This window comes from Megachile rotundata, chromosome 3 (genome assembly GCF_050947335.1).
Source record: "Megachile rotundata isolate GNS110a chromosome 3, iyMegRotu1, whole genome shotgun sequence".
NCBI classification, from domain to species: Eukaryota; Metazoa; Arthropoda; class Insecta; order Hymenoptera; family Megachilidae; genus Megachile; species Megachile rotundata.
In genome coordinates, this window is record NC_134985.1 from 17246003 (window position 1) to 18382401 (window position 1136399).

General features: G+C 36.4%; 106 protein-coding genes and 8 long non-coding RNA genes across 347 annotated transcripts; 55 read left to right on the forward strand and 59 right to left on the reverse strand.

The window, feature by feature from the left end:
- The first annotated feature begins 545 nt into the window (after positions 1-545).
- On the forward strand, positions 546-275897 carry LOC100882367 (discoidin domain-containing receptor 2). Of its 4 annotated transcripts, none has more exons than XM_076530135.1 (17): positions 546-826; positions 75622-75677; positions 125971-126152; positions 135478-135583; positions 161582-161813; positions 188909-189056; positions 191919-192226; positions 208950-209157; positions 228201-228540; positions 230609-230799; positions 231029-231213; positions 237894-238016; positions 241974-242083; positions 251575-251775; positions 252485-252577; positions 266385-266526; positions 266987-275897. In XM_076530135.1, exons 3-17 carry the CDS (start codon positions 126050-126052, stop codon positions 267332-267334), a joined length of 2838 nt encoding a protein of 945 aa, XP_076386250.1. In that variant the 5' UTR covers positions 546-826; positions 75622-75677; positions 125971-126049; the 3' UTR covers positions 267335-275897. The 4 variants fall into 4 exon arrangements, with proteins under 4 accessions (XP_076386250.1, XP_076386248.1, XP_076386251.1 ...); XM_076530133.1 differs by having other exon boundaries at positions 75635-75695; XM_076530136.1 differs by having other exon boundaries at positions 75635-75695; positions 231050-231213.
- A 9398-nt stretch (positions 275898-285295) lies between these two features.
- Positions 285296-288365, reverse strand: LOC100877618 (magnesium-dependent phosphatase 1). The gene is made up of 4 exons (XM_003703043.3): positions 288226-288365; positions 288071-288125; positions 287762-287980; positions 285296-287696 (listed from the first exon to the last, which is right to left on the reverse strand). The coding sequence occupies exons 1-4, from the start codon at positions 288260-288262 to the stop codon at positions 287540-287542; spliced, it is 468 nt and encodes a 155-aa protein (XP_003703091.1). The 5' UTR covers positions 288263-288365; the 3' UTR covers positions 285296-287539.
- LOC100876164 (DNA primase large subunit) lies at positions 285832-288410 on the forward strand. The gene is made up of 4 exons (XM_012284664.2): positions 285832-286010; positions 286082-286347; positions 286427-286998; positions 287078-288410. The coding sequence occupies exons 1-4, from the start codon at positions 285832-285834 to the stop codon at positions 287324-287326; spliced, it is 1266 nt and encodes a 421-aa protein (XP_012140054.1). The 3' UTR covers positions 287327-288410.
- Positions 288411-288773: 363 nt separating this feature from the next.
- On the forward strand, positions 288774-290848 carry Pabp2 (poly(A) binding protein nuclear 1). 5 transcript variants are annotated; one of them, XM_012284661.2, is made up of 7 exons: positions 288774-288904; positions 289676-289812; positions 289921-290035; positions 290114-290181; positions 290277-290518; positions 290603-290695; positions 290777-290848. In XM_012284661.2, exons 2-7 carry the CDS (start codon positions 289678-289680, stop codon positions 290808-290810), a joined length of 687 nt encoding a protein of 228 aa, XP_012140051.1. In that variant the 5' UTR covers positions 288774-288904; positions 289676-289677; the 3' UTR covers positions 290811-290848. The 5 variants fall into 5 exon arrangements, with proteins under 5 accessions (XP_012140051.1, XP_003703137.1, XP_076386111.1 ...); XM_003703089.3 differs by having other exon boundaries at positions 288775-288912; XM_076529996.1 differs by having other exon boundaries at positions 288778-288912; positions 289593-289812; positions 290753-290848.
- A 1973-nt stretch (positions 290849-292821) lies between these two features.
- On the reverse strand, positions 292822-298807 carry LOC100883550 (protein zyg-11 homolog B). Of its 5 annotated transcripts, none has more exons than XM_012284678.2 (10): positions 298669-298807; positions 297650-297900; positions 297247-297478; positions 296967-297161; positions 296486-296880; positions 296272-296417; positions 295783-296171; positions 295295-295664; positions 294847-295186; positions 292822-294757 (listed from the first exon to the last, which is right to left on the reverse strand). In XM_012284678.2, exons 2-10 carry the CDS (start codon positions 297780-297782, stop codon positions 294612-294614), a joined length of 2346 nt encoding a protein of 781 aa, XP_012140068.1. In that variant the 5' UTR covers positions 297783-297900; positions 298669-298807; the 3' UTR covers positions 292822-294611. The 5 variants fall into 5 exon arrangements, with proteins under 5 accessions (XP_012140068.1, XP_012140069.1, XP_012140067.1 ...); XM_012284679.2 differs by lacking the exon at positions 298669-298807 and adding an exon at positions 298458-298596; XM_012284677.2 differs by lacking the exon at positions 298669-298807 and adding an exon at positions 298403-298475.
- Positions 298380-301591, forward strand: LOC100883996 (PP2C-like domain-containing protein CG9801). Of its 3 annotated transcripts, XM_012284672.2 has the most exons (8): positions 298794-298932; positions 299009-299073; positions 299263-299571; positions 299649-299875; positions 299938-300138; positions 300208-300505; positions 300572-301061; positions 301191-301591. In XM_012284672.2, the coding sequence occupies exons 3-8, from the start codon at positions 299405-299407 to the stop codon at positions 301401-301403; spliced, it is 1596 nt and encodes a 531-aa protein (XP_012140062.1). In that variant the 5' UTR covers positions 298794-298932; positions 299009-299073; positions 299263-299404; the 3' UTR covers positions 301404-301591. The 3 variants fall into 3 exon arrangements, with proteins under 3 accessions (XP_012140063.1, XP_012140062.1, XP_003703149.1); XM_012284673.2 differs by lacking the exons at positions 298794-298932; positions 299009-299073 and adding an exon at positions 298380-298519; XM_003703101.3 differs by lacking the exon at positions 299009-299073 and having other exon boundaries at positions 298796-298932.
- A 452-nt stretch (positions 301592-302043) lies between these two features.
- On the forward strand, positions 302044-314390 carry LOC100876049 (BRD4 interacting chromatin remodeling complex associated protein). 4 transcript variants are annotated; one of them, XM_003703029.3, is made up of 16 exons: positions 302044-302293; positions 302882-303515; positions 303702-303882; positions 303964-304044; positions 304156-305721; positions 305795-306043; positions 306138-306239; positions 306450-306554; positions 306934-307078; positions 307168-309626; positions 309699-310109; positions 310193-310396; positions 310471-311003; positions 311130-311373; positions 311592-311694; positions 311775-314390. In XM_003703029.3, exons 3-16 carry the CDS (start codon positions 303778-303780, stop codon positions 312512-312514), a joined length of 7047 nt encoding a protein of 2348 aa, XP_003703077.1. In that variant the 5' UTR covers positions 302044-302293; positions 302882-303515; positions 303702-303777; the 3' UTR covers positions 312515-314390. The 4 variants fall into 4 exon arrangements, with proteins under 4 accessions (XP_003703077.1, XP_012140059.1, XP_012140061.1 ...); XM_012284669.2 differs by having other exon boundaries at positions 302882-303350; XM_012284670.2 differs by lacking the exon at positions 302044-302293 and adding an exon at positions 302528-302723.
- On the reverse strand, positions 313675-326544 carry LOC100877732 (uncharacterized). Its single transcript, XM_012284666.2, has 10 exons — positions 326328-326544; positions 325826-326165; positions 325174-325384; positions 324758-325087; positions 324583-324688; positions 324174-324489; positions 323976-324100; positions 323650-323897; positions 323536-323564; positions 313675-318712 (listed from the first exon to the last, which is right to left on the reverse strand). Exons 1-10 carry the CDS (start codon positions 326347-326349, stop codon positions 318688-318690), a joined length of 1752 nt encoding a protein of 583 aa, XP_012140056.2. The 5' UTR covers positions 326350-326544; the 3' UTR covers positions 313675-318687.
- LOC100876944 (uncharacterized) lies at positions 317396-321407 on the forward strand. Of its 2 annotated transcripts, none has more exons than XM_003703037.3 (5): positions 317396-317543; positions 317648-317886; positions 317965-318159; positions 318305-318580; positions 318652-321407. In XM_003703037.3, the coding sequence occupies exons 1-5, from the start codon at positions 317396-317398 to the stop codon at positions 319342-319344; spliced, it is 1551 nt and encodes a 516-aa protein (XP_003703085.1). In that variant the 3' UTR covers positions 319345-321407. The 2 variants fall into 2 exon arrangements, with proteins under 2 accessions (XP_003703085.1, XP_012140057.1); XM_012284667.2 differs by having other exon boundaries at positions 317651-317886.
- A 445-nt stretch (positions 326545-326989) lies between the features above and the next one.
- Positions 326990-329647, forward strand: LOC100877842 (uncharacterized). 2 transcript variants are annotated; one of them, XM_012284665.2, is made up of 4 exons: positions 326990-327149; positions 327263-329064; positions 329302-329367; positions 329420-329647. In XM_012284665.2, the coding sequence occupies exons 1-3, from the start codon at positions 327038-327040 to the stop codon at positions 329365-329367; spliced, it is 1980 nt and encodes a 659-aa protein (XP_012140055.1). In that variant the 5' UTR covers positions 326990-327037; the 3' UTR covers positions 329420-329647. The 2 variants fall into 2 exon arrangements, with proteins under 2 accessions (XP_012140055.1, XP_003703093.1); XM_003703045.3 differs by lacking the exon at positions 329302-329367.
- A 78-nt stretch (positions 329648-329725) lies between these two features.
- On the reverse strand, positions 329726-334026 carry PIG-O (phosphatidylinositol glycan anchor biosynthesis class O). The gene is made up of 4 exons (XM_003703058.3): positions 331139-334026; positions 330886-331056; positions 330599-330819; positions 329726-330462 (listed from the first exon to the last, which is right to left on the reverse strand). The coding sequence occupies exons 1-4, from the start codon at positions 333714-333716 to the stop codon at positions 330268-330270; spliced, it is 3165 nt and encodes a 1054-aa protein (XP_003703106.1). The 5' UTR covers positions 333717-334026; the 3' UTR covers positions 329726-330267.
- Positions 334027-342472: 8446 nt separating this feature from the next.
- LOC100881423 (ATP-binding cassette subfamily G member 4) lies at positions 342473-368080 on the forward strand. Of its 4 annotated transcripts, XM_012284682.2 has the most exons (10): positions 342473-342632; positions 351468-351883; positions 359576-359693; positions 362156-362351; positions 363157-363304; positions 365113-365352; positions 365421-365537; positions 365613-365873; positions 366688-366944; positions 367196-368080. In XM_012284682.2, exons 2-10 carry the CDS (start codon positions 351664-351666, stop codon positions 367532-367534), a joined length of 1896 nt encoding a protein of 631 aa, XP_012140072.1. In that variant the 5' UTR covers positions 342473-342632; positions 351468-351663; the 3' UTR covers positions 367535-368080. The 4 variants fall into 4 exon arrangements, with proteins under 4 accessions (XP_012140072.1, XP_012140077.1, XP_012140073.1 ...); XM_012284683.2 differs by lacking the exons at positions 342473-342632; positions 351468-351883 and adding an exon at positions 353451-353661; XM_012284686.2 differs by lacking the exons at positions 342473-342632; positions 351468-351883 and adding an exon at positions 355366-355507.
- LOC143264057 (uncharacterized) lies at positions 350988-357234 on the reverse strand. Of its 4 annotated transcripts, none has more exons than XR_013037481.1 (4): positions 356992-357234; positions 352729-355532; positions 352277-352485; positions 350988-352170 (listed from the first exon to the last, which is right to left on the reverse strand). It is a non-coding gene; the product is annotated as an uncharacterized LOC143264057 (long non-coding RNA). The 4 variants fall into 4 exon arrangements; XR_013037480.1 differs by lacking the exon at positions 356992-357234 and adding an exon at positions 355819-356391; XR_013037479.1 differs by lacking the exon at positions 356992-357234 and adding an exon at positions 355805-356391.
- Positions 363311-365106, forward strand: LOC143264055 (uncharacterized). Its single transcript, XR_013037462.1, has 2 exons — positions 363311-363421; positions 363555-365106. It is a non-coding gene; the product is annotated as an uncharacterized LOC143264055 (long non-coding RNA).
- An 896-nt stretch (positions 368081-368976) lies between the features above and the next one.
- Positions 368977-377769, reverse strand: LOC100877957 (lysine-specific demethylase 4C). 2 transcript variants are annotated; one of them, XM_003703046.3, is made up of 11 exons: positions 377631-377769; positions 376142-376938; positions 375855-376060; positions 375398-375753; positions 372837-375283; positions 372558-372740; positions 372188-372487; positions 371921-372112; positions 371728-371841; positions 371545-371637; positions 368977-371423 (listed from the first exon to the last, which is right to left on the reverse strand). In XM_003703046.3, exons 2-11 carry the CDS (start codon positions 376916-376918, stop codon positions 371325-371327), a joined length of 4767 nt encoding a protein of 1588 aa, XP_003703094.1. In that variant the 5' UTR covers positions 376919-376938; positions 377631-377769; the 3' UTR covers positions 368977-371324. The 2 variants fall into 2 exon arrangements, with proteins under 2 accessions (XP_003703094.1, XP_012140078.1); XM_012284688.2 differs by lacking the exon at positions 377631-377769 and adding an exon at positions 377009-377132.
- A 1548-nt stretch (positions 377770-379317) lies between these two features.
- On the forward strand, positions 379318-391007 carry LOC100881965 (ATP-binding cassette sub-family G member 4). 11 transcript variants are annotated; one of them, XM_012284689.2, is made up of 12 exons: positions 379318-379414; positions 379892-380034; positions 382267-382534; positions 385139-385256; positions 387762-387945; positions 388115-388260; positions 388326-388564; positions 388653-388942; positions 389369-389537; positions 389674-389930; positions 390055-390209; positions 390279-391007. In XM_012284689.2, exons 3-12 carry the CDS (start codon positions 382360-382362, stop codon positions 390466-390468), a joined length of 1923 nt encoding a protein of 640 aa, XP_012140079.1. In that variant the 5' UTR covers positions 379318-379414; positions 379892-380034; positions 382267-382359; the 3' UTR covers positions 390469-391007. The 11 variants fall into 11 exon arrangements, with proteins under 11 accessions (XP_012140079.1, XP_012140080.1, XP_076385526.1 ...); XM_012284690.2 differs by lacking the exons at positions 379318-379414; positions 379892-380034 and adding an exon at positions 380252-380401; XM_076529411.1 differs by lacking the exons at positions 379318-379414; positions 379892-380034 and adding an exon at positions 380283-380550 and having other exon boundaries at positions 390329-391007.
- LOC143264058 (uncharacterized) lies at positions 382212-383624 on the reverse strand. The gene is made up of 2 exons (XR_013037482.1): positions 383082-383624; positions 382212-382833 (listed from the first exon to the last, which is right to left on the reverse strand). It is a non-coding gene; the product is annotated as an uncharacterized LOC143264058 (long non-coding RNA).
- A 487-nt stretch (positions 391008-391494) lies between the features above and the next one.
- Positions 391495-397639, forward strand: LOC100878070 (ATP-binding cassette sub-family G member 4). Of its 3 annotated transcripts, XM_012284700.2 has the most exons (12): positions 391505-392073; positions 392450-392661; positions 393356-393666; positions 393757-393930; positions 394020-394230; positions 394290-394397; positions 394466-394584; positions 394669-394837; positions 394915-395015; positions 395097-395252; positions 395419-395537; positions 395648-397639. In XM_012284700.2, the coding sequence occupies exons 2-12, from the start codon at positions 392490-392492 to the stop codon at positions 395874-395876; spliced, it is 1869 nt and encodes a 622-aa protein (XP_012140090.1). In that variant the 5' UTR covers positions 391505-392073; positions 392450-392489; the 3' UTR covers positions 395877-397639. The 3 variants fall into 3 exon arrangements, with proteins under 3 accessions (XP_012140093.1, XP_012140091.1, XP_012140090.1); XM_012284703.2 differs by lacking the exon at positions 395648-397639 and having other exon boundaries at positions 391495-392073; positions 395097-395309; XM_012284701.2 differs by lacking the exons at positions 394669-394837; positions 394915-395015 and having other exon boundaries at positions 391502-392073.
- Positions 396064-403334, reverse strand: LOC100878184 (ATP-binding cassette sub-family G member 4). Its single transcript, XM_003703048.3, has 12 exons — positions 403127-403334; positions 402773-402956; positions 400751-400874; positions 400005-400150; positions 399722-399845; positions 399400-399514; positions 399207-399335; positions 398989-399110; positions 398750-398918; positions 398387-398643; positions 398188-398321; positions 396064-397999 (listed from the first exon to the last, which is right to left on the reverse strand). The coding sequence occupies exons 1-12, from the start codon at positions 403332-403334 to the stop codon at positions 397783-397785; spliced, it is 1929 nt and encodes a 642-aa protein (XP_003703096.1). The 3' UTR covers positions 396064-397782.
- A 102-nt stretch (positions 403335-403436) lies between these two features.
- On the forward strand, positions 403437-414749 carry LOC105662432 (uncharacterized). Of its 6 annotated transcripts, none has more exons than XR_013037465.1 (9): positions 403437-406615; positions 407272-407940; positions 408027-410476; positions 410553-410664; positions 412412-412581; positions 412797-412851; positions 413145-413342; positions 413426-413530; positions 414176-414749. It is a non-coding gene; the product is annotated as an uncharacterized LOC105662432 (long non-coding RNA). The 6 variants fall into 6 exon arrangements; XR_013037466.1 differs by having other exon boundaries at positions 408027-410177; XR_013037467.1 differs by having other exon boundaries at positions 408027-410177; positions 412473-412581.
- On the reverse strand, positions 414397-415986 carry RpL9 (ribosomal protein L9). 2 transcript variants are annotated; one of them, XM_003703083.3, is made up of 4 exons: positions 415834-415986; positions 415163-415301; positions 414645-414972; positions 414397-414523 (listed from the first exon to the last, which is right to left on the reverse strand). In XM_003703083.3, the coding sequence occupies exons 1-4, from the start codon at positions 415911-415913 to the stop codon at positions 414417-414419; spliced, it is 654 nt and encodes a 217-aa protein (XP_003703131.2). In that variant the 5' UTR covers positions 415914-415986; the 3' UTR covers positions 414397-414416. The 2 variants fall into 2 exon arrangements, with proteins under 2 accessions (XP_003703131.2, XP_076385549.1); XM_076529434.1 differs by lacking the exon at positions 415834-415986 and adding an exon at positions 415716-415820.
- A 2212-nt stretch (positions 415987-418198) lies between these two features.
- MAN1 (LEM domain-containing inner nuclear membrane protein MAN1) lies at positions 418199-423538 on the reverse strand. Of its 2 annotated transcripts, XM_012284705.2 has the most exons (12): positions 423026-423535; positions 422700-422946; positions 421732-422414; positions 421552-421654; positions 421272-421483; positions 420374-420588; positions 420176-420304; positions 419954-420083; positions 419343-419616; positions 419039-419260; positions 418779-418963; positions 418199-418695 (listed from the first exon to the last, which is right to left on the reverse strand). In XM_012284705.2, exons 2-12 carry the CDS (start codon positions 422864-422866, stop codon positions 418568-418570), a joined length of 2448 nt encoding a protein of 815 aa, XP_012140095.1. In that variant the 5' UTR covers positions 422867-422946; positions 423026-423535; the 3' UTR covers positions 418199-418567. The 2 variants fall into 2 exon arrangements, with proteins under 2 accessions (XP_012140095.1, XP_012140094.1); XM_012284704.2 differs by having other exon boundaries at positions 422700-423538.
- A 687-nt stretch (positions 423539-424225) lies between these two features.
- Positions 424226-426464, reverse strand: LOC100882179 (mitochondrial-processing peptidase subunit beta). Its single transcript, XM_003703084.3, has 9 exons — positions 426340-426464; positions 426022-426270; positions 425727-425898; positions 425491-425647; positions 425188-425396; positions 424966-425109; positions 424744-424889; positions 424482-424685; positions 424226-424416 (listed from the first exon to the last, which is right to left on the reverse strand). Exons 1-9 carry the CDS (start codon positions 426403-426405, stop codon positions 424276-424278), a joined length of 1488 nt encoding a protein of 495 aa, XP_003703132.3. The 5' UTR covers positions 426406-426464; the 3' UTR covers positions 424226-424275.
- Positions 426465-426618: 154 nt separating this feature from the next.
- LOC100878410 (uncharacterized) lies at positions 426619-430536 on the reverse strand. 4 transcript variants are annotated; one of them, XM_012284707.2, is made up of 10 exons: positions 430401-430536; positions 430232-430333; positions 429537-429735; positions 429123-429326; positions 428741-429002; positions 428545-428667; positions 428314-428475; positions 428050-428241; positions 427787-427980; positions 426619-427703 (listed from the first exon to the last, which is right to left on the reverse strand). In XM_012284707.2, exons 3-10 carry the CDS (start codon positions 429602-429604, stop codon positions 427538-427540), a joined length of 1371 nt encoding a protein of 456 aa, XP_012140097.1. In that variant the 5' UTR covers positions 429605-429735; positions 430232-430333; positions 430401-430536; the 3' UTR covers positions 426619-427537. The 4 variants fall into 4 exon arrangements, with proteins under 4 accessions (XP_012140097.1, XP_012140098.1, XP_076385536.1 ...); XM_012284708.2 differs by lacking the exon at positions 429537-429735; XM_076529421.1 differs by lacking the exons at positions 429537-429735; positions 430401-430536 and having other exon boundaries at positions 430232-430369.
- A 2511-nt stretch (positions 430537-433047) lies between these two features.
- Positions 433048-436020, reverse strand: LOC100882289 (uncharacterized). The gene is made up of 3 exons (XM_012284710.2): positions 435657-436020; positions 435096-435482; positions 433048-434981 (listed from the first exon to the last, which is right to left on the reverse strand). Exons 1-3 carry the CDS (start codon positions 435795-435797, stop codon positions 433296-433298), a joined length of 2214 nt encoding a protein of 737 aa, XP_012140100.1. The 5' UTR covers positions 435798-436020; the 3' UTR covers positions 433048-433295.
- A 530-nt stretch (positions 436021-436550) lies between these two features.
- LOC100882400 (uncharacterized) lies at positions 436551-441305 on the forward strand. 9 transcript variants are annotated; one of them, XR_001095945.2, is made up of 9 exons: positions 436557-436921; positions 437653-437933; positions 438048-438341; positions 438421-438766; positions 438849-439226; positions 439315-439571; positions 439644-440831; positions 440932-440980; positions 441112-441305. XR_001095945.2 is itself a non-coding variant. In XM_012284711.2 (7 exons), the coding sequence occupies exons 1-6, from the start codon at positions 436826-436828 to the stop codon at positions 439564-439566; spliced, it is 1647 nt and encodes a 548-aa protein (XP_012140101.1). In that variant the 5' UTR covers positions 436551-436825; the 3' UTR covers positions 439567-439571; positions 441112-441305. The 9 variants fall into 9 exon arrangements, 2 of the variants coding, with proteins under 2 accessions (XP_012140101.1, XP_003703134.1); XR_001095946.2 differs by having other exon boundaries at positions 439644-439859; XR_001095942.2 differs by having other exon boundaries at positions 439644-440980.
- Positions 441306-442630: 1325 nt separating this feature from the next.
- Positions 442631-443635, reverse strand: LOC100878520 (ninjurin-A). The gene is made up of 2 exons (XM_003703051.3): positions 443363-443635; positions 442631-443258 (listed from the first exon to the last, which is right to left on the reverse strand). The coding sequence occupies exons 1-2, from the start codon at positions 443633-443635 to the stop codon at positions 443055-443057; spliced, it is 477 nt and encodes a 158-aa protein (XP_003703099.1). The 3' UTR covers positions 442631-443054.
- Positions 443636-444729: 1094 nt separating this feature from the next.
- Positions 444730-450442, forward strand: LOC100882511 (lanC-like protein 2). Of its 4 annotated transcripts, XM_003703087.3 has the most exons (13): positions 444730-445042; positions 445234-445308; positions 445389-445805; positions 445905-447347; positions 448469-448558; positions 448623-448802; positions 448880-449031; positions 449102-449249; positions 449328-449468; positions 449531-449713; positions 449789-449935; positions 450014-450116; positions 450182-450442. In XM_003703087.3, the coding sequence occupies exons 4-13, from the start codon at positions 446685-446687 to the stop codon at positions 450256-450258; spliced, it is 1884 nt and encodes a 627-aa protein (XP_003703135.2). In that variant the 5' UTR covers positions 444730-445042; positions 445234-445308; positions 445389-445805; positions 445905-446684; the 3' UTR covers positions 450259-450442. The 4 variants fall into 4 exon arrangements, with proteins under 4 accessions (XP_003703135.2, XP_076385537.1, XP_012140106.1 ...); XM_076529422.1 differs by lacking the exons at positions 444730-445042; positions 445234-445308; positions 445389-445805; positions 445905-447347 and adding exons at positions 447628-447776; positions 448235-448291 and having other exon boundaries at positions 448382-448558; XM_012284716.2 differs by lacking the exons at positions 444730-445042; positions 445234-445308; positions 445389-445805; positions 445905-447347 and adding an exon at positions 448078-448291 and having other exon boundaries at positions 448382-448558.
- Positions 450443-450565: 123 nt separating this feature from the next.
- Positions 450566-453938, forward strand: LOC100878741 (allantoinase, mitochondrial). Of its 6 annotated transcripts, XM_003703053.3 has the most exons (11): positions 450566-450765; positions 450826-450995; positions 451073-451187; positions 451280-451426; positions 451509-451645; positions 451723-451909; positions 451981-452113; positions 452440-452612; positions 452667-452699; positions 452775-452877; positions 452957-453938. In XM_003703053.3, exons 1-11 carry the CDS (start codon positions 450619-450621, stop codon positions 452995-452997), a joined length of 1386 nt encoding a protein of 461 aa, XP_003703101.2. In that variant the 5' UTR covers positions 450566-450618; the 3' UTR covers positions 452998-453938. The 6 variants fall into 6 exon arrangements, 4 of the variants coding, with proteins under 4 accessions (XP_003703101.2, XP_076385534.1, XP_076385535.1 ...); XR_013037460.1 differs by lacking the exon at positions 452957-453938 and having other exon boundaries at positions 451981-452117; XM_076529419.1 differs by having other exon boundaries at positions 452775-453938.
- On the forward strand, positions 453797-455148 carry LOC100878854 (uncharacterized). The gene is made up of 2 exons (XM_003703054.3): positions 453797-453938; positions 454709-455148. Exon 2 carries the CDS (start codon positions 454709-454711, stop codon positions 455000-455002), a length of 294 nt encoding a protein of 97 aa, XP_003703102.1. The 5' UTR covers positions 453797-453938; the 3' UTR covers positions 455003-455148.
- Positions 453802-461829, reverse strand: dre4 (SPT16 homolog, facilitates chromatin remodeling subunit dre4). 8 transcript variants are annotated; one of them, XR_013037444.1, is made up of 19 exons: positions 461474-461829; positions 461283-461387; positions 460923-461087; positions 460689-460841; positions 459497-460616; positions 459217-459415; positions 458759-459140; positions 458494-458676; positions 458292-458423; positions 458053-458222; positions 457713-457975; positions 457458-457623; positions 457298-457390; positions 457006-457071; positions 456801-456944; positions 456593-456684; positions 454822-455055; positions 454040-454070; positions 453802-453979 (listed from the first exon to the last, which is right to left on the reverse strand). XR_013037444.1 is itself a non-coding variant. In XM_012284713.2 (16 exons), exons 1-16 carry the CDS (start codon positions 461540-461542, stop codon positions 456678-456680), a joined length of 3414 nt encoding a protein of 1137 aa, XP_012140103.1. In that variant the 5' UTR covers positions 461543-461829; the 3' UTR covers positions 455963-456677. The 8 variants fall into 8 exon arrangements, 3 of the variants coding, with proteins under 3 accessions (XP_012140103.1, XP_003703136.1, XP_076385502.1); XR_013037446.1 differs by lacking the exon at positions 454822-455055; XR_013037445.1 differs by lacking the exon at positions 454040-454070.
- Positions 461830-462253: 424 nt separating this feature from the next.
- On the forward strand, positions 462254-470061 carry Ptpmeg (protein tyrosine phosphatase Meg). 4 transcript variants are annotated; one of them, XM_012284721.2, is made up of 17 exons: positions 462254-462834; positions 463717-463928; positions 464005-464133; positions 464221-464269; positions 464351-464518; positions 464603-464723; positions 464793-464880; positions 464962-465114; positions 465200-465432; positions 465505-465675; positions 465745-465922; positions 466000-466167; positions 466237-466412; positions 466486-466685; positions 466756-467099; positions 467173-467457; positions 467521-470061. In XM_012284721.2, the coding sequence occupies exons 2-17, from the start codon at positions 463779-463781 to the stop codon at positions 467602-467604; spliced, it is 2697 nt and encodes an 898-aa protein (XP_012140111.1). In that variant the 5' UTR covers positions 462254-462834; positions 463717-463778; the 3' UTR covers positions 467605-470061. The 4 variants fall into 4 exon arrangements, with proteins under 4 accessions (XP_012140111.1, XP_076385516.1, XP_076385514.1 ...); XM_076529401.1 differs by lacking the exon at positions 462254-462834 and adding an exon at positions 463071-463087; XM_076529399.1 differs by lacking the exon at positions 462254-462834 and adding an exon at positions 463343-463388.
- LOC100878961 (calpain-7) lies at positions 469092-474066 on the reverse strand. The gene is made up of 13 exons (XM_012284719.2): positions 473899-474066; positions 473512-473817; positions 473281-473444; positions 472997-473207; positions 472604-472926; positions 472395-472527; positions 472129-472319; positions 471831-472058; positions 471517-471761; positions 471233-471441; positions 470954-471162; positions 470659-470891; positions 469092-470583 (listed from the first exon to the last, which is right to left on the reverse strand). The coding sequence occupies exons 2-13, from the start codon at positions 473693-473695 to the stop codon at positions 470439-470441; spliced, it is 2475 nt and encodes an 824-aa protein (XP_012140109.1). The 5' UTR covers positions 473696-473817; positions 473899-474066; the 3' UTR covers positions 469092-470438.
- Positions 474067-483960: 9894 nt separating this feature from the next.
- Positions 483961-508946, reverse strand: wwk (anoctamin 8 white walker). 11 transcript variants are annotated; one of them, XM_076529383.1, is made up of 20 exons: positions 507488-508946; positions 506507-506920; positions 505963-506311; positions 505387-505738; positions 497629-497714; positions 494910-495070; positions 494340-494616; positions 494049-494237; positions 493647-493832; positions 493410-493562; positions 491929-492064; positions 491393-491448; positions 490796-490870; positions 489492-489761; positions 488741-488755; positions 487936-488133; positions 487563-487854; positions 486937-487248; positions 486422-486689; positions 483961-486332 (listed from the first exon to the last, which is right to left on the reverse strand). In XM_076529383.1, the coding sequence occupies exons 4-20, from the start codon at positions 505577-505579 to the stop codon at positions 485849-485851; spliced, it is 3351 nt and encodes a 1116-aa protein (XP_076385498.1). In that variant the 5' UTR covers positions 505580-505738; positions 505963-506311; positions 506507-506920; positions 507488-508946; the 3' UTR covers positions 483961-485848. The 11 variants fall into 11 exon arrangements, with proteins under 11 accessions (XP_076385498.1, XP_012140121.1, XP_076385497.1 ...); XM_012284731.2 differs by having other exon boundaries at positions 486937-487224; positions 489447-489761; XM_076529382.1 differs by having other exon boundaries at positions 486937-487227; positions 489447-489761.
- Positions 508947-509081: 135 nt separating this feature from the next.
- LOC100879070 (uncharacterized) lies at positions 509082-544991 on the reverse strand. Of its 3 annotated transcripts, none has more exons than XM_076529377.1 (23): positions 544259-544991; positions 543579-543689; positions 543149-543448; positions 541704-542970; positions 540306-541460; positions 539146-539365; positions 536468-537060; positions 536226-536384; positions 535756-536045; positions 535455-535666; positions 535117-535346; positions 533361-533577; positions 533035-533222; positions 531791-532338; positions 518172-518510; positions 517445-517816; positions 515210-517272; positions 514885-515143; positions 514124-514816; positions 513535-513987; positions 512861-513373; positions 511814-512446; positions 509082-511374 (listed from the first exon to the last, which is right to left on the reverse strand). In XM_076529377.1, the coding sequence occupies exons 14-23, from the start codon at positions 531791-531793 to the stop codon at positions 510091-510093; spliced, it is 6612 nt and encodes a 2203-aa protein (XP_076385492.1). In that variant the 5' UTR covers positions 531794-532338; positions 533035-533222; positions 533361-533577; positions 535117-535346; positions 535455-535666; positions 535756-536045; positions 536226-536384; positions 536468-537060; positions 539146-539365; positions 540306-541460; positions 541704-542970; positions 543149-543448; positions 543579-543689; positions 544259-544991; the 3' UTR covers positions 509082-510090. The 3 variants fall into 3 exon arrangements, with proteins under 3 accessions (XP_076385492.1, XP_076385491.1, XP_076385493.1); XM_076529376.1 differs by having other exon boundaries at positions 534371-535346; XM_076529378.1 differs by lacking the exons at positions 535117-535346; positions 535455-535666; positions 535756-536045.
- A 3420-nt stretch (positions 544992-548411) lies between these two features.
- Positions 548412-582768, reverse strand: Mctp (multiple C2 domain and transmembrane region protein). 12 transcript variants are annotated; one of them, XM_076529390.1, is made up of 19 exons: positions 582576-582768; positions 582437-582492; positions 581422-581696; positions 581028-581155; positions 580370-580621; positions 575553-575882; positions 575449-575472; positions 571102-571497; positions 568022-568297; positions 567030-567172; positions 566622-566813; positions 558593-558741; positions 558011-558416; positions 557564-557706; positions 557140-557499; positions 556242-556371; positions 555510-555674; positions 554390-554715; positions 548412-554188 (listed from the first exon to the last, which is right to left on the reverse strand). In XM_076529390.1, the coding sequence occupies exons 6-19, from the start codon at positions 575608-575610 to the stop codon at positions 554077-554079; spliced, it is 2880 nt and encodes a 959-aa protein (XP_076385505.1). In that variant the 5' UTR covers positions 575611-575882; positions 580370-580621; positions 581028-581155; positions 581422-581696; positions 582437-582492; positions 582576-582768; the 3' UTR covers positions 548412-554076. The 12 variants fall into 12 exon arrangements, 9 of the variants coding, with proteins under 9 accessions (XP_076385505.1, XP_076385508.1, XP_076385507.1 ...); XM_076529393.1 differs by having other exon boundaries at positions 555510-555629; positions 582576-582767; XM_076529392.1 differs by lacking the exon at positions 575449-575472 and having other exon boundaries at positions 582576-582766.
- On the forward strand, positions 561334-568954 carry LOC143264056 (uncharacterized). 9 transcript variants are annotated; one of them, XR_013037476.1, is made up of 6 exons: positions 561334-561440; positions 561624-562203; positions 563191-563425; positions 563575-563644; positions 564168-564403; positions 567991-568954. It is a non-coding gene; the product is annotated as an uncharacterized LOC143264056 (long non-coding RNA). The 9 variants fall into 9 exon arrangements; XR_013037473.1 differs by lacking the exon at positions 567991-568954 and adding an exon at positions 564776-566500; XR_013037470.1 differs by lacking the exon at positions 564168-564403.
- Positions 580617-581196, forward strand: LOC143264059 (uncharacterized). The gene is made up of 2 exons (XR_013037483.1): positions 580617-580713; positions 580840-581196. It is a non-coding gene; the product is annotated as an uncharacterized LOC143264059 (long non-coding RNA).
- Positions 582769-582929: 161 nt separating the features above from the next.
- On the forward strand, positions 582930-586170 carry LOC105662434 (uncharacterized). Its single transcript, XR_001095950.2, has 4 exons — positions 582930-583520; positions 583768-583919; positions 584080-584159; positions 585473-586170. It is a non-coding gene; the product is annotated as an uncharacterized LOC105662434 (long non-coding RNA).
- A 4745-nt stretch (positions 586171-590915) lies between these two features.
- LOC100883214 (uncharacterized) lies at positions 590916-597579 on the reverse strand. 4 transcript variants are annotated; one of them, XM_012284778.2, is made up of 8 exons: positions 596873-597579; positions 595981-596573; positions 595580-595909; positions 595440-595508; positions 594810-595365; positions 594467-594737; positions 594204-594389; positions 590916-594091 (listed from the first exon to the last, which is right to left on the reverse strand). In XM_012284778.2, exons 1-8 carry the CDS (start codon positions 597027-597029, stop codon positions 592438-592440), a joined length of 3816 nt encoding a protein of 1271 aa, XP_012140168.1. In that variant the 5' UTR covers positions 597030-597579; the 3' UTR covers positions 590916-592437. The 4 variants fall into 4 exon arrangements, with proteins under 4 accessions (XP_012140168.1, XP_012140169.1, XP_012140167.1 ...); XM_012284779.2 differs by having other exon boundaries at positions 594467-594725; positions 594804-595365; XM_012284777.2 differs by having other exon boundaries at positions 594804-595365.
- A 257-nt stretch (positions 597580-597836) lies between these two features.
- Positions 597837-600891, forward strand: ScpX (Sterol carrier protein X-related thiolase). The gene is made up of 3 exons (XM_012284780.2): positions 597837-598525; positions 598599-598974; positions 599048-600891. Exons 1-3 carry the CDS (start codon positions 598090-598092, stop codon positions 599919-599921), a joined length of 1686 nt encoding a protein of 561 aa, XP_012140170.1. The 5' UTR covers positions 597837-598089; the 3' UTR covers positions 599922-600891.
- Positions 600725-615314, reverse strand: LOC100879521 (G patch domain-containing protein 1). 7 transcript variants are annotated; one of them, XR_013037455.1, is made up of 7 exons: positions 614948-615314; positions 614499-614877; positions 614206-614430; positions 611878-614130; positions 605707-606217; positions 603783-605621; positions 603551-603691 (listed from the first exon to the last, which is right to left on the reverse strand). XR_013037455.1 is itself a non-coding variant. In XM_076529398.1 (4 exons), exons 1-4 carry the CDS (start codon positions 615009-615011, stop codon positions 611934-611936), a joined length of 2865 nt encoding a protein of 954 aa, XP_076385513.1. In that variant the 5' UTR covers positions 615012-615314; the 3' UTR covers positions 611328-611933. The 7 variants fall into 7 exon arrangements, 1 of the variants encoding a protein (XP_076385513.1); XR_013037454.1 differs by lacking the exon at positions 605707-606217 and having other exon boundaries at positions 603783-603858; XR_013037453.1 differs by having other exon boundaries at positions 603783-606217.
- On the forward strand, positions 602722-611876 carry LOC100879410 (uncharacterized). The gene is given in 31 exon segments (XM_076529379.1): positions 602722-602843; positions 603363-603461; positions 603589-603678; positions 603740-603891; positions 603974-604062; positions 604413-604496; positions 605012-605177; positions 605259-605484; positions 606051-606123; positions 606125-606144; positions 606729-606882; positions 606953-607082; positions 607156-607380; positions 607448-607621; positions 607689-607849; positions 607926-608208; positions 608268-608397; positions 608468-608582; positions 608648-608770; positions 608841-609188; positions 609277-609447; positions 609528-609683; positions 609755-609862; positions 609938-610213; positions 610276-610330; positions 610392-610533; positions 610616-610727; positions 610802-610908; positions 610984-611128; positions 611204-611301; positions 611504-611876. Coding segments are annotated over 31 exon segments (4305 nt in total). The 5' UTR covers positions 602722-602823; the 3' UTR covers positions 611577-611876.
- Positions 615315-615443: 129 nt separating the features above from the next.
- On the reverse strand, positions 615444-621028 carry Nulp1 (Nuclear localized protein 1). The gene is made up of 8 exons (XM_003703061.3): positions 620722-621028; positions 620231-620607; positions 619915-620143; positions 619586-619839; positions 619206-619515; positions 618833-619126; positions 618562-618755; positions 615444-618493 (listed from the first exon to the last, which is right to left on the reverse strand). Exons 1-8 carry the CDS (start codon positions 620851-620853, stop codon positions 618475-618477), a joined length of 1809 nt encoding a protein of 602 aa, XP_003703109.1. The 5' UTR covers positions 620854-621028; the 3' UTR covers positions 615444-618474.
- Arp3 (Actin-related protein 3) lies at positions 615532-618009 on the forward strand. The gene is made up of 6 exons (XM_003703098.3): positions 615532-615669; positions 616003-616183; positions 616268-616582; positions 616672-616986; positions 617074-617292; positions 617387-618009. The coding sequence occupies exons 1-6, from the start codon at positions 615626-615628 to the stop codon at positions 617564-617566; spliced, it is 1254 nt and encodes a 417-aa protein (XP_003703146.1). The 5' UTR covers positions 615532-615625; the 3' UTR covers positions 617567-618009.
- A 107-nt stretch (positions 621029-621135) lies between the features above and the next one.
- LOC100879739 (leucine-rich repeat-containing protein 59) lies at positions 621136-622895 on the forward strand. Of its 2 annotated transcripts, none has more exons than XM_076529429.1 (7): positions 621136-621245; positions 621374-621557; positions 621646-621705; positions 621780-621902; positions 621978-622191; positions 622273-622461; positions 622535-622895. In XM_076529429.1, the coding sequence occupies exons 2-7, from the start codon at positions 621468-621470 to the stop codon at positions 622813-622815; spliced, it is 957 nt and encodes a 318-aa protein (XP_076385544.1). In that variant the 5' UTR covers positions 621136-621245; positions 621374-621467; the 3' UTR covers positions 622816-622895. The 2 variants fall into 2 exon arrangements, with proteins under 2 accessions (XP_076385544.1, XP_076385543.1); XM_076529428.1 differs by having other exon boundaries at positions 621183-621287.
- Positions 622896-623111: 216 nt separating this feature from the next.
- On the reverse strand, positions 623112-626918 carry LOC100879848 (blown fuse). The gene is made up of 6 exons (XM_012284798.2): positions 626046-626918; positions 625433-625906; positions 625203-625375; positions 624364-625131; positions 623846-624259; positions 623112-623788 (listed from the first exon to the last, which is right to left on the reverse strand). The coding sequence occupies exons 1-6, from the start codon at positions 626080-626082 to the stop codon at positions 623309-623311; spliced, it is 2346 nt and encodes a 781-aa protein (XP_012140188.1). The 5' UTR covers positions 626083-626918; the 3' UTR covers positions 623112-623308.
- Positions 626919-627073: 155 nt separating this feature from the next.
- On the reverse strand, positions 627074-630111 carry LOC100879961 (pyruvate dehydrogenase E1 component subunit alpha, mitochondrial). The gene is made up of 6 exons (XM_012284797.2): positions 629287-630111; positions 629022-629195; positions 628697-628915; positions 628385-628633; positions 627352-627597; positions 627074-627293 (listed from the first exon to the last, which is right to left on the reverse strand). Exons 1-6 carry the CDS (start codon positions 629374-629376, stop codon positions 627144-627146), a joined length of 1128 nt encoding a protein of 375 aa, XP_012140187.1. The 5' UTR covers positions 629377-630111; the 3' UTR covers positions 627074-627143.
- A 126-nt stretch (positions 630112-630237) lies between these two features.
- On the reverse strand, positions 630238-635682 carry LOC100880076 (uncharacterized). Its single transcript, XM_012284794.2, has 13 exons — positions 635269-635682; positions 634548-634906; positions 634317-634486; positions 633782-633884; positions 633412-633695; positions 633100-633347; positions 632340-632703; positions 632180-632263; positions 631823-632092; positions 631605-631730; positions 631002-631112; positions 630813-630940; positions 630238-630547 (listed from the first exon to the last, which is right to left on the reverse strand). Exons 1-13 carry the CDS (start codon positions 635541-635543, stop codon positions 630316-630318), a joined length of 2754 nt encoding a protein of 917 aa, XP_012140184.1. The 5' UTR covers positions 635544-635682; the 3' UTR covers positions 630238-630315.
- Positions 635683-635720: 38 nt separating this feature from the next.
- LOC105662439 (odorant receptor 82a) lies at positions 635721-637921 on the reverse strand. Its single transcript, XM_012284792.2, has 4 exons — positions 637227-637921; positions 636724-636834; positions 636487-636639; positions 635721-636433 (listed from the first exon to the last, which is right to left on the reverse strand). The coding sequence occupies exons 1-4, from the start codon at positions 637770-637772 to the stop codon at positions 636374-636376; spliced, it is 870 nt and encodes a 289-aa protein (XP_012140182.1). The 5' UTR covers positions 637773-637921; the 3' UTR covers positions 635721-636373.
- A 795-nt stretch (positions 637922-638716) lies between these two features.
- On the reverse strand, positions 638717-641055 carry parvin (beta-parvin). The gene is made up of 6 exons (XM_003703099.3): positions 640906-641055; positions 640459-640834; positions 639988-640251; positions 639517-639911; positions 639197-639440; positions 638717-639128 (listed from the first exon to the last, which is right to left on the reverse strand). The coding sequence occupies exons 2-6, from the start codon at positions 640577-640579 to the stop codon at positions 639052-639054; spliced, it is 1101 nt and encodes a 366-aa protein (XP_003703147.1). The 5' UTR covers positions 640580-640834; positions 640906-641055; the 3' UTR covers positions 638717-639051.
- A 300-nt stretch (positions 641056-641355) lies between these two features.
- mRpS35 (mitochondrial ribosomal protein S35) lies at positions 641356-642715 on the forward strand. Its single transcript, XM_003703100.3, has 3 exons — positions 641356-641609; positions 641726-642354; positions 642430-642715. Exons 1-3 carry the CDS (start codon positions 641507-641509, stop codon positions 642679-642681), a joined length of 984 nt encoding a protein of 327 aa, XP_003703148.1. The 5' UTR covers positions 641356-641506; the 3' UTR covers positions 642682-642715.
- A 93-nt stretch (positions 642716-642808) lies between these two features.
- LOC100880191 (kinesin-like protein KIF18A) lies at positions 642809-646605 on the reverse strand. The gene is made up of 2 exons (XM_003703066.3): positions 643840-646605; positions 642809-643780 (listed from the first exon to the last, which is right to left on the reverse strand). Exons 1-2 carry the CDS (start codon positions 646458-646460, stop codon positions 643738-643740), a joined length of 2664 nt encoding a protein of 887 aa, XP_003703114.1. The 5' UTR covers positions 646461-646605; the 3' UTR covers positions 642809-643737.
- Positions 646606-646921: 316 nt separating this feature from the next.
- Positions 646922-648918, forward strand: Pdp (pyruvate dehydrogenase [acetyl-transferring]-phosphatase 1-like protein, mitochondrial). Its single transcript, XM_003703102.3, has 4 exons — positions 646922-647272; positions 647336-647477; positions 647544-648020; positions 648095-648918. The coding sequence occupies exons 1-4, from the start codon at positions 647141-647143 to the stop codon at positions 648775-648777; spliced, it is 1434 nt and encodes a 477-aa protein (XP_003703150.1). The 5' UTR covers positions 646922-647140; the 3' UTR covers positions 648778-648918.
- Positions 648094-651427, reverse strand: Vps4 (vacuolar protein sorting 4). Its single transcript, XM_003703103.3, has 6 exons — positions 651287-651427; positions 651087-651198; positions 650628-651004; positions 650291-650558; positions 649773-650215; positions 648094-649682 (listed from the first exon to the last, which is right to left on the reverse strand). Exons 1-6 carry the CDS (start codon positions 651308-651310, stop codon positions 649581-649583), a joined length of 1326 nt encoding a protein of 441 aa, XP_003703151.1. The 5' UTR covers positions 651311-651427; the 3' UTR covers positions 648094-649580.
- LOC100874930 (dnaJ homolog subfamily B member 6) lies at positions 651328-658447 on the reverse strand. Of its 2 annotated transcripts, none has more exons than XM_076529435.1 (2): positions 658016-658447; positions 651328-651345 (listed from the first exon to the last, which is right to left on the reverse strand). In XM_076529435.1, exon 1 carries the CDS (start codon positions 658445-658447, stop codon positions 658031-658033), a length of 417 nt encoding a protein of 138 aa, XP_076385550.1. In that variant the 3' UTR covers positions 651328-651345; positions 658016-658030. The 2 variants fall into 2 exon arrangements, with proteins under 2 accessions (XP_076385550.1, XP_003703153.1); XM_003703105.3 differs by lacking the exon at positions 651328-651345 and adding an exon at positions 653089-657931.
- On the forward strand, positions 653119-657929 carry ago (F-box and WD-40 domain protein 7). Its single transcript, XM_003703104.3, has 7 exons — positions 653119-653325; positions 653403-653632; positions 653724-653826; positions 653914-654432; positions 654528-654935; positions 655278-655593; positions 655670-657929. Exons 1-7 carry the CDS (start codon positions 653119-653121, stop codon positions 655831-655833), a joined length of 1947 nt encoding a protein of 648 aa, XP_003703152.1. The 3' UTR covers positions 655834-657929.
- A 75-nt stretch (positions 658448-658522) lies between the features above and the next one.
- On the reverse strand, positions 658523-665283 carry LOC100875485 (ecto-NOX disulfide-thiol exchanger 2). Of its 2 annotated transcripts, XM_076529408.1 has the most exons (10): positions 665147-665283; positions 664734-664998; positions 664062-664651; positions 663753-663970; positions 663501-663695; positions 663247-663430; positions 661728-661834; positions 660739-660933; positions 660338-660647; positions 659842-660262 (listed from the first exon to the last, which is right to left on the reverse strand). In XM_076529408.1, exons 1-10 carry the CDS (start codon positions 665193-665195, stop codon positions 660045-660047), a joined length of 2331 nt encoding a protein of 776 aa, XP_076385523.1. In that variant the 5' UTR covers positions 665196-665283; the 3' UTR covers positions 659842-660044. The 2 variants fall into 2 exon arrangements, with proteins under 2 accessions (XP_076385521.1, XP_076385523.1); XM_076529406.1 differs by having other exon boundaries at positions 658523-660647.
- A 58-nt stretch (positions 665284-665341) lies between these two features.
- On the forward strand, positions 665342-670811 carry LOC100875599 (N-acetyltransferase 9-like protein). 6 transcript variants are annotated; one of them, XM_076529430.1, is made up of 7 exons: positions 665689-665754; positions 665813-665869; positions 667237-667437; positions 667644-667852; positions 669028-669140; positions 669218-669288; positions 669361-670811. In XM_076529430.1, the coding sequence occupies exons 3-7, from the start codon at positions 667303-667305 to the stop codon at positions 669529-669531; spliced, it is 699 nt and encodes a 232-aa protein (XP_076385545.1). In that variant the 5' UTR covers positions 665689-665754; positions 665813-665869; positions 667237-667302; the 3' UTR covers positions 669532-670811. The 6 variants fall into 6 exon arrangements, with proteins under 6 accessions (XP_076385546.1, XP_012140199.1, XP_012140195.1 ...); XM_076529431.1 differs by lacking the exons at positions 667644-667852; positions 669028-669140; positions 669218-669288; positions 669361-670811 and adding exons at positions 665342-665481; positions 665943-666083; positions 666166-666260 and having other exon boundaries at positions 665645-665754; positions 667237-667431; XM_012284809.2 differs by lacking the exons at positions 667237-667437; positions 667644-667852; positions 669028-669140; positions 669218-669288; positions 669361-670811 and adding exons at positions 665342-665481; positions 665943-666083; positions 666166-666260; positions 666339-666754 and having other exon boundaries at positions 665645-665754.
- On the reverse strand, positions 670712-673791 carry LOC143263927 (arf-GAP with dual PH domain-containing protein 1). 2 transcript variants are annotated; one of them, XM_076529425.1, is made up of 6 exons: positions 673606-673791; positions 672143-672368; positions 671860-672058; positions 671420-671779; positions 671110-671332; positions 670712-671033 (listed from the first exon to the last, which is right to left on the reverse strand). In XM_076529425.1, exons 1-6 carry the CDS (start codon positions 673616-673618, stop codon positions 670966-670968), a joined length of 1089 nt encoding a protein of 362 aa, XP_076385540.1. In that variant the 5' UTR covers positions 673619-673791; the 3' UTR covers positions 670712-670965. The 2 variants fall into 2 exon arrangements, with proteins under 2 accessions (XP_076385540.1, XP_076385538.1); XM_076529423.1 differs by lacking the exon at positions 673606-673791 and adding an exon at positions 673061-673144.
- On the forward strand, positions 673346-677395 carry hfw (leucine-rich repeat domain-containing protein hfw). Of its 3 annotated transcripts, XM_012284802.2 has the most exons (9): positions 673346-673494; positions 674588-674631; positions 675075-675351; positions 675434-675748; positions 675847-676016; positions 676114-676296; positions 676379-676537; positions 676609-676725; positions 676797-677395. In XM_012284802.2, the coding sequence occupies exons 2-9, from the start codon at positions 674626-674628 to the stop codon at positions 677067-677069; spliced, it is 1500 nt and encodes a 499-aa protein (XP_012140192.1). In that variant the 5' UTR covers positions 673346-673494; positions 674588-674625; the 3' UTR covers positions 677070-677395. The 3 variants fall into 3 exon arrangements, with proteins under 3 accessions (XP_012140192.1, XP_076385531.1, XP_003703075.1); XM_003703027.3 differs by lacking the exon at positions 673346-673494 and having other exon boundaries at positions 674490-674631; XM_076529416.1 differs by lacking the exons at positions 673346-673494; positions 675847-676016 and having other exon boundaries at positions 673972-674631; positions 675434-675588.
- On the reverse strand, positions 676113-680276 carry ais (DExD-box helicase 52). Of its 2 annotated transcripts, none has more exons than XM_003703067.3 (13): positions 680135-680276; positions 679783-680031; positions 679535-679720; positions 679203-679458; positions 679057-679129; positions 678766-678969; positions 678599-678689; positions 678405-678527; positions 678169-678319; positions 678024-678099; positions 677790-677957; positions 677449-677723; positions 676113-676535 (listed from the first exon to the last, which is right to left on the reverse strand). In XM_003703067.3, the coding sequence occupies exons 1-12, from the start codon at positions 680219-680221 to the stop codon at positions 677618-677620; spliced, it is 1770 nt and encodes a 589-aa protein (XP_003703115.1). In that variant the 5' UTR covers positions 680222-680276; the 3' UTR covers positions 676113-676535; positions 677449-677617. The 2 variants fall into 2 exon arrangements, with proteins under 2 accessions (XP_003703115.1, XP_076385530.1); XM_076529415.1 differs by having other exon boundaries at positions 680123-680255.
- A 54-nt stretch (positions 680277-680330) lies between these two features.
- Positions 680331-684590, forward strand: LOC100875937 (uncharacterized). 4 transcript variants are annotated; one of them, XM_076529404.1, is made up of 7 exons: positions 680331-680469; positions 680916-681196; positions 681268-683136; positions 683210-683395; positions 683688-683860; positions 684182-684291; positions 684419-684590. In XM_076529404.1, exons 2-7 carry the CDS (start codon positions 681134-681136, stop codon positions 684472-684474), a joined length of 2457 nt encoding a protein of 818 aa, XP_076385519.1. In that variant the 5' UTR covers positions 680331-680469; positions 680916-681133; the 3' UTR covers positions 684475-684590. The 4 variants fall into 4 exon arrangements, 3 of the variants coding, with proteins under 3 accessions (XP_076385519.1, XP_076385520.1, XP_003703076.1); XM_003703028.3 differs by lacking the exon at positions 680331-680469 and adding an exon at positions 680594-680757; XM_076529405.1 differs by lacking the exons at positions 680331-680469; positions 684419-684590 and adding an exon at positions 680589-680757 and having other exon boundaries at positions 683688-683886.
- A 501-nt stretch (positions 684591-685091) lies between these two features.
- Positions 685092-691386, forward strand: Ube4A (Ubiquitination factor E4A). 8 transcript variants are annotated; one of them, XR_013037449.1, is made up of 15 exons: positions 685092-685652; positions 685754-686146; positions 686210-686536; positions 686624-686817; positions 686902-687012; positions 687086-687286; positions 687349-687466; positions 687545-687721; positions 687795-687940; positions 688007-688156; positions 688244-688487; positions 688574-688736; positions 688825-689029; positions 689119-690065; positions 691177-691386. XR_013037449.1 is itself a non-coding variant. In XM_076529388.1 (15 exons), exons 1-14 carry the CDS (start codon positions 685092-685094, stop codon positions 689258-689260), a joined length of 3132 nt encoding a protein of 1043 aa, XP_076385503.1. In that variant the 3' UTR covers positions 689261-689293; positions 691203-691386. The 8 variants fall into 8 exon arrangements, 5 of the variants coding, with proteins under 5 accessions (XP_076385503.1, XP_076385504.1, XP_012140210.1 ...); XR_013037447.1 differs by having other exon boundaries at positions 691203-691386; XR_013037448.1 differs by having other exon boundaries at positions 691208-691386.
- aay (phosphoserine phosphatase) lies at positions 686050-691143 on the reverse strand. Of its 2 annotated transcripts, XM_076529432.1 has the most exons (6): positions 690761-691143; positions 690541-690675; positions 690309-690454; positions 690081-690242; positions 689903-690000; positions 686050-686096 (listed from the first exon to the last, which is right to left on the reverse strand). In XM_076529432.1, the coding sequence occupies exons 1-5, from the start codon at positions 690898-690900 to the stop codon at positions 689906-689908; spliced, it is 678 nt and encodes a 225-aa protein (XP_076385547.1). In that variant the 5' UTR covers positions 690901-691143; the 3' UTR covers positions 686050-686096; positions 689903-689905. The 2 variants fall into 2 exon arrangements, with proteins under 2 accessions (XP_076385547.1, XP_003703079.1); XM_003703031.3 differs by lacking the exon at positions 686050-686096 and having other exon boundaries at positions 689592-690000; positions 690761-691141.
- Positions 691387-691454: 68 nt separating the features above from the next.
- Positions 691455-704109, forward strand: LOC100880527 (putative G-protein coupled receptor Mth-like 3). Of its 2 annotated transcripts, none has more exons than XM_003703069.3 (5): positions 691455-693047; positions 695194-695272; positions 698338-698522; positions 698712-698877; positions 699498-704109. In XM_003703069.3, the coding sequence occupies exons 1-5, from the start codon at positions 692225-692227 to the stop codon at positions 699865-699867; spliced, it is 1623 nt and encodes a 540-aa protein (XP_003703117.2). In that variant the 5' UTR covers positions 691455-692224; the 3' UTR covers positions 699868-704109. The 2 variants fall into 2 exon arrangements, with proteins under 2 accessions (XP_003703117.2, XP_012140216.1); XM_012284826.2 differs by lacking the exon at positions 691455-693047 and adding an exon at positions 693768-695027.
- Positions 700362-710594, reverse strand: Prp8 (pre-mRNA processing factor 8). Of its 4 annotated transcripts, XM_076529374.1 has the most exons (26): positions 710534-710592; positions 710339-710419; positions 709750-709984; positions 709476-709644; positions 709244-709408; positions 708941-709156; positions 708341-708679; positions 708029-708134; positions 707425-707953; positions 707132-707358; positions 706735-707061; positions 706448-706654; positions 706071-706361; positions 704171-705999; positions 703961-704108; positions 703595-703884; positions 703329-703520; positions 703070-703264; positions 702801-702972; positions 702429-702716; positions 702168-702361; positions 701706-702087; positions 701430-701633; positions 701235-701359; positions 701003-701157; positions 700362-700931 (listed from the first exon to the last, which is right to left on the reverse strand). In XM_076529374.1, exons 3-26 carry the CDS (start codon positions 709967-709969, stop codon positions 700777-700779), a joined length of 7125 nt encoding a protein of 2374 aa, XP_076385489.1. In that variant the 5' UTR covers positions 709970-709984; positions 710339-710419; positions 710534-710592; the 3' UTR covers positions 700362-700776. The 4 variants fall into 4 exon arrangements, with proteins under 4 accessions (XP_076385489.1, XP_012140215.1, XP_076385490.1 ...); XM_012284825.2 differs by lacking the exon at positions 710339-710419 and having other exon boundaries at positions 710424-710594; XM_076529375.1 differs by lacking the exon at positions 710339-710419 and having other exon boundaries at positions 710420-710594.
- Positions 710595-710919: 325 nt separating this feature from the next.
- LOC100876507 (ribosomal protein S6 kinase beta-1) lies at positions 710920-715797 on the forward strand. 2 transcript variants are annotated; one of them, XM_012284827.2, is made up of 14 exons: positions 710920-711045; positions 711195-711457; positions 711550-711590; positions 711775-711949; positions 712010-712093; positions 712149-712282; positions 712413-712475; positions 712551-712679; positions 712758-712848; positions 712943-713059; positions 713142-713273; positions 713339-713446; positions 713517-713695; positions 713823-715797. In XM_012284827.2, the coding sequence occupies exons 2-14, from the start codon at positions 711371-711373 to the stop codon at positions 713893-713895; spliced, it is 1413 nt and encodes a 470-aa protein (XP_012140217.1). In that variant the 5' UTR covers positions 710920-711045; positions 711195-711370; the 3' UTR covers positions 713896-715797. The 2 variants fall into 2 exon arrangements, with proteins under 2 accessions (XP_012140217.1, XP_003703081.1); XM_003703033.3 differs by having other exon boundaries at positions 710979-711457.
- On the reverse strand, positions 715464-717608 carry LOC100880641 (corepressor interacting with RBPJ 1). The gene is made up of 6 exons (XM_003703070.3): positions 717469-717608; positions 717296-717390; positions 716970-717220; positions 716756-716882; positions 716556-716687; positions 715464-716484 (listed from the first exon to the last, which is right to left on the reverse strand). The coding sequence occupies exons 1-6, from the start codon at positions 717538-717540 to the stop codon at positions 715848-715850; spliced, it is 1314 nt and encodes a 437-aa protein (XP_003703118.1). The 5' UTR covers positions 717541-717608; the 3' UTR covers positions 715464-715847.
- A 431-nt stretch (positions 717609-718039) lies between these two features.
- On the forward strand, positions 718040-719277 carry LOC100876725 (Inositol phosphatase interacting protein). Its single transcript, XM_003703035.3, has 2 exons — positions 718040-718333; positions 718409-719277. The coding sequence occupies exons 1-2, from the start codon at positions 718040-718042 to the stop codon at positions 718763-718765; spliced, it is 651 nt and encodes a 216-aa protein (XP_003703083.1). The 3' UTR covers positions 718766-719277.
- Positions 719176-727031, reverse strand: hob (bridge-like lipid transfer protein family member hobbit). The gene is made up of 16 exons (XM_012284843.2): positions 726790-727031; positions 726586-726712; positions 726313-726504; positions 725985-726236; positions 725597-725758; positions 725325-725537; positions 724972-725239; positions 724683-724905; positions 724482-724603; positions 724093-724413; positions 723557-723999; positions 721396-723487; positions 721085-721329; positions 719920-720976; positions 719625-719842; positions 719176-719547 (listed from the first exon to the last, which is right to left on the reverse strand). Exons 1-16 carry the CDS (start codon positions 726846-726848, stop codon positions 719263-719265), a joined length of 6279 nt encoding a protein of 2092 aa, XP_012140233.2. The 5' UTR covers positions 726849-727031; the 3' UTR covers positions 719176-719262.
- Positions 727032-727501: 470 nt separating this feature from the next.
- On the forward strand, positions 727502-733905 carry Dus1 (Dihydrouridine synthase 1). 2 transcript variants are annotated; one of them, XM_003703036.3, is made up of 9 exons: positions 727502-727738; positions 731136-731402; positions 731480-731639; positions 732069-732264; positions 732361-732609; positions 732745-732890; positions 733080-733177; positions 733250-733411; positions 733495-733905. In XM_003703036.3, the coding sequence occupies exons 2-9, from the start codon at positions 731136-731138 to the stop codon at positions 733651-733653; spliced, it is 1437 nt and encodes a 478-aa protein (XP_003703084.1). In that variant the 5' UTR covers positions 727502-727738; the 3' UTR covers positions 733654-733905. The 2 variants fall into 2 exon arrangements, with proteins under 2 accessions (XP_003703084.1, XP_076385533.1); XM_076529418.1 differs by lacking the exon at positions 727502-727738 and adding an exon at positions 730958-731094.
- On the forward strand, positions 727784-731134 carry LOC105662445 (uncharacterized). The gene is made up of 2 exons (XM_076529409.1): positions 727784-728935; positions 729087-731134. Exons 1-2 carry the CDS (start codon positions 728842-728844, stop codon positions 730886-730888), a joined length of 1896 nt encoding a protein of 631 aa, XP_076385524.1. The 5' UTR covers positions 727784-728841; the 3' UTR covers positions 730889-731134.
- Positions 733906-733941: 36 nt separating the features above from the next.
- Cox10 (Cytochrome c oxidase assembly factor 10) lies at positions 733942-736007 on the reverse strand. Of its 3 annotated transcripts, none has more exons than XM_012284838.2 (7): positions 735821-736007; positions 735597-735737; positions 735258-735522; positions 735003-735198; positions 734750-734925; positions 734368-734685; positions 733942-734298 (listed from the first exon to the last, which is right to left on the reverse strand). In XM_012284838.2, the coding sequence occupies exons 2-7, from the start codon at positions 735669-735671 to the stop codon at positions 734084-734086; spliced, it is 1245 nt and encodes a 414-aa protein (XP_012140228.1). In that variant the 5' UTR covers positions 735672-735737; positions 735821-736007; the 3' UTR covers positions 733942-734083. The 3 variants fall into 3 exon arrangements, with proteins under 3 accessions (XP_012140228.1, XP_012140229.1, XP_012140227.1); XM_012284839.2 differs by having other exon boundaries at positions 735597-735715; positions 735811-736007; XM_012284837.2 differs by having other exon boundaries at positions 735597-735715; positions 735821-736005.
- A 1018-nt stretch (positions 736008-737025) lies between these two features.
- LOC100880977 (discoidin domain-containing receptor 2-like) lies at positions 737026-750924 on the reverse strand. Of its 4 annotated transcripts, XM_076529395.1 has the most exons (17): positions 749883-750291; positions 748434-748605; positions 746524-746629; positions 746185-746410; positions 744794-744941; positions 744429-744727; positions 744127-744346; positions 743353-743931; positions 743094-743251; positions 742862-743029; positions 742621-742733; positions 742374-742553; positions 742199-742291; positions 741996-742137; positions 738512-741932; positions 737975-738396; positions 737026-737901 (listed from the first exon to the last, which is right to left on the reverse strand). In XM_076529395.1, exons 2-15 carry the CDS (start codon positions 748522-748524, stop codon positions 741579-741581), a joined length of 2877 nt encoding a protein of 958 aa, XP_076385510.1. In that variant the 5' UTR covers positions 748525-748605; positions 749883-750291; the 3' UTR covers positions 737026-737901; positions 737975-738396; positions 738512-741578. The 4 variants fall into 4 exon arrangements, with proteins under 4 accessions (XP_076385510.1, XP_076385511.1, XP_012140223.1 ...); XM_076529396.1 differs by lacking the exon at positions 749883-750291 and adding an exon at positions 750786-750924 and having other exon boundaries at positions 737026-738396; XM_012284833.2 differs by having other exon boundaries at positions 737026-738396.
- On the forward strand, positions 737136-740183 carry LOC100880864 (ubiquinone biosynthesis protein COQ4 homolog, mitochondrial). The gene is made up of 4 exons (XM_003703072.3): positions 737136-737397; positions 738557-738903; positions 739468-739691; positions 739751-740183. Exons 1-4 carry the CDS (start codon positions 737136-737138, stop codon positions 739917-739919), a joined length of 1002 nt encoding a protein of 333 aa, XP_003703120.2. The 3' UTR covers positions 739920-740183.
- LOC105662441 (exopolyphosphatase prune) lies at positions 750428-755451 on the reverse strand. 3 transcript variants are annotated; one of them, XM_076529426.1, is made up of 7 exons: positions 754368-755451; positions 752763-752916; positions 752109-752350; positions 751724-751995; positions 751389-751630; positions 751085-751243; positions 750428-751025 (listed from the first exon to the last, which is right to left on the reverse strand). In XM_076529426.1, exons 2-7 carry the CDS (start codon positions 752796-752798, stop codon positions 750846-750848), a joined length of 1131 nt encoding a protein of 376 aa, XP_076385541.1. In that variant the 5' UTR covers positions 752799-752916; positions 754368-755451; the 3' UTR covers positions 750428-750845. The 3 variants fall into 3 exon arrangements, with proteins under 3 accessions (XP_076385541.1, XP_012140221.1, XP_076385542.1); XM_012284831.2 differs by having other exon boundaries at positions 752763-752919; XM_076529427.1 differs by lacking the exon at positions 752763-752916.
- On the forward strand, positions 753191-762321 carry LOC100877057 (inositol polyphosphate-4-phosphatase type I A). Of its 2 annotated transcripts, XM_003703038.3 has the most exons (18): positions 753191-753735; positions 753998-754182; positions 755459-755551; positions 756436-756591; positions 756652-756852; positions 756922-757076; positions 757516-757688; positions 757790-757931; positions 758006-758121; positions 758212-758298; positions 758392-758552; positions 758640-758823; positions 758892-760042; positions 760118-760386; positions 760447-760664; positions 760778-761100; positions 761208-761475; positions 761739-762321. In XM_003703038.3, the coding sequence occupies exons 2-18, from the start codon at positions 754065-754067 to the stop codon at positions 761869-761871; spliced, it is 3948 nt and encodes a 1315-aa protein (XP_003703086.1). In that variant the 5' UTR covers positions 753191-753735; positions 753998-754064; the 3' UTR covers positions 761872-762321. The 2 variants fall into 2 exon arrangements, with proteins under 2 accessions (XP_003703086.1, XP_012140220.1); XM_012284830.2 differs by lacking the exon at positions 755459-755551.
- A 149-nt stretch (positions 762322-762470) lies between these two features.
- Positions 762471-768272, forward strand: LOC100881089 (protein scabrous). Its single transcript, XM_003703074.3, has 3 exons — positions 762471-763037; positions 764083-764425; positions 765954-768272. Exons 1-3 carry the CDS (start codon positions 762799-762801, stop codon positions 767289-767291), a joined length of 1920 nt encoding a protein of 639 aa, XP_003703122.1. The 5' UTR covers positions 762471-762798; the 3' UTR covers positions 767292-768272.
- On the reverse strand, positions 767881-771607 carry LOC100881200 (uncharacterized). Its single transcript, XM_003703075.3, has 3 exons — positions 770680-771607; positions 769890-770060; positions 767881-769832 (listed from the first exon to the last, which is right to left on the reverse strand). The coding sequence occupies exons 1-3, from the start codon at positions 770791-770793 to the stop codon at positions 769041-769043; spliced, it is 1077 nt and encodes a 358-aa protein (XP_003703123.1). The 5' UTR covers positions 770794-771607; the 3' UTR covers positions 767881-769040.
- Positions 771608-771791: 184 nt separating this feature from the next.
- bma (SCY1-like protein bma) lies at positions 771792-785762 on the reverse strand. The gene is made up of 19 exons (XM_076529402.1): positions 785623-785762; positions 784161-784856; positions 783099-783345; positions 781459-781593; positions 781183-781404; positions 780981-781101; positions 780836-780919; positions 780621-780766; positions 780408-780538; positions 779985-780099; positions 779781-779926; positions 779145-779298; positions 778843-779083; positions 778571-778739; positions 778319-778500; positions 778190-778246; positions 777861-778090; positions 777103-777371; positions 771792-776650 (listed from the first exon to the last, which is right to left on the reverse strand). Exons 3-18 carry the CDS (start codon positions 783246-783248, stop codon positions 777117-777119), a joined length of 2538 nt encoding a protein of 845 aa, XP_076385517.1. The 5' UTR covers positions 783249-783345; positions 784161-784856; positions 785623-785762; the 3' UTR covers positions 771792-776650; positions 777103-777116.
- Positions 785763-786048: 286 nt separating this feature from the next.
- Positions 786049-789720, forward strand: LOC100881535 (DDB1- and CUL4-associated factor 11). Its single transcript, XM_012284846.2, has 10 exons — positions 786049-786191; positions 786644-786752; positions 786845-787091; positions 787153-787299; positions 787389-787570; positions 787629-787721; positions 787846-788092; positions 788162-788317; positions 788386-788492; positions 788727-789720. Exons 1-10 carry the CDS (start codon positions 786112-786114, stop codon positions 788880-788882), a joined length of 1524 nt encoding a protein of 507 aa, XP_012140236.2. The 5' UTR covers positions 786049-786111; the 3' UTR covers positions 788883-789720.
- A 4053-nt stretch (positions 789721-793773) lies between these two features.
- tan (C45 family peptidase tan) lies at positions 793774-797627 on the forward strand. Of its 3 annotated transcripts, none has more exons than XM_076529673.1 (8): positions 793774-793934; positions 794477-794640; positions 795928-796125; positions 796185-796295; positions 796406-796622; positions 796723-796963; positions 797019-797215; positions 797355-797627. In XM_076529673.1, exons 2-8 carry the CDS (start codon positions 794524-794526, stop codon positions 797471-797473), a joined length of 1200 nt encoding a protein of 399 aa, XP_076385788.1. In that variant the 5' UTR covers positions 793774-793934; positions 794477-794523; the 3' UTR covers positions 797474-797627. The 3 variants fall into 3 exon arrangements, with proteins under 3 accessions (XP_076385788.1, XP_076385789.1, XP_076385790.1); XM_076529675.1 differs by lacking the exon at positions 793774-793934 and adding an exon at positions 794095-794306; XM_076529674.1 differs by lacking the exon at positions 794477-794640 and having other exon boundaries at positions 793791-793934.
- Positions 797628-797692: 65 nt separating this feature from the next.
- Positions 797693-799880, reverse strand: LOC100877166 (putative E3 ubiquitin-protein ligase UBR7). Its single transcript, XM_003703039.3, has 7 exons — positions 799450-799880; positions 799174-799359; positions 798933-799082; positions 798766-798877; positions 798405-798583; positions 798150-798309; positions 797693-798077 (listed from the first exon to the last, which is right to left on the reverse strand). The coding sequence occupies exons 1-7, from the start codon at positions 799588-799590 to the stop codon at positions 797926-797928; spliced, it is 1080 nt and encodes a 359-aa protein (XP_003703087.1). The 5' UTR covers positions 799591-799880; the 3' UTR covers positions 797693-797925.
- A 179-nt stretch (positions 799881-800059) lies between these two features.
- Positions 800060-804529, forward strand: LOC100881748 (uncharacterized). 2 transcript variants are annotated; one of them, XM_003703080.3, is made up of 3 exons: positions 800060-800216; positions 800765-801170; positions 801388-804529. In XM_003703080.3, exons 2-3 carry the CDS (start codon positions 800871-800873, stop codon positions 803212-803214), a joined length of 2127 nt encoding a protein of 708 aa, XP_003703128.2. In that variant the 5' UTR covers positions 800060-800216; positions 800765-800870; the 3' UTR covers positions 803215-804529. The 2 variants fall into 2 exon arrangements, with proteins under 2 accessions (XP_003703128.2, XP_076385781.1); XM_076529666.1 differs by having other exon boundaries at positions 800062-800216; positions 800786-801170.
- On the reverse strand, positions 804077-831272 carry trio (trio Rho guanine nucleotide exchange factor). Of its 10 annotated transcripts, none has more exons than XM_076529658.1 (35): positions 831118-831270; positions 830048-830338; positions 829803-829916; positions 829396-829720; positions 828633-829291; positions 828178-828291; positions 827788-827883; positions 827153-827331; positions 826915-827062; positions 826662-826853; positions 826391-826594; positions 826035-826319; positions 825583-825909; positions 825106-825517; positions 824582-824820; positions 824200-824501; positions 823829-824075; positions 823569-823760; positions 823195-823458; positions 822760-823116; positions 815965-816457; positions 815135-815210; positions 814473-815058; positions 814297-814380; positions 813709-814172; positions 813475-813634; positions 813182-813409; positions 812871-813059; positions 812427-812659; positions 810205-810469; positions 808527-809067; positions 806877-807234; positions 805110-805448; positions 804839-805031; positions 804077-804225 (listed from the first exon to the last, which is right to left on the reverse strand). In XM_076529658.1, exons 1-35 carry the CDS (start codon positions 831136-831138, stop codon positions 804118-804120), a joined length of 9285 nt encoding a protein of 3094 aa, XP_076385773.1. In that variant the 5' UTR covers positions 831139-831270; the 3' UTR covers positions 804077-804117. The 10 variants fall into 10 exon arrangements, 8 of the variants coding, with proteins under 8 accessions (XP_076385773.1, XP_076385774.1, XP_076385775.1 ...); XM_076529659.1 differs by having other exon boundaries at positions 830956-831233; XM_076529660.1 differs by lacking the exon at positions 827788-827883.
- Positions 831273-832269: 997 nt separating this feature from the next.
- Positions 832270-876886, forward strand: tty (tweety). Of its 9 annotated transcripts, none has more exons than XM_076529667.1 (10): positions 832270-832426; positions 853129-853337; positions 865476-865748; positions 866967-867301; positions 867665-868096; positions 868169-868270; positions 868423-868725; positions 869839-870032; positions 870179-870489; positions 876581-876886. In XM_076529667.1, the coding sequence occupies exons 2-8, from the start codon at positions 853200-853202 to the stop codon at positions 870008-870010; spliced, it is 1755 nt and encodes a 584-aa protein (XP_076385782.1). In that variant the 5' UTR covers positions 832270-832426; positions 853129-853199; the 3' UTR covers positions 870011-870032; positions 870179-870489; positions 876581-876886. The 9 variants fall into 9 exon arrangements, with proteins under 9 accessions (XP_076385782.1, XP_076385784.1, XP_076385785.1 ...); XM_076529669.1 differs by having other exon boundaries at positions 868483-868725; XM_076529670.1 differs by having other exon boundaries at positions 868486-868725.
- Positions 870418-876886, forward strand: LOC143263945 (uncharacterized). Its single transcript, XM_076529676.1, has one exon. The coding sequence runs from the start codon at positions 870418-870420 to the stop codon at positions 870673-870675; it is 258 nt and encodes an 85-aa protein (XP_076385791.1). The 3' UTR covers positions 870676-876886.
- A 281-nt stretch (positions 876887-877167) lies between these two features.
- Positions 877168-882034, reverse strand: LOC100877509 (putative pyridoxal-dependent decarboxylase domain-containing protein 2). Of its 2 annotated transcripts, none has more exons than XM_012284860.2 (10): positions 881592-882034; positions 881286-881471; positions 880654-881067; positions 880299-880580; positions 880147-880209; positions 879727-879963; positions 879315-879659; positions 878947-879232; positions 878610-878867; positions 877168-878539 (listed from the first exon to the last, which is right to left on the reverse strand). In XM_012284860.2, the coding sequence occupies exons 1-10, from the start codon at positions 881655-881657 to the stop codon at positions 878289-878291; spliced, it is 2388 nt and encodes a 795-aa protein (XP_012140250.1). In that variant the 5' UTR covers positions 881658-882034; the 3' UTR covers positions 877168-878288. The 2 variants fall into 2 exon arrangements, with proteins under 2 accessions (XP_012140250.1, XP_003703090.1); XM_003703042.3 differs by having other exon boundaries at positions 880147-880218.
- Positions 882035-882163: 129 nt separating this feature from the next.
- Positions 882164-883281, reverse strand: mRpL12 (mitochondrial ribosomal protein L12). Its single transcript, XM_003703081.3, has 4 exons — positions 883110-883281; positions 882639-882879; positions 882441-882569; positions 882164-882361 (listed from the first exon to the last, which is right to left on the reverse strand). Exons 1-4 carry the CDS (start codon positions 883169-883171, stop codon positions 882245-882247), a joined length of 549 nt encoding a protein of 182 aa, XP_003703129.1. The 5' UTR covers positions 883172-883281; the 3' UTR covers positions 882164-882244.
- Positions 883282-904286: 21005 nt separating this feature from the next.
- step (cytohesin steppke) lies at positions 904287-965482 on the reverse strand. 6 transcript variants are annotated; one of them, XM_076529494.1, is made up of 8 exons: positions 965319-965367; positions 962518-962591; positions 959218-960114; positions 916431-917036; positions 911308-911419; positions 908632-908859; positions 907872-907941; positions 904287-907525 (listed from the first exon to the last, which is right to left on the reverse strand). In XM_076529494.1, the coding sequence occupies exons 3-8, from the start codon at positions 959278-959280 to the stop codon at positions 907438-907440; spliced, it is 1167 nt and encodes a 388-aa protein (XP_076385609.1). In that variant the 5' UTR covers positions 959281-960114; positions 962518-962591; positions 965319-965367; the 3' UTR covers positions 904287-907437. The 6 variants fall into 6 exon arrangements, with proteins under 6 accessions (XP_076385609.1, XP_076385608.1, XP_076385611.1 ...); XM_076529493.1 differs by lacking the exon at positions 959218-960114 and having other exon boundaries at positions 965319-965482; XM_076529496.1 differs by lacking the exons at positions 959218-960114; positions 965319-965367 and adding an exon at positions 964116-964262.
- A 408-nt stretch (positions 965483-965890) lies between these two features.
- Positions 965891-968510, forward strand: LOC100879307 (U3 small nucleolar RNA-associated protein 6 homolog). Its single transcript, XM_003705602.3, has 9 exons — positions 965891-966108; positions 966185-966311; positions 966397-966537; positions 966614-966804; positions 966884-967105; positions 967171-967513; positions 967584-967751; positions 967812-967986; positions 968048-968510. The coding sequence occupies exons 1-9, from the start codon at positions 966017-966019 to the stop codon at positions 968386-968388; spliced, it is 1800 nt and encodes a 599-aa protein (XP_003705650.2). The 5' UTR covers positions 965891-966016; the 3' UTR covers positions 968389-968510.
- LOC100880159 (tektin-2) lies at positions 968311-972411 on the reverse strand. 7 transcript variants are annotated; one of them, XM_076529486.1, is made up of 9 exons: positions 972284-972411; positions 970807-971327; positions 970425-970461; positions 969970-970132; positions 969629-969889; positions 969390-969560; positions 969100-969322; positions 968814-969037; positions 968311-968713 (listed from the first exon to the last, which is right to left on the reverse strand). In XM_076529486.1, exons 2-9 carry the CDS (start codon positions 970858-970860, stop codon positions 968512-968514), a joined length of 1335 nt encoding a protein of 444 aa, XP_076385601.1. In that variant the 5' UTR covers positions 970861-971327; positions 972284-972411; the 3' UTR covers positions 968311-968511. The 7 variants fall into 7 exon arrangements, with proteins under 7 accessions (XP_076385601.1, XP_076385600.1, XP_076385604.1 ...); XM_076529485.1 differs by lacking the exon at positions 972284-972411 and adding an exon at positions 971844-972151; XM_076529489.1 differs by lacking the exon at positions 972284-972411 and having other exon boundaries at positions 971191-972151.
- On the forward strand, positions 972309-975967 carry LOC100881061 (uncharacterized). The gene is made up of 5 exons (XM_003705617.3): positions 972309-972462; positions 972527-972890; positions 974109-974382; positions 974473-974803; positions 974878-975967. Exons 2-5 carry the CDS (start codon positions 972528-972530, stop codon positions 974903-974905), a joined length of 996 nt encoding a protein of 331 aa, XP_003705665.1. The 5' UTR covers positions 972309-972462; position 972527; the 3' UTR covers positions 974906-975967.
- A 146-nt stretch (positions 975968-976113) lies between these two features.
- Positions 976114-978243, forward strand: LOC105663219 (uncharacterized). 2 transcript variants are annotated; one of them, XM_076529491.1, is made up of 4 exons: positions 976114-976281; positions 976356-976585; positions 976826-977044; positions 977111-978243. In XM_076529491.1, exons 2-4 carry the CDS (start codon positions 976466-976468, stop codon positions 978101-978103), a joined length of 1332 nt encoding a protein of 443 aa, XP_076385606.1. In that variant the 5' UTR covers positions 976114-976281; positions 976356-976465; the 3' UTR covers positions 978104-978243. The 2 variants fall into 2 exon arrangements, with proteins under 2 accessions (XP_076385606.1, XP_076385607.1); XM_076529492.1 differs by lacking the exon at positions 976826-977044 and having other exon boundaries at positions 976114-976585.
- RpL38 (ribosomal protein L38) lies at positions 978228-978968 on the reverse strand. The gene is made up of 4 exons (XM_003705623.3): positions 978934-978968; positions 978606-978666; positions 978412-978534; positions 978228-978298 (listed from the first exon to the last, which is right to left on the reverse strand). The coding sequence occupies exons 1-4, from the start codon at positions 978934-978936 to the stop codon at positions 978258-978260; spliced, it is 228 nt and encodes a 75-aa protein (XP_003705671.1). The 5' UTR covers positions 978937-978968; the 3' UTR covers positions 978228-978257.
- On the reverse strand, positions 978602-993676 carry Rab23 (RAS oncogene family member Rab23). Of its 8 annotated transcripts, none has more exons than XR_013037521.1 (8): positions 993165-993627; positions 989991-990112; positions 986433-986595; positions 984536-984615; positions 984267-984460; positions 979139-982663; positions 978934-978968; positions 978602-978666 (listed from the first exon to the last, which is right to left on the reverse strand). XR_013037521.1 is itself a non-coding variant. In XM_076529504.1 (8 exons), exons 4-8 carry the CDS (start codon positions 990071-990073, stop codon positions 983855-983857), a joined length of 693 nt encoding a protein of 230 aa, XP_076385619.1. In that variant the 5' UTR covers positions 990074-990112; positions 991710-991890; positions 992026-992197; positions 992784-993081. The 8 variants fall into 8 exon arrangements, 6 of the variants coding, with proteins under 6 accessions (XP_076385619.1, XP_076385618.1, XP_076385615.1 ...); XR_013037520.1 differs by having other exon boundaries at positions 979043-982663; XM_076529504.1 differs by lacking the exons at positions 978602-978666; positions 978934-978968; positions 979139-982663; positions 993165-993627 and adding exons at positions 983855-984027; positions 991710-991890; positions 992026-992197; positions 992784-993081.
- LOC100876024 (BAG family molecular chaperone regulator 2) lies at positions 979606-984981 on the forward strand. 4 transcript variants are annotated; one of them, XM_076529506.1, is made up of 6 exons: positions 979606-979816; positions 980297-980409; positions 980498-983681; positions 983768-983929; positions 983990-984073; positions 984276-984981. In XM_076529506.1, the coding sequence occupies exons 1-3, from the start codon at positions 979606-979608 to the stop codon at positions 980729-980731; spliced, it is 558 nt and encodes a 185-aa protein (XP_076385621.1). In that variant the 3' UTR covers positions 980732-983681; positions 983768-983929; positions 983990-984073; positions 984276-984981. The 4 variants fall into 4 exon arrangements, with proteins under 4 accessions (XP_076385621.1, XP_076385622.1, XP_003705621.1 ...); XM_076529507.1 differs by having other exon boundaries at positions 980498-983235; XM_003705573.3 differs by lacking the exon at positions 983990-984073.
- Positions 993677-998126: 4450 nt separating the features above from the next.
- Positions 998127-1007772, reverse strand: Src42A (Tyrosine-protein kinase Src42A). 14 transcript variants are annotated; one of them, XM_076529472.1, is made up of 7 exons: positions 1007613-1007772; positions 1004632-1004973; positions 1003967-1004088; positions 1003672-1003835; positions 1000779-1001106; positions 1000267-1000602; positions 998127-1000197 (listed from the first exon to the last, which is right to left on the reverse strand). In XM_076529472.1, the coding sequence occupies exons 1-7, from the start codon at positions 1007663-1007665 to the stop codon at positions 999989-999991; spliced, it is 1554 nt and encodes a 517-aa protein (XP_076385587.1). In that variant the 5' UTR covers positions 1007666-1007772; the 3' UTR covers positions 998127-999988. The 14 variants fall into 14 exon arrangements, with proteins under 14 accessions (XP_076385587.1, XP_076385594.1, XP_076385591.1 ...); XM_076529479.1 differs by lacking the exon at positions 1007613-1007772 and adding an exon at positions 1006718-1007121 and having other exon boundaries at positions 1004632-1005103; XM_076529476.1 differs by lacking the exon at positions 1007613-1007772 and adding an exon at positions 1006718-1007121 and having other exon boundaries at positions 1004632-1005292.
- Positions 1007773-1008309: 537 nt separating this feature from the next.
- Usp14 (ubiquitin specific protease 14) lies at positions 1008310-1013699 on the reverse strand. Of its 3 annotated transcripts, none has more exons than XM_076529481.1 (6): positions 1013576-1013699; positions 1010361-1010539; positions 1009774-1010238; positions 1009347-1009616; positions 1008979-1009267; positions 1008310-1008894 (listed from the first exon to the last, which is right to left on the reverse strand). In XM_076529481.1, exons 1-6 carry the CDS (start codon positions 1013589-1013591, stop codon positions 1008623-1008625), a joined length of 1491 nt encoding a protein of 496 aa, XP_076385596.1. In that variant the 5' UTR covers positions 1013592-1013699; the 3' UTR covers positions 1008310-1008622. The 3 variants fall into 3 exon arrangements, with proteins under 3 accessions (XP_076385596.1, XP_003705623.1, XP_012146142.1); XM_003705575.3 differs by lacking the exon at positions 1013576-1013699 and adding an exon at positions 1010653-1011163; XM_012290752.2 differs by lacking the exon at positions 1013576-1013699 and adding an exon at positions 1010975-1011142.
- Positions 1011265-1014042, reverse strand: LOC100879014 (ubiquitin carboxyl-terminal hydrolase 14). Of its 2 annotated transcripts, none has more exons than XM_012290751.2 (6): positions 1013897-1014042; positions 1013284-1013462; positions 1012699-1013163; positions 1012272-1012541; positions 1011904-1012192; positions 1011265-1011819 (listed from the first exon to the last, which is right to left on the reverse strand). In XM_012290751.2, the coding sequence occupies exons 2-6, from the start codon at positions 1013398-1013400 to the stop codon at positions 1011545-1011547; spliced, it is 1416 nt and encodes a 471-aa protein (XP_012146141.2). In that variant the 5' UTR covers positions 1013401-1013462; positions 1013897-1014042; the 3' UTR covers positions 1011265-1011544. The 2 variants fall into 2 exon arrangements, with proteins under 2 accessions (XP_012146141.2, XP_003705647.2); XM_003705599.3 differs by lacking the exon at positions 1013897-1014042 and adding an exon at positions 1013576-1013716.
- Positions 1014043-1014437: 395 nt separating this feature from the next.
- On the reverse strand, positions 1014438-1016395 carry Gbeta5 (guanine nucleotide-binding protein subunit beta-5). 2 transcript variants are annotated; one of them, XM_012290750.2, is made up of 6 exons: positions 1016134-1016395; positions 1015866-1016065; positions 1015603-1015739; positions 1015418-1015536; positions 1014964-1015321; positions 1014438-1014867 (listed from the first exon to the last, which is right to left on the reverse strand). In XM_012290750.2, the coding sequence occupies exons 2-6, from the start codon at positions 1015972-1015974 to the stop codon at positions 1014538-1014540; spliced, it is 1053 nt and encodes a 350-aa protein (XP_012146140.1). In that variant the 5' UTR covers positions 1015975-1016065; positions 1016134-1016395; the 3' UTR covers positions 1014438-1014537. The 2 variants fall into 2 exon arrangements, with proteins under 2 accessions (XP_012146140.1, XP_003705651.2); XM_003705603.3 differs by having other exon boundaries at positions 1015866-1016395.
- A 542-nt stretch (positions 1016396-1016937) lies between these two features.
- On the forward strand, positions 1016938-1019860 carry blw (ATP synthase subunit alpha blw, mitochondrial). The gene is made up of 8 exons (XM_003705597.3): positions 1016938-1017121; positions 1017433-1017543; positions 1017662-1018011; positions 1018083-1018439; positions 1018552-1018933; positions 1019004-1019148; positions 1019234-1019351; positions 1019433-1019860. Exons 1-8 carry the CDS (start codon positions 1017056-1017058, stop codon positions 1019545-1019547), a joined length of 1644 nt encoding a protein of 547 aa, XP_003705645.1. The 5' UTR covers positions 1016938-1017055; the 3' UTR covers positions 1019548-1019860.
- LOC100876367 (mitochondrial translation elongation factor Tu 2) lies at positions 1019849-1026250 on the reverse strand. 4 transcript variants are annotated; one of them, XM_076529482.1, is made up of 5 exons: positions 1026138-1026250; positions 1021046-1021215; positions 1020572-1020943; positions 1020296-1020487; positions 1019849-1020221 (listed from the first exon to the last, which is right to left on the reverse strand). In XM_076529482.1, exons 1-5 carry the CDS (start codon positions 1026190-1026192, stop codon positions 1019946-1019948), a joined length of 1065 nt encoding a protein of 354 aa, XP_076385597.1. In that variant the 5' UTR covers positions 1026193-1026250; the 3' UTR covers positions 1019849-1019945. The 4 variants fall into 4 exon arrangements, with proteins under 4 accessions (XP_076385597.1, XP_012146143.1, XP_012146144.1 ...); XM_012290753.2 differs by lacking the exon at positions 1026138-1026250 and adding an exon at positions 1021813-1022101 and having other exon boundaries at positions 1021046-1021404; XM_012290754.2 differs by lacking the exon at positions 1026138-1026250 and adding an exon at positions 1021813-1022100.
- CDC50 (cell cycle control protein 50A) lies at positions 1022261-1026416 on the forward strand. Of its 4 annotated transcripts, none has more exons than XM_012290766.2 (5): positions 1022261-1022500; positions 1022595-1023416; positions 1023504-1023669; positions 1024228-1024284; positions 1025058-1025243. In XM_012290766.2, exons 1-4 carry the CDS (start codon positions 1022449-1022451, stop codon positions 1024238-1024240), a joined length of 1053 nt encoding a protein of 350 aa, XP_012146156.1. In that variant the 5' UTR covers positions 1022261-1022448; the 3' UTR covers positions 1024241-1024284; positions 1025058-1025243. The 4 variants fall into 4 exon arrangements, 2 of the variants coding, with proteins under 2 accessions (XP_012146156.1, XP_003705652.1); XR_001096672.2 differs by lacking the exon at positions 1024228-1024284 and adding an exon at positions 1026187-1026416 and having other exon boundaries at positions 1022263-1022500; positions 1025058-1025159; XR_013037518.1 differs by lacking the exon at positions 1024228-1024284 and adding an exon at positions 1025722-1025856 and having other exon boundaries at positions 1022263-1022500; positions 1025058-1025159.
- Positions 1026282-1028183, forward strand: Rad23 (UV excision repair protein Rad23). The gene is made up of 6 exons (XM_003705601.3): positions 1026282-1026414; positions 1026488-1026560; positions 1026789-1026948; positions 1027190-1027366; positions 1027444-1027775; positions 1027865-1028183. The coding sequence occupies exons 1-6, from the start codon at positions 1026349-1026351 to the stop codon at positions 1028152-1028154; spliced, it is 1098 nt and encodes a 365-aa protein (XP_003705649.1). The 5' UTR covers positions 1026282-1026348; the 3' UTR covers positions 1028155-1028183.
- Positions 1028184-1029794: 1611 nt separating this feature from the next.
- On the reverse strand, positions 1029795-1030714 carry Dpm3 (Dolichyl-phosphate mannosyltransferase subunit 3). The gene is made up of 3 exons (XM_003705605.3): positions 1030557-1030714; positions 1030104-1030331; positions 1029795-1030033 (listed from the first exon to the last, which is right to left on the reverse strand). Exons 2-3 carry the CDS (start codon positions 1030329-1030331, stop codon positions 1029974-1029976), a joined length of 288 nt encoding a protein of 95 aa, XP_003705653.1. The 5' UTR covers positions 1030557-1030714; the 3' UTR covers positions 1029795-1029973.
- Positions 1030715-1030746: 32 nt separating this feature from the next.
- Positions 1030747-1033259, forward strand: GatB (glutamyl-tRNA(Gln) amidotransferase subunit B, mitochondrial). 2 transcript variants are annotated; one of them, XM_003705577.3, is made up of 10 exons: positions 1030747-1030977; positions 1031065-1031212; positions 1031276-1031389; positions 1031500-1031672; positions 1031749-1031897; positions 1031972-1032207; positions 1032267-1032449; positions 1032513-1032649; positions 1032708-1032831; positions 1032912-1033259. In XM_003705577.3, the coding sequence occupies exons 1-10, from the start codon at positions 1030886-1030888 to the stop codon at positions 1033125-1033127; spliced, it is 1572 nt and encodes a 523-aa protein (XP_003705625.3). In that variant the 5' UTR covers positions 1030747-1030885; the 3' UTR covers positions 1033128-1033259. The 2 variants fall into 2 exon arrangements, with proteins under 2 accessions (XP_003705625.3, XP_076385586.1); XM_076529471.1 differs by lacking the exon at positions 1030747-1030977 and having other exon boundaries at positions 1031089-1031217.
- Positions 1033260-1034346: 1087 nt separating this feature from the next.
- On the reverse strand, positions 1034347-1048152 carry Mbs (Myosin binding subunit). Of its 12 annotated transcripts, none has more exons than XM_076529466.1 (22): positions 1047482-1048151; positions 1045163-1045293; positions 1044944-1045062; positions 1044700-1044859; positions 1044443-1044587; positions 1044241-1044374; positions 1044019-1044164; positions 1043414-1043590; positions 1043084-1043166; positions 1042866-1042992; positions 1042681-1042789; positions 1042267-1042401; positions 1041773-1041958; positions 1041409-1041522; positions 1040482-1040665; positions 1040117-1040266; positions 1039800-1039998; positions 1039600-1039709; positions 1039414-1039482; positions 1037159-1037482; positions 1036449-1036544; positions 1034347-1035075 (listed from the first exon to the last, which is right to left on the reverse strand). In XM_076529466.1, exons 1-21 carry the CDS (start codon positions 1047728-1047730, stop codon positions 1036449-1036451), a joined length of 3147 nt encoding a protein of 1048 aa, XP_076385581.1. In that variant the 5' UTR covers positions 1047731-1048151; the 3' UTR covers positions 1034347-1035075. The 12 variants fall into 12 exon arrangements, with proteins under 12 accessions (XP_076385581.1, XP_012146145.2, XP_012146148.2 ...); XM_012290755.2 differs by having other exon boundaries at positions 1041773-1041961; XM_012290758.2 differs by having other exon boundaries at positions 1041773-1041961; positions 1043414-1043554; positions 1047482-1048150.
- Positions 1048153-1048952: 800 nt separating this feature from the next.
- On the forward strand, positions 1048953-1052594 carry LOC100880047 (ubiquitin carboxyl-terminal hydrolase 35). The gene is made up of 3 exons (XM_076529470.1): positions 1048953-1050558; positions 1050688-1050887; positions 1050965-1052594. Exons 1-3 carry the CDS (start codon positions 1049087-1049089, stop codon positions 1051906-1051908), a joined length of 2616 nt encoding a protein of 871 aa, XP_076385585.1. The 5' UTR covers positions 1048953-1049086; the 3' UTR covers positions 1051909-1052594.
- A 156-nt stretch (positions 1052595-1052750) lies between these two features.
- LOC105663211 (facilitated trehalose transporter Tret1) lies at positions 1052751-1057755 on the forward strand. Of its 2 annotated transcripts, none has more exons than XM_076529484.1 (4): positions 1052751-1053088; positions 1053621-1053883; positions 1054400-1054824; positions 1055976-1057755. In XM_076529484.1, exons 2-4 carry the CDS (start codon positions 1053632-1053634, stop codon positions 1056601-1056603), a joined length of 1305 nt encoding a protein of 434 aa, XP_076385599.1. In that variant the 5' UTR covers positions 1052751-1053088; positions 1053621-1053631; the 3' UTR covers positions 1056604-1057755. The 2 variants fall into 2 exon arrangements, with proteins under 2 accessions (XP_076385599.1, XP_076385598.1); XM_076529483.1 differs by lacking the exon at positions 1052751-1053088 and adding an exon at positions 1053176-1053548.
- On the reverse strand, positions 1057747-1093134 carry LOC100876698 (uncharacterized). Of its 4 annotated transcripts, none has more exons than XM_076529498.1 (8): positions 1092877-1093134; positions 1079822-1079945; positions 1078366-1078451; positions 1071369-1071461; positions 1064301-1064363; positions 1063009-1063092; positions 1060953-1061184; positions 1057747-1060532 (listed from the first exon to the last, which is right to left on the reverse strand). In XM_076529498.1, exons 1-8 carry the CDS (start codon positions 1092949-1092951, stop codon positions 1060390-1060392), a joined length of 900 nt encoding a protein of 299 aa, XP_076385613.1. In that variant the 5' UTR covers positions 1092952-1093134; the 3' UTR covers positions 1057747-1060389. The 4 variants fall into 4 exon arrangements, with proteins under 4 accessions (XP_076385613.1, XP_012146160.1, XP_012146159.1 ...); XM_012290770.2 differs by having other exon boundaries at positions 1062955-1063092; XM_012290769.2 differs by having other exon boundaries at positions 1060953-1061196; positions 1062955-1063092.
- A 7721-nt stretch (positions 1093135-1100855) lies between these two features.
- On the reverse strand, positions 1100856-1111823 carry Galk (N-acetylgalactosamine kinase). 2 transcript variants are annotated; one of them, XM_012290771.2, is made up of 10 exons: positions 1111686-1111823; positions 1109811-1109973; positions 1108243-1108410; positions 1106592-1106796; positions 1104919-1105027; positions 1104486-1104643; positions 1103800-1103940; positions 1103355-1103466; positions 1102872-1103076; positions 1100856-1101158 (listed from the first exon to the last, which is right to left on the reverse strand). In XM_012290771.2, exons 2-10 carry the CDS (start codon positions 1109969-1109971, stop codon positions 1100993-1100995), a joined length of 1425 nt encoding a protein of 474 aa, XP_012146161.2. In that variant the 5' UTR covers positions 1109972-1109973; positions 1111686-1111823; the 3' UTR covers positions 1100856-1100992. The 2 variants fall into 2 exon arrangements, with proteins under 2 accessions (XP_012146161.2, XP_003705628.2); XM_003705580.3 differs by lacking the exon at positions 1111686-1111823 and adding an exon at positions 1110829-1111047.
- LOC143264051 (uncharacterized) lies at positions 1103025-1104864 on the forward strand. Its single transcript, XR_013037425.1, has 2 exons — positions 1103025-1103156; positions 1103218-1104864. It is a non-coding gene; the product is annotated as an uncharacterized LOC143264051 (long non-coding RNA).
- Positions 1111824-1136399: the final 24576 nt, after the last annotated feature.

Below are 1136399 nucleotides of genomic sequence, written 5' to 3' on the forward strand. Positions count from 1 at the left end.
TCCAATTTTGTTACATCAAGTACTATTTATGTTTAACTTTAATTAAAAAATATATATTCGCAAAATCCAGAAAGTTCCGCCATATTTATAAATCTTTCTTTTATTCCTTATTTGTATTCTTATAAAACCTCTGTTAAAATTCTATTCTTAAAATCTAAGTCAGATTTCTAATTTTGTTACGTCAATTCCAAGTGCTATTTATGGTTAGGTTAAATTAAAGAACATAAATTCGTAAAGTCGAGAAGGTTCCGCCATATTAATATTTAAAACAGTTACTTACGGAAGTATCCTGCGGATTGAATCTCCTCGTGCAAATATAAGTAAAGTCACTCCGGTAAATATCCTTGGCATCGAATTACTCGGTCAACGGTTTTACGATCAAGCGATACGCGTCAGCTGAATTGAAAACTCAAAAGACAAAGTTGACGAAAGTTGTCGGGATATGCAGTAGCGGTCGCGTGTGCGGGCACACGACAGGCGGTATATAGGAGTATGAGTTTAGTTTACGGTGCCACCACGGGTCACGGTGGCGCTGCGCCGTCAGTGTGATCCTCAGTTCGTCACGGGGTCGCGAGGGGTACGCATTGCCTTCGTCGATTGGCCGTACCCATGCTCGTTCGCCTTAACGCGCGAAAACCGTACAGGCTCGTTTAAACATTTCCATCGCGCGAAAGGCAAGTTTGATCGGTTTCCGTCGATCAGTGTTTCTGGTGCCGGTGTCATGACGCGAAGTTGCACGTTGCGCGCGTGATTCGAGAAGACAGTGTGTTCCGAAGGGGTAAACTGTAACTGCACTGTGTCCACGAGAATCTTGCTGTCATAAAACGTGAGTGACATTTTTTTTAACGTTAAAACGTAGTTCGCGTGGCAGTTCGACTTCGATTCGTGGCTAGGAATTCTTGACGGCAGACGTGCTTCCTTTGTCGCTTGCCAATATTCTTAGAATACAGTTGAACTTCCGTTTGAATAGAACGATGTTTCGTGTGTAACGAAATGTGTATTCGTATTCAGTGACAGGGGGGATATACGCAATACGGTGCGCAATTTTTTTGTTTGAGGATAACGGAGGATGTACTTTGTATTTGATGTTTTGTACGAAGTCCGTGCGGATTGGAGCTATGAGTGATGATTCGTGCGACCGTAGTAATACCGTTCGCAGTTAAGCCGACTTGTAATTTTATGAATTACGTTGTATGTTGAATTATGAATTATCGCTATTTGACTACGGTTGTTTTTATATGATATTTCTAGTTTTACGGTAATTTCTGTTATTCCAGTAATGTGAATTTTTACGTATAAAAATATTTTTTTAAAGCTTTTTAGGAGGTGAATTAATTTCAATTTTTGGAATAATTTTTGAAAAATTATTATTGGATATTTTATGAATTATGTAGGTTTATCTGTAGGTTATTATTTTTTGAGACTTTCTAACTTGATAGTCGAATCATTTTTAAGACTGGTTTGCATTAATCACACAGGTGTACAAGAAATCACATCTGTGCATCAGACTGGATAATTACCTGTTTCTACATAAGTGATTAAGTAGATGTTAAGTGTATTTCTGTACAGGAAAGTAATTATCGTACCTTTAATTAATATTAATAGTTCAAAGTATTTTCATGGAAACAAGAGTAAATTATACCTCGTAGAAAGCAGATCATGTGCCTTTCGAGATACGTTCTGAGATTTTAATTTATCCATGAGTTTGAGTGCTTGAATTGCATTATTTTGTTTATTAGCCAAATAACACATCAAATATATTACTTCGTCCCACTTGTTTTAAATCTTCATAATAATTTGAAAATTCAATTTGTACTAGTGACTTTGTAATATAATATTGATTGAACGCTCCGATTTTTAATAGAGGAATTATAACCACGACTAGGTTCATTATTTTAAATTTATGCCAAAAAAATTTCATAATTTATGACAAGATTTAATACGTTGGTTTATTCTCTCATTTTATCACTTTTCTTATGGAAATGGCAAGATTTATTAAAATAAATATTTGCAGTGGAATATTAATATCGGTGCAGCAAGTGATTGTTCTTTCAAAACTCACATATTAATTGAATCTGTTTCGTTCAATTTCATATTAATTTAAAATGAAATGTTGCAGGATATTCTTTCGATTATTACGAATATGACTGAAGTTACAATATTCAATCGAATAAAAATCTGAATTCTACTGGTAGATATTTGACTCACCCTTCAAGTATTAAAATATGATATCCCAAAAAACGAACGTATTCAACATAACAATCATCGTCAAAGACTCATTCGCAGATGTAAATTTTAATTATTCAAAACAAGATTTATCGAACATTTAAATCTCGAGAGATCGTTACATTTCATATCAGCATATTGAACAGACGGATCATTTAATTAACGCGGAAAAGTTATGTTTATCTTCTGCTGTTTTTAAGTCAACAGTACTCGCTGCGAAATGTATTTTTACTCGATACAATCAGCACCGTATTTGATCCAACTATTTGTACATAAAATATTAAATCGAATTTATCGTAAAATTCCGTATTTACGTGTAATAAAACAAGAATTGCTTCGTATCAATCAAAATGCAAAAGAACAACTAAAATCCATTTAGACTTATACGTATACAATCAAATGTATATGGAAATTCTCGTCTCATTATTTTACATTACACATCATTACATTTAAATGAATTTTCACTTCTATATTTTTTAGAAGGGTGTATCAAACTTTAGGAAACTTTGGGACACTTTAAGAATATTATATTTTAGTTTTTGCGAAGAGATCATATGGTTTTGTTTTCATTAATATTTGAGGGTGGGAATGGTTGATTATTAAGTTTACTTTTATTCTACTTAAAATTTGATTGTTATAGAATCATTATAGAATCATGGAATTACTATAGAGTCACTGTGGAGTCACCATAGAATGTTTATATAGTCAATTTAAAATTACTAGAGAATTACTGTGAAATCAATATAGGGTCACTATGGAGTTACTATAGAATCACTATGAAATTGCTATGGAGTCACTATGGAATCATTATGGAATCATTTTCAAGTTACTAAAGAATTACTGTGAAATCAATATAGGGTCACTTATAGAGTTACTATAGAATCACCATGGAATGTTATGAAGTCACTATAAAATTAGTATAGAATCACTATGACTACAGAATGACTGTAAAATCACTATAAAGTCCCTATGGAATTACTACAGAATCACAGTAAAATCACTATAAAATTATTACAGAATTACTATAGAATCTGTACTCTATAAGGTTACCATTGAGTCAACATGAAGTCATCATAGAATTTCCATACAGTAACCATAGACTTACTATACATGCATAAAGACTATAACGTGACTATAGCTTGACTATAAGGTAACTATAGAATTAATATACAATCACTATAAAGTCACCGTAGAATCACTAGAATTGCAACCACATCAGTTTCCATAAAAAACAAAATCACCACACAAATATAAAAGAAGCTCTCCCATCACCCTAATCAAGTCCATCAATAATTAACGATGTCTCCACAAAAAAAGAACATACTCTACCCGTGAACACGCACGGTCGAGGTATCCGTTAGCATTTCAACAATTCCATCCACTTATCTCACGACACGCAACGATTAAGAGACAAGGGAGTATCCGTACACGAATATCGTGCATATTACGAGGACGATCGTGTTCGCACGTACGCGTCTGACTGATATTAATCGTAGCGAGACGTAGCTGTCATAAGGCCACGTGGAAACTGCACCACTGGTTGCTTCCGCGCGATAAGCGATTCTCCTCGCGTAACACAGTGTGTACCGTACGCGTCATTCTACTTATAACTGCTTCATGTCAACGACTCCTTGGAAACCTCTTATGATCGCGATCCATTCACGTGTCTATTTGTAATCTCGACTGTATTCTTCACGCGGATACGCTCGCCGGCTTGACGGCCAATCTGTCGCGATAATGACGCGCTTTTCATGGAACGATCGTATACAATTAGAAACGGTAGAGGGACTCGTAAATAGATCGCTTGTGATCGTTATGGAAACTGTAATAATTCGGGGAAAATTCCTAGTGGTTGGGGGTTGTTTGTGGTGATCGATGCAGAGTTTTGGGGGTTGGTGCAAATATGTGGTTCTGGGGATTTTGGAGGGAAGTGATATTTGTACTGGGTTTGGGAGATTGGGAATTTGGGGATTTGTAAATTTGAGATTTTTGGAATTTTGAGGATTTTTGGGATTTATGGGATTTTGGAGATTTATGGGATTTATGGGATTTATGGGATTTTGGGAGTTTTGGGATTTTGGGGATTTATGGGATTTTGGGAGTCTTGGGACTTTGGAAATTTTGGGACCTTAAGAATTTGGGACTTTAGGAATTCTGGGATCTTGAGAATTTTGGGCCCTTGGGAATTTTGGGATCTTGGGAATTTTGGGACCTTGAGAATTTTGGGACCTTAAGAATTTTAGGACCTTGGGAATTTTGGGAACTTGAGAGTTTTGGGACTTTGGTAATTTTGGGATTCTGGGAATTTTGGGATCTTGAGAATTTTGGGCCCTTGAGAATTTTGGGACCTTAAGAATTTTAGGACCTTGGGAATTTTAGGAACTTGAGAGTTTTGGGACTTTGGCAATTTTGGGACTCCGAGAATTTTGGGACTTTGGAAATACTGGGTTCTTCAAAATTTGGGGTCCTTGGGAATTTGGGACCTTGAGAATTTTGGGACTCTGGGAATTTTGGGATCTTGAAAATTTTGGGACTTTGGAAATACTGGGTCCGTGGGAATTTGGGATCTTTGGGAATTTTGGGAACTTGAGAGTTTTGGGTCTTGGGAATTTTTATGCAAAACCTTGTATCTCTATATCCCTAGATCTCTATATTCGTCAAACCTTGCATCTCTAATCCCTAGAACTCTGTTTTAGTAAAACCTTGCATGTCTATATCCCTAGATGACTATGTTCAAAAAAGCTTCATCTCTATATTATATCATATACATTTCTGTATATCCCTACATCTCTATATTTCTACATATATCTCTATATCTGTATCTGTATGTATATGTATGTCTCTGTATGTATCTGTATGTCTCTGTTCCTACATCCACATATCCCTATATCCCTAATAAATTTCAAAGCAAGAATCTCCACCACATGTCTACCCATAGCAATCACTCCAACTTGAAACACAAATTTTTTCTCAATTTCTATCAACACTTTCAATCTCCTTTGTTTCATTCCACCAACAAAGACCGCCTGAAGATTATTATATTTCATGAATACGATCGGAACGCATCGCGTAGGAACATCAATCAACGACCATATGAGCCATTATATTACTTGGGACTGATAACAAATAGCGTCTGTTCCGCGATAATTTCTCTTCCTGTTCGTTCGCGGCTCTTCAGTTCATCTTTTTTCGGTCGTCTCTCATTTTCCTGGCCATTCAGTGTTCGTGTATACACGCACAACACCGAACAGGTGTCCATTTTCTTATTCTCCCTCCGTTACCTACTTAAGTGCCTACGAAAGCTTTATACAGACCTTTATTTGTCCCTCTTTTATCCGTTGTCATGCATCAACCGAATTTGTACCACGCACACGTACACGCAGCCTAGTTTAACACCGGTAAACTTGCTTGTTTATTGATTAACCATTAGCGAAATTAATGGTAGCTCCAGGCTCCGGCACAATGGCGCTATAAAGCTTATGAAGGTGAATTAGATACGGGACACTTGCGTGAATCGCACTTATTTATGCATCGCGTTTGAGTAATCGTTTTTGTCGCACGGTTGTTATCGAATTTTTGCGAAAATTTCGGAAATTGGTGCTTTTTTGGTAACATCTGTGACGCGGTCTAAACTTGATTTGCATCAGTGTTATTTGCATCAAGTGTTATTTTATATGACGTCAAGTCCGAGACACATAAATCAGTTCAACCATGAAGAGGTTAAGAGATTTTGTATTTAATTATTTATGGAAAAACAAATTTTTACTGGACAAAGTAGGAATGTTTGTCTTTAAAGGAATTTATTTAAACTACACTGGTTAGGTGATGTAACATCAAGTATGAGTCTAAACAATTTTTTTCTTGTATTAATCATATAGAGGTTAGGATGCCGTAACCTTTCGTTTGTGATATGTGCTTTTATGTAATATCTTTACTAAACAAAGTATTAATCTTTATATTTATTAAACAGATGTGTTTAAACTACACTGGTTAGGCAACGTAACATCAAGCATGGTCTTAGATAATTTTCTTCTTTTATTAATTATGTAGAGGTTAGGATGCTGTAATCTTTCGTTTCTGACATATGTTTTTAAGTAATATCTTTCCTAAACAAAGTATTAATTTTTATATTTATTAAACGAACGTTTGTGAATACGAATAATTATCAATATTTATGTTAAATTATGTAACAAAAATATTACCTGACCGCCATTTTTAAATGGTTGAATGGCGTTTATGAAAATGATTTAATATGAAAATGCTAAGTTATCTTCGAAAGTGTCCTACAAAGAGTGTGAATAAAATGAAATAAAATAGTATCGGTTCCAACGGTATTTTCAATCACGCCTGAATATTCATGAAATACAGCGTATTACGTGTCCGCGAACGTTTAACGCGGGAAAAGTTACGACGTTTTGAATCCAATAAGGAATCAGCGCGGGAAATTTATGCAGCAAGGTAATATAATGATACTTGTCGAGGCGTTATAAAATGATTAAACTTCCGGAATTTCATTTGTAAATGAAGGGAACTGCCGTGAATCCTGTCTTCGTCGTTCATTTTATAATGGCAAGAATGTTAAACAAGCAGAATGACAGTGCTCGGCCGAGAAGAAAGCTACACTTGACTATTTTATGTGCCGTACTACTCTTCGCTCGGGGCCACGGAACCCTCTTGCATGCGCTAGTTCAGTTTCAAACTTTAATTAAAAAGGTGGAGTCGCAATAAGCTTCCACCGCCTCCGAGTTCACCCTTTCGTCCCCTCTCTCTCCCCTGTTGTTCTTGTCTCCCTCTCTCGCTCCTCTTTTCGCTGTCGCCGAAACCCACTGCACCGAGAAGTCGAGCTATTTTAATTTCATTTACGAGAAATAAACAGAACAATCAAATTACGGTGGGCGAGCGAGTATGCACGTCCAGTGCCTTTGATGCGTACCCGAAGTGCGTATTTTTGGAACAACCGCTCTCTCCCTCTCTCTTTACTTTGTGTACCGTTGCAACTGTATTTTCATCGGGTTATATTGTAACGCGTGGAAGGATAAAACCGCAAGCAGGATGGGAATTTGCGAGCGACGATTCGGAATTCACTTTGTGCGTTTGTGAATTAATTAACAGAAACGAACAACGCTACTGTACAATTCGATCGGCGTAGGGGATTCAAATATTCGACTTTCAGCGTTGGAAACGCGAGCGGGATAACATTTACCCTAACGCGAATTCATAATCCCGTTCATGGAGAACAATTGAAATCGATGTTGAGGGTAGAACGATTTCATCGAGTGCCAAAAGGGGTGCACTGAGGGATGAGGGAAATTTAGGACCTTCAAAATAGGGCCATTTGGGAATCTCATATAGGAATTTTTAAATCTTACGTCTCATGTGATGTTCAACTTGAGATGTTAAAAATTTGTGTATCAAAAAATTATAAAATTATTGTTTAGGAATTTGAATATCTTACAGCTGAGAAATTTGAGAATTTAAAAATTGCAATGCTTGAGCACAGAAATTAGAAAGTCCCAGATATCTAATTCTTCAAAGAAGAGTGTCCACCATTTTGATATCAGTGCCCCTCGTGGGTATAAACCCATCACTAGATTGGAACAGCAAGACGTAGAATTTGTTGATTCGTCTTTCCTCTTATTTATCAAAGTGAGAAATTTGAGAATATAAAATATTGCAATGCTTGAGCACAGAAATTAGAAAGTCCCAGATGTCTAATTCTTCAAAGAAGAGTGTCCACCATTTTGACATCAGTGCCCCTCGTGGGTATAAACCCATCACTAGATTGGAACAGCGAGACGTAGAATTTGTTGATTCGTCTTTCCTCTTATTTATCAAAGTGAGAAATTTGAGGATATAAAAAATTGCAATGCTTGAGCACAGAAATTAGAAAGTCCCAGATGTCTAATTTTTCAAAGAAGAGTGTCCACCATTTTGACATCAGTGCCCCTCGTGGGTATAAACCCATCACTAGATTGGAACAGTGAGACGTAGAATTTGTTGATTCGACTTTCCTCTTATTTATCAAAGTGACTCACATGTTCGAAGAAGCGCGGCAAAATTTATGACCGCGATAATAGTTAATAAGCTTTCATTAAGGATTCGGGGAAAATTGCTCGCATATCTTGTGAAATATTCGCGAACGTTCAATTACGCGCGTTCGCGATAATAAATTCTCCAAAGCGTGGCTACCGGTGCGCAGCTTTTGAATAGAATCCGTTACAAGGCAGAAATTAAATGAAAATTAGCAGCGCGTTTTCAGCGTTACCTAATTAAAAGCGTAATTATTTAGGAATTGCCCGGCTCTGTTGGCGAGAACAGCAATAACAACAAACCCCCAGAGCTGGACCGAAATTTCTCCGTTTATTCCACGAAAATCTGCCTCTCGCTGGCCAACCTCGATGCAGCCGGCGTCGATCAAGCTCGACGAGCTTTCAACGCGATGAAACATTCTCTCTCTATCCGTGGAATATTTACGAAGACGTTTATTAGCGCCTTACCCATCAACAAAGGGGGGTGTCTTCGCGTCGAAGCAATTATAAGGTCGTCCGAGATAACGAGCGAAGACATCGGATCATTTTCGAGGAACGGTCTCGTACAATTTACAGTAGATCTCTCGATGTTTTTCTGCTAAGTTAATTCCGGGTGAACACGTTCTTATGACCGAGTTTTCATTTATTGGTAATTTGGAGAATGGTTACAAGAGTTAGAACTGGAGAGCTAAGAAGAAATAAATGTGTAGGACGATGTAAACGGTATGTGAGGTCATTAATTATTTGGGACGATTTAGGGAGAGACTGAGGAAAATCTACGAATTAGAGAGAATTTTGGGAGATTCTAGAGAGAAATTAAGCGCGGGAGTTAAGAAAAGTTTAAAGGTGTTGTGATAGGCTAAGTTTGCGAACAATTATATGCACGGAGGTTGAAATTAGGAACGTAGACTCGCGTTGTATCGTAGACTAATCCCATTTTCAAGTTCGGGAAGTTTGGGAAGTTGGAAATTTGAGGATCTGTAGATCTGGGAAGTTCGGGTGGAGATTTGAGTATTTGAGGAGTTTAGGAATTTTGGGATGTGATAAATTGGGAGTTGGAGATTTAGGGATTTGGGGACTTGGGATTTGGGGATTTGGGGATTTGGGGATTTTGGGATTTTGGGGATTTGGGGATTTGGGGATTTGAGGATTTGGGGATTTTGGAATTTGGGGATTTGGGGATTTGGGGATTTGGGGATTTGGGGATTTGGGGATTTGGGGATTTGGGGATTTGGGGATTTGGGGATTTGGCGATTTGGGGTTATTTGGGATTTGGAGATTGGGGGATTTGGGGATTTGGAGGTTTGGGAAATTGGGGTTATTTGGGATTTAGAGATTTGGAGATTTGGGGATTTGGAGGTTTGGAGAATTCGGGTTATTTGGGATTTGGAGATTTAAAGAATTGGGAGTATTTGGGACATGGAGATTTGGAGAGTTGGAGATTTGGGGATTTGGGGATTTGGGAACTTGGGGACTTGGAAATTTGGTAATTTCAGGATTCGATGATTTAAGGATTGGGGAACTTGAGGACTTGGAAACTTGGAGACTTGGGGATTTGGAAACTTGGAAACTTGGGGATTTGGAGATTTGGGAACTTGTGGAGTTTGGGAATTCTGGGAATTCTGGGACCTTGGAAATTTTGAGACTTTGGGAATTTTTACACTTTGGGAACTTAGGGACTTGAAGATTTGGAGACTTGGGGATTTATGGATTTGAGGATTTGAAAATTTTAAAATATAGGAATTTGGTAATGTGAAAAATTAAAACTTGAAGAATTCAGAATTTAAAAATTGGGGTTTAAGAATTTGAGTATCTAAAGATTTAGAAATTTAGAAGTTTGGGAATTGAGGGTTTGGGAAGCTAGAAATTTCAAAGTTGATTTGTGAACTTACAAGTTTGTGAACTTAAGGATATAAAAATTGATAAAATTGAAACTTTGGTAACGTAACAAATTTATAGATTTAAAAAATAGCAGATTTGCAAATATAAATATTCAAGCACCCAAATAATAGAAATATAAATATGCAAGAGTTCCAGACTTCAGTAACTCCAAGTTAAAATTATGGTCTCCATGAGTCCTACTCCAAAATTGATAACTTGGTTCAAAGACATAATCATAGACTCATTCAACCATGTAGAAATCTGAAAACTGTAGAACCATACTGAGATTATCTAGAATAGTCGAATGAATCATAATAAATATATCCCATAAACTATCAATGTCCAACCTCCTCGAACCTAATCCCAGACTTAACTCATAATTATCTTTCAGCACCTGAACCACATGCACACTCTAACTGTACAGCTGAAACTAAAAATCTCCATTTCCCTCGAACAAAGTATTTATCGAGTAGACCTAGCAGCCATAGAGTAATTGCGTGCACGACATCGTCACGTTGAAACGGCTCAGGGGGCATAATGAATAATCGGCCTGTTCACCGTGCGATCACGCGCGTGAGATTACAGTCGCATTTTGCGCGCGGTACTGTCAGCATCGCGTGCGATTAACACGTCGATTTCAGCCAGCCGGAGACTCGACTTTCTCGTAAACATTTTTATAAGGATTTCACGATAAACGACTGGCTATATCGCGCCGCCAGCATCTTTACCGTAATGTTATTACTGTCGGGTAATTCTCCTTTTAATCGTCGACGCTGTTAATATATCATAAGCTCTTTGTTTCGTTCGGGTACAATCTCGTACGAGCGACAGAGAGATCGTTATCCGCGGCTAGATTGCTGGAAATAATTAGATGCCTTGTGACTTGCCACGGATATTTTACGCGGAACGTTTCACGAGTAATGAGACCATATTTTACGAAACTTTTTCTCTACCTTGTTTTTAATAATCTAGATGATAGCGTTCAAACTAGTTCTTTAGCTGTACCTGCTCTTATTTCTCGGGCTGCTCTTTAGCGAATATCGATCTGCTAACTTTTGATATCTGGGGGTAAAAAATAGGTGCTGGTATTCAATTTTGTGTGGAGTTAAAGTTTGGACTTTGTTTCAATTTTTAATGTTCAGTATTAATATATCATTGGTCTATATTTTTCACTCCTACTTAGGTGACGTACTTGTTCAACCTAATATTCGTTCGATTAGTTTCAATTTTTATTAGTGATCAATGTTCAGTATTAATATATTGTTGGTCCATATGTTTCGCTTCTACTTATGTGATGTACTTGTTCAACCTGACATTCATTTAATTTATTATATAATAATTTCATGTCAATTAAGTCTCTTATATGATTGTAGGTATAGCTGAGTACTTTGATAAAATTCAAATAAAATTCATACAAAATATTTTCATAATTCAGTTAGGAGAACAAGGACAACTGTTTAGAAAGAATGAAATTTTGTATTTCTTCAAACGACAAAAAATAAATACTCATACACTCATGTACCACATTTTGCTAATCCTTCAATCAAAATGAACAACCACATCTTAAATAATAAACAGAAATCCCTAACTTTGACCACAACTAACTTTGATGACACGTTAATAATACTGTCAATGTATATTTACCAAAAACACACCTTCAAAAATGAACATACCCCAAATTTTCTCCGAATTTCTTAAAAATACATCATACAAATAACAGGTACAGTTGAGTTGATGTTCCGATAGCTGTCCTTCGTCAAACAGATAGTTAGGAGGGTGTTTAATTTGGGACCTGTCCCCTCAACACCTGTTCAACCACGAGAAGATCCTCTGTCGGTTGTAGATACGTTTAGGTAACAGTTGTTTAGGTCAGCCTTGTCTTGATCAGATAGTTTGTATCTCGGCGGCTTTCCAAATAATCTCGCGAGCATTTCCCCGCTACTCTGGGTCGCTGTCGATGCTATTTCGAGTTGTCGTTCAGCTCGCGAAAGCTCGTCAGGCTTCTCGTACAGTCAACAGCAAATCTCCTTTTCGCAAGAAAAATATGCCAAATAGTGGTGCTAGTTTTTACTACTTTAAGGACATTTTTTTTTATTTTAATTTACCGATGGTTTAAAAATTTGAGGAAGGGAATTTGGGGGTGTGGGAATTTGGAGAGTTAGACATTTTGTGGTATGGGGATATAGGAAGATTTGGACATTTGAAGGAATCTGAAGATTTAGACATTTGGAGAGATCCAAAGATTTAAACATTTGAGGAGATTCTGGATTTAGACATTTGAAGAGATCCAAAGATTTAAACATTTGAGGAGGTTCGAAGATTTAGACATTTGAAGAGATCCAAAGATTTAAACATTTGAGGAGGTTCGAAGATTTAGACATTTGAAGAGATCCAAAGATTTAAACATTTGAGGAGGTTCGAAGATTTAGACATTTGGAGAGATCCAAAGATTTATACATTTGAGGAGGTTCGAAGATTTAGACATTTGAAGAGATCCAAAGATTTAAACATTTGAGAAGGTTCGAAGATTTAGACATTTGAAATGATCTGAAGATTTAGACATTTGAAGAGATCCAAAGATTTAAACATTTGAGGAGGTTCGAAGATTTAGACATTTGAAATGATCTGAAGATTTAAACATTTGAAGAGATCCAAAGATTTAAACATTTGAGGAGGTTCGAAGATTTAGACATTTGAAAAGATCTGAAGATGTAGAGATTTGGTAGCATAGGAATATGGGGACATAGAATGCTAGGAACATGGCTGTTTGGGAATCTTGAAATTTGAAAGCCTAGAAATTGGGGTATATAGAAAATTGAGGACATAGATATTCGAGGAACTACAGATTTGGTAGTGTAGGAATATGAAAACGTAGAATATTAGGAACATAACTATTTGTGGATCTTGGGACTTGAGATCCTAGAAATATAGAAACACAATGTTAGCAAAATAGCTATTTGGAGATTTGAAAGTCCAGAAATTTGATGATAGGAAAATTTTAAAGAATTACAAACTGCTACACATACATAAAACTTGAGAGCAAAAATTCTAAAGTGAGTATGTGAGTGTACATACCAGAAGAAAGCGTATATTGCACGCGAGTGTACATTCGGACAGTAAAACTATCCGCCAATGGAATTCGCGGACTATCGCAATGGCGTCGGCGTTACATAAAACTGGCATCGACATTCTACTCCTTACGCTTTCAGACTCCGAATCGATCTTTTTAGCGTACGCAGGCATAGAGCAACGCGATGAAGCTCACGGGAGATGCCTTCCTGAATTTTCTTCGCCGTATCTTTCACGCTTGATATATTTTCCGAAAGGGCGATGCATCATTTGTCTTAGACGGGGGAAATATGGCGGACGACTCGCGGCTCGCAACGAAACGTTTCGTTTATCCGGAACAGCTAATACCGTTTCCGTGCCATAAACTATACACGCGGATAAACAACGTGTACACGCGACTGTTTTTTCCGTTAATCGTCAACCTGCGCGTTATCTCGCCCGTGTAAATGTGTACGCGTCAAAGCAGCCGGCCCCGTTTATCCAATGCGTGCACTCGTTACGTACCGCTTGTGCATTAACCCATTATGAAAACGTCCGTTTATCGTGCACCTGTATCGTCGTTGCGACCCGATTAAAAAGCTACTTTTTCAAAATATGCCGGACGTAAATTAGTTGGTCCGCTGGGACTCGATCAAGGATGCGCTTTTTTCTGGAACGCGATTTCACTCGGAAAATTTGCGATATTCTGGGAATATTACCTCTACAATTAATAGATAAACATTAACAATATAGGAACAAAAATTACGAATAATATAAATAAACCAACTTCAAAAGAAGTAAACTGTGCGACAGATAAACAGACCTACCCTTTCACATTCGATATGTGGCTACCAATATAGGACAATATAGGAACAAAAATTATGAATAATATAAATAAACCAACTTCAAAAGAAATAAACTGTGCGACAGATAAACAGACCTACCCTTTCACATTCGATATGTGGCTACCAATATAGGACAACATAGGAACAAGATTAAAAATAATATAAACAAACAAACTTCAACAGAAATAAACTGTGCGAGAGATAGTAAACAGACCACCTACCTCTTCACATTCGAATGTGGCTAACAATATGAGACAATATAGGAGCAAAAATTACAAATAACATAAATAAAGCAACTTCGAGAGAAATATACTGTGCGACATATCGTGAACCTACCCCTTCATATTTTAATGCGGCACTTAAAATCGCAGGCAAAAATGAAAATTCCCAAAGGTCATTTTCTCCAGTGACCCTAAAGCAAGTCCCTAAAATATCCAAATTTCAGAGGAAATAAGTCCTGTCTGTGATAAAACAGTCATCCAGCTAAATTGTTTGCTTATTGATCGTGACAAAACAAAAGATGATCGACGTTCTATAGAAATACGAGATCAGTGAAGGTAAAACGATCTCCACACAAAAGTTGATCCCCATCAACAGCTGGTTGCGTTAACGACGTTGACGAAACGTTACAGGAGCTGTTTCGGTGCGGTGGTTGCGACTAACCAGGAGCGCAAACACGGCAAGTTCGATCCGCTGAGACCGAGGCTACGTTGTTCGAGCGCGTATAACACATCCCCAGGAGATAATGCATTATGAGAGCGCATGTTGAGGCCGCGTCGTGGAAAGCCTTTCGAAAGACGGGACTGTAGGGAAGTTCCGAAAGGCGATAACTCGTGCTAACCCAAATAGCCGGTTACAGAGAGGATGGTCGATCGTGGTCCCGTTTGTCTACGTTTACTCGTTTGTCGCGCAACTTGGTATGCGTTGTACGTGTTTCCAGCAGCGGGCCGTACTTTCCAGCGCAAACAGGAAGCGACTCTTCTGCAGGGCCGGTTTGCACCACTATCTGTCCGCGGCAGTGCGGCGCAAACATTTGTTCAGGACAAGGGACGAAACCGGGACGAGACGCGAACAACGGCTGCGATGCGATATCAGTAATAAGATAACAACTGTCCGGTGAACTGGCTCTTGCCCTCTTCTTTATCTTTCTTCGCGTGTTACGCGGTACAGCCTCACTCTAGTTATGTGGGAACTTTTATGGAACGGTAGGTGCATACGTTTGTTTCCATTAGGACTTTATGACTTACCGTTGTTTTACTTCGTTCGGGATAAAAAGTGTTGGTGTTCATACTCTTGCTCCTAGGTATAGCTAAGTTTCTCTGCATATGTAGATCCATGTGTGTAGAATCACATATGGTGGTGTCTGTATGTCTCAACATACACATGCGGAGCCATCTACGTATTTTGATATTCACAAGTATGTATCCACATATTTTATCATCTACACAGGTCTATGTATATACCTAAACAACCACATATGCAAAATTACATATGTATAACTCGACATGTATAACATCTACATGTACCTTGATATTCATATGTTTCGACATGCATATATCTCAACGTCCAATCCGACATTCACGTATCTCATAAACTACATATTCCAATGTCCACATATACGTGATCCACATATTTCAACATTTACATGTCCCTAAATCCACGTGTCTAAGTCCACACATCCCCACATGTTCCCAAATCCACATATCCGTAGTTATTTTCTGCAGCTGGCAACGTGCCATTTTAAATTAAGAATATTATTGGTTCATGCAGCCTTCTTGAGCTTACATGTGTTCTATCGAAAATATTCTCTAAATTTGATCAATGACGAATTCACTCTTCCAACACCTTAATGAAATTAAATTTGGGAGCATCATTTTTGTCTCCATCTATTTCACTGGTCAATGTCCTACAGTGTAGACCCTACACGAAGGGTGTAACTATAATACATCCCCGTGCACGCTCGTTTGTTCAAACTTTATCAAGGCTCCTCAAGTACCGCTGACCTATCCACACAGCTGACTGTATCGGCCTTTTATCAAGAGGATTTTTGTCAAGCCAGCAGGACCGTACAAAATGCTTCTTCGTGCAGAAATCTCGCGATTCACAAGATGGTCGCGTAAAACTCGAAAGCTAAATTCCCGTCCACACAGAGAACTATCGCCGGGCAAATATTGATCAATCGTGATAGAAACTCGCCGCTTGATTGAATTAAAGTTGGTGTGTCCAACGCCTGCCGCGATTATTCCAGTCTCCTCTGATATTGAATATCTGATCCTTGACGATTACACTCTGTCTACCAGGAGATCCTCCCTGGAATTGAAATCTTTCAAATACCTCGGCTAGGTCTGAAGTTCTTACCGACACGTAATAGCATTCTCGTGTACATTATTTCCATATTTGTACACTTTCATCTTTTCAATTATAGTTACGTATTATATGTACATTTTTTATTATTTATACTAAATTTTCAGTAGTATACATTTTTTATTATTTATACTTAATTTTTAGTATTATATATTTTTTATTATTTATACTTAATTTTTAGTACTATACATTTTTTTTTATTTATACTCAATTTTTAGTACTACTCATTTTTTTATTATTTATACTCAATTTTTAAATGTTATAATTCTTGGGTTACGACAGCTTGGGTTTTAACAAATTTTTAATTGTTCAAATTTATAAATTTTAATTTCCAATTTTATTTATATACATCTCCAAATTTGGCAACTTTTTAATTTTCCACATTTCTACCTTCTAAGATCTTTAAATCCTTACTATCCTAAATTCCTATACCCCAAATCTATAAATTTACAAATTCTTAGGACCACAAATCCCTAGATTCTTATTTCAACACATTCCTAAATCTTAAAATCCCTAAATGTCTATACCCCAGAAACTCTCACATCTCCAAATTTTTAAATCCTCAAATATCCCTAAAAATCAACATCCACCCTTCCTTACCCTAAAGTTTAAAAATCCCCAAATTCATAGCACTCTAAATCCCTAGATTTCCCCATAAAAAAATCCCTAAATTTCTATATCCCAAAATTTTCACCTCAACTCCAAATTTTCAAATCCTCAAATTTCCCTAAAAATCAACACCCTACCTTCCTTACCCTAAAATCTAAAAATCCCCAAATTCTTAAATTTCTCCATCAAATCCCTAAATTTCTATATCCCAAAATTTTCACCCCAACTCCAAATTTTCAAATCCTCAAATTTCCCTAAAAATCAACACCCTACCTTCCTTACCCTAAAATCTAAAAATCCCTAAATTCTTAAGACCCCAAATCCTTAAATTTCTCCATCAAATCCCTAAACCTCAAAATCCCCTAAATTCCAAAATTCTTATCACGTCAACTTCTTAAATCCTCATATCCCTAAAAATGTATTATGTCCACGTTACATTTTCCCTAGAGAAAATTTCTTACGGACTGTACGAATGTCCTTTACACACATCTGAATACACAGGTATTTCCGATGTAGTCCGGTCGATTTCTTCGGGTTCAAACTCCCTCGACCATGGTGACGACGGACAAAAGAAGATTTGAAAAGAAATGCAAGCGTAGATACACTGCTATGGATACGTTTTTTAAAAGCCGATTCATACAGTATCGGGTTCGTATAATGTCCAATCCCCGTATTTTGTATTGTTAGTGATTTTTATTTTGTACGTTTATATTGAACGTCTTCGATGATAAATCCGATGGTAAGTAGATTTGATGTTGTACAGAATGAATTTCGATATGAAAGAGATAATAGTAGCATTGTTCCTTTCTTTATTTGGATTTGCTGAAATGAGTTGCAGTTTCCAATATTTCATATACTTTTATCATTTCACATCTCTATATTCTTTTTTATTATTTATATTCTCGATTTTTAATATTTACAAGTCCTTGTAGTTTCAAAGCTACTATTGCCATATTTTTACATATACGAGTCTGCATTTTGAATTTTTATTTTCCCCACACTTGTATTATTTTCTGATTTCTATGTTTTTAAATTTCTAATATCTTCAGAGCTTCAATTTCTGTGTTCTTAAATTTCTAATATCTTCAGAGCTTCAATTTCTGTCACTTCTATATTTCTAAACTTTTGTCTGCAGAAATTTCTGTATTCCCAAATTCGTGTCATGTACCGCTCTCCACAAAACTAGTAAAAATTGCATAAATTTTGTTTAAATTTCTGTGCGTTCAGTGTCAGCCATCACAGAACAAACGAACGGAACAAAAACCTCGAAGCGCATAATTTTTCCGCTATTCATAAACCGCCCGTACATTAGACAAGTTAGAACGAAATAATTCCAACCAACCAAATATTTCATACGGAGAACGCGCACGATAAAACGTGATTTTTCAAAAAGCACTTGATGTACTCTGTGGTCTACATATGCATTAGCATAACCATCATTCCCTCTGAAATAGGTCCTTGCGAAAATTCCAGCTTCGCCCGGGTACGACTGACACACCACTCAAACTATTAAAAATTCAAAATATCCCTGCACAGAAGATTACGTCTCCATTATCAAAAATCTGTCTCTAAGCAAAGTAATCGTCAACGGTATTAAGTCGTACCTTCGAAGCGGTAGAAGGCTCACCGTTAAAGGACCAGCATTAGATTCAACAACTTTGTTGTCGCGAAGCACGTCAAGGGTATCAGATTTATCCGCCAAACGATGGTGTACGATAGTGTCGTTGTCGATGGAACAAAGTGCATATATAATGAATGACGTTCGCGACGGCTCGAATTGTCGTCGATCGTCGAGCTGGCCACAACGATAATCGAGAGGTTAACGATCGACGTGGAAGGTATCGTAGAAAACAACGTGACGCGTCGCTATCGATTGTTGCGGCACCCGGTACACTCGGACGTGGCCTTCCTTTATTTCTACTTCAAATTATTCAATTCTCAAATTTTTAATTTTCACATCTTCAAACATTCAACTTCAAGCTACAATCATTTAGGTTACATAAATTTTATACTTCCACATCTTGGAAAATTTTGAATTTCGAGATTATTTTGCGAATATTCCAAATTTGCCAAATTCCCAAAATTTTCAAAAATCTTTAAACGAGGCTTCAGCCATATTCTACATAAATTTGCTGTGGACTGTACGCGTTCGCGGCAACAGCCGTGCACGAGAAGAAGATGGATATAATGCAGGAGAACGTATGCCGCAGGCTTCGACCCTCCACGTAACAAATTGTTTATTGCCACATGCTCGACTCTCACACCGTAGGAGAATGGGGTTGGGCCGCGACTGACCCGGGTTCTCGCAAACACCCGGACCGCCAATCTTCACCCGTTGCTGCGCTCTGCTCCGCGTCCTTCCTCCTCCATGGGGGTAGCCGCAGTATAAACGTAAAAGCGTGCACCAGTTTACCGAGAGGGATACAAAATACCGAAGGGGAGTTCGTTACAAAAAGTCGCAAACGGATCGCTGGGTTTTTTATCCATTGTGGGCTCTGAAGACCTGAAGGTCGAATTCGGACGTCCATAAAATATAATGTAGGTCCTAAGGTTAATTGACGATCGCACATTGTTGATCTACTGTTTGTTCTTCCTTGTTAGATGTGATGGAAAAAAATTATTAAAAAATGCAAGTCGGTGCGGTTTTAATTATTTTCAAAATTATACTCTTGTTCTTTCAACCCTCTTTACACATGTATAATACATTTATTTTTTTTTTAAATTTTACCTCAAAGTGGATGGTAATCCATCCAAAAATCAATATGCCATATTTAAAGCAACTATTACAATCACTACCCCAAAATTTACAATTCACATGTGCTTCATGAAACAATTGCAACAAAAATTCTGTCAATGACGTTCTAACTCTAAACACGATGTTAGAACCTGAAATCCGCATTAGCCCTCCGCATTCGTTTTCGAGCATGTTTGCCTTCAAAAATTTCTAAACCGCGTAAATTGCGAAAAAAAATTGCTGCTTCATCCTCGTCATTCCGCCGGTATCATTGCGTCGAATAAATATGGCAACCCTTTGCGTCAAATTAACGCACAAGCATCCGAGCTCGCGCGTCCAAGGGCGGAAGAATGCCGGCGAAAAATCCACTTGACTTTGGTTTACGCGAAGACGAGCAGGAAGCGTTGAAAAAGGGCCGGGGTTCCTTTTCTTTTTTCTTGCCTCGTTCTCATGGACGCCAGCCGGCGGCGTTATGCGAACGCAGACGATAACGGGGAGGCGCAAAATAAAATGAGATCGCATTATGTGCACTCGTGAAAAGGACCCGGAGGGGTTGAGGTCGCTCTCGCATGGATCATATAGCTGCCGATGCGCATCTCCATGAAAGTGTTTTGTATCGTGGCTACCTACACGTGCACGCGTACCAATTCACCTTTGCATTCGTGTCTTCTTTTCTTTTTTCTCAAAATGTATACAGTGCTGGTCGCGTGTACTTTCACGGTCGATGCACGTCATTGACGTAACTTTGTGTTAGGAAAGTTGAGTTCTCTTGTCTTATTGCGGTGGGACTGATGGAGTTTTGGAAGGTGGAAATTTTGGGTTGAGAATTTGGGGATTTAGGTAGAAGGGAATTATGGGATTGGGGAATTTAAGGAGGTGAATATTTGGGAGATGGGGATTTGGGGATTCGGAGATTTGGGGTATTAGGAATTTTGGGGTTTAGAGATTTGGGATCTTGGAAATTTAGGGATTTGGAGATTTAGGAAATTTAGGGTTTTGAGGATTTGGAGATTTGGGATCTAGGAAATTTAGGGATTTGGAGATTTGGGATCTAGGAAATTTAGGGATTTGGAGATTTGGGATTTGGGGAATTTAGGGTTTTGGGGATTTGGAGATTTGGGATCTAGGAAATTTAGGGATTTGGAAATTTGGGATTTGGGGAATTTAGGGTTTTGGGGATTTAGAGATTTGGGATCTAGAAAATTTAGGGATTTGGAGATTTGGGATTTAGGGAATTTAGGGTTTTGGGGATTTGGAGATTCGGGACTAGGAAATTTAGGGGTTTGGATATTTGGGATTTAGGAAATTTAGGGATTTGGAGATTTGGGATCTGGGGAATATAGGGTTTTGGGGATTTGGAGATTTGGGATCTAGGAAATTCAGGGATTTGGAAATTTGGGATTTGGGGAATTTAGGGTTTTGGGGATTTAAAGATTTGGAATCTAGAAAATTTAGGGATTTGGAGATTTGGGATTTAGGGAATTTAGGGTTTTGGGGATTTGGAGATTCGGGACTAGGAAATTTAGGGGTTTGGATATTTGGGATTTAGGAAATTTAGGGATTTGGAGATTTGGGATCCGGGGAATTTAGGGTTTTGGGAATTTGGAGATTTGGAATTTAGGGAATTTAGAGATTCCGAGATTTGGGATCTAGGGAATTTTGGGAGTTGGAAATCTTGGGGTTTGTACATTATGGGATTTGGGGATTTAGGTAGTTGGAAACTTTGAGATTTGAGAATTTAGGGATTTGGCAATTTTGGTAGTTGAAAAATTAGGAAGTTGAAAATTATGGGATTTCGTCATTTTAAGAATTTGTTAATTTTAGGGGTTGAAAATGATAGAATTTGGGTATTTAGGTAGTTGGAAACTTTGAACTTTAATAATTTAGGAATTTGATAATTTAGGTAGTTAGAAGTTTTGAAATTTGACTACATAGAAATATGGAAGTTTACTTACTGAAGAATTTAGAGTCTCGCTAGTTTATCAATTTTTAAATTTAAGAATTCCGAAATTCAAGATCATCAAAAATTGATAATCCTCAAATATAAAAATCTTTGAAAACGTACTGATTCAGTAAAACATCGCAAGTTCCTGAGTTGGCACGAAAACGTTTTCATTGTAGACGCACCTATTGACTCGACTCGTCGTTCCACTACGCACATCCCTTATTTTTTCCAGGGGTTTTGACGAAGTTACGAGTTCCATCGTATGGAAGTTTCCATGTTCACGATTTGTGCGAGCGATCGCACGATTCCACCCCTCATCTTTTCGTCCGTTAAACCTTTTACGTTTGCACGCGTTCGTATCGCGGTTCAGAAAACTTCTGAGTGACGTCGGGTGTCGGGAAAACGAGGCGCGATGAAAACCGTGCTCGGTAACCGAACTCCATTAATCACGTGGCTTTGGTCGCTTAATGAAAGGGCAAAATATCGCGAGTCGAAAACGCAGGATAGCTTGCGAGACCAACTATGACTCGGTGTAATTGAACAGGTTAGCGGTGTTAAGGGGATTAGATCACCTTTCAGGCCTAACTTTCACAGTTTCTCTTATCGAAGTCGTGTGATAAATGAGCAATTTTGAAATCTACATATGTCTTCACACGTGTGCATATACCATTAAGGAATGCTAATAAAATTCTCTTAGGCTCAAATTTTTATGTTCGTTGAATAAAATGGTTGCAGACATTAAGAAGTAATAAATAAATTTTATGAAATCTCTACAAGATATATTTTAAGTATATTTACATTATATTTAATCATACATACAGTCAGTGTAAAAAGTATTCGTACAGAAATTAATTTCAACAAAAATTTTGTGAAACGTCATTTATTAACAAAATTTGAACAAATAAAAAATACATACCCATTCTTACATAGAATACATAGACATCTAAGAATATGTATGTATTTTTTATTTGTTCAAATTTTGTTAATAAATGACATTTCACAACATTTTTGTTGAAATTAATTACTGTACGAATACTTTTTACACTGACTGTATATTAGTCTTCAAAGTCTAAAGAATCTAACTAAAACTGTTGCAACTCCACATCCAAAAAAATATGCAATTTCGACAATTAAAAAATACCCAAAAGTGCAATGTAGCTTATCCCCACAGCAAAGAAATGATCACACCGCGTACGCGTATGCATATACACATATGTAGACACACACACGCGGTACATTGCACCGTCGCAAAATTCACGGACAACAGCATCTCTCCTTATAACAGCCGGCACACCGCGGAAAGAAAGGAAAAAACTTTGTTGCCGGTTCTCGTAACGATAGACAGGAAGTCTGCATTGTGTGTACGGCATAGAGGAAGCTATTAAAAAACTTAGAGCAAACTATTTTAATAAAATGCAGCTTGCATGTTGAGCGGTACATGTTCGCGTGTACACACGCTCTTCTTTCGACGTGGCTATGCATTCAATCTAAGAGATTACAAGTTTGAAACGAACTTGTTACGAATAAAAAGGGAAGAGAAGAGAAGAGCGGGAGAGTGAAAAAAAAAGGAGGAGAGGAGAGAAATTGGATTACCTTCGGAGGCGACCTCCAACAGGAAGAAAGAGTATCCGTTATCGTGGATCTCGAGAAGGCGTTTGCAGCAGGTCCCTTAGCGCGATTCGACAAAGCGAGCATTGCGATAATGCCTTATTACATGGTACACCCGTCAAGAGAGTGCAATTCGTTCGCATTGCGAGTTCATTAATAACGTGCTACGATCGAAGATAACGTTAGAAAACGGACACTCGCCTCGTACCTGGATCGTAGTCACGCATGAACGATAAACGCTTGCCGCGTCGAATCAGTTAATTCCTTGGCGAAGCTGCTACAGTAGCTTTCCGTTATATCGCCGCGCTTGGATTTCAATTACTAGGCAACTTTTGGACATTTCTGAGATCTCAACAAAAAATTATTATTGACCGTACGCATTCACACTTACCATATTTAATAATTTCAGATCTGGGTAATATTGGGATCTAGGGATATTAGGATCTAGGAGTGTTGAAATCTAGGGATATTTGGATCTAGAGATATTGAGATCTATGGATATTGGGATCTAGGAGTATTGGGATCTAGGAGTGTTGGAATCTAGTGATATTGGAATCTAAGGATATTGGGATGTAGGGATACTGGGATCTAGGGGTATTGGGATCTAGGAGTGTTGGAATCTAGGGATATTTGGATTTAGGGATACTGGGATCTAGGGATGCTGGGATCTAGGGATATTTGGATTTAGGGATACTGGGATCTAGGGATGCTGGGATCTAGGGGTATTGAGATCTAGGAGTGTTGGAATCTAGTGATATTGGAATCTAAGGATATTGGGATCTAGGGATACTGGGATCTAGGGGTATTGGGATCTAGGGGTATTGGGATCTAGGAGTGTTGGAATTTAGTGATATTGGAATCTAAGGATATTGGGATCTATGGATATTGGGATCTAGGGATATTGGAATCTAGGAGTGTTGGAATCTAGGGATACTGGGATCTAGGGATGCTGAGATCTAGGGATGCTGGGATCTAGGGGTATTGGGATCTAGGAGTGTTGGAATCTAGGGATATTTGGATTTAGGGATACTGGGATCTAGGGATGCTGGGATCTAGGGATATTTGGATTTAGGGATACTGGGATCTAGGGATGCTGGGATCTAGGGGTATTGAGATCTAGGAGTGTTGGAATCTAGTGATATTGGAATCTAAGGATATTGGGATCTAGGGATACTGGGATCTAGGGGTATTGGGATCTAGGGGTATTGGGATCTAGGAGTGTTGGAATCTAGTGATATTGGAATCTAAGGGTATTGGGATCTAGGGATGTTGGGATTTAGGAATATAGGGAGGTGCAGAGGTAGGGACCTAGGGAGCTAGAAGTCTAGGAATTTAGAAATTTAGAAATCTAGAAATCTAGAAATCTAAAAATCTAAAATTCCAAAAATCTAAAAATCTAAAAATCTAAAAATCTAGAAATCTAAAAATCTAAGAATCCAGAAATCTAAAAATCTAGAAATCTGAAACAGTACAAACACATATATGTAAATGTCATAAATTGTGAAATTTGTATGCCTACGTCGCATGAATTCGGAAATTTGCATGGCTGACTGTACCTCCGCCGCGTCAGGAGAATCCCATATGTCCCAGCAGAGAGAAAACCGGAGACAACGCGATCTTTTATCGACATCCACTTTGCATTTCGTACTTAACGAGAGAAATTCGAATTCGATGTAGAATAAATTTTCCGGCAAAGGAACCTCGGGCGGACCAGAAAAAAGAACCATCCGACTCGTGGGCAAATAAACGCAAACAACGAACGGGAGAAACGTAATAAAAGTAAAGACAGTAGCGGTTCCCCTTTGTAGCATCCGAGAGAAGACACGACGGTGAAATCTCTTTTTAAGCGGATCGTCTTTTCCGCTTCCGTAATATTTCTTTCGTTTCCTGCCGAGCGGAAACAAACTATCGGGAACAGGGAAGTTGATCACTCCGCGCCGCGTGGTTCCCACCGGTGACGCTGAAAATCTCCGCTTAAATCGCTCAAGGGGTTAGACCAGTCTTCAGCTTAAAAAAATCTACGTTTACTTTCGTTTAAACACCACCTTGTACAGAAAATTAAAAGAAGTCGGTTGTTAAACCACAGATGAAGTGCACCGTACGATTTCTGGCGCATGCGCACTAGAAACATTTCGATCAACTTCATTTTTTACTTATTTACACTGTTAATACAAAGAGTAGGGATTCAACAAGGGGAAACAAGAGGACACTGAACAAGGAAACTACTTTTTACAGAAAAATAGAGAATTGCAACTAATTTATATGTCTCATTTAAATAAATTGTGTGTGGGACAATGTTGACGCTGAACCGCGCATGCGCAGAATGTACAAATATGGCGGCCGACAAAGAATGCTTTACACTTGCACATTCACCAGTAACTTTCAATAAATATTTTGGCATTCTCTATACGTTTATATGCATTTTCTTGTGGTATATAGTTTATCATTTCCTTATAAATTATTTGTAATAACCATTTCTAAGTTCCGAATTTCTAAAATTCCGAAATCTCAAAGTTTCTAAGTTCTTACATCTCCAAATTTCTAGAGCACCAAATTGTTAGATATCCAAGATTTGAGTTCCCAAAATTTGCAAATTCCCCAAATTCTAAAACCTCCACACCCTAAAATCCCTAAAATTTCTAAATGTCTAAATTTCCCAATTTGCAATTTGCAAAATCCCCAAATTCTAAAACCTCCACACCCTAAAATCCCTAAAATTTCTAAATGTCTAAATTTCCCAATTTGCAATTTTCAAAATCCCCAAATTCTAAAACCTCCACACCCTAAAATCCCTAAAATTTCTAAATGTCTAAATTTCCCAATTTGCAATTTTCAAAATGTCAAAATCCCAAAATTCCAAAATTCCAAAATTCCAAAATTCCAAAATTCCAAAATTCCAAAATTCCAAAATTCCAAAATTCCAAAATTCCAAAATTCCAAAATCCCAAAATCCCAAAATTCCAAAATCCCAAAATCCCAAAATACAAAAATTCCAAAATTCCAAAATTCCAAAATTCCAAAATTCCAAAATTCCAAAATTCCAAAATTCCAAAATCCCAAAATTCCAAAATTTGATATTTCTATACCCCAAACTTTCCAATCTTCCAAAACCCCATACCCGATTTCCCCGTCTGCAAATTTAAACTTTTAATACTCCAGTATTAAAAGAAATATATAAAAGACTGATTTACAGCCTGAGCCTTCAGACGCTGATTTATTTTTGAATTTTAGACGCTGATTTATTAGCCAGAATGCATCCACTGTTCATTTCTGACTTGTTCCCTTGCATTCGGTAATCAATATTGACATATCGTAAATTCACCACGTGAAATGCCCAGTCAATCATGTTCGAGTTTCAATTTACTCTTCATCGATTTTAACGAGTCTCCTCCTGTGTCGTACACTGTATAACTGTTCTTCATTCTATTATAATAATCGACTAAATAAACTTCGTAAATAAACCTGCTACTTTAATACATACATACATCAACTATTTATAGTACAACTCAATTTTACTTAAATTTTACTTAACTTAATTTAACTTAATCTATTTTTCACGAAATATTTTGGTGGGCGATATTTTTTAGCTTTATTAAGTATTTAACAAATGTAGAAAATTAACCTCTTCTTGCAGCAACTCATAGGTTGACATTGATATTTCCTATTCGAAAAGTTCAAAAATAAAAAATCAACACTAAAACTACCAACCAGTCAAAATGACTGGTTTCTCATTTTATATTACAAAATTTTATTGTCGTGATTTTATGAAAGTATCTGTCATATTTTGTTAAGATAAAAACTAGTTCTATATGTTACTTGATGCTTTAGTATTTATTTATTTCCCCTTTTCATTTTATTTTTCATTCTTCGATAAACAAGTATTTAATGTCGGTAGTCGCAGTGTTAATACATCATAATTATTTATCATTTATTGAATAATATCCTGTCCACATAATTTCAGAATTCAAAATTGTGTGAACAAAAATTACTCCCAAGCTACTAAAGATGCATATATGTGCATTATACACAGTACTTTAGCGCTTTGGTACTCATTTTTAAAATTACCCAAATAACTGCACGACGTCCAGCGATTATTTGATGCTAGCTTGAATATGCGCGTGTAATCCCTGAAGGGTTTATAGGCCAGCATCGTCACGTACATGTACCCGAAGTTACATACCTTCCGTAGTGATCAGCTCTATGTTAGGCCGAGGGGAATGCATTGAGGTTTCCACTAGCTCCCCGTGCATCTCTACCCGTTAATTAAAACTTGCCCTGCACGTGCGGATAAACATCACTGCATCGTGTCAAATTTCAGCCATTATTTTTGATACAGAAATTGGGAGACCTTCTTGGCTATTTTTAAATTTTAGATTTTCAATTTTGGAATTTGGGAATTTTGGAAATTTAGGGAAAGAAGGTGGTGGATGTTTAATAGTTTGGTGTTCTGAAAGATGGGAGATTTTGGAATTTGGGAATTTTGGGGAATTCAGGTGTTGGATATCTGAGAATTTGGTGCTTTGGAAGATTGGAGATTTTTGGGGATTTGGGAATTTGGAAGTTTTGGAATTTTCGAATTTAGGATTTGGAAAGTTGAGAATGGCAATGTTTCAAAATTCGAAGATACCTGTATTCCTAAATCCCCAAATTCTCAAGTTTTTAAATCCTCAAATCCCCACATTCTCAAATCCCCAAATTCTCAAATCCCCAAATTCTCAAATCCTCAAATTCTCAAATCCCCAAATTCTCAAATTCCCAAATTCTCAAAACCCCAAATTCTCAAGTTCTTAAATCGCCAAATTCCCAAATTCTCAAATCCCTTAAAGCTCAAATCCCCAAACTCTCAAGTCCTAAATTCTAAAATCCCCAAACCCTTCAAGTCCCCAAATTCTCAAATTCCCAAATTCTCAACTCCCCAAATTCTCAAATCCCTAAAGTGTCAAGTCCCCAAATTCTAAAATCCCCAAACCCTCCAAGTCCCCAAATTTTCAAATCCCCAAATTCTCAAATTCTCAAATCCCCAAATTCTCAAATTCTCAAATTCCCAAATTCTCAACTCCCCAAATTCTCAAATCCCCAAATTTTCAAATCCCTAAAGTGTCAAGTCCCCAAATTCTAAAATCCCCAAACCCCTCAAGTCCTCAAATTCTCCAATCCCCAAAATCCCAAATCCCCAAACTCTCAAATTCTCAAATTCCCAAATCTCCAAGTCCTCAAATCCCCAAATCCCCAAATCCCCAAATCCCCAAACACTCCACCTCCCTAAATCTCAAATCCCCAAATTCCCCAATTTCCCAAATCCCCACCCTCCCCAAATAAAAACTCCGTCCCTGTCGCCTCCACCAATTTCACTCTACAATATTAGCTCCCCCTACATAAAATTCTCCGTAGAATAATTCCCAGTATCTATAGAACGGTTCCTGAAAAGAATTCTGATGAAGTTCCGAGGAAGTAGCCTACATGCAGCGGTGCGTGTCGGTCGATGTTGAACGTCGAAAAGTGTTCGTCCACTCGATGGGGAAGGTGTTACAAGCATCCCAGGGGCAACGGTGCATGTCCAGCTAATTGATTCCCAACGACGACGCGCACGTGTCACGCGTCGTCAGCCGCAGCGTCCATATGTACACACGGCCGATGTGCTCGCTTTATGTATATCAAGCTTGATTTTACCAACACTATCCTTCCTGATATTCTAATGCCATTGTCGATGATTCTCTTTCGAAATTGCTAACTATTCACCATTCACCGACTATTCACGAAAAGCAATAGATATTCGAACTGGAAAGGATTTGAACGTTCGTATTTTTATCGATTTACTTGGACTGCCACATTGATGCTCTTGAAAATTTGATCACGTAGTGTTTTCATTGATTTAACACTTTGACTGTCATACTTAAGCAGTTAAAAATTTGGTCACGTAGCTTTTTTAGTGATTTAGCACTTTGACTGTCATATTGTAGCACGGGATACTTGATTACGTGGTGTTTTTACTGATTTCACTTTGCCATGAATGGTTGAAAATATGATTGGTGTTATATTTTTATTGATTCAACTCTTTGACTGCCAGGTTGAAACAGGTGGAAGCTAGACTATATAGTGTTTTTACTGATTTAATATTTTGGCTATCACACAGTGTGATTTTATGGACTAAGTGATAATACAGGGTGTCTCACAATTAGTGTATAAATTGAAGGATCTAAAAAATGTCTGAACTTGCGATCTGAACCTGCATAGTATAAGTAATAGATTAATATCTGCAAGATGTGTGTCTAAACACCCTTCCCCCGAGGGTGGGGTCCAGTGTCTTCCTCATTTAAGAATAATGTAAACATCACAAACTATCGGAGATCACAGGGAAATTGTAAGGTTAGATAAGGCAGGTCATTAACGCGTAAATGTCCGTTCAAAGGGAAACGTAACGTGATTAGCATACCGACACGATTTTTAGCCTATCGGCAGATTGCACTAGATTGCGGTTGGCCCGTTATCCGTTTATGCACCGCAATGAAGTGATATGTGGCGGTACTAGTTTAGGGTCAATATTATCCAGCAGCAAAATCGATCCATAATTATTAAGCAAACACAATGGAATGGTTTCCAAAGCATGCCTGGACAAATATGATTACATCGTTGATGCGAATATTGCGATCAATATAAACTGTTCGGTGGTATTCTCTATCCAATTACGTTCATGGCTTTCTGACTGTAGGTCCGTGGAAATCAATCCTCGCTGACCGTGCGTTGATGGTATCGCCTAATTAGTTTGATTATCCCACGACTTCCTGGACTCGTTCATCGGACAAAGAGACTCGTTGTGTTTTCGAAAACAACTCAGTTTAAATATGCTCGTTAGCATTCTATGCTGCACTTATTCGCGATAGCTATTTGGATTCTCTGATAATGTGGACTCTGGCAAGGAGCTTTCATTCAAATAATAGGTCTAGATATTAGTTTTAGTTAGGTTAGGTTTTAGCTAACCAGTTGGTGGTTGGTTGGTGTTCACGTTTGCAACTTTCAGATTTGGAAAATTAGAAATTTGGGTATGTAGGTATTTGGAGATGTGGGGATGGCAGGTTGAGGGTTTGGGGACTTGAGATTTTGGGTTTTTGAGGAGTTGGAGAAGTGGGAAGGTGGAGATGTGAGAATTGGAGATATGGGAATGTGGGGATGTGAGGATGTGGGGATGTGAGGATGTGGGGATGTGAGGATGTAGAGATGTGAGGATGTAGAGATGTGAGGATGTAGAGATGTGAGGATGTGGAGATGTGAGGATGTGGAGATGTGAGGATGTGGAGATGTGAGGATGTGGAGATGTGAGGATGTGGAGATGTGAGGATGTGGACATGTGAGTATGTGGAGATGTGAGAATTGGAGATATGGGAATGTGGGGATGTGAGGATTAGAGGATGTGAGGATGTGGAGATGTGAGGATGTGGAGATGTGAGGATGTGGAGATGTGAGGATGTGGAGATGTGAGGATGTGGAGATGTGAGAATTGGAGATATGGGAATGTGGGGATGTGAGGATTAGAGGATGTGAGGATGTGGAGATGTGAGGATGTGGAGATGTGAGGATGTGGAGATGTGAGGATGTGGACATGTGAGAATTTGGAGATGTGAGGATGTGGAGATGTGAGAATTGGAGATATGGGAATGTGGGGATGTGAGGATTAGAGGATGTGAGGATGTGGAGATGTGAAGATGTGAGAATTGTGGAATGTGAGAATACGAGGATGAGAATTGCGAACCTGAGAATTTAACGATTTGAGAACAAGGAGAATATCCAAATACTAGAATGTGGAGATTACACCCTCCTAATGCAAAAATTAGAAAATTTTCAAACTCACCTAATCCAAAATTGACCCTAAACAGTACAAGTCTCCAATCCCTATCCCAACTCTACATTCCAACCCACCCCAAAATCTCCAAATCCCCCTCTCAAAGAGCGCAAAAAAATACTGAAGTACCTCACGGTCCCCAAGGCGTCAAAAGAAACGACTTATCTCTAAAGAGATATTCTCACGATTAATTAAAGGCACGTGTCCAGGCAAGGAAACTTTCCAACAGACTTACTTCAAAGCCAATAATCAAAAGTGAAAACGAAAGGCGGGTCGACTCGGATGAAACGTTCGTTACTGTTCCGGATAGATGGATTTGCACGTCCGATTAAACAGTTTTCGCTCGAGGAGCAACGAGTTCGTCATCCGAAAATTCTTCAGCCTCGCCTTTAAGAGTCAGCGTCGCGTGTTTCGCCGGGCAAAATTCTCCAACAGGCCTCCCCGCGTTTTGCCCTAACTCTCCCCCGGTTCCTTCTGCTCCTTGCCTCTGTCGAGGAATATTAATTACGACCACTTCACAAAAGACACCGACCGGAAGTTTTTGCAGGCTATCAAATGCAGTACAGGTTAATTAAATTCTCGCCGCTCACGGCTCGCAAAGGAACCGCACGCAACGTGGCCCGCACAATACCTGACTCTGAACACCTCCGGGCTCTGTTAATTAGGCACACGACGAATGCCGTTACACTTCGCTAAAAATCGGGCAATTTGACTGGCTTCGATACTGTCGGATGTGCAATCGCGTTTGATGAAATTGATGTTATTGGTGTTTGGACTTTGGCAAAATTTTCAGGTGGGAAAATAGGGTTGTGAGGAGGGGTGTACTTGAGGGTGTTTTAAGGAGGAGAATTTTTAAGGTGAAGGATTTTTTAGTTGGTGTTTTTGATTTTTCGAGATTGTAAATTTGAAGGTTTATGCATTTTTTAATTTTAGTGGTAGATTTGGAAATTTAGGTATTGCCGAGTTGTCCAGTTTTCTAAGTTTCAAGAGAGGTGTAAAATTTGAAAAATTTGAAAGTTCAGGAATATACAATTTTACCAATCTTGAACTTTCATTTGATAGCATGAAAATTTAGACTTTCAAAACATGTTTTTACGTTTGTAAACATTCGAAATCGAAGAATGTCCAAGATAAAAAACACCAAAATACGAAAATGAAAAATATCAAGTTTTCCTCATAAATACAAGATCCCCATCCCTAAAGAGACCCCAAAAAGCCTGAAAACTTTCGACAGTCTATGGAAGTAGGAAAAGTTTTAGCATCGTTCATCGGTCCTTTAAGCTTTCCATACACAGGTCCCGAGTATTGGATCGATGTTCGTCGAACTTGGAACTCGCGTAGGAAAAGTAATCGCGCGTTCGTAGCCGTGAAATCCGAGGCCCGTCGAAAGTGAAATACACATTCGAGTTACAGGCAGACAGGCATTTCGGCGAATTCCATTCATGTTAGAGCACGATGGCAGTGTTGGTGACCGAAGTAAGAAAATGGAGAGGAAAAAGCTTCGGGACAAGGGGGAGATCGCGTATACGTTGGCGAAACACGGCAAAGCAATTTCTGTACAACCACGTTTTCTCGTTTCCGGAAAGGAATCTTCGCCCGGTGAATTTACATGTTTTCTAAAAAAAGAGAAGAATCAACGAATGCTCGGTTCACGGGTTCTGCCTTATTTGCCAATTATTCCGCGGCTATAGCTTATCGATACTCGAAACCTGACGAGTCTCGTGCAGAACGAGAGAGCCACCATATCGATTTCACTGTCGTTAACGATAATTAAGGCCTGGCACGATGAGATTTCGCTAATGGAAGATAATATACCGTCCGCGGTATCGTATTATTGCTCGATTTTCCCGGTAAAAGGCAACTCACGTTTAAGCGAACAATTTTCGCGCGATAATTGCTTTTCTTTACCTTTTTCACCTTCTGAGTGCACCGAATTTCGAGAGGTATCAGATTGATTCTAAACTGTTTTATTTGGGATTAGTTAATTATAAGATTACTTTGGAGACATTATTACTGTCGGCAAGTTTCCTTGTTTAATCTTTCAATTCAAAAATTTGACGATTTCTTTTAATTCCTTGTTCTAAAATATCACGACACACTCGTGACGCACGATATACGATCGACTAGTCCCGTATTTTCACTGTAATTGAATTTTAGGTCCAACTCTAATTATAATCTGCATAAGGATGCATAATTTACCTAACACAACTTTCTTCAGTTGTCTTCATACTAGGAATAATTAACTGTGACGTAACTGCTCAGAAAATTGTAGGTTAAGCGGTCATAATGGCGTAGAGTCGCTCTTGTTTGCGGCCATCTTGTTTACAGTAACATCTGCCTCACTTTCCAAACTTCGACTTCATTAAACATGAGGTATCATTGTTTAAAAATAACTGACTACTGTGGTGAAATTTACTGATGGTCATGTGGCCGATTTCACGAAATGTAAACAAGATGGCCGTACATAAGTTCGACGTCATTAAGGGTCGCTGAATAAAATATCGTTTTGGGATTTGAATTTTTTTTATCGGTTTTGACATTGTGGATAATAGTTTGATATATTTGACGCACATGTTGATATGTCTGACGCACATGACGCACGTATTCATACGTCTGACGCACGTGACGCACATGTTGATACGTCTGACGCATCTGACGCACATGTTGATATGTCTGACGCACTTGACGCACATGTTGATATGTCTGACGCACTTTATGTACACGTTGATACGTCTGACGCACCTGTTAATACTTCTGACGCACATGTTAATATGTCTGACGCACTTGACATACATGTTGATATGTCTGACGCACTTGACGCACATGTTGATATGTCTGACGCACTTTATGTACATGTTGATACGTCTGACGCACCTGACGCACTTTATGCACATGTTGATACGTCTGATGCACCTGACGCATTTGACGCACATGTTAATATGGCTGACACACTTGACATACACGTTGATACGTCTGACGCACTTGACGCACAAAACAGTCGTCTCTTCAGAAAGAGTCTGAAAGAGTCTTCACAAATATTGCTCATTTAAGAAATTTTTATCAATTTATATAATGACACGGTTTTCTTAGAATTGTATCTAAAAAATATATGAATATGCATTGAATACATTGGAACTCTCTTTGTTTAATCTCTGTATAAGCACATAAAATTATTGCAACAGGATTTACATAACAAACTACGTATTGTATTAAGCGTTTATTATATTAAACATGTCTTTCTGATCAGATTAAGAATATACAATTCAATCTTGACATACAATTTCATCTTAGAATTGGGAAATTCTAATTGGAATTCTAACCCGTCACCATAAATACTCGATTCGATGAAAAGACTGTCACTAAATTACACTAAATCAACGAACCATATCTTTTTGATTTTATAAACGAGAATGTCTTGGGACACCGTAAAAATAATGGACAAAAACCGACGCGATAAGACGAAAAAAAAAAAAAGAATCGTCGATATGGAAACGATAATAGTCGAGGCTTTATCGAACGGTTACGAGAGAAAATGTTCCGCGCACGGTTGCCAGTAACGAGGGAGTGATATTTGGAGAAAGAAGCAATAGCTTATTATCGTTTTCTCTGAAACGTCCTTCCTACATTTACCATTAATCATCGAACGATTGGCGCCAACCGACTTTCAACGGACGTTTATCGATTTTATTAATTGCCAGCTAATCAACGAGTACCGAACGATCGTAATGTAATCGCGTGTCGTCAGAGTAGAATCGTTGAAGTACGCGCATCTGCCCCTCGACCACTTAACAACGCTAGCCTTATCAATGCAACGGCATTAATGACGACCGATATGAATTAATACAACGAACGTTATGGTTGACCGAGTTTCACTTCCGTGTTTTGCTCGTTGATATTCTACGCGGTCACTTTTTACGACCTGTGATAAAATACTTACGGTTTTGCGACGGGATGCGATGTATTTTATGCGGGAGAATATTTTCGTTGCAGGAGTGCAATTTGGGGTGTTTTGTATATTAGGAGCTTTTAGATTTTCTTGTTTGCTCATTTTTAAATTTTCAGATCTCTCAGTTCTTAAATTTTCGTTTTCAAATTTTCAAGGTATGAAATTCTGAAATTTGGAAATTTTAGGTTCGTAATAAAGTTCTTTAATTCTTAAATTGTCAAGTTCTCAAATTCTCAAATTTTCAAGGTCTCAAGTCATCAAATCCCAAATCTTCAAATCCCACATTCTCAAATCCCACCACCTCATATCCCAAATCTTCAAATTCTCAAATCCTCAAATCCCAAATCTTCAAATCCCATATCTTCAAATCCCACATCCTCAAATCCCACATTCTCAAATCCCATCACCTCATATCCCAAATCGTCAACTTCTCAAATCCACTAATCCCAAATTTTCAAATCCCACATCCTTAAACCCCATCACCCCATATCCCAAATCTTCAAATTCTCAAATCCTCAAATCCCAAATCTTCAAATCCCACATCCTCAAATCCCACCACCTCAACATCTCAAATCCTCAAACCCAAAATCCCCAAATTCTCAATCTTCACATCCAACATCCTCACCTCCCAAATCCCCAAATTTCCACCTACTTCCTCTCTTAACCCCAAACACAAATCTACTTACACCCAATAACATCAAAGAGAAGCCCACGAAGAATTCAAGCAAACCCATACAAAATCCCAAAGAGAAAGTACAGCCAGTAAATGTGGAACCTATGCAGGCTCCATGATAGTCTAACAATAAGTAGAGCTTAACCCAACACTCCTACGCTTTCTCGTGACTGCGAACGACATTTGCACGATGAGCTAACCAAACAACTCGTACTATAACCTTTCTCATTCTTTACATACTATCAAACTCTACTATGACTCTCTTATCGTTGCAAATAAACCATGTCCAGAACATTGCTGTAATGATGTGGTTCAGGGAATGCAACAGCGAAACGATTTCGCGGTAGTGAGTATTAATTTGTAAACAATCGAACTGAGGTCGAGTCACGAGTTGTGGAGTAAGAGCTTGGAAAGTGGAAGAAGGTTTATATTACGGGGTGAAGAATTCTTATTGTTAGGTACATTTGGACAAGTAAGGAGGGTAATAATAACTGATGGGCGGGGGAGTTCGTTGTAGTAAAGTATGGAAGTATGTGTGAGTCTGGGTAGACATTGGGAGTGTAGCGATTTAAGGATGTAGAGATTTGGGGACGTGGAGGTTTGGGGACGTGGAGATTTGGGGACGTGGAGATTTGGGGACGTGGAGATTTGGGGACGTGGAGATTTGGGGACGTGGAGATTTGGGGACGTGGAGATTTGGGGACGTGGAGATTTAGGGACGTGGAGATTTGGGGACGTGGAGATTTGGGGACGTGGAGATTTGGGGACCTGGAAATTTGGGGACGTGGAGATTTGGGGACGTGGAGATTTGGGGACGTAGCGATTTAGGGACGTGGAGATTTGGGGACGTAGCGATTTAGGGACGTGGAGATTTGGGGACGTGGAGATTTGGGGACGTAGCGATTTAGGGACGTGGAGATTTTGGGACGTAGCGATTTAGGGACGTGGAGATTTGGGGACGTAGCGATTTAGGGACGTGGAGATTTGGGGACGTAGCGATTTAGGGACGTGGAGATTTGGGGACGTGGAGATTTGGGGACGTGGAGATTTGGGGACGTGGAGATTTGGGGACGTGGAGATTTGGGGACGTAGCGATTTAGGGACGTGGAGATTTGGGGACGTGGAGATTTGGGGACGTAGCGATTTAGGGACGTGGAGATTTTGGGACGTAGCGATTTAGGGACGTGGAGATTTGGGGACGTGGAAATTTGGAGACGTGGAGATTTGGGGACGTGGAGATTTGGGGACGTGGAGATTTGGGGACGTGGAGATTTGGGGACGTGGAGATTTGGGGACGTGGAGATTTGAGGACGTAGCGATTTAGGGACGTGGAGATTTGGGGACGTAGCGATTTAGGGACGTGGAGATTTGGGGACGTGGAGATTTGGGAACGTAGAGATTTGGGGACGTAGCGATTTGGAATCATAGCGATTTAGGGACATGGAGATTTGAAGTCATAGCGATTTGGGGACGTAGCAATTTAGGGACGTGGAGATTTGGTGATATAGCAATTTAGGAACGTAGACATTTGGAGACGTAGTGATTTGAGGATGCGATTTGGGAAAGTTGGAATTTGGAGACGCAGCAAAGTGGGGACATAGCTATTTGAAGACGTAGCGGTTTGGACTCACAGCTATTTGGAGACGTAGCCACTTGCAAATATAGGGATTCAAGAATACTCATATTTGCAAGTGTACGTATTGGAAAATGAAGGTGTTCTGAAAGGTATTAATTCAGGAATACAAAAACCTAGAAATAGTATAACAATTTCGCTACTCCTCTAACCACCTAGGTCACCTCCGCTACGTCCTCTACCACATCGTGTTTGGACATCGGTCTTCCTCTTGCGCTAGAAGTTTTCGCGGCAGGGTCAAAGACACCGTACATATTTATCTCCAGAATGGACCCGTCATTTAAACGGACAGAACGGTCAGAAGGTTGGGTCGGGTCGCAGGAAAAAGTATTTCACCGCCGTCGATGACCCGCGACACAATGGGCGAGGAATTTCTAAATAGAGAGGAGAAGAGGAATAACTCGGAGAACGAGTCTCCCTCGGCGAGCGAGTTCGTTTAGAGATACGGTGTTAAACGAGATTCAACGAGAGGAGGCCTTATCTCGACGGTTCTATTGCGAGATTGTTGATTGCTCCCTTCGTTCCTTTAATTTACGATGAATCGCGCGTTGCACTCGTAATAAGGCTGGATGCCCGGTGTCTCGTGCTGAATGCTCGTCAGCCTACTATATTCGTGTAACGAGCTGGTGTCATAATCTTGCTGCGTGTGCTACTGTCACGAGTTACGATGGAACAGCGACCCGGCCACGATTACTCGTGGCTTCTATAAATAAGAAACTACCATTGAGTTATTATCACTTCTTAATTAACTACGGAAGTTTCTATTAACTTCTTTTCGTTGCTGGACTGTTCCGTTTATTATCCGAGAACGGGGAAGCAACCAGTTCGGTTACCTGTTCTCGATAGAATCTTGTTGCGATATTTAGATTCTGGTTTTTCACGTATCAATTATCGGGGAGATAGGGACTGTGAGATATGGATACTTCACTGCTATGTGGAGTTTGTGAGGTAGTTTAGGAAGAGCACTTTCTCGGAGAGAACCTGATGTAGTCTAAGGAAAATTTAAAGTTATTTGAACATGTGAATTCGAAGAAATCTGTGGAGAACATGTCATTATCGAAGACAAGAAACATATGAGGAACCTTGAAGCCTTAGGAATCTTATGGAGAACCTGGATATAACATACGAGAAACGTAAGAAAAATGAGTCTATGTGGATCTTGTAAAAAACCAACTTGATCATAGGAAAATTTGTACCTAAAGCTAAGGAAAATCTAAGTGAAACCTTGGTTAATCGCAGACCTGAGACCTAAGTCTGGACCTAAGTACATGTATGGAGATCCTAATAAGAAACATCTAAAGTCTAAAGAATTTCTACGAAATATTTTCACAAGCTAACAAAATTATAATATTCTCAAAGTTTGTGACAAGCATATACCAACTAATATATACCTTTAAACTAGTATATTCTACCTAACATACACCTTCGAAGTAGCATATTCTACATTTTGGAAGTATACCTCTGAAAGTTTGCATGAAAAGCAAAATTTTTACCGAACATTATTTAACCCTTCCATAACCTCGTTTCATACAGAAAACATTTTTTACTCACGAGAAAGTACAGTTAAAAAGTTTCCGCCTGCAAAGGGTTAAAGTCTAGTTACGACCACAGGGTGCTACTTACGTCTGCTCCAGACAAGTTGGAGCTCCAACTCGAATTTATGAAATCCTAGTTTTGCCCTGCGGGGTCTAATATCCACACAGAATTTTCTGATCCCAGTTTCAAAGTGAAATCTAGCAATTATGTGCTAGGAAGACGTGGCTCAAAATTTAATAGAATTGTACGGGTCCAAATTAAACAATCTTTACAAAAGTCCATTATTATAATAGAATACATAATTGAATAATTTTTATTGATACAAATACACGAATTATTATATAATTTTTTTAAAACAAGTTTTTTAGAGTAACTTGCAATACCGCCTTAATTTATGACACTCAGTTGAAAAAATATGTGGTAGTTCTTATTGATGTGTTTAAATTACGTGACAAACCGGTCAAGTAACCGGTTCAACTTTCTTTCAGCAACAAAATTTGTCAAACTGAAAAGTTGAAATTCCGTTGATTCGAGATAAGTAATTAGTTAATCAATATTTCACCGCTTATTTATTTACCTTGCTAGTTTTAAATTAAGCGTGTAGATAAGTGTATTATGTCACTCCAGTAACTTTTAGTGTAATTTAATTTCAGTTTATGCGTTTAGTCTAACAAGCTATCGAAAGAGAGCAGCTTGAAAAGAATAAGGGGGTGGGTTTAAAAGGAAGTTAAAAAAAGATGATTCGACGTTTCTGCTTTTCGTCAGGGACTAAAATAGAGACGGGAAACAACGTAACATGACGAAGTCGTTTGACGTAGTGACACTGGGTGTCGTTGGGTGTCCATTTACATAACGAGATTATTTCATTTTCCCCCGCGAATGGAGCCGTAAGCCCGTATGTAAATCGGACGTAGACACGTGAAAGGCGTGCGATCGCTCTGTTTGAATACAACGATCTTTGATCGTGATTGTGCACGCCCTTTTGTACACGCTGATGGCGTGTATACAAAGCGCATCGTGATTGAAAAATTCAATGACCGGTATAATCTGTCATCTGTGCCGGTGGTTGGAAACGCGGAAAAGGTTAGTAACTCGAATAGACAATCGACTCGATAATCGACAAAGCCCGTTTCGATGTTTATCCCTTGGGAGGACACGCGTTTCGCTAATTGCGTTTCGCTACGAAATTGAACAGTAGTCATGTTACTTTCCTTCCGGTTCATGCGCCATTTTCTGCCGCATCAACCGTGCCGACATCAAAGACACGTGCTCATATTTTTTAACTTTCAATTACTGTTACTTATTGCTTCAGGGCAAATTCTTTATTTTGAAATTTAATCTTCAAAATTAAAACTATAGTTCATATATAGTGTATTCATTTCATTAATTTAGTTATATGTAGTTTAAAGTTGTAACAAAAATTTGTTTATTACTTCATTGTATTTTTTGAATTTCACAAAGGAGAATATTTTCAAACATTTAGTGAAAGCAAAGAAAAATTGTTTGCAATCAAACTAACAAAAATTTGTTCACTCCCTCATTGCATGATTTTTTCAATTTCACAAGGGAGTGTATTTTCAAACTTTTAGTGAAAGCAAAGAAAAATTATTTGCAATCAAACTAACAAAAATTTGTTCACTCCCTCATTGCATGATTTTTTCAATTTCACAAGGGAGTGTATTTTCAATCATTTAGTGAGAGCAAAGAAAAATTGTTTGCAACCAAACTAACAAAAATGTACTCACTCCTTCATTGCATGATTTTTTCAATTTCACAAGGGAGTATATTTTCAAACATTTAGTGAAAGTAAAGAAAAATTGTTTGCAATCAAACTAACAAAAATTTGTTCACTCCTTCATTGCATGATTTTTTCAATTTCACAAGGGAGTGTATTTTCAATCATTTAGTGAAAGCAGAGAAAAATTGTTTGCAATCAAACTAACATAAATTTGTTCACTCCTTCATTGCATGATTTTTTCAATTTCACAAGGGAGTATATTTTCAATCATTTAGTGAAAACAAAGAACAATTGTTTGCAACCAAGCTAAGGTTGAGAATCAGTGCAGTCTTTCATTTAAAGTACGTCTTAACTACAGGGTTCAAAGCGTAAAATGAAATGTAACTAGATTTAAAATACCACATTGTGCAACCAATTTGAAGGTAAGCTGCCTGATAAATGAGAGTAGATTTTCTTTTGAAGTGCACTAATCTAACCACAAAGCATTAAAATAGACCATAAATAGATTGTGTAATTGCAAAAGTTATTCGGAATCAAAGGGTAAGAATTGCAAATTTTCTTTTGCAAATCGAAACAGTGAAATGTAACTGAAATTAAAACATAACCTTGTGTAACCAATTGTGAATAGACATTCCAGAATAGAATTGCAGAAGATTTTAAAGGGTTGAGAGTACAAAGAATAAAATGAAAAGTAATTGGATTTAAAATACCAGTAGAAAGAAGTTCCGATAGTGATTAAATGATTAAATTCACGGGGACAATAGGTTATGTAACCGCATTATTTGGTCGAGAGCAATGTCAAAAGTTATTCGGAAGTAGGCTAACTGGCCCGAGGGTGGGTCAAGCCGAGGGTCTGTAATCGCGTGTAAGCTCCCGTTTTCATCCCCGTCCGTCCGGATTTTCTGCAAAGAGGGGCGGAGCTGAAAAGGATTTATATATATCGTGATACAAGGGTATATACAAGGGGCACGGCGAGTCGTGGATAACGGAAAGTAGGATATGGCGAATAGGGAGAGAGAGACACGGCGTAACATCAAATTCAAGTACCACCCTTTTGTTCAGCTCACTAAATTATTAATGGGTGCCAGGTTGTAAGAGCCACGCGAGCCTCGTCCTACGTTCGTGCAGCTTCTGCATATCCAGCGACGTGAAAGGAGTCGGACACCGGGCGTGACATAAATATGTAACGTAACGCGCCGCCATGAAAAATGTACTCGAGATTATAAGCGAACAGAGGCAGCTAGCGAATGGAGCTCCTGTTGCTCCGTGGGTAGCAGTTTTCAATGCGCATCTAGACGTTCCGCCCCGTCAATGTTTATTTTCTTCGTTATTCTGACGTTTCTCTTTCGTGAAAAATTCTCATTTTTATTGCATGCTTATGGATTTATTTAAGAAACGCCTCTCTCTCGTAATCACGTACGGTATACAATACAATGAGAGTGTATTATTACAAACGGAGAACATTCTTGGAATTGGCAATACAGGAAGAAGTCTTTTAGTAGCGGGACATGGAGGTACACTGTTTATGTCAGCATTCCAGTATATTATTTAACGCGGCGATATAATGTATTGCAATTCAGCGCGTGATGATTTAACTCGTTATGACGCGTGGTGATTCAACATATTATGATTCAGTACTTGGCAATTTAACGCGTGGCGATACTACGTGTAACGATGCAAGGCATAGTAATTTAGTGCGTAACGATATAATGCGTCGTGAATCGGCATGTGACTATAAAACATAGTAATTCTACGCGTGACTATACCACGCGTGGTAATGCAACGCATTGTATTCTAACGCGTAGTGATTCAATGCGTGGTGATTCAACGCGTGGTAATACAACGCGTGGTAGTTGAACGCGTGGTAATGCAACGCGTGGTGGTTGAACGCATGGTGATTCAGCGCGTAGTGGTTCAACGCGTGGTGATTCAGCGCGTGGTAATACAACGCGTGGTGGTTCATCGCGTGGAGATTCAGCGCGAGGTAATACAACGCGTGGTGATTCAGCGCGTGGTAATACAACGCGTGGAGGTTCAGCGCGTGGTAATACAATGCGTGGTGGTTCGACGCGTGGCAATGTAACGCGTGGTGGTTCAACGCGTGGTGATTCAGCGCGTGGTGGTGCAACGCGTGGGGATTCAGCGCGTGGTAATACAATGCGTGGTGGTTCGGCGCGTGGCAATGCAACGCGTGGTGGTTGAACGCGTGGTGATTCAACGCGTGGTGGTTCAACGCGTGGGGATTCAGTGCGTGGTAATACAACGCGTGGTGGTTCAACGCGTGGGGACTCAGCGCGTGGTAATGCAACGCGTGGTGATTCAACGCGTAGGGATTCAGCGCGTGGTAATACAACGCGTGGTAATTCAGCGCGTGGCAATACAATGCATGGTAGTTCGACGCGTGGCAATTTAAAGCGTGGTAATTCAGCACGTGGTGATTCAACGCATAGTAATACAACGCATGGTCATTCAGCCCATGGTAATACAACGCGTAGTGATTCAGCACGTGACAGTACGATGCGCAGTAATTCAGCGCATGTCCGCGACGCACTGCGATTCCCCACGACAATACACCGCATGACGATATAGCACATGACAATACGTAGCAACTAACTGCCTAACGTCCCAACACTCATAATACTTGCATAGTTACACAAACCACAATACAACACATTGTATAAACCCTATAAAGGTCACCCTACACGTCTCAAATCCATATTTAATTGTATCCGAACAAAACCTTGTATACCTATTAAAAGTTTGCGAGTTAAATCTTCCAGCTATAAAGGACGCACAAACGATTAAAAGCGGGATACACAAATTTTGAACCCGGTGATTTATGTCCCATCTTGAAAATAATCTTTCCAGCTGTAGCACACGCTATTTCTGAAAGTCGTGCAACTCTCGGTAACTAAATTTTACTTGGCCATTTGTGCCAAGCGTCGAACGTATCCCAGCGGTGTTTAAGCTTACTACGATCGGGGATAAATCAAACGTAGGTCCTCCCCTCACGAGATTCGCGGCATATTTCACGGTGTTTCAAGCATGGAGAGTGTATCCGATGCGGATACTCGATTCGGATGGTGGACGTCGGCGCACCTTTCCTTTTTTCCTCTTTTTTTTCAGCCTAACTTTCCCGCCAAAGGTGGGGGTAATCGCGTAACCCGATATATCGGCGATATTTTCGGTGGATCTAATATTAATTCCGTCATAAATCAGAGGCGGATGCCTCGCTGAAAGGGCTCGCTCGGATTTATTGGTTGGCAGGTATGACGATATGACGATATAACTCGATAAAGGTCTGGCACGAGACTGAAAGGGGAGGTCTTTTCGCATCTCTTTTTTTCGCCTCTGTCTCCTGGTTTCTCTTTCTACGTCACGTCTCCCGGTGGTTGCAGCGCGCAAAGGTCGGAGACGGGGATGAGCCCGGCGTGCAACACAATGCACCAACACGGCAGATGTGCTCTGCTCAATGGAATCATACGTAGCCCGGTTTCCCTCTCTTCGAGTAGTCTCGCTCTCCCTCGGTCCCTTTTTTTCACCCTTCGTCGTCGTCGCAGATTTTACCCACTCGTTTCCTTCAAGTCTCTGCGCTTTCTCGGTGGATGCACCGAGTCAGTCAGGTAGTGATCCTCACCAGTTACGTGTCCCTGCTTTTCAGGACTTGCTGTTTAATCACTTTCATACTTTATTAGTACTATTTAATACTCTTAAGTATCCTTTTAATATTCTTTATTGGTAAATCTGGTCTTAACCGGGAAGATATTGTGAAATTATCTGACAAAGACAAGAAATTATCTAAGAAAAGATACTCGTGTCTGTGGTGAAATTCTTATCTATTTGTTTGAAGATTAATAGTTAGACTGCGACTGCTTATGCATTTGCAATGATAATTTTCATTGTTAGACTATATATATTTATACATGATAATTTTCATTGTTAGACTGCAGATATTTATGCATTTCTAAAGAATAATTTTCACTGTGAATGTTTATGCATTTGCATAAATGACCATAGACCACAGATATTTATGCATTTGTACAAAGAGTAATTTTCATAGTTACGCGAATGTTTATGCAATTGTATAAATAATAATTTACATAGTGTTTATATATTCGTAATATATCAAAGTGAATGTAAATTGATTTTGTAGATCACATATTTAAATACGTGTAACAAAGAGATTTGAATTTTCCCGCCATACATTCGGTATACATCAAAATGGCGGAAGATACTATCACTCCCCGGAGGATAACACTCAGACAAGTTTAATGGACGCCAGACGGTAATTTCGAATATAACTGAAAATGAGAGGGTATCGTTTTTTGTCGATAATTGTGCCTCCAGTCGTAGACACAGGATCGAACGATACGCGGCTGATTAGCTTCGTTTAATTTGTTCGAACAGCGGAAAAACGAATCCGTTCGTGCAGTCACTTTCTATCCGTAGGGTATCGTGACTGGGTAATTTTCTTCTACTTCGAGCGTGATAATCAACCACTCTATTCGTAACTGGTTAATTGATGAAAGTTGCGAAGTCTCAGAATTTCAAGAATTTCTGAGTTTAAAATTCTAATAAAATTGAACATTTATTAAATTTACTGAAAATTGTTAGCTAAAATTTAATCACAAGTTTGTGACAATTTATTGAGTTACGAATTTGGATATTTAGACTCACAGGAAATTTTGAGGATTAGATTAAAAAATTTGAAGATGTTGGAATTTATGTATTAAGAAAGGGAACATAAAAATTTGTCAATTGTAAAATTTGCATATTTGCAAATTTAAGGATTGAAACCTGGAAAATTGAGAATTGCGAAACCTGGAAATTCTCGAATCTTTAAATTTAGAAATTCTGTCTCTGACCTGAAAATTGTACCAATTGGTACATAAAAAAAATTGGAGATTTAAAAATCTCATGGTATTTGATGATATAGCATACGATGATTTAGGACTTGGCAATTTAATGCGTGGCGATACAACGTGTGACGATGCAGCGCATAGCAATTTAGTTCGCGACGATACAACGCGTGGTGGTTCGGCACGTGACGATGTAACATATAGTAATTGTACGTGTGACTATACCATGCGTGGTAATTCAGCGCTTAGTAATGCAACGCGTGGTAATTCGACGCGTGGTAATACAACGCGTGGTAATTCGACGCGTGGTGGTTCAACGCGTGGTAATTCAGCGCGTGAGAATACAACGCGTGGTGGTTCCACGCGTGGTAATTCAGCGCGTAGTAATACAACGCGTGGTAATTCAGCGCGTGGTAATACAACGCGTGGTAATTCAGCGCGTGGTAATACAACGCGTGGTAATTCAACGCGTGGTGGTTCAACGCGTGGTGATTCAGCGCGTGAGAATACAACGCGTGGTCGTTCCACGCGTGGTAATTCAGCGCGTAGTAACACAACGCGTGGTAATTCAGCGCGTGGTAATACAACGCGTGGTAATTCAGCGCGTGGTAATACAACGCGTGGTAATTCAACGCGTGGTGATTCAGAGCGTGGTAATACAACGCGTGGTGATTCAGCGCGTGGCAATACAACGCGTGGTGGTTCAACGCGTGGTAATTCAGCGCATGGTAATACAACGCGTGGTAATTCAACGTGTGGTGATTCAGCGCGTGGCGATTCAGCGCGTGGTAATACAACGCGTGGTGGTTCAACGCGTGGTAATTCAGCGCGTGGTAATACAACGCGTGGTAATTCAACGCGTGGTGATTCAGCGCGTGGAAATACAACGCGTGGTAATTCAACGCGTGGTGATTCAGCGCGTGGTAATACAACGCATGGTGATTCAGCGCGTGGTAATTCAACGCGTGGTAATACAACGCGTGGTAATTCAACGCGTGGTGGTTCAACGCGTGGTGATTCAGCGCGTGGTAATTCAGCGCGTGGTAATTCAACGCGTGGTGATTCATCGCGTGGTAATACAACGCGTGGTAATACAACGCGTGGTGATTCAGCGCGTGGAAATACAACGCGTGGTAATTCAACGCGTGGTGATTCAGCGCGTGGTAATACAACGCGTGGTGGTTCAACGCGTGGTAATTCAGCGCGTGGTAATACAACGCGTGGTAATACAACGCGTAGTGGTTCAATGCATGGGGATTCAGCGCGTGGAATTACAACGCGTAGTAGTTTGGCCCGTAGTAATACAACGCGTGGTAAAACTTGCATATTTGCAAATTTAAGGAATGAAACCTGGAAAATTGAGAATTGCGAAACCCGAAAATTCGTCAATCTTTAAATTTAGAAATTTGGTCTCTTGAAAACTTGCAAATTGTACCAATTAGTACATAAAAAAATTGAAAATTAAAAAGTTTATAAATAGAGAACAACAAGAAAGTAGAAGTTAAATTTCTGTATCCATGTATCTGCAAATTGTGAACATTGCAAAATATTTGAAAAAGCATTTGCAGCTTTCATAACGTTGGCGCAACCGCAACGAATGGCATCCGAAAAAAGTCCCGAGAAATTGTCTCGTTTAAAAAACGGGAGACAAACGACAACGTCAGTATCGGCGATCAGCATCGCACTATTCAGCGGCAGCAGCGCAGAATCCCGTAAGAGTGATCTTTTGTTTAGAAACGAAAGGTGAAATAAATTGAAGGCAACCGAGGGACGGGGGTAGCAGTGAAACGCTCCACTCTCGATATCAAATACGGGATCGTTGCACGTGTTCCCACTTGTCGTTTGTTCTTCCTTCGGACCCCGACACTTTTTTCCCCCTTTAGAGACAGACGTACGAATTATTACCGGCAATACGAACGCGCCAGAGTGGTTCGAGTATAATGGACACGAGGATAGAGGATTCAAAGTGCACGAAGCACTCGTATTCTCGAGTGCTCGCCAACGTGCGGTGTATCGATGCCACGAACCACCCCTTGGTCGTTTGGTGTGTTCAATTGGAAATACCGTCTGTCGCATTCGGTGCCGCAAATTAAGACGGGAATGTAAATGCTCGTATGCTTTTTTTTATGCTCCTTATTTTTTTTAAATTCATCGCGCCGGCTTCGTTATATGCGTGCACTCTAGACATCATAATCATTAGTGTGCATCGTAGAGAAGCTTCGTAATCGAAATAATGAATTACTTGCCCTACATTTTCGATGCTTCAGCGTAATGGCGTTTCTAGATAGCGGAAATAGGATTTAGGTGTCAAATATCGTGCTTTGGTTTATGTTTGTATTGGGAGTTTATAAATTCTTTAACTTAAAATTGACAAATCTTCTAATCTCAAATCCTTAATTTCTCAAATCTCCAAATGTCAAATACCTAATTCCTCAAATCTCCAAATTTCGAACCGCAAAATCTTAAATCCCCAAATCTCATATCTTAAAATTATTAAATCCCCAAGTCTCAAATCCTTAATTTCTCAAGGCCCCAAATCTGATATCCTAAAATTTTCAAATCCCCAACTCTCAAATCCCTAATTTCACAAACCTTCAAATCTCATATCTTAAAATTTTCAAATGCCCAACTCTAAAATCCCTAATTTCACAAATCCCCAAATCTCATATCTTTAAATTCTCAAGTCCCCAACTCTCAAGTCTCCAATTTTTCAAACCCCCAATTCTCAAATCCCTAACTTCTCAAATTCCCAACTCTCAAATCCCTAATTTCTCAACTCCCCACATCTCATATCCCACAATTATCAAATCTCCAACTCTCAAATCCCTAATTTCTCAAACCCCCAAATTTCATATTCCTAAATTCTCAAATTCCCAACTCTCAAATCCCTAATTTCTCAACTCCCCAAACCTCACATCCCAAAATTATCAAATCTCCAACTCTCAAATCCCTAATTTCTCAAACCCTCAAACCTCACATCCCAAAATTATCAAATCTCCAACTCTCGAATCCCTAATTTCTCAAACCCCCAAATCTCATATCTCTAAATTTTCAACTCCCCAACTCTCAACTCCCTAATTTCTCAAACCCCCAAATCTTACATCCCAAAATTATTAAATCTCCAACTCTCAAATCCCTAATTTCTCAAACCCCCAAACCTCACATCTCAAAATTCTCAAATCCCCAAATCTCATATTTCAAAATTCTCAAACCCCCTACTTTCATGTCCCAAAAACGTCCCCCAGCTCCCAAATACGTCCCTTGTTGGGACCTTTGGGTTACTTGCAAGTGTGAGTATTTAATAAGATTAGTTCGAATTTTAATTGTCCACAGCTTCAATTTAATATCTCTGACTAATGAAAGCCATTTGATATGGCATGTTGAGGCACAGTGAAATTGTGCATGTAAGCTAACGATGCATCTAGGTTTCAAGTACCAGCTTACAGTTTATCATCCGATGTAAATAGAGTTCAGCTATTGAGTTAATGAAGCTATTATAAGTTAGCTAATGAAGCTTATACTGATTCAGCTATTATCATTTACTTCCTTCTTTCCCCCTAATTACTTGATTTTATATACTAAATTTACATCCATACATTTTTGCAATGATATAGCAGTTATGACAAATGCATTATAACAGTAATAATTACAGCAATATATTGTCCACGCACAACAATTAACATAAATGCTATTATACACCGTTCCACAAATTATTATAACACATATTATAACACTGTGCATAATAATAATATTTAATTATTCGTGATCGCAATGGCAATTATTCTCTTTTATACCGCTGCAATCGAATAAATTTGTTGTATGAGACATCAACGACCCTGCACGGAAATGACAACAAATGAATCGACTAATTAAACACAATTACTCCTACCAACAAATTGTAATTACAAACCCCGAAATTCGTCCTCTACCGAAACCCGTTTGATCAAAAAAGAAAAAACCGAAGAAATCGAATTACTTTGAGCGATTTAATTCCTGCACACGCACAATGCGCATAAAATGCGAACACGCGTATGTACTTAGTTTCGGTGCACGGTCGTTTCAGGGCTCGCCAAAGGCACCGAAGTAATTGCGAAAAAGAGTTATTCCGCTGTCCGGTTTGCCTTTCACCAAAAGCACGACTCGTTCCCTCGGGGTGGCCGCCATTGGCTCTTGTAAAGACATTAAAGCGCCAAACGTTGCTTTTCACCGAGGATGCAAATCTACGATCTTACAACGAAACCTCTTTCCAACCGTTGTAGGTGTACGAGCATGGCGGTGTCATAAAATTGCGACTCTGAGCTGTCTCCCATGGTGTGCCGATTATCGGCATTAACGAATAAGGAAGAACAACTTTCGGTAACGATCGTTGTGAGGACACTCGGTGAAATTTGCGAACGACGCCTTTTTTGGTGATTAAAGGTATTATAATTATGTTTTGTGAGGAGGGTGTTAAGGTGGACGAACGTATTAGACTTGACTCGAAAAAATTCTGAACAATTCTGGTGTCCTCTTTTGCAGTTTTTTCTGAGACAAATTTAAATAGAATTGGAGTTTCAGTGACAGCGTAAAATACTGGTAATTTGCTCCCGGAGTACAGTAGCGAAACAGTTAAATAATGCATGGTCTCAAAAATCGCAGCGTGACGGTGTCCCCGGAGACAGTCGTGTCATTTTCCCCCTATATGGCTGCGGGCGATATAAATATTCCACGTGTTTGTAAATTGAATCGTAGCCCAGGTAATGTCTTGGACTGCGCGATACAGCCTGTCTCGTCGCGATATTGTCTCGCGCTCGATGTCGCGTTACTGTCTCGCATCTGCGGCCTCCGACCGTCTGAACATCTGGGTCTTCTCGTCCGCCATACAGCTTCGTCGATTTGATTCCAGCTACTTTATTAGACCGCAGCTCTCGACGGTAAAGAGCCGATATTTCCGTGATTCCACGGAGTTCCGGCTCAAACCGCTGCCATCCATTCGAACGGTTCAATCTACGAAAATAGAGTTCCGTTATTTGCGGTTCAAATACACTTCTCCGGCCGTTATATGAGCGAAATTTGTTCAGGTCCGTTTATTCAGCGTATAAATTGACGCGATAATCGGCGTGGATCCCGTCCACCTCGCCCCGCTGCGGTATTAGTTTGCCGTTCGCGAATATTTCAGCGGGAAAATTGCGCTTAATTATCGCCAACTACCCCACGCACATATTTCTCTCACCCGTCACTGCTTCCTTTTTCGACTGCGATCCACGTTTCTTCGGAGAGCTGAATTCGAGAAGTTGAAAGCATGCAAACTTGGGGTTTGGAAATTGAGAAAATATCATGATTTGTTTTTGAATTAAGGAGTTAAGGAATTTGGGGAATTAGAGAATGAGGGATACCCTTTCGTTTTTGCCAAGAGTTGCACCACGCGTAGTCGAACCACAGGCATCACCGCAGGTTGTATAGGCAAATGTGGTATCGTTGACTGGTTTCGAATGAAGGTATAGCATGTCTCGTTTTCACGATAATAAGTAATCGCGTGGTTGGCGGTTAACGAGCGACTCGCAACATCGGAGACGCGTCCCGTGTCGAATTCACGGGGTCCGTTTTCCTCCTTCAACACGCTTACAAGCGGAATTGCTTAATGACGATACTCGTACTCCCGTTCACTTAGTTTAGTATGATGCCAATGGGGAAACCGCGACATAAGTGGATGGTGTCCTGTGTGCTTCCAAGCCCTTCTACGGTTAAGTGCAGCAAGGGATGCCGGAGGGTGCAGTCACACCAGCGACGAGTACTCGCTGCGAACTTGAGAGGGTAAGCGCGGCCAGAGCATGGTTTTGCCGTCGCTTTCTCTCGGATTTCATCCTACAAACGCTCTATGGAAAAAGAGCGACCATGTTCGTGCAAAATTTCACTTTTTGCCCGGCTAGTCCCTTCTTTCGTCATGATTACACGATTCTGTAACGTAGCAGCACCCTTTGACCATACACAAAACGACAGTTGCGCGCGAATAAACAGAGTTACTTTCGCATTATTTCGAAAAAAGAAGAGACGGAAAATCTGCTTTATTACACGTTTAATTTCTCAAAGCTCTTTTACCTGCCCGTAATTAACAACCGAGCTCGTTACCATCACGGACCCGCTATTTAACTCCCGCCCAAATTGAGCGAAAAAATTATATTAATCGCTCTCGGAGGCAACGCGAAATTCGTCCCAGAAGAATGGAAGGGCTATCAGCATTGAAAATTGACCCCATTTAGAACCGACGAAACAATTATTATTTATATCCGCGTAATCTGTGTATGCGTATCTTTTTTGCAAATTAAGTTGGTTCAATTTTTACGATGTAAATATACAGTCTTAAAACGTGTATACATGAAAATATTGTACAAAATAAAGTAATTAATACTTGATTTAACAAGGTGGATTGATTATTCGTCTGCAAAATATGAATTAATTCAATTTAAAATTAGAAAAGTTGGCACTGCTAAGATACGTATGCGCAGTCGCTGAGGTTGGATCTGCGCACATCGGTCTGCGCGTGCGCGAGTCATATCGTATCTGCGCATGCGCGCATCAGAATGAAACTAACAAAACACAATATACTTTTAATCCCATATTTCTCATATTAATATGAAGTTCGAAATTTTACAAAAGCTATATATTTATCAAGAATCTTAATACAAAGGATCTTAAGAGTTAAATTGAAATTATAAATATGCATTTGGACATAAATATCTAATTTTTTAAAGAGGAGCTTCTCAAGCGACACTCCTTGAACAGAGATGTATAAAGAAGCGTAAGAAGTCGATATAAGAGAAGGAGAACAGTTAGTATTTCACAGCAGCCGTTCTCTGTCTTCCCTTCCTCTTTCGCATGTTTTTTATCGGCCGCCCACGTGGGCGGAGATACGCGTGCTGTCAGATCAAAAGCACGAAAATGCGGGGAGCTGTGGCTGCGTCCGGCAGAAACAATGAAAGCAAATACGGGCAATGGAAAACTACCGGCACAAAAGGACGAAAAAGCGGTCATTGCGAGTTACAAAGGACCGCGAGCGCGGAAAAGTACCGTGGATATCCAATTCGAGCAAACACCAGGATGAATAAAAAAAAAAAACAGATATATACAGGTGCATTCGGCGATACATTCCGAAAGTACGAGCAGACGTGCACGGTGGCGATATTGCCCAAAAACCACCGACTGTGGGCCGATATATTGATGGTCACAGACCTAACCATCGTATGCTCTGTTTTACCGATGTTCAATGAGCTCGAAGTGAAAAATGGACTGGAAATCGATCGAAACTCAGGACGAAGCCAAGTGTGCAAATTATCAAATTTGCGATTTTCGATGGCTTCAATTGTCCACATTTTTGAGTTCTTGGGATCACAAGACTTTTATATTACAAAAATTCTAAATTTTCAAGTTTTCTAGTCCCTTAATTTCCTGATAATCTAATTTCTTAATTTTGAAATTAAAAATGTTCCAAATATCCAAATCCTCGAGTCTTCAAATCCCTTAGCCCCTTAATTCTGTAAATCCCTAATTTTCCAATCCCTAATGCCCCAATACCTAATTTCCCAAACCCTAAAATCATAGTACCTAATTTTCCTAATTTACATGTCCCAATACCTAATTTCCCAAACCCTAAAATAATAATACCTAATTTTCCAATCTCTAATGTCCCAATCCCTAATTTCCCAATCCCTAATGTCCTAATACCTAATTTCCCAATCCCTAATGCCCCAATACCTAATTTCCCAAACCCTAAAATCATAATACCTAATTTTCCAATCTCTAATGTCCCAATCCCTAATTTCCCAGTCCCTAATGTCCCAATACCTAATTCCCCAATCCCTAATGTCCCAATCCCTAATGCCCCAATACCTAATTTCCAAAACCCTAAAATCATAATACCTAATTTTCCAATCTCTATTGTCCCAATCCCTAATGTCCCAATCCCTAATGTCCCAATCCCTAACGTCCTAATACCTAATTTCCCAATCCCTAATGTCCCAATACCTAATTCCTCAATCCCTAATGTCCCAATACCTAATTTCCCAATCCCTAATGTCCCAGTACCTAATTTCCCCATACCTAATTCCCCAATTTCCTACTTCCCTAATTTAAAAATCCCTAAATTTCTAAATTCGTGAGTCAGCACAGTGAGGTAACGCAACGGTTAGCAACACACCGGATGACATAACGCGCTGATACAACGCATGGAAATGCAACGCAGTGAGATAGTCAAATGAGGGTACTTAAGTAAAACATTAAGAGGGAGTGGTCTCCATTTCTATCAGTACGGTACAATTTTAATTCTCGTGTTACGAATAAGCCGTGAGAAACTACTTTCGCGCAATCGTCGTTTCTTAAGAAATCAGACGCACACGCGTGGAAAGTGGTACGAGTATGGTCATTTATCATCCGGTTACCGAGAAAAGTACTACTTGACACAGGGACTAATTACATTTAATACCACAGAGTTCACCGCCGAACGAGTGTAGCCTTATTTCTATCAACGAACGGGGAAACTGAATGCGGTGTCATTCAGTTCTCTTGCTTCTATTAACTCGATGCGTATGAGATGTCAGATTTGCAAATTGCTGGCAATATATCAAACGTGTTCTATTAGCTGTTGAATAACGATACTTTTGACACTATCTTTATATCGTAGTCGCTGGTTTTTGCTTTATTTGTGCTAATAGGTGACTCGAGTCGTAAATAATCGAATTAAATGTGGTCGATACGTTATCGAACACTTGAAGAGTAACAACGAAATTATAATTTTAACGAGTGGAATGTTTTAATTTAGACAATTGTATTCAGAATATGTAGGTCTTGCCACATACTTCCGTTTCCACTGTGGTATTTGACCACGTGAACTGTGACACAATTGTAATTACTCGGAGTACAATCATTCATTTTCAAATTGTGCATTCCACTCGTTACCTACATCAACTTAAACTCTTTAATCCTCTTAATTATTAAATCTGAAATCGTGTTGCTGTTCGATACCAACAATTACGAACTGATCTATAAAATGTAGGAATATCTAAAACAGGTGAGGAAAAATTCAGTGCATACGAAATAATTTATTTTCGCAAAGGATGTATTAATTTAATGATCACGCCGTAGTATTTCGTGTGTACCAACCTAATAGAAATAAACGGTGGTTTCTCGTGAATTTACGAGAACTCGTTTCCATCGAACGAACGAGTCACCGTTCTTTTTGGTCCGTTTGGATACAGCGTTTGCGAAAGCACGAAATAATTTCAGTGCGTAATTATAGCTGTTCGGACGTGTCGGTCTTACGCGTTCCCGCTGTATGGCGCAACCTGATTTACGCAGCGTCGAAGCCGCACGGCAGAGGAAGGCTGGTTTTGCGCGATGCCATACGAAGAGATTAATTAAAGGGGCAAAGAGATTAAATTCGAGACTGTGGCAAAAATCAGCGTGCGCCACGGAAAGCTCCGTAGCCGCGCGTGGTTCTCACGCTTGTCAGTGTTTATGAGCGACCCTTCGGCTCCGGCGGCTCGCGCGAGCATTACATTTGAACAATGAGAACCATTCTATTGAAATGCAACAATGGCGCATTGTGAAACATCGTGCGGGATGAATATTCAAGAACCGGCCGACGCTCGAACTCGTATTAACGAACGCGTTTCCTTCAAAAGCCTCGACAATTTCGTTTGTAATATTCCCTTCCTGTTACGTGGCCTGCGATCGACGACGACGAATTATTAATTTTCCCGATCGTATGTTTTAATGATATCATGGGTGGTCATATAACGCGACCCAATAAAACGCGTGACAATACTGATGATATAACACGTGGCTATATAATAGATATTCATGTAACAATGGCAAATATAATAAGTGGCAATGTAACGCGTGGAAAATATCATAAATGGTAATATAACCTGTGGTATTAGTTAGCGGCTATATAACGCGAGGAAACATAATGTGCGGCAATATAACAAGTGGAAAACCACAGATGGCAATATAACGCAAGATAAATGTAATTGGTGGCAATATAACATGTGGCAGTACAGTAAATGGCTATATAAAACGTGGAAATTTATAATACGGCGATATAGCGCGTGGCGATGTAATGGATACTCACATAAACCGTAACAAATGTAATTGGTGGCAATATAACGTGTAACATTACAGTTGGTGGCTATATAGCACGTGGCAATATAATGGTGGCAATATAACAAGTGCAAAACCACAGACGACAATATAACGCAAGGTAAATGTAATTGGTGGTATTATAACACGTGGTAGTACTGTAAATGGTTATATAACGCGAGGAAATATAATATACGGCTATATTGCGCGTGGCGATATAATGGATGTCCACATAACGCATAGCAAATATAATAGGTGGTAATATAACGCGTAACATTGCAGTTGGTGGCTATATAACATGTGGCAATATAAGAGATGGCGATATAACAAGTAGAAAACAACGGATGGCAATATAACACAAGGTAACTGTAATTGGTGGCAATATAACACGTGGCAGTACACTAAGTGACTATATAACGCGTGGAAATATAATATACGGCGATATAGCGCGAGGTAATATAATGGATGTTCACATAATGCGTAACAAATATAATAGGTGGTAATATAACGCGTAACATTACAGTTGGTGGCTATATAACATATGGCAATATAATAGATGGCAATATAACAAGTGGAAAACAATAGATGGCAATATAACGCATGGTAAATATAATAGGTGGCAATATAATACGTGAAGGTATACTAAGTAGCACTAACGCGTGGAAATATATAAGATGGCGATATAATGCGTGGCGATATAATGGATGCCTTAGAAAATTTTCTAAACTTCTAAATTTCCCCATACTAATTATTAAAATAGATATACCGTTAAATATAATGATGTCCATATCAATAATCGATAAGCGGTTGCACCTGTACGATAGAAGAGCACCTAATCATTTCAAACAATTAATACATAATCGACGAATAACGATTACGAGAGTACGAGTGAAAATTAGTGCAAACGTGTTAATACAACGATAGTCCATACAGTCGAGAGCCATTCATCGTTGCACTAATTTTCCCAACGATCGATCGTATCATTGGAATCAGACTAGAATTTTCGTACAAGTCAGTTGCACGCCACGAAACGCCCCGTGGCATAACAGGAAGGGGTAAAGTGTTTCATACCACGAAATTAGTATAGCTCGTTCCGTTCTATATCCTGTTCGTTAAGCAATTTCTTGTATAACCGCGAGATACGAGGTTAGATGAGCGGCGGATGTTCAATATCGACTGGCATTTCCGCCAGAAACGGTGTACGCGTGTACGAATCCACCTATTTGTGCGTTCAGAATCAACAATCGAGTTCTACCAACACGTTCGAAACGACCGGAATTATGTACACATAAGAATGCCCCTTAAATATCCGGCCGTCGTCACCCGACTGATATTGAAATTTCATCGCGACGGGAATTATGAAATTTTTCGCGTTCCTACAGCCCTGCCTGGGTTGTTACGTGTTGTCAAACGACACAGCCGACCAATTATGAAAGAACGCTAAATGAAAATTCATTTTGATCCAGGCATTTTTTTCTGTTTGACTATTCTTTCAAGAGGAATTTCTGACGCCATTCGGCGCGACAAAACAATTTGTAAAATTTATAAATTTTTCAATACTTGTGAATTGACAGAAAGTTGTAGAATTTTTTAATCTAAAAATTGTCGTTTTGAATTCCCCAAATTTCGAAATTTTTTGAATCCTAAATGTGTCATTCTTTGAATGTCAAAAATCTCTAAATTTCTGAATATAAAAAATCGTAAATGCTCCAGTGTATGAACCCCTCAAATCTCAAACTTCCCAAAATCCTAAATTTTCAAATCTCTAAATCCTCAAGCCTACAAATCCCTTAATTCTTTAGATCCCCATAAATTAATTTCCCAATTCCTAAATTCCCAATACCTAATTTCCCAATTTCTTAATTCCCCAATCCCTAAATCCCCAATACCTAATTTTCCAATTCCTAAATTCCCCATTCCCTAAATTCCCCAATCCCTAAATTTCCCAATCCCTAAATCCCCAATTCCCTAATTCCCCAATACCTTAGTTCCCAATTCCTAAATTCCCCATTCCTTAAATTCCCCAATCCCTAAATTCCCCAATCCCTAAATTTCCCAATCCCTAAATCCCCAATTCCCTAATTCCCCAATACCTAAGTTCCCAATTCCTAAATTCCCCATTCCCTAAATTCCCCAATCCCTAAATTTCCCAATCCCTAAATCCCCAATACCTAATTTCCCAATTCCTTAATTTCCCAATCCCTAAATCCCCAATTCCTTAATTTCCCAATCCCTAATTCCCCAATACCTAATTTCCCAATTCCTTAATTTCCCAATCCCTAAATCCCCAATTCCCTAATTTCCCAATCCCTAATTCCCCAATATCTAATTTCCCAATTCCTAAATTTTCCAAAAATTCCAAAATTCTCCTACATCAACCACATAAAAATTCTCCCACTCAAAAATTGTTTGCGTACAAAGAAACGCGAACATGCGATACCGATAGCAGCAACGTGTGTTTTATACAGCGGAGCACGATTTTAATTACGCGTAATTAGTTGCGCTCCGATTCGAAATGTATGTCTGATGCCTCGGAACGGTAATTAATATTTGAAATTAATCGAAAGATTGGTAGCCGAGGGGCTGCGATAATTAAACATACAATAATATTTTGCCTGGACGTTTATTGTGCCCGCGTCGTCATGCACGATGATATTCAATTTGAAAAGTAGCAATTTTCTTTTTGTAATTAAATGTAAATGACAGAGAATTAAAAGCAGGCGTAACGAACAAATAACCGTGTACGATTTCACGGTGACGAGAGATTCGTTGCGTATGCATATGCTTTTGTTTGGAAACCGATTTTCCAGAATTCAACGGTTAACAGCGTTTACCGAAATAATCGCTCGATACGATCGACTGGGATCGAGGAGGTTAGCGTGTACGAGGGGGATGTTCGTTTGAATTATTGCCAATATTTCCTGGGACGTAATGTACGATAGAACCTACGGACAACGTTAATCCTGACTGACAATTTTCGTTCTCCCTCTGCGTGTTCTCTGCTCGCTAGCTGCACGTGTTTCTGTCTGATCTCCATATGAATATTGTTCCTTTAAATTTCGTTCCATTCCATCGTTCGACAACTTGAAATTCGACAACGTGAAATATTTCCAATTACGTCGCATAATAATTCTGCATAAATTGTCACTATTGTTTCCCTTATTTATGAACGTGTCGCATTTGTACAAGCCGGTTTAATTTGATCAAATAATTCTGGAGTTCGAAGAAAAATCGGTATTATTTTATTTGTTCGCTCCTACGAGAGTTGGCTTAACGAGATTTATTTCAAGTTGAAATGTAACGATGTACGCTCTTGATATATGACTCTTTTTCCATAACTTGTCATACGGCTGTTCTTGAAAATTTTTAGTGCACTATCGTTCATGGACTTTATGAATGATTACTACGCGTTGGATATCCACATGCTGGATTACTACGCGTTAGATTATCGCGCATTAGATTCCTACGCTTAGAATTACCACGCGATGCATTATTACGCATTGGGTTACCACGCGTAGAATATGCACGCGCTAAATTACTACGCGTTGGATATCCACACGCTGTATTAGTACGCGTAGGATTACCACGCGTTGCATTACCACACGTTGCATTACTACACGTTAGATTACCACGCATTAGATTCCTACGCTTAGAATTACCACGCGTTGTATTATTACGCGTTGGATTACTACGCGTAGAATATGCACGCGCTAGATTACTACGCGTTGGATATCCACACGCTGTATTAGTACGCGTTGGATTACTACGCATTGGATTACTACGCGTAGGATTACCACGCGTTGCATTACCACACGTTGCATTACTACGCGTTAGAATACCACGCATTAGATTCCTACTCTTAGAATTACCACGCGATGCATTATTACGCGTTGGATTACTACGCGTAGAATATGCACGCGCTAGATTACTACGCGTTGGATATCCACACGCTATATTAGTACGCGTTGGATTACTACGCATAGGATTACCACGCGTTGCATTACCACACGTTGCATTACTACACGTTAGATTACCACGCATTAGATTCCTACGCTTAGAATTACCACGCGTTGTATTATTACGCGTTGGATTACTACGCGTAGAATATGCACGCGCTAGATTACTACGCGTTGGATATCCACACGCTATATTAGTACGCGTTGGATTACTACGCATAGGATTACTACGCGTGGGATTACCACGCGTTGCATTACCACACGTTGCATTACTACGCGTTGGATAACTACGCGTTATCCGAAGCTGTCGCTCTCGCGTCTGCGCATGCGTAATCCTCGCGCTCTGATTGGTCCGTGTTTTTCCTTAACAATTCAAAAACGAGGCTTCAAACCCCATTTTTGCAAAGGGAAATCTTATTCAGAATCACGTCAGCTATATTTCAGGGACCTACACTAGTGAGACTATATCTTCCCTTACCCCCTTTCCCCGAATCGACCGCTAAAAAACCACCAGAACCCTACAAAGCCAACACGAAATTTCGAAACGACGTTTACGACACCGATTTCCGGCAGTACATGATTCATACACGATAAATCCGGTGTTACGATCCCGATTCCCGTCGCGTCTCGCGTTTCAGCTTAACGATGATTTTACGTTTAAAGAGTCTCCGGTATACATAATTCACTATTTAATTAGCCGGTGGAATATCGAGAAATATTTTCAACGACGAATGAAGATATTCAGCCGTGGCAGCGTTTCAATGAGCCGGTTGTGCATGCGACCAACGAATGCCTCGTAACTTGTTAGACATTCATCCGGCGTCGTGACAGCCGTACGTTTCGTTCGTCGACGAAGTAACAATCCGTTCGTTAAGCTTTTTCCCGGTATTACGGCAATCAAGTTGAGTCAGGACATTCGATACAGCCGGACGACGAGCAACTCTTCGTACCCTGGTGAATGCACAGATAAAGCTATGGAAGCGTCTTCGAGATTGCTTCGTGCTTCCAAGAAAGGCCAGCCGAGCGCCCCGTGTATGATAGTTCCTGTCCATTCAATGAGAATTCCTCTACGGAACCATAAAAGTCCACGCGTGCCGATACACCGTTCGTATTTATCGACGTTCTTCGAACTAATCGTGAAACGGACGCGAAATGTTTCGAGTTCCAGCAGGATTGTTGCAGACTACTCGGGCCAATTGTACGGGAAAATTGCTAACAACTTACGCGCCAACGGGAAAATATTTTCTGGACTATCGTGATTTCGTGCTGGGGTAGTATTACTGGTTTGATATTACGTTCTAGGATCAGGATTATATTAATGGATCGACAGTTTGGGAGTTTGCGATTTCTTGGGGGACTCTGTTCATTTTGGGACTCGGGAGTTTGGGAGTTTAGAGGTTTCACACTTAGAATTTTAGGATTTTAGGATTTTCAGGTTGAGAAGTTTGGACTCTTACAATTTTGGGACTTTGGGAGTTTGGGACCTTGGGAGTTTGGAAACTTGGAATTTTGGGATTTTAGGATTTTTCAAGTTGAGAAATTTGGACTCTTGCGATTTGGGAATTTTCAACCTTGGAGGTTTGGACTCTTACAATTTTCGAACTTTGTGACTTTTCATCTTTGGAAATTTGGACTCTAGTAATTTTAAGACGTTGGAAATCGGTACCTTTAGGATTTTGGGACATCTTAGGGTTTTGAGACTTGAGACGTTGGACCTTTCCGGCTGTAGACCATGGGACGTTGAACATTTAGACTCCTACGATTTTGAGACATTGGGGTTCTTAAGATTTTGGGACTCGAACCGTCGGACCTTTATGATTTTAGGATCACGGAACGTTGGAAATACTTGGACTCTTAGAATTTTTGAATGTTGGAAGTTGAGGCTCTTAGGATTTTAGAACCTTGGGACGTTGGACCTCTGTGATTTTGGGACTATGAGACTGGAAACATTGGACTTGATCATGTGTTTCAACATCGAATCACGGAAATTATCTGTTGAACGAGTAAACCATACTCAACAGGTTCGAACATCCCCTTGTCGCATCGATTTTCCCAAACAGCCGCTACATCCAAGGGTTTCGTGAAAGGGGAATAAGTGTCGTCGTGTAACACGTTTGGGATGTACAGTCTAGAATAAATGTAACTTCCCCAAGAAAAATGTATTATTCAAGGTAACTGTAAAATCCTGAAAATTAGGGAATTTAAAAATCGATCACATGAAAATTTGAAGATTTTAAAATTTAGGGACTTGGAAATTTAAAAACTCAAAGTCTTCGAAAATTGATGAGCTTGTGAATTATAAACAGGTAAGTTTGATAAGAGTCTATAATAGCTGTAACTATATATTTACAACTATATGTAAACATGAAAATTAAAAAATTTAAGATTACATAATTTGATGACCTACTTTAAGATTACATAATTTGATGACGAACTCGAAATCTGATTAATTTAAAAAAATAGAAAATTTGTAAATTTAAATCTAAAATACGTGAAAATTTAATAAATGGTTAAACAAAAAATTCTCATATACTAGTCATTATTCTGAGGATCTGTATTGCACCAGAGTGTACAATGTGTCATAATTGATAGGTTGACAGCTCGACCAGTGGCTGTGAAGCAGCGAAGTGTTTCCGCGGGGCCAGGGGGCCAATTTTAATAACGCCAAGCGTCTCGAGTGTCTCAACAAAAGGGCCCCTGCAAGTCTTCAACCACTTTGACACCGATGTGTACTCGCTCCGAGCTGTTCCTCCTCTTCGTTTCCTGTTCTTTCACGGCGCTCTCTCTCGATTCGCTACTGTCTTACTCTTTGATCCCAGTTTCTCTTCGACTACTTGTTTAAAAACGATTACGAAACATCGTTACTGCCCTCCGTGTTTACCATTCTTGTCGGTTAAGTGTTATCGAGAAACATCGTTTCTTCTTTTCAACCATTCACACGGCCCGAGACGCGCAACGTCTTTGTGTTACGAGTGTCATTAACGCGTCTAGACGTCGTATTGTTATTTAACGTAATTTCGTTATTCGTTACGTGCATTGTAATTAACGTACGACTTGAATTGGTGTAGAACTTGTTTTACAGACATTTTGTTTACGTTAGCATCTGTTTCGAACACCTTGTAAAATTTTATATTAAAATTAATTCGACTTTATGATAAAAATATCTGATTACTATGGTGATTACTGGTGAGTGCTGCACTTGTAAAAATTATATTTTTTAAATCATCGAGCCTCATGGTTGAATTTACGAAATGGATTTTATAAATAAGCATGGATAAACTTGTAGACAGCAGAGTGTCTCACAACTAATCTAAAAACTAAATTTCAAATCCTCAATTCCCAAATTCTGAAATAGTTTTCGCGCAACATCGATCACAATCTTAAGCGCAAATCCCTATTAACGCGACCACGTTCGATGTAAGCAAAGCCGCAAGTAACCAGAAGTAAACTATCCCGGATAATAACACAATTTCGTCCGGGAGAGTTGTTCTTTTTCGTGTCGCGAGTTCGCCGATTAGTTATCCGGTCGGCAAGTTTCGACGTTGACTCGAGCCAATTGTTTCCTTCCACAACTGTTCCTTCTAATTACTCGTCGACAAACGGAGTTCGGCTTCGACCGGGATAGAGACGTAGTCGGCGAAGAAGCAATCAAGGGAAGAACAAGAGGGGAAAAAGTGGAAACGTTCCGTCGAATCGAACGGCAAGATTCGTCCAACGAATGCGAAAATATTTCCGAAACGTCTTCGTATACTTGTAATGTAACGTACTTTTGTGGGATTTGTTAATACTCTTGTAAAAGGTGGTGAAACAACAAAATGCAAATAAGAATATATGAAAACGATCATTCAATTGAAATAGTGAGTGAGGTAGTAGAGTGAGGTATTGTGGTGCTATCTACGACGACATTAGAAAGCCACTATAGTGGACCGTCGTATAAAGAGATGGTTCGGTATACAGGGTGCCTCACAATTAGTGTAGGTCCCTGATATGGGGGGTAGCTGACGTGATTCTGAATAATATTTCCCTTTGCAGAAATGGGGTTTGAAGCTTCGTTTATGAATTATTAAGGAAAAACACGGACCAATCAGAGCGCGAGGATTACGCATGCGCAGACGCGAGAGCGACAGCTTCGGATAACGCGTAGTTATCCAACGCGTGGTAATCCAACGCTTAGTAATGCAACGCGTGGTAATGCAGCGCGTGGTAATCCTACGCGTAGTAATCCAATGCGTAGTAATCCAACGCGTACTAATACAGCGTGTGGATATCCAACGCGTAGTAATCTAGCGCGTGCATATTCTACGCGTGGTAATCCAACGCGTAGTAATGCAACGCGTGGTAATTCTAAGCGTAGGAATCTAATGCGTGGTAATCTAACGCATAGTAATGCAACGTGTGGTAATGCAACGCGTGGTAATCCTACGCGTAGTAATCCAATGCGTAGTAATCCAACGCGTACTAATACAGCGTGTGGATATCCAACGCGTAGTAATCTAGCGCGTGCATACTCTACGCGTGGTAATCCAACGCGTAGTAATGCAACGCGTGGTAATTCTAAGCGTAGGAATCTAATGCGTGGTAATCTAACGCATAGTAATGCAACGTGTGGTAATGCAACGCGTGGTAATCCTACGCGTAGTAATCCAATGCGTAGTAATCCAGCGCGTACTAATACAGCGTGTGGATATCCAACGCGTAGTAATCTAGCGCGTGCATATTCTACGCGTGGTAATCCAACGCGTAGTAATGCAACGCGTGGTAATTCTAAGCGTAGGAATCTAATGCGTGGTAATCTAACGCATAGTAATGCAACGTGTGGTAATGCAACGCGTGGTAATCCTACGCGTAGTAATCCAATGCGTAGTGATCCAACGCGTACTAATACAGCGTGTGGATATCCAACGCGTAGTAATCTAGCGCGTGCATATTCTATGCGTAGTAATACTCGTAGATTTTCAAAACTTTGAGATATGATAAATTTTAGAATTCAATTCAATAAATAAATAAAGAAACGAGTAGCGAATAAGATTGAAAGATGAAATCGTAGTTAAGTAATTGAAGATTAGTGTCCACAATCGACAAAACGATGTAGTTCGATACAGTCGTTACGTACATAGAGTTGTTTATGCACCTGTTTATCGATCGACCGCGTACCTGCCACGAAATATTAATTTAATTGAACGGCGTCGATGACACAATGCTATCGTGTTTGGTTTGCATCGACAAATATTAAAACACGAATGTGATTCTGGTTTCTGTTTATCGTACGCTGTTTATTTCGTGAAACGAGACGATAATTAAAATCGCCGGGCAGAGAGAGAGTCTCATGTCATATCCGACGTTATCCTTAAGACGTCGTTAAAGGGAATGTGTGCTGAATTAATTAAAGAAGTTGGTTTTGATATTTTCAAATCTTCAAATAGGGAAATTTCTAAGTTTGATATTTCAAGTTTAGTTAATATTTAGTGTAATATTTATGTATTTGTGATTTTATAAAATTTTCAATTTAGTAGTTTATCGATTTATTGATTTATCGATTTGTCGATTTGTCGATTTATCAATTTGTCAATTTATCAATTTATCTATTTGTCAATTTATCAATCTGTCAATTCATCAGTTTGTCTATTTGTCAATTCATCAATTCATCAATCTGTCAATCCATCAATTTATCAATTCCTCAATTTATCAATTTGTCTATCTATTAATTTGTCCATTTATCAATTCGTCAATTGATCGACTCATCAATTAATCAATACAATGTTCAAATTCAAAAATTTTCCAAATTGTCACATTTCAAAATCCTCATTTTCTTCAAATCAAACTTATGAATTTGTCAGCTCTAAGACCCTAACATCTCCAACCTTTTAAACTCCCAATTTCTGCACCGTCTTCACGAATTCAGAACGAAATTCACTGACATTTTCCCCTGTTTACATAAACAATATGCGTACGTCGTTACACCGAATATCAATAAGGTATCCATTATCGATAATCGATACTGGCACCCTTCTGTTGACCATGATTTTGGTATTTCTCTTTGTTGCCTTCCAGCCCTTCCACCGTTAACGAGGAGACTGACGCAGCAGGTAATTAGTGGGTGCACTTCTTGGAGGAAAACAGACGTGTAACACGAAACTCTGAAACAACAACACAAATTTATATGTTCGTGTAGAACGCTGAGTCGCTGAAACAACACGCGTACGTCTGGAGTAATCGAATAATCATTTAGCACACGCATCGTGTGTGCAGAGCGTGTAATTAATGTCGGGGTCACGCTAATTGGCGGTACAACGATGAATTCGTGCGTAAAGTACAAAGTAATGAAGAGCATAAAATAATGAACGAAGTAATCGTATCGCGGCCACCGTTGAAAAGAGGTCCCAACGTTTACGTTGTCAACGGGACGAGGCATCGTTATAATCTACGATTGAATAATAACGTTTATCGAGCGTAGCTGAAGTCCGCTATTCTTCCGCGAGTAAATTAGCCAGCAATATGCTCGTTGTCGCCAGTAAACCGCGACGCGAAATTAATCCCGCACCGTGCACACAACCAGCTTAATATTAAATACGAAATCACCAACCTCCATTCAATTGATAGCGTATGCCGCTGATATACATCACTGTCTCCTGAAATTTAGATTTGTCGTTCTTCTTGCGGGGGGCACTGAATAAACTCTTCAACATGGACTTTTAGAAGTAATTTTTGCGAACATGCAATCTTGTATGATTTTGTAATTGAAGAAATGTTAAGTTTCGATAATTCTGACAATTTTCCATTTAATATAAGGAATTGAGAAGTTAGAAAATTGAAGAAACATTAAATTTGGAGAATTGAAGAATGGAAGAAGTGGAGAATTGAAGAATTGAAGTATCGAGGAATTGGAGAGTTGGAGAATTGAAGAATGGAAGAAGTGAAGAATTGAAGAATTGAAGTATTGAGGAATTGGAGAATTGGAGAATTGAAGAAGTGAAGAATTGAAGAATTGAAGTATTGAGGAATTGGAGAATTGGAGAATTGAAGAATTGAAGAATTGAAGAATTGAAGAATTGAGGAATTGAAGTATTGAGGAATTGGAGAATTGGAGAGTTGGAGAGTTGGAGAGTTGGAGAATTGAAGAATTGGAGAACTGGAAAATTGGAAAATTGGAGAATTGAGGAATTGAAGAGTTGGAGAATTGAAGAATTGGAGAATTGGAGAATTGGAGAATTGGAGAATTGGAGAATTGGAGAATTGGAGAATTGTGGAATTGGAGAATTGTGGAATTGGAAAATTGTGGAATTGGAGAATTGTGGAATTGGGGCATTGTGGAATTGGAGAATTGTGGAATTGGAGAATTGTGGAATTGGAGAATTGTGGAATTGGAGAATTGTGGAATTGGAGAATTGTGGAATTGGAGAATTGTGGAATTGGAGAATTGTGGCATTGGGGCATTGTGGAATTGGAGAATTGTGGCATTGGGGCATTGTGGAATTGGAGAATTGTGGAATTTAAGAATTGTGGAATTGGAGAATTGTGGAATTGGAGAATTTTGGAATTGGGGCATTGTGGAATTGGAGAATTGTGGAATTGGAGAATTGTGGAATTGGGGCATTGTGGAATTGGGGCATTGTAGAATTGGGGCATTGTGGAATTGGAGAATTGTGGAATTGGAGAATTGTGGAATTGGAGAATTGTGGAATTGGGGCACTGTGGAATTGGAGAATTGTGGAATTGGAGAACTGGAGAATTGAAAAACCGAAAAATTGAAAAATTGAAAAATCAAAGAATTGCAAAATTGAAAACGTGAAAACTTGAAAACTCGAAAACTGGAAAAATCAAAGAATTGAAAAGTTGAAAAATTGAAAACGGGTAAAATCAGAAAAGTCTAAGTGTGTAACCGAAGAACGTGAAAACCTGTGATTATAAAAACAGAAAAATGCTCGTTAATCCCGTTCGTTATTCCTGGATTCGCACGCAGATCGTTTCCACATTTTTTATTCGGCGAAAAATGAATCTCGCCCGGTGACGCGAAACGTTATTCATTTTTCGTTTCTTTTATTCGCAGCCCGGCGTTCGTTGACGGCCATAGGCGAGCACAATAAACGATTCACGGATTTACATTGAAAGGACACGCGGCGCGATATCGATGACATTGATTCAACCTCTTGCACCGGCGAACAAGAAGAACCGGCTGAAATTGCATTTGCACATAATCGAGATGCACGAAATCTTTTTAAAACGGTCTCTTTTAATGACATATTATTAGCGGTCAGAGGTATCCTCTCGTTCATCTTGCGGTCGCAGCACGGTTTCTATGTGGCAGTCGGTTACGATGTTGGCGGGCGTACCCTTTGGCAAAGCCGACTTTACTGGCGCTTTTAATGCCACGGCCGTGGCACATTACTCACCGCAATGTAAAGTAGGCGAACATGTGTAGAAGTCGGCCTTACCTCGTGCCCTCTACCTGCTCGCGAGTACACAGGTAAGTACCTGTGGGCAGCATCGAGTGTATATCGCATATATCACGCGTTTAAGTACCGGGCACAAGCCCTTTCAACCTCGCAGCCTCACTCGTAAGCCCTTGAGCCGACCGAGTCTACCAAACGAAGACAAAGAACGCTCCCGAGGGAGACTCCTCGATCCGTGGAGACCGTGACCGATGAAATATGCAACGTTGCCTCGTGCATTTCTGTCAAAATGTTTCTCTAAATCTTCGTGAATACGTGATTCATGTTTCGACGCTGCTGTAGGTTCGGATGCCGTTCGAACCTTTGCACCCCTCTAGTTCTCACAGTACCTTTACATTCGTGGAACACGTAAATTAACCTTCTTATTGTTCTTAATATTAGCCTGTCAAATATTTATACTCTGGTAGATTCGAACGAGTTCAAATTGTAATGTTCTTCAATTGCACTTCAGGGTTCGTATCTTTTTTTGGGAATTTTATTTCTACTTGTAAAGAGTTATGGTATACATAATTTTAGCTCTATATTGTTCTTAATTGTAGACTACGTTAATTCTATGTATATTTAGAAGTTAGGAAGTAAGTTAGGATTTGAATATTCTCCAACTTCAAGGTCGTTCAACATCCCTTCCTTCTTGCAAATTTTATTCTCTTTCGTGAACAGTTATGATCTCTAAATATTTGTACTTCATCAGGTACGTGTTTATAATAAGTAAGGAATTGAATATTCTCCAACTTCAAGGTCGTTCAACATCCCTTCCTTCTTGCAAATTTTATTCTCTTTCGTGAACAGCTATGATCTCTAAATATTAGTACATCATCAGGTACATATTTATAATAAGTGAGGAATTGAATATTCTCCAACTTCAAGGTCGTTCAACATCCCTTCCTTGCAAATTTTATTCTTTTCGTAGGCGTTCACACAACAGATAATTTAAACTTCTTATTATTCTTTATGTCAAGATATATCGGATATTTATAAGACCAATCTTCAAATTTCTTCGAGATGAACATTTCTTTCATATTCAACGTGTTTTAAGTTACGATTCGATTGTTCCAACGCTTCAAGGTTATTCAGCATTCCTTTCTCGCTGCAAATTTTATTCTCTCACAATGGACTCATTTAATGTCGTATATTAAATATTTGTACGTTCAGAAATCTTTAGAATCACACTCGAGTAGATTGAAAAAGTAAAATAAAGAAAATATTTTTGTAGAAAAAAATAAATCATCGTTAAATAAATAAACCATAGTTACTTTTTCTAAAATTTTAATCTGCAGAACTTATCTCGCAAGATCTTCACAGCTACATCTTCTGCGCTACGCTAATATTATCCTTCCTTATGTTTTCACCCTATCCCGACGGTACTTGATCCAATTTACACCGGGACTACAAGGCTACAAAAAACTAACGCGTACCTTTTACGAGAACACAAAGCGACGTTTACAAGGAAGTATGCATCTAGAGAATTACAGAACAGCGTGTTACGGGATATGGAAGCGAGGAAACAACTAATTTTCAGTAACAGCCACGATTACACGCGTATGTACCTGTTGTCTATGAACCTTTATACGTGTACTTACGTGCCTGCCGACGAAACAGTCCTTTCAGACTTCGTTAAGACCTTTATACATACTTTCGTACTATCTTTCAAATATTCAAATTCTCAAATTAGATGTTTCAATTTTTCATGTTTCAGAAGCTTTGAGTTCTAAATTTTGTAATATTTAATCTTTAGTCTAAATACGCTTTGAATTGCAAAATCAATTCATGAGGGAAAATCGTAATCTTCATAAGGAAATTTTAAACTTCAGAAAGTTTCTAAACTTCAGAATACTGCTTACTAATTTCTGGACTAGCTAAGTTTACGAAGTTCCCAAATTCTCAGATCGCCACTCGGGTTTCCGAATTCTGAAACATTCAAGTTTCTAAGGTTTCACTTCATCTTCAAATGCCCAAATTTGCATATCTTCGAATATCCAAACTTCTGAGTATTTAAAGCCCTATTTCCAAATTTCTGGAACACCTATATTCCCAGACTCTCAGATCTCCAAATATTCAAGTTTCCAAATGTGAAAGCATTCAAATTTCTAAGGTTTCATAATCTCCAAGTGCCCAAATTTGCAAATCGTGTAATAACCAATCTTCCTAGTATCTAAACCTCCAACTTCCAAATTACTGGAACACCTAAATTCCCAAACTCTTATACCCTCTAATATTCAAGCTTCCAAAGTCGAAAGCATTGAAATTTCTAAGGCTCCACAATCTCCAAGTACCCAAATTTACAAATCTTCGAATATCCAAGCTTCCTAGGATTTAATCCCCCAACTTCCAAATTTCAGAATCCCTAAATTCCCAAACTCTCAGATCCCCAAATACTCAAGCTTCCAAAGTCGAAAGCATTCAAATTTCTAAGGCTCCACAATCTCCAAGTGCCCAAATTTGCAAATCTTCTAATAACTAATCTTCCTAGGATTTAAACCCCTAACTTCCAAATGTCTAGAACCCCTAAATTCCCAAACTCTCATACCCTCAAATACTCAAGCCTCCAAAGTCGAAAGCATTCAAATTTCTAAGGCTCCACAATCTCCAAGTGCCCAAATTTGCAAACCTCCGAATATCCAAACTTCCTAGGATTTAAACCCCCAACTTCCAAATTTCTAGAACCCCTAAGTTCCCAAACTCTCATACCCCCAAATACTCAAGCTTCCAAAGTCGAAAGCATTCAAATTTCTAAGGCTCCACAATCTCCAAGTGCCCAAATTTGCAAATCTTCGAATATCCAAGCTTCCTACTATTTAAACCCCCAACTTCCAAATGTTCAGAACCCCTAAATTCCCAAACTCTCATACCCCCAAATACTCAAGCTTCCAAAGTCGAAAGCATTCAAATTTCTAAGGCTCCACAATCTCCAAGTGCCCAAATTTGCAAACCTCCGAATATCCAAACATCCTAGTATTTAAACCCCCAACTTCCAAATTTCAGAATCCCTAAATTCTGAAACTTCCACATCTTCAAATACTGAACCATTCTAGTACCTAAACCCCCACTTCCAAATTTGCAAAACAACATTCCCCAATTTGCAGTGTCCTCTCACCCCCTCCAAATTTCTCAATTTCCCAATCCAACCCCCTCCAGATTCCCTAATTTCCCAAAGTACACCTCTACAAATCACCGAAGCATACTTTTACCTCGGTACTCCACGTATCATAACTTGCATCCGAATCGCGAGGCCAAATCTCCCGCGGTAATTTTCGTCCATGTTGACGATCGAGGACTCCGTAGATGGAAAATGGTGGCATTCGTTTCGTTTGTGATTTAGCACGATTGCCGTTGCACGATTTCCTCCGCTATGCGTTTACGGTGGCTGAAAGGGTGCAGGGATATAGCAACGTCACCGATAGACGCGTCCACCTACCGGTTTGTACTTCCTAGCGGATGACTCGACCGGTGTACTGGTGTTAGGGATCCATTAGCTAATGGCCGCGCCAGCCATCTGCTCGAAGCTAGCTTTTATTCGCCCGTTACTGCCCTCTCTTTCTCCCTCTTCTCGTCGCCCTCCCAACCCCTTTCCGTTCGTCTTTTTCTCACGTCCCTCTCGTTGCCTGTCCCGTGGCTTAACCGTACCCATACGGGGTCCACCCGATTCATTTATTCATATCTTTCTCTTTTTTCACCGTAAACGAACCCCTCACCCCCGCGGTTTCTTCGTGGTTTCCGTTCGATGTTGCGCGTTCGTTGCCATTACGACCATGTTTATCGGAAAAACCATACCCGAGCTGAACTAACGAGAGACTATTTGTTGACACGATCGTTAACGAGGATTAAGGGTTTTATTATTTGTTCGGGTGCGAGCGGGTATTTTAATTAACTTGGAATATTTTATATCGTGTTACTTGGTCGGATTTTTAGAGATGTATGAAATTAACCTTGTGATTAGTGTGTTTTACTGATTGTTAGTGGATTTCTACTTATTTGTTGAGACATACCGATGCAATCGAGTGGAGTATATTTTATTGTAATGTATTTGACATAATCTTGTGCTGATCTAGTAGTAACATACAGTGCTGTACATATGTATATTAGTAGGGTATAAGTATGTGTATGTATATGTAGACTATTATAGTATAAGTATACGTATATATTAATACAGTAGGTATACTGTATTATACTGGTAACATAAGTATAACAGTGAGTCACATAGTGAACACATCTAAGGAATCTAGGGGATTTTGAGATGTAAAGATTTGGCGTCTGGGGTATTTTGGAATTTGAAGATTTGGGATCTACGGAATTTTGGAATTTGAAGATTTGGGATCTAGGGAATTTTGGGATTAGGAGATTTGAGATATAGGGAATTATCGAATTTGAAGACCTGGGATTTAGGGAATTTTGGGATTTGGAAATTTGGGACGTGGGAAATTTTGGAATTTGGCGATTTGGGTACTAGGGAATTTTGGAATTTGAACACTTGGGATTTAGGGAATTTTGGGATTAGGAGATTTGAGATATAGGGAATTATCGAATTTGAAGATTTGGGATTTAGGGAATTTTGGGATTTGGAAATTTGGGACCTGGGAAATTTTGGAATTTGGAGATTTGGGTACTAGGGAATTTTGGAATTTGAAGATTTGGGATCTAGGGAATTTCGGGATTAGGAGATTTGAGATATAGGGAATTATCGAATTTGAAGACTTGGGATTTAGGGAATTTTGGGATTTGGAAATTCGGGACCTGGGAAATTTTGGAATTTGGAGATTTGGGTACTAGGGAATTTTAGAATTTGAAGATTTGGCATCTAGGAAATTTTGAAATTGGGAGATTTGGGAGCTTGGAAATTTTGGAATTTGGAGATTTGGGTACTAGGGAATTTTAGAATTTGAAGATTTGGCATCTAGGAAATTCTGGAATTGGGAGATGTGGGAGCATGGTAATTTTGGAATTTGGAGATTTGGGAGCTAGGGAATTTTGGAATTTGGAGATTTGGCATATAGGAAATTCTGGAATTGGGAGATATGGGAGCATGGAAATTTTGGAATTTGGAGATTTGGGAGCTAGTGAATTTTGGAATTTGGAGATTTGGGTACTAGGGAATTTTGGAATTTGAAGATTTGGGATCTAGAGAATTTCAGGGAATCTCAGAGATATGGTATCTAGTGACATAGTAATTCAGAACCATGGATACCTAGGACCAAACGAATCTAGGGACACGCAGAACTTTCCACTATGTGAAAATTCCTAATTCCAAATAAAATAGTATGAGTGAGATTTCAAAGTGTCTCTAATAAAAAATATAATAAAATTATTCGCTAACAAAAATTGCACACACAACCTTTAATTAAATCCCATTTTCAACGAAAAGAGAAAGATTTTTAATTAAAAAATACAAATTTCACCAGCCCTATTGAAAACAAAATAACGATCACAATCTTTCGCGTAATATTACAATTCCACACACGCACATCGCAAACAGGTACGGAATTTGACAATTTCGTTAATTACCATACGTTCAATTTATCCTGTATCAAGCAGCAAAAGCGTTTCCAGTGTCACTTAATGAAACATAGTATATTCATTCGGAACCGTTCTAAAGGTACGAACAATTTTCGTGGCTGGCGCGAGATTCTGGACAGCCGGCACAGGCGTCCGGAAATTAAATCCCATATGTATCTTCTTGAACTTTTTACGAGGAAATAATTTTAAACCGTGGCAAAAATGCGCTCGCATAAATAACGGACTGACATTAGGGGACGAAGAAAATACGTGGTAATAATCGTCATCTCGAATACGCGAGTTTCGTAGAAACAAAATTACACGTTCATACATCTCTGCATCAAGCAGGGGTAATTATACACGCCTCGCATCTCAATGACTTTGAATATATATTGTTAACGTTGTGAATAATTTTCTCCGCGTATATAATCTCTTTCAGATGTACTTAGTTGAGGTTATGTTTAGTATTATGGTTTAAGATACAGCTTATGGTTCTTTGTATGAATGTTTGTGGATTTCAATATTTCCACATATGCTTTAAACCTTCATTTCTAAATCCACATATGCCTCATTCTTACCTCTAGGTTCTACATGATTGATATTCTATGTATTCCTAGATCCACGTATCCTTGACATTTATATCCCTAGTTCTTCATATTTGAGAACCTTCTATATTCCTAGAATCCCTAGCTTTAAGAGTCAGCACGTCTGTAGAGGTCACATTCTCCAATTTGTCCACGTATCCATATCTTCACATCTCCAAATGCATATACTCTTTAAATTCTTCTTATTCCTAGCTCAATGTCTTGTTAGATCTTTATATCCATAGATTAACATCACATTAGCTACTCAAATCCTTAGATCAATATATAACTGCATCCCCATGTGCTTAAATCAACATCTTTTTACATCCACATATGTCCACATGTGAGGTCCTCATGTCTCCACATTCTCATCTCTTTAAATCCTCATTAAATTTTCTATAACCTTAGGTCTAAATCCCAAGATTCCTGTCTGTAAACGCACACGCGAATTCCCAGATATTATTGAAACAGAGTAGCGATTAAAAACGCGTTGGAACAGTTGGACGCTGCGAGAAGCACTTTTTGATCGTTTTACCCCGCACGGGTGCAGCCGGAGATTTGCGTTTATTCCTTTTACGGTACACAGCCGGCTATTAAATAATATTAATTACAACCGAAATCCAGGGAGATCTCGGAATTAATTTCCCGGTTGCAAGAAAGAGAACCGGGGGAAAAAAAGGAACCGCTTCGCACCGGGGAAATTATTAATTCAGCGAGAATTACGGGACCGAACGGGGCGAGAAAAAGAACGGGAACCGATACAAATTGTTCGTCGGACGTTTTAAAGTCTTTCTTCTGGTTCCTTGGTTAATTGTTCTTCCTTTTTTGACCGAGTAGAAAATTCGAGGTGCAGTTTCGGACGGTAAACGCTGGACGGAAAAGGGTGCGACCCATCCCCCCAATTACCTAAAATACAGCACCGCGACGGGAACGCATCCCCTGATATCTATAATTAACGCGGTGATCGCACGGTGCGCTCAGCGACGCGTGAATTCGGTATCACTTTCCAATTTACGCCTGTTACGCCGCCGAAGAACGAAGGCAGTCGTTACCAGCGATGATACGACCGTGTCATGGCTCGATGAACGCTCGCTAATTGAACATTTCGAATTAAAATCCGCGACAGTTGCCGATTCTCGTTATTATTAACCAAGGCTGACTGACTGCCGCCTGAATCGTCCCGCCATTTTACTCCTACCTCATTTTCATTAATAACTGATTAGCTGCCACGAGAAGCGCGTCATTGTTGCCAACGACGTACAAACTGAACTATTCAACTCCTAATTAATATTATTAGGAGGGATCATTTGGATGTACGTAACAAGTGGGGAAATGTACGGAGTTAGGGAATACGGAAATTGCGAAATGTAGGTTCACCCTACTTATCAAATAATCAACCATCAATTATAAACCTTGTTTATTATTAATTACGAATAAACATGCATTCATAACTGCAATTATAGAAGCAAAAAATAAAATGATAATTTTATGTTACTGTAATTTATTAACATATGCAGTTTTTTGTTTCAGCAATGAAGCGGTGCTAGGGTGCGAACAACCCCTTGGAATCGTTGTGAGTTTTCTTATTATCGTGAGTATTTACGAAACAAGACATACAAAAATTGGTTAAATGATTATATATTTGTTTTTATATAGGGTGTTCCTTTAAAATGTATATACCTTTCAAATAAAAATAAAAGTCATCATGTATTAATAGTCATTGATGCTGATGATCATTGATATGTTGGTATATTGAACATTTGTATCCTTAATATAATATAGTACTCTCTTTGTACTTAAATTATCAAATTATATTAAATTAAATTATGAACCTTCGTATATTAAATTAAATTGTGAACCTTCGTATATAAATTAAATTATGAACTTTTATATATAAATTAAATTATGTACATTTTATTGGAACACTGTATGAAAAAAGTTAACCACTCAATATAAAACATCAAGAAACATTTCTTTTGATAAATACTTCTATTTCCACTCGCAAAGACACGTTGATACAAACCAAAATCATAATTTAGCATGACAGAATAATGATAGCTACAGGCTACTTCTATATCTGACGTGAAATACATGGGGTTTGGTACCGTGAGCCACCAAAACTGGGCCAAACGGTCATTCCAGACCTATACAGTCAACATATGAGACACTTAAGCCAGAAATCGATGAGGAACCGCCAACATTTTGCAATAAAACGATACAAAATGATTTCGCTGAAAGTTAATATCAAGCCTTCGCGATTCGACAAATATTACCTCTGCAATAGTTTTCCTTTCAAACCGTTTCACAATACCGGACAGCTTCGATAAATCATTGCCTCATGAATTTCAGAAAACCAAAATACTCCATCGTTTCATTTATCTTATGAAATGGTGATGTTTAGTGCAAACTGACGTGCGATGAATACTTCAATTAAATGAAACTTAATTTAATTTAACTGAAAATGAAATTGAGAGGAGTAGTTAAATAGTATTTTATATGAAGATAATAATTAATTAAATTTCATATCTAACGAATATTGTACTGACGTATTGATGTAAATATTCTACTAATTAATACATTTATATTATAATAATACACATTAATGCTGGTGTGTGAGTACAGTATTAATATACAGGGTGTCTCACAACTAATAGATCTCTGAAATGGAGGGTAGCTGACGTGATTCTGAATAAGATTTCCCTTTGCAAAAATGGGGTTTGAAGCGTCATTTTTGAATTATTAAGGAAAAACGCGGACCAATCAGAGCGCGAGGATTATTACGCGTTGGACTACTACGCGTCGAATATCCACGCGTTGGATTACTACGCGTTGGATATCCACATGCTGGATTACTACGCGTTAGATTATCACGCATTAGATTCCTACGCTTAGAATTACCACGCGTTGCATTATTACGCGTTGAATTACTACGCGTAGAATATGCACGCGCTAGATTACTACGCGTTGGATATCCACACGCTGTATTAGTACGCGTTGGATTACTACGCATTGGATTACTACGCGTAGGATTACTACGCGTTGCATTACCACGCGTTTCATTACTACGCGTTAGATTACCACGCATTAGATTCCTACGCTTAGAATTACCACGCGTTGCATTATTACGCGTTGGATTACTACGCGTAGAATATGCACGCGCTAGATTACTACGCGTTGGATATCCACACGCTGTATTAGTACGCGTTGGATTACTACGCATTGGATTACTACGCGTAGGATTACCACGCGTTGCATTACCACACGTTTCATTACTACGCGTTAGATTACCACGCATTAGATTCCTACGCTTAGAATTACCACGCGTTGCATTATTACGCGTTGGATTACTACGCGTAGATTATGCACGCGCTAGATTACTACGTGTTGGATATCCACACGCTGTATTAGTACGCGTTGGATTACTACGCATTGGATTACTACGCGTAGGATTACCACGCGTTGCATTACCACACGTTGTATTACTACGCGTTAGATTACCACGCGTTATCCGAAGCTGTCGCTCTCGCGTCTGCGCATGCGTAATCCCCGCGCTCTGATTGGTCCATGTTTTCCCTTAATAATTCCAAAACGAAGCTTCAAACCCCATTTTTGCAATGGGAAATCTTATTCAGAATCACGTCAGCTACCATTTCAGTGTTATGAAACATTAATATCATAACTATGTATTATATTAACCTAAATTAATATCTTGAGTACCACATCAATACTAATACCACATCATATTAATATAAATTTATATCGTACCATATCATACACTAATACCATAAATATATTAACAAAAATTAATACCGTGATTATACATAAATATCACAAGTATCAAACTAACACATGTAACTCCAATAAATATGAATAAAGTACGTTGACGTAGAACCGATGGAAAGTTTCAGTACATGCATACAGGTCTGGTAATTATAGTTAAGCATGGCACGCTCGATTAGTCGTTCATCGAGTACTTGTTATCGTAGTTTAGTCACTCGTGTTAAATGGATCTGTTAAGTAATTACGCGAGCTTTCACGTTGTACCATTCGCAGTATCTACTTAGCGACAAAGTGGTACTTTATATGAGACGAAGTTTCCGGTCCGAAGTTTCTTTTTAAGAAAGTATTTGCAAGTATGTCTTTAGCGAGAAACTTTCCACTCGGTAGAATTGAATTTTCCTTCCGTGAACCCGAACCAACACGGGAAAAGGCAGTTTGGTTCCTTGACAGAGAATTAAAATTCACCGAGCTGCGTTTATTGGATAATTCTATTTACACTTTACAGTTTCCGACTTCCGATATTCATCTTTTAATCTCCACATTTCATATATTCGATAATATGCTGATATTATAAACACTTTTAAATTGCTTCATAACATTGTAATTATAATTAATCATTCTATATTTTAAAATTAACTTGTAATTTTATTGTAGGGATTAATACGATGATCAGTTAAATTAATGAAACGATTTGTTTATGATTATGTTCGTAATTACGGACGTGGGATTCAATTAGCAAAATTTCACGTGTAATAATTTCATGGTTTATTATATATCACTTTCAAAATGCTTTTCACAATTTAACACAGTTTTGAGGTAGTTTTACAAGGCAATACTTGTGTAGAGAATTGACTGTATAAATATAAGAATCAGTAAGAACTCATATATCCTTCATCATATGTCATATGTGTAACATATAACATGTGTGTCATATATGTCATATAAAATCAAATCTTGATTTTCTCATTCATAACTGACTCGTGTACATTGTACATCATATGTCATACGTGTAACATATGTATATGTCACATATAACATATGTGTCATGTATGCCACAAGAATCAGTAAGAAGCTACGATTAAAAATCAAACCTAAGTTTTCTCCTTCATAACTCGTCTCATACATCATATGTCATGCGTTATACATATGTCATATATGCCACATCATACATCATATAAAATGAAAAACCCTATTAAACACATGATAAACCTAATAAAATACATGATAGACCTAATAAAATGATAAATCTAATAACATGATAAACCCTATAAAATAAAAAATCCCAAAAAAAGAACCACAAAATGAAATGTTAATTTGACTCTGACAATAACGTCGAAAGAAACCGTAAATTGCAAAACGTTCAAGTCCTCCAAGGGTTACTCAACAACATTATTACCCGAGGATAACATCCCTCGCACACGTGCCCGCTCGAGCAAGTTTCTCAGACTTCTTGAACGTTTAGCGAAAATGCCTGCAGATTAACCTTCAGTTAGCGTTGTTCCGTTGTAAAAATGATGAGCTCGAGGCGGTAAACTCGCAGAGGGTCTCGCGGTGAAACGCAAGAAACCCTTCGCAGTTTTTGACATAGCGTAATCATGGCCTCCGTCGTTGGCAAGTTGTAAACAACGTCGACACGCTGAAACGACGAGTTTCTGTAGTCGGAAAGTTGAGACGGAAACACGGCCTGTTACGTCGCGTTACGAAAAGGGATGAAACGGTCGGATAAGGAGGTTGAAGGTAGAAAAGGGGTTAACGTTGCCGTATAGTTGCGCGTCTACGGGGCGTCTTAACGTTTTGAAGCACCACCGCTAAATATTCATCACGTCGAAACGTAAGCGCCGAATATCCAGGTTCCGCGGCAGTCAAGGCCCATCCTTGAGCCTCCCTAATCCTCGACGTTTCGTGAGTGGTGGAATTAAAATGGTACTGCGATTCTGCTTCGCGTGCCGTACGCTCCATGGTTTTCATCTCTACACCAGAGACCAAGTTTCCCTATCTATCTCTCTTCTGGGTCTTCACGGGGAAAAGAGATCCGTAAACTCGTTCAGAAGTTTGCTCTCCAGGTTTTTTTTTCAGAGAGAATTCTAGCTTGATCGTGTTTAATGCAAAATTTGGAATTTTAAATTTCAGTTTGTGGGAAACTTGATATGTTTAGGTAGTTAATGAGTTAGCAGATTAATTGGGTTATCAAGGGATCTTAACACTAGATTTACGGAACCCGTCAAAATGACAGATAATAGGTCTATTTTAGATGACAGAATTTGTTAAGAAATTTTTGTAAAAATGTCAACTTTCAGCAAAAGAATAAATGTTTTAGGCAGTTCACATATCATCTGCAATTTATTTATTTTTCTACTTTAGATAAATTTAAATAAAAGTGACCATCAAACATCCATAGATCTAGTGTTAAGTTGGTAGATTTAGAAATATCTGAAGCTTGTAAGTTTCAAAGTTCTTGGAGATACAAGTTTCCCAATTTCTTGGATCTCCAAATCCTAAATTCTCAAATACCCAGTTTCTAAGTCTGCAAACTGTTAAATTCCCAAGTTTCTAAATTCTGGTCCTCGAATTTCCAAATACACATATTTTCGAGTTTCCAAAGGACCAAGTCTTACATTGCCAACCCTTCAATTTCTCAAACTCTCAAATTAGCAAATTTCCACATGTCCAAATTTACCAGGATCAAATTTCCAAATCCTACACTTAAATTTCCATACATTCTTTTGTAAGCCTTGCAATCTCTAACCTTCCAAACTCCCTAAACCCAATTACTTCCAAACTTCTAACCTTCCAACCGTCCAAATCCCCAAATCCCCAAATTCCCACCCAGTACCAGAAAGCATAAATAACATAGGTAACCTCTCAAAGATCAAAGGCAAGAAAAAAAATATGGAACTAGCCGCACCGCAAGCAGCTTTAGAAATGCAGAATTCGGTCGGTTAATCGCTGCAGGCATTTGTCCCGTTGGCAGGGTTATAGGTGCTGGTTATCGAGTTAGATTAGCCAGGTACCTTGAGATCAGACTATGTTTGCGTAGAACCTTTGGTACAATAGTTCTCAAAGGGGCTGACAAGGAGTGTGCATACCTTGGCTGAATACAAACAATGGTGTGGAAACGGCCGATGGTGCACGGAATTGCGAGCTAACTTATTCAACGGTTACGTCAATGCGGTACGGCTGCTGGTACTTTGAAACTTTAAAAGCAAATCTCACCCTTTGTCCGATAAATTCCGATATCCTCCAGCTATTCGTGCTTCTATTAGCGGTAGCTAACGGTACGAGTCTAACGACCGTAGGAAAATCATAAATTCCTTCGGCAGCCTATATTTTTCTTGTTTGTTGGCTAGAAGTTTTAGAACGTCGGGTAATTTTATATCATTAACTGATCGCAGACGCGTGGATATATATATATATATACGAGTAACAGAGCCTAGACGAAATTCAATACCCTCTGAACTTGCAATTAGTTCCTGCCTCTTACGCGTCGTTAATTTAATTAATTAACTCGCAATCGTTAGCTTAAAGCTAATTCGGCTGACGAAGTGGGCGCTGGGGATTCAACGAGCTGCGTATACGTGACACCTTTTGAGGATATTCGTCTACGTTTATACAATTTATTTAGCGCAACGATAAATTCTAACACCGGTACTTATATTTAGGGAATTACTGCTTGGTGTGTTCGTTTCTAATTAACGAAGGAATATTTAGGTGATGTAGATCGGTGAGTGGATAGATATAGTGATTTCGAACCTTGGTGAGATCTCAATTTTTTTATTTGAAAACTGAAGTTTTGATATTTGATTTTGGGACTTGGAGATTTGGAATTTAGGGAATTTTAGGATTGGAGATTTGAGATCTAGGGAATTTTGGGATTTGGATATGAGGGATCTAGAGAATTTTGGTATTTGGAGATTTGAGATCTAGGGAATTTTGGATTTGGGAGATTTGGGGTTTAGGGAATTTTGGACTTGGGAGATTTGGGATTTAGGGAATTTTGGAATTAGGAGATTTGGGAATTAGGGAATTTTGGACTTGGGAGATTTGGGATTTAGGGAATTTTGGAATTGGGAGGTTTGGGATTTAGGGAATTCTAGACTTGGGAGATTTAGGATTTAGGGAATTTTGGACTTGGGAGATTTGGGATTTAAGGAATTTTGGAATTAGGAGATTTGGGATTTAAGGAATTTTGGAATTAGGAGATTTGGGATTTAGGGAATTTTGGATCTGGGAGATTTGGAATCGAGGGAATTTTGGAATTGGGAGATTTGGAATCTCGAGAATTTTGGAGTTGAGAGATTTGGGATTTAGGGAATTTTGGACTTGGGAGATTTGGGATTTAGGGAATTTTGGACTTGGGAGATTTGGGATTTAGGGAATTTTGCACTTGGGAGATCTAGGATTTAGGGAATTTGGTACTAGGAGATTTTGGATCTAGGGAATTTTGGAATTGGCAGATTTGGGATTTAGAGAATTTTGGGAATTTGGAGATTTGGGATCTAGAGAATTTTTTAATTTGGGATCTAGAGAATTCTGGGATTTGGGAACTAGAGAATTTTGGGATTTGGAGATTTGGGATATAGGGAATTCAGCAATTTGGAGATGTAGGGTCTAGGGAATTTAGGAATTCGGAGATTGCAGAATTTGGAAATTTGGGAATTTGTGGTCTAGAAATTTCAAAATTAGGGATTTCAAAATTAAGATTTCCAGAAATGAAAAGTTTATAAACATAAAAATTGAAAATTCAATAGTTTCAAAATGAAGTATTCGAAACTTGAATGTTCAATGAAGCCCTGCTTAAAGTCCGAACGGAATAAATCTGTCAAAAGTGTCGAAATATGTGTCAGATCCCAAACTCCATAATCTTCAAAGAGCAAGTCTAAGCTCCCGTTCTCCATTCATTATCGTGATTGTACCCCGAAGAAACATAATAATCACTCAGGATTGAAAAATTGAAGTAAGAGGGTGTAACGAGGGTAGGTGGCGCTAAACGTAGGGTTTTGTCCGTACGGATGAGCACGTGGGGTATCCAGCAGTACGCGTCGACGGGGGTTGGAGAAGAGGCTGAAGAGGGACGGTCGTGTCTGTCCCCGGGGGCTCAGCTGCGGCGGCACCACGGTGATCGATGTCTCTACTCTCCGCAATTTGAACAATGTCCCGCTGTCTTGGACAGTCTCTCTGCTTCTCTTTCCTCTCTCTGTTGTCCCTGCTCCCGCCATTTTCTACGCGTTCCTCTTCCATCTCCTCTTTTCCCGCCATTCCCGGCATTCCTCGTTAAAATGAACGTTATACCGAGCAACAAGGACGCACGACCATTCTTATTTACTATTCCGAACGTGGCTGAATGCGCGTAGGAAGAATACGCGGCGGGCCAAGGTCTTCAGCATGATTCTTGCCCCGTTGGAAGTGGAAGCAATCATGAGCTTCCTCGCGGAGGCTAAACAAACGGGACGAGGATGTCTGAAACTGGATGAACGGTTCGACCCTCGAATTGAAAGACTGCTTCTTTGCCGCGTACTGTTCCCCTTTTATTGGACAGAGTGTCTACAAACGGGAAGATAAACGACCGATGTGTTATCGTTTAGTAGATTTTTACTAGATCAATACTGGCTTGTGTTCTTTCACCTCTGTAATTTCTTTATTTTTGTGCTGTTTTATACAGGCACATTTATAGCTATTTATACTTGCATTTCACTTGACATTGTTCACTTATTTTATCATTAGCTGCCCTATTTTTTTTAATTATTATCACTGTTACATAGTATATGTACTGTTGTACTGCAGATGTATATGTATACATATGCATATGTGGATGTAGATGTGGATGTGGATGTAAATGTAGATGTAGATGTACATATGTACATATATGCATATGTAGATGTGGATGTGGATGTAGATGTAGATGTAGATGTACATATGTACATATATGCATATGTAGATGTGGATGTAAATGTAGATGTACATATGTACATATATGCATATGTATATTGACATGTACATGTATATGTATATGTATATGTATATGAATATGTACGTATATATGCATATGTATATTTACATGTACATGTATACATGTATGCACATGTGCCTGTACAACAAACGTACATGTATACCTCGCATGAAAAGTTACCTCAACAACGTTTATACAAATAAACATTACAAGTTTGTTCCCACATCATTCACAATATTCCCACGATGTTTAAACAATGTCTACCTGAATTTTATATTAGAGATACTTTCTCCAGACAAACCTCTTATAAACATGTTCTGCTAAAAACATGGATATATCTGAAAAGAGCTTGAACATCATCGAGTAAGACGTAGAGTGACACGAAAGGCTGTCTACTTAAACCCAGGATGACCCCCGTTAAATAAATGATCGAAGTCGGAGTTTGTAAGTTGTAGGAGCCGAGGATAGGGTCTCGCATGGTCAGGTTCGTTGCGGAAGTAGCGTCGAAGAAGAGTGAGTCCTGGGAAATAAGCCGCGTTTCCCGAAGTTCGAGCTGCCAGCACGACGTCGATACGTCCAGTGCACGTGAAAGTAAGTCGATACCTTCCCGGAAAGATCGAGTGGGAAATGGAACTCGAAGAAGATTTACGACGGAGCCGGGAATCGTCGATCGAGTGCTGGATGCGAACGGCCGGTCGTTAAACTTCCTTTCCCGATCGGTTCGCCTGACGCATAGCACCCGGACAGACTGAAATTATTTTCCGTCCTCCTACGGGATAATTATATTCTACTCGCGAGGTTTAGGTATCTTCTATCACTCTATTACTTGTTTTTATCAAGATAGGGACACGATTTTATGGTGAATTCTTTAGACACTTTGCTTTCGTTATTAATATTTTTTATTTGTTTGTGGTGTTGTGATTTGTATGGGGAGTCTTGTGGAAATTTGGGGGCGTAGCAATTGGGGGCGTAGCAGTTGGGGGACATAGGAATTTGGAGACGTAGAAATTTTGGAACGCAAGAATTTGGAGACGTAAGAATTTGGGGACGTAGGAATTTAGGGACGTCGCAAATTGGGAACGTAGCAAATTAGGGGCGTAACAAATTGGGGACGTAGCAAATTGGGGGACGTATCAAATTGGGGGCGTAACAAATAGGGGGACATAGGAATTTGGAGACGTAGAAATTTTGAAACGCAAGAATTTGGAGACGTAAGAATTTTGGGAACGTAAGAATTTGGGGACGTAAGAATTTGGGGACGTAGGAATTTGGGGACGTCGCAAATTGGAAACGTAGCAAATTGGTGGCGTAACAAATTGGAGGCGTGGTAAATTGGGGGCGTAGCAATTCGGGACGTAGTAATTTGGAGATATTGGAATTTGGAGACGTAAGAATTTGGGAACGTAGGAATTTGGGGACGTCGCAAATTGGAAACGTAGAAAATTGGTGACGTAACAAATTGGGGGCGTGTCAAATTGGGGGCGTATCAAATTGGGGGCGTGATAAATTGAGGGCGTAGCAAATTGGGGGCGTGGCAATTTGGATATATAGGAATTTAGAGACGTAAGAATTTTAGAAACGTAAGAATTTGGGGACGTAGGAATTTGGGGAGATCGCAAATTTGAAACGTAGCAAATTGGTGACGTAACAAATTGGGGGCGTGACAAATTGGGGACGTAGCAAATAGGGGGCGTGCCAATTTGGATATATAGGAATTTGAAGACATAGATATTTGGGTTCTTACAAATTTAGAAATTTGCAAATCTAGAAATTTGTGTCCTATGAAACCTATAAAATGACACCCATTAAATATACATCTCCACTACACATAATCCCCCGAAAATCCTTATTAAAATTTCTGCTTGATCTTTCCATTTTCCAGCCTTTAATACCTCCCCGGTCCATTCGTTATTTATGATTCTCTCGGACACACGTCCAGTTATATTACATTTCCACATATTTAATTAAATGAAGTGAAAATTAAGCTAGCGAAGAGCAAGGTAAATAAATGGAGACTGAGTATCGCGAAAGTGGGTTAAAAAAATATTTCTGCAATCGTAAATTGGGCCAAGTACCGATCAACGAGCTATTTTATTCCATTCGGGTCCATTAGATATTCAACAGCGCAAACAGGCTGTAGGTCAAATCCTGATCGCGTTAAAATTTTCACGCGCAGACATCGATGGATAAATTCCTGGATGCTCGCCAATGCTCTCCGGTTGTAGCCGTTCCATATTCTCCGATCTATTCCAAATTCACTTTATTATTTACTCGTACGGGATCTAACGACGATTTACTGTCGGGCAGATTTCAAGTACGACCTAATATTGTGCATTCGGATCTTTCATCCCGAACGCGGGGTCTTATGGCTGTCCGATAGAAATGTATTTCCGGTGTGAATCGTTTAAGCTTGATTTATGACTCGTATTTCAATGCGATTTTACAGTTGCGTGCCAGGTTAATATTTCATATTTCAGTACTGGTTTCAACAAAAAGTCAGTGTTAATGTGATTTCGGAATTGATTTGACAGTTCGTTGATTTGAAAGTCAGGTTTGATGTAGTTTGATTTAGTGGTGTGATTTTTATAAACGTTTCTTTTGTACAGTTTTTAGGGAAAATTTTAGTGAGAATTGATTAACTGTATTAATTTAATGCAAGAAGTGATAGTGTATGTGGTGCGTGTATCATTAATAGAAGTCTAAATTTGCATACAAGTTAGAGAGATGAGAACTGCAGGAGTTTGTTACCTAGGAACTTTTGAGATTGCTAGGGTTATTAAAACCTGGAGACTCTGAGACTATGGAACCTTGATTTCCAAGGAGTTTCGGATGTTTTAAATCTTAAGAATCTTGAGATTTTAAAAGATTGAACATATGAGTCTTTAGTGGTTTGAAATCTTGACATCTAGGGACTTTGAGATCTTTCAATCTTGGCATCTAGGAACTTTGACGCATATGATCCTTGGAGTCTAGGGACTTTGAGATCTTTCAATCTTGGCATCTAGGGACTTTGACACCTATAATCCTTCGAGTCTAGGGACTTTGAGATCTTTCAATCTTGGCATCTAGGGACTTTGACACCTATGGTTCTGGGAATCTGGCAATTTTACATCTTTCAATCTTGACATCTAGGGATTTTACAATACCTATGATCCTTGGAATCTAGGGACTTTGAGGTCTTTCAATCTTGACATCTAGGGACTTCGAGATCTTTCAGTTTTGACATCTAGGAACTTTGGGACACCTATGATCCTTTGAATCTAGGGACTTTGAGATCTTTTAATATTAACATCTAAGGATTTTGCAATACCTATGATCCTTGGAATCTAGGGACTTTGAAATCTTTCAATCTTGACATCTAGGGACTTCGAGATCTTTCAGTTTTGACATCTAGGAACTTTGGGACACCTATGATCCTTTGAATCTAGGGACTTTGAGATCTTTTAATATTAACATCTAAGGATTTTGCAATACCTATGATCCTTGGAATCTAGGGACTTTGAAATCTTTCAATCTTGACATCTAGGGACTTCGAGATCTTTCAGTTTTGACATCTAGGAACTTTGGGACACCTATGATCCTTGGAATCTAGGGACTTTGTGATCTTTCAATCTTAAAGCCTTAGAATTTTAGAACTTGGGGAATTTGAAGTACTTGAGACTTAGGATATTAAAATATTGTTAATATCAAGCTTTGGAAATTTAGAACCTTGGAATCTAGGGACTTTGAGAGTTTTGAATCTTGAAGCTTTAAAATCTTAGAAGTTGAGGATTTTGAGACACTTAAACCTTGAAATCTTAAAATTTTGTAAATTTGAGACTTTGGGAATTTGGAACCCTAGAAGTTAGAGACATTGGGACAGTTAGTATCCTTGAAACCTAGGAACTTTAGGACCTGGTATCTTTTCAACTTGGTAATCTAGGAGCATAGGGACCCAGGAATCTAAGGACCTCAGAATCCTGGAACTTAACAAATTTAATATAATTGAATCCCGAAACCTTGAAATCTTGAAACTACTCGAAATTTTGGATCACAAGACTTTGAATCCTTACCACCTCCATACCCTGGGATCTAAGAACCTAAAACCCTCGAAAGCATCAAAGTTTGAGACCCCGTAAAACCTTCTAACCTCCAAATCTTGAAGTTTCGAAGTTTCAAAATCTTGAAACCTTGAAGTCCAAGAACGTAGCCTTAGAACCTTAGTCCAGTACCCAGATATTCCGGATGAAATGTCACTAAACACCGCCACGATCCAAAACGTCGACAACCCGGCAATTCTTCCGAACGACTAGTCGGACATGCAATAGCGGCGGTGTTCGAATTATGCTCTTGTCTACGGTATTAATGGACGCTGTTAGGCGGCGCAATTCAGCCCGGCTGGCACGTAGTAAAGCGCTTCTGTAAACTATAGCAGCATCTTCGCAAGTATTAGTTCTGAAACCGCGGAGAATACTTCAGCGACTAGAATTGGTTGTTTCAACACTGAGCCGTTCGACATTCGGCTCTCCTAGCTTTAGAGAGTACTTCAGCCGTTACTCCTGCGAGGTATACAAGCTACTCAACCCCGAGTGGTTCTTGTCAGTCTCACTTTCTCAGCCAGGAAGCATATTTGGTAAGACGATACTCCTCTCCGGCTCGATGTACAACAATGCCGTTCTCCTTGAATTCCCGTTGTTTAGCTTATCACCGATGTGGCCCTTCAGAAATCCACCGCGAAATTTCATCGTGCGTTGCACCCACATCGAAGCCGATTTTCATGCCTCTTAACCATTGTGCGTACAGATTCGATCGTTTCCGAGGAAAATTACTACCCCTCTTCGAGCGTGTGTCGCGAGCGGGTTATGCAAATCAGCCTCGTGTTTTCTCCTCAGCCGGAGATAAGAAGAGAAAGGAAAAACTTCGATCGTCGTTACGCGCGAATTTATTTTAACGCACCTCGTTACGCTGCTAATTAATGGCCAACTTTAAGTGAAATATTTCTAGCTACGATTAATTGGTCAACGCTGCAACGTTCAGCTCAACCGGTAAACTCGCTATCAATTATTTATGCTTTCATTTTATTCTCACAGTCTATTTGGAATATTTATTCGAATGCTATGGTAAATGTGGAACTATAGGTATGCTTGTTTATGTGGAATTCGATAATTTTATTTCGCTTCAAATATTTTGATCTTCGTTATGGAGATTGAGTCTGTAGCTTTATTTGCAGTAGCAGAATTATTTATTACTCTATTATACAATCTTAATTTTATAATATTGTGAAGTCAGCCATTCGAGGACTTGACTGTGGCACCTCGCTCTTACTATACTGTTAAATGAATGAAAAAAATAAATACACTTGTACACCCTTAATATACTTTATGAACAAAATAATAGAACTTTATTTAATTATAACTCAAGATTATTATTATAAACGCCGATAACGCGCACCGCAGCAAAACACCTCTTCATCGTGACCGTACGACACATTCGCAAATCGAAATTCATTTGTTCTTTCCAAACGCGTCCGATCTTGCATATACACACACATACATACTCACGCGTAGCACACAAAACTACATATATATCAACATATACAACCTAACCTAACAGTTACGCGAACAAGTTAAAAATATGAAACAAGGTGAACCAGCGCAATAAAAATGGCGGCATCAGAAGAGAGCCGAGGAATTAAAGTCAATGTCACGGTCTGTTACGGGCAAATGATCCGATATAAGTCGAGAGTCGAAGTTTCCAGCTGCTGGCGCCGATGTAAACGGTAGCCTTACCCCTTCTGTCGCCGCTGTTTCATTCTCCCCTTCGAAACTTTCGTCCCGGCATAATTCTGTCCCGAGGTTCGGTGTCCTCGCAAAAGTACCTACTACTAATTAATCCTTTTAACAGCGCTTAAATTTAATTAATCTGAAAGTTATGTGGTCGATCCTGAGTCTGCTCAGCACCCGCTGCCCTCCGTTTTTGTCCCCGTTGGTCGATTTCTGGGGGGTTTCAAATAGAGTGGGAAATTCGCTGTGCGGAAATCGTATACATTAAGCTGGCTTTGAAAATCCGATTTCACGTTCTTCCTTCAACGGCGAGCTCACCCTTCTTTTCCCTTATCCTTAGCTCCCTAGACGTTTCTCCTCGAGCCGATTCGATCTTCGGCCCTTTGACTTTGCGTTATCGCAGCCGGCAAGACTGTTCTTTAGCGGATTACTAATTCCTTGCTCGACGTTTGCAAAATTGTGCGGAATCGCCAGAAAAAGGAAAACCACTCCTGAAACAATTACGCGACCGCCATGCTTCAGACCTTGTTGCCTTGTATTTTCTTCCACAGGTCCACCCTTGCCGGAGTAATAAGGGAAAAGGTTTTTCACCGTTCCTCTTCGATACACTTTCTAGCCCGTGGAAAAGAAACGATTTCGGCTAATCTGATTACAACCTACGAATTAAAGGAGGATCAACGTCCCAGAATGTATTGGCAATTACGCTCGTTATCCGGGGATATTAATTTCACTACCTAGAATTATTGTCTGACTACATTAACTGTGCTGATGGTATGTACTAGATGTACTTTTACATGTTTAGAGACTTAGTGTTTCGACAATTTTAGAATATTATGAGATGGAAATGATTAACACTTTGCACTTGTATGTCACACTGGGTATGACAAGACACAGTAACTTTGAAAATTGGATTTTAGGATTTTAGAAGATTACAATTTGGGACGTAGGAATTTGGGGAGGTGAGAACTGGAGAATCTAGAAATTTGGGGACGTAAGAAATTGGGGATGTAAGGGTTTGAGAACATAGGAATTTGGGGATGTGAGGATTTGGAGATGTAGAAATTTGGGGGTGTGGGAATTTGGGGATGTGGGAATTTGAAGACATAGAAATTTGGAGGTGTGGGAATTTGGGGATGTGGGAATTTGAAGACGTAGAAATTTGGGAATATGAGAGTTTGGAGACGTAGAAATTTGGGGGTGTGGGAATTTGGGGATGTGAGAGTTTGGAGACGTAGAAATTTGGGGGTGTGGGAATTTGGGGATGTGGGAATTTGGGGATGTGGGAATTTGGGGATATGAGGATTTGGATACGTAGAAATTTGGGGGTGTGGGAATTTGGGGATGTGGGAATTTGGGGATGTGGGAATTTGGGGATATGAAAATTTGGATACGTAGAAATTTGGGGGTGTGGGAATTTGGGGGATGTGAGAATTTGGGGATATGAGGATTTGGAGATATAGAAATTTGAGGGCGTGGAAATTTGGGGATGTAAGGATTTGGATACGTAGAAATTTGGGGATGTGGGAATTTGGAGATGTGGAGTTTTGGGAACTTAAGAATTCGGGAACGGAAGTTCTAAAAGTGCAAAGGGTTAAACTATTAAAATGATGTCAGTATTTAATAATATTTTAAATTGCGAAATTATGATGAATGCCGTTATAACAAAATTTATATTTTTAAATACAATAAAACTTTCTGTTACCAACTCACTCGGTTGCTGAACCAACGCTCGCTTAAAATAAACGTACTTCTCTCTAATCAATATACGTCTACTCATGTTCATACAGTGTCCACAATAAAATGCTTGCAACATGAAAAATAAGAAACACATAAAATAATATGTCCCTCGAATAACAAAGGTCAACCTATATTTTTATTGAGCCTCACCAAATCTATCTAAAGCGTCCAGCTAAAGCGTCAAAACATCGAAAGCAATAAATCCCATCCACCTCCAAAGTATTCAAACCAAAAAGAGATCCAATCTGGAGTTTCGTGGTTTTCACGAAAGCAGCCACGCCTCGAATAATGAAAAAACAACATTTGCAGATCGCGGCCGATTAACTGCGATCTGGCAGCGAAAGCTTATCCGGTGCTCGCTTGGCCAGTGTATATCTTTGGCACGGACTATGATCTCACCGTAGCAAATTTATTATCCCCGCACTTTCTACCCTCTGAAACTGGGAACAAGCATCGCTGTCCTGGTGGTTCCCTGTACATTATCGACGCTGACCCGCTAAGTTTCACCGGGTAGGAAACGCTGCACGAGCCGATAGGGGATAATCAATCTCGAAACAGAACGTTCCCCTGGAGAGACTGGCAGAATGGAGAAGTAAGGGCGAGAGGAGGATAGAGTATTCTGTGTTTGCATTTGCGTGCTAATTTGCTCTAACCTTTTTTTTTTTTTTTTTTTTTTTTGTTTAAGGAAGACAGAAATCCAGTAACGGACACCTGGGAAGATAGCCCAGATAGTGTGAGACTCCCGCTTCCGGCGCCCCTAGAAGAGGGGCGGTTTCCACGGCCTACTCACTAAAACTGTCTCCCGCCCCCGCTATGCGGGGGTTGGCGGCAACCCGCCAGGCTTCCTTACCGGATGGGGCATAGTGTACCTGGTCTAGGCCATCGCTCGCAGTTGTGGAAGAAAGACTACCCCCCCCCCCCCTCCCCCCCCCTCGCGTGTGTGTTCCATGTGTGGAGACTGGATGCTCTCAACCAAAGGGTTTTGGCCCTAGGGGCTGCGTCAAGATCTAGGGGAGGCTCCCGGGCAAAATGCGCTGACCTCCAGCTGACCTTGTAACGCCCCCTCGGCACCGCCTCCCGGTGGGCTCGAACATACGGTAAAACCGCGACCTCCTCCACCATTTCCCACCTAAGTGCCGATCTGTAGTCTATTTTCTACTGCCTATCCCCTGCGTGTTGCCTGTCGCTCATATTTCGTTTCCGTATTTCCGCCCCCGCCCCCTCGGTCGTCGATTAATAGGTTGATATCTCCTAATTTGCTCTAACCTAATGAGAGAGACCGGCTTGTGCAAACTCTTCCTCTTCTCTATTTCGAGTCCCTGTGTAGCCGGACGAGCCAGACTGCAATTGCTCACCCCTAGTGTTGAAAAATTCGATGGCGGAACTACTGCTCGCTCGCCGCAAGATGAACTGGAAAAACGCAAATTAAAATAAATGGAAAAGTTTTGGAACTTTGGGCAACACGTTAATTGTTAACTTTAACAATCTTCTGCATACATGAATTTTCTAATTAGTGGACCAAAATGGTCTTTGAACAGTGATTCCATGCTTTCTATTTTATTTTAAATAACCTTCCAATGCGTAACGCAAAATAATGATGATATAACCACGCTGGATTTGAATATTAATCAAAAAATGACTATTCCAGATCTACTAAGTCTTCAACTACTCTTTGCATCGAAAAATTTGTGATGTTATTAAAGCGATATCGTGTTACACGCTGAAAGGGTTGTTTCGTCGAAAATTGTGTTTCAATATCGTCGCAGCGCAGATGAACGAGACGAAGCAAGGCAGACAAGTTGTGGTTTACTGGCTGATTTATTGACTGCTGGAGTACATATAGTCTATCCAAAATCAATTGGTCGCTCAAGGCCATTGTGGAGTGAACCATACCATTTAGTTGCTCTGTCATTCCACCTTTCGTCCACTCGGTTACTCGCAAGACCCTTGATGGTTTCTCTTAAAATCGTTTAATCGATGGGGATATTAAATATCTAAAGTGTTTATTTCGAAGAAGTGTTGGAAAGTTTCAGAGATTCGATCTACAGTAATCACAGGTTGAACTCTTTCTCTCGATACAATTTCTCTTCACTACAACGAACAAAGTATCTTCCTCGTCAACGGAGGAAATGAAATCAAGGTGCACCTTACCTTGGACGTAATTGTGTTCGCCCCGGCCTGGATCGATCCCTGCGGGGCAAATGTTAGCGCAACAATTAAACCGGCGGAAGAAGAAGGGACAAAAGATGGAGACGGTGGTGGATGGCGAGGCGAGCCATGGTGAATGCGACTGCGCTGCTCCCATAGACATGGCGCGTCATTATGCGGGAGGACGAATGAATCGCGACAAAAGGAGAAGGAGAACGGCAGGAGGAAACGGGCAAATGTTTTCGAGTAGTCCCACTTCCACGGATCCATTGTTATTTAACGCGGGCACATTGAGGATGAGCAGAAGACGCGGAGGGCAGGCGAGAAAGGGAAAAAGCATTGTTGAACTTCTGTTAAATACGATCCTCCTGCCTCTGCGACGTGTTGAGAGTTGATACTTGACGTATTTTATAACGCGGCGATTATCAATCAACCTCTTCGCTTGAATAAACCCCTTGTACCATTCAATACCGATTTCTTCTCGGATGAAAGTTGTTTGGATCAAGGAACGGGGGACGGTGATTAATTACGTAATTTGTTAGTATGCACTTAATTGATCGTTGGGAAGGTGAAATAAAAACTTTCTTCTTCGTACTAGAAATTCATAATTACTAGTCTCCTTGGAGAAGTTAAGTTTTTGGGTTACTTTGCTTGACGTTGAGAAATCGATTCAATTAGATACTAGTAATTTAAATATTATACTGCAAAATCATATGTAGATTCGTTCTAAATAAATTGTACCTTCACATATGTGCACTGAGTTCATATACGTATACGTTTGTTCCAGTTTATTTGTACTTACACGTATCTGAAGATGTACACTTACTTCATTACATGTAGTATACATATCTACATGCATGTATAATTCATCACATGTGATGCACATATTTGTACGTATGTGTACTTCATCACATGTGATGCACATATGTGTACGTATGTGTATTTCATATACATATGATACACATATCTGTACATATGTGTACTTCATACTCGTGTGATGCACATATGTATACGTATGTGTATTTCGTATACATATGGTACACATATCTGTACATATGTGTACTTCATACTCATGTGTTGCATATATCTGTACGTATGTGTACTTCATACTCATATGTTGCACACATCTGTACGTATGTGTGCTTCATACTCATGTGTTGCACATATCTGTACATATGTGTACTTCATACTCATGTGTTGCATATATCTGTACGTATGTGTACTTCATACTCATGTGTTGCACATATCTGTACATATGTGTACTTCATACTCATGTGTTGCATGTATCTGTACGTATGTGTACTTCATACTCATGTGTTGCATGTATCTGTACGTATGTGTACTTCATACTCATGTGTTACACATATCTGTACATATGTGTACTTCATACTCATGTGTTGCACATATCTGTACGTATGTGTACTTCATACTCATGTGTTGCATGTATCTGTACGTATGTGTACTTCATACACATGTGTTGCACATATCTGTACGTATGTGTAGTTCATATGAGAGACATAAATCAGGTTAGCATCCATTCCAAAATTTAGAAGAAATGTGCATTATTATAACATATTATATGTACTCATGTTTGAACTAATTAACAGCCAATTATTCCACATTAGTCATTATTGCTTTTCCGTTTATAGGACAGGTAACATTTAATAGGATTATATTATAATTAAAACAATTGAATTTCGCTAAAATTTGGGAATTCACTAATTTGTGCATATTAAAATTAATTAATAATCTCCCCCAAAATACCTAAAATTTCTAACTCCTGTCCAATATTCTTGACAAGCAAAGGTTAAAAAAGGGGAGGTTAAAAACATACGAAAAGCATCGACCGTACAAAGGTATTATAGTTTCGGCCAAAAAGCGTTTCGAAGCCATTGATTTTTTCCGAAGCTGCAACAAACCTTGCCATTGCGTTTTCGGCGAAAAAAAAAAAGCGAAAGAAAGGTGATATAAATTTTTCGTTGAAAAACTGTTGCGAACCGAGTCGATACAGTGTAACACGTAACGGACGTAATGTTTCATCGGTCGGCTTAGCGTAGGATTACCATTATGTTTCCCGGATTACATGTAGCATCGAAAATACCGTGACCAACGGAATACATTTTTTATTGGAGGGAAAAAAAAAGCGTCGAACCGATTTTTGTTTTTAATACGCCCGCAGGGCGACGCCCCGGGGGCGGGGGCGGTGGGTATGGTTTTTATTTAAATTTACAGAGGGGTTCTGTAATGCGTCGTCGAATTGGAAACTTGATGCACGTCGGCTAAATGAAAATTTGTCGATACACGTACCGCCGACAATAAACTCCTGTTTCACTGTAAAGCGTCGATCGAGCACGTTCGAAATGGAAATTTCAGGCGTCATCCTCATCATCATCGTCGTCGTTGTCCTTTCTATTCGTATCATACTTTCATTTCGATATCGGCCACGGGTTTAATAGTTGATCACTCTCCTCTTTTTTATTGAAATATCTCGTTTGCAATTTATTTGCATTTCACTCGATATACGAATTATTCTTGTGTTATTTTATTCCGCTTTCTTTTCGAGAAGTTCAAATGTACATTCATTATTTTTCCTATTCTTATTTATTTAAATATAATTTAAATATAGTTTCGCTGGGTCTTAAATAAAATAAGTGTAACGACACTATCTTTTCTCACCTTTTAATTTCTTCAGTTGCGAGGCGGAGGACCTCGCGTGAAGACAAAATGGCCGCCGTGGCCACCGCTGTAGTTGCAAATAGAATTACTGTTCTTAGATTTATATTTCTATGATACAATGACTTCGTGTATACAATTTTTAAATAAACTAAGAAGCTACTAAATACAGTTATAGTGGAAGATTAACATATTGATTCTTACCTTTAATAATTATAATTCCGCAACGTAAAGTAGCTGTGTAATCAAACGGAAAGAAGATGTAAAAGAGAAAACTAAAGAATAGGATGATTAGCCGCATATTTCAGTAGATCGATTTAAACGGGAATGAGAAACGCTTCTCGTATCGTTCGCTTACCGTTTACTGCCTATAAACTTTGAAAAATGGCATTCTTGAGACCCGGCCACGGTATGGTAATAAAAAAAGAGTCTATGCGCCGCTTAAGCTTTGATACGCCCCTTTTATGGACGGTATAAAAATATTATTAAAAATTATGAAAAACAGCTTTACGTGGGACGGAGGCTACGCGAGCGGAAAGTACGAGCGAAGAAAATCAATTAGGCGTGTACTGTCGTGTAAAAGCATTGTTGATAAAGAATAAATGATTCCGTGAAAGGAAATTCTCTGTGAATACTGCGCGTGTGTTTTCCTCGATAACTTTTTATAGAAAAATATTTTAATACTCCAACTCCATCACTGATGCAAATATTTTTATATTATGTTGATCAAAACGGACGTAGATGTACTATAACTGTAAATTTTACATGTGTTACTTTTAATTCTGTTTTATTCTTTATTTTAGGAAATGTTTCAATTTTGTAATGGTGTACATTGATTTCTCGTAAGGTAGAATGCTGAGGGTGGTTAAAATTCTGCTAAATAAATTTGCATAATACATTGGTAAAGTTATTCAATATTCTGTGACGATATTTAATAATTGCTTTAGCTAAATATTACAGAGATTTTAATGAAATTTTGTACAGTAAATAAAAGTTTGTACTTTAAATAAAAGTTTACATTCAGAAATTTCTGATGCTTTAAGAAGTTGGATAACTTGAAAGCAAGATACAATAACAACGAAGGTGACATGAATGGTATTAATTACAATAATAATAGCAGCAATAGCAATAATAATAGCAATGGCAGTAGCAAAAGTAGTAGCAGTAGTAATTTTGATATGGCACCCAGACAGTAACAATGACAACAGCAACGAGAACAACAATAACAGCAATAATAATAATCAGAATAACAGTAATAATTATTATGAATTACAGAGATAATTAGTATATAACAACGTACAGAAAAAATGAGGAGTATCCAATATATTTACAAAGCTTAGATGCCATAAAGCAAAGTTCGTATAAAATTTAGTTAAGGTAAGAAAAAATTGCAGCATGTACGCAAGTCCGATAGCCAGTGTCGGGTTACCTCAAGAATGTTGGTGGCTATAGAAGCACGGCCGAGGAATTACTCGACTAAGTATTTTCAACGATCTAGCCCCGGTGTTCCAGACCGTTCGCAGAGTAGCTCGTAGCTAGATCTACGTGCCGTTGAATATCTCGTGGTCATTAGCAGACGGTCCTTTTTACATAGAGTGCCCAGTATGTAACACCCTGACGAAATACCTGAGACCCCCTTTCAACCCCTCGACCCTCTTTCGCCCGAGCGTCGCTCGGCAACGATAATGAGTACTATTTCGGTAATGAGGTCGCACGCCATTGAAAATCGCGGAGAAGCACGCGATCTACGCTCGCAGAAACACAGCGCAGCTAGTGCTCGGGAGACCGTAAAACTTAATGAACGGAGAAATAACCGTTTCGAAAGAATCCCTGGATCTATTTCCTCTCGTACCCTTCGGGCTTCCTCCATCCTTTCTGCTTTTCTACCCTTCGGGAGAATGCCCATCTAAACGACCGGTCGACTTTTCACTCGCAGAGATTCTATCTATCCAACCACCCCCGACACCGCCTCTGCCGAATGCTATCAACGCTCCAGAATTCTTTGGCTCAAAAACGCGCACGATCGTGTAAATTGACTTTCATGCCCCGTACGTGCACCCTTTCGCTTTCTTCTTCCCTCGTTTCACCCTCTTCCGTTCGCTTCTTCTTACCTCTTCGAAGCTTTGATACTTGTGGAATAATTAACGGGGTGCCGTAAACTATTTTTGTTTAATTCGTACAATGAGACTGTATTAATAATGTGTATTAACTCTAAACATGTTAGCTCCTTAAACCCACTATTTTCTAAGCAGTTGCACAAATCACTGCTGTAATGTGGATACATTATATACAGTTAGAAACATTTTAGCAATACTTGATTGTGAAGATAAGTAAAATTGAACCCAAAATTCAACTGTGATGAAGACATAAGATGTAGCCAAACTATAGGTCCATATGTGTATCATAGGTTCATATGTGAACTGTAGTGTGTATCACATGTAGTCACCTCCTTGACAACAGGTTAAGGTACATACAAGAGTAAAGTGATTGCCATAGTCATTCAACCCCTTCAATACCTCCCTCACACCGACTATCACAACTCCTACAACTTTCAAGTTGTTCAGTATTTTAAAATACGTAAAAAAATAGCTCTCTATCAGAAATTAATGAACTATCTACTGTAAATTTAGTTTGATTGTAAAGATAAGTAAAATTGAACCTAAAATTCAACTGTGATGAAGACATAAGATGTAGTCAAACTATAGGTCCATATATGTATCATATAGGTTCATATGTGAATTGTACTGTGCATCACATGTATGCCTCCATAATCATCCTTGACAAGAGGTTAAGGTACATACAAGAGTAAAGTGATTGTCATAGTCATTCAACCCCTTCAATACCTCCCTCACACCAACTATCACAACTCCTACAACTTTGAAGTTGTTCAGTATTTTAAAATACGTAAAAAAATAGCTCTCTACCAGAAATTGAACCTTTCGAAGTACATTTCAAGCGAAACGTTTGAGTGTATGAATAATGTATCGTAACAAAACTAATATTGATAGAGGAGAAATTCTAGCAACTCGATCTTTCTTCTTTGATTTTCGGTGTCGAGAAACTATCTGTTCGCTTTCTCGGTCAACTTTTCACCGAAACAGATACGATCTATCCGAGCGGAACGTTATCACCGGCCCGGAAATTTCCAGGGCCGAGTCGTCGCTGTACGAAGCTGATTTTCGATTTCGCGTTGTCCCACTTCTCCCTTCCATTTCTTTTGCCGGTTTTCTTGCGTCGAACATGTTGCAAACCTTTGAACGGAAATAATCAGAACGCGATATTCCTTCTATTCGCGCCGTCCATTTCCGCTCGAATGAGCTCCAAATGTGTTCATAACGCGTTTGGTCTGTCAAGCTGGGGTATTTAGAGAATATTAGACACCGTTGCTAAGTTATCAAAATTTATGGGTATAAGTTTGGTATAAAACTTAATTATTAAGAGACTGTTGGTGAAGGCATAAAGGGGTTAAACTTCTGAATCATCGTACTATTAAATATTTAGTTACTTAGAGGTATTATATGTATGTCAGTTAAACGCAGCATATGTAGGTACACATTGAAGTAACATATGCACACATAAATATTAATATCGTTCATGAAGATTGAACGACTTCAATGGTCATTTTGAGAATATTTATTTTATAATAAAATATCGTATATGTAGACCGAATAATATCTTGTTCAATGGGTAACAGTATACTGAATTGTGTATCGAATGACGATAATAAAGAGCGAGTATAAGTTAACGAGTCTGTACATTAACAAGAACATCGAAATTGTGAGAGGTTAAGGTACGGTAACATTTTATAGCATGAAGATATTAGGATAGTGGAATGTTAAGCTGATAATGAGCGACAAACTTAGGGTACTTGCCAGATCCACTCGGATCTCACGAACGTTCGTGAAAATCTCTGGAATACTTGCGCGAAACTCCCGACAATCCATTTATCCCACGCGTTTGAACTCGTCCTTACGTGAGCGTTTAGTTTCTCTCTGCTTGCTGTTGCAAGAACAAGTCTGATTTGTACGAAACACGACGTGCTCCAGTTTCAAAATGCCAGTACAAATTTAGTTACTACTTCAAAATGTACGTGTATATGTTCGTTAACCCTTTCGGTACGACCTGCATATATGTACGCTACCAAAAATTTAGTCTTCTGGAGATCAAATTACGGCGGAGTCTCGCTATATGGCGTTTCAAGGATGTACTTCGAACGAATTTCATTAGGAGCGTTTTATTATTATTACCGCTTACGAACATTTAGTCTTTTTCAAGTTTATAAATTTTGGGTTTAAGAATTTAGAAATTTCAGATTTACAAATTTTTTGTATTTCAAATTTTTAACTTTAGATAGCAATTTTCAAGTTTTTTGAAATTTTGAATGTTCAAAGTTTCAAACTGTAAATTTTCCAAATTCTCATATTTATAAGTTAACGATGAATTTCTAGGTTAACAGAATATAAAAATTCCTACATTTACAAATCTCAAAATAGTCGTCTCGTGTTGTATTGCCATAACAGATAATCTTACATTATATCGCAGTGAATTATCTAACCTTATGCTACAACACCGTCCAATGCATAATAGCAGATCATATAGTAATTACAGTATAATCTCGCGTTATATCGCCGAGGATTATCTGAACTCGCGTTGTATTGCCACGCGATGCATAATATTATATTATATCGACAAAACAGCATAGTCTCTCGTTATATCGCTGAACATTATCAAACCTCGCGATATATAGCCGCGCGATGCATGACATCGCGTTATATCGCCTCCACAATATAGTCTTGTTATATCTCCAAGCTCTGTCTAACCTCGCGTTATATTGCCATCTGATGCATATTTTCATCGCACATTGAATAATCTCGCGTTATATCGCCATGCACTATCTAACCTCGCGTTATATCACCAACCAATATATAATATCACGTTACATTGTCATAACAGCATAATCTCTCGTTGTATCGCTGAACATTATCTAACCTCGCGTTATATTGCCGTACGTTCCATGACATCGCGTTATATCGCCTCCACAATATAATCTTGTTATATCTCCAAGCTCTGTCTAATCTCACATTATATTGCCATCTGATATTTCCATCGCACATTGAATAATCTCGCGTTATATCGCCGTGCACTATCTAACCTCGCGTCATATTATCATGCAATATATAATATCACGTTACATTGTCATAACAGCATAATCTCTCGTTGTATCGCTGAACATTATCTAACCTCGCGTTATATTGCCATGCGTTCCATGACATCGCGTTATATCGCCTCCACAATATAATCTTGTTATATCTCAAAACTCTGTTTAATCTCGCGTCATATTGCCACCCGATGAATATTTGCTCCTTGAATAATCTCGCGTTATATCGCCACGTCGTTATCGCAACCGCAACGAGTAATCAATTTCCGAGCGAATCAAACTCCATTCCAAAAGAAGCTGTAGTCGGAACTCGGAACGCTCCGATCCAGTGTCCCGGTTCATTGTAAATTAGTCGAGCTCTCCGCAACAAGGATTCCCGGTATCCCGGACAGCCGGCTCGCTTGTAATCTGTGGCGACTGATTGGACCGGAAAGTCGGGTATGCGAGACACGGCGCACCGGATACGTCGAAACACCAGAAACCCCGTTCATTGTGTCGACGCTGAACTCCGAACGCGTTCTGTGCGCGGCGACCGAGTAAAAATAAAGAAGGGACCGCGCGAACAGAAGCGGCAAAGAACCAGAGACACTGTGTGAAGCGGTGTCAAATAAAAGAGGGAAAAAAGAAAAGAGAAGGGAGATGGGTGTGGTAGAGTGGAGAGGCAGATGTGATAAATGGTAATTGCGCAAAAGTACCGCGGAGGACACGAGTAACACCCGTTCCTCATTAGAGGCTTGTTAGGGCGCACAGCCACAGAGTGACGGAATGCGGAGGAGAAAAGCAGAGGGCAACATATCGTCTTTCCTTTCTTTCGCGTCTTTTGTCCTCTTTCTTTGCTCCGTGTCGGCTCTTCTTTCGGCTCGGATGGACCCTACGCATACTTTCCGTCTTAATAACCGATCGCTTTGATCATGCACTTAGTCCGCTTTATACTTACAACTTCTTTCTTTAATTTAGGAACATTTTTTTCGAATTCTTCTCTAAATTCTCAAAATCCCAATCTTTCAAATTCAGTAGTCTTTTCGTACACTTTCAAGGCTCACCCTAATATATAGACACCTATGCAAATTATTATTTTACTCGTTTATTTAAATTTGCGTAATAGTAAATTTATTTAACCGAACCAGTCCATTACCAGTCAATCAATTATATTTTATAACTCAATAGACTATGAAATAAATATAAAATAATACATGTATCTAAAATACTAATATGATCCACATGTAAGTGTGTACCATATTCACGTTTTAATATTCGGCGAGGAATTCATGCAGCAAAACTATTTTCCAGCAACGAATTAACTCGTTCAACGCGATTAATAGTTTAACCCGCGTATTTACGAGAGCGGAATTTCAGTCGGTACTTTTTATCCGCGCGGTTTTCTTCATTCTTTGTGGAACAGCTGCCGCTTGGAAATCACGTTTAATCGCGTTCTTTTCATGGGTGGCTTCTCATAGCGAAACTTCGCTCTGGTATTTGATTTAATAGGACGATATAAAAGGGGTGCGTTTTCTCCGTCTCTCTGTATCCTTGTCTTTATGGACGGCGGGGAGAGATGTTATTTTGAAAATGTGGAAGATTCCTTGGGCACAAACATGTCACGGCGGGACGGGCACACGAAAGGCGTAATTTAAGAACCGCCGAGTCGCTTTCTGAATGGAAACTTAAATCACTTCGTTCCTCCGCGAATGCGTTTTCATCGGGCTTTCTGACGTGCTTTCGTTACGCGCTTCCGTAATTTGTCGCTTTTGCCCCGCGTTGGATCATTCAGACAGACATTCGATTTAGCTCTGCGGTTGAATTCGTCTACGTCTTTTTCTTTCATTATAATTCCACTTTTATGGCAATTTGCGATCGTTCGCGTTCGTAGCTATAGATTGTTATTTATATTGATCATGGAATGTACTGATGCTAACCTACGAGTAGGTTCAAAGTAAAAACTACATGTCCCAACGTATGTAACTTCCAGGGTTACATATTGCAAACCTCTCAATGCTGTCACTCATAACTGTATCATACTGTATGATACTGTAACTCATAACTGTATCATACTGTACGATACTGGGACTCATAACTGTATCATACTGTATCATACTGTATCATATTGTGACTCATAACTGTATCATACTGTTACTCATAACAGTATCATATTGCAACATACTGTGACTCATAACGGTATCATACTAGCAACATACTGTGACTTATAACTGTATCATACTGTATCATACTGTATCATACTGTGACTCATAACGGTATCATAGTGCAACATACTGTGACTCATAACTGTATCATACTGTGACTCATGACTGTATCATACTGTATCATACTGTATTATATTGTGACTCATAACTGTATTATACTGTATCATACTGTGACTCATAACGATATCATACTGCAACATACTGTGACTCATAACTGTATCATACTGTGACTCATGACTATATCATAATGTATCATACTGTATCATATTGTGATTCATAACTGTATCATACTGTATCATACTGTGACTCATAACGATATCATACTGCAACATACTGTAACTCATAATGGTATCATACTAGCAACATACTGTGACTCATAACTGTATCATACTGTATCATACTGTGACTCATAACGGTATCATATTGCAACATACTGTGACTCATAACTGTATCATACTGTGACTCATGACTATATCATAATGTATCATACTGTATCATATTGTGATTCATAACTGTATCATACTGTATCATACTGTGACTCATAACGATATCATACTGCAACATACTGTAACTCATAATGGTATCATACTAGCAACATACTGTGACTCATAACTGTATCATACTGTATCATACTGTGACTCATAACGGTATCATATTGCAACATACTGTGACTCATAACGGTATCATACTAGCAACATACTGTGACTCATAACTGTATCATACTGCAACATAGTGTAACTCATAACAGTACCATACTGCAACATACTGTGACTCATAATGGTATCATACTAGCAACATACTGTGACTCATAACTGTATCATACTGTATCATACTGTGACTCATAACTGTATCATACTGAATCATACTGAATCATACTGTCACTCATAACTGTATCATACATTACTCAACCTTATCCTCTACATCATAAACTCCGTCCTTTCAACTCCCTCCACCACAAAACCCTTCTAACTCTCCTAATCACCTGAGTCGTCCTCTTCACGCGCTAACTCATGAGTTGCCATCAGTAGAAGATACACAGAACCATCTACGAAGACTAATGTGTAGAGTGCAAGCTTTTAAATTCATATATTTTCGTATTTTCAATAGGAAGTATAACTCGCTGTTCCATTAGTAACCATTATCCATCAATCAACAAGGTGCCCTTCAAAAATAGTCACCTTATTCCCCGTAATAGCTGAAACATAAAAGGAAACCTTCGATCCTACTCTCTACTTACATCTGCCATGATTAATGATTCCATCGGTTCTCGTTAAGCTTCCTTCTCATTATACGATTACCTTCCCGCTCCACCGATGCTCTATACGCTGGCTGAATAGTTCTCGTTGCATATTGCACGCTGTGCGTTGCCAGAATAGATTTACGCTCAGATTAATTCACGTCTTTTGTCGGGAAATAGTATCTTAAATTCTTTGAATTTTTTATGTTTCTGGGTTCTTGAGTTCTGAATATTTTTTGCACTTTTAGATTCTTAAATTTTTTGTACTTTCTTATTCTTCAATTTTCTGAACTCTCAGATTCTCAAATTTTCTGTACTTTCAAATTCTTCAATTTTCTGAACTTTCAGATTCTTCAATTTTCTGAACTTTCAGTAATTTCAAATTTTTTAATTCTCTAAATTTTCTACATTTCCAAATCCTTAAATACCCCAAATTTTCTACATTTCCAAGTCCTTAAATAACCCAAATTTTCTACATTGCTGAACTTCTAAATTCCCCAAATTTTCCATATTTTCCATATTTCCAGATTCCTAAATCCTCAAATTCTTAAGTTTCTAAAATTTCTCAAATTCCTCTAATTTCATAATTTTTTTAAATGTTTTAAATTTCTTTAATTTTCCAAATTCCCCAAATTCTTCCAATTTCCTAAATTTCTTAAATTTCTCAAATTCTCCAAATTCTTCCAATTTCTTAAATTCCTCAAATTTTCCAAATTCTTCCAATTTCTTAAATTTCTCAAATTCCCCAAATTCTTCCAATTTCTCAAATTCCTCAAATTCCCCAAATTCTTCCAATTTCTCAAATTCCTCAAACTCCCCAAATTCTTCCAATTAAAAATTCCCAAGTCTCCAAATTCCAGTCGAGCCACAATTACAAAAGTAAACCAAATTACGTTGGCTCCGATAAACGCCAGGGGTCGACGACGTTCGAAAGAGCGCGAGGCGTCGGTAGTCAAGATAAAAAGAGTCCGAGGTAGGAGGCAGTTTATGCATGTAAATCGTCGGACCTGACTCGCTGTTTGTTGTTCTTTGCTTCGGCAGAGCGCGTCGGCGTTTTACGTGCGCCGCTGTATTTTATTGCGAAAGGTAACTATATATGTAGATGGCGACATACACGCTCGAAACGCTAGGTATATACACGCCCGTTGTATATATACGCGCTGCACCATCCATATACATGCGTCCTGGAGGGGGGTATCGCTTTTCCATCCGCTTTTGTACCCCCTGAATTCCCTTCGGCGGATCGACTCACGGTGCATGCACTTTTCGCGGATACCCTCTCGATCCCCCGTTTATGTGTGCACATACTTCCAATAAATAATGGATCTGATATGCGATGACCGATATCTTTTCCGTTTCGACACCCCTCAACGTCGCTGCTAAAATTCTACGCTCGCATTTCAATCTTTGTCAGACGACACGGTGATTTATAGGAATCGTTCGTACGAAGATGCGAAAACGTGTATGATTGATTAGGGATATCGATATTTTAATATATCTGTTATCTAACTTTACGTAAGTTTTTCGGTAGCTCTAGGTTATCTTTGGATATACAATTTTTCTAAATGCAAGTTCTCTTGTACTTAAATTTTGTCTTACATTTTAATTTTGCTTGGATGTAAATTTTGTACAGGTTCTTCCAAAAGTGGGTACACTACTCTTGGCTTTCAGAACAAGTCTAGTGCAAATTTTCTTTTTGCAATAGCCACATTGTTCAAATACATAATTTTATCTTGAGTATACAATTTTTATAAATGCAATTTCTCTTGTACTGAAATTTTAATTTTGCCTGGGTCTAAATTTTGTACAGGTTCTTCCAAAAGTGGGTGCACTACTCTTGGCTTTCAGAACAACTCTAGTGCAAATTTTCTTCTTGTAATAGCCACATTATTCAAATACATAATTTTATCTTGAGTATACAATTTTTCTAAATGCAAGCTCTCTTGTACTTAAATTTTCTTTTAAATTAAAATTTTGCCTGGGTGTGAATTTTGTATAGGTTCTTCCAAAAGTGCGTGCACTACTCTTGGCTTTCAGAACAAGTCTAGTGCAAATTTTTTTCTTGTAATAGCCACGTCTTGATACTTTTCTAATGCTGTTACTGAAATGTTCATGTATTTATAATACTGGTATCAGAGTCTAAATATAAAACAAATAATGTCATATAGGATCCATACTCTCATATATGTATGTGTAGGATATATGCATAGCTATATCTATATCTAATATGTATATCGATATCTACATTTATGTTTACATATATCTATGTATATTTTATGTATACATACACAGTAAATATTTTATGTATACACCCATACTATATAATATCATCCACAATATATAGAACCCATGCTCTATAGATCACAAGATTTATTTCTTCGTTACATTCTCCCATTACCACCACGAACATAAATATTCTTAAGCCATAATGCGGCAATTAGCGTGATTAGAAATTTAATGGGATCGCAGATAAATAATTATATCCGTATAGAACAACTTTATCTAATTTTTATCGATCGAACGAAGTAGCAGGATGAGCAACCTTGTCAATGCCATTGACTGACCCAAAAAACGATACTAGTTTCCCCAGAGGCGGGGAGTCGTTCTTTCGACGTCCCGTGCCGATCATTATCGTACGCGCTCATCTCGCGATGATAAATCACGCAAACGACCAATAAATGCCAGCCAACCGTGTAGGTCAGAGAAACAAATCGAGCACAGCCCGCGAGGTTCCCATGCTAGTGGAATAAATCCATCGAGCAATCGGTTAATTAACGCACACGTCTTACGCAGTTGCGCCGAGCGAAAATTACGTGTAGTTATGGTACTTTAAAATGAGGATTTTAATCAAGTTTGAAATTTTGATGGTTTTATGGGAGGGAGAAGGGATTTTAGATTGATTTTGGGGAGTTTGGATTTTTTAGATTGAGGTGGTGGGAAATTTAGAGGAAGGGTTGGGGAATTTTTAAGAGGAAGGGTTGGGGAATTTAGAAATTTTCAAATTGAGAAGTTGGAAAATTAAAAAATTCCAAAATTGAGAAATTGGGAAATTTAGACATTTCAAAATGTGGAATTGGGAAATTTAGAAATTCCAAAATTGAGAAATTGAGAGATTTAGAAATTCCAAAATGTGGAATTGGGAAATGTAGAAATTCCAAAATTGAGAAATTGGGAAATTTAGAAATTTCAAAATGTGGAATTGGGAAATGTAGAAATTCCAAAATGTGGAATTGGGAAATGTAGAAATTCTAAAATTGAGAAATTGGGAAATTTAGAAATTCCAAAATTGAGAAATCGGAAAATTTAGAAATTTCAAAATTGAGAAATTGGAAAATTTAGAAATTCCAAAATTGGGAAATTGGAAAATTTAGAAATTCCAAAATGTGGAATTGGGAAATGTAGAAATTCCAAAATTGAGAAATTGGAAAATTTAGAAATTCCAAAATTGAGAAATTGGAAAATTTAGAAATTCCAAAATTGAGAAATTGAGAAATTTAGAAATTGCAAAATGTGGAATTGGGAAATGTAGAAATTCCAAAATTGAGAAATTGGGAAATTTAGAAATTCCAAAATTGAAAAATTGGAAAATTTAGAAATTCCAAAATTGAAAAATTGAAAAATTTAGAAATCCAAAAATTGAGAAACTGCAAAATATAGAAAATGGCTAATATAGAAATTTGGACCTCAAGATATTTTTACATTAGAAAATTGAAAAATTTAGAAACCCTCAAGTTGCAAAATTGCTTCATCCTCTTTATTCATAAACCCAAAAATTCTCGATACAACAATATTTAAAAAGTCGCCCATAATTGCTAAAAACCGACAAACAAAATCTGACACGCTTATAGACACCATTCCATGAAAGACATCTAAACATGATAAATGACCAGGAATTTGATTTATGCGGAATGCACGAACGTGCGTTTAACGCTGGAAATAGGGAGCAGCAAATGGCGGGAAATAGCAAATTAATGGTACAAATCACGTTCCGTGATTTCGGAAGTGACGAAAATCACGTTTAGAAATGGTTCAACTTCAATTGCTTCTCGCTCGGTTCTCTTTTTCATCGCATCAGCCGAGTGACTCAGCGTTGCTTGTCGCCTTTCTCGGACGACTCAGGACTCTGAAGAAGACTAACGACTCGCTTAGGAGAGAGATTAGGGTACAGATGAACAAATGCCGATGTCACCGAGCCACGCAGCTAAGTCGAATAGTTATGCAAATATCCTCGTGTGCGTCGATCGAACAATTCCAAACATTCTGCTCCTTTATTTGGACGTAAAGTACACAACCACCTTGTACATTAATATTACTCACATTTGGATGCTGCAGTACTTCTGTATATGTTATTGTGTGCAGGGGATTATGTATCACATATCTTATTTTATAGAAATATTAATCATTTATTGTGTATGTAGATAATTTCTTTTTAAATGTAACATTTCGATGAATAGTACGTTTTAAACAAGACTACCTTCTCGGCATGTTAATATGGGGACATGTGTCACATATGGTGCGTCTGAACATTCACATGTGAATATGGGTTACATATGGTACATATGTTTATTTTATATGTTGTATATATAAAATATGTAGGGAAAGGTACAATTATAATGTTTCCTTGCAAGTCCTTTTGGTTTAACAACCTCGTGTAAGCTTTTGAGCATACATGTACTTATAACATATGCCCATGTATGCCTATGTATGCCTATGTATAACATATGCCTATTAATGTATATTAATATATGTATTAATATGTGTCTATTAACCTATAAATATATGTATTAATATATGCTTATTATACTTATAACATATGTTGATGTATACCTACGTATGACATATGCCTATTAACCTATTAATATATGTATTAATATATGTCGATCATACCTATAACATATGTCTATGTATACCTATGTATGACATATGGCTATTAACCTATTAATATATGTATTAATATATGCTTATTATACTTATAACATATGCCTATGTTTGCCTATGTATGACATAAGCCTATTAACCTATTAATATATGTATTAATATATGTCTATCATACCTATAACATATGTCTATGTATGTCTATGTATGACACAAGCCTATTAACCTATTAATAAATGTATTAATATATGTCTATCATACCTATAACATATGCCTATGTATGCCTATGTATGACATAAGCCTATTAACCTATTAATACATGTATTAATATATGTCTATTATACCTATAACATATGCCTATATATGTCTGTGTATAACACATGCCAATTAACCTATTAATCTATCACATATGCTCATACCAACTTAGGCATCAAATTACCATAACACATAACTCTGACATTTCTAACTATACCTGTAGCTACAAATCTTGCAGAAATAAAAACTTGTCAAACTATAGAAACTTGCACATATGTGTTCATAAAAGTGTCCCACCCAATAAACCAATAATTAATACAAAAACCTAAGAACTAATATAATCATACACCTGCAAAATGAACTTTTCCCAGTGACAGTATCCTCTGTCTCATCAAAAGAAGTCTCCACAATAACATGGGCATTCAGTTGGTTTTTCAAGACGAAAATCCGTTCTTCCCCTAGGAATAATGGACATTAATGGCAGCCACCGAGGCAGCTAAACAGTTCTCTCTCGAGTGTTTGCTCGCGCCTTTTCTCTTCTGCCCGGTAATCCGTGAGTCAAATAAAATCATTTACGAGCACAATACAGCACGTACTTTCGGCCACTTGGTCCCGTCAGAAAAGTACTCGGCTTAAGTGTTGATTATAATCCCCTTCGAGACGATGAAGATCATCCAGCTCCATTGTTCTGTTCACCTGCGACCTAATACACCGTACGGTGTCTTAAAACGCCAGGTTGATACGTTCTAGCGCTAGTAGAAGAGTTCTAGCCTTTGTTTAGAAGAAAATGGGTGAAGGAGAATGGGGACCAGTTAGGTTAGGTTAGGTTAATTGACTTTTCTTTGAATTTGTCCTTCTGTTGTAATCATTAGCTTGAAATATTTGCCGGGATATTAAATTATTAATCATCGGACGTGCCGGCTGTGTATTATCTTAGCTCGGGTAGTTGAAACATTTGTTCGCGGATGGGGCGGGTGGATACAAAGTTAGGATTATTTACGGGGAAAATATGGGGAGAGTATTCTGTGGGATTTTGGAATTTTGGAATTTTGGAATTTGGGAACCTTGGAATTTGGGAACCTTGGAATATTGGAATTTTGGAATTTGGGAACCTTGGAATTTGGAAATCTTGGAATTTGGGGACTTGGAATTTGGGAAATTTGGAATTTGGAACTCTTGGACTTTGGGAAATTTGGAATTTGGGGACTTGGAATTTGGGGACTTGGAATTTGGGGAATTTCGAATTTGGGGAATTTGGAATTTGGGGATTTGGAATTTGGGAAATTTGGAATTTGAGGAATTTGGAATTTGGGAAATTTGGAATTTGGGAAATTTGGAATTTGGGAAATTTGGAATTTGGGGAATTTGGAATTTGGGAAATTTGGAATTTGAGGAATTTGGAATTTGGGAAATTTGGAATTTGGGAAATTTGGAATTTGGGAAATTTGGAATTTGGGAAATTTGGAATTTGGGAAATTTGGAATTTGGGGAATTTGGAATTTGGGGAATTTGGAATTTGGGGACTTGGAATTTGGGGAATTTGGAATTTGGAAATCTTGAAATTCTGGAACCTTGGAATTTTGAAATTTTGGAATCTTGGAATTTTAGAATCTTGGAATTTTATAGTCTAGAATACTAAAAATTAATTACCAAAAGCTTCCCAAAACCCTATCAAAATCCCAACCACCCCTAAAACCACCTTAATCTAAACACTTTCCACCCTAAAGAAAGTCAACATCCAATCGTACTCATTCCTGTTTTTCCAACACAGTTCCCTAGGGATTTCTTCAGGCAACATCTCAGCCAACAGAAAACAGTAGAATGAAAAGCACTCCGTCGATGTGTTAATTGTAATTCAATTTGTAGTCGATGGAGTTGCAGTGTACAGAACGACACGTTGAAATTGGTGAGGAAACGTGTGTATACCAGGGATGTTGGCGAGGTTAGTCGGTGGAAACCGTGAAAGGGTCCTCTTCTTCAAGACGAACGTCGTCTAGCTCTTTTCTAGGAGCACTCGAGAACGTCGAGTGGTCCCGCGTTAGAACAACGACTTTATACAAGTCAAAGTCGTGAGTGTGTACTCCAACGTATGGTGAACAGCCGGCTGCACTTGTGGCCCGGTTTGCTGCTCACGAAAAACCGACCTTTTCACGATCACGGTTATGCTACTTGTTACGAAACTGTAGGCGTCTATTTTTGGATTTTGTGAACATTTTTCAGAAATTTTGTTTCAACTGGGAATTTCAGAATTTTTGTGTTTAGGTTGGATTCAAGTATTTGGGGTCAGATGTTGGATACTTGATGTGGAGATTTCAGAACTGGATTTGGGAAATTTGAAAAATTTCGGAAATTGATACTTTGCACTCTTCTGGGGCAAGATATCAATCTTAAAACTCTTCAATTAAAAAATTTGTTGAATTCTTTTAAGCTTGCAGTATTTTGACTTGTGACGCACTTGTGACGCACTCTTCAGATGTGATCAATTTTACTCGAATTTTTAATACACTTCAATTTGGAGTTCAAGTTCAATTTACATAGTCAGATTGCATAATACCAAATGGACATAATGTTTCAACTTTTTAAATCAATTTTAATATAGCAGCTATAGTTTGTTCTGTCTGACACACCTCAGCTGTAAACAATTTTATTCCAATGTTTAGTACACTTCAATTTGGAGTTCGAGTTCAATTTACATAGTCAGATTGCATAATACCAAATGAACATAATATTTCAATTTTTTAAATCAATTTTAATATAGCAGCTATAGTTCGTTCTGTCTGACGCATCTCAGCTATAAGCAATTTTATTCAAATGTTTAGTACACTTCAATTTGGAGTTCAAGTTCAATTTACATAGTCAGATTGCATAATACCAAATGGACATAATAATTCAATTTTTTAAATCAATTTTAATATAGCAGCTACAGTTCGTTTTGTCTGACGCATCTCAGCTATAAGCAATTTTATTCAAATGTTTAGTACACTTCAATTTGGAGTTCAAGTTCAATTTACATAGTCAGATTGCATAATAACAAATGGACAAATATTTCAATTTTTTAAATCAATTTTAATATAACAGCTATAGTTCGTTCTGTCTGACGCACCTCAGCTATGATCAATTTTATTCAAATATTTAGTACACTTCAATTTGGAGTTCGAGTTCAATTTACATAGTCAGATTGCATAATACCAAATGAACATAATATTTCAATTTTTTAAATCAATTTTAATATAGCAGCTATAGTTCGTTTTGTCTGACGCACCTCAGCTGTGATCAATTTTATTCGAATGTTTAAGACACTTCAATTTGGAGTTCAAGTTCAATTTACATAGTCAGATTGCATAATACCAAATGGACATAATATTTCAATTTTTTAAATCAATTTTAATGTAGCAGCTACAATTCGTTTTGTCTGACGCACCTCAGCTGTGATCAATTTTATTCCAATGTTTAAGACATTTCAATTTGGAGTTCGAGTTCAATTTACATAGTCAGATTGCATAATACCAAATTGCCATAATACTTCATCTTTTTAAATCAATTTTAATATTGCAGCTATAGTTCTAACTAACTTGAATCAAGGTAACATGTGAAAATTTTCAAAACCCCATGAAAATAGTGATTTTGAGAACTAGCATAATACAGCAAAAGCGAAACTGTCAGAAGAAAATGTGTCCTCGCTGAGACAAGAGCGACAGCAATTAGGCAATTAGGAGCGAACAGAGTTAGAACTGAATTGAGGTGGTTATAGTAATCAAGCACCCATATAGTTCATCTCTGTTTGTCCTCGTGCTCACTTTGTATTACTGAAACAGTGGGTACCGTAGTGTTTGCGTCTTGACTAAACGTTCTAATTGTAAGCAACGTTGTTTGCAACGTCCGCTCACCCCTCTTTTCCGGTACCGTGAAATTACACGTGATTGCGACTTCTGATTCGTGAATAAAGCACGCTGTTCCTGAAATGTTATTCCAGTCTGGCTGTTCCGCTATATCGAATTGAATTTTCGATCAAAAGTACATTAATCTGTTCTTTTGTAAGTATCGAAGTTTGGCCGCAATTAAACGCGGCTCACGTTGCGGATACTTTATTGCGAGGGGTGCTAAAACGTAATCGACGTTGCGATACTGGATCGATTCCGCGACAAAAAGGATGCCAAAAAAGGGGCTCGTTAGCGACGAACCGTTGACCTTAATTACGAGAATGGATCATAAAATAGATAGCAATACGATGGTGCCATCTAAGAACCGTGGACGAGATACAATACGTAGATAGTTCGAATAATTTATTTGGTGAGAGGAATATTAACTTGAAACTGGGTGTGGTGGAGTCAGGAACAAATGTGGTTCAATATGGGAAATGGAGGGAAAGAGTCAAGATTTGGCTTGGAATTTGGGGACATTGGTGTGTGGAGATTTTAGGAGTTTGGAAGATTATAGTTTGGGACGTGGGAATTTAGGGATGTGGGAATTTGGGGATGTGGGAATTTGGGAATGTGGGAATTTGGGGATGTGGGAATTCGGGGATGTGGGAATTTGGGGATGTGAGGAATTGGAGACGTAGAAATTTGGGGGTGTGGGAATTTGGGGATGTGGGAATTTGGGGATGTGGGAATTTGGGGATGTGGGAATTCGGGGATGTGGGAATTTGGGGATGTGAGGAATTGGAGACGTAGAAATTTGGGGGTGTGGGAATTTGGGGATGTGGGAATTTGGGGGTGTGGGAATTTGGGAATGTGGGAATTTGGGGATGTGGGAATTTGGGGATGTGAGAATTTGGGGGTGTGGGAATTTGGGGATGTGGGAGTTCGGGGATGTGGGAATTTGGGGATGTGAGGAATTGGAGACGTAGAAATTTGGGGGTGTGGGAATTTGGGGATGTGGGAATTTGGGGGTGTGGGAATTTGGGGATGTGGGAATTTGGGGATGTGGGAATTTGGGGATGTGAGGAATTGGAGACGTAGAAATTTGGGGATGTGAGAATTTGGGGGTGTGGGAATTTGGGGGTGTGGGAATTTGGGAATGTGGGAATTTGGGGATGTGAGGATTTGGAAACGTAGAAATTTGGGGTTGTGGGAATTTGGGAATGTGGAAATTTGGGAATATGGGAATTTGGAAATATAGAAATTTGGGGATACGAAAATTTGGGGATGTGAATAATTGTTAAAATCGAATAATTTCAGAATTTCGAAAAAATGCTTCACCAACAAGTGTCAAATTCCCACTCCACCAAAACCTTCCACCCAATACATCTACCTTCCCAAATAACAATCCCCAAGTTTCCGCATTCAAAAATTCCAAAGTGCAAAACTTGTGAAATTGTCCCTCGTCACCCAGCGGAAGTGTAACCAACGCAAACAGGAGCCGGCAGAGTGGAGAGCATTAAAAAACAAACGAGTATAGTGCGAACTATTTATACGTGAATATTCATAGATAGATTCTAGTGGATTAAAGCGGAGAAATGTAAGCTTTCAGGCATCGGCGGAAAAGCGATGCTTACCCGTCTCGAAAATATGCGTGAGCATTGAAAAGGGAGAAACACGAGCAGCGTGGTATGTCCAGACGGAACGTTAATGTCAGTTAATTATCTGTAAAACGCCCGAGGCGGTAGATTCGTTTCCAAACTGGTGTGCTTGTAACGCGTGGGCGAAGCCAGCGTGTTTTCTCGAATCACGACGTCCAACAGAAATTTCTCGACTCGATTTTGGTTGTTAAAAAAACGGGGCATGTTTATGTATCTCCAACTTTATCCTACTCGTTTCCGTGTTCCAAAACTGATCAGCTTTCTAAATACCTTTTCATTCATTAAACTAATTCTTCGTTTATAAATTTAACATTCAAATAATTTGCTGGAGTTATTATTGACTTTAATAATGAATGATAATGTTTAATATAATCAGTTTGTAAACGACGCACGTTGTAATTGACGCGCGTTAAAATTGACGTGCGTCATATTCACCGTACGTTGAAACCCCTGCGCGTTGGTATTACTGCACGTTAGAGTACTGCACGCGATTACTGCCGTTACAATCACTTTATCTTAGAATAAACCTTGCTGCATATTAGAATCACTTTATGTAAGAATAATCTTACGCTGTGCTGAGCGTTAGAATTACTGCGCGGTTTAATTGTCGAACGGTGAAATTACTGCACGTTAACAGCATCATTGTACTCATCAACAATGCAATTGTTAAGTGTTAAAATTAAGGTAGATTGCAATTGTCACGCATTAGAATTACGGTACGTTGTGATTACAGTACGTTAGAACTACCGCACGTTGCAGTTGCGGTGCGTTTATGTTGCTGCACGCTGCAATCACTGCGTATTGCGGTCGTCTCGTGTTGTATACGCCACGTGTTGCAACTGCTGCATATTATAATTGCTATATGTTAAAATCTTGCATTAGAAGCACTACCCTTTACAGTTGTCACGCGTTGGTCGTGCGTCAGATTCAACGCGTTGTAACTGCAACTATAATTGCTGCGCGTTGTAATAATTGTAGCTTCAATCGCTACACGTTGTAAATGTCTCTAATTGCAATATCCGTTGTAACCGAGCGTTACAGTTGCGATACGTCGACGCACGTTACAATCAACGCGCATTACAACTAACGTGCGTTAGAATAAACGCACGTTACAATCAACGTGCGTTAATTTTTTGCATAACTAAACATTTTATTACGTATTATAAGAAAAACTTGAAAACGTGCTGCTAGTACCCGTAATTACAATATCGGCTCGATAGATCTCACAGTAGACCTCGTTCCCCAATATATTAACTACCATTTTTTAAAAATTGCATTGTCAATCTCCAGGACCCGACTAAACTACCAGCCACACATTCTCGATTCGTCTCCTTCTATTTTTCAATCAACAACGGCCATGCACACTTTGTCTTTTTTTCCCATTTCAACGATAGTAGGTATTTGATCACAACGATACGACAAGCGAATATCTGAAATAAAAACGGCAAGTTTGCGGTTTGATCCCCAACCTGATCCCCGTGTCCTGTTTGACGGCACGCTTCGACGAGTCCGATCCATTTCGCGTGTCCAAAAAGAAGCCGGTCTTCGTGTCTGCGACGGACTTTAGTAGTATTTTCAGCGTACGTACAGCCGCGCACGATGTGTGCACATGTACACACGCTCGTCGTTTCTTCAAATATTTACGCGTCAGACACTCTGTCAGCGGCAGGCGACGAAACCGGCAACGACACGACGATCATAAACGTGACTGGATAAAGGAGAAACGTTTCCCGGACAGACGTTGTCCAAGTGGATCTCTTCGTTTTAGACGGATTTTCAGGGATGCAGTCGTTCGGCAACGCTCGCATCGACAGACATCGCGGATAAGATACCTCGGAATTATGGAGGGCTTTATTCGAGAACCGTGTATCGTGACGTACAGATTTATGGCGTCGCGGGGGTGGGGGGCTGGGGCGGTCGACTTTCCATTTATCAGAATGGTACCTGTAGCATTCGGTTCAGAATGGCTGCGAAACATCCGCAAACTTCGATCCGACCGAACAAATGGATGAAGTTTCGCAAAAGAAAAACGCGGACCGGGAGAATCACAATGGGAGGCGGCCTCGGATGCCTCGACGTTCCTCTTCCTATTGTGCGTCGACTCGTGAAAAATGCACACTGATTTTCCGTAACAATGCTGACGAAAGGAGAATTTTACTGATCGCCGGGCTAAAGAGATGTACCGTGAAATATTTCTGCCATCTTTGGATCCCTGTTCCATCGCCCGGGTAACACACTGTCCTTGCACACGATAAAGAAATCGCCGGTCATTTCTCACTGACGTTCAATTATCCCCCATTATACTACCTACTCTTCGGCAGCAATTTTTTTCCAATACCGCGGGAATATCGCAGATGTATATCTGATTTCTGCTCGATCAATTTTCTTTCCATCCGCATACTATATTTTCTATATTCACGTATGAATTTATACTACTGGCTTTTTCATGTGGTCACATTTTTAAATTGCATCGATAGGGGCCCTCCGTTATTCAGTTTAACACAATTTATAATAAATGTTGTTTAACTAAATCTGTAATACATATGCAACTTGCACTAAGATTTGTTTGTGAGATGCATCAGAACCACAGCTACAATATTAAAACAGACAAAGAAGGTTTAACACTAGATTTACGGAACCCGTCAAAATGACGGATAAGTCTATTTTAGATGACAAAATTTGTTAAGAAATTTTTGTAATTTCATCAACTTTCAGCAAAAGAATCAATGTTTTAGGCAGTTCGCATATCATCTGCAATTTATTTATTTTTCTACTTTAGGTAAATTTAAATAAAAGTGACCATCAAACGTCCGTAAGTCTAGTATTAAATGTTACGTCATTTTGGTATTATGCAATCGTTTGTTTAAAAAATAAATAAACAAAAGATAAATTAGTACCACGTTTCTTTTTCTGACCAATGTAGATTTCAAAAAAAATATTTTAACAAAGTATGTAACATAATAAGAAACTTATGTAAGAAACTTATTATGACCGGTTTGGTAGTTTTAGTTAAATAATATCAAACAATATATTTTTCCAAATTACCAAATTCTCGAATTAGCATATTTCGTTGTTTGATTACACGCACGGCTTGTACGCGTTTCGGGAACATATGCGAAGCAAGGGTGAAAGAGAGGGATGACTATCGCACCCCCGTACACGCTGAAGAACGTAAGAGCCGTTGTGTTAAGCCACGCTGTAAGCCGCGAAGGCTCCCCGTGATATCCTAGTTCGACGTCGAATCTCTTCGTTTGCATAGCAATGAGTTTATGCAGATTAATACACGCGAAACGTCTACGCGTACAACGTCTCGTGAGATGTAAAGCACCGGTACGTACACTCCGTTGCAATATAGACGTCTTTTGTATAATCAGACTTATTATACACTTTGTGTTTTTGCAATTCACTAATTTAGACATTTTTTTAATTTTAGAACTTTCAAGGTTGAACGTTGAATTTTAGAACTTTTAAGGTCGCAAGTTTTTTATTTGCTGATTTCAAAATTTTGTAATTTTTAGGTTTTTAAATGTGCTGTTTACAATTTTTGCAGACATTTCCAAATTTCCACATCCCCAAATTCCCACATCCCCAAATTTCTACGTCTCCAAATCCTCACATCCCCAAATTGCCACATCCCCGAATTCCCACACCCCCCAATTTCTACGTCTCCAATTCCTCTCATCCCCAAATTCCCACATTCCCAAATTCCCACATCCCCAAATTCCCACATCCCCAAATCCTCACATCCCCAAATTCCCACACCTCCAAATTCCCACATCCTCAAATTCCCACACCCCCAAATTCCCACACCCCCAAATTCCCACACCCCCAAATTCTCATATCCCCAAATTCCCACATTCCCAAATTTCTACGTCTCCAAATCCTCACATCCCCAAATTCCCACATCCCCAAATTCCCACATCCCCAAATTCCCACATCCCCAAATTCCCACACCCCCAAATTTCTGCGTCTCCAATTCCTCTCATCCCCAAATTCCCACATCCCCAAATTCTTACGTCCCCAAATTCCTATTTCTCCAAATTCCTACGTCTCCAACTCCTCACACCGCCAATTTCCTATATCCCCAAACTCCTATGTCCCTAAATACCTATCTCCCCCAAATTCCCTACGTCCCCAAATTCTCACACCCCCAAATCCCTACATCTCCCAATTACTATATCTTAAAATTTCAATTTCCCCAAATTCCTACGTCTCCAAATGTACCACTCCCTCTCCCAAAATCCCTACATATATCATCCTAAATATAACCCTAAAATACTCAAATCCCTTGAACACTAAATAACCCTAAATTTGCAAATCCCTAAAATCCCAATCCCAAAATCCTCTCCTCCCCTCCCAAAATTCCGAAAGATTCTCAATGACTATTAAAATGACTAGTGTGACAACTAGTGCACATTTATTAAATCTCACAATTAAAAAAAAAAAGAAGAAAACAATAAAAACGGAGATAGATATTTACTCATACTCTTGATTGCGATATTCCTGACAGAGCAAACCAGATTTGTTGTTGACTGTACACGGATTCGCGAACGTGCATGCATATTTTATTGGCCGCGCTTAAGGATTCCCGATCGCATAAACCCAGGGCACACGCGTCGCGACACCCTTCTCTCCGCTTCGCGATTTGTCTACCTCTCGTTCTCCTCCCATTAGTTATAATCCACGGATCCGAGACTTTATCAAACAATGGACGACCGACCTGCTTGCTTCTGCGATCCGATATAAGCCCGACAGACTACAAGCTGCTTAGTAAATGATAGAAGCGAGATAAATGCGGGCGTGTTTCGAACGTGTCTTTTTGTTTCACGATTGAACGATTTTACTGATCTGGAATACGAACTTCAGAGTTTTATGGTGGAATTAAAATTTGAGTGTAAGGAGAATTATTAAGAGCATGAATTAAAAATATATAGATATTATTGATGTGTAGAATATATACATTATATATATTTACATTGTGAATTAAAAGAGAACTGAAAGAGTTTCTAGGTTTGGTTTCATAGGATATTTGATGTCATTTGGGAAGTTAGCAAATTTTGAATTCGTTGATTTAGAGGTTTTTTGTAGTTGCAAAGTTTGAGGCCTGAAATCAAGTTTTTGACGTCCACGTTATTAAATTGATAAATTGCAAGATTTTTATATTCGTAAGGCCCTAAATCCCAAAGTTCTCAAATTCCAATGTCTCCAATTCTCAAAATCCTCAAATCCCAAGATCCACAAATCCTATCGTCCCCATATCCCAAGGTCCCCAAATCCCAAAATTCCCAAATCCCAAGGTCCCTAAATCCCAAAGTCCCCAAATTCCAAGCTTTCCAAATCCCAAGCTTCCCAAATCCCAAGCTTCCCAAATCCCAAGCTTCCCAAATCCCAAGCTTCCCAAATCCCAAGCTTCCCAAATCCCAAGGTCCCTAATTTCCAAGGTCTCCAAATCCCAAGCTTCCCAAATCCCATGTTTCCCACATCCCAAGTTTCCCAAATCCCAAGCTTCCCAAATCCCAAGCTTCCCAAATCCCAAAACCCCCAAATCCCAAGCTCCACAAATCCCAAGCTCCCTAAATCCCAAGCTCCCCAAATCCCAAGCTTCCCAAATCCCAAGCTTCCCATATCCCAAGCTTCCCGAATCCCAAGCTTCCCAAATCCCAAGCTTCCCAAATCCCAAGCTTTCCAAATCCCAAGCTCCCCAAATCCCAAGCTCCCCAAATTCCAAGCTCTCCAAATCCCAAGCTCCCCAAATCCCAAGCTCCCCAAATCCCAACCTCCCCAAATCCCAAGCTCCCCAAATCCTAAGCTCCCCAAGTTCCAACACCCCAAAATTTGCACCCCTCCAAAATTTCAAATCTCCCAAATCCCAAAGCCCCCAAACTCTCACACCCCCAAATCTCAACATCCTCAAATTTCTCTCCCTCCAAATCCCCAGAACCCCACATCCATACCCCCAAAACCACAAACTGCCCAGATTCCCACATTCCTTGTAGCCCACCCTACAACCCCACCCTCACATCCCAAAAATCCCAAAAAGTCCAAAAAACCTCATTTCCTCCATTGCTACATTTCCCCTACTCGAGTCGGAACTCGCTCTCGACAGCGCTATATAAATGTCCGCTTAAAAAACGACGTATCGTAGGCCTGGTTCGAAAATTCTTTCAGCACGATTGCCACTCGTTACGGGACGCTGGAAGTACGGCAGTCTCGATTGCTGATCAAACAAAGTATCCCAACCGCTTACTACCACGTCTGTAACAGGCTGGATACGAAGTTTCTACGAGCAGTGAGGACTTTCGCGAACGGAAACGATGAAATTCGTTCCGAGCTAGCGTGTTATCAAAGGAAGAGACGACGCTTGACCGCGCGGTGGATTCTTTTTTCAAGAGAATTCGACGCTATGCAAATTTCTTTCGCTCATCGTTCACGCTCGAGAAAGAGAGATCCTCTTATCGCGGCGCCAGACGTACCGAACGTTTTCCAATCAATTTCCCGTCACTTCGATCCAATAACCAAATTATTCGCCGATTGTTTTCTTTTCATCTACACGACACAAGATAATCGATGCAGCTAGATTTATGGAGCGGGGATTGGATTGCGTTTAGGACAACAAGGGATGTTGCAGTCGGAGTTTGGTGGAGATGTTTCAATTTGGGGATTTAAATTTTGAGGTTGTTTTTCTGATTTGAAGGATCGTGATAGGTTTTGCAAGGTGGTACTGTTGTTCATTATATGCAATCGCTATATTTATGGACATTAGACTACTTGTCTTTGAGGTGAAACTAAAGCAAAGAAATAGGCGAAGATGACATATAAATTAGTCTGTATCACCACATAGTTGATGATGATGATAAACTAGTCTGTGCGACCACATAGTGGATGATAATGATAAACTAGTCTGTGCGACCACATAGTGGATGATAATGATAAACTAGTCTGTGCGACCACATGGTTTATGATAAACTAATCTGTATGACCACATAGTTTGTGATAAACTAGTCTGTATGACCACATAGTTGATGATGATGATAAACTAGCCTAAGTATGACCACCTAGCTGTTGATGATGATGAACTAGTCCATATACTTTGACAAAAGCTTCTTAACAATTAGTTATTTATTAAAATGACTAGTTTGAAATGACATGTGTAAGACTCGCCATTTCAATGCATTCCATACATGTGATATCAAGGATAGGTAGACAAGTGTAACTAAGTTTGGGACTCATTAATATCTGTGGTAAATGATGAAAGTTAAATTAGACTCATGTGTCATATATCTAATAAACATTCAACTGGGTTATGTCAAAGTTATATCGGTACATTTAACTTTGAAGTACATCACATATGAATACAGTATACTCTATGAATACCTGTTAAGGTACTGCCTACGTAACTACTCTAAGTGACTGGGTTACTAAATTACTGTTAAGCTAATAAGTTGCCAAGCTAAGCTACTTAGCTACTTAGCTACTAAGATACTAAGCTAGTATGTTAAGCTACTTAGCCATTTAGCTATTAAGCTACTTAGCCATTTAGCTATTAAGCTACTTAGCTACTTAGCTACTAAGTTACTTAGCTACTAAGCTACTATATTAAGCTACTTAACTACTTAGCTACTTAGCTATTAAGCTACTAAGCTACTATGTTAAGCTACTTAGCTACTTAGCTACTTCGCTATTAAGCTACTAAGCTACTATGTTAAGCTACTTAGCTACTTAGCTACTTAGCTACTTAACTATTAAACTACTAAGCTACTATGTTAAGCTACTTAGTCATTTAGCTATTAAGCTACGTAGCTACTAAGTTACTAAGCTATTAAGCTACTAAGCTAAGCTGCTTAGCTACATAGCTATTAAGCTATTAAGCTACTATGTTAAGCTACTTAGCTACTTAGCTACTTAGCTATTAAGCTACTAAGCTACTATGTTTAGCTACTTAGCTATTAAGCTACTAAGCTACTATGTTAAGCTACTTAGCTACTTAGCTATTAAGCTGCTAAGCTGCTATGTTAAGCTACTTAGCTACTAAGCTACTAAATGAAGCTCCTTAATTACTTAGCCACTAAGCTACTTAGCTAAGCTACTTAGCTACTTAGCTACTTAGCTATTAAACTACTAAGCTACTATGTTAAGCTACTTAGCTATTAGCTGTTAAGCTACTAAGCTGCTATATTAAGCTACTTAGCTACTAAGCTACTAAATGAAGCTGCTTAATAACTTAGCTACTAAGCTACCTAGCTAAGCTACTCAGCTCCTAAGTACCCTAACAACTGCCAATAACTACTGAAACCATAACACCCTAAAACTATTTGACAACTCCCCCAAAAATAAAAGTACCCAATAAAACATTGAAGTACTCCAGTACAGTAACTCCATAATAAACAACATATACAGGTACCAAAATATGGATCCTTCGTGTGGAGAGCACAAGTCGTCGCATGTATGTTTAATGCTAGCACGCGAGGCCTACGACCGAGCGACTTCTTACTACCGTTCGCCATTACTTATTCACTTCCGGCGCAATTACCGCCGCGTACTCCATCAAAGTCCAGACACGGGGATCGCGCCTTTCTTACGAGCAACGCGGTTGTCATCCCCTTAGGCGAACAGAGAGCGTTTGTCGTAGGCGGAGGGACACGCGTCTCGCGAAATGTCTGACGTGTTACGCGAGTCGTGGCAAACCATTGTGTATCGTCGCTACCGATAAATCTGCGTAGCTATAGCTATCTCTCGCACGGTTGCGAGCGATCGTGAATTAATTATTCCAACTTTCGCTTTCCCGTGCCACCTGTCGTGGTACAGTCAACAGCAAATACGGCTTCCTTGGGGAGAATGTAGCGAGGGAGGAGGAGTGGACTTGTAATTCAATTATATTTTAGGGATTTTTGGGAATATGAAAATTTGGGGATGGTGATTGTTAGTTCGTTGACTTTTTGGGGATTTTTGGAAATCTGAAGATTGGCGGATTGAAATTTGGGGATCTAGGAATTTGGGAGACTAGGGAGTTTGGGATCTAGGGATTGGAGGATCTAGGGATTCGGCGATCTAGGGATTCGGGGATCTAGGGATTCGGGAGACTAGGAATTCGGGAGACTAGGGATGTGAGGATCTAGAGATTCAGAGATTTAGTGATTCGGGGATCTAGGGATTCGGGAGACTAGGGAGTTTGGGATCTAGGGATTGGAGGATCTAGGGATTCGGGGATCTAGGGATTCGGGGGACTAGGAATTCGGGAGACTAGGGATGTGAGGATCTAGAGATTCAGAGATTTAGTGATTCGGGGATCTAGGGATTTCGAGATTGAGAGATTTGGGGATCTAGGGAATTTTGAGATCTATGGAGCCTTGGGATCTAAGGAATTTTAGGGTCTATGGAACTTTGGGATCTAGGAAATTTGAGGGTTTATGGAATTTTGGGATCTAGGGAATTGTGAGGTCTATGGAATTTTGGGATCTAGGGAATTTGGAATCTTGGGATTTTGGGACCTAGGGATTTTGGAACCTAGAGATTTTGAGAAATTTACAAAATTGAAAAGTTGAATAATTGAATAACTGAATAATGGAAAAATTGAAAAATTGAAAAATTGAAAAATTGAAAAATTGAAAAATTGAAAAATTGAAAAATTGAATAATTGAAAAATTGAAAAATTGAAAAACTGAGAAATTGAAAAATTAAAAAATTGAAAAATTGAAAAATTGAAAAATTGAAAAATTAAGAGATTTCAAAAATTGAATTCAGAAATAAAAAAAATGTTAAAATGAAGAAAACCTTGCATTTGAGTGTACACACTGTGTCGAGATGAGTGTCGCGTGATTGGTGAACGGTAAACGACGCGAGAAATCGTGGCCATACTGGTTTCTCTACTCCATTTTGGAGAAAGTTATTGCAAATGGTCGATCGGCATGCACACCCCCGTCTACAAGACCTGCGACATTTAGCGCTTTCCATATTACGTGTTAATTAATTTCGTCACAAATGTCACGTCTGTGTGAGTTTAGTTTCTATTAAATCGATGGCTGCAAGTATAGACATTGACATTTTCTATTATACGTTATTAAGGCTCTTGGAACTTTCTTTTCTGACATCCACTATCAGCATTACCTAAATCATACACACACAATTTCAGGAATTTTTCTGTTCCCTCAATGATTATTTTGAGTACTGTATTTATCTAACATACTAAAATAAAATTTGATCATTTTGCCAATATTCGATGTATCTCAATTACAAGTTCTCGTACAAACCTACAATCTGCACACCAACCACTTAAACCACGTACCACACTCCACAATACCTCCCCAAAAGATAAAAACCACAATATTGTTAAAGTACCGAATCTCAAAAATTGTAACTATCGAAAGTTAAAAAATCTCGGTGAAGAAGTAATCGATCGTCGAAGTACCGTAAACATTGTACCCTACAATAGCTTCCCCTTAAGTTTCGTCCTAACGAAGTCATCGAACCCACCTTACCGGCACAACTCTCTCGAAAAGCATCGTCATCGTTCAACTCCCAGGGCTATCGTTAACCACGTCATAACGGTCGCGTTTTGTTCATTTTTTGTTGCAGGTTGACGAGGCAGAAATGGCACGGGCAGAGTCACGGTGAGAAAAGGGCGAGGGTGAAGCCCTCGCGCGAGACGAGAGCCATGGTGAAAAGCTTCGGTTTCTTCGCCAGGCGGGCAATACCTGCCTACCACCATCTTGTGCTTTTTCTCGCACTGGGCGGCACGACGGGCGCCGTAGACCTCTGTGAGTACAGCCAGATCCAAATTTCACTTTCTCATAATATTGCAATCAAGGATAATTATTATCAGGGATATTATTAGGTGATATTTGTAGATTTTTTGAGATTTGATTATTGTGGAATGGGTTGAGAATTTGGGAATTGTAGGATTTGGGGATTTAGGGATGCGGAAGTTTGGGGATTTGAAGATGGAATTTGGGGACGTAGGAATTTGGAGGCGTGGTAAATTGGAGGCGTAACAAATTGGAGACGTAGCAATTTGGGGATGTAGGAATTTGGAGACGTAGAAATTTGGTGAACGTAGAAATTTTGGAGGCGTAGAAATTTGGGAGCGTGGCAAATTGGAGACGTGGTAAATTGGGGGCATGACAAATTGGAGGCGCGGTAAATTGGGGGCGTGGTAAATTGGGGGTGTGACAAATTGGGGGCGTGGCGAATTGGAGGCGTAACAAATTGGAGACGTAGAAATTTTGGAGGCGTAGAAATTTGGGAGCGTGGCAAATTGGAGACGTGGTAAATTGGGGGCATGACAAATTGGAGGCGTGGCAAATTGGAGGCGTGGTAAATTGGGGGTGTGACAAATTGGAGGCGTGGCAAATTGGAGGCGTGGTAAATTGGGGGTGTGACAAATTGGGGGCGTGGCGAATTGGAGGCGTAACAAATTGGAGACGTAGAAATTTTGGAGGTGTAGAAATTTGAGAGCATGGCAAATTGGAGACGTGGTAAATTGGGTGCGTGGCGAATTGGAAGACGTAACAAATTAGTGACGTAGTAATATGAGGAAGTAGGAATTTCGAAACGTAAAAACTTGGGGACGTAGGAATTTAGAGAATTCATTAATATGAAAATGTTAGTATCTCTATTACAACTAAAAAAATTTTACAAAGTAACTAAAAAAGTATGAAACCGTAAAAAAGTAGAAACCTAACAATTTGAAAATGTTCCCCCTGCAATTTATAAATCGCCGAGTTCACATATACGTGCGCATCTAAAGCCAAGTTAAGTTATAGCCGTACAAGCTGTAATCTGACGGTAGCTTTATAGTTTTTTTTCTCCCCCTGTTTTTTTATCGCGAATGTTCGTCTATAAGTTATTAACGAGCTTCGCTGCTCCGATGTGATACACGTGGCGAGTGCCGCTTGACCGCAGTCAACGAACTTTCGATCTGGAATCGACTTTGGCCGCGTGTATGGAAAAGTTGCCTTCGTACGATCGTGTATCAACCCCACCGTCCCTCTTCGAATCGCCAACTTTCTGCCAGAAGTTGTATTTAAACAGCACTCGCCACGAGGGAGAGTACTGAACGAACCTTTGTATGATTTTGTTTCATACAAATTGGTTAGGCGGAACTTTTGGGGAAATCGATGGAAAGTGTGGGGTTGAAGGTTCTGTAAATTTTATCGAATTATACTGACCTTTAAGATCAATTTTCTGTTGAAAAATTTTGACGTGATTCTGAATAATATTTCCCATTGCAAAAATGGGGTTTGAAGTTTCGTTTTTGAATTATTAAGGAAAAACACGGAACCAATCAGAGCGCAAGGATTATTACGGGTTGAACTACTACGCGTCGAATATCCACGCGTTGGATTACTGCGCGTTGGATATCCACATGCTGGATTACTACGCGTTAGATTACCACGCATTAGATTCCTAAGCTTAGAATTACCACGCGTTGCATTATTACGCGTTGGATTGCTACGCGTAGAATATGCACGCGCTAGATTACTACGCGTTGGATATCCACACGCTGGATTAGTACGCGTTGGATTACTACGCATGGGACTACTACGCGTAGGATTACCACGCGTTACATTACCACACGTTGCATTACTACGCGTTAGATTACCACGCATTAGATTCCTACTCTTAGAATTACCACACGTTGCATTATTACGCGTTGGATTACTACGCGTAGAATATGCACGCGCTAGATTACTACGCGTTGGATATCCACACGCTGTATTAGTACGCGTTGGATTATTACGCATTGAATTACTACGCGTAGGATTACCACGCGTTGCATTACCACACGTTGCATTACTACGCGTTAGATTACCACGCATTAGATTCCTACTCTTAGAATTACCGCGCGATGCATTATTACGCGTTGGATTACTACGCGTAGAATATGCACGCGCTAGATTACTACGCGTTGGATATCCACACGCTGTATTAGTACGCGTTGGATTACTACGCATTGAATTACTACGCGTAGGATTACCACGCGTTGCATCACCACACGTTGCATTACTACGCGTTGGATAATTACGCGTTATCTGAAGCTGTCGCTCTCGCGTCTGCGCATGCGTAATCCTCGCGCTCTGATTAGTTCGTGTTCTTCCTTAACTCTTTGACTATAGCAGACTTCGGCACACACTGGCCATACGGTACGGTACGAATTCACTCGCGACGTTCATTGGGTACGGCGAAATTTTTCGTTAGACATGCATTAGACGCCTATTGGCACCAACAGTACCGAGAAGCCAACATGTTTCGGACGCCAATAGGCGCCAACAGTAGTCAAAGGGTTAATAATTCAAAAACGAAGCTTCAATCCCCATTTTTGCAAAGGGAAATCTTATTCAATATCACGTCAGCTACCATTTCCTACTAATTGTGACCTGTAAACTTCATTAAACTATGAAAAAATATTAAATACTCCACTCACGCAATTTACAACATCAACATAAATTATACTGCAACCGAAATTCTCCATATTTTAATCACGGAAGAAGGCTGTTTAAAGTACATGGAAATTATTCAAAGTGCAGAAGAAGGCGTCCTTTATCGGATAAAGGCAGAAAATCGTCTTAGCTGTCGTCGATCGAGGACGCTGATATTTAATGGGTCAATAAATGTCCAAGTAAATTTTCTGCGGTCGACGTCTCGCAAGCTGCTCTCATCGATCTGGTCGATCATGTTACCGTACGAAAAACCGATGTGCATCGATTTGCATGTCGGAGTGGCTTAGTCAGCATCGCCAGTTAGTTTCGTCGAACGATTTGTCTGCGTCAGCCATACTTTTCGTTCTAACGAGTTCACTCGTACCAAGTATCGAAATTGTTTGGACACCTCTGTAAACGATCGACGTTTCAATCCCTAATAAACGATTCGTACGACGTCCATACGTTAACATAACTTGTTTGTCACTGTTGATACACAAATTAATACAATCAAAATCTTGTGATGAAAGCCTAAAATTAGTTACATTAATTAACGAAATTAATCTACAGTTCACGAGACTTGCAGAAATTTCTGTATTAAAAAATATCTTCAGTTTAAAAGTTGCTGTGTTCAAAAATATCTTCACTTTATTGCTTATCGCGTTTTCACGAGACACCAAATTTATGAACCTGTTGCTGGGTAAAACATCGCGAGATTTTGGGAAGCAACAGCGATTATTTCGTACGATGAAAGAAACGAATGTCGAGGAGATTTCAACCGGCCAATTAGAACTTGTTTCGTGTAATATACTGATGGCGGAGCTTTGGAAGCTTACCGATGGAACGATACTACTTCTGTACGCTGACTTCTGTAGCCGACATTATCTTTCATTAGACCTTTCCATCTTTTCAACGGAATTCAACGAGAATTTTATTCAGAGTGTGTGTCACTCTGCGCTGAATCCGACTAATGGGGAGTTAATCGAGTTCTAAGATCGTTTAGGGAGATACTTTTTCTTAATTAGCTTCTTACGGATTTCCATAAGTTCTTTCTTACCTTGCTCTAGGAATGCTCTTTACTCTCACCGAAGTTTAGTTTGTAATATGCACTTCAAGGTTCTGAAATTCAAATATTTCTAAACTTTGAAAGCCCCAAAATTCCAAAGACCCCAAATTCCAAATAACAATAAATTACAAAAATAATGAAGATATTTAATTTAACTTCTGTGAAGCTCAATTGTATCAACGTTCCACCGTTCGTAATCGAACGTAAACGTAGCGTTAAATTCAGATAATGTTTCCCATAACGGTGTTCATATTTTTCTTCCCTTAATGCCTTGATCAACCTGTCGAAAACAAACTTCGATCAAGCCGACCATAAATCATCCAAGTAAAACATGCCAGTAAGCATCAATAACAATCTATACGCAGGAGACAAAGGGTCTGGTGAATCAAGCACGCCGTGCTATTATTATTAATGAAGCCTCGATATATCGCGCGTACACCCTCGAAATTCTCTCAACCCTCCTGCACCAACTTCTCGACTCAACCCCCGACAGAACTTCGATCGTTCTTCGCTATAATCCGTTCCCTTTGTTGACGCGTTCTAACGAGACACCGCTCAGATATCGTGTACGAAAATCGATCACAAATAACGATTTCGAAACGGGGAAAGTTGCTAAGTTCGATCGCGACGTCCGGCGTAAAGACGCTCATCCTCGTCGTGTCAGCCCGGTTTTCAGCGTCTCTTTCAACGAGCCACCCCTTTCGGAGTCGAACTCCGTCTCGGGAAAACATCATTAATTACTTCTGCTCTATTGACGCCTGGATAAATGGTAGCGGGGAAAACTTCTTCTTTCCACCGTTTCCACCAGATTTACATCGCAATTAGAAGAAGCAAATATTTGAGACAACTCTTGCGATGCTGTTTCGATTCCTTTAATAACAAACCTTGGGGGCACCGTTAGGAGCGATACTTATTTACGTGGTGTTGGGCAAAGTTTTGGAGGCATTTTGGGAGTGGGGGATGAGGTTTTTGGGTTTTGGGGGTTGGGAGTTGGTAGGTTGCGATTTTGGAATTTGGGGATGTGAGGAATTGGAGACGTAGAAATTTGGGGGTGTGGGTATTTGGGGATGTGAGGATTTGGGGATGTGGGAATTTGGGGATATGGAAATTTGGGAATGTGGGAATTTGGGGATGAGAGGAATTGGAGACGTAGAAATTTGGGGGTGTGGGAATTTGGAGACGTAGAAATTTGGGGATGTGGGAATTTGGGGATGTGGGTATTTGGGAATGTGAGGATTAGGGGATGTGAGAATTTGGGAATATGGAAATTTGGGAATGTGGGAATTTGGGGATGAGAGGAATTGGAGACGTAGAAATTTGGGGGTGTGGGAATTTGGGGGTTTGGGAATTTGGAGACGTAGAAATTTGGGGATGTGGGAATTTGGTGATGTGGGAATTTGGGGATGTGGGAATTTGGGGATATGGAAATTTGGGAATGTGGGAATTTGGGGATGAGAGGAATTGGAGACGTAGAAATTTGGGGGTGTGGGAATTTGGGGGTGTGGGAATTTGGAGACGTAGAAATTTGGGGATGTGGGAATTTGGGGATGTGGGAATTTGGGGATATGGAAATTTGGGAATGTGGGAATTTGGGGATGAGAGGAATTGGAGACGTAGAAATTTGGGGGTGTGGGAATTTGGAGACGTAGAAATTTGGGGGTGTGGGAATTTGGAGACGTAGAAATTTGGGGGTGTGGGAATTTGGAGACGTAGAAATTTGGGGGTGTGGGAATTTGGAGACGTAGAAATTTGGGGGTGTGGGAATTTGGGGTTTGGAATTTTGGGGTTTTGGGTTTTGTAATTTGGGGGATTTGGGAACTTAGGGAATTTGGAATTTGGGGTTTGGAGTTTTGGGAATTTGGAGTTCTGGGGTTTTGCAGTTTTGGGGTTTTGGGTTTTGCGGTTTGGGAGATTTGGACATTTGGGATTTTGGGAATTTAGGGAATTTGGGATTTGGAGTTTGGGAATTTGGAAAGACATCTAAGATTTGAACTCGTTAAGTAAATCTGGTGTTAATTTAGAATCGAAAGACTTCAACCCTTCAGACAGCAGACGTTGAAGATCTCGATATTCCACCTTTAAATATTTAACGTGTGTATATACAGCATATGTATATGTATACGTATATGTACATGTATGTATAAGAACATCAAGTGACATAAAATGTTATAAGGTACTAGTAAATATCGTAATATCAAGAAACATTAAGTAGTCACAAAATAATTTGAACATCTCGCACTCCCTCTGGTTAAATAACAGCGGTTTCAAGATTTCTCCAGGCGACAATCAATTTCAGAGTTCAACATATGCGTGTTGAAATTATTACCTGTTTGACACCATCGGATTGCATCAAAAGAATTCTTTCGCGGCGATGTTTACAGGAATTTATAAATAGCGACCCTACGAGGAGCAAGCGAGGCGGATAATTCAAGACGATATTCCTGTAGCGTTATTTTTGCGTTCACGCGAGTGAATATGAAAGATTGAAGTAGGTTAAAGATTGTGCGAAAATAAACACAAAGATGCGAGGTAAAAGTTTCCGTGGCACAATAATTTGAAAACAACCGTTCTCTTGGAAATGCACCTTTCACTAAGAATCCTTTGAAAGCGCCAAACAAAAGCAAAACTCGAATACCTGTTTTTCTGAAAACGTGCAGCCATCCGCGTTTAATCGATAACCCAGTTTTCGAGAACAATTAATCAAATTACACGGGAATTCGCGGTGCGTTAACGGAGACAAAATTAGCAATTTATAGAAATTTCCTTGCCGGTGAAGGTGTTGGATCCAAGAAGTATACGTCCCCGAAGACGGTACAAACTTTTACCGATATTAATGACCCACCCATGTGGCCATTCTGTTTCACGTAGGATTCCTTCCGTTATAACCTCGAATTCTCCGCCATTAATTCTCGCGGAGTCTCTGGCCACTCGAGGCACAAAGCTGCAACCTCCCATCTTGTTGTTCCGGTGCACCTGCACTCGATATCCGGCATTAGGCATTATCGTTATTCGCCGTGTGCCAGCTACGCTCAGGCAAACGATGCACCGGCAAATTTTACCGATCCTCGTTTTACTTCGGTAATAGAACTTCGATACGCATAAATTGCAGTCGATGCTGCCTTCATGAGCCACCTAACCCTCCCCGGTGTGTCTCGTTTCATATTCCTCGATAATCGACAACGTTCTCTCGCGATGTTAAGAGAATTGAACGCGTTTTCGATATAGTAAATTCTTTTGTTTTCGATCAAGTGCTAATCTTTTACTGCGGTTGCTTTTTTACTTTAGTGCAAATTGGCGTTACAGGAACAATTACAGTACGTGGTTCAAAATTTTAGATTCTCTTTTATTTCGTGTTTATGGTCATGCTGTTATACTGTTATTAACAGAGTTAGTTTACTAGTTTACTGTTATTAACAGAGTTAGTTTGACAGTGTTTTTTTAGGTTATTCGTAGAATAGTAGAAATTTTAATACATTCACTTTATGGGGTGTAGAGATCAGCCATTTTGTATTTGGAACATTAAGGAAAGGTTTGGATAATTATTTTCATTAATATTTAACCTTCAAACTATTACGGAGTAAATAAGTAAAATATGTACATATGTTAGAAGTTGATTACTGTAACAGTCAGCCATTTTGTCTTAGCGGTACAAGATGGCTGACTCCTGTAACAATCCCCACCTCAGATATTCATATAGGAAATTATACGCAATTTGATGACATAGAAGTAAAACAAAATAACCCTTATTCTCTACTCATTTGAACATAGAATTTACATGAAAATAATAGTGGTACAAAATAAATAGGTAGGATATGTACATATGTTAGAAGTTGATTACTGTAACAGTCAGCCATTTTGTCTTAGCGGTACAAGATGGCTGACTCCTGTAGCAATCACCACCTCAGATATTCATATAGGAAATTATACGCAATTTGATGACGTAGAAGTAAAACAAAATGACCCTTATTCTCTACTCATCTGAAGATAGAATTTACATGAAAATAATGGTGGTACAAAATGGCTGACTCTTGCAATACAGATCAAACTAACCGTACTCTATCAGCATGCAATAATTGCTATATTATAATACCTATTCACATGAAACCTGCGTTCCAAAATTTGCTTAACAATAACCTACTATTAATCTAACAATAACGTAATGATCTAACAATAACGTAATGATCTAACAATAAAGGCCATCTAATTAATAACCGATAAATGTCCATCTAATTAACAATAGCTTACTAATAATTCTACGAACTTTCCATTAAAACCGAGCCAACGCCATGAAACCGGTCGTTATAAAATACTACTCAGTACTTACGTTCCGAAATGAAAAGATGATCGTAAATCGTAAGTAGCGCAGCTTTCATCGCCAGACACGAACATTCTCCCTATCGATAAAATCTGTGATAGCCGGTGATGTACAGAGAGCGAGTTCGATATACAGCTCGGCACCGTTCGAATCGTAATTCCAGCCGAGCCATCGATATATTAAAAAGCAGCATGGCGGCGGTGTCACCGTGAACGCGAATCTCGCGTTTCTCTAGCACGCTCGAGGCTTCGAGGACCGCGCAACGACGCGTGACGCGAACAAAACCGTAAATAACGCGGAGAGTTGTCGTCAGAGGACAATATTGTATCAAGATAGGCCATTCCTGGTAGCAGGATACACTGCGTCCCCGTAACGCTGCCGTGTTCCCCCATGAAACAATTTGATCGGTACCCGAGATACGAAAACATTGAGGTAGTCCTCGACGTCATCCTAACTCTTGCTACCCGACTCCGAGCCGGTCATATACAAGAACGTAAACCGGCTCTATCCGCTGCATCCATCTCTTAGCGGGTTATTTAGCCGTTTATGATCTGCTCGAAATGGTATCGATACCTTTCCTATTCTGATAAGACACGTTAGATATTGAACACGTTGGGTATTGGACACATTGGACTATACATTTTTTATTTACTCAGGAGTTTTTCGTACTGTAGCGTTATTTATATCATGCTTTTGGTTATTTCTTACGTATATACTTCTTTTAAAAAATACCTGAAAACCGAGATAGGTGAGGAAAGACATCAGGTCCGTCCAGAGGTAGCATATGACATCCATGGTGATCGGATCACATGTCGGATCACATATGATCGGATCAGTAAACTCATCTAAATTAATTATTTAAAAAAACAGTAGACCAAAGGAAGTTCTAATAAACGATGATATAAGTTAACACTAGATTGCCTAAGGCAGTCATTTTGACTGCTTTTCAATTTCAATTAGAAAAACAATTGTGTATAGAATGACACAGCTTCTTAGAATTTTGTGACTTTTTGTACAACATATAAATGCGTTTATTAATAATTGTAGTTACCTCCCCCCTCCTTCATTTCCGGTATATATATATGTGTTTTACCTATATTGCCCCAAAGCAGTCAAAATGAATCAAAGTTTCAGTCTTTCTAGTGTTAACTGATAAAAAAATGAAACCGAGAGAATATCCTCAAGTGTTGTGATCCTGTGATTCAGTGTTAGCTTATGCCTTTAGCCCAGACCTTTATGTAAATCTGTCTGTTTAACCTTTTGAGTTTTTTCGTTTGTTGCAGCCCAATGCATCGCGCCGCTCGGCATGGAATCCGGCGCGATCCCGGACGCGGATATCACGGCCAGTTCTACCTTCGACACAGGAAACGTCGGTCCACAGCTAGCACGGTAAGCGACGCTTTTTCATTTCGATAGTCTGCCCTCGATACCATTCGTCATTCGTATCTATCGGTTGCCTTCTGTTGCGCTGGCTATGCGCCATCGAATCGCAATCGAACGATATATCGAACCGCGGCACTCTGACCCACGCTAAACCACTCGGCCTCCGGGCTAACCCCCGGGACCTAGCATCGTGTGTGTCTTTACGACGACCTAACACGCCAGCCTCTGTGTACAGGGTGGCGAAACCTTACTCAGCTGATTCCGCGTCAAAAACTTAGGAAAAAATGTGGAATTAATTTTTTTCGTATCTTCATTCGTTTGGAGATAATTTGAAGGTTAGTGCGAGGGGTTGTTAAATGCAAGAGGGATGATTTCAAGTTGCTTTTTGATTTAATAGTGGAATGCAATTTTGGTATGTGAGTGTAATTTTAAATGTTACTATAGAACACTGTCAATAATATTTATTAAGCTTTATTTATGGTTTTTAAAAAAATATAGTATTATTCTTTAGAATAACTGTGAACTTACTTTACAACATATATGTACATACACACGAAACATCAAGAAATAATAATCTTCTTAGTATTAATAATTATATATGTTAATTCTTAGCAATTTATTGATTATTTGACAAGGAAACTATTAACATTGTCACCTTTCTTCCAGTAAGAAAATTCTTGTATAAATATGTTGATTCATCGAAGTCGATTTTCTGGAAAAGCAACCTTTGGAAAAATTTAGTTGTGTATTTTCTATTTATTTTTCGTGTTGACCACCCTGTATAGCCACGAATACGACGTGTTATAACGATGGATTTCGCGCAGAGAGGAGTTTCCGACGAGCTTTGCTAGCGTAATGGCGAGCGAACAGAGAGGGTTGATCGAGGGTTTTCGCCAAGGTTGTTGCGCTCCGGGCGCCATTTCGGTTGCTAGGGAGATCACGGTGATTTTCTGTTGCACAGAAGTTTGCCAGACGTGTTATTGTGTAATTAGGAGAAATCTTGTCCGGAAGAAAATGGGGAATACAAAATATAGGGAAGAGGTTTATTTGATAATGACATTCATTAAATTGTATTATAAATTTAATTCCATGTAATCACAGATTTGTATAATATTGTATCTACATAATTTAGAAGAGCAATTTTGTTCTTGAATATTGCATCTTCATTGCAATTTTGAATATTGCATCTTCATTTTATAATTTTATAATTTAACTATGAATTGTGAGATCTTGAAATTTAATTTTATGTGTTATTGTATCTTAATTTTTCAAATTTCAGATTTTTCCTTTAAATATAATCTTGTAATGTGTGTTTGAAGATACAAGTTTAATATAATGTATTATTTGCCAAGGATTACAGTTTCATTTTAAATATTAATTACTAACGTATGAAGCTCTTTCGTTGAAAAATTCATGTAGCCATACTCTAAATACTACTGTAAGTTCCATAAGTACTAGGTCACAATTAACCCAAGCTCTGCCGGCCAAGGGTTAATTATCACTGTGAAAACGACTGTCTGTGGTATAGTCCATTATAATTATAATTATTCAGAGCATCATTATTTCATACTTTAATTGGAACTCTCCGTTTGTTGCATTGCTTTTAAAACAGATGCAAAAAATGCTTTAAATAAACAGGCGGGTGTTCTCTTAATTCTCAAATTCTCTTATTCATCAATTTTTCTATTTTTCTATTTTTCTATTTTTCGATTTTTCAATTTTTCAATTTTTCAATTTTTCAATTTTTCAATTTTTCTATTTTACAATTTTCTCATTTTCAAAATTTCCAAATTCCCAAATTCCAAATTTTCCAACTTCTCAAATTTCCAAACTCTCAAATTCCCAAATTCTCAAATTTCCAATCTCTCAAATTTCCAAACTGTCAAATTTCCAAACTCTCAAATTTCCAACTTCTCAAATTTCCAAACTCTCAAATTCCCAAATTCTCAAATTTCCAATCTCTCAAATTTCCAAACTCTCAAATTCCCAAACTCTCAAATTTCCAACTTCTCAAATTTCCAAACTCTCAAATTGCCAAATTCTCAAATTTACAATCTCTCAAATTTCCAAACTCTCAAATTTCCAACTTCTCAAATTTCCAAACTCTCAAATTTCCAAACTCTCAAATTGCCAAATTCTCAAATTTCCAAACTCTTAAATTTCCAAACTCTCAAATTTCCAACTTCTCAAATTTCCAAATTCCAAATTTTCCAACTTCTCAAATTTCCAACTTCTCGAATTTCCAACTTCTCAAATTTCCAACTTCTCAAATTTCCAAACTCTCAAATTCTCAAATTCTCAAATTTCCAAACTCTTAAATTTTCAAACTCTCAAATTTCCAACTTCTCAAATTTCCAAATTCCAAATTTTCCAACTTCTCAAATTTCCAACTTCTCGAATTTCCAAACTCTCGAATTCCCAAATTCTCAAATTTCCAATCTCTCAAATTTCCAACTTCTCAAATTTCCAAATTCCAAATGTTCCAACTTCTCAAATTTCCAAATTCCAAATGTTCCAACTTCTCAAATTTCCAAATTCCAAATTTTCCAACTTCCCATCTCCATCCTTCAATTCCATCACCACCCCCAATTTCAAACCTCCCACAATCCCCCATCCCCCAAAATTCCTCAACTCTCTTCAACTCTCTCCCCAAATTTCAACATTTCCAAAAAATCCCTAAAAATCTCCCTGTCCCATTTTTCCTCGCTATATTACCTCATTATCTCAGCTTCTAAGTACATCGCACGTTTGGTCCAGTTAGCGAACGAGCGCATCAGCGATTCTAAGCACCTTCGTTCGCGTCGTATTAAATTAGACGGTGACGTGGACGAGCGACGGAGGAGGCCGTTGGATGCAATGCGGGGGCGACCCGGAGCTCATCAAGAGTCGGAGGCCTATTCAGCCGGTCATTGTCTGCGGTAATGGAATGTATTAATATCGGAGAGCCCGCGGGGCCGCCGACCGACGGCCCTGTGTTCCTCGTTCGCCAAGGCTTCAAGTTACAACCGCGGCCCACCGGATATGTCCCGTGGGATGGAATATTCGTATAAACCGCCGTTGCACTGCAACCGCTGCTCAACACCGGACCCTACGCATTAATATCTGAACGCCAGGGTGAAACTAAAGGGTGGCAGACGGAGACAGAATCGACACATCTCGTATTCATGCGTTGCAACGCGCACAACCCTTGCCCTACGTGTTACACTCTTTTTACATCATGACATCAAACAACTTTTGGTAATCGTGTTAGAGGTTGCCTTTTTCTTGATGGTTCTTTGCGATTTTAACCCTTCAGCTTTTCACTCTTGGGGACATTCTGTGAAACTTAAAATTATGGACTTCATTTCTTAGTTTATGGATAATCAAGGTGCTATTTACTTATTACTTATTTGTAATTATATTATTGATTTGTCAGGACTTCAAATGCGTATTAAAGGGCGTGTATTAATAATTCGAGTAAGGTTAATTCTAGTTGAAGTGCAGTTGTATGGTTTTGCAATTGTACGGCTGTAACTCTGCTGCTAGCTTTTGATACACTCTTGATGATTTTCAATGAAACATCAAATTACATATGGACAGTGGAACAACGATTTACTTAATACTCATTCATTTATAATTATATAGCTTATTGTTGATTTAATAGCTGAATCAGGTGCGTCAGAATGAACTAATCACAGCTGCAATAAATAACAACTACTAACAACTACATTATAACACACATGGTAGTATAAATTATCGAACTTAAACTTTAAAATTGAGGTGTATTAACCCTTTGCACTCGAAGATAATTTTACTGTTTCCAAACAGCAACTTTAAAATATTAATTAAAATGTTAAATGACTTCTTTTGAAGTTATTATTTCTCTACTAATAATTTCCACTATTGTCTATTTCACTATGTTTATACATCACATAAGCACTATTATAGAATTAATTAAATAATGCTTCTTTTAAATTATTGTATTAAATCGAATGGCGCCTAAGAGGCAATGGAGATTTGGGAATGTGGAGATTTGGGGATGTGGAGATTTGGGGATGTGGAGATTTGGGAATGTGGAGATTTGGGGATGTGGAGATTTGGGGATGTGGAGATTTGGGAATGTGGAGATTTGGGGATGTGGAGATTTGGGGATGTGGAGAATTGGGAATGTGGAGATTTGGAGATGTGGAGATTTGGGAATGTGGAGATTTGGGGATATGGAGATTTGGAAATGTGGAGAGTTGGGAATGTGGAGATTTGGGGATATGGAGATTTGGGGATGTGGAAATTTGGAGATGTGAAAAATTGGGAATGTGGAGATTTGGGGATATGGAGATTTGGAAATGTGGAGATTTGGGAATGTGGAGATTTGAGGATATGGAGATTTGGAAATGTGGAGAGTTGGGAATGTGGAAATTTGGGGATGTGGAGATTTGGGAATGTTGAGATTTGGAGATGTGGAGATTTGGGGATGTGGAGATTTGGGGATGTGGAGATTTGGGGATGTGGAGATTTGGGGATGTGGAAATTTGGAGATGTGAAGAATTGGGGATGTGGAGATTTGGAGATGTGGAGATTTGGGGATATGGAGATTTGGAAATGTGGAGAGTTGGGAATGTGGAAATTTGGGGATGTGGAGTCTTAAGGATGTGCAAACTCGGCGGATGTGGAGATTTGTGAATGTGGAAACTTGGGGTTGTGGACATTTGGGGATTTAAAAGCTTGGAGATTCAGAAACTTGAAAATCTGAAAGTTCATGAACATGAAACCAATAAAATTGGGAAATTCAAAAGTTTGAAACTCTCGAGCGCAAAGGGTTAAAAATTCGAGTAAGGTTATTTATAATCGAAGAGCAAGTATCACGTGTCAAACTTGTCAATATATGACAAAGGATTAATAATGTATCACACACGGAACAAAACATATTAAGGTCTTTCAATCACGGCGTCCTCATATACATATATGACATATATGTCCTCATAAACATATATAAATTCTTTATGTAATTTGATCAATTTTATTGCTCGTAAATCCACATATTGTGACAACCATAGAACAGATTACAACTGAAGAATTATAATTGAATTGAAAAAAACCATGCATGATACCAGTAATAAATTCGTGACCAAAAAGAGTTAAGCTCAGAATCCAGAAGGGTTAAAAAAATTTATTTTGCAACGACATTTCGAAGCAATTTTATCCACGAAATAAAAGTGAATTCCTTGGCGACGTCAGAAACGAGAATCCGCGATAATAAATCGTGATTCGAGGAAGATTGCTTTCCGACTGGCAAAGACATCGGTGGTTTGAAGGATGAATATGGAGCGTGCATTCGATCAGCGGAGAATTATCGAACGATCGGGGCGGAGAATTAATTGCACGGGGATCGGTCTGGATAAACACACCTCCTCCGAAGGAAGTGTTTCGTGTAAATATTAATTACAGCGGAGCTGAGTGTGTGCCACGTACGAAAAAGTAGCAGAACATGCGAGCCCGTTGATTTAATTGCACGTTGTTATCTGAAAATTTATTCTTCCTGGAATATGCATTAGCCGGCCGCGATTAGAATTCATCAGCTTTCTCGCGTGCCGCCGTAAATCGAACCGTCACTTTTCCCCGTTTTTCTCCCCGGGATTTTTTTTCCCTCCGGTTTCCGCGCGTTACGACGCGTCGCGACGACGAGAAATAGTTGTCGTGCGGTTTCGCATATAAATGGGGAAAAAGCCCGCCGCCGGTCAGATTAGAAATAATTACCCTGCCGAGCGGTCTGCTCTCTTTGTTTACGAGTGATAACGTCTTTCTACGTGCGCACGCAACACTCGATAAACCGGATTTTACGTATTAACGAGTCACAGCGACGGCCGCCGTTTTTAGTATTCATGCGACCGCGCCGCGCGGAAACCGTCGCGATTAATGAATCCTGAAGTATTAATTTTCATCCCCCGAGTTCCCACCGATTAAATTGCCTGCCGTCAAAGCGCTGATTTACCTTCTCGCTGTGCCTTGTCCTTGCGAATCATACGGGTATGCACCGATGGCTTTACCTATCCATCTATCGTCGCTCGCTGCGAATAATTCGATACATAAATCGATGCTTTGTGCTCTCACTCGTTTTTGTATCGACATTGAAACGGGATCGATCTTGCGACGAAGGTGGTAATTATCTAAGTGATTAAGTATATGACACGGGCAATTAAATTCGATCGGTTCATTTATACTCGATTGTCGATAAATATGAATTAGGAGAGCGGTAATTATGAGCGATTATTTTGTCGAGGTTGTTTATTTGGGAAGGAGTCTAGTGAAGAGAAAGTTATAGGGAAAATGGGGATTGGGAGGGGAATTTCAGAGGTGGAGGTTTTAGGAAGATGGCGATTGTGGAATTTGTGGGTTTCAATTTTGGAGGATTTGGGGAGGTGGAAGGTTGGTAAATTGGGAATTGGGGGATTGGGTGAGCTGGAGATTAGTAGATTTCGGTACTAGGGGATTTGGGGATTGGGAGTTGAGTAATTTGGAGATTTAGGGATTTTTAAATTTAGAAGTTGGGATTTTGGAGATTTAGGTATGTGGGGATTTGGGGATTCAGAAATCTGGGGATTTGGGAATTTGGGAATTTGGGAATTTGGGAATTTGGGAACTAGGCAATTTGGGAACTAGGGAATTTGGGAATTTGGGAATTTGGGAATTTGGGAATTTGGGAATTTGGGGAATTTGGAATTTGGGGATTTTGGAATTTGGGGAATTTGGAAATTGGGGAATTTGGAATTTGGGAAATTTGGAATTTGGGAAATTTGGGAAATTTGGGAATTTGGGAATTTGGGAATTTGGGAATTTGGGAATTTGGGAATTTGGGAATTTGGGAACTAGGTAATTTGGGAACTAGGGAATTTCGAAATTTGGGAATTTGGGAATTTGGGAATTTGGGAATTTGGGGATTTTGGAATTTGGGGAATTTGGAAATTGGGGAATTTGGAATTTGGGAAATTTGGAATTTGGGAAATTTGGGAATTTGGGAATTTGGGAATTTGGGAATTTGGGAACTATGGAATTTGGGAACTATGGAATTTGGGAACTAGGGAATTTGGGAACTAGGGAATTTGGGAACTAGGTAACTTGGGAACTAGGCAATTTGGGAACTAGGCAATTTGGAAACTAGGGAATTTGGGAATTTGGGAACTAGGGAATTTGGGAACGAGGCAATTTGGGAACTAGGCAATTTGGAAACTAGGGAATTTGGGAACTAGAGAATTTGGGAACTAGGGAACTTGGGAACTAGAAAATTTGGGAATTTAGGAACTCAGAGATTTGGTAATTGAAAATTTGATAATTTGGAAATTCAGAAACTGAAAATTTTAGAATTTGAAAATTTAGAAATTCAGAAAATTGGAAAATATGAATTTTGGAACTCGGAAACTCGAAAATTTGAAAATTTGGGAATTTGAATGGTTAGAGGACTTAAAATCTTGAAAACTGAGAACTTAAGTACTAAAGAAGTTAAGTACTGAAAAACTTGAATAATTGACAACTTAAATACTTGAAACCTTCCCTACCTGAAACCTTCCCTACCTGAAAACTTGCCTACTTGAACCCTTCCCTACTTGAAACCTTCCCTAATTGAAAACTTGCCTACCTGAAACCTTCCCTACCTGAAAACTTGCCTACTTAAAGCCTTCCCTACTTGAAGCCTTCCCTACTTAAAACCTTCCCTACTCGAAAAACTTGTCCAATTTAAAAACTTGCTACATCCACTAAACAACCCAACCATCCCTAAACGAAAGAATCAAGTGGCCCTATTTCCGTGCTAGAAAGAAAACCGCGAATTCGGTGTTCGATTGCTGCGAAATCGAATAGCTATGATTACAGCGTATTGGATTTAACACGAAGTCGCTCATTAATTATTGGCGTTTGCTCGATCCGATTCTGTTTCCGCTTTGGTCTCGGTTTCACAGCTAACGTTATTCTCCCGGAGTCTGGTGAAACTGGCTGATAATTTATCTTGCTTACAGTTTGATGGAAAGTGTTTAAACAAGAATAAGGATTTACGAATACACGAACGGGATAACAGAAGTATGCTCCTTCGAGATTGTTACGCTCTAACTTTAATCTTGCAAATATGGACAGTAATCCAGTTTGAATTATGCGACGCGTATTCAACCCGGGATAATTTCATTTGCGAAACGTTTACATTTAACGGAAGCTCTAATTTCCTTTGAAATAAATCAATCGCTTACCGTCATTTCAATTAGAGTTCATTTCAATTAACGTTTCGTTAAAACGAACAACAGGCTCGTTTATTAACGATCGAATGTCAGACTGTGTAATTTAGTCGGCTCTTACGATTTCATAAATGAATCATTAACAATTAATGGCTTATTAACATGAGCGCCACGGGGTCGTTCGTGACCGCATTCGGTTCGCCGCCGGCGTTATGGGGGTCGACGGTGCCAATATCAATCAAACCATTTGAATTATATAAATATATTACCATTACAATCGTAATTAACATTGCTATCTCAGTTACCATTAATTGTCCTTTTTTCAGTTATGCTAATGGTAGAAATTGCTCTTGCTAATTTTATGATAATTATGCGAATTCCAATGTTTGCTAATTATGTAAAATTACTAGTATGGGAATATTTTAACTTTCGATGCTGAATTATATAAATTAACATTGCTATTACAGTTAAGTCACGTCAAATCCATCGCTTTTGGATGTCGCTATTTTGCTCCAATCATCATATGTTATACTCCACGTGAAATTAGGGGGGGTTTAACTTATCATTTTCCCAATTTTTTATTTGTTAAAAAATAACAAGCTTTCAAAGTTTGCAATTTTTACCCATTTTTGCAAAAAAATTGTTTTAACTTACGAATTTTTTTCTCGAAAACTACTCAACCGATTTACCCAAATTCTGTTTTGTTTTATTCATAAAGTTCTGAGCTATTTTAAAATATTTTTTTAGTTCCCTCAATTTCGAATTTGTTAAAAAATAACAAGCTATCAAAGTTTGCAATTTTTGCACATTTTTGCAAAAAAATTGTTTTAACTTACGAATTTTTTTCTCGGAAACCACTCAACCGATTTACCCAAATCCTTTTTTGTTTTATTCATAAAGTTCTGAGCTATTTTAAAATATTTTTTTAATTCCCTCAATTTCGAATTTGTTAAAAAATAACAAGCTTTGGAAGTTCGCAATTTTTACCCATTTTTGCAAAAAAATTGTTTTAACTTACGAATTTTTTTCTCGGAAACCGCTCAACCGATTTACCCAAATCCTTTTTTGTTTTATTCATAAAGTTCTAAGCTATTTTAAAATATTTTTTTTAATTCCATCAATTTGTCATGAAATTTCAAAAAATTTAAACAAATTCTTCTCTTGCATTTTTTTCAATGAGGGGCGTAAAGGGTTCAAATTGAAATTTCCATAAAACAACCGATCATAATAGCTGTATATGCAAAATAACTAGTACTAAAGATATTTAGTTAAATATTCAAATTTAAATTGATACTAAATAACCATGAACAGTGCGATAATTTAATAAAATTGCACAATTAATTTAACAGATTGAATTTTATACCGTTTTAGAAACCTTCATCAAAATTTCCTTTCATTTAATTGATAATTAAATATCAATTGCTAATGAAACATTGATTGGTAATCAAATATTAATTGCTAATGAAACATTGATCAAATATTCACGATAAATCATCGAATCTTTAATTAAAGCTTAAATTGAAACTTTAATTCTGAATTGGACAATTCGATTATAATTAACAATTAAAGCACTTCAAATTCTATATCACTGAATTTACCAGCCACTATTAATTAAAAATTTCGCGACAGTTTCGTGTTACAAAAGTCACTTCATTATCGCAAGCAGGTTACACGAAATTGCCTTCCGATTTAACGCGTCGATTAATTATCAGCGAACCATTACCATCAAAAATCCATTCCGATCGATAACGCGCAAAGTGCCGTCCAATATTTTTAACAAACGCGCAAATAAAAATAGCAGGAAAAACCAGAACGGTACTTTAAACAATTAACCGAACTCTCTAATTGAGAACAAATTACGCAACACCCGTACAACAAACGGACGCTAAACACAACACCGTAGCCCAAAACACATCGAGCGACCAATATATCAGCGTTAGTCGGTTTTCGCTGACAGACAGGGGGGTTGAAAAAAAGTCCAGCGTTATTTCGTCGACAGGGTGAAAAGTTCGTCCGAATGTCAAACACGTTCGCCGTGTAATTTAATTAACTGGTATCCCAGCGTCATTTATTAAAGAGCGGCGTTGAAATGGTAACGTTGCCGCGATAATTTAATTTCGTAGCGGGGTCACGGTATGGTGGCGAGGGGTGATCGATGAACGTATCCCCGAAGACGCGGATAAAAAATCCCGAGGAAGGAGAAAAAAAAATTCGACGAAAAACTACTCGCTCGAGCGTGAAACGACTTTCCATATGGAATTACAATCGCATGAAAGCGGCACGTTTCTTTAAGAATCCATCTCTCATTGAACGCGGTCCAATAGACGCAATTAAGATACCCGTAAGAACGCGTCGAGTGGCCGAGTCTGTTCGAAGAAATTGCTGCGAATCGAGGAATCAAAAGGCGAGCTGTAACCGGCAAGTTTTCCTCCGCGATTCAGCGGTTATATTCCATTGAAATTATCCGGGGGTGAATGCACCCCGAGGAAACTGCGAATCTTCGCTCGCGACTAAAGCAACCTCGTTTTCTACGGTTCTCAAGTCCTAACGTTTCCCGCGTTCAACAAATATTTCTGGATTTTTTAAAAAGGCTATTCAGCCGAGTTTTTCACCGGTTGAATCAACATATTTTGAAAGGTAACTTTGGAGAGTTTGTTATGCTGAAAGGACTTTATTGTTGGTAAAATTAGTGGATACTGTTAATGAAAATATATGGCTGCTATGTATACAGTCTTTTTACCTATATACATTGCTTATATACATTATTAATATACATTATTTATATGCATTATTTATATACATTATTTATGAACATTATTTATGTACATTATTTATATGCATTATTTATATACATTATTTATATACATTATTTATATGAATTATTTATATAGATTATTTATATACATTATTTATAGACAATATTTATATGCATTATTAATATACATTATTTATATACATTACTTGTATACATTATTTGTATACATTATTTTTATACATTATTTATTTACATTATTTATATGCATTATTTATATGTATTATTAATATACATTATTTGTATACATTATTTATATACATTATTTATATGCATTATTTATATAGATTATTTATATACATTATTTATATGCATTATTTATATGCATTATTAATATACATTATTTGTATACATTATTTGTATACATTATTTATATACATTATTTATATGCATTATTTATATAGATTATTTATATACATTATTTATATACATTATTTATATACATTATTTATATACATTATTTATATACATTATTTATATGCATTATTTATATAGATTATTTATATACATTATTTATAGACAATATTTATATGCATTATTAATATACATTATTTTGATACATTATTTATATACATTATTTATGTACAATATTTATGTACAATATTTACTGCTCGAAACTGAAAGGCAGTACACGACGTATAAAACTGTTATATACGATTAATACCGCGAAGATACGAAGGAACGGTTAGTCGACAGAAATACGCTAACGTGTGGCGAAGCATGCGGTAAGTTTCAGCTTTCCGTGGACTTTTATACGCGAGTAATGGCTTTTAGAGTCATTACTTGATACACTGTAATTTAGGAGGTGCAGATAAGGCTACGCAGCTTTATACTCGATGGTGATTGCACGCTGGTACCGAGGTGAATTCTATTCGCCATCTTGGTTGTCGTGAGTTAAAGAGGGGTCGTTCAAACTGTTTCTTATATTAGATTGCAACCAATAAATCTCACGTGTTTTGATAACAGGTAAAAATAACCGAGTTAATGTTAAGTCTATACCGAAGTTTATGTTTGCTGAAAATTACTTTTCATTTATTTTTGTAAACTTGGTGTTAGGCTAACACGTGTACATTTTAAAGTCTGATAAAATGTTGTCGAAGCTTGTAATCTATAAAATAAAATTGTATAAATTATTAATGTATTTACTACAAAATTATTATTAGTTAGGAAATAGGTTATTTTGAAACATGCAAAGTCTGATGCAGTTTGATAAAATAAATGCAATGCAAAATTACAGTTGTTGTATTCGAAGCTTGTAATTTAAATAAAATAACTGCACAAATTATTTATCAATGTATTTATTACAAAATTATTATTAGTTACTGCAAAGAGGTGATTTTGAAACACGTAAAGTTTGATGCAGTTCGATAAAATAAATTCAATGCAAAATTACAGTTGTTGTATTCGAAGCTCGTAATTTAAATAAAATGACTACTCAAATTATTTATCAATGTATTTATTACAAAATTATTATTAGTTACTGCAAAGAGGTGATTTTGAAACATGCAAGTTTGATGCAGTTCGATAAAATAAATTCAATGCAAAATTACAGTTGTTGTATTCGAAGCTTGTAATTTAAATAAAATGACTGTACAAATTATTTATCAATGTACTTATTACAAAATTATTATTAGTTACTGCAAAGAGGTGATTTTGAAACACGTAAAGTTTGATGAAGTTCGATAAAATAAATGCAATACAAAATTACACATATTTGAATAAAATGACTGTACAAATTCTTTATTAATACATTTATTACAAAATTACTTAGAATTAGTTACTGCAAAGAGGTGCACATTTTAAAACACGTAAAGTTTGATGACGTTCGATAACGCAAACATAACCTAAATTTATAAAATACTTATTTGACTAAAATGACTGTACAAATTCTTTATTAATACATTTATTACAAAATTATTATTAGTTACAGCAAACAGGTGCATTTTGACTCATAAAGTCTGATACAGTTCGATAACGTGAACGTAATGCAAAGTTACAGCATTTGGAGGTTATAGCCTGAACAAAATGGCCGCACACTAAAATGCGTTCGAGGCGTGCAATATAATATTTTATTCATAAAATTGTATATTAACGTACACATTTTATTGGAATAATACAAAAAAATTATTAAGATTTCCAAGCTTCCATATAAGAACTCAGTTATCGCCAAGACAAGGAATTCTACACGGTCCGAATTTCCATATTCGATCTCCGAAATTACAATCAGCATAGTTCGTTCGAGGAGTAAAAATCAAGTAGGAGTCGCAAAAAACCGTGTCCTCACTGTTATCCATTGCTCACGTTCCGCTGATACCCGGTCGAAAACCGGAATTCAATTTGCACCGACGTATCAGATCGCCAGGGAACAAATTTCGACGAATTCAATAAGCGAGGTCCTGATATTCGTCGATGCGGTGTTCGAAGATAAGATCATCCGATAGATGAAACAGTAGTGAACGTTTAGTATCCATGAAATTCCGTTCCTCGAACGTTCCCTTGATTTTACACTTTTTTTTACGAAAAAGTGCGATGAACCCTCCGGGGCACTGAATCCCTCCGGGTCAAATCGCGATAAGGTTTATTGCCCGACAGAAAGGTGCGGCCACAATGTTCCTTCAATCCAGATATCCTTACCGGCGAACGACCACTTATTTTCACGATGGTCAACTCGAAATTCTATGCGTCTTCCGCTTGATCCTCGGTTACGTTCGGAGACCTGCGAAGTTTCACCTTGAGAGTAGTAATTTGCCGGGGAAAAAACGGACGAGGGATATATCTTTCATCTTATCGGGGCTCGTATCGCCGATCGTGACGTCGACTCATCGTCACCGTGCTCAATTCGAAATTATACATGGCGCGATCACGGGATATATGAACACGGTTATTGTTTCCGATAGGAGATACTGTTCGAATATTTTGTGTACATGAAATAGCGTATGTGAACGTACAGAAATACTTTGAGGGGTCAAAAATTGTATTTTAAGGGTGTTTTTGAATTAGAGGAGATGCAAGAATACGAAGATTTGGGGATTTTTGAATTGCTGAATGATTGAATTACTAACTTGGTATATTTTGAATTTTTTAACTCTTGTATTTTGTATCTTTATATTTTTGAATTTTTTAATTCTTGTATTTTGCATCTTTATATTTTTGAATTTTTTAATTCTTGTATTTTGTATCTTTATATTTTTGAATTTTTTAACTCTTGTATTTTGTATCTTTATATTTTTGAAGTTTTTAATTCTTGTATTTTGTATCTTTATAATTCTGAATTTTTTAATTCTTGAACTCCTAAATCATTGTATCTTTTAATTTTTGAATTATTAAATACTCAAACTACTAAATTTATTAATGTTTGAATTTTTAAATTTCTAAAACTTAATATTGGAAGATTGTGAAAAAAAAATTGGAACTTGGAGGATTGCGAAAATAGAATTTTGGGTAATTGAAATATGGAAAAATAGAATTTGGAGAATTGAAGAACTGAAGAATGGAGAGATTGAGAAATTGAGAAATTAAAGAAATGAAGAATTAAGGAAATAAAAAAAATTGAATAATTGAAGAATTGAAGAGTTGAAAAATTAAGGCATTGAGAAATTAAGGAATTGAGAAACTGTGGAATTTGGGAATTGAAGAATTGAGGAATAAAGGCATTGAGAAATTGAAAAATTGAGAAATTGAGAAATTGAGAAATTGAGGAATTGTGGAATTTGGGAATTAAGGAATTGAAGAATTAATGAATTGAAGAATTGAGGAATTGAGGCATTGAGAAATTGTGGAATTGAGGGATTGAGGAATTGAAGAACTGAAGAATTGTAGAACTAAAAAATTGAAAGATTGAAAAATTGTAAAATTGAAGAATCCAAAAATCGTACAATTATAAACCTAAGAAATTAGAAATCCTTAAATCCACAAATTGTGAAGTAAACATTCGTGAATTTGCATCTTAAAATCTCCAACCATACATAATATATCAAACAATAATTGAGTTCCCAAATATACACTTCATCAGTGCACATCAGTACACTCTCCTTCACATCTACTCGAAACGAGATAAGTCCACCCGCACGTCAATTCAATCGGTCTGCGGTTTGCATAATACAACACAGGCGATGAGATAGTGCGCAGACGATGGCGATGTCTCCGCTAATTTCGTCGGATTCAGAATGGTCCGCGAAGCGGTTAACACGATGGAAAATTTAAGTCCGGCGCTCGGTATCTCTCGGTTTCGCTCAATTTAATGCCGTCCGTCCGTCAGTCGGGGTTTTCGAATGCTCGAAACAAAGTCCCCCTCGCTCGGGACACCCTCGATTCTTGATCGTCCTTTTCTCGACAGCGTGGACCACACACATAGGTCCCTGTGATGCTTTTCTCGTGGCCGACTACAAAAAACTCGCTGTAAATGGCACGTGGTGTAGGCCGTGAGCGGAGACGTAACGCGGCTGAACGACGGATAAAAAGTCGGCCGATAAAAACGGACCCGGTGACGGGACGTTATCGCATGCTTGACGCTTGTAATAATTTCTGCGATAATGGCAGCTCGTGAAAGACGTGCTAAACTGGAATCATGGGAATCGATGTACGATTTGAGTTCTTCGAGTTATGTGAAGAACTATTGACGAAGATATTGTGAGGTTTTATCTTTGCAATTATGTTTATACTTGGGGACAATGTGGACTTCGAGTGGGGACACGTGTGCATTCCACAATTTTTATGTTCACGAATTTTCAAGATTTTTAAGATTAATAGTTGCAAGGTTTGTTAAATTTTGTGATTGTGACATTTTCAAATTTAATTTTGATTGTTTGCTAATGGTTAGAGATGTACTTTTCCACATTTCCAATCATCTGAGATAGTCAAGTTTCTAAATTATTAAGCTTTCATTATGTTCTTAGTTTTCAAATTTCTATATGTCCAATGTGTGAAAGTCTCAAATTCATATATTCTGGATGTCTATGTACCAAATCTTTATCTTACAAATGCCTACATCACATCTGTCTGTGTTCTAACACCCTATATATCAACACTCAGTGTCCGCACTCCCTATGTCCCAACTCCATATGTTCCAACTCTATATTTTTCAAATAGCTATATCCTATATCTCTATGACCCAACTCCTAATGTCCAACATGCCTATATCATAACTTCATACGTACTATATGTCTATATCCCAACTCCTTATGTCCCAAATCCTTGTGTCCCACATCCCCATATCCCAACTTCCATTGTCTCACATCTGTATATGCCAACTCCTTGTGTCGCAAGTCCTTATGTCCCAACTCCTTGTGCCCCAACTCCTTATGTCCCAAGTCCTTGTGACCCAACTCCTTATGTCCCAAGTCCTTAAGTCCCAACTCCTTATGTCCCAAGTCCTTGTGTCCCAACTCCTTGTGTCCCAACACCCTATGTCCCAACTTCCTATGTCCCACATCACTATGTCCCACATCACTATATCCCCCGTCCCTATATCTCCCATTCCTAGATCCCCCATCCCTAGATCCCCCATCCCTAGTTCCCCCATCCCTAGTTCCCCCATTCCTAGATCCCCCATCACTATATCCCCCATCCCTAGATCCCCCATTCCTAGATCCCCCATCCCTATATCCCCCATTCCTAGATCCCCCATCCCTATATCCCCCATTCCTAGATCCCCCATTCCTAGATCCCCCATTCCTAGATCCCCCATCCCTATATCCCCCATTCCTAGATCCCCCATTCCTAGATCCCCCATTCCTAGACCCCCATCCCTGTATCCCCCATTCCTAGATCCCCCATTCCTAGATCCCCCATTCCTAGATCCCCCATTCCTAGATCCCCCATCCCTATATCCCCCATTCCTAGATCCCCCATTCCTAGATCCCCCATTCCTAGATCCCTCATTCCTAGATCTCCCATCCTTAGATCCCCCATCCCTAGATCCCCCATCCCTAGATCCCCCCATCCCTAGATCCGCCATCCCTATATCCCCCATTCCTAGATCCCCCATCCCTATATCCCCCATTCCTAGATCCCACATTCCTAGATCCCCCATTCCTAGATCCCCCATCCCTATATCCCCCATTCCTAGATCCCCCATTCCTAGATCCCCCATTCCTAGACCCCCATCCCTGTATCCCCCATTCCTAGATCCCCCATTCCTACATCCCCCATCCCTAGATCCCCCATCCCTAGAACCCCCATCCCTATATCCCAACTCCTCATATCCCAAACCTTCAAACCCCCAAATTCCCAACTCCCCATTTCCCCAAATTCCACATCCCCAAATCCCCACCACCATCACTAAAAAAATCATCATACCAAAATCAATCTTGCCTTCCACATTTCCAATCAACAAACATTAAGTAACTTGAATCCAAACATCCATAATTTCTTGAATCTCCTCAAGAAGAACGAAATACCATCGAACAAGAACGGAATTCCCTCGCATTTGCATACACGTTTCTTCACAACATCACACAGTAAATTTATGTCAATTATTCGTTTCTTCTGCAGCATGAAGTACGGAACACTCGTAATCAGTTCAATATCAATTAGTCCTTAATATGAAGCAATATCAGTTAACATCAAACTTCCAGCGCACAGTCGACGTAAACTTTAAACGACATGACTCGAGCTCGCGTCAGAGACTCGCTAATATCCGAGCAACACCATAAACTCAACCTACGCGGCCATTTGTCTATTCCGTGTCGGAATTGTAGGGTGCTGTTCCTCTTGTGTATGTACACTTACAGTGTGCATATATAGGTACAGTGTACACTTCGGTGCAATGTGCATTTGTAGATTGCAGTTGAAGATGAAGAAACTGGGAGAATTTGAGAATGTATAGATCTAATGGATGTAGTGGATTTTTAGGTGGGTTGATATAGGAAGATTCTGGAGGAAATGTTTCTATGTTCTCGTATGTAGAAATTTGCAAATATTTATATGTCCACATGCCTGTATCTCCATGTGCTTATGTTTCTATATACTCACATCTCCACATCCCCAAATCTCCATATCCTTATATGTCCACATGTCCTGTATGTCCACATATCTATACCTTCACATGTCTAAATCTCCACATATCTATACCTCAACATGCCTATATGTCCACATGCCTATATCTCCACATGTCTAGGTCTTCACATGTTCATATCTCCACATACTTATGTGTCCACATGCTTATAGCTCCACGTGTCTAGATCTCCACATGCTCATATTTCCACATACCTATGTCTCCACATGTCTGTATCTCCACATACGTAAATCTCCACATGTCTAGGTCTCCACAAACCTATATCTCCACACGCCTATATCTCCACATGCCTGTATTTCCACATCCCTATATCTCCACATGCTTATATCTCCACATGCCTGTATCTCCACATGCCTGTATCTCCACATGCCTGTATCTCCACATATGTAGATCTCCACATGCCTGTATCTCCACGTATGTAGTTCTCCACATGCCTGTATTTCCATATCCCTATATCTCAACATGCTTATATCTCCACATGTCTGTATCTCCACATGCCTATATCTCCACATGTCTAGATCTCCACAAACCTATATCTCCACATGCCTAATATCTCCATATGTAGCCTAATATCTCCATATATCTCCACATATGTAGATCTCCACATGCCTGTATTTCCACATCCCTATATCTCCACATGCTTATATCTCCACATGCCTATATCTCCACATATCTATACCTCCACATGTCTATATCTCCACATATCTATACCTCCACGTGTCTATACCTCCACATATCTATACTTCCACATACCTATACCTCCACGTGCCTATATCTCCAAAATCTCTATACTCCTAAGTGCCTATACCCTCAAATTCCTATATTTCCACATCCACAAACCCTCTAAACACCTTTATCCCCAAATCTCCAAATCCTCAAACTCCAAAAACCTTATTTCCAAATCCTCATATCCCAAATCTCTAAATCCCCAAATTCCTCACCCAATCCCAAATAATCAACAACTATAAACCTTTCCCTTTCACCACACTATTTTCCCCTGTAGATTTGCCGCAGACTGTACCGTGTCATCGTTAGGTGGTATCGGTGCGCCTTCTTGTCCGTTGTTCCAACAACAGGAAACCAGTCCATCCGAGCTGGTTGTTAAGGATAAAGAGGCAGTTGCACCGTGCGAGCTGTAAATCTTGCGAAAGCAGCCTCGACTGTTATAACGAGCCAAAGAGAACGCTGCCGCGTTATCATTCCCTCTTTGATGGCCTGTAAGCACGATTATTAGCGCGCCACGTCGTTCGATCCGATTCGACGCTGGAAACGAATGGATGTATATAAAATAAATAAATAAAGGAACGATCGTACCGTGTGTGCATTAATTTGGCGTTTCGCTGCAAATTACCGGCGCACCGTCGTGTAAATACATACTATGTAGCCGGCCAACGAGCTGGATCGGTCAGGTGAAACGAGTTTAGATAAACAGAGCTTCTCGCACTTGAACAGATACCGAGCGTCCTTCGATACCGGTGTCATCGTTATATCTCTTAAGTAAATGGACCGTGCCTGCAATTGGTCGGGCTAATTGAGGCTCCACGGAGAAACGGGACGGTTATTTCGGTCGGTTTCTTCCGCGATATTATATTTCAACTCCTCATTTCGCTGAAATAAAGAGATACCTGCTTCGAGATTTCAATTTTATTAGGAGGACAAAAATTTGAGATAACACCTTCGTTGCTACCGATGCATATAAACGCGGCATTTGCATCTCGTATTCCGGAGGCTGACGCACCTGTTGCGTTCTTTGGTTCGATTTTTGAGTTTCGAGAATGTTGCGTTACGAGTTAATTAGGTGGTATTATTACTCAATTTTAGTAATTAAATTTGATGAAATATGGGAAGACTGTTTGAGCATTTTATCTTGAAAGCAGGAGAAATACTTAAGTTTTTCCTGGTGATGGTAAAAATAATTATAAATTAAAATTGCATGTTCAATAAAAGCAAAAACAGTATGAAATCAGTCTTTTTTAAATTGACGTAGTGAATCCTTATTACTTGATAATAAATTTCTTTACAATTCATATGATGGATAAAAAAGTTCAAGGTTAGGGTAGGTTAGGTTAAAGATAGTATGAAATCAGTCTTTTTTAAATTGACGTAGTGAAACCTTATTATTTGATAATAAATTTCATTACAATTCATATGATGGATAAAAAGGTTCAAGGTTAGGTTAGGTTAGATTAAAAATAGTATGAAATCAGTCTTTTTTAAATTGACGTAGTCAAACCTTTTTATTTGACAATAAATTTCTTTACAATTCATATGAATGATAAAAAAGTTCAAGGTTAGGTTAGGTTAGGTTAAAAATAGTATGAAATCAGTCTTTTTTAAATTGACGTAGTCAAACCTTATTATTTGATAATAAATTTCTTTACAATTCATATGATGGATAAAAAAGTTGAAGGTTAGGTTAGGTTAGGTTAAAAATAGTATAAAATCAGTCTTTTTTAAATTGACGTAGTGAATCATTATTTGATAATAAATTTCATAACAATTTACATGATGGATAAAGGAGTTCAAGGTTAGGGTAGGTTAGGTTCGGTTAGGTTACTCAGATCATATAAAATGTTTCTCTAAATAAACATATCCCATTTTCATAATAAATTTATATTACCATTCGCAATAGAAAAAATGTTTAATATCAGGTTATGTTAGGTTAGGTTTAGTCTGATTATATTTCAAACTATTTACTACACACATCACAGTTATTACAACTGAAATATTTTCAATTATTTCTTCAACCTATAAAAACATCATAAAATAACATACGAGATACAAAATTTATAGATCTTGCAGATAACCTAATAATTCATAAAATGGTTTAATGAAATTTTTACCTTATGATCAAAACGAACTTATCTATTTACGCTGGAGTATAAATTAACGATGAATGAATATTTATTGCTGTGGAAAACTGGTTCTGGAATGAATGAGAGTTGCTTTAATCTAACAACAAGGAAATATAACTTTATTACTAGATACCCTGTACAGAGATGTGTATTGGACAACATCCCGAGAGATTACTTTTATCCGTTTTCTTTTCTTCTTAAAAGCTTATTTTCTGCGCGATAAAGTACGGATAAATGTAACTACTGTAATTGCTAATGGACAAATTTGTAATATCCGTTTGTCAGGTTTATATATTACTATTCGAACTAGGTTATGTTATGATTATTAGCTTTTAGAAATTATTAGCTTCTCAATTGTCGAACTTTAAATGTCAGAAATTGTCAGATGTGCAGATTGTCAAATATCTAAAAATTTTTAATCACTAAATACTGAAATTTTAACATTCTTGGATTGTAAAATTTTTGAACCTCCCAATTCTCAAATCTGTAAATTCTCCTATTTCCAAATTTTCAAATGTCTAGTTCCAAAATGTGCAAATTCTCAAATTTCCCAAATTCTCAAATGTCCAAATTCCAAAATGTGCAAATTCTCAAATTTCCCAAATTCTCAAATGTCCAAATTCTCAAATTTCCCAAATTTTCAAACCCTAAATTTTCAAATCCCTAAACTCTCAAACCCCAAATTCTCAAATCTCCAAATTCTCAAATTCCCAAACTCTCAAACCCCAAATTCTTAAATCTCCAAATTCTCAAATCCCCAAACTCTCAAACTCCAAATTCTCAAATCCCCAAACTCTCAAACCCCAAATTCTCAAATCTCCAAATTCTCAAATCCCCAAACTCTCAAACCCCAAATTCTCAAATCTCCAAATTCTCAAACCAAAAATTCTCAAATCTCCAAACTCTCAAACTCCAAATTCTCAAATCCCCAAACTCTCAAATTCCCAAACTCTCAAACTCCAAATTCTCAAATCCCCAAACTCTCAAACCCCAAATTCTCAAAACCCAAATTTTCAAATCCCCAAATTCTCAAATCCTCAAATTCCCAAATCTCCAACTTCGCAAATCCCCACCTGAAATAAGATACCACTCACTTATTTCATCTCCAACCCCCCTCCACAACCACCAAAAATCCTCCTACTCACAACCCAACAACAAACCCTAAATATCCCCAAATCAGACCTCCATATAAAAAAATTAATTAACTGTCCCTTCTGCCCATAACCTCGTCAGTAAAAAAAAAACAGACTCAAACGAAGCGCAAAACACCGTGAAACACGCGTCTCAATAGAAGAATCTACCGACAACAGAAAAAAACTCGTCGCTAACGAAGTGTTGCCGGCGGTTCGGTTCGCAACGAGGGAAAAGCGAATTACCGATGGAAATCGGCGTAACTAAGCAGGGGAATCCGTCTACGGGGTCGTAATTTCATCTTGAAAATTGCAGGAAGATTGCGAATTTCGGTAGCACCGTGTCTCTCTCCCCTGGTTATGAGAGGAATCGAATTATCCGTATCGTAATCGAGAGAACGACGATTTCCCCGGCGACAATTAAGGATAACGCAAATATCCCCGGGTACACGTTGTTAAGGCACGCCTCCAAATATTCCGGTAATGAAGAATAATGCACGAGGCTAAAACAAACTCGAGTTCTCGAGAGCCGTTTAAACCTCCAAGACGTTCGCTGCCACCTCTCTTCGTCCTACGTTCCGTTTTTCCCACCCCCTGAACGCCGCCACCTTCCGAAGGATACACCGACACGTACACACATACCAGAAGGTGTAGCGTGCCGTTACGACCCGGCAGAAGCTTCTCTCTTAGCCAAGCATTTAAACGGTCCACGCAATTAGGGAAGGCGCTTCGCGCCTCATCTTTTATTCATGACGACTACGGACCGCGCCTTGCTTTCGACCCCCTCCAAAAATTAAAACCGAAGCACACCGATGCTGAGATACAAGTTGAACATATTAAATGCCCGGCTTTTGCACCTTTGATCGGGTATCCCCTCTTGGCGAGTTTTGTAACGTGACTCCACATGACAGCAACGATTTTTGCTAAGTTTACCCGATTGACTTATTGAGTTTTACTTAATTGTTTTTGTTATTCTGTATGATTATCTTACTGATTTGTTATTGACTGGTTTTTGTTATACTGAATGATTGTGTTACTCATTTTTAGTTGACTGCTTTTGTTATTTTGGATGATTACTTTTACTGTCTTGAATGAGATTTCTATAGGGTATCTCACAACTAGTGTAGGTCCCTGAAATGGGGAGTAGCTGACATGATTCTGAATAAGATTACCCTTTGCACAAATGCGGTGTGAAGCTTCGTTTTCGAATTATTAAGGAAAGACACGGACCAATCAGAGCGCGAGGATTACGCATGCGCAGACGCGACGTGTGGTAACGCAACGCGTGGTAATCCTACGCGTAGTAATCCAAAGCGTAGTAATACAGTGTGTGGATATCCAACGCGTAGTAATCTAGCGCATACATATTCTACGCGTAGTAATCCAGCGCGTAATAATGCAACGCGTGGTAATTCTAAGCGTAGGAATCTAATGCGTGGTAATCTAACGTGTAGTAATCCAGCATGTGGATATCCAACGCATTGATATTTGACGCGTTGTAATCCAACGCGTAATAATGCAACGCGTGGTAATTCTAAGCGTAGGAATCTAATGCGTGGTAATCCAACGCGTAGTAATGCAACGTGTGGTAATCCTACGCGTAGTAATCCAACGCGTACTAATACAGCGTGTTGATATCCAACGCGTAGTAATCCAACGCGTGGATATTCGACGCGTAGTAATCAAACGCGTAATAATGCAACGCGTGGTAATTCTAAGCGTAGGAATCTAATGCGTGGTAATCTAACGCGTAGTAATCCAGCGTGTGGATATCCAACGCGTAGTAATCCAACGCGTACTAATACAGCGTGTTGATATCCAACGCGTAGTAATCCAACGCGTGGATATTCGACGCGTAGTAATCAAACGCGTAATAATGCAACGCGTGGTAATTCTAAGCGTAGGAATCTAATGCGTGGTAATCTAACGCGTAGTAATCCAGCGTGTGGATATCCAACGCGTAGTAATCCAACGCGTAGATATTCGACGCGTAGTAGTTCAACGCGTAATAATCCTCGCGCTCTGATTGGTCCGCGTTTTTCCTTAATAATTCAAAAACGAAGCTTCAACACTGGGATCTACACTGGGATTAATCCATCCCTATATTTGCCTATACATCTACTTTCGTCGCCATTAAACGATACTTTCCGAACGATACTTCCAACAAATCTGTAAACTTCCATATTCCCCGACGTGCAGTGTCGTTTACCGTGCAATTTCCTGTGGTTATCATTTTCGTCACGTTTCGTTACGTCGACGAATTCCATGGTTTCTGTTTTGCCGATTGTTTGCAAGGGGAAGAAAAGAGGAGAATACGTAAAGCTTCACGAGCGTTGAAACTTTGGACAGCTGGTCCCCCGGGTGAGCAAGTTTCGAGGGTGCGAAGATTTTAAGGTGTTATGATTATTTTCCTCGTTTTTAATTTTAAATGAGCTCTCCCTCCGCTATTTGTTTTTTAATGACGATTGAAATTGCGTTCCGCGAAACGAGTTTGAAGAGTTTTCAAGTTTCACGAGGGAGAAACCGGCATTTATTAGTTCGTTTCGAAGAAGTATAAAATGTTTCGAGGCATCTTTATCGCCAGATCGAACGGCGTTAAGGGCTCACGTGACAAAGGCGGTTTCGAGAAGTTTCACGCATCGCTTATGTACTTATCGCCGGAGTTCGCTTGTTCTTCTTTTTTACGAACCCTTCGAGCTTCTATTTAACGTGCATCTTCGATCTGAGAACTTTCAGGAGGGTACTCGAATTTATGAACGGAAAAAATGAGCATATTAAAAGTTACCCGATGCTCGTTACGATATCGGAATCCTCTTCGACAATCTTGACAAACTGAACGATATTTTTGCTTTTAATTAGTTCGGTCAGAAATATATTAAATCGCTATCGATTCTCATATTTTTAATTAAATGATCGATAGTGAGTAATATTGTTTGAGGAACATTCAAGACTTTATATATATGTGCATAATTATTATGAAGTTATTAAAACATTTTTTATTATAAAATTATTCAGACATTTTTTATTATGAAGTTATTAAAACATTTTTTATTGTGAAATTATTCAGACATTTTTTATTATGAAGTTATTAAAACATTTTTTATTGTGAAATTATTCAGACATTTTTTATTATGAGATTATTAAGACATTTTTTATTATAAAATTATTCAGACAATTTTTATTATGAGGTTATTAAGACATTTTTTATTATAAAATTATTCAGACATTTTGTATTATGAAGTTATTCAGACATTTTTTATTATGAGGTTATTAAGACATTTTTTATTATAAAATTTTCAAGACATTATTCATTATCAAATTTTTAAGACATTATTTATTATCAAATTATTAAGACATTATTTATTATCAAATTATTATGACATTATATATTATCAAATTTTCAAGACATTATTTATTATGAAATTATTATGACATTGTATATTATCAAATTTTCAAGACATTATTTATTATAAGATATTATTTATAATGAAATTATTATGTCATTTACTATCAAATAATTGTGACATTATTTATAATGAAATTGTTCTGACAATTTTTATTATGAAATTATTGCTACATTATTTATTATGAAATTATTATGACATTATTAATTATGAAATTATTATAACATTACCCATTTGAGGTCACATTAAGTTTACCCACATATGTCTCTTAAAAAAAAAAATGTTCAGAAACTGGCAATAGACACACAATCAGACAAGTCTAATATTAATAAAATTATCATGACATGAATTATAAAATTGTTATAACATTACCGAACATGTGTCTCCCAGAAGATATATTAACAAAGACGTCCACAAGTAACCTCAACAATAACCTTCTATTATAAATTCCACAAAAGCCAAAAACACTCTGGTCCAAAAACCAGTAATAGTCCCCAAGATCATTTGCATCCAACAGGTTCAAAGTGTTAACCCTCCTCTCCAAGGTTGAGAGCCCAGCGTAACTAACCGTGAAATGTTACCATCTGTTTCAGATTAAAAGTAGAGAATCTCGGTGGCGCATGGTGTCCCAAGAATCAGATCACCCAAGAAGCCCGAGAATGGTTGGAAATCGACCTTCATACGGTTCACTTGATCACGGCTACGGCTACTCAAGGTCGTTTCGGGAATGGCCTGGGCGTTGAGTATGCAGAGGCGTATCTGCTCGAGTACTGGCGACCGCGTCTGGGCAAGTGGGTCCGATACAGAGATATCAAAGGGAAAGAGGTGAGTGCCTTATCCTACCAGAGATCCATTAACTAATTTGCTGGCGTTTAGTTCGATTCAAAGTACCGTTCCACCGATAGCAACTAAGACGTTGCCTCGATTGATTGATGCTGCGCTGCGAACCGAGTATCGGATCTCACGGAAAGTTTTGTCCTTGTCTGTGTTTGCGAGAGAAAATGTCGCTGTTTGATTGCATAGCGTTTACTTGGAATATTAAATTGAAATTTTGTTATTTGATATTAGGGAGTGCAGGGTGGGTTTGATAGATATTGATTTGATAGTTATTATTTTAGAATATTTTAGAATATTTAGAATATTAGTAGGAAGGGGATGATGGAGAAAAGGATTTTTGGACACTTGGAATTTGTGAGTATTACTAAAGCGAGGATGAGAGCTAAAGTACGAAGTGTGAGGTGAGAGGTAAAGTAGAAAATGTGAGATGAGAGCTAAAGTATAGTACAAAGCCCTATCTTGAGGTATTTTCTCAAATTTTGATGTATCTGAGTCATAAAGTGTCAGGATATCAAGGTTCTGGGGTTCTAGAGACTTAAAGTCATAGAATGTCGGAATTCTAGGTGCTAGGTACTCAAAGTACTAAATTCTAGGTCTAAAGTCCTCAAAGTTCCAAAATTCTTGGTCCAGAGCTCCCAAAGTCCCAAAATCCTCAGTTCCAAGGTCTCAAAGTCCCAAACTCTAGGTCCAGAAATCTCAAAGTCCCAAAATCTCGATCCAAAGCACTCAAAGTCCCAAAATCCCAGGTTCCATGATCTCGAAGATCCAAATTCTAGGTCCAGAGCTCTCAAAGTCCCAAACTCCTAGGTTCCATGATCCCAAAGTCCCAAATTCTGGGTCCAGAACTCTCAAAGTCCCAAAATCCTCAGTTCCAAGGTCTCAAAGTCCCAAACTCTAGGTCCAGAGCTCTCAAAGTCCCAAATTGTAGATCCAAAGCACTCAAGGTCTCAAAATCCTAGCTTCCATGATCTCAAAGACCCAAATTCTAGGTCAGAAGCTTTCAAAATCCCAAAATCCTTCATTCCAATCTCTCAAAGTCCCAAATTCTAGGTGCAGAGTTCTCAAAGTCCCAAAATCCATAGTTCCAAGGTCTCAAACTCCCAAACTCTAGGTCCAGAGCTCTCAAAGTCCCAAATTCTAGACCCAAAGCACTCAAAGTCCCAAAATCCCAGGTTCCAAGGTCTCAAAGACCCAAATTCTAGGTCTGAAGCTCTCAAAATCCCAAAATCCTTAGTTTCAATCTCTCAAAGTCCCAAATTCTAGGTCCCTAACCTATAATCCCAGGTCTACAGCCCATGGCTCCACATCTCAGCATCTACTAATCAAGAAACCTAAATACCAGAACTCCAAATGTCCACATCCCTGCTTCACCATCTCAAAGCAGTTAGACCCTAATCTCAAAAATCCTCCTATGAACATCACAAACACCCTAAACAATACTCCACATCTCCTTCCAATACTCTTCAAACTCCACAAACTCCGTCTCTACATCATCTCTCGACACAAGAACACATAATACCATTTACAGAACATATGTCAATCTTCCCTCCATAAATAACAATAACAATAAAAGCAATACCCATCCGACTCATCACGTCAAATCAACGCGATCAGTTCGTAGAACCCGAAAGATCAAAAGTGCACCCGCGTACGAAGGTTAATAAAAAGTGTTGAGGATATCATGATTTATGAATATCGCGAGCGATTCGCGCATCTGCCACTGGACGATGGGCGCAGCTGCGCCCAGAATAGTCGAAACTGGCTTGAAATTGGCCACGGCTGGTCATTGGCCTGAAATAATAATTCCGTGCCGATTAAAGCGGCGAGATTGTTATTCCTGGCGGTGTGGTGGTGCTCTTAAAGAGCCCAGCGCGAGCCGCAAGTTCAAAGAGGCTGACGATCAAGAATCGAAGACCGGCCTGGAGGATTATCCTAGCTCGAAACGTAAGCCGCTTATCGCGAATCCGTAAGCTAATTTCGTACCGACGATGCACCACTTTGTCGAGCCGAGACCGTGGTTAGGCTCTTTGCCGTTCGCGAAACTTGCCAACGGATTCTGCATTGTACTCTGTCGACGTCTGCTGCCGAATTTTTGGAACCAGAACGCTAATGGAAACCGTGCAGGGATTATCTTAACCCTTTATGACGCAGGGTTGCGGGACATCTTTGGTGAGGTAATTGACGGGATAATTTTGGTGGGGTTAGGTGGATTTGGAATTTGGAGATTTGGGGAGTTGGAGGTGGGGGATTTGGAATTTGGGGATTTGAGAAGTTGGGTGGTTTGAAATTTGGGGATTTGAGAAGTTGGGTGATTTGGAATTGGGTGATTTGGAATTGGGTGATTTGGAATTGGGGGATTTGGAATTTGGCGATTTGGGAAGTTGGGGATTTGGAATTGGGTGATTTGGAATTGGGTGATTTGGAATTGGGTGATTTGGAATTGGGGGATTTGGAATTTGAGACATTTGGAATTGGAGAATTTGGAATTTGGGGATTTGAGAAGTTGGATGATTTGGAATTGGGGGATTTGGAATTGGGTGATTTGGAATTGGGGGATTTGGAATTTGGCGATTTGGGAAGTTGGATGATTTGGAATTGGGGAATTTGGAATTGGGGGATTTGGAATTTGAGACATTTGGAATTGGAGAATTTGGAATTTGGGGATTTGAGAAGTTGGATGATTTGGAATTGGGTGATTTGGAATTGGGGGATTTGGAATTTGAGACATTTGGAATTGGAGAATTTGGAATTTGGGGATTTGAGAAGTTGGATGATTTGGAATTGGGGGATTTGGAATTCGGGAGATTTGGAATTGGGGGATTTGGAATTTGGGAGATTTGGAATTGGGGGATTTGGAATTCGGGAGATTTGGAATTGGGTGATTTGGAATTTGGGAGATTCGGAATTGGGGGATTTGGAATTTGGGGATATGAGAAGTTGGGTGATTTGAAATTTGGGAATTTGAGAAGTTGGGTGATTTGAAATTGGGGGATTTGGAATTTGGGAGATTTGGAATTTGGGTGATTTGAAATTGGGGGATTTATTAAACACCCACTTTCTGAAAATTATCTCACATCCATCTTAAACTTATCTCATATCCCAACCTCATTTCACCTCCTCCTAAACAAGTCTCACTTAAAACCTAAAAAAATCATCCAATGCTTTTATAATTCATGGTAAAAAATAGTTTATCACCCCATATTTACTCTGAAGCCACAAGTATACTTCCATAAGTATTAAATATTCCCCTCACGAAGGCAATCAACTCCACCCAAATGAATCCATCGATTCGTAAACTAATTTCGAAGTAACTTCAAGTGCAAAGAAGAAGGAAAGGTACTCGAATGAAGCAACTAAACTCTGAACGAGCATCGGATGGCGATAGAAGAAGATATAAAAGCTGGCACTAAGATACTAAGAGATTCGTAAGAAACTCGCTAAAGACTACACGACGTGTTTTTGCTGAACTTATCGTTTTTTAAGTCGTTCGGTGTTTATGGAGTTGGTGGAGAAGGTGCAGCTATTACGACACTCTATGTCTCGTTCCCTCGGGCACCATTCCAAACTGACACGATGGTCGTTAACGCTAAACCTACTGGTATATAATACATGCATTATTTTAAATTGAAAATAAAGGTGGAAAATAAAGCAGATGAGACATGAATTTATGTAGGTTCACCGTTTATTTATTTGGAGGTCAATGTGGATGATGACAGCAGATGATCATGATGACAATGAAGAGGTGTAGATGACATAGACAATGACATAGACATTGTGACATGGACAATGTGACATGGACAATGTGACATAGACATTGTGACATAGACAATGTGACATAGACAATGTGACATAGACAATGTAATATAGACATTGTGACATAGACAATGTGACATAGACAATGTAACATAGACAATATGACATAGACAATGTGACATAGACAATGTAATATAGACATTGTGACATAGACAATGTGACATAGACAATGTAATATAGACAATGTGACATAGACAATGAGACATAGACAATGTAATATAGACATTGTGACATAGACAATGTGACATAGACAATGTAACATAGACAATGTGACATAGACAATGTGACATAGACAATGTAATATAGACAATGTGACATAGACAATGTGACATAGACAATGTGACATAGACAATGTGACATAGACAATGTGACATAGACAATGTGACATAGACAATGTGACATAGACAATGTGACATAGACAATGTGACATAGACAATGTAATATAGACAATGTGACATAGACAATGTGACATAGACAATGTGACATAGACAATGTGACATAGACAATGTGACATAGACAATGTGACATAGACAATGTGACATAGACAATGTGACATAGACAATGTAATATAGACAATGTGACATAGACAATGTGTCATGGACAATGACATAGACAATAATATGGACAATGACATAGACAATGTCATACACAATGTCATACACAATGTCATAGACAATGTCATACAGAATGTCATATACAATGTCACAGACAATGTCATAGACAATGTCATACACAATGTCATACACAATGTCATACACAATGTCATACACAATGTCATACACAATATCATAGACAATGTCATACACAATGTCATACAGAATGTCATACACAATGTCATACACAATGTCCTAGACAATGTCATACACAATGTCATACACAATGTTCTAGACAATGTCATACACAATGTCATACACAATGTCCTAGACAGTGTCATACACAATGTCATACAGAATGTCATACACAATGTCATACACAATGTCCTAGACAATGTCATACACAATGTCCTAGACAATGTCATACACAATGTCATACACAATGTCCTAGACAATGTCATACACAATGTCATACACAATGTCCTAGACAATGTCATACACAATGTCCTAGACAATGTCATGCACAATGTCATACAGAATGTCATAAACAATGTCGTAGACAACGTCATAAACAACATCATACACAATGTCATACACAATGTCATAAACAACATCATAAACAATATCATAGACAAAGACAATATTTAGTCAACCAAAACAGCAACCCTAAAGCCATAACAAAAAAACCTTGCTAACTAGCAGACAAATTGTAGAATCGATCATGTACTCGCTGTTCCGGTTAGATCTTATTAATATTGATGGACCAAGTCCCAGGATCAACGTGCCAAGGGACTGCGGTCTCCTCTGCGAATCATGCTGGTTCCTGTCGCATGTTCCGCTTCGTGATTTCGTGTAAGGTCTAATTTCGACGCCGATACCATCGCCAGACACTCTCGAGTGCGCCTGAATCGTAATTGCTCCTTTGTACCAACCTGAGGAAGTTAATGCCTGCAATACGAGTGCGAATGGACTCGCTGATTTACGAGCTGCTACTTTTTAGTTGCCTAAACGACCTTGTTGCGAGACGCTATGGTGGGTGATGACAAGTTTAAAATATTGTGGGAAAAATTAGGGTGAAGAGAGAGTCAATAGAGTCAGATTTATAGTTTATTGTAGCTATAGTAATTTTTTTAATAATAATATTATTTTTTTTTGTCACTTAAGACAATGATATGAGCAATGAGATTGAGATGGGAAAATGGAGGGAGTGCAGAGTATGAAAAGGGGAAAATTATTTTTAATATTAATATTTGAGTGAATAGTTAAATTTAGTATTACTGTTTGAATTCTTTTTGAGTGTGTAATGTGATGTAAATAAATTTTCTGACTGATCGTATGAACAGTCTGAATGTTTTACCACATTTGGAATTTGGGGATTTGAGAAGTTGGGGATTTGGAATTTGGGGATTTGGAATTGGAGGATTAGGAATTGGGTGATTTGGAATTGGGGGATTTGAAATTTGGGAGATTTGGAATTGGGGAATATGGAATTTGGTATTTGAGAAGTTGGGTGATTTGGAATTGGGGGATTTGGAATTTGGGGATTTGGAATTTGGGGATTTGGAATTTGAGAATTTGGAATTGGGGAATTTGGAATTGGGTAATTTGGAATTGGGGAATTTGGAATTGGGGAATTTGGAATTGGGGAATTTGGAATTGGGGAATTTGGAATTGGGGAATTTGGAATTGGGGAATTTGGAATTGGGGAATTTGGAATTGGGGGATTTGGAATTTGGATATTTGAGAAGTTGGGTGATTTGGAATTGGGGGATTTGGAATTTGGGGATTTGAGGAGTTGGGTGATTTGGAATTGGGGGATTTGGAATTTGGGGATTTGGAATTTAAGAATTTGGAATTGGGGAATTTGGAATTGGGGAATTTGGAATTGGGGAATTTGGAATTGGGGGATTTGGAATTTGGATATTTGAGAAGTTGGGTGATTTGGAATTGGGGGATTTGGAATTTGGGGATTTGGAATTGGGGAATTTGAAATTTGAGGATTTGGAATTGGGGAATTTGGAATTTGGGGATTTGGGCTCTTTGAAATTTGGAAATTTGAGGGTTTACAGATTTGGAGATTTAGAGATGTGAAAATGTGGAGATGTGGAGATGAGATCATATTAATTTTAATATACTATGAATATTGACACCAAGTTAAAAAGTATTAAAAATGGTATACCGTATGCATTAAACCCCTAAAAATAGTGCATCAACGCGTGAAAAATAAAAAGCCGCAATTACACGGCAATTCATAAAAGTTATCAACAGCATCTCGAGAAGATGTTCGAATCCCGATATTAAATTACACATCTAGCTGATATCGTGATTAAATGCAAATCCCTGACAGTCTAGGCGCCACCGTATTAATCATCGTCATCGAACTTCCACGTTCCGGTAAAAAGAGAAGCCACGTCGAAGCTAATCCTAGCCGGCATGCAAAATAAAGCAAGTTAAGAGCGACGTCGCTGGTAGTCTCTTTTTAGCAAATCGGTTATCCGATCGGCCATCTTTATACATCCGCTGTCCAGTTACCGCCTTATTAATATTGATGGACCACTTGTGCCGGCGCTAATGCACCGACGCCAACTGTAAAACTTCGCTTCTCAAGACGTCACGTGTTCAACCTTATGATTTCATGCAAACCATCTTCTCCGTCTCATGATTATTCACCGATTCGCGGACAACCTGTACCGATTATCGGACTTCCACTTATCGGGTACTCGAGTCTCGGTAGCTTGTAAATTGAACAATTACAACCGGCCTGAAGGTAGCAAAAGCGACGAACATGAACACCTCGATAAGCTACGAAAGCTGTGATATTGTAACTGGTTTTTACTGTTTTATTGCTCAGTGATTTACTATTCTGCTATTCAATTTTTTTATGTCTATGTTGGTGCAACGCTCTCTTCTTATTTTAGTTGTATTTTTAGACTTACATCGATGAAACGTAAAGGCAGATACAATTATTTTATACTTTTTTTTGGAAATTCATATTTTTGACTTTTGTATAATTATTTCAATATTAAGAATTTTTAAGTAGTTGCAATTGTAATAAAATTATGTTTTGTACCACAAAAAATAGTTAATGTTTTTTAAGCTCATTTTTATGAATATAAAAGACTGTAATAAGGGTGTTGTTGATATGAGATATTGATAGGTGTTTTAGCTAATATAAATTCATTTAAAATATTAATACTGATGAATTACAAATTTGTGTCTATAATTTAAGATAAAATATAGAGATTCTTAATTTTTGTACAATTTTATTGTTCATTTATTTAAAGTGACAGAAGTTGAGACTGTAGTATGTATTTATAAAAGAAGATTCTTAATTTTTGTACAATTTTATTGTTCATTTATTTAAAGTAACAGAAAGTGAGACTATAATATGTATTCATAAAAGAAAATTCTTAATTTTTGTACAATTTTATTCTTCATTTATTTAAAGTGACAGAAAGTGAAACTATAGTATGTATTTATAAAAGAAGATTCTTAATTTTTGTACAATTTTATTGTTCATTTATTTCAAGTAACAGAAAATGAGACTGTAGTATGTATTTATAAAAGAAGGTTCTTAATTTTTGTACAATTTTATTGTTTATTTATTCAAAGTAACAGAAGGTGAGACTGTAGTATGTATTTATAAAACAATATTCTTAATTTTTGTACAATTTTATTGTTTATTTATTCAAAGTAACAGAAGGTGAGACTGTAGTATGTATTTATAAAAGAAGATTCTTAATTTTTGTACAATTTTATTGTTCATTAATTTAAAGTAACAGAAAGTGAGACTGTAGTATGTATTCATAAAAGAAGATTCTTAATTTTTGTACAATTTTATTGTTCATTTATTTAAAGTAACAGAAGGTGAGACTGTAGTATGTATTTATAAAAGAAGATCCTTAATTTTTGTACAATTTTATTGTTCATTTATATAAAGTGACAAGAAGTGAGACTACAATGTATATTCATAAAAGAAAATTCTTAATTTTTGTACAATTTTAATCTCCATTTATATAAATTGATAGAAAGTGAGACTATAATAAATGTTTATGAAAAAAGATGCTATTTTTTCACACAATTTTATATTTCATTTAAAAGCAACCAGCAGCAGTTTAATTAAATCTAAACAAAAGAAAATATTCCCTTTAGAAACATAAAAGAGATATCTATTCGAACGTCCTTTAATCCAACATTCCTCCATTTTGAAGCGGCATCTCCCATGAAAGCGGACGTAAAGATTCCTTAATTACTTTCAGGACCACGCGATCCTTGTCCTTTCTTCCTTTGCGAGATTTCACGTACGCCGTCCAGAATTTCTCAGATATTTTTGCGAAATTATCCAAAGAAGGGTAAAAAGAGCGGTCTCTCGAATACCGTGGCACCCCACGGCCGGAAGCTTGAAGTTTCCAGCGCACGCGAGTGCCATCCAACGTTCTGACGCGAACACCGAGTCCCGGTTGGAGGCAAGAATGTTCTCTGATGTGTGTTTGCGTGGATAGGTGTGCGCCAGTGCGCAAGTTGTACCGCATAATAATAATTGTCACGGGGCCAAAGACGGCAGCAGCTCGGCTTCAAAAGACCGCCAGAGGTAATTAAGGCTCCAGGCGCCAACAAGCTTCTCCTTTCTCTCGGTTCTGCAAATGCGCGTGCACGTTCTGGGCCAAGAAGGTGGCCCGTTTTTCTAACAGACTGAACCGAATCCTGCCCATGGGCTAAATCTTTCTATTTTCGAATTCTAACTCTCGTATAATCACCTTTCATGTACTTGTCTATGAACTTGTATGAATTAGACTGTCACATATGAACGTACCTGTATATGAACATGTGTGAATATGACTGTCACATATGAAACTATATGATTGAAATTCAGACATGAAACTACAATGGACTTCATAAAAGTGTACAAAATAAATGTGCATTTGTTTCCAACGAATTTTAACACTCTTATGATCAGTGAACCTTTTATGAACGTACCTGTATGAACATGTGTGAATATCACTGTCACACATGAAACTAGGAATGAAATTCAGACATGAAACTACAATGGACTTCATAAAAGTATACAAAATAAATGTGCATCTATTTGCAACAAATTTTAACACTGTTATGATTAGTGAACCTTTTATGAACGTACCTGTATGAACATGTGTGAATATGACTGTCACACATGAAACTAGGAATGAAATTCAGACATGAAACTACAGTGGACTTCATAAAAGTGTACAAAATAAATGTGCATTTGTTTCCAACGAATTTTAACACTCTTATGATCAGTGAACCTTTTATGAACGTACCTGTATGAACATGTGTGAATATGACTGTCACATATGAAACTATATGAATGAAATTCAGACACGAAACTACAGTGGACTTCATAAAAGTGTACAGAATGAACGTACATCTATTTGCAACGAATTCTAACACTGTTATGAGCAGTGGATCTTTTATGAACGTACCTGTATGAACATGTGTGAATATCACTGTCACACATGAAACTAGAAATGAAATTCAGACATGGAACTACAGTGGACTTCATAAAAATGTACAGAATGAACGTACATTTGCAACGAATTCTAACGCTCTTATCATCAGTAGACCTTTTATGAACGTACCTGTATGAACATGTGTGAATATGACTGTCACATATGAAACTATATGAATGAAATTCAGACACGAAACTACAGTGGACTTCATAAAAGTGTACAGAATGAACGTACATCTATTTGCAACGAATTCTAACGCTCTTATGATCAGTGGACCTTTTATGAACGTACCTGTATGAACATATGTGAATATGACTGTCACATATGAAACTATATGAATGAAATTCAGACACGAAACTACAGTGGACTTCATAAAAGTATACAAAATAAATGTGCATCTATTTGCAACAAATTTTAACACTGTTATGATTAGTGAACCTTTTATGAACGTACCTGTATGAACATGTGTGAATATGACTGTCACATATGAAACTATATGAATGAAATTCAGACACGAAACTACAGTGGACTTCATAAAAGTGTACAGAATGAACGTACATCTGTTTGCAACGAATTCTAACACTGTTATGATCAATACACCTTTTATGAACGTACCTGTATGAACATGTGTGAATAAAACACATATGGAACTATGATAGAGATGTGGTGAGTTTTTGAAGTTAGGAGTTTATTGTACGATACTTGAATGAAGCTGCTATTATCACACTTGGGATGAAGTTTGAACACCCTGTATGTCGGTGTTTTTCGCATGCCAGCAGTTGGCTGCCCCGGTTTTAATCGTATCGCACAATGACGGTCGTTCATAGGAAAAAAGAGAAACGAAGAAACGGCAAAAAGTCGAAAAATGTATGGAAAAGCAGGCGTGCCACCGATCCTCATACGCGAAGCCCCGGAATCGTTCCACTTTTTTACCTCTCCTCCTTCGCCGCGATAGTTTTTAATGAGTACTGACGTACTTCCCGTCCCACTTTCCTGCCTTCTTTTTCTACGTCCGCCTTCTGTCTCGTTATTTTATTTGCCGCAACGTAACCCGTTAAGGTAGAATCGCACGCCATTTAATAACGCCGAAAAAAAAAATCGGAGGAAAAATATGATATATCGTGTAGATATGCAACGAAACGTTCTATGTTCTTTTCCCTCGTGCTTTTTGCGTCTCCGTTGCGGGACGATAACGTTCGTGACGTTGCGCCGATAACGAATATCGCGACATTAATTACCCGCCCGCTTTAATGGAGTGAAAATAAAGAAAGAAGGGACCCGGGGACGGTTTTCGCGAAAGACTTCAATTAATCAGAGTGACCCGGTTTCTTTTTTAAAGAAGGTTAACGCGGATCATGTACTGGGCTAAAGTCGAATGTAAAACGACCTTTTATCGTTCGAATCTGTTTAAGAAAGGTTTGGAGTTTGAAGGGATATTAAACTTAACCTAACTTACTGGACTTTGGTTAAAATTATACAACCTAACCTAACCTTGTCTAAATATGAACAACGAACATAACCTTACATATTTGAATGATAAACATGAACTTACCTATATGAATGATAAACATGAACTTACGTATATGAATGATAAACATAACCTTACTTTAAACTGGTATACAAATTGAAATTAAAAAGACAATAAATATAATTGAAAAATGAAACATAACCTATAGGAATGTTACTTAGTAACCTTACTAACTGTAACATAATTTAATTTGATGTATTTAAATGATGAAACTGAACCTACACTGTCACACAATTTTTTTTATTAACATCTAATTATTCTTTTACTAAATTGAATTTGGAAGGAGAATAAATACAATTGAAAAATAAAATGTAACCTTGCATAACTTTACTTGGTAACATTACTAACTTCAACTTAACTTAATTGAATTTATTTGAATGATGAAACATAACCTAACTTGTTACACAATTTTAATAATTCACATGTAATTATTATTTTACTAAATTGAACTTGAGAGAGGCATTAATATAATTGAAAAATAAAATGTAACCTAACATAACCTTACTTGGTAACATTACTAACTTCAACTTAACTTAGTTGAATTTATTTGAACGATGAAACTTAACCTAACTTGTTACACAATTTTAATAATTCACATGTAATTATTCTTTTACTAAATTGAACTTGAGAGGAGCATTAATATAATTGAAAAATAAAATGTAACCTAACATAACCTTACTTGGTAACATTACTAACTTCAATTTAACTTAATTGAATTTATTTGAACGATGAAACTTAACCTAACTTGTTACACAATTTTAATAATTCACATGTAATTATTCTTTTACTAAATTGAAGTTGAAATAAGAACAAACAACGTTGAAAAATGAAACGTAACCCAACTTGTCCTTACCTGGTAACTTTACTAACTTTAACCTAACCTAGTCCACCATATTTGAATGAATAAGCCTAACCTAACTTACTACACAATATTAAAATTCACATTTAAGCACTGTGGTTTAAAATTGAATTAGTTTATATATAAAGTTTAAAAAATCAGTATATTAATTGTGTATATCTAAAAAGGTATTAATTGTAAGCTTGTCATAATGCATTACATAGAAAATTACTTAACTTCATAATAAAAAAGAAAATGGGAACCCTTCAAAAAGGGATTTGAACTCGGATCTAAAAAAAATGAATCCTATACCTTTCTGGCGCTAAACCAACTATAATCACTTCGTTAAAAATTTCTATTAAGTGGTATATATGAACTATAATAAAACTTTGTTATTAAATATCTGTTAAATTGACTGTTCACATTGCAGAAAATACAGAGAAAAGTTTATGAGAACACCCTGTAAAGTCTCATTAAAATATGAAAGCGATACTTCGAGTACTCTAAACAAATAAACACGAAAATGAAGCAACGATTTCGATGCTTCTGAAAGCTCAGTTTTCCCAGTGTTCGTTCATCCACGGTGTTTCGAGCGTTCCCCCATTTTTCCACACGAACGAGTAATACGAAAGCCTATCCGAATACACCGCACACAGCTCGTTCGCGGTCGAACTTTCGGGCACGGTTCGATACCCGTTCCGCGGTATCTCCGGCAACGAGCAGGATCTGGTTTCCGTTGAAGCGCGACTCGCTTCATCCGGCCCATTAGAAACAGTTATGGTAGCAGTTAGAATAACAATCGGTCGTGATAAAGCAGCGTCGGCCGCGTATTCCGTGACGGTGGCGAATTATCCGTCGGACAACATTTCGCTAATGTCTCCCGTTTCCTGTGCGTGCAACATTATAACCAACATTGCTCGCAACCGCTGTTCTTTATTTTCAACCCCATCGACGCGTGTGCGAGCGTTCGTGCGTGATTTACGCGGAATCAGCCGAGCTTCGAAGGTGCCTCGCGTGTCGACACGCACGCGTTTCGTCTCCTCACGCACCCTCTAGCCGTACATCCCCGTAATCCTTAGCCCCTTCCGTAATTATCGGATTTCCACACGGGAATTCCCGCGTCACGGGTCAAAGCCACCTGGAGAAACTGACAGCTCGCGTGACACGGTAATGACGATTTCTGTCGTCTGCGAAAAGGATGGAATTCTATTTTCTTACGGGTGCGTGTGGTAGTTGCACTTTTTTCTTTTTTACTTTGTGGTAGTTGTAATTTTTTGAAGAAGTTTCAAGAGTTTCATATCTTCTATATTTGTAAGGTTTCGTCTTTCATTTTTATTTATTTTTTTTTTTTAGGGAAAATTATATGAAAGTTTATTTAATTTTAAAGATATTTTATCAGATATATTTATATAACGTTATTATTATTTATTTAACAAGAGACATGTAAGGACAATTGTGATAACGCGAGTGTTTCATACGAAGCTTACTCGAGCGCTCAAGACAAAATGGCGTCGAGACTGGCGCTGAGCGTAGCGTACAAAATGGCGGTCAAAATAGCTTCCTATTATTGTACTCACTTTTATTACTACACTCGTTACATTCATTATTATGAATATTTACAGTGTTTCCTATTGACTCCCTCTTACATAAATTTATTTTAAACAAATAAATCACTTTCTACGCAACACCAAAGTATTTTCTATGGTCGAGATATTTCATATGTTTTCCACACACGAGTCATCGATTCGGCTTCGTGACGAGGCAACTCGGTTTTCCTCGATTCACGGCGGAAAAACCGGAAGGGTCTTTTGCGATGCCACTGTTAACGCCTTCGCCTTCTTTTCTTCTTTAACTTGGAGAAATTGAACATAGTCGAGCGCGACTTTCCGTATAAATTGTCGAGCGAAGATAGATGATCGCACACGCGATGCATAGACTTCCGTGACTAAGCGACGTTTTGAGATGCGAATTTGTCACGGTGAAATTGCTGGCTTTGGAAAAAAATATGAAAGTTGAATGGTCGATGTGCTCTGTATATCAAGGAGCTCGTGTGAGAGAAGTTCGTGTATAATCTTCTTTTCATCATTTTTAGTTGTTATTTATTATATGTTTATGGGAGTGTGTATCTATGCGTGTGTATGTAAGCATGTGTGTATGTATGTATGTATGTATGTATGTATGTAACATATGTATGAATGTATGAATGTATGTATGTATGTATGTATGTATGAATGAATGGATGTAACATATGTATGAATGTATGTATGTAACATATGTATGAATGTATGTATGTAACATATGTATGAATGTATGTATGTAACATATGTATGAATGTATGGATGTATGTATGTAACATATGTATGAATGTATGTATGTAACATATGTATGTAAGTATATATGTAACATATGTATATATCTATGTATGTATGTATGTATGTATGTAACATATGTATGAATGTATGTATGTAACATATGTATGTAAGTATATATGTAACATATGTATATATGTATGTATGTATGTAACATATGTATGTAAGCATGTATAATATGTATGTATACATGTACATTCAATGTTTCACGTAAAAGAATAAAATGTTTAATTATTTAAATATTTCAATAGTGAAATGTAAACATACAAGCTACTTTGAAAACTTGTTTTTTTATGACATACCTGCTTTATCATAAGCAAGATATCAATGTAGAAATTAAAATATAAAAAACGATAGTTATAGTTGAATTAATAAAAAACACACATATGTAACATACACATATGTGAATAACATACACACAAAATATATGAATGATGTGAAGCTTCAGTTACTTAATTATAAATAATGAAGAAAATTATTTATTCAACTATGAAATGAATTATGATAACTATTTTTATAAAATGTTTATATAAATACTTTGAAGGAATTATTATCGATATTCATTATACAAAATTGATTATTAATTATACATAGTTAATTACATGAAAGAATACATCGTCTTTAGAGCTTGATGGGATTTCAACGAATATAAAAAATTGTCAGTGAATCGAAGAAATGGATAAAAAAATCTGTTTTACATTTTTCTCTCTTTTATAATATAAAATTTCAGCTTTTATACTATCAGTTAGCCTGTATGGATATTCGATATTTCGAAAGACTGAAAAATGGTTGTAAAAACCCCACTCCATGTCATAAACGTAACTGTAACCGCGGATAAAGTGACCCTTCGGTTATGAAATTGTTAAAGAGTCGTATCTGAAAATTTAATTAAAATTAGATAGAATACAAGATATATTTTTATTACACGAAATATCCTTTGATGATTAATCTCGATTCGTAATGTAATTACATTTGTAAGGTTATTGAAATTCGTTGATGCAGAAATACGTAACAGAGATAAAAGGTGAATAAATTATAAAAATTACGTTTAAAGATATTTTGCTTTAAAACAACGCATCTACCGGAGAAATCGATACAAGCTGGTAGTTGAAACGTTTTATTTGATAATATACTTGTATAAACAAAGGGTCGTAGATTTCGATGTTTTATGTAGGAGCATTTTGAAACGGTCTCTACGAAGGTTCCACAAATAGGGAACGTTGATTTAATATTTCATTTTGTTTGATTTCCTGGGAAATACAGATTCTTTACAGAGACGGATATTATGAGTTTAAATGATGAAGCAGATTCGGGGAAAGGGCCGATTAAGCGGTTGAATTTCACGACCAAATTGGAAATGGGATTTTGTGGATCCGTGAACGTGAAATGAAATTTGCGTTCCATGCCACGAATATTGTGTTACTATCTCCGAATATTTTAAGATAACATGGATTTTCATTTCGGCCGAAATTCGTTTCAATTTATATCTACTTTTCTCTTAATTATTCGGCAAAATTTATAAATGTTATAAAGTTTCATTTCAAATAGAACTGTTTGAAATTTTATATAATTAGCGTACATGTTTCAGTAATTAGGTTATGAGATAATTCCTAAAATTAAATACTATTTCTTTACATTTAGTCTCTCCAGAAAATTAAATTTAAAAATTTGTTGAATTATTTGTCACAAAAATTTTATTCGAATATTTAACTGAAAGTTAATATTTATTTTGAAAAAAGTTGAAAGACACTTTCAAGTATTTTCGAGCATAACCTCAAAAATTGAACAGCGACATTTTATTCGTTAAAAGTTAATTTTGTTTAAATAACTTAACTGCAAGCTAATATTTATTTTGAGAAAAGTTCAAACACACTTTCAAGTATTTTCGAACATAACCTCAAAAATTGAACAGCGACATTTTATAAATTTTGTCTAAATAATTTACTATAATTTACCATCTGAAATAATTAACTACATAATTGAAACGTGAAGTACAAAAGTAATATGCAGTTAATTATTAAAGAAAAGGTATAGGAATTTCCGTGAAACATAATCAAGCGACGGTTCGACGAAATAAGTAAAATGGCGGGGTAAAAATATCGTTTTATCGGGAACCGACAATCCAATAACATCGTGATAGAACGGTTCACGAAAATGTTCGTCTATAGATCGACGAAGGCGACATGTAGGTTCGATGCGATAAATTTCCTTTATACGCTGCCTCGATAGGCAAAAACGGTCATGAGCATAAGTTATGGGTACTTGAAAACCGCGTATCTTAAGTGGAGGGTCCCGGGAACGCTTGGCTCACCGAATTTTTCGACGAGCATCCTCGAGGATAAGCGATCATCTTCCTGATTCCAAATAAAACTTGCTAACAATCGACCCATAAAAATCAGACTTCGTACGAATTTTTTACAATTATCCTCGACGTTAGTTCTTACAAAGTCACGTAATGTATCTTGGTAATATAAGAAAGTTGGTTAAGTACTTCATTTTTGTTTTTGTAATTTCGTTCATATAGATGTTTTAATTGTATGGACATATTTTAAGAATGGTTAGGATGAAGTAATAAGAATGATATAATAAAATAACATAGCAAAATAACATATTAAAATAATTATAATAACACAGCAATGTAACATAATGAAATAACAATAACAACATAGTAAAATGAAATAATAAAATAACATAGCAAAATAACATATTAAAATAATTATAATAACACAGCAATGTAATATAATGAAATAACAATAACAACATAGTAAAATAAAATAATAAAATAACATAACAAAATAACATATTAAAATAATTATAATAACACAGCAATGTAACATAATGAAATAACAATAACAACATAGTAAAATAAAATAATAAAATAACATAGCAAAATAACATATTAAAATAATTATAATAACACAGAAATGTAATATAATGAAATAACAATAACAACATAGTAAAATAAAATAATAAAATAACATAGCAAAGTAACATATTAAAATAATTATAATAACACAGCAATGTAACATAATGAAAAAACAATAACAACGTAGTAAAATAAAATAATAAAATAACATATTAAAATAATTATAATAACACAGCAATGTAATATAATGAAATAACAATAACAACATAGTAAAATAAAATAATAAAATAACAAATTAAAATAATTATAATAACACAGCAATGTAACATAATGAAATAACAATAACAACATAGTAAAATAAAATAATAAAATAACATAGCAAAATAACATATTAAAATAATTATAATAACACAGCAATGTAACATAATGAAATAACAATAACAACATAGTAAAATAATATATTAAAATAATTATAATAACATAGCAATGTAACATAATGAAATAACAATAACAACATAGCAAAATAAAATAATAAAATAACATAGTAAAATAACATATTAAAATAATTATAATAACACAGCAATGTAACATAATGAAGTAACAATAACAACATAGTAAAATAAAATAGTAAAATAACATATTAAAATAATTATAATAACACAGTAACGTAACATAACGAAATAACAATAACAACATAGTAAAATAATAAAATAAAATAATAAAATGACATAGTAAAATAAAGCAATAAAATAATATAATAAAATAACAGTAACAACGTAGTAAAACAACATAAAGTAACAATAATTAAAACATTTTAATAATATCAAAAAATGTAATTCAGTACATTTTAACGTGCTGCAAAATATTACTGCCTTCATCTAATATTTCATAAAATTTTATTAATTAAATGAAATTTAAAAGGCTTTAAAATTTTCATCCCTCGCGTCAGAATTACCATTCACATTTCCTATAATTGCGATAATTTTCGACTTTGATGATCATGCATATAATATAATATAATATCAAGTAACAATATTTATACTCTTCATCTGACTAATTTTGAAAATACCCCAAGTGCAATAAAAATAAAAAATATTATTTTGTAATATAATATCAAGTAACAATATTTATACCCTTCATCTGACTAATTTTGAAAATACCCCAAGTACGATAAAAATAAAAAATATTATTTTGTAATATAATATCAAGTAACAATATTTATACTCTTCATCTGACTAATTTTAAAAATACCCCAAGTACAATAAAAATAAAAAATATTATTTTGTAATATAATATCAAGTAACAATATTTATACTCTTCATCTGACTAATTTTGAAAATACCCCAAGTGCAATAAAAATAAAAAATATTATTCTGTAATATAATATCAAGTAACAATATTTATACCCTTCATCTGACTAATTTTGAAAATACCCCAAGTACGATAAAAATAAAAAATATTATTTTGTAATATAATAAGAAGTTTGCACTATGAAAGCCAGGAATAAATACCCAGACCTACTACAGCAAACACAAGAATTAATATTTCATTGTTCAACAAATATTCACATTTAATATCCCCGGTAAAAATGAAATTTCAATGATAATATTATGGCGGATGTAATGAAGTGCAGCATGGGGAAAGTACCTTGATTCCAGAATACAATAATAAAGCTTATTCGAGGTGAAACAATTGGTCTGAAGCTTTCCACGTCGTTTCTCTCGTTCAAAAATGGACCGCATCTTAGTCTGCAGTCGTGCCAGTAATATAATTTCACGGTATTTGAACGATGAATGGAGTACTCGCGATACTGATATTTGCCTTTGTGTTTGTCTCGAATCCTGCAATTATTAAAGATATTAGTTTGATAATACTTCTTCATGGTTGCGACCTTATGCATAAATCAGATACTTTCGCTAATGTTTGCTACTTTAAATCATTGTTATTTTAATTAATAGGTTTATGGTAGGTTCGAGAGTTAAGGTGGGTTATTAAGATGGTTTGGTAGGTTTTATTAAGATTTTATTAAGGCTTTATTAAGGTTTTATTTTGTAGTTTAATTGAGGTGTTTTTAAGGTGAAGAATTTGATGAGGGTGGAGTTTGTTGATTAGGGATTTGGTGAACTTTCAAATTTGGAGGTTGAGAGTTTGGATAGTTGTAAATTGTGGAATTTGGAAATTTAGAGATTTGGAAAATGTAGAATTTGGGAAGTGTGGAATTTGGGAACCGTGGAATTTGGAAATTTGGAGATTTGGAAAATGTAGAATTTGGCAATTGTGAAATTTGGAAATTATGGAATTTGGAAATTATGGAATTTGGAAATTGTGGAATTTGGAAATTGTGGAATTTGGAAATTTATGGAACTTGGAAATTATGGAACTTGGAAATTGTGGAATTTGGAAATTATGGAATTTGGAAATTATGGAACTTGGAAATTATGGAATTTGGAAATTATGGAATTTGGAAATTATGGAACTTGGAAATTATGGAATTTGGAAATTGTGGAATTTGGAAATTTATGGAACTTGGAAATTATGAAATTTGGAAAATGTAGAATTTGGCAATTGTGGAATTTGGAAATTATGGAATTTGGAAATTATGGAACTTGGAAATTGTGGAATTTGGAAATTATGGAATTTGGAAATTATGGAATTTGGAAATTATGGAACTTGGAAATTATGGAATTTGGAAATTATGGAATTTGGAAATTATGGAACTTGGAAATTGTGGAATTTGGAAATTGTGTAATTTGGAAATTGTGGAATTTGGAAATTATGGAATTTGGAAATTATGGAATTTAGGAATCGTGGAATTTGGAAATTTAGAGATTTGGAAATTGTGGAATTTGGAAATTTAGAGATTTGGAAATTGTAGAATTTGGAAAATACAGAATTTCGCAATTGTCGAATTTCAAAATTTACAGTTTCAGAAATTGTAGAATTTGCAAAATGTAGAATTTTGGAATTTATGAATTTTGACCGACAGTTAAATAATCGTATGCATCTAACTTTCACGAAATTCGAAGGAAAGCACGTCAGAATTACAGGTATCGGAACCCTCGAACAATAACACAGATCGATATTAGCTATAATTGCCGAGCGCTTAACACTTGACCCCCATGCGCATGCACTGAAGTGTTTACGGTTACACGCACGCATTGGCGGTTCGAAGGGGAAAGTAAAAGTAGCAGGAAATTGCATTAGAAGGGCACGAACCGTCTCCCTTTTCCTGTTTCTCATTCCCTCGTTCATTGTATACATTTTAACAGGTAGAGTTGCAAGGTCGTCTTACGTTTCGAAGGCCTCTGCCTGCTAGGCTAATGAAAAGTAATATCCACCCTTTTTAGTCATCACCCTAAACACCTGTACTGTGGGGAATGCCTTACATGTGTAAAAACAGTGGCGTGAAAACATGGACATTTACTAATTTCAACATTGGGGAGGTAGAAGTAAGGAAATTTAGAAATTAAAGAGATGCAAATTTGGAAATTTGGAAATTTAAAAATTGAGGAGGTGGACATATGGAAATCTGGAAATTTAGAAATTGAGGAGGTGGACATTTGAAAATTTTGGAATTGAGGGTGTAGAAATTTAGAAATTTATGATTTGGAGGAGCAAAAATTTGGAAATTTAGGAATTAAGTGCGTAGAAATTGGGGGAGATAGAAATTTGGAAATTTAGGAATTGGGGCAGTAGAAATTAGGGGAGATAGAAATTTGGAAACTTGGAAATTGGAGGCGTGAAAATTAGGGGAGATGGAACTTTGAAAATTTGGAAATTGGTGGCGTTGAAATTGGGGAGTTAGAAATTTGGAAATTTAGGAATTGGGGGAGTAGTAATTTGGAAATTTGGAAATTGGAGACATGGAAATTTGGGAATTTGGAAATTGGAGGCGTGGAAATTTGGGAACTTAGAAATTTGGAAATTTGGAAATTGGAGGCGTGGAAATTTGGGAATTTGAAAATTTGGAAATTTGGAAATTGGAGGCGTGGAAATTTGGGAATTTGGAAATTTGGAAATTTGGAAATTGGAGGCGTGGAAATTTGGGAACTTAGAAATTTGGAAATTTGGAAATTGGAGGCGTGGAAATTTGGGAATTTGGGAATTTGGAAGTTTGAAAATTTGGAAATTGGGGGCGTGAAAATTTGGGAATTTGGAAATTTGGAAATTTGGAAATTGGAGGCGTGGAAATTTGGGAATTTGGAAATTGGAGGCGTGGAAATTTGGGAATTTGGAAATTGGAGGCGTGGAAATTTGGGAATTTGGAAATTTGGAAATTTGGAAATTGGAGGCGTGGAAATTTGGGAACTTAGAAATTTGGAAATTTGGAAATTGGAGGCGTGGAAATTTGGGAATTTGGAAGTTTGAAAATTTGGAAATTGGGGGCGTGGAAATTTGGGAATTTGGAAATTTGGAAATTTGGAAATTGGAGGCGTGGAAATTTGGGAATTTGGAAATTTGGAAATTTGGAAATTGGAGGCGTGGAAATTAGGGGCGATGGAAATTTGAAAATTTGGAAATTGGGGGCGTTGAAATTGGGGAGATAGAAATTTGGGAATTTAGGAATTGGGGCAGTAGTAATTTGGAAATTTGGAAATTGGAGACATGGAAATTGGGGTGGTAGAAATCTTGAAATTTTGAAATTAGTTAAATAAAAATTTAAAAATGTACTAATTACGCATTCGAGAATTTGACACCCAAATAGTTCAAACAATTTCAACCCTCCCATCAATTTCCACTAAACTTCCCATAACACCAACACCAATAACATCTCCCTCGTAACTCATAAAATCCCATTCGAAAGAATTAAATTCTCTGACCGCAATCTCATTAAATTTCCGGGATAACAAACGCGTGTTTCTACGCCAGTGCAAAGTGTGGCAGCATTGATGGCGTAACGTGCTACCGGCACGGGTCCCTGGGTGCCCGAAATGAGAAAGAATCGACCCCAGACAGAGGAGTGGGTTTACCACCCTGGGTTCTGTAAGGTATACGCCGGCCAGAAGTAAGGGTTCACCCTGGGGAGTACTTTCCAAGTGGCAGTTTCTCGAAGGAAACGATGACCTGCGAGCCGCCAGGATCACTGACGTAGTGGGAGAAGTCTAAGGGTTGCTTTTCAAATATTGAAAACCGTAATTATATATTTATGGGAGGAACTCTGCCTGCGTCACGTATCTGGCGTTTGAAACTATAACGTCTGGCGTAAAAATGTTTTTCCTGTTAAAGATACTTATATTTAAGAGGCTGTACAAGGTTCTGCTATTAAATTAATTAGAAGTTGATTAATTTTTGACTCTATTGTGACTTTTGGTCAAATTCTAATTTTTGATGAAGCGAGATGAAGGTTTAATTTGATTTGATGATGTGAATATATTGTGAGGTGACAGTGGTAGCAAGTTTCAAATTTAATTATAAATTATAAAATTTAATAATAAATACTTTGTAAGTGCTTTTGATGTGAAATAGCTATAGCAAACAATTACTGATTTTATAAAGTCTCATAAAATTTCATCAGTTCAAAGTTTGGTGTTGAACAAAAATGGCTGCCATTCAAACTTCACTTGTGCTTCTAATATAAAATGGCTTATTGCCAGTAGCAGCCAATAGAAAGCATTAACTAATTTCACAACTTATGAAGTCTAATATGAATTCATAATACGAACGTTCACAAAATGGCGCCTTCAGCCATTTGAAGTTTAGAGTTAATCAAACATACAAGAATCTAGCATCTGGTATAAAATGTCAGGTCAGTTAACCCTTTGCACTCGAAGGTAATTTGACTGTTTACAAACAGCAACTTTAAAACTTAGTTAAAAAGTTAAATAAATTTTCTTGAGGTTATTATTTCTTTACTAATAATTTCCACTATTTGTTTCACTATGTTTATACATCACACGTGTCATGTTATAGAATCAGTTAAAAAATGCTTATTTAAAATTATTGTATTAAATATGTAGGAGTGAATTGTATTTTATGTTTGTTTAGTTGTTAAATGTTTGTATAGTTTGATAATCGTTGTGAAATTGTATGTATGACTGCTAGTGTGAATGACGATTTATGAAAGGAACAGTGTGAAATGTAAAGCGGAAGTATTTGCTAGCGTTTAGAAAAAAGTGTTGTGGAGTGAGTTTAGAAACGGAAACGGAACGGTCAAGACGTATCATAAACGCCGCGAATTACGAATTAGTTTTACGTTTAAAGTTCAATGCGATATTGTGTTCCATTGTGTTCTTGTGTTCTTGTTTATAATTGTTATTGTGTGCTCTTAAATAAATAAAAGGATAGTTCTACAAATACTATTCCTACAAATATAATGGTGACTGTGAGTCACCTCTCGCAAAGGGTTAATAAACACTGACAACATACGAAGTCTAACATGGTTGACTAAATGATTAGTCATCGATTAATATTGTAGTTATACGGACATTATATTAACTCTAGACTATAAAGACCATACAAGCAAGTAACAATCTATTCATTCTAAATCGAAGGTAAAGGAAACAGTCGCAAGGGTAGGCAAACAAATCGCGAACAGTTTCGAAACAGCAGCCGAAAGAAAGGCGTGGTAATAGTAGTCGAAGTCGATGCTTGATCGCACGAAAAAGAGATAGAGACCTCCGGCAGGAAACGTGCGCAGAATGTGTCGTGTCCGCCGCAAAATGCTCTGTCACGCAACTGTGTTGCATGCCCCACACAAGAAAACGGTTCGCACATCCAAGTGGATTTATCCGTGCATTCGTACACGTGTAGCAGTGAGCAGACATAAAGGGTGTACACGTGTGTGCGCATTGGCTATCTGCTCGCCATGGGTAACGCCACTTCGCGTGATCTCCAGGGACCATGCACCCCTTTTCCACCTTCGGTTTTCTGCACGCCGTCCACTGGCCTGTACCAACGTCAGATAAACCGCTTATTTTATTCATAAACCCACAACGTGAAATCAATATTGCATCAACCTGTACGAGAGGTCAGAAACGACGGAGAGAGGGACGCAATATGGTCGTCTCTCTGACGAGGATCAGAGAATGCGGCCGATGGACGGTTTAACTCAAACCAACCCCCTCACCGTTATTCCAGCTCTCTCTCCACCACTTCCGTCTGCGTCTCTGATCCTACGGCCCGTTCCTCTACCTCGTCATACCTAACGTGGTGGAATGTGGAATGAAATTAGTCCTTAGCCCCCGTCTGATGCCGTGGAACGCGATGTCCGTCCCTATGACGGGACGTTCGCAGCCAGACGATGGTATTTCAGTATGTGCCCGAGTGCTGGATACACGTCTTCGCCCATATAAATGTCGTCGGGTTCAGGATACTTTCGCCTGATACGATTCACGAGTTCCTCTGTTTTATACTTTTCGGATTTTTCTATTTTTTAATCGACTTCGTTTATTAGTTACGCTGCATGTCTGTTCTCAAGTTTTGTTAGAATTCTTGCTTCTATATTGCGACTTCTATGTTTATAAATTCGTAGATTTTCACAGTCTAAGTTTAAGAATTTTTATGTTTGTTGTTTGGGAATTCGTGAATTTTTATATTTGTAGTTTAGGAATTTGTGAAATTTTACATTGGTGGCTTGCGAATTCATATATTCTTACATTTATTGTTTTATGAATGTATGATTTTTTAAATATATTATTTGGGGACTTATGAAGTTTTAAATTTGTTGTCAATGAATTTATGAATTCTTACATTTGTTGTTTTATGAATGTATGATTTTTCAATTATATTGTTTAGGGACTTATGAAGTTTTACATTCGTTGTCAATGAATTTATGAATTCTTACATTTATTGTTTTATGAATGTATGATTTTTCAAAACTATTGTTTAGGGACTTATGAAGTTTTACATTCGTTGTCAATGAATTTATATATTCTTACATTTATTGTTTTATAAATATATGATTTTTCAAAAATACTGTTTATGAAATTATTAAGGTTTACGTTTGTTGTCAATGAATTTATATATTCTTACATTTGTTGTTTTATAAATATATGATTTTTCAAATATATTGTTTATGAACATTTGTTGTCAATGAATTTATATATTCTTACATTTATTCTTTTATGAAGATATGATTTTTCAAAAATATTGTTTATGAACTTATGAAGTTTTACATTTATGTTTAATGAATTTTTAAATTCTTACATTTATTGTTCCTAAATTTATGAATTCTTATATTTGTAGTTTACAATGTATTTTATAATATAATTTCTGTGAATCTTCATATCCTTTAATTTCCGAAGCCCCAAATCCCATCTCACAGCGATATAAATGTCCTCCAGAAGGATGATGCATTGACAGTGTATCCTGTACCGTGTTCAAGGGTCGACCTTGCCACAGACACGTTGACATGGAACGATTATACTATTTTTTTTTTTTTCGTCTTTCTCCATATGCGACCCGTCAAATAACGGTGAAACGTTGTCGAGCCAGGATCGATGCGAAAGAGTTCTGTCGTTTCTTTCGCGACTGGGAATATCACGAAAATCGTGCACTTTTGAACGGTTGGAAAATTGGAATCGTGCGGTATAAAATACAGTAGCTTTCGAATATTCCTCCGCAATACATCACACATAATAATGTACTATAAACAATATACAATTGTCAAACATAAATTAACAATATAATTCATATTTATTTAAATAGTTAGTGCAAATGTTAGTGCAAAGATTCGGTAGAAAATTATAATGATTGTGAGGTTATAAATGTATAGTTATAAATGTATAAATTAATTGAGACAGACATAAGACAATTGCTCATAAAGAGAATTTTAGTAATTGATAAGGTTATGTACACAGGACATTGAGTCAGAGTTAAATAAAATATAAAATATTTGTTCATAAAGAGTCACATAAAGTCTTACAAAGTACAGCGTTAAAAAATGCATTGTTTTTTATCTCATCGTGTCACAATAATAAACGCAGTTTCATTTGAAGAATCATTCAATAACCTAACCTACAATTTTCTACACACGTGCGCCATTTTGTGTACCTAATTATTTCTACAGCGTGAAGACAAATGAAGAAAGTTAAAATGTTAATAACAGTATGCATTCAAATCCTTAATAATACAAATTACGATAAATAATTATAACGCAAAAATGAATTTGCAGTGAAAATACGATAACCCAAATACGCGTCACAAGTACGATTGTAGGTTAAGTAAATCTCGAAAGACATAACCTCCAATATTCTTCCGCCATTCCCGCGCAAAATAAACGGAAATATTTCCTCGTTAAGTAAATATCCCCGTAAACGTGAGTTATTGAAACATTCTATTAAGTCTAGCGAAAGTTGAGCAAAAGTTCCCCGTAAACCTAATACGCGCATACATTCTCGCAGCAGTATATTACTAAAAGATGTCGGTGATCACGCGCGATTCGTCTAAATTATCGCCGATGAGAACTCTGGATAAGTTTGAGAATGTAGGAATGACAAATACGGGGCTAACGATCGAAGTTGAACGGGTATTTCGAAGTCTTAGTTGGCAAAGAAAATCGTACGGTAGGACGTGAAACGGGCCAGAACACGAATGTTAGATCGAAGAGCGAAATTTTGCTGGTCTTTAACCCGACGTTTCCACGGTTCCAGGTAATACAGGGTAACACGAACACGTATTTGGAGTCCAAGCACGAGCTGGAGCCACCTCTGTGGGCGAGCAAGATCCGTTTTCTGCCCTACAGCCATCACACGCGGACGGTTTGCATGCGGGTCGAGCTCTACGGATGTTACTGGAGCGGTAAGCTGTTTGCACTCTCCAATTTTCGTTGAACTTGCCGCCGCTTAGAATACTCACCGGACTGTCCATTAACCCTTATACCGTTGTCGTGTGCGCAAATTTGCTTTTCAGAATCTTGCTTGTACAATTATCTCTTTCATCCTTTGATGAATCAACATCGAATTAAACGTTTAACCACACGGAAATTACTCGACACACCAAAGCACCGGTTGTTGCGCGCCTCTGATAGCGCAATTAATTGCGATTATGGAATTATCAGATCTTATCTACAGCTCTACTTTACTGAACTCGAGTGAAATTATAGTGTCATTCTTTGAAATTCGCTCTTCACAAAATAGATCTTTACTGGATGTTCTTTGCTTAACCCCTTGCCGTGCCATTTATTTATGAGGTGCGTCAGTCAAAACTAACCATTCAGGACTATAACATTAAAACGAACAAAGAAAATTAAAATGTTCTAAGTATTTTATATTCAGGGATCCTTGACGACGCAAATTATAGTTGGATCTAAAATTCAAGTTGAAGAGTATTCAAAATTTCAGTAATATTAATCACATTTGAGTTGTGAGCGCGTCACGAGTGAGACTCGTCAAAGCACGGGAAGGGGTTAATTAATTCTTTGATATTAATAAAACTTTGCCATATTTTACTGGAGGGTGAGATTCAACTATTAAGAATGAGATATGTATCTTTGACAGTACTACGTTTTGTCACCACAAATTTTGCTATAACAATCAAAATTAATTACGATTATGCATTATTCAATCTTTCCTAAGAACTCTGCTATCCTAAACTCTGCTTCACTAAATAAAAAAAATCATAAAGACTGTAATCTATTTCTTCAAACAGCGTTCACAAAACGAATCCCAACAATATATATTAAATCCTAAAAATGAATCATAATTTCAGAGTCATGAAGCAACACTTCCACAAAAATTCGAAACACTTCAAAATTCATTTTTTCGTCATTTGATGTTTTTTTTCATTTCTTACTTTCTATAATTACATAAAGATAGGAAGTACATCAACTGGCTAAAGTTACGTAGTATTATCCATTCAAGTCCACTTTGGTAACTCGTAGAACAATAAATGGTATACCTGCATAGTTACCGCTGACTATGCAATATATTCTGAACTGCAAATTGTGCGAATTAGACTGTGCAAATTGCGCGAGCGCTCAAACTCGGGTTTACAATAATAATTATTCAGTTTACACAACGCTGAGCTGTTTTACGTCCGACAAACCACTCTTCGTTAGTCGATTAATTATGCAAACGCTGCCATCCATTCTCTTAACTTCAATTCTTCGCTGCAATGGTCCGAATCTTAGTTTCTCAAGTACCATTTAAAAATTTGGAAATTTAGAGATTTTAACGTGTGGATATTTGCAAGATTTTGGTATTGGATTATTTAGAAATTGGGACTGGGAATTTTTCTAATAGGGAATTTGGATGTTTGGAAGAGGAAATTTGAAAAATTTTAATTTGTATATTGGGGGTTGAGATTTAGGGATTTTGGGATCTAGGGAATTTGGGATTTAGAGATTTTGGGAGATTGGGAATTTGGGATTTAGGGAATTTGGGGTCTAGAGATTATGGAACCTAGGGAATTTGGGATCTAAAGAGTTTGGGGTATAGAGATTTGGAAATCTAGGGATTTGGAGATCTAGGGATTTGGGAATCTGGAAATTGGGAAATTGGGAAATTTGGAAACTGGGAAATTGGGAAATTTGGAAATTGGGAAATTGGGAAATTTGGAAATTTGGAAATTTGGAATTTGGGAAATTGGGAAATTGGGAAATTGGAAATTTGAAAATTTGGAATTTAGGAATTTGGGAAATTGGGAAATTGGGAAATTGGGAAATTGGGAAATTGGGAAATTGGGAAATTGGGAAATTGGGAAATTGGGAAATTTGGAATTTGGGAAATTGGGAAATTGGGAAATGGGGAAATTGGGAAATTGGAAATTTGGAAATTTGAAAATTTGGAAATTTGGAAATTTGGAATTTAGGAATTTGGGAAATTGGGAAATTGGGAAATTTGGGAATTTGGAATTTGTGAAATTGGGAAATTGGGAAATGGGGAAATTGGGAAATTGGAAATTTGAAAATTTGGAAATTTGGAAATTTGGAATTTAGGAATTTGGGAAATTGGGAAATTGGGAAATTGGGAAATTTGGGAATTTGGAATTTGTGAAATTGGGAAATTGGGAAATTTGGAAATGGGGAAATTGGGAAATTGGGAAGTTGGGAAATTGGGAAGTTGGGAAATTTGGAAATTTGGAATTTGGAATTTGTGAAATTGGGAAATTGGGAAATTTGGAAATGGGGAAATTGGGAAATTGGGAAGTTGGGAAATTGGGAAGTTGGGAAATTTGGAAATTTGGAATTTGGGAATTTGGGAAATTGGGAAATTGGGAAATTTGGAAATTGGGAAATTGGGAAATTTGAAAATTTGAAAATTTGAAAATTTGAAAATTTGAAAATTGGAAGTCTGGAAATTTGGAAATTTGTATCTTGAAAATTAAGAAAATGCAGAATTAATAACTTGAAAATTTGGTTATTTGAGAATTTGAAAATTTTGACATAGAAATCCGAGAATTTAGAAACTTGAAAATTACATAAAATTTGTAAAGACGATATTTCGAAATTACCATCAAAATTACCATAATGATCCATCTACCTATTAAATACTATTACGCCAACTATTACATGTGATTTCCCCATATCATAAGCGTGTAGTTCCCACGCAGTCATAACAGAGTCCACCGACCGTATCACAAGCATCCACTAAACTGTTCGTCGACTAGAAAGTATTTACAACAGATATCTAACAATGACTTTCCACTTTGACCTAACCACAGATGGCGTGGTATCCTACTCGATGCCCCAAGGTGATAAAAGGGGTAATGGATGGGAATTCTTCGATGCCACCTACGATGGACACTGGGACGGTGAGCTCCGCCGTGGTCTGGGTCAGCTGACAGACGGCAGAACTGGACCCGATAACTTTAAAATGGGATATTATGATAACGATCGGAACCAGGGCTGGGTTGGTTGGAGAAACGATACACGTGGACAGCCGGTCGAGATCAAGTTCGAATTCGACAAGGTTAGAGAGTTCTCGGCCATACACATCTACTGCAACAACCAGTTCACCAAAGATGTTCAGGTTAGTCATTTATTTGTTATTCAATATTTCATTGCTCTTCACTCTATGTTTTAGTCAGTTGTTATTCGCTTTGATTATACATTTTCATATTACTTTTTAATTTTACATATTACTCTTCATATTGCCCTTTTACACATGTGTGTCTAGCACATATGTTCTAGCACATGTTCTTATCTACTGAACATGTAACATTGCAACACAATTATCGCGAAAGTACAACTGGGTTTATAAAAGGTTTCATAAAAAATCATGAGTGAAATTAAATAATGTATAACATGACGATATCACGTATGTCACACATGTCACATATTTCACTCTTCTCTAATTGTCTAATATCAGAATTATACCTATGTCCATAATAGTTATTGTGTTTTGTAAAAACTTTATTTATAAAAGATCATGAATAAAGTCAAAAATGTACAACATGATATCACACATGTCACACATGTCACATATTTCACTCTTCTCTAAATGTTTAATATCATAATTATACCTATGTCCATAATACTTATTGATATGCTACAAACAAAATTTGAAAAGATTTTAAAAATGTCTTTCAAAAATGTCTTTTAAAAATGTCTTTCAAAAATGTCTTTCAAAAATGTCTTTTAAAAATGTCTTTCAAAAATGTCTTTTAAAAATGTCATTTAAAAATGTCTTTTAAAAATATATTTTAAAAGATAGAGAATGATGTTTCGATGCGTTTATAAACGCGTTAAAGTATCAAATTCGCAAGTCCATGTCAATAGCCCCGGAAATGAAGACAAAGATCGAATCAAGCAAGGGGGTAGGTTTCACATCTAATTACGTATCCACGCCTCTGCCAACGTAAATACAAGGGAAGCGACGAATCGTTTACCCTCGCTTTGGCGACGTTATTTCTCAGCCCCCGCAAGGAATGCACAAGCAGCGTCGATCAACAGGCTCACCATCCAACGGTTGTTCGAGATCCTTTTACCGTCACCTCCTTCTTGATCGTCTTCCCAGGGAGACGATTCTTCCCCCTTATACCCCACGGTTGATTGAATATTCCAGCCGATGCTTTATCAGCCAGACGCCGTCTGAATATAAATACAATCTGAAACGGTAATTCTTGCCGGCTCGATATCTTCCTGCGCGACTTATTGCCCAGATCGAGGAATATCACTTGGCTGCAGAATAATCACTGTTATTATGACCGGCTACTTTTAGACGCGAGCTGCTTTCGCCTGATGAAGCAATCTATTTTATAATGTACGTATAATTTGTGGGGTATTGTGTAAAGAGGAGGTTAGCATGAATATTGCGAAATATACTTTGGAATGTGTACGTTGTAACATACACATAGCATATGTAATATCATACATATGTTGTAACATACACAGAGCATATGTAATAACATATATGTGTTGTAACATACACATAGCATATGTAATAACATACATACGTTGTAACATACACACAGCATATGTAATAATATACATACGTTGTAACATACACACAGCATACGTAATAATATACATATGTTGTAACATACACATAGCATATGTAATAACATACATACGTTGTAACATACACATAGCATATGTAATAACATACATATGTTGTAACATACACATAGCATATGTAATAACATATATATGTGTTGTAACATACACATAGCATATGTAATAACATACATACGTTGTAATATACACATAGCATATGTAATAACATACATACGTTGTAACATACACATAGCATATGTAATAACATACATATACGTTAGAACATACATACGTTATAACATGCACATTACATACGTAATAACATACATAAACGTTTTAAATTCCATTAAAACCCCATTAATATATTAAAAGTCAATTAAAACCTCATCAATACACCAAAAGTCGATCAAGACCGAATTAACGTAACAAACGCCGATTGAACCCTTCATCTCCCAATCCGAATACCACGGATATTTTCCTCCGCCCCTAAAGAATCAGACGTCTGAATATACGTTAATACTACTAAAATAAAAAAAAAGAGACCATGAAAATTTGAAACACTCCATGAATGTTTTTAATATCGTCAGGGGCGTATTTAATGCCTCGCGTATTTTTCCAATTAACGGCTCGCGGACGAATTAAATAAAACTTTCCTGTCCCTTCTGGGCTCGTCGCGAATGCATGGCATTTCGAAGCGGGACTGAATTATTAACTGCCACGACGCGTTATACTGCCGAGGGAATTTATTTTAAATCGCGACGTTGTTAATTCATTCTGATATTTATTCAACTTCGTATACGTCGCGTAGAAAAATTCTATCGTCGGATATCGTTATCAGAAGAATTAAATGGAGAGAATACCACTTTTAGTGGTATTTTCGATGAGAATGAAACAGGTGATATGTGATATCAATGCCTAATATAAAACTGTATTTAGTGTGACACTGTATGAAGCTGTATGAAAGTGTATGACACTACATGAAGCTGCATGAAGCTGTATGAAAGTGTATGACACTATATGAAGCTGCAGGAAGCTGTATGAAAGTGTATGACACTATATGAAGCTGCAGAAAGCTGTATGAAAGTGTATGACACTATATGCAGCTGCATGAAGCTGTATGAAAGTGTATAACACTATATGAAGCTGCATGAAGCTGTATGAAAGTGTATAACACTATATGAAGCTGCAGGAAGCTGTATGAAAGTGTATGACACTATATGAAGCTGCATGAAGCTGTATGAAAGTGTATAACACTATATGAAGCTGCATGAAGCTGTATGAAAGTGTATAACACTATATGAAGCTGCAGGAAGCTGTATGAAAGTGTATGACACTATATGAAGCTGCATGAAGCTGTATGAAAGTGTATAACACTATATGAAGCTGCATGAAGCTGTATGAAAGTGTATGACGCTATATGCAGCTGTATGAAGCTGTATGAAAGTGTATAACGCTATATGAAGCTGCATGAAGCTGTATGAAAGTGTATAACACTATATGAAGCTGCATGAAGCTGTATGAAAGTGTATGACGCTATATGCAGCTGTATGAAGCTGTATGAAAGTGTATAACGCTATATGAAGCTGCATGAAGCTGTATGAAAGTGTATGACACTATATGAAGCTGCATGAAGCTGTATGAAAGTGTATGACGCTATATGTAGCTGTATGAAGCTATATGAAAGTTTACGACACTATATGAAGCTGCATGAAGCTGTATGAAAGTGTACGACACCATATGAAGCTGTATGAAAGTGTATGACACTATATGAAGCTGCAAGAAGCTGTATGAAAGTGTACGACACTATATGAAGCTGTATGACGCTGTGTGAAAGTGTATGACACCATATGAAGCTGTATGAAAGTGTATGATGCTATATGAAGCTGTATGACGCTGTGTGAAAGTGTATGACACTATATGAAGCTGTATGAAAGTGTATGACACTATATGAAGCTGTATGAAGCTGTCTGAAGTTATATGAAGCTGTATGAAGGTGTACAAAACAGTATAATACTCCATCGAACTGTATGAAGCTATATCAAACTGTATAGAGATGTATGAAGCAGTATGAAACTGTTTGAAACTATATAAAAGTGTATGAAGCTGCATGAAGCTGTATGAAGGTGTACAAAACAGTATGATACTCCATCAAACTGAAGCTCCTTAATATTACAATACTCTAGTACCTACTGTAAACCAGGAAGTTTAAAGATTAGAAAATTATATAATTTCAAAGTAAAGTTCTGAAATCCACAACACAACCCCCCTGACATCCCATTTCCGTCCAATAAGCAGTATAACACAAATTATTCACAGCTAACTTAATCGCAGAAGGGAAGATTCACACATCGTTCGTTACATTCCGACTATAATAGCAAGTATAGTGTCGAGCTTGCGGAAATGAGGTTGCGTTATTCGAGGCATTCTTCGTTCCAACGTCGGCCAATAATTCGATCCCCTTGTATAATTTCCGTTTCGCAGCGATTTCGCGACCCTTCCGCGTCGTTCGCGTTAACTTCGATAATGTAATGCAAATACATCCGCTCGCTTTCAAGCCCTCGTTTCGATACGAATACGATACAGAAGCGGACGATCGCGGCTGGCATGCGAAATCGTCCCGACGATGGAATTATTTCCGCCCGCGAAATAAAACTGCCGATTGCTGGATCCAGCGTCAGATTTATACGCGATTATCAGGTTTTGTTTTCGATTTAACGTTTTGCATGTGAAGGTATACGTGTTAGACCTCGTAAAGTGATTTGCTTGTAAAGAAAATGAGAATTGATGTTCATGTAACATCATGTGAGGTTAAAAGCATATGTACATATACATTATAACAGGCAAATGAACTTGATGTTTAATTTCATTTATTTAGTTGTATTTATTATATAGCGGACTCATCCCTTTTTGTACTGTGACATGTGTGATTTTGTGTCCACATATGATCCTCGTTAAAAAATGTTTTAATAGACATAGATATATAATACATTCATGTGCACATATGTACAAACATCAATAAATATATGTGCATACGTACATCTGGACATATTCATAGATACATATGATTTTACATACATGTGTAGAGTCATACGTGTATTCATATACATATACGTACATACATGAACACATACAGATACATATATGTATAGATACATGCATACATATATGTATGTATACATATATGAATATACATAGATACATTAATTGTATACATACATAGATATGTATATACATATATGTTCATATGTGGTATGTGTGATATATGTAGTACATGTAACATACAAGATAGTTGAAAGGTAAGTCGACCCTTATAAATTAAACTCGATATAAGGGTTGATCGATAATCGTCACTGACATTAATTATTCAACATACAGTTATAACTGGATGATCATCAAACTCTAAAATTATCACAATCATAGAAAATATTAATTTCAATTCAGTAAAATTTTAACACACCTGTCTGACACGGGGGATGACAATTTTAAATCCGTCCTCATCATTAATGCGCTTAGATGATAAAATCACGATCGCGTCTCCGTTAACGAACAACAAAAAGTTTCCGTAAATCACACCACAGGTAATTATAATTTAATGACAAGTTCGAAAAAAGAAGAGCGGAGAAGTTGCAGTAATCAGAGGCAAAAGCTGACCGAGTTTCCCAGTTAGTTGACCCGTCGGAAGTTAAACCTCAAGAAAAAAAAGGCGAAGCCCTTTAACACTTTCGCGGTGCTTCTCGCAGAGTGCGGACGTTGAATGCGGAGGCTTCGATATAAAGTCACGGAATCTCTAAGTAACAGGATCGCTTTGTAATTTCCTTGTGTACCCCCCATGGAATGTTTGACATCGTAATTTAATAAACGTAACGACCGAGACGTCGGGCGAGTCAATTTACTTAGCAGACTCTTCGCCGAAGAAAACGAGCAAACGTTTGATAAGATTTTCCGCCGCGTTTCTGACACCGTGTAAATACATACTTTTCCTTATCCGGATATCCGTCTCGCAGTTACAGCTCGTCAAAGTGCATAAATTTCCTTGATTGCATCTCGGCCCGATGCAGCGGACCCGGTTTCGTGTCAATTTTATTTACGAATGCTCTTTTCTACTCCATTTCAATTTCGCCGGTCGCGTTCCTTTGATGCCGGAAGTCTACCCCGCATTATGCAGCAGACTACCGCCTAATGGCCGAAATCTAATTCGCTGTTTCAAACTGCGAAGCTTGTTTTTTATGGCGAATTATACTAAGCGTTCGACTGGTTAAATTTTGAAATATTTATTTTAATATTAGGGGTACCGAAAAGTAATCAAAATTTCTTCGATGATTTCAAAGTTTTTCTATGAAAAATCGAAGGACTTTTTTTAAGAAGGGAACAATTGCCTTTACGCTGGCAAAAAGCGTTAGAAAGTGATGGAAATTATTTTGTTGATTTAAGATGACTTAAATAAATATTTTTCGCCAGCAAACAAAATTTTGATTACTTTTCGATACTCCTAATACTTTGACTTATAAGTTCGTCACTCGTGTTACACTTCAGATACAATAAATCAAAATTAGAGTCGAGAGTTTACTATCAATAATTTGTATAAACAGGGATAATAACATTGCAATTTTCAATCTACGTTTGTGCTAATAAAATAAACATTGATAAATTACCGTAAAAAAGAAAGAGAGCAATATCCGAATATTAATGTAGGAGAAAGAGCCGAAAGGAAGGACGATTATAAACGCGAGGACGTTGGTCTTTGACGTCCCTGTGAACCGCCATGCTGCCCTCTTCGTGGTCGCGTTTCGAAACAGAAGCACCGAAGCAACCGATCGTCCTCCGGATTCCCTTCCACGTCGCCAGGTTTTATACACAGAGTGACCCCGACGCTGGTTGAAGCTTTCGCAAGCTCATAAACCGGAACCCCGAAGCACAATGGCTCTGTCGGGGCTTTTGCCCGTGGCACATCTTTGATATCCAAATAACATTTTCCCCTTCGACGGAAGCAGCCAACGAAACACGCCGGCTACGGGCGATAATAGACTGCGATACGAAAATGCTCACCCCCGCCCTGGAAACAACCCGTCGAGTGTTTCGTTGCCAAAAGGGGCGGTTCTGAATCGGGGATAAAAAGGAAACGTCATCTTGAGACACGAAATTAGGATCGTGAAAGAATCCCTTTGCCTTTTAATTATTATTCGATGGGGTGGTTTTCTTTGGGACATCATTTGTTGAGGATTAGGGAAATTTTTAGATCACAAGATTCACTTTTGCACTCGAAGGTAATTTGACTGTTTGCAAACAGCAACTTCAAAACTTTGTTAAAAAGTTAAATGAATTATTTTGAGGTTATTATTTCTCTACTAACACTTTGCGCTCGAGGGGCGCCACTTAGGCACCATTCGATTTAATACAATAATTTAAAAGAAGCATTATTTAATTATTTCTGTAGTAGTGCTTATGCGATGTATGAACATAGTGAAATAGACAGTAGTGGAAATTATAAGTAAACAAATAATAACTTCAAAAGAAGTCATTTAACATTTTAATTAATATTCAAAGTTGCTGTTTGCAAACAGTAAAATTGTCTTCGAGTGCAAAGGGCTAATAACTTCCACTATTTTTTGTTTCATTATGTTTATACATCACACGTGTCATATTATAGAACCAGTTAAAAAATGCTTATTTCAAATTATTTTATTAAATAAAATGGTGGCAAGGGGTTAATATATTTAATATTTTATTAATTTATTATTTGTCAAATTCTCAAAATTCAATCGTGGTAAAAACAAATGTAAAATGAAACAAAGACGCACGCAAGAATTATATTCCATATAAACACGATATTATAAGACAACCTAACCTCTTAACCTATGATTTCTTTCGTCAGATAAAGCTAGCTATTACAATGCTAAGACAAATAAAAAATCTTCGAATGTAGATTGAAAATATGTGAACTTTTCGTGTATAATGTTTCGATATGCATTCTGAACAATAGTACTGTATTTATATTTGGACATTTTATGAAAAATAAAGAAAACGTTTATGTTAACTGTATGTGATACGTCTACTATAATAAATACATCTAGATAATATAAATTGTCTAATTGTTATATAAATTGTCTAATTCAATTGACAGTTAGTATTTGTGATGATATGGTATGCGATTTTATAGCCACGAAGCATTTTGTTCTAATAAATCGCAATATAATTGAAACGTTCGATCTGTCTGCATGTGGAACACGCGAACAGTCTATATTTTCGGTATCAGCGATTTCACGGTCGACTACGATCAAGCTGACGATATTTTATTCCCTTGCGAACATAGGATGGACGAAAAAAATCATCGGGACATTTCGACGTTTTTTTCGAGGCAATTAATGCCCGAAGATCGACAAACCGAGCGAGGGTAAAAAAAGCAAAAATTTCGCCTCGTCTAGGAAAAAAAGCCCGTTCACCACGAAACGCAAACAGCAGCCTCACCGTCGAAAAGCGCGATTTCGCTTCGTTTCAATGGTGGTCGCTGAGGTCTGCCTCTAAATGGCCGCAATGAGCGTTTTTTTCGCCGTTCAACCACGAAACGCGCGATTCGAAACGTATCAAGGGCCACGATACTCTTTTTCACTGCTACCTGGATGTATACTGTGGTATGTGGAATAAAAATATCGGAACTGTCTATGCGTAACGGTGTTCAAACAAATTAGAAATTGCGGCTTTTCTACGCAACGCCATTTTTCACAAAAATATGTACACTGAAATTTAACTCGTTTAGGGTAGATTCATTTTTCAAACAAACACGTGGAACGAAATTTAACTTGTTTAGAATGAGTAATAAATTTTTATTAACCCTTAAATGCATGATTTTCTAATTTTACCAAAAGTTATCAACTAACAAAATACCTTGAAAGCGGTTGATTCAAATTAAAACGAACAGATGACGCTATTGTGTATTTGATTGGTGTGTTGCAGATATGCAACACTACTCATTGCAGGTTTCCTACATTTTGTAAATAATTTATAAGATTAAAACTGGTATGTTGCATTTATACAACTATATGCGTTTAAGGGTAATTCTTTTTATGCGATCTACATTAATTGTGAGATAACCTGTATAATTCATGAATTTTTTTTAAGTGATCGTATGTTGAACCTCAATGTCCATAGGGGTGATAACAAAGATCTTCATGCAGAGTTAAAATAGAGGACAAAAAAATGATCAACAATTTTTATAGAAGGCTGAATTAAAAGAATAGAAACACAAGACATTTTTTATGAAAAAAAAAAAATAGGAAAAGTTGTGTCTTACAATTAATATCACAATTAATATTGAAAATAGTTGCATTCCTCCTTTGCTCATGAATTTTTTCTCATATATTAACAAATAATAAATAATTAATAAATACTAGAATATTGAGTTTGAAAACTACTAAAATATAATTAAAGCATTAAATCAATATTAGTCAAAATAATTAAACTTTTCAGTGTATAATTAATTTTGACAGTGACGTCAACATACATATTGAACGTCAAAAATTTAAAAAATTTATTGGTCGGATATTCGATACGCTATCTATAAATGTCGAGGATGATCGCCGTTGAAATATTCACAGGGTACAATTATCGAAATGATTTTTTGATGAACGAGAATACGCGAATCCCTGATTAACATTATACAGTTTCACCGTACGATTTAGCCTTATTGATTGAAAGCCGAACACGTGCCCCTCCTCGCGTTGCAAACCACCCCCGGTTCCCCAAATCCATCGTTGGAAACGCGCGAAACACTGGGAACGCTTTTATCCAAATCAAAATTCGGCCACTCCCCATTTATGGTACTGTTCAATAATCGCCCATGCATATTTCACAGCACGCACGGCCAAATCTTTAAATGCACTATAGCGCAGAGCGAAATACTCGCGCGAGCTTAAAGCGGATTTTGTGCCGCGGACATCAACCTCTAACGCGGGGGCTTCCGAGCTTTTACGAACGAACTATTTTTCGAAATCGGCAGTTTTCGTGTGTAAGTTGTTTGTAATGTGTTGGGGATCAGCGGGTTGAAATTGAAAGATTTTTAGAGGGGTACGCTATAATATTTTGGAATTTTTATGGTTACGGAATGTATGCATTTCTTAATTTTTTATATTTATATTTGGAGATTTCTGAAATCACATATTTTTTAATTATTGAGATTCTATGTTACTAAATTTTCAGATTTCCAAGTTTCCTTAATTGCTAAATTTTCAAATTCTAAAATATCCCATTCCAACCCTCCTATTTGCAAAACACCCAATTCCAAATTTCTCCAATTCCAAAATCCCCTAATTCCAAATTCACTAAATTCCAAAACTCCCCAATTCCAAGACCTTCTAATTCCAAAATCCCCAAATTCCAAAATTCCCCAATTCCAAGCCCCCCTAATTCCAAAATCCCCCAATTCCAAACCCTCCTAATTTCAAAATCCCCCAATTCCAAAACCCCCAAATTCCAAAATCCTCCAATTCCAAAATCCCCAAATTCCAAAATCCCCCAATTCCAAGCCCCTCTAATTCCAAAATTTCCCAATTCCAAAATCCCCAAATTCCAAGCCCCCCTAATTCCAAAATCCCCCAATTCCAAAACCCCCAAATTCCAAAATTCCCCAATTCCAAAATTCCCCAATTCCAAAATCCCCAAATTCCAAAATCCCCTAATTCCAAGCCCCCCTAATTCCAAAATCCCCCAATTCCAAAATCCCCAAATTCCAAAATCCCCAATTCCAAAATCCCCCAAGTCCAAAATTCCCCAATTCCAAAATCCCCCAATTCCAAAATTCCCCAATTCCAAAATCCCCCAATTCCAAGCCCCCCTAATTCCAAAATCCCCCAATTCCAAAATTCTCCAATTCCAAAATCCCCAAATTCCAAAATCCTCCAATTCCAAAATTCCCCAATTCCAAAATTCCCCAATTCCAAAATCCCCAAATTCCAAAATCCCCAAATTCCAAAATCCCCCAATTCCAAAATCCCCCAAATTCTCAAAACTCCCAATTCCAAAATCCCCCAAATTCTCAAAACTCCCAATTCCAAAATCTCCAAATTCCCAAAATTCCGAAATCATCAATCATTAGCCCATTAAAAATATATCCATATTTATGATATTACACCCCTTCGAAAATAAAGAAATTCAATTGTTTCGTGTGATGACATAAACTGAAACGCGAGAAAAGAACGAAGTGTACCTTTATAAAATGTGACACCGGTGTGCTTCAATTGCGTGCACTTTTATATCGATTTCTCGGTGCAATTCAAAACACAAAGCAACGACATAGACGCGTTCGTCCAACGAATATTGAAACAATATACTTTTCTGGGAAACAATATACTTTTTCAGCGTGAAAAATAACGATTGAACTCTGATACATTTTTCATCTCTCTTGCTCTGTTTTGTAATCATTCGATCTTTCAATTAACACTCTGTAGAAGTGGTTCTCAATCTTTTTTTGTGTACATCACATTTGTTACATGCGTCATATTACATATGGTACATATATGTATTACATACATGCGTTATGTACATACACTGCGCACATACATTCCATATATTACATACATTACTCTATTATAAAACACACCTTGTAAATTTTCTCATTCATATCAGTGAAGGGTTTAAACTGACTCTGTCACCATTCAACCACGTTTCAAACGAAACAAAATAATTATAAAACACTATAAATTTAATTTGCAATGGTACCTAATATCCAAAACATTCGAATGAAGATCCAGAAAAATTCTGGTATCATTCGAACAAGACAATCGATAAAAATTTCGCAGGGAGTCGTGAAAACAAACAGTCGCCAAGTTGTCCCAATTTCGTCTTTGGAATCGCGTCCAATTAAAAAGCAGCCGCAAACGATCGAGGAATCGTCGGAGGAACGGATAGAATGAAGGCACACGGAAAAAAAGCTGTAAACGAGCCGTAAAAACGCAGCCCGGTGGAATCGTTGCGGAACAACTTCAAAACGTTTACACACACGGTCGCGTTGTTATGCCACCGATGGGAACGAAATAATGTTGCTCTTTGAGCGTAAGTCCCTGTTTGCGCTAGGACTGTACAGATACGTTTCAACGAAACCATTTCCAGGGCTGGGGAAAAAAAAAGAATAAAAGCCTCGGCTTCGCCGAAAGCTCCATTTCTCTCCGTTGAACCGTACTGTAAAAAAGGGATTTACTTCCAGATCAGTTATTGCGCTTCATCCGGTATATTATATCGGATAAGCCGCGTGGCTTCCGTCTCTGCATCTGACTTCTGGCCCCCGTGTGTACATACGTGTACCGCGGTGTTCAACAACTTACTACGTTCAACATGGTAACGCTTTCTTTGAACGAGCACGTGTTTCACTATTTTTACTCTTTTTTATTTTCATGCTCGTGATTTTGATGTTTTCAAATTTTTTTCGGGTCATTTTCATCTTCAGAGTTATGATTCTGTAGAGACCTAGATTTTTAGGTTAGCTTCCACTTTTTTTAAATTTTTAGTTTTCAAATTTGTTAATCTGCAAGTTTGTAGATTTTTGTGTATTCTAATTCGAAATTTTTTTTGTCTATTTTCTACAACTCTATGTCTCTATGTCTCCTAGGTTTCACATTCTAAACGCAGCTTTTCAAATTCATCTGCAGCCCTTAAAAATTCAGTAAAACAAACATAAATATTAAAACAGCTACCAAGTATTCAAAAAATTGAAACGGAGAATTTGCTAATTGAAAAAGAACTCGGTGTACATTTCCGTGTACGTGTAATACCGATCTCACATATTTCATAATCCAGCCGATTCTTCTTTTATTTTTTGACTTGTATACAGATAGAAATATAGTCGTCGCATCGATGGAAGGATGAAAATTGAAGCGATCGAAAGAATAAAACCTGCGAACGACTGCGAGGCTCGCTTTGACAAAAATGTCGGTGCAAAAGTTAAAACGAGCGAACGAGAACCAATTGAGTTTCTAGCGAGATTGGTTGCCGAGAGATAAAATTCAGCGTGAATAATAATGCAGATTGTTTGACATCGCGGACGTTTAGAACGGCTAAATAAACCGTGGAATAATTTTCGCCTCGAATAACGCCGAACAATTTGCATGCTACACGAATGAATTGAGTTATACGATTTTCAATACTATTTTAATAAATTCAGTCCTCTTCTTTTTCTACTTTATAAATCCGTTTGGACATTTTCGATGTTCTATGAAATTTTTGCTTTTGGAATGTGCGGAGAAAGGACTATTTTATTTCGGAGAAATCGATGGATTTTTTTGTGAATTTTCGTGTTCTGAAATAATGAGAAATAATTTTTGGAAAAATTGGTCATGGGGAAATATTTTCAGGCATTCACTTTGATTTATTATACATTAAGTGAATAATTGGATTCTTTTTAAAGTTAAGACATTTGAAGAGGCTATGTAGCTTGAGATAGTAATTTTTACTGTATTAAACATTTTAAATAGAACAAACAGTTTAATTCTTTTTTAACCTAAAGAAGTTCCTGAAGAGGTTATGTTGTCCATGAAACAGTAATATTTACTGTATTAATTATTTTAAATAGAATAAACAAATTCTTTTTTAACCTAAAGAAGTTGAAGAGGTTATGTATCTTATGAGACAGTAATTTTTACTGTATTTTCATTTTAAATAGAACAAACAGTTTAATTCTTTTTTAACCTAAAGAAGTTCCTGAAGAGGTTATGTTGTCCATGAAACAGTTATATTTACTGTATTAATTATTTTAAATAGAATAAACAAATTCTTTTTTAACCTAAAGAAGTTGAAGAGGTTATGTAGCTTATGAGACAATAATTTTTACTGTATTAATCATTTTAAATAGAACAAACAATTTAATTCTTTTTTAACCTAAAGAAGTTCCTGAAGAGGTTATGTTGTCCATGAAACAGTAATATTTACTGTATTAATTATTTTAAATAGAATAAACAAATTCTTTTTTAACCTAAAGAAGTTGAAGAGGTTATGTAGCTTATGAGACAATAATTTTTACTGTATTAATCATTTTAAATAGAACAAACAATTTAATTCTTTTTTAATAAAGAGGGTCCTGAAGATATTATGTTGACCATGAAACAGTAATATTTACGGTATTAATTATTTTAAATAGAATAAACAAATTCTTTTTTAACCTAAAGAAGTTGAAGAGGTTATGTATCTTATGAGACAGTAATTTTTACTATATTAATCATTTTAAATAGAACAAACAATTTAATTCTTTTTTAACCTAAAGAAGTTCCTGAAGAGGTTATGTTGTCCATGAAACAGTAATATTTACTGTATTAATTATTTTAAATAGAATAAACAAATTCTTTTTTAACCTAAAGAAGTTGAAGAGGTTATGTAGCTTATGAGACAATAATTTTTACTGTATTTTCATTTTAAATAGAACAAACAATTTAATTCTTTTTTAACCTAAAGAAGTTCCTGAAGAGGTTATGTTGACCATGAAACAGTAATGTTTACTGTAATCATTATTTTAAATAGAATAAACAAATTCTTCTTTAACCTAAAAAAATTCCTGAAGAGGTTATGTTTTGTACAGTAATTTCAAGTCTAATAATCACTTAAAATAAACAGAAAGAAAAGTACTCTTCCTAACCTAAAAATCATTCCTGAATTAAAAATTTCTCACAAAGGAGTAATGTAAGAAACTTCCTATTTAAGAGTAGAAAGAAAAATTAAAAGGGTTGATAGAAGTTTTATGAGGATCGAAGCCATACGACACTTTGGCGGATACAGAAACGACGGGACATCGATAGCAGCGGATAAACGCCTCTCCCGTCACCGGGATATCGTTTCCGAGTCCCATCGGGCTTGAAACGAATCTTTCGTAATTGGATTTACATGACGCGAATTACGATAACGAAATCTTCGGGAGCCGATTCGACGGATCTGCTCCAGATGTTACCCCGCGGTTGTGACAATGACGTTATCGACTTTCGGCTTGTACGCCCGCCGCATCCGTTGAAAGGAAGTTTTCCTTCGACGGATAATTCGATAGCCGGCGAAATGTCGGATATTTGCTCTGTGATAACGGCGCACACACGTTTGCATAACGAAATGAACAAAAATCGATCTTACGTGTCTTACGGATTACGCGGTACTTTTTAGGTTAGAAAGTATATCTCAAGTTTTTAGGTTAGGAAATATTCAGTTTCTTAGGTTAGAAAGTATTCATTTTTTTAGGTTAGAAAGTATTCATTTTTTTAGGTTGGAAAGTGTACATTTTTAGTGTAGTTATATTTGTGGTTATTTAAAGATGAGTGTAGTTAAAATTAGTGACATGAGCAACTTGCATAAGTAATTAATATTGTTGGAATATTAATGCTCCCAAAATTCCCAACTCTTCAAATCCCAAAATTCCCAAGTCTTCAAATCCCAAAATTCCCAAGTCTTCAAATCCTAAAATTTCCAACTCTCCAAATCCCAAAACCCTCACAAGCTCAAACCCCAAAATTCCCAACTCTTCAAATCCCCAAATTCTCAACTTTCCAAATCCCAAAATCCCCATCTCTCCAAATCCCAAAACCCTCACAAGCTCAAACCCCAAAATTCCCAACTCTTCAAATCCCCAGATTCTCAACTTTCCAAATCCCAAAATCCCCATCTCTCCAAATCCCAGAATTCTCAAATTCTCAAACCCCAAAATCCCCATCTCTCCAAATCCCAAAATCCTCAAATTCTCAAACCCCAAAATCCCCATCTCTCCAAATTCTAAAATCCTCAAATTCTCAAATCCCAAAACCCTCAAAACCCCAAACCCCAAAATCTCCATCTCTCCAAATCCCAGAATCCTCAAATTCTCAAACCCCAAAATCCCCATCTCTCCAAATCCCAGAATCCTCAAATTCTCAAATCCTAAAATCCCCATTTCTCCAAATCCTAAAATCCTCAAATTCTCAAATCTCAAAACCCTCAAAACCCCAAACCCCAAAATCTCCATCTCTCCAAATCCCAGAATCCTCAAATTCTCAAACCCCAAAATCCCCATCTCTCCAATTCCCAGAATCCTCAAATTCTCAAATCCCAAAACCCTCAAAACCCCAAACCCCAAACCTAAATATCCCAATATTCCCCAAAAATCCCTAAATCATAAACTAAACCTCCGACCCAATATAAAATCAGATCTACCCTATCTTCCAGGTGTAAAACTTTTATAAGATTCTCAAAAATCATATATGACTTCCCTCGCTTCTTTTACATCCCATGCATCGTATTTTACTTTTTTCCTAAATCTTCTTCGGTTAGAGAAGGTTTTTGAGACGACTCTATCCATCAACGTCCTACTTCGTCTGTGTTTGTTTTATTTAATCTATACGCAGCCTTGTTTAGCTTTCCGCTGTGTTTTACCGCAACCACGATCAATCTCTTCGTGGTAGCCGCAAGACTGATGAAAATGGATCTTCCTTTCGCTCTGCTCTCGTTTAAGATTCTACATATTCTTTTTTTTATACGGAATGCATCAAACTCGATTTTTTTAGATTCTGATTTAATGTGTTGAGTTGTTGTATTTAAAAAAATGAATTGTTTATTTTTTGTTCTGTTGATTCTTCATGGTATTATTGTTGTGTTGATAGTATATTATATAGGATTAATTAAAATTAGTTAATTAAAGTTGATTATGTATTATGTTTATAATTTATACTATTAACATATTAATTAAAAATGTTGTACAAGTGTTTTTAATTTTTTAAATCCTTTATCTTATGCGACATCAATGAAAATCAACTAGTGAAACATTTAGTAACAAATAATTCATTTGTATTAATTATGTATGACATGTTAGTAGAAAATTAATATATTCTAACAATATTTTTAATCTTTTTGCTATTTAGCATATATAACAATACAAATTAATTAGTAAAAGTCTAGCAACAATTATAGAATGCCTTAATGTTTCATACATACATGGCACAACATATCAATGCTTCATATATGTATATTAGAAAATATTAATGTTTGACAACATATCAAAATACGAAATTTTTCCTCAAACTTCAAGTAACAAATTTACATCAATATAATATAACTCTAACTATTTTCTCTTCGCAATATCATATCAAACTACCAACGTCCAAATCATCGCTGTAATAGAGAAGCAACCATTTTGTGTTTCCTATAATGAAACCCAGTCACTGTTTGTACATTTCGAACAACGTTGTTCTAGCAATGTTACAGGATTACGAATCTCATGTTACGTAACATGTTGGCCCGCTAATATGGTGTTTAACTTTATGTTGCAGGTGTTCTCCCATGTAGATATACTGTTTAGTATAGGAGGTAAATACTACACGGGAGAACCTATCACGTATACCTACATGGAAGACAAAATTTTCGAGTCATCGCGGAATATCACTATCAAGCTCCATCATCGAGTTGGCAAGTACGTGAAATTGAGACTTCACTTCTCGGCCCGGTGGCTTATGATCAGCGAAGTGACTTTCGATTCTGGTGAGTGGACAAAACTTTCTTAAAAATTGTTTTATATGAAACCTCTTTTTGAAACTTCCTATACGTTTTTAGTTAAAACGGGTGTTCAGTGTGTATTCACTTAAATAATTATACAATATGTGTACACTTAAATGGACATACAATATGTACGTACTTAAACGAACATACAATACGTACGTACTTAAATGAACATACAATACGTATGCATTTAAAATAATTAATTTAACATTTACTTAAAATGAATATGCAACACGTAACAATTTAAACGAGTACACAAGACATATACAGTTAAAGCGAACATGCAACATGTATCCACTTAAATGAATATACAATACGTATTCATTCAAAATAAGTACGCAACATGTATCCACTTAAATAAATATACAATACATAGACAGTTAAAATAAATATGCAACACGTATCCACTTGAAGGAGAATACAAAACGCATTCATTTAAAATAAATATGCGAGTCGTATCTTCTTAATTAAATATCCAATACTTCGCTAAAATACAGAGTGTCTCACAACTAGTGGTCCCTGAAATGGGGGGTAGCTGACGCGATTCTGAATAAGATTTCCCTTCGCAGAAATGGGGTTTGAAGCTTCGTTTTTGAATTATTAAGAAAAAACACGGACCCATCACAGCGCGAGGATTATTACGCGTTGGACTACTACGCGTCGGATATCCACGCGTTGGATTACTACGCGTTGGATATCCACATGCTGGATTACTACGCATTAGATTACCACGCATTAGATTCCTACGCTTAGAATTACCACGCGTTGCATTATTACGCGTTGGATTACTACGCGTAGAATATGCACGCGCTAGATTACTACGCGTTGGATATCCACACGCTGTATTAGTACGCGTTGGATCACTACGCATTGGATTACTACGCGTAGGATTACCACGCGTTGCATTACCACACGTTGCATTACTACGCGTTAGATTACCACACATTAGATTCCTACGCTTAAAATTACCACGCGTTGCATTATTACGCGTTGGATTACTACGCGTAGAATAAGCACGCGCTAGATTACTACGCGTTGGATATCCACACGCTGTATTAGTACGCGTTGGATTACTACGCATTGGATTACTACGCGTAGGATTACCACGCGTTGCATTACCACACGTTGCATTACTACGCGTTAAATTACCACGTATTATATTCCTACGCTTAGAATTACCACGCGTTGCATTATTACGCGTTGGATTACTACGCGTAGAATATGCACGCGCTAGATTACTACGCGTTGGATATCCACACGCTGTATTAGTACGCGTTGGATCACTACGCATTGGATTACTACGCGTAGGATTACCACGCGTTGCATTACCACACGTTGCATTACTACGCGTTGGATTACCACGCATTAGATTCCTACGCTTAGAATTACCACGCGTTGCATTATTACGCGTTGGATTACTACGCGTAGAATATGCACGCGCTAGATTACTACGCGTTGGATATCCACACGCTGTATTAGTACGCGTTGGATCACTACGCATTGGATTACTACGCGTAGGATTACCACGCGTTGCATTACCACACGTTGCATTACTACACGTTGGATTACCACGCGTTGGATAACTACGCGAAGCTGCCGTTCTCGCGTCTGCGCACGTGTAATCCTCGCACTCTGATGGGTCCGTGTTTTTCCTTAATAATTCAAAAACGAAGCTTCAAATCCCATTTTTGCAAAGGGACATCTTATTCAGAATCGCGTTAGCTACCCTCCATTCCAGGGTCCTACACTAGCTGTGAGGCACACTGTTCATTTGTTTTAAATATGCAATATTCATCTAAATTACTTATACAAGCAGTTACTTCAGAACAAAATTATCATAGAATAAATAATAAATAACCTTTGGATGAGATCTTTGTTAGCAATAAACTAGAATAAATATTTAAAAGAAACAACCCTAAATAACTGTAAGCACATGTCTAATTGTAAACAATCTTCCCTATGACCATGTTACTCAACTATAATAAAAATATTTAATGTACGAAAATATTTAAAGATGGCCAATAAATATTTAAAGTAGTAGAAACAGTGAAATTGTACAAGTAGCTTTTAATTTAGCAATAATTTAGCAACGAGAAATATGTCCGAACGGTGCAGATGGGGTGAATGGCGAATCGAGGAGTCGTTTTATTTTAGCCGTAGCTCTCGCCATATTTTTCTTCCACGCGAACAGAACCGAACCGGCTCGATACGAATTACGAGCGTTTCGTTTCAATAGAAATCAACTTGTCCGTAGTCTGAACAGAGACACGAAGAATAACGACGTTAGACACGGGGAGAAAAATCGCTTTATCAAACGGGAAGATATAAAATCGTAGAGCACGTCGACGTTTCGCTGGGTGTCCTCGATCGGGCTGAATACAACTTCCGGTCCGATTTAACGCTGCATTCGATGAAAATCGTTTCCTCGGTAACTTGGCTTAACACGTTATTTACCGTCATTCTTTCGTTTTCTCGGATAAACTGAATTTACCGAGTCAATCATGATCTTCGTTGAGGCACGACTGTTATAAAATCCTGTTAAATTAATCTTGTTAAATAATACGGTACGAAGAATTTCTGGAAAATTTATCTCTGTGAATGTCGTACGATCTGGCAAATTTATCTTGATGAAAAATATTGTACAGAAAGAGGCAAATTAATCTCTTAAGTAATATTGTACTGAAATGTTCAGGTAAATTGATTTTGTTGAATAATATTTTTTTAAATCAGTTCAGTCAAATTGATTTCATTAAACTTCATACAAAAAGAGACCAATTAACCTCTTAAATAATGTTTTTCAAAAATGCTCAGTCTAATTGTTTTCATCAAACTTCATACAAAAAGAGACCAATTAATCTCTTAAATAATGTTTTTTAAAAATGCTCAGTCAAATTGTTTTCATCAAACTTCATACAAAAAGAGACCAATTAACCTCTTAAATAATGTTTTTTAAAAATGCTCAGTCTAATTGTTTTCATCAAACTTCATACAAAAAGAGACTAATTAACCTCTTAAATAATGTTTTTCAAAAATGCTCAGTCTAATTGTTTTCATCAAACTTCATACAAAAAGAGACTAATTAATCTCTTAAATAATGTTTTTTAAAAATGCTCAGTCAAATTGTTTTCATCAAACTTCATACAAAAAGAGACCAATTAACCTCTTAAATAATGTTTTTCAAAAATGCTCAGTCTAATTGTTTTCATCAAACTTCATACAAAAAGAGACCAATTAACCTCTTAAATAATGTTTTTTAAAAATGCTCAGTCAAATTGTTTTCATCAAACTTCGTACAAAAAGAGGCAAATTAAGATCTTAAATAATGTTTTTTAAAAATGCTCAGTCAAATTGTTTTCATCAAACTTCATACAAAAAGAGACCAATTAAGATCTTAAATTATATCGTATATAACATAACATAACCTTAAATGAAACTTTAATAAGTTTGAAGACACAACGATCAAGATTAACAGTCCCACAAAAAAATCCATGTGAAAAAACATGAGCAGCAGTAACATAACCTAACATAATTAACGCAACCTTAAACAAAACTTTACCAAGTTTGAAGACACCACAATGAAGATTAACAGTCCCACCAGAAAAGTCCGTGTCTAAAAACCAACATCAACATTTATTCAACATTACCGCTCGCGAGTGCAATTTCCCAGAATCTTTTAACAAAGAGTCCCAGTAACGAGGTAGGCGCAAATGGATAAAAAAAGAGAAGAGAATCCTCGGTGTCTTTGATTTTACAGTAGAATAGAGAGTCTCGAACAATCGTTGAAAGACGTTCTCGAGGAACGTCTGAGCGTTAACAACCAGAAGGTCTCTTTAAATAATAACAAGATATTCCTTGGAACGGTGATTCGCAGCTGATTCCATTGTTTGGAGTCGTTGAATCGGCTCCGCTCGTTTTTGTTTGTCGAAGCTCGAATTAGTTCATTTTGCCGAGCGATTAAATCGACGAGCGGGGTGTTCCGTTCGATACAGTTAAAAGGAAATCCAATTAATTCGAAGATGACGTAGAAACCCGGAGAGAGAAAAATAGACGGGAGACGGATTAAGCGAGCTTTGGCGTTCAACGAGAGAAAGGGAGAAAAAAAAAGAGGAAAAGCGGTCAACAACAAAAATGAAACTCTTCGTTTCCAGCGAGCGACCGCCAGGCTCTGTGATGAAAAATTCTTTGTTAAACGTAGCGAGGGATTAAACGCAACAGTGCTCGAGTCGCCGAACAATTGAACAAGAAGAGTCTGCGTACTCCTCCTCGTAAACCGTGTCACGAAACTCGGCTCGACTTCCAAGCTTTATCGTTTAACCCGAGGATGCTTTTAAATAGGCTTCAAAGACGTTGTTCGAGCGGAAGAATCGATGCATGAAAAGAGAATCAACAGCGATCTTGCCAACAGCCTTTTTAACGTCTGTAGAATTGTGCGTAGGATAAAGGGGTGCGTTTACTTGAATTGCTTTTTTCCCTTCTTTTTTTTTCTTTTTGTTATATTAGCTGGTATTTTGTAAGTGTGGAGTTAATTGGATGGTTTCTGTTGTAGAAGTGTATTATGGTTCAGAGCTGAAGTCAGGGTTGTTATTAGTTAGGTGGAAATTGAGGTGTGGGGGTTAATAATTAATTTAGTTTATTATGGAGTAGAGGACAGATTCTCAAATATAATGTATATCAGGGGTAGTTATACATAGTGGAATTCTTAAACCTCAAAAATTTCCAAGGTATCAAATTTTCAAAATCCATAACGTCCAAAATATCAGACTTTCCAACTACCTAATTTTTATACCTCCAAATTAGTAAATGACTGATTTTCTAAAATTCTAAATTACAAGTTGAGAAATTCTCAAACACTAAATTTCCTGAAATACCAAATTACGAAACCCTTAATTTCCAAAAGTCCCAAATTTCTAGAAACCCTAAATTTCCAAAAATTCCAAATTTCCAAAGACCTCAAATTTCCAAAAGTCCCAAATTTCCAAAAATCCCAAATTTTCCAATAACCCCCGATTCCCAAAAGTCCCAAATTTCCAGAAACCCCAAATTTCCAAAAACCCCGAATTTCTAGAAACCCTAAATTTCCAAAAATCCCAAATTTCCAAAGACCTCAAATTTCCAAAAGCTCCAAATTTCCAAAAATCCCAAATTCCCAATGTCCCAAATTTTCCAAAAACTCCCAATTTCCAAAAGTCCCCAAATTTCCAAAATTCCCAAATTTTCCCAAAACCCCCAATTTCCAAAAGTCCCCAATTTCCAGAAACCCCAAATTTCCAAAAGTCCCCAAATTTCCAGAAACCCCGAATTTTCCCGAATTTTCAGGAACCCCAAAAGTCCCAAATTTCCAGAAATCCCAAATTTCCAGAAACCCCAAATTTCCAAAAGTCCCAAATTTCCAAAAGTCCCCAAATTTCCAGAAACCCCAAATTTCCAAAAGTCCCAAATTTCTAGAAACCCCGAATTTCCAGGAACCCCAAAAGTCCCAAATTTCCAGAAATCCCAAATTTCCAGAAACCCCAAATTTCCAAAAGTCCCAAATTTCCAAAAGTCCCCAAATTTCCAGAAACCCCAAATTTCCAAAAGTCCCAAATTTCCAGAAACCCCGAATTTCCAGGAACCCCAAAAGTCCCAAATTTCCAGAAATCCCAAATTTCCAAAAGTCCCAAATTTCCAAAAGTCCCAAATTTGCAAAAAACTCCATTTCAAAAATCCCCAAATTCTCAAACCCCGAAATTTAAATCTTGAATTCAATTCACATTTCTAAAATTAATTTACAGAGAAACCTCAAAATTACCGACCGAAGCCCCCAAATTCTGCATTATTCGCAATTTACAATAACAATTTCTGAAACACGATACTCCACCTCGACCGTGATAACGATGTAACGTGTTCTCTTTGTTTTTCCCAGTTATTTTTATGAAAGAATCGAAAATTCAATTCGAAAATGATATACGATAAAACCGAAACGTCGAACGACCATAGAAAAAACAACTTAGTATTGTACAAGAGGTATTCGTGCACAAAGGACCCTTTGTCAACGAGATTTGCCCACCTAACAACAGGTTAATAAAATGGCCAGAGAACTCTTCCAGCCTGCGTTTCGCCATCCACTTGTTTTTCCATCTCAAAGGATGTACATGGAACTGTGCAACAGACAATTTTCCCGTCGAGTAAATAGCTGGTGGAAAAAGCGGAAACGGTGGCTGAAAACGGAATGCACGATATTTGAATCGATGCCTTGTATTTAGAACGCTCGAGCAATATCGGAAGGAACGAATGTATTGGAGGTTACGAAATTGCAGGGTTTCTTAGTTATCTAGTTCTCAGAGTTCTAAAAGTTGTAAGTTTTACTATTTTTATCCCCAAATTCTCGAGTCTCCAAATTCCTAAATCTCCACATTCCCAAATTGTCAAATGCTGAAATTCTAAATTTACAAAATTCTCAAAGTTTAGAAATCCTGAAGTTCTGCAATCCGTAAGTTTCAAAATTTCCAAATTCCCAAATTCTCAAGTCTCCAAATTCCTAAATTCCCAAATTTTCAAGTCTCCAAATCCCTAAATCCCCACACTCTCAAGTGTCCAAATTACTAAATTCCCAAATTTTCAAGTTCCCAAATCCTTAAATCCCCAAATTCTCAGGTCTCCGATTCCCTAGATCCCCAAACTCTCAAGTCTCCAAATTCCCAAATTCCCATATTCTCAACTCTCCAAATTTCTAAATTCCCAAATCCCCAAATTCCCAAAATTCTTTATTTCCCAAAATCCCCAAATTCCCAAACTCCCAAACTCCCAAATTCCAAAAATTCTTTATTTCCCAAAATTCCCAAACTCCCAAATTCCCAAAATTCTTTATTTCTCAAAATCCCCAAAATCCCCAAACCCCAAATTCCCAAACTCCCAAATTCCCAAAATTCTTTATTTCCCAAAATCCCCAAATTCCCAAATTCCCAAAATCCCCAAATCCCAAAATTCCCAAACTCCCAAATTCCCAAAATTCTTTATTTCCCAAAATTTCCAAAATCTCCAAATCCCAAAATTCCCAAATTCCCAAAATTCTTTATTTCCCAAAATCCCCAAATTCCCAAACTCCCAAACTCCCAAATTCCAAAAATTCTTTATTTCCCAAAATTCCCAAAATCCCCAAATCCCAAAATTCCCAAAATTCCCAAACTCCCAAATTCCCAAAATTCTTTATTTCCCAAAATTTCCAAAATCTCCAAATCCCAAAATTCCCAAACTCCCAAATTCCCAAAATTCTTTATTTCCCAAAATCCCCAAATTCCCAAACTCCCAAATTCCAAAAATTCTTTATTTCCCAAAATTCCCAAAATCCCCAAATCCCAAAATTCCCAAAATGCTTTATTTCCCAAAATTTCCAAAATCTCCAAATCCCAAAATTCCCAAACTCCCAAATTCCCAAAATTCTTTATTTCCCAAAATCCCCAAATTCCCAAACTCCCAAATTCCAAAAATTCTTTATTTCCCAAAATTCCCAAAATCCCCAAATCCCAAAATTCCCAAAATGCTTTATTTCCCAAAATCCCCAAATTCCCAAACTCCCAAACTCCCAAATTCCCAAAATTCTTTATTTCCCAAAATCCAAAAATCCCAAAACAAAAAAGTTCCCCAATCCCAAAATTCCCAAATCCCCCAAAATTCAAAATTTGAAGAATTCTAAAGAGTTCCAAAAGCCCCTAAGCTCCCTGTATCCACGTTTGAATATCCCCTGCATAATCAAAAGTTGAGGAATGTCTGTAATTGGTAGAACGAAGGAAACGCTGTAAAGCATGATCATCTGTCTTTTGTAGGAAGTAATGAAGGATTAGTCGTTATTAAGGTTTTCGGACAGAAATAAATGATACAGGAAAGGAACGCCATGGGGAGACCCTCCATAATCACGTTTCACCCTTTCGCGTACTCCTTCAAAGGGTGCCCATGGAAACTGCTTCAGCATTAATCTGATGCTTCACTTTCGTGTATACAATCACTACTACTATTTTCTTCTTTACTTAATGTTGTTGTTCCTGTGTTTTCATTGACATTTTCACTTTTATTGCATACACTTGAGGGAAATTATTTAGAATGTATTAAACTTCATTTTTTATAGTCGTTGTATTTCTTTTTAATGATTCGAGTTGTTTTATGGAATAGAATTTATTTATGAGAAAGACAAGTTACTAGAATTATAGAGAATACATTTAAAAATCATCCCTATAGGTGTCAATTAGACTGGAGGGTTGTAAATAAGAAAAAATAAATATATACTTAAAAATGCATCCAAAAAAAAATCACCCCTATGGGTTCCAAATAGACTCAAGGGTTGTAAATAAAAAAAGAGTAAAAATATATTTTAAAATGCATAAAAGGAAGAAAATCACCCCTATTTGTCCCAAATGGACTGAAAGGTCGTAAATAAAAATAAAAATATACATTAAAACATATAAAAGAAGAAAATAATGAAACTTCTTACAAAAATAATAAAATATGTTACCTATACTAAAACCTAACCTAACCTAAAAAACCTAAATTAACAAAAAATATAAAAATAAAATAAGCACGTAACCAATAAAAGTTACAACCACCTCAGCACTCCTAAACGTAGTTCGAAGTATAAATAAATAGAAAAGTGAAGGAGTTGAACAGAAGTGGCAACCTTTAAGAAACATGTCAATGGAGTGTTTGTAGCCTTTCGTGCACCCTTTTGTTACGTCACAAGGATGACAAAAAGGATTCGTTAAAAAGTTTATCGACAGCGTCTGCCCGTTTATTTCTTCGCAACTTCTTTGAAGACAATCGTTCCAAGAAGAAACAGTCGAAGTACTATAATGGATGCACTCGCTTCGATTCTCCCACCTTTCTTCCCTCTTTCGGCAATGTTGTACTGCGAGGATTCCGCTAGAGTGCTCTTTCGAAGATGTTATTAAACAAAGAAATGTGAAGTTCGGTGGCAGAGAGTTATTTTTCAAGGTCTCAAATTTGAAATTTTTTCAATTCTAAAGTTTCAAATTTTTCAAGTTTTCAAATTCTCGAATTTCTAAATTCTCAAGTTTTCAAATTCTCAAATTTTCGAATTTCCACATTTCCAAATTTCCAAATTCTCAAATTTCTATTGCATATCTTCAAATTTTATAATTTTTTAAATTTGTGAACTTTGAAATTTTATAAATTCCTATTCCACTGTTTCAGATTCCTCAATTTCTAGATCTCTAAATTTTCAAATTTCTACATCTTCGAATTCCCAAATATACAGTTGATAGTTTTTTAAATTATTAAATTCGCAATTTGTAATTTCCCCATTTCTAAATTCCTAATTTCTAATTTCCCACTCTCTAATTTCCCGAATTCCTAATTCCCCAATTTCTAATTTCCCATATTCCTAAATCCCCAATTTCTAATTTCCCATTCTCTAATTTCCCGAATTCCTAATTCCCCAATTTCTAATTTTCCATATTCCTAAATTCCCAATTTCCTAAATCCCCAATTTCTAAATTCCCAATTTCTAGTTTCCCACTCTCTAATTTCCTGAATTCCTAATTCCCCGATTTTCAATTTCCCATATTCCTGAATTCCCAATTTCTAAATTCCCAATTTCTAGTTTCCCACTCTCTAATTTCCCGAATTCCTAATTCCCCAATTCCTAATTTCCAGAATTCCTAAATCCCTTATTCCTAATTTCCCGAATTCCTAAATCCCCAACTTCTAATTTCCCAAAATCCTAAATTCCCAATTTTTAATTTCCCGAATTCCTAAATTCCCGACTCCTAATTTCCGGTATTCCTAAATCCCCGATACCTAATTTCCCGAATTCCTAAATCCCAAGTTTCTACATCCCAAAATTCCTAAATATCCAATTTCCAAATCCCCAAATCTCCAAATCCCTAAATCCCTAAGTTCCCAAACCCCTAAATCCCTAAATTCCAAAATTACCCAATTTCTAAAACCCCAAAACCCCAAATCCCTAAATCTCTAAATTGCTAAATTCCACTTTGAAATCCCTAAATTCCAAAACCCTAAATCCCCAAATTTCCAAATCGCCAAATTCCTATATTCCCAAATCCCCAAGTTCCCAAATTCCCAAATTCCCAAATTCCCAAATTCCCAAATTCCCAAACTCCCAAGTTCCCAAATTCCCAAATTCCCAAATCCCCAAATCCCTAAATCCCCAAATCCTCAAATCCCCAAATCCCCAAATGCCCAAATCCATAAATCCCCAAATCCTCAAATCGCCAAACCCCAAGTTCCTAAAACTCCAAATTCCAAAATTTCTCTCCTGAATATCTCCACCTCGAAGCAATCCTCCCTCTAAAATACCATCGCCCGAAGATTTCATCCTGGTAGTTCCAGTTCTCGAGTTCGAAAGGCGCAGGTAATTGGACAAGGAAATACGAGTAGCTGGGTCATGGATCGTCTTGCCAGGTGTATGGGGGCCCATACACTTTCTTCCCCGGCGTGGCTGTTGTAAAAATGATTCACCGTCGAGGATCGCTCACCCCATTCTGTTCTTTAAATATTCAAAATATCGTGTCCCGGCGTTGATATATCGCGAGCATTTACCTCGCGTCAGACAGCGCTGCAGCTCGCTGCTTCCGCGTTATCGGCCGCCGGAAACCGCCTCCGGCTTCTACCCTTAAGACTCCTCTTTCGCTCGCGGATGCTCGATTATTAATTGACAAAGAGGAACGAGGCGACTTGCGAAAAATTTTCCCTAAACTTATCTCGTTAATAATTCCATTACCGGCATACCTCTGGGACCCGCTTGCCGGGATTAACTCGCGTGGATCCAATGAAAAACCTTACAAACAGGGGACGATATTAATCGTCCAGTCAACCCGTTCGCCAAACCGAGAACTTCGTTACACGATTCACGTAAAATATGAACCGTATAGGATATTGCTCTTTTTACTTACTTCAAAATTTAATACTCCATTGTACCGACAAATTGATCGAGCAACAGTTTACACTCTCGGTGGGTCTTTTAAATTAAAATTTTACTTCATTTTTTAAATTGCAACATTTTTGGGGGCACCTTTTGATATCGCTGATTTTATCGCTTTTTTTAAGTTAAGTCAAGTTTTCGGTTATCTTATTGTAGAAGCTTTTTTACTAGTTCAAGTATTATTTTTTAAGTACATAGTATTTACAGAATATGTATGTGGAAGTTCACGTGACAGTCTCCAAGCGACACGCATTTTTATACTTCATGAAGCACTTTGATATGATACGAATGTATCTTACAGAAAAGAATTTCTGTGGACTTTCTGTGTGCGCAATGTTTGTAGCTCTGAATGAAATTTACAAGAAAATTCAATTTTCCAATTTCCCAATTTCCCAATTTTCCAATTTCCCAATTTCTCAAGTTACTAATTTACCAAGCACCCAGTTTTCCAATTTCCCAATTTCACAAGCAGCCACTTTTCAATTTTTCCAATTTCACAAGCACCCACTTTTCAATTTCCCTAATTTTCCAAGCCCCCAATTTTCAATTTTCCCAATTTACCAAGCATCCAATTTTCGATTTTCCTAATTTCCCAAGCACCCAATTTTCAATTTTCCCAATTTCACAAGCACCCACTTTTCAATTTTCCCAATTTCCCAAGCACCCAATTTTCAATTTTCCCAATTTACCATGCATCCAATTTTCGATTTTCCCAATTTCCCAAGCATACAATTTTCAATTTTCCCAATTTCACAAGCACCCACTTTTCAATTTTCCCAATTTCACAAGCACCCAATTTAGAATTTTCCCAATTTACCAAGCATCCAATTTTCGATTTTCCCAATTTCCCAAGCACCCAATTTTCAATTTTCCCAATTTCCCAAGCACCCAATTTACAATTTTCCCAATTTACCAAGCATCCAATTTTTGATTTTCCAAATTTCCCAAGCACCTAGTTTTGAATTTTCCCAATTTCTCAAGCACCAATTTTCAATTTTCTCATTTCCTACGTGTTAATTTCGTTTAACCCCAATTTCTCTATTTTCTAACTTCCTTAAAATTCCATATTTTCCAATTTCTCAATCTTCCAATTTTCCAAGCACCAATTTCATTGTTTCCACAACCAAATTTCCTTTAATCCCAATGTCCCAACTTCCCTGAAATTTCTACATATCTCAAATTTCCAACCTTGAAGTCTTAACATAGTCTCGTTATTGCAGTCGACAAAATATTTTCCTAACCAGCGATCCCGTTTAATTATAGCGCGATTATTTCGCCATCAAAACAATAACAGAGTCGGCCATAGTAGTCAGATTTACGATCGGATCAGGATGGCGCGCGATTGCGACAAGGGTGGGCCATAACTTACGTAGGTGGATCTTCCGCGTATAAATCATCGTGCAGCGAGAGATGCAACGGGAATGCCTTTCTTCGAGGGCAAGAATGAAAATAAAATCAATGAAAGCGCGAGCGGAAAAGGAGTTCGCCGAGGAGGCTCGTTTCTTTCGTGCCGCGGTTTCCTCGCTAGCTCTCTTGTATCCTTCTTTCTTCCCCCCTTTTTTTTCCTCCTCTTTCCCTGGCCTCTTGTTGCAGTCACCGACAAGGACAACGTGAATCGCAAAGATCGTTGCACGTGCGCTTGCTGCACATGCAGCTGACGCTCCACGTCAAATGCAACTAATGCGCTCCTTGATCTCGAGACGCTGGCGAGCGTCGTATACAGAAGAAGAAAAAGAGACAGGATAATTTTAAAAGCCCTTTGATTTACCGCTTGTAAAATGGAAATGGAGTCGCAACTTCCAGTTGCTCATAGTGTTCCACCTGCTTTTTGACTGGCCGGACAGCGTTGAGAATCGGATGATTTGGAGATCTCTTAATACTTTACTATGATTTTAATCATTTTTGTTATTATTTTATTTGGGAATTTCGATATCGTGTAACTTTGTAATTTATAAAATTATTGTAGTAGTTTAAAATGTTATTAGGTAGTTTAATATTAAAAGTTTAGTGCAATATGCAACCTCCGATTTTTTAAATTCTTTGATTCCCAATTTCTAATTTCCCGAATTCCTAATTTCCCATATTGTTAAATCCCCAATTTCTAATTTCCCGAATTTCTCAATTCCCAATTTCTAATTTTTGACTTTCTAATTTCCCGAATTCCTAATTCACCGATTTCTAATTTCCCGTATTCCTAAATCCCTGACTCCTAATTTCCGGTATTCCTAAATCCCTTATTTCTAATTTCCCGAATTACTAATTCCCCAATTTCTAATTTCCCATATTCCTAAATCCCCAATTTCTAAATTCCCAATTTCTAGTTTCCCACTCTCTAATTTCCCGAATTCCTAATTCCCCAATTTCTAATTTCCCATATTCCTAAATCCCCAATTTCTAGTTTCCCACTCTCTAATTTCCCGAATTCCTAATTCCCCAATTTCCAATTTCCCATATTCCTAAATCCCCAATTTCCTAAATCCCCAATTTCTAAATTCCCAATTTCTAGTTTCCCACTCTCTAATTTCCCGAATTCCTAATTCCCCAATTTCTAATTTCCCATATTCCTAAATCCCCAATTTCTAAATTCCCAATTTCTAGTTTCCCACTCTCTAATTTCCCGAATTCCTAATTCCCCAATTTCTAATTTCCCATATTCCTAAATCCCCAATTTCTAGTTTCCCACTCTCTAATTTCCCGAATTCCTAATTCCCCAATTTCCAATTTCCCATATTCCTAAATCCCCAATTTCCTAAATCCCCAATTTCTAAATTCCCAATTTCTAGTTTCCCACTCTCTAATTTCCCGAATTCCTAATTCCCCAATTTCTAATTTCCCATATTCCTAAATCCCCAATTTCTAAATTCCCAATTACTAATTTCCCGAATTCCTAATTCCCCTATTTCCAATTTCCCATATTCCTAAATCCCCAATTTCCTAAATCCCCAATTTCCTAAATTCCCAATTTCTAGTTTCCCACTCTCTAATTTCCCGAATTCCTAATTCCCCAATTTCCAATTTCCCATATTCCTAAATCCCCAATTTCTAAATTCCCAATTTCTCATTTCCCACTCTCTAATTTCCCTAATTACTAATTCCCCAATTTCTAATTTCCCATACTCCTAAATCCCCAATTTCTAATTTCCCACTCTCTAATTTCCTAAATTCCTAATTCCCCGATTTCCAATTTCCCATATTTCTAAATCCCCAATTTCCCAAATCCCCAATTTCTAATTTCCTACTCTCTAATTTCCCGAATTCCTAATTCCCCAATTTCTAATTTCCCAAACTCCTAAATCCCCAAATTCCTAAATCCCCAATTTCTAATTCACTAAAAAATGGGTTATCTAACCCATACTAAAACAACTATTATCAATTAATAATAATAAAAAAAAAGTTAGAAGACGATTCTCAATTTCCCATCGTGAATAAACGTTCCCCAACTACGAGCACGTCTCGTATCGTTTCGCATCGTAAGATGCCGTCCGATCAATCACAGAGCAAATCTGAAGCGATTTCGTGTAACGAGCGCTCGCGTATAAAGAATTTAATTGGAAACTCAATGTCGATTATGACACTCGAAGTCCTTTGCACGCGCGCGTTACCGTGACAAGAATTTAATTGTTGCCCAGAAACGGGAACAGCGTTTAAACACGTTGTTTCGCACGCTGTTGTTGTACGAGGCTTTTTAATTTATATCCACCCTCCACCACCCCCTTCTCCCGGCGCAAAGTATCAATCGACATAGAATCTACCATCGTGACAGAATCACATTTCCCATAAATTGCTTCTTCCGAAGTGGAGTGCCTGGAAATTCGTTTTTTAATCACCCTGTCATCGGCAAACGATAAATTGTCCTTGAGATCGTGAATAGAGTGATTCGAGTAGCAACCAATCATTGATCCACCGCGACACCTTGGCGAGACCTATAATTATTCTTCGATCGTGCTTCTTTTTGGCGGTTCGTGATTGTCTTCGAGGTTGGACTTATTGTACGGAATGAGGTTTCATCTTCTTGGGTTTTGTGATAAGGTTTTGAGGAAATGCTTTGGTTTTTGGTGAATTTGCAGTTTGGGGGTTGAAGAGAATAGGTTTATTCAATGTTCAATTTTCCCAGTTTTTCAATTTTCCAATTTGCCAAACACCAAATTACCCAAGCACCCTATTTTCCAAGCACCCAATTTCTCAAGCACCCAATTTCCCAAGCACTCAATTTTCCAAGCACCCAATTTCCCAATCTTCCAATTTCCCAAGCACCTAATTTTCCAAGCACCCAATTTCCCAAGCACCCAATTTCCCAAGCATCCAATTTCCCAATCTTCCAATTTCTCAAGCACCCAATTTCTCAAGCACTCAATTACCCAAGCACCCAATTTCCCAAGCACCCAATTTTCCAATCACCCAACTTCCCAAGCACCCAATTTCCCAAGCACCCAATTTTCCAAGAACCCAATTTCCCAGTCTTCCAATTTCCCTAGCACCCAATTTTCCAAGCACCCAATTTTCAATTTTCCCAAATTCCGAGGATCCCCATTTCCTAATTTCCCTAATTCCCTGGGTCCGAATTTCCAATCTCCCAATTTCCCAAATTACTAAGATCATAATTTTCAATTTCCCAATTCCCCGGTTAGAAACCAAGAAACCCTTCCCTGCATTCTTCCTCCAAAAAAGGCTACCATACTACCTAACTACCACACCACCCATCACAACCTTACCCATTCTTACCCTACCTCCCCTCCTCAAATTCATACCATCCACCTCCAAAAGCACCCAAACATCGTCAACGACTATTAAACACTACCCATACTGAAATATCGACGGTGTTCAAAGGAACGCACATCTATGCGCTTTCACCGCAGAATTACATTTACCGGTCCACGGAACTGCAAAGTGTCGAAGGGAGAACTCGTTCTTCGGACGGTTTCTCGTCAGCAACACCTGCAACCACCGTTGTTTGCATCGAAACTCATTTTCGTTAAATTGCCAGCAAGGTAGCCCTGGCCAGCGTTGCTCCGCGGAACGAGCTGCAATATACCACCTGACGCCATGGCCTTCGCGAAACAAAACCTCTTTTCACAGCTAACCCCCCGCCATGGGGTCGCGGCAAGAATGTTTAATATCGGATTTCATAGGGGATGCAACGGCAAACCGGTAGGCGGTTTGTCAGAAGCGACAGAAAAGAAGCACGACGTGCGCCATGCCATGTAAAAGCCGATATCAAACGGGACGACAGCTTTGTTTTCTACCAAATGATCCTGCGGGGAATGTATGGAATACGGATCCTACCCTTTTACAAGTGGATCTCTCCCTTTTTGTTACGTAGCGAAGGTTTTGGTAGTCTTTTAAATAGGATTTTAATTCATTTTTTTTTAGAATTTTAATTTACCAGTAATTTGATATAGATATAGTTGTGCATGTAGATATACAGGGTGTCTCACAATTTGTATAGATCAAATGGAGAGTAGCTGACGCGATTCTGAATAAGATGACCCTTTGCAAAAATGGGATTTGAAGCTTCGTTTCTGAATTATTAAGGAAAAACACGGATCAATCAGCGCGCGAGGATTACGCGTGCGCAGACGCGAGAACGGCAGCTTCGGATAACGCGTAGTTATCCAACGCGTGGTAATCCAACGCGTAGTAATGCAACGTGTGGTAATGCAACGCATGGTAATCCTACGCGTAGTAATCCAATGCGTAGTGATCCAACGCGTACTAATACAGCGTGTGGATATCCAACGCGTAGTAATCTAGCGCGTGCTTATTCTACGCGTAGTAATCCAACGCGTAATAATGCAGCGCGTGGTAATTCTAAGAGTAGGAATCTAATGCGTGGTAATCTAACGCGTAGTAATGCAACGTGTGGTAATGCAACGCGTGGTAATCCTACGCGTAGTAATCCAATGCGTAGTAATCCAACGCGTACTAATACAGCGTGTGGATATCCAACGCGTAGTAATCTAGCACATGCATATTCTACGCGTAGTAGTCCAACGCGTAATAATGCAGCGCGTGGTAATTCTAAGAGTAGGAATCTAATGCGTAGTAATCTAACGCGTAGTAATGCAACGTGTGGTAATGCAACGCGTGGTAATCCTACGCGTAGTAACCCAATGCGTAGTGATCCAACGCGTACTAATACAGCGTGTGGATATCCAACGCGTAGTAATCTAGCGCGTGCATATTCTACGCGTAGTAATCCAACGCGTAACAATGCAGCGCGTGGTAATTCTAAGCGTAGGAATCTAATGCGTGGTAATCTAACGCGTAGTTATCCAGCATGTGGATATCCAACGCGTAGTAATCCAACGCGTGGATATTCGACGCGTGGTAGTCCAACGCGTAATAATCCTCGCGCTCTAATTGGTTCGTGTTTTTCCTTAATAATAGCATTCTCTGCCTACATTTTAATTTCTTTAAAGTAAATTATATTCATACAAGGCTTCTGATTACTCCAAAATAATTGTGGTAAAAATTTAACTCATCAACTCGACCATATTTAGTACTTCCAGTTATTTAAAAAACTAGTTATGAATTTTAAAAAAGAGACAGTTCATATGCACGGTGTTAACTGGTAAAGAGAATCTTCTGGGATCGCACAAAGTTCTCGACCCCGATGAAATTTTAAGTTTATCAATTAAGCCGGGAAAACTAATTTCGTGCCACGCGAGTCTCTTTACACGGTGTGTGAATTATTTGAATAACGAACGAGATAAAAGGATACGAGAAACACGTGTGCCGTTTCTCGCGTCAAGAAAATTCGTTCGTGCCCCCGTGTGCTTCGTTTAATTGTTGTGACAGCACGGAACGCGAGTTCTGTCGCACCTTCGCGTCGCTGGAAAAAAGCGAGAAAGAGAAGTAGTCGGAATATTTTTCGTTCCACTGTTTCGCTCCTCAAAAGCGGAAGCTTCGCCGGTTCAGGAGTGTAACCGGAAATTACTAAAAAAAAAAAACACCCCGCGAGGGATTTCGAAGAACAGGACGGTAATTAGACAACTGGATCGTTCAGTGGCGTTTCAATCAAGCAAATGGAAAAATTCCCGCGGAAAGCTGTGCAATTTTTTCATCGGAACGCATATGGGTTAATTATGCGCTCTACATGCACTCGAGTGCCTTCTTTCCGTTTAATGATTCCGCGTTTACTCACTGGTTCGTGCGTTAATACTTTTCTGCCCCGAATGTTCACCGTCAACAAGAAACTTTAACCATCCTACTGTATGGATTTTTTTCCGAACCTCTATCAACGGATAATTATTTTCTGACTTTGTTCAGATTTTTAGGAGAGGTCAGTTACGATACATCAAGTGGCATGTTACTTTAAAAGTAACTAAATGAAAGTAATATAGAAATGTCTAATCTCATAGAACTAATACAAATCAGCATCCACGTGTCATATACGGCAGCTTCAATTTGTAGCTGTAGGATTAAAATAATGATTATATGAACATACATCAATAATTTGTATAAACTGATTGATAGTCAGTCTATAAATAATCAGTCAGTTGATGACTGATTTTATAACATACAAAGTCTAACACAACCTGATTAAACTTAATACAAAATAACACTTATATTATGTATACGAACATTTCATAAAAAATTTGTATAAAATGGCTGGTGGTCGGTCATCGCAAACAATGACTGATTTTATAACATACAAAGTCTAACACAACCTGATTAAACTTAATACAAAATAACACTTATATTATGTATACGAACATTTCATAAAAAATTTGTATAAAATGGCTGGTGGTCGGTCATCGCAAACAATGACTGATTTTATAACATACAAATTCTAACACAACCTGATTAAACTTAATACAAAATAACACTTATATTATGTATACGAACATTTCATAAAAAATTTGTATAAAATGGCTGGTGGTCAGTCATCGCAAACAATGACTGATTTTATAACATACAAAGTCTAACCTGATTAAAATTAATGCAAAATGACACTTGCATAGATATTGTACATCATTGTACTGTATAAATATTATACGTCATCAAACCCCGAAATAATGTGATAAGATTGATGGCTTAAAGCTTGATGGTTTAATAAACGTTTTATAAGTGTGATGATTTGATTCGAACGCAGATGTGGCTCACGGTAACTTCACGCCAGAGGAAGCACCGACAACTGAGTCACCTATTCAGAGCGACGTCTTCGTGGAGAAAAACGGTGCTGCAGAGGGTGAACTTCCGGTCTCGACAGCTAAGCACGACGACCCGACGTACATGGCGGTCGTGATCGGCGTGCTAACCGCCGTGATCCTTCTGCTCGCCGTGGCGATATTTCTGATTGTCTCGAGACACAGGCAACGCAAGTGTTTCGCAAGCCCCATGACCGGCAAGGCGCCATCGCATCTTGGATCTACCTGCGCCACCGTTGAAAAAGGAGCTGCACTGATGGCGTATACTCTTGAGGACGACGAAAGGTATATTTCCTTATTTTATGTTTATTTTATTGTTATTTTCCTATTTTATTCGAAGATGCATGAAATGTTTCGAGTACTTTGTTAACGAGGAAGTAGTATTATAAAATATTTGGTAGCCACAAGTTGAACCATGCAAAGTAATGTTGCGATTGATTTTAATTAAAAAACATGTTTCATACTTTTAACAGGAATTAGGCATTTAGTTGAAAATAGTTATTAAGAATCCTGTGGTCATATTGATAATTTGTTCTATTAATTTATGTATCATTAAATATCTGTAAAATTAAAAATCGAGGAGGTATTCGGTGTATTACTTACTGCGCATGCGCAGTAGATCCTTGTGTCAGCTTTCCAATATGGCGTCTCACAGAACAAATTATTGTAATAAAGAAATACCATATTATTCATGTTTTGAGAACAATTTATGGATACTAAAACTGCATTAATTAATTATAGAAATACATAAATACAGAACAGTAATAATGATGCTTTTCCATTAATTTTATTTGCTTCATGTTGAAGAGGTGGCATGCGCGCATCTGCGCGGGAGACCTCAGTGAATACCTCTTCGCGTTCCTACATTCCTATTACTAAGAGCAACCTCATAACACCATTCGCTAGTGTTGATCAAAACTCAATTTCTATTACGAAAGAAATTATAACAATTTTTCAATCGTCACAATTTATTAGTATTGCATTCTTATCTTGACTCAAACCAAAGTTCAATGTAAAGTGTTTAACCATTTGTAAGTTTAAGTTCGACAAAACTATTCTTGCAATAATCGTTGCAAAGGTTAATTCATATTTTAGCACATGCTACCTTATTCAGATACATTCTACCGTTGTTAGCCAACTAAACTCAGTGGACCACGGTATATTTACCGACGTATAAGAAAATAGTTATTCCGTATCAGACGAGCCGTAAAAGCGTTCAGCTCGGCTATGAAAATGTTCCAATAACCGGCGAGGCAACGTCTCTCTAACTTTTACAAGCATTCACGATACTCCATGACGACGGAAGCCACCTTCCAATAAACTTTCCATCCGTCGTGCTCGTTAGTGGATGTCCAATAACGTCCAATAACGGACATCCTCGGGCAATATATCGAGTTTGTATGGCACGAATGTCTCCAGACTGGATCCTCGAGCCATCGTAACTTGCCCGCGACCTGCACGTTTCAACAGTGATCTTCAACCTTGTTACCGCTTTGTGCAACCTGATATTGCCGTCCCGAAACAGGAACACGTTGCAGGCGTTTCGAGCACGCGTTTTCCCAACGTTTTACCCTTTGACGAATATCTGACGTACACTTGAAACTGCAGTTCGAGGAAAAAACGTTGCCACTCGAACGACGATACACCAGCTACAAAAGACGCTTTTAAAGACCTTTCTAGGTGTTCACGTTAACGGACCATCCACTTGGACGTATGGTCTTCGTACGCTATTACCCGTCGTTCTCTTTTTAACGGCTCGTAAATCGTCAGCGAGCTACAAGTATCAGTAAATTCCACGGTAATCCGCGTCTGATGTACCGTCGACTTTACTACTTGTTTTGTGGATTCCGAGCATTGGCAAGGACGAAACGGGAATTACTGTTAGCTTAACACTTTGATGGCGAATTTTATAGAAAAGTTTTATAACCGGGCTTTTATGTTCGGAGTCAAGTAGTATTGGAACTGTATTAAAAGGATTTTATTTAGAGTGGAAGACGTAGCATACCAATGGGGTTCAAAGACTAAGTTATACTCTTTGTTATTTATATTTTAAAAATTCATCAAAATTAAATCGAAACTTGATCATTGATTAGAGATCATATTTCACTTATGAATCGATGGTCAAATTTTTAAAGAAATCTGATTAGTTGAAAGATAAGTCCACTGAGTAATATTTCAAAGTTACGCCTAGACGAGCAAAGACTCTCAAGAATGAATAAAATTAGTACCTCCTGCATAACCATAGTCAGACAAAAGATAGCAGACGTCGGTTTCACATGGTCGACAATCCCATATGGCTCGGCAAAGCTGAATCCCATGGAGACGTAGGTTCAGTCCGATGTTCTGTTTCAAGATACGCCGGTGGTTCGCTGCCGACGTTGCCACGGGACCTGGGGAACCGTCTTTTGGACATCGTAAAGCTCGACGACTATCAAGAACCCTACCAGGCATTAAAGTACGCGCCGTACTACAGCTACAGCACCGTCGTTATGGAGATGAAAGACATGATGCTGAACAACAAGGGCAGCAACATCAATCACTCAGGTATGCCGTTCCCGAACACACGGTTGCGCGCGTTGTTTTGCGTGCACACGTGCGTGCACCGCGTATATTTATACCGGGACACATTAAACGCCCGGTACGAGCCTCTATCCGGTACACGTACGTATGTACCAAACAACAAAGCATTCGCCTGACCGCAATCAATACACCGTTCAACCACCCCCTCCTGTTCTGTTCTACGCCCGTTCCTCCTTTGCTATATCATCCACAGCGGTGTACGCGAACGGTGCAGTTGACACATTGTACGATTATGCGGTACCGGAACTCGGCACGGTGCCCCTGCTCAACCAGGACGCCACAGGACGAGGAGCTGCCACCGCCTCCGCGGGCAGCAACGACCAGGACAGCATCTTCTCTAAGACCTCCTCGAGAGGCAGCAAGACGGAGAATAAAAAGGTTCGTCTTTGATACCTATTTCATCTGGACACTCTGGTTATCTTATTGGAGTTACAAATTTTCATCTTTTTGATGTTTTGAAACTTCCTACATAGTTACCAAATTTCTGCGTCATTAAATCTGTGTATGATTATGTCGTGCACACTCGTGGAGCAACTGGTTGCTCTTTAGCTATTGTTGCTAGAGTCGTGTTTCGTATGTCATATGTTTAGCTATTGCTGCTAGAGTCATATGTTTGATATGTCATATGTTTAGCTATTGTTACTAGAGTCATATGTTTCTGATGTTTTGAAAGTACCAAATTTCTAAATATCAAAGTTTCGTTTCTACATTTAAATCTTTGTATCCTTATACCCTTATGTTCTAAATTTCGAAACTACCAGAGGAATGACCGTAAATGATCGTAACTGGCGAACAAAGGTAAACGAAGTCCGAAGCGTAGAAATTCGACCACGCTATCGCGAAGTGTATAAATAATGGCCACCCTTTGGTCAAAATGTACTTGTATTCCAGCAGTACCTAACCATTAAACGTGCACTCCATTCGTCGAGGGAAAGTTCGCAATTAATAATTTAAATCAATATGGCGGAACGAGTGCAGACCATTTGGGGTAGATATACCTCCCGTGGGTACAGTATAACGTAGCTCGTATCCGGAATACCAGAATGCGGTGCCAGGATCACGGGGTTGGTAGAAAAAGAGCGAGAGAGAAGAGCAAGAGAAAGAGAAAATGAAAGGGGAAAAAAGCGGAGGAGCCGCGCACCGACGTCAAACGCGCGAGACGTTCCCTAGGGTTCTCTTTTAGCATAAAAAATCACCGGATCGCGACTAAAGGTCAATATAAAAGCTTTGGATCGATAACGGAGGGCTTTTCCCGAATTGCCTAATAATCTGATGGCATTCAATCAGGAGTACAGTCTATGGAAATATTCTTTACCTTATGAGAATTTTGAATTTCCCGCCTGTTGGGACAAGTATATTTTCTATGATAAAAGTAAGAAATAATGAAACTATTATGATGGCAAGCTATGATGAAAATATACCTTATAAGAATTTTGAATTACGCGCCTTTTGAGACAAGTATATTTTCTATGATAAAAGTAAGAAATGATGAAACTATTATGATGGCAAGCTATGATGAAAATATACCTTATAAGAATTTTGAATTACGCGCCTTTTGAGATAAGTATATTTTCTATAATAAAAGTAAGAAATAATGAAACTATTATGATGGCAAGCTATGATGAAAATATACCTTATACAAATTTTGAATTTCGCGCCTTTTGAGACAAGTATATTTTCTATAATAAAAGTAAGAAATAATGAAACTATTATGATGGCAAGCTATGATGAAAATATACCGTATAAGAATTTTGAATTTCGCGCCTTTTGAGACAAGTATATTTTCTATAATAAAAGTAAGAAATAATGAAACTATTATGATGGCAAGCTATGATGAAAATATACCTTATACAAATTTTGAATTTCGCGCCTTTTGAGACAAGTATATTTTCTATGATAAAAGTAAAAAATGATGAAAGTATTATGATGGCAAGCTATGATGAAAATATACCGTATAAGAATTTTGAATTTCGCGCCTTTTGGGACAAGTACATTTTCTATGATAAAAGTAAGAAATGAAACTATTATGATGGCAAGCTATGATGAAAATATACCTTATAAGAATTTTGAATTTCGCGCCTTTTGAGGCAAGTATATCCTACGATAAAAATAAGAAATTTGAAACGTAGTAATCGAATAATAATTTTGAAACGTGCTAATTGAATATTCGCGAATGGTAAAGCAGAAAATTGATTGGTCCATTATTCGAACGAAAAGGCGGCCATTTTGTAACATGAATATTAATGAAACGTTTACATAGTCGTTTTCATTAAATTTTAAAGTTGAAATTGATGTATTACATCGTACTCTGACGTCACAAATTCGTACGAAGCTTTCTATATTTCGAAATCCATTATTTTGCAGTAATCTAATCTGTTTTTCCATTTCGTAGAAATCTTTTTAAAAGTTTACCCGGTGGACAGAAAACAAACGATTCGTTTCACGAATTTCTGGGAAATTCATAAAAAACGCTCGTTTTTTACATTTCGATTAATACGCGTGTTTGTTCAATATTGGATACGACATTGTTTTATTCACCGCTGTTTTAGCGGTTTTAAATGAATATGAATCGTGCATATTGTACGATATAATTTTCTGCAGCGCGACAATCAAACATTTTTGTTATTCATTCTTTCATAAAAAGTCATACGTGTTTTGTAGCAAACATGAAATCATGCATGTCAAATGTTGTTCTTTCGGACAACTTTTATTTTAATGAAATATAGACGCGGCAACGCAAGGAACAAGTTTACCTGGTCAATAGAATAAAGTTATTTATGTTTCTTCCTGTTTTCCAAACGCTGAATTCATCGATATTGCTTTCGTCAATCCACACGTCAAAATAACCAAAACATTCATTCGGATATGAATATTCATACAAGCATAAACGATACGTTCCTCCATGTGCCTACTACAAATAAACATGCGGAAAGAGGCAATACATATGGAACTTATCACATCATCACACTTCCACATTTTCCAATTTTCAAGTTTTATACACTTCAATTTTTTTATATTTTCGAATTCGCTAGGTTTTAATGCATGAATGGATAAAATGTTAACATAGTTGAAAACATACGTTATCCAGCAGATTATGATAATTATAAAAAAAATAATTTTATAAAAGATTAGATGTGAGAGTCGACTGGACTTCTTTTACAGAAGAGTTAGAGCCATTACATTATTTTTAAGGAGATGCAAAATTAGTAGTTTATTAACATGCTGTTCTATTAGCACATAGTTAGTCACATAAGAGGTGAAGAAAGTCAAAGTGACCAAAGATAAAAATTACCTAGCATAATTATATAAAAGATTACAGTGTGAGTCCATCGTACTTCTTTTTCGATAAGGGTTAACCTTAGCAACCACTAAATCATCCTCAAGGAAGAAATAGTAATTTATTAACAAGCTGTTCTATCAGCACATATTTACTCACATAAGAGGTGAAAAAAATCGAAGTGACCAAAGATAAAAATCACCTACGATAATTATATAAAAGATTACAGTGTGAGTCCATCGTACTTCTTTTTCGATAAGGATTATCCTTAGCAACCATTGAATTGTCCTCAAGGAAGAAATAGCAATTTATTAACAAGCTGTTCTATCAGCACATATTTACTCACATAAGAGGTGAAGAAAGTCGAAGTGATCAAAGATAAAAATTACCTACCATAATTATATAAAAGATTACAGTGTGAGTCCATCGTACTTCTCTTTCGATAAGGATTATCCTTAGCAACCACTAAATCATCCTCAAGGAAGAAATAGTAATTTATTAACAAGCTATTTTATCATTATAATCCCTTCCATAAAAGATGAATCTACTGAAAGTAACAAAAGAGCAAAAGTACCTAAAACGCAGTCGTATCAATACATAATTAATTGCCGCAGGGGTCAAGAAAGTGAAAATATCCGCAAGGTGTTTGTCCCGCAGGGGTAAGTATAACAGAGGGTTATTCGTTGTCAAACAGAATAAAGTGTCGCGTGTTGGACAGCGTTTCCGCCCAATCTGCAGAATCATTCGATTGATCGGTTCGTCGACGTATAAACGAAGTGCCGTCAACGGGGTGAACCCTTTCGCGACTACCCTCGGAACAACCCTCGTGGAATGTATCATCATTACGCGGTCCGGTGGCTTCCGGGCCAGTTCGCTCTGTTAATTGCGGAGAGAAAGCGCGTCGTGTAATCACGTTTGCAATCCTATCTCCCCCCGTTTTCGCACTCTGTCTCTGTCTTTCCGTCGCGTCCAACCCCCTCTGTCGACTAGCGCGTGCCGACATCGCAGAAATATTACACGGGACGAGAGGGTTGATTCGGCAACCTGCGCCTAAATCGCACCGCGGCGATCTACCGGAATAAAAATACGCCGCGCGAAATTTGTAGCCCGCCAGTGATTTATTTCTGTCAGGACGCGCCACCCCTCTGATATACGTGTTTGTATTTTTTCCCAGAAACTCGTTGCGCAAGAACACGTTTCGAATATTTGTTCTCTTATATCGATATCTTCGCCAGGGAGATTGAATGGATTTGGATCTGGGTTTGTGGGTCGAATTCTCTTCCCATTGATCTTCTGTTTAACCCTTGTAGAGCCGTGGTTTGTAGCCGGGGTATTCAGGGTAAACACGGTGTTACATTGCCTTTGCAGCTACTCTGACCAATGCTTCTCCAGTGTTAGGTGCATAGACTTCGTTAACTGGTAAATTAATTAAAATTATTTCTCAAATTCTTATATTTTGAAAATTCTCTCTTCTAAATTCTTTAAATTTCATTCTCACATCAATTTTAAGGGATCTGCAAGCTTCTATATTTCTATATCCTTCAAATCTCCACGTCCTCCACATTTTCCAGATCACACAAAGTCCACATACTCCAAATCCCACCTTCTCACATTTCAAAATTCCTACCTGCTCCACAACACATGTATATCTTCAAATATTCAAATTACCCCCTTAACCTACGATTTACATTCGAGAAGGTAATATGTCCCGATCACGGGCAAATTGGAGGAATTAGCTCTCAGACGCCCTCTTCCTATGAAGAGAATAAATAAAAGTAAAAGTAAAGTATGTCCCGACGATCGTACTATGGGATATGCCCGTAGTTGTAGGTAAAGGGGTTAACATATCATCGACTCCCAAAAATCATAAATTTGTAAATTTGAAAGTAAGTAAGTTCTCAATCAAACAACGTAATACGATGTTTCAACCCCGTGCGAAGATACGTTTCCTACGGGACAGAACGATTTCGTTGGGATCGGACGATTCGTGCAGGCAGATTGATTCGAGCACAATGCCGTGAAAGTGGTCGTCTACGTCGGGACGTCTGCGGGTGATTGACAGACGACAGGGCACCACTCGAAACAGTCAAAACATTTCGGGACGACGTGTCGAGTCTGGCCTTGACGCATCGTAGCGACGCCAATCATTGTCCCTGTGTGATCCGTCATTAGATCGGAACGAATGTCCTTCGAAAACACACGGTTAGGGTGGTTATCGATGGCTGGATGCAATTTTACAATGAACCCTTGTCGAAAGTCATACGGTCACGTGCAACCGGTCCTTTGCTCCTTTGAAACGGCATCTGCGTTTTGTTGTTTCGTTTTGGTCGAATTTGATGGGTAACAATGAACGTTCGAGTACGATCGAGAGGATTGTGTGCAATGGGGATGGATGAAATTAGGATTTTGAATGGGGGATTTTTTGGGAGTTTCAGGTGGGATTTTGGGGATTTGGAAAATTTGGAGGATTTGGGAAATTTAGAGGGTTTTGGATATTTGGGAGTTTGGGGATTTGAGAATTGGAGGATCGGGGGATTTTGAGGATTTGGGGGATTTCAAGGATTTGGAGGAGTTGGAGAGTTTGGGGAATTGGGGTAATTTGGAAGATTTGGAGATTTGGGAAATTTTGAGGATTCAGAGGATTTGTGGTATTTGGGGAGTTCGGAGGGTTTGGGATATTTGGGAGTTTGGGGGTTTGAGAATTTGGGAAATTTGGGAAAGGGAAATTTGGGAAATTTGGGAATTTGGGAAATTTGGGAAATTTGGGAAATTTGGGAAATTTGGGAAATTTGGAGGATTCAGAGGATTTGTGGTATTTGGGGAGTTTGGAGGGTTTGGGATATTTGGGAGTTTGGGGGTTTAAGAATTTGGGAAATTTGGGAAATTTGGAGGATTCAGAGGATTTGTGGTATTTGGGGAGTTTGGAGGGTTTGGGATATTTGGGAGTTTGGAGGTTTAAGAATTTGGGAAATTTGGGAAATTTGGAGGATTCAGAGGATTTGTAGTATTTGGGGAGTTTGGAGGGTTTGGGATATTTGGAAGTTTGGGGGTTTGAGAATTGGAAGATTTGGAGGATTTGGAGGATTTGGATAATTTGGGAAATTTGGAAAATTTGGGAAATTTGGGAAATTTGGAGGATTCAGAGGATTTGTAGTATTTGGGGTATTTGGGGAGTTTAGAGAATTTGGGGGATTTGGAAAATTGGTGGGATTTTTGGCTCTTAAGTATTTGGGTACTTGGTAATTTAAAGACTAGATGATTCATGATCTGAAAGCATGAAAACCCACGGATTCAGGTACTTGAGAACACAATTTGTAAGATTAAAATTTTCAAATTACCACATCTGCTATATGAAAGTATAGAATTCCAAACTACAAAGATTTACAAATTCACTTTAAAATTTAAAGTTTAAAAATACAAAAAACCTTGCTAAACGTGTGTATTTCAAAAAATTCGAAAAAGAGTATATTTGTCTAAAACCAAACGTAGCAACCAAACACGAAATTCGTAGGATGCGAGACGACAAAAGCATCGACAAACGTGAAATACGTTGTCGACGAGATAGATCGAATTTATACCAGTAATTTTGTCACTTAAATTATCGTAAGTCTATTGGGACGTTGCAATGTATCACGATGAATTTACGAGCTGTGGGATCATCGAATAATTCATCCATCGGCCGAGAGCTAGGTCTCTAATACCTGCGGCACTCGTAGGCCGCGGTTAGCGTGATCCTAGATCGTTAATTATCGTCTGACGCATTGTTCTTTCCTTGTTTCAGTCGCCGACTCAACAGGAGGTACTTTCGGCCCTGAAGAGACGTCTGGAGCAGACGAGCGTCCCGCTCTTCCCACGGCATCGCCTCCGCATGCTCTCGAAACTTGGCGAAGGGGCTTACGGAACGGTAACGACATTGTTATTACGTACCACGTGTCTATTTTAAATTTGACATGGTAAAATACCGTGTCCGATTCCTCTGTTCGATTCGATAACAAATTATTACACTTTATTGTTACAAATTATTACTTTTTTAATCGTAGCCTTAGGGTTATTGCTAAGTTGGAGTTACTGATAAATGTATAATGAATGGATGGTTTCTGAAGCTTTGTGGACTTGAGATGTCACTTGGCGATCTTTTGGTCATTTAGTTACATGAATTAGTTTTAGTTACATGAATTAGTTTGTTTAGCCATTTTGTTGGGAAAAGTTGCAGTTTCAAAATAGACATGTCTGTAAGCAGCTACATGTGGACCTGAAGCTATAACACATGTCCACATATGTTTATACTAGTTTAACATCATATGATCCCTATATTGAGCTAATTCCTAGACTATGATACTAGACAGGACTCCACTAATAGATCCTAAAATTGAGGGAATTCCTAAATCCTCAGATACTTAGCCTCTACGTCCACACATCGTCCCTGCATCATTAAATCATCAAATCTCTGAACATCCAAACCTAAATTCACAAATCCGAAATTTTGTAAATTCTGAGCTAGTTAAACCGATAAACCCTTAGATCATGTGATACCTAGATACCCAGATGCTAACCATAGATGTACATTCCTGCATCCACGTCTCCAGATCCACAGATACTCCTAGTTTCACATATTCTAAATTTCCATACTATTGATGTTCACATCTCTGGATATACCATTCGTGTCACTATGTCCCTATGTTTTTAACGTCTTCCCCAGATCCTTACGTCTCTGGAATTCTTCGTATCCCAAAATCTTCACAATTGCTACTTTGATCATAATCGAAATGCAGGAGTATGGAAGTCCTTGCAAATCTTGCTGTATTATTACACTATCTGAAGGTTTCCCATCCGAAGATATCCCATAACGTTATGATAATCCACTAGCAGCGAAAGTGTCGTTTTACCTGGCTAGTAGCCATGCTGTGTCGGAACAGCATCGAGAGTGTTAAATTACAAACAGCCGATATTGCGAACGAACTACGCGATGGTATCGCGAGCAGTCGAGCGACAAACGACAGAGAAATCGTAGCAGCATCGATTGCACATCGATTCGCGAACGGTACCACACTGCAGCTTTCCTTGCTCGGTGACCAACGGCTGGTACAGCAACAGAGAGAGATAGACAGAGAAAGAGAGAGAAATCAATCCGTTTGTTGGCCGTACGCGGGCAATTCGCCACCGGCTGCTCGCAACAATACGTCGATTAACGAAGTGTCCACCCTGTTATTCTTCCCGTCACAATAGCGCCTCGTCTGGCTCGTCGAGGATAATCAGTTTAGAATGCGTTAGAGCGGCTAATAATTCCCTTTTGTTTCCTGTTCGGGCGACGGCACGCCCGTTAATGACCGGTCCAAGAGACGCTGCCGCGTTTTGGCTGCATCAGCCTTGATGCTGCATCTGCGGATATCTGGTGCAGCTTTGACTGTTGGTATCGCGATCGATATTGGTAATATTGGAATCTTATTGATTTGGTTGATATATAGTACAAGCTTGAAAATTGTCAAATTTGCGAATCAGTAATTTAGTAAAGGTTCGAGTATTTCTGAATCTTTAAATTTTCGATTTGTATGTTTGGGAAGAATTGCTTCTGTGAGACTTACAATCAAAATTCTGCAAATTTTGAACCTTGCACATGTATAATCCTATAAATTCCACGTTACACAAATGTGGAATACAACAAGAGTCGAATCTCACGAATATCGACTTTAGAGTCTTAGGAATTTTAAATTTTATAAATTAGAAATTTCATAAGTCTCAAATGTCACATATCCCATATCCCATATGTGACAAATCCCACATATCCCAAATCCCACACATCCCAAATACCATATATACCAAATTCCACATATCCCAAATCCCACGTATCCCAAATCCCACATGTACCAAATCCCACACATCCTAAATCCCACACATGCCAAATCCCACATATCCCAAATCTCACATATCCCAAATCCCACATATCCCAAATCCCACATATCCCAAATCCCACATGTGCCAAATCCCACATATCCCAAATCCCACACGTCCCAATTCCCACATGTGCCAAATCCCACATATCCCAAATTCCACATATCCCAAATCTCACACGTCCCAAATCCCACATGTGCCAAATCCCACAAATCCCAAATCCCACACGTCCCAAATCCCACATGTGCCAAATCCCACATATCCCAAATCCCACATGTGCCAAATCCCACACGTCCCAATTCCCACATATGCCAAATCCCACATATCCCAAATCCCACATATCCCAAATCCCACATATCCCAAATCCCACATATCCCAAATCCCACATGTGCCAAATCCCACAAATCCCAAATCCCACATATCCCAAATCCCACACGTCCCAAATCCCACATATCCCAAATCCCTCATGTCCCAAATCACACATATCCCAAATCCCACATATCCCAAATCCCACATACCCAAAATCCCACATATCCCAAATCCCACATATCCCAAATCCCACATACCCCAAATCCCACATACCCCAAATCCCACATACCCCAAATCCCACATACCCCAAATCCCACATGTGCCAAATCCCACATGTGCCAAATCCCACATATCCCAAATCCCACATACCCCAAATCCCACATACCCCAAATCCCACATACGCCAAATCCCTTAATTCTCATCAACTCCTAATCCAACCAGTTTAAAATCTCATAAATCCCTGCATATCACCTACCCCTAATATCCAAAATTCCCATTTCCTAATCCTGAGAATCCATTTGTCAAAGCACTAGCAACGATCGATAGTCCCATCGACAGGTATCAATAATCAATAATCAATGGTCTACATCAAGTCCGATCGCCGTCAATCTCGACCACGAATCAAACGCGAAATTAATCGTTCCTCCGCAGTCTGATCGGTATCGCGATCGTACCACCGGCGGAAAATTGCAAAATTCCTAACCGAGGAATATGGAGGTTCACCGAGCATAGTCGTGTTCGCTAGTCGTTTATCTGACTTCCTGTCCGGCTTCCCGCAGCCAACGAGCACCTTCCACCGATGAATACACCTGTCCCGCGTGAAAGTTGCGCGATAAATTCGCCAGCGACGAATAATCAAATTCAGGGATCATCCATTCTCGTTAGATGAATTTATGGCTCTAACGAGCTGCGGCAGCCTGGTTCCTCGATTAACGCGCATACCGGTCGACCGCTATGATCCAAAGGGTTTTTGTTCGTACTGACTCTCGTTATATTGCGGATGATCTTATAAGATGCTTTTATCGTTGGCTGTAACTTCGCGATTGAAACGATTCGAACAGCATGGAAATATCAGAAGAAATTTCATTCTTAGGTGATGTAGTTTTGAAAGGCACAACCTTTGCATCACCGATCTGGTTCAAACTTTGTACAATTCTAAAGTACATTGAAGATAATAATACTACAAAGTTATAGCGTGTAATTTTGCAAAATAAGAACAAAATTGGTGTCCAAAGCAAAAATGAAAATGAAATTTGTATAATTTGCACGAGTTTTAAGCTTGTCTTTGGTTTATCACACTTGTTTCATTAGATTATGATACACTGTTCTGTTCATATCTTTCTCAAGCTACATTGTATAAGTCATAAGCGATTTTAGACACTCATTTTGTCCTTATTTTGCAAAGTTGCACGCTATAATTTTGTAGTATTATTATCTTTAGTATACTTTGTTATTGTGCAAAGTTTGAACGAACTCGCCAGGGTTGTGACTTTGTAATTACCTCCGCCATTTTCTAATGAAATTATGCAATTTCTAATTATGCAAATGTTATACGACATTATGATCACTCCACTGCATTTATGGCCGCAGTCATGTTAATATAAATTAAATATCACAGCAATATTAAAAGCGATTATCATGTGAACAAATTATGTCCATAAAGGTGTACGTGGCAGAAGCAGAAGGCATCCCAGAGTACGGAACGACGACCAGCGTCGGCAAGCGTCTCGTCGCCGTCAAATTTTTACTGTCTGAAGCCTGCGAGAAACAAAAGTGAGTACATATAGTGCATGTGCGTGTACACTATACACGCTTGCGCAATTTGCATTCTGTTTCGTCGTTACAACGCTCGATCGAGCCACCGCGGTCCTGGTCGCCTTGTTCCTCCGTTATATCGAGGCGATAACCATTCTGCAACGGTAAAGAACGTTCGGTTACCGGCACGTGATTTTACAGGAGACCTGGCAAAAATGGACCGAACCGATTGTTACGGGAGAACGATAGGGAATGATAACTGGACTCCATTTTGCTTCGTCCTTTTACGTATTTACGGTTCGGTTGAAACGTTTTACGTTCTTACTATTTTGGAGAGATTCATATATTGCACTATTATTAGGAAAGGTTTTATACAATTCATAAACACAATAAACTAAAATGTGTATTTATAAATAATTTTTAATTGTGATGAACTAAAGTAGATTTAAATTGGGTGCAATCATGGTGGACGAAAATGTACGTCTTCAAACAAATCATAAGTAACAGCAAGGATCGTCTAAACTGATTGATTGATTGATTTTATATGGGCCTCGACTGCTATGATCATTGGCCCTCGTCTAAACTGTATAAACAACTCATAATGTAATAACATAATAACATATTATAATAATACATAATAACATACTATAATAACACATAATAACATACTATAATAACACATAATAACATACTGTAATAACACATAACAACATAAATAGCATAACTCACAAACATAACCATCATCCCTTAAAATACAAATTCCTAACCTACAAGAATATCAATTGTCTAAAAACGTCAATAAATATGAATCTAAAAAAAAATCATAAATGACCCATTTTGCAGCAACCAGCCAGATAAAATGAAAAATAGGTAAATAAATTGCGAACACGATTGTAGAGACGCAGTAGGGTTAAAAGCGGTCAGCATTGCTCCCTAAGGAACCATTTTCCCGATATCGAGGCTAACAGCCGCATGCACAATAGGGCAGGAACATAATGCAACCGAATCGAATGTGTTTCACTAGGTCGTGATAGGGAGACATCCGAGCACACCAACATCCTCTCGGAACGTTTCTGACCCGTGCATAAAATTCATAGATCCTTGCCGAATGTGTGTCCTGGTTTCTTTTTCGCTAGCTGTACGTTTATACCGGAAAGCACGGAACGGTGAAACCATCTCGATATATAGCATCGAGGATCGTTCTCGCGGCTATCAAGCTAGACATCAGAAAAAGGCCAGTTCGATTCCACGAATGGAATAGATTTGCATACAATGACCGCAGAGATAGGGTATCGAGAGTTCGGCTGTTCGTGGCGAAAGAGGGTTTAAAGGGGGGTTCAGAATCCTTCGAACAAGATGACAAAGCTTCCTTCCGACGAGAATCGACGACCGTCCATCGGATATCGTAACCAGCGGCTTTTGTGAACAACCGAAACTCCTACGGCAACTGGAGATCCAAGTTCTGGTCACGGGAAGGGGAGAAAGGGGATTTAAAGAGGTTTTGGAACGTGAATCATTTCTTTATTAATCGGATTATTTAGGAGGAATTTAGGTATACTTGTATTTTTATATTACGGGACATTTTGGTTTTCGTGTTTGAAAAGTTGAGGTTAGAAAAATTTTAGAAGTTAAATGTAATGTTTAAATTTGGTATTGTTAGCAATTGTATAATATTTTTTATGTTTATTTGTTTAATATTCGAATTGATAAGTCGAATTGATACACTAGTTGTCGGAGTGTCTCACAACTAGTGTAGAAATGGGGGGTAGCTGACGCAATTCTGAATAAGATTTCCCTTTGCAAAAATGAGGTTTGAAGCTTCGTTTCTGAATTATTAAGGAAAAACGCGGACCAATCAGAGCGCGAGGATTATTACGCGTTGGACTACTACGCGTCGAATATCTACGCGTTGGATTACTACGCGTTGGATATCCATATGCTGGATTACTACGCGTTAGATTACCACGCATTAGATTCCTACGCTTAGAATTACCACGCGTTGCATTATTACGCGTTGGATTACTACGCGTAGAATATGCACGCGCTAGATTACTACGCGTTGGATATCCACACGCTGTATTAGTACGCGTTGGATTACTACGCATTGGATTACTACGCGTAGGATTACCACGCGTTGCATTACCACACGTTAGATTACCACGCATTAGATTCCTACGCTTAGAATTACCACACGTTGCATTATTACGCGTTGGATTACTACGCGTAGAATATGCACGCGCTAGATTACTACGCGTTGGATATCCACACGCTGTATTAGTACGCGTTGGATTACTACGCATTGGATTACTACGCGTAGGATTACCACGCGTTGCATTACCACACGTTGCATTACTACGCGTTAGATTACCACGCATTAGATTCCTACGCTTAGAATTGCCACGCGTTGCATTATTACGCGTTGGATTACTACGCGTAGAATATGCATGCGCTAGATTACTACGCGTTGGATATCCACACGCTGTATTAGTACGCGTTGGATTACTACGCATTGGATTACTACGCGTAGGATTACCACGCGTTGCATTACCACACGTTGCATTACTACGCGTTGAATTACCACGCATTAGATTCCTACGCTTAGAATTATCACACGTTGCATTATTACGCATTGGATTACTACGCGCAGAATATGCATGCGCTAGATTACTACGCGTTGGATATCCACACGCTGTATTAGTACGCGTTGGATTACTACGCATTGGATTACTACGCGTAGGATTACCACACGTTGCATTACTACGCGTTGGATTACCACGCGTTGGATAACTACGCGTTATCCAAAGCTGCCGTTCTCGCGTCTGCGCGTGCGTAACCCTCGCGCTCTGACTGGTCCGCATTTTTCCTTAATAATTCAAAAAATATGTTTCAAATCCCAATTTCGCAAAGGGAAATCTTATTCAGAATCGCGTCAGCTACCACTTCAGGGACGTACTAATTATGAAACACCTCATATTAAAATCATTCATTAGCTCATATTTAATTAAATATTAAATCTACAAATTATGAAGTTCATCAGAATTTAAACATTTCATTTAATTCATAAACTCTTGCATAAAAGCAAGTAGCCCAGTAAAAGAATCTTCATTAAGTTAATGAAATATTAAGACTCCGACCCGTCGAGATGGGACGCATAATTCTTTTCATAATATCCAAGGGACTTCTTAAGACGAACAAAGAGAAAAAAGGAATCATACAAATTCCTCGTCAAATAGTAAGGTTTCATTTTTAAAAGTAGCATATTGTAGTACAAAACGCTCGGGTGTACAATTTCAAAAGCTAATGGAAATACATATTTCAAACAGCGCAATCCATTTTTCTTTCGAGATAACGAAATCTATTCTCAGCGGTGTTGGAATATGCATATAAAATAGCCTCCGAAGGTGAACGCATTCAACGACGTTCGGGGCACGTGCTTTACGATGTTGAAATAACCTGCGAGCTAATCGTGCGCTTTTACCGTATTGCAAAGCTAAAACCAAGAGAATTTCACTTCGCTTATATTAAACTGTACGAACCAATCTTCTGTGGAACAAGCTTGCTGTCGCGTGGAATTACTTACTTGTTACTCAAATCGAAATAAAAGTGCGCTTTGGCCTTTTGTTGAAGGACAATTATGAAGGGGATGGGGATGCGTAAGGGATGGTACTGTTGCAATAATGTTTTTTAGATTTTTAGATTTCAAGATTTCGGGATTTCTGAACTGCTGTACTTCTGAGTTTCTAAATTTCTATTTTTCAAATTCCTAAACTCCCCAAATCCTAAATCTCAAAATAACAAAATTCCCTAGTCTCCGAATTCTCAATTTTTCCAAATTCCAAAATTCTCAAGTATCCAAATTCCTAAACCCCTATATCCCTGAATCTACAAATCCCCAAATCCCCAAATCCTAAATTTCAAAATAACAAAATTCCCTAGTCTCCAAAATCCCAAGTCTCCAAATTTTTAAATTTGTGAATCCTTAAATCCCTAAATCCCTAAATTCCTAAATCCTAAATCTCAAAATAACAAAATTCCCTACCTTCCAATTTCACCTAATTAACATAAAACTTGATCTAATTACTTAACCAATTAACTACAATGCACACCAAAAAATCTACAAAACATATTTCAACTCCTACGTATTCTCCGCAAAATTACCAAGCACGAGCCAATAAGCGCGGAAATTCATGCTGGTAACTTAATCAGATGTAACGCGTTCACGATTTATCGCGTGATACGATCGTTTCCGTTAGCATACCAGTACTGTTGCGTTCTCCGCCGTGATTTGTGTAAATATCAGTGTTTCGAGGGCCACGATTCACGTACTATCATAAATAAAAAGCTCCGATCTTGGTTTCCACGGTTCCACGGCGTCTGCTCACGCAACAAGTCTCCAGCCGTGAGGATGACTTATCGCGTCCCCTATCGTGATAGGAGCTTGCTCCATTTCCTTTTCCACCTTCGTAGATCCATTTCGTCTACACAATTTCTTGCTACAACAAAGGAAGACTTTTTTCCATTCTGCATTGTACACTCGCGTTTCTCTGTACGAACACGCGAAATTTTTATTCTTGACTTTTGATTATAGTAACTTAATCTGTAATATATGTATAGTGTTCTTGTAACCTAACTTTTTAGTCAGAGAATTATATTTTATTTCGATGTATGCACTTGTAACTACGATATTAATATTCAAATATAATAGGAAATTGATAGGTTGGTTGATATTTTGAGGTTAAGTTTTTGATGGTAGAGAGTACTCCATTTTGTTTTGATGCATTCTGTCCATTCACAACTATGATACTAATATTCAAATAAAATAAGAAATTGATATGTTGATTGACATGTTGAGGTTAAGTTTTTGATGGTAGAGAGTACGCCATGTTGTTTTGATGTGTTCTATGCATTCACAGCTATAATACTAACATGCAATTAAAATAAGAAATTGATATGTCACTTAACATATTGAGGTTAAGTTTCTGATATTAAAGAGTACTCCATTTTGTTTTGATGCATTCTATCCATTCACAACTATGATACTAATATTCAAATAAAATAAGAAATTGATATGTTGATTGAAAGATTGAGGTTAAACTTTCAATAGTAAAAAGCACTCCATTTTGTTTTGATGTATTTTAAACATTCGCAAGTATTATTTTGATATACAGTTAAAATGAGAAACTGATATGTCAATTGACAGATTGAGGTTAAGCCTTCGACGGTACAGAGTCCTCCATTTTGTATCGATTGGCATCCATCTTGTATTGTATATATTCACAATTGTGATGCTAATACACAATTAAATAATAAATACGTAAATTGGTAGCTGAGGTAAATTTTTCGAAAGTTATACTCTGAAAACTTGTACAGAAAACAAATATGGCGTCAGAAGTAGAAAAGTATAAAGTATAATTTTCTCATCAAAAGGAGTTAAATAAAACAAACTCCATTTACATTTCATAAGATTAATGAGAACGTTCTAATAATATTATAACACACATGATACGCTAAATATATGTAATAATATTTGAATTCTGAATTACGTTTAGTGGGTCAACCCTGTTGACTCATCCGTACGCAATTTGCATCGATAACATAGCTAATATTTGCAGAGATCTGTTTCTAATAATTACATTTATTAAAAATATTACCAATGAATTTCTGTGCACAAAAGACGGCAATCTTCCCCTATTTACCCTGAATATTAACGAACGAAATGGGCTGTGTGATCAATAAACGACTCGTATTCACCATAGAGCTCTGTTCAATATGAACAAAGAATATTTTACTCGTTATACCCGATATCCAGGAATATTGACTTCTGGCCGCACGTTTTGTTCGAAATAACGCTAAATAACGAACCGACTAACATTCGCTCGCTGAAAACCAGCCCGTACACTTCGTTCGGTATTGACTGCCGTTTTTACCGTTAACAATTACCGTTTTTATTTTCCACGGGTATATTTAATTCCAACCTCATGGCGCGGAACAATGCTTTCAATGTAGATTCGTGCTCCAGCCGAAACAAACAACAACGGGTTTCAGTTGTTTTGCTCGCCCAATGAAATCTCGTTTCTGGAAATGGAATTTTTTAGCTTAATTCGAGTTTTGCTTCGTGTAACATGAATTTACGGGGAGCACAGGGAGCACGCTGTTGTTACGTTCCCATTTTTTTTCAACCGATCGTATTGCGATCTTACCCGTGGCTATACGGTGCGTGGTATATCGACATCGATGCGTATGTAACTCGTATCGTACAATTTCTTGTTTTGATGGACTTTTGAATATGAAATTTTTAAATTTGCTAGCTTCGGATTTTCGATTCGTTGAAGGCTTGAGTTTTAAAATTTTTAATTGGGAGATTCTAAATTACTAAATTTATGGTTTCTAGTTTTTTAGATTATTAAATTTCTAATTTCTCAGTTTTTAATTTACTGTTTTCTAATTTCTCGAATTCCTAATTCCCCGATTTCTAATTTCCCAAATTCCTAATTCCTCGATTTCAAATTCCACGCTTTCTAATTTCCCGAATTCCTAATTCCCCGATTTCTAATTTCCCGAATTCCTAATTCTCCGATTTCTAATTTCCCGAATTCCTAATTCCCCGATTTCTAATTCCCCGAATTCCTAATTCCCCGATTTCTAATTCCCCGCTTTCTAATTTCCCGAATTCCTAATTCCCCGATTTCAAATTCCACGCTTTCTAATTTCCCGAATTCCTAATTCCCCGATTTCTAATTTCCCGAATTCCTAATTCCCCGATTTCAAATTCCACGCTTTCTAATTTCCCGAATTCCGAATTCCCCGATTTCTAATTTCCCGAATTCCTAATTCCCCGATTTCAAATTCCACGCTTTCTAATTTCCCGAATTCCGAATTCCCCGATTTCTAATTTCCCGAATTCCTAATTCCCTGATTTCTAATTCCCCGCTTTCTAATTTCCCGAATTCCTAATTCTCCGATTTCTAATTTCCCGAATTCCTAATTCCCCGATTTCTAATTTCCCGAATGCCTAAATCCCCGATTCCTAATTTCCCGAATTCCTAAATCATCGATTCCTAATTTCCCCAATTTCTTAATCCCCAATTTCTAGTTTCCCAAATTCTTAAATCCCCAAATTCCTAAACCCCCAATTTCTAATTTCCCACTCTCTAATTTCCCAAATTCCCAATTCCCCAATTTCCAATTACCCAAACCCACATCCACAACAAAATTACATTTGCACAATCTAAACTCTATCCCCCCAAAGAATCTCATACATATCCTTATGAACACTCTCTCAAGAAATTAATCGTGTCACAGAATTAATGAAACAGATAAAATGGCGGCCATCATTTGCCCATGTCCATTAGATAAGACAGCGAAGAAATTGCAATTAACTCGAATTGAAACGGCATTATCTCGCACGCGATTGAGCCTCGTAAAGGGTTTCGTCGCCCACGCGTCCACGAAGATGGCGCGTGACCATGGAACGCACCAGAATTCGCAGTTTATGGGGAATCGATACGAGCGTAGTTTTGTTAACGGCCGCATTAAGCTATCACGTGAGAGTGCCATTACCGTAGCGATCGTAAGTAACAACGAAGTAACGATGCTGCGACTTGTTAGCACGCGTGTACCATCCTCAAAAGCAAACTTTCCTTTTACACTAAATCGTACGGGAATGCAAACGAAGCGCCTAAACTTTGGTCGGAAATGTTCGATTATTTCATGGAATGAACGCTGTAGGAAACGTTTTGTTGGAACAGTTTAGTGGTTTTGGACGATGTATCGTTGGATGCTGGACACCGTTTTTTTTAGCTTATTTTATATGAGAGGAGGACTTGGTTAAGTTTATTGTATGGAGAGTTGGTTATGGGGAATTTAGTTTGCTTACTAGATGCATGGGAAATGGTCCATTTATGAATTTGACAATATAGAGGTAACAAAATGGTAGCTGTGGGGTGTTCATTTTTAGCTGGAAGCTCGGTAGAAGTAGTACTATTAATATTTTATCGATATGTGTACTACAAAATGGCGGACTACTTGTTCAAATAAATGATTAACTATTTTAAAAGATGTAGAGTCTAATATAGTTTCATGACATAAAAGTAGCACTTATGGTATATCAGTATTTAGCTAGAAGCTTTATAAAGGTAAACCTAATAACATATCATCGATATGTTTAATACAAAATGGCGGACTGCCTGTTCAAATAAAAAACCAACCATTTTGAAAGATGTAGAGTCTAATATAGTTTCATGACATAAAAGTAGCACTTATGGTATATCAATATTTAGCTAGAAGCTTTATAAAGGTAAACCTATTAGCATTTCATCGATATGTTTAATACAAAATGGCGGACTGCCTGTTCAAGTAAAAAACCAACCATTTTGAAAGATGTGGAGTCTAATATAGTTTCATGACATAAAAGTAGCACTTATGGTATATCAGTATTTAGCTAGAAGCTTTATAAAGGTAAACCTATTAACATTTTATCGATATGCGTGCTATAAAATGGCGGACTATTTATTCAAATAAAATAATCAACCATTTTGAAAGATTTAGAGTCCAACATAATTTCATGACATAAAATTAAAACAAACTAGCATGTGTGATACATCAATTTTAAGTTTGAAACTCAACAAACAAAATACTACTAAATTTTATTCCTATTCTTCAAACAAAATGGCTGCCAGTTACACCAAACAATATCTGTTTTCAAAAAATATAAAACCTGATACGATTTCATAATATCACATAGTGCGCATTAATTAAATGTATAAAATTTCACAAAAACAACTGCATAAACGTACCATCAATATTTACAACAGAAAATGGCTCATTTTTCGTTGGAACAAACACTGAACCGATTTATAGCTTATTTATATTTATGCACCCTTTTTCAAAGGGTACATAAAAGTGCAAATTGTTTATGAGATAGCAAATAAAAGGGTGCATTTTAGGGTATAAGAGATCGAAAATTGGATATTCGTTCACCGATAAATTCGTCGATTGTCCGTTTCAATGGAGAGCCGACCATTTTGAATGATGAATATTGATGAGGCGTTTATGTAGTCATTTTCATCAAATTTCGTGCTTCAAATTAATGTACTATAAGTAGTATTTTGCACAACTTTTATGTCATCGAATCCTTTCGAACTTTATCACATCTGATCTCGAAGTCACATCGAGTCGTGATCACTTCGAGATCAGTCATTGTTTATTATAACAGTTGGACATTTTTGACATACTCAATTAAATTCATGTAGACGTATAGACATTTTCTTAGTTTATAAACGTTGAACTTAAACTTCAAATTGACATATCACAAGTGCTATTATGTCATAAAATTCTATTAGAATATGTGAATATGTCTTTCCACATATGTTTCAACGTTGATATATAACATAACCTATATCTTTTCGAACATATGTAATACGAAGTGTTAATAAAATTGAAACTATGTTATTTTATAATCATTAAAATGTAGCTAAGGATAATTAGAAGTTCGTGAATTATTTGTTAAGGATGGATTTCCAACGAGACGTCAGACTCCTAGCAGCCCTGGAGGACCGCAATATAGCAAGAGTCCTTGGAGCCTGCTGTCGCGAGGAACCATACTGCATAGTAATGGAGTACCTAGAACACGGAGATCTTTGCCAATTTCTCAAAACTCATATCACTGCCGAAGATGCTCATTCCATGCCCATTGGCGTCAAAACACTCAGGTACCTACATAATTACTATTTTTTAAATTGCAAATTATCGTTCACCTTCTTTCTGAATTTTCAAACATAATTTTCTTCTTAAATTTTCAAACTTCATTTTCATATTTTAAAGGTAGCTAAATACTAGAATTTTCGAGGACCACCTCAGAAACTTTGTTATATTTAATAACATTGTAGTCTATTCGTTAAAAAACCACCCTTTGGCAAAACCACTCTCTGTCCTATAAAATCAAATTCTGAGTAATATTATATTAATAATATAATATTATAATGTATGACAATAGTATAATCCTTCCTTAATTATTCCTCAAAGTAATATATTTGAAGCTAGTATTTCCGTGCCACCCAGTATACAAGACGCCAAAGGTATCGATACGAAGCGAATCCGAAGGAAACGGCGCGTGAAAATTAATCAAACGCAAGAATTTCAATAATTCCTGCGAAACAACGGGCATGTTCATCACGGAGCCCCGAGATTTAGTTTCATCCGCTGTGGCAAGGTGTCGCGAAGTTAACACCCAATAAGTTTCTCTCTGTAACAAACTTTGAAGCGTTTATTAATCGTGAGCGACATAGTCTTCGTGCAACGAAGCAACCACCTTTTCGCGTTCCGTCGTTTCCACGACCCTCTCTTTGGCCAACACCCCCGTATTTTCCTCCAACCTTAACTTTGTCCTCTCTTGCAACTGAGGTCGTTTCCTCGTTTCAGTTTCAACTGTCTCATCTACATGGCCGCTCAGATCGCGTCGGGCATGCGGTACCTGGAGAATCTCAACTTTGTTCACCGGGATCTGGCTACTAGGTGAGTACTCGACTTCCACAGAACCTGTCCGCAGGATCTCTTTTTCCCACGAGGATAAACGTGTCTTAGCATCCGAACTGTCATCGTTACCTTACGGGATTGTCGCTGACACAATACAGGGAATTGGAACGGAGAAAATATTGTTTCGACTTCGGGACAAAGTTGCGAGGAAGTTACTTGTAAAATTTTGTGAATATAGAATGATGGTGTGTGAGCGTAAAAATGGTCAGTTCTACAATTCTGCATCTGTACTCTTCCCAATTTATAAATTGAATAAATGTATCAGTATGTGGTAAATAAGTATTGAAATCTGCATTTAAGAACTTTGATTATAACTGAAAGTGTGAATAGGTTTACATTGCGTCTACAGGGTGCCTCACAACTAGTGTACGCGCTCAGTCACTTGGCTCGAAGACGTCATTGTACAAGGTGTATCAAAATTAGTGTAGGTCCTTGAAATGGTAGCTGACGTGATTCTGAATAAGATTTCCCTTTGCAAAAATGGGGTTTGAAGCTTAGTTTCTGAATTATTAAGGAAAAACACGGACCAATCAGAGCGCGAGGATTATTACGCGTTAGACTATTACGCATCGAATATCCACGCGTTGGATTACTACGCGTTGGATATCCACATGCTGGATTACTATGCGTTAGATTACCATGCAGTAGATTCCTACGCTTAGAATTACCACGCGTTGCATTATTAGGCGTTGGATTACTACGCGTAGAGTATGCACGCGCTAGATTACTACGCATTGGATATCCAACGCTGTATTAGTACGCGTTGGATTACTACGCATTGGATTACTACGCGTAGGATTACCACACGTTGCATTACTATGCGTTAGATTACCACGCATTAGATTCCTACGCTTAGAATTACCACGCGTTGCATTATTACGCGTTGGATTACTACGCGTGGAATATTCACGCGCTAGATTACTACGCGTTGGATATCCACACGCTGTATTAGTACGCGTTGGATTACTACGCATTGGATTACTACGCGTAGGATTACCACGCGTTGCATTACCACACGTTGCATTACTATGCGTTAGATTACCACGCATTAGATTCCTACGCTTAGAATTACCACGCGTTGCATTATTACGCGTTGGATTACTACGCGTGGAATATTCACGCGCTAGATTACTACGCGTTGGATATCCACACGTTGTATTAGTACGCGTTGGATTTCTACGCATTGGATTACTACGCGTAGGATTACCACGCGTTGCATTGCCACATGTTGCATTACTTTGCGTTAGATTACCACGCATTAGATTCCTATGCTTAGAATTACCATGCGTTGCATTATTACGCGTTGGATTACTACGCGTGGAATATTCACGCGCTAGATTACTACGCGTTGGATATCCACACGCTGTATTAGTACGCGTTGGATTACTACGCATTGGATTACTACGCGTAGGATTACCACGCGTTGCATTACCACACGTTGCATTACTATGCGTTAGATTACCACGCATTAGATTCCTACGCTTAGAATTACCACGCGTTGCATTATTACGCGTTGGATTACTACGCGTGGAATATTCACGCGCTAGATTACTACGCGTTGGATATCCACACGTTGTATTAGTACGCGTTGGATTTCTACGCATTGGATTACTACGCGTAGGATTACCACGCGTTGCATTGCCACATGTTGCATTACTTTGCGTTAGATTACCACGCATTAGATTCCTATGCTTAGAATTACCATGCGTTGCATTATTACGCGTTGGATTACTACGCGTGGAATATTCACGCACTAGATTACTACGCGTTGGATATCCACACGCTATATTAGTACGCATTGGATTACTACGCGTAGGATTACCACACGTTGCATTACTACGCGTTGGATTACCACGCGTTGGGTAACTACGCGTTATCCGAAGCTGCCGTTCTCGCGTCTGCGCATGCGTAACCTTCGCGCTCTGAGTGGTCTGCGTTTCTCTTTAACACGTTGACTGCCGCGCGCATTTCACGTGGTTTGCCCATGGCGCCGCCATGAATTTTTTACTGTGCGGTGCATATTATGTTGAAACATTATTTACAGCAGATAATGTAAGTTGTATAATCATGTTTAATGCATTTTTTTGTGATGGGGATCTTCAAACCATTATAGTAACAATGGTATTATTTAAAATTTGATCAGTATCAAATTTACTCTATTTATGTATTTTAACTGTTGGTCGCGTCGCCGGTCATCGGTGGCCCCCACGGCACTGTAGCTAAGTCGAGTGTCGGTCACCGGTGACCCCACGGCAGCCAACGTGTTAATAATTCAAAAACGAAGCTTCAAACCCCAATTTCGCAAAGGGAAATCTTATTCAGTATCACGTCAGCTACCTCTCATTGAACCTACACTAATTATGACACCCCCTGTACATCTCAAAATATGTACATAAAATCCACTAAAATTAATTACTAAAAGAAAAGAATTAATTCATTCTATTACATGAGCAAACATCGAAAATTATACATCTAGGCCTGCAAGGCATACTATCTCCTTAATTTAAGATGGCCTCCTGGACGTAGTAGATCGAGATGCAATCGACGATTTAAATCGTCCTACAGGCATTCGGAGGCACGTGCAGTGCCGTAATAATACCACAGCGAGCACACAGGAAGCGTATTCTGGTATTCTATTAAGATTTACGAGCGGTCGTTTGAGAGACACTGGTCAACCGGAAACTAGGTTCCACGTGTTGTAAGAGCACCGCGGTTTGCGTGAATATGTATGTAAAATACATACGTGTACATATGTGCATCTATACTCCCCATCGATTCGACGGGGATGGCCATTGCATTTCAATAACAGGAACGTGGATGGGTTTCGTTGCATACACGCTTTTGTCTACGAATGTCAAGGGTTTTGATTCTGGACGCTTTGCACCACATATCAAAGATCACACGATTCTAACAAACACGCGTTTTAATGAACTTTATTAGACTTCTATTAAACGTACTATTTTTCGGGATTCTTGGAACGAATGTACTTTTGGTACTGCAAATGATACGTTTCTTTTGAGGTTAGACAAAGATTCTTGGTAATTCTACTCGTTTCGAATCTGTAATTGTTACATAAATGAATCCTGTAAGAATTTGTATGGAATGGTAATATTCGCATATGTATCCTTTAGTAAGCATGTGTGATGATCGAACACAGCGTCCATATGTGGTTATCCCTGAAGAGGTTACATTTCAGAAATCTTCTAAACGAATTCCCACGTTCGATATCTTACATGTAAGAAACGGAATTCCGTTACACAACAATAACAAGGAAATTGAACAGCAGGTTAAGCACAGAACGAAAATTGATCGTGGTGATAGCGTAGGGAATGATAGAATTGGAAATGTCCCGTATTACGCTAGGAAAATTCCGTTTCGAAACGGCACGATTGTACACTCCATAAAAGTTTATCGAGCCTTCCCATCGAATTGGATGTAATTCTGCTGGTAGCGTATCCAGAGAAGGATTCGACCTCTCAATCAGATAATTTCGCGCTGGTTGCACGATTTCAAACTTACACGAGCCGAACCGAACAACGAACTTCAGAATAATTCACGGATCGCAATAAACCCGAGCAAACATTTCTGATGTTAACGAACAGCTCGATAACGACTGCAACGTACACGTTTAATCGTTATTCTAGGCGAAAATAAGCTACCCCGTTCTTGCTGTTTTCCGCTCCAAGGATCACCAACGAATCGCTGATTTCCCGTGTGGTTTTGCGGCTCCGTTTGTTTTGGGGGTTTATGGAAATGTACCCGAGGAAGGCTATAATTTAATTTCAACTTAACCGTGGCAACCGAGAAACTCGATACCGAACTTTCCCTTTAATGGCTGTTTATGATGTTCCGAAGAACGATACCTTTCTTTCAAAGGATAACTCACGATCTCGCTACCGGCTACAAATTTCAACCGTAATTTGCATCTGCGAATAATGCACGGTTTATGTGGGCAAAGGAACATTATTTGGGCAAAGGCTGTACGTGCAGGTTCGAAGTTTCGCACTTTATGTATTAATAACCAGTTTTATGATTTTATGCGCATTTGGATATAGGCTGTCTCACAACTAGTAGTCCTTGAAATGGGGGGTAGTTGACGTGATTCTGAATAAGATTTCCCTTTGCAAAAATGGGATTTGAAGCTTCGTTTCTGAATTATTAAGGAAAAACACGGACCAATCAGAGCGCGAGGATTATTACGCGTTGGACTACTACGCGTCGAATATCCATGCGTTGGATTACTACGCGTTGGATATCCACATGCTGGATTACTACGCGTTAGATTACTATGCATTAGATTCCTACACTTAGAATTACCACGCGTTACATTATTACGCGTTGGATTACTACGCGTAGAATATGCACGCGCTAGATTACTACGCGTTGGATATCCACACGCTGTATTACTACGTGTTGTATTACTACGCGTTGGATTATTACGCGTTGCATTACCACGCGTTGGATTACCACGCGTTGCATTACTACGCGTTGGATTACCACGCGTTGGATTACTACGCGTAGAATATGCATGCGCTAGGTTACTACGCGTTGGATATCCACACGCTGTATTAGTACGCGTTGGATTACTACGCATTGAATTACTACGCGTAGGATTACCACGCGTTGCATTACCACACATTGCATTACAACGCGTTAGATTACCACGCATTAGATTCCTACTCTTAGAATTACCACGCGTTGCATTATTACGCGTTGGATTACTACGCGTAGAATATACACGCGCTAGATTACTACGCATTGGATATCCACACGCTGTATTAGTACGCGTTGGATTACTACGCATTGGATTACTACACGTAGGATTACCACACATTGCATTACCACACATTGCATTACAACGCGTTAGATTACCACGCATTAGATTCCTACTCTTAGAATTACCACGCGTTACATTATTACGCGTTGGATTACTACGCGTAGAATATGCACGCGCTAGATTACTACGCGTTAGATATCCACATGCTGTATTAGTACATGTTGGATTACTACGCATTGGATTACTACGCGTAGGATTACCACGCGTTGCATTACCACACGTTGTATTACTACGCGTTAGATTACCACGCATTAGATTCCTACTCTTAGAATTACCATGCGTTGCATTATTACGCGTTGGATTACTACGCGTAGAATATGCACGCGCTAGATTACTACGCGTTGGATATCCACACGTTGTATTAGTACGCGTTGCATTACTACGCGTTGGATTACCAGGCGTTGGATAGCTACGCGTTATCCGAAGCTGCCGCTCTCGCGTCAGCGCATGCGTAACCCTCGCGCTCTGATTGGTACACGTTTTTCCTCAATAGGTAATTCAAGAACGAAGCTTCTAATCCCATTTTTGCAAAGGGAAATCGTATTCAGAATCACGTCAGCTACTCCCCATTTGACCTACACTAGTTGTGAGACACCCTGTATAATATATCCTATAGAAGCACAGATGAACATACAAAAAATATTTAAATCATGTTTAATCAATCAATGTCTATAAAATTCACGAAACAAGTGATGAAGTCTGAATTAAATGCACCACAGTGCTGACGTTTACCAAATATCGTTTTTGTACGATATATTTCCCCAACAATCCCAAATCCCATGCGTATTCTGCAGCCTACGCGTGAAAAATGCTTGTTTGTTTAGTTTATCGTAATCAGAATGTAAAGCCGTGTTATGTTTACTGTTCAAAAATATTCGTGAAAATTAGAAGTTTATAACGGTTCACTTTGAAACCGTAGGAATTATTCGAAAAATATTACTGTAATTCCTGCAGCGGTCTGGGTAATCCTTTGTTAATTCAAAGCAGAAGTTTCCGCTGTAAAATAACAACAATCGAAATTGGTTTTCTCTCGGCTTTATTAAATTTCTCGGATATCGTGCCTTTATGCAATATCCGCGTTTATGAATAAATCATATGAAACATTACGTAGCAGCTTCAATATCCTTTATAATGAAATGAAAAATTTTAAATATGTCGTAAATTTATTGCTTTATGATATTAAGCGGAGGGAATTTATTGCTGAATATTTATGGAACAATCAAGCATTTTTATATTATTTAAAAATGCGGAGAACGTAATAGAGTCTCGATATATGACCCTTGACTATATCGGACTTTATACAAATGTGGAAGATCGGCAATATATGCTAAAGTCCTTGTACTACAGTCCTTGAATATCAAATATCTTATCCTTCGTTTCCAATCTTGTAATTATAAAAAACTTTCCCAAATTTCTAAAATTTCAGTGTACTATAGCAACTTTACAATTTGAAAATTTAAATGTTTCGAAAATTTTGAACAATCGTAAGTTACCATGTGGTTTCCATGAATATTTATGAACAGTACAACAAAATAAAAGTGTCACAACTATTTCCCCTTGTAAAAAAAGAGCAAACTGTGGTATTCAAAAGCTTTTAGCATTTGGTGAAAAAACCAGTTTTGGAAGTCTATGCAAACAGACTTTACCGCGTTGTTTGAAATGGTACGCCGCAATCGGGTCAAATTCGCGATGGACGAACAGATTCCGCGATCGAAGCCGCGTTCGATTTTAGGGAATTCGTAAAGAGTCGTTGGCACAAGCGTGGACAAAAATATTTAACCGGCTTTCATCGACCTCATCGAACTAACTGAACGACCTGTTGTCGCACGGATGTAACTGGAGTGCGTCCGCAAATCCATTTGCAAAGGAATCAGAATTTCATGATGGCGCGGAATTTAATCAAAATGTAATGTCACGAGTAAACGTTTGACCCGACGATACCAGTCAACGTGACCGACTAACGATTCCCAGCGAAACGTAATATGGCTGTGTAACAATTTCACCGCGACTCATCAATTCTTTCGTTCGCGTAGGCGTTGAAAATCGCCCTCGGTGTAACGCACGTACTCGACCCGTTTTGTCAACGCAATTTATCTGGCCGCATATGAGCGACAAGGAAAATTATACTCGCGTCATCGTTTACGTTTATTGAGGCTAACGCCGTGAGAAAGGAGTCTTTTGGACAATTACGGTGCATTAAGTGTACCAGTTCTTATTCAATTTATTTCCCAAAATTACTGTGAATCGACCAGTTGACAAGTGATCTTCATGGTCTGAGCAAGATCTAAATTTTTTAATTAAATACAGGGTCATTTGTCCAGATGTGGAGGTCCAAGGATCAGATAGGCTTTGCATCAGAGTTAGGTTAAGTTTAGGTCTGAATTAGATGTGTTTGTATTAGGTTTGAATGAAATTAACAGGAAGATACTTTTGGACCAGATGTGGAGGTCCAGGGATCAGATAGGTTTTGCATCAGAGTTAGGTTAAATTTAGGTTTGAATTAGATGTATTTGCATTAGGTTTGAATGAAATTAGGAGGAGGATACTTTTGAACCAGATGTGGAGGTCCAAGGATCAGATAGGCTTTGCACCAGAGTTAGGTTAAGTTTAGGTCTAAATTAGATGTATTTGCATTAGATTTGAATGAAATTAGGAGGAGGATACTTTTGAATCAGATGTGGAGGTCCAAGGATCAGATAGGCTTTGCACCAGAGTTAGGTTAAGTTTAGGTCTGAATTACATGTATTTGCATTAGGTTTGAATGAAATTAAGAGGAGGATACTTTTGGACCAGATGTGAAAGTCCAAGGATCAGATAGGCTTTGCATCAGAGTTAGGTTAAGTTTAGGTTTGAATTAGATGTATTTGCATTAGATTTGAATGAAATTAGGAGGAGGATACTTTCAGACCAGATGTGGAGGTCCAAGAATCAGATAGGCTTTGCATCAGAGTTAGGTTAAATTTAGGTTTGAATTACATATTAGGTTTGAATGAAATTAGATTCACATCAAATTTGCAGTCGAGACCCAAAAGAAGTTCAGAAACCTCTCAACTTTGAAATTGCTCTATCACCTAACTGATCCCCAATGCGACTATAAAGTTGCACAGACAGTCCGCATCATACAACGATCGCAATGCAGATACTTCTACCGGATTCAAATATACGAAGACCTCGCGAGCTGCACGAAACAATTCTTTCCCGATAGACGAGTAGACTTTATCCCAGCGACGAAGAGCATCCACTTTTCCCCGACAACCTCTGAAAGAGTCACTCGTACGGCCATTATCGATTGTCACCTGCGTTCGAGTGTCTCCGATGATACGTTCCCGTTGTTGGAACGAGAGTTTAGGTCGAGCAAGGGTTTTGCGATCGGCAGGACTTCGACCTCGAACGTTAGATCGAACGAGTAAGTAAGGAGGTGCGCTTGTCGCGAAGAATAGAGGGAGGGGGAGGTGAACGATCTAAAAAAAAAGGAAAGGGAAAAGAAGGAATAGAAGAAAAGGCAGCAAGTAGTGGAAGATAGAGAAAGCCATTCTCTACATTCGTAATCGAAGTCGGAACAAAGGCCTCGCTTAGTCGAGGGGTAGAGTACCTACATTGAGTCTTCGTCCTCCATGGTCCAAGTACGCGTTCTTGCGGTGTGTGCTACACCGATATCAACGTTTCTGCTAACACCACCACTTTCGTCGCTATCACTTCTATCACTCGACCGCACCGGCTATTCGTGTACACTACCTTCCATAAGTATCACCTTATTGGACAAGGTTTAAAAAGATCTTCTTCCTCGTACATTATAATTTACTGCAAGCAAAATTAATTTGGATTTTAACTGATTGAAATTAGTATTGAATTTACAGACAATTCAGGGATATTGCAATTTGGATAAAGTACCTGACAGCCACTTATAAAGTGGAGAGTTCTAGTGGAGATGGATAATAGACTTCGTTAAATAATTCTCATAGTAATTAGCAATCTGGTGTATGAAGATATACCTGTCTTCATATGTGAAGATAGTTGTCTGATGACTAGTCTCATGTAGATGTCTGGGTATCTAGAGGTCTGTGTACACACATATGTACATATGTGGAGTTATAAGTATATGCAACCTGGAGTTAGAAGTATATGCAAGTTACATTATGTTCAAATTTGAGTTTGTGAAAATCTGTACATGTGAAGTTTTGAATATGAGAATCTGTTATATAGAAACCTAGCTGTATATATACATATAGAAATTTACATATGGAAATCTCACATACCTGACTATATGTAAGTCTGAGTAAACATCTACATATGTGGAGTTACAGGTATATGCACATTGAAGTATATGGATCTGTTATATAAGAATCTAGCTGTACAACATATAGAAATTTACATATGGAAACCTCGCATACCTGGCTATATGTAGGTCTGAGTAGACCTCTACATATGTGGAGTTACAGGTATATGCACATTGATTATATTTATATTATAAATGTTTTTATATATCTCGTTACCAAAATACCTTCCCATATGAACAACTAATTTTACCAGTATCTAATATCAAAAAACTTATGTACAATAGTGTACACGGTACAAGTATGCACTATCCATTCTTTCCTTCTAACCTTAAGTGTTCGCGCACACATGACCAGACGCATGATCCTTTTCTTTTTCACAGCCATCACAAACCCGCGCATTTACACGTACACAAAGGTAGAACCCTTTCCGGTCGCTCTCGTTCTTTCGTCGCTCGAGCCAATTGAATTGCATTACCGTTTGATCAGCAATCGATTCTTTCCTCTTTTCCACTCGGTCCGGTTCTGAGAATGACTTTATACGCCGCTCACCCGCGAATAAAATAAGGTGCCAAGAGAAATTGGCTGGAGAACGTTAGGATAGAGGCCAGGGTTGCGGAAACTCTTCGACGTAGACGATATATAGACGCGTGTATGTTCCTTCAATCCTTCGAATTGATTCGTTTCCGTTTTGCGCTTTGTAGATCTCAATCTTCTAAATTGACGAGTTAGAGTGAGAGATGAGTAATGGAAGGAATGAGATTCTTTTGCTGGGGTTAGGTATACTTTCTGTGGAGTATAACAAAGTTGGAATTTGAACATTTTTGAGATTTTATATTATCATGTGGAATTTCAAATTTACTTTACAAATCTAAAAATTTCTAAATAGACAAATTTCTAACTTTCTCAAAGTACATCTACCTGCTATTAGGTGTCCACATAACAATTTTAGCTGTTTTAGCTAAACTTATATTATCAAATCTATCCTCTGTTAAAATCGACTACGTAATGAATAAAAATTTGATGTAAAAAGAGATGTATAAGGTATGTAAGATTGGATTAGAAGTATAATAGATAGGATTCAAATTAGAGCATTGATGAATCGAGGTTTGGCTCATTTAGCGTAACCTATCGCCGCCTCTGCCGAAATCCAATTACAAGCGAGTCAAACATACTGGTATCCACAGATAGACGCTTCCACTTAATATAATTCACACAGAAGCTCAATAGGACCTGTCGAGTGAACATTGCTTATTGCATTAACGTTCTGACCCGGGACTTCGGTGGATCGGGTCACTGTCGTACCCGGTGAACCTCGCCACTGTACTATAGCCAATAACAGTGATCGATAAAGCGCGGCTAATTACCTAGGTTCTACCTCAAAATTGAAGCTTTGTTCCAGCGTCGAAATTAATTGACTCCATTCACTCGATAACGCTTGATACTCGAATGCCGTTCAGTTGCTCGTTTGTCTCGGCGAGAATTATGGTTCGTCTTTGGGAGCAGAAAGCAGTCGCCACTTGAAATCGATAGTGGAATACTGCTAGACAGGTATCTCTTGTTCGAGTATCCACCATGAAGACACAAATTTACCCTGTTCACGCCATGGAGTAGTGGCGTCCGACCGTGAATAATTGCATGGTGGTACTGATTTGTCCCTATTAACGTCCTAACTTACCACTTTACGTGATAGCCTACTCTAATTTTATCACGTTCAAGTCAAGCATTAAACCACCTAAACACAGTGACCTAAAATATATGTGGACTCGCAGATGGTCAGGTTAGAGGTTTCAGCCTGATGTCTAATATGAAACTATGATTCGAGAAAATTTATGAAAAGCATCGATGTTGACGTTGTTGTCTTGAGATGTAGATGTGACTATAGATTATCTAACGTGACTCATCTAAAGTCACCTTTACATCTACCAATGAATGCACAACGTACTCTAATTCCAAATGTAAACCTTCATATGAAACAGTGAGAAAATGATGAAAAGTATTGATGTTCATTTTGCTGTCTAGATGTAGATGCAAATGTACCTATATGCTAGACATCCAACGTGTTTCATCTAAAGTCACCTTTACATCTGCCAATGAATCCACAACATTAATTTCGAATGTAAACCTCCATATGAAATAGTGACTTCGTATGAATAAGTATGGTTTAACTCCAGAGATGATTTTAAGAGGAACTTCTCGGTGTTCTACCTCTGCCCTAGTTACATAAATGAATCCTAAAAGAATTTATAATAGTAACATCACGTATGTACAAAGTAAACATAAATTATTCGATCCGTTATGGACCTTACGGATTACATAATTCTCATTCTAAATCTGCTCTGGTTACATAAGTAATTTCTGAAATAATTTATAATAGTGCCACATGGTTGGTGCAAATTTGATCAAAGTCTGCGAGGTAATAAATTTGAAAGATTACAAATAACAGTAAACATTAATGACTATATCCATAAAGAAGTGAATTATGCAGTAACTTTATATCGAAGGATGATTTCGGATCTTCGTCCCGTTTGATATGCAACAAGGCGATTGCAACGTCCATTTGGGTTAGCGTTCTCAAACGACCACAAACCTTATCCGGGGTCATAACGATTCACGATGATCACTCAGCGATCCGCCGGTTGCTGGTAAAGTTTGCCACACCGTACAGTATTGTAGAGTTGCGTGTGCTTGTACAGGAAACGTAGCTCATCCACACGTACGTACAAATGCAGCCCGCAGGCAGCCATTCCTGCTTCCGGTCGGCTGCCATGCACAGAATGCGTACGCGTATGCAGATTGGCGGCCGCGCTATGCACCCCACATACCGGCTAGAGATCGATTTGAACCGTGCCTTTTTCATTCGAAATGAATCGCCCGGAAAAGTATTCGAATTCCCCAACTGCCGAAGTCGAAACAGATTCACGTGTCTGCGGCCGGGCCTAGAATTATGTCAAAGTATTCCCGATACGAGTCACGGCTCCTTTCAATAGCGTGAAAGTACCAGGTCCTTTCTTCGGAAACAATTTGGTTTATGCCACTGTACTAACACCTGATGTTAATCAAGTTGTTGGTACGATAATGGGATAAAATATACTGAAGGAGTTTCGATTCAAGATTTATGGGAGATGTGAGTGTGTCAAGATTTGGGTATATGGAGCATGTGAGTGTGTCAAGATTTGGGTTTATGGAGCATGTGAGTGTGTCAAGATTTGGGTGTATGGGAGATGTGAGTGTGTCAAGATTTGGGTATATGGAGCATGTGAGTGTGTCAAGATTTGGGTTTATGGAGCATGTGAGTGTGTCAAGATTTGGGTATGTGGAGCATGTGAGTGTGTCAAGATTTGGGTATGTGGAGCATGTGAGTGTGTCAAGGTTTGGGTATATGGGAGATGTGAGTATGTCAAGATTAAGGTGTATGGGAGATGTGAGTATGTCAAGATTAAGGTATATGGGAGATGTGAGTATGTCAAGATTTGGGTATATGGGAGATGTGAGTATGTCAAGGTTTAGGTACATAGGAGATGTGAGTGTGTCAAGATTTAGGTATATGGAGCATGTGAGTATGTCAAGATTTGGGTATATGGGAAATGTGAGTATGTCAAGATTAAGGTGTATGGGAGATGTGAGTATGTCAAGATTTGGGTATATGGAGCATGTGAGTGTGTCAAGATTTGGGTATATGGGAAATGTGAGTATGTCAAGATTAAGGTGTATGGGAGATGTGAGTATGTCAAGATTTGGGTATATGGAGCATGTGAGTATGTCAAGATTTGGGTATATGAGAGATGTGAATATGTCAAGGTTTGGGTATATGGAGCATGTAAGTATGTCAAGATTTGGATATGTGGAGCATGTAAGTATGTCAAGATTCAAGTACATAGAAGATGTGAGTATGTCAAGGTTTGAGTATATGGGAGATGTGAGTATGTCAAGGTTTGAGTATATGGAGCATGTGAGTATGTCAAGATTCAAGTACATGGAAGATGTGAGTATGTCAAGTTCTGAGTATATCGAGGTTTAGGTATATGAAGAGTATACATGAAAACTTAAGTGTACAGTTATTTAGATGAATAGGAATATGTGTATATGTAGATCCACATATGTAGAAATCTAGGTACATGGAAATCTAGTAGTACAGTAGTCTGGATGACTATAGCAGTACCTAGATATGAATGAGTACTTATACATACCTGTATAGACCCTTGGTAGGTATCTGATGACCTATGTCATCAAGACACCTGTCTCGTAAAGATATCTGATTATGCTTTGTTCATATAGGTATCTAATTAACAATCTGCTTATATCAACATCTAGCTACATATCTAATTACATACATACCTATTACATACATACCTAATTACATACATTCCCCTATAATATCACTATATCCAATTTCAAAATGAAAAATTATTAGAACAGAAACCGCAATCGCAAAGATTGAGCTCGCTGGACCCGATCGAATCGGATTTGATGGATGAAATTTTATTCCCGTATAATGTAATTGGTTGCGATAAAACGAAACGTGTAATCTAGTAATAATAAAAGCCTCTCCTGGTCGCGGCGCGTGTATAGGTGTAATACGTTTGCAAGTTAATTAAATGGCGTGCATTGAGTGTTTGTGGAACGGAACAGGTCGATCCGTTGTATTCATCGATAACCATGATTTCGATTACAGGAATTGCTTGGTAGGCAAAGCTTATCACATTAAAATCTCGGATTTCTGTACGGGCAACGAATTGTACGCGTGCGATTATTACAAAGTCGATGGCACGGTGCCCCTGCCGATACGCTGGATGGCCTGGGAATCCATATTTTTGGTAAGCATTATTCCTATATTATACCGAATAAAATCACGTTTAAACTCGCTTCGATTGTGTTCAATGCACTTTCGATTGTGTTTATTGCACTGATTATTTGCTGATTGCTTTGTAACGAGATAGATTCTTTTCTTCGTGTTATTAATAACTTCAAAGATCTGCTTTTTATTGCATCACATACCTTTATCATTTAACTTACAATATTTTTTTTCATTTGTAGCATATTTTTTTTCATTCAATTGATGTTTTTGACAAAATGTGTAATTTCAATTTTCATTACTGATCTCCTAGTTGAGACAGGGGGTTGAAAGTCGGTTCAGATGTGTCTTTTGCATATACTATCGAATTGTTCTGTTTGACCATATACCCTTGACAAATTAGAATTTCCAGATGTGCACAATTTTCAGCCACCCTGTCCCCAAATTGCTAACGTAACACAATCGATAACGAATGTTCGCAGGGCAAGTACACGACGAAGACCGACGTATGGGCGTTCGCGGTGACCCTGTGGGAGATCTTGAACCTGGGCCGCCGCGTCCCGTACGAGCACTTGTCAGACGAGGAAGTGGTGCAGAGCCTCCGCCGATTGCATCGCGCGACGGAGTGCAGCGACAGCAACGGGGAGAACAATTGCAAGGAGGACACCGAAAACCTGTTCGACTATTTACCGCAACCGATCGCCTGCTCGAAGGATATTTACGACCTGATGCTGGACTGCTGGCGGCGCGAGGAGACTGAGAGGCCGACCTTCCGGGAGATCTCGATGTTCCTGCAGAGGAAGAACCTTGGTTACGCGCCCACGTCCTGATACTGAACGTCGAGGATAGTCGACGAGCACGATGCCCGTGGCGGGTGCCACGCGTGCCCGGCTAAGAACCGTTCGAACGTGGACCGAGGGCCGATCGACGACTCGTTTTATCCTCACTGGATAACCGTGCGAACGAGATTCTGAATTTGGACATCGAAGAATCGTTACAACGACGTCCCGGCTTTCTGAAATGGAGGATATTCAAGGGTAGAAAATACAATCGTGAAACTGTGAATTCGACAATCGAATGGAGACGGGCGATCCGAAGGTCGCATAGAGTCTCGAGGACCCCGTGGATTTTTGGTCCTCGAGAATTTAGGAGCAATATCGTGTAATCGTAATTCAGCTGTGAACATTCCTGCATGGATTATAAGAATGTATCTTCGAGGTAAATAGGGATACTTACTTAAGCAATTAGAATCTTCTTGGAAGCATAAATGAAGGAAATTCGAGAAAATGGGGATTCGTCGACACTCATGGCAATATACGGTTAACCTAATCAGACTACTCGGCGATATGACGGAGAAGAAAATGTAAGTGTAAAAAAAGAACGAGTATGAGTGAGTGTGAACGTGTAGGTGGTTACAATTCGTCGTGCGTAAATTAATCGTAATTATTAGGCGCTCATTAAGCTTTTTTGCTTCGAAGACTGTCGAATCTCGTGTACGTCACGATAGAACTCGAGTTAAGAGTCGTTAGAGCATGGAGGGGTTAGAGTACGGCGAAAGAAGTGATTTTGCGCGAGAGACTTCGACGATATCATATTAATTCTGGAGGGAACGGTATGGATCAGTGATGGGCAATTGTGCTCGAGGGGTGCACAATTCTACATTTTTACAAAATTCTTCAAATACTAAATCTTTAAAAAAGGCAACTAAATTCGGAAATTTTTAAATTCCCATTTTCCCAACCCTTAATCATTAAATCCCTAGATCCTCTAATGTTCGAGTCCCTAAATCTTCATATTTACATATTTATACATTTTTTTCTGCTTTAATCCTTAAATTCCTAAATCCCCAAATTTTTGAATATCAGAGTTCCAAAATTGCTGATCGCCTAAAACCGTAAATCTTCAAATCCTCAAACCTCAAAATCCTTGAATCACTAAATCTTTAAATTTTCAAACCCCAAAATTCCTAAATCACTAAATCCCTAAACCCCTGAATTTCTGATCCACTAATCCTCTGAATCACTAAATCTCCAAATCCTCAAACCCCAAAATCCTTAAACCACCAAATCTCTAATTTCCTAAATTCTGAACCCATTAATCCCCTAAAACCCCAAATCTCCAAATCCTCAAACCCCAAAATCCTTAAATTACCAAATCTCTAATTTCCTAAATTCTGAACCCACTAATCCCCTTAAACCCCAAATCTCCAAATCCTCAAACCCCAAAATCCCTAAATTACCAAATCTCTAATTTCCTAAATTCTCAATCCACTAATCCCCTAAAACCCCAAAATCCCTAATTTACCAAATCTCTAATTTCCTAAATTCTCGACCCACTAATCCCCTAAAACCCCTAAATCTTCAAATCACCAAAACCTTAAATTTCTAAATTTAAAAGTATGAGAATTTAAAAAATCGACTACCATTCTATATCGCACTGCCCACATGCCCACGGGCATTTGCCCATCACTGACGTAGATATTGTTTGTTGGAAGGAGTGGTGGCTCGCACCACGGACTATGACACATCATAATTGTAACTTTATATGATAGGCGGGATCAATACAAACACAAAGAAAAAAAAAAGAACTAGTATATTGTACATATAGGCGTACATCGAGAAATAAGAAAAGAATGAAAAAAGAAAACGTTTATGATTGCGTTGACGCGAAACGGGACGACGAGATTAGCAACGAGCAAGCAATTCGAGGTAATAGCGTTTGGAACCGTGTTCCTTTCTGTCTCGGGCACGATATTTCTTCTCGGGGAAACAGAGAAATCGATGAGAAACTCGAAAAGTTATCGACATATCGGAGGCTTCGTTTCGACGATGAAACGAACGAGGGTTTAGAGATACGAGAAACGACGAATTTGTAAGATTTCGAGGATAAAATTGTTCGTTTAGCGATGCTATTCTCACGACATTCAACTAATTAACCATTCGAATCGTTATGTTCCATGTATTTATACCGGATGAATACTATTATTAATAGCATTCGCAATATCTAGTAAGTAGGCGATGTTACCGTTACAACATTAAAAAAAATACTATTTATATATCTTAATGTAACGCCGCGTAAAGGAGTAGATAATACCAGAGACATAGCCATTCGTATATAAATCGCGTTGAATTTAAACGTAACAAAGATCGCTTCTCTCTGTGTTGTTGAACGAACGAATCACCGGTCAGGTGGGAATTATTGTAATTGAAAATTTGAACCAGTGTAGATTAGTCGTTGATTATGAAAAACGTTTTTGACGCGTCGAATGTCGCAGTCAAAGGTTGCTAGTGAAATTACGGTGGACTCTCGTTATATTGTCACGTGGGAAAGAATTCTTAGTGATATACAAGGTGTCGCGCAACTAGTGTAGGTCCCTGAAATGGGGGGATAGCTGACGCGATTCTGAACAAAATTTCCCTTTGCAAAAATGGGGTTCGAAGCTTCGTTTTTGAATTATTAAGGAAAAACGCGGACCAATCAGAGTGCGAGGATTGCGTATGCGCAGACGCGAGAACGGCAGCTTCGGATAACGCGTTGTTATCCAACGCGTAGTAATGTAACGTGTGGTAATGCAACGCGTGGTAATCAAATGTGTAGTAATCCAACGCGTAATAATACAACGTGTGGATATCCAACGCGTAGAAATCTAGCGTGTGCATATTCTACGTGTAGTAATTCAACGCGTAATAATGCAACGCGTGGTAATTCTAAGCGTAGGAGTCTAATGCGTGGTAATCTAACGCGTAGTAATGCAACGTGTGATAATGGAACGCGTGGTAATCCTACGCGTAGTAATCCAATGCGTAGTAATCCAACGCGTACTAATATAGCGTGTGGATATCCAACGCGGAGTAATCTAGCGCGTGCATGTTCTACGCGTAGTAATCCAACGCGTAATAATGCAACGCGTGGTAATTCTAAGAGTAGGAATCTAATGCGTGGTAATCTAACGCGTAGTAATGCAACGTGTGGTAATGCAACGCGTGGTAATCCTACGCGTAGTAATCCATTGCGTAGTAATCCATCGCGAACTAATACAGCGTGTGGATATTCAACGCGTAGTAATCTAGCGCGTGCATATTCTACGCGTAGTAATCCAACGCGTAATAATGCAACGCGTGGTAATTCTAAGCGTAGGAATCTAATGCGTGGTAATCTAACGCGTAGTAATCCAGCATGTGGATATCTAACGCGTAGTAATCCAACGCGTGGATATTGGACGCGTAGTAGTCTAACGCGTAATAATCCTCGCGCTCTGATTGGTCCGTGTTTTTCCTTAATAATTCAAAAACGAAGCTTCAAACCCCATTTTTGCAAAGGGAAATCTTATTCAGAATCGCGTCAGCTACCCCCCATTTCTACACTAGTTGCGAGACACCCTGTAGGTTTTCCTTCCAAAACTCCTTTCCAAGTACATAACCACCTTTGAAAATTTTCAAATTCCTAAATCCCTAAATTTGCAAACTCATTTTCAAATAATACTGTTTAATAAAAAACCGGATACATGAAAATGGCAATATAACGAGAGTCCTATCCTTTCCTCGTTTATCAATTCGAATATTAAACTCCAAATAAACATAAAAAATATTGTACAATTGTTAACATAACCAAATTTAATAAAAAATTTATGTTTTCCACCAATAACTGCGATATTCGAAACGTTAATATTGTTCCCGTATCGAAGATAAGGTAGAACGATTTCAATAAAGTAGAATTTTATACGAAGATCGGGCAATTTTATTCGCATAAGGATTAAAAAAAAAAATACGTAGTCATCACTCGATTAGCGTTAACGAGAAGAAAAAAGACAAGACGAAGAAGAAACTGCCGTCACTTGCGTGTGACCATTAAAAAAATAATAATTACGAATCATAGTTGCGTTTAGATTCATCGATGTAAGCATATTGCTGCCTTTGGCTGTATCGTTGCCCCCTACTGCTAACGAGTAACTCACTTGTCTACTCATGTGATAATTTAATATATCTCTGCGTATCTACCTGTACCTACACCGGTTCGAAGATCTTTGTAGCTGAAAGGATCATTTCTCTTGCGCTGCGTTCTGTCTGAATTCGCTGACCGACAGAATTATCTTGAAGATCGGTTATGAAAGATCAGAAAAATTTAACCGATTAACTGCGGAATTTCATTTAGAAAATCCTTTAGAGGATATGTAATTAAAATCAGACAATTTCGTTAATGGTACAGGAAATGAAGTTTGACATTGACGTATATATACGTCGAATACAGAGTACATGCCATTATTATGAATATGAAAACGTAAAGCAAAAAAAGGAATATTTTCAATCAATAAAAAATTAATTCGTTAACTAACTGCATCGAAATGAAGTTTGACATTGACGTATATATACGTCAGACACAGAGTAATTACCACCACCATAAATTTTACAAAAATTTAAAGCAAATCGTAAAACGGTTGCATTTTTATTCGATAAAAAATTAATCAATCACGCAGAAATGAAATTCTGCATCGACGTATATATACGTCAAGCGCAGTTAACAGGTTAAAGACACATCATAAATTTGATTTTGGATTTTTACATAGTCGCATTAAAAAGTAGATGCATTTTTCAAAATTATTGAAATTTTAAATTTGAATTATTTGTACATAAAATTTTGAACATTACAAATCTGTTGCAAATTGTCCCCGATATTTTTTGTCACAAAGTTGCACCAACTACGCCAACAGTTAGTCGACCAATCATCGAGCACTCAAGCTTGTTTGTTCACCGAAGGATAATCTGTCGGTAAATGCCCTTTGTCATTACTCATCGATCGCTTGAAAGAAATTCGTTTCAACGAACCTAATGTATCGTGAACGTCGCTTCGATTCGTGAGCTCTACGTTGATTTCAACGATCCCAATTAACGGGGTGAATTGGCAATCGGTGAAATTTCCCATGAAGCCAAACGCGTATCAATTTTGTTCGTCCTGATTAAAAGGAATAATTTCCCAACAAAGTGTACGATCGACAATCAAGCCTCGAGGCTTCCGGGATCGTTTAATCTTCCATGTTGATGCTATTTTAAATAACATCGACATCGAGAAGAGAATCGCAAAGAATGGAATTGCTGTTTCGTTCCGTCAGTCTACGTAGAATCGTTGTAATCGATAAGTTTTATATCGCTGATTATTCGTTTGCTGTTTATACTTCGTTTCACTCGGCACACGTTTTACATGATGGAACTCGATTAACTCTTGAAAATGTGAGGAATATTTATAGTATATAAATATAAGGAATATTTGTGAGGTACAATTTTGGGATTTTTAGTTGATTTTCGAATCGTGGACAAACGTCGATATCGAATTAGGTCGCAAACATATCCTGAACCTCTCAAGCCACGAATTTTGTTGTAAAGGTGTGATTGCTTGAAGGATTTGATTTAGAGATAAGGTGGAGGGGGACAAACTTGTCTACGACTCGAAAATAAAGGAGTTTAGTTGGAAAATTATTTTATAATATAATATAATTATTCTATGTAATGAAACAATATCAGCGTGGTAGATTGAGAGAAAATGGCGGTGTAAGAAAAGGGCGCACCACCTATTTTCAGTTTTACGATGTCAAATATGGCGACGTAAAGATTTTAAAATTTCTGTGCTTGAAAATCTATACTTTTCTAAATCTTAGAATATTCAAATTTTTTAATTTTTAAATTTGGAATTTTTTAAATTTGTAATTTGAAATTTTTTAAATTTGTAAATTTGAAAATTTATAAATTTTAGTATTTCCAAATGTTCACTTTCTACGTTTCTAAATTTCCAAGTTCCTAAATTTAATAATTTGAAAAATTCACAATTTCCAAACTTGCAAACTCCACTCCCTATATTGCCACTTTCTAAATTTTAGAATTTTTAAAATTAAAAAATTTATAAATATCGGTATTCCTAAATTTAACAGCCTGAAAAATTCGCAATTTCCAAACTTGCAAACTCCTCTCCCCATATTGCCATTTTCTAAATTTTAGAATTTTTAAAATTAAAAAATTTATAAATATCGGTATTCCTAAATTTAATAATTTGAAAAATTCACAATTTCCAAACTTGCAAACTCCTCTCCCTATATTGCCACTTTCTAAATTTTAGAATTTTCGAAATCAAAAATGTATAAATATCGGTATTCCTAAATTTAATAGCCTGAACAATTCACAATTTCCAAACTTGCAAACTCCTCTCCCTATATCGCCATTTTCTCTCAAAAACCCCAGCACGCTCATCAGTACATCACATCAAAACTACTCCATAATTTTGTTAATTTAAATAAAATCAAACCCGAGAAAAGTTCTATCACGTAAAACTAATATGGATTTGATTATGTTAAGCAAGTTTTCTTTCTGTGAAAAACAAACGGATTTATCGAATCTGATTTATAACACACCCGATTGTTAATCTGACGTGGAATTGAGAGAAATGTAGAGGTAATCGCGGAAGACTGTGGAGAGCTCACCTAGCTATATCTTCTATTCAGGCACGGGCAATCTCTGGCTTCTTCATCGCATACAATCGTGTTAATCAACTTTCAGTCACCGTCGAATTGTTCTTCTCTTCGTAAATCGATTATCCTCGCGACGAATTATATCGTCAGAACTTGTCGCGATGTAATATCAGTATTAATTTCCTACTGTTCTTCTTCGTTGTTTTATTGCTTTTGGATGGAAGGGTGTCTCGGTATTTAATTTTCATATTCGAGGAGTTAAATGGTTGTCAAACTTTCTAATTTCTAAATTGAAAAATTTGTAAATTTAACAACTTGGATCTTTGCGAATTTGAAACTTGGATCTTTTTGAAAAATTAAATACTTGGATCTTTTTGAAAATTTGAAAACTTGGATCTTTTTGAAAATTTGAAAACTTGGATCTTTTTGAAAAATTGAAAACTTGGATCTTTTTGAAAATTTGAAAACTTGGATCTTTTTGAAAAATTAAATACTTGAATCTTTTTGAAAATTTTCAAACTTGGATCTTTTTGAAAATTTGAAAACTTGGATCTTTTTGAAAAATTGAAAACTTGAATCTTTTTGAAAATTTTCAAACTTGGATCTTTTTGAAAATTTTCAAACTTGGATCCTTTTGAAAATTTTCAAACTTGGATCTTTTTGAAAATTTTCAAACTGTGAAGCACATAGATTAAAAAAATTTTAAACATCTACATTAATTTATAAATTTAATAACTTGAAAATATATAAATTTGTAACAATACCGAAACACCCTAATTTTATCGTCCACGCGTTTGAATAAAACTGACCGCAAAATCTGTAAATATTGCGAATTCGAAAGCCTGAAATTTCATTTGGCGAATTAATCGATTAATTATCGTTAAAGGGGGAGAGAAAAAGAGAGGGAGAGTAAGAACCTGCTATTAGGCCGTGAAAGGTTGCCTAGGCCTGCTCTACGCTATTGAACCTTAATCGTTATAGTCATAAAATTATTTTGTACTAAGAACTGTTTATAATTTTGTATCTAATCTCTGTAAATACCAAGCAGATTGTCTATGGCTAATAAAGCTTAAACAAAATCGATATAAGTAGACTATGTAAAGGAATTATTATATATAAATATTATTTTAATTAGCGGATAAGAAAGCGAGCGAGAAAAATGTAATTAAATTTCACATAAGGCGAGGACTGGTAATCCACCAATGTACAACGATCTAGGAATTATTTGTACTATACAAGTGACAATTTAAGGGACAAATCATAAAAGTATACATGTTACTTGATAGTCACATATATGTATAGGGTACTCCGTTAGATATTCGTTCTGAAATTCCGAATGAAATTTTCACTGTAAAAAAAATAATTATTTACATTAAAAACTGAACGTTTATGAAAATTATTTCCTTCTCTTGATTCGATTAATTTTAATTTAATGTAGAGGTTGTCGAGGAATTTTAGAAATGTTTGAACTCTTTGGAAAACCCTGTACAGTATTACAATGTAGAATCCAACTAGTCATTAACGACACTCTGTAACAACTAAATTAAATCTTTTACAAGAAACGTGACATACAAAGAAAAGACGTTGTTTTAATTTCGTGAAAAGATTAAAACGATTGCGCTCTAAACACTGATGCCTGAATATACGTGTTTGATATCATCTTTACTTTGTGTACTTTCTTTCGGTAATCGGTTCGTGAGTTGCCACCGAAACATAACTTTCAGCTACTGCAATAATTTTGTTTCACTCTATCTCTGAACTATCACTTAAATGTTACCGACGGTAATTTAAGTCTTGCGCAAGATAATTCTATTCATGTAACTTATATGTATGTCTCGATAAAGACAGAAGTAAACGTTGTAAGTTCAAGTACGCGGGAAGCATAATGATAAAACCTATTTGTATTGAACAGCGAAATTAAATGAAATTACAAATTTCAATGAGGATGCAGAATTTCTTCACCCTGTTACTTTCCCGTGTTTTAGAAAATCCAAAGTTGGCATAAAATTTACATTTTATACTTTATAGAAGAAGTAGAAGTACCTTGACGATTTAATACATAAAAAGAATATAAAAGACGATAATTTTGTGAAACAGAAAATTATAACTTTTCCAGGAAAGACTGGCCATCTAGTGGTGAAAGGCGGGAACTAATTTTGAAATATTATATCTTATGAAATATTGACATTCAAAATTTATTAGACAGTAAAATGCTTCAAATACCGATATTAAATTGTTTGAGAACATTTTATATGTGTTAATAATCTTGACACAGTAAATAAAGTACTAAATTATTTGCAGAATTATTATGTCACTCCCTATATCACCGACAAGACTGAGTACAATGCGAAAATTATTCTGTACACATAATTCACATCTTCGGACCTAAAGACTATATTACAAACAGCGTAAAGACAATATTGATAAATGTATTATGAATATATAGCGTATTAATCAATAAAATCGATAAAAATTGGATTTTTACGAAAATGAACTGGTGACGCCATCTCTCCGGTGAACGGGGTGAACTACACACTTTTGAAATAGGTAGTTTCGTTAGTTCCCAGAGGGCAGTGTTGGGCAGTTCTAGTGCATGCGCAGTAAGCTATCCGTAGAAGTCCTCAGTAGCGTATATATAATTCACGATATATACATATATGTATATTAATAAATAATCATTTTGCAACATTTCTGCAAGATTAAGTTAAAAAAAATTAATAAATTTAAATAATTCCAGCAATAAATTTGTTAATAAACTACCAAAAAATATAAAATTATAAAAAATATGATGTTAGAATAATTATACAGCAACGAATGAGAGTGGCTGCACGCTATTGGTGGATTACATGATGTCTGATTGGCTACTGTACACTAGCAATCACTCTTGCACTTCGATTTGATCTATTGGTCGATTACGTGATGTCTAATTGGCTACTGTAAACTACCAATCGCACTTACACTTGAAGAGGTCGCCGCTGCTCAGTTTTGTTTTGGAAGTCTCGGAGGTCGGATCGCACCTGTCAACACTTACCGGTACGAGTCAAGGGTTTACTTTACCGATATTGTGCTTGTTCCTGTATTACCTACTGTGCTTTAATAAGTGTTTAGCGTGTTTTAATAAATATTTTTTAATAAATATGCGGGTGTATTAATAAATTTTATGGTGTAATTCAACAAGTGTCAGTGACTTTACCGGTGTGTTTCCTGCATGCATATACGGATATATAAGTGTACCTAGTGTACTAATACAAGTGTTTAGTGTGCTTTAATAAATATTTTTTATTAATTATGGGGGTGTATTAACAAATTTTATGGTGTGATTTTATAACTGTCAGTGACTTTACCTATGTGTTTCCTTAAGTGATCATGCATGTGTATTCGGATATATTAATGTGTTTTATGGCGCGGTTATTTAAATATTTTATTAATTTTATATTATTTTATTATATTTTGTGGAGTGATTATTTAAGTGTTTTTACAAATTTTTAATGGGTATTAGTGCACTTTATGCAACTGTTATTTAAGTGTTTTGGCATAGTGTTACTGGTGCTTGAATTTATTTTATGGAACGGTTTTTTAAGTGTATTGGCATATTGTTACTAGTGCTTTAGTGTACTTTATGTAATATTTATTTAAATATTTTGACAAAGTGTTACTGGTGTTTTAGTGTAATTTATGCAATGATTATTTGAGTGTATTGGCATACTGTTACTAGTGCTTTAGTGTACTTTATGCAATGATTATTTAAACGTTTTGACAAATTGTTACTGGTGTTTTAGTGTACTTTATGTAATGATTATTTAATTGTATTGACAAACTGTTACTGGTGTTGTAGTATATTTAAAAGAGTGACTATTAAAATGTTTTTACAAATGGTTACTGGTGTCATAGTATACTTTACGTAGTGGTTATTTAAATATTTTGACAAACTATTACTACTGTTTAAAGTGTAGTTACTTGCATGTTCCGGCATATTTTTTCAAACGTTCTAACATGCTCTCTAAAGTAATTACCAAATGTTTTGACATACATTTTCAAATATTTTACAATATTTCACGATGTGACATGAACGTTTGCAAATTTATAACCGCTCCTGTAATGTACCTAGTTCTGCATGCCTATATGTTGTAGAAGTAAAAAACTTGTATGTTATCAAAATGCAAATCGATAAACACAGTTAATTAATCGTTGTGATTCTTTTATGATTACAGAAGGTCCATTGCCAAACCGCCACATCCAAATTTGATGAATGCAGCCAAGCAGCCAAGCAACCAAGCAGCCAATCAATCAATCAGCCAATCAATCAATCAGCCAACCAATCTCTAAGATGCAATGCCTCCCTCACGTGCAGTCTCAGATGCCACCGGTAAAACGATCGCAGAGGCGCAAGTCAGCGATCGGTGAGTCGCATGCTTTACGATTCCTCCGGTTCCCATCATGTCGTAGGACGAATGGTCCGAAGCGACACGGGAACTGGTTGTATTTTATATTTTTGAGCGAGCATAGTGACCACGACTGTACGATCGTGTAAAATTCGTACAAACTGTTTATTATATTTATTAGCTCAGGTCAGGGTTTTCTTGTACATCGCGTTTTAACTTCTTTACAATTTAAAATTAAAATTAGTACATAGAAGTCGGATGACCCTCCGATTTCGCAGTAGTTGTCGAGTCATTTTTATAAAGTTATAGAGTCACTTTCAATTTTTACGTACGCGTGAAAATTTTTTAAATACATATGTACAAGAAAGTATCGCGAGAAACAGATTTTGATATCAAAGTTATTTACGAATGTTTGAGTCATTTAGAAATTTACTTTGATATCATAAATCTGTTAAGAATGAAACTACCGATATACTTAGATTTTTGCAAAGTGATCTTCCATTTTCCATTTTGAAAATTTTTTAAAGTTAGAGTCAATTTTTGCTGGAAGACACTTTATTAGCATGTTTCTAATCATGTCTTTTAGCTCAGGATTTTCAGCACACATGAAGAAAACTGGTAGGTCAAAATACATGTGGCCGTGTTCATTTTTATGCTCTATACTCATGCGCGTGCTTAGATGCTACTCGCATGGGTTAGGGCAGGTGGACACGGTTTAGTTTTAAGATGTTTTGGCGATCGACAAATTGACAGTGAATTATCGACACAAGTTACACGTGTGTGTGTGGTTAGGTCGTGGACCTTGTGTCGATTTCAAACTATAGAGTCATTTTTTAAATTTTGCAAAATTCTATTTGAAAATGCATACAAAATGCAAGTCGAGTCATTTGAAAATGCATACAAAATGCAAGTAGAGTCATTTGAAAATTTTATAAAGTTATTAAGTTAGAAAATTGTATTAGTAGTTTAAATTATTACATGTGCATATTACATTGAATATTCGAAAGAGTACGAAAATGAAATATGTATGTTCACTGTCGATTGTCGATCGATTTCAGCAAAAAGGTATGAACTTAGAGTGTGAATGTTGTATTGAACTCGGGTGTCGGAGACGTCCCGGGACGTACTCCCTAGGATTAGGCTTATTTGCACCCGGGTGGTATGTGTGAGAACCGTGGAGTGTGTTTTTGTGTGAATGGACTTTGCAATTTTTTAAATATAGCGATAGGCAGGCAGGTAGCTTACTTCTGGTGTGAATGAGTTAGTTTTAAGTAGGTAGGGCCAGAGCAAGCTTTCACGTTTCTCTGTCCTCCTCTCTCACACGTGAGATGCTTGCATCTGGGGGGTTTACGAAAAATCGAGAAGAGAAAAATTAAATATGAATATATTTAATATCTCTTGAACTCGATTGTTCGTTCAGGCCAGGCCTTTTAGTTTGTAAGTCGCAGTCGGGTTCTAGATCCGACTGCAAAAATGAAGTATACAGTGAAGTGAAGTGAAGTGTAGTGAAATAAAATAATCTGCTCGGACATTCTTTTACGGACAGCGCATTCTAAGAATCGCTGGTCGTATATCTTTTTTCAGTACTTTTCTTGATTATCAAACTAACTTATTAGATATTACATAAAATTTCGATTTTGTTATCGATCGAAATAAATGGATAGTAATGCAATTTTATTTTTATAAAACTGTCTGCTATCTGTTTATGGAGATTGATAGGAAAATTGAGAATTTATGTAATTGAAAACTAAGAATGTCCGAGTTACCGTAAAATTTCGCGAGTGATTTTTGTGAGGCTTTGCCGAAGAGAGAAGAGGCTATATGCCGAAGAGCCCCGGCAAAATTTGCCAAAGAAGAGGGGAACTATCAATGGCTGTCCATCTTAGGATGGACAGTCATTTGTCACTATGCTCGCTATTATTTTCTTGTATTTTACATGTGCTTTTTAAACGATATGAAATGTATCGTCACGTTTTGCTCGAATTTTTACGAGCATAGCCACTCGCGATTTTATTTTTATCCCTTCGCGATTCGAGATTTTTATGCCCTCCCAATTAAATTTCAAGATTAGAGATTTTTATATCCCTTCGCGATTCGAGATTTTTATGCCCTCCCAATTAAATTTTGTGATTAGAGATTTTTATATCCCTTCGCGATTCGAGATTTGTATATCTTTGCGAGTAAATTTCGAGATTAGAGATTTTTGTATCCCTTCGCGATTATATTACGAAATTCGAGATATCCCTTTGTATATCCCTTCGCGATTTTATTACGAAATTCGAGATTTGTATATCCCTTCGCGATTTTAATTTCCCTTAATTTTATGTGTTAATTATTTTTCTCTGTTTCAGGAATTGATTTTGTATAAAATGTTTTATTGTTGATTGATCTTGAATTCGTCATTTTTATTGTGTTCTCTGTTTTTCGATATTGTCATTTCACTTTTTTTCCTACAATTGTATAGGTTAATAAACTTTTGTCTGTTTCAGAATTTAATTCTTGGTAAGTTCTCCGTTCTGAAAAAACCAAATTAATAAACTATTGTCTGTTTCAGAATTTAATTTTTGGTAAGTTCTTAAATTGATCGAAATTTTCTATGTTAATAAATTTTTGTGAGTTTCAGAATTTAATTCTTGGTAAGTTGTTCTCTCTTCTTAAATTTCTGTGCTAATAAATTTTTGTCTGTTTTAGTGTCTCTTCTTTCGTAAGTTATGTTGTCTCCTCAAATCCGCAATTTTCATTGCGTTTTGTATTTTTTGAAATTCTTGTACGAAATAAAGAAAAATTTTCCTCCTCCTCCCACAATTTTCTGTGTTAATAGAATTTTGTCTGTTTCAGATTTCTATTTTATGTAAGTAATTCAATATTTCATAATTGTCATAATTATTATTGTCTGTTTCAGATATTTATTTCAAGTAAGTAATGAAATCATTCATTTTTGTCTTAATAACTTTTATTTATTTCAGCATTTTATTTTTGGTAAGTTATGTACAGTTTTACATTAATTCCGAGCTTGTGGGAGGAAGGGTGGGCTCGGGCGCAGGTTTTTCGTCACGTCATGTGGCGAAAAGCTTGCGCACATTGTAAGTACCTCTTATTCTAAATTGCACTCATCTTTGTCACAATTTTTTAACTTACGTATTAGATTGTAGTAATAGTTTGTTATTTTTTCTACTTTTTTTTTGAATTTCTCCAAACTTAAAAGAAAGTTCTTCCAACTTTCTTTCTTATCTTCTTGCAATTTTTACAAAGTTTTATATGCGAGTGCAATTTTAGAATAAGAGGTACATGTAGGGCATTTAGAATGTATTATAGTATGCGTGAGTGTGTGAATGGTGTGTGTCCTGCATCCTGTACTCACTGATAGGGCCTCTAATACTCTATCTCATTTTATTTCTAGCTTCAAACTTTTCAAGACTTTATTTCTTCCTCTCTCTAACTTTATTTTTTGATTGGTTTTTAATTCTTGTACTTTGATTTCAGTTTCTCTTTCATTTCATGCGACAATATTACTTCGAGTGTCGAAGTCTTTGGACCACCTGGTGATTTCAATTCGGTCTTGAAATTTTTAATCTCTTTAGGTTTTTATTTCAAATTTGAGGTTTTCAAAGAGTACCGTGATTTTATTTCAAGTTTGCAGGTTTCTTAATCTCTACGTCTTTTTATTTCGGAGTTGAGGTTTTTGAATCTGTAATTTCATTTCGGATTTTAAGGTTTTCAAAGCCTATGATCTTGATTTTTCAAGAGTTTCGTTTCGAATAAAGGGAGATTTCATTTTTTGCTCCTTCCATTTTCTGTCATAATTACTTTTATCTGTTTCAGGTTTTATTTTATGTAAGTAATTTATTTTCTTTATTAATAAATATTTGTCTGTTTCAGGTATTTATTTTATGTAAGTAATTTATTTTCTATGTTAATATATTTCTCTGTTTCAGCAATTTATTGTAAGTAAGTAATTTATTTTCTTTATTAATAAATATTTGTCAGTTTCAGGAATTTATTGTAATTAAGTAATCTATTTTCTTTATTAATAAATATTTGTCTGTTTCAGGAATTTATTGAAAGTAAGTAATTTATTTTCTTTATTAATAAATATTTGTCTGTTTCAGGAATTTATTGTAAGTAAGTAATTTATTTTCTTTATTAATAAATATTTGTCAGTTTCAGGATTTTATTTTAAGTAAGTAATTTATTTTCTTTATTAATAAATATTTGTCAGTTTCAGGATTTTATTTTAAGTAAGTAATTTATTTTCTATGTTAATAATTATTTGTCTGTTTCAGGAATTTATTTTAAGTAAGTAATTTATTTTCTATGTTAATAATTAATAATTATTTCTCTGTTTCAGGAATTTATTTTAAGTAAGTAGTGTATTTTCTATGTTAATAATTATTTCTCTGTTTCAGGAATTTATTTTAAGTAAGTAATTTATTTTCCATGTTAATAAATATTTGTCAGTTTCAGATTTTTATTTTATGTAAGTAATTCAATTTTTCATATGTGTCTAATTACATTTTATCTGTTTCAGATTTTTTTTTATGTAAGTAATTCAACTTGTTATATCTGCCTAATTACATTTTGTCTGTTTCAGATTCTTATTTTATGAAAGTAGTTTTTATTGTTTCATAGTTATCGATCTTAACTACTTTTCTCTGTTTTAGGTTTTTATTTTATGTAAGTAATTCAACTTGTTATTTTGTCTAATTACATTTTGTCTGTTTCAGATTTTTATTTTATGAAAGTAATTTTTATTGTTTCATAGTTGTCTTAACTACTTTTGTCTGTTTCAGGTTTTTATGTTATGTAAGTAATTCAACTTGTTATTTTGTCTAATTACATTTTGTCTGTTTCAGATTTTTATTTTATGAAAGTAATTTTTATTGTTTCATAGTTGTCTTAACTACTTTTGTCTGTTTCAGGTTTTTATGTTATGTAAGTAATTCAACTTGTTATTTTGTTTAATTACATTTTGTTTGTTTCAGATTTTTATTTTATGTTAGTAATTCAATTTTTCATATGTGCCTACTTACATTTTGTCTGTTTCAGATTTTAATTTTATGTAAGTAATTTTTAATGATCCATACTTGTCTCAACTATATTTGTATGTTTCAGGTTTTTATTTTAATGATTCATGTTTCTCTTAATTTATATATTTCCCAAGTATATTGTATTTTATTTGCGTATTTTTATCGAGTCGACTCGAGTTTTATTTCATTTTTATTCCGAAAATGTTAATATAAATTTAGCATGTTAGCATGAATTCTGCATGCATTCTATAGGTAAGGAATAGATCATCATTGAAGACTTCCTTCGAGGGATATCGTCAACTAATGCATTAACTTTAAGTAATTTTAAGTTAGTTTTAAGTTGCGCCTATTGTAACATATTGTAGTATGCATGAGTGAATGTGTGAAATGCGTATACGCGAAGATTGAAGACATCGATCATCGAGGGATCATCGAGGGATGCGCGCGTTAGTTTTAAATTAATTTTAAGTGTGAGTTAGTTTTAAGTGTATGCTTGTGGGCAGGGCGGGTGGGTCCCTGTAAGTGCCTCTCATTCTAACTTGCACTCATCTTCTCAATTCTCAATCTTTGTACGCGTTAGCTTATAGTATACTCAGTTATTTTTTGTCAATCGTTCCGAACCCAAGTGGATCATTGGGGGTTCATAGCGCTGTGAACACGCGGCAGAGATGAGCTGCAAGTGCTGGTGTAGCACCAGGGACACATCTCTGCGGGGCCGATCGATTGATGAACCATCTCGATCTGCCGCCTCACGGCAGGGGTCTCCTCTCTGCGGTCAGACTTGCTTCAAACGCAAGCGGGGAGAAATGGGAGACCCTCCGCGGATGTGTCACTCGTTCTTGCCAGTATTTTCGGTTCATCTCTGTCTCGTGGTTCACGTAAGCCACTATGGACTACCCTTTGACCCATGGAAGGCGAGGTTCACTTGGCCAAAAATACTGATCTCCTTTTCTCGGAGAAAGTTCTTCTAACTTTCTTTTCATTTAGTAGAAAGTTCTTCTAACTTTCTTTTCTTTTAGTAGAAAGTTCTTCTAACTTTCTTTTCTTCCCCTTTGCTTTTTGACTTCGTCATAGATTATTTGAGTGCAATCTTAGAATGAGAGGTACCATGCGGCGTTTAGAATAAGTTAAGCGTGCGTGTATGGAATCCCATGCGATTAGTATTAAGTTAATGTATGTGTGTGTGTGTGTGTGATACAAGTTCTTTACTGGATTGTGGTAAAGAACTTGTATATGCGAGCCTATGAGCTAAGTAGAGTCAGAACTCATTTATCCTTCTGGTAAATGAGGTTGCATTTGGAGGGTGGATGGGATTTGGAGTTAGGGTGGGTCGCTATCGTAGCCACCTCCACGTGGTGTGACCTGGTAATTGGTATAGTTCTCTGAAGGTTTTCAAAAATCTTCAGAGAACTATACCGAGCTAAGAGCTACGATTAGAATTTAATTTAGAATTAGAATTTAGAATTTAAGAGCTACGATTGTAATTTTACTTATAATATAATATAGTTGAATAGTTTTATACAGTCATATATATAACTAACCTAACCCAGCCTAATGTAATCTAACCCAACCTATACATTCATAGTTTACAGTGGAATTATAAGAATTTTTGAAAAATTATGTAGGATCATTAAGGTGCCCTCATCAGTCACCACTGCGTGTACCGGCTAGGTACGGCATTGACAGCAAGCTGTGACGTCAGCTGACGCATGTGCATAAAGCTCTCGCGTGAGATAAAATCTCACGACTGCCCAGCACTACCGCTAGGCGGCGCCAAGTTTAACTTCCGTTTGAAAAGTGTGTAGTTCATCCTGTTCGCCCGAGAGATGGCGCCATTTGTTTTTTCTCATAAAAATTCAATTAACACTGATTTTATTCATTAATATGTTATATATTCATTAATATTGTTCATCAAATAATATACAAGTGTCAACAAAACATAAAAATATTTTATTTTAAAAAAGAAATACAATTTTTTGTCTTGATAGTTCCGCCTTTCACCGTGGCGCTAATGTTTTCAAACAACGGGCGCGAAAATCTAAATTTTTAAAATACTTGCAAGAACAGGACTTTCAGAATGCTTTCACCTTTTTTAAATTAATTACTTATAATTAATCATTATCTTTTTTATCTGTTCCTCATATTAAACTATCAAGGTACTTCCGTTATAAATGTAAACTTGAATGTAACATTTAATTATAAATAAATAACAAAAGCTTATGTTCTAATGTAATTCGCACAATCACCCTCCTGAAATCTAAAATTCGCAATAAAATAAAGTAAGCTTATACTTGCAAAACATTTATTTTTTCAATTTAAAAAGTATCTCGAATGAGCGGGACTGTTTCATCTTGACCACCATTTTTTTAAGGATGATAGATTTGCTGTTGAATATATAAGAAATTTTCAATATACATTTACTAATGTAAGAATGAAGAATTTTAAAACAATTATTTGTTTAAAAAATGTTTTACATTCGAGCTCCTTCAGGGAGAGTACCACTTCATGTATTAGAAAAATGTGTTATGGTGAGGTTAGAGTATTTACAATTATTACATGAGGGTAGGGCTCATGACTTCAAAGATAATTTTGAATATTTATTAGACAACTCAGTTTATGATAAGATTGGACATTTTACATTACGGTAAGTCATTATTTTACTAATATTAGTAATTATTGAATATTTTATCTTTTTAATTAATATGTTTGCTTTAGATTATTAGCATCAACATCTAAAGATCTGTGTGACTATTGGTTTACCAGAGAAAAATTGTTTTTTAGAACTAGATTAAATCATATTTTACCAAGGCAACTGTATAGATTATTTAGAAGCATATTACGTCAGTTACAACCATTTCCAGACAAGGAAACATTAATTAATAAGACATTAACTAATTTATGTAATTTTTTTTCAAAATCATCCGTTTTTAAACATCTTGTATCAACATGTAACAATGATTGTAAACTTTTTAAAACAACAGGTATGTATACATCTACTATATATAAAAAGAGATTACATTGTTATATTGCAAATTTAATGTATTTGAAAAATTTTTTAAGTGAGGTTCGAATTACTACCAGATTTAGTAAGAAAAAGAGAACTAGAATTAAATGCGGGATTTGCTATTGTACATTGCTCAAACTGGAAAGAAATAATTGCATCCTTATTTACCACTTACATAACTAAAGAACTAATATGTATGAAATCAAAAGGACAATATATTTTAAATCAAGATACCAGATTTCATTGTCTTTATCAGAAAGTTCGTTATAAAGTATTTAAAAATAGTAGCTTATTACATAATGGACGCATATCTAAGAGCAATATAGATATTGAAGCAAAATATTTTCCTCTTTGTATGCAACACTTGCATATGAAATTAAGGAATGTGCATAGACTGAGTCATTATGCTCGTTTCCATTATAGTCTTTTCTTAAAAGATGGAGGAATGCATATAGAAGAAGCTATAAATTATTGGAAAGAAGAGTATTCCAAACCTCATTCCTGCACTTCTGTTTGTGCACACGATTGGCAATCAAGCGAAAAGAAGTTCATATATAGCATTAGACACCTTTATGGTTTAGAAGGATCACGAAAAAATTACAACTCGCCTAGTTGTAAATTAATGTTTGTAAGTAATGGTCTTATATGCTATTCAATTATCATAATTTATTGAAATTAAAAGCAATTTTTTTCAAATATGTCACTAGGCAAATATTTCCAGTCCAATGTATGAAGGTGGATGTCCATTTAAACATTTTGATAGAAACACTTTACACAATCTATTAAGTTTATCATTACCAAATAATCAAGTAAATAAAATATTAGCTACCATATCTTCTCAAAACCCTCAGAATTCTTGTGCTGAAGTTTTTAAAATACTTTCTCAAACAAACAATAGTAATGTTACTATTACTAGTCCCTTACAATATTATTTGAAAATGATTAATGAAGTTTGAATAAATTTAAATATAATAAGCTTTGTTCATTCTAAATGACTGATTTATTTTTAAAATATATCCATTTTTAATAAATTAAATAAAAATATTTTGCTATTATTTTCAGTAATCCCCATTTACTATATATACTGTTGCAGTACCCATAAATAGTAAAAGTTAATGCTGAAAATCAAATTACATTTTCTAGATAAATTTTTCCTAAAAGCGTAAACATTAAAATTTTTTGAATGCATTTTCAATAACTGTATTGGTTACACCATTCTGTACCAATATACATGTAACACCAAGTTTACCCACATCAACAATATTCCTATGTTCATCATCAAAAAATATCATGTCTTTATAATCAATGCCTGATGCTTTTTGAATTCTGAAAAGAAACAAAATTTTGTCTAATTCTTTATTAAAAAGAAATATCATTTATACAGAACTTACTTAGAAAAATGGGATACTTTGCATCCTGGATAAATTTCTTTGTACTTAAAATACTTATCCCAATTAAACAACTTTAATAATTGGTTAGCACCTTGAATTTCAGATGTACGAGATGCAACCCCAAGTTCATATTCTTCTGACAATCGTTTTAAAATATCAGGTACTTCTTTATAATATCTTATAATTTGGCCATGAGCATCTACTACATCATTTCCCTTTCTGAAACAAATTGAACAAAATTTCTATTACAAATCCTATGTTAGATTGTTACAATATTTATTTTTATTCAATTTTAACTTGTCAATTTACTTTTTGAAAGGAGGAGTAACATGAGTATCAACCCAAAACGGCCACAAAGTATAATCTGAAACATTTCATAATTATTAATATATTTTAGTTATGCAATTAATAGAAAAAAATGATTATGATATAATACTTGTGTTTTTCTGATATAATTTTCTAACCTAAGTCAAAAACCAGTAGTTTAGGTTTTTTGTTCATTTTGCACACTTTTTACTTATTACTTTTTGATATTTGTTATATCACGTTTTATATTTTATAATATCATAAATGGGGTACATAATAAATCAAGAATAACCGGTAATTATTGTACAGTAATTAATCTAACAGGTTAAAGACACTGTGCAAATATTTTCATATTTTGCAACTTCAATATAATATGCATTTTCAAAACGATACTACTAGTACCATCTGGTAGTGAATGATGAAAATATTGCATAAAACTCATAATACGTATCCAACAGATATATTATAAATTATAAACAAATTCTGTTAATGATAGCTAAAATAATTAATTCTTTGTACAAGGAATTCAATAGAATTATTTTGACCGAAGAGAATACCATTATGTGTGATACTTTTTTTAAATAGATAAATTCATGAAAATATAAAATTTGGTAGGACCAATAACAATACGTTTCTACATTAAGTCGCAACCAATCATAACCTGAACATACGTTAAGGCGATTTTCTAATTTATGTAAACCTTGAATTTTGTTCATCTTGTTCAATGGTAGCGTCAATCTCATTTGGCGAGTTTGTAGAACATCGTTAATTGTTAATTGAAAATAGTTATTGAATTTGTCATAAAACTATTATTTTGAATATTTGAAACGTCTGAAGGTATACCCGTACGTTTTATTTTATTATGCAGTTAATAATCGCAAATAATCTTCTTATACTCCATAAGGAATGTAAACGTATAATTTTTCACATTGCACGTTATAAATGTTTTTTAGCACATTGTACAATCGCCTGAATCAGTTTAAATTCTCTTTATATACATCACTACTATAAAATAATTCTTTTGTGGTATAAGAATAGTAACAGTTTATTCTTCATTGTTCTCAGTTTTATTTTATTGCATTGTGCAAAATAATTGTATTATTCAGTATTTTTACTTCACCATAAGTTTTCCTTAATATTCTGTGAATAAGAAGCAGATATTATAAGTAGTTTTTATTATCATTAATTTTCATTTTGTTATCAGTATTGTAAACTTCATTAGATTATTTATCAACATTGCGTGCAAATTTGAAATATAAATGATTATTAGAATAATAAGAAAAAGCCTACAAGTTTCAATAATGCTTAAGTTTAGTATTTATTGCTTCACATGTATTTATACACAAGCTTGTTCTTAACTGATGATATAATTAAATATAAGACAATGCCATGAGAAAAAATAATTCAGTTCATGCCTGTATTTACAAACATTTGTAATGTCACAAAATGTGTTATAGAACTTTCATTTTTAAACTCTAGATAGTATTTTACTTTATTTCTTATTTTGGTCTTGTTTCCTTTGCAGAATCAGTCTATGTCCTATTGTGCCAGTGGATCAGCCTTTATATATAAGCATAACATTTGTTGTAATGAACGTATTTGTTACAGAAATGTCTGAATCAGATCTTTTAGCTAGTGATCATATTGATGGTCTAGATGGGCTAGAAAATGGTCAAGATGGAGATGCTATTATGCAGTGTGATGGCGTGAAACGTGAATTGAATGAAGCAAATATTGATGATCCGGTATTATATTTTTTATACCATAGAATCAAATATACATGATTTCAGATTTATTGTTACATATTTAGGTATTAGCTTTTTTATTACAGCACATTTATTTTTTAATTTCAGGAATTGGAGGCCATCAAAGCACGTGTCAGAGAAATGGAAGAGGAAGCAGAAAAATTAAAACAATTGCAATCCGAAGTGGACAAACAAATGAACATGGGTAGTCCACCTGGAATAAGTAAGTATTTTTAATTTAAAATTGATTTTGCTGTTTTTATAATGAAAATATACTATAGAGTATTTCTTTTATTTCTAGCAAGTCCATTAAATATGTCACTTGAAGATAAAAGAGAGGTTGATAATAGGTCTATTTATGTGGGTAATGTAAGTTGACATTTTAAAGAATCACTTATAATAAAGATGCATTATATTTTGTTTTACATGAAAAGTATTAATAAACTTATTATCTGAAAATGAAGGTCGATTATGGAGCTACAGCAGAAGAATTAGAACAACACTTTCATGGTTGCGGTAGTGTCAATAGAGTAACAATATTGTGCAATAAATTTGATGGGCATCCAAAAGGATTTGCTTATATAGAATTTGCAGAACGTGATTCTGTACAAACTGCTATGGCTATGGATGAATCTATGTTTAGAGGACGTCAGATTAAAGTAATGCCTAAAAGAACAAACAGACCAGGATTATCAGTAACAAATAGGTAATGGACATGTACCATACTTGGAGTTGATTTATGTATAATATTAATTGCAGAAATTAAGTAAAATATTTAAACATTTTCTAGAGGACCGCGTGGAACGCGAGGCTATCGAGGTGTAGCCAGGGGGATTATACGTGGTAGTGCATATTTTGGATATAGACCTACAAGGCGACCTAGGTACGCTACAACTTTTCTAGCACCAAATTTCAGTTCTTTTTAGTATCAATAATTTAGAAAATAAATTTTTGTTTGGTGCAGGAGTTATAAACGAGGCTACTACATGCCATATTGACCGTTTTAAATCATTTTACTGCAATTTTACAAATTAAGGTAAGTTTTTATATTATAATTTATATAACTATTCATGTTCTTTTCTGTGATTGTTCAAACGTAAAATGTCCGTCTAGAGAAATAATTTTTTAACAATCTCTTATGATGTATTTTATAGTATAGTGTTGTACTATAAAACAATTAGAAATTGGTAATTTAGAGATTTTTTTATTTGAACAATCAATCTGTGTGCTACAAAATGATACATTTATAGGAAGAGCTGGTGAAATATTAATTCTTTCAAATATTACAATCATTTTACTAAATATTAAAATAAATAAATCTATAATGTTCACTAGCAATTCCTACATGAATGTAAAATAACTATTTTTTCAGTGATAATTGATAGATGTTGTAGATTGTTATATCAGTATTCTGATGTATCTATATGATTTAATATAAAAAGTTATTGAATTTGTAATTGTCAGCAATTTAAAATTAAGAATATGAAGAAGTATCCACAAAATTTCTATGATGGATATTATAGAATTCATATCTAGATACATTAGCTTTATTAGGACTTCTGTGCTCTCAATTTTTTATTTATCCTTTACACTTGGCCATATTTTCGATAGTAGTTACAAAACGCTTATATTAAAATTGTATTTTTAATATAAACAAAATTTAGTATTTTAACTATATTTTTATTTGTGGAAAGATATAATTATATAGAATATAATTATTTATAAAATTATGAGAATATAGTATTTATTTCAATTTTGAATATAATGGGTATTTCAATTTGTAATACAGAATATGGCTACGTGCATTTTAATATTAGATACTGTAAGTTTTTGTGCATATCTTATTTATAGGTTACACAAAACTTACATATTTATATGAACATGCATTACATTATAATGCAGCTAAGGTGTTTAAGTAAATTCTTATGATATGTCCACAGAAAAAAAAACTGATACGATGGGGAAAAAAAGAGAAAGAAAAAACCTCATGTCAAAAGAAAAAAAAAAGATTGGACAATGATGGGCACAATTAATCATATTTGATTTAATAAATCTTCATATGAATATTAAAAATGTAGATCAGCGATAATTTGCTATTGCAGTTCAATTATGCTTTTTATCTCATTTATATTGCAATCTAAGGAATTCTATGGTATCAGCCTTTATTATTTTTCAGGAACTTATTATGAAAAATGCATTAAATGTCATTTCAGTCCCAAAAGAAATCTTTGTTACAATTATATCTATAATCATAAATGTGTTATGTATTCTGAAAAGCTGAGGTTTATTTCACTTCAAAATAAATAGTCACTTTTTTTATACTCTACATGTATAATTGTAAGATATTATTTTTATATCCTCCACAATATGATAACTTTCCTCTTTCTCATTGTTTCTCCAATTTGTAATACTTTAACACTACTAAATTGGTCAGAATAATAGTAAAGTTCTTTTTGAAATCAAATCACCTCTGTCTTAAAATTGACATTCATGTTTAAGAGTAATTTGTATATTCATGTACTTTATTAAAATTTGTAATTATTTTTTCTACTGTTAAAAAAAATAATAAAGATATAAAAATATTTTAAATTGCATAAAAATAATGATTGTTAATAATAATGATGATAGCATTAAAATATATTAGGCTAATATCGAATTGTATAAAGAAGAACTTTGTAGTATACTTGATGTCACAGAAATATATTAATAGTTTAGGAAATGATTTTAAGAAATTATAATATAGCAATAATAATTTTAGAAATATTTTTGGTATGGTATAAAGGCTGATACTGGTATGATAAAAAAAAAGTAAAAGTGATGAATTATGTAATTTAAATGGTACTATTAAAATGTACTATTAATACCTGTAATATATATTTCTAATACTTATTTAACAATAAAATTTCTTTTGTTATATAAACATAATTAAATATGCATCTGAAATATCGAAAGTAAAGGGAAGAGTTGAACTGCAATGTAAATATCTAGAGTAATATCATATTACTATAATTTAAATAGTAACTTTTGTATGCATAGTAAGTGAAAGTTGCTAAAACTGTAAGTTCTTATAATTCTGTTATAGAATATGACGTATATTGATACTAATGTAAGCAACTTTCATTTATTTATTACTAACTATACATCCTCAATTTTATCTCAAACACATTGCTACTAATTTGTAAGACGCGTGTAAAATGTTTTTAAACCATTAATCCACTACTATGATGTTAGGAGGAGAGCCAAGTTTTCACATATTAATCGAGCTACATTTCGTAACGTTACTTCCATGTCGCTAAGTATTTTGCAGGTGCAGCGCAGCATCAGCATCAATTGAGTGATAATCATACAAATTTCACGAACAATTTTTACGTTCCATTAAAAAGAAAAAAAAAGAGAAAAAATAATTAAGATATAAGTGTAACATAAATGTAATATGATTGGGTGATCAATAAAGATTTTCTTGGCTTAAATTTTGTACACTATTTTCAAGATTTATTTATATCTGTGTTAATATTATAAAAAGCATATAAAATTAAAGTCAAATTCAATAGATTAGTGATTTGCGTTTATTAACATCTAGCAGCGTTTAAATCGATACTTTATATATTTAAAATCAACAGTTAAGGTCATTGGAAAGATAAATTTTGTTTGTACAACTGGCAGTATTTTAATAATAGCTATAATCATATTTATTTATTAGAAATTTGTATCTTTTCATATGTCTAAGGGCATATAAATGCACAATTGATTTCTGAAGATGTTGCAATTAAATGGAAAGATGGTAAGTATTAACAAAAGAAATTGAAGACCTGAATTTAAAATGTTAAAAGTGTAATATAACAAAATATTTAGTAATACATTTTATAACGCTTATATATAATAATAAAAAAAGATATTTCTTAAGAATATTGTACTTATGAGATTCTATTCTAATTACTATTTGTTCACAATGTCAGCACCAATAACATTTAGTTATATGGATTTTGAATAGTTCGACTAACACTGTTAGTACTGTTTCACGATCACGAAAAAATACATTATATGCTTAATTCTGAGACAAATAAAAATTAATTCTTTTAAAATTTCGATTAATCATACAAATATCACAATAATATAATTATTCAGTTTATTAGACTGAAATCTTAAATATTAGTTACAGTTTTAACTTTATTATATTAATCGGCGTTGTGTACAACAAATAATTAAATTAATTCTTTATATATTAGCACTTATTTATTACATTTATCTTTTATATCGATTTATCCATTTTAAAGCATACTATTATTAGACATAATAATGTAATTAACAATTAAAAAACATAGTGACAATAAAACATTTAAAATTTTTCTTTTTCTAAGCTCAATGTATATTTTTAAATATTTAATTATACTTTTTTTTACAATAATCAGGTTTTAAATGTAACTTATGCTATGTATTCAACATATGTACTTTTTTAACCGACTTCGAAAAAGGAGGAGGTTACTCAATTCGATAAGTATATATTTTTTTTTTTTTAATATAAGGCGATGCTGTCCTATAAAGTCTATGCATAATATGTTTTATTAATATATAGAGCTATATTTCATAATTCAGGTCCTCAATTCAAGTCTACAGAGTTTAATATCAATATTATGGACTTGATGTTTCATGTTAGTCCTTTTTGATAATTATCCGTGTTCATATAATAATTTGAATTATTTGGTCTAAAGAACAGGACATAAGATTGCATTGAAATAAACATTGACTAGTATACCAACTTCATGGTACGCAAATTTTGTTTTGGAAGGCAATAGTGATCGTTAAGAATTTAATTCAAGTGTTTTAAGAATTGAGCGACACAAACTTTGTAAATGCGGTTTTGCTGTTTGCTCTGTATGTGTACTTTCGAGGTATTTCAGTATCTCTACTCCTCCTTCTCTAATTAACATACTGCAATAACGTTTCGCTACAAAAATATAATAATTAATATAATTAAACGTATATGTTAATTATTTGAAACTATATTATCTGCAAAACAATTATTTGTCTACTTACGATTTTTTGTGCATACATTATGTATTGCCCAAACTGCCCAAAGTTGCACAGGATATGCGTCGGAACAACGTAAAAGTGGAAAGAATGGATGGAAACTTCTGTATGCAACCATTTCTCCTTGAGGTGTTTGCCAATGAGTTACAGTATAACCTAATTGCTCTAATAATCCATTTCTAGTTGGAACTGTAAACATTGAGGTCCATGCACGTGGACCATCACTAAGCAAATGTGCAGCAATACCTGCCGCAAAATAGGATACATCAATGTGTGCTGATGTTAGCAGCACAGAAAGCATAGAGATGAATTTAGGTTGCATTAGCCTTGGTCTTAAATGAACAACCTGTAATGAGTAATAAAATATTATGTCAATAACAGTATTTATAATCATATTATCTTAACTGTTGGTTCTTTCAGCCATGTAATATACTACATGAATACATTAAATTACCTCTGCTATATTATTCAATAAACCAAGTACTTTAGTTTCAACACTAGACTCGTTTTGAAAATTTTCCAGCATTTTAAGACATAATTCCATTCCACCTTCATCTAGAAAAACTTCGCATGTTGTAACACTTTCATCAGTTAAATTCCACAATGCACTTAATGTAAATTTCATTGTTATGTCTACTGATTTAGTTTCCATTTTAGATTTAACCATTTTGAGTAATTTAGACATGTACATTGGTTCAGCACCAAGCAAAGAGGTTTCTACTGTTGATATTTTTGCTGCTAGTAATGAGCAAATAGCGACAGACATACGATTCATTGAGGGATCATCAAAAGTTAATAAGGAATTTAATACTAATTTTGCACATCTGTGAAAATAAAAGGTAATTAAGCTGAAGAGTATTTTATACATTTAAATTGTATCACAAGTAATTCACGTTTAAATTTTACTCTAAAATATTTACTGATATGAAAAGTTTTAATTACCTATATTTGTCAAAAGTAACCTCTTGCAGAATTCTGTCACTACATAATGTCAATAAAGTATTCATTTGAAGTCGATGGTTAGTTGGATAAGTTTCCATAGCTATCATTGTTAATTCAACAACTTGTTTAAGTATTGATGGATGAATCATAATAGCAAATTCACCTTTGGTGAGATTATAAAGGCATGCAGTACACGGCACCTGTACCCGAACTTCCTGTGGATATTCTCTCATTCCAGGTAATATTAATTTTATAACATCGACTCGTGATTCAAGGAAGTTGTGTGTTAAACGAAACAAATTAAATAAACATTTTTCAAGATAAAGTGGTCTGCATGTATACCTCCTAAGAGCTTCCAAAATTTGTGATTCTGTTGCTGTGCCACTGACCTAAGAAGAAAGATACTTGATATTCAAAACTATTTTTTTTATATAAATATTAATTTTATATTAACAATTTAAGATGATAGAGATTATGCTTAAAACTTACAACAAGTTCGGGTCTATAATCTTCGTTTGCTGGATTTATTAAGCTGTCATCATAACAAGCATCTGTACTTACAAGTCCCAAAAACCTTAAATGTGGATGTGCTTTAATAAATTCTTTTAAATCTTTTGGCTCTATATCAGCTTTACCTATAAAACATTAAAAATTATATTATTTATTACTTAAAAAAAAATTAATTAGATTATGAAATACTTACCAGATAAATCTAAGCTAATTAAATGTGGCATGCAATGTACAGCTTTTAAAAAGTCTGTTATTTTTGGTTTCGCAGGACCTAATACACAATTAAGAGCATGCATATCTTTTTCATCTGAAATGTCTAAATTTCTTAATTCATTTAACTCCAATAATACTGAAATTAAATTTGCACTGTCGTTTATCTTCAAATTGTACATATTGAGGGTCTTCAGACGGTTTTTACATTTTTTTAACGGTGTTATATCATCAACTTTTGTACATGAGATATTTAAACTTTCTAGAAGGGGAAGGTCCTCAACCACTATTTCCAAACCATGTTTATTAAACTCTGTTTCTGATACATTTAATATTTGTAGTGCTCTCAATTTGCTTAATGTTACTACCACACAATACCTGTTATGAAACATGAAAAATAAAAACTGTAACTGTGTAAACAAAACATTTATTTTCAATTTTAATTGTTTATAGTTAATAAATACCGTGAACAATCCATGAAACTTCCTTTTGCCACGCTTAATGATCTAAGATTTTGTATACTCCAGTCACCCAAACAATTTATCAAATCGTTAACAGTTATTTTTAATCCATTTACCACTAAATTTACTACTTTATGTTGCTTTAAAACTTTCAAGCCTTTTGCTGATAATGTAGATGCATCTTTTAACTGTACATGTCTAAAATATAAACCAAATATGCTTAATAATTTATACTCTTATTTTTTGATTAAATAGATAGAAACAATAAATAACTTGTAATTACCTTAATCTAGTGGACTTTGAATCAAAAAGTGTAATAGTTAAATCGGATAAAATTTGATTTTCACAAAGATTGGACAATAATTGTTCTGAAATTTCAGCCGGTAAAAAAACATCGGGATATTTAAAACTAAGCCTTCTAGCTGAGCTCGACGATCCATCATTAGACGCCCTAGCTATTGTTTCACCCAAAATATCTATATTATTACTGTTCATTGAAAAATTAACTTGCTGATCTAAAAGTTATATGCTTTATAATCACAAATTATTATGCTAAAACAATTTTCTATTACTATCACAGATTAGTTAAATAAATTTGAAAACAAGAAATAATATAATTTAAAATATATGATACTTAGATAAACATTTATTTTATTTTAATACTTACAACATACAAGGTTACTTACCACAAGTTGTTGGATTCAATGAACTTGGAGAATGTTCTCCTGCATCATCAACATGCACTTCGCACAAATCCAATACATTATTACAAATAAAATCTATGCAAATTTTGAGAAGGCTTTTCGGAGACTCGCACATTTTATATATTTATTTACATACAAATGTCCTTCCAGTATTTCCTTTATTGCTCTTCAATCATTTGATTATTTCATATGGTTTAACATTTTACTTCTTCACATTTATTTCAATGAATCTTCTGCAACATATGCACATCTATATTTTCAATATGTTATCTCCTTAACATTACACGTTTAACCCATAAAAATACGTCGCAAATTCGAGTGAATTAATTTACTTAAAAATAGTTGTCATTCGGAAAAGTGAAAACAAGTCACATGCAAGTCAAGTTTCTTATAACAACAAAGTATTAAAAATAAGTTACAGCTGTTTTGTTAAAAAAATGATTTATAATTATATGTGGAATGGTACCTAAGGGAAATGTCAAAAAAGAACTATACGCATAATTTTATTTGTAGCACGCAGATGACAGAATTTTAAATGACGATTACGTAATGACAAGTCCGTAGAATGAAATAAATATTTGTGTCACTATGCATCTAAGCACATTGCGTATAACACACATCAAAAGAAATTCGTGATATCATAATATTACTTGTTTGATATGACAAATTTTAGCACACGAATAACAATATTTAAAAAAGAAGAAGGTTCAAACTCTCGTATGGATTTTTTCGTACAAATACTGTTGAAACACAACTTCAGAAACAACCGCGGAAAATAGTAGTCTCTCACCTGTGGAGAGAACGCCATATTGACTTGTTAAATGTCAAAACAGATTAAAAAATCTAAATAAGGTATAGTTATACATTGTTGAATACGTGAATGTGATTATTAAACACAATGATACAACTAGAAATCAAAGATGTAAACCACAATCTATTTGTCGAAATTAATTTTAAAAATCATTTTATGTGATATACGGGATGGTTTTGATTGCACATACCTTGATATTATAGTAAAAATTAACATTTCTATTGTCCTTAACAAATAATTTATCAATTGAAGCGTGCATGAAACTTAAGACATACTTTAATAATTAAAAAAATATTTTATTCTGAGAAACATAGTGAAGTAAATGTAAATTCTGCTTTTATAAGAGAATTTATCGGTTATTGACACATTATCAATATGGCGGTAAAGTGGAAAACGATGTGCTTTTTCAGTCTGCACTATGAGTTCATTCCTGTACTGTAAGAATTTTTTTCAGGTAAAATTATAATATTTTTATAAATACTGTTTGAAAGTATTTTTTTTTTGAATTTAATTACTATTTTACATTACAGAATTATAATAATGTTCCATCCTAAAATTAAAGGATTAAAGGATATCACACAAATTGATTTAAAACGTAAACTTTCAATTTAAAAAGTTGAATTATTGTCATCTTGATTATTGACCACTTTTTTTACACATTTTTTTATATATGTACAAAAGTTATTAAAAATAGAAATTTTTTGTTAATTGTTTTTACAATAAAACTGTATAATTTATAATTGTTTATGTAAATATATTTCTAATTTTTTCTTTTCTTTTCAAGGTTTGAGTCAGAATTAAGTTCCTTGTTCTAAGATCATGGATTAAATTTATTGATAAACATTAAATACTTCGTAACATTATGTTATATGACATCTGACATTGATTATTCTTTTACTTGCACATAAATTTAATTTCATAAAAGAATGCCAAGTTTACGTAAAAAAGTTGCTGGTTTCATGCGACAACTGTCTATTAGTAACTTGGCTGGAGCTGTAGAAAATATAGGTCAAGGAGAGCAAACATTACGTAGTCCTCGATCAATGACACAAGATTTTGCAAGTGGTTGCTTTATTACACGATATCTCGATGGGTAACATTTTTTATAAATCAGTGCTTATTAAATAATATTGCGTGAAAAACATTGTTACATGTTTTTAATGACTTTAGTCTAGAAACAAAACAAGAAGGACCTGCAATTTTGCATGGTAGAAATCCAGAAGAACTGCCTATTAGACAACTAGGAAATTTCCAGGAAGATAGAGATATATTGGCTGCCCATACCGGTCCAGATAATGGACTTACAACAGTTAATTCGCAACAAAGGCATTTAAGTATTAATGACATTGATATAGATTATATTGATATGTTAGATCAAAATGAACAGTACAGAAATAGTAAGTATTTTGAATATAAATTATATTAAAAACAGAAAATACAATAAGAATTATTTGTTCAGCATCTACCATAACAACTCCTACAATTGCTGGTGTTGTTGATTGGTTTAATCCCCATGAAATGGCATATGGAATTGCTACTACATTATATGAGAAAAATCCTACAAATAACATAAACAATGGAGAACCGATTGCAGATTGTTTTGGAATTGTAGCAAGATCAAATTCAGCTATTTTAGCACTTGCTGATGGTGTTAATTGGGGTATGATTATTTTTTTCAGTAATATAAGCTTGAAATAAACGTGTATGTATAATAAAATATATTTACTAGGTACCAAAGCAAGTATTGCAGCTAGGTCTGCAGTACATGGAAGTATGGAGTATTTAAATAAAGCACTTTTTACTCCTTCCATTAACAATGAAATGACAACAACGAAAGATGTTTTTATATCATTACTTCGATCATTCCATGCTGCACATTCGTTAATTTTGCAAGAACAAGGAATGCTTACAACATTAACTGTTTGTGCAGTTCTTCCACTGCCAAACCCAAGTTCCAATACAGGACAACAAAAATATATGGCTTGTACTTGTAATGTTGGTGACAGTTTAGCTTATGTATATTCAAGGTAATATAGATAGGAACTTCAAAATTAGTATATTATTCAATATAAAAATAATATTTATGTCTACAGAAAAACAGGTGTCAGAGAAATAACAAGAGGATCCCATGACATTCATTGTATGCGTGATATGCGCGATGCTCTTGGAGCCTTAGGTCCAGTAGATGGTTCCAATCCCGAATTAAACAATTTAACGCTTGCAATGACAGAAGTTGAGAAAGGCGATATTGTATTTCTAACTAGTGATGGGATTTCGGATAATTTTGACCCTGTAGTTGGAAAATTTGCTATTTTACCATGTCACAATGCTGTACTTGATTCAAATGTAAAAGATCATACCGAGGGAAGATCAAAAACGCGTCGAAAATCTGCTGAAAATTTAAGACATACGGAATCTGGGAATAGTAATAAAAATAAGTCTAATTTGCCCGTAGTGGAAGCGTATCAAAGGCACGAGCTTACGCTTCTTAGAATGGAAGATTTGTTACGAAGAGGTGTATCTGGAGAAGGTCCACCCTGTAACAGTGCCAAACATCTATGCGAACTCCTCTTGGATTTTGCAGTAAGTTGAATATTATATAATGCTATTGCATGCTATTCAAATTTGCAGTAAATGAAATTAAAATTGATTAGATAAGGCAGAGTGCTAATTTTAAATACTAACAGAAGCTTAATTGTTACATGTAACAAGGTGCGTATAACTGCCGCCAAAAGACGAATTTTGGAAGATACAGATTTATACTATGCACAAAATAAAGACGGACAATTAATTCAACTTTCCAAACAAGAACAAAGAAGTCGACGAATAAAAACTTTGGACAAGGTTTCCATGATTCCTGGAAAATTAGATCATGCAACAGTTGTAGCATATGTAGTCGGATCTGTTGATTCGGATTATAATTAACTGTGGTAATAAAGTTTAGTTTTTATTTGTAACAAAAATAATAAATTAGGATGATTTTTTATGGTGAGAGATTTCTCAACAAATTAAGTTAAATTTGCAACATTAAGTTAAATTTATTACAAAATTATGTTGTTTATACTATTTTCTTTTTTTGTTATTTAAAATAAAAAATATTTCTGCTTTCTGTATATGTTAACATCTCTTTAATTATAAATCCAATTTATGAAATCGGTACATATAATGCGTATAGTTATTATATCTACATATATCGCATATATTATATAAATAATCCAAAAGTGCGTCAAATGCGTTAATGAAAAATTGCTTTTAAAAGTTTTAAAATGGATAACAATTTATAATTTAGGTGGCTATAAAATAAATTTTAAATTTGTTTGTAATTGAATTATATGAAATATTAATGTGTATTTAGATAACAAATATTTAACAAATATATTTTATTTAAAACCTTCCAAATTCTATGGTATTCAAAATCACCACTAGTTTCTATTCACCGATTGGTTATAAATAAAGCATTGACCAATCAAGATAAAGATTTCGCTAAATGATCGTTGTAAAAAGTTACAGTACCATAACCGAGGTGTCGCCAATGGTAAAAGCTTTGGGATTTTATAGACTTGTGCTAATGGCAGCCTTGACAAATACATAATGGCCGTTGCCACCGAACAGTGTAACGCGTACATGGAACTGTCGTGTGCCAGGGAAGTTTATTATTTTAAGTAGAATTTTTCCTCTCGCGTAGTTTACGCATGTCGTTTTCGTTCGCAGAGGGACATGACATTGTGTTCAGAACTGAAATCACGTTGAAAGAAGTGCGAAAAAACGAAAATTCGCGAGAAGAAAACACGGGTGGCAAAACCGCGTTCGCGGAGGTAATATTGACAATTTTTCATCGCGACGCTACTCGCATTTTTCCGCGTCAATATGAAATACACACATCCAGGATACCTCCTTTGAGTTTCTTGACTAGTCAAACGAAAAAATTTTTCACAGATGGTTGCTTTTTCTTTTGTTTACGCCTTGTCAGTTGGGCTTTTGTTGTGTGCATCCGCGCGCCGCTGGTACCCAATAAGTGAGAGTGAGATATACGCGATTCTTGTATGCGTGTAAGTGGCTTGTGTGGCACGTATGCTTGCACACAGGCGCGCAACTTATAACCTCAAAATATGCTTCCAGCTGTCGAATTTTTATACAAAACCCTTTTCCCGCTTTAGAATAGTTAATTACACTTATAAGTGTCATTGTACCATAAAAACATGACGATTGCTATCATACTACATACAACAAAACTTCATAGCAATAGTGTGTATATTATTTTGAGTGAAAGTTCTGATGAATTCAAACTTTACCAGTATAACACAAATTTAGAAGAAGCATAGTTGTATTGATGAAATTATCAAATGTATTAGTCTTTTTTGTAAGTTTATAATGTCTAATTGAATATTGTTTGTATGTTGCAGGATACAACTGAACTACAAGATATGTGAAACCATAAGTGTTGTGTATGTGACATCAAAGCAAATTGAAACTTAAAGCAGCTCTAAATCATGTATACAGTGCGAATGTAAAATGTCCTGATATTAGTGTTTTAAATAATTATAAATTTCAAATATGTACCAGTATTGCTTGGAATTGGGATAATACAATGTAACTTGATATTTATGGAGTGATATTTGGAAGTGTTTTATATGCATCGTTTTTAATGTAGTGTCATGGAAAAATGTAGTTCAATTGTGTTTATACATGGATGTAATCTTGTTACAAATGTTCTTAAAGGATAAGTCAAAATACTTTCAAAATGCTAGTGTGCAGTTATTCTTTAATGGATAATGTAGTTCATAAAAGAACTACCTACTGTGTACAAGAAATTAATATCCAAGCGTGGTTATCATTGAAGTATGATATTAACCAGAAACATCAACAAACTCTGTAAGCATACATATTTGGGGAAAATTGAAAAGTGTTACCTAAATAAAGGGTAAAATACGAAGTTACATGCATGACAGGAATAGGAGACGTAGGTCGCAGACGCGTTGAGTGGCGCCGTAGCGCAAATACAAACTTCTTCTGTCATTAAATAATAATTTATCAGTGGTAAATAATATTCTTTTTTGTATAACAATAACACTTACAAAATTATATTTTGAATAACATTGTTCTTACATGTATTCTTAGATTGAAGTTTTTTGGATTATCGTATAACTTTGAATTTATTTGAACTTATCCAGCTATTGATTTCACTTAAATTAATAATTTTCACTGTGTGTTGCAAATATATAGGAGTATATAAAAGCAAGCACAGATAAGCTGAAAAGGTGGCTAGACGCTGCCCAGAGTAAAGAGGGGCTGCGTGGGCATGCAGCAGCCTCAGTCACGCCCTCTTCTCGGGGACTCAGTATCCTCTACAACTTCCCCGACTGCTCGGCGTAGCAATCCTGTTGCTGTATTGACACATCAACAAGTATCATCTTTTTAGCAAACATTATATAAAAGAATCATTTTATACATAATATTATACTTAATGAATTATTTTGTTTTCTAGTTACAACAATTACAGCAACTACAGGCTCAAAATTCGAGTGGTCAATCGTTGACATTTGCTTTACAACAGGCATCAAATAATGTAAGTAATTTTAACAAAAATATTATTACTGACGTATAAATGATTTGTTTGAAATTACATTGAAGTGGAAAGAAAATTAGTAATGTTTGTTTTTGTTATAAAAATTTTCAGCCACAAGACCAAGGAAATGGGTCAACAACTGGAAATCACATAGTATATGTTAACCAGTTAAACCATTTAAATCAGGGTACCATAAATCCCTCGGGGACTGGTATGGGCCTACCCCCGGCCACCCCCACTTTTGGGGTGGGCCTTAATATGGGATTGCCACTATCACTTCTAAATACCAGCCTTACATCCCTCACATCTAATGTTATCACTACGTCAAATCCTTTGCTTAATTTGGGCCTGCCAAGTATAAATACAGGACTAACTCCGATAAATCCTAGCCTCAATCACTTGAATGCTATAAACTCTAATTTAACCTCGAATATTGGTTCAAACAGTATTAATAATGGTTTATCTGGTTTGGGACAGGATTTAAACAGTATAAATACTGGAATAAATAGACTCAATACATTAAATTCAACAAATATAAGTTCCGGATTGTCCAGTGTGAATACTGGAATTAGTAATGTAAATCCGAATTTGACAAGTTTGAATTCAAACATAAACCAGAATCTTACCAGTTTGAGCACAAACTTTACCTCTCCAAATTCTGGTGTATCTGGTTTAACTGCTATAAATCCAACTATAAACGCAAATTTAACTACTACCAGTATAAATTCTGGTATAAATCAAGGTCTCAATCGACCTGTTAATGCTTTAACGACTGGATTGACTCAAACTAGTCTTAATTCCAGCAGTACACAATTTCCATTCCAAGCTATACAAAGTATACAAAGCATTGCACCACATATTGTTGGGTCAAATATTGCACATGTACCAAGTTCTGCTATATCGCAGCACCCAAATTCAAACGTTTCTACTATTTCACAAATATCAAATACTGGTACTCTGACAAGTTCTAGTATATTCACGAGTACGGCAAGTGATTCAAACCATTCAACCACAGCAAATGTGAATCACGCTTCAAACGTGAATCTTACTACAAATATTTCACATCTTGGTACAATGCACTCTAATTTATCTAATGTGTCAACATCTAATGTGCAGCATATATCTGCATCAAACGAACCAAACATGCCACTGAATCATAGTTCTTCTTTAAGTTCCTCTCAGTCAACTGGATTTCAACCTCAGCGACAGTATTCGCAGGGAATTAACCCTGGTTTAAGTTCGTCTGTAACATTAACGGGTTCGTCTCAACCATCAAATGTGGTCAGTACAATAAATACTGTAAAGTCTATGCAAAATATTCAGAGTCAAAATATCAACTCTCCGAGCAGTCCATTTTCGATACCGCTAAAAAGTCCGGCATCTAATATTGCACCACCTACACCGAGCCCTAGTCCCAACAGACTGTTACTTAGAAGTCCAGCATCGAACTCAATACAGTCTAACAGAAACAGTCCAAGTCCAGTTGGGACGTCAACTTCGAATAATAATTTTAATATACAAATGCAAAGTCCAATGCAGAGTCCAATGAGTGTTAGTCAAATACAAAGTCCTGTACTTAGCCCATATCCTCCTGCAAAAAGTCCTCATCTATTAAGCGGAAATAACTCTCTGAACAACAGAAGTCCAGCACCTGGTGGTAGCCCTGGACCACCTGTGGTAAGAAGTAACTTACGGTTCATTTAATTTATAATATATAGAACTTCGATTTTTATATTTGTCTCATTTCCAGGTCAGACCTAATACACCAATACTTCAACAAGGTATGCAAGTATTGCAAATTATTCATGGTACACCACAAGGATATCAATCAACACCGACTCAGTTAGTAACTAGAACGCATTTAATTGGAAATCAACAAATTCAAATAGCAACTAAACCCGCAAAACAGCCACCACAAATTTTACCAAAACCTCCGAATCAACAAGCTACTGGATCACAACAAAAACAACAACGTGTTACCACCACGATTACAAATCAAGTAATGTATTCTATTTCGTCATAATCTTCACGAAATGTTTGGAAGTCTTTATTATTTATTATTATGTAAACATGAGTTATCGATTTGTTATAAGGTAACACAACAAACTCAACCGCAGTTAGTTCTTGCTGGCCCTCAGCCAAATCCTACAACAGCTACAATGATACCAACAGCACAAGGTCTACTGTTAAACCAGGTAGTAACATCTGTTTAAAGTATCTATCATTTGCATGTTTGTTCATTATGTGATCATTCAAAAATACACACATTGTGCCTGTTTTAGCAATTATCAATATTATACAAAATACTTTTAATATTGCTTAGTATCTATTATAACAGCTTACATGCGTTTAGTGTCACAAATATCTGCTTTGTGCTTCATGTGTTTATCACATTTCATACATAGGTTTTGCCGTCAACCGGACCTGTTATTGTACAGCAACAACCAGGTGGTGTTCAACTTATACTAAGAACGCCAGCGAGCGCCCAACAACAAACGCATACTGCACAGGTGATGGTTTCATCCATTCAATCATTCGACTTCATCATATTCACAGCCATTGCTTTCTTAATACTTATATACAGAATTCTTTTTATATATCATTTTAAGTGTTATTTACATTCATTGACATTTTTATATTCCTTATCATCAATTGAACATTATCGCATTTTTACGTCTTACATTCATGCATTCAATTTTCAGATAAATTATTTTGATATAATTTGTATCACATTAGTAAACGTTATATAAAAGTAATATGAAATAAAATCAACGAATTTTATTTTGTAGGAAAGAATTCGTGGTAGTTTTTCAAATAAAGTTTAACATAATAACAGAGTTTTAAATGGTAAAGATTTATATTTTAATTAAATAATTTCTTTTTTTGTAGCTAACACAACAGCAGTTAGTAAGGGTTGTTACAGCACAAGGTATGCAGTTACAAGGCATTACACCTACGTTTTTTGCTGTACCTAATGGTTTTCCTCCAGCTGCTTCTCCAGTAATTAGACATACCCCTTCTAGTCCTGCACCTTGTAAGTTTCGTACTTAATAGGCTATTTGTCATAAAAAATTTTTCTTAAAAAAATGTTAAAAATATTAAAATTCATTTTGTTTCACTCAGCTGCTAATTCAGGGACTGGCAATTCTATAGTGATTCAAAACGCAATGGTTCAGAGCCCTCAGCCACAAATTTCACAAGTAGGGTCGAGTGCTAATACTAGTAACACTCCATGCTCGCAAACTGTTGTTGAACAGACATTATTACCACCTCCTAAGAAGAAAGCGAAAAAGAAAAAGAAGACAAAACGAAAAGATGATGAACCGCCAAAATTAGATCTTGCTAGTATAATGAAAATATCTGGAATTGGAGATGATGACGATATTTTTGATACTGATCTTACAACTGAATCAGATGTGTCCTGTCAAGTTCAAGTCGAATCGAATACGGGGCAAAATCTGGGACAACTTTCATCCCAACTAACAATACCTAATAGTTCTGCTCAGAATCTGATACAAGTACCTGCACCAAATACAACGAATACGCAAACTTCTGTGTCTCAAACTTTGAATAGTCATCTCGTTGCCCAACTTCAGATGCCTGTGCAGAACCCAATACAAGGTCAGCTACGATTTGCTGTTGGAGAAGATGGAAGAGTTGTTCTACACCGAACTCCAGAATTAAATCAACCCGAAATGGATCAAGCAACTGCTCAAGCATTGATACGATCATTAACACAGGGTGGTGGACAAAATTCACCAATTATTTCTCATCTTCTTGGACAAACGCAAACGACGACACGGTCTTCACAAAGTACTGTTTTACAAAGGCAAAAATTCGTTAAATCGCCTCTATCATCCAGTGTTTCAACAGTTACTACTACCGTAACTCCTGCAGGTTCACAAAGTGTTACTTGTGCTACTAGTCCTCAACACGTGCAAATATGCTCAAAATCAAATAATCAGCAGAAAAGTGTGAATGTTCCTCAAGAATCCAATCCTGTGTTAAATGTTTGTGTCCAAAGCAACCTTGCGTCTTTACAAACACTGGACATGCAAGCATCAAAAAGTATTAATGTGCAAAATCTTACACCAATATCAAAAACTAATCAGTCGTCTAATTCTAGCCTTTCACAACCAAACAGTAATATTCTAACATCTGATGTTTTACCGACAAAACCTTCGCATACTACGTTCAGTGTACAGAACTCTCGATTGACTAATGCGAGCCAAGCAACTAGTAATCAACAAAATTCTAATGTTTCCACACAAAAATCTAGTCAAGTGCGACTTACAAATGCTTGTGTTACTACGAACGTGCGACAAAATTTAAATAAAATATCTCAAAGTGGTGTTCATGTTCCAAAATCTTTGCCAAATAGTTTAACTATACAAAGTGAACATAACATAACAAAAAGTAATCAAAATCCACAGGAGACCATAACGTTACAACAAGAAACGCCAATATATCAACATAATCCACAACAACAAGTAACAGCGCAGACTGTACAAATGCAAAATGTCCAACATGTTTTTGAACAAAACCTTCAAACATCTGGATCAAATGCTCAGCATAATTCCGTAAATATGTTACAACAGCAACAAAGTTCTTGCAATGCCATGCAACATGATACTATGAATGTTCTGCAACATTCTAGTATACAACAAAATACAATTAATGTTTTGCAACAAAATGCAGCTGGTAATGTACAAAATATGGAACAAAATTTACAATCTAGTATCAGTGATGTTGCTCATCCACAACAGAATGTTACTGCAAGTATGCAACAGCAAAATGCATCTGCCGTTTTGCATAATACAAGTGTACAACAAAATGTGAATGTACAACAACAGAAAGTTGTTGCTGCAAATGCATTTTCATCTGCGAATGCACACCAGTTTGAGTCCCAGAACACAGTTAATGCCATGCAACAAGGATTAAATCCACAACAAAACAGCCAGCACCAGAATATTGTTATTACGAATGCTCCTCCTTCTAATACTATGCAACAAAACGAATCTCAAAAGGTAGAGAACCAAAGTACAACGATGCTTAATTCAGCGGCAAATAACATATTGAATAATGCACCAAAAATTACGCCTGAAATTTTAAATGCATTAAGTAATTTAAATCCTAATGACCAATTGTTAATTGCGAACGCTAATGGGCAAATGCAAGTAATTAGTCAGCAGTTGTTACAACAGTTTTTGGCAGGTCAATTAAATGCAACTAATCAGGTACAAAATCAGAACCAAACACAAAAAATCGTGATTGGTGAGCCAGATGCAAATAATCAGAATTTACAAGGTGTACAAATTAACACACCAACGAGTCAAATAATTGTAAATAGCTCTGGAGGAGCTCCAACTATTCAAAACAACATACAAAATATTGTGGTACAAGCTGCACCGTCTCAAATGCCACAACACATACAGATTCAAAATTCTAGTTTCCCTAGTCAATTTATTGACAATCTAAATCAACAACAAATCAGAAATTTAGGTGCCAGTCAACCAAAGAAGACAAAAATTGTTAAAAAGACCAAAACTGTTGTTACTACTCAAAATGCAGGAAACACCCAGGTACGTGAATGAATTTTTATTATTATCTCCACTTTTTTTGTTCACTTTTCAATTCAAAAATTATGATAATAGGTAACGAAAACGATTACGGTAACTCGGCCAACGATGATATCAACAAATACCTCCAACTTCCAGAAAAATGATAATTCTAACAAAGCGAATACCGTGGCATCTCAAAGTACAAATCCAGTTAAGAGTGAATCTTCCCAAATTGTCACAAATGGTCCTGTACTTCCACCTTCTCCTGGAGCTCATTTGTCTATTCCTTCGAATGGCCAAATGGTCCAGAGAGTTCAGACTATTCAGCTTCCTGCTCAAAAGCAGCAATTGCTAAAGAATATACAATCTCAAATACAAGCTATATTAGCTCGTAAATCAGGTTCACAACCGGATCAAACGGTTTTGACAAAATTATATCAAGAACAAGCAAAAATTTTAGCAAGTGGAAAAGTTGTTAGCACCACAACACATTCCGTTAGTAGTGTAAGTTTCATTTCGTGTTATTTGTGAAACAAAAAGTTGAATTCATATAATTATACAATGCTATTTAATTTTCTTCCAAACAGGGTTCAGAAACAAGTTTCAACGTGAATGCAGTTTCAACAATAGCATCAAACTTAATGTCCCAAAATTCTTATAAGAATCAGACGTCTGCAGTACAAACTCAAACGCAAACATCTACGACTGTTCTAACTTCCCAAACTTTAAATTCAAATACACCAACGACTGTTCAAACTAATACGCCTAGCAGTTATATGAATAGCCTTACAGTAAGGAATAATTTATCACATTACAATTGTTATTTTGTTATATTTTTATTGATTGTTTACATTGTAATTTACAGATACCACAAAATGTGCAAGGACAACAATGTGTACAAAATAATCAAAATGTACACCAAACGCACACGAAACAGCACAAGATTTATCAGAATCATGGAAATCAGATATTAAGTCCGTCCTCTGCCAATATGCAAATATTCTCACCACCAATTACCTCTATAGCTACTGTGCAGAGTAACGCACAACAGTTAACCACAGTTCAAACACAACAAACAGGAATGCAACAATCAACGCAATGTCAGACAGATCCACTAGACATTAAACCAAATATACAGACACCAAGTCCTGTAAAACAAGAGCTTTCTTCACCTATTCAAGTACAAGTTCAAAGTGGGTCTCCTGCAGGACAGATAGCCTCACCTAGAATGATTGTCAAAGGACCACAAAGGATTCAAAGTCCTGTAAATACTAATAGTAATCTCAACAAACAGACTGTTAGTCCAGGCAGCAATTCAAGTCCTTTAGTAAGTCCGAGACAAGGTGTTAAAAGACCTGCATCTAGCCCAATTTGCAGACAAATTAATCGTAGTGATTTGTAAGTATAACTTCTTGTCAATGTCGTTTAAATAATTTTACAGTTAAACAAAAAAAATATGTTTAATTGGTTACTTGAATTTTCCGTGTCACACTTAAAAATAGATTTTTATTTTTACTTTTATAGATTGGAACAACAATTAAAAATTGATCAAAACGGTGCGATAAATCCGGATGTGAATACACCATTTTTGAGTAAACGCGATGCTTGTAAACGTCTTGTAAGGTATCATTGTTTAAATGAGCAAGTACTTAGTTCTAAGGATTTGGCAAAAGCTGACGAGATATTTGAAGAAACTGCAAAACATTTATTATCTAAATTTAACTCTATGATGAACAAATACACCTATCTTCTTCTGATGGAGAGTATGGTATGTTTAAAATATTTTTAATCTCGTTTATATGTTGTCATATAGCGTAAAAGAACGTGACTTTTAATTTAAAACACTTTAGATATCAACATATATGAATTTAGATTTTATACGCAATTTACTGAAAAATAAATGCAGATGCATAATTATTTACATATGTATTTATAAGGTATTTTTGTAGTATTTACAATAAATCATTAACTGAAATAAAATTGCAGCGAGAAGTTCGGACATCAGAATTGATGATGATTGACAGAACTTTTGTTGCTGAAGAACAGAGTATACTAAATAGGTTACGAGAACAAGAGGCTAAAGTTAATGGTACATTTATAGTTTCAACATATTAACAATTAATTCCGTCAAATATATTATAATAATTATTTCTGCATATTGTTTTATAGAAGAGTTCAAAAAGGAAGAGAAGCCATTGGTGCCAAAGGTTGAACCTGGTCTTGTAGAAGAGGATAAATTATCATCATCGTTGACTAATGTATCTGTGAAACGTGAATTAGAAGATGATTTCCCGAGTGACGAAATGGAATGTAAACCAGTGATAAAATCAGCAAGTTGTACTAGCGGTGATTATGATGAGTGGGTAGAAATACAGAAAGAACTAGGCGTATATCCATCTACCACAGACTCATTTAAATGTAAAAATAGTAATAATAGTGGTAACAATAGTGCGTCTGCTGTGACTGTTACGAGATCGTCCAAAACAGAAAGAACACGAGCGAATGGTGAATGCCGTACAAGTGTACCAAGTGCAAGTGTCTCTGGAGTTCAAAATACCGTTATAAAAGACAATTGCGAACAGGATAACGCTCCAGTTTTCGAAAGACGTTGGAGTTGTGCTACTGATCTCGAACGGGATTTACTAGAAGATGCTGACAGCCTAGATGGACTGGCCTTACATTCTCAAACACAATGTCCAGGCTCTCTTCATGTAACTACTGAAAGTGGAAATGGTAATGAACACGATGATATTACTGCACAGGTACAGTCTGCCATTGACAGCATTCTTAATCTTAAGAAACGTCCTACAAATACATTACCCGGCAGTAATGGTAATAGTGCATCGCAGTCCAGTGAATCTAAGGACACAGTGCTTGATCAAGCAGTCCGCAGCATTTTAGGCTCGTGACCCTCCTTTAATAAAGTATGTTAAAACAAGTGAAGTTAATGGTGAACATCGTACTAGTTGTTCATTTGGAAAATTTTAAAAAGAACTATGTATCTTTTTGGTGATTTTTTGTGGTTAATGTGAATAATATAAAAAAGAACTACGTTTGACATTAAGAACACAGCAATGTTATCTTTGGTAATGCATATCTGAAATCATGCAGATTGTTAAATTATTTGTACAAATCTTACAGCCTTTAATTTCATTTATACATAAATTAAAACAGACTAACTGGATTATGCGATTTCAATACTTCTTCGAAATTCGTAAAGAAAATTTCTTTTCTGCAATGGCAATAACTACTCGTAAAAAAACATGTATACTTTCCAGTAGTCTAGTTGTAATAAAGTCATCGCGTTTACCTAAATCTAGCAGTTGTACATGTGGATAGATAGACAAATAGATCGATAGATAGATAATTAAATAAATAGATAATTCGCTCAGATTTTTCAATCTGCCACTTTGTAATGTAATTTTGTAAAAAGTAATTATTTAAAACAACTTATTCCACTTTGTCTGTAGTACTTGTAGAGAAATCTTATGGATACTTAAAATTGGGTCGGTGAATTGTACATACATTTTTAACGTGTATTATTAATATTATTATTGCTATTATTTGTATTATTGTTATTGAGATTTATTCTCAGAATCATTATTGTATTATTATTATTATTATTATTATTATTATTATTATTATTATTATTATATTATAATTATAATTATTACTACTATTATTGTCAATGATACCAACATCTCAAATAATGAGAAATGTATGGTATAAAGAGAAAGTAGTGGTTTAAGAGACTGAAATGGAAGACAATGAAAACAGAAGGCAAATGATATATAAGGTGAAAAGGGAACACAAAAACTTCTATATTAATTTGAATTCGTTTCTATTTAATGTATATGCAGTCTTAAATGTTAAAGTGCAAAATCAAACAAACATTTTTTAAGTAGATATAGTATTTTACAACTCTTTTGTCATCACATAAAATCACAATAGATCTGAGTAAATGATAAATACATGTGTAGAGAGCAGATGTGTGGAAAAAGGGTAATCACACATTGGTGACATTTTAAATGAATAATAGATGACCGGTGATTAAGAACTAGAAAGCAGATCTTTCTATATGTGCCTTTTTATTTTTTACATAGTTAACAACTAATGTATCTTGTATGTATATTTGACTCGCAACTTTAATTCGATACTAACATATGGAATAATAAGTACAGATCTTTTTAATCGGTACATTAAAACCATAGGATTATGGTCAGAGTTAATCATTGTTTTTAAATATCATTGACTAGAAGAATAATTGATCATCGTCAACAGTGCTTTTGCAAAAAATTTCAGTTTACGGTTGTACTTTTGCATCCTTTTCCCACATAAATTTATGATAGCTCTCTATACACAGAAGCAATGAAATGTTTTTGGCAAAAGCAATCCAAGACTGACGTATATACAGAGAATCAAGCAAAACTATGTAATGTATTACAATAAGAAATAATCATTTGTACATAATATTCAATTACACTCTCGACGGCAATCGTGACTTAATAAATTCTTCAAAGATTTTAAAATTTAGATATACTAAAGATTCTTTTAATTCTAATAAATTGCCGATATTTCACGAGTATGTGTATGAAAATATTTTTATCCTTATCTATGTCTAAGATTTCAGTTTGCAGCATGAAATTTAATTTCCTGCACTGAAAAAGAATCAATGATTTCTGTGAAAATGATATCGTATAAAATGCCAGACGAGAGTGAAGTCAAATGGTTAATGCGATAAAATGTAATTATAATTACCAATTACATGATTTTAGATATCATGAACATCTTGTAATAACCAACTCCTTTCCTATCACAACATCACAGAATTATTGCTATTCCAATTTCAACAAGTTTAGGTGCCTTATAAGAGGATATTCAAGTACATATTATATACTATTTTAATAGAGGCACATGAAACTGTTGAGTGTTTCATAAAAAGTAAATAGTTTATTATATTGCTGATATAATGTGCATAAGTAATATATTATAACTAAATATTATTAGTTGAATTTTTTCTTTAAATTATATCGTTTTCATCAATGATTGTATAATTTAGTACCAGCACTTAAGGCATTTAAGAAATGCTTGAATATACTTTATAGTACTTTATATGGTGGTGTCTGCCTTAAATCGAATTGCATGATTTGTTCATGTGCCTACATTCGTAATTTAAATTAAATTATATACTGACAGTAATTACTGTAGTTCAAAATATTTTTTATTTGAAAGTGTACTTTTGTAAAATCTACTTTGAATTCTTTTAATGCTTGGAAAATTTCACAAATGAAAATGAATAATATGAAATAGATATATAAAAACGTTGTCGATCTTAATTAACGACTTTTATGCGATTTTTTGATTTGTAAAACTTGCAGAAATGAAGTATATTTAATAATCATTATAACAATTCAGTTTTTTCATTTTTAATACTTGTTGATATGATTTCTAAATAATGTTCAACAACAACATGTTAAAGGTAAGTTAAATTGTACAAAATATTTCAAATTCTTATAATGTCTAGAATGTGATTTAAGTTTTCAAATTTCGAAATTTTTAAGTTCCCAAAATCTTGAATTTTTAAATTTCGAAATTTGATAATGCCTGGTCAGTTCCTCTCCCCGCTATTCGAGCATTTTACCCATCACATGTGTGATCGGTGAAATAGAAAATGTAGATAATAGAGCAACATATACTAAGTTTTCACCGAGGGTTCAAATCGGGTTAAAGTCGGGTTAGAGTTCAGTTGCCTTGCCTGTTTCCATCAGATCAAAGTTACGTTGGAGTTGCGGCAGGGTTGAACATTACCAACTGCACAAAGTCAACTACCATATTCTAACATGTAAAGGTTATATTATTAAAATGGATCGGAGAGCAATATTAATTTTACAATATCAAAATAACATACAAAAATTATTTCTCATATTACAAGATCACCGACAAAAAGTAATAATAACCTTGTTTACACCAATTAATACAACACGTGATACACAATGCAATTTGGATTTGTTATGTTGGCAACATTAACTCGACTTTTGTCGTTTCCACTGAACCTCAATTGAACGATACCCTACAATTTTATAGGGTAGAGTTCAACTTCAAATTTGGTGTTTCCACCATAAGAGCGCTCACCTCAACCCGATTTGAACCCTCGGTGGAAACTTAGTCTATATTATTCTTAGTACATTTTTATACTCGAACCTTTGGCGCGAAGTACAAAAATCGCTTCATACACACTCTTTTTCATCTTCTTTCTCATTCATGCCAACTTTTATAATTCGTTTATAACACCCGTATACGGCATAATACATAAGGAATACAAATATATAAAAATATTGGAATATAAAAATGTGTACATGAAAATACAAAAGTACAAAGACTTAGATCTAAACTTATACTCAAATCAAGTATCAAACTCTACATGAACAACTGTTTTACATGTGCACTTTTTCTTATTGCACCATAACATTGTGTTGCACATTAGTTGCTTTGGTCCCTCTATCTCCACCTTTATTCCCTATTTCCTATGTTTCCACAGTTTCACACTTCTAGGCTGCATTTATTGAGAAATGCGCCTATTAGCCTCAGTATCTTAGGTTTGCTCATGTCCTTTAAAAAAAGATAAGTTGTTCCATCTGCTGTTTCTAGGTCGCTGTGACAAGCATAGATTATGAGCAAAAACAGCAAAAAGGCAATGGCGGCTATTCTTTAGACGACTACTGAATTTATTATGAAAAATTTCGGAAAAATGTGATCTACGTGTTGATTCAAGGAAAACTTATTCAAGGTATGTGCTGACCGGATTTTCCACAAATTTGCGAATCTGACAATCGTTGCACTTACTACATACCGATGGATGCCACATGCAACCACATGTGGATTTAAAATTAACAAATAATTCGTTATAAAAACATAACTAACCATGAAATACAGTTTTATTTATTTTCAACCGTATTCTAAGTATTTCGTATTAAATTTATCAAGTATAAGAGAAAGTTTGATACAAAATTGTATTTCATTCTTACTACATTTGTACCGAATCTTTTTCGTGATTAATCATATTTATCCTTAATTTACGCGATGATGGTACGCTAATATTGTTTTTTATTCAAATCTACATATTTTAAAATAATAGTGCAATTAATACTAAATAATTCTGAATTCACAGTATAATGTATATTGCAAAAAGATAGGAGGCTTGAACCAGTTATGAAACAGATTCGATTCTTAGAAATATGTGTTAAATCTTATATATCGTAAATATTATATATTTAGCATGTAAGAGTCCATTCTGTATTTTTCTATTTTATTTCAAATATTACTGTAACATTGTTGTGACTGTTAAATTAAGTATTTTGTTCTTTCATTTAATTACTTTTATGATTGTTACTTCATATAAATTTCTTTGTATCTGTTTTTGATTATTTTATTATTGTTATGTTATTTTGTTTGAATAAATTATTTTTATTTATAGTTGTGTTTATTTCTTTTGTTTCAATATTATTCCTAATCCTCATTGCTGCGCTACTGATCAGTGGGTATAGTGTAATTATTTTTTAACACATTGTTATCAAATAATACTAATTCGGTATCCATAGGTGTGGCCCAAAGGCGGAGGGATGATATTGCTCATAGGAATAGAGATGGCACACAGTATGTGCAAACAATGGCTGACAAACAAATAGAGCAGTCACCGTGTTCAATGAATAACGAATGGTTGTTGCTAGTAGATCAGATAGGGAAGATCGTCGGCAGGCAGGAAGGAGTAAACAATCGAGTGTGCCTAAGTAATGAGCGAGACTCGGCATCATCTTCACTCGGTTTCGGACTTGTATGCAGCCGACGAGATAGAAGTACTTTTATTGGAAGAAATTCGTGACCTGGAATTACCAGCTTCTGCATATTCTAGACCTGAAGATATTCAAGATTTTGACATCGGTATCAACTATTTATATTTTATATATTAGGAGTTCTATATATCTTAGACATTATAAAACATAAAACATTTGGAGGAAAGGTATAGACTGATATTGTATTAATAGCAGGTAGTAGAACAGGGGGGCAAATTAGCTCCCAACCTTTGGAGCTGGATTCACCAGGGGTCCATTCAACAGTCCATTCATGGGACTCGCATGCTAATTATCATGGTCATTATGGCTATGATCACCATGACACTTCCTCCAATGCTTTGGCTTGGCCAAGAGCAAGTCATTTGGTTCTTTACTGTGACATACAGGGGCATCTTAAAACAGCTATTGGCGTTGTTAGACTTTTACTGCTTGTGAGTAACATTTATTAGGACTTGTTATTTATCTGTCCCTTTTTGTCTGAATGATATTAAGTCTAATTATTTGCATAGATATCATCTGCAGCGTGTTTGGCAACATTGTGCAGCTCCGGCACTGCCAAGGTCAGCTTATTTATGTTGCCTTTAGTCGGGCGGCTGCGTTTCATGATCTTTGTAGCAGTTTTCTGTTTTTTGATCACTGCATTGCTCCTCTTCCTTGATATTTCGCATGTTATCTATGTTTTTCCTTTCAATTGGGCTAAGTTGGTAAGTAATCAACAATTCATTAATATTTTATTCTCTTTGTTGATATTAATATTACATTATTCAAAGTATAAAATCAGTTAATATGTAATTATTAATAATTTAATATTTTGACACTAATATATCTGATAGAATCCACCTCTTATAGAATGCTTGGGTATTCACTGGTATAGGCTTATCTTACGCCTTGAGTAGTGCATTATTAGCATGCTCTATATGGGAATATTACAGTGGTGGTTGGGTACCAAAACGGACTCGTTCTCAGTTATCTGCTGCGGCAGCACTTGGATTATCATGTGCTATTTTAGCATTTTTACTTTCATGGATACATGGCCGCAGTAGATCAAGTTGCAGGAGTTCAGATAGTCGTACTCATACACCAACACAACTTTATAAACCTGTTGATAATTCTTCTTCTTCTGGAGTAAGTATTTATGGTCCTTGTGTTACATCAAAAAGAAATTCAAGTTGTTAATATCAATTATAATTTTACAGGTTACTCTCAAAGAACGGAGCCCCAAGAGGCCAGATTCATGGGTTGTAAAAAATCAACAGTCTAAAAAACAAAATACAGATAGTGATACAAATACAAATAATGGCCATCACGGCAACGATACTCATTCAAAATATAAACAAACAGCTAACAGAAAGGATCATTGGGCTTCAGCGAGACAACATTTCTTACCATCACAAGAAAATAATGAAGATATTCAAAGAGAGGATGTTAATACCGAAAGGAGAAGAAGACGAAGAAGAAGAAATGGTGATAGTAGTTCCACGGGCGATGGAAATTTAATAAGTAATAAAACCGATAGTGATCATATTATTGAAGAAAACAAATCTAGACGAGTGCCGCGAAAACTACCTCTGCAGTCGGTAGAGCAATCTCGACCTTGGCCTGGGGCTGAACGCGGAAGCAGTAGTTCTATGCAAGTTAGAAACAAAACTTTACAAATGCCAGTGAACAATAACGCACAGGACTATTGTGGCATAGATGAATCTAGTACAATGCAAGTGACTCAAAATGGTTTTCATTGGGAGATGGAATGTACATCTAGTAACAGTATGGAAAAAACAACAGAAATAACTATGGATCGTACTGCCATGTGGTCTGGACAATGGCATCCACCACCTGATGACGTTCAACCATGTTCTAGCAAAACTATTGATCCTTACAGCTTTGCCTGATCAAATTTGGAAATGTATAAATATGTTCTAGAAAATATTGGACTCATTGCAGTGAATGACTTTTGGGAACATTTATATAGTACAGAAGTTTCCCTTGGAATGATAGTTCCATAATATCATATTTCATTTTCTTTTACTATGTTAAAACAATAAAAGCAATATTTTATTGTTTTACCAACAAGATAAGTTATTTCAATCATGAATTTACTGAATGAAATATGTTTCGAACTACATCTAGTCATATTAATTTCAAAGGTAGTGCACAGTGATCATGAAAAAAAACTATTTTACCATCTTCTATGTCTGTGTTCTTGTTCTCTGTGCATAAAAGAAAAATGTTATTTTTTAAATTAAGCTGCTGATCAGTTATTTAATATAAGTGTATAAAATTCTATTCCATATTTAACAAGGGAAAAGGGACAAAATTGTTGTATCTGAAGATTTGAGAATCCTGTATAAAGTTATCGTTGCCTTGTATATTATGCTGCCAAGAAGATAATTTATCCTTAGTTGTCGATTTTTGAAGTTTTGCATCATACAACCAGACTGCCCAACTTTGATATACAGACAATGTCGTCTCATTCCAATTATATACTAAATAATAAACCTAAGTATTAATGGAATTATTTGTAAGTATAGTTTTTACTAGTATTTGAACACTAAAATATTTGTTTATATATTATTTTTATTGTATTTTAATACCAACATACTTTAGTTTTATGTATACTTAATAATTCAATAGTGATGATAAAAAAAATAGCGAGTAAAATGTAATTAAATTTATCGACATATTATTTTTATTTATTAAATTTTGAAAATTAGTTTAAAAAATGTTTAAATTAGGTAAAATTATTTTCTTATCAGAATTAGTTTAATTGTAGTTATTATATGACAAATCAGTATGCACGGAACAAATGTTTAATCTGTGTTATTCCAACTTTTTAATATTAAGATACGCTCATTAAAATAATATTATTGCACAGAGATGGACATAGAAATGAGTTTCACGAGTATGATTAAAAAAAATTGTTTTTCATGATTGTAATATAGTGTAACACGATATTCGTTAATATTTTTTAGCGCTTTATGAATTATGATTGAGTTGTAAGTGCTTATCTAATTTAGCAGCTGAAGGTCAATCCATCTCTATTTTTGTAAAAGATATATGCACTATTTTCAATTCCTACATGTAATTTAAAAACAATTAGATGAGGAATACAATGAACAGCAGTGATATTGTGTTACTTCTTTAATGAAAATTTCAAGTCATTTCTAGTCCAGTACTCTTGTATAATCCTATCTCTTTACTGGTTCATCGAAGGGAAAAGTAATTTTTAGTACATACATATCGTATTAGAGGTACAATTTATCTTGAAAGTTATTAAAACACTGCATTCTCTGACCAACTGGTCCTTAAAATTCCTTTCATTGTATAAGAAGTGACATATAAAATGAATTACATTGGGACCTCTGTTTCTTTTTTAGTTTATTCAATCGTTATAATCACACATGTATAAAAAAGTAACTAATTTCAACTAGGTTCATAAGTGACAACTATTTTGTCTTTTGATACAATATTAAAGTATACACCCAAATCAGACACTTAATTACACGTGGGCGTGTTTAACGGTTGTTTAATCAATTATAAGATAAAAAGTGTGTGTTTATATAGAATCATACAAAAAAGAGAATAATATATATTATGGTAGCTTCGTTGTGGTAAATACAAATAATGTAATTTCGTTTTTTTTTAAACACAACGAAGGAATAAATGTAATTTTTCTTATACATAGTACATATTAATGTACTGATGAAGTGTTTGGAAATACAAATACATTTCATGACAAAAATGTTGGATGGAAATGTTACATAGTGCAAGATATTTAGCTTACGAGTTTAACTAAAATGATAAAAAAATATGTATGGACACTGCCAAAAAAATGTAATGCTCTTTGAGTGTCATGTATGTCAAACAACTTTGTTACTTTTTCAGTAACTTAGTATTTGAGGCTTTACCTCGCTACAATCTGCAATACCTCATAATAAATGAATTGTTAAACTTATATTTAGTATGTGAATCTACAACACTGTTTAATATATTTCTGTATAAACTTTAACCGAAAACGCTTCAAATTATAGCACAAATACTAATAAAAATCAAACTTAGGTTTGAACTTCAAAAATTTTAATACATTATAGAACTTATAAATTGTTTAAATATTACTGTTCAAACAGAATGTAAATTGATTTCACCTTTCTGCAAAAATTGTTGTTTCTTTTTTTAAATAAATTTACTTTCTCTTTACTACAAATTAATCATTGAAAAAATTGTTCAAATAAGTAGGAGTTATCTACAATATTTTTGTTCCTTATTTTTGCTCTCATTGATACTCACTCTAAATTTATATTCTTTTGATATCTTTTAATTCTAACAACAAAAGCAATGAAAACATAAAGAGGTATTTGCATTAAACCTAATGTAATAGTTATTTGATCAAATATTGACGTCTTAGACTATTATTCAAATTGATCTATAAACAACTATTCATGCTAATAAATAGCAACATCCATTCTACGCACAAACATCATTTCTTTTTTTATATAGCATCATAAAATAATTATTGTTACCATATGATTTAGCTTCTTTTATTATTTAAGTTAATCAAAATACCAATGTTGAACACAATAATTTATTTTTTAAAGATAAATAAATAAAGTTTGGAACAGTGCAATTTAATAATACAAAGAACATTTTCTAGTGCACATCTATTGTTTCTTAGTCACTGTAATACTAGATAATGACAATCCAAAAGAGACGAATGAACTACATGATGCAAGAGCCCTTTGGCCTAATTTTGTTCATTGAGTACTATCAGAAGAAACAAAAAATTCTTTGAGTACGTTTTCATTTTGGAATAGGTGCTGATAACTAAGTATTGAGAGCATTGTTAATACTTGAATTCATTATGATGCTGTCAGTACTAACAACATTAAATATCTGATATAATAATGTTTCTATTTGTAGACTTTGCAAAGGTAGGTGTGTTAAATGTTCTCTGAGACAAGAAAAGATTATTGTGAGTTGATAAATGTGGTTGAATAAATTACCAAGAGTTACATGATTTCAATTTCTAACTTGTTGGTAATTTCTTATACTACATAGCGATGGTCTGGACAATAACGATTAATGATCCATATATAACACTTAAGTTAGTATTGTCGTTTATTCTTTTAAAAGCCATTTTATACACTTAGAAATAATGAAATAAGCGACTGTTGTATAGTGCATAGTGCATATTACACAAAGTCGTGAATGCGTATATTATATGTTAATTATAAATAAACCACGAAATGTTAGTAATTAGAGATAACTTTGTTCTATGTTAATTAATGAGGAACACGTGTATATTTGTTAATATGTTGTAAGTATTAAGGTTCGATTGGCGTCAGTAAGGAACGATATCTTGCGTATATGCATTTAGAACAGAAATTGTCACGCAACCTTTCGAAATATAAAAAAATTATTAAAACTATTCGCGATTAATCTAGCACTCACAGTTATTATCTTTTACCAGTGCCAAAATATGGTAGAATATGTATATATATACATATTCTTTATTATATGTATGTATACCAATATAGATACATACATATAAAAATACACATACAGATAAAGTCATCAATGTTCTATTAATTATTGAAACTGGTGTAAGATAAATGAAAGGATGAGAAATTTTATTCAATCTGTACTTTCCTGACTTAATAGTATGAACTAATATTCGTGTATCTAATGAACACCCTTATTTCTTTGACACATGTAATTTTGTAAACTGTCTCTGCATTTTATATTATTCTGATTTGATTCCTTTTATATGACCATTCATGTAATCAAGTATGTATATTTGTAGATTAACATATTTTATATTCAAAAATTTGAAAACTTTATAGAAGTCAGTAACAATTCCTTAATCATTTATGTTACTGTTCCTATCTTTTTCAATTTTCTAACTACATCTCTTAATTGTACCCTTACTGTACCCTTTGCTTCATTTCCTTACTTTTACTTTGTACGGAACACTATTTTCACATAATGCAATACAGAATTCCTTCTGACATAAGAGTAAATGGAGTACACCAAAAAGAACACAGTAGGATATATATGGTACTAAAAGTAATGACTAGATAACTTACTCTTTGTTTCTTGAAAGTTGAAGTGGAAACTAAAACGAGAAAAAGTAACAGTTAAATAAATAATCAATAATATTTACATATCTGGGTAGTTTTTAACATTTATTTATGTCTTACCTCTTGTGAAAATCTTAATTGTTTTGTTCTTGGATGTTTCCAATCGTTGTATTGTACCCAAGTATATGGACTGTTATACATATTTGATAGTCCTGATCGTGCCACAGTATGCACTGAAAATTGTGGGTTTACTGTTAACTGCTCATGTTGTTGCAACAACTGTTGTTGATAGAAATGACTAGAATAACATGGATCATATTTGGTGGAAGTCCCCACGGATGATAATGCCATGGAATTTGCTACTGCCACTATAAAATAATATATATAAATATATATTATACGCGTTTATTCAAGTTATTTCAATTTTAATCATAATTGCAATAAACCTTTAGTTTTTTGAATATTGAGTAATGTATCATAGTATTGTTTTTTAAATGTAGCCAGCTTTGTAATGGATGTGGATTGTTGCAAAGTGTTAACATTATTTTGATTCGTTTGCTTCATTGTAAATCTGAATATAAACAATTTTATTAAGTAAATTACAGACCATGAAAAATATTAAATCTGTAAAATAATTTCAGTACTTGTATTGTAAATGTTCTGTATTATCTTGTTTTTTACATTCTCTTGCTGGTGTTTTATCAAGTGCAGTGTTTAAATTCCTATGAAACATATCTATTTGAGCTGATTTTGGATAAATATCCATTGATCTTAATGGTTTGTCTTCAACAAATTTGTTTGTATTCTCTGATATGTTTACACATTTTGAAATATTCTTAGTATTTAATAAAAAATCTAACTCATTCTTATTTTCCAGATTTTTCTCAGTTACAAAGTTCCAATATTTGGATGTCAGAGGGACTAAATTTAAAGATTTAATTTGAGGCAATATTGGAAGTTCTAAACACACAAAAGAAAAACACATTTGTTACATTTATATTTGTTAAATAAAAATATAGCAATCATTAATAAGTATAAAATTGATTTTAGTACCAATTAAAATTTCCTGCTCAGCACGTTTTAAAAAACTGCATAAACTTGTTCTGAGTTTTTTATGTACCACAAAGTTATTCATTATGAGATTATTTTCTTTTAGCATCTGAAATATTATTTACAAAAAATATAGAATACTGAAATAATTATTTTCATATATAAATGTAATTATCACCTTTGAATTTGTTACTGTATCTTTTTCTGTTTCATCATAGCATACAACATCCATTTTGTATATATCTTGCTGAATTTCTTGTTCATTTTTAAATTCTTGTGCTAAATGTTTATACATTTCCATATTGATAATTTTATTTTTGTGTATATTGTTGTCGTATTTTTTAAAATTTTGATTCATATCTTCACTATATAAAGTTTTACAATCCATCTCTGATTTTGGAAAATATTTGTTATCATGGGTTACTCCTAAGTTTAGAATTTTAGTTTTATCTTCTTTGTTTAAAATTGCTCCACTTTTATACAATTTTCTTTTAAAATATGTATTATCCTATAACATTAAATAAATTTTACTTAAAGGAATAACTAAATCAAAGCTACTATTATATTAACAACAAGTAAATCACTTTTACAAACCTCATAAAGTGCATGAGGTACATTAGCTTTATTGTAATGATTACAATTATTAAGTTTATCAATAGGTAATTGAAAAAGTTTATCATCTGCTGTCTTAGGAAAAACTTCACAACAGGATGTAGTACCTTGATAAGAATTAGTTTTATACAAAAGATGAGGAGTCTGAAACCATTCTAATTTTGACTGAAGCTTTAATGAGTCTTCTTCTTCACTAATATTTGATGAAAAATTTTGTTTAATATTAATACACGTTTCTATACATGGAATGTTATTATCTAATGTATTATACATGTAATTCACATTTTTTACATGGCTATGAACCATAGAGATTTCATTGGGAGGAAAACCTCGAAATACTTCAGATACCGAAGGTATAAACTGTATGAAGAAAAATAATTTATATATTAAAATCAAATTAAGAAGTTTATATAGATATTCAAATACTCATAAAATTAATTTTTACGTTATTATTTACTCCAAAATTTTGGGAAGCTGTATTAACCAAACTATTCTGATTCAAATGCATCTTTGATTTTCCATCCAAGATTTCAGTACTAGACTTACTTTCAGAAGCAAGGCTAATTAAAAAATAAAAAAGTATACTTATTGGACATATTATGAATATGTAAAAAATATTTTCCACAAACCGTACTTTTGGTATGTAGACATGTTATTAGCTGATTTAATTAGGTCAGTAGTTTTACATATTATGTCCTTTATTGCAATATCTGAAGCACCTTTTGGTAGTGGTATTATAGAAATGATACGTTGTTGCATATTACTATCAAAATTTTCAGATAAGACTAGTAATGTTTTCAGTATATGCTCATATGCACTTATTCCATCATCAGGATGGTACATATTTAGTAATTGATTCATTACATTAATAATATTTTTATACTTTGAATTCTGCTGTAAAGTAATCCATGAAAATGGATAATTTTCAAATGCGGGACTAACATTTACTGTAGTATTTCCATTTTCTTCAATTACTAAAATAAAAAGTTAATTTTGTTTATTCAGTTAACTTCAAAGTCTTAATACATGTAAAATTAATATAGTAATTTGATAAAACCGATAAGTTTAGTGAAACTGATATGAAATATTATTTGCTATAATTTGAATAATGTATTTTAAATAGCATTGCTACTTACTATCGGTAGAATTCATTTCCATTTCGATATAAACGTCTATTTATAAAATGACAGTTTCTCTAATAAGCTTGGACATATAGCGGAATTTGTAAATACAATTAATTGGTAATTATCAAATAATAAAAACAGCTGCTTCGGCATATTATTGTCGACAATTGAATAACGCATTTCTAGCAAGTTCGTTTGCAAGTCGATCGAAATCGGATTATAAACTGAACTGTAAAACATTTTGCTTTTATGTTTACTAAATGAGAGATAATATGATTTTCTTAATACATAATTCGTAATTCAATACAGAATTATTTTTTTATCGTTGATTTTATGACTATATAAAAGAAGAAAAATAATACATTAAATATGTTGTTCATAATAAAGTAAATAAATAAAGTAAAATTATAGTACAAATTATTATCATATTTTAAGTTATGAAGGTAAAAAAAATCTATTTGGAATAAAAAATATTATTTAAATAAAGTAATTACAGTACTTATTAAAGCAGTAATATGAATGAGAAGGAAATTGCTGTTTCAAATGATATAAAGGAATTATACTAGCTAATTATAAAACGCAAGTGTACTTTCTGTATACAATGGATTATTTTAACAAGAGTATTAGTCTTATATTAATAGTCTTACAAGCTTTGCATATATTACCATCTGACCACTGCTATAAAAGAGACTGCAAGACATAGTTCAACAACTCGATGCAAGATGTATCAACTAAAAGATCTATTACTTTTCTCTTATTTAATAGTTTTAATAACTGGTGCAGCTGTTAACATCCCTACTAAATCAGGATGGACAAGCAGTGCTTCAAAATCTGGTAATATAAAACATTTAATTTTCTCTAAATTTTAGACTTGAAATATTAGAAAAATACGTTACATAAGTATGTAATGTTCATGTTATATTTTTCTATATAATATATATTTTTAGTTTATTCAAGAGCTCTTGGACCACCAGTGGGAGTGGATACTATAACAGTGCCTTATGTGCCAAAGTCTCCACTTTTTCCAAAATTTGTTGATCCAAAAATGATGATTTCGAAAAAAACAGACTTGTTGAACAATTTGTTTAATGGTTTGGGACCAGTTTATCCTATGAATTTTAAACCATTTATACCATATTCTGCTACTAGACCATCTTTAGTTAGTACTCCCACTCAAATGCAACAACTACTAAATGCTTTAGGCCAAAATAGTGTAGATGAAGGCAATGGACCATATAAGCGTGGAGCTTTAGGACCTTTTGGTGGCAAACCTTTTGGTCCTATGGGTGCCAAACCTTTTGGTCCTATGGGTCCTAAACCTTTTGGGCCTATGTCTAAATTTGGATCTAAATTTGGGTCTACTTCTAAGTTTGGACCTATGTCTAAATTTTCAAGCTTTAATACTGAACCTGATTATGATATGTCAAGTGACTATTCCCGTAAAAGGAGAAGTACAGATGAATCTTCTGTGGCCAAACTACGATCCATTATGGATGATAGTAAACCAGAGACAAAGAGCTTGGGACCACCACCACCTTATCCTACTCTTGCTCCAATTTCTGAAGAATCAGAAGATGAAGTTAATGTGTTACTTAAGAAAATGGGAAGTGCAACAGCACCAAAGCAATATCTACCAGGATTCTTTGGACCTGTAGTTGATCCATCTATGTTCATAGCAAAGAAGTCTGCTTTTTTGGATACATTATTTAAAAATCTTGCTACTAGTACTACTCCATCACCACTACCAACAGAAGCAGAAACTTCAACAACAAAAAGTACCATTGTCCCACCAGATTTTTGGTTTCCAACATCAATAATACCTGGTCCAACTGAATATGATGACAAGGTACAAGAATTCTTGAATAAATTATTTGAAAGCTTGAAGCTTAACAAAACTGCCACAAGTGAGACTGAAGGAGCACTCAAAAATGACTTTGCAAGATCTTCTGAACTTGATGAGGATGCAGTGCAATCAAAAATTGCTAGATCTATCGAAGATGTATCATCAATCAATGCAGCTAAGGATGAAATTATTGACACTATACTAGCTGAATTGGGTGACTTGAAAACTAATATGGTATCTACGATGAACGATTTAATTACATATGAAAAATCCGTATCCACAATGTCAGCAAAGAAACCTTTCAAATCTTTTGGACCAGGTATGTGGCCAAAACCTACTCCAAGCGGAATGCTTCCATTTCAACAAAAAATGGCAGTCTTAAGTCGAGTATTTGACATGCTAACCGATTTGCAAAAGAATATTACTTTAGCAATTCAGAATGCAGTAAAAGCTAAAATGGGTTCTGCCAACGTTCCGGATGGAAGCGCTGGTATTAACTATCCATTCAATTTCAATGATGCTTATCCTTTTGCCAACAACATACCTATCAATATGAGCCTTTTGGACGCTATCAAACAGAGACTGGATTCACTTGAATATGGAATGCCTATTTCTTACAATCCAAGTTTCAATAAATATGAATCAAAGGTAGCTCGAACACTGTCAAAAACTCCAACATCATTTTGGGTGTCTTCTCCTGAAGATGCGGCGGGTATAAAACGGCAAGTTGATAGTGACACAGAATCTTTGATAAGTAAAGATAAGTCTGACCAAAAGCAACAGGCGCGTTCAGTTAAAATGCAAATGCATCAAGGATATCAGAGTTTGCCAGATGGTGCTATAGAGTCTGTGCAAGCAGGAGGCGGATCTGTACCTGGTCATCAGGGTGGAGGAATTAAGTTGCTTGTAAGTATCTGAACAAAATAAGAAAAATGATAAATTAAAGTATAAAATATCTTGGATTCATATATTAGTACTCATTATTGTTTGCAATTAAACGAGGTCGATAACTGTACCTACTTAACAGTAGCTAAATAATACTAATATGAAATTAGATTAAAAAGTTGGCAAATATGTATCATTATAAAACAAATGATGATGATAAGAGATGTTATGTAACATGAAAGCTTCATTTGTTTCCAGATACAAATGCCTGTATTGCCTAATATACAAGTGCCAGACTTACAAAATAATAATTACGAAAACTAGGTACGTGATATTTGTATACTGTGAATATTGTGCACATGTTCGTTTGTTACAGGATAGCAATAACGACGAGGACATGAACCAGTGGTTCAATTGGATGGAATATCTGAAAAATGATTATCATGGACACAGGCATCATAATCATCACTAGACCATCAATCCAGCAGGAATATTTGCTTCAATTGTAATTACAAATTTTTATCTTTAAATTGATTATTTTCACATAGTATATGTTATGTGTATGCTTGATAATGTTTTTCAATAAAGTGAGTTTTGCAATGTACATAGTACAAAATTGAGTATCACCAGAACGCAAAACTTTTCAAAATCTACTACTTAAAAATATAGAATAACAGATACCTAAAAGATACACGTCATTTTATTATGTTTTCTAATAGATTTATAATATACGTACAATTTCAAATATAGCAAATGAATATTCGTTCGATATAACAATATCAAATTTAAAACAATAAAATTAACATGTACATCAGTAAAAGTATCATCAGCGCACATGGACGCAATCCTGCATCAAGTGCGTTGCTTTGTTTCTCTAATCAGCAATGCATTGCACGCAGGGTAGCGTTAGTGTGTTAGGAAGCAACAAAATTAATAATTAATCCTTCAAAAATCAAAGGAAATATGTATTAAAACTTGTATTAAAAGTTCACTTCAATATTTACACTAAATATATTTAGCTGTCTGGTATATAAAGTCATATAAAATGCTGGAAACTGGCAGTATTGGTAAGTGTTGACATTAGCTGTCTACTTATTTTAATATAAATTTTCATTATTAATATTATAAATAACAAGTCATTGCACGCATTCTTAAAGTTATTTTTCAAAATTTTGATACTTTACTATATTGATTGTATCACACACCATAAAAAGTGGACTAGTATCATCTGCTTTTGGTCACTCTAGATATAAGATGTTCCATTTGCTGATCGATTCTGAACACCATATAAAAGGATGCCAGTACACTGCTTAACGTTACTAACAATCCCAAACCCTCGAATATTAATTTTGGCGCGAAGATTTTCCAAACCATTAAATGTCGACAGTGAATCGTTGCGGCAAGCATGCTGCCAAATGTCTATAATACATATGAAGTTATAAAAATATACTAATTAAATTTACATTTAAACCTGAAGTATTTTTTATAATTCAACTACTTTATGGTCTTTAAAATAGTAATAAATCTATGATATCAAAAGTAATAAATTACTTACTCTAATTCCATAAAGTAGTATGTATTTTCCTGCGACCGAAAAAATGGCAGTATGAAATACAGAATCTTGCTCGAATAGAAGCAACTCTCCTCTTTTCATGTCATCCTCAACAAATTTGACTTTGGCTAGTTTTGGAAATACAAGATAAAAAGTAAAAGGTACAATCACTAGCAATGGTAATGTTGCACCAAGTATAATATGTGATCCAAAAGTATTTATTCCTGTAAATAATTAATATTTATTAATAAAAATAATATTTTAAATTAATGAATATAATTTGTATATACCTATTAAGATTGCTGATAATAAATTTCCATAGAAATGTCCACCTGTCCCTACAAATGCAGCATCCCAATGAATAGTAGGAAAAGATGATTGATGCCCAGTTCCATAAAAGAAATATTCTGCTATTAGGAACCAGCACAGTAAAGTAGGAGTAGGTACTTCTACGAGTTCAGCTATTTTAAAAATAAATATGTTAGAAATATAAAACTTTGTTTACTTCATTCACAAATTATTTATATACATTAAAGTACTCACATATGTTATTAGCATTCTTGTATCTTTCTATGGCAGATAAGCCCAAAACAGAGGCACAAGATATAAACATTAAAAAAGTACTAGGTGATAGTATATCTCCTAATAGTAAAGAATATAACAGCATAAGGAATACGCTCAATGAGACAAATGTAGCACTGTAAGCAGTGCCTAAGCCATAAATGACTGGTGTTTCATCTACGTCTATGTTTTTGCGATAAATTGACTTCTTTATCTTTTCAAATAATCGAGGTACTATATTTTCATCCTGGTACAAGTTAATTGATTCTTTTCGTTTCGGTAAGAGAAATATACTGAGTGGACGATAGTACAGAATAAAGATTGCAAACAGACTCAGTGCATACACAATATTAGGCAATGTACTTACTTGCCAAGACAGTGCAAATTTTATTTTTATAAATTTAGGTAATCGTTGAAGAACCCAATAACAACCCATACAAACACCAATTACAACAGGACAATACTGTCCTACTAGAACACTGGGAGAAAAACCAGAAAGATTTCCACAATTTTGTAACCAGAGTCTTATTATTGTAATATATAATGCCAATATGATTAAGGCAACAGCAAGTAAAACACGTTCTAAATTATTTGATATTATAGAACCCATTTTGCCAGTTACAAATATGGAACATATACGTTTTTGCTGCTCTTCACGGCAACGCCAAAAATAGTAAGATAGCCGTATAGAAACACATGCTATTAAACCAATGGCTATTACAACTGTTTTCAAATTTGACTTAGTTTGTGATTTAAAAAATGGCTTTGTTTTCCTTTCTAAATTTTCATTAGTATTCTCTTTTTTTAAATTGAATACAAGAAGCCAAAAAAGAGTAACAAGTAAAAAAGATAGCACATTATCTTCCTCAACAATGTAACTGTTAGAAAACAGAAGGCATACTGTTAAAAGAAGTATTACTCTACTAATATAAATTAACTTTTTAATCTTTTTATAATCATACCAACTCATTGATATAACATCCCAATTTTTAGCAATTAATAATACTAGTAATACTACAGACACTGCACTAGTTGCAAATAATATTGTAGTTTTTAATTCCTCTAATATATTAAATAAAAATAGGAAGAAGATTACTAGTGCAGTAATTAAATTTATCAAAATAGAACATTGCAAAAATGATGATTCAAATATCTTAGACATACGATTTTCTGGAATGCCTGTAATAAACAAGTAAAAGAAAAACAAAGCACAAAACATTAAAAGTAAACCTTTTGACATTAAACTGGAATCAAACTGAATCCAAGCTTCTGAACATGTATTTTTGAGTAATTTGAAATAGTTTCTACTATTTGCAATAAAAGATTCAAATTCTTCAATGGTATTTACATGCTTTATCTGTTCATATAAATGATTATACATATTTTCTAAACTTTGAAGCTGGTCATTAGAAAATAGGTAACTATCCATAGAATAAACATCTATATATTTTTTTGTTTGTACAATATTTCTCCATGTTGAATGCAATGAATACCATAAATCATCTTCTGATCTTTCATTTCTTCTTGAACTTGGCAACGAATCAATTATAACAGATCCCAAATTAGAGAAAGGTATAGGTGTTCCAAGGATCGATGCCAATGTAGGAACAAGATCAATTTGACTAACGGTATTGTGCACTGTTTCATATTTTATGAGAGGAACCATAGAGTAAACAAACATAGCAGCTTCTATTTCACTAATACTATCACCACCATGATCTCCTGTCTCTGTCATTCCATGGTCACCAATGACAAAAAATATTGTGTCTTCTTCTAAAGATTCAATGATTTCTTTTATAAGATTATTTGTATCATTTAACTTTCTGGCCATCTCAGGATGATTAGCTCCATGTTTATGTCCACAATGATCAACACCCAGAACATGAGCAATAAGAAGGGACCAATCTTTCTTCTTCATTTCAAAGAATATACGATATCTAACATCTTTATCTACAGTGTCCAAATCCCAGACATTAAAGGAAGGTGATGGAAACTGACGTTTGAATTTACCAGGGAATAAATTAGTCCAAGTATCATCACCCATGAAGACAATACCCTTGTCAATATTCTGATCAACTATATTATCTTCATCAATCCTTTCAGAAGCAAAATTAGATCCAATATCAATAAAGGTAGGTAAAGATCCTGTTGTAAGACCCTTTAATCTTTGCATAGTTGTCGTTGGAGGATCTGCCATAAACTTGTATAAACGTGAATGCATAGGTTGATTTTGCAACAGTTCATGTATTACTGGCAATTTATTGCGATAGTATGAGGTAGTACTATTTTCATCATACCAATGTGCAAAATCATATTTTAAAGCATCAACAACTAGCAGAACAACACGTGTCTTTCTTTCGATACAAGTAGCTGCAGCAGCTTTAGGATCTTGGAGAAGTTGTTCGATATCGCAATCAGAATCTGTACAATATTTGCATTCGGCACGTTCTGGTCTGGAAACACGATTCAGTAGAAAACCACTCGTAAAAACTAACAAGCCAGCTGCCATTAAATATGATATCCATCCTTGAAATATTAGATAATTCCACAGCTTGCTCATTTTTCCTAATTATTTGTTATTTTTTCTTCTTATTTAGAGAAAACGCAACGTCGAAAGAATTCCAAAATAATCTAACCCTATTTCTTGACAGATATTTATTTTTTACCATTGTCACATAATTACATAAACAGTATGAATACTTGTATAAAAAATGCGTCACGAAAATGTCATTAAATCTATAAGACTTTCAGTCAATAACCCATATTTTTTAATTTTAAAGGAATACAATAATTAACCTTAAATTTACTGACTGAAGCGTTATAAATACATAAGTATAGTTTTAACTTTACATATTCGAATGGCGCTAAATTTTAAGCGTAAACAGTGTTGCCAAATGTGTTTAGTGCGCTTGCGCATTATCCACGATTACATCAGTGATGGGCAGTCTCAGCGCATGCGCACTAGGCTATCCGTAGAAGTCCTCAGTAGCGTATACACTTTGATGAAATATAAGGTATCATTAGGCCCTAGTGAGGAAAAAAATAAATCTGAAGAAAATTGCAGGAAAGAGAATGAAGGGGTTAAAAAAAACAACAGAACATATATAATAAAAGTAATATTAAATTTATTTATAATTATTATTATTTTTTACGTTTGCAGCCGATTTGTTATATGAATACCAAAATTTGTTGCAAGAGCAAAGGAAAATATACCGCTCGATTTTTATCAGATCTATGCATGTTAACAAAATAAAATCCTTGTATTTCTTTCTTATTGTTTCTCTGATGTTATAATTTTCACACGTATAAAATATAGTTATTCAAAGAGGTCCTTCCAAGTCGTTCTTCTTAAATAATAAATTCATTTAGTGTTTTTAAAGTTATTGTGCTTTTGTGTTATTTTAAATATAATAATCTCCCATATTCCATCATATTATTCTCATTATATTATATTATATAACTCACGATATATATATATATATATAGTTGTATAGTTTTATACAGTCATATATATAGTATATATATACACACACACACTATATATATACATATAATATAGTATAGTATATAGTATAGTATATAGAATATATATATATATATAGTATACCCTATATATATACTATATATACTATACTATATATATATATATATGGTATATATACTATACTATACTATACTATACTATACTATCGTATACTATATATATAGTATACTATAGTATACTATATTATACTATATATATATATATATATATATATATATATATATATATATATATATATATATATATATATATATATATATATATATATATATATATATATATATATATATATATATACTATATATATATAGTATATATACTATGGTATATATATTATATATACTATACTATACTATACTATAGTATACTATATATATAGTATACGATAGTATAGTATAGTATAGTATAGTATATATATATATATATATATATATATATGGTATATATATAGTATACGATAGTATAGTATAGTATGGTATACTATACTATCGTATACTATATATATAGTATACTATAGTATAGTATAGTATAGTATATATAATATATATACCATAGTATATATACTATATATATATATATACTATATACTATATAGTATAGTATATATAGTATAGTATAGTATATATATGGTATATATACTATACTATACTATACTATACTATACTATACTATAGTATAGTATACTATATATATACTATATACTATATATATATATATACTATATATATAGTATACTATAGTATAGTATAGTATATATAGTATATATACATATACTAACCTTACATATAGTTGTTATATATATATATATATTATATATATATATATATATATATATATATAGTTGTATAGTTTTATATAATCATATATATAACTACTTATATTACTACTTATATTACTACGCATATTACTACTTTTATCCCCATTATCCTTATCGTTATTGTTATTATCAATAGTATTACGCATATTACGACTACTATTGTCACTGGAACTGTAATTATCCTTACTACTCTTATTTTTATCGATATTATTACGCATATTACTACTTTTATTATCATTATCCCTATTATTCTTATTATTATCAATATTATAACGCATATTTCTACTTTTATCATCATTAGCCTTATTATTCTTATTATTATCAATATTATTACGCATATTACGACAACTATCATCGCTGGAACTGCAATTATACTTACTACTCCTATTATTATCAATATTATTACGCATATTACTACTTTTAATATCATTATCCTTATTATTCTTATTGTTATCAATATTATTACGCATATTACTACTTTTATCATCATTAACCTTATTATTTTTATTATTATCAATATTATTCCGCATATTACTACTTTTATTATCATTATCCTTACTACTCTTATTATTATCAATATTATTACGCATATTACTACTTTTATTATCATTAACCTTATTATTCTTATTATTATCAATATTATTACCCATATTACGACTATTATCATCGCTTCAACTGTAATTATCCTTACTACTCTCATTATTATGAATATTATTACACATATTAGGACTTTTATCATCATTATCCATATTATTCTTATTATTATCAATATTATTACGCATATTACTACTTTTATCATCATTAACCTTATTATTCTTATTATATTCAATATTATTACGCATATTACGACAACTATCATCGCTGGAACTGCAATTATACTTACTACTCCTATTATTATCAATATTATAACGCATATTACTACTTTTATTATCATTATCCTTATTATTCTTATTGTTATCAATATTATTACGCATATTACTACTTTTATCATCATTAACCTTATTATTTTTATTATTATCAATATTATTCCGCATATTACTACTTTTATTATCATTATCCTTACTACTCTTATTATTATCAATATTATTACGCATATCACTACTTTTATCATCATTAACCTTATTATTCTTATTATATTCAATATTATTACGCATATTACGACTACTATCATCGCTGGAACTGCAATTATCCTTACTACTTCTATTATTATCAATATTATTACGCATATTACTACTTTTATCATCATTAACCTTATTATTCTTATTATTATCAATATTATTACGCATATTACGACTACTATCGTCGCTGAAACTGTAATTATCCTTACTACTCTTATTTTTATCGATATTATTATGCATATTACTACTTTTATTATCATTATCCTTATTATTCTTATTATTATCAATACTATTACGCATATTGCGTCTACTATCGTCGCTGGAACTGTAATTATCCTTACTACTCTTATTTTTATCTATATTATTACGCATATTACTACTTTTATCATCATTATCCGTATTATTCTTATTATTATCAATATTATTACGCATATTACGACTACTATCGTCGCTGGAACTGTAATTATCCTTACTACTCTTATTATTATCAATATTCGGTTATATTAGGTTAGGCCAGGGCTTAAGGTTAGGTCATATTAGGTTAGGTCTGAGCCTAAGGTTAGGTCATATTAGGTTAGGTCAGGGCCCAAGGTTAGGTTAGATTAGGTTAGGTCAGGGCCCAAGGTTAGGTCAGATTAGGTTAGGTTAGGGCCCATGGTTAGGTCAGATTAGGTTAGGTCAGGGCCCAAGGTTAGGTCAGATTAGGTTAGGTTAGGGCCCATGGTTAGGTCAGATTAGGTTAGGTCAGGGCCCAAGGTTAGGTCAGATTAGGTTAGGTTAGGGCCCATGGTTAGGTCAGATTAGGTTAGGTCAGGGCCCAAGGTTAGGTCAGATTAGGTTAGGTCAGGGCCCAAGGTTAGGTCAGATTAGGTTAGGTCTGGGCCGAAGGTTAGGTCAGATCAGGTTAGGTCAGGGTGGGTTAGGTAGGTTAGGTACCCAGACCTAACCTAATGCAACCTAACCCCAGGGTCCGACCTAACCTTTTCCAACCTAACCGGTTAGGTTGGATTAGGTTAGGTCTGGGCCGAAGGTTAGGTCAGATCAGGTTAGGTCAGGGTGGGTTAGGTAGGTTAGGTACCCAGACCTAACCTAATGCAACCTAACCCTAGGGTCCGACCTAACCTTTTCCAACCTAACCGGTTAGGTTGGATTAGGTTAGGTCTGGGCCGAAGGTTAGGTCAGATCAGGTTAGGTCAGGGTGGGTTAGGTAGGTTAGGTACCCAGACCTAACCTAATGCAACCTAACCCTAGGGTCCGACCTAACCTTTTCCAACCTAACCGGTTAGGTTGGATTAGGTTAGGTCTGGGCCGAAGGTTAGGTCAGATCAGGTTAGGTCAGGGTGGGTTAGGTAGGTTAGGTACCCAGACCTAACCTAATGCAACCTAACCCTAGGGTCCGACCTAACCTTTTCCAACCTAACCGGTTAGGTTGGATTAGGTTAGGTCTGGGCCGAAGGTTAGGTCAGATCAGGTTAGGTCAGGGTGGGTTAGGTAGGTTAGGTACCCAGACCTAACCTAATGCAACCTAACCCTAGGGTCCGACCTAACCTTTTCCAACCTAACCGGTTAGGTTGGATTAGGTTAGGTCTGGGCCGAAGGTTAGGTCAGATCAGGTTAGGTCAGGGTGGGTTAGGTAGGTTAGTTACCCAGACCTAACCTAATGCAACCTAACCCTAGGGTCCGACCTAACCTTTTCCAACCTAACCGGTTAGGTTGGATTAGGTTAGGTCTGGGCCGAAGGTTAGGTCAGATCAGGTTAGGTCAGGGTGGGTTAGGTAGGTTAGGTACCCAGACCTAACCTAATGCAACCTAACCCTAGGGTCCGACCTAACCTTTTCCAACCTAACCGGTTAGGTTGGATTAGGTTAGGTCTGGACCGATGGTTAGGTCAGACGAGGTTAGGTCAGGGTAGGTTAGGTAGGTTAGGTACCCAGACCTAACCCGATATAACCTAACCCTAAGGTCCGACCTAACCTTTTCGAACCTAACCCTAGGGACCGACCTAACCTTTTCCAACCTAACCCTAGGGACCGACCTAACCTTTTACAACCTAACCGGTTAGGTCGGAATAGGGTAGGGGAGGGTAGGTTATATCGGAAAAGGTAATAATAATAATAATAATAGTTGCAACGATAATAAAAGTAGTAATATGGGTAGTAATATTGATAATAGTATGAATAATAAGGATAATAACAATAAACGTAGTAATATGCATAATAATATTGATAATAATAAAAATAATAAGGATAATGTTAATAAAAGTAGTAATATGTGTAATAATATTCATAATAATAAGAGTAGTAAGGATAATGACAGTTCCAGCGACGATAGTAGTCGTAATATGCGCAATAATATTGATAATAATAAGAATAATAAGGATAATGACATTAAAAGTAGTAATATGCGTAATAATATTGATAATAATAAGAATAATAAGGATAATGATAATAAAAGTAGTAATATGCGTAATAATGTCGATAAAAATAAGAGTAGCAAGGATAATTACAGTTCCAGCGACGATAGTAGTCGTAATATGCGTAATAGTATTGATAATAATAAGAATAATAAGGTTAATGATGATAAAAGTAGTAATATGCGTAATAATATTGATAATAATAGAAGTAGTAAGGATAATTGCAGTTCCAGCGATGATAGTAGTCGTAATATGCGTAATAATATTGAATATAATAAGAATAATAAGGTTAATGATGATAAAAGTAGTAATATGCGTAATAATATTGATAATAATAAGAATAATATGGATAATGATGATAAAAGTCCTAATATGTGTAATAACATTGATAATAATATAAATAATAAGGATAATGTTAATAAAAGTAGTAATATGTGTAATAATATTCATAATAATGAGAGTAGTAAGGATAATTACAGTTGAAGCGATGATAATAGTCGTAATATGGGTAGTAATATTGATAATAATAAGAATAATAAGGTTAATGATAATAAAAGTAGTAATATGCGTAATAATATAGATAAAAATAAGAGTAGTAAGGATAATGATAATAAAAGTAGTAATATGCGTAATAATATTGATAATAATAGAAGTAGTAAGTATAATTACAGTTCCAGCGATGATAGTAGTCGTAATATGCGTAATAATATTGATAATAATAAGAATAATAAGGATAATGATAATAAAAGTAGTAATATGCGTAATAATATAGCTAAAAATAAGAGTAGTAAGGATAATTACAGTTCCAGCGACGATAGTAGTCGCAATATGCGTAATAGTATTGATAATAATAAGAATAATAAGGTTAATGATGATAAAAGTAGTAATATGCGTAATAATATTGATAATAATAGAAGTAGTAAGGATAATTACAGTTGAAGCGATGATAATAGTCGTAATATGGGTAATAATATTGATAATAATAAGAATAATAAGGATAATGATAATAAAAGTAGTAATATGCGTAATAATATAGATAAAAATAAGAGTAGTAAGGATAATGATAATAAAAGTAGTAATATGCGGAATAATATCGATAAAAATAAGAGTAGTAAGGATAATTACAGGTCCAGCGACGATAGTAGTCGTAATATGCGTAATAATATTGATAATAATAAGAATAATAAGGATAATGATAATAAAAGTAGTAATATGCGTAATAATGTCGATAAAAATAAGAGTAGCAACGATAATTACAGTTCCAGCGACGATAGTAGTCGTAATATACGTAATAATATTGATAATAATAAGAATAATAAGGATAATGATAATAAAAGTAGTAATATGCATAATAATATCGATAAAAATAAGAGTAGTAAGGATAATTACAGTTTCAGCGACGATAGTAGTCGTAATATGCGTAATAATATTGATAATAATAAGAATAATAAGGTTAATGATGATAAAAGTAGTAATATGCGTAATAATATTGATAATAATAGAAGTAGTAAGGATAATTGCAGTTCCAGCGATGATAGTAGTCGTAATATGCGTAATAATATTGAATATAATAAGAATAATAAGGTTAATGATGATAAAAGTAGTGATATGCGTAATAATATTGATAATAATAAGAATAATATGGATAATGATGATAAAAGTCCTAATATGTGTAATAACATTGATAACAATATAAATAATAAGGATAATGTTAATGAAAGTAGTAATATGTGTAATAATATTCATAATAATGAGAGTAGTAAGGATAATTACAGTTGAAGCGATGATAATAGTCGTAATATGGGTAATAATATTGATAATAATAAGAATAATAAGGATAATGATAATAAAAGTAGTAATATGGGTAGTGATATCGGTTCAATTGATGATAATAAGAATAGTAAGGATAATAATTATTGTTCCACGATAATAGTAATAGTAACATGGGGAATGATATATGTTAGGTCTCCAGACCTAACCTTATACAACCTATACTTAGTCCCTGACCTAACATGGTCCGAACTAACCTTAGATCCTGACCTAACATAATATATCCTAACCGTAGGCCTGACCTAATATAATCCGACCTAACCTTTGGCCTTGACCTAACATAATATAACCTAACTGTAAGCCCGACCTTACCTATTCCGACCTAACCTTAGGCTCTGACCTAACATAAAATAACCTAACCGTATGCCTGACCTAACATAATCCGACATAACCTTGGACCCTGACCTAACCGAATGTAACCGAACTGTAAGCCTGACCTAACCTGTTGATTGTCTGTTATGTTTAAGAATGTAATGGAAATGATTGTAAATAAGTACATGATTTCTTTTGTTTATTTATTGTAACTTCATAAATACATACAATTTGCAAATATATTTTGTACAATTTTTAATTTATGTAACTCTTTATTGGCTTAATTCTTTGTCGAAGATCGAGGCAGATTGTGTGAATATTCAATTTTGGAACTGAAAAATAAAATTGTTGCACGATTTAATAATATTTTTACGTGAAAGTTAGAACATTAGTAAACAGAAAATGTTACTTATAAAAATAATAAATTGAATAGTATATATATATATATATATATATATATAGTTGTATAGTTTTATACAGTCATATATATAACTAATCTAACCCAACCTATACATTCATAGTTTACAGTGCAATTATAAGAATTTTTGAAAAATGATGTAGGATCATTAAGGTGCCCTCATCAGTCAGCACTGCATGTACCGACTAGGTACGGTATTGGCAGCAAGCTGTGACGTCGCTGACGCATGCGCATAAAGCTCTCGCGTGCGATAAAATCTCACGACTGCCCAACACTGGATTACATAACTAATTAGAGCTGTTATGTGTTCAGAAACTATCATAACAGTATTTATAATATAAATTGTTCTTTTGAAAATAAGAGATATTTGTGTTTTAATATGCTAATATTTGTGATTGTATCTTCACATAAAAAGCTCTTTATAAAAGTGAATAAAATTTATTTCCATTAATTTACCGTTAGATGGTTATACTGTAATGTATTAGTTCCTCTAGTCATCATTAGATGACACTGATAAGCCTGCATCGGTCGCGCGCATTAATATGAAATTAGAGAATGAAAATAGAAGTTACCCAATATGTATATATCGTTATTATATTTGTTTGTATATAATAATGTAATGTTCACTGATAGTACTATATAAATTAAATTGTTATAAACTCTGCGGAAAGATCATGAATTGCAAAGTATTTCATGTAAACAAATAATTGACAATTACACAAATTTATAACGGTTTTATATTCTAATAAATCATATTAAAAATATGATGCATTTAAAAGACATGCGCCAATCGATGATTTGTAAGCCGGTTGCATTGCGCGCATGCGCATATTCTAAGCAATGGGAGTGGGAGAGAGACAGAATTACGATACGTTGTAAAAAGACGATCAGTCTTCTGCGAACATTCGGGGTAGATGGTAGTATCACTGGAACGGTATCAAACATCACATCATCTAATTTGTTAGCTATTTTACTGATCTTAAGGGTTGCTCTACAAAATTTGGCGTATTAATCTAGTAACAAGGTAAGCAAGTTATTCATACTTATATAAATCAATTTGTACGTATACATTGTCGATAATTATAAACGATAGTTAATATTGTTTAATGACATTTTCTACACTAAGATCTAAAATTATCACAGTAAAATTACGCGTACGTGCATAAAATTATCTGTATCGATAATAGTGTTGTCTCGAAAAACTGTTTTCTAATTGTTTAGTAGTGACAAGTGTTTTTCTCCTTGACGTCTTTCCCTTGACTTCTTTTCCTCGTACATAAACCTTGAAGTGTTTTTGACAACATTTGTTAATACGTAATTAGAATTAATTTGGAAAACGTTAGATCATTTAGTTTTGTTAACGGGGGTGGTCAATTGAATAAGCTGTTAGTGGGTCAATATTTTAGTGAACGTTATACAAAAATGTATGTGTTATGAAAAAATCTTTGACGAATTTCGAGAGCGTGCATGTCGTTACATTTTAAAACCGCATGTTCCATTAACCTTTGCATGTTGAAAACAGAACAATTGTATGCGCGAGTACACGTGTTTCGTCTGACAGTTTATTTTATGAAAGATACATACTCGTTAAAATTTTACGAGTATTGACCACAGAAGTGGAATACAACAAAAAGTAAGTTACTGGTAACGATCTTGTTCCGTTAAATTTCTACGACCGAGTTCTGCCAATTATACAGTTAAATACGGTAGTCACACTTTGCAAGTTTACATAGTGAATTGGAAATAAAAATAATGACCTGTCTTGTATATGATACAGTACTGTAGTAGATCAGGTCGATTGGTATTGACGAGCTAACAAACATTTTACACTGATCGTGATCAACTAACATTGACTGTTACCATAAGCTGTCACAAGTATTTGTTTCTACTCAAGTTCGTTTCAAATTAGATTCAATATTGATCTTGACCGCACCTAGAGTTAGTCATCAGGATAGCTGCATGTATGTAAAGGTTTTTTCATATTAAGTGGAACAATTATTTCTGTAAAGTCATTATCTTGCGTGACTAATATTTAATTTTATAAATTTAATCATTGACGTAACCAGAATTTTTATCTACGGTGGTTCAATCTCATTGTTTTGGTAATAAAGTATCAATGGCTCATGGGAAATGGCGCGAAAAACATTAAATTAAGTAATGATTAAAATGAGCAGCGTGTTTTGTCGAATGTTTATAAATGGACGTACATGTTTCATATAATTTCTCGCCATGAAACGTTGACTAAATTTTGTATGCATAACGTAGTAAAGAACATATAAAAAGGTTGCAGAGAAATTGTGGAAATTTCCCTACGATGATCTGCGCGAAATGCGCATGCGCAATTCGTGTATACCGGAATTTCATGAATTTTAAACTTTTTTGGCATTCGTCAAATTTAAAACAGTAATTACCATGTATATGTTCTATATTACATATAACGCAGATGAAAAGCAATTATTAACAACTCGATATTATTTAAAATTATTTATTAGAACTTGGCGAAATCTTTAAAAGAAATATTAATGTTTAATCTAATCGTGTTAACGGTTAAGATAAGGACTGCGCTAATATCAAAACATATTTTTCAGAAAAATTATGTTCTGCTAAATGGCAGTCATAGAAAATTCGTTTCCGTTCTGGTCTATCAATCAACCGACACAGAGACGGGGAATTGTGCAAAGAGCGATTCAACAACCTTTGTTTCGTTCTACAGTGTGCACATAAAATGTTAAAACTTTAGCTTCTCTTATTTAATTGATATCTTATTTATTTATCGAACTAAAAAAAAAACAGGAATAGAGATATTGATAAATCGAATGCGATGTTAATTTAACATGCTTGTGAATTATCTAAATGTGATTCATCATAACAAGGCATTATTATGATTCATTTTAAACGTGAAATAATAAATAGTAAGCATATTGATACATTCATATGTTAGAAGCAACAAAGAAATAGGCGTCCTTCGATCTGTAATTACAATATAATTTATTGCAATTGCTTTTTTGTGCTTAAAGAAGAACAGTCATTTGTTACTTCACGTTGAATATGACAGCTAGATCGGTGGCACTGTCATGACAAAAAGTTGACATGTAAAATTAATGATGATTCATTTAATGCATTCAAACTTTGATTACCAGCAATGTTTAGCTTTTTGATCATGCATTTACAATACGCATACGATAAGTGCAAAGACTCAGTAGGATGAAACTAGGCATTTAAGATATCTCTATTACTGAACACGTGTAAAATTTTATGTTCTTGTTCAAATTTAACAAACAATTTCACGCGCTTCGTGTCTTTATACGTATAATAAATTGTCCTTAAATTGTGTGACCCACGCTTTGATGTTAAATCGCTTGCATGTGACCCACGTCTCAATAATAAATTCCACGAGTAGTCCACGTATCAATGCTGAAGCGAATGAGTGACCCATACTAGGTTAATCGTATGAATGACCCACGTTATAACTTGAAATCGTGTGAGTGACCCATGCTGCAATTTTACATCACACGTGTGACCCACTCCACATTTAGATATCGCGAGTGACCCACGCACCAACTCAAAATCAGACGAGTGATCCATGTTCTAACGTAAAGTTGTGCTGATGACCCACGCTTTAATTTGATATCACGTGAATGACCCATGTTACAAATTCAAATCACACGAGTGACCCACCCGCAAAACTTAGATATCGCAGGTGACCCACTCATCGGCGTAGAATCATATGGATGACCCACGCTCTAATGTGAAGTTATACTGATGACCCACGCTTTAATTTGATATCGCGTGAATGACCCATGTTACAAATTCAAATCACACGAGTGACCCACCCGCAAAACTTAAATATCACAGGTGACCCACTCATCGGCGTAGAATCATATGGATGACCCACGCTCTAACGTGAAGTTATACCGATGACCCACGCTTTAATTTGATATCGCGTGAACGACCCATGTTACAAATTCAAATCACACGAGTGACCCACCCGCAAAACTTAGATATCGCAGGTGACCCACTCATCGGCGTAGAATCATATGGATGACCCACGCTCTAACGTGAAGTTATATACGTGACCCACGCTCTAATTTGAAATTGTGTGAGTGACCCACACCCAAAAGTTAGATATAATGAGTGACCCACGCCCGAAACTAAATTGAGCGAGTGACCCACGGTCTAACGCGAAGTTGCAGGTCAATACATGTCCTAATTTGAAGTCACATGAGTGACCCACGCAGCACTCGTCTTAAATTGCACCAGTGACCCACGCCACAATGCCGAATCTTTCTAGTGACACTCTACTTCAATATCACACACATGACCCAAGCATAAATTTTAGATAACACAAGTGGCCTTCCTTTTACGTCGAGTGAGTGACCCACAGCTCGGCCCTGACTCGTGTGAATGACCCACATCTCAATCTCGAACAACGTGAATAATCTACGTTGAAATTCGAAATCGAGCAAATCGCCTACGCTTCGATTCTATATGACTCACGCCTAAATGCTTAACCAGTTGTGTGGCTCACGCTGGTTTTCGGAAATAGATCGAAAACGTCGGAAAATTTATTCGATCGATGATCGTGAAAGAGTCGTTTATTTATCTGTGTTCATCGATACATCACGAACGTCAAACCGATGCAATACGCGGAGGTCACGAGCACAAGCGCTCAAGACGTATGAATTATATTTTCGTACTTGCTCAACCTTGCGCGTCGACGCGGATAATTGCGTAAGCGTTTCGTTTATTAAATCAATACAAATACACACGAATTTTCTGTCGAATATATCGTTCTTGAATACTGTGCGCGTTGAGCTCGATAGATGCGTTGTTTGCAAATAAGAGATAGCAGAATAGTAATCTCGTGACTGCAGGCACGTGTATGCTTTTATTATCTGAATTATTGTCGAGCGTTCAGATATCTGAACACACGACTCGCGTTGACAAGTTTACCGGAAGGTTTTGCGTTTAAAAAACGAGTGCACAGTCTTCTAGTGTCACGAATTCTGTTTGTACGGCAACGAACTCTCCGTACAAATATTTTTTTCCTCAAACGTACTATCGTCGTGAGATTAGTTTTGTTCTTTCTTAATAAACGCTTAACCTTCTACTTTTCAAGTTCAATGTTAATCGGGAATACCACTCGGGTATTTTCCTCGTTAATCGACACGTCGCATTATTCATAGCCACGGTGTATATATTATTTAATTCCTCGTCATTAATGTCAATGCGGTTTCGTAGCGGGAGTCGAACTTCGGAGAGAAAACTTATGGTCTTTGAAGGTGCATCGACATTGAATCGCTCGTGATAGTTCTTGAACACGGCCAATGTTCGCTATAAAACTTTCTAAAAATTCGCGGAATGGGATTTGCTTTCTTCTCCGGAAACAGAGTGAAAGCGATTCTTTTTTCCTCCATTTTTTGTTCTCTTTTCTTACTTAATTAACAATTACGGAATACATTGTATTTCATCGGTGATAAATATCTAAGTTCCTGCACATTTGTATCTATAATTGATCGATTATCTAAGATATATCGGAGCTTATCTCATCGCGCTCGATTCCCCGGATATCACTGGATTTATCCGCTATTACGATCTAAGGACATATGATGTAACTACATTTACAGAATATTCTAAATCTACGTTGTGTTTAGGTATAAAGATTTAGAAATTTTAAGACAAGTATCTGCGTATGACGCACACGACGGTATAATTTCACAGTCATTACGTTATGTTTGTTTTAACGAAGCGAATCGACGTTCGTTTTTGGAAAGGTAAAATATTGTAGATGAAACACTTAGATGGTAATGTGGTTTTCGATACGGCCGAAAGAAGAAGATGGAAAGTATGTACCTGATCCGTGGAGTAATTCTTGCGCAAAGTAACATACTACCACGCTTTTGCAATCGCTTCGCAACTACAGTTGAGAAATCACGAAAAAGATATCTCGCGAATATAGTAATAAACGATGCGTTCGAAAATATTGCATCCATCGGTTATCGGTAATTAGTCTCCTCGACGAGGGGCATTTATCGTCCTTGTAAGAAGACGTTAACTGTTGACGAATGAGTCGATAAACAAGGGGAATCTTGGAAAATAATTTGTCTTGACGAAACGAGATAGGAGAAGAATACGAAGTTAGAGACAAACGAGCGACAGACGGGTCAGGGTAATCTGTCGAGTGAATCAGATCATTCGTGGTTCAAGATCATTGCGTTTCAATGATTGAAGTACTTGTAGTTATTTCTCAAGCTGTCAAGTGTTATTTACCATTTTTATCACCGATGTTATATTTCATATTCGATACTTGACGTGGCGCTTAACATCTTACATTGCCACTTTATACAATTAATACGACATTGATGTTAATAAAGTATATTACTATTTGATATTTGTTTTATTATGCATCGTGCGCGTGCACAATTATCTTTTAAATCCGTGTTTCATCCGATCGAGGTTCAAAGTTCTTAGACGACAAAAATCGAAGAGGAAAAATTGTATTATCATATATTGCGTCTTTCACTGTTACGTGACAATCGATGATTGTACCATTTTCCCTGTCAGCATACCGTTACAGCATGTAGACTCTGTTCGGTACAATATACTCTTTGTACGTAATTGTTTATTACTGTCGAACGGTGCAGTACTTTAACCTTGTAAAATCGACAAACACAACCTTGGAAACGTGTTGTTATAGTTATCGAAAGTAATCGGAGTGAGCTGTCGATTGGAGACCACGTGCGAACGATTCTTGTTTCGAATACTGTAACGAAGAAAAAAAGTCACCGGACCGTGGTAGAGTTTCATGAATAATTTCCATAGAGTTTCGTATTCTTGCTTAATCGACATCATGCGTCACGTCATATTGCCAAAACAACATTGGCGAAAGTTTACCAGTTAATCCTAGAACTCGTCTCTTACTTTCCAAACATTATTCCGATTGATTATCGTTCTATTCGACCGAGAAGAATTTTGATTATAAAATAAATATCCTGAAAGCGATTTTATATCTTATAGCAAATCACGCACAATCTTATCTTTGATCATCGCGCATTTAAATACCAGCACTTATTAATCAAATCGTTATTATAACTCCTAAAGAATGTGTGTACTATATCAATATGGATTATTCCTAGCTTTCTAGATCACTAGATTGCAGTATCTCTATACACGAATGTCTTCGAGATTTCACTATCTCTATCTGCGTAACTATAGATAACTAGTACTCATAAATCTAAATGTTCTTAGATCTCAAATGTTGCTGGATTCAAAACTTTCTAGATCGCAGATGACTCTAAACCCAAAATGCCCCTAGCACGAAAATATCACTGAATCCAAAAAGGTCTCTAAATATGAAATGTTACTAGATCGACAATTTCCATAGAACCAAAATTTCCCCAGATCGAAATTTTCCGAGTTCCGAATTCCCTTAGTTCTAAATTTTCCTAGTTCCAAATTCCCCTAGTTCCAAATTCCCCTGGTTCCAAATTCTCATAGTTCCAAATTTCCCTAGTTCCGAATTCCCCTAGTTCCCAATTTCCCTAGTTCCAAATTTCCCTGATTCCAAATTCCCGTGGTCCCAAATTCCCCATGTTCCAAATTCCCCTAGTTCCAAATTTCCCTAGTTCCAAATCTCCCTAGTTCCAAATCCCCCAAGTTCCAAATTCCTCTAGTTCCAAATTGCTCTAGTTCCAAATTCCCTTAGTTCCAAATTCCTCTAGTCCCAAATTCCCCTAGTTCCAAATTTTCCTAGTCCCAAATTTCCCTAGTTCCAAATTCCCCTAGTTCCAAATTCTCCTAGTTCCAAATTCCTCTAGTTTCAAATTCCCTTAGTTCCAAATTCCTCTAGTCCCAAATTCCCCAAGTTCCAAATTTTCCTAGTTCCAAATTTCCCTAGCCTCAAATTCCCCTAGTTCCAAAGTCCCCTAGTCCCAAATTCCCCTAGTTCTAAATTCCCCTAGTTCAAAATTCCGTTAGATCAAAATTTTCCTCGATCGAAATTCCCCTACTTCAAAATTCCCTTAGATCAAAATTTCCCTCGATCGAAATTTTTCTAAGCCGAAATTTCCCTAGATCCTAATTATCCTCAGATCCCTATATCCATATAGTCCTGTAGTCAAGTTAGTGATACAATAAAAAATTGAAATTTCGAATCGAACGATCAACCCGTAATGAAAAGTTTTAACAGTTTTTAAAGCATATGCTGATCGGTATGTTAATTTATCGTTGACAGTAATTACTCCATGACTGTGTGGTTAGTCTCATAGTGCAGACAAATTAGTGATTAAAATTATCTCCTCGCATCGTTTACCCGTGACAAGGAGCAATAGGTCAATTTAACATATCAAAGACTCTTGCACGTTTTTACTGTTCAATATAATTTTATGATTCGTCGTTCGATTAGAATTATTTTCTAGTACACCGATGACACTTTACCGATGACGCGATTGGTCTTTCCGCGAGAAGTTTACGCGGCACTTTAATCGTCGGTTCGATAAAGATGTCATCGGGCATTTGCATAGCCCGCAGATTTCATTTGAAACGCTTAGCATTACGTTCGCGCAAATTCAGTGGTTAAAAACTAATGCATCCGAGTGAATATTTATGAGGCGTTCTTATTAGATTGTTGCTAGTAGGTAATTTCGAAATGACCGGAATAATAATTTCTTGGCTAAAAATGAGAGAATAAAAATGACATATTCGACGCTTTGTTGATATTCTTCGTATAAAATGACTGGCACTTCGTTAGAATCGACTGTACGTGCTAATTTGTTCAATCATCGTATTCTATATTGAGATTAATTCATTACTCCTCGATAACGCTTCGGGACTAATAATATGATTTAATAATCTGCCGCATAAATTATAGTGCATTTTAATGACAACGCATTATTGACTGTGCACAAATTTAATTTACCGTCTTGTCACTTCGCATTATTCGCTCCGATATCGTACCTGATGAAAAGAACTGTTTCTTTCTCGATGATAAAATTAAATTCAGAACGTTAGACTGATGATCCTCCGCGTGTCATCGGATTGAATTTCGCACGATTAATCGGTGAGCAGCGAAGTGAAAAATCGAACGAGACGGGTTTATAACCTCTGAAAGTCGTTATTAAGATTTGTCTAATGAAAGAAACTAGTCGTGTCGTAATAGTTAGCAAAACCGGTCGAAACTTCTTGCCAAAGGTTGAAAAAGAGATATGCAAGGTGCATGGATTGTCCTTGAGTTTGGATTCTGGAATTTCACTCGTTAATTATATTGTTCGGAAACTAATCTTTCGCATAACTTATAAATAGTTACACGAATGGCTATTTTAAACTGGTTATAAGATGAGATCATGATAAAATGATCACGATTAAGATCGTAATTGGCAGATACATTTGTAAGACACATTTTATTAGATCTTAGAATATTATATAATTTATGTAGACATAATCATAGGACTTCAAATTTAATAAATAAGTACAATTAGTACAATTTTATCACACTTTTATGTCATCAATTTGTGTTAGAATTTCACGTCTTGGTCGCGACTTACAATTGACAACCGTGCGTAAATTGATATGCTACAAGTGCATTTCACGATTTATATCAATTTCTGTTAGACTATATATTTCGCAATCGGTCATTGTTCTCTCTAACTGGCACTCGTCCACTCAGCATTAAGGCTATCGATGAAAGCTATATGCGGTATCAACGAAATCTCAAGTCTCAAATCAATGTACCACGAGTGCTATTTTGCGATACCTATATGTCACGAAATCGTGTCAGACTTTCTACGTGTCGAAATCGGTAATTTTACAAGAACCCAGTATCTCCGCCAAGATATTCATCTCTTCGTTTTTTCCGTTTCAGAGGGGCGCAATTATGCGAGAACTATAAGCAGCTGGATATCGGTAATCGTGGTTCAATCAAGCGAAAAGAACGTGAAAGAATCCTAGTTGGTGCTAGACATGCTACTAAAGACGTAGCTCGCAGCGAAGCTAAAGAAACCGTTTCCACGCGAAGAAACAACCGAAAGTGATCTGAGTTGATATATACGGATCGAAAAATGACCACACCGCCGCACTGTTCACCGTCCAGATCGTCGCTCAGCTGTTGTCAAATCGATCACAGCAGCCACGACGATGTTCACGGAGTGACTATCGCCGCGAAGGAAGATTATTTCTTTCAAGAGAAGCATTCTTTTCCGAAGAGACCCGAGGTGGATCTTGCCTTCTTCGATGTGCGGTACGCGGTTAAGGAATGGAGCCTACGACACATCAGACCGAGTAAGTTCATTATTTACTAGAGATATGGAGAACCTCGAAGCCGTTAGAATTCGATACTGCTGGAATTCCATTTTTCCAATTCGGAATTCATGGAATTCCACTCGTTAGAGTTCAATACTCTTGGAATTCCATTTCAGGAACTCGGAATTCATGGAATTCCACCCGTTGGAATTCGATACTCTTGGAATTCCATTTTTCGAACTTGGAATTCATGGAATTCCACTCGTTAGAATTCGATACTGCTGGAATTCCATTTTTCGAATTCGGAATTCCTGGAATTGCACTACCTAGAATTCAATACTGTTAGAATTTTATTTTCGAATTCGGAATTCCATCCGTTAAAATTCGATACTCCTGGAATTCCATTCCACCAATACAATTAAATTTACTCACAGTTCCACCCGTCAGAATTCGATGTGGATGGAATTCCATTCTTCTGAAATTCGATGTCTCCGATACGCAGTGTAATAGAATTTGGATCAGAATTCCACATTTTGCGACTTCGACGTCTTTGTAATTCAATATTCCCATAATTCAACGTCTTGAAATTCGACACCACTTATTACAACGTCCTAATAACTCCGTATAAATATTAATCATTTCTACAATAATAATTGTATAATTATAATTTTCGCGCGTAACTGATGTTATGAATATTTGTACATGTCACGTAATTATGTTTATCAATTCAAATTAAACGCATGACAGTTCAATATAACGTCCTAATGCACATAATTAATTTATATGCAGACGATTATACGTGTATCAATTTTTTTCCTTGTACCTCGTTATTTTTTTCAAACGCGCAATTTGCATAGAAGAGTTTCATGAACGGTAGAACTAACCGTGCTTCTCCTTTCACGCGAAGTCGTATCCTTTCGAAGCGATTCCTCTCCGTCGAATTACGACTCTTTCTGCCAGCTTCTAATGGAAAGAGAGCTCTTTTCAAAATCATCGGCCACTTTCTCCGTTGAGAACTTTCTTCGCCACTTGCTGGACCACTTCCATCGCTTTCTCCCGGCTGACCTTAAATACGCCTGGTAAAAACTAGTGGAAACACGCGCGAGATCCGCACGCTCCTGACCCGTACAGTTTTATCGAACACTGACCTATGACTAAACGACCATAACCTTTGAGAAAATCACAAGCGAAACGCATACACAGGCGATGGGTATCTTGACTCGATTGCTTGCTCCATACTTTCGTGTACAATTACTTAAATAATAAGTACTAAAAGGTAATATAAAAGGGAATGGTTGACACTAAGAAAGAGTAGGAATACAAGAGGCAACACTTCGGGGAGTAGCTTTGACGTTAGGAAAATACTGTCCCTTACATTGCTTGTGCTAACCTGGCGGGCAATTTAAAATTAATTTCATGTCAGTCTCAAATTAGAACTCTATCGTGAATTTTCTTTATATTACTAATGTTAGCTTTTGAAGTATTTACAAAGAATAACTTATAAAGAGATGATCAACCATCGCAAGAACATACAGATGAATGTGCAACAGAGAAATGACAAACTATTTATTAGAAATAAATTATTATTGCCGCCAATAATAGACCGCCATACTTGCGCAGTATGCGCATGCGCATTTCGTATCGCGCTAAAATAGTACCTCCACCCTCTGTCTCTCTAAAAAGTAGTTTCCTTGTCAAGTGTCGCCTCTTGTTGTATCCCTACTCTTTGACGCTAATCTTCGGCACTTTGGAACCGCGTGTACAAGTTGTGGATGCTGATTCATTAAAGTCAAAGATTATTCGATGCAACAAAAATGGTGCGTGTTATTAAATACATTTCGTTTTAGTGTAAGAGTTCAAGGCAATTTGTGTATACGTGTCAGTACTTTACTCTTTTCGAACATTCGAGTTGTGGCTATCTCATGTTTCCCTCGATTGTGTAAACAAGTTCGATTATTAAATATTGTGTCGTGACCTTTCGGTAGCGTGTAAAATGTCAGATAAGCGAATCGAAGTTCGTTCGCGTTTGTTATTGCAGATTTCAAGGGAGATCGAAATTGACGATGTACTTGGATTTATGAAAGGGATCCACTCAACGTGCTCGATGAATCGTAAAATGTTATTGCACGCGTTGTCTCGCGTTATCGTGTTATTGTGCATTGTTCCTTTTCCTCTCGCTGGCGATTACAGAACAATTCTTTAATTAATTACAGATTCTGTTCGATTCGTTGCAGCTTGCAACGCGCGTAAACTTGTTCTTTCCAGAAAATTATAGTCTTGTCAGAAGAATCATTGAATCTTAATCGAGTTAAAGATGCGCGTTCACTAATTAATTTACATTAATTTGCATTAATAATTAAATAGGGGAAGATATTATTTAATTTTCGAATTTTTAATTATATTATACGTCATTACTGTTTTCTTATGAAAATTTTTGAGAATTGGAAATTATTTAAATTTTAGTAGAAATTTGCGATGTCTCAAAAACATTTTAGGTTAATTTTTAACATTTACCAAGAGTCTTACATATTCATAAATATTTTAGATTAAGTCTTAACATTTAGCAAGAATTCTACATATTTTGTTAAAAAATTTCGATCTGAATGTAAATTTTCGAAGTCTAAGCATGAGTTTCCAAAATCTCAGCAGAAATATACTCTGTCATTGCAAGCATCTCATACTTCGATCTTCGATTCCAAACAGCGATCATGTACAGAAACGATTAATCGCACAAAGCAGTCGATCGGTTGAAAAACTTTTTTCCTTATCAAGACTGTCGCGATTATCGTGTTTTCTTGCACGTACGCCGGTAAATCAGCAAACGTACGTGGAGTTCAGTTGGTCGCATCCGTTCTCGAGGAAATTCTTGTATTATTCATGGTTCGGCAAAGGAAGAGATACGTCATCGACGACGACGTTCAAATCACGATCGTTCAATGAATGATTGGTCCGATATCGGATTCGATAATCTCGAATATTTTCGATTATATCGCGGGTTCGATTGTCATCGATATTTGGGAGATATTAACTCTTTGCACTCGCAAGATGACTCACGCTCATCATTCATTTTGTCACAATAATTTGAAATTAATATTTTTTAATTGAAGTACACAATATTATATCAATTATTATATATTAATAATTACTTAATTTTTTAGTGTTATATGGTGTACAAATATAGTGAATAATGGCAATTAATAAAATGTTTTGTGATTTATAGGTTAGTGTCTGACAACAAGATAACTTTTAAGACTGCTTCTATGGCAGTCGATGTTAATGAACTTTCAGTTAATACGTTAAGATATTTGTTAGTATCGTTGAGACGTACGCGACCGCTGATCCCTGCAGAATTTTGATGGTGTTCTTTCTGGTTATCCAATGTGATCCGATTAGCGAACGTTGCAAGTACATATAAGTTTTCTGAATCCGGCCACCTTCCACGCACGCCCGCATTTGGAATAATATTATGCCGTTTCCGTTTGGAGGTCGATAAATACGTGACGACATGACGTTCGTGCGTGACAACAGCACACGCATATTTTATATGACGAATGGTTCACATACGTACGAGTACAACTCTATACACGTTGCATCGGATAGATCAGAGGGCGGCGTATTTCCACAGCTGATCGTTCACCCCTTGCGTCATAATTTATTTGCCAGGTGCGTCAGTCAGAATCAATCACAGCTATATTATTAAGACAAAGAAAGTTGAAATGTTATGATGCAATAGTTGATTATGCACATTATTGAACTTGAACTTCAAATTGAGGTGTATTTATTCGAGTATAATTGATCACGAAACATGTCAGACTCGTTAAAATAGTGCAAGGGGTTAATGTTACCGGTATTGAATAGATACTTGCTTTTAAATAAAGTAGAAAAATAAGCAAATAAGTATTGAAATAAAAAATATCGAAATAACTGACATTTCAAGCGTGGCAACATTTTGCAACGTACAGATGTCAACCTACGAGTTGGTGCGTGATCGTTACATTTTGGCAAATAAGAATAATGACAATAACAACTGTTGAATGCGATTCGCGATATCTCGCTCGCTCTCGAGACGTTTGTCGACTGTCACTGTTTTTAGTCTGATTGGTGTGCGACCGATCGAGCCAATAGTACTACCGCCGAAAATGCGCGGGAGTCCAGGCGTCCATTTTTCTATTCTGACCAATAGGAGTCGTGCATCTTCTAAGCACTTGAGTCAACCTCTTCGCGCCAACTCATGGGTTGACATCGGTACAACGTGAACCCTGAAATCAGTCGTCTCGACTGTTTAGTTTCTAGAGTCAAATATCGCGCCGTTCAGAGTCGAATTCGCGCTCAACGAAAACGTCGAATCGCCATAATAAAAATCACGTTACCGCTATCAAATTCCACCCCGTGTCAAATTAATATTTCGCAAAATATGTACAAGTTTCATTTACTAATTCAACGCGGGGAATCGATAACAGAACTAAGACACGTGTACTCGAGTCAGCGATAAGTCGCGCGATAGCGTACCAATGACGAACCGTTTCATCATTGAACTTTATACGTGTATGAAGTTCATTTTATTGATCCATGTGACACGATACGATGCAACCGGATGACCGTGTATCTACGTAAAAATGCTATTTGAGTTATTTGATGGCGTAGGTAGAAACATTTAATGCAGTCGTTGCAATTTACGGAAGTGAAAGGTCGCGATATGTGTGAAAGCGTGTTATCGTGGGTCGCTCTTGATGACATTTCTTCTGTGATAACAGTGTGGTTTTATCGTGGGACGATGGGTAGATCAAGTCGAATGATTTACTGACACTTGTATTTCTAGTTTTCCTTATTAAATTAGTGTTTAGAGGCAGAAGGAAATTAGGTAAGGATGAGTCAGGATTTAGGGAAGATGCTGTGTACGCCTCTGTCTCTGTCTGTCTCTGTGTCTCTATCTCTCTGTCTCTGTCTCTGTCTTTCTCTATGTCTATATCTATGTCTCTGAGTCTAAGTCCTCTGTTTCTAGGTCCTCAAAGAAAATATAGAAGTCTCAAGCGGAGGTTGACCGGTAGGAAGTGTCTTCCTAGAAAAGTACACCGGAACTGGGACGTTAACTTGATCGTTCTTGTGTAACGCGATGCAAGTATGCGTATCCATTACCGGAAACGTACCTTTCCCATGATGCTCCATTTGCTTTCCCACGATGCTGTCTATACCTGCGACCACGAACTTCATCTAACGCCATATTTACATCAGTAACCGTCGATAATAATTACGTTTATCAGGTTTCTTGAATACAATATGAATAATTCTGCAAGGCGTCAAGATCCGCAGTAGCACAAAAACTGGACGATTGTGGCATTTTTTCTTAGCTCTTTTTTGTAACAATTCATCGATAATGCGCGTCATTCTTGTCTAATGACTGGCATAATCGTGCAACTTGATTATCTGGTATGTTGAGTTTTTTTTGAGAATTAATCGCGCTTTACTAATATTGCCTTTCAAGGTACTTACATCAGTTTTGAACATTGAAAAATGAAAGAATATATTCTTTAAATAAAAAAATACATATTTTGCTAATATATTTTGAAAAGCAATCATTTTGGTATATTCCAAATTATTAGAGATTGACATGAAAGTATATTTGGTCGATTTAAATTTCCCGCTCATTTGCACAACCCTGTGCTGTGGACATAGAAGTTATAAATAGTCCTATTTCATATCACTATCGGTCCGTTTTCCTAATTTCTTACACTCGTTCAGATCTGATCAATGCTATTTTAGCGCCGGTATTTATCCTGCTCGACTGGTTCGATTATATTAAATTCATGTTAGTTGTCACCGATCGCGTCGTTCGTCTAAAATATAGCTCGCCAAAAAACCCTAGGAATTTTCATTATATTATATGACATATTTTTTTTATATATAATTATGTCTGATCAGACTGAATTTTACGTAATGAAACGAACATATTTAATCGCTCGAAGTTTAACCTCGAATCTCGAATGCGAATATGCAGTTGAATCGATATCGCTCCATCTTCTCTATGACGGCGTTGCATATTAAGTTCGGATAAAATTGTTAAAACCCGCTATTTTTATGGAATATAGTCAGCTCGCTTGAATAATCGTCGTAATTCCTATGCAAATTTACAGAAGACGGTATATTATTTTCGCACCAAGAATGTTTTACATCTGAATGACTGTTTAGATTTAATTTCATTTTAATTGATTCGATCAAGAATTGCATTATGACATTTCATTCTAAGAATTTCATTCTTAGAAATCTTCGAGAATTTCATTGTTAAAAACTGTGAAGAATTTTGTAGATAGATTAGTCATGAAGTTCTCAAGAATTAAACTCACTCAGTTAGTCACTCTGTGAATTTTCATTAATATTAAAAATCGAGTTTTTGCTTTCAGTAATTTTACAAAGCGAGTATCTGAGTAAATTTTAGTGTTTGAATAACAGCTACAAGATTTCTACGGTTTGTCCAAGTTCCAGTTAGCCGTTGAAGAGCCAAAGTGCATTGAAATCTCCAGTTTTAGTTCGTTAAGGTCGCTTCAGTTTCACTCGGTTGAAATCGTCCCACTTGTTCAATCTTGATACCGCATCATTGAAGTTAATTCCGTCTTGTTGTTCACCAGTATTTCTCTTCTAATTCGTTCCGAATTTATCCAGCTCCTTTCAGCGAATAATTTAAGGTTGGGTGAGTTGGATGATAATATGAAATTCCACTCATAATGCGACGCAAAAATTGAGGGAAAATTGGGGATGTGGGAGTTTGGGAAGCTGAGAATTTGGGGAGGTAGGGATTTGGGAAGCTGAGGATTTGGGGATTTAGGGATTCAGGGGTGTAGGGATTTGGGAAGCTGAGAATTTGGGGATTTAGGGATTTGGGAAGCTGTGGATTTGGGGATTTTGGGATTTGAGAAGCTGAGGATTTGGGGATTTAGGGATTTGGGAATGTAGAGATTTTGGGATGTAGGAATTTGGGGATTTAGGAATTTGGGAAGCTGAGGATTTGGGAATGTAGAGATTTGGGGATGTGAGAATTTGGGAATGTGAGAGTTTGGGGATGTAGAGATTTGGAGATGTTAGGATTTGGGGATGTGAGAATTTGGGAATGTAGGGATTTGGGGATGTGAGAATTGGGGATGTGAGAATTTGGAAACCTGAGGATTTAGTGATGTAGGAATTTGGAAATGTAAGAATTTGTGGATCAGCAGATTTAGGAATGTAGAGATATGAAATCCTAAGGATTAGGTATGTAGGAATTTTGGAACCTGAGGATCTGGGGATGTAAGGATATGGGGATACAATGATTTGGATATGTAGACACTAGTATATGTAAGAACTTGAGAACCTCAAGATTTGAGAATCTATAGATTTGTAAATTTAAGAACTTGAGGACCTAGATGTTTAAGTTTACTTATATTAAGATGTTTACTTATGTAAACATTTAACAACCTAAAGTAGAGATATAAAGATTTGTGGATTTATTTAACTTGTATAAATTTGAGAATTTAACTAACTTCATAAAGATAATTCCTTTCTTTCTTGCCTTTCTGTTACCCTCAAAATAATAAACATAAAAATTCGCCTACTAGCAACACCACTAACATCAAGAATTACAGTTATTATTACTGTCTTACAGTTATTACTACTAGTTTACAGTTATTGGCTCGCAAAAATAATTTCGGCCCACGAAAAGCGTGACACGTCTAATTAACCAATGTCCGTTTCTCGTTACAGAGCACAAAGAAATCCTACACGGTGTCAGCGGAGAGTTCAAAGCTGGCGAACTGGTCGCCATAATGGGCCCTTCCGGGGCCGGCAAGTCAACACTGTTGAATGTTTTGGCTGGCTACACGTGAGTATCCATCACACGAATACGCATAAACTGTTCACCGTTTTTTGACTTGATTGCTTTTTACTTCTACAGGTCCATTGCTACTTGTACTTGAAAGTAAATGACAAGCTGTCACTTGTAGGCATTTTTATCGTAATTATTTTGTATTACGTGACTGATTTAAAGAGGAAGTGTAATTACAGGTTGATGAATACTAAGTTGTTTTCGTGATTTTAAAAAGTATAATTTCATGATGTAAAAGTAAAAAAGTGCAAAAGATGTAAAAGTGCAAAATAGGGAGCTGGTGTAGCAACTTGAAGAGAGAAGTTTTGCGAAAATTACTGGATATGTATTTTGGCGGTACAGAAACAAAATGGCGGACTATGCAACAAAGACCCACTTCACGACTTTGATATAATTTCATGACATAAAAGTAGCACGAAGTAACGCTTATGATACATCAAATTAAAGCTTGAAGTTTAATAAAAATGACCATGTAAGCGCTTTTTGAATGTACTTGGTAAAAAGTATTCATTTTTCGCTGAAACGAGTTAGCTTATTGTTGGTGTTCATTACGGAATATTCAGTTACTAGTTCTTCTTATGTGAAAATGTTAAAGGAATTTTTACCTTGTTTTGTCATAATGAATCTACAGTTTTTTGAGTTACTTAAGTTCCTTTTAAAAAATGTTATATACAAAGAATATATATAAAGTATCATTATCTTGATATTGATATTGTTTCAGAGAGGAATCAGCCATTTTGTATTAAATATATTAATAAAACCCTTGTGTAGTCATTTTCCTGAGACTTTACGCTTTAATTTGATGTATCATAAGTACAGTTTTGCGATACTTTTATGTCATCAATTTGTCTGAGACTTTGTATGTTTGCAAATCAGTCATTGTTTGCTGTAACTGGTAATCAGCCATTTTGTGTGAAGAATATTAATGAAATATTTATGTAATAACTTTCAGCAAACTTTAAGCTTTAAATTGATGTAATATAACTTGTATTTTGTAATACTTTTCTGTCATGAATTCGTGTCAAAAGTTAAAAGTTTTATTCGTGTTAAAAGTTTGAAAATTTCTTATGAACATAAGATACTACTTTAAGTTTTCATTTTGAAACGATATCTCGGAAGCAAGATTACGTAATTCTAGGCTCAGCAGTTTTACTATATTCCACTCAGAAATTTCAATGAGAGTCACGTACAATTCTTCGTTACCGGTTTCCGCGTAAATCGAGCGAGCGAGCTTTTCACGCTTATTAAACATTTCTCGAAAAAACAATCGGTATTTACTCCGGGAAAGATTGACGAGAGATACGTATTTCCTATGACACATCAATTGCTTCGATCGAATATATTTGAATAATCGATACTTCTTGTTATAAAATTTTATTTCATCGAACATTATTCAACCGCTTGAACCATTTTCCTTATCTTTCCGATAAGCCGATTGTTTTTAAAACAGTTCGAAGGTGAATTTAAATCTTTTAGGGTTGATAATATGCCTTGTACCTTTCGTTATTTGTGTCACAAGCGAAGACTCACCATGTGTGTCATATATTCTTAACCCTATATATATATGTGACGCACCACATGCGTCTTATATTGTATCAATTATAAATAAAGACGCACCTTGTGCGTCCTATATTGTCTGTCCTATATAAATGAAAATGTGCGTAATTACATTGTATGTTGTTCACAAGTAATGACGCACCATGTGTGTCTTATATTGTTCTAAATAATTGATGACGCACCATATGCGTCTCATGCTGTGTATCATATAAACGAAGACGCACCAGATGCGTCTCATACTTAATGTCATGTAATCGAAGACGCACCATATATGTCTTACATTGTGTGCTACATAAGTAATGACGCACCATGTGCGTCTTGTAAACGAAGACGCACCGTATGCGTCTGACCTTATCTAACATAAGTGAATACGCACTTTGTGTCGTATATTGATTAGTGAATGAAAATGAAGAGTACTGACTACTCGAAAGTGACGCACCGTGTGTGTCCTATATTGACTGCTTGTTACGGATGAAGACGCACCTGGTACGTCCTGTACTACATTACCTAAAGAAACCAAAGACGCGTATGTCTTCTAAATATATGTTGAGTGTATTAAACTGAAATAACAGGAAGATGTACACAATCACAAAGATTGATAATGATTTACATCATTAAAGGAAGAAACACGTGTCACATATTATAATGTGTTATAATAAGAGCAGACAGTAATAAACGAAGACTGGTCCGGTGCTTACGCACCAGTTATGATCACGAACCATGGTTATGGTTCAATCAGATATTCAATGCTCTTTAAATAGGTTGTGTCTCAATTTATCTCAGTCACATAGGTTAACTCCGTCTCAAACATTGTACAATGAGTCTTGCTCAAAAATAGTTGGGAGCTTTGTACAGGCTGCTTGCGCAAGCTATTAATGTAAACGAAATGTATTATGTTACAGAGTGAGAGGTGTACAAGGGCAGATCCTGGTGAACGGAAAAGTTCGGGTGCCTTACAGCGAAAGGTGGAAAAGAACTTCGTGTTACATACAGCAAGATGCGTTAATGAGAACGAGGATTACCGTGGGAGAGGCCATGACATTAGCCGCGCATTTGAAACTCGGATACACGATCAGCTCGGCTTACAAGCATACGCAAGTTCGTAACATAACAATTGCTAGCTTTCTGCCATTCGTTGTTTCTGTTAGGTTCAATTTATTGATGAATTCAATTCTCTTCGATTAATAAGTTTTGTCTACTTATTCGCCAGAGGAAATAATGTGATTTTCTAGGTCTAGAAAATCCCTAGACTTCAAATATCTCTAGGTCCAGAATATCCCTAGATTTCAAGTGTCCCTAGATCCCAATCTCCCTAGACCCCATATACCTAGATCCCAATATCCCTAGATCCCAATCTCCCTAAATCCCAATCTTCCTAGATCCCAATCTCCCTAGACCCCATATACCTAGATCCCAATATCCCTAGATCCCAATCTCCCTAAATCCCAATCTCCCTAAATCCCAATCTCCCTAAATCCCAATCTCCCTAAATCCTAATCTTCCTAGATCCCAATCTCCCTAGACCCCATATACCTAGATCCCAATATCCCTAGATCCCAATCTCCCTAAATCCCAATCTCCCTGAATCCCAGTCTCCCTAAATCCCAATCTCTCTAAATCCCAATCTCCCTAAATCCCAATCTCCCTAAATCCCAATCTTCCTAGATCCCGATCTCCCTAAACCCCATACACCTAGATCCCAATCTCCCTAGACCCCATATACCTAGATCCCAAATACTCCTAAGTTTAGAATATCCCTAGATTCCAAATATCTCTAGGTCCAGAATATCTCTAGATTCCAAATAGCCCTTGATCCCAATATCCCTAGATTTCAAATATCCCTTGATCCCAATATCCCTAAACTTCAAATATCGTTTGAAATAATTTTGTTGTATGTTACTAGGTGCTGGAACTGCTAGAACTACTGGGTCTGAGCCACTGCTACGACACACTGTGCGGAAAGCTATCCGGTGGCCAGAAGAAGCGGCTAGACATTGCTTTGGAACTTTTAAGTAATCCGTCAGTATTATTCCTGGACGAGCCAACAACCGGTAATTACGAAATCCTTCGTGCCTAACTCGGCGTGCGCTTAAAATGCTTGATAAATTTAAAGAAATTTCGTGCGTTGCGTCAGTGTGTGCAGAACGAAAGGAGGACACCGTGATACAGTAAAACACCTTTCCAAATACTAGAAATTTTTTTGGGGCTAATAGAAACGTTCTTGCAACTTCAAATTGTTACATAATTTTTTTTAACATTATACATTATTTGCTGATGATTGTAAGATTATTTATTTTGTAGAGAATGTAAAGACGAAGGTCAAGAAAGAAGTGAATCTGAACGACACTTTCATAAATTAACCAGAAGGAGTCATCACTTAACATTGAATCACTCGTTACACTGCGACATATTCTTCCTAATATTCGATAAGGAATAGGAGTAAAAAACGTCGAAACTCGTCTCGTACGAAACGATGCGAGGCCTTCGAAGATGTTTCGTAACGTCTTGTCACGGTTCACGATGCACGGTCCCCACCATTCTATTCAAATTTCGTGCATAATTGCTCGCCGGCATCATGGTAGCCGCTTTACAATGAAGAATCGTTTATTTCATCTCTACGAGCTAGCATCCACGCTAAATCATTAAAAGCCGTCGTATAACTTCAATGTCGTTAAACGACACTATTAAATTCAGTTAGACATCAATATCGATTATATAAACATTTCTTTGCACCTTGTCATAATATTTTTTACCGCTTTTTTCATCGATCAAACAATGAAAAAACATACTAAGACATGTATAATAATGTGTTCATTTTTCTGGCAAAAAGATTCGCGTCGTACGAAGAACGCTTTATTTTTATCTAACAATGACTAACGGCTGTTTAGCTGCATCATCGTGCTGCATGTAATTACCATGATTTCTAGTGTATTGTTCTAGCATCTTCTACTGTGGAGAGTAATTCTAGGTACAAAGAAATGCTTTAGTGTTAGACACGTGTATAATTTAGCCAGGAAATGATTCGCAGAATTGCTCAACTACTTTTCTTCATTTTATTCTTACTACGCATATGGGAACCTTGACACGTAGGAAGTTCGGAGTGTACAAATAAAAAGATATAATGGTATAGGGATATAATAACAGGGAGATATAGGAATATTATGATGTAGATTTACTGACATCTCAAGGTATTTGGGATCTAGGGATATTTTGTAGCTAAGAGTAGTTGGAATCTAGGGATATTCTAGACCTAGAGGTATTTGGAACCAAGGAGTACTTGGGATCTAGGGATATTATGGACCTAGAGGCATTTGGAACCTAGGAGTATTTGGGATCTAGGGATATTCTAAACCTAGAGGTATTTGAAACCTAGGAGTATTTGGGATCTAGGGATATTTTATACCTAAGAGTATTTGGGATCTAGGGATCTTATAGACCTAGAGGTATTTGGAACCTAGAAGTATTCGGGATCTAGGGATATTTTATATCACTAGAAGTATCTAGAAATTAGGAATATTTGAATGTAGGGATATTCTAGAGCTAGAAGTACACGGAGCCCAAGAGTATCTTTGATCTAGGAACATTATAAGCCTAATAGTATTCAGGATCTAGTAGTATCTAGCATTCAATAATACTCAAAATATAAAGGTGTTCAGAGTTAAAAAATATGTAGGGTGTGAAAGTATCATGAATCACTTTGATGATCAGGATGTTTAGTCTTAAAGATATTTATAATCCGGAAATATTTAAATGCAGGAATTTGAAATCGTATATCTCGATCGAACGCACACACATTTCGTTTTCATCGATCAGATCTGACTCATGCCCAAAGATTTTGAAAAAAAAAATGTTTGTTTAGGTCTGGATTCGTCCTCGTGCAGCCAGTGCATCGCACTTTTGAAACGTCTTGCTAAAATAGAAAGGCGTACTGTCATCTGCACGATACATCAGCCAAGTGCGTTGCTCTTAGAGATGTTCGATGCCATTTACACGGTCGCTGCTGGATACTGCATATACAGAGGTCCAGTTAAGTCATTGTTGCCTCACATGTCCTCGGTCGGAGCTGATTGTCCGCCTTATCACAATCCCGCTGACTTTCGTACGTACACTTTTATAATATTTCCAGAATGAATTTTTAAGTGTTACTCATTTGTATTTGTGGTACAGTTTTAGAAGTGGCGATCGGCGATTATGGCATCAGCGTGGAGAAGTTAGCGGCAGCCGTGAATACCATAAGCATAGATGACAAGTCGATCACGTGCACGATGAAATCGCAACTCGATGGTAATTATTAATGTGTTCTTTTATTTGGAATTTCTGCTTTCCATGTTGTTAACGTTACTTTGTTGATGTATGCAGATAATACCAAGGAACCACCTCCACCTGCAGGATTCCTCGCGCAATGTTATCTGCTCTACAAGAGACAACTACTTTGCTTGAAAAGAGATTACTGGTTGCTGGTGGTACGTTTACTCTGTCACCTGCTGATCGGCGTGATATTCGGCTATCTCTACATGGGAAGCGGTTACAGAGCGAACGGTGTCCTCGCTAATTACGTCTATCTTTACGGGTCTCTGCTCTTGATCGTCTACACAGGCAAAATGGCTGTCACTCTTGCCTGTATGTATTGGCTTCTGTAAACTACATTTTTTGCAAGTGACATACTCGCTGATACCCTACATAACTTATCACAAGCGATAGGTTCAGATATCTAACGGGGAAATATACAGAAATATTCCATTTCGACGAGTTTCCTTGTACTGAAATTTATTGCGCTTCAAAGATCATACTGCTTTTTCTTCCTAATAAGGTCGCCATTCTACAATAAATGACCTATTATGTTAATTTAAAGCCTTTACATTCATAAGTCTTTGAATTCATCAAAGTCCCTCGATTCATAAATCACGGGTTGTTTTTCTTTATTGCGAGTTAAGAATCTTAAAAACCGGCTTTTAGAGTTGTTGATTTTTCCTTTGAAGGCGAAAGGATTTGCAACTGAGATAAGAGTGGAGGAGTTGAATGACAACGAGACGTAAAAGTCGAATTTTAATTGTCCGCATTTCTTTCGCCACGGTGTTACCATTTCACACCAGCATCTGTTTTAAATCGAGGTCAAGGAGACGCTTATATTTTACGCTGAATCGAAACACGCGAGAGAGTTAACTTAACAGTAATTTCTAGCGGGCATTCACTCCCGCAGGCTGTACACATCTTTCTTTTTCTTTTACTAAAACAGGAAACTGCAATTTGTTCGCTATTTCCAGTACTATAAATTTCATTATATATGATTGAACTTTTAAAATTTATGAAATTAGAAATTTATTTATTTAAATTTATTTAAATATTCCGATTATATAATTGTCATGACAAAACATAGGAAAATAAATCAAGAGATTAAATCTGATGGTTGACTAACTGTTTGCATTGCTTTCAGTTCCACAAGAGATGCGGATCCTCTCAAGGGAACACTTCAACCGATGGTACCGGTTAGCGCCATACTATTTTAGTATGCTACTTGTGGAAATACCATTCCAAGCTGCTTGCGCAGCAACCTATCTAGTTGTGAGCTACTGGTTAACAGGACAGCCGGTAGAAACCCGACGTATAATATCCTTCATGGTCGTCAGTATAGCTGCTAGCTTAACGGCACAAGCTTGGGGTTTCTTTATCGGTGCTACTACGCCAGTGAAGGTATACATCTTCCCAAATACCTCCCGTTATTCTAAAACTATCTTTCCAGAAAAATTAGATAAATATACAAGTCAATTTATAGAATAAATCCCAGCTTTATTTTTGCTACTCAAAAAAATGTCAAAGATAAAAAAAGAGCAGATAGAATGCGATAAATTATTCCACAGAAATACTCCAAATTTTTGGACTTTATCCAAAATCATAAACACCTTAAAACAAATATGTAACGCGTAATTTCTTTCTGTTTGCAGATCGCCGTATTCGCAGGACCTATAATCGCAGTACTGTTCTCTGTTTTCGGATTTTGTATTCGTTACATGGATACTCCACAAATGTTCCGATGGATGTTCCACATATCATATTTCCGGGCCAGTTTTCATAGTCTTCTGCACACCGTGTACGGTTTCGGCAGGTTGGATTTGAAATGCGACGACTTCTATTGTCACTACAAAAAACCTACACAGTTTCTGAAAGAAATGGACATTGCCGACACGAGTGTTGTAAACAATCTTATTCTCATCCTTGGTATCGGTGTATTGATGCATTTACTGACTGCCAGTGCTCTCTGGTGCAAGCTTAATAGACGATAAAAAATTATTTATTTTCGATCTCGATAATCCAGTATTGATGTTGGTCGTTCCATTGATTGATTTATTTATGGTGGAAATGGTGCTATAAGTGACGTAAAAAAAATTCCAAAGGAGCACTTCGTGTAGGGAACAAATCGGCGATACATCAAACACTAAATATCTGTTACAGACGAATTTGGTTTGCGCTGTACTTACGAATCGCGAAAAGAGAGCTGTTTAAAATAAAGAGAAATGGATATTAACTTTGTTTCATGAATTTTTATAGGAGTACACTAACTTAATTGCATTATACGCAAAAGCCATCAGCCAGTAGATTTATTGTTAAATATTCATGATATTTTGAGATTCGTATATTGTTATCACATGCACATAATTAACAAATAAGCATGGTGGATTTTTTATCAATTTGTATGTAATACAATGGTATCTTAGTTACCGTACATACAGGGCTAGACACAGGGGACTCATTTTCAGTGGGTGCAAAGCACCTGAGCCAAAGTGAGAATGGCAAAATTAGAACGAAATAAAATCATATATTTAAATATATTAATGTTTATATAATTGTTTATGTAACTGCTTGGGACACAAAAATGTTTCATGGGTCCCTTTACGTTAAACGCTGCCCTCTGTACATACATTGTAATTAAGCGTTACGCGCTATACTTACTGTACCATCACAACGAGGCCTAACTCTCAATTGACCTATTTATCCATACAAATGTAAACTACGAAGGTAACGATAGAAAACATTAGAAGGATTTGTTGTTCCTAAGTACTTGACACCATTGATAATCTTTTATGCATTATACAGAGCATTGTATAGATTACAATATCGACGTTGGGGCATTGTTTACTATTTTTCTTCATTCAAGTCTATTCACTCGTGAATTTTTGTCTTCAACATGTATACGTCGAACAGGCTCTTCGTTTGTAACAGACTGTACGAGGATTGTTGGATTAATTGTTTAAAAACAAATCTAATTATTTTCTGTGATATATACGTTAGGCATTTTCATGGCACTAAAAAGCAAAATAGCAATGTTTACATATAACTATATGTCAAAGAAAATAGAAGAATCAATAATCTAAAACATTGATTAAAAAGAATTTCTACTGTATGTATGAACATGACTTTTTACACCTATGAAATGTTATGTAGGTAAAGCTTTAAACAAATACAAAACACATTTTAAATTATCGACTAAGCAACAATGTACTATAAATTGTTGTGAAATCTTATTACACTGAATGATATTTTTTATATATAATCATGACATAAAATTAAGTATTATAAAACATGTAAAAGATTTTCATTTTAACTGAAAATCTGTTCAATAAATGTATACATTTTATAACTTTGTTATTTATGATTCAATGGAGAGTCATTCAATGGCGAAATCCCTTTACCGAAATCAGTTTTAGGAAATTGAAGAAAAATACTGTCACATTTTAATTTTGTTTTTATTGTACGCTGTATCCAATCTGTCTCTATACTCGGATACATCAACATATTTTTTTATCGTTTTTTTTTTATTATCATAGAACGCTAATACAATTTCCACGACCTGACTTAAACAGTATGTATTATTATAAAGTGGTCGAGGGAAATGATAATTTCATTTTTCATAAATTACATAAATTCAAGTTATGATTAAAGTGATCATTTTTCTCGAGGAGCGCGCGTATGCGTATCTGTTTATTAAATTAAATTAAAGGGAACAAATTTCAAGAGATCAATATGAACAATATTTTTGAGTGACAAATTTCATCTACAAATATACATACATATATGTTTATATCGATGGTGCTCTATCAAACGTTCATTGTGTGTGTCGCGCAGATTATATTCAATTACGAATATAGCAACCGAACAAGACGAATTGACAAAATACCATAACGTGTACACTGTACTATAAGAAACCGTGATACAGAATATCATGTGATAAACGAATGTAACGTTCCGCTTAGTCTTTTTTTCCGCTGGACACCGTATCCAATTTCATATCACAAATTTTCATTATACGATCAAATGAAGGACGCATGTACAATTAAATAATACAATTTTCGCTTACACGATTCAGAAAACACAATTTATGACACGCTGTGTTAGAAGGATCAATAGTTGTAAATTTTAAATTGCGATTTCGTTCAGACGTATGTTCAATTTATTAAGTACAGTCAACACAACTACGTACTTAATTTAAATAACAGATCGTAACAAATACAGGGCAATGGTGATCTATCTATTACATTGATTTACAAATAAATGTTACAGGAGACAATCGCATTTTTTTTGTATATACCTAATCATTTAGGTACAGCAGCGAGCACAATAGGCTGTCCCTATGGAAAATGGCGGTAATAGAGAAAGGAAACCCTCCACTCGTTGGTTTTTGATTCGGTAAATTCTCAAATTTAGAGACTAGAAATTTTAGAACTTGGAGATTTAAAGAACTTAAAAATTGAAAATGTGAAAAATTTTCAAGTTACACATTTAATTTTCCCAAAGTTAGGTTAGCAAGTAGTGGGGGTACTCCTTCCCCTACTCTTAACCTTATTCCAAGAAAGCCTACATTTCACTCGAGTATATAGTTCAATTTACTGTAAAAGACGTACACAGTGTAATTTTGTTCGTAAACAACTACTAAAGCCTCTCACAAGTGATTTATTATAACAAACAGATCTAAGTATGTGTCATTCTACTCGATGCTTTCAAGAGCACGTCGTATTTTAACGCAACTTTTCAGTCGAATTTACTCAACCAAAATTTCTTATGTTTTCAATGCTTGGTTACTTATTCATAGAACAAAGTAAAAAATGATTTTTTAATCTAGATCCATAGATTCGTCATTTAAAAACATATTTCACACATTATATCCGTAAATATATACAGACATATATATCTCATAAACTTTATGTATTAAATGTTTCTTCGATCCTTATCACTTGCTAAACGTTCTCATATTTAATAATCTGTCAAAGTTGGTGTAAATTGCGTGCTGATATAAGGAATAAAAAAACACCTTGCTCCGTTTCCATTACACGGGTGATCTCGATTGGTAATTATTTTCTAATTATGCGATAAAAGATTAAAAACTCGGAAATTGCCTATTTATAATTATGCGAGACATGGTTCTCGTCGAAATATTGCATAGTCGAAGATCTTGTTGATCGGTAAATATAAAGTGATTGGTTTATAAATTTAATTTACAAAAACGTTCCGAGTTTCAAAAACTTGAACTTCGGGACAAAACGACGAACTTCGGACATGTTCGGGCGGGATCGTAATATCCTGGTGTAACGCGGGAACTGACAAGTTTTTGAATTTGAAGACTTCCTCGACTATGTTTCATTTCGTCGAAAACCACACGCATTAGTATCATAAACGTGTCATTCGAAACGTCGCGGTTTCTTTAATACTCTTCGCCACGTCGTATAGTAACGTATCAAATTCTTAAACGAGGAAGATTTTTAATCGATACTCACTATAAACGAGTAGTAAGTAGTAAATCTTAAATAAATGTGTTTAAAAACGAAAATGTGATACCGATAACAATATCAGTGAAAATAAAACGTGAAGAAAATCAATTGAAAAGAAATAGAAGAAAAGGAGATAAACGAATATGATGAAAAAAGAAAATAAAATCTATTGATTTGGTCTATTCCAATCGCATACGCGTTCAGACGAGACCAAATTATTTAGGTACATTATTTGTGTATGTTATTTACAGCGACTGAATATTATTTGTTTCTATTAATTATTTACATCGAATTGCATATATGATTTTATTCAATCACAATATTTAGACTGTTTCACCTTTCTTTGCGCTTCTGATTCATCCTCTGCGCCGTACAGATGATATCGGTGCTTCATTTCGGTCGCAACAGACTTTAATAAAATTAATGAAAACAATCAAAAACCAACGTAAGATCGAAGTGTCAGTAAATGTTTATTTACTTAATAAATAAAGTATTCTCGCGAGATAAAATTAATTTAACACTAAACTCACCAGACGTGAACGCACTCTTTTTGGCATTTCTTCTTGCAAACTGTAAATCTCGTTTCGTTTTAACGCGAGTTGCGAACCATCTTCGAAAATGACCTAAAATATACAATGATTAAAACATTAAAAAATGTCATTAACGAGAGAATATAAAAAGTAAGAAAATAAGTATTATCATAAATAACTTACAGTATACATGATACGATGATTTGTACCTCCAAAGATACCATCGTATAAATTTCCATCGGTCCATTTCACAATGACAGCAGCTCCTTGTTGCGGTGGGTTTCCAGGGTCATAATTCTACGAAGAATAATAAGAACATTTATATCTGTTTGAAAAAATAAAAACGAGGCCAAGGAAATGAAGATCGTGTACACACCAATATATCTGATGGGTATAAATCTTCACTGAAGCTGTCGTCACTGAATGTAACCATATACAACAAAGTATCATGTATAGAATCTACTTTGGCTTTGTAATATCGAGTATTACGATGCTTTGCCCAAACAATTTCTCCCTGTCGAATCGTTGGTATTTTTTCCTTCCCATCGTCGTGTCCATCACACGTTACCTACATACAAATTTCATCATTAGATAAATTATTTCAAACACAAACTCAATATTCAATTTTATGTAAAACAAGTACCTGAAGTTCTGGTGAATTATAAACGGGCACCATAAAGGTTGCACCAGAAACTAGACCGCATGATGGGTGAAACAAATTACCACATTCGTTACAGCTCAAACATGCTCCATCTTTCTGTCCACAGTAACAACATTGTTGTTTAACAATGTTCGGTTTGATAGTTAATACATTTATAGGATCCTTATTTATAGCGTCTTTGAAAGTTACACCTGGCAACAGTAGGGCACACACTATGTGTGCCCAATTACTGTCGCTGGTACGTTTAAGAGCACCTCCTCGCATGGGACATAGGCAGCACATCTTAAGAACAAGAAAAATTAATTCAAAATTTGATCTCTAAAAATTGAAAGATAATTTTATGTACACGTACCACTTGTGTTTTACCAGCTTTGCACTTATCGCAAGCCCAGTTTCGTAGGTCCGTAGGCAACACGGTAATCCCGTAGCAGGAAGCATGGACCGTCACGTGACATTCTCTACAACGTAGAAGTTTATCATTTTCAGGTTCTACCATTTGTTCCTTTGAATTTGCAACAAATACGCTGGCGGATACCTAGGAAATATGAAAAAGAAACATTGAGTCTATGCTTCTATTACCAGATATTGAACCATTTGGTCTATAACCAAATGCCAAGTCCACAAAACTCACCCATATTGGTGAGCTTTCTGGTAAAACGGTGGGTTTACAATATTTCCAATCCGGGGGCATTAACCTCCCATGTCCATTGCAACTTGAGGTGAAGGGTGCGCAAATTGCGCAATGAGATATTTGAGCACTCCAATAATCATTGAACGCCTTCAGCAGATCATTATTTGGAACACTGGGATACAACATTTCGGATATGTGTCCTGGTACCATTGAGACACGATTAGATACAGAAGGTGATTGGTTCACGGAACATGTCGTGATGTTTGCCTCTTCTGGACTATTTGTAGTCATGATCTCTGTAACATCTTTTTTCCTGGTAGTCGCTTTCTTCAATTTCTCCTTCGACTTTCGCCTGGACATCAATTTGATAGGCTTCAACGATGGCATATTCGCGTATATATTTTCAGGATTATTTTGTAGACACTGCGTTTGCAATTTATCATCAGAGTCGATTACGCTCGGAAATTGCTCCTCTTGTATAGACGGAATAGTAATCGCTTTCTGTGAACCGTGTATATCTAGGGTGGAATGATTTGTGACATGTATACCAGTGTCCAAATTGACCATAGTTGTACCCATATCAAACTGATCGATCTCCAACGGGTGGTCCACCTGAGTGGATACGCTTTTCACGCTGCTAACAATTGTACTCGTCTTTTTGAACGGTTTTCTACTACACATTTCATCGTTTGGGTTCAATGCTCTCTTCATGAGCAGATGATCTTGTATTTTCGGTACGATTTTTACAATTGACGTAGAAGCGCGTGAACATTTTTTGTTAAAGTCTATCATCATCGATTGTTTCTCTGCGGTCGAATATTTTGGAGTAGACGTGTAAAAGAAAGCTTTGTTGCTATTGCTTGGCAAGTTTAACGACGAAGATGAGGCGAACATCTCGGATGTATCTAAGTTTGTGGGCGAAGAATGAATCTGTGTATCCTCTTTTGCATCCTTTGAGATGAACAAATTATTGTTACTGCTTGAAAGTTGCCAAAACTTTGTTGCCATCATTTTGGATGTGTCGGTTGTAGATCTTTTTCCTAGGATTTTAACATCCGTAGTGGTTCCACTTATATTTTGACACGTTATAGTTTGCGTGAGTGGTTGCGATAATACAGTACCCTTCGCAAAGAAACTGTCCATTTGTGGTATTTGAATGGTACAAGGAGTTACAGATTTTGAAAGTTCCAGAGCTTTGGTGTCGTTCCTGGGCTCCTTCACTGCAGTCTCTTTCTGTAAAGTCGGTGGTTTGGAGAAGCTCGTGTTCAAGAACATGATACCCGGAGTCGAAAGTTTAGGCTCACGCAGTTTGGCGATAGGCCAAGTCTTTGGTAAAACTACAATGTTATTCGATAACGTACGACTATCATTTTCCTCCGTGATTGACTTTTCAGAATCAAGTTTAGGTGAAACTTCAGTCGCAGACACGTTGTACGCTGACTTCAAAACGCTCAACCTAGGTGCCTTTATGATATCCTTCTTCGAATAATTAGGTATGGATCTTTCAGTTAACATTGTTCCTACGCTTTTGCAACTAATGTAGCTACCTGGTTTCGCATCTTGAATCGTAATTTTCGTATCGTCGCCAATATATTCAGACTCTACAGCTTTATCTATTTTAATGGGCTTTGCTTGATCCAAGGAGGCATTTTTTAATAAAAATTGTTGTTTAGGATATGCCGATTTTATTGTTACCGCATTAGTCTTTTTGGTAGTCTTTGCGTAAACGTTTACCCGTTCATCCGTACTGTTATCTGTTAACTTTTCTGTCCCCTTTGTATCGCTACTGGTACTATAAATAGAAGTTGTTACTTGACCACCACTTGTAACGTTTAAAACAGTTTTAACCTTCACAGGGTTCGTATTAGTTTCGTTATCAGTGAAAATTATATTCTCCGGCACATCGCTTATTCTCTCCTCGCTTTCATCCGTTATTGAAGATTTGTGTGAGTTAAGACTCGGCATAGCCATAAGTTTTCGTTGAACGTCAGCGTCAGATACGTCCAATGGTTCGTTGATATCAAAGATAGATATATTCAAATGTTTACGTTTAGTTTTGTTCATGTTCTTTGCTTTCGGTTTCTTCTGCTCCCCAGACTTTGAATGCTTTTTCTTCTTTTTAACCGGTTTATCAATAGCCTCTGAAAAATCAGATCCTTCTTCCATTTTGATACTTCCTGTGATGTTATCGCTTGACATCGAAGTACTTATGTCTTCTTGACCGTCATTCTCTAACTCAGTGCTTTGTTCTGGATACACAGAAGATACGAAATTAAGACTATCATCTGGTTCTTCTTTTATTTCAGTCTTTACCATTACGTTGTCAGTAATAGTTTTATTAGAATCCTTCTTCAACTTTGATTTATCTTTATCGGCATTCTTTTTCTTTCGTTTCCGACTCTTTTTGCGATTGTAACCATCGTCGTAAACAGTAGCCTCATTAACATCTGCAATCAATATAAGTTATTATTACTGAAATTTTTATTAAAATTTCTGTAAATGAGTACGGGTGAAATGAGATAAACTATGAGATAAATCTTTATCCATAATAAATATTTTACCCATTTCTCCAGCTTTGAGCCATATGTCTTCTAAAACCTCTAGTTGCTGTTCATCTGGTCCGTCATCTACTTCCTCTAATTCTAGATCTTGTAATACTTTCTTGACATCCGGTGGAATATCGGGACGATTAACCAACTCTTCCATATCAACATCCGGATTCGTAGCCATGATATTTTTCTTTTTATGTATTGTATGTCGTTTATTTTTTGGCGCTGCATTCAAATAACTCTGCGGTAATTGACCATTACTGCTATTGCTACATAAAAGATCCATCTGAGACGGCATAGGTGCAGCTGTTTGTCTAGGATCTTCAGGATGAGGACCAATATCTTCTCCGCGTAGCCATAATTCATACCTGCAATTCATTGTTTCTAATTAGTTTATTTTAGCATCTACAACAACAGAATGAAATGCTTTTGATCAGTATACAACTTTATAACAAATTTTTCTCATTACCTTTCTGGTTGAAAACGCTTTACAAACGTGTCCATAGAAATTTTAACCATATCTTTACTACAGGTACATTGTGTAGCCCTTTTACCATACTCTACCCATCGTGGTGCAGCAAAATTAGTGGATTCAGCACAATTGAACCCATGATTAAAGCCAGCATGATAACCATAAGGAAAGGTAATCATTATTTCTCCAGCTTCTTGAGTTATCTAGAAAAAGAATGACTGGCTATAGTTACTATATCTATGCATTTTATTATGTCCAAGTTTAAACAAACAATTGAAACTTACTTTATTGCATGGAATTGAATATTGCCGTAATATTTGCGGAGAAATGAGAGACATTTTATGACGTAAAAACGCTTGACAACTTTGATAACTTGATGGGAAAAATCCGCTAGCAAGTCTTTCTAATCTTCGTCCATGTTCTGGTGGTATAGCATACCATGTCTTTGGAGCTCCAAAATGTAAATAATTTATTGAATATAAATCCATGTCTTCTGTGTGCCATGCAAATGTAGTTTTCCACATTCCAAAGTACAAATATGCTGTATTAACACCGTCAATAGATATACCATAGTCTTTGTTTACATAATCAAGTATTGTTCCCAAATGGTTGATATTCCATTCCTTTACATCTGGATCAGTTAATGAACCAGACACATCTGCACCATATATGGGTGCTACATATGTTATATTTTTCCAGTACTTCCTTTCTAAGTCTTCATAATCAAAATGACGTGGAGTATTGTACCGTTCAGAATTAGCTAATTTACTATATTCTTTCACAGTCATAGATTTTTTCTGTATATTAATTTGCTGATAAAGACCTTGCTTCCCAGTTACCACTTGACAAATCGGAGCAGGAATAACAAGATTTAAATCATCTAAATCATAGCCACCTTTCCTTGGAATCCACTCAGGGGGTGGAATAACTTTTGCTAATCCAGCTTTGTGTGCTCCTTTACTTTCCATATACTCGATGTATTTAGTAAAATCTTTAAATTCCTCATACGTAGGTCTAAAAACCTGGATGCGGGGAGTACCCCGCGAAATATTACTAACCATTTTTTATCTAATTTATTTACCTGAAAGTTGAAAGCAACAATTAGTATTCTTAATGTGTCAACTGAATTAAATAAGAAAAATTTATATTACTTTGCAATAAGTCTAAAAATATATCACCATATACAAGGCATACATCATATAATATCTAAAATCATTCTTATGCGATGATATGGAAAGCAATCATTGCAAATATGTAAACACATAACATGTAAACATTACATCACACCATTTTTATGCAATTTAAGTTAAATGCAATATTTGCATTATCAGTGAAAACACAATTAACATAAGAAGATTAAATATCAATAGTGATTAAAATAAATTTAATTCATTATAATGTAATTTTATGTTTTCACAAATAACATTCAAACCGGGAGGATGAAAGCGAGGTGCGATGTTTTTGAGACGAGACCGTGCCGGAGGAGCATAAACAAAATGGATGATATCTATTGTCAAGAAATTCTTCTTAAAATAAATGTATTCGTATCCCCTTGTTAGTTCGGAAAACAAAACTGACGTATCGCGAGGATGCAGAGGAATCATTGGCTTGGATGATTTATATCACATGTTAGATTCTTCAAGGGTGTTTTCACCGAAGAAACGATGGCTGATCACGAAATCTCGTGTTGGCAGTAATATTGACCGATCCAAACAAACACTTTCGAAATCACACGACTCATTGCATTGTAATCAAGCGAGATGCGTTACTTACGTTAAAATACAACGCGAAAAATCACCTCTCCTGTATAAACACCATGTTCAACTAATTATTGCCGTCGATCTCGCGATTTGACACATCCACCGCACTACCCCGCGCGTCATATAAAACTAATAAAGATGGCGTTCAAAACTGAATCAGTTCGAGACGCTGATCCAAATGTGCATGCGCAAAATGCGGGAAATTTAAATTCTTGCATTTTGTCACGTACGAAATTTATCATCAATATAATAACAGAAATCTATCGTTAAATGCACTTTGAACAAAATATTACTTTTCCTCGTAAGTGTTTCTACCCATAGTTAGGTACTATAAATTTGAAAATTACATAACTCAAGAAATGTATTGATCAATTTAATTAAACAAAGATGTTTTCTATATATTTGTGATGTCATAATTGCATAAATCAGAAAAATAGTTTAAATCGTAACGGAAATTACTTATATTAATGGCCTGATAGATTTTTTTTTATATACATACAAGAAAAATATTATTTATTTTTTTATTTATATTTGTCCTATTATTTATGTATGTTACTCTTTTTCATCGAATTTTCTTATCTTCATTACCTGAAATTTATGTATTAGCAAAAATGGATTACTAATCTTTAAAATGAAATATTTCATTTATGTTGTATCAAGCGCCACTCTGCGTGATTTATACGCAACTGTTCGATATTCAAACGATAAAAATGCTCCCGTATTTTATAACTCCATTACTTTATGGTTAATTTAACGGTTACTATGACGTACCGAATTACGAAAAGATTCGAAACGTTATGAAGAATAATTTATTAAAGATAATTATATCTTTAACGAAATATAATTTCCAAACAAAGTAATAAACGTAATAACGATATATCATTTTAAAAGTATACATATAAATATAGTAAGTACACATATAATATTGGCTCCAATTTTAATGGAGTCTATTTAGTTCGAATCTATATGCACCTGTAAGTATTTAAATCCGAGTACTTCAATAATATATGTAAAGACATGAGTTATAACTGCACCTGTTTAATACATCCATGCAATTTTATAGAACGCTTTAGAACTTTGCCAAATTGGATTGCAACAAAGTAGCAACGATAAAGGTGAAGCTCGCGTTGCATATTATTTTAAACAAGTAAGTTGTCAAAATTAAAATGCTTGAAGTTTTATATGCGCAGTAATTTTGTGTCTCGTATCAAAAGTTGCTATGCCTTATATTACAAAGTGTTGTATCACCACTTGTTATATCGCCAAGCGTTGTATATTGCTACGCATCGTATATTACAATGCGTCGTATATTGCAACGCGTTGTATTTCCACGCGTTCTATAGCTTCGCGTTATATCGCCATGCACTGTATTGCCACGCGTTCTACAGCTTCGCGTTATATCGCCATGCGTTGTATTTCCACGCGTTCTATAGCTTCGCGTTATATCGCCATGCACTGTATTGCCACGCGTTCTACAGCTTCGCGTTATATCGCCATGAGTTGCATTACCACGCGTTCTATAGCTTCGCGTTATATCGCCATGCGTTGTATTACCACGCGTTCTATAGTTTCGCATTATATCGCCACGCATTGTATCGCTACGCATTTAATAAAGTATTTCACGCAAGCTAAGTATAATACACAATAATTTCCGAATAATATACCAAACGACGATTTCTCTACATCGTTATTTTTTCTAGGAAAGTTCACCATTTTCGTCAAAATACAGAGACGCCATAGTAGACACCTGCAAGCTTTCAACAGCAAGCGAAACAAGGTCGCGAATCTAAAGAGAAGGTAAATAGTAACTGTTCCTGACTGGACATTTGAAGCAAACACTATCTCGACTACTATGTACATGCCAGTTTTTGCAAAGTCTTTATTCAGACGTAATTTCGGTACAACGCAAAAACTTTTAACTTTGTTCTTTATTAAAAAAACACGTCTGATACGATTGGAGAAGACTTAATGCAATTTCGTAAAATTACGGAAGATAATGTCCTGACTTATAAAGATAAACATACTTAAAGTATGTTTAAGAATTATATACAAAAAAAAAAATTGATAAAACGGCGACATTGTTGAATTATATTTTTCATTGCACACCTGCTATTTATCACAGATCGATTTATTATACAGGTAGATACTTTGCAGACTGATAGGATTTGATAATCGTTTGATAGTATAAATTGGAAGCAAACAGTTCCTGTATTACATTCGAAAACATTTATTACCATCTACGATCAAAGTTCCTAATCTTTTTTATTTTCGTAGTATCGTATCCATCGAGAAGAAAGTGGTCCCTGATAAGTGATTTACAGACAACGGCCACATTTCAAGCTAGACAATACTTGTGAATCATACTCTTATACCAACAAAGAAGAAGACCCCTGCAAACGCAAACCATCGTAACAAGAGTTAGTATAAAAGAATGTCACTATCTACGATATTGTTACTCTATCCGTTCTTTTGCATAAACTGTATGTCAACAGTTATATTTTCGAAGAAAAGTATACAAATTTGCAAAGAAACTTTTCCATCGATAAATACGGAAACTGTTTGATCAGTGTACAATTAGTTGACGATTTGAATAAGGCATTTCAGTCAACCAAACTCTATCGCATTCATTCGAACATGCGTGGTTATTAGTCACGAAGAGCAGGGAGAGTTATGAAGCTTTGTCTCGCCTCGAAATCATCAGTACAGCAACACGCCTCCAAGCGTGCACAAGGAGTCCGCGCTGAAGGCAGCGTTTACCTTCTGTACTTATGGTGCGGTTTCCTTGTGAGTTTCATATGCATTTCACGACATATCGCTTTCAATGATACGTCAACATTCACACTGTACAGTGCAATAGACAAAACATTCGTTCAAGAATAAGTAACTGTGAGTGCTCGTTAGTGGCTCTTTGACACTTGTGGAAAATTTAATCGGTATGTGGTACCTGAGTTGCAAATGAAAGAAAATTCTTGGGCAATATATTCACCGAATACTTGCATTTAACGTATATATCGGATTGTGAATAAATTCCGCTAGTTTTAGCAAATTAATTTGCAACATTAACGTGTAATGAACATTGGCGTAAGTAGAACTTTCGTCTGGCGTGGGCCCATAAACCCCAATTTTAATAACCGCGTCTACGCCCTATATTGGGTTGATCAAGTGGTTGTTAAATATTGAGGGATTTGGGAATTTTTTAATTTAGGAACTGGGGAATGTGGAAATTTAGACATGTAACATTTTGCAAACTTGAAAAGTAAGGATAGAGATATTTGAAACTTTAGAAAGTAGGTGATATGCAAATTTGAAAATGTATAAGTTTAAATAATTGAAAATTGATAATATAGAAATCTGGAAATTTGAAGACTTATGAAATCAGGAAGTTGGAAGTTTAAAAATTGAAAAAGTTTGAGATTTGTGAATTAGAAATTTTTAAATCTAAAAATTGATAAATTTGTTAAAAATTTTTAATTTATATTTTAGAGAAAATCTATTCTGTCTTTATCTAATTACGCCAATGAGAAAATTCCACTTTTTTACCGCGTAATGCGTAAATTTCGTCGTACGAAAGTTCGTTGCAAGCCACGTGGTGGACATTATGTTCCAAAAAAAAAGCACGCCGTGTTTCGTTCGTTGCTCCCTGATCTAACGAAACACGCGGAACTTTTCATAGTGATGGTACAGCAAAAGCCGATAATACAAACAGTCATGTGATATGGATGTTTGAGAGTTCTTTAGATTTGATGTTTTGGCTTCAATCATAGAAAGCGTCTAGTTTTTTCAGTATTAGTAAATTATTTCGATCTCAATTTCGTAATAAACTTTACTGTTTGCACTGCACTCATAGAATAAATTCTTTTTTCGATGTATAAGAATACTACATTTCATTTGTGCGCAAGACGCGTAGCAAAAAGTGTCGCATTAGACATTCATAATATGCACGTTTCTATTTACAATTCAAATCGTCAAGAAGCGTACAGTGTCGAGCATGGTAAGCTTTCTTAAGGAAAATTACGAAGTGGGGAAAAGAGTCCCTCCCACTTGGTTTCTGAACAGACAGCAAACTTTCAAATTTAATAATTTAGAAGTTTTGGAATTTGAAAATTGAGGAATTTCAAGTTAGAGAACTAAGGAATTTAGAAAGTTAGAAATTAAAAAATTTGTAAATTTAAAAACTTAGAAATTTGGGTGTTTGAAAGTTTGGTAATGAAAATATTTAGAAATCTCTCCCGCTGTTCAGCCAAGTGGCGGTAGAACCTTCCCCATTCTTGTATTATCCCCAAGAAGCCAAAGAAGCCAAAGTTGCCTGCAAATGTACGCGTAGCTGCGATAGTGCACATGTTGCCAACATTTTCTAATCTTGCTCGGGAATTCACATTGTTCATCTATTGCGACGATGATAGTATAGGTTGTCAGTGATACCGGTAGAGTTGCAATTAAAATGTTGAATTGTTCGAATAGAATGTAGTATTAAACAAGAAATGTTTCGATGCGAGCGACACTCGTTGTCTCCGTACAGACCTTTGGTCCATGAATGTCCGCCCACGATGCAACGGTTAAGAAACATGGTGGTGTTGTTTTAATCTTATTTACATGTTTTCTTTTTTCGTGTGGAACGTGTTTTCACGTGTGTTTTGTTGTGTGTTTAGTGTTGATAAAACGCGTTAACTATTGAGGAAAGAAAGTGAAAGCAACAGAGTGAAAACTCGAATGTAGAGACTAGAAGAAAACTGAGGAGAAAAATGGGCACGAAAGTACTCATCGAAATGCAGCAGCAGTTGAGGCATGCAGTGTCTAGTACGGAAAACGCACCGAGCAGTACAAAAAATCTAGACGATTTAATGGACATCGATAACTCAGTATTTCTAGTCTTCGAGGATGTTTCCTACAAAGCACGTCCATGGATCCTTTCCAGAGGTAAGATTCGTCTGGAAGAAACGGTGTTTTCTTAAAATAAATTCATGCAGTGAACGCATAAGCGCAGAGAAAGGTCATGCAATTCAAAAGACATCGGTCATGCAGATTTCTAATTTCTCGCAAAGCGAAGTTTCATATTTTTGGTGTATATTATACAGAAAGAAAACGTAGACATTATATACGCGTTTAAAAAGAAAGCCATATTTCACGAATCTTTGTTTGCTCTATTCCTTATCCGACTTTTCTTATCGTAGAATAACGGTACGTCACTTATTCATCCGATACGTTCAAGGCAGGATCTAAATCATTCGGCAAAAAAATTACTTAATTACATAGAATGTCTTTTGAATTTAAAGAAGTCACCACTTAATTTATATGTCGCGTAAAATTATCGTAAACGTAAAACGACTTTGTGTGGTATGAGAATAATTATTTATAATTGTAACCAGTGGCACATGAAAGACAACTTCTGCTTGCTATCGGTAAACATAACAAGATAACAATTTCGTGTTAATATTAATGAACTATATTGTTCGACGTTACTTACGTTAATTGTTATGAAAATCACATCTGTGGTTGTAACGTGATCGCGTGTTGTATGACTGCGAACATATAAAAATGATATTTAATGATACGTCTACGATAGCGACACGTAATATTGTAACAAACATTGTGTATAGTCAAAGTATGTAACGTAATATTAAATATTCAATTCTCTCGAAGTAATAATTTTATTTGATTACAGCTAATCTTTCATATGTCACTTAACCTAAAGATCAAGTGTTAAGTCCAAAGACTAATCACGATGACGGTACCAAGGTAATATCAAACGCGATTACCTTATGTACAAGGAGTTTACTTGTAACTCGGATAAATAGTAGTTATTCATGAACGACTCGAATAATGAATGGTTAGTTAGCGATGAAATATACGCTTTTGTACAATAGCATACGTACAGATCATTAATGATGTTAGTCTAGAATGTGCAGTTAACTTATCATCTACCATTGCCCTCCATCGCATTGAACGACTTTAGAACGCTTATCCGAGATCGCTAATAAAATATTACGTCGATCGTTTAAAATTTAAAACGTTTATAAATATTATAAAAGAATCGCTATCGAAGTTATTGTAATAATGAAAAATATTTAGCGAGATATAATTAGGATTATTTAAAATAATTATTTAATCATAAAATCTAAAGAGCGTGTAATATATATTATTGTTAGTTGAAGCAAATAACGTAACAAGTGTTCTCAGGCCCGAATGCTTGAGAATTTGCTTCAGGCTGTATAAATAGATTGTGTGCACAATCGTGGTGCTCGACTGTTGTGTCTCGTCCGTGTATGTGACCGCACTCTCTTATGAGTTTATTAACCCTGAAACGGCGAATAAACATCGAGTTAATACTCCTTTCAAATATAATAACAGGATTGTGTCGTCTAGAGCAAATTCAATCACATCTACTTTACAGCGATTAATGATATAAAAAAGTTATCTTTATTGGTTTCCACGAGGACGATAACGTTCTTCATTAGAAGTTTGAAATTCACCGACGGACGCAGTGGAACAAAGAAACGTTCATTCTCTTCTCAGTTTTTTCTCCTCCGTCGCCTTCTCATCATTGAAATTGCTGGTGTTGATTTTACTTTCTATGTTCAACGCAACGAGAACAATCGGTGTCGAACATGTTTACAAACACTGTTGCACTAGATCGCATGACCGTATGAAAACAGGACGAGGTGAACTAATAAGGTATCATAAATTAACATTAACGTTCATTAGTGCAACTGTGCGCTTGTACTTGCATAATATCCGTAAAGTCCTGTAAATATTTGCAAAGTGTATCTCAACGCAATGGCGGATTTTCATGAAGGTGGGGTCCTTGTCAAGGAGACTTGCAAATTTTTAAACACGCGCTACATTGTAAAATCTCAATAATTATGCTTTCATAAAATGTTTAACATTTAATAGAACCATAAATTAATTTCTAATATATAATAGATTTATATTACAATTCTTAAAATGTCAAAAACCGACGCTGTTCTTTTCTGACTGACAAATACCATCACAAGTATAATATTAACAATATGGCCACGTGTTATATAGCCATGTCTTACATCTCTCAACTAACATATATCATTAATACTTTTTGTATAAGAAATAACTATAAATTGTTATATATACTGTTACCATAAATTCAGACAAAATATGTATAATTTTTAGCTTCTGCCTGGAACTATCTGCTGAAACCTTTTAGGCTATTCATAGAATTAATGGTGTACCTTTACACGTGGTGTTGGAACCATCGGATTATGGAGATAAGGAGATAAGAAGATGCATGTATTTCGGTTTAAAGATTTAACACAAGCGTTATCATAATATTTCTCGTGTGTGTCGATGTCGAGGTGGAATGAATCTGTGTCTGAATGAGAAATGTTTTCATAGTTCGCCGTGGAACGAGGTGCTAAAACTTGTATTTTTATATTATATTTCTATATTCCAACTTTCCCTGACATTTTAGTCGCGTATAATGTTTCAGCGTAATATCACTCAATGATCCCAGTGTTTTTTAGAAAGCGTTGACATGAATGTCTGTTTCAGAGAAGACCGAATTGCTGAAAAACTTGAGCGGTGAATTTAGAGCTGGCGAACTGACCGCAATTATGGGATTATCGGGCGCTGGAAAATCTACGCTGATGGATGTTTTAGCAGGCTTTATGTTAGTAGATTTCTTATCTCTTTTGTTGTTTATAATTTTCTTTTTTTATTTATAACAAGTATACTGAAGTACACTCTGATTCTGGTATTTAGGCTTAACTAAAACTCTATCAAAAATTAACAAATTTACATATATCTGTAAATTATTAACTAACTACTTTATTAACTGAGAGTGACTAACCAATTTTCAAGCATTATGAACTAATTTACACTGTTAGCCACTGATATTAACATCACAATTCTTGAACATTTTTTATATGAACATAATTTAATTACTTAAAGTTCGATTTTTTAATGAAAATTTAAATTTTTATTTGAAAATTAATGCTACAATCAATGTCACATTTTTACTCCACATAATTTTGATGTCTTATGATTTGTCTTTCTTTATACAATTTTTACTCTTTTTATAATTTTATCATTTTTATACTAATTCAAAAATTAGTTGCATGCAAAAATCTGCATTCACATTTCTATTAGTAATTTGTTATCAGGTAAAAAAGGAATATAAAACCCGTGAAATTTGCGGCCGTTAAAGTGTCACACTGAAAGGGTTCTGAAGAATGAAAAACGTTACGTAACGTACGGTGACTTCTTTATAGACAGCGCTTCCGCTTGTAACGATGAAGATGATATTTGTATAGATTTCAATGGATCACAAGTCAGCGCACATACTTTTGTTCCATAGAGATGTTCGATGCCAACGAGGTCGCAGATATTATTAGAAAGTGTTCACTATGCATTTCTGTAAATATTTATAGCGTTAATGTTACATTGAGCATGATCACTGCGTTTATTACATGCGAGCTCCATTATTCTATCATGGTAATTCCAGCTACGTTTAAATAATTGTGACTTGCGAAATATGGCGTTAGAAACGCGTTGCACGACTGCGCGAGAATTTTGAATTTCCGCTAGATTAACGGTTAATCATGCTCGATTAATATTGAATCGTGGCCATGTCGATTTTTCTTCGTCACTTTGTAAATTGGACGATTGGCTTTATCACTCGATAATATTGGTCAAAATTAAAACTCTCGAATGATAAAGTGAATTCCTGATGGCGTGGTATTTCGACAACCGAAACAAGCTTTTAATTTTTTTAAATAACTTCATATTCTTTACGACGAAGAATTTATAACTTCATAAGAACACAAAAATATAGGGACATAAGAATGTTATAAAATTTTAGAGATACAGAAATCTACAAGGGATACCAAAATTTAAATTTAAATTCTTCACACTTGCAAAATATAACCTTTAATAATAAAGTGCGCTGTCTAGTTACAATATAGCATAAAAATTATCTGAATATAATGTATGCACGCGTTATTATCATATAGTTCGATAATTAAAATAAACACAGATTAAATTGATATTACATTGATATGTTCTAAAGTTCAAAATGTTCAAAATGGCGACCGGTTAAAATCATATTTTCCTATCATATATTGTGTTGCTAGTCAGAGATAAGTATTTAAGAATTACTTTACCCCGACCACATTGCGAATAACTGTACTCAAGTTTTTTACACGCACGTGTGTGCAATTGTGCTACTTGACGAAAGAAACGATCCGCCATCGCGTCAAGTAGTATAGTTACGACGTTAACTCGTGCAATGCCGTTATCGCCGATAAACCTGCGTGACCAAAGAAATATTTTATTTCATAAACGAACGATAAACGCTATTTACGGCACCGCGTTCATGAATGCAATAAGCAGTACTGTTTTCATGAATTCATAATTAATGAAAATTGAAATGTCATTTGAGATCATAAAAATTGTACGACACACCTGAATTGTTGCGAACAGTTTTAAAATTAGTCAAAGAAACAATCACGTTAAAAATGAAATTATGGTTTGATAAAACTTGTATGATACATTAGAAACAGGCCTAAATGAAAATAATACTAAAACTTTTCATACTTTGTTCATTACATAGCTGTTAAAATTATTAATAATCTCTGTTGTAAAATTGTAAAGTTATCAATGCATCCATTTTGTTACGTGTAAAAAGCATGACAAAAAATTGCTATTAATCGTGATGACCTCACTGAACTTAAAAACAGGGTGAATTTAAAAAAAGATGTATTATTCTTCATCCTTGATGCTCTTTGGAATTATCACCAGACTTTATTAATAAATTTTCTTTTGCAGAATCGGTTAAACAGAGAACTGTAAGAAGGACTGTTTCTAATGGATCGTCTTCTATAATACTTCTATATGAGCAGAGTTTACGGTACTCCGGTTAGTTTCGGTTAATGTTTTAAATAGGTTACCCCGATCCCAGATCAATTGCTGTACTTTATCTTAACTTCCGGTCAATAATCGAGGCGGAATGGGACACAAATTTAACCGACGATTAAACTCTGAATGTTCGAACCAATTTGCGTTAATCGCCATCTCGCGATAAGGAAAGGAGAGGAAAAGAACCGGGCGACAATCTCGTAGAAGACGCGCACGAATGTTGGCAAAAAATGAATAAAAATATTTCAACCGTTTTCAGAACATCCGGCGTCACTGGGAATATTATGGTCAATTCGAAAGCTAGGAACCTTGATGAATTTCGAAGGCTGTCTGCATATATAATGCAAAACGATAATTTGCAACCACTGTTAACGGTACAGGAAGCTATGAACGTCGCTGCAGAACTCAAGCTTACCGCTAGTCCTCAACAAAAGAAACAGAAGGTATAGAACTAGTTTTATTAATATTGGTGATCACATAGGTTGCACGTCGATATTCTAAGAGATTTCACTTTCAAATTCCTAAATTTAAATCCTCAAGTTTCCAATCCACTTTTACTCTCTGACAATGTTTCATAACCTATCAGTAAATATATAAAACGCACTCTTTCAGATTGAGCAAATTCTAATCACAATGAGTCTCGACATATGTCGTCACACTCGTACAGGGCAGCTCAGCGGTGGAGAAAGAAAGAGGCTAGCAATTGCGCTGGAATTACTTAACTGCCCACCGATTTTGTTTCTCGACGAGCCTACTAGGTATCTCCTAATCTTGATTAAATTTATAAACCATTTTGTATATACCAATCATATTCAATTTGTAGTGGATTGGATAGCGTCACTTCAAAATATTGTATAACGTTGCTAAAACAATTGGCAAAGTCAGGACAAACAGTAATTTGTTCGATTCATCAACCGAGTGCCTCGCTGTTGAATATGGTCGACCATCTGTACGTGGTAGCGGATGGAAGTTGCGTTTATACGGGTAGCACTCAGAATTTAGTGCCTTATTTGAGCAGCCTTGGCTTGCAATGTCCGACGCATTATAATCCAGCTGACTACCGTAAGTAAATACTCGTAAGTAACTTAAAGTACGTTGTAACTCAGCACGCTTTGTGTCGAGAGAAAAGATGAAGCACTGTCTTTTTTAGTGATGGAGATTTGTAATGGAGATTACGGTAAGCACGTACCGGGATTAATAGACGCTATCGAAAATGGAAAGAACAATGCGTGGAGGTCAACGAGCAATGTAACCACCGCCAATCGTCAAGAGGAAGTAATCGCTTTAAACGTGATGGCTTCGTTCCAAGCACTTCGACAACGACCTCCGATGGCAGCTGATTATGCTCCTAGACGCAAAGGCTCTGAATACGCTACGAATTTTTGGAAACAGTTAATCGTTCTACTCAAAAGGAACACAATTAGACTTTCTCGCGATAAGGTGAATGATATTATCATTCAATTACTCTTCCATGGTAACTTCCATGATAATTTGATCCATAAGTACCATGGTAGAACGTTTCCATTACTTGCCATGAGGAAAGAATATTATAGTATAATCATAGACTCATAAATGATTTATGTTTTCATTTGATGTATATATATTTTTCATACATTTATGCAAAACTCTAATGGTTTCAAACTCCAATATGCAAATAAAAGTAATAAAACATTAGTATATTGAAGGTGAATATAAAATACATCTTGTATATTATATTTCAAAACCATGGAATAAGGGAAATATTGTGAATAAATATTAATACAGTCGTTCAAGTAGTTGTCCTTGACAGGAGTTTGGTATTACAGTTAATTATGTAAGTTGTGACAACAGTTGATGATCCGCTAATATTGTTTACGTTTTCTACAGGTATTAACTTTCACACGGCTCTCGATGCATTTCGTCATTGCCCTCCTTGTCGGCACTATTTATTTCCAAATCGGGCAGGATGCTGTGTACGTGCTGGATAATTTCAATCTTCTGTTCTTCAATATAATGTTTCTCATGTTTAGTGCATTCAGTGCAACTGTAACTACATGTAAGTCATTTTATTACAAGTCTAGTCATAACTGTCTACAGTGCTATATATAATAGTAGCGATACTTCATAATATTCATGAGTATAGCGACATAAAAAGTAAAGTAATTATTCGGCCTTTTTTGTGATTGTTACAGTTCCCTTGGAGTTACCAATTATTATGCGTGAACACTTTAACCGGTGGTACAAGTTGCACTCATTTTACTTAGCCAACAAACTGGCCGACATTCCAATTCAACTTACTGCAATTTCCTTATACATTCTCATAGTATATTACATGAGCGATCAATTACTGGAACTGCGGCGGTTTTGTATGTACACGTTAATGTGTTGCGCGGTCAGTATTGTTGCTCAAACATTTGGACTATTAGTTGGAACGGGGATGAAAGTTCAGGTACAAATATTTTCTACGTTCCAAGATCCTTACATAGAGTCTTACATTTGTAGATCTTTATATCCTAATCTATATTTCTATTCTATATTTTGTAAGATTATAATTTAATTTTATTTTCTTCCAGCATGGTATGATTTTTGGACCACTCACAATTCTTCCATTTCTGATATTTAGTGGATTTTTTGTCCAATTCAGACATGCTCATCCGTATCTACGTTGGCTGTTCCATTTATCGTTTCTGAAATACGGTTTCGAGGGTGTAATGATAGCTATTTATGGGTAAGAAGATAATTGTCATAATTTTTAACAGATAATATATTATCGTTAACATTTGGTCTCATGTTTCAGTTACAACAGACCAAAGCTTTCATGTTCAGATGTTTACTGTCATTTTGCAGTACCAGAGAAGCTACTGAGTGCCATGGACATGACACAAGCCGATTATTGGTTTTCTTTTTTCGTACTGACTGCGTTATATATCATCTTGGACATAGCAACGTTTACGTTGCTAAAACTTAAGCTGGAGAAACGCGTATAATAAAAAGCAACAATACCAATGTTATGAGTGAGATTTTAATGAAATAGGTTTATTATAAGCAACTCATGTTGTGTTCACTGTAAATAGAACAATATAAACAAATTACCATCAAAGACTGATTTGCTTTTAAAATATTCTGTGTAAAAAGAAATGAAAGTTTTATAAAGATTATTTGTAAAAATGATCATAATTGCATTTACTGCCGTTTTCAAATAAAAGGTACAATTGCTAATTGTAAAAGGTGATATATATACCCATGCATAGCAGGTTTGCATGGATTAGGGGGCAAAAGAGACGAACGAGCTTCCACTCTTTCTTGTTCCTTGTGTGAACAAGGAACACAGGAAGGATAGCCTCTTGTGTAATACACGCGATTGTTTAACAGCGAGACAAGATTAAAAGTTCTGTTACCTTGAGATAGCGTATCTCGCATCAATGATATTTTTTAATTCCATACCATATGTTTACTGTTAGATGATAAGAATACAATTTTTATATAAATTGCTGTCATGCAAACCATAATGTTCTGCAGAGTATAATGATGTATATTTATTACACCTTCCACATTCATTTCCACAAATGACACGTCGAATAAAATAATTCATTATACAGTTTTTTCTCAAAGCATTGGCATGAATAGCCTTCTTGTCTAGCGTTCACTTGACTCTTCAACCGCGCTAATAGTGTCAGGGACACAAACAAGTCGTCTGAAAAGTTTAAAATTTTGGAATTGTAGAAAAAGTTGATAATTATGCAAAAACGTTGATAAAATCATTTCAAAATATGTTGCATATTGATATGCTTCTTTGTTTCTCAAAATTATAAATACACATTCACATTTGACATTTAAAAACGAACTTTACTTTATAAACCATTTAATTCGATAAAAATTTCGTATCATATAAATTACTTATATTAAATCATTCAATTTATATATAATCTACAATAAACTTTGATAAAAGTGCAAAGAGATAAGAGATTAATTATTCTTCGTAAAATTAACCACACATTCAAAGAATTGTTTATTCAAGGTCAGAATTATAAGCGCAGAGATACGATAGACGCAGTGAGAAAGCACAACGACGCTGCAATGTGTACGATTTTCAGTTGTCGCGGCGATTTCGTACGTGCTGCATGTTTTATACGCTGTGCTTAATGCATATGGCATTTCTAAAGAAAAACAATGATCACTCAAGACAAAACGGAAACAATAAACCATAAACTTCAATATTCCTCTTCATTAACTGTCAACTGCACTCGATTATCGAATATCATAGACATTTTTGCATTGATAGGTCACTGACGTTTCTTATAAACTGGTGAAAGTGTCGCTTCGCGTTGCATAAAACGGTCAACATATAAAATAACTGAAAGTGTAAAAAATAATCGCAAATAAATATGAAAGATTTGTGAACTACGAAGCATCGTGACAATTGCATAGTATATTTATATATGATAATGATGTGTTGGAATGTTCCGACTATTTCATTTTTCGAGACGAAGCATCAATGCCGCGAATTGACAGTCGTGTAGAATTTTGAACATGTCAAAGCAAGTGTTCGTTCGAATATTTTATTAAGCATCGCTGATGAAAAAATTCTTCTGGTGAGTAATAAATGACAATTTAACTTTGATAGAAACAGCGTGCAGAAACTATGGTAGCTGTTCGGTGTAGATTAGAGATGATGCTGTGTTTATCATTGGCGTAACTGAGGCGTAGGATGCTGATTAGATCGCACAACTTATATCAGAAAAGGAATATTCTAAGTTTAAAATTTCTACACTTCCATATTTCTAAATTCCCATTTCTCTAAAATTCATAGTTTCAAAATCACGTGGTCATAAATCACGACGAAACAATGACACGCGATGTAATATCTAGAGCATTCAATCTACTTTCGTAATAAATCATTGTTACGCCATTGATTTTTATATCCACGAATACGTAAACACATACGTTCACACACATTTACTTTCACAGGATGCGTTTTGTCTGAGGCGAGTTTTGGAAACATATCGAAATGGGAACGTACTGCGACGATGCTGCTGTCGATTCGTCGGCGAGAATGATCGATGAAGGATGCACAATACAATTGAGGGACAATGAAAATTATTTGAATCCTGAAGTACGACCGGTTTCGAAGATGCTCGTTGAGTTCGATGATCTGTCGTATTCGGTCTGCTACAGTAAAGGCAAGTAATTAGTATCGTTTATGGGGAGAAAGTTGTCCTTCCACGGCTAAGATCAAATGTGTTGGAAGTTTAATACGCGCCAATTTAGGTCGTTAAAATATCGAATGCACTACGATATGCGGTGAAATCGACTCTCTCAAATAAGTCCATTATATCCAAATTGGTAATTTAAAATATTTTGTACAATTCTACATTAAAATTTTTTAATGAATTTTTTTTATTTTAAAATTCAACTTTTAGGATTTATAATAAGTTTCGAATCGACACTTTGAAGTGTGGTTCTGATCTTTCGAACGGTTTATCGCTGGTGATGTTTTGTAACAATCTTCGTTTATCTTGAATACTTATTTGTATAAGTTGTCCATATAAATTCACCTCTTGATAATACACACAGTATAGGTCAGCTGGTACGATCTTAAACGTGATGTTATTCATATTACAGTAGAATATAGCTTCAAGTAAACCTTAGGCCAAGGTTGTCAATAATCTATGCAAAATTTTCAATTATAATCACGAACACGTTTATAACAGAAATACATATAATACGAGTATGCGCATTTGTAAACGTGCTATTAGCAGCAACCACTAATTCATTTATTCTGACGCGGGTTATCTACATATAAATAACATTCTGCATAACTGACCCTCTTTTATTACACAAAATCGTACAAACAATAAAATCTGTATTTTGCAGGAAATTCGAAGAAGATTCTGGAGGACGTGACAGGATGTTTTCGTCCACAAAGACTGACCGTAATTGTTGGTCCTTCCGGTGCTGGCAAAACCACATTACTTCGTATTGTATCTACCTTGAAATCAAACAACATCAAGGGCTCGATTACCGTCAACGGCACAGAATGGAATGGCAGAGCATTTCGAAAACAAACTTGCTTTCTGCCGCAAGAGTTCGCTTTGTCGCCCTTACTTACCACTAGAGAAACACTCTACATTGCCGCGCGTTTGAAAATGCGCGGCATTTACGAACGGCGCGCTTTTTATCTAATCGTATGTTTGCTATTCAAATTCAGATCTAGAAGAAGAATCTTGTCTTCTCTAAATGAAGTCTATATTGTTCTAAATATTTATCATTGATAGGTGACCGAAATAGCAGAGAGTTTGGGCTTAACAAACTGTTTGGATACGATGGTGGAAAATTTGAGCGGTGGAGAACGAAAGAGACTAGCTATTGGAATAGAAATAATTACAAGACCATGTCTTTTATTATTAGATGAACCAACCAGTGGACTTGATAGCACGTCTTCGTACCAGGTCTATTGTAACGATCAGTTAATTTATTAATTATTCGATAGCACATTCAAAAAGTAATGCAAATATCTAAAAAATATTAATTTGCATAGGTAATCTGTTTGCTGCACAAAATTGCGAGAGGAGGTTGCACAGTGGCTTGCGCGATTCATCAACCGAGTAGTCGAATGATATCGCAATTTGACGACTTACTGGTTATGCATGAAGGAAAATCTTATTACTACGGTGCTTGGGAGGATGTTCTGAGTACCTTCAACGATGCGAATTATGCGTGTCCACAATTTTATAATATATGTGAATTCGGTGAGTTTCTTAATAGTAATAGTAATATGAAGGTAAATTAAAAATTGTTTTGTTTGCAGTTCTGGAGGTGGTGACCAGAGAAAGAGGCGGGGATTTGAATCATTTGTACAAAATTAATCGTGAAAAATATTTGAAATGGAAAACACATTTCGAGCATCCTACCATGGGTAATCATGTCTGAATTAAAAAGAAATTATTGTACAATGGCGTCTAATTATTGATGATTGTTTTTTAGGTGCGGATGTGATCGTTTCGAAGCTAGACAATTTGGGCAATAAACCAGCCCGATCACGTCTCTGGCAGGAACAGAAGATCCTGTTTTTGAAGGCAATGATTTGCATCAAACGAGATAACGTGCGTATGCATCATCGTCGGTTTTTTGCGCTTCCTTTCTTTGTATTTCAGGTTTATAAGGATCATTCGAATGTTTGCTTCTAGACTTTGACAAAGTTGAGATTCGCAGCTCATGTGGTAGTAGCTTTCCTACTAGGCATCGTGTTTTATAATTCCGGAATTAGCGCTAGTAGAGTTAACAGCAACATAGCTTGTATATTTTTTATTTTGCTGTTTTTATACTTTTCTAATTCTATGCCGGCTGTGCAAGTATGTAAGTTGCAGCTTTGTATTTATATTTTTATTAGTTATGAACAGTTGTTTTATTATTTTATTTATTATTTTATTCAGTTCCTATAGAAGCTGCTGTTTTCGTACGGGAATATTTGAATAATTGGTATCACTTAAGGTCTTATTATTCCGTAAAAATCATATCAGATTTACCGTTGCAAGTAATTATGTGTGATACTTTTAATTAAACACCTGTCTTTTAATCAATGATATTATTGCTGACAATTATCTATCACTTTCAGATTCTTTCTCCCTCGATATTCATTGCTATTACATACTATCTGACTGGCCAACCAATGGAATGCTTCAGGTTCTTCCGTACTTGGTTGATTTGTGTGTTAACAACAATCCTTGGACAATCATCTGGCATGCTCGTCGGCGTTACGTTCAGCACAGACGTAATAAATTACCTGAATCATCATGCTTTAGAATATCGATTGTTATAAACTATTCATGTAGCGTACACTCCTTTATTATGCAACGCATTGTATCGTAAACATTGGCGTAACTATGTCACTATTCCGATAAATAACAATTGATTATAGACGCATGTGATTTTTGCAGATGGGAGTATTTTTAATTCCTGCAGTCAACATGCCAATGATACTTTTCGCCGGATTTTTCTTAAAATTTAGCGAGGTGACATTTTACCTTCAACCTTTATGTGCCATAAGTTTCTTCAGGTACTTAATATCATCTTTGTGTATAATAGAGATTGAGAACTTTGAATACATACTAATCATCTGTTTATGTTTTGAATTATTTAAAAGTTGCTTTTAAATTTTTTTTATAGATATGCATTTGAAGGCATTTTACAATCAATCTATGATGGAAACAGAGAAAAATTACAGTGTGATGAAATTTATTGTCAGTTACGTTCTCCCAAAAAGATTTTGGAAGTAATGGATATGCCAACAATGTCTTATTACATGACAGTGCTAGGTTTATGTATTTGGATAATCTGTTTGCAGGTTTGCACGTACCTGATACTTAAATGGAAAGTATACATAGCTAAAAGATAATGTACAATTTCTTATTTCCTTTAAATATGATTGGCCTTTTTTATGCGTGAATGCTTAGAAAATACTAGCCAACTTTTTTACTGTGAAACTTTGACAATATTAATGTTACATGTATCTACCATATATTGTATAATTAACAAATAGTTCATTGAGATATAAAAAGAGATTTGGAAATAAGGGAACAATGTAAATGTAAAAGTTTTGTTTTATTTTAAACAATACATATGAATGTATGCAATCTTTGAGAGCTGGTAGAAAAATATTTACACGCGTTTTTTTGTTATAAGTTACTCGACTACAGGTATAGAGTTATAAATAATAATAATCTATTACATATTTTAAATCTCGCTTTGTACACGAGCATATACAATATTATAAAAATATTAACAAACTATTTACGTTTTGAATCTTACAAATAAATTTAAGTTCTTATTTTTAAATATAGAGAACTTCTTCAATTGTCAGTTTGGAGTCACAGTTGCAACTTGGCAGTGTTAGCATCAGATAAACAGAAAATTTTTAATAGACATTTTTTTAGTTTCAAACGTTTATAATTCTAATGTAATAGTCGATAGTGTCGGATTTTGTTGAAAGTTTCACAAATTCCAGTGGGGGCACTGTCAACTTGAATTATAAATTATCAGTGAAAAATACTTTCACAGAACTGAGCAATCTATTCCGCGATTTAATAGACGCACGTGTTGCGATAGACTTTATCAGTTCTTATATAAATTGATAACGTGTATCTTTTATAATATATGTATCAACTTCACATTAACATTCAAATATTTTTTACTGATTTCATTGCTAAACTAATTATTAGAGGTGATAATGTATTTCCGGCGACTGAAAAAATACAGTAAAATACTATCAAAAGTTAATTAGCATTTATAATAAAGAGTTATCCTAAGTTGCATAAACATAGTTTTATAAACGTCCATCATGACACATTGCCTTCAAGTTCAAACTGTTTCCAAAAGTACAAAATTTTTGCATTGTTCAATACTAAGAATGTAAGAACATAGACAGTCTATTAATCTGACTGTAATTAAAATTATTATTGCTTATTTGTGAAGATATTTTTCTAGAAACAGATCGACGACAAAGTTGATCAAGTTCTGATTCTTCAGACTTTCGTTTCTTGAATAAACTTACTGTGTTAATCGACTGGTAATGACTCCACATTTCGTACGTCGTATTTTGTAAGATAAATACATGAGTGACGCGGAAAAATGTCGAAACTTTGTAAAACTAAGTAACAACGTTCTTGGTCCCATAAATATAAATACGATAAGAACGTAATTAAAAATTAATAAAAAAATTCTTACATACATACGTACTTGATAACTATGAACAGTAGAATCTTTGTTTCGTAAGCTTAAGATACAAAAAGAGACGTGTGCATTGATGATTGACTTTTCTTGAGCAATTCATAAATATCACTTTGAAAGTTATCATTCAGGAGTAATGTCAGTTCGATTTCATCGAACGTTCCCTTTCATTTAACCTTCTACAGCCAATCTATTAATTTTATAAAAAAATTCAACCGTAAAAGGTTAACTCAAACATCCAAGATCCTCTACAACATATTAATTATCAAAGAAAAAATTAAATCACGCTACATATTTAACGTAGATCTATTCTTTCTGTAATCTTGGATATATGTGTTTATACATATTCACATTTTCATTCTTCAGTCAGTACTACACATAGAAATAAGTTCCTATATTTTGTCTAATTCTATTTCAGTTTTATACCCTGTATCCACGAAGGCAGGTAAAATGTGAATATACATATATCTTTCTCGTATAGCTTTTTACTTTTAAAGTATCTGCTAATCATGTGAAAAAAATGCAAAATTATTCCTTTGTGAAATTCGAAGAATTGTACAAATCTAATCATCGACTTATCGTACGGATACGATCTTCCATTTAAGAAGAAGATAAGCTGCACACCGTGTTATAATAAGTATCGCGATCAGCGCCACGATGTCGTTCCAGAATTGATCACCGGCCATGGCAATATCCGACAGGAATTTCGATGGGTATTTGTAATGACAATACCCGACGTGTTTTTTGCAAGTTAACACTGGCCGATCATATCCATATAAAGCACCGACGAATCTACGAATTAATAACATTATATGTAATGATTGGTAATTGCACTACTGATTTATGAGTCATTAATACATTTATTGCAGCAATTTAATTCTCCAATAATCCATTTTATCGCACACCCCACCACACCCAGCACTTTCTACTGTGACAATGAATCTATTACTACCCAAATTTCATGTAATATTAATAATTACCCTTCTAAAGCGTATCGTAAACAACTGATGTATGTGCCCCATTGAAGGTAACTTGGAACATCGCGTAAAGATACACCATATCCTGAGAACATCATTAATGGTACGAACAAAGTTGGTCCCAGGAACGTCCCATTCTGAAATGTAATCTTTCATGTATTCTAATCCGTTAACGCAGAATATAGAGTAAAAATATACTTACAACTACGTTAAATGCTGCTCCGATCATAAGACCCATTCCTTGTCCAATGAAAACTGTCAATATGTTAATTGCAAAGAACATTGCAAAACGTGTCATTTCTAATGGTTGTGCAGTGATAAAATATACTATCGAAGTAAAGAGTAAACAGCAAAATACGGAAATTGGAATGTCGATTAATGTTGTAGCTGTATAAAACGCCTTCAGACTGTACCATCTGTTAAAATGTTCTTTTAACAGAATATTCATTTGCATAGGAACTGAAAAAAGATATAAATTATATATTTTTATAAAATAACAATAAAATATATTGTTACATTAAAAATATGTAAAATTAATATATAAGGTATGTCAATTATCGCTTACAAGTAACTACAGTGAGCATCATTGTGGTCATCACTTGATGTACAAGAATAGAAAAGAGAAGATTATAGTTATCCAAAACTCTGGAACCGTCTGAACCGATTTCAACGAAAACTGAACTGAGGATAAGACCGACGAATATGTTGACTATTATCCGTAAGTGCGTTAAAGTCTGAAACAAATTTTTACATTTAAAAACTTAGAAATTTGAAATTTGATGAGGTTCAATTTCTACTATTTACCGTGTCTCTTTTGCACATCACAAAATATCTTCCCAGTAAGATTTTTATTTGATGCATTACGGATGTCGCTTGCAAGCTACCTTTATCACTTTTTTGCGACTTGTTCGTAACAGGATGCGCAGCTGTAAAAATAGAAATAAAATATCATATTATTTAAATTAAAATAAAATATCATATTATATTATATTATTTAATAAGTGATTTATATATCGATATACCTTTCAAGCTCCTGGTATCGACGAGACTCTCAGAATTGTCGAACCACCGTAAAGTCTTGCCATTTTCAGAAGCAGACAACAGTAAGGGTATTTTATCTTCTCCGTATTCTCCACAAGCTAATTCGATCACTGTAAAACAAAATAAGCAAATAAGAAAGTTCTGAAGCTAGGAGCAGGAAATAATCTCACGTACCGTAATCGGCTGGATTGTGGTACATTGGACATGGTATTTTGATACTCTCCAAGTAAGGAATTAATTGCTGGGTTGTGCCATGGTACAGACATTTTCCGTTAGATAATACGTAAGCCTACAAAGACCATAACAGAGTTTTACTACATCTTAAATAGTCAAAACAAGAATTTCTTCGACTAGCTTATGCAAAAATTAAATGCAATAAAACTGCGCAAATTATAAGAAACCGATATCGCAACAAAATGCTGATACGAAAGCATCTAATTACGCAAACGAAGAAATACAATCTGTTCGAGGAAATTCTTTCTCGCGAATTTCGTACCAAATCAAAAAGCTGGAAGATAGAGGCGCTAGGTTGATGAATCGTGCAAATGATTGTTCTTCCCTGTCGTGCGATCAGCTTCATCAAGTTCACCACTTGCATGCAAGAAGAGCTGTCCAGGCCTCTGAAACGATTATGTACAAATATAGCACTACCACATATGTTTAATAAATAATTTATGCAACGTTATCGAAGCGTGCTCATGTTAAGAAGAATAATAAATCAATGTACATAAGTGCAGTGATACCCTGTCTGCAATATCATTGCCGGATGATATACTTACGTCGTTGGTTCATCAAGGAACATAACGGTCGGGTTATTAACCAACTCGAGAGCGATAGAAAGCTTCTTTCTTTGGCCGCCGCTTAATTTTTCCGCCCGTGTGTTTATGTGTTCGTACAGGCCTAGTGTAACGAGTATCTCCTCGATCTGAAATATGAAATTTTTTATAGTCGCTTCATAAATATCTATGTATTTTTTCAACTCCTAATTTTGCTATGAATAGCAAATAGCTATTATATTAATTCATACATGGAAATTATGGAAGATTAGAATCGTATTTTTTCATTCTTGAAACTACAGTTTTCTGAATCTCATAAAGTTACAAATTTCTAAAAGCCACTGTCATGCCTGATGTGGGACGTTGACACTATTAATAAAACTAGGTAACCTGGCTCGCACCAGACAAAAATCCCAGTTATAATAATCACAGGAATACTTTTAAGAAACTTAATATACAAAAATTAAAATGATTTCATTAAGAATTTGTTCCTCTTTTCTTACAACATTAGGTTTACATAAAATAAAAAATAAATATGTAGTGGATGTTTGAAAGAGACATGTCAAATTAACATGTATGAGGTCTTATTTTTCAGAAGATTAGCAGAATTAATTTTTTTGATAAAGACCGGTTCTATGTTTCAGGAACTCGTATCTTATCAGGCTTTTCAAGTTTGTAATACAATTAGCGATGCAATTTAAAAATGTTTAACCACTGACAATCTACCCCATTGATGATCCTTGACTTACTATTGTTTCCTTTTCATATCTGGGAATACTTGTGGGCAACTTGAGGTCAGCTGCGACTCTCATGTTCTCGATAGTCGTTAGCAGAGGCTCCAAACGATCATCTTGCGTGATGTACGCACTGCACCTATGATAACAGAGAAACTGCATTACTATATGACAATATATAACAGTATATTAATATTATAATATAATAATATACTATATAACTACTATAATATATACTATGTATGCTATATACTATATACACTATATAACAACATGATACTAAATTAACATCATATTTAGTTTACAACTAACATAATAATTTTATCTGTGTCCCCCTTCTTCACTTATTACTAAAATATCACACAGCACCCAACAAACGAACTAACAGAAAATTTTCAATTTGCATTCCATTTCTGAGGCATCTTATATGTATACAACTGAATTACTTATAACTTACTATGTTATCATGTAAAAACTAATATGTTATAATGTAAACTGCATGACAGTTTTATGTAAATCAGTTCGACCATTTATTATCACGTCTACTCACGTCACATTTGATTAATGAGAAAACAAGCTAGAACGCTTTTAGAGAAATAATATTAAAAATGTCAAGACCTTCTCATTAATTAAACAACTTCTCTAAAAGCAATTTGTAATTTAAAACATTACTTTTAGAAACAACTTAAAACTAGAGACATTATTTTGAAGTACTTAAGATAAGCCTAATAAAATTATACAAAGTCAAATTCATGAAAACAAGTCACTATTCCTGAGTGCACGCTTTGAGTACAAGTTATCCGGATAAACAAAAAATCTGCTTCAAGGTCATTTTTCGGAGATCCCGTGGTCACATTTTTCATGAAGCACAAAGATAACATCATTTGTGTTCGACGCAGTGATATTTCAGTGACCTCAGGAAACAAAATACCATGTTCGGTTGAAAGATAAAAGCGTGGAAACCTCGTGGATTTTATCGATGACCTTAAAGTATTCAGAAAAAAAATGATACAACTATTGTAATATCTCTCAATTATTAACAATATTTAGATCTCATAGCATTATCTTTCTTCGTATTACAGAGTTCAAGAATATCGATGTTAAAGACCTTCTCATATTACAAAACACGGAGGTTTTTCCGACGGTATGTTGGAGATTAGATTATCTACACACTATTTTCGGATCATGCTCTAAGTTGGCAAATCTTAATTTGAGATATGATACTTGGACATTGCCGTTACTAGATATAAATCTTCGGAGGGGTCAAGGAACCTAACTGTCTTCCATGTAGCATCAGTTCTCTAGAATTTATGAGTCAAGTTTCTATTTGTAAATTTTATTATTTTTAAATGAAGACATTTCTTAAATGCCTAATTCTTTTAACTTTTTTAGATTCATAATTTCATGAATTGCTAAATTGCTAAATTTCTAAATTTCCAAATTCTCAAATTTCCAAACTCTCAATTTTCCAAACTCTCAAATTTCCAAACTCTCAAATTCCCAAACTCTCAAATTCCCAAACTCTCAAATTTCCAATCTCTCAAATTTCCAAACTCTCAAATTTCCAATCTCTCAAATTTCCAAACTCTCAAATTTCCAAACTCCCAAATTTCCAAACTCTCAAATTCCCAAACTCTCAAATTCCCAAACTCTCAAATTTCCAAACTCTCAAATTTCCAAACTCTCAAATTCCCAAACTCTCAAATTTTCAAATTCTCAAATTCTCAAATTCCCAAATTCCCAAATCTCTAGATCCCAAAATCCCGAAATCCCTAGATCCCCAAATTCCTAGATCCCTAGATCCCAAAATCCCTAGATCCCTAGATCCCAAAATCCCTAAATCCCTAGATCCCCAAATCCCTAAATCCCTAATTGCCAAATTCCCAAGTTCTCAAATTCCTTCTAAAATTCCTAAGTTCCTAATTTCTCAAGTCCCCAAATTCCCAAGCGGTCAGCGTCCCGCAGCCGCTAATAAAGATAAGTAAATAGGCCCACCCCAACCGAAGGCCGTGTTAACGGCTTTCGCAAAATGCTTACTTTCGAAAGGAATTTAATTGCCGAGGTCGTCCATTAACGTACACGTTGCCAGAGACCCCAGTTATCCTGAATCCCGACAGGACATCGAGTAAAGTTGATTTCCCCGCTCCGGAAGGGCCCATTAAGGCAATTAGGTGTCTCGCTGGAAGCCTTCCGTTGATTTTATGTAATATTTCTTTTTCACCTGAAACATATTCAGCGATGACCACATTTTATATTCTATAAGCAATTATGCAGATTTGAATTATAAATTGATATTACAAATCGTTATTTCATGTATATGTTTTTTTAATATGTAAAATGTGAACTTTCAGGAAAAAAAACTAACAGATTTTGCTGTGGATGGTAACTGACCTTTCCTGTAACCTAGGGACACCTTGTAACTGATGTTCTCGAACATAATGTCAACAGTGTCCGCGGCGTCGGTTTGCATGAAACGAGTGGTGCCGTTGTTCTGTGCATTATCTTGCTTCTCTTTGACCGGCTGTTTAGAGGGGTTATAAATCTGTTCGCCGCCGGGCGTCTCTTGGCCGTTGCTCGCCTCGTGCATTAATACCTCCATCGTCAAGTATCCTCGTAGAAATGGGCGAGCTGGTCAACTGGCCGAGGGTATTAACGCTCGAACGCCCACCAATTAGTTCAACATAGGAGAGCGCACTGTACAACTGCAACAAGAGGGAACCGCATTGTTATATTGAATGTGAATAAAATACGTTAGGTGGAATTCTTGTTTGTTTGCACTCTTTTCAGCCAAACGAATTTGTTACTCAATAGCGGCCGCGTTAACGACCGGAAGACGGCAGCAGTCGTTGACCAATTAACCCAATAATTCATACAGGTTGAGTGTATACGACTTTTACGACTATTGTTCGATTAATAATACAGTTCATTGTTCGTGAGAGGAAATTACAGAGACTTTGGAATTTCTAGATTCATTAAATTTAGGAGGCAAAAATTTGGGACACGAATTTAAATAACAATGCAACTTAATAGCTTCATGTCCCAAACATAACTTTGAGACTCCTATCTTTTCATAACGTTGCTTTGAAAGTATTAAATGTAAAAGTGTACATTACAAACTTTATCTAATAGGAAAAGTGGTATGTGCATTTTTCCAAGTTCTGACAACATTGCTATCAACCTGCTTACATAAACGAAACAAATTTAAACTAGAAACGATAACTATGTCAGTTGCAAACATTAGGTTGGATTACATTCACTGTTAATGTAATGGAACTTATCATTAAATAAACGTAGCACGATGCTACCCTCTAATTCACAGTTGTAAATTTGAATAAGAATGGGTGATGGAAAGTAGTGAAAAATGTTCCATTCCAATAACCTGAATCCAATAGTTGCTATGTTACGGTGTTTAGAATATTTAAACAGGTTTGAGTGAACTGCTTCTATACTATAGCTTGGTCAACATCAACGACGCCGTTCAAGGTCATTGGGTAACCCTTTCGCGCTCCTCTGCATCGCCGGTTCATCTTCCGTTTCCTATCTCGCTTTTTGCTGCACTTGATTCTATTGTTTCATTAGAGACAGTTGTTTGGACTTAAAAGTCATCTGGAAACAATTGCAGGGTCACGTGCTTGAGATAATAGACTTTGGATCAATATTAGATTACTGTACGGTTCTCAACATTTAGTATTAAGTTAGCTGTCACAAAATATTGAGAACCCTAAATAAGTTTACGTTATTTATAATTGTATATACAGTGATTACGTAATTTGCAGCTGATGAGGCTAATTATAATTGACAGGCATTAATACATAGAAATCATTGCGTATCATGAAATATTCATTATATGCTTTACATATCGATTTCAAAGAAATCAGTTTGAACGTAGAATACAAGTATACGAATGTAGCCGAGACCTTGAATCGTCGCTGACGATTTCCAGATGAGTCGTCAAATAATCTTATAGTTATCCACGTAATCTGCTATTCATCGAACAATCAGTCAGTGGACCAATAAATAAAAGGCCTCCGGTCCAAGGTAATCTTGATCTATGCAGGGAAAAAAGTTTATGAGTCTTGACATATAGAGCTGACGTAAGGGGTTCAAAGTGTATGTGAACACCTATGAAAAATTAATGAAATAAATATAGCATTTAACAACATTTACATAGGAATAATGATGATGTAGAAGAAATTCAAAATTTAAGAATTTTGAAATTTGGGGATTTGGAGGTTTGGATATTTGTATGTAATATTAACATCCCCTTAATATCCCCCATTTTGTATAAATGATAAGACCTCCTTTCGTTAACCGCCATTTTCCATATAGAAACTTACCTAACCTACCCTACAATGTCTCAGTCACCTCAATGACATCCAAGAATTAAAAACATTCATAAATCCCATTACCAATAATTAATACAGTGAGGAAAAAATCATTCCATCGATGGCCTTATCTGTTGCCTAAGAAATGGAATATCAATGTCAGTGAATTAAAATTCAGTGCAAAATCACATAGATTTTAGCATCGAATAATATACAGCGATAAACGTGCTTCGCTTACGTGATCGCTGGAAATTTGATCTTTACACGAATAACCCAATGTCGGTAAATCTCCATCGATTGAGAGTCGATGCAGATCGACGCGATATATTTAAACCTTTGAATGATTCGAGTTCTGAGTACAGAAATATACAGTAATAGCATTGTGTGTTAAATAGGAAAAAGGTGTAAATGATTTCGTGGACTGCTGTGACCTTGTCAGTAAAGGTTGCATAAAAAGTATGTTGAGATCATTCGTCGTTCAGCAAAGAAGAGGAATTATCCTAAAAAGCACAATGCTAGTCAGAACACGTAGATCCGTCTTTATAACGTGATTTAAAAGATTCTTTACCATTTCATCTTATAACGTTTTGTTTTTCTATCTGTTATTGGTATAATTATTTTGTTGAGCAAAAAGCAAGATTGAGTCCATGGCAATCGCTCATGGTCTAGAATTTTCTATAATAGAATAGTTAATAAGATGAAAAAGATTACGAATAACATTAGTATTACATGTACTAATAATGCAAGCTATAAATGTTTCAAGGTGTCTTACAATTAGTCCACATCTCCATCTGTGTAAAATAAGATATACAAATTTGAGAATCTAACCTTCAAAACGCGTACTTATACGTATACTTCATCTCCAAATATGTAACATTTCGTTTAAATACAATCGGAACAAAAGCGCCTACTACATTCGTAATTATGATGTCATTTAGAACATAAAATCTAGTCAACAACTTCCGGTAGATATTGAGAATCATCATTTTTTAATCACACAGGAAATCGTCATCCAAGTAGCAAATAATGTTCAAAGTGTCAAGATTAATTCGACGCTAACGTTCGTACTTTCGATTCGGACGGTTAAACGGCGGAGTTGAATCAATCGATTGATCGAACGGCCATGCATCACTTTCGAGATTCAAGAACTTTGCCCCGATACTTTTGGCAGCTCGCAGATAATCATTAACGATTTAACGCTTAAACCGGAAGGTATTTTTACAAGTTAAATTGCATAAATGTATTGATAGTGAAGTTTGAAACGGATGTAATAAGACTCCCGCGAAAGTTCGTCATCGATTTGCGAGTAGATTAGATTACGACTGTGGAAAACAAAGGTTACTGGACTTGGAACTTTCTGTTTGTATTTTATCAAAACACGTGCAGAAGGATTACGTCATACGATGAGACATGACACAAAACCACATAAAATACTAGTAAAATATGTACATCAGAGATTCCTATTAAATTAATATAACTTATTTAACTTTTCTGTGAACAATGACACGGAAAATGCTGCGGAAAGAACGTTCTGCTATACCTCGATAAATTTCAGGTAAATTATACGCCTTTCTTCGAATCTTGTACTTTGGAGCGATTCTACAAGCATTAACATACTATTTAGTAACTTTTAAGATGTATTACATGTTTACAAGATTAAATTTCTACAATCATTTGATCTTTCTCAAAAACAAAAAATAAGGAATGGTGATCGTTGGTAAAGATTCCGAGAAAGATAAAGTGCTTCAAGCGATCAAAGGTCACAAAAAAAATAACGCGAAACATTATATCCTAGTTTGTATTAAAAACCGGATTACAAGAAAAGCAAAAAAAACATTAATCTTACGAAAAAACATACACTCTTGCAACTGACGTGTAAATTACTAACGATTCGTACAAAACTTTGAAAATAATTTGCAATGCAAATGACAATTGTTAGTATACTTTGACGCGATTTGAGCAAAAAACAGCCACTATCAAGAATGAGTTAATGTGACTATTGGGATACAATTAACCTTATATCTTTTTAATGTCCGTTTTTTTCTTATTTTTATGTAATTATCAACGTTTCTTAAGAAGGTAATGACAAACAGTACTCTTCATTTTTAATTATCTGTTCTTCATCGATATCTTGTCGATACTTATCGATATATCGATATACGATGTCAAAATAATCTGTATCAATTTTTTTCATGTAAATTCAACACAAAGGGGACAACAATGCGTGTGGCATCATTAAGAGGACATGGACGACATTGAAACAGTTGATCGCTGAGTAAACTTCCTCAAAGAGAACGAAGTGGACTATCTGCGCGGAGATAACCGTAATCTTGTTTATGGAATTAAACAACCATCATTGTCTCAGAATGTAACAAAACTCTAGTAATGTCGATCAACTTGGGGCAGCTTGAAACTCTGTCAGATTTGTCGAATAAAAAAATGGATATCCGACAGAAGCGGGAAAGGAGATTCTCGAACAATAATTACTTCACAGTTACAACGCGAACAAAGTGAATGCGAGAAATGAATCATCAAGTGCACGTTGTTTAGCTTCCGACAAGTTGTAACTGTGGAATCGTTACAATGTAAAAATATCAACTCCGCTCGTGCAGAAAATTTATTGCTCACTTTGATCGGTCCATTTGTAACATAATGATTATGATTTATAACGATTGGTCGAAGTACATTGCAAATCTTATCGCATGGTATGAATCAACAATGAAAGTCCAGCAAAAATTATTGTGAAGATCCGAGCTAATACGTCGAAAGAGGACAACACGAATTCAAGTTCAACGTTTGTTGTTCTCGGCACCAGCGCCTTTGTCGCGATTAAACGTCCTTGCTCAACGGATCAACTTCTTTTTTTTCACTTCGAATGAGGTAATTATTTTTAAACACACGTTTCTTACCACTAAAATATTATGATCACTGCTGATAATTATTCTAATTTATTCTGTTTGCAACAGATTGCAACAGCAACTACTTTATATTGCGAATACGAATAAGCGACAGACTATATTGAAAATTGTTCAGAATCTTGCTTCTTTTTTATGGCGAATATTCTGGCAACAACTTTTTGACGAGAATTTATCCGCTGTTCTAATGCTCATCACCCGCAGCTTTCTACAAAGATTTACACAACATTGCATTTATTGCGTGCAACGTACTTTCGCTGAGGTCATGACAACGAACGATGAGGATTCTGGAACCGACTCAGGAATACCATCATAGCAGATCTGTGATTCATGGTTCAAAAACCAGATACCGGTCATTTTACACCGATGTACGCACGCGTTAGTCTTCACCTCGATACAACGAGGTCGTAGAACTTTTCAGAAGCCCTACTGTACATGTCTCGAAAGAAGTTTCGTAAAAGTAATAACTTTTATTGTTAAACGTGGAGATCTGTATCTCTTAAACGCATAAGTCCCATATCTTATTTTGAGATTTCAAATTTTTATCCGAGTTCCCAAGCTTTCACGACGGCTTTGCAAAAGAGCATGTACTGTAATGTCTAGTAAATTACTTCATGTAAAAAGAACATATATCACATTGCATCATGTATTATGTATTAATTTTTCTGCTTATTAAGGATGCATTATATAATAGTATTTGCGTCCATAATTAGCATAATAGAGCAGGGCATGTCAATATCTGTTAAAACAAATTATACAGATTAGTCAATAATTACTTAATTAAGACATTACGTTACATGTGTTTTTATACGGTCTTACTGGACTTTCTGTTCTAATCTAAAATTCTTAAAGTCAATTAAACGCGATTAGCATCATAAATTGGCACTTGCGTCTTATTGAAATTTATTTCAATTTATTGCCGAATGTATTTATATGAAGAGATAAGTTTACCGATGTTTATGGTATTAATCATGCAACTTTTTTGCGAGCTAGTTGAAACGACTTTTGTTCTTTCCGTTAGACGCTCGTCTTCCTGACTCACCGCTGCTGTTTTTATAAATAAATCAACCGGTTTTGAACAACGTGTAATTAACGCGAACCAATATTTATCATATATTCTTCTCTTGATTAGTACCGTTCAATCAAAGGAATACGCTTATGAAAATTACATGGAAAATTGATTGTCTGGTTACTTTCACTTAGACATTAAATAACTGAAAACTGTATATGTAGGTTAAACGAAAGCTATTGTGTTTTCCTCGATGTTCCTGTAGACTAGGACAAAAGATCTTCTGCCGCAACTAAGATTGACGATAAGAAACAGTATTTTTCTTATTCCTAATAATAGCTTCCGTTTATCGCAAAAAAGAAATGTGTCGCTGCATTATTATCATCAAATTAGAAATACAAAGATAATACGAGTTAACAAAAAAGAAGCCTTGATAAACTTCCGAGTTTGCACTTAAAAAATGTATATGTTTATTAATTTATGTAAATTACATATTGTAGAGTATTATTACTACTTGTTATATGACCATAGTGTGGTATGTCATGTTATCTGATCGTGCGTTATATTATACGTCATATATGTATGTCCACGTGTTATATCGCCATACGCGTTGTGTGACATCTACTGTCACGCAATACATAACCACATATTATAATACCGCGCGCTATATTTCAGCGAAAATGAAACGAGTGAACAAGTAATCTCCAAATTTATTTTATCGAGTAAACTTCGATCGTATCGAATATCAAACTACTTAACGAAAAGTACTGTGATATTTTACAAGAACAGTGCAGTCATTCGTATCTATTAATTTAATAAAGACGAGCTTACTATCAAACAAGAAATAGTTAACTATACTTTTATCTTGAGCGTATTTCTTATAGAACATCATCGAACGATAAAGTTCGATAACGACGAAAAATAAATTGGACAATCCGATGGATTTTTCACTATCTTCTTGTAAATACTTCCGCGATAACAAAATGATCAATAAATCCAATATTGCACACGTATACGCAGGACATGATGCAAACAAAGTTCAGTCGGTCATATGCTGCAATTTCACTGTTCGATCTTCGTATCGATGTTTACTAATTGATTTCCAAATGATGCGGAACGAGTTAGGTTAATCTGAAATATTTTTAATCATTTAGAAAACAGTGTGATAAATAAAAAATTGTATAACGCAGCAGGTAAAAAACTTGAAGAAATAAAAAAAGTAGTACTTCTAAACAATACCCATGTTTAATCGTAACCTAAAACTCGCTAACTTTCTTATTACTAACCTAACTGTACATAAAGAATAACCCGACGTTCATATAATCTTATTGCTTTCGTATTGTGGTAATATGACACGACTCGAGTTTCGAAAGGTTGGAGACCGTTAGTTCGCGTTTGAAAAAATTTGTAAACGCTTCATTTTTTTTTGCTCAAACAGGCCCAGCAACTGTTTTCACTACGCGTTCAAGTCGTTTTCTAGTTTGCATATACAGTATGGATATTTTCTACTACACATTATATTTATTACGTTTCAGAAATAAATTGAATGTCACTTTGTTCACTTATAGATATGTTGGTCATTGAATGTAGTCCCGTTTACCCGAAATCCAAGATAAGTGTGCAATCTCCGTCAACTTCCTTGAAAGGTGTTAGGAAGTAGGGCAGTGTGTTACGTTAGATGTAAGTACAGATCGATCTAAATCATTGGAAATATTTCGAGACATAAAATTATACACCTGTCATCAGACAGGCCATTCACTCTTTTTTAGTGAAAGTAGACGCGAATTTTATCGTTAGACCAAATGTTGTACCACTACGAGTAGTATCCCCGCGCAATCGAATCGATTTATCTCGAAGTGTGAAGTTCGATCGGCCAAAATCGAGCATGTGTGTCAACTAAATATTCTTGTTTGTAAACGTTTTACGAAATTCTTATAATCAATGCTTGTAACACTGTTACGTATGCATACATTAATTCATTCCCATAAACCTTATTCCACTCACTATGACTGGTGACAGAATGCTAAATAGTTCTTTCAATAATTTCTTGCTAACTACTTCAAACTTAAGAAATCAGTGTGATACATTATGCATACTAAGTTTCAACGTAAGATCTGAAAGAAAAACTTTGTCGTTACTAGTAATTAAAATCATTTAGATATGCTTCTGACAGAAGCAGATAATATCGAACTATCGATAACTGAAATGAGCAGGTTTTCAAAAGATTGTATTTCAGAATTACAAATTGTGTAAAAGTAGCACATCATCAACGCTCTATTTCTTCTCGTGTAATGTCACAGTTGCATTATAATCAAACTTACGCCATAAAAACAAACTTCAATAAATATTTACATTTTGTTCTGCAATGTCTGTTTACGGTTCGGTCTTTGTTCACGATTACTCAAGCAGTAACGATACAATCGAAATTATATCGAAAATATATGCCACCAGCATTACAAATTGTTTACAGCGTACTGTCGAGTAATTTTGGACTTATCATCGATAAAATACGCACTTACCGTAAAGAGGGTGCGAAAACGGTAGCTAATTTCTTTGACAGCGTTCTGACTTGACCCTTCGTGCTTCACACTAACCGCTTCACGAACGATACGTGATTGAAAATATTCGCGTATCGAGATCAACGGCTAATCTCGATTCGAATGCGAACTTATTACTACGAAAGCGCGGGCAAAAGTGTCGTGGACATGACCACTTACAAAAATTTACTAAAAATACCGTAGAGGGCCTGACATGCGCGAGATCAGAACCGCTTACTACCGTCGATCGAATACTGCACTCGACACGCGTGTTCTCTCCCTTTACTACCTCCCTCTATCATCTCTTTATTCCCCTCACTACTCGACCGTCCGATCAACAACATCTCGCCCCTCTCTCTTTTTTTTCTGTTTCGCTTCACCACTCCTAATTCGCGCTTTGACACGACATTTAATCCATTCATTTCTTAGAGGTCGAAAATATGTTATTTTCGAGACAGTACTTTCTATTGTAACCAAAATGCGCGCGGATTAGTCACCTTGCTATCACTCGCGAAATATCGCGAACTCGATCATCGTTTTCGAGACTTTGGAATTTTGGCATTTAGAATTTTAAAAGTAATCGATGTCGCATACTCGATCATCGATATTAAATGGTACATTGCATGATATGTCTTGTTCGATCTTACACTTCCTCTTCCGTGACAGCAATAGTTTCTTATAATGCTAATGAACAAAACAGGTAGTAACACGCTTAATGAGTGCAAGTTAATGGTTTATTATCCACTTATGTTTCTATGCCTATATTTATCAATATACGATTTATACGAAGACGTCTGTCATTGAAAACAACGATCCCTAGAATTTTATACATACGTTTCATCAAACAGAATTTATTACATAATATAACTACAGATTCTTGTTAATAATAGGATTTAAGATAATTATGATATAACTGGAAATATGATGCATTATGTTTATCGATCGGAACAGAGTGTTGATCAAACTTTGGATATTGCACCTGACGATACATAACCCTCCTTACACGGAATATAAGAGGGTACTCTAAGTTGAAGACTTTTTAACCTTTCAAATTTTACAGGTAATCCTTCAGACTATCGGTAATAATTTTTTTTATGGCTAAAAAATCGGAACTGTCATGATAATTGAAATTTCTCATAGATCATCGTTAACTCAACCAATTTAATGATCGATTTTAGTCAAACTACCGAATTAACATTGCTAATCGAATGACTTTTTTTGCTTAGTAACGTTTATTTTCAAAATTTGTTTTAAAAAAATTGTTTTTCGATTTAGATCGTGTGCTATCAACATACGAGTGGATTGCGTTTACGGACGTCGTCTTATTAAGGTATGGTGTGATTTTCCTAATATAAATAATTAATACGAGGAAGTTAATAAAGCTAGTAATCGTAAAAAGAAATTTTGAAATCACTCAGTTAAAAATAACTCTAAAGATATATTCAAAAAATATTATGATTCTTCCATTTCATAAATAAATTTTTATTGTTTTTTTTATTCAACATTTCTATCCTTTTTCCTGTTATGTAAATTATTAGTTTACATTCTGAAAATTATCATATTCATTAACAATTCACGATAGTTTATCATTACGTTTTTTAATGGTTGATACACTGTTTGTAGGATCGTGGGAGAATTTGAAGGTAACTTAGAAAGCATGTTATGCATTCAAGATCAATCTAAGAAGAGTTTACGGAAAATTTAAGAACCTGTCACTTCTCAAGTTACGACGTCACGTATTGCCATTCACCGTACCATCACGCTGTATATAGCCGCGCAGTAGACTGCCACACACAGTCATCACGCTATATGCATAGAGCTGTAATATTCCGATAATTGTCGTGTAATTAACTTTCAATTATATTTGGATCCTATCGTTAATCAATATTTCTCAAAACTTTCAGAACCCAGAAACTTCTATTGATTGCAGACGATATTGGAATAGTACTACTATGTATTCGAGTTCCAGTAACAATATACATAAGTTTATCATCGATTACAATGGACTTGTAAGCTTATGTAAAATATTCGCACAAGGTCAAAAGAAAGTATTTTACGCTCTTCCTGGAAACATAATATAAATTTATACATAAAATTAATATTGTTCCACATTGAGTAATGGCACATAAGTGTGACATAATAAAAATTTATTGATACGTAATCACTTCATAATTAGTACAATCGATATACTAGTAACTTGCACGTTCAAAAGGATGATTTCAATCAATCTTATCATAGTGAGGTATAAAGGTATCTTCTTGATTAAGAGAGATTGCGCATCTTTGTTTGTTTTATAGTTACTAATATTTAATAAGGATTATAATAAATGAAAGTTATTCACTTAAAGATTATATTCATTAAAATTCTTTTCTAAATATTTTTGAACGTTTATGTATAATCGTCCACTACGTTAACTAAATATTTAACTACCTATTCAATTGGACTGTTTATTATAATATTGAATAGTAATGCATCGAAATAAGAGTCAACAGGCTGCTGTCATCTAACAAGTCACTATCTCAATGAAGTATGACTTAGGGTGACCATTGACCCGACCTCCTGCTTTTTAATATTGTTTTGTGACTAAAGGATATGCGTGTAATGCAATCGTTAACTAATCGTTTATTAATTACTCAAAATTATTTACTTTACAGGAATTTATCTACATGCACGACTGTCACCATGTAATCATAAATTTCCTGTAAATGTTACAATCGGAATTTGGAGTGAGTATATACATTAATATATTCTTACTCATACAATATTTATAAAAATATGGCTATCCAATACTTCTTCAACACGTTCTCATATGTAATATAAAATTAGGTATTTATTCATAATAATAGGTCAATAACATAACATTAATAAGAGTCGCTTTCACATTGTAAATAAAATTTATTCATCGTCTTGTACAACTGTTGTTTTTTCAGATACATAGAGACCGTCCAAGAACTTTCTAATGTCCTTGTTCTTTACTGTTGTAGATTGCTGTATAAGGGCAGCTGAAATAAAAATTATTCATTAATGTAATTTGTTCAGACATACATTTATTAGAAACACAAGTACTTCAATAAAGTCTGTGTTCTTTTAATTTGGAGTGTATAGACACATATTAATATTTACCAGATCTGGAGACGTCCTCTAAAGAATTTCCTTCTATTATGAGTTCATCCTTTTGTTTGGCCGAGTTCGTAACAGTTACACCCGGTGCCATCTTTACTCGGCGAATGTACTTTTCTCCCAAGAAGTTACGGATCTCAATTACTGTGTTATTTTCAGTTGTAACACAATTAATGGGAAAGTGAGCATATACAGCTCTCATTTTATATTGATATCCTTTAGTTACTCCTTTCAACATATTTTCAATGTGAGAGCAAACTGTACGTACAGCTGCTAATTCCTTCTTTGTTCCAAACCATTTCTCCACTTTAAGTAGCCTGGGATTGACCATCTAAAAAAAGTTAGAAATTAATTTAAGAAGAACATTAAGTCATATGACTACTTGCTACTAGTATTATATTAATCAGATAATGGTTTATCATCTATGAGAAAATGAAGGGGAATCCAGATATCATCCTCTTATATTTTAGGTTCAAATACCTTTTATTAATAATTACTGAGAAACACAAACATTTACTTACACGAATATCAAGTGCAAGATGTTTGAAAGACCGTTTAAGAACACCCCTTGGTCCTTTAACAGTAACCAAACGGGACTTGACTGTAACAGTCAATCCCTCAGGTATTTTCACAGTTTGATTTGTTACGATTTGCTTCATCCTGTAATGTATAACAAAATATTATTTACAACAGAATCCTTGAAAATAAAATCATAGTACATTATAAGTATTAACTATATTTTAACATTTAACTTTAACACAATAAACTTGAGTAGTTAAAATATGTTAGACATTAAAAATATTAACAATACTTTTTACAGTATAAGAATTTGTAGGTTATGTTTAATTAGGAACATGTCAAGCTGTCAACAATTGAACAAATTTAACATAAGGAAAACAAGTGTATTTCAATTGGTATATTTGTATGCCTTCATATAATAATTAATTTAGAAGATTAAATAAAAATAACGATAACAAAATTTCAATCCAGAGAAGAATGTTTACAAAATTTAAAAAACAAGGTTAGATTTTAATGTGAATGAAATCAGTACTTTTCCCATAAATAATACTTAGCCTTGCTTAAATATATTATACGATATTAAACAGCACGAATAATAAGGCATAAAGTTTATTGCATTGCTAGATTGTTGTGGATTTCACAAAGTATCTTTTTTCATTCAAGATTTCATTACCTCACACACGTTACGGGATGACCGGAAAAGACCGAGGCGCTGTGGAAGCATGTCTGTATTGCCTTGAGTAAATGTAACATAGACTAGAAAACCATATTCTCTTTTATGTATTATACTTGGATTGGAGATTTTTATAATGTACAGTGTTTCGTTGCATCAATAATAAAATGAGAAAACATAAGATACTTTCTAATAAGTAAAATTTTATATTATATATTTTTTATTTCGCAGTGAAATTATGTCAAATGACAAAATTTTCAACTGTACTGCGCAGGTCTACTTTGATTGGTCCAAAGTTAGGGATAATGCAGTGTTCTACTATATTTCTGTTGCCAAACGTATACATACAGTGATCTTTAAATTTAGTATATTCTTCTATACAGAACATACATCTTATTCTTTTCTGCTATTCATATATTTAGTTTACCGTGTATATTACCTTAAAGTAAGAAGTGACCTATAGATTGGCACCACACTGGAGATGAACAGGGCTCTGAACTCAGCTGAGAAGAACGGTTTATAATGATTCTCTACCAAAACAAAGTAAGTACTTGTATGACTGTACAATTGCCGATTATATTACGGTATTATAATATCATTGTGATATTATTCATCGTTGCTATAAACAATGTATTGTTTTCAATAAAGAGAAGCAAGTATAGGAATTGATAAATGATATAACAGTAAACCATGGAAGTACGAAACGAACATTTCACTGACAAAATGTAAAAAACTTAACATACAACGGAACATGATAATAAATAATTTCATTGTTTACTCAAATATGTAAATATGTGGTAAAAAGGGTTGAATGTATGGACATTAAATAATGTTTTTGAAAATATAATTATCATAGACTCACATAATATATATTGTATACAATTTAATGTTTATTGAGATATTAAACTTTTGTCAACACATAAAAATCTCAAGAACTTTTTTAAAACGTGAAATCTGCTCCATTTTTATATACATTTAAAGGATAACAATATCTATAATGTCATTACATAATTTATATATAAAAATTAAGTCATATAAACATATATTTTTAGTACTTTTACAAACCAATTTTACTCTATTTTAATTTGTTGCAAATACTGGTAAATGTATTTATAGTGATTGTTAAAATTGACCTTTTCCTCAGAAACTGTATTGTAACTAATTAAGAAGTTTTGTGCACTTGAAAATCATACATGTTTTGTTGCAAATACTACTTTCTCTGTACTATTGTAATATGTTTTATCTTTAGATTATGTTAATATACATGTACCTCATTTGAGGAATCACATTGAAGTTATACACATACTTTTTATCTTTACTATTAATAAAGTGTATATACATTAAAATATGTACTATATATATATATATATATATATATATGTATAAGAGATGTTAATGCAATTAAATTACATATCAAACAGTGTTGAATTAGGAATATTGAAATCTGGTAAATATATAATTTAAAAAAGAATTGTAGAGCCTTTTTTTAATGCCTCAAATGAAGTTTCTATGTTTATTGACCTTAATTTGTACTGTAAGCTTCAATATTCGTGAGAAGCTGTTACTTTTGTTAAATTGTTTCAGTTACAAAATGGTAGCTTAATTTATGTCTGTATCAATTTTAATGCTATTTGTAAAAAAAAAAAGAAATGTGATGATAAATAATTTAAAGAAAACTGTGCTCAGTATCAAAAAAGATTTTCTTCAAAATTTCGTTTAAAAGTAAACATACATGGTTCTCGAATATTGTCTGAAAGTACATAAAATACAAAACTTAATTTTATCATTATTTTAAGTAGCAATATACATCGTATACGTTAGTATGCTTAGAAGAAAATACTAAGATGTTTTTACTATAAAATATAAAATAAACTGTATTTTACAATACACGTGTACTGCAGTTTAATAAATAAAATTACTAATAAAAGTAAAAAAAAACAATCAATACTTAAAATATTTAACATCTTTCTTTTTCTCTGTTCTTTATAGTATATCATTAATTTATATCTACATATTGACTATAATTATCAGATTCGAATACGAACTATATTATAGATTACAATATCATGTCTTTGCGACAATGAAATGTCGTATTTTACATCAAGGTTTTTTCGTAGAATATCCTATGAAACTTTCTCGTATTAAGCGTTACAAAAAATTTATATTTATTTAATAGCAACAAACTACATAGTTTACGAAGTTACTATTAATTAATGGGATTAGGTATTACATTATGAATTTATTAGTTTTCATTTCATCTTTGAAAACAAAAAAATACGTTAGAGCATATAAATTTAGATATGCATATCGTTGACTTGTATATTGCTACTTGGAAAAGAGTTCTTAAAATGCAACAGCAAAATGATGTTGTTTACACTTATTTATAGTAGTTTCATAAATAATATAATCGCCAAGTCTAGTTTTCAATTTCCTTCTTTTAAAAAAAGTCGATAGAACGTAATATACAAGTTACAAATCCAAAACGAAAATGCTTATAAAAAGTCTCTGCCTCTTCAATTCTTATAATACTATCACACAATTACAAGTCCCACGGACTTCATACTCCTGCGCGATAGTACGAAGTTCTATTCTCTTTCAGAGCGAAAAATAGAAGTATCTCGTAGATTCTGATCCGCAAACAATCATTTAGCGGCAAAAATTCAAAGTTTGCTTGTTATCTTACGCGTACAAGCAAAGAGGTATTTTGTTAGTTTATATTCACGTAACACTCTTTCTAGTATTCTGCCTGCATGGATAATCGTTGATTGTTACTTGGTTTTAAAGGTGTTGTACAACGGCGCGCATCTGGAAATCTCTCGTGGTATCTCTCCAATCTCAGGTACTTCACGGTTACTAAATGGCCTGAAGAAAAGCAATAATAAATATTAAATGTGCGTGTGTATTAACATTTTGAATATTATACCAGAAATCTAGTAAACTCTTACCATCGAACCAACAGCCATGCAAAGCCCTGTAAGCTTTTCCTGCATCCTCTTGTGACATACATTTCATATAAACACAACCTTCTCGACTACCACGGTCTACACGGATGTGGAGTATTTTTACGCCCTCACCACACTTCTCTAGAATAGCATCTTGTACCTTTGTTTCCCAATCATCTTCAAATTCTCTAAACACATACAAACGATAAATATATAGTAAATACATACAGTAAAAACTGTAGAAAAATAGTGAAAATGCTTACACGTCTGCATCAAACATATGCCTTATTTTTAAACACGGTGTTGGCGAACAGGTCAGACTATTAACAGAACCTTCCATCGTTTCAAATGCTTGGCCCTGCCAGACTTTGGCCTTTTTATTTAAAACAAACATTTGTGTGTTTGATTTGTTAAGATTGTTGTTGGGTAGCCAGCGCCACACGTGAAATTCCTCTCCGGCAACCTGTTGTACTTCCCTTCGAATTCTGAAAACGAATACTTTTTGTTTGATACATAGGAAGTACATTATATGTTGGCAAAATATATGGTGACTCGGTTCTTTCTCACCTAGATTCATTTTCGTCTAAAAATTTCACTGCCTTCTCCCATAGTCCTGCCATTCTTTTACGATCTTTAGGAGGGATAAGATTGTCGCGCACATGATTTATGGCAAGGAAACTTTCTTGCGTGCCACCCGGCGTTGCAATAGCCGCATTTTGATGATGCATTTCAACCATATTAATGATCTCGCTAACGAGCTTAAACACTTCTCTCTCGGTACTTTTCTTGTACCTTATATACCAAACAAACAATTTCTGCATCCCTATAGCTGCTAGAAGGCCTGAGAATATATTGCAATGTTATTTATGTGTGACGCTAAATTAGTATGATATAGAATACAACACATACAATGTATTCTCAGTCTAATATCGTATATTATAATACATGCATATTAAAAAAAATTAAACGACACTGCATGCACAAGAACATCGCATAACAAACATTATTTGTAGAACAGAAGAAACGGTTTACTAATATGTCAAAATTACAGCATTAATTAAAGTATTAAACTCTGAACAAAACGCAATGTTTTAATATAAGAACATTATTGCGTTATAGAACCTTGTCATTATACTTTCAACAAATTTCTTCCCATAATAAGTCGGTCAAAAATTTACCAAGTGACACAATTAGAAGGGACGAAAATATGGTGAATAGCTTGTTTTTAATTAGACATTTCATTGGCAATTCCGGGTTTGTGATCACCATTCCAACTTTCCCATTTAAACGTGTAGAAAATAGTTTATCCTGTAAGAAACGGATGCCTTTTTCTTTAATTTGTATATATCATAAAAGCGAATAATACCGATAAGCGCTATCAGAAAACTTTTTTACAATACCAAAGAATCCAGAACATCTCCAGGATTTCCGTTATCGTCACTTATATCTACAAGGGAAATACCCCACTTAGGATTCTTTATAACGAGTAACTGTGCATTTTGTAAATCTTCCTTTACCTCCAGGCTCGTCTGTAAAATTAGTCAATGCATGATAAAACGTTTAACAATTTCAATTCCATCATAATTATTTCAACATACCACTTTACTACTTGTGAACATTTGCATAATTTCGGAATCAGTTAAAAAAGGCGTTTCGCTAGAATTGTCGCATATCATGGACACTGCCTTTTTTGTTAGAATTGGTTGAAGTCGCTTCAATAGTTGCAGTACAGAATCTACGTTTTCTTTCATTACACAGTTAACTCCAGGTGTTTCAAGGTCATCCTCAAGAAAACACAGTGGTATGTTGCTATCTATAAATCAAAATGTACATCTAAAATTGATTACCAAATATGTTATTTAATTCCAATTTCTTTAAAAAACAAAAATTACTGTATACTTCTGTATTCGTTTCATGCATACAGTCGAGGATGTTTTAAATATTTTACGCGAGAAATAATAGAAAACAGGATAAAATTGTCATAATGGGAAAGGAAATAAAATATTAAAATTAATACATCAGTATACTTATTATTTTATTATACATATTAAAAAAAAACGATACATGTCTTAAGCAGAGTATTATGAAATTGATTACATATTGTTCAATGATTTAAACTATCAAATTTGTATAAATCACTATTTAGTGATATGTTAAAAATTCTCAATTCATTAAAACAAATTTTAATATTCTCGACAATAAATCTAACAATCTCAATACAATACTGGTCACTATGATAAACATTTCATGCAACAAATTAATAAATAGTTACGTTAATAAATTTATTTTTATTTTTTTGTACTTTAAAAACTTCAAGTTCATAATACACACTGTACATATTGCAATGCACTTATTATTAATATTAATAAATTTATTTAAAAAGCTTTCCCCACAAATTATGTACTAGTTAAAATATATCATTTGTATTCTATTGTTTAATGTATTTTACTATATATGTATGTAATGTAAACAGTTGTTATAATTCAGAATACCTACCCGTTGAAAGTGATGGAAAAGTTTCTGATTTTCCACCAAGTCCCATGTATATAACGGCAAGTATTCCAAAAAATAAAGCAAGTACCACAACTAAAATCACAGACACCATGTTCTGATTATTGCGTGTATCTTCTCTGTTCGTAGTTGTAGGTTTAAACGTTCTACTCATTGTTTCTCGAGGTCTATCGAGGGGCGATGTTGTGTGTCTTGAACTGAAGAATATTTATGTTATTATAATACATTTCTAGCTTGAAAGTAATTTGTTTCAACTTATGCTTACCTAGCATTTGAAGAGGAATATAATGATCGCAAGGACGAAAAATGACCATTTGAATCTTTTTCTTTTAAGTCTGGTACATTTGATGAGAGACATGAAGATGGACCTACAAAGTAAAAGATAGAATAACAAATGTGTTAATACATATGACACCGATTTTACTAAAATTTTGATAGAACTTGCTTTTTAGATTGGATAATGATGTTGATGGTAAATTTATAGTTGATCGTGAGCTAAGCCTCCTTGTAAATTCTGATAGAAATGGTGTTTCATAATTAGCCAGCAGATCTCTTTGATTTGTATTGTCTTTTGTACATGTATCTTCAGTTGTAGGTTGTATTGGAGAAATGTTTGAATCAAAAAATGGTTCATTATATTTGTTGTCTTTTATCGTATGAATAGATCTTGATTTTGCATCATATGATTTAGGAATTTGGTCTTGATCAGATATATTGTGCTTGTATGACACAGAGTCATGAGATTTTCCAACACTTGATAAATATTTAGACGGTGAGTAAGATTTAATTGGTTCCTCAATGACATCTGAATCGGAGCCAGTTTCTAGCCCATCAGTTACACTTGATGTTTTGTTAGATTTTGAGTATTTTTTATGAATAGTTTTTGTTACTGTCCGTGTTGTAAAGGTTGAAGAACCATCATAATCTGGTGCTATTGGATCTTTAAATTCAGAATCTACTACTTTATCTTTCTGTATATTTTTTGATATGTTTACATCAGAAGAAGCTAAAACTGGCGAAGGTGGAGGCATTGGATTTGCTAATGTTTGTCTTCTGGAACTCACTGTTGTCTTTTTCTTTTTACTGACTGTTGAACTTGAATCGTCATCTGTATCTTCGCTGCTATATCTAATAAATAAACATTAAGTAAAAATTTTATTCTTAATTTTATTAAGTGAAAATTGTATATATTTAATATAATATACAGTACAATCAAAAAAATATAAATACATAGTAAAATATTTTGCATGTATTAACAAATATGGAATATACTTTATATAAACAAAAGCAATAAGAAAATAAAAAATGTTGTATATCCATATTTTGTAATGCAAAAGTTGGACAAAATTAGTGCAGAAAGTTTGAAAATTACAGAAATGCAAGTGTTAAAGTATATAGTAAAGATTAATGTACCTGGCAGCCAATGAATGTCGTGACCCTGTACCGCCTCGGGTTTCAATCAGATTTTTTAACTTTTTTACAAGAATCTTTCTGGTGGTCTGCGTCACTGGACCAACTGGATACCCATATTCCATCAATTTTCGACGCAATTCCGAATCACTAAGCGTATCCACCGACATTTTGTTTACAGAAACAAATACTCTTGTTAAAACAACCCGGTAAAAATGCTGCCTCGTGCACGAAGCTTGCGTTGGTACTCCTACGAAGCGTAGTTAGAATTGCGCTTGACGGTAATCACTCAGTTAAAAATTCACGCTACAACTAATTTGTATACGTACCACCGTTCACGATATCATAAATATTTCGTATAACACTGTGACACTCAAAAAATTATCTTGGTTACAACTAAAAAATGGCGCAATTTTCTAACGGTTGTGATTCCGCGCATACTCGTTCACACCATTTCACGCTACTCAACCCTATTGTCTATAGTCATAGAATAAAGTTGTTTAAGATAGCCCATTCGATTCACAAAGCTCTTACTGTTATTCAGTCTACGATGGACTATACGTGATTTGCGCAACTCAGCTAACTTTAGCAGGTTCCCTACCATTTAATGCTGCCCCACTACCATCTGCTACTCAAATTATTAGTCATATACAGAGTGCTGAAAAATATGTGATAGGAGGAAAAAATAATGTGTCTCATATGATAAACTTTTGCCCACTGAGTATGTGCAGTACGCACAATGAAAATTTGAAATACTCATGCGCGTTGCTCTTGGTTACAGAGTATGATCCAGCCAATTACAGCTGATATGTGTAGAATAAACAAAGAGTCGTTATCCGAGTATTTTTTTGCGTAGAACGAATAATATCTGGTTATTACATTTTTTTGTGTTTAAAACGAACTTGATATTAAATTACGTTAAAAAACTTTTCTCGATGCCATTGAGATTTCGCGAGAAAACCGTAGTACTGAATAAAAATTTATCAATTTTGATTCATTCGCACAGATTTAATTGGTTTTCAAACAACTCGTAGCCAAGGGTAACGCGCATGCGTTATAACGGCTTTCTTGTCATCAAGTGTATATACCCAGTGACCTTTTGCTTAGTATATCTTCCTGTGTCATCAGTTCTGCGAGCTACTTGCATATTTTTGTTCACCGCATATGCGACTATGAAATGAGCAGTAGCTGATAGATTGGCATCACATTGACAAGTAAGGAACCGTCTGAACTTAGTCGAAATGCGCGGAATTATTAACGTTTTTTCATAATACAAAGTACAGTATCAATGCTTTACTTCGTCTATGATAGAATGCATATATAATCAAGAATTACGCATTGCTTTTCATGATTGAAAAAAGAAAAAGTAATGCTATAAATAAAAATGATTATAAATTCTTGGTATTCCTAATATATTCAACTTCAAATTCAATTTTACTGGATACTTGTTTTTCGTTATAAAAACTATTATATCTTTTGAATGTTATATACTTTTAATTGTTTGTTTAATATTTAAACTACACAGAAAATAAAACAAAGAAACTACTGTATTATTATTTGAATTTTTTACAAATAAACTTCAGTATCGTAATAAAAACATTCCATTCCTTATTACATAATAGGGTGGCAAATTTTCAATGCGACCCATGGCTACAACAGCTGGACTTTGATCATAGATATATTTTTCAGCAGCTACTCTCACTTTGTCTGGAGTTACTTTCTACAACATAAAACTGTTATTTTCTAATTCACATGAGAAAGTCAATTTGTTAACTAAAATTTTACCTCATATTCTGCAACTCTGTTTGGAATCGGGTCATAACATCCATACCTAAAGATATGCTTAACTATATCAAAGAAACGATTAGTTGGATTATTCTGTATCATTAACTCTTTCATTTTACATTGATTAACAGCACGAGCTACTTCTTTCTCAGTAATGCATATGCATAATTTCATCCATTCTCTTTGTATCATATCAATCATATTCTACACAAATGTTTCAAAATGGAGTCATTAAACATAACAATTAATATTGTAAATATACCTCTAAATTTAATTTGCTGCAAACAAAATAACATCCCCAAATACTAGTAGACTGTGCCCACTTGTGAAAGAAGGATTTGTATAGGTAACACAAATCTGTGTTGAATGAATAATGTGCAATTAAAGGTGCATTATGATTTGCTCCACCTAAAAGGGAATATTTAATTGTTCAATAATTTTCTACTAAATTCCTGTCCTTTTAGTAAAAAGATTATTAATTTACCGGAGCTTGTATCCCAGCAACCTACAAATTCTTTAGCCACTGTAAGAGTAAAATGATCTTCCCATTCTTCAGAACCTGGTCCTTCAACTCCTATAGCAACATATCCTAGTTCATCATCATCATCTCTTAATCGTAAATCACTACCTGCATTTTATATAATTGTTTGTATGAAAACAAATATTATATGTAGTAATAGTACCAATGCTTCTAATCTTTTATCACCTGAAAATCGATACTCAAGAGAATCAGTACAAGATTGCGTGTTATTGGAACAATCTAGCGATGATCTATGGTCTTCTGTTGCATCAAAATATTTGTAAACAATTCTTTGTAATTCTTCTAAACAAATTGATCCAGTACAAATCATTGTCATTAAATGAGTTTTAAATGTACGCTTTTGAAATTCAACAAGGGTTTCTGAACAGAATTTTCTAGCAATTTAACATTTTAATTATCGAATAAATATATACATTTTGCAAGTAACTATCACGTCTGTGTATATATTTCTTGACTGATTGTACCTACTTTATTACATTGGTTTCAGGATATACGCTATTAGCAAGAGCAGTATCTTGATATGCAATGGTAGGTAAATAATCCATGATAACTTTCTCTTTCTCTGATTCCATTTTAGAAAGTTCATATAGAATTACGCACTTTTCTCGTTCAACATCTTCATCGCCTAGAATATTAAAATAACATATAGCAGTTATATGTCGTTTATAAGAGTATTAAGATAATAGAATTATCTTTTTGCTTACATATAATACTGTTAAAAATTATGTCTGCAAATATGTGAACAAGTTTATCTACTTCACAAGGTGCTACTGTTCCATAAATAATAAACATATCTCGCAAAGCAATAGTAGAAATTTTTCCACCGATCTCTCCTAATAACATTTCTAGTTGTTCTTGATTATGACATTCTGTTCTCTAAATTATGTGAAAATATTTAATATTAATTTTTTAAAATGCATCAAAAGAGCATTCTTTTCAATACTTTTAAGAAACATATTTCCATTTACTTATAGTTTTATCTAACTTTTTTTATATTACCCTTAAAAGTAAGTGTTCTAAGAATATAGCACTGCCCCGTTCTTTGGGCATTTCATGCATTGCACCAGCTGGAACTAAACATCCTAGAGTAGTGGTGAAAGAATCTCTGTACTCACATACAAGCCGCATGCCATTACTTGTGTAACAAGATTCTATTTGTTCTGAATACTTATTTGAAACCTCTTTTTTAGAAGTACCTTTACAGGTCCCGAAATATTTGTAGTAATTATTTGAAATATAATTACATCCCTTGAAAATAAATTGAATGTAATATTATTTTTAATGTACGTAATTTGAAGCACTCAACATGATACAAACTTTTTTAATGCAGTTAAGCATTTTATTGCCTTGTGCATAACACAAATATTTTGAAATAACCATCATTTTTACTTTAGATGACCTGTACAGAATCTAAGATTTTAGATTAAGCTATTCATACTTAACAAATAAAAATTATATATTTATACACATACATACATGTATGTAACAATTGAAGATGCATTAAAGATTCTTTTTTTCTATATGCTGTGTGTTATAAAAAAATAAAATTTTGAAATACTTAATTAATTTTTTGTAGTAAATATTACTTTCTAGAAATAAGAATACAAATTTCATAAGTTTAATGAAATAAATGTTTTATTACAAGTAATGAAATTATTAACAATACGAAAGAAAACAGGATGTTTTACTACTGTATAAAAAATGAGTAAATTAATATTTTATGATTTATCATTCTAATGCTCGTATAAATTAATTTTTACGCAAAAATTGATAACAAAAAATGTACTGGTATAAATGTATATATGTTTATATGTATAATAGTGACCAGTGTAGAAAACATTGTCTACAGTCTATGTTCTTTAAGCAATTAATTTACACATATATATCGCAACTATTAAACTAATAACTTGTTTCAAATATTACAATCACGTGCCCATACCTTTCATTTTTTTTAATAAATAACTTTTATCCACTGTACGTCTTTTTACAGTTCTTATATTGTGTATCATTAACCCCTCTCCAAATGTCGAATTTGAAATGTTCCATACATACTAATATTTTTTGTTTTGATAATAACATTTCACTATTATCAATAAAAAGTAATATATTTATTTTGTTGCTCTAAGAAACATTATCATAAAATTTAATATTATTAAATTGCACACATATACTTATATACAACAAAATGGAACTGCAACACATACGAATAAATACATTGAACACACATGGAGATTGTAAAATTAAGATGTAAATCAAGATAATTTATATATATGTATATATGTATATATACTATCTAATTAAAGTAAAAAATTGTATACTTCTAACTCTTATAGATATATTCAGTTTCTGCGGAAAATAGATCTATTCAACTGTAAAAGTATCTTGGCATTGAAGCTTTCAAAATGACTCTGTACTTTTCAAATGCTTGTGTTTGTTTATGTTTAAATATGTATCAATCAGATATTTAAACCTGTTAATCGTACTAGATCCACATTTTTGTAGTAGTTCGTTTCAACTATGTTTCGTCGAATGAAGAGACAATTTTGACATTCGATCTCCGAGATCTAAAACTTTCAACACCTTGCTTTGTAACAGAAGTACCACTTACATCTAAATATTCGAGGCTTGACGCATTTAACGCCAAATGTACGAGACTTGAATTAGTAACATATGGATAATTTCTGAAAAATAAATAGAAACAGTCATTATTAATCATTACTTCTTTTTATAGATCAAATAATTTTATTTATGAATGCATTAGTACCTAACAACCAATGTTTTTAAGTGTGGATTGTTAAATATTCGTTTATCTTCTTCCACAACTATAACTCCTTCTGCTGAGTTGTTAATTATTTTGCGATCGCACGTGTCGATTCCGAGAGCACAAATTGCTCTGTCCGTTATTAAGCAACGACCAAACGTATAGTTCTCCCAACGAAATCCGTCTTCCACCACGAACTAAGAAAAGGGAGAATAATAATAAGAGAAGAAGCTAATGTTTTCTATTCTCTTATTACTACCACTTACTTGCACAAGATTTTCATCTTCATACACAGGTTGATTCAAACCTTCTGGTTGCAAAGGTCTTGATTCTTGATCTGATGATTCTGTATTCCGTAAACTGGAAGGACATTCAAGATAAAGATGAGTTAAAGTTTTAGTGCAACTAAAACATCCAACTTCACTGTCACCAAGTGCAGTATCTCGCAAATCAAGGATCTGAAATAAGTAATTGTAGTAAAGATACTAATTAATTACATACAAAAATAATAGAATGAGAAAATTATTTACCTCTAAAGTTTTAAATCCGAATCTTGTAGCTAAACTGGTATAAGCAACACATTCACCCAGACGATGACATGAATTTAGCCTTAATTCTTTTAACTTTGGCATTTTACTAATAACTAACAATGAATGTGGTGTAAACCACTGACAATTGCTTAAAATCAAACACTGAAAAGTATTGGATATTAAACAGAAATCAATTTAACATGTATACATAATAGTAAGTAAAATGCTTACTGTTAAATTAGGCATATGGAAATTCATTTTAAAAAAGTATGACTTATTACCACGTAAATATCCCATTTTGCAACCCTCTAACGAAAGTTTTTCGACGGTACGGGGAAAATCGGTTATCTGAATCTGTAAATGCATTAAATTTATTAGTTACTCCAAAAATTTAAGTGCCTTCTTTTAAATCAGTAAATACATTTACCTTATCCCCATTAATATAATATTCTTCGATTGTTAATTCTTTAAGCTGAGTACATAAATTTTTGATAGAATTAAAAAAGTAAGGACTAAGTTCTGCATCTTTTTCGCACTGTAAACTACCACGAATAGCAAGACTCACTGTCATTGGTTGAAAAAATTTAATGTACTCTTTTAAATCGTTTAGTAAAATCGGTGTTACCCGAAAATCTACTCTTCTCCATAAAGTTTTATCTTGTGCAATTTGAGCTAAACGTTGACAAGATCTAAAGATACAAAAATGTAAAATACATATTTTATTAATTGTGTTGATACGAAAATGGATGAACTGTAAATATTTATATAATAACAGTAAACTTCTGTGCTAGTAATTTTTAAAAACATACAAGCTTATTGCCATGAGATCTTGAGGATTTAAATATTTGAAAATATTTAGCAAAACATCATCAGAAAAGTCCAATATGTGGGGATGTGTTATTATATTGTTTTTATCATTCTCTTCAAGTTTCATGCGCTTCATATCTTCTTCACTGCATGAAGCTTCAGGAGACAAAGACCTGCTGCGTTTCATTTTCATTTTCTTTTTGCACCTACAAGAAATAAAATAACTATTTGACCAATATGATAATGTTAAATGTTTTAAATTATTGGAGAATTATTCTATATTTGTTTATTATAAATTTAAAATAGATTTATAAAAACAAAAACTTATATTTTTGCATTGTCATCATTAGATATTTAATCTACAAAGATTATTTAAACTTCATGTAGGCTTTATGTTTATAAAAATTTGTATATACATGTAACAAATTAAATGATTAGGTGTCGTAAACACTTGTTCTTTCAATGGTTTTAGTTCTCCTTGCATTTTTCTTTAGCAATTTTAACAAACTGAGTATGTTTTCCTCTACTGAAACTGACACTGATGTAAAAAGACAAAGAAAGTTTTGTTCACAAAACAGTCTAATTCTGACTGCTGAATAAGCTCTGTCTTTTTGGCTGAAACCCAGAAATAGTGATAAAATTTCTGCCAACCATATGCAGTTAACATTAACAATTCTGCACAATTTTTGACATTTTACAAATACAGGTAAATTTTTATGGGAAACTACACTTATTTTTTTTAACTTAAAATACCAAATAATATAATACTATTAAAACATCATACCCCAATATTTCATTCGCAAAAGATTATTGTTGATAAATTGGACAGTGACAAAAGTATTCAAAAAAGTGTTTATTTTGTATTGAAAACAACATTAAAATATTTACATCATATCAGAGAACTTGATGTCTATTAAAATGTAGAAATTTAATCTGTAATATTATAACAAATTATAACACACGTTGCAAGACTTCATTTCAAATATTTTATGCACTGATACAATGTGCTTTTTCTCTAATAAAATATAAAATTTATTATATTGTTATCAAAAATCAACAAGTAATAACATAACCTACAATTAAATTGTTATTGCTGACCATTAATGCTTACCTGATTGCTACTCGCTATCACACGTATATATTATTATATATGATTATTATATTTGATGAAAGACTGTTTCAATATTTAATCGTTTTAGCATATTTATTGTTTCTGAAAAGAATTAAGATAAAACAACGATTATACACTCTGTTGTGATCACATTAAATTAAATACTTACTATAAACTCGGCTTTAGTTTACTACGATGTCATTGAAAAAAGTCATTCAATCAACATAAGATATCTTCAAAAAGATGCGTAAATAAGTATGAAGAGAAATTTTTTTTAAATTTGTTAAAAATCTTGTGCACGTATACATTGATTTTTGAAAAACATCGAATATGATTTACGAGGTTTGCGAAAATCAACATTCAGATATTTAGAATTTATAACAAATTTGTAAGTTTGATTCAAATTATTTGTATATACATTTTGCTTTTTACGATTAATAATTCAAATTTTTTATATCTTTTTATATGTTTGAACAATGGTGGGCAAATTATGTACCCACTGAAAAGCTCAAGGGCACAGGCATGCGCTGCGGGTCTACCAATGAGGCGGGGAAATTTTGAAACACTAGAGTAGCAAATTTGTGAAGTTTAAAAACTTGAAACTTTAGTCATTTTCAAATTTTTAAATATGAAGGCAATATCACAGCACTGGTTTAGAGGAAGTTTCGGATTTAAAGGAATCGTTCATTATAATTTGCAATGCAGCAGAGTTGAAATAAAGAAAGGCCTATTATGGTTTAATTTATTATAATATATTTAAATATAATATTAGTTGAAAAATATATACAATATAAAGAATTAAAAGTAGCAATATAAATTTTGAAAATAATTATATCTATATAAACAATTATTTAATGTCATTTTGCTGTAAGTTATACATACATATAGCAGGGGGCTACTGAAAAGTAGATGTTTTTATACAATTTCATGAATAAATATTTAACATAAATTTCATTTATGGATTCTATAATTAGGCACGAAGTATTCAATTAAAATAAAAGAATTGCATCTTTGTTTATGTAATGTTTACTTTACAAGATTTCAATATGAAGAAAGGGATTCTTCTGCTTCGCAGAAAGTACCATTTTCTTAGGAACAGCACACTAACAGTTTTTCGTCTTACTCACTGGACCTTGTTATATACAATATTATCACTATAAATCTATGTACCATCAATGTACACCTATTACTAGGTGGTATAGAAACACAGTCTTAAACTCATCATTTTTTGTTTCAATATATGTACAAGATCTTATTGTAAAATAAAATTTGACCAGTAATTAAAATAAATTTTTGTACTGTAGTAAGTTCATTTACACTTTGAAATGTTTATTATGCAAGAAAAAATTGTTACTGTACATACGTACAGTAACTGCTTTGCACCTATACATGTTCCATGTAAATTTATTGCAAAAGTGTATATAAATAAAATTCACGATAAGTACCAATAATTTCAAGTAAATTATACATTTCTATAATTTACTTGTTCAGAAATACAATGTTCAATACGATACACCGGGAACTGTCATTTGAAGAAATAGTTGCCCCCTGTTTTTTATCTTATATTAACAGATAAAAAAATTATAAATTAATTTATAATTAATAATGTATATGATTCAATTACATACAAATGTTACAGAATCGAATATGATTCAATAAATATAAATTCTTTTAATTCTTTCCATAATTTGGTCAGTATATGATAGAAATGTGAGGAATTTTAGCAATCATAATTTCTCATATACTTATTTCCAAATTTCACTGTATGGCACACTCTCATTTGTCAGAAAACGATATTTAAATCGTTATATACATTATTAAGTGTCTGTGCACATATACGCGTGTACATATGCACGGTTAACCAAAACCTTAATTTATAATAGAGCTAATCAGGCTTAAGTATACCTGATTTTACCTTACACTTCTCTACTTTTGTATTATTTACCCAATTTATACATAATATAAATTTCTTTGGTCTTAAGTTTTGTTTTGTTTTGTATTCTAAGTTTACATATAAATCATATAATTCTAGAATACTTTGTAAAGTGGTCATAGATTGTTGCAATCACTGGTTAAAATGAAAACTATCGATTTAATGTATCTAATTATAGAAATATTGCACAACGCAAAATAATGTGTAATTTTTTCGTAATTAATTTAATCGTTTACAAAGAGAAATCTAACTTATAATTATTTATAAACTATGTAACAAATATTTGAATATCTCATAAAATTTATAAAAAAAATTTCGGATATTTTTAGCATTCTAGTCTAACTCTATTAATGTAAGCAACTAAAACAATATAGACGATGCTTTGTATTTAATATCCCGATTACACGTTGATTTGATATTCAGTGATTAAATACATCCAAGGTGTCTCTAGATAAGCACTGCTTTAAATAAGTCGTAAAATAGTAGGATGCAAGAAAAATATAAAGAGTTCGTGTATCACTTTTCATATAAAATTTAGTACTTAGAATATTTTTTTAACGAACATTATACTTCTGATTTCCTTTTACAATATTCTTTTACTCTAGATTTTATGTGAAAAATGAATAAAATCTTTTCATATTCTTCTTGCAGTATCTCCTACATTTAACAATTAATTAAAAATGTACTTATCTACAAACACTCTGTCCAATCAGGTATTGGAACAACCTTATGACTATCTACATACATTTAAATTTTGTTGCACACAATTTTTTAAATGTTAAATAACAGTGTGCATTCATACAAAACATAGCATGCATTTAATACATGTAATACTTCACTGGCAAAATATATGTACAATTTATTCCGTATTAAGCTCATAAGCCACCAAAAATCCTACTTGTTGACCAAATGAATGATGAGTTATTTCATTTTTAACTTGTTGAAAATAATAGTATTTAAATTTGTTATTGTTACTATTATTAAAGTATAAAAAATTTGTTTCTCGAGTAACAGCAAGTTCAGTTATGAAAATATTTTGGCGCGTCATAAGATTTCTCTTGCTTATACAACGACAATCTTATGATTGTTACCATTCGGCAAGAGAACATAATAGACACGCTTCCCCTTATCTCATTGAAACTCTTGCATATTATTATGATACTGATTATTGAATGAACTATTTGATTGTTCATTTCTTTCAATAACACTCTGCATTTCAACCGTTGATCCACTATTAGGTTGTCCATTGGTACTAGTTAAATTTCCAGAATTAGCAACATTATTTCCTACTATGTTCACATTATTCGTAGTATCGGATTGCGACTGTGGTTGTTGTTGCTGCTGTGGCTGCTGATGGCCGTTTGCAGCATTTTGGGCAGAATTACTATTACTCCTATTTTTAGGTCTATGTCGAAGTTTGTGAGTATCGAGACTTTGTTTCACAGAGAATCCTTTGTGACAAACGTCACACTTAAATGGCAAGGGAACTTGACAATTTACATCCTCACTAATAGTCGATGCATGAGCTGCTAAATGCATTGTATAATAATGCTTTACCACAAATGATTTCCCACAAACTTCACAAATATATGGACCAGATACACCATGCGTTTTACGATGCTTGTGAAGATTGTCCTTGCGAGAGAAGCTTTTCCCACACATTTCACACTCGTGCATCTTTTCACCCGTGTGCGATACCGAGTGTCTAACTAAATGTTCTTTGCGACTAAATGCTTTTGTACATGTAGTACACACATAAGGACGTTCACCGGTATGTAACTTTCTATGTTGATAAAGATGTTCTTTTCTCTTAAATGGTTTGCCACAAACATCGCAACTGAAAGAGTTACTATTAGTTTGTAAAACATCTTCTTTGTTATCGGCACCTTCGTTTAAAAGGCTTTGAACAGAGCAACTGTGGTTATTCAGTTGACTCACAGAGGAGAACATTTTACCGCAATCTTTACAAGTGGTACTCCTATGATTTTGCGAAATAACTTGAGGATTTACAGTGATTAAAGACGTCGGTTCAGGTCCTGATTTAATTCTCAGAAATTCTGAAATCTGACCGATCGAATTACGAGATATAGAATCATCTGATTTATTATAATCTTTAAACTCTTTTGCTTCATCTCGAACAGTTTGTGTAACTAATGGAGTATCTTTGAATCCCAAATTTAAAAATACTTCTGGTGCACCTTGTACAGCCGTATAACCCTGCACATTTTGCACTGTACTTTCATCTTTTTGCGCTTCAGGTTGTACTTTTTGGATAATTTGCTGATTTTGTTTAGAGTTAGGTTCTGCCTTCAAGATAATATTATTATTTTGATGTACTACTTGTGCCTGAGGTTCTTGTTTTATAGGAAATTCTTGTTGCGCAGAAATTTGCACTTGTTGCTTTTCAATTTGTTGGAGCTGTCTGTGTTGTTTTTCAAACTCCCTTTGTTGTCTTTGTAATTGTTGAATTTGTTGTGTTATTTGTGGTTGTTGCTGCTGCTGCTGTTGTTGCTGTTGTTGTTGCTGCTGCTGCTGCTGTTGTTGTTGTTGTTGACTAACTTGTGCTTGATTTGTTTGATTAAGTTGTTGAGAAATTTGTCTTTGTGGTTGTATTTGTTGATTCATTGGATTATGATTTTGTATTTGATTTTGCACTTGTTGCTGAATTTGTGAGTTTGGACTTTGTTGATCATTGATTTGATTCTGTGTTTCATTTGATTGTTGAGGCGATAGTTGCTGTGAAGTTTGTTGTTGATAACTATAATGTGTTTCTGCTGTTGCTTCCACAACAGCAGCTGCCATCCCCCCTGGCTGCATCTAAAATATGCAATTAATAAATAATAAATGAATAATAAAAGTATAATACATATCATAACATGATAATGTTAATAATGTACTATATTTATGATTAACATTCATTTTTTAACAAACCTGCATTGCACACTTATATTGTTGGACTCTGGCTTGAACTCCGCTGATAATTTGAATGTTGGAAGCATTTATGTTGCTAACAACAACAGGTTGCTGATGTTGTATTTGTTGTTCATTACTAACCATCTGATTCCCAGGAGATGGTGATATCTTCTCTATGGACTTTAATACTTCATTTTCAGGGGTCACAGGTCTATCCTCTTTTTCTGTACTCTTTACATAGACCTTACCCTCTTTTAGAAAATCTTCAGAGAATCTTAACGAAGTAAAATATGATTCTAGCATACCTTCTGCATTTACAACAGTTTCTCTAAATTCTATATAATTTTCCAATTTCTTTATACATTCATGGCAAACAATTTTTGGCAAAGAATCCTCTTCGAGAACCTTAAAATATTTATTACATTTTAAGTATCATCTTCTAAGCAAATTAGTTATTTAAACAATTACAATTATAAATTGAGACTTATGGTACTAGAAGTATCTACAAAAGATAGCCTGTTTTACAACCAAAATTTTTAAGAACTCTTTTCACATCAACACACAGGTATACCGACCTACCTGAATTGGTAAATATGTTTGAATCTTTGTTTGGAGTTGTCGTCTACGACCTTCCTCACGGAAAATGTTCATTTTATTCCCCTCACTGCTAGTACACAATCTGCACAGTTCGTAATAATTCACTCTTCGATATGCAGACATTGTTTTCCCGCGGAAAACTTAATTGCGCGACCTTAATAAAATCGCGAATAACTTTTCTTTTAAAGAAATATACTCGTAGCAATGATCACTGGTGCGCTATCATCGTTGGCGATGCTATTTTGCATACAAAATAAGATCCCGCTTGATATCGCATTTCTGGGACTACGTGAATTGTGCCCGTGGCCATTTGCAGTTTGTGATTATAGCGACATATGAACGATAACAACAAGCGCGAAAAATTCAAACATACTTGTAAACTGCAGAAAGAAATAAAAATTTGAAAATATAAAAAAAGACTTTAATTATAAAATATTACATATTACAAATTAATATATATGTGATTTTTAGACTTACATCTTTGATATTTAATCGCAAAGCCCCGAAGTTTAAGAATTTTGAAGTTTTAAAATTCTAAGATTTCAAAGTTTCGAAACGCTAAAGTTCAAAAATGTCAAAATCTTAAATTTTCAATATTTCGAACATTCCGAAATTCCAATGTTTCAAAGATCCATGATTCCAAAGTTTTAAAATTCCACTTTCAAAAATGTCAATTTTGGACTCCTTTATGAATAACAATCTCATTTTTGGAACTGATGGTTTAAGAAATAATATGAACAGTTTATTCATATAATTTGTTCCTAATCAAACATGTCATTGGTCAAAAATAATAATTCATAATTTTATAAAGTACTTCTATTATATTCTTTATAACAATAATTCGTGGTTCTGCGAGGCCCCAGACTCGGGTTATCGAATGAGGAAACGTGGAACATTGAACCGGATAGATGAAAATGTCATCACCAACTAGTGGAGTTTCCTGTGGGGATAGTATTGGGAATAAGTTTGGTGGGTGGTGATTGATTATTTTTATTCCGTGGATTTCATGTCAGTGTGTACATCTACTTAATAAAAATGCATGAAAACGAAATATGTTGATGTTAAATTATGAAAAGAAATCTATTGATCGAACGAGAGCGTGGTAGGAAATATCACGGTGCGTTAGTGCAAGGATCCTAACCTTGTTAAAAATGAAGTCGGGCACCATGGACAAACATAGAGGCTCTACAATTCTGAAATCAGAAGAAAATGAGCAAGTCTTCCAATTAATAGGAAATCGGTGCCAGGTAAGGGTTGTTCTCATGCTTCATTTTACACACGAGTACAATAATTGTTATTTTATTGGGCTGATTTTGACCTAAATTTTGTCGATCGACACATATAGATAAACACATATTGTCATTTCTACTGTCGCATTATCTCCGAATAATTTGCTTGTACTGCTATTACAATGAACTATTCATTTCTTTTACCTATTATTTATATAGCATTTCAATCAAATTAAAATTGCGGATTATATTTATCAGCGACATATTTCATATCGTGAGAAGAATTTTACAAATGTTAAAATGATCGATCTAATATTTTTGAACAGCAATATTAACAATATCATCAATTGGTGTATGTAGGAAACTTTAATGAAATTAAAGTAGTATGTTTAAAGTCAGGTATTAGTCATGAAGTGAAACAAGTGACATCAGAGGAATCATAAGTATGCAGAAATCTTCCATTAGGTGGATACATTTGTATTAAGCTTTGTATAATCCTTAAAAATAGTTACATGTAAGGTCCTTGGATGATATTTCACCCATTTTTGTTTTGCACTTCAGTTAATCTCGTTACATTACATTTTCACCTTATTACATAAATAAATAATCCTACTATGCCATATATCATATCATAAGTATTATATATTTCATAATTAGACTATGTGAAATATAAAAGCAGTCAAAGAGAACCATTTATGATTAAAATATATAAAGTACATTTTTTATTATCAGTCTTATTTTTTTTACAGTGTTTAGCAGCTGGAGTTATACAATTATATTTGACAGAACCGCCACTACATAAAGAATGGATAAAGAAAACTACAGGTATTATAACATTGATAAGGGATAATCCTAGACGTAGTTTCTTCCTTCGTTTGTATTGCTTACAAAGAAAAGCAATGTTGTGGGAACATGAAGTTTATAATGCAATGGATTATAAAGCGCCATTGACATACTTTCATACATTTGAAGCAGAAGATTGTATGGCGGCTTTTAATTTTGCAAGCGAAACTGATGCTGTTACTTTAAGGTAATTTGTGCTGAAATGTGAGGTAAAAAATGCTATTAAACTATTCTTTCTGATACCAATATAATATCAAAATATAAGATGTAAAAAAGTAGATTAATTCTGATTTGTTTTTAGAAATATTCTTCTTGGTAAATTGAATGCCAAACGTCAAAAAAGGCAGCAAAGACGATCTAAAATAGAAGGAGAAGTTCAACATGGTGCAACGTTACCCTGGAGGAATCAGAGTAACACATCACCCACTACATTTAGTACAGGATCAACTTCTAATTTATTAAATGGAACTCCGACCACTGTTGATGTCAATAGAAGCGCTTCAAGTAGTTCCATATACAAAACTAAAAAGAAAAAGCGAGATAAAATGAAAAAGAAATTAACAAAAGATGACATAGGTCCTCCATCTAACTTTAGGTTGGAAGTTTATTAAATAATTGTATCATTATTTCAGCAGCATTTGAACAAAATTCTATGTTTATTTTAATACTTTTAGACATGTTATGGGATGGAATTCTAATAATAAAGGACTGGATTTAGAATCGCTTGATTTATATTTAAAAATTTTTCTCGATAAAGTAGGAGTATCGGAACATCAATTCAGGAACCAAGAGACACGCAATTTTATTTACGATTTTATCGAGAAGAATGGAGGCATGAATGCCATTCGAGAAGATATTTCTTCCTCTGTCTCAAAAGCTAATACACAGCAGCAGTCACAACAACAGCAACATCAACAGCAGTCACAACAACAACAACAACAGCCACAACAACAACAACAACCTCCAGTTGCACCTCCAAGACAGGAATATCCTCCTCCAGTTCCTGCAAGAACTATACCTGTTAGTATTCTTTGTACAAGATTATATGAATAACATCTTATCGCGAGAAGGAAATAAGTTTAATGAAACAATTCTTTTGCAGCATCAAACAAGAAGTGCTCCACCATTACCTCCAAGCCGATTTAATGCACCTTCGACACCGCCAAATGCACCGCTTACTGCGCCCCCAGTACATAGAACATTACCAACGCGACCACCTCCAGTTTCTTTAACTTCGGCACCATCACTGCCACCACCTCCACCTCCGGCTCCACCAGCTCCAACTCCACCCTCCAGAAATAATTCTACTGCACCTGTTCCACCTCCACCTCCATTGCCTAACCTAATAAACGCCAATGAAGGAACTGTGAATACAAGTGCTACCAATAATAATAATCATAGTAATAATAATAATAACGAAGAAAATGCTGATCCTAGATCAATGCTCATGCAGTCCATAAGAAGTGGCACCACGCTTAGAGTTAGTATCGACTGAAAAAATTTTCATGTATAAAGCATAAATTGCGGCACTGAATCTGTTAATTACATCGTTTACATTTATATTACAGAAGGTTGATAAATCTGAAACAAAACCAGCAGCTCCTGTTGGGGACTCTAGAAATGCTTTATTGGAACAAATTCGTCAGGGAATTGAATTAAGGCCTGTTTCGAATGAAGTAAAGTCTAAAACACCAGTATCTCAAGGTGGATTAGCTAGTGCTTTGTCAAGAGCTCTTGCAGAGCGATCAAGTGCAATCCATAGCGAAAGTGATGAATCAACTAGTGAAACCAGCGAAGATGACGATGAATGGGATGATTAATTCAGGTAATATAAGACAAAATAATATATTATATAAAAGTCAATCAAATTTTTTTAATGAGCGTTATACTATTTTAGATGAAATATGCAATTCGAAGAATACAATAATATACCACTGTGATAAATCTGCTATTGATAAACATGTAAACATGAATAGCTACTATAAATGTATAATGTAACGATTTTGAATTTGAATTATCCAAAGAAGAATGAAAATCATATAAATGTTCTGAAAAGGGAAAACCACTTAAACATGTTATCAAAAAGTAAAGCACAATTAAATGGATAGGGCAGGTAAGGGCAGAATGAAAGTTATATTTATTGTCTTGGAAGCAAATTCTATTTAGAACTTTCTAAAAAATTTTATTGTATAAAGCAATCATAATATTATACACTGTAATAGATATATAAAAGTTGGTTTTTCGTTCCGTATTATTTATTTATGTAAACCGACATTCGTCAAGTCAAGTACTTACTCAAAGTAGAAAAGCACGTAGTCTCGTAACGCGTTTTAACGAACATTAGAAGTATTAAGCGAACGAATTATAAATATTATTAGTTAGAAATTGCATAATTGTATAATTATATTAACAAACTTTATGTAAGTTCGTTACTTGGTTATTACTTTAAAGTCCTGCATAATGCATCTGTAATAATCACGAAATTTTTGCCCTAATTGGCCCTGCCCAACATGTGCAACTTGATGTACGCGTAATTTTAAGTTAGTAATGACATTAGTATGGAACGTAATTTTATGATAAGAAACGTAAACGCAATATTTCCAAATTTCTTGGAATTGACTCAACAGACCGAATAGAATGATGTAAAAGTATTAGAAATGTTGTTACATTTTCTCGGCATAATACTCTATATTATTGCAATAATTTCGATAATCAGCTATAATTCACGAATGATACATCGAAAAGGTTTTAATTTGTAGGAACTTTACTTAATATTTCAAGAGATGTATACGTAATGTATCTACAGGTACCACTGTACAGGTCGACTTGTATTTTCTGACATTTCAAAGCGGAACATTAATGGAAAAAATAATTCGTTTACTCTTCCATTGATTCCCTTATTGATTTGAGATTTTGTTATCCGAATTACGGCTTTGCATCTAGTCGTTTTTAAAGTTTTTAAAAGATTTAACACATTACTTACTGGGAGTCAAAAAATTGACTTTTCGTTATACAAATAATGACTGTTAGGGTATTTTCCCAGCAGCTTAACCGATCATTGTACATCCGCGTCAGTATAGCGCCGGTGAGTAAAGTGTTAAGAGTAAGGAGTGGATAATTTTGGAAAGTTGCCGTTTCTTAATTTATTACATGAAGTCTAACACTGTCGGCCTTCGTTCTAACAGGAACCAGAAAAAAGTTGCGTTTCATAGGATACAAGGAAACTAACGTTAAGTGAGTTTTCATTACACGATATTCTAATTTAAAATGACGCATCAAACGATTCTTGAATGTCCTATTAAAGTATGTATAAAGTACGATTAACGATGTAGTAAGAATTTTATATTTTCACGTGTGTGATATAGGTATCAAGTTCGCGGAAATGAAGCGCAAACTGAGAAATTGTCTATGGAAATGTATGAAGCACAAGATAGAGTTACGCCACTATGGAGCAATCCTAGTCACACCAGAAAAAAAAGAATATGTTAATTATTAGTTATTGTATTTTATTATATTCTATGCAATATTATCTAACGTAAATATACCGTTCGACGAATGACTACATTCGACTGATTAAAATCACACGTTACAGGATTTGTTCGGCTGCTTCAATCTTTAATCAAGCGTAATCATTATCGAGAGCGTAATCAAGAAAGGAGCTATAACTATATTTGTTAATTAGAATAAAGAGAAGATAGTGACAAATATTTAAATGAAAAAAGAAAGACTTGTTATAGATGAGCTAATAGCATATGAGAATAAGACTCAAGAGGATTACAAATTCTACAATTGATGAATGCATCAGAAGTATTGTTGTATTTAAGAAACAAATAGACCTATAGTGGACGCGTATTTTTGTCCAGTTTCCAGAGGTACATTCGTCGTCGACCGAATGTACGAATATAGACATGTTACAAATCGTATTCGGTTTGTATTGTGACTACCAAATATGAAAAACTATAAAAAAAAGAATTAATTCACTTTAACGCGCAATTTCCTTTTACTGTGTTGTTATTATTTTTTTTACATTACCTACAGTAGATTTACGTATAATTTATAGCGCAAATTTTATGAACTAATACAGAACGAATGTTTCTTCTTCATGATCCGTAAGAGAAAAAATGATGTTTCTATAGAAATGAAAGATTTCATAGAATAAGGAGAAATCCAGATTTGTTATGTGTACATAGCTTTAATGAAAACGTTAATTACACGTTAAAACAATGTTTATACTATTTATTTAATAGTCAGCTTTCTTATATATAAATATATATACCGGAAGTTAGATTAAGTAGGTCAGAAACGTATTGGTTGTACAAAATGGATCTAACTAATATTTTTGCTGTGAATACAAATTAAAGTATATATGCGTGTAAGTTGCGATTAAAAATCGACATGAAATTTGAAATTTCTGAATTGAACTTGTAACGCTAGGTACTTTGTTGTTTTATTTGCGACATCTTTGTAACTATTAGATACACAGAAAACATATCAAAATCTTAGGAGCATTTAAATTTGCATTTAATTAAATACCTCATGAGAGAGAAACTTCAATATTCTGTAAAAGACAGAAGATAACGGAAATGGGTCTAAACGAATACAAGTACATCCTAAGTAACTACATTATTCTAGTAGGAGACTAACTTTCTAAAAAGAAGAGCTCAGAGAAAAATAGCTTCTCTAACAAATTGTAATCCCTAAAATTTATACTATTTCATTTTTCTTTTGTAACTAAAATTGTTAAATCTATTAATGAATTCATTAGTTATTAACTAAATACATCTAAGATTAGAAAAATTAATAGTCTTTATTCTGTAACAAATCAAAAATTATAAATAGAAAACCATATTGAATATTTTTGCGTGTTAAAATGGTACCAAATAATCATTGCAAAGGGTATTTATTTGTATTTCCAACAGACTTATAATTAAATAATATATTTACAAACACAATAGAATATTTAATATAAAATTTAAATAGAACATTCATAATATTATCAGTTATAAAAGTATCAAAAAATTGTCTACATCACATACACATATTCATACATATACATATATACTAATGTTCAGTCAGTTGACCAAAAAGAGAGTTCTAAAATCATTGTAAAAGATCAGAGATCCACTAAATGCTGCTGTTTAATAACAATGGGTTAATGCACAAACATTTCGTGTTTACTTTTAAAAGGGACAGATTCGAAAATAATATAATTATAAGTTATAGTAACATTATCAACATCTGTGTAATTAGAATACTTAAAAAGTGAACATAAAATATTTGTGCATAAGCCACTGATAATTTAGATCATCTACATGTCATCATTTCCTATTTGTCTCAGTGGTTGTGTTGTGGGAGGCACAGTTATACTAAACGCGGCTATAAACACATTAATAATTGTTATAAGAAAAACACCAACGACGACATAATTGTTGATCCTTCGTGCGTTTACTGATTTTGACTGTCCTTTTATGTCGAATCGGCCTTTAAAGATCAAGCTAACGCCCACAGCAACCTAAATTTAAAGAAAAAAAAATGAATTAATTAATGTGATCGTTGTTACAAATAAAACCGTAACAACATAGGATGTATTCTTTATCTTTTAGTACAAAGTCTTACCTGAAGCAAAAGACTGATAATGATCAAACTCAAAATAATGTAGAAAGTCGGGCTTTGTCGTTGATACTCGATTAGATATCTCAATTGATTAGCGTTGGCAGTGATCAGCGCAATATCCATCATGCCTTGCGCTACGGTTTTTTTGGCGGCATAAGTGTTTGACTGTTTGTACGGTTGAGACTTCTTGTCCGTCGTATCCACGGATAATACAGTGTCCTTAATTATCACCTCTTCGACCACATCCATCTTTGGGTCCATTTCTTTTTCCTCCATGGTTTTCTTCTTGTATCGACTGTTTTCTTCGACAGAATACCGATTGTTTCAGACAGTGCACTTTAATAAAAAAGGCACCGTGCAACAACTGTAAATTTTATAACAAATCACGATTTGTTCACTCGTTTAAGCACGATGAAACTTCACTCAAGGAAAAGAAGAAATATCTTGCACGGTATTGATTTCAAATTTTACACTGATGATTTATTATGGAAAATATTAATCCTTGGACACTGAGGTTTACATTGCTGTTTTAAGCCATGGAATGTTAAACTAGAGAAGCTCACAGGTAGAAAATATTAGAAATTATTTATTTTCATTTAAAACAAGTATTAAGAACAAGGCTTCGGGGTTATTAATTTGAAATCTGTAAATCGAAAGTTTCGCGACATCACAAGAGTGTTAAAACTTGTTAAAAGAAATACCGAGAAAGGTTGCAGACACGGGAGTTAATAAAAACTTAAATAAAAGAAGAGTTTACCTGGTAAAGTTACTTCACTATAATTAACGCGGTAAATGCGTTAAAAGAGAATTCAGTTCCGTGGTAGTTTCAGGAAGCGAAACCACAAATGACGCGTGACTGAAGGGAAGTGTCTAAGGACGATGAATGTATACACTGTTGTGCCAATCAAAACATTCTAACTATGTGTTGGCTACTGTATCAGCTTATCATCGTATGCGGTCGTTCGAACAATAAAAAACAATGAAGAACAAGAAGTCAATAACGCCGATGGTAACACTAACTGCGATGATTTTAATTATCGTGTCATGATCGTTTATATTTAAAAACGAACGCTCGAGCCGTTGCAAAAATCAAACGAATAGACGTCGCAATGGTATGCTTTAGTTAAGTCTCTGAACCGCAATAGGGTGATGTTGACTTCTTTTTTTAGAGAACAATAGAACCGGAAGAGATCTGCAACGCTTCTCCTGTGATATTGATTGAGCAATTGAATCTGATAAATTGATAAAACATGAATCATTACATGTATATGTTATCTGATCTACTTCTTTTGAATTTTAATTGAAAATATGATTTCTATAGGATGAGTCATCTCAGACTGGAATGTAAAGTATTTGCGTTGTTTGTTTAGATGGAATTATTGTTTCGATGGGGTTAAAGATTGTAATATAAGGATTTCGTGACTTCGTATGGTTAGATCGTCTCATCTTTCAGTCCCCGTATTGAAGAAGCTATAACTGCACGTGGCAACCACATGCATGTGTCGAGGATACAGAATTTTACATAGAACTACAAAAAAAGATAGTATTCAAGTATGGTGCACAATGACCCATTGTTGACTCATTAATTGGACAACGAACGCGTATGTTTTACGACCAAAGGAAAACATCGTGACACGTGCGTGTATCTCGATCTCTAATAGTACTGTAGACATTTGTAATTAGGTAAGAGCGGATCTAATCTTCCATCAGAAATTATTGGTATAAGTAAAAAAATAGTTCGTGGAATTATTATAACCTGTTAATATCGAAATTTATAAATTCTAAATATTTGTTATCATTCGTTTGACGATATGACGCTTCTATTTTAGTTTGCTATTAGGTGCGTGACAGTTTAATGTGTCGCAATGTTACAGGTGGCCATGTAGTGCGTAGTACTTCAATGCACGGTGATATAACGCGTGGGAATATAAGACGAGACGATACGTGTGGTGATTTAACATTTAATATCGTATAACCAAAAAGAATAAATGGTATCAGTTTTTAATGTACAATATATTTCGTGTATTAGGATGATGGGTGGAACTAGCAGTATGCGTGGAAATTTATGTGGAAAGTGTAGTTCAACTGGTCATATAGATAGAGGTCATATAATGCGACTCCTCTGTAGTTTCAGTAAAGTTAAATGACCCAGTTCATTCCAGATAAAATCCTAATTATGCAGATAATCTTTTCGAACAAGTAACGATAATTGAGATATAGCGAATCGATGATCTGGAACAGAAAAAATGTCGAGTATAAAAAGAATGTTTTTTTTAAGAGAAAGTCGAGCGGACAAGCGGGTCAGTTTGCTATAAACGTTAAAGACAAGGACATCCACGAACGAACGATGACTCTCTAATTATCTCATTATCTGTTGCAAAAAAATTTCATAATTTTTGGCTATCATCATCAATACGGTTTGATTAATTGCACGTGGTAATAAATTGTAAGACTCATTTATAACGTAGTATATTTAAGTTTGGTAATTTGGGAAAGTCTAGAAATTATTTAGAAATTTGGAAATATAAAAATTTCAATCTTTCAGATTCTTAAATTGAGATGAGTGGAGTTGACCATCTCTGGTCTATGGTATGACGAAACACCTCTGGCACACTGAAATTATACCAAAAAAGGATAAGCGTTATTCGAAAGGACGTTATACAACTTAGTCGAGATCCACGCAATAACCAATGAAACGAAGTCGGCAATTATTGACATAAACCAGGAGTCATAATTACTTGTACAATCAAAGCTTAGCGGTTTGCAACAAATTGACGATAATGAAAGTGTATTTCGTGATTATAGCTATGGCCTTGTTACGAGAAAGTAGACATTAGAAACGTGTGAACTAGTAAACGTATCGCCTTTAGGCAAAAGAACGGTAGCGAGTTCTTTGAAGCCATGTCACTTCTTTAAAGTGTTCCCACTGATTGTCATTTGATTGTTCCACTCCTTTGTCATAATTTTAATTCCTTACTGCATGAGCTTTCTGTGTTACTCGATTTTATAAGAGCAGACGAAAATACTGTTTATGGGAAAATTGTATCGAAAACATTTTCAACATTATTCAAATCTTTATTGATTAAAAAATATTAAAATGTGTCATACATAACATGCAGCATAGTCACAAGAAATAAATGAAAGTTCGGTTTGTGACATGTATGACCCGCTATGCGGTAAGGGGTTAATTGTCCCAAGTTTGCACATCGTACGAACAAATTCCCCTTCGTATTCTAAAACCGCACGAGATGATAAACAGAGTCGGCTGACTCATCGCTCTTTGAACATGTGCTGAAAAGTGGTCCGGAAACCGCGCGATACGTAGATGGAAATAATGTTGATGGAAAAAATAGGTTATGCGGCGGTCATTTACTGGGGATACAAATTCTCTCGCAACACTCTATACAAAATCTACAATAACTTCTTTTCCACCGCGTGCGTGGATCTGTATTCGATGGGTAAATGGGCAGTAGTCACAGGATGTTCCCACGGAATAGGAAGAGCGTACGTCGAGGCTCTGGCAAGAATGGGGTTAAACATCATTCTCGTCAGTCCTGATACGGAAAACTTGAAGGCGATTGCTGGTAATATAGAGTCGATGTACAATGTGAAAACGAAAGTGATCAAGCTGGACTTATCCGAAGGCCTGGAAACGTATAACGCTATCGAGAAGGAGATGTTTGGTTTGGAAATAGGGGTGCTGATCAACAACCTGGGTATGTCGTACCCGCATCCGGAATATTTTCTGAATCTTCCTCACAAAGAGAAGATCTACATGAGCATCATACACTGCAACGTGGTAGTTGTCACGAACATGTGTCGCATTTTATTGCCACAAATGGTGGTCAGAGGGAAAGGAGTGATCGTGAACGTTGCCTCGATGGTGGCCGTATTGCCGAGTCCTCTCCTAACCGTATTCGCAGCCACGAAGGCGTACATAGTTAAATTCAGCAAGGACTTACAAATTGAATATGCTAAACATGGTATAATTGTACAGTGTCTTTTACCTGGGACCGTAACGAATCATAAAACAGACTCGCCAAGATCAGGGTGGATGGTACCGACTCCAGAAAAATATGTTCAGAGCGCGATCAAAACTATAGGCAAGGAGAATGTCACGACGGGTTTCTTACAGCACTCTATTTTGGTCAGGATAATTAAAATGATTTATCGAATATCACCCAACTCTATCATTGTTTGGATGATCAACATCATGGAGGGAAATCGGAATATTGCGTTACGTCGGTATATCGGTTGATTGTGTACAAACGTTCAAATATATGAACCTTAATGTAAAAACAAATTTGTACATATATACAAGTCTTGTTTTTGTACGAGAGTAACGATTATAGGAATCTCTATAAATGACCTCTATTTTGAAGACTTAATGCATTACTTTTTAATGAGGGTGCTTATGGTAAAACAGTTTAGTGACTTTAAGTAAATGTAATATCGTATGAAACCACAACTTTGATAAAATCAATCTTATCAGTATTGACTTGTTGACTCAAAATTGCCTTGCATTTTGAAATTTCATATTATATTTGCTATATATAGATCATCGATTTTTATAGTATGTAACATTTTGCATAATATTACTTTTATTCAGCTCATGTATTACAATCTAAAAAATGTATTATTCATAATATACTTGTTACTGTAAATTATTTAGCGCGAAAATAATCTTACAACGTTGTTTATGCAGATGTCAGGTTTGTTTTCATGCGAGGTGCATTTTTACAATACGTCATTCGGTTATATTGTCAGAATGTTATTGAAATACTAGCTCTTTTTGCATAATTAGAATATTATTGTCTAGCTAATTTTTCATTGAAAATGTTCTAATTACTAACTATAGCAAATTGTGTCATGTAGAAAGTACTGTCATCTGACAGAAAGCATATTAGCTAACCTGTCTCGCCAACTAAGTCGGTAATTATGCGATTTTCGTTTCAGTTTAATTTTTTAATATTACAATTTTAAAAATATTGATTTGTGTATTAATATATATACATGTTGCAGGCAGCTATCAGATATAAAACCTGTACGAAACAAACGTCTACATTGCGATTAAATATCTTCTCAAAATTTAAACATTTGTTTTGTTACAAAATGGATGATAATCGACATTATAATAATCCATTTGAAGATTATTCTAATTCTTCTTCGAAATCCTTTGTGAATGTTGCTACGAATGAGGTAATTACATGTTTTATTTACACACTTATGTATATGTACAATTAAAAATATTTACTTTTGTTAGATTAACGAAAATTATAAAGAAACGCTTCGAGTGCATACGAAGAGATTATTAGACCGGCTAAAGGAAAAAAAACATCATTGGACATATAATGATGATTGTTCTGTATATACTGGAACTGCAGGGATCGCATACATGTTTTTTCAATATGGGAAGTGTTTTAATGAACCAGCTTATATCGATGTATGTAATGATACATAGTTAAACAAATTATTTTTATTATCATTGAATTACTAATTAGATATATTCCTTTTCTATAGGAAGCAACAGAGTTATTACGAATATGTGTAAGTAAATTCAGAGGCAAAAGAGAAGTTACATTCTTAACTGGTATTGTGGGGCCAATAGCTCTGAGTGCAGTAATTCTTAATGCACAAGGCAACAGGGATGAAGCTCATAATATGATTTCAAAGTATGTACATTATATTGCTTAATTATAAGGACAAAAGTTATGATACTTATTTCATGAATTTGTTTTTCAGAATCAAGTCACTGTCTACATACGTTTTGGATGAATGTAGTGATTTGCCCGATGAATTACTTTATGGGAGGGCTGGATATTTATTCTCCCTCCTATTTATAAATTCAAATATATCTCCCCATCCTATAGAAGATGAACTTATCAAACAGGTATTATATAATAAAAATTATTATTAAATGAAGGTAACATTGTTTCAATACCAGTTATTAAACAAAGTATTGTATCAGGTTATTGCACTCATAATTAAATCTGGAAATGTATATTCTGCTTCAAGAAAATTTAAATCACCCTTAATGTATGCTTGGCATGATTCAGAGTACATTGGTGGTGCCCATGGTTTGGCTGGAATACTATACATGCTCTTACAGGTACTTTAGATTTGCTCTTGTTTATTTTTGAAATAAGATTTTTAAATATAATTATTTTATAGGCACGGCAGTATTTAACAGAGAGTCAACTGACAAGAGATATAAAACCAGCACTGGATTTTCTTCAAAACTTACGGTATCCTTCTGGAAATTTCCCATCCTCTATTGGAAGTCACACAGATAAACTGGTGCATTGGTGCCATGGTGCACCTGGAATGCCTATGTTATTTTCTTTGGCTTATGAGGTTGTTGTTGTTTGACTTCTATTGTCCCCAACTTTATTGAATTGCTTGTATTTAATTAAATATATACTTGTTCAGATATTTCAAGATAATCAGTACTTAAACACAGCTCTACAATGTGGAGAAGTAGTTTGGGCAAGAGGTCTGCTTAAAAAAGGATATGGAATATGTCACGGAGTAGCTGGAAATGCTTATACATTTTTATCTCTCTTCCAACAGACAAAGGTGACATTTGATTTATGAAAAGTATAACATTGTAATAAATTTTAATCAGGTTTAATAAATGTCAATATGGTTTACCAGGATATAAAACATCTGTACAGAGCTGCTAGGTTTGCAGAGTGGTGTATGGATTATGGAAAAAATCAAGTTAGATCCCCTGATAGACCATTTTCATTATTCGAAGGTATTTCATTATCAATTATATTGAATCTATTAATAATGTTTTTTACTCACTCAAAAATGTTGTAGGTCTTGCTGGAACCATTTACTTTTTGATCGATATGCAACATCCGGCCACGGCAAAATTCCCGGCATATACTGTTTAAACTGGTTAAACTTTAAAGAATATCGTTTTCCATAAATGTCCAGTTAAAATAAAATTAAATCTGTTATCGTACATAACTCCATTTCCCTATTATGTATTTACGAATTACGTATTTATCTTTATGACATGCAAATCGTGTATATTTTATTTATGCACAATAAATTTGAAACACTCCATATCCGTAAGTGGTGTTTGTTTATATAACAAGTGCACTGTAATTTATTCACATGTGTCAATAATCGTGCGTCTCTTGATATTGTCAGATAAGATACTACATTTTGAACTTATTGTATAGACTAACTATAAAGTAACTACGTTACTTTATATTTTGTCAGTAACGTTCCTAACTTAACATCAGAATATGAGTTTCCAGAAGGTCCGTGCCTTCTTTTCTCAAAAAGTCGTGTTACCTCATAACGTGCAACCAGCTGTATTGATAGTAAAAAATGGTAAAATAGAAAAAATTATAGAAAACGTTGACAAGCATGTGATGGAATCTATATTACAAGTAGGTGTTTTTTAAAACATTCTTCAGAAAATCAGGTAATTCATTACAAACATTTTACAGAATTATCCTGATATTGCAATAGAGAATTTTGGTTCACTAGTTCTTATGCCTGGAGTTGTAGATTCGCATGTACATGTGAATGAACCAGGGAGAACGGAATGGGAAGGATTCGTTACGGCTACGAAAGCAGCAGCTGCTGGAGGAGTTACAACAATTGCAGATATGCCCTTGTAATGCAGTACTATATATCTACTTCTTATTGTTATTTACTATTAAAAACTACTGATAGTAATAATCAATTATGCAGGAATTCTATACCACCAACTACTACAGTGAATAATCTCAGAATAAAAGCAGCCAAAGCTCGTGGAAAGATATATGTGGATCTAGCATTCTGGGGTGGAGTGATTCCAGGAAATCAGGTACATAATTTTATTTGTAAAATTATTCAGTCATGGACAGTTATAATTTATCCTGTTTACATGGTCCTGAATATTCCAATTAAAATTTACAGAAAGATATGCAGTCACTGGTGCAAGCTGGTGTAGTGGGATTCAAATGCTTCCTCTGTCCAAGTGGGGTGGATGAGTTTCCCCATGTGAATGAAAAAGACGTTCAAGAAGCCTTAGCTGAATTGAAGTCCACTAAATCCGTACTCGCGGTATTTATATACAGAATCGTGTTGATTTTAATGTACTTATTAACAGCATAGCAGTAAAATTTATTTTAAATTCTTATTTTAGTTTCATGCTGAATATGAATCTGAGTGTACAACCCCAACAGGAGACCCATCGTGCTTCAGGACTTTTGTACAATCTCGTCCTCACGAGATGGAAGTAAGCGCCATTAAAATGATCTGCCAGTGGTGCAAAGCATCTAAGTAAGATGTTCCTCTTCTAGTTATTTACGTATATAGGAATTGCTAGGAGGGTTATTGAAATATATTCGGTGATTTAGTGTGAGATGTCATATTGTACATTTATCGACTGCTGAAGCTTTGGATTTGATAAAAGAGGCAAAACAATGTGGAGCACCATTAACGGCGGAAACGTGCCACCACTATCTGCTATTCTCTTCAGAAGAAGTGCCAAAGGGAGCCACTGAATTCAAATGTTGTCCTCCAATTCGAGATAAAATGAATCAAGTATTAGATTATATTTTCTACAACCCATCCACATAAAAAAGATACCAGAATCAATAATGATATGTATGTAGGATAAATTATGGAGAGGCCTACAAGATAGAGTGCTAGATATGGTCGTTTCGGATCATTCTCCTTGTGTGGAAGAATTGAAAACGAAGGGAAACTTTCTCACCGCTTGGGGCGGCATTTCATCGCTGCAATTTGGTCGGTCATAAAACCTGTTTTCGAAACAATTCTTATTCAATCTTCCTACGAAACTGACTTTTCTTTATTGCTCTATGGATTAGCCATTTAATACCGGGTTTAATATTTAAGTGCCTCATAAATTTCTAAATCCCCATTAAAACAAATCACTTATACATAATGTACATTTTTATTTTTATACAAAATTAAATATTATACATAGTACAATATTATAGTCATCAGATATTGAATTAAATTTATTATATAAATTCATATTATGGCTTTCACTATCTGCGTATAAATCTGCCTCTGTTTACAAGAATTCAGTTGTATTTATTGCATTGAAGGTTTGTCGTTGTTGTGGACCGCTGCGAAGTCAAAAAATGTGAAACTAACACAAATATCGTCGTGGTTGAGTTCTGGGCCTGCTAGATTATGTGGACTAGATAATCGTAAAGGTTCCTTGTCTGTGGGCATGGATGCGGACGTCGTAGTTTGGGACCCGGAGAAAAAGTTCAAGGTGAGTTATTAATTTATAAAAAAAAATTAATCTAACTGTTTTGTTGTTTTCCAGGTTACGAGAGAGCAGATTTTATTTAAGAATAAGGTAACTAGAATTGAATAACTTATTAATATTAATACATATATAAAAATGTAAATAACTTTTTGTTAACCATTTTAGCTAACACCATATGAAAACAAAGTACTTTATGGGAAAGTTGAGGCAACAATACTTGGCGGTGAATACATTTACAGAGATAATCAATTGTGCGAGAAACCTATTGGTAATTTGTTACTGCATGAAGATTTCCTGAACTGATACTTAATACTCAACTGATATATTATTTAAATATTATTCGATAGCTAAGAAAGCGATATCAGTATTGTTCGTTTACAAACCTTAAATGGACAATGGTAAAAGTGAAACGAGTTTATTTCAATCACGGTGCACCGATGATTCCAACATACGTATCCAATACGTATCGGTTAACAGGTCACTAATATTCAAGGCGAGTCGTGTGATGGTATTTGTAAAAGCGTAAAGAGAAATGGTCAAAAGAGTTATATACGTAGTATCAGCGATGTGGAATTCAAAGTATGTGATGCCGTTATGTATTATATTACCACGCATTATATTGCCACGAGTTAGGTTGCAACTTACTGTACAATTAATACTTAAGTTCTCAAATTATTAAGTTCCTACATTTTCTCAATTCTTAAATTTCTTGTAATTCAATTTTTAAAGGTTAAAATTGTTGTGTTCCTAAATTTCTATATCCTCAAATATCATCTTCAGTGATTTGTCACAGTTGAAGAAATGTTATAGATCATACGTAATGTATCTTTCACAAGAAGCCTGTAAAAAAACTGATGTATGAATGAACATGAATTGGCGTTATGACAATGAGCCGTGCAAGTTGCAATCACCGGTGACATTACGGTAATACTGCATCAATAGCAAAGCAATGTTAACTCGGACAGCGAGGCAAACGAAAGCAAAAGTGACTCGTCTCTTCCTGCAACTTTGAAGAAATTGGAAGGTGGATCCTCGGTATAGACAGGAGTGGTGACCATCTTGAGTATAAAAGCCGCTTCTGCCGGCCGCGCGCTTAGTTTCGCTTCGTGGCAACCGATTGTGAAACACGACGCTCTCAACGTGACTCCCATTCATCACGGATCGGTTTTTTGCGATCGCGAGACCTACTTCCTTTTACCAATTAACCCTGGGAACGTTAACGAGTTGCGTAGACGCAGCTGAGAACTACACTTTCTTTCTGTTGATCACCGACCGTCCACCTGCGCTTTTCATCGCTGCACGTTCACGTGGCTTTGACAGTCAATAAATGTAAGTTGATATTTCTGACTCTGATCCTTTACGCTGATACTCTAGAAAATGAAACGGGTGAGAAAGTTCATCCGCGTTGAGAGCTAACTGGCATCGCTTACAGTATTACAGTGAAAGTGTGGAAACGTCCTCCTGAAGAATTAAATTAATCACTGGGTCAAGAAAACATGAGTAGAGATATTAAAGCATAGCTTGTTATAAATTAACATTTTCAATTTTGTATAAAAATATATGCATTGACTCTTAGATATGATATTAAGAAACAAGTTCATTTATGTGTAACGCATTATCTAATGCTATTGTTTTGTTTCATGGGAAATTAAATAATTGTACATTGTTACTTGTAGAAAATAATCTTCTTGTAATTTATATTTTGTTAACTATACTTGAGTATATAATTTTTTATTGTATTAGGCAAAATTTATATTTGACAGTAAAATATAATTGATCACATTTGTACTCATTTGTGTGTTTACAAGAATTCAAGGTTCTTTTATGCAAAATACTTCTTACAATAATAAGAAGTCATTGGCATAACTAATTAGGAATCACAGAGACAGAACTATTTCCTAGATACCATGAGGTATATAGGACATGTATCCAAGTCCTTGAATATTTCCAAAAATTATAATTGATATTAAACAAAATTTTAGTTATGTCAATGCAGACAGTAAAACAAATATTAAAAAGCTGTCAGAAGTATCTAATTGAAAGTACTTAGTAACAATTGAATTTCAGACAAAAATATTTAATGAGTATTTTTTTTTCAGATGGAACTCCGTACATTGTTATTATTGTTATCCGTGATAGCAGTAGCAGTAGCGTTTCCACAAAAAGATGGTCAAATTTTTAGCAACGAGGCTATAAAACAAGCGCAAAATACCTATCTCATTCCAAAAGATGCGACAATACAGAAAGTTCAAGAAGGTATTGAATTGGCTGCATACGAATCAATTCCTGGAGATCAGAAGATTAATCTTTTTGAAATCCTGGGAGAACACGTTCCTCCGGAAGTCGTGAACAATCTTCAGGCCCAGATCGATCAGATAGGACGAAATAATTAGATTCGTCTCCTTTCCCCAATTATCATCGTTTCCTTGTAAAAATTTCTCTAGCCCTAAGTTTTATAACAAGTATTTATAAAATGTGATACATTTTTTAACGATGCTTTTCCACTTTTTTTAAATAAACTGAACAGAAATACATCCTACTCGTATGATCCTATGTTTAAAGAATTGACAAAAAATTGATATATTATAAACTTTCTTCACGACGATTTGTGTAAAAGAACAAAAATCAAAACGTTTAGTTATTCAAATGTTTGCTTGAAAAAACAGTATAATTCGTTTTATTTAAATTTATAAAATCCATGACATAATTTAAATATTTTAAAATTAGCTTTTTGTCGATATTACTGACAAAAGAATTACAACACAAATTCCAAATAACATAATCCGTTATGGAGACTAAAAAATTGTGTCATTCATAAATTGTGAAACATTGAACTAAGTCAGCTGCTGGAATTATGTATGTACGTGGTTAGTGATGTCGTGGAGAAAGCTGCAGAACCACTAACCAGAAGTGCACTTTCACTTCACCTACATTTATGTTATTGGAACTGTTTTTCTTTGGCGTTCATTACGTAGCATTGCCAAAAAAGTTCGAACATAATACCAAAACACTGATAAGCTTCTATCGTCTTTCTTAGTTACCAAATATGTAAACATAAAAAAAAGTAAGTCAAGGGTATAAGAAATTTCGTAAAGTTACACTTTCATTTTATGTACTTTCACTTTCACGTAGAGCTATCGATATTCCTTTTTTCTCTTCTTTGAAAATTAAAACTGGGAACAGATTACGTAAGGTCTCAAGGATGAATGAACATTTAAATCTCACGAACAAAACGAATTGTTATTCAAAGACGTTATATAATTAAAAATGTAATCATACTTTACATGCTAACTCGCGATTCCTTATATGGATACTCCATTAATAAGTGACGATATTTGTACATTGCTGATAAATAACTTAAAAAGTATTTATTTCGTTTACCAAGGTACAAATTTCAAAACTATGCAAACAAAATTATCAAAGGTTTTTGATCCATTTCAGCTTTCTCCGCTTAGTAAATTAACATCTATGTTTTGGGTATCTTATGTACGATAGTTATCACTAGTGCATTGTCTTGCATTGAGAGCGTATTACAATCATATACCTATTTTTGCTCCGTTCTGTGTTTAATAATCGCGACATAACTTTTATCCACTGTCTGTACAATAAATATTGTTCCACGTGTTAATACAGTTCAATTTTATTTAACTTAAGGTATTACAAATGTATTTTACCACTAGCAAACGAACAATGGAATGAAATGGTACGTGTTAGTAACTATATTATATAATTAAAAAATCGACGTTTGATTACTTAGAAGAGAGTTTTATGTACAATCGATAAAAAATGTATTCGTACGTACGTTTACGATACATTACCCGTAAATGTTCATATTATACTATAACTGCTATCACTGCATCTCCAAATATTTTCTTCTTGGAGCACGTTATCGAACTTTTAAATAATATCAACAAAGTGTTTGCTAACAGTTAAAACGAATCAATGCAAGAAAATGTACTATACTTATAACTTAGTCGACGTACCACAAGTAAGAAAGCTTAACGTAGAATCAACATGATGTTCGTGTTTTCAAATGTGCTTTTATCTCTCATGCATAGATGATCCATCTCATTTCCTGCAACGTACGGAAACAATGTAAATTATTTGACTTTACTATCTTCGAGATTACAGATGTGTTGTACTTGTTCTATTTATTTCTACCTAGTTAAGTTAAATAATATTTGTACGTACTTAGATTTTTTGGATGATTTATCGTTTCTCTCTGAACTTTCCTCGCGAGATCGCTTTTTACTGCTAGACGAAGAATGGCTGGATTTATGTTTGTCGTGTCTATCGTGTCTATCATGTTTATCGTGTCTGTCGCTCTTCTTGGGACTAAACAGGAAAAAATTACGTATGTAACACCGCCACATGTATGCACAATTATATTAATCACCTGTGTTTGGACGATTTGGAAGGAGATACTTTCTTGTGTGATCCCCCACTCCGCGATCGATCCGATCTTTAATTATTAAAAAGTAGTCTTAACATAATTTTACAACAAAATTATGTCAATTCCCAGAGCCGCCGATAGGGTTTTTTGGCTCCAAAAGATTTGGAAATACGAAATGTCTCTTTATACGTGGAGCCCGAGGCAAGTGTTTTGTTTGCCTTACGCTAACGGCGGTACTGTTTGCTTTCTATCTAACTTTTAAGCACCCGAATAGTATGAATATATTATTTCTTACCTGTGCTTATCTGACGATGACGACTTTTTATCTTTACTACTGGACGAACTTTTACTTTTTGAACTGGAAGAACTCTTATGTTTTGAATTGTGTCTGCAAATAGAACATATATATAGATTAACAAAAAATAAAAAAAATACAAATATAATATATAACATACCTGTCTTTTGATGGTGAAGGTGAGTGTTTTCGACTTGATTTCTTTTTCTTGCTAGAATTGTAATCATCGTGAAATCGATCGTCCCCTCTTTCTTTGTCTTCTTCGGCTGCTTCTCGTTCTAAATCTGACCAGTCTTTACCGGATTCTTCTGAACTACCCAATTCTTCTATTTCAACGAAAACAAGTGAAATGAAATGCATTAAAGTACTGAGTAAAACATAATTTTATAATGACAGTGAAGATTTGAAAAATCACCTTCGCTGTCTGAGTCTTCCGAGGCTTCAGAGTATTCAGAGTCATCGTCTGATTCTTCTTCGCTATCCAAATCAGATGGCTCATAAGCATCATCTTCTTCTTCTTCCTCATCTTCCACATCTTCATTTTCTGCATCGCTTTCTGGATCCAAGAATGTCCAACCGCCATTGTCAAAGAAACCTTCAGGATCATCCGTGATTGTTTTCATAATTTTTGTCCAATTCAAAGATTGTACGCCCTCCGTGTATCTAATGTCGCAAGAACTGAACAGAAATTGTATATTTAGTTTCATTCCACGAGAGTTCAGTTGCTGAAGCACAAGAAACATAATGAAACTTACTTCAGCCATTCTTTCACATGATCCAGCATGTTCATGGGAATAGCATTTAACATCGCGACTTTTCTATGATAATCTTTGAAAACAAATATCATATCAAAATTCTTCAGATGAAATTGTACTCTCTCGAAATGGACAAGCTCAACGTCCTCTAAAGTGATAACAAATGGAGGCTAAAACATAAATACAATTCGGTTATCTACGTTGTTAAATTTCAATTATTTTAATTAAACAAGGCTTACCCATTCTGTGAGATTAACCAAGCAACCACTAGTAGGTTGCAAAAGAACGGTGCTTCTGAATGGAGCACCAGGGAATCCCAATTCTCTGAACGGTGTGTCGAATTCAATTTCTTGCTTTGTCATACTTTCAACCTAAATAATATTGTCTCTTTTAATTAACTATTGAATCACCCGAATTAAAATATAAGTAATTAAATGTAACCTTCTCGCAGAAACTCTTAAACGCAGTTTTTAACTTGTGCCTAAGTTCTCGTTCTGACTGTTCAGCTGCGAGATCATCACGGTCGTGCATGTGCTGATGTTTTCCTAAATCTGTTGTAATTTCACCGACCTCTGTATAAAATTGTACATCCACATGCTTCTTTTTACCGAACATAATTGCATGCTACGAAAGATTACAAAATAATACCATTTTTAGTAACTGGAGTAATATTTATTTTAATCAGAAAAAATGCAAAGATAAGTACTTTTAAATGAAAATGAAGTAATATGATCATTTCGCCATCACATGGTTGGAAAAAGGCATTTTTAATATTATTGTAAAGTATATCAACTTTATCTCCTCTAACGGAGGTATAACGAAAACCATTCACATGTGCCTCTAAGCCTCCAGTCATTCTTTTTGATACAATATTTGGTCGAATATACAAGTCCTTCAGTTTCGGGTTACCCTTATTTTGTGACAGTATTAAAGTATCTTGTTTCACAAGATCTTCCTTTTCTCTTTCTTCTGCTTCTCTGTTCTTAAATTTCTTTTGGACCTCTTTTATCAGTCTAAAGGCTGTATTTAAGTTCGATGATGGTGCTGAAATTTCACCGGGTTCTTTCGTGTTTGTACTTCGATATGTTCTATAAACAATCAAAATTAATTTTACATATGTTGGTAAAAATAAAATACAAAATAAAAAACATATAATATACTAACACTTCTTTAACAAATGTGGCATCAGGTTGAGGATAAGATCCTCCTTCGTTACGACCCATTGTCGCACCAGGATGGAAAAAATTTATTCTGAGATACGTGTAGTCTCCTTCTACAGACTGAGAAATGTTCTTGATCGTGGATATGTGGAATGGTACAGGTATACCAAAGATTGGTAGAATTACAGTTTCATATTTTTTATCTGAAAATATATACAAATTAAATGAAGTCCCTGATTACTCATTAATAATTCGTTCTATAAAGAAATTTAAATTAAACTTACCCACATATAATTTAAGCTCTTTTACTTCCGGTTCTCGCGGCATGTGACTCAGACTTTTATATGATATTGTCGATTTTCGTATCTTTTCTTGTTCTTTCCCACCAGATTGCTGAGCTAATCGAGCTTTTGCCACTTCGTTTAACTGCTGCGCAAGCTCTTTCTGATGCTGCTTCCTTTTTTCCTCTGAACTATGTTCTGTTCGCAATTTGGATTCAATTACCGCTGTTCTTTTACCACGGCCCAGAATTTCCGGTTTAGGTTCATTTTCTTTGCCACTGCCTTCTTCTTCCTCCTCTTCTTCGTCTTTAACAAATATTCCGACATTTTTCAATTTCTTCTTTGATGGCGTCAAGTTTACAGCAGGTTGTCCCTCATTAGCCATAACAGTATCACCAATGAAAAGAGCATAGACCTTTCCCTCTTTGTCAGTAGCATCTGGGTTTGTAAGATTTGCTAATCCAACATTAACATTGAACACCATGCCTTTCTTTATTATTGCATGAGTTTTTGGACCGATGAGTAACGAGCTTTCCCTAAATTCGATACCCATCGCAAATCCAAAATTTTTGGTTAAATGATCTATCATTTCTGGTTTCTCGTTCTTTACGTATTTTACACCTGTTTCGTATACTTCGCTAATTTTCACTCCAGCCACCAGTTTTTTCAGAATCTCTTCTTCCAAAAGCAAAAGGAAGTTATAATTGTCCTCTATTGTCTTAGTAGGATTTACTAATAATGTTCGAACTATGTTAGAACAATAAGATTTGTAACGTGCTCCAAGGGAACATACAATGACACCAAAATGCAAAGTATTTTTATCGCTGACAACACTGAACTTTAGAGAATAATTTCCGCCGCTCTGTATTATTGCTGGATAACACATATCTACTTGGGTAACATCAACACCAGTTACATATTTCTTATTTGTTATAGCCGCATCTACACCCTCAGCAAGTTTTGAATGCTTGACTTTCTTGTCAGAGTCAATAATTTCCATGATTTGATCTTTAAGGTACTTCGTGAAAACATCTACAGATACTATACAAGCCTTTTTTATAGTAAGAATTTCGGCATCCTCTTTTGGACACATTACATATGCAGCTGCAGCACTCACATCAACCTGGTACATCAATGTACATTATAAATGTAAATCTTAATTAGTAATGTTATATTATAAGAAATGACATCATACCGTATCAAAAGATTCCGATTTCAAAGCAGCTCTCCATGCATCCATAAAGGCACCTGGATAATTTTCTTTTGAAAAAACACCCAATGTTTTACCATTTTTACTTTCTTTTATAATTTCAATAAGTTTAGCAAAATTAGCCTTATCTTCATCAGTCTGCAAAGGAAATTATGGTACATTAGATAAGGTTCCAATTTTAATCATCTAGATAGGATACAAATTATACGAAACAGTTACCCTATCTCTGACAAGCAGTTTTACAGGAGGTACTCCAGTCTCTTCCGTTTTCTGATTTTCCAGTTTTCTTAAAAATTCAATTTTTTTCTTACTCGCTAAAAAGCAAATAGACTCTTCTGCTAAGATCATTATGGTATCAGTAAGTTCATAACTAAGTAGCCAGGTCTGAAACAGATAACCAGTTAATATTAATTTCATTCCAAGATATGGGAATCAGATAATTTATCTAAGCGCAATGTTAAAAGTATTAAAATTTAATTTTTAACTACATAAAAATTGAATTATGTAGCCGTTCTCATACATAGAAAAATGAACTGTAAAATAGGGAGTTTGAATGCAACACAAAGAAGGATCATTTACTTGCAGTGCTGTTGATTTACTATAAACGATATCTTCATCTGTGCCCACAGCAGAAACGAGACAATCCATTTTACTAAAACTGTCATCTGTACCAACTTCTCCATCCTGTTTAATAGAAAAACATTAATTTTTTTTAAACGAATGAAAGTAAAAGTAATTGAAGAAGAAATAAATAATGATAAATTTTTCACCTTCCACGCCGTATAAAGCCGCTTCATACGTCGAAAGAACGTTTCTTTGTCAACGGATACGTTTGCCATAGCTGCTTGTTTTCAATTTGTTCAGTGTAGCACAACACGCGGCTATGGAAATGGTGGAATCAACTCAACATAAAATTATAATAAATCTTTTTGGCATAAACGATAACGAACTAAACATTCAGACGGTACAAAATCAGATCACATCACATCACATTTTCCTTAGTACTCCTTACAAAAGTAATACTATCAAAATTCGTCGCTTGATGCGGAGATGGCGGGATTTATAACCAAACCGCAACCGTGATCCACAAACTATAGGCCACGCGGCGGGAATAGTTTTGTTGCAGCGTAGCTATTCACTTTCAAAGAGAGTACAAACAGCGCTCCCAGTGAATGAAATCGAAAATAATTGTGCGTAACGGTAGATTTTTCCAGGGAAAGTGGCGATGATGAAAAAGTAAACAAACCGGTTGATAAGCTTTCAAACTTTTGAAATTTCATGATTGAAAATATGAAAATTTTGAAGTTTGAGAATTTGAGGATTTAGGAATTTAGGGATTCGGTTCTCTTGGTGTTGGGAAATTTAGAAGCTTGAAAATTTGAAAGTTTAAAAATTTGGAAATGTGGAAATTTTTTAATTTTTCAAATTCCTAAACTGTAAAATTTCTAAATTTTCAAGTTATTGAATTCTCAAATAATAATGAACGCACATGGGAAATAAAACCGATTACGATATCATAACTTCACTTATTCCATGGTTAATAATACGCGCATACACGCACACAATACAATTCACATACACAGTGAAATTTTCTATCAGGGCGTCAAACAATTTTATTACAAATAAAACGTTAATCTTTATAGTATGATACAGTGAAAAACAAATATTTCGCAATGATATTTTGACATTTAATCTACAAGTACATGTGTATTTACAATGATTGTTATAAAGTTGCAAAATAACTTCGAACATAATTCATTGACATCATTGCTTCGTGCCGATTTATTAGCGTTACCTTATATGTTGCTGAGCGAGCGAAAGAAGTCGATTTTATAGAATTAAATGTGTTTTATCATTTACTACGACAAAGTGATACAGTGTCCAATGCTAACCAGTTTAATTACCATTGCCGTTTTAAAAGTTAACGCACCGATATGTGCTTGTAGAAAATAATGAAAAAAGCTTTAAAAAAGAAAAAATTCTCTAAGAAATCTCGGTATAACTGTGAAGAATTACTTTTTTCCTAATGTTTTAATAAATATTATTTACGAAAGTTAGAAGTTCTCTGTTTGTCAAGTTATCAGGAACACCTGTGAAAATCGGAGTGGAAGCAGTGCAACGTATCATGAATGTAAGTCTAGATTTTACGATGATTTTTTAAAATACTTGTGCTGCATAATTATTTAATTAAACGTTCGAAATATAACTGGTTAATATTGGAAGTATTTATGTTAACAATTTAAGATTTTTGTGTGAAGGATCTTCGGATATTTTTTGTGTTAAATAATTACAATTCCGTTTGTAACAATAACATAAAACAAACATTTTAACTTTCAATTCTGTAAAAATATATTTTCTGTTGAATAAAGTGAATTAGATTATCTGTAAGTGTTTTAATATATTTACATCATAAATAATAATAAATTAAATAAATGTATTGATAGATTAATTGATTTTACTAAAAAAAAGGTCTCTTTTATTTTTATCTTTATGCCTGAAGAGAGCGATATGCAAAGTATTTAAATATATTGGCAGTTAATGAGTTCCTTTTGCTTCTTTTATGTAAACTATTTTCAGAATACCCTGTTCTATATTATTCTGGCACATAGTAGACATAAACTTGCTTATATAACTGACGTTAGATTACTGACCTGATGAATTTATTTTCAATGACATCTCCTGAATGTAATTACACTTTCAATAGTGATTTACAATTGATCAGACTATGTAACTGTATATAGAACACTGATTTGTCCAATTATTTATCAAGATAGACAGCATGGTTCTTGACATAACCTTGCAATAAGCAGATTAGTGTTATTTAAATTTCATTTTCTACAAAACATGTTTATCTTTAAAAAGTGGATCAATTTTTACAAAGAAAAAAGTCCATTGACTAAAATTTATGTATCGTAACTAGTATTTAAATTGTAGCTAAAATTAAAGTCCTTTTTATCATTTAAAGTGGTATAAATAACTTTTTGATTGTTCTTTTGTAAAATTGTTTATTCAGGTGGTCAGCATAGCGGAGAGGCGGTGTCGGGAAGGTGGTTGACACGCCTTCAAATCTTTGAGATGATCGAAAGTGTGTCACGCAGAGCGTTGAGTGGCTCCAGTGGGAGCTACCACGTTCGTGGTGCTGAATTAGCAAGAAATCGTAGATTAAAATCTTTATCTGCAACTGTTGTTTTCCTTGATGATACTCAACACACATTTCAGTTAGATGTAAGTTTATAAAATAAACTGATACAGGAATGAAAGAATTATGTATATTATTTAGATACTTTTTTAAATATTTTAGAAAAGAGCAAAAGGTCAAGCATTATTGGATTTGGTATTTCAACACTTGGAACTTGTTGAGAAAGATTATTTTGGTTTACAATATGCAGAAAATGGAGCTACAACATGTACATATTCACCTGACATAATGGTAAATTCACATGATAGATCTGTTAATATTGTTTTATTAAAATTTTATATTCAGTATTTAAATAATATTGTAATTATAATGTTTCAGAGGTGGCTAGATCCGAGTAAGCCAGTTAAAAAGCAGATAAGAAGTAAGGGTAAAGATCCTATTTAGATTGCTTACTTATATATACAAAGACAAATCTCAATGGATAATGTAAGAAAATTTATCATTTCAGGTGGGCAGTTTTATTTTAGAGTAAAGTTTTATGTATCTGATCCCAGTAAATTACAAGAAGAATATACTAGATATCAATTTTACTTACAAATACGGAGAGATATTCTTCAAGGAAAGCTTCAGTTACCACCAAGTACAGCGTGTCTTATTGCTAGTTATACTGTTCAATGTGAGTACTATACTGCATTAATATGTATTTTGTCATTAAATTTGTTGATAGTACAATTCACAGCTTGTTTTGACATGATTACAGCTGAGTTGGGTGATTATCATCCGGAAGAACATGGTCCAGGATATCTTTCTAGATTACAGTTAATACCAGGACAGACTGAGGAAATGGAAAAAAAGATAGCTGAATTACATAAACTTCATAAGTAAGTTGAATTTATATCAATCATTTACTTTTGATAAGAAATGATAAATAACAGTCATATATGTTTTAGGGGTCAATTACCAGCTGATGCAGAATTCAATTTTTTAGATCATGCAAAAAGGTTAGACATGTATGGGGTCGAATTACATAAAGCTAGGGTATGTATTTACTTCATAAAATTTGTTGGTATGTATTTAATAGTTTCAATTTATTTTATTTTATTTTATTTTTTTATCTAGGATTCAACAAATAAAGAAATACAATTGGGTGTAACATCTATAGGGTTAGTAGTATTTCAAAATGGAATAAAAATCAATGTATTTTCATGGTCAAAAATAGTTAAAATCTCTTTCAAACGGAAACAGTTTTTTATTCAACTCAGAAGAGAACAGGTACTTTCAATGTTCAAAGCGTATTTTGAAAGAGGATATTTTACAGTTTAAAATCATTGATAATGTATCCAACATTTTATTTTAGTCAGAAAATTATGACACGTTACTTGGTTTTAACATGCAAACATATCGAAGTTCAAAGAACTTGTGGAAAGCATGTGTGGAGCATCACACATTTTTTAGGCTTCACAGTCCTAAAACGAGGCCAAGACGTTTTCCACTTACTTTAAGTAGTAGATTTACTTATTCAGGGCGTACTGAATTTCAAACAGTTGAAGATGGAAAGCATAGAGCAAGAGTGGAAAGAACATTTATTAGGTAATTAAATTCATACATCATTTTGTTCGTTATTTATAATATACTGCGAACATAATGATTTAATGTATTTAGATCTCCCAGCAAAAGATTAGTACATGGAGTGACATCAGCTTCGATTATCGAAGAGAAAGGAAAACTATCTGTTCCTCCTGGGAGACCTCCTAGGCCATATGACAACAAAGTTCAATCTCTTGGTGCTCGTGAACCTCGTCAAGCGTGGGGCGAAGGGAATCCCAGTGACGAGTTAGTTAAAATTTCATTCATTTAATAATTTAGTCTTTCGTGCTTAAAATAAACGTTCTTATTTTATAGTGAGGGTGGCTTTCTGTCTCTTCGAGAAGAAATAACAGGCTCGCATACACAAGGCAACGCGTTTTCGCCCGTATTAGGTTCTAGAGTATTAAGTTATGCGGATGATGATACAACGGCTGAAAGAAATATTTATGATCTACCTGACTACAGTGAGCCTACAAGTTCACCTGCTCCTCAGGTATTTATTTTATAATCTTAATTTTTTAATTTAATACTCTTTTCATAATGTATAACATGGAATATGCTGATTTACAGATAGTGGAAGATGGATTAGTAACAATATCATTGACGCCAGATGAACAGGGTCGATTTGGATTTAATGTAAAAGGTGGTTTAGATCTTGATATGCCTATTTTAGTATCGAGAGTAGCCCCAAATACGCCTGCTGACCGTTGTTATCCAAAATTAAACGAAGGAGATCAGGTCTGTATTACTGTATAATTTAAGTTGCAAATTTTCAAAATATTATTTATAAATATCTGGGGTAAACAGGTAGTATACATCAATGGAATTGATGTGAGTGGATTGTTACATGAACACGTCGTAAACCTAATTCGTCAGTCTCGTGATTCGGGATCAGGTGAACTGACGTTAACTGTTAGGCCAAATGCTTTGTACAATGCTCTAGCCGGTACTGATGAAACATCCGAAGAAGAACCTCCATATAGGTATTACATTTAGTTACATATACTTCAAACATTAATAGAATTGTAAAAACAATAACATATTTGTTTAAACAAGATACGTTCCGGATGCACCTCACGCAGCTATTGGATCAGACGCATTAGCACAATCAATGTTACTTCTTGCTGATGGTTTGGCAAGTGGTGCTCTTATTGCACAATATGAGCAGTTGTACAGAAAAAATCCTGAACTTACCTCTCTCGAATCTAAGAAGCCTGAAAACCAGAGTAAAAATCGTTATCGAGATATCTCACCATGTAAGAATAACAAAAATTATTGTAATATTTGTACATATACAGATGTTGAAAATTAAAAATATATTTGTAGACGATGTTACTCGAGTGATACTTATGGGTTCTGCGAGTGGAGATTACATCAATGCTAATTATGTGAACATGGAGATACCAGGATCGGGTATTATCAACAGATACATTGCCACTCAAGGACCTCTGTCTTCAACTGTCGCTGACTTTTGGCAGATGGTTTTAGAAGCAGGCAGCACTCTTGTTGTAATGCTTACGACTCTAGTAGACCGTGGCAGAGCAAAATGCCATCAGTATTGGCCTGCTCTAAACGAGACTCTCACGTTGCGAAACCTCACGCTAACATCCACTGCCGAGAATGTTGAAGACACTTTTATATTTCGAGAATTCATACTTCGTGATATTAATGTAAATCAAATTAAAATTGCTGACATGTTTTGTCACTGTAAGATGAATCTTTAATTATTGATTGTTTTTTTAGACTGGAGAGGAAAGAGACATAACGCATATGCAGTACTGCAGTTGGCCAGATCACGGTGTTCCTAGTGATTGGCGACAGTTTACGACGTTTACTGAAAGAGTACGGGCAGCTCGAACAGGAATAGTGGAACCTGCTGTTGTTCATTGTTCTGCTGGGATAGGCAGGACGGGTGTTTTAGTCTTAATGGAAACAGCACTGTGTCTTATTGAAGCCAATCAACCAGTGTATCCGCTGGATATTGTGCGATCTATGAGAGATCAAAGAGCAATGATGATACAAAATGCTGTAAGTTAAATTACAGAGAAAACTATCTAGATTGCTGATATCTAATAAAATGTTTGTTTTCAGAGTCAGTATAGATTCGTGTGTGAAGCAGTTCACAAAGCTTACAGCGAAGGAATAGCTAAACCACTTCCAGAATTTAGCAGGTGAAAATAACGTAAAGTTGAGAAGCATTGTATTTACCATTTTTCTTACATTTTGCTAAAAGCATCACATCATTAGGAGATAATTTTATACTCTGACAATAATATACATATATATTATTGACTAATAGAAAAGATATATACTATTTAAAATAGATATTTTCCGTCTAAAAACTTCATTAACAAAAAGATCTAACTTTTCGCGCCTTTGAGTTCGTTTGTTTTTATTTATACATGAACATTTGTACATAACGAAATTTCGATAAAGTAAGTTTACTAATTTATATTTAAGCTAAAAATATAAGCGTCGAAGTATTATTTAAAGTAATTACGTACTATGACTTTGTTCTTATTATTATTATCATCGTTAATTTTCACTTTCGTATATTAGATAAAAAGCAGAGGTACGGAAAGTTAAATTTCAAACGATATTAATAACGTCCTTTTAGATTGTGAAAATCAATTCCTTCCATTAAATACAATTGTCATTTAATCTCATTTTAAGAGATTTAATTTTTGTATTACTACTCGTAAGAGTGATCGTGATACAAATGAAATCATTTTGAGAACTAAACGAGGCAAATTAGACATTATAAATTTTGATTGATGCGTTAGCAAGACATTTAGAAATATGAAAGGTGCCAATTTAAAACTAATGCCTTGGAGAAAACCAAAATAAAACGTTAAAAATATAAATTAGCACAAAACTAAAGAAAAAGGCCGAATCTATAGTCAATCTATTAAAGTAAGCTAAAGAATGTGATTAAATAAAACAATTTTCAGAACATTAAATATTTTGAAAAGTTTTTAAGATAATTACTCGTAAACTCTGCTCTCTTTCAAACCGATAACAAGTAATGCATCTAACAATTCGTCCCTAGTTTAACTTGTAATTATAAATACTATTCTACTTGTAGTAGTTGTAATTTCTAATATCGTTTATACAATGTACAGTTTAGCCTCTATTCAAAACAATAGCGTATACTACCGAAATATCAAAATTTATTAGAAGAAAGCAAGTTTAATAAATATATGGTAAAGAAAACTGTTTAAGGTGATATTATAATGCAGTGGTATTTTAATATTACTTTAAGTTAAAATTATTTTAAAACAAAATCAATATAAGTTAGTAATTTCAATGAATTTAACATTATTATTTTAGTAATTTATTTACAGTATAATCAAAATAAAGGAAAGCTACTTTCATTGCAATAACTTGATTGCAAAGGGTCATTGTATTATTGTGTAATACTTTGCGTGATAACTAAAAATTGAGTAAATTTCTAACGCATATCATACCAGTAAGCAGGATAGTAAAAATGCAACCTGATTTTAATATTCTCTACTTTACTAATAATATTTATCTACGTTATTGACAATAGTGCCTTCTATATGTACATCTAAATAACTACAATGCTAGAATACTTATTCATAACAACTGTTATACTATACAGTTTCACTCTATACAGTTTTCTTTACAGTTTTGTTCTCGACTAATACTATTGCGTTTATTCATTGTGTATATTTTTTTGTATAATTGTCCATAATTTTTTTTATAATTTATCTGGCAGCAGTTATGTAAATACATCTTCATATGTTTTACTCAACTTCTGTTTCATGATCCATGATTTCATATAGCTCGAGTAATTATTTATTTATAGTTATTATTAGGTTAACAAAAAAATACTACAATTATAAATAATTATTAGTTTTTAATTAACTATAAGCTACTATTGACAGATGTTGACAAATTTCGTAACTGATGGATGTAAAATTTATCATAATTTTAACTTATATTCAAGATTATTAAAAATGCAAAATATGATATTTGAATATCACAAACATCAATCACAGAACACTATTGTTATTAAGTTATGATATCTTTAGGATTTAAATTACTATATATTTCCTATAAAAATGGAAATATGTTAGGCAAAATTGTAGTAAAGAAAAAACTTTGAAAAATTTTGAGAGAAAAGGTCAGAATTAAAATCATTAATGAAATCAAATAATATTGTAGAATTTAGTTTCTATTAAGTAGACACAAAATATGGTAATGCAGTAATATTTACGGTTGTAACAAATTCGATGCGTTTTCTTATACTATTTCACATGCAGAATATTTAAAACACATTATTTTATAAAAATAATTAGTGTATTCACCTTGTATTTTTAACGAACAATTTACAAGGATATAATTTACTCAATATAATTGATTCCAAAAGAACATTCTTATCTTTCCGTACTATGTACAAGTACATACATACAAATAGTACAAAAAAAATTGATTAGCCGATAAAGATATTTAGAAATTATACTCGTCGAAATTGAGCTGCATACGTGCCAAACATAATATCGAACAAATATTGAACATAAATAAAGTGCCACAAATCTTCATAATCCAGTCAATAGTTGTCTAGTCTAATTTGTACTTTGAAAATATAATAAAAACATTTTATAATAATCTACTTTATCATTTTCCAATCTTGTGTATTTTGTGTACTTTTCTTTTCAAAGTTTATGGCTTATGATATTAACATACACTCTGGTAATTATAGTTTTGTAAAGGATTTAGTATTAACATTTATTCATAATTTTGTAACAGTAAGTATAAATATCTTATATTTTTTTATGTGTATCACAATTGATGCATATAAATTAGTGACTACGCAAAGTGCTATTATATACAAAATACAGTATTGCTTCGAAATAAGCAACATACATATTCTACACCAGAATCGTTATGTATCAGAGTGAGAAAACATTACACGTGTTCTGAAGAATGAAACAGTTGCTTGTTTCGAGGCAAAATTGTACTAATTTATACTAAAGTTAGTCTTGTTATTGAAGCCTTTGAAGCTGAAGTTTGCAAGACGATTTGCAAATTAAAAAGTAAGGTCCTTCTTGTCCAGGGATGTATGTCGACGGAATAATGTTGTATGTACCAACAGGTACATCTTCTAGTTCAAGGTAAACAAAGCCTGACCTATATGAGATTTAATTATTGATTAACATTGTATACAATTATGTGTAATAATTAAGATAACTACTTTTACAATACCTAAATGGTCCAGAACTTTTCATTTTGAATGCACCAGGTGCATCAGGATCATTTAGCACAACCGAGACAATATCAAAACCTATTTGATACTGTTTAGGACCTTTCAATATAATCAATAAATAGTTATTATTATTGGAATTTTCTAATACTAATTGGTAACGTGGATTGTTTTGATATGTTGGATGATTACTACATCCACCAGCTAAAGCACCTTTCCACTGGCCATCAGTTATCTAAAATGATTATTATTTCAATAATGCAAAATATTTAAAAAGTGAATGTTAAAATGATGTACCTCTTTTTCATATTTATAAAGTTGTGGCATCTTTCGCAAAGTAAATGGACATGTTCCATACGCACGTAAAGTGTAATATATCGTATTTGTCTTTTCATACTGTGATATGACTAGAGTATACCGAGAATCACTATTAGTGTCTAACTTTATTTTGCAGAGGTAGTGAGGACTATTTATTCTTAAACCATCAATGTATGGCGGTGGATCATCTACGGAATTAAATTTCTATAATGTATCATAAAGATATCAACACCATAATAAACAAATTAGTTTCCTTACGAGGGTAATATACTCTTCTTCCATTATTTCGATAAACCAATATTGTAATATATTCTTGATTTTGTCGGAAGTCTGCTATGTCTGTAATGTGTCTTGTCAGAAGAATCCATATAGCTCCTGTTACGTTATTTTGCACTTCTAAATTAAACTGAGGATTGTCACCGATATTGTACGCATCTTTCACTGGCCCTATTCCTGCATTCCACATTCTGTAATAAAAGAACTCTTAATAATGATGCAATTGTAAAATTTCCAAATAACGAGAATTCAATGACATCACTTACTGATGAATGCAATAAGTGTAATTAAATAAACCTGGATTCCAATTCAAATAAAATACATCAAAAAAGCGACATATGCTATCGTAATCGATCCAAAATACTCCGTTGTCAAATTGAGACGCAGAATCTGGATCATAATTTAATGCTTCTTTTAATTCGTTTGTCCAATGTATCGTATCAAGTTCGGAATAATTTCCTTTCCAACGTAAATGAGACCAAGGATTTTTCAGTTGTAACAATCTGTCTCCCTGTAATTGTATTAATGAACTTTACACTTATTATTCTTCTTAATGCGCATTTCAAAAATGATTGCTTACATTTATCTGTTTCACATTAAGAACAGCATATGCATGTGTAGGAACAAGACCTGTTCTATCGGCATCTAAATCAGAGAGTTCTCCAGTAGCGACTGTTACTAGTACATCTCCTTTATGTAAACGTGACAATAAAACGTTGAATAAATTGTCTTTATTAAAATCTGGTTCACCTGGTCTTATAGCCCACCTCTCTGGTATCCACCCAGTTAGAGCATGTAAATCTATATTCTAAACAGTATTTACTTGCAAAACAAATATTTAATATTTTTAATGTTATACTATATGAAAATTGACTTACACTATTTGAGCCAGGAAAATCATAACCACCCATTACTTTCATGTATGCTTTCTCAAGTAACGAGATCCATAGCTCTCCATGATTGCTGGAGTAGGAACAGAGTAATTGATTGTATCGACTTACAGGGAGCAAGTCGTCTATTATTACTTTTCGTGGAACACCATTAAGGTGTAGTTTCACCATATACTTTCCTAATAATAATAATTTTGCACGTTAATTTTTTAAGCAAAATTGTGAAATTGATAAAGCAGTGTTTAAATTCGTACCAAATGGATTGTAAATTGGTTCTTTATTCCGGTTTTTTGGATAAATAATGGACGTAATAAGTCTACGTCCAAATCTTTTTTCATATTGAGCACTAACAGCAAGGGAAGCAACAAAAGAGCAATCAGAAACAACCTAAAATGAATCACTCAATTAAGTGTTGGAACAATGAATATTAATAATATTAAAGTAATGATTAACCAGTACTAACAGTTTGTTTTATACTGTAATAATCAACATGGGAAGTTTTAAGCATTTTTGGATCAGGAAATAGTTCTTCCGGCCGGCACCATTTCGCAAAATCAGGTTTCTGTTTTGGTGCTAATTCTAACAAGCCATCTTTATCGGTAAATGGAATGGCATACTGAAATTTCTCTGTAAGATCTATATTCATAAACGGTACAAATTCATGGTCGTTAATATGAGAACTATGAAGTAAAACCCTTTTTTCTTCCTCTGTATAGCTTGTATTACCACCGCTTACTTTTAAATGTGCACTACTACCACGATGAAGAGGCGGTCGAGTTTGCTTTCCTGAAAATTGCAAGTGAATATAATGAAAAAGTTCTTGAAGAAAAGAACTTGCATCAGCAATTTGCATTACCAGAATTTTGAGTAGCTTTTGTTATTGGTGATGTTGCTATTTGATCTACATCTTCATCTAGATTTGTTTCTGGAACAGGAGGTAATTTAGAAAGTTTTTCAATAATATCAAAATTGTCATCAGTTTTCAAACCCTTCAGAGATTCTGCTCTATCAAGAGCAAGTCGTACAAGAGCAGTTATTTTCCCTTTCAGTTCTGTATCAGTAGTTTTCTGCAATTGTAAGATTAATTAATCAATACATTTGAAGAAAATGATATTAATATGAATAAACAATTTTACATACTATACTTAGTCCAAATTCAGCAGCATTAGTATATAATTTTACAGCAATATCCTTTAAGCCAGCTTCATCTGCATCTTGTGCTTGATTTATAAGAAATTTACATCTCTGCAATTCTGACTGATGCACAGATTGAGCTTTGAGACATTTCTGTTCATCTTCATCGACTATTAATTATCAATAATACATAAGTTTCTCATTTTTGTATATGCATTAGAAATTTATTTTACTTACGAAGTTTTTGTATCAAAGATATCCTTTCCTTATATTCAGAAATTTTTTGATCATACATAGGATCTTGCAATTCAGCAAGATATTTCACAGAAATGTTATAATAATATAATGCCTGTTTATATTGATTGTTAGTATCAAACTGTACTGCTTTTCGTGCTGCATTTTGTGCATCTTCCAATGTCATTTTAGAAATATTTATTATCACAAGACGTTAAAAACTTTTGTTATGATGCTCATAAGCAAATTTTTACATTCCTTGTTTAGTAAATTTCAACTTGCATTTTGAATATTCTTCTTAATGTTATCCTGTCAAAAAGTAATGATTCATAATTTTTACAAAAAGTTAGGTTCAATATTAGTATGAATAATAAAAATTCATTAACTTACATTCCATATTTCCATTTATTAACAAAATGAGTTAAATTCTTCATATACTATTTACAGTATGACATCATTTGAGAAAAATATCATTATACTAAAAATATTCCAGATATAAATATTGTTTACTGTCCTAATCACTGTTAGGCAGTCGTGAGATTTTATCTCACGCGACAGCTTTACGCGCATGCGCAGTGATGAGATATTGGACGGGTTTTTCCGCGCATGCGCGCCAATTTTAGTCTCAGTAAAGTACAAGTTTCAATAAAATAGGGTACCTCAATCACCCCTCATTATTTTTCAAAAATTTTTATAATTTGGTTGTGAAATATGAATGTATAGGTTGGATAAGATTACATTACATAAATATTTCTTATTTGAGGAGCAGATGGAAAGGAAAGGTACTAAAATAACTGTAAGCAAAATATATAATAAAGCAATCTAGTGGCGCCACTAAATACATAGGCTGCGTACGCTCTTGTATTTCTCGCGCATGCGCGCAAAAACCCGTCCAATATCACATCATTGCGCATGCGTCAGCTGACGTCACAGCTTGCTGCCAATGCCGTACCTAGCCGGTACACGCAGTGGTGACTGATGAGGGCACCTTAGTGATCCTACATAATTTTTCAAAAATTCTTATAATTACACTGTAAACTATGAATGTATAGGTTGGGTTAGATTACATTGGGCTGGGTTAGGTTAGTTATATATATGACTGTATAAAACTATACAACTATGTATATATCGTGAATTATATAATATAATATAATCGGAATAATATGATGGAATATGGGATATTATTATATTTAAAATAACATAAAAGCACAATAACTTTTAAAACACTAAATGAATTTATTATTTAAGAAAAACGACTTGGAAGGACCTCTTTGAATAACTATATTTTATACGTGTGAAAATTATAATATCAGAGAAACAATAACAAAGAAATACATGGATTTTATTTTGTTAACATGCGTAGATCTGATAAAAATCGAGCGGTATCTTTTTCCTTTGCTCTTGCAACAAATATTGGTATTCATATAACAAATCGGCTGCAAACGTAAAAAATAATAATAATCATAAATAAATTTAATATTATTTTTATTATATATAATCTGTTGTATTATTTAACCCTTTTATTCTCTTTCCTGCAATTTTCTCCAGATTTATTTTTTTTTCCTCACTAGGGCCTAATGATACCTTATATTTCATCAAAGTGTATACGCTACTGAGGACTTCTACCGATAGCTTACTGCGCATGCGCTGGGCCTGCCCAACACTGATATGCGCGCTACTTAAAAGTAGTTTAAGCCATGCTATCAGACCGACGAGCTAGTCCTTACAGCATTGAAGTGGAGGAAGGATCTCTGCGTTCTATTTAATCAACGTAAGTCCTATTTTTTAATATTACACATATATTTAGTCACAACAATTGTACATTATAAATAGTTATTCAATTTATTATTTTTATAATTAACATTTTCTGTCTACTAATGTTCTAACTTTCACGTAAAAATATTATTAAATCGTGCAACAATAATAAATATCTTATTATAAATGCTTTTATTTTTCAGTTCCAAAATTGAATATACACACAATCTGCCTCGATCTTCGACGAAGAATTAAGCCAATAAAGAGTTACATAAATTAAAAATTGTACAAAATATATTTGCAAATTGTATGAATTTATGAAGTTACAATAAATAAACAAACAAAAGAAATCATGTACTTATTTACAATCCTTTCCATTACATTCTTAAACATAACAGACAATCAACAGGTTAGGTCAGGCTTACGGTTAGGTTATATTCGGTTAGATCAGGGTCCAAGGTTAGGTCGGATTATGTTAGGTCAGGCCTACGGTTAGGTTATATTATGTTAGGTCAGGGCCTAAGGTTAGGGCGCAATAGGTGAGGTCCAGTCTACGGTTCGGTTATATTAGATTAGGTCAGGACCTAAGATTAGTTCGGATCATGTTAGGTCAGAGCCTAAGGTTAGGTTGTATCAGGTTAGGTCTGGAGACCTAACATATATCATTCCCCATGTTATTATTACTATTATCGTGGAACTATAATTATTATCCTTACTACTCTTATTATTATCAAATTAACCTATATTATTACCCATATTACTACTTTTATTGTCATTATCCTTATTATTCATATTATTATCAATATTATTACGCATATTACGACTACTATCATCGCTGGAACTGTAATAAACCTTACTACTCCTATTATTACCAATATTACTACGCATATTACTACTTTTATCGTAATTATTCTTACTACTCCTATTATTACCAATATTATTACGCATATTACTACTTTTATTATCATTAACCTTATTATTCTTATTATTATCAATATTATTACGCATATTACTACTTTTATTATCATTATTCTTATTATTCCTATTATTATCAATATTATTACGCATATTACTGCATTTATCAACATTATCCTTATTATTCTTATTATTATCGATATTATTACGCATATTACGACTACTATCATCGCTGGAACTGTAATAAACCTTACTACTCCTATTATTACCAATATTATTACGGATATTACTACTTTTGTTATCATTATCCTTACTACTCTTATTTTTACCAATATTATTACGCATATTACTACTTTTATTATCATTATTCTTATTATTCCTATTATTATCAATATTATTACGCATATTACTACATTTATCAACATTATCCTTATTATTCTTATTATTATCGATATTATTACGCATATTACGACTACTATCATCGCTGGAACTGTAATAATCCTTACTACTCCTATTATTACCAATATTATTACGCATATTACTACTTTTATCGTAATTATTCTTACTACTCCTATTATTACCAATATTATTACGCATATTACTACATTTATTATCATTATACTTATTATTCCTACTATTATCAATATTATTACCCATATTACCACTACTATCATCGCTGGAACTGCAATTAACCTTACTACTTCTATTATTATCAATATTATTACGCATATTACTACATTTATCAACATTATCCTTATTATTCTTATTATTATCAATATTATTACGCATATTACTACTTTCATTATCATTATCCTTATTATTCTTATTATTATCCATATTATTACGCATATTACGACTACTATCATCGCTGGAACCGTAATTATCCTTACTACTCTTATTTTTACCAATATTATTACGCATATTACTACTTTTATCATCATTATCCTTATTATTCTTATTATTATCGATATTATTACGCATGTTACGACTACTATCATCGCTGGAACCGTAATTATCCTTACTACTCTTATTTTTACCAATATTATTACGCATATTACTACTTTCATTATCATTATCCTTATTATTCTTATTATTATCCATATTATTACGCATATTACGACTACTATCATCGCTGGAACTGTAATTATCCTTGCTACTTTTATTTTTACCAATATTATCACGCATATTACTACTTTGATCATCATAATCCTTACTTCTCTTATTATTACCAATATTATTACGCATATTACTACTTTTATCATTATTATCCTTATTACTCTCATTATTATCAATATTATTACGCATATTACTACATTTATCAACATTATCCTTATTATTCTTATTATATTCAATACTATTACGCATATTGCGACTACTATCGTCGCTGGAACTGTAATTATCCTATCTACTCTTATTATTATCAATATTATTACGCATATTACTACTTTTATCATCATTATCCTTATTATTCTTATTATTATCAATATTATTACCCATATTACTAATTTTATTACAGTTACAGCTATTATTATTGTTATCACCTTTACCTACATAACCTATTATACCCTTCCCTATTCCGACCTAACCGGTTAGGTTTTATCAGGTTAGGTCGGACCCTAGGGTTAGGTTATATCAGGTTAGGTCGGTCCCTAGGGTTAGGTTGGAAAAGGTTAGGTCGGACCCTAGGGTTAGGTTGGAGAAGGTTAGGTCGGACCCTAGGGTTAGGTTGGATCAGGTTAGGTCTGGCTTCAAGGTTAGGTTGTATTAGGTTAGGTCTGGGTACCTAACCTACCTAACCTACCCTGACCTAACCTGATCTGACCTAACCTTGGGGCCAGACCTAACCTGATCCAACCTAACCGGTTAGGTTGGAAAAGGTTAGGTCGGACCCTAGGGTTAGGTTGTATTAGGTTAGGTCTGGGTACCTAACCTACCTAACCTACCCTGACCTAACCTGATCTGACCTAACCTTGGGGCCAGACCTAACCTGATCCAACCTAACCGGTTAGGCTGGAAAAGGTTAGGTCGGACCCTAGGGTTAGGTTGTATTAGGTTAGGTCTGGGTACCTAACCTACGTAACCTACCCTGACCTAACCTGATCTGACCTAACCTTGGGGCCAGACCTAACCTGATCCAACCTAACCGGTTAGGTTGGAAAAGGTTAGGTCGGACCCTAGGGTTAGGTTGTATTAGGTTAGGTCTGGGTACCTAACCTACCTAACCTACCCTGACCTAACCTGATCTGACCTAACCTTGGGGCCAGACCTAACCTGATCCAACCTAACCGGTTAGGTTGGAAAAGGTTAGGTCGGACCCTAGGGTTAGGTTGTATTAGGTTAGGTCTGGGTACCTAACCTACCTAACCTACCCTGACCTAACCTGATCTGACCTAACCTTGGGGCCAGACCTAACCTGATCCAACCTAACCGGTTAGGTTGGAAAAGGTTAGGTCGGACCCTAGGGTTAGGTTGTATTAGGTTAGGTCTGGGTACCTAACCTACCTAACCTACCCTGACCTAACCTGATCTGACCTAACCTTCGGCCCAGACCTAACCTAATATAACCTAACCCTAGGCCCTGACCTAACCTAATCTAACCTAACCTTGGGGCCTGACCTAACCTAATCCAACCTAACCTTGGGGCCTGACCTAACCTAATCTAACCTAACCTTGGGGCCTGACCTAACCTAATCTAACCTAACCTTGGGGCCTGACCTAACCTAATCTAACCTAACCTTGGGGCCTGACCTAACCTAATCTAACCTAACCTTGGGGCCTGACCTAACCTAATCTAACCTAACCTTGGGGCCTGACCTAACCTAATCCAACCTAACCTTGGGGCCTGACCTAACCTAATCCAACCTAACCTTGGGGCCTGACCTAACCTAATCCAACCTAACCTTGGGGCCTGACCTAACCTAATCTAACCTAACCTTGCGGCCTGACCTAACCTAATATAACCTAACCTTGGGACCTGACCTAACCTAATATAACCTAACCTTGGTGCCTGACCTAACCTAATATAACCTAACCTTGGGACCCGACCTAACCTAATATAACCTAACCCTAGGCCCCGACCTAACCTAATATAACCTAACCGTAGGCCTGACTTACATAATTCAACCAACCTTCGGTCCTAACCGATAATAATTACAGTAGTAACGATAATAATTATAGTTTCAACGATAATAATAATAGTAATAGGGGGAATGATATATGTTAGATTGATAATAATAAGAGTATTAAAGATAATGATGATAAACGTAGTAATATGCGTAATAATATTGGTAATAATAGGAGTAGTAAGGATTATTACAGTTCCAGCGATGATAGTAGTCGTAATATGAGTAATAATATCGATAATAATAAGAATAATAAGGATAATGATGATAAAAGTAGTAATATGCGTAATAATATTGGTAAAAATAAGAGTAGTAAGGATAATTACGGTTCCAGCGATGATAGTAGTCGTAATATGCGTAATAATATGGATAATAATAAGAATAATAAGGATAATGATAATGAAAGTAGTAATATGCGTAATAATATTGGTAAAAATAAGAGTAGTAAGGATAATTACGGTTCCAGCGATGATAGTAGTCGTAATATGCGTAATAATATGGATAATAATAAGAATAATAAGGATAATGATAATGAAAGTAGTAATATGCGTAATAATATTGATAATAATAAGAATAATAAGGATAATGTTGATAAATGTAGTAATATGCGTAATAATATTGATAATAATAGAAGTAGTAAGGTTAATTGCAGTTCCAGCGATGATAGTAGTGGTAATATGGGTAATAATATTGATAATAGTAGGAATAATAAGTATAATGATAATAAATGTAGTAATATGCGTAATAATATTGGTAATAATAGGAGTAGTAAGAATAATTACGATAAAAGTAGTAATATGCGTAATAATATTGGTAATAATAGGAGTAGTAAGGATTATTACAGTTCCAGCGATGATAGTAGTCGTAATATGCGTAATAATATCGATAATAATAAGAATAATAAGGATAATGTTGATAAATGTAGTAATATGCGTAATAATATTGATAATAATAGGAATAATAAGAATAATGATAATAAAAGTAGTAATATGCGTAATAATATTGGTAAAAATAAGAGTAGTAAGGATAATGATAACAAAAGTAGTAATATCCGTAATAATATTGGTAATAATAGGAGTAGTAAGGTTTATTACAGTTCCAGCGATGATAGTAGTCGTAATATGCGTAATAATATGGATAATAATAAGAATAATAAGGATAATGATAATGAAAGTAGTAATATGCGTAATAATATTGGTAAAAATAAGAGTAGTAAGGATAATTACGGTTCCAGCGATGATAGTAGTCGTAACATGCGTAATAATATCGATAATAATAAGAATAATAAGGATAATGATGATAAAAGTAGTAATATGCGTAATAATATTGGTAAAAATAAGAGTAGTAAGGATAATTACGGTTCCAGCGATGATAGTAGTCGTAATATGCGTAATAATATGGATAATAATAAGAATAATAAGGATAATGATAATGAAAGTAGTAATATGCGTAATAATATTGATAATAATAAGAATAATAAGGATAATGTTGATAAATGTAGTAATATGCGTAATAATATTGATAATAATAGAAGTAGTAAGGTTAATTGCAGTTCCAGCGATGATAGTAGTGGTAATATGGGTAATAATATTGATAATAGTAGGAATAATAAGTATAATGATAATAAATGTAGTAATATGCGTAATAATATTGGTAATAATAGGAGTAGTAAGAATAATTACGATAAAAGTAGTAATATGCGTAATAATATTGGTAATAATAGGAGTAGTAAGGATTATTACAGTTCCAGCGATGATAGTAGTCGTAATATGCGTAATAATATCGATAATAATAAGAATAATAAGGATAATGTTGATAAATGTAGTAATATGCGTAATAATATTGATAATAATAGGAATAATAAGAATAATGATAATAAAAGTAGTAATATGCGTAATAATATTGGTAAAAATAAGAGTAGTAAGGATAATGATAACAAAAGTAGTAATATCCGTAATAATATTGGTAATAATAGGAGTAGTAAGGTTTATTACAGTTCCAGCGATGATAGTAGTCGTAATATGCGTAATAATATCGATAATAATAAGAATAATAAGGATAATGTTGATAAATGCAGTAATATGCGTAATAATATTGATAATAATAGGAATAATAAGAATAATGATAATAAAAGTAGTAATATGCGTAATAATATTGATAATAATAAGAATAATAAGGTTAATGATAATAAAAGTAGTAATATGCGTAATAATATTGGTAATAATAGGAGTAGTAAGAATAATTACGATAAAAGTAGTAATATGCGTAGTAATATTGGTAATAATAGGAGTAGTAAGGTTTATTACAGTTCCAGCGATGATAGTAGTCGTAATATGCGTAATAATATTGATAATAATATGAATAATAAGGATAATGACAATAAAAGTAGTAATATGGGTAATAATATAGGTTAATTTGATAATAATAAGAGTAGTAAGGATAATAATTATAGTTCCACGATAATAGTAATAATAACATGGGGAATGATATATGTTAGGTCTCCAGACCTAACCTGATACAACCTAACCTTAGGCTCTGACCTAACATGATCCGAACTAATCTTAGGTCCTGACCTAATCTAATATAACCGAACCGTAGACTGGACCTCACCTATTGCGCCCTAACCTTAGGCCCTGACCTAACATAATATAACCTAACCGTAGGCCTGACCTAACATAATCCGACCTAACCTTGGACCCTGATCTAACCGAATATAACCTAACCGTAAGCCTGACCTAACCTGTTGATTGTCTGTTATGTTTAAGAATGTAATGGAAAGGATTGTAAATAAGTACATGATTTCTTTTGTTTGTTTATTTATTGTAACTTCATAAATTCATACAATTTGCAAATATATTTTGTACAATTTTTAATTTATGTAACTCTTTATTGGCTTAATTCTTCGTCGAAGATCGAGGCAGATTGTGTGTATATTCAATTTTGGAACTGAAAAATAAAAGCATTTATAATAAGATATTTATTATTGTTGCACGATTTAATAATATTTTTACGTGAAAGTTAGAACATTAGTAGACAGAAAATGTTAATTATAAAAATAATAAATTGAATAACTATTTATAATGTACAATTGTTGTGACTAAATATATGTGTAATATTAAAAAATAGGACTTACGTTGATTAAATAGAACGCAGAGATCCTTCCTCCACTTCAATGCTGTAAGGACTAGCTCGTCGGTCTGATAGCATGGCTTAAACTACTTTTAAGTAGCGCGCATATCAGTGTTGGGCAGGCCCAGCGCATGCGCAGTAAGCTATCGGTAGAAGTCCTCAGTAGCGTATACACTTTGATGAAATATAAGGTATCATTAGGCCCTAGTGAGGAAAAAAAAATAAATCCGGAGAAAATTGCAGGAAAGAGAATAAAAGGGTTAAATAATACAACAGATTATATATAATAAAAATAATATTAAATTTATTTATGATTATTATTATTTTTTACGTTTGCAGCCGATTTGTTATATGAATACCAATATTTGTTGCAAGAGCAAAGGAAAAAGATACCGCTCGATTTTTATCAGATCTACGCATGTTAACAAAATAAAATCCATGTATTTCTTTGTTATTGTTTCTCTGATATTATAATTTTCACACGTATAAAATATAGTTATTCAAAGAGGTCCTTCCAAGTCGTTTTTCTTAAATAATAAATTCATTTAGTGTTTTAAAAGTTATTGTGCTTTTATGTTATTTTAAATATAATAATATCCCATATTCCATCATATTATTCCGATTATATTATATTATATAATTCACGATATATACATAGTTGTATAGTTTTATACAGTCATATATATAACTAACCTAACCCAGCCCAATGTAATCTAACCCAACCTATACATTCATAGTTTACAGTGTAATTATAAGAATTTTTGAAAAATTATGTAGGATCACTAAGGTGCCCTCATCAGTCACCACTGCGTGTACCGGCTAGGTACGGCATTGGCAGCAAGCTGTGACGTCAGCTGACGCATGCGCAATGATGAGATATTGGACGGGTTTTTGCGCGCATGCTCGAGAAATGCAAGAGCGTACGCAGCGTATGTATTTAGTGGCGCCACTAGATGGCTTTATTATATATTTTGCTTACAGTTATTTTAGTACCTTTCCTTTCCATCTGCTCCTCAAATAAGAAATATTTATGTAATGTAATCTTATCCAACCTATACATTCATATTTCACAACCAAATTATAAAAATTTTTGAGAAATAATGAGGGTTGATTGAGGTACCCTATTTTATTGAAACTTGTACTTTACTGAGACTAAAATTGGCGCGCATGCGCGGAAAAACCCGTCCAATATCTCATCACTGCGCATGCGCGTAAAGCTCTCGCGTGAGATAAAATCTCACGACTGCCCAACACTGGCCGCGCATGCGCGAAAAAACCCGGCCAATATCTCATCACTGATTGGCTCTTGTTTTTTAGCAAGTGCTGCACCAAACGTGTAAAACTAAAAAATGTAGTTCGGTCGATAATTTACTTCACATTTTAATTATAGTATAGTACATTCCTACTAGATGGCGTTAACGTGTTATTTTGGAATGGCACCAAAACCAAATTGAATAACCTACAAAAATAACAACAAGATATTGTCTACGTTTGGTGTCAAGAAGTAGTTGTGTAAAATAAAGAGGAAAAATTGAGGAACAAGTTGTTCCTTCGTAGAATGTTTTTATTGGCTCAGTTCCTGTTTTATACAAAACATCTAACAAACACAGATGCTTTTCGCTGACATTTTTTTAAAACTTCGCCTCACGGAAGCGGCTAAATCTCTATCGACTTCGCGGTTTTGTTTTCTAGTCTTGCGGTTCCCGAAGGGCACGCTAAAGTACAATGCGATATTGATTTAACTTCAACAGTGTGCTCGAAAAATGTTGACGCATCTAATCATAACACTAGCTTGTGGTTGTTTAAAAACTCGAAACGTAAGAAAGTGCCTCAGTGAGAACAACTCGGCTATAATCAGCAGCGGACGGGGATGTTTAAGCTAGGCCATGGAACCAAATTTCACTATTGCGCGCGGCTGTGTAAACGGTTGGCTATATACAAAAACGGTCCCTAAAATTTGTTTTCGCTTATCAACCGAACTAACTTTCTTTTCTCTAAGCGTTCCGGTTTCTCCTTTACATTTCACCTTCCACGAGCGGCAAAGTAAAATACATTATATTTCGGTGTACGGTGCTTCGTTGAACGAAAACTGCGGTCAATTAATTCGTTAATGTAGGCGCATATTAACCAGTGTGCATCTGTACTTTATATCGTGGAGATTTGTTTTAACGAAAGTTCGTTAACTGATAAACATTTAGATAACACGACGTAACAAGTTACAGGTTAGCAACAACAATGAGACCGTCGCCCTTTTTCGTTTCGCGTCAAATACCTGACCGACTACTGGTAGCAACGGTAGTCGCATAAGTACAGTAATTGTTCGCTAAATTAAATAAATGTTCGTAATTGCACTTCGGACTTCGGTTGACATTCCTTTTGATTCTTAATCGCGCTCATTTAGCGAACGGTTACTGTAGAATATTTGATTTATACACGTGACTTTCATGTAGTATTAACCCGCACATTTTTTTGAATTGTATGTCTTAATGAAAATCAATATGGAGGAATAAAACGTTGGAAAGTAAAAACGTGCGTGTTAAGTTATATCGCTAAATCATTTAAACTCGTTGTCATTTCGTCTTCAACTAAAGATAATTAGAGAATCGAACATTATTAATTTTCCTTCTCCCATTGTACAGAAATTAAAAACAATCGGTACAATATCGATGGCATAAAACCTGGAGCTTACAGTCTACAATTCTGAGGTATCAACTAATCTACCCAAAATGTGACCTTTAAGAATGATACTCTATAAACTGTACTCTATAGAACATTGTCTAGAATTTGTGGTGACTCAATTTACTTTGTGCGCCGTTGTTTGTTTTTCATTTTTTATATATTGACAGTTTTTTCATTCTCACACATCCAGATGAAACCTCATGATCGTAGTCTCTCCCGTATTTTCAAAAATCCTTGTGAGTTTCCCGCGCGTCTTATGTACGCGAATGATACTCACTCGAAATTTTGCGAAGAAATAGACTCAACTCGGAAACAAGTTTTACAAGAGGTCTGCGAAGTTTCGTTACTGACATTTCGTATTTGTTATTAATCTCTAAATCAAACATAGTACCATCGTTATCTTATAAAATTATAAACTGAGCAAGTTTTCGTCCAACTTCGTTATTCTACATACGTTACTCGACATAGAAATTTTCTCGATTAGAGACGGATAAAAAGAGATCCACGAAAAACAATCCGTGTGCGTTATCATTTAAACGAAAAAACAATTGACCAATCCCCGTAACCTCATTTTTTCTACGTTCGTTATTGATATGATGTTTCAAAGGTTTTTGCAAAACTCGAGACCGATCATCACGAAACAATCTTTACGATACTGATTTCCTTTTTCATAGAGAGTATCACTGGCGCGGACGAACGTTTCTACGTAGCGTGTAAAACGAAGGTGAAACTTGAAGCGGCTAATGATTAAGTCTGCGTAATTCCATGGCTGCGATGTCATCCACGGATATAAGCTTTTCTATGGGGATGCAAGAGAGCTCGCCACCGACGCACGACTGAGGCTGCTGCCACCTAGCTTCTTTTTCAGCTTCCTTCGCTTTCAACTCCGCTTCCCTGGCTCTGCGTTCTTTCAGTTTCAACGAGAATATCGCCACTGATCTGGCTCTCTTCATCAAGCTTTGTTTCACCCTTGTTTTCTTCGCTTCTCGATCTTCCTTCGACGGTTTCTCCTCTTCCTGACTGGAAAGTGTTTTGCTGGAATCTGAAAGACCGCTCGACTCTTTTTCCTTCTCCTTCTCCGCATAGTATGTTTGTTTGTGATCCTGGATTTCTCGTTGATGCTGTTGATACTGTTGCTTCTCTGCTCTTTCTCGCTCCCTCTCTCGCTCCGGGGAGAAACGGAACTTTTGATTTCTGTGAGCTACCGTCCACGGTGGAGCCGATCTTTGGAACAAAGAATTGGACATTGTGAAACTTTTTAAAATTAACATTTGTATGGTATGAAAATATACAAGGTTATATAGGAACGTTACCGAAGAAGATCACTGTCGGACGAAGAAGCAAGATCTTTTGAGACGATACAGTCGGTGGATCTGTGAAGAGTCAACTCGTCACCACTTCCACTGACTGTACCGGATCCGCTGATTTCGGAATCGCTGGATTTTCGACCACCAGGCTCGAGACCCAATCTTCGAACCCAATCTACGCCTCCATGAGGTCCGATCGTTAAATGATGACTATAATGATCCGAGCCTCCTGATGCTTCTGGCTCTGTCGATAACCATTCCCTGGAACGCCTTCCTGTAAATCAACAAAAAAAAATTAATACATGTTCATTTTAATAAACATTGCAAATCACTTGGTATCTATTTTAATATTTCTGTTTAGCCCTTTTTTAGATCTTAAACTTTATAAACTTTCCAGGGTTCTTTCTAGGTATGTGCATTGAAGGTGCATCTATCATAATCTATACAAATAAAATTTTATACACTTGAATAAGAAGTTTTTGATACAGACATTGTCACTGAGGAAGAAAAAGCAATCGAACCTCGTTCTCCACCAGGAATAGAGCACCTAGGTGAATTGTGAAGGTCACGAACGCTGCCCATGTTGTTCTCTGTCAAAATAGGTGTCCCCACGTCGCTACTACCCGCGCTACCCGGTGTCTGAGCCGCAGAAGGTGTTTCTGAGATCCTTGGAACGGACGCTGCACTTGGTGTCGGAGGACTGCTCGGTGTCTGGGTGGTTGACGCCAGAGTCGGTGTGTCTGGAAGACTCGAGGACGTTGCATCTCCGGTGCGGTCGGAAAGTAGTTGCTGTTCTTCGCTCTCTCCGTCTGCTGGACTCACCACGAATCTCCCTGAGTTCGAGTGAAATTAATAGATGGTAGGAGGGAGGACGAAGTGAGCGATGTTACCCGATGGAGGACAAATATTTTGATTAAAACATGGGTTTAGTTATTTCATTTGAAATAACTAGTGCATTTATTAATTTAGTTTGAAAGTTGATCTTCCTAGGCAGAGCCAATTGATTCTGTATCGATCGGGTTTCATAAGCAGGAACGTTGTTTATGAGGTTGTTACATGGCTGAGTTTGAAGCAGAGGAAAATGCAGAAAGGTTGGTGGATCAGGAATTGGGTAGATTGCTGCGCTAAATTATCGTGATCCACCCACCTATCACCGTAGCTGGCTGCTGTTCTGGTGACGGGGTCGATGAGAGCCTCCTAACGGCCTCCCTCCTCAGGAATTCCACTTTAGCCATTTCCGTCGCTACCCAATGTGGAATGTCCGGAATGGCACATATTATAATGAACCGTATTCCAAGCATAATGTGTTCCAGGGCAACTATGAGAAGGATCGTTTGGGTAGCGGACATTTCAGGGAACATTCGCTGCACTTGTCCGCTTAGACCGATCAGCGCGCAGTTTACTATGATAGCAACGAGTCCCATTGCTTCCATGGCGTTCTATAAAATAGATCAAGCGTTGTAGTCTATTACACTGTTGTTGACTTGAAATTTGAATAGTCATCGATGAAAATCACTCACTTGCCAAGTACCGATGTTAGAGACCCTTCTACCAAAGGGTCGTTGTAACACGAAACAAAGCTTAAATGCGTCACCCCGCAACTCGAGAAGATTTCCAAGAAGCGCCGCCATTGCAGCCAAAGGGAATGCCGAAGAGAAGAGGCAGACGTATCCCAGCTGCGACAGCATTTCTAGGTGTTCCGAAAACGCCCCATCGTACTGCGAATAGAATACAATTTTTCAATCAGTCTAAAGTACTATTTCACAAAACATATCATAAATTCTCATCTGGTAATATATCACTTAAATTAATAGAATTAATAATACATCATAGTTTATTTAAGATCGCTGTGATTCGTTGCTGGTTTATTATTCATAAAACTTAAATATGACATTAATCGTTACTTATTTATAATAAAACTGCAACAGAATCTGTGCTCATATAAGGAACATTCAGCGGAATAATTTCTAGTAGGTGTATAAGTGAATCTCTAGCGTAGGTGGTGCAAAGGGTAGCTACTCTCGTCAAATGAAAAATAAAAAGCTAGCGCTTAATGTGAAGTTAGCGTGGAAAGCTCGTGATTCTTCAGTTCACCCTTTCAGTTACTATTTTCTGTAATTTAAATCATTCATCATCTATTCAGTCTTCTATGTCCACAGTCTCATTCGTGGCAATATAACGAAAGTTATACTACCACTAGATAACAGACATCATATCATAACGTATCTAAAATAAAAATGTACCTCGCATAAATATATGTAAATCTATTTAAACAGGTAATTGAAAGAGTGAAATATTTAACGATAGGATGAACGGTGACATTACCTTTTTGGTCGATACCTGCGCATCGTCGACGGGAACGTTGGAAAACGGGAAAAAAATGATTAAAATTCTGCAAAAAGAACCGATCAGACAACATAGGACAACGTTTCGGGTGGTCGCATCCGTCTGCTCGAGAACCGATCTCCTCTCGTCTGTCGCACAAGGATCAGGATAGTCCAACGAAACGAACGAAAAGAAGAGTACTTGTATACAGGCAAGCCAGGATCGTCAAAGTGATACCAGAGCGTAGAAGTGATCGATGGTATGATAAATGACAGAACCCGACAGCTTTAGCAATCTCGATTCAAATTTCTACAATCAATCTCAAATTATGGCATCGACCTCTTCCATCCATTTTGATCTTTCATCGAACCAATTGTTTAGACATTAAAATTTTGTTGAAACTCAGAGTATAACCAGTTAACAGGTTGACTACCACGGTGCAAATGGATATATAAGCACCCTGTCTGATCTTGCAATTTATTAATGGCATTGACTCAATATTGATGGTTTTTCTTGTTCTTCCTTTGGATTATTAATTTAGTTAAATCTCCTCACCATGGCAGTCAATTGTCAAGAGGTTCTGAAACACAAATAAACTTGAAGACTCCAAATTTTGTTTATCCATCGAGTGCCAATGCGTCGCAGGTTCGCCGAGCAACGCAAGGTGCATCGTAAACGAAAGAAATTAGCTAAATCTAGACCAAACCTTGAACGTAACGTCACTAAGTAGAGAATTAGTGGGATGCCCTACTCTGTAGAGGGAACTTTCCAGCTCAGCTTGGCTGACGTTTCTCGGTTGCGTGCTCTTCCCGCTCTCGGATCGTTCGCTTTTGTCCTCTGAGTCCTTCTGGCTCTCTTCAGCATTCTCCTCGCCTGGGGGTGGCCTTGCCTCGCTCGGGCTTAACGCTCCGAACAGCTCGAAGCTCAAACGTGCCAACCTCAGCTGCTCGATCAGATACGGTACCGCAGACTCTTTCAGATTGCCGATCACCTGACGGGCTATCAGTAGAGCGGCCAGTTGCTGAAACGATAAAGGATAATATAGGTACGATTTTGGGTCGATGGCTTTTGCAACATGGCGCAAGTCCTGTCTGATTCGGTAGGGGAAGTTTGGGCGAAGTAACCTGAAAGTTTCTTGGAGAACGGCTGACGAGTTTGCAGAGAGGACTGTTTGTTTGTGAACATCGGTGCTGAGTGACGAGTTTGGTTAGGGTCTTTTACTATGTTATTGCCTAGATGGCTGGAGCGTGAATGCCTATGATTTATAATTTTTGCTGCTTTGGGATTTGAGAATTTGGGATCTTGAGATATTTGAAGATAGGTTAGAATCTTGGATTTGAGTGTCTTCTAATTTTGAACTTTGGGGATCTGTGACTTTAGAGCTTTAAATTTTGGAACCTTGTGACCTTCAAACTTTGAGACTTTGCAAATTTGGTATTTTAAAATTATAGTATTTTGCTTCTTCTAGTTCTAGCACCACCAAAATGAGTTAATAGGGACACAGAAAGTGTTCGCTTCATCAACTTGATCTTCATACTATGCTCTTCTGCGGATACTAATGTGAGATTTGTCCAGGAGGTCAGCGACAGGCATATCAGTCTACTTATAGTCCAAACCTTGACCATGTAATTAAATCTTCTAGTGATGATTAATAAAAGACACGAACCAAACTTGACACCTTCCACCAATGTTCTCAAAAATGACCTATAAATTATGAAAAAATATTAGTTACAATTTTCCTTAAAATTGAAATATCTATGTAACGCGTTATCATTAAAAATTCATGTAAAAGAAAGGAAAGATATTAATACCAAAGTAAATTAGTCATTAATTTAATGAAAAGTGCCGTGTTACATACGGCTTTCACTGTAGCAAGACACGTTAAGTTCTAAAATTTCTAGCTACCAAATGAAAGATACACAAGATCAATCTATCTTAATAGTGTGATCTAATATATTGATAAAAATTACTAGGTTCATTCTCGACTGAAGATTCTCAATATAAAATAGAATAGAGAAAGAAAGAGGAAGAAACTGGGAATAAAGGGATCCTTACCTCTTTGAGCCTCTCTTGATCTTGTAGGTAGAAGGCGATGTAAAATAGCGATAGGAAGGAGTTTACAAACTGAAACTGAAATACATAGTCTTCTCTGTATACTTTCTATCTGTCGTGGTGAATTAAAACACACACTATAACATCCACGTATTTTTAATAAGCGCAAGCAAGAAAATAAATCTCGAGAGAGTCGAATTTTCATGCAGCGACAGAGACAGCCAGAGCAGATTCGTTTCTTTTCTTAATTATCTTATTTAGTTCATCAGTGAGAAACGAATAAGCGAGACGACATTGATTTAATACTACACATTTATGAGTCCACCTCTAAAATCCTTATTTTTACAATTTCATTATTTACCAGTTACAGTGAAATGTTTTACATGTGATGCAAACTGATGCAAAAATTCAAGGGTGAAGTGAAATAAATGATTTCATAATAAAAATAAATATAGTGTTGAACACTAAGAAGATTTACAAATTAGATTCGTTTACAGTATGGTGAAAAGTTAATTAGAGGAGGACAAGTGATAAATAGCTAGCACAAAACACACACACACACAATCTATTCGTTGAAAATGGAGAGTTTCTTCTTATTACCAGTGCCACCTTGTAGATCAGATGATTCTCGTACTCGGTGTCTAGCCGATAGTTTTCTGCGTCCAACACATAAAAATCACAAATACTATCTACCGTAACATCATCGCTCTCCAATATGTAAGAAGTAAAAAAATAAAAAGGATGTAAGATAAGTGGGAGAAGAGATAAATAAGAAATCTAAAGAGTATCTCTCGCTTATAATACATTATTTTTATACGAGGAAAAGATTCGTTCGATTATATACTTCACTTAGGGACACAGTTGTTAATTGAATCTCTAGAAGAAGCTAAGCCGTGAAAAGATTCGGAAAGTATAGTTGTATGCTAGTAGGCTGTTGGAAAAAGTATCTAGACGTGCACAAGTGTCTCGTGAGTACAACCAAGTCAATATTAAAAAAAATATTCGTAGTCATTCTTGCATCTCTTCACAACTATTGTTGAGAAAGATACCAAGAATGGGTATAATCAATTCACGTATGTAATTTGATTTCTCTTTTTTTCTAGCTTCTGTTCTACTTCTGACTCTTATGTACGTACCCATGTCATTTAACCATACGGCCACTTTGAAGTAAGCTTCGTCCATTAATGCTATTACCACGGCGAGTAAAACTTTTGGCACGTAGCTCAGCCAAAATCCGTAGCCCCTGGATTCCAGTCGTGCATCCCACCAGTCCTGCAATCAGATAAAGTAGTTATTTTAAGAAATTATACATTTCTTAGTCTTCAAATTTCTAAAGGTTCAAGTTTCTGAATTTCCAAATTCTCAAGTTCTCCAATTCCACATTTTCCAATTCCCACATTCCTTAATTCCCAAATTCCCTGTTGAGACTACTTGTTTTTCACGCTTCAATCATCCACGTTATACTTTTCTTTTAAAAGTAATGTTCTTTTGTTTTCTCTAATGTGTCTCTTCGCCCCAGCCGTCGTTAACCCGCGAGCATAATGCGTGCATTAAGCTTAATAAAAGTTTCCTTTTGAAGGTGAGTTTCATAGTTTAATTTCTGTCTGAGTCTCTCACCCAGGCATCGCAAAGCTACCAAACAAATTACCTCAACATTCCCAAATTCCCAAATTCGAAGATTTAAATCTTTCACAGTTAATTTAAAATCGAAGCGCAATAAGTTACGTTAATAGAGATTTTATTCGGGAGTAATTTATCTTCCAGAAGTTTGAGCGACGAAAATTCCAACCTAACGTCGCGACCAATTGAATTTTATGGTAATGGTTGGAAGTTCCGTGAAAGCGAAACTCGATCAAAGTTCGATGGCATAATGACAAATCGATCGAGGACCGGTTGGCATTCGTTCAACTAATTCCCATCGCCGAAAAACTTGACGCTTTTTCTTCTGGCGTTGACACAAAAACTACGCTCCACTCTCGAAACGAAATTGTCTGAGTTTTTCTCTTGTACTGTACGAGTTTATAGGAAAGTTTCGCATATTCAACTTAGAGTACTTTGCCGAACTTTAAAAAGTTCTGTGCGGATGGTTTTTTTTATCTGTTCTTCGGAAGTTAACGCCAACATCAATTTGAAGCTTAACGTTTGTTGAAAATAACTGCACAAAACTTTCATCGATGGTACTAATACAAAACTATTGATACATAATTATCTTACTGCACAGAAGGCAATCGATAAGATGATTCTCTGACTACCTTTGTACTTGAAGATGTTTATAAGAAGTTTGTATAGCACTTAGTAAACTTTAGACTTCAAATCAATATGTTGTATGTTCTACTTAATAGCACTGTTATGTAACAAAATTATATTAGGTGCAGAAGTTCTTGCCGTTCCTAGATTGTCTCAGTGTAGAACATGTACATCTCCTAAAATAAAAATAATAACAAAAGAGAAAACTTATTGAACTACAGCTTAACTACAACGAACTTATTGAACTAAAATATATTGAACTACAGTTAATTAAGTTTTGAAGTATTATTTGACCCAGAAAGTGTTGTCAAAATTATGTATCTCATTGAAACAGCAAGAGCTTCCTGTGTGAGCAAATATGAAAATCAACCTGTATTTGGAAGCTGAGAATCATCACGATGAAAACGAAGAATAAACAGGCAGCAATGACGGGAACGCTCACGAAGTATCGAAACATGTTTCTCTTCCACCTTGGATAAGTTGGCTCGAGTCTCCCCGTAACAGGCGAGATTTCCAACGTGCCCTGCGAGCAGAGGATGGAAGGTCTGTAGTGTCTGAGGGCGAAGAGAAGTGGTAAGGTAGAGTCAATAATCGTCTGGGTGCTTACCGTGAACAAAGGTCTAGGCTCGACAAGTAGGTCGTCTCTTTGATCCAAGGTACCCCACCTGTAGGCCAATTCGGCACCCCTTCTCTTCCAGGTTTCCAGATAAACCGTGGCCCAGATTACGTTGAAGACGGAGAACAGAACGTATGCTACATCCTCCACCGCCTGATTCCTGCCGATGATGCCGATCTGAGATCAAAGAACACAGTTAATATATTATATTATGTAGTTTGTATAAATAATAACATAACGCATTTATATATAAACTGTTTGTAATTTTAATGCAGTCACTTTTAGTCAACTTTGATGTAGTCAATTTTAACATAGTTTAAATACTTTTTAATTTTTCCTTCATCTAAGAAACTATTTTCTCTTCATCTGAATGTGGTTACTGCGACCACTCACCCAGTATATGGCACCCACTGCAGCTGGAACGATCAAGGCGGTGGTGTAATGTCCGAGCCACGCGAAATACATGGTAATCTTTACTCCGAAGTATTTACAAATGTCGTCCAGGGGTTGGGGGCTGAGGAACGCGCGGACCCAAGTCCTTTGTAACTTCTCTAACGCAGGCAATTCGTGAAGAGGGAAGACCTGGTTCGAAATCAGATCTCAGATCCATTATACAGTACTATCAATGAATTATATAAGAGCAATGCTATTGTAATATACGATATGTGTTTATTATACACACACCTGGGAAATGATCCCAGAGGAAATGCACTTTGGAATAATTGCCTGTCCTTCGACCATCTTCAGTCCGGGTAGACTGTGAAGATCCTGCGGACCAGCCCTGAGGGTATGCAGCAGGTGCAGGACCAATGACTGCCTTTCCTGAGTAGTGAAGAATTGAGCTTCGTCGTCGCTTCCTTCAAAGCAACTCGCTTCTGAACCTACGAACTCCTTCAAGCCTCCTCCGAACTCCTGTCGTAGAGTCTTCGGTAAATGCACCTCTTCGGCTGCTTTCAACAATCTGTCAACCATACAATACAATATTTGAATTATATTTAAATATTCAAAGTACATTTCCAAACTTTTAAGTGTCTCCAAGTTCTCAAGTTCTTAAATCCTCAAGTTGCTAAATCTTCAAGTTTTCAAATCTTTAAATTTCCAAATTGCTAGGTCATTAATCTCCAAATCCTTAAAATCCTTAATCCAAAGATCTAGATTAGAAAATAAAAAGATACAAACATCAACAAGTCTTGTTACTAATATTGTAGTGATTAGGTAAAGATTAATATTTAACTTAGTGAGGCGTGTACTTACACGCTAAAAGGGGCTGTCAAGTAAAAGCTGTAGCTATCTGACGAGGCATGGTGTCGCACGTGCACCACTAGGCCCGGGGTTCCAGCCCGGAGACGACCTAGAAGCCACATCAAAGTCTCGTCGCTCGCTCCGCTGGGGAACATCATCACGACGTCGCATTCCTGAACAAACAATAAACAACTCTCAATGAACTTTCACAAATCCTATACCTCCGCTTTACAATCAGTCAAACTTCCATCAAACATTATTCCAAACAATTCCATCCATGACTTTGCTTCCCAGGGAGAGATTCAGTTTTCAATTTCCTTACTAAATCCTTCCATTATCCTCAGTTTTTCATCAACACAGTCACTGTTGGTGTTGCAGGAATTTAAACAAAAGTTTAATGCTTCTTTATCTTTCCCAGAGACACGAAGCAAAACGCTATCACGTAAAGCCATAAATTTGTCTCGCGACGTTATTTCACAGCTGTGTTGTGCAACTCCAGCAGATATTTCCCTGTACGACCATGTACGTAGGCAGGACACCGGACTCCTGGCACTAGGAGCAAAGTCGTTTGGCCTGGCCGACTTCCAAACGGTAGTAGATTGCTCTGGCTATTGCCAATCTACGTGCAATGATACCCTGATGCTATGCTTGACCCACTACTTTCGACGATACTCGCTATTTCAACTGTCATTCACATCCCTCGTTTTCTTAGTTTTTATAAAAATTCTTGACAAGTTACTGCACTTCTCATAATATGTATGATTTACAATTTACATGTTTGAAATTATATATCTTTTAACATAGTATAAAATGCTTGTCCAAATTACTTCATGTCTGTCTCATCATATGTATGATTTACAATATTCATCTTAGAAATTACATTTTATATCTTCCTAATAAGACTACATCCAACGTAATTAACGTTCATTCCTTCAGTGACTTAGACTTTTGATCCTCTGTTTGTCATGGAGACTCAGAAAGTGTTCTCTCAGTTACTCCATACATATAAGATCCCATTTAATGCCACTTTAATTAACGCTGATTCGGTATAATGCTTTCACGAATACATTTTTTGCGTTTCTTTCCTTTGCGTGTTTGTGTATTATATGTTTAATATCATCGCCATTCTGTGGTTGATTTATGATGATAGAAAAAGATGATGGAGTATCAGAATCCAATTGAAACGAAAGATATAAAGGTTTCTCGACAAAGAAAGATTCCATTTTTCTTTCTATCACTTCTCTCCATCAATCTTATCAAAAACAATGTTCCTGAAAGGTTACTTCTAATTAATCAGTCTGAGGAGTAAATAATGTTGAGAAGAAACGTAGTAAATGATGTCGTTTGAACAGGTATTTTGCTCAACGGCACCTGTTGCACCTGTTTCGAACACCGATGGGATCAGATCCAATGTGCACTCGTGAACGTAGGTTCGAGTGTCTTAAGGATAAGTACGCAGTGATGTAACCAGAATTCCGCATCTGAGTCTCTTGGTCTTACTAAAAATGTCAAGCGTTTACTACAATGTTGCTTCAACGAATAAAAAACAGAAATACATAATAAATAAAATAAGTAAAAAAGAAATAAATAAAAAAGATGAACATAACGTAAATAAGAGAAGTAATCAGCGTACAGCTTTTGCAAGTCATTCAAATGTTAATCGCATTCAGTTTTTCCTTTCACATATTTAACTGAATGAGATCTGTAACATCCCTGTGACCATTCGTGACAATCTTCTCTCGTGTATTAACGATAAAACAACGATACAAAGCGATCACGTGTTCCAGTTGCGTATTATTCCGATCCGCTTTGTGATTCGTTTTTGTACTTTATAAAAGCGGTTCTGAAAGCAGCCAGTCAACGTACACGTTACACGACGTATACCTCATGGAAATGACGTGAAATCGATAGTAAGGGGTACTTAATAATAGAAACAAATCGGTGGTCACGTTCGGAAAGGGGAGGCTACCGATAAAGGCTTCCAGTAATTATTATGTAGGGTGCGGTGCAACTGGTTGTAGCAAGAAGCACGAAAAGAGCTTTGTGCGAGAAAATTGTTGAACGCTATACAATAAACTTTGTTCGTATAAAACATTTCTCATCAAATAACTTGCCTTGACGTTTCTTTTAATTATATGCCACGCACATTATTAAACTAAGCACAATTCAATACTCGTTGAAAAAGTATTTAAATTTAAAAAAATATTTTACAAAAGTTTGCATTTACGAATTCAATAAAATGTATAGGTTACGACTAATACAGGTTACGAAAGAATAGTGTTTGAATTGAAGGTTATGCATGAGTCATTGGTTCAGTTATTTAAAAAATAAAATGATGAAGAAAATGATTTGGATGGAAGCCTCGTATGTAACAGTCAAGTATCGCGTGCTTTTATTTCGTCGGTAAAGTACGATATCATCAAATCGATATGACCCACGTAAGTTTGCTATTCATTTCAATAAATTATTCGCAAGAATGTTCTACACGAACCATGCAAGTTCGCTTCGTTAAACATTATCCTTGTTTGGTCATCTTGTTACTATTGTTACACCGCTGTCTCTGCACCGTTCTCGATTGATTGATGACACATTATGTTAACACGTAGAGTTGATCGATAATCGCCGCTAGAAATTTAATATAAATAAGCAATTAAAGAAACAAAACGAAGAATTAATGGGTGCTAAATTACTGTTTGCATAACAGTGTTAAAAGAAAAAATTATAAACGCACCTGAGTTGGAACCTTTTGTATCCATAGGCGGCGGGGGGTCATCAAGTGGCCGGTGCATGGTATCTTCCGTCTGAGAAGACGAGAAGCTGTAAAAGGAAAGGTGTATTGTTATTCAAACATCCACCACAGCTGTCCCGGTGTCTCCTTAACGAGACACGTCGTTAGCGCCGTCGGTGGCAATTGATAATTTTTCCAACGATCGATTTTCCGGCCACACGGTTTTCTTAATAAAGCGGTAAATTACCAGGACCTAATAGCTCACGTAATTGATGGAAACGCGATAATCGTGATAACGAGATGCAAGCCGTACTGCCCTGATTATGCGGCGATGGGGCTTCCTTTAACCCCTGCGTTGTACATCTACTATATTCCATCGAAATTGCTCACAGTTTAACATTTCCCTATTTACATCTTCTATTATAGTATTACAGCTTTGTTTACAGCTTTGTTCACAGCTTTGTGAAAGATTTACAATAAATTCAATTCTATGACAATCCTATGACAGTAATTTTATACAGCTCTATAATGATATTACTAATTGTATAGTTAGATTAGGTTCTGTCTATAACAGTTCTATAATAGTATTACAAATTGTTGTCAGTTTTGTGAAAGTTCTATAATAAATTCAATTCTGTGACAATTCTATGACAGTAGTTTTATAACAGCTCTATAATGATATTACTAATTGTATAGTTAGATTAGGTTCTGTCTATAACAGTTCTATAATAGTATTACAAATTGTTGACAGTTTTGTGAAAGTTCTATAATAAATTCAATTCTATGACAATTCTATGACAGTAATTTTATACAGCTCTATGATGATATTACCAATTATATGGTTAAGTTAGGTTCTGTCTACAATAGATCTATAATAGTATTACAGGTTGTTGGTAGCTTTGTGAAAGTTCTATAATAAATTCAATTCTATGACAATTCTATGACAGTAATTTTATACAGCTCTATGATGATATTACCAATTATATGGTTAAGTTAGGTTCTGTCTACAATAGATCTATAATAGTATTACAGGTTGTTGGCAGCTTTGTGAAAGTTCTATAATAAATTCAATTCTATGAAAATTCTATGACAACAGTTTTATAACAGCTCTGTGATAATATTACTAATTTTATAGCTAGGTTATTTTGTGTATATAATAATTCATTCATAGCATCACAAAATTTTACAATTTTTATGCTAATGTTACAATAATATTATGATTACAATGGTTCTATAGCAGTAAGATAATTCATTGGTTGTATAATATTATCACAATGGTTCAACTCTGGCTTTATGATAGTATCACGATAGTTCTAGGAAATAACTATTAAGTTTTGTCGATAGTTCTGCCATAGTGCAAAGTTAGCTATACGGAAGTTAACCTCTACAGTTTTACGATAATGTAACTCGTTTCTGTTCTAAAAACAGCCCTACTAGGAAAGATTTTATTAGATGTTGTTGATGCTCGCTTCGAATAAAACTGACATAAATAAGCGTTCTCTCGATCCGGCCGAATTTCCTCAGGAAGATAGGAAAGTCTCGATATCGACCGACTAAGAGAACAGGGGCAATCGAATTAGAGGATTAAATTCAATCCCAGGAAGGAGAGAGACCTCGAAACAATTTCTTGAGAGGAAAACCTCAACTTAATAAACAATCAACGCTCTCGATGAAACTGAAAGGAATACGGCGGTGAACAAAACGCTTCGAGATGTACTTGTGAATGAAATAAATTCGAACTGTTTTTGTTCCTTCCCGAATAATTATTTTTAATGAAAATTGCGAAAGCCAATGTAGCGAAAGGAGAGCTTAATTCGCGAAGAAAGGAGCTTTATGAACGACGTAGCGATACATCGTACCGTCTAAATTTAATTTATCATCGGACAAAAGGAGTTCATTAAGGACACTCCCTGTAGTTGTCGTTTTATTATATAACGACGTTGAAAACCACCCTATCGTAATTTCCCCGTGATCTATGCAAAAGAACGAGTCGTTGTTCGAGAGACACTCGTGTTGTCCGTTAACGATCCTGGCTCGCCGTGGATTCGTTAAAATCAAGGAATCCTTCCTTTTGATATCTCGCGATGCTCTGCGCTATTTTTCATAGCCGTTTGTTAATGAACAACTACGTTATATACGTGATGTTTTCAGTCCCTACTTTAATGTTGTTCTTAAAAGCTAACAAACTTCAAAAGCTGTATTGATGCAAATACAATGTAGGTCGTATCTTAATAAATCATGAGGGATGATTTAAATTGTAAATCTTTCAAGAAATGATCCTAAAGCGTATACAACTTTATATCTTATTATTAGACTTCTCATTGTGCAAACTTGAAATTGATCTGCTGAAAATTCTATGATACAAATATACATTATAATATTTAAGATTTACATCTGTGCTATTTATAATTTAACCTCATATTTCAGCTTTATCAGCTAATAATATCAGTGACTTTAATTTTGTGTTGCAAAAGTTATTGCTAGAAAGTTTATAACGAGAAGACATTTATAAAGATATAAAGTGATAAATTTCCACAATGGAATTAACACATATACTCGGAGGTAAATTACAATCTAACCTAGTAAATGCAGTCTAATACAGTCTACAGTAATATAACCTAACATATAGTCCAAGATAGTGTAGTAAACTGTCAAGCTCCCCTTTATAAAGTCAGATCCACGCATAAAATGTACAATAAATTAAAACCACGTGAAGTTAAAGAAATAATCATACCGGATGTACAGAATTTGTCTCCGTTCTACATTTCAACGTCACACAATATTTTTCCATAAAATATACAACAGAAAGGAGAGAAATTCCGTGACGCGCATACATTCTCGCTGAACTAATTGTACCGGGTGTAGAGAATTAATTAAGTTGCATCCTTCGAATTCTAATCGCAGCAAGCTAACTGCATTTCATCCGAGACTGTTACCAGTCTCTAAACCGTTCGGCAAAGCTATAATTATGCATAAACTTGAAAGGAATAAAGGGAAACTTTACGAAGCTACGAACGAACGGCGCGTTATCTGACATGGCAGCAGGGGCTCAACTTTCCCCATCTATAGTTCCACTCTATTAAGTCCATCGAGTTACGTGATGTTGTGCACATCAGTGTGAAAACACTATCCTTCGAAGGAACACGTTCGCGACGAAAAACACGATCCTTGAGAACTGCTCGTTTATTTTTTTGCACTAACACGTTGAATGCCACGAGAACAATTGATACTATGATTCTTGTGCTCTCAAATATATTATACTGTATTATATGTATTTTACACTGCATGCAGTGTTAAACCTTCGCATCAAGGTTAAGTTATTAGGTCATGTGGTTGTTGACAATTTGAGAACCGAGATTAAGAGGTTTGAATATTTAATCACTGGAGATTTTTAAGTCTATAAATGTTTGAATCTCTAATATAAAGCATACAGAATGTTCAAATTGAAAAGGCGAAAGTAATCACAGTTTGAAAGGCAGGAATTATAAAATGTCTGACTATACACAACAATTTCTACTGCGGCTGTCAACGTGTTAAATGCTCCGCGCATTTTTGAGATTGGAAATCATTCCTACGGGCAAGTTCAAGTTGAAATCGATGTCAAACCCGTGACACTTCGAGGTTGGATTATCGACCTCTCTTTTCTTCGCTTTTCGATCGACATTCGTTATTAACACGATACGGTCACGTGCTTTCAGCGTTCTCGTGCGTATGGCTTCGTGATTCTGACCTGAACGTTTGACCTTCTCTACTTTTTCCTTCCTCTCACCTAAACAATCAAAAATACCATGTTTTTTTAATTGAACTACATAATATCAAATGAAAGTAGATTACCTCTGTGTATTTGCATACCAATTTAATTATAGTTCGCATTTAATCTCGTATGCATATTTGCCATCAAATTTAGGTTTAATTCAAGTCGAGTACACGCTGCGAGATAATTTTTGTAAAATCGTAGAACGAAATCTTGATAAAATACGATTACTAATGGTCGTTTGTTTAATAAATCGATGAGAACAGGAAAAAATACTCGTTTATCTTCGAAAACTTCCATTTCGTGTATTGATGGCCGAGTCGTTCCTGAAACGACCTAAAACGACTCATTTCGGAGGTAACAGAGGGGATGGAGAACCCTCTTACGTCATGCTCAAGTATATACAGACACTCTAGCCTCCCTCGTTTCAACCCCAGAAACGTGTACATTCGTTTGATAAACACCTAACCCGATGCCTGGCATCGACGCATTCCTATCGAAATCTGCAATTTCATGAAATCACCCCTTTCCGTTTTTGACGGCGTTACACATCGATCCATAGTAATTCAACGGTTCGCTCCAACGAGTTTTTTCTTCCTCTTTTTACGCTTAACAGCCATGAACTAGTTCAACGTGTGACTGGCAAGGTAAAGATTCGAAGGACTGATATTTAAGATATTAATGTTCTTTGCATTAAACGTGCAATGCTATTTTACATGCCTTTTAACGCCTCGCTAAATGTAAAATTGTATGTTATAGTAGACTCTTGCTATATTGACAACTTTAAGTGCATTCTAGTGGCACTTCTTTGTAAGGCAACACGTGGTAGTATACGTGTGTGGCATTCTCGCGTGGTGATATATGACGTGTATAACATTCGCGAGTGGCGATACATGGCGTGTAATACAGACGTATGACATACGGTGATACATCGGTAACACGAGCCAATGTGACAATACAATATGTCACAATACAACAAATAATATGTTACGCGTAGTACAATGTACGACAATGCGTAACATTACAATACAATATATAATAGTACAACTAATATGTTACGCGTGGTACAATGTACGACAATGTGTAACATTACAATAATACAATATGTAGTACAGCGCGTGACAATATATAATAGTACAACTAATATGTTACGCGTGGTACAATGTACGACAATGTGTAACATTACAATAATACAATATGTAGTACAACGCGTGACAATATAATGCGTAGCGATTTAACAATCAACGTTTAACAAAGATTTTACAATTGTCTTTACAAAAGAGTATTAACTTTTTATGAAGTAGAAGCTTTGTGTCTGAAGGACCATACAAAAGTGACAATATAACAGTCTACCATAAATATTTAATTTGTAAACTTAACTCGTTGACTATAACTATCATAAGAGTAAAATATCTTTAAAAACTGAGAGAAAGTTAAGAGAAATTGTAAAATGGCGTGAGTAAGATTAAAGACCTAAACAACATAATTCCCTGATTATGGCACTAAAACGATAAGTTTGAAGATGCACAGATTTTTTGCAGTCACGTAATGCGTGCACACGCGATCCTTGGTGTTAAAGCTGGCCAACGTGTAAGCTCTTCGGCTTTAATTTCCCCTCGAACGGCCGTCATTAACGCGCGTGAAGTAAAAATAACTCGTTGAAGCAAACGAACCATGTTTTTCAAACGAAAACGCTTGAAAATCTCGCGAATCTACACAGCAACTGAACGTTATAAGTTCTCGTTTGAAAACAAACATCGGTATATTTCGTACTTGAGGCTACTATAAAATCGGATGCAATTGAACGGAAGTCCGTTTTCTGTATCATCAATGAGAGTATAATTTTGGGATGAAATAACACGCGTGACTTTCAATACCTTCCATCAAAAAGGATGCACGAAATATCTGATTTCCGTGTCCGGAAATAAGGGTATAATTTTCAAACGGAAGACTAATCGCGTTTCGCAGCGGAATAAAGTCAGTCTCTCGTAAACTTTATATTCCGACATTAAATTTTAGTACATACGTATTCTTGTTGCTATGAAAACAACACTGAAAAGCGCGGAACTTTCGTAGTAAATCAAACACCAAACACTACCGAGTTAATTAATCCTTTTAGCAGCGTGAAACATGTAACAAATTTGCATGTGATGAGTTATGAAAATGGAATTAGCTGCTGGAGCGGCGAATCTTACTGCACGTGGTAACAATTTACGAGAAACATTTATAACGCTCGTAACAAGCCGTAACTTTTACAACTAATACATTAATTATTGTAGAATTATACAGGCAAGTTTACAAATTAACGCATTGACTGTCACAGTGGAAATTGTCGTATGTGGTCAGACACGGTACATATTATTGAGAACACGAATACGCAATTTTACAATTTAATTTTTAAATCAATGACTCTATCTACACACTGGTTTAATACTATAATTATTCACAAATTTGTTTATCTTGCTTTCTTATGTATTTAATTTAATACAATTTGTTAGAGGCCAATGGCGACCACAATAACAGTCAATGCGTTAACAATTACAATTAACAATACAATTACATAAAGAGGAAGTAAATACTGCTCGTACATTGTTAACGTGCCAACAAATTATTCGTACGCTTCACTTGGCACGCGTGCCATAAGTTCGCCACCCCTACAGTTAATTCGATTATCATCCGTTCACACATAGTGTCGCGTCACACTAGTGTCAAAGGTCAAGTCGTGACTGATTACATCACCACCCAAGGGTGAAGAAACTCCACCGGGCACGATATCGTCCGATGGGGTAAGAACGCCTACGACCATCTGTGCTCGAATTCCACTTCTATCAGTATCGCTAAAAATGCAATGCTTAAGAAACAATGTAACCGTTGTTGAATTGCTGCACGCGATTATTAGCCCCCACCTTTCAACCCAGTTTCTACCCTATCATAACTGTGGGGACCAAACAACTGTAATCTCGACACGAGGAAGCTCAATCAACGTCCACAAGGACGTTAGGATATGATTACGAAGATGAAAAGAGCAGAGGATACGACATCCGTTGGATTGACCGCAGTTGCGATTACTATTGATACAGTGACGTTCGCGGGCTAAGGGGATGAACTGTGGGCGGATGTACACCTGAGAGCATGGTAGACTTCCTGGGGAAAATGGCGACATAGAGAAGAATTAAATTAACTAGTGAATTTGAACGTTTACTTTTAAATTAAAAAATTTGGGAACTTGGAGATCTGAAAGTTTGAGGAGTTGTAAATTTAAGAATTTAAGCTTTTGGAAATTTAAGGATTAATAAATTTAGGAAATTAAAAATTTATGTACTTGAAAATTTGGATGCTTAAGAATTTAAAAAGTAAAACTGCAAATTTAATAATTTCTAAATTTCCAAACTTCCAAATTTATTGTATATATCATCCCCCAAAACTGAAGACAACCGGTAAGCTTCTGCTACAGTATACCTAAGAGAACCTACATTCCACGTTAGACAATTTTGGGAACCAGAATCGATCCTGTACGAAAATAAGTAGTCCTAACTGTCCGAGATAATATCACACCGCTGATCAGAGCACGGGAACACCTTCAGAGGCGGGTGGTGCTATTGCGCGAGCGTCCGTAACGACCCCAGCGTTGGCCAGACGAGCCCTACGTAGTGTTCACGTATTTACAACGATGCTGAGGGAACGCGCGCATCAACGCCGACGGCAATTGTGGCTGCGCGTAACGAGACAACGGGAATGTGATTCTTTCTTGTATTCCTGACTGAAATGCATCCCGTGAGACCAATAGAAAGCATAAAGTTCGTGTCCTTTTTGTATATGGATACCGCTGGACAACGGTACCGATTCAACTACCCTCCATTCTTCTGTTCGATGTTTATCACTGAAGATGTCTATGAAATGGTTGTTCGTTGCCACAGAAGCAACGACAAAACAATGAATCATGAGTAGGTGATACGTTAGCGGCGAAGTGGTGGAAAAGAGTAAGGATGATTAGTCGAAAGACTTGCCTTTATCGAGGGTTTCTTTGGCCGCGTGTATGACCTTCCTCCGTCTGAGACCGTCGCCCCCGGAGACGGTTGTCATCGTGCTGGAAACGGTGGCTGTCGTTCTCTCATCCTCGTCACTGTTCGCGCACTCGCCGGAAGTGGTCGATGTACGGTGGTCGAGGAGATTGATCGGGGACCCCTCGCCGCCTGGCATAGTGTCCCGATTAGCAGGACCGTCACGTCCTTAACCGAGGACCCTTGCGCCTGAACTGAACTCGCTCCCTCTATGCAACCACTGCTACTCGACTCGCTAGCCGCGTCGCGACGCCACCATCGTGGCGCGGCGCATTTATATGGTAGCAACGTTGGCACGCTGAAAGAAATTTAAAATATTTTAATCGCTGAATGCGGAGGATGGTTTAGTGGATTATTAGCAGTTGATTTGTTTTCATTTTCACATCACGGATGCCGGACACAGAAATGCAATGTGAAAAATTCGTTTGTACGACTTGAGAAAGAAATACTGCTTATTGCAGCAATTGTAATATTCTATGATATTCACTCTTTGAAGATGCAATTGCATTAAATAATACATACCGTTATTCAATTTCAAACAGTCCTGTCTGACAATAAGAAGCAATCAAATAATGTGCTGTTATTCAGTACATTCTATACACATTTTCTTCTATTGAAGAATATACTTTTCCTCTACACTATTCTTCCAGATTTAAGAAAATTATAAATTTGAAAATTTTCCAATAAAAAATCAAAAAGTAATATAATTTATCTTTTCTACGTCGCCATTTTCCTTATAACGGTCTACCATGCTCGTTCGTGTACTTTTGTAATTTCCAATGAGTTCACATCTCAATACTTGAATATTAAAGTTGATTAGCATAATTAAAGAGAAGGATATATCAGGTTTGTCAGGATTAACCCCTTCGTCCTAAAGAAAATATTAAATATTGTTATAAAAATAAACAATGGCTCCTCTTTTGTCACAGTGTTTAACCCCTTACCACATGATTTTGTTTTTTGATATAAATGAAAGTTCGGTTTGTGATTATAACTTACTATGCAGTAGAGTCAAAAAATGATCGACAGAAAATAAGAAACAATTGAATAAAGATCCTGATATTACCTGATTGACGTCAAATTGAAGCCTAACCTTTCCCGCGCAAAAGTGGCGCGTACTTCTCCGTCAACGCGTTACAATTTTCTCGGATACGTATTTTCTGCAAACAAGGAAACATTTCCACACAGTACCGACATCTGTGGTGAACTTCAGATTTGACTCACGATCGATCGCCTACCACAGCCATTTCTCGCTCGACTAGGCCGCGATTCGTGTCATTTTTTTTCTTTTTTTCCCTCTTTTCCTTGCCGTTTTCCACGCCATGTGACACAACCGGAAACATGTAGTATGCCGTATGATATGAAAATTAGGTTAAGGATTCGGCTGACATTCACGTCTGCCACGAAAACCTTCCGCTCTTGTATCCCAGTTTTTTTCAATTCGATTCAATGCACTCGAATCCCACATTCGCCGATAAATCTGTTTGCAATGTAACATATTAAATAAACCAATAAAATCTATTTAATTCAACTATTTAAAAAAAATTATTTTAAAAATAAATGCTATTTTAAGGTTAACATTTGTGAACTTGATTTTTTAAAGGAATTCATTGGTAGCACCGAATGTCTATTGTTCAAATGTTTCCAGAATTTTCTAACAATAAGTGGTTTTCATTATTAATATTATATGTTTTATTGTAAATTTAACTGTAAGTGTAATAGAGATGTGATATTCGCACGTCTATACGTCGCGGCGTCTAACGAAATTCTCCCACGAGCACACGTGCAGGTTTGGACACGTCCAAGAAACAAACGACGATCGCTTCGACGCAAAATTCCGTTAACACGCAAAAATCGTTATACATATTCTATTTCACGAAATACGTTATTCTAACTATAATACAATGTATGTTTACTTACAATTTACTTATTTCATTTATTTGTAGTGATCAAATAAAAGAAATATACGGTGGCAAATATGTATTATGCCAATTTATGTTTATACATATACGAATTAAAAACGTAAATATGTTTAAATACGACTTACCTTACGTCATTTGTTAAGAAAATGATAAATATTAACGTAATAACATGGTACATGATTAAAATTTCATTAAAATCCTGTAAAACTTTATTTACACACAGCCGGCGAAATCTGACGCGTACCCTTATCAAGTAACGAACCGGAAGTAGCGAACGCACGAACCGATTTTCGCGGCAAAATTAAATTTCGAATATAAGCCTATTGGGAACGTGTTAATGGCGGCTGATTGAGGAACCCTAACGAAGGAAATCGACTCTTTCGACGGTGTCAAGGCCACGTTCTAAATTCGTTAGTCTATCTCGAGACAACATCGAGTAGATTATTTCCTATTTCCGGAATCGAAGTGGCCATCAGAAACGATGTGACGGTGTCGTTCTCGTGGCACAGATATAGAAGGGATTCAATGATTGAATGCAGCCAACCGATAGGGCAGGAAAGCGTAGCTATTGGGAAATGATCGCAATGCGACTTCCGGTACGCTTTGATAATCTTTCATGCTTTTCAGAGGATGCTCGCGCATCGATAAACAAACGCAAAGTTTCGAATTCGCATCGATAAATAAATCCAGAGTTCTAACGCTGAATGAACTGGAATTAAATCAAGTTTCGTCTAATTATACCTGCTGAAATTTTCCCTTCATCAAAGTTCGATTTCTGCCCTAATTCCATTAGTGTAACTAGAACCTTTTTCAGAGCATTAAGTAGGGCTGTTAGTAATGCTGTGCAAACCTTCAATTTTCAAGTTCTACAATTTTTTAATTTTCAAACATCTGAATTTCTAAATTATTAAATTTCTAAAAGTTCTACCATTTTTTTTACAATTTTTAAATATTCAAATATCTGAATTTCTAAATCATTAAATTTCTGAAAGTTCTACAATTTTTTTACAATTTTTAAATATTCGAATATCTAAATTTCTAAATTGCCATAATTTGTAAATGACACTTGGTCATGCCTAAAGTGGGATGTTGACATGTTAGCAAAACTGATGGACTCAAACCCCATAAAAATAAAGAGAAAATAAAAATTCTAGTTACACCAATTGCATCGTTACACATTACATGACACATTATATCACTGTCTCCAATTACACCAGTTCTAATTAGATGAATCCATAAATTGATCCTTGATCCTTGGATCCAATAATTAATTAAATTTAGATAGGATTTTATCGCTGATAGGAAATTTTTGGCAAGAACAATGGACGGTTAATTAGAAAGGGTGCAACGGGGCTGACGAACTCCATTGAACTTCAGTCTCAGGAGTTTGTTGGCTCAATTTAACGCGAAAGGAGCGAGAACGTTCGGAGAACTTGTCTGTTTTCCTTCTTGAAAGGAGTGTAGCGAGGGGTATCCTTTGAAAACGTAGAAGGGATAAAACAATGGGAATGTTATTCTTGGCACTGTTCTTTCTCCAATGATTTAATCTCTTGAGCTTTGATGCTTCTCGATTCCTACTTGACCTTTCTGCACCTGAAAATATCGTCACACTGATAATCGCAACTTGCCATATTTTGTTGAATTAAAGTATAAAAACTTACTAAGCTTTGAAGAAAAAAGTGGTTATCGTCAAAGAACTATCGAGGGTCAAAGGAGACCTTGCTTTCTTCGTGTTTTTATTGAAAATACTTAAACGCTTAACTTACACGTATACCAACAGTACAGCAGCAGGTAATTAAGTTAAATAGACTTAGCCCCCTATCGTTTAAAGCGGCCTGGGTCGGGCCTACGTTTTCCGCTTCGAACCGAGCTGCCACGACAACGTTCAGCAAACGTTTTCATAAACAGCCACGTCACGATCGATTTGCAGTCAATCATCTCTTATTAAATCGATTCGCTTCAACCTGCACAACGAGCATATTAATTTCCGTAATCGATAGCTTTTTAACACGTTGACTGACACGATGGGAATATGACCCACAAGATATATCATAAGAAATATTAAAAATATATACAATTCATTCTTCGATTAACTACTTTAAATTATTGCTATTCAAGATTTGCATTGATTTTTAATATTCATGACAATCAACGTGTTCTTTTACATTTCTGATTATTGCACAATCCTTTAAAGACATCGTTGAAGATACTTCTTCAGATTCATTTTTCATCTTCAAAGGATTAATACTTGGACGACGTTTATCTTCCTAGGATTAACACTTGGACCATGTTTAAATTTCCAGGTTCAGAAGTTTTTAAATTTCCAAGCTTCTATTTAATCGTGTCTGGCGTGGGTCACTGACGCCATTAATACAGGGTGCATGACCTACTCCAGGCAAGAATTATAGTAATGCTTAGTGACCCGTCGTCCAAGTGCTAACATTGCGATAACAAAACACCGAGTATCAATGAAACATTTGGTACATCTCCAAGAAACTCACCCCTCACATCCCCCTCCCATTCCAAACTCATACAAATATTTAGCATACTCTTGTAGTAAAAACTTCACTCTAATCTGTTCATATTCATCCCTGACACTAGAGAATCAAAAGCTTCCGTTGAATAAATAATCACTCGGTTACGAAGATGGCGAACAACGAGGCCCGTTCAGTCAGCGTCCATGCTAGCCGCGTTTTCGAAATGAACGAGGAATAGACGTAGATGATCTTCATCTTAAACGAACTTCTCGACTGGGCCTGGTCATCACGCACCGGCCTCTGTAACAGATTTCCGTCATGTGGGAGACCTTGGTGGTCGTGGAGGTCCGCAGGATCTTTCCGAGGATGGACTCCGTTGCGTTACTGGGCGATGTGGTTGTCCTTGCTGGCGTAGGATCCGTTGTCGAAGATTCCGATGATGAACTGACGCTCTGGGGAGTCGTGGCGAGTTTCTCCAAGGTCGTTACATTCTCCAGATCCGCGTTCGTCGAAGACTCCGTGGTCATTTCCTTACTGTCTGTCTCGTCGCTCTTTGTCTGCGCTTCCTCGTCAACGGAGATCCGAGTGGTTTTATCCTCTACGTCCATCGTCGTTGTTCTCTCCTGGAACTCATCATCGAGCGGAATCTGAAGGGTCGTGGATTCCTCAGTGTTCGCGGTCGTCGTTTCCTCCTCGGCGCTCTTCATAGTGTCGAAAATCGCTTGTACGTAATCGGAGAGCGTCTTCACGCTGCTGTCTCCTTCCTTGGTCACCAGTCCAGGAATAGGGCTGGGAGGTTTGCTGTTACTTTTTGGCTCGTAGCTCCAACCGGATGCTTGGGGATGATCGTAAGAGGAAGGATATCTCACCTCGCTCCATTTCGCTCGGTGGTTCTTTGGATAATCGTCGCCATCCTTTGACTCCTCCGAAGAAACATCTTTCTCCTCGTTCTCGAAGTTATTCTTGGAACGAGTTCCAGAGAAACTTATGTCTTCGCCCTTCAACTCGTTCGATTCGTCGCTAAGTTTGTCGACATCGTTTTCTTTAATCGCGTCTGCGATTGACCCGAGGTTCAAGGTCACCCTAACACTCTTCTCTCTCCAGTTATCTTTCTTTGTCTTCTTCGTCTCGTTGGTCTCACTCAACCTAGAGACGAAGTCCTCGTAGGAGGACTCCGTGGTTTCTTCGGGTACTTCCGTCGTTGGTAGCGTAGTAACTTGATCCTCCGTTGTAGTCTCTTCATCGTCCGGGATACTCATGGGAGTTGTCACTGCAGGCGCCATGGTCCACGCTTCTTCCGGTACTTCGGTGGTCGTAGGCTTCGGTTCGTTGCTCTTCAATATCTCGAAGTCTTGGACATCGAACTTGTCCGGCGAATTCGACGAAGTTGGAAGCTTGGACTCACGGATGGGATTGTACTTGTATTGATCTCTGAACAAGCCGTTGAAAGCGGAATTGAAGTGCTGGGACTCGGCTGTGACGAAGTCGTCTACGGCTGGTCTCACCCGAACGCGAACTCTCCTTCTTCGTGTACCCTGAAATGAACATAAGTTTGTACAAGTTTGCCTTAACTTTAAAAACAATGAGAAATAAGCTTCGTCATAATGCTCTTTCATTGTACAGCTGTAAGATGCTACAAACTTTCATTAATTAAAATCTTCAGAACTTTCAGAAGCAACGTTAATGACTGCTGTTCCAGCACTAAAGTAGCCTTTAGTAGTAACGATCTTCAATAACGGTGGTCTTGAAGAACAAACCGTAGCACAAAAAGAATATGAAATGACCTTTTGTACTATCACCTTCATTTACAAAGACATACTGCAGCGTTAAACTTTTATATCATCTTCATTTTAAGATAACAGCAGTCACATTGTAAGATTACATAAAATAACTTGTACATTTAAAACTGAAGGACGTTTGTTAATTGTCTGAATCAGAGCTAGGTGTGGGAGCGTTATATTCTACAGGGTCTACCTTTTTAATAACACCGGTCTCTCCGCTCTTCTTCAGGCTCTTCTCGAAATCAATATCGCCCCGCTTCTCCGTGGAACTTTCCACCTTATCTATCAACCAGGGCTCCTGCGGTTCCCTATTCGTTTCCGCTTCGCTTCCATTAATATCTCGCATTATCGGAGCATCGGTTGTGGTATCGTTAACATTCATTCTCTCCGTGTGATCCTGCGTGTTCGTTTTCCTGCCAAATATCGTGGTACCCATTAGCATCGACTCCTCGTCCTGCGCTTCCTCGCTAGTCTTATCCTCCGAAGAAACCAGCAGCGTGACAGACGATGGCTCTGGTGCGGCGGTGATTATATCGGGAACGTCCTTCGATGACTCGTGCAACCACTCGCGATCCTTTTTCGCTTCGCCAGCTACACGGTTCACTGCGAAACTCGGCTGGAACGAGGTCCTGGTCAATTTCGTGGACCACTGACTCTCCGAACCATAAATGTCTGCCGTCGTCGAACGAGAATCTTCGGAGATCGCCTTCGCTCCAGTTTCTTGACTGTATTTTCGCGGGACGTCGCTGGCCAGCTGCGTTTGGTCGTACTCGTCGCGGTGCTGGGACGGGTAGTTGCCGAAATTCAGGATGAACTCGGCGGGATACTGAAATTATGAGAAGAGTAAATAAGAATGAAGAGATTTAAGGGTTTAAAAGTATTTCTGTGTCTATTCTCTAGATGCACTGATGTAGGAATGTAGACTACTGATTTGAAGATATAGGGAACTAGAGATCTATAGACTTCAGATCTGTGAATTAGAAAATCTAAGAACTAGGAAAGTAATTAGAGAGCCTACATATCTAAGGATCTAGAAATCTGAGAGTTTGAAAATTCCTAATACCATTAATTGTCTATTTACCTATACCGATTATTGACAAATAATGTCAAGCATTGCCATCGCAATTACCAAACAACCCCCTCCAAGAATCCCAGCAATCTTCAAATATTAATTCTCCAATACAGAGGAATCTGATAATATCGATTACCGTTTTACAACACAGACCCTTCACATACTCACATTCTCACTGGACGTCTCATAAAATTGTTGATTATCCTGATTGCGCGACGAAGAATACTGAGCACCATCATAATTATCATCGTACAAATTTGCTTGTTGTGGCTGTTCGGTAGTCGTCGACTGAGGACGAATTCGAGGATAATTTTCATCCAACGGCAGCTCGTTGTGCGCTTCTCGTACCGATTCCGTGGTGCTCGTGCTAACGCGCTTTCTACCTGGTCGTCGAACTCTGCTTCTTACTCTGCCTTGCTTAGGCTCATCGGTTCGGGACTTTGGTTTCACGGTGTATATACTGTCATCCGGCAGCACCGTGGCAACAGGTATTCTTTCTGTGGTGGTGATGGCTTCAGTGGTGGTCGCAGGTGGCAGAGTCGTGGCTTTTATAGGCAAGCGACGATTAGGTGCTTGCTGATATTTCTGACGGGTTTTTAACAGCTGGGTCTGCGGGGGACTCGATTCCACTGCGGTCTCGTCGTTGGGTAACAGTGATTGCTGCGGCACCTGCAGAAGATGCTGAAAAGGAAGATAAAATGTTTATAACAGTGTCAAATTATTATATTATATTATACAGCAAATAATGTAGCAAATGTATACAGCATACATCATGATCTTTTCATGAAATCATCATGGTAATCAATCAAGCATTGCGATTGTAATGTAGCGAAGCGACTTACCTCTGAAAGCTGAGGCCGGAACGTAACAGGTGCCGGGAATCTGTTATCCACCGGATGTACCGGTCGGAAGTTCGGCGGTCTGATAAATCCGTAATCAACATCCTCTTCCGGTGGACGTTCAGTGGTGGTGGTGGTAGTGGTGGTCGTAGTCGGCTGCGGGGTCGTGGTGGCGACCTGCTTCTGTTGAGCCACGTGGATTTTGATGTACTCGTTGCCGTCGGTCTGAACCTGCGACCCGTGATTCTGGTTTCGTGATCTGGTTCTGCTTCGCTGTCTGGGAGACGTTCGCGTTGATTCTTGGTTCACTACGTTGAAACGGACGTATTCGTCCTGGGAGCCTCTGTTTCGGGTCTGAACCGAGGGCTCGTGGTGCACGCGGGAGCCCACGCGTCCTCGGACGCGTTGTCGGATTATCACCGGGGTCGTACTCGTCGTGGTTGTCTCTGTCGTGATCTGCAAAAATTCAAATCTTGTTTATTCATTTCAATTAGAAGTACACGCGTGTGACACTTGGAGTATTGTGTTAATGGCTCAGGTTTATAGTCAAGAATAGTTAGAGAGTTTGGAGAGACAGCAAACAAGAACTTACATCAGAGATGGGAGTCTCCGTGGAGGAAACAGAGAGCTCGTAATCCTCCTGTTTGTTCTCCGGCAGCAGGACAAATACTGGATCGTTGGGGTCAGCAGCGCCAGGTTGAATCTTCTCGGTCTCGAGACGATGTAAATTCTGTCCGGTCAAACCAAACTCCGGCTGCGTCTGTGGTACGTTCACCTCGTAAACCGAGGAATAACGTTGCTCTTCCTGTGCGCTGAGTCGTGGATTCGCAGTGGTGGCCAACTCGAAGTCAGTGTTCTCTGCTTTGCCGTCTAGCTGATAGTCCTTCGGTCTCTGAAGGATACCCTGCTCGTAGGTGTCCCTGTTTTGCGTCTGATAATTGAATCCATTTACCGGGGCGTTCTCGAGACCACCTTGCTCTAATCCGCTCTGATCGTATCCTCCGCGATAGCGCGAATCCTGGGGAAGATTTTGGGGATAGTTCTGACTCCTCGAGTAATCCTCGGAAATTAATGGCGATCCGTGACTTGCTGGTAAAGAGGGGTAGTTCTCGGTAGTGCTGATGGTGCTGGGTGGATAATTCTCCGGGGGATTCGGAGACGCGTCCAACTGACGAAGGCTGGAGTCTGGACCCGTCGGTTGTAGGAAGGCGCTCGATGGCGTCGGAGAAACCGCGTCATTCGGAACGTTTTCGTATGGTTGTTGGATGTTCTGACTCTGGAAGACCTGCAAGAAAGAACATAATAAGACACTGAACGATTCAGTGCAGTAACACAGAGTGTAAAGGACTTTACTTCAGCCTGTTGACTCGCTTTATCTCGACTCCTATGTTTCTGCGTCCTACTGCTTGGCCTTCTTTGCTCCGCATTGTATCTAGCTGTAGTTTCGGGGATTCTGGATTTAGTAGCTTCGTATGCAGATTCGCGATAGTCCTCTGTCGTGGTAGTGAATCTAGACCTGGACCTATTGTACGGCCTCCGACTTCTGTCTGCATTCGTCCTCGTGGAGGGCGTCTGAGTTGTCGTCCTTGGTCTCGTGGAAACAACTCTGTTCCTGAAAACAGTGACGATAGTAACCAAATTACATAAATCAATATTTCACAATGTCTGTGAAGCGCACCTCTGTCTACTGCGTGGCCTGTAAGTAGTCGTCGGAGTACGTTGAGTGGTCGTGGTGGTGGTAGTCGTGGAAGTCGTCGTACTGGTAGTTTGAAGCTTGGCCTCGTTCTTGTCTAACAGAGAATTGACCAAACCAGGTAGATGAGGAGAAATCGCGGGCAGCTCCGCGGGCAAGCTATACTGTGTAGGTCCAACAGGACTCCTAACATCATTGATATCACCGGAAGCGATTTCACCGTCGAAGCTGTGACTTAAACCAGTGGTAGATTGAGTGTTGTACTGATTAAATTGTCCTGCCGTGTTATATCTCTGAGCCTCCCTTTGCTGAGCAAGTTCCTGATTAATGAGAGCCAACTGAGCGGCTACATCCTGAGCCTTGGTCGCAGGGTCCTCGGTAATAATCGACTCATCCTTAATTCTTTGCGTGGTGGAGTAGGAAACCTCTTCTCGTTGACTCACCGAGGTCTCCACTCTGGTATTCTGCAAAGGATTCTCGGTGGTTCTTAAATTATCGTCAAAGTATTTATGTTTCCTCGTCGTAGGCCTCTGATCGTCGTAATAGGAGGTGGTGATCACGGAGGCTGGCTTGCTGTCGCCGTAGTACTGCCTAAATCTGAACCTAGATCCCGAGTACCCGGTTGGAGGAGCCGAAGAGTACGTTTGTTCATACTTAGGCGTACTCGCCTGATCCTGGGAGTAGCCGATGGTGGTCTGTGGCTCGTACAGAGGAGTGGAGGAATCAGAGCCGCTATTCAGGCCATCCAGATAAGAGTTAGGTTCTATCAACGGGGTTGGACTCGGATTAGGGTTATCGCTGTCTTTAGGATCGGTGTTGTCTAAAGTATTTACGACGACGGAGCCGATATGAGGCGCTGGGAAGGGGATCTTGGAGTATCCTGGCGGAGGATCGAAGCTAAGCGGCGCCACGAAGAAAGGCAATTTGTCTACCTTCCTCTCAACTCGGTTGTGATCGATGGAGGACAGATACGGAAGATCAAACTTGGCGTATCCCGAAGGTGGGTCAAGATTCGTTGGACCTACGAAAACTTGTGGAGTGTCTGGACCGACGGTGTCCAGAACAGCGATGGTTTTTGCGTCTTTTAAGAGCTTCAACACGTCCGATACTTTCACGTTAGCTGTCTTCGAGCTGGAGCTACCCATGTACACCGATAAAGGTGGCTGGTTAGGGGAGGGGGTGGTGGTAGTGGTGGTTTCCCGATAGTTCTGTTGATCATGATGGTGTGGTCTTTGACGAGGCCTTCCTCTGATCTTGCTTTTAGCCGGTTTTGACGTTTCGGTTAGGTGTTGGCGATGTAGCTGTTGCTGTTGATCCTTGATCAGAGGGAGAGCTTGCGCAACACCATCCTGATTTTCCAGTCTCGTACGACTAAGTCTCGCCTCGTCCTCTCGTTGTTTCTCCAGAATCTGCTGCTGTTTTAGAGCCCTCTGAAGCTCCTGCTCTTTCTGTCTCTCCAAGGCGGCTAATCGCTCAGCCTCTCTTTGTCTGGCCGCCTCTTCAGCCTCTCTTTGTCTGGCTGCCTCCTCAGCCTCTCTTCGTCTAGCCGCCTCTTCAGCTCTTCTTTTCTCCTCCTTCGCTCGAATCTCGGCTAATCTCCTTTGTTCTAACTCCTCTAATCGCTGCTTCTCTCTGGCCTCGCGGATCCTTTCCAGTTCTCTCTGCTTCTCTATTTCTTCCAGCTCCTTTCTCTTCTTCTCCGCTTCACGCAGTCTCTGCTGCTCTTGTTCTCTTTGCAGAGCTTCCTGCTGAAGACGAGCCTTCCTCTCCAGCTCTCGCTGCTCCTCATTCAACCTCGCAATCTCCTTCATTCTTTCCTCTTTCAGGAACCGCTCTTTCTCTTCGCGTTCCATTTGTAGTTGCTGCAACAATTGGCGGGTGTAGGCGTCCTGATCAGGCACGATGGCGCTGGTATCGACACCTTGATTGTCGCGGTTTTGATGGTGTTGCTGGTGCTGCTGGCGATGCGGGAACTGCTTTCTTCCTCGCCCCCTTTTAGGCTGACCTCGTTGCGCCAGCGTCTCTGCCGGCACATAAACCAACTGTACCTGAAGAAAAAATCTGTGTTAGATCAGCTGACAACTTTGACTGAATACAAATTCTACCTCCGCTGTTTTATGTCTTTGACAAACCTCTGATCTTTTAACAAACAATCTGAAGACAGTAAACGTTTCATCTGAATACAGTAAACTCTTCATTAAGGTTACTAATATTAATCACCTCTTCCTCCTCATCCTGAGCTGGCGGTAAACTTTCAGTTAGGTGTTTCGCTCCCTGCCTCTGGCTCTCATCTATCTGCCCAATGTTCCCAAGGTTCTGACCTTGTGGCAACAGTTGACCTTTGAATTCTTGGCCGGACAAGCTCGCAAATTCTTGAGGAAGGTCCTGCTTCGGCAGTGCCGGAGGTCGAGGTCGCTGCTGGTAGAAGTTCTGCGCCGGAAACACCGGTGGCAACGCTTCCGATGCTGGGAGGGGTGGCACCAAATCCTCAGACGCGGCGTCGGGCAACGTTGGCGAGTTTGTTAATCCACTGTGATGCAGTTGCTTATCCTCTTCTGTGCTGCTGAATCCGCTGGGCAGGAATGTCTGGGACTGAAAAGAAATGTCTTGGTTAGCTTAAGATGTACATTTAAGAACCTTACACAAGCTTATTTAATTGTGTACATGCAAGAAGAAATATTCTAAAATATATTCTAAAACAATTACTTCATCAATGAGCTACTTTCTTATTTCATACAATTAATTTCTAACTATCTTCCAAAATAAAACTAGTTGTGTAAAATAGTAAATAATGCATGATTTGATTGGCAAATTGGTCAACTCCATATAAGAAGAACAGAAACGCAATTCGAATTCCACTGCTACAAACAGTAAGATAGATCTTTGATGGTACAAATAAAGTTAGAAGAGTTAACCAGTCTTGCGCCACCATATCAAGAATCTCGACCTGAAGAAGTTGCTGTTGGGCCTTCAACTGTTGCTGCAACAGCAGTAGCTTCTGTATGCTCTCTTGCGTCTTCTGCAGCTGCAGAAGTTGTTCTTGGTACTGTTGTTGAAGAGGAGGTGGCAAGGACAATTGTGGAAGTTGCGGCACTTGTGCAGAGCCGCTTGCCAGTAGTGCAGGTGGGCTACTTTGCTCGATCTGGGTCTGAGTGGCCCTGGGGTTCGCCAATGGAATCCATTCACTGTTCGACACCTGTCTTGACCATCGTTCGGCTTCGATCCTGACGAAATTAATCGACAGGAGCAAGCAGATCGGTGCTGCCAATAGACACCTCTGCACGATCTGAAAAAAGAATATAAAAAATTGTAAATAATTGTATGATTTTATATAAACAATAATATATAAACAATATTATATAAACAATATTATAAAAACAGCATTATAAAAACAATATTATATAAACAATATTATAAAAACAATATTATATAAACAAAATTATATAAACAATATTATAAAAACAATATTATATAAACAATATTATATGAACAATTCTATATGAGCAACAGTATATAAACAATTCCATATAAACAGTTCTATATAAATAAATCTATATAAACAATTCTATATAAACAATACTATATAAATAATATTATATAAACAATTCTATACAAACAGATCCATATAAACAATTATATATAAACAATACTATATAAACTACTCTATATAAACAATACTACATAAACAATTCTATATAAACAATTGTATATGAACAATAGTATATAAGCAATAGCATATAAACAATAGTATATAAGCAATAATAAAAAAACAATGTTATATAAGCAATAGTAGATAAACAATAGTATATAAACGATATTATATAAGTAATAGTAGATAAACAATTGTATATAAACACTAATATACAAACAGTAGTATAGAACAATATAATAGTACATAAAAAAACAATGAATAATAAAAATGTCTTACAATAAAGATTGTAAAGAACCCTTCTACTATAAATCAGTCTACTATTGCATTACATATATGCATCTTTATATGTAGCTGTGCTGCTACAATAATGTACAAACATTTGCAAAGAACGTTTTGCAATTGACAGTACAAAATTCGCTTAATCTTCCTAGTCATATAATAGGAATGCGTCCCGATCGTAATTATTTGACTATGATGAAGTTGATGGAGGAAACGAGGATTTTCTGCTCGAAAGGAAAGCTAGCGAAGAAGAATTCCAACCGCAATTCTTTATCGCGAGTACACAAAAAATTCAAGTGTTCGTGACAGTCAGTTACCCACGATTCAATTGCTATGGCTCCTAATGAAACCGGTGGTTTCATGGACCGATGAAACCATTACGCAGAGTACATTAATCATAAAAAGATCCTGAAAAACAACTATAACATAAACCTCGATTCTCATGACTTTTAATTCTGAGGAGAAACTTTTTTATCTTTGAATGACTGGCGAAATAATTTTAAACGGTTTTACATATTTAGTGTAACGCTTGAGTTAGTACAGTTTTAAGAATTAATGGAATTTAAATACACTTTCGATTCTGATAATAATTGAGATTGGTAAATTTTTGAACTGCGGAGGCAATGTATAGATATCAGCGCTTAAAGAACAAATATTTTCGAAGTTTCTAGTAATTACAGATTACATGGAGCGTGTAACTTATTCGCATTAAAGTTAAGGAGTGAATGTAGTCGTCCTTCTAACTGCGAAAACGCAGAAAGTGCGGCCAGATTATACGTCATACACATTCACGATTGTATGACCTAACCTAACCGTTCTCCGTGGCTATATTAAACGTGTCCAGTTCAAATAAACATCTAAATACCACTTCCTTAATAGCGACTTTAAAATGTAACGCCTGAAACAAGCTTTTCCTTAAATAAGTATTTTTCGAGGTTTCGAGGTCGCTTTTATAATTTCTTCTTGTCAGAATCTTGCTCGCGATGCAAGGTAAAGACATAATTGCCCTCAATCTTTCAATTATAGTAAATTCTGGTAAGTATTCTAGTGATACACTCAAGATTTCTTTAATCTTTCATCTCTGAATCTTTCATCTTGATGAGTCATCATCAAGAAATCTTTCATCTCGAGATTGCTAATTTTTATTCTTTAATTAAGTGTTACTAATTATTCGCGTCAAAATTCTGCGATGAATATTTGAAAGGAATTTATGCGAAAGGATTATCATTATCGATATTGCGTGTGCTTGAGTGTAAGAGCCACGAGATATTTGGAGTGCAACCGTGGCTAACGAACTGTGAACGACTTGAAACGATGATTTCTAATAAATACCAGTACCTTCTGCAGATTCTTTCACGAGATCTGATACGAATCTTTTTTTTAGACTATAGACTCAGTTTCCTTTGAGAAATTTTGAAAGTTGCTAATTTCTAAGTTTGAAATTTTCAAAATATAATTTGTTGGATTATTAAATTTGAAGATACCATTGTAAATGTCTGTGGTTTCAAATTTTGAGATCTTTAAATAATTATATTAATGGATCTTTAGATCTTTATGTATCTGTATCTTCAAATTTGTACATATTTACATTCTTGAATTTTACATTCTTTACATTCTTTACCTACATCCTATATATTTAGTTTATATAACATTTACCTATATATTTAGATCTACAAATCTGTATATACTTAAATCTCTATATTTTTAAATTCATAGAGTAACAAATGTTTACATGTTTAGATCTCTACATCTTCAAATTACTGCATCCTCAAATTTCCAGATCTTCAAATCTCTATATCCTCAAGAATCCAGAGCTCCAAATCTCTACATCCCCCAGTCTCTACATCCCCAATAATTCAGAGCTCCAAATCTGTACATCCCTAAATCTCTATATCCCCAAATCTCTACATCCTCAAATCTCTTCATCTCCAATAATCCAAAGCTCTGAATCTCTCATCCCTAAATCTCTATATCTCCAAATCTCTACATTTCCAAATCTCTATGTCTCCAAATCTCTACAGCCCTATATCTCTACATCCACAAATCTCTACATCCCCAAAATTCTACATCCCTAAATCTACACATCCCTAAATCTCTACATCCCCAAATCTCTACATCCCTAAATCTCTACATCCCCAAATCTCTACATCCCCAAATCTCTATATCCCCAAATCTCTATATCCCCAAATCTCTACATCCCCAAATTTCTACATCCCCAAATCTCTACATCCCCAAATCTCCACATCCCCAAATCTCCACACCCCTAAATCTCTATATCCCCAACTCCCCAACTCCCCAATACAAAGAAAAGACTACTAACAATATTACACAACTTTTCCCTCAACTTCCCATAACAAAGAAAGCATTCAACCATACTTCCTCCTTCAACACAAAAATACACACACATTACTGTCCATTTAAATTTCCATTCCCTAACGAATCATCTAATTCGATATAACGATACCGTACTACTGACATCGTTCCAATTATACAGACAGTAGCAATGTACACAATTTTCATAGCGGAAGATCGCGTGCACGACACGGACCATGGTTTTTCTGCTTTCTTCGTTATTCTCCCCATAAGAATCAGCCCATCGGCTGTGAAATCACCGGAGATCTGACAATCGCTGTACACCTGCGAATCGCGTATACACACATACAAGAATACTGGATTTACGGTGGTTGCATCACGATGTTGCGCGATACATGATCCATCACGATTTCTTGATCAAAATTTCGAACGATGCAGTCGGAATTGCGTAATTAAGTCTAGGTGAACTTAAGACATTTGGACTTCGTCGTACTTCGTTCTTAATGATCGCAGATTACGTAGGATTTGTAGTGTTAACTCGTAAATATCATGGTTAGCTTCGATCCTGTTTAAGCAATACTCTAAACTAGATCGTAATGATTAGAAGATTCAATGAATATAATAAGAATCATCTTAATAAGTATATACAAATGCAAATGACAGAGTAGTATGTAAAAATCAGTATCAGATTGTAGATATTGTGTTTCTAAATCATGACAGTTAAGGGTTAACTGTCGCAATGAAAATGGACGTAAGTGGTACAGCATATCATATGCTTAAGAGCTTTCAATTTAACACCTCAGATTATTAGTGTAATATTAACCCTTAAGTACCATTAATAGCTTCAGATTTGATCTAGTTAAAGATAAGCCTATACTTCCTTTACTTTAAGCTACATATGTTACTCTGAGAACTTTGATATGAGAATAATACATTAGAAGCTAATATGAAATACATCTATACTAGATATAAAGATACTGTACATCTTTGGACCATGGTGGTTAAGAGTTGACATTATATAAATCATACAATTTTTCATATTAATGATATATCAATCAAGTAACTTTCAGCTATCGTTAAGTCATGGTGGTTAAAAGTTGACATTATATAAATCATATTATAATTCTTCATATTAATGATATAGTAATTATGTTGTTTTCAACTATTTTTGAACCATGATGGTGAAGAGTTGACATTATATAAACCATACAATTTTTCATATTAATGATATATCAATCAAGTAATTTTCAGCTATCGTTAAGTCATGGTGGTTAAGAGTTGATATTATATAAATCATACATATAATTCTTCATATTGATGATATACTAAATAAGTCATTTTCAACTATTTTTGAACCATGATGATTAAGAGTTAACATTACATAAATCATACAGTTCCTCATATGAATAATACACCAATCAAGTAATTTTCAACCTGTACCTTGAATTAATGCATTAGCAATCTATTAAAATGAAGAAACAAAGAAACGTTTCGCAATTCTTCTAAGAATTATCTACCACAAAGTAGTTTAACGTTTCTCTAAGCAACAGAGCATCTAACGCAATTACCAGTTAATTTAAACAAGACAATATCTGGATGCTTTCAAAACGCGTTCGACCAGTCGCAGAAGAACGTCAATCCTCGAAGATGTCAGGTATCAATTTCTAACAAGTTTCCAATGAACTTCACGATCTACATAGCTCGTAACGCCCATTACTTCTTCTCTTTCTCTCGCGAAGAACAGGTGCTACGCTTTCGAAGACCCTCTGACGAGAAATCGATCCTTCGCCTCTCTAAAAACTCCTCTCCCTTTCACTATCGAAGAAAGCCGTTAACGATTCTTCTTGAGACGCGACGTTTGGGCGTTCCCATGAACTGCATCGATGCAATCTCCTGCAACTTGGATTTCCATCGCTGGTACTGTTCTATCATTTCACATCATTTAACCTATTTCTTCATATTGTTAGATGATGATTGTTTTGTGGTGATTGTTACTGGTCCTTATTTTGTAGGATAATTGTAGATTTTCCTAGATTAGAGTAGGTCTCCTTAGGTCTCCTTTGATTATTTTAAGATGAAGGGAAAGGCTCTAAGGAGCTAGTCTGGATGTTCCTGCAAACAGTTTAGTGAGTTAGAAAGCTGACAGTTAGGGGGTTTGGATATTTGGGGATTTGGAGATTTGAGGGCTTAGGAATTTAGGGATTTAGGGATTGGGAATTTAGGAATATAGGTATTTGGACATATGGGACTTTGAGATTTAAGAATTATGGAATGTAGACATTGGTGCATTTGTGGACTTGGTGGATTGAGAATTTGGAAATTTAGAAATTAGGGAATTTGAGAATTTGGGAGTTTAGGGATTGGTGGTTTAGGTTTTTGGAAATTTAGAAATCTGGGTTATGGAGATTTGGGGGTTTGAAAATTTAGGAATGCAGACATTAGCCCATTTGTGGACTTGAAAGTTTGAGAACTTGGAAATTTAGAAATTACAGAATGTAAGCACTGTTTGAAGTTAAGAATTTGGGAATCAGAGCCTTTGTAAATTAAACAACAGTAAAATTCTGAAACTTCTAAACTTCCAAGCTTCCAAACTCCCAAACTTCCAAACTTCTAACCTAACAAATTCACAAATTTACACGCCTTAAAATTAGCATACTTCATCCTACAAACTTGACTACAAAAGAACGTAAACTCCCTCTCAAACAACTTTAAAGCCGCCACAAGTCTACCTAAATATACATTCTTTATCAAATTGCTAAACTTTCCCCGAGGATCATGCATTTTGTTCGCGGATTTTCACGGACTCGTTAAACGGCCGTTCTGGGAGCATCGCGGTCAATTTTCTCGTTAACGCGGCCGATTATCAATTGGTCCGCGAGCGGATGGCGAATGCAAGCGGAAACCAGGTCGAAACACCTTTCTCTCCTTGGAGGAAGATGTGAAGACTTTTGTGAAGGCGCTGTCGAACGAATAGTTCTTCTTAGGAACTTTAGACAAACTTATTGTACTTCAAATCTACTTAAATACATATGTCTCTATCATACATGAATTACTTTTTTTGTATTCAGTGTTCAAAATAAATATTTTAGTAGAAGTCATACGTTATTAGCAAGTGGTAAGATTAATATATAAATATTTAGTGAAATATATTTACATAAGTATGCATTGACATAAGTATGAATACATATACATTTACATAAGTATGAATTGAGAGTATGTTTGGTTATTAATGATTAATAAAAGTCAATGTATATTAACATTCATATTTATGATTATCATGTATCAGAGATATACTTGTACTTGTTGTGTTATGATTGTTGTTATTGTACATGTATTGTGTAGTAGCTAGACAAGTTTATAATGTTTTGAGACACTGTACTACTATTCATGATTGTTGTTATTGTACATGTAGTGTATAGTAGGTAGTCAAGTTTATAGTGTTTTGAGACACTGTATCTCTGTTCATGATTATTGTTATTGTACATGTATTGTATAGTAGCTAATTAAGTTTATGATGTTTTGAGACATTGTATTTAAGTATTGACTTAAATAGAGATCAAAGACTATGAACATATAAGCGTTTATCTGACATAACCATATGTTTACCATGAGAATGATACATGTTTTACATGAGCATTTGTAGCACATTCATATGTCTAACACATTCAAGATTTCTACATTAAAAGATACTTTTCAGAAAACATTTCATAAAACAATAAGTAAAGAAGATTATATTCTAAGAAGCAATAACTATTTTGCAACCTCATTCTTATAAAGTGACAGGTAAAACTCGAACAATAAACTTCCATTTCACCGTAACGATTCTTCCAGGTTCCTTCAATTGTGCATGACACCATTATCAATGTTCTATAAGCAGCGATTACATAACTTTACGTAATAATCATTCGATAGAAACAATCAAGTACCACAAAAAACAATAGACTTTCTATAATCACAACTGAAAGAAGCATGACACAACAATTGTCTCAAAGTGAAGCTCCTCGACTGTCCTCAGCTTCTCTTCAGCTCGCCAAGAGGAATTATTCGTGAAGAAAAATATGTATAGCTCGACGTTTCACAAAAAGCTAGCTATGCATTCGAATACAGCCGAAAGCCATATCACTGTTTACATCTGAATGGAGCGAGCTTGAAGAGGAGAAGAGTGCTTCGCTAACGATGCGAGCGAATCGTCGAGGACCTTGAGACAAAGTAGCCGTGAAGAAAAGAGTCGCACAGGGATACTGTGTAAAGAAGAACAAGAACAGTTACACGGACAGAGAAGCAGTTTACTTATTTTTGTTAGGGTGTGCTTCACTTTTGATATTTGTATGTTTAGCGGAAATTATAGGCGAGGAAATTGGCGGGTGTTGGGTGTAGAACGGTGTCGAATTCTAACACAGTGAAATTTAGGGGTGTCGAATTCGGAAGCGCAACTTCGGAACATGACATATTCTCAAACATTCTTATACATCGAAACCTAATCTAACCTAACCTTATTTAAGACGTCGAAATTTGGGGGATATTGTATTCTAATGCACAGAAATTTTAACGCATTGATATTCGGGTGATGTCGAATTCTAACGCGTGGCAATTTGGACGACGTCGAATTCTAACGCATAGAAATTTGGATAATGTCGAATTCCAACGCGTGGAAATTCAGGAGACGTCGAATTCTAACGCGTGGAAATTCAGACGACATCGAATTCTAACGCGTGGAAATTTGGACGACGTCGAATTCTAACGCGTGGAAATTCGGATGACGTAAAATTCTAACGCATGGAAATTTGGACGACGTCGAATTCTAACGCGTGGAAATTCAGAAGACATCGAATTCTAACGCGTGGGAATTCAGGAAACGTCGAATTCCAACGCGTGGAAATTCGGACGACGTCGAATTCTAACGCGTGGAAATTTGGACGACGTCGAATTCCAACGCGTGGAAATTCAGGAGACGTCGAATTCTAACGCGTGGAAATTCGGACGACGTCGAATTCTAACGCGTGGAAATTTGGACGACGTTGAATTCTAACGTGTGGAAATTTGGATGACGTCGAATTCTAACGCGTGGGAATTCAGGAGACGTGGAATTCTAACGCGTGGAAATTCGGATGACGTCGAATTCTAACGCGTGGGAATTCAGGAGACGTCGAATTCTAACGCGTGGAAATTCGGACGACGTCGAATTCTAACGCATGGAAATTCGGACAACGTCGAACTCTAACGCGTAAAAATTCGAGAGACATAGAATTCCATCGCGTGAAGAATTAGATAACATCGAATTCTACTGCGCCAAATTCCACCGCGTCAAGCTCAAATACATTGACTCCCAAGCGCAAAGTACGTAACATTAAAAAAGCAGTTCCATTTCGTAGAAGAAATATAAGTCGGTATGTAAGGTTCAGAGTTCACAGTTGGAACGAATCAAAGCTTTCTCTGGCTGTGTAACAGGTTCTTGCACCGGCACATGTATCCTACTTTTATCGTGTTTCACGGTTCATCGAAGTATTCTGGTGTTAACCAGAAGCAGAAAGTAGCACTTGTCCTGCTGAACTTTTTAAAGCTAACGTTTGCACATAAAAGTCGCCACATTCTCAATTCATATACTTCAGTACTTCTGTAATTTTTTCTTTTAACGACTCTTTGATTATCAAGTAATTTTAGCTATAAAACTAGTAGCTAATCAAACGAGTTTCATTGTACATTTCAGTGAATAAAGGGATAATTTGTGGATTGATAATGGGTCAATTAATAGACTCCGCTCTAATTACCTCTAACCGAAGACAAATACGGACTTAATTAAGAAGCAAATATGGACCGAGAATGTGGTATAATTACAGAGCTTACTTATCGTAAAGCTAATTCGATATTATCATACGATATTGATATTAGCTTCATTATGATAATTAATCTCAAGAGGTTCATATTTTTGAAAGAATTTCTGTGATTATGTTCGAGAATGAATCGGTGGGAAAGTTTGCAGAGAATCTCATTTTGTGAGAATTGGATTCATTCGTAGATCCTAATGAGTTTTCGAAACAATTCTATCGCTTCCAATTGTAGGTTATGTAATACACGGAAGTTTAATTTACAAATTCAGTTTCATATTCTCCGATTTTCAAGTTTACTAATACTCTGCATTTATATTTGTATTCATAAACATTTTTAAGTTTTAAATTTTAATATTAAATACTAATATATTAAATATTAAAATTCAAAGATTTACTAATACCTTTTATGTAAAATTATATAGTAGAAATATTGAAATCCAAAGATTTACTAATATCTTTTATATAAAACTACATAGTATAAATATTAAAATCCAAAGATTTACTAATATCTTCTATGTAAAACTATATAGTATGTAGTCTTATACGTTTGTGCAACGTGACTCAAGATAGACTCAGAAACAAGGTTAAATAAAATCGTTAAAGGGACAAAAAGTCGCATCGATCAAACGCAAAAACAGATTCGAAAGTAAACTATCGCTCGGAAAACAATGTATCATTCCCATCGCACGGTCCAATCGGTTATGTCATAATACGCTCATCCATTATACGCCAGCAATTACGCAACCTTATAGCTTCCAATATCAGAGATACACGCTTTACAGTTCCGAATTATTGTGTTCTTGTACGAATCGAAGCGAAACGAACGATTGAAACTTCCTTTCTCACGTCCTGTTCCTAAATGAACCCAATTTCTTCTCTTCGGAAGTACCGTCCGTTCCACTTAGCATGTTCAGTGACAGAACTTTCTTCTCCTCGAGTACATACTTTCGCCTTCAAACTTTTTGGTCAACAGCTGGACCACTTCTGATCTTACGTTCTCAATTTGCTTCACGCATGTCTTTCATGATTTCTGTAGGATGAAAGAGTTTCTGAGTATTTATACTGGATGTTTATGGTAACTGGATTAACCCTTAAGTACCATGATTGGATATTTATTGAGGTTAAGTCTCTCTGCTTGAAATTATTGTGTACAATAATCAGAAAGCTATTTGCTTATGTTTAATACATGGATTGTGTATATTGTATCTCTAAATCATGGTGGTTAAGAGTTAGGATATAGTGTCTGAAGTAATTTTATGTATTAACATACTCATACATAAAATTGTAAAATTAATTCTCTTAGAGATTATGTTCTGTTTAGAATTTATGTGTGATCAGATATTGTGATACCTAAATAACATTAATCTATTGTTATTGATATTGATATTTAAACAGTTTCAGGTACTTTACTTATTTTATCAGTGTATATGATACATTATCTAATAAACAATAAGACTTATAAAATAAGCTAACTATTTTATACTTATAAGATAAGATTATCTAAGGGCCTCATATTTTACAAGAATGTAGCTTACATACAACAGTTCCAACTAATATCATCATCATTCATCCAAATACTGGACCTGCAGTTAACAACCTTCATCAGCAGGTCATACTAACATTAATCATAACTGTACAACTTTGAAGTTCAACAATGGAGACATTCACCAGGTCCCTAAGTATCATTGCTAACCCTTCAAACTAGGTCTTGGCTACGTAGTAGACCACAGAAGCCAACTGGTGTGGTCGAGTATCGATATCCAATCACACGGAAATCCCAAATACCGTGGCTCTATGTTTACCAAAGATTAACAAAAGAATAAGAAGGTTGCTTTCTCACGCTATAATGCGCTATTCTTTTCAAGAACTGTAACTTGGTCCCAGCCTTGAAACACAGCCTCTCACTCAACCCTAGACTACAACGCTTCGCAGGTTCTCCCCAGATTTTCCTAGCTCCTAAGGTTAGGAAAAACCTTTTCTTAGCTTCTAAGGTTAGGAAAAACTTTTTCTTACTTCGTCCAAATATTCAAATAACCTGCAAATGTTTGAAGTTACAACTCAAGTTTCCAAAACAGGCGCAAACACAAGAATTGTATTACTTAAATTACTTTAACAATTCGCTATAATTAATGATTGCGTCCACAACCATTTCTGTAGAGAATAATTTTGTTAAAATTGAGTCACTTGTTCCTAAAGTGGAAACGTTTCCTAGTACCCAACAAACGAATTCCAACGTGGCGAAAAGGTAGAGTCGCTTTCGAACACGTACCGTTTCGCTAATAAATACTTGTAGGGTCAACTAGGGCTCGTTTGCCCAATCGTCGATTTGATTTGGTTGCACGAACCGCAACAACGGTTTACGCGGTCCAAGTGTAATTGGACGCTTTCTACGGTCCAACAATATGGATATTGTAATAAGAACCGCGGTGTTGCGCAACACGTGTAATTACCACGAATTCATCGGCAAAACTTTCAACAAAGGAGCTACGTGAAAACTGAAAAGGGATTCCTGCGGTTCGACTTATCGCGCCCGCAAATCTTCATTGTCTATTAAGTCTGTTGCGCGCGGCGATAGATTTCGATCTCACCGTTTCAGTAGCGAGTTTTATTTTTTATTCTTATGGCCCATCTTTCCGTTTGCCGGGGAAAGATCGTTAATATTCTGGCCGCCAGATACCGTGTCTTTTAATCGCCATCGTTGGAAATCTTTGATGGTTTCTTCTACATCCATAAAATAATTTCATCACTTTGCTTCATGCATTAAATTTTGATCCACTAAATGTAACCATACTTCTAAACTTACTTAACTAGAATTTAATATATTTTGTTCTGTTTTATTTCTTCTGTGCAATATGTGTGCATGTAGAGTATGTGCATATAAAGCTTGACAATTACAAAACCTAAAAAGAGTAAGAATTTTTAGTTATGTACTTTAATAAATTCTGTAATAATAGTAATACATTGCATATGATTTTACCTTGAACAGGAGCATTTTGTACCATTGATATGGTAAGTATTCAAAGGTAGAGGGAATAATAAATGATCCTAGGGTTTCAAATGATGGCTGAATTTTCCAAGAAAAGAAGAGAAAGAAGAATGGTAAGAGGATCTGAAGATGAAAACGTTCGACCTCATGAATTGCGACATAAGGAGCGAAGCTGTTCACATACTGACCCCCATTTCCTTCCCGCAGGGCGAATAGCAGAGCATCCAGCTTCAATTTTGCCTATTACCTGATCTCGGTGCTGCCTTTTTCTTTGTGCGCCGGGAAACTTGATTTCTTCGATCGAGATTTCTTTTCGAGTTCAAACAAGATCCTATCTAATCTTCAGTACTTAAGTCTTCTATTAAGTCTTAAGTCTTCCATTAATATTTTTATCATTAACTAACTGCAGCTAATCGCAATATATTTATATATTGATTAACTAAGGTGTTAAGATACATTCGGTGACATTTAATGAACTGAAACTCGCAAGTTCCATTAAAACGTTAGAGTCCATTTTAATGCACCACTGATCATTCAAACTTTTCCGATGAACGTAGGAGGATTAGCGAAATAAAGAGGAATGTTGCTTTCCACAGTTTGGTTCCCTTATTCCATGCACGCGTGGGCGTTAGTCAACGCACGATCCACTTTAAAGTCGCCGGTGGAAAGCGTATAGCACCGGAATTAAAGAACGACATCCTGGAAATCCGCAGACAGAACTAACGAAGTGAAGAATTACTGGTTCGTTCATTTGGGTCAAATCATTACATAAATTTGTTATGTAACAAAATTCTAATGAAGAAATTATACCAAAGTTAACCGTTCACACTTTGCACCATATACGTGAAAGGAACGGGTCTGAAAATTTCACTTTGACTTTACTTAGACCCTTGGACCTAGGAACTCCATATTCTTTAGCTATCTCTTTGAAATCTTACATTCTAAACACTTTTAAGGTCTTACACTTTCCCTAGGTTCTGCTTAGATAATAGGATCTCTTAAGTCATAGACTCTTTTAGATGCTAACTTCCTTGAACTTAGATTCTCCATATGGTTTTGATTATCTATAAGTTTTAGACTATAAAGTATTGAACTCTCAGATCATAGATCTTGCAAGTTCTACAGTTCTAGAGTAGCCTCTAAGTTTTCATGGAACTATGCTTGCATAAATCCTAGCCCTCTCTAATCTCTTGTTACATTACAATTTTTTTTAAGTTCCATATTTTCCTAAATCCTAAGTCCTGCCTACATCGTAAACTCTCTCTTTTACTCTCCTAAATTCTGAACTCCTCTAGTAAGACTTCCATTAAGTCTTAAGCTAGCAGATCCTAAGCTCCTCAGTCTCCTCCATATCCAAAGCTCTATGTCCCAAACTCCTCAAACCTTAAGTTCTCCTTAAACTCTCCCTAGGTCCTCCTGAGTCCTTAAGCTCTCCTGAACCTTCCCTTAAATTCTGCGTGACATCTCCTAACTCCAGAGCGTTCAAAGCGTCTACAACTATCACTCACCATGGTGCAGAGTATATCCTGTACCAGCGTACTGCTCAAGCAACTCCCGCGTCTCTCCTTTCCGACTTCCGGTCAAAAACCTCACGACTCGGTTACGTTTCGCGCGTTACTGTTCTCTGTTGCACTTTCTCACAACGCACCACGCTCGAGCCATGCCCCTTTACACGCCTCTCTCTACCGCGGTAACCTTTTTTCTCCTCTGTTTGTTCTTTCGCCGGTAACTTCTCAAAGAGGATCTCGTGGAGAGCACCGGTTAAATCGCGATTGATCTCGATAGATACACGGGCTGGCAATACGCGTACACGGGCTTAGGATCGTGAACAGTTTGAAGGGGCTCAGCCGGAATGGACAGACTATATAGATATCCCCTCCAGAAGTTGTGGAGACTCCGTGCGAAGGAACACCGACAGACCGTGATCCAGGAGAAAGCCTCTCCTTCGATTGGCCCCTTGGCGAACCGGTATATGCCTGAGACAATTCCAGATAAGTAGCTTTTTCCAGCTGATACTGTCCATCAAACACGAGTCCCACTCTTTGTCTTGGGCGGCCTGAAAGCAACACATTTTTGTTAGAGAAATTCTAGCACCGATTGGTGAGAGTATGGTCGGCAGGCGATCCTCTGATCGCTACAACTGAGAGTGATCTGATTTTCTTTTGTAAACGAGAAACAATTTACTTGTTTATGGCCAGTGGCGTAGCTACAAGGTACATAACTACATGAGGTACATAGATACATAAGGTATACAGCTACATAAGATACATAGCTACATAAGGTATATAGCTACATAAGGTATATAGCTACATAAGGTACATAGCTACATAAGGTACATACATACATAAATTACATAGCTACATAAGGTACATAGCTACATAAGGTACATAGCTGCATAAGGTACATAGCTACATAAGATACATAGCTACATAAGGTACATAGATACATAAGGTATATAGCTACATAAGGTACATAGATACATAAGGTACATAGCTACATAAGGTACAAAGCTACATAAGGTACATAGCTACATAAAGTACATAGATACATAAGGTACATAGCTACATAAGGTACATAGATACATAAGGTACATATCTACATAAAGTACATAGCTACATAAGATACATAGCTACATAAGGTACAAAACCAACATAAACAACATAAGGTAGGTTTACATCCCTTACAGAATGTGGATGGATCCTAAGTATGCAGCATGAGGAAGGTAGAATGTAGGTTACTTCACACAACTCACTTTAGAACAATAATTTATACAGTTGCATATGTTTCTAATTTCCAAACTCTCAAGTTTCCTAAATTTTCAAATGTGCACATCCTCAAGTTCCCACACATGAAAATTTCGCATCCTCAGAAGTTCCAAATGTCCAATATGGCAATTCTGCCACACAAGGCGCACAATATGTCGGCAATGGCAACGAACATCTGTACAAAGTGTTTACAATGGTATTAGTTTACTCTGCAACTACTTTTGGGTTCCAGCGTACTTTTCATGGAAGTCAAAGTACATGTTTACGTCTTTCTCGAAAAGAACATTTTCCCAGAAGTTATTTACTGGCTCACCTTTGCGCAATCAAACCTGTCCGGATTTGCAGAAGTTGAACACGTTTCACGTACATAGGACAACAAAGTTTCATTTCATGGAGCTGACTGAATACGATGCATCGATCAAACGTTACGATTTGATCCTTTAGCTACCGTTTGCTTTCACTGAAAAATCTCTTCTCTGTACAGTATAATCCACACTCAAAGATTGTTCTGAGCACTTGTACAATAGTACCTGTAATTAAAAAATAATTTACTTTTCTTATCTTTCATTATAATATAACATGTAGCAATATGTAGTAGCTTAACTGTATAGTAGTGTACAATATTTATACCATAAATGTAGTATATATAATATGATTATAAAGATACATTTATTTATATAATTGTAACAACTATACCATTATAAAATATTAACTAGTTACAGCTTTTTTAATGTTATAGTGTTGTAATGTTATAATAGTTTCTTAAAACTATGCTGTCACACAAAGTGTACTAATAATGTAACATAGCAGGTGAAAACAACTCACTGAATTCCTGTATTATTAAAGAAGTGTGAATGACTAGATAGATATCGGAATAGCCATGCAGAAAAATGACCTTTCATAACGAATACGGTTCTGATTTCTATCTGTCATTCGTCGATCAGGAAGACGCGTGCAGCCTTCGTAATAGACATTAATTTGCCAATTCCAGCACGATGGAAAGCAAAGAGCTATGGGTGACGCGGTGAAAGTGTCCACGCACTGTTAAATTCTGTTAATTAAATACACCGAATTGCGAGGAGAAAATACGAGGTTGTACATCGAAAGTTAGTTAAATTCCCAAGAATATTATTTTTAACGTATTTTCATTAGAGAATGAAAGACCAACGTACCAGAGGGCAGTAAGGTCAAGTTGACTCAAAAAGTAGAAAGTACCGTGCTAATATGAAGGAAACGTTTTTCCATTTTATTATTCGTTCTCGCAACGTTTACGCGTGTAATTAGAAATTGATAAAATGTCGGTTGTAAAAGTGTTTCCATTACCGGCACTCGATACCATCCAGTTACAGTCGCAGCGCTTTTAATAGTTTTCTTTTCTGCTCTAAAAGTTTGACGAACGTTTTCTACGCTCAGAATTCAATAAACCGTTCGAAACGCTGGATTTTCCTGCCTGGTAGAATTGTGCTCTTATTAATGCTTTCCCTTGTAGATGCTCCTGTAATTGTTAAACATTGACTCAATTCATTTGCCTTTTACAATGTTTATGGACTAGAGTACTAATGGGTACAGCACTTTGTATATGTAACCTGCACTTATAGCATAATTATTGTACACTACTATACAGTTAGGCTACTACATATGCTATAATGAAAGCCTACTTTTCTGCAAGCACAGACAATTGTATACTTTATGAGATATGTCTAATTCATTATAACCCTTTAGTATTTCAGTACCATTTTATGATACTACTAAAGTTACATTCTTTCATTCTATATCATTAATATTTACTACATCATGCCTACAATACTACTGAACTACTAAGATACTACAATAGAGCAGAGAGCTATTACTCATAGCAGTTAATCTATACTACAGATCTACGTAATAGAATAATCCTGTAGCAGGGTAATAGTAAATCTGATTCACTAGTTTACCGCTTTAGGAGTATAACAATACAGTACTATAAATCATAGAATCACATCAGCGGATAAGCACGCAGACATTAGTATAACACAATAGCAAAGCCTAATTCGGTAGTAAAATAAATCAGTGTAACATTATAGGCGCACTGAATTTCTTCTGGTAAACTATGCAAGCGTCGTCACAGCCTGCTGGACGAATTTCAACCTCGGTGTACGAGGCACATGTTAGCCCGAATAAAATCGGACAGTATCAAACGAAGTGAGAGGCGGTTGTAGTACGTGGCTCGGTTATGCAAGTTCTCAAAGGAATCGTGGGTCAGTCACTCGGTCGGCACTCAGGACACAAGTATCAGACACTTATGATATTTCAAATAAACCTAGAAGCAAGTCATACAGTAACATTCAATGCAATGTCATATAAAATAAATATAAAAACATTGTAGACACATAAAAACATTGTAGAGTCTTGTTACAACAAAGATTACCTGTATCCAAATATTCCTAGCAATGAGTACAACCATGTAACATTAATACATTTTTTGCGGATAATAATTTGAAACACAAGATGATAATTATCAGATTCCCATAATTTGAAATATTACCACAAAGATATTAATCTTCCTCCTATTATAATCTTGAAGATTAATGAAAGGAAACGGGTAATCAAATCCTGATAATGATGAAAGATTTTCATCATCTGGAAGAAAGATTTTAATAATGCAAATATCGATTTAAAACGTTAATGTCAAGGTATATGATGGTTAACGATAAATCTAACGTTATTACTTGAAGAGGCAATAAAGCAAGGGATATGACAGTTTCGAAACAAGGGCAGGGAAAGCCACTTCCCTTCACAGCGTGATATACAGTAAGAAAACCCGATAATAGCCGCTATAGTGCGGCGACGCCAATGCATTTCCTGACAATAGAGCGTGAGGCTTGATCACCGTTCAATTCACTTTTTTGCGATCGTTCCACCACGACTGATTGCCATTCGATTTCTTACGCTCTATCCACGTAACCCAACAGGAATTCCTCTATTATGTGTCCGATACACTCTAAAGCGTTTTCTGGATCTACCACAAATTTCATATCATTAGAACTATCGTGATTATACGACTATCTGCGCGATTACAATGGTACGATCGTTAAATGTCGGTCACTGAGCTAAACTGTAATACTTGTACAATTAGCCGTAATAGTAACGATATTCTGTTAACTGGAATGAAATGGTAGCCTAACTGGTAACGTTATACCGTTATGTAACTTCTCCATCGATATTCATTATTGGCATCGAGGACTGTCTTCGACAAAGGTGTCATATGGTTTTGCTTCCTGTCAAGAAACACATGTAGACTTCCTTGGCGACATCAGTCTTAAGTGTATTATATCACGCATTCCAAGGAGGCGGTGACCTAAGAAACACAAGATTAGAAAAGTGCCTAATTTAAAAGTACAAAGGTTTTGCAAATCTAAAAATATCTTAACAAATGTATACCTCTGGTAATATGCTTAGTACAAAGGTTCTCTTTCATTTCTCTAATTACAGAATAATTAGCAGTAAGCACAATTCCTTCGGAAGCGATGAAAACATTAAATGCATCTCTCGTGCTATTATTATCACGCAATATCCTTCATGCGATTTGAATGGAGAAAATTATCACCCTACAATTAACTGTCGTAACATCAATCTTTATCCGCTAAGAATCGATTACACTTCCGATCGTTTTGTTGGGATGCGCATTTTTCCCCTAATGATTGGATCCTGGTCCTGGCCGTTCACGTTGCGAAAGCGCTAAGAGGAGACGTATGCACAATGAAGAAGATCCCCGAAGGAGGGCGAGGAGAATCCTCGAATTGAATGCCCGGATACACGGCATGCTGATGATTACACTGGGGCCTCCTCCTCTTCTCCCACGTACTTGAGCCAATGTTTGATGCGTTGAAAATCACCTCCCTTCGTCCTCCTTGTGTGCTAAATAAGACCTATGCGAGATAATACGTCTTCCCCATTGTCTCGTGCATTTTGTAATTCGCGATTCACGCTGCACCCATGTGACGAAAGAAAAATTTTATCTTCGAACTTGATACCTACAATCAATTTAAAAATTTTTATTAAATGCTGTCTAGTGGATACTAAATCAGAATGTGAGGGTCTCCTATGCATATATTATGGTTATGCCATGATGTATGAGTAGTAAAAAAGTAGACATCAAGAATTAGATATTGAAGTCCTAAATATGTTCTATAGAAGCTAACATCACACTGAACACTGAATAGTAAAATACCACATGACAAATTTATAATAGTTACAAGTACTATTTAGCTCTCACTGTTTATACTGAATGAAATACCAAATACTAAATTTATAATGCTTCAAGTACTATTCAGCCCTCAATGTGTACACTAAATAGTAAAATACCAAGTACCAAATTTATAGTGTGTCAAGTACTATTTAGTTCTCAGTGTTTATATTGAATGAAATACCAAATACTAAATTTATAATGCTTCAAGTACTATTCAGCCCTCAATGTGTACACTAAATAGTAAAATACCAAGTACCAAATTTATAGTGTGTCAAGTACTATTTAGTTCTCAGTGTTTATATTGAATGAAATACCAAATACTAAATTTATAATGCTTCAAGTACTATTCAGCCATCAATGTGTACACTAAATAGTAAAATACCAAGTACCAAATTTATAGTGTGTCAAGTACTATTTAGTTCTCAGTGTTTATATTGAATGAAATACCAAATACTAAATTTATAATGCTTCAAGTACTATTCAGCCCTCAATGTGTACACTAAATAGTAAAATACCAAGTACCAAATTTATAGTGTGTCAAGTACTATTTAGTTCTCAGTGTTTATATTGAATGAAATACCAAATACTAAATTTATAATGCTTCAAGTACTATTCAGCCCTCAATGTGTACACTAAATAGTAAAATACCAAGTATCAAATTTATAGTGTGTCAAGTACTATTTAGTTCTCAGTGTTTATATTGAATGAAATACCAAATACTAAATTTATAATGCTTCAAGTACTATTCAGCCCTCAATGTGTACACTAAATAGTAAAATACCAAGTATCAAATTTATAGTGTGTCAAGTACTATTTAGTTCTCAGTGTTTATATTGAATGAAATACCAAATACTAAATTTATAATGCTTCAAGTACTATTTAGCCCTCAGTGTGTACACTAAATAGTAAAATACCAAGTACCAAATTAATAATGTTTCAACTACTATATACCCGTCAGTGTTCAATATCTGCCAGTTCTCCATTTAACTAATACATTGAACACTACATAAAAAGCATAGTAAAAATCATAATAACAGTAATAATCATAATCTCAATATCAGGATACTTCACGTACAAAGTTACGAGCTCAGACTTTAAAGCGAATATCGAATATACAAGAAGAAAGCTGCACGGTTTTATCCGAAGCCGAGGAACGATCAATAAACTCAGTATAGTATTCATAAAGTTAAAACAAAGCCTTTCTTTTCCTTGATACGCTTACTTCTCGAAACTATGAAACAGTATAAGGAACACGAAACGAGATTCCTTTCATCTGGAAGATTTTGTCATTCTCGTTTATACCGGCGTGACATGAACGTGCACACGTGACCGTATTAAACCGGCCAGCGCGCACACAGCGAAAAGCGAACGCAGTATACGTGCAGAGTTCTAGCGGATTTTTCTGCATGGTAGCAGTGAAAGGGAAAGATACTAGTAGCTCAACAGGCCTAGATAACCGAGATCAATGCGCACCTCGTTTATATTCAACTAAATTCGAAACATTCTATTGATTCGTCTGAAATCGTATTCACGCAGAAAATTGTTGTACAACATAGGACTAAATGATTCAGATATACATCTAGTATTTGGAATTTAGAAAACTATGTGGTGCCAAGTACTTGACATTTTGTTTCAGTAACTGATATTCTATTTAATACTTCTGAGGTATTAATAGTACTTTGAGTCTTTAATATTGAGTCAATCATTTAGTATTTAGTGTTCCTTATATTATAATACAATGCTTGGTATTTGATATTTAATAACTCAGTATCTAATCTATACCTAACGCTATAACTTCTACAAAAGTCTCTATACGTCTCTTTCCTCATAGTTTCTTCATCACCGCTCATTTCATTAGAATCTGTTTAACCTTTTCCTCAACATCCCGTATATTCGTTCCTTGAGGAGCCTGAATTGTCCCATAGCGGTTCGATTAAAATTGCACAACACAGGATGACTCTTCTGTCGTATACCACGGAAAGGTCCTTCACGAATTGCCGCAATCCTTCCTGTTTACTCGTTTCCGCTCGTGTCAGGATGCACTTTATGAAACCTCGATTTTCTTTCTTTATTGGCAGCCACCGTCGGAACTGTAAGAAACGGAACACAATTTACCAGTACTTTAGGGAGAAGCAATGAAATTACGGAAGATTCTCGCCGGGAGGCGCACGCCATCAGCAGAGAATTCTCAGAAGACCACTCCAACCTTCTTTTCTACTTTTTTTTCTCTAAAACGCTTCTGGCTCGAGGACGAAAGGGCGCTGCGCGAATTAATGCACGTACTCTTCTTCTAATTGTGTAATTGTAAGGTAGTGCAATTTGGGGATCTTACGCCATATGGCAACACTCTTAGGAATGTATTTGGTAATGTTACTCAATGATAAAATCATCAGATTTTTTTTTGTGCAATGCTTCATTTTGTTTTGTTGAAACTTTTATAAAATTTGTAAGACTTTTTTGGAGTAGTTGACAAAATTGTTTGTAATTATGTAACTAGGATCTTCCTTATCAAAATAGGTAATGATCAGTTATAAATCATGTACATATAATTACATTGTTATTATATGTACATATAACTACATTATTATTATATGTACATATAACTAAATTATTATTATATGTACATATAACTAAATTATTATTATATGTACATATAACTACATTATTATTATATGTACATATAACTACATTATTATAACATGTACATATAATTAATATCTCTACATTCTTCTATTTCTAATTGCATTACTAAAGAAACTTAATCACTGAACATTATCTATGCACAGAATAATTCTACAGGAATATTAATGCGCTCAATTATCATGTATTATATATGTGTCTAATTAAGTGATCATTTTCTTAATTATGTTAATCTGCAAACGTATTACATTGCCCTTGACAATTAGAAGAACAAAGATCAGGTCTATCTGATGAGTTTAGATTCAAGCTAGATAGCGCGTTAAATGAAGCGTCTGATTTACCATCGCGTTACAACGAACGCGAACAGAGTTGCTAATTTAGACTAATTACCTTCCGCGATGAGTTTTTAACAGGTGTTCGTGACGCAGGTAATAAACGCTTCCGCAAGTAGACTGTTCGTTAAAATTGCCTTCGATTCTGGACACGTGGCACGATTCGATCCTCGTTTATTAAAATACGGACTCCTGGATAATTGAAAACAAATGCGCTGCAATTAAGGGTAATTTATGTGATCGCAACATGAATGAGCTTAATGAATATCTGATTAGTATGAAAAGGAACTTTACCGTTTATGCATCATAAATACTTGTATTTGCATTTGAAATCATGGTGTCCTTTTTCGGTGAATTTATGCTCGGTTTGGGTATCAATTATGTTTCATTCATTAAGAATTTCTCATTGCAGTATTAACAATAATTATTAACATGCTACCGTGCATTTGAAGATTACTCTAATTGGGCTGGATATCAATAACAGAGTATTTAGATATTAACAGTCTAATTGTCTAATTGTCTTGCTCTAGATATCAATATGTACAACGTTGCTATATTGTAATTACTTTGCTCTAAATATTAATAATAATTATTAACACAGCATCAAACATCACTTCATTATCTGAAGATTAATTACCATACAAACATTAACCTCTCTACAAATATTTTTGATTGATTCCTAAGTTTACAATTCACATAAAAGAATCAAATTGATATTTAACAATTGATAAATTTGTTCTTAAAGAATGTAGCTGAACGAGCACGATGAGTCACGGTGAAAGATACATACTTTCTAAATCTGATACTTCTCAATTACTATCCGAGGCTGTCTTCACACCGCGATACATTTCGCAATTCGAGATATTCACTCTCCGAGCATAATTTACCGAGGGACGATGATCAATGCTATTCTCGCTCTACTGTTTAGTCAAAGCGGAGGCGTCAAGATTCGCAAGATGAGCCGGTTGGTGAATAGAGAGCAAGAGAAAGAATCAGGAAGAGGCGAAGAATGGCAGTCGTGCAAGGTAAGGCCAGCGTGCCATGGATGAGCAATGAACTTGACCGGAAGTGGGTCAGGGTAAATCTTCCTCGAGCTCGATGAGCATCCTTTGCAGCGCCGTAATCCTTCGAGTATGACCAATAAGCGGTTTAACGAGCAGATGGCAAGCTATTTGACCGCTTCAGCTCATTAAAATCCCACAAAAAGCATCATCTAGAAATGAAATTTTGTGACTTCAGTATGTGTGTGGTTAGGAGCTATTTAGTTCAATCATTTCATAAATACTAAATGGCTACTGAGTATGAGTAAGTACATTTAGTATACTCTTAAGTTTTATAGGTTCTACTCTAACATTTTGGATAACTTGCTTAAGTACTTTAGGTACTTAAAACTTTTAGTACACTCTTATGACTTAGGTTCTACTCTAACATTTTGGATAATATTTTATACACTCACATTCTTGCTTAAGTACTTCAGGTACTCAGAACTTTTAATATACTCTTATGTTTTAGGTTCTACTCTAACATTTTGCATAATGATTTCATAAACTCACACTCTTGCTGCAGTACTTCAGGTACTTAGAGCTATACATATTGAGTATGTATTCATATATTCAGGTGTTTAGTTAATCAAGTAATTCAGCAATTAGATACTTGAATACACAGATACTCAGATCATTTACTTAAGCGGTCCCAGACACAGGTGTTCAGCTGTTTTGTGACTCTACCTAAAGTAGAGTATCAGAACGAATTAAATCTGTTCCGCGTAGTAAAAACAACGATCCACTTTCATGATATTTTTCTCCAATTCGACATACAAAAGTCTTGGAACATAAACTTTCATCCAATGTTTCTTATACAATTACAGCGCTGATTTCGCACATGCAAGAACGCCCCGACGCGTGATGGAAAGTAAGCAGAATCTTCATCTGGATCCCGTAAAGAGTGTAACATATTCATAATGTTGCTTACATTTAATTATCTACGAGAGATCCTTAGCGTGATCGCGTTCACCGCAAAAGCCATAAAACCGTGTAACATTTTATTGACACACGGGGTATGCATATAGATTAAATGAAAATTGCTCGCACACATGGAAGACAGTTCAGAGAGCAAGATCTAAGGTCCCGTGGGAAACTCGGCTCGGGAAAAAGAACAAGGGGAGGGCCACGCGATAAAGGTCAACTGTATAACAATGCTATATCTCGGCTCTCCGCAACCGTATGCAATCGATCTAGTCACTACGCCCTTTTTCAGTAAAAGTTCACTGGCTAGCCATTCGCTGGAAATTTGTATGAAAAGTGGATCGCTTTCGTTACATGAAACCTCCCACTTGGAATTTTAATTCGGCTTGCATCACAAACGTTACGTGACCGATTGATCAGGTGCTCGAGTATTTGTGCCATTTCGGTCATTGTGTTTCAGACATTTCAAGTACAGACACATAAAGACTTGTCTTAAATAAAATTCGCAAATCACGTGTATTCAAAGCGAAGATCCAGAATGTTAAAGGAGATAGTAGGAGATCAAGAGTGTTTAGAAGGTGTGGAACGTCGGTATATTTAGACCGTTTGATGTCCGATGATCCAGAATGTTGCAATTCAAAGAATCCACAATGTTTGAGGTTAGAATATCCAGAGTGTTTGACGGACGATCCAGAATCTTGAGAACAAGATTCACAGCGTTTGAGGCCAGAGTATACAGAGTATTTGATGTCAGATGATCTGAAATGTTTAAGATTAATTTACCAAGAGTGTTTAATGCTAGAAAATCTATAATGTTAAAGATCAGAGTAGCTGCATTTGATAAGCTAACATCATTTGATTAGCTAATGTCCATAGGTTGAAACAATTAAAACTGAAGCTTTAACCAATCTGAATAATGAAGAACAATGAGTTGTACCTCAGAATAATTTAACTAAATTGTATCTCAAGTGTCCCATCCGAAATAAAGTTTCTTCAACACAAGTTCTGCGTTAAGATTCCTGTCACGAGGCGATTACACTGCATTCAAAACATTATTCAATCCTCTCCAAACAGCCTAATACTCGTGAACCCACGTTCGTACGTCGCTCACGTTCCATCGTATTGAATGATGCTTGATTGTACCGCGTTGGATTCGTAAACGTGTTGATCTACAATGATCAGATCTACAATAATGTTTATTTCGATTCCTCAGGAATTTCAGAATTAAACTTCATTCCTGTAAATTGAAAATTTAATCAATGGTATCATTAACGAATCTGTTGTAATTCAAATTCTATAGCATTGTTATGTTAAAAGAAGGAAGGAAACATTCTTCAATGGAAATTACAGTCTGTTCAGGGACGTACAAACGAATCCGAATAAAAGCCACTGCAAACTTTCTTCCACGTTTCCTATAGCACATCTTCGCGTTCTCCACATTGGCGTAACTTGGGAAGAACCTCGGTGGAATTGGATTCCTGAAAGTATAGAAAACTAGTCATGCTCAAGTCTACAAATTTTCAAAAGTTATTTTAATCATGCCTCAAGTGGGATGATGTTATTGAAGTGGCTAAAACGTTTTGTCGTTTTTCTAGAAGCAGTTTGACAACAAATGTTATATATTGAAATCTTGTTACATAACATGTTAAGTGTTTTCTTAACGTATATGAAGATTTATTACTGATCAAGATCTTCGTTTAATCATAAGGAGCATCTACATCTATGGTTGCTCTTCTAGAACATGAATCACTATTCATAAGTGTAACACAACCTCATTATACTATACAATTTATACTTATCAATATTAAGATCATATAACAATATTTCCTTAATAAGATAGCCTTAAATGTATGCTTCAAAAGTAAAGATTTGTTGCAGAAAATATTGTTAATATATAAATGTTATCAACTGACAAAAAACGACACAATTTGTTAACCAAATAAATATAAGAAAAGTTATAGCATCCCTAAACAAAAATTCTGGCTACGCCAATGACCCTCGAGGATGATTGTGGCGAGAAGCCCCACTAATGGCGCCGTTAATTCACCTTATCGAGCCTTTGCAGCACGTCATCGCCGAAACGTGGCTGGTATCGAGGTCACGGCCAATGGAGAAAGTTTTCTAATCGGTTCCGTGGGACGGTCCACGCCTGTTTGCCCGCTGGAACGTGTAAAATCCCGAAACGGGTTCTCCAGTGTGTACGTACGAAGAGCTCGCAAAGGTAAATACAGGCTCGTGCAGTGGAATCTTACTTTCACGTTCGTGTTACGGCTGGACCCTACCCACTATGCTCTGCGGGGTCTCTTTTTATCTCAACACACGTAAATCCGAACGGAAATTGGAAAAACAACACAATCAACGTTGCTAATGATAGGTCTTCGATTGCAAATGAAGACAGGTCGATTTACCGCATAGACGGAAAGTGAAATCTTATGCTGTGATCGAGAGACTATCTTCAGTTATTCCTGGTTTCAGAGAAAGGCTTCGTTTCTTAATCTTTGCAAAGTGATTGCTATGATTTTGCAACTTCAAGGATCTTCTTATAGATGCAAGAATGATGTATAGTTGCAGTCGACTTGAATAATTTCACCTCTAATGAGATAATTAGGTGTCTTAGAAAGTGCAGCTATCTGGAAATTAAAATACTGTTAGTCTAATGCTGAGGATATTAAAGTGCAAATTTAGAGAAAATAAGAATATGGACAGTACATTATAATACTTCAAGCATGTTACAGAGAGTTGATAATCATACACTTACAGATACTACTATAATCAGCAATATGATAATTGCTTGTATACATTAATAATATCCTTACAATATCTGATAGATGTTCACCTACTATCTATTCACACATTCAATTAGCAATATGAAAACTGCTTATGGTCATACAAAATATTACTGAAGATTGTAACTACAATTGCTGAGAATATCTGCTATAGCAGTGCATGTCCTCATTCTTACATGAGTATTATTTGTACAACTACTCTGCTATAACATATTGCAATTGCTGATAGTAGCAGCTGTTATACCACTACATGTCCTCATTCTTATATAAGTATTATTTGTACAAATAGTAATGTAGCTACACCAATGGCAACTACTCTGCTATAACCTATTGCAATTGCTGATAGTAGCAGCTGCTGTAGCAATACATGTCTTTATTCTTACATGAGTATTACTTGTAGAGTATTATTGCTACATCAATGGCAATTACTCTATAAAATATAATTGCTCACAGTCTCAAAGAATATACCTAATAACAATAACAATTGCTACACACAGACAATTACTGTGTTTGACATCCATCATAGTAAAGATATGATTATCTTGAACACTCATCAACAATATTGCTAGATTGAAATTTTTGATTAAAGTAGAAACACTGCTACGTGTTTCAACGAATACCGTGACTCGAAGTAATTAATTAAAGAGATCCAAGGAAAGAATGCGATCAGGCAGGACGGATTGCTCGCGGGAGAGCGAACAAATTAGAAAATCACGATTATGAGGTCAGGTGGCATCGACGGAAAGGAATGGTGCCCGATTTGTCGCGACACGTCCTGCTGGATCCGGATCCGTGGAATCATGAAAACTGGATCGACCGGCTGCGGTCAACGCGAGCCTGCTCCCGTAACTTTCCATCGGTGTGATTGTATGAAAATTTCTGGCTAACAGGGCCACAACGGCCGGAAATAAAAATTAACCATTCAGGTTCTCCGAAATGCGACGCAAAATATTTCTTCCTGTCGTGAAAGTTCCTTTCGATGCTCGAACTAGTCCTGGCTCGAAACGTCGTCGCTACGAGGGGAAAAAAAAACGAGAAAAATGAAATATGCATGTGCCCTGGTAAATTGAACGGAATATGAAATATTCAGTGAAAGAGAAATTACGTAATTTTGTGAAAATACCAGTTATTCTTATATCAGAGATCTTTTTCTGTTTTTTGCCTTGTTTGAGGTTTATGTAGCGGATAAGCAGACTATGAAATATTTTTAAGCAAATAAAAATTTTTGATTGCACAAGTAGATTTGAATAGCTTTGTAGTTATATTTATACTGTAGAAGTGAATGGTTAGGTTCTCAAATTCATAGCTAAATTTGTAGGTTCTCAAATTCATACATGCTTGAATTTATCCCTGCATGGTTTACTTTGATACCTAAATTCTAACATACCTAAATATCTAAACATCTTGATATCTAGATCTCTAAATCTATAATTATTTTAATGCACCCATTTATCACATTTGTGAGAGTAAGTTAGATATATAAGTTTAGTAATTTATCACTGTAGCACTTTGTAAATAAATTAGGCAATTTAGTGAACTATAAGAAGCATATTTCAAGAGGATAATTAGGATAAATATAGCTGAATCGTTCGTGAAGCGATATCCAAATCTGAGAGTAGATCTCGACCTCGACTTTCACCCTCGCGCAAGGTCTAGGACATTCAGGTAAGTCGAATCATCTTCCTGGTGAATGAAGAATCCTCGTGCCGCGAAGAAACAGGTTTGATAGGTCATTCGAGTTCTTTGGCACCATAAAAGCCATGACCTACTGCCGAATCCTTCCATTAATGTTTATTTACATCAGACTGGACATTCAGGACTTAAAAAGTAAATAATGAAAATTAATTTTAACAAAAAACTTGTCAACATAATCAGCTAAGTTCTTTTAATTATTTTTGTTCATACCTTATTTAAATACTTGTGAAACGTTACAAATGCACTTGTGAATTCTTCCTTATTATACAACTAATTATATTTTCTTCTTAACATATTCCAAATTTAGCATTTCACTAATGAGTCCATATTTTCAAAAATAATATCTGAATTTTTTTATCTAAACTTCTCAAGTTTTATAACGTCAACAGTGACTCTATTACTATTCCATAATATTCAATGTAATGCAACAGAAACATATCTGAAATGAAGTTGAAGAAATAGCAGACGCCATTACGTGAAAGTAAATTGTTACCGATTCACGATCATCAATGATTGCGTAAAGAAATCTATCAAGGATCATTTATTACATATCATTTTGATTTCTCCGTTTCCTGCGAACTGAAACGGAGTCCTTCGTTCACCGCAATAACTTTTTCCGTTTTCTTTTCCCTGGCATTGACGAAAGACAGACAAATGAGGTCAAATCCTGTCGATTTTCCTTGCCACAAAGGAAATTGCGCTATATCGGGCACGTGTGCGTCATAGCGTGTTAAAAGTATTAAAAAAATGAACTAAAGAGTATAAATATGAATCAGCGTCCCGCGGGTTTTGAATTCTGCTTCGTGCTCGGTTTCACTTTCACCGTTCCAAATAGCATTCCTTTGCATGGTGTTCCTTCTACAATTCTCTTTCTTTTCAAATACTTGCTAAATTTTTTGATATGTTGGAAACAGATGGCGCTGTGGGTTTGATCCATCGACGAATAGATTTTAATAATTATAGGAGTATATTGAAGAGTATATTAGAAGATTATGGAGAGTGTATTGGAGACTTATAGTTGAAGTATACAATATTGGAAACTAACGCTTTGACTGCCAGAGTGGAATTCTTAGCACGTGGCAAGGTCATAGCAAAAGTATTAGAATGCAGTAGTTTACATTGCTGCATTCGCAGAAACTTTCATTATTTTAGAAAGATTAATATGTACTTAAAATATTTGTATGTAGTCTTGTTATATATTGGGTAAAATTTAGTATTGTAACTTATCAGAAATAGTATTCTTCTTCTTCTTGTTCTATAATCATTTTCTTAAAATTAAATTCCACTAAAGCAATCAATGCGTTAAGGTTTCAATTGTTTACTCTACTAACACCTGTAAAAGAAATGGAAACAATAAATAAAGGACTACAAAAGAAATCATTAAAGAATGTAATAATTAAATAAAGAATTACTCTTCCAAAGATGAAGTACTCTTCAGACTGAAATTTGCATACTCAAATCACTCTCTCATGCATTCTCTCCCTGTTTACTAACACCTGTAAAACAAATGAAATAATAAATAAAGGAATACTACCATTATAGTATTAATATATAAAGGAATATCATTAAAGAATATAATAATAATTAAATAACTACTCTTCCAAAAATGAAGTACTCTTCAGACTGAAATTTGCATACACACTCTCTCACGCATTCTCCCTCTAAAAAAGAAGAAAAATTAAATTAAAAATTCATGTAGGATAATGAATTGAAAGCGTGTCGGATATTAAAAGCTTTCTTTATTTTTAATTTCATTCCTCTTTAAATATTATGAATAATAATAACGACTTATGTTACCCCTTGTCGTAAGTACATTTCTCGAGAAGCACGGCCAAGTCCCTGAATTCGATCCAAACAACCATTCTAATTCGTGAAATCGTACATTCGTTTCCTGCTTCTTACGCTTAAGATCGTTGATATAAAGAATGTCCTCCAAGAAGAAGCATTACGCTTTTGTATATCAAAATAAAAAAAAAGAACAACATTAAACAATCTGTATATCTGTTAATTTGTTTTAAATGTATAACAATGATCTTTTAGCAATGATCTTATAATAATAATTTTGTAGGACATACTCTATATGTAATTGGGACTTGGCCCGTGTCTCCATGCTTCACGCGCGATCTCTCTCTTTTTCTTCTTCGTCCGAGAATCGCAGTTGACCTCGAAGTCCGCCAAATCGAATCACAATTTGTTCTTCTCTTTTTCTATCTAAGTCTTAAGTTTAATGCTCGTTTCTCCTATCGATTAGGAAGTAAACAGACGTGTGCGGAGCGTTCGCGATCGTGCAAACGAAGTGGATCAGTGTTCATCCATTTCACGAATATTGTCTTCAATTTATATCTATAAAAAAAACTTGACACTTCAACAACTATAATAATATCGATATATAAATAACTATAATGTGTATAAATTTGGAAATTTAAAGAAAGAAAATATTTACAAACGTTCAACTTGCAACGAGAATTAAAGAAGAAATCTTTTGTCGTAGATTAACACTGATGCAGACGAGCACGATCTTGGGAAAAATATATATATACACATATGAATCCTTGTGATTTCGTGGAAATCGAAATTCCTCCTGGCCCTCTCTCCTTCTTTTCACGCTCTTAACAGCTAAAACACACTTTAATGAAGACAAGTACAACACGAAGAAAATTGGATCATGCAAACTCGAAAGTGAACCTGTTTCATGGAATAATGTATGAATCTGTTGTGTGTGCTTTGTGTGCCCTTGTCCTACTCCCAAGGAAAAGTAGTTGAAAAAGCTTCAAAGGATGGCTAGGTTCGCTGCTGAATCGGGAAAGTAATCTTGAAGACACGCTTTGGAAGTATAAAACTGGAAGAGTAGAAAAACGATACGGTGAAATGTTAACAGCTTCATAGGAAGAGTCGGTTGCTCAAAACTTGTCTCGTTTACAATTAAATTCTAAATAAAAAGTAGTTTCAAGAGCAACCGACTCGTCGATGCAAATGAAATGAGATTGTACAAGTGAATCAATGTTAGTATAACTGATTTAACACGTTGACTGCCACAAATTGTAAGATTGTTATTTTATATAATTAGTAACAGAAAAGTAAACGTGTACACAACATACTTGTATTACAAACAGTATGGTATAATATACAATATAACAAAGTACAAAAAGAATTCTGTTACAGATTGTGACAAAAAGAACTCTGTTACAGATTGTGACAATGAACGTGTTCGCTACATCCATTCATAAATTCCAATCTAAATCAATAAATTATACCCGTACAATTTCACCGAAAGGAATGTCTGAAGGAATGACTGTAAGAGAAAGGCTCACCTTGTTTCAAAATCATCAAACTAAAAACCTATTTCTGATTGTCTTTCGTTCGCGACGAAAAGAATAGTCAAACTCGAAATCACACGACATACAAACCAAGGAAATCGATCCGTAATATCACAAGTTTCTCTCTCGTTAAAAAGAAAAAAAAGTTGACTAGATGACAAAAGAATCGCCAAGCTTTCTCTTTTTTCTCTTCCATCTTTCTTTCGTAGTGTTTTCGTGTGTAATGTGAGTGTTTGCCTCATGAGTTAGGCCCGCAGTCGGTGATAAAGAATAACGTGAAGATATTCGACCCTATGAATTCGTGTGATACAGTAACACGCGTCAATATTATTAGACAAAATATTGCCACGCGTTATACAAAGTTCGTAGAATGACATCGTAAATTTCACAGAGTCGAATATTTGTACAAATGCATCTCAATGATGTATTTTCAACACGATGATAAATACACGGATGAGAAAGATCGATGACAGATTCGAAAAAGTGGCGTTTCGTATTAAAAAAGCGAAAAATGGATCGGTGATACACCCCCTCTTATTTTCGGCTTTCTCGGATGATCCGTAAAATTGAATTTCGCAAGTTACGCCCCTCCTCGAGCATCTTTACATCAATCGTTAATAACAGTTACTTCATATCGGACTACATCTATTTCTCTATCTTTGAGACCCATCGAAACGTACTGACACTTTCCTCTAATTTTAGTTCGAAGTAAAAATATTTTATAAAAATATTGATTTACATAAACATTCATATTATGAGATAGTACGACATAATGTTTTGAAGACGCAGGCAATATATATATGTATTAATACATTCATACAGTCATCAATATTTATTGGTAATATTTTATATTAGGTACTGCCAATATAATATTGTTGATACTAAAATGTATCCTATAACTATGAAAAAATTGTCAAAATGTTAACAATATATTGTCACATATATTGTTCATATAATATATATATTGATCACCTGCTGTCTCCTTAACAATTGCTATACATTTGTTAATTTTAAAAATCATCATATACAACTAATGTTTAAACGTAATGTTAAAATGTATTCGTTCATTATAAATACAACGAAGTGCAACGAACAAGTGGAACGAACAAAAGAAGAGGAAAGTGTTCCGAGTACATTCCCCAGGGTCTCATCACATTTCTCAATAGTTTAAATGGCAACGCTGATAACAGTCCTTGATCTAGTTCCTGTTGATGTAAACACGGAGTTTAATGTCGCTTTCGCAGGTTCGTAACGTTCCGGAAATGCAATGAAAAAAATACGGAAGTAACGTTCGTCTCCTGGGAACAGTTTCACAATAGCTAGAGAAAAAAAGTCGCACAAAACGTAATAATATTCACAACGAAGAAAGTCACGGGGCTGGCCCGGTTATCTAATCGTAGACCAAGCTTGAACCATCGTCGCTATTATTGTTATAAAAATATAGTGTTACAAGTCGCGGGAGAAACTTTTACTTCTTTTACTTGAGTTTTCTCCGAGTTTATTCGGTTGTTTTTACACGAACCGTTTCTTTGGTCGATTCTTGAAGAGATCAAACGGTATAATATACAATTTTTGGAAATAAACTATGTTTCAATGTGACGGTGGTTACTCGCTTTTTTAATTTGATATGTTTCTTGTGTTTAACTCTTTCATCACTGTGGCTAAATGCCCATTATGACTGTAGTCATTTATCAATCGTGGACTGTAGTCATCTAGTTTTAATGTATGGTTAAATTTTGTAAATGACTATAATTCATTACTGTACATTAAGGCTGATAGTCTCATCACTCACTGCAAACCAATAATGATTACAGTCATTTACCCACCAACTATAAATACCAAAGATGACTATAGTCATGTAATTTTAATGCATGGTTAAATTCTGAAGATAACTATAATTCATTACTGTAAATTAAGACTAATAGTCTCATCACTCACTGCAAACCAATAATGATTATAGTCATTTATCCTCCAACTATAAGTACCAAAGATGACTGCAGTCCTGACTCTGTACCCTAAAGGTAACTATAGTAACCTATCACTACTTCAGTATCAAAAGGTTACAGTCACCGTCACTAACCTTCCTGAAATTTTTAACGCTACAGTAACAAAAGAGTTAAAACACTAAATTGTACTATTCATACATTTCAACATAAAGACACTCGTTTCATTAAATGTATATTCATGCTCAAGGAGGCAGAGTAACGCGAAAGTGTGCGTTGGAACGAATAAATCGATAATATTAAATACTATTAAAGAGAATAATGTCGAGGAAACACCTCAACAATAAGACTTAATATCTTTTATTTCAAGAACGACGAATAACGTTCACCCTTCAATGATCAACGTTCCGGTAAAACACTTTCGTCAATCACAAGATTACAGCACGAGGTAGCAGAAAGTCGAATTAAAACTACTTCGAAACGTTATAAACGCTGATAAAATTATCTTTTTCATTTCGCCGATAATAAGGATCAAGTACATTGCAGCGAGTTTACCCGTCATTCTTGAAAGGAAAAAACAGCTCGTCAAGCGACGTCGTCGACGGAACAACTATACTTGTCTTTTTCTGTTAAATTCTTTAACGTTAAATTTTAATATCTCTCGTTCAATGATAACGATCTTTTGTAGCAGCTAAATCTACGACACCGATGGACGAAAACGGATCGACGAGGATAACCGGAAAGGCTCTCGCCTTTCTTTGAATCTATGGTATCTCTTCTCCGTCGATATTCTTGGCTAATGCTTTGCTAATCTATTACGCACTTTTCTCGCTCGCTTTCATACACGGTCTTCCCGTTCGAACGGGATACTTTCAATAATCGATTCACCGCATTCTTCTGACTTCAATCATCCAACAACAAAGAAAGTCAAATATAGTTTCCTCCACTTATTTATCTGACGTTTATCTCTTCCTTTATTGAACGCATTTCGTGTTTTACGAATAGATCATGAATGTTTATGCATTAACACTTTAACTCTTATTTATTAAATACGTATTACTTATTCACTCCATGAGAGAGGAATTTATATATTTTCGAACACTCGCATAGTAGGATCTCTTTCTACATGCTCAATAATTAGATACAAAGACAAATGAAAAATTGTGGCTATAAATCCCACAAACACAAGACTATTAAAATGTTAAACAATTAACGTTAGCAAAAAGTAAGATGTACTTTAATATTTCGCATCCTCTAATGTCTAGCGATGAGGATGACGTGGCAGTGAATGCATTGAAAATATTTAACATTCATGAAAGTTGTAGATAAACATCCGCAATCTATTTATAACGTTCTCTACTTTCCAAGAAGATTATTCTATTTGTGATCGAATAAATATAAGGCTGCTGGAGGAAATTGATACGCGATGTTGAATTTCCTGTTGCTGGATAATCACGCATAGATTCACAATCGAACTGTTCGAGAAGACTACGAAGACGTTCTACCGTATGTTTACGTTTCAAAAAAGACTAACTAGATGAAAACTACACCGTTATCTCGATGTACTTCTGTCGACTTACTGGAATCTATCCGTATGAAGAACTAGCAACAATTTTGCGTGGTATGCCTGGGAAAAACTCGATAATCTTATTACCTGAATTTGACTTGCTAAATTATGATTAAGAATTTGAAAATATCATCTCGCTGGTAACTTTTGAACCGCGATTAAAGATCGCTGTAATATATTACATTTTGGCTTAAAATCTTGAATATTTTTGGTACATCAACACTCGTGTCGGTTCTATTCTTACGATTAACGTTCCTGAACTCGTTCATAAGGCGATTTCCGCGTCTCTCGTGAATCTGTCGAACTAGCGAATAACGATCAGACTTCGAAGACATACCACACGAGATGTTCGTACGCGATCGGAAAGATTGAAAACTAGAATACGTCATCCCCCTAGCTAAGACTACGAACGTGGAAACGAACGTTTCTCAGTCTATGTCGATCACATCCAGGTTCTCCGTTGCTTCCTTTCGCTGACGTATTTTACGCCGCAGCAGGACCGTCCTCAGGATGCTCGGTGATCGTAGACCCGCGACTTCCGGCCGCGGGGCATGCTGCTACGCGGCCTTGTGCCTCTTCCTTTGTTCCCTTCGCGTCAAATTCGAAGGACCCGGACTGCCTGAAGTACTTCCCTTCTCGCAATCGGCCGTCGGTAAAGGCTTTAATTCCCTGTTCAAATATTTAACATTAATAATACATTTTTTAAAATTCCTACCAATTAATATTTAAAGACACTCTAACTAAAAATTAGGTTCCTACTATAGATCCTAGTATATATCATCCTACCACTAAGAGTAAGTAAGTCTACCTACTAAGTTCTACCACTAAGAGTTAATAGTGGAGGATATAATTTATGTGAAAGTCATGAACCTGTAATTAATAAGTTCTTCGTCATCGGGCACCCTAGATATGAGATCAAGAACCTCGTTGTTTGGAACCGAGTGAGGCCTGATGATCTTCCTGGAGAATTTATTGACGCCCCACGCCAAGATCAGGTATCTAAGAGGGATGAAGTAGAGGACCGCGGCTCCAAGGATCGTTAGAATCATTGCTAGGTAACTGAGATAAGGGACAGTGAAATTGAAGAGATTCTTCACCCTCTCACAGAGACTGGCTATGTAACCCATTGAATTCTGAACCATCTGAGTTACTTCTTGAATCGTTTGCAGTCTTTCCTTCAGACTCTTCTTTTCTTCCTGAAAGAAGGATACACTTTAGTTAAACTACAGTTGCATTATCAGGTTGTTACATATTAAATTATGATACATATCAAGTATGAAGACTTGATGACATAAAAATATCTCAAAATAGCAGTTGTAATATATAAATTCAAAGCTGTTAATATTATTAAATATTTGACAACATTAATACAAAATAGATTAATATAAGTCTTAATACAAATTGACAAAGTCATAGTTTAATACTATTTTAATCATTTATATTCCACGACGATAATGGTCTTTTGATTAAGTGTGTACATAGTCATTGGTCAGACAGTGAAATGATACTTCATAAGTTTATGTTTCTTTTATGTCACCAAATCACGTCAAGCATTTGTTTTATATAATAAAATACTTCGCATGTAAGAGCACAATAATAACTCGAGGTATTAGAAATTGAGATACCGCTCCAGAATAAGACACTGAACGTCGTATAACGAAGGTTAATTTTTAATACCATGACCTCGATTCAATTACGGTATCAACTTGCAGTCGAATAGGTCGAAGGGTATAATCGAGGTAAACGACGAAAATACATCGGTCTCGACATGTGTTCAAATCTAATATTCATTGGAAGAAACCATTCGTCTTCTGAAGCTTAATAATAGATACATGGATTATTTCCAAAAACAAGAGATCGAGAACAATTATGGGACTTCAAGGAATGGAAACCTTTGAGTAAATCTTGAATTTTGCATAGCAATGGATTTCTTTCCCTTGTCTAGTTATATTAGATTTAGAACACAGTTGATTCTTTAATAAACACTAACTTTATCTTTATCATCTTCATCGTCGTCATCATCCCCGGGAGTAGTTGCTCCATCGTCAATCTCGTCATAGTAATGAGAGCTGGTGTGATGCGATAGGGGCGTTCCGGTTATCACCGAGACCTGTCCGGAAATCCATTGATTGAGTCCACTTCCGTCTCCGTAAAGCTGGCAGGTAGCAAGGAACATGCAGCAATGCAGGTAAAGGTCGTCAAGCATTTGTTATTTAAAAGTGTTAGGCGTATGTGTGCTCGAGGGTATTCAGCTTCTATTATTCATAAGCAAGCTCCATAATTAATAAAAGTAATAAATATGATAATATTAGATGGAAGAACATTATGTTAGGGGATTAAGAGTGAAATAAATAGCAATATTGCTATCAAGTGACCCATGTAGTATAAAAATTGTTGGTTAAAAACTATCAATATTAAAAGGATCTAATAATAAATCAAGTATTGATTTCATCTTCTAAACTTGATATATTCTACTTGGTCTATACTCATGCTAGTGACGCACCTCTTTAATTACTATCTAGCCTGGGGCGACACTATCTACTAGCACTAACAAGATTTACTTTAACAAGTGTGCACTAACTTACTGAAAAGTATGTTATAATCTTTATAGTGCAATTAATCAAAGATGAGATCAAGAAGAGATAATTTAAATGTGAATACCAGGGTACCCTAAGAATGCAAAAAATGTTTAAATAGTGAAATTATTAATCTGTGTACGTACCAGGTAATACTTTAACAGAATTAGTAACGCTGCTCCAGGAAACATGTAAGGCTCAAAGTAGTAACAGCCCAAAATAAAAATAACCAGTGCAATGATGCTCCTCATTTTGCTCTCCCACTCCCAGCAGCTCCTAAATTCAAACCAGAGTAAAAATCAATTATAATTACTCTAAATTCTAAAGAGTCATATTAACTTGCAAAAATTTTATAATTTCTACTGGACTATGAAGTTATGTAACTTACAAACAGAACATCATTTTTTTAGCTAACAGTCATAGGATTAATTCACGTATAATTACAGTAATGATCATAAACACAGTATTCCAAGAAACGCAATTCAATCATTATTAATCATCTCCTTGACGTCCGTAGCGTGTCACAAATAGTATTCAATGTGTGATCAAATGTATACACGTAATTTATATAACAATGTCGAGATAATATATTGCTTCAATTTTCCCTTAAATATCGTAAACGTGTTTACACGTCCAATGTATCAAATATGTGGCAGACATGTTAACACGATCATTCAATTGAATATTATGACCTTTATGATGAGGTACTTAATCCTTTGACTGGAGTGGAGAATATACACGGTGTCTAAGAAGAATGTACATCATGAGGACTGTTAGAACATAATAGAAAACTGACAAATATTTTACCCCCTTGAAATTTGGAACTTTCTTATTTCTTCTTTGCTCTGGAAGTGTGAAGTTTATAGAAATTTGGGAAATTTTCTGTTCCAAGTTTTTGTATTTTGTAAGTTTTCAAATTCTCGAATTTCTAAATTACTAAGTTCATGGATTTTAAATTTTTCTATTCCCAAATTTCCAAATCTTTACATTTACGAACTGTCGTATTTTCTAAATTTTTAAATTCTCAAATTCCAAATTACATACTGCACGTATTTTCCAATGTCGATGACGATAACAATGATCGCTTTCAGCCTGAGGACGTTACGTACAAAAACTTGTCTCTTGAACTTTATCTCCGGCTCCATGTACTTTTTCTCTTTGGGATTGAGCGTTTGTACGCAGGCTCTGACCACGTTCCAGACCACGTTCATCTCCAAGAGTATCTGAGGGGAATTACCCTTTGCCCGACCTCGTAACTTTTTGTCTTTCAACGCGTACCATCGTTTCTCGCCGTTTCTTATCTTTAATAAGGGTATAGCAACCTTGCCAAGAAATTCTACTTTGTGATCCCTGTCCTCGTCGTACACGGTCACCTCTAGCACCGAATTAATATCCTTCACGTTGCTGAAAAGCAATAATTATAGTATTCTAATCCTCAAGTATTCTGAAACAATTTATAAGCACTTACAACGTGAAGATCTTCTGCCAATTTGGAGCAAGTGTTTTGTATTCCGTTTGAGTTTGCAATCTGGCGTTCACTAATTCCAGGACACAGAAAGGATCACTTTTCCCTCCAAGATCTGCGGCTGCCAGACCCTGAGCTCTGAATACCTGTTTCAAAAATTATTATTTCAGAAACTTTTATGAAAATATTGATTTGAGACATTAAAATTATAAACAGAAATTTTAGTACAGAATCAGAATTTTCACGATGTGACATTTATGATGTAGATTCTGACAATTCACAATGCATCACATAATACTATTATACCTAACATTATCTTGTCTGACAATCTTTCAAACTTCCAAGTTAAGTATAACGATATTAAGTGCAGCACCGTTAAGCGTGAAATTAAAAATGATGCAGTCTCCGATTAAATATAATACAATACAGAGAATTAAAAACAACAGACACCTTAACTGTTAGGTGACCAACATCTCTTAGCCTCTGCAACGTGTTCATAATCGAATATCTCTGAAACAATTGTTCTCTTTCGCGCGGCGTTTCCTCATGAGCAGCTAGGTCGCTAATAGTCTCGCTAGCAGTGGTACCACTAATGGTTAACAGGAGAAAAATGTTCCCAGAACCATCCTCGAGGTCTCGCCAAAGGCGATGAGTAGTTTCTCGTTCGAGGGTCGCCAAATCGATCACCGTCCTCCCCATTAAGTCGTCCTGATGGCTTTTATCACGATCCCACACCGTTACCTCCAGCTCCTGGCCTAAATAGGGATCCTCGTATAAATGAAGATCGAATTGCTCCAGCCAAACTGGATTCAGGGTCTTGTGCACCACTTTCGACTTGTACTTCTCTGTACCTAGTCTGAAAATTACATTAATCAAGTTTCAGTGGTGGATTATTGTTTGAGTGTTGGATTATTATTTCTATACAATTTCACATGTGTAGAATTTTTTATTGCATCTTTTAACTACTGAGTCAAATTAAATTGTTAATTGTTCCTGGTGATTTTTATGAATAAGTTATGTGGATTTTCGTACCGAAATTTGACATAGGGATCCGAGAGTCCATCTATATCCATCGGTAACAGGTTTTTCGCTTCGACGAGAACAATTGTCACCACGGAGCTCCATATTTGTGACTTCAAGCGTCTATTTACGTCCGCCAATCGATTGGTCCGTTGGAAGTACTGCAATAGAAAAATTACGACCCATGAAACGGGATACGAGTCCACAACAATGACAGTAATTCTCAACCGTCCTAAATAACATGTACAATTCACTCTCACACTTTTTGAATATAAATATTACACTATGTATTATCATACAAGTTATATACCTAACCATATATATACATATAACAGACTACGACTTCTCAATTTTTATTTTAAACACACTGTACCCTATGAATGTCCTCCATTTTCTCCTTAACGTTATCCTTAAACTTGTCAAACAGGTCATGATGTTTCACATCCTTCTCCAAAGCGACCTCCACCTTCTCTTCCTCATTTTTCAACTCAGATTTCTTCAATTTCTCGCATTTCTTCTGTTCCAATCTGCTCGCTTCGTCTTCGCGCTCCGGTGCAGATTTGAATTCAAAATTCTCGTCTCCCCTCTTTAATTTTCTTTCCTCGAGCTTAACATCAGTATCCTGATGTATTCCAGAGTGCTTGCAACGCTCAACGATCCAGTTCTCAATAGGCAGCAACCACAAACGGTTCTCCAGATTACCTTCAATGATCTTCTCCATGTGATCCTCGAGGATCCTCTCCACGGAGCCCATCTTCCTCTCCAGCGACGATCTCAGCGAGTCCATCGTTCTTTTCTCTTTGACTTTAACCGGTTTCTCGATGGACAAACTGTCTATTCTCGTCCTGTAAGATTTTTCGCGAGCATTGTCCATCTTTGCTCGCAGGTTCTCCAGCGAGCTCCATCTTCTCGACGATGGGTCTCGGATCTCCTCGAGTCTCTCCTTCCCTAGTTTGCTCTTCTCCTCGTCTGAAAGGTCCACGAAGAAGATGCTCTCAGGGACGTTTAAACGACTTGAACTGTCTTTGTCCTTCTCTTCATCAACGGTTTTGAGAGTGTCTTCTTCGGGTTTCTTCTCGATTGAATCGCTCGATAAAAACTCGCGAAGCTTGTGTTCTTTGAATTTAGATCTGGCTTTTCGAGAACTCTGAACTTCCTCTGTGTAATTATTCTTGTCTGCAGGTTCTTCGAGGTCGATCGAAGGTCTACGATCCTCCGGTCGATCTGGTCGCATGCTTCTGATGGCTTTACGAAAAATGGCGTCCACCTCCGCTGTTATCTCATCGAACGACCGATTCTTTGGAATATCGTCCTCCGTTTTGTGTTTGAACCTCTCTCGATTCTGATCCCAGAACCTCTTCCACTTATTCTCGTGACTTTCTTCGGACGTTTTGGTCGACTTTGATGATTTCGACGAGTGAGTGTCCGAGTCTGTTGAGGTCTCCTCTGAAACGACGCTACTGGTTCGAGTCATCAGACACTCTTCATCTAACGCTTTAATGTTTACTTCCGTTGGTACCTCTATCGTGGGTTCATGGTTCTTAGACGCAGACTTTTGGTGTCTCTGTGGTCTGATCGGTTCAGATTCGCTTTTCTTCATGGTGCAAAATAAAAACGTGAGTAGAGTAAGGTCTGAAATTCCAGGATGCACGGCCGGCGTTTACATCGACCTCCTTACGTAACTGTTAAGTGTTCTCTTCCGGTATTTGCACGCTACCATCTGCTCGTAACTAATTGGTACGCCTTTTTGCAACTTCGTGGATTCCTTTGCATCTGTTGCTATTGTTGGGACACAGTTCATCGTCGATTTCTTCAGAAAACGTGCAGGAAATTTTCAAATCTGGTTGAACTTTAATTTATTCAATTAGTTGATTGATTGGTTAAATAATAGATTGGTTGGTTATTATTAAATAATAGACTTACTATTATTTTAATATTATAATTTTGATAATAGTCTCACTATTACTTTAATATTATTTTAGTCTTCCTATTTTAACAATAGTCTCACTATTATCTTCTTATAATCTTCTTTTAGTAAATTTTTCTGACAAATATATTAATACATTCTTTCTTCTGTTTTTATATTAACACTGATAAAAATATTCCTGTGATTTAAACATGTTTTTATACAAAAACATTGAATCATCCAAACAGCATAAATAGTTGGCACATCAATTTTTTGAACTCTGTAGCTAACACATCCATGAATCAGTAACTACTGGTGAAATAAAATATCTGGAAACGAAAATAAAAGATTTGAAAACAAAAAATAAACCACAATAAAATTGAATATATCTCACATACTGAATATTCTAAAAATGAAACATACAAAAGTGTTTATTTTTCACTGTAGAGTGCATCATTCAAACTGCACATTATTAAAAAACCTTCAAATTCAAAGATTAACAAATTCTTCCAGCAAATTCTTCCAACAAATTCTACATCAATATTTGTTTAATATGAAACAAGTTTTCTCTGCAGTATGAAGAATGTTTCCCTTAATAATTCCAATCCTCTTAAGGTTCCGCCGTGTTCAATGTGCTTTCCAATAAATCCTTGCACATTAATCAAAACATGGAACATATTTATATTTTCAATAGTGTTATGGTAAAAAATTTACAGGAAAGTCTCTCACGTTTTTCCTCTATATTTATTACTCTTGCACTCTTCTTTCCTTGTATCTTTTTACGTTTTCTATATTTTTGTTTGTTTTTCTGATGGCTGCTTTTGTTTCACGAAATCTTGCAAGTAACGTTTATCACCGGCTTCTTTCGAAGTTATTTATAAAGCGACATCGATAAAGAATACATTCACAATGTTTTCCAACTTTTCCTCTTACAATGTTCTTGTACCTATATAAGTAAGTTTTACAATCAACAAAATTACTAAAAACATTTTCCATAATTATAACTTTTGTTGTTTTAAAATGTAGCAATTGTGCAACATCATGCAACTTTTCATTGAATACATTTTCCAATAAAAAAGACATATACTTTTCTTCTTGGAACTACTATTGAAACTTCTATTTTAAAATTAAAAACAGATGCAGTAAAAGATCCACAACGTTCACAAATTTGAAGAGAAGCGTCACAAAGATGACCACCTAACAATTCATTGACTGTTTACGATCGAAATGTCACTGTCGATTTGCACCCAAGAGTACCGATCGAAGAAGCAGCCAAGATTGGTAGATCGCGTGACAAGGTCCACTGAATGTTTCACCTCACGGAAAATCGTTCCCTCGTTTCGTGGTAACGATAATTCAGAACGAAATCAAAGAGCCACTGTGCGTCGAAACGCGTCGGGAATTGGCTGTTGGCACGCGGCCGAAACGCAAAAGAAATCGCAGCGGCTTTTCGAGACCACTTAGCATTTGTGAGTCATCGTAACGTCTGCGTCCACGTGTGCACGTGGTTCTTCAGTCTGCTCGTTTTGCTCTGTTTCACTTTTTACCTGCCGCTTCCTACTCTGTTCTACAGGGTGCTTCGCAAAAAAGAATGTGCAAGACAGTTTAAATGCTCCAGTGAATGTAACCGATGCTCTAATTAGATGATACCGAGTGAGTGTCAGAGATAGTGGTCTTGGAATGTGAAGATACAAGTCTTTAATGAACGAGAAATCGAGTAAGTATTTTGGAGGAAGTAGTTGAAGAGCAATTGGTTATGAAGCCATGGAAGACACTTGTGTGAATGTGGTATGTGGGACTGTGTATTTTTAGATTTTGATGTATGCAGATAGCTATATTGCTAGATTCTAATGTCTCTATATCTTCAAATCTCTATTAACTCACATCTCTATATGTACAGATCCCTATGTATCTATATCTCAATTTATCCACATCCTTATGTCTTTGGATTTTTATTTAGCCATTCTCTATATCTACATATCCTTACTTGCTCAGATCTCTACCTGTCCAGATCCTTATTAGCCCAGAATTCTATTTGCTCACATCCCTATTAGTCAAGATCTCTAATTGTCCAAATCCCTATTGAATCTAATCTCTAATCATTCAGATCCCTATGTGCCTAGATCTCTACTTATCTAACTCCCTATCAAGTTAAATCTCTATTCATCCAGATCCCTATGTGCCTAGGTCTCTATTCATCCACATCCCTATATCTCTGGATTTTTATTCAGACAGATCTCTATATCTCCAGATCCTTACTTGCTCAGATCTCTACCTGTCCAGATCCTTATTAGACCAGATTTCTATTTGCTCAGATCCTTATTAGTCCAGATCTATGTGACCAGATCCCTACTCACATCCTTTTCCAGATTTCTATTCACACAGATCCCTAACATCTCCACATCCTTATAATCCTATACCGCTACATCCCAAAACCTCTACATCTCAAAACCTCCACATCTCTAACATCAAGCTAATATTCATTCCTCTAAACAATTTTCTCAATTTCAAATTAAAAAAACTCTTACATCACTCATCTCCCTATCTCTATACTATTTCTCATCTCAAAACCTCCATAACGCTACAAAAATCCTCGAGATAAACTTTGAACATACATGACGTTACAGAATGCTACAGGAAACTATTAACGCTACAGTAAAAACGTTACAGAAAAACGATGATAAAGGTCGAACACTTCTTGCAGAATTATCGTCTCAGCGATAGAAACGCGAAGAAAAGAAGAATTACGATTGAACGCGTGCAGTCGACGTTTTGTGGTCGCGACAATAAAAACACGCGAGGAACTTGAACGATAAGACACTTGGAAAACCGCAAAGAGCGTACTGGCACGACGGTCGGTTTGTAACTGCTTAACTGGTACGCTGTACAATTCAATTCGACGAGGAAGCTTCCCCTACCATCTGCGTTCGTGATAGAAGGTAAATATTACGATATCGCGTATGGAAGTTTAATGTGTGGGCAAATCAGTCTACATTGGCGTAGACGGAGCTGTGGATGTCTGTCCTCTTTTTCCTCTTGGTTCTTGAATGTGTAACGTTTGACCACTTGTTCTCTGACTTATTGTTAGTGTTTTGTGTGCTGGAAAAGAAGAGGAAGAGGATTAGAATAGTGGAGGAATAAGTATGGAGATAGGATATGTGAGTTACCTGAGATATGTAGATCCTGCTTTAGAAATATTGAACCTCTTTAGAATAGTTTCACAGAACATTGTTATTCTTTACGTTTGTAGCATTTGTAAGCAGCGTTACATAACACTTTACAAAGCTTTTCGATTTCGTACATCTACAAACCGGTTCTGTGTCAATGTCGAGTTGCTATACTTTCTACTGATAAATGTTCAACAAGGAAAATAAAATTCCTGTCAGTAATGTACATTATTACACTTGCAATTACCAGCATTTCTTAAATATAATTTACCTATGCTTTCCAATGTCTCTTCTAATCTTTGAAACTTCTATAAATTTGTACATCTACATAATCCTTATAATTCCTATAATTACAACAATCCTTACAATTCTTTGATTACTAAAGCACAGATTTTGAATACAATTGAAACAAATATTTCTAATTCCCCTAACAATGGAATACCATTATTCCTACAATGAAATATTCTTGAATAAGGTATTCGAAGAACATCTTTGTTTTAAACGTCATCCACAGGGAGCGGTCCTCTCAGCTTTTCACTGTCAATATTGATCATGACGCAAGAGTGACACATAGAAAGCAGCTCAGGTAGATCGTAATCACAGAATCGTTGGTGTTTGCAGAAACCAGAAGATAACGATGATGTACGATCCGCGAGGATTATGGTGCACTGGTTTGCATTATGCCACCTCGTGTCGGCAGAAATTAGACAGGCTTACGCACTGGAACGTTTTCGAGCACAATAGAACATAGTAAGCGTGATGGAGACAATTATGGACAATAAGCCTGGGCTTACAATCGGGATTTTAACTTCTTAACGATGGGCTATTTGAAAGACTTGTCGCTGACGACTGAGGAACGTCGTCCTTTAATAAAATATCTCTACTACAATTTTATTTTAGCTATCAAACAATCTTTGTAATTATTGAATTTTACTTCTTTCAATTCTTCTTAGTCTTTTTATTTCTCTGGACGCTTCATCTTCTTTAGTTTTGTTCTTTTTGTTAGTTTGTCTTAATTTTTCTAACTTGCACACCTTTCTCAGTTTTCTTCAGTTTTTACTTTATTTCATTTTCATGGTTTTCTTCAATTTTCTAAAATGTTTACTTTTCTTTATTTTACAGGTACTATCTCAATTTATGTGATTTTTGTTAATTTGTCACATATTATACAATTAAGATTCATTAATCTTAGTTACAATTTTGCAATAGTACAAAAAACCACAAATATACTTTGAAGTATCAACAGCAAAATTATCAGAAAACATTGTTTGAGTCAGCCTAATGTATCCCTTATCATACAATCTCTTCCGATAACGTTATCTCCAATGCACTGTTGTAACATAAAAAATCAGTGACTCAAACTATTTAACCACACTATCCAAAAATTTCATAACGACCATTAAAATACCATTTAAAAATTCCTCATAAAATTAAGAGAGAACATTCAAAGGTTAATGGAAGTTAAACCACGAATATGACAGAAAACATATCAAACAGCATTCCAAAGTAAATATTTGTATTTTCTATATACAAATTCCGATCGACTTCCGTCGGCAGCAAGACGGCAAACATTGATCGAGTAGAACTTTTTAGCTATCTTTTCGATCGCATACACGCGTACAGTCCAGTCGGGAACTATTCAATAGAGAAAGTTGGGAACCTTCGAAGTTCTGAGGATCTTTTCAACACCAATGATATGACGGAATCAATATTGCACGAAGTTTGTTCGTGGTCCTATTGTAACCCAGTTTCCACGGTCCTCGAGCGACGTACGTCCCGTGTATCAATTATTAAAAGAGCGAGTAAGTTTATCTCGTAAGAGAACGTATAATTGAACATCGGATATTAAACTTGTGAAGCTGTTATGTTCTTGAGAATACTTAAAAGTGAAGATTACAAGTTTGTCATGGTACAAGATTTTCAATTGCATTAACCTTTTAAAAGAACCCTCCTATCCACTCCTATTCGCTCCAAAAATGACAGCAGAAATTTGTTGACAAGCTCTGCATTAAACACTCGGTTCAAAGTAATCCAATTGCAACATGTAGAGTTCACATTCGATGGACTTATCGTTTTTCGATACTACATTGCATGGCTGATATCCTTTCTGTAGAACGTCGAATCGTTCAAAATGTTTCATACGTGGCTCGCAAATGTCCGCGGTAAAAAATTAAAAGAATCGCCTTTGATGCGCCAGTCGACCAACAAATCACATTTTGGACGAGCAATTGATTTTCTATAGTTGCTTATCGGGCCTCGAACGATCGGCCACACTTTATTATCGACAGATTATACGTTCGTTTGCATGCCACCCGTGTAATAAGTTTAAATTCAGTTCGCGACCCGTGCGAGCGAGATAATGTTAGGTACAAGCGGCATAACAACCGGTACCCCTATCTACACGCCGGTATGCAAATCTCTTGATAATAGCTTCGATTAAGGATGCAGAATTCGCGGTTGTTTAACCCTGATAACGTCACGTAATTTTCGTGGTACGTAATCGTTCGTTCACCTCTACTTTCCAATTAGACCTTGTCCTTTTTTCAATTTTAGAAGAAACAGGACCATAATGTGATTAAGTCAATCATTTTCATTCTTAAAGTATAAGCAAATGCATCCACTCAGATTCTGATCTTAAAATATAAACAAATGCATCCACTCAGATTCTGATCTTAAAGTATAAACAAATGCATCCACTCAGATTCTGATCTTAAAGTATAAACAAATGCATCCACTCAGATTCTGATCTTAAAGTATAAACAAATGCATCCACTCAGATTCTGATCTTAAAGTATAAACAAATGCAACTCAGACTCTGATCAAAGGTTCTGTCACCATGGAAATTATTTTCAGAACCGTCACACTTCAGTCACTCATTTTTCCACTCACCTATGTACAAAAACGGAAAGGAATAAAATAAACATCAAAAACATATATAGAAAAAATATATAAAGTATATAGAAAATACCTGTTCCTTCTCCTGTTGATTCTTGGGCCACAGAGTCACGGACAAATAAATCTCTCCAAGGTGTTGCTTCGGTCTAGCGTGATCCTTCAGCTCCAACGTAATATCCTGCGCCTGGCCAAGTTCGATCTGAGTCAAATCCAACTGCGCCTCCCCCATGAAGTCATCCTGCAGACCCCAGTCGTAGTCGAAGACCTGTCGAAACGACGAAGGTCTTTTGCTAATCGAAAGAAAGAGCAACAAACAGCTGATGAAATTAGTAAGATTTTTTATGCGAAGACGTTCTGGAACAAACGCATAAAAGGTCCTGATTCTTTTACCTCCGTTCTCATAATATACTAATTTACAATTGTTTACAATTTCTTCACGATGGAGAGTAAAAAATGGATCCAATAATTTGGGAGAATTTACCTTGAACGTGAGTGGCTGGAAAGGATCCTCTATAGGCAGGGTCACGCTTTCGTCCCAGACGGGATTTAGGTCACGATGAACTGTTCGCGACTTGTGCAACAATCGACCCGCAGATTTCACTTTCACGTATGGATCACTTGCGCCTGGAACGCATAATTGATACACTTTATTTCGATCTCCCATTGGGAGTGTTTGATTTCTTCTTCAACGCATGAAGGGTACTACAGTAATCGGACTGTGTGTAATTTATGCCCTTTAGCCTTTACGACCTACATTTCTAATATTCCTTTTCTCTTTAATACATGTTGGAGATTAATCACGAGGTTGGACAAAGACTTTAAGTCTCCATCTGGTGTTAAATAAAATATGCCAATTAAACTGATAACACAAGCATACATATTTGTAATACCTTTAAGTATGATAAATAAAATATGTCAATCAAACTGATAGCACAAGCATACATATTTGTAATACCTTTAAGTATGATAAATAAAATATGTCAATCAAACTGATAGCACAAGCATACATTTTTATAATATTTAAGTGTGTTAAATAAAATATGCCAATTAAACTGATATGTCACAAGCATACATATTTATAATGCCTTTAAATATGTTTAATTTCATAACATATTTCATTAAGTATGTTTAACATATTTAAGTATGTTGATCATATTTCATAAGTACTTTGATGATTCTTCACCATACAATTGTTCATTGTACAATGATATTTCATGTCATTAAATCAAGTAACATTTTCTGTCCAATATAACCTAACAGCAAATCTTTTGAGTATATTCCAAAGACAATAAATATGAAGTTTTACTACTATCTCTAAAGAAGTATGTTAAAATACAAGCAATATTATGAGAAACAATTATGTAAGATTCTATGTAGAGTAATTTTCATTTTCAATTTGTGATAACTTGGCGAGCAATTCATGACTTTGTTCTTGAAAGCAGATTGCAGTGGAAGAAAGCATCTTCGTCTCACCGCATCTATCCATAGCAACGAGATTCGCCCCTCTTCTGATGTGCAAACGAAGCTGGAAAAAAGCATGCTGTCTCAATGCCAACTCTCGTCTCCGCGCCGCTTCCTCCTGAAGAAACGCGTTATCATCCTGGTTCATAGAACCTCGAGCCTCCTCGTGCGAGTCCCTGGACGCCTGGAAGCTCAAGGATCCTTTGGAATGAGTATCGCTGCATTTTCCAGGACTATCTTCCGATCTGGTCACGACATTCTGCCTTCCTCCTCGCACCAACGGTGACTCTATTCACAGAAAAATGTAACGGTCTATTATGTACCAGAATAGATGTCCTATAAGTCGCTCGAGTACCAAATGGATATTCCATATATTGAAGGGAACAGATATAGCTATGTGATGGTAAATCGTAAAGGGAAGTTAGGAGATAACGGTGATTAATGTAATTTACAGATAAGGCAATGCAAGTTTATACTGCTTGAGGCTATAGAATGATTCATTTGACTAACTGTATTTGAATTAACCCTCCATAATTTAGATTCAAAATGTATTTGAATTAACCCTCCATAATTTAGATTTTGGTAGCAAAAATGATAAGGTATCTTGTTATGAGACTTTAAGGCATATTTCTTTCATTACTTTGTAACTCTAGAACTCGATATCCTACTTCCAAATTGTGATGAAGTTATAAACTTCAGAGTAAGTTATGAGTTGTAATATTAATCATACTATCTGATACTATGTCTTCAATACTTTGCTATACATATTTTAAAGCAATACTTTGTTATAATATTCTAATACTATAATATTATAATGTTATAATACTATAATGTTATAATATTCTATGTTCTAATTACATTCTAATCCACTACAACGTATTACGCTTCATCACAACTACAATAAAATTATGCTGGACATGTCTGACCACATGCGGTTCAATACTACTAATACGATCACGATTTCCTCTCACGTCAGGATCAAATCACACACGTACGTGTACTACAAATGTATTATCATTCTACATATCCCTGTCTAATCACGCGTCATTCCTTTCGACTGATCTACTGGCTATATTCCACTGATCCAGCAACATGTCCCATTTTCTTGATCTGATCGCACTTATTCTACTGACCTGGCTATAAACAACCCTACGAGCGAATCCATGTCTGACCTCATATTAACCCATTCTACCCATCTAACCGTCTGACTTATTGTACTCGTTTGACCCTGTTCTGGTGGCTGTTCGAAAAGCTTCTGCATCCATTCTGACAACTAATTAACTCTTTGAAACATGGTGATAAGTATTCCTATATTTCAAGTAAATATAGAAGTGTACAGTGAAGATTGCTACTAGGTGTTTGAAATGTTCAAATGAAACAGTGTTTCATGCTCTTTGCATTGTTTCATACTTCTCAATTATTTTAGCAGTTTGAAATAAATTTTCAAACAAAATCTCTGCTTCAAAGAGTTTACAATATATTAACAAAATACTTGCTTCAAAGAGTTTACAATATATTAACAAAATACTTGCTTCAAAGAGTTTACAATATATTAACAAAATACTTGCTTCAAAGAGTTTACAATATAATTACAATATATTAACAAAATCTCTGCTTCAAAGAGTTAGCACAATGAGTCTAACTTTCCTCAAGGTATCTTCCAATGATTAAAAAATAGAACCAGATAATTTTCAAACGAAGCTAACAGTTCAAATTTGCCAAACACCACGAACCCCGTGCAAACATAGACGATAATAATTAGATCTGATTATAGTTACACACGAAAGCTTTCAAGTTAATCGATGCAAGTATGATCACAATGAACGGGCGTTGCATCAGCGTTTGAGATCAATCGATATAATGAAACATGAACCGGCCTAACTAGTATCGATCCCCCACGTTAAACGCGACCTCGTGTTTCACGCATACAATTTTTCCGTTTTAAACGACGCGAAAGAAAAGACTCCCCTACTGCGCAACAAATTTCGAAGTTAACGTCCATTAAGCCTCATTACTGTTCCGCTCGACGATGACTCTTATGAAAACGATCCCTGGGCTCGCAGTGCACCTTCTTCGGTTTCTCCGGCTAGAATACACAACTAATTGGAATTTGATTTGCACGCTCGAAAGAGAAATACAACTCGGTTGAAGGGAAGGAAGTAGCGGACTGTATCTTATCGAACGATCAGACAGACTGTAATGGACTCATCGGAAACCGACCTTAACAACTTTGATGACCACGGACGCGTGACTTTACAGAACATTTTATACGTTATCTGTAATCGTGAATTGATGTTCACAAGTTCACTCTATGACATGTATTATGTTACAACTTCAACACATAATTGCTTTTTACATTTTTTGTAAGTTCTGAAGTACCTTCTTGTAAGAATGAAATGACTTATAAGTATGTGATCATCAAGGTTTTAAAGATGTGTTAACTGATGTTTCCATTTTTAATTATGTTATGAAGATTCATAAGATAGACTTGTGCAAGTCTATCACATTCATGAGGAACAGTTAACTCATTATAAAAATACATACTAAGTACTTGGTGAATAGTTCTCAATGACTATAGTCTTCCATAATTATAAGATCTATGTTTCACACAAAACTTTGTTATAACCCTGCTATTACTATTACCCTAACAAGTTAATAAATCAAATACAATTTAAACAAATCATGTACCTAGCCTCTCTGAGAACATTTACACATATGTACACATTTAGTGTATTTTTAAATTAATCACTCAAAGATCACATATGTATATTACAATTGTTCTTGCACATTATACATTCCTTCAAGTATAATTATATAATTAAAGGATGACATTATAGATTCCTTTAAGTATAATTATATAATTAAAGGATGACTTTATAAATTCCTTTAAGTATAATCATATAATTCTTTCAAGTATAAGTCATTCATTTTTCTGAAGTATAAGAAAGTCATCCATGAAGAGTTTAAATTAAATATAACTGCTTCTTTAGTGACATCCATTTCTTTCTAAAGTATAAGACTCCATGAAGAGTTTAAATAAGCTGTTCCTCCAGCGACAGACTCACACCAGTCCATTAACAATGAAGCAATACCTGGATGATTAAGACAATGCCTAGCCGGGCTTTGAGTGGCAGAGGAACTCTTGCTATGTTCAGAGGAATAGTCGGCAGCGTAGTCAGATTCGACGCCCGCAGTTCTGAAAGCTGCATCCTGAGAGAGCAGATTCCCGGCATCCTTCGATTTCTTTCTTTCCTTGCTTCTGCTACGTGCCCAGCGACTCTTCAAGGTGGCGAAGAAGGTGTGCGTCCGCTGAGCCACCGAGGTGGCGTGACGATGATGCCGATGATGATGAACGACGCTGGATTCGCCTTGTTCACCGCGTCGTGACGGTGAACCGCTGTCGTTGTTCCTGAGCTCCGTGGCGCTTTTCGAGAGCTGACGGCTCCCGTTCAAGTTCAGTCTGGATCTCTCCTCCACGCGGCTGTTATCTGTAATCCCATTACAACGAGAACATGAATTTATATCCACTGACACTTTCTGCATATCTGAATTTTCTGGTTTGGGGATTTGAAGACTTGAGAAGCTTTAGGGGTTTAAGGATTTGGGGGTGTAGTTTGGAAAGTTGAAGTTAGGAGGTTTAAAGATTTAAGAAATTAAGAACTGAAGAGTTCAGAAATTTGAGTAGGAATTGAGAGTTGGAACTTCAAGGTTTAACTGCGAATTTGAAGACTTGGTACTCTGAGGATTTGATAACATAATATAGCAATTTCCTAATTTTCTAATATGGTAAATTCCTAACTTTACAATTTGCTAACCTGATCTTCCAAAATATAAACCAACCTAAAACCAACTAAGATCCTATTTCCCCTCTCACATACCCAGAGACATTCACAACCAAAAAAGCTTACGTAGCACCTATCTGCACACATCGGAGTTTCTGTTACCCCCTGCATAGGTTCAGAATATCTAGGATTACTATATTGATCCCAGATGATCCGGAAACGTTCGTGTGAGAGAAAGTTTCATGGAAAGTAGGACATATGACAAAGCTGTTACCCATATATCCGGAGACATTGTATATAACATAATATACACACTTAGGAAATAGTTATGAAAATGTAGGTTTCAAATCCGTCTTACAGAAATCGACGTAGACAAAGACCCGAAAGGATCGTTTTAAAGCAAGTGTAATATTGTATCAAAGAAACAATCTCAAATGGTCTCTTGTTAACGATACGTGCCAACTCCGCGCATTATTCCCGTTCAAAAAAGCTCGTCAACGTTTGCATTGTTCGACAACATCAATTTTCGGTGAAAGAAAAAAAAGTTCAACGCCGACAACAATCGTGAAGATAACAATGCTATTATAAAATACCACATTTGTTCTCTGGCATGTTAACTGGGTCATTTTTCAAACGTAAAAATGTTATCTCTCCCTTTTGCGTGCGTAATAAAAAATAAATGACAATGAATTCCTGTATCTGTTTCGTGACCCGTGCTTGTAACATTTATTATCCACGTATTTCCTTTGTAATCGTGCATGCTATCTGATTAAAACTTGATTACAAGTTTTTCTGTTTCATTTTCCTGAGTAATTTCTTTCTGATGATTTTCTGTCCAATTAATATTTGTTCTAAGAGCTTGATTAAAACTTGATTACAAGTTTTTCTGTTTCATTTTCCTGAGTAATTTCTGCCAATCTGATGATTTTATTTCTAATTAATATTTCTTATTGTTCTAAGAGCAATAACTAATTTCTTTGTTACCAGAAACTTGAGCATCCGTTCTCTGAAACAGAATAATTAATCCAATTGATTACTGCAGTATTGATTTTCGATAAATTATTTTTAAATATCGGAGTATTTTAATCTCGGCTGTACGGACGCTCGATGAAAGCGTCTAATATTATAAATTGTTATGTTCTGTGTCTGATTAACTCTGAAAAGGATCGAAACGTTAGTGGGTTCGGCGTTATTAGATTTCAGTCAGATTATCCGGAAATGTCCTTAATACATCGATTCACAGTGGAAAATGAATGTGTCACGCGATCCTGCCGCAGGAGGATATTACTGAGATCTAATTGATACAGATAATTGGAATTGGTCCCCCTCGTATGGAACTCACGTACTATTTTTTGGCATTCGTAGTGGTAGACCTATGACAACTTTAGTGTCTCATAAGTCTTCTGGACTCTAGGGATTTATTTCTGAAACATTTTATAATTAATATTAAGTATTTGTTATATTATTTAACTATTTACTTGTTATATTATTTTACTGTTTATTTGTTATATTATTTGACTATTTATTTTTTATATTACCCAATTCATTAAGTTCTGCTTCTCAAAAATTCAAGTTTCATAGCATTGTTAAGATCACTGAAATATTTCAAGATATAAATTATAATTGCCATAGCTTGATAACAGTGACAATAAATAACTTTCTCAACATTAACATGATAGAAATATTTGCACCTTATTAACATGTTTGACAGGTCCCACATATACCTATAGCAAAAGTTCTATAATTGGCTAATTGTGTTTATTCGCTGTAGGTGTACCGCATAATAGGACACAATCTGAGCACCAGCTTCCATGTAAAATAACGTGGTTTAAGTTGTCCTTTTATTGCTAGTAATTACGCGCCTTTGTGAACAAGATTGCGGTGACCTGATTGTGGGAATTAAAGGCTCAGTTGGTTTTTCTCCTGCCCTTAGAAATTGATTGCATACCCAACGATATTATTGGATGCACGCTGGATCTGATAACACGTCTGTTCAATCTTGGCGCCATTCAAAGTTACAAGTATTTGTATACAACCTTGATCACTTGTAGAATACTTTCTTATTTTGTTGGTCAAAGTTTGGAAGTTTGAGAATGTTAATTTCTAAACTGACATTGGACAATTAAACCTAATGCGTGGCAGTACAATTGGTGACGTCGGCTTTTGACGCTGTAACAGTCCCCATGAATCTCTGTAGGCAACAATGACACGCCTCTGATATGCATGAAACCCCGTATACAAATGAGAATATAGCAACAAGTTAATTAGTAGAATTAATTATACTGAAGACGTCTACAGTAGCGGACAAATTTCTCAAGTGTCGGTAGAAATGGAAGGGTCGTCCTCCTTGCAAGAATATTTAACTCGACTAATTAAAATACAGATCGCCATCTTCTAATGACAGAATCGATAGCAATGACAAAGTGAACAAGACAGAACTTCATTCCTTCCAGTTTCGATTAATCTCCACACCAGTTCCAAATGTCATCCGTTTCCAGTACAACGCTGGTTCTATCAACCGAAATTTCATCCTCGCTCAACTCCCGACAATGAAGATCGTTAACTAGAATCAGCCACGATGAATCCATGAAACGCAGTATCAGATTCGAGGATCCTCTGGAATAAATTCTCTCTTGGTTTTCCCTGCAAACGCCCTCCAATTCAGTCTAATCTACGGCGGAACAAATTAACCGCGATCAGAATCGGTGAATTTCGTACGACTTCTTCAATTCGTACGATAATTAGTAAACTGACTTCGCGGTTTACGTAATCCTATAAAAGCAGATTGAATGGCAATCATCGTCAATGTAAGATCATTGAGCTTCGTTGACCGGGTCGACACGAATCCAGATTTTATCTAATGGCGTTAAGTGATTCAACGAGGAAACGCCGAGGAAACGAGAAGCACGTGCTCGCTCGGGATGGGGTAAATTTGACACGGATACTCCATAGATCCTATCGAGCCTTTCAACTCGCTCTACATAGGGTGTCTCGTTGTGAAACGTTAGCACTTTGTGTGTACGCTTCGTTCGAAGTAAATAGATTTTATCAAATATGATAAACTTCTACCTACTTTTATCCAGAAAATCTTTTAACTTTTTAAGAGTAGTAGGTTCAGAAACATTCTGATGGTATATTAAGATAACCCTTAGGGTTAAGTTGTTGATAATGAATTATACCTTGTTAATTGAAAGTTAGGAATGTAAACTTTGCAAGAGGTTTAGTCAGCCAACCATCAATTAGCAATTTCTGTATAATACATCATTTTCTTAGATATGCTAATGACTACAACATAATGAGGTTTTGAGCAACAACTGAAAATTCTTTTCCATTTTCACTTTCTGAACTTCAGACTACTCTTGCAAATATTATTCAAATATAAAAGTCTTTATGAAGACATCTAGAAGTTCTCTTCTAATGTTAGTCAACGATGCCTTAAGATCTACCTCAAGTATTAACTTTCCTCATCTCTTCTAATGTTAGTAAGATGCCTTAAGATCTACCTCAAGTATTAACTTTCCTCATCTCTTCTAATGTTAGTAAGATGCCTTAAGATCTACCTCAAGTATTAACTTTCCTCATCTCTTCTAATGATAGTCAATGATGACTTAAGATCTACCTCAAGTATTAACTTTCCTCTTCATAATCTTTACACACCTTTCCCTTTTCCATCGTGTAATCCTTAAAAGTATCGAAATCCGTACAGATCGTAAGTCGAGTAATACAAAGGAAAAGTGTATTCTTGTGGGGAGTACACTCACCCACTGTTATCTGTTCACTGTCCTCCGACCCAGCGAGTAGCTCGACGCTCTTGCTCATCTTATCCACCGAATACGCGGTTTGTTTTTCGAAGCTCCAGCTCGCGAGCCTTTAATCTCTTCTTGAAGTGCGCCAGTCTGCCGCATGCCGATAGCATGATTTCGTCGGGAGATCAACGAACTTAAGGACCATCGACCAGCGGTCGCGTATCCCGAATTCCTTGGGGATTCCACCCGCGGATCCTTCACCCGAACATCCTTGCGTCAAGCGTCAACGTTTCGTCAGCTGGTCCATGCTGCTGCGTGTTTCGTGATTCGAGGCGATGCGATAAGCTGTTATGATACAGATGAAATTATTATGAGAATGCGATACGATTTTTTTTATTAATATGTGGCTGTGTAGTGAATGTGTTCTTTATGTACTTTTTATAGACATTCATTTATAGACATTCATTTGTAGACATTCATTTATAGACATTCATTTATAGACATTCATTTATAGACATTCATTTATAGACATTCATTTATAGACATTCATTTATAGACATTTATATATTATATATTCATAAATATACTTGCTAGTCAATGTACATGTTCTAAGGTATATTTGAATACAATTTAAGTATACTAGCTGGTCAATGTACATGTTCTAAGGTATATTTGAATACAATTTAAGTATACTAGCTGGTCAATGTACATGTTCTAAGATATATTTGAATACAATTTGAGTATACTAGCTGGTTAATGTATGTACATGTTCTACAGTATATTTGAATACAAATAATCTGAGTATACTTGCTGGTCAATGTATGTATATGTTCTAAGATATATTTTAATACAAATAATTTGAGTACACTAGCTGGTCAATGTATGTACATGTTTCAAGATATATTTGAATACAAATAATTTGAATGTACTTGCTGGTCAATGTATGTATATGTTCTGAAGTATATTTGAATATAATTTGAGTAACAAAGTATACATACACTAGTACATATACATACAGTAATGCATTATACATACAATGTAAGTATAAATATGTTAATTGAAGCAATTATGATTGTGATCAATGAAAATTTGCACTTCTACTGATATAAACATACACCTCCTTTAATAAAACTATGTATAAATAACAGCCTATTAGATCACAGTGTTATTTCATTTCCATTTTCATTTTTAAAATACATGTACAGAAATTCAACTTCTGATATTCAAATCTTGTTAATCTACTTAAGAAATGATTTGATAATCTGCTTAGAAATTTATGCAGTGACTAGTACAAGTATATTTACTGAACTTAATACGTTCAACATGTACATTCTGCTAATTAGATACATATTGATTACAGTTATAAAAGAAAGAAAGTTTATAAAAAGTCTCGTAGTTGGCGGGAGAGTGCATTGTAAGAATGGTAGCATGTAGGTGAGTCATTGATTCGATGATGCAGTGTGCATAACATGTACGAGCTTAGGAAGATATAGTAACGTAACGTGTGTTGACAGTGTAACCCCTAATGCTAATGTACCCTAGTGACATGCAGGTATAGTGCAGTATATTAACTGCAAACCCTTTGAAACAGAGAATGGATATCTTGTTTTAAACTACATAATTTAATAACACATTCTTGTATAAATATGTGATGCAACTAAAATATGTGATCTTGCAATGTATTCTTCAGTTTTATGTTATATATTATAATTTATTAACAAACATTAATTTGAGAATGAAATGAAATTCTTTCGTATACAATAGACTCTTCCAAGCGGCAATATAACGAGAATCTACTGTAATTCTATTAATATTCCGCTGCACACAAATCGCTATCACATAAAGATCGAAGGTAAAGCTATTTTTAGAAAAACATTGACTTGACACTTGACATTAGATTTTCGATTCTATATAAAAATAAATTACTGTGAAAGAGAAAGTGAAGGCTAAAATAAAGAGACAGTTCCATAACGAGATAAGGTAATGAAAACTGATGAGACCCCGAAGCTAAACAACTGTTTCTTAATTGAAATTTCAATGCATCGATTGGTGAACCGTTCGTGCTAAAAAGTTCTGTGGAAATTGAACTTCCTCCGCGAAATGAATCACGAGAGAATAAATGCGTTTCACGACTTCAATCAAAGGTAATTTTAGTTTTAAAACACGTATATGTAATTGTGAAATATTTAGAAAAATCAATAACTGTGCAACTAAGTTCTAATTTGTGTTACAAAATTAATAAGTTGACATTTTGTGTTGTTTTAATAAAAAATTATAACACCAGTGCAATTGACAATGCACCTAATTTTTCATAGGGAACAAAATTTATCTTCAAACAGGCAGAACTTTTAAATTTATTCAGACAGCATTACTATGATAGAAGACAGAAGTTGTGACAGGAATACGAGCCAATAAATAAATAACAAAGATATTACCAAGGTCTAAAAGTAGTTCATGTTCAAAATTGAACTGAAACACTTAATTTTATCGCCATTTACACACAAGTGTTGCAAATTGCAATTTCTAATTGGTAGGCTGATTCAACGGGAGTTCTTATGTGATTAATTGGTCAATTAAAGTTAATAGAACGTTCTAGATGACTTTTAAGCCGTAACTAGATTCTTGGAAGTTTCCAAGAAGTTACCACAATAAAACAAGTGTTGTATCTATTCTATGATCATGCTCTATACATATTTCTAATCAATAACTACGTTCTTTTCGCTGAATCTCTTACTACAATGTATATGAATCTAAACAAATATTTCCTTCTAATGTCTGATGAAACATCGTCGCACTAAGTGCCTCTCAAAAAATCTGCGATTAAATGATCAAAGGGTCCCTGGCCTAGATCCAAACACGACACTGAATTTCCTAACAAAATAATTTTCTGAAACCCTCCTGACCCGAGCAGTTTGGTTTTTGCTTTGATAAGTACATTTCAGATACGAGGAGATGCGCAGCAAAAGGGAAACAAGATAAAAACATCATTAATTCCAATCGGTGAATTTCAAGGGGTTCCTCGACTGATACAATCCTTTCATCGCGTTCCTCGTTTAGATGGAAAAGGGACCTCGCGAAAGCCCACACAAAAGAATAAATAATGCGACTCGATAAACATTTCTAGTTACCCGGCGAGCAAAGGCAGAGCGCGTTTATTAAAACACCCGTCATCGACGATCCACTCAATTCCGAGATTAATTCATTTCTAGGCTGCTGGAAAGCGCCGGTAAAACGATGCGTATCGAGTAATCATTCGATGGACGTTCATTAAATCATCCTTGGGTGAAACTATTACTCTGATGCAATCAATGAATGCTTCCGACTTGTCTTTCCGTTTTTCGTTGATTTCGGTTATTGATTTGCAAGCTAAAAGAAAGAGAGGAAAAGTTTACTATTTACACAGAAACAGATATGGATGAATAGAGACAAAATGGATACTGTACTGCAATATCTATGACAGTACAATGTATGTACTTCAATATCAATCATTGTACCTATGTTATAATTTGTTATTTATGTAGGTACCTGTCAGGTACCTGGCTCAACACGTTGGTATGTATAGTATTACCCAGCTACATTGGTATCTACCCACATTGACTACCTATATTGATATCTATTTACATTGGTATCTACACTGGCACCTGTCTACATTGCCACCTACTTCCAGTCACAAAGAAAGTGCTTAAATGTTCAATTCCTATTTGCATACAACTCTGAAATCCTGTTCATTCCCTCAGGTTGTCTACGCAAAACGCGAGAAAGTAATTTGTACCCTTATACACTGTAAGTCATTTTAAATCTCGGCACAAGTTGTGTACGCGATCTATACTATTCTACTTATTTTGCTATTCATCATACAAACTGTCACGGAACACGAAACTATGCAGAAACGAACGAATTACAATCGTGATTGTTGTTTGAATAATAAAAATATAATACAAACAATTAAATTATTCAACACATCAGTTTAAAAACGTTGGAATCAAGTGAATGAAAGATCGATATAAAGTTTGTAAAAGTACGGAAGCGCTCGGTATCTGCTTTAACAAAATATGCCAATGACGCGATAAAAGGTAATTATATCAATCGCGTTTCCTGTTCGTTTCATTACATCCTGAAACGACATTCGCGTCCGTTCCGTAATCTTCTTCCCGTCGATCTAACTTCCGTAAAGAAACGTCCCACTGTTCCTTTATCAAATAAACACGGTTCTTAATGAGATTCCCTACACAATACCGGGAGTCTTAAAGCCTCGACCGAATTTCCTCCCGACTTTCTCGATCGATCGAAGAACTTTTCCGACAGAAGTCAAATACAATCTGATCACTCAACAAACGTCATAGAGAGTCTTGTCTCTATGTACAAATTTTTCCTGTCATGTGCCGTTCTACACGAGCAACGTCCGCTAACGTAATTTGTTTTGACTGAGAAACACAGCGCGTACGTCTAAGATTGCACTTTGACCTTTGCAGCAACGAAAATCTTTCAACCTCGTGTATTATCTCTGATCTTAATCCCCAAATAATAACTCGTGTCTGAAAATGTTGTAACGTGTACCATCGATTGTGTCAGAAAAACAACACTGTCTATGGTGTACATACTAGCATGCAATAAAATCAACAACACTAATAATCTCTTTGCGTGTAACATGGTGTCGCGTGTGATACCAATTAATTTTACAATAATCGATTCCGAATAAAGTTTACCCAACATGACTTAGATGATAGGTTATGTTTATTACACATAAACTTGAAGATAATTTTTATTGTTAATTTAAATGTTGGTCATGTCACCGGCGACACTGTGTTACAGTTAAACGAGAAAGACATTACCTTACGACCGCATCGAAGAACTACACTTCGAGCACACCACGATACGTCAAACAATGCGGCAACACTCGAGTAAGCAATTGTTAAAGTCGCGTGAAATTGTAGCAAACCGACAAAAAAGGCCTCAACAATAAACGCCACGGTTAACCAACTTCACGCGTGCACGTCCGAGAGGCCACTGACAGAATTCGCGATTCCCCATCTTGCTTGGATACTCCTTCCCCCACTACTGAGTGGGACTCTGGAAGTGGAACCCTGAAACAAGGATGCAATATATGAAAGGGATCAAGAGGGAAAGAGAGAAAAAGAGGCTCTATCGACCCAACCGAACCACCGTCGAGCGAAAGGTGGAGATACAGTAGTAGCGATGGGTCTAACAAATCCGTGTACACTACCCTGGCATGGGGATGCTTTTTAATGGTCAATCGCTTCGATTAGCTTGACATATACTACTGATCGTATTTTTATTCTAGTTGCAGTACGAGGAAAAGTTTTCAACGTTCTTCATAAGTGCCCTATGCATTGATTACTATAAGTAAAATGCGAACTATTGACATTCTGGAATATCAATGCATTCTTTAGATGCTCGAATATAGTTCCAATGATACGTTAAACTGGGCATGTTCAAGTGGAGCTCGGGAGCCACAATCGGTTAACATACCTACTTTCTCACCGAAGTGAGATGTAGGGGAAATATCCCCACCATCTAATAGTTGACTTTGCTGATTTTCACTTGACTCTAGCCTCTAGACGTTGGACCAATCTTTGATCATTCCATGTATCAAATTTCTGAAATATGTATAAAGTATCAAGTTGGATAAATTTTCATATCTTAAATTTTTTAATTTTCAAATTCCTAAATCTCTAAGTCAACAAATGCTCAAAGTCTCAAGTCCCTAAATATGTATATCCCCATACGTCCAACGTCCTTCACTTTTAACGAGTACTGATTGATTCTAAAATTTCGTCACATGACAAAGTATTTGAAGCTTTCGCTACGCTAATCGCCCCACTAATCTGTTTAAAAGTCAACAAGTTGATAAATATGTACTCACAAGGTGTCCGCGTTTTTGCCTATAATGACACGGAGGGGAAGAGAAGATCAATGCCATCGCTATGCACATGCACGTTTCCGTAAACGTTGTTGACAAATGACGAGGCGACGCAAACGTAGCCTCTGGAAGTATAATGTCAGTTAAATTTTCTCTTCCCCAAGAATTCGTACAATGGCGAAAATGGTTGATAACCATCGTGCAGGGGAGAAGAGTTCGAGTGGCGTCCACTTTATCCGGATGTATGAAGGTCAATTTTCTTGTAACGAGTCAAGTACCTGAAATTCATCGAGCTGCACAGAATTTAATTCGCTCGGGATTGATTACAAATATGTATTGAGAAACGAAGGACGTTTTCAAAAAGTGGTTCATCGATCGATTCACAATATCTAATTTGATGCAGAAATCTTTTCGATATTTTGCTGCGCAAAATTTAAAGAAACCAGGTCACAGTTTTCAGAGAAATCCCTCCTTTACGATCGGCACTAGATCCAGCTATTTTACGACTCTATTAAATATCATTCAGTCAATACCGGGTTATGTCTGACCCGGGTCTTAACCGAATCAAGAAAATAATCCGAACAGGATAAACGAGTGAAAACTAACGTTTAGAAAACCAAAATATTTTACGTACGCATGGAAATAAAAATAATTGAGTTATAGGTCAAAAGTAAAGCGATATCAGTTTTTTCAACATTCGAGGATTAAAATCTGTAACATATGTGTTATTACTTAATTAAATTTCGTGTTTGCGCGCAATAAAAAGTAGACACAAAAAATTTCGTTTCAAAATGGACGCCTTAATTAAATTAAGGTTATAATCGAAATAAGTGTATGCGATTTTTCGTGTACTTTAGAAAGCTGAATTTTTTAAGTTTTCGACAGTATGGAAGGGAACTAGGTTGTTTTTAGTAATTAAAACCTCATAATACTACCGTAGCTTTGAAAGAATCCTGCACGGAAATTTATATATTAATTAATGAGGGTGCATTAAGTTGATTAGAAATATGAACCACACCTGTAACGACGTTCGCACGCAATCTCCGTGGTTTTCTGGTGCTCTAATTTTGTTCCCTAAGAAGGGGAAATGAAAAATGAACGGAATTAATAAAATAAATCATTTCTGTATTATAAAAATAATTTTAGTAGTATAGTACGTTTTGTATTTATGTACCGCTGTCCGGTGGTTTTCTTTCAGAGATATTTATCGTTCGCTTTAAATTGTGTTATTTCCTTTATTCTACCTTGATGATTCTTCTCTAACAAATATGAACGGAGAACTCATTGAAAACTGAAATAATATTTCTTTTGTGACGTCATTCTTCACTCCACAAAGAATCTATATTGCAAAAAATTTCCGTTAATAAAACGCCCTTTCACATTCAATCTAGAAATTCGAATTTTTTTTCATCTGTCGATCGTTGTTACGTATATTACAAATTACTCGTTATTTTCTATATCGAAAAAATATTTCAATATTTCGTATATTCATACCTCATTACTATCTATTGTGTTACTCCTCCCCTTCAAAAAATACTTGTCACTTATTTTCTTCAAAATGGAGGACATATAGGTTAAGTAATTATACAATCCTTCTAAATGTCTCCGCTTTCCTACAAACGAAATTTATGTATCTACGATCGAAGTTCTTACAAGTTCAATATTCATTAAACGTTCGAACAAAAAAAGGAAACGAAATTCAATAAAGTTACCGTTGCCAACAAAGGGATTATCGGACTTAAAGTGGACAAATTGCAGTCGTTTGTTCGAAATTGAAAAACGTCGAATGTCATCGAACGTTTTAACGGTCGCTCAATGAATTTTTTCAAATCCGTCAATATCCATGAATCTGAATTACCGACAAGGATCAAACTGGCGTAACTTCAGCGCACTCTGCGACGATCACGACAAAAGGTTACGTACTAAAATGTAAAACAGTCATGGTACAAATTTTAACTCGATAGAATTTCTAGAGGTCAACAATGTATTTTCAGAAGAGTGCTTCCACTGCACGCGGCTGTAGAACGGCAAAAAGTTGCAATCAGAGTTATATGAATGGAATTGTATATAGCTTCGATTGTCAACTGTCACCAATAAAGTTGGTAAGAATTAACAAATTTTTAATTTCTAAGTTTCTGAGCTTCTACGTTTCTAATTTTCTAACTCCTGATTTTTTATATTTCTAAACTGTCAAATTTGAAATTTCTAAATTGAAAAATTCGAACGCTTTACGATCTAGAAATTTTTAAAAATATCACGTACTCGAAATAGCGAAAAAAATTGGCGACAAAAAATACAATATTTCGTGTACCTCGACTCTGGTCATTAATGTGTTAATTAAAACTGCAGCAACCCTTGAACGTGCGCATCTCTGTTGCGATGTTTTAACCATAAACTGCCTAAAGCAAACAAGACAAAACTCGCAACAATGTTCCTACTGTTGGCAAATACATTTGGAAGCCGGCCATGCGGATACGCAGTTCAAATAGAAATTAATTATGGTACAATGTTCCATTTTCACCGTACGCAACACAAAACGATACACTGCAGTTAATGCACTGTATCATGATTAATGTGTTGCTCTATGATACGCTTAATAATAACAGAATACGTTGAATATCAAGAAATATGATATAAATAACCTATCCATATACGTTGCAGCGAAAAACTTTTCAACTACAAAGCTTTTACAAAAGAGGGCGCTTGTTGGAAAAGGACTTGCCATTTTTGGCAGAATAAAGGTGAGATCCTTTCATAATTTCTGTTACACAAATCTGTAATAACGTTAAGAATATCTATTTGAAAAATTTTGCAAAAAATAACAGAATTACAGGTGACAAAGGGTCGTTGACCGTACTAATTGCAAAAGGAGTAAGATACGTGGAAATATTTAAAAATAACGCCCCAAGTGCCCTCGTTCGATTGCGATAATCACACAAATAAATTTAAAACGTGTTTTTTGAAATTCATAAATTCTAATTACGCTTAAACAGTTATAAAATATTGTAATTAAATAGTTATGAAAAGAGAGTATTAAAAAAAAGGAAAATTCCTTCGCGAAGATTTGAACTCGCGCTCAAAAAAGCAATTTTGGTTTTCTAATCCAACGTTTTAACGGTTTCTCCAATTTCATTTCGTTCGACTTCCGCTTTATAATTGAGCATATAAAGACCGTAACTTTGGTGTTAAATATCTCTTAAACTATAGACTGCCTTAATTATTAAAATATGAGTGGGTACTTGAGAAGTACTTATTAACAAAATTAGTCATATGTTTTTGGCACTAACAGTTATTTGAGCGTTGAACCGTACAGTAAGGCATAACTTGCACCCCCTTTGCATTTAATCTCGTCAATTACATAACAGAGACCCGGCGACCGGAAGCGGTTGCTAGCCAAAGGGTCACAGGTATTCCCGTGAAGCCCTTAAGCTAAAGTGTTAATACCTCGTCACCGCGATATTATGATCCACTTCGCGTTTTATTATAACGAACGTGGCTTACGCCTTCCGAGTAACAATAAAAGTAATGTTTCCACTTCCTCTTTTATATTGTTGTGCCTTAAGATAGCAACGTTCGTAAAATTGAAATACAATTATGTGTATATACAATTACTCACAAAATTTGGTGCATATTTATGGGATGTGTAGGTAAGAGGAAAAATATTGGAATTTGAAGAGTTGTGAAGTGGGAGTTTGAGGCTTTGGAGATTTGGAAAATTTGCAATTTGGGAAGTTGGAAATTTGGAATTTGGGATTTTGGGAACTAGAGTGATTGGGGATTTGAGAATTTGGGAACTAGGGAGATTGGGGATTTGAGAATTTTGGAACTAAGGAATTTGGGGATTTGAGAATTTTGGAACTAAGGAATTTGGGGATTTGAGAGCTTGGAATCTAGGGGATTTGGGGATTTGAGAATTGGGGAACTAGAGAATTTGGGAATTTGAGAATTTAGAATCTAGGGGATTTGAGGATTTGAGAGTTTAGAAACTTAGTAATTTGAAAATTTAAGGATTGTTAATTTAAAAATTTGACACTAATAATTAAAAATTTTTCAGATTTGAAGCAGTAAGATATGAAAGGAGGCAAATGGTACTCAGCTAACACCAATGAAGAAGAATGACTCTCTATCATCAAATTATATTATCAATACGTTGACAGTGTACATTTTGTGAATAATTGTATATGTATCATCGAACATTCGATTCTCTTTATCCGCGTATGTACATATGTACATCGAAATATAACATATAATATATACATCACATTCATATCGTTACAACCGTAACAATTTACAAATATATTTACAAAATGAAAAAATCACAGAAGATCACGAGGAGATTCTTATCGGTAGAAAAAATATAATCAGCATACACGGTATGCAGAATCGGCTTTTCCTGTCGTTAACATATAAAAAACTTATCGACGGTCTATTATAAAATAATCAAACAATACACCCTACTTCGCGGGAAGATTATCGTCCGGGATAATCGAGTCTGACTTATTAATAGAATATCAGATCGATTGGTTCTACGCAACGTACCGGAAGTTCTAAAACGCCACATTGAAAAACTATCAAGAGTATGTATCTTCCTTTTTTCCTGTCGCGTATCCGCCTGTCGATGCACTCTATACAATCTTTCTTTTTTAGTTTTATTGAATTAAAGGTTCAGGAACTCTTTTAAAAATTCTGTGAATTTTTCATCTAGATAAAAAGATATGTAAATAATAATTATAAAGGAGAATTTAAATCCTTGTCATTTTTTTAGTTGTATTATATAACAAATTCATAGGTCTAAAATATAGAGACATCAGGAATAATTAGAATAAATAAAAAGTTTGTACATTCAACCTTTGAGTATGGAGATGTACAGAGTGTCTCACAAGTGTGGGTCCTTGAAATGAGAGGTAGCTAAAGCGATTCTAAATAAGATTTCTTTTTGCAGAAATGGGGTTTGGAGAGCACAAGGATTATTACGCGTTGGACTACTACGCGTCGAATATCCACGCGTTGGATTACTACGCGCTGGATATCCACATGCTGGATTATTACGCGTTAGATTACCACGCATTAGATTCCTACGCTTAGAATTACCACGCGTTGCATTATTACGCGTTGGATTACTACGCGTAGAATATGCAAACGCTAGATTACTACGCGTTGGATATCCACACGCTATATTAGTACGCGTTGGATTACTACGCATTGGATTACTACGCGTAGGATTACCACGCGTTGCATTACCACGCGTTGGATAACTACGCGTTACCCGTTGCTGCCACTCTCGCGTCTGCGCATGCGTAATCTCGCGCTGTGATTGGTCCGCGTTTTTCCTTAATAATTCAAAAACGAAGCTTCAAACCCCATTTTTGCAAAGGAAAATCTTACTCAGAATCGCATCAGCTATCATTTCAGAGACCTACAATTGTGAAGAACCCTATAGATCAGTTTTACTTTAAGTAAAACTAATGGCGGTCATTTTAAAATTTGAGTATCATAACAGTGCAAGCTAAAAATGAAGTGAACTTGTTATTTGAAAAATGTAGGCCATCTCAATAACTTTAAACTTTCATCTTTAGATTGCTACACTCTTTCTGATGTATTTGATACCATTTTGTTTTTTCAGGTGTATAAAATGAGAATGATATCGAATCAGCGTAACATCGACAGGAAGAATGAGACATCAGAAATCTGAAAGAACAATCGACGCAACGACGTGAAATTTGTATCCATGGATGAAGGCACTTTTTCATGCAGCTCGCACTTTTTATCACGTGCGATCGCGCGATCGATCTGTATAACGCTATATCCCGTACAGCGGCAGCCACATCCATCGCTCGACCGTCGACCCATAAATTTCAAACGTCCTCTCTGTTTCTCAGTATCGCGATAAAACCGCTTAAATGAAACTCGACCGGTGCAAGGGTGTGCGGGCGAGTACATAATGAACGTTACGTTGGCTACTCGTTTCCATACTTTTGTCCCCTGGGCGAGATTAATTCTGGCACCCCGTTACTTTTTAGCAAAATTAAAAACTTCAAATGAAAAATCATATAGGAAGCTGTCAGAACTATCACAGAGTACTTCTCATGATTTTTAAATTAATGTAATCTCAATTTAAAGTTTCGGCGAAAAGAGGGAATGTGTTCCTGGTACAAAATGGCGGACGGTGACCGATTTTGGTACTCCATGATTTCATGACATAAAAGTTACAAAATGGTACTTGTGGTATATCAAATTAAAGGTTAGAATTTGATGAAAAGGACTACGTGAACGTTCCATCGATATTTTTCATGTTAAATGGTTCTCGAACGAGAAACGACCCAGTGGGGAATACGCAATTTCCAATTGCTTCTATTTCGAAATGTTTGACGTTCATTTATTATCCCATTGAGAATTTACATTTTTCGAATATATAATCTTTCTGATCACGTTGTATAAAAGAACCTTAAATATTACTTTGTTAATAGAGCTGTGAATTGCTTTCGAAGAGCGAATTTGTATTAAAAACACCGATGAAACGTTTATACAGTCATTCCCATCAAACCTTAAGCTTTAAATTGATACATTATTAAACTTCCAATTGATACTTTTATGTGATGAAATCCTGTCACTCCAAGTGTCCCCCAAACACGTACCACTCAATTCCATTCGAGTTTGAAACTCAATTCCTCTGAAATTTTTACTAAAATGAATGTAACTTATCCTAAGTAACTACAGAACAAAAAAGAAACAAAAAAGAAAGTCGTAAAAGGGTATCGTTGATCAAGGAAATCGAGGTTTGATGAATCTTTCACGAATCACATTCGAGTTTCGTTCAAACTGTTTTATCGCACAATGCTCGAGAAACAAATTGCACATTACCTGCTTATTATAATCAATACGAGAATATTTACAAGGTAGCTTGACAAAAATACCTGCTGCATTTTATGCTATGCTATTACACAACTTTTCACTTCTTTTCTTTTACGCTCGTTATTCCAATCATATCACGAACTTTTCTCCCTCCGTGCGAAAGGGCAACACTTAAATCATGTACACACATACTTACATACAACCATTGGCGTAACTACCACCTCTGTGCGAGAAATAGTTGTTATATAGCATCGCGGTATATTGCTTGGCGTTGCATTGACTTTTAGTGTAGGGTGGATTGTAGTGGGGGGGTTGTTGGGGATTATTGGATCACATAATTTGAGGGTTTAGGGGTTTGGAGATTTAGGGATTTAGGGATTTAGGGATTTAGGGATTTGAGGATTTAAGGATTTGGGGATTTAGGGATTTGGAGACTTGAGAATTTGGAGATTTGGGAATTTGGGAGGTTGAGAATTTGGGGGGTTGAGAATTTGGGGATTTGAGAATTTGGGAATTTAGGAATTGGTGGGGTTGAGAATTTGAGGGTTTGAGAATTTGGGAATTTAGGAATTTGGAGGGTTGAGAATTTGAGGGTTTAGGAATTTAGGGGGTTGAGAATTTGGGGATTTGAGAATTTGGGGTGTTGAGAATTTGGGGATTTGAGAATTTGGGGGGTTGAGAATTTGGGAATTTAGGAATTGGTGGGGTTGAGAATTTGAGGGTTTGAGAATTTGGGAATTTAGGAATTTGGAGGGTTGAGAATTTGAGAGTTTGGGAATTTGAATATTTGGGAATTTAGGGGGTTGAGAATTTGGGGATTTGAGAATTTGGGGTGTTGAGAATTTGGGGGTTTGAAAATTTGGGGATTTGGGAATTTAGGGGTTTGGGAATTTGAGGGGTTGAGAATTTGAAGGTTTCAGAATTTGGGGATTTGGAGATATAGTAATTTGGGTATTTGGGAATTTAAAGATATAAGAATTTGGAGATTAACAATTGCAAATTTAGAAATTTAAAAATGCTAGAATTTAAGTATATGAACCTTGTAAATTAAAAAATGTTGAGATATAAAAACTTGAGAATTAGTGACTCTAGAAATGTATGTATACAGCAATTTAAAATAGAACAACAACAATTATAAAAATGTAAAATCCTGAAGATATAGAATCTATAGAATTTGACCTTCTTCAGGATTGAATACTTATGATACTAAATTATATATTCAATTATGTATACTAAAAAATTTGAGCATCCCACATATCAAAGATGTAAGAATTCAAGAACACTCTAAAAATGTACAAACTTGAAACATTAAGAACCAAAGAATGTCTACTTTAAAAAAGAAATTAGCTTACTAAGAATATGCTAAAATAGGAGTTTGGAAATGTGAAAATCAGCAACGTCAATGTTTATTGTCAACAGTGAAGTATTGACAATATATATTGATCATCTAAGATCGAGGTGTTCGTTACGCCACTGCACACAAGTACACAAAAGCACACACGCACTCACACAGTGTATCGCGTGGTTTCGTCGCCAAAATCGATAAGAACGCACGCAGTTTCGCGGAGTGTGGCAATGAATCCGCAACTATGCGAACTCCGTTACAACGCAATAACAATTGTCAACTTACATAAGAAATTGCTCGTTTGTTTCACAAACTACCGTTTAAGCTCCACGTAGCTACCTTTTGTATGTTCTTTGAATTGTAACAACCTTTAAAAAGTCTTCCATCAATGTCATCGATATTTCAAAGCTCTTATTGATAATATATCAATAAATTCTGAAATATCGATCCGTTTGCATGCGGCGAGAAACCCCTTGCGGTTCGATTTATAAAAACCAAATTAAATATTCAAACTGCTTGTTAATTTGTAAAACAAAAAATTGTTAATTTATTGGAACCACAAGGGGTGGCCTCAAAGTAATCTGCGATACATTTGCACGCGAGTTTATTTTATTTTCTCAGCCGACGATTACAAAAGAGAAAGAAAGCATAAACAGGGAGGAGGTTCGCATCTGGCGAACAAAAAACAAATGACGCCGGGTGTACAATGTATTTTATACAATCGCGTTCGAGTTCGCCCTTTAAAGCATTCGAAAATGGAGACAATGAGCGAACCTTGCAGCTTAAATTGCTCGAATCGATAAATCCTTCGCGAACGACTTCCAAGCTTTCGAAGCTACGAAATCAGAAATTAAAAAGAACGTTTGGTAAAATCGTGGGATACGAACGTGGAACAACAAAATAAAAACGAGATTTTTCGATGGATGGATCGATAAAAAAATGGAGAATTAAAATGGTAGATTTGAGTCTTCGATGGAGAACGATTTGGGACTCGAATACTGACAATAAGTTCTCCGACGGAAATAAAAGAAAAAACGATAAAACGAAGTATTCGTAGATGAAGATCTATAAATACTCCGAGTCTGTGAATAAAAAATGAAACGACTAAAAAAAGAATCGGAAAAGGAAATGGTGTTACAAATGTCCCCAAAAAATTCTCGAAATCGTGGCTTCAGTTCCTCCGGGCGATGAGGAAATGAAACGCTCGATCAGAATGCTTTAAAGGGTGAAACAAATGGGTTCGAAAGAAATGCGGTGCACGATCAAACAACGGGTTTGTCGAACGAGTGTTGGCAAGGTCCTCGGTAGATTGCAATGTTTTATTAAACAATCAATTGTTTTCCAAGGATTTGTCTTGCTACACTTAATTTCCTGTGCGCTTCGCTAATATCCGTTATCTACAATAAGTTATCATGGCGACGACCCGTCTGCTCGCTTCAGGGCCGAATAAAACGCTAATACAAAGATACAGACTATCTTTTTGTTTCTCTCGGAAGATAACATTATTTTATAATGCATGCTGTAGAATTATGTACACAGGTTTTACAATGTTCACGGATCGTAAACATTTACAGATGAAACGCAAAAAATGATGGAACAAAAAAGAAAAAGAGTAAACGAATTAACCGAGCAAACGCGTCATCGCCAACGGAACTCGTTCGTCGAATTTGTTTACATTCGCCCTTCTCGCAATGGAACAAAAAATTGTGGCTCTCTTGCTTTTTCGTTTCAGAACTACGCTCCAGAACATAAAAATGGGGGATAATGCACGAACTGGACCAGAACATAAACATTGCATTTTTATTATAATACACTTTTCGAATGATTCGTTGACATGCCCGTTTATTATCAGAAGTTGACGTAACTAGGGCCTTTTCGGCAGGGACCTTATATCGACACGCGCTATATTACCACGCATTGGTTCGCTATGCGTTACATGTATGCATTAGACTTATAACCACGTTCTACACGTTAGATCACCATGCGCTACATAACCACGCATTGGATTAGAAATCGTGTCGCCACATCATTCACGTGTCAAATTTCGTTACATCGTTAGATTCAGAACAAGTACCAGCCTGGAAGGGCCACCTAGTTACGCCACTGAAAACGGAACAATTAGCATTATATTAATGTATCAGAGGCAAGTGAACAAAGAAGCGACCCGTGAAACGAATTCTGACGACCTCGAGTTTAACTCTCTTTCTCTTTCTTTTTTACATGCTTCATCGCCGCAACGAATTACTTTCACAGGTCAACTCACCTGACGATAAATAGTTTAGTTGCTTGTACTGGTGAAACGCATAAGTAAAACAGAAGTTTCTTTGCCTTACATAAAATCCTATAAGAGTGAACGCTCGATTAATTACCGAAGCGACAGCCACCAGACAATACACGCACACCTCGCTTCCGTTCGTCGTTCACCGACAACGCTATCGAAGATACTTAGGCGCCGCTTCAATAATACATCTAGATCTTAACAAACGTGTTTACGGTGTATATATCGTGAAGTCGAGTACCTCCGGATAGAGAGAGAAAGAGATTGTATGTTGGTGTGTTTACGTGTATCTGTCCTTTATATCTATGTATTTATATATGTATATAGGCAAGCGAGTCGCGGAGGGTCTTCGACAAGGAAGATCTCGACGTTCCGCGATCACCTTCTGCCTCTCTGTGTCGAGAGTTGCACGCGAGACAGTGTCGAGACAGGTTCGACGGTTAATAATACGTGTATGTACAGGATACAAAACGATCGTCGAAGTCAGTGCAAATCTCTTTGAAAAATTGCATCGAGTGAACCACGTGGGTGCAACTTGCACTCTTTACCAACTGTTACCCCGTCCTCGACCACGGAAGCCGTTGCCTCTGAATTGTCCACCGCGTTTCAACCCCCTGGGTATGAAGTTGCCGATCGCGGGGCCACGAGGCCCTCTGTCCATCCAAGGAACTCTGGGCCCACCTCTGAAACCTCTACCCCGCGGTAGACCGCCTCTCCACGGAGGGAATGGGACGGGACCTCCGAGACGAGGCCGAAAATTCGGTCCGACAGGACCGTCGAACTCGTATACGCCCGAATGCGCGTCACCGGAAGCCTGTGGAATCGGCCCGTTTAATCCGGAGTCGGATTCGGTCGGCGTTTGAGGTCCGTTCGACATCGTCATCCGCTTTTTGCTACAACTGACGTCGTCGTCGTCAAAGTTCCCGTTTGTCGACGTTCTCTTCAGGTCGTTATTCGGCGTAGTGTTACCGAGGTCGTCCAGCTGCTCCGACACGTGAGGCTGCTCGGTGAAGTTCATCTCCTGACCGGGTTCCTCCATCGTCTCGTTACCGTCGCAAACCTTGTCCGACGTTACAGGTTCAGATTCCACCTGCTCCTCGTATTCCGCTACGGGAACGTACTGAGGATCCTTGGGATCCGTCATCACTGGGACAACCGTCACTTGATTAGGTTGCGGCAGTTCGTCCGGCTCCGCGGATACAGGTTCGGGTTCGTGTTCGAGATTCGGTCCAGCAGGATAGACGGGCTGTCGTTGGTCAATGTCACGGGAGTTCGGTATACCGTGAGGTAGGCTATGGTCTTGTTGCGACAGAGATTGACAGTTCTCCTCTGGTTCCGCATCCGGTGCGTGATCTGGATTCGCTAGAAGCTCCTTCTCGTTCGGAAGACCTATCGGCATACCTTCTTCGTCAAGGATCACCACGGTGTCGGGTGCTTGCAGCAACAAAGGTCGACTGTTCGGTAAAATCTCGGGTGATGATCTGTGATGATCCTGCGTTCGTGGTTTGCGATTGTTCTGGATGTTCCTTTGCTTGTGGTCGTCCGAGTATCTGTCACGTCGGTTCCTAGGAAATCCTCGGCCGCCACGACCTCCTCTTTCGCTCCGGTGGAAAGGCATGTCCCGGTGCTGATGTTCAGACGGCTGCGAGTACCTGCCACGCATTTGTGGCTCACCGAGGAACTCTTGATTAGGTCGTAGATTGTGATTCTCACGATACTCGAAGTCCTGCTGCGGGAAGTCTGGTGGAGTTTGATGCATTTGGTGGAACTCTTGCGGACTGAAGTCTTGCTGGTTCTGTAGGAAATTGGGCGGCGGCCTGTTCTGATGGAAGTTCGACTGGGCCGGGTGAAAATCTGCCGAAGGATTGTGACGAAAGTCTGTTTGGTCTTGGTGAAAAGAAGGTTGACCTGGGTGAAACTGAGGTGGTGGAGGTGGGGGTGGAGGGGGTCCTGGATGCATCATGTGTACGTCCTGCATCATTTGCCCGTGAGATCCCGGCATTTGTCCGGAGGGGAGCGGAATCATACGCATGTCCATGTCCATGTGCTGAGACGATGCTACCTGATTACTAACTCTCATGTCCCTATCCTGCGATCTTACGTCAACCAATACCCGTCCCTTTGGTTTATTATCAGTCTCGTCGTCCGACATCTCCATGTCAACGCTTTCCACGATATCACCGGGTTGCATGTGTTGCCTAATTGCGCAGCGTAAAAACATTTAAAGTTGTAACTTGAACAGTCGTTTGTATTAACACAGCGATACAATATAATGGAAAATTCTAACGGTGAAACGTATTGATATCTTACCGATAATCTTGATCCCCCGTTGACCATAAATTGTTAGCGTTAGACAGCACATTCATAGAAGTGTCACTGACGTTGTGGTTCGCTGGACTTCCGGTCAAACTGATCAAGTTACGGTGGTCGACGTCAGCTGCTTTCATTAACCGATACGGTAATTGATTTTCGACCGTCATCGGAATAGGTATCACTCTGAAATATTATATTTAATGGTAAACACGTGCGCCCCTATGTTTCTTTCTGTTCTTCTTCGGTTTAAAATTCTTCACCTATGATCGACGTCTCCGGCGGTACTTAAAAGAGATTCTTGAGGTTGAGAGTCGTCGTATTCTACTGGATCTGTGAAGCCAGTTTTTTCGTAAATTGGTGGTGATTCTGGGGTTTCGGATAAAATCTCACTTTTTCTTCTAACTGGCCCAACCCATGTGGAGTCGTTATTAGAATTCCACCTATCCGGATCTCCGTCCATCCACACCTTCGGTTTCTCGTCGCATTCCCCGGGCCAAGTTGGATTCATACTATTTTTTCCTGGAAACATAACTAATCTTACTTTGTCATCTATTATTTCAAATTGGCATGAGAAAAGTAATTTGTCGTAAAACATACTCGTACCCTTCTCTTCCCACTTGGCTGGTTCCTTGATACTTTCGCTTGGAGGTGTCCACGTTGGAAATTTAGGTGGCAATTTATTATAACAATTTTCGTCATCAAGAAAAATAGGTGGAGGTAATGGCGGAGGTGGTAAAGGATTAACGGTATTATTATTAGTAGGCCCATCGAAAGGTCCAGTTATATTACTCTGACTGTTTTGGCTGGAGTATGGAGACGGTGTGTGTGATTCGGCGGACAAGTTCCGGACAGGCAAGGGGGTACTGTGACTTATTTGGCAATTAGGCACGCCTAGGGGTGTTGCCTGATTACCCATCATTCTCGAGATCACCGGAGTTACAGGATGTTGTCCTAACACAGGCGAATGCCTGTAATTTGATCGCTGTGGAGATTCCACTTGCGATTCGGGAATATCTAAACCAAGACCTGGTATTCCACCAGAATCTTGCGTTCCATCAGAAGAAGGAAGAACAGTCTTTAAGAAACTAGAGATATTAAAGTCGACGCTACTACTTTCGTTTTTGGAGGGCCTCATGTTGATTACCTCTATTGGTTTAGCCTAATAAAGCATACATCAAATTTTTGTTAAATGTTTTAACGAATAATATAAATGTGCAGTTTAATTAAATATACCTCTATTGAATCATTATATTGTTGTGACATTCCAGTAGGAGTTGATGACCTTTCATTAAATATATTTCTCTGGAAATGTAAATAACAGTTAAAACAATATATATTAACATCAATGAATTCTTTTAAATATAATATCTTACCATATTACCAAAGTCCATATTGCCGCCCATAAAGGATGAAAAATTATTGGTGAAATCACCAGAATCATTCCCTTGGCTCAACTCAGGAGCTGGTACAGGTACAGGATCATATTCATGTGAATATGAACCATACATAGATGGTGGTGCTACATCTATCATGCCTAATTGATTTTGTGTTTGATTTTCATCCCCTGGAAGTTCTATATCACTGTCGGGACTCGGAGATGGGGCATTTATATCCGGTGATGGAATTGGAGAAACTAATGTTGGCAAAAGTTCATCCAATTTTTTCTTTAAATTTTTTACACGACTTCCAAAATTTCTATAAGCCTATTTATAAAGAATTTTATGATTGAACCAGTTATGAGAAATAGCATTTAGTACACTCTTTATTTACTTACATTTGTAACTATTTTCACTTCTCCTCTTTGGGTTTCATAAAATTGATCAGCCTGCTCTAGAAGTTCAAGAACTTGTGTTCTTTCTCTGATTTCTGCTTCTAATGCACGAACATAGTTTTCAACATTTCTCACTGCCAAATCAACCTCTTTCTCTGCATCTTCAACTCTTCTTCTATCTTTCAAAGAAGCACACAGTTCTTCAGCATTTTCTATATCTATGTTACTTTCACGTAAATCCCTTAATCGTGCATCTGTTGCTTGTTCTAATGTAGCACATGATCTCATAGTAGATATAAGTAAAGCAGCTTGAAATTCTTCTGGTGGTACAGATGGTTGGGGGTCTAATTTCTTTTTTGGGGCTGCAGAAATTAGTCCTGACAGATCTGCCAGGAACTCTTCGTCGTATACTTGCCGCTGATCCCATATTTTAAAAATCCTTAATATACGATGTTTTACTTTCTCATCTCTAACCATTGTTGTCGCTCTTTGTAATGTTGTACCCCATGATTCCACAAACTCAAAGTTTTTTCTCTTGGAATATTGGATCACATCATTTGCCAAATAAAATAGTGTCAGGCGATGCTCAACTTTCACTATTATTTAAGAATCATTATTGTTAAACATTGTTACACATTAGCAAAATTATTATGTATTAGCAAAACAGTCATTAATTGAATCACAATAATATAGAGTAATAATAATAGTAACAGAATAAAACATTTTTATTGAAGGATCATATAAATTATTAATTATGTTATGTCTCAGCTAGCATGATAATAAAATAAACGTAAACATACATCTTTCAAAACATATATCAACAGATGATTAAAACTCTCAAGAATATAACATTTAATATTACAATTTAAGTTAAATTAACAATGTATAAACTCACCCTTCTTTAGTACTTGCAACCAAGTAGCAACAATTTTCTTGTGATGTTGTCGCCTTTCTAAGCACCAAGCTGAAAGACCTTGTATTGACTCCTGCGAATCCTTCAGTGTATGAAGTCTTCGCTCAAAGAGCTCCACGTCAAAATCACTTGTAGCCATTATGGATTAAAATAATTCATTTAATAAGCTACCTACGAACTCGATACAATATCACGTTTTAACGTGAACCACCGAGAGGAACACGTGGAACGTTGTTCGGATATCATAGGTATAATGTCTACCTAGTCAATCAACCTAACCAAGTAGTATTGCTAATATGTCAATTGTCGAGGTATTAAACCACGTGAACATATATCAGGGACAAATCATTTTACTCCTTGAATCACGATACTGTTTTCCAGTTTCTTAAACCGTGTTTCGCACAGAAAATAACAAAAATTTCTAAAAATCACTCGAATCAGAGTTTGTATAATCCGCACGCTAAAGACACCGCTTTCACGGCACTTACGACGCTCAAAGAAACTGTTTAGATCTTGAACATAAATCTGACGTACAATAATTTCACGCACTCAACATTATTGTATACACAACGTGTCAACTTTCGCTGCTTATTTCAAAAGTATCGCATTTCTATACGACCGAGCTTGAAAACAAGGGTCCGCCATCTTTTTGGAACCAAAACACGAGCGCGCAATGGCCGGCGCGATTTTCTTTATAGTAGCAAGCACAGTAGGCTTTCCTAGGGAAAATGGCGATGTAGGGAAAGAAAATCCCACCACTTGTTGGCGCTTAGTAAACTTTTAAATCTATGAACTCTCATATCTTGAAGTGGGAAAATTGAGCATTTAAGGATGTGGAAATTCAAATAGAATTATGTAATGTTTATTGTTATAACAAGCTCAAAAAGCGACATCTTGAGGAAAAATGTCTCGCTCATATGTACTTGTTCATAGAGTTTCCAATCTCTTTGCAAAGTTTCATTTACGCTCTATCGACGAGCGTGGAGGAAAGTCGTGAAGTAGCTTCGTCATTCAAGGAATTGTATATTTTATTTTTTATGATTAGATTTAAAGAGTTTAAAGTCCACTTCATGTCACAGCATTCTTAATAAATCCAACACGTTCAAAATATCCAGTTGTTATCGCGAATTAAGGACCGGATTGACCGCACGTATACTTATACATATTTTTAATTATTTCTATATCGTTATTAAGAAAACATGAAAATGCCATCAAAAGTGAAAGTTTACGTTGTGGGTGTCGGTATGACAAAATTCGAGAAACCAGGAAAACGACAAGATGTAGATTATCCGGATTTAGCGAAAGAAGCGATTACAAAAGCATTGGAGGATGCACACATTCCTTATACTTGTATAAAAGCTGCCTGTGTTGGATATGTTTATGGAGATTCCACCTGTGGTCAACGAGCTATATATGAAGTTGGTCTTACGGGTTGTCCCATATATAATGTAAATAATAATTGCTCTACTGGCTCAACTGCTTTAATTATGGGGAAACAAATCATAGAGAGTGGGTCAGCTGATTGCGTATTGGCTGTTGGTTTTGAGAAAATGGAAAGAGGCTCTTTAATGTCAAAGTTTTTAGATCGTACCAATCCAATGGATAAGCATATAGAAGTTATGTCTGAAATTGCTGGTAAAATTATAATTGTCAGAGCACTTATTTAAGTTTTTAAACAATTTGTATTATAATTTATATTTGATTTTAGGCATAAATAACAGTCCAATTACTGCTCAAATGTTTGGAAATGCTGGAATTGAACACATGAAAAAATATGGCACTAAACCTGAGCATTTTGCAAAAATTGCTTATAAAAATCATTTACATTCCACTAATAATCCATATTCACAATTCCAAGAGAAATATACATTGGATCAAATAATGAAGTCTCCCAAAGTATTTGGACCCCTTACTAAGCTCCAATGTTGTCCAACATCTGATGGTTCAGCAGCTGTAATTTTAGCCACTGAAGAATTTGTTCATAAGCATAAACTTGAATCACAGGCAGTAGAAATTGTAGCAATGGAAATGTCTACAGACACACCTTCAACATTCACAGAAAAAAGTGCCATTAAACTTATTGGGTAAGAAAATTGACTTGAAAGTTAAAACTGATCCATATTAAACTCTCACATACATTATTTTCCTATTTTACAGCTATGATATGACAAAGAATGCTACTGAGAAATTATTTACTCAAACTCTTTACAAGCCAAGTGATGTTAACGTTATAGAATTGCATGATTGTTTTTCTACAAATGAACTTATCACTTATGAAGCTCTTGGCCTTTGTCCTCCTGGTCACGGTGGAAAGTTGGTTGATGCTGGAGATAACACATATGGAGGAAAATATGTTATAAATCCAAGTGGTGGTTTAATCTCAAAGGGACATCCTTTAGGAGCAACAGGATTAGCTCAATGTACTGAACTTTGTTGGCAACTTCGGGGTCTAGCTGGCAAAAGACAAGTACCAAATGCAAAACTTGCATTACAACATAATATAGGCTTAGGAGGAGCAGTTGTAGTTGCTTTGTATCGTTTGGGTTTCCCTAACGCACAGAAATCTACAAATTCGCGAAAACCTACAATTTCGCAAAAACCTACAATTTCGCAGACACCGGTCAAAAAGACTTTGGCCGGAACTCCTAATCCAGATATCTTCAAAGCAAATAAATTATTCAAAATATTGGAAGTTGCAATGCAAGAAGATGAGGATAATTTAATTGAAAAAGTTCGCGGGGTATACGGGTTCAAAGTAATTAAGAAACCATCAGGTGAGGAAGGTTACTGGATAGTAGATGCTAAAACGGGAAAAGGAAAAGTAGAATACTATGGAACCGCGAAACCTGATGTTACAATTATAATTAATGACGACGATATTACTGATTTCATATCTGGAAAACTGAATCCGCAAAAAGCCTTTTTCGAAGGAAAGATCAGAATTCAAGGTAACATGGGAATAGCAATAAAATTGATTGATTTGCAAAAACGCGCTGCTAAAAAAATTGAACTTCTTCGTTCCAAGTTGTAAAGCGCTAAGATTTATGAATATTGATAGCGAAAATATGTTCGTTCTGATAAAAACGGCGAAAACACAACATTGATAAAGATAACATTTGTAAAAGATTCAGAAGATTATGTATTATATAACTATGCAATCTGAATATTATCTCACTTGACATTTGAACGATTAATACTCTCGTTCTGTTAACTGGGATTGTTATTCAAAATATATTATAGCTTATATATATATATATGCAACAAATTAGAGTATCTAAAGAACAAATTTAATATGATCAAATATAAATTATTAAAAATTTTTGAATTTTTATATAAAATATATTGATAGTTAATATTTTAATCTAAAATTCTATTTTTATAACATAAAATGTTGTTCACCACCTCGAAAGTATTAATACACGAAAAGGTGAGAGTAGTGCAATACATAAAATGCAAAGAATATGATACTAAGTATCTATATTTGTTATCTGGTTAAGTTTTCTGGTATTTTATATCAATTCCAAGAAAGATTAACTCAGTCAAGTTCTTCGATTAATTTTATGTGGATTTTAGGACAAATTAGTTAATTTATATATCCACAAATGAACGTTGCTTATACGTTCATTAAAATTATATTACTATTAATTCTTTTGATAGAAAATTTGGTGTAAAGATAAAAAATTGTACCTCGTTTTATTTATGTCTGTTTTTACTTTTGTATTGAAAAATGCTTTATAAAATTGTATTAATATTATGTAACAGTTATAATGCTCATTTTTTGTATGATTCATTAATAGAGTATTTCTCACAATTTATGTTTTTATACGGTGCATCTATAAGGTGCAATATGTGGTTAAAACTGGTGTTATATAATTAACGTGATATTTGGAAACAGGGTGTATCGAAAATGTTATTACAAAGTTTTTATACAGAAGGTGTAGGTGTCTGCCTTTATTATCAAATTGTCTTTCTAACAAAATAAATGAAATACCCATATGAAACTGTATCTCTTTATTAAACAGATAATGTTACTTTTTTGTTGTTTCTTTTATATTTAAAACATTTTATAATATATACACATTATATGTATATAATGTGCGTTATCATCTGCATTATAATATGATTGTAAACGCACGAGGAGCGGGGCGGAAGAGGGCTTCTTAATTTAAAATTTGAATTTAGTAAATTGGCGGTTCCGAACATGCGCAGAAATGATCAGTCATCATGCATCAGCAATTATATTCGAGCTTACGCTCAGTTCATAGATCCTAGATCTATGGATTTAGCGCGGCACAGATGGCGCTGGTGATATCGTTTAAAAAGTGCGCGTTCATTCAAATTTGAAACTCGTGCAACAATATAGCTAAAACAGTATTTTTAGTTTATGGAACTTAGTCTTTCTCAGCAATATGATACTCTGACTTAATGGGGTACAAAAAAATGATTTACAAAGCAAACACTGTACAGACGACGTCAGTGAAAATGCGTGCGTAAAATACTCGCAAGGAGGCGCACTATATTTATAGCTAGAGATAAATATATATCCTGGCATTCTTCCAAATTACCAAACGCACGGGTTCGAGTCAAGTAACGGCCTAACCCTTGTAATAGCAGCATCGTGTCAGTGCTATTAGTGACGTCTATCGATGTTACGATCGTTGTAGACAGCGAAGAAAAAAAGAAATTGAAAAATCAGTGCGGAAACGAGTAACATTGTACGATGTAAATGTGCCACGGAAGCTGCGATTGAGGGACGCTTCGAACGGATTCATTTTCCCGGCAAAATACTCGATTAGTGTAAATTGTTTAATATGCAATCGGCTAACTCGTTTTACTTTTTCAAGATGGAAGATGAATTTCTAAGCATCTTGTGTAATTGTTGCTAATGAAATTGAACTTTTATTTCACCTGTGCATCAGAGTGAATATCGATCAAGTGAGTATACGTCAATCGATAAAAAATTGCATAATACTGGAACATGGTCGTAAAAATATAAGCTACACCACTGGAATAATCAATGCATCACATTGTAGATAATATGTGTATAATATATAACTTTACATTTCATATGATTTTTTATCTTTCAGGATGAATTGTCTAAAAATGAATGGATAATTTTATGTTTGAAAGTTTAGCGTTATATGAGAATATTTTATTTATGTTGAATATATATATTTTAATATTCGTCTTTGAATATCGGGAGGAGGGAAGGCGGAATATTTACTCATTCGAATCCTAATGTGATACTATTCCGAAACTCTACAATTTTTTAATTTCCAAGTTCTAAAATTCGCAAAAATATAACTTGAAACGTAAATATTAAAATTTTTTTTATTGTTACAACCCGGAAGTAGCATCGCGAATTGTTGGTCTCTTTGTCCCCACATTTCGTCGCAACTGAATGCCAAATTAAGGAACACGATAATTAAAAAAATTACGAGTAATACAAATTTCATGTTTTATGCAGTGGATTTCGACATCAAGGTTTCTCCAATACGTATTGCAACTATATATCTATAAAGCAGAGTTTCAAGTCGATTTTCATTTATTCCTTGCCAAGTATTTCACGATTTGCAGAAAGCCAAGCGGTTCGCTAAGTCTCGCCCCGTTTCTTGCGAAACTTTATTCTCTTATTAATTCAAGGTTTCGTTTTTAGGTAGATCCTATGATACTCACGGCCCTCGAGTCATCAAACGAGTACTTTAGTTACTGTTAGACTCAAGAGGCCAAACAGGACGCTCAGTGTGATACCCTTACAAGATATGCTCTGTCGGAAATCGGTCAGCGACTCGATTTCCGCACCCGTGTATTTTCCACGTAACGCGTATATGGTGGTACGAAATTTATCAGGAGCTTCTTCAATGTATCTTCAATGCTGTCGTCGTCGTTCCTGACCAAATTGTTTAATTGTTTAACCAGATTCAAACTGCACAATGAAGAACCATTCTTATATGTACTATCATCTTGTATCTAATATTACTATGTTATATTAAAGCCATATTTAAATGGTGAGGCAGTCATGAAGACCTTAAAATGATGGACAATTTTAGTATAGAAATTTATATGGCTTTTTCATTTCCATCAGAAAGTTCACAGTTAAAAGAATTTTTGCCTTTCATCACTTATAAATAGGCAAAAGTTGTCTATCATTTTGAGATCATTGTTGTAACCTTACCCTTTAATATATGGCAATACTAATTTCTACTTGTTTATTCTAGTAATATATAGCACCAGATTATGATTCAAACTGGTCATTCATGTAAATAACGATCCTCTGTGATTTCCATCTGAATGTCTTACGCAGTCTCTTCTATAAACTTACATTCTTGTAAACTTACACTATATGCAAGTTTCAATTTTAACATATTACACTGTGTGCAATGGTGTACCACTATGTCATAAACATAAGTTAACTACATATGTACACATGTCTAGATGTCTGTCATTCGTTATCTCTTGTTTGTACATGTAGAATGCACCACATGTATTCGTCGAAGAAAGGAGACCCTCTCTGCCCCCTTGGTTTCCATCCTCAAGTGCGGTGGCCGACCCGCTGCAAACGATGCTTCAGGTACCTTTCTTTTCATGGATATAGGAAACACATAAAATATGTCTCTGTGCTGTGTTCATGAGTTCTGTGATGGATTAGTAAGACTGAAGTTAAGTAACAATACAAATAACTGCTTTATTTCTTTTAGGGATTACAAAGAACACGGGGGTAAGAAGGATAACTTGAGGGACATTACGGCGTCATCGCCTAGCCTTTCGTTTGATCAATCTTCAGGAAGGTATGGTACTAAGCTGTAGAAATTAAAAGTAAGTTAGTAGCATCTAATATAGTTTCATCAGGTCCGCAGAGAATGGGAAAAGGGTATGGTCATCAGCAACAAACCTAGCAAAAGATGATTTTAAAGAAACTCCTGAACCGTCGCATGCGTCGGCCGGCTGGACATCGCTCATGGATCTTTCTGCCATCGATAAAGAAGATGAAAGATTAGATAGTAATTACATGATATCATTTATTTTCTTTCAGTTTCTTAAATACATAATACTTTTTCTTATCAAATTATATTATTCCCGTAGGAAGAAGGCCAACGAAATTACAGATCAAAGAAGTTATAGCTAACAGCAGTGAGAATACTTCCGAGAACGACGTTGAGTTTATCATTCAGGTAAACTGGCATACTATAGAGATACTGTCTTAAAAATCATTGGAAAGATCATATAGAAGGATACTAGAAAACAGCTCTCTTATAAAACGCTTAAATGATAAAGAAAAAGATGTTCAATTTAGAAATAGGTTTTTTTACAACAGCAGAACACAATAATCAAGAGATCCTGACACAGCTACATTCTTCAGTCCCCATCTACAGTTGTTTCAATGTTTTTTATTGATTTGATTCCATTAACCTTGAAACTTTACCCGATCGAGGTATCTACCCTGAAAAAGCAATGGCCACTTGCAGAGAAATGGACCTCCCTTGTCTACGAATGTTGCGTAAATTACTGTTTCTCTATTCAGGTGAAAAAGTCGAAGATCGGTTCGTCGAAAAGCGCGATACAAAATGAGGATCACCTTATGGGAAAGGAAGAGACGACGAAGAACGTAATGATACCAACATCTGCATCCCATTTGCGATTTTTTTTTGTCTTTTTTTGTTCATCGCTGATTTTCTTTTTGAATTGCGCTAATCAGAGAGTCTCTTCACTTAAGAGGACACTTCTGAGGATAGAACGTACTAACCAAAGATTCCGTTCATCCAAAAAACTAACACTCGTCAAGTACTTCCATGCTGTACAAATCGCGTAAAAAGTTATCATACATAGTTTCATGCATCTAACATTTCCGATCCATCTACAAATTGCTGAAGAACGCAACGTCTTAATTATACAGAATACCTGATGTTTGAAGATGAAATTAATATCCTCGCTGGACATAGAATACAAGCAGCTAATAGATAATTACAATTATATACATTATCAGTTTATTCTGAGCAACGTGTTGCCGGCTGGTATAGCGATAGATAATGCTAGAAAATAGATGCAAATAGTAGCAAAGCTGAGAGTACAGATTCAAATCTACATGTACAGAAAAGAATATGACAAGTTTATTTTCTTCAGAGCGAGATGGACCGTCTAAGGGCACAATTGAACGAGTTGCAAGCAAGATGTGAGAAAGCAGAGAGGGAAAAGAGTGAGATCTTGATGAGACGACTGACAACAATGGAAAACATATCCAACAAAGCATCGTCGAATGAGTTACAGAAACTACAAAAAAAGAATGAAGGTATAAATTCATATTTAATCTTAGAATTAATAACTTCACAAATAAATTACTATTCTTTAATAAAATTCTATTCATACACAGCCCTGACACAAGAGAAGACAAGTCTTCTGAACAAGATAAAAGAGCTAGAGAAAGAAACAAGTTCAAAATCCTTCAGAGGCGAGAGAGATCGAGAAAAGGAGGAGCTGCGTTCTAAACTGAAAGCAGCAGAAAATCTGTGCGAGACCCTGATGGACGAAAACGAAGACATGAAGAAAGAGATTCGTCAGTTGGAGGAAGAAATATATGAGTTACAAGATACCTTCAGGTAACTTATATTCTTGTTTGCTCGCGCATGTTCATATTGCTTATTTGTCTTTTCGTTTCAGTTTCTGAGAGTGTTTTATAAAGATTTTTATTATTTCCTTGCCTATCCTTGAAACGTGTTGCTGTAGAGGATCTAGACTGAAAGCAAAAAAAATTCGATTTAACCCTGTGATCCACGATTGTAAAATGAACAAGAAGAGGAAATTGAAGGCATTGTACTAACCGGTTTGTCTGAATTCGAATTCATTAACCAAATCAGTAAGAAACTTTCCACAATGGCGAATTATGACTCGCTTGTGTGATTTTTCTTGATGTCAATAACACGTGTTTGAATGCCAGCATAAAAAGTTTACAAGATGACACTGAGACGCTGAAGGGACTCGAAAACAGTGAATTTCCACTTACTGCGGTAAAGTTCAAATCAAACTCGACCTCTTTAAAACGATGAAATGGAAACTCGTAAATCGAATTTTTTTCGTCAATCAGGGATGAAACGTAACACGAGGGGAAATACTGCAGCGTGTCGCAAAAATCTTTTAGCAACATGAGCTGTCTGAATTGTTGCAGGACGACGATTTGGACGGATGACACGTGCGATTCCAACACGACGACACTGCTTTTCGCCAAAGCTACAACGAACGCGTGGACGTTTGATCGCTTGGTAAACGAGTTCCTCCGGCTTTCAATTGCATTGATGTTAACACGTTGACTATCACTGGACATCATCGGTGTCTCTACAAAAGAAATTAATAGCGTTCAATAATTCTGATTCTGTTACTAACAATAGCTATTATATCTGATTTGTTACATCTTCACATTTAAAAATATCTTACTCCAATTTTTTAAATTTGTATATCCTTCAAATCTTCAAATCCTCCTTCAAATTTCCAAATCTTTCTAAATACTTAAATTTTTAAAATATGTATATTGCTAACTCATATGATAGTCAACGTGTTGAGATTTTGTTAACAATGTCACTAAAGAGGAATCGTAGAAACCTAGCGTTTTTAAAGAGAGCAGTACGTGGACTGAAATACTGTCGTCGAACCCTTTCGATCATTATATACATTACATGCTTTTGTCTGTCGTGCGGTTTCCATTTAAGTCAATAATGTGAATGCAAATTAATTAATGAAGGTAATTATAATGTACAGCGGTTCAAGATATTGGCATAATCTTTAACGACGTATATTGTATTGTCTGTAACAATCAGTATGTGATACGAGAATGTTTGATTTTGTTAAGGGATGAGCAAGCGGACGAGTACGTTCGTCTGCGAAAGAGCTTGGAACAGTCTAATAAGAACTGTCGAATATTGTCGTTTAAGCTGAGGAAGGTTGAGCGAAAGGTAGAAGAGCTGGAGTCTGAAAAAGACACCCTGGAGAAGAAATATGATGAGGTATTTCATAATTAATGCAACTTCTGAAACTCATACCTGATTATTAATAATAAAAGACTGCTATTTTTAGGTGAAGAAGGTTGAGGATACATTAAAAAAGATCAAGGGCGAGTTCCAAGGCAGACCTCAGAAGAAGGCAACAGAATTCACGACCAAGGTACAGCTTAAGAAGATGGTGGATGAAATGGAGAAGGAAATAGGTGTGTGCTTGACATCATGAAACAGTCAAATTACTTTAAAAAGATACTGTGAAATCATGAATTCCTTTTACAGGAGATTTGATGACCATTTTCACGAATATTTCCGATGGCAAAGATGTGGACGTTCAAGAACTGAAATCCAAAGACAATCACGCGAAATATGACAAACTTCTGAAGGAGCACGAACTACTTAAAGAGAAGCTCGACACCGTCACAAAGGAACTGTCTGACGAGAAGGAGAAAAAGAGAACACCGTCGGGCTCCAAAGTTGAAGACAAGAATGTCGATGTTCAAAACAGTGAGAAAACCCTCTACGATCTAACTTGTTACTTAAAACTTTTACCATCAGTTTCATTGCGTTTCAGTTAAAAAGAAACTGGACGAAGCTGTGAACTTGAGGGAAGCTGAAAGGAAGGCATGGGACCAAGAGAAAACGTCGTTGTCTGAGGAAAAGGAGAAGCTGAAATCGAAACTACTCTCGTTATCCGCGGAAAAACTTAAAGTATACAATGAAGTTGTTCAACTGAAAAAGGATTTAGGTAAAGATGGATATAAATCTAAGGCTTTGATAAACCTTCTACTTTCTCAACATCATTATTCTTTTAGAGACAGCCAAGTCGTCAGAAAAGGAAGGCGAAAAAATGGAGAAAACGATAAATGAGCTGAAGAGAGAATTATCACAGGAACGAGAGAAAAACAAGAAGTTGCAGGACGATTTGTCTGCTTACACTGAACGAGAATCGAAAATGACGCAGTCAATGTCGTCTGTGAGTGATTTTGAAGGATCTAGGGACATAGGAATAGGGACATAAGAAAATTAATTACATGAACTCTTCCTTTTAGGTCGAGCAAACTAAGAGCAAACTCGACACTGAAGTAAAACGCTTGAAGAAAGAGTTAGAGAATGCAAAATCCTCAAATTCCACAAAAATAAGTAGCCTGACTACGGAGGTATCCGACTTGAAGAAAGAAAAGGAAAAACTGTTGTCTCAAATTGAACAGGAGAAACAGTCCAAGGAAGCTGATGTATCCATGCTGAAGAAGAAAATCAATTCGTTGGAAAAGACTGGATTAAACAACAAGAGGATGAACGAAATGAGGCAGACGTATAACGAGAAGATTTTAAGTAAGTTGTTTTACTATGAAGTCAAGGAGTTAGTCAGAAGAGTCTATATGAGGTAACAGTGGCTTATATTTCAGATCTGGAGAACGAATTGAAGAAGGGTCAACAGGAGTACGATAACTTGAATGAGAAGTATAATGAACTTGGAAAGTTGAAAGCACAGTTTGAAAGTGACAATGAAGCACTCAACAAGTAATTAATACTGCTAAATTATTAATTTAATTTTAATAAAATGAAATGTCATTATACTTTTATATTACAGCAAACTGCGAGAACAAAACACTGAACTTATTAGCATTCGCAAAGAATTGGAAGCACTAAGACAAACCGTTAAATTGAAAGAAAGCGAATGGCGATCTGAAAAAACTACATTGGAAGTAAGAATATATATAATACAAAATATCACAAGGGCTTTAAAATTACATATATAAATATTTTTCAGCACAAGTTACGGGAGAGTGAGTTACCAAACAGAGCCATGATAACAGATCTGAATAACGACATAAGTAATTTGAAGAAAGAGAACAATACATTAGTAACGCGATTGGAAGACTTAAGAAAAGCGGTAAGAAAATTGATAGTCGAAGATTAATTCTAACTTTAGGAAGATAGTTGAACGAATTTATATTTCACAGAATGACGATCTCTCTGACAAGCTGAAGGACTACGAAGCAGTGACAAAAATTCACCAAGCTTTGACGCCGGATACCAATGCTCTCGAGTCGGAGATTCGGAAACTAAAGAACGCACTTGACAACATGGAAAAAGCGAAGAAAGCTGACTTAGCGCAGTGCAAAATGAGATACGAGCACAGGATCACAGCTATTAATGATGAGATCCAAGCGATTCAGAACCAACTATCGCGATACAAACGCGAACGCGATACGTACAAACATATGTTGGAAGGTGCTCAGAAAACAATCGCGGATTTGAAGTCTGCTAGAGGCAGACAATCAAATGCATCTTCTGGAAAGTCTGACGAGGTGATTACCGAAATTCAACTACAAGTTACTTTGCTAAATTATATAATAAACAGTAACAATATTAATGGCAGAGTATTCCTTTCTTTAGGAGGAGGAAATGACTGGTGCAAGCAAACTAGTTCTGGAAAGGCAGATTAACAGCCTGGAAGATGAATTGTCTGAAACAAGGTTAGAAGCATCCAGACTGAAAGCTGAATTGGTGTCGGAGAAGTCGGCGAGTCATGTTAAAGTGTCTGAATTACAGTCACGAATCAATGAGGTATCTTCATTGATCAGCTTTGCTGTAAAACTGCAGACAGATCTTATTACCTTTTTAATATTACACTTCCAATACTATAGCTTGAAGAGGAACGAATGCTTGCTAGTGGCAGGACCAAGATCCCAGGGTTGAAAGTTCGCATGGAACTGGCTTGGCAAAAGGAACGAGAGGATCACCAAAGACTACTGCAAGAAACAGCTACGCTGGCCAGGGATTTGCGACAAACTCTATTCGAAGTATGTACTAAATTGAAGTTGTTATTACTAAAGTTTAGCACAAGAGTCAACTGAGTTACCTTCTTCTGCAGATTGAGAGAGAACGTTCCAAAGAACGATTGGAAAATAAGAGGCGACAGGATCAGTTAAAGAAGGTATACGATGAAGAAAAGGAGGAGAGTAAGAAGAAATTGTTGGAGGTAGACATACGTCAAAAATAAGAAAGTATTAGGTATAAAAGTTAATGAACTAGCGTACAATGTTTGTCTTTACAGTTGCAGTGTGATTTGCTAGAGTTAAGAGATGCTCATGCAAAATTGAGGACCAGCAACGAGAAAATGAGGCGAGAAAAAGAGCGACACGAGAGGGAGAGAGAGGAACTGAAAGACGCGATCTACAAAAAGTGTAAACAGGAACAAGTTGAATTAAGGAATATCAATGTACTGTTGCAACAAGTCAATGACTTGATGAAATTCTTCCCTGAACTGAACGGCATAGCTGAAAATGGAACGTCGAGCACTTACACGCCTACACCGCCTAGGAGACTAAAGGTATATTAAATTAATCTAAGTAATTAATCATAAAATACTTAATTCGCTCTCATGCTTCAAAGGGATCAAAGTCGAGAGAGTCATCGCCAATGTTGGACGCAAAGGGTGAAATAAGAGGTACGATCATTATTTATATCTAAATAATTTAAGTCGAATAACTAATTGCATTTGTTTGCAGGTTCAAATTCACAACTTGGTGAAAAAACAGAAAAATTGGAGTACACCATTAAAAAATTGATGGATGTAGCAAAAGAATTGAAGGAGTCGAAGAAAGCAGCCGATGAGAGTAACGCAACGAGGTTGAAGAAACTTAGCAAAAGGTGAAGATTAATGTATAGTGATTGATATATACAGATCGTTCCACTTTGATTAAATGTAACAACAATTTCTGTGCACTATCAGATCAACGTCTGTTGAGAGTGACCCAGGCAAAGGAATAACGACAGCTCGTTCGAAGCCACGTTTGAAGCGAAAGAGCTTATCTTTGGAACAGACGTCGGCACGAAACGAGGAAGTATGTATAGAATGATGCTTTCAATAATGTAAAAATTGAATCAGATATAACAGTCGATTCATGTCCCGTTACAGTCGCGTATTTGGGGCACCGATAGTAACATGTCCAGCTTGCAATCATTGGAAGGCTCGGAAGTTGATGGACGAACGCTTAGCTTGCAGAGAGATTCTAGTGTGGATAGGTATTTCAGTAACATATTAAATAATACATTTAGAAATATGTAAAATACTAAAAGTAATTTATTATTTATTTTTAGTCGGCTCTCCACTGGTTCTACGAAAAGCGAAATGCTGGAACGAGAAAAGAAACACGGTAAAGGAATAATAAGGAAGATCACCACAAAGTTAACTAAATCAGCTAGTGTAGACGATCCACACGTTTCCACGGACCTTTCTCTTCAGGTAAATAAATAACAGAAACATCTATTAAATAGCATTATTTCCCGTAATTGTAAAATCAATACTTCTCGCTTATAGACCTCAGGATCTGAAACCAGCATCAACGAGAAGACTGAAAAGAAAAATCTGAAGAAAAAGTTAACGGACATGTTCAAACGAGGCTCAAGGAGCAGCAGGTATAGTTCAAATAAATATAAAAGTGTTTGAAAAAATGCCATTTTTTAAACAATACAATTAATCGAGTAATAAACTACGTTTTAATATTGACGTCGTGACAAATATGTACAAATTAAAGAATGAAGATAAAATAATCAATGACAGAAAATATTTAACAATTTTTACAATAAGTATTAATTAATTCTGTTTCTCTGTTTTCAGCGTGGAGAAGAAAATTGGTACTTCCAGTCAAAGTAGACCAGTATCAAGGACTTCTATGACATCAAATAATTAAATTACAATTTTATAGAACCTAATTGAATTCATTGCTCTCCATTACTGATTCAGCTGTCTTTAAATGTACAATCATACCAAATGGTGCTGTAATTAACAAAAAAAAGGGACTGCTCAATTATGCGTATTATTAGACCGTATACGAAAACATGTATGGTTTTATACATATCAGACATCCCTTTACTGATATCATAATTACAATTTGCACGAGCATTTTCGAATATCTAATCAAGTATAAATCGCATTATGCAGTGCTGCAAACAAGAAGGGACGTAAAATAAATAATCAGCACGTATACATACTTCCTCTAACAGTATCTTCTTCGTTTGATCCTTCGTTACAGTCCCGATGTCCTCGATCACGAACCGCGTTTCTCCTTCTTCGACTTCCGCTTGTGCTTTGAACTCTTGTGCTCTTTATGTTTATGTTTTTTCTTCTCCTTCTTAGACTTCTTCACTTTCGTTCGCTCTACCCACACGCCGGATATCTTAGAGTCTGTTTTGGGTTTTGCTACTACAACGCTTTTAAACACAGGTTTGAAAGTTTGTGAACTGGATGCCTCTGGTGTGGGAGGCTCGTTCTTCAGCAATCTTGAAGGAAGTGCGGGTCCATACATATCAGGCAACAGTTCAATATCCGGAGGATTTGAATCAGCATCATTAATTTGTTTGCTTTCTGAATCTGATACTAAAATTGTCTCCTTCTCTTTTGTTTCATTTGCTTGTGCACTAGATCTAGGATCAGCTATCAGACTATCAAGGTCTACCTTAGCGAAGATACCCCTTGGTGGAGAAGTGTTTCTGTTTACATTCACCTCGCTTGGAACTTTACCGATTAAAACTGACTTCACTGCCTCGCTATCCATGCTTTCTTCAGGCTCTGACTCAGACTCTTCACTACTACTTAAGAAAATTGCTTTAAAAAGATCTTTCTTTTCTTCAGATTTACTTTTTATTATACTAGCACTTTCATCATCTCTGGCTTGCTTCTCTGCAGTCTCTGAAGTTGTACTTGAGTCAAACTTGCTTGTAGTTTCTTCAACTTCGGCGACTTTAGAAAATGTTTCTTGGACTTCTTTGCCAAAGACTTTCTCATAGGAAGCTTCAAAATTTTTCATCTTCTCAGACACAGGCTCTAAAATTTGACTACTAAAAGGTATATTGCTATTGGATTTTATATCTGAATTTGTACTATTGATACTTTCTTCTTTTGGTGTATCAGCAGGTTTAGTTTCCTTCGATACTGTATCACTAGCCCTTAAAAATTTCGTAGAATTACTCCAGTCAATGGAATCGAAGATGGAAAACTTTGCAGTTTTCTTTTGCAGCTCGGGTTGAGCACAGCCACCTTGTGGCTCAGGAATATTAAATCTTTTACAAACGATACTAGCAGGCTTCCAGTCTATGCGCTCTCTAGTTAACTTACCAAACATTTTCATCTTTACAGCCTGCTTCATCTCGTTCTCTTCTTCGTATTTTGTAGAAGAAGCATCTGAACTTGCAGACGTATGCTCAGAAGCATGTGTAAATTTGTTCGTAACGTAATCATTTATTGGTTGGACAAATAGTTTTGCTGCTTGCTCAAACTCCACGCGTTCGTGCTCCCTGTCCCACTCTGTCATTGATAGTGGCTGTATACTCTCGAGCTTATTCTTTTCACCTTTATTTGAGAAAACTAAATACTGCTCGAAACGTCTCTGTTTATCAGGATCAGATAAAAATGGTTTCACCGTGCTCTTGTTTGCAGAATTGTCTTCCTTTAAATTACTGCTATTTGTACCTTTTTGTTCATCAGATGCCGAAAAGGAATCTTTAAACTCCTCTAAATTTTTCAAGCTTCCCTCAGAATCTTTACTGAGACCAACAGTGCCTCCTTTGACAAAACTTTGCGCATTCAGTTTATCCATCCATGACGTGGCTGCTTTAGCTCTCTGACTTTCTTCCTTTTGCCTTTCTTTCGTTTCTTGTTTCCCATGCAAATTCAACACTTTAGTAATGATATTAGATGCAACCGATGGTACCGAATTTGGATACGATTCTGATGGTTTTTTAGAACTATTAGAGTCTTCCAGTATTCTAGCCCTATCCGCAGCTGTAAGTTCTTTGCGTTTTCCGTTTTCCATTGCTCGAGGAATATTATCGGTTGGTGGATAAAATCGGCTTTTCCTAACTGCATGCACTGGTACGAAATCCTTGGGTAAGTCTGGCGGTGGATAAATTTTCTTATGTTGTAATTTAGCAGTTGCCAGTGCAAAACCTTCTAAGCAATTATCGTTCAAATTTCTCAAACTGTTTTCGGCAGACCATCTCGTCTTTGTTTTACGTTCTGGACCGAGTGCAAAATCGTAACGCGACATGTCCTCCCTCTCGTATATATCTTCGTCGTCAGCCTCAAATGCACCAACTCCAAATGCTTGACCATGTATTGATAACTTCTTGTTTTTATCCTGAACACTAAATGCTGGAGTGTCAAATAAATTTACATGACCAGAAAGTATGGTTCTTCTATCTAAGCCACTATATCCTATGCCAAAGTAATTATCCTTCGGATTACACCTATAAAAAATGAATAGTGTATGTTACAAAGTGTTTGTCATTTAACAAATTTGTACCATAAAGTTGTGAGTTTACCTAAATGGTTCATAATCATCAGGAGCAAATGTAACATCTCCATAATCATCTTCTGACTCCTCTGAACTACTTTCTGAATTTGCCTTCTTAGATTCTTGTTGCAATATTTTCATTTTTGCATTTCTACTTTTTATTTTAGCTTTCTCCTGTTTTGTCAGTCTAGATCCTATACCTTGACCTGGTCTCCATCCCATTTTCTTCAGTAACATAATTCCAACTGTCTCTCTATTATATTAAATATTAATTAGTGATTGAAATTAATAGTTTAACTCATGTATTATATGGATACTTACTTTACAGGTTTCAAAAGGTCCTTCAATACTGGGGTACCAGGGATAGGACCACTGCTCTCACGGTTAACTCTTTCTCGTTTAATACCTCTATGCCCATGATCGGTATAATCACTGGTAGCACAAATACCCTTTGGTGCAATTCCAAATTCTCCTGTGTCTTCATCATCCATGAAATCTTCTGGTCGTTGAGTAATACTTTCTGCTTTGCTACTTCTGGAAGACTTGAATTGCTGTGGTCTCCAACCATCCCTGGTACCAACAGTGTTAAAGTATCCAGCAGAAAAACCTCCAGTAAAGGCTCCATGAAATCTACGCCTGCCTTGTGCATCATATGCACATTGTTCTTCAATGGTGACAGGTTTTTTTCTTGGTAAATTATCTACAAAAAGTACATAGCAAAATGGAACATGTTTAACATCAACCTTTATTATTGAGATTTTCTTAGTTACCTTCATCCAGAGGGTCAAGAGGAACTCCAAAAGAAACATAGTTCTCGTCCTCAGAATCGCTCATTTTTATAATGTACAATAGCTATCATTTAACGATAATTAACATTAAATAGAACTTAATTTATACAACTGTCAAAACAATGCATTTGAGGTTACAAGGTACACATTGAAATAGTGTTTCCTCTTTGACTAAATATCAGTAACCCAATACAAATTGACTAAGATATTTTAAAATATTTAAATTCTTCGAAATTAACTAAAAATTGTATTATTATTATTTAATTAACGGAAGATCATATTTATTATTTCACGAGTTTTGTTCATTTTGCGCATGTTGGCTTTGAACAACTCTGAATAAAATTTGTAATTCCTCGGTTTACAGAATTAACTATGTGTAACATATATATACATAAATTTCAGTATTACATATATAGTAAAACGACGATATGGTAGTTTCCATGGTAGATGTCGCAACCGCTTCTTACATTAGTTTCCATTTTTGACAATTCGTAGCGTTGAAGAGAATTCGCGTATTGAACGCACAGCTTAAAGTATGCGTGTGCTTTATTTCTAAGGGGAGGTGTGGTTACTTGAAAGTGGTGAGTCAAATTTAAGAATTGTGATTAAAGTCACTTTTTGTAAGATAAAAGCAAAAAGTGATCGAAACAGCAAAGAACAATGCTCGGCCGGCTTCCAGCATGTGTAATCGACGTAGGCACGGGGTAAGTACATTTCAAGTATCAAAATTATTTAAGTTTTATTAGAATAAGCATATTAAAGTAGGTATATTTATGATAAATACTTTGTGGGATACACCTTGTACTTATCTAATAATGTTACTTTTTATAACACTCAACTGTGGTACACTTTTGAAATTTTATGCTTGAACGATAGAACAAATAATACTTGTCATATAAATGTCACAGAGAATCTGATCTTTCAGAAAAAGTTTACATTTTACTTCAATAATATACTAATTCTAGGCTTATTATATTAAAACTTTTTTCATAATTTACTATTAAAAGGTACACTTGCAATGAAATCTTATATTACAGGTATACAAAATTAGGTTTTGCATCTAATAAAGAGCCTCAACTTATGATACCATCCGCTATTGCAATTAAAGAAACAGCAAAAGTAGGAGATAACAATGCTAGAAGAATTACTAAAGGAGTTGAAGATTTGGATGCTTATATTGGAGATGAAGCATTTGAAGCTACTGGATATTCCGTGAAAGTATGTAGTAATAACTTAAAATTGCCAATTACACTTGGAGTTTCCTTATAAAATATTTTGTAATTTATACCTAATTATATTTAGTATCCAGTTAGGCATGGATTAGTGGAAGACTGGGATTTAATGGAAAAGTTTCTGCAACAATGTATCTTTAAATACTTAAGGGCAGAACCTGAAGATCATTATTTCTTACTTACGGAGCCACCATTAAACACTCCAGAAAATCGAGAATACACAGCAGAAATAATGTTTGAATCGTTTAATGTACCAGGTCTTTATATTGCTGTGCAAGCAGTATTAGCATTAGCTGCATCCTGGACAGCTAAGAGTGTAGAGAATAGAACATTGACAGGTGTAGTTGTTGATAGTGGAGATGGAGTGACTCACGTAATTCCAGTTGTAAGTATAGAGTATATATTCAGTAGTAATTCATCTAGAACGTTGTGTTAGTGATTTTCATAAAATAGTTAATTTATTTTGTTACTTAGGCAGAAGGTTTTGTCATTGGAAGTTGTATAAAGCACATTCCCATTGCTGGACGTGACATTACGTATTTTATACAAAGTTTGTTAAGAGAACGTGAAATTGGAATTCCACCTGAGCAGTCTTTGGAAACAGCTAAAGCAATAAAAGAAAAATATTGCTATATATGTCCTGATATTTCAAAAGAATTTGCTAAATACGACAGTGATCCTACCAAAATAAAAAAATATGAAGGTATTAATAGCATCACTAAGCAGCCTTTTGTAGTGGATGTTGGATACGAAAGGTTTCTAGGACCAGAGATATTCTTCCATCCTGAAGTATGCTTATTTGAACTCAAGTTAAATTTTATAATAAAAGCAATTCTGCAAAATATATTTAATTATGTATTTTGTTGCGTTATTTAGTTTTCTAATCCAGATTTCACAACTCCACTAAGTGAAATCGTGGACGATGTAATACAAAATTGTCCAATAGATGTTAGAAGACCATTGTATAGTAATGTTGTATTGTCGGGAGGTTCTACAATGTTTAAAGACTTCGGTAGACGATTACAACGTGACATAAAACGAATCGTTGATGCACGTCTCAAACTCAGTGAAACGTTGAGCGGAAGTCACATTACGGTAACGTATATTTTATCACCACACATTCTCAACTTATCTTATTTGTGAATGCAATAAGATGATATACGAGTATATGTACTTTATTTTATTTTAGCCAAAACCTATAGATGTTCATGTTATATCTCATCATAAACAGCGTTGCGCGGTGTGGTATGGTGGTGCTCTGTTAGCAAGCGATCCTGAGTTTTACAGGGTTTGTCATACGAAAAAAGCTTATCAAGAATATGGTCCGGGCATTTGTCGTTATAATCCTGTATTTCATAGTATGGTATAAATTAAGTGAAAATACAAATGGCATTTAAAAAATAATCTTATCACGGACCAACGGTCGAAATGTAACATTATTTACGGCTCTGCCAATAATTTATTCAATTCTCAACTTCTGTTTTTTTTAATGACAACATAAATACTGGAAAAGATGATAAGGGTGTTTTTTACAGTGTAACTGCAAATTGACATAAGTATTAAAAACGCCCATTGTTATATTAATAAACGCACACGGAAATATTTTCATGCTCATTACAGAAATATGTAATATTTATGTAAATACACATTTACATTTAATAAAAATGCAGGGAAAAGTCACTCAAAAATAATTCAAATAATACTTCGCTAGAAATCATAAGAATACTTGATAAAATATAATATAAAGCAATTGTATAGACCTGTACATAAGATAAGTCTATGTGAAAATAATAATTCCTTTTTTTACCAAAATGCATTCACGAAATATTTTATATTATCCCATATAATAGGTCATTCTTCCACATGATATTTTCAACAATATAATTTATTTATTAATGTTTATTATATACAATATCTTTTTTACGTATTTACAACATTTAAAGACTGAATATACGACGATATCTTCAAAACCTTGTTAAAACTTAGAACATTGTACAAATCACGAATGCATAATCTCATGTATAGAAGACAATCAAAATATACTAAATTTTGAATATATAAGTAAGTATTAGAATAATAGTAGTAATATTACTAAAAAATAATTATAATTTTACATTGTTTATGATTAAATAGTATGTATGTATGTATATTATTTTCAAAAAAGTAGTTAAAATTTGAAAAAAGAATTAATAATATTATTTCATTTTCCACTATTATATTAGTATAAAATTTGTATGCTTTATTTCTTTACAGTGCAGTCAACAACCGGCCTTACGTTTACTCAATACTATCGTAACTAGAAATATAAAATGTCAATCGTCAATTCATTTAATTTATTAAAACTTAAAAATTATATATACTTACAGCAAATTTAGTGCTTCAACATCAGCTTCTTCAACTACTACAACTTCTCGATTAATATCTGTGAAAAGAGACGAAACAAAAAGAGAAAGAAGATTGGAACTAGTTCGAGTTGTGTTTCTAGATATTTTATAGATGTCAATGCTATCCGCAGGAGGCAGAGGATCATGTGAGAGAACCGAACCATCACTTTGCACCTATAATTAAATATCATAAAAATGTTATACAGTCATAACGTTGTTGAATAATACTCCAGGACTATATTGAATTATACCTCTTGTACATTCACGGTTACTTCTTTCATGTCGGATAATATAATATGTCGTAAAATATTTTTTGGTAGCTTTCCCTGATAACGTTTTCTTCGTTTTAATTCACAGTATTTAACGTAATCATCTTTACATTCAACACGAGCTATTACAACGTGTACGTTTTCACGTAACCACGGTAAAAGATCTGCTTCGTTCCACAAACGAAAGCTACGTGTTACGTATAAATTTTGTAATTTTTCTAACGCTGGTGATGTCGACTTTAGTGCTTTACTGTTAAAGAAGTCATGAGTTTGTACCTACAAAATATTTAACGTATTAATATCTACTTGCCTTTATATTATATTTTAATCATGAATATATTTAATTTAAAAGTACCGTTTCATCGTATTGTATATTACATTTGTTTAATAAGGGCAACAATACACCTGGAAACATTATTAATGCATTTTGTAAAAGTTCGTTGGCTTCAGTTTGATGACCTAAATGGAAATGAGCTGAAGCTAAACCAAATGCTATGTTTGGTAGCTGGGTTAGGTTTCTTGTACTATCCCAAAGATTACAGAATTCAATAAACCATTCATACTCTTTTGCTCTTAAAGCATAGAAATCAAGAGACAAAATCACAGCTAAAGGATCACCTTCAGGATCAAGTGATAAGAGTAATTTACAAAATTCCAAACTTGTTCTGGAACATAAAATTTTGTAAATACGCTTGAAATAAAAAATAGAAAAAATGTAGAAGTATCGGATTTTACCTATAACACGCACGTCCACCAACGAAATTCAGATATTTAAATAATGTTATGAATAGAGCCCGATTTGGCTGTTTTCTGTAATCTAATCTGCACAAACCAGTTGTGATATTAAATAAAGGATGGAAAGCACATTCTAAACAATATAAAGCTCGTTCTGTAAATTCTGCAGCCATTGCCAAATCTTCATTAAGTTTGCAAAGTTCAGCTATTTGTAATAATGCATCAATATGATAAGAGTGTACATTGATGATGCTCTAAAATAAATTATTACAAGATTAGTATTTCTCAAATGCTTCCACCCATAATATTTAAATTTGAATGTTATATACCACAATATTTTCAGGGTTTAAACTTTCAACAGCTTCCAGAAACTTCATCTGTACTTGTCTATATGATGGACTATGATCATATACAAAGTACTGAACATTATTAGCACTCTTTACAGTACGGTCTAAAGACATTGAAAGACCAGATTTACTAATTGGTGGCCAATTATCTCTTGCAGAAACCAACCATGTTTTCTTCAAATGACCCATACGACCTCTGTTTCTTCTATTGCTGTTAAAATAAATTATTCAATTGTGAGAATCAATTATAACCTCTAAGTTGTACCTAATAATGAAACAAACTACATTAAAAACATACATCTGTTCTGCTTGTACAGTTTTACTACCAAAAATTCTTTTAAGTTCATTATAAGGATTTAAGTGTTTATGTTGCACCAACAAGGTATCTTCTTTGGATTTTGTATCTACCCATTGTAAATTGTCTGTAACTTGAGAACTACAACCTGGGAGCGGTTCTCCCAGCAACTTGTTTACTTCTCTTACAGTTCTTTCAATTTCATCTATATCTTCTTCTTCCTCTCCTTCTTTGGATTCATTGGCTTGTTGAGTTTTAGAACTATCCAACTTCTTTCGTTTCTTCTTTTTCTTCTTACGTTTAGCTTCCTCCTTACAATTATCTTCTATCACTGGTTCTTCTTCATTCTCTTTTTCACTTGCTTCAGAATTTTCATTCAACTAAAGAGAGGAAGAAGAAACATTTAATAACATTATAAAATTCTTAATATTTCAGTTGAATTCTAACCCAACAGAACAACTGAAAATTATGAAATCAAAATAATTAATACGTACTACATCAAAGACATTAAATGTTTTCGACTTAACATTGCCGATTATCGAGTTTTCTAGTTCATTTTCATTTTCATTATCCTTTGGGAGCAACAAATCACTCCCATATACCTTTTTCATATAACGTGTGGACATTTTGCGTTCACTTATTAATCGGAACGTGAAAAGATGTGCAAGTACAGAATTTAATTCGTTTTATAAATTACTTCCTGCGAATTTAATAATGATAAACTGTAACACATTGATCTTTCTGAATTTCCTGGATTCTCACAAACATATTTTCTGCTCACTTGTCAATTTTCTTATACGTATGATTATGATTACTGTAAACGTATAGAAGAGCGACCAATGTGAAAATTTGGTGTACATCACTACACATTACAGATACAACCGTGATTCTAATTTCGCTAAAATCACGTCAAGTTCTACCAACATCTGTGCAATTTTAAAAGTTGTTGAACTGTCAGACCTTTCAAAAATAATATGTTCGTGTTTAGTTGTCATTGGTGCTAATTTGCCACGTGCACGTCAGTGTTTCAACGTTTCGTTACTTGAATACAATATTGCCGGTTCGCGTATCGCTTTGATGTATCAAAGTTGTAAAGTACATGGTATTTCTGTATTACATTTAACGTTATTTTTGTCGATCCCGCAGGAACATGTTTTACGGCAGAAGGTGACGCCATGAAAATTACAAAGTGTATAAGTCTTCCACATTAATTAGTTTATCTACGTAAAGTACTGTCAAAATGAATTTAAAAAACGTTAAGGACAGATTGAAAGATGAGACTTTAGATCTTAGCTTGTGCGACCTGAAGGAAGTGCCTGTTCGAGAAATCGTATGTTAAAACACATTTTGTTAAGAGTACATTATTTTATAAATAAGTGGGAAATATAAAAAACTAAAGTTACTCTTATGCGTTTCAGGCGACCATTAAAAAAGCAACACATTTGGATTTATCAAATAATCTATTAACTTCTTTGCCTGTAAGTGTGTACTTTATATTTTTCTGTTTTGTATGCACAGTATAATATACATTTTCCATTGCAATGCATTTCAGAATAATTTTGTCAATCTTAAACAAATAGTTAAGTTGGATCTTAGTAGAAATGCATTGACAGAAATTCCTGAAAATTTTGGTGAATTGAGGCAATTGAAACATTTGGATCTTTATGCAAATCAGGTAAACTGAAGCTAATTTATTATAAACTTTTGTGACAAATATAAGTGGAACAAATAAAGAACTGATATTTCATAGATAAGCAGATTACCACTCAGTTTAAGCGAGTTAAAAAATTTAAGATGGCTGGACTTAAAGGAAAATCCTTTAACACCTGCAGTGGCAAGTGTAGCAGGACCTTGTAGTAATTTAAGCGAATGTCAAGCTTGTGCTAAAAATATTGTTACATACTTATCACGTGTGAAGCTTACTATAGAAGAAGAAAAATTACGAAGGTTAAATGCAATTGCAGGTAATATATAACATTGAAAAGAATTAATAAACAACCTTTCTTATCCTGAATTTATTAGTAATTTATTTGTGATAAATACAGAAGCAGATGCAGCAGCAGCAAAAAAAGCAGCAAAGAAGAAAAAGAAGAAAGCAGATAAAGATAACAAACAAAATTTAGATAAAAATGAATCTAATTCTTTGCTCAAGGTATCAGAAGTCAATGAAAACAAAGTAGAAACTTCTACAGTAACACATCAGAAGAAATGTACAAATAAGAAATTGGTTAAAGGTAAAATAGCTAAATATAATTTAACAGTTACTCTGTCATATTGATAGCCTTTATATTGTTGATTTAATTTCAGGAAATACATGTCGAACCTTATTACGCACGATTATGTGGATTTTCCTATTTAGTTTAATTCTTATGCTGACAATCTTGGTTCTTCCATTGTACTCGAAACAATCGGAATTGTTTTTAAATAATTTAGAAACAAAGGCAGGTATACCTCTGAAAGCAATGCGACAACATAGTACCGATATATTTCATTCTTTCTTGCGAAGTGCATCTAATATCTACCAAGATTTATACTACGTTTACGAGAAGAACTTCAATACGAACAAAAACATTCCAATAAAGGACTAAACCATACTAAAAGTGTACTATGTATATAAGATCCTTGATCCATTAAAATCGAACGATGTTATTGAGTTCGAAACGTATAATCGTCTCATACAACACTTTTTATAATTAGCAAATAGTATTCATTGGCGTCAATGACGCGTGTTATTAACACTTTGATAGTCAGTATTACATATTCGTCGTGTCAACTATTTTTAATTTTATTTTTAGCAGTTATGTCACACAAGACATTGATTAAAATATTGTATCTTGATATGATACTATTAATAGTGGGTCCAGAATAAATTCCATAATCAAAGTATCAGGGATAATTATTTATTTTGCAAAATAAAAAATTCTTACAAACACTAAGCATTTCCATGTGATACAAATTTATAAGAAAATAACTAATCCGCTATCTTTGGTCTGTAAATAGTTGTCTTGAATATAACAAGATTAGGAATAATTAAGATTAATTAGGATTTTAGAAATGCGTGCAAGCATTTTCCTTGAAACGTTATGCATTGTTGACGACGTTTGTTTTATTCAAGAGCATCGACGACGCAGTCCTGACGGACGCTTTACCAAGAGAGTTCTCCATTCTGCTGATTAACTTCTGGAACGTATTCATTCGCAACGAACTTTGCTGTTCGTTAAACTCGTCCGTCACGTCTTCCAAACCGTTAGAGGCTCGATTACTTTCAGAAACGGTATCGATCGTTTTAGTTTTTTTCCCGAATCTATTCCACGATCTTTTCTCCGGACTAGCTTGCAATTTCGTTTCCTCGTTATCCTTCTTAACGGGATACTCTTTCTGTCGTGCTGTGAAGTCCGCAAGTATGGCAATGTCATCATACAATTCATCTGTTTCGATAAGAATGCTCTTAGGATGTCCAGCATCGACGCGGGGTATTTTATAATGTTCGTTATCCTCCACATTTTCGCACAAATCAGTAGAAGCATGATCGCGGCCATAACTATGTTTCCTGGGCGATCGCTGTAATGAAACAAATCATTAAAGTGATCGAAATAAAAATTAAGACGAAATTCTTACCTGATCAAATTGACACGTATCGCGGTCTTTTTCATACTTCTCCCGACACGCACTGACGTCGTCGTAAAATTCTTGCGAGTCGACCGTATCGGCCACCACAGGTGGTTTCACGTAAACCGGTCTCGGTGCGGGTGGACAAGTATACTCCGAGTCTTCTTCCTCAACACGTTTAATTTCTGGAGCCTTAGCGAAATCGGATACATCATCGTAATAAGTTGGCGGTTCCTGATCGATCTCGGGCGCCGGGCACGGCGGAGGTGGCGATGTTGGAGTTTTACATTTTACTTTCTTTTCACTTTTCTTCGGGAATTCTCTTTTGCTTCTCACTCTATCCAGGAAGGACTTCTTCTGTGGTGATTTCGTCACCTCGTCCGTTTTATCCGTTCGAGCTTTGATCGACTTTGAAGCTAAATTCTGCGTATCATAAAAAAATTAAGGTCAAATAAAATTAAGGTACATACAAAATTAAGGATAATTCATCAGAATGAATCTCTGAAGAGATAAAGAAAGACTTATACCTCGACATCATCATAGGAGACTAAACTCTCTTGCTCGTTAATCAGAACATTTTTGTCTTTCGTTACGGTATTCGCAGTGTCGTCGTAAGTTGCTTCGTTTCGCAGATTCAGCGACTTTCTCGCAGAGTTTTCGGAATTTTTCTTTCTCTGTTTGTGTTCCAATTTACTTTCATTTTTTATATTCGCGCGAGCAGATCGCGCATCGTCATAGGTTGCCGGTTCCCTCGCTCGAGCATTAGCTCGGATTTCAGCGAGGTTTCCGTAACGCATCGCGTCTCTATAATCTTCGATCTTGTGATAGATGTCGTCCTCTTCCTCCTCGAGAAATTCGTAAGACGAACGATCTTCGGGCAAAGACGGTAATTTCCGAGGAATTCGAGCTTGCGAATTAACAGAGTGAGGAGAAGGCGGAAGAGGTGGCGGAGGTGGAGGAGGTGGTGAAATTGATACAACAGGGCTAATGGAAGGAGGGGAAATGCCGATTTCAGTACACGTTTCCTTCGCTGAAGAATCGGTCTCTTTACTGTTATCTTCTTTAGCGTTCGAAACTGTTGGAGGCTCTTCGGGGACGTTATCGACCAACGATCCCACGTCCTGATATCGTTCTTCCCTACGTTCCGGATTTCCCTGGCCGTTCGAATGCGTCACATCGCTTTCCGACTTCGTCACAACTTTCGATAACGCTTTATGCTCAGTTTTTTCAGCACTCCCTAACTCGCAGATCTTCGCTATCCACTGCTCCATGTTCTTCGGAGTGCTCGCCACGAACTGAAACATATACAATGTTTTTATATTTTCTTCTCTTACTTTAATTCATGTAATGGTAAATATGATTTTACCTGGAAAGTCCTGTTACCAGGACGAAATATCTCGAAGGTACTTTCGCTCCGTCGCTGATCCCGAGGAACAGCGTTCGGAGCCGCTCGAGCCATATAACCGCGTATCGGCAAAATGGTGCACGGCCGACTGTCCCGGTCGCTTCCATAAATCAACAAGTATGATCCAATCAGACCTACGTCACAAAGAAATTGTCAAGTTGATCGACCACGTACGAAAGACGCTCACTCACCGATCCAGTATGCTCGGTATTGTTCGAAAACGAACAACTTCTTCCCCTCCTTCCTGTAAAGCGAGCCACACATCTGACACATGCTTTTGGCCTGCGCCGCCGACAGATTAGCATAAACCTCCAACAAAGTATTTTCAGTTTGTTCATCTGCATCTTTGTCCGTTCCATTAATTGTAATCACGTTACTCGATTCGACGGTTTGTAAGGTCTCGTAATAATCTTGCTGCGGCTGCTTTTCCGGCCGTTCTTCCGCTCCCACGTATTCTTGAAGTTCGGTTTCCACTTTCGTCACCAAACCCTTCGACTTCGCGGCGTTCATGTTCAGATACGGCTCCGGGGAACTCGACCTGACGAGCCTCTCTACTACGAGCATCGTCAACGCGTCTTTCGAGCGTATCAGCAGGTTACTTCGCACGCATTCCAGGCTGGGGGCGAGTTTCGCTTCTCGGAGACACTCCAGAAACTGCACCACGTCTACGGACAAAGTTGGGATTGTAATTCTAATTCTATGCACGGGAAGCGAAAGTGACAATACCGAAAGAGGAGGATTTGCGTGTGTATAAATATGCGAGTACACTAGTCGTTGTGGGTGGAAAGAAATATGCGGACTTACCCCGCAAAACTCCGGTGAGCTCCGTATCGAGCCCCATCGTAGCACGTGCAACTTTTGACACGATCCTTCAGATAACGGTGTCTTTATCGCTTTACACCTGTATTTGTCATTACAATTATTTGGTAACCGACTGACTGATTTACCCTAACTTGGTTGTTCACTGAAATACACTGCGACTGAGCGACGAACAAAATGTGACACTTTATCGCGAATCAAAGGAAACGTTATTATCGAAAACAGAGATAGATCTATTCACTCATTTAGCTTCCGACGGACGTATGTCAATTCCAAGTCGCAGTAGCGTCGAAGGAATTTATCGAGTAATTGTTACGATCAGTCAATCTCGAGTTTCTTTCGTAAACAAAAGGCGCCGCCTTTAAACGAGCAACATTAACAAAACTATTATAATAATAATTTAACAAAACTGTTCAACGTCTTTGACAGGTTCTCACCTGTAGACAATTTATCCTTCTACCGTCGTGTTCGAATCGACCTAACGTTTAATTCTACGTCTTCCGTAACAATTAGCGCGTACATAACGTTTACGTTTTTTTTTACATCACTCTCCGATGCCGAGAAAATCTTGAAGAAAGAGAGGAATGCACCGATATCGTTCGATTAAAATTTAACTAGCAACCTAGACACAGACGCGGGAGCAGCCGAAGGCGACTCCCGCAAAGACTGTTTTTTGACTGTCGTTACTCGTCCGAGTCTTTGGTTTCCTTCTCTCTTTTTCTCGACCTCTCTTTCGGACGACGCGATGGGCGTTCGCGCTGTTCCTACGAGCGATTGACTCACTCCTTCGAGCATACCCTTCCACGCGTTAATCCGTCATCCTCGTCACGTTCGCGACGTCTCTTCTTTCTCTGACCACTCTTTCGTCGCGTTCTCTTTCTCTCGATCGCGTCATTACGCAGCGACGTGTTTTAATTGATCATTCCAATTGACGGAGTAAGAACGAGAAACAAACAGCCGTCCGTGCCATCGAGTTTAGCTCACGAACCAGAAATTCGGAGAGTGAAATGCGCTTCGGTTACAAGACATTTATTTCTCGTTCACATCAAAGACTCGAAACGAAACTTGGAATATTCGATGGATTTAACTATATTCCCACGGCGATTTCCCGCGAAGTGTCTCCAGTGGCTTCGCGTAAACATCCGTCACGATTTCCGACATCGCCGGCGGAGGATCTGCTTTCGCTTGCTCCATTTCCGCGTCCACAGCCTTGTTCACGCTACTTTGTAATTGCTGCCGGAATACGATCGTTATCTATTTGTCAATATTTCTCATTCCTTTGAGTACTCACTTGAATTTCCGCGTCAGTTTTCAAGCCGTTTTCTATCATCAACTGAGAAAGCAACTTGATAGGGTCGCGTTCGTCTCTCATGCTTTTCACTTCCTCTCTGGTACGATATGATGTACCAGGATCGCTCATGCTGTGCCCAAAGTACCTATATGTGACCACTTCCAAAAGTATTGGACCCTTTCGCAGAGCATGGTCTCTCGCGAACTTCATTGCTTCGCGGACGTCCAATACTTTCATGCCGTCTACCTGAAATGTTAGAGAAGAGGTTTCAGTTATAAGGTTCTTTGAACGAATTATGTAGATTTGTGTAGAATTATCATGTTACATTTATGAGTTTAAGGAGACATATGTATTTGGTGACTTATCTTATTAAAATTTGTAGTTGTACTTAATAGGAGTTGTTAGATTAAAAGTGATTAATCTATTATTACATTGAGTTATTAAATATTATGTATATTATATATTAGTAATATATATTGTATTATATATTATATTATTATATTATACATTATATTATTGTATATAGTATATATTATATATTAGTAATATCTATTATATTATACATAATATTATTGTATATAGTATATATTATATATTAGTAATATACATTATATTGCACATTATATTATTAGATATAGTGTATATTATATATATGTAACATCTATTATATTATACATAATATTGTATATAGTATATATTATATATTAGTAATATACATTACATTATACATAATATTATTGTAAATAATACATATTACATATTAGTAATATATACTACATTATACATAATATTATTGTACATAGTATATATTATATATTAGTAATATACATCATATTATACATAATATTATTGTATATAGTATATATTATACATTAGCAATATACATTATATTATTCTATATAATATATATTATATATTACTTAATATATTTATCTATTACTATATTATCTATTATTAAATTATAATAAGAGTATCATCTTAACATCTACATTCATTATAGACCACCTAAAGGTGAACTTTTCAACTACCTCACCTTTATTCCAGGGATCAAATCTCCCCTAGTATAAAGTTTCGTGTTCGCAGAATGTCTGTGCACCGCCGTACCCATTCCATACAGATTGTTCTCGCAAATGTACACCACCGGTAAATTCCACAACATTGACATGTTGAACGATTCGTGAACCTGACCCTGGGACGCAGCACCGTCACCGTACAACGTCCATGACACTGCTCCGATGCCGTTGTATTTATGTGCGAACGCCAGTCCGGTACCGATCGGCACCTATTTGCTCCTATCAATATATCTTGACTCTTTTCTCGCGAGAACGTCGTGTCGATTGTTCACCTGACCACCGACGATACCGTCACCGCCGTAGAATTGCTTCGCGTACATGTGCATAGAGCCACCTTTCCCTTGTGACACTCCGGTCTTCCGACCCATTAGTTCGGCGAATATTTCCCGCGCTGAGGATCCGAAAACTACGGCGAAACCGTGGCAACGGTAGGCTGTGATGAGACTGTCGTGGTTTTCCATCGCTAACTTTATACCGACAGACACTGCTTCCTGCGAAACACTAATTGTTATTTCATGTTTCAAATACTTTTCGCATGTTGCAATACTTTCGCATTTTAGTATTCTGTCATTTTTGTAAACTGCTCGTAAAACATACCTGACCGGAATATAAATGAAGGAAGCCGTTGATCAAGCGTAATCTGTACAATTCCGCTGACTTATTTTCCATTCGTCGGATGTACATCATCGTTTTAAGAGCGTACATAGCTTCCTCGTCGTTCATTGTTGCTTTCAGTGATGGCCCGGTTTCGAGACGATATAAGTCATATTTCTGTGGAACATGAATTGTGTACACTATTCTGACGAATAAATTTCGGTAGGACATGAAGATTAATCGTGAGATTTTGAAGGATGGATGTTACCGTGGGTACGGTTATCTCTTTCGATATAGGTCTGCATTGGACGTAGGGGAAGTCCGTCCAGCATCGCGCGAATTTCGACCGGTTGAACATTCCTGCACCGCGGTATAAACATGCCCCTCGCTAACAAAATTTACTCTTTCGCTTCTTTCGAGTTCGTTGAATTTCATGTTACGATCATCGTGTTCCGATCGACACTGAAGTCATCGGTCATGCGATTTTTTGCGAGCCGAACAGGGATGCAGTGATGGCTTTAAGCGACAGTTTTCATCGCTACATCAGTTACAGTTTTACATGAAACGCGATCATATGGAAAATATCGTTCGTGGAAACTGACCCGAGTGAATACAATATTTCTTCCGTACATTCCATCTGTTTCTTTTATAAATATTATTATGCACATATTTGCATATGTCTATAAGAGATGTAGATGGTATTCGTATGTTTGAAATGGCAATATTTGTTCGGTGAAATGCAGGCGTTTGAAACGTGTGAAATATTGTGGCGACTAAAATAACGCATAGATGAAATTGAACATATTGATAGAAAGTATTGATTTCTTATAGCAAAAGCTTTGCTACGAAATTGAATATATTGATAGAAAGTATTAATTTGTTATAGTAAAAGCTTTGCTACGAAATTGAACAGATTAATAGAAAGTATTGATTTGTTATAGTAAAAGCTTTGCTACAAAATTGAACATATTGATAGAAAGCACTGATTTGTTACAATAAAAGCTTTGCTGCTTGATAATAAAATGTAGCAGCATAATTTTAAGGATCTTGCTCTCTTACTTTCTCAGAATTAATTTTGAGATGTCTTCCTTCGTTGGACATAAAAATATATTTTCTAAGATTGTTCATCTTGTTCTTTGTTCTATTGCCATGCCAAGTTACTTGACATTTATAATTTTATATATGTTACATATTAATATAAGAGACTTCTACACCAATATATTCGCAAAAATATAATCTCATCGCAATTTTTGACAACATCGCTGAACACGAATGAAATATTATTCTATGTAAATGTTCAGGCGCCCTCGAGAAGCGAATCTAAAACATTCGTGGGGGAACCACCCGGGTGAAAGAGACGCGACGTCTTGTCGGTCGATGTCGGTCGACGACGCATTTCTAGTCGTAGATAAACGTTCTCTTCGTCGTGCTCTTCTCTGTCTCTCTCAGATGGAACGCGCTGCAACGCTCGGGTCAGAATCGGTGACTTGAAAATTGTACTCGACGAACCACTGTGGCTCCATTTGTCCCTAGAAAGTATTAGGAAAGTAATTACAGTGTTACAACAATGTTTGGCTATTCGCAATTAACATTGAAATGTCTGTAAACTAGTTTCTTAACATTACTTTTATCTTGCATTCTTAATATCTTATAATAAACATATTTGTAAGTTTGTTAACACTATTTTTATCTTGCATTTTCAACACCTTATTCTAAAATTTAATTTCTCCGGAAGATCGTTTAAAGTCACGAGAATACCAGATAATTTTCGAGGATGACGCAAACGTTAATTACCGTGTTAAAGATGCGTTGTCGATTGAATCGTTCGTCAAGGATAAGACATCGTTCGATAGCGTGGAGGAATCGAATTGGCTCGAGGATTCGGGGCTCGTCGAGAACAACGAGTACATCGCTCGTAACTCCTATTTTAATATATTTTAAGAACGAAATGTGATGGACTGTTAAATAGTGATAGCCACTTGCCTTCTTTCGCGGCGATTCGGAAGAAAGAATGGTGCTCAAACGACTTGTGGTCGCTTTTCGAATTTGCCAAGCTTTGGGTGAATGTTCTTTAACTTGAAAACTTACGGATACCTGTGCGTATGTGTACAATGAGAGATAAGACAGATGCAGGAGGAAAAGATTGAAGTGTGCGCGGATCAAAAGAATTACATTTTTGTTCTACTATCGTTGTGTCTCTTCCTCTCAAATAAGTTGCTCTACCTCTTAAATAAATTTTAAATAACAAATTATATCTTTGTCGATGACAACCTATTCAAGAGGGAGAGACGTGGTAAACTATAGTTAACATATCACTGTCCTGAACATTCAGATAAATGAATAGAATACTACAAAGTTGAACTGAGTTCATTTTCAAAGAATTGCACGTCTCTTTCCCGAATGAATCTTTAACGGAGTCGCTCGAACGAAAATATTCTCAGACCCGACTTTGTAACAATCATTCGACTTGGCTGGTACTCCGATCGTCGCGATATTCCACAGATAAGAAAATGGCTGATTAGAAGACCCAACGAAAGAATTCGCGGTTGCATTTGTCCATCGATTTCGCGTTCGTCCTTCGAGTACCTGCGGCGAATTGCCAATCGTTTGCTTCCAATTGTTGTAACGTCGGTGTCGAGGACAAATTCCATTCTCCTTCATACTCCTAGACAGCGACGAGAACGTGTGCGCCATTATTCGATCAATTTCGACCTACCAAACGAAACAGAAAAAGAATTGAATCACGTTTGCTGAATTTATGGACGATGACTTTAAATTGAATATTAAGTATAAGAAATCTCAACCTTGACACGCTTCGCTCGTTTGCGAACGCCGATTTGAGAAGGTCGTGGAGGTGATTGATCGAGGATCAATTGCTTCGATTCCTGTTGCTCCTTTGGATCACCGAATAAACCTTTTGATTCCGCTACTTTGATCATGAACAAAGAATCGAACTGCATCATCTCTTTACGCCTGATCACAGCGATGAAACATCCTGCGTCCAGGGTGCGACTCGCGTTCTCTCCGTAGATCTCGTCGATGCTGCCTATCTCGAACAGGTCGCTATTCGGAACCTTTAATTAAAAAAAAAATATTTAACTTGAATTCAAAAATTTAAAAACCAATCTCGCAAATACAAATCCATTTTGTCTACATCTTACTGTAATGTTTGAAGAATTCATTTGATCCACTTTCCGCAAAGCGTTAAGCTTTTCTAACGCTTCCTTCGCCTCCTTCGAAACCTTCTACATTGATCAAAAAAACAAAAGATTGGTTTCTAAGTATGGGTACAAGTAGGGAAATCTTTTCAGAAAACCTTACCGAATGCTCGCGAATATATTTCTCTAAAGCCATACGATTGACTTGATCGACTACTCGTTGTACCATTTCAGTAGTCTCCGAGGGCAGAGCGGTATGCACCTCGTATACGAGAAACTGAACATTCGGTCTGGTTAGAGCATATTTCAGAGTGGACATCTGATCGGCCAAGAAGGTTTGCGGATGTCGATGGTCGAGTTCGTCGTCGCTGGCGTAGGCGTTCGTTAACGATTCGAGGAGGTCCGTGTCTCCTCCACGAGCTACGGCGAGATCAACGATGTCTTTAACGCCGGTGTAGCTACACGGTGGCGCGGCCAAAACTACCGTTGCTCTCTCTAACTCGGCTGTTGCTGTATGAGACACGTATCTGATAAAACAAGAAGATTAATGGTTATTATAAAAGAATTTATATAAAAGATTTATATAAAAGAACCATCTATTCCAATGATCAAGATCAATATCAAGATCAACTTTACTATTATGTATCCATTATACCATTAGCTTTTTGTTATCTCTGATATGATATACTTAAGTATACAGTGTGTATTTCAATATATCATCGTTCTCACTTCATCATAGCACCTATAGTGTACATATATAATACTTGAAAATATCACACTGAAATATTGTGTACTTCTGCCTATTATGCCAGAGAGTTTCAGAAAATAAAATCAGTGAGGTATCCTTTTCTATACAGCAACCAAATTGATTCCTAAAGCAATCTAGGTTTCCTAAAGGTACATAAAGAACTTGAAGATCATACTCTTCGGAGAAGACGCGACATCGTTGCAAAGTAACGCCCAGGTCCTTCAGGTACGTCTCGTACTCGCATCGGCGATTGCCAGTCCCGAAAGCCAACAGTCTACCAGCATGATCGATGTCGGTCAACAGTCCAGCTAAATACCCAGTGTGTCTAGGTGCAAGGGAATGTGTCAAAATGACCGGCCCGCAAAATCGACTCATACGAATTGCCTTCGCCAGCGCTGCAGCGCCGATGCACATCGATCTCTCCTATTTAAATGAAAACAGATTAGCCAACGACGATCGACGCAAGAGTGGCGACTCGATTACCTACTAAAAATACGAAACGGTGATCGCGGACGAGTCTTGAAACGGCCAATGTTTCCCGAGCTCTTTCGTGGAAGTTAATCATCTTCGGACAGATCGAATCGAAAGCGTAACTGGTTTCGTCGAGCTCCACCTCGTCCTCCTGACACGTTAATCCTAGTTTCGACATTTCTTCCAGAAAGTGTTCCTTCTTGGGAATTTTAACGGTGTTCACCCATCCGAAGCCTATCGCTGCATCTTCGTCCCACGCTACGCCCTCGATCGCTCGTAAATGCAACGGCAGCAGGTCGTCTTAGCGATTCCGGATGTACGTGTAACAAATATAGCGATTATGTTACCGTACGTTATACGTTTACTTTGAACAATTGAATATTCACCGAGTTTGAGGGCGGAACCGCGTATACGCAGCCGTGAGATACTTGCGGCTAGATGCGTTTTTGCTTCCAGAAGAGCGTCGTCGATGTCCGTCAATCCGGCTGCCTGTATAATCAAATTAAAACTGATTGAATTTTTTTTTATTTTGAGGAGATTATTTTCCACTGAAATTTTCTTTAGGAAACTATAATAAGTACTTATCAAATAAAATTTAATGATACCAATTTTGTGTAAAAGAATTTACTGTTTCAAAAGTAATATGAAGTTCAGAGTCCTTATCACAGTTAGGAATAAAGATATTTGAATCGTCTCGCCAAAGTAGCCGCTACTCACGTGATCTATGACGACATACTGTGACGTCACTTATAGATACAGATCAATATGGCGGGAAAGTACTTTTAAATCCATAATTGCTATCATTAAACATATTTGACAAGTATTTTGTATATATGTAGGTTTAAAATCCCAAGTTTCCCTAAAGAAAAATTTATTAATTTCTATAAAACTTTTAAAAATGAGATCGGCGTTCGATCTAACCTCGAAGATCCTTTTACGTTCTTCCGCAGCGTCGACTTCGTCTCGTATCCCAAATTTCCTGCCTTGCATGTCGTACAATAAAAGCCAGACGATCTTTTCGCGGTCCTCAATGGCACTGTTCTGACGCCAAAACCCTGTATCCTTCAGAGCGCGATCGAATATCTTCTTGTCTAAGGAAGAAAGAGAAAAAGGAAATTGCAATTCGAAAGAAATGTAACCTTGTCATCTTACACCTGAGCACGTCGTAAACCAGCCCGAACACTCGACGCATCTCGGCTTCATCGTTGAAACTGGGAAGAGGTCGAACTTTTCGAAGGATTTCTGCCGCCAATGAGATATCGTTGATGCGCCAACCAGGTCGAACGCGTTTTTCCGTCATTGAACCACTGACACTGCGAAACTTCGTTAACGATTCGGTCGATTTGTCGCTTTCTCTTCTTGTAGCTTTTGCTCTTAAAGAATTGAACTCGCGGAATTTCGGCTCCCATTCCCATTTCGTTTCGATACCTCCGGTTTCAGACACGTTCATCTCTTCCGCCTTTTTTCTCTCCTCGCTTGTGAATTCTGCTTCCGGTCTAATCTCGCCGATCCTTCGATTTTTGTTTTTAACACATACTTATTATACGTAGTTTCTCGACCGGTATTGCATTATGTTCGACCGATCGATCTACGCTTTTTAACTCGTTCATTATTCGCTGATTTTTTATCTACTCGCGATTATCGTAGTTGAAAAACGCCATTAGCATTCAGAGGAAATCGATCGATTCGTATCGAATTCAATCGCGAAACAATTTACGATCGATAACGCGGCAAATTTGAACGACCATTTTATATTTATCGTCGAACGTAAACCATAGATATAATAGATCGAGAAAACGAAAAACAAATAGTCTAATCAATATTAGATAATCGAAACGATTCTTGAAACATCGACTCAAAAGCAAATAATTACCTTTTCGCTGCAAATTCAGCATCGCGTTCTCTTTGCAACTCGACCAGTTGATAATAAACTTTGCGTCTCCAATCTTCATTGCTGGGTAAAATCAAGTCTTCTGTATTCCTATCGTTCTTATAACAAACACCCTCACACCTTTCTATCCATCTCGCCAACAAGTTGCGAAAAATTTCGCTATACTCGCCAATCATCTCTCCCAAAACCGTGTCTGAGGATTCTTCTAATCGCAAGTAATTTTCATCTTTTGTATTATGAAAACTTCTCGCCGTCATCGAAATCTTTTTCAACGTTCCTTCCGTTAACTTCAAACGAACACGTTATTATCGAGCGAGCAAGATTTTACCAATAATGTATCGAAAAAATCGATAAGTCGTAAGATCGATAAACTCGTCAGAAAATGGCGGGAAACCCGTAGCTCGAGATGCGACCAGCTCGTTCGAGATTTGACGGCAATTCTTTCGTTTCGCTTTAGATCAGGAGGACAAAAGTGAGGGTAAATCGCGTCGCGTGATTCGATATCGTCTTTTACGAAATCGCGTTCAACTGTCCGCATTATCCTTAAACGAAAATTGCGATTCGCTATCGGACCGATGCAAAGTGACGACGTTCTTGGTAAATCGACATTCTTGATAAATAAACGTTCTCATTTTTGACGATTCTTTCGTGCAATATTCCATTTGTTCGCCGCATTATGTATCGTGGGTAACTGGAACGTCGCGTCGCGTAAAATGTATTACGATCGAAAAGATAAAGGTTGAAATACCATGCTGGTCGTCACGAAACTATGTGCCGTGTACGTACACCTTAAACGTTTACGAAAATCGTGAGTGCAAGGTTACGTCTATCATTTATGTTAAAAATAGTAAAAGTATTTCATCGTATCGCGGCCACTCGGAATGACAGACATACATAAAGGCATCATTGCTGAAAGGAGTTGAAGGAAGAAAGAAATACAAGATAGATCAAATTCTGACATTTAAGAAGGATGCATGAACCAATACGAGCTTTCATCTGCAATTTCCGTTATATTTTAAATAATCTTTAATTCACCTTAAGGCTAAAAGAAACATTTAAAACACGAAAAGGTTACATTGTCTTCCGTTTATTTACCGCCGTCAATGGTTTTCAAGAGAAAATAATAGGATATCGCTGTATTTAACACCTGTAAATTGAGTTTATTTTTTTAGATGAAAGGCGAGACAATACGACGTTTACCTTCACGAAAAGATCCAACGACACCAGCAATATACGGCATGCTTTCACCACGATCGTTCTCTGCGTCAATATTAAAGAAAACTGCTTTATCAAATTGGCATCCCCGTTCTTGTACCAGTAGCTACAATAAATCTTATCGCGAAACAGCTCGCTCTGTTCAAGAAACATTCAAATGAATCAAGATCTGTATCGATACGCTGACAGTTTTGGCGAAAAATTTTCAATCGAAATACGAACTTCGGAAATGATTACGGAACCCGGCCAAGCATACATCAAGGTTTGTGTGAACTTCATTACAAAGTATGTTGTGTATATTGCCATCTGAGCATTACTTATTTCAGTGTTAACCTGTTACAGAGAAAATGACATTTTTCTGAAAACCACAAGAGGAAAGCGGATTTCCCTAGGAGACATATGATAACAAAGGGAAAAGAAACCTTCCATTTATTAACTTTTATGGATATTTGAAGATTTGGAATCTTTGTAGGATTTTGACGATCAAGAAATTTGAAAATTTTGGAATTTGGAGATGTAGAGATATGGTAATCTATGAATTTTGGAATGTAGGGAGTTGAAGATAAGGAAATTGAAAAATTTGTATATTTTGAAACCTAGGAATTGAGGGTTTTTTCATTGTTAAAATGTGAAGAGTTAAAACTTTTAAATGTACATGTAACTCCTCATCCAAAGAAAGGATACATTGCACCCAAATGTACATGTTTCATATAAGAAATTCTTACCTGAACAATCTGAAATATCAGACTACACATGCATAAGGCGTTCGTGGTTGCTACTATTAGAACAACAGGTCCATAAACTTCTTGAATTATGTCCCTACATTTGAACAATGCAACATGCATTTCAATGCATTCGCCAAACTCTTTTCGGCGAATCTCGTCGTCTTTCCGTGCCGACAATATTTCAAACTGCAAGGTCAATCTGCGCAGTACCGACGACATACGAAACATTGTAAATCCATAAAATGCGTCTACCCCGCTAGATACGAAAATGATGTAGTAACAAACGTTAAATTCGAAGGCGTAATGCAAATACCAAATGGGTGGCGACTCCAGTGACCAAGGGAAACGCTCAGGAAACGGTAGCGGATAATTTTCTTCCGTTGTATTGGTAGGATCACGAAGAAGTCTGTTTAACAATGACCTCGTTGCATAAAGCAACGTTATTCCTGCCATTAAAACAGCTTCAACAAGTATTGTTCGATAAAATGCACCAACTAACGGGAAAGCGATTGATTTGAGTCGTGGCTCTTTCGATATTTCTTCCATCGAGGAATCAAGTATATCGTTTAAAACCCACAATTTCTTTTTATGAACGAAAAAACACAAACCCTGAGAAAATTCACAAAATCATGACACGACGTAACCAACGCGAGAACGTTCTCGTATCCTTTTCAAACTGGACATTAAGTTTTATACGATACACGAAACAAATCTTTCACTACAGAAACAAACCTTCATAGTTATGCTAATTGTGGTGGCAAGATGACCGAGAGACGACGTTAGCTTGCTTATGTTCGTAATAGTCGTCGAACAACTGTATGCCATTGTTAAGCACAAAAGAAAGTTAGACAATACCGCCCAAACTGATACAAACTGATATGCGACATACCGGTTCAGAGCACTTGGGCACATACCACCGAACAGAAGATAATTCTTAACGAAACTAACATACGCTCGGTATATTCGTAATTCTTCCGACATAGTACAAATTACGGTACGACCAGTTTTACCAGAATCTTTACGTAGTCATCTACGACGATTTACGAAGACAGTTAGGTTGTTACTCTAACTGTCGTTAAAGTAACAATCGGTACAGTACCCGTATTTTTCTATTCCACATAGAAAGATAATCGATCGATTGTCCAGTAATAATGGACAATTAACCGTTTACCGTAGGTGCACTGATCTTGAATCGGCCGACCGTCGAATAATTTATTCGATAATGATCCTTGTGCACCCCTCGATGCATTCGAATCTTGTTACCTCGACTATTACGATAACTAGCTGCTGATACAAGGAAGAACTTATGAATAAATCAACTAGCTCGGGAACCACGCTCTTCAAACTACTGTTCGATCGTTGAATCGTTTCCTACGACCGCTAAATCGTTCGTTTTACGGATAAGAATCCTCTGCAGTTTTGTTTGTACTTTTGGTGGATAAGAAAGCTGAAAAATAAATTTTTATAAACAAAAGCTATCGACACACAGATTCAAATGTTAATATTATATTTTCTCGGTTTATAAAATTTATCGAGAATATACAAAATTGTAGATCTTAGTCTCGATTTAAATAACAACGTTATAAAAATTAGAATCTCGGAGAAATATTGAACGTATCATTTTTTCCTTTTACATGGTCTCCGCTTTTTCTTCTCTCACAGTACTTTACAACCATATAATATCAATGACCATTTCAAAAGGCACTGCTCCCTTCCGATACGAAAGCTACGTTCTTTGGTTAGTGCGTTAGTGATATCGTTAACCGCAATGTTAACTCGTTCATCTTTATTGCGTTCAGTTTTATTACGTTTTCGAAGCATTTCTTCAATTCATGCTTTTATACTTTGTGAATAAATTGTACAACACGCGCAGAGTTGACTTCAGATCCAAGTTTACGATATCTGCAAACAGAACAAAATTATATTCAGTAATACAATTTACTAAGTGATTATCAAGATTGTATGTTCACCTTCTGGCCGAGCTTTGGGTTTGGGTAATCCAATATCTTGCATAATATCGAACGCGAATGAAACATTATGCACCTTCTGGTCGTGTGTTTTAGGTGTCAAATGAAAACTACCTAAAGGTACGAAAAAACCTTCCAGAAGTCCCAGCAGAAGTGTTAAGAAAACACCGTCGTGGAACTGTGTGTCTAAATCCGTTACTTCCAAGTGTACCTTACTCAAATGTTTGTTAACGAAAGTAATCAATGACTGAAAAAATATTACTGTTAGTTGTAACCTTACTCAACCAGTGTATTATAGATATGTACATCATATGAAAACATACTCTTTTAACGACTGCTAACTTATCAGGCCCATCGTCGAAAAGAGTATCAAAAGCGTCGCGCTCGCAACGCATTCCCAAATCGTCGTATGTCGACGTAATTTCTTCCCTGATTGTTCTGTGTATCAGTTGACCATCTTTTTTACGCACGACTACGACTTGCGCAGCTACTCTTTCAGGTAACCTAACAGGCGCGCGAAATTGTCTCGCTAAACCGACTAATAAATGTAAAATGGCGATGATATTCTTTGAATGGACTGATTCCACACTCCATTTATAAGGAGGATAACGACACAGTACACGATTAGCAGTTGATAAAACAACAGCTAACTTTTGTTTTTGTCCTTCCTCTGATTGCGTTACTTCTGGTACATCCAATTTCTCTCCTGTTAGCTTTTCTGAAATTAGAGAAATATATATATATACATGTACTAAACTTTTAATGACTATAATCTGGTTTCATCTCTCTTGTACCTAAAAGCTTCTGCAGTACTTGTCCATCATACAAATCCTCTGCAATATTTTTTACAATAATGCGTTGATCAGCTAACTCATCATTGATCCATTCTATCAATACAAATATCAGTTCTTTCAGCTTAGAATCCTCCAAAGATCTAGGCTCTATCATGGAACGTTCTTCATTTTCATCCAATGCATATTCTTCCGGTGGCATTTCTGGATTAGCAGCATATCCTGGTGAATCGATTGCATATTTTCCTTCTTCTTGTACTTCTTGCACTATAAACAAACAAATTAAAAAAATCAATATATAACCAATAATTTAAAATTTGGTTTGTATATAATATCATTGGCAAAACACTGATCAAGCAACAAGAAAAACTTGAACAAACCAGTCATACCATATAAGGTAATACTTTCTGTAGATATTTTAAATGATGTGTGAGCAAGATTGACTATGATGTTATGTTAAATGTGATAGGTTACCTTCTTTAATACGCTTTTTCCGGCCCAATGTACCAATTTTATCCCAAAAACTCTCTTCTTTTTCATCTTTTTTCGTAGATATGGGTGGTCGAGGTGACTTTGGTCGCGGAGACGCCATCATTCCATAATATCGCTCAGAAGACACCCGTATAACGCGGTAACACTTTACACGTTACACGAATTTGTGTTACAGAAAATTATGCTTCACAAGAACTTCTTTTACATAAATAATATAACTCGTTACAGAAATTCGCGTTATAAGGAAATCTGCTGAAACGTCATCTCTGTCATCTCTCAAAATACATTACAAACTTTTCATTTCGTTTCCGGAGCTGTCCAGTTTATGTTACCTCTATTTTGGATCACTGATGTCATACTATATTTCAAATGTTCTTTTTAAATATTTATCTTTTTCATTATTATACTAATTTTATACATATTACTTACCTGAAATCGGTACTCAAATATGACAATATTATTTCAGTGGTAAAATTTGATAATTAGACCTTTAAAATTAAAGCGACACAATCGTTGATTTTTGACTCTTCAAATGATATATTACTTAATTTATAACTATAGTTCCTCAAGAATAAATAATAAAAAGTAATTTTAACATTTTCAAATACTAATGTATAAATTGCTTGTATAGTCAAAGGAAACACGTGGAATTGAACTTTCTATACAATAATGTATTGTCAATTTCACGAGAGAACAGCAACATTTCACGCAATTCCGACTAAATTACCCATTTCTCGTTTATTAGTCATATACTCGGTGAACATAATATTCAGATAGCTGAAAAAGAGATAATAATGTAATAAATATATAAAATAAAAGAACCACTAAGTATGTGCGTTTGATATCAAGATATCGTAATAGCGCTTACATGTATTTGGAATCAAACTAAACATGCGCAGAGTAAACGAAAATTCGTTATCCAACAGTCTCGGCTTCACAATCTATGTATTATATATATGTGTAAGAACATGGAAGTTAATTTAAGATAACCAATATTAAAGTATAAAATAAAAACTAACTGAAGATCAAAATGATACCATTAATGAAACGTTGCGAAGTGACTGGGATTATTACCGCATTAAAATTCAAAAAACTTTCATCACCATTCTCCACAACAAAAGCTACTAACAATGGTACATTCTTACTTAACCTCTATATCTCATTAATAAATGTTTACATCAACACATGAAATTTATTTAAATTGTATTTTCAATTAATTTCATATTTCCATGTTATTACATGCTCGCAGAATTTCGAGTGTTGAATATAAGAGGAGAAATAAAGAGACCATTTGTCAAAAAAAGAGCATATATAATAACTGAAGTAGATCCTGAAAAAACTAAAGCTAAAACAATGCCTACAAATCAAGATTGGCAAGCAATTTGGCCTGCTGCTCGAACATTTCATCCTGATGTTGTACCACTACCTCTACGACAAGGATATAAAAATCCTAAAGGTATACATCCTGATAAATATGGAAACACAGAACTTATGAAAATACCAAACTTTTTACATTTAACTCCACCTGTGATTAAGAGACATTGTGAAGCATTACGGAAATTCTGTACAAAATGGCCAGAACAGTTAGAAAAAGATGATGAATGTGAAAAATACTTCCCTGTTGAAATAATTACATCTGATTATTGCTATTCTTCTCCTACAATAAGAGAACCTCTTGCTAGGATAGTAAGTTTAAGAGTAAAACTGTCATCGTTACATTTAGATGCTCATGCTAAAGATAAAATGCTTAGATTAGTAGGTAATAGATACAATCCTCAAACAGACGTAATAACAATAGTTGCTGACAGATGTCCAACTAGAAAACAGAATTTAGACTATGTAAAATATCTCTTAACAGCTTTATATCATATATCTTGGGTAAGTTATCTACTAATTTGTTAATCCTTGAGAATGAGACAGTTTAATTGTAGTTTATATGTTAAATTATTTTAGCGTGTTGAACCATGGGAAACTGAAAAATCTGAGGATGATATGGAATCTTATTACTGGGATAAACGTAAAAGCAAAAAAAATTTGGGAAACATACACTGCTGGCCCCAAACCTTTACTGAATGTAATTATGAGTCAATACCAAGTGTAACAGAATATAAGAATGCAGTTACAGACCTGATGAGTAATGAAGAAAATCATGACTTACTTAATCAATACAAAGAAGCTGTTAAAAATGTATTAAATATCAAATAACGTGAAAAAATAAAATAATTAAAAATAAAAGCTATACTATAGGTTTTAACTATTATAGGTGATTTCTGAGACCACTGATGATTTTTAAAACGGCATATCAAATTTCTAAAATAATGATTACAATGTATACCTTTCCAATACAATTTTTATTGTTCAGTTGTATGTACATTATACATGGAACCATTTAATTAAGTTTAAATGTAGTTGTTCTCTATTCAACATTTGTATGTAGGTATTATTATATGTATATGATAATGTAATGAAGCAATTAGTGGTCTGTCAAGACATCTATAGTAATTATGTGAGTTTTATATAATGGTTAAAAGTTAAACATCATAAATATACACATAATTTTGTCATGTATGTTATTCTACTGAACGTCAGTTTGTTTAAAGCAATAAATAAATTTATGTTAATTTTAATATCTTTATCTTATTCAAATTATGACCAGATTCATACATTTATCTCTCTTAAATGCATCAACTCAATTACCTACTTTCTTAAAATTGAATATCTCATAAATTAGACACTTTAATAATGTATAAAAATTATTACGCTTTATTTATTCAATTTCCTAAAACCGTCAATATCAATTGCTAGTATGAGAAATCATACTACCACGCATTACTGTAAATTTAAAATAAATTTAGAAACTTCTGAAATCTGTTTAAGTGATGAATTTTCACTTTTGTTATTTCCATTTGTTTATTCGGTATTCAGTCTTTGTAATGATTTACTGGAATTCCAATAGATAGACGCGTAGAAGAAATCACGAATATGTTGAAAGTGTGACATATTAAATAACACATTTACTATTTTATAATTTCTCTTAAATAATAAAATAATATTAAATATCTTATCATTATTGTGTTCCTTATTACAAAGTAGTTTTTATACAAGTACGATTACGTCGAGATACACTAAAGATTTTTTTATTCATATTTAATATTATATCAAATATATAGCCAGTTCTCTGTATATCTTTTTACTGGCTTATTTGTAAATATGTACGCAATTCATTTTCTTACTAGCTATTACTACTTCTAATGAACATTACTATTGCCACGGCATTCGAGACGAAGCTGGAGCCGGAACAAACCTACAATAATAATATAGTTGTAAAACAATATTAATTCATTTGAATCCTACAATACTTACTTCTGTTTACTATTTGGTTTCTGATATGGATGCGTCGTTATCAGTCCTCGCCTTTCTTTTTCTCTTACTGCTTTTAATGATCCATCAGTATTCTCCTTATTGAGATTGTCTCTTTTAAGTTTATCTGCTTTTAATTTATTTAATATAGCTATGCTTTTAGCACTCATTGTTATATGTGGTTTCGACACATGTTGCTTGTTCTCTTTCTCCTTAGCTTGAATTGTGGAAGGTGAATCTTTATGCTTTGGAGATATCTTTCTTGCTTGTTTAATAGGCGTTTTTATTATATTTATGTTATTTTTATCTAAAAGAACACGCTTTTTGGCCTTTGGTTGTGTGCAATTTACATTATTCTCCTCTTTTTCTATACTTCCCACAGTCTCGTTTACTTCTACTTTTTCTTTTGTGATGTCATTAAAACTTATATTTGAATCTGATTTTAAGGTAACAGTTGTATCGTGCGTTCCACACACATTGTCCTTCTCTGTACAAGTTGCATTAAAGGTAGTGTTTAATGTATCTTTAGTACAAGTTTGGTTTTGATCATCTGCAGGATATAATGTATATATAGGTACTTTATTATTAAGTGGATCCATTAAATGAGGAATGCTAAGACAAGTTAAACTATAAAAGCACTCCTCATGATTAACAGTTTCCATATCAGACCATTTAATATTTCTTACTCCTTCTAATAACTTAATTAATTGCTTAAACTCTTCTTTCATAGAATCTGTCATTGTTCCATAGCCTCTCATCATATTATAATAATTCTGTAAAGTTGTACTCATCATTTTTATCATTGAATAATGAGACTGCATTTCACACTGTTGAAGATTGCTCACTTTCTTTGCATGCTCATATTGTTGCTGTAATCTAGATTTTTCTATCTCACAAGCCTGTAATGTTATTATGTTTTCCAACTTCTCAAATTTCTTTGATTTTATATCTGAATTAAGTTTTTGCAGTTCTTCTTCTATTAAGCATAATTCTTCCCATGCTGCTTCCATTTGTATTTTTAGAGAATCTCTTTGTCGTTCAAAATAATGTAAAGACTTATTAACTCTTGATTTGCCACTAGTGTTATGCTCCTCAGGTGTTGTAGCATCAACAGCTGCTGTTAAATTTTGCAGTCTCTCATCTGCAGCTTTCTTGTATTGAATTCTACAGCATAGTATTTTGTCAGCACTTTCTAAGGAAAGAACCTTTTCATTTAAAGCTCGTTTTCTTTGAAGTAAATCAGCTAATTTATTACTAATTGTTAGAACATATTTATCTGTTTCCTCATCAGTCTTACTATCTTTTAATTCTGGTACTATAGGGGTTGATCCATTCTCAAGTACTAATAACTTTTGCTTCAAATAATTTATTTCTTTCTTTTGTTCTTCCACCATTTTAATATATGCAGTTACATGCATTTCACAAGATAAAATATTTTTCTTTATATGAGTTTTAATTTTCTTTGCTCTGTTTGCATATCTTAATGTGTTGTATGTATCTTCATAACTAGTACTAGAGGGTGCAATGTTAGCTATCATAACTGTCTGACAATTTCCCCCTAAAGAGTCTTTTAATAAACGCGTTAATTTTGAATCTCTGTATGTTATGTGTTTTGCACCATCTGCCAAGTTATTAATGCAATTTCCAAGTGCTAATAATGATTTATTAATATTTGCACCTTCTTTAAACCTTGCTCCTTTACAACCCGTAGCAGAAGCTCTTTCAGATCCTGCTAAATCAATCATAGATAATTTTACTTGTCGTACTTGGCCATCCAGTTTATTAGTGATGTTAATGTAAACTTGGAAAACAGCATGGCTTCTGCTACTTTCCTCATTTGCATCAGTAGGATGCTGAGTACGGTTTTTGTTACCCTTTGCCAAAAGTGTCAACAACTCCTCAGCACTGTGAATAGTTATTACTTTCAGACCAGCAACAATTACTCCGCATCTACCATCGTCTCTCAAATGTAATGGTCCAGATTTATGTAAAAGATCTTGCACGTTCTCGTTATAAATTTCTAAATATGTTACACCCAAATTAAATTCACGATGCTCACCCTGCTGCTCTATTTGAGCAAATAATTCTGCTACTGTACGATATGTAATGCCTGGATCCTCACTACTGCCAAGCATAGTGTGTGTTTTCCCAGCTCCGGTTGCTCCGTATGCAAATACAGAGCAATTATAACCATCTAACAAACTAGTGATCAGATCTTTAGTACTTCCTTCAAATACATCAGAATTGTTAGATGAAATATTAAATACTTTGTCAAAAATAAATTGTAATTCTTTATTTTGCTTTCTAAGTAAGTCACGACCCTTCTGAGCAACACCATGATAAAAAAATGGATTTTCCTCTTCTTTCGGATCGAAAATTAGCATTTTATCATCAACAATTTTTATGATATTTCTACAATTACTTTGAAGCTCGCGATCATTTTCTGGCCGTACTCTTACTATTACCTTAATACTTGTCTGCGAGCCAGGCTCAGTTTGTATTGATAAAGCTGTTGTTCCGCTTGTACTCGGTTTCGTTGCATTACTTGAAAATCGTTTCTTTGTTAGCTTTTTTACTTTATTAGGCGAAAATGCTTTCGCCAAATCTTTCTTATTAAACACCATAGCAGATTCTTTTAATTTAGATACAAGCACCCATCACCAACCGTTAAGAGTAAACGAAGTTTTGAATACTTTTGAAATTCAAATTATTATTCGTTGAAGTTGGCGCTACAAGCAGTTTAGCCAAAACTGGACACATGTCTAGTGACATTACAGGGAATTTCTTAAAACACATTTAAATTGGAAATTTTAAGGAAAGATGTCACTAAATACCTATTCCAATTATCGGACGCAAATGAACTCAATATTAATTCAGTTCACTATTGATAGATGGTGATAGATGCTATATTATTAAATAGGCACACACATTCACGTATTTTAAATATGACGAAGCAATCATACTTTACTGTAATAAATTTGTTATTAAAATTGTTAATATAAATTATAATTGACAGCAAATTTACTTAATCATATAAATTGTCAAATTACTGAACTTTTAACTATCAAATTTTGAATAGAACAGATTTCTATTATCACATTCCACCACACATATACAGTACCATGCTCTGATGTCATAGTGTTTGTGTATATGTATGTAGATAGTTGAAGAGTCAATGTATCATTGAAAAGACATTGAAAAAGATGAATATGTAATATAACCTACAAAATGATCAAAATGTAATTTAAGAACGATGATATGAAAATATGCTCCCACAAGTATATTATAAAATCGCAGAAATAGAATGGTTCTTCAAAACATTGGTAGTAATTTAATTAAAACAATTGCTAATGCATATACTAGACAAGATAAACGAGGTGGGAACACATGTATTCAAAGATTGTATATGGCATTACCACGGCTTACACCTCAAGAGGTAATGAGACCTACGACATCAATCTTTAATATCAAATAGAATGTACCAAGCAGTTTATTGTAGGTTACAGCAGTCCTTCAAACTAATGAGTATACTAAAGAATTTAATAGCCATGGTTCTATAAAATATTATGATTCAAATCAGTTAGCATGTAACAATCCTATAGAAGACACTCGATCAGAGGCCCAATGCTTACTTACAAAAGGTATTATAAAACATAAACAAAGTATGAGTAATAATAAACTTATGTATACATATTTATATTTTTCAGGACTTTTATTAGGTGTATTCGATGGCCATGGAGGTAGCACTTGTGCGCAAATTGTTTCAAAAAGACTTTTCTACTATATATCGGCTTGCTTGTTACCCACAAAATTATTGAAACAATATTTAGATACAGTTCATACTGATAACAAATTAGAACTTCTTCAAACATTTAATGATAAAGTAGAATTTGTTTCTGAAATTAAAAATTTATATGAAGCAAGCTTTTTAAATTTTGTCCAGGACTTAATAGAATCAGAATGTACAAAAGAATTTCAAATGGAAACAGCTTTAGAGAATGCTTTTCTGAGATTAGACAATGATTTGTCAAATGAAGCACTTTTGAAGTTAGATAAAAATAATACTGCTAGGACTCTTGCTGTTGCTATGTCTGGTGCTGTAGCTGCAGTTGCGCATATAGATGGTCCACATCTCCATGTTGCAGGAGTGGGTGACTGTCAAGCAGTGCTTGGTATATTTTCTGGTATTTATGATTTTAAATATATTCTTATAATTTTATTACAAATTTCTTTGTCTTCATTATATAATTAATTGTAGAAAGTGATGGTTGGTCTGCAAAGCTGATGACTGTGGAACATAATACTGACAATCGTGCAGAAGTTGAAAGAATTCTATCAGAACATCCAGCAAATGAAAAATCAACTGTAATTAAAGTGGAGAGATTACTAGGTCAATTAGTACCCCTACGTTCATTGGGTGATTTTCGCTATAAGTGGAGTAAAGACTTGTTAAAGAAAATAATAGTACCATATTTTGGTGAAGTCGCGATTCCTCCAAATTATTATACTCCTCCATATTTAACAGCAAAACCGGATGTTAAATATCATAGATTAACGCCTAGAGATAAATTTCTTATAATAGCAAGTGATGGCCTGTGGGATTTGATATCACCTTTACAAGCTGTACGTTTAGTAGGCGAACATATGAGTGGAAAAGTAACACTGAGTCCACTAAGATTACCTCGCAAAAACATGAAATTGTCTGATATAAATAACATGTTATTACAACGAAAAGAGGGTTTAAAGAAGAAACCGCTCGACAGTAATGCGGCAACACACTTATTGAGAAATGCTCTTGGTGGTACCGAATATGGTATAGATCATGTCAAATTATCACGATTGTTAACGTTACCAAGTGAAGTAAGACGAATATTTAGAGATGATATTACGATAACCGTTGTTTATATGGATTCTGAATTTTTAAGACACTGCCCTCCATAAGTACTCAAAACCCTATTATTATATTTGTAAGACCTCCAACTAATATCGTTTTCGAACAAAGCTCCATCGAAAACAAACGAAACATTAATGTGTACAGCTTATTATTTATTTAATTAACAATAAAAACAATTTACATGTAAATGGTATAATGCTCATTTGAAGTACGTACACATATATCACGTGCTACATATAGTCGCATTCATTTAGTTCAACGAATTATTCAGATTGATTATTCGTAATTTTAACTGTAGGGGTAAATGAATATAGCTATTGTAGACACATGTTATGAATGTTCAAGCAAAATAAAAATTATAAAACATATAAAGAAACTGCTAATCAACGGGCGCAAATATTATTCGGAAATACTTATTAAACCTACGTATTGTACAGTTAATTTGTTAGATACAACTATAGCGAAAATTGTAAGTTAAAAACGCCCAAAATTCGTTACTCGCGTTTTAACTTTTTCTTTGCATTTATGAACTTTTAAAAAACAGTCTATAATCTTTTTCGCTGACTAAAATCTAACAGCTTTTCGCTTCAAAATATATAATTCATTCTGTTTTGTTTTCGTATCGATTCAGGCAAACAGCGTTCATGAAAAAGCCTCAAGTTTACAATATCGTCATTGTTATTGCGAATTGACTGCTTAAAAAAAAGAAGTAATAAACATAAGAAGTGTTTTCATTGAAACACTAGGTAGCAATGTCTGTCAATGATCAAAAAAGACATAAGGCAAGTGCATGTATAACCGAAAGATACTTTCGTAGATGTACAGTATCCTTCTTAACAAAGTCTAAATATCAACCTTCTTGCCCAAAATCTTCTTTGAATTTCTCTAACTTAGTCATGTCTTCTTCATTCACCGTAGGACGGGTAGTGGCTAACGACTTTAGCATATCTTTCTAAATGTGAAAAAATATATGATATGATGTATTATTTTTAAATATAAAATAGTTTCGGTGTTCACGCGAATTGAATGATCATGCACTTACCATAGTTACAGGGGGTTCATATAATTTGTCACCTTCAACTTCCATCCAACTCATTTCGATAGCGGCTGGATCTCCAGGAGAACATGGCGTCAGTAAATCGTCTACTATGATAGAAGGATCTTTTGGCGATGGCCCTCTTACACGTTTAAAATGAGTCGCGGTTTGAACTTGTCTAACTGGTTGCATGAGCGCATCTCGCACAATAATACTTATATCAGCTCCAGAGTATCCATCAGTAGCAGCTGCTAATTTTTTAAAGTCCTCCTCTGTAAGACAATGGGCGGTATTTCCCAAATGAAGTTTAAACATTATACCACGAGCTTGCTCATCAGGTAAAGGAATGTAAATCCTCTTTTCAAATCTTCTCCTGATAGCAGAATCCAATACCCATGGTATATTAGTTGCTCCCAATACCAATATACCGTCGTTGTCAGATCCAACACCTTAATATATTTAATATGCATATAAGCAAAGGAAATATTACACAAATCATTTAGTTATAAATCAGTCTTGATTACCTTGCATCTGAACTAGAAATTCTGTTTTTATTCTTCTCGCGGATTCTGATTCATTATCAGATCGTGACGAACATAATGAATCTATTTCGTCGATAAATATGATACTAGGTTTATGCTGACGAGCTAAGTCAAATAAATTCTTTACAAGCTTCTCGGATTCTCCAAGCCATTTACTTACTAAATCCGAGGATGAAACTGAAAAAAATGTTGAATTGTTGGCTTCCGTCGCGACCGCTTTTGCCAAATAAGATTTACCGGTACCAGGTGGCTAAAAATAACTTGAGATTATTTTAAAATACTTATACAAAATTAGTTCTCTTTTTATTTAAACAGTTACCCCAAACAACAATATGCCTTTCCATGGAATTCGTTTTCCAGTGAACAGGTGAGGAAAACGTATTGGTAGAATAACAGCTTCCTTCAGAGCTTCTTTGGCTCCATCAAGACCAGCTACATCACTCCATTTAATATCTGGTTTCTCAATAATTATCGCGCCTTCCAATTTACTTTGAAGTTTCTTCTTTTCAGGATCACTATCTGTATCACTGTCTCCACTGTCACTTTTCTTATCTTCTGCCTTAGAATTGTCTTCTCCTGCTTTCACAGGTTTTTTCTTGCTCTTTTTCAGGTATGCTTTCAAGTTTTCAGCTCTTTCTAAATACTGAGTACACTTTGCTCTTATGCTTTCCTTTGCTCTATCTCCTTGTGCTTCATCTGTAAGAAACACTCAATAACTGAACTGGGTAAACTATACTACGTAGTATCTAATATTAAAAGAATCTGATAATACTCGTACATTTGATAGAGTGCAAGAAATATTCAACTGCATGTTCGTACAATCTAAGTGCTTCTTCATAATTTTTATTCCGATCCTCTTCTGTTGCTTTAGTAACCAGGTCTATAGCTTTCTGTAGAATGCCAAACAGATTTGTAATTGCAAGAATTAATTTTACAGTAACATAAATATAATGAAAGTAATATATTTCAGTAACTCACTTGCAATATTGTGCCTAAAGCCATTCTATTATTTTAAGTTGTACCTAACCTTTGTTTTCCTGCAAAATTTTTTAATATTTACACGACTGTTTACCGTCACGATTAGACGCAATGTTTGGAGTATATAACAAATCGCGGTGACCAAAGCGGATATCTACCGCATCGAACTAGTATCCTGATTTAACTGATTTTAATCAATATTAAATCTTCAACTTTTTTGTCGTTTGATAACCTTCAAAACTCAGTTGTCCAACGTCACCGCTTGACATATCATGTATACTCTCATCAGTACTCCAAGTACTCACTAATCATTTCCATGAACTAATCCTTGAGTACTTTATGCACAATGTTATGGAGTTAAATAAAGTCGTGTTCACAATTGTACACAAACAAAACAAACATAACAAATTATACAAAATTGAAGTAGAGAAATATAGGAAATTACACAAATTTGTTGAAAATTACTTCAGATGCGTTAGACATTCATCATATATGCATATGGAAATACTACATGCTTAGTACAATATATAATTATATTATTATAAAAGTATCAACTAAAATGAATAAATATGTAAAAGATTATATATTTTAAAATAAGTAAATAAATTGATGATGAAGTATTCATTTTTCTAATCGTCAGAAATAAAATGAAAACTGAAATTTTATGTATATAAATGATAATTTTTTAATAAGATACAGTTCGTAAATATATGTGTATGGGTATATATTACATGTATGAAAATAAATACGTATAAATACGATACGATGAAAAAAACAGACAGCAGACAGTGAATACGCGGCTTGCGAAGGCGAACGCATGTGCAACAGCTACCTGTCTACGAAGCACCGAATCCGAAGAGATAAAAACCTCGGGGCTACTGAGAGCTACCGATGGATCTTTTTCTGTGTTTACACCTGTTTCTTATTTTTGTTTCAATACTCTTGTGGGCCTAAATCTTTAATCAGAAAGTTAATTTTATTAAATTCTAACCTAGCAAAATATCGACATACGAAAAATGCGTACCGTGACCATATGATAGAAACACTAGTCGAAACCAAGAAACTTGGATCATCGTGGTTTAGTAATTTTACAATAAGGAAACAACTGAGGAAAAACGTTTGATCTAAGTATGAATCGTTTATTCGTTTCCGATTTCCTATTTCACTTTTTTGCTCCTTATGACAATCTCGCGAAAATTAGGGGTGTGGCTAACCGGTTCTTTATTATTCTAGGCTATGTTCTGAATCTAACTTAATTTTAGAATTCATCTAAGGTTAGGATTTTTATGCACTTTGAAGGATTGTATTTTTATGAGTACATCAAATATCAGTACGTTTTTAGTAGTTCTTTTTCATTCTTTTTTACACGAAAATCTGAGCATGAAGAAACGTGAAACAATAAACATGCTTCCTTTGTAATTACCAAATTATGATATTTTTTTGCTGATAATATTTCTGTACCTTTGTCATATTTCTTGCATTCACTGTTAACAATTGATCAATTTTACAACATGCAGTAAATGTAGAACAACACACTTTTGGTGTGAAAATTAATAAAATGAATCAACATAGAAGATCATAACTCTATGCATTGAAATATTTTATATAACTTTTTCACACGTATAAGGTTTTAAAGACATGCTTTAATGGACCAAAGAATTGTGATGAAAATGCAAATATATTAAATTTTACGTTTCATGTTTTTAATTTCTTTGTAAGTTTTTTATATGTCCATAATACCTCATCAATAATAGAACTTTTTTATTAAGAGAAATATTAATGAATTACTGATTTTTGTCCAGGTAATACAATATATTAGACATAAGACAGTGATGTCTGTCCCTTCTTCGTCGTCTAATAAAATATCTAATGGTAAACCAGGCGGTACAAGTCCTAGTCCTGTAGAGGGCATTGAAGGTGTTCCAGGACCAAGTTCTTTGGAACCTATGCATTCTTTATTACCACAAGATGAAGAATCGGAAGACTATGGTGATGATGGTGAGGAAGAAGAGGATGACAGTAGCGAAGAAGAAAGTGAAGTGAGTTTTATTTTTGTATTAAAAAAATTATGCTAAAATATTTGTGTGTTGCAATATCTAAGTTAATTTGATTTCAGATTAGTGACACTGGAATATTCTGTGATGCAGAATGCGAACCCAACCTCGAAAGTAATAATTGTTCGCTATCTACGACTCGACCACAGTCTCTTACCCAACAAGTTCACAGTCCCATTTTACATGCTTGCGTACCCCTGGATGTTGTTCAACCACAAAGGAAACGTACTAGTGAAACAGAATCGAGTTTACCGTGTAAAAAGCTTAATCCAGAAGATAAATCACATTCAATGTAAATATATAGTTCAAAAGAAGTTGTACAAAATATTTCTTGAAAATAAGTTTTAAAATATTGCATAGTGCACGAGTCTTTTTTGTTATAGGATCGTTAAAAAATTGGATGAGAAGAGTAAACACATGAGATGTGTTATTCCAACAAAAGATAATCCTCCACCTGAAATGAGTAATTGGCTTCTTCAGTTTCAGGTATAAGAAAACTAAATCCTTTAATCAAATAAACTCTTGTATTCGATGAAAATAGATGCAAACTAAAAATATTAATTATAACTACAGAGGTGGTCAAATGCTGAAAGAATGTTAGCTATAGATGAATTGATTGAGCGATGTGAACCAACTCAAGTGCGGCACATGATGCAAGTGATCGAGCCTCAGTTTCAAAGAGATTTCATATCATTACTACCGAAAGAATTGGCCTTATCGGTGTTAGCTTTCTTAGAACCGCGGGACCTTTTACGTGCTGCGCAAACGTGTCGTAATTGGCGATTTCTCGCTGATGATAATTTGTTATGGAAAGAAAAATGTAGAGCAGCTGGTATAGAAGACTTGAAGGACTTGCCTCCAGCTAAACGTAAGAATTGTAGAAATTCTGGTAATTCTTCTTCACCTTGGAAACAAGCGTACATGAGACAACATAATATAAAGATGAATTGGAGGACAAAGCCAATCCGAACGCCAAAGGTCTTAAAGGGACATGATGATCACGTGATTACCTGTCTCCAGTTTTCTGGTAATCGAATAGTGAGCGGTTCCGATGACAACACTCTTAAAGTGTGGTCCGCCGTTACGGGTAAGGTAAGTTAGAAATTATTATTACTTATTTAGCATTCTTTTTTTTATTTACTTTTATTTCTTCAGCTCAAGTGATTATTTTTTACTTTATCTTACAGTGTCTAAGAACACTAGTCGGACATACCGGCGGTGTATGGTCCTCACAAATGTCCGGCACTACAGTAATCAGCGGTAGTACAGACCGTACTCTAAAAGTATGGAATGCTGAAACTGGTCAGTGCATTCATACTCTGTACGGGCATACCTCAACGGTGAGGTGTATGCATCTACACGGTAACAAAGTAGTCAGCGGTAGTAGAGACGCTACGCTAAGGGTATGGCAAGTGGATACTGGCGAATGTTTACACGTACTCGTGGGCCATTTGGCAGCTGTTAGATGTGTGCAATATGATGGAAAATTAGTGGTCAGTGGCGCCTATGACTATATGGTCAAAGTTTGGAATCCGGAACGTGAGGAGTGCCTTCATACACTACAAGGACATACAAATCGTGTTTATTCCCTCCAAGTAAGCATCGCGTTTAAATCACGCGCATAACACCAATGTGTGATACGATATGCATGTATATCGATGCCTTTCAAACCAGTGTTGTCCATGAGTGGAGTATTCCCTTGCGCGGTTTTGATTTTTTCTATGCGTCATCGTTAAACTTGTTGCTATCATGTTCACTAACACGTTTGTTTTATTTGTCTGCACAATGTCAGTTAGCGTTTCAACGTCTCAAAGACAAGGGTAAAGTTTGGTAAGCTCTGAAACTGGACAGCACCGTTGCGAACAATATTTTATATAAAAATTTACTTGTCAGAATATTAACGTGTTTCCTTTGCTTCTTTTTTGTCTATGTATCAGTTTGATGGTGTACATGTTGTTAGCGGTTCTTTGGATACAAGCATAAGAGTATGGGAAGTTGAAACTGGTGCATGCAGACACACGTTAATGGGACACCAGTCGCTTACTTCGGGAATGGAATTACGTAATAATATTTTGGTATCTGGAAACGCGGATTCAACCGTTAAAGTATGGGATATTGTTAGTGGTCACTGCCTTCAAACACTTTCTGGTCCAAATAAGCATCAGTCTGCTGTTACTTGTCTTCAGTTCAACAGTCATTTTGTAATTACTTCGTCCGATGATGGTACAGTGAAACTTTGGGACGTTAAAACTGGTAAGTTCTTTCAATTGACAAATTTTCCTTTCATTTTAGCAAACGTATTTTTTAAATGTATTAATTTTGTATTTAGGTGATTTTATAAGAAACTTGGTCGCTCTCGAGAGCGGCGGAAGTGGTGGTGTTGTGTGGAGGATACGTGCAAGTGATACAAAATTGGTGTGTGCAGTGGGTAGCCGTAATGGCACGGAGGAAACCAAACTTCTTGTTCTCGACTTTGACGTAGAGGTAAAATAATGCACCCGCGGTGCGAAACTGTCCTCTTCTATGACTTCTGTACATAATCTAATTAGGTAGCGTAATCAATCTACTGTACAATGATTCATGTATTACATGGTGTGATTGTGATAAGAATGTATGTCGAAAACCAGAAGGGAGATCGTAGAAAGTCGAACGATGAATCGGTAGTTGTAAATGATCTCCAAGATGGTAGAACGTTTAAATCGAAGGCATTAATTATATTAATTACGGAGTGTATTATTCGTGGTGTACAAATATGAGATTTCAAAGACTCAACAAATTACGAAGAACGAGGAGCTTAACTAACAGTGTACCACTGTATTATTGCTGTTACAAAATCTAAATGAAGTCGCTATAGTAATTTTAAACGGAATCAGCCCGTCATAAACATTATGATTATATAACGATTTGTATGGGCGTTTAGGAAAGTATTTTTAAACTATAAAAAACAAAATTTCGTACTGTATTTATCAAACTTATAGATACAAATGTCGCTTAAAGAATCTCAAATTAAAAAAGATAAACAAAAGATTCGAATGAGGGAAGCGAAGAAAAGAGAAATAAAGCAAAGAATTGGAATAAATGATAAATTTAGGTAAAATAGGAAAAAAAAAACAAAAATGACCAGAGTAATAAGGATATTCTTTGTATCATAAATTCTTCAACTCTGTTGTGTTTCATATGACTTATTTAAATTTTTCATTTACGTTGGTTAAATTAATTATTATGGGAATTGTGCATAATTTATTGGATAATGTAATGAATATTTAATAACTTTTTAATAACAAAATGAACATTGTTTTCCATTAGATCTACTTTGTTTCATTCGCGCCAGTTCTAATTTCATCATCTAAAGTCTAAACTGTTCGTGCACAAATGTTCATACAAAATCATATAGTTCTATCTATATCTGATTTCTCGAATTTTAAGATCGTGTTTCTAAACATCATAGCGATTTCTAGCATTTTAGCGATGCTAATGTTATGTTACATTAGAAATTGAATCGTTTATGTTGCTCGTTAAGCAGAATGTTGATGAACGTGTTACGTGAAAGGAACAATTATTCCCTTATCGCAGCTTCGAGAAAGAACATTCAACACATTTTATTAGTTTTTGTAATAACTAATCCGTAAAATATGCAGATATGCATTTACCTTAATCATTTAGCTATCATTTAGATATATCCACGTACATCAGAAATTTAGTATGTCTATTGCATTTCAACGTGTACGCGTAATAAAAAGATTACAAATTTTGGGACACGAAACAAGAATTCCTTAGGATAACAATAAAGACACTTCTAAAGATACAAAACAACAAGAACCGAATATTCGCCGAGTTTGCCTATATATATTTTATCATGATATAGAGTTCTTTTCATAACCAGTTGTATTATTTACATAATCAATTACATAATGGACAAGAATCATGTGCATGCAATTATCAAGAAAAATTTATGACTCTGCAACGTAGAGTCTATACTTTTCGCTTGTCAAATATTTCTTCAAGTATTTGATTGATTTTCCACGCGTGACACGTTCAGGAGTCAGTCACTGTTCATTGTTCATTCGCCGATTATTTAAACAACCAGGGTTAATTCAATATTCGTGATAATAATTTAATTGATTGGATCGTCGATATTTAAATAAAATGTATTAATTTTGACATTAGTAACAAGTCTGGTTTTGCCATGGTGCAATAATAAGAGTTGCAAACCTATCCTGTGCAATATGCACGAATCAATTAAACAAAATAAAATCAATTGTCATGTGAAAATAAATATGAACAAGTTACAGCTTATTTCAATTTATTGTAGATTTTTATAGGAAATCAGTTTTTTATACAAACTTTTGTCAGTATAGGAATTACGTAAGCAAATACGCAAACACTGGATTCCCATTGACAATAAGCTTTATAAATTTTAATGCCAATACATAACACGATTCGTGTAAATGCAATTTTTATTATTGAACCTAGGATATTCTAAGGATCGTGTTTTTATTTGTATATTGCTCAATAGTTTATATTTGTAACGATGTGTTATCTGTTGTATCATTTTTTATAAGAAATAGAAAATGTTGCTGCATTTTAAATCCTGTCATTTTATATTTTATATTTAAATATTCTGTACCTCTTAATTGCTTTACATGAAATTTTAATGATACCACTTTAAAATTACCTCTGTGTACAAGTGTTACGTGTCAACAATGATAACAAAAGTACACTCCAAACATGGAACATGTATCGATTGATTTTTCTCCTCGATGTATTCTTTTTGAACCTGGTATACTCCACCACATCTACATCGATAAATTAATATATCCTCATCATCTGTTACTTCTAATTCTTCAGCCTGTATTCTTGCATATACTGTAACACACTCAGAATCTAGTTCTGTTTGCTTCTGTACAGTGTCATATTCTTCCCTCGACTTAGGATCACGCAACACGTTCCAAGCCTCTAATATACGTTGAAACTTTGCATTATCAAATTCTGATTGATTCTTATCTGGATGAAATTTTAAAGCTAATGCATGATATGCACGTTTTATATCTTCCGACGTTGATTGTTTTGTACAACCAAGTACATCGTAATGATCCGTCACATTCATAATATAAATTATAAATCGTATTGTAAATTTACATACATGTACAAAATCATTACAAGAAAGAAAAACACATTCGAGTATATCATATAACCTAACAAATGTTAGATTTATTTGTAACAATGTATACGTATGTAAATATAAGTTTTCGATTCATCGAAAGAGTAGCGAGTTATCGTTCGTTCTCCGTATATCGACTGTGATTGTGTTCTGCGCAAGCGTTTTTACGACGTTTTCAGCGTCGAGCATGTATACTTAGCGATTTTTTTATTTTGTAATTCCTTACATCCTTTCTTTACCCTATTTGTATATGCTGTCCATTGAATTTATAACCGATGAAGCACAAAATAAGGCAATATAAATATTGGGAAATCACTTGAATTCAGTTGAGCTGAATCAACATGTTTGCGCATTGGCGCGCGCATATTGCCGAAAGCGTTATTCAATTTAATAAAGCGGGAACATATGAAATAATTGTCTTATTTTCTTCGAAAAGTCGTTTATACGTATGTATATACATCTAAATCATTGTCCAAATTCAGATTTGCAGAATAATCACTAATATTAATGATCAAATTGACTAAAATATAGCGAAAAAAAGGAAAATCATTTTTCCTTTATTTCTGTTTTTCCTTTTGTCATAAGTCTACCGTATTTAATAATCTCAAGAGCATGCCGGAAATATAATTGTATAATCTATACAATATCATTAAATAACAAATGCTTTATCAGATAATTAAAATCCACGATATCACAAATCAAATTGCAGATGTTTTTGTAAATTCAATTATTGCGATGTATAAAATGTGTCATTGCGATATTTTAAATATTTACTTGGTGCCAATAATATATTTTTGTTAATACTTTTCTGACGATGAATTTTATGCAAATATATACAAATACCGTTTATTTGCGGGAAAATAAACATACGTATCTTATAAATCAAAATGACTATGAAATACTAATGTTTTTTATCCTCTTTGGCTTTCAGTATAGTTTATCTAAAACTGCATATTAGACATATTTGTAAAACCTTATATATAAATAACGTTTCAAAGTTTTTATCAAACTGGAATCAAAACTGAAAAAAACTGTCTGGAATTTACACATGATTAGAACAGTTAAAAAGAATTAGTTGTAGAAGGCTCGAGTACACCTCTTTATCTGCATTGATCACACAAAATACAAATATATACATGTAAAGAAAACATATCGTGTATAAGTTTACTTCACTAACTTCTGAGATATGTGATAAATTTCACGATATTTTTATAATCTATAAAGACATTTATATAAATAAATTGAAATCTCATTCAGAAGAAAAAGTGTTAGAAAGTCGTTCACAACGTATCTGACCAGTTTTCTTTGAAACCAACAAAAATACGTCACCCTTTTCAAAGTCTTTGCAATTTATCGATTTTATTTACAAATGTTTCGCTTCATAACGACGTTATGAAATAAAAGTTTTGCCCCAGAATCGTAAGTATCACAATAAAAGTTTACGCGACACTAAATGCCGCGACACAATAATATTGTAAAATTCTTTAACAGATTTTCTGTTAGACATTTTTCTCTTTTCCTTTCAACTTAATTATTACACCGATTAATGACTGCGATAAACATTAAAGCCTGAAAATTGCCAACGCCTTTCCATATTTGCTCCAATTCCAAATAAGTCTTGTTTAAAGACTTGTGGAAATCGTTGCATCAGAGCTTCTACTTCGTTCGGTTTGATACCAGGTTCCAGCTTTTGTAAGTACGACCATAGATAATCTACACTTGCGCCAAATGGGTGGATATGTAAAAAGGTTGCTATTAACCCTGAAACGACAAAAATAACATTGCATATAAAGCTGACAAAAATATAATACCTAAATAACTGGAAATCATTTTCACCTATAAGTTTGGCATCCTTTTGAGTAATTTGAACAAAACTAGATGTTAAGACTAATTGTTTAGGAGTTCGAGGTTCTTCATTTATATCATCATCCTTATCCAATGTGATTATTTCGCTCTCTCTAGGCTCTTCCTTTTTCGTAGCATTTAGTTTTACAGTTAAATCCTTGATTTTCTGGTCATCCTGTGCTTGCTGTTTTCTTGACTGCATCAGCTGCTCTTGCATGCCTTTTAGAGTTTGCTGTAACATCTTCATTTGTTTATCTTTTCCATCTATCTCGCTCTTCGTCTCAGATTTAAGCAAATCCACCTATAAAGCATAAGTTTTTCTTTAGTAATTTGTAGACAAATTTAATACATTGTAATACATTATAATACATTGATACTAAATTGATGCATACTTCATTTTTGTATGCCTCCAATTGACATCGAAGACTGTCATTTTCTTCTTTCAAAGCTTGCAGCCTTTCAGAGTCGTCGTGTCCATCCGACTGATTGCGTGCTTTCTTGCGTTGAGGTTCCTCTTCCGAATCGGAGACTTCCATTTCCCCTTCACCTTCCATTAACGTTTCTTCCAATTGAACTGCTTTAATTTCCTGTCGTCATTAAAAAATCATCACCAAATTAATATTGATTCAAGTTTTATGATAAAAACAACACCAAAAAGAACATGCTATATATACGCATATGTATGTACATATGTGTCTTTTAATGCCAATACGAGTATCGTAATTAGTAGAAAATTTTACTTTCAATTTGACCTCAACAGTCATTTTTTCAGTACAATATCTCTTGTATAATTTATTCTTCACAATGGGTATTTCATTATGTTTGAAAAAATTGTTGATTAATTTTCAAAAATATCTTTAAAAAATGACCTGCTTACCTAAGGAAAATTAAAGAAAAAACGTGTGTGTATATATACATATTTTTAAATACTTTTACGCCGAATAATATAAAATAATCCTTTGTCCCTTAAATCGTTTGGTTTACAGTTTCCATACGTGTTGTAGAATGATAAATCTGGTTTGTAAGACCGAACAATATAATTTATCTTACAAGCTGTTTAATTTCTTATTACCTGTTTTGTTCCTGTCAGCGGTATCTGTCCAATTTAAACTAACATAATTGTTCTTTACCTTTCGTGTTCCAATATTTCCAAAGTTTAAACACCGATCATACAGAAAAAATTCAACGACCAGACTCGGAAATCGTCCGTAGTTTTTGATTGACTTACCTTCCTTTTGAAAAAAAGTTTTTGCAAATGAATGTGGAATCGCGTAAAGAAGCTCTTTGAGACTCGTAAGACTTTGTTGTTGATTACTGTTGTCTAATCATAAAAAAAGTAACGTACTGAACACACTACTGACGTGGAAATGCGAATACATACCGAGGATTGTTTCTTCCACATTTCGATATTCTTCCGTTGAGCCTTTGTGAAGTGATCCCAGACCTTCTTGTGGCTGGCCGCAGTAAAGACGCGTTCAATCTGACTGACTGTTGATGACATGGTCGCATGTTGCATACAAAAACACAACAAATCGTCTGTTGTATACCCTGCTTTAAACTCTACGTTCGTTTTGATCTAACATGTTACTCTCGTTTTAGTTATCTATACACTTTACAACATATTCTTCGCAATATTCTCAATATTGTTGTTACCAAGTATCCTTGTTTCCTGTATCATTCAGATTCGAACGTTTCCTTCGCATATTTGAAAATTATCCCTATTGCTATTCGATTAAATCTTATACAAATCCTCTATGAATCGTGCTAAGCAACCTTATCATGAAATTACTTATCCGAACGTGTAATGATTTCATAAACTGCTTTCACCGTACTGAGGATCCTGTCAAGGCCTTGTAATTCGGCTGCCAATCGGTCTTTTCAATATATCATGATTAATGCTCATTTTCTTTTGGAAAATGTGCACCAGTTCCTTAATAACTTACAACATGTAGAGGCTTCCAACGTTAAAGATGATCTTACGTTATGATTCCATTTGAAAAGAAAACAAAACACAGGAAAAGAAAAGAAAAATGCATTAAGCAATTTAGAATGTTTACATTCTTGTATAGTCTTATTAATTGATAAATTAACTGGTTACATGGGGAATCGTAGCGTAATGTCATCTCTGCAACAAGTATTTAGCCCATCACCCTTAATCCTTAGCATTGCAAGCATGCAAGTCTTAGATACACTATGTCTCTATAAAATGAATTTTTGTGATATTTGTGCTCTTTTGTTCAATCATTAGAGCTTAGAATCGAAAGTCAGGATTTCTTCACCCACCTTATATTTTCTCCTACTGTCTTTGATCCCTCTACCGACTTGTCCTGATCGTGCATTGACCACAATACACTCGTTACATAATAAATTTCTTACGATACACCTGATGTTGAATCTCAATGAGGATGAAATTTTTCAACGAACTTATCACGATTAACTGTATCAAGAATATCCATTAAAATTCGAAACAATTTAAACAGTCAACTACGTAACTTTTAGCCTTAGAAATTTAAATCAATTTTGTGTATTCATCTTCAAGTACCAGAACATTTAATATGAAAAGCAACATACCTTTGTGACTATTAGAATGATAAATTCTGCATTTATTACGGTATCCTTATTTTAAGAATTAGATGTACAATGAAACAAATTTTTTGCTATCGTAAGACACGTTCAATTCTGTCGTAATTACATTTGTCATAACAAATACCCAAAGGATTGTGGCATCCTCACTTTATGGCAAAAAAAAAACTTACCAGATAAAGCAATATGTATGTAGATTTGCTCTTGTGTACACAAAAAATGTACAATAGTACAGAGCTATATGTAAAAGGTATATGTATATGTATATATATATATGAGTATATATATACATACATATATGCGATATATGAACGTACATTGTATTAGAAGTCCTTGCATTCTGCCTTTCATTAGTTCCTTCGCTTTCTGCAGCTCCTCTTCGTATGCGACTTTCTCCGTGAGCAATCGCCGAACATGAGAATTGGTTGATTGTATCATCGAGTAAAAGGTATTGGCATTGCGTTTGGTGCAATCTCCACGCTCGAGCCACGTGACGACAACCTAACGTATTTTAAAAAATTTCATATTTCATACAAAAAAGTATAAATATAATTTTAGTGGTATTACTCACTTGTACCGCTTTCATGAATGTATCGTCTTGTTTAATTTTTTCACAAATGTTGGATGCTTCGTGATCCGTGTAATGTACCACTGGTGGTGGACTGGACGGTGCCCTTTGTCTCTCTTTCTCGACTCTTTCTCTGTGACGCTGCTCTCTTTGTAGTTGACGTTGTCTACATTCCCATTCATACTGATCATCTCTAGCCTGCATTTGTATACATATATTTAATATTCATTAACGTTGCATTTCAAAATTACAAACCTGAGCAAAGTCTACGTGGAGTCTTCCAGTGTTTGCAGAATCACCGCTTGATCCTATTCTAACTCGGTATCCGGATAAATATATAGCTGCGTCGACACTATTTTCGAGTACAAAACGTATATGACAAAAATTTTTTTTAGAAAGACGTAGAGTAGTTATTTCGCCGCATCGTTCAAATATTTCTTGAATTATCGTTTCTGTGATATTTTCTGGTAAACCTGCATGAAATTTATAAAAATACAATCAGTATTATAATGATAATTTTAATTTTTTACAATAATATAAAGTGTTGGAACAAAAAGAAGTTACCTCCGACAAATATTGTTCTACATCCTGGAGGCCTTTCTCTAGTTGTTGGAGGTGGAGCATTTGGGTTTGGTGGGAACAATGTACAACTTTTACAATGTATTATTTCTTTGGTTCCTTGAGGTGTTGTTGGTGGAGGAGGTAATGCACTGCTCATAATTTGAGCAGCATCATTCATTATTTGTTCTGGTCCTAATATCTGTGCACTTATCATGCTACCATCATGAGACATCATTCCCATACCCATAGGTCCATAGCTATGAGTGTGTCCCATGTGTGGACCAAGTGTCATTTCACCCATCATTGGTCCCATTGGCCCCATTGGACCCATTCCCATTACTGGATATCCAACTCCCATTCCCCAAACTCCTGTTGCCTGTTCCATTTGAGGACCCAGATTTGGAGCACTACTAGTATTTGATGATGATGGAATTTCATTATTATTTGAATTATTATTGTGTCCATTGTTATTACTCGTGGAATTCATATTATTTCTTTCCTCTGGCCTTCGTTCTTCTCTTCGATCCCTATCATTTCTTTCTTCTCTTCTTTCTCTATCTCTCTCTCTTCTATCACTTCGTTCGCTTCTAGATCTGCCTCAATAAAAATACATTTGAGCATAATACTAACATAATTTATAAACAATGGTTATAAATAATAAACAAATTGAGAAACCTTCTATTATCCCGATTATCTCTATTGTCTCTGTTTTCTCTTTCTCTTCTAACATCATTTTTATCTCCTCTTTTATCAACATTATCTTCTGATGTTTCTCTAGCTACTGGTGGTTGATTTTTGTTTGTACTAAATTCTAAAGGAGAATCATTCATTCCAGGTAATGGTATTGGTGGAGGTAAGGGAGGGAATCCTTGACCTCCTGCCAATTCCATAAAACTTTGAGGGCCAGCAATGGAAGTAAGAGGTCCCATTGGTCCCATACCTAAAAATATGCGGCATTAAATATAAAAATATATACAAAACTACTGCAATATAGACATAACTTTGAATAAATAAGAGAAAATGATTACTCAATACATAAAGTAAACTACAATAGGTTAATACAAAATGGTTATGAATTTGAAGCATACCCATTGGTGCCATAGCCGCTGCTGGCACACCCGGAAAATTGTAAGCCATCTTCTAATTTCGTCACCGTTCGATATTAATTTCTGACCAAATTATGAAGAATTAAAAGTTAAAGAAAGTGGATTTACTTGTTGAAAATCCTAGATCATATCGTTGCAAACCCTGCATCCAATATGGCAGAATGACAAATGTAACCTTCTTAACTTTAAAGCCTGCAGTTGATTCGTTTCCTCCATAGTTTCGGGATAAATCTTTCAACTATGAAAGACAACGAACATATTAAAATTATTGGAACAAACGTGATTTTAATACCGTACAAAGAAAAACACGTTAAAAAGCGAGTATCGTTTCTCACTTATCGATTATCGTCGTATTTTCACGTTAACAAAATATCCGCCATTTTTAAATAATATCCCATGGCGTTTTCAATCACCTACCAAAATTTCACCAATATTATTAATTACTTACTTGTATTTATCTTTCTTTGAATTTATTTTCAGGTATCACGAATGGATGAAGTCAGCAGAATTACAATATTTTACAGGTTCTGAAGCTTTAACGTTAGAAGAAGAATTTGAAATGCAAAAGCGATGGCATCAAGATCAGGACAGTGAGTAAACTTTTGTGTAATACAAAATTTAATTATTATATATTTTTATTTGTTTTAGAATGTACTTTTATCATTTTGGAAAAAAGCATTTTTTCTACGTCTTCAAATGAAATAGGTATTTACATGAAATGTAAATTTATGTTGAACGTCGTTTTCTTAAATTACGTATTGACATTAATGAATTTTAGAAGCTATGATCGGAGATACAAATTTATTTTTTAATCAGTCAGATGAATTAAATTGCGCGGAAATTGAAATTATGATAGCAGACGTTACTTGTAGAGGAAAGAAGAGAGGTTGGGAAGCAACGATTTTAATGTTACTCTATGGTATGCACGTAGTGCTATTTTTTCCTTTTGTTTATTTATAAATTTCTTTTTATTTATATGTAAAATAGATTGTTTATGTCAGGAATCGAAAAATTGAACGTAACTAAATACATGGCAAAAATTAAGTTCAACAACGAGAAGAGCATAAAAATGTTTGAAAAATTGCAATTTCATGAGGTAACCTCTTCATCAATTTACGCTCGGCATAAATAATATTAAAGTTTATAATAATCGACTGTAATGTTATAAAAATAGGTAGCTAAAAGTGAAGTTTTCCAAGAGTATACTTTTGAGAAAATTGTAAGTCAAAGTTGGAAGGATTGGCTACATTCTAATGTTACTGATACAATTACTTATGAAGCTTACAACGAATAATAATCGACGGACTATTGTTCGTAAAATTTAACAAATTTACAAATATTTAATTTATGTACATATATGTATATATTATTTTGTTGAATCAAATAATTTTCTATACCGAGATTACTTGCAATTTATGTAACTGAGACGTGATTGGTTTTGATTAATTCTAAGTGGGTATAGTAGATAACACGTGTACTATGTAAGCATATCCAGTAGAGCGTTGTTCGCTATACCCCCTTTTTTCGGTTGATAACTAGTCGAGACTAAGTTCGATGTAATCGAAATTACACAAGAGTAACATTTCACAGGTTGGTATATTTATTTGTTTTATATCTGTAATTGCAGTTTTTCCAATATAACAATAACTGTATATTTAAAATTTGTCACAATACTAGCCAAATCGAAATTCGGGCAGCGAGCTTATTTAAATTGTATAATTTTCGTGTCGTTTATTTTATCAAATACACGTTTTTACATTTTATAGAAGTTAGTTTATTCCGATACCTGCTTCATTCTTTCATATCATTCTTTATCATAATATGTACAAATTTACAAATTCTTATATATACATGTTCGTTCGTTGTATATGTGTTGAAACAGTTGAAATTCTTTCTAATCAGTTCGCTATTATTTGAATAAGTTACATCACCATCAAAAGATTAAATAGAATTCGTAGTGATCGACAGAGATAAATTTCATTTACGAAACGTAGTTTTTAAATAATCAAAAATATGTTTTATTCGTAGCAAAAACTTTTGCTACTTGTTTAATGTAATGCATTAATTTTCAGATAATAAAACACAATCGAAGTGAACGGCAAGTTGTGAGAAATTACGATTGTGATTAGCGAAAAATTATGTCTGTCCTGAGAATTCTACAAAAGTTAAAAAATTCCGCCCAGAAAAGACCGTTACTCTTCAATTCTATGATTTATGGTTCTTTTTATACTGGTGCCGAATTTACACGACAAACATATAGCAGAATATTTAAGGTAACGTTTCTCGCTGCGGAGAATTTTTGTCATAATTCCAAAAGAGAAAAGATAACTAGAAAAAATATTCTATTCCATTATACTGTTATTATTCTTAGTAATATATATTACATAATATAATTAACTAGTATGGCAAATATGTATACAGCGATTTTTAAATATGCGATTCAACAGATCTAATTGAGTGTCAATTGTTTCGATTATAGTTTCCGTTACCGCCAGTGTCGGAAGATAACGTAGAATTGAACACGATCGAGAACAAGAAACCACTACTTGTTTGGACAAATAAATTTAACGAAACATTGGGTTTACTGGATGAAAAAAGCTCAGCGGAATTAACAGATTACAATTGGCCACAACTTAAGCGATATGCTATCTATGGTTGTTTCATTGCAGGACCGGTGTTACATGGATGGTATCACGCTTTATTATAGTTGTCTTCACAAACCTGAACAATCGTGAATGTTTATCAATCATTCGTCTTTCCAAACATGATCAATGTTTTTTGAAAACTTGATCGATTTTATCGATGCACATTGTTAGTCGCATGCCTATTGTATTTTTTCATTATATTTTTTGCATGAAATCTATATATATTGCATATATAATATGGGATTTTAAACACGTTATTGTAAGTAACTAATGAAGTATTGGTATACATATAATAAAATGACTATTCAAGTATCAATGAAATTATCACAGTTTAAATGACTTTAATTTTAAATTGACATTGTCGTTATTAATGGTTTTGAAAGATGAATGATGCCACGATCACTCATCACAAATCAAGATTACAATGGATTAACTTAATGTAGTCAAGATTGAGTGATCAGATTTTGGAAGACAACTTATACCTTTTTCTATAATGCTTTGTATCAGTTCTCACTTAATCTTTATCACATTCTGCTTTTATGTTACAAAGCACATTTATATATTACGTGCACGCTTACATGTATGTACATGCGATACGTTTTGCAACGAATCGACTAATAATTGAAAGTAACACTCTAAACTATAAATTATTATAAAATAATAGCAATATTATTGAACAATAAGTTATCTTTAGCCAATATTAATATGTTTCAAATGCTTGAAAAAGCACATAAAAAAATAATCACTGATAATATATATTAAAACTTAGGAAAACTTGTAAGATAGAAATGTTAGAATATTTTCACGATTATACGAGTAAAACAAAGGATATATAACATACAATATATTTACTTATCGATAAATAACTGATCGTTGCTCTATTTTGATGGTGGTGATCTCTCTTAGACACCTTCTATTATAGTTACCAACATCAAATAAACTACCTATCTACTGGATGACGATTGCACGATTAAGTACATTCATCGGCACGTTGGCCTTCTCTCAACTTATCACTTTCGGTGAGCTTATTCTGCTTTGCCATTTTTATCGATGCAAAATTCGCCTGTATGAGTCGCTAAAGATTACAAATTGCAATCAGTAATATAGAAAAAATTCGTTTCATAATCAGTTCATCCAAAAACATTTTTTCCTTGTTAATATATCGCGATGACTGAAAGTTGAAAGCGAATTGAATTTTACAATATTATTTCTTTTCAGGTACAAATGGTTAGACGCGTTCTACAAAGGCACGGCAATGAAGATAGTTCTTACAAAGCTTTGCGTCGACCAATTTGTTCTTACTCCACCGTTGATTATAGTATTTTTTATCAGTTCGTATATTTCTTGTTCTTTGTATTGTTACTACACTTGAATATTATTGCTTTTATACTATTCTTAACATTTTTAGGTATGAGCTTAATGGAAGGCAAGCAGGATATTTTTAACGAATGCAAAGCGAAATTTCTTCAAACGTTTAAGGCAAGAAAATATATTAAATTTCTTCGTTTAACGTTCAAGAAATTTGTATGTAAATTAAATTTTTGTTTTTAGACCTCGTGTATGTATTGGTTGCCAGTTCAGTTTTTGAACTTTCTATTGATACCAGCAACGTTACGAGTTTCCTTCGTCAGTGTGGCAGCCTTTTGCTGGGTGAATATTCTTTGCTATTTGAAAAGCGCACCAATGATCGACCACGATAACAACAACCAGATGAAATATTAGTCTCTTAAATTATTCTCGAAAAAGTTGAACATTCACGTTTATTGAAAGATAGACTTCTATCGAAAAACACCGCACAACAATTGACATATCAAACGTAGCTAAATGAATATTATATTAATCTTGCATGAGTCAATTTCATGCTAATATGCCAAAAATAAGATTACAATTTCTTAGTTTAGTATGGATATTATAACAAATAGTTTTTAAAATTTGAATCGAATTCAATGGATTTTCACAGTAAATTCGCTTTTACCAATATTTCAAAATAGTCAAAATCAAATTTACTATTATCCGTAGAAACGTATTTTCAATATGCATATAATTGCTATTACTGAAAATATTACCTTTTATCTTTTAAACGATCAAAGTATTTTTAGACGTCCATTAGTTACATTCGCATAGTACGTACGTATGAATACGTATAATTTAATACAGTCTTTTTCATGTATATTATGAAAGAATCGACTCATTGTATCAATATGTAAATTTTGTAAGTAAAATCGCACTTTACATTAAAGGCGATGCAGGATTATAAACATTCCGTAACGAATTTATCTATATAAAAATTGCGATAGACCAATTACGTAATTTAATTTATATGTATTATATTGTGGTCACAAAAAAATGCGATTAATAGGCCATAGAAATTTATTATTTTCGTACAGAATATCGTTGCTGTCTGCGTTATATTTATTTTAAAAACCTAAGTAAATCGATGATGATTTAAAAAAAAAGGAAAATACTGTGAAATAATAGATCAAACGAAATTTCAACGTTCATAAAATTTAAGTTTGCTACTCCCTACACGTTACATTACACAACACTTACTTTAAACAAGATGCTTCCATATTCCGTAGAATTTGATAAGTTGTCAACTATAAGCAAATAAATATTATCTAGATAATTAAGTAAAAATTGTTCATTGTTTAGCATGTAACACTGTCAGTTTTGACAGTAAGCAAAAATCAGTCCGTGATAAATGTATCGTCAAAGATTGTATTAACTTCATGTTATATTTGATTTATATTAATTTCATATTATGTCTTGTGTAAATGTGTACACAGATTTACCACGTATGCGCAAAGTACCATCAAAGTACAATTCGATATATTTGATTCATTTGGAATTACTATTTGCTTATGTTATGTTTCTAAATTTATTGGCAATGATCGTACAAGAATACTGACAATTGCCTTATATTTTATTAAAAGATTTTTTATAATGCTATGTATATGCATGAGATATAACGTGTATTTTTACGAATAAATACGTATATAGGATTCGACGGTATTGTGCGATTATGAAAAATTATTTTTTCGCTATGCGTGTCGTGCGATGTAATTCCTCAACAGTCTCTTAATAACAGATCAATTGGTTCGTCTAGATAGTATTTAGTTTTAATAATTAGGAAAGGCACCTAAGAGGGATCCAGCCCTACCTCGTAGAAGAAAATATATTCATTGTTCCACTAGCTGTGCGTTTTCTTATAAGACGTGCTGCCACTATAAAGTGTAAATTATAATGGACATTACCGTAAAAACATTATCATTCCCCTTTCTCTACTATAATAAAACTTACCAGTTGCATCCTGTGGGGTAAGTGGTTTATCTATCACCTTTTGAATAACATTCATCCACTGCGTTCTATCGTCATCGCTTTGAGCAGAAAGTAGGTAAGTTCTATCCGGTGTTTCAAGAGTAAATGAAAACCCTTGATCCTTTGCACCAGGAGGAACTCCTGTTCTCACTGCAAAACCGTCTGAACTGTGACCCAAGAAAATTTCACCCTTCGGATGTGCATCCTTTGAATTTCCACAAAATACATTTAATAAATACAATATAACATTTGGAAAACATAAGTATAATATTTCTTAGGTATGTACGCATACCATAGGGTCGTCATGATACATAAGTTTTCGTCCATCTAACGTGAACCATCTTTTTTTGTAGGCATCTGTGTGTCTAGGACCAGTTTTCCATAAAAATCCTTCACGGGGGAAATCTCGCGTGAGTTGTGAGAGTAACTCAGCTTCGGTTGCTCCCGGATATGCTACTTGTAAACGGTGTAACTTTGCACACCTTATTGCCAAATACCAATTTGTAATTACTTCAGGGTCTTCATGATATACATAGATATGTCTTGTTGTACCGTCCTTCATAAACGATATTTGTAGACTATTTTGATTACCAGTTTTAGGTGGTGCAAATGCTACATTTAATTCTGATATTCTAAGAACAGCTTTGGGTTCCTTGGAATATGATAAATAAATATGTAAATGAAATGTAACAATAAATATATACATATATATAAGATTTAATAATTACACACCTTATTTTCCTTAACATGATACTTTAAAGTGTCTTCTGCTTCGCAAAGAACAAACTTTCGAGGATGATAACGTGAATCTTCCTTGCCACGTTTCATCAGAAATCCTTCCATAAACCCTGACACGTAATGATTTTGCCTTTCTGGATGACAAAATTCTTCCCTTTCATATTTTGCTCTTATCCATTGCTCCACCAATACTCTGTCAATTACATAAAGTTTAACTTCTAAAATATGTTTTAATTTTTTTTGATTTTGTGTTATAGTCATATACAAGATAACCTACTGTGGTGCATCTGGGCTTGGTCTGCGGTAACATGGAGGTACACGTTCTTCATAATGCAGTCTAGCTGCAACATTACCGACTTCCCTAATTCTATTTACTTGTGAATCCTCCCATCTGTCCAATTTTAAATGTTTAACTTTAGAGATGTGTGCACCCATAGACCTATGTATACCAGCACATCTTGTGCACACAAATATACCTATGTTATACGAAGCCCATTCTGGATCTGGAATAATTTGGTAAAACCATAAATATGCAGAATATTCATACATAAATATGTCTATTAAAAATGAGACAATATGAATGTTATTACTTGTAAAATGAAAGATACAATGATTATTGCCTTAGAAAATAGTTCACGCACACAAATAAATTTAATAAAAATATACAAGAAAGGTAAATAAACATAACAAGTAATATAAACAAGGTATATGAAATTTCTTTATTACTGTATACAATGTAAGTTGATTTGTTACTAAAACATAATCATCATTCTTTCATTTCTTTATTTACACGTAACACATTATAAATGCAACAAATTTAAAACTGTTTAGAACAGATAAGAACTCAGCTATTGTAGATATAATTCACATAAATCTCATATAACAATTTACCAACTAAACAAAATGCTTTTTGAATTAGTTACATTATTTTAATATAAGTACACTATATAAAATGATTCTTTCTATAAATCTCAATAAGATGAAGCTAAATGAAAACGATAACTTTTGATTTCTATTGTTACGGTATTATGAATGTAATTAAATTGTTTTACGCTTAATTACGACAAAAATTACGAAAACAAAGTTTGAAATACAATCACTAAATACTTTAAAACATGATTAAATAAAACCTTCTCAATGGTTTTTATATTATAATACATTAATATACTTAAAACTTCTCAAAAAACCCACTCACTCTTTGCCCCACAATCCGCACATACATTATTTCCAGGTTTTTTGAGGAGTTCTGCTAACAACTTCTCGTTTAAGTCCGCCATCTTAAAACACTGACAAACAGCAGTATGTGTATATACAAAAATTATTCGGTACAAAGAGAGTTAACTCGCTAAAGAGATATTTTACAGCCGAGTTCGAAAAAATTGTAATAAATTTCACCAGGCGTCGTTTTAATTCGTCGCATAAAATAAGAATTTTTATTTTCCATTTTCAATTTCCGCAGTTACTCATTTACTTCTTGTCTTTCCTAGTTTACAGTACATATTAAATAAGTGCAACTTTTTTTAACTACTGTGTTTTTATGTATGTTGATATATAAAATCAAGTTAGATAATGAACTTTTTGTTGAGTGCGTTTAAATGACAACGTTCACGTATTAGCTGATTATAAATTGTAAATATATTTATTGAATTCATTAATTTATATTTTTTTAATACGACATGAGTTAGACAGTAAAATATAAAGATATTTGATAGAAAATGAGCGTATAAAATAAAATATTACCAGCCATCTTCATAAATTGTCTAAGTGACGTATTGCAATTGAATTTGAAATACTATTTCTGTAAACACTTTGTCGATTATCGTTCCCATTCTTAATTTTATTCACTTTAATGAAAATAAATGCCACTGATTATCCTAAAATCTATATTAAAGAACCATATCCAGCAGAATTTCAAGCTTCTTCCACTCTCTGTCTGTTATCTTCAAAGTGACAAACAAAAGATAAAGTCTATCTTATACTTCGTCTGTCAAGAGTCTATCTTCTTTTTAAAAAAATTAGAATCTTTTTAAGGAAAAGAGATACGAAGTGGAGGAAGCTTAGGGATCAGAGTTTGAATGGATGCCAATGATTTAAATGAAGAACTTTGTGTTTTTTATTGTTATTAATTGTTTACTATTATTTGTGTTATCATAATGCGTTATGTTTAATTAAATTCCAATCATTTGGAAGCTGAACCCGAATTAGTAACATTTTCTGAGGATAGGCAGTAATTGAAGCTGTTGAAAAAATTTATTTGTGGGCTGCATTCAATCAGAAATACTCCTGTAAATTGATTTCAATGATTCACTTCAACAATTAACGCTACACGTATTTCAGTTGGGGATTGTAAATAAGAAAAATGTAATCACGAAAGGATAAAACAGCAAAGAAACTCGACGTTAATTCTGTTCGTGAAGTGATTTATCGTTTATACGAGGCCAACGAGTGTAATAAGTGACGCGTTCTGCAAGTAGCTAACCAATTTTGATTCATTAATAGGTCGACCCGTATGACCCAAAGTGTCGGAGACAACTAAACGAATTAATTTACTCGCGTTCTTAGTGCGAGTGCGCAATGTGTTGTCCAAAAAAACAAATTTCTGTTTGTTGTCAGTTGTGATAGTTGTTCGTGAATTATTTTTATCGATTGTATACATAACATCATTCTGCTTCAAATAGAAAGCAATTTGGCTTCAAAATATTTTCGCAATGTATTTTAATAGATGGATTTTTTGCTGATTCTATCGCAAAATTGTACGAGATGAAGGTAATTCAAATAAAAGAGTGTCAAATTATTGTAATTTTAGTACCGCAAGTAACAGAATAAATTTGATAGTAGATTATAAGTTTCTTCGATTGTTTACATATAATTGTGTTTAATATCTACTTATTAGTATTGATAATTCATTCATATGTATTAAATTTTTAGTATATTATACATCATTTATGTTAAATATACATGACTGAAGTTTTCTTTATTTCTTCAATATGTTATATTATTTATACATTTATTTGAATAAAATGCATGAAGTATGAAGTTTGACTAACAAATTCGAAATAAATCTTATTTCTTGAAAACAAGTTTTTATTTGATATATCTATGATCAAAGTTATAATTAATTTTAAAAATATTTTTTACTTTATTTTTATTGTTTTTACAGTACTATATGTTTGTAAACAATGTGATTAAAATTGTTAAAAAATTTATAGATGCAGTGGTTTGCCATAATGATGTGCTTGTATGCGGGGGTAGCAAGTGCAAGGACGGAAGAAGACCAACAAACATCTTCATCGACTGCTATTACTGGAATATCTGGAGGTCTTTTAGAACAGTGTTTCTACAAGCCTCCTAGTGAATGTCCTAATGTTAAAACAACTGGATGTTTGTGTGAAAAGATTGTTCTTGTTCACAATAATCCTGAAGGAAATGCAGTACTTTGTTGTAATTTGGACATGCAAAATTTTGAATCTGAACTTTCTTGTGCAGGTTTATACAAAATTATTTCACCACATTGATATTTAATAACATAACACTTAAATGTTTCTAAAAAATATTTCTGTTACGACAGGATTTCCATCAAATATATCTTATATACATATAAGAAATGCAACACTAGATGTATTTGATGTAAGTGAAGTTCGATGGAGAAGATTAAAATCACTTGCAATTACTGATGGAAGAATTAATCGAGTGAAAGGACAATTCCGAATGATGACACCAACGGTATGTTTAAATCTTTCAAATAATGCTCTTATTGAAGTAGAAAACAATTCTCTCACTCGATTAGCTCAACTTACTACTTTGGATTTATCTTACAATAATCTTACACATTTACCGGCTCTAAATACAATGAATGGTCGTGAATTTTGGCTTGATATTTCAGGTAAATACATTTTAGGCAAATCTAATAGCATTGCTACTATTTGAATGATATTATTTTACAAATTATATAAAGCATAAGTTTCCATTGTTTATATGTAGGAACAAATACACTCTGGTGTCATGATATCTATCAATACATTAATAAAACAGGAGAAAAGCAAATAAATTTTAATCGTGAAAATGAAACTGTATGTTCAGCTAGTAAGACTTGGCATTGGTTCAATACTACAGAACAAGTACCTTTGAAACAAGTTCGATATCTAAGTTTGGTAATATTTTGGTATATAATATTTGCTTTCATATAACAATATAATTAATGTACCAGTTCGGCCTTTAACATACAACAATTATTTTTTAAATCCATAGTTGCAAACAGAATGTCCTAAAGGAGATACTTGGCAGTGTCAATGTAATTTTAGAAGATTAGATATTGTTGAAGGTAAACCACCGACTTTGGCGGTGAATGTAGATTGCAGCGGAATTCAAATCACTGAATTACCCGAGAAATTACCTCGCAATACTATAGCACTGAATGTATCATACAATAACGTACGTAAAATTTATAATGTTATAAAATAAAATATAACTTTATAATTTGTGCATTTATATCTATTATGATTTATTGTTATAGATTACTGCATTAGATGATCTCAGTACCAATCCATGTTACGAAGATATACGAGAATTTTATGCAGACTACAATAATATATCATCAATAAATAAACTGGAAGGTTCAAAATTTTTAGACAATTATGCTTTCCTTAGTCTGCGATACAACAAAATTAAATCTGTAAGTAAACCAAATGAGAAAATTGTGGTAAATGATAAAAACTGTATAATTAATATCTTATAAACGTTTAGCTTCCAACATACATTTTGAGCCCTAATACTCACGACAAAAGTTTTATTAGCTCCCGTTTCGTCAAATTAGGAGGAAACGAACTACACTGTGATTGTAATACAGCTAAGTATTTAAAGGTATGTACGTATACGTATATATTACGAAAAATTTAGAATGATTATACTTAACATTTTAAACTATAAAACAGGTATGGTTACAAACTCGCATATTAGATTCAGATGAAGTGCTGTGCGAAAATGTGAAGGAAAAGGTTATCGATTTAGAACCTTCAAAAATGTGTGTTTACCCGGGTGATTGGACAGATTATATTTATTATATAATTGCTACGGAAGTCGTACTTTTAATAAGTCTGATAGCTAAAGTATCTTACGATTACTGGATCTTTAAAACAGCAGGATATCTTCCATGGCCAGCAAATAAAATGCCAAAATTACCCTGTGATTGGTTATGTGAGACTTAATACGTTTGTTTTCCATGTTCAATTTGCGATACATAATTTATTAACTTTGTCCAAAATAAATTTTGGTAGTACTTTTATAAAATTAAGAATTTTTTGAATTTTTATATTTTATTAAATACGTATGTTTTTTCAAATGTTTTCATACATGTACATAAATTCGTATACGTACAAACATATCATGAAAATTTGTAATCAAACAGATATGTATATTTAAACAGTAAATGCATTGCATATAGTTGAATAGTACTATTTTGTATATTTAGACGACAACTCAGTTAAATGTATATATTTGGAAGACTAATAAAATGTTATAATGACTTTTTCAAGATCTTTTTTTATAAATATTTAGATACGAATTTATATGAAGCATATGACTTACGATGTGTTTATTGGATGATATATATAAATTTGGTGTATATACTAAATAAAAATGTTCTATTTTTTAAGAACAATCACTATTTTGTCACTTGTATGATTATAAAATATGCTATATATTTAATGTTTCGTTATATATTACAATTCCATTGTTTCTAATTTCCCATGCTTTTTCAGTTCTCTTTATCCTCTACTTTCTCTCCATTACTTTTCTTAATTTTTTTCTTTTTATTTTTTAATTCATTTTGCTTTGGTTTACGAGATTTTGTATCAACTTTTCTGTAATATAAAAATATTATCTTTATGTTACTATAAAAAAAAGCTTTAATAATAACAATACTTTACCCTGTTTTTTCTTTGTTATGCGTTCGTTTAAATTTTGGTATGGTAGATATTTTTTCTCTAGTAGGGGCTCTACGTTCAAGTTGTCGTTTTTCTTTTTTATTATGTTTTTTCATAGCCAACATATAATCAGGAACATCACAACCAGATTGTCGCATAACAACAGCTATACTATAAGATTAATATAAATAAGTTATCTACAGTTACTAATTAATTCAATACTTTCATGATACCTACCTTCTCAAATTTACAGTATCTTGTTTAGTGAAAAACGTGATTGCTTTTCCTTTATGTCCCGCTCTACCGGTACGACCTATGTGAATTAATCGATATTTGAAATCTTGATTCCTATCATTCTATTAAATTTTTTAGAAATACATACCAATTCTGTGAACGTAAGAAATAACTGACGGTGGAAAATCGTAATTTATAACAAGATTTACACCTTTAAAATCAATACCTCTAGCCATTAATTCTGTACAGATCAATACCCATATCTTTCCTTCTCTAAAACAACGAACAACATTGTCTCGCTAGAAAGAGAAATGAAAAAAAGAAAAGAATAGTTTGATCAAATATAATTTTATTTGTAAATATATTGTCCCTGTATAAAAATACCTGTGTCTGTGTTCTGTCAGCATGAATAACATCAACATTAATTCCATCATATATCAATTCATTAAATAATTCTTGAGCTCTTTCTTTACTCTGTACAAACACCAATACAGGCGGTAATACTCCCTTTATTAAACAACAAAAATTTCTGTTAGACAAGTATAGTTAATATATTCAAAATATATATGTATTATTACCTTCTGAATAATATTTCTAAGTGCTACAAGTTTTCCCCCTTCTTCTCCAACAAATAAAAGTTCTTGTTCTACTGAATCAGTTGCAGCATTTCTATGATAAATATGAAATTAGTACATACATATTAGTACATATATGGTAATGTATCATAAGAAAGAACAAAATAAACCTGTGACCAACTGTAATTGTAACAAGACCTTTCAAGTTATGTCGACACCATTTTGTTACTACAGGAGTATTGGTGGCACTAAACATTGCCCTACGTAAGTTTTCATTTGTGCATGCTTTTGAAATTGTTTCCATCTGATCTCTAAAGCATCGTGTTCCATCTTCAAAAAGTTTGTCTGCTTCATCCACAATTAGCCATTCAACACTACACAAATTTGATTCAATTTTAATTGTATGGACATTGAGATACTTAGAAAATACTTAGAAAGGTATAAAGACAAATTTCAATTACTTCTTGAAAGAAATAGCTGGTGGGTCTTGACTTAATAGAAATATTATTCTCCTTGGTGTAGTTATTAATATATCTATAATGGATAAAATCATAACAATATTAAAGAAGTTCATCATAAATAATACTACTGTACATTTTATACCTACCAAATTTTTGTGAACTTTTGGGACCATAAGCTGTTAATGCTTGATTTATTTTACTTATAATATGAACTCTAAAATCATAACCTTCACTAAGACGCAAACATTCTCTATATGTTTGTTTTGCTAATTCTCTTGTTGGACATAGTATAACAGCTCTAAATCCCTTTTTCTGTGGCCCACCTAAGTGATGAATTATGGGTAACAAAAATGCAGCTGTTTTTCCAGATCCTGTTGGTGCACAAGCTAATACTTGCCTACTCTGTTTCAATTTTGATTGCAAGAAGTCAAAACCTTTTACTTAATGTAAAAATTTCTGTCACTAATAATTACTTTACCTGCAGCATAACAGGTATGGCTTGCATCTGAATTGGTGTTGGTTGTACATATCCACAAGTTATAACATTATTTAATAATTGCTCAGATACACCATAATTCTTTGATAATTCACTAAATTCTGAAATAGGTTCAGGTACTCTACTACCTGTAACGTTTATGCGATGTTGATTGCGAAATTGATTAATCTAAAATAAATGCAATTATTTAAAATTATATTGTTTTATTTATGATAATTAAATATTCATACCTTTTCCTGTTCTAATTTCAACTGTTTCTCTTCTGTTATAGGTGCTTTACTTTTCTTAGATTTAACTTTATTTCCATTTTTAGGAACAGACATTCCATCAACTAATATTAATTCACCAGCATCTTTTGTATCTTCTTCAATATCATCATGCTTTCTTTTCATTGGCATCATTGGATAGTTCATATTATTCAATGCTTCGGTACTGTTGTTTTCAGTTTTAACAACATTTTCAGATTGTTTTTTGACCAACTATTGTAAAAAATATCAATAATATAAGTTAAGTTAAAAGTTGATCATATGGAAAACTTGATTGAATTATGGTTAACTGTGTAGCTATTACATTGAAGAGTACCTGAAACCTTTCTGCATCACTTTGAAAACGTTTCTTGTCAAACTTGACACCGGTAGAGAGCTTTCGAAAAAGTTCATAAGCGTCCATTTTTGTAATGTATTTAACAATAAATTTCTTTATAAATTAATAAACTTGTAATAAACAAGATAACCTCTTTTTCATTCTGCTCTTCTAAGGACCAAAACCGCATTGTACAGTTTGAACGTATAGTAACCAATAGTTACATATCCATTACCAACATTGGTATATAAAACATAGTTACAGGGAGTGCACTTGGTAAATTGTAAAGAATAGAAAAATTATTTCTTTCATTTTCTGTATTTTTTATCAATAAGGTAAATAATAACCTGCGTAATTAATGTTTTTGTGTAGAAAAAATTAACGTAATCCTTATTCCTAAAATACATAGTTTGTTTCTACTTATTATCATTGATTTAAAATATCAGTTAAACTTCTGCTATTTGAATAAACATGAAAAGGATATTGAACAACCATTTTTGTTAAATTTATTTATATATGTTGTATACAACATGTAATATATATAATGTTGTAAAATGTCGGTTATGAAATATGTAACAAGAGCAAGTAAACCTCATATTAAGTTATAAAAAATTTGATGACAAGTAATTATCATTATGTTACATTACTTTTATTAAGTTAACATGTTTAATTTACTATATGAATATAATATAAAATATATATTAAACAAATAATACACTCATATATTTTATGTTTTGTTTGCACTTGATTTATCTCACTGCTTTATTCAATTCTTTTTCAGATTACTACATAATATTGTCATTTAATCATTTTATAATTATCTTTGGAAAACAAACGGTATGTTTGTTAATATTTTTTCTGATTGGTGTGCAACGAAAAGTTTTATTTTTTATCCACCTTAAACAGGAATCATTCTCAGAACAAATATTTTTATAACTATTGTCTTTGAGTATACATCTGATATCATTTTTTAACAGATCTGTTTAAACAATTAAAAATATGGACGAACATTCATATGTATCATGTATTAAAATTAATGGAGTTCCTATTTTACCACCTATGGTATGAATACTATTGCATATACATACATGATAAGTAGTATTTATTCTATTATAAGATTTTATTATTTTCAGATAACTAAAGATATCAGAGAAGAAATGCTTCATTATAAACAAAGCGCCATAAATATAGAAAAAAAGTTAATAACTTTACGTGCTGCCAAAAAATTTAATAATTACAATGTTCATAGAGAAAATGCCAGAAATGAATCTGAAGATACACAGTTCAGAGAAGAAGAATACAGTTCTAAAGAAGACTTAGTTCCTGTTGAATCTAAGAATACTAATTTTAGCCAGACTGATGTTCCAATAGAAATCTCTGAAAATTCTAATGGAGATATAGAGAAAACTTTACAGCATAGTAAAGAATTAAATACCAAATATAAGTTAGGAGAACAAATGAATTTAGCTTCTAATAGCACATTAAGGTCAGAACTGCTTACAATTACTAATAGTATGAATCATTACTCAAAGGAAGCAGTTTCTGCAAAGTCAGAAATTGATTTAGTATCAAATGCTTGGAAACCTCAAGTGCCTAAAACTTTGAATATTGTTCCATTGATATTAAATGATTCTAATAGTAGAAAGAATGAACAACATGAAGAAAATGAGTTAGACAATATAGAAGATACGCCTAAGTTAGTGCGTCAGGGTTCTTATGTATTAGATGCTCCAAGTCCTATATTACTAGCACATATGCAAATGGAATTAGCTAGTTCAACATGTACTCCTTGTTCGGAATATATTCCAACGTCATATCCGAGTACAGTACGTCGGAAGGAGTGGAATATTGCACAAGCTAAGATTGAATGGGAGCATGATGCTAAACATAAAGAATCTTTTCCTATGGAATCTTTGAAACATTTATCAACACCGAAAAGAAGCGGCTATTCTAATAGTGGTCATACTATACGTAAATCATATTCATTACAAACAAAGCCAAAACCGTCATCTGTATCTACTTACTCATCTACAAGGTCTGCTGATTGTATTCAAACAATGTTAGCGCAAGAACGTATAAATAGAAACAATATACAAATGAATTCTGATAAAGCATCCAATGTATATAGCAGCAATGAAAAAAAATCTAGGTTCCAAAAATGGAGGAAATGTAACAGTTTTTCCACCTTTAATTCAGCAAATGGATTCGGTGGTTCCTTGGAAAATTTAGATAATAATAATGTATCTTCTACGTGTTCAGAGAGTCAATATAATAATGTTTCTGCGAGAAACAACTTCGCATCCGAAATTTCAAAAAATATTGATATACAGCAATCTGTGCCACAATCAAAATCTTCCACTGCAACTGATAAACTTTTGACAGTTTATAAGAAGGTACAAGAAATGCATAAAAAACAAATGGCTGAACTAATGTTTCGTCAACAGAGAGAACAAACGTTGCTTCAACAAGAATTTGAGAAACAACAATTACTTTTACTAAATGAGATTAGAAAGTCATTTCCAGAACTTTCAGTTCCATTACTTTCGGAAAACATTTCATCCCCTGTTTTTAAAGAGACTACACCTAACAATGAAAAGTTCTTTGAATACATTGATGATAATACACAAAATACAAAAATTGTAGAAAATACTTTGCAACAAGAAAATGGAATAGAGCATTTACACGATGATAATACGAAAGTGGTTGTCTGTCCACTAGATTATATTTACTCTGCAGTGAGTCACGATACAAATCCTTGTCCAGTTAAAAATTCGTGTCCAATTCAACCATTGGAAGTAAAATCATCACCAAAAATTGATAATTTTGTATCAGAAGAAAAGGAATCGGAAATTGAAATAAATAATGTAAAAAATTATGAAAACGAATTAATAAAAGACATTAATGGCTGTAAACGTTCTAATGTTAGCCGACAATTGTTTCCTTTAAATAGTAAAACTACTCATGTTCCGATTCTTGAAAGAACAATGTATGGAACTAAACATGTAAGACATCAATATTAAAAATTTGTAGTTTTGAATAATACTGAAAATCTTAACAGGCATTCTTATGATACAGGTAAAGGCAATAAATATAATCAATGCATATGCGAGAGGATATTTGGTACGTAGAATAATGCGGACGGAGCGTGTCATTGCTTTAAAAAATACATATAAAGAAGCTTTACATTGTATGCTTAAACTTCATGTTGATGCACCTCTCAATCGATCAGAATTTAATTTTCTACAACGTCTTCAATTACAGGTAATATATACAATAATTTAGCACAGAAAGTATCATATTCTTTTTTGTATCAATATTTTAAATTTATCATCTTTTCTCACTTTTAATCATAGTAGTACTTTAGCTATTAATACGAGATAATATTAAAATAGTGTAATTTTTATTTAAAAAACCGTACATGCTTTTGATTGTAAAGACATAATTTAATAGTTTTTCAAAATATGTTGCTGCTATAGATAAGTAAATGTTATTTTGAATATGAAAGAAATCTTTTAAAGAAACATACTCATAAGAATGTTATAATTTCTAAAAGTGTGATGCAGCTTCTATGAATATAGTGGAATTATTTGCACAAAGTCCTAAGAAAAGAATGCAAATAATAGCGCAAGATCGTGAAATCAAGCAGGCTCGCATAGAACGTCCAACGTCTGCAAGATCATTTTCATTTGCAACTCAGCGAACCTTAGCAAGGAAAAAACTGAAGGAGTATGATTCCGCATAGTATAATTTATGTTTGTGTTCCATAGAGAATTTATAAATTTTTAAGACATAGAATGTCATTAGAAGAAAATAAATTATTTTGGTATTCAATGTTTAATTTGTTTTATGTAAAACGTTGTAAATATATCTATATTTTATATAACTATAATTTGCATGCTCAATATCAATGCAATTTCTGTTCATAGAAAAACAGAACTTAAAATAGATGTACTAGCACGCATTTTTATCATCTTTATATATAATTATTATTTTAGTTCCAAATTTTAACAAACGCATTTTATTTATACTTCAATTTCTTGTTATCAGGATGGAGGAATATCAGCCAGTTTCGTTTGTTCGTACATGTTTATCTAGATCTAGGTGTCAAACTTGGACTTCCGATGTTAAAGAAAAACTAATCTCTCCAAATATTTTATGTAAGTTTTTTTTAAATTAAATTATCAAATCTTCATAGTTCTTACAGGTAACTAAAAGATGAGTTCAACTATAACACCAAGTTTGCTATTCATTATATATTCATAACAAATAATTTGTAAATTTCAGATCATAGTATTAAAAGAAGTACTAGTGCTGGGACTGTACGTAAACCATGGCGGTAAAATTATAATAGTGCCTTTTATTATTAATTTTGTTACATCAAATACATGTAAAAATTATAACATGTGAACAAATTCACTTTGTGCCTGAATTTTTTAATAAATTTGTTTTATACAAAGTACTACTCTTCCTATAACATACTTGCATGAATTACTTGTACTACAAATTGTTAGGATAAAAATGAATTATTATTCATCACCTACATGAAATTTATTTGTTCAAAGAAATGCATGTTTGAGAAGGGAACAGTAATATCGAATACAATAGAAAGCTTGACAAATTTCTGAGTTGCGTAACTTAAAATTTTAATTAATATGTTAAACTGTTGGACTGGGAATTCTGTGCTGACAAACGTCACTTTTGATATTGTTTCGTGGAGCACACATACATTTAGGCGCACGCGCAATACGCATATTACGTATAGACTGCATATACGCCCTGTGAACCGTGAGCAGAACGAAAACGGAGTAGTGTGCAGATGTGTAGCAGTGTGCAATAATCATAAGAAAACTTTGGTTCATTTTTCTAATACCTTTTAGATTCATTATTAAATCTTGATAATATATTTTTAGATCAATTATGTTTTTAACAACTGTTGTTGAGTTTTAACGCGAGAACCATGTGTGACAACGTGAACAACAATCCATTTGCTGGATTGTTTTCTACCATTAATGATGCCGTGTCATTTTCATCTCAGAATCAAACGATTATCAACGAAAGTAACAGAGTTAATTATATCGCGCAACTTAAGGATAAGCATGTTGATAACACTAAGGAAATAAATTTTCAAGGTTCCAAAGATTTCAGAGATGATAGTCAAATTAACCTTCTTCTCAATGATATATTTGGAATAACACTACATGCAACAGAGTCGAATGAACAACAAAAACGTAAATTAGTCTTTATTAATGTTGATTCGATTGAACAAGCAGTTTTTGAGCGATTAATGCTCTCTGACCTTGAGTCCAAATTAGTACCTGTTGAAAATTCTCAAGAAGTTGTAAATGACTCTCATACAGTAGAGAAATTAGTTATGTATTATTTATTTGAAAGTTATTGTCGATTGCAGCGATATCAAAATAAATTGGAATGTTCTGATATTATCTACAAAATACGTCAAGTTATTTTACAAAATGCAGGTGTTGCATTGCAAGAACCAAAATTGTTCGAAGAACAAGAGGTAAATGGATTGTTAATTGTGTACAATACAATTATTTATTACTTCAACTGTAACAAAAGCATTACATTTAATGGAACATTATTGAATTATGCATTTTGCAGATTCATAATCAATTTATTGCATTATGTATGGATGAAACAGGACCAAAACCAGAACTGATATCTTTCACGCATGGTATTGTGAATGAACTGAGAGCACAAGATGAAAAAAATGCTTCAGATGTAATTACTACATCTTTTACTCCTATTCTTGATATAATTCATAAGGAAGCAGCACAGAGTAATCTTGTCTTTTTTCGCCGCTATTGGTTTACTATATTAAACCTCTTTGCAACAATAGAACCTTTAGCAAAATTACTTATTGAACATAGTACTCCTAAAAGCAATCAAGGCAGAGCTTATGCAGAGACATTACTGGGTGCACTTCTTAGTTTGAGTTGTTTGCCTAAAACAATAGGAGAACCATTTTACTTCTTTGATAAACCATTGCAACAGGTAAATAATATATCAGTATAAAAACAATTAAATCACCCACTTATATTTACATTTTTTTTGTAGTCTTCTACTACTATTGAGGGAAACATTTGGACTGCTTTGGATGTTTTGAATGAATCTTTACAAAAGGTTTTTCATTTATTACTAAAATGTTCAATTGAAGTACGGCATTTAACTTTACAATGGATAGGCAATTGTCTTCATTTGAATGCAAACAGAGGAAAACTTTGGAATGCCCAAATTGATGTAGTTTTTAGTACAATGTTGTGCGTTTCTGATGGTTTTATGTTAAATTTAGGAAATGTACTATTGCGACTTTGTCAACCATTCTGCATTAAAGAAAACGAATCTAAAGTGCCTAAAATTGATCCAACATACTGTGCAGCAGAGGTCAGTTCATTTGTAAAAATGTGGGTGAATAAATTTTGTTTATTAGATCTTAAGAAGTATAAAATTTTATACAAATGAATTTTGTAGGTGACCAATGAAAATGAATCTATGGGTCAATTTATACATTTGAAAGGAATGTCTTCAGAAACTTGTTTAATACCAACATCAGAAGGTGGTGCTAAACCAGTTGCAAAATCGTTTGGATTCATTACTGAATGCTTTTTTTTAACTCACAGAGCTCTAGATCTTGGTTATAGAGTAGTATTGGATAAATTTTTAAGGTTTGTGTTTGTAACAACAATTCTTTCTCTTCATTAATTAGTTGAACTTCATATTAGACCAGTAATCATCTTTAAAAATTTTAGAACAAATCAAAGTTTGGTCAGAATACAAAGAGTATATGAGGATGCTCAGGCTGGTGGTAGGTCAGAAGTGTTAGAGACATTATCTCAACGCATGGAAGACGAAATGACCAAGTATGTTCTTATTATTCCTATTAACAAAATATAATATTTATTTATTTACCGAGAAATAATTTATAATTTTTAGATACTTGTCTATAAGAGCAAGTCTTCTAGTGCCAGAAATGTTAAAGCTTTTAGCAAAATTTAATGCAACAACAGCATTTTGGTTAGTACAAGTGTACCTAGATGATGTCAAAACTGAAGAAAATGAACCGAATGATTACATTCCAAAAGAATGTAAAGTAGTAACGTTCCCTTTACCAGAAACTGTTCCAGAGACATTAAGGTATTTAAGTTTGAAGGTTTTTGTGATAATAGTAATTTTAATATTTATGATGTTTCCTGTAGGTGCATTCCTGAATTCGTGGTTGAAAATACTATTAGATTTTTACATATTTTGAGCCGTTTAAATACAAATGTTTTTGAAGAACAAGGTTCACCATTTTTAACACCAATACTGACAGAAGTAAGTTAACAGCGTATATCTAGTAAATAGACGTTGATATAGTTCCATTAAATAATTGAGATAAATAATTAATGTTAGATTATAGTGTTAATGGAGTCTCAACAACGTTTATACAATCCTCATTTACGCGCTCGTTTGGCAGAGGGATTAGAAGCGCTTTTACCTACAACTGATGAAACCATACAACCCATAACACCGAGTTTAGGGAAGTTCCATAGAGAACAACTGTTTATTACACATCCGTATAGGCAACATGTACGTAATAATTTCTTCTAAATTCGTAAAATGTTTTATAATCAATGATATGAAGGTTTACTTTAACATTTAGATTGTCTCTAATTTGCTTAAAGTGTTTGTAAGTATCGAAATGACTGGGCAAAGTGTGCAATTTGAACAAAAGTTCAATTACCGACGACCAATGTACGTTGTTATGGAGTATTTGTGGAAATTGCCAGAGCATCGGAATAACTTTATGTATGTATAGTGTAGATATGTTATACTTACTAAATTTATACCTAATTACAAACATTTATTTTACAGTACTTTGGCCGAAGAAGCAGAAGCCAATATGGAAGCAGCACAGCCACCATTATTTTTGCGTTTTATAAATCTTTTAATGAATGATGCAGTTTTTTTATTAGACGAAGCACTTTCAAGCATGGCTCAATTGAGACAATTAATTCAAGCAAGGTACTTACTTTAAATATCATATGCTTAAGAAACTTTTCCGTTCAATTTGTTTGAACACAATTTATACAAGGTGACATTATCTTTAAGGGAAAGTGGAGAGTGGAATAAATTACCACAACATGAACGCGACCAACAGGCTCAGTATTTGTTATATCTTGGAATGACTGCTCGATTTAACAATATATTAGGTAGAAAAACCATTTACACATTGAAAATGTTGACTACAGAGATAAAATCGATCTTTTGTCATCCGACAATGGTAGATCGTATTGCATCGATGCTTAATTATTTGTTGCTTCAATTGGTTGGGCCAAATAAAAAGAATTTAAAGGTAAAAACCATAATCAGCTGTTGACATAATAAGAATTTATTATGTACATAAATATTTAATGTTATTGTACACTCTCTTAACTTTAGGTGAATGGTCAGAAAGAATATGCATTTAATCCTGCAAATCTGGTATTGAACATATGTGAAATTTATATAAATCTTAGTCAAAATAAATCTTTTACACTGGCAGTTTCTCAAGATGGTCGGTCATATAGACCTGATTTATTTAAATTAGCCGACAATGTTCTGGGTAAGCAATAGTTTCTCATAGTACCAAATGTTAAACGTTTACGGTGATTAGTGGACAACTTTATTAAATATGATCAATAATGTTTTAGTTCATATCGGTGGCGTTGGAATGTTGGGAGATTTGGATCAGTTTGCAAAGAATGTAGAGGAAGCAGCAAACGATAAAAAGGAAGAAGATGAAATTTTAATCGATGCTCCTGATGAATTCCTTGACCCTATTATGTCCACTTTAATGATTGATCCTGTTATTCTCCCATCGTCAGGAATAACTATTGATCGTCAAACTATAGCAAGGTTAGTATCCGTGACGTTATCTTAATTGTAAAACATGAATATGAAAGACATACATGGTCAGTTTTATATTTTTTGCTGATATTGTTCAGGCATCTACTCAGCGATCAAACGGATCCATTCAATCGATCTCCTTTAACTATGGATATGGTGAAATCTAACGTTGAACTTCAACAGAGGGTGCAAGAATGGATACAACAGAGAAAGCAAGAAAAAGCAAGGAATCGTCAATGATTGTCAAAGAGTAACAGATCGAGTTTGTAAATTGTAACTTGCAAAATAGATGTACTGTGTAATTTAATATTGAATCTAGTAACAAGATTAACATCTCCGATTGCAGATAATGAGAATAACAAAGTATGATATATGGCAAACTCAGTGGTTTATGTTGATTAGTTGAAATTTTGTTGTTTTCTAATATAAAGAAGTACATATTTTTGTATACAAATTCTTATAGGTACGTATAGATACCGATTTTGTGCTATAATTGCTATTATTCTACACAGTTTTCGACATTGCATTTGATGCAAAGAATCGTCTGGTAATTAGTCAATGAAATAATGTAGACAAAGCGCTAAACGTCATTGTTATTGTACGATAAGTGTAAAAAGTACTTGTTATAAAATTTCTTATATTTAATTTGAGAAAGGTGATCGTTACAAATAAGTATGAAATAAAACCACCAATTTCAATGCTTGGAACAAACTGTAGATTAAAATTTCCAGATTATTAACGTTTAAGCAAAACTTTTAACAGGAAAAGCATTAGTAAATATTTAGGTAAATATTTTTAGGTTGCGTTATAATTGCAACATTTCTATCGCTCATTGTTAGAACTTTACAAGCTCAAAATTTATAAAAGAAAAACGTATCATACTGTTCACGTTTCCAAGATATTTATGAGTTCATTGAAGTCGGTAATGAACCAAGGAGATTTCGACTTGACGCTCTCTCGGACCACATTTCCTCCATATCCTATTAAAAGAGCCGCATTATCAAATGAATAAAATAAAGCAACAAGGTCAAACTGATAATATAAGGTAACTAAGATGTACCTATAAATAAATCTGCTATCGCGGTTGTTTCTAAATCCGTTGCGCCGTCCCCGATGTGCACAATAGTTTTAAACCCTTTTTCATTTTTGAGGTATTCAATTACTTTTGTTTTCCCTCCATTTTCGACGGTGGGTTGATCTTCGTCGAATCCTGCATATTCTCCTGTAAATAAATTAAAATTTAGATATAACGCATTATATCAATGGTATATTAGCATAAACGAGTAACCTGTGAAATAAAATTTAAGTCTGTTCGCAAAAATATTCTCTGACGGAATATTAAGCGACGTAGCAACTGGTGCAATTAAACAACGAAATCCACCAGATATCAAGAACACGTGCTTTTTACGATTTTGGAGCGTCGTTATCAGAGCTCTGAAATTTAGATAGAAAATGAACTTAAAAAAAAATAATACAAGTTACGTCACGATAATTTATTATCAATTGTAATTATTTCCTACTTAATCCCAGACGAAAGTTTCAGCTCGCGAGAAGCTAGAAACTGTTCGATTTGCGTCAAACTTGGTTTTATAATATTCAGCCTGTCCACCAAAGATTGTCGAAACGTCACGTTTCCTTGCATTGCCTGATTCGTTCTAAAATCATTTTTAATTACTAATCATGTGTATCTATGTAATTATCTCTATCTGTAAAGGAAAACAGAAAAAAAGTAAAACTTACAACGCAGTAACCTCGTTTTTTTTTCCACAAAATTTCGCAAGCTCATCGATACCTTCTTCTCGAATTACGGTAGAATCGACATCGAAGGTGACAGCATCCGCGTCCCTCCATATCGATCTCATCTTCTCCAAATTCGACATCTAATTCGCTCGAAGCAACAAGTGTTGCTTTACTATACACTCGCGATTTTGAACAAGATGAACCGCAGTTCTAATTTTTCTAAACGATAACACCAACTGATTAAGTGTTACTCAATCAGTTCACTTTAATCTCTCCCAAGAAAGTTTGATACGCATATAAAGAGAAATTTATTATCTTTCCTGTTAGTTGTGAAACTATTGTTTAACTGTCTTTGAGGTTAGGATATTCTTGATATAAAAATCATTTTAAGTAAGCATGTATTTATGTTTTCGCAGATTTCGTAATGAACAAATATTTTCAGTTTAGTGTCATCGCAAGGGAAAGAGAAAGAGACGGAGAGGATAAAAGCAGGGGCCAAAGAAAAAGAAGCTGAGAAAGATAAAAACAATTTATTGATAATACTAATGTCTTGCAACTAAACAAAATTTGTTAAAAATTTTATATCTTTAAATACAGATAAAAATAATAATTGAAATTAGTTTACATTTTGTGTTTTATAAATATTTTTTAACAGAAAATTAAAATATGTTCAGAATATTGAATTAATATACATATATCGCTTTACAGTGTGACTAAGTCGACACGCAATATTTGAAATATTTTAGAAGAAATTGGAAATATTAAAAATACTTTTATAAAAATTTCCCAAAATATTTTGAACTGAACACGATATACTATTCGATATAATCGAGTTGCGTCTCGATTGAACAATCGATTCAACGCGATCAATTTAAAATATACTACAAACTAGCTTTCCAACGAATTCGCTGTATTTATAATCGAACGAAATATAAAAAATTGGCGAAACACGTGCAGATTCAATGACGGAACGCATCTGTACACGTGGCCATGGCAAATTGTTTCGAAATCGAAGTGAACAAAATCTATAAAGCAATAAACGTAGCGGTTTCGCTTAGATCTATGCAACGGTAAAAAACGTTCGATCGTTCGATGAAAGAAAACATTGATGAAGGGAAAGTTCTCGAGTGAAGTGCTGCGCTCTAGTTACCGATCGTAACCTTATCAAGATCGATGGACGGTACATAGTACCGTGCGTACATAGGCGCGAATGGTGAGAAAATCAGCAAGGGTAGATGGTCGATGAGAAGGAAGCTATATCTCGTAATAGTGTTGGGTGGCGTTCGCGCGGCATCAGGCACGCGGTAATGTAACGAACAATCGAAAAATTCGGAGGGCAGTCGTTCGTGAGCTTCACGATTCATCGCGTCGACAATAATTTTTCAAACGCAAGTTTAAGATAAACAGTTTACGAATAAAAAAAAAAGGATAATAGGTGCGAACGTGATCGCGTAGTAAACAATCATGTTAACTCGTATAATTTGGTTGGTTATGATCGGTTGGTCGAGTGGGATCGAAGGGAAGCGGATCGACACGATAGAGGAGTCATTTTGCCGCCCGTTTCCTAGCAAAGTTTTGGAAGGACATAAAATTAGCAGGCTCGACAATGGAAGTTTAGTGCACGACCGGTTGGTGTATCCGGCGAATTCTTATCGGGTGGTCGGAAATGAGACTTACGGATGCGTGTGTAATATACGACTTTGCTTGAGGAAGTGTTGCAGACGAGATGAGATTTTGGGAACAAGCATTCGACCAAATTGTACTCGATTAACGAATGGTCAGCTCGCACCGGATCTTAAGCTTGAACAGCGCCAATTAACCACCGAGATCCAAGGAATATCCGGTTTAAGCGATTTGTTCGTTCTCGTCGAGGATATGCAGTGTCCTGAGGGCACGGGCAAGTTTCTGCTTCAGCCGGAACTCTACAATGACGACGCATTCGTTCTATTGGCGAACGGCACCCTTCAAATGACTACGAACAAATTTGCAGCATGGACTTACTGTTTCGACTGGAAAGAGTCTTTCGAGAAAATCGTCGCTATAGTATGTCTGTCGAATTTTCCTCCTTCCAAAGACGAAATACGGCAAAAATCTTACAATATCGGCGTGATAGTCTCCATCCCGTTTTTCTTCATCACTTTCCTCGTGTATGCAATCATTCCAGAATTGAGAAACCTCTACGGAAAAACACTGATGTGTTACGTAGCTTCTCTCGTGGTAGCGTACACCTTCTTCATATTGACCACCATCTCCTCCAACTTGCCCTTCACCATATGCTGTACGATAGGTAAGCATTTTACTCTATTTATTTTTAGTTATTTTCTTATTTCCTTCCTTTCGAATCCTTTAAAAAAATGAAATTTTTATCAACTTCGAATATATTAAAAACAAGTATTTATTGAACTGTTAAAACTGAAGTTCACCCATCTACAAGGGTACAAGCGTCACAATTTTTCCTATTTACCTACGTGTTTGCGTTTATGCAAGCTGCTGTCACAGGGGTACACATTTATGGCGTAGAAAAAATTTGAATCCGCTGGCATCCAATTAATCCTCCTTTTATTCCCTACGGAAAGTTCGCGAGTATACAAGTACGAATTAATGGAATTTGCGTGATAAAGAATAAAGTGTGGTAATCACCGTGTGTCGCGACGTCATCAGATGTAGCATAATATCGAATATTTGTCGTTACATCTCAACGATTTAAACACGCTACGTCGATTTGCGAAGTCGTCGCGATCAATCGATCTATCGCTTAGTTCGACCTCCATGTACGTTGCGTGATGATCGTTTCCTTGTTACGTATTGTACGATAAAAAACTTAGGCTTATTTAACTTCGAACGTTGGAAGACGCGTTGGAAGAAAAACAAGTTTTAAACACGCGTTCGAGACCAAAGGAAGCGAAGGAGTTTGATTAATTTTTAGGTCATCTTGTTCACCATTAGGCTGACCGAAACGGTGGATTTTAAATGAGCGATCGTACGCTACATTTACCATTATCGTCTTACCGCTTCCGATACATACAATGCGTGTATACTACATGCGATAACGAAGAGATACTGATTACTGCAGCCTACATGACATCTTGGCGCGACGATTTATCGATACCAAATCGACACGTCAGTTTTCTTTTTTACTAAAAATAAAGTTTGACAATTTTTTCAAAGATGGCATTGTTAAAATGTCATATGTTATTTAGAGGTTATGATTACTTTTTCCCTGCATTCTCCGAATATAAATAAACCAAGAGGAAGGGAAGAAATGAAAAGGAAAAAATGTAGACATTAGTAATCTAGCGAGGTTTCCTGGCGGCGCGATAATATGTGCGGTTTCTGCCAGAGCTCGAACTCGAACGGTTCCACGATAAACGACAGTTGGTGAACAAAGACGTATCTGTCAAGATGTCTCGCGTCGATCGCAATCATCGATCGACTATTTTCATCGCGATCGAGTTGTTGTTCGCGGTCACCGCGGTCGAACCGTTTTCGTGGATGGACGATTATATCGAACCCCCCGAGTCGTTCGATTCGATCGATTCAGCCCCTAATGAATCGAGAGTGCCGCGTGCGATTTCGATCGATTCGTTCGATTTTGTGACGGCAAACAGTACCAGAGAATCGAGAATGCAATGCAACTTTATCGAACGAAACGATTCCATCACGAGGATCGGCGAAATTCCTCGAGTGCCTTTGTGCTGCCCGGAGATGAACCGATTGTCGGACGGTCAATGTTTCGAGACGAACGGCACGGTTTATCGTTTCCCGTCGATATATCGTTCGAAGGATTTCACGATGCTCGTCGAAACACCCAATCGAAATTGTTTCGATCTATTTATTCGATATGCCTGCAAAAACCGTCAAAGCTACAATCTTAACCCAGCAAAGTATCCGGAAGACGAGTTCAAGCTTCTCGATAACGCTTCGATCTATAAAGTAGCAGAGAACGTCATTCTCGAAGACGAAGAATATTGTCTCGGCATCACTGACAGTGACGAGTACTACGTGGTCCTTTGTTTCGAAGACGACACCTCCCAACTGACAGAGGATGCCGATCAAATTACAATCGTGTTTCCCGTCGGATTAATCGTGTCGGTGCCATTCTTGTTCGCCACGTTTCTCGTTTACTTACTTTTACCGGAATTGAATAATATGCATGGTCGCACGCTTCGAGGATACATCGGTTCGCTATTGGTTGCTTACGTGATATTAGCCGTCTTACAAATCTCACCGCAAGATCAAATTTCCGATCCTCTTTGCATCGCATTCGGTATTTATATATTTCCCGATTAACCCCACCCATTTTTTCTTTCTGTTTTTCTTCCCCTTTTTTTTAATAGTTCGATAGCTTTGCATCGTTTGATGCATCGATATCGTACGCCTATGCTACTCGCTCGCGCCTTTTGCGGTAACCATTAACTAGTGTCTTTTTTCAGCTTTCATCATCCACTTTTCCTTCCTGGCCAGCTTTTTTTGGCTGAACGTCATGTGTTTCGACATTTGGTGGACATTTGGGTAAGTGATGTTCATAATTTACAATCGTATCGTAAAATTTTGTTTATTTTATTTGTTCAAAATGTTTGGGTTTACTCATCCTTCCTTTACTTCTCGAAACTCGTTTCGCTACGGGTATCGATCAGTTGATCGACGAAGTTTTACGAATCGAAAAAACGATTAATTGTCGTTGATGAGGCGTCGTACACATTTAAAACGTCGCGTCGGCTCGTTATTCCTCGATCGAAGAGGAGAAATTAGATAGTTGACAAACATCAAGGAAAATTGATAGGGACGTAACGCGAATTAATATCCGGTTCGTAAACCGTGTGGACGTATGCGTAAGTTCGGTAAACATTCTTAAATTAATTTCGATCGGTCCACGAGTAAGCAAACGACTCCTCTCGAGTGGCTTTACCGCGTAAACGTGACGCTAATGTTTCGATTCGATTTCGTTCGATAATCTCGTCGCGTTACTTCGCACGTGTTTCTCGATCAGTATGCGTCGTGTGGAGTATTCTGCATTCGTGTCTCTTTTGTATGCGAAATTTAGCATTCAGGAATTTTATGAACAATTTATTAGTTTTTATTATAAAATTACTAAATTCGTACAGTTTCACATTTTCGAATTTTTCGATATTCAGAATATTTTATTTTTGAAATTTCAGATTCCAATTTTACAATATTAAGTCTCTAAATTTTTAAACTTTCAAATAACAAAATTTCTATGTTAAAAAATTTCATTTGACATTCGAGAAAAATTTACACCAGCAACCCTCCTGATTCGATATCATGCTCCCTCTATTGTCAATAGTCGCCGCTAACGAGCGTCTCGTTTCTTTCGATCGATCAATTTAATCTCGATTCTGTATACAGACCGTTTCTCTAATAACGACGTAACGAGTATTCGTTTCCACGAATTTGTGTTCGTATAATTTTCCCTGGCACGGCGTACATACTGATAAACTCACTAATTAGGATGCCTTTGACTTAATTAGCGTAACTTCAAGTTATAACAATTTGTGACGTAACAAAATCAAATATAATTCTGGCTGTGAGACAAAGTTATTATCTTTAATCGAAAATTCGATATGTGTACCTTTGGTAAAAGTTTAAGTTATTGCGTGAACGATATCTAATCGAGATTCGATTTGCGAATTCTATTTGGGGTATTTTATCTCGACGTTCGAGTAGTGCGATAAATTCCGTCTGCGCGCGCACCTTCCGTTATTGCGAACGTGGATTTGAATTCGCTTGGTACTTTTCTTTATATGTCACAAATAAAAGCTTTCAATAAAATCATTGCCATGCTTCAAAAGTTCATTAAAATTTATTTGTATGCGTAAGTTGTAGGAAGTGTATTGAAGATGAAGACATCGTAGATCGCAGTTGTAGCTTTTAGATGAAGCATACTAAGTGGAACCGTTCTAAAAGTTTCTACTTATTCGCATATTCTATAGAGTAGAGTGTAAAGCACCAGGTGTACGGCAAACGAATCGTGACGTATCGTCCAAACAAATCTCTAAAGCTGAGAATCGCTCGACGCCAACGCCAACGCCAACGCCGAGCCCGTATTTCTACCCTAACGTTCGAATTGTTTTCAGTAAAATTACCGGTCAAGTTCCAACGTAAAAATAAGTTATAGGAATTCTTGCGCTCGAAGGCGATACAATTAATTAACTAATTACGAGCGCGTCAACGCAGCGTGACGCGATGCGACGTGTCAAAATTGTTTCTTCGTTAATTGATAGCTACTACGTTTAATGGAGTTTACAATTTATGTGCTTTGTCCTTCTACGCATATCGTCCTCGGAATATTACTAGGGTATCTTTTTTACGCCGTGACGAATTTCGTTTATACTTTCGATCTTCTCGTATTTCAATTATTCTTCGAAACGAATTTGCTTTTTCGAGGAATCTTGTACTTGATACATCGCGTCGATATTTTTAAACATTCCGCGAACAAAAGAGGGTAAGATTTTGAGAGACGTCGCACAGTGGTCTTGTAATAATCTGGCGGCAGAAATGGCATAAAGATCCTGAATCATAACCTATTCAAAACAGAATTTCTCGTAGGAGATATAGTAGGCAATTTTACAAAATATTTCTTTGCACGACGAACATATTTTTTTCTTGGTTTAGTATAAAATCATTGATATGACACATTGCTGTCGCAATCACATTTTCGTTTTGCCAAGCCTTTTTTTATCACGCGATTATGTAGGGCGTGACTGCGTATATATTTCACGTATTCTTATTCCCTATTCCCACTGTTGACATGTACGATCTCTTTGTCACCGTCGATTATTCTTTCTGAACTGCGCTATTATATTACATACACATCGCGTATTTTTCTCAGTAATAATCGGCAATGAATACAAAGAAAAGCAAACACCATAAATAAAAGTAACCACTGTTTCAAGTGATCTACCCCCCGTGTTTCTATGCGAGCGATAAATTGAGAACGACATTTGTCGATTATCGAACGCGTCAAACGAATCGAAACGATCGCGTCGATCGTGACAGTTTCACGAAAACGTGATAGGAAACGTGTGGACGGAAAATGGATGCGTCATCTAAAACCACAAATGTCGCTTTGTCATATACCTTTTTACTTCTTGCGTATCGTGTAATCCCCCAGGATAATTACTGGATAATGAGAAAACTGAAAGAACGTACGTCAATTTCAACTTTATTCGAAGTGACGTAAATCTTATTCGAAGCGAAACTTTTGTAATCGCAACTTGGCAAGGAACCATTCCGAGGTACAAGCAAACTAAAATCTCTATATTCTGATCTATAATAAGTGTTATGATTGGGCGGACTTAAATAACGATAGTTTATGCGGTTTTAATAATAATGCATCCAGAATGTGGTGCGCACGTGGCGCGCCATTAGACATTACGACGCGAAAAGGTAAATAACATGAATATAGGTACGCAGAATGAAAAGCGCAATATGGTATCGATCGTGATCGATGAGCGCGAAATTTAAATATATACAATTTAAGTATATACAATAATATAAAGTTTAGTTTCTGTTCTATGTTGTTTGTATTATCAATAAGGTAACCGATTGATTTCCAGAGGTTTCCGCTCGCTGCAGGGCAGCATGATCCAAAGGGAACGCAAGAAATTTTGCATATACTCCATCTATGCTTGGGGCTGTGCATTACTGCTTACCGGAGTTTGCATTCTTATGGACTTCCTTCCGAATATTCCGGAACACTTTGTCAAACCAGAATTTGGGGTACAAAGTTGCTGGTTCAACAGTATGTTTCTTATAGCAGTATACTAAAATGTCCGCTTCTTTATCATGCAAAATAAATATACACTCGGGTGCAACGCAGGTTTTCATTGTACAGTGCAAACATGATAATTTTTAAATTCTTAAATTTTCCGTAACACCGATCTTTTATGAGACACCGATACGAGGTTAAACACGAGTTTTGACTTTTCAGCAAATAAGGCAAAGGCTATCTATTTTTACGGACCTATGGGCGTCACTGTTGTATGCAACATATGCCTTTTCATTTCGACGGCGTTGAAGATCGTGCGACACAAAAAGGACACGGCTCATCATTTGAAAGGCACCGACAGCAGACGTCACGACGACAATAAGCAATGGTTGGTTCTTTCCCTTCCCTTCCCCTTAGTAGAAGACCAACGATCGAAATATTCTTTTGAAAATGAAATATGTTTTGTACCGCATTTCGGTTATAAATTGAAACATATGTATGCTCTTCGACGTTCGCAAATATATACCCTGATCGTTTGCCGCTCTTATCGCGCAGTTATGACGGGTAAATTATTTTTGGATATTCTCATAGACAGACTGGAACGAACATTTTTCCCATGCCTCGATTTGTTTTCGTAACGACGGCTACCACTTGAGCAACAAATACATCCGTTCGACCGTGGTCTCGTACATGGTCGCACGTTTCATCTTGCCGCCCTTCTTTTACGCTTTATGCGTATTATGTCTACCTGCGTATTACGAGCATACAGAACTGTCTGTTATATACATTCGAGTTCAATGTTCCGATGTCACTTTCAAATCATCCCCGAATTGTCAAATATTCAAAAATAAGGATATTAGAGATATGCTCCTGATTTTATCTACTAATGTCACAGACGATGTTATAGTAGTATACATTTTCCCCTGTGGATGGTGTATCCCACATGAGACTGTAATACCGACTTAGAAAATACATTTATGTTATTAACTTTTTATGTGTTTTATCTAGGTTCAATCTATATCTGAAGCTGTTCATCGTGATGGGTATTAATTGGTCGATGGAAATAGTGTCATGGCTGTGCAACAATTCACCGGCATACATTTGGTACCTGACGGATCTTACCAACACCTTGCAGGGTGTAATTATCTTCTTGATTTTCGTGTGGAAAGATAAAATCAGACGGCTACTCTTGAAACGACTCGGTTGTCATGGAAACAACATTCTGTCAAGAAACTCTACCCGCAGCGCGTATCACAGCTCCACTTCTCGTACTACTTGTACATCGGCAGCACCACTGCAACAGAAGATTATACCCTACTCAAGCGATCCCACCTCACGGAACAAGACACCGTTCGTTGATAACGACGATTCCGTTTAAAACAGCCGATAAATCACCTTCGATCGTTTACGCGGTTCATTACATTTTATACGATTAATCGCGAAACGCGATTACATATATACTTTACGAGTATTCTTTTTTTCATCGAAAAGAACAATCGACTCGATTGTTGGTACGCATAGCATACCAATGCACGCGTTCGTAATCGACGATAAAACGAATACGAGACGCAGATGGTTGCTCCTAATATTTCACGGAAACGTATCTACTTACGTAAATACGTTTATCTATCTAGTCATCGATGGGTTATCATTACAATTTAATTTCGCGTTGTCGATTCGATATACGAGGAAGAATATTTTTTACCAGTTTCATCATTTTATTTGTAAGGAAACGTATCGCTAAATATATCGACAGGAATAACGCTGAATAAGTGAGGATGTTTTTTCTTACTACGAAATACTGAAACTTTGTGGTGTTCAAAGTTTGTCGAATTATGCTTATTGCAAAGGAAATGACGAAAATGCGTGCCATCGTGTATCTTAAGATCTATGTTATTCGCTATTTTTACGATGTCAAGTATTTGAAAATTTTGTACATTTTTCTTATGTATTTAATTTGCATACGCAAGTGCCCACGCACGCACACAGACACATACACACGCACGCGTACACGCACACATACAATACATGTATTTTATTATAAAGAGATATTAAAATATAGTACAAAATAATCAATGTTCAACGTAATACTATTATATGCATGTAATTCATCTATCAATCAAAAGTTATGTATTTGAAGACCCGCGGTCGTAAAAGTAACGCAACGCCTATGTGTAGATTATTCGATAAAAAACTTGTATTCTACTAGTACACTTCAAGGGAAAAAGAAGGAAAAGACTGTTCATCCCTGTAAACACAATGTCTCTCTTAAAGCTTTTTTTCTTCTTTAAGCAAATACATCTTCCCGATCGGCCCCTACTCCTTCTCCATCCTCCAAACTCGAGAAGTTCAAGAAGTGAGCTGGCCTGTGAATCTCGTGATAAAATTCTTTCGGATTCGCCAACTGAAGCTCGTATTTCATGTTGGGATCGTGTCTTACTCCTGTGGACAAACAAATTGTTTAATCACATGAATTGGAATAGCAGCATAAAAGGCAAAATCAAAATCATTACCCATGAAGTTGTAATTCCAGGATCCTTGACTGGGAACCATGAAGAATCCGAGGAAACGATCGGACAAGAGCATTTGTACTTTTTCGTAATGGCTAGGCAAATAACCTTTGGGATTGTTTCCTTTGTCAGTATTTTGTTTTCCCCATTCGAAACCACTGAAATGAACGAGTTCAGTAAAGTGACATGAAGATTAGAGTGCTAGAAAGAAAGTTAGAAAGAGATAAATACGAACCTAGGCGTTAATTTGTATGCCGTAAGGGAACAAGATCCCGGAGTAAAACTGCAAGTTATAACGATAGTCTTTTCTCCGTCCCAGATTGGATTTTCCGCCATTATTCTGGCGTGGGTGGATATATCCTGAAGAATATGGATTTATATAATAAAGGAGTATGTAACTGCGTACTTGACAGCAATTTATATTACCAACCTGTGGCGATAACTGTGGTAATTCGTTCGGCTGAGTGTGTATCCAACCCAGGGGTTCCATTTCCTTCAGGTACTGGTGATTTGGAAGCGTGTTGGGTAAGTGAACCGTTTGATGAGTTCCCCACTGAGGAGCCATAACTATACACCTAATTTCTTTAACTTGTGGATTATCCGGTGGACTAATACCATACAAATACCCTGCAATCTGAAGAAACAAAAGTATGAATACTAATCAGTGATTGCAAACCCATGTACTTTTATCTGACGTATCACGTACCTGCGCTCGTAAATCCGATATAGTAACAAATTTCTTGAGTACATTTTTCGGTAAAATATAAGTGTAACCAGTTTCTTTGATGTCGTCCGACGATACGTAAATGTGGTTCGTTCTGAGATGTAAATTCGTAGCAGAAATCGCTCTTACGCGCCACTCGGTTTTCGAACTGAACGTTTGCGTTTCGTAGTTGGAGGTTGTCGCAGTAATGATTTCGTCTCCGTGTTTGTTCACGGTTCTCGTAGTCGTCGCCGTAAGCTGCGACTGTTCTTTTGTCTGCTTTTCTATCTCGGCGATCTGCTGACGTTGCGCGGACGGTGCACTGATTTCCATACCCAAAATGATATCTCGAATTTCTGACTGAGTCAACGATGCGACGTTCACACTAAAACATAATTATTTGGTCAGTCATTAACTCGTAAACTTCGTTCAAACATTATGTTAATACTGTACCACGATACATACTTATTCTTTTTACCATAATCAGCCAATATTAAATCTTTCAATTGTACTTCAACCTTGATCCACTCGTCGTCTGTTAAAGAGGGCCATATGTGATGGGGTTCCGTGATGGTTGTCTTATCAGGTTTCAGTACAACCTTTGTTCTTTCGGTATTAACGTGCAATGCACGGAGAATTAAAATTAAACGCGAAAATGCCTGTTGAATGTGAAAATTATATAGGTGATGCTCTGATGTTGAATAATCTGATGAATCAATAGATTACCGTGTATGATGAGATGGTTTTCAACCAGTCATCGTATAAATTGAACAACACCATCTGCGGTTCCGTAGCTTTCAAGATTAAGTCACCAAACTTCTCGACCTTCAAGCAAGCCTGGAACGGTAACTGCAGCTCCGACCCTTTGATCACAATATTAGGGAAGTCGAGCAAGTGCACTTCCAAAGGATCCAACATTCCCTTTCTGGTTACAATGATTTGCTTCGGTTGTTCTTCCACCGGTAACGAACGAATAAGTGCGGCTACTTCCTCAGCAGTTTTCCACTTTGCCAACTGCAATGATGTTTCATTATTATGTAGAATTATTCATGTAACAAAGTAACTTGATCACATATCGATGGAATACGATTTACGTACTTGACCTAAACGCTTTTGACCAGCCCAAACAGACGTGTGAATGATCTTCAAGAACAGCTGACCGGTACGAGGGTTGAAGATGAAAATCGCACCGTTTATAGGCTTCGTGGTTAAATTACCCTCGAACGTTTTGTGAATTGTAACACGATAGACGTTGGTATCGTCGACGAACCTGATAAACACGAAAATGAAGATTTAATTAAAAATGAAGATTTAGAAGTTTGTCTATGCATTTAATTAAATAGATGATGAAGGAAATAATGCAATACCAAATAATTTGATTAGAGAAGAGTTCTCCGTAATTTTGCGAGGACAAGTACGGTTCCGTGGGTTCTGAAGAGTAAAGTTGCAGCGCTTTCCTGATACGTTCTCGCAGTACATACAAAGCAGGGTTAGCTTTCATTATTTTTGCCATCGCCTGCTGTATGAGAGGCTTACATCCTGGGAACCAGTTGCCATACGCACTGTCAAGAAAATAAAATTTCAGTAACATTCTTTGCTACCGTATAACAATAATGAAATACCCACCTATGTAAATTATATGCCAAATCAATAGCGATAAGTAATCCTGTCGGTGATGGATAAATGGACATATTGTCCGTCGTATAATCTAAAAATTTCGCTCTAGCGTATCTTTCAATGTCATGTGAATCGTAGTCTCCCCACCTAAGTTGTACGTCTATCCAATATTTCTGTGTGGTAGTGTTATCCATAAGATCTCTGAGAAAATATCACAGCGTTAGAATGTAAGAAGCAAGAGAAAAGTTAGCTATTTAGCTAAAGTTGTTGCTTACTTTGAATCCGCGAGCAAAGATGGCCTAGAGACGTTCCATTTATAAGCAGAGAATAGTAAAATGTCGGCACAAGAAGAATTCATTTTGTATGATTTTCTAGGATGTATAGTTTCCTTCTGAACAGTTTCGATTTCTAGTGCATCCAATTCCTGATCGAATACCTGACAAAGGTCCATAACAATCGACTCGTGCACCTTTTGCCATAAATGGGCTCTGAATATTTGAATCAGAGAAATCTTTAGAGTTGGAATTTTACCGTGCATGAATATTCCAGTCAGATCCAATTGTACCTAACGAGTAAACAATCGGTTAATAATCAAAACGTCTTTACAACAATTGAAACTTATAAGAAGAAATGCTCCTTACCTGGAAACCGACGTATACGTTTGCCCTGTTGATAGTCGGTGACCACCATAAAGTAAATCGACGGTTTGGAATTTGGTTCAAACCTGATCTCTGGGCGTTCGTTAATTTCTTGTATTTCATAGATTCTTCGAATCCAGATGCCTTTTCCCTAAATTGAAAAATGTGATCTGAGTTTCTTAAATATTAAAAAACATAAGAAAGATATCTTACCAGAAAAGACCTTCCCAAGTTGGGAAGTACGTTCCTTTGAACAGCGTGTGCTCCAAAATACCCTCGACACCTCCAAGAGCCTGAATCATATCGGTTCTGTAATTGTTCAGGTTCCATAGTTTACCGTCGTGTCGTTGATGTGTCCACCAGAATGGATTCTGCTTCAAGACCTGATACTGTTTAAACTCAGTACGTATCCTCCAACCCTTGTCGTACGCAAGAGTGTGTCTGTCCTTCTGGAACAATGTATTTATCCTAGGAATACCACGATCCCAACTATCCTCCAAATCTTCCAAGGTAAGTCTGCGATTTTGCGCGTTGGCTTCTTGACGCTTCAACGCGTACTCCGCCCATACTCGCTGCGAGTCTATGAACTCCGACTCCCAGGGTTGAATGTACCGATACAAATTGGGAATCAGTTGATCCTCGTCGTGACTCATACCCGAACGGAAATGAGTGATACCAACGTCGGTTTGTTTCGACCACCGTAAGTCGGACTGGGGTATCAGTACGTGTCCCATGGAAAGCATACCGAGTCCACCCAACTCCTTCGGTGTGTAAAACACGACCGGAGGAAAACGCGAAGGCATCTTGGAGTTAAGTCCGATCTTGATACGCGTCTGGATTTTATTCTCGCACTTCACCAGCAGATCTAACAGCTCTTGTGTATTAACTACAGCTTCACGGAAGTAAGTCATCAGACCTATCAATGCTGTGTTCCATTTGTTGACGATCTTTGTGAACGTGGTGGAACCAGATGCCATCAGAATTTGTCTGACTCTGTTGTGGAATCGTTGCAGACTCTCGTCGTCCACCCTCAAAAAGCATTGAGCAGTTCTCTCCTTCGTGATTTCGTTTTGTAAGTTCCACACACCGTCTCTGTGTGTGAACTCTTCATGAGTGGTTCTGCATTTTGGTAGAATTCTGCACTCGAATCCACTCATGTTGAATAGCAGATTTGGATTGTCTTTGCTGTACACGCTAACGAAACTGTTCTCCCATTGTATCGTGGTAGTGGAACGAGGTAAACGATTCTTGATGTCCCAGAACACGGCGCGACCCAAATTAACGTCGTGCTTCATGAGTCGCATTCGTGCATCCCGGGGCCAACACTTCTTATTATTATAACCAACAATATTTTCGTTGTTGGGATCTGGATGCTCGGTCAAGTACCTCTGAATGAGATCTCTCGCTTCGTCGGCGGAAAATCTCAAGAATAAATGTATCCTGTCCACGTATCTACAATATAATCTGATCGGATGTGCCGTTTCTGAAGCCACGTCCTGGAAGGTCAAGAAATCGTTCGGCATCTGCGGAGGACCAGCCATTTCGCTGGCTCTTTGCAATCCAAGAACCAACAAGTCCAATACCAATCCATAGTACTGCGCAATGAACGAGGCGAACTGTAACCCTCGAATTATTCCGTAACTGTTCGTGTGGTTCATATCTTTGTAATTTATGACGACGTTGTTCTTTGCAGTCATGTAATCGGCAATGTTGTGATCCACGATCAATCTGAGAAGCCTGTTCAACAACGTAAGATCGATCTTCTCGTACAGTTTCTCAAACTTTGATTCCAACAATACGTTACATTCTCCCTCGCTGACGTCCCAAACGTCTTGTAAATTGTTAATACCCTGACACCATTTGTACACCAATAGTGGTGGTGGTTCTGTATCGGAGGGTTTCACCCAAGGAGGGAACAATCTTCGCTTGTCCGCTTCGTACCATAGATACTGATCCAAGTAAGCATCCGTGATTTTCTCGAGGGGCTCGACGTCGTAAACGGGAATCAGATGACTGTACAGATCCATGAATTCTATTCCAACCTACGAATCGAATATGAGGGATGAAATTTAAGTATACAGAAAATGAAATGATTTTAGTTTTTACACATTACCTCTTTGAACGCTCTTTGCGTCAGAAGATGACGCTTGATTCTAGAGAGAGCTTCGTGTGGATTATCGTACGCTTGTTCTATCAAGCCAAGTTCTTCGCGCTGACTTTGATTCAACCTCGATTTGACGCTGTACGCTTCCTTCAAACGTTCCAAAGCTAATATCAAAAGTTTAGTATCGTGTTTGTAAGATAATGGTGGGAAAGGTATAGGAGCAAATCTTCTGGATTCTAACCAATGCACGGTCGTGGTATATATAGCTACAGCTTCCTCCGGAGAGATGTATGGACCATCCTGTATACAAGAATTTTCATTTGAAGATAAAGCCACGCAATTGTTGGATGGTAGCGAAACAATCTTAAGTTATTAATAAATTATACCTTCAAGTAATTGTGTTGTCGTTCTTGTTCGGCCTTAAGGTAAAGTCGAGTGAGACGTCCAAGATTCTTTTTACAAACAGTCTTATCCACAGTTGCTCCACGCCTGATACGTTCTCGGTTATAATGAGCGGTGTTAGTCCACCAGTCTGCCTTCATTTTAACGTAACGAAGGATCATATTTTCGATTGGTATTGGTAATCCAGGAACCTATAGACATCGATGAAAAATGTGGATGTTACGATAAAGGTACAGATAACTAACGAATGGAAAAAGAATATAATACGAACTTTCCAAGGAATATTCGCTTTCCAACACCTCCATGCTTCACTAAGATGTTGAAGAATCGTTCGTGCCTTATTTTGCTTAATTCCCTCTGGCATCATATCCACAATATCGTGCATTACCGATGCTCTCAATTCAAGATCGAAGTGTGACTCCACTCGTTGCTTCGTTACAGTCTTTGCAACACCTTTGGAATGACGACCCTCGAATTGCCTAGACAACAGATTTCCTAACCATCTTTCCAGTAATGGAGTAATTCCTCTCATGAAGAAAAGCCATACTCTCCAACCGGGTGCCCAAAATCCGCATCCAGGTCCCTTCCCGACTGGGCCCTATACAATATACCAATAGTTGATTCATCAAGCACATGAATATATTTTCTTACACACTCTGATAACTTACCGTATTGAAACGATAGTAGATCAAATGTTTCAAATCTTTGCACATTCTGATTTGTCTCATCAATTTATATTTGTACCGATACATTCCAGTTAATTGACCAACGTGGGCAAAAATGTACTGCAGTCCATCAGCTAATTGGAACGCGTCAACGTTATTTAAACGATACTGAACGTGAGAGTCGATAATTAGTTTCGTTAAACGAAGAATCTCACGGCACAAATGGAAAGCTGTAAAAATCAAATGTTGTCATATCTATCACCTTATAAAGTGAAGCCGTATAATAATATACTCACCATTTCCGAATCTAGATTTTTTCCTCTCCTTTGTCGTAAGGGTTTTGACCGGCTTCAAGTTGAAATTATAATCCAAATGAAGGTAGTTCAAATTTTTTCTATGAATAAGTAAATTCAACATATTGTATCCCTGTCGGCATACTTGTAGACCAGCTTCGACCCAATCTATTGTAGTAGTTTGGAAAAATTTCGTTGATTTGAACGATCGGAATAAGTAGCGTTTCTTCTGTGGTTTTGGAGGTCTGTGCTTCAAGGCGTTTAGCACGAAATATTTTAACAATTTTTGATAACTGACACGAACTTTAACGGGTTGTCCGGGTGGACAATGTTCTCTGTACCAGGACTTCACTAACGGAATATCGATAGCTCTTCTAGTTCTACCGGAACGAGTATTAAAGGGTCTAGGAGCCCACAGTAAAGCGATTCCGTTTGCTGTATTGTCAGTGTACAGAGGAGTTTCTTGGAGGAATGGTTGTACTTCTTCTGGGAGCACGAAGTCTTCGTCATCTTCTATTTGTGGTTCCACGGTCTAAAAAAATACATATCTGATATTTCACCGCTAATTATTTAATTAGTCATATTTAATATGTCTGATAAAATTTACCTTTAACGAGTTCCTATGTGAAATAGGATTGATTAACGGATCAAAGTAGAAAGCAGGCAAATCAGGATCTTCTGTTTTTATGTAAACAACGTTTGGTGCATGGTACCTAGTGAAAAACATAGAATTAATCTATTGCTATTAATTTAAGAATCATTGTAGGTGATATCAGCAGTTCCCTTTTATACTTTACAAAGGGTACGAATAACAATCACCACTTTTCTTTACCACACTGCTAGTAAGACTATAATATACTAATAATTGATAAGTCCTAAAACTTGTGTGGAAATAGTGGAAAATAAATTAAATACTTACCACGATAAATGCACGAAATGTGGCATGTTATTATATAAATATGGGAATGCGATACGATATTCCGTTCTTATAGGCTGTCTAATAATAATTTTATTTATATCGTTAAACTCATTCCAATCTTCGTCGGCTGCATTTGAATCTTTCACAAGTGGTTCAAATTTTGGACCACCCGGTATAGCCATATTTAGTGCCTTTGCGGTGAAAAATGATTTTGGGTCAAACAGGTAAAAGAAGTTTTGATCTACTAAGTCCGTTAACAATTGATTAGCCAAGCGGTATAATGTTGCCATTTGTGGTAAAGTTAAATTCCATCTTCGATAAGTTGATCCGTTTACGTGCCTGCAATAATAATTAAAATTGGTGATTAAACAAAATTTTATCAAATAATATATTTTTCCTGATATTTTGAATAATTCAGTAAAGCGTTTTGTCTGGCTAATAGTAACCCATAGTACCTATCTCGGACAAGACTATGGATTACTACAGCTATCAACTCACATGTCAGTTGATTTCAGGACCCCTACGCGATTCATCATAAAAAATTCAATATCCGATATATTTTACTACATGAATTAAGTTAGAACACTATTTTATACTTACTTAGTACCAACAAGTGGTTTGTGTTCGTAAAACCACGATGCAACAGATTCGTCTTCTTCTGAATCAAGTTCTATCTGAATAGCTTCTAAAGGTTCTACATCCAAAACGTTATCCGCATAATCTAGCGGAGGTTCTTCGTCATCGAATGGTGGGAATCTCATTCTTTTGAAATGTCTACGATCTCTTTTTTCTCGTCGCATCATAATCCACATTGTACTGAATAAAGAAAGAGAAGATAAGTCATGTACATTTAACTATACTTGTCCATTATATATATAATACAGGTATACTTTTTTAACTTACCCCCATTGAGCAATATATACAGGTTCTATAACCCATGGGATTTCATTTACAAACGTGATTGCACCTGTGATATGATACAGAACCTTTACATCTCGAATTTGCTCCCAGGGCATGGGCATATTTTCTAAAAGCTTCATAACTGCATGAGGCATATATTTTAGTGCTCTATAAAGGAAAGAATGGAATTAGACAACCACTCTTCTTGTCTTCATTTCTTTAAAAAGTAACATACCCTAAATAAACACGTTTATCATGTCTATATTTCCGGCTACTCATGTCTCCATGATCTCTAATAATTTTTCTAATATGTTCTGGTGGCATATCTTCTTTCTGTGCATCCACAAATCCAAATTTTCTCTTTTCCGCGAATCTCTTTGACTGAAGTTGTTGCCACTTTTGTGCTACAATTGTACAAAGAGTTAAATGTATTTACCTATAATTTTTCTAAAGTGGTAAACTTTAATTTCAAAGTTATACATGTTACACAAACACCACTTCTGTAATACCTTTCTCTTGTAACTTGTCTTCCGATAAAACTTCTGGTTGTTTCGGCATTTGTGGAAGCGGTGGTCCTGCTATTGCTTGCATGTGAGCATGATGCGCAGCTTGTGCGTGTACAGCTGCTTGAGCATGAGCCTGAGCCGCTGCTAATTGTGCATGGGCCTGCTGTTGGGCCATCATGGTGGCCCATGGGTTTGGGCCCAATAAATATGGTGGAATCGACATTTTTCAGTCAAATTTCTGAAAGGAATAAAGTAATATAACATTCAATGATGTTTAATAAAGATACATAATATGTAAATAGTCTACTTGAAGTAAAATGCTAAAATGATATTGCAGTAGCAACAAAGATGATGCTAATATATTGAAAACGGTTAAAAATATAATATATCAGCTAAGCCGGAAAAATTTGAAGTTCGAAGCCGACCTCTTATTACCAAAATAGTAAGCGAATCGCAGGTTTCATACAATTGTGTAAAGCGACATGAAATATATCATTATGTTACTTGAATCATATTTATTTATTGTTTGTAGTAAATATTGACTTTATAACAATATTTTATTCTATCTTGGAATGATGGGTTGTTAACTTACATCGACTTTACATGAAAGCAAACATAACCGTTATAGGAACGCGTTAATAGTAATACACTGGAACTTATTATATTTGTATACCTACAAATAGATAAAACAATGACGTTATGATTGTTTTAAGTCACGCTAAATGATATTAACTACGATATTTGCTCCGCAACACCTGCAGAGCAAATTGAAAACGTTTTACTTTACATTCACACGTTCAATCGAGAAAATACTTCGACGTTTCTATTCCCTCTAGAATTTTAGTGGTACTTTATAGATGGCGTAGTAACAAGATATTATATTTCTTCTACTGCGATAATGTATTCGAAATAAGATTTGAATACGATTTTATTCGTATATTAGATACATAAATTTAATTAAACGATTCTGCCGCGTTTAAAAAAGATGCAAATATATATGATTTTACATGAACTTCTACAAAAGAAAAGGAAAACTATACTTTGAAACTTTAATTTTTCGTTAATGTATAAAAATGAATGGGAGAAATAATGCGTATAAAATTACGCTGAAAAAGAAACAACTTATGTAATAGTTCATACTTCGCTAATTAATAAATAATAAGCTTCATGAAATACATTCAGTTTTCGTTTTGCTACTGCAAAAGAACGTGGATCTTTTAAAAGTTTCTACGAGTCTCTTATATATTTCATGCTCGATTAAAGTAGTATTCGCGCTAAGTCTATATTTTGTTAGTCGAGGTATTTGTATCGTGTGTTTTATTTAAAAATTGTCCACATTTCTGTTTAATCGCTAAAAGAGAAAATAATAATAATAATAACAAAATAATGTATATGTATCTTTTATGATATTAAATGTAATTTCACGTATTATTTTTTATTTACGACAGTGTATATACAGTTCAATCTATTCGTCAGAAAATCAGTGCAGAACACGCAAATAAAGAGAACTAACATACTATCGCGTTTACGCACTTACGTAGTCATCTACGTTATTTGAACTTATTACGATCAATTAAAACTATCGACGAGAAAAGGTTTTAAATGTGATTACAGCGTAGAAAGAATGGCTGGAGTATTCGATATAGAATTACACGAAGGAGATTCCGTAAATCAAGACGAGTCAGATGACGATATTGTTGAAAGCAGAGAAGTTCGTTTCATAATGGATTTTTTGTTTTTCATGAAATTTTTGTAATTATCATTATCCTTCTCGTTTCTTTCTTGTTATTTTATTTGTTCCAGGACGAATATAATCATGCCACCAATGTAAATACCATATTAGAGTAAGTATTAATATATCTTACAGCATATAATGTTTAACTTTATAATTAAATTGTACATTATTCATAAGATGATGATGTTGTTAATTTGTGTATGATGTCAAATGTTCTTTTGCTGCTTCTCTTCTTTTTGCCTTTAATTTTTCCTCTTGTTAAAAACCCTAAATTATAAATTTTTTTGTTTCAGATCTGATGATTTAGAAAGAGTTCAATTATCGGAACAAAATGTCAATGTGGGTCAAGAGAAGACTGGACCTCAAGATTTTGAACTATGCAAGATTCTAGGAGAAGGCGGATATGGAAAAGTTTTTCAAGTTAAAAAAGTTACTGGAAAAGACAAAGGCAGTATCTTTGCTATGAAGGTAATTATTTACATGTCTGCACACGTGTACAAAACGCTTTATAGTTCTCTCTTTTCCTAGGTATTGCGAAAAGCATCTATTGTACGAAGTCAGAAGGATACAGCTCACACAAAGGCAGAGAGGAATATCTTAGAAGCTGTAAAAGTATGTAAAATCTGTTGCATTTAACAATGAAATATTTACCATATTTTTGTTGCAGCACCCGTTCATTGTAAATTTAATGTACGCATTTCAAACTGGTGGTAAATTATACTTAATTTTGGAATATCTTTGTGGTGGAGAGCTTTTTACATATTTAGATAGAGAAGGCATTTTCTTAGAAGATACAGCATGGTATGTTATCTTACCTTTCAAATATATTTCAAACAATATATAATACCTTATACTTACGTGTAAATATTATGCGTATGATAACAATCTAAGAATACATAGATTAACGTTTCTTTTGTCTTTATGCCGATAGTTTTTATTTGTCTGAGATTATTCTCGCGCTACAACATCTTCATAATCAGGGTATTATATACAGGTATAACATCTTTGTTAATAGTACTATTTAAAATACATAGCTGCATGCATTTAACTATGTTAATTACTTTTACAGAGATCTGAAACCAGAAAATATTTTATTAGACGGTGAAGGTCATGTTAAGCTAACGGATTTTGGTTTATGCAAAGAACACATTCAAGAGGGTACAGTGACCCACACATTTTGTGGAACTATAGAATATATGTGAGTAATTTTATTAATTCTTTATTGTAACTTATCAAATACATATGTTGTAATTTTTATTGTTATTGATGTGTTTAGGGCTCCAGAAATTCTAACAAGAAGTGGACATGGAAAAGCAGTTGATTGGTGGAGTTTGGGTGCTCTTATGTTTGATATGCTTACTGGAATGGTATATGGTTTAAATGAACCACAAAGAAACAGGAAAATTTTCAAATTTATCAATTAAATAGAGAAACGTGACTATACGCTGCTTTTTTTTACAGCCACCGTTCACGGGAGATGATAGAAGAAAAACAATTGAAAAAATTTTACGAGGAAAATTAAATCTTCCGTTATATTTAACATCCGATGCAAAAGATTTAATACGAAGGTTATTGAAGGTATTGACAAAATTTGTATGATATAACAACTTTGTTTATACAAGTGTTCATATTGTAAACATGCTCTGTATGTAATTTACAGAGACAGGTATTGCAGAGACTAGGATCCGGGCCCGAAGATGCTGAACAAATTATGAATCACAATTTTTTCAAACATATTAATTGGCAAGATGTAATTTCAAAGAAGTTAGAACCTCCTTTTAAACCATCCTTAGTAAGTATTTTTTATTACAACGGACAGTTGAAGTTGTAAATAAGTAAATGTTATAATTTATACAGAAAAGTGCCGATGATACGTCTCAATTCGATGAACAATTTACAACAACCGTTCCTGTTGATTCTCCAGTTGAAAGTACATTAAGCGAATCTGCTAATATGATCTTTCAAGTAAGTAACAGGGTGTTCTCAATGTTTCATGTTTATAGGGAAGTATTATATTTCAATGGAATGTTCACAGGGATTTACGTATGTTGCACCGAGTGTTCTAGAAGAAATGTATGCGCAACCAAGAGTCGTAAATGCCAGAAGTCCACGAAAAGGTCTTGTAAGTACAGGATTTAGTGGAAGCGTTCACAATTTGCCTTCGAGATCACCTGATGCTCACCTACGTACCTCGTCACAGTTTCATCAGTACAGGTACTGTCGAGCTATTTCAGATGTATGAAAGAAAAAGAATACGAATATTTTGCGCATAATGTAACCGTAAGAGTTTTTCGTTCGTTACATTTTTTTTACTGGAAAAAGCCGTTTTTTTAATTTCTAGGCATCATGTGGTAGGTTCAAATAATATGGAAGATACCGAAATGAAGGATATAGGTCCACTGTTCAATTTTTAAACACCACACAGTACGTTCAAATGATATGGACAAAAAAAAACTCGAATGATGTATATAAATTTACTAATAGATCATGTTTAGTGATTTATATGCATAAACATACGAGAAAATGTTGAACTTTTATCTTAGGCTCAGTAGAACCGAAGAACATTTTCTAGCTTACTTATTTTTGTTGTTTCAATAATCTAAATGTCACATTTAGGGAATATAATGCAATTTACTTACGTATATAAATATTTAGAAACACATGATTCTAAACGTCAAAAGGAGTTTACGCTTATAGAGCAGTGGTGCTACTCCTGTACAAATCTTATGTAGGCCTGTTCTAATGTGACTGACGATTATTTATGGTGTAAAGAATTAAAATATGTATTTTCATTATGTAAATATATGTAGGTATCTAATAATAACAAGTACATTCTTTTTTGAAAAAGACGCTATACCGTTGAAAGATATAAAAAATATTTTTGATGTAAAATACAGTCCCGTCATTGCAATTACTAATTCAGATTTTTAAAATGTTCACTGCTAGTATATAAAAATTAGATCGATAAGATTATTTAATTTAAATATATTGAAAAATTTCTCTAAACGAAACGTTAAAGAATGTACTGTTACTTTCGAGTTACTTTTTTGTAAAAATCACAAATTCAATTACTTATTCATTTAACTGTATAATTTTAGAAGGAGTGTTTATAAATACGTACATTCCAAACTTATTTAAGTGTTTTGTATAAACGTAATATGGAATTCGTGCGGATTATGTTGTGTAGATTAGAACGTCGAATTTATTTAGACTCGGTAGTCTTGTTTTGTTATAAAATTAATTTACTTTAATGATATGTTATTCGATAAAGAAAAGATAATATTGTAAACATAAAACCTACACTGATCTTTGTTACAGTAGAATCGGAGACAAAGTCGATCAATCAAATTAATTTTGCTTTTGCCAAGAATAGTGATCTATTAATAAATTGCAGTAGCTGGTCGTATCTTTTCCGCCAAATAATCCGATTCTACTCCGTGTAATCATGGTGAAAGTGACAATTACATGAAAAAATTTAAACTGCCCAAGTGTTCACAGCTACCAGCTGAATAGTATTTAACTTTACATAGAAAAATATATGCACACTCGCACAGGCACGCGTGTGTAGTGAATAAGTATAAAATTCTTGTTAATAGTTGTGTTATAAAAGAAAAATATTAAGGGTGATAAATTGATACTTTGTAAAATAAATATATGCATAAATATATACATTATACATATACATCTGTATATTACACATATATACATGTATATGTATGTACATTTCAAAGATACAAAAATGCTCTCTCGTTTGTTTGGGCTCGATATGTAATCGAACGTTTTACTTCTATACTTTCTGTAACAAAATTATGATGTAAAGAAATGTACGTTCTAATTTTAAATACGTATGCGTATATGTCTATTTAAAATAATCTATCAGCAACATTGTACTATAATTTAGTTAATATTTTACCTCGTTTTTGTATATATAATGTTTAAATATTTATCAACGAGTATTCTGAGGCAATTTAAAAACAAAAAATTGAGTGATTAATATTATTATTAGAACATGTATTGGAATATCAGTTTTACAATTAGAATAGTACAATTCTCGAGAAATATTTATCAAAGAATTTTTTTTACAATTGTTTTCCGCATAAAACATTTATAAAAGTTGTACCGTTATAGATTTAAAACGATGCTAACGTTTTAAATCAATTATATGTATAGTTTAGTAGTATAATTAGCAATTATGTTCGTGTTCAATCGTATTTTCTCTTGCACGTAGATAAAAAATGTACATGCGTACGGTTTTGTTTTATTCGTGTATTCTGTGCTCTGTATTAACAGTAAATATAGGTGCGCGCATATACATATATGACATTTAATCAAATTTATTATATACTTTCAACATATAGAAACAATTTTAAAACCGTCTGATTTTCTTTCTATCTTCGTGGTCACTACTCTTATCCTCGTTAAATACTGTAGCTTTCCTTTTCTTATAAGTAGAATCTCTATGTTTGCTTTTCTCTCCATCCGCTTTACGTGATTTTTTGTATTTATTCTTTTTATCATATTTAAAGTCATTTTCTCCCTTTCGACTCTTTGTTTTATTTTTGTCTTTCTTTCGACGATAATGCCTCGCGTTGTCGTTTGACATGGAATCTCCTTTTTCCTTCCTCTTCGTCTTTCTCTTCTTCTTCAATTTTTTTGACGTTGAACCATTAGAAATTTTATCCATATTATTCATACTGTTTTTACTACTGTCTGTATTGATACTAGTACTAGTACTGCTACTGCTACTGCTGCTACTACTAGTACTACTGCTGCTACTACTACTGCTGCTGCTGCTACTGCTGCTGCTGCTGCTACTACTGCTGCTGCTGCTACTGCTACTGCTGGTACTTATACTTCTTTTTCTGCTCCTGCTACTGGTACTACTACTGGAACTGCTATTGTTATCCTTATCGTTGTAGTTTTTAGTTTTACGTTTAGTTTTTCTTTTCTTTAATTTTTGTTTTGCTGTCTTTTTGTTTCTTTTTTCAAGTTGCTGTAATTTCCTGTAATCAATGTTTCCCAAGTTAATTTTGTATAAATAATTGTATGTTGTATAAGTACAGAAGAAACTTACTTTAGCAACTTTTTCTTTTCTCTCTTGGAGAGTGTCTTTAAAAATGAGATTTCTGACTGTTCCTCATCGTCTGAAACCATAAGATGTTCATGCTCAGGAACCCGTAAATGTTGCTGGGCACTTAGAGCAGATCTGTGTACAACATAGATTATTTTAGATAAAGAATTCAGTTACAAAGAAAAGTGGTATTTGGTACTTACTTCTTAAGCGCTAGACCATCTTCTCTCATTTGTTGAACTAGTGTTAACGCGTCTGGAGCTGATGGAGTTTGGGAATTATTTGCCATTACTACACTCATTGCTTGGCTATACAATGGACATTCTTTATCTGTAAAATTAGATCCATAATCATAATCAGTTTACTTTAATTATATATTTTGATGCCATCATATGTTACTGTTATGGTTATACAAACCTGTATTTATGTGCCCCCATTTGTGACATTTAATACAACGTACATTACGTACTTGAATACCAAATGGTTGATCTCTTATTTCACTATCCCCTTTACAATAACTTTCTCTCGGTGCATTATATTTACGTTGCCACTCGAATTTATATTCTGGCTCATTATCTTCTTTTTCTCTTTCCTTTTTTGCACCAGGTGGTGGTTCATACATAAAATTTACACTTAGTTTATCCTTGCTTTCTTTACTTAATAAAGCTCTGCAACAAATACAGTAAAAATGTTAAAAAATAAATTCTGAATTTGGTTACTGAGGAAGGCATTATTGTAATCACTTGTTATTATGAAGATCCTGTTCCTTTTCATATTGAACACGTAATTCTTCTTGTTTTTTCTTATAAGCCTCGGCTTGTTGTTCGGCCATCCATACCTGATGAAAAAGAAATTGCGAATTAAGTCGCACATAACAGAGTCAACCTATAAAAATATGCAAACAAAAGATGCTTACTCGTTTCAAATTATCCCGAGATGCTGGATGGAAGAACTTTTTACACATATAATTATTAAATCCTTTCCCCATTTTGTTTTTCTAGGTATATAAACACCTTCCAATATTCAATACAAAATTTACGCTCCTAAAGCTTCAACGATCGAGTGCTACGCTTGTCCCTAACGTCAAGAAAGGTTAGGTTAGCACAATCGTGAAGGTGGCAGTGTTACGTCAAGTTTTTCTCAGCTGCAATATCGTATTTTATATAAGATAAAAATTGTAAAAAAGGAAAAACATGGAGATAATTTAATGACACGTCATAATATTAAAGATACAGTGGATTTTTAATATATATCCTTGAAATCTCAGTGACTAAAGTTATTCGATGAAGTTGACATATGAATAAGGTTAGAATTCGCTTCAAAACCAAAATCAAATTTGGAAAGGACAAGTATCTTTCTTAACAAGTATTATCAGAATACATTATAAAAAGAAGATATTTAATAGAACCAGTGAAATACATTTTCAACGGTGTGTCTGCTGAAAATCGTTTAGCAGCTGGCCAGTTAATAGTACAATTTCAAATGCAATGAAAATAAACGAGAAAAACATGGTAGCTTTCGCGACTTCGGCAACACCAGTAGATCGTGAAGGTTGGTTAAATAAACGCGGGGAATTAAATCGAGGCTATCAAAGAAGATGGTTCGTTCTTAAAGGAAACATATTATTTTATTTCGATCGACGAGGTGACAAGGAGCCAATAGGTATGATAGTTCTTGAAGGTTGTACCATTGAACTAGCCGAGGATGAAGAACAATTTGGCTTTCAAATTGTATTTCACGGTCCAAACAACAGGAACTATGCGCTCGCAGCAGAATCTCAGGTAAAATTATTTAGTAAAATTTTATATAACATCGGTAATAATTTACGTAGAGTCAATACGATGATATAATTTCAGGAATCTATGGAGCAGTGGATGAAAGCTTTGGCATGCGCTAGTTACGATTATATGAAGTTAATGGTAGCGGAATTACAAAGACAGTTAGACGCGGCAGAGGAAGAAACAACGATGGTAACGGTGCCTTCTCAATCGCCTAAAGCACCCCCTAGGCAGCGACATAACCCTTTTAACAGATCAGAAATGCATCATCGTTCGCAAAGCGTTAGATCTGCGCCTGGCAGAACAGAAAATATCCCAAGGACGAGGATAACGTTCCGCGAACTGCACACTATGTACGGCAGAAGAATTTTGGCGGATTTAAACGAATGGAGGCATACGAGAAAAGCTGCGGAGGCTCCGTTGATTAGTTTTTAATTACGCCTCGTATGATTTATAATCTGTAAATATTTAACGGGAAATACGAGTCGGTACTTATCGAACATTATTCGAACGTATCATTTATTTTTGTAACAGTAAAACTGGCGAACGAAATATTCCGGTCGCTGTTAGAACGTCGAGAAATTATCGCGATCGTAGGTATAACGAAAAATGTACTCGAATTACGAACGTTTACATGTTTAACCCAAAGCGTAAGTAACATAAGTGGAAGTAATCGTGTACAAATATTACGAGACGTTACAAATAGACAATTATTATTTAAGTAAGAAAACTTGAATCGCAAGTCGTCGTACGTATACGTTGCGGTTAACTAAATAACATGAACCAAATACAGAATAATAGGAATACCAGTTTGCTCGAATGAAATGCTTGATAATGCGCACCAATCTTTTGTATTAAATATTTTATTGGAATACTGATTTTTTGTGTAAATTAAAAACTGATTAAAGTAGACAAACAATGTAGAATACAGACTACTTAAACTTAAAGACACCTTTTTTTCTCGCGTCACCCGGTAAATGTCTTGCACCTAACAGAAGTCGAGCTTTATCTTCCTCTTGCGGAGCTGATTCTTCCTGCGGACCTCTAGGCTTGATCTGTAATTTCTGTTTAATAGCTTGACTCAATATCACTCGCCTAGAATCACTTTTCATTGCTAAGAGAAGATCCAGCCATGTCCAAGTGACGTTATGATACTCCAATGTAGGTATTACCAGAGCAAAGTCACGGACATCTTCCAAATTTTTTTCTTTATTTCCCTGTACAAAAGAAGGCGGAAAGGTTTAGAGTACATTAGTCTGCTTCTTTGAAATAATTCTTCTCGTAGATATAGTACCTTGTAAGATACGCGAACGGGTACTTCCGGTATTTTAATGTATATGAACAACTTATTTTTATCTGCCCTTTCTTTCATCTTTTCTACGTCGTCTCTCCTTTCGATGGGTACGTAGAAAGAAGAATCCCGTTGTGGTGCTGGTGGTTCCTCTATTCCTTCAGGATCCCTCTCAGGAAAACAGAACTTAAGCATCGTATTGAAAAATTTTTTTGTTAGTCCTAAAAGGAAAGAAACATGAAAAATTAAAAATAGTATCAAGGGTCATATAAGATTTATATAAGGATTGAACGGTTACCTATCGTTAAAGGAACTACGTTAATTTCAAAATGTTCTTTCACTGATATCCCAGCAACCGGTGCCTTCTCCCTACAAAAAACTCGGAGAGCTCTTTGCCTATCAACAGGCATATTACTTTGTAACTCTGTAGGCGTCAGTACTTCTGTATAGGCTTGATTCGGTAATAAATTAGTCATCCTAACGTATCCTAACTCGAGGAGATGTTCGACGGAGTCGTCGGTCTTGCTGGTTTTAGTGTACAAGAAGTTAGTCAAAATAAGATCAGCAATACCCAGCTGACCGTCTGCATCCGTCAATCGCCACTGCGCGTGTTTGAAGCAGATTTCAGCGACTCTGGCGACCGCAGCCGGTTTATCTTTCAACGTGGTAGAGGCCGTTGTTGGAGCAGTCGTTTCTTTGTAACAGCTTAACATCACGTCGAGTTCTTCCGCCTTTGCGGCAAGTTGTTCTTTGCATTCGAAAACTCTCGCTTCGAGTCGCTCCATTTCGGCGAGCAATTCAGGACCAGATTCTTCAGCGAGAGCCTTTTGCACCAAGTAGGTTTCACGTTCCAGTCTCCTTAATTTCGCTACTAAGCCGCGCACGGTATTCTGTAGTTGTTGAATAGGTCGTTTTTGATCCTCGACCGAATGCAATTGCAACTGAAATCTCATTCTCTGTAACCTTTCCGACGCTTCTTTTCGTCTCGGTTCTACATACAGCAGCAAGTTATTCACGATGTCCAGGATCATAGCATACTGCAACGAGTTAGTACACACGTCCAAATCGTGATGCATCAAGGTAAATGCGTCAGCCGCCGATAGTTCCTTCCTCTCCCACGGACTGACTTCTTCTCTCGGAGGCGGAGGAACTTGATCAATCGATCCAACATCTAAAGCTTGGCCATAGCCGACGTAGAAGAACTCGCATTTACATCTCGAAACGATTCGTTGCAGCTGATGCTGAGGACCACCGCCACCTCCAACGGTTTGGCTCACTACTCCCCCGACGCTCTGACCGGAACCTACCAGCGCCGGTACATCCGGCAAGCCAGCTATCACCGTCGAGTCCTTCTCCTATTAAGTTTAACAGTGACCAACAGGGATCTTTTCGTCAGGTTACTCTTTACCTTTTGTTTGCTTATACCTTACTTAAAATCTAGCTTGCGAGTATTAACAACTTACTTGTATATTATCCAAAGTCAACCACATTATATTGTCGTCGATATTCTCGTCGATGTTGGCGCTGACGGTCGCATAATATTGCATGCACTCCAGCGACCCGACCCACGTTGTCTTCGACACTAAGGTTCTTTCTTTCCATACAGGTTGATGGACCCTTTGTAAGATCTCGGCTTTAGCTGCCGATAAGATGACGTATCCTCTCGTCTCGATACCTTTCAGTAACACCTGACTGTTCACCAAAGCGACTGTGGAAAGAACTCAGATTAATCATGTGATACTAATTTTGATATGATAATAGTAGGAAATCGTACTTAGCCAATTTTTATGCAACACGTCGTCCTGATGACAAGCTGCTAAACCACGCAGTTGCTGACCCCTCGTTTGTACCGAGAGGTCATCGCTGAACGCTACAGGTTTGTTCGCAGCTTCCGCTATTAATCTCTGCAGCATCCCAACAGCCTCTCCTTGCTGCGGTTTCGTCGCGGACGTCGAATTGATCTGCGTCGTCGCGTTTTGTACTTCAACGGCTCTAGTTCGGTGATTCTTGTGCGACGAGGAGCTTTCCCTGTGGAAGCCTTTCAGAGCAGCGGTGGAGAGATTCTTCTTTAGCTGTTGAGTCTTTATGAAGGAATCAAACAACGCGAACGCCACGTCTCTGTTCGTTTTTGTCCAGGCTCCTTTGAGGTCGTGCACGGCCAGCCTGTGTGTGGGGGTGTCTCCACTCACTCCAACCACCATGGCCTCTCTTCCGTAACTGACCCTGGCTACACTCAAACAGTAACATTTTTCAACAGGTTGCCGCAATGAAGTGCTTTCCTTGTCTTCTTGCAACGCGCTTTTCAACCAGATCTCCGCGTCGCTTAGCTCGCAGTTCATGTACACCACTGACCATTCCGCTCGCGGTCGGTGTATCAAACCGTCGCCGATCGGATGCAAGAATAAATTATGTTCGCTACTGCATGCCACTCTACCGCCGGTTACCTCGAAACCTCGCTGCATCGCGAACGACATCCAGTAACTAACGTGGAACCGATGAAACGCCAGAGTTAGCCGTACTTTTCTGTAATGTCTGCTGAGCTGCTTTCTCCTAGGCCGGATGTTTTTGAACAGCGGTCCCTTCCTGGTCGGTCTGGTCGCTCCCGATAAGATGAATTTCAGATTTTCAAACCACCTTAGGGTACTGCCGTAAAGTAACGCCGTTGGGGCACTCGCTAAAGCCGGAGACCCGGTTGGTTTTGTTTCGAGTGAAAGGCTGACGTTTAGATTCTGCGAACGAAACGCTCTGAATGAATCGTGTTCCTGATTACTGGAGTACTCGGGCAATCGATCCGGGGCACAAGGTATAGCAGCATGATGATCTCTCGGGTCTCCTAAACAAACCCACGCTAATTTAATGCTTAAACGAACGTTCGGTAAATGCAGTAACCTGCAGTCGTCGTATTTGCTGGCCGTGCGAACATAAACGTCTAAGTCTCCTTTCACGATGATTCTTCCTTGAGTCCAATCGAGTTCCAGCCCGGTCCATGTGAGCTCCATCTCTTCCGTGGTGTTATACGGATCCAAGGAACCGTGTAATAAGACTGTCAGCTGCTTCACGCAAAGTGTTAGTCTTCCGTGCAGAGCCAATCGCATCTTATCCCAGAACGGTAATGGAGGACTCGGGTCTCTTGAAGGGTGTAGTATCTTCTCGAAGCTGAGATTACATTGCGCTACTACCGGCTCCCAACAGGGACCAAACGCGTATCGGAATTTGTCGATGTCCCAATTCAGATCGTGATAGTACTTCAGCGAGGTCATGCCTCTTTCTACCACAATGTCCTCCCAAGGTGCACCGATTTCGATTCTGACCGTCCGCCTGGCTCTCGGTGGTGCCAGAGCTTCGGCGCCGGCCAGTCTTCCCCATACGCTTAAACTTTCAACCAGCAGCAAGGGTTGCGGGAAGTCTCGTAACTGCAGCTTCCATTCGGCGCACTTCAGGCTAATTCCTCTGACCCAGAGCGCGCTGAACTCCAAACCATCCTCGGGCCAAGGAGTCTCTGCGTCCATTTCTCGAAGAGCCTTCGTCGCGTTCTCTGTTCCGTCGATCGATGGATCAGCCAAGGCCAATATTTCGATGTCCAACATAGACCAGGCGAACAGTCGTGTTCTAGCGGGACCGGCGCGTTGCATTTGCTTCCATCTTTGTACGTAAATCTCGGCGTTTTTCTTGTTCAAACTGGCGTACAGTTCTTCGACTTTCCCCTGGGGAAGTAACAAGTGTGTTCGACAAAGTTCCTGTACTTTCGCATCGAGCATCGCTTGCCGTTTCAAACTTTCCTTGTACTCGTCCTCCAATAGTTCGTAATTATCCCTCAAGCGTACTTCGAACGGGTCGTCGCTCACCTCAAATACCCACACTTTGATCTGTAATTTTGTATGAACGCGTTTAAATTAACATCCTCAAGTGATTGAACACGTCACACACATATGTACCTTTATAATCAAATCGCAGGGTAAGGGTTTTTCTTTTCTTCCGCTCGAGTCCGAATGGATTTCCTTCAACCACTTCCTTATACTGAACAGTTCATTTTGAATCGCGTCCGTAAACTGATGTTCGTACGGGAAACAAGCTTTCACCGATTCGATGTTGAGCATCCAAGTCCGATTCCAGTCCAAAACGAACCCTTCATTGCTCTGTCTTTCTAACCGCACTTCCATGTTATCGAACACTTGAATCAATTCAAAACCTTCGATCATGATTATGTCGGCCATGTCCAAGGTAACGCGCACGTAATTCAGCTTCCACTCTCCTTGCGACCAACGCAACTGATCTGACGAAAGTTCCAAAAAGTGTTTCGGGGAGATATCTATGGATAGACTGATTCCGTTTGTGGCCAGGATATCTATTGTTCGCTTCTGCTTTTCCATTGCTTTGTCTATTGATGAAATTTAAATACGTATCAATTGTAATCCAGAAACAGTATAAAGAATGAACATGTTAAGATGAAACTGTGTACCATTAACTGTACCTTGAATATTGATCGTCGATGCATCCTGACCTATGATGGATCTGAAGTCTGCAGACTCTAACCAAAGTTGCAACAGTCGCAGATGCAAATTTGGACTCCACGCCAAACTAGTACCATCCAAACTAATATTTATAGTCTCAGAAGTGACAGCACCTTTGCATTTTCTTATAGCTAGGAAAGGATGTGCTAACGCTTGTGCGTGTTGGCAAATGATCGGTTCATTTTTGTTCAACGTTATTGCGCTTACACCCTCTGTTACAGCCACTAACCGCTTCGCACTGTGTTCTACGTTTGCAGTATCCAAACGCACCATAACAGATACTATGAACGAGAAGAATATTGCAGTTATTCTGCTTAGGATAAGCAATCGATACAAATTATATACGTACAATTATTTTCTGCAATAAAGAATAAATTACAGTTCGTAATCTTCAAATTTAATTGAGCAACGCTGTCCGAATCTTTGGTCCTCTTCGTCGTTTCAGTTCTTCTGCTATACTTTTGACAACATCTGAGAAAAATTTTGAAACAAATATGAATATCGACAAGTTTTCTCCAGTTGATAAGATTATGTTCGAAAGGGCGGTTACTTGTAAGCCTCTTCAAGAAATCTGGCAAGTTCTAGGCTCCATTCAGTTACGAGGGTATCAACGGCAATCCCTATGGCATTGGTACGCGTCGTAGCTAATAATACTCCAACCGATAAAGGTGTTCCCCATTGATGAGACGTTTCCAAACTAACGGTGTTACTTCCATTTAAGGTACAATACAACGATTCCACTACTAACTCTGTATTCCAACCATCGATGGTTTCTAAAATAGTTAAACAATCAATAAATATCTATTCTCATCGTGGTTCAGATAATATAAGTGACATGCCTGTAAGCGTGTTTATAGAAAATTTCATATGAGCTACTCCACATGAAGCTTCGTGAACGTCTAATAACTTGACGCATAAGGACGAATCGTACAGCTCAGTGTTCACTCTTATATCCGACCATGGCAATTTATTTTTGAATGTCATGCTGCCCATAGATCTTGGAACTTCATTATCAGTAGTGCATAATACAGTCTCCCAGTCTTTATGGTCGTAAATCACAGAAAGACTATTAACTTGCGTAGCAATTTGTAAAATATCTTGTTCTACCTGTAGAAACGCATGTAAATTAGTTGATTGCATATAATAAATAGAATACATGATAATGATAATGCATAAATACAGTGTCTGATACCTTCGCATTTATTACTAACGACCGTAACGTTAAAACAGGAAATTTACTACGAACTGATAGACCATCCAAGTTCAAAGTAAGATTTAATTGTGGACCACACGGTTGAAATTTTGTGCTGACCTGAAGGCCCTTCATGACGCCTTCTAAACCAACTACCACACCATCTTCTCCACCCGTGATTACGGAAGAATTACCGATTTTCAACAGAAAATCCTGAAAAAGAAATTTTGAGTTTGCATTTCTTAATCAAAAGAAATGCTTGCTAAATTTACCTTAGGTACGATCGGTGCCAATCGAGCCAGTAAATCGTTCGATGAATCAACGTGCGCATCCGAATACGAAGATGCAGTGGTTAACGAACTTCTGTCTTTGAAGAAGGTAACGAGACCTGCTCCTCCAGAACCCTCTGTCTGCGTTATTCCGATGTACAATTTCTATAAATTAGATCCTGCTTGATTCCAATTTAATCCCATTTCAAAGGACAGTTGTTCAGGAACATCCGTTATGTGTGCTAAACACAAATAGCTACTGATCAAAGCATTGAGCTACGATACTCGCTGGATTACCGCATAGTATCGCATTATTCCACAGCTCTTGCAATTTGCATATTTAAACGCTTGTACAATACATGCGAATATGACACAAGTGATCTATTCTTACCTCCACAGAAAGCTCTTCTTGTGCTTTCAAGGTGGCTTCTGCTGTTCCAGCAAAAGATATTTGTGAAAGACACGCATCTGATGCATGTCTCAACAATTTCATAGCACCACCTATAACAGCAGCAGATGCAAGAAGGGTACGAGCTCCATGGACAGTGCTACCATCCAAAGTAAGGGTTTCTGCACTTCCATTTGCCAACCAACCATTACCCAAAATTAAAAGGCTTAAATTTTCTACGTGCACAGCCATAAACTAGAAAATTTAAAAATGATCTTAATTAATATATGATAAACTATATTAAGTATCCTGTGTTTTGTGAAAGACATACTTGTACAAAAGTTATAATTATAGGTGGAATTTTCTTGTTTCGAAAATCCATTAACTTGGTCTGTTTCTTTGCTACATGCATCGATTCCACTGGAACATCCTTGTTGACTCGTACATCTTTCATGATCACTGCCAATAACTTTGCAACATCGCTGCTAAAGAGACTGCTGCGTATACTGATTTCCTCGACTTGCTGAAATTAATTTGAATATAGTTTGATAAAAAACAACGACATATTTGCTAATTGTAAGAAACTATATAATATAGTACATACCAGAGTGAACCCATTTTTAGAAACGTTTACGTCCCGAAGTATAAAATACGGTAACGAAATATGTCCAACTCGTAAATAAATTTTGTAACGTCTCTTGACCAACCATGCTAAAAATCTCGGGATCACCCTAATAAATAAATTTTGTTCAGCATTAGTTTATGAATGACAGAACTTACAACTGAACACGTAAATTCTTAACCTCACCAAGTAAAACTACAATAGAGAACAAAACAAATTGCACAGAAAGCAATTAAGCCAGTCATTTTTGCGAATTTACATAGCGCGAGAGAAATGCAAATACAATCATTCGATGACACGAAAGATCATCACGGAGAACCGAAACACTTTTTATCTGACAGGTACGACAAAATCACGGGTCAACCGGGTCAACTACGCTTCGGTCGCGTTGAATTATCGAAACGTATTACGTATCATTCCACGGAAGAATATACTTGTTTCGCGCATCTGAACTAAATTCAGAATACTCCCTCCAACTTCTTTACATTCCGCGCTTCACCGCGTATCGCGATGGCGCGAAGGTTGCACGATACGGTCTATAAACGATGAACAAAAAAGTATAAATAGGAAAAAGTAACGGTGATTTGTATAGAATGAAGACAGTGCATGAGATAAGAGAGACAATGTACTCAATTAGAACAATTTAGAGGTTGAGATAAATTGTAGAGAAAGAGATTCAGAAAAAAATCTTATATTTGGTAACGAAGAACTTGCTGAAAGAATTTTGAATTTAAAATGTTTTCGCACTGCGCATGATCATTAAAAGTAAAGAAATTTGGCGGGACCAATCAATAGCAGCATGCGCAGAACGAACGAAAACTCGTTCATCCGAGAAGTATATTCTTTCGTGAATCGAAATATAGTTTGACTTTATCGATACATTGACGCTTTCGATAGTTTCTTTGGAAGCGAGTACAACTTCGGCCACCTTCGATGGTGGTTGGAAATGCTAAGTCTATATAAAGTGGTGTAATTTGCGATAAATAGTATTTATTTTTAGATATTGTCAGGCAACAAATTCATTTTTCACTAAGTACGCGATAAAAAAGTGTCGTGGAAACCATTTGGGTGACGCGATACGTTGAATTTCCGTACAATCTGACGACTAACCTATAAGCGAAGATTGAAACATAAGGTTCGTTACACGTTTTATTTGAAAAGTAGTATAATAATGATTACAGTTACCATTAAAATGTATAAACTACATAGCGTAAAGATACATATCTTTTTGTTAAAGGATTAACGGTATATTTACCGTTATTAGACAGTAGTTTTGAAAAATCTTATAATCAGCTGAATGGTAGATGCATATGAAATGAATTAAAAATATATTACGATATTACATTATTACGATTATTCTTAATTGTAGATAAAGTACTTAGGTTACTTCTAGTTTAGTCATAAATAAGGCGAGAAACGTGTTACAAATTTATATAATAAGAGGTTAATGACAGGGAAAGATAATAACAAAGATAAATCGATACTAGAATCACCGTCGATTAGTTGCACAGTTCGTGTCAAGAACGGTTGCAGACGATATATCGATATTTAACGTCAACATTCGATTTTCAGTCGGAGAAATATCTGACAGTTTGTAGAATGCGAAAAGTTCGGAATTTTTGAAAATTCGATACAATATCAATATTCATTATCGCAGAAGGGTTTGTGCGTGGGCGAATACGTAAAGGGGTGGTTAAAGGCGCTGGCGCGTTAGAAAAGGTCGGTTGTCGACGCAGAGGGTCGAGATTCAGAACCGAGAACGTAGGTTACGATGCTCGCGGAAAATCCGAGAGAAAATGTTCGGGTCGTTTACTCAACGGGGTTGCCAAGCGAGTATCGATTGGGTGAATCGAGTCGCAGTCCGCGAGGCGTACATGGTCGGAAAGGAAAACTCGACCGAATTTTACCGAGAATTGTCGAGGAGCGTCGCGCGACGTCGCGTCGCAACGAGCATTTCGACGTGGACGACGACGAGTGATTCGGGGTGGTATGACTGTTACCAGTCGTGCGAAACGATCGTGAAAAGCATAAAGTAAAAAATGAATCGTGAGGATGAAATGATTCGAAGGACGAAGGGGCTAGTCGAAGATAGACACGGAGATAAAAAGAAATGAAGGGAAAATTACAAGGAACAGCGGCGGAGGAACGTAACCGAGGAAGACATTGGTAGCGGGTAGCCGCGAAACGGAGAGGTCGCGTTATGCGAAGAAGCGAAAGCACGAAGGGCGTTTTATCAAAATGGTGTTCGTCTCAAAACGCGTTCGTGACACCGGAACGCAGAAAATTCAGACGCGTGCACGGACTTCAACTGCCGTTACACCCTCAGCAAGTGGTAGGCTGGATCGTGAGTCTGTTAATCGTGGTAAACACGTTCGCGGTAATAACGCCGGTTCTCGGTCCGAGCTTACGATCGATCTTTTCGATCGTGATCACGGCAATCTTCTCGACGCACTTTTTCTCTCACTTGACCGTGCTTCTGTTAGATCCTGCGGACCCTCGAGTCAGAGCTCAGCCAACGAACAAGATCGTACCAGAATTCGACCGAGGAAAACATTCGCGTGTGATCGAGAACGGTAGGTGTCATCTGTGCAACATCACCACCGACAACAACCGTACGAAGCATTGCTCTATCTGTAACAAGTGCATCGTCCGATTCGACCATCACTGCAAGTGGCTGAACAACTGCATCGGAGCTAGAAACTATACAGCTTTCCTCGTCTGTTTAATCTCCGCGATTCTGGCCAGTCTGTTCGTCGCCGGTGTCGCCGCGACGGAATTGTTGCTCTCATTCTTCCCCGACCGCATCGTCATGTTGGAAGGTTCGAACGCCACCGGAAACGCCGTGCCTGCAATCCTGCCTCTCTCTGATGCAGTCTCGGTAGTGCTGGTCTCCGCGATCGGAATTCTATCCGCGATCGCAGCGATACTTCTGATCCACCTGTGCCTGTTCCACGGTTACATCGCTTGTCTCGGCCTAACAACCTACGAGTACGTACGCAATAAACGACGAAGAAACACGGTGACCGCAGCCGCCGTAGCGGTTGCCGCGGCCGCAGCCGCAGCCGCAGCTGCCGCCACTGCGACCGTCACAGCTACAGCAACTGTCACAGCCACAGCTACAGCAACAGCTACGGCCACCGCCACCGCTACAGCAACAGCCACAGCAACCGCCACCGTGATCGCAACAGCGATCGCCACTCAAACCGTCGACGCGGTGGTCGCAGCTCGCTCGACCGCTTTACGATCCGCTGAGCTTACCGATCGGACTGGTCTCGGCGTTACCAACCGAGCTGATCTCGACGTTACCGATTCGAAGACCATTCGACGCGACATTCGTCGACTCGTATCCGGCCGCCGCTCGTTCGTTTCCCCGTTTCGAGCCGAAGACTCGAACGCTACAAACAGACAGATCGACGTCGAGGGTGAATCGAATCGTGATGGAACAATCGCTCGACGGGACCAGAAGAGAAACTTTCGACTGTGCCTGTCGACGCAGCGGATAGACTCCCGAACGAACGACGGTTCCCAAGAAGGAGCAGCACCGTTTAGTGACTCCGTAGGCACCGGTGCAGGCTCCTCGTCCCCTTCGCCGGTCTCCTGCTGTTTCGCTGCAGCCAATTCGATAGCCGTGCATTGTCGCTCGATCGGTAACAAGAGGAGCGAACCGAAGAAACGGTCTACCGACGAAAGAGTTGACTCGCTCGACTCCTTACGAGTATCCAACACCTCCTGCGAAACTGTTGAACGAATAGGAAAATTTCTTCGCTCGTATTTAAAAAGGGATCGCCGCCGACGACGACGACGACGTTCCTCGTCCTCCAGTGTCTGCGCCACGAAAGAGAGCAGCGGGACTAGACTCGAGAGTCAACGTCGAACGGAGATCAAGATGAATCTCGAGAGCAATGTTCCTCGGAACGATTCCGTGGAAGCGATATCAATGCCTCGTCCACCGACTAGATTGCCCCCGTTGCGTTACTCGAACGATCAGTCGATCTCCAGTCAGCTCGAGCAAAAAACAATCGTCTCGGCAACGAGGAGAACCATCGGATCGTCTTACGTGCGACCTCGTCGAACCTTCTCCTTCCGAAAGAGACCGAAGTTGAAACTCAATTCGCGCGTTACGCAATCCGTCAGACTGTCTCCCATCTTAGAATCGGAATTCTCGAAATCAGTTACCCCCCGATCCTCCTGCTCCTCCCCTCTCTCTCCCGCTTCTGCTCGCTCCACGCGTTCTTCCTCTTCTTCGCGAATCGACCGGTTCGTTCCGTCTTCGCCGGGAATTTGAGATCCATCTTTCCCGAATTATTCTCGTTTTCTTTTTTTACCGCATTTGCCTCGTTTGTCCCACGTTCGCCATGCTGCTTTCGCAAAACATCGGGATCGCGCCTTCGTTACCTAAAATTATCGAATTTTCGAATAACTCGATTTGGACTAACAGGAAGTGCCTTCAGATTACTTCAAAAAATAAAGAAAACGGTTCTCCACAAGGAGGTAAATTATGCGTTTTGTAGTAATCAATACCGTTTCCGTAGATGTCCTCGGTTGCAGCGAAACCGTCCGACCAACCGGCCAACTCCGGAGTGGAAGCGGGCAACGTTTGGGAGGAGTTGGGTTCTCCGAGATACATCGTCGCGCCTATGGTCGACGCGAGCGAATTAGCCTGGAGGCTGTTGAGTCGTCGTCACGGCGCCCATCTTTGTTACACCCCGATGCTTCACTCTTCGGTTTTCTGCAGAGATCCGAAATACCGACGGGAAGCTCTGGCCAGCACGGCCGAAGACCGGCCGTTGATCGTTCAGGTAAACAAACATTAGACTTATCTTTTTTTTTGTTGTTTACGTATGACTTTTTTCACTGATTCGTTTTGGTTTCACAGTTTTGCGGGAACGATCCGAACACGATACTGGAGGCGGCGCTTTTGGCGGAGCCCTACTGCGACGCGGTCGATATAAATATCGGATGTCCTCAAGCGATAGCGAAACGAGGACGCTACGGCGCTTTCCTTCAAGACGACTGGGATCTGCTTCGACGAATCGGTAATCATGTGTTGCGTTGGGACGACAAAGTTTTACTCACAGATGAATCTCCAAATGAAACTGCATGAGACTAACTCTTTGAGACTATATCAAGTTCATTAGGATTCCCCAGTCTAATGATGAGGGAGTATATAAATGCAACTGCTGCAAACTTGTACAAGTGATTAGTTTGAGACTCCAACACATTACAGTTAATTGTAGTGTTAAAATTATAAATGAGTTATTTAGAAAAAATGTTACCAACATTTTAGAGGAAGTTTCAAAACTTGAAGCTGTCAAAAAAATACAAGTATCTGTTAACTCTTCGATAACAGAATTAATAAGGATCCTTCACATTGATGAAGAGAAGCCTTTCTGCTAGTCGTCCTACTATATTGACACATCATCAACCAATGTCACGTGTCACTAACTGTGCCTTCGTTGTTTCAGTAAGTACCTTGAGCAAGGGCCTCCACATACCTGTAACTTGCAAGCTACGAGTATTCGCAGAAATTGACAAGACGGTAGAATACGCTCGAATGCTCGAGAGTGCCGGAGCACGATTGCTTACCGTCCACGGACGTACGAGAGAGCAGAAAGGTCCACAGACCGGTATGGCATCTTGGGAGCACATCAAAGCCGTCAGGTATTGCTCGAATCTTTCTTTCCACCCCTTTCTTCGTTCCTTCCCAGCTTCTTTCCTCGCATCGCTTCTCGTTTACTTTGTCTTTCGAACGTTTAGGCAGGCCGTTACGATTCCAGTATTTGCTAACGGCAATATACAGTGTCTGCAAGACGTGGAGAAGTGCTTGGAGGAAACCGGCGTTCACGGTGTGATGTCGGCGGAAGGCAATCTTTACAATCCATTCATATTCGAAGCTCGTTATCCACCTAGTTGGGAACCAGCGTTGGAATACTTAGATTTGGTGGAACGTTATCCAGCCCCACCCTCTTACGTTCGTGGGCACCTCTTCAAATTGTTCCAACACACGTACGTACCAGTTTTCGTAATGAATTTTATTGTTAAAAGATTTTTATTTCCGTGTTGATGTTCGGGTAAAAGTCGTATCATTAATTACAATATAAATCGATTTATGCGTTCAGCGTTCTTTTAACTAGAGAGTAGACTTTGTTTAGCAGAAAATAAAGAAGAAAGAGAAAATTTGGCCAGGAACTCTACCATGGAATCCTTTAAAAGCGTCGTGTATGCCCTGAGGAACCGGTATCTGCCCTACCACGAAGGACGACTAACGTGGCAAGAAGAGACACCCGGTCGGTCTAATAGTACTATCATGTTTCCATCACTCATCTTCACTGTCATTTTACAATTAATTCGAAGAATAGAATTCCTTCTCTCCCTCCATCAGCTGCATGCTTCCCTTCTACCATCTTTCTATATCAACATTCCGTTACTATATCATTTTTTGAACGCCAACATGTTCACGTTATTCTACGTTCTAGAATATAACTTGAAACTACCTCCGTGGCTATGTCAACCTTACGTGCGTCATCCCCCGGAAGAGCGTGTACAGAGGTTGGAAACGGAGAAACTTGAAGCGGTTAGTGTCCCTGTCTGATAAAAAAATAATTCCACTATCATCTAACCGTTCTTCTGTTTTTTGTACGGTCAGCAACGGGAAGAAACGGTTAAAAGGAAATTCAAGGACGACGAAGGAAACGAGATATCGCGGAAACGTTTAAAGAAGCTCAGACGGATAGCGCGACGTCCCAACAGACCGACTGTTGTTGTGAAAAGAGGATCCGAATTGTGTCGTGATTGTCCGAATCCAGTGGTACGAGTTTATTCTTCCCTTTTTCTTTAAAACTTTCATGTGTTAAAATCTTTTAATTCCACTTTTCTGTTTATTCTTTGAAGGGTCTGAAATGCGTTCATAAATTGTGCCGTCAGTGCTGTAGAAATAAGTGTTTCACGGAAAACCTGGATTGCGTCGGACACAGAAACTTAACCAAAACTAGAAGACAAATGGCGATAGAATTCGCTGCGAAACGAAAAACTATCGATGATACGATATGACGTTGTACGATATTCTAAATCCTAAATTATAAATAAAAACTGAACGATCGTGTACGCGTCGTCTTCGTATATTCACGAAAGTCGAACATGACGGAACTTTATGGAGTCGAGTGAAAAATATGGATGTAAATTACATCGTTTCGCACCCGTTTACGAATCCGTGCAATATTTCTGTTTTACAAGTTTCTTTTCTCCGGTATACTGTATAAATTGGTGGCAATTGTATCAAATATATTGGTTATTCGTGAATAATTGGTAACTTTGGCATAATCATTTAACAACAACGTATAACGACCGTACCTAATCATTATTACTATTTACAAATTTATGCTACAAAATGTAAGTTTTGTCGCAAACTTTTCTTTGCGTACACCGATGGTAACTTGTACGTAACGATCGTTTATAATTTCTCTAAAGCCAATCACCATCGTTACGAGGTTGAAGACGGCGTGATCAATTTGTATAATATTCTATGAACATTGTTCTCTTTTTCCTCCTGAAGTACTGAGCCTGTCTCTTTCTTGTCACCGTACCAATGTTTCTTACTTAGAAGCATAAAAACCATCAGCAAAGGTAGATGAATCAATGAGAAACGGAACAGTTTGCGCGAAGTTCCGCTGTCCGAATGTTGGTGAAACTTCCAAGCTATAAAAGAAAGTATTCGTTGATGATTGATTTCGGATAATTGAGGGATACACGTTTTTATCGACGTACCGAGGTACAGAAAATATACGTTGAGCGGCGTCGATGCGGCGGCAAACCACCAATTCGTTACGTCTAACGCGGGTGCCAAGTAGCAAAGACCTGTTAGTATGCCGGTATAACGTAAAGCTGTATCTCGACAAAGCTTTGGATTCGTAACCGCCATCATTCTGTAACCAGCACGCGAATAATCCGGTCTCAAATTCCATGACAGAGCATTGAAATGTGGGAACTGCCATGCGTATAACAATCCCGACATTATCCAAGCACCAGGTGACATCACGTCACCGACGCATGCAGCCCATCCCATTAACGGTGGTATGGCTCCAACTGAACAATTAAAAGAAATTTGAATTAGTATCGTTAAAGACGTTCGCACGAACGGTATGCTTACCTACAGAACCCACCCACGTATTTAAAATACTAATTCGTTTCATTGGAGTATATACAAGGGTGTAAAGAATCAAATTAGCTGCGCCCAACGCGGCTGTTAGTCCGTTAACTTGGCTATACAACAATAACAGTCCACTGACACCTGATACAGTAGCAAAAATTATGGCATGACCTGGACTAGTGAAAAAATTTAATTGTAAATGACATATTGGCATTATATCATTTTTAATGTTGAACAATTATACTGCACATACGTCAAGTGACCTCTGACTAGAACTCTGTTTTTTGTTCTTGACATTTGGGCATCAAAAGGAACCTCAAAAAACTGGTTAATAGCATTTGCTGTCGCAGAAACTAAACCAGTTCCAACAGAGCATGCGAGAAATGTTGAAATATCAAAAGCTCCAGGGGCTATTGCATAGCCTCCCATTGTCGTTATCACTACCAAGGCTGAAAATAATCCCAATAATCTAGAGTCCTATATTTAACATAATCATGAGTAAACTTACACGTCAATCTTATCTTAGACAGCATGAAGCAATGCTTTTGTAGTTTGCTAGAATCCAACTCCAGGTATCGCCATTCTTGTTCCTCTTTCGAACGCGCCTCTTTTCCAACCCCATCGCTGACGCGTGTAGCAGCTTTCGGATGGACAGAATCAATTAAATTCACTGAAGCTGTCCGACCTCGTAAACTTTTTGTGTCTGGTATAATTTTTTGCTGCGTCTGGGTAGCAGACAATTTATGTGCGGTTGACGTGGCATTAGTGGAGTGCTATAACCAGATTTAGATACCATTAATGTCGACTTCAACATTTGCGACTACTTCGAAAATAGCAACGTGCGTACTTTGACAGTCGATAATTTTAACGACGACAGGCAGATGTTTCTGGAAATTCTGATCGAGCAGAGAACAAATACCATGATAAAAATATGTTGTACAATGATCACCGGTTCATTTTCTGTACCTGAAAGAAAGGTGCCAATATACTTTTTAGGAGGTTAGAAATCGATAGCGAAAGGTTACATTGATATTTCTAAGATTCATAGAAACGAAACCTACTGCAACTTACATCGTGACAGTTGTACTTGTTTTATAACTTTTATTTATTGTTACATAATAAAAGTTGAAAGAAACGCCCATTCCGCCGAAAATTTAAACAACCTTACTATATCGTACATCGATGTCCCTCTGTACTGTTGTTCACCTTAGCTAATTCGAAATCCCCATCATTCGTTGAAATCCCTAACCGGGAATGGAAACGATGTAAAATATATTTCAAAGTTCACCTAAAAATATCAACGCATGATTAGGACGAATGAGAAGCTTTATAAATGGTCACGAGGGAGAGTATAATTTTTTGCGCATCTCGGCTCAGTTCAGAACACTCTCTATTATGGTACCAACTTATCACCATGTTTCTTACTTCGTCGTTATATATACGGCGAACAAAAATACAATAGTACGAGAAGAAGCAATAATGTAGTCGTTCCAATTGAACATGTCTACTGAAATAAAAGATCACTAAGTATATATAAACATTTATCACTACATTCATAATGCGCATGCGCGTTACTCTTGGTTATGAAAAGAAAACTCGAAAATAAAATGGATACGCTTGTAATTTAATGTACAATATTATTTAACTACGCACTATATTAGATATGCATAGATAAAAGATCAAGAAAAGTTGTAATCATATTTTAAATACAAAATATTCATGTGTGACCGTACTTCGATTCGATTCGATTCGACTTCAGTTCATTCGATTCGACTCGACCACTGTGTTCATTACTGACGGAAAACGATAAAATTTAAAATCGATTAGTGAGAAACGATTGAAAAACGAAGTTTATAAGACTCACATCTATGCAAATACAGATGTAAAGTGTTTATTAACGCAGTTGTGAGTTATGTAAATATAACGAGATACGCATGAGAAGTTCAAAAATGAACCGCAGTTTTTACTATGTTTACGCACGCGTGCGTATAAACGAAGGCGATAGCGCGAAGAATAGGAGGCAAGGGAAGTGAGGAAAACACGTTGACAAAATTCGTGAAGGTTATCGAATAAGGATCCTACAGAGAAGAAATTTATTCTCGGGAAAATAACCTGAATGATTTCGATGGATGTCAAAAGTTGTTAGACCGTTCGTGTACCGTGATCAAGAATTAGTCGAAGGATCGTGTACGCTTGAAGAGGAAAAACGAAACAGGACAGGCCGGCCGGATCAGAACGGAAAGAAGAATGATAAGGTTATATCAGTGTACGTTCCATGATGCTTAATGGCTTTTCGTTTTAATGAGGGTATCGTTGGTATTACAGAGGAAATATTACTCAGAATAAAAGAACGTAACCGAAGAATCGGAAGGAAATACATATCGGTATGACGCTGAATCAGCCAAATACAATGTTTGCAGCTGTCGGATCAGCTGTATTTTACGGATTATCGTCGTTTATGATCACGGTTGTAAATAAGACGGTGTTGACGTCATTCGAATTCCCGTCGTTTCAAATACTTGGTATAGGACAAATGTTGTCTACTATCCTATTGCTGTTCGTTGCGAAGAAGTTACGTTACGTCGAGTTTCCTAACCTAGAAGTGACAACGTTCGCGAAGATATGGCCGTTACCGGTCATCTTTATCGGTAACATGATCTTTGGATTAGGCGGTACCAAGCAACTGAGTCTTCCGATGTTCACGGCTCTCAGACGATTCAGTATTCTGATGACGATGATCGCCGAATATTACGTTCTCGGAGCAAAGGCGCGCGTTTCCGTTCAGCTGAGCGTCTATACGATGATCATTGGGGCAATGGTGGCGGCGCTGAACGATCTCGCGTTCAATTTGAAGGGGTACGTGTTTATCCTGTTGAACGACTTCTTCACCGCCGTTAACGGTGTCTACATGAAGAAGAAACTGGACAAGAAGGAACTGGGAAAATACGGATTGATGTACTATAATTCGTTGTTCATGGTCGTGCCAGCGATCGCGATTTCGTGTTGGATGGGAGACGCGCGTTCCGCCCTGGAATTTCCCTATTGGTACGACGTTTTCTTCCTCGTGCAATTTGGACTTTCTTGCGTGATGGGATTCGTGCTGTCCTACAGTATGATTCTTTGTACGCTTTACAACTCTGCATTGACTACAACTATAATCGGATGTTTGAAAAACATTTGCGTCACATATCTCGGAATGGTTATCGGCGGTGATTATATCTTTACCTGGTTAAATTTCATAGGATTGAATTTGAGCGTAGTCGGTAGTTTGGTATACACATGGGTGACGTTTCGCAGAAGAGAGCCCATCGAACCAAAGTATTCTCCGCTTATCGAAGATCAAGCGTCAAAAATCGAAGCCGTATGATCGATTCATCGACTCGTTTCATTCCGCCGCGCCGTGCCGATCGTTTTCTTTCCGATTCGGTCATTTTTCCGTCCGATTTTCTTGGTCACGGTCACGTTCACAGCCTCGGAAGGGAAACGGGAGATCCGAGCGGAAGAAAGAAACGAACGAGTATGACAGCGACGACAAGCGACATCGTACCAAAGCAAACGAATCTCTCGTTACCGGACAGAACGCGTACACGGTATACAATAGTGCCATAGCGTGTTCGTTGAACGGACAGCGTTGACCGCGACGTTTCCTGTAATAAAACTTGTACATACATACGCATACATAGATAGATTTTTGAAAGGTACAATATCACTGAAGTAACGTGTACATAAGAAAGAATTCTCGAAAAAATAAATGTTATTTACGAAGAAAAGAAACGATCGATCGTTATTGTCCTCGGTTGGTTACAGGCAGCCTGCGGTCGGGCCGAAGATGCTTCGGCGACGCGTCGTTCGCGAAGGATTACGCGGAGCGTCGCGTTTCCCTGTCGCCGATACAGCGCGCGATCTTGACAGCCGGTGCAGCCGCTATATCTTTCACTAATCCTTTTCGCGGCGACATGATCGCGTGTCTAGGAGAGACGACCGGCACCGATGCTCTTAACTATTGCCTTCGGCGAATGCTCGCGACCGCCGAGGGACAACGCATCTTACAAGAAAAACCACGCATTTCCTCCTCGACAGTCGATCTGTCCGCCCTAAGAGATTTACCACCGGGGACCGTCGGCAGGACTTATCGCGATTTCTTGGACGTTAACGTAAGATTCCGATCTTTCTATTTTCGAGCGATGTACCGACACGTCCTTTTCGTTGATCTAGTACAGTGTTGAGATGGGACGAAATTCTTCGCGCATGCGCAGTCACTATCGGACACGTTATCTGAAATAGTGGTGTAGTGCTATACACGCGGAAAGTGTGAATTATACGTATATGCAAAATTATGCGTATATACAAAGTCATCCTGCTTAGTGCGGAATCTGACGTTACGTAGCAGTCAAAATGGGGACATTGAGTGAATCAAGTGCAACTATATTCAAACGTTCGCGTTACCCGCCAAATTTAAATGCGTTATATATCACTGGAGATAAAAGCGTCAGTTACGACAGAATAATCGACTGGATAAAATTGTCACATCATTCGACATGAAGGACACACACATATTATACATTCTTAAATTACAAAAATTGTTGCTAATGAAGATACACCCTTGTACCCATACAATTAATTGATGGACGCTACGATTAGTGCGAATGTGCGAAAGAATGTGTCCCGTCTCAAATAAAATACTTTTTCTCATCGGTTTCGAAACGAACGTTTTGCAGAACGTGTCCCCCGATTCTAGACCCCCTGTTAGGTTCGTAGAGGATATGGAATTGGCGTACGTGATGCAACGGTACAGGGAAACGCACGATATCTTTCACGCCGTGCTTTTAATGCCTACTACGATGCTCGGAGAGGTAGCCGTGAAGTGGATAGAAGCGTTGCAATTACGTTTGCCGATGTGTTTAAGCGGAGCAATATTCGGAGCGTACAGATTACGTCCAAGGTAAATTCCTTTCCTTCGAATACCCTCGACGACTCAGATCAACGTGGTTCCGCTTTCAGACAAAGAAAAATGTACCTCGAGCATCATCTACCGTGGGCCATTAGAACTGGTACGCGAGCAAACTTTCTGCTGGGAGTTTACTACGAGGAACGTTGGGAGCAGCCTCTCGAAGAGTTCCATCGAGAAATGAACATCGAACCCCTTATACCAATGAATAATATGAAGTGATGTTTTTTGAACCTCGTTGAACGTCTTCTCTTTTCTTCGAGAAGAGTGTAGATAGATAATATAGCTACCTATTGTATAAAGAATAACTACCTAGATATAGGTAGTTATTATAATAGTATAATTATCTATTGTATAAAGAATAACTAGCTAGATAGTATAAATACCTATTGTATAAAGAATAACTAGCTAGATAGTATATAACAATTTTTATTCACCGTAACGTTGGAAATATGAAGAATATAATTTTTACTGAGATACGTATGATTCGTATTACAAATTTCGATGAACCGCAACCGCAGTTATCTAGAAAAATTGTTCGATGGAAAGGTACGCGCGATACCAACGGCGAACGCGATCGATTTGCACGCGAGCGCAAACGTGTAAATCGTGAAGACCAAACGTGGCGCGTCTCGCGGTAGGATACTACCCGTACAATGTTAGGAATGTTTGGCGAATACGACCGCTTTGGCACGAGCGTTTGGCAAATCGATCGATAATTATTCCTTCGGATAACGCGTACCGCGTACCGCGTCCTTTACGAAACAACGTTCGTGAAATCGCGTGATTGTCCCGTTTTGTTAGTAGTAACGCGCGCAAACTTATCGGCTAACGCTTAGTTACAAATATAGCGTATATTTCGATGAAAACGAATGCTTACTGTTAGTCGAAACATTAGAACGTAGCGGAAAAACTCCTAGGTTTGCACGGAGCCGCGTAATTTCTTCGTTGCATGGTAAGTACTCGCAATGATACCAGGATAAATCTTATTTAACTAACGCGTCGTACATTCTAAATTAGAGCGAGTATCGTCGAATGATTGATCGTCGTTAACGAAAATTCTACCGGACGATTCCCTTTCTTTTTAATTTCCGCGTCGACGATACTCGCATCCGAATAACCGTGATCGCGCGTTGAATTCCAATCCCACAAAATATAAACGCAGCCGATCGTCGATCAACGACGTTATCGTTCTTCGACGAGCGAATCCCTTCGTTCGGATAATCGTTAAACGATAGACGAGAAGACAAGAATACGAGAATATGAGAATACGAGAGTACGAGAATACGATCTTTTATAAAAAGAAACTGCGTTTCGCGATCGCGATAAACCTACGTTTTAGGTAACGTGTATGCGTGCGACTTCGTATGCGCTTGTACGAATTACACGCAGGAAAGGATGGCCAAACTTTAGAAGCGTATTCTACTCACTGATCAAGGACGAAGAGGAAGCTCGCAAAACACGTTACGATAGCTGTAAAGTAAACGACAGTCCCGAAGTAAAAACAATTCCGACAGATTTTGATTGCACCGACCGCCGTAATTAATCTGGTTGTCCGAACAGAATAGAATACTTTTCTAAACTTTGGTTTCGCGCGCGCCTCTCTGTTACGTAGAGGGCGATCGAGTGCAGGCGCGCGCACAAATTTATATCGTACTTCTAACGCGTAAAAATTGATTCGAGTATAAACCTAATTGAGCATTACGAGTTAATGGCCAGAGAGCATCCTGGAGTCGATCGTCGCGAAACGAACGAGGCGGTTAGCAGGAAAACGAGACGAATGAGCGTAGAACGATGAAAACGAATTTTACGCACAGGATGCTTCTTAGCTGATTGTAATAGATTTGGTCCGTGCTACTCGACCATGAGTATTTTCAGCGTTCAATCAAGGGCTAATCTCTCAAGGTAGAGATAAATTTCCTCGAAGCTGGGTCTGTTCTCGGATCGCTTGCTCCAACATTTGTTCATTACGCGGTAGAGATCGTCCGAACAATGCGGAGGTCGCGAAAGAACTCGAGGCCGATTTTCTTCTTTCTTGATACGATTATCTTCCCCGTCGCATACATCCTCGCTGCTTCCTCTGCTGGTACGCGATTCGCTTTGATACCAGCGACCGCAGTTCTCCAATACCTGTTCCGAGGTTAATTCCGCGTACGGGGTCTCTTTGCAGTCCATGCAAATCTCCCAGACTGTCACGGCGAACGACCAGACATCCGCTCGACAGCTACGCTTGTTCTGAAGAGAAGAGAAAGCGTATAAGAGTGGATCGTAAGAGATATTTATTGTAAGTTCACTTACCAGCAAAACCGCCTCCCAGGCCATCCAACGAAGAGGAATTTTCGCGTTGCTCCCATCCACGAAATACTGATGATTGTATTTGGTGCAGAACATTGCGTGATCGGACACCTTTATCGTTAGATTTTGAGAAACGATGCAATTCCTGAAAATGAAACTCGCTTGAATTAAACTCATCTAGATCAACTCAATTCTATTGAGGTTACCTTGCCGCTAAGTCGCAGTGCGGGATGTTCAAGGACTCTAAGTACTTCATACCGGATGCGATCTGGATAATGAAACTCAAGCGATCGCCGTAACTAAGAATAGACGTAAATGTTGTACATGTTCGAGATCACCGATAGTGATATAGTTACCTAAATTTGCTTGACAAAATTTTACCTGAGATCGTTTTCGTTACCGACTTCACTATCGCGACACCGTAGAAAGCTGTGGAGATCTCCGAATTGACCGTACTCGAATACTGCCCCGAAGGGTTCCTCTTCCACCAGCGCTATCATCTTCGCCACGTTCGTATGTCGTAACGTCGCTAAGATCCGCATGTCTTTCGTAAAGTCTAACCTATTAAGATCACATCGTTTGTCAGAAAGAATTCTTCTAAATATTATATAATCAAACTTCAAGTTACCTCAAAGAGTCAACGACGCCTCGCCACAGAGATCTGACTATCACGGTCTGCCGATTTTCGAAAATGGTTCCTCTGTCTACGCTCGCGATTCCTTTTGCTTCGCACAGATGCACCTATTCGACAATTTTATCTAATTGTATTGATTGATTGATTATATATGGGCCTCGACTGCTGTGATCATTGGCCTCTAATTATATTTAAGTAATTAGATTTTTTAATCACTCAGGAGTCTCGCTCTTACCAAACCAAAGTTCCCTTCTCCGAGCTTATCCAGGATCCTCAATCTGTGCCTGGAAACACGGCGAACCTCGCACGGATCGATCGTACGCGGTAGACGCACGCTCTTCTCGCGAATGCAGAGTGATGTAAACGGACTCGAGATTGACGATGTCGATTCTCGTTTCTTTATCTAAAGATCGTAACAATGTATCATATGAGAATGATATCAATACGTACACACGCAGACGTCTTACCGTTAAAATATCCGTTGCCGCGTAATATCCTTCATGCACTTTTTGATTAGTTTTCCCCGTAGAGTGGAAGTGGAACGGATTTTTCGACGGGTAGCTCGTCGCAGTCGGCATCGTGAATTCCGCTTTGTTTCTCGTGAAGCTGCATTTGCGATTGAAGTCTACGAACAGACATAAACAGACATGAATAGGAATAAAGCTCTGTTAAATCACAGAACAGGAATAAAGACAACTGTTCCACAATATTCTATCAGTAACTAACCAGAGCAGGATTCGGTTCGTTCGTTCGCAACAGCGTTCGCGCTCGACTCAGGTACGAGAACGTCGTCCTGGGAGAAAGGATCATAACGAGTGGTTTCATAAACGGTGGAAGGCCGGCGATCGTTGAAAGCGACATCACGAGGATTCTGAGCATCCTGCGAATCGTTGGAGCCGAGGACAGTAATCGGTTTGCGAACGAGCGACAAACCATTCGAAAGCTTAACGTCCTTCGGCGCGATCGCGATGCCAGGAGTGGACGAGTCGCAGAGAAGGGCCGTGTGCTTTTGCAACAGCGCCACCTTATTACGACCCCGCTGCTTGATCAGGAAAGTCATGCAAGTCAGAAAGAGGACGATGACAGTTAGTGAGCCGCTGACTAGGCCGATGTAAGTTTGCGACGTGCCAACAGGGAAGGCGTCTGGTGCCAAGTCCTCCTCTCGTATCTCGAAGATCTCTGTTTCGTTGGAGCCCGATATCTCGAGCTCCGTTTTCCTCGACCGTGATTCGCTCTGATTTTCATTGCTTCGAAACGGGCGATCGATGGAGTAGGAATCGTTTGACCGATTCTTACCATCCGGTGCTGTACAGAAGAAGCACTTCAAAATTTACTCCTCAGGTTTATTAACACTATAACGACCGCGTGTCTACGCAGTCAAACGTCGCCAAAGGCAGTATTTTTGAAGAATTAATTTAAAGCGGTCGTTAACGGTTGTTCTGGCTATCACACACATGTTGTGTGAGCGGTCGTTAAAGTGTTAATTTTACCAAGTCTTACCAGTGTGGAAATTAACTTCGCTGAGGAGCAACCACTTCGTCTGACTCAGACTGAATTCCATTTTCACGAATCGCCCGATTTTGGATCGCAAGGAGATCGACGCCAAAACGGTGCCACCAGTGGACGAGTTCGAGTCGATCGACGTCAACTCTAGCTTCTCTGGATCTGGCGGATAGTTCTCGCCATCAGGAGACACCCAAACTCTCAACGTTGAGAACGGCTGTAAATAATTGTGCAATCGTTACATACAGATAATTCGCGTCATCATTTTGCTATACCTTGAAAACAAGGGAGAAAGATACCTCGACTTCCATTTCCGGTAGACGAGCGACGTGCACAGAGCAATCATGAAATTCCCGTGGCTCTTGAAACTGAAACACCAGTTCGACACTGTCGCGTTCGGACCAACCCACCCAATTCGTACCACTCATCGAACAGTCAAAAATCTCTGAAGCTTCTCCTAAAATTCCATCCGTCAACTGCCCTAGGCCATCCACCAGAAGAGAATCTCGTTCAACGCCGTCGTACGATGAATCTTGAATATTGCATCCCCCGGGACCCAGGTTCGATCCCTTCGGCGCGCTGTATCTCGTCACGTATTCTGCAGGAAAAATTATCGATAAAGTTTCGCTCGTTTATCTGAAAGATTCATGGATCGTGCACTCACGTTCCCACACGCAGCCGTAGATCTCGACTCTCATGCAAACGGTGCGCGGGTGCAGGCTGTAGGGCACGAATCGCACTCTGCTGGCCACGAACGGCAGATCCAGTTTTTGTTTCTCTACTAAGTAGGTGTTACTGTTGCCTCGTAGCACCTGTGATACATATTTGTTTAGATAAATATCGTTCTTTGTTTTGATGGGGGTTCAATGGTGACTCGCGTTGCTTCCAAAAATTTATCAAAAGAGGTTTTTTTAAAAGTCTTCATAAGCTTGCTCTTTTAAGCTTGCACTTTTAAAAGTCTTTATAAACTTGCTCTTTTAAGCTTGCACTTTTAAAAGTCTTCATAAACCTTGCTGTACAATTTATTTGTTAGATGTGTCAGTTAAAACTATTTATAGTTATAATATTGAAGCAAGGAAAATTAAAATGTATTTTATATTCAGTGATCCTTGACTATACACACAAATTATAAATGTTAGATTTTACATTGAAGAGTATTCAAAATTTGAGCAAAGTTTTTTGCATTAGAGCTGTGAGTACATCATGAGTGAGACTCAAATCACAGTAAGGTTAACTATATCCTTGTATGACCTTAAAGATACATGACAATCATGAGATTGTGCGTCAGTCACAATTAACTATTCACAGCTCTATTATTGAAACAAAGAAAACTAAAATGTATTTTATATTCAGTGATCCTTGACTATATATACAAATTATAATTGTTAGATTTAATATTGAAGAGTATTAGAAATTTGAGCAAAGTTTTTAGCATTAGAACTGTGAGTACATCATGAGTGAGACTCAAATCACAGTAAGGTTAACTATATCCTTGTATGACCTTAAAGATACATGACAATCATGAGATTGTGCGTCAGTCACAATTAACTATTCACAGCTCTATTATTGAAACAAAGAAAACTAAAATGTATTTTATATTCAGTGATCCTTGACTATATATACAAATTATAATTGTTAGATTTAATATTGAAGAGTATTAGAAATTTGAGCAAAGTTTTTAGCATTAGAGCTATGAGTACATCATGAGTGAGACTCAAAGCACAATAAGGTTAATTATATCCTTGCATGGCCTTGAAGGTACATTACAATCATAGAATTGTCACATACATTAATCTCGAGAGTTCATATGTAAAAAATGTATACTATTAAAAAAACTAGAATATATATTTTCCTCTCCATTTGAACTGTATACGAGAAAAATATTGGTCCATATTATCGCAAACAGACGTGGGGGATCTTTTGTTAGAAACAGTGCACAGTCACGCAAGCTGTTCGAGTGAACAATAGACAATAGTAATGACGACAGTAAAAACCTTTGAATAGAACGATAAATTGGAAGTAACGCAAACAACTCTTAAATTTGAAGACACGAACTCTGTCACCCCTCAAGTTCTTATACTGATGCCACTTCGAGTCGCGCCAATACTCCAGGAAAAAGGCCTCCGCGTATTCTTGACCTTGACCATTTCCGAATCGTCCTTGAGTCTCGGTCCAAGCGATCAAGTGGTTTCGTGTCAAATCAATTTCCAAGTACTCTCTTATCGCACTGCTGATCTGAGCCTTTGGGCACCAAGCGCCTCCGTTTTTCTCCTGTCGGATCCTGTAAATAGATGGGTTTAACGGATATCGGGGCTCTTTGGTATCGATCGATCGATCGACGGCGGCGACAATTCAAGATACGAGAACTCACGCATCAGTGTTCGAGAAATGTACCTCGCGTTTTGAGGGCCCACCGATTTAGTCTCGTAACTGGAGGATGCGGTGATCGCGTCATCCGGAATCTTTCCCTCCTCCATGCCGAGCGGGAGAATACATTGCCCTGGAAGAATAGATATATTTATTCTTTTTATTCTTTTTTTTTTAGTAATATGTTCAATGCCAGGTTGATAAGTAACTCGTTATTAGTTTGTTAAATGATGATAATAAATAACTTGTTGAATGATAATCATAAGTAACTTGTTAAATGATAAGAATTAATAACTTGTTGAATAGTAACAATAAATCACTTGTTAAATAGTAACAATAAATAACTTGTTAAATGATAACAATAACTAACTTGTTCAATGACAATAATATATAACTTGTTAAATAATAACATTAAATAACTTGTTAAATGACAATTAATGTATAACTTGTTGAATGACAATTATATATAACTTGTTAAATGATAACAATAACTAACTTGTTAAATGACAATAATATATAACTTATTAAATAATAACATTAAATAACTTGTTAAATGATAACAATAATTAACTTGTTAAATGACAATTATATATAACTTGTTAAATGATAACAATAAATAACTTGTTAAATGACAATTATATATAACTTGTTAAATGTCTTGTTCATAACAGTAACATCAATTTATGATGTACTTCATGCTGAAGTACTGTTCATGACAGATGAAGCATAACAATTATTATATTCAATATAATATTCAATATTAAAGTATAACAATTATTGTATTCAATATGTATGCAACATTGAAGTATAACAATTATTATATTCAATATAATATTCAATATTAAAGTATAACAATTATTGTATTCAATATATATGCAACACTAAAGTATAACAATTATTATATTCAATATGTATGCAACATTAAAGTATAACAATTATTATATTGAATATGTATGCAACACTAAAGTATAACAATTATTATATTGAATATGTATGCAACACTAAAGTATAACAATTATTATATTCAATATGTATGCAACATTAAAGTATAACAATTATTATATTCAATATGTATGCAACACTAAAGTATAACAATTATTATATTCAATATGTATGCAACACTAAAGTATAACAATTATTATATTGAATATGTATGCAACACTAAAGTATAACAATTATTATATTCAATATGTATGCAACATTAAAGTATAACAATTATTATATTCAATATGTATGCAACACTAAAGTATAACAATTATTATATTGAATATGTATGCAACATTAAAGTATAACAATTATTATATTCAATATGTATGCAACACTAAAGTATAACAATTATTATATTCAATATGTATGCAACAGTAAAGTCTAACAATTATTATATTCAATATGTATGCAACATTAAAGTATAACAATTATTATATTCAATATGTATGCAACATTAAAGTCTAACAATTATTATATTCAATATGTATGCAACATTAAAGTATAACAATTATTATATTCAATATGTATGCAACAGTAAAGTCTAACAATTATTATATTCAATATGTATGCAACATTAAAGTATAACAATTATTATATTCAATATGTATGCAACATTAAAGTATAACAATTATTATATTCAATATGTATGCAACATTAAAGTATAACAATTATTATATTGAACATATATGCAACGTTAAAGTATAACAATTATTATATTCAATATGTATGCAACATTAAAGTATAACAATTATTATATTCAATATATATTCAACATTAAAATATAACAATTATTATGTTCATTGCTTCATAACATTATAGTAACAACAATATAAAAATCTAATCAAATTACATGTTTCCAATTAATTATAAATTAACTAAACATGAACCCCAACGCAGTGAACCTCATCCCCATAGCATTGAACGTTCTCCTCAAATATCCTCGTACGAACCGAAAATGTTTCTGGCCGTACGTTGTTCCCCGGGCGAGGAAGCTGCGACGAGAATCATTCCAAAGGAAATGACCGATAGTGCGCGGCGCATCCTGATATCCGCTCCTCGTGCCGTTCTCCGATCGTTTACGATTCATGATAGGTCCAGTCGATGGCTATCATCGTTCGATCTCTGAAACCGTAAACGCTGTTCGATCGATCAATGCCTTCTCTCGTATTCTATTCCATCGCAGACACGTGGCTGAACATCGTGAAAATGGATATCCTGTTTCTAATCGTGTCCTACGCGATTAACATTTATCATACACCAACGCTAACATGAATCATTTACAGCAAATTCGCGCTAATAGATTCAGAAAGGTAGCGTGTATTATGCAGCTACCTTAGGAATTCAGAGGAGGTCTACTTTCCTTGTATTTTGTTCTGACGTGACTGCCATAACTCAAGATTACAATGCACGTGAAATATTAGAAATACTTTGATTAAGTGGCAAATGTATTTTTTATCTGGACGCATTTTGTGGTGGGCGAACAGAAAACAGAGAACAAGTACAGAGAATGTGTCTCCCTATTTAGTCTCGAATGAAATTCAGAGGTCTACTTTCCTTCTATTTTGCTCTGACGTGATTGCCATAACTTATGCTTACACGCGTGTAAAATTAGGAATACACTTTGATTAAATCGCAGACATATTTTTGATCTAGATTCATTTTATGGTGGGCGAACAGAAAACGAGTACAGAGAGTCCCTATTTAGTCTCGAACGAAAGCTTGCAACGAACTAACTCGTATCATAATACAATTAAAGTAGCTACACAATTAAAGTTGCTACAATTTGTCAATGTGATCTTTGAACATTACCGATCGCGTGTGTCTGCCTCGCAGTTTGCGGTCCGCAGGTTACAGGTCGCACGTTAATTAGATTTGCCGACGGAAAATGAAGACAAAGAGGAGGGCCAGAATCAGAGAATGCGCGTGGATTCGAGGTGGGCTACGCGTGCAACAAGTAAGGCACGATCAATACGAGCGAACCGTAGGAAGGAAGAGGGTGACCATGCTCGATCCGTGCCAGCCACCTTGCATCTTCGTCCATCCCTTCAACGCGCACCGTTCTCGAATCTGGTAGCTGACCGTTCATTTTTTCCTCCGAATTTTCCAGCTATTCAACTATTTCGGTTTCTTCTTTCTCGAACACTCCCTCTCTTGTATGACTGTGACATATCCACGCCCTTCTCTCGCTCTTAAGAAGATGAAATTACGGGCAAAACAACTTTAACTCGATCTCGCAATTTTCTGTTCGTTACACAAGTTCTTTACGTGTCGAGTAAATCAGATAAGATCGGTTCCTTTCGCTACTAACTTAAGACCTATTCTTCTAAATAACGAGCGAATGGTATCGCATATGGAACGCAAGATCGAGATCAGCTAACTTTCAAACGGGATATCCTTACCTTTCAAATTCGACGTCTTCCATTTGTTACGCATAATGTAAACACGACAAATCTCGAAAAAGGAAGAATCACCATATTTGACGAGTATGTTAGATGAAGGTGCACAGGACCGCAACAGTTTTAGTCTTATTAATTTCGATTAACTTTGAAGAATCAGTGAAATCACCGCGTTCGACCGTGCCACGTTTGTCTTTTCACCCCTCGTTCTTTCTCGTTCGATCGGTACCAGAATCGCATTGAATCGAGTAGACGATCGTGTTCTTCGAGGCGTAGCTCGATACGAACTACGAACTCCGCGGCGATGGCAGGATTCGGGCAACGTCCACCGATATCAGCGGGCGGACCGTGGTGAGCCTGCCCGAAGATGGGAGCACGCGCACAGCGATGGGAGAAAAGGGACACGGAAAGGGGAAAATCGCCTTTCCGCTTTGCAATCAACGCGACGGTCCAGCAAACATCGATGGGTTCACTTTTCATACTGATTATACATACACGCATACATATTGTTCGCTCGAGACCTGACAGGATAGTGAAAAACGCGTGACTGGGCAGAAAATGTATTCCTTATTTTACACCTGTATTTTCAGTGTGAGGTAATTAGTTATGGCAATCGCATACATCACGCTCCTATGAATTCTTAAAGCTCTTATGGTGGTCACATAGTACATGCATGTTTACATGCACACAGGATTGCAGTGAAACTACTACCTTTGATTAATATCAATAAATTAGCTAGGGTTTGACGCTTTCTAAACGCATCGTTTCTTCATTTCAACTTAACTTGGGTGGGATCATGTTTCCTTACACGTTTAACAAAGAAGAATTCTTCATAAAGAAAAAAGGATTTGAATGATAACAGAATAAATTGGGAAACCAAAAATAAATTCTATCTATAATATGTACCTGAAGCTTCTGAATAAACTATGCTTTGTCTTTGCAAATTAAATTGTCTTCGTATTTTCTTTAACATCGAGATCTCGCCGCGGTTACGGTGTCGCGAATGAGGGGTAGTATCTGCTTCCGCGTAAGACGTAAATTTCCTTGGGAGTAAAGGAGCAAGTTGCAGTTTCCATCCTCATGATTGATTTCTTTGACCAATGTCAGCTCGAGGGACGGTTTCGTGGTTGTTAAAACTTGTACTATCTGTAGAAGAAAATATAATCTTGATAATTGATTGAATGAGTTTCAATGTTTTCACTAACCTCGTCTCTTAAGGGATCGGTGGAGAAAGAAAAAATAGCGATGTCTCTGTGTATTTGTTCAGACCGAATCTCTAATCCTATCAGAACGAGCAACGTAGTGTTCTGCGACTTTGCAAAATTTTTCATTGCGTCGAACACGTCGGGCATTTCGAGATACTTCTAAAATACGAAAGAATGATTTTTATTGATCATTAAGGAATAAATATGCTGTACATATTTAAGAAATATTAATAAGTATTGTAAGAAATATTGTAAGTATAACCTTACAAATCTAAGTGTAAAAATTTATTAAACTATACTTTACCCCTATCAGTATGGGTAATCCAACGATCGGTATACCAGCAGTGACCTTCAAATCTCTAATCAAAAAATCATCGACAGTTAATTCACTGATATCAGATTTTGCTTGGACGATTTCGTCGAATACTTTCTTCTTGTCCAAATCCAATTGCCCGAGTCTTTCAAGGTCACGTACAACTTCGACATCGACACTAGTTGCACGATCAGCCTCCTTAGAAAAATTACTAGTGTCGATAAGAATTGGTCCTGTCAAATATATCGATTTAAATTTCAATTTTAAAAATAGTTATTAATTATGTAACTTCACGCTGAAACTTTAATTAAATGAAAATTATTTGCCTCGTAAAAGACTCGACAATTGCGTATCGATCGCTTCCGGGTATTTGTCGATTAAATTCCGCGCCACTAGGGTCGCGCAGCTGCCCACGCTTTCCAAACGCACCATCCTACCGGGCCAAGGCCAGTTCGCGTCCTGCGGTCTATGATCGATTACTTTGACCACGGAATCTGCTAAATACGTGTCCTCTTCCGTGAGATGATGGTGATCGACCAACACGATCTCCAAATCGATTCCGTCCTTCTCCTTCAGAGCCTTCAAATCTATCTGATCCCTGCAGAGAAAATGTTTTCGTAAACCCTGTCACTGATAGTGCACAAAAGACAATTTGGCGCGTAAATATTTTATGCAATGCAAGAAAAGGTTGAGAACCACTGCTTTACTCACCGAAATGTTAATAACCTTGCAGGTATATTGTGTTGTTTAAGAAAAAACACTACTTCTGTTTTCACGCGATATTCTCTTTCGGGTATGTTCATCACAGGAATTACCGCCAAATTTGTCAAGCTATTTTTCATTGCATCTAGATACTCGAAGAACCCTTGGGCAAGGGCCGATACGGCAGAATCCAAATCGCAGGTTCCATTACCCAGAACGATACGAATTTTTTGATATGCGGATAAGTTTGACTGCAACGATATTCAAGATTAGAATTTATCTTTCTTCTTTGAAAATGTTTCGTGCTTTCGACACTTTCCATTTCTGACGTTTCGTTCAAATAGGACCCGCGTTTCGACAGATGGCACCACTGTAGCCAGTAATGTGGCGCCATCTGTTAAACTTATTTTACCTAACCTAACCCAGTTATATTTGATCACCGCATAATGTATTCGCATCCGTCAACTACGTCAATGAACGTTTTGTTGTTTGTATGTAAATGAGAAATTAATTACTCTGACCTATTAGTTCATTCTTCTCTTTATCGGTTTTCAATTGCAAAACATTCCGCGGTAAGAATGAATCGAAGTAGCACGTAAAATATGAACCTATATAGCACGATGTTTCGTTGAAACAAAACTTTAGGAACAAGTGTGTATTTACCAGGATTGTTTTTGATGCCAGCAGAAACGATTCCATGATGCTTTACCGCTCAATTTGATATACAATATACAGGACACTCGTGTTTTATTTCAATTAAAGTGAGAACCATAAATACGATTGTGTGACCAATTGCAGTGATTGGAAACACAATGTTCTGCTGAAAAGAATAATCCAAGTGGAATGAATGGACCTAGACGGTAAACGATTAATATCGATAAAGTTTAATTTTCAAAATTAATTGCCGTCATGTTCGATTATCGAAACAATAACGAAAAATACGTAACGTTTATGCGTCTGCTATTTATTGTCGGTGGTGGTACATCGGAAGTATTCGGTGGTGCTCGGTACTAATCGGAAATTTTCGGAATCGTACGAAAAAACCCGACTGGCGACGACGGACGATGCAAAGTGACAGTGACGTTCACGACCACGACCGCTGCTTTCGTCGCTGTAGATTTACATCTAGTCAAATATCGTCCGTCGTACGACATAAAACATGGTATACGATAATTTATCGTTTAATGGACAGTCTTTCTTATACGGTATTCATCATTTTTTCGGGGTTTAAGTCGGGCGTGCGATTAACTCGTACCCGTTCCCTGTTCGCTTAGGGCTAAAGCGCACGGGCACGGTCTTCGTGACACGATCGAAACAACGTCAGTCGTTTTTATAGCAAGATTTTATATCATGACAACAGAAACGCGAAATGTGTTCGATAGAACAACTCGTGGGGAGAAAAAGTGCTTGGAAGCTTGGAAGACCGTTTAAAAAAACGTCAGAGAATATTACGGCCGTGGAGGTTCGTTGCTGCGTGATAGAATGTGTCGATTTAATTTTCCGTAACTTCTCGTTTCAGTTATAAAGTTTCAATCATTTTTATCTTACTTCGGTGGTGACATTTCCAAAATGTACGATTGCGGTAAATACGATTGAACGAAAAGTGGGAAACGCGCGAGAAAGAGAAAGAAAGAAGGTATGTTTGCGCGCGCGTGTAAACGTCGGGGCGAGAGGTGGGTGATGGGTGGTGGGTGGTGGGAGTGAAAAAGCGCAAGGCGAATGGAACAAGAAGAAGGAATAGGTTAGAGATCTGGTAGATTGAACGTGACAGGCGCGTTCGATGAAATCGCTTGTACAGACGTATTCGTCGTTTACCGATTTATCGGCTGTTTCGTCAATAATACACTGTATTGCGGTAAAACCTAACGCGCGTGTTACTAACCGCTACTTGTTGGCAGATAAGAGGAAGAATAAGTACGTGATCACGAAGAACGTGGGTGTAACCGCCGATAGTACAATTCCGAAATGCGATTCAACAAGCAAGAACTGTTGACCCTGGCTACACAACCTTCGCAGAAATTCGAGAAAGAGGGTATATTGTACGTACGCGAACGACAAGAAGGCTTCTTTCGCAGATCCGAGAGTGAGTGATTCAAACCTTGGCAAATACATATGTATGTATGTACAAACGATTCGTTTACGCGAGACTGTTCGCCTACTTTTTAACCGATTGATCGTACATGTATTTTACCGCTCTCTGACCGACGCATGTTTTTCCTTCGTCTAAAATTTAAATTGTAAATGTCTGATCCTTGACAATAAACTCACGTGATACGCAAATTCTTCGTCTTTTGTTTAATGTAGAGCCCATCATCAAAACACGAACAGGAAAACGATGACAGACAACGACGACTTATAGATTCTCATGAAACTCGAAACGCTTCCATCGTAATTCGACGCTCGTCCGCGTTCACCGGTTTACGAGGCGCTGCGTCTTCGATCGTCGAAGATCGAGTTCGAGATCGAGATCGCAGTTCGAGCTCCGCTACCGCTCAATTTGATATTTTTTCAAACGATATCGAGGAATCGACGAGCGTCGAGATCTTGTTGTCGAACGTGAACAAAACGTGCAACTATGTTCGCGTCGAATACGAAGAATTTGTCGAGTTCCCGTGTCAATCTTTCTCGTATAGGGTGTCGAAACATCTACGAAACATCCCGAATGTTATTACGTTATTTCCCTATTCTGCAAGTGTCATAATTTCCTTTTTCGTGAATGCAAATTCGTGGCGTAAGTACGTTTTACACGTAATGAAAGTCTTCCGTTAATCCCACGCCACCATTATGAATTCGGGATGTTGAACAGTTGTAAAGAACACTCTGTACACGTGACATTTGAATCATTTATATGTATCAGCTCAGACTTTCGTCGTAGCTTGCATAATACGTATATTATCGAGTATGTATCGTAGAATCGTCAGACACTTTTCCTTGTTTCTTCTGTTTGAAAGATCGCGGTGCATCCGGTAAACGCGAATAGAGCATGCCTTCGAATGTTCGTAACGATCGGTCGAATTTCTGTCAGCCTGTTCCCATCTGTTCGGATGCGTGCATGGTCTCGATTCGATTAGGCGAGCAACGAACGTTACACGGAACGAAGAATAACGCGAAAGAGGACGTTTTTGCGTTCGTCTTTTTACGATCTGCGTATACATCGCGACGCAACGTTCGCGTTCGAGATTCGAAGCGGAACATTTTACGTAGGCGTAAACGAGTAAACTAGTCGTTAACATGGTGTACGTTGTAATTGTAATCGTGATCTTAATTGGAAGCACGGACACGCGAGAAAAAGCCACGTCCGATTGCGCTCAGATTTCGGTGCAAGTTAAAAGCTACCCGTAGCTACGTATAATTTGCAGGTACAGGTAAAAAATCTGACAGCAAATGTCAAAAGGGAAAAACGCATAAGACACTCCGAGACTTCAGTTGCGTTACAGCCAGTACGAGTAAAGGTATATTCGAATTTTTTTTGTTTCCACACAGAATTCGTTTCCTTCGCTGTCTTTTAACTCGGTCTGTCGCGAATTAACACGCTTTTATTCTCGTCAACTGGATCGAATCGCGATCTTTTCCTCGACGGCTGTTCCTTCGACGCGCGCTGAACGTTACGTCGAAGAAACGCTTCGCGTTCGACGAACGCGATTTCCACGTTTGTCAACTTGCTTACTGTCTCGCCTTATTCACCATTTACTTCTTTTTCGTAACAAGGTCCGAGTAACTTGCTTCGATAAACTCGATTTTTCCGATCGTAAATTTTAGATCGCATTTAACCGCATGCTAGTCACAGCTTACTGACATCGAATTCTGTCTTCGTAGAATACGCGTGACGCATGTCAGCCTGTCGCGACCTGTCACTGTACCTTCGTTCGCACGTATCACGCGTTTCCTTTTTCCTTCGACCTAAGAAGAAAAGCATCGTGGTAAATGTGCTTCGCTTTCTAGATTTACAATCTTGAAGTAGATGTTTTTATTCAGTGCACGCTTTTTAATAGTTGCGATGGCTTCCTCTGGACGATAACAAATTTTTTAATTTCCAACCTCTAAAATATGACAGTTTACAAAATTCCGAATTTAGAGATTTGGAAATGTAAGTCTTTAAACTTTTTAAACTTCCAATCTTTTAAACACAGATTTTTTCTATCTTATTCTCTCAAAGTAAAATTGATTGTTCGCCAGAGGAAGCCTATATCCTGCCTTCTTTTCTCTCGCTTTCATCGCAAGTAAAGAAAGAACTAATCACGTGACTTCGACGTTCCCTTTTCATAACGCTTGCTTGGTACCTCGACGCCGTTGAAGGAATAACGCGTGCAAACGTTGTTTTTTCTCTGTTGGATAGTAAGTTTGGAGAGATGGTGCAGATTACGGGGCAATCTGTTGTTTTATTTCAAATCGCGGGAGCAGTGGTCGGAGCCGTTGGGAGTGATAATACTCGAACAATGTTTCGTTCGAGTAGAACAACCGAGCAATCAGGTCCCGTACGGATTCAGCATAGGTAAGCTCGTCTCGCGGTCGATCTGCGTCAATCGAGTGACACGATTTTTTACTGTTTCAGTATTCGACGGAGGCTTGTTTCAAGCGTTGGGCGCCAACTCGGCGGAGGAGAGAGACAGTTGGTTGCAGGCTCTTCAGCTGGCCAGTTACGAATGCATGAGAAGTCAATTGTTGGCGTTGCAGCAACGAATAGAAGCGTTCAGCGGTCACAAACACGACACCGATATTCAAATGCTGCGATTGCAGCGTGGCATTTCAACAGGTTTGTTCGTTTGCTCGTGGCGTACTACTTATTTCTTACGTACGCTTTCTCTCTTTTAACCGTTTTCAGATCCCGCCGAAATACCGATGTGCGAGATATCGTTGGCTTGCGACAATCTACTGTGCGACGGTCATGGCCGACCACCTAATCCGGTTCTGGAGGTTGATGTTCAAATTAAAGGTTCCAAGACGTGGATCAAGTATGCGCGGACGGAGGTGGTGGAGGTGAGCTGAGTAGCTCTAAATTGGTTTGGAAGTCATTTAGAAATGATGCAGGGCTGATTTGAAATTTATGCTGATATGATACCGAAAGGATGCTGACACAATGCTGAAACTATGTTGAAATAATACTGGGAGGATATTGAAGTGTTACTCTAATAGACTTTAAATTGATACTGAAACGATGCTGACACAATGCTGAAACAATGTTGAAATAATACTGGAAGGATATTGAAGTGTTACTTTAGTAGACTCTAAACCAATACTGAAACGATACTGAAGCCTCACTCTAATGATTCCAAACCAATACTGAAACAAAGTAGAAACAGTACAAAACCAACATAGAAACCTCTCCAAACCGATTAAAGCTTGATACTAAAATACAGAATCAACACAGTATCCATCTAGAATTGATTCTAATTTCTGTGTTTCCTGTTTCCCGTAGCGAAGCAGCAATCCCGGTTTCTTGACGACCGTCAGCTTCAGAGCGAGCGATGGTCTGACCACCGACACGAAAACGCGGATAACCGCTTTCGACGTCAGGGAGCGAGTGAGTCAAACCGCGACCCCGATAGGAAGCGCTATCGTGACTCTGAACGCGATTCAAGACACGCCCAGGTAATTCCAGCGACTCTCGTTTCCTCGTCGCGTCGCTTCCGCTTCCGTTCCGACGTTCTTCGGTTATCGCGCGTTTCTGACTAGCGATCGAACGCTTCTAGGTTGAGGATACCTTTAAAGTCGGCGAAAACGACGACTGTTGGATTCTTGACTATCAATGCGTGGAATTTGGAGGCTGAGGATAGGGGAAATAGTACGGAAAGTACGCCTTCGAAGGAGCCTCCGTCTGGAACGAATCAACAGGTGCAGGGAAAGAAACATCAAACGTTTTTGATTTAGTGTGGTCTTGAATACATTGGAGTTTTTGTTTTCTTTAGTTACTCTCGCACAGACGGTCCCAATCGTTGCCGCCTAGATTGGGGACGAAGATCAAGTTGCCACATCAAGGTCAACTGAAGCTTCTCTTCGCCAATCCGTACATACAGACATACAGGTACATACAGCGACATGATAGCATTTGATGGAACACTACCCTCGACTTGCACTTCTTCCACTGAAGAACTTACACTTCTCTTGGTTTTAGATTTCATTCCGGTTTAGGCGGTGACATTTGCGTCCATGAGATCATGGCAGAGAGCAAACTTTCCTTCCAATTTCCGCAACATTTACTGTGAGTATTGTCATCCACACTTTAGGGTATGCTGTTGCTAATCACCGTTCAAGTGACCATTAAGGAAACGCCTTATCTTCCCATCTTTTGCAGCGCGATATGGATCCAAGAGGAAAAGGAACTGCTACAGGAAGTGGCCGGTATGGGCGAACTGCGAGAACCTTGGCACACCAAGCAAGTCGAACTACTCGATCGTCATCTTCATCTTTTGCATCTTTACTCGCAGGCCAAAGAGAATTTGGCGGCCTTCAAAGGTAAACGAGTTAGGACCGTATTGTTACTGTCTTTTTATACTACTTTGCATCGGTCACTATTAACTTTATCACCTGCCTTATTCTCAGGGAGTTACTTCAAACGATCCTCTCGCAAAAACGACAGAACTCTCGAGTTTGCACCGTTGAACCTGCATCTCCAAAGAATTTGGGTCCACAATGATACTCTGAACAAATGTGGATTTTACGACTGTATCACCGTCGGAGCGTTCACTGCGCACTCGCATAAAAGTAAAAATGGAGGTCTGATAAGGTATAAAGTTAAATCTAAACCTTGCTTATCGACACCGTTCATGTGTTCATTTGCGGAAATCGTTTCAGACTATTACAGGCTCTCAAAGAATCGCCAACGCGCGGCAACCAGCTGTATCAAGGAACGTCGAAGATAACGATGGCCCACGATGCCATCCAAGCGATCAAACAGCTCCGACGAGACGTGGTGGAAGCGATGCGTGCTCTGATGAAGCTCGCCAAGGCGAAACAGACCAGTGGAATGTTACCGATTTGCGAGGACATGATCGCTAAAACCAGAATCTTGCTTAGCCTGTGGGACCCGGGTTTGGTCGAGGAAGCGTTAACGTTTTTGGAAGAGTACAAGGTCGCCAAGGTCCCCGAGGAAGACGGAAACGCGATCGACGATCCTCTCAATTTGGACTTCAAAACGAATCAATCTCTGTCTCCTTTTAAACGAATTACTCAGCAACTGAACTTTGACTTGAAGAGTCCCGATCTGGACGATTTCGTTACTCCCGATACTCCCGAATGCGTGCAAGATTTGTGGACGAAGGGATCCGAGAGGAACGGTTACTCGACCTTGCCCGCGAGGAGCAACGGTTCGAACACTGAGCGAGTCAGTTCGAACAACGTCGACGATGCGGTGCAAGAGAACACCGACATTGAAAGCGACGCGAAGCGTTCAAAGAACGCGACTGCCAACGAGAACAATTGCGAGAAGGAGAACGGGAACGAGAACGGAGACGAGAATGCGGAAGAAATCATGACGGATAATGATGCCGTTCGACTCGACGACGACGACATTGAAGAGAGAGAAGGAACGAAGGGCGAGGTCGATCCTTGCAAACGATTTCTGGACACTCAGAAGATGTGCAACTCGCCTTCTGCTAATTATTATAAACCCACCGACGAACCGGAACCGTGGGATCTGACGCAGTTGAACATCGAGGCTAGCGTGATGTGTTTGGTGTCGAAGGTGAAGTTCCTTTGCGGCAGATGCAGCAGTCCTGCGGTGCGTTTGAGAAACAAGAACAGCGTGGGAAGATCGCACGGAATGAAGAAGTGCATTCCGGCCAATCGGAACAAGAACAGCAAAGTGGTGACGATTCAGCCGAAAAACGATGCCAAGAACGACGAGTCGAGCAAGCTGCTGGAAAACGCTGACGACCGTTCGAATTCGCGACGGTATCCTAGTCCGGCCTCGGAGACGATGCCGGCTTTCTCCAAAGCCAAAGAAGGTAACTTGGATGCAACATATTTTATTTACTAGGATAGGCAAATTTGTAATATGTAATTTGTTATTCGTTTTAAAGTGTGCCAAGCGGTCGATTCAATGACCAGAGTGATCAAAAGCAACAGTTCAGGACAACGAAACAAGTTCACCGAGGGTTTAGACTTCGCGTCGATCGTCGACTGGACGAGCGAACTCAGGCCAAGTATGAAAAAGTTACGCCAAGCGATGGACGGACTATTAAAGACAGCCAGACTGACGCACTCTGTGTTCAGAGTGCAGGAGGACTCAAAGATGGCTCAGAGAGCTTGCAACGTTCGATACAGACGAGACGTGTGCTTCAGCCAGGCGGTAAGTTGTATACTTCTTTCTTCATCGATCAATTACCTATAAAATCAATTTTCATCGTAGCTGACCAGTTTGGTGTCCGGGATAATGGCGAAGCTGTGGTGTCAGAGACCGGACCCGATGTTTCTTTTAATTTTAACCACTCTTGGTCCTCTGGCTTCGTTTGAAGGTCTACTTAGTTATTATGGTGACGAGATAGATATGTGGGGAGACATGACAGTCGCTATTGAGGACCTGCACACGGTAACGTTCGCGTTAACCAGGTGCGGCATCGAGCAGAGGTGAGCGATACAATTGCACGAGTCGCACGTTAGGCGACCTAAGTCAAAATGAACAAATGCACCAAATAGGATGTTTAAGGTAGAACATGAAAGTACATCGCACTGCATTTCAGGTTGGAAGGAAACTGCGGTGTCCCCTTTCAGCAACCCATGCCGCGAGTGGTTGGTTCCCGAGTTGGTCTTACAGTGATGCTTCCAGTGCCAGATGCGATATATTCCTTGCTACCGTTGGTTCCGTCTTCCAGACAAACAATTTCCTTCAACGTAACTCCAGTCTTCTTCAACGTGGGCATCAACGAAATGGCTTCCCTGGCGGAGAGCCTCGGCACGACGAAACCTCAGGAGAAGAGCAACATGGATAACTATGAACGTTTGAACGAGTACTATTTACGATTCAAGAAGCTCAATCTACCTAGCGAAACAGCTTCGACTCGACGTAAGCTTTCAACACCCTTAATTCCCACTAGATGGTTGCTCGCGTATCGACAGTCGCATTCAGCAGCTGCATTGTTTTCGTATTTGGTTTTCTCGGTGGCGTTATAGTCGGCGCGAGATCGCCGCTTGGTCAAACGTTGGCGGAGCTGTTGACCGATCTAAAGGCGAGCGTTCAGGCCAAGGTAAACAAAAACGTGGAAATTTTACAATTGTCCTCTCAAATTTGTCGAAGGATGCGCGGCTTGAGGTTTACCAGCTGTAAAAGCGCAAAGGATCGTACAGGAATGTCGGTTACGCTCGAGCAGGTGAACATCTTGAGCAGCGAGTACCATTTGGCCGAACACGAATACACTAGAGCGCTCGACTGTATGCGAAGGTTAATCATTTTTTCTTCTTTCTTCTTTGATAAATTTACTATGTATAACATAGTATACTATATTACTATATATAATAAGTTTATATATTACTATATATAATAAATTTATATATTACTATATAATAAGTTTATATATTATTATATATAATAAGTTTATATATTACTACATATAATAAGTTGTCTACTCGGCAGATGAATCATTTTTATTTCAATGAAACGTTAGTTTTTTATTTCATATTATTGAAGATTGTTTTCAATTGCAGCGAGGGCTGTCGACGAGAGAATACATGGAAGAACATCGGAATCCGCAAGTACGCGTTCAACAGTTTACAAATTCCGACATTCCCGAAGCTGTATCGTCCACCGGCGGGAACTTACGGCTCGGCACAAACGTAAAACGATATAGCCGTTTCGTCGCTTCGGTGTACCGGAATTCTGTAACTCGGCTCAAGCTCGAAGGAAAAGGACCCTTGCTCTTCGTTTGCGACGGAATCCCCGAGACAGAAGAGCAACAAAGGGTGGCATTTAACCGAAACCACGAGTCACGACGCAGGACGATGAAAGAACGCGTTTTTATCTCGTTTCTGTACATAGGATTTTACTCGACAGAGAAAACTGTAGATTAGACGAAACGTCGATACAAGTTTTCACGAGCCAACGATTGCCATTAACCGTACACGGTCCTGTATAACGAATAAGGATCAGAGGGTGCCGGAGGGTAAAACTCTCGATTCGTCGCGTTAGATGAATTAGCAAAACGCGCGTTCCTTCCTTTTCGGTAGAAGCGTAGGAACTTAGAACCCTGTTTCAGGGTACAAGTTGTTTAAATAAATTATTGACCTCGCATGACTTCTTTCGTCATTTTCCCACCCATTTCTATCCGTTCGTCCCACCGGTGTTTCCATCGAACTTCATTCTTGTCCTCAAGAAGTTTGATGGAAAAAAATTCGAGAAACGGACGCGGAAGAAAAGCGAGGGACCAAGCAATAATGGTAGTTAAGTACCGTAATAGATAAGAGGGCGAAAGGGAGAGGGGAGAAAAGTGGGGATAAAGGGCCGCTGGTATAAGGATGCATCGAGGGCGCAGCTTGCAGGCACGAGACAATACACGCTCGCGTGGAGTTGACCGACTGTTGCCGAACACCTGCTCCCTGGGCCGTTTACCCCCAACCTTTTATGGAAAGGACGATATAAAACTGGTAGGGCAGCTGCCGCTTGGGCCAGTAAGCTCTCGATGTTCGAACCTCGCGCGCGTTACGTTGAAATTCGAAATTGTGCAAGGTTCATCGATAGAAAAATCGTGGAGCAATCCGCGTGGACAAGATGAGGCGCGAAGCGTGGTCCTGGTGGTTCATCGTCGTGCTCAGTGTTGTGCAAAAAGAAACTCGCGGAGAAGACGTCGCGTTCGACGCCTTCGACGCGATAAGATCGCTAAGAGAACAAGTGAACGCTCTGCTCGATCATCGTCAACAGGATTACGATAAATTGGAGAGCAGTCTGAAACGCGCGATCGAAAAGAATACAGAGTTGTTCGTCCTCAAGGACGAGGTGAAGCAACTCAGGTAATTGTAATGAAAGCTATAGAGGATGGACGTTGACCATATTTTTCGTTTCTGATTAACTTGATTTTATGTGGAGATAAGAATGTTGACTATATCGACCTTCTAAGTTTACATTTTTTTATTAAACTTGTCTGTTTTCAAGAAGTGTAAACACAGGATGGGGAAGTAGATGTTGACTGTATAGACTCTCTAAGTTTAAGTTTACATTTTTGATTCATTTGAGGACTGTTTTTAAAAAATGTGAACACTAGCTGAGAAAGTAGATGAATGTAGACTATGTCGACTCTTTTTCAGTTTAAGTTTGCAATTTTTATTAATTCAGTGACTGTTGTCTGTTTTCAAAAAATATGAATACTAGCTGGAAAAGTAGATGAATGTGGACTATGTCGACTCTTTTTCAGTTTAAGTTTGCAATTTTTATTAATTCAGTGACTGTTGTCTGTTTTCAAAAAATATGAACACTAGCTGGGAAAGTAGATGTATGTGCACTATGTCGACTCTCTAAGTTTAAGTTTATAATTTTTATTAATTCAGTGACTGTTGTCTGTTTTAAAAAAATATGAACACTAGCTAGGAAAGTAGATGAATGTGTACTATATTGACTCTCTATGTTTAAGTTTATAATTTTTATTAATTCAGTGACTGTTGTTTGTTTTAAAAAATTGTGAACACAAGCTGGGAAAGTAGATGAATGTAAACTATATCGACTCTCTAAGTTTAAGTTTATAATTTTTATTAATTCAGTGACTGTTGTCTGTTTTCAAAAATTGTGAACACAAGCTGGGAAAGTAAATGAATGTGTACTATGTCGACTCTCTATGTTCAAGTTCACAATTTTTATTAATTCGGTGACTGTTGTCTTTTTTTAAAAAAAGTATGAACTCAATCTAGAAAAGTAGACGAATATCTACATTGGCTCTCAAAGTTTAAGTTCACATTTTTTAATTTTCCAAAAAAGTGAAGCATTCAAAAAACCATCAAACATCAACTATACCAAACTTCCAACTTTACGTTTACGTTTTTAATTCGAATATTTGTTGATTAGAAAAGAAGTGATCGCCCTACGAGGTGGTGGTAACGGAAACGAAGCGAAGAACGAAAGACTACGAGTACGATGGCTAGGAAACGCGGTGACGGAGCTTCAGGGCGAAGTGGCGGAGGTTCTCCGTGCAAGGAACGCGAGCGAAGAACTGGCGGAGAGATCCAGACTGAGAGGAGAGCTGGCACTGGTGAGGGGTGACGTTGGAGCAGTCGGCAGAGGAATCCGAAATCTCGGCGGTAGAATCGCGAAGATCGAAGCGGTTCTGGGGACCATTCGAGTGGACATCGCGGCGGTCAAGGAACGCATCGGCCTGCTTTCTCGCAGCTGCGCCGATATCGCCAGTCAGGTAACGTCTCACGATCGCTCGTTTCTCCTTTCGATCCCCGAACCTCGCTTTCCCCCTTAATCCGCATTTTTTTCTCTCTTTTTACGCCGCCATTCGCTTCTTTCGTTCACCTGCTGCTCGTGCCCGATCGATCGCGCATCTGCCACGATTCCGCGTTCTTCTCTCTCTCCTTCTCTCGCGTTCATCAGAAACATTCTGCGTTGAAGATATTAAGTCTCTAATTTATAAATTTTCTATGCGAAATTCTTAAAACCGCAATTTTCTTAATTTCTGAATTTCCACACACCAAAATTGTTAACACCTTGCTCTATTTTGACGCACTCGTACCTCGGTTGTGATCAATTTTACTCAAATTTTTAATACGCTTCAATTTCAGTTCAGTTCAGTTGGAGTTCAAGTCCAATTATAATTTGCATAGTCAACCATTGTATAATTACATTGACATAACATTTTTAATTTTTTTGTCTGTATTAATATTGTAGCTGTAATTATTTCTGACTGACGCATTTGACAAATAAGCCATAGTGCAAAGGGTTAAATTCTCAAATTAACCCCTTCTGATTTATTTAACTATAAATTGCTACAACATTAAAACGAACAAAGAAAATTAAAATGTTGTATTTCATATTCAGGGATCCTTGATAATGCAACTTACAGTTGGACTTAAATTTCAACTTGAAGAATGTTCAAAGTTTGAGTATGGTTTGTCACAATTTGTGCTATAAGTTCATCACGAGTGAGACTCGTTAAAGTACAAAAAGAAGTTTCAAAATTTATAAATTTTTGATAATGTCAATTGTACAAATCAATTCTGTAATTCTCTAATTCCGAGTAACTGGAATTTTCAGTTGCCCAAATTCTTAAATTCCAAGGATTCATAAGTTCTCAAGTTTCTCAACTTCGGCCCAAGGGATGCCAGATTTGCCGTGGAGTGTGCAGCGTTCCAAGACAGCTGCGGGAGTGGTAGTAGGAAGTCAGCCACGATAAGTCGTGGGTTAGGCCAAAACGCGGCCAACCGACGCGGCTAGGGAACACCTGCTCGCGACCTTATGCCTCGCGCGTACCTCCGCCTCGCAGCTGTCCAACGACCCTCGTTTCGCTCGGCCGCCGCGCCCGTATTCCACGCTTTTCTTTCTTCGATCGTTTACCGTCCCTTTACCTTCTTCTTCGCAATCGTACTAATTCGAGTACGATTGTTTCTTCGAGTCGATCCACTTCTACAGTTTACTGTCTCTTTACCTTCTTCTTTGCAATCGTACTAATTTGAGGGGGATGTCCCACTTGGACGCGTCCCGATTCGCCGCGTTCCAATTCGAAGCGGTTAGGTTAGGTTAGATAAGGTTAGATAGTCTCTGCTTTGAATTGGAACGCGTCCAATCGGCATCGCTTCGAATCGGGACCGTCCAATCGGTCCAAGTGGGCATCACTCTAATTCGAGTACAATTGTTTCTTCGAGTCGACCTCTACCGTTTACCGTCTCTTCACCTTCTTCTTTACAATCACACTAATTCGCAAATGCAAATTTCAGCTGAGTACGGTGCAGATCGAAGTAAAATCCCTGCGGTGCGAATCGTCGGACAGGAATTCTGGAATCCGCAGAGACAAAGAAGAGAAAAAGGGCGGAAGGGAGCTGACAGAAGAGGAGGCAACGAATCGAGTCGATCGGCGAGCAGATTACGAAATACAAAGCGGATTCGCGAAGAGACATCGAACGAGAGTCGTCGACCGTCTGAAGAGTCTAGAACGCAAAGTCTCGTCGGCGGCGCGGAGACGAATCGCGTTGGAGAAGCGCGTAGCGTACGAGACCGAGCGATGGTCCACGTTGAACGATCGCGTGGACGGTTTAGAGAAAGTCCAAGTAGAATTGTCGCGACAGGTTTCGAACGCTAGCGAGAACGCGACGTCGACGAAGATGCTCGGTGAATCACTAGGATCGCGGCTGATCGAGTGGCTAAGAAGCCTGGAGGAAGCCGTCGAGGCTAAGGACTCGTCGACGAAGAGGGAGATAGCGCGTCTGGATGCGAACGCCGCGAGAAAAGCGGCGGAGCTGTCGTTGACTAGGGAGGAGCTCGGTAATCTGCGTCGCACGGTGCAAGCTTTGAGCGTGAGCGCGTCGAAGCTGCAGGAAAGAAGCGACGAGCAGCGAGAGGCGATCGATCGCTTGAACCGATCGAGTGTTTCAGAGGTGTCTGTCTCATTCGACGAGGCGGAGCGACTGGACGACAAGTATCACTTGATAGGTGACGATCTTCCGGCGAACTGCGATCAGGGGAAGAGCGAGGACGGTCCGAGGCTGTTAAGAACGACGGGCAAGCAACGTTCGAAGCCGATGCTGGCGTTCTGTCGCAAAGGGTGGATCGTCGTTGCTCGAAGGATTGATGGGAGTTTGGACTTCGATCGCAGTTGGAACGACTACTCTGTAGGCTTCGGGTCGCCGGTCAGCGAGTACTGGATCGGCAACGAGATGCTTCACCGCCTCACGCGGGATAACTGCAGCAGCTTGCGAGTGGACTTGTTAGACATCTACGGAGAACGGTGGCGGGCCGAGTACGAACGCTTCGCAGTTGAATCTAAGGAAACCGGCTACAAATTAAGGATTTACGGCTATCGTGGAAACGCGAGCGACGCGCTGTCTTATCAGAACGGCATGCCTTTCAGCGCCAAGGACCTCGACATGGACGCCAGCGCGACCCACTGCGCCAGAAACTACCATGGCGGGTGGTGGTTCAGTCGGTGCCAGCACGCCAATCTGAACGGCAAATATTCGTTGGGTCTGACGTGGTTCCGCTCCGACAGCGATCGGTGGATGTCGGTCGCCTCTGTGGAAATGTCGATCCGTCGCGACCCTGACTGTCGAGCGCGGTAACGATGCCGATACCGAACCTCCCTCTCGATGCCAAAGACTTTTCAGCGATGCCGTCCAACTCCGACCACGATCGATCTTGATCAACGTTCGCTTCGTTAACGCGTTAGTTAACGAGTCGAACGAGCTTCGTTGTTTGTGAAGACTTCGGTCACTCGATCGTACTTCTTTTTATAACCAGGGCCCGACTACCTCGTTTCGGAGTTAAATTTGGTCAATCTATCGATGTGTGATTTTGTGGATTTAAATATATTTTTAAGGGAGTCAGGATTTTGATGATCTTGAGATATGTTAAGATGAGATGATTTGAGGTATATTAAGATGAGATGGTTTGAGGTATATTAAGATGAGATGGTTTGAGATGTATTATTGTATTGGCCGGATTCTTCTGGTTTTTTAGACAGTCACAGAAATATGTATACTGTAAAATTTTACATATGTAGTCTTCAGATGTATTGGCCGAGTCTATCTTGTATAAAGAAATATGATATGGAGTGTACAGTTTTAAGTTGCAACTTAATTACTGAACTCTTTATATCATTGAATGTATATATTCAAAGAAGAACAGAGATATATTTGAAAATATAACTGATTTTGTTTAGCTATTCTCTTCATCTATATTAGAGTATGTACATCATTTTAAAAAATCATCTTATCTATCCACACACACAATATCCAAATTCAATGTTCTTTTAAATGAAGTCGCACGTGAAAAAATATTCTACTTTATTCTTGTAGATTCACACTATGTATATGTATATGTATACAGATTCCTGTAAATCTGTATATGATAACTACGTTATACGTCTTACTTCTTCCATCAAGAACGGTCCTCGACTTCCAAAATCATATAACAATTTTATTACAAGATAACAATATCACATCGATAGGTTCGCCTCAAATTCTATCTAAGAACGTTTCACTCATATGTACTTGTACAATGTTGCGACGAACATCGCAGTTAAATAAAGAGTTAACTCTGTTCTCAGTGTTTGATCACCTTTTCTAATCCTTCTCGCAATATGTCATATGTCTATATATGCTGTGTATCATATGTCATTTGTCATATGTCCATGTATGCTATGTATCATATGTCATATGTCATATGTCTATGTATCTCTATGTGTCATATGTTATATGTCTATATATGTTTGTGTATCATATGTCATATGTCATATGTCCATGTATGCTATGTATCATATGTCATATGTCATATGTCTATGTATCTCTATGTATCATATGTCATTTGTCATGTGTTCATGTATGCTATGTATCATATGTCATATGTCTATGTATCTCTATGTATCATATGTCATGTGATCATGTATGCTATGTATCATATGTCATTTGTCATATGTCTATGTATCTCTATGTATCATATGTCATGTGATCATGTATGCTATGTATCATATGTCATTTGTCATATGTCTATGTATCTCTATGTATCATATGTCATTTGTCATGTGATCATGTATGCTATGTATCATATGTCATATGTCATATGTCCATGTATGCTATGTATCATATGTTATATGTCATATGTCATATGTCTATGTATGTCTATATATCATATGTTATATGTCATATGTCCATGTATGCTATGTATCATATGTCATATGTCATATGTCTATGTATGTCTATATATCATATGTCATATGTCTATACATGTATATTTATGTATCATATGTCATATACCTATATATATATCTACATATCACAATGTCTCATACATTAACGAACTCCTTACGCGGGTCACCGTCGTCGCTGCACTTCACCCTCCGTCCCCCGTACCCTACATCGCTTCTCATGAACGAACAAACTCCCAGAGTTTCCATAACAAGACCCACACGTCTTGCACACAAACGGTTTCTCCCCCGTATGCGTATACCCATGCTCGATCAGATATTTCCGTCGATAGAAAGATTTCCCACAAATGTCGCAGCGATAGTTCGCTTCACCTGTGTGCGACCTCAAATGATACTTGAGGCCGTTCGAGGACGCGAACGTCGCACTGCAGACGTGACACACGAACCTTTTCTCTCCTGCGTGGATTCTCTCGTGCCTTTTCGCGTAACTAGGTATCGCGAATCCTTTGCCGCAGTGTCCGCACTGGTACGGCTTTGCGCCATTGTGTGATTTTAGATGAAATCGCAGGCCGGACTTTGAGACGAATGTTTTACTGCAGACGTCGCAGAGGTAACGTTTCTCTGTGGCTTCGACGCTTTCGGGTACACTTTGATCTTTTTTATTTTGGGTGTTATTTTGTGTGTTGATAGTTTGTTGTTTTAAGGGTAGGTTTGTAGGGTTGCTTATTTCGGTTTCGTCGATCAAGTGGTCTTCGAACCTCCAGGTTTCAACCCTTGATGGCTCGGATTCTCCCTCTTTGGCTGTTGCCAAAGTTCGACCCTCTTGCTGAAAACTCGTTTCGTGATTCTTTGATTCTATTTCGATCTCCTTCGGTTCTACTTCCTTCTCCTTATATTCTATTTCATTTCTATTATTTTCCTTAGGTCGTATTTCGATGTCAGTCTGTACAGCTCGATCCTACATACAGAAGAGGACTATTAATTGTTTTGTAGGAGATAAGAACGCAAAACTTACTTGAAGTAAAACTCTATCCAATCCATTCGATTTCCTCCAGTAAGGAGATTCATAACGCGATCGCAGAGCGAGTTCCGATCTTCTGCACCGCTCACGGAACTCGTAGGCGATCGTCAGCTTCTTTCTGCACTGCTCGCAAACCGCTTTCGGTAGCCTGTCATCCTCGAACAGCTGATGGAGTAAATTATGATAGTAAGAGTAAATTATAATAGCAAGAGTAAATTATAATAGCAAGAGTACATTATAACAGCAAGAGTAAATTGTAATAGCAAGAGTAAATTGTAATAGTAAGAGTAAATTATAATAGCAAGAGTAAATTATAATAGCAAGAGTAAATTATAATAGCAAGAGTAAATTATAATAGCAAGAGTAAATTATAACAGTAAGAGTAAATTGTAATAGCAAGAGTACATTATAACAGCAAGAGTAAATTATAATAGCAAGAGTAAATTATAATAGCAAGAGTACATTATAACAGCAAGAGTAAATTATAATAGCAAGAGTAAATTATAACAGCAAGAGTAAATTATAATAGCAAGAGTAAATTATAATAGCAAGAGTAAATTATAATAGCCAGAGTAAATTATAATAGCAAGAGTAAATTATAATACTAACAGTAAATTATAATAGTAACAGTAAATTATAACAGTAACAGCAAATTAAAATACTAACAGCAAATTACAATACTAACAGTAAATTATAATACTAACAATAAATCACAATACTAACAGTAAATCATAACAATACCAGTAAACATAATCAAATGTAAAGATTCTCTAAAGAGACTCACCGTGACGGGACAACAGTCCAGAATACGAGAACGCAAGCGTTCGGAAGCTTCACCCTTGCTAAATATCGACGTCAAACGCGCTTGGACGCGAAGGCAGAGCCTGCACTCGTTCATCTCCAACGATCGTCTCTTTATACGTTCGATCGATTTGACTAACCACCAATCTCGTTTCCCGAGACTTATGGACGCTAAAACTCGTCCGTGTTCGACCTTCTTCGTTGCGCGACGCTTCGCGAATGCACGAGCTCCCTCGGGATTGACGTGCTACCCTTTCGGCTCCTCCCTACTATTCCTGAGTTCCCGCTGAGGCGAGGACGTGTGTAATTACGACTGTAATCATATACTTTCTGATTTTGTTTTAAAACATAGATAATTGGTAACTTTATCAGAAAACTGTATCTCTGATTTAATAGTGAAGTTGTTTCGTTCGAAGGTGTATAAAGAATTTTTTCTTTTTAACCCCTTAACAAGTTAATTAACTTTGATGCATAGATTACATGACTACAAAAATGTATCTTGTCTAAAGGTCCTAAATTTTCAAAATTCCAAAATATAAGTTTGAAGTATAAAATTTAATTGTAACATAAATTCGTTCGGTCGTATCATGTCTCTGTAACATTTAATTTATTACTGCGCTTTTGGAACTTAATTAAAAGTACTGTTACTTATCAAATTTTCTAATGCAGAAAAATATGTATGAGCTCTTTGTACTCGAAAATATTTTTGTCGGTTGTCAAATTTTCTAATTGAAAAGTTTGGTGAATTTGTTTGAACTTATCTATAGTTTTATCTGTCACTATTGTCTCGCTATGTTTAGCGTCATCTTTCGAATGCAGAGTTGAATTTAAGGAAAGAATTTATTACAAAATTAATGTATGACGATACTAAATATGACGCTCCTGAATATAACAATATTAAATATATAATATTGTTACTAAACATGTCACTAAATATAACAATATTAAATATAAAATACTGTTACTAAATATATCACTAAATATAGCAATATTAAATATAACATCCCTAAATATAACACTAATAAATATAACAAACTTAAAGAATAGTAGCAAAAGAATAATAGCAAGTATCAGGAACATGAAAGAAGTCAGAAACTCGACGTACGTCGGTTCTTTATTATTGCACATCCTCCGAAAGGAATAATACACGAATTTGTATACAGTTACACCGAGACGATCGAACAACGGTCTAATTATTAATCGAGGGAAAAAAAGGTCGGTCGTAGATCGCTTACGCTTAAACGCGAAACACATACAACGAAGAGAGTAATCGTTCGTTATTCCGTTGAACGCGTGCTTCTCGCTACGGAAAATCTATCGATGATCCTTTTACGTGCGCGTATACACGGAATAACGTCGTCGAGGTAACGGCGTCCAGCGAGACAAAACATCGCGATCGTAATATTAGAACGATGGCTAAAATGGACATCTTTCTTCCGAACGAATAGCCTAAGTTTCGTTCGAACGAATAGAACGCCATCGTTCGAACAAATTACATGTAACATCTACTTTTAACAAAATTTAAAGAAATACAGGGAAGAAAACTTCTTACATGTAACATCTTACAGTTTAAATAAAGTTGTAGAAATACAGAGAAGAAATTAATTTCTTACATGTAATGTTTAGGTTTAACAGAAGTTAAAGACATACAGAGAAGAAAGTAACATCTTATATGTAACATCTTAGTTTAACAAAAGTTGAAGAAATTAATTTCTTACATGTAACGTTTAAGTTTAACAAAAGCTAAAGAAGTACAGAGAAGAAATTAATATCTTATATGTAACATCTTAGCTTAATAAAAGTTGAAGAAGTATAGAGAAGAAATTAATTTCTTACATGTAACATTTAAGTTCAACAAAAGTTAAAGAAGTACAGAGAAGAAAGTAACTTCTTACATGTAACATCTTACAGTTTAAATAAAGTTAAAGAAGTACAGAGAAGAAATTAATTTCTTACATGTAACGTTTAGGTTTAACAAAAGTTAAAGAAGTACACAGAAGAAAGTAACTTCTTACATGTAACATCTTAGTTTAACAAAAGTTGAAGAAATACAGAGAAGAAATTAATTTCTTACATGTAACGTTTAAGTTTAACAAAAGTTAAAGAAGTACAGAGAATAAATTAACATCTTATATGTAACATCTTAGCATAACAAAAGTTGAAGAAGTACAGAGAAGAAATTAATTTCTTACATGTAACGTTTAAGTTTAACAAAAGCTAAAGAAGTACAGAGAAGAAATTAATATCTTATATGTAACATCTTAGCTTAATAAAAGTTGAAGAAGTACAGAGAAGAAATTAATTTCTTACATGTAACATCTACGTTTAACAAAACTTAAAGAAATACAGAGAAGGAATTAACATCCTATATGTAACATCTAAGTTTAACAAAAGTTGAAGAAGTACAGAGTAATATACAGTGTCGTAATACAAAGTAGTGAAAGATAAGAGAGATTCACTAACTTCGACAAACAAGGACCAGTAAGATCCCTTCAACGAAGAAAGAACCAAAAGCTACACAAAATGAATGGAACAATATAGTTTTACATTCAACGAAGATGAACCAAAAGAAATGATTGGAACAAGATAGTTTTACATTCAACGAACAAAGAAGAAAGCCTCGAAATGAATAAAAGAAGATTTACATTGAACAAACTAAAATAAGAAGAATATATAACGAGCGCGTAAAATTTGCTTTTGTCTGGCTAGATTCGCAGAGGTACACCGTTGTCTAGCTAGACCGTTTCTATCGATTAGCAGGTACGCGTCAAAAGATTTATTGTTCGCTCGAAGCGCGAAGTAGGCATCTACGCTTCGACGAAATGATTGTCGTTTCGCGACGGCCACGATACTCGAGAGCACGAGCGCGCGAACTCCTCCGCGTACGAACCAACGTATTCTTCCGACCCAGTATAGAATCGTTAACGAAGGTTCGTACGCTTACACACCTCGTGCGATGATTGTCCACGATTGTCCATGATTGTCCGAGATTCGGTTACGCGCGATTTGTCGCCGATCGCGATCACAGAGAACGGAAAGAGGATTCCGGGCTTACGACCTTAAGGACACTTTGTTTCCTAGTGTCGCGCGACGACCGCGACGTGTCCGGCACGACGGTCGATCGTCGCCCGTCGCCCGTTCTTTCCAACTACATATAATTTACCTACTGTTATAGCACTTTAAACGCGCGTTCATATTCTCCCGACCGTGCTACGACTTCCGGTCGCGCCTCGATACGGAAGTGCTCTAAATATGGCCTGCCGCTTTTCACGGATCGCTTAGTTACTTTTAAGGCGCGACGCTTCAATATTTTCTTAAATTTTCGTCGAACAACCGATCTTATTCTATGTTGTTAGTTGAACAAAATTACAGTTGTATCATAAATAGTATGCATCACTTAGCACTTTACAGTTGACAGCATTTTTGACAGACAACTTTGTAGTTGAAAAGTTTAATTTTGTTCAAATTATTAGTTTGATACTATTAACCCTTTGCACTCCACAGGTGCCTCTCATTCACCATTGCATTTAATACAATAATTTAAATTAAGTATGTTTTAACTGATTTTATAATATGACAGTGTGATGTAAAAACATAGTAAAGCAAACAATAGTGGAAATTATTAGAAATAATAACCTGAACAGAATTCATTTAATTTTCATGTTAGTAAGTATTAACCCTTTGCGCTCCACAGGTGACTCTCATTCACCATTGTATTTAATACAATAACTTAAAATAAGTATGTTTTAACTGATTCTATAATATGACAGTGTGATGTAAAAACATAGTAAAGCAAACAATAGTGGAAATTATTAAAAATAATAACCTGAACAGAATACATTTAATTTTCATGTTAGTAAGTATTAACCCTTTGCGCTCCACAGGTGACTCTCAGTCACCATTGTATTTAATACAATAACTTAAAATAAGTATGTTTTAACTGATTCTATAATATGACAGTGTAATGTAAAAACATAGTAAAGCAAACAATAGTGGAAATTATTAAAAATAATAACCTGAACAGAATTCATTTAATTTTCATGTTAGTAAGTATTAACCCTTTGCGCTCCACAGATGACTCTCAGTCACCGTTGTATTTAATACAATAATTTGAAATAAGCATATTTTAACTGATTCTATAATATGACACGTAATGTATAAACATAGTGAAACAAACAATACTAGAAACTATTAGTAAAGAATGATTAACCTCAAGAGAATTCATTTAACTTTTTAACTGAGTTTTAAAATTGCTGTTTGCAAATTAACTTTGAGTGCAAAGGGTTAAAGTCGCTGTTTGCAAATTAACTTCAAGTGCAAAGGGTTAAAGTCGCTGTTTGCAAATTAACTTCAAGTGCAAGGGGTTAAAGTCACTGTTTGCAAATTAACTTTAAATGCAAAGGGTTAAAGTCGCTGTTTGCAAATAGTGAAATTACTTTGGAATGCAAAAGGTTAATTGCTACTGTGCGTCTCACTGCACTTGAACATTGCATGTCGGCACAGATTGAGTTACAAAGTATGTAATACAAGTTGTGAGACTGTATGTAGCATTAAAACGAAACTCGTAACATGACTTTAAGCCCATATTTAGGCCATTAGGGCACTTCCCTGCTCGACTAAAGTTCGAGAGGGTCTCGAACTGTATCGAGGTTCGCCTAACCGGTCGAATCGCGTTTAATTATCGCGGTCGCGCGCAACGGTCCGCGGATTTGATATGTATACGCTCGACCGTATGGAGAGGAGAATCGGCCGCGGCGGTTTCGCGCCGGAGGTTTTTCCGCCGATTCCAACTCGCGTATTATTCCACACCGTACGCGTACCTACCGCGACCTCCGGCTCCGTTTTATCCACCTGGATCGCGGCTTTACCATGGAACAACGAGAAGACGAAACAGCGACGTTCGTTCCGACGAAAATTCTCTATCGTTCTTCGAATGAAGAATACGAATCGAATGATCGTTCATTAGCGGAAAGACGAACGTCTTCGTTTCGTGGTTTACAAAAACTATCGGAAAAACTTGACTCGCATACAATTGACGTTGAATCGTGGAACCGTGAATTTCTCGTCGCGGCGATACGAGTTCTTCTCGTTTGAGATACAAGGAAAAACGAGGACACGTTCCGTTCTCGCTTAAACCAGACCAAGGATACTTGCGAGTACGCGGATTGGACAACACCAATACACGAAATGCGAACGTATAGCGTTACTTTCGAAACGCGCGCGCGTGTACGGTCCATTCGGCTGCAGGATACGAAATTCCTTAATCGAGGTACAGTCGAGAACAAATCTACCTTTCCTAGGTAAACTTTACAGTTTCAAGAAAGCACAGCTCTTGCTTCTATATTCTTAAGGATTTTATAAATTGACAACTGTGAGTAAATTGACAACTGTGAGTAAATTGCAAGTTATAATATTGAAAATGAAAGTAAGTGAAAGTTTGACACTCCTGGTTCAAAGGAAGCTTTCTTTGCTCTCGAGTGTACCGATACATTCGCACGATTGACCGATAACCTTTACCTCTTTCGTAAACCGTACACGCGCGATCACCGATCTATCGCGTTTAAAACGATACGAGAACACGACGATCGATCACGACGTCAGGATTAGGCCGCTTGGAAAGACCCTTTCGCGGCAAATCTTAACGATTAAAGGTATTTCCATATATCTGTGTAAATATATAATAATATATATATATATGTGAGTGTTTGTGCGTGCGCGTACGCACAAGGTACATGGTAGAGCGTCGGTGATAATCGACGAAAATAACCGTCGCCTTCGTTTTCGATTTTTCTTCGCCAAGGTTTGCTAAAAAATTATTCTCGTTTGTCGATTTTGATCGTACGGACGGTAACCAGTAGCTCGTTAGGATCACGCGGAGCTGCCTTTTAATCCGCGGCGTTTCCTCGTCGAGCGATCACGGCTGGAGCTTCGAACTACTTGCCGAAGAATTGGCACTGTAACAGAGAAAAAGAGAGGAGATGAATGGTCACGATCGGGATCACGATCGAGTCGTGATCGACTCGATCGATTTCGTGCACGCGACAGAAATAACAGAACGTAAATAGCCGTGTACCTGTAACATCGATCGAGGGAACGAACACCGAACGATAAACATATACATAGACAAGCGAGAGTTGGAATAAAGACAGGATGGGAAATCGTACTTCTATTTGCTTTTCCTCTTTCCTCTTCGCGGAAGGAAACAACGTCTTCGCTCAACGAATTGAACCCGTAACGAGTCGCGCGACGCGTCGTTCAACGATCACCGTAATTTGATCGCGCGACAACGTTCATCGAGAAGAGAATGTCACGATCGACTGTTGCGCTTCCGAAAGTTCGATAATTCCGAAATTTCCGGAAAAAAGAAACGGAGCGACGTTGGATAAGCTAATAAGTGTATCCTTACGCTGTAACGAAGGGTCAGTGGGAAGGCTGTCCCGGTAGCTGGAGTAATGGAGAGAGTGTTGGTGGTTGTAATGGTGGTGGTGGTCCATTCAGGTTCAGGCAGATGGGGGGTTGTTGTCTTACCATGCTAGAGCCAACCTGCTGCAGTAACCCGGTGCCCTGCTGGGAAGACGTCGAGGAAACGGATGGGCGCCTCGAGCCGCGTAAACTATTCATACTCGAGCTAAACAAGTATGGCACGCTGCTGCTCGTGATCGGCATTCCTGCGCCCTATCGAACGTCAAAACGATAACGTCATCGTCTTTACTTCTTTCTAACGCGCCACCTGGTTAGCTGACTCCTTCGAGCCAGTTATGCGATGAACAATAGTTCATAATCAACAATTTTGTCGTTTTTTAACGAGATACTTAACCCCTTACACTATTTTGACGAGTCTGACGCACTCGGCTATGATTTTACTCGAGTTTTGAATACATTTCAATTTGGAGTTCAAGTTCAACTATAATTTGCATAGTCAACGACTGCACGATACCAAATTCACATAACATTTTAAGTTTCTGTGTCTGTTTTCATGTTATGGCTGAAATTAGCTCTGATTGACTTGACAAAAACATCATAGTGCAAGGGGTTAATACTTCAATTATTGTTACTATGAGTACTTGCACTGTTTTAAGATGTATATCATAAATTTTACAAAATTGTATACGCATTACAAAATTATAAATTTGCTTCGATGAATTATTTTGAGAAATACGATACCGTGGGAGGCGATAGATTTATGCCAGATCCGCGTCGGTCCTGAGGACCGGTGGTCGAATGACGACGAATCAGAAGTCCGCCCATGCGAGTGTCGCCCGGAGAACTCGCGCAGGACGGCGCTATCCGTATCTTCGGCGCCATCAGAGTGTTGTCCGATAGCCGTCTGCTGGTGAACGGCGTCACTTTTAGGAAATTGTCGTTGTTCGAGGACGAGAACCAACCGAACATGGCTGTCGGCAATAAACACGTATTGTCTCCTTTTCTTGAGTAACAGCCTTCCCGAGTAACCTTTGTTACTCTGTCGAAAATTATTTTATAACGAAACTTACCCGCCAACGAGTTTTTCCTCGCCATGTTCTCGGCCGAAGCCGTCATCGATATCGAAGCTACGAAACGATTAAACAATTAAAAGACGCGTTCCAATGCCTTGCAACTTACTGCAAAACAGTAAATCTTACTAGTGCTATTTTTCCTGGCCATATCCTCAGCCGATGAAGTCTTACGCTGTTCGATCCGCAAGTTCGGTATGTTGAATGGAGGAACATGCATGTTGTCCGTGCTGTGCTGGTGTCGTAAACTCCGATACCTCTCCGGACTCGACAGGGACAAATTGTCCAGGGTCAACTGATTCCTCTGGTATCTGTTCCAAAAATCAAACATAGAAGAAAAATAAGATATCTAACGTGAACCGCTAAGACCACGAACTTCACCTTTCGATGTGATTCAGCATGTCCTGCAACACCTTGAAGAGCAGTTCAAACTGTTCGAGGTCCAACGCGGGATTGATTGTCTGAGGCAGCAGAGAAGGCATGGCTCCAGTCGCCATCCAGTTCACCGTAAGCCCATACTTCTTGTCGGTCAGCATTAATCTGTAAATTCCTAGAGGAGTCGAATCGTAACCCCGTACCCGGTATCGATCGATTAGTAAAAAAAGTAAGCGACTATTCGAACAGTACGGAAAAACAGTTAACGATGTACTTACTCACGACCCGAACAATCATCTCCGGCTCATGGAGCTCCACGTTGCACAGCAGCGGTAGAATGCAGTCGACGATCTTCTGCTTGTCCAGCCGGTTCAAGATACACGAAATTACGTTTACCAGTATCCGGGGATCCACCGTATTCTTCTCGAACGCTTGCAGCAGTTTCGGCAGTACGATATTCCGGATTGCCTCGTCGTCTATGTACTCGGTTACGTTTGATACGGCCACGAAAGCGGCGGTCTACGGATGGGTTAATTATAGTTAATGATAGTTTCGTTAGCATGAGAAAGACATCACCTACCTGCACCTGCATCACCGAGTTTTCAAAGGAGGCGTACAACATTGGGAGCACCTCGGTCTCCACGTGCTCCCGAGACGTCTTCTTCAGTATCAGATGCAGATTTTCCAAGAGGGTCACCGTTCCTTGAACGGACTTGCGGTTCGAAAACAGCTGTCTGCGATCATCGTTTACTATGAATTATGCTTCAAGAATGTTGCATATTTAACAGCGTTTGATTAACCTTAATACATTCTTGTAATCTTAATTTTTGGACATAACACAACATCGATGCTCTCATTAATATGTCAATGTTAATCTGATGCTGTTAGAACAACCCTTAGACTCGATGCACACGAACATTTTCCCCCTAAAGAACATGTACGATCTCGTCCCGATCATTTTTCTTTGTTTCCTCAGTGAAAAGAACCTAAGCACACATTTGATCGAAACGAGGTCGCTCGTGTATATCGAGTCATTGTGCACCCGTCACAGGATGAATAAAAACTCAGAGTAGTCTTTCCAATCTGCCCGAAGCACGTTGCAGTTAGAATTGATTGCGCGCTCGTGACAAAAATGTGTAAGGCTTTCCACTTCAACCAATCGCCTTTTTATCATCTTGCCAGTTGTGGGAGGTGAATTATACGCGCGCCTACTCACCGCAGCGACGGAAACACGATTCGATCGTATTCCTCTTGCGTGCTGTTTTGAACGATGTAAAGTACGGGTTGCAACGCGGCCGACTGAACTTCCTGGCTTTCCAATTCGGTTTGCAAATACGTCCATACATGTTGATACCAAAGTTTCTGCAAAGTCGAAAGAATCATAGAGTCTCTGAGGTGGCTCGAAAAATATTGTAGCTACCTTTGGCACGTAGGGTAACACTCCTTTCAAGGTGTTCGCGTAAAAGTGCTCCTTCTGCAGCACGTCCTTCATCTTGCTGATGTCTAGAAACTGGAGGGCGTGCACGGCTGGGTTCCTGAAACATACAAATTCGAATGGAACTTGTCACGGTTCGTTTAACACTAAACCTACCGGCATATAATGTGTATTTAATTTGAAATTAAAAATGAAGTTAAAAAATAGATGAACAAAGGACAGAACATAAATTAGTACACACATTTATTCTTTGTGTTGATGAGAATCAATTCTGATTTCAAGGAATGTACTTCAACAAAATGTACGTTTTATAGCAAGAAACTTGTGGAGCGATCATTTGACCGGTTTGGTAGTTTTAGTGTTAAGCTTTGTGAGGTGAAGCTTTAAGCTGAAGCTTTCATTACGTACAGGAAGTATTTGATCATCGACAAAACTTGAGCTGTCGGTCGTTTTTCCGGATCTTCGTGCAGCAGTCGGGAAACAGCTTCCTGAAGCGGTAGTGGAATCAGGGGCAACGTGGCAGCGAGTTGTTCATTGAGCTGTTGAAAACGAGCCCGTAACATTATTCGAATGATAAAGTAAAGATGGTTAACAGCATAAAGATGGTTTCTGCAGCCTTACGTTTTCCAGTTGCTTCAGATATTCGGAGCAACTGTGATTCGCTTGAATCAGTGGTCGACCTTGATTGAAGATGGCGCATATCGTCATACCGAAGCTGTACATGTCGCTGTAGAAACCGCCGAGCTTCTTCTGCTGAACTTCCGGAGCTATAATCGGTTTACAGTATAAGAAACAGAAAATGACAAAAAGCGATCGACCTAATTACGTTTCCTTACCTACGTAATCGAGGTTCGGCTGAGCCATTTTTGGCATGCGATTGGTCCACGGTTGCAGCGGAATGGGCGTCTCGTTCGCTTTTTCTATACAACAGAAAAACGTTGTAGGAAAAGAATCGGAAAGTCATCCTTATGCAAAACCTACCGCTAAATTCTAGACCCGACAACTTCCAGGTTCCTCTTTTGGTGATGACGATGCTCGCTGGACAAACGTTTCTGTGAAGAACTTTCTGCGTCACGTGCAAAAAGAGCAGCGCCTCGGTGATCTGCAAAGTCCGATAAGAAAATAGAGCGTGTTTACTCGATCGGAAGGGTCTTCGAAGCACCTCGATTAAAAAGGTTCTCACCTGTAACAAACCATACTTGATCTCGATATCGAGCAGCTCGTACTCTTTCGTGAAAACGGTACGATGACTGGCAGTCGACGATGCCTGTTTCGTGGCGGTGCTCGATGTTTGTCCGATACCATTCGCTCGTTGTTCCTGATACGCCAAAACGTTCGCTAAACTAGCCAACACTGGTTCCGACGCGAAAGCCAGGCTGTCCGCGCACTCTTCGACTCTGTACGCCTGTGGATGTACAATTCAGTAATCGAGAAAGAAGATGAGAATCAGAGAAGTTACCTGTAATATCTTGGGGTGGGAAAATCGTTCCATCTGACGAGCTCCGTTCCGTAAAATTTCCGTCACCGTCTCCTTCCGCTTCGGCTTATAGAGCTTTTCGACCGAGCGCTTGTCGAAGAAAAATATCGACACTTCCTGAAAATGGAGGAGGGTGTATATTGATACGTAAAAGGAAATTTAAGTAATGTATGTAACTTGTAAGTTATGTGACTTGTAACCTATGTGCTTATGTTGGATGCATGTAAATTATTTTCTTGTTACTTCTGTGTTATAGAAGATTATGTGTTATAATACATGTTTTGTATCATTTTTATAATTTCAAAATTTAAGGAACCTATGTAACTTGTAACCTATGCTTATGTTGGATGCATGTAAATTATTTTCTTGTTACTTCTGTGTTATAGAAGATTATGTGTTATAATACATATTTTGTATCATTTTTATAATTTCAAAATTTAAGGAACCTATGTAACTTGTAACCTATGTGTTTATGTTGGATACATGTAAATTATTTTCTTGTTACTTCTGTGTTATAGAAGATTATATGTTATAATACATATTTTGTATCATTTTTATAATTCGGGTTTTGTTATAGAACATACTTGGATTGTTCGATACAGAAATTTCGGTGATACAAATGTATAAATACAATGCATAATTCATCCAATTTATAGGATGCTATAGAAGAATATAGGCATAGTTGAAAATAAGTTTATAATTTAAAATTATTTACATATATCCATTAACACTAAAACTACCAAACTAGTCAAATGACCACTCCACAAGCTTATTATTATAAGGGACTCATTTCATTAAAGTACATTCTTTAAAATCAGAATTGAATCTCATCAAGATAAAGAATAAATGTGTGTACTAATTTATGTTCTGTCCTTTGTTCATCTATTTTTTAACTTCATTTTTAATTTCAAATGAAGTACTCATTTCTCTATGTACATTCTTTAAAATCAGAATTGAATCTCATCAAGATAAAGAATAAATGTGTGTACTAATTTATGTTCTGTCCTTTGTTCATCTATTTTTTAATTTCATTTTTAATTTCAAATGAAGTACTCATTTCCCTATGTACATTCTTTAAAATCAGAATTGAATCTCATCAAGATAAAGAATAAATGTGTGTACTAATTTATGTTCTGTCCTTTGTTCATCTATTTTTTAATTTCATTTTTAATTTCAAATGAAGTACTCATTTCCCTATGTACATTCTTTGAAATCAGAATTGAATCTCATCAAGATAAAGAATAAATGTGTGTACTAATTTATGTTCTGTCCTTTGTTCATCTATTTTTTAACTTCATTTTTAATTCCAAAGTACACATTACATGTCCATAGCTTTAGTGTTAATAAAGAGGTACTGTTCAAAGATGATAAGTATCAAACTTTCTTTCGCAAGTATCGAACTTATCCGCCATTGTACAAGTCGTAAAGAGCATCCACTTAGTAAAGTAAGGCTGTTTCAATATTTACAAGAACAAAAGAGCTTTTCAGTCTTCTTTACGATCTCATACTAAACTAAGATCGTTGGTTCCACTCCTAGGTTCTATAAAAGGTTATCTATAAAACATAAAATTATCTATAAAGAATGACAAAAAAAATAAAACGAGAAGAAAAGATGATTTTACCTTTCTGTCCGCCTTGCCATAGGCGTCGTAAACGCGCCACGCGTTCTCGGGGCCCGCCGTGGCCGATTGTTTGCCAATCTCATAGAAGTTCTGCAGAGGATTCGAGAGGAGAACGCTCGGCGTGGAACCGCTCTTCGACTTGGCAAACATAACGACGAGGCGGTCGCTCGTTGATCCTCGATGCTCGCTCGATCGAATCGCTCGCGTGCTTGTTTCCCTTCGATCGGCTACTCGCCAAACGCATCACCTGTCGCATCGCATTCGATTAATCTCTCGGACCCCGAAGGATCTCGACAGCGCGCAGCCAGCACGCGACGCCACGATTTCCTTCGAACTCTTTCAGCTTTCGTAATACCGTTTCGACGCTCCATCGCGTTTTCTTCTCTTCACGCAACTCCTTATCGATTTCCTTGCTATCTCGTGCCGCGGATGTCGCGCGTAAGGCCGCGGATACCTGTGCTAGGTGCGCGCGAACAAATTTGTCGCGCGAAACGCGATTATTTCGAACTGACGCGACCTCGAACGACCACGAACGAAACAAGAAAAAAGGATCAAACTTTCGACGTCGTAATTCATCGGAGTATCTTTCTAAGCCCTCTAAGTCGATAGGAGAACGTTCGTGATTTATTGCATGGATTAGAAAATCAGATTCTTAGAATAAAATCGAGCAGAAATTAAATGTCGAATAAAATCGAGCAAGGTTCGTTTTAATTTTAAGAGGAAGTAAAGGAAGAACTCGAGAAAGGATGCGTTAGAAAGTTATCTCTGTAGGAGGCAGGGAGCTCGATTACGAGTTTGTTCGATGTTTGGCCGGGTCACTCGATCGATTCGAGTTTAATCCTAGTTAATCGACTCGAAGGAGCCGAGGGTTTTCGATCCTGCGGATGGATCGGTAACGTTGCGAAACGATACTACGGTAATGCGATTTCCCGAGTGAAACTGCGGAAAGAGACCGAGGCAAAAAGAGGGAGGCAAGGATGGAAGGAAGAAAGGTGACGATAAAGAACGGAGAAAGAGAGAAATGGAGAGCGATGGAGCAGCTACAAGTTTGAAACGACTCACCTGTTGCCGACGACGAGGACGAGAATCGCGTAGCTCGCGTAGAAGCACTATAAGCACGAAGAAACCGAAAGAAGGGTAATGCGCGATGCGCGGTGGTGGCTGGGAGCACGGGAGCACGCGCGCGCGCCCGCCCGCCCGCCGCTCAGGAACGCGCCAGGAATCCGAAGGAAATCCAAACGCTACGATTAGCACCGTTCACGCACGATCGACGCACGATTCACGCGCGGTTGAAATCGACTACCGATCTCCCCTCCACTTCTCTTTTAAACGAGCTGTCTTACAAAGTCCTTTCTTCCTCCGTCTTTTCCTCGCGAACCTAAATATCTTTCTAGACTTCTTCGTCTTCGTCGTCGTCTTCGTTTTCGTCTCACCGTCAAAATCGTCCTCGTCGTCGTTGACGTCGTCGTGGTAGTCGCCGTTCTCGTCCTCGTAAGCGACGACGTCAATGTCGATAACGTCGTCGACGTTGCCGGCACGATACTCGACGACGTCGAGGTCGTCGAGATCGTCTTCGACCCCTTCCTTTCCCTAGACGATAACGTTGCCGTGCGGGTTAACGTTGTCATTGACGGGAGAACGAGAAAGTTGCGAGCAGGTGGCAAAAAGACGCATGCGCGCCCTCCGATCCTGGCTATGGTTTTGGCTACGACCTGCTCGATGTTCCGGCTCTGGCCAGGGTGTACGCCTCTGCCTGGCCTGGAAATTATAGCTCTGCCCGTAACTACGGCTACGAATCAGGGGCGAGGGGATTCAAGGATCGCGGATAGGAGATAGGGGTTAGGGGATAGGGGATAAGGGATGACGCGTGACTCCTTTGGGAGCCACGCGACGCACAGGACCAGCGAGAGACGGTTTTAGCTACTCGCGGTTTACGAGCCGCTAATTAGACTGATCACGAATCGCACATTACTACTTTGCGGAATACGAATGTAGAGAAAGAAAGCACTAGCGTTACCGTTATAAAGATCGAAACCTCTAATGCATGGAATCGATTATTTCTCGAACTAAACGATTGTACGATCAATTATCGAAGAAGAAATTTTGTCGTTTTAGTACTTGATCTCTGTCGATCGAAATGTGTACTGATACGGTAAGTTTGATCGCTTCGTTTTACCGACTTACCGTGGTTACCGACAGAACATTTCCTTACTCGAGTGATACACGTTATCGACATCGTTCGTCGCGCGCGAGAGGCTCAAACGTGATACAACATGTATATGCATTACATATATCCGTAAGTATTCAGAGAATATGAATTAAAGTACGTATATATTCGTCCGAAGTGTTCTTCCTACCAAAGCAATTATAACAGCATAGAAAATTATGGAATACATCGAATATTCGAGGTTCAAATATTTTCGCGATTTGAGCATGTAGTTCAGGGTCGGTAACGTTGTCCCGTCATGCCATGTGCGGCGCGTTTGATCTCACGATGTTCGATGACAATCGCGTATGTAATTACCTTGATCTCATTTCTATCTGGATTGCAGTTTATTCGCCTGCGTTCTAAAGTCATCCAACTCGATTTTTCAAAGTCATCTCCATGTTCGATCAAAATGATTCGCGAACTTGCGTGCGTTTCACGAACTAGCCGGCTTGTCGCGTGGTCGCTCGCGCGCACCTTTCTGCTCGTTCTCTACACCATCTAGCGTTTCTCCTTTCCCTTTCTATCGAATCTCTACGCACTGCCATTGTCGTCTAACGTTTACGACCGTTTATTTCTCTGACGACGTATTTTACGCGCGCGTGATCGAAAAATATTTATATTTCCTTTCTCCTCTCTTCTCCTTCTCTACCCCCTCCCCGTGCGGATTTCGAGTTCACACGCGCGCTCTTCGTTCCTGTCATCGTCCGTTTCAACTGTCATAGTCACCGCACTAACGCCATCAACTCTCGCGAGCATTTTTCTCGTTTGCTTTTACACGGTAAATAAGATCCGTTAGCTGGCTGCATGGGAGGCACTTATTCACGCAATATGGATATCGAACACGATCCAGGGCTCGCCGCTGTCCTGCAATACTTGATACGCAGGTTGGTTCGACGTTATCTCTCGGACGAAAGGTTCAACGTCGTCGTCGTCGTGAATTTTTCTTTCGAGCGTGTGTACGTGCGCGCGTGATAGAGAGAGATGAACCTAGATACGAGCCGAGTGGAAAAGAGAGGGAAATGGAAAGCAAACAAAGACAGCCAACCAACGAGAATGAGAGAAATTCTAACCTCTATATGCGATTCCTAGCTGTTGCGCGTTTTCGAATCAACGCGATGATTTCCATTTTCGAAACCGTTTCTGTTTTCCTACGGGAAGTCCGCAAGATTTCGACTTTCCTCTCCTCTCGAACGAATTTGACTTTTGTTCGTTTCTTTAGCATTTCCAAGTCTCGGACACCTAACCTTCACCGTCCACTTTCTTTACGTTTCTTCGCATTACTTCTGGACCGGTCTCTCGACGATTGCTTTTGACGTTTCTTGTTTTCTCGTTGCAGCGGCCAGCTACACATCATAGCTTCGGATCACGATGACTCGGAAGAGGAATACGCCGCAAATTCGCAACCTCCGAGAATTACGTCTTCACCGAATACGTCCAGATTAGATGTTTGTTATTTGTATACATACGATACGAGTATATTTAACTTCCTACTTATACGTCTGTTCTTTTGGCGCGTTTCTTTTTTCGTTTTTTTCAGGAAAACGAAATAAGCCTAGCCACAAAATTAGCGTGCGGATACGTGGACAGTTCACAGAAACGTAATTTGTCAGTGACGTCGATGATACAGAGGAGAGCTTTGGGTCCTAATTTCAGTACAGGAGAAAGGTGTCGAATAAGTAGTAATTTTCTACCGAATAAAATGCACCAAGTTGCTAAACACAACATCAAAGCATTTTGCGGTTCTTATTCGGAAGATGGAAGACTCTTTTTAACTGCTAGCCAAGGTAAGTTACTGCTTGTTCTCTTCCTACAATTACTTATTGTTCTTTATATCTTGACTTGCAGATAAATTCCTACGTCTATACCAAACCCACGATGGAGAGTTTGTAGAATTCAAAACTGTCCGTGCACGAGATGTCGGTTGGAGCATTTTGGACACTGCATTCAGTCCTGATGGCAACTATATAGTTTATTCCAGTTGGTCAGAGTGTTGTGAGTGAACCATACATTGCTACCGATAGAACATAATCAGGGTCCCATTTGTTTTCAATCATTCAAAAGAAAAATGTTTCTATTCATAGTGTATTTATGGCCCGTTTATGGAGACTCCAGCACGCAAGAGTCGTTGTCGTTGCGTCCAGAGGAACGAAGGTTCGGTGTGTTTTCCGTAGTATTCTCCAGCGATGGACGAGAAATTCTGAGTGGCGCCAACGACGGTTACCTTTACATATACGATCGCGAATGTCATCAACGCGCGTTCAGGGTTCGTACCAACGATCTCGCGCACGATGTTTCGATACTCATCGTCCGTCAATTTTTAGATCGAAGCTCACGATAACGACGTTAACACGGTAGTATTCGCGGATGACACGTCACAGATTTTGTATAGTGCTGGCGACGACGGTCTCTGCAAGGTACGTTATTAAGTTCCTGGGTAACAAGCCTTTCTGCTGGATCCGTGCACGCTGGCGCTTTCTTTTCGTCTTTTTCCTTATTTTCTTTCTTTTCTTTTTTTTGCTTTTTCTTTGACTCGTTTAGGTCTGGGACAGAAGAACTCTCAACGAAACAGATCCACATCCGGTCGGAGTGTTGGCTGGACACATGGACGGAATAACGTACATCGATCCACGCGGTGACGGCCGATACCTCATCACGAACAGTAAAGATCAAACGATTAAATTATGGGACGTGCGCGCGTTTTCGGATCACAACGGAGAACGAAACACGCGCAAGGCTGTGGCGAACCAAAATTGGGATTATCGATGGCAAAAAGTTCCGAAACGACGTGAGTTGTCGAACGATCAATACGACGCGAAACTTTTCCTCGATGTAAAGTAACATTTTTCCGCTTTAGTGCACAAAGCGAGGAATATGCTGGAAGGTGATACCAGCATCATGACCTATCGCGGCCACTCCGTTCTTCAAACTTTAATACGTTGTCATTTCTCCCCTGCTTCCGTAACGGGTCAAAGGTATATATATACTGGATGCGCCGCTGGACGAGTGATAAGTAAGACAAATTATTATTTTCATTGATTACTATAAACGTTTCGATCTTAACGTTTCCCTTCGTTTCAGTATACGACGTTTTAACTGGCAGGATAGTCAGTAGCTTAGTGGGTCACAAAGGATGCGTGCGCGACGTCAGTTGGCATCCATTCCATCAGGAGATTGTTTCTACGTCTGTACGTATTTCAGAAACTCGTGAAATCCGCGAATGAAAAGAAGCTTAGAATCAGTCTCTCGCAACGTTTCGTTGTTACGTAAGATCGCTCTGTTCTCCTTAAACTCATCGTTACCGATCTACGATCTTGAGTTATTAGTTATACTTGGGTCCACACGGTTGATACGAAACGTTGCGGCGACGAAACCGAGAGGTCTAACAGCGATCCTAATAAAAACGAGACTATCGATTACAGTGGGATGGCGCAATCCTCAGCTGGAGATACGCTGGGAAAACCGCTCTGGACAATTCTGATTCGGAAAAGGAGATTGACGTGGAATCGCCCCCGTGCACCTTGAGACGGAGTCAACGAATAGCTGCTCAACGAGCGAAACATGCCGCGGCCTGTTGAGTTCCATAGATTCCAACCGAGAAATCGGACGTTCTCGGGAATTCGGTCTTTTCGTTCTTACGAGGAAAAAGTTAACGCGTTCGACGCACGCGACGAAACATTCTCGCTTCGACGCCGACTGACCGTACGTCGGCGTATTCGTGATAGAGAGACGCGACATTTTTCTATAAGACTGAGTCGTCATCGAACGCGTGTACTTTAACGGAATCAACGTCGCGATTCCGATCGTTTTGACGTCGCGTTGCACGAGCGACGCTCGTCTCACGGAAAGCGTGGAAAATTGCCGAGATCCACCCCGGCTACGCGAATCGGTTAGTTTATGTCGGAACTTGCCTATTTTTTAGTCTACTCTGTGGTTTTATTTTAATTTTATTTTAATTTTCAAATCGGATATCGATCGAGCAATACGATGTCAGTTTGCTCGAAAGCGATATCCAAAGATTTTTGAAAATTCTCCTTTTTCTCTCTTCCTAGTCTTTTCTTTCTTTTAATCTTCTTATAGTTTCTTGCGCCTCTTTTAATCCGTTTACTATCTCGTTAATTTTTGTCCGACCAGAGCATTATAACCAAATCGTGCTTTTATAAATGAATAGAAATCGCGTGGCCGGCGGCGAAACGGAAAGTGCGAGGGGGCGGTAAAGGAATGGGAGAAAAGAGACGGTTCGGTGTTTACGGCGTAGCTGTTTTGTAAGTTGACCAAGAGCGAAAAGGACGGTAATACATACGTGTACATTTTGCAATGTATATCTGCTCTGTAAGGTACGTTTAAATGTTACGAACGGAATTTAAAAAAGTTGTACAGATATTTAAATATATAAAAGCATACCTGCACATAGAACATACGTATGTACATATATGTACCGCATATGTATGCGATACACACACACCTACCTACCTAGATGTATACATACATACGTACGTGCATACATAGTATATAAGCATAGCTTATATAATATATTACATAGTATATAAGCATTATTGATACGTTTGCGAAAGGTACTTTTGATAAATAAATTATCGTTAATTTATTATTTGACATTGGAAACGTGTTTTTTTGTTATGCGAGCGAATGCGAACGGTGTATTTAATGCAAGCGCGAAGTTAGGTACGTATGTACGTATACGCGTTTCGAGTAAACGCGTGCTAATTATCAGAGAATATAAATAGTGAACTGTACGATGGTGTTCGAGGAAGAAAGTATCCGAGTTTAAGGCCAGGTTTACGGACGATGTGCAATTTTCGATTAAAAATGTATGGGATAAAATATAAATTAATTTATACCGTTCTTTGTCTCGACAACAGTTTACCCTTTACACTCGACATTTTTGTACTACGCAGAATTTTATTGGGGTAGTTTTTCTCTGTTATTAAGTACTGCTTCTATTTGTTTATACCTTGTGTTGTACCATGTGTATAATATTATGTACTATATGTATATTATTATGTATTGTGTATAATATTATGTACTACATGTATATTATGCATTATGTACAATATTATGTACTACATGTATATTATGCATTATGTATAATATTATGTACTACATGTATAATATTATGTACTACATGTACAATATTATATACTGTATGTATAATATTATGCATTGTGTATATTATTATGTATTACATGTATAATATTATGTACTATATGTATAATATTATATACTATATGTATAATATTATGTACTACATGTGTAATATTATGTATTGTGTATAATATTATGTACTTCATGTACAATATTATATACTATATGTATAATATTATGCATTGTGTATAATATTATGTACTACATGTACAATATTATGTATTGTGTATAATATTATGTACTACATGTGTAATATTATCTATTGTGTATAATATTATGTACTTCATGTACAATATTATATACTATATGTATAATATTATGCATTGTGTATAATATTATGTACTACATGTACAATATTATGTATTGTGTATAATATTATGTACTTCATGTACAATATTATATACTGTATGTATAATATTATGTAGTATATGTACAATATTATATACTGTATGTATAATATTATGCATTGTGTATATTATTATGTATTACATGTACAATATTATGTACTATATGTATAATATTATGCATTGTGTATATTATTATGTATTACATGTACAATATTATGTACTATATGTATAATATTATGCATTGTGTATAATATTATGTACTATATGTATAATATTATGCATTGTGTATAATATTATGTACTTCATGTACAATATTATGTACTGTATGTATAATATTATGTAGTATATGTACAATATTATATACTGTATGTATAATATTATGCATTGTGTATATTATTATGTATTACATGTATAATATTATGTACTATATGTATAATATTATGCATTGTGTATAATATTATGTACTTCATGTACAATATTATATACTATATGTATAATATTATATACACATGGTATAACAGTAGTAAGAAAACAAATAGAATTGTAGATTCAATTAGTAATTAGAATTGCAAGAAAGGTGAGCGTGAGTCACTTTTGACTTCGAAGGGGAACATTTTAATAATTTGTGTAATTAAAAATAGGTTTGATTTCGCCACGTTCCGTAAACCTAGCGTTAACGAGACACGGTCGAAGGGAAGAATTTCGCGTCGTAAAACACGCGAACGGAGAATCAACGAGAAACCGTAGAAGAGATCGGACGGTTGGTATACTCTAGTTCATATATCGGGAAGTATTTAGAAGCCGAAGTAACGGCTGACCGTGCGGATCCTTCCAATCACCTTTCCCGTCGTTCCCATTTTCTTTCCCGCCATCTCAGTTCCACTGCTTTTCAAGGAAAATAAACAATGCGAAACAGTCAAAAAATGCGGGACGTAACTAGAAACGATGTAAATGGCTCGACACGAATCGGGTACAGATCGAGTTTAATTATGTCTCCTTCGATGGACCTAAACCATAATGGACACGCGATTGCGGAATATCGCCTCCACATAGAAAAACTAGAGTCGCTCATTGATATACAATGTTTCTAATTTATACACTATAAAGTTTTTATGGTAGTCGGAAGTGGACAGGTGATCTCATTATACGTCTGTATCTAAATCTAGACGTCAATCGAGTATCGTATTTCGTCGAAGGGAACAGATCGCGGGAACGTTCTTGCGTAATTCTATATACGTGTAATGCGCCTGTTAATTACCGACTTCGTAACCATCGGAATACCTCTGCTCAGATTTTTTCCCCGAATTTTTCACTTCTTACCGCGATGGAACTCGATTTTTCGCGCGCTGCATTGTGGTTTCCGCAACCAAACTTGTTCCTTTCGGTAAATATGCATCCGCGCGCAAGATCATTGCAAAATAAGATCGAGCATTTGAAGCGTTTGGAACGGTTAAAAAGCAACCAAACCGGACCCGTGACACGAACACGCGTTCTAACATGAGCGATAAGCTAATGTCGCACTTGATTTCAAATTATAGCGCCCTGCCGACTGCGTGCCCTTGCATCATGAACGGCTCGCAACTTACACAAAATAATTGATAGTTTCGAATATCTATCTCTGGAATTTCTTCAGAAGAATTGATCGCAAGAATAATTGCCTTTTAATTGCACGTCAATCTTCACGAGAGGTCTGACTTGTCTTAGAACAATGCTCTTACGGGCAGTCAATGAATACCTATTTCCAAGTTAATTATGTACTATAGTTACACATAAATTTTATGCAAATATTCTTCAAATTTCTCGCACATGTCATTTTTCTCGAACGTAATAAATTATATTTTATTACACTTTGCATAATCGAGAATTGCAACACAGAATTTTAACATAAAAATTTCGCTTAACATTTTAACTTCGTTTTGTTGTCTTAATAGTGCTGACAAATGTGGCTCAAAACGAAGGATCTAAAATTCAAGTAAATTTAGAATTAATACATTGTTGATCGACAATTTTATCAGATTCATTTTTTAACGCACATGTAGCTTTTCTTTGAACGCAATAAATTATATTTTATTACACTTTGCATAATCGACAATTGCAACACAGAATTTTAACGTAAAAATTTCGCTTAACATTTTAACTTCGTTTTGTTGTCGTAACAGTGCTGACAAATGTGGCTCAAAACGAAGGATCTAAAATTCAAGTAAATTTAGAATTAATACATTGTTGACCGACAATTTTATCAAATTCATTTTTTAACGCTCAAAATGAAGGGGGTTAAAACGAAGGATCTAAAATTCAAGTAAATTTAGCATTAATACATTGTTGACAATTTTATCTAAACCTAATTGATCGACAAATAATCCAAACACATTATGAATAATGAACTGAAATGAATTTTTGAACACATCTTCTATGTAACTTTTAACCCCTTGCCGTACAATTTATTTGTGAGGTGCGTCAGTCCAAACTAACTATTCATAGTCATAATATTAAAACAAACAATAAAATAAAAATTCTATAAGCATTCGGCCTTGATAATGCAAATTATGGTTGAACTTAAATTTTAACTTGAAGAATATTAAAAATTTGAGTGAGACTTATATTTGCACTGGAAGTGCGTCACGAGACTCGTCAAAATACAAGCGGTTAAAACTTGTTTTTGGATATTGAAAATCTTTTACAATAACCTACTCTGAATTTAATAAATTGAAGTAATAAATTCAAGTCCAAGAAGATCATGATCGATCAACAACGTGTCTTCTGTATAAAAATCTTCTTTGAAACGCAAGTCCAGAAATGAAACGCAAGAAGAAGAGGAAGCGTTTGCGGAAGAACCATAATGGCGGTCACGCCGCCGCTGGATCTCATTGTTCACCAACGCAGAATTCGTCTATTCTTGGAGGTGGCTACGCGTGTCGTACGGCTTCGCAAATCAACGTAAGCCGATAAAAGGTAGATTAGACTCACGGTCTTCGCGTAGCGGAGGGAAGCCGACCGTAAAAACCGTCCTCGGACGCGCGACGATCATTCTCGTCGCCACGACGCCTGGAATCGGCCGCTTCGATCTCGTCGATTCGTATCAATTTGCATCCCTCGACAGAGGATCCAGTTGAATTTCAGGTACGTTCGCCGGAAGCGCTCCCTAAAACGATCGGCACCGCGAGTTTTCCTGCCAAGTTCGCTCCCCCCAGTTCCGCAAGATTTTTTCTCAGATCGAATTTTCCGCGGTTCGATTGGCCCGTTTCCCGCGTCACCGGCGATAAGTTTGAGCGGTACAGGTGACGTCGAGAGTATCTAGTTCAGCGCGCGAAACGGAGTTCGTTATTTCGCGTTCGACGCGCGACCGGGTCTATCTGATCGAATCGGATCGAACGGGGGCTGCGAGGTCGCGATTTAGGAACGGGGGAACACGTTTCGCGTTCTCCAGCGCGGTGAACCGATCGAACGCTGGCGTGGAAAGAGGCGGATGCGAGAAGGTGGGCTGGAAAGGTGGTAAGGGTTCGAGGAACGCGATTTTTCACCACACGAAAAAGCGTTTCAACCTTGAAGCGTACCGAAATGAACGAAATCGAGAGTAGCGTAGGGGGAATACAGAGCATGGGAGAGAGATGTCAGAGATAAGGAACTCGTGCCAGCATAGCAAAACGATATCGAAATTTTAGCTGCACCGGTAGTTGCGGCTCGTTTGGAAGAGGCAACAAGTCAAAGGATGACAACGCCGGAAGACTCTGGTCCATGCACCAGCGAGAACACGGATATCGGAAGAAGACAAGCCGTTCCCATTATTCATACCAGAGGAACTCATTACGACGTCGGTTTCGATATCGTAAGAATTCTATTGTTTTTATCGGTGATTCGATTCACAGTAGATTGCTCGATCGTTCTTTTTTTTCCTTATTTTCCGCGCTTCGTCGCTAATTGCAACATTTTCGACGAGCGTTGACGCGTACGCGAGGTGAAGCGAGAAAAAACTCGTTAGGAAACGAAATTATCGGTTACGTAAATCGGTAACGAGAAAATTACGACGATCGACGCTGGGAAAAAAAGATAAATGGAAAAATCCCCGATGGATCTCCACTCGATCTTCGATTTTCAATTCAATTACGTATCGTTACCTGCGATTTTTCATTCTTTTATCGTCGACTTTGTTACTCCGTCATTGTTATCGCGGGATTAAGAACATGTTCTAAGTACCACATCGAGTTCGTTCACCGCAAAAAATGCTGTTTGCAACTCCAATAGGATCAGTGGTCTAAGCCGCTGCTTGTACAGGGCTAACCGATAAAACTTCTAAGTGGATCGAAATCACGAGACTGATACGAACCGTGATTGATATCGTACTTCTATTAAAATAATTCCGACTTAACGCATCACGTAACGATTAGCATTATGCAAGCAAACAACTCGAGACCGTGGAACATAAATAATATCGAAACAGCGGATTCTTCGAAGGAATTTTTAGCGTTGGAGGTAGCATTTGTACAATATTTGCTAATTTTGTGACAGATTATATTGCGCTGATAACATTTTTAAACACTAGAACTACCAACCAGTCAAAATGACTGGTTTCACATTTCCCATTTGATATTACAAAATTTTATTGTCATGATTTTATGGGAATATCTGTCATATTTTGTTGAGGTAAAAACTAGTTCTATATGTTACTTGATGCTTTAGTATTTATTTCCCTTTTCATTTTATTTTTAATTCGTCGATAAACGAGCATTTAATGTCGGTAGTTCTAGTGTTAAGGTACCTTTGCTCTTACGAGGTATCTTATACTTGTACCTTATACTTGAAACAAGTATTTTTTAACTAAATTTATAGTGACATAGTGAAACGAACAATAGTAGAAATTGTACACTTGCTATTTATCAAAGGCAACTTCGATTGTATAGAGCTAACTATGCAATATAGAGCTACGTATGCAAAGTGAAGTCTCGACAATTGACAACATACCAGTACTCTTTTCTACTTCGCACAATACAAACATTTACGCAAAATTTATTACTATACGCAGTAAGTTGTCTTATATCCGCCTCACACGCGAACTAGCGACGACATAATCGATGTACCTAGTTCGCTCAAACCAGCGACCAACTTTTTCCCTCAGGGACGCACCTTCTCCGGCCTAATTCGATCCTACATGGATAGATATCGGCCGTTGAACGAAACGTACCTGCCGCTTTACGAGACCGAAGCGGGTAGAAAGATTTACGAAGAAACTCTGGCATGCGTGGAAGAACAATTCCCGGGATATCTCCGGGAAATCCGGGGGACGGCCGACGGAGCGGATGTTCCCTTCCACAAGGTACGTCGTTCGACGAACTCGAATCGAGCTGTGTTTAATCCTCGGGATTTCTTCCGCAGCTATTTCTCATGCATTTAGACGACATCGTGCCGAATGTAGCGAACGAAACAGTGCAGAGCAACGAGTTACCGGTTGGTTGCTCAACTATCATGTGTAATCAACCAGGCCAGGTAAGCGGGACGGGCGTGGACCAGTTGCCCTCATGGTACCGACAACCTTGATCGATGAATTTACGTGATTTTATGCGCGAGTATTTCCTGTTTTTACTATCGCGAAACAGGAGATTTTGGGACACAACGAGGACGCACTCGGGGAGACCCTCAACCACTGGTACCTGGTTGCTGCTCACGTGGTCGAACCAGGATGCAAGGAGGAAAATTTCACGTCCTTGAGCTACGCCGGGTTCCTGCCGGGATACACGATGGGTTACAACCATCATGGTCTCGTTTACTCTATCAATACTCTCAGTGCCGCCACTTTGAGATCCGCCAAGACTCGTAAGTTATTTCTTCTGTACTCTGTTTTTTCTTTCTTCAAACGAAGTTTCCTTCTCTTCCTTCTACATCTCCCTTTAGTTAACGTAGTTGCCTCTCGTAGCCAGGTACTTTTTAGCCAGAGCGCTGTTGTCCGCCGAGAATTACGTGGAGGCCCAGCAAATTTTACGGAACGAAGGATGCGGCGCTGCCGAGGGATTCTCGGTGAACATGACTTTTCTAACGCAAGAAGGGGACAGAATGTTTCACAATGCAGAGATCGGTCCATGTGAGCCTGACGCCACGCAATCTCAACTGAACATCTTGACTGTCAGCCCCGGAGAGAACACGGCCCATTGCAACAAGTGAGTGAAGGGCTCGGTTGTTTACGATTAGTCTCTGGTATTTGTTCGCTTGCAGATATCTGCGACTGAAGGTGCCGGAGGTCGAGGGTGTTATCATAGACAGCAGCGTGAAGAGAATGGAGGCCATCTGCAGACATCCTCCGGCTAAGTCGCGTCAGGATGTTATAAATATTTTGAGTGATCAAACTGATGATGAGTATAGAGTTTATCAGGAGATTAAGAAGGACGACTATGTGAAGACTATTGCTACAGGTATCTTTCTTGTTTCTTCTGTGTTAGTGTTTTGTTGTTGTTTGTTATTGAGGACGTCGACTGCTGTGGTCATTATTATTATTATTACCGGACCGGTATTATTATTTTGGAGTAAATGTTTGACAATTTGTGTCGTTAGGTATCTTTGACTGCATCGAGAGGACTTGGGCCATCTACACGGACAAACCGAACTCTACAGAACCGATCGTAGTGATACCTTTAAGACTGCGCGATGAACCGACATCCGCTGCAAGTTGAACTTTATGTCCAAACGTAAAGTTCCTCTACTAGTGAATTTCTTTCCAATATCGTTACTTTGCTTCGTTCTATAATTTTGTCTTATATTTTACTGTCTTCACGAACTAGACAATATTTGTGTTCGCATAAATAAACGTTACTATTTCTTTTGTAATAGCATTGTTCTTGCTTAAAACGTGTGAAAGAAAGGAAATTTGGTAATCCATGGAAATAATAAGATATCTTTCTTCTTCGCTTTTATTCCTCTTCTTCCTTCTACATCTCCCTTTCGTTAACTCCTTCGTTTATCACAAGTAATTTCGTATTTATCGAAACTTTGACAATTTTCGAAGTGTAAAAACGTAAATAGCTTAGTATCACGAGAATAATTCGACAAACAAAAACTATTAAGAAAAAGATCCTAATATTCGAATAAAAAAATAAAAACAGATGTCTTCCGGTTGAAGTCGATCTCAACGGCAATACGTAGGTACTACCACCTTTGGCCGTTTCTTCGATTCCATTTCCGTGAAGAATTCCTTTATGTCTTCCTCCCGTACGACTTTCTTGTTCTCGGCGAACTTTTGCAGGTACCGCTTCAGTCGCTCCTTCATGTTATTGTACTCTGTTAAACGCCAAAGAATGCGATCAATGAATCTATTAAACGATAAACTAGTGTCGCGTTAAATCTATCTACCTTCGATCGCCGTTAATTGTTCGACGCGACCCAAAGAGGCGAGAGCTTTCATACCCTTCTCGTACTGCGATTCATGATTGTTAATTTTACCTGCCTCCTCGTAAGCGTGCACGCTGTCCGTTGGATCGAGAAGAAACATAACATTTTTCTTTCGGTATAGCTGTAATCGTACAAAAGCTCGTTCGGTAGATGCATCGGCGAGAAGTACTACGTTGTAAGTACCGTACTGTACAATGATTCGAAAAACAAGTCTACCTCCTTGCACGTTTCGCAAACGCACAAAGCGCTTCTCCAGCCCTCCGTCCAGAAGCAACTTCCTTTTGTTGCAGTCCGGTTCGGAGAATTATTTCGTGGCATCGTACATCCTTCGGGCAGTTTTTCGATATCCACCGATTCTTCTTTCTTATCGCTGGATGCCTCGGGTGTTTCGAACACTGGGATTAATCATTAATTCAGCAATTACAAATCACAGTTCAATGTCTGCAGAATATCAACTGCAATCACGATTACTCTTTTATCCAAAAACGATTAACAGAATAATATGATTACCATCATTACTTCTATCATTAAGTTAACTTAAAGTGAACTAAAGTAGCTGGCACCTGGGATTCATTACCTGCATATTTATTTGCATAACACCACAGAAAGTCATTCTGCCTCATACATCCAGCGCAAATCATCTCGTCGTACGCGTCGTCTGCCGGTATTCCTTTTTCGCACTCTAGATGCTATTAAAACAGTTAGTCAACTTAAGAAGAAAGTTGCAAAGTTAAGTAATATTACCTTGGAATGATACCAATCTTCGCAAACAATGCACTGTAACATCTCATCATTCAGTGTATCATCTGGATCTGGATAAGGTCTCTCACAGATACAATAGAGCCCATCAAAATTATGGTTGTATTTATTCTCAGGGTTAATCGGATCCTTTGACTAAGAACCAAACACGAAACAAGGGATAGGTCCGTTACTCTAAAGTAATAAAGTAAGATACTTGTGAAAGATATAATCAACAAAACCATACCGGATCCAAGTTACACTTTTTTCCAGCAAATTTGGAATTACCACAGTCGCATCTAAAGTGCCTTTTGGTATACAGCTCTACCAGTTCGTGCCCTTCATGGCAGTGGAAACTACAAGCTAGACAGATTCCTCCTCCTGATTTCGGGCAACAGGTTTTACAAGCGTATAAAGCTTGCCGAGAATATCCCTGCAAGAAAAATGTGAAAATATAAGGAACTGTTCGATTATCGTCGGTTACGGTAGGGCGACATTTAATCGTGTTTAATGTTTACGATACCTTGCTGTAAGTGCAATTTTTGTCGTCGGACGCGCCTAAAACTGCACAAGCATCTTCCTCCAACTGATTCTCCTCTCGAAGCACGTCCAACATCGTAACCGAACTTTCCTCTTCCATCGTTTCTTCCACGTTCTCAGACATTTGGCAGTTCAGTTGATCAACGAATCTAACTACTTTTAACTTGTTCGTTTACACTCTGAAAGTGCACGGTGTCCTTTCTGCTCTCGAATTTCCCTACCCTCTAATCTCGATAGCGGTTCAGAATTTCTATAAAAAATTCTTATAAAGTCGAAATTCTCAGTGACATTTTGTACCTGTTTATAGTACAAGGAGAAATTCACAAGAACTGTTTGTTTTGTTGGCTGTTAGCAAAGTGGTAGAAAACGTTATCACGTGACGCGTGTAGCGTCTCTTCGCGTCGTTTCGCGCGACTTATCCCGTGGAAAAGTGAAACCGTTACTAGTAGATCGAACGATGACAGCGCTCGAGTTGTTTGTTCGAGCCGTATTGGTTGTTACAAATAATTAACTAACGTCGATATATACGCGAAAAGTTGTTCATTACGTTTATCGGTGCGACGTTCGTTGTCTGATTATTCGTAAAAATTAATTCGACGCGTCGTACTTCTAGTTTTCGCTATACTTGTATACTCCGAAATATTTTCAATCGTGGATAACCTTTGCGATCGAAATATTCGGCAATAACTTGATAGTTCAAGTAATTTTCCTCGCGTTCAAGTACGGGAATCGTATATGCATTCGACAAAGGTATACGTTAAATTCATAAAAATAACGACACTCATACATATTTACATATTTATATACATATTACCGGTTTATCGAAAGAACAAGGTGTCGAACGAATAATTTTGTTCGTTCCGCGCATGTTGGCTCTGATTCGTCGGAAAGCGAAGGTACTGCGCATGTATCGTTACGACGGTCTTAGCGATTAACAATCATACCCAGTGAACTTTTATTACGTACGCTTTTTACGTCATCGTTTCTTCCGCTATTCGTGTTTTTGGCCTACTGTGTATATAACCGATCCAGATAGAGCGAATAATAATAGAACAGTACAATTAGCCAGGAACCTTCCAAGCACATTCGAGTTGCGCGATACGACCTCGTTCTCTGGTGAATCGACAAAACATTGTGCGCGTATCATCGACATAGAAATATGTAGAGACGAAGTTGCATAAGAGACGGATAACAGGTTCAAGAATACGAAAAAGGATCGCGAGATGGCAGATACGCTGCATTAGTTTCGCTTTTCGCGCCTTAATCGCACGTATGCCTAACCTGTCTGAAATGCTTAGGGTTTCGCTGTTTTTCCGAAGGGATTAGACTTGCTGGAAAGGGAAAGCAATCGGTATTTGCACGTGTGCTTCCGCCGAATCAGGAGCTGGCAAAAATCCGCGTATCATGGAGGAAGTAACCAAATGCAGATACATCGATTGTGTCGACACCCGGGAAAAGGAGCAAATACTTCACGAACTTCCCGTTTGTGATACTGGTCTTTGCGTGAGATGGTTGATCAACAGTGGTCACGTGGATCTAATCGGCAGAGATCTGGACGCTTTACGATCTATGAAATTTTTCGTGTGTAACAATCACTTTACGGAGGACTGTTATCTCAGCAAAGGTACATTGAAAGAAAATGCGGTCCCTTTTCCACATTGGAGCGCTGTTTCGAGAACACTGAAAAGTTTGAAAACGCGACGGGTAAGTTTTCTTTATTACTCATTCGTTTCGTTTCTCTCGTTCTCTCGTTGCACCATGGATCTCCAAAAGTTTATTGGTTATGCTTGAAATCAAAACGAACCGTTACTTTTATGGTTACAGTCACGAAAACGAAAGTAAACATTTTCGGAGCATACGCAGTTAGGTTAGGTTGCATCTGCTCCAATTTACCAATGTTTACATATCCGTAAAATTTCAGAAAGTTCAAGTAAACGGTCAGGACAGTTCTATGGAGGAAGTATCGATAAATAAACCCGCAGAGAAAAATGCTCCTTCCGAATTCGACGTGGATCAGTGGTGCAGAACTTGCGCTACCAAAAAACCGAACCTCGTAAGTATGACGAGCAAGGGAAAAGGCACGGACATGAGCCTTCTATCGAAACTGAAACTTTTAATAGAAATTGACGACGAAGATGCTTTGCCGACAAACATGTGCGACGAGTGCGTCGACAAATTGGAGCAATCGTTCAAGTTTTTTCAACAGATCTACGTCGCGGACAACACTCTGCGCCATGTGTTTCCGAACTCCAAAACGAACAGCGTTCCCAAGAAACCTCTTTATTCGCTGGGCGAGCACATGAGAAAAGAGCAGAAGGAGAAGGAAGAGAAAGAGAAGGAACAAGAAAAGGAAAAGGAGGAAGATCAGCAGGACCGTGCTCCCAGAATCACTCGCGGTATTTTCAGACGCGGTCGTGGTAGACCTCGCAGCCGGGGAATCGGCGGAAGAGGAAGAGGAAGGCAAAGAACTGCTCAGGTAGCAGCGTCCATTCAGAGCCCAGTTCCCAGCCCTGCCTCCATTTCGCTCTCAGGCAACAACGTCGCTAGGCCAATTTACAAAACCGGAACGAACGAATCAAGTTTAAGAAACGAGTCTCGGATCGAGCGGGAAGACGAAAGACAGGGTGACACCGTGTTCTCGTTGCTGACGGACACGTGCCGGAGTGATGAAGAACTCGATTGGTCGGACGTTTTGAAAGTGATGAGCAATCAGAGGTATCGAAGTACTGAGCAAGTTAAGTCGAAGGAAACGAGGACAGAGGAGAGTACAGATAGGAAAATAGAAATGAAGATAGAGGTCGAGTCGAGCGAGCCGGAAACGATGCCGTGTAAAATGGAGACGGAGTGGTCGACGGAGGAAGCGTCGATGGAGGAACAAGGCAAAGTACAAGTAAAAGTGGAAATTGGAGTCGAAGAAAAAGCGGTGCTGGTAGAGCAGGATAAAGCGAAGACGGCGGAGGGAAACGACGAACGGATACGTTGCGAATTCTGCGATCAAGAATTTCAGTTTAGAAGACAACTACAGGCTCATTTGTTAACCGATCATTCTGAATTGTCCAGTCATATGTGTCTCGACTGTTTGATCAGTTACGAAAGCGAGTCTGAGCTCTCGAAGCATCGAAGTTCGCATCATGGAGAACGAACGTACGGCTGCGAACATTGTCGAGAAGAATTTCTCGAGAAACGAATGTTAAAAGAGCACGTAAGAAAATGTCCGTCAGCGGACGCGTCACGTTACTCTTGCGATTCTTGCGAAGTAACGTTTGGCAGCAAAGAACAGTTAGCCGAGCACGTAAAAAGTCATCGGGAGGCATCGGTTCGGACCGAGTCGGATTCGATAAAAACCACGAGCGAAACAATCTCGTCTCCGAAGCGTTTCGTTCAGTCGGAACAGGCAGAGGAAGCGGGAAGAGAACAAGAAGAGCGTTCGAGTACTGTCGGTACGTCATCGAGCATAATCGTGACGTTCGAATCGAATTCGAACGAGAAAGATGGCGGGACGTCGATCAGTAGGTTGGAAAACGTATCGGAGCACGAAGGAGCGGACGGGGAACCGATGACTTGTCCAGACTGCAACGAGCAAATGCAGAACAAGGTCGAATTGAGCATTCATAGAATGCGTCGTCACTCGGTAAACAGAAAAGATGCGAGCTGCCTTCTTTGTGATAATAAATCATTCTCTTCGTCGGAAGAGTACGAGCAACACGTGCTCGATCACTGTAAACGGTTAAGAATATCGCCGCGGTAAAGGGAAATGGAAAATTCGACGCACCGTCGGAAATGGATTTACTTCGATCCGTTGTCAATGTCAAGATCAAATAATAATGACTTGTACGAACAGGGGAAACGATAGGACAGTGATAGGAAAATTAAGACAGGAACGCATTAACATTACGTCACGTGAAATTAACACAATTGTACATTGTTATTACGCGACATTCGTAAAATATGAGTCGAATGTAGCCGAATATCAGAATATACATATATTTATTTTATATATTGCTTCTCTGGCGGAATAATGACATAATCACCCTTGCGGGGGCATTGTACAGAAAAATACTGCGCAATTGATGAATTCAACACAAGAGATGTCCTTGATCAGTCTTTCTATATGTAAATCAGTGGAGGGGATTTCTGCGGTGTGCGCAAGAATTGTAAATCTAAGAGTAGAAAGAATAAACAAGAACTGTTCTTTTTACATAAATAATTTTGATTTATGTCATTGTTCCAGAAGACGAGCGATGCGATAGCACATAATTTCACGTAACGCGATGGTAACGTGTCCCTACAAAAAGGAAATGATGTAACGCTAGTTAATAGAAAGGGTCGTTCCATGGGAACTGAAACTACGTTGTCGACGACGGGCCTGTATCGGTAGATTTCAACGTTGATTCGTGTTTTATTCGAACAAACGGGCACATCGAAGGTCAAGTATCGACAGACGCGGCAGTTTGTACGCGTGATAGACTAAACGAAACGCACGAATAACAAAAAGGTGATAGGTGATAACGGCGGTCACGTGGTAGCCGTCGCGATCGCGTTCGCTAGTTTTATTTACATTCGGTCGATTCGATCGCGGTAGCTTTTACAAAAAATTATTTGTCAATAAATATATGTATATATATATGTCTTTTATGAACGAGATACAGCTTTACGAATAAAAACTACTGTTTCGCTCTTGACGAGATTTCGATCGATGCGCGCGACGATCGATAAAGGCAGCCATTCGGGAGGAAGGGATCGTTGCACCGATCGGTACCTGAAACAAACGTATCTTTTGAAAAATGTCTATATAGTCCATTTAGACGATGCGTTTGATTAATTCGGTAACCAAAATCCTCCCGTCTATCTAATAATTGCAAAGAGTACAGATAATCCTAGTACGCATGCGTAGTTCATTTTAAATAGAATAACGAACATTATTTTTATAAAATAAAACTTAATTTGAAACTCCACAATATGTCGTAATGTGATTAAAATTATGGGATCAATTACTGACAGTACAAAAGTTTATCATGTCGAAAAAGGAAATGTATACAAATTAAAACTGTCGAACTGCCAAATTGTTGAGCTATTATTATAATTATAAGCTATCTTCACATATGTTTTACCTATACGAAGCCCCGCTACTTTGGGCTGCATTCGTACAGTTTTATATTCATGGTCAACGTATATTTATTTTATTAAGACGCAAGTTTTAAAGCTATACCATGAACACATGAGCTACTACCAACTGATGAGCTATTAACACACGAGTTATTAATGAATCTGCACGAAAGAAATCGTTCACTAGCTTCATATGCAGCATCGCATCGTCTGAACTGGCTGGTTGGCTTCGCAGAGTAAAATAATTTCATGAAAGCATCCTATACCTGAAACCACGGTGACGATAAGGAAATTTCAGCGGTCGTTCTGTCTTCTCCGCGCGAACGCAGCAATCTTTCGAGCAGACGTTTCACGTCCTCCGATATTTCATGAAAGTACTCTTCCGGAAAACAAAAGTCGCACTTCAGTATATTGGCGGTAGTCTCCTCGATTGAATCGTCCAAGAAGGGTGAAAGGCCACTGAATAAAACAATCCGTTGAGAAATATATCGACCGTGTGCAGGTGTTAGTTCCAGTTAAAAGAGATCGATGTTTTACCTGAGAAGCACGTAAATGAAAACCCCGGCAGCCCACATATCCGTGTAGGAGCCGGTCGGTTTCCCGAGAACCGATTCTGGGGCAGCGAATTCTAAATCAGCCGGAGGACGGACTTCGTCGAGCGGCGCCGCTCTGACGGCTTCGCCGAGATCTATTAATTTTACAGTGTCGGTTTCCTCGTCGATCAAAACGTTCTCCGGTTTCAGGTCCAAATGAGCGCGTTTACGCGCGTGCAGCCACCGCAGCGCCGACAGCAACTGACCGGTGTACCTCGCTACGGTTGCTTCCGTGTACTCTGTCTTTTCGCCGAGGTACCCGAACAAGGTGGAACCCCTCACCCTACAGAGGAACAGAAAACATTAATAACATAGGAAAAGAAAGAAAAAGATGGTAGAAAATTTTTGTTTGCCACAAGATGAACCCTGACAAAAGAGGTGAACTGACAGCAGAGAAGTGCGATTGCTTGAAGCGAAGTGTTGCTTCATACTTATTTTTTACATAGACAAAATAGTTGCAGCAGTAACAATTAACCCCTTGCACTGTGACTTATGTGTTAGGTGCGTCAGTCGGAACTGAATAACTGCAGTTACTGTATTAAAACAGACAAAAAAATTGAAATATGTCAATATGTTATTATTCAATCGACTATACAAATTATAATTGGACTTGAACTCCAAATTGAAGCGTATTAAAAATTTGAGTAAAACTGATGATGGCTGAGGTACGAGTCGGACTCGTCAAAATAATGCAAGGGGTTGACGAGTATAGCAGTAACAAGTGCAGCAGTAGCAAGTACAGCAGTAACAAGTACAGCAGTAACAATTACAGCAGTAACAAGTACAGTAGTAGCAAGTACAGTAGTAGCAAGTACAGTAGTAGCAAGTACAGCAGTAGCAAGTACAGCAGTAACAAGTACAGCAGTAACAAGTACAGCAGTAACAAGTACAGCAGTAACAAGTACAGTAGTAACAAGTACAGCAGTAGCAAGTACAGTAGTAGCAAGTACAGTAGTAGCAAGTACAGCAGTAACAAATACAACAGTAACAAGTACAGCAGTAACAAGTACAGTAGTAGCAAGTACAGTAGTAGCAAGTATAGCAGTAACAAGTACAGCAGTAACAAGTACAGCAGTAACAAGTACAGCAGTAGCAAGTACAGCAGTAGCAAGTACAGCAGTAACAAGTACAATAGTAACAAGTACAGCAGTAACAAGTACAGCAGTAACAAGTACAGCAGTAACAAGTACAGCAGTAACAAGTACAGTAGTAGCAAGTACAGCAGTAGCAAGTACAGCAGTAACAAGTACAATAGTAACAAGTACAGCAGTAACAAGTACAGCAGTAACAAGTACAGCAGTAACAAGTACAGCAGTAACAAGTACAGCAGTAACAAGTACAGCAGTAACAAGTACAGCAGTAACAAGTACAGCAGTAACAAGTACAATAGTAACAAGTACAGCAGTAACAAGTACAGCAGTAACAAGTACAGCAGTAACAAGTACAGCAGTAACAAGTACAGCAGTAACAAGTACAGCAATAACAAGTACAACAGTAACAAGTACAGCAGCAACAAGTACAGCAGTAGCAAGTACAGCAGTAACAAGTACAGCAGTAACAAGTACAGCAGTAACAAGTACAGCAGTAACAATTACAGCAGTGACAATTACAATATAAACATGACATAATTCAGTCTATAAAAAGTAAAGTTACAGAACAAATAAACTTGTTAGAGATCGTCATGTGGCGTTGCGTATGAACATATACTAACAGCTCCAAAACTATAGTGTCGATACCGGGCTGGGGTAGGTCCTCAAACAAGGCAAGCGCTCGAACGATATTATCATGACACGTGGTTCGAAGGAAGTCGTATTCTGCACGGGTCACCGACAACCGCTGCCTTACTCTGAATATTTGTTTCAAGGCCACTTCTCGGACGGATCCCTTCTCCCTCGCACGGCATACTTTGGCGAATCTACCGTTTCCCAGTTCCTCTAGTTCCAGGTATCTGTCGATGCACCGTTCGCTTTCCGCGTCTTTGGAATGAGCGCGATGCATCGAGGACGAGTCGTTCGAGTCGTCCGATCGATCGGTGTCGATCGCGTCGCGCCAAGCGTTCGTGTCGATACCTGAAAAATTAATTATTATGAGCATCTAGGGTTGTAGATTGGTAAGGTGGGAACAGGTCTGCCAGATACTGGAACAAGACAGCGTTTGTTTATAAACACAAGGTTTACAGACTAAAGGGCCTTAAGTTTGATAACAGAAATTAAGATGCTTTTGTATGTAAACTTTTGGTGGGATAAACAATGATATACTTGATTGAAAGTCCTTGATGCTTCATCCCTTATGTAGCATCTCTGTTATTTTTAAAATTAAAAATGAAGTTCAAAAATAAATAAACAAATGATAGAACATAAATTAATATACACATTAATTCTTAGGGCCAATGATCATAGCAATCAAGGCCCTCATAAAATAAATCAATCAATCAATCAATGACATTAATTCTTTGTCTTCATGAAAATTAGCAAAGATTCTAAATAAAATTTTAACAAATTTTATGAGTCAAAATGAAAAACATATACAAGGTTTATATGAACTTCTTTGTCTTCATGAAGATTAGCAAAGAGTCTAAAGAAATTATTTTAACAAATTTTATGAGTCAAAATGAAAAACATATACAAGGTTTATATGAACTTCTTTGTCTTCATGAAGATTAGCAAAGATTCTAAAGAAATTATTTTAACAAATTTTGTAAGTTAAAATGGAAAACTTGTACAAGAGTTATATGAACTTTGTCTCCATGAAGATTATCAAAGATTCTAAATAAAGTTTTAACAGATTTTGTAAGTTAAAATGAAAAACATATACAAGGTTTATATGAACTTCTTTGTCTTCATGAAGATTAGCAAAGATTCTAAAGAAATTGTTTTAACAAATTTTGTAAGTTAAAATGGAAAACTTGTACAAGAGTTATATGAACTTTGTCTTCATGAAGATTATCAAAGATTCTAAATAAAGTTTTAACAAATTTTGTGAATCAAAATGAAAAACTTGTACAAGAGTTATATGAACTTCTTTGTCTTCATGAAGATTAGCAAAGATTCTAAATAAAGTTTTAACAAATTTTATGAGTCAAAATGAAAAACTTGTACAAGAGTTATATGAACTGTCTTCATGAAGATTATCAAAGATTCTAAAGAAATTGTTTTAACAAATTTTGTGAGTCAAAATGAAAAACTTGTACAAGAGTTATATGAACTTTGTCTTCATGAAGATTATCAAAGATTCTAAATAAAGTTTTAACAAATTTTGTGAGTCAAAATGAAAAACTTGTATAAGGGTTATAAGACCTTTGTGGTAATTTTAGTGTTAAGAATAGAGTTTGTCCCAGTATATGGTAAGGGATGGGACATACCTACGACGCGAAGGGGAATCTTGGCCGAACAAGAGCCCGTTTCGTGTTCGACGCGACAGTGGTAAATCCCGGAGTCCGATGGCAGGCAAGGAGCGATTTCGAGAGAAAGGGAATCGGACGTCCGGAAAAGTCGATGTCGATCGCCTCCCTCGATGTTAGATCGTTGTCCCTCCTTCCTCCAGCGGACGGTTGCGCGCTCCACGCGACGCGCCTCCAGCACGAGCCGAGCCACCCCACCGGCCGTCGCCCTGATCGAACACGGAATAGTCAAGATCGTGGGAGGACCGTTCTCTTCCGCGCGCGCGTCCTGCGGAAGACGGACGTTCTCTCCCTCGGAATCGATTCTTCGCGGCCGAAAAGACCATGCGCGGCTGTGAGACGAATTCGGTACGAGACTCGCCGGTATCCAAAATTCCTCCTTTCTTCCGATCGTTCGTCGAACGATCAGTCCTGGACCGTCCACTCGCGAGATCTCCACCTCTTCTCCGCCGCGTAACTTGCCCCAATCAGCGGTTAATCTTACTCTGCTACCTGCAACGATCTACCGAATCTCCCGGTTAACTTTGAACACTTTCCTAAGCTTTTTCCTCGTCATCATCATCATCACCACCATGCACCGAACCCTTCTACCGTATACCCTCGAACCACTCTTCCACTCGCTGCTTCTTCCTTCGAAAACAGACGAAAACGGTATGCCACAGGACCGTCCAATATTTCTGCTACGGAGCTGAGCCCTTCTATTATACCTAAAGGTACTGTGAGTGATTAAAATGCAAGGTGCCTTATTTTCGACACGAGTGAATAGTTATAATTGTCACATACAATCGCAGCAAGAAACAAAAGAGTTACTTCTCAAAATTTCTTAGAGCTCATCTTACAACGGGTGTACTTGAAGCTGATCTCGAAGGAAATCGACTGAAAATATCTTCGCGATGTCAAACGTTGAAAGAAGAAAATGTGGAATGGTTTGAACGTTCCCCTATCTTATCACGCTATAAGCGCCCTCAGCTATAGGAGATTTGGACGGTCCTGGTACAGCAGGATAAGGTGTGAAAAGTGCTCTTGAACAGATTTAATCTTGTAACGTTCGATAGTTCACCAAGAGTGTCATCGAACCTACAACCGGAATTTCACCTTATAGTGCCATACTTTGAGAGAAACCAGACGTCGTATACATAAGGAGTCAGTAAACTATGTCGATATCGTCGAGCAGGAAAATTACCTTGAGAAAAGCTGCGAATGAAGCGATAGAATATCGACGACGACGACGACGAGACAGACGACGATGGCTGCGACGGTCTCTGACAACGACGATGACGACGAAAACGGTCGACGACAGAGAGCAGATAGCGAGAAGCAACTTAGATAGGAAAGCGTTCGAATCGCTAAGCGTAAAAGTAACATCCGTTGCGAATAGGATAAAGTTCCAACCTGTACGATACGATATCGTGATCCTTCGTAGCATCGTTTCGTTTGGGTGGAAAACGTAGGAAGAGCCGTCGGCGTACCAAGGAAAAACTACGCGATAGAGAGCGAGCGAGTAGCAACAGGCATCAAGAGGAGGAGGAGAAAGAAGAATCCTTTTGCTGCAATTGCAATAGGTTTAATTACGAACAGGCAAATAGAATAGCGCGCGTAGAGTAAAAAGGTATGAATAATTTCGAATAGGCGTGCTCACCGGGATAGAATTGTTGCGAACGGGCGATCGAGGCCGGAGGCTGCTCTTAAATCCCTCGAGAAAATTCAATCTGCTTTTGCTAGGGCTCGGCGTTTGCGAAGGTTCCTGATCCGAAACTCCGGCGGTGCGGGACCGTTGAGCCGCCGTTGTCGCCGTCGTCGTCGTCGCGGTTCGGGGAGCTGCGATTTCGTTTCTTTCGTCGTCGCTTGTCTTAGACAGGCTCGTAGAAAGTCCTCGACACGGAGATTCCGGACTCACGCCACGACTGTGTACGCCAGCAAATCATAAATAAAATTCAAACACGGCACTGCATTTTATGAATTACGCGGTCTCTTTGCGCTCTTAAACAGAGTCTGATCCGAATCAACGCTCGCGCATCCTTGAGATTCTCTTCCTTAGCCGTACATTGTTGTCCCGTTAATCGTGCGAAGGTTAAAAAAGTGGGTCGTGAAGAACGTTGAAAAGTTTCGTGAATGGTCAATGCAGTACCTTGTTCTTGCCAGGGTAAAAACAAGCTGTTAGTGAACCGAAAAGTAAGTAGCGTTAAAGAGGCGTAGGAAAGGACGCATCACAATTAGAACGTTGACCAATGTACAATTTATTCTAAACAAAATGTTTACGGTTCGCGAGTCATTAGTTTCGCTTTGGGTCGTCGTGTTTCGCGAATGCGCAATATGTACAGCGTACCATCCCCGATTCGTTCGATCTCGCGCGTTTACGGACATTATTCGAATTGTTATACGCTCGCAAGGTTACGTCGTTAACCAGTAATGTTATTTGTTGGTGGGGGTGAGCCAACCTGTCGGATAACGCGTCGATATTTTACATTTTGCGTATACGCGCTTTCTCGCTCCTACGTATTCCAGCTTTGAACGCGTTTCTCTTCGTCTTTTCCGTCGACTTACGCGTGTTCGTTGAACCGAAAAGACGAAGGAAACGATCGAATAACGTTAATGGAATTTCGTCGTCGTCGTTCGATCTTAGGATCGTTCGTTCGACGATAACTATACGTTTCGTTCGTATCCTGCGATGAAAAATTGTTGTTGTCGTTCTCTCGCCCCCACCCCCTTTCTACACGCACACACGCGCAGAGAGTACATGCAAACACGTGACCAACAAATACATAATTCGCGTTAAACGAAACATGCAACGGACACGCTTATTCACCATTTTTGTCAGCGAACAGGTTGCAAGGGAGTAGTGACGAGGATTCGGTGAGTGCGAGTGGATACATCTCGTTATACCTACCCCCCACCTGCACGCGCGTGCCAATACATAGCCGAGAAAGAACAGTCCGTTTAGTCGACGTTGCATCTCATCGCAACGCTTTGTATCGCATCGCATCGCATCATATCGTATCGCTCCGCATCGCATCGCATTGCAACGCAACGCAACGCAACGCTTTGTACCGCGTTCTACCATCGTGTACCATCGTTGCAACTGCCGTAATAGTGTACTTCACTGCATTGCATTGCATCGCATTGCATTGCATAGCATCGAGTTTCAAAGAACCGTAGCAAACACGATTCTAGGAAACGTTAAAAACTACTCCAAAGGAGGTAGGTAGCTATGTATATGTATATATATACGTATATATACATACATATATATAGTGCTGATACACAGAAATCTGTATCGCCGACATCGCGAGGCAGAATCAGCGTTCGCCTAATGTCCGGCCTCGCGTAAACGCGTTCGTAGTCTCGTAGAAATAAAATTTGTATAGCGTACTTTCTCGCGCGAGTTATATTAACCCACGTGCTCGTACATATATGTGTATATATATATAGAATATAGTAGAAGACGCTCTCGCGATAAAGCCACTCAGCAGCGATAGCGAGGTAGATTCCCAGACCGCGATGTTAAGGCAAACGAGAGGAAGCGCGTCGCAATACGGTGATAGTACTGTGCGCGTGGAGCGTGATTAAAGAATACACCGTGAGGTAAAGTAGAGGAACAGAACGAAAGGAAAGCGGAGATGAAATCGGATTTTAGCTTAGGAAACGACTACGGTTCTCTAGCGTACAGGCGCTTCTGTATCTTTCTTCTTTTCTTCTTTATACGTATATATATGTATACATACGGAATATACGGTATGTATATACATATATATACATATAATATACGAAATATACAAAAATATGTTGAAACGAATCTTCGCACGACGAGCGTTGAAAGAGAGTCAACGTGTAATTCAGTGTGTTAAATAGAATGACGCTTACAATGGATCTTTGGTAAGTTCCTTTTGGTAGGCAATCGGCGACTGTATCGCCTTGAGGAAGTCGCGTTGAGTTTGCAGGATGGCAGTGATCGTGTCCACCCAGTCCTGCTTTCGCGGCCCGTTCTCTTCGATCGCGCTACAAGAAAATCCAAGGCCAGGCTTCCGAGGATCGGTCGATCGAATCACGAATTTGTCCGGGTCGTCGTAACATTCTTCCAGGCTCATCTTATTCACCTGCGTAATCGTCGAAAAGATCATTATCGAACCTTACTCATTTTTACTTTCACTCATTTTAACAGCATTAGACTACGACTTTCAAAATAAATATACATATTCGATACGTTACAAATACGAACGCGTTTGATCTTCAGAATTTTCTAAGTCGTATAATAAACGAGAAAGAAAGAAGAATGTTCATGCGGATCCGTTTTTCATCGTTGTTTACCTGAATATGAGCCTTGTAGATGTAGGCGGGGTTGGTAAATTGCGTTTTCTTCCCAACAGTCTCGCTGAAAATAATATTTTGCTCGAAAAGGAAGACTTGCCACTCTCTTCCTTTGCTCGGTAAGCTGGACAATTCTGCTACCAAAAGAGGTCCGTGTAACAGCAACTTCCCTTGCGCCGTAATCTTTCCCTAAACAGCGCAAACAAATCATCTCGAAAAACGAATAGCGACGTAGGCGGTCGCGCCCGGAGAAATAAAAATATAAAGAGGAAAGTTTAATATAGAGCTGTTTCGTATCGGAGAACACTCACGTCGAAACCTTGAAGTCTGCCAACATCCATCATGTCGTTGGCCGCTTTTGGAATGACGCGCATCACGTGAACCGCAGCTCTGAGACCTTCTATTTCCGAAATCCTCTGAGTCCGCTCGGTGAGTCTCAAGGCCTCTCGAAGAAGCAATTGGTATTTCGTGATCCTCTGAACTGGTTTTATCAAAAGATCGCATAACTGCAATCGATGTCCGAGCTTCTGTCTCAGCTCCTAAACAAAGGCGTGCACGAACGTATAGGTACAAGAATAACATACAAAAGAATCTTTCAACTTACTTCGAAATAAGTGTCGATATATTCAGAGACGATGTATTCGGAGACTGGTTTATTCTGACAATAGACCACGTACACGTGCAACTTTCTTTCATACCGTTTAAACAGCGGGCCAAGTTCTTCGGGTCGTTCCAAACAGCGCTCCAAAGCTTTCAGGAAGAAGCTGTAAGATGGTAAATTAAAGAAACGTATCGCTTGAATAATATCGAGAGCACTTACAAGATTGAGAATACTTACTCTCTATGCCACTCGTAAATCGCCTCTATATTTCCGAATACCATCTTGTCCTTCCCACCGCGTAGATCATCCGGTAAAGGAATCTCGCAATCGGGATCTCGCATCAACGCCATGTATCCTTCGACTATTTGCTTCAAATCGTTCACATAATCCTTCTCCGTCTCCACCAACTCTCGGATAACGAATTGTCGTTTCGCGAGAGCCGTACTCTCCACGTCGTGTTGATCTGGATTGCGAGCCGGACTACTCGTTGTCGCGGTAGCTGTCGAGCTTGGAGTCGATGAAGGCGTCGGTGTCGCAGCCGTCGACGGGATCATGATCGCACCACCGATACCGCTAGACACCCCTGACGACAGAGAGTCTCCTTCCTCGCAGGCTTCATCGCCGATGCCGACGTTCGACGAACTTTTACCGCTAGGTGTTCTCATGAGGCTTTGTCGCTCCAGATTTTCCGTGTGCTGTTCCTGTTGTAGGCATCAACGAAGTTACGGTTCAACATTTATTTGTTATAAATTTGAAAAGAGTTTAATATACAAAATAAGTCTAAATATTCTTGAGGAGATTAATCACAATTTCATTCGATCTTACCATCCTTTCCTTTACGATCTGTTCGATTTCAGCCAAGTCGGCCGTTGTAGCACCGTCGAGAATCTTCGTGGACCGTTCGGAAGTCTGCGAAAAGTAAACCAAACCGATAAGCACTTCCGGTATTTTATCGCGTCGCGACACATCGGAAAGCGAAGAAAAAGAAGCACGACGCTTACTCGAGATTTCCCGCAGCCTTCGGTTGGAATGGTAGAGCCGGTGGATCCGTTGGCAGTTCCTACGAGTATCGGTTCGGTGATGGGTTTCATCGGTGGCGGTAGTTCCAATTCGTCTTCGACATCGTCCGCTCCGTTCTGTTCCGAGTAAGTGGAAGCCTCCGCGTCGTCGGGTTCGGCAACGTATTCCTCTAACTCGGCCTCCGACTGCTCGATCTCTCCTTCCTCCTCTTCCGTTTCCGCCTCGACAGCGGTTCGAGCGAGTTCGGCGTCGTAATCCTTGGACACCGAAGCGGATACGCGCATAGACGCGGCCGCGGACGTTAAAGTCGATACGGAAACGGAGGCGGCTCTGGATGGTCTGGCTGGTCCGGACACCCGAGTCTGTTCGGCGCCGCTCGGTAGTTTGAATCGTTTCTCGGAAACGTTCTTCTTCGAGGGACGTTCGGGAACCGTGGTCGCTGCCGCCGCTGCCGTTGCTGTTCCCGTTGTCGACAATATTGAGGTTGCAGTCGTAGTCGCGGTTGCGGTCGATTTCTCCACTTTACCTTGGCTGAGTTTACGCAATGGCGGGGGTAGCCACTTTCTCCTACGAACGAAAGCAAACGGTCGTTAGGCTTATCTTTGGACACATATTTCGCGTTCGTCGCGCATCGCTCGCTTACCCGCTGAACCCGCGTCGCTTGTTCCCTGGGGAGCTCGTGTTCGCACCGGTGCTTCCATCATTCGCGATGACGCTCTCTACGGACAGAACGAACGACGGTTACATCGCATTCGAGTAAAATCAAATTCCAGAGAAATTGATTACTATCGGTACAAATAAATAAATTGATAAATAATTTGAATACAATCGCTTCTGATCGATCGAGTTCCTAAGATATTCACCGCAAGATGAACTTTGAAAGGATACTAAAAAAATAGGGCTGATAGGTTAAGCGAAAAGTGTAACGCTTGTTTTGCACGTAATTTCCGCAAGAGCGAACAATTAGTTACAGCGTTTACGGGTCGCATCGAAAAAGGAAAAATTTGCTTCTCTAAATATTTAACACTCATCTTATGACGGAAGTACAAAAAACTAAGGACACAAAAGTTTTAGCAAAATGTTTAACCGAGTGAGAGATGTAAAAATTAAAAAAACAAGAAGCGTGTATTTTCTTTCACCAAGAATCGCATCCACGATCGTAAACGTTACAGATACAGCGGTGTTAGGCATTGCTTAAACAAATAACCGAAATGGTGATTCGTGGGAGAAGCGAAAGAGAGGATAACGACCATCACTGCATGATGCGTCGCAACTTGGTTCCGCTGGCGCATCACCTGAAGACGCAACCGGTCAAGGACACGTTTATCCCGGTACGTCGCATCGATCTGACCCGACGAATCAGAGTGCGACACCGTGAAAAACTTAACTTCAAGATTCTCAATTCCCTTCGCACTCGAACATTTCGTTCTTCCTCCAAATACCAAAATTTTCGAGTGCATTAAATCAACCAACCTTCGTCCGGCAACAGAGGCGTAACTACGTTCTGCAGATTCGATCCGATCGACGACGCGCCGGTGGACGAAGACGACAAAGAGGAGCACGAAGAGGAACCCCCGGTTACAATCGCGGCCGACGAAACTACAGCCGATACGATCCCGCTCGGCGAGGTGCTCTGAACTTGATTGCTAGATAGCTGTTGATGATGCTGCTGATGATACTGCTGCTGCGGTTGTTGCACCGGAGCTTTTCTAGACGGCGAAGTCTTGCTGGAGACGGGCGGTGGCTGCTTGAGAGCACTGGTAGGCACCAGTCCTTCCGGAGGAGGATCCACTTGCCCCGGAGCTACTAGAAGTCGCACGTGAGTCCATTCCGGCGCGTTTACTCCGCTCGCGTTACTTCCATTTTCTAAGACTTCCACCTGTTGACCCTTCGTTACCGTCAGCTCGCGGGATCCTGGGGCCGCCAAGTGGTCCGCGATTACCCAGGTCACTTCGGCTACGCCGGTCTGAAATTAGAGGTGAAATGAGGTCTTGGACACAATATCGGAGATTATGGGTTAATTATTAAGATTAAGATCATTAAGGTTCAATAGCACTGCACCTGAGTAGTGTATTATGTTATTAATGTAAGAGTGCGGATGCTTTTAACCCCTTGCACTACTTTGACGAGTGTGACTCGTGACATGCTCGTACTTCGGCCGTGATCAATTTTACTCGAATTTTTAGTACGCTTCAATTTGAAGTTCAAGTGCAATTTGCATAGTCAACGATTGCATAATAACATATTGACATAAAATTCCAAATTTTTTTGTCTGTTTTAATATTGTAGTTGTAATTCGTCAGTTCTGACTGACGCACTTGACAAATAAGCCATAGTAAGGGGTTAATATATGTGCATGATTATAAGAATGTATTGGGGTAAGGCTGATGATGTTCAGGTGAGGTGTTGTTAAGCGAGAGACAGTCTTGAAAATCAAAGTACTTGAACTACATAAAAATTGACATGGTATCATTCATGTTATTGATGTGCAAGAGTACTGATACTATACTGATGCAGTTAATATGTGCACATGATTATAAGAATGCGTTGGGAATTCATCTGATGATGTTCAGGTGAGGTGTTGTTAAGCGAGAGACAATCTTGAAAATCAAAGTACTTGAACTGCATCAAAATTGACATGGTATCATTCATGTTATTGATGTGCAAGAGTACTGATGCTATACTGATGCAGTTAATATGTGCACATGATTATAAGAATGCGTTGGGAATTCATCTGATGATGTTCAGGTGAGGTGTTGTTAAGCGAGAGACAATCTTGAAAATCAAAGTACTTGAACTGCATCAAAATTGACATGGTATCATTCATGTTATTGATGTGCAAGAGTACTAATACTATACTGATGCAGTTAATATGTGCACATGATTATAAGAATACGTTGGGAATTCAACTGATGATGTTCAGGTGAGGTGTTGTTAAGCGAGAGACAATTTTGAAAATCAAAGTACTTGAACTACATAAAAATTGACATGGTATCATTCATGTTATTGATGTGCAAGAGTACTAATACTATACTGATGCAGTTAATATGTGCACATGATTATAAGAATACGTTGGGAATTCAACTGATGATGTTCAGGTGAGGTGTTGTTAAGCGAGAGACAATTTTGAAAATCAAAGTACTTGAACTACATAAAAATTGACATGGTATCATTCATGTTATTGATGTGCAAGAGTACTGATACTATACTGATGCAGTTAATATGTGCACATGATTATAAGAATACGTTGGGAATTCAACTGATGATGTTCAGGTGAGGTGTTGTTAAGCGAGAGACAATTTTGAAAATCAAAGTACTTGAACTACATAAAAATTGACATGGTATCATTCATGTTATTGATGTGCAAGAGTACTAATACTATACTGATGCAGTTAATATGTGCACATGATTATAAGAATACGTTGGGAATTCAACTGATGATGTTCAGGTGAGGTGTTGTTAAGCGAGAGACAATTTTGAAAATCAAAGTACTTGAACTACATAAAAATTGACATGGTATCATTCATGTTATTGATGTGCAAGAGTACTGATACTATACTGATGCAGTTAATATGTGCACATGATTATAAGAATGCGTTGGGAATTCATCTGATGATGTTCAGGTGAGGTGTTGTTAAGCGAGAGACAATCTTGAAAATCAAAGTACTTGAATCGCATCAAAATTGACATGGTATCATTCATGTTCTTGATGTGCAAGAGTACTGATGCTATACTGATGCAGTTAATATGTGCACATGATTATAAGAATGCGTTGGGAGTTCATCTGATGATGTTCTCATTAGAGCAAACACGCTATAGCATCATATTTACTGAAAAGATGAAAGAAAATAAGTTATTATTAGTACCGTCCGATAAAAACCGTGAACGCTCGACTAGAATGAGTGAACGAAACTAGATTTCAGGATTTTTTTAAACATGTTTGTATCCTAGTAAAAGTCCACAACAGAAGTTACGATGTTTACACGAGGCGTCGACACGTACACAATTATTCTTTCAAAGCTGATGATCGAAAGTTATTTTTCGATAAATAAAACGCAGCGGTCTAGATTCGAGAAGGTTTCCGAAAAGCGTGTCGAGGAAGTTTACGAAACGGCGCCATGGTACGAGAAAAGCAAATATTCGAAAGAAAAGGAAAGAAGAGTTTGGAACGTTTGCTCCGTTATGTATTTTCGGAAGGAAGAAACAGGTGTCAACGCGTGCCTTTATCGGAGGCAGGCTATTTCGATAAAATTGAAATCACTGGAGCTAGAATAATCTATCGAACGCTCCATCGGTCCGCAAAGTCAAAGACAATCGGCCTGCTCTATTCCGTCGATCTACCCTTCGACTCTCCTCTCTCTTCTTCGCCCTTATTCTTTCGATTCATTCGTATCTTGTTTTTCTTTTACTCTACTATGAAAAGTTAACGATCATCTATCGAACATTCATTGTACTTTATTTTAGTATTAACATTAAGATGCGAGAGACACTTTTGGGATTTGTCTTCATTTTAATCGAGAGAAGATTTATGAAAAAAAGTCGCTCGTGTGCATCAGGTCTAATAATATGGATGATTCGATGTTCAACGTCGATGATCAGATACTTTGTTGTTAAACTTGTCGCTCATTTAACAGCACACTAGCTGAACATCATCAAATCTACTTCTATACATTCTCATACAGTGCTGCTTCTAATAAGAACAATCTTACGAATACGATAGCAGGTTTGTAGTCTGGTTTCGTATCAGACATTTTTATTGAAACTTCAAGAGCTCTGTCAAATTGATCAAATTGCTAGATAAAAAATCTGTATGTACATATTAAATATTGCTATCGGTATCAAGTACGAAACTCTGCATTACTTCTGGTCTTAAAATATAAGAACAGACTAATACATTTTATAATACATTTTGACTTCTTTCCTTAAAACTTGAGACCAGACTAATACATTTTATAATACATTTTGACTCCTGTCTTTAAAAAACACATTTTGAGTTACAAAGCAGAAGTTGTTCATCGAATACGTTTTGATTTCTGTTCTTAAAACTTGAGACCAGACTAATACATTTTATAATACATTTTGACTGCTGTTCTTAAAACTTGAGACCAGACTAGTACATTTTATAATACATTTTGACTTCTGTTCTTAAAACTTGAGACCAGACTAATACATTTTATAATACATTTTGACTTCTGTTCTTAAAACTTGAGACCAGACTAATACATTTTATAATACATTTTGACTTCTGTTCTTAAAACTTGAGACCAGACTAATACATTTTATAATACAGTTTGACTTCTGTTCTTAAAAAACACATTTTGAGTTACAAAGCAGAAGTTGCTCATCGAATACGTTTTGATTTCTGTTCTTAAAACTTGAGACCAGACTAGTACATTTTATAATACATTTTGACTGCTGTTCTTAAAACTTGAGACCAGACTAGTACATTGTATAATACATTTTGACTGCTGTTCTTAAAACTTGAGACCAGACTAATACATTTTATAATACATTTTGACTGCTGTTCTTAAAACTTGAGACCAGAATAATACATTTTATAATACATTTTGACTTCTGTTCTTAAAACTTGAGACCAGACTAGTACATTGTATAATACATTTTGACTTCTGTTCTTAAAACTTGAGACCAGACTAATACATTTTATAATACATTTTGACTTCTGTTCTTAAAACTTGAGACCAGACTAGTACATTTTATAATACATTTTGACTGCTGTTCTTAAAACTTGAGACCAGACTAGTACATTGTATAATACATTTTGACTCCTGTCCTTAAAAAACACATTTTGAATTACAAAGCAAAAGTTTGCACATCAAATTCATTTTAACTTCTGTTCTCAAACCATACATTTTGAATTACAAAAAAGAAGTTTGCTTATCGAATTCATTATCAACATTCAATTTACAAAACGCATGAAAAAGTTACATTTTAAATTTCCTAAAATTACAAAAATTAACAAAACCAAAGCATAAGTCTGTCTATAATAATTGTATAAATCAAGCTTCGCTCGTATATTTGTTTTCCGTCTAAAAGTGCACAATGAACGTCCGTAAAGCTAGCGTTAATAACATTGTGTATTCAAGTTATTGTTACGTTATCGGAGATGAGCAGACATAAGGCGTATAACCGGTTGCAATAAACATCGAACACATACAAAAGCAAATAAAAGAAAATATCCATTTCCGTATGACGACAAATCGTTTATGAACGATCCGTGTTTCGATACGAATTCCGACTACGATCACGGTTCTAGAATCGAGCCAGGGAGCCTCTCGCGTTCCATCGACGAAAATAGCCTTTTTCCACGTGCCAAATTTTACCGATCCTCTTCGAAACTTCCCGGCGTCGATCGTTGACGGAAGAAAAAATTGTCACGATTCGAGGAATCGTCCTCGAGTCGACTTAACGAGCTGTAACTATCGTTTTCCATCTAACGCGAGATTCGACGCAGGTACAGCTCGCGTTTACGTCGGAATCTAACCATAGATTCGAACGTAACTCGGCAGCGAGCCAATCTCGATTTGGCCTCGAAACGCGGTTTCGTTTCGTTTCCTTTCGATATGTTTCTATAACATATTTGATAGCCCAAACGCTTCGATAAATCGTTATCGCGATAACGGGTTAATCGCAAGGCTATCGATTACGGTGAATTTATCATGGCAAACTCACGAATCGCTAGCGGATGTGTATGTCGAAAAGTATTCAAGATATCATAAGGAAAAAGCGCAATACGAATGTCGAAGTAGTCGGAAAGTTGTTTCGTATCGAGACGATCGATGGAGGAAAGTTAGTCGGGTAAAAAGAACGCGACCCCATGGCGTAATCTTACGACGAGGAACGATCGACCGCGTTTCTCGGAGCAATTAAAAGAATCGAAAGGAAACGGGGACAACGGGAAACGATTCGTAGTACGGATACAGGAACAAGCGCGGACGCGGTTAGGCAAACAGGAACGCGGACACGAATGTGCGCTCGCGCGCGCGCGTCGCCGTACGAACCGCACTCGTTTCCTACTACGCCGTCTAATTTTACTTGGAACGCGTAGGCTTTTCAAATTTACGCGTATACTCCGAGTGGTTTCGTCACGCGATGCTAATTCATAAGCGCGACACCGACGAAAAGAGATCGTTCAGGTCGGGAAAATTTGTAACTGCGGAGAGAAATACGTTGACCCTAGAACGATGATCGCAGGTTTTAGGCGCAACAGAAAATGAAAGAAGAAGGTTGGAACTCGGACGAGAGTACCTCGAGTACCTGGGAAAGGGAGGGTTGACGGTGCAAGCGCCGAGCTTGAAACGAGCCGGGGGTGTCGATGGTGTGCTGCCTCGAGAGGGCTGCATGTGGCTGTGCCACCGAACTCTGACGGAACCAAGGTAACGAGATCTTCCTGCGGGGTTTCTGGACGTTCGTTGCAGGTTTTCCTGCCGGTGACGTCATGACAGTTTACTCTCGTACGTTTCGATTCACGTGCGCGAACGCGACAACCGGCCGGAAGAAACTAGAAACGCGAGCAAAGATCTCGTCGAACGTACGACCGACATGCTTTCCTCGATGCGGTTATTCGCGTTTCTTGACAGGTCGAAAAGACTCGTCCAACGATTCGCTGCGCTCGCCATCGAACGGATCCATTCGACCCAAGCGTCGCGTCCGTACTGATCCCGTTACCTATCGTCCCTGATACCCTCCCGTTGCCGCCCTCTCCTTCCTCGCCTTTGCCACCACCACCACCTCCTCCTCCTCCTCTTGCTCTGCTGCGGCTGCTGCTGCACATCCTCCGCGCCCTCGCGTATTCTCGCCCCGCGCCCCTTGCAACGCGAACGACACCGCTTCACCCCATCCCTTTTTTATTTCTTCGTGAACCTTGCCGTGCACGCGCCGCCGCCGTCACCCTCGCTACCGCAGTCCCAGCGCGCTTGCTCGCGAGCGCGTTTCCTCGCTTTTCGATTATTCTCGAACCCCACCCAAAAATCCTCCGCTTCTCTCGCTCGCGCCTCACCTCGCTCCGCGTCGCGTTACCCTACTCTGTCAAACGACGCTCGAATCGAGGAAGAACACCGTCCTAATACCGCTTTATCCTTTTCACCTGCTGCTTATCGTAGGCGTTCACCGTAAACCGTTCGTAATTTGCATAGTCCTTCCTTGTATTCGCCCCAACAAAACGGCGCGAAAATACGGTGAAAACACCGTTCGATCTCTCCTCAGTTAACTCTCCTTCCCTTAACTCTGGGAATCAGTAGCATAGCTTACCTTGTCGGAGTCCGTGGTGTTCGTAGAACCGAACGATGCCAGTGAATTTCTGTCCAGATTCTCGACGCTGTCGTCCAGGGAAGCGCACTCCTCGAGATCTCTGCTGGAACGTTGACTCGAACTCTTCTTGGCGGGACTCTTCGGCATGCTCAAACTGAAGTACGTCTCCTGGATAACTTCCCGCAATCGCTTCACCCAGAGTTGTTTGGCGTCCATGGAATTAGCGCGGAGAACAACGCGCGTATCGCTGGTAGGTGCTCGACCGGTCCAAACGGCGAACTTGCACTCGTCCCCTTCGATGTGCTCGGTTACACCCAGTTCGGAAGTCATCAGACGACTTTTATAAATATACTTGACCTGTCGTGACCAACGAGACACAAGTTTTATAAGATTTCACTATAAGGATTCAATTATGATTCCACATCCTTTACCTACCTTCCCGGCAGAATCTTTAACCTCTTTGCTAAATAGTAGGTACAACTCGAACAAAAATATGTGCCGATCTCTGCCTTTTCTGATCAATTGTTTAGGATCCCAAACCGTAAAAGAATCTTGCAATACTACGTCGCCTAACGTGTCTATTCTCACGTCGCAACCTTCTAGCATGCTCAAATGTAAGGCATCGTTCGCTTTCTTAGGCACGTTTAACATCACTTCTAACCCGTCCTTTATCTCGCCCTGTCCCTCCTGGCAGCAAGCCTGTAGCGTTGGTCGGAGAAGAATGATTAGATCCAAACGAAAAACTTGTACGAATATTCTTTAAACGTTCGACAGACTGACAAACAGAATCTTCTGATTCGATCACGTACCTGAAGGTCTTTCAGCAATAACTGGTATTTCGTAATTCTTTGAACGGGTTTAATTAGATACGCGGCAATCGGATGTTCGACTCGATGTTTCCTTTGCAATTCCTCGAACCATGTTCCACCGTGAGTAACTAACAACTGATTGCTTTCCGGTTTATTCTTACAGTACGTCACGTACATGTCGAATTTCGGTGCCTAACGAGATTCAAAATATAAAATCAAACATATTTTATGAGAACGATCAACAACGCTGTCGTACTTACCCAAGTTACGAAACAATGTCCAACATCTTCCGGCATAGTTTCGTATTTTTCCAGTTCCCGAAGAAACACGTTGCTATGGAACTGATGAATCTCTTCCATGTTGCTGAAGATTATAGACTCCCGACCCTGCAATCCAGATGGAACGTTCCCTTTACCGCATCGTGTTTCTTCCAAAAAGCAACGAATGCACGTTTCCAAATCTTTCACGTAAGTTCGTTCCGTTTGTAGCAGCTCAGCCATTATGAATCTGTCGAAATAATAAGAGAATAATAAGAAACGATAGCGACTCTCTGTGTTTCCTTCTTCCTCTCAGGAATACCTTATGTAGTCTACACACGCATGCATACGTATTTCGGCAGAAAGAAACGTACTCTTTGCGTCGAGCCGATCTCCTCTTTTCCTCGTTCAACTCTTTCAAGTCTTTCCCTTTAATTTTCTCCTCGAGCAACGGATCCGAATTCCGATCGATCGACAGATCCTTCTGCCCGTCATCGGATTGAATTCCTAGATCATCCTCGATTTGAGTTTTGTAACAATCCATGCGCGTACTGAAGTCTTTATACCGCTGGTCCACCTCGGCGACGGACTGCTTGATCGCTGCCGCATGAGCGTGTCCTTTCTCCACTAAATTGTCCGCGAGTTGTATCAACAGTTTCACCCTTTCTCTCGTTTCCTGCGCAGAAACATGATCAACGATGATCATCGGTTATCCGTTCGATAGAGTTATTTGAAGCAGATAGGAGCAAAGCTTACCTTCGCAGCGCCTTTGAATTCGTTATGCTCTCGTAGCAATTGCTCATTTTCAATCCGATTCTTGCCAACGTTAGTATGCGTGGCTAAATATAATTCGCCCGTTTCTCGAATCCATTCTAAAGCCTGCTTGGCACTACGTTCAAAAAGAACATATTGGTGACACTGATCCAATCGTTTCTTACGTTGCGTCCAATATTCGAGCACTCGGTTCTCTTTGCTGAGCAACTCTTCCAAAATACCTGCAACGGGAACGGTCAACATTTTACGGACAATCGATTCTCTGAATTTCTTTTAAACGAACGTTAGTCATTCCGTGTATTTCGCGCGTTTTACGCGCGACTATAAACACATCGAACAAAAAAGAAAAGAGAAAAAAGCAAAACGAGAAAAGAAGAAAAAAAAAGAAAAAGAGAAGAATCAAGAAATCAAGTTCATCGTTTTATTTCGACTTGTTTGATAATCGATCGGATTTTATGATATATATGTATATTATACGTAGAAATAAAACAACACGACCAACTAACTTTTAACTTTGTTCTCAGAACCAGCGCTATTCGCCTGGTAACTGTAAAACTGAAGACTGCGGTTCGTATACTTGAGGAATGTTTCCGCAGTTCGTCGTACCAACGTGCACGCTTTTAAAAATGCTTCCTTCTGTTCTTGATGCTTGCCAACGAGCGTCGGTACTTGTCCAGCTTTTTCGCCGGAAGCACACCAATCCTCGTCTCGTTTGTATTCCCGTTCGAGACTATCCAACACGGAACGTACTTGTTCGGCCGTCTTGTAAAAATTAATGCTAGCAGTTACTAATTTATGCCTCTCCTCCGCGCACGTCACCAGTTGTTGCCATCTCTTAGTCACATCCTCGGCCACTTCTCTTATGCTCTTCGGATCATAGTGATTCGCGCTCACCAAAGCGTCCGCTCTGTGTTTCACCTGCGAAGCACAAAGATGATCGGGTCTAATCGTAACGCTTGCAACTATTGATAAACGGTATCTACCTGAACGGCCGAGGTATGAGTCTTCTCTATAGCGACTTGAAACTGTTCGTGTTCCAAACGAAGCTGTTCAGCGTCCTGTAGATTTTCCGGAACTCTGAGAGAAGCTAAGAGCATCGCCTCACCGTTACGAATCCAACTAGCTACGTGAGTAGCGTCGGTTTGTAATTGAACCAGTTGAGAAGCTTGCTCCAAGCGAACTCTTCTCATCTCGGCTAAATCCTCCGCGTCCATCTCCCTTTCGTTTAAAAATTCTAAAAGTACTTGCACTCTAGCCGTAGCACTGTGCTGTCCGTCCGCCATTATACAAACACCAGCTTGTTCCAATACCTGCGATAACACAATTCTTGAACTACAATTCTTTCGAATGGTTTTAAATATAAATTCGCATAGAAATCAGATAACTGATTCTATCACTAAATCTGAAGAATACTTGGTCCGTTTGTAATTCTTACTTGAGCGAGTTCTTGACCTTGTTGCAGAACTTGAAAAGCAGTGTTTTGCATGTGGGCAACCCCATCGTTGTGCACGCGAAGCAGTTGTTCGGGAGAACCCTCTCTGGGTGGTCCCTGCAATTCTTGCGCCCACATTTCCAGCTGACCACTCGCTTCTAAAGCGTCCCTCTCGAATACACGCAGCCGCAGACACAGTTCCAGTCTTAATTTCCTGGTAGCCCATAATTCCTCCAATTCCTGTCTCAAACCCGCTAACCTGTCGAGCGCAGCCTCTACCGCAGATATCTGAGAACAGACGCGGTTGTTTCGTGTCGATCGAGCAAAGTCGATGGCGAAGTACAGATAGTGAAACTCACGGAACCGGTACTGTCGGGAGCTTCGGTAGACTCTCGAAGTTCTCGAAGCAACGCTTCGCCTTGCACGATAGTCGACGCACAAGCTTCCAAACAGGAGGCCCGATGTTGCGCACACTGCTCTAATAATCGCTCCGCTGTTTCCAGATTTTCCGCAACTTCGTCCTGTTGTAACTCTTGCCGTAACTCGTCGACCCAACCGCTCAACTGTCAAGGATAAGCATAAACGTAAGATCCTCGCTTTCTTCGCTAATGTTTAATCCTCTTCTTTTACCTCTTTCTCATGAGTATAAAATACAACTGCTAAATCTAATCTTCGACGTCGTTGTTCGACTCTAGCCGCAAAACTACTGACGTGTGCCTCCAATTCTTGAGCCACCGCGTATATCTCGTCGGCCGCGCATTCTCCAGTGTGAGCTAACTCTTGAGCAGCGGTAAGCAGCTTAGTGGCGTTCGTATAAGTATTCTGGATAAAGAAAAACCAGTTGAAACTTCTTCGTTAGATTCAATCTATATCCATAAATTACCTGTGCAACATTTTCAAAATGTTCGTGACTTTTCTGATAGACTCGCGCTTTCTGAAGATTGCGACCCACTCCTGTATTCTTTCGGATGAAAACTTCGCCGTGGTTGGTGAGCCAATCTAGGACCTGTTTTACGTCTTCTTGGAACAATCTGTAAACAATTACGTAAAGACTATAGTAGACTCTTATATACGCAAATCGATCAAATAAACAGTCGAACAAAATCGGCCGAGCATATTACCTTAACGCGAGCCGTTGATGTAATTTCACTTTCCTAGCATGCCAACGAGCTTCCAATGCTCGGTGATGACCCAAAATTTGATGGATCACTGCCAACACGTGCGACGCACCCTCGCTATAATCTGCTGCTGGATTTCCACTCATGCCAGTATGTCCATCGATTCCGTGACCATCTTGACTCTGAGAAAATCAATTACCATATCCATTTGATCATTTTGTTCTCTTCTTTTCTTAAAGCAACCTAAATGACTATTCAAGTTTGCATGCATCATTATTATTGTTATTATTATTTTTGTTATTGTTATTATTGTTGCTCTGTTGTTACTTATGTATGTTACGGCAGTCATCAGGTAACGCGTGCTTACTTCATGATAAAATAAGATAAAAATATTTGATTAAATAGAAACAGTATAAGTCGTTCACGGTACAATAACAAAAAAAGAAACGATATAAGCACACGTTTACAGACTGCAGAATGTTGGATGAAAGCATGACGCGTGCTTTTCTATACGTTTTCAAATGAAGTACTAAAATGAAGCGTATTTCACGGTGAAGGAAAACGATGCGAAAAGCAAACGATAAAGATTAGTATTGCAGACATGCACATGTATATTCGTGCACCGCTAACAAACGTACATGTTTTCTGGCTGTATGGTCTATCCCTTGTGGCTGATTACAGACTTGCACCAGATGATCCAGTTGATAAAGAAGCTTCTTACTGGTACTATGCACCTAAACAATAACGATTACCCAAAACCATATTTAACATCTGCCACGAATATTATTCGTCGTTGATACTCGTCAAATTCAACGATTTACGGAATCCACGTTGAAAATAGAACGGGTCTCGAACCAACTTGAAATTTATTCCCAATGCATCCATCCCCTTTCTCGGAAAGTTAACAACCTTACCATCTAACCCCAATTATTTATTCAAGGACATTATTCTCTATCAGACCCCCGCATACCAAGCGCATATTCATCGGTTAGAAGCTACGAAAAGAACAATTGCTAATCGTTTCATACATAATCATCGATGTGAAACGTATCCGAGTTTGTACCGTGCGCCGATCCGAAGCTGTGACAAACTTGCAGCATTGAGCCTAGACCGCTCAAAAGTGCTTGATACGCGTCATAAACCTGTTAAATATTGTCATATTTCACTATAAATATATGTACATGTATTTGTCTTCGTATGGGACATAGGACATCGATATACGATACGAATCACGAGTATCACGAGTTACAAGAAACAATTTCTTTCATTCTCTCTTTCTCTCCCTCTCTTTCTCTCTGTCTCTCTCTTTCTATTCGCTATTTAAAGCAGAATTACATTTTGTCACGAAACAAAGGTGCGTGTGGTTCGCACACAAGATGAATGATTAAAAAAAAGAGGAAGAAAAAGAAACAATAAGAAACAAGAATTTGCACGATCTGGCAAATTTCCTATCCATACGTATCGCAAAATGAAAGAATATTACCTCCGTATAAGCTTGACACATGGCTTCGTAAAGAGTTTGATGCTGCCGTATATGAGATTCTAAGATCGGAATTTCGTTGGGCAAATTTCCAACATCACAAGCTTGACTCCATCCTGAAACGCTATCGACGTATTGTTCCGCCTTATGATGAAAAACGACGCTCAAACCGAGGACCGCTGTACGCTCGTCGAGTCCCGCGGCAAATTCTTTCCAAGCTCGATCCAATCGACCAGCTACAGCCCTCACGTGTCCAGCTGCGTAATGTTGAGTTTCGAGCAAACGACTCGCCATCGTTAGAATTTTATTTATATTCACGTAAACGTTCATCGAACTTATGGTGAAATGCTTATGCTCTTCTTGAAGATTTTTTGCTAACTGATACGATCGACCGATCTCGACGTAATTCGCCAAAAATCCTTCTCTGTTGTGGCAGATCCAATCAAACATCTTTTCGCAATCTTGTTCGAAGAGCCTTAGTTGAAAACACTGATCCAATTTCATCTTTTTGATATGCCACAATTGTAAAAGGTGTTGCTGCGCGGCGTGAACGGAATCCAAGTGTTGAATTACTAAGGCTGCTAACGCACGTCCATCAGGGTCAGTACCGCCTGTCGCGCCACTTTCGATACTGCCTCCTTCGCTGCCAGCACCAGCCATACCTAACAATAAACGTTCCGTCTTTTATCATAGAATGCATCGAACAAAAATGATCAGAACTATCGATGCTAGTTCTAGAAATATTAAACTCATCAAATTGTTTTACCATTATCGAAACGTTGAAGCAACCGTTGACCGACCACTTCGATCTCCTCGACTGGAACTTTTAGAATTTTTTTCTTCATTTCATTATGTAAATCGAGACCGTGCTTCGCGCCGGACACGTCGTCCGCGAAATCATTTCGACTCAGATCTTCTTGCAAGTCGTCCAACCTATCGAGGAGATCGGCAGCTTGCCACGTAAAGTCTTCTACGGCGAGTCTCGTATCGATCCACTGAGCATGATCGTATTTCAGAGATCCATCTAAGTCCGCGGTTAGCTGCGACGGATCGATCACTTTCGACAATGCCTCCAAACTGATGGTGTTTATCTAAAATAAATGAAATTTTACTTTAAAGATTAAGTTTGTACTTTGAGGATTAAAATCATCTCTGATCTACTATGATTCTTACTTCAAAATTATATTTCTTTTGCTTGGCTAACGAAGTTCGTTGTTTTTGCCAGAAATTTTCAGGTTTTATGATGAAAGCCACGTGAACAGACCGATGAAAATGTTCATGCAATACCTTTAACAAAGAAATATTAACTCAATGGTAATTAAGAGCAAGTGATTTTAAATTATCCTATTCTAAAATATATGGCACATGTATGATTGACGTTTTCATTTTATTTTTGATGATTGCTAAGAAAATACAACCTTTAAAATAGGTTTAACAGAATCCCAGGTAGCACCCCGCATATCCACTATCACAGTGAAACGCAATCCCCTGACTTCGTCGCCAGGTACAGTCAACAGATACTGCAGAAGACGACGATAATCCTCAGGTTTTGCACGTTCGCGTCTTGGGGTGGTTGGAAAGACCAATACAGGTCCACCCCTGCGATCTCGGCCACCAGGAAGTATGGCCAAACGTTCTTGAAGCAAAGGTAGAACCTCCGCTGCTCTTGTTCCATCCATTTCTGCTACTTTTATTAGATCAAGCTCAATCTATACAACATTTGCAAAATTATGATCACTCAACATTGAAGATTTTTAATAAACATGTAACACAAAAGAAACTGAGTATCAGGTAATAGCAAAGTAAATGGTCAAACATTTTTAAGGATTAAATACAATTAAATTAACTAAACAGAAGATATACATATGGTTAATACACATTTATATTACCTATACAAATCATTCATCTGTGATACAGCAAAACAAAAAATCATTTATTGAACATTATAATTAATATCTAAAGTAGAAAAAGAAAATTGACGAAAATGAAAGAAGAAGAAAAAATAACACAAGAACGACACGGGTACGCTCAACGTCATTTTAATTATTGCCACTGTCAAAATCGTCATCGGTAAAATCATAACGGTTACCACCGTTACAGTCGCGTCATTGATATGAAAAAATTACGTTTAACTATCGATATACTTGTCAAACAATTTATAAATAACAACAAAAGCAAGTAAAAATCTGATCATTGCATTCGCATTGAAGCTGAAGCTTCCCTTTCGGCTTGTCCGTTTACTTAGCTCGTACCTTCGCGTACAGACGAGTCACGAATCACGAATGCGAAAGCAACGTCGAGTCAAAATGAAAATTGTTTCGCTTACCCGTTGAACGAATCAATCCGACGAAACTTAGATCGTCTCGACTCTCTTATTTGTACCGTACATACATTTCGTTGAAAAGATGTGTTACGATTCATATTGTTCGTTCGTCGGTTTTCTAAAAATTGTACACCTGTAATTAATACGAAACTGTGAAACTACTACCTGCCGATGGCAGTCCGCCATATTTGAGCCTATTTGAACAAGAGATTCTCAATGCCTTCCTCGTTCGAACGCCGACAATACGGAACCCATTGTTACCCTTCATTCCACGAGAGAATATCAAAATCCGCGCAACTGGACAACCTAGGAAGATTTTTGACCACAGCTATGAAACTCCTCTACAACCTACCTCTACTTTCATGGTCATATACATAGTGGGACAAAATAAATGAACAGTGGTAACCGATGATGATGTTGAAAGCAGATACTTTATATAAAGTTTACTGTAACCATTTTTAAATATTTTTATAATATGTATAAATATAGGAAAAGAGTTTAATCTAAAAGAGGAAACATATTGCAATCAATACTAATCAGAAGTCATAAAACTTTCTATCCGCTAGGTATATAGTTTCGGTGTTACGATCGTTATAAGAGCGCATGTGCACTGTCATAGACTATAAAATACCTAGAACCGTACATAGTTAAAATGCGCAGAAAGAACGAGACCGTCCTAAGGCGTTGCGGGGGCATATAACTTGTCACTATGCTTTTCACTCCATTGTAAATTTACCTGAAGAAATAGTACGCATGAGTATCTCACAGATACCCGGGTAGTTTTTGTCTACCCTTTTGTTTATTTTTAATTAAAACTGATTAAAGAAATGGATATCTTGAAATAGTAACAAAAAAATTGAATTAAAGCTTACACAGTGTTACGATGTCTCATGTTTCAAAGGCTTCTGTAAAAAAATGGAAGATTTATCCGTAATATCTTTAAAAATAATGAGATTAAACAACGACTTCAGTTTAATTAGATAATCAATTTTTTCATTTAATTTTTTGTTATAGGTTTAAAGTGTCTAAAAATAAAACAGAGTTAGAGGAATAATTTTAAAACTTGAACTCGTAATCTTCAGTTTTGTAAACTTAATTTACCAGCGTAAAAGTACACTTCATGATTATGTATTATTTCCAAACAGATCATACACGTTAAAGAAACTTTGAATATAAATTCTTGTTATAGAGAAGTGCGCGCTACAGTTTCGCAAAATTATTGTTTATGGTGAGCCCCTACAATTATGCAAAATTCAAGCGAAGTCGGTGTTTGAAGAAAGTGTACCCTTCCCCCACCCCTCAGTGGAATTGCACCTTCAGAAGAAGGATGGAATTGCGTGCTAGTACGTTGGGATTGGCTGTGGCGCCACCGCACTCCGGCGAACGCTCTCAGTCGAGCTCGGACCTTCGTCGGGTGTGGAGTGCGCGTTGTATCGTCGTGTGTCAGTGTTCGAATTATTCACAGAAAATCAAGGTAAGAGCACCATTCAACTTTATGAAACGCTTTCGTATACAAAGAACGTAACCACAAGACATATCTCTTTGATCGTTCGTTGATCGTAACTGACGTATAAAGCCGGCAAATGCATCGAACGTGAACCGTCCTTGTTCTCGTTTTTAACTGAACGTCGCGTTGGAAACAGAGAGTGTCTGTCGTGCCGGCGATCGAGTTTCAGTGATTTCTTTGCACACGCTCGAAATACGTACAGCAGTACCGAGTAACTGTCGGCGTTCTAACGAGACCAACAACAAGAGACAGCGCCTCTCCCACGAGATAAGAGAGACAGAGAGAACGTGGTGGCGCTCAGAGCTGTCTTCGCGTGTACTCTCGGGATCGATACACAGTACACACTTGGCGCGACGTTCGTGTAAGGTTACCGTTTTGTACGGGATCCATGCGGGTGTGTATGCCCCTTTTTTCCACACTTGCCTCTCCTCGCTTGCCTGTTGTTTCGTACGTGTCTGCGTGCGTGCATACTCTCCCTTAACAGCGAGGGTGGATTTTCGGTGTGGCTACGGAAAAATTCAAAGAAATCGAGAGAAGTACGTGGCGCAGTATGCGGGTGCCGTCGTAAAATGCACCCTCTTCTCGAAGTGAGCGCGCCGGTAACCGATGCTGAAAGGAAAACGCGTGAGAATGACAGCGATCCATTGGCGTAACTAAAATTTTTATCTAGGAAAACTAAACTTTCTGATTTTGATCACCACACGTTATCTGATTACACCGATGCGGTAAACTCACAGCACGTGGATTCGTTTAAAAAAGAAAGGGAAAAACCTTGCGTTTTACGATTAGCACGATCAGATTTGCGCGTACTTCTTCGAACGGAACTACTAGATAGGGGGTACGGGGAACATTACGTTGAAAGGTTAAATGAATATTAGTGTATAATTAAGATTTAACGTAGCTTTTACAGTTACTAGTGATTCTCGTTATTATGCTGTCTAGGAGCAGTGATAAATCATAGGTACGTTTTTCTGTTTCAAAAGCCACCGTAACAGGCGAAACCCATTTAGATCTAACGATAAAACGTTAAGTTATTTCTGACGTCGTACGACTCGCATAAAAACAATTCTAATCGCTATATGATCTGTTAATCTGAATAAAAAATTCGTATTCGGCGACGTTCAGCATAGCGTGATACCTTGCAATAATGTAAACGTACTCTTTTTCTTAGCGATATCCCCCACCCTTTGTTTCCAATATTCTTGGCTAAATTTACCCTTAGTTGTTCGACAAAAATTGGATGAAAAATTAGACCGTGATTATTTAGCTTATCTTGTATCGAACGAATTCGATAGTTTCTCCAGTGTAATTTGATAACCGGCACGACGATCGACTACAAAATACGGTCGACAGAGTGTAGGATCAAAATCAGGGCTGTCTTTAGAATTTATAGGGCCCGGAATAAGATATGATATTAATCTTCAAGTACCTACGGGTCATTTGTGACTCAGACCCATTTACGTAATTTCAAATATAGAAATTTAGAAATCCCCTGACGTTCATCAAACCCTGCGTGTTAATTCGGCCCTGAAGTTTATGGCTTAAAGTAATGAGAACTTGAAGTATTTTATTTATAGGTTCAACGAGCAGTCGTGTTTGTCCGTGAAAATATTTACACTGTTTCGTACTGTATAATAAATGATAACATGATTTAGTTTACGGTAGCATTTTCGTCAGCATACTATCGTTTCTAGTCGAGCAAGCCATTTGTATTTCGTCCTGTGACTCACCTTATGACCTACACTATGCGATACCACAATACACAAACACTATATTCATCTCGTGTGTGCTCGTGTATGTACATGGATTCATTAGAAAAAAAATCGTTCGTTCGTGAGATGCTAAGCAAAACTATTGTCTCGTAAGCAATTGAAACGAATGTACACCCGGCCCCATCTCAAATCACGAGATCCGTACAAGTACTACTCGCGCGTTTTTTCCCGTTGCCATGGCAACCGAGATCACACGATGTTACCAACCGTAACATACTTCTTATTGTACGAACACGGTGAATCGTGGTAACGCGAGTACGAATCGATTTACAATAAAAATTACGCGTTTGAAACCGCTGAACGTTCGTGTGAAACGCTTATTATACACATCGGAAGGAGAAACGGGAGAGGAATTGTTACAACGGTCGCGGGAGATTACTTTTGTCCCCTTGGATACACTTGACGAGGCAGGTTAGTAAACACGAGGGAAAGAAACAAGTCAAGCTTCGCGTACCACGAATTTTCGTGGATTTTTATGTTCCAAATCAAATATATATTCGTGCACACCGTTACGCGATGAAACAAATCGAATATTAATAACTGTCAATACGAATTGTTCGTTCGGACGTAACAACAGAACTCTTCGATTTATTTCAAGCAGAAGCTATCGAAATGTTTCGAATCGATAATGCGGACGATTGAAAGTGTCAGTTTGAATGGAACTAGAACGCGATTGTATTATTTCGTTAAACGCATGAGAGGCTTGTTCGAGCAAGAGTATGCGCGTGAATTTGAAATTATCGACTACATTTCACGGAAAAATCTGTATTTTCACGAATTAGGTTAGTTACGTCTGGATACGTTCGGTCCACTCGAATCGTGGACAGAGCAAATTGATCGGTCAAATAACGAAGTTATGATTAATTCAGTTCATGTTCTAAATACATCGTTAAATAAACCCGTAACTAGTTTTCTTCGATTTATAACGTTTTGAACTCGTGACATTTAATATTTGCATCATGGAAAAAGATCGATATTTTTAATTTTAATCGAATCGTACGGTCTTGACAAAAATGCAACAAACGAGTAAAGAAGAAATTTAATTTACGTCAATTTAACGGGTTAGCTACTATTTCGCATTCGATATTGGTTTCAATTCATGACGAGCGATCGATTAATTAGTAGCTCGAATAAATTCGAGTCTAAATTCTCGAGTGATTATCAGAGGTGTTCTCGAACAGTTCGAGAGCTCTGCTCGATTCTAATAACCAAGCACTCGAATTATGTTCTCGACTCGACGGTTAAGAGCTAGGATATATACTCCTGATTGACCATCGCGCGAATTAGTCGCGTGTAAAGTGTGCTTACATTACTCTCGAAGCGTATTAAATTTCTTCACCGTCGACAAATGATACACGTGTATAATTGGACGAGCAGTGAGCGTGAAAAAATTATTTCAAGATCGATTATCGAGGAAGAAATATCCGTGTATGCAAAATTGACGCGTTGACGATTGCGATGAAAATGAACATCGGTTTTAATGTTGAAATACATCGTTGTCAGTGACCTTGAAATACGTCATCGATGTGTTTCGAACTTTTCCCTGTATAATCACCGTTCAGCTTTAATTTTAGAGGTAATCGCAACAATATTTTCTTTACTTTCAACGATAATTATTTACAAAATGGTTGATTTCAATGACTTTGAAATACGTCTCGACCTTTCTACGATATACACAGCTTCAGTTAAGTTTACAATGTACGGTAGCGTACATAACCTAGCATATCTTATTACTGTATTGCTACTAGTAATAGCAATGGCTGTGACATTGTTGTCATACCATGATACATCGTGACGTCACTACTACAATTTGAATATCTCTGAAACTATGCCCAAACAGTGATTATGCGTATAAGGAAAACGACTCAAAATATTGCTCTTAACAACACGTAACAAGATTACTGAAAGTGATGAAGTGTTTTCTGTGTAAATATTGATACTGTCTGAGCGGTGTTGTCAAATGATGGAATATCTGTTATTGAATAAATGAAGCGAACAATGCGAACGGGTTTGGAGTTTGGGTAAGACACTTGAGTGATCTGAGATTTCCGTGAACATTCGGAAGGGGTGAAGAAACGGGTCGTCACGCGAATAACGGGGCACCGGAGGAAGACTTCCACTTCGTCAGAGGTAAAACCTGCCGATAATCTTTTGTTCGAAACGTCGGCTTTTTTTGCATTCCGTTCGATAGCTGAATGGATCGGCCTCTCACCTTGCATACTGATCGTTTGTTTAAGCGGCGAGAAAGACGCGGTATGGAACGACAATCGGTGCTCAATCGCCATATATATATAGCGATGCATCACTGCATTCCGATGAGCCACTCTTGGTCGTATTGCAAATTCAATAACGCTTCCGTTCGATCGCGAACCGCGAAACACGCGTATTCGAATGACCACGAACGCGTGTCACATCGCGAGAGAGTATCCTGTGAAAATCTGTTTTCCATGGATTTACTTCGTTCGCCGATGCAATTTTCGTTCTGTTTTTTTTCCACAGCGTTCGATGTTTCCTCGTACGCTTCGTTCGCGTGGAACTATTTTATGGTTCGTTGCTCTTGAATCGAGACTGTTCTTTATTGTATTAGCTTGTTGCATATCAAATGGTCAATTTTGAAACGTAGACGTACCGCGAAATAAGCTTTAAATCGACAAGCGTTAAGACTCGTGGAAAATTAGCGCGTCTGTTGCTGTTCCTAAAACAAAATGGCGGCTTATCAGTTACGACGAACAATGACTAATTTTTATGTCTATGAAGTCTGATGCAATTTGATGACACGTAGTACTGCGAAATAGCATTTATGATATATAATATGATTTTATGGCAGAAGATAATAGAAAAACTAGTACGTCTGTTTTGTTACTATTTTTAAAACAAAATGGCGGCTTATCGGGTACTGTGAGCAACGGTTGATTTTTATTGCGAAATAGCATTTATGATATGTCAATTAATAACGTAAGATGCTAGGAAAATTAGTACGTTTGTTTTGTTACTATTTTTTAAACAAAATGGCTGCTTATCAGTTATAGCGAACAATAACTGATTTTTACTGTGAAATAGAATTTGTGATATGTCAATTAATAAGATAAGATTCTAGGAAAACTAGTACGTTTGTTTTGTTACTATTCTTAAAACAAAATGGCCGCTTATCAGTTACAAAGAACAGTGATTAATTTTTACTGCAAAATAGTGCCTATGATATATCATTTTAGAGCGTAATTCTAGGAAAAGTAATACGTCTGTTGTGTTACTATTTTTAAAACAAAATGCTTATCAGTTACAGCGAACAATGAATTTTTATATTTATGAAGTCTGATATAATTTGTTGACACAAGATTATTGTGAAATACTATTTATCTCATTTTATAGCTTAAGATTCAGGGAAAACTATTGCATGCTTTGTTACTATCCATAACAAAATGGCCGCCTATCAGATACAGTGACTAATTTTTACATCTATGGAGTCTGATGCAATTTGATGCCACGATTATTGTGAAATAACACATCAGTTTAAAGCTTGAGGTTTAATGACTGTATAAGCATTTTATCGATATTCTTGACATAAACTGGTTCTTCGTTGAAATAAGCAATGAGTCAGTATGAATCAACCAACCACATTTTCCTGTGTGTTCCAAAAATAAAATCAAAAAGAGTTTTCTTTCCATAAAAAGCTACAATATCCATTATATGTTGCGGTTGATTGAAAATTGGATACCCGTTAATGGACAATACCGAAATACAAATTGATCGATGCACTGTTTATTCCGACGAAACATTTTACATTTTATATGTCAAATGTTTATTTAAATTGATGTACCGTGTTGTTATATTTTTATGAAATCGTGTCAGACGTGTTTCAAAATTTGTTTGGGCCAGTTTAGTGTCAGACAATGTCAATAAAATATTTGTACGATTTTCTTGAATCTTAAGGTTTAAATTGACATGCAGTAAACGGTGGTGCTTTTATGTTATGAAATCATGTCAGACTGCGAATAATTGTTATCGAAGAATCACGGTTGGGAAAAAATGTATAAGCACGGTGCAAGAAAAGAATGGACGAAATCTTAATTAAAGCGACGGTGGAAGTAATCCATAACGGTCGAAGCAGTGTTTCCTTTTCATCTCGAAGCTCCGTGAGACGGCACAAAGTGGAAGTCCGCAAAAACGTGGCGTTTCTTCTTCTGGTCTTTTGGTCGCGACGAAGAAACGCGCAAACCAGCATCGACCAGCGTTGAAAGCGACTCGTGATCATTTTAGCGATATAAAGAACCGCTAAGGAGCTTCTTTCAAGCCCGTTTTCCGCCACAAATTATCTTTGAATTAACATCTCGTGCCATCGCGTCGAGGCTTCCCTTCTTGTCGCGTGGTCGTTCCTTTTCACCGGCTTGAATTTTCCGAGCAAACGCTTCGGGCCTCGCGAACACGCGACGAGCAGACGGGAACGGGGAGGAGACGAGGAAGTTGGACTTTTTAGCGGTAGAATTGCAAAGCAAACTATGCAGAAACGCCTCGGGTGTAGCGGCTCGACTTCGTCTATGCGGAAAGAAAAATTGCCCGGTGAAAAGAGGAGCGCAAATAAATTATCTCTCGAACCGGCAATTGTTCGACTCATCCTTCCTGTTGCTTAAATTAATCGAACATCGTAAATTCGACTCGATGGAATTTCCAACCAATTCTATTTTAAGTTCTCCATACAAGAATGCTTTTGCTGTTGCAAAAATTAAACTCTTTTTTTATTTTTCACTGGTCGATACGTTTTCTATTGTACAAATTGATTTATGGATATGCACATACTATGTTGCAAATTGCATATCAAAAAATTTATAAGACGCACCAGGTGCGTCTATATTACAGGTACATTGTAAGACACATATGGTTCGCTGTCTATGAAGTTGCATCGATGCATGACATACATGATGCGTTACCTATGAGGCAGGAAACTGTAAGACATACATGGTTGCATCTATGATATAGTATAAATGTGACACACATGGTGCGTCATCTATAATGTAACATACATATTATGACACATATGGTGCGTCTTCTATGATGTATCCTTGAGGTCATGACGCATATGGTGCGTCTTCTATAATGTAGCATATACATCATGACGCACATAGTGCGTCTTCTATAATGTAGCATATACATCATGACGCACATAGTGCGTCTTCTATGAAATATCATTGAAGTCGTGACGCACATGGTGCGTCTTCTATGATGTAGCATATATTTCATGACGCACATGTTGCGTCTTTTATGAAATATTGAAGTCATGACGCACGTGGTGCGTCTTCTATGATGTAGCATATATGTCATGACGCACATGTTGCGTCTTTTATGAAATATTGAGGTCATGACGCATGTGGTGCGTCTCCTATGATGTAGCATATATGTATTTCATGACGCACATGTTGCGTCTTTTATAAAATATTGAGGTCATGACGAACATGGTGCGTCTTCTATGATATAGCATAGATATCATGACGCACACAGTGCGTCTTCTATGAAATATCATTGCAGTCGTGACGCATATGGTGCGTCCTCTATGATGTAGCATAAATATCATGACGTACATGGTGCGTCCTATATGAAATATCATTCCAGTTGTGACGTATATAGTGCGTCCTCTATGATGTAGCATAAATATCATGACGTACATGGTGCGTCCTATATGAAATATCATTGCAGTCGTGACGCATATAGTGCGTCCTCTATGATGTAGCATAAATATCATGACGTACATGGTGCGTCCTATATGAAATATCATTGCAGTCGTGACGCATATAGTGCGTCCTCTATGATGTAGCATAAATATCATGACGCACATGGTGCATCCTATATGAAATATCATTCCAGTTGTGACGCATATAGTGCGTCCTCTATGATGTAGCATAAATATCATGACGCACATGGTGTGTCCTATATGAAATATCATGGAGGTTATGACACACCTTGTGCGTCATCAACGATGAACAGTACAAAACGCATACTGTGGATGAACATACGATACTTTATGAACAGCATAAAACAGGTGTGTTATGAATTGAGCCTACATTATAAAAAGTATAAGCGTGTATATGTGCCTGCCGCTATCGAATCGAATATACGTACGCGACGGGTTTAGAAGGTGTTAAATTGTATCCAAATGATTATTTTGAAAGTGTAAGAGGCGAAATGAGGCGGTCAAAGTAACGTGTACAGTTTTTTAAACGGTCGACGAGCCACGAGATCGGCGAACTGGGTAACGTGAAAAGGGTAGTGGTTCGCTAAATGGAAACTTTTATAATTAAAAACGAGCCAGAAAGTGGTGCAAACAGTTCGCGCTCGCTCGCGTGCATCTAGGCTAGCTACGAACGTCCAGAAGCGTAATAGACGTTGGGAGGGAAAGTAATTACCATAAAACGCGGGTAATATTCAAGTTTAAAGCGGTGAATATCTTTCTGGCGAATAAGCGGCAACTATGTCGTCTTTTCAAAAAATATCGAGAGGGGACAAGAATCGTCACTCGCTCTTGCACGATTCTTCCGACGCGAACCAATCAATATCCAATTATCGAAGACTTCCGCCGACGAACTTCTGCGAGAGGCACAGTAAAAAAAATGGCGATTTTAATTTGAAAGTACGACGTCATCGAATCATTTTATCCGGAATTTCCACATGTGACGGTCATTTCGCCCTGTCTTTATTTACAGATCTACTTAATCTAATCTAATAACCATAGTTTGCCCAGTCATATTTTATCGTATTTTTCCGCGTGACTGTCGTTCCGATAAAAACTTCGTCACCGGGGGAAATTTTAAACGGATAACGAAATCTCGAATTTCGCCACAAGTTAAATGAAATATTCAAATATGCACGCGCACGGTGTAGCGAATGAATAACGCATGTTATTAAAATCACAAATATTACGCGAGATTCGGAATTGGCATCGGCCGAAGTAATCCATATTTCTTGTGTCGCGAGACGGCGCGTCTGGCGATGAAGTCGGAAGAAAACGAGAAGCATCGGAAACCGCGCGGAAAGAAAGCTGACCATAGAAATTCACTTCGCATCTGGCCATCACGTTTGTTTACGCGAAAACACGCTCCTGTTACAGTCACATGGGGCATTTGCCTCTGGGAACGCTGTAAATCGTCGCGTTTATAACAACCACTCCAACATCTGGACCTAAACTTGCCTTCCACGGCCCAATCTCTAACATGCTTCTTTTGACCTGGAAAATCGCTTCTCTACTTGTTCGCCATTTTATTTCTAACCTTCGTTCGCGTTTCGTTCGAGTATTTCTTTTAGTTTGGTCAATTTTGCGGTTCGTGGGTTTTAGATCTTTGTTTATTTTTAAAGATTTGTGTTATCTCATGTGACGCACGTAAGTGAAACTCATATTTTTAATACGATTGAATTTGTACATTTTGTCTTAACACGTTGACTATCACACTAAAGCAATTTACAATTGCATCTAGTAGTGTTTTAATTTTTAATCAATTTTTCAATTATTTTCACAATATCTTGTTACATTTGTTTTCCGTAGATCCATGCAATTAAAATTAAGAAAGAAAAAATTAAAATTAGGAAAGTGAATAAATTTTTAACAATATACAGTCAGTGTAAAAAGTATTCGTACAGTAATTAATTTCAACAAAATTTGAACAAATAAAAAATACATACATATTCTTAGATGTCTATGTATTCTATGTAAGAATGTGTATGTATTTTTTATTTGTTCAAATTTTCTTAATAAATGACGTTTTACAACATTTTTGTTGAAATTAATTACTATACGAATACTTTTTACACTGACTGTACATGTTAAATCAGTATAGATACTTAAGTGTCACCCATATGTGGGTGACGTGGTAGTTAACGTGTTCACAGTAAGTTGGTCTGTCTGCTGCACTTTCAAAGTCATAAATTAATGGATTTATACAGGGTGTATAACTAGTGTAGGTCCCTGAAAGTTAGTGGTCCTACATATATTACTATTTCCTTATTACTAAGTTTCCTATTGCATCTCTAGATTTCAGGGTTCATTACAGTTCTGAATTTCACTGTCCCGAATCTCTATACTGCAGATCTCTATTTCTGGACTTCCATATGCCTGCATCTATGGATTCCTACATCCCTATATCTGTGGATATCTATGTCCGCAAATTTCTTTACAAGAATTCCTGTATTCTTTAATATCCCCAAATCCCTCCACCCCTATTTATCTCTATGTCCATCTCCCCCTAAATCTGTATATCCCCAAATATGCCTACATTCTTAAAACCCAGAATTTCCGAACCTCCTACCACCCTAAATCCCAACACCCCTCCCATTCCACTCAAATCAAAACTGCACACAAGAAAAGTGCCCCCATTCGATAACCTCAAAATTCGCGATAAGTTTACGAATCTCGAGCTTGCAAATTCGAAGAGAATTAAATACATCAGTCGTAAATTGAATTGTGTCGAGAGGTTAAAGATCTCGGGTGCTGTCGATAACCCGTCGAATCGACGATATTCGCTAGTCGGATTTACATAGGAGGTAAAATTTTGCGACGACCGAACGGATGGATCCATTGTTTCAAGGCTTGGCAATTTTCATCGATGACCGAGAACGTCCCGCGTTCTCGTCGATCCGGTATTTGCATTCCGTAACCATTCCTTGAACGACATTATTGGTTCCTCGTAGCCCGACGAGGGTGGCTCTTCCTAGACCTTTCTAATATGACGAACTGAAAGAGATTCGACTTATTTCTTTTCAGACGAGGAAACGTCTTTGAGCGGTGTTTGCCACCGGCGCATCTTTGTCGAGAAAATAGGTCGAGATAGCTCTCGGTTGTTGAGTAATTATTTAACGTAGACAATTATTAGCGCGGCGCGGAACGTGCGCAGAATCGAAGGAGAAACCCAACGCGCGTATGAAAACGAAATTATGCCGGTAGAAAGAAAAGTTGCCGCGACGCTATTATCCCCGTTACAAAGTTAAACCGCGTCCATTGCAAAGATTCAAACCGTTGGAACAGCCGGCAAAGGATCCCTTTGATGTTTTCCTTTTTATTTCGCGCGCTCGCCACCGCCATTCTCGCGAAGAAAAATTTCATCGCTGAATACCGCGATTCCTTCATTTAGAAACGCGTGTCACGCTTTTTATCATTCCATCAAATACACTCCTCTCGCGCGGCTCGGAACAGAAATTTTCGCGGGTCAACGATTATTCTTATCTCGGTAGATTTTACGTAACGGTAGCTGGATCGGTGTGCTTCGATAAGTTATGACAAAAAAAAAGATATTTCGGTAGCAATAATTCGCGTTCAATTACGAATATCTAAAGTGGCTGAACAAGTCTAATGAATGATCGAGATTTAATGTACGACAGATAACGAGCGATAAGATTAGATACCTGCGGAGTCATCGGTGTTCGTCTCGGATATCTGTCTCTCATCGATCACATACGCGATCTCGAATCGATGAATGATGGCGGTATCTCGATCGATCGGATCGCAGAAATCGATAACGGAGAAAATATCGAACGTATGGCAAGGCGTGGCATAAAGGAACACGAGGGAGTTAACTGCGAGCGCAGAAATCGATCGGCGGAAGTCGTTGCTTCCTATCCCTGTCTCTCTCTCTCTCTCGCTCTCTATATCGTTCGCTCGTTTCCTCTTCGACGTATTGCTGACATTGTATCGGATGACGTATACCGACAGGAATTACTCGCAGCGATTCATTCAAAATCACCAGCCAGCTAACGGTAAACGAAAAATATCCGCTTGTACACGAAATAGTTGATCCAGATATGAATGAACGCGTTGTTTATCAGGAAGAAAGGTATTTATTCCCTGTTAACGTGACAGATGTTAGAGACAATACGAATAGCGAAATCTCTGGATGGGAGAATTTTTCGCAAATGGCGATGTGACCGTTGCGTCGCAGCAGCGTGGTAATATAATTCGAGAATCGTATTACAACGTAATGTGACTCGTGATAATACTGGGGTTGGCGATATAATGCGTGGTAATATAGCGTAGTATGTCACAATACAATTCGATGTGATATGGGGATATAAGGCGAGGTGATAGAACTCGGGGCTTTTGTTAGGCGTGGAAATCACGGTGCGTTCCAGTATGCGTTTATAGCGCGTGGTTCAATGTATTTATAGCGATTGATGATACAACACGTATTACAACGCGTGATGCGTATCTACAGCGCAGAAGACAACTCGTAGCGTTCTTAGAGAGTGACAATTTAAGAAGTACTTATGGGGCGTAGTAATTCAATGACTATCATTTACAGCGCTTGAGGATGTAACTCGTAGTGTTCACAGCGTGTAATAATACAACGCGTACTAGTTTCTACAACTCTATGATACAGCGCGCAATATCTACAGAGTTACGACATAACACATAATATTCACAACGCGTAATATCCACAGCGTACAATATTTACAACGCGTAATATCCATAGCGCACAATAGGCACAGCGCATAATACTCACAGCGCACAATAGTCACAGCGCATATGAGTTACAACGCACAATAGCCACAGCGCATATTAGTCACAGCGCATAATATTCACAGCGCACAATAGTTACAACGCACAACAGTCACAGCGCATATTAGTCACAACGCAAATAGCCACAGCGCACAATAGGCACAGCGCACAATAGGCACAGCGCACAATACTCACATCGCATAATTGTAGTCACAGCGCATATTAGTCACAGCGCATATTAGTCACAGCGCATAATACTCTCAGCGCGTAATAGCCACAGCGCACAATATCCACAGCGCTACAGCACAACGCACAATATTCTCACCGCTACGATAAAGCGCGCAAGATCCGCAGCGCTACGATACACCGCATATTCTCAGCGCTTAACGATATAACGTAAAGTTGTTATAGCGAGTAATATCACAACGCGTAGTAATTACAACACACAACATTTACAACACGTAAGAAGTACATCACATGATTCTAAAATTCAAAATTCTACAACACTGCTATTTACAGTACGCGATAATACAACTCCCAATAATAAACCTCGCTGTATTCTCAGCGCGTAAGGAAGTAACACGTAATAATGCACGGTAACGCATGGTAGTACATCTGGTAACAGTATCATGCGTATTACACGTAGCGATATATCTCCAGGTAGTACACGGAAGATCTAGTATTTAACATCTAATAAATTAATCCGATCTACCCCTCGTGGCTTTTAGCACATTTAACTACAATCGTAGTTGCAATTCAAGTAGCTTGTAATACATTAATGTACTTCGCATTTCCAATAGGATATTTTTCATTTTAATTAACCTAGTGTAACATTTACTTCAACATCTCGAATTCAACTCTAGCATTTTAACATGTTTCTCCTCGTAGACGTACGCCTCTCTCGATCCTCATTGTACCCAGTTTTGAATAGCTTCGCCATAACTGAAGCTCCGCGGGTCGAGCTGTGGCAAAACCGAACCGAACTTCGTTCAACAAACTTCCTTCGTAAAAAAACAACAAAGAAATGCACGTTCCGAAATAGAAGGATATACTGACGTTTTATTTATTTTTTTTTTCCTACCGACTCATTTCGACTTTTCTCCCAATGGTGCATTCGAAAAAGTCTCGCTTAAAAAACAGTCCTGAGTTGTTTCGATGGTTTCGCTCGTAAAACAGAACTTCGATGGAATTTTGTTTCGAAACGATACCGGTATCGTGGAGGATAAAAATTCATGTTCGATACGGTGCTGACGGTGCGTGACCTTTTTGTCGTAAACTTTTGAAGAAGGCGGAGGAACTTACAGGAGGAAAAGCATTGCATAAAACAATTTGTGGGACAAATACTAGTTTTATTCGCCGCGTATCATCTCGTTGATAAATAACGAAAGTTATAACGCGTGGTAATATAACGCGTGGTGATACAACGCGTGGTAATATAACGCGTGGAGATATAACGCGTGGTAATATAACGCGTGGAGATATAACGCGTGGTGATAGAACGCGTGGTGATACAGTGCGTAGTAATTCCATGCGTGGCGATACAACGCGTGGTGATACAGTGCGTAGTAATTCCATGCGTGGCGATACAACGCGTGGTGATACAGTGCGTGGTAATTCCACGCGTGGTGATACAGTGCGTGGTAATTCCACGCGTGGCGATACAACGCGCGGTGATACAGTGCGTGGTAATTCCACGCGTGGTAATCCAGTGCGTGGTAATTCCACGCGTGGTAATACAGTGCGTGGTAATTCCACGCGTGGCGAAATAACGCGTGGTAATTCCACGCGTGGTAATACAGTGCGTGGTAATTCCACGCGTGGCGAAATAACGCGTGGTGATACAGTGCGTGGTAATTCCACGCGTGGTAATACAGTGCGTGGTAATTCCACGCGTGGTAATACAGTGCGTGGTAATTCCACGCGTGGTAATACAGTGCGTGGTAATTCCACGCGTGGTAATCCAGTGCGTGGTAATTCCACGCGTGGTAATACAGTGCGTGGTAATTCCACGCGTGGCGAAATAACGCGTGGTAATTCCACGCGTGGTAATACAGTGCGTGGTAATTCCACGCGTGGCGAAATAACGCGTGGTGATACAGTGCGTGGTAATTCCACGCGTGGTAATACAGTGCGTGGTAATTCCACGCGTGGTAATACAGTGCGTGGTAATTCCACGCGTGGTAATACAGTGCGTGGTAATTCCACGCGTGGTAATACAGTGCGTGGTAATTCCACGCGTGGTAATACAGTGCGTGGTAATTCCACGCGTGGCGAAATAACGCGTGGTAATTCCACGCGTGGTAATACAGTGCGTGGTAATTCCATGCGTGGTAATACAATGCGTGGTAATTCCACGCGTGGTGATACAGTGCGTGGTAATTCCACGCGTGGCGAAATAACGCGTGGTAATTCCACGCGTGGTAATACAGTGCGTGGTAATTCCACGCGTGGTAATACAGTGCGTGGTAATTCCACGCGTGGTGATACAGTGCGTGGTAATTCCACGCGTGGCGAAATAACGCGTGGTGTTACAGTGCGTGATAACTCCACGCGTGGCGATACAACGCGTAGTGATATAATACGTAGTAATTCCACGCGTGGCGATACAACGCGTGGTGATATAATGCATAGTAATTCCACGCGTGGCGATTTAACTCGTGTTGATATAATACGTAGTAATTCCACGCGTGGTAATATAACGCGTGGTGATATAATCGAAAATGAAGTAAAAGGAAGTTGTTATCGGGTTATTTGCATATGTTTGCGCGTTTCGTATAAGCGTAACACTTCTTTCTTGCGGTTGATACATTTGGAAGGTAGGGCATTAAAGTCATTACATTCATGAAACAAGTTCGACGCAGACCATTCTCCCGATAGAGCCATCCCAGTTTTGGAGTTAGCGAGGTCTTTGTGTTTCAATAATTGAAAGCTCGACAAAGCCTCGTCTCTCGTAGGTAACTTCCGCTGAAATTTCTCATTGTTTGCCAGGGCAACGTTCGACCGATATACGCCAAAGGGGTTAACGTCTTTGTTTCTTTCAACGTGTTCTCCCAGTCTGTACAATTTGTACCTATAATTCAGCGACGTTTCGGCCAAAATATCTCGGCAGATAGCTTTAGATAAATAATTGAACGACTGTTCGTAATATCGTAAGACACAAGGGGTTTAAGCGGACCTTCGCTATATTTGTTCTGGTCTCTCGCAAACGATTCCTGGCATTAAAATTCAACGCAAGCTGCATGCATGATAAGGGGCGATCAGCATCCACCGGTTCAGCATCGCGCGCGTAAAACTTCTACCGGAGAAATTTCGAATATCCTGCTTCATCTACGCGGTAGGGGAAAAAATGGAGGAAGACGAGAAGAGGAGTTCATTTGCGAAAGTTTTCTCATTGTCTCAGAGCGCGGGAAAGTTTCGTTGCAATTCCGGGAAGATAAGTATCGACAGCTCGTCGTGGCTCGACGTTTTACTCGCATTTACCATCCGGCTTCATTTGCAACGAGCTTTTAACGTTAATTATGTCCTTCCTACCGGAACGGGGAAACGTTTAAGATAAGGAAAACAACGACGCCAGCAGTCACGAGCTTCAATAAATGTTCCTACGTTTTTAACATTTTCTTAACCGGTTCGTTAAAAAAAATACGCGCTATTGCATTTCGCAGGTGCCGCGATGCATCAGCGAGAAATTATGCGCTCGGATTATAGAGTTCGTTAAACATTGAAAATTTTCCTTTCTTTCTTAACGATGCTATCGTTTTATCGCAAGAAACAACTTGTTACAGGAAATAAAATCTTGCGAATCGCGCGGATTCCTCGAACGGAAAGAATGCGTGTACCTGTCTGTTCGAGGATATAATCTGTGTGTACCGTTATCATACCGCGCTTATCGAGAGCTTTAAAAAGCAATTATCCGCGATGGAACGGTTTAAACCAATTACTGATTTCGATCTTACAGGTCGATCGTTCTTACTCCATGTGTAAGTTATTATAGTAGATAAATCGTGATTCTAAAATATTTTACAAATCACAATAATTTAAGTGAAATACAGTAGGCTCTTGTTACATTGTCACGGTTGAAATAGCAGCAAATAGTTGTTGGAACTAATAAGTTTAATATTCCGGCCATATAATGCGGGTTCATCTGACGGGTGCATAGTGATACAACACGTGGTGATATAACGTGTAATTTTAACATGTAGTGATATGTGTGTTGATACTATGCGTGATAATTTTGACGTTCCACATCATAAAGCGCAGTACTACCCCGCGTGGCGATATAACGCGAAGCAACACATATAGTAATCTTAGCGCGTTGTAATACAAGGAATGGCTGTATAACGCGTGGTAATACAGTGCGATAACTCGACGTGTAGCAATCTTAACGCGAGGCGATGTAACGCATTGTGATGTAGCGCGTGGCGATATAATGCGTGGTGATATAGCGCGCGGTAACTCGATGCGTAGCAATCTTAACGTATGGTGATATAAATTATGGCGATACGACGCGTGGTAATATAACGCGTGGTGATATAATGCGTGGTAGTATAACGCGTGGTAGTATAACGCGTGGCGATATAACGCGTGGTAGTATAACGCGTGGTATTATAACGCGTGGTAGTGTAACGCGTAGTGATATAACGCGTGGCGATATAACGCGTGGTAGTATAACGCGTGGTAATATAACGCGTGGTGATATAACGCGTGGTGATATAACGCGTGGTGATATAACGCGTGGTAGTATAACGCGTGGTAATATAACGCGTGGTGATATAACGCGTGGTAATATAACGCGTGCTAGTATCACGCGTGGTAGTATAACGCGTGGTAATATAACGCGTGGTGATATAACGCGTGATGATATAACGCGTGGTAGTATCATGCGTGGTGATATAACGCGTGGTAGTATCACGCGTGGTGATATAACGCGTGGTGATATAACGCGTGGTAGTATAACGCGTGGTAGTATAACGCGTGGTGATATAACGCGTGGTGATATAACGCGTGGTAGTATCACGCGTGGTAGTATAACGCGTGGTAATATAACGCGTGGTAATATAACGCGTGGTAATATAACGCGTGGTGATATAACGCGTGGTAGTATAACGCGTGGTGATATAACGCGTGGTAGTATAACGCGTGGTGATATAACGCGTGATGATATAACGCGTGGTAGTATCATGCGTGGTAATATAACGCGTGGTAATATAACGCGTGGTGATATAACGCGTGGTGATATAACGCGTGGTAGTATAACGCGTGGTGATATAACGCGTGGTGATATAACGCGTGGTAGTATCACGCGTGGTAGTATAACGCGTGGTAATATAACGCGTGGTAATATAACGCGTGGTGATATAACGCGTGGTAGTATCACGCGTGGTAGTATAACGCGTATAATATAACGCGTGGTGATATAATGCGTGGCGATATAACGCGTGGTAATGTAACGCGTGGTAATGTAAAGCGTGGTAATATAACGCGTGGTGATATAACGTGTGGCAATATAACGCACAGAGATCCAAGGCGTAGCTATATAGTCACGTGACAGTATTTGACAACGTGTGACAATATAACGGGCGTCTACTGTAGCAATAAAAGTGGGCACGTGTTCTCGTCGGCTATCGTCATAGACAAGAACGAAACGGAGCAGCTGGCAGAGATTTCATTAATTAAGCGCTCGTTGCTTCCACAACGCCGCTTCGAGCGTAATTGAATCAGCCGTGGCAAAGCGTTTCGTAGCATCGTCCTATCAAACAAAGATTAAACTGCGTCGGGGAGCTCGTTCGATTGGGATTCGATTCGAGACTAACCACCAGATCAGACTAAATTAGAAAAGTCTAGCATTTTTTTGCATCGTTTGAATTGCACGCTAAATCGAGTAATCGTTCCGAGGTAAATATAACAAGGGCCGTGTTCTTTTCTCGTTCACCGACGATTTCCGCGTGTGTTTCATCGACCGGTTGTTCCCCTATTTGTTTCACCCCGATATCGGCTATTTTCAGTTTCCTACGCGCCTTGAGTTGCGCAGTTTTTGGTCAATAAAAAAATCACGGCACAAGAACGTGGATACAGTCACGAGAAAACGTGAGTTCCCGTACAATCTTGCCAAACATAGCTTCTAAAGGAAAAACACGGAGCGGGTAACTAGAAAATTTCGAAATTGCTCAAGCGGAAAGATTCTTACGCGAGCGTTAGAAAAAACACAGAAGAAAGAGACAGAAGATTTTTACTTCGCATTCTGGAGCGTTTCATTGTCCTCGTTGTCGGAATTATAAATGCTGAGCCCCAAGAGCACGGATAGCTTGAACCAAAAAAAAATGTCAGCGCCAGAAAGGGAGGGAAGTTAGGACCATTCTTGAACTTCCTCGCGAAGAGCGTGGGAAAAAAGATTTGTTGGCGTATGCTGCCACGAAAGCCACGTTTACACCTGGCCCTGCTTTCTTGACACAGTGTCGGCTCCTGTTCCAACCTTTCGACCTAACCCACCCGTAATTTCTATATCATTCGGGGATTTTCATATTCTACGCTCGACGTCGACTCCTAACGTTACACGGGATGTGATTGCACGTGTTGGAGCGTGATAAAAATGTGATAATGAAAAAAGATTGAGCGATATAAGAGCTTTATCTCGTCGCGATAATCTTGCACTTCACACGGTACGGATAGATAGAATTGTTAACGTATTAACGTGGTGATTGCTATCGATTTTGATATTTTATTATATATATTCATTCGGGTATATTGGGAGAAAATCTTTCAGACGGTTTCTTTGAAGAAAATAAAATACATACATACATATATATTCATTTGAATGCGTACATTATTTTAATGTATATATTATAACATTTAAAGTGTACATTATTTTATTGTATACATTAAAATATTTCAAGTATACATTATTTTATTACATACATTATAATATTTAAGGTATACATTATTTTATTACATACATTATAATATTTAAGGTATACATTATTTTATTACATACATTATGATATTTATAGTATACATTGTTTTATTGTATACATTATAATATTTAAAGTTTACATTATTTTAATGTATACATTATAATATTTAAAGTATACATTATTTTATTACATACATTATAATATTTAAAGTATACATTATTTTATTGTATACATTATAATATTTAAAGTATACATTATTTTATTGTATACATTATAATATTTAAAGTATACATTATTTTATTGTATACATTATAATATTTAAAGTATACATTATTTTATTACATACATTATAATATTTAAAGTATACATTATTTTATTACATACATTATAATATTTAAAGTATACATTATTTTATTACATACATTATAATATTTAAAGTATACATTGTTTTATTGTATGCATTATAATATTTAAAGTATACATTATTTTATTGTATACATTAAAATATTTAAAGTATACATTATCTTATTACATACATTAAAATATTTAAAGTATACATTATTTTATACATTATACATGATACATGAATTTTAGGTTACACATTATACATGAAAAAGGTTATTCCGATAATTTGAATGAAGCCTTCTATTTTTAAATTAAAATCGAGTGATATTTAACCGTTGTGTGCATAGAGGAAAGTAAAAGCGAAAAAATGTGAAAAGTTATGAAATTCTTCTGGATGAAATTCCAAGGAAAGAGTTTAAAGTTATTACAGCAATCATAGTTGTTACTATCAAGCACTTCGTGGTTCCCATACGCCACAAAGGCATTCGTGAAGTATGAAATTCTTTGAGATCCATCAGCTTGAGTCACGAGAACAAGTGCATTCGCGTTCTCAGGTTCTTACATATTCTGGGAAGATCATGTATAGAAGGTTTGAATAACTCGAAAACTATTTGTGCGTGGCAACCGTGCAGGTACGAAATTGTTCCAACAGGTTCCATCGAGAAGTGTAATTCTTCTCGGAGTAGATAAGTACCCTGCGAGGTCGTAGGATGTCGATGATACTTGCTGCGCACGGGATCGCGTGATTTCACGTGGAAATCTGTATTGTAAAGAAAATTATACGGATAATAGAAAGAATGCGACAGGAAAATTGCTTCGATGCGAACGATTCAATTGTCCTCGGATTGTGAAATTTTGCGATACACCATTGACTCAATTTAAGTGGCAAAACTGCTAACATTATATAAACTGTCACTAATATTACCCACTCAAAATTTTCGAAATTTCACAAGTGAAATCGAAGAACATTAATAAAATATAAGAATTGCCATATCACTGATAGCAACTCTATTACTGCTTTCCCACGCAGACACCTCCGCGATATTAACGGGGGAAAGCCTGTCGTAAGATAATATCTATGAAAAAGATGTTCGTGCATACGAGTCGAGAAATTGTAGCATAAAAGCCTGGAAGTAATTTGTAACTCATCCAGTTTTTTTGTTGTCGTTACAGGCCTCGTAGCATGTCTTGACGAGTAGGAGGTGCTCTTCAACGGGGTTTTCGGCAGACAAGGGTTCTCCAAAATGGCGGGCGGTCCGCAGCTTCCGGAACAGTACATGGTACCTCAGCTCGCTAGGTTCTTCCACAGCCTGCCGCACCTCAACGTCTCGCTTCATTCGGTTAACAACACCTTTAATCCACATTCCGAAATCTATCTAGAGGTAAGTCTATCTTTTAAGAGTATTTCTAAACATTCGGTGCATTCCAAAATGCACTATTCACGTACAAGAATTCGAGCATCCGCATACTTTATAAAGCGTTATGAAAAAGCCTGCGTATATTAAACTATCTCTGTAGCTCAGGTTATATAAATAAAATGTTATTTCCGCGATGAAAAATATTTTAACACAAGAGTTATATTCAGCGAGATAGATTTTGTTTTCGTTTCTGTCTACCGAAAACTCCAGATGCAGCGAAATAAAACTCTCTCTTATCTACTTTCTCGATGTACAGGCATCTAATTATCTCGGAGATAACACGATTATTCTATTCCTCTGTCACTTTCCTCGCAAGGTTTGAAAACGGTAAAGTCACGGTGAGTCGGAAGAAGGATCCCAGACATCGAGGCATAGTTCTCTTCCTGCCAAGAGTATTCCTGTCTGTCCTTGTTCCTCCCGACTGTCCAGAAGGCAGCGAAAGCTGCATCGAGAAGAGAATCATATGGATTCTTCGTGGCAAAGTATAGCGAAAGAAGAGCAGTGTAAGAGAGAGACGAGATACGAGGAGGAAACAGGACGAAGCAGAAACGCAGCTGGATGCCACGAGTGCACGAGAATCCAAGCTGTGTGTAACTGGAAAGCACAATGGTCCGGGAAAGCTCAAACAATGCACAAAGGCTTTCGTATAATGCGCCCAGGGCAACGTGTGGGCTTCAACGGGCTCGAAACGTTGGACCGCTAACTAGTGATGGACTCAACATGCTCCCAGTCAATTTTCAAAGATACAAGGGATTGGTCAATGACCTTACGATTATCACAAAAATTAGGTCATAGAGGGTTGTATACTATTAGGTACATAAAAAGTTTCACAAATGTATGTTAATCTCTTAACCTACGATATACGCTCGAGAATTTTTGGCCGGAAACGTAATGTTTATGTTTGACTCGTTCATTGTTCACGGGCTATGCCCGTAATATTTACGTTTAGCCCGATCATCGTATACGGGCTATGCTCGTAGTTGTAGGTTAAGGGGTTAAAGGTGACTTGTCTTTCTGACTGTGTACATGTACTTACTGTACTTGTGTTTCTGTATAGATGAATTTCTGGATATCCACTTTTTATTTACATTGCATTGTAATTTACTTCTTAGAGTTCCTATATTACTGGGTATCTACATATATTTTAAGGTATACTTCAAGTATACCTTAAGCTACCTTTCAGTGTATTTATATTTTGTACAGATACATAATCTCTGACATTCTACCGCATCTGTATTCTACGGTATTTTAAGATACCTACATTCTATACACATCACAAGATGTCTTCCGTGGTCTACATTTCCTGGTACCATGATATATTCAACAGTCTATCAATTTGACTTCGTGGCAGTGTTTTAGCATTCCCGTTTTCGTAGTTAAATATATTTTCCCACGAGTAACCTAATATAGTAGAACAATATTATCGATACTAGTCTCTCCCCATCGCTACGAGCTTCCCTTCCCCTCTGCTTCTTAGCCGTCTCCGCTAACAGTATCGTGCTTCTCGTAGTTCTTAACGAGAGAAGCACGATCGCCTTAGGCAACGTCTTTCGTTGCAGATGTCGAGTGTACGGGAACTTATTACTTACTATAAAATTGAGATAGATCTCGTTGTTTTCGATTGTCGTTCCCTCACTGTTGAGCCTGAAAAAGTATACACCGGCATCGAACAAGCTTAATCTTTTTATTTCGCGGCGCAAATGGTCGTCTTGTAATTACCCGGCAGGTGCAGAATACCGAGAGAAGAAGGGGAAAATGCAGCACGTGTTTTAGTAAGATTAATGGCGCTTTGTATAGATACTCTCTAGTGTAATATAGTATTTTTGTTAATTCCCTTCGGAAATTTTATCGACTTGTATTGTATTTCTTTTTCAAATCATTCCTATAAATTAGATTACAGGTTCTTTAAAAAACCTTTAACTCTCTTCGGAAGTTTTGATGTTTTTCTTTAAATTTCCTCGCGTTATATCGCCATAGATTAGAGACACTTATATTTTCAGTCCCGTTGAATATTTTATTAATAACTGTTTTTGTTCAATATTCATTTGGTCTCGATATATGGCCTCATTCGATGAATATTCTTTTTTGAATTACCTCGAGTTATATCGCCATAGTCATTACAAAACATTTATATCTTCGTTCAGTATTTATTTGGTCACCTCCCGATATATGGCCTCATCCGATTAATAATAGCTACACCTTAATTAAGTCTCTATACACTTTTTTATCCCAAAAGAAGTTCCGTAAGAATCTACGCAAATGGTATCTATTTGCGAGTGTGGTATCGATACCGATCGCGTCTCACGCCATTCAATTAGCGCGTTCTGAACAACGCTTCCTGTTTCCCGTTCTAGTTTCTTCTTATTCATGCGCTTTCAATCACTTCAGAGAAAACGGTTTCTCTCGCGCTACCGCGTCTCTTGTACAGTTTTTCCTCGTTTCTTCTTTTGTCAGTCACTTTGTTTTACTCCAACCCTAACCTCATCGTCGCTTTTTCTACCTCGGCCGACCGGTAGATGCTTCGTTTCTTCCTTTATCCCGGGCTGTTTAACTTTTTCTTTCTGTCTTATTACACGTTCCTCTGTAATCTCTATTTGCGGGGACACTTCATGCTTTATTTCTACCCGTTTTTGTCACTGGAAACGCGTGATCAAAGTTTTACTCCGTGCCGCAGCAGAAATGAATTGTCGCAAAAAATTTTATCGAACTTCTAAAACGTCGAGTCATCTCTCAAAAGTCACAGAGCAATTCGAGTTCGAACTTTTACATTCTTTCTAGCATTTACTCTAGTCGCTATAAACTAAAAATCAAAGTGCGCGTAAAGTCCAGAGATCGTAAGTTCGTGTCTCCTTCGAGGACCTCGCTTTTCGATTTTATTCGATTCTGCGACGGAAATTCGCCCGTGGTTGTTTACGATCGTACAGGGACCGGGAGAGGTGTGCAAAAGTTAGCAATGGCGTGCACACACGTCGGTAGGGTAGGCAGTCAGCGAAGGAGAAGCCTCGAGGAAACGCCTGTCTGAGCACCCTCGACGCAACACGAGCCCCGGTAATTGGGTCCCCAGCTATTGTTTCTGCTGCTTGAAAATATTTCACGGCGCGGCCGCTGCAGCGGCACCGCTGGGTAATTAAATCGTGAGATTGCGTTTTGTCGTATCTGTCGTCGTTTGTTTTCTAACCTTCGATTTGGCTGTTCATTAACGATCCTTCTTCTATTTTCTGCTCCTACAATTTGCCATCTCATGTGATAGCTGGGGTCTCTCGTTATTTAGAGATACGGTGATTTAGGATCAAAGCTGACGTGCGTCGTAGGCGAATATCAGTAATTTCATTTTCATTTTGAATTTTCAAGGTGGGGATATAAGGATATAGGGATTTAGGAGAATGTGTAGGAGTATAGGTATGTGGTGTAAGGATTTAGGTGTGGAGGGACCTAGGGGTATGGGGATTTAGGAGGATGGGGATCTAGGAGTGTGGGGACTTAGGAGTATTGGGATTTAGGAGTGCAGGGATCTGGGAGTATGGGGATTTAGGAGGATGGGGATTCAGGAGTATGGGGATTTAGGAGGATGGGGATTTAGGAGTATGGGGACCTAGGAGTATAGGGATCTAGGAGTGTGGGGACCTAGGAGTATTGGGATTTAGGAGTGTAGGGATTTAGGAGTGCAGGGATCTGGGAGTATGGGGATTTAGGAGTATGGGGATTTAGGAGTATAGGGATCTAGGAGTGTGGGGACCTAGGAATATAGGGATCTAGGAGTGCAGGGATCTGGGAATATGGGGATTTAGGAGTATAGGGATTTAGGAGTGTGGGGACCTAGGAGTATAGGGATTTAGGAGTGTAGGGATCTAGGAGTGTAGGGGCCTAGGAGTATAGGGATCTGGGAGTATGGGGATTTAGGAGTATAGGGACCTAGGAGTGTAGGGATGTAGGAGTGTTGGGACCTAGGAGTGTAGGGACCTAGGAGTATGGGAATTTAGGAGTGTAGGGATCTTGGAGTGTAGGGACCTAGGAATATAGGAATCTAGGAGTGTAGGGACCTAGGAATATAGGAATCTAGGAGTGTAGGAACCTAGGAGTACAGGAATCTAGGAGTGTGGAAATGTAGTAATATTAGAACCTAGAACTGTAGGGAAGTAGAAGTATAGGGGCGCAGGAGTTACAGCTACAGAAATATAGTTTAAAGACATATTACTCTAGAAATATAGGGGTCCAATTATATAGAAATCTAGAGACATATAATTCTAATATAGAAATGTAAATCTTCAGTACATCTGTATACATTAAATTTAAGAATGTGCGAATCTCTAAGTACACCTAGAGTAGATCTACAAGTACATCTAAAAATATACCACTCTATAAGTATGAGAACTTCTATATAGAGATCTATAGATCAACTAAGCTATTATAATATAAACACATATTTTATTTGCACAGTACAATAAATTGAACATACCGTTATTTTTAACGTTCCAACTCTAAACGCTACGGCACTGGGGCTAAAAGAGGGCGCCGCACTTAACAGGATTTAGCAAAGGTCTTAAACGAAATTAAGAAAAACACGAGTGCGACGACCCGGTTGTTTCTCGTTCATTCTATTTTCAGATTAGCATAACAAGCAGCTAATATGACACGATTTAATTACGCTGTCGCAATTTAAAGAATTAGCATACCGTGCGGGATTAAGGCGATGTACGTGCAAATGGGGGGTGTTACCGATCGTGTGATTAACCGTCAGTCAAATGTACCGTGATTAATTTAAACGAAAATTAGTCTTGTAGTAAAGGGAATCAAACTTTTCCGCTCTAGCGTTATTTAGTCATCGAAATTTATAATCTTTTGTCACGAGGTTTGTACAATAGAGCAAACACCGGCCATCGTTTGTTAGCGTGATTTACGTCCCGCGATGTGTGTACTTTATGCCGGCAACGTGGTCAAAGCTTTGTCATAAATTTCAGCGAATTTCTACGTTGTCGTACATTTTGTTTTTTCGCCGGACGTTTTGACAATTAATAATTTGATATTCGTTTGCTTTGAATGCGACCAACGTTTCATAGAATTTTATACGCGGTCAAAATATATACAGTCGCGTTACAAGAGCGGAAAGATAATTTACAGAGAGTCGTGGCGGTAAATAAATTTTTAAGGCTGGATGGCACTCTGATTAACCTTTCAACGAGATAAGTCGTCGCTGCAAAGAGCGCGTTTAATCCGGTACGAACGCGAGCAAGGTTTTTCGATTAAAGCCGATTTACAACGAACGTTCGAGCCCCGGTTAATTCGGTCGAATATTGTTACAGGAAACGCACGGCCACTTTCCGAGCACAACCCGCAAAAATAAATGCATACGACCGCGGTCGCGCTAGGTAAATATACGAGGGTAAATCGAATAAAACCAGGTTCTTTTTGACGTCGAATAATCCTGTAACTGTCGCACGGAAAAGGACACGTGACTTTAATAACTCGATAGAAAGTGCGATCTGGAAAGTTTCTTTAAAGAAAAGCGATAGACCAACACCAGCCATGAAGTATGTAATTTCGAAGTTTCAAGAAACTAATTTTAAGTGTCTCTCGGAAAATTGTTTTTCCTGTTTCTTCTCGAAGTACCGAGATCTGGAGAATTTCTCGAGGGCAGAAAACCGGCTATTTAATTGACAGACCCGGCTCGTAGGAAAATTTATTTTTCTCAAACCCGAGTCACGTACCACTTAAGGAGCATGATGGACAGATTTATGGGTTTCAAATGTTTCTGACACCCGGTGGTCCAACCAGAGGAAATAAATGGCCGAAGCAACGACGATGCTTTCCTCGCGAAATTTTCGCGAGAGCCTCGAGTATTTCAAAACGCCCAGAAAAGTAGAGTAGCAGTAGGACAAAAGGAGTAACGCGTTTTCTGAGCGATGCAAAAGAGGGACGTTGCTGTATTTGCTCTTTCAGAGGTTCGCGAGCCTCGAAAGAGAATCCATTTGCGATTTTACATGCTACCCCCTAGACACGTGAACCCCATGAAGTTTGAGTCCTACTCTTTTTCTTCCTCCACTTCTCTCGCTTCCTTTCTCTCTCTCGCCATCTCGAGCACTCTTCCGGATTTATTCTCGTGCTCGCAGCAGATGCAACGACCGTCTTCATCTATGCATTTTGTAAACAGAGAATTCCTGTCTAGACGCGATTCAGGCTTTCAATTTTCGACCAGACGCTCTGCTAGGGATCACTGATCACCGATCTTACTTTTACTACTGGAATTTTTCTAGGCTAAGTTCACAGCAATTTTGCAATGTGTATTCAATTGTTTGTTGCATATATGGCTACCGGGGAAGCACGTTGCGTTTAACATTTTGACTGCCACTCACATATGAATGGCATCTAATCTTGCTTATGAATATACATTCTGTATAGATGATACTGTATAATTAACACTAGATTTACGGAAGTTTGATGGTCACTTTAATTTAAATTTACCTAAAGTAGAAAAATAAATAAATTAGAGATGATATGTGAACTGCCTAAAACATTGATTCGTTTGCTGAAAGTAGATGAAAGTTGACAGCAATTTTGCAATGTGTATTCAATTGTTTATTGCATACATGGCTACCGGGGAAGCACGTTGCGTTTAACATTTTGACTGCCAGTCACATATGAATGGCATCTAATCTTGCATATGAATATACATTCTGTATAGATGATACTGTATAATTAACACTAGATTTACGGACGTTTGATGGTCACTTTAATTTAAATTTACCTAAAGTAGAAAAATAAATAAATTAGAGATGATACGTGAACTGCCTAAAACATTGATTCGTTTGCTGAAAGTAGATGAAAGTTGACAGCAATTTTGCAATGTGTATTCAATTGTTTGTTGCATATATGGCTACCGGGGAAGCACGTTGCGTTTAACATTTTGACTGCCACTCACATATGAATGGCATCTAATCTTGCATATGAATATACATTCTGTATAGATGATACTGTATAATTAACACTAGATTTATGAATGTTTGATGGTCACTTTTATTTAAATTTACCTAAAGTAGAAAAATAAATAAATTAGAGATGATATGTGAACTGCAAAACATTGATTCTTTTGCTGAAAGTTGACATTTTTGCAAAAATTTCTTAACAAATTCTGTCATCTAAAATAGACCTATTATCCGTCATTTTGACGGGTTCTGTAAATCTAGTCTTAAGAATGAGTTCACTAATTGGAAATGTTCGTATTTACTATTTGAAACTATCAGTAATAAATATAATCAAATATTGTGAGAATATTTGATAAGATTTGTTGGAAACAAAAATACTATCTGATATAATTTTCAACTGCTGTGTGGCAGTCAACGTGTTAAGTCTCATTCATATCTTTATTATGTGTATGTATTATTAAGTAACATCTTTTTCCTTTTTAATAAACTCTTCCTTAACTAATACATGTAACTCTGTCACTTACCAAGTTAACAATAAATTTAATACAATTTTAAATACATAGTTGATTAACACTTCAGAAATTATTCTCTGATAGAAAGTTTAAAATTGCTTCCCAGCCATTTTAATTCTCTTTGATTTTCCACGAACGAGAACTTCTTCAAAATTAGATCCCTTATAACTTTAATTCATCGATAACTTTCTAATCGATGGACGATAAATCTTGGAACTAAATGATAAAACAAGGAAAAGTTTTGTTTCTCCAAAAATCTAATAGTTCTCGATATTTTAATCCGATATGAAAGAGGTCGTTCGACCAAGTTCGAAAAGAGTAACCGTTGAGAGAAACAAGAAAGATTTTACATAAATTCACGCGAGTTTCTGTTTCATTCATCTTCGACTACTCCGAGCTGTCGACAAAGTTTACGGCAAAAGTAAGAACAGATATCTTTCGTATCTCTGCGATGACTTCCGTTTTTCTGCTTGCCAGGACATGTTTCTGCATCGATCAACAATTTATGAAAAACATTTTCTTTCAACTTCTAAAATAAGCTAACCCCTGTTTGGGTTTCTGAAGTATGGTTTCCTGTATCATTTTACGGAGTTAGTAAACGAAAACTAATTCGGTTTGCAATATTTGAAACTTTATAAGGGATTAAATTGTATCGACGCGTATTAAAGGGTCCGACCCTCATAGAAAATTACTTGAATTACATCGGGTCTTTGTACTCGAAAGATGTGACCCCTATAATCCAAACGAAATTTCTCTAATGCCTCTATTAAAGTTCGCGCGAAAGACCATTATAATTTCCAGGAAAAGTCATTGAAATGTAAACGCTCGAAACTGAGTTTGATACACAGCGATTGTTGAACGTTGCAACATATGAAATCACAAAGTTGGAGCAAACTTTATCGACGTCGTGTAAATAATGAATGCAATACGTACGTACACCGGTCGATTTAGCGAGTTTCACTGGGTGGCACGCGAGTCAAGGGTGGTTGACCCCGTGGCATGCAGGTCTTTCAGTGCACGATGGAAAAATCAAATTTTCCATGAGCGCCAACGACGTTAACGGAGAAACACCTTTGAAACGTGTCTGTTTCCCTCATGAAACGGAATACGTTATCACATTTTCGAGTAATTTAAACACCTTCGCAAATGGAGCTGTAAGCTCCAACTTCGATGCATCCAATAACTATACCACGAATTATTAAATTACTAATGAACTACAATTATCAAGTATGAAGAAGGGAATGTTTGAAATTTTTTATACAAACTTACTATATTATTATATAAGAACTTGTAGATGTAACTTAAATTTGTGCTACAAGTTTGGTTTTATAATTAAGTTAGCTACTTTTGGTGTTCCTGAGCTTAATCCTGCAAGGGTGTACCCAGATAAAAAAATCAGAGTACCAAGCTCTTTGTGGAGATCTGTAATATTTTATAAAAAACTGGCACGAGAGTATCTAACATCGACTTACAGTCTCTCGTGACTTACAACAGAGCTTCAATAAATGTAGAGTTAACAGAAAGTTGAGATTTGCAATATTAATTTTATAAAAACCAAAAAACTGGCACGAGAACATCTAACATCGATCTAAAGTCTCTCGTGACTCACAACATCGCTTCCATAAATATACAGTCAACCAAAAGTTGAGATTTACAATATTAATTTTATAAAAACGACAAATTGGCACAAGAACATCTAACATCGACTTAAAGTCTCTCCTGCCTCACAACATCGCTTCCATAAATATACAGTCAACCAAAAGTCAAAATTCGCAATATTAATTTTATAAAAACGACCAAACCGGCACCATAACATCTAACATTAACCTAAAGTCTCTCCTGCCTCACAACATCGCTTCCATAAATATACAGTCAACCAAAAGTTGAAATTCGCAATATTAATTTTATAAAAACGACCAAACCGTCACCATAACATCTAACATCAACCTAAAGTCTCTCCTGCCTCACAACATCGCTTCCATAAATATACAGTCAACCAAAAGTTAAAATTCGCAATATTAATTTTATAAAAACGACAAAACTGGCACGAGAACATCTAACATCGATCTAAAGTCTCTCCTGCCTCACAACAGAGCTTAAATAAACATAGAATTAACCGAAAGGTATAAAATGGATAATTACGTAGCAGAGCACTTGCGAGAAAGTACGAGCGAATGTCCTCCTAGCGGTGAGTGCAAAGAAATATCACAGAACCGAAGATAACGACACGGCACTTCCTTCGGTTTCTGATTATTCTGGAGTGCGTAAACACGGCCGTGAATCACACCGTGACTCATTACAGGCGTGACAAGTTTTGCCAGACTCGGATCCGATATCTCCTTCGACATCCTTGTCACCGATTAATTAGCGCAAACATTCTGCAACGCCATTCACTGTATACGTGGGACGTTCCAGACTTTTCACGTCATTCGATCGATTTATTTCGCGTAACATACCTGTTTTATTAACGTAAGATCAGTTTTGAGAGATATCGAGATACTAAATTTATTGATCGATAGTAGCTTTAGTTAATTTGAGCGAGTTTGATCTAAATGATAGAAATATTCAAAGTTCACGTATGGTAAATTTATTCTTTCCTTATATTTTTGGTTTGCTGTTTTTTTTTATGTTTTGCAGTAAGAGTTAGCGGTTTGTGTAGATCGGATCAGAGATTTAAGATAATATGGCGACAAATGATAGAAGTATTCAAAGTTCACGTATGGTAAATTTATTCTTTCCTTATATTTTTGGTTTGCTGTTTTTTTTTATATTTTGCAGCAAGAGTTAGTAGTTTGTCAGAGATTTAAGACGTTATGGCGACAAAATGATAGAAGTATTCAAAGTTCACGTATGTTAAATCCACTCTTTCCTTATATTTTTGGTTTGTTGTTTTTCTTTATGTTTTGCAGTAAGAGTTAGCGGTTTGTGTAGATCGGATCAGAGATTTAAGACAATATGGCAACAAAATGATAGAAGTATTCAAAGATTCAAAGTTCACATATATTAAATTCATTTCTTCTGTACATTTTTGATCTGTTGTTTTTCTTTTCGTCTTCCAGCAAAAGTTAGCAGTTTGTTTGCATCGAACCATAGATTTAAGACAATATGGCGAACTAACTTGAAAACCACCCGAGAAACGTTTTATAACACAACTTCTGAACAGATTCGTAACTTATATTTTTGAATGTTCTCCGAATATAAAAAAGTCAGTAATTCCCCATCTAAAGTTTCCCCCTAAATTTTTCCCTCGATATTTCATTCTCGATTTTGAACCTCGGGTGAAATTACTCCGCCTGCGCAGAAGGCGAATCCCAGAACGAATTCTGGTGGTAATAAAGTTCGATGGCGTGTAACATGGCCCAATTAATCGGAATTCCCGCGATCGCGGAATTCGGTTCAACGATCGCTTTACAGATCCAGGAAATATAATAAATTGGAGGTTTAATCGAGAAGAGTATCGCGTCTGTCGTCACTGTTACTGGAAATACTCGTTCGCTTTCGTTGTAACGTTCCTTTTTTCATCCTGTTCATAAGATGATAGCATCTCGTCAGCCAGCCTCTCTCTTCCTCGTTTATCTATCGCATCACACGGGATTTTTATCCGCTAGGAAACTCGAGTTTAGCCTTAATTAACGGTACCAGTCGCGAGAAGACGCGCCCCGCGAACGGCAGCTACAAATAAGCATTAATTAGAAAGCGAGCAGGAAGTTTGCGTAACCTGTCGGGACCATTAACTCGCGCAAAATTTAGCGAAAAGAAACGAAATATCGATAACGCTTTTAGGTTTAATCGAGTTCATTTTCGGTCGAAAGTAAGAAGGGGTAGATCGTGTAGGGTAAGATGGGATAAAATGCACTCGTTCAGAGTCTAACTTGCGGGATATAATCTTCCAGCACGCGTAGAAACAAATATGGCTACTTTCAAGGACGTAGAAATAAATATGGCTACTTCCAAAAGTATAGAAATAAATATGGCTACTTCCAGAAGTATAGAAATAAATATGGCTACTTCTAGAAGTATAGAAATAAATATGGCTACTTCCACCACGCGTAGAAACAAATATGGCTACTTCCAGAAGTATAGAAATAAATATGGCTACTTCCACCACGTGTAGAAACAAATATGGCTACTTTCAAAGACGTAGAAATAAATATGGCTACTTCCAGAAGTATAGAAATAAATATGGCTACTTCCACCACGCGTAGAAACAAATATGGCTACTTTCAAAGACGTAGAAATAAATATGGCTACTTCCAAAAGTACAGAAATAAATATGGCTACTTCCACCACGCGTAGAAACAAATATGGCTACTTTCAAAGACGTAGAAATAAATATGGCTACTTCCAAAAGTATAGAAATAAATATGGCTACTTCCAGAAGTATAGAAATAAATATGGCTACTTCCACCACGCGTAGAAACAAATATGGCTACTTTCAAAGACGTAGAAATAAATATGGCTACTTCCAGAAGTATAAAAGTAAATATGGCTACTTCCAGAAGTATAGAAATAAATATGGCTACTTCCAGAAGTATAGAAATAAATATGGCTACTTCCAAAACTATAGAAATAAATATGGCTACTTGCAGACGAAGTTGTCGCGTGTTATATTTGTAAGTTACAAGGGGTTAGATACGCATCGATAATTAACGTTTAACTTTAATTAACAGAGCCTCGGGATACTCGGAAGTATCCCAGCAGCCTGGTTAATCCTGACGTTGCTGGTGTTGCTGGTATACCTGGTAACGAGATGCTGTGACCGGAAGCCGCGCCCCAGGAGGTCGATAACCCTGCTGAAGTGTTCACTGGCCATCCTGGCGTTGCTTTGCAGCGGAGCTGTAGCCGTCGGCCTCTACGGTAACGACGATGTACACAACGGTTTGGTGCAATTGGTGGCTGCCGCGAAGAGCGTCGATGGTATTCTCATGGGTGTACGGAATCAGGTTGGTTCACACGATTTACTCTGACCACCCGAACATCCAGCTCGAAGTTAACGGTCCTCTAGCGTTTCGAATCATTTTTACAACTTGAAATTAATGGGAGCTTGAAAGTTGATATGAGAAAGTATTAGTTGAGTATTAGTGAAGTCTGTATTAGTGAAGTTGTTGCATCTTTTGGTGCAGTCATGTACACATTTCTTTCCTAAGAGCAATATCTTCCAGTTACTGATTTAACCCTTTGCACTCGAAGATAATTTGCAAACAGCAACTTTAATCATTTGCACTCGAAGATAATTTTATTGTTTGCAAACAGCAACTTTAAAATATTAATTAAAATGTTAAACGAATTGTTTTGAGGTTATTATTTCTCTACTAATAATTTCCACTATTGTCCATTTCACTATGTTTATACATCACATGAGCACTGTTATAGAATTAATTAAATAATGCTTATTTCAAATTATTGTATTAAATCGAATGGCGACTGAGTCACCTCTCAAGCACAAAGGGTTTAATTTATACTCGTAAATCTTGTTAGCCGCCTTATCGTAACTAATCATATCATTGTCATCTAAGATAAAAAATCAAGGTATCGTTAATTTAGAGCGAAATTTATTGTACATACTAAATTACCCAGTTTAAATAATTACGTAAAGAGACGTACATGAATTCGATAACGAAAGTCTCTTGTCTACTCGGTCTTTCTTATCGGCCCTCGTTCGTGTTTTGCATACGAATCGCAGAAGTTAGAACTGCAACTTGCTGGTAATTAGTTCGCACTCTAGTTTTTCTGCGCTCAAATGTGTCCTTAGACTGCGGCTGTTAATTTAGGTCAAGAATGGCGATGAGTTTCGCGGACAACCGTAATGAAAATAAGCTCGGAAGAAGACGGGCTCCGTCCCGTGATAAATAATCCGATCTTCCGTCACCAAGAAACTTCCATTTCTTTTTTTTAATTAAAGATCTTTATCTGTCGGATTTCGTTCGAGGACCGTTAGAAGAGAGGATTCATTTGGTGTTTGAGGAGCTCGAGAAACGAATAATCCTCTTGCAGGATGCATAAGTTCATTGTTGAATAAAGAAGGCTTTGATCGCTATATCTCATAATTTAATACTGGTCAGCATTATCCGAGAAATCCGTGAATCTGAAATGAAGTATTTTAGTCATTAGAAGATTTTTAGTCGTTACGCTTTTAATTACATGAATTGTTATTTTTTCAGACCGATACCATCGAGTATACGCTGAGGAAGAAAATATTAGACCAATTAATCGACTTGAGGGACAAATTCGATGACCCGGCCAGCAACAAGACGATACTCGAAGTACTGTTGGCCGCTCTGGAAAGCATGAAACAAAACACGAGCAACGCCCTGAACCGAAGCTCTGAAATCAAGAAACCCTTGACGGGAATCAACCTCGCTGGAGCGATCGGAATCGCGGAGAAGATAGAGCAATTAAGGTGGCCGATCACCATGGCAGTCTTGAGCGCTCTTCTAGTTCTTTGCGTGGTGCTAGTTGTCGGTGTCGCGCGACATTCCAGATGCGTTCTTATAACGTACGTGTCGTGTCATTTTTTCTTTTTATTATCCACCGTAGTAGCCATCTATACTGTTTACGTTTCTGCATCCCAGATCCGTAGTCCACATACGTATATCTTCACATCCTGGGCCAATGACCATAGCAGTCGAAGCCTAAACGACAAAAATCAATCAATCAATCTTCACATCCATACATCTTCACATCCATACATCTTCACATCCATACATCTTCACATTCATACATCTTCATATTCATACATCTTCACATCCGTACATCTTCACATCCATACATCTCCACATCCCTGATTGCAACAATTTAACCTCCTGTAAGATTATATAATTATTGCGGCAACAATTGATTGTGAACAATTGTATTGCAGATTCTCCGTGTTCGGCTTGTTCGCGGTGATCGTCTCTTGGTTGATGGCTTCGTTGTACCTTGCGACCTCAGTGGCCTTAGGTGATCTCTGCGTGTCTCCGGACGGTTACCTGACCAGAGCAGTGCCGTCTACGTTAGCCTCGGAGGTTCTTTCGTATTACACGCATTGCGAGAACACGCGTAACAATCCGTTTACGCAGAGACTAAGAGACGGTCAGGCAGCGATCACCGATGCGAGCAAGAACCTGAATACCGTGACAAAGTTGGCGCTGGAGTTGTTCCCGGACCTACAGTTGCAACCTAAGTTGAACAGCCTTGCATACGACGTTAACACCGTGAACAAACTTCTGTCAGGGTTAGCCACGTTCCTCGATTGCAAACCCCTTTACAAGCAATACGTTCATGCTGCCAAGAGCTTATGTCAGTTAGGATTGTGAGTACTTTATTAGGGTTCAATTTATACTTGATAGTATATTTGTATACTGACAATGTTGAAATTTTTAAGGTACGGATTGACCTTCATGTTATTGGCGAGCTTAGCCGCGGGTCTCTTCTTCACAGTGTTAGTTTGGGTGGACTCGCACACTTGGATCTACATTCGAAAACGGTGAGCGTCAGTTGTCCAACTCGTTTAAGCTTCGCAAAGCCATTCCCTGCGGATGTCTCATATGTCTGTGTTTTATGTATTCGTCAAGAAAAAGAATCATTGTTTTCGTCAATTGCTTTAATCGAGAGAACTAAACAGAACAAATTCCGCAGTGAAAGGTTGTTGATCGATCGCAGAACGAACAGAATGCGATTAACGAGGATTTGTTCTAGAAGAGATTACCACCAAGTGGACGAGCAGGATCCCTACCTACCACCGTCGGCAGCTTCGCAGGCGATAGCAGCAAGGACCCTTCGAGGCCAAGGGTCGTACCCGCCTACAGCCCCTTCTGTATTTTATCCGAATGCTCATGGCACTCAAAATACCATTAAGCAGCCTCTCTTGCTAACGCCGCCCCCGCCGTCCTACGCTACTGCGACTGCTCGAGCACGTCAGCTGCACGAGAGCATGTTAAAGTTTGTGCATGAGTTTTTCTTCAGTTTTCATTTTCTCTTAGCTATCGTGTGCGTCTTCATCGTATGAACTCGGACGTTACAAGTTCCGTCTAAAACTTTCTATCGAATTCGGTGCAGCTCAAGTACCTTTCGTCTATCAGTGGTATTATCCACATTATAATCAAGTGCGAGTCACATTAGAAGTTTCCAAATTCACACACTCCCAAACTTCCATCGACTGTGGTTGGTAATAATTTATTTCATACGGTGAAGGTTGAGCGGCAAAATTTTCTGAAACTGATTTCATGGTATCGTTGAAAAGGGATTCGGTCTGTTCACAGTTAAATAAACTTCGTTAGGTTTTGTATAGTCTTTCACAACTTTCTAGGGATGTTGGAAGAGTCCCTTTTCATTCGTACCAGCTAACCGAAGACTTGATGTGAGGACATATAAACGTTTCAAGTATGAATTACGCAGCGTATGAGGAATAATCACTGTTGCATCAAATCTTTATCTGACTGTTCGCTTTACATATAGACGATGTACTTTTTCATTCAATATTTTATAATACGTTGATTTCTAATGTGTACCAGCGTGTTGGATCATTCTGTTGTTCATGTTTACAAATATTGCATTGAATTTAAATGTTGCTTTAATCGTGTACAACACTCTGGTGGCAATGACACACGAATATGACAGTACAGTTATTGATCATTTCAAAAGAAAATTATCGACTTGTAATTGTTCCTTGTTACAAAGACTTATTATATGTACTACAGCTTTTAAAATGACAATAACTATACAATACGTTCGTTCTTTCTTTGGTGTTTTTACAGCATTATGAAATAACAAATTTTTTTATAAATATTCATGGATATATTTTCAAACGTTTCAATTGCTCTCTGTGATCGGTGTTTAAAAGCGAGAAATTGAATTCTTTTTTACGAGAATATTAGCGATAGTGCGCTTTATGTGCGTGTTTCCGTGTTCTATAGCGTTCGTTCGTTGTTTAGATTGTTCTAGGAACAAACAAATGTTCCAAGACAGTCCCTTCGAATAGAATAGAAATCGAAGATAACCGTCCGAGAGAAAGATAATGCTGCAACTTTGTTCGTTTGGCTTTGCTCTTTACAGAGGTGTGGGTATTAACGGGAGCGGGGGAGGCGGGGATCACAAATCGTCTCAGCATAATCAGCAGTCGACAGGTGGACGAGCTGAACACCGTTCTGGACTCGGAGATCAACCTGGCCAGTACGCGACTTTGAGCAAACAGTGCAAGACACTTGAGTCCAGTGATTTTTACTGAGGGCACGCCCCCGCAGGGCCCGGTAATTTCATCTTTATGTTACCATTTGCTTCTAGAACAAAGCTTCCGCATCTACATGTTCACTCGTGAAATTGTAGTTTCAAAATTTCAAGGAATCATACTCTCAGGTTTTTCAATTCTAATGTTTTTTTTTTGTGTTTATGGCAGGCAGAGAACCACCTTGGACCCCAAGCGTGGCCTCGTTCACCGGTACCCTGTCTCACAATTCTCATGGGCCTGCTCACTTGGCCACGTTTCAAGATTCCCGCAAGACGCAGACTCTGGACCCTAAGAACTTGGCAAATCTGAAGAGAGGTCCGACCCCGGCTTGGAACCAAAATCGACCATTGCCACCGAATCCCAGCAGCCAGCCTACTTGGGAGTTCGAGTCGCGTTCGCAGACCAATATGAACCAATTCCGTTCTTTGGTGAGAAACAAGGCACCCAACATTCGCATACAGGACCAGATGCAGGACCAGGTGCGCACGTTGGATAGGAATTTTACTAGGAATCAATTCAACGGCACAGCGCAGAACAACGCCGTGCCAAACATGTACGGCACATACAATCGAGCGCAATCGAGACAAGAAAGCAAGTCGACGGTGGCGACGCTGAGTCAAGTACAGGGTAGCGATCCAAATTTGTACGCCGTAACGGAATTATAATTGCGAACCTCGAGCTCCTGTATTATCATCGATCAACGTCTAAAACACTTTATAACGAACCTTTATCAAACGTTTTCGAGAAATGTAACCTTTTCACGATTATAAACCCTTGCCGTGGACCACAAGGACCCGTGTACTTGTCCTGAACCAGTGTTCACTACATAAACACATCTGTCGCGATTCTTTACTCTGTCATTCAATTTTTAAGGGACGAGGTTTTTAAAAACACCTCGTTCCAGGGGAACAGAAATCCTGGAAATCTTCCGATTCGTATGGCGCATTTAATGATACGGTCACTGGTGACCGACGAAACGAATTGTATTTAGTAAATGATTAGGGAATAAGAAAGGAAATTCGAGGACTCGTATACGTGTCGTGAAAGAACTGTACGCTGTGGATTGTGCACTTATGCAGTTTGCTGGAAAAGGGAAAATTTCGTTTAACATGTGGACATATTTAACATGCTTCATGGCACTAGGAACTTAATAATAAAATACTTTCTAGATACTAGTAATTTTGAATAATATTTGATACTTCTTAGTCCATTTATAATGCAAATGATTCAAGTACTTACTACTGCCTGTACTTTGGATACTATTTCTTTGTAATAATCATCATGTAACACCAGATAGCAAACTGATTTGTTAGATTAAAATATTGGTACTTACTATTGGTACTTACTATCATGTTCTAAACATGTCAGTCAATATGTTAACACAGAATCATTCATCACTGTAAACGCACCAAATATCGAATAACATGAAAAAAAAATGCAAGAGAAGAATAGACTTGACAAAATTATAAATAATTTGTCCCTTTCTAGTAGTAAGAACCTCTTTGAATCCAGCATTGAATTTTCGTCTTAAACGAATTATATATATAATCCACAGCGTCACAAATTCACAGAAAGTATTTAAAAAACAGAAAAAGTGAAGAATCGCATAAACGCGCAAATATCATCACTCTCAAGGATTCCTTTTTGGAACTGTTCAATGTTTTTAACAATTTGATAACATCGTGCGTATTTTAATATGCATTCTTCTTTTATACGATACACTGGAGATGGCTCAATCGTTTGGTAACTTTTGATAAGAGCTTCGATTACGAGGTAACATTTACATGTTTGAATATAATAAGCTCACGAAAGTCGCGTAGTTTTATGAGCATGCTCGGAAGATCAATATCTTCTGATCGTAACGCACGCAATCTTTTGAACACCTTTAACGGAAGAACAATAAAGAAAGTGAAAGAACGTGTACCACCGCACTTCTCATGACTGCACGTTTTTCATCGCTTTCCTAAACAAATGGATGAACCAATTGTTATCGCAATATCTTGAAGCGTAAAGGAACTTGAACGTAAACGGTCGAGAAGGTCAACGAGTAATGTGAGTAGTAAGAAGTGGGGGCAGATAATCTTGGAATCGAAGAGTTTGCAAGAAGGATGATAAAAAGCTCGTGACGAGTTAAAGAGGAGGTTGAAGAGGATTCATTTACATCGATAGTCGAAGTGTAATTTAGAATTAACGCTATTGTAATGGAAATGTTTTGTGGGGAATTTTAAGAGTTAATTCACCCATCATTCTCGTCATTTCGTTGTTCGAACAAACACTCGGAGCGAAGAGATCTTGTATATCCGATGTTTTTGTACTTGTATATCGTGTACAGTGATTATCATTCTGCGTTAGCCTATTCTGTAAATGATCGTTGCTTCTCGAACAAATGGAACGAATGCATTAACGCGAGAGCGAGAAATTTAGGGAAAGATCGTCGTATTTATTGTTAGTCACTCGCAGACTGTGGATATTTATGCAAATACAGTTTTATATCATTCGTAATATTAATGCTTTGATGGCAACACAGTCTCAACTTAGGTCTCCCTTAAATAAAGGGAAGTGTAGGGAAAATACTTGCCTTATTTGTCCATATCCTTTCTCTGCGAACATAAGAGGTTCTACAGTAGAATCTCCCTAGGTTTTAACTAGACTTCTAGAACCTAAGCTCATAGATTCTAAGTTCCTCTTCGAGTTTTCAAGGATTAAATTAAAGTTACAATAGCCGACAAAGCGTTAAAATTACAATGTCCATTATACTCTTTTTGTTCCTTAAGCTTCTTTATTTCTAACATATACTCTGATTTTATTTTGTTAAAATTATACAATCTTTGTGTTAATATTTCAGTGTTATAAGCGCATAAATATCGACAGTCTAGTTATTCGTTTTCAAAGGCAACATACGAGGAAGCACAAGAAATATAGCACGCAACAACAAATTAGCATATAAGTAAACTTCGAGGGCGTCCCTCAAGGATAGTTATTAACACTCAAGGTTTTACGTTTAATCGTCTACAGATTCGCCGAATCAATTTAGTCCAGTTAATATTCATTGTCCGTGGCCTACTATTTTCTTCTGATCTGATCAATTCGGATCTTGTTTCTCGTACAAATGATGTTCCGCGAATCGACGATGCAGCAGCACCGATCTGTAGATGATTCAATCTTCGAAACGACATTTTTACGCGAATCGTTGAATTTTTATATACTTTTTTATATACGTTTTATCGAGCTAACGCTCGAAGCGATTTTCCATTCATTTTTTCCGAGCAACGTTTTCGAGTATAGAAATATACACTTGATATTAAGAAGTTACCGTACGAAATACAGAGGTTCAGCGACGTATAAAATGTGGATCAGTAACTGTTAAGAGCTGTTACTGATCTTCCTTTTGTATTTACGTGTATATATATACATATATATTTATCAACGTTAATATTTAAAATTCGTAGCGAGACGTCGATTGTCTGAGGATTTCTACGAAATAAAAGCAACAATAATCGATTACGGACTAAGAAAGACAAGTAATTCTGCCAATATTCAGGCAACATACGTTTTAAGTACAAACGGTGAGAGCGCAAATCGTCTTTTTCATTTTTTATACGATACAAAAATTCTATAATCGATCCTGAAACATTTCGAGGCCGTATTCTTCGAGTACACTGTTTTTTTACGAAGTCCTCGAGAAACAAGTCGATCAGAGTACCATTGAATTTTAATTTAAGAAAGAATTTTTAAACATAACAAATAATTTTGATATAATAAATCATTTTTAAATTGTCAAAAATTAGGAATATCTATGCTGTAACTGTGAAACGTTTTTCATTACATGTATCATTTTAAATTTATACATTATTATATTTCTCATTCATGTTAGTTCTAAAACATTATTAAAAGACAATGTCCAAAACTAATTCAACTTTCTAGTTGTCTATAAGTTGTCTAAATAATTTTAATATAATAAATCATTTTTAAACTGTCAAAAATTAAGAATATCTATGCTGTAACTGTGAAACGTTTTTCATTACATATATCATTTTAAATTCATACATTATTATATTTCTCATTCATGTTAGTTCTAAAACATTATTAAAAGACAAAGTCTAAAACTAATTCAACTTTCTAGTTGTCTAAATAATTTTAATATAATAAATCATTTTTAAATTGTCAAAAATTAGGAATATCTATGCTGTAACTGTTAAACATTTTTCATTACATATATCATTTTAAATTCATACATTATTATATTTCTCATTCATGTTAGTTCTAAAACATTATCAAACGACAAACTCTAAAACTAATTCAACTTTATACTTGTCAACGTATTGTAATTTAAAAAAAAGAAAAGTTACGACTATAATTTTGTAGACAATGGTATTCTGATCGTCCAGAAGGTTTTTCTCAAAAGATCCGGCGTCGACCGATAAAAATCAAGATTGAATTATTTGCGGAGCGCAAAGTCTTCCTGTACGGTCTCCGTTTAAGCCCCAAACGAGATCATTCGCGATCAATGAAGATATCTGCAACGAAAACAGCGGACGACTTTATATTCCGCATCCTATTCAGTTAGAACATGTAAATAGATTTATAGACGATTACGATCGTCGCGAGAGTAAAAGGACACGGTGTAAGTGTGATATAACTTGAATTTAGCTGTTACAAATTTTAAATGAACGGTATACAATTCTCTTATTTTTCCTTTTACTGTTTCTTTGTGGAGAAATGAAAATGCGAGGCAACCTTCCTGGGCCATTATTTCTGAATTGATTCTATATAATGCCATGTAATTGGCAATGTGAGAACTTGTAATTCCTTGTGAAAAAATTGGAAGAATTATTTGAACATTACATTTTAGATACAAAATGAGAAAACATTGATAGTAGAGGTTTTGTAAAAATAAGTAAAGTTTTGTTTTAATAAAAAGAAACATTTGTGTTCATAGTTGGAAGCAATTAATATTTATCCTGTTAACAGTTGTTTATATTGAAGTATCTTTAAAATCACTAGATCCTCAAGGTTTATTTTTTAGCAAGGAATTACATTGTGTATCAAATTGTATTAATGATCTGTATCGTTTATATGATGAATTTTATGTTCGACGAGCATGGAAATGGTGTAGGTAGCCGAAGCATGATTAGGTAAAGCGTTTTCATCCATTGTAAATATTTGTAATATTTATTAACGGGAAGAAGAGCGTAGCGTAGACCTAGCGAGACCATAGATCTAGACGTTAAATTAATTAAATATAAGATCGAATTAACCCCTTTAATTGTATCGAAAAGGAGAAACATCCTAGTCAGTAGAAACAAAGGTTTTTCTTTTCGTACACGTTCAATATCCGGGTGTAAACGATGGATCTCTTGCCAAATTCTGTTTTTCCACGCGGCTCAAGTTTTTCCCAACACGTGGACGAACGATTCGTTGTTTCTTCGGAGGAAATTTTACTCTTCGTTTCCAGCCATTAAACTTTTAAGTCAAATTTAATCTTAAGTACGATTTAGGAAACAAAGAAAGTATCGTTTCATTCTAAATATCCAGTTGCATCGATTGAACATTATCTTCTCAGATCCGCATTTTATTTCCGCATCGTTTTGATACAATAATCGTGTGACGATATCTGAAAAGGAGAGAGTGTACGTGTGTGACAAAAAGAGAGGAAGAGCGAGAGAGAATTAATTATTTTCAAGAATATAGAAGTGATATAAGATAGAGTGCAGAAATAGTTGAAATTGATGCATTTATCTGGCCTACATGTTTGTTTGAATTAATCCAATCGTTGACTGTCGACGTAAATCGAAGCGTTAATTAAAACATTAACCTTGAATAATATTTTTACAGTCAACGAGATGCGAGAGAATGTTACAGAAAATCAGTAGCGTTCGGAATATCGAATGAGATATATCGATGCATGGTTCAAGAGCTTTTCGATATTCAGTTCGTAGTTCGATATTCGAAGAATGGCGTCCCTTTTTACGAAATAGATTTTAATAACCTATTTTCGATATACCAAAAATAAGTTTTCGTTATGATTTAAACTCTCGAATAAAAAAATTCAAGTATTATAAAATTTTTAATCAAATAAAGCTCAAGAGATAAAAGACTTATACATACTTGTCTTGCATATTCGATTTATAGCGATCAAATCTATTTCGTATTATAAATACAGTATGTATGCTTTAGCGGGCCAAATGTTTCCCAATATTTTTACGTTTTACTTGTGTCTCGTGCACAAATCTATTATACGTGGTTCCTACTTAATTGTAAATTCCGTCAAATAGTTAAATATTTCGTTACGTATGTTCGAACAATATAGCGTTTGAATTTGTAAACATTTTCTACCGGACTCTATGCCTCAACTAATCGAATCGATTTATCGAACGTATCGCGCCAATCAAATCGCGCATAAGTGCTTACTCGAGATACGAAGTATCTTCGTTACGAAGGCAGTTTTCAATACGGTCGATTTGGCGTGTATCGTAATATCGCCCGTTTGTTCGTCCGATAAATCTTATGAAATCCATAGGCCTTTTACAGTCGATTCGCGATAACGTATTTTATTTCTTTTTATTTCAGTTCTCTCTCGGTGTGCGAAAGAGATTTAGTTACAAAGTGTGCAGAGGCTAACGAGACTTTACGTAAGTTTAAGATTTCTATGGTGTTTTTGTACGCGAGAAGAGAAGCACTTCAAGCGTGTATTGTAAAGAGAATTCTTCGAGAGGCATATATATATATATAAAGTAAAACGAAACTCGTTAATCGATATCGTTTTTGTGCATTGCGATTACGTCTAATTGCCATATTCCAGACTTAATTCCTCTTATTGTAATGGTAACACAAATATTAATGAGAAGAAAAATAAAAAAACCGTAAGATCTACAATTTTGTGAGTGTATTCGTTCAATTATATCATCGCATTCGTATTTTATTTAAAATAGCATGTATTTAATTCCATGTAAAAACGTACTTCGTCTTTGATTCTGGCGCGCATGCGCGGATGCGCGCGCACCTTGCTACCGATTAGTCGATGTACGCGCGTAAATTCAAAATAATATGCATGTGTACTTACAAAGTTCTTGACTCCAAATGTGTATAATCTTAACTCGTTAATACTTATTGTTCTCTCACTTTGGCATAATTCTTTCGATGAGATATAATTCCAGTTTATTCTTGAATGATTTATTCGTTTGCAATACTTTATTACAACAATTTAGTACATAAATATACATACAGCTTAATTTCTTTTCATTCAAGGTTTCTATCAACAATTTACTGGGTATTATAGTAATATGAACGTTTCATTATGTACTTCTTTTAAATTCGACGGAACTCATGCTTCATCAAAAATTACATATTATTACATAGCAACGATTCAAGTCGCTCGAGCGTAGATCTAAAGTATCTCTTTGGTTATCTTTTAATCGGTGGAACACTGTTTCCATTTTTTCTTCTGTCTGCCTTTTTAACGCATTTCGTTGGACTGCTTTTAACTTTAAAAAAGCTTAGTACTTACGAAGAAATATTAGCGCGGATGTTATTTAAAATATTTGAAGCGATCGCGATTTTGTGTTCTTTTCGTGCTTAAACGTATACATTGTGCTTCGGAATAGAATAAAATTTCGTTAGGATCGTTATAACAATAGAAGCGTTGCTTGGAAAATAAAAACTGATAAGCGCACAGGAAATCTGGTTGAAAAATTTATTCAGAATGTATGTGCATATAAAGTCGTGTAAAGTATTGTCATTAAGAACTTAATTATTCTACTATATTTACTTTAGCGTTGTATTATATACTCGATACTCATTGAACTAACTAAACTCGATAAGACAACTTCTAAAGTTGCATCAAGGAAATTAATAACAAGATGTATTTCCGATTATTGTGCTATGAGAAATACTTTGGTAAATGATAACGGTTATTACTCGTTATCAAATACATCATTTACAGATTATGGTAGTCTGATAAGTACACAAGCCACATTTCATAGACCGTGTAAGAAATCCTCGAATGTTAGATCTTGAAGAAAAAGCAAAATCAGTAGAGAAATAAAAAAATAACATGAAATGTTTCATGAAGGAAAGAACGATATGAAGCGTTGTGTGTCTGTATCTTGGTTAAATCCAAGCTGCACGATACGCGCTTTTTAGATGCTAATCTTTTGCTTTGCTCCGTGAATGTAAAATGTATCTTCCACGAGAAACATCCGTTTCACCTAGAGCGTTTCTTCGTCAAGTCCATGGACTTGAACACAATTTACTGTCGGTCAATAACGTTTAATAATCACTACGACTTCACCTGGCTAGGCTCCTCTTTCACCTGTGGATGGGACACTGCATTTGTGATCACAGAGACACTTTTGCCACTTTGCAAACTAGAATGACTCGATGAACGACTGTGACTTTGACTACCAGCTCCTACTGGTGTTTGCACGAGAGGCTGCGGTGGAGTTCTAGCACCGGATCCATTAATCACTGTAGAGTTAGGTTGCAGTTGCATATGATACTTGTAAATATTTTCTGTGCTCTCAACCACTCCTACATTTAATGAATAAATTTTGATTATCGAGGATTTTCTTTCTTATATAAATTCAAGTAAAATACGTACCAGCTTGTAGATTTAAACTGCGTCCACGTACTCCAGTCTCCTTCGAAGGAGGACTCCACCAGTTCACAAAAGTTCCTACAACTGGGACGTGTCTAAGAATACCCTCTTGCCATAATTTCTCCGCATTTTCCCTCTCTAAGTCTGTCTGTGCAGCTTCAATGCCTCTCTTAACGACCTCGGATATAGTATCCAGCAATTTGGAGCTAGCTTCTACTTCTTGACCCACTTGCAGCACTAAAGACAGTAACTCTGCCACATCTGCAAGAAGAATTTCATTTGTGGTCTAACTGCAAAACTATTCTTTCTTATTTTTAAACCTTGGGACTGTCTCATCTACCTGTGTCTTGTGTAACCATTCCAAATCGCACACAAGCCAGACCATCAGCTCCTTCTCCTAAAGAAAACGCTGCATCCGTGTTTCGCAAAGCTTCAACCAGTTGCGTGTTTAATCGATTTAGTTCCTCTTTTGCTTGGTCAGTCATAACGTGGATCCAAGTGGGAGGAGCGTAACGTACTCCGCCGAGACCTGCCCAACCAGGCATTTCCACTAAATGCAATGAATCATTCTCAGAAACTAATCTCATAAACGTTGCCTTGTGTTCGACGGTGGCTAGTAGTATTTCCTGTTAAAGAAACGATAACGATTAGTTTAAAAAATCACCTCTATGTTAACTATGTACAATTATCGCGTTTGAACGAACTTACTATCTGTTGCTCGAGACAAGCCACTACGTTATCTATGTCTTCGGTGGAGGGAGGTTGCTCTGGATTTTCCAGGGGACAAATACGAATTGCCACGCCATGATGTTCAATCTCGCACAACTCTATTTGTACGTTCTCGATGTCTCTTTGAAGAATTTGTCCCAGCCAGGAATTTAATTTGTCGTAGTACGGGGGAACTCGTTCCGACGATTGAGGATCCCTGTCCGCGGGTACAAATTGAAACACTAAAGCGCTAGCCACTGTTTCAAATAATTGTGGACTGTTGACGGGATTTGTTAGTAGTTCACTTATCGTGTAAGACCCTGTTTCACCTCCGGGTGGTTGACTCTGAAAAATTTGTCACATGAGTCCAGGTGAAATTTTGACATAAAAAGCAAATAGTTTTATGGATTACCAATATCCTTATACAAGAAAACTTCTTTATTTTGTTGTGCAATTCTTCCACAGCCAAAAAGCATCTCTTTAACCTGTTATATACACCGTCTCTACCTAGTACTTGTAAAGTAGCCCATAATGGTAAAGTAGGTAAACGTCTTGACAGCGAATCTGTCATTAAACCTGACACCAAAGACAAGGTCGTGTCTCTTGGAGTTGGACGACCACCTTTCGTATCCGTTAATCTGTACAATGTCTGTATGAATGTGTTAAGGATGTTTGTACTAGAGAATCACTTTTCGAATTTTATCAAATTTCAAACAATTTAGAAGAAGATATCAAATTGTGAGAAACAGGCTCCGTGTAAGATAAGGTTTTAGAGTTTAAAACACTGAAGAGATATAAAAATACTAGTGCAACGATGTTCTTAAAAGGATACAATTACTGGCAACGACGGTATACCCAGCCATACACCGAGAGGCAGCGTAATACTATCAGCGATCTTAGAAGGCTGGAAGTCAAATACATCTTTACTGTTCGCATTCGCGAATTGTGAACGAAGTAAGGATATTGATCGTAACACAAACGCACCAGATCTTTTGCAGAATTATTCAACGCTAACGCAGCCAGCGAGTGTCCCCTAAGATGGAGCCACACGTTATACTTATCACAAATTGCACGAAGCCTGGCAATATTGTCGCAATGGCCTGTTAACACTGAACCTGCTTCTGCCAATACAAGGAGCGGCGTTACGTTATTCGATTGTGTATCTTCTGCCAGTCTTCGTTCCAAAGCAGATACATCCATGCTGTACCGTGACCCAAACATCGTATTATGGGGGATGGGCCTCACACAATGAAGAGGCAATGAAAGCTGTTAAATAAAACGTAACTATAGTTATGGATTAACGTGGCAGGTTCTACTCATCGAATCAAATTTTCTGTACTTGTCTGCAAAGATGCTGCACCACGCCTAAAGGCGCAGCCACAGAGCTGTAAATTAAAGGTGGAGAGGCTGCCAGCGCTGTGAAACCTTCTTCCATGTAACGAGGATACTTTCGATGCAGCGCTAATCTGGTTACCCTGACTAATCCTTCCAGGTGATCCTCGTGAAACGAGGCAGCACAATCGACGAAACGAAAAATATGACTTAGCCATCTTGTTGTGTCCGCGGCTAAACGACCAGCCAATCTCTGAGCATGCGATTTTGGAAGAGCGAGAGCATAAGCGGAAACTGTATGCGCGATCAATGCCAATTTAGCTGGTTCTGTTAATGTCGGCAACGTAGTCACTTGGCTCGTCGCTGTTTCTGTTGATCCATCTTCTGCCGGTTGAGGAGCATCTTCGTGAATTACCAAATCCTACAAATTCATTTTTCGTTAAGTTTTAACGTCTTTAGAAAGTATGTCTTGTTTTAAAACAACCGCCAATTTCTAATTCTGTAAATGCTAGCAGCTGATTGGTCGGAATCGTATAACCACGTGACCAGTACTAGAGCAGTGGGAGCCAATCACGAAATAGATCGAACGGGAGCTACCAATAGCGATTGATCAATGGCTTCTGCTAGTGTTGTATTTACCTGAATTAAAGTTAATATTTCATCGGTTGTTTTTGACTGTGAAAGAAACCCAGAAGGATTATTCCAGGTAGTACCGCCACCGTCGGCTGCCCTCTCCACGGCTTCCTCGAGCCTCGAAATCACTTGTGATGCTTGAAACTCTAATGCGGATACTTCGTTCGTTGCAGACCCACCTCCGGTACCGACCTGTCAAAACGATCGAAAAACCCGAGATAACGACGTGTCACTGATACATTAATTTCTTTCGACACTTCGAAAGCCACTATTACGTTATTAAGCACTGTCCTGATCACGGCTGACACGAACCTCGAGTATATTTTGCGCTATACTTTCCATCGTCGCTTTATCGTTTGTGTCAGTCTCCTCGGCCATCGTGGCAGTAGTCGTCGTGGCGCAGTACCGTCACACTGGGTACCGTTTACATACAGCGACCAATGAAAAAAAAATTTCCCCAACGGTTCTCCTTAGCCAAAAATAGAGTTTCTATAATTAAGCGCAATTCGGGGTGGTTTACACTTCGAAAATGCTCTTTTCTTTTTTTATACGAAGTTCTTTAAATTTTTTTCTTACAACATGGTGTCGTGCATAGAAAAGGTGAACAATAAAATTAAGCGATACGGCCCTTATTTTATCGATATACTTGTTATCATAGCGCCAGTTATTCGATTCGCTGATGTACTTAATATAAAATACTTTGCATATGAATCGGCTTATCAACGCATCTGTGTTTATAATTTAGCCATAAATCTTGATAAAAAATATTTGGTTTTCATACATGGGACTATGATTTACACCATGGAAAGATAGAATTAATGTTCAGGGTAGAGATTCCTAAAGTTTGGGACTTTGGAGTTTTAGGATGTCATTTGATGTTTAACTAATTTTCATAAATGATTTTATTATAAAATGCTATCAGACTTCTTCAGTGAAGTTTCAAATATATATTTACATAAGATAATTTATACAATTTCAACTTGTCCACCAGCGTTTACAATAACATCTTTCAGAGCCTCTGCTTCTTCCTTTGGAATATCAGCTTTGATTACTGCAGGTGTGCTTTCAACAAATTTCTTAGCCTAAACATTGTATATAATTTATTATAATATTCAAATATTTTTAATAAAGATGTAAGTATTATATTGTAAAATTTATTACCTGTACAAGATTACAATCTGGTAATGTATTTTTTATTTCTTTTATTAAAGCAACCTTTTTTGCATTGTCAAATCCTACTAATTTAACAGTAAATGCAGTCTGTACTACTTGAGGTTCATCAGCTTCCTCCTATAATAAAATAATTGTATATATTGTTTTCTGATTAAAACAACTTTACATCAGTATAAGAATATATACCTCAGCTGCAGCTGGAGCAACAAAACCACCCATGGGCATCATAGGTGCATCCGGTAAGTTTAATCTTACTTTTAATAAGTCGCTTAACTGCGCTACTTCTATAAGGTTCAAAGAAACGATCTGACTAGCAATATGTTCTATTTTAGAACTAACTTCTGGTTCTTTTTTAGTAGTGGGGACCTCGCTGGATGTTACCGGAGTGCTACTTGTAGCTGCTGCTACTTCTGTTTGTTGAATAGCGCTAAAACATGTTATAATAATAACAAGTAATACTTCTCATTCTTTTTCATTAAAAACTACTTTTAACAAAAGAATAACTAATTTTTTAATCTTCCTCCTTTCAATATTTCTCTTGCTAGTACTGTTATAGTTAATTGTTTCAATTGTAGTAGGACTCAATAATGTACATAAAAGTGAGGTTATGTAATCACGTTCGATAAAGCTATATACTTATAATATGTTAATTCCTACCATTTATGAAACTGACGCACTTGGCGAATATTTCGTTGACAAATTAAACGTAATGCATTCATCGTGATTATTTAATTGTTTTGCTTCCGTCAATTATCGGATCTCAACCAAATACGAAAAACCACACGATGAAGAAACAAAATCGTCCAATCCCTTTATGATGACATCTAGCATCATTACATAGAAGCTTGTACCACTGTCGATAATATTAAACAGATGATAAAACGCGACCCATAGAACGCCATCTAGCGGCGGAAGATTGGAACTCATTAAGCTACAGTTTCAAAAGTGTGTAGTTCACCCTGTTCGCCGCAAAGATGGCGCTTGCTCAATTTTCGCTGATGACGTCACTTTTTAAAAAACCGCGCGTAAAACTTTCGAAGAATACGAAACTATTATGCGTTCAAAATAGTTCGCACAAATAAAATATATCGTAATATATTAATTAACAATCATTTTGCAACATATCTGCTAGAATAAATTAATAAAAATGATGAATTTGAATAGTTACAACAACAATTTTATAAATAAATAACTAACAAAATTATTAATTACAATAAAATATATCGTAATATATTAATTAACAATAATTTTGCAACATATCTGCAAAAGTGAGTTTAAAAAAATAATAAATTTAAACAATAGCAACAATAAATTTGTTAATAAACAATCGAAAAATGTAAAATTATAAAAAAATTCATGTTAGAATAATTATAAAACCTCCAATCATAGTGGTTGCACCCTATTGGTGGATTACATGATATCTAATTGGCCACTGTAACTACCAATCACTCATACTCGAAAAGGTCGAATATGATCTATTGGTGGATTATGCGATGTCTAATTGGCTACTGTAAACTACCAATCGCACTTGCACTTGAAGAGGTCGCCGCTGCTCAGTTTTGTTTTGGAAGTCTCGGAGGTCGGATCGGACCTGTCAACGCTTACCGGTACGAGTCAAGGGTTTACTTTACCGATATTGTGCTTGTCCCTGTATTACCTACTGTGCTTTAATAAGTGTTTAGTGTGTTTTAATAAATATTTTTTAATAAATATGGGGGTGTATTAATAAAATGTATGGTGTGATTCTACAAGTGTCAGTGACTTAACCAGTGTGTTACCTGCATGCATATACGGATATATTAGTGTACCTAGTGTGTTATTACTAGTGTTTAATGTGCTTTAATAAATATTTTTTATTAATTATGGGGGTGTATTAACAAATTTTATGGTGTGGTTCTACAAGTGTCAGTGACTTTACTAGTGTGTTTCCTTAAGTGATTGTGCATGTGTATACGGATTTATTACTGTGTTTTATGGTGCGGTTATTTGAATGTTTTATTCATTTTTTACTGTTTTAATGTATTTTGTGGAGTGATTATTTAAGTGCTTTTACAAACTGTTATTGGGTGTTGGTGTACTTTATGCAATGATTATTTAAGTGTTTTGGCATAGTGTTACTGGTGATTTAGTGTACTTTATGCAATGATTATTTAAGTGTTTTGACATATTGTTACTGGTGGTTTAGTGTATTATGTGGAGTGATTATTTAAGCGTTTTGACATATTGTTACTGGTGTTTTAATATATTTTATGGAGTGGTTATTTAAATGTTTTAACAAATCGCTACTGGTGTTTTAGTGTGTATTATGGAATGGTTATTTAAATATTTTAACAAATTGTTACTGGTGTTTTAGTGTGTATTATGGAGTGGTTATTTAAATGTTTTTGAATACTTGCACTGGTGTTTTAATGTGTTTTACCATGTAGTTATCTATGTGTTTCGGTATAAATTTGCAAACATTTTAACCTGTGCCATACAATAATTATTCAAGTGCATTGAGATATTTTTTCGAATATTTATTTGCGTTTTGATATACATTTGCAAATTTATTACTGGTTTTTGTAATGTAGTACTGCATGCATGCTTAACTTGTTTATTAACTGTTTGCGTTTCAAAAATGTATACGTTACTCGAAATGCAAATTGATTGACAGTTACTAAATTGTTGTCCTGCTATGATTACAGATCACGCTGCCAATCCAATGGACGAACTGCCAAATCCAAACGTTGCCAAAGCAGTCCAAAGCAGTCCAAAGCAGTCCAAAGCAGTCCAAAGCAGTCCAAAGCAGTCGAAATCTCTGATGCTTTACCGGTAAAGCGATCGCAGTGGCGCAAGTCAGCGATCGGTGAGTCGCATGCTTTATGGTTCCTCCGGTTCCCATCATGTCGTAGGACGAATGGTCCGAAGCGACACGGGAACTGGTTGTATTTTATATTTTTGAGCGAGCATAGTGACCACGACTGTACGATCGTGCAAAATTCGTACAAACTATTTATTATATTTATTAGCTCAGGTCAGGGTTTTCTTGTACATCGCGTTTTAACTTCTTTACAATTTCAAATTAAAATTAGTACATAGAAGTCGGATGACCCTCCGATTTCACAGTAGTTTTCGAGTCATTTTGATAAAGTTATCGAGTCACTTTCAATTTTTACGTACGCGTGAAAATTTTTTAAATACATATGTACAAGAAAGTATCGCGAGAAACAGATTTCGATATCAAAGTTATTTACGAATGTTTGAGTCATTTAGAAATGTACTTTGATATCACAAATCTGTTAAAAATGAAACTACCGATATACTTAGATTTTTGCAAAGTGATCTTCCATTTTCCATTTTGAAAGTTTTTTAAAGTTAGAGTCAATTTTTGCTGGAAGACACTTTATTAGCATGTTTCTAATCATGTCTTTTAGCTCAGGATTTTCAGCACACATGAAGAAAACTGGTAGGTCCAAATACATGTGGCCGTGTTCATTTTTATGCTCTATACTCATGCGCGTGCTTAGATGCTACTCGCATGGGTTAGGGCAGGTGGACACGGTTTAGTTTTAAGATGTTTGGCGATCGACAAATTGACAGTGAATTATCGACACAAGTTACACGTGTGTGTGTGGTTAGGTCGTGGACCTTGTGTCGATTTCAAACTATAGAGTCATTTTTTAAATTTTGCAAAATTCTATTTGAAAATGCATACAAAATGCAAGTCGAGTCATTTGAAAATGCATACAAAATGCAAGTAGAGTCATTTGAAAATTTTATAAATTAATTAAGTTAGAAAATTGTATGAGTAGTTTAAATTATTACATGTGCATATTACATTGAATATTCGAAAGAGTACGAAAATGAAATATGTTAAGTTCACTGTCGATTGTCGATCGATTTCAGCAAAAAGGTATGAACTTAGAGTGTGAATGTAGTATTGAACTCGGGTGTCGGAGACGTCCCGGGACGTACTCCCTAGGATTAGGCTTATTTGCACCCGGGTGGTATGTGTGAGAACCGTGGAGTGTGTTTTTGTGAGAATGGACTTTGCAATTTTTTAAATATAGCGATAGGCAGGCAGGTAGCTTACTTCTGGTGTGAATGAGTTAGTTTTAAGTAGGTAGGGCCAGAGCAAGCTTTCACGTTTCTCTGTCCTCCTCTCTCACACGTGAGATGCTTGCATCTGGGGGGTTTACGAAAAATCGAGAAGAGAAAAATTAAATATGAATATATTTAATATCTCTTGAACTCGATTGTTCGTTCAGGCCAGGCCTTTTAGTTTGTAAGTCGCAGTCGGGTTCTAGATCCGACTGCAAAAATGAAGTATACAGTGAAGTGAAGTGAAGTGCAGTAAAATAAAATAATCTGCTCGGACATTCTTTTACGGACAGCGCATTCTAAGAATCGCTGGTCGTATATCTTTTTTCAGTATTTTTCTTGATTATCAAACTAACTTATTAGATATTACATAAAATTTCGATTTTCTTATCGATCGAAATAAATGGATAGTAATGCAATTTTATTTTTATAAAACTGTCTGCTATCTGTTTATGGAGATCGATAGGAAAATTGAGAATTTATGTAATTGAAAACTAAGAATGTCCGAGTTACCGTAAAATTTCGCGAGTGATTTTTGTGAGGCTTTGCCGAAGAGAGAAGAGGCTATATGCCGAAGAGCCCCGGCAAAATTTGCCAAAGAAGAGGGGAACTATTAATGGCTGTCCATCTTAGGATGGACAGTCATTTGTCACTATGCTCGCTATTATTTTTTTGTATTTTACATGTGCTTTTTGAACGATACGAAATGTATCGTCACGTTTTGCTCGAATTTTTACGAGCATAGCCACTCGCGATTTTATTTGTATCCCTTCGCGATTCGAGACTTTTATGCCCTCCCAATTAAATTTTGAGATTAGAGATTTTTATATCCCTTCACGATTCGAGATTTTTATGCCCTCCCAATTAAACTTCAAGATTAGAGATTTTTGCATAATTTTGCGATTAAATTTTGAGATTAGAGATTTTTGTATCCCTTCGCGATTCGAGATTTTTATGCCCTCCCAACTAAATTTTGTGATTAGAGATTTTTATATCCCTTCGCGATTCGAGATTTGTATACCTTTGCGAGTAAATTTCGAGATTAGAGATTTTTGTATCCCTTCGCGATTTTAATTTCCCCCAATTTTATGTGTTAATTATTTTTCTCTGTTTCAGGAATTGATTTTGAATGAATTGTTTTATTGTTGATTGATTTTTAATTCGTAATTTTCATTGTGTTTTTTGTTTCTCGATAGCGTCGTTTCACTTCTACTCCTACGATTGTTGTATAGGTTAATAAAATTTTGTATGTTTCAGATTTCATTTTTTGGTAAGTTATGTTGTTCTCTCTTTTCAAATTTATGTGTTAATAAATTTTAATCTGTTTCAGAATTTAATTTTTGGTAAGTTCTTACATTGTTTTTTCTTCTCAAATTTATGTGTTAATAAATTTTAATCTGTTTCAGAATTTAATTTTTGGTAAGTTCTTACGTTGTTCTCTCTTCTAAAATTTCTATGTTAATAAATTTTTATCTGTTTAGTATTTCTTCTTTGGTAAGTGATGTCGTCTTCTCAAATCCGCAATTTTCATTGCGTTTTGTATTTTTTGAAATTCTTGTACGAAATAAAGAAAGATTTTGCTCCCTCTCCCACTATATTCTATGTTAATAAAATTTTGTCTGTTTCAGATTTTTATTATAAGTAAGTAGTGAAATAATTTATATTTGTCTTAATAAAATTTTATCTATTTCAGAATTTAATTTTTGGTAAGTTCTTACATTGTTCTCTCTTCGCAAATTTATGTGTTAATAAATTTTTATCTGTTTCAGAATTTAATTTTTGGTAAGTTCTTACATTGTTCTCTCTTCTCAAATTTCTATGTTAATAAATTTTTGTCTGTTTTAGCATTCAATTTTTGGTAAGTCACGTTGAGTGCATTAGATTTTTAATTCCGAGCTTGTGGGAGGAAGGGTGGGCTCGGGCGCAGGTTTTTCGTCACGACATGTGACGAAAAACCTGCGCACATTGTAAGTGCCTTTTGTTCTAACTTGCACTCATTTTTACGACAATTTTTTACCTTTTTACTTATTAGATTGTAGTAATAGCCTATCACTTTTATTGTCAATTGATCGAAACTTAAAAGAAAGTTCTTCCAACTTTCTTCTTTACCCCTTTTCTTTACAAAATTTTACACTATACGAGTGCAATTTTAGAACAAAAGGCACATTTAGGGCTTTTAATATTGTAGTATGCGTGAGTGTGTGAAAATGTGAGTACAGGATGCAGGACTTATTCGTCTCATCGTGGGATCATAGAGTTTTTCAAATTCTAAATGATTTTATTTTTCTCTTCCAGTTTCTTCTCTATTTTACATCTGGCACTGAAGTTTCGAAGTCTCCTCTCTATTTTATTTCTCCCTTATCTTACTTTATTATTTGATTGGTTTTTAATACTTGTACTTTCGTTTCAGTTTCTCTTTCATTTCATACGTGAATATTATTTCGAGTTTCGAAGTTTTTGGATCACCTCATCTTTTCAATTCAGTTTCGAAGTTTTTAATTTCTCGAGATTTTTATTTCAGATTCGAGGTTCTCAAACAGCATCGTGATTTTATTTCAAGTTTTGAAGTTTCCAAATTTCTTTGTCTTTTTATTTCGGAGTTGAGATTTCCGAATCCATAATTTCATTTCGGATTTTAAGGTTTTCAAAATTTAAGATCTCGATTTTTTAAAAGTTTCGTTTCTGAAAAGTTGCTCCTCCAATTTTCTGTTTTAATGACTTTTGTCCGTTTCAGATTTTTATTTCAAGTAAGTAATTCAATTTTTCATGTGTCTAATTACATTTCTCTGTTTCAGATTTTTATTTCAAGTAAGTAATTTAATTTTTCATGTGTCTAATAATAATTGTCTGTTTCAGATTTTTATTTCAAGTAAGTAATTCAATTTTTCATGTGTCTAATAACAATTGTCTGTTCCAGATTTTTATTTCAAGTAAGTAATTCAATTTTTCATGTGTCTAATAATATTTGTCTATTTCAGATTTTTATTTTATGTAAGTAATGCAATTTTTCATAAGTGTCTAATAATATTTGTCTGTTTCAGATTTTTAGTTCAAGTAAGTAATTCAATATTTCATATGTGTCTAATAATATTTGTCTGTTTCAGATTTTTATTTTATGTAAGTAATGCAATTTTTCATATGTGTCTAATAATATTTATCTGTTTCAGATTTTTATTTCAAGTAAGTAATGCAATTTTTCATATGTGTCTAATAATATTTGTCTGTTTCAAATTTTTAGTTCAAGTAAGTAATTCAATATTTCATATGTGCCTAATTATATTTGTCTGTTTCAGATTTTTAGTTCAAGTAAGTAATTCAATATTTCATATGTGCCTAATAATATTTGTCTGTTTCAGATTTTTATTTCAAGTAAGTAATGCAATTTTTCATAAGTGTCTAATAATATTTGTCTGTTTCAGATTTTTAGTTCAAGTAAGTAATTCAATATTTCATATGTGCCTAATTATATTTGTCTGTTTCAGATTTTTATTTTATGTAAGTAATGCAATTTTTCATATGTATCTAATAATATTTGTCTGTTTCAGATTTTTATTTCAAGTAAGTAATGCAATTTTTCATATGTGCCTAATTATATTTGTCTGTTTCAGATTTTTAGTTCATGTAAGTAATTCAATTTTTCATATGTGTCTAATAACTTTTCGTCTGCTTCAGATTTTTATTTTAAATAAGTTATTTAATTATTCATATGTGTCTTAATTATTTTTATATGTTTCAGGCTTTTATTTTAATAATTCGTGTTTGCTTTAATTTCATTCAAATGTTTCAGGTTTTTATTTTAATTAGGTAATGAATTGTTTCATATGTATCTTAATTACACTTTTATGTTACAGATTTTTATTATAAATAAGTAATTGAATATTTCCCAATTATATTGTAATTTTATTTGCGTATTTTTATCCAGTCGACTCGAGTTTTATTTCACTTTTATTCCAAAAATGTTAATATTAATTTTGCATGATAGCATGAATTGTGCATGCTTAAACATTATAATGTTGCTAATCTTGCATTTGCTTCTCTGTTTCCTCCTTTCATTGTTACAGCTAATTATTGTATAGATAATGAATATGTCATCATTGAAGACATCCTTCGTGGGATTTCATCAAGTAATGCACTACTCTTAAGTTAATTTTAAGTTAATTTTAAGTTGCGTCCATTGTAATACATTGTAGTATGAATGAGTACATGTGTGAATGGCGTATACGCGAAGATTGAAGACATCGATCATCGAGGTATCATCGAGGCATCATCGTGGGATGCGCGCGTTAGTTTTAAGTTAATTTTAAGCGTGCGTTAGTTTTAAGTGTATGCTTGTGGGCAGGGCGGGTGGGTCCCTGTAAGTGCCTCTTATTCTAACTTGCACTCGTCTTCACAATTCTCAATCTTTGTACGCGTTAGCTTGTAGCATGCTCAGTTATTTTTTGTCAATCGTTCCGAACCCAAGTGGATCATTGGGGGTTCATAGCGCCGTGAACACGCGGCAGAAGTGAGCTGCAAGTGCTGGTGTAGCGCCAGGGACACATCTCTGCGGGGCCGATCGATTGATGGCTCATCTCGATCTGCCGCCTCACGGCAGGGGTCTCCTCTCTGCGGTCAGACTTGCTTCAAACGCAAGCGGGGAGAAATGGGAGACCCTCCGCGGATGTGTCACTCGTTCTTGCCAGCATTTTCGGTTCATCTCTGTCTCGTGGTTCACGTAAGCCACTATGGACTACCCTTTGACCCATGGAAGGCGAGGTTCACTTGGCCAAAAATACTGATCTCCTTTTCTCGGAGAAAGTTCTTCTAACTTTCTTTTCATTTAGTAGAAAGTTCTTCTAACTTTCTTTTCTTTTAGTAGAAAGTTCTTCTAACTTTCTTTTCTTCCCCTTTGCTTTTTGACTTCGTCATAGATTATTTGAGTGCAATATTAGAATAAGAGGTACCCTGCGTTAAGCGTGTGTGTGTGATCCCATGGGATTAGTATTAAGTTAATGTATGCGTGCGTGTGTGATACAAGTTCTTTGCAAATTTGTGGTAAAGAACTTGTATGCGAGCCTATGAGCTAAGTAGAGTCAGAACTCATTTATCCTTCTGATAAATGAGGTATTGCATTTGGAGGGTGGTAGGGATTTGGAGTTAGGGTGGGTCACGATCGTAGCCACCTCCTCGTGGTGTGACCCGGTAATCGATGTCGTTTTCTAAATATTTTTCACGAAATTAACTTTAGAAAACGATATCGAGCTAAGAGCTACGATTATAACTTCTCAATTTCATATCTAAATTATATTAATTCCGAGCTGTGGGAGGAAGGGTGGGCTCGGGCGCAGGTTTTTCGTCACGACAAGTGACGAAAAGCCTGCGCAGATTATAAGTACCTCTTATTCTAATTTGTACTCATCTTTGTCAATTTTTAAACTTACATATTAGATTGTAGTAATAGTTTGTGTCTTTTTCTCAATTTCCTCAAACTTAAAAGAAAGTTCTTCCAACTTTCTTTCCTATCTTCTTGCAAGTTTTACAAAGTTTTATATGCGAGTGCAATTTTAGAATAAGAGGTACATGTAGGGCATTTAGAATGTATTACAGTATACGTGAGTGTGTGAATGGTGTGTGTCCTGATTTTTATTTTAAGTAATGTTTCATATGTGTCTAATTATATTTTTATGTTTCAGATTTTTATTTTAAATAAGTAATACAATTTTTCTTACGTGTCTTAATAATATTTGTCTGTTTCAGGTTTTTTCGAGTCAATTTTTCGAGTCAATTCGAAGTTTATTTTATTTCTGTTCTGAAAATGTTAATATAAATTTAAATGTTAGCATGAACTGTGCATGCCTAAACATTACAACGTTACTAACCTTGCGTCTGCTTCTCTGTTTCCTCTTTTTATTGTTACACCTATTTATTCTGTAGGTAATGAACAGGTCATCATTGAAGACATCATGGAGGGATCATCGTGGGATCATCGAGGGATGCGTGCGTTAGTTTTAAGCTAATTTTATGCGTGCGTTCGTTTTAAACTAATTTTATGCGTGCGTTAATTCTAAGTTAAGTTTGCTCGTGGGCAGGGCGGGTGGGTCCTTGTAAGTGCCTCTCATTCTAAATTGCACTCATTTTCTCAATTCTCAATCTTTGTACGCGTTAGCTTGTAGTATACCCACTTATTTTTTGCCAATCGTTCTGCGCCCAAGTGGATCATTGGGGGTTCATAGCGCCGTGAACACGCGACAGAGGTGAGCTGCAAGTGCTGGTGTAGCGCCAGGGACACATCTCTGCGGGGCCGATCGATCGATGAACCATCTCGATTTGCCGCCTCACGGCAGGGGTTTCCTCTCTGTGGTCAGACTTGTTTAAAACGCAAGCGGCGGGGAAATGGGAGACCCTCCGCGGATGTGTCACTCGTTCTTGCCAGTACTTTCGGTTCATCTCTGTCTCGTGGTTCACGTAAGCCACTATGGACTACCCTTTGACCCATGGAAGGCGAGGTTCACTTGGCCAAAAATACTGATCCCCTTTTTTCACAGAAAGTTCTTCTAACTTTCTTTTCTTTTAGTAGAAAGTTCTTCTAACTTTCTTCCCCTTGCTTTTTGAATTCGTCATAGATTATTTGAGTGCAATCTTAGAATGAGAGGTACCGTGCGGCGTTTAGAATAAGTTAAGCGTGCGTGTATGGAATCCCATGCGATTAGTATTAAGTTAATGTATGTGTGTGTGTGTGTGTGATACAAGTTCTTTACTGGATTGTGGTAAAGAACTTGTATATGCGAGCCTATGAGCTAAGTAGAGTCAGAACTCATTTATCCTTCTGATAAATGAGGTTGCATTTGGAGGGAGGAAGGGATTTGGAGTTAGGGTGGGTCGCTATCGTAGCCACCTCCACGTGGTGTGACCTGGTAATTGGTATAGTTCTCTGAAGGCTTTAAAAAATCTTCAGAGAACTATACCGAGCTAAGAGCTACGATTGTAATTTTACTTATAATATACATATATATAGTTGTATAGTTTTATACAGCCATATATATAACTAACCTAACTCAGCCTAATGTAATCTAACCCAACCTATACATTCATAGTTTACAGTGCAATTATAAGAATTTTTTAGTATTTTCTTACTTATCCTAACCCTACCCTAACCTAATCTAACATGACTGATGGAATATGGAAGATTATTATATTTAAAAAAAAACAAAACAGACTAACGTTTTAAATACAATAAGCCTAAATGAATTTATCATTTAAGGAAAACGACTATGAAGTTTAATCAAGTTTAATGAACTTCTTTAAAATAGGTTCTTTAAAGTGAGTGTTAAAGAAGTTCTTTATTAAACATCATTTAACTTCATAGTTGTTTTTCCAAAATAGTCAATTCATTTAGTCTTTCAATCGTTATTGTGTTTTCTGGTATTTTAAATTAAATAATGTCCCATATTCCATCAGTCAGGTTAGGTCATATTATGTTAGGTCAGGGCCCGGGGTTAGGTCGAATTATGTTAGGTCAGGGCCTAAAGGTTAGGTTGTATCAGGTTAGGTGTGGGGACCTAACACATATCATTCCCCAATTACTGGGCAATAGTTACTCTATTATAAGAGTAAATATTCTTATTACTCTTACTACTATTAATATAATATACATTATTACCCATATTACGACTACTATCACCGCTGCTACTATACTATATATAGTATAGTATAGTATACTATACTATAGTATAGTATACTATAGTATAGTATACTATAGTATAGTATACTATACTATACTATTCTATTCTATACTATACTATATATACTATACTATACTATACTATACTATACTATACTATACTATACTATACTATACTATACTATACTATATATACTATACTATACTATACTATACTATATATATTATACTATACTATACTATACTATTCTATACTATACTATATATACTATACTATACTATATTATACTATACTATTCTATACTATACTATATATACTATATATACTATACTATTCTATACTATACTATATATACTATATATACTATACTATATATACTATATATACTATACTATTCTATACTATACTATACTATACTATACTATACTATACTATACTATACTATACTATATATAGTATAGTATACTATACTGTATATAGTATACTATACTATATATACTATACTATATATACTATACTATACTATACTATATATAGTATACTATATATACTATACTACATATACTATACTATACTATACTATACTATACTATACTATATATAGTATACTATACTATATATACTATACTATTCTATACTATACTATATATACTATACTATACTATACTATTCTATACTATACTATATATACTATATATACTATACTATTCTATACTATACTATACTATACTATAGTATATCTACATTATATAGTATTATATACTCATATATATAACTACTTATATTACTACGCATATTACTACTTTTATCATCATTATCCTTATTATTCTAATTATTATCAATATTATTACACACATTACGACTACTATCGTCGCTGGAACTGTAATTATCCTTACTACTCTTATATTTATCAATATTATTACGCATATTACTACTTTTATCATCATTATCCGTATTATTCTTATTATTAACAACATTATTACGCATATTACGACTACTATCATCGCTGGAACTGCAATTAACCTTACTACTTCTATTTTCATCAATATTATTACACATTTTACTACTTTTATCATCATTATCCTTATTATTCTTATTATTATCAATATTATTACGCATATTACGACTACTATCGTTGCTGGAACTGTAATTATCCTTACTACTCTTATTTTTATCAATATTATTATGCATATTACTACTTTTATCATCAATATTCTTATTATTCTTACAATTATTGATATTATTACGCATATTACGGCTACTATCGTTGCTGAAACTGTAATTATCCTTACTACTCTTATTTTTATCAATATTATTGTGCATATTACTACTTTTATCATCATTATCATTATTATTCTTATTATTATCAATATTATTACGCATATTACTACTTTTATCGTCATTATCCTTATTGTTCTTATTATTATCAATATTATTACCCATATTACGGCTATTATCATCGCTGGAACTGTAATTATCCCTACTACTCATGTCATTATCAATATTATTACGCATATTACTACTTTTATTATCAATATCCTTATTATTCTTATTATTATCAATATTATTATGCATATTACTACTTTTATCGTCATTATCCTTATTGTTCTTATTATTATCAATATTATTACGCAAATTACGACTATTATCATCGCTGGAACTGTAATTATCCTTACTATTCTTACTATTATCAATATTATTACGCATATTACGACTATTATCATCGCTGGAACTGTAATTATCCTTACTACTCATATTATTATCAATATTATTACGCATATTACTACTTTTATTATCAATATCCTTATTATTCTTATTATTATCAATATTATTACGCATATTACTACTTTTATCATCATTATCCTTATTATTCTTATTATTATCAATATTGTTATGCATATTACTACTTTTATCGTCATTATCCTTATTGTTCTTATTATTATCAATATTATTACGCATATTACGACTATTATCATCGCTGGAACTGTAATTATCCTTACTATTCTTACTATTATCAATATTATTACCCATATTACGACTACTATCGTCGCTGGAACTGTAATTATCCTTACTACTCCTATCTTTATCAATGTTTTTACTCAATGCTATTATCAATGTTAGGTCATATTAGGTTAGGTCAGGGCCCAAGGTTAGGTCAGATTAGGTTAGGTCAGGGCCCAAGGTTAGGTCATATTAGGTTAGGTCAGGGCCCAAGGTTAGGTCAGATTAGGTTAGGTCAGGGCCCAAGGTTAGGTCATATTAGGTTAGGTCAGGGCCCAAGGTTAGGTCAGATTAGGTTAGGTCAGGGCCCAAGGTTAGGTCATATTAGGTTAGGTCAGGGCCCAAGGTTAGGTCAGATTAGGTTAGGTCAGGGCCCAAGGTTAGGTCATATTAGGTTAGGTCAGGGCCCAAGGTTAGGTCAGATTAGGTTAGGTCAGGGCCCAAGGTTAGGTCATATTAGGTTAGGTCAGGGCCCAAGGTTAGGTCAGATTAGGTTAGGTCAGGGCCCAAGGTTAGGTCAGATTGGGTTAGGTCTGGGCCGAAGGTTAGGTCAGATCAGGTTAGGTCAGGGTGGGTTAGGTAGGTTAGGTACCCAGACCTAACCTAATGCAACCTAACCCTAGGGTCCGACCTAACCTTTTCCAACCTAACCGGTTAGGTTGGATTAGGTTAGGTCTGGGCCGAAGGTTAGGTCAGATCAGGTGTATAGTGTATAGTGTATAGTGTATAGTGTATAGTGTATAGTGTATAGTGTATAGTGTATAGTGTATAGTGTATAGTGTATAGTGTATAGTGTATAGTGTATAGTGTATAGTGTATAGTGTATAGTGTATAGTGTATAGTGTATAGTGTATAGTGTATAGTGTATAGTGTATAGTGTATAGTGTATAGTGTATAGTGTATAGTATAGTATAGTATATAGTGTATAGTATAGTATAGTATAGTATAGAGTATAGTATAGAGTATAGTATATAGTGTATAGTATAGTATAGTATATAGTATAGTATATAGTGTATAGTATAGTATAGTATAGTATATAGTGTATAGTATAGTATAGTATATAGTGTATAGTGTATAGTGTATAGTGTATAGTGTATAGTGTATAGTGTATAGTGTATAGTGTATAGTGTATAGTGTATAGTGTATAGTGTATAGTGTATAGTGTATAGTGTATAGTGTATAGTGTATAGTGTATAGTGTATAGTGTATAGTGTATAGTGTATAGTGTATAGTGTATAGTATAGTATAGTATAGTATATAGTGTATAGTATAGTATAGTATAGTATAGTATAGTATAGAGTATAGTATAGAGTATAGTATAGAGTATAGTATATAGTCTATAGTATAGTATAGTATATAGTGTATAGTATAGTATAGTATAGTATATAGTGTATAGTGTATAGTGTATAGTATAGTATAGTATAGTATATAGTGTATAGTGTATAGTGTATAGTGTATAGTGTATAGTGTATAGTGTATAGTGTATAGTGTATAGTGTATAGTGTATAGTGTATAGTGTATAGTGTATAGTGTATAGTGTATAGTGTATAGTGTATAGTGTATAGTGTATAGTGTATAGTGTATAGTATAGTATAGTATAGTATATAGTGTATAGTATAGTATAGTATAGTATAGTATAGTATAGTATAGAGTATAGTATAGAGTATAGTATAGAGTATAGTATAGAGTATAGTATATAGTCTATAGTATAGTATAGTATATAGTGTATAGTATAGTATAGTATAGTATATAGTGTATAGTGTATAGTGTATAGTATAGTATAGTATAGTATATAGTGTATAGTGTATAGTGTATAGTGTATAGTGTATAGTGTATAGTGTATAGTGTATAGTGTATAGTGTATAGTATAGTATAGTATAGTATATAGTGTATAGTATAGTATAGTATAGTATAGTATATAGTGTATAGTATAGTATAGTATAGTATAGAGTATAGTATAGAGTATAGTATAGAGTATAGTATAGAGTATAGTATAGAGTATAGTATATAGTCTATAGTATAGTATAGTATATAGTGTATAGTATAGTATAGTATAGTATATAGTGTATAGTGTATAGTGTATAGTATAGTATAGTATAGTATATAGTGTATAGTGTATAGTGTATAGTGTATAGTGTATAGTGTATAGTGTATAGTGTATAGTGTATAGTGTATAGTGTATAGTGTATAGTGTATAGTGTATAGTGTATAGTGTATAGTGTATAGTGTATAGTGTATAGTGTATAGTGTATAGTGTATAGTGTATAGTGTATAGTGTATAGTGTATAGTGTATAGTGTATAGTGTATAGTGTATAGTGTATAGTGTATAGTGTATAGTATAGTATAGTATAGTATATAGTGTATAGTATAGTATAGTATAGTATAGTATAGTATAGAGTATAGTATAGAGTATAGTATAGAGTATAGTATATAGTCTATAGTATAGTATAGTATATAGTGTATAGTATAGTATAGTATAGTATATAGTGTATAGTGTATAGTGTATAGTATAGTATAGTATAGTATATAGTGTATAGTGTATAGTGTATAGTGTATAGTGTATAGTGTATAGTGTATAGTGTATAGTGTATAGTGTATAGTGTATAGTATAGTATAGTATATAGTGTATAGTATAGTATAGTATAGTATAGTATAGTATAGAGTATAGTATAGTATAGTATAGTCTATAGTGTATAGTGTATAGTGTATAGTGTAGTATAGTATATAGTATAGTATAGTATATAGTATAGTATAGTATAGTATAGTATAGTATAGTATATAGTATATAGTATAGTATAGTATAGTATATAGTATATAGTATAGTATAGTATAGTATAGTATAGTATAGTATAGTATAGTATATAGTATATAGTATTAGTATAGTATAGTATAGTATAGTATAGTATTTGCAGAAGAACAGTGCAAAGCGGGGAAATGACGGAAAAGTGCTGGAAGAACTGTGGAAAACGCTCCAGCACTCTGGAAACTCCGAAGACACAACGATGGTGGAGAAAAGGGGCCGCACTGAGAATAACCAGAATATCCAGCATGGCGAGGGAAGGAACGCTGCGAACACTTGGAGAGCGGCCCTAAAGGGTGAAGCAAAAGGATGCAGCAACAAGCAAGACGGCGGAGGCACGGCGCGCTTTTCAAACGGCAAGATGAGGGGAAGAAGTAAGAAGACAGCGAGAGGGAGAAGAGGTAACGGCAAGAGGAGGGAAAGAAGCAAGATGACAGCGAGAGGGAGAAGAGGAAGAGCAGGAGCAGAAGAAGCGGCGAAACAAAATAGAAATGACCGATCAAACGACTCAAACCCGCAAGGGAGGAAACCGGTGTCAGCCTGGTCATAGCACATTAGGGGGCACAAAACGGCGACCGACTGAGCGGGGGAGAGGAGGGAGAGAGGTCAATTGAGCAAAGCATCCTTCTGATCAACTGTTGATTCAACTAGGGACCCAGTCGTCAGCCTGGTCATGGCACCATTAGGGGGCGACAATGGGGACCAAGTGGGATCGGCGGAAGAGAAGAAGGAGAAAACAAGACACGGTCGATCGAACGACTCAAACTTGCAAAGGAGGAAACCGGTGTCAGCCTGGTCATAGCACCATTAGGGGGCACAAAACGGGGACCGACTGAGCGGGGGAGAGGAGGGAGAGAGATTAAACTGAGCAAAGGATCCTTCTGATCAACTGCTGATTCAATTAGGGACCCAGTCGTCAGCCTGGTCATAGCACCATTAGGGGGAGACAATGGGGACCGAGTGGGATCGGCGGGAGAGAAGAAGGAGAAAACAAGATATGGTCGATCGAACGACTCAAACTTGCAAAGGAGGAAGCCGGTGTCAGCCTGGTCATAGCACCATTAGGGGGCACAAAACGGGGACCGACTGAGCGGGGGAGAGGAGGGAGAGAGATTAAACTGAGCAGAGGATCCTTCTGATCAACTGCTGATTCAATTAGGGACCCAGTCGTCAGCCTGGTCACAGCACCATTAGGGGACGGATTGAGAACCGAGGGAAAGTGCTGGAAGAGAGAAAACAAATAAATACCGAGAGCAATGGGCTCAAGTAGCGTTGTGAAAGAGGACTGGGACGAAGTAGGAAACGCGGTAAGAGGGAACGGGGTAACAGCCGGGGCGAGGGGCACAAGCGAAAACCGAATGCAAAATCAGAGGGAAAATGAAATTAGGGTTCGGCGCAATGAGATAAGAGTAAGGGTATGCGGGATGTGCAGAAGAGAAGGAAAATAAATCTCCCCACTTAACAGCATATCACTATTTATTCATATATTTATTTATTTATCTATATAATTATTTTTCATTATCACTCACTGATACAACATATATATACATATAAGGGTGCGGTTAGGTTTCGAAATCTGCTCACTTTGCGTTGCTTGCGGTTGCTATAAAGTAGTATAAACATGGGAATATTAAGCGTCGCACAGACAGAAACCTAGGGGATGAAGCAGGGAAAGAGCAAACCGGAAAGCGGGAGTGGGAGGGGCGGGGGGGGGGGGCGGAGGGAAGCAAATAAGGAAGCAAGGAATAACTATAGAAAGGAGTAAATACAAGATACTCAGGAGTCATAATACGGAGATAAGATAACAGTCAGGAACAGTGTTGCGGGGGCGGGGGGCGTGGGGTGGGGGCGGGAAACGAGAATATAGCTGAAACGAACAGAGCTAGACTTACCCTAGAAGAAACAAATATAGGACAATTAGAAAGCATAGTATAGAAACAACAATAGCAGGCAGAATACCGCTTGCGGGGGGCGGGGGCGGGGGCGGAAATAACGAATATAGCTTAGCGAACAGAGTTAGACTTACCCTACATACTTACCTTTAATACCAAGTCGACAGCGACAAACATAGATGCGAAATGGTGGGGAGAGGTCGCGGTTTCTTACCGTATGTTCTCGCCCACCGAGAGGAGGCGCCGGGTGGACGTTACAAGTTCAGCTGGAGATCGGTGCTGCACGCACGGGAGTCTCCCCTAGTTCTTGACGTGCCTCTCGGGCCAAATCTCTTTGGTTGAGGGCATCCATTCCTCACACATGGAACACATACGCGAGGGGGGTGGGGGGAGAGTTCTCTTTCACAACAGCGAGCGATGGCCTAGTCCAGGTACACTATGCCTCACCCGGTAAGGAAGCCTGGCGGGTTGCCGCCAACCCCTGCTTTGCGGGGGCGGGAGACAGTTTTAGTGAGTAGGCCGTGGAAACCGTCCCTCTTCTAGGGGCGTCGGAAGCGGGAGTCTCACACTATCTGGGCTATCTTCCCAGGTGTCCGTTACTGGATTTCTGTCTTCCTTAAACAAAAAAAAAAAAAAAAAGGTTAGGTAGGTTAGGTACCCAGACCTAACCTAATGCAACCTAATCTTAGGTCCAGACCTAACCTAATATAACCTAACCTTAGGGCCAGACCTAACCTAATATAACCTAACCTTAGGGCCAGACCTAACCTAATATAACCTAACCTTAGGGCCAGACCTAACCTAATATAACCTAACCTTGGGGCCGGACCTAACCTATTCAGACCTAACCGTAGGCACAGACCTAACCTAATAAAACCTAACCCTAGGCCCTGACCTAACCTAATCTAAGCTAACCGTAGGCCTGATTTACACTATGCGACCTAACCTTTGGTCTAACTGATAATAATACAGTAGTAAGTATAATAATTATAATTATTATTATCCAACGATAATAATAATAGTAATCTGAGGAATTGTATATATGTTATATTGATAATAATAAGATTAGAGATAATAATTACGGTTCCAGCGATAATAATAGTCGTAATATGCGTAATAATACCGATAATAATGAGAGTAGTGAGGATAATTACAGTTGCAGCGATGATAGTAGTCGTAATATGCGTAATAATATTGATAATAATAAGAATAATAAGGATGATAATGATAAAAGTAATAATATGCGTAATAATATTGATAATAATAAGAATAATAAGGATAATGATGATAAAAGTAGTAATATGCGTAATAATACTGATAATAATAAGAGTAGTAAGGATAATTACAGTTCCAACAATGATAGTAGTCGTAATATGCGTTATCAGATTGATAATAATAAGATTAATAAGGAAAATGATAATAAAAGTAGCAATATGCGTATTAATACTGATAATAATGAGAGTAGTGAGGATAATTACAGTTCTAACGATGATAGTAGTCGTAATATGCGTAATAATACCGATAATAATGAGAGTAGTGAGGATAATTACAGTTCCAGCGATGATAGTAGTCGTAATATGCGTAATAATATTGATAATAATAGGAATAATAAGGATAATGACGATAAAAGTAGTAATATGCGTAATAATGTTGATAATAATAGGACTAGTAAGGATAATTACAGTTCCTGCGGTGATAGTAGTCGTAATATGCGTAATAATACCGATAATAATGAGAGTAGTGAGTATAATTACAGTTCCAGCGATGATAGTAGTCGTAATATGCGTAATAATATTGATAATAATAAGAATAATAAGGTAAATGATGATAAAAGTAGTAATATGCGTAATAATATTGATAATAATAAGAGTAGATAGGATAATTATAGTTCGAGTGATGATAGTAGTCGTAATATGCGTAATAATATTGATAATAATAGGAATAATAAGGATAATGACGATAAAAGTAGTAATGTGCGTAATAATATTGATAATAATAAGAGTAGATCGGATAATTATAGTTCGAGTGATGATAGTAGTCGTAATATGCGTAATAATACCGATAATAATGAGAGTAGTGAGGATAATTACAGTTGCAGCGATGATAGTAATCGTAATATGCGTAATAATATTGATAATAATAAGAATAATAAGGATAATAATGATAAAAGTAATAATATGCGTAATAATATTGATAATAATAAGAATAATAAGGATAATGATGATAAAAGTAGTAATATGCGTAATAATACTGATAATAATAAGAGTAGTAAGGATAATTACAGTTCCAACAATGATAGCAGTCGTAATATGCGTTATTAGATTGATAATAATAAGAATAATAAGGATAATGATAATAAAAGTAGTAATATGGGTAATAGTATAGGTTAATTTGATAATAATAAGAGTAGTAAGGATAATAATTATAGTTCCACGATAATAGTAATAATAACATGGAGAATGATATATGTTAGGTCTCCAGACCTAACCTGATACAACCTAACCATAGGCTCTGACCTAACATGATCCGAACTAATCTTAGGTCCTGACTTAATCTACTATAACCGAACCGTAGACTGGACCTAACCTAATGCGCCCTAACCTTAGGCCCTGACCTAACATAATATAACCTAACCGTAGGCCTGACCTAACATAATCCGACCTAACCTTGGACCCTGATCTAACCGAATATAACCTAACCGTAAGCCTGACCTAACCTGTTGATTGTCTGTTATGTTTAAGAATGTAAGGGAAAGGATTGTAAATAAGTACATGATTTCTTTTGTTTATTTATTGTAACTTCATAAATTCATACAATTTGCAAATATATTTTGTACAATTTTTAATTTTTTAACTCTTTATTGGCTTAATTCTGTTGTCGAAGATCGAGGCAGGTTGTGTGTATATTCAATTTTGGAACTGAAAACTAAAAGCATTTATAATAAGATATTTATTGTTGTTGCACGATTTAATAATATTTTTACGTGAAAGTTAGAACATTAGTAAACAGAAAATGTTAATTATAAAAATAATAAATTGAATAACTATTTATAATGTACAATTGTTGTGACTAAATATATGTGTAATATATTAAAAAATAGGACTTACGTTGATTAAATGGAACGCAGAGATCCTTCCTCCACTTCAATGCCGTAAAGACTAGCTCGTCGGTCTGATAGCATGGCTTAAACTACTTTTAAGTAGCGCGCAGATTTGTCGCGCACGCGCAAATGTAAGCGCGCATCGATTTGTGTACTGCGTGTATTTACATACACGTAATGAGATTGCTCTCAAGGGTCAAACTGTACCTAATTAAACTTTTCCTCCTCCGTAAATCAATTTTGCTCCAAAGAAATTGGAAGAAAAATGATGACTATCACTGAATTGCTATTTGCTAAGCTTTTTACGAAATGGAAATATTTATTGATTGCATTTAAATTAATACATGTAAGATCGCAAATACAGTACACAGATCATCTTGATTACATAATCTATATCGCGTGAAAATAATATACAATGAAATGTACAAATTCTTCACTGTGAAGTACAGCTCTTTATACAATTTTTAGATTGAATTAATCGCTTTACTAATACACAAGTTTATAATTATCAGAAAAATTGTACGGTTTATTTAATTATTGTACACCCTAAATGGAAACAAAATTTCTGTCTATACTTCAACTATCACAATTTTAGTTTTATTTCTTTCAGATACATTTTGTTTTAACACGTTGTAATGTAATTTTAGTGGTTTTATAATATTTAACTGATGCTATTAATCGTTTATGTCATAATAACTTGATGTAATAGCAAAGATAATTAATCAATCTTTACCGAATATAGCATTAATTATATTACATTAACTGACAAACAATTCTCGAAGGAAACAGGACACGATGGACGTTTACGCGTTAACAAAGCAATTCATTTCTAAACTAATTTTACACAATTCCCTAAGAATATTCTGTGACCAGTTTTTACATTTAATCTCGTTACCCTTACTGCAATACCACGAAAGGAAGAGACACATATTACGGAAAAATAATGACCATCACGTGATACTTTGAACGCCATTTCTACAACGCGATTGCAAGCAGCAAAAAAGAAAAAATGATATTCTGTACAAAATCGCTGTACGAACCGCTGTTTTGCAGTACAGTTACATTCTACATACGAGTTACGCGTGACGTTAAAAAACTTATGCCCTATCGTTCTTGGCCCTATAATTAATTCTGCGTTTCGTTATTCAATGTATTTTGTAATAAGGCTTTTTCGATGTCTGATATTTTTCTCACAAGTAGCAAAAAGAACATAACATGTTTGGAAATTTATGTATTCTTTTTCTTCTTACATATGGCGGATCAGCTGTTACGACTAGCTTGAACAAGATCTTAAAGGCACCCTCATCTTTGCCTTCGTTACATGGCTGTAGCCAGGGAGGATTTGTCCTCCTCCTACAGGAAGATAAATTAAATTACAATAGTACTAACTTACATTTTTTATGTAAAAATAAATATAAAATACGTTTAAAGTAACATGGTGAAATTTGCCTAAAGATAAACTAGGAATATAGGGGTCTGGAGTGCTAGAAATCTAAGGACTTTGGGATCTAGGGATCCAGGAATCTGGGAATTTGGGGATCTAGGAATTTCGGAACTTTATAATACAAATATTGTCCTCTCCACGATAGATAATCTGGCTACGTCCACGTTTTATTTATTTACTTCTTTTTGCAATCTACGTATTGGTAAAAAACACGATTTAAGCTCGCTAGATAAATGGAAGGATCTATGTTTTAGAAATTTGAGACACAAAGACGGATCTGTACGTTTTCTCAAAGTATAAATATAGAGAAACAGTCGGCATTACAAAGTTAGCGAGAGATGCTACAAAGGGAACACTTGGAAACGTCCTACGCATTGTCAATTAATCTCAGGCTACATTTTTCACGGTAAAAAACGGTTTCTACGAATAGAAATTGTCTGACTAGGTGTGATCAATGTACTTTGAAATATAAAAACTTGGAAAAGATTGTGTTATTAAATGGAATTGAAAAAAACTATCCCAAAAATGGTTCATCGTTCATCGTCTCTATACATTTTTTTAACAAATTCTCTACAGCTGTTATCTTTCCACGATGAACGCGAAAGCAGGGAAAACAGCGCGAAGACAATACGTGTTCTTGTTCACATCTTTTACCTGAAACGAACATGATCAGGTAAAATCATCGTTGAATAATTAACAAAAATCGATGGTTTTTAATTATGCTTTCGTTTCAGTTTATATCCCGCAAAATGTAAATACTGTCAAGATGCAGGTTTTTAATTCGATTTTATCAAGTTATTATATGATTTTCGTGTACTATCGTAACTATTATATTGCAATATGTATAATACACGAAGCTACGTGCTTCATATACAATATATATATATATTCATATATATATATTTTCGTATCTTTAAATATATATATATATACTCGATCAAAAGAAAAACGATAATTGTTCTAACCTACTGTCACGTAATTGGCTAATCATGTCATACTTACAAACTGTACGACAATGTACAGATTCAGATAATTCTGACATATTAAAAAAAGGAAACGTTTCACCTAGTCTTATCTATACACGTTTCTTTTCTTTGTTCAAATAAATACAGGACTATCACATTAATACACGCGTCTTACCGATTCTCTCACTCTCTCGCACGTTTAACATTAATTGCAATCGCTTCAGTCCTCGCTCCGTATCACCATTCGTTTTCTTTCGAGTTCTTCTTTCACGAAGAACGCGAACTCGCAACACGATGCACAAGAGATTCGTATAAAATAAATATTTCACGTTGTCTTCGTACCTCGTATCAAAGCGATTTTAAGTCCCGCTGATTCTCTTTTAAAGCTGCCACGGGAAACTGAAACGATTTCACTCGTTCCAATTTGATCTCTTGTCCCGTCTCGTTACATTTATTCACGGTAAGTTACACGCATCATATTTCCTCTAAAGACTCTTTCGCGGCGTTTCACCGAAGCTACAGGACAATGTCTTCTTGATTTTACAAAAAACGAACAAAAAACGTCATTATTCCACGGCTACCAAGTCCTGTACACTGATCCGGCATCACGATCGCCGGACGCGTAACGTGTTCTAGCTTCAAACGTGCAACAACAACAACATAAATATCTTTTCCGTCGATTCACCTCGGGAAAACGCATCTCTACGTTTGAATTCGTTTAAATAACATATAATCTAGGCCCCTAGAGCGTAGCAGCGTATTTTTATACGAAACAGCGACGTCGAACGATCCTCGGTCAACAACATAGCTTTCTTGCCTTCCGGTGTCCGACGTTCTCAACGACCACTACACGTCGATGAAAATCCATCCAACAGGCAACGCTAACACCTGTTTTCGTCGCGGTTCTCCGCGCGCAATTCGATGGATCCTAGTTTAGGTTCGTTTGATTGTACTCCACGATCCTGGTGGCCAGACAGGCTCGTGAATAGACAGTCTTGTGTCTCGCCAAGCTTCTTCTCGAAGCTGTGTTACCGGCAGAGTTTAACTCTTGGAGTGTACGTTCGTCTTTTGAGCCTTTTTCTTCCTGGCTGCCAGCATGTCGTAGAAAGGGTTGTGCGATATACTCTGCCTGCAAAAAACAATAAATTGTTAATCACTTGCTTACTCTTACAATTATTTTAGGATTATAAATACTTTATACATTAACTTTACACTATTTCACACCAGTTCAACATAAAATATTAACACGATTGGAATTACGACAGAACTCAGGACCTACCAAGATGGCGTCACTTTGAATAATGGCGGGAAATCATTTCAGAATACATTTTAGCCAATGTATAATTATACTTCGTTGTACCATGAAGAGAAGTTACGAATATTTATTTACAGAACATGGTAATCTTCTTAATTTATGTAACTGGTAATAAAAATTTAATTGGGAGGCAGTTAATGCGTTTAACGTAACAACTTACCGCACACATTTGATCCACTCCTCCTTCTCCTCGTCCGTGGCCGCAGACATTCTGTACACGGTGTGTTTCCCTGCGACAAGAAACAACAATTATAAACTCTGACGCTATAATTAACACGGCACGACGACGGGGCGCTATAAAAATGCCGCGTTAAATGGTGACACAACACGCATGGGATTCGATCGGCACCAGAGGAAGACGCTTTGTTCGTGGTGCATTTAAATTCTTTACTTTCTTTGTGCTCTTTGTTATTGCAGTGTCTGTGCTTTCGTGCCAGAAAGAAATCTAAGGGTGGTTTTTAGCTATAGACTATTTACGGCAGAAGGATTTTGAAAGGACGTTTGGGAAATTGAAATTAAACGCTGTTGTAATTAGTTTAAGGAACAGAGTGTTTAGTCTATAAGATGTTGCAATTAGTTCGAAGAACAGTTATCGGAGTCGATTAATTTACACGACATTGCTAACGTTGCGATTAACTTAGAGGAGAGTGTTGAAGTGTAATTTCGTATCTCGTGCAAAGATAGTGCTGTGTTGCAAATAGTATAAAAGTGTTGTCAGGCGATCAAAGATAGAATAGCGTTGACTAATCGTTAAACAAACACGCTTGTACTCAAGGTGGACTATTCTTGCAGTGAGTTGAAGCTAGCGAATGTCCGAAGCGGGAGAACCAGGGAATTCCCAAATTTCCTCATCCACTAGTCACGACGTATATCTCCGTGACAATTAATCGAACATAATTTTACCATTATAGTGTCCGTACCTTCGACAACTTTTCCCTCGCTGTCCGTCTTACAAGCCTTAATAAACTCCGAGCCAGCAGCGTATAGCTCGAAGCAGTGGGGCTTGTGCCTGTCCTGCACCTCTCTGACCTGAATGTTCTCCAAGGGAATGATGCCCCGTGGCTCCTTGTCGGTCGTGTACTCGAAGTAATACAGACAGTTGTCGTTCAATATGAACCACCGCCTTTTCCAGCTCTTGTAACGTCCACCTGGAACAACCAGCAAATCGTTTAAAGTTAGGCAACGGTGCACGGTTCTACATGCTTTATTTACCTGCTGTCTCCGTCAGGGCAGCAGAGGGACAAAGCGATACGAATATCAGAAATCAGGTAAAAAAATCAACTATCGTCATTCCGTCAGAGTATCCAGATCAGTGATTCCCAAATTTTATTTAACGGTGAGCTTTCAAATTACATCACGTTCTCTCAAATTACATAGCCTATCTACGATCAGAGTTTTTAGTGCAAGGTTTAGGGTGGTTCTGGTATGGAAACTTTTAAATTCTGGGATACCACCTTCTCAAATTCCTTACTCTCAAAATTCCATATTGCCAAATTTCCACCTTCTCAAGTTCCTTACTCCCCAAATTCCATATTGCCAAATTTCCAGTTTTTCAAATTCCTTACTCCCCAAATTCCATACTACCAAATTTCCACCTTCTCAAATTCCTTACTCCCCAAATTCCATACTACCAAATTTCCACCTTCTCAAATTCCTTACTCCCCAAATTCCATATTGCCAAATTTCCACCTTCTCAAATTCCTTACTCCCCAAATTTCCACCTTCTCAAGTTCCTTACTCCCCAAATTCCATACTACCAAATTTCCACCTTCTCAAGTTCCTTACTCCCCAAATTCCACATTGCGAAATTTCCACCTTCTCAAATTCCTTAGTCCCCAAATTCCATACTACCAAATTTCCACCTTCTCAAATTCCTTACTCTCAAAATTCCATACTACCAAATTTCCACCTTCTCAAATTCCTTACTCCCCAAATTCCATACTACCAAATTTCCACCTTCTCAAATTCCTTACTCTCAAAATTCCATACTACCAAATTTCCACCTTCTCAAATTCCTTACTCCCCAAATTTCATACTACCAAATTTCCACCTTCTCAAGTTCCTTACTCCCCAAATTCCATACTACCAAATTTCCACCTTCTCAAGTTCCTTACTCCCCAAATTCCATACTACCAAATTTCCACCTTCTCAAGTTCCTTACTCCCCAAATTTCATACTACCAAATTTCCACCTTCTCAAGTTCCTTACTCTCCAAATTCCATACTACCAAATTTCCACCTTCTCAAATTCCTTACTCCTCAAATTCTATATTGCCAAATTTTCACCTTCTTAAATTTCATACTGCCAAATTTCCACCTTCTTAAATTCCATTCTGCCAAATTTCCACCTTCTCAAGTTCCTTACTCCCCAAATTCCATATTTCCAAATTTCCACCTTCTCTTTAGGCGCGGAAGTATGGGATTATGGGAGTTTTGGATTTGAAGAGTTTGGGACTTCGAGTTGGAACTTTGGTATTTTCTGATCTTCGAAACCGGAGGACTTCAAAATTTGCTCAATTTCGAGATTTTAAATTTTAAGACTGAAATTGTAAGAGTTTGTGACTTTATAATTTTAAAAATAAATACATTTGCTCGATAATACTAAGTCATGATAATTTGAACAGCCCTAAAATCACATATTGATTTGCAATTCCTGTCTTTACAAAAATAGTCTTGCATAACGGCAATAGAAAATAAATTGAAAAGAACCCTGAGAATAACCGCGCGAATGTAAAGAGTAATCATTCACGCCGTGCAACATAATTATTACGCATAAATAAATGTCAGTTTGGCGTGAACAAATGTGTGAGTCAGCTGGTAGAATGTTCTATCTCGAACCACCGCTAGTATCTTTGGAATGTCTCGACATAACGCTGAAAATATTCGAGCAATCCGAGGACTCTGCAAGCTGATGGTTTTGGGAATCGCTGCTCCAGGACATTCTCACTCGCCCCTTTAATCCCTTATAGCGAGACTAGCATTTCATGTATTTCGGATTTTATCCCGAGTAAGTAGGTCTTTTGTTCGAAAATCGACTATGATGTATCTGAACAGAAGGATCCAGCTTATCTGTTGTATGTACATCCTTTCTGCTACCCGCATATCACGGAAACGTATCGCTTTACACTCGGTGGGTGGTACACTCGTGGACCACAGGATGACGAATAGTACACAAAGAACGTTATAAGGAATATATATTAAATATTAGATCGATTTATTCGAAAAATTTCTATAGGAGTCAACTTCGCGAATTTAATCACCTTTCTTTCTTAACAAGCGTTATCTATCGAGTGTTATCTATCTTTTTACTAGAAGAAGTTATGACTCGAAGACAAGAGTTGTATAAACAAGATTTAATTTAAAGTTTCCACGGATCACGTGTATCGCTATAAGAGATTAAAAATCTCATTCAATCGTATGATTCCTTTGAAACAAGAAACGTTTGATAACATTTTTCGATCAATGCTGCCTTGCCAGCATTCTTCCTTCGGTCGCACAAAGAACTGTTTTCTCGTTTCAGATCATACAGGGGCCAACAAGAAAACAGAAAACTCGGGGAGGGGTGCAAGTTGATTTGTACGTTGGACGAAAGGTTACCTTGCTTCCATAGCCAGCCTTCTTTGTCGGGATTGAAAAACGTGTGCATCAGATCGTTGCCGTCGTCTTCCGGTATCTTGAACGGTTCCGTCTTTATACTTTCGTATAAACTCTGGAAATCCATGAAAACGTAATTATAAATTGTTCGTGAAACACTCGGTATTTGCGGTCGGGGAAACTTTTCGACCGAAAGAAAAGTGAGACGGAAGATGGCATTCCCTGGGAAAAAACCGATGGAAATACCATTCTTCCGGCGATTCTAACAAAATTAAAAAAATTTCCTTATAATTCAAGGCTGGAACAATGCATAGTACTCTTATTACACGCGTTACATTGCCTCACGATATTTTCTCTATGGTTACATTTTCAGACCGTCACGCGTCGAATTTCAATGCGTTATATTGCCACGAATCAAATTTTCAGTTTCTGCTCGTTATATCGCCACTTATTGAAATACTACGCGTTGTATCGCCACTCGTTAAATTTTTATGTGCAGCATTATTACGCGTCGAATTTCGACACTTTGAGTCGCCTCGCGTTATATCGCCGCGTATTATATTACCTCGCGTTATATCGCCACGCGTAAAATTTCCATGCGTAGCATTACTACGCGTCGAATTTCGACACTTTGTGTTGCCTCGCGTTATATCGCCGCGTATTATATTACCTCGCGTTATATCACCACGCGTCAAATTTCCATGCGGACCATTACTACGCGTCGAATTTCAACACTTTGTGTGGCCTCGCGTTATATCGCCGCGTATTATATTACCTCGCGTTATATCGCCGTTTGTCAAATTTCCATGCAGAGCATTACCACGCGTCGAATTTCAACACTCTGTGTCGCCTCGCGTTATATCGCCGCGTATTGTATTACCTCGCGTAATATCGCCACGCGTCAAATTTCCATGCGGAGAATTACTACGCGTCGAATTTCGACACTTTGAGTCGCCTCGCATTATATCGCCGCGTATTATATTACCTCGCGTTATATCGCCGCGCATCAAATTTCTATGCGTAACATTAATACGAGTCGAATTTCTACACCCTCTATTGCCTCGCGTTATATCGCCACGAATTATATTATCTCGCATTATATCGCCGCGCATCAAATTACTACGCATTGTACCGCCTCGCATTATATTGCCATGCACCGAATTACTGTGCGTTGTAATACCACGCATTACATCGCCGATAAATCAAATTACTACTCATAATATCGCCTCGCATTATATTGCCACGCATTGCATCGCCTTGAATTATATTACCGTGCGTTGAATTGCGATGCACAGAATTATTACGTGTTGTTTCGCGTAAGTATTAAACTACTACCCATTATATCGCCTCGAATTATATTGCCACGAACCGAATTACTACGAGTTTTGTCACGACAGATTGTATATCGCCACATGGCATAGCGTCACGAATTTTCACATGTTAAATTATCATCTATTATATGTGGCAATATAACGAGAGAGTACTGTAATATAAAAAATTAATCTTCCTTGAAGATAAATCTACTGGAAATTCCAGTATTTTTAAACCTACAAATTCTTCCTCTTGAAGCAGCATACGTGATCCTTGCAATTATTAAAATCACGTAAAACATTGAAGGAAGTAATAAAGTCTGATGACTGTAATGAAAACTGCCAATTTTATAAATTTTGCAGGATAGAATCTCGTTTTACCATTATCGTGTTAGATCCACGGAAACAACGTACAATCATGCGACGTGTTAGCGTGGTAGGTTTTTTCTAGTAAATCGTACGGAATCGATTTTTGCACCGGTACAAAACGAGATCATCGTCGCAACTAGCTACTTTGCATGAGTCTATCATTAAAGAATCATCGTAGAACGGACTTCCCCGTTAGCCGGTAGATTCATCTAATAACCGCGACTTGTAAAGCGCGCCAATTGCTTTATATCCTGGCCACGAATCTCGCGGATGGACAACACGCGACGTACGACCTTTCACGAATGTCGTCTCTCGCGAATGCACGCAATGATGTACACGTGCGGTCCGTTGTTAGCCATGTTATTGTATTATCGCGGTTGTATGTGCTTTGTTGTTTCTTAACCAACAGTCATTCGTGGTCCGCGAGTTTACGACGAGATCTGTTTTAGATAGCTCTTTCGATCTGTACATATTAATCGTTCGTTTGTGTTTGGTATCTAACGTTTGATGTGGAATAGTTGTGGTTAGGTTATTCAATCTCGGATACTCAATCGATAATATTCAACACTCAATAATTAATATCTATATTCAATGTTGAGTAAATAGTATTTACAAATCTGGCACTTATAATTAGCATCTGGTATTTAATAGCGTGCAGGGAATATCATAGAGTAAGGGGATAACTAACTTCTCGAAAATATTTCAGAATTGGCAGTATGGAATTTGGGGAGTAAGGAATTTGAGAAGGTGGAAATTTGGCAATGTGGAATTTGGAGAGTAAGGAATTTGAGAAGGTGGAAATTTGGTAGTATGGAATTTGAGGAGTAAGGAATTTGAGAAGGTGGAAATTTGGCAGTATGGAATTTGGGAAGTAAGGAATTTGAGAAGGTGGAAATTTGGTAGTATGGAATTTGAGGAGTAAGGAATTTGAGAAGGTGGAAATTTGGTAGTATGGAATTTGGGGAGTAAGGAATTTGAGAAGGTGGAAATTTGGTAGTATGGAATTTGGGGAGTAAGGAATTTGAGAAGGTGGAAATTTGGTAGTATGGAATTTGGGGAGTAAGGAATTTGAGAAGGTGGAAATTTGGTAGTATGGAATTTGGGGAGTAAGGAATTTGAGAAGGTGGAAATTTGGTAGTATGGAATTTGGGGAGTAAGGAATTTGAGAAGGTGGAAATTTGGTAGTATGGAATTTGGGGAGTAAGGAATTTGAGAAGGTGGAAATTTGGTAGTATGGAATTTGGGGAGTAAGGAATTTGAGAAGGTGGAAATTTGGTAGTATGGAATTTGGGGAGTAAGGAATTTGAGAAGGTGGAAATTTGGTAGTATGGAATTTGGGGAGTAAGGAATTTGAGAAGGTGGAAATTTGGTAGTATGGAATTTGGGGAGTAAGGAATTTGAGAAGGTGGAAATTTGGCAGTATGGAATTTGGGGAGTAAGGAATTTGAGAGGGTGGAAATTTGGCAGTATGGAATTTGAGAAGGTGGAAATTTGGTAATATGGAATTTGGGGAGTAAGGAATTTGAGAAGGTGGAAATTTGGCAGTATGGAATTTGGAAATTAAGTTCCGAGACTTCAGATTATCCAGAGAGTACGATGCATACAAAGGCTCTGGTATTTTGTGCAATGACTCGTTTCGTGCACCAAGTCAAGTGTATCGCAGTTGAGGTTGATGATATAATAGCGATTGACGTATCATAAACCTTGCCAACATGCAATTCTTAGGTCTTAGATCGTAGTTAGAGCAATGTTGCAGGCACGATACTTTCGTTAGTTTAATAACGTGCAACCCCCTAATGATTAAGTGAAACTCCGTCGCTGGAAATCCTTATGTTGGGACCTCGGTCATGACAGGAAATCGATACTAATGTTCATTGAACATCCGATTCAACGTAATCGAGCAGCGTTTAAAATATTGCTCAAACATCCGATGCAAGTAGCCATTTTAAATTGCAAATAACAACTTTCCTACAAATGTGTTTGAAGCAATGTTACCACGGCGTTATGGATACATTCTTGAAGTGTCTCGTGTCGGTGACGTAAGACGGTTTCACGTATTAATCAGAAGTTGAACGTTAAAATTCTTGGCAAACGTTTGCGTCACACATTTAGATCTACGTTCGAAGGATCAATACGATGGCAAACTCGTTCATTGAAATCTTTGTAAAGTTTATTGATTTCCGAGCAACGGTTGTTGAAAGCGGATGCTTGGTATCGAATGCCAGTTACTCGGAGATAATAGCTGTTTTATGGAATACATATAGAATATATTGGATAACCAAGGCTGAATACTAAGTACGCAGATAATGCATTTAGGTGGACACTATTTCATACCAGATACCAATATGTATTGATTAGTTTAGCGATGGACAGATGATTTTCTGAATCTTCAAATTTTAGTATTTAAAAATTTTCAGCTTTATAAATTTCCACCTTTCAAGATTTTAATATACCTAAAATTTCTGCTTACCAATTTCAACCGACTGAAATTTAATATTGCCAAATTTCCACTTCCTCAAATTTTTTATTCTCCAAATTCCATATTACCAAATTTCCACTTTCTCAAATTCCTTACTCCCCAAATTCCATATTACAAAATTTCCACTTTCTCAAATTCCATACTGCCAAATTTCCACCTTCTCAAATCCCTTACTCCCCAAATTCCATATTACCAAATTTCCACTTTCTCAAATTCCATACTGCCAAATTTCCACCTTCTCAAATTCCTTACTCCCCAAATTCCATATTACAAAATTTCCACTTTCTCAAATTCCATACTGCCAAATTTCCACCTTCTCAAATTCCTTACTCCCCAAATTCCATATTACCAAATTTCCACTTTCTCAAATTCCATATTGTCAAATTTCCACCTTCTCAAATTCCTTACTCCCCAAATTCCATATTACCAAATTTCCACTTTCTCAAATTCCATACTGCCAAATTTCCACCTTCTCAAATTCCTTACTCCCCAAATTCCATATTACCAAATTTCCACTTTCTCAAATTCCATACTGCCAAATTTCCACCTTCTCAAATTCCTTACTCCCCAAATTTTCACATTGGCAAATTTGCATCTTCTCAAATTCTGATATACCTACATTTCTAACTCTCCCAATTCCAATACATCCAAGTCTTTAATTGTCTAAATTTGAATATTTTCAGATTTCAATCCCCCAAATGTCCACTTCTCTCAATTCCAACATATCCAAATCTTTAATTCTCTAAATTTAAATATTTTCAGATTTCAATCCCCCAAATGTCCACTTCTCTCAATTCCAACAAATCCAAACCTTTAATTCTCTAAATTTGAATATTTTCAGATTTCAATCCCCCCAACCACCTCCCTTCTAACTTCCCCAAATTTGCAACTTCCGAAAATCGTCCATCCTATTGAGGGAAAATAATTTCCGGCGAGCGTGATTTAGGAAATGGCGAAGGTGCACTCACCACGAGTAGTTCACGAGGCAAATCGCCGCCATTGTTGATTCCACGGTTCATAGATATGAACTGTTCGACGCTGGGCTTATCCTTGACGCTGGGATTGTGAAGGGACGTGTTCAACATGATGATGGCGAAGCTTAAGACGTAACAGGTGTCCGTGTTGGTGAATATATTCGGGTTGAGTTGGCAGTACCTCTGCGCGAAGCACTCCATCATTCGGTCAATTTTTTGAGCTTCACCGGGTAACCTGAACGACCAGAGGAACTGTCGAAGGGCCTGGACCAGGATGAGGTCCGTGAAATCGTGCAGCTCGACGAACGCGCGGAGTACCCTCTCGTTGAAGTCGTGTCGTTCGCCAAGGTAATCGCCTATCGCGGTCTTGTTCAGTCCTTCGCCCTTGTAGAGGAACTGAGCGACGTCTTCTGGGGTCGGTGCCAGGAGATTGTGCTCGATCAGGTACTCGATGCCCTTCTTAGGGTCCATGTTGAACTTCTTGCGGCCGATGGACGTCTGCTTGGCCTTGTTCGACGGCTTCGTCTCGTCGGCTGCGAGACCGCCGCCTTCCATCGCCTCCATCTCGGCCACCACCTCGCCCAGCTCATCTTTCAGTTGCTGAAAAAGAAACGAACGCGTCAGAGGAATCGCATCGCGATGGCTTCCTTCGATTTACATTCTCCTCCCTTCATCTTGGGGGATCAGACTGACCCTCCGTTATTTACTTCGAGTGGATTTCAGAGTAATTAGCGTGAACGAGTTTGTTCTAGAGCAGTGGCGACCGTTTGGGGCGATGCTATTATCGGTACGAACAATACGGGGACTGTGGGTCTCGAAGATTCGTCAAACGTTATTAATTCTTGCGACGAGGCTTATGCGATATCTCGTACGTGTTCCGATATGAAAAACCTAAGACTAGGATAACGTCGAGAAGATTGATATCGTATTAATCGTGGTGACTAGTAAAAACTAAGCTGGGTAAGATAAACCTTCGTCTTTGTACAATGTTTAGTTCCTCTGCTCCCTTTCAGTTATATAAAAATCTCCGAGCAGGCTTCTCCCTACTGCTTAAAGGAAGTCCTTCACCTGGTGCGCTCTCGTCTTTCGATCTAGATAAGCGACGAACTTTCCAGGGGTGAATGCTGAGAGGGAAGCATCACGAGTGTGACAAAAGAGTGACCCTCCCACGTAGCATTTATCAAACACTCTATCCTCGCCATACTCGTGCTGGGCGACTTAACGAGAAACAATTGAACTAACCTCCATGGTACCGATTAAAATTAATTCTCTCGTTTCACGTACAAAACGAACCGACCAGTTTTACGAACACATCAAGGCAGTTTGTTAACTAATGCGAGTAAAAAATACGCGGACTTCCTGTCGCATACTCGACTACCAGTCGACTTAACAATTTCCTTCTGCGGCATTTCCTGTTGTGCACGGCTGCATTTCGAACGCATTCCGTGCATTTCTGTCGCCTTCTTTTAATTCTCGGCTTGTTAAATTCTATTATACAGCAGACTTCCATTATATTGCAACCAGTGGAACGGTAGAAAGGGAAAATTCTTAGTAAAATGGCTAGAAATATGGAACGCGATAATGCTGCGGGTGATAAAATTACACGTGCAAATGCCACGCGTCGTGAAACCAATGGCGATATAACACGTGCCAATGTAGCGTGTAGTAATTCAAGTCTGATAATTGGGTGCGTGGCGAAATAATGAGTGGTGGTTCGACGTATGGTAAAACTACGCGTGGTGATGTAATGAGTAGAAATTCCACGTATGACAATATAACGCGTGGTGTTATAGCAAATTCCACGCGTTGCGATATAACAAGTAGTAATTCTACGCGTGGCAATATAACGCGTGGTGATATAGTAAATAGTAATTCCACGCGTGGCGATATAACGCGTGGTGATACAGTGCGTGGTAATTCCACGCGTGGCGATACAACGCGTGGTAATACAGTGCGTAATAATTCCACGCGTGGCGATATAACGTGTGGTGATACAGTGCGTAGTAATTCCACGCGTGGCGATACAACGCGTGGTAATACAGTGCGTAATAATTCCACGCGTGGCGATATAACGCGTGGTGATACAATGCGTGGTAATTCCACGCGTGGCGATATAACGCGTGGTAATTCCACGCGTGGCGATATAACGCGTGGTGATACAATGCGTGGTAATTCCACGCGTGGCGATATAACGCGTGGTAATTCCACGCGTGGCGATATAACGCGTGGTGATACAATGCGTGGTAATTCCACGCGTGGCGATATAACGCGTGGTAATTCCACGCGTGGCGATATAACGCGTAGTGATACAATGCGTGGTAATTCCACGCGTGGCGATATAACGCGTGGTAATTCCACGCGTGGCGATATAACGCGTGGTAATTCCATGCGTGGCGATATAACGCGTGGTGATACAGTGCGTGGTAATTCCACGCATGGCGATACAACGCGTGGTGATACAGTGCGTGGTAATTCCACGCGTCGCAATACAACGCGTGGCGATACAACGTGTGGTGATATAATTCGTAGTAATTCCACGCGTGGTAATATAGCAAGTAATAATTCCACGCGCGGCGCTATAACAAATAGTAAATCCACGCATGGCAATATAAGAAGTGGTGATATAGCACGTAACAATTCGACACACGGTAACTTCACGCATGAAGATACAACTCGTAATATATCAGCGCACGGTAATTGCGCACAATACAACACACGGCAATATAACGCGAAGTAATCGAAAGCACCTTCTAACAAGAGTTTATCATTGAAAGTGCTCGAACAATTTGTACCTACGGTCAACCACATACAAGGTACAGAATACTTGGTGCAGTCGAATAAAAAAGAAAAAAGGAGAACGATGTCAACATCTATAGGACGGCGTTAAAACGAGCACGTACATTTTCATTCAACCAGAGACAAGCGGAGAAAAATACGAAGCGAGAAACGTAGGAACAATATTTCCCTCTTTGTGACAACAACTTTCCACGATGTTGTGTAAAATGTTCCAGCTCGTGTCTCACGGTTAGGTTTCGATCCCACCACCGACACCGGAACACACCACCTCCGACCTTAATCCGGGATCAGACGCTTCCGGAAAAACGCTGTCACGCCTCTTAATTGCGCCGCGACATCGAGGAAACTTTGAACGCGCTTTGAACCGTGCTTGCTCGACGAACACACGAAGAAATCGACCAGTTCTGTTTCACTGAATAATGTACCGGGTGTACGGAATCATAGAACACTTTTTTGTTACGTATAGTATATCGAGAGAGAAATTGTCGACAAATTCGATAATAGATACAACGGCCAATTAAATAGTTCTCCAACAGTATTTAGTGTAAACAGAACCGTTTCAGGCCTTCCTTATTTTAAATTACACTTCGGAGGAACCGGACCGAATGAGGATTTTGATGGAGAATTGTGGTGAACCGACGCGACTGCACGTGTAACCTGGCAGAATTCCAGCATCGTTTTTCTCCAAAACGAAGCAATCTATGAAAACAATTTATTCTATAATTGAGTTATTTTTCATGGAGAATCATTTGCTTTCAGGTTCCATGCAATTGAAATTTTCAGCCACGAGCATCTCCAAAGTTTAACGTGACTTTAATCTTGTATCTTTCAAGAAAGAGTTTAAAATTAACCCGCACAGTTTGACCCAACAAATATTTTCTCCTTTTCTTTCAGTAATTTCGTTCTGACGAATCTTTTTATATTGATCATCGACGCTGAAAGAAACTTTTCGAAAACCGTGGCTCGTTAAAAAAAAAGAGAAAAGCGTGAATGATCTGAGAAGAAAAATTTTCGTTTGTTCGAAAGAATAAATCCTGGTTAATTACCATCCATAGAATATCCAGTCTAATTAACGTTCATCCATCCTTTCTTTCATGCGAACGAGTAATGGATTCTTCGAGCAAATCTGCGAGCAGAATAAAACCTTGGGACCAATGTTTACGAAGTAACTCGACCAGACGAGATTTCGGATCACGAGTTGTAGTATACGATCAGTGACTCAACTCTAAAATCCGGAAGGTTTAATAAACAGCGTTCGCTGTTTAGTTTGATGACTAATGTAGGTGACGAGACTATTTGCTCCCAGCGTTTTAATTTTTAACGTATTCCAAGAAAGAGTAGTTAAGATAAGGTGGAATCATATTAATTTGAAAATTTTACTGCTGCTTCGAATGCTCTTCATTACGTCGATGACTAACTTCACAATCTAAGATAAATTTAAAAGTTTTAACAAATGGAATTTATAAATTTTAGTGCAATCAGTGTTATTGAAACGATGTACATAGTATTTGTATATTTTTTATTTTCCTGGTTTGGTAATGAGTAGAAATTCGACGTATGGCAATATAACGCGAGGTGATGTAGCAAATAGTAATTCCACGCGAGGTGATATAGCAAATAGTAATTCCACGCGTGGTGATACAGTGCGTGGTAACTCCATGCGTGGCGATACAACGCGTGGTGATACAATGCGTGGTAATTCCACGCGTGGCGATACAACGCGTGGTGATACAATGCGTGGTAATTCCACGCGTGGCGATACAACGCGTGGTGATACAATGCGTGGTAATTCCACGCGTGGTGACACAGTGCGTGGTAATTCCACGCGTGGTGATACAGTGCGTGGTAATTCCACGCGTGGCGATACAACGCGTGGTGATACAATGCGTGGTAATTCCACGCGTGGTGACACAGTGCGTGGTAATTCCACGCGTGGTGATACAGTGCGTGGTAATTCCACGCGTGGCGATACAACGCGTGGTGATACAATGCGTGGTAATTCCACGCGTGGTGACACAGTGCGTGGTAATTCCACGCGTGGTGATACAGTGCGTGGTAATTCCACGCGTGGCGATACAACGCGTGGTGATCCAGTGCGTGGTAATTCCACGCGTGGCGATACAACGCGTGGTGATACAGTGCGTGGTAATTCCACGCGTGGTGATCCAGTGCGTGAGAATTCCACGCGTGGCGATACAACGCGTGGGAATTCCACGCGTGGCGATATAACGCGTAGTGATACAATGCGTGGTAATTCCACGCGTGGCGATACAACGCGTGGTGATACAATGCGTGGTAATTCCACGCGTGGTGACACAGTGCGTGGTAATTCCACGCGTGATGATCCAGTGCGTGGGAATTCCACGCGTGGCGATACAACGCGTGGTGATACAGTGCGTGGTAATTCCACGCGTGGTGATACAGTGCGTGGTAATTCCACGCGTGGTAACACAGTGCGTGGTAATTCCACGCGTGGCGATATAACGCGTGGTGATACAGTGCGTGGTAATTCCACGCGTGGCGATATAATGCGTAGTAATTCTACGCGAGGTTACCAAGCCATTTTATTTTGGTTTGGTTCTTTGATAAATAAATAGCGTGCTGTACGAAAAAGAGAGAAACATGAAATCATAATGATACCGAAGGTAACATTCCATTGAAAAGGAAGGAACAATAAGCTGGATAACAAGAGGCAGAAACGCGACTCATCCCTTTAAAATAATAGAAAACGAGAAAGAATTCGTCATGGGTCGGTGGGTACGGGTCAAAGTAAATTTTCCGTTTCCTTTTATCCAGCTTGTCCTAAAGCTGTTTATCGGTGCCCTCCACCCAAGGAAGCACCGTTTATTTTTAACCGGATACATTCACGACGCGTTCCGTGCGTTTACGAGCACGAGTTGACATCCGTTTTGCCGTGGAGCGGTTGTCGATCGAAAAGCGATACAACGACCGATCTAACTTCAATTTTCTTACCCAACAAAGCGATGAAGAACGATAATACTCTTCTACTGAATTCGCGGAACTTCAAATACATTTGGTGTTCATTTATGAAATTGATAATGCAATTAATATTAGAAATTAAAACAGAATTTTATATAAACGATGTTAGACAACATTTTATATAAATGATGTTTATAAATGATGCTTTAAAACGTTTACAAATATTGATAATATTGATGGAAATTAAAACAATATTTTACAAACGTGATGTATGACAACATTTTTCGTAAATGATATTCATAAATGATGTTTTAAAATGTTTGCAGACTAACATTGACTATATTAGAAATTAAAGCAAAATTTTATAAAAATGATGTACAACAACATTTTTCAGAAATGATGTATGACAAAATTTTATACAAATGGTGTAGATAAGTTGGACTCGAACTGACAAGAAGCTTACAGAGGTTGGAAGTTGATGCGACACCGCTGGAGATCTTGAATATTCTAGTATACGAACAGGGTTTCAAACTGATTCGGTTTAGTCAGTTTTTTAATATCAATACTTTGTTGTAAAAATATTGAACGTCGAATAAAATAGGTATTTCATAAAGAACTTATGCAGCTATATCCTTTCTGTCAGTATACGAAACTAAGAAATGGCTGCTACGTCACCAATGAATGGATGCTTAAATTTCCATACGAATCACCTCTATTATTAAGAGTTTCTCAAACCTAACTAGAAATGCTATACACGACTATTATTTCTTGGAACTATAATAAAAATATAACAAAATATTTGGTACATGTTATACATTGTTTTTGCTATGTTATTATTTTTAAAAATGTAAGCATGTTATTATTTTTAAAAATGTATGCAAAAATGTAAACATATCTGATAAGATATGAAAATAGAACTACCTAATAAAATCGTCAAATGCTTCGTGAGCTTATTAAAATGCACGTGTAGATAATGCTGAAAATAAATAGCAGTGAAGATAAGGTAAATGGCACAGGGTTATTGCAAACGGTATAAATTTTCCGAACGACTTAATCCCATAAAATAATCCTTTCACGTGTTAAAGGAGTATCCTCCACCCCGTTCTGTCGATAACAGTGTCTCCGGGAACAATGATCTCTCGCAAGGAGAGATTACCAATGCGTGGTAATTCCACGCGTGGCGATATAACGCGTGGCGATACAATGCGTGGTAATTCCACGCGTGGCGATACAACGCGTGGTGATACAATGCGTGGTAATTCCACGCGTGGCGATATAACGCGTGGTGATACAGTGCGTGGTAATTCCACGCGTGGCGATACAGTGCGTGGTAATTCCACGCGTGGCGATACAACGCGTGGTGATACAATGCGTGGTAATTCCACGCGTGGCGATACAATGCGTGGTAATTCCACGCGTGGCGATACAACGCGTGGTAATTCCACGCGTGGTAATTCCACGCGTGGCGAAATAACGCGTGGTAGTACAGTGCGTGGTAATTCCACGCGTGGTAATACAGTGCGTGGTAATTCCACGCGTGGTAATACAGTGCGTGGTAATTCCACGCGTGGTGATACAGTGCGTGGTAATTCCACGCGTGGTGATACAGTGCGTGGTAATTCCACGCGTGGTGATACAGTGCGTGGTAATTCCACGCGTGGTAATACAGTGCGTGGTAATTCCACGCGTGGTGATACAGTGCGTGGTAATTCCACGCGTGGTGATACAGTGCGTGGTAATTCCACGCGTGGTGATACAGTGCGTGGTAATTCCACGCGTGGCGATACAACGCGTGTTAATACAATGCGTGGTAATTCCATGCGTGGCGATACAACGCGTGGTGATACAGTGCGTAGTAATTCCACGCGTGGCGATCATCGTGGATCACAGCGTTTGAAAAAGAAAAAGAATATCGTTCGATATTCGCTGTCTAGGTAGAGATTAAAGTTCGGTCGCGAAACAGTCGACGGGGAAGTTTATCGAGGAGTTTTCACGGAGATGGCACACCGTTGAACGCAGGGTGGAAAAAAAAGGAAATCGATGGGTGCGTGCAAACGACGCGCCCATTTCTGTGATACCCGGCCGATCTTCGTCGCGATGGAAAATGACGCGAACACGCGACCATAAAATATTTATCCAAGCCGCTTGCTACCCGTCCACCGAGTGTTTAATGTTTTTGTATCGCGAACGAGGCTGCCGTTGTCTCTTTTTTTCCACCAGACAGTTTACCGTGTCCCACAGGCACCTGTGTTTTAACATTTTTTTTCCATGGAAAGATAAAAACTGATGGTAGCGAAGTTCTTTATCTGCTTGACGTTTTTATTTATCCAGAATAAATATACGAGTCTTTTTGTACGACGGATTGTTCCAAAGATCGACGAACTTTTTTATTTTGGCACCGTTGGTGTTTGCGGCTATATCGCAGCAACACGTGGCGTAGCAACGCGTACAAAATGGTAAACAACAGTAAAATGTCTGAAAATCGCGTGCAAAATCCGGCTCGTTAATTAGGTTAAAACCGCGTTTAAAGATTAGCCAAGCAAGAAAACGATGGGAACCCGGCTGTAATTACCCGTTAATAGATTAGTAATTGCCATGTGAAACGTGTAATCTGAGAAATATCTCGCAATACGTTGGATTTCTCATAATTATGAAACGATGTTACGGGATGTCTTTTCTAATCCTTTTACGTTCAAATTGATGCGGTACTTAATTTACACCGGAAATTAACTACAACCTAATTGGATTTAACTTCAATCTAATTGGATTTCGCTTCAACCTAATTGTATTACGGTCCGAAAAATTAAGCCTTCAAAGGTGTATCCGAGATAATTAATACCTGACGAACTCCTACTAATTGCATAATTATTGTGTAAATTTAAAGATTGCGATGTACGAAAAATTTTACGGGTTTGGATCAAGATTTTACACGTAGGTTTAATCATATATAGGGTGTCTCACAATTAGTGTAGGTGTCTTGAATGGGAGGTAGCTGACATGATTCTAAATAAAATTTCCCTTTGCAGAAATGGGGTGTGAAGCTTCGTTTTTGAATTATTAAGAAAAAATACGGAGCAATCTGAGCGCGAGAATTACGCATGCGCAGCTTCGGATAACGTGTAGTTATCCAACGCGTGGTAATCCAACGCGTAGTAATCTAGCGCGTGCATATTCTACGCGTAGTAATCCAACGAGTAATAATGCAACGCGTGGTAATTCTAAGCGTAGGAATCTAATGCGTGGTAATCTAACGCGTAGTAATGCAACGTGTGGTAATGCAACGCGTGGTAGTCCTACGCGTAGTAATCCAACGCGTACTAATACAGCGTGTGGATATCCAACGCGTAGTAATCTAGCGCGTGCATACTCTACGCGTAGTAATCTAACGCGTACTAATGCAACGCGTGGTAATTCTAAGCGGAGGAATCTAATGCGTGGCAATTTAACGCGTAGTAATCCAGCATGTGGATATCCAACGCGTAGTAATCTGATTGGTCCGCGTTTTTCCTTAATAATTCAAAAACGAAGCTTCAAGCCCCATTTTTGCAAAGGGAAATTTTATTACAAATCACATCAGCTTCCCACCATTTCAAGAACCTACACCAATTGCGAGACACCCTGTATAATCTGTATATAACCCTATATAATGAGTGAATATTTTAAAATGAAACGCGTGGGCGAACGAACTCTGTTGAGCAAAAGGCAAGAAATATTGTTGAAGCGCAAAGGTAAGGGTTGCAGAGGTGAACGACAGGAAGACTGTACACGATACACCCCTTTGCAGGGTAGTTGCCGATAAAAACGATAAGGGGGATGGTGGTAGACGTTGTCCTGGCTGTATTAAACGCGTTTCACATCGCTCTATTTGTTATTCAGGTTCTACGATCGGAGGTTCGTTCGTGTGGCAAAAAAGAAATTTCTTCCTGTCGGTTCGATGCGCAATTTTATTTCTGCCTCGTACCGGGTAGGAACTAAAAATACGAAAATACTTTCGTTCCTAATAATTTGTATCAATGGACTCTCTCCTAAAAATATCTTCCTCGTTGTTGACGAAACGAAATTTCGCAAACAGTTTAACACGTTTAGTTACACGTTTTTTGTTCAACTGTGACGCCATGGATCCTGAACTTTTCGAGGGTAATTCCAAATCCTGTCGCTAGAGGGATAATATTTTCTCGCCAGTGCTTAGCAATTTTACAATTTACGACTTTACGAGATTAAAAATTAAGTACTTGCAAGTGGTGTAAAAATAAAATTCTGCTAATACCAATTTATCGCGCTCAAGGAATTTAGGAAAGGTGTGATCAAGCATTGTACAGATAATCTCCTGAATATTTTAGCGAATATTAGATTACGCGTCCCTAATGGATCGTAAATTATTCCCTATTTGTACATTTGTGTTTCTATATAAAGGGGAAAGCATTTAGCCTTCTCTTCAAGGGTTCCGTAATCGACTCATCTAATATTTACACTTAGAAAAGTGCCCTCGACTCACCCTAACTATTTTCAAAGGGTCGATAGGGGTTTACGAGACACCCAGACCGCGAGCCTACTCGTCTTAACTTCATAATACAGATCTTAATAATAGAATCAATGGTGTTCGACAAAGGCAAGTTATTAGAATGTCGGTCAACATAATTAGTCACGGCTATTCAACGAGTACATATAATTGGACACGGCTATTCACCAAGTGAATACATAATTAGACACGTCTATTCGACAAATAGAATACATATTGAAGAATAAACATTGAAGACGAAAACTACGCGCGGTGATGTAATGAGTAGAAATTCCACGTATGGCAATATAACGCAAGGTGATAGAGCAAATAGTAATTCCTCGCGTGGCAATATAACGCGTGGTGATACAGTGCGTGGTAATTCCACGCGTGGCGGTACAACGCGTGGTAGTTCCACGCGTGGCGATACAACGCGTGGTGATACAGTGCGTGGTAATACAGTGCGTGGTAATTCCACGCGTGGCGGTACAACGCGTGGTAGTTCCACGCGTGGCGATACAACGCGTGGTGATACAGTGCGTGGTAATTCCACGCGTGGCGATATAACGCGTGGTAATACAGTGCGTGGTAATTCCACGCGTGGTGATACAGTGCGTGGTAATTCCACGCGTGGTAATTCCACGCGTGGTGATACAGTGCGTGGTAATTCCACGCGTGGTAATACAGCGCGTGGTAATTCCACGCGTGGTGATACAGTGCGTGGTAATTCCACGCGTGGTAATACAGTGCGTGGTAATTCCACGCGTGGTGATACAGTGCGTGGTAATTCCACGCGTGGCGATACAACGCGTGGTGATACAACGCGTGGTAATACAGTGCGTGGTAATACAGTGCGTGGTAATTCCACGCGTGGTAATACAGTGCGTGGTAATTCCACGCGTGGTGATACAGTGCGTGGTAATTCCACGCGTGGCGATACAACGCGTGGTAATTCCACGCGTGGTAATACAGTGCGTGGTAATTCCACGCGTGGTAATACAGTGCGTGGTAATTCCACGCGTGGCGAAATAACGCGTGGTAATACAGTGCGTGCTAACTCCATGTCTATTCAACAAACAGAATAAACATTGAACAGAATGAATAGTCCATTTTTCGTAGACGATGAAATTCCGGTGGTTAGAATAGTGTCATAAAAGTTGATCGAGTGTAGTATCGAAAGGGATAAAAACGAGCGAGGAATATCGACGTGTGTCGAGGGTTAAAGTGGGAAAACATTCGCATGGAAACGCGACGAAGCGTCTCGGTCGTTAAGCCAGGGTTACGTCTGCGGAAGGTGTGGCCCTTTTCCTATAGGTTGATTCGGAGGGGTGATAATTTCTCGAAGGGAATGGTAGAAAAGCTTTACCCTCGATGCACGGCAGGAGCCCTTTTTATACCAAATGAAATTTCTGCGACGTTGGCTAATCGTGTTTCAAGCCGTCTTCGCGCTCCAGCTTAATGCAAGCTCTTTTTATTTCTGCGACTATGATACCGCCATGATTTATGCGCGAATACGGCCGATGGTTTTGTTAACGAGGAATTTCCTAATTCTGCTACGCCAGAATTAACGCTGTATTTTATATATTCGACGATCTTGCTACAAGAGTTTCCAATTTAAAACACGATCTTGATAATTATTTAACCTCTTGTCGTACAATTTATTTGTCAGGTGCTTTAGTTAAAATTGTAGCTACAATATGAAAATAAAAAATGGTGAAATGTATCATTTTTGAGGATCATAGCTGGACTTGAACTTGAAGGTGAAGGGTGGTAAGCATTCGGGTAAGATTTATTCCTGAACATGAAGAGTGGTAAACATTCTTGTAAGATTTATTCTTGAACATGAAGGGTGATAAAAATTCGGGTAAGATTCACTCCTGAACATGAAGGGTGGTAAATATTCGGATAAGATTCACTCCTGAACAATGAGTGTGTCATGTCTCAACCTCAAGAGTATAACAAAATTAAATTTACAAAATTAAGTCTTCAAGTAATTATATCGAATTAAAATAAAGTTTATATAAATATTTAAATGTAAAAATAGTAAAAAAATGTTAGGTAAAATCGCAACGTGCCTAGTTATAGAAAACAGTTGTTCATAACGAAAAGGTAAATAGGAATGAAAGTAAAAGTTTGACTAACTGAAGTTGAAGGAAGATCGGCTCGTTACTTCCTGACAATATCGCGAACCTCGACGATCCTTTTTCGCGCAGTGAAAGGGTTGAGGAAAGAATGAAAGAAGTCGTTTCGCGTGAGCGAGGTTGAATCTCTCTTTCGCTCTCACGGTAGCCGGAAAAAAACAGCCACGGAGGCCGGAAGTGGGCTCTCGTTGTCTTCGATGGACCTCGTTAACGGGCTACCGCCACGATACGCCGAGCCACGGACAATAAGTTGGTCGTCTGTGGCACACTGGTATTGTCTGTTATGCAGCCGCGTTCCTTTTGTCCGTTTCTCGGCTCCACATCCGGCCCGGGCATCGTCTTGCCTTCGTCCTCGCTGCGTGAGAAAAAGACCGTGCCGTTTCGCTTCTTTTTCCGTCTTCTTTAAGTCTTTCGCCGCTCTGCAACCCCGAGCGCGAAAATACCAACCGTCCGTGACGCGAAATCGATCAAACCTTCGATTCTGACCTTGAACAAAGCTCGATCAAGGGTAAAACGTGTCTCTCAATGGAGAGATCAGGTGGCTTTCACGGTATTAACGCATCGACGATCGATCGCCTTTCTTAAAGCTTTCGTAACCGGTGCATCTGTCTTTGATTCACGACGAAGTGAAAAATTCTTTCGTTGTTACTCTTTTTTTCTTCGTGAAAGCAAATACAATTCTGTACAGCTTGTCACCACTTTTTTCATATTATACATTCTCTTAAAGTTTATTTATATAACTGTCATAGATTTATTGTTCATTTCGTAGGTTTAGAATTCATTATTTTGTTTGACTGTGATGTTTGAACTAGGGTACATATGTGGATCCACATATGGTTACACATATTACGTGAGCACACATATGTGATTACATATACATGAGCACACATAAATGATTACACATACATGAGAACACATATATGGTTACACATACATGGACACAAATATATGAACACACATATTTGGATCCATATATGGTTACACATGTATAGATACACATATATGGTTATACATACATGAACACACGTATATGGTTACACAAACATGGAGACAAATATATGAATGCACATATGTGGATCCACATATGGTTGCACATATATGGTTGCATATACATGAATACACATATATGATTACACATACATGAACATATATATATGGTTACACATATATGAACACACGTATATGGTTACACAAACATGGAGACAAATAAATGAATGCACATATGTGGATCCATATATGGTTACACATACGTGGACACACATATATAATTACACATATATGGATCGTATATAGTTTCACATATATGAATGACAAAGAAAATATTGTAAAAAATATCAAGTTTGTTACAAAATACCTAATAAAATTGTGCAAAATTTTCGTTTTATTCTGTCTGATTATTTTAGCCAAGAGCAAAGTGTAAAGAGGAAAAGTAGCAGTTAGAAACAGCAAGAACGCAGGAAATCGTGCGTAACAGCTTCCACGGTCTATAATCGAGTATTATAATTTCCATGGGAACGGTGTTATCGCAAAAATCGGCAAGCTCACGGTAACAAGCTTCGTACTTCATCCGTGATTCGAGTTTAATGAACCCTAACCTTAGCTCCGATAAATTTCACCGTGTACACACTCTCCGGCGTAATTGTTAACCCCGTTACGTAGTTTCTTTACGAGTAAACTCTTCACCACCCGGAATAACTTTATCCGTTCGCTATATTTGTCGCTATCAACCGGTGGATTTTCAAATCTGACCCAGACTCGATTTTAATTAAGCGCGTACGATCGGGTCATAGAGAGTGCACTTACCCCGTTTAATTCACTAAAACAGTATACACGCGCTATTTATTCAGCGTTGCGAGGGTGACGGTTTATTTTTGCATACGACCTCTTCGCCGTCCAAGGAATTACTCCTTTCGAGCGAAACGAGAACAACGCTTTTACCTCGTTGTCTCTTCGAGCCTATTTTCAGTGAGCTAGTGAGCCTAAAACGAGATAAGTCTAAAAACGTTCCTGGTCACGGATCATTACATCATTCTGCTTCCTCTGCGAATCGAGACCGATTACCAGATCTTTTTATCGGGCTACTATATCGACTAGAAACCGATTTAATTCCTCGATATGTAAGAAATATTCCCACGCTCCGAGTACTCCACGCGTCGAATACCCACGCACCGAATACTCCACGCTCTGAATACTCCACGCACCGAGTATTCCACGCATCGAATACTCCACGTATCGAATACTCTATGCTCCGAGTACTCCACGCTCTGAATACTTCACGCACCGAATACTCCACGCATCGAATATTCTACGCTCAGAATACTCCACGCTCCGAATACTCCACGCTCCGAATATTGCACGCTCTGAATACTCCACGCACCGAATATTCCACGCATCGAATACTCCACGCTCCGAGTACTCCACGCTCTGAATACTCCACGCACCGAATACTCCACGCATCGAATACTCCACGCACCGAATATTCCACGCATCGAATACTCCACGCTCCGAGTACTCCACGCTCTGAATACTCCACGCACCGAATATTCCACGCATCGAATACTCCACGCTCCGAGTACTCCACGCTCTGAATACTCCACGCACCGAATACTCCACGCATCGAATACTCTACGCACCGAATACTCCACGCTCTGAATACTCCACGCACCGAATACTCCACGCTCCGAGTACTCCACGCTCTGAATACTCCACGCACCGAATACTCCACGCATCGAATACTCTACGCACCGAATACTCCACGCTCTGAATACTCCACGCACCGAATACTCCACGCTCCGAATATTCCACGCTCTGAATACTCCACGCACCGAATACTCCATGCATCGAATACTCTATGCTCCGAGTACTCCACGCTCTGAATACTCCACGCACCGAATATTCCACGCATCGAATACTCCACGCTCCGAATACGCCACGCTCTGAATACTCCATGCAAATCGCGTCACAGCAGTCACAATACAGCACCGAACCGTAAACCAAACTATTAATGAACACATAAATTAATTATTACCCGACGTATTTGTCGATCAAATTGAATAGAGAGCAAACGGATAATGCGACTCGTTAAACAGCAAACGTTGAATCATATATTGTCCGAATGAAGCGATCGCGGCATTTTCGTTTCGTTTCAAAGCTCGGTGTTTTGAATCGTCCGATTCACGTGTACTACATGTTTCCCGAATTCATCGAGAGCGAACGAAAGACGACCGTTCGCGAGCGGGGCTTTTCATTCCTGGACGATTAAATCCAGCCCGTGATTAAAAGCTTCGCTCTCATGTGGGTCAAGTGATACGGTACACCGATCGAATTCTTCGTGTCCGTGGAAAATTCCGAAATTCCCCGATCGGTTTTTTTGCGGCGCTGTAACAAGATCGAGCGCGAAAGTCGCTAATCGTGCATTATTCGAGATGTACAGCGAGGACTGTTGGAAAGCTTTTCATATTTCTGAACGTGTGCCGCTTATTGAATTACTGAATATTAGATTATTACTTTGTATTAAGTTACGAGTGATTTGATTATTGGGGTAATGGATAGGTACTTGTGTACGAGTATTGGTTATTCAATTATTTCAATGGAAATAGCTGGTGTTTGTTCGTGTATGAAATATGTATGCGGTGAATATTTAGGATAGAAATACTCATGCTTTGAATGCTTATGAAATGAACACTCAGGGTAGGAATAGTATTGCTCCGAGTACTTACATTTCGAGTAGCGACGTTCCGAATACTAACGGGTTGAATTTTCACGTTTCGAATAATCATGCTCTGATTGGCTACGCCCCGAATAGCCACGCCCCGAGTACTCACGCACCGAATATTCCACGCATCGAATACTCTACGCCCCGAATAGCCACGCTCTGAATACTCCACGCGTCGAATACTCCACGCTCCGAATAGTCCACGCTCTGAATACTCTACGCTTCAAATACTCCACGCGTCGAATACTCCACGCTCCGAATACTCCACGCTCCGAATAGTCCACGCTCTGAATATTCCACGCACCGAATACTCTACGCTTCGAATATTCCACGTGCCGAATATTCCACGCATGGAATACTCCACACTCCGAATACACCACGCATCGAATACTCCACGCACCGAATATTCCACGCATCGAATACTCCACGCACCGAATATTCCACGCATCGAATACTCCACGCATCGAATACTCTACGCTCCGAATACTCCACGCTCTGAGTACTCCACGCTTTGAATACTCCACGCTTTGAATACTCCACGCTCCGAATACTCCACGCTCTGAATACTCCACGCACCGAATACTCCACGCTCCGAATATTCCACGCTCTGAATACTCCACGCATCGAATACTCCACGCTCCGAATACTCCACGCTCTGAATACTCCACGCACCGAATACTCCACGCTCCGATTACTCCACGCCCCGATTACTCCACGCTCCGAATACTCGCGCCCCGAGTACTCCACATTCCGAATACTCACGCTCCGAATACTCCACGCCTCGAGTACTCACGCTCCGAATACTCCACGCCCCGAATACTCCACATTCCGAATACTCACGCTCCGAATTCTCACATATCAAATACTCACGTCCCAACTACCAAACCCAGAACCCTTGTATTAATATACCAAGCGCTAGCAAAATGAATGCGACCATTAAATGAAATGATGTTACTTTGAAGATGAATTAAAAAGAAGGCATGCACGTTATAATAGTGTGATTAAGAGAAGAAGTAATCGCAGGTAGCTGGGATCTCGTTATAATAATACAGCAGTCGAATGGTATAAGAAGGCACGCAATTAGCGAAGTGCATTTAGATGCAAGCAACTTGTATTTTTTTTCTCAGACTTGGCCGCCGACCGTAGCTTCTTTTCCACGAAAATAAAAGACACACGGCCGCTGCCGTTACAGATGAGTCATGGTAAAGGAAGAGAAGAAAAAAAAATGTAAAATAAGCCGGCATTCCAGGGCACACGGGTCCTGATACTACAAGGAAGAGCAATGTGCATCGTGATGAATACAGGATGCGATAGCAGACAAACGTTTCCTTTTTATGCTGATTGTGGAATCGCGTTCGTTTCCAGGCCTGCTCGTTCGATATCTGTCAGTTATGATAAATCGTACGATAACTGGTTCGCTTCGTCATAATATTCGCCGTTTCATCGCGTTATAACGACGATTTTGTTGCGTCTCTTTTTTTCTCCTGCGCCGAAATATTATGAATCGTACCTCGTTAATTCAACAATTCGCGAAGACGATGATTCGACGGTCACGTAGTTTCTGTTTGATATTACGTAAACGTTTATCGCGAAAGCGACGATAATTTGTGCACACACACATGCGTTATAATAGAGAATGAATCATTGAATCGCGATGTTCTATCTGGAAGAGGTCTTCAAATGCGAACTGCCTTTGTATTTACAATGCTGTTTCAATATTGTTCGAAGCGGAAAAATGAAGAACACGGAAAATAAGTCGGTAGAGCAATGTATGTGCTTGTCATAGCCAGACATTTACTCCTGGATACCTACATACCTCGATTCTGAGCTCCTATGACTACGTCTCTATAATCCTACATGTCTCTACATACTTTCTGGGTACCCTATGTATACATAATTATTTTTATGGATTCTTACGTAGTCGTAAGGATTTCGATATCCTCAGACAAGAGTGTCTTTGAATTCTTTGAATCAAATACAACTAATATACCAAACATTTAATTTGTAGTAGATAAATGTTAAAGTATCGTGTACAAAGATGAATACTAAAATTGGAAATGTCAATGATCTATACAAGGTGTGTCACAATTAGTGTAGGTCCCTGACATGTCTCTACGTCTCTGCATACATTCTGGGTAGCCTATGTATACATAATTATTTTTATGTATCCTTATGCGGTCATAAGGATTTCGATATCCTCAGACAAGAGTGTTATTGTATTCTCTGAATCAAATACAACTAATATACCAAACATTTAATTCTCAATAGATAAATGTTAACCCTTTGCGCTCGAGAGGGGCCTCTTAAGCGCCATTCGATTTAATACAGTAATTTAAAACAAGCATTATTTAATTAATTCTATAATAGTGCTTATATATAAACATAGTGAAATAGACAATAGTGGAAATTATTAGTAGAGAAATAATAACTTCAAAAGAAGTCATTTAACATTTTAATTAATATTTTAAAGTTGCTGTTTGCAAACAGTAAAAATATCTTCGAGTGCAAAGGGTTAAAGTATCGAGTACAAAGATGAATACTAAAATCGCAAATGTCAATGATCTATACAAGGTGTGTCACAATTAGTGTAGGTCCCTGAGGTAGCTGACTCTGAATAAGATTCAGAATACCTAACCCTGTATACTAAGGTCTAAAAGTTTAGTGCCTCCACTCTAGTGTGCTACAAAATACCAAGTAACTAAAGTATCTAATCCTGTAACCTATCCAGTATGTCCTCGAACAGAAAAGTTAAGCGCCATAACCCCGAATACCGAAGCAAATATCTAGGTCCGCATGACGAAGAATCATCCGAACATGGTCCACGTAGCGGGAAACCAGGTAGTTCCGTATAACAGAATCGGCAGACTTGTCTCCGAGTCTAAAATAAACGTGGTGGCTATTATTGGATTAAAGGAGGGCAGGAAAGGATGGAAATAAGAAGGAATATGTTGTATGGGGACACGTGTTCGACGCATCGGACACGATATAAAGTGTAGAACATTTCGCTGGAAAGTGTATCGTATAAATATTAATACTGACCTCTGGCAACAAACATGCAACACAGGACAAGAATAGTCGCCATTAACATAATAATAGATGGTCAGATTATCATAGTTGGATCAAGGATAACACCATAAATTTCTTTCTGCATATTAAGAGGGGCTATACTTTTAGAATATTAAAAAATTACAAAATTTTTTTTCTATAAAATGTTAGTGTAACATTTTAAAAATATTGTCTCAAAATTTTAAAGTGAAATAAATTATACCTCAAATTTTGAAAATGTAAAACAAGTAGTAATCCAATGCGTAGTGATGCAACGCGTAGTAATACAGCGTGTGGATATCCAACGCGTGGATATTCGACGCATAGCAATGCAACGCGTGGTAATGCAACGCGAAGTAATCCAACGCGTACTAATCCAGCATATGGATATCCAACGCGTAGTAATCCAACGCGTACTAATCCAGCATATGGATATCCAACGCGTGGATATTCGACGCATAGCAATGCAACGTGTGGTAATGCAACGCGTGGTAATCCAACGCGTAGTAATCCAACGCGTACTAATACAGCGTGTGGATATCCAACGCGTAGTAATCCAACGCGTGGATATTCGATGCATAGCAATGCAACGTGTGGTAATGCAACGCGTAGTAAAGCAACGCGTGGTAATGCAACGCGTGGTAATCCAACGCGTACTAATACAGCGTGTGGATATCCAACGCGTAGTAATCCAACGCGTGGATATTCGATGCATAGCAATGCAACGAGTGGTAATGCAACGCGTGGTAATCCTACGCGTAGTAATCCAACGCGTAGTATTCCAACGCGTACTAATACAGCGTGTGGATATCCAACGCGTAGTAATCCAACGCGTGGATATTCGACGCATAGCAATGCAACGTGTGGTAATGCAACGCGTGGTAATCCAACGCGTAGTAATCCAACGCGTACTAATACAGCGTGTGGATATCCAACGCGTAGTAATCCAACGCGTGGATATTCGATGCATAGCAATGCAACGAGTGGTAATGCAACGCGTGGTAATCCTACGCGTAGTAATCCAACGCGTAGTATTCCAACGCGTACTAATACAGCGTGTGGATATCCAACGCGTAGTAATCCAACGCGTGGATATTCGACGCATAGCAATGCAACGTGTGGTAATGCAACGCGTGGTAATCCAACGCGTAGTAATCCAACGCGTACTAATACAGCGTGTGGATATCCAACGCGTAGTAATCCAACGCGTGGATATTCGATGCATAGCAATGCAACGTGTGGTAATGCAACGCGTAGTAAAGCAACGCGTGGTAATGCAACGCGTGGTAATCCAACGCGTACTAATACAGCGTGTGGATATCCAACGCGTAGTAATCCAACGCGTGGATATTCGATGCATAGCAATGCAACGAGTGGTAATGCAACGCGTGGTAATCCTACGCGTAGTAATCCAACGCGTAGTATTCCAACGCGTACTAATACAGCGTGTGGATATCCAACGCGTAGTAATCCAACGCGTGGATATTCGACGCATAGCAATGCAACGTGTGGTAATGCAACGCGTGGTAATCCAACGCGTAGTAATCCAACGCGTACTAATACAGCGTGTGGATATCCAACGCGTAGTAATCCAACGCGTGGATATTCGATGCATAGCAATGCAACGAGTGGTAATGCAACGCGTGGTAATCCTACGCGTAGTAATCCAACGCGTAGTATTCCAACGCGTACTAATACAGCGTGTGGATATCCAACGCGTAGTAATCCAACGCGTGGATATTCGACGCATAGCAATGCAACGTGTGGTAATGCAACGCGTGGTAATCCAACGCGTAGTAATCCAACGCGTACTAATACAGCGTGTGGATATCCAACGCGTAGTAATCCAACGCGTGGATATTCGATGCATAGCAATGCAACGTGTGGTAATGCAACGCGTAGTAAAGCAACGCGTGGTAATGCAACGCGTGGTAATCCAACGCGTACTAATACAGCGTGTGGATATCCAACGCGTAGTAATCCAACGCGTGGATATTCGATGCATAGCAATGCAACGAGTGGTAATGCAACGCGTGGTAATCCTACGCGTAGTAATCCAACGCGTAGTATTCCAACGCGTACTAATACAGCGTGTGGATATCCAACGCGTAGTAATCCAACGCGTGGATATTCGACGCATAGCAATGCAACGTGTGGTAATGCAACGCGTGGTAATCCAACGCGTAGTAATCCAACGCGTACTAATACAGCGTGTGGATATCCAACGCGTAGTAATCCAACGCGTGGATATTCGATGCATAGCAATGCAACGTGTGGTAATGCAACGCGTAGTAAAGCAACGCGTGGTAATGCAACGCGTGGTAATCCAACGCGTACTAATACAGCGTGTGGATATCCAACGCGTAGTAATCCAACGCGTGGATATTCGATGCATAGCAATGCAACGAGTGGTAATGCAACGCGTGGTAATCCTACGCGTAGTAATCCAACGCGTAGTATTCCAACGCGTACTAATACAGCGTGTGGATATCCAACGCGTAGTAATCCAACGCGTGGATATTCGACGCATAGCAATGCAACGTGTGGTAATGCAACGCGTGGTAATCCAACGCGTAGTAATCCAACGCGTACTAATACAGCGTGTGGATATCCAACGCGTAGTAATCCAACGCGTGGATATTCGATGCATAGCAATGCAACGTGTGGTAATGCAACGCGTAGTAAAGCAACGCGTGGTAATGCAACGCGTGGTAATCCAACGCGTACTAATACAGCGTGTGGATATCCAACGCGTAGTAATCCAACGCGTGGATATTCGATGCATAGCAATGCAACGAGTGGTAATGCAACGCGTGGTAATCCTACGCGTAGTAATCCAACGCGTAGTATTCCAACGCGTACTAATACAGCGTGTGGATATCCAACGCGTAGTAATCCAACGCGTGGATATTCGACGCATAGCAATGCAACGAGTGGTAATGCAACGCGTGGTAATCCAATGCGTAGTAATCCAACACGTACTAATACAGCGTGTGGATATCCAACGCGTAGTAATCCAACGCGTGGATATTCGACGCATAGCAATGCAACGAGTGGTAATGCAACGCGTGGTAATCCAACGCGTAGTAATCCAACGCGTACTAATACAGCGTGTGGATATCCAACGCGTAGTAATCCAACGCGTGGATATTCGATGCATAGCAATGCAACGTGTGGTAATGCAACGCGTGGTAAAGCAACGCGTGGTAAAGCAACGCGTGGTAATCCAACGCGTAGTATTCCAACGCGTACTAATACAGCGTGTGGATATCCAACGCGTAGTAATCCAACGCGTGGATATTCGATGCATAGCAATGCAACGAGTGGTAATGCAACGCGTGGTAATCCTACGCGTAGTAATCCAACGCGTAGTATTCCAACGCGTACTAATACAGCGTGTGGATATCCAACGCGTAGTAATCCAACGCGTGGATATTCGACGCATAGCAATGCAACGAGTGGTAATGCAACGCGTGGTAATCCAATGCGTAGTAATCCAACGCGTACTAATACAGCGTGTGGATATCCAACGCGTAGTAATCTAGCGCGTGCATATTCTACGCGTAATAATGCAACGCGTGGTAATTCTAAGCGTAAGAATCTAATACGTGGTAATCTAACGCGTAGTAATCCAGCATGTGGATATCCAACGCGTAGTAATATAAATTTTAAAAATGTAAAACAAAAGTGTCCAATAAAAAAAAAATTCACAAATATCAGCTTATTTTCATCCGTCTAAAGCTATTACCCCCCTTAAGTTTTTAAATCGAAAACGTGTTTCGATATTTCGCTGCAAATACACGTTAATCGTACGCGAATTAGCATCGATTTAATTCCGTGGACAAATTCGGATCACGATGGGTCGGGCTTTCACCAGCCTTTCCCGCGTATTTTGATCCGGTTTCGCGAACGATTTAGAGCTACGCTGGTATCTCGCGAGCTTGTATCTTTAGCCAGCTTATGTAACACGGTCTAAATAGGTGGTTCAAGTCGGTTCAATTTGCGTCCGTCTGTTTTTAAAGGCTCGACGCGTGGACTTCGCGCAAAAGGAGAAACAAGCGCGCGCATACTACACTTTTTGCTCTTTTGACCCTGTTAATAGTTGCGTGTCTCTTGGAATAGCAAGTAGCGAGATTTTCAAAGGGGTTAAATTTAACGTATTAAAACTCTTGTGTTCGCGTTAACCCTCTGTACGACTCTTTTTGTTCCCGGCTTGCTACTTTCTTTCATACGTTAACCATCCTTGTGACCCGTATTTATTGTAACGAGTTAATTATGCAGGGCGATATACAATACTTCGTTGTTTTCAAAAGGTAAATACGTTGAATACCGAGGATTAAGGCACAAAGTACTGGGAATTTTTAACATGAAAATTGAGCTATTCAAATTATAATTTCAAAATTTGTAAATATGTCTGCAAAATTTTGAAAAGCCTACTTGCTTCACTCTACAAAAACTGAATCTCTAAATACTAACATAAAGTAAGTATCTACTTTATTAACATAAAGTATAATTATATTTTTAACCCGCATTACTGGTGACTCCAAATGTAAATGTAACCAAAGCTGCGAAACCCTAAATCATGTTATCTGACGAACTCTATAACTCAAAAAGACTTAGACTAATATACAGACTAGGATACCAACTATCGTTACATACTGATATGTTCACAGCGACATCCAACGTGTAAGTTCATTTTCCTTCAAGAATGTAACCTCCATATTTAAATTACTATATAAATGAAATATATGTATCAAAACGCTGTAATATCTTTTATAACATCATAGTGAAGCTAAATAAACCCACAGGGGTTCAAATAAAAAATTATATTTTAAAATTGGAAATTATAGATTAGACACAGTGCGCTGACATTTTTGCGGTCTAAATCGATAGCTGGCTCGATTCAGTGTAAAAGTTTGGTCTCAAGCAAGAGAAAGATCTCGTTCGTTGTCCCGGCGGAAAATGGCTGGCATTGTCTCGAACAAGCTAGCGCGGTAGACAAGGACAAGGAATAGAAGGGCCGATGTAGATTCCCCGAGGCCGCTTGTTTGAGCGATTGTAGTGTATTGTAAGAGAGCCTGGCATTGTTTCTCGGCAGAAGTATCGGGGAAAATGTGAAAAAGGAATCGTTTCTTTCTCCGCGAAATTCCCTTCGACGGTTGTTAGAAAAAGATCTCGTGGACAACTTCCCCGCTTTTAACCGCATCTTTTAACTTTGTTTTAATATTTCGCATGAAATCGTCACGCGGAAGATTGCATCGAGCGGTGAAAAACTAATAGCAGAATGCGATGCGTTACTTGGAAAAAATATTTCCTGACGAGTAACCTCTGCGGTATGCGATCGTGCAAGGTGTTGCGCGGTGGTTAGCATTGCTAATAAACGTTTGTCATCATCGACGAGAAAATTACGACCAGCCTTATACGACCCTCCGAATTAATGCAGTCGACCAAAAGTTGCGATATGCAAAGTTAACCACAGGATGTTTATGTATTTATGGCTGCAAATCCAAAATTGAACGTTGCCATTTTGGTTTGGTATTGAAGTGAGTTTTCTACCGATTTAGTGTTAAGTTTAGTATCGAGGGCCTTCGTTGGAGCATCAAATTTTAGTGCGTTGGTATTCGTATCAATTAGCATCAAACTTTAGTGCGTTGGTACTTGTACCAATAGTACTTGGGTGTTCAATATTCTACATATTAATATTTGATCCTTGGTACCTCAGTATTTGAGACCTTAATAATCCCCGAGTGTTTGCGATTTTATATTACATAACCCGATACTCGATCAGCTAACATTCGAGGGCCCGAAACTCGTTAGCCAGGTATTCGAAGAATTAATTGACCACAGCTGAATATTCGGTAGCTGAATGTTTGCGAGGCAAGTATTATACGCTACTGAATCGTCGTGATTCGAGCTCATTAGAACAATCGAGTTTCTGAATCGCCTGGTCAACATCAGGGTTCAGCTGCTTTTTACGTGGGGTATTTTCCGTTCAGTTGAGTCGAGTCGAGTTCGGTAGCGGAGCTAGATGAAACATGTGGCTCGTGACCGGAGCGAAAGGGGGAATTCTCTCTTTGCCTCTCTGCTTCTCTTCTCTTCTTGCTCGGCCGACGGCCTTGAGAGGTCACTTTACCAGGACCGTTCGCTGAATACCTGGCGAAGAAAGGAACTGGAACGTGTAGAGAGAACTGGTATTCCGCTCGGGTATGATAATAACGTCCAGCTCGTAACGAGACTCGTCGTTTTCTCGTGAGAGCCGTGCATCGGCCTCGGTAATTCACGCTTGTCTCTACCTTATCATTCCTTTCGGACACGCGCTACCGATTTGACTTTTTTATCCATTTGACGTGGATTTTCCACGATCCTTCGCTTATCGCGCGTTCATTAATCGTCTTGTTACTTTCATTCTAAACTGCGTCATATCATTGACATTAATACGACGGGGAACATGAAGTGCGTCATCGGCTAGATAGGATAAGACGCACGCGGTGCGTCGTCAGCTAGATAGGATAAGACGCACGCGGTGCGTCGTCAGCTAGATAGGATAAGACGCAAGCGGTACGTCATGAGCTAGATAGGATAAGACGTAAACGGTGCGTCGTCAGCTAGATAGGATAAGACGCACGCGGTGCGTCGTCAGCTAGATAGGATAAGACGCACACGGTGTGTCATCAGCTGGATAGCACAAGACACACACGGTGCGTCATCACTGGTACACAAAATCGTAGAATGCATACACATCGACTACACGAGTGTCAACAGCACGGGACACACATGGTGCGTCCGCACTTGTATACAAATCGTAGGACACACATACGTTGTCCGCTACACAAGTGTCAGCAACACAGGACGCACACGGTGCGTCACCGTTGTCATTGACATGATAATTACATAGAATGAATATAACGCATAAAGTACGTCTTAGTACATGATAACGTAGGACGCACATGGTGCGTCATAATTATCTCTGACATTAATACGACAGGTCACATAAAGTGCGTTATCAGCGAGATAGCACAAGACGCACACGGTGCGTCACCATTATTATTGGCATAATAATTACATAGCATGAAAATAATGCACAAAGTGCGTCTTAACACATGTCGATAACACAGGACGCATATGGTACGTCATTACTAATACTGACATTAATACGACGGGTCACATAAAGTGTGTCATCAGCGAGACCATACAAGACGCACTCGGTGCGTCATTTTTATTATTAGGATAATAATTACATAGAATGAATAGAATACACAAAGTGCGTCTTAACACATGTCGATAACACAGGACGCACATGGTGCGTCATTACTAACACTGACATTAATAAAACGGGACACATAAAGTGTGTCATCAGCGAGACAGTACAAGACGCACACGGTGCGTCATTTTTATTATTAGCATAATAATTACATAGAATGAATATAACGCACAAAGTGCGTCTTCATACATGTCTATAACGCAGGACGCACATCGTGCGTCATTATTGTCTCTGACATTAATACAACAGGTAACATAAAGTGTGTCATTAGCGAGACAGTAGAAGACGCACACGGTGCGTCATCATTATTGTCAGCATAATAATTACATAGAACGAATAGAACGCAAAGTGCGTCTTCGTACATATAGATAACACAGGACGCACCTGGTGCGTCATTGATATCATCCATGTAAAAGGACTCACAAGGAGCGTCATCGTAACATGTACGACGTGTGTGGGACACAGACGAGACAAATCGGCAAAGTAACACCGCGAAGGTCGTTTTAAAGCGAACCATGACAAGAAGCGAGAAGGAACGAAACGTTTTCTACCGCGTCATCGTGTGCTTCGTCGATGCTCATCGTTTTGCATTGCGAATCAAGTTTCCAAGGACGTTGCAAGGCCGTTCGTTGTCAGAAAAAATAGCCGAACCTCCTTTTCCTTTCCTTGGTGGTCGGCTCCGTACACGTGATGTAGGTCGTCGGAAAAATAGGACGAAAGGAGATTGACGCATGTACGCTTCCGGCGAGACCGGAGCTGTTTAAACAATTTTTTATCTTTTTTTTTTTAGAAGCGTCGAATGAAAGCGATAGTGCGTGTAGCGGTTTCTGTGCCAGAATGATAAATCGCGCGATACTGTTAGCGGCTGTTTAGTCTATATATACTATGGAAACAAAACGCGCGATACACAAAACGTAAGTTACGTTTTGCAAGAAGATTCATCGATCAAAGGAAAACAAAGGAGTTTTGCAGAAGCGAGGTTGCGACCCTGAAGTCACTCGACCTTCGTTGTAAATTTTCGTACGCGAACATTACGCGGCACACTTCTTCGTAACGCGATTCCGAAGTAACTTTCGAAGTAGGGTCGTCGAGAGGAATGCAAATTACGCGGAAGATGAGAGCCGGTGGAACGAAGCATCGACGAAAGGTTAAGCGTGTGAAAAACCCACGCGCGCTGAATTCATTCATATCCTGAAGGTGTAAACGAAAAGAGCTCGTAGAGATCGAAGTTATGCCTGTCGATGAATCACTCGTTTAAATAGCCGTGAATTCCATCGCCACTGTTTGCACGTTGCTCACGTGTGACGCGCCTTTCGCGAGTGTTCGTGAATGCTTATTTTTGTCGTCGATCGCGAATCTTCTCTTCGATAAAAATTTATCGATCGCCTTTTCCGAACCGAGGTTATAAGAATCCGATACCCCAATTTTATTTATCGGTTTTCGAGGAGGGAAAGATAAAGCTATCTGTACGACGAATTCGAAAGATAATGAAAATTGCAAATCCGTCGTTGAACAACGCAAGGATTTCCAGCCAAGTTATAACGAATTTTCCGCCGTGTAAAAACGATGCTTTCTGGGTCGCTGACCTACATTACGAAATTAATTACAGCCTAATTGGAGGCATAGAATCAACGTAGGAAGTGTCTCGCGCTAAAAAGAACCGCGTTTAATCATCGTTCGTGGAACCGTTTGTTTATTCACGCACGAACAGCCGCTTTGTTAACCTTGTTGGCATCGATAAAAAGAAAACGATTTCACGTGGCCGTTTCCGTTTCCCGAGTACCGCTGGAAAACTTATCATCGGCCGACCAACGTGACCCGACGATCGATTCGGGATACGCAAATCAGGGCGAAAGGAAACGACCCCGTGATCCAACCACCGGAAATAAGAAGCTCGCTGGAATTGGATGGAATCGCAAAATGTTGAAAATATACACGCGGTGTCCCAAAAAAAAAAACCGCAGGAAAGCCTCTTACAACTGATGAGATAACTGAGCAATTTCTTTGCGAGCGTAGATATACTCAACAACCTAATATTGGAGGCATAAATATACACGAGCTTTCATTATTTGGGAATATAAATATACCTCGGTGTTAGTTATTTGGGGATAGAAATATATCTATTCATTCATTATTCGGAGGTATAAATATATGTTGCGTCTATTAATTGGTGGTGTAGATATATTTAATCACTCTTTATTGCATAGGTATATGTACTTGAGCATTATTTGTGAGCGTAGGTGTACTATTTGGAAGCGTAGCTGTACTTCAGCGTCCATCATTGTGTACCTAAGTGTTCGACATTTGGAAGCATGTATGTAACTAAGTATTTGCTATTTAGAAGCGTAGATGTACCACTTGAAAGCATAGCTGTACTTCAGCGTTGGTTATTAGGGGATATAAGCATATCTATTCATTCAGTATTCAGATGTATAAATATATGTAAGCGTCTATCAATTGGTGGTGTAGATATATTTAATCATTCTTTATTGCATAGACATATGTGAGCGTCCACTATTTGTGAGCGTAGGTGAACTACTTGGAAGCATAGCTGTACCTCAGCGTCCATCATTGTGTACCTAAGTGTTCGACATTTGGAAGCATGTATGTACCTAAGTATTTACTATTTAGAAGCGTAAATGTACCACTTAGAAGCATAGCTGTACCTCAGCGTTGGTTATTAAGGGATATAAACATATCTATTCATTCAATATTCAAATGTATAAATATATGTAAGCGTCTATTAATTGGTGGTGTAGATGTATTTAATCATTCTTTATTGCATAGATATATGTACTTGAGCGTCCACTATTTGTGAATGTAGATGTACCACTTGGAAGGTGTACCTCAGCGTCCATTATTATGTACCTATATGTTCGACATTTGGAATAATATATGTACCTAAGTATTTACTATTTAGAAGCGTAGATGTACCACTTGGAAGCATAGCTGTACCACAGCGTTGGTTATTAGGAGATATAAACATATCTATTCATTCATTATTCACATATATAAATATATGTAAGCGTCTATTAATTGGTGGTGTAGATGTATTTAATCATTCTTTATTGCATAGATATATGTACTTGAGCGTCCACTATTTGTGAATGTAGATGTACCACTTGGAAGGTGTACCTCAGCGTCCATTATTATGTACCTATATGTTCGACATTTGGAAGCACATATGTATCTAAGTATTTACTATTTAGAAGCGTAGATGTACCACTTGGAAGCATGCTGTACCTCAGCATCCACCATTATGTACGTCAGTGCTCAACATTTGGAATCATATATGTACTTAAGTATTCATTATTTGGATGCATAGATGTATCTAAGCGTTCACCATTTGGAAATGTAGATATGCTTAAGCATCTACTATTTGGAAGCGTAGATGTATCTAAGCCTCCATCACTTGGGAACGTAGATATACCTCAGCGCCCACCATTTGGAGTTATAGATTTGCATAAGCATCCTCTACTAGAAAGCGTAGATCTACCTAAGCGTCTACTATTTGGGAACGTAGACATACCTAAGCGTCCAGTATTTGGAAGCGTAGTGTTCCTAAGCGTCCACTATTTGGGAACGTAGACATACCTAAGCGTCCAGTATTTGGAAGCGTAGTGTTCCTAAGCGTCCACTTTTTGGAAGCGTAGGTGTACCTAAGCGTTCACTAGTTGGGAACGTAGATATACCTAAGCGTCCACTATTTGGAAGCGTAGGTGTACCTAAGCGTCCACTATTTGGAATCATAGGTATACCTAAGCGTTCACTATTTGGAAACGTAGGTGTACCCAAGCGTCCACCATTTGGAATCATAGCTATATCTAAGCGTCCACTATTTGGAAACGTAGGTGTACCCAAGCGTCCACCATTTGAAATCTTAGCTATACCTAAGCGTCCACTATTTGGAAGCGTAGATGTGCCCAAGCGTCCACCATTTGGAATCATAGCTATATCTAAGCGTCCACTATTTGGAAACGTAGGTGTACCCAAGCGTCCACCATTTGGAATCTTAGCTATACCTAAGCGTCCACTAATTGGAAGCGTAGATGTACCCAAGCGTCCACCATTTGAAATCTTAGCTATACCTAAGCGTCCACTAATTGGAAGCGTAGATGTGCCCAAGCATCCACCATTTAGAATCATAGCTCTAGCTCAGCATCCCCTATTTGAAAACGTAGATCTACCTATAGCATCCACCATTTGGGAACGTAGACATACCCAAGCGTCCACCACTTGAAACCATAGATATACCTAAGCATCCTCCATTTGAAAGCATAGATCTACCTATGCGTCCACCATTTGAGAACATAAATATACCCAAGCGCACCAATTGAAATCATAGATATACCTAAACACTCACTGTTTGAAAACACAAGTGTACCCAAATGCCCACTGTTTGAATCTGCATCTAGTCACCACTATTTGTAAACACAGATCACTTAAACATCTTCTAATCACCAGTATAAATACCCAAACATGTATTGTTTAGAAGCCCAGTATATTTACGTGTCCATTACTCGATGTATTCCTAAACATTTGATGTATTCCTAATTGCTATCGCATCTGTTCACTGTTAGAAAGCGAACCTAAACATTTGCTAATTGCCAGGGTATATCTAACCGACAATGTCCTTAAACTTTAGAGGCGTATGAACGTCTACTATATGTCTACCGTACACCTGTATAAATTACCTGTAGCATCGTAAAGTAGAAGTTATCTCGACTAATTTATACAAATATATGAGGCAAGAATGAACACATTAAGACGCGAAACACGAGATCCAGCGAATCAATCAGATCGTAGGCGTGAGAAATGACGGTAATGTTCCTGGGTCGTGCAGCAAGGCCGAGGACACGAGTTAGGGTAATTGGAAGGCGTCCAACTGCCTTAACGAAAAGATTCTTTTATTAAAGAGAAAACCTGAGCTTCGCGTCTGGCGATGCTCCAGAAATTATGAATCTCGGCAAAAGAAAGACAAACAACGAGCAACTAAATGATGCACGGAAGTGTTCTCGATGTCTCTGATTCTTTTTCTTTCGTTCGCGGCGGACGATGACTCGAGACTTTTAAGGCTTCGTTTTAATAGGACGAAAACCTTTGTGCCGGTTCTTCAACCCGGTCTCTTTTTCTCAACCTGTGCTTGTTCGGGTCACGAAGCCACCGGTCGCGTTTCTATCGGGAATATTCGAGTCAACGATTCTGGTTGACCTTTGACTTAGTCGAATCTCGATATTTCGATATCAGCTGTCACGTGCATAATTCTCTTTGATGTCGGTGCTCTTTATTATATGAGAACGTTGCGATAATTTTGTGGTGTAACGAAGTCTAAGAGATTTACTGCTTGTAAGTCAGAGGTTCAGAGGTTCACTTGTAGATCTTACATTTACCTAGGTTCTATATTTCTCTACGCTTCTCCAAAGATATGAACACCGTCTAAATCCTAAACTTTCTCAGACTCCACAGATCCTAGACATCTTTAGGTCCGAAGATCATTCTACATCTTAGGATCTCTCAAGATCTCAACCCACATCCTAAGTTCTGACCAAAACTCTGAACTCTGTACAGTTCCAAAGGTCCTTTGATATGTCCTGCAATCTCGCAAGATGCTGTGTAAAAGGGTCAAGTGAATTCTAGCAATGACAATGACCTCGATGGACGAAGTTATGTAATCGCTGATGGAAAGACGATCAAATCTTCGAGGAGCTGTTGACGTCAAACGGACGATGCTAAAGATTGCGATTGTAAATAACTGTACAATCGAGGTTGTTGGAACGGTGACATCGCGTCGGAAAGGTGTTTGTCGAACGAGATAGAAGTATTACAATATTCTAGAGTAATCTTGAACTGATTTTACGCTATCAATCGATGTTTGTCGATTCAAGATCATGAATCTTTCGACGCATGAGTCATCGTTGACGATATACTTGTTGATTCAGAATACTGAAAACTCGTATCTCGAATTGTTTAGGTCGAAAATGTAATTACGAGCACGTACAAAAGCAGGTGGGCGATTTGATAACACAGAAGTACGCAAAAGTCAGCTGAGAGTGGAAAGCTTTTGAAATTTTTCTTTGTGAGCGCCAAAAAAGTAAACGAGAAAAATACTGGAAATATTTCTGTGAATAGAACACGGCCTATCACGGAGGAGAATACTTCAATCTGTAAAATATGGAATAGAACGAAAGCCGCGAAAGCATCGAGGCGCATTATGAAAGACGGGGCGTTTTCTCCGCGGAAATATTTGTATTTGAAGACAATAATAACCGGTGCTCGAGCGCGAAACGTAATTTATGTAAAAATGGCAGACGATGCGGCGAAACGCGGAAACCGATCGACACACTTTTATACCATCGCCAGACGATTTACGATGGTTGGTGGGATACTTGAACCATCACGCAGCACGGTTTAAATGCGACGGTTCTATCGATCCGTGTGCGATCCGCGGAGGGAAAAAAATTTGTTCTTCTGTTTCCTTTGAAATGATCACCGCGTTCCCGTTCTTTGTGCTCGCATCACCGACCACTCTACTACCCCATTAACCTAAAAATATTGCACGAACCACCGGCAAACTCGAATAACTAATCTGACAAAGTGTAACGATGCAACCGCGTCACCACGTGCTACCGATACGACAATGTTGATAAATCGATCAACCCATTAATGGAGAATTTCCTTTTACAATTCGAATGAATAATGATTCTTCGTTCGAGGCAAGTGCCCGGTATTCGGGGCAGTCGACTTGGATTACAACCTCTCGTTATATTGCAATTTGATATTCTTCGATATCGAACTACCTAAGCGTCCTAAGCGTCTTGCGTGTACTGTAAGGACGCATCATGTGCGTCCTCACTATCTAATAAAACCTTTGACGAACCATGTGAGTCCTCACTATCTCACACAACCATCGACGCACCACGTGCGTCTTCGCTATCTAATAAAACCTTTGACGCACCATGTGCGTCTTCACTATCCAATAAAACCCTCGACGCACCGTGTGCGTCCTCACTATCTAATAAAACCTTTGATGCACCATGTGAGTCCTCACTATCTTACATATCTGTCGACGCACCACATGCGTCCTCACTATCTAATAAAACCTTTGACGCACAATGTGCGTCCTTACTATCTCTCACAACCGTCGACGCACCACATGCGTCCTCACTAACTAATAAAATCTTTGACGCACCATGTGCGTCCTTACTATCTCTCACAACCGTCGACGCACCACATGCGTCTTCACTTTCTACTAAAACCTTTGACGCACAATGTGCGTCCTCACTATCTTACATAACTGTCGACGCACCACATGCGTCCTCACTAACTAATAAAACCTTTGACGCACCATGTGCGTCCTCACTATCTAACAAAACCGTCGACGCACCATATGCGTCCTCACAATCTAATAAAAGTGATGACGCATCAGCTGCGTCTACCTTGGCTATTCCATAAAAATGCTTGAGTTAATTGTGTACTTATTGCTCGTATATTTTTCTATTGAATTTCTTGGGAAGTCGTTAAGGAGTAAACTGCACCAAATGGACGTCTGTGTAATCTTCGTTTTGTATCCTGATTCTCTCTATAAATAAATTCTCTCCGACTGTTCGTTTCGATCTTCGATTCGTGACGTCACGTACGTCATCGAACGATATTTTCGTGCAGGAATGCGAAGCATGACTTTATTATTAACGATTGAATCGTTTCGCACAATAATACATAACACGTGTTCGCTGTATTAAAAATTATGCGTAAATATTTTTCTTGAATTGTTCGAAAATATTTTAAGCGATAGGTTTGTTTTGAAAAAGAAAAAAGATTTCGAGCACGCGAAACTGTATGAAATTGCTCGTAGTGCAATTATTGCTGAAATGGTTGAAGAATACATGAAACATCTATTTCTTTCGCTGCAAATAAACGTTTACACAGTCCACGTATCTGGCACATTAAACGACATAAGCACGAAGATAAAAAAGATGCGAACGATCGATTCAAATTGCTTTTACACAGTCTGCTTTCAGTTTTTTTTTTTAACACGATTGCTAGTCGCTTTCGCTATTACGCAGATAAATCATGCGTTTCACACTGGAAATGACACATTAAACTATAGGTACGTTGTTTACAAGTAGAAACAGTGATTCAGAACGCGATAAGTTTGACTTTCCGTGATTTCACTCCAATGGTGAGTTATTGCCTCGATCAACGATACAAATCAACGTGTTCCAAGTAAAATATTCAGTTTCTAATATTTATATATTCTAACCTTTCATAATACCGCTGTCTTGTGTAATTGGAAAACCCGATTTTGTAACATCAATTACATTGCAAAGCGCGCGCGATGTGTCATCAATTTTGAAGGGTAAGACGCACTGGCTGCGTCAATGATTTTGAATAGGACGTACTGGGTCGGTAGTCGAAAGCGTCAAGGATCGTAAACATCTACGTAAAATTCTAATTTTAAAGTCCTTATATTTTGAATATTATAGAAGCTCTGCACCAAAAGGGAAATAAATGAAGTTGAATTAAACTCGCTTTCACGGAAACGAAAACAACTGTGTTTTGGTGCTACGCGTTCGCAGTCGCTGACGCAGTGCCGCGTCTTTCCGCAACCTGTAATGTTTTATTTTAGGAACAAGTAACTCCTTTCGTTTACACCATTGATTTGATGCGTCTATACCAGTTAACAAATTTTAAAACGTTCGGTACCGCAGTAAAAGAAAACAATTTTTTCAGAAATTAATTATTACAGCATAATAATATTTATATTTATGCTTCCCGGTTTACCATGAAAGCCTAGTTTCGTGTAAAATTGAGCACGCCGGTCGAGAGTTTCAACTTCGGTTGTACAGGAAGGAATTACCGACCATGGAAGTGTGAACTCCCTAGAATTAATTTTGGCTAGTCAGCCAACTTCCGAGCGCCACCTGTACTGTTATTTTACACCGTTTCCCCGCCCTTAATTTATTTACGAAGCGCCTTTTGGCCACTTTTCAATTACCAATTGTCGAGATCACGTTCGACCAATCGCGTTCCACCATCGCCGGAAGCACCTCTCTACAAACCGCAGCATTCTCGAATCTAATTTTTATCACGGTAATAGGCTCGAGACTCGCGTACCTTGAACGTCCGACCTCTCCAATTGTGCGTTCCCGCCCAAAATATAAATTTAGAACTCGAGCACCAACATTAAGACTTTGTTAACACTCGCATAAGTTTTCATTTACACTCGTAAATTTTTCGTTTATATATTAAGTTTCACAGATTGTCTCACCCCTACAGCCACGGCCATATAGCGAGACTCCACGGTAATTGTTTCTGATCGATGGAACTCGAACCCTGACGGACATGTGTCGTACGCCTATACGTGCAAAGACTGCAAGTAAGCGAGGAAATAAGTTGGGAAGAAGCGATGTTGACATTACTGACTGATCACCGTTCGACTACGTTCTGTGCACGTATAATGTTTCACAACATAGCGCCGCGATATGCGTCAAGCATCAACACGAGCATTTACGGTTCGAAAATAGACGCGCGACTTTTTAACGGCCAATTGTAAACGCAAACCACTCGGAAAGTTTCAGCTTCCGAGGACGCGTTACATGAAACATAACCCTTCTGAATCGCAGGTGTCCGCGATTTATTTATGTAACGAGCGTGCATGCAAATAAAATGTCTTTAGCTCTAAGTCGATTATGTAAAAGTTTAATGCAGAGATAATTCGCATAATTTCGATAAGGTGGATAAATTTAACAAATGAATGACACGTGTCAGTCAATCTGTGATTTCAATTTGACAACATCACGCATGCGCAAGTGCTATCAATCATAAGTATTTAGCATCGAGATCGTAATGCTTCGGTGGATTAAACAACACCGTAATAAATCAAAACTGTGATACAGTGTATGCTCTAATTGAATTCTAAATACATATGAACGATCACGATATAAACTTGTATTATAAGAAAATAGATGAACAGAAAGATGTACAGCGTAAATATTTTGAAACGAATTCATTGTATTATGGCGGAATGGCGCATGCGCAGTAGTTATTCGCAAGAAGCATTTGACAATGAATGAATTAAATACATCGAAGAATATAGAATCCTTGTACCAAAGTTGTTGTACACTGTATGTTGCAATTGAATTCCAAGTATATAGATGTATACGATTTAAAAAGAAATAACTATTTTTTCGCAAATAATTAATCATACGTAGATTGTGCCGCGCATGCGCATGTGTCATTTGTCAAAAATATTTAATATCGAAAGTATTAAATACAAAATTCGTGAACCTACACCTACTAAAGATATTAAAATAAATGTTATATAAATTGTAAATAAAAAAAAAGAGCAAAATATTTGTTATAAATTGAAAAAAAAAAAAGAAAAAATTGAATTCCTCCGAACAATCGTTACGGAGATATAAGTGCATCCAGACAGAACGTTCAACTAACCGTAGATAATGTGCTAAGGTCCCATGCGCTCTTGGCCTGCTTTTGATAGCCCTTCTTGTTCCTTTTACCGGGTCTGCGCAGACTGGAGAACCATCCTGCGGCTATGGCGATGGCGCTCACGTCGCGACGGTTATCCGTCTGAACGTTGCTACCGTGAACTTCATCGAGAGCGTCCACTGACCTGCCGGTGAAAATCATCATTGGCGCCAATTGCGTCGCCGAACTCCAGAAACCAGTGGAAGAATTCGTTACACGCTTAACTTCCTTCTTTCGATATCTGCACCGCAGATACACCTTCAGGAGCAGCCTAACCACACTTTAAGACGCCACGCGTTACACGCTGTAGCGATAAAATGCATCAGTTCCGAGGATGACATTGACGTTCAATTCTTTCGCGAACGATCACTCGCGTCACGAATAACCGAAGCTCTTTGTCGGATAAAACTATCAACGCTCAAGATCGAAGATCCCACCGGTTCAACGACCTCGAACCAGAAAAGCGAGAATCCTTCGATCCACGATCGATATATTAAATCACTGATCGATATCGAACAATACGTAACAAGTAAAAAAACTATGATAACAGTTGATTCTTTCCATGCAGATGACTGTCGGTAACACTTTGCTTATCAGTCCCGAACGAAACTTTTCTTTATTTAACACTGATAAAATTTTGTTGTAAACAACAGTCAACAACGATCACACGACGGGCGAGGTTGCGAATAACCGGCACGAGTATTCGTTAAAAATAACGATTAAACTACGAGCACGTTCTATACGAAAAATAAACAGAATCGTACAATTTGGCCGGATCGGTTGACGAGAGAGTTTTGTAACGATCCACCCCGCGCGACGGCCGACGTGCGACTCACGAACTTGGAGTAAACGGTCGCGTTGGAAACGCGCTGGCGCCTCGCGGTGGACATACCGCGAACTTAGCCACGCGTGTGCGAATATAAGCCGATTTTCACAACTGGGACACTCTATAATGACAGCGGCAAATCTTTTTCTGCTCACGTGCCAAAAAATGACAAATAAGTATATAATAACTAATGACGCAATAACGAAATAATAATGATGACAAAACAGCAACAAAGTGTTAAATTCGAGTGTCCAAATTTAATCATCGAATCTTGGAAACGGAGTCGCGAGTTAATAAATCGATAAAGAACTTGTTGCTGCTGAATATACAATTTTAAGAAACTAGGCTCCGCGTACATGAGCTATTCAAACTGTGTCATGTATCGAATCGTAGATTTCGCATGAAAAGACTAAAGAAATTATTTACTGCTAAAAGCACCGAGATACAGAAATCTATGCACACAAAGATCTAGAAATTTATGATCGTACTTCTCGGTATAACGCACGTTCACGTGTTACGTTTTTATAATACAGATCATTGAAATTTTTGCGGTAATATCGTGAATACGCCCTTTCGTTCAGTTCGCAAAAAAGGGGAAGGCATTTCTTATTTAAAATGCGTTTTTTTCCTCTCTGTGCCGTGGAAATGAAGCATGAAACTGCTTCACGTTTGCGCTGGCTCTCATACGAGGTCAAACTGATCCTACTCGTGACTTTTTACGGGCGAAGTGCATACGGATTCACAAAGTACGAATATCCGCACGAGAAGCTTTAAATTGCGCCGTGAAATTTTTTGCCCGGCCAGTTCGAACAAACAATTTCAGTAATTTTATTTCGAAACTCTGCGACACGTTTAATACACCCACGAAATGGGAGGTAGCCTCGTTTTGGAGCCCAAGGAAAAATCAATATCTGGAAAATAGTAGAAATTTCCCGCAGCACGATCATTTTTTACACGCAATTATAACTTCTTTGCAACGCGAAACTTTTCTAACCGGATTTTATTTTTCAGAGTGATCGGTTAAAATTGCAGGTTGTCTTTACAGGATTGTACACATCGCTATGGGCAAGTGGGCACTTCGTGGCGCATACTTGGCGAGGATCGTGAAGAGAATGTTTCCGAGAACGGAGCACGCTGAAATTTCGCCGACTGCTTATCAATTGCTGTCGGTCGAGTGTCGGCTAAGGGCGTTGACAGAACCCACCGTTCAACGTGGACAGCGTTTTTTACCTTTTCGAGACTTCTTCAAATACAGGTGCTGCGTCGTGTAACATACAATACACTATACGCTCTCTATTAGAAAACTCCGTTCAATTTATTTTTGTTGCACGATACTTTTGCAAATTTTCGTTCTGATCTGTTATTAACACTAAACCGGCATATAATGTGTACTTAATTTGAAATTAAAAATGAAGTTAAGAAATGGACGAACAAAGGACAGAACATAAATTAGTACACACATTTATTCTTTATCTTGATGAGAATCAATTCTGATTTCAAGAAATGTAAATAGGGAAATGAGTACTTAATTTGAAATTAAAAATGAAGTTAAAAAATAGATAAACAAACGAAGAAACATAAATTAGTACACGGATTTATTCTTCATCTTAATGAAAATCAATTTTGATTTCAAGAAATGTATTTTAATAAAATGTGTTCTTTATAATAAGAAGCTTGTAGAGTCATTTTAAATAAACGAATAAGGACTAGAAAGTATACATGTAAGTTATATCGATATCCTCACCCCCTTAACATTTTTAACTACCCTGCAAAAGGGTGTACAGTCTTCCTGTCGTTCACCTTTGCAACCCTTACCTTCGCGTTTCAACAATGTTTCTTGCCTTTTGCTCGACAGAGTTCGTTCGCTCACGTGTTTCATTTTAAAACATTCACTCATTATACAGAGTTATACAGGTTGTCTCACAATTAGTAGGTCCCTGAAATGGGGGGTAGCTGACGTGATTCTGAATGAGATTTCCCTTTGCAAAAATTGAGGGTGAAGCTTCGTTTCTGAATTATTAAGGAAAAACACGGACCAATCAGGGCGCGAGACGCGCGCGCAGACGCGAGAGCGACAGCTTCGAGCGCATTGGCTGAGCCGCGTAATCCTAGCGCTCTGATTGGTCCGTGAATCTGTACTACTTGTGAGACGCTCTGTACATCTTATACTTTTGTTGTATATATTAATAAATGCATGTTCTCGTATTAATAAATGCCCACACTATTAAATTTCTATATGCATCCTTGAACACCTAGATATATCTACTTGCCAACATCCTAAAATCTCCACGCCATAGAATTCGAATAAACTTAAATCTCAGACAGTCTAAATCTCTATACTCATATATTCTATAACATCAATCAAATACCTAGTCTAAATGCACATTTAGCAGACTGAGAGAAATAGCTTATAAATAATTTCTGGTTCGATCTCTCGGTTCAAAGGTCAACGAATGTTCGTAAACCGCGTATAAATTGTTGAATACGCGTGGATGCCGTTTATTAATTGGTCCACTGCAACGAACACCGTTGAATTTCGTATCTTTGCAACATTTAGGAATTAAACAGTTGGCCGATTAATCACGGTAAATTTGTGGGGAAATTGAATGGGAATAATAACCTAAATCTCTCTGTCCCTTTCGTGAATAACGACGCTACGCTCGGCTAATTCGGTTTATAAATATCGGGAATCGAGCGACTCGCAGATCGCCGAATCTTCCGGGTGGACAAGAATTTCTTGCGATTAAATGTTTCCGTATCGACCGATAAATTGGTGTCATCGATCATTTTGTCGATAGTTTTCCTTGAAATATTCGTTAATTTCGGTTACCTGCAGGTTTAAGAAAGCAACATTTCGGAGATAATATATTTCCGATTTCTACGAATTAACGAGTTAAGCTTGAATGGCGCCGCTGCACCTGCTACAGCTGCAAGATGAACAAGATTGGTCATGTGCACGCATACAAGCGATTATCGTATCTCGCGATTACGCAGATGCGTTCTTCGACAAAGTTACTTTATTCACTACTGATAAATACCCATCGAATACATACTTTTCATTTTTTAATACGAACCATTTAACTGTACTACCGTATAACACGTTCTGTTACTTCGTACAATAATATCGAACCACGAATAATATCGATAATCTCGTATAATGTAGGTAATTTTGTTTGATTTCCGAGTAATATAGCCAAAATTGGTTAAAAGGTTAATTTTGTCGTATCGGTAAAATTTTCACCTTGCATAAAATGCAACGACGATCGTACGATGTACAAGTACGAACAGATGACTCATGTTGTCCATTAACATCGCTACGAAATAGATCTACCGGTTATTGCATTGATACGTCAGCTTCCTCAATGGGTGCTTGTCACTGTCATTCAACCACTTATTAGTTTTTCAACCGTGGTGGGAGGAAACATTCGACGAAGAAAAGGAACGCTTCCTTTCTCGAAACGAAATATTCGAAAGGATGATAATGCATCGATTGTTCCATCGGGGGTAATGGAACCGAGTTAATAAGCGCTAACACGCGAGGCAAGATCGAAGAAAATCGAAAGTCCGGGGAAAGTTTTTGAAACTCACGCACGCGGAGAAAATATCAAGAAGGAAACGAAATGATTCGAAGCTTAGTAAAGTATACTTTTCCAATAGTAGTAAAATTATAGCAATGGCTTCGAGGCACACTGACACGGTTCTCGTTACTTAGTTTTCACGGTCCCTGTGAAAATCTCGTGTGGGAAACTTTCTACGTTTCGAATTAATATATCGTGGACATTGATGGATGACTTCGGAGTTTTGTACATTTTTTAATTTATAGTTTTCGTGTTTTTAATTATTATAAATTTCTTCTATTCCTCGGATTCACGTTAATAAATTTCAATCTGGATGCAAACTTCAACCTCGTGTTATAACCTTCAAACTGGATACGAACTTCAACCTCAAGTTTCAACCTTCAGCCTGACTACGAACTTCAATCTCAAATGTCAATCTTCAACTTGAATATGAACTTCAATCTCAAATTTCAATGTTCAACCTGAATATAAACTTCAACCTCCAGTTTCAACCTTCAACCTGAATATAAACTTCAACCTCCAGTTTCAACCTTCAACCTGAATATAAACTTCAATTTCAAATTTCAATCTTCAACCTGAATATAAACTTCAACCTCCAGTTTCAACCTTCAGCTTGAATATGAACTTCAACCTCCAATTTCAACCTTCAACCTGAATATAAACTTCAATCTCAAATTTCAATCTTCAACCTGAATATAAACTTCAACCTCCAGTTTCAACCTTCAGCTTGAATATGAACTTCAACCTCCAGTTTCAACCTTCAACTTGAATATAAACTTCAACCTCAAGTTTCAACCTTCAAACTGAATATAAACTTCAACCTCCAGTTTCAACCTTCAACTTGAATATAAACTTCAACCTCAAGTTTCAACCTTCAAACTGAATATAAACTTCAACCTCCAGTTTCAACCTTCAACTTGAATATGAACTTCAACCTCAAGTTTCAACCTTCAAACTGAATATAAACTTCAACCTCCAGTTTCAACCTTCAACTTGAATATGAACTTCAACCTCAAGTTTCAACCTTCAACCTGAATATAAACTTCAACCTCCAGTTTCGACCTTCAACCTGAATATAAACTTCAACCTCCAGTTTCAACCTTCAACTTGAATATAAACTTCAACCTCCAGTTTCAACTTTCAACTTGAATATAAACTTCAACCTCCAGTTTCAACCTTCAACCTGAATATAAACTTCCATCTCAAATTTCAACCACCAACCTGAATACGAACTTCAATCTCAAATTTCAATTTTCAACCTGAATACGAACTTCAGTCTCAAATTTCAATCTTCAACCTGAATACGAGCTTCAATATAAGCCCGCCAAATCCCATATTCCTTATCCCTAAATTCTCTAATAAAAAAATCCGTATAAATCATCAAGTCTGTTGCACGGTACCGAAGATTTGATCTAGACTGTACGCGACATTGAAACTACGTAGTCGATATCGGAAGAGCGCGAGATCGTAAACAAGTTTATCAAAATGAAATTCACCTTACGAGCACTTGGTCCGCCACAAAACAGCCAGATAACACGGCACGGGTAGCACGAGTTCATCCTCTGGCGTTTCGACGACAGGTTGACGTCATGGATGTCGAGGGTCAGGACCCACGTGGACCAGACGACAGAGCGTTAAATCGATTAAATCCATTTAAGAAGAACGACGCCCGCGAGAATCCCCAGGGAAATTCGCTGCACGAGTTTACCGGCCACAACAACTGTCTCTTCGTCTCGTCTCTTTCTTCGATCACTCGATCCGATCGACTACCGCCGGCTAATAAGACGGTTGCAAATAGAACACGCTCGAAAGAGCTACGGTATCAATTTTCAACGTACATTCCGTTCGGTACCGAAATCGATGCCAGACGCGATACGACTCGCACTTCCAGACTGTTTGTTGATTGCTGCAACCTTGTTGCGGTTACAACAGAACCCGTACATTATCGAGAGTCAACGATACTTCGATTCACGAGTAATTGCATTAAGATGAAACCTATGAACCGTCAATGGTAGTCGATAACGGTACACGTGCACGATTGGCAAAATCATTGTCACGGGTCTCCTCTTCTTCGCTGGCGTTCATACTTTTCTACAGTTTTTAATACTGTGCGTCTGTTAATTTCCTGGTATGCGCTTTCTTATAGATACCATGAACGACGTACGGTACTTGGATATTTTTATGGCTGTGATATACGACGGTATACGTCATCTTCCGCAAATATTTGTTTGAATTACGTTCGTGTCCCATCGTAATTTTGAACAACTGTCAAAAACTCGACGTTTCTACGTTGAAATCACCGTCGGTATTTATTAAAATCCTTGTCCATCAACTTTTTAATTGGGGCGGTTCAAATTAATTACTCGGAGAGACTATTGATCCTCGCTACTATCCTGATGACAGAAACTTTTCAGTATCGTGCTTTTAACAATGTTTACACACAGTTTTCGAAATTACGGTTATTCACGATACAAGTGGTTTAATATAAATCACGTGTTAGTAACCTCGTTTTATCTGTTTAATAAAGTGGCGCGACTATCACGCGACTACCACTATGATCTTCCAAAACATGATCAAGGTTGTCTCGAAGCTTGCCATCGTGGATAATCGCGGATATTCGCCATTTTATATCTATCAGAAATTCGTTGTTTTTTTTTTAAAAACTAAATTATTCAGCGTATATTTATGTTGAAGATTTAATATGAGTTATAATAAGATTTAATATTAACTGGTTTTTAATACTAGAAATGTTAAATGTATTTGTTATCGTATTTAGTAGGACTAATATAATAATTGCTATCCTTTAAAATTGTTAGAATTATGGGTTTAATAACATTCACTTTTGTATGCACTAAACTATTTCTTTATTATACAGGGTGTTTCATAAGTAGTGTAAGTCCTTGAAATGGGAGGTAGTTGACGTGATTCTGAATAAAATTTCCCTTTGCAAAAATGGGATTTGAAGCTTCGTTTTTGAGTTATTAAGGAAAAACACGGACCAATCAGAGCGCGAGGTTTAGTGCGTAGGCGCGAGAGCGACAGCTTCGTGTCAGCGAAACGAAGATCGCGCTCTGATTGGTTCGTGTTTATCCTTAATAATTCAGAAACGAAAACGACATTTTTGCAAAGGGAAATCTCATTCAGAATCATGTTACCTTCATATCAGAGACCTACACTAATTATGAGAAACCCTGTATAAAAGTAAAATCCACGCAACACACATCAAGTTAGAGAAGGAAGAGACGAAAGACGGGGACTCAATTTACGCGCCAAACTTCGCGTACCATACACACAAACTGCCAAGCGTTGATCTCAACAAAAAGTCTCAATAAAAAATCTCAATAAAAATTGCCGTTATACTTCGATGACAGTGAAAACGTTAATTTGCAAGCCTAAAAAAGTTGTGACGTATGCACGAGTAAGCAGAACCCTATCTCTTACCACGGAAATGTCTTATCGTAAAGACATCCTGGAATTTTTGTGAGGGCAGATACGCACGGCCGACTACTAAAAATAGGTCTAAATCGTACAAATTCTGAGGTAGTTAATCATCGCGGACTATAATATTATATGAAACGGTCCACGTGAAATCATCGAACAAAGAACGCATTTAAAGTCGTTTACTTCATTGAACAATTAATCTTACATGATTCAGCTTTGTGAATGCTCGTTACATTTTAAATATTCATTTCTAAGTATTTTTAACGTGACGTACGATAACAGTGATAAATTATCAGAAATTCGCTGTGAAATGTTTCTTACTCGAGTTTGATATTAGAGGTTATGAACTTCGCTGGAATTTACACTTTAGCAAATAAGTCGATACATGATTGAATCTGATTAACAGTGTGGCATGTAAACACGTTCATTCGGGGCATTCAATATCGACGCAATAATTTCATGAATAAACGAGCAATGAAAATTAAGCTTTAATTCAAAGTTAAACACACGCCTGATCAAATTTTCACGAACATGTAAATCTAGAAATTCACAGTAATAATACAAATTGACAAAATTAAAAATGTTGGAAATTTAAGAATTTGAAGGACCATGTATCAAGATGGTGCAGATTCTTTTTCTATCGGCCTGAGTTATGGTCACGCCATATCTCCACGAGCATCGAACACGTGGCGCCATACTACGTTGACTATAGGAACTTTTCGCGACCGGTAAATATGTGCACAAATCGGTAACTTTATACTCTGATGAAATCAGTGAATTTTTAATATATTAAACAATAATAATTTTAAACTTAAAATTATAGCAATTGATCAACACTTTATAATTAAAAATATATTGAATGCCCAGATGAAAACTGTTATACAGACTCCTGCTTTACCGACATTAGACTTTCTGTATTACCGTTCTAATGTTAACTGTCAGAAATTTGAAAATGTTCGAATACCTTTACAGTTATAACTTTGCAACTTTATATCTTTAAACTGCCAGTCAGAGTTTTCAGTAAAATAAACTACGTAAATTATCGACTTATTTATTATTTATATTAAAAAGATAAATTATTAATAATGAATTAATCGAGAGAAACGGGTATCTACGATATCGAGCGATCTATCGAGGCGAAGAATCGAAAAATGCGATCCGGAGATCCTCTTTCCATAGATGGATTCGAAGGATAAAAAAGTACCTGACCAGGTTTATCCAAGAGTCGTCCATGAACGAGACTCTTGCTCCCTCGAAACCTTTATCTGCCTCGAAAGATCATAACGAAAAGCGCGGTACAAGCAAGCAACTAGCATCTCTACGATTCATGCAAAGAAATAGAGCAATCGACTCACTTGTATTTCGAGCAGCAGCTCCGTCTTCTTTCGCCTTATATCTATGAGAATCTTCTGCTGCTCGGGCGTCAATTCTGCACAACAGAAGAGAAAGCGTTAATAAGTATGTCGATCGTATTCGCTTTTAAAAAATAAGATATTCGCGCAAATGGTATCGGCGACCGACAACATGTTTTTTGTGTATCATTTTTTCGTCTCAATGGGTGAACTTTATAACAAAGAACTGCCGTGACATCACGCGTTAATGATTCACCATCGGATGACCATACATCTGTTCCATGATTAAACAGTTTAAAGGGTACTTCAATGATAACATCTGTTTAATATTCTAATCAGAAAATAGACACAACAATAAAGAATGACTCTTCTATCATCAACTACTTACATCATTCTGGGATTTCACTTTCTTCACCGGCTTAACTTAGCTAACAAATGCTAACGATTTCTAACCGAACACGATCGAGAGACGAGCTCGCATAGTACGTATTCGATATGATATCTGGATCATTCTCGACATCGGCCGAGCGGAGGAAGAAGCTCTACTATACGCCAGACAAGGGACTGGCACTCGCTTGCAGATGCACAGATTACAACAATTGAGGACGTGCCGTACAAATGCGCACGCATTAGATCGCCACGCATTGTATAGCCACGCACTGTATAATCACGCATTAGATCAACTCGAATAGTACAGATAGATCTCCGTGCATGATATATAACCACCCGTTAGATCACTGCACGTCATGTCCCGCGCTAATAACAAACTAGATTACTACACACAGTAACCTAACTTAACATTTTGAACTAACCTAAGACTAACAATCTAACTAACCTAAGACAAGCTAATCTAGCAGAATAAAATTACGCGTCACATTCTACTTCAGTCGCTATCTTCAACGATATCTTAACGACATTATCGATATATCTTCAAATATCGATAAGATACCGATACCGTATCGATAATCGATAGTAGCATCTCTACGTCACGAACGAGTAGGGACGAGAAGGACATGGACGAATCTGTAGGAATTCTGTCATTGATAATTTATAACGAGGGAAATAATCGTATGTAAAAACTGTGTAATTTAGAAAGATTAGGGAAGATAGCTTCATTCAAGAGTAAATGCTGATTTTAATGATAAGAACGTTGGTCATCCAACACCTCATTAGGAGCAATTCAACGATGGATCTAAAAATAGGTCTTTCAAATTAAGGCTGGGGTCGCGGTAAATGCGCTGAATAAACGCAAATAGGATTAGACTTCGAAGGGGAACAAGTGGCAAACAGGCGCGTTTTATTATAAACACCTTGAACCGCTTTCTGTAAAACCTTAGCCAACACTGAACTTGTGTTGATATACAAAGGTTGATTAACATAATGAAAATACTTGTTACGAGTATTTCGACATCTAGTTGATTTCGAATAAAAGTACCTTCTCCTTCTGAACATTAATTTTTGTACTAAAAATTCTGAATAATATCTCATAAGATCTATTTTTTCATCACTGTAATATAAATAATTTTTAATAATAATAAAATGTATTATGGTGACATCGATACTAGCTACCCATTCAAGTAATGAATAAAACGTATTAATACCTTGATGATATCGATTTATCCTTAAATAGAAGAATATTTCAATCTCCGTGATCTCGTAATAAAACTCCAGCCTTGAACGCGTTAAAGAAATTCCGGGACTTAACGAGAAATTCTAATAACGTTGATTCACAAATGACCCGATCGTAAGTGATGATAACACACGAAGAAGTGTGCCGGTGAATAACGCGACGCTCACGCGATATAATTATTTGCCCGTTCCTCGAGCAAACCGTAAACATGGAAATGCGAGAACAAGAAGGGAAAGAAATGAAGGAGGAAATGGTGTACCGTGTTTCATACACCATTCATAATGCGTTCTGCCACCTGTGCTACGTCGTGACGGTACCGTATGATCCGTAGCTCGACCTCGACGCGAGGTTATGTAATTCGAACGGGTACGCTAACCTCTTCCTTCTCCCGCGACGAGCGGAACGCATCGTCGGATTAGGTGAGGTTACGTGCCGAAGCGGAACAATTAGAAACTGTTGCTTCGTTCGAAGACACGAGGAACGCGTAACGGGGTCGATACCCGTGATCCACAAAGGATTAAAAGCTCGATACATAATAGATCTCTATAGACTGTACTATATTTAATTAAAGCTCAATTACAAAGATTGCCAAGTAAACATCGTCGTGATTCCCACTGTTTATCTCGGCGCACTTGTTTGTCTCCTGTAACGCTAAACGGCTACGTACAAAAATAACAGTGCTATCGAATTTCCGAGAGATCGAAACCAACCTGAAGACATAACATGCAAGCATAATCAAGAATGATTCACGAGATACTCTTCGTTTCAAGATACGTGAATGTAAACAGAAAAGATAATCGAACCGAGAATTTCCTTTACTCCGATTATCTTCAAACACTGACAACAGTTATCACAACAATCTCGTATTCTCGAAAATCTCTTTCGTTCGAATCCACTTGAATGCAACATTTCCATTGACAGATGGGGGTAAACATTCGAGATTTTTTAGCATTAAGAGTTACATCACTGTTCACAATGAGGATTGCGAGACAAAAGTGTATGCACAACGAATCGTGTCGGTTTCGTTAGGATGAAAGATTTTCTTTTGTTTACAGCATGTATACAATGGAAAAAGAGAAAGAGCGCGTGCGCCCTGACAGGGAAAACCTAGACCTTAGCCAGGTTGCCGTTTATCTGTGCTAGATAGATTAAACGTTATCGCGAATTCTCTTACCCGTTGTGCCGAACTGGTCGACCTGGTGAGCACTAGAATTCACTCCCGCACCCCCCAGACCGTCCAGATCCTGCCACATTTCCGAAAACTCGCACTTTCCGGGCACACGCACGCACAATATCACCCACCTTTACTCAAGCGGCGCCATTTTCACTGTTAACTGACTAGCCTTGGCTGAAACGACGTGAACGCCCCTAGCGGCGTCGCAACGAATTAATTTTTTTGTAATCAAAATATAAATGTCTCAAGTTTTCAAATTTTTTGTACACAAAACTAATCTTTCTGATATCATAACATCAAATATAAATTATTTCGTATAATTGACACTGTTATTTCTAGTAAAATCAATTTTTTATATTTTTACTATTAATTATACTTTTTGGAAAAAACTGGTTATTTATAATTATGTACATGACAAATGTATTTGGTGATTCTGTAGTGTAGAAAAGGAAATAAATAAAATAGATTTAATGTCTTTTATACTATTTCTAATTCTATTTTATGAACGGATGATAAGTACGTTATTTTCTTTAGTTACAGATGATACGTCTACATTATGTCACAACAGTATACGCAGCAACGTGCATGATGTATGATATAGTCATTTGTGGTAATACCAAGTTGTAGAGAACGTTACGCGTGTGTTAAAGAATTTTCTTACTGTTTTAAGTATTAAATCAAAATAAAAATCAGTAACCATGGCAGAATTTGTAGAAAAACGATGCGAGGATATGATTCCTGAATTAGAACAAATGGAAAGAATCAAACTTTTCGATAGAAATGAAATTCGGTAGGTTAAATCCAATAGGTTAAGATTTGTAGCCACATGCCACATTTGGTTGTTTATATTCATATAATTTATACAGAGGAATTGCGAAAAAGTTAAAAGAATATGAATATAAAATTCAACGAATATCAAAAACCAAAGAAGATTACTTACGGTATATTCAGTACGAAATGGACCTTCTTAAATTGGTTAAGCAACGCCGAGACGTATGTTATCATATTAATAAATTTTTATTCGTTTATAACTGTCCTCGTATTGATGTATAAATACAACTATTTTTTAATTCCATAGAAATTTGGTATTAATCAAAAGAAGTCAGATATTGATCTCATAATTACAAACAAAATGAATCGTTTATATATGGATGCAATATATAAATTTCAAGATGATATTCGTTTTTGGATTGCTTATATAAAGTTTTGTAAGCATGTGGTATGTATTAGAATTATACAAATTGATGAAATCTGTTAATGCATTGATTTATAAATAACTTTATACAACTTTATAGCATTTTCACAATAATGTTAGTCATATATTAGGCAGAATGTTGCAAGTACATCAAGATAAACCTAAATGTTGGCACATTGCTGCACGTTGGGAACTGGAAGAAAATAAGAATAAACATACTGCCCGTCAGTTTTTCCTTAGAGGCTTACATATACATCCAACTTCTCAGTTGTTATTTACTGATGCTTTCAAGTAAACAATTACAAACATCTTTGTATTTCCAAACCTTGAATCATAATTTATATTCCTAATAATTCACATTGAAATTTAGATTGGAATTGGAAGATGCATCAAGTACAGATCAAAAAAATGAAGGTAATAGTGACAGTACATCTGTGAGCACTGATGATGATATGCCTATTGGACTGAAAAGAGCTTACATTATATATCAGCAAGCATCAAAGCGTATTAAAGATGTTAAATTCATAATAGAATTGTTGAACATTACAAAAGAATATAGCAACACGGAAAAATTACAAAATAAAATTGTTAGGTAAAAACAATAGATATTTATAGATAAATGTTAATTACTTTTTAGTTATTTAAATTTTTTTGTAGTGACATAATACAAGAATATGCCCATGAGCCCTTAATGTGGGATACAATGGCACGGCGGGAATTAGAAGGGCTTGTTCAACCTTCTCTCAGTGATGCAACAGTTAAAGTTGACAATACAGAACAGACCTCATTGAGAGATCGTATAACATCTTGCAACAAAGTGTATCAAACAGCAGTTAAAAAAATTAAGACAGAAGAAATGTGGTCCTTGTACATAGAATGTCTAATAGAACTAAATCAAAAAGCAGGGACTTTGCCAAATTTTAAAAGAAAGTTATTAAAAACTGCTTTAATGCAAGCCCATCAAGCTAAAAAATTAAAAGAAAAATATTATTTGTATTGGGTAGGTTAAATATCTGTTATGCATTGCTAGAATAAATAAAACATATTAATATCTAATGATATTGTCATAGATTAATATGTTTAACGTCGACAAAAAAGATGAAGAAGCTGACAAAAAGTTAAAAGAAATTCTTTGTGTTGCAACTGAAACTGTACCAAACAGTGTAAGTCTTTGGCATGCAAGACTAAGATATTTATTAGTTTCTGATGAAGAAGAAGCTGAGAAACTCTTCCCAAAGGTACAAAAATATTCTTTTCATTGCATGGATCATGTTATATGTGTAAAAATATTTTTTCAGGCAATACAAGCCTTAGGAGAAAAATCTTTACCATTGTGGAAAATGAGAATATTGCATACACAAGCAATATGTCCTGAAAAGACTGAAGAAATTTTTCAGGCAGCATTACAAGGACATTCAAGTATTGCTCAAGAATTGAAACCTACTTACATGGAATGGCTAGTTTTAACCAAAAGTATGTAATTACGAATCATAAAATCTGTTTTAAGGTATTTGCATTTTAAAATCTCTTTCAGGTATACAGGCAGCACGAAAAATATACGATAGTCTATGTCTGCAACCACCTTTCTGTCTTGAATTGCATAAGAAAATGATAGAATTAGAACTTATGCAACCGAACATATTGTTAAAAAATATAAGAAAATGCTACGACATGTCGACATTACAGTTTGGTAGAAATAACACCAGTGTTTGGATAAATTATATCACATTTGAAATGAAACACGGTGATCCAAAAAAAGTTGGAGAAATACATGTTAGAGCAGTGAAAACTTTAGAGCCGGCTTTAACAGATTCTTTTATTACGGAATATAGTTTAATTAAAGCTAATCCAAACTCGTTACTTACAACTACATAAGTAATGGATTTACATACAATGATGCACGTACAATGAATCATCGCTAAGTGATGGCCAAATTGACTTTTTATATATTTAGATAATGTGTTTATCCCGACAGAATTACATAACCATTACAGTTATTTATGATTCCAGTGGTATTTCTTTTTCCATACGTGTAAGAACAATATTACGGTCTGTTTCATTAGGTAATCGTGTTCTGTCCCCTGTTTTCAATGTTGCTCTCATGTCTAAGCACATCACATCCGTTGCTAAAGAATGTTGTTTATCGTCCAAATTACTATCAAGCTGCGTAAGTAGACTTTCCAAATTATTATATGCCGCTCTATAAAATAGTAATAAAATAATAAATTTTAATTGCTATTACAACGAAAAGAGTAAGAAATTTCATCATGTAAATCATATATATATTCGGCCTTTCATACTTAGAATCTTCTAAAGTTTTTGTTAGTTTTTGTTCGGTTTCTCGTAAGTGTAAAACTTCATCTCGCAAACCTAGTTCAGCTTCATCAGAACATAGTTCGAAACCAGGACGATAAGTACGATTTTCCAATCTGGTTTCCACGCATTTTATAGAATCAATTTTATATAGCTGTGCATCTTCCAGTCGTGTTATTTCTTTTTGTAAAATTTCAATTTCCTTTTGAATCTGCAAATCATGATCAAATTGTAATTATTCATGGCTATTTCGTGTCTGAAAGTCGTGATTACTTTAAGCCTTTGCCATTCCAACTCATTCCGAGCTTTTTGCGTTTGATAAATTCTTTTGCGTAAACTGAAATCTGTCATATCTTGCTGAGCCTTAATATCATTTCTAGCACGTTCTCTTATTACGTTCATAGCTTCGCGAAAATTATATACATCGCTCAATTCATTATCAGCTAAGGTCTTAGTTTGTTGGCAGTGTTCCAACCAAGCTTCATAAGATATGGAACTGTAACAGCAAAACACATAATTTATGCTTATTATTTGGTATGCTTACTCAAATATTTTATTCTTACTCTTTTGGAATCCTTAATGCATTTGGTTTATAAGTGATATTTGCACATGTGCGATCTAAGCTAAGATTTTCTCTATCTATTTTAATAGATTCATCTTTATCTTCAACTTCTAATTGTACTTGAAATTTAACTTCCTCCAAACGGTTTAATTTCTCCCAAGCAGCTTGCACTCTACATATAAAATAATAATTGCAAATACCTGGTTAAATTTATGTTTCTTATTCCATTAAAAATTATACCTGTCAGTTACTAATTTCTTTATATTTTCAATAACACAAAGTTCTTTCTTTAATTCTGTATCAGCTTCATCATAAGTAAGTTCTGTTCCTCTGCGACAGTCTCTCATAGAAATACATTGTGCAGTCACTTGTAACGGATCATTCAAAGTTTCTAATTCTTTCTCCGCATCAGCTTTCTCATCTTTTAACAACTGTATTTCGCAAACTAATTTATTTAGTATAAGATTAAACACTTCTCTCCACCGGGACAATTCTGTTACTCTGTGATAATTATATTATCCAGTGGATTTCATTATGAGGTTAAAGTAGACTTTTTTCACAAAACTTTAAGCATTCATTACCTGTCCGCGAGACGAGCGTTATTCATATATGAGTCCCATATTGTTTTTACCATTGTTTCTGAGCGAACAATTTGTCCTGAATTTCTTAATTCAAATGCCTCTGCACTTCTGGTAGCTGCATTTTGTTGAAGTTCCCATTGCCTTGCATACCAGTCTGCTAATCCTGTCAAATAAAATTTTATACTTCAGACAGGAATTAGATCAGTGATTCTCAAAATATGAGTCATGTTAATTATTAAAATCTAAGAAGTTTAAAAATAGTAAATCGACATTTTTTTTATTAAACCCAGTTCTTTTTGAAAATATTTATTTCCGAAAGTGAATTTTGCCCAACCAAATTTTTAGGAGCCCTGAATTAGATTAACGTTTTTTCGAAATATATTGAAATATTACCGAACAAAGGAATATACTTGAAAATATCAATAGCTGCAGCATTGAAATAATACTTTACCTACCTATGTGTGGTAGAGGTTTTTCGTACGTGGTCGCTGACTTAGCCATAATTTAATAAGAAAAAATTAATAACGTCAGAAAAGCTCGATAAAAAATATTAGCCTAACGGAGAGAAAGGAGAAAGTTAGGATCAGTTACCACAGCAACCAAACATCAAACATTAAAGTTAATATTGATTTATTTTATTTGCTTTATTTCGTAATTAGGAACAATTAATAATTAGATTTAAAAGGTCGAATCTAATTTAATGGAAGAAATGAAGAGTTATAAACAAAGATGAATATGTACATCATCGAATTGGACTCTATCATAAATCAGTACCGGTTTTATATTGCGGTTATAACTGACGTAACAACGAAAAATATTCTGTTTTTGTTTACGTACAAAGACCACTTGAGATTTCTCGAATACATTAGTATAAATTTTCAATACAAACATTAAGGGTGGAGATTTTACATCAATTATTTATTTGAAATAACAAAAAAATGTTAAGTAAAAATTGCAATACAGGTGTTTTTAAGTCAAGACATAAAATATATAGCTTCATCGAGTGCCAACAATGGTACTCTATACTAGCATGATTAGCAGTCTAAGGGTGTGTTTAAATTAAGCAAGCAAATGGTCATTTTTCTCCATTTCGACAAACGTTGAGCCTAAATTAGCATTCTTCCATTATAAAAATGATCGGTCATCGAATTAATTCTACGAAATTTAATTCCGTGTAATTCAGTTCGACCAATTTTAATTCCATGAGATTCAATTTGGTACCATTCGATTCCACGAGATTCAATGCGGCACTATTCAATTCGACATGATACAGTTCACCATATTGAATATTCGGATACTTCGCTTAACGCCTTCGATTCCAACTGTCTTTTAAAGCACGTTTCACAGAGGTGATGATCCTGTGAAAAATCGTTCGAATATAAAAATACATAAAATTAATGTCTTAGTGAGTTTACTCTTAAATACAAGAGTAATAAAAACATAATACGCTAAGATGGAATCGCAGAAAGCTGTGTTAACTTCAAAGTGCATTTTACGTATTCTACTGAAAAATGAGACTCATCAAATTCTACGAATATTTTGATCAGTTTGCTCGTGCTCATTTAAAGTAACTAATCACGAACAAATGCTTTTGGTCATGCATTACTCTTGCTTTCGCTCTTACACTAAACGCTCTTGTCTGTTTAGTATGAACGTCCCCTAACACGGTGCAATCGCTTTATAGCATCAAGTAGATACCACCGTTGGCACGTTACCACATGCAAAGTTATTTTCCTTTCTGACACGAAAAAAAGAACCTACGTTGCAACTCTTTTTTGAACGTTTACCTAAGGAAAATATCTGTCCCGGCTTTAAATATTAACTTTTTTAAATAAACTAAAAAGTATTCCAAGAAATTAATATAAAATCATTACCTTGCTACATTTAAATATTCGTAACGTATTTTTCATCGACATCGATGTATCAAAAATATTTTTACGAAAACAAAAATTAAGTAACTTTTGTAACTAAATAGCAAAATTTTTTCAAAATTCGAAAATTTACATATATTTCGACAGAGAAAAACGATTTAAGGATTCGTAATCAATGCATAAAATTCAATAAGAATCTCACAATGGGTATCGGAACGGGTATTGGTTGTTGAAAGTCGCGGAACTGTTGAAAGACTGATGGATTACCACGCGTTGAATTCCCGCGCAAATGATAGAGATAACGCTTATAAACTTTGAATGTTTTATTAGAAATATAAAAATATAAGTTTACAATATTTAATCAATCTATATCATTTGTACCTGTAAGAATATATTAAACGACGTTTTCGTAAGAAAATTAACTCTGAATCAAACGGACTTACCATTGGCTCTGTGATATGAAACGTTTAGTGCGCATGCTCCTATAGCTTGCTATGCATCGCGCCAAGCTGATGCCATATTGTTTACGAGACGCGCGCTACTGTCGAGAGACGAGTCAGGACAAGTAAACGTATATCGAGCAGTCGGTCCAGCGTGTCAATCTCACCGGTTTATTATCAAGGTACAATTCATAAAATCATTGAAACAATACAATTATTATAACCTCCTACCATATGTGGGATTAGTATGCGAAGATTGAGTACCAAAAGCAAGCGTAAGAAATCCGAAATGTGGAGTGAGAGTAGTTCGGAGGAAAATGGCGTCGCGCGTAATATAACCGATAGTGATGACAAAATGAAGGCAGGAAAGGATAACGAGAACGCGGATACGCCACGTAGAGGTAGCGCAAAAAAGCGTCCATCTCGCGGACGCCATAGCCAGAAAGAATCACTCGATAATACGAACGAGAGAGCGGAAGATGAAGATACTCAATCTGCCGACGCTGAAGAAGAAGAAAAGAATGCGGAAAAGGGTGGAGCGAGTAAGAAGCTCAAGAAAGAAGATCCGAAAGGTGCTTCTATAAAAGATGGAAACAAAAAAGAATATGAGGTATAATATAACATAATACATCTAAATACATGTATATCAAGCTTGGTAAGTTCGTCCTGCAATGGCAGTCATTTACGTATCAAGAGACGCGTCGTTGGTGACCGGTGTTAGCATTGGAAACCGCGAAAACTGTATTTCATATGTAGTACTTTATGAATATTTTCATTCTTTTTGTTTTTTTTTTTGCAAAACTATTATAGACTTAAATAATTAGTAGTGCTTTGTGACGCCGTTTATGAAGGGGCGTAGGGTATATATTGAATGGAGTGCATGCGCGCGTACTTATCTGAATGTGGAAGACTAACATAGCGGGTTGTTTGAATTCCAGCCCGCGCTTTAGAAAACTCCATCATAGGTTATAAAACATTTTAATAATACAATTGAAATTTTCTTGAAATACTTTAAAACTATCTGACTATTAGCTGGGCATCATCTAGATAAAAAATTATCTTAACGATTGACATGAAAGATATTTTATCTGTTCTACTGCGACTTAGATAATTTTTTTCATCTAGATAATGACCGACGCCTCATATCCGGTTATAAATTCGTGACTATAGTACATATTATATTTATCTAGATACTTCTAAAATTCGTAAATAATTTGATTTTAAAACTTTTTAAGCTTGAAATATTCCGAATTTCAACTAGCATGAGTTGAAAATGTTTTGAGTTTGAAATATTTTATACTTAAAGTATTATGAATTTGAAACTTTTTCAGTTTGAAACACTTAAAATGTAAAATATTGTGAGCATTTAGAATTTTGAATTTGATGCATTTCAAGTTTGAAGCGATTGCTGGCGGAATTTTCTATACTCAAATATCTGTATTTGCCGCGTATCAGCGCCCTCTCGCAGACATCGCAATATTTGAAAACTGCATCTACTGTTGGACGCGCGGATGGATTCCGGCTTCGATTTGATTTGTTCCTTTTAACAACGTAGTTTTAGAACTTATCCTGTAAATATCTTATTAGTTATATATATGTATGTTCATATATACATGTATATATGATTGCGTAAGGTGAAATAATTTAACAATTTGATATATTAATAATAATTATTAATTAGTAATTTTTTAACTTAATTTTAAGGTTTCTCTTTTCTATATTTTCATTTCAAATTGCAGTATATAAGCGTAAAGTAAATAAGTAATACAGTCGTAATGTATGTTGAATACAGCATTGGAATATTTGAAATAATAATTGTGTTGATTAGGTCGAGAAAATTATGGGGCAACGTACCATTAAAGGTCGGCGCCAATTTTTAATTAGATGGAAAGGTTATGGTGCTGATTCTGATACATGGGAACAAGAAGAAAACCTTAACTGTTCACAATTAATTGAAGAGTTTCTAGCTGAAGATGAAGAAAATCAGGAGGACACTAAGACAAAAAAATCTGAAAATTCTGCGAAATCGCCGAAAAAAGCTGCAGAATTAGACCGAAAATCTAAAAAATTGAAAAACAGTCCAAAAAAGAGAACAGAAAATGGTATAACTTGATGCTAATAATTTTTAGATTGAAAATAATAAAATTTCTTGTTTATACAAAATTACATTTTTAAGTATTTATAACTTTCAGATAAACAGATAAGTTCAGATGATGCAAAAGATGACAAAGATGATCAAAAGGAATTTGAAGTAGAGAAAATTATTGAAGTACAATATAAGAAAAATAAGAACAGAGAATTTTTAATCCGCTGGAAAGGTTTTACATCTGCAGACGATACCTGGGAACCAGAGGAAAATTTAAATTGTCCTGAACTAATTGCTAAATTTATGCAGAAAGTAGAAAAAGCAAGAAGTACTGAAGCACGTGAACTTAGAGCAAATCGTCCTCATACAAAAAGATACACATTGACTACACATGAACATGGAAGAAGATTATCCCGAAGAAATATGGATAAACAAAGGTAATTTTTAAAGTAGTTGGAATTTATTTCTATACCATTGTTAATTTATATGTCCTTTTTTTGTTGTTTTACAGAGCTACGTATCATGAGTGTGATGAATAAATGGACATAAAATAACAAGGTCACTTAAAAGTTCATATACATATGTGTGTATGCATGTATGTATATACTTAAATACATACGTGTTTTGTAGTGTTACAAAAAAAAATGACACATGTTTAAAAAGTAAAGCATAAATCAGTTATTTTGAACATAAACTTTTAGTATACATATATGTACATAGAAGTTAGGCACTAATTTTGTGATTATTGAATCATTCAGTCTCTTATAATATTTTAAATTTTACCATGCTTTATGACATTTAGTGATTTTACGTTATACAATATTGAAATTGTGTACATAACCAGATGTAAAGAATGTTCAGTCCACCACATGGATAATATGGAGTTATCATTTCTCAATGTCTTTGTTGCGAAACTTGTCGCGAAAGGTCTTTAAAATGATCTCAAAATTTCCTGAATGTATAAATATAATTCGCGCTAGTTTTAAACAAAGTTAGTGCCTGGTTATCTATATGTATTTAGTATATATGTTTAATTTTAAAATTGACCATTACAAAAGTTCAACTATTTAGTCATTTTTAAGTTCATTAATGATTTAATTCATATAATCGATAATGACGTATAATGTTGTAGTACTTTTATACCTTTTTTCATGAATTGTATATGTCCGTAGATCCACAGATCAATGTTTGGAAATTCTGTTATAAAATCTTGAACAAATACGAAAGAAATTAAAAATATAATACCAAATAATACTTTTTAATGAATACACAGTTGATGAATTATAAAAGACTTAAAATGCTTCATTTTGTTGAAAATATATTACTTTGACTTATTTAAAAAGTGGAATTAGTTAATTACTCTAATAATTAGGTTAAGATGTATTTACTACAAATTTAATAAAAATTTATTCCTATTATAAATCTTATATAAATAATTCTAAAAAATGTAATTTTTAATATCAAGCAAACATTGTGTATTAAACAATTATTAAGCATTTATATATATTATAGAACGGTTAATCTGATTAAATTAAAAAATTACTTTTTGTAAAGTCTTTGTGAACAAAACAAAAAATATAGAAGTGTATAATGCTTTCAAATGTTTCATTGTGTAATCCAGGAATTTTTACCAATGTGAAGAATCAAAATAATAACGTTATTATACAAGTTTCTTGGAATTATCATTTTTTGCAATATAGTATTATATTCAAATTAAACATATGGAAGTGAGACGGACTGAGATGGAAATATATAAAACCAAAAAAACATATTATGATGTTCTCAATCAAGCTAAAAATGATTCTGATAATTTTTGGAAAATATTTATGACATTATGTGTTCTCTTGATTTCGATTATCATATTTATAACCTGCTATCGTTATATCTGTGGAAAGATCATTTGTATTTGCAAAAGGTTCATTAATTTTTAATACACTACATTACATATTATTATTTTCATTATATTCATACATGTACATGTATGTTTAGTTATTGGCAAAATACTAAAATTACATTAATAAAGATGTTTCACATGGCGAAATAAGAAACACAATATCGATGACAACTTTTTTGTAATAAAAAGCGAAAGAAACCGTTGTATGAAGCGACGATTTTTGTGGCCTGATGGATGTAATATTTCGAAATCCCGTATAAAAGTTAACAGTCAAAAAGATAAATTATGCAAAACTAAATCACATAGTATCGAGATTCCTTTGCAGGTATATAAAAAAAAGTTTGTTTACACTCTACAAAAACATCGGGTCGTTTATGTCATGTTACCTTTCTTTAGATTTTCAAAACATATCGAGAAAATTTTTATATATTTAACAAAGTGTTTTCAACAAAATTGATGTTCGATATTAGTGATGCCATCAATGACCCCTATCGTAAACGAAGGGTTACACATTATATGTATTTGCTACTAATCATTTAATCTTTATAATTACATTTGCAATTAGGAAACGCAAAAATTACTTTCTTCTTGCGAAGATAAAGTCATAACCTCTAATAGCAATGTAAATTTAACAAAACGATTATTTTTAAAATTATCTGCCTTATCATCTAACATTAATAATAAAGTCAGTGACAGAACATCTAATAATAAATATACCCTTGAAAATGTAAAAAATGAATTATGCATTCGAAGAGGAAACAATTTTTACCAAAATTCACAGAAGGTATCATGGAAAACATTAATATTTATAATTTATTTGTACTGTATACCACTGTCTTCTTGTTTCTAGGACGAAAAAAATACCTGTTTTTCAGATACGGATCTGAAATTTCTAGTAATATCTTCAAAAAAATCTAATGAAAACAAAAACAGGTACAAGAAAATACTGTTCTGTAAATGGAATTCAGGAAATATTAACAGTTACAATTTACGAAACAATACCAGTTCAAAGCTAATAGAACTGAAATGCGCAAATAAAGATACATTCAGTAATAATATTCCAAAATATGAAGCATTTAGGTCTAAGTCAAATTGTTTACCTAGTTCTCTTCTGTTAAAAAGTTTGGCTACCAATTCATTTTCAGATTCTGTAGCAAATGAATCGAATATTTTACTGAACTTTCCTGCCTACACTAATTCTACAATGTCGAGTATATCTAAAGTAGTTGAAGTAAAATCCGAAGAAAAATCTTTTACACATGTTAATCCCGATATAAACAAATTACAAAAAATAGAATCAAATGAATATAACGTGCATTCGAAAAAAATGAAAATGAAATCGTCAGCAGATATATTAAAAAGTCAAATCAAGGAAATAAAAATTTCTGAAAGAAAAGTTAAGTCGGAAGATAACCTGATGATTCTCGCAATTAAAAATGAAAATACCAAAGATTTCATTTCCATCCCTGAAAAAGATACTGAGAGTCTGTCCTCTCCGCCAAATCATAGTTCGGAAACCAATGAAATTTATGACGAATTAGGAATATTATTTTCACAGTATATGAAACTTCAAATAAAACCGTGTAAAAGAAACTACTGCATTCGGACACGACATTTAAAAAGAATACAACATAGCACAAAAAAATGTCATACAAAATTTAATTACCATCAAATATATTCTTACGATCAAAGACCAATGTGTAATTGTGGAAACATATGTGAAGATACATATGATGAATTACAGTTAATGTTTACATTAATGTCGGAACGGAAAAACATTTATCAACGTATGTTTACAAGAAGAAAGAAATTCTTGAACCAGCCATGCATGTCAATTAATTAAGAGTTTGTAACTAAATAATGTTACAGATAACAAGTATATATTTTGTACTATTTACTTTTAGAATATATGCTTCCATTTTCATAGTGAATATTTATGATGAAATGGTACAAAAAATAAATATATGTACATTTAAAACATTACTTTATTTGATTAATTACATACGTTCACTTCTTTTTACTTCCTTTACTTGAAGACCTGAAAAATATATTTATTATTAGAAATAAGGAATAAATGAAATTTTTCTTTTTTCAAAAACCTTGATTATAATAAATCATGTTTAATTTATCTACTAATATTGGAAAAAATACCTGGAGGTAATGATTGTTTCAATTTTTCTGCCTTTTCCTTGTCTGTAATTACGAGGGTATACAAAAATCTTGAACATCTGACTTTGAATTTAACATTTTCTGAGTTCTTCTTTATTTTTACAGCTATAAGATCGCAAGAGAAATAAGTTATTTATGAAATACTAAAACATTATCGTATTTAAGAAAGTACTCACACTTAGCATCCTTCCTTCTGGCTTTCAAAAGGAAATCTTTGATTTCTTTAATTTCTCGTGGCTAAAAAGAATCACAAATTATTAAAGCAATTGTATAAAAATCATTCAGAGACATTATATTTACATACATTAATGTATTATAAAATTGGCCATTGTTATTTGTCATTACATTGAGGTTATGTTACGAAAATTACTGCAATTAGAAGTATTTCAAGTAAAACTTAATATATAATAGTTTATTCCAACTAATAAAATTAATGATATTAATTTTAATTAGTCATTATAGTAATAAACATAAAGCAATAATGAATACTGAACGTATACTTACCATCGTGAGAGTAAAATGGGCAGAAACAGAATAACCTGGAATGATCGAGAAAAACAATTACAGTTTAGTTCGACTCTAGTCTTTTCTAGAAAACGAATATGATATGTACTTTTATAGTATTTATATGTAATAAGTAGTGGAGAAAAGAAGGGATTCCTTGTAAAAATATGGATTTCCAAAAGTGATTAAGAAAAATTCAGCATACCTTTCAAAGTTACTACCGGAAAAAGGACAAGTGCGGCTCAAAGTGGCATCAAATCAGCAACAAAGTATTATTGAACATTCAGATTTGAGTAATTTAAAATAAATTTTATAAGAAGAATAGTTGACTATAATAGTTGATTAACTTTACAATAAAAATATATTTTTAATAATTTCAGATAAAAATATATACTGTTTTTCAAAATATTTTTAAAGTTGGCGCTAGTTGTGTTAAGTTACGTGGAATTGGTGCGTATATATATATATAAATCCCACACACACTGCTTCGTCAGTCAACTTTTCGTACTGCTGTCGCGATTCCGATTCATGTAACGGAGGTGTCTGACGGTAGAAGTTTAAACACAATTGAAACGATTTTATTTTATGTTATATAGAAAAGTAATTTTCTACTTTATAAACATATAATTATCGAGGTAATTAAATAGAGAATAAATTGAACATTTTTTAAAAATGGATAGCCCGTTACCGCATATTATGGAAAGTGCGGATTGTGATGGTTCTTGTAAACCAAAAGACAGGTTAGTTAGTCTTCTGGATCAGATTGAAGTACACGTAGAACAACTAAGAAAAGATGCTTGGAGACTTGAAGAAGAAAGGGATACTCTTCTGACTACTTTAGACACACTCAAAAACAATGAAATTTTAAGCGGATTAGAAGAAAGTAAGTATTTATTTTACTTGGATTAAAAATGCAAGGTCGACGATAGTATATCTAGAAATATCTTTATCAAGACCTTCGATATTTCTATGTAGGAGTCTTGGGATTTGAAAAATTACTCTGATATTAAATTATTATCTTTGCTTTATTCTTACATATGTTACATATCAACATAAACTCTTTTGACTAACTACTCAATTAATACAGCTACATAGATACAAAATACTTTTAACATACTATAATGTTGATACATAAGGTAGTAATATATTGTTCAATGAATAACATCTGCATTGTATATTGTTTGTGTTTAATACTGAACAAATTTTATTTGAGAACATTTGAGTGGTTTGTAATGTTTACAACTATAAATGACAGTACATTACAATTTGTTACCTGTGATTTAAAAAATTAATTTCTATTGCATTACAATATAATTACTGCATTGAAGTAACATAAGTTCATATAATAATTTATTATTTACAGCTGACAGAGATGATGTACTAAGGTATGCTGAGAGATTATCTTTGAGATGTTTAACGGTTGATGTTTTAGTCAAAATTCAACGTGACCAAATTCAACAAGAAGCATTACATCAGGTAATTTGAATGAAATAATTCTTTATGAAAGTAATTACACGTGTCTGTTGAAAAGTAAATTTTAGTAAAAGTTGTTTTCTTAAATCAGGTAAATGGTTTGATTGATAGTTTAGTCATTAGTCTACGTGATGATCCAGTTGGAACTCGTCAACGTTGTGCATCTTTTATGAATGCTTGTACTTCACAAAGTCTTGGACATTCTGATAAAAATTTTGAAACTGCCATTCTTGGATGCACTATGGATGATCAGAAACGGATTAAGAAAAGATTACAGGGTTTATTGGATTACATAGATAAAATGCATACAATTCAGCTACTATGAACCCCTGTTTGGATTATTTCATATTGAAAAGAAGCAGACAAATTACTCTTCAAAAGAACAACTAGATAGTCGTTCCATGGGAGATAAGAAAAATAAAAGCTAGTTATATTCGAGTATTTGATGATTATGCAGTGGTGATATTTATGGTAAATATAAAGAAAGTGTCACTTATACTACCTAAGTGATTTATCTTCTCCTGATATGCTGTGACTTACTGTGTCTCGCTACTTACTCAAATAAGCTGCTGTACACTTTATATTTGCAATTGAGCATTACATAGTGATTAAAAAGTCTATCATTATATGTTAAAAGAAATGGAATACAGATTCTAATGATATTAAAACAATATGGCTTTAAAATATTTGTATTTTAAATACTATTGGAGTTTGTAATATAATAGTGTAGAAATAATTGTATTTCATGCTATATTGACCATTTATTGCATACTATATTTCTGACAAAATTAATTCAGATTTTATGTACAGTCTGGTATATTTTTTAAATTTTCTTTAGTTTATATAAGAATTAATTATTCATTTTTTTTACTTTGTTATTTATGGATTATTTATGATGCAATAGTTTATCACCAGGCTGGTTTAATAAAATAATCTTTATTCTTGTTTTTTGTATAAATTCGATTACAATGTTCTTGAATTCTAATGTCACCTGTTGGGCGAATTTATTGTATCCTGCGACTGAATTAAGATTTATCAAAATTCGTACGATAAATTTTGTATATTTTCCGGCATTTATTTGTATTTAAAATTCTTTTGTAAGGCATTGTTTAAAATATATTATTTAAAAATCGTAATATTTTATTTTTATTTGTTTTTGATCGTTATCATTTACAAAAAAAGAGTATTTCTGTCAACATAATATTTTCTTTCTTACAAGCTAGAATATTTGGTTAGCCGTTATATCGATATCTGTTTACACATAAATTAATATTTGTATCTTCTAATAATTTCAAACAATTTAAGATAATTTTTAATTTAAAAGAGATAACCATGTATTACCTTTACTGATCACTTGTTACAGCTGTTTAAACCCAATGCGTAACTCAACATATAAAAAGACATAGTTACATTCATTTTTAACGCTCATCATTAACACATACAAGTTATATATGTACAAAAACTTGACATTGGTAAAAAAAATTATTCTATTGGAAACTAAAAAATTGTACGCATAAAACAGTAGCGTGCTTCAAATACGCGTATGTACACAATGTTGGGAAGTTCGAGAAGATTAAGAATATCCAATAAGAAAATTCAAAGTATAAAAATGCTCTAATGTTACATTACAAAGTGTGCTGCTTAAAACATCATTCATTTGTCTTTTTCACTTTGTACTTTGTAGTATAATTTAAGAATTCTAGAATGCATAACTTTTTTCCTAGAAAAAATTTGCACAAATAAATTCTCTATCGATTGCACATAGAAATTGAACATATTCATTTAACATATTAAACATTTAAAGTTTTCATCGAAATAATGCAAATTATAACATCAACCAGATCTTCTATGCATTTATAAAAAAAATGCGAAACGGGAAACAACTGACAGAGCAATATTGTTTGAAGATAAATCATGCAGCTTATTTGTCTATCTGTTATGAATGCAATACTGTACGTTGTATTTGTTTTATAACAATAAATGTTTAAACCAATTAGAGTGTACGTTGTCGCAACAATCATAAAGAGAAAGAGCTATATATCATTATAAATAGTATGAATATCAGTCTGTACATGGTTAAAGTATTCATTACAATTTCTTGCGTACGTACTTATATACGCAAAAGACTAAAGTAGTATACAAGCGTTTTTTACGAAATTCTTTTTTTTATGATTCTTTGTCTTGGCTCCTGGCCGTAGAACTATGGTACCATTCCCTGTATTCCGACCACACGTAGATCCGTTTGGACTAAAAGCACCTGCAACAAAATATCGACAAAATGTACATACACATACATACATACATACATACATATATTTTTTCATCAGCTGAAAAAACTGCAGTCGGTGTGGAAAAAAATAATTAACTGTTTCTTTAGAGTACAATATTTTACACTCCATTTCATCCTCATAATAGTAATAAGATAGATGCGTATTATGATTAGTGTATTCTATTGTCTGTACATCTGTTACGATCGTTTAGACTATTCATTGTACAATTTATGTTAATAAAACAAAACTGTTACGCCTAATAAATCAATTTCGCGTATGTTTACACGATTATACTTTATCCAGTGCTGACCTTTTCTACATATAAATACGGACTATAATATTCGTCTTTACAATACAACGCTCGAAGTTAACTAGTTTTATTTTACCTAGAACCATTAATACACAAAGCGAACAGTTCATCCTTTGGGTAACGTCCGACAGCACGTGAAAAATATGCTGCCTTCATACATGTATACATATACATTGGTACCTTATTCAAGAATCTAGATCGATGGTTACGGTCACGCGATCTAAAGATGTGTTTACACTTCACAAGAACGTCTGTATATGAAATTCTTACAATTACTTCTAAAGAACTTCTTATCGACAAATATTCCTGATAATCTTTCACCCGAAAAACTCTTTTGTGAGGATCAATACAGTTCTATACAATTCTAAATTATTAACTAATATTTCATGTTAAGATTGTTGCGTGATTCCTGTACAGGAAGACAGTCGTTGATCAAATACTGGACAAGGTAGATCCGCGAAATCTGGGCTAACATTCGACCCATTCTTCTGCGCTATGAATTCGATTTCTTTTTCTTTTATTCGGTCACCGACAAGAAATCAAGTTTATTCTCACGAATGACAAATGTCACTTTTCTTATACGACCATAACTGTTTTAACTGTAATTAGTGAAGTCTTAATTCAGTACTGTATTTATTCTGGAATCCTGGTGACTCTTAGGGCTCCACACGTTATTTTAGCACCGATGGCTACGAGTAATATAAGATAAACTGATATAAATACTTTCCCTTACGTAATTCCGATAATTTTAATGCAAATGAATTTTTGTTGGGTTTACAAGGCGTCGGGCCAGAAAGGTTGAAGACGAAAGTATCAGGATCAACTGAACCTGCAAGCATAAGCGTGCGTATCCGGTGCAGTTAATACATTATGCATCTTCTTGAAGAGTTTCCAAGAAAGCGCAGTGTTCTTTTTGCACGGCTATTACAAGGCTAAACAACTGGTCAGTGTCTGTATCGGATCTACCACGTGTGAATCGACTATATTGTTTTCCTTCGCACAGATCCAAATCAGGTGCACAAGTCGTGTTTGGAAGCATCTCTAGAAGTGCATAGAATGAAAATAATGCTGATAGAAAAAAAGAAAGGTTTATGTACATTTATGTCGTTAAGTTTAGGTACTAAAAGGAGCTTTCTTAAAATTTACCTTTCAAAGTTGTGGAATTTTTAAGTTCACATTTCTAAATTTCTAAAATTCATGTTTAACGTTTGACGATGCTTATAGCAAAGGTCGTGACCCACGGAGACAAATTTTAGCTCCGCCAATGTTTATGTACTTACTTATTACAGAAGGAGATCTAGGCCCGGCAGAATATAATCTCAGATCGTCTTGATAATCGTCGTCACAGCGGCGCATCTCGTGGAGACATCGCGACGCCAGATGCCGGAAGACACTCATAACACCGACATCCTCTTTCACGGAGGTTCTTAGAAGCTTACAACCTAGAGCACGACCAAGTCTCTCAGCCTCGTCCCTGGAACAATGGTATGCGCTCGAGATTTCGCGAAATCGCGAACCGCTAATTAAAGAAGCTAGGTGTTACGCTTACGGATCAATGACGCACTGATCAACGAGGTCCATCTTGTTTTGTACAAGAACCGTGGGAATTTCACCGCACTCGTTTTCCACCTGCAAAGTAAAAGAAAACGTTCCTTTATCAGTCTGCGAACCCGGATTCGATGTTTTTCTAATTAACGCTAACAAACTTCGACTATCTTTGTGAACATTTCGTGTATACGCTTGTTTTTCCATGTTTCTAACGACCTCTTATTATACTAAATTCCTCTACGAACTTCTTCCAAATACGACAATTAACGATGAATTCTCAGCAATTGACGCAAGTAGAATTAAATGACCACGTGATGGATTGCCCATTAATTTTGTATGAGCAGTGGAGAATGTAAGAACTTTGGTATTTCACAACTTCTTGATCTTTAAGACAGCCAGTGTCCCTTACTTGTAACATTCTACTATGCTATTAAATATCGTCATGTATTTGTCAGCTGTAATCCATTTATCTATTATCCATTTATAACTAGATCCATTATCCATTTATAACATAACATTAAGTTAAGTCAGAACGACGGTTTCGAACATCTATATCAAGCAAATAACAGTTTTGAGCAGATCAGTGGTGACAACCGTTCAGGACGATTTGTACTCGTTCCAACCGCAGTTACACCTTTCTCGTCTGTTTCTCTGTAGTGTAATAAAAAAAGCAAACATACAAGTTTCTTCGAAAGGAATTCGAGAGCGTGTTCGATGATCTCGAACGATGATCGGAATCGTCTACGACTAACAGAACCGCCGCTAAAAATACTTGTTATATATACTTGCTTTTATGTCGCGTCTATGAAATTTCAATCAGTCGAATCGTTAAAGTACTTCATGTACTGTTTTGTCTAGAGTATACATGCAAGAAAGAAATCGCTGCAGAAACACCATATAAAACAACCGTCCTGTGAGAGAGTATACATTTAAGGTATTACAGTTGCTAGCTACTACAACAATCGCGTGCATTCTCTACTTTAAACTCGTTTCATACCATCGTAAAGGAAAACCAGAAAGATTCTGTATACTTATTACGAACCGTGATAGGTAAAATACAACCAGAACTACCGCCAAAATGCAATAAGAGAATATTCGATACTATGGTCAACCGGCTAATACACAACTCATCCCGATCAGATTATTCTGTACACGGTGTTTCTCAAGTACTAGCTCGTTGATGGAGGTACATATTGTAAGAGAAACAAGTACAACCGCGAATTGTTCACGATTTTGAAAACAGATGACACAAGTTTCAGATGTGTTTAATTCCCAATGAGTCTCAAAATATAAGTCCCAAAAAAGTGAATCTAAAGTGCATTCTCCCAAAATTAGATATAAATGTAGATTAAAATGGAACATCGTGTACAAACTTCTTACATTCAATACATTTTCCTATCTACAAGAGAAAGTGTCCCACCTCTTGTCTCTACAACATTGTCTCTAAAAATTGTGTACAAAAGTGTCTCTACAAAATTGTCTCTAAAATTACAAATTGTCTACAAAAGTGTCTCTACAAAATTGTCTCTAAAATTACAAATTGTCTACAAAAGTGTCTCTACAAAATTGTCTCTAACAAATTGTCTCTACAAATTATCTACAAAAGTGTCTTTACAAAATTGAAGTTGATATTAGAAATTGTAATTGGTCAGCGATTGTGGTAAACATAAGAAGTATCTTCGTCGATGGACAGTTGAAGGGAACACGTAGATCGCAAAATGACCTAAGACCTTGCGTCGCTATCCGTGGAAAACATTGAACAGTGGAACGACTTAAAATCAGCCCTTGCTTTAATGGCACCTTCACTTTCACATTCCACCATCCGTCGTGACTACCTACGGAAACGTGCTTGCACCGGTTCGGCACCGTTGTATATGTCTCGTGTGCACAAGTCGTACCTTCAGCTTCCACGAAGGAATGGCGTCGAAGGAATCTCTGTCAGTGGCTGAATAAGCGAGGACGCAGGCATGGGCGCCGCGATAATAAGCCGCGGTGATTGCGTCGAATTCCTCTTGACCTGCAGTATCCCACAGCATCAGCCTGACGTCCTCGCCATCCACCCTATGAAGAAAAACGCGAGTTTAGAAAATTCCTGATAAGCTGAAATTCATTTCCAATGTCAGTAAATTATGAAACTTGCGATAACATTAAATTACGATAATTTAGAACATATTGGGCTTATCATAGAAGCCTTATAATAAGGATCAATCTTTTCACCCCCATGTTCCTACTAATTTCTATTACAATAATTTGTAACAATTTTCTTGATCATAAGTTGTACAAGTTTATACTTTCAATTTTTAAGTTAAACTTCGACGGAGGAATGTTCGCCAGGTTGTAGATTCGTGTGAAAACAGCTTAGAGTCACAAGAGGTGAAAACAGTAGCTGCAGTCGTTTACGCGTACCAGCTGTTTGAAAACGTGCTAGCCTCCTGTTTCGCGAACGGGAACTTACTGACATGAATTACGGCGCGTCTGAACTTCTGAAAACATGATAGCCTCCTGTTTCGTAAACGGGAACTCATTGAGATGATTTATATCCCATAACTTACGAAACTGTGCTAGCCTTCTGGTCTTTTCGCACGTGATTTGTACAACACCGAGCAAAATGATACCGTAATTATAAATTAAGAAGCAGCCATTTTGTATTAAAAATATTTATATAATTATTTTTGTGGAACTTTAAATAGTCGATCGATGCACCGCAAGCATTTCGTGACACTTTTAAGCTATTCAATCGTGACTTTCGATCTTCCAAAATCGATAATTAAATATGCAACAACCTAATGCTTCGCAATAAAGTAGCAGAACATGTACTCGTAATAGTTCTTGACCTATAAATGAATTAAAATCGGCAGAAACTCGGTCGCGACGAAGGTCACCGATATCAGTACAAATATGCTTTAAACACCCGGTGCATATGCATGAAATTGCTCCGTTTACATTACTTTTTTATACAGTTTCCAGGAACGGAAAGCCGGGTCAACTTGCGTTTCACGAAAGCAACCGGAGACCCATCGATATTGGCACATAACTGAAACCGTACGCAGCACCGTTTAAGTTTAAATCCACGATCTACTTAAGTAGCGTGAAAAGGAAAAAGAGAAAACTCGACCGCATTTCTCCCGAATAAACCCATCAGTTGATGCGTGATCATCCATTATCGCATTCCGTTACTTTATTCGACTAAATTACTTCAACATACACTCGTTAGCCGTTTTTATTGTCCGACGTTAATAAATTATGACGACTATCGTACATGTGAAATGCTTCGATAATTTTCTGTTCATCCATTGAATATTGCGTTTTATTCCTGTGCATGGAGATATTAGACATAATTGTAACGGTTGTAACGCGTGGCGATATAGGGCGAGGAAATGCAACGCGCAGGAATATAGCCTGTGATGATATAACGCGAGGAAATACAACACGTGGCGATATAACGCGTGGAAATACAATACGTGATAATACAGTGCGTGGAAATATAACGCGTGGCGATATAATGCGAGTAATATTCTACGCGGCAGTATCGATGAGTGCAAATGCAATACGTGACAATACAGAGCGTGGTGATATAGTGCGAGGAAATATAACGCGTGGCGGTATAACGCGAGTATCACACCACGCAGCGATATAACGCGTGGTAATACAATACGTGGCGATATAACGCGAGTAGTACACTATGCGGCGATATAACGCGAGTATTACACTACGCGGCGATATAACGCGAGTATTACACCGCGCGGCGATATAGCGCGTGGTAATACACTACGCGGCGATATAACGCGAGTAATATTCTACGCGGCAATATCGATGAGTGCAAATGCAATACGTGACAATACAGAGCGTGGTGATATAGTGCGAGGAAATATAACGCGTGGCGGTATAACGCGAGTATCACACCACGCAGCGATATAACGCGTGGTAATACAATACGTGGCGATATAACGCGAGTAGTACACTATGCGGCGATATAACGCGAGTATTACACTATGCGGCGATATAACGCGAGTATTACACCGCGCGGCGATATAGCGCGTGGTAATACACTACGCGGCGATATAACGCGAGTAATATTCTACGCGGCAATATCGATGAGTGCAAATGCAATACGTGACAATACGGAGCGTGGTGATATAGTGCGAGGAAATATAACGCGTGGCGGTATAACGCGAGTATCACACCACGCAGCGATATAACGCGTGGTAATACAATACGTGGCGATATAACGCGAGTAGTACACTATGCGGCGATATAACGCGAGTATTACACCGCGCGGCGATATAGCGCGTGGTAATATACTACGCGGCGATATAACGCGAGTATTACACTACGCGGCGATATAACGCGAGTATTACACTACGCGGCGATATAACGCGAGTATTACACTACGCGGCAATATAGCGCGAGAAATACAATACGTGGTGCTATAGTGTGAGGAAATACAGTACACGGCGATATAACGCAAGTAATACACTCCGTGGCCATATAGCGCGAGAAATACAGTACGTGATAATATGGCGCGTGGTGATACAGTCCGTGACGATATCACGCGTGAAAATACAGCGCGTAATATAAGTCGTGATATAACGCATGGTAATCCAACTGCCGCATTATAAGAACAAAATCGCTATCGTGTAAACTAAGCAACTTGTAAGCCGAAGAAATGCTTATCAAACATTGTGCAAAATAATACAATAGAAGTATACCGAAGTTTCCGGTTAACTGTCAATTGAAGGAATAACAAGAGAGTATCCACGAATTTAATAAAACAAGTTTAATAGCAGGATTTTAATTATTTATTCTGGAGGGACGATAAAATCGAAATTAAAAAGAAATTAAAAAACATATCGATGCATGTTTTGTAGATCTTTAGAAGAAAAAATAAAGAAAATTATAAAACGATGACTGAGACCAGCACGTCTCCCCAAGGAAAGTAATTAAGTGGAAGGAACATATACGGACGAGTAGAGTGTATAGTTATTATGCATTCTTCTTTAACTATATAGTCTTTAATTATCGTCTGACATTACAGTTTCTTATCTTCCTATAATTTTAACAACACGAAAGACTTATTTCAGCCCGGATATTAATATTCCCACCATTCGTGAGATATTTTCGACGTGGATGAATAGGAAAATTTGATGGTTACAAAATCCATGATTAATTAGTTTAACTGGTTCGTTCGTAATTGATACACTTTGAGAATAATAAAGATTCTACTATTTGAAATAGAAGGTGGAAAGTCTAGCATGATTCGACGACATAAAAGTATCGCAAACTAACATTTTCATTATCGATATCAATTTAAAGATCGAAGTTCGATGAAAATGTCTACTACATAAACATTTTCTAATAATAATAAAATGTGTGAATCTGTAATCGAGATTGAGGCAACGATAACCAAGGAGCGTTTCATGTAACATCGCATGCTCGTGTAATTTATTTGTACTTACTCGATCTCTCGTTCCAGAAAATCGACGCCAATCGTTTTCTTATAGTCTCTCGTGTATGTACCCTTGCAAAACCTTTGGATCATCGATGATTTCCCTACAGCACCGTTACCGACTATCACCACCTGCGAATAAACATTCCAAGGTAATTACGATCTCGAAGAAGCTGAAATGAAATGATGAAGCAAAAACGACTTCATTCCTCGATCGAACTGAACTGTCGTTCTGTCGACTTCAATAAATCATTCCCTCGCAAATGATGTATCGGTGCAATCTGTTATTACACGCAATTCCGAATCAAAGATAGCATATGTACACGTGCGATCATCTGGAAGGTTGACTTTCTATGCCTACAGGTCAACGTGAACAAGAAAAGGCTACGGATTGTACCGATAAATTCTCGCAACTTTCTTGTCGATTTCATTTTACTTTAATTTCTCGCTTCATTTATTCTGCACCTCCGAACAATCTTTTATTTTTTCTTTGTATCTTATTAAACACTCGTTAAAAATATTTCATCAAATAGTTCAGATAAATGAATCTTATAAAGTTTATAAGGATATTTCATCTTTTGAGACAATTGTAGAAGACCCAAATAAATTTTACAATCTGTAAGTTTGTCGAGTTTGAATGAAATCGGTGTTCCAAAGATCGCGCAGTCCCGTTAGTACCCTATAAAATTTCCAAATAAAAACCAGTTTATTCGAAAGAAGCAAATATATTGCATTTTATATTTATAACATAAATTATTGTCTATATTTTGTACTTAACCCAATTCCTTACTATATCCTTCTTCCCATTATAGATCTTTCTAAACTTTCCCTCATTCCTCATGTACCATATGTATCTTCATTGGTCACAAGATTTCTAACCGATCCGTCGCTAGTATCTTTACGCGGTATTTTTTATAACAGTAGATGCTTAGACCGTCGCGTATTTAATATAAAATTTCACCGGCGAAGTGAACTATAAATGCACGTGAATTGTTCGATCATCGATCATCACTATTTGCAATTCGAACACGTAGGCGGAGAAGTAATCGATAGGAACATCGTAAGAAAGCGTTGGGTATTAATATGGAATCGTAAAACACGATATTACCGAGCATTAAACTTTATTACGCGCCACGTAAAGTCGCTTCGCTCTTCACAATAATGTATTTCGAACGATTTAGGTTACAATTCGATACTATTTTCTGCGTCTATAATGTATAATGGATCGGTTAATAATAAGTATTATTCACCCATTAACTTTCAAGAAATATTCTCAAGACGTTACAAGACATTAATTGTAACCTAAAAACGTAACTTATCTTTTTTTAAAGATGTCGAAAAAGTGGTCATAGAAGATGTAACAAAATATTGTATACAATCAATATTATGTTGTGTTTGCAAATAACAAGAATGTGTATCTTTAAAAAAATAACGTGTAAAAGTTATGCAGAGAATTAACACAAAGACACAGGGAACGTAGATGAACCTCGTGTGAATGCCGTTTATGATTTCAGGTGGATTAACAGTTTTTCAGGTACAGTTACTGGTCGGCTATAATTTCAGCCGAAGAAAACGAGGAAGTGCTTAATTATGAAGACACTCTCACCAATATCATAGGTGTACCATCGATGTCCTCCGGTTAGAGAAAACATTACTGTTATCGTCGAACGATCGTCGCCTAATACGGAAACAACGCTTGCAAATCATTGATTTAATTAAAACTACGTACTTCGCCTGTTTTCTCCTCGCAGTTCAGCTAACATAAATATGTTAAGATAAAAATTCTTTCGCCTCGTAACTTTGATACGTCTCATTGCGTGCAGGAATCTGTTAAAAATCTAAAGTCGTATCCGTTAAGTTGGGGTGTCGTACATTTAAATAATTCTGCCAAAATCGAGATAACGGTGCACCTAAAGCGAGAAGTGGGTTAAGTCGATAAGGGCTCAAGTCCACGTGAACCGGTCTTCAAGCTTTTGTTAAAAACTATATTATACATATAATGTCAAGCAAAACTACATACATAATTATTAAGCGAGACTACATACCTCTCTGTTAATAATAATTGAAAACGTAATGAAATATTACATCACCGAGTAAATGATTCTCGTTACTCTCCTCTTTATTCAAATCTGATCAATCTTCAACTAAGATTCCGCGATACTTATTGAAAACAAGCGGTACGCTAATTAAACCAGCATATGTTAATTGTGTGAATCTCTGAAACAAGTGAATTCCACTTCTTCCTAATTTTATCTGCAAGCTGTAGTGCATATTTGAAAACGGTCGGATCAGTTATCGAATATTGTACGATCGATTTTTAAAGCAGAAAATTTGACTGCATCAATATACTCGACTATTTATTTAAGAGTATTTTCTTTATTCAGTAGAAAGTTGTATGATGTATGTACTCATTCTTTTAACTACAGGCAATAAGAACAGTAAAAGTAATAGATGATTTTACATGAGCACATGCCTATGAAAATGTTGATACCGTTATAGTAATCGAAAGATATATTCCTGTTCTCGATACAATATTCTACGATATCGAACAAATTTTTATTACATTTTTTCTGTGTAACGTAAGCGCATTTTGTACAACTACTGTCAGTGAAAAGATATGATATATATACAAACTAATTTTCGTTTCGTATTATCTGCTACAATTTGAAATTATTAAACACAGTTTCGTTAAAATCTTTTCTGCGATTGTTATATTGAATAATATATCAGTGTGGGGAACAATATGCATTTGCAATTATTAATCATTATTTATTTATAAAAAAAAAGAAAAAATATTCCTAACCTATATTGTATTTGCCGGCTCGGTTGTTGTGTATACGTTACAATGCAGATCTGTCACTGCGCATACGCATTTCTGAAACTTGATTTGAAACACAAACTTCGATAAAATAGATTGATCGATTGCGAGATATCTAATATTCGATACTTTCAACAGGTGTAATTCTATTACTCTTATTTTCCATTTCAAAACAACAAGCGAACGTAGAATTAAGAGTGGTTACGCTTCGCGTAAACAAGTAATCCATTTCCCTTTTAAGAAGGTAATTTTTAAAATGTTCTAATATCTGTCTCCAAAATACGATAATAAAAGTTTCGTTTGGTAGAAATATTATTTCTTGTTGCATAGTGTCACTGGGAAAATAAAAATTAAACTTTTGATCACCTTGAGTGATATCTCGAGTTCTTCCTCTCGCATTCTGACCGTAACGTGATTAGCATAATATCCAACTACAATATATCCCGCGATGTCTGCCGCTGATCTTTCGTGAGAAAATTTTTACTCTTAACAACGATCACCTTTCACGATACTTCAAATTGATCACCTTACACTGGGATCGAAGCATTTTTACGAATTTCAAATAAAATTCGCGCACGTTTTTTTATTTTCACTCGCGTGATTTAATGTTAAGGGAATATCCTGTCGCGACGATACAGCAACGTATACACGGAACACGCGAATACGCGCCACTAACTGGCTGAACACCTGTACGAAACACCTGCCGAGACTAACTTCCTGGTAACTTTTCTAGTAACTTTCCTATTTAGCACTTAGATGAATTGCCAACCGTTTGAAATAATTTAAAACTACTACAGCATCTTATCCCGATAAAATGTCCAATCCGTAAATATTCAACTTATAATTCAATACCACATATGAAAGAATACAAGACCATAAGATCAATTTGTATAAAATTTAAGCGTAATGCCATGATTTTCAAGAAAGCCAAAATCCGATAATGGGGACCTCTGGTGGCGAACTGGGAAGCTATAGACAAGGATAGATAGATTCTTGTCTCTCCAACGTATCTTTCTTTTCACGAGGCGAGGCAAAATTCGTTTTCTGGCACGCGCGGCGAAACGATGGTGCCGTAGCAAGGTCGGCGGGCACCCGCGGCATCGATTTTTAAAAAATTTTTATATGCGGATGTATGCACATGTAATTTTTTGTTGCAATTTTAGAGAAATAAAGGAATATATTGTTAATAATCGTTTATAGTTGTTAGTTTGTTTTTTCAGCAAATTAGTCATTTTTTCACGTACAACTGATTCTAAATGTGGCTGCGATGGACGTTCGGCGCAGGATTTATGAATAACTTGTTTATTATTTAGTCTGAAATCGTATATGCTAAACTGGTTCGAAGAAGATACCGTATCGCATGAAATATAAGATGTATATACATTTGCACGTTCCTCGGAAGAAATAACGCAGATATAAGAGAAAAATCGATTGCTACTACGAGACGAAATAGTTAGTTGTATTAAAAATAGAAGAGACAAAAATTTATAAATAAAGCATATGCGTAATAAAAAGACTTTTTTAATAAAATGCACTGTTTGTAATAATTACCATAACTCTACATATTTTGTAAGATAGATATAGATTTAATGATAAAAGAATGTTATATACAAAAATAATTTATGTGATTGCTTTAATACTATTCCTGCAAGAGAAAAATATTCAAAGGTCAGGTATAGGAAATATGTAATGTGTTTTGGGTGATTAAAATTTTTAACGTGAAAGAGATCGGCAAATGGAAAAGAAAGACAGATAGAATGTTGAATTGGTCGGCAAACAAGAAAGCCTCGTGCGTGTTTTGTCTTTTGCATTCAAAAATCAAAATTCTTTATTTTTGGTTTTTCGTGAATGAAACTTTGATCATCGTATTCGTCTTGTTGTTCTAATTAAAATGAGACCAAACACGATATAATTTGAAGCATAATTACTGGTTTAGATTTGACGATAAAAGTTTCTGACGTAGAGGAGGATAGCGAGTGAAGAAGAAAGAGACACTGCGGTCGTGGCAGTCGGCAAAGATCAAAAGTCTGTTCAATTGTTTGCAATGCTTATGCATTGCTAACTTTTTTATTTTTGATCTATTTTGTATACAACTTGTTTCATCATATTCGTGACATTTTCCTGATTAAAATGAGACCAAACACGACGTAATTTCAGTTATATGTACTTGCAATATCTTATTGGAGTAAAGTCATCGATGTACGCGTAACATCTTACGTCGTAGTCCGTTATGTGTCGGAACGTAAGACACTTTTCCAAGTAAACAATTGGCTGAGAGGTGAGGAGTCCTGCCTCGTAATCTGTGCATCCTGTTTGTCGTAGGTTCGATCCCACTGAACGTGGTTTCTTTTCATGTTACGTTTTTCATTTTTTTTCTTTTGTAATTGTGAAATTATAAATAAATATAGCATGTGGCGTCATCTTGCAGTGCGAGCAATGCATTTCGTTAGAAATGCATAAAAAAAATAATTGAAAAATGCACTTCCTTCTCCTTGTTCGTAAAATGAAAACGCGCGCAGTGTAAATTGGTGTATGAGAAAGTTATCCCGGCATTATTAATTAATCTTATAGTTAATATGTGTATTCTTTGTGTTTAACGTTAAATAATTAATTTGTAATTGGAAGTGTGTTATTAGTTTTTGATTTTTTCCGATCCTGATTATTTAACAGTAATAATATTAAAATAAATTCAAAGTGTTTTTAAATAATTGTTATTTACAAGATATAAAACATCTGCAATTAATAGCATACATGTACAATAATATTTAATACATGTAATAGAGATCCTAATCACGTACAATATTAATTACGTATTATGAAAATAAAAATCGAAATAGTGAGGCAGGTTATGACTGTTCATGTGTTGTGTACAAATGCAATTCCCCTTCCAATGAGACGTTTCTTCGCAGTAAAGAATGAGTGTGTCATCAGGATGAATTGTATCGTTGACGACAGTTCTGTATCGGCTATTGCTACGAAAGAATAAAATAAAGAAGTATAATATTTTAAACGTGCTCATTTCGCAATAATCGATAGAAAAGTGAATAAAGAGCAAGGTGTAACCGAGTGTCATATATGATTTTCAAACTTTGTCGTAGATTGGCGCTCCATAAAGATTGCTCTTTATTTTTTACTATTATTTTTAAGATATCACTTCGTTAACTTATTAGTGTGTTAATTTCATTATTTGTTCGTTATAATTTCCTATTCGTTCAAAAGGAAATAATTTGTATATCATAGAAAAGATCGGGAAAATTGTTAAAAAAACATAAAACATAACTAATTTATTATATATTATTTCTGGAATTAATATTTTGTGTTTGCACATGATACATTTGAAAAGAAAATATCATGATACGATTGCTATTAGTTTTGATGCAAACTATTTTTTAATGGTGGGCCCTTTCAGCGGTACCCTCTGGGGTGCCATATGTATGTACGTATAGCCAGTCCTGAACCCAGTCAGCACCAAGCCGCGCGATATGCCAGCGGCCATGTTGTTATTCAAACGGCTCGGATGTATCGCATTCTCCCATCCCAAACGCCTCTGCGAAAAAGTAATATTTCGACATGATTTCTTTTGCATACTATTGTCGGAAGGTTAATGTAGGTCGCTCTCGGAGCCGATTTTGCAATTTTGTCCAAAACAATTTTATGCACTGAAAACTGACATTTCTTATAGAAGAAAATTTTTCACGTCCCATTTTTCCAAAATCGGCCCCGAGAGCGACCTAGATTAAACCTCTGAGAGTAGTATGCAAAAGAAATCATGTCGAAATATTACTTCTTCGCAGAGTCGTTTGGGATGGGAGAATGCGTGTTTTCTCGTAACATCCTATTTACCGTCCTTGTCTCTCCTAACCAAAACCCCAGTAAGTAGACAGAGAACATTCGACTAACTTCACACCGCTCGATCTAGTGAATTTCATTACTCTTAAACTATATAAACAAGAGCATTCTAGTTATTCCCTAGAGAAAATGGCGACGTAGGGGAATAGTAGCGAATTGTCGTATATAGGTTGTTCTCCTTACTGAAAACGGCGATATAAGAAAAGGTCCAATATTCGTGAAAACTAATGGATATTAGAAATTTTCTAAACTACAAATTCGAAGATTGAAAAATTTTCAAGACCTCGTTTCAAAAATTCAAATTTAAAATCTGAAATCTAAATTATGAAAAAAGAGGTTCCATTATAGGTGTCAGCACTATATTACAAAACTTTTTAAAATTTGATAGTATTTCTCTTCTTTATTTTATAAAATATTTACACCATAGGATACTACTATCAAAAATAAAAATTCATTGAAGGCAAAGTTATAAATGAACAATAATTTAATCCATACAAAATACGTGTTACAGAGATATTTGGAAATGGAGGAGGAATGTAAAATAGCAAGGAATGTAAGAAATTACAAAGAAAAAAATTAGAATTGCTTTGTATAATATTTATGAACATGCGATGTATGTATATGTATATGTATACATATATATGTGAACGTATTTCATATATATGTATATATATATGAATATATATATATATATGTATATTTATATACTAACTATGAATATTTATATGTGCATGTAGAAGTAATTACACAAGTAATATTTATATATATTGTATGTATGTATGTATGTATGTATGTTTGTATCCATACGTATAAAATTATAAAGTTGTATATAATATAATAACTGTTACATAATACACTCATATATGAATAATTTTAATGACAATGTTATTTTAGTAACGATGTTATAGTTGTTACATTTATTTTCAAAAAGTTTTTTTTTCGAGACAGAGGATTATTTAATTAACACTTCACACGATTAATACTTATATACCAGCATATCCTCTGTGTGTTTTTTTTTAAATAAAACAGTCATCAATAAACAAATTAGTTCTTTTGTATAAAAATTATGTAGATATTTTATGTATTAATGAAACCTATATATAAAAGAGCATTTCATTACATCCAAATAAAACTGTACAAAATATAAATATACGCTTATATAAAACTTTGTTTTTGTACAAATAACCTAACATATTCTACAAAACCGATCTTTAAATTTTTTATTACCATCAATTTCAATATTATTTGCAGAGAATAATATAATTTTGTAAAGCAATAACATAATTTTTCAAAATTAATCACCAAATTAGTACAGGTTTCTTCTTAATTTAAATTTACAAAATATGTATATTATTATTCATTCCATTTAAACTTCAACTATTTTTCTGTAAGATGTAGTACAGATAAACTATTGAACCAAATAATGTTTACAAGAAACAATGCATTTAAGCTATTTTTTGTCTAATATTAATATTAATATACAGATATATCCACATATTTATTTGGCAGTACATGTTTTACATTTTAATTGTATTTAAAATTATGGAAATACTTGCGGAAATATTCTATCAAATGCGACAGAATAGTAGTTTCCGACTAGACAAATTGTTTTGATAAGGATAATTTTATCTTTCATAAATATGTAATGTCTTTTTATGAATGTGATAGACGTTTGCATAAAATTGCGTGATTAAACAAATGTATCAAAATAATGAACTCCTTCATAAAAACAAAATACAAATCTATAAAGACAATACATCGTTAAACGAACGTTTATGTAACATATACAATACACTATTTATATACTGTTAACACTACAAAAGCTTTCATAACATTTAATAAATTATAAATCTAATGTTTTTCTCTGTATTATTGCATAATTTCATATTATTTAACTGTAAAATTATAATTTTTAGTCGTATAAAATATGAATGATGAAAAAAATTCATCATTTTAATAAATTAATTATTAACTAGTGTACAAATATATAAAAATGAAAAATTCCAAAGTTCTAATATAGCAAATTTAATTGACATGAAAACATACCGAAGCAAAAGGTTACAATTAGATTACGATTGTTTATACATACATGATATGCCGAAGTCTGCAAAGCGTGATTTGATCAAATCCCTATTTCCATTATTTCCCTGCGACACATATAAATCATGGAGTCTAGACTATAAATTACACGACTTATTTATACTTCGCAGACTTCAATATATCATAAATGCACAAATATCAGCAGTCTAATAATAGTTAATACTAAATCCGTAATTTTAATACTAAAATGTATCCTATATGATTAAATAGAAAAAAATTCGATCGTCAATAATAATAGTTTACATACTTATCAATATTAATACCCTTGTATACTTTCTTATGTTATTTTACACACTTACTATATTTTTATGAACAGTTATGAATAATTTTTAGATTAGATGCATTGCTTCTAGTTTATATATATATATATTTTTTTTTCCAAGATAATTCGGAGTTAACGTGTCCAAAAGATTTATAAAATTAATGAATATCAATGATAAATATTTTTTAAAAATTGCCTTATATTTATATTGACTTAAACAGGCCACTCATAAATTTTATATTATGTATTATATTTTTAAATGTTTAATAACAATAAATTGCTGTGATGTTAATGAAAAAAAAAACGGGAAAAATGAAATTGAAGGAGGAATGATAAGTCAAGACAGATAACAATCCGTCTTATAAATGTATAATTTAAATCCTAATAAACTATCCATTCAAGTAGATGGAAAGCTTACATAAATTGGCTATGCAATGTCTGTGACTTTCTTATATATATCAAATATTTATAATACTTTTGACAATTGCATTATCTCGTCAAGATTTATAAACAACAAATTCCTACTTTAAAAATATTAACTTCCATGGCTATTGTCTAAATATAATATTAATATCAACATTTACACGTTTAGAATATACTTTCTTAAAATAAAATCTGAATCGTATCACTCCTTTTTTAAATCATAAAAAATTTAACACTCATTTTGTTCTAATAACTTGTGAATTGACAAATTTGCTTTACAATTTTATGGCAGCCAGAATATGTAAAAAAAGAATTATCTTAATCGTATTTACTAAAAAGATAAATGATATTATTCATACCTCGTAAGAAAAGAAGACTGCTGTTCAATACAAAGTATGTATACTTTTAAATATCACAAACATCCGGATTTTTTAATGAACTATTAATTGTAATAATCTGCATTTTTCTCGTTGTATATTCGTATAGAATATTTTTCGTACCTTAACAATATTTTACTGAAACATTATAACCAGTAACTATACATTATTTTAGTACTTCAATATGCAGATGCTTCCTTATACTCTGAGCCTTCCATAGTAAAGAAATCCTCGAGTTTCCATTGCAGAGTTTCAAAGGTTGGCCTCTTCATTGGATCTTTGTTCCAACATTCTAACATAATATCATACAACGCAGTTGGACATCCAGGTGGGCAAGGCATTCGGTAACCATGTTCTACTTGATGAAGAACTTCGGCATTTGTCATACCTGTAAAACAGTCGATTATAAATTATATTTGAACGATAACTATTATATAATATTTATAAAAGTACTTACCCGGATATGGTATTCTACCATAAGTAACCAATTCAGTAAGCAGAATACCGAATGACCACACATCAGATTTAATACTGAATTTACTATAATTCGCAGCTTCAGGCGCAGTCCACTTGATAGGGAAACGTGCTCCTACACGAGCTTCGTATTCATCTTCTTTGATCAACCTAGCTAAACCAAAATCTGCAATCTTCACGACATTTAATTCTGCTACCAAAACATTACGGGCAGCTAAGTCTCTGTGAATGTAATTCTGTGATTCCAGATATGCCATACCCGCTGCAATTTGTGCAGCCATATCAATTAATCGTTGTAGATTTAAACTCTTGCCTTTCCCTATAGAAAAAAATGACAGTAGTACTCAGTAATATTATTCAATCCTTATGCAGGCAACCGGATACACGGGCACCCAATTCTATATTCCTTTTTTATAATTTTATGAATTTGAAATCATTGCCCACACAAGGATTATTTGAATATATGCAATATGATTTAATACAATTTAATACTACCTTGTAAATATTCTAACAAACTACCATTCCTCATCAGTTCTGTGATAATATAAATAGGCTCTTCTAAAGTACACACAGCATACAACTGAATTAATTTTGCATGACGAAGTTTCTTCATAATTTGTGCTTCTGCCAAGAAATCTTTCGGATCCATAGTTCCGGGTTTGAGCGTTTTTATTGCTACCGCAGTCGTGTTATTCCATGAGCCTTCCCATACTTCTCCAAACTGGCCTTGCCCTAATTTTCTCACAAATTTGAGCGATGAGCGATCTATCTCCCATTGATCCCGCGTACGATGGCTAAGACCCTCGGTAACAGGTTTCTCAACCTATCAACAAAATCAAGTATGTGCCAATCAATGACTATTAAATTCTACAATTTCTGTTTTTAAATAAGTATGTAATCATAGCATTAACAGCAAATATTCCTTTGAAATGTTGTACATTAAGACATAGAAACTTATATGTATATTAATGAAAATTCTAAAGTTCCTTAAAAGAAAAGTATTTGGAGCGCTGACTTTACTTCCTAATAATACAAACCTAATTAGAAGCCATTTAAAGATGATGCTTAGGCTGCATGACTGCTCGTTAAGTTTATGATGACTTCATTATAAGAAATAATAAACAACAAGTTTGTTTAAATCAAAATATCTAATCTAACAATTATGCCACAAAAAACTAAAAGAAATAGTGGCTATTATGCAAGATGCAAGTGATGAAAAGCAAACTGTAAATAATTTAGTTTCATGCCTTTTGACATTCACGTGGTTTTAAAAATATCTAATTTAAATTTCAAAAGATACAGTAGTTAGTGTGTAGAAAGTGTATGGAAATTTCATGTACAGAAATTTGCATGTTTTGTGGTAGATGAATTTATTCCTGACATACGTATAATACCTTTTAAAAGTCAATAATACTTATTTCTATAGACGAGAATATAAAAATTACATATAATTTCAGGAACTTAGTAATTGAACACTTATACACAGTCGAAGACATAAACTTATATGCTAATAATTCTTTTGTTGTAGAATATATACATTATTAACAAGAATGTAGCACCATATTTCAAGTACTTTTGTAACATAAAATGTCAGTACCTTAAAGTTATTACATTCCAAATAAGAAGAATATAAAGAACCCTGTAGTAAAGTAGTTAATACTTCTGTTTAGATTAAAGAAAAGTTCAGTCACTGAGAGTCATTAAATGGTATAATTTGACAAAAGTACTATGAATTTCTTGTGCACTAGCCCATTAAAAATTGCTCAGAAAATATGTAAAGTCCATTAGATTGGAAGAAAATCCATTTTAAAATTCTTTAATGTGCGTACAAACACGAAAAAGAATCTAAAACACATATTTTAAAAAACTGATCTATTAAATTTCATATACAACATATCTCAAACATTCGTAAAAAATATATTACTTATTATTTATATTACCATACAATATACCATAAAGTAGTAACAGTCTTTCCCAATATTTCACATCCTTATCATTTGTATAATCTATACAAAATGTACTCAAAGATATGGATAATTTTGCATGAAAGATAAAAGTACATCTGAGATATCCTGTACATCAAATAGATTTTAAGCACACATATATTAATAATAGAATTTTGTTATCCATTACAAAGTACATGGAAAAAGTTTACATTAAGTATCGTCATAATGAATAATGCATCAAAACAGCATATACAAACACAAAAGCACAAACTTATTTTATTCTTAAATGTGTGCTTCCAATTCTATTTCTAAGATGAAGCTATGAAATTTAAAATGAATTTAATTTTCTAAATGAAGGATGAGCTAATGTCTTTGAAACATGATTCCATATAGGACAGGCTTGTGCTATATGTACAGGCCAAAGACATAACAGGAAGCATTTATGTTAAAAAGAAAATTAACATGTTATGTCATATTGGGACATTCAATTTACCAAGAAAATCCAGCGGGAGGTAAGGTAAGCAATAACAGAGAAACAAACATAGTCTATTCAGAGATCAAACTTCGCAAGATTATTTATCAAACTAAAAGCTGTTTTCAAACCTTAATGTTTTTTAAAATAAGTAATAACAATGTATAGTACAATATATATAAATATATATAGGTATATATGTCTTGTGTGTATGTATGTGTCTATGAATGTGCATATACATTTTTCATTTAAATTAATAATTTATGTGATTTTAAGAAATCAAGTAATCTTTTCGCATATATGTTTAAATATAGAAGTCTTTTCTTTCACTTTTTAGTATCTTTAAAAATATATTTCCTTAGATATATTACAAAAAAATATAGTACAAACAGTAATAAAATATTGTATCTATTAAGTAATTTTTAACATCACATTAAAAAATATGTGTAAGTTACTGTTACAGTTGTTAAATACATCACTTCATTTTTTAAAGCAAAGTCTAACTGGAGTTTAGACAGTGCCATAAATGTTAATACTTGTAATGTACAAATATTATGTAAGAGTTTAACATAATGATCCAAATTACTTCATTCTATGCACAAAGTTAACTATATTGTAGATCTGTGTACAATAAAGATTGATAATATCATGCATTCATTTCTTACTTTTAGTTTTAGGTTCATATTATGTGTCAATGCATATTATGCTATATCAAGGGATTTCTGCAAAGTAATAAAACCTAAAATTTCAACTTTTAAAAAAAGATATGAAATTATATTGAATGAATTGAAGAAGTCCCTTGATAAATACTTTCAATAAAAAATTAAGTAATTAAGCAATACACCATATTCTTTAATAAAATAATGATATATTATTAAAAACCACTTTCATACATGCAGCAAGCTGTCTAAACTCCATTTATATGACATAATATTACATGTAATAATCACTTAACTATAAACTGTCTTACCTGTACACAGGGTTTGCAGAGATTTACACATAATCCATCAGCATCTTTACTATAATGTTCAACAAGGTCCTGAAGATTTCTAAATGTAGTCCTTCTAGCAATAAAGAAACCACCTTCATCTAACTGTCTAATTCGATAGTGTTTAACCGTATCACCATCCCGTACTACAAAATAATATAATTGAAATCTTTTACTATGTTGTGGTCAAATTAGTTGATTTATTATTTTGGAATAAAATAAACAAACTTCAATTATAATATTATGGATCAAATTATATAACTTTGTCTTAGCTTACCTGAAAGGGAATAATCATTATGTCGACTTTCAGAATCTCTAATTAAAAATGCACCATGATCATTTTCAGGCAGTAATAATTTCTTTTCTGCTTCAATTCGTTTAATTTTTCTGAAGTACCATCTAAAATAATAACGACAATAATAAAGGAAGTATAAATATAATATTATTCTTATATCTTTAAAAGGAAGTAATGCTTATCTAAACTGATTGATAGTCAAAGGCGGCTACCCATGTTAATAAAGAATACAAGTACTGTTAGTGAAAGCAAGGTCACATTGAATAGTTGGGTGTATAGAAAGAAATTTATTAAGTGGGAACATAACAAAGAATATTAAACAAATTTCATTGATTTTTTTTAATCATTATATCATAACTGTAATATTATTTATATATCTATATATGTAACTGATATATGTATTTTATAATTAAATACATAACAGTAAACTTTATAGAACTTGTATTTTAAATGGTATGCATTTAAAATAACATGTACAATTTATTTTCTATCAACATAAGAATATTGCAATAATATATTGTAAACATTATTAAAAATAATGCCTTTTGAAATTATATCTGGTATTTTTATTATAAATTACATAAATATTTTTGAACATTCATTTGGTTTAAAGGGAAATAAATGTAAATACAAAAAATGTAACTTACGGTTCAGCTTCAATAGATTTTAACTTTGCAACATAATTACTAGGAATATATCCTTCCTGTCGAGTTCTTTTACTTCTAGCCAACCACCAATCTCCTTGAGTATCATTTAAAATTTCCAGATGTTCACCTTTTCTAAAACTTAAATCTTCGTCTGTACGTGCATCATAATCATAAAGTGCAACAAAGATTTTTGCTGTTGGCACATCTGCATCTGGAATTTGTGGCATAGGCCTAATAGGATCTGGAGGCGGCGTTGGCACTGGACTAGCTTGAGATGCAACTGCCTCTATATTAGGATTGCCTATTCTATCAGGCTTTTCTTTTTCTGTGTCTGTTGGACTACTGAAACAGTTACCCATTTTTTTTGTATGTAATTTCAAATTTGTCCGATATACAAATTCACTGTCACTGTATCATGAAATACAAAAATTCTTGTCACAAATTTCATTCAATGTTTTCACGTTTGATCCTTCTGCATGGATATTGAGGAATGGTCATGTAAATATAAAATTTTCATAATACACATGTCTTCCTATAATTTGTTAATAAATTGAAAAATTTCTTGTTAATCTGTGGGTCCACTTATTTGAATAACACAAATGTACATAGGAGATAAACACTAAAATACACTTTGGCTTTTAAAATGTTTATATAGAAATCACTACAAAATAAAAACGAAGAAATGACAGAGAAGTCTTTAAAATACGATTTAATTCGTAAAATCGACACCTTTTTTTCTCGAAGCTTCTCTTCTCAAGAAACTTGCATCTCTTTCATCTACATCTAACATAGTAAACATTCACTTGGAATTATTTCAATTTCCACTAGAAATCATTTATCATAACTAGAGAAGTTTACTTAATTAGTCGTTCACGCAATGACACTTCATCTCGTCCGTATGTAACACTACTAACATAAAAACAGAGGTATGCTCGATTAGTATACGCATTTTCGTCAAGTTCGCGCTGATCTAAGCTTGACGTCATAATATGGCCCTTCTGTATTTTAAGTTAAGCTGCAGGCCATCAATTTTAATATTAAACAATTGAACGTTCCTCATAGTAACATTACAGCTATTTTAGAGAAGCTCAACATTATGTTTAGATATTTAATCATGTAATCAAAATAATTTATATAATGTGGAATACAAGAAACAAAAGTAATGAAAATAATTTACAATAGAAACATTTATTTGCATTTAGGTATTGATAAATCAATATGTATTTTTTTATTCTTTATTCACGATTTACTTTTCTTTGAATTGTTTAAATAATTGGCACACGGTTGAGCATAGTAGACTTTCCTAGGGAAAATGTCGATGTAAAAAAAAGCGCCCACCACTTGTTGGTTTTTGGTTGGCTAATTTTCAAATTTACAAACTTTTAAATTTAGAAACTAAAAAATTTGAATATCTTCAAATTAAAAAATTAAAAAGTCCTTAATATTAGAACTTTAGTTTTGGGAATTTGAGGATTTAAAAATTTAGAAAATTTAGGAATATTATAAATTCATTCTCATGTAAACATGAGAATTTAAAAATTGGCTAATTTATAAATTTGAGAATATAGAACATTTAAAAATTTGGGTTTCCGAAAATTTTCAAATTTACATGTTTAATCTTTTAAAATCGAAAGCAAGTGGTAGGAAGTTTCTCCCTTTACATTCGTCCTTATCTAAAGGAAATCTACATTGCATCCGAGTGTACGCTTGGATCATTTTTGGATCACTTGATAACCCGACATATGTACGTGCAGCATACCCTGTTTCTGTGTCCAGAATATAATGATGTAATAATTATTTAAAAGAGAATAAAATAAAGGCATAAAAACATATTTTTAAAGAAGAATCCGAAGCAAAAATGTTAATTCATATCTTAAACAATCATTTTTAAAGTCTCTTTTTCTATCAATTCAAGAAAAGCTAGTGACAGTATTAATTAAAAAAAAATATATATTGTATGAATGAAATGTATTCCTGAAAAGAAAAAAAAAAGAAAAGAATATTGCTGTACGAATAACAGAGCCCGCTCGATTTGAACTTGCTTCACCGGTCCATCGTAATATTTCAATAACATCAGTTCCCTTACACCGAAAAATAATCTTTATTTCAACACCAATATTTTAGCACTGGCACCGCGTAACGCCGAGAGTCTTTATAAACACAGCAATTAAAAGAAACACCATTAAAAGAAACGTAGACAGCATAATAGAAAGTAACGACGTCGCCATTGCATTAAATCAGATCCGTCAAAATCCTAATTTTCACATGTGCGATACCAAGAACTATGAACTGTAAGTCACACACACGATTTATTATCGAAAATTATAATTAAGAAACGAACATACTTCGTACAATATTGTAAAAGGCTTCTAGAATTATATTTATCCAGAGAATATATACAGAAGACGAATAAACTTTTCACGAGAAACCGACAGAGAGGTGAAAACACCCATGGTGAAGGTATCCAGTGGAATACTGCTTTCGGATGAGTTCGGCTATAAACCCGATCTCAACCGAACCTTTACCATCCCCAACAAAAGATGCAAATTGCTTGCACTATATATATACATATATTTATTTATTTGATACATGTTCCTGTTTTAACAAATAGGATAATATATTCAAAAATAAATATTTGAATATTTTGATATTTGAAAAATTAGAAAATATAACAAAAATTTCTGAACGTATTATAAATAATACTTATAGTAGTATTCTAAAATAATCTTTATATAAAATATTTTATTGAAATTGAAATTTCAATTCATACATGCTTTTATTTTATGATTTTAATTTTAGTCATTAATGTTGGAAAAGTTATTCAAACAGATAAAAGCTTGAATTGAAATATAAACGTTTGAAAACTTAAATGAATCATTTAAGAAATGATACAGTGAAGTAAACAGTCTACACGAAATGATGATATTACGTTACTGATCAAATAAATAAGTATGAAATATGTGCAATTGTTTTGTTGTTACCTGAAAAATCTTCTAAAAAAGTTTTGAAGTATTTTACTTGTTTTTGACTGCATTGCAATTTAAGTAATTAAACGTATACATCCGCGTGCATATAATTTAAATGTATCTACACGTTTTTTATAAGTTACACGATAAATATAATACGGAGAACCGTAATTGTTCGTATCTGAGACTGTACTGCTTTCCTATTTCGAATTATCTACTTTACTTTTTCCACATATATCTGTAGCTATATATGTATAAGAATATATCATGTCTTACATACAGGTGTACACATATATATAAGATTTCGTTTATCTTATTATCAGATTATCTTATATCCAATTGTCTTTATATATAAATACATCAATACAACAATATTGATTCAAAATATTTTTACAGAGTTTAATATTTCTTTACTATTATATTTCAATATTAATACATTTTAAAACTAATGAGAAAAAAATATATTACAAATCAGTTGCATCTAATATATGAAATAATCTTTTCATAATAATACATTACCATCCTTTTCTAAGAAATGGTAGAGCTGGCACAGAGATAAGATATTTTCATGAATTGCATTTTCAATGGTTTTATACCTCAAATGAGGTATAAAAGATAAAGTGTAATCATACTTTGTATTGAGATATTAGATTTTCCTAATAATTATAATTCTTATATATAAATATCTTAAAGTTTGATAAATTAACAAACATTATTCTAATTTCAATTGCAATTTTATTGTATTATAGAAAAAAACATTTTATTACATTTTATACAAATTTATTATCGCCATTCTTTGTTTAAGCGTACAGAATCAATGGTTGCATAGTTCTTGCAGTTTTACATCATGCAGAAATTATGTATGTAATCAATGACATTTGTATGATCTGGTAGGTAATAAAAGTGAAATTATATTAAGATGTTCGTCTGTATAAAAAAAATAAAAAATATACTTTTCTAACAGATGCAAGTTAGAAATTTGGTTTCAGTTATTTTAGTCCTTTTAATTCATTACACAAAAATTATTAGGAAACCGGTTCTTCATTATCATCTTCATCAGGTATTTCTAAAATTTTTGGACCAAACAAAAGAACATATGCACAATGCCAATCACCACCACCCTTAGTTTTCATTACCTCCGCAAGTGTAACAATACTAACATTTTCATCATCACACTTCAACCAAGTATCATTTTTATATCGTACCCAAGCAACATAATGACCACTACTACTCGATCGTCCCTTATGTGTTAATACCGCTTGTAACGAATAATAACCACTGTTATTTGATCCTATATCTGAAATTATAACATGATAATGTATGTACATTATTAAGAATACTTTGATATCTAATTTGTACTTAGTTAATATACAAATATTACCATCTTCAAACGAAAAAGGTTCTGTCTTGATATTTTTCGATTTATTCTCAATGCCTAATTTTTTTTCACAATAATGAATTCGTCCTTCTATACTATGTTCGTATTTACTTATCTTATTGCGCATAGGCATAAGTTTTTGTTTAAGTTCATTGCTACAAAATGGGAAAGCATCAAACTTATCCGAAAACATTACTTCTTTAAGAATTTTTGCATTAATTCCTTCTTTTTCTTTATAATAAAACCGTACGAATTGCACTGTTAGATATGCTGGTAATCTGCTAATTGTTGACTGTAAAGTATATTTTCATTATTTCTGTTAAAAGAAAATCTAAATAAACAATCGTTTCTTTTAAATTAAAATTTTTTACCGTTTTTGTATAGATTGCATCTCTACCTAAAGTTGGTGACATTTTTGTGATTTGTTCCTCCATTTTATTCATGATCCCTGTTGTCATATATTTAACATCTGTTGAAATGAAACAACTTAATTGTAAAAAGTCTTCTTTTCCTTTAGTAGGTGGCTCATCTTCACATTCCATGCATTTCAATTCTGTTTCAAATGTTCCCCCAAAATATTGTTCAATCAGTGATCGAGGTTTATAACTCTGTCCACTATTTTCTGAAGTAACAGGATTTTCCTACAATTATATTATATTTATGATTGCAATTAGAAGGATATGATAATTTAAATTTAACACATATAACAGTACTATATTTTGAGATAACTATAGAATTTACTGAGTAAATTTTTAAGTCAATTATTCAATGAAATATATAAAATAAATATTTAAGTGCCTTTGCTGGTAATTTTTGTTGCAACATCCTAATAAGTTCAGTCCAACATTCGTTAGCATCCTGTTGTTGAAATCTACCATGTTCAGATTTTTCAGCAAACCTTGGAAATGCTAAGTGCATCATTTGGAGAAGAACAACAGGTGGCAATGCTGATCCTTTATCCATACTATTGTATAGCTCTCTTAATGCAGCAGTTATACCCTGTGCAGGTTCAATTGTTATACTACCCGAAGCTGCAAGCCCACCTGAGAAGTTATTTAAAGCCTCCCGCAATTCAGGGACAGTTTTCAGGCATTGTACAGTTGCATTGAGATAACAAGTATTTCCTAAATTTATCAAACCAGCTGGTAATTGCAAAGCAGTAGCTAATGCAGATTCATTCATATCTTCCAAAAATAATGGTTTTTCAAAAGGCTCTACAGGTACATCTTCTTCTTTGGAACCCATCATTAATACAGTAATACCCTAAAAATGGTAAAACATAAAGAAATAACCTATTAAGACTTTCATGTTTACATTACAATTATAAAGTGTTTTTATTATTAATAAAAATATTAACACTGGTGGATAACTTTTTTTCTCCTTACATCTTTTACTTTAACATTCCCCCAATCATCATCTTTTAACATCATTCCATTTAACATAACTTTTTGCCTTTCTGGTTGTACTCCTGTCAGTGCAAAAAGTTGTGCTTTAAATAACATTGGTTCTTCCTCTGTATTAACTTCTACATTAGGAAAAAGTTCTTTTCCCCATTTTACTTTAACTAAAAAAAAATATTAAAAATTTTAGATATGTATATTGAAAACCATTCGATAAAAAATGAACAAAACATTTAAGGTAAGATTTTTCGAAATTTTGAACTTTCATATTACATACTCGAGTACTGAGGCATATTTCTTTCTTTCGATATATTTACTTATTATAAAATTGTATTTTTCAATGAACGTAATTTATAAAATATTTTTTCACTAGTAAACACAATGTGCATAAAATGCACTGTCAGACATTCATATACTATACATATGTGTGTTTAATTTTCACGAGAGAATGTTATCGGAGGACGATAAGTTTTCATTCACTTTGCGCAGGTTAGCTCTGATCGATTCTACACACTCCGTAATCGATGGTAACGCGCAAGCGCTTTTACGACATTTATGGTACCGAATGTGCATATCCAGTGATCTTCTAGTTTATATACCTTTCTGTTATTGAGGAGGTTGTACTCATCACGTGGCAGACTTTTGGTCATTCTGCGCATGTTGGCTCTTATTGGTTCTAAAACTCTTTGCAACCAAGAGCAACGCGAGTGCGCATTTGTCACTTCCGTGACGCTAAACATATACTCGGTGATCTTTTACTTCATTACATACTGCCTACATTCTACTACATAGCACTTACTTAAATATTAACAATCTTGTATTAACAGAAAAATTGAAAAATGAAGATCATAATCTCTGGATTGTTGGCCAGAAAAAAACATTTTGATCATTTACAATAATTGTTAATTTGTATTTAATTCTAGAAATTTATTATCGCCATTCTTTCTTTAAGCGTACAGAATCAATGGGTGCATAGTTCTTGCAATTTTACATCATGCAGAAATTATGTATGTAATCAATGACATTTGTATGATCTGGTAGGTTAAAGAAGTGAAATTATATTAAGATGTTCGTTTGTATAAAAAAAAGAAAAAATACACTTTTCTAACAGATGTAAGATAGAAATTTTGTTTCACTTATTTTAGTCTTTTCAATTCATTATACAAAAATTATTTGGGACTCGGTTCTTCATTATCATCTTCATCAGGTATTTCAAAAATTTTTGGACCAAACAAAAGAACATATGCACAGTGCCAATCACCACCACCCTTAGTTTTCATTACCTCCGCAAGTGTAACAATACTAACATTTTCATCATCACACTTCAACCAAGTATCATTTTTATATCGTACCCAAGCAACATAATGACCACTACTACTCGATCGTCCCTTATGTGTTAATACCGCTTGTAACGAATAATAACCACTGTTATTTGATCCTATATCTGAAATTATAACATGATAATGTATATACGTTATTAAGAATACTTTGATATCTAATTTGTATTTAGTTAATATATAAATATTACCATCTTCAAACGAAAAAGGTTCTGTCTTCATATTTTTCGATTTATTCTCATTGTCTAATTTTTTTTCACAATAATTAATCTGTCCTTCTGTATTATGTTCATATTTACTTATCTTATTGCGCATAGGCATAAGTTTTTGTTTAAGTTCATTGCTACAAAATGGGAAAGCATCAAACTTATCCGAAAACATTACTTCTTTAAGAATTTTTGCATTAATTCCTTCTTTTTCTTTATAATAAAACCGTACGAATTGCACTGTTAAATATGCCGGTAATCTGCTAATTCTTGACTGTAAAGTATATTTTCATTATTTCTGTTAAAAGAAAATCTAAATAAACAATCGTTTCTTTTAAATTAAAATCTTTTACCGTTTTTGTATAGATTGCATCTCTACCTAGAGTTGGTGACATTTTTGTGATTTGTTCCTCCATTTTATTCATGATCCCTGTTAACATATATTTAACATCTGTTGAAATGAAACAACTTAATTGTAAAAAGTCTTCTTTTCCTTTAGTAGGTGGCTCATCTTCGCATTCCATACATTTCAATTCTGTTTCAAATGTTCCCCCAAAATATTGTTCAATCAGTGATCGAGGTTTATAACTCTGTCCACTATTTTCTGAAGTAACAGGATTTTCCTACAATTATATTATATTTATGATTGCAATTAGAAGGATATGATAATTTAAATTTAACACATATAACAGTACTATATTTTGAGATAACTATAGAATTTACTGAGTAAATTTTTAAGTCAATTATTCAATGAAATATATAAAATAAATATTTAAGTGCCTTTGCTGGTAATTTTTGTTGCAACATCCTAATAAGTTCAGTCCAACATTCGTTAGCATCCTGTTGTTGAAATCTACCATGTTCAGATTTTTCAGCAAACCTTGGAAATGCTAAGTGCATCATTTGGAGAAGAACAACAGGTGGCAATGCTGATCCTTTATCCATACTATTGTATAGGTCTCTTAATGCAGCAGTTATACCCTGTGCAGGTTCAATTGTTATACTACCCGAAGCTGCAAGCCCACCTGAGAAGTTATTTAAAGCCTCCCGCAATTCAGGGACAGTTTTCAGGCATTGTACAGTTGCATTAAGATAACAAGTATTTCCTAAATTTATCAAACCAGCTGGTAATTGCAAAGCAGTAGCTAATGCAGATTCATTCATATCTTCCAAAAATAATGGTTTTTCAAAAGGTTCTACTGGTACATCTTCTTCTTTGGAACCCATCATCAATACAGTAATACCCTAAAAATGGTAAAACATAAAGAGATAACCTATTAAGACATTCATGTTTACATTCCATTTATAGTGTTTTTAGTATTAATAAAAATATTAACACTGGTGGATGACTTTTTTTCTCCTTACATCTTTTACTTTAACATTTCCCCAATCATCATCCTTTAATATCATTCCATTTAACATAACTTTTTGCCTTTCTGGTTGTACTCCTGTCAGTGCAAAAAGTTGTGCTTTAAATAACATTGGTTCTTCCTCTGTATTAACTTCTACATTCGGAAAGAGTTCTTTTCCCCATTTTACTTTAACTAAAAAAAAATATTAAAAATTTTAGATATGTATATTGAAAACCATTCGATAAAAAATGAACAAAACATTTAAGGTAAGATTTTTCGAAATTTTGAACTTTCATATTACATACTCGAGTATTGAGGCATATTTCTTTCTTTCGATATATTTACTTATTATAAATTTGTATTTTTCAATGAACTTAATTTATAAAATATTTTTTCACTAATAACCACACGTGCATAAAATGCACCGTCAGACATTCATATACTATACATATGTGTGTTTAATTTTCACGAGAGAATATTATCGAAGAACGACGAGTTTTCATTCACTTTGCGCAAGTTACTTTTGATCGATTCTACACACTCTATAATCAATGGTAATGCGCAAGCGCTTTTACGACAATTGTGGTACCGAATGTGCATATCCAGTGATCTTCTAGTTTGTATACCTTTCTGTTATTGAGGAGATTGTATTCATCACGTGGCAGACTTTTATTCATCCTGCGCATGTTGGCTCTTATTGGTTCGAATACCCTTTGCAACCAAGAGCAACGCGAGTGCGCATTTGTCACTTCCGTGACGCTAAACATATACTCGGTGATCTTTTACTTCATTACATACTGCCTACATTCTATTACCTAGCACTTACTTAAATATTAATAATCTTACATTAAAAGAAGTAATACATGAAAAAATTAGAAATCATGAATTATACAAAATTTGCATGAACTAATTTTTTATTAACCTTGATATAAGATAATACTGTATTGCATTAAATAGATATATTGTTTACATGATTTACTATCAATTAGGACCAGCCTAATAATTATTAATTTCAAGCTATCACATTTTTATAATCGTATCAGAAAGTTACGATTTCTAATTTTATTTAATTTCTATTTCTGTTTCTGTTCTTCTGTTTTGATTATTATAGTAGTCTTATAGTACAATGTTTTATGTATTACTATGCTTTTAAAATACGCTAATTAAAGAAACATTTAACACCATAATGTCTTTACTTTTGTATTGAATAAAAAACTTTTTTAATTTAATCTAACAATATCAGATGATAAATGTAATTTTATTAAAATTAAGCCCAAACTCGTAGAGTCGAATCCCAGCTCCCAGTAGAAAGAGCAGTTCCATCTGGAGAAACTCTTAAACAAGATACTCGATTTTCATGTCCATACAAAAATGCAACTCTTTGACACTTTAAAGTATCCCATATATTTACAGTGTAATCATTATAACCAGCAAATAGTAGACGTCCGCTAACGCTGAAATCTACAGCGTTTGCTCCAAATATTATACTTTCTTTTCCATAAACTGCTATTTCTCTATCTGCACGCAAATCAAAAAGGCGACAAGTAGCATCATCAGAACCTGTTGCTACTGCATCACCACCTGGATGAAATTTTACCTAAATTCAATACAACATAATATAAATAATTTTTCTTCTAACAGATAATTAATATACTTTATAATTGAATAATAAGCATAATAAACTTCTACATACAGAGTTAACATCAGACTGATGTCCTTCAAAACTTTGAACACATTGACCAGTGCGCATATCCCATATTAAAACCATTTTATCACAGCTACCAGATACAAATGTATTACCAGTTTCACTTGGTGCTAAATCAATAGACATAACATCACTGGAATGACCAAGAAAGCTTTGTAGTAGTTGACCACTCTCTACATCCCATAAAGCACATGTGCTGTCTCCACTACCCGTTAAAATTTGTTGATCACTATTAGGAAATACACAACATGACATATAGGATGTATGCGTTGCAACAGTTTTTTTGCGAGTTGAAACATCGTCTTCTTGACTTAGAGGATAAACAGTAACTTTATTATCTAATCCCCTAAAAAAGATGAACACGTCATTTACAATATTGTCATAGTAATTAACTTTTCAATCATTCGTTTATTTATTCATTAATTTTATATATATTTCATACCCGCAAGCAACAAGAGTACCACTTGGAGCATAAGCACAAGCCATAACCCAGATGGTTGGCATAGTAAGAGCATGTTCTTTGTTTGTCGTGAAAGCATCCCATATTATCATTTTACCATCCTAAAACAATTTTTATTTAAAAAATGTTTTATAGATGTATACAAAATATTGAAAGCATATTCTGACTTGTGAAGAGGAGACAATATGACGTTTATCAGGTGACCAATCAGAACAAAGGACTTTTGCTTGATGCCCTTTTAAAACACGTCGTGGTTTCACGTTAATATAACTAATTGCTTCGAGTCTATCTGCTACACTAGCAACTAAAGAAATAAAAACATTATTTCATTAATGTTTTAAATACTACAATTTATTCACTATAGGATATGTAATCAAATGTAGGATTAGAATTAAATGAATGAACTATACAATTGAACTATGAGACTTACGTGTAATATCATTTAATTTCTGTCTCTCATCTTCTAAGCGTACTTTCAAACTTTCAGCTTCTTTCACTAACTTCTCTATATGTTCTGACTCAGTAGCAGAATCCATCATTTTATTTGTATAACAATGTTAACAGGAAACAATTGTTGGCATTGCATATGACATTCTTGTAAAAGTATTATTATAAATCGTTCTTCATTCACTTTAAATACATTTATTAATTAAAATAATTCGTACGTTGTAAAACAGAAAATATAAACAACGAATTACCGATTTTGTCACTTGTCGATTTCAAGAAAAGAATGAAATGGAAATATAATAATTAGTAAAATAATAAATGTTTTCCTGCATTAATGAACTCCTTTTACTTTTCTTTTGACAATTATTCATTTGTTTTTACGCGAAGTCAATGTTAAATATTTCTTTAACACAGTTACGACCAATAATCAATACGACACGACAATAACAAATTTTAGCGTCGGTGCAATAATGCTCCCGCATTCAACCAACTTAACCTGAGTACAATGATTCAGAAAAGTAATAAAACTGTCCAATTTTTTGAACTATTATTATGCATTTTTAAAATAGATAATTTTAAATTTTTACAATGTTATTATTCCGAGAAAATCATACATTTTATTATAGGAATAATAATTTTACATTTCTATTATTGTGTTAAATAAATACATAATACTGTTTTCAGTTAATTGATACTATCTATCATAAATCTTAGTTACATATTTATAATCAAACAGAGTAATAATTTTAACGTAAAATTATGCATATTCATAGCAATAAAATCTTTGAGGAATATTCCTTTTAAATTTAAGCTTGGCGCCAATTTATTATTGAGAATTGCGTAATAGCTTATAACCTCGTACCCAAAATCTATTGTATTAAAAGTGTTATATTATGAAAATATTTAATTGCGTTAGTTTGTTTTAAAAACCTCACTTTAAATATAAATTCTTTACATTGTTTCAGGTGAAATATTGAAATTAAAATTAATCAATTTAAGAATTAGTTTGAATATCTGGATTCGAGGTTACCGCGCAGGTCAATGGATATCGACTTCCTGCCGCTATCGATGTCAGAGTGGGGTTTGTACGGGACGTTCTTCTGCTTGTCCCTGTCTTGATCATTCGCCGTTTCTGACTTTGTAGTCCGGTGGACGGGCTTCTAACATACCAAAATGGCTCTTCTATCTCTACGTTTAGCTTCCTCGATTGCGAGACAACTACCAAACGCTACAATTCAGGTAATTTCAGAAAAAAACTATCTATTTCATAATTTAACCGTTTTTAGAACGCCTATGTGGAACGTGCCGACATTTTCCACTTTACATCAACCTCACGGGTGCATAAGTTAATTAATTTTAATTTTTAATGGAATTAAAAATATTTGATAGATTATATATTTTGTTAAAATTTTATTTTAATTATAATATCTGTCAAATTATTCTTTTATTCAATATATTACATAAACTGAAGAGTATCAAGTTATGTAATATGTATTACAGTGGCATTATTTCTATAGTATAATGACAATACTTTTAATTGTATCTTACAGGTGAAATGGCCTTTAAGAGTGGCCTCCTGCAAGTATCATGTATCTTGTAGTCGTCGTTCTGCTGAAATTTCTTCCATCTTAGAAGATCGTATCCTTGGTTCAGCCCCAAAGGTAAGTCAATAAGATTTAATTATGTGAATGCATAGGGTTAATTTCAATTGTATATTATAATATTTAATGATAGTTCATTTCACTTTAATTTCTTATACATGTTCTTAAACAATTTTAGACCAACCTGGAAGAAACTGGTAGGGTACTTAGCATTGGTGATGGTATTGCCCGTGTTTATGGTCTCAAAAACATTCAAGCAGATGAGATGGTAGAGTTTAGTTCAGGGTTAAAAGGTATGGCTCTGAACTTGGAGCCTGACAATGTTGGTGTTGTCGTATTTGGTAATGACAGACACATTAGAGAAGGTGACATTGTTAAACGTACTGGAGCCATTGTTGATGTACCGGTTGGTGAAGAATTGCTAGGACGTGTTGTAGATGCATTAGGTAATCCTATTGATGGTAAAGGACCACTCAACAGTAAACAAAGATTTCGTATTGGTACCAAAGCACCTGGCATTATTCCCAGGTATTTATTTTTTAAATAATTATTACCATTTTTTTATTAAATACAATTCTTTCATGTACTCTTGTTTATAGGGTGTCTGTCAGAGAACCTATGCAAACTGGAATTAAAGCTGTAGATTCTCTGGTACCTATTGGTCGTGGCCAACGTGAATTGATTATTGGTGACAGACAAACTGGAAAAACTGCTCTTGCTATTGATACAATTATTAATCAAAAACGATTTAACGATGCTGGTGATGAAAAGAAGAAATTATACTGTATATATGTTGCCATTGGTCAAAAAAGATCTACAGTTGCACAAATAGTAAAACGTTTGACAGATAGTGGAGCCATTAACTATACCATCATTGTTTCTGCAACTGCATCTGATGCTGCACCTCTTCAGTATTTGGCCCCATACTCTGGTTGTGCAATGGGAGAATTTTTCAGGTATTTTTATCTTGTGTTATAAATAATTATTTCTAATTGTGCTAGATACTTTTAAAATAAAAAACACGGCAAAAATTTATGTGTTAATAATTTTGTATAATTTTTTTTATAGGGATAATGGAAAACATGCTTTAATTATATACGATGATTTGTCGAAACAAGCTGTTGCCTATCGACAAATGTCTTTGCTGTTGAGGCGACCACCAGGTCGTGAAGCGTATCCTGGTGATGTATTTTATCTTCATTCTCGTCTACTTGAACGAGCAGCTAAAATGAACGAAAGTTTGGGAGGTGGTTCGCTAACAGCTTTACCTGTTATCGAAACACAGGCTGGTGATGTGTCCGCTTATATCCCTACAAACGTGATTTCCATTACCGATGGTCAGATTTTCTTAGAAACAGAGTTGTTCTACAAAGGTATTCGTCCTGCAATTAATGTTGGTTTGTCAGTATCTCGGGTAGGATCAGCTGCGCAAACAAAGGCTATGAAGCAGGTAATATATTATGTTTACCTAAATATTTATCTTTACATATCTTTAATAATTTTGACAATTTTTTTAATAGGTTGCTGGTTCTATGAAACTGGAATTGGCTCAATATCGTGAAGTAGCAGCTTTCGCACAGTTCGGTTCCGATTTGGATGCCGCTACTCAACAACTGTTGAACCGTGGTGTCAGATTAACAGAACTTCTGAAACAAGGACAGTATGGTAATATTCATGATAAATTTAAATTACGAAAAATTTCTAACATTAGCAACATTTAGAACACAATTCTTTATTTTAATGTTTGTAGTACCAATGGCTATTGAAGAACAAGTAGCTGTCATCTACTGTGGTGTACGTGGATATCTTGACAAGATGGAGCCTACAAAAATTACTGCCTTCGAAAAAGAATTTCTTGCTCACATTAGGTATATATTTTGAAGCAGTTGTAGTATTCATGTTTATTTGTGTTACATACATTCATTTAATCTTACATTTTTGTCTTTTAGAGCTAATCAGCGGGATCTTCTTAATACCATTGCTAAAGAAAATACCATCAGTGAAGCCTCTGATGCGAAATTAAAACAAGTCGTCACTGACTTCCTTGCGTCTTTCTCGGGCTAAAGTGTCAGTATGAAGTAAATAATAATTCTCTGCTATGCAAGAGTCGTGTGCAAATGATATTCATTATTGTAAAAATTTTAATGCATGTCACTTGCACATTAAATATATCATTACAAAGAATTCCACATTTGAATATTAAATCATGATAGTCATATACGGACGCTTAAATACCTTACATGTTAATTGTTAAAGGTAAAATACATACAATTTTGGTATTTAAACAGTTGCTTCTCCTGTCATAATTTTCGAACATAGCAGAAACGGGAGGAGTTTCAGAAAGAAATGAGTAATAAAATTGTAAAACTTTTTAAAATCTGCATCATTTATTATCCTTAACATATACCTCTTTCAACATGAAGTACATTTTCAATTTGTAATTGCAAGTTTTAAATATTGTTTTAAGCAACATCTTCAATTGTAACCTTATTCAGTCTATTTCTGTGAAGTGGAATTTCTTGCAAAATTTTAGTAACCTTTCCTGTACCAATTGTACGTTTATTTTCACGAACAGTGAAAACTTGGCCCTCTAACATTGGCATTTTAAAAAGCAACGTTATTCTACACGTTGCGAATTCTCCAGGCATTAACATTTGGTTTTCTGGTGGCAAAAGTAAATCAAAACGACAATAAACATTCCACGTTGAACTATATATTTTTGTACTAAAACCAGATTTCTATAAAAATAAAATAAGCAGATAAAAGTTATTAGAATTTAAATAAAATTTATATTAGTTACTTATAATAATACCTTCAATGGTTTATCACGACCACCTTCTTGAGTACTCATTAAATATAATTGTGCTTCATAATGATTAGTGAAATTTAAAGACTTTCTTTGGCACAATATCATTCCTCTACGCACAGAACTTAATTTAACACCCCTTACTAAAACACCTACATTTTCACCAGCACGTGCTGTTGCTACACTTTTTTGAAAAATCTAATGCAAATGTATAATTTAAAATTACATAAAAATCTGTTTTATTAAGGACATAAAATTACGGTAGAATATTTATGGTTTTACCTGAATGTCTGCAATACTAGTGTCAATAGCTTCATTAAATCCCAATAGTTGTACCTCCATGCCCTTTTTTATTGTACCTTGTTTTATTGTTCCTACTATTACTGTACCCCTACCAGGTACAGTAAAAACATTATCAATAGGTAATAAAAAAGGAGAGGTATAATCTCTTTCTACAGTTGGTATATGATTATCCAAAGCATCTAATAATAATTTTATGGAAGGTAATCCATATTGAGATGTATCTCCATTTAATGCAAGTAGAGCAGAACCATTAATTACTGGAGTGTGCAAACCATCAAATCCATATATGGTTAATAATTCTCTAGCTTCTATTTCCACTAATTCAAGAATATCTGTATCAACTAAGTCAGCCTAAAAGTTATACAATTATATATAAATAAGTAAATAACTTTGTAATACTGCAAAAAATATTATATTGTATATATATTTCAAATGTTTGAAATAAATATTAACCTTGTTAACATATACAATAATGTATTTAATTCCAATTTGTTGAACTAATAATAAATGTTCCTTTGTTTGCGGCATAGGTCCATCATTGGCTCCAATTACTAAAATTGCACCATCCATTTGTGATGCACCACTAATCATATTTTTTATAAAATCAGCATGTCCAGGACAATCTGTATGTGCATATTGTCTTTTACTAGTGGCATATCCAACATGGGCAATATTTATTGTTATACCACGTTGTTTTTCTTCGGGTGCTTTATCAATCTCATCATAAGATACATATTTACAACTCTTATTTTCTTGTGATAAATACTTTGTTATAGCAGATGTTAGTGTTGTTTTACCGTGATCTACATGTCCTATTGTACCCACATTACAAGTTATACTATCATTTAATGACTTTGTTTTAGTACAAAAGTATTTTACATTTTGTTTAAATTTTAATAAGTTATTTCTGTATAATAACATTGTTAACGTACAATGTTTTTTATGTACATTTTGAAAAACGCTTTTAAATCTACTAATTGTATGTGACATAATTTCTGTATGTAAAGTCTTGTTTTTATTGCATAATTTTTATAAATGATTTTATATGACAACCTCAGCTTTATAAAAGAATTGTTTCATTTACCATAAAAATTAATTTTATAATATAAGTTCATATAACAAATTTCATGAAGGTTTTGTATACACAACAAATTGTTTATGCTTTTCTATGTATACATACACTTGAATTCATGACGGGGTATTACTGTCGAATGACGAACCTTCGTTCATTCTCCTCGGGTTGGTTTTGATTGGTTTAGTAAGTTTCGTAACTAAAGAACCAAGAGTAATGAGCATGTGCTTTTACAACGATTGTAACGTCACTGCACATATCCAATTGTCTTTTATTTAGTATACTTTTCTGCATAATCACTTATTTCTTCTATTTATATATTTTTTCCATTATGTATATATGTCTGATAAATATAAAGAGAGTATCATAAATAGTGGAAAATTTTCCGAAAATTATTCGCGTTAGTTTGAGCTGTGCGAAATTTTATTATTCATTCGTGACTTCATGATAATAATTATAAGAATAATATATATACAGTAATAAATCATAAAGAATTAAAATGTATTTATTGTATAATTAGAACAATATAAATAATTTATAATTACTTAAAAAATTATCCTGTGCAAGTCATAATTGACCTTGTACATTTGATTTGAAGTTACTGTATCTAACTTTTTATATAGTTTATTCTAGTATATATATATATATATCATTTATTCCGCTGTTGTGTTATCTGTGCGACAATTTAATGAATGAGTAGTTATTGGTTTGATAGATTTTACAAATGACAGTGTCGAATTATTGAATTAATTAAAAAAGTAAAGAAATATTCCAAAAGAGTAGTATGACTTCCATTAGTGAAACTAATTCGTTACCAAAGACGAAAAAACCATCGGGTAAATTTATTGTGATAAAATTAATTTATTGTTGGGTTATGTTAATATTTGGTCAGTATGATTTTTTTTTAAATAAAATGTTTCGTTTATACAGATAGTGCATTCAAACAACAACGTTTACCTGCGTGGCAACCAATACTTACTGCTGGAACTGTTTTGCCAACATTTTTTGTAATTGGAATTGCTTTTATACCAGTTGGAGTTGGATTGCTTTATTTTTCTGATCAAGTTAAAGAATATATTATAGATTATACAGATTGTAATTCTACCAATTATGAGCGGACAAGAGGAGTGCCTTTTAAATGTGCAGATGTTATAGCAGTTAATCGTTCTGAACCATGTTTTTGTCAAATAAATTTTACATTACCTTTTGATTTTATTGGAAAAATTTATATGTACTATGGTTTGACTAATTTTTATCAAAATCACAGGCGATATGTAAAATCACGTGATGATAATCAATTATTAGGAAAATTAAGTGATGTGGTGTCAGGCGACTGTGCACCATTTGCCTATGATAGTGAGAATAGACCTATTGCACCATGTGGTGCTATTGCTAATTCGTTATTTAGCGATGAACTAACACTGTTTTCTGTGAAACATAATACATCTGTACCACTACTAAAAACTGGGATAGCTTGGCCTTCAGATAAAAATATTAAATTTAGAAATCCTGAGGGAGATCTAAGGGAAGCATTCAAGGATTTTGCAAAACCAAAAAATTGGAATAAATATATTTATGAATTAGATGAAGAAAATGAAAGTAATAATGGGTTTCAAAATGAAGATTTAATTGTTTGGATGAGAACTGCTGCATTACCAAATTTTAGAAAACTTTATCGTAGAGTTGATCATACTGCTAATGGTTTTACTGAAGGTTTGGTAAAAGGAGATTATTGGCTTAATGTTACATATTGTAAGTAAACATTATTAATATTAAATATTATTAATTTGTTTAAATCATCTAAGAATAGTTTAACAAAGTGATATTATATTTTTATAGCATATCCTGTATCTGCATTTTATGGCAGGAAAAAAATGATTTTAAGCACCACATCTCTTCTTGGTGGAAAAAATCCTTTTCTTGGTATAGCTTACATAGTGGTAGGATGTGTCTGTTTGTTATTAGGCATTACACTACTAATAATACACATCAAATGTTCAAAGAGGTAAAGATCAGATTTATATATTAAATTCTACATTTTTCTTTTCACTTTCCACTAAATGGTGTTATGCTTAAACGAAGCTTCAATCAAAAGAATTAAAAAATGCAATTGCTTTAAAAATGATAATCTTTTTAAATTAAAAGTGAGATGATATAAATAGAAAAGTAAATACAATTTTTGTCATTTTCATTTATCACACTGCATTTACTATCAGTTTTAGGTAATAAAATTAAGAAAAAGGATTAATAGCTAAATTAATAAATAATATTATTTAATCATACTTTATATCTCAGGATAAAAATGATTAATAAATTGCTTGATAGTAAGTGCATTATAAAGTTATAGTATAATGTCTTTTTAACATTTTGAGAAATAATTTAATTATAGTATTTAGAATTTCAGATAATACTAATTATTAGAATATTTTGTACTAATTAAGAATACTAAAATATTTTTAAATATGTTTTACTTATACATATTTCACCTTCTGAATTAATGTTCATAAAATATGTTGTAAAACCAAATTTGATAATAAATTTTCATGTAATGTATGTTATACAGCAAACTAATGTAAAGATGACTGCAACAAAGTATGCTTAGGGCACCGTAATTGTTCTTGTAAGTGTTTGTGATATTGTGTTATGTCTATCCTGCAAGAACATTAAAAATAATAATTATTTTACATGTGACATGGCTTCATAAATGTTTTATATATGTTTATATTCTATTGTTTTATTGTAATATTTATCATTAATATTTTCTGTACTTAATATTTTGGCAATGTATGTTTTAATCTTGTTAAAATGTGTGCATGTAGCTTTATTTTATTATTTTTTATTTACAATTTTTTAATTATATAAGATTTAAATGTATTCTTTTTTTGTGTACATCGTTGCATAGTAGTTATGAATGATTCACATTTGCTAATAATTAACATCAATTTTTTTTTGTATTGTATTTGCTTCATAAATTTGCTTTATACATCACATATCACATTCAGTAATTTTATATCATTTGAAACTAATATTAAAGATATATAACAAGATCTTTCATACTACAGTATTATCTTGTTTATCTTTTATATATTTTTTTAATTAATTAATATATGTTTATTTATATAAATTCAAATGTAAACCTAGAAATGAATGGAAACGTGTTAGTATATATTTAGATAGGAGGTAAGACATAGAACATTTATTATATAATTTCAAATATTTTGTTAGAAATTAATTGAAGCAATTTTATTTGCATTGAATGAATATATTTATTTTGCATTTTGGAAAACCAGTAAGCTTGCAATTTAATGATTTATTTCTTAATTTTGTATTATAAATTGATCATTAAACCTAATTGTTTAAAATGGTCATATAATTTTATTATATTTTTTGTAGTGTAACAGAGATGATCAATGTGAGTCCAACTACACCATACCAAGAATAATTGCACATAGTTATATAGATTGAAGGACATTATGGATATTCTGCATTTAATTTGTAAGTGTCTATATGATATATTTTATTTTAATTTCTATATATGTGTAGACAAAATTGGTAATAAAACGGATAATTAGATAAAAATATTATACCTACTTTCAAAAAATTTTTAGTATTATAAATTTTGTATTTTTTAAATCAATATTTCAGTATATTTTTTCTGCACTTTTATATTAAGCAATATGGTATCTAAAAAATTACCTAATTTCTTACTGTTGTGTACTCACATATAAAAAATAGTATTGTGTAGTTATATACTACTTGTGGAAGAATAAGAAGTATATAATTAATATTACAGTCTAACAAATATTTAGTTATAAATATATATTTTTTACATGTAAATGTATTAGGATATCCAAAATAATTTCATGAAAGATAAATTTTTTATGTAATTTGAAAATACAGTGAAGAGAAAAGCATGTACAGGAATTTTTGTTAATTATAAATAAGAAATTTTTGTTTTATATTAAAAAAAAGTGACATGATTTTTGTGTATCTTAATACATCATTCAATTTTACTTAGTGTATATATTGTATTATTATATGTTTAATTTTGTTCTAGTCATACATGAATGTATAAATATATAAATAAAAAAATGTAATATTTATTATTATACATAAATGCATTTATTAATATAAATGACTTGAAAATGGCTATACTCGCAGAGTAGGCCACATAAATTTATATTTTACTTTACGTTTTTTTTATGAAGCATCTATTATTCTTCATTTTTTTTCAACCTTTATTGAAAATCCCTAATTTTCAAATTCCCGAATTTCCTTATTCTTAGATTCAAATCATGTTCTTCTGATCTGTATAAAATAAAGTACTACCAGGTACACATTTTCTGTACCAATAATATTACAATATTAGAAAATGTGCTTGAACCAATCAGAGATATATATAGAACGAACAAAAACACGTTCGATGAGTTTAATTTTCCGGGAAACAAATAATAGTCTCATTTTAGTACGTACCTTTAGTACGTTGTTGAAAATACTGCTTGATGTCATCATATGTTTTCAGCTGCATACTACCACGAGTGAAGCATTTGTAAGTTGCTTTTAGCAGTGCCGACTCATCGCATAAAAGATCTTTGCTAAACGTCGCTATATCCTTCTTAAACTAGATCTTTCAAAGTTCTCTTTATCCACTGGCAACCTATTAGTAATTTTTTTATCTTGCAACATGATTATAACACTGAAAAACTTACAGCAGCAAACATTTACAGTGGAAATTGATCCATCGCAAACGGTGGGTGAATATAGAAAATGTAAAATATGTGACTTTCAAAAGTTTGGTATAATCTAATGATATTTCCTTATAGGTAAAAGATTTGAAACAAAAGATTGAAACTCAAAAAGGTTTCCCTGCTGAACATCAGAAATTAATATACGCTGGTAAGCTATATAAATTACATAACCTCATTTTCACTTAATTATAAATCTACTAATGTCTTTATCATTTTTAATTGCATAAGTTTCTCTAATTTTACTATTATCATTTATAAGAAAATACATTGCATTCTCATGATATGTAAAAGTTTCTTGTATTCTTCATAAATTTATTATTGTTTTTATATGTCAATGATTCATAGTGTATAACCATATAATGAGGTATTTTTACAGGAAAAATATTAACAGATGATCACCCATTAGCAGAATATAACATAGATGAAAAAAAATTCATAGTTGTTATGGTTACAAAACTTAAAACTGGTAATGGTCATACAGCAGCTGAAGAAGATCATACAAATACAGAAACTAAAGAAGAAAGTAGTACAACTAGGTACCAATTCAAGATATTAAACATTTTTTTTTCAAATTTAAAGTAAGGTAACATTTTTAGTTTGAATAATAAAAATACGGTAAGTATATTATAATATTATGTACTGGTAATTAAGAAAGGAATTTATCATTTCATGTTTTTAATATGCTTTAAATTCAGTTGTAGAAAGATATTGAATATAAATGATACATTTGATTTGATTATATCATAGAATATTGTTGATTTATGATTTTTGTCATAGCTCAGTACCAGAACCTAGTTCAAACCCTAGTGTCCAGGGTGCATCAAACCCTGTTAGTACTGCACAAGAGCAATCTGCAGCAAGTACTGCTACAGAATGTGCTGGAGGTCAAGCTGAAAGTGCCTTGTTAATGGGTGAAAATTATAATACTATGGTGAACAACATCATGGATATGGGGTAAATTTTTTAAACAGTTGTAATTGTTCTTTGTATTATTTTTTTAGATTCATTTTTTACTGACATACTTTATTTAGGTATGAACGTGAACAGGTTGAACAAGCATTAAGAGCAAGTTTCAATAACCCTGATAGAGCTGTTGAATATCTTGTAACGGGTATACCAGCTCAGCTGTTTGAAGATTTACCAGAAGATCAACTTGAAGCACAGGAACAATTCCAAGATCATGGTCAACATCCATTAGCATTTTTAAGAATGCAACCACAATTTCAACAAATGCGTGAAGTTATTCAACAAAATCCACAATTACTCAATGCTATGCTTCAACAAATCGGCCAAACTAATCCTGCATTGTTGCAACTTATTTCACAAAATCAAGAAGCATTTGTGCGTATGCTGAATGAACCTGGTTAGTTTCATCAGCTATTAAAATATGAATAATGTATTAAATCAGTTATTTTTGAATATATGTGCTTTATATTTTTTATTTTGGAGCAGTAGAAACAACTGGTGGTACAGGTGGAAGGACTACACCTGTATCTGCATCAACTGTTGCACCAACTTCTGCTCCTGGTGGTGGCAACAGTGGACCTGTTGCAGGTGCAAGAAGAGGAGGGCCGTTTGTAGAGACTTCCATAATTGAGATAACACCGCAAGATAAAGAAGCTATTGAAAGGTTGAAAGCATTAGGATTCCCAGAACACTTAGTTGTACAAGCATATTTTGCGTGTGAAAAGAATGAAAACTTAGCTGCAAATTTTTTGTTATCACAAATTCATGATGACTGAAGTAATACACTTTAATGATTTCACAATAAGGAGTTAAAGGACTGATATAGGGTGGGTAATTACACAGGCGCCATATTATTTTCTATTGGTGAATCTTCATTTTGTATATAAGTAAGTATGCAATCGTATTTATTTATTTCTTTTGGGCATACATTGGCATGTTAAGTAAATAATAAAAATTTGCTGCAATTAAATACTATAATACTTTTAACATTAAATTGTCAGTCTTTTAAGCTGTTTTAAGTTAAAAGGCATTTTACGTATTTTATGTATTTTAAGATTGAAAATTAATAGTTTGCATCAGTGTTATAATCCATCCTTATAGTCTGGCAGTTATTCTTCGGCAAAAATTTTTGTTTTTTGAATATATGGAGCAGTGTAATTACATTTTTATGTAAGAAAGCCTGCTTGCTTAATAAAGAAATATACAAAATATAAATACGTCAATGTATTTATATGTTAAGCTATTGTACAATACACATACGTGCGAATTTGTATACGCAAGTAAAGTTATACGTGTATTCAAATTCCGTACATGGAAGCGCGCGTGTCTGCGCGTATTCATGACAAGTATATTTTGTACATGTAATAGGCTTTCTGATATAAAAATTATGTAAGTGCATCTGTATATGTATGATTGCATATGTATATATGTGTGTACTTGCGTATAACTTGCGCCTATGTATGTATGTATAAAAAAGTCGTGTATTTTTTAAACAAAAATGGTAAAGATAGTTATTCATTAATAAAACATTATGAATCATTTCATTTTTCACAAAAATAATAAATTGTAAGAAGTTATCAAAGAAAATGAAAATGAAAATTGACCTTAATATTAAATCATTCTTTTTTTTCCCCGAAGGAAAGTCAGTGTAACTTATGTTTATGTAATAATAACCATGCATAAATATCTTAAATGAATAACTTATGTATTCAAACTCAAGGTGACTTATGTGAAATATAAATCTCAAACGAAAATTTGTAATTAACTTTCTATAAAAATGAAGGCAATGAGATTATTATTATAAAAATGCATTCAACATATTGTAGCCTTAATATAGTAATATGTAACTTACTAGGAGCAGTTGAAATTTTTAAAATATTAGTACTGACATTAAAATTTTATTAGAAATATAACACACAATGTAAAACATGATACTATAAAATTACATATTTAATAAATAAAAATTATATAAGTCTAGGCACAAAAGAACATTAGTCTTTCCCTGTTTTAATATGTATAAGCATATAAAAAGAGATATTTCTTGAGGATTTAAGATATTATTTTTATTTTAATATTTACATGTGTATTCGAAATATACTTATGTATCTATGTATTTGAACTATACATGTTCTAATACATTGTAGATTTGTAGCTTTAATGTAATGTTAATTAAAAGCTATCTCAAATTTCATCAATCATTAGAACATGTAAATTCTATAGTATAGCAATATCTGATTTAATTTTTATTGTGTGTGAAGTACCAAAAAATACTAAAACAATACAGATAACAATGTTCATATCATTTGTTATTAAATTTTACTTTAAGTGTAATAAATAAATGCATTAAAATTTATGTGAATAAGTAAAAGTGGCTACCTGTGACATCCATTATTTTTATGTAATAAAAATATAAAAGTATTTTCTATATGCGTGAACTATATTTCTAAATACATTTTTCTGTAATATAATTTTTTAATTGTAATGTTTTATCATCTTAGAACATTTATTGAGATATGTACAAATGTAACCTATATAAATAGGAATGTTCATCTATTACTGCATTGTTTGGTTTAAATAATATAAAAGCACTCAAATTTATTTATTTTTCAAAATAACACCTTTGCTTTGGAGATCTTTTTTAGCTTCTTCTATTTGCTAAAAAAAAGAAATAAAATTAAGTAAATAGTTTATAATATATATATTTTATATTTATTTGTATACATACTTCCTGTAATTCAGCAGCTGCTTTTTCACAGTTATTAAATGTGAACACTCTATATAAGATGATAACAGCTGCATAAACACCACATAAAAATAGTACAATGAGTGGACAGAAAAGAATAACTTGTTGCCATTCTGTGATAAAAGATGAATTAATATTTCCTGTAATCACAGCAGTCCAAATACCAACAAATAAAGTTATAAATAAAAGCCATTCCATTAACTTCGTCATCTGAAAATATCAAACGAAAATTCTTTTGTTCAACAGCTGTAATATTTGTTGTTTGAATGCTTTATAACCAAACAAATGTTATTGAAAGGATTCACAATTCTACGATATGGAACAATTCAGACATTTGTGCTAATACAGAGTATTGCAATAAAATATATATTATCAGAATTATTATGAAAAACTATTAAATAAGGTGCAAAAATAATTTGATTTTACATTACATACCCCACTTTGAAATCAATTGCAAAATCACATATAAATAATTAAATATATATTATTTATGTTTTGATTATGTTTAAAAATAATTGTATGCTATATATTCTTTTAATAAGAAATATACAATGTAAATATTTATAATTGCAAAAAGAAGCACGAGCAGATGATATGTTGCTCTGACTTAAAATTTCTTGTTTCACCGTATGATAGCGCCACGGTATCGTTGTGATATTTTGGTTTGATCTTTACTGATTTTGTACTGAAAGTATTTAGAATAATACCATAGAATTATGAAATAATATATATACCTATTTTGTATATATAAAAAGTATTTAAAAATGTTTGTGTATAGTAAAAATTATATGCCCATAGTGAAGTATTATAAGGATATTTGTAAAAAGTTTCATTTGCGGTTTGCCTCCACAGATTTGTAAGTATATTGAATGTTATAATGAAAATATTTTAAAAAACATTGACACTGAAAATCAGTACTAATTAATAAAACATCATTTTGTAGAAACCAATGGAAACCCACAATAGGTTTGGAAATTCATGCACAAATTGCTACAAAATCAAAATTATTTTCTGGAGCTTCTACAAACTTTCAAAGTCCAATAAATTCTTGTGTATCACTTTTTGACTGTGCAACACCAGGAACAATGCCAGTAAAGTATAACAAACGTTTTTAACAAATATTTTAACAATTTTTAAATGTATTACTTTTACAGGTATTGAATAAAAAATGTGTGGAAGCTGGAATTTTAACTGCTCTGGCTCTTTCGTGCAAAGTAAATGATGTTTCAATGTTTGAAAGGAAACATTATTTTTACTCTGATTTGCCTGTAAATATGTTTCTCATAGCCATTAAAATTGAAAAGAATCTGTAAGATAAAATATATTCTTTTTTATTTTTATATTACAGTATGTTTTGTAAGACAATTATTTTATATAGGCAGGATATCAAATTACACAACAGAAAAAACCTTTAGCTGTTAATGGAGAAATTAAATTTGTTGTGCCTAAACCAGAAATAAAAGGACAACATTATTTAAAGTCATCAAAAATTAAACAAATACAATTGGAACAAGACAGTGGCAGAAGTTTTTACAATGAACTTACAGAGAGGTATTAGTAGTGACTTTTCTTTTTATTATTGTCATATCTTGAAAAGTAAATTTTACACAGTTTTAATTCCTGACAGAAATTTAATTGATCTTAATCGTGCTGGTATACCTCTGATGGAGTTAGTTCTTGAACCAGACCTAACAAGTGGAGAAGAAGCAGCTGCTCTTGTCAGAGAATTAAGTTTTATCTTGCAGTTAATAGGCACATGTTCATGCAAAATGGAAGGTCAATATACTAGTACAATTGTTTTTAGAGAATAATTATGAATTACAAATAAATAATACTTTTATAATTTATAGAGGGAGCATTAAGAGTTGATGCAAATGTGTCTGTAAGTCAAGACAATGCATCTTTAGGTACTCGTACAGAAATAAAAAATATTGGAAGTATACATGCTATTGCCAATGCTATAAGATATGAAATAGGAAGACATATAACCATTTTAAAAAAAGGTGGTCAAATTGTTAACGAGACTCGTGCTTGGGATCCGGAATGCAAGAAAACGATTCCTATGCGTGAAAAGGAAGAGAAACATGTAATGCAATATCAAATTAAAATCAATAACAAGTATATAATTTTGATAATAATTTTTAGGATTACCGTTTTATGCCTGAACCAAATTTGCCACCTATATACTTACATGTCAATGAAAATATGGAAAATAAATATAATTTGATTGATGTAACATCTTTAAGGCAGCATTTACCAGAGTTACCAGAACAAATGCGACAAGGAGTACTACAGAACCTTACACCTCCCACATATGTAGGGTTAACGGTAAGTTTTACATTTAAGATAAAAAAAATTTAATTCTTAAATTGATCGACCTTTTGCTTTTAGACTGACATAGAATTGTTTAATATATTTCGTAATATATTAGAACATGGAAAACATCGTAATCCTCAGCTAGTAGCTTATATTCTTATCTCTGATATTACGGGTTTTGTACAGAAACATAATTTAGAAATGGTGTATTGGTAAGTTTGTCAAAACAAGATAGAAATAAAATATATTACTTATATAACTAATTTTTAGTATAAATCATCTAAGTTATATTGGAGAATTGATCGATTTAATACAAGATAAAAGAATAAACTATTTAATATTGAGAAAACTGCTAGTCAAGTTACTTGATGGACAGAAGAAAACGGCAAAACAGGTAAAAATGGCTTTTTGCGCGAACTAAAATTACCTTGCATTGGTTGTAAATTAATTTTAATTATGCTTTTCACTGGACAGATTGTCGAAGAAAATAATTGGTTCATGATATCGGATGTAAGTGAATTGGAAAATGTATGTTTGGAAGTACTGAAAAATGAACCTAAATTAGTTAAGAAGTACAAGGCAGGACGTAGTCGTGTATTTAAAGTATTTCTACAGAAAGTAGCCACAGCTACAAACGATTGTGCAGATATGCAACAAGCTACAAAAATCCTGACGAGATTGTTAAGCTAATTTTTAAATATATGGTTTTTGCAGCATAAAATATGAAGTACTTTAATAAATATTTATTGTGTTTACCTTTAAAATGTACTTACGTACCTCTATGTTTAAACCATTATGAAATATATAAAAAATTTTAATATTTATTTTTTTATAAATTGCAAATATAACTATAAAAGTAAATGAAAAATATTTACGATTTAACAAACTGAAAACTATCACTTTTCTACGTAATTCCATTTTAGACTAAATTAGCACAAAATTTTATTTTTAACAGCGTTAATCGTATTATAAAATACTTCATAAAAATGTCAGACTATGTTCAGAAAATTTATGTACGTGATATTTGAGGGTGGGACATGTTTATTACAACAGTACAAAGTATAATAACAGCAACAATCTTTATCAAATTAATGAATTTTTAAAGACTTGTTTGTTTCGAAAAAAATTATGAGTCATAAATTTCGTAACATTCATTCTATCTTGTTACATATTACATTTATAATTACCTGTGGAATTATATTAATAGTAAATGTATTATTTTTATAATGATTAAACATACAGTTGTTTGATAAAGATTGAACCGTTTATCACAAATTGTACAAAATGATTTTTTTTATAATTTACAATAACGGGCATTGTGTATATTGTAATACTACTTTCATCCAAATATTTTTCAAATGTAATAAGCACATATATATTGCTATTATATAATACAATGAAAATATCTATATACTAAACAGTTACACAAAATTGTTATTTTATAACAAACATCATTATGAAACAACCATATCAACTTATTTTTGTACAATTTTTTACAATAACATCGTTAAAAAACATGTCACCCATACATTGTCATTTGTTCTCCTTTTCGCTGATTATAAATTCATATGTTTTTTTACTAAAATTAAAACTTCATTATAAACATTGCTATCAAAAGCTAATATTGTTTTCTTGTTTTAATCCAATACATTAAATTAGTTATTAAAAATAATAACACAGTTTTCATCATTGATTTCAGTTACTGAAAACAATTGCCTTCATCGCTTTATACACATTAAAAAATTTCACTTGAATCATATTTTTGTTAACAGTGAATTGCAAAATTATATTAAAACATACATTATTCAATGCATGAACTTTCTATTCTCTGTAAAAATGGCAATGATGGAAGGATTACAAATTACAGTCTTCCAGGAAAGGCCACTTGAATAGCATGAAAATCATCCTCTTAATTTACTTCCTTTTATTGTTCTACTTAGTCTTGTAATACGTGACGAATGTTTTCGCTTGCATTACAATTATGGAAACAAGTTTATACAATAAATTTGATATATATATATTTCTGACGTGTTTTTTGAAAGTAAAAAATTTTGTCCTTATTTAACTCTAAAATGCCACATTATCATTATCTATTAAATATTTACAAAATGTCCTTATAAAGAGTCAACATTAATAACGTGAGTTCTTTAAAAAAAAACTGTCGTAAAGAACGTTTGTTTTTTCAATAATTTGAACGAAGTACATTTTGCTTTATAAAGTGACGGCTCTAAAATGAACCATGAAATTTATCTTCGAGAGGAAGAGTTAAATGTGAGAAAGTAAAAATTCTAGATCCTTTATGGTCAACTATTCACAATTCTAAGAATAGGAGCAATGTCTCTTTTCGCTCTTGGCACAGCCACGCGAGTAATTTGATAATAAATTAAATTACTAGCATAAGAATAAATTCATCAATATGTGATGATGTAATATACATTGTAAGAATACTAGCAATAATGATCATGATATTTTATAGCTAAAACAATTCATTCAATGCAATTGTAATGCAACATAAGAAACGCTATACAGCCTTCTTTTAAGACCACTGGAGTTATTTTGATAATTTGCTGATTACTCTGATCAAGGCACCATTTTCATCTTTTAGCCTCTGATTTTCACATTTTAGTTGGTCCATTACCTAAAAAAAGGAAAAATATACAAATATTTTGTGTCACATTTAATTATATTTCTTAAATGAAAAAGGAAAGAAATACAAAGGCAATACCGTTGTAAATTAGGTGAAAAAAACGTTTGAAAAAAAAAATTGGAAAGGGGAAACAAGCATATATTGTTGCAACTAAAGCTTTAGAAACCAAAACAATATAATAATTTGATGCAAACTAAAGGAATAATGTTAAACGAGCAACGTAATATACATTTATGTAACAGGTGGGTGTAATTGTAACACCATACTTTTACACATAAAAAATCTCTTCAATATAATAACAATTATGTATGTACTACCCAATATGGAGCATACTATATCCTTTGTGCTTATAATAATAATTTTGAGTGGTGTTATATCCTAATATAATATCTTTGATGAAACTGTGTTTACCAAATAATATACTTAGTGTTAATTTATATAGATTATGTTGTTAAGAATATAGTTTTTCCACTATTCTTATAAAAATGTTATACTTTACTTACTGAATTTGATCATGCATCTTATAAAGCTTCCCATTACAAAATTATCATCACACATCAAATGAAGAATGATATGAACGATAAACATTGGACATTAAAATATTAAAATAAAACAATGAGTAGTGTAATTAAAATATTACATTCTTACATTGAACATGCGTTGTACAAAATGTAAAAATATTATTTTATAAATATATCTTGTAAAAAAGATTAATTATAATTTTTAAATTATTTTTTAAAACGAAAAAGATTGTTTTCAAATTCGTAATTTCTGATGTGATATTATCAGAAAATTATAAATTTAATTCCAATTTAAGTTTTGTTTAAATTTTATTAATGAATTGGGCTTGTGGAAAGGAAAATATTCTTAAAAATGCATTAGAAGACAGACTGCGTTTTTCAATGCCAGTTAACATACATCTACATGTTTGATATAACTGTTTGATATAAAATACCGAATGGCAATAGTGCGATTTTTATCTATTTTATTTAATAGTATTTTTTGCAAGAATTTAAAAATATAAAATATGGACAAAAATTAATAAAAATACACATTATACATTTGAAAGGGTAATTAGTGGAATGGAAACAAATTTAGTTTTATGTAATTACAGCATAATTTCCATGAAAAAAATGTATTTTATGTAAGCTTTAAATTCTTTTACGATAAGCTGTTATAAATTGTTTAAATAAAATTGTTCGAATGATCGTAATCGCACGAAATGTATTTTGCGAAGCTGTATTTGTAAGATAAGTCAGTGAGCGACATCGTTTCAAAGTTTTAATATTGCAATTAATTAATTAATATTGTACGTGAAATACGATGTACACTGTTAACGCAGATGCTGTCATTATATCCTTTACCTATTTAGTAGTATTGGTGAGTTTGGATACGACGCGGGTAAGTGCCCGATTTTCGGCTTTCAATCTCTCATTTTCAGCTTTGAGTTTTTGTAATTGCTGTAAACAGTGAAACGATTAGCCCAAAATCCGCTTGTCTTATAAAAGGCCCACCAGAATAATAATATGTAATCTACATCATTTGTTACGTTAACAATGATTTTCAAGTATCACCAAATACAATACCATAATGTGAACTCTAAACCATATGTAGTTTGTATAATAAAAAAGGAAGTACAAAATGCCAATTGAAAACCATTATACTGCGTAAATAATAAGCGCGATTATTCAATAAAAATACTAAAAATAAAAGCATCAAGAAATGGCAAATAAAAAAAAAGCAATGCATTAAAAGCAGCTTGTACTTTTGTGATTCTTCCTTAAATCAACCACTCCAGAAATGCTGAAACCTCCTCTGTATTTAGTCATAACAATCAAAACATAATTGAAAAAATTGTGACGTGCACTCTAACTAAGGAATATACGTATAATTAAACATTTGTAGAAATACATGAACGTATAATAATAGAAATTATGATATATTAAGTATAACTATTTAGCTGAAATATGATTTCTGAATCAATGTTACATATTTTTATAACACTTATTTTTGTAAAAATATTAAGTATATAGTATGATAATGTAAATATAGAATGGAAATCATTCGTTTTTACCTTCAATTCTTCCTCCATTTCCGACAATTTCCTTTCCATCGCTCTCCTTTCCCTTTTCTCAGCTTCAGATAGAACGGTCTTATTTTGTGTGCTTTGCGCTTTGTCCAATAAATTTCTGACTTCTTTCAATTGTTCATCCGACCGCCTAAGTTTTTCTTTAAGTCTTTCATTTTCTGCTTGAGATTCTTCGTATAATTTTTTGTAATCTAGTTCACCGTTTTCAGATGTTGTAGATTTTATTCTAGTCGACATAGAAGGTGCCTCCGATGATAACGAAGATATAGATCCTAGTCTATTAGATCTTCCAGAACGATCATTTCCACTCTGGAAAACAAAATTAAACAAAGATAATGTATAAAAAAAAATTAAAATTCTATGATTAAATTCATCTACAAATCATAAAAAGTATTTCTCCTTATACAGAATTTAAATATATTTTCTTACAATGTATCCTTCAGAACTGGCTAAACTTTGTAGACTAGAACTTCTAGATCCAATTTGAAAATCTGGTTTTATTCTTGTTTTATTAAAGCTTTCAGTTCTCTGTACTTGAGAGTTGTTTGGATTAAGACTTAAATAATTATAATTTGTGGATGATGGTAACCGTAAAGAATTGATATTCAGTGGCAGAGTTATACTTCCATATCCTGACGTAGTTCCACCATATGTTGTGTAAGGATTTTGATAACTTAAATTGCTTGTGGAATTTGAGTAAGAATTTTTTTTGAATGAGTCATTACTTTTGGAGACTTTATTTAAAAAATTTGGCACTCCAATCGAATTTCCATTAACACCTAACAAACTAGAATAGCTATTTTGATTCAAAGGAAATAGTCCAGTAATACTTCGTGATCTGTGTCCAAAAATTGAACTTCCATTTGCAGATGCTTGAGCTCTTAATCCTGCAGCTGTTGTTGGCTTTGCTTGGGATCTTTTTCTGTAGGATGACATTGTTTATAAAACTGGTACAATTATTTTAAAAATTGTATTAAGTTAATCACGTTTCTTTTAGAACTGCTATTAAGATTTTACATATTATATTTTATATAAGGATTTGGACATATTTCATGATTTAATGTAATACTACTTTGTCACAAAATGCACAGTATAAACGATCTAATTCTAATGACAGCAAGAATTTGACTGACGTGAACTGGGTGGAGGAACTTAAAACATCGGCCAGTTTACTCTAAAGCATCAGTTGGTAGGCTATTTATAAATCACATGCATAAACCTATACTAATATCAAGGTTGTATGTTTTAGAATAAACATATTTGCTGTTTCAGTCTCAAAAGGTTTTATGTGATTAATAAATACTATGAAACATATATATACATAAATGTATATACATATATTTGTGCATATAAATTTATTTTATTAACTATATAAAGTTAATTAATATATTAAATTATATTATTGAGAATATATATGAACATATCTGCATACATGATAGTGATAAATAAAAGTAATGACTAACTGAAATAATTTTATTAATTATTATTTATCAATTTACTCTGGTTTTGAATTTTACCTACTACATGATATAACACATCATAGTAATATTCATTTTACTACATTTCTTAAGTTTTATTTTATTAACAAATATTTTTAGCAGTATGTAGAAAGAATAAGGAAATTCCTATTAGGTTACCCTAAATGTCAAAGTATCAAATTGTTCTAAATGTCGATAGGATATTTTTAGATACCGCCAAGCCATGTTCATGATCAATTTCTTTTTATTTTTGTTTCTTATTTCATTCATCCAAATAAATCTTTATTACCAATTCCCTTTAAGAAAACTGTATTTATTGGTATTTCCAGTTTAATTTTAAGATGTAGTTTGAAGAAACATTAGTAAACTATTTTTAACAAAGCATACATGCATAGGGGTTAATCTTCCCAGAGACTAACCTAAAAATAACACAAAGCGACTTGGGCTTCATGAAATTGCGTTTATATTAGAACGGTTGTACATAGTACTCGATGATTTTGTTAGAAATGCACTATAAAAATAAACATTTAGCAGTTAACATATACAGAATTTAGACTATTGCACACCAATTTTATTGTAAAAATAGAAAATATGATAAAAATAAAATTTAATGAAAATAATAAATATTTATGAATGATTATCAAAGAATCATTGTAATGCAGAGACATTGATTTTCAATATATGATTGCTAAGTTATTCAAATAACTGTTAATACAATTTATACGTTTTAAATAACACAAATGATAAAACTGAATCGCTTACCTCATGGTTAATTTTGTTCTCGTCACAATCACCTCCGGCAGTTAAGTCTTGTTTTTCAGGATCAATTTCCTGCAAAATATTTGATTAAAGTTTTCACTAGTAAATCTATTCAATTAAAAAATTAAAATATACTACTACAACGTCAACGAAAAATTGAATTTATAAAGAAACATAATTATTACTAACGTCCATATCAACGTGAACAACGCCTGTAGATCTTCTTTTGGGTCTCCGTCTCCTTTGTATCACAGCTTGTGTAGCTTGTGCATTTCTGCTATCATTTTCCTTATCTTGTTCTGAAACGTATCAGTAGAAGTAAAATAAAAACTAATATTTGTAAAATTCAAGTACCATATGTTTTAAGTTTCGACGAGTATTATCTATACCTTTATCTTCAGGTTGCTTCAATGGTCGTCTAAGTGGTAATGTTACGGTTGTTTCGGCACTGCTTGTTGCAATAGTTTCAACGGGAGCTGACGACGGTCTTGGTATACTAGCACCTGTGGAAGGTCTTCTCATATATGCTGTAGTAGTATCAGGATTAGGTACCATGGTGGTTCTGTTATTGGCGTCTTCTAATTGGAACTATACAATAAAATTAATGTCTTAAATTTTATGTTATAAAATATATATGTATATATTTTGTTTATACAAAATATGCTACAAACTTGAAACCTACTTATATATAGTATAAATCACAAACCTTGCTCCCATTATCTACTTTTAACCTCCACGAAGGCCGCCTTTCAGGCAAATTAAGTTCTTCAGAGGATTTATTTGTAGTCACAGTAGTAGGAGTTGCTGTTGTTATTGTAGCTGTAATTGAGGCTGTATTGCTGGTAGTAGTTGCAGGCTATGTTATACAAAAATTAAATAAATAAAAAATAAGAAGTAATAATTGTAAAGCTTTCAGCACTATAACAACACTTAGTATATAAGAATAGTTAATATAAAAATGAAAACAACAAACTAGTTATGTACCTAGTTTATAAAAGATCGTAAATTAATTGCATATATTATGAATATGTATTTAAAAGCTAAAAGTGATATTACGAAATAAAGATTTACCTGCGTAGAAGATATTGTAGTAGGAATTTCATTATTTTGTTGCTTTTTCTTCACTAATTGTTCTGCGCTTTTGATTTCATCTAACGTTACACCCTGAGTCGAACGTCGAGTTTCCCTTACTCTCTTCGCGTGTGCTTTTCTCTGTGTTTCACTTTCTTCATCACGAACCGGAGGAACAAAAGATCTAAACAAACATTATGTATACGAGATTAATAACATTATGATTAGTACTTTTATTACGTTCGAAAATTTGTTGTAAAATATAACAAAATCTTGAAGAAGCATTAAACATTGTCATGAACACATCCAAAAGCAGCATTTACAAATATCACATAAAACAATTATACTTTCATTTGAAACGAAAACAATAATATTATTATTCATTGTAATCATGATTATATGTATAAATATTACAGTAGTAAGTGTAATATTTAATATTGAAAACATTGTTTAAATTTTTAATAAATATATACCTGCACAGATAAAATATATTTTGATGTATTTAAAACATGCTAAAATTAATGAAAACATGACTTGCTAATATACGTATTTTATTCTGTTTTTAGTTATTCACGACAAATGCGTGCACATGGAACGATTCTGTATCAGTATTAGAAAATTGATAAACAGTATGTATTATTAAAAGGATACAAAATGTGAAACTACTTATGTGATTAAATAAATTAAACCAAATGTTTCGATGGCAGTGTTCCTGAACTGGAAATATTTTCACTAGTAAAACAAGGCAGTGGTTATTGGGGTAAAAATATTTTAGGATAAAGATACGCAACTGAAATAAATAATCACACTGCAAAGCAAATGTCCATGCCACTGCCAATAACTTAACATCATGTGTATAGATATTATACGATATGCGAAATCACACATTTCAAGAGAATCTTCTCAGGTCAAACATTAAGTACCCACTTGAAGAAATTCTTGAAGATATTTCCTGGACTTAGTTTGCTCCCTCCTGGTGTAGTGGGAGTTCCAGGAACTGCTACTGAATTGTTTGTAGTTGTACCTTCCACTGGTTGAACACTACTCAACCATATTAACATCATTGTACGATGTAAATATGAATATATAAACTTTGGTCTTTAAAAGTGTTTCTTTTAAGCATATATAACAATATACTCTTTGCATAATTAAGTTTAAAATATCTGCATATATTCTTTTATGTCTTTTACTTTTCTTTAAAAAGTTATAGAACAATACCTCAATGACCAATATTTTATTACACTTTTAATCAAATTTATAAAAAATAAATTTTCTTTTTCTTAATATTTACCTGCGAATTTGATTGGTTGGAATAGGACTTGTTGTAGTTGTTGTTGTTGTTGTGGCAGTTGTAGTAGCTGTAGCTGTAGTAGTTGGCAGTGTACTTGACACTATTGTTTTAGATGTAGATGTTGGTGAAAGTGTATTGCTTCCTTGTGGCAGTCTTGATAGTTCCAAGTTTAATTTTGCTTCTTTTCTTCTAAAGTTAAAACAGCATAGTTGTTACATCAAACACAGATATTATTTTATTTACCTGAATTTTATAAAATTAGATCATTTACGGCAAACAAACTGTGAAATTTCATATTCTATTTGTAATGTACACAAAAGTTATTAATGTTCAAGCAAAGCAAAAGCAAAGAATGGAAAAGCTTAATAAATTAATGATCACAAATGTAAATAAATAGCATATACGGAAAAAATGGAGAACTTGTGGTACAATACTAAATAGAATTATACATATTGAAAGCATTAATATACAAATCACGTATGAAACATGCGCACCTGTAGGTTTCGCGTAGAGATGCAGAACGGGTCGTAGTATTGGTGTGAGTAGGAGTAGCTGCATTGCAGCAATGGAGAGTAGGGCAGGAAAACGCCTTGATGCGAGCTCGTAATGCCATGTACTGCTCATAGAACCTGCATAACATGCATCATGCCATGCATACAACTAAACTAATTTTCAATATGCGTAAAGCTCAAGAATCTACTGCATTAAATGTTTACACAAATAATTGCTTACATGTGCAAACACTGATATAAAAAATAATAAACGTAAGACTAAATGATATGCGGAACTATAAACAGTTGTAATGTAACACAGAGGTAAATATGTTAACAGAATTTGTGTGATATTACAATAAATGAAACTGCAAAATTATAATACTACGCGCTTATGGATAAATACTTTTAACTTACTTTTCATCTGTCTCAAAACTATGTGTTCTTGTCAATACCACATCGGGTTCTGTGTTCAATTTGTTTGGTATTGTTGGTGATATAATATTTTTATCTTTTTCTTCAAGTCCTGAATATGTATACAAAAGTAAATAAAATAATTCTAAATTAAAATCACGTAAATTGTTACTGTAGCAATAACTTACTTGTAGGTACAGTATTTGTTGTTTCTGTGTTTTGTATTCTATTTCTGAAAGAGCCTGAACGCCTCCAGGATGGTATAACTCCTTCTTCGTTATTATCAGTCTGTTGCTTTGGAGGCATTACTGGAGCCTAGAAAAATAATTAGAAAAATGAATTAGAATTTTTTTTAACTTTGTACTGCAAAAATTAAATATTTACAAAACTATTACAAAAGCAGTACCTGATTAGGAACTTTATTAACTTCGACAGGAGACGACGAATTACGCGGAGATGTTTCTTCCCTATTCGCTCTATTTTTCTTTTCTGTAAAATTAAATTAAAATTAATATTTTCCATGAATGTGTTACTCAACAATTACTTTCTACGATAAAAGGGAAATCGATGTAGTCACGTATTCGTTTATTGCATTGAAAAATTAATTTTAACAACCGAACTTTTAAATAGCATTTTTAAAATGAAAAGGAATAGAAAGAAAACATATGTATCTTATAATACATGCAACAAAGTGTGATTTTAATAATATAAAAACAGTCTTACAGACAAAACTCACCATCATCTGTAAGACATGGAGAGTGGTTTGATTCGTTAGACTTATCAGATTGATTGGAGTAAGTGGAAGAATGTGAGTCTGAGCTAGTCTCAGATTCACCTTCATCATCACTCTCTTCCATATCTGTTTCACGTGTCGCTTCTGTCCATGCAGCATTGTTACAAGAAATACAAATTGCTGTTAAGGTAAGTAAAATAGACTTGCAAAACTGAACAGTGTGCAGTATATCTTTCATAAAAATATATTCCTACCTAAATCAGCACTTCCCAACCATTTGTAAATGGATTTAAGTAAACGAAAGCGTTTTTCAAAATAAAACATGTTAAAAAGAAATATGTAGTAATATTATATCTATGAAGGAAAAAATGATTGAGAAATACTAGCTCCATCTTTTAAATTTGCAGAGTGTTCTAATAGTACTACTTTGTCGCATTTTCAACATATTTTTCTAATGCAGTAATACTTATGGAACATTCTATACACATATAGTAAGTTCACAAATTCATCACCATTTAGTAATAAAATAAAACAATCCGTCAAAATGTTTAAATGTGGACATGCAAATCAGCAAACCCATTAATAAGTAATGTAAATTGAAAACATACCAACATCACTATTTGTTCCAGTACTAGAATCTTCTTTATCAGACTGAATTTCTAATTCAACTTTTTTAACTTTATTTGGCGTTTCTTCTTCAAATGTTTCCACAGATTCTTGCGTAACTATAGTATTTTCATTACTTGTTGATACACTGAAATTTAAATAAAGAAATTAATAAAATATTCTTTTTTTCCATACATTAGTTATTAATTATTTACTTTACAAACCGTTTCTTTGGTATAGTTGGTTGTTTTTTATTAATAATTTGTGGATGATCTTTCATTAACTGTTGTTGTTTTGCCTTCAGTTCCTTTAAGGCTGATAATATATTGGTATCAGCAATATCAAATGCAGTTTGATCCTATCAATGTAAAATTATGAAAGAGACAATTTGTTTTTGTATATAGTATATGACAATTTTAATCTTACAGCATAATTCTTAATGTCCATATTACAAAAATTTTCCACTAAAAGTTCACAAGCTTCTAATTGACCCCAATGTGCAGCAGCATGTAAAGGTGTCCAACCATCAAAATCTTGGGCATTGACATCGCATCTAGCCTGTAGTAAGATTCTGGAACGTAAATTCTAGATATAGCAGATAATAGGTAACAACTTTATTTATTACCTTTATTTAAATACTTTTGTTTGATAATTGATTCTACTAAAGTTTTAAAAAGTCTTACTCCATAACATCAACATAACCCTTTGCAGCAGCAACATGAAGTGCAGTAGCTCCTGATTTAGGATGAATTGCGTCCTTGCCTGCTGCTCCTGCCTGCCATGCTCTAGCATCATTCAACATTGACCTTTCTTCTTCACTTCTAGCATGATCACAATCTATACCTATGATAAATTTGAATTAGAAGCACATCCTTTCTGTAGTAGTAATTAAATGATCATTTTGGCAAACTATTTATGAACACAAACCAGCTTTATTTATATGTTGTTGCAGCATATCTTCCATTTCATCAGTTTGTGCTATATCAAGAGCTAACTGACCGTCATAGTTGACTGCTCCTAAATTACATCCTTTTTCTATTAAATATCTAGAAAACATGTTATTTTATTATAAACAATTTCTGAAATTTATTATCAACATGTAATTGACATAAATGTATTCATTATAAAAATGAAAATAATACTAACTTTGCAATGGATATAAATCCACAAGATGCAGTTGCATGCAGTGGTGTCCATCCCTCGTTATCACCACAATTGATATCAGCTCCTTGTTCCACTAAAAACTCGACCATATCCAGATCATCATTGATACAAGCCTATAATTAAAATGTTGTATTTCCTCTTAGTTAGACTATAAGGCTAAGCAAATATATTATTATAAAAATTCTATATACAAATAGTATGTAATATGTATCAGGTAGAAAAATCACATCTTAAGTATTATTAAGCACTAATGCATAATGATATAATACATCTTTAATAATGCTAGATAATTATGTATTAATTCAATATTGTAACATACATATTAATATTGGAAGTTCATTGGAAATACTGAACCATTTAATTATTTTATGGTTTTGTATACACAAACACAAAGTGATACAAATGATATTTAAAAGAGGATGTCTTATATGGATTAAGAAGGACATTATGTATAATAACATTTTAAGACAGAGGACATAGAATACAGATGCTGCAGCTTCTGACTTCTAACAGAGAACTATAAATAGCATTTGATGCCTGATGTATTTTCACATTCTATTTTCGCAAATCCATGAAATGCCTAAACTTCCTCGTACTATCATGCTTAAATAACAGTAACAAATACAACAATTTTTCTGTAAAATACCTCATTTATACATACCTTTCCAAATGAGTTATTATTTACATAAACATAATATAAATTTTTTGTGAATAGTATTAATTGCATTATTATGTAATAACTATAAAAGGACTAATTTTATTAAAATTTTAAGTATTTCAATTGAATAAATACAAATATTAATTAATAATTAGATACTAATAAAATAGAATTAACTCCAATTTAATTTAACAACCGCTGGAGTTTAAATAGTGCTCAGAAAACTGTACAAATTTTAATATAAAAGATTCAATATGTTAAAAATAAATTTGACACAATGTATATAAGATAACGATAATCTGAACATTATGATATTCATTTATAGCTAATATAAAAAATTACAACTGCAATTTATCAATAATATTAACATTCATTTAAATGAGATTAACATTATACAATATATCTATTTAAAATGATTAAATATATAATTAATTATTACATAGCAACAATTGTATAAAACATAGATTAATATTGTAATATTTGTACATTAATATTATGACTGTAAGTTGTTTTATTAATGTACAATAAAAATACAACTTGTAACTTTGTTAAACATATAAAAAACAAAAGTGACACTACAAAAGCAAAACATAAATTTTATTTATGCCTATCTTTATATTACAGGATTTGTATTCACTATCAAAATAAACTAGCAAATACAGAGCACCTGTTCTTCTCAGGCATTTTGTGCTCTTTTCATGACATTTAAGTATAAACAACAGTTTTCTGAATCTTTTTCTGCCTATTCAGATTTAAGTAAAAAATTATTGAATTAATTTTAACGAAACTTGTACAGTTTACAGATAACATTTCCAATCACAATCTACTTTTCGTTTCATGTCAATAGCAGTTCTTAAGTTATAAGTAGATTGTGGATGTTTATATGTTTAAGATATATCAAAGTATGGAAGGTATAATAAATTATCTAATCCGTGCAAAAAGAGTAACATAATATATTAGAATTATATAATTCTAATATAATTCTAATATATTATGTAAAATTTAATTTTTGAACATAGTATTTATTAAATCGAAGGTATAGATATATTCTTGAATTGTTGGTACCTAATAATTATAATTTGATTGAATATAATTTATTTTTACGATTCTATCTTTATCAAAACTCAGGCAATGACGGGTGAGTCTGCTAATTAAATAATAAATGTTTCAATACAAACAATTAGAAATATAAATAGAATTGAAATAATTTTACAATACAGTAAGATTAGAGGCATTTTCTTCCATAGGATTTAATTTTCTACATATATAAACAATATTGGTAAAAGGAGGGGGGGAAAGCGATCAGTTTTGTCGGGTGTTTTCAGAGGGAGTAGTTGCATGGCTTGAATAGTGAGAGATAGCGGAAGCGTATACTCCGTGGCGGAACCACATCTGCATTTTTCCCACCATTAAATGTAACATTGCAAGTACCAAAGGAACTTTAAGCGATACAATTTCAATTAAACAGCTATAGAGTACGTGGTAGTCATCTTCTAATAAGAATTATGATTCATTTGCAATTGGAAAGAGGAAAAGAGAAGCAAATCTGAAGAAACTCGGTCGAGATTGTTGTCGGGCATATACCTGTGTATAGGAAGAAATTGTAGGATATAAACAAAAGTGTAAAAGGGAGTAAATGATACCTGATGTAATGCTGTGAGTCCGTCAACATTTCCGGTGTTGATATCCGCCCCCTTTTGGAGTAAACGTATGACCTCCTCTTTGTCGCCTGCCGCGCATGCTGCCAGGAATACACAATCCGCAGAGAACTTGATCTTCCGTGCGACTTGACGTGGTTGGGCCGGTTCACGATTTGTTTCGGACTGTTCCCAACGTTTCAGCTGTTCAGCCCTTTTAAATAGGGCTGAACTCGAACGACTTTCGAGAGACATTGCCCGAAAACACGCACGACTGCACTCAAAGAACTTTATAACCACTTCGCACGATCTCCTCTTCTCTTTCTTTCTCTTCTTCCCACTCTCTCTCTCTTTTTCTCTCACTTTCTCTCTCTCTCTTCTCTGCGCTTTTGGATTTCCACTTCGCCGAGGCCACTACACTTCAGTTCACTTTGCGTGATTCGACACGCTGAAACGACCGTTTTCTGCTTCTTACCTCCATATACGAGTTGATCGCGAATCCCGTGTTTTTCTACAAAAATATATACGTTAAAATTCGTTCTGACGGACCACGAAGGGAGCGGTCGGTCGCCTTCACCAGACTCAGTTACAGGACGGCTAGATTCGCGTGCTCTTTGCTATTCTTGGCCGTCCCGTACCGTACGAGCCGTGTCGAAACCAACGAAACAACCTGTAGTCTAGCCAACATTTTCTTCCTATATGTTCCTAACTTTACCTTCGTTCCCGTTCGCATGTATCCGTTCAACGAAATTCGATTCGCGCAAGATGACTAACTTCAGTAGTCTTCTTACCTTTTTCACCTATCATATGCTTTCTACTACGTTGGCTATATACTCTGTGGATAAAATGTCTAGGTAAAATAAAACATTCGCTTTGGAAATCGAGAAATTTGAGAATTTGAAAATCTGTAACTCTGAGAATTTCTTGTATCTAATAAAATATGCATTTTCAAACTTCAACTCGATCCCATTCAAGTCTATTTGAGCTACATTTCAGTCTGGAATCCTGGTCACTAATACATCCCTAAGGAAGATGTAATGATTCAGGAAGTTTGCAAAATAGAAGAGCACTGGGTATATATGCGCAGAATGATCAAAAACTTGTTAGCTGATGGGTGCGATTTCCCGTAAACGATTAATAAGGCGTATTGTTATGTGTAACAAAAAGAGAACATTATTATATAAATATGATCTTTATATTATATTAGTTTGTTCCATACGTATACATACGATACGCTCTGAAAAATTTCTATGACCCTACAGTTTTGTGTTATAAAAATTCATATTTGATATAATAGTAAACATACATAAATGTAAAATATAATTAGATATTTTAAATTTTGTAAAATTACACAAATATATATCTCTCATATAAAGAGAAAAATTGTTGTATAACTTATTTGGATATAGCAAAAATTGAATTTGGATAGTTGCTTAGAAAGATCAGTAATTTTTCTTTAAGATGTTGACACTTGTTTTTTTTATTTCTCTAGGACTATGAAATCATTTAGGTTTTCATGAAAGTCATTCTTGGTTGAGGTTAATGATAGTTGTAATTAAAAATTATAAAGAAGTAATTTAAAGTGTTATTCAAATTGTATCTTGTGAAATAATGGGGACTGAACAAATTCTGAAGTATGATATAAAACAGTGTTTAAATTTGATCGTGATCGGTGAAGATACAGAGGTTATTGAAGGATGGACTAGACTTAAAAAGTTAGAAAATGAATCTGTATATGAACAGTTAACTAATTACGAAAGTATTTTACGAGAGCTATTGAATGGTCGAATAAAAAATGTGCAGGAAGTTCCAAAAATCCTGATGTGGTTCGCAAAGTATCTGCCAGAGGAATCACTGAGTGCTCATTTAATTTCAAATGACATAGCAACAATGTTAAGAAATACAGAAATTAGTGACATGTCTCATTTAACTATGATACTTCAAGTATTATTGGATCATAGTGTCTACTTACCAAATTCTGTAAATCATACGAAACTCTGTGAAGCAATTATAATTTGTTTGTCTACTTTTTCAATGCCATATGAGCCAAAAAAGATTCTGGAGTTCAATGACAATGCCACTAAAGTTCAATTCTTTTTAAAAATAGTACAAACCACATCGAAAAGTATAGAAAATAATTTAATTTTCATATGCCTACAAACATTATATAGAATTATATCAGATACTAAATGGAAACCAGATCCTGGACCAGGGTTGGCTGCTGTATTACAAATAGTGGAGCCTTCTATCATACCGCAAGCTGTATTTTTGATTCTTTTTGAATCACATTGTGACTCTCAATTAACCCAAGCTTTAAAAGTTCTTTGTAGTTGGCTTCCAAAGTGGAGAGGTGATAGACTCAGCATTTGGATTATGGAATTTATACTTGGTTTAGAAAAGCAGCACAAATATTCTATACTTATGGAAGTTACCAAAGCATCACTTCATGCAATGTTTTGTGCTTTATCTGTACCTGTAGTTCGGCAGAATGCTTCAACAATTACATTTTATGTTTTAAAAAGACAAGGCCATCCATCTTTATTTAGAAATATAGTACGTAATACACAAAATGTTCTGTCCCATTTAATGAAAGAAGATTCTGAATCAAGCAAGGAATGCTTACAAAATTTAGTTGATATTATGAAAGTGCTTATGTTAAGATTCCCAGGTCTATCTGTTTTCAACAATTTAGAAAATAATTTACCTGTGCAACCACGAATGCATATTGTTAAGAAACTAAAGAATGAACATGTGTGGGTTGATGAAGTGGAAGAGATTGAACCAATAATTGAACCAATTAAAACACATGTCCAAAAAGTTGGCCTTTCAAATCTTGGAAACACATGTTATATGAATAGTGTGTTACAAGCACTGTTAATGACCAAGCGATTCTGTTATGAAGTACTAATGTACAAACCTGCAAGCAAAGCTGAAGATCAAGTTGTACTTAAGAAGTTACAAAATCTGTTTACTTTGTTGTTGTATTCCAAAAGGATTTCTTTGGCACCAACTGAAATTTTACTGGCTTCTCGTCCTGCTTACTTTTTACCGGGTCAACAACAAGATAGTTCAGAATTTCTCTGGTTAATATATTGATCTTAATGCTTATTTTTTTTATTCTAATTCCATAAGTTTTTAATAATGCTTTGAAATATGTATTTGGTGACTTAAATATCTTTTTACATTTACCAATAATTATTAATTTTTAACAGCCACCTGTTAGATCTTTTACATGAGCAAGAAAAATCTGCTACTATCCTCTGTATCTTTAACAAGGGTAAGGATGATAAGGAAATAAACGACATATCGGTAAATGAAGGAGTTAGTATTAAGCGTTGGACAACTGAAGAAGACTTAAGCGGTAGCATAACTTTAGGAAGAAAAACACAGTCATTAGCTGATTTTACACAAAGTAAATTACATTTCAAATACATTTTACTATGTCTTTGTATTAAAAATAAATGTTATACTCTGATTAATCTGTCACAGGAGAAGATTTGGCACAAGTACAACAACTTAGTGATTCACATTCAGATTCAAGGGATAGTGGAATACAATCTGTAGGTGGAGAAGACACGAATACACAGGTACCTCTTGTACATAGAGTTCTTGGAGGAAAATGCAAAATTACCTATCAGTGTGCTCAGTGTGATACCAGTTCTCATAACACGGACAAATTTCGGGACTTGCAACTAAGCTTCCCAGAAGAAATACAAGAGAATCAAGAAGTTTCGGTACAAGATCTTATTAATTATTATCTTACACCAGAAAAACTAACTGGTGAAAATAAATATCGATGTGACAAATGTATGAAGTTATGTGACGCACAGAGAATCATCAAAATTTTGCATGCACCGACATATTTGATCTTAATACTAAAACATTTCCGTTATGATTTTGACACGAGACCAAGAACGAAACTGCGGCATAAAGTGATGTATAATGAACACATACAATTACCGGTATCGACACCATCATATACAAGTACAGAAACGTATCAATTATACGCCGCCGTTGTTCATTCGGGCTACAGTATGGATTATGGTCATTACTTCACTTATGCCCGTGATTCGAAACAAAATTGGTATAAATTCAATGACAGCTACGTTTCGCAAACGACGTTCAATGATTTCAAAGAGCTGAAACCACCGGATACACCTTATATATTATTTTACGAAAAAGCTGTACCGTTTGAAGGGGTTTGCGAGGAGGATAAACCAGAATTGTCAACGCTGAGTAAACACTTACAAGAATTGGTAGAAAAGGATACAACAGCTTATATCGAGGAATTGAGGCACCAGGCGGAAAAATCACAACGAGGGCGACATAATTCGATATTATTACGAAAGAATGAAAACTCTGACGATGAAAATCCTCCGCCCAGCAGTTGTCGAGGCGCAGTTAACATGCCTGCTAGTCGTTTTCTCTATTAATTTCGTGTTCAAATGATATATTCTTTTATAAAATCGAATGCTCCAGGTAATACGATTTTCCTTCAGTTCAGGAGGAAAATGAAGTTCCTTTTTAAGTGCAGTGCTATTGCCTGAATCGGTATGAACGTTAGCACATTCAACGACAGTATTGTATGAGAATTTTTACATATTTATTTACTGTACCTCTAACTAGTTTTTTTGATGTGTTTTGTCATTGTAAATTTCTATATAGTTAGAACTAATTTGTACATGAATGTATATTTCATCATTATTTTTAGCGTTCAATGTTAACATTAATCGATATTTCATTAAAATGTTGTAAAGTAACGGCGGCTATTCAAATATTCATGAGTTTTTATGATTCTTTTTTTATAAACAGCTTTTTTATTTATGACGTAGAAGCTTAGAGAATCAAAAAGGTGTTACTTTATTGTTACTGGAAAGTGCATTATGAAGTTGCAATTAAAAGATAATAAGAATTTAATATTTTGTAAGAAGTGTAATTGGCTGTTTATATGTGTGTACATATGCGTATAAAAGATAGTACGTAATACCAGAAATACCATCAATTTTATAATTATATATTTGTTATACCTTCGCACATAATTTAATACCGATACGAATCCTCTATCGTACGAAACAAAAATAATATGTTATACTTTAATAATATATTTGTTTCTAATGTTTGTTCTCATTTTATTCATCGATAAACGCAATGTATATAAATTTGTAATTTATTTACAATTTATATCGTAGCTTTTATATACAAATATTACGTAGTTTACTAATACTTCTAAGTTGACGTTCGTTGTAGCAAATTGTCGTAATTAACGGAAAAAATGTAAAAACGATTCTATTGTTGTAAATAGAAAGTGTTTAATCGTAATGATTAAAAAGATACAAGGAAGAAGAGAAACTCCAAGCATTATGAATCTGTGATAAATTTATACTGTCGAATCGATGATATTAATTCCTTAGCTCAGTATTCAACAAAGAAAAAGATAAAAGAATACGTTATCAGTCTTCATTTATATTTGATGCATTAAAATGTAAAATATTGGGCCTTATGTAATTGTAAATTATTTTAAACAATACCCGAATAAATTATTCAAAGCAGTTATTTTTTTTCTTCAGTATCACAGAATATAACATATTAAAAATCAAGCATCCGTTCATAAAGGTAATTACCTGCAGTTAATACTCATAATTAAAGATTATATTATAAATTTCGATATTATTGTTTTGTTAATTTTTAACGTATAATTTGCACCAATAAAATTGCAATGAATTTGCTATATTGTTGATAGTTAATAGACTAATTATTACAGTCAGTATTTTACAGAAAAATTTAGAATCTTGGAAAAGAGGATAAAAATGTCCAATTTTAGTAATTTAAAAATTAGGAACTTCGAAACATTAGAAAGTTTAATTTGCAGGGGGAAACGTTATAAAATTCCCCTTAATTCTGTTGTACGAAACTGTATCTCCTGTTTTTATCTTGACATCGCGTTTCACGATCGACCAACGTGTATCCGACAAGATAACGATTAATTCATTTAGTAGCTGTGAATACCTTGCGCGAGATCGATTAGGAATTATTCTTAAAACTATGAAAAAGCTATATCTAGCTGTAATCGTTAGTAAGTGGATGTAGATTAGACAACTTAGATGCTTAACAAATTCGATATTAAAAGAAGAACGATTATTATCAGGTAATGTGGGTATGCTGTCATACGGCCTTTGTTTTGGCTGGGCCTCACCATCGTTACCTAATCTACTACAACCTAATAGCTCCGTTCCTTTAATACCGCAAGAAGCTGTATGGGTCACATCATTCCAAACCATCGGTGGAACAATTGGTTCTCTTTGCGGTAATTTCCTGTTAAATGCGATCGGTCGAAAATGGTCTTTGCTCTTCACCGCGGTGCCAGGAATAGTAGGATGGATGATGATCGCTTTTGCAACATCAGCATGGGTAATTTAATTTAATGGCTTGCCCTATATAGTTCGCACATTTTAACGATGAGAAATTTTCTTGAAAATTCTCCAGTAGGTCCACTCAGACTTTAACAAGCTCTTTTGTTACATTCACGGTATAAAACTCATGTTTCTTATACATCTACAATATCAATATACAGGTACGGGATATGCTTCAATTAGAAATGTTTAAATCGAACATCAAAATGTAAGATCAAAATATGAAGGCAGGTAGGAAACTGACAAAGTGTATAATGATAACATATCAAACGATTCGAGATTTTTATTACTTGATCACGCAGTGCGTCTAGTACTTTAAGCCATGTAGCTTTGATACCGACTACCAGATTAACTCCATAATTACCGCACATTGGCGTAACTATCATTACGATTTATACACCCAAAGCATGACCCTTCTCACCCTTCTGACTCTACAGTATAACGCAGAATATCTTACACAATATATTTCTGAATTCATTGAACACCGATACAAAGTTTATTCATTTCTGTTTAGGAACTAATGATTGGAAGATTCGCGTACGGATTGAGTACCGGATACGGATACATGTGCGTTACCGTGTACGTAGGTGAAATATCACCGGCTGACATACGAGGGATACTAACATCTATGTTGACTGTATCCGCAAAATTCGGCGTGTTCATCGAATGGACGATAGGTCCGTTTCTTTCAATGAGAAACCTGGCTCTCGTTTCATCGGCGGTACCTATTTGCTTCCTCATCGGCATTCTATGGATACCGGAATCCCCGTATCATTTGATGCGTCGGGGGAAACATGGCCAGGCGGTCATGTCCCTTATGCAATTAAGAGGAAGCGCGAACGTTTCCGCGGAGGCTGACATTATCGAGAAATCCGTGGAAGCTGATCTGGCTAATGATACAGGCTTCCGGGAACTTTTGGGAGTTCCTGGTAATCGCAAGTATGTGAATTTTGCAGCAAATACTAGATTAGGCACAAAATACTTTCACTATAAGATGAAGTTATTTCGTTATAAGATGAAGTACTGATTTGCAAATTTTTATGATTTCATCTTGGGTACCGAGCGTCGAATTCCTACGCGTTGTATCTCCACGCTTAGAATTCCTACGCGTTGTATCGCCACGCGTCGAATTCCTACGCGTTGTATTGCCATGCGTCGAATCCCCACGCGTCGAATTCCTACGCGTTGTATTTCCACGCGTTGAAGTCCTACGCGTTGCATTTCCATGCGTTGAATTCCTACGCGTTGCATTTCCACGCGTGGAATTCCTACGCGTTGTATTTCCACGCGTGGAATTCCTACGCTTTGTATCGCCATGCGACGAATTCCTACGCGTTGTATCTCCACGCGTGGAATTTCTACGCGTTGCACTTCCACGCGTCGAGTTCCTGCGCGTGGTATTGCGATGCGTCGAATTCCTACGCGTTGTATTTCCATGCGTCGAATTTCTACGCGTTGAATCTCGACGCATGGAATTCCTACGCGTTGTATCTCCACGCGTGGAATTTCTACGCGTTGTACTTCCACGCGTCGAGTTCCTACGCGTGGTATTACGATGCGTCGAATTCCTACGCGTTGTATTTCCATGCGTCGAATTTCTACGCGTTGTATCTCCACGCATGGAATTCCTACGCGTTGTATCTCCACGCGTGGAATTTCTACGCGTTGTACTTCCACGCGTCGAATTCCTACGCGTGGTATTGCGATGCGTCGAATTCCTACGCGTTGTATCTCCATGCGTCGAATTTCTACGCGTTGTATCTCGACGCATGGAATTCCTACGCGTTGTGTCTCCACGCGTCGAATTCCCATGCGTGGTATTGCCATGCGTCGAATTCCTACGCGTTATATCTCCACGCGTCAAATTTCTACGCGTTGTATCTCCAAGCGTCGAATTTTACTACGTACTGTCTTACAAACTCTTATAATTTCATCTCGGGTTAAGTGGGCAAAGAAACAAAGAGACATTGATAATAAGGGTTAATATCATTATTGATATTACAAGTGAATATATGATATGTAATATAACATTACAATAGAACATTTATATATTTGTAATAAGTAAATTATGCTTTCAAATCATTTTTCAGAGCGTTAATCATAGTGCTGTGTCTCCTGGTGCTCCAACAATGGAGCGGCAGTCAGGCGATCCTGTCTTACGCCGAATTAATCTTCAACGCTACCGGCAACCCACTTGAAGGTAAATACGTGACCATAATATTGGGAGCCGTGCAAGTGGTATGCACCATACTTAGCACGATCGTAGTGGACCATTACGGCAGGAGGCCGTTGCTAATGATATCTTCTCTGGGCACCTCCATCTCGACTTTTCTCGTCGGTTTGTTTTTCTTTCTTCGAAGTATTCAAGCGGACGTCAGCGGGATCACTTGGTTACCAGCTACGGGAGCGACACTGTATCTGGTCATGTACGCTTTCGGTTTGGCCGCGCTTCCGTTCACCATGTTGAGCGAAGTCTTCCCTACGAACGTTAAGGCTCTTGGGGGCAGCATCGGTATGTTTGTTTGCAATCTGTGCGCGGTTATCGTGTCGCTGACTTATAAAGACATTGCCGACCAGTTTGGTATGCACGGAGCGTTCTGGTTGTTTTCGACTGTTAGTCTTTTGGGAGTCGCTTTCGTGTACTTTTATACGCCTGAGACGAAGGGGAAGACGCTGCAGGAGGTGCAGGATCAGTTGCACGGACGTAAATCGTTGTGAGAAGCCGCACATTGTTGTATTATGTATTGTTTGTTTTAATGAGGTCCATACTTCTCTGGAGAGGTTGTGCATTTCTTTAGGGAGTATGTTAACAAGATATATGTATATGGTTAATTGCAAGATATGTAATCTTGTACTAGAAGACTAGAATTTGTAATTGAAAGTATTATTATGAGATAATAATTGTAAGGAAATATTAAATAAAATTTGTAAGATGTGTATTTACTTTGTTGCAGGACGATGTATATATGTTATGAATGTTAAATGAAAGATGTGATAACAATGAGATATTAATTAATGGTTCATGTATATTTTGATAATCAGGCTTTTGGAAATCAAGTGGTTTAGATTACGTAAACCGCTGTCTGACCCACGCTGCTCGTTACTACTGATGCTAATCGTGCGCAAGCCATTACTACTGACAGTAGTCATTACCCGTATGCGATCAGACGTCGAATACACGTGTCACGTGCAATTACATAATTCTGGAAATTATTTATTAATAAACCGTGTCTGTTACGCACAAACGTAATGTAAAACAAATATTCTTGTAAATTTTTCAAATCATCCGAACCAATTTTATATCGTTTTTCTCCAAATTACAAAACAAAGCTGAAAAACAGGAACAGACAAGAGCTGTACAAATTAATAGTTGAATGCGTTATTTGTTCAAAATATTGTACATATATTTGATCCATAAAATTTCATGAAATTTCAGCGAACGAACCGGGAAAGCAGGATTAACATTGGATGTGGAAAATGAAATATTGTTTGGTTGCTTGTAGCCGGTATTAATTAACATGCAAACAATCAATGCCCGTTACCTGCAGTGTAAACTGCAAATAAATAAATGCCGAGACCTGATCGGCATTGCACGTAAAAGATGATTACGAATGCTGTTTTATTTGTATTTCACTTGCGCGCACTTACCGTCTGCATCGAGAATTCGTTTGTTATTAATCTCTTGTTCAGCAAATACTCGACCTCGATGTTAGATTAAAATAAATCGTCGTGTCATCGCGGAACGGAATAATACGTTTGACTTCAACGTGACTTACGCATTAATATCCTTTCTCTTAATATTTTATGTAAAATTCTTGACATTTTATTTGTGTTTTGAAGTTGGTAAATAATAACGACTGATTAAAAAACCACATATACGATTTATTGAAAATGTTTAAACAGCCTTTTAAAAGTTCTCTTCGGAATCTATACAAACAGGTACCGCATACGATTAAATTTACAATAATATGTACATTCAAGGATACGAATAGTTTGGTAATCGAAAGTGTTCCTTCAGAAACAGTTATTTCTTCGATCCGTGTCGAAGTTACGTTTTACGCTTTTGTGTAATCATAAATTAAATAGACATCAATCAAATGAATATCTCTAAAAATATTTTATGGATGTATAATAAAGAATGGAGTACATCATTTTCATCAGTGGAAGATGGCAGTTTTTAAATAGTATAAAATTCAAGTTTAAATTAATGTATAACATATGTAAAGATTATACTGCCAATTTACTTGATGTCTATTCAGAATATGATCGAATAAATCTAAAAAAAATAAAAAATGAAAGAACTCAATCTTGCAGACATACTATCTGCCTAAAAATACAGTAGAAAAATACGATCGATCACTTTCGTTATCCGATTAACCACACAAGTACACAAGTACGTCCCTGCAGGTTTAGAGCATTCTAGATGCCTTTAATCTCAATTTCGATCAGCTTCGAAACGTGGATTAATTTGATCGGTTTCCTGAAGCTATTGCCACGAAGAGCCGTTGATATATTCGTACGATATCGATCATTCGTTACAGGCTTCGGTTTTACTCTTAACACGTTAAATGCCGCAGTACTGCCGACTTCAAGATTTTATGTAATATTCATATTACGGGAGATTTTTTGTACGTGGGGACACTTTACATTGTTTCAAGTTTTATTGTTATCGTTAGATTACTACGCGATAGATTATTGGGCGTTAGATTACGACGCGTTAGATTACTACGCTTTAGATTGCCACGCACTGAGTTTCTATGGACTGCATTGCAACGCGTGGAATATCTATGCGCTGTGTCACCACGCATCGAATTTCTATGCGTTGTATCTTCACGCGTGGAATTTCTACGAGTTGTATTGCCATGCGTCGAATTTCTACGCGTTGTATTTCCACGCATGGAATTCCTATGCGTTCTATTTCCACGCGTGGAATTCCTACGCATTGTATTTCCACGCGTGGAATTTCTACGCGTTGTATTTCCATGCGTGGAATTCCTACGCGTTGTATCTCCACGCGTGGAATTCCTACGCGTGGAATTTCTACGCGTTGTATTTCCACGCATGGAATTTCTACGCGTTGTATTTCCACGCATGGAATTCCTACGCATTGTATTTCCACGCGTGGAATTCCTACGCTTTGTATCGCCATGCGTCGAATTCCTACGCGTTGTATCTCCACGCGTGGAATTCCTACGCGTGGAATTTCTACGCGTTGTATTTCCACGCATGGAATTCCTACGCGTTGTATTTCCACGCATGGAATTCCTACGCATTGTATTTCCACGCGTGGAATTCCTACGCTTTGTATCGCCATGCGTCGAATTCCTACGCGTTGTATCTCCACGCGTGGAATTCCTACGCGTGGAATTTCTACGCGTTGTATTTCCACGCATGGCATTCCTACGCGTTGTATTTCCACGCGTGGAATTCCTACGCATTGTATCCCTACGCGTGGAATTCCTACACGTTGTATTTCCACGCGTGGAATTCCTACGCGTGGAATTTCTACGCGTTGTGTTTCCACGCGTGGAATTCCTACGCGTGGTATTGCCATGCGTCAAATTCCTACGCGTTGTATCTCCAAGCGTCGAATTCCTACGCGTTGTATCTCCACGCGTGGAATTTCTACGCGTTGAATCTCCACGCATCGAATTCCAATACGTTGAATCGCCACGCGTGGAATTTCTACGCGTCGAATCTCCACGCATCAAATTCCAATGCGTTGAATCGCCACGCCTGGAATTCCTACGCGTCAAATCTCCACGCGTCAAATTCCAATGCGTTGAATCGCCACGCGTGGAATTCCTACGCGTTATATCGCCATACGCCGAATTCCCACGCGTTGTATCGCCATGCATCGAATTCTGCTACGTACCGAATTCTTATTGTTTATATCACGACGCGTTGCATCACCATACGTGAAATGTCTACCCGTCGAATTCCCCTATGCGTCAAATTGCATCTCGAATCGGCTCACGTACCATGTTGTTATAGCTGGTTGTTTGCTCCGCAACATTTAACGTATTAATCCACGAAGAAACTTCGTAGCCCGATTTACCTCTCCGGTGTGACGGCGGAACTTTCTCAATTTCCTGTTCGAACATCAGGTTTTTCACGAAACGGTGGACTTTCAACGAAAATCGTGACCGTCCACATGCGACATTAGCACGAGTTCGTGGCTGCGAGAAACTCCGAACAAATATCGGAAAACCGATGGATAGATTCTATTAGTAGGAAGTAATTCGTGGAACCAAAACCAACGATAGACCGAACTGTCGTCATCGAGCGATCGCTTTTAGCGAACCGGTGTTACGACTAGCACAACGACCACCATCGGTTTCCGGACTTGTAGCCGAGGGTGTTCTTTACGAGGATAAATTATTCATCGAACTGGCTATAGCGAAAATGTTCGTCACACGAGTCGGTTTCTCTTAAGGGCGAAGGAAAGCCGTAAAATGGCAATGAGATCCTGCCATCAGCATCGGACACGGTTGCACAGCGGTTTCAGGTGTATTGTACTCGAGTAATTTTCTGAGATTGAATGGAGGGATCGATCATCGCGGAGTCCACCAACTTCAACAAGGGTGATGATATCGCGAATTCATTTTCTGTCTCTTTGTTGGCCAGCAGTATCGTGATCGAGCTTTCTGAAACACACGGAATGAAGATCTCATGTTTCGGAATTGCTTTGTGACCGGCGATCAAAGTGCGGAGGTTCGATCGAAATGGAAGATATGTTTTGATGAGCAATTTCGATACATTGAAAAATTTATATGAATTTATATGAACGTTGTGGAATATTCTTGGATGCTGTAGGAATTACACTTATTAGCGTAATTAGGTGTGGATTAGGTATCTGGTCAGAATTAGAATTAAATAGAGACTTTCAAAATGACAGAAGTACAAAGCTCTCTAAACTATTCTGAACTCTCACAAATTATTAAATCACCAAATTTGTGGATTCCTAAATTTTCGAACCCTTAACTTCCCAAATTTTGAATCTCCTAATTTTTGGAGAAAAAGTTCCCGGTGAAAGAACACTCAGCAGGAAATGAGGGTGAACCTACCAGACTTTCCTTTCTGATCCTCGGACGCCGTATCGGGAAACTGAACATGTTTCCTTGCCGATTTACCGACAACAGGACTTTTATCCGAAGACCCAGTGTTCTGGCCCGCCGTAGGACTCTGCGTCGGCGTTGCGGTTACTTTGGTTTCGTTGTTAGTCGCCGTTTTTCGAGAGCTCAAGCAAGAAGTAGCGGTCGTAGTCGGTGGCTGTGTGGCGTATCTGACTGCTGGAACCTTCAAACAACACTTTATAAGGTTCATTTTCATTATTCATTTGCAACAATTATGCAACATTCGCATCTTCAAAGATAACGATATGAAAGAGTGCAAAGGGTAGAAAGCTAATAAAACGAGTTCCATTTGTTCACTGATGGAAATACTGTTATCGGAGTCACAATCTACATTAATCGATATCTAATAACCTTGCCATTTGTAAAATTGCAATTCAACTTTTTTGTTGGAAAAAATTTCTAATATGACTTTCATATCTTTATAACCTTATGTGTGCCAGTATTAATTTTTTCAAGATTACTTTTTCTTGCGAAACAGTATGAATATGTATGATATGATGAGCTCTTTTAACACATGCATAACCTCTTGGTTGTTTGCATTATATTACCTTGTGTATTTTACCACTATAAATATACGATATATGGGGTATTTCATAAGTAATGTAGGTTCCTGAAATGGGGGATAGCTGACGTGATTCCGTATAAAATTTCCCTTTAATTAATATAAATTACTTAGAAATTACGGAGCGCGGAGTTATGGCGCAAGGCAATACGGCGTGTGGAAATTACGGCGCGTGGAATTATGGAGCGTTGAAATTACGGAGCGTGGAATTATGGCGCGTGGAAATACAGCGCGTGGAAATTACGGAACGTGGAATTATGGAGCTTGGGAATTATAGCGCGTGGAAATTACGGAGGGTGGAATTATGGCGCTTGGGAATTACAGCGCGTGGAAATTACGGAGCGTGGAATTATGGCGCTTGGGAATTACAGCGCGTGGAAATACAACGCGTGGAAATTACGGAGCGTGGAATTATGGCGCGTGGAAATTACGGAGCGTGGAATTATGACGCTTGGGAATTACAGCGCGTGGAAATTATGGAGCGTGGAATTATGGCGCGTGGAAATACAGTGCGTGGAAATTACGGAGCGTGGAATTATGGCGCTTGGGAATTACAGCGCGTGGAAATTACGAAGCGTGGAATTATGGCGCGTGGAAATTACGGAGCGTGGAATTATGGCGCGTGGAAATACAGTGCGTGGAAATTATGGAGCGTGGAATTATGGCGCTTGGGAATTACAGCGCGTGGAAATTACGAAGCGTGGAATTATGGCGCGTGGAAATTATGGAGCGTGGAATTATGGCGCTTGGAAATACAGCGCGTGGAAATTACGGAGCGTGGAATTATGGCGTGTGGAAATACAGTGCGTGGAAATTACGGAGCGTGGAATTATGGCACGTGGAAATTACGGAGTGAATTATGGCCGCGTGGAAAATACGGAGTGAAAAATTATATTCCTTAATAATTCAAAAACAAAGGGAAATCTTATCCAGAATCACATCCCCCATTTCAGAGACCTACATTAGCTGTGAGCCACCTTTTACCTAAGAAACACTCTCGCAATTTTCACCCTTAACTTTTTATATCAAAAACCTCAGAACTTTGATTGATACTTGTATCGATCGCGAAAGTTAATAAAAGACGCGACCATTAAATATCTCCATTTATTCAACTGCTTTGTAATTATTGTAAGGGAGGTATTATTTCTTGAAAGGGGTCGGACCTCGTTCAATTGTGAGTTCTGAAGATAAGAATTTAAGAGGGTTCCCTGTATAATTACGATGGCAGTTCAAAGCTGCGTAACACAAATCTAATTAATTTTGTAAGTTAATGGCACGGGAGGAACTTCATCGTTAAAACATCGTAACACGATTTTCTGCCTTTCATTGACGCATTAGTGCAATGTTAATAATACACTTAATACACTTAACTTTTCGTCCCTTATTCCGTTCCTGTTTCCGTTCAGACACTCTCAGAATACTGACCCTGTATTCGTAGTCATCTGCGGCGGTTCCTCGACCCGTCATATATTCTTGGTACTGGGAGATCACGCACAACAGGGAATATATCTGGAGTAAAGATAATTTGATTTAGCTCCTAAGTCCAATATTGAACATAACGTTTATTTTCACAAGAGAAAACGAATTAGGAATTTTTCTGACTAAACTTGATATGATTAAACGTAAGAACACGAAGTAAGTTACTACAGAAAATAATACGAACAATGTGTGATTCTATTTCCTATCAAATATAATTATCGGTGAAATAACAGATTTGAAATTTTATAATTGAATCAATTTTACTCTGCAACTAAAAACTTTTCTTTTAATTCCATCGTTAAAAGAATAAAATTAATAAAGCAAATGGGACCAAGCACACAATTTCCCAAGCATCCAATTTCCCAAGCACCCAATTTCCCAAGCAGCCAATTTTCCAAGCATTCAAATTTCCAAGCACCCAATTTTCCAAGCACCTAATTTCCCAAGCACCCAAATTTCCAAGCACCCAATTTTCCAAGCACCCAATTTCCCAAGCACCCAATTTCCCAAGCATCCAATATCCCAAGCATCCAATTTCCCAATCACCTAGTTTCCCAAGCACCCAATATCCCAAGCACCCGATTTCCCAAGCACCCGATTTGCAAATCACCCAATTTCCCAAGCATCCAATATCCCAAGCACCCAATATCCCAAGCACCCAATTTCCCAAGCACCCAATTTCCCAAGCATCCAATATCCCAAGCACCCAATTTCCCAAGCACCCGATTGTCAATCACCCAATTTCCCAAGCATCCAATATCCCAAGCACCCACTTTCCCAAGCATCCAATATCCCAAGCACCCAATTTCCCAAGCACCCGATCTGCAAATCACCCAATTTCCCAAGCATCCAATATCCCAAGCACCCAATTTTCCAAGCACCCAATTTCCCAAGCACCCAAATTTCCAAGCACTCAATTTCCCAAGCACCCAATTTCCCAAGCACCCGATTTGTCAATCACCCAATTTCCCAAGCATCCAATATCCCAAGCACCCAATTTCCCAAGCATCCAATATCCCAAGCACCCGATTTGTAAATCACCCAATTTCCCAACCATCCAATATCCCAAGCACCCAATTTCCCAAGCACCCAATTTCCCAAGCATCCAATTTCCCAATCACCCAATTTCCCAAGCAAATTGTAGAAATTACAGCGACTCAGGTTTGAATAATTTAGTTGATATATAATCTAACCTATCCTGACGATTTACATAAGAGTATCGAACGAAATGTACTCACGTTCAAGCAGAGGAGGAAGAAGTTCAACGTGTACAGCATCACTTTGGTCGGGTCAAACGAGGACTGAAACAGAACCGTGAAATTAAACCAAGATCGATTTTCAATTTCGTTTTATATTTCAATTCATTATAAAAGGATAAAATAATTGCTGTTATAAAATGAATCGTTTGGCGAACCAATTTGTATCACGCGAAACATATACTATTTCATCAGAGAAGTTCTACCGCAAACATTGTAAAGTGTTCAGATGGCTATCGCGCGAACGGAATCGAGAATATTTCCTATCGATCGTCGATAGTTTGCCTGAAATTTTATTACGGTCGGAGTCTGAAAGGGCGGGTAAAAAGAGACTGAAAAATCAGTGACACGCGCTTTCGAGGCGAGGCAAAATGAAAAAGACCGTACTAACAACGATTTCACATTACGCAACGACCATTCACCGCTGTTCTTTTTAACGTCGATGTTCCAACAACACCATTTACATTCCGCTGCGATGTACCATTCTTGTGGCGAGGTATAATGTACGGGGAAGAGACCTTGCCATTTTGGAGAGGTGATATGCGAATATAGGAATTTTTTAATTTTCACATTTTTGGAGTTTTGGGTTGTTAAGTTTTTTAATTCTTCAATTTTCCGATTTCCCAATTTTCTAGATTTCCAATTTCACAATCTCCTAATTTCCCAAGCATCCAGTTTTCCAAGAACCCAATTTCCCAAGCACCCAATTTTCCAAGCACCCAATTTTCCAAGCACCCAATTTGTTAATCACCTAATTTCCCAAGCACCCAATTTTCCAAGCATCAAATTTCCCAAGCACCCAATTTCCCAAGCACCCAATTTGTCAATCACCCAATTTCCCAAGCATCCAATATCCTAAGTACCCAATTTTCCAAGCACCTAATTTCCCAATCTTCCAATTTCCCAAGCATCCACTTTCCCAAGCACCCAAATTTTCCAAGCTCCCAATTTCCCAAGCACCCAATTTCCCTAGCATCCAATTTCCCAAGCACCCAATTTCCCAATCACCCTATTTCCCAAGCACCCATTTTCCCAAGCATTCAATATCCCAAGCACCCAATTTCCCAATCACTCAGTTTCACAATCATCCAATTTTCTAATCAACCAATTTTCAAAGCACCCAATTTCCCTATCACCCAATTTCTCAATTTTCCAATCTCCCAGTTTCCCATTTTCTCAATTTCCCAATTTCCCTACAGAGCTCTATCCTCACCCCAACACCCGTATATTAAAGCAGCAAAATTCGATTTGTATTTTTAAGTGTATCGATTCCATCGATTTATTCAAACTTTCAAATAAATTGTACGAACGTACGATTGTCCTATATTGAAGCATTCTGTCAGAAAAATATCACGGATATCGTTCGTCCAAACAGCGTACGGTTCGACAGGTTGGAATTCATTACCTTCACACATTCGCGTGAGTGGTAGATGTTACATTCCAGAAACACCGATCGGTATTCTCCTTTTTTACGCAACGAAAAAGCGATATCACTCGATGTTTATGCGACGTGTAAAAAAAAAGATGTTTCATTCCTCGTGCGTCTACTTTATCAGGAAAAAAGCAGTACGCGCTAGTGGCAAAGACGTTAATGAAGATTGCACGATGCTGTTGAACGAGAGTGCCATTCTGGAACGAACTTTTACATTCGACCTCTGACGGACGAAAATATCCCGCTCGCATCGTTCGTTATAATGTATTCAAGAAGAAAGATTACGGTTTAAATATTCTTTAGGGGTTATTATTAGCGGCGTCATTACGATGTAGTAATTGAATTAATTAGCAGCCCCGATGCTACTCCATCACAAGATCCTTAATTGAGATTCCTGCAGCCACCTGCGTTCAGCCGATATCAAACCTTGGGTAAATTGTATCATGTCACTTCGCGGTTGTATGCAAAGGCACGGGATCGTAACGCTAAGCTATTCAAATCAAGTCAATGAACAGGAAACTAAAATACCCGTATTTCCCTCGAATAGCAAAATCGATGAAACGCTTCCGCTAGGATTTCGATGTTCGCGTTGGCTTTTTAATTTAAAATTTCGGTCCACTACTTTAATACGAATGGGTGTATGCTTCCATGAATTATCATGCATGGTGTTTGAAAAATTACTATCAAGCTTGGTATTTGGGATATGTGGTATTGGGACGTGTCGAATTATCACATATGGTATTTGGGATGCGTGGTAGTTGGAACGCGTAGTAGTTGGGACGCGTGGTAGTTTGGATGCGTGGTATTGGGACGCGTGCTAGTTTGAACGCGTGGTAATTTGGACGCTAGGTAGTTTGGACGCGTGGTATTGGAACGCGTGGTAGTTTGGACGCGTGGTAATTTGGACGCGTGGTAGTTTGGACGCGTGGTAGTTTGGACGCGTGGTATTGGGACGCGTGGTAGTTGGAACGCGTGGTAGTTGGAACGCGTGGTAGTTGGGACGCGTGGTAATTTGGACGCGTGGTAGTTTGGACGCGTGGTAATTTGGACGCGAGGTAGTTTGGACGCGTGGTAGTTGGAACGCGTGGTAGTTTGGACGCGTGGTAATTTGGACGCATGGTAGTTTGGACGCGTGGTATTGGGACGCGTGGTAGTTTGGACGCGTGGTAATTTGGACGCTAGGTAGTTTGGACGCGTGGTATTGGAACGCGTGGTAGTTTGGACGCGTGGTAATTTGGACGCTAGGTAGTTTGGACGCGTGGTATTGGAACGCGTGGTAGTTTGGACGCGTGGTAATTTGGACGCGTGGTAGTTTGGACGCGTGGTATTGGGACGCGTGGTAGTTGGAACGCGTGGTAGTTTGGACGCGTGGTAATTTGGACGCATGGTAGTTTGGACGCGTGGTATTGGGACGCGTGGTAGTTGGAACGCGTGGTAGTTGGGACGCGTGGTAGTTTGGACGCGTGGTAGTTTGGACGCGTGGTAGTTGGAACGCGTAGTAGTTGAGACGCGTGGTAGTTGGGACGCGTGGTAGTTTGGACGCGTGGTAATTTGGACGCGTGGTAGTTTGGACGCGTGGTAATTTGGACGCATGGTAGTTTGGACGCGTGGTATTGGGACGCGTGCTAGTTTGAACGCGTGGTAATTTGGACGCTAGGTAGTTTGGACGCGTGGTATTGGAACGCGTGGTAGTTTGGACGCGTGGTAATTTGGACGCGTGGTAGTTTGGACGCGTGGTATTGGGACGCGTGGTAGTTGGAACGCGTGGTAGTTTGGACGCGTGGTAATTTGGACGCATGGTAGTTTGGACGCGTGGTATTGGGACGCGTGGTAGTTGGAACGCGTGGTAGTTGGGACGCGTGGTAGTTTGGACGCGTGGTAGTTTGGACGCGTGGTAGTTGGAACGCGTAGTAGTTGAGACGCGTGGTAGTTGGGACGCGTGGTAATTTGGACGCGTGGTAGTTTGGACGCGTGGTATTGGGACGCGTGGTAGTTGGAACGCGTGGTAGTTGGGACGCGTGGTAGTTTGAACGCGTGGTAGTTTGAACGCGTGGTAATTTGGACGCGTGGTAGTTAGGACGCGTGGTAGTTGGAACGCGTCGTAGTTGGGACGCATGGTAGTTTGGACGCGTGGTATTGGGATGCGTGGTATTGGAACTTGTGGTATTGGGACGTGTCGTATTGGGACATATGGTATTGGGACGTGTGGTATTGGGACGTGTCAAATCATCACGTGTGGTATTGGGACGTATCGAATCACCACATGTGGTATATGTAACACCCAGAATTTGGAATACGTGGTATTCGTACATGACGAATCGTTACACCTAATATAAAGACTTGAAGAATTATCACATATGGTATTTGCAACACATCGAATCCTCACATGTCTCGCAACCAACTTCACCAAATTGCAAATTCCTCTGACAATACAACGGCCAACACTTCAACTACAATTATTATAGAATTGCACCAGACAAAGTAAACTCTCAAAACAATCGACAAATCCACGATAATCCACATATGTAACTGACAGAAATATCGGCATACGTTTAAGCAGAATCCAAAAGTTTTGGAAGTGATATTCGGGCTACGAATAACGAAACACGTGGGTGGTGAACCTCTCCAGAGATGTCAAAACGTTGTGGATGCCCGATCGTACAATAGAATGATCCTTCAAAGATGTCGGAATCATTCAAGGGAAGCACTTGACTTGTCGTGTGCAATGAAATGACGCGGTTGGATGTCGGTTCATTGAAGCTGAAGAGCTTCAATAACGAGGAAAAACGAGGGGAGGTTTGGATTGCGATTCAGTACCCGGTTCGGGTTCCATTTTATACTCTGATACAGATTTCATGAAGTTTTGAAGAGGAACTGTACAAAATATAATACGGTAGAAATAGAAAATTGTATGGGAGTCTGATACACTTCTGAGCCAACAGATGTTAAGTCATGGGAGGAGATCTTTACATTAGGTTTATATTAGGATACAGTGGGTTTGTGGAGTTATATCTGTGAAGTTAAAGTACAAGGCAATGGTGTTGTTACACATTATTACACATGTGTTAGGTTACACATATGAATAAAACACTTGTAATACATTTCTGAGCCAACAGATGTTAGGTCATGGAAGGAGATTTTTATACATTGTAGGTTTGTGACGTTATATCTGTGATGTTGAAGTACAAGGCAGTGGTCTTGTTACACATTATTACACATGTGTTATGTTACACATATGAATAATACACTTCTAATACATTTCTGAGCCAACAGATGGGAAGAGATTTTTACATTGTGAGTTTGTGACGTTATATCTGTGATGTTGAAGTACAAGGCAGTGGTCTTGTTACACATTATTACACATGTGTTATGTTACACATATGAATAATACACTTCTAATACATTTCTGAGCCAACAGATGGGAAGAGATTTTTACGTTGTGAGTTTGTGACGTTATACCTGTGAAGTTGAAGTACAAGGCAATGGTGTCATTACACATTATTACACATGTGTTGTGTTACACATATTAATAATAGCACTACACGTTGAAGTGCAATGTTTGACTAGGTTTTAGAGTACAATACAGTTATCAATACTGAAACTGTGTTTTCTGTGAATAAGTGTTCTTTAATGTTACTGACACATCAGTTATTGCTTCAATAACGTACTACACTTGTAACAAATCTTGCCCTTAAAATATTACTAACATCATGTTTCCAGTATACAAGCTTCCGTATAAACTTCTAAACACCCCTAAATTTATGCAAAAATGTTCACGATTGACCCCGACTTCCTCTCGAGTTAAAAAGTTTACGAACTCGTTTAGCTGTATAAAAGTTGTAAGCCTTAACGGAATACGTTTTTAAAAACCGCCGAAAGTTGGTGAAACTTATGGATGGAGGGGAACGAAGAAAGTTTCCGGTTATCGATGAAATCCGAAGGCTGGTAAAGAAAAATCAGCCTTTTCGAGATATACGTTACAAAAGGACACCATGAAATTGTGTAACTTGATATAGAAGCGGTCGGGCTTCGATCCAATGCTTTTTGTCCCAATAAAACGGTGGAATAAGAGAGAACCTTTCTTCGACTAAAAACCATTCTGTTCATATTCAGCGTTCGAAGAAATTCCCGCTCTCCGGTAGCGGTGATTTAAAGCGAACTTGAAAAACGCAGCTCCGAGGAACTGGGTCGTAATCGAAAATCTCTACGGGTCGTATCAGTTGCGGATGCAGGTTATCGAGGCAGAGCAAAGCCGACACTTATTCAAGCATCCGAGATGCAATCTTTTGAAATCGCATTTTCAGTTTTCGTTTCGCGTACCGGCTTCGCGAAATGGAGCTTTCGAGAGACTAAACAAGCATCCGTAAAGCTTTCTTCTAGTTCCTAGGGAATCTGCAGATTGTCCTCAGTCATATCCTTTTACCACGCAACCGAGGGATCATACGGTTTCTTCTCACGAAAAGAGATGTGCAAAAAAATACTGAAAGGACTTCCCGACTATTCTTCGCCATTTCCTTGAGAGGTCATCTCGAGATTCTTTCTCCGCTATGAATTGGAGAAATGTCTCAGTTTCCGTAGCATTCAAATTGCAGGACTTTCAAAGACAAATATAGGTTAATTCTTAATTCTTATATTTTCAGTTGTATTACATTTTTTTATTATTTTCAATTAAGTCAGTCTTTTAATTTCAAATTAATTATTAAAATTTCTTTCAAGCTCGTCTCAAAGAAAATGGGGTCAGCTTTGAATTTTAATAATAAATGTAGGTAGTTTCTGAATTTCTTTTTCAGTAATTTTTCCTTAGATCGATGTAATGTTATATTTAATCTTGCTCTTTATTTAATTCTATTTTGTTTCTTCAGTTATATTACATTTTGTTCAAGCATTGGCTGTCATGACATTAACAAGACTTTTTATCGAACAGAGTGTACTTAAAAGTAACTGTCACATATGGTATTTGGGACGTGTGGTATTGGGACGTGACGAATCACCACATATGGTATTTGGGACGTGTGGTATTGGGGCGTGTGTAATCATCACATATGGTATTTGGGACGTGTGGTACTGGGACGTGTAGTAGTTGGGACGCGTGGTAGTTGAGACGCGTGGTAGTTTGGAAGTGTGGTAGTTGGTACGCGTGGTATTTGGGACGCGTGGTATTTGGATCGCGTGGTATTTGGGACGCGTGATATTTGGGACGCGTGGTAGTTGGGACGCGTGGTATTTGGGACGCGTGGTAGTTGGGACGCGTGGTAGTTGGGACGCGTGGTAGTTGGAACGCGTGGTAGTTGGGACGCGTGGTAGTTTGGACGCGTGGTAATTTGGACGTGTGGTAGTTTGGACGCGTGGTAGTTGGTACGCGTGGTATTTGGGACGCGTGGTATTTGGATTGCGTGGTATTTGGGACGCGTGATATTTGGGACGCGTGGTATTTGGAACGCGTGGTATTTGGGACGCGTGGTATTTGGGACGCGTGGTATTTGGGACGCGTGGTAGTTAGGACGCGTGGTAGTAGGAACGCGTGGTAGTTGGGACGCGTGGTATTTGAAACGCGTGGTATTTGGGACGCGTGGTAGTTGGAACGCATAATATTGAAACTTGTGGTTAAATGTACTTACAGCAACGACGAAGAGGTACAACGAATGTCCCACGTCGACGATACAGATCGTGCCGACGACGATAATCCATGGTATCAGGAAGACACGTTGATCCTAAAAGACATCAGTCATGTATGTACAGAGACGAACGAGGTAGAAAAGTCTGGTTCCAAGGGTCGTGCGAAAGATCTTTTCCTAACTTTAACATCTTTCGTTTCCTGTTCTGAAACATTTGGCTCGTTGTAACTAGCAAGACGACCATTTTTCTGGGCGAAGTGTACCGAAAGGGTTAAACAGTTCCGGTAACTTCCTCGAGAGAAAGAGTCGAAAGTTTATCGGAACGGTGGAAAGACAATTGTGTTAAGTTTTCTTAGAATTGCGAATTCCTCCGTTAAATTGAAAAAGTAATACGATTATGGATTCAATTTCTTACTTTCAGAAAATGCTGCTAATAATTGCGTGCTTTTAAGAACTTTTGCAATTTCAGCGAGTAAATTTTAACACCAGATTGCTCGAGTTTAAGATGTAGGCAGAGTATTGTAGTTTCAGCGATTCAAAGTTACGAAGTTTCTTTGGGTTTTTATAATTCTAAAAACTTAAGTTAATTTTTATATTTTTAACTTTTTATTGGTTCAAGTTTCTCAGAGTTCAAAATCTTTAATTTTCAAGTCTCTTGATTCTGAAATTTCAGAATTCCTGAATTTTTGAGTTCTCAAATTTTAGAATGTTCACAACTTACTTGGTGGCGCTCGACAAAATGGCGCCCACACAACTAGCAAACCCAACTACTAGCAACCTAACCTAACTTAACATAACCCAGTCATTAAATTTAATGAACGATTCTAATTATTAATATAAATAATTTAATCTAACTACCTAAACTAAGCTAACTACCTAACTATTATAAACCCAACTACTATCAACCTAACCTAACATAACCTACTCTTATTTAACCTAACCTAACTCCCCCCAGTCATTAAATTTAACTAACGATTCTAATTATTAATATAAATGATCTAATAAACAAGAAACAGCATCATACGAATAATTTTATCGAGATTAGCTTAAAAATGCAAAAGTTACACGGTGCTTACGTAAGCCCAGGAAGAAGCTATTCACAATGAGTGCATTCTCGCAGCGTGGCTGCGTTAAAATGCGATTCGAATGGAGAGAAGTTCTCGTTGGAAAGTTTCGTTACGTGTGCAAGTATACTTGAAGTTACGAACGTCTTGTGTAAAGACTCTAATTCTTCCGACAGAATTTGTTCACTGAAATTTAACTTCATTCGAAGTGCTCTTTCTTTTCTTAATCATTCGAGTTAGTAATATATAAAAGAGATACTCTAAGATTTATTTGCGAGCCTAACTGAAATATCATTTTAATTGCAGGCAACTGTGACATGTAACAAAACATATGTGTTAAAATTTATTTTATTTCATATATGTTTAAATAATGTGTTTAAATTTTACTTGAAGATCGATGAGGTATCTGAAGTCTATTTAAAGACATCATTGCAAAAATCTGAATACTGCTTTTAAATTTAATGTTATTGTTTTACACAGGGTATTTGTTTTAACTAATATAAAATTACTTATATTTTTAATACATATGTGTTTTCGACGAATATTAAATCAGTTACAATTAATAATTATTTTGAATTTGCAGATCAAAATTTTGTTCGAGTGAACGATCATTTTTCTAATTGATACCAGATCGACAATTAACTAAAAACTTTATAAAAAGATCTCTGATGTTCCTTTTTGTGCAACTGTTTATCTCGTTTATTGGTTTAGCGAGCAGCGGTCACGGTGATTCCATCTTCATTATTTTGTTACGCGTTCAAATGAACAAGAAGATAAACAAAATCTTGATAGAAACAATAAACAACAGCAATCAGGAAAAAATTGAATCGCGAAAACGCCGAGGATGATCCTTTGTGTTGAAACTGATGAAGATCGGATGACAAATAGTCCAGTGAAAGCGTGGAATAATCTTGGAGAAACGTTGCCATGGTTATTCATGATGGGTTACTATCGCGGGATAAACGTTTTGACGTTGAATGATTAAATGGACGAACTGGTCGATAAGGAATTCTGCGTTGGACCGATCAATTTAATTCTGCAATCGAGGGATTCAATTTATATCTACTGTTATTTTGCGGTAACGTGAAAAATTAACGTTTCTCCAAATTTCCGAATTCCTAAATTTTCAAGTTTCCAAATTTCCGAATTCTAACACCTTTGAATTTCCAAATTTTTGAATTCCTACGCCCCCAAATTTCCAAATTACCGAATTTCTACGCCCACAAATTTTCAAATTTCCGAATTCCAGCGCTTCCAAATTTTCAAATTTCCGAATTCCAGCGCTCTCAAATTTTCAAATTTCCGAATTCCAGCGCCCCCAAATTTTCAAATTTCCGAATTCCAGCGCCCCCAAATTTCTAATCTTCCGAATTTCCCACACCCCCCAATTTTCCAATCTTCCGAATTCCCATACCCCCAAATTTTCAATCTTCCGAATTCCAGCGCCTCCAAATTTCCAATCTTCCGAATTTCAGCGCCCCCAAATTTTTAAATTTCCGAATTCCAGCGCTCTCAAATTTGCAAACTTCCGAATTCCAGCGCTCCCAAATTTCCAAACTTCCGAATTCCAGCTCCCCCAAATTTCTAATCTTCCGAATTCCAGCACCCCCAAATTCCCAAATTTCCGAATTCCTACACCCCCAAATTTGCAATCTTCCGAATTCCTAAATCCCCAAATTTGCAATCTTCCGAATTCCTACACCCCCAAATCTCCAATTTTTCGAATTCCTAAATCCCCAAATTTCCAAATCCCCGAATCCCTAAATCCCCAAAGTTCCCGCTAATTACCATCCCCGACCACCCTTAAATCAACCTATCCCTCAACAGCCTTTCACCAAAAATCCAAAAAACAGCATCCCATCGAATCACGTAATCTCAAATCTGCGACACTGTAAGTTTAGGGTAGTTCTTCAAATGTTTTGTCAAAGACTCAGCGACAGTCGTAGCATAGTAGTCGGTAAGGTAACTCTCGAGATTAACTCGGCGAGCTTAATTACGTTAACGTATCACGGATCCCACGGAATCCACTTTGAAAACTTAGCTCTCTCTGGGACTAACGGGAACATTTCATCGTCGTTCTGTAAATCCCACGCCTGTGTACCCGTCGCGGATTGATTTCGAACTTTGCCGCCTAACGACGAGCTGAAGAAAGAAAAAAAAAGTACTAGGCAACGAGTTTGAGAGCAACGCGTAAGGTAACGTGCTTTTTATTGACTTCTCTCGTGATGGTTTCACGGAGACTCTTCAGGCTTCCACCACCTCGGGAGCTCATAAAAGAAACTGAAGGTTCTTGTTTCTTGATTAAGAGAAGTTGATATTTTACTTTCAGCAGCGAATTAGACTTTATTCTTGTTGGCTTCTGCTGTAATAATTTATACGGGCTATTTCATAACTCGTTAATGGAACGATGGTAAAATATTTGCTTTAAGCGATTTAACTTTGGGGAGGATTTTTTTTGAGATAAAGTAATAATTTTACTGTTTGTTAAGCTTTGTTAATTTTGTTCAAAGTTCATATGTTGTTTGTAGTTATACCTTACTTGTGTTGTACTTATATATTTAATATAAAGTCGAATTTTAGAAGGTGTAAGATTGGGACTGATGCAGATGTACATAAACAAGATGGCGGCGGAGAACGCGACGCCATCACTTTAATACACGTGACATTTAATAGATGAATTTAGAAATTAAACATCCTAATATCCTTCAAGATTAAATTATGTATTACCATTTTCACATATATTTCAAATTAAACAAATTTTGAAACATATTTAAGGAAAATATGTTTAAAAGTATTGTCGCATTTGTGGTTGATTTTTCCACTAGCACTTCACGAATTGACTACAAGGAAACAGCAACGAGTTTCGACGCGAAGGGTATTTCTAGAAATGATATTTTTCTCGATTTGACAAGACCCTATGATTTCACGTTATCAGAAAACTCCGAGTTCCCTGTAGAATGATGATAAAAATTGCATCGTGCCCTGGAGGTTGGATTTGTCCATCATTTAGGACGAACAAGAGGAACGAGGGTGGTAAGACATCGATTGCGGAGGACACGAGAATGATTGCTTGAATTACGTGTTCTTTTAAGACATTTTTACATCTCTCAAATTTTGAAGAAGTTCAAAAATTTAATGGATTTAATGCATCAAAACTTCATTCTCGAAAAGAGGGTAAATATAATACTGGTGGTCGGGACGCGTGGTAGTTTGGACGCGTGGTATTGGGACGCGTGCTAGTTTGGACGCGTGGTAGTTGGAACGCGTGGTAGTTGGGACGTGTGGTAGTTTGGACGCGTGGTAATTGGGACTCGTGATAGTTTGGACGCGTGGTAGTTTGAACGCGTGGTAGTTCGGACGAGTGGTAATTCGAACGCGTGGTAGTTCGGACGCGTGTTAGTTCGAACGCGTGGTAGTTGGAACGCTTGGTATTTGGGACGCGTGGAAGTTGGGATGCGTGGTAGTTGGAACGCGTGGTAGTTGGGACGCGTGGTAGTTGGGACCCGTGGTAGTTGGGACCCGTGGTAGTTGGGACGCGTGGTAGTTGGGACGCATGGTAGTAGGGACGCGTGGTAATTTGGACGCGTGGTAATTCGGACGCGTGGTAGTTGGGACGCGTGGTATTTGGGACGCGTGGTAGTTGGAACGCGTGGTAGTTGGGACGCGTGGTATTTGGGACGCGTGGTAGTTGGGACGCGTAGTAGTTGAAACGCGTGGTAGTTGGAACGCGTGGTATTTGGGACGCGTGGTAGTTGGAACGCGTGGTAGTTGGGACGCGTGGTATTGGGACGCGTGGTAGTTTGGACGCGTAGTAGTTAAAACGCGTGGTAGTTGGAACGCGTGGTAGTTTGGACGCGTAGTAGTTGGAACGCGTGGTAGTTGGGACGCGTGGTAGTTGGGACGCGTGGTAGTTGGGACGCGTGGTAGTTGGGACGCGTGGTAGTTGGGACGCGTGGTAGTTGGAACGCGTCCATATAATACTTTAATTGAATCTTGTCTAATGTCATAATAAAAATGAAGTTTTAGATTCTTTACGTTTAACTGTATCAACTCACAATTTTAAAAAACTTTTACAATTTTACAATACAAGTACAAGTTTTACAACAAAAGTTACACAATTCTAAATAATTTTTAAGACTCTTTTAAGCTTCATATCTCTGGAGCTTAGAATATTTGCCTCATAGTTAACTCCTACTAATTTTCATTTTAACATGAAGCTGTATAAAAAAATATATTATAAAAATGTACGTATAAAAAAAAGAATTGAAGCTGTATACAAAGTATGTTATAAAAATATACATATAAAAAAAAAATTGAAGCAGTATAAAAAATATATTATAAAAATGTACATATAAAAAAAAGAATAGTTTATCAAAGGAAATATACTATGAAAACGTTATTTAATTACAGAAAAGGACAAGAAATATCTCTGAATTAAATTTCGCCCGTCCACGTTAATCGGACAAACAATTATCATAATAAAGCGTAAAAGCAAATTGTTCGTTTCAGTAATTTCGAGTTAATTATTCGTAATTGTTTGCACATGTTCCCTTTCGAACCCTCCTGGTTCTTTCTCTGCCCCTTTTTATAATCAATTTTAAGTATCTCAATTTCCAGCCACGTGCTGCACCCGAGACTAAATCTGATACGGGAGAACGCGGAGAAAACCACCCCTCGGTTCACCCTTCGTCGCTTTTCTATTTCTGTTATCCCTTTTCCGGTGCTAGAAACGGTGATCGTGGGATCACTGGATTGTGTTCTCGTGTCGGAATCAATCTTATTCTAACGTGTTTCACATAAGACACGAATCATGCGATGGGGAAATGGAAGGTTGTTTATAACGAACGTCGTTGGATGATGGCTTGTTATTAATCATGAGAAATACATATGGCACGCGTTATACTTATGAGGATTTTTAGAAGGTGGTGTTGTAAGGTGGAGTTTGTAGGATTTTGGAATTTTCGAAATTTGGGATTTGTGGAAATTTGGGGTGGTGGGATTTTTGGAAAGTTTGGGATTTTGGGATTATGCAATTTTGGAACTTTGGGACTTTGGAGATTTGGGGTTTTGGAATTTTGGGACTTTGGAAATTTGGGATTTTGGAAGATTAGAAATTTGGGAGCTTGGAATTCTAGAAATTTGGGACTCTGGAAATTTGGGACTTGGGAAATTTGGGACTTAGGAAATTTGGGACTTGGGAAAATTGGGGCTTAGGAAATTTGGGACTTGGGAAATTTGGAACTTGGAAAATTTGGGACTTCGGAAAATTGGGATTTGGGAAATTTGGAACTTGGGAAATTTGGAACTTGGAAAATTTGGGACTTGGGAAAATTGGGGCTTAGGAAATTTGGGACTTGGGAAATTTGGAACTTGGGAAATTTGGGACTTGGGAAATTTGGGACTTGGGAAATTTGGGACTTGGGAAATTTGGGACTTGGGAAATTTGGAACTTGGGAAATTTGGAACTTGGGAAATTTGGAACTTCGGAAATTTCGGACTTAGGAAATTTGGGATTATGGAATTTTGAGGTTTTGGAAGCTTAGAAATTTGGGATCTTGGAACCCTAAAAATTTGGGATTTTAGAAATTTGGAACTTTAGAAGTCCCTAACACTAAAATATCACCAGAAACTTTGTAACTACAGAATTTCAGAATTTACTAAAGTAACCTCATAAAATTTCAAGATTTCAGAATTGTACTTTCTAAATATTTTCCCCTTAAAATTATGAAATTTCAGACTTTTAATATTCAGAAATTTCAGAATACTCTAACATTTATAATTTTGAAATTAACTTTTGCACCACAGTGCTGAAAGTACTTAAATCACTCATTTAATCATAAGCTCTTACATACAAAATAATAGAACGAAAATTTCCTGAGTGCTAGTGGTATGACAGGAAATAATGAAGAGTGAAAGCATATTTTGGAACCTCTTACCTTGCAGAGGCCATAGAGAAGCAGGATACTGCAAATCACACCACAGCACGAGCATATAAGCAGCGTCACGTTAAACCGTACTGTTGCTGAAGCAATAGAAGCATGTTGAACATTAAACTTTATTCGTCTTAACCCCTTGCACTATTTTGACGTGTCGCTTTCGAATGCGCTTTAATTTCAAGTCCAATTACTTCCATAATCAACTATGCATTTCTATTAAAATAACAAATTGATACGAAATTGACATGACATTTCAAGTTTGTAGTTTTAATCAAGTTTTAATGATGTAGCAATTAGTTCTGACGCAGCTGGATAAATTATAGTGTAAGGAGTTAACACTTTGATGGTCGATATTCCTCATCTCTAGGAATTTAGAAAAATTTCAACACTCATTGCTACTTTTTTTCAAACAAATTAAAGTTTATTATATATTAAATATAGTAAACTTCCTCATTCATCATCTTTAAAATCTTAGAAAAATTTCAACACTCATTGTTATTTTTGCTTCCTCAAAATTAAAGTTTATTATATATCAAATATAGTCAAGTTTATTATATATTAAATATAGTAAACTTCCTCATTCATCATCTCTAGAAATTTAAAAAAATTTGAACATTCATTGATACTTTTGCTTCCTCAAACAAATTAAAGTTTATTACATATTAAATATAGTAAACTTCCTCATTCATCATCTTTAGAATCTTAGAAAAATTTCAACACTCATTGTTATTTTTGCTTCCTCAAAATTAAAGTTTATTATATATCAAATATAGTCAAGTTTATTATATATTAAATATAGTAAACTTCCTCATTCATCATCTCTAGAAATTTAAAAAAATTTGAACATTCATTGATACTTTTGCTTCCTCAAATAAATTAAAGTTTATTACATATTAAATATAGTAAACTTCCTCATTCCTCATCTCTAGGAATTTAAAAAGATTTCAACACTCATTGCTACTTTCGCTTCCTCAAACAAATTAAAGTTTATTACATATTAAATATAGTAAACGTAGTAAATTACAGTAAACAAAAAACATATTAAATATGAATTCACGTACCATACATAATAGAGTGAATCTACAAGTGGCCAGAATCTGAGTAATCATTGCTATTCATCATTCAAAACCAAATCACCATTGTAAACCTTGATAACCGTTCATGGATCGTAAACGCTCACTTTACGATCACCGAACAAGAACAATTATCAAGTTTCGCCATAAGTTAGCTCATTTGATTATCACTTGAAATATAGAAGCTTACGAGATTAATGGAAGCGTTTGATTTTATCGATGGATTATAGGGTATTTAGAGAAATTACACGTATACGAAGTTCACGACCATCAAAGTGTTTATCATCGACAGGGAATATGATTTCAAGCAAATACGTCTTATCGATCTTATTACCATGGAAAAGGTAATGTGTCGTATACACGTGTACCGTTGGAATACTCACTGGGGGATATGGTGTCCGGTTCTAGGAAGCTAGTGGATTCCGGTAAAGAACGATTCCCTCTCAGATATTGACTCTCCCCCTGGAGCACTTTGCCGGTGGTTAGTGCCAACACGGCAAAGTAAATCTGAAATAAAATAAACACCCAGACGTGTGTCATGAATTTGGAATTCACTGAGAATATCAGCGTTCTAGTTTCGAATAATTAACTGTATCTTTAATCTACTTCGTCGCTCATTAACAATTACCGTTTCATTTATAATTTAATCCTCTTTCATTAACAACTGAATTATTGATGTCAATGCAGTGACTCTCTACTTAAAAATTACGGTTTAATTCTAAATTCGTTCTTGTTAAGTTAGAAGTTAAAAATTTATTTAATGAAGGGCATTTTTAGTTGGTGATTTAATTTGAAAAGTTCACTGTAACTCTTTTAGGGTTACAAAAATTTTTAATCGAAGTACAAGTATTATTGAATTTTAGTTTAGGGAAAAGACAGAATATTTATGTAGTTATTCGTACTATTATTGTAATTGTTTATACTAGACGTGATTCTGAATAAGATTTCCCTTTGCAGAAATGGGATTTGAAGCTTCGTTTTTGAATTATTAAGGAAAAACGCGGACCAATGAGAACGCGAGGTTTGTGCGCGCGCAGCCACTAGGCTTGCAGCTGTCGTTCTCGCGTCTGCGCATGCGCAATCCTCGCACTCTGATTGGTTCGTGTTTTTCCTTAATAATTCAAAAGCGAAGCTTCAAATCACATTTTTGCAAAGGGAAATCTTATTCAGAATCATGTCAGCTACCCCGTCAGCTAATTAAAATATATTAAAATTATTTATTTATTATTTATACTAAATGTATGTGTTACTTACTCTAACACCATTACAATATATTTCATTGACAACCTCTTTTTGATCTATTTTATAAATGAAGAAGATACTAAAAATTAAGTGTGTAGCGTACAGGAATAATTGTAAAGTGCGACAAATAAATTAATTGTATTCAAAGAGAAATCAGACAAGAAAATCCTTAGAATTCCCTTGCGAAATATAATAGAATAGATGGAAATAATATTTAGCGTCGAGAACATTCGAGAAAAGCGAATACTTCAGACTAATCGGAAATTCTGTCGCGATGCGAGAGTTCGTAGGCCGCTCAGCGGAGCGAGAGGCAAGGCGCGATCCGCGAGCCGCGAGCAGCGATCGCGGAACTTGGCGACGCGTTGTTGATAGCTCGGCCGCAGGATAGCAACCGGCCTATATAAAATAGAGTCGCGCGCCCGGAACGGGCCTATTTGGCAGTCTGGGAGAGAGGACGAGGTAAGTACCATCGGCCGCTCTCGGACTAGCCTAGGGACTCCGGCAGGAGAGATCGGCGAAAATACCTGGTCGCCTGCTGGAGAAGGAACTTAGCTGTTAGGGGCTCCGGCAGGAGAGTTCGGCGACCAATACCTGGACGCCTGCTCGGAGAATAGCTAGTAGGGAACTCCGGCAGGAGAGTTCGGCGACCAATACCTGGACGCCTGCTCGGAGAATAGCTGTTAGGGAACTCCGGCAGGAGAGTTCGGCGACCAATACCTGGACGCCTGCTCGGAGAATAGCTGTTAGGGAACTCCGGCAGGAGAGTTCGGCGACCAATACCTGGACGCCTGCTCGGAGAGTAGCTGGTAGGGAACTCCGGCAGGAGAGTTCGGCGACCAATACCTGGACGCCTGCTCGGAGAGTAGCTAGTAGGAAACTCCGGCAGGAGAGTTCGGCGATAATACCTGGACGCCTGCCCGGAGAGTAGAAGTAGAGGAAGCTCCAGCAGGAGAGTTCGGCGAAACACTCCTGGACGCCTGCTTGGAGCAGAGTAAAGAGAGACTCCGGCGGGAGAGTTCGGCGATAATACCTGGACGCCCGACCGGAGGTAAAGGTTTAAGACCCCGGCAGGAGAGTACGGCGAACCCCTCCTGGACGCCTGCCGTGGGGTAAAGTTTAAGAGACTCTGGTGGGAGAGTTCGGCGATAATTCCTGGACGCCCACCCGGAGATAACTGTTGATACCCAGGCAGGAGAGTACGGCGAAACCCTCCTGGACGCCTGCCTGGTGAATAGGGGGAGAGTACGGGAGTTTGTTCCTGGACACTCGGTCGACATGGAGAGTTCGGCGAATATTCCTGGACGCCTGTCGACTGAGAGAGGACAGAGCATCTCCTGGACGCCCCAGGTAAAGTACAGGAGAGTACGGGAGAAAACTACTGGTCGCCCGTTCGGAATGGAGAGTTCGGAGAGAATACCTGGACGCCATTCGAACGGGAGAGAACAGAGTTACTCCTGGACGCCTGGTTGACGAAAGGAAAAGATTAGATAGAGAGTAAAATATAGGGAAGGAAAGAAAGAGAGAGAGAGAGAGAGAGAGAGTTATGTAATCGTAGGTTCTTTACATGCATTGCGAAAGAAAATTTGTAACCCCGTTGATTCTTGTATGCCTCTCCTAATATCCTTGAATAAATATTCCTATTTTCCAGAATTCCTGATTTCCTTTCGATTACCTTTGTCTGAGTATCCTATCCCGAGTAAAAGATGGCTACAAGTGCAAATTTATAAATCAAAGTCTTTCAATCTTAAAAGTATAATTCACAGAGATTAAGCTTCCTTCGCCATCAATTAACACAGCAAAACATCATTCGGTATATCCGTACAAGGATTATCACGCGAACGAACACGACTGAAGCATCGATTTGGGTTAACCATTTGTTTAATTAAACGATGGTTTCGCTCGTGTATTATCGACAACTTTAATTGTCCTTAAGCTTGGTCAATCGATACCATAACCTGATTACCTACGAATATAAAATTGAATCTCATTTATCCGCAGGAAACAAGGGTAGACTTTTATCCCGTCATTGCTTTTCCTTTTGCTCTATCCGCTTTAGCTCGCGAGACACAATCTTTTTTTCATCGATTCATCCTTCCTTTATTTTTTTCACGCTCGTACCTTTTCGATGGAACAAGGTGTCCAATATTGTGAAAAAAATGACTGCGGTATGGGCAATATCGAGGAGGATATTTAGGCATCTGAGGATTTTAGGATTTGGGATTCGGGGTTTGACAATTTAAGGATTTGGGGATTTGGGGATTTGGGGATTTGGGGATTTGGGGATTTGGAGAATTGGGGATTTGGGGATTTGGGGATTTGGGAATTTAGGGGGTGTGAGAATTCGGGAATTTGGAGACTTGGGAATTCGGAAGCTTGGAAATTTGGGGGCGTGGGAATTCGGAAGATTGGAAATTTGGGGGCGTGGGAATTCGGGAATTTGGTAATTTGGGGATGTGGGAATTTGGGGGCGTGGGAATTCGGAAGCTTGGAAATTTGGGGGCGTGGGAATTCGGAAGATTGGAAATTTGGGGGCGTGGGAATTCGGGAATTTGGTAACTTGGGGGTGTGGGAATTCGGAAGCTTGGAAATTTGGGGGCGTGGGAATTCGAAAGCTTGGAAATTTGGGGGCGTGGGAATTCGGAAGCTTGGAAATTTGGGGGCGTGGGAATTCGGAAGGTTGGAAATTTGGGGGCGTGGGAATTCGGAAGATTGGAAATTTGGGGGCGTAGGAATTCGGAAGATTGGAAATTTAGGTGCGTGGGAATTCGGAAGCTTGGAAATTTGGGGGCGCTGGAATTCGGAAATTTGGAAATATCCAAATTGTGGAAAAGAAATTAGTTTCTTTTCTTCTAACTCGAATCGTTATATCAGTGAACTAGAGAACACCAAGGTGAAAATTTCGTGCATCGTCTATAAACGATTTCGATATACGATAGCGTTGAAACTGGACAATCGAGCGGTGTACCGTTACAAAAATTCCCTATCGCGTTTATTCGGTACATCCCTAGATTCCCTTTCTGTAAATCAAGTTAAAAGAAAAAATTAAATTATCGAACTTCACAATTCTTTTTTTTTTTCATAAAAAAATTTCTACACAGCGTTTGACTCGTGATATTTCATAAATTCTTGCGCGAGAATTTTATTCTCCCAGCAGAAATATCTCCGATATTTCATTTTTAAATTCCACTATATTTTATAGCTTTATTTTAAAAATTGTGAAAACATATTTTTAACGATAATTCCTTATAATAATTGTCTGAATATTTTTGCGCAAAGGCATCGTCTATCTGTTTGCCGTTTATGTTAGTCTTTTTGCGTTTATACCGTCCTCAATTTCGTTAAAGTTAATCTCTATTAATTCGAAACGCGACTACGAAGTATCTCCGCTAATTGATAACGTTGAGTCACCGTTTTATATTCCCATCCGCTTATACCTGGATTAAGTGTATCGAGTTTCAGGAATAATCAACTCTATTCGTGTCATTGAAAATCCGAACTCCTTGGATCACGAGTGGCACGAAGTTTTACGTAAGCCACGGAAAATACGTATTTCCGTTAAACTGCTGAATATGGTTAAACAAGAACTTGCTATTTTATCGAGAGGGAATAATGCTGTAGTTAGGCTACCCCTAGTTAGGCTCGAACGGCAAACAACGGCTGAAAGAGACACTTTGAAAGGATTTCTTAGTCTTTTGTAATCATCCGCGATGCTCACGATATACGCTGAAGGTCTACAGATGACGAAATTGGCCCAAGGTCGCTGTTATTGGCCAATAAGAGACTTCTAGAGGGTGGACGCAATTTCAATAACCTCATGGAGAATCGATCGTTTCTTAACCGAGGAAATAGCTAATTAATGTTTTGTGTTCGTGACAGTGTATTTGAAAAGCAACATGTGTTTTGCTATTTTCATTCTTGTTGTTTTAAAGTGGGTTATTGGGTTTGAAAATTCTTAGACCTCAAATTTTCTAATAAATTTCCAAATACTGTAGTTGTCAAATCCCAAATTTTCAAATTTGCAAATTCTCAAATTTCTGTATTTCTAGGTCCCCACTCTTTTAAGTCCCCACTCTCCTAGGTCCCCACTCTCCTAAGTCCCAACTCTCCTAAATTCCCACTCTCCTATGTCCCCACTCTCCTAGGTTCCTATACTCCTAAACCCCCACTCTCCTAAATCCCCACTCTCCTAAATCCCCACTCTCCTAGGTTCCTATACTCCTAAACCCCCACTCTCCTAGGTCCCCACTCTCCTAAATCCCCACTCTCCTAAATCCCCACTCTCCTAGGTTCCTATACTCCTAAACCCCCACTCTCCTAGGTCCCCACTCTCCTAAATCCCCACTCTCCTAAATCCCCACTCTCCTAAATCCCCACTCTCCTAAATCCCCACTCTTCTAGGTTCCTACACTCCTAAACCCCCACTCTCCTAAATCCCCACTCTCCTTAATTCCCACTCTCCTAGGTTCCTATACTCCTAAACCCCCACTCTCCTAGGTCCCCACTCTCCCAAATCCCCACTCTCCTAAATCCCCACTCTCCTAGGTTCCTATACTCCTAAACCCCCACTCTCCTAGGTCCCCACTCTCCTAAATCCCCACTCTCCTAAATCCCCACTCTCCTAAATCCCCACTCTCCTAAATCCCCACTTTCCTAAATCCCCACTCTCCTAAATCCCCACTCTCCTAGGTTCCTATACTCCTAAACCCCCACTCTCCTAAATCCCCACTCTCCTTAATTCCCACTCTCCTAAATCCCCACTCACCTAAATCTCCACTCTCCTAAATCCCCACTCTCCTAGGTCCCTATACTCCTAGATCCCTACACTCCTAGATCCCTATACTCCTCCACATTCTCCCAAATCCCTATATCCTCATATCCCAACATCCCCACCTTAAAAATTGAAAATGAAAATGAAATTACTGATTTTTGCTTAGGATACACATCAGCGTTGATCTTAATTAATTTAACATAACGCCGATCGTTTCGAGCACGATAATACCGAATCACTGACACGAACAGCCTCGGATATTCGCGATCATTTAAAGAATTAAAACAGGCGTGTGATTTTGCACGTTAATGTTTCAATTAAGCCACATCACGAATGCAACGGACACACGATTATTCGATCATATAATTCTCTTTGGATACTTTCGCGATATAATTTCAAATTTCCACCTTTCATAAACAAGTATATGGTTTGTACAGATGTTACTGGGCAAATATTTTATATCTTACGGGGATTCAAAAAGTTTAGTCTGCAGTTTCGGGGCTTATTTTCTGGAAATTACTTCGGGGGAGCTTAAGTGACTAATAGAGGAAGTTGTACGGAAATTTAGAAATTATGAAACTTTCGCAAGTGGAGTCATTTATCACAACACCTCTACTGTTCACGTCAGGGAAACATTCATCTTCGACAATGGTTGTTACAATCTTTCAAGCTTTCAAAGTTTTGAAATTTCAAGTTTTCGTATTCGAAAATTTGAGAATTTGTGAATCTCATAATTCTCAAATTTCCAAATTTCTGAATTCCAGTGCCTCCAAATTTCAAAATTTCCGAATTCCTACGCATCCAAATTTCCAATCTTCCGAATTCCTACGCCCTCAAATTTCCAAATTTCCGAATTCCAGCGCCCCCAAATTTCCAAATTTCCGAATTCCCATTCCCCTAAATTTCCAATCTTCCGAATTCCAGCGCTTCCAAATTTCCAAATTTCCGAATTCCAGCGCCTCCAAATTTTCAAATTTCCGAATTCCAGCGCCCCCAAATTCCCAATCTTCCAAATTCCAGCGCCTCCAAATTTCCAATCTTCCGAATTCCCACTCCCCTAAATTTCCAATCTTCCGAATTCCAGCGCTTCCAAATTTCCAAATTTCCGAATTCCAGCGCCTCCAAATTTTCAAATTTCCGAATTCCAGCGCCCCCAAATTCCCAATCTTCCAAATTCCAGCGCCTCCAAATTTCCAATCTTCCGAATTCCCACTCCCCTAAATTTCCAATCTTCCGAATTCCAGCGCTTCCAAATTTCCAAATTTCCGAATTCCAGCGCCTCCAAATTTTCAAATTTCCGAATTCCAGCGCCCCCAAATTTCCAATCTTCCAAATTCCTACGCCCCCAAATTTCCAAATTTCCGAATTCCAGCGCCCCCAAATTTCTAATCTTCCGAATTTCCCACACCCCCCAATTTTCCAATCTTCCGAATTCCCACACCCCGAAATTTTCAATCTTCCGAATTCCAGCGCCTCCAAATTTCCAAATTTCCAAATTCCAGCGCCTCCAAATTTCCAATCTTCCGAATTCCCACACCCCGAAATTTCCAATTTTCCAAATTCCAGCGTCCCCAAATTTCTAATCTTCCGAATTTCCCACACCCCCCAATTTTCCAATCTTCCGAATTCCAGCGCCTCCAAATTTCCAAATTTCCGAATTCCAGCGTCCCCAAATTTCCAAATTTCCGAATTCCAGCGTCCCCAAATTTCTAATCTTCCGAATTCCAGCGCTTCCAAATTTCCACATTTCCAAATTCCAGCGCCTCCAAATTTTCAAATTTCCGAATTCCAGCGCCCCCAAATTTCCAATCTTCCAAATTCCTACGCCCCGAAATTTCCAAATTTCCGAATTCCAGCGCCCCCAAATATCTAATCTTCTGAATTTCCCACACCCCCAATTTTCTAATCTTCCGAATTCCCACACCCCGAAATTTTCAATCTTCCGAATTCCAGCGCCTCCAAATTTCCAAATTTCCGAATTCCTGCGCCCCCAAATTTCTAATCTTCCTAATTCCCACACCCCAAAATTTCCAATCTTCGGAATTCCAGCGTCTTCAAATTTCTAATCTTCCGAATTTCCCACACCCCCCAATTTTCCAATCTTCCGAATTCCAGCGCCTCCAAATTTCCAAATTTCCGAATTCCAGCGCCCCCAAATTTCTAATCTTCCGAATTTCCCACACCCCCCAATTTTCCAATCTTCCGAATTCCTACGCCCCCAAATTTCCAATCTTCCAAATTCCAGCACCTCCAAATTTCCAATCTTCCGAATTCCTACGCCCCCAAATTTGACAATTTCAAAATCCCAAAACATCGAAACTCAGATCTTCTGAAACCTCAAAGTTCCCAAAATAAAAAGTGTCGAAGCACCACCAGATGGTACCTCTTCCAGCTTCTCTCTCTGCTTTCATACAAACACCCCAAATATCGTTACATTGGAAAGTTTCCTTGTTACACAGTCGATCTGTGTACTTGATAATTAAACCCCGCAGGTAGATTCGTGGATTGTCAGATGATTTAAAATTAGTCCCTCCATAATGTTCCACTCGGTTCGAGTTTATCTCGACTGAAAAGCCGGAGAACTTCCGAACCGTTCTCAGAAACACTTCACTTGTTATTTTAAAGAAGAAAATTGATCGTATCGAACTATCGAGAGATAAAAGTTACAATTTAATCAGCGATAATCCATAAAGAAGCAGGGTATCTAACTTTCCAGACAAGGTACGCCCCTTGAAAGCACATAGTTCATTAAAAGCGACTTTTTCTGGGAGAGTTAATTATTCTATTAGAAAGTTTCGCAAAAATCCTTGATTAAAGGGAACTTTATACTCTTCCGAATGAAATCTCGAGATCTTCACGGATGGATTTAAATTTCGTTGAAACTTCTTCGGATAGGTAATTTCTACGTTATTACGCGTACTTAGCATCGAATGTCTTAAGTGTCACGATTGGGACGTTTAATTAAAATAATTGAATTTTAAAAACGAAGGGACTCGATTATAAATTCTTCGCACACAACGGACATCTTTCGCCCAAGGGATTTCCTCCCTCGAAATTTCAAGTTCAACGGTAAGTGGAATGTCGAGCAATAAAGGAGGCTGTCTTTACCTCCTTTTTTCGATGTTCTACGATCGAGTCCGCTCAGTCGTGTCTTTATGAGGCATCGAATATCGACGATACAATTTCTTCGCCCTCTTCGCATAATCTCGATCTAAATGAAATTTGGTAGTTGGCGCCCGATATCCTGCGCGTCATTTGAAAATCGACAACCCCCGTTTAATTTGCCGATACTTATGCGAACGATTCTGGATAATATTACCGGTTCCATTTTCAGTCGTATCAACTTTCTTTATTTCTGAAATGTTGAGTATTCTCAGACGCATTTGAATCGACGCTGAATTTTATGATCGGAGCTAATTTTAGATCGCATCAAACTTAGTTTTATTAGTTCATATTTTTGCGGTATCGGAAATATGCATTTATTTTTCGAATTTTTGAATTCCAGTGCCACTAAATTTCTAATCTTCCGAATTTCTAAATTACTAAATTTCCAATCTTCCGAATTTCTACGTCTCCAAATTTCCAAATTTCCGAATTCCAGCGCTTCCAAATTTCCAAATTTCCGAATTCCAGCGCCTCCCAATTTCCAATCTTCCGAATTTCTAAATCCCTAAATTTCCAATCTTCCGAATTCCCACGCTTCTAAATTTCCAAATTTCCGAATTCCAGCGCCCCCCAATTTCCAATCTTCCGAATTCCTAAATCCCCAAATTCCCAATCTTCCGAATTCCCACACCCCCAAATTTCTAATCTTCCGAATTCCTATGCCCTCAAATTTCCAAATTTCCGAATTCTCACACCCCCAAATTTCCAAATTTCCGAATTCTCACACCCCCAAATTTCCAAATTTCCGAATTCCCACACCCCCAAATTTCCAAATTTCCAAATTCCAGCGCCCCTCAATTTCCAATCTTCCGAATTCCTATGCCCCCAAATTTCCAAATTTCCGAATTCTCACACCCCCAAATTTCCAAATTTCCAAATTCCAGCGCCCCCCAATTTCCAATCTTCCGAATTCCTATGCCCCCAAATTTCCAAATTTCCGAATTCTCACACCCCCAAATTTCCAAATTTCCAAATTCCAGCGCCCCCAAATTTCCAATCTTCCGAATTTCTAAATCCCCAAATTCTCAATTTTCCGAATTCCTACGCCCCCAAATTTCCAAATTTCCGAATTCCAGCGCCTCCCAATTTCCAATCTTCCGAATTTCCACACCCCCAAATTTCCAAATTTCCGAAATCCAGCGCGCCCCAATTTCCAATCTTCCGAATTCCTAAATCCCCAAATCTCCAAATTTCCGAATTCCTACGCCCCCAAATTTCCAATCTTCCAAATCCCAACGCCTAATTTTAGATCGTATCAAACTCGTACGTTTTATTAGTTCATATTTTTTATCGAAAATATTAATCATGCATTTATTCATCAAAAGCAGTTTAGAAAATTGGTTTCTACGGAAGCGTCATAATCGAGAATCAATGCAGGGAGCTCAAAACTCTGACCGTTTCTAGAATGACACGGGTTCAAGAAGTTAATTCTGTTTCAAGCCACTGGACGTAATTAACTTTGTTAGCTAGTTATGTTGTATGCACGTGCAAGGAAGTCTCCAATATAGGATACCTTAACTCTTCGCGGTAGCATCAGCTTGACCTCAGTTTGTATGTACCTCGTTACGCCAAGAAAATGAACGTAACTTTTAGAAAGATAATATTTTCAACCAACATAGACGAGAACTTATCGCGATGTGAATCGATGCACCTTGTGCGTTCTATAACATTCATCTACTGCAATCGATGGCACCTTATGCGTTCTGCTCACTGTAATTGTCAATGTATCTTATGCTATCCAATGCAACTATACATAACATATCACGTATCTTATACCCTTGATACATTAGATGACACACCATGTGCGTCATATATTCAGTGGTTTATGATGCTTCATAATGGTCTGTATGCTTCATTATATTTGTTATATGAAACAGATGACATACCTCATACATGCAGTACTATCTATCCATTACAATTAATGACGCACCATGTGTGTCATACATTCAATGGTTCAACGCCTGTATGTTTCATTCTATCTGTTATATGAAATAGATGACATACCTCATTACATGCAATACTATCTATTGAATACAATTGATGACGCAGACAATGCGTCATTATAACTAAGACAATTCTTGACGCACCGGGTGCGTCATGTATGCATAGTACAAACAACGACGCACTCGGTGTGTCATACATTTATCATTGCATGATATGTACATCATATATGAATGCATCGATACACCGCATACGTTCTGTATATATTTTCTACATAATGAAAGACGCACCTTGTGCGTCATATATACATAGTACAAACAACGACGCACTAGGTGTGTCATGCATATATCATTGCATGACATATACATCACATACGAATGCATAGATACACTGCATACGTTTTGTGTATATTTTTTGTCCAATGGAAGACGCACCCGATGCGTCGTGTATACATAGTACAAACAACGACGCACCCGGTGTGTCATACATATATCATTACATGACATATGCATCACATATGAATGCATCGATAAACTGCATACGTTCTGTATATATTTTCTACCTAATGGAAGACGCACCTTGTACGTCATATATACATAGTACAAACAACGACGCACCAGGTGTGTCATACATATATCATTGCATGACATATACGTCATATATGAATGCACTGATACACTGCATACGTTCTGTATATATTTTCTGTCCAATGAAAGACGCAACCGGTGCGTCGTATAGACATAGTACAAACAACGACGCACTCAGTGCGTCATACATATATCATCACATGACATATACATCATATATGAATGCATCGATACACTGCAGTTCTGTCTACATATATTTTCTGTCCAATGGAAGACGCACCTGGTGCGTCATATACCATCCACACAATTCACGACGCTTACTCCACGTCATATATGCGATCAATCTCATCTTCATTTACCAGGATCAACAAAAGTGTTTAACCAGTAAAAAAGTGCTATAAAATTTCTCCCTCCCCCAATCAGTTCAGCGATTCAATTTACTTTTTGCGACAGGTCTTTTTGTAACGCTCCGTATAATTTTGTAGTTTCGTAATTTCATAGTGTCTAAAGAAATGAATAATAATGGACAAACGAGTCCATCCACGGTTCATTTTACGGTCCCCGGTCGTAACTAAGCACCTATGGACATGCGACGAACTTCATTATAGCACGGTTGTTTATTGTTCTCGCTTACGACCACGTTGGAACGATAAAACGTATTAATTCTGACGTCTCACGAAAACGTGAAGCTTTTTCCGTCGTTGGACGGCTACTGGGGAAAAAGAAAGGAAAACAGGGAGGACACCGTAATTGCAAGCATTGAAATTCCTGTTATTCCGATGCGCGCAATCGTTGAGCGAACGAAAATCTACTAAATAACGAGATCCGTTCCGTTGCACATTTCTTCCAATTAATGAGACTGCCAGCCGTCGTTTAATATTTCGCGTTTCCACGAGAAAATTAACGCTGCACCTTTGCGAGTGTTCCTAGAATTTTTAAGGGTTCAAAGGTATGTTGTGACAACCTTTTGTTATGTTTAAATTTTCTCTCGTGAAAAGCAATAAAAGGCTAAAGGTGAATTTCGCATTTTTAATTCTAAATAAAATTGCGTCTCTTTTCCACGTCTGATAGAACGTCCTTTTAATCTTTTGTAAATTTTAATTCAAAACGTGGAATAAAATTCTGTACGCGACTTCGCTGTCGAGAAAATTAAAACAGCTCGCAATTATTCGAACAGAAGATTGTACTTATTAGTAATATTAAAATGTATAAATCATTTGTTGCAGTATTGAAATTAAGAATTTAGAGATCCGACGATATTTCATACATTACATTAATATAAACACATGTTTCCATTTTATGGTACAAATGTTGATTTAATTAACTGCAATTAATGCTTCCAAAACGCTTCATTAATTACGCAAACGAGACTTGACAATATAAATGATGACAGAGCATGGACATCTCATTTGCCATAACAAGCGCTCATTGCGGGAGCAAAAATGTTTCCCGGAAAATACGGAACCTCGCCAACAATTTGTTCCACGTATGACATTGTCAATATTTCGCGCTTGTTCATTCTCCGTGTTAGCGATATACGGTGCACATTTATCGCATCTATCGAAGCTATTGATTCGGGTAATGTTTTATTAACGGATATTTTCGTTTCGATAGCTTTCTGGATCGATAATACTCTCCAGTCAAAACATACGGTGTTTGCTCACGTTTTACAAACTTTTTTCAAGAAAAACGTTTGCTCAACACAAACAACAGCGCATAAAAATTCGATACTTACCCCGGAATAAATAGCACACGCGAAACTACCCCTCCTCACGGATCGCCAGCAGCAACAGGACTGCATGATAGCCATGCTTCAAACGCGTGGTTCGTTCATTTCACTCGCGATTTTTAGAATTCATTCGAGACACCGATTACACGATCGTGCGTAACACACGAACACGCGAATAACGCGACAAGTACGGTCACTGCACCGAAACATCGTGATCGAACGTTAAAAAATTTCTATGCAACCGGTACGCTCGACGGCGCGACGCTGACTGCCGAGATTCCCGCCGCGCGGCGCGAAAACTTTCAGCCGCGCATGCGCACTCGACGCCGTCCAGTTCATATTTTTCCACCTGGATAACGTGCCTTAGATTAGTTGACACATATCGTATTACCGTGGAGGGAATATTGGCTTGTACCCGGCTGGAAAACAGGATCATACACCCGTGGGATATGCGTAAATATTCAGCTAATGTTGATGGAAAAACTTGCTCCGCTTTCATTAACGTCGTTATGACACTTCTGAGTTCGGCCAGGAGTTAATGATTTTTGTATCGCGGCTTTCATGAAAATTCAAACAGAACGTAGAGAGAATATTCTTTGCAGAGAAGATACTTCATACATGAGAAGGTACTTCGAATAATAGAACGGTATATTTTATGAAGAGTAAAGAATTTGGAATAAAAAATTTCATTTCCATGTTCATGGCTACTGACCGAATATCCCGCCAGTTTTTTCAGCGACCATGGTTCCTACTTAAAATACACGAAAGCAAACAAAAGCTTGACTTCCTGGAACGTTGTTTTACGACGCCACTTTCGACGATCGTAAAACTTTCACGAATGATTTCGCTCGACCGAAGATAAAATGGTGACCGTTCCCTGTTGCGCAGGGTGCGAAGTTTTTCGCGATTTTCGCACTCTGAGAAATGGGTTTTCGTGACAAGGTCGTCGTCACGCTCCAGTGAACGCAGGAAACCGATCGATTTCTGGACCTTCTTACTTCCCGCTGAAAGCTTAATCGTATCCTATCTCATGCATATTTAACGAGATACGTTTTCCGGTATTTTGTTCGACTTAAACGTTCACTGTCTGCAGTCAAGGATATTATTTTCATGTACTTTTACAATTGCTTTTGTATATTAAAACTGCTATTATATATATTATTTTTAAGTCTCAAATATGACACCAAAAAATTAAATCATTACTTTAATAAAATCATCTCTGACCAGGTTAATATGTATGTTAGATATCTTTTAGATTAATGTAAGTCGCTGTTGTCAAAAATATTTGCAATTGCTTTTGTACATTTAAACTGCTATTATATATATATTATTTTTATAAGTCTCTAATATGACACCAAAAAATTAAATCATTATTTTAAAAAAATCATCTGTGACCAGGTTAATATGTATGTTAGATATCTTTTGGATTAATGTAAGTCGCTGTTGTCAAAAATATTTGCAATTGCTTTTGTACATTTAAACTGCTATTATATATATATATTATTTTTATAAGTCTCAAATATGACACCAAAAAATTAAATCATTATTTAACTTCAAAAAGAATCATCCAGGTTAATATGTATATTAGATATTTTTTAGATTAATGTAAGTCGCTGTTGTTAAAAATATTTGCTATTGCTTTTGTATATTTAAACTACTATTATATATTATTTTTGTAAGTCTCAAATATGACATCAAAAAATTAAATCATTATTTAACTTCAAAAAAAATCATCCAGGTTAATATGTATATTAGATATTTTTTAGATTAATGTAAGTCGCTGTTGTTAAAAATATTTGCAATTGCTTTTGTACATTTAAACTGCTATTATATATATATATTATTTTTATAAGTCTCAAATATGACACCAAAAAATTAAATCATTATCTAACTTTAAAAAAATCTCTGAACAGGTTAATATGTATGTTAAATGTCTTTTAGATTAATTCAAGTTATGTCTGTTGTTAAAAATATTTTGTCAACCTCAACGAAAATATCAATGAAAAGTGAAACGACACATTGTAACCCGACAATAAAGTATTCTAGATTCAATCAGTGATACAGTGGGAAATATATTTTCCCCGAACAAGTTAAAAGATTTGCGATCTGATTTGAATCCTCTTTAATTTACGATGCATCGAAATCTCTGTGTCAGCATGAAACTGTTCGCGAATTTCACCCGAAACAACAGCGACCATAAAGTGTGCTAGATAACGCTTTTGGAATTGCATAACTTTGAAATATGAACGTGACAAAATCCCCCGAATATCCGAAACTCTGTATTCGGACAAATCGCAAGAATTGCAAAGTAATCTTATTAGGCGTCGCTCTATAAGCAAACTTATTGTCGCGACGTTTTAATTCCACTTCGAAAGACTTCAAGAAGTTTCTTCGTAATTGCTTTCTGCCTCTTTTCGTTGCGATTTCATCCTCTTCGTTGAGAGTTATCGGTATTTGAACCGGACGAAATTTATTTCGATTCGATTTTATTTCGTTACGGGCTAACGATGTTTCGGAGTTATGAAACTTCGAGAGGATGCTAGCTTTATTTCTTTGTAAATGTGGCGAAATAAATCAGTGCCATGTGTGTAGAATTCTTACAGAAAAATTAGTGAAAATATATTTAACTTCTCGTGCCAGATGCGTTAATCAAGACTAACTATTCAGAGCTGTAACATTAAAACGAACAAAGAAAATTAAAATGTGAGTATTTTATATTCAGGGATCCTTGATAATGTAACTTATAGTTGGACATAAAAGTCAAAGTACGGGAAGGGGTTAAGCTGTGTATTAATGAGTTGTGACAAAATTATTTTACATTGAAAAGTACTTTTAATTTCCAACATTGACTTTGGTAATTTACGGACATGATTATTCTGTATTTCGTTTTGTAATTAAATAAACCTAATTTGTCTACTACATCACGAGTACATCATTTGAATTCGAAGAATTAGTGATTGCAGCACGTAGTCAAAATCACAATTACAGTTTCATGAGCCTCTCTCGAAGCTTTTTGCGTCGATTGTCTCGATGAATGGACCAACACGAAATTGTTGAATACTCGGGGAGGGGTGATTAATAATTCATTCTTTTCGGTGAAATATGATGTTACACGGGGCATAAATTTTGATGCCCTAAGTGTGTTTCTGCATAAAATGTATATGAGGCGAAATGGAGGAGTATCGTACTAAATCTTATTTCTGGACGTGAACCTCTTTTTATTCTCGTCTCGAGAGCGACTGAGCTTCCGCCAGGAATGAAATTCTGATTAAAAAACAGTTGATTGGAAAGGGAATATTATTCAACTTAATACAACAAATGACCTCAACCGAGGAATATGATTTCTTTTCTTAAAGGTTGCAATGTTTACACAGTATTACTCGTTTGTTTTCGACAAGTAGCATTGTTGAAACAACTGATGGAACGCACGGTACGTGTCAGAAGCAAGAACGTACTAAATCGTGAAGGTAGAGCGAACGTTAGACGAATCGTGCTGCTTTTTCTTGTCGAGGAACTTATTGACACGGACAAATGGTTGAAAATCAATATCACTGTCGGACTTTAGTACAGCAATCATGGCGACACTGATAAAAAAATCCTTGCGTGTTTTCCGCTCGCAATTTCGTCCCTCCTCCGTTCTCGTTTATCATCCATCAAAGGATCAAGCAAAAAATGTGATAAATAGCAAAATCGACGAGCTTTATCAGAAATTGAATCGTCATCGAAAAATACCCTTTTCCAGTGGTGTTTCTAACGAGATTACTTAATCTCGCATCAAGCTGCTGACGTGAATTTTTGTCGAAAAATCATCAACGATATTTCGAGCACATTTTAGACTTTTAGAGCGATCTTCGATGTCTGCGTGGTAACGTCGAAACGGGAAACGTTAGACGTGAAACGGTGAAAAATAACCCGATTTATAAATATCGCATTCATCTCTCAAACTCGACGGCTCTTCGTTTATTTATCCCACATAAACGACGCGTCACGAGGTTATCCTTCTTTGTCGTCGGTTGAAGGCAGTCTCGAATGTATTCAAAGATTTCTTAACTTATTGGGACGTGAAGCACACCGTAAATGCACGAGGTCGAATTTGCTTTTAGAGAACTGTTTGATCGGAATTAAACAAAACTTGTCGATATTATTTGTACACAACGAAGGAACTTTACATCTCGCAATGGCTAACTTCCTGTTGTTCCTTCGCTTCGATCAATGATCACCTCCTCCCGTTACCCAGCAAATTGCAACATAACCGACTTTTTATTGAACATGAAAAATGTTATACGATTCTCGTATCATCTTTACGATGTCCTAAAATCGCTAACAATCGCTAATGATATTCCAGAACGGCCAGCGTTTACGACACGCTCGTAATTTTTCTTCCTTCCGTTCGCATCTTTCGCAATTACAGCGTACGAACAATTTTCCGAGAGCTTCTTCGGTGGTTGGTGTTAAATCAGGACAACCGCAGACAGCAGAACCTATTTCGCAGAATTTATTTCGCGTGCAAAAGGCGCGTGGCAGAATTCGTTTTGTACGAAGGAAGAGACACCTTACCGTAGACGATGGGGTTCACCGTAGACGTGCTATAAATTGTGGTGACGGAAGGAGGACGAGCGAAAAATGGCGAGAACAAAGGACGAGTACTTAACTCTGGAGCCCTTTCAAACGTTACCTCAAATTTATGTCGTTTCGATATTACGCTTTTGGAATGCTTATTTAAAATACGGATTCTAATATTTCGGGGGATTTTGACGATGTAATGGGCGGTGATATAATATGTGTCGCAAAGTAATTTGTGTGGTGAATACAATGTGGGGCGAATTCAATGTACGGTGAACACAATGTGTGAAGAGAAACGTGTAGTAACATAACACGTGATTAATATAATACAATTCAACGCATTGTGAATACAATGAGTAGTAATACAACGCGTGGTAATCTAACGTGTGATTAGTTAATGTGTAGTAATCTAACGTATGGTAATCTAACGCGTAGTAATACCACACGTGACTAATACAACACGTGGTACATTCAACGCGTTGTGAATACAATGAGTAGTAATACAACGCGTGGTAATTTTACGCGTAGAAATCTAACGTGTGAGTATTCAACGCGTAGTAATCTAACGCGTGGTAATCTAACGCGTAGTAATACCACACGTGACTAATACAACGCATGGAAAATTCAACGCGTAATAATCTAACGCGTGGTAATCTAACGCGTAGTAATACCACACGTGACTAATACAACGCATGGAAAATTCAACGCGTTGTGAATACTACGAGTACTAATACAACGCGTGGTAATCTAACGCGTAGTAATACCACACGTGACTAATACAACACATGGCAAATTCGACGCATTGCGAATACCACGCGCACTAACATAACGCGTGCTAATCCTACGCGTAGAAATCTAACGTGTGATTATTCAACGCGTAGTAATCTAACATGTACTAATCTAACGCGTAGTAATACCATACGTGACTAATACAACACATGGCAAATTCAACGCGTTGTAAATACCACGCGCACTAACATAACGCGTGGTAATCCTACGCGTATAAATCTAACGTGTGATTATTCAACGCGTAGTAATCTAACATGTACTAATCTAACGCGTAGTAATACCATACGTGACTAATACAACACATGACAAATTCAACGCGTTGTAAATACCACGCGCACTAACATAACGCGTGGTAATCCTACGCGTATAAATCTAACGTGTGATTATTCAACGCGTAGTAATCTAACATGTACTAATCTAACGCGTAGTAATACCATACGTGACTAATACAACACATGACAAATTCAACGCGTTGTAAATACCACGCGCACTAACATAACGCGTGCTAATCCTACGCGTAGAAATCTAACGTGTGATTATTCAACGCGTAGTAATCTAACATGTACTAATCTAACGCGTAGTAATACCATACGTGACTAATACAACACATGACAAATTCAACGCGTTGTAAATACCACGCGCACTAACATAACGCGTGCTAATCCTACGCGTAGAAATCTAGCGTGTGATTATTCAACGCGTAGTAATCTAACGCGTGGTAATCTAACGCGTAGTAATACCACACGTGACTAATACAACACATGACAAATCCAACGCGTTGTAAATACCACGCGCACTAACATAACGCGTGGCAATCCTACGCGTAGAAATCTAACGTGTGATTATTCAACGCGTAGTAATCTAACGCGTGGTAATCTAACGCGTAGTAATACCACACGTGACTAATACAACACATGACAAATTCAACGCGTTGTAAATACCACGCGCACTAACATAACGCGTGCTAATCCTACGCGTAGAAATCTAGCGTGTGATTATTTAACGCGTAATAATCTAACGCGTGGTAATCTAACGCGTAGTAATACCACACGTGACTAATACAACACATGGCAAATTCAACGCGTTGTAAATATCACGCGCACTAATATAACGCGGCTAATCCTACGCGTAGAAATCTAACGTGTGATTATTCAACGCGTAATAATCTAACATGTACTAATCTAACGCGTAGTAATACCATACGTGACTAATACAACACATGACAAATTCAACGCATTGTAAATACCACGCGCACTAACATAACGCGTGCTAATCCTACGCGTAGAAATCTAACGTGTAATTATTTAACGCGTAGTAATCAAACATATGATAATCTAACGCGTACTAAACAAACGCGCGATAATCCATCGCGTGACAAAATAACCTCTACGTTAATCGCGTATTGTTGCGTGAAAATAAGTATAGAATAAATTGGCAATCATTCACGTGTGACTTTCTCCTACTTCAGTTTACATGTTCGCGATAAAATCGGTACGAGTACATAAAAACCCCCTTAAGCGAATGTAGGTCGAATGGAAATTTTCTGCCGACAAATTTCATTGCGTCAAGTTTATCCTTTCGGATCCAGCTTCGATAAAGTTTTAGGATTGCGTAAGCCATAGAAAGCATTCTATTTACTTCGTAATTCCGTCGCTGATCGTTAACGATCGACAGACCTTTTGACCAGCAAGCTCGTAGATAGGGTAGGTTCTCTGGAAATCCCATTGACGACCCATCGTTTCCTGCGTCCTTTTTTCCGTGTGGATCATTGTAAACCCTAACGGTATTCGACAGATTTTATTTAATTTATTGTAGGGGCTGGAGTTCGAGATTATGAAATGCGCGGCTTTAAAAAATATGTATTTGCGGAGAATATCCGGGGATTAAATACGAGTGGAAAATTGTTTTAATACTGTGGATATATTCCGAGTTATACACACGATTGGGAGAGTTTGAAAATTTTGTGTTATATTCCATATTAATTGTTCGCTGGAATTCTGCAATTTACATCATACAAACAACGGCAATTTTACGAACAATTAATGTCTGATATCCTAATAGCATATATGTTAAATGTTTTAATAGAAAATACTAAATTTCAAAGTACTATTGGTGACTACATATGTAATACATATTCAATTATGGGATACTTAGTGAAAATAATAATCTAATAGTGAAATACTTGATAATTAGGTATCTACATATCTGTATAACACTATGTATCATTCATAAAAAATCTGTAAGTAAAAATAAAAATTCGATAAGCGCCATCTAGCGAACGGTGTTCCATTGCTACTCCTGGTAACAGGATCGCAGGAAATCGAAGAGGTATCCGAAGTATTAGGAGCTTTCCCTGTCTCGCGCCACCTCTTCAAATCAAATGATACAGAATTTTTATCAGTTGATTTTTATTAATAATATACATGAATGTATAGTACTTTGTAGCGATAAAACACTTTGTGAGTAAATACTACAGAGATGTAATACTTAATGATAATAATTAGTGGTAGGAAATATTCGATGATGACCTAGTCGTAAAACTAACAATGTTATAGGTTTGACAACTGTGTACAGGGGAAATGTAACATGTGACAATATAGCCTCTTTCCAGGCTCCATGAATGTAAATTGGTATATCTGGCAAGAATTATACTTTATTCGCGTCCGACCGCACAAATAATAACACTATTATTGCACGTAGAAAATTACATAAGTATTTGAGCAGTCATTTACAAAATGTACGAAGAGTATGGATACAGGTTTATAAAAGTTTAACTCGTGTAAATTACAGCACCCTGGCTCGGTTCCGTTGGAAATACCAGATCCACCGCCTGGAACCTCTGCTTCACTCCGCATCTCATCACCTCCGTTTTCAGTTTGTCCACAAATTCCGAAACCTTGTCTTTCGTCGTGATGGCCACTATGCATCCGCCCCACCTGTACAGAAATAGAATTACTTGTCGTATCGTATCGTAGAACGATTAAATCCTTTTTTGTGTTTATATTTTCTATGTATCACTTGTACTGATAAGACCAATAGCTCAGCTCGATTGGAACGATTGGTGCTATCTAGAATAATTCGCGGAAATAATTTCTTTCTCAATGATTCTGTTCAAACACTTTGAAATTCTGGTACGGTTGCGTGCCATCATGTTGTAAAAAGAATTTCTTTGACATACTACGTAGCGCATACACACCCATGGATCGATTAGATTTCGTCCAGAGTACGGTGCTTCGATATTGAAACGTCGTAAAATTTTCAGTGCACCTGTTCCAATATCGTATTTTATTTAGATCTAGAAACTACTAAACAAAATTCATGGTTGAATTCTTTATTCTTTCGAAAATACGATTTCGGCTATTCCCAACTGGGTTCCATCGATAACGTCCATTTATTTTTACTGGGAAATTTAGAAATACTAGAATTTAGAGATATTGGGATTTAGGAATATATGCAGAGATTTGTGGATCTACGGATTTAGGGGTACAGAGGAAATATAGGAATGCGATACGAGAACAACAGATTGCAATTAAACAAAGTTTAGAAGTGCAACGCGTAACTGTCTATAGACGCGTCCAAAAGTTGACAGACAGTATCCAATTCTACGTGATCAAAGAGACTACAAAATAATTAATCGCGAGTACACTTCCAGAAATGCATTAGCAACCTGTTAGGATTCACTCTCCACATGCATCATAAATCAGCACTATAGACCAAGTCCTTTGTTCCTCGTCCTTTTTACCTATTCTCTGTATGAACTATTTTAACCACAATTTCTTCTTTACTACAATCAATCAGGATCGGAGTTTCAAACAATTCATGCCAGACATTCACACAATCGAAAATTGCAAAATTTCTGTAAACCTGATCAAAAGACTATTCGATGCAAAGAGTTATCATTTCAATCTGACACACACGTATACCCTTAGTTTTTTATTCAACAACCAGTACATGAACAGTGCCTTTCTTTTCATATTGCGATGCTATTAAACAGCGATATTTTTGATATTTGAAAGAAAATTGCATATCGACGTTACGTCTTCGCCGTTTACTCTCAGACGACCTCTTTCCTTCTCCTCCTTCCCTCATGTCTCTTCAGCCACACACAATAGTTCATGTATGCATTCACACACTCAGCCCTATTACATTCTCATTTCCACGAAAACTGTCACCGGTCAAACATTCTTCACTTATACATTACTCGATCACTTCTTCATATCACGTCACTCCACCCAAACATTCTTTCCTCGCATACTATAATACATTACTAATGCCTCTAAAATTTTTTTACTTAATTGTTATCAATTTACGATGAAATTCAACTCGCTGAGTCGAATATTTGTACCATACTCCCAAATAAAAAAATATACCCTTCGTGTCAACCTAGCTAATAAAATTTTAATACTACCTGTGGCAATAAACAAGCATAATTAAATATAGTTACATAAATATCATTTCATTTTCTGGCTTTAAGAAATTGTCTCTGGAAAACACAGAGCCACATAACTTTGAAAAGGCTTTTAAACTCTGTATTCCTTGGTCGTGCCGTTGTAGCGGATGGCATAGAGAGATGTCGGGTTCGGCTATCTATATTTAAATTTAATTTACGACTATTCTAGAAGGAACAGCGGTATCCACGTCTCACATACCCTGCTCCCGTGAGTCTTGCCCCGAGTGCACCGCAACTCATGGCCTTTTCGACGAGTGCATCAACGCTTGGATGGCTGCACTCGTACAGTTTCTGAAGACTCTCGTGGCTCTTGCACATCAGATCGCCTAACCGTCGAAGCTTCTCTTCTTCCGTCATGGTGCTGTCTTCGCAGACGCGTTGGAATTCTATCACCCTTGCTGCTTCTACAATATACGACAGTTTGACATTTCGAATGTAAATGGATACTGTAAATGGGCGTAAAATTGCTATAACGCAAAAAGGGGTAAGATGAGACATCTTTAGAATAAAAGATTATTATAATAAATTGATGCAATGTTTTGCAGAAAAATTGTGTGATGCAGACTTGCAAAAGTAGAGAATATAAAAATTAGTAACGGTGCAATGTGCAGATAAAAACTTCCAAGACACCAAAAGTGAAATTGGCCCAATCAAAAATTATTATTATGAGAAATTTAATTACCTTGAAAGACATGTAAAGCTCTTTGCCTCAATTTAAAGGTTTGTGAATCGTTAAAATCTCTTAACGACAGGCTCCTCAACCTATCTTCCGTAACGCCCAGATTTTTGCAGATCTACAAAAACAATTGTGTTTGTGTATAGATAGAAGGTTCCAAATAACGCTATTGTCGAGGAAATTGTATAGCTTTCGTGGGATCGAACGAGACAATAGTGTGCTTAGAAAGCATCCAAGAAATTGGATACAATGAAAGAATAATATCTGGGGTCGAGAATATAAAAGGTGCGTGAATGTGCTTATTATACACGAATCAATAGAGCAGAGGTTGAACAACAAAAGCAATGTTGAGACAAATTCTGAGCGAAGCAAGGACGAAATTTTGGTCGATCGATAAGATTATTTTTAGGAAAGAGGTCAATATCGTCATTATTCATGGTTAGTCGTGTACCTCGTCCATGGTGTACGGTTCTTCGTGAAAGTCAGCTGCTACTATGGACGCCATTTCTTCTAAGCTCGCACCTAGGAAATCTTGAACGCTGCTTAATCTTTTTACTTGTTCCAAAGGCATGTTCCTTTTGTTTGCTATCATCTGGAAATTACTCTTGAGATTAGTATGTATTTGGAAGTCTAAGTGTTGCGTAGTAGGATCATGATATATATTTTTTAACTTTGCTGTATTTCAAAATTTCTAAGTTTCAGAATCAGCGAAAGCTAACGATACGAGTAATGGTGCGATCGCTAAAATAAATAACAATTAAAGAGTGAAATATGTTCGGTAACGAAAGTTTCATCAATCTAGTGGCTTTCTAGATGTTGTCAGGTATAAAAGAAGCGTGGTCAGATTCGTTAGATAGACCGGAGTTATTCCCAACAGAGGGGAGGATCGTGGCCGAGGCACATCGATCAAAGTCAGTTGTGCAACAACCGTAAAACATAATCGAAACGCAATCCCATTAGCTTCTTTGAAACGTTATGTTCGAATGATTCTTTGAGTGTTTATTGTTGTACGAGATAATGATCGAATCCAACGAATCCTTCGACCATAACCACGATTACTCACGGGGTAGTTCGTTATCAGCACGTAGAATTAAAATGATTTTCGCGAATTCTTAATCGTACAGAGTGATACGTTACCAGTGCAGCAAGTTGACATTCCATGACCCTTAAATTATAATCCCTCGTGGACGCTTTGTTGTGACATGTCTGGCTATGGGCTATTACGAACACTGCGGTTTCCGGTAACGTGATATCGCTGCTACGTAGCGGGTTGAATTCGATTAGCAATGCAGAACCTTCACAGATATCGATAAAAATCAGTACAATTACCTTCGAGATAAATTGAGGAAGTGGCCTAAATACAGGTTCAAGACGAAACATGAGTTGCTTGAAATGTAGGGTCATGCCAACCCTAGGGGAAGTAAAGCTAAAAGTTTACTAACAAAATATTTTAAATACGCATTGAAGAGTTATATTTAACAAGCCATGCTGAAATAAAAGTGGTAGCCCGTGCTTAGACCAGTTTTTGTTCCTCTGAAAATTTTACGTAGGGGATTGCAAAAACAGTTACCTTGTTCTCCAAGAAAGGCGATTGCCTGATCCATACCGCCACCCATGGTGCCGACGTACCTTTCGGCGTTGGCGCTGTGGACAGCCAGTCGACATTTCGGCAATGGTTGCTGCAACAACGAAAACGAGCGTGTTCCTTTTGCCAACTTCCTGTTTTGCCATCGCGACAGCTATCTATTGTCGCCTCGCTCGCGTTTAACTTCGACTTATTGACTGTACACACGAGGAAGCGAAGGTAAACACGGCTTCAACCCTCTTCGAAAGCGTTCACCCCTGTGTGTGGATCTTCGGTAATTGCGAAAACGCTTCAAATGGAATTTTTTCGTTGAACAGCGAATTACCGTAGTTCCTACTAAACTATTAATTAAACTTCTTCCGACACTTGTGTACGCTTCGCTGAAAAATATCGGGAAACTAAAGTTTATTTTCAAGAATTCTCATCGCTCCGCTATATGTTCAATTACCGTACTTGTTTTTTCTTCCGAAACAAGTTTTCTCTCCGATCAGAACTTTTCAAAGGCTGGTGAAATCGATACAATGAAACGCAAAACGACGAATTGTTGCGCGAGGGAATTCTGTTTGTCAATTTCCTCTTTTTGATTATTGACACGAAAGAATCGCACAATGCGATACGCATTGCGCCTCGATAGAGGATTCATTGGCTAGGAAGTGTCGATGTTGTCGATGACATATGTAATTTATCCGGCTAGTCAAATTCGCGATATCGAATCGCGTATTGCGGTTTCCCTCGTAATATCGTTCACGCAAGTCAGAGGGGTGAACAGGGTGCGCAGAGGGTTTCACGTTAAGGGAATCGATCTGGTATCGCGTGGCTCGTATGTAAAGCGATCGTGAGTACGCTTTATGGATCTGGTCGGAAGCGCGAGTAATGGACAGGAAGGTATCAGAAATTCTTCGGACATTCCGTGCGAAGACACTCGTCGCATAATCTCGGAGCGGAGAACGTCGATGTGACTCGTCGAAGGAGACGTTAGGGTCCAGAGGAGGTTTTCTCATCGATCTTGGAAGCCCCAGGAGAAAAAGCAGATCCGCGGCCACGAAAATAAAAGCGCAATTTTTACTCGTCGCTGTCTGGAACGCGGCAGCTACATTGCGAGCACGCCGCAATATCGTCGCCGTTGTCGCGTGCGTGTGTACGTGATTTAATCATAACGAAACGGCTGTTCCAGGAACGTGACACTGATACCCGGTGCAGCCTGTTAATCACGTAGCCTTACAAATTGCCACCTCCTGGGCAAGGAACACTTCCTGCCTCGCTTCTAGACCGTGTCCCGTCGTTTGTTCGCTAAACATCCCCCGCTTTTGTCGCTGCCATTCCGCAGCCATTATTCCTCTGTCGCTGGTGAATTTCATTTTCTTTTGGAGGTCTGGCGGCTTCCTCTTTCTACCCTTTTGCCAAAGCTGCTGCTCCAAGTTTCTTGTAGCGTGAAATTGTGGACTAGGAGGTCTCGTAATCGCGCTGACGGAATTCTTTAACGTCCATTTATATTCGTGTGCCTTTTTATTAATACAGAGCTGTTAGTTGTGTTTAGAGAATGGTCAAGTTGTGCGCCACGAATTCTTATGCGAACACGTGTAACTACAGATATGTTAAACGTGGTAAAATCGAAATAAGTGTATCTTAAAGAGTAAAGAATGAAAAGGTATAGTTACCTTATTGACATGCATGGTCAACAGCAGCGCGGCAGAAACCAAAGCGCTGGAGCTCGAAAGGCCCGCATTAGGAGGAATGTCTCCGTCAACTAGGGCTATGAATCCCTTAGGTGTACATGCCCGCGGGAGCTTTTCGAGAGCTCCTTGTACTCCGCTCATGAAATAGTTAGACCACTGTATTGGTGCGCCCTCTCTGACGGTATGGCTGTGAAAGGTTTATCAAGTTTGTTTTTCGTGATTACTATAAAATGTATTTCGTTAAAATTAAAGTGCCGAGTCCTCAAAGCGAAAGCTTTTGTCCTCGAAATTTCTTATAACCTCATTATTAAATATGTTTTCTGGGCCCTTTTTGTAATAACGGGACGATCGTTCATTTATAAACTTTTTGCCAAAAAGGCGTACAAAAACTGGCACGACATAAAAATGGCAGGAGAGTTTCGTGTCACATTTTCTGCCGTTGTGCATGTAGAAGCATCTTTTTATTCCCCACTCGTATTAATCTCAGTAGAGATTTCATATATATTCTTCCATCATAAAGATTAAGTTTCTTTGCAAACAAGTTCCGTGAATCTCCCGGATTTCCGTAAACACCTTTGTGCTGTTCTGCCTAATAGAACGGAGAACGAACAATGAAATATACAGCGAGTCGCCGCCACAAATAATTCCATTTTTCATTTGCATTACAATGTACTTTGTTTTTCTCATTTGCTGGAAAGACGCTGGTTATTATATGCAGAAACTACTTCTCGATGATGTAAACCCACGAAGCGAAAGAAAATTACTTGGAAGAGGAGCAACAAGCCCGTATATCTTCTTAAAAGCGAAAGTATCGAGGCAAAATGAACTCTAATTGTGCTAAAAATGTGTTCATACTAAATAAGGAAGAAACAGAAGCGATAACGAATTTGATCACGAAAGAGAACTATGGTAAATATAAATGAGAGCTCTAGTAGCGATTTTGACTATTCGCATATCCTTGTGAATTTTTCCGAACACAAGTTTTCCAACTGACGAGTCGCTAAATATTTTTCGAGTAATGAAATTACGTCGACCAGCTTTATCGTACCTTTCGCTTTATTGCATCATTTTAATTCAACATATACGCGTTACTTCCAACCTACTATATTCGAGCGAATTAGTTTCACGTCGGGGACCGAACGCCATTTATTTTTTCCCCGGCGAGAAATGCACCGAAAAAATTTCCTACGGCGAAATTGCATTCCGATGTTGTATATGGAATTTTTGTATTATCTTCAGCTTGTTCCCTTCCGGCGATTTTTCTTCGAACGAAATGAGGAAAATGAAAATTTATGCGACTGATCATTTTCATCGGAATATCGTTGCGAGCACAAATGCTTCCCTAGAGAAAATCCGGAGGAAGAAAGAAACACCCTACCACTGCTTACTTTTTCAAATTTTAAGTAGACGATATTTGATAACACAATTCTCGACGTATACCGTAAAAGAATATTTCTATGCGCAACAATGAGGCGGTAAATTAGCAACCCTACCCTGATCATATTTCCGGAAGTAGACTGTAGAATAGCACTCTAATTTCTTACACCCTCGGAACGTATTAAGTCTGTCCTTGGTAACCGAAGCTTTTGTTATGAATCCACGTGTAACAAAATGTGGTTGACATTTAACTCACGTCAGTTGTTCAAAACTGTAGCAGAAGCCTCCGTAGTTGGGATTTGTGTTGGCGACAAAAACTTTATCATCCTCGGTAGGAGCCACGGCGATGATTATGTGCTGCTCGATTGCCATTGGGCAAACAGCGTATCCGCAATAATCGATGTGCTCGCCAATTAAATTAACTCTGCGAACAGGTGATCAAAACAACCGCGATTACTCGTTGAAAAACTGAACAGTTATAATCATTATATTGTTGCATATCGGATAACAGATGTCGAAATACGTCTAGTTTTATGTGATTTGCTGACACAAAGGTATCATAAAGTGACGCGTATTCTATATCAATTTAAAGTTTCACTTTTGACGCGAATAATTGTGCGAACGTTTCGTCAATATTTTCGATACAAATTGATTGTGTCTAAAGTCTAAGCTGTGGTATTGCAATGAATAGTAATTTATTGTATCGTCGTATGGTGTTGCAATACGATATGTTGTTACGAATGCTATTTTTACACGTTATATCGCCACGCGTAATATTACAACGTATTGTATTGTGCCGTGTGGTATTGTAATAGGTCATATTACCACGTGTGGTATTGCAGTAAGTTATATTACTTCGTGTAGTACTGCGAGTTGAATTTTTATGTCTCAATTCGTTATATTGCCACCTGATGTTGCCTCGGGTTATATCGCCGTATATGGAATTGCAACGTGTTACATTTCAACGTGCAGTATTGTAACGTGTTGCACTTTGACGTGCAGTAATGCATTACATTATATTACCTCGCGTTATATTGCCTCACGTTATATCGCCGCACATGGTACTGCAATGCGTTACATTTCAACGTGCAGCATTGTAACGCGCTGCACTTTGACGTGCAGTAATGTATCACGTTATATTACCTTGTGTTATATTGCCTCGCGTTATATCGCCGCACATGATACTGCAATGCGTTACATTTCAACGCGTAGCATTGTAATGCGTTGTACTTTGACGTGCAGTAATGCATTACGTTATATTACCTCGCATTATATTGCTTCGCGTTATATTGCCTCGCGTTATATCGCCGAACATGGTATTGCAATGCGTTATATCTCAATGTGCAGTATTGTAACGCGTTGCACTTTGACGTGCAGTAAATGCATTACGTTACATTACCTCGTGTTATATTGCCTCGCGTTAAATAGCTTCGCGTTATATCGCCGCACATGGTACTGCAATGCGTTAAATTTCAACGTGCAGCATTGTAACGCGTTGTACTTTGACGTGCAGTAATGCATCACGTTATAGTACCTCGCGTTACATCGCCTCGCGTTATATCGCCACGAATGGTATTGCAACACGTTAAATCTCAACGTACAGCATTGTAACGCGTTGCATCTTAACGGAGAAAATTATTGCTTCGCGTTATATTGCCTCGCATTATATCGCCGCGCATGGCATTACAATTCGTTATATTTCAACATGCAATATTGTAATATGTAATATTGCTACTCCTTATATCGCCAAGTAATCCGTTGCAACGCGTGGTATTGCAACTCGTCTATTATAATCTCCCTCGTAGAAAGCAACAGTAAAATTACCTTCCTGGAACTTTAACGAAAAAGGAAGGTTTGATAGAGAAACGGTCTTTGAAATCCTCCAGCAGATAATTCAAGCTTTTGAGGGTCTTCTCATCTAGCTGTAGAATGGGAACTCGTTCTTCCGGTTCCAGGTCGGACGTCCCACTGGCATTCTTCGACATATCTGCAACGAATTCGTATATATACAAAAAAAGTCCATTTTATTAAGGCTGAGTGCTTTGTTTTCACGAGGGACGTCGCTTTTATCCCAGCGGATTCGTTGGCGTACGAATATCACGTGAGTTGGATTTTTGCGACCACATTTACGACGAACAGTTTAATTTCCTGACGATTCGATTTCACGTTGAAGGTACGAATTCGTTGTGAAATTTTTGCGTCGAGAGGAATAGTGCGACAGGCTATGGATACCCTGAATAAAACTTGCGAACGAGGTCACCGCCATTAACGCAATTACGTTGTTGCTGAAGATGGTGAGCTCGTTACATTGCTAAATCGATCATTTAAATTTTTAAACGACGAGGATTTTACGAGAAGTTATAGTAATTTCTTAGTATCCAGTTAATTTATTTTAACATCGTTCATTTATTTTAATAACTCGCGCGTTTGATTACCGCGCGATTACGTGTATCGAATTAGATGATTCACCGAATACAACCGTTTTTATCGGTGTAATAAATTGCATAAACGTTCAGTCTGCATACTTGAATAGAACGTTTGCCTGCTTCATGCTCATTTCAGTCTCTTAATTACACATTTTGTTAAATATTTGTACGTTTGTAGATAACGAGTTCTATATCTTTATCCGGTATACGTTCTCCTTAGCGTTATCAAAGCGAATATACGTAAGAAAGAAAAATTGAATTAATCAAAGACATCGACATCGAATTACATCTCTCAAACATGTTCGATTAACGAAATCGATAATACTTTGTAATAATAAATTAAAGTGTTCCCTTTTAGAAGAAAAAATTAATTAAATTTGAAATAAGTTTCTACAAAAGCAAAGAAATCAATTTACCTAAATTATCCTATTCCACAGAGGATCGCTTTGGTGGTTTCGTAATTGGATACAGAGTAACGCCGAATATCGAGAAAATCCCAGGAGATCCAATTGCAAGCAATCGAATCGCAAGCTCGCACGAATATCGATAACTGCGCGACACATCGGAAGTCAAATGATAAATTTGAAGCTCACAGTCGACAGAGCTCGGCTAGCTCCGTACGTTTCCGTTCAACGCAGCGGTATTGCAATCCACATTTCGAATCGACGTACACTAATACAAAGCACCAAAGTTACGATTAACCTGATGCTTCGTGTAACAGGTCATCGATCAATACTATCATCATAAATTGATATTCCGTTGACTTAGTACATCCGATGTTTCTTATAAATTATCGAAATAATTGTTTATTTGAAAATTACACGATTATTACGGCTATAATCGAATGGCATGAAATTGAACCGCGTAGATCCGAATAGAGCTACGTCGAATTATTGAATTTTAAGTTTGTGCGTAATAGTTAACATTTGCGTCAACGAAAGGCACCACTATGCAGCATGAGGTTTGAAAGAAGCAAACATCTACGAGGCAATAAAAAGATCATGCATAAATATTCTAATTTTATTCGTACAGTGAAGTATTTAACGATCGAAATGTATTACTAAGTAAACCCTGTTAATGAACGGCATTTAAATGATCGTACACGTGAAAGTATACTACACAGGAATAGACGTGTACGTGTTCGTAAACGAGATAGTACCGGCCGTTGCCGCGTCAGCTTTTCGTAGGTGCAATCGGAAAGGTATAGCGCGTCCTTGCGATACAATATAGAATAAAATCCACATGCTGAATTGAAGTAGCTGGGAAAACATACCTCCAGTTATGGCCAATGATATTGCTTCTTAAAATGGCGATACGTCACGTTATCGTAGCCGATTAATCTTATCAGCACGTGATGTTTCAACACACGGTCTGAGCTGAGGACGCGGGATTAGACGACTTATCGATCATAAAGAACTACCGTTCGTATATAGTGTACTATCCCGCCACGAGTGGCGCCACTGACACGTGGCGTCGTTAGAATCCTTTGGCGGGCTATTTGAATCGCGTTTCGTTGGAAATGCAAATTAACGATGTAGTATAATACGTTTTATGCGTTTTAAAGTATAATGACAATAAAAAATAGTACTTCTTATATATTTTAGTGAAATCAAATGGATTCTATCTTGATGTGTAATGTAGTTACCTTCAGTTGGGGAGCTATTCAAGTCCCTGTACTGGCAGTCGAATTTCACGACTGATAGGGAAGATTTGAAGGTTGTTTTTGAAAAAGAATATCGTGTAACCAATTTAGAATGAATCGAATGAGGTGGTTTGTGGAACGTGTATACAAAATCACGATTGTTAGTGACATATACATTGCAATTCTGAAAGTTGATGTTACCATCGAATTTAATATTAACTGTTTTATCATTCAAAGTCATGGTAGGTAACTGCTTTAACATCATACTGTTCAGAAATGACCTGCGATAGATACAAGATATAAAGTAGTCGTTCATGCTTAGACACTTTCATAAACCTCTTTAAGATGTCGCTGTTCAGTTTCAAATTTCTCCAAAACCATTTCCACTTTGAACATATTTAAATACTTTCTTGATATGTATTATAGTAGTAGAAATATAATCAATATTTTAACATTGATATCGAAACTGTATTAACCCCTTATGGGTTAAAAAGAGAAGACTGTATCATACTAAAATCTTGAAGTAACTTTATTCTTAGAGTAGCAATTAATTATTTATACTTAAAGTACCAATTGATTATTTAGACTAAACAATAAAATCGACACGAGTCGGTTTAACATTTAGCTCGTTAACATCATCTCCCAAGGGCTCGTCGCTTGTCTCTCGATTCCGCGAGCTTCTTTCTAGCGCTTACCGTACACGCTGAGAGGACAGGGGACAGACGTCAGTTTAATTCGTATTACTTTTCTCATAAATCCGTCGGGATTCAGAGGCTGGAGAGCGATAGGATAGGGGGTATAGTCCGCGGGGATAAGCGATATAATGTCGCATATAACGCTAGAGGTCTATATACATAGACAGAGAGTTGGGTCCATGTGAAAGAGGGGTGAAGGAGAAGTTCCCTCTTTTCTTTCTCTCTGGTCCGTTACGTCCTCCCCATTTTCCTCGGTCTCCTTGAGCCGTGGCTGTACCGATTTCCAGACAGTTTTTGCTGAAACATCGCGCCGTTGATCCGGCATTTTCCAGGCCGCTTGGTTTATCGCTCGGCCTGATCCCTCTGTTCGTACCGCGGTGTTACAAGCCCCTGCAATCGATGTTTTCATCCCATCTTCCTTACTCGACGTCTGCCTCTCCAGCACCCGCTTTCCTACCGATTCCACTCTCTCCCGTATTTCTCTTTATCTTTTCCCTTTCTCTCTGCCGCCCTATCTAAGATAACCGCCGCCATTTGTCTCGCCGGTGCCTGTACCAAAGTTACACGCGCCGATGTAAAACTACCTTAGATCTTCTTACCGTACACCGGAGACTCGAATTCGCTGGATCTGGAAAAGGGGTTGATTTCCCGTGGCTACGATCGTCGAAAGTTAAAAAGTGTAGGCGAAGATTTGTTCGATGAAGTTGGAGGAACTTCACAAAGGGAAAGATCGATTGATAAATTTATTTATTATTCAGGTTCAATACTTTAGATTTCTAGATTCCTACATTTCTATATCCTAATTCTACATCCCTGAAGCCCTACATCCTCAAATTTTTCTATAGATTCCTATGTCTCCAGATTTCTAGAGCTCCAAGTTGAATTTTATTCCAATTAAATGCAACTGAAATAATTAATCCTATACTCTATAATCTCAATGTACTCAATAATTCTTAGAAAGATAAAGTCGCTGTAGGGACTGTACCAGAATAAAGTCGAATATTCGTACAGAGACAACACGATGCAATAGGGTAGGACAGGGTTGCAGCATAGATCCATATCGACTTTATACGCCTATTTTCAATCACGTTCAGTTCACGATAAAAGACTTTTCTCTACGTGATCGTGTACTACCCTTCGGGCACCGGATTTTGTTTCCTGTGCCGCGCGGGTTTGGCGTCGCGCGAATAAACACACCGGGGACACGCGATCTGATATTCAATATCCTCGGCTTTCCCCTCGGGAGAGTTTTGCCAGGATCTCGAACTAGCATACGCGGTATCCAGTTTCTACGTGTTTCGAGCCCGTCGGATATAATAGATACATTTTTCGATCTTTCAATATCGCTCCCCTTATACGACCGTTCTTATCGCGTTCGCTGACATAAATTCTTAATTACTACAAATTATTTTTATTTCTCCTATAAATACAGTCATCGAGGATCGGCAGCTTCGAATAAGCTACAAATATATTTATCGTTGGTAATTGCTAATTATTAATTCATTCAATATTTTCAAAAAGTAATATCTCTCTGTATTTCGATATCTGGTGTCGAGTATTGTTATTCTTTCTATTTATTGTTGCAGAGTTTTTTTACAATTATTTATATTTTAGAGAGATTTCTAAAGTTACAAAAATATTAAGTTTCGTTTATATACTACTTTTAAGTTCTATTTTTGTGAAGAGTAGCCGAAGTCAGATCCTGCGCGACACTCCCTTATGTAGAATTCCTTCGGGAACAACGGGTGTCACAGTACAGCCCGATCGGGTCACCGGTGGATCCCAGTTGTCCATTAACTTGTCGGCCTTTAATGCATCGTAGCCGGACAGGCAAGCAACCTCCATGGTGTTTTGACACTCGACCATGCGTGACGTCGCCCACCACCCGATCCATTTTGCACCGCGATTTATTTGCGTCACCCTTCTCTGTGGCCAAAAGTCGTCGTCGTGGCGAACGATACAGATATCGTGGCCGTATTTCATCGGAGACTGAATCGCAGAAGGAAAGACATCGTTCCGGAAACGGAGCGAAGTGCTGCGATCCCGCAAGATGTGTGGTTCGAACCGGAAACCCGTTGCCGGAGGGTATAAATTGAATTCGGGGCTGCGCATCCGACGCGTAAAAGCGACTTCGCACGCCCTTTAAATTCTCGATACGCGATTCGACCCCTTCCTCGACTTATTGCGTCGCTGGACAACCATTACCGGACCCGGAAAATGCCAATAATTCTCGCTGACAACGAGAACTTACCTTCCTTCTGACCCTCTTCCCATTCTCTTCTTCCCAATCCAATCTTCCGGATGTTTGTCCTTGTCTACGAGGAAATTTCGGAATTGTTAGTTTAACAAACAATTTCTTTTTTATTCGACTGGGTGTTTATAATAATACTTGACTGTAGTAGGCTGTAGTTGATTGATTGATTGATTGATTCTTGTTGCGGGCGTCGACTACTATGGTCATTAGCCCGAGGCTGTAGTTAAATCAAAATTTAACCCTTGGTGTTCTTCGATTTCTTTTACCTATGTACTCTTTAATATACACAAAATAGATTAAGAAAGGAATTCTCAATAAAATGCAAGAGGGTGTAGTATGTGAGAAATTCTTCTTTTATTACAAGTAGTAAATAAATAATATACATATTCAACCAATTTATTTATCTGAATTATTTATGAGATCCAAGAGAAATGTCGAGCCACACTTGATACAGGAATGCAAAGGGTTAATATGTGTAGTATAGGTACAGAATTTGTTAAATACCCTTCTGCATACCACTTTACGAACACCACCGATGAAGTTAAAAATGATATACATATATATTATTACAACGACTCTTATAGTAACATACTCGGTAAAAAATATCATGTACCTTTCACAACATCATGTAATTGTAATTGCACAGTTGACAGTGTGAGAAAGATAAGATTTAGTTCGAAGGAGTAAACGAGGAGGAGCAGAGGTCGAGTAGGACATTTATCGGACACGGTGGTCCACGGGATCAGCTTCGAATATTCTCGTCCGGGTTGCGGTAACCTGTGGCTAGCTCTCGGCTTAGATACACGGAGCTTAGATCCGCCTTGGGTTTGGTTTAGGACCCTCACGAAGGCGATACGTCAACGTCATAATGGGGGCCATAAATCCAGCTCGCACGCGCCTAAACCTCGCTCGTGGAGACCGCACGCGGACCACGGTCCGCAACCGTCCATAATCCGCCCGCGTGTCCCTCTTACTATGCCTTCAACTTAGTTTGCACGCTGACTTTGTTAGATATTGCCGCGTTCATCCATCACCGTTCCTGCCCTCGTGATCGGTTGGATTCACGAATTCTGAAATGTAACGTGGGAAACCTCGACATTGATAGGCAACTAAGGATCTGCTTCTGTGTTCCCAGACCTAAAATCTCCTTCGACGGTTCCGCTTAATTACATTTGAAGAATCTAACTGCTTGATCTAAACTTTGGATGGTCATTGAGATGAGCAACTTGTTTTGTGACTTTCGAATTTTTTGAAAAAATGGGGTACATGAAGAGGTCTCTAATATTGCTCTTTATGTTAAGCTACAATTCTCAAAACTTTCAGAGTGCACGGATGTTTGGGCTATGATATTTGAAGTCTTAAGATGGAGATAACATTCTATGTTTTTTTTTCTTTGGGTCGTCTTTTGAGTCACCTTTGAGAAGGCTGCAGAGTGGACTTTGGTATTGAAAATCACAGTTCAGAGAAGTTTCAGAGTAACGAGTGAAAATTGATTTCCTCGAGCGAGAGTTATTCGCATTGTTCCGTGAGTTATGTAAGGAAAGCAGTCGGTGGAGAGGTTGTCGTCGAGCGAGCAGTGCACGCAGGCTGCATAGCCGTATCGCGATTCATTACACCGTGTTTAGATAATTAATAAAGGTTGGTCTATGTAAATAACGCGGTGTATATCGCGGGGATCTCGCGGTCGGTCAGCGGAGTAATTTTACTCGGCTCGGTGCGGCGTTTCCTTCCCCTTTATCGTCGCGGGTCGAGCGTGTTCCGTGTTTCATTCGCAATCAGCGGCAGTAACCAACGGGCCGAACGGTGTCGTTCACGGCGGAGCGTAAGTGGTGGCAGTAACCTGAAAGTTATCGCGCGGCCAACAGGGTCGTAACGAGCACACCACGTTGAATGCAGGTTACCGGTCGAAGGGACGACATTCTGACGCGCTGTTATGGCCACTAAGGCTTGTTTAACACTGACGTAGCTGGCCGTGATAATGCCGGTCGAGGCGATCGCGAGCGGATATACCTGGAAGCTCGATACAACCGAACTCACTTAGCGTTTTTAATTTCGCGATAATCGCCGATCAACAGGTGCAAATTCTTATACGTTCGTTTGCTCTTTTTTCTTTCTTGCGAAGGTACATCGTTCGGTATTCTCGATAATTCGCGGTAGAGGCGAGAGCGTTCAACGGAGGAGATTAATTGCAATTTGGACGAGTGCTGACGATACAGGTTGCTCATATTAATTTTTACACACGTTGTTTCTGATATTTCGTTGGTTACGAGGCTCGTAAAATTATTAACGCGTTCATCGATTAAGTTGCGATTAAAATTGCGATGACTATTAAAGACATTACAAATTGATCTGTTGACGCGACAAGTACCTTATGGGTCGTTTATGTCACAAGGGCGAAATATGCTCGTTTAAAATCCTCGGGTACCACCTTTTTTCAGGTGTTATAATTACGTGACACCTTGTACACCTGAACCTCTAGAGATCTCTACGTATCTAGATTCTGTCAGGCCTGAAGTAGTATCTGTAACAGAAAAATTGAACAGTTAGAGCGCGATGAAGTAGCATATTTTTAAACGGCGGACAAGTACTTTTGATAAGTCGGTTTGAAACGATCGGAGACACCGTAGGAGTTGCTCGTAACCGCGCGAATATTATTTCTGTCCCGGGAGTTTTAAACCTTTTTAGTATGCAAACAGACGGTTCTCGGGGCGATATAACAGCGACGTTAAGGGTTGAAAGACGCGGAGAATGTAGATGCGAACCGAACGGGAACAGCGTTAACACGCTCGACGCTTTTTACGCACGATCGTTCGAGTGAAATCGTATTACTTGTGGTGCTTACAATTCCCATCTATCGACACGATATTCTTTCTCTTATTCGGGTATGATTTATCGAACCTTTCATCCCCTTTTCATCATACAAAATGACGTATAAATACATCTTTGTCAAGTAACACGACTTATTAGTACATCTTAGCAAACAGTACGACATAGTAGTTTAAGATGATAAGTAAATCTCGAATAGTGATACACAAATTTCAAGTTTCTAAAATGTAGTATTAATTAGAGATAGATAAAGTTGGGTGCAGATGAACCTTGCAGATTTTTCGTCTCATTACTGTTATCGGCGTGTTAGCCAGGTCAAAATGTCAGAGAGAGAGTTGACGCTGACAGATGCATAGAATTTTTCTCGGGTCCATTCGAGTCGCCTCGACGAGAGTAACGGATGCCATGATTTCCCATGGGTCACGGGGTTACCGTATATTTTCATACGAATGCGTAGTCTACCCTCCTGTCGCACGAGTATGTAACTAAGAGACTGACCACGGAATTTAAATACCATTATGAATATTTTGCCTGGAATCAAACCGATATGGTTATCGTTCAAAGTGGACTTCGAGTTACAGTCAGAAAAAATTTGTTACATAACACGCGTTGCATCGATACGTAGCATCGACGGAGTAGGGAGAAGAGAAGTAAGGAGAAAATATCCGTGCAAGGCATAGAACACGATCGCTCCCAATTATCCCGAAATCCTGTCGACTAAACAAGCGATCACAGGAGCAGCGTCGGCGGTGTTGGTGGTGGTGGAAATCAATCAGAAGTCGCGGTGAGTAACGGGGTGAGTGGTGGAGGGAGTGTCGTCTCCTCAAAGACGACGACAACGTCGACGACGAGGACGACACTTGCTGGTCGCCAAGAGCAACGTAGCAACAACCCCGTTTAGTACTCTCGGTGTGTCTGCGCCGTACAGAAACGTCGAGATGGTAACGACGACGACGACGACGACGTCGAGGAGGGTAGAGACGGTGGTGGAGGAGGAAGAGTAGAACGTCGGTGACGGTGGTGGTGGTTAGCGATGGTGGTGGACGAGATCCAGCGAGAGGGTGAAGAAGGGTGTTCGAAAGGCGAAGAGTGGGGTGGTAGGATGCGGGACGGCTGGTTACGGTGGTGTTGCGGGGTGTTGAGGGGTTGGCCGAAGCGGAGGGACGCAAGAGGCAGCCCAGGAGTATATAGGAGGGACGAAAAGAGGGTGGTTTGGCAAAGGAGGTGGAGGAAGGGTGGTCTGGGTGGTTGGTTGGTGATGCATTGCGCGAACTCCCCGCGGCGAGGTCACGTGACTCGTACCCCCGGCCTATCATTGATCGCTCCCCGGAGAAACGTCGGACACACTGTGCCCACCAAGCATTGTACCTTGCACCTTACCAGCTTTCGTAGCACATCTTCGGGGTTGAGAACGACCGGGAACCGGAGGATGAGGCTACGACCAGCCGTTCCATCGGAAGCGCCCTCCGGCTATCTAGCCGCTTCGTGATCTTACGCTTTGTCCTTCCACCGAGCTTCGTTCCTGCTTCTTTCTTTTTAGAACCGGAGCTCGTGTTGCGGGCACTGTGTCCTACGGGAAAGTACGACCGCGATTTGTCCCTTTCTCCATACCGACACGGCTTTCCCTATCCTTCGGATTTTTCCATTTTTTTATCAACTCTGTTCAGGGGTTATGTAAAACAAAATGCACGTGTAGAATATATCAGAGCAATAATTATATTTATAAAGGAAAAACTAAACGGTGAAGAAACTATTGAAGAATTCGGTGCTTACAAGACGGGCGCACAGTTAGAACTAACTAAAAAAGAACTGCTACGTACATGCATCTATACCTGGAGTACTCGCAGGCCACAGACCCTAATTAAACAATAACTTCGAAGGATGTGGGGTTTTCTAAAAACGGTATAAGCATGGTCAATGCTTTAACTTCAACAAACTCTTACATCTTCGAATCTTACAAAATCGAATGATTCTGAAGATTAATCTAACCCGTATTTATTATCGTGCAAGCACTTCTTTCGAACTAACTTTATGAACACGAACGACACTTTCGATCGCACGTTTCGCTTTTATCACCGCTCCACGCAATATTTGAAAATTCCAAACATCTGGGTATCGAGAACGGCGGCTTCTCGAGAAGGAAAAAGAGAATTACCGGTGTTAATAGTTTGCAGTGAACAGGAGACCTCTCGCGAAACGTCTCGACAGCCGGTAAGAAATACACCATATTAATTCCTCCGTGAAGGAGAGACCTTTACGGTCGACTCCCGTGTTCGAGCGCGCGTTAGAAAAAGAGTGTTGCACGTGCGATCGCACCGCGTGCCAAGGTGGCGTTCGTACGTCGGCAAAACCGTCAATCTGTCAGGGAACGAGCTCGACGAGCGAGTTCCTTTTAATTGATCCGCGAATTCGAGGAAACGCGAGAACATCGGCGCGTCGTTGAGCTGGTGGTGCAACCCTTTCCAAGGAAAACACGAGGAACCGGCTGCGAGTTTCTCGCTTGTAACAGCCTCTGGTAAGAAGCGTTGTCGTTGCAAGCAGTTTCTCGTGTATCCCCTTGTCAGCCAGCGGCATCTCGTTTTCGCATTTTCGACGATGAAAATCCGACATTTCTCGCCTTGCTTTTATTAAATACACCCGGAGAAAATTAATCTAAAATTACAAGTTCGTAATTTGGGGACTTAAGAATTTTGGCAACTTGAGAATTTACAAATTTGTTACTACTAAAAATTTTGTAGTTGATACAAAATTTATAAATTTCATTATAGCTAGCGGCGCTATGTTGCTTGTTAAGTCGCCGAATCGCCACTAATTTCCCGCTATTACCGCCGGAGCAAATTACTGTTCTATTCCCATAAAATATGGAAAACAAGAAAGCTCGGTGCAAAAAATTGTTCGAAATATTTAAATTACCAGCATCTAATTAGTAAACGATGTTTAACGAGCGGCAATAACCGTCTCGCGTGCAGGATGACCGTCGCCGGTGCGAGTTTTCGCGTCTGTCGAACGTGTAATTATGAAAATCGAGTTTGCTTTATGGGCAGCGTTGATCGTAACACGTGTGAACGCCATAATCAGATTCCAGCCGTGATTGGAAGCGTTTCGCGGAGATAAACGGAACGATAACGATGTTTGGCAGCTGTTAAACGATCCGACGTCTCGGGAACGCCTTCTCGTTCGAGAAACGAGAGTAACGTATCGAGAACGAGCAAAAATGGCGTTCATACTCGGTGTATGTACCAGCAATTTTCTCGCGTTTCCGTGTTGATTCATCGTGAGAGAACGTTCTATTAGCGTGGGCTGCAAAGTCATAGAGCCGAGTCCGTTCGAGATAACCGAGTCACGCGATTCCTTCGAACTCGGAGATAATTAAATCTGTCAGATAATTAATAGCTTCTCCCCGGATGTGCACCGTGTGCAGTTGAAATAGGTGATGAAAATTTATAAGCGTATTTCATTGCGTTTCCCCGATGATGTTTCTTCCTGATCCTGACTGAAACGTTTCAAGGTTGGATGCACAGCGTCAAACATATCTAACCTACCAATTATATGCCTCGTGCAGTTATGGTAAATTTCTGAACGAATGTTTCTTCGCACGTATTTTATTGAAGCAATGTCATCATATGATTATATAACTTCCTGTTCGTACGATGAAAAAGATCCAAAACGCTGATTGAAGCGTTACAACTACATACATGTATATTAGTTTAGATTTCTTGAGCTCGAAGAAGCCATTACTTTTTTCCTTGACACGTGTAGTTATTCGATCTCGTCAGAGTTAAAAATTAATCAATCGTGTCTTGAACAGTTACTATCTTGTCATACACCATTTCCACCGTGTCAATTCACGTCCAAAATTAATATATCAATAACCGTGATAAACACGAGTAAGTTGAATAATTAAAGAGTATGAACCGAACGTGTCAATAGCACTCGAAATCGTGTCATCGAGGAATTGGTAATTTAATTAGACATCGAACTGGAGCGGATGATCCCCCGTTTCTTTCCTCCGGCTTTCGAGCATAGTTTCCAAAGTGTCGCGCGCGTTAAGTGGCTGCTAATCCTATCAATCAAAATATATTAAAGTAGGATCCGCCTCTGGGGTGTCCGTTCTTTTCTCCCCGGTGAACTTCACCCTTTTAATAAACTGCTGGCGGGGGTAGGAGGCACGATTTAAAGAGTTTTCGCGGGAAAGAAGCAAGCTGCTGGCAACCGGTCCGAACAGAGCCAGCCACCCTTTGAGGGCGGCGTAACTACTTAATTTCAAAGGACACCACGACGCCTTGCTCGTCTCACCGCTCGGATTTCTCTCCTCTTTTTCCTCCTTTCCTTTTGCATCACAAAAGAACCACAGGAAATTCCGATTCTCGACGACCGACATCCTCGAATCACCGGAAACGCTTTACCTTTTCTTTCTTTCTTCTTATCAACGGGACCTTTCATCCCTGCTACTTGGCTCATCCTAATAACGCTTCAATTCGGCCAAAATCCATATTACGGGATTTCGTGTCGATGTTTGCTCAAACGACAGATTTGTGAATAGAAGGATACAGGAACGGTGGAAATTTAGGGATATGAGGCTTCAGGGATCAGAGATCTAGGAATTTGGAGATATTGGGGCTTGTGGTGTAGGCATCTATGTGTTGAATATTTTAAAATATAGAAACTGGATGATGTAGGAATTGTGGTCTATATCTGGAGATTTAGAGGTTCAGAGAATCCAATGATATAAAGATTTGGCAAATCGTAAATCTAAGGTTACACAGATTTTGAGGTACTTCAAATTCACCTGCTTGAAATGTAGAAAGTTAGGGATAAGGCTTGAGGGATCATAGATCTAGGGATTTGGAGACATTGGGGTTTATGGTGTAGGCATCTAGGTGTTGAATATTTGAAAATATAGAAACTGGATGATGTAGGAATTGTGGTCTATATCTGGAGATTTAGAGGTTCAGAAAATCCAATGATATAAAGATTTGGCAAATTGTAAATTTAAAGTTCCTGATATTTTGAGATTCTTCAAATTCGCCTGCTTGAAATGTGAAAATTTGATTTACAATTCACAAACATGAACCATCATTGATCGATTATCAGGAGCATTAAATCAAGCTATTACCTTCATCTTGAATTCCCTTCATCTCGGTCGACGGTTCAATTAACTCGATCTCGCCGCAAAGTGTCATCTGCGTCGAGTTTTCTGAATCACATCTATATTTCTTACACACACACGTAGCTCCGCTATATACGTTTTTCAAGCATGCAAATGAATTCCGCCTTCCTTTCGTAATTCCATAAATTCGTTGTTCGTCTAAACTGGCTGACAGACGGAAAGACGGCGAACGTAAGAGGGTAGAACGGGGGGGTTGTCGAGGAGCGTACCGGATGGGTGGCGACGCGGTAAGCCGTGTTAGAGAGAACGAAAGAGTGACGAAGGGGTGAGTAACGCGGAGAACGGGTGGCTGGTTTGGAAGGAGAAGGTACAAGAATAATTGAAGACGAGTTTCCTTCGGTTCGTGGATAGGGATGGTCGCGCGGCGTCAGGGGGAGGTTGTTGATGGAGGCAGCACCAGATGTTATCTTCCTCCTTGGGGTGACGCCATCAACTTTTAGACAATGCGAGGACTTTTCGGCGAAATATCAAACTTCGGTCGCGTCTTGTCGTTGCCAACCCAACCCCTGGCCACCGCTTCCGAGCTCGCGATGCCACCGTGAATTCGCGACGGCGTACGATTGTTATTAAAATGTAAATTCTCGCGGAAAATTTGCTTACGGTTCCCGAAGGGGTGCGCACGGGTTATTTCTATCCCGAGCGCACCGTGTCCTTTCGCGTGTTTTTTTTCCCTTTTGGAATTTTGCAACCCTCCGAATATCCAAATTTTTATTCCTTTCTTCGGTCCGATTCGACCGAGCGAAATTCACGTAATTCGAGTTCATTCTTTGCTTTGCATCGTCGACGATCTCGAACAAGATCTCCCCGATGGTCGTTCGGGCACCGGTTAAAAGAGCCATCCGATTCGTCGTCCGGAGAGAACGCGAAGATAGCAGCGACCCTCTTTTTCTTCTCGAAGAAGGTAACAGCTCGGCGATTATGGCCGTTCGAGTCGTGGAAAGGAATCGAATGATTTGATCTGGACGCGATAAAAGGCCGAAGGTAAGCGCCGGGAGAGGGAGAGACTGAAGAGAGAAAAACGGTGGAGGAAGGTGAAACACGACCACCGTAGGGAGGGACCAGGTAGTTGGAACCTCGAAGTTGAAGAAGGAGACAAGGACATTTCCAATGCAGAATCGAAGGCGAGTCGGTGGTCGAAGGAGGAAAGAACAGCGGAAGGAGGAGGGTAGGAGAGCGGGTCAAGAGGTCGGGTACCTTTATCGACGCCGTACTACTCGTAAATTGAATCAAAAGGAGCGAAATGAGCAACCAAGCACCGCTGGGGTGTAGATTGAGCGAGTACGACGACTAACGGAAAAGGGGGTGGTATTTTAGCTCGACTTAAAATGGCCCTTTAATCAATGTCCCTTCTTAACTACAAGCCATGAGATAAACGACCGGAAATGACGGCCCGATAAGAAAATTGCTTACCCGACGTCTCCCGAGAATTGCCTCCATTTCCCAGCATCCGACGACGCGTGAGCTCGACTTTCTGGCTCCTTCGTAAATGCTTATCAAAATGGATGTTAAATGGATATTCACCTACGAACGATACTTATGTGAACCTCGAATTATGTTATACAAATATAAATAGACGTCTCAAACGAATCTGTTTAAAACGTTCGATGGACGACACCCCTGTACGCGATGCCCAATCGGTTGCCGGCACCTCCTGGACATCGGCGCATAGTTCCTCGCCTGAGACGCGATATATACGTCGCGATATGTATCTGCCGTAAACCCATACTTAACAGCGTGTCGAGCCGCTCGTTTCTGCAGCACCGTCCATTCTTACCCTCCCTCGTTTCCTTTCGCTTCCAGACTCTTCCTCTAATTCGCTCCTCGTCTCTTTCTTTCTCCACTCTTCTCCGTTCCTTTTCGACCAACCACTGTCTTAACCTCCTCCCCGCCGCACGGTTTCATCGAGTATAGAAGCATTAAAATGCCGACAACCCCTGGCGCTCGTTCCGGCGTCCGAGTCCGCCACGCTCGCCGCAGCGAATTTCAATTCCTCGCGATTTCGCGGCTGCGAAACGACCGGCCATTTGCATGATAATTGCCGCCCCGTACTCTAGCCAACCGCGTTGCTCCAGATACCTGTAACCGACAACGTTTCTACCACTGCTGCCAGATTAGATAGGCTGGAACCGTCCCATGGTGGAACGCGGACGGTTCTCACGGTCCACGATTTCGATCCGTTCGTCGATAGTCGGCTGCGTGGAACGGATGAATATCAACGATACGCGTGCGTACACTCTCCTCCATAAGTCGGGGGACACTTAATTTAGGTCACTACGCACATTTCGCTCAAAATTCACTGAAGACACCCTCTTAGTTCAGGGTCCTCTTATAATTAACTTTAGGTCCGCTCAGGGACCTACTCAAGGTTCCATTGGTTCACTTGGGATTCTCTTAAGATCTACTTATGGGCCTTCCATGAAGTATTTAAGGTTCTTTCACAATTCGCTCAAAGTTCACTCAAGGTACCTCCTTAGTTCAGGGTCCTCTTATAATTATCTTTAAGTCCGCTCAAGGATCCTACTCATAGTCCCATTGATTCACTTGGGATTCTCTTAAGATCTACTTATGGGCCTTCCATGAAGTATTTAAGGTTCTTTCACAATACGCTCAAAGTTCACTCAAGGTACCTCCCTAGTTCAGGATCCTTTTATAATTAACTTTAAGTCCGCTCAAGAACCTACTCATAGTCCCATAGATTCACTTGGGATTCTCTTAAGATCTACTTATGGGACTTCCATGAAATATTTAAGGTTCTTTTACAATTCGCTCAAAGTTTACTCAGGGTACCTCCTTAGTTCAGGGTCCTCTTATAATTATCTTTAAGTCCGCTCAAGAACCTACTCATAGTCCCATCGATTCACTTGGGATTCTCTTAAGATCTACTTATGGGTCTTCCATGAAATATTTAAGGTTCTTTCACAATTCGCTCATAGTTTACTCAAGGTACCTCCCTAGTTCAGGGTCCTCTTATAATTAACTTTAAGTCCGCTCAAGAACCTACTCATAGTCCCATCGATTCACTTGGGATTCTCTTAACATCTACTTATGGGTCTTCCATGAAGTATTTAAGGTTCTTTCACAATTCGCTCAAAGTTTACTCAAGGTACCTCCTTAGTTCAGGGTCCTCTTATAATTACCTTTAAGTCCGCTCAAGAACCTACTCATAGTCCCATCGATTCACTTGGGATTCTCTTAACATCTACTTATGGGTCTTCCATGAAATATTTAAGGTTCTTTCACAATTCGCTCAAAGTTCACTCAAGGTACCTCCATGTTCAGGGTCCTCTTATAATTATCTTTAAGTCCGCTCAAGAATCCTACTCATAGTCCCATCCATTCACTTGGGATTCTCTTAAGATCTACTTATGGACCTTCCATGTATTTAAGGTTCTTTCAAATTCATTCAGGACCTCCCTATTATGGTCCGCTTGAGACCCCGGTTAGTAAAGTATTATTTATCAGTTTAACAAACACGGAGTGCCTAACAGTGGAGCATAATGCATATTAATAGAAAACGATAAGGTGTTCCGGGCGTAATGCGTTATGGACAAGAGTGTATATACAGTAGGTGTTAGCGAACCCTTGTCGTTTCAATTTCGAGGTCGAAAGTGGTTTGCCTCGTAGCCGGCGAACAACGTGTTCCAAGCGTTGGAACACTCTCATTGTCTGGTTTCACGAGGACGATTTACGAGGGAGTAGCTACGTATCGTGCATTATGGAGACGTTTCGGTACACGGCTGATAGAGACGACTTTACCTCGACCCTTCACCGATGAGAAATTACCGTTGCTCGTTCCGGCGACGGTGTTTTCTTCCCTTTGAAGGATCTTCTTTCGCGTAGCAGCTGCTACGTGCTCGTAGACGCGCGAACAAAGGGAACGCATTATGCCACGATGCTCGTTAAAGGCCGACGTTTTATCCGGGACTTCGCGAAATGCCAATAATTGGCGCAAAAATGCGAACTTATCGCGGTAGTGGTTGCACCTGTCGTCGACGGAGCGGTCCTTGCATGCAAATGCGAGCCAACGTCGCATACCAGAGATTGATATCTGCAATAAGTCGCCGCGGTTAAACGAGGGTGTAACGATGGGGCACGGTTAACAAGCTATTCTCGTTCTGTACGTTTTCTCGTTAGGTAACGGGGGTTGAAGTTCGCGAGAAAAAGACGAACGAGTCGTCGACGAGGGTAGAAATCGAGTTTGCGTGTTACGGGGTGGAAATGTAGAAGAACATGCACTTTTAACCATCTACCGCTGGGAAAATTCATCGAACGAAATTTTTACTGCTTCTTCCTGCAAGGAAGATGCTTAAGAATGTATACAAGAATGTTATTTGTTAAATAAAAGCAACAGAATTCTACTACGTTCGGCTCTTAATGTATTCTGTCAGCAGTTATGTCAGTCGGATAAATAATTGAAAGGTAGTTTGGATTTAGAGATATTTGTTCTTGCACATTATTGACATTGATCTGATATTATCGTGGTGGGAATACCAATCGAATATGAACATCTGTTCACACGTGTATGTATACTCACATACGAACTGTGATTTGAGTTACAATTGTGACTTGATAAGTCAAGGTTTAATGCAACTTGTCATTAAAGAACCAATTGATCCAAGGATCAAAATAATCTTGAATCAATAGTCAAATTAAAAGAATATATTCTCGTTCAGATAAAGTAGGCACACTTTGTTCTGCATCCGCAAAGAGTCCTATTACGAGAAGATTTTTGCAGACTTTTGTTAAACGAACGTTTTGAAGCGGTATCAGAGTATTCTGTCCTCTGCTGGATCAGTTGGAGATCGGTACCAAGGTGATCCCGGTCAGGTCCATCGCAGGTAAACCCCAGGATGCATTCTCTCGAGATTTATACCGCGCGGGCCGTGTGTGAGTAAGGGTGAAGGGTTGCGTCTCCGTACATATACAGCGGGCATGCGGCAGGAACAGCGACAAATATATCGAGGTATTCCCGAGGAATTGAGCCGCGCACCAGCAAACGCGAGCTGCTGCGCTTTTACCGCGGGGTCACGCGAAATATGCTCGTTCCTTCTTCGACAATTTGATCCCACCGACTAGATAGCATTGTGGACCTGGTGAACGCGCCCGCGCACGACACTCCTACGGCTGTGAACTCGGTGTCGGCACCACCACGAGGACCTTCTTTCTCTCTTGCGTCCTTCTACGTTCGCTTTCTTCTCTCTTCGCTGTGGATGTATTTATATACCGTGACCGAGACCCACCGATAGCACGGTGCTTTTCGGACTTGGTGCTTAGTCGCTGGCATTCGAGCTTCCATGTTTTTGCTTCTTCCTTTTATTCCTGTTTCACTGTTAATATTCTAGTCGACTTCTTATTATTTTAATTAGTTAACAATTTTAATTAGAGGACTGCAACGTTATTATAATCGAACGTCTTCTAAAAATGTTCAATCACTTTGGATGGTGTGTAAGGAATATCATGTTCGAAGTTTTGTATCATTTTGAATTGTATTTCAACTTAAAAGCCTTGACAGTATCGAAAGAATCTAAAAGTTCTGAAAGTTATGCGAAAGTGTTGAATGCAAGTTTCAAGTCTAAAAATCCTGAAACCTTGAAACTCTAGAAACCAATTCGAAATTCGACATGCACTTGACTTACCGATTTCCAAGAAAAGTAAACATTCGTTACAACTCCTGTAACTTTTATCTCAAATAAAACTCCCGGGCAAATTACAGGAGTACACGATCCACGCAAATTACGACAAAAGTACAAAACTATCCTCGCTACGAAATAAAATGTTTGTTCTAAGTCTCATTACAACAGCAATTACACGAGAACAGAACAACAGCGTTATCGTTCCGCTTCTCGGATCGTTCTTTAGCAGTGGTCCAACAAGTTTCGTACCGGTTCCAAACACGATTTGCCAAGCGATCTACGTTTGCGCATGTTTTAACACGTGTTTCGCGCAAAAATTCACACCGCGATCCGACGATAAGGTCCGATCTCTGGCGCGGCGGGACGCGCAGTGCCATTATACTCCCGCCGCGATTTTTGGATCCTCCCCGCTGTAAATATTCCCTGGCCACGGTCGTGCCACGATCTTTTACACCGGGGGAGATTCCAATAGTTTCCTTCCCTTTCGCCGAGCCGTTTCGGGAATGTCGCTTCGAGATCGCTATCGAACTTCTGTGTGAACCTTTGCTCGTGGCTTCGCTGATCGTGGACTCTGAAATTGGCTTTGCGTGATTATTTGTAATTGTTCTTTATTATTCTAAGCTCTAATCCTCCTGGCGTTTATTTCACTGATGATCGATGTTTGAATCGAATTTTTTTTTTGAAGGTTGCACCTTCATATTTGGAAACGAATATCAGACTAGTCATCTAACTAGTCAGACAGTTCATCTAAATCTGATGAACTGTAACAATGTAAAATGAAAATCATGGAACTTCGCAAGGGTGGATTAATCGACTACTAACAAATGTGGCACGCATTGAAATCTTTCTCAAAAATATTCAAAACTTTCCAGTAGTCAAAGGATCGTATGTCTAGCGTTATTTATGAAATTTGCGAACTACCCTCGTAAAGTATTTCACAAATAATTTTTCGCAGTAATCATTCGATTAGCCTTTGTAATTTTTTTAGTAAAGAAACACGGGTTTTTGAGGGGTAATGTAGCGAAACAGGGAAGTTCGCGTTACCATAATTCAAAGCACGGCAATCCCGATCTCTGGTCGCGTCGCTTTATCATCGCCGCGTAACACCATTTATTTCGCGGCGCGTTTTTTAATTCCGTTTCGTGTTCCAACGGTTATTTTTGCAGCTGCAGGCATTCAGTGCTCTCTGCTACAGACACGTCGTAAAATACATGCGTGTCGCCGTTTCAAGTGAACTCGAGCATACAGAATCCATAAAAGTGACGAAGACACAGATTGCCAGACGGATACGTATTACCTGGACGATGTAACGCATCGTTGCTACTTTTTCACCACAACTTTCGCGCTTTTTTTCGCACCTACAATTTATCCACTGTAAACACCGTCGAGTCTCTACATCAATTACACAACTGTTCCGGCCAAACTTTTTTTTTCTACTCGAGCACTCATTCATCTACCATTAACCGTGCACAAACTCCCGCGAATTCGTCCGGTTTACCTTCATTTTTACACGCAATTTCGAACTAACTCGTTCAACGGTTTTCATATTTTAAAATGTGATAAATAAACCGTGGATGTTTATGCGTCTACGATATATCGCGAGGTAAATACGAAACGTTTAATCCGCAGGTTATGGACCTCGCATGATTTATTTACTCCTCGCAGATCTCGATATATCATGAATGCATAAACATTCGCAGTCTGGCAATAAATTGGTCGAAATTGATACGGTCGCTTCTCGGCCATTGTTACATGATCACGCGTTGTACCGCAAGGCGTTAGATTACCGTAAACGTCTTTAGATACCAATATTCTCGTAATCTCTGTCGCCCGATTTTTATCTCCCACCTCCGATCATAATTTTCGCCATAGACTCCCGACAAAAGATTACGCGAGTACGCTACCGATCGGGATAATACAGCTACAAGAAGGTATTATAGGCACTGTACGATCGCAAGCTCGATGAAGAGTAGGTTGTTAGGTGCATAACCTACCGCCCATAATTCATACCGGCCAGCGAATTATGGAGTGGTTGCAATGCCCTACACGAGTCCCGAGGAGCGCCTGCACCTGGAAAACGACGACCAGGTCGCTCGAGATTTAGCCGGGTCATTTCTCATCGCGGTACTTAGCCAGGAAATATTGTTCGACGTTCGGACTGCTTTATTACTGGTGTCCTTGCTGACATGCTCATAGCAGTATGCGTTTTTAATATGCAAGCTACTTCTGGTGAGTTAACTCATATTAGATATAATGAAAATTTTGTTATGTTCGATTAGAATCTTTCGTTTAGGTACTTAGGTGTTTTATAGATGCTTAGATGTACTTCTGAAGTGTTTACAACTAATTCAAGTTAATCTACTTTTTTATATTTTTTAATTTTTTCATGTACGTCTGCAAGCTACTTCTGGTGAGTTAACTCATATTAGATAGATATAATGAAAATTTGTTTATGTTCGATCAGGATCTTTGGTTAGGTACTTAGGTGTTTTATAGATACTTAGATGTACTTTTGAAGTGTTTACAACAAATTCAAGTTAATCTACCTTTTTATATTTTTTTATTTTTTCATGTACATGTCTGTAAGCTACTTCTGGTGAGTCAACTCTTATATTAAATAGATGTAATGAAAATTTGTTTATGTTCGATCAGGATCTTTGGTTAGGTACTTAGGTGTTTTATAGATACTTAGATGTACTTTTGAAGTGTTTACAACTAATTCAAGTTAATCTACTTTTTTATATTTTTTTATTTTTTCATGTACGTCTGCAAGCTACTTCTGGTGAGTGAACTCATATTAGATAGATGTAATGAAAATTTGTTTATGTTCGATCAGAATCTTTAGTTTAGGTACTTAGGTGTTTTGTAGATACTTAGATGTACTTTTGAAGTGTTTACAACAAATTCAAGTTAATCTACTTTTTTATTTTTTCAAGCACATGTCTAAAAGTATTAAATTTCCAAAAATCTAGAACTTCAATTTACAAAAAGCTAATATTTCCAGGACTCCAACCTGAGATTTAGTGAAGTTACAAGATGTGGTTCATGAACAAAGTATTAGCGTTTGATTCCAGGGACGTGGTTTTTCACGAAGAACTAGATCGACGTTAAAGGAGAGAGCTGTCGCGTTTCTTTGCGCTCGTCACGCGATCGCTAATTGAAAACGAAGTATATTCCGGTATCCTCGCGGGCTGTCCGGCGGGCGTTCTTTCGCGCACGTGGGCGCGTAACGAAGCGAGAGGGTCGCAGCTGTAAGAAATTCGCGCCGTAATTCACGCCTCGCGGTGCCGCGACATCCGTCCACGGTAACCGCATTCGTTCACGTCGAACCTGGCAGCGTGGTTTTCGCCTTTTTCGAACCGATCGCTACCCCGATCGGTCGGCTAATAGTCTAATTAGTCGTGGCGGTCGTTGCCTTATAAGGACCACCCTTCAAGGTGGTCCACTACGAAACTTTAACCGATGATGCATTACCGGGAGACGCGTGAGCAGTATCCAGATCGGGAAGTCGTCCCGTTTGCGGCTTTTCTCCTCGTTTAACCGCTCGCTAATTGGAACTCGATGGAATCTGCTTCACCTGACCTAACGACTTTGACGGGTAATTTCGCCTAACGGGGATTTGCATGATCCCAGTTACCACACTTTTTAATTGATCCCACAAAAAGTGTGAATTTACTTGTTTCGTTTGTGGACTGTCAACTTGTTTGCATTCTGTACACGGTGTGAAATAGGAAGGTTGTATGAACAGATCTAATAAAAAGGCTAGCTTTAAGATCTTAAGATTTGAGTTCTTAGAGATGTGCTTGAGTACTGAGGGACTTTATATGGAACTTAAAATTCATATATGTAAACATTTGCATTTTCAATCAATTTTGTGATGTATAAATATCAATCAGTCTCAAACAGGTCTAATAAAAAGGCTAACTTCAAGATCTTACGATTTGAGTCCATAAGGATGTGCTTGAGCAGTAAGGGACTTTATATGGAACTTAAAATTCATGTATTTAAACATTTGCATTTTCAATCAATTTTGCGATGTATAAATATCAATCAGTCTCAAACAGGTCTAATAAAAAGGCTAGCTTTAAGGTCTTACGATTTGAGTCCATAAGGATGTGCTTGAGCAGTAAGGGACTTTATATGGAACTTAAAATTCATGTATTTAAAAATTTGTATTTTCAATCAATTTTGTGATGTATAAATATCAATCAGTCTCAAACAGATCTAATAAAAAGGCTAGCTTTAAGATCTTAAGATTTGAGTTCTTAGAGATGTGCTTGAGCAGTAAGGGACTTTATATGGAACTTAAAATTCATGTATTCAAAAATTTGTATTTTCAATAAATTTTGTGATGTATAAATATCAATCAGTCTCAAACAGGTCTAATAAAAAGGCTAGCTTTAAAATCTTACGATTTGAGGCCTTAGAGATGTGCTTGAGCGCTGAGGGACTTTATATGGAACTCAAAATTCATATATGTAAACATTTGCATTTTCAATAAATTTTGTGATGTATAAATATCAATCAGTCCCACACCCACAAGAAATAAACTTCTACAATACAACCTAAACTGCTAGATACTACAAACCCTCTCAACAATAGCAATCCTATAAACCAGCACAAGTTTCACCTATCACCAGAGTAAAACGATGAAACTAGAATCCACGCTAGATATTGTTGACGGATAATTTCGCGAGTTTCTTTTGTGGGCGAGGGAACGAGCAAGAGAAGCAAGTCATTTGATTAAATTGAAATCATACGGGGTTAAGCACAGTCTGATTTATCGACATTATTTTGTGCCGCGTCATTTACAATGTATTCGAGGATCCGCTCGGGACAGCTCCGATGATCGAGCGAGCAAACTTACAAAACACGTCCCGATGCTCGACGAGCATCGAAGGAACGAGTCGTCCCTGTTTTTGCGACGGGGTTCGTCGCGCACGACGACGAATTAGACAGGAACCACGGTATCGAAGGACGAACGAATTTCTTCACGAGCGTGCCACGAAAACGGGAGTTGTATGCTCGCCGAGCACGTTACCTCTTCCCGAATCACTTTCCAGCCAAAAAAAGTCTGATCGATTTTAAATTGATGGCCCGGTTACGTTAATTAGTAAGCCGAAGTCCGTTGCAACCGGAGAAAAAAAGCTCTTCCTCGATCGACATCGGCGTGTTCCGAGAGACCACGAGGCGGCAACTTGCCGGTTTTATATTCTGTACAGGGAGGACCGGCAGGAGGGAGAGTATCGAAGGGTAACAGGTGTACTTACGATACCTTCCAACTTTTTTGTAACGCCGGAATCGAATGTTAAACCTAGACACGTGGTATATATATCGGAATATCGTGTTGTCCCTTCATTTTTTCTATTCTACGTGCACGGAGTATCAACATGAAATCGGGCTTTCGAAGAACTCTAATTATTCGGACAGCGTTGTACCGCAATCGTTTTGTTCGACTTTGAGATTATTATTAAGATTCTGAGTACGAGTCAAGCTTCCATAATTATAAAATATATCCAGTTATAATTTTTTCCACTCTTGTACCTCGTTCTTAATTATCGATCAATTTGTACGTTTCTTATCGGTAGATATCTCTGTCGATAAAGTTCTTAAAAAGGATCGGAAACTTAACACTTCGAATTTGAATACCTCCGTCGAAGTAATGTAATTTTAGCGAAGTTATTCAATAATTAAGATATTTACGTTTAACGACTTCATTCGTCCCCCTTAATGTTAACACATCGGTTGTCACAGTGAACACGGACACGTGTAGTAATATATTTTATTCAAATACAAGTTTTCAACCGGCGTATAGCGGGTCGATCGTGACCCAGATCTGCATAATGCATACCCGTATATTCGACAATTAAGCGTTATTTTTTTTATCGTTCGGAAATTAATACCCGAACAAACTGTTTTACCCTTTCGTTAATTGTTTACTCGGCCATAAATTCGAGTTCGAAAGTTCAGGCGAGCTGTTGCGAGTCCAATAAAACCATAAACGAAAGAGTTCGTTGTGAAATAAGGCCCGGTGCTCGTCGAGCCGTTATTCCCCTAGAGACCGAGTACCTACATCGTGTGTCGGCTACAGATACAGATGGAAGGAATTTCGAAGCGGGGCCAAGTTAGTTAGCGACACTTTCCTACACACAGCCTACTTGCCGGTGGACAGGTGTGAATCGTGTGTGCGACACGCACGCGTGAAACCGACGTGTTAACACGCGCGAGAATCCGACCGGCGCAGCGGGACGCAGCATCACCTCTGCGCCTGACTCGCCTCTGACTTTATAATGCATACTCGTTGCTCGATGTTTCGTCTTATTTTTAAATGGGTTCTTCTTGGCTCGAATGCTTCAGTGAACGAATAACTCTTCGTTTTGGAAGTCTAAATCATAATATTGTTTTCACGGTGAAGACGCTTGTGATCGGACAATTGTCACAATCTAAAAATTCACTCAATTAACCCCTTGCACTATGACTTATTTGCCAGGTGCGTCAGAACTGACTAATTACAGCTACAATATTAAAACAGACGAAACAAATTGAAATAATATGTCAATATGTTATTATTCAGTCATTGATGTAAATTATGTAAATTATAATTGGACTTGAACTGAAATTAGAGCGTATTAAAAATTTGAGTAAAATTGATCACCGCCGAGATAAAAGTGCGTCAAGAGTCAGACTCGTCAAAATGCAAGGGGTTAAGAACAATTTCTAACCTAACCGTTTGTACCACCTCGAATAATTTTCAAAACGAACCTCTTGATCAAACCCTGTCAGAAGAGTAGTTGACGTTGCTACTCGAACATTAGCAAGTTTAGAACGAACAAGTATAATCGAACAACGTTGTAAGCGTTGTTGCCGACAGGATATTTACCTGTCGAACAAAACGTTGGTACGAGCTGTCGATGGTATCGTTCGACGGCCAGGTATCAAGCAGACTTCCTGCCGACGGAGAGCACCAAGCGAAACGACGCGACTGTTCGAAATATCGCGACCTCGATGGCCGCTTCGTATCTCACCCTCGTTTTATAGCCACGTTTGTGTGCGTCTTCCTTCGTCTCCGCCCCCGCGAACGCCCCTAGGCGAATTATGCGGCCCACGTGTCGGGACACCTGTGCATTCTCGGCCCTTCTCGATAGAGTATCATTTTGGAATCGATTTCGGAGAAACAGTCGGTAAACTGTTCCGAGATACACCGTGTTATCGATGTATCTTGCAAGTATTCATCACGTTGGAAACAAAATATTCTTGTCTACAGTTTGTAGAACAATTTAAGATCTACACATGTACAGAAATGTTATAGTATAGAAATGTTTATAGTTTGAACTCAAGTGTTTCGATACGGGTAGTTAGCGAAGAATTCTATAAGCTTTTCAAGCGATGACCAATGTCTCTCTTCAGACTTCGTTGCAATAAACCTTTGATCTCAATCTTCATCTACTATGTCACAAACCCTAGTATCTCGTAGACATTATACCAGTAATTTGTTTGAATGAGTCACTTCATAGCTTGACAAAATCATATACGACTAACTTCATCATATACAAGTCGCTTCATAGCTTGACAAAATCATATACGACTAACATCATCATATACAAGTCACTTCATAGCTCGACAAAATCATATACAACTAACTTGATCATATACAAGTCGCTTCATAGCTTGACGAAAAAATATACAACTAACTTGATCACATACAAGTCACTTCATAGCTTGACAAAATCATATACGACTAACTTGATCATATACAAGTCACTTCAT

What these genes read in the sequence shown, in the direction of transcription:
- LOC100880527 (XM_012284826.2), top strand. Translation starts at nt 694,163, where the DNA reads ATGTCTCGCGTCGATCGCAATCATCGATCGACTATTTTCATCGCGATC. An exon ending in ACAAAGTTGCTGGTTCAACA is followed by an intron (nt 698,523 to 698,711) that starts GTATGTTTCTTA and finishes TTGACTTTTCAG; the next exon opens with CAAATAAGGCAAAGGCTATC. An exon ending in CACGACGACAATAAGCAATG is followed by an intron (nt 698,878 to 699,497) that starts GTTGGTTCTTTC and finishes TGTTTTATCTAG; the next exon opens with GTTCAATCTATATCTGAAGC.
- LOC100881965 (XM_012284689.2), top strand. Translation starts at nt 382,360, where the DNA reads ATGGGCACGAAAGTACTCATCGAAATGCAGCAGCAGTTGAGGCATGCA. An exon ending in TCCATGGATCCTTTCCAGAG is followed by an intron (nt 382,535 to 385,138) that starts GTAAGATTCGTC and finishes TGTCTGTTTCAG; the next exon opens with AGAAGACCGAATTGCTGAAA. An exon ending in CAGTGCAACTGTAACTACAT is followed by an intron (nt 389,538 to 389,673) that starts GTAAGTCATTTT and finishes TGATTGTTACAG; the next exon opens with TTCCCTTGGAGTTACCAATT.
- Ptpmeg (XM_076529399.1), top strand. Translation starts at nt 463,358, where the DNA reads ATGAATTTATTTTCAATGACATCTCCTGAAT. An exon ending in TGCTAGTTATACTGTTCAAT is followed by an intron (nt 464,519 to 464,602) that starts GTGAGTACTATA and finishes ACATGATTACAG; the next exon opens with CTGAGTTGGGTGATTATCAT. An exon ending in GTGGAAAGAACATTTATTAG is followed by an intron (nt 465,433 to 465,504) that starts GTAATTAAATTC and finishes TAATGTATTTAG; the next exon opens with ATCTCCCAGCAAAAGATTAG.
- LOC100880641 (XM_003703070.3), bottom strand. Translation starts at nt 717,540, where the DNA reads ATGGGGAAAGGATTTAATAATTATATGTGTAAAAAGTTCTTCCATCCA. An exon ending in ATGGGGGCACATAAATACAG is followed by an intron (nt 716,883 to 716,969) that starts GTTTGTATAACC and finishes CTAATTTTACAG; the next exon opens with ATAAAGAATGTCCATTGTAT. An exon ending in GATGGTCTAGCGCTTAAGAA is followed by an intron (nt 716,688 to 716,755) that starts GTAAGTACCAAA and finishes TGTTGTACACAG; the next exon opens with ATCTGCTCTAAGTGCCCAGC.
- LOC105662441 (XM_076529426.1), bottom strand. Translation starts at nt 752,798, where the DNA reads ATGGAATCGTTTCTGCTGGCATCAAAAACAATCCTG. An exon ending in GCAAGGTTATTAACATTTCG is followed by an intron (nt 751,996 to 752,108) that starts GTGAGTAAAGCA and finishes TTTTCTCTGCAG; the next exon opens with GGATCAGATAGATTTGAAGG. An exon ending in CCGATCCCTTAAGAGACGAG is followed by an intron (nt 751,026 to 751,084) that starts GTTAGTGAAAAC and finishes TTTCTTCTACAG; the next exon opens with ATAGTACAAGTTTTAACAAC.
- LOC100875485 (XM_076529406.1), bottom strand. Translation starts at nt 665,195, where the DNA reads ATGGCTTACAATTTTCCGGGTGTGCCAGCAGCGGCTATGGCACCAATG. An exon ending in GATAATCGGGATAATAGAAG is followed by an intron (nt 664,652 to 664,733) that starts GTTTCTCAATTT and finishes TTATTGAGGCAG; the next exon opens with ATCTAGAAGCGAACGAAGTG. An exon ending in TGGAGGCATACAAAAATGAA is followed by an intron (nt 660,648 to 660,738) that starts GTATGCATCAAT and finishes TATGCTTTATAG; the next exon opens with GTGGATTTGCTTAAATCTGA.
- LOC100878184 (XM_003703048.3), bottom strand. Translation starts at nt 403,334, where the DNA reads ATGGAGGTATTAATGCACGAGGCGAGCAACGGCCAAGAGACGCCCGGC. An exon ending in CAATTAAATTCCTTTCGAAA is followed by an intron (nt 400,875 to 402,772) that starts GTAAGCATTTTG and finishes CTGTTATCATAG; the next exon opens with GTGCAGTGCGTACATCACGC. An exon ending in CGATACCAGGAGCTTGAAAG is followed by an intron (nt 399,111 to 399,206) that starts GTATATCGATAT and finishes CTATTTTTACAG; the next exon opens with CTGCGCATCCTGTTACGAAC.
- LOC100877509 (XM_003703042.3), bottom strand. Translation starts at nt 881,657, where the DNA reads ATGGCCGAGGAGACTGACACAAACGATAAAGCGACGATGGAAAGTATA. An exon ending in ATAATTCTGCAAAAGATCTG is followed by an intron (nt 880,219 to 880,298) that starts GTGCGTTTGTGT and finishes TTTGACTTCCAG; the next exon opens with CCTTCTAAGATCGCTGATAG. An exon ending in AATGGTTACACAAGACACAG is followed by an intron (nt 878,868 to 878,946) that starts GTAGATGAGACA and finishes TTCTTCTTGCAG; the next exon opens with ATGTGGCAGAGTTACTGTCT.
- LOC100881089 (XM_003703074.3), top strand. Translation starts at nt 762,799, where the DNA reads ATGAGGCGCGAAGCGTGGTCCTGGTGGTTCATCGTCGTGCTCAGTGTT. An exon ending in GACGAGGTGAAGCAACTCAG is followed by an intron (nt 763,038 to 764,082) that starts GTAATTGTAATG and finishes TTTGTTGATTAG; the next exon opens with AAAAGAAGTGATCGCCCTAC. An exon ending in GCGCCGATATCGCCAGTCAG is followed by an intron (nt 764,426 to 765,953) that starts GTAACGTCTCAC and finishes TGCAAATTTCAG; the next exon opens with CTGAGTACGGTGCAGATCGA.
- LOC100882400 (XM_012284711.2), top strand. Translation starts at nt 436,826, where the DNA reads ATGAAGTCGGGCACCATGGACAAACATAGAGGCTCTACAATTCTGAAA. An exon ending in ACTGATGCTGTTACTTTAAG is followed by an intron (nt 437,934 to 438,047) that starts GTAATTTGTGCT and finishes ATTTGTTTTTAG; the next exon opens with AAATATTCTTCTTGGTAAAT. An exon ending in GAAGTGGCACCACGCTTAGA is followed by an intron (nt 439,227 to 439,314) that starts GTTAGTATCGAC and finishes TTTATATTACAG; the next exon opens with AAGGTTGATAAATCTGAAAC.
- ago (XM_003703104.3), top strand. Translation starts at nt 653,119, where the DNA reads ATGTCTGTCCCTTCTTCGTCGTCTAATAAAATATCTAATGGTAAACCA. An exon ending in GTAGCGAAGAAGAAAGTGAA is followed by an intron (nt 653,326 to 653,402) that starts GTGAGTTTTATT and finishes ATTTGATTTCAG; the next exon opens with ATTAGTGACACTGGAATATT. An exon ending in GAAGATAAATCACATTCAAT is followed by an intron (nt 653,633 to 653,723) that starts GTAAATATATAG and finishes TTTTTGTTATAG; the next exon opens with GATCGTTAAAAAATTGGATG.
- GatB (XM_003705577.3), top strand. Translation starts at nt 1,030,886, where the DNA reads ATGTTTGTGTATAGTAAAAATTATATGCCCATAGTGAAGTATTATAAG. An exon ending in CGGTTTGCCTCCACAGATTT is followed by an intron (nt 1,030,978 to 1,031,064) that starts GTAAGTATATTG and finishes ATCATTTTGTAG; the next exon opens with AAACCAATGGAAACCCACAA. An exon ending in TACAATGAACTTACAGAGAG is followed by an intron (nt 1,031,673 to 1,031,748) that starts GTATTAGTAGTG and finishes AATTCCTGACAG; the next exon opens with AAATTTAATTGATCTTAATC.
- LOC100878741 (XM_003703053.3), top strand. Translation starts at nt 450,619, where the DNA reads ATGAGTTTCCAGAAGGTCCGTGCCTTCTTTTCTCAAAAAGTCGTGTTA. An exon ending in ACAATTGCAGATATGCCCTT is followed by an intron (nt 450,996 to 451,072) that starts GTAATGCAGTAC and finishes TCAATTATGCAG; the next exon opens with GAATTCTATACCACCAACTA. An exon ending in GAGTGATTCCAGGAAATCAG is followed by an intron (nt 451,188 to 451,279) that starts GTACATAATTTT and finishes TAAAATTTACAG; the next exon opens with AAAGATATGCAGTCACTGGT.
- Mctp (XM_012284741.2), bottom strand. Translation starts at nt 560,180, where the DNA reads ATGAAGAAAAGCGAATCTGAACCGATCAGACCACAGAGACACCAAAAG. An exon ending in GATCCCTATGTCAAATTTCG is followed by an intron (nt 558,417 to 558,592) that starts GTACGAAAATCC and finishes TGTAATTTTCAG; the next exon opens with ACTAGGTACAGAGAAGTACA. An exon ending in TTCTGTTAAAGTATTACCTG is followed by an intron (nt 555,675 to 556,241) that starts GTACGTACACAG and finishes GCTACCTGCCAG; the next exon opens with CTTTACGGAGACGGAAGTGG.
- LOC105662439 (XM_012284792.2), bottom strand. Translation starts at nt 637,772, where the DNA reads ATGGAAGAAATATCGAAAGAGCCACGACTCAAATCAATCGCTTTCCCG. An exon ending in TGATATTTCAGATTGTTCAG is followed by an intron (nt 636,835 to 637,226) that starts GTAAGAATTTCT and finishes TCTCTGTAACAG; the next exon opens with GTTAACACTGAAATAAGTAA. An exon ending in CGTTGGATCTTTTCGTGAAG is followed by an intron (nt 636,434 to 636,486) that starts GTAAACGTCGTA and finishes CTCAATTTACAG; the next exon opens with GTGTTAAATACAGCGATATC.
- Mbs (XM_012290755.2), bottom strand. Translation starts at nt 1,047,730, where the DNA reads ATGTCTCTCGAAAGTCGTTCGAGTTCAGCCCTATTTAAAAGGGCTGAA. An exon ending in GGATTTATATCCATTGCAAA is followed by an intron (nt 1,045,063 to 1,045,162) that starts GTTAGTATTATT and finishes CATGTTTTCTAG; the next exon opens with ATATTTAATAGAAAAAGGAT. An exon ending in AACAAATACTGTACCTACAA is followed by an intron (nt 1,042,790 to 1,042,865) that starts GTAAGTTATTGC and finishes ATACATATTCAG; the next exon opens with GACTTGAAGAAAAAGATAAA.
- LOC100874930 (XM_076529435.1), bottom strand. Translation starts at nt 658,447, where the DNA reads ATGAATGTGACGGATCATTACGATGTACTTGGTTGTACAAAACAATCA.
- LOC100879521 (XM_076529398.1), bottom strand. Translation starts at nt 615,011, where the DNA reads ATGAGCGATTCTGAGGACGAGAACTATGTTTCTTTTGGAGTTCCTCTT. An exon ending in TCTTGACCCTCTGGATGAAG is followed by an intron (nt 614,878 to 614,947) that starts GTAACTAAGAAA and finishes TACTTTTTGTAG; the next exon opens with ATAATTTACCAAGAAAAAAA. An exon ending in GATGATTATGAACCATTTAG is followed by an intron (nt 614,131 to 614,205) that starts GTAAACTCACAA and finishes CATTTTTTATAG; the next exon opens with GTGTAATCCGAAGGATAATT.
- LOC100876507 (XM_012284827.2), top strand. Translation starts at nt 711,371, where the DNA reads ATGGCTGGAGTATTCGATATAGAATTACACGAAGGAGATTCCGTAAAT. An exon ending in TTGATATGCTTACTGGAATG is followed by an intron (nt 712,849 to 712,942) that starts GTATATGGTTTA and finishes TTTTTTTTACAG; the next exon opens with CCACCGTTCACGGGAGATGA. An exon ending in TCACAGTTTCATCAGTACAG is followed by an intron (nt 713,696 to 713,822) that starts GTACTGTCGAGC and finishes TTTAATTTCTAG; the next exon opens with GCATCATGTGGTAGGTTCAA.
- hfw (XM_012284802.2), top strand. An exon ending in ATTTTGGCTTGATATTTCAG is followed by an intron (nt 675,749 to 675,846) that starts GTAAATACATTT and finishes GTTTATATGTAG; the next exon opens with GAACAAATACACTCTGGTGT. An exon ending in AAGTTCGATATCTAAGTTTG is followed by an intron (nt 676,017 to 676,113) that starts GTAATATTTTGG and finishes TTAAATCCATAG; the next exon opens with TTGCAAACAGAATGTCCTAA.
- LOC100876164 (XM_012284664.2), top strand. Translation starts at nt 285,832, where the DNA reads ATGTTTTACATTCGAGCTCCTTCAGGGAGAGTACCACTTCATGTATTA. An exon ending in ATTGGACATTTTACATTACG is followed by an intron (nt 286,011 to 286,081) that starts GTAAGTCATTAT and finishes TGTTTGCTTTAG; the next exon opens with ATTATTAGCATCAACATCTA. An exon ending in CTAGTTGTAAATTAATGTTT is followed by an intron (nt 286,999 to 287,077) that starts GTAAGTAATGGT and finishes ATATGTCACTAG; the next exon opens with GCAAATATTTCCAGTCCAAT.
- dre4 (XM_003703088.3), bottom strand. Translation starts at nt 461,542, where the DNA reads ATGGCAAACGTATCCGTTGACAAAGAAACGTTCTTTCGACGTATGAAG. An exon ending in AATCGGAATCTTTTGATACG is followed by an intron (nt 460,617 to 460,688) that starts GTATGATGTCAT and finishes TTGATGTACCAG; the next exon opens with GTTGATGTGAGTGCTGCAGC. An exon ending in TCATCGTCAGATAAGCACAG is followed by an intron (nt 457,072 to 457,297) that starts GTAAGAAATAAT and finishes TAATAATTAAAG; the next exon opens with ATCGGATCGATCGCGGAGTG.
- LOC100883996 (XM_012284673.2), top strand. Translation starts at nt 299,405, where the DNA reads ATGCCAAGTTTACGTAAAAAAGTTGCTGGTTTCATGCGACAACTGTCT. An exon ending in ATTACACGATATCTCGATGG is followed by an intron (nt 299,572 to 299,648) that starts GTAACATTTTTT and finishes TAATGACTTTAG; the next exon opens with TCTAGAAACAAAACAAGAAG. An exon ending in AACTCCTCTTGGATTTTGCA is followed by an intron (nt 301,062 to 301,190) that starts GTAAGTTGAATA and finishes ACATGTAACAAG; the next exon opens with GTGCGTATAACTGCCGCCAA.
- LOC100880047 (XM_076529470.1), top strand. Translation starts at nt 1,049,087, where the DNA reads ATGGGGACTGAACAAATTCTGAAGTATGATATAAAACAGTGTTTAAAT. An exon ending in GATAGTTCAGAATTTCTCTG is followed by an intron (nt 1,050,559 to 1,050,687) that starts GTTAATATATTG and finishes AATTTTTAACAG; the next exon opens with CCACCTGTTAGATCTTTTAC. An exon ending in ATTAGCTGATTTTACACAAA is followed by an intron (nt 1,050,888 to 1,050,964) that starts GTAAATTACATT and finishes AATCTGTCACAG; the next exon opens with GAGAAGATTTGGCACAAGTA.
- ais (XM_076529415.1), bottom strand. Translation starts at nt 680,221, where the DNA reads ATGGACGCTTATGAACTTTTTCGAAAGCTCTCTACCGGTGTCAAGTTT. An exon ending in ACAATTACAGTTGGTCACAG is followed by an intron (nt 678,690 to 678,765) that starts GTTTATTTTGTT and finishes TATTTATCATAG; the next exon opens with AAATGCTGCAACTGATTCAG. An exon ending in GATACTGTAAATTTGAGAAG is followed by an intron (nt 677,958 to 678,023) that starts GTAGGTATCATG and finishes TTAATCTTATAG; the next exon opens with TATAGCTGTTGTTATGCGAC.
- LOC100880191 (XM_003703066.3), bottom strand. Translation starts at nt 646,460, where the DNA reads ATGGTGTTTAATAAGAAAGATTTGGCGAAAGCATTTTCGCCTAATAAA. An exon ending in AAACCAAATAGTAAACAGAA is followed by an intron (nt 643,781 to 643,839) that starts GTAAGTATTGTA and finishes TTATTATTGTAG; the next exon opens with GTTTGTTCCGGCTCCAGCTT.
- LOC105663211 (XM_076529483.1), top strand. Translation starts at nt 1,053,518, where the DNA reads ATGAAAAAGCTATATCTAGCTGTAATCGTTA. An exon ending in CTTTTGCAACATCAGCATGG is followed by an intron (nt 1,053,884 to 1,054,399) that starts GTAATTTAATTT and finishes ATTTCTGTTTAG; the next exon opens with GAACTAATGATTGGAAGATT. An exon ending in GGAGTTCCTGGTAATCGCAA is followed by an intron (nt 1,054,825 to 1,055,975) that starts GTATGTGAATTT and finishes ATCATTTTTCAG; the next exon opens with AGCGTTAATCATAGTGCTGT.
- Prp8 (XM_012284825.2), bottom strand. Translation starts at nt 709,969, where the DNA reads ATGTCGATTCCACCATATTTATTGGGCCCAAACCCATGGGCCACCATG. An exon ending in TTGGCATATAATTTACATAG is followed by an intron (nt 703,265 to 703,328) that starts GTGGGTATTTCA and finishes TTTTCTTGACAG; the next exon opens with TGCGTATGGCAACTGGTTCC. An exon ending in TATCGGATTTACGAGCGCAG is followed by an intron (nt 701,634 to 701,705) that starts GTACGTGATACG and finishes TTGTTTCTTCAG; the next exon opens with ATTGCAGGGTATTTGTATGG.
- LOC100876944 (XM_003703037.3), top strand. Translation starts at nt 317,396, where the DNA reads ATGAGCGAGACTCGGCATCATCTTCACTCGGTTTCGGACTTGTATGCA. An exon ending in TTGTTAGACTTTTACTGCTT is followed by an intron (nt 317,887 to 317,964) that starts GTGAGTAACATT and finishes TTATTTGCATAG; the next exon opens with ATATCATCTGCAGCGTGTTT. An exon ending in CTTTCAATTGGGCTAAGTTG is followed by an intron (nt 318,160 to 318,304) that starts GTAAGTAATCAA and finishes CACCTCTTATAG; the next exon opens with AATGCTTGGGTATTCACTGG.
- LOC100878520 (XM_003703051.3), bottom strand. Translation starts at nt 443,635, where the DNA reads ATGGAGGAAAAAGAAATGGACCCAAAGATGGATGTGGTCGAAGAGGTG. An exon ending in TTATCAGTCTTTTGCTTCAG is followed by an intron (nt 443,259 to 443,362) that starts GTAAGACTTTGT and finishes CTTTAAATTTAG; the next exon opens with GTTGCTGTGGGCGTTAGCTT.
- LOC100875937 (XM_076529404.1), top strand. Translation starts at nt 681,134, where the DNA reads ATGGACGAACATTCATATGTATCATGTATTAAAATTAATGGAGTTCCT. An exon ending in CAATGTATGGAACTAAACAT is followed by an intron (nt 683,137 to 683,209) that starts GTAAGACATCAA and finishes CTTATGATACAG; the next exon opens with GTAAAGGCAATAAATATAAT. An exon ending in TACAACGTCTTCAATTACAG is followed by an intron (nt 683,396 to 683,687) that starts GTAATATATACA and finishes AATTTCTAAAAG; the next exon opens with TGTGATGCAGCTTCTATGAA.
- LOC100883214 (XM_012284777.2), bottom strand. Translation starts at nt 597,029, where the DNA reads ATGGCTACAAGTGATTTTGACGTGGAGCTCTTTGAGCGAAGACTTCAT. An exon ending in GTTGCAAGTACTAAAGAAGG is followed by an intron (nt 596,574 to 596,872) that starts GTGAGTTTATAC and finishes CTTAAATAATAG; the next exon opens with TGAAAGTTGAGCATCGCCTG. An exon ending in ACGGGGGATCAAGATTATCG is followed by an intron (nt 594,092 to 594,203) that starts GTAAGATATCAA and finishes CTGCGCAATTAG; the next exon opens with GCAACACATGCAACCCGGTG.
- LOC105662445 (XM_076529409.1), top strand. Translation starts at nt 728,842, where the DNA reads ATGGTGTTCGTCTCAAAACGCGTTCGTGACACCGGAACGCAGAAAATT. An exon ending in CGTTACACCCTCAGCAAGTG is followed by an intron (nt 728,936 to 729,086) that starts GTAGGCTGGATC and finishes TGCTTCTGTTAG; the next exon opens with ATCCTGCGGACCCTCGAGTC.
- LOC100877618 (XM_003703043.3), bottom strand. Translation starts at nt 288,262, where the DNA reads ATGAACAAAAAACCTAAACTACTGGTTTTTGACTTAG. An exon ending in ACTACTGGTTTTTGACTTAG is followed by an intron (nt 288,126 to 288,225) that starts GTTAGAAAATTA and finishes GAAATGTTTCAG; the next exon opens with ATTATACTTTGTGGCCGTTT. An exon ending in AAAGTATCCCATTTTTCTAA is followed by an intron (nt 287,697 to 287,761) that starts GTAAGTTCTGTA and finishes GTTTCTTTTCAG; the next exon opens with AATTCAAAAAGCATCAGGCA.
- LOC100880076 (XM_012284794.2), bottom strand. Translation starts at nt 635,543, where the DNA reads ATGACGGCGAGAAGTTTTCATAATACAAAAGATGAAAATTACTTGCGA. An exon ending in ATCACCGTTTCGTATTTTTA is followed by an intron (nt 633,348 to 633,411) that starts GTAGGTAATCGA and finishes TCATTTAAATAG; the next exon opens with GAGAGATCGATGTGCATCGG. An exon ending in AACGAGCGAAGCGTGTCAAG is followed by an intron (nt 631,731 to 631,822) that starts GTTGAGATTTCT and finishes TTCGTTTGGTAG; the next exon opens with GTCGAAATTGATCGAATAAT.
- RpL9 (XM_003703083.3), bottom strand. Translation starts at nt 415,913, where the DNA reads ATGTTACATTTACTCAAGGCAATACAGACATGCTTCCACAGCGCCTCG. An exon ending in CATCCCGTAACGTGTGTGAG is followed by an intron (nt 415,302 to 415,833) that starts GTAATGAAATCT and finishes TATACATTACAG; the next exon opens with GATGAAGCAAATCGTAACAA. An exon ending in AGAGGACGTCTCCAGATCTG is followed by an intron (nt 414,524 to 414,644) that starts GTAAATATTAAT and finishes TTTTTATTTCAG; the next exon opens with CTGCCCTTATACAGCAATCT.
- Pabp2 (XM_012284658.2), top strand. Translation starts at nt 289,657, where the DNA reads ATGAACGTATTTGTTACAGAAATGTCTGAATCAGATCTTTTAGCTAGT. An exon ending in GGTCTATTTATGTGGGTAAT is followed by an intron (nt 290,182 to 290,276) that starts GTAAGTTGACAT and finishes CTGAAAATGAAG; the next exon opens with GTCGATTATGGAGCTACAGC. An exon ending in AGACCTACAAGGCGACCTAG is followed by an intron (nt 290,696 to 290,776) that starts GTACGCTACAAC and finishes TGTTTGGTGCAG; the next exon opens with GAGTTATAAACGAGGCTACT.
- LOC100877166 (XM_003703039.3), bottom strand. Translation starts at nt 799,590, where the DNA reads ATGTCTGAGAACGTGGAAGAAACGATGGAAGAGGAAAGTTCGGTTACG. An exon ending in AAAATTGCACTTACAGCAAG is followed by an intron (nt 799,360 to 799,449) that starts GTATCGTAAACA and finishes TTTTTCTTGCAG; the next exon opens with GGATATTCTCGGCAAGCTTT. An exon ending in AAAAGTGTAACTTGGATCCG is followed by an intron (nt 799,083 to 799,173) that starts GTATGGTTTTGT and finishes TTTGGTTCTTAG; the next exon opens with TCAAAGGATCCGATTAACCC.
- LOC100882289 (XM_012284710.2), bottom strand. Translation starts at nt 435,797, where the DNA reads ATGTCTGCATATCGAAGAGTGAATTATTACGAACTGTGCAGATTGTGT. An exon ending in AAACATATTTACCAATTCAG is followed by an intron (nt 435,483 to 435,656) that starts GTAGGTCGGTAT and finishes AAATATTTTAAG; the next exon opens with GTTCTCGAAGAGGATTCTTT. An exon ending in AATATAAGTGTGCAATGCAG is followed by an intron (nt 434,982 to 435,095) that starts GTTTGTTAAAAA and finishes TGCATATTTTAG; the next exon opens with ATGCAGCCAGGGGGGATGGC.
- Ube4A (XM_076529388.1), top strand. Translation starts at nt 685,092, where the DNA reads ATGTGTGACAACGTGAACAACAATCCATTTGCTGGATTGTTTTCTACC. An exon ending in TTGATAAACCATTGCAACAG is followed by an intron (nt 686,147 to 686,209) that starts GTAAATAATATA and finishes TTTTTTTTGTAG; the next exon opens with TCTTCTACTACTATTGAGGG. An exon ending in TAACACCAATACTGACAGAA is followed by an intron (nt 687,467 to 687,544) that starts GTAAGTTAACAG and finishes AATTAATGTTAG; the next exon opens with ATTATAGTGTTAATGGAGTC.
- LOC100880159 (XM_076529486.1), bottom strand. Translation starts at nt 970,860, where the DNA reads ATGTTTGTATTGAAAATTTATACTAATGTATTCGAGAAATCTCAAGTG. An exon ending in AACGCTCGTCTCGCGGACAG is followed by an intron (nt 969,890 to 969,969) that starts GTAATGAATGCT and finishes TAATTATCACAG; the next exon opens with AGTAACAGAATTGTCCCGGT. An exon ending in AAGAAATTAGTAACTGACAG is followed by an intron (nt 969,561 to 969,628) that starts GTATAATTTTTA and finishes TTTTATATGTAG; the next exon opens with AGTGCAAGCTGCTTGGGAGA.
- LOC100883550 (XM_012284678.2), bottom strand. Translation starts at nt 297,782, where the DNA reads ATGTGCGAGTCTCCGAAAAGCCTTCTCAAAATTTGCATAGATTTTATT. An exon ending in AATTAGCTTAGATTTATCTG is followed by an intron (nt 296,418 to 296,485) that starts GTAAGTATTTCA and finishes AATGTTTTATAG; the next exon opens with GTAAAGCTGATATAGAGCCA. An exon ending in TATTGAATAATATAGCAGAG is followed by an intron (nt 295,187 to 295,294) that starts GTAATTTAATGT and finishes TACTCATTACAG; the next exon opens with GTTGTTCATTTAAGACCAAG.
- LOC100882179 (XM_003703084.3), bottom strand. Translation starts at nt 426,405, where the DNA reads ATGATGGTTATTTCAAAATATTTGTGTTATGCACAAGGCAATAAAATG. An exon ending in TCTTGAGTATCGATTTTCAG is followed by an intron (nt 425,110 to 425,187) that starts GTGATAAAAGAT and finishes TATAAAATGCAG; the next exon opens with GTAGTGATTTACGATTAAGA. An exon ending in ACAGAGTTGCAGAATATGAG is followed by an intron (nt 424,417 to 424,481) that starts GTAAAATTTTAG and finishes TTTATGTTGTAG; the next exon opens with AAAGTAACTCCAGACAAAGT.
- LOC100882367 (XM_076530135.1), top strand. Translation starts at nt 126,050, where the DNA reads ATGGTGAAAAGCTTCGGTTTCTTCGCCAGGCGGGCAATACCTGCCTAC. An exon ending in AGTTCACCAAAGATGTTCAG is followed by an intron (nt 192,227 to 208,949) that starts GTTAGTCATTTA and finishes TTTATGTTGCAG; the next exon opens with GTGTTCTCCCATGTAGATAT. An exon ending in CAGCAACATCAATCACTCAG is followed by an intron (nt 230,800 to 231,028) that starts GTATGCCGTTCC and finishes TATCATCCACAG; the next exon opens with CGGTGTACGCGAACGGTGCA.
- ScpX (XM_012284780.2), top strand. Translation starts at nt 598,090, where the DNA reads ATGAAAATGCCATCAAAAGTGAAAGTTTACGTTGTGGGTGTCGGTATG. An exon ending in AGTTATGTCTGAAATTGCTG is followed by an intron (nt 598,526 to 598,598) that starts GTAAAATTATAA and finishes ATTTGATTTTAG; the next exon opens with GCATAAATAACAGTCCAATT. An exon ending in AGTGCCATTAAACTTATTGG is followed by an intron (nt 598,975 to 599,047) that starts GTAAGAAAATTG and finishes CCTATTTTACAG; the next exon opens with CTATGATATGACAAAGAATG.
- Galk (XM_012290771.2), bottom strand. Translation starts at nt 1,109,971, where the DNA reads ATGTCGAAGAATGCCAGTGGGACGTCCGACCTGGAACCGGAAGAACGA. An exon ending in TACAGTTTTGAACAACTGAC is followed by an intron (nt 1,106,797 to 1,108,242) that starts GTGAGTTAAATG and finishes AACCTTTCACAG; the next exon opens with CCATACCGTCAGAGAGGGCG. An exon ending in AATGTCAACTTGCTGCACTG is followed by an intron (nt 1,103,941 to 1,104,485) that starts GTAACGTATCAC and finishes AGTAATTTCCAG; the next exon opens with ATGATAGCAAACAAAAGGAA.
- PIG-O (XM_003703058.3), bottom strand. Translation starts at nt 333,716, where the DNA reads ATGAGCAAGCTGTGGAATTATCTAATATTTCAAGGATGGATATCATAT. An exon ending in CAAGAATGCTAATAACATAT is followed by an intron (nt 331,057 to 331,138) that starts GTGAGTACTTTA and finishes TTTTTAAAATAG; the next exon opens with CTGAACTCGTAGAAGTACCT. An exon ending in TACTACTTTATGGAATTAGA is followed by an intron (nt 330,463 to 330,598) that starts GTAAGTAATTTA and finishes TATGTATTATAG; the next exon opens with ACATTTGGCAGCATGCTTGC.
- LOC100879070 (XM_076529378.1), bottom strand. An exon ending in CTCAGGATGAGGAGGAAGAG is followed by an intron (nt 517,273 to 517,444) that starts GTGATTAATATT and finishes TTTTTTCTTCAG; the next exon opens with GTACAGTTGGTTTATGTGCC. An exon ending in TCCGGCCTCAGCTTTCAGAG is followed by an intron (nt 513,374 to 513,534) that starts GTAAGTCGCTTC and finishes CTTCCTTTTCAG; the next exon opens with CATCTTCTGCAGGTGCCGCA.
- LOC100875599 (XM_012284805.2), top strand. Translation starts at nt 667,303, where the DNA reads ATGTCTGTCCTGAGAATTCTACAAAAGTTAAAAAATTCCGCCCAGAAA. An exon ending in GGACCGGTGTTACATGGATG is followed by an intron (nt 667,853 to 669,027) that starts GTATCACGCTTT and finishes ATTTCTTTTCAG; the next exon opens with GTACAAATGGTTAGACGCGT. An exon ending in GATTATAGTATTTTTTATCA is followed by an intron (nt 669,141 to 669,217) that starts GTTCGTATATTT and finishes TAACATTTTTAG; the next exon opens with GTATGAGCTTAATGGAAGGC.
- blw (XM_003705597.3), top strand. Translation starts at nt 1,017,056, where the DNA reads ATGGCTCTTCTATCTCTACGTTTAGCTTCCTCGATTGCGAGACAACTA. An exon ending in GCACCTGGCATTATTCCCAG is followed by an intron (nt 1,018,012 to 1,018,082) that starts GTATTTATTTTT and finishes TCTTGTTTATAG; the next exon opens with GGTGTCTGTCAGAGAACCTA. An exon ending in AAACAAAGGCTATGAAGCAG is followed by an intron (nt 1,018,934 to 1,019,003) that starts GTAATATATTAT and finishes TTTTTTTAATAG; the next exon opens with GTTGCTGGTTCTATGAAACT.
- LOC100876725 (XM_003703035.3), top strand. Translation starts at nt 718,040, where the DNA reads ATGAAAATAAACGAGAAAAACATGGTAGCTTTCGCGACTTCGGCAACA. An exon ending in CGCTCGCAGCAGAATCTCAG is followed by an intron (nt 718,334 to 718,408) that starts GTAAAATTATTT and finishes ATATAATTTCAG; the next exon opens with GAATCTATGGAGCAGTGGAT.
- LOC100878070 (XM_012284700.2), top strand. Translation starts at nt 392,490, where the DNA reads ATGGGAACGTACTGCGACGATGCTGCTGTCGATTCGTCGGCGAGAATG. An exon ending in GGCGCGCTTTTTATCTAATC is followed by an intron (nt 393,667 to 393,756) that starts GTATGTTTGCTA and finishes TATCATTGATAG; the next exon opens with GTGACCGAAATAGCAGAGAG. An exon ending in ATAGCACGTCTTCGTACCAG is followed by an intron (nt 393,931 to 394,019) that starts GTCTATTGTAAC and finishes TAATTTGCATAG; the next exon opens with GTAATCTGTTTGCTGCACAA.
- LOC100878854 (XM_003703054.3), top strand. Translation starts at nt 454,709, where the DNA reads ATGGAACTCCGTACATTGTTATTATTGTTATCCGTGATAGCAGTAGCA.
- Nulp1 (XM_003703061.3), bottom strand. Translation starts at nt 620,853, where the DNA reads ATGTCCACACGTTATATGAAAAAGGTATATGGGAGTGATTTGTTGCTC. An exon ending in ACTGTACAAGCAGAACAGAT is followed by an intron (nt 620,144 to 620,230) that starts GTATGTTTTTAA and finishes TTATTTTAACAG; the next exon opens with CAATAGAAGAAACAGAGGTC. An exon ending in TAAACCCTGAAAATATTGTG is followed by an intron (nt 619,840 to 619,914) that starts GTATATAACATT and finishes AATTTATTTTAG; the next exon opens with AGCATCATCAATGTACACTC.
- tan (XM_076529673.1), top strand. Translation starts at nt 794,524, where the DNA reads ATGACAACGCCGGAAGACTCTGGTCCATGCACCAGCGAGAACACGGAT. An exon ending in ACGACGTCGGTTTCGATATC is followed by an intron (nt 794,641 to 795,927) that starts GTAAGAATTCTA and finishes TTTTTCCCTCAG; the next exon opens with GGACGCACCTTCTCCGGCCT. An exon ending in TGTGTAATCAACCAGGCCAG is followed by an intron (nt 796,296 to 796,405) that starts GTAAGCGGGACG and finishes ATCGCGAAACAG; the next exon opens with GAGATTTTGGGACACAACGA.
- Usp14 (XM_076529481.1), bottom strand. An exon ending in GGAATGTTAAAGTAAAAGAT is followed by an intron (nt 1,010,239 to 1,010,360) that starts GTAAGGAGAAAA and finishes TACCATTTTTAG; the next exon opens with GGTATTACTGTATTAATGAT. An exon ending in ATGCAATCTATACAAAAACG is followed by an intron (nt 1,009,268 to 1,009,346) that starts GTAAAAAATTTT and finishes TATACTTTACAG; the next exon opens with TCAACAATTAGCAGATTACC.
- LOC100877842 (XM_003703045.3), top strand. Translation starts at nt 327,038, where the DNA reads ATGTATCAACTAAAAGATCTATTACTTTTCTCTTATTTAATAGTTTTA. An exon ending in AAGCAGTGCTTCAAAATCTG is followed by an intron (nt 327,150 to 327,262) that starts GTAATATAAAAC and finishes ATATATTTTTAG; the next exon opens with TTTATTCAAGAGCTCTTGGA. An exon ending in GTGGAGGAATTAAGTTGCTT is followed by an intron (nt 329,065 to 329,419) that starts GTAAGTATCTGA and finishes CGTTTGTTACAG; the next exon opens with GATAGCAATAACGACGAGGA.
- LOC100879739 (XM_076529429.1), top strand. Translation starts at nt 621,468, where the DNA reads ATGAATTTAAAAAACGTTAAGGACAGATTGAAAGATGAGACTTTAGAT. An exon ending in ATCTATTAACTTCTTTGCCT is followed by an intron (nt 621,706 to 621,779) that starts GTAAGTGTGTAC and finishes AATGCATTTCAG; the next exon opens with AATAATTTTGTCAATCTTAA. An exon ending in AAGGTTAAATGCAATTGCAG is followed by an intron (nt 622,192 to 622,272) that starts GTAATATATAAC and finishes TGATAAATACAG; the next exon opens with AAGCAGATGCAGCAGCAGCA.
- Arp3 (XM_003703098.3), top strand. Translation starts at nt 615,626, where the DNA reads ATGCTCGGCCGGCTTCCAGCATGTGTAATCGACGTAGGCACGGG. An exon ending in GTAATCGACGTAGGCACGGG is followed by an intron (nt 615,670 to 616,002) that starts GTAAGTACATTT and finishes CTTATATTACAG; the next exon opens with GTATACAAAATTAGGTTTTG. An exon ending in TGAGCGGAAGTCACATTACG is followed by an intron (nt 617,293 to 617,386) that starts GTAACGTATATT and finishes ATTTTATTTTAG; the next exon opens with CCAAAACCTATAGATGTTCA.
- Vps4 (XM_003703103.3), bottom strand. Translation starts at nt 651,310, where the DNA reads ATGGCTTTAGGCACAATATTGCAA. An exon ending in ATTTCTAGTTCAGATGCAAG is followed by an intron (nt 650,216 to 650,290) that starts GTAATCAAGACT and finishes AAATATATTAAG; the next exon opens with GTGTTGGATCTGACAACGAC. An exon ending in ATGAACCCCCTGTAACTATG is followed by an intron (nt 649,683 to 649,772) that starts GTAAGTGCATGA and finishes TTTCACATTTAG; the next exon opens with AAAGATATGCTAAAGTCGTT.
- LOC105663219 (XM_076529491.1), top strand. Translation starts at nt 976,466, where the DNA reads ATGAAGCGACGATTTTTGTGGCCTGATGGATGTAATATTTCGAAATCC. An exon ending in GTATCGAGATTCCTTTGCAG is followed by an intron (nt 976,586 to 976,825) that starts GTATATAAAAAA and finishes ATTTGCAATTAG; the next exon opens with GAAACGCAAAAATTACTTTC. An exon ending in TTTACCAAAATTCACAGAAG is followed by an intron (nt 977,045 to 977,110) that starts GTATCATGGAAA and finishes TCTTGTTTCTAG; the next exon opens with GACGAAAAAAATACCTGTTT.
- Pdp (XM_003703102.3), top strand. Translation starts at nt 647,141, where the DNA reads ATGGTTCTTCAAAACATTGGTAGTAATTTAATTAAAACAATTGCTAAT. An exon ending in CACGGCTTACACCTCAAGAG is followed by an intron (nt 647,273 to 647,335) that starts GTAATGAGACCT and finishes AGTTTATTGTAG; the next exon opens with GTTACAGCAGTCCTTCAAAC. An exon ending in CCAATGCTTACTTACAAAAG is followed by an intron (nt 647,478 to 647,543) that starts GTATTATAAAAC and finishes TATATTTTTCAG; the next exon opens with GACTTTTATTAGGTGTATTC.
- Rad23 (XM_003705601.3), top strand. Translation starts at nt 1,026,349, where the DNA reads ATGATTATAACACTGAAAAACTTACAGCAGCAAACATTTACAGTGGAA. An exon ending in TCAGAAATTAATATACGCTG is followed by an intron (nt 1,026,561 to 1,026,788) that starts GTAAGCTATATA and finishes GTATTTTTACAG; the next exon opens with GAAAAATATTAACAGATGAT. An exon ending in GCGTATGCTGAATGAACCTG is followed by an intron (nt 1,027,776 to 1,027,864) that starts GTTAGTTTCATC and finishes ATTTTGGAGCAG; the next exon opens with TAGAAACAACTGGTGGTACA.
- LOC100881748 (XM_003703080.3), top strand. Translation starts at nt 800,871, where the DNA reads ATGGAGGAAGTAACCAAATGCAGATACATCGATTGTGTCGACACCCGG. An exon ending in AAAGTTTGAAAACGCGACGG is followed by an intron (nt 801,171 to 801,387) that starts GTAAGTTTTCTT and finishes GTAAAATTTCAG; the next exon opens with AAAGTTCAAGTAAACGGTCA.
- LOC100877957 (XM_003703046.3), bottom strand. Translation starts at nt 376,918, where the DNA reads ATGGTTAGTAATATTTCGCGGGGTACTCCCCGCATCCAGGTTTTTAGA. An exon ending in GCTCAAAGCTGGAGAAATGG is followed by an intron (nt 375,284 to 375,397) that starts GTAAAATATTTA and finishes TATTGATTGCAG; the next exon opens with ATGTTAATGAGGCTACTGTT. An exon ending in ATAATTCACCAGAACTTCAG is followed by an intron (nt 372,113 to 372,187) that starts GTACTTGTTTTA and finishes ATTTGTATGTAG; the next exon opens with GTAACGTGTGATGGACACGA.
- hob (XM_012284843.2), bottom strand. Translation starts at nt 726,848, where the DNA reads ATGACTGGCTTAATTGCTTTCTGTGCAATTTGTTTTGTTCTCTATTGT. An exon ending in AAGAAGAGCTTTCTGTGGAG is followed by an intron (nt 725,759 to 725,984) that starts GTAAGAATAGAT and finishes TCTAATTTATAG; the next exon opens with AAATTGTACATCGGAATAAC. An exon ending in ATCGACGATCAATATTCAAG is followed by an intron (nt 724,000 to 724,092) that starts GTACAGTTAATG and finishes TTTCATCAATAG; the next exon opens with ACAAAGCAATGGAAAAGCAG.
- LOC100876367 (XM_003705576.3), bottom strand. Translation starts at nt 1,021,582, where the DNA reads ATGTCACATACAATTAGTAGATTTAAAAGCGTTTTTCAAAATGTACAT. An exon ending in TTATTGTATATGTTAACAAG is followed by an intron (nt 1,020,944 to 1,021,045) that starts GTTAATATTTAT and finishes TATAACTTTTAG; the next exon opens with GCTGACTTAGTTGATACAGA. An exon ending in GTCGTGATAAACCATTGAAG is followed by an intron (nt 1,020,222 to 1,020,295) that starts GTATTATTATAA and finishes TTATTTTTATAG; the next exon opens with AAATCTGGTTTTAGTACAAA.
- aay (XM_076529432.1), bottom strand. Translation starts at nt 690,900, where the DNA reads ATGTCGAATTTGGAGAAGATGAGATCGATATGGAGGGACGCGGATGCT. An exon ending in AAAAACGAGGTTACTGCGTT is followed by an intron (nt 690,676 to 690,760) that starts GTAAGTTTTACT and finishes AAATGATTTTAG; the next exon opens with AACGAATCAGGCAATGCAAG. An exon ending in ACTTAAATTTTATTTCACAG is followed by an intron (nt 690,243 to 690,308) that starts GTTACTCGTTTA and finishes ATTTATTTACAG; the next exon opens with GAGAATATGCAGGATTCGAC.
- LOC100878961 (XM_012284719.2), bottom strand. Translation starts at nt 473,695, where the DNA reads ATGACATTGGAAGATGCACAAAATGCAGCACGAAAAGCAGTACAGTTT. An exon ending in CTGAATTTGGACTAAGTATA is followed by an intron (nt 473,208 to 473,280) that starts GTATGTAAAATT and finishes TTACAATTGCAG; the next exon opens with AAAACTACTGATACAGAACT. An exon ending in ATTACAGTATAAAACAAACT is followed by an intron (nt 472,528 to 472,603) that starts GTTAGTACTGGT and finishes GATTCATTTTAG; the next exon opens with GTTGTTTCTGATTGCTCTTT.
- bma (XM_076529402.1), bottom strand. Translation starts at nt 783,248, where the DNA reads ATGTTTGCCAAGTCGAAGAGCGGTTCCACGCCGAGCGTTCTCCTCTCG. An exon ending in ATCTGAAGCAACTGGAAAAC is followed by an intron (nt 780,539 to 780,620) that starts GTAAGGCTGCAG and finishes CGTTTTCAACAG; the next exon opens with CTCAATGAACAACTCGCTGC. An exon ending in TGTTACCCTACGTGCCAAAG is followed by an intron (nt 779,927 to 779,984) that starts GTAGCTACAATA and finishes TCGACTTTGCAG; the next exon opens with AAACTTTGGTATCAACATGT.
- tty (XM_076529667.1), top strand. Translation starts at nt 853,200, where the DNA reads ATGGCGGGCGGTCCGCAGCTTCCGGAACAGTACATGGTACCTCAGCTC. An exon ending in TCATGGGTGTACGGAATCAG is followed by an intron (nt 865,749 to 866,966) that starts GTTGGTTCACAC and finishes TTATTTTTTCAG; the next exon opens with ACCGATACCATCGAGTATAC. An exon ending in TGGATCTACATTCGAAAACG is followed by an intron (nt 868,271 to 868,422) that starts GTGAGCGTCAGT and finishes CAAATTCCGCAG; the next exon opens with TGAAAGGTTGTTGATCGATC.
- LOC100876049 (XM_003703029.3), top strand. Translation starts at nt 303,778, where the DNA reads ATGCAGCAGCCTCAGTCACGCCCTCTTCTCGGGGACTCAGTATCCTCT. An exon ending in AAAATGCAGGAAACACCCAG is followed by an intron (nt 309,627 to 309,698) that starts GTACGTGAATGA and finishes TTATGATAATAG; the next exon opens with GTAACGAAAACGATTACGGT. An exon ending in CAAATTAATCGTAGTGATTT is followed by an intron (nt 311,004 to 311,129) that starts GTAAGTATAACT and finishes TTACTTTTATAG; the next exon opens with ATTGGAACAACAATTAAAAA.
- LOC100876698 (XM_012290769.2), bottom strand. Translation starts at nt 1,092,951, where the DNA reads ATGGCTATCATGCAGTCCTGTTGCTGCTGGCGATCCGTGAGGAGGGGT. An exon ending in ACCGGACACCATATCCCCCA is followed by an intron (nt 1,078,452 to 1,079,821) that starts GTGAGTATTCCA and finishes CTATTGCTTCAG; the next exon opens with CAACAGTACGGTTTAACGTG. An exon ending in TGTACCTCTTCGTCGTTGCT is followed by an intron (nt 1,064,364 to 1,071,368) that starts GTAAGTACATTT and finishes GTTCTGTTTCAG; the next exon opens with TCCTCGTTTGACCCGACCAA.
- Dus1 (XM_003703036.3), top strand. Translation starts at nt 731,136, where the DNA reads ATGTCCTCGGTTGCAGCGAAACCGTCCGACCAACCGGCCAACTCCGGA. An exon ending in ACCGGCCGTTGATCGTTCAG is followed by an intron (nt 731,403 to 731,479) that starts GTAAACAAACAT and finishes TTGGTTTCACAG; the next exon opens with TTTTGCGGGAACGATCCGAA. An exon ending in GTGGCAAGAAGAGACACCCG is followed by an intron (nt 732,891 to 733,079) that starts GTCGGTCTAATA and finishes TCTACGTTCTAG; the next exon opens with AATATAACTTGAAACTACCT.
- step (XM_012290734.2), bottom strand. Translation starts at nt 953,482, where the DNA reads ATGATGATTTTCACCGGCAGGTCAGTGGACGCTCTCGATGAAGTTCAC. An exon ending in AGGCTGGCTATGGAAGCAAG is followed by an intron (nt 908,860 to 911,307) that starts GTAACCTTTCGT and finishes TGGTTGTTCCAG; the next exon opens with GTGGACGTTACAAGAGCTGG. An exon ending in GAGTGGATCAAATGTGTGCG is followed by an intron (nt 907,526 to 907,871) that starts GTAAGTTGTTAC and finishes TGTTTTTTGCAG; the next exon opens with GCAGAGTATATCGCACAACC.
- CDC50 (XM_003705604.3), top strand. Translation starts at nt 1,022,449, where the DNA reads ATGACTTCCATTAGTGAAACTAATTCGTTACCAAAGACGAAAAAACCA. An exon ending in AAAGACGAAAAAACCATCGG is followed by an intron (nt 1,022,501 to 1,022,594) that starts GTAAATTTATTG and finishes TCGTTTATACAG; the next exon opens with ATAGTGCATTCAAACAACAA. An exon ending in TTGGCTTAATGTTACATATT is followed by an intron (nt 1,023,417 to 1,023,503) that starts GTAAGTAAACAT and finishes ATATTTTTATAG; the next exon opens with CATATCCTGTATCTGCATTT.
- Gbeta5 (XM_012290750.2), bottom strand. Translation starts at nt 1,015,974, where the DNA reads ATGATGGATTCTGCTACTGAGTCAGAACATATAGAGAAGTTAGTGAAA. An exon ending in ATATTGTCTCCTCTTCACAA is followed by an intron (nt 1,015,537 to 1,015,602) that starts GTCAGAATATGC and finishes AAATTGTTTTAG; the next exon opens with GATGGTAAAATGATAATATG. An exon ending in ATCAGTCTGATGTTAACTCT is followed by an intron (nt 1,014,868 to 1,014,963) that starts GTATGTAGAAGT and finishes TATTGAATTTAG; the next exon opens with GTAAAATTTCATCCAGGTGG.
- Rab23 (XM_076529500.1), bottom strand. Translation starts at nt 993,197, where the DNA reads ATGCGAGAGGAAGAACTCGAGATATCACTCAAG. An exon ending in TTTCTGGAACGAGAGATCGA is followed by an intron (nt 986,596 to 989,990) that starts GTAAGTACAAAT and finishes TTTTCTTCATAG; the next exon opens with GGTGGATGGCGAGGACGTCA. An exon ending in TAGATCTCCTTCTGTAATAA is followed by an intron (nt 984,028 to 984,266) that starts GTAAGTACATAA and finishes ATGCACTTCTAG; the next exon opens with AGATGCTTCCAAACACGACT.
- Cox10 (XM_012284838.2), bottom strand. Translation starts at nt 735,671, where the DNA reads ATGGTATTTGTTCTCTGCTCGATCAGAATTTCCAGAAACATCTGCCTG. An exon ending in CTAGTCAGAGGTCACTTGAC is followed by an intron (nt 734,926 to 735,002) that starts GTATGTGCAGTA and finishes TTTTTTCACTAG; the next exon opens with TCCAGGTCATGCCATAATTT. An exon ending in TACGTGGGTGGGTTCTGTAG is followed by an intron (nt 734,686 to 734,749) that starts GTAAGCATACCG and finishes TTAATTGTTCAG; the next exon opens with TTGGAGCCATACCACCGTTA.
- trio (XM_076529658.1), bottom strand. Translation starts at nt 831,138, where the DNA reads ATGGCGGACTGCCATCGGCAG. An exon ending in TGTGTCAAGCTTATACGGAG is followed by an intron (nt 828,292 to 828,632) that starts GTAATATTCTTT and finishes AATATTTAACAG; the next exon opens with GTTTATGACGCGTATCAAGC. An exon ending in AATTCAAAGGCGCTGCGAAG is followed by an intron (nt 824,502 to 824,581) that starts GTAAGCTTTGCT and finishes GTTTCTGCGCAG; the next exon opens with GAAACGAGAGAAAGGGTGAA.
- LOC100879307 (XM_003705602.3), top strand. Translation starts at nt 966,017, where the DNA reads ATGGCAGAATTTGTAGAAAAACGATGCGAGGATATGATTCCTGAATTA. An exon ending in TGGTTAAGCAACGCCGAGAC is followed by an intron (nt 966,312 to 966,396) that starts GTATGTTATCAT and finishes TTAATTCCATAG; the next exon opens with AAATTTGGTATTAATCAAAA. An exon ending in CTGAGAAACTCTTCCCAAAG is followed by an intron (nt 967,752 to 967,811) that starts GTACAAAAATAT and finishes ATATTTTTTCAG; the next exon opens with GCAATACAAGCCTTAGGAGA.
- LOC100877732 (XM_012284666.2), bottom strand. Translation starts at nt 326,349, where the DNA reads ATGGAAATGAATTCTACCGATA. An exon ending in AACATGTCTACATACCAAAA is followed by an intron (nt 325,385 to 325,825) that starts GTACGGTTTGTG and finishes ATCAAATATTAG; the next exon opens with TGAAGAAGAAGACTCATTAA. An exon ending in AATTAAGATTTTCACAAGAG is followed by an intron (nt 323,565 to 323,649) that starts GTAAGACATAAA and finishes TTCTCGTTTTAG; the next exon opens with TTTCCACTTCAACTTTCAAG.
- LOC100881200 (XM_003703075.3), bottom strand. Translation starts at nt 770,793, where the DNA reads ATGAACGAGTGCAGGCTCTGCCTTCGCGTCCAAGCGCGTTTGACGTCG. An exon ending in TGGACTGTTGTCCCGTCACG is followed by an intron (nt 770,061 to 770,679) that starts GTGAGTCTCTTT and finishes TTACTCCATCAG; the next exon opens with CTGTTCGAGGATGACAGGCT. An exon ending in TGGATAGAGTTTTACTTCAA is followed by an intron (nt 769,833 to 769,889) that starts GTAAGTTTTGCG and finishes TTCTGTATGTAG; the next exon opens with GATCGAGCTGTACAGACTGA.
- MAN1 (XM_012284704.2), bottom strand. Translation starts at nt 422,866, where the DNA reads ATGTCGGTGGATACGCTTAGTGATTCGGAATTGCGTCGAAAATTGATG. An exon ending in ATCATTATCCAATCTAAAAA is followed by an intron (nt 421,655 to 421,731) that starts GCAAGTTCTATC and finishes TTTACTTTGTAG; the next exon opens with GTCCATCTTCATGTCTCTCA. An exon ending in TTTTCCATCACTTTCAACGG is followed by an intron (nt 420,589 to 421,271) that starts GTAGGTATTCTG and finishes TTTGATTTATAG; the next exon opens with ATAGCAACATACCACTGTGT.
- mRpS35 (XM_003703100.3), top strand. Translation starts at nt 641,507, where the DNA reads ATGATACCATTAATGAAACGTTGCGAAGTGACTGGGATTATTACCGCA. An exon ending in AACAAAAGCTACTAACAATG is followed by an intron (nt 641,610 to 641,725) that starts GTACATTCTTAC and finishes ACATGCTCGCAG; the next exon opens with AATTTCGAGTGTTGAATATA. An exon ending in CTTTATATCATATATCTTGG is followed by an intron (nt 642,355 to 642,429) that starts GTAAGTTATCTA and finishes AAATTATTTTAG; the next exon opens with CGTGTTGAACCATGGGAAAC.
- wwk (XM_076529381.1), bottom strand. Translation starts at nt 505,579, where the DNA reads ATGCCAGGCGGCGAGGGGTCCCCGATCAATCTCCTCGACCACCGTACA. An exon ending in TTCTCAGCTTCCAAATACAG is followed by an intron (nt 492,065 to 493,409) that starts GTTGATTTTCAT and finishes ATCTGATTGCAG; the next exon opens with GACTGGTGGGATGCACGACT. An exon ending in GCAGCCAGCTACGGTGATAG is followed by an intron (nt 487,249 to 487,562) that starts GTGGGTGGATCA and finishes ACTCGAACTCAG; the next exon opens with GGAGATTCGTGGTGAGTCCA.
- LOC100880864 (XM_003703072.3), top strand. Translation starts at nt 737,136, where the DNA reads ATGACGCTGAATCAGCCAAATACAATGTTTGCAGCTGTCGGATCAGCT. An exon ending in GCGATTTCTTGGACGTTAAC is followed by an intron (nt 738,904 to 739,467) that starts GTAAGATTCCGA and finishes AACGTTTTGCAG; the next exon opens with AACGTGTCCCCCGATTCTAG. An exon ending in GCGTACAGATTACGTCCAAG is followed by an intron (nt 739,692 to 739,750) that starts GTAAATTCCTTT and finishes TTCCGCTTTCAG; the next exon opens with ACAAAGAAAAATGTACCTCG.
- parvin (XM_003703099.3), bottom strand. Translation starts at nt 640,579, where the DNA reads ATGATGGCGTCTCCGCGACCAAAGTCACCTCGACCACCCATATCTACG. An exon ending in GAAAAAGCGTATTAAAGAAG is followed by an intron (nt 640,252 to 640,458) that starts GTAACCTATCAC and finishes GTTTGTTTATAG; the next exon opens with TGCAAGAAGTACAAGAAGAA. An exon ending in ACCCAAAGCTCGGCCAGAAG is followed by an intron (nt 639,129 to 639,196) that starts GTGAACATACAA and finishes TTCTGTTTGCAG; the next exon opens with ATATCGTAAACTTGGATCTG.
- LOC100879014 (XM_003705599.3), bottom strand. An exon ending in AACAAAAATTACCAGCAAAG is followed by an intron (nt 1,012,542 to 1,012,698) that starts GCACTTAAATAT and finishes ATATAATTGTAG; the next exon opens with GAAAATCCTGTTACTTCAGA. An exon ending in ATGCAATCTATACAAAAACG is followed by an intron (nt 1,012,193 to 1,012,271) that starts GTAAAAGATTTT and finishes TATACTTTACAG; the next exon opens with TCAAGAATTAGCAGATTACC.
- LOC100881423 (XM_012284682.2), top strand. Translation starts at nt 351,664, where the DNA reads ATGACCACACCGCCGCACTGTTCACCGTCCAGATCGTCGCTCAGCTGT. An exon ending in AATGTTTTGGCTGGCTACAC is followed by an intron (nt 359,694 to 362,155) that starts GTGAGTATCCAT and finishes ATTATGTTACAG; the next exon opens with AGTGAGAGGTGTACAAGGGC. An exon ending in AATGGCTGTCACTCTTGCCT is followed by an intron (nt 365,874 to 366,687) that starts GTATGTATTGGC and finishes CATTGCTTTCAG; the next exon opens with TTCCACAAGAGATGCGGATC.
- LOC100876024 (XM_076529506.1), top strand. Translation starts at nt 979,606, where the DNA reads ATGGATAGCCCGTTACCGCATATTATGGAAAGTGCGGATTGTGATGGT. An exon ending in TTTAAGCGGATTAGAAGAAA is followed by an intron (nt 979,817 to 980,296) that starts GTAAGTATTTAT and finishes TATTATTTACAG; the next exon opens with CTGACAGAGATGATGTACTA. An exon ending in AACAAGAAGCATTACATCAG is followed by an intron (nt 980,410 to 980,497) that starts GTAATTTGAATG and finishes TTCTTAAATCAG; the next exon opens with GTAAATGGTTTGATTGATAG.
- LOC100881535 (XM_012284846.2), top strand. Translation starts at nt 786,112, where the DNA reads ATGGGAGGCACTTATTCACGCAATATGGATATCGAACACGATCCAGGG. An exon ending in CGAATACGTCCAGATTAGAT is followed by an intron (nt 786,753 to 786,844) that starts GTTTGTTATTTG and finishes CGTTTTTTTCAG; the next exon opens with GAAAACGAAATAAGCCTAGC. An exon ending in GCGACGACGGTCTCTGCAAG is followed by an intron (nt 787,722 to 787,845) that starts GTACGTTATTAA and finishes TGACTCGTTTAG; the next exon opens with GTCTGGGACAGAAGAACTCT.
- LOC100879961 (XM_012284797.2), bottom strand. Translation starts at nt 629,376, where the DNA reads ATGTTCAACCGGTCGAAATTCGCGCGATGCTGGACGGACTTCCCCTAC. An exon ending in TTCATTTATATTCCGGTCAG is followed by an intron (nt 628,916 to 629,021) that starts GTATGTTTTACG and finishes AGTGTTTCGCAG; the next exon opens with GAAGCAGTGTCTGTCGGTAT. An exon ending in ATTTGATCCCTGGAATAAAG is followed by an intron (nt 627,598 to 628,384) that starts GTGAGGTAGTTG and finishes CTAACATTTCAG; the next exon opens with GTAGACGGCATGAAAGTATT.
- LOC100878410 (XM_012284707.2), bottom strand. Translation starts at nt 429,604, where the DNA reads ATGCAAGGAGAACTAAAACCATTGAAAGAACAAGTGTTTACGACACCT. An exon ending in ATTATATTAATGGGGATAAG is followed by an intron (nt 428,668 to 428,740) that starts GTAAATGTATTT and finishes ATGCATTTACAG; the next exon opens with ATTCAGATAACCGATTTTCC. An exon ending in TCGGATTTAAAACTTTAGAG is followed by an intron (nt 428,242 to 428,313) that starts GTAAATAATTTT and finishes TACTTATTTCAG; the next exon opens with ATCCTTGATTTGCGAGATAC.
- RpL38 (XM_003705623.3), bottom strand. An exon ending in CAGAAGGAAGGATGCTAAGT is followed by an intron (nt 978,535 to 978,605) that starts GTGAGTACTTTC and finishes GCGATCTTATAG; the next exon opens with CTGTAAAAATAAAGAAGAAC. An exon ending in GAAACAATCATTACCTCCAG is followed by an intron (nt 978,299 to 978,411) that starts GTATTTTTTCCA and finishes TATATTTTTCAG; the next exon opens with GTCTTCAAGTAAAGGAAGTA.
- LOC143263927 (XM_076529423.1), bottom strand. Translation starts at nt 673,142, where the DNA reads ATGGCGGACTTAAACGAGAAGTTGTTAGCAGAACTCCTCAAAAAACCT. An exon ending in TGCGGATTGTGGGGCAAAGA is followed by an intron (nt 672,369 to 673,060) that starts GTGAGTGGGTTT and finishes AAATTATTCCAG; the next exon opens with ATCCAGAATGGGCTTCGTAT. An exon ending in CCAAGCCCAGATGCACCACA is followed by an intron (nt 672,059 to 672,142) that starts GTAGGTTATCTT and finishes TGTAATTGACAG; the next exon opens with AGTATTGGTGGAGCAATGGA.
- LOC100880977 (XM_076529396.1), bottom strand. Translation starts at nt 748,524, where the DNA reads ATGCGCCGCGCACTATCGGTCATTTCCTTTGGAATGATTCTCGTCGCA. An exon ending in TACGGCCAGAAACATTTTCG is followed by an intron (nt 746,630 to 748,433) that starts GTTCGTACGAGG and finishes CTATTCTTCCAG; the next exon opens with GGCAATGTATTCTCCCGCTC. An exon ending in CCTGGGAGGCGGTTTTGCTG is followed by an intron (nt 741,933 to 741,995) that starts GTAAGTGAACTT and finishes TCTTCTCTTCAG; the next exon opens with AACAAGCGTAGCTGTCGAGC.
- Dpm3 (XM_003705605.3), bottom strand. Translation starts at nt 1,030,331, where the DNA reads ATGACGAAGTTAATGGAATGGCTTTTATTTATAACTTTATTTGTTGGT. An exon ending in CAGCTGCTGAATTACAGGAA is followed by an intron (nt 1,030,034 to 1,030,103) that starts GTATGTATACAA and finishes TCTTTTTTTTAG; the next exon opens with CAAATAGAAGAAGCTAAAAA.
- LOC143263945 (XM_076529676.1), top strand. Translation starts at nt 870,418, where the DNA reads ATGAACCAATTCCGTTCTTTGGTGAGAAACAAGGCACCCAACATTCGC.
- LOC100882511 (XM_003703087.3), top strand. Translation starts at nt 446,685, where the DNA reads ATGGAAATAATGTTGATGGAAAAAATAGGTTATGCGGCGGTCATTTAC. An exon ending in GCTCATAATATGATTTCAAA is followed by an intron (nt 449,032 to 449,101) that starts GTATGTACATTA and finishes TTTGTTTTTCAG; the next exon opens with AATCAAGTCACTGTCTACAT. An exon ending in CTCTCTTCCAACAGACAAAG is followed by an intron (nt 449,936 to 450,013) that starts GTGACATTTGAT and finishes ATGGTTTACCAG; the next exon opens with GATATAAAACATCTGTACAG.
- LOC100877057 (XM_003703038.3), top strand. Translation starts at nt 754,065, where the DNA reads ATGCGATTCAACAAGCAAGAACTGTTGACCCTGGCTACACAACCTTCG. An exon ending in CGCGGACGGAGGTGGTGGAG is followed by an intron (nt 757,077 to 757,515) that starts GTGAGCTGAGTA and finishes TGTTTCCCGTAG; the next exon opens with CGAAGCAGCAATCCCGGTTT. An exon ending in CGTCTGGAACGAATCAACAG is followed by an intron (nt 757,932 to 758,005) that starts GTGCAGGGAAAG and finishes TGTTTTCTTTAG; the next exon opens with TTACTCTCGCACAGACGGTC.
- Src42A (XM_076529472.1), bottom strand. Translation starts at nt 1,007,665, where the DNA reads ATGCAGTCAAAAACAAGTAAAATACTTCAAAACTTTTTTAGAAGATTT. An exon ending in TTTGTTAGAATATTTACAAG is followed by an intron (nt 1,000,603 to 1,000,778) that starts GTAGTATTAAAT and finishes TTTTTTCTATAG; the next exon opens with GGAAAGGCAAGAGTTTAAAT. An exon ending in TGGTAGAATACCATATCCGG is followed by an intron (nt 1,000,198 to 1,000,266) that starts GTAAGTACTTTT and finishes ACTGTTTTACAG; the next exon opens with GTATGACAAATGCCGAAGTT.
- LOC100879848 (XM_012284798.2), bottom strand. Translation starts at nt 626,082, where the DNA reads ATGGGGCTCGATACGGAGCTCACCGGAGTTTTGCGGG. An exon ending in CTGGTAACAGGACTTTCCAG is followed by an intron (nt 625,132 to 625,202) that starts GTAAAATCATAT and finishes TATATGTTTCAG; the next exon opens with TTCGTGGCGAGCACTCCGAA. An exon ending in TCTCCTATGATGATGTCGAG is followed by an intron (nt 624,260 to 624,363) that starts GTATAAGTCTTT and finishes TATGATACGCAG; the next exon opens with AATTTAGCTTCAAAGTCGAT.
- LOC100881061 (XM_003705617.3), top strand. Translation starts at nt 972,528, where the DNA reads ATGCGAAGATTGAGTACCAAAAGCAAGCGTAAGAAATCCGAAATGTGG. An exon ending in GAAACAAAAAAGAATATGAG is followed by an intron (nt 972,891 to 974,108) that starts GTATAATATAAC and finishes TGTGTTGATTAG; the next exon opens with GTCGAGAAAATTATGGGGCA. An exon ending in AAAAAAGAGAACAGAAAATG is followed by an intron (nt 974,383 to 974,472) that starts GTATAACTTGAT and finishes TATAACTTTCAG; the next exon opens with ATAAACAGATAAGTTCAGAT.
- mRpL12 (XM_003703081.3), bottom strand. Translation starts at nt 883,171, where the DNA reads ATGAATGCATTACGTTTAATTTGTCAACGAAATATTCGCCAAGTGCGT. An exon ending in GTGCGTCAGTTTCATAAATG is followed by an intron (nt 882,880 to 883,109) that starts GTAGGAATTAAC and finishes AACATGTTTTAG; the next exon opens with CGCTATTCAACAAACAGAAG. An exon ending in TTGCTCCAGCTGCAGCTGAG is followed by an intron (nt 882,570 to 882,638) that starts GTATATATTCTT and finishes ATTTTATTATAG; the next exon opens with GAGGAAGCTGATGAACCTCA.